General features: G+C 49.4%; 31 protein-coding genes and 7 pseudogenes across 67 annotated transcripts; 16 read left to right on the top strand and 22 right to left on the bottom strand.

Moving 5' to 3' along the window:
- Nucleotides 1-32,672: 32,672 nt before the first annotated feature.
- Nucleotides 32,673-245,149, bottom strand: AP1M1 (adaptor related protein complex 1 subunit mu 1). The gene is made up of 13 exons (XM_050769691.1): nt 245,146-245,149; nt 65,108-65,251; nt 59,573-59,729; nt 57,076-57,143; nt 55,351-55,481; nt 54,331-54,478; nt 41,770-41,896; nt 40,628-40,770; nt 40,110-40,181; nt 39,411-39,569; nt 34,473-34,598; nt 33,704-33,779; nt 32,673-33,565 (listed from the first exon to the last, which is right to left on the bottom strand). Exons 2-13 carry the CDS (start codon nt 65,147-65,149, stop codon nt 33,543-33,545), a joined length of 1,272 nt encoding a protein of 423 aa, XP_050625648.1. The 5' UTR covers nt 65,150-65,251; nt 245,146-245,149; the 3' UTR covers nt 32,673-33,542.
- On the bottom strand, nt 72,093-254,977 carry FAM32A (family with sequence similarity 32 member A). Of its 6 annotated transcripts, none has more exons than XM_050769866.1 (5): nt 254,974-254,977; nt 78,598-78,689; nt 78,349-78,490; nt 73,559-73,612; nt 72,093-73,245 (listed from the first exon to the last, which is right to left on the bottom strand). In XM_050769866.1, the coding sequence occupies exons 2-5, from the start codon at nt 78,669-78,671 to the stop codon at nt 73,177-73,179; spliced, it is 339 nt and encodes a 112-aa protein (XP_050625823.1). In that variant the 5' UTR covers nt 78,672-78,689; nt 254,974-254,977; the 3' UTR covers nt 72,093-73,176. The 6 variants fall into 6 exon arrangements, with proteins under 6 accessions (XP_050625823.1, XP_050625827.1, XP_050625826.1 ...); XM_050769870.1 differs by lacking the exon at nt 254,974-254,977 and adding an exon at nt 241,109-241,112 and having other exon boundaries at nt 78,598-78,684; XM_050769869.1 differs by lacking the exon at nt 254,974-254,977 and adding an exon at nt 238,332-238,335 and having other exon boundaries at nt 78,598-78,684.
- CIB3 (calcium and integrin binding family member 3) lies at nt 92,227-105,389 on the top strand. The gene is made up of 6 exons (XM_050769825.1): nt 92,227-92,342; nt 92,574-92,608; nt 95,726-95,837; nt 97,188-97,335; nt 100,970-101,165; nt 105,271-105,389. The coding sequence occupies exons 1-6, from the start codon at nt 92,292-92,294 to the stop codon at nt 105,290-105,292; spliced, it is 564 nt and encodes a 187-aa protein (XP_050625782.1). The 5' UTR covers nt 92,227-92,291; the 3' UTR covers nt 105,293-105,389.
- Nucleotides 108,190-124,826, bottom strand: HSH2D (hematopoietic SH2 domain containing). 4 transcript variants are annotated; one of them, XM_050769723.1, is made up of 6 exons: nt 124,684-124,826; nt 119,621-119,772; nt 115,519-115,608; nt 113,544-113,709; nt 112,427-112,519; nt 108,190-109,544 (listed from the first exon to the last, which is right to left on the bottom strand). In XM_050769723.1, exons 2-6 carry the CDS (start codon nt 119,743-119,745, stop codon nt 108,960-108,962), a joined length of 1,059 nt encoding a protein of 352 aa, XP_050625680.1. In that variant the 5' UTR covers nt 119,746-119,772; nt 124,684-124,826; the 3' UTR covers nt 108,190-108,959. The 4 variants fall into 4 exon arrangements, with proteins under 4 accessions (XP_050625680.1, XP_050625683.1, XP_050625681.1 ...); XM_050769726.1 differs by having other exon boundaries at nt 113,548-113,709; nt 124,684-124,804; XM_050769724.1 differs by having other exon boundaries at nt 119,696-119,772; nt 124,684-124,795.
- Nucleotides 135,338-541,240, bottom strand: RAB8A (RAB8A, member RAS oncogene family). The gene is made up of 9 exons (XM_050769822.1): nt 541,237-541,240; nt 157,946-158,085; nt 151,353-151,413; nt 147,709-147,769; nt 143,674-143,751; nt 141,752-141,841; nt 141,163-141,228; nt 139,606-139,656; nt 135,338-136,763 (listed from the first exon to the last, which is right to left on the bottom strand). The coding sequence occupies exons 2-9, from the start codon at nt 158,067-158,069 to the stop codon at nt 136,671-136,673; spliced, it is 624 nt and encodes a 207-aa protein (XP_050625779.1). The 5' UTR covers nt 158,070-158,085; nt 541,237-541,240; the 3' UTR covers nt 135,338-136,670.
- TPM4 (tropomyosin 4) lies at nt 166,582-202,474 on the bottom strand. Of its 4 annotated transcripts, none has more exons than XM_050769763.1 (9): nt 201,890-202,160; nt 192,823-192,948; nt 186,595-186,728; nt 182,921-183,038; nt 181,356-181,426; nt 180,326-180,401; nt 176,114-176,176; nt 175,959-176,028; nt 166,941-168,314 (listed from the first exon to the last, which is right to left on the bottom strand). In XM_050769763.1, exons 1-9 carry the CDS (start codon nt 201,953-201,955, stop codon nt 168,232-168,234), a joined length of 807 nt encoding a protein of 268 aa, XP_050625720.1. In that variant the 5' UTR covers nt 201,956-202,160; the 3' UTR covers nt 166,941-168,231. The 4 variants fall into 4 exon arrangements, with proteins under 4 accessions (XP_050625722.1, XP_050625720.1, XP_050625719.1 ...); XM_050769762.1 differs by lacking the exon at nt 166,941-168,314 and adding an exon at nt 173,175-174,446 and having other exon boundaries at nt 202,122-202,474; XM_050769765.1 differs by lacking the exons at nt 192,823-192,948; nt 201,890-202,160 and adding an exon at nt 192,298-192,749 and having other exon boundaries at nt 166,582-168,314.
- Nucleotides 233,080-236,702, bottom strand: LOC126942384 (uncharacterized; annotated as a pseudogene).
- On the bottom strand, nt 245,178-251,680 carry LOC126942350 (uncharacterized; annotated as a pseudogene). Its single transcript, XR_007721538.1, has 3 exons — nt 249,087-251,680; nt 248,336-248,509; nt 245,178-247,136 (listed from the first exon to the last, which is right to left on the bottom strand). The product of XR_007721538.1 is annotated as an uncharacterized LOC126942350 (transcript).
- LOC126943315 (uncharacterized) lies at nt 251,651-257,077 on the bottom strand (annotated as a pseudogene).
- LOC126942308 (olfactory receptor 10H3-like) lies at nt 265,632-266,589 on the bottom strand (annotated as a pseudogene).
- Nucleotides 271,373-291,506, top strand: LOC126942243 (cytochrome P450 4F11). Of its 3 annotated transcripts, none has more exons than XM_050769609.1 (13): nt 271,373-271,410; nt 271,824-272,022; nt 274,973-275,117; nt 277,080-277,133; nt 277,225-277,352; nt 279,687-279,808; nt 280,569-280,839; nt 282,403-282,469; nt 282,667-282,796; nt 290,276-290,409; nt 290,504-290,568; nt 290,783-290,865; nt 291,273-291,506. In XM_050769609.1, exons 2-13 carry the CDS (start codon nt 271,825-271,827, stop codon nt 291,448-291,450), a joined length of 1,575 nt encoding a protein of 524 aa, XP_050625566.1. In that variant the 5' UTR covers nt 271,373-271,410; nt 271,824; the 3' UTR covers nt 291,451-291,506. The 3 variants fall into 3 exon arrangements, with proteins under 3 accessions (XP_050625566.1, XP_050625565.1, XP_050625563.1); XM_050769608.1 differs by having other exon boundaries at nt 271,391-271,440; XM_050769606.1 differs by having other exon boundaries at nt 271,402-272,022.
- Nucleotides 293,108-294,519, top strand: LOC126942277 (inositol polyphosphate multikinase-like; annotated as a pseudogene).
- On the top strand, nt 304,906-325,403 carry LOC126942253 (cytochrome P450 4F2). Of its 3 annotated transcripts, none has more exons than XM_050769623.1 (13): nt 304,906-305,044; nt 305,934-306,132; nt 307,753-307,897; nt 310,830-310,883; nt 310,975-311,102; nt 312,974-313,095; nt 313,721-313,991; nt 316,430-316,496; nt 316,698-316,827; nt 323,523-323,656; nt 323,752-323,816; nt 323,999-324,081; nt 324,489-325,403. In XM_050769623.1, exons 2-13 carry the CDS (start codon nt 305,935-305,937, stop codon nt 324,652-324,654), a joined length of 1,563 nt encoding a protein of 520 aa, XP_050625580.1. In that variant the 5' UTR covers nt 304,906-305,044; nt 305,934; the 3' UTR covers nt 324,655-325,403. The 3 variants fall into 3 exon arrangements, with proteins under 3 accessions (XP_050625580.1, XP_050625579.1, XP_050625581.1); XM_050769622.1 differs by lacking the exon at nt 304,906-305,044 and adding an exon at nt 305,430-305,518; XM_050769624.1 differs by lacking the exons at nt 304,906-305,044; nt 307,753-307,897 and adding an exon at nt 309,533-309,678 and having other exon boundaries at nt 305,731-306,131.
- Nucleotides 364,050-365,158, top strand: LOC126942306 (olfactory receptor 10H1). Its single transcript, XM_050769741.1, has one exon. The coding sequence runs from the start codon at nt 364,133-364,135 to the stop codon at nt 365,084-365,086; it is 954 nt and encodes a 317-aa protein (XP_050625698.1). The 5' UTR covers nt 364,050-364,132; the 3' UTR covers nt 365,087-365,158.
- On the bottom strand, nt 374,989-376,104 carry LOC126942305 (olfactory receptor 10H5). Its single transcript, XM_050769740.1, has one exon. It carries the CDS (start codon nt 376,100-376,102, stop codon nt 375,059-375,061), a length of 1,044 nt encoding a protein of 347 aa, XP_050625697.1. The 5' UTR covers nt 376,103-376,104; the 3' UTR covers nt 374,989-375,058.
- LOC126942342 (cytochrome P450 4F11-like) lies at nt 387,373-392,364 on the top strand (annotated as a pseudogene).
- On the bottom strand, nt 394,222-395,222 carry LOC126942307 (olfactory receptor 10H3). Its single transcript, XM_050769742.1, has one exon. It carries the CDS (start codon nt 395,170-395,172, stop codon nt 394,222-394,224), a length of 951 nt encoding a protein of 316 aa, XP_050625699.1. The 5' UTR covers nt 395,173-395,222.
- Nucleotides 415,042-425,781, bottom strand: LOC126942396 (cytochrome P450 4F11-like). The gene is made up of 6 exons (XM_050769906.1): nt 425,299-425,781; nt 421,055-421,193; nt 419,049-419,102; nt 418,830-418,957; nt 416,609-416,730; nt 415,042-415,851 (listed from the first exon to the last, which is right to left on the bottom strand). Exons 1-6 carry the CDS (start codon nt 425,494-425,496, stop codon nt 415,560-415,562), a joined length of 933 nt encoding a protein of 310 aa, XP_050625863.1. The 5' UTR covers nt 425,497-425,781; the 3' UTR covers nt 415,042-415,559.
- On the top strand, nt 442,721-443,760 carry LOC126942303 (olfactory receptor 10H3-like). The gene has a single exon (XM_050769737.1). The coding sequence runs from the start codon at nt 442,769-442,771 to the stop codon at nt 443,735-443,737; it is 969 nt and encodes a 322-aa protein (XP_050625694.1). The 5' UTR covers nt 442,721-442,768; the 3' UTR covers nt 443,738-443,760.
- LOC126942251 (cytochrome P450 4F12) lies at nt 446,112-467,987 on the bottom strand. Of its 2 annotated transcripts, none has more exons than XM_050769617.1 (13): nt 467,918-467,987; nt 467,326-467,524; nt 463,585-463,729; nt 461,686-461,739; nt 461,464-461,591; nt 459,461-459,582; nt 458,224-458,494; nt 457,090-457,156; nt 456,776-456,905; nt 447,193-447,326; nt 447,037-447,101; nt 446,744-446,826; nt 446,112-446,351 (listed from the first exon to the last, which is right to left on the bottom strand). In XM_050769617.1, the coding sequence occupies exons 2-13, from the start codon at nt 467,521-467,523 to the stop codon at nt 446,174-446,176; spliced, it is 1,575 nt and encodes a 524-aa protein (XP_050625574.1). In that variant the 5' UTR covers nt 467,524; nt 467,918-467,987; the 3' UTR covers nt 446,112-446,173. The 2 variants fall into 2 exon arrangements, with proteins under 2 accessions (XP_050625574.1, XP_050625575.1); XM_050769618.1 differs by lacking the exon at nt 467,918-467,987 and adding an exon at nt 467,807-467,857.
- Nucleotides 475,490-492,830, bottom strand: LOC126942394 (cytochrome P450 4F12-like). The gene is made up of 13 exons (XM_050769904.1): nt 492,787-492,830; nt 492,192-492,390; nt 490,330-490,474; nt 488,368-488,421; nt 488,148-488,275; nt 486,160-486,281; nt 484,931-485,201; nt 483,805-483,871; nt 483,478-483,607; nt 476,566-476,699; nt 476,410-476,474; nt 476,116-476,198; nt 475,490-475,725 (listed from the first exon to the last, which is right to left on the bottom strand). The coding sequence occupies exons 2-13, from the start codon at nt 492,387-492,389 to the stop codon at nt 475,548-475,550; spliced, it is 1,575 nt and encodes a 524-aa protein (XP_050625861.1). The 5' UTR covers nt 492,390; nt 492,787-492,830; the 3' UTR covers nt 475,490-475,547.
- Nucleotides 500,504-520,205, bottom strand: LOC126942252 (cytochrome P450 4F3). 2 transcript variants are annotated; one of them, XM_050769621.1, is made up of 13 exons: nt 520,152-520,205; nt 519,489-519,687; nt 515,283-515,427; nt 514,067-514,120; nt 513,848-513,975; nt 511,568-511,689; nt 510,670-510,940; nt 508,754-508,820; nt 508,437-508,566; nt 502,239-502,372; nt 502,080-502,144; nt 501,813-501,895; nt 500,504-501,403 (listed from the first exon to the last, which is right to left on the bottom strand). In XM_050769621.1, the coding sequence occupies exons 2-13, from the start codon at nt 519,684-519,686 to the stop codon at nt 501,238-501,240; spliced, it is 1,563 nt and encodes a 520-aa protein (XP_050625578.1). In that variant the 5' UTR covers nt 519,687; nt 520,152-520,205; the 3' UTR covers nt 500,504-501,237. The 2 variants fall into 2 exon arrangements, with proteins under 2 accessions (XP_050625578.1, XP_050625577.1); XM_050769620.1 differs by lacking the exon at nt 515,283-515,427 and adding an exon at nt 517,073-517,217 and having other exon boundaries at nt 520,152-520,199.
- LOC126942254 (cytochrome P450 4F8) lies at nt 531,759-548,199 on the bottom strand. 2 transcript variants are annotated; one of them, XM_050769625.1, is made up of 13 exons: nt 548,138-548,199; nt 547,613-547,811; nt 544,665-544,809; nt 542,980-543,033; nt 542,761-542,888; nt 540,166-540,287; nt 539,108-539,378; nt 538,718-538,784; nt 538,384-538,513; nt 533,972-534,105; nt 533,812-533,876; nt 533,564-533,646; nt 531,759-533,211 (listed from the first exon to the last, which is right to left on the bottom strand). In XM_050769625.1, exons 2-13 carry the CDS (start codon nt 547,808-547,810, stop codon nt 533,046-533,048), a joined length of 1,563 nt encoding a protein of 520 aa, XP_050625582.1. In that variant the 5' UTR covers nt 547,811; nt 548,138-548,199; the 3' UTR covers nt 531,759-533,045. The 2 variants fall into 2 exon arrangements, with proteins under 2 accessions (XP_050625582.1, XP_050625583.1); XM_050769626.1 differs by lacking the exon at nt 548,138-548,199 and having other exon boundaries at nt 533,029-533,211; nt 547,613-547,813.
- Nucleotides 548,200-579,461: 31,262 nt separating this feature from the next.
- Nucleotides 579,462-595,610, bottom strand: LOC126942268 (cytochrome P450 4F3-like). 2 transcript variants are annotated; one of them, XM_050769659.1, is made up of 12 exons: nt 595,413-595,610; nt 588,502-588,646; nt 586,718-586,771; nt 586,499-586,626; nt 584,552-584,673; nt 583,541-583,811; nt 583,137-583,203; nt 582,816-582,945; nt 580,721-580,854; nt 580,559-580,623; nt 579,997-580,079; nt 579,462-579,639 (listed from the first exon to the last, which is right to left on the bottom strand). In XM_050769659.1, the coding sequence occupies exons 1-12, from the start codon at nt 595,608-595,610 to the stop codon at nt 579,462-579,464; spliced, it is 1,575 nt and encodes a 524-aa protein (XP_050625616.1). The 2 variants fall into 2 exon arrangements, with proteins under 2 accessions (XP_050625616.1, XP_050625617.1); XM_050769660.1 differs by having other exon boundaries at nt 588,502-588,640; nt 595,407-595,610.
- Nucleotides 595,611-613,704: 18,094 nt separating this feature from the next.
- LOC126942250 (ultra-long-chain fatty acid omega-hydroxylase) lies at nt 613,705-656,744 on the bottom strand. Its single transcript, XM_050769616.1, has 14 exons — nt 656,686-656,744; nt 642,565-642,671; nt 640,874-641,096; nt 636,858-637,002; nt 629,350-629,403; nt 629,102-629,229; nt 628,771-628,892; nt 625,970-626,237; nt 622,622-622,688; nt 622,057-622,186; nt 618,065-618,198; nt 616,827-616,891; nt 615,276-615,358; nt 613,705-614,738 (listed from the first exon to the last, which is right to left on the bottom strand). Exons 3-14 carry the CDS (start codon nt 641,093-641,095, stop codon nt 614,561-614,563), a joined length of 1,596 nt encoding a protein of 531 aa, XP_050625573.1. The 5' UTR covers nt 641,096; nt 642,565-642,671; nt 656,686-656,744; the 3' UTR covers nt 613,705-614,560.
- Nucleotides 656,745-684,252: 27,508 nt separating this feature from the next.
- Nucleotides 684,253-695,264, top strand: PGLYRP2 (peptidoglycan recognition protein 2). Its single transcript, XM_050769603.1, has 5 exons — nt 684,253-684,796; nt 687,558-688,628; nt 692,348-692,558; nt 693,990-694,287; nt 695,161-695,264. Exons 1-5 carry the CDS (start codon nt 684,736-684,738, stop codon nt 695,248-695,250), a joined length of 1,731 nt encoding a protein of 576 aa, XP_050625560.1. The 5' UTR covers nt 684,253-684,735; the 3' UTR covers nt 695,251-695,264.
- Nucleotides 695,265-699,412: 4,148 nt separating this feature from the next.
- Nucleotides 699,413-713,775, top strand: RASAL3 (RAS protein activator like 3). Its single transcript, XM_050769483.1, has 18 exons — nt 699,413-699,477; nt 699,605-699,951; nt 703,437-703,573; nt 703,737-703,815; nt 703,923-703,984; nt 704,787-704,842; nt 706,399-706,525; nt 706,630-706,728; nt 707,223-707,765; nt 708,411-708,555; nt 708,810-708,954; nt 710,505-710,741; nt 710,837-711,038; nt 711,132-711,250; nt 711,910-712,300; nt 712,592-712,749; nt 713,290-713,353; nt 713,460-713,775. Exons 2-18 carry the CDS (start codon nt 699,624-699,626, stop codon nt 713,601-713,603), a joined length of 3,036 nt encoding a protein of 1,011 aa, XP_050625440.1. The 5' UTR covers nt 699,413-699,477; nt 699,605-699,623; the 3' UTR covers nt 713,604-713,775.
- Nucleotides 713,776-715,414: 1,639 nt separating this feature from the next.
- WIZ (WIZ zinc finger) lies at nt 715,415-742,285 on the top strand. 7 transcript variants are annotated; one of them, XM_050769415.1, is made up of 13 exons: nt 715,439-715,573; nt 717,002-717,266; nt 722,670-722,742; nt 724,709-726,849; nt 728,338-728,661; nt 733,341-733,511; nt 734,430-734,933; nt 735,985-736,383; nt 736,962-737,513; nt 738,621-739,148; nt 739,361-739,780; nt 740,014-740,209; nt 741,146-742,285. In XM_050769415.1, the coding sequence occupies exons 2-13, from the start codon at nt 717,062-717,064 to the stop codon at nt 741,303-741,305; spliced, it is 5,673 nt and encodes a 1,890-aa protein (XP_050625372.1). In that variant the 5' UTR covers nt 715,439-715,573; nt 717,002-717,061; the 3' UTR covers nt 741,306-742,285. The 7 variants fall into 7 exon arrangements, with proteins under 7 accessions (XP_050625368.1, XP_050625372.1, XP_050625366.1 ...); XM_050769409.1 differs by lacking the exon at nt 733,341-733,511; XM_050769410.1 differs by lacking the exons at nt 733,341-733,511; nt 735,985-736,383.
- A 2,948-nt stretch (nt 742,286-745,233) lies between these two features.
- Nucleotides 745,234-780,448, top strand: AKAP8L (A-kinase anchoring protein 8 like). Of its 2 annotated transcripts, XM_050769560.1 has the most exons (15): nt 745,234-745,422; nt 753,882-753,956; nt 760,790-760,822; nt 761,106-761,163; nt 761,266-761,346; nt 763,213-763,666; nt 763,773-763,869; nt 763,953-764,023; nt 764,455-764,518; nt 765,396-765,504; nt 766,951-767,092; nt 767,181-767,286; nt 767,527-767,657; nt 779,900-779,995; nt 780,083-780,448. In XM_050769560.1, exons 1-15 carry the CDS (start codon nt 745,410-745,412, stop codon nt 780,374-780,376), a joined length of 1,824 nt encoding a protein of 607 aa, XP_050625517.1. In that variant the 5' UTR covers nt 745,234-745,409; the 3' UTR covers nt 780,377-780,448. The 2 variants fall into 2 exon arrangements, with proteins under 2 accessions (XP_050625517.1, XP_050625516.1); XM_050769559.1 differs by having other exon boundaries at nt 745,299-745,422; nt 761,106-761,346.
- Nucleotides 780,449-780,659: 211 nt separating this feature from the next.
- Nucleotides 780,660-803,926, top strand: AKAP8 (A-kinase anchoring protein 8). Of its 3 annotated transcripts, none has more exons than XM_050769536.1 (14): nt 780,660-780,758; nt 783,139-783,177; nt 785,210-785,242; nt 785,775-786,054; nt 786,502-786,985; nt 787,474-787,603; nt 787,821-787,867; nt 789,618-789,651; nt 791,470-791,557; nt 795,279-795,420; nt 795,706-795,799; nt 796,796-796,926; nt 798,372-798,467; nt 802,080-803,926. In XM_050769536.1, exons 1-14 carry the CDS (start codon nt 780,740-780,742, stop codon nt 802,533-802,535), a joined length of 2,073 nt encoding a protein of 690 aa, XP_050625493.1. In that variant the 5' UTR covers nt 780,660-780,739; the 3' UTR covers nt 802,536-803,926. The 3 variants fall into 3 exon arrangements, with proteins under 3 accessions (XP_050625493.1, XP_050625494.1, XP_050625495.1); XM_050769537.1 differs by lacking the exon at nt 780,660-780,758 and adding an exon at nt 781,163-781,447; XM_050769538.1 differs by lacking the exons at nt 780,660-780,758; nt 783,139-783,177; nt 785,210-785,242 and having other exon boundaries at nt 785,822-786,005.
- A 23,905-nt stretch (nt 803,927-827,831) lies between these two features.
- Nucleotides 827,832-926,422, top strand: BRD4 (bromodomain containing 4). Of its 3 annotated transcripts, none has more exons than XM_050769449.1 (20): nt 827,832-828,075; nt 890,169-890,487; nt 894,246-894,383; nt 895,731-895,866; nt 897,626-897,915; nt 898,506-898,868; nt 899,724-899,852; nt 906,133-906,342; nt 907,029-907,225; nt 907,706-908,001; nt 909,027-909,137; nt 918,500-918,552; nt 918,667-919,036; nt 919,776-920,363; nt 923,254-923,366; nt 923,466-923,628; nt 923,755-923,885; nt 924,013-924,218; nt 924,298-924,541; nt 924,822-926,422. In XM_050769449.1, exons 2-20 carry the CDS (start codon nt 890,203-890,205, stop codon nt 924,888-924,890), a joined length of 4,092 nt encoding a protein of 1,363 aa, XP_050625406.1. In that variant the 5' UTR covers nt 827,832-828,075; nt 890,169-890,202; the 3' UTR covers nt 924,891-926,422. The 3 variants fall into 3 exon arrangements, with proteins under 3 accessions (XP_050625406.1, XP_050625405.1, XP_050625407.1); XM_050769448.1 differs by lacking the exon at nt 827,832-828,075 and adding an exon at nt 880,891-883,772; XM_050769450.1 differs by lacking the exons at nt 827,832-828,075; nt 918,500-918,552; nt 918,667-919,036; ... (5 more) ...; nt 924,298-924,541; nt 924,822-926,422 and adding exons at nt 883,361-883,772; nt 913,930-916,224.
- A 3,698-nt stretch (nt 926,423-930,120) lies between these two features.
- Nucleotides 930,121-936,365, top strand: EPHX3 (epoxide hydrolase 3). 2 transcript variants are annotated; one of them, XM_050769701.1, is made up of 8 exons: nt 930,121-930,173; nt 931,293-931,580; nt 931,688-931,773; nt 932,158-932,315; nt 932,464-932,592; nt 935,224-935,327; nt 935,417-935,553; nt 935,662-936,365. In XM_050769701.1, exons 2-8 carry the CDS (start codon nt 931,338-931,340, stop codon nt 935,885-935,887), a joined length of 1,083 nt encoding a protein of 360 aa, XP_050625658.1. In that variant the 5' UTR covers nt 930,121-930,173; nt 931,293-931,337; the 3' UTR covers nt 935,888-936,365. The 2 variants fall into 2 exon arrangements, with proteins under 2 accessions (XP_050625658.1, XP_050625657.1); XM_050769700.1 differs by having other exon boundaries at nt 930,127-931,580.
- Nucleotides 936,366-961,874: 25,509 nt separating this feature from the next.
- On the top strand, nt 961,875-1,003,871 carry NOTCH3 (notch receptor 3). The gene is made up of 33 exons (XM_050769403.1): nt 961,875-962,076; nt 965,426-965,504; nt 970,697-970,839; nt 970,918-971,256; nt 971,349-971,471; nt 971,559-971,792; nt 973,232-973,387; nt 973,486-973,671; nt 974,318-974,431; nt 974,674-974,787; nt 975,324-975,557; nt 975,674-975,784; nt 977,289-977,481; nt 977,560-977,711; nt 977,941-978,054; nt 978,507-978,662; nt 981,165-981,390; nt 981,823-982,024; nt 982,157-982,304; nt 982,731-982,915; nt 983,489-983,621; nt 983,702-983,959; nt 984,043-984,161; nt 984,902-985,467; nt 989,230-989,562; nt 991,691-991,845; nt 991,965-992,187; nt 992,349-992,433; nt 995,801-995,963; nt 997,108-997,412; nt 997,683-997,830; nt 1,000,943-1,001,040; nt 1,001,787-1,003,871. Exons 1-33 carry the CDS (start codon nt 961,965-961,967, stop codon nt 1,002,837-1,002,839), a joined length of 6,960 nt encoding a protein of 2,319 aa, XP_050625360.1. The 5' UTR covers nt 961,875-961,964; the 3' UTR covers nt 1,002,840-1,003,871.
- Nucleotides 982,892-1,051,445, top strand: ILVBL (ilvB acetolactate synthase like). 4 transcript variants are annotated; one of them, XM_050769573.1, is made up of 17 exons: nt 982,892-982,901; nt 1,039,852-1,039,903; nt 1,040,492-1,040,636; nt 1,041,939-1,042,140; nt 1,042,272-1,042,399; nt 1,042,486-1,042,624; nt 1,042,712-1,042,823; nt 1,046,366-1,046,465; nt 1,046,925-1,047,022; nt 1,047,138-1,047,274; nt 1,048,437-1,048,571; nt 1,049,925-1,050,039; nt 1,050,126-1,050,295; nt 1,050,376-1,050,446; nt 1,050,539-1,050,610; nt 1,050,789-1,050,894; nt 1,051,006-1,051,445. In XM_050769573.1, exons 3-17 carry the CDS (start codon nt 1,040,502-1,040,504, stop codon nt 1,051,182-1,051,184), a joined length of 1,899 nt encoding a protein of 632 aa, XP_050625530.1. In that variant the 5' UTR covers nt 982,892-982,901; nt 1,039,852-1,039,903; nt 1,040,492-1,040,501; the 3' UTR covers nt 1,051,185-1,051,445. The 4 variants fall into 4 exon arrangements, with proteins under 4 accessions (XP_050625530.1, XP_050625528.1, XP_050625529.1 ...); XM_050769571.1 differs by lacking the exon at nt 982,892-982,901 and having other exon boundaries at nt 1,039,783-1,040,180; XM_050769572.1 differs by lacking the exon at nt 982,892-982,901 and having other exon boundaries at nt 1,039,783-1,040,176.
- LOC126943652 (uncharacterized) lies at nt 1,020,329-1,020,419 on the bottom strand (annotated as a pseudogene).
- A 16-nt stretch (nt 1,051,446-1,051,461) lies between the features above and the next one.
- On the bottom strand, nt 1,051,462-1,059,302 carry SYDE1 (synapse defective Rho GTPase homolog 1). 2 transcript variants are annotated; one of them, XM_050769525.1, is made up of 8 exons: nt 1,059,151-1,059,302; nt 1,057,278-1,057,619; nt 1,056,244-1,056,888; nt 1,055,859-1,056,073; nt 1,055,156-1,055,282; nt 1,054,802-1,054,962; nt 1,054,021-1,054,246; nt 1,051,462-1,052,868 (listed from the first exon to the last, which is right to left on the bottom strand). In XM_050769525.1, the coding sequence occupies exons 1-8, from the start codon at nt 1,059,236-1,059,238 to the stop codon at nt 1,052,465-1,052,467; spliced, it is 2,208 nt and encodes a 735-aa protein (XP_050625482.1). In that variant the 5' UTR covers nt 1,059,239-1,059,302; the 3' UTR covers nt 1,051,462-1,052,464. The 2 variants fall into 2 exon arrangements, with proteins under 2 accessions (XP_050625482.1, XP_050625483.1); XM_050769526.1 differs by having other exon boundaries at nt 1,057,278-1,057,418; nt 1,059,151-1,059,296.
- Nucleotides 1,059,303-1,079,895: 20,593 nt separating this feature from the next.
- On the bottom strand, nt 1,079,896-1,081,125 carry LOC126942294 (olfactory receptor 1I1). Its single transcript, XM_050769722.1, has one exon. The coding sequence runs from the start codon at nt 1,081,112-1,081,114 to the stop codon at nt 1,079,978-1,079,980; it is 1,137 nt and encodes a 378-aa protein (XP_050625679.1). The 5' UTR covers nt 1,081,115-1,081,125; the 3' UTR covers nt 1,079,896-1,079,977.
- A 37,184-nt stretch (nt 1,081,126-1,118,309) lies between these two features.
- On the bottom strand, nt 1,118,310-1,128,149 carry CASP14 (caspase 14). The gene is made up of 7 exons (XM_050769774.1): nt 1,127,890-1,128,149; nt 1,124,627-1,124,699; nt 1,122,984-1,123,133; nt 1,122,657-1,122,882; nt 1,121,351-1,121,467; nt 1,121,092-1,121,195; nt 1,118,310-1,120,639 (listed from the first exon to the last, which is right to left on the bottom strand). Exons 2-7 carry the CDS (start codon nt 1,124,651-1,124,653, stop codon nt 1,120,535-1,120,537), a joined length of 729 nt encoding a protein of 242 aa, XP_050625731.1. The 5' UTR covers nt 1,124,654-1,124,699; nt 1,127,890-1,128,149; the 3' UTR covers nt 1,118,310-1,120,534.
- Between the last annotated feature and the right edge of the window lie 4,493 nt (nt 1,128,150-1,132,642).

Below are 1,132,642 nucleotides of genomic sequence, written 5' to 3' on the forward strand. Positions count from 1 at the left end.
TGCCCATGCAGGTTCTTCCACCTGCAATGCCTTCCCCATCTTCCTTTTTTTTTTTTTTTTGAGACGGAATCTCGCTCTGTCGCCCGGGCCGGAGTGCAGTGGCCGGATCTCAGCTCACTGCAAGCTCCGCCTCCCGGGTTCACGCCGTTCTCCGGCCTCAGCCTCCCGAGTAGCTGGGACTACAGGCGCCCGCCACCACGCCTGGCTAGTTTTTTGCATTTTTTTTTTAGTAGAGACGGGGTTTCACCGTGTTAGCCAGGATGGTCTCGATCTCCTGACCTCATGATCCACCCGTCTCGGCCTCCCAAAGTGCTGGGATTACAGGCTTGAGCCACCGCGCCCGGCCGCCTTCCCCATCTTCTGCAACTAACCCTCCATCACTCCCTTCCAGCATCCCTTCCTCCAGGAAGTCTTCCCAGAAGCCCCTCGACCCAGCCCTGCTTCCCCCTCCCTGATGCCCTGACCCCTGGGCTGCAAGACCAGGAGACATCAAACGGAGAATCTCTGAAAATAAGGCCCGTAAACAAGTTGTTGGGCGCCTTGAAGGCCCTAATCAGCAGGGATCACGATGAGGGGGCCTGATAAACAAGCTGTTTTGTGCCGAGCACCCTGTGATGACATGGCCGGCTCTTCTGAGAAGTGCACGGAGGTGCCCCGAAACCACCGCGTCCCGCCGCTGATAGCAGATAACAGCACCCTGAGTTGTGGTTTTTTAAGACACCAACTAGTGGCACCAGGTCGGGAGAGCAGGGTGAGAACAAAATATTATCGGGACTCGGCTGCAGTCAGGGACAGAGGACAGTGCGTGTGTGCTTGGGGGAAGGACACTGGGGACCCCAAAGCTGCTCAGGGGGATGTGGGGACCCCAGGGCTGAACGATAGACCTGGTGGGTTGTTGTGATGCACCACGGGGCTTTTGCTGTCCATTTCAGATAGGGAAACTGAGGCCTCGTTGGTCCCTGTGCCCCTCCCTGGGTCTGTCCTGGGCAGTGGGTGTCCGTTGCCAGATGGATCCCAAACACCTTTTATTTCATAGACGGGGGCTGGGGGTATTGAAGTGAGCCCCTGTCAGGCCTGGAGTTACTGGGGAGCTTGCAGAAAGCTCAGGTTTCCCTGTCCAGGTTGGTGGCCTTGTTGTATCACAGTTAAGTCACCATGAAGGAGCAGCACGTGGTGGGTGGCACAGTCTTTGCGGCTGGCAGGAGGTGGCCAGGGACTCAGTCCCTGAGGTGGCCTGTGGGAGACAGAGCCTCCGTGCAGTTCCTAAATGCATCCATGCTGTTCCATGCAGTTTCACACTGTTCCAGCTTCCTCAGGAAGGTCTGCAAAGACCAGAATTCCTTGCACCCTGGAGTCTCCATGTGAAGGCCTGAAGCACCAAAGGTAGGGCTGAGTCTGTGGTATGCTCATCCTCTTTCAGCAAATATTTTTAGAACAGTGGTGGAGAACGGAGCCCTGTACCAGGTTTGCAATAAAACCCAAACCTGGCTGGGCACGGTGGCTCACACCTGTAATCCCAGCACTTTGGGAGGCCAAGGTGGGCGGATGGCTTGAGGTTGGGAGTTTGAGACCAGCCTGGCCAACATGGTGAAGCCCTATCTTTACTAAAAATACAAAAGTTAGCCAGGCATAGTGGCTTACGCATGTAATCCCAGCTATTCAGGAGGCTGAGGCAGGAGAATTGCTTAAACTTGGGAGGTGGAGGTTGCAGTGAGCTGAGATCACACCACTGCACTCCAGCCTGGGTGACAGAGTGAGACTCCATCTCAGAGACAATCAACAAAAGAAACAAAACACAGACCTCTCACCGAGGCCCTCAAGGCCCTGTGGTCTGGCCCCAGCCACCCTGTGACCCCATCTCCTCTTGCACACCAGCCTCCCCAACACACCAGCCTCCCCACTGTTCCCTGATCACACCCTGATCACAGGACAGGCATGGTCCTGTCTCAGGGTCTTTGCACCGTCTGTTCCCTCTGCTGCAAATGCTGTTCCCTTCGGTCACTCCTTTATCTCCTGCTGGTCTCAGCTCAAATGTCACGTCCTCAGAGAGAACTCTTTGACATTCTTGGCTAAAATGACCCTCCTGGTCCCACCTACCATGTCATGACCTATTTTTCTCCATCACAAAGATTTCACTCAGAGTTATTTTCCCCACCTCATGGCTGTCCAAAATAGGCGAATCCAAAGACAGAAAGCAGATTTGTGGTTGTCAGGATCCCAGGGAGGGGGATGAGAAGTGACTGCTGATGGAGACAGGGTTTCCCTTCGGGGGGACAAAAATGTTCTGGAATTGCCGGGCGCGGTGGCTCACGCCTGTAATCCCAGCACTTTGGGAGGCCGAGGCGGGCGGATCACAAGGTCAGGAGATCGAGACCACGGTGAAACCCCGTCTCTACTAAAAATACAAAAAATTAGCCGGGCGCGGTTGTGGGCGCCTGTAGTCCCAGCTACTCGGGAGGCTGAGGCAGGAGAATGGTGGGAACCCGGGAGGCGGAGCTTGCAGTGAGCCGAGATCGCGCCACTGCACTCCAGCCTGGGCGACAGAGCGAGACTCCGTCTCAAAAAAAAAAAAAAAAAAAAAAATGTTCTGGAATTAGGTATAGGTGATGGTTATACAGCCTCGCGAGTGTGCCAAAAACCCACTGAATCATATACTTTAAAGCAAATGGTGAATTTTGTGTTGTGTGAGTTTTATCTTAATTTTTAAAAAGTTGACCGGGCGTGGTGGTTCACGCCTGTAATCCCAGCACTTTGGGAGGCCGAGGCTGCTGGATCGCCTGAGGTCAGGAGTTTGAGACCAGCCTGGCCAACATGGTGAAACCCCATCTCTACTAAAAGTAAGAAAATTAGCTGGGCGTGGTGGCAGGTGCCTGTAATCCCAGCTACTCAGGAGGCTGAGACAGGAGAATCGCCTGAACCCAGGAGGCAGAGGCTGCAGTGAGCTGAGATTGCACCACTGCACTCCAGCCTGGGTGAGGGGAGTGAAATTCCGTCTCAAAATTAATTAATTAATTAATTAATTAATTAAAAATTTAAAAAGGTCAACCCAGGTGCAGTGGCTTACACCTGTAATCCCAGCACTTTGGGAGGCTGAGGCGGGTGGATCAGGAGGTCAGGAGATCGAGACCATCCTGGCTAACACGATGAAACACCGTCTCTAATAAAAATGCAAAACAAAATTAGCTGGGCGAGGTGGTGGGCGCCTGTAGTCCCAGCTACTTGGGAGGCTGAGTCAGGAGAATGGCATGAACTCAGAAGGCGGAGCTTGCAGTGAGCCGCGATCACACCACTGCACTCCAGCCTGGGCGACAGAGCAAAACTCCGTCTCAACAACAACAACAAAAAATTTAGCTGGGTGTGGTGGTGCATGCCTGTAGTCGCAGCTGCTCGGGAGGCTGAGGTGGGAGGATCACTGGAGCACAGGAGGTCAAGGCTGTACTAAGCCATGATGACCCTGCTGCACTCCAGCCTGGGTGACAGAGTGAAATCCTGTCTCAAAAAAATCAAAATAAAATGGTGAATTTATGTTGTGTGAATTTTATCTCAATTTTTTATAAAGTCATAGCTAGTGGCCAGGCATGGCGGCTCACACCTGTAATCCCAGCACTTTGGGAGGCTGAGGCAGGCAGATCACTTGAGGCCAGGAGTTCAAGACCAGCTTGGCCAACATGGTGAAACCCCATCCTTACTAAAAATATAAAAATTAGCCAGGCAAAGTGGGGGGCGCCTGTAATGCCAGCTACTTGGGAGGCTGAGGCAGGAGAATCTCTTGAACCGGGAGGCGGAGGTTGCAGTGAGCCGAGATCATACCACTGCACTCCAGTCTGGCAATAGAGCAAGACTCCGTCTCAAAAAAAAAAAAAAAAAAAAGGAAAAACAAAAAGTCAGATCTAACTACTGGGATCATTCCTGCTTCAGGGCAGGGGGTTTGGGGGTCTACATGAGCTGTCCCTGCTCCCTGTTCCTCTAGCCCAGCAACCAGGATTTGGAGCCTCCAGTGTGCAGAGCAAGCCCTAAGCACTGTGGGTGCTGGAAGCCGGCTCGGGGAACGGGAGCGGGGGGGGCAGGCGGGCCTATGTCCAGCAGCCGTGCCCAGGTGGCAGCAACTCAGGCCAGAGTGGGTTAAAGGGGAAGCGGATCTTTTCATGGTCCCCAGGTTTCTGGATTTGCATCGACCACTTTTACATAAAAATCTTTCCAGGCTGTGCCCAGCGGGCCCTGAAGCCGGCCATGGGGTTGGGGGCCTGAGTGGGCAGCTTCTGTGGGAGGCTTCTGCAACATGGGGTGCTACCCACTGGTTCCTGTTTTGGGGGAATGTTATCACCATTGGCTTCTTAGAAAGAGCTGGAGGTGGGGGAGAGAACCCAGCACCTTCAGAGCCTCACTGGTCACTTTTATCCTCTTTGCCTGGTAGGGGAGGAAGACAGAGCCCCATCCAGGAATCAGCAAGGGGACATCCCTGGGGGAAATGACAGTGGCTGGGTGTCTCCGGTGTGCCTGGCTTCTTTTTTTCTTTTTCTTTTTGTTTTGGGACAGAGTCCTGCTCTGTCGCCCAGGCTGGAGTGCAATGACGCAATCTCAGCTCACTGCAACCTCTGCCTCCTGGGTTCAAGCGATTCTCCTGCCTCAGCCTCCTGAGTAGCTGGGATTACAGGCATGTGCCACCATGCCTGGCTAATTTTTGTATTTTTAGTAGAGATGGGGTTTTGCCATGTTGGTCAGGCTGGTCTCAAACTCCTGAGCTCAAGTGATCCTCCTGCCTCGACCTCCCAAAGTGCTGGGATGACAGGCATGAGCCACTGCGCCGTGCCAGGTGTGCCTGGCTTTCTGTGTGCTATGGGTTATCTTTGGGGACCCCTGGTAAGAAATGTCACTCCCTGGGCCTGTTGTTTAGCTGAGAAGAACTGGAGCTTGTAGGAGTGATGGCCCAAAGCCGAGCTGGAGTTTGGTCCTGAGCCAAGCTGGTAACACTCCCTGCTGAAGATAAGATGGGTCTGACCCCGCGTGTTCAGGCAGCAAATATTTACTGAGCGCCTTTCGGTGCCAGGCTCCAGGCTAGGGAGTCAGAAGTAGGATGGATGGAGAGGCAGGGAGAAAGTCATCTGAGTCCTGCCTTCCCACGGGTGGCCGTGGGGACAGATGAGCAAAAGGCAGAAAACCAAGGTGACGCTGGAGAGACCACGGTTGAAGACAAGACCACAGTGGGGGTGATACTGAGGGCCCTGAAGTGTCTGGAACAGACACATCTGTAGAGACAGAAGGTGGCTTAGTGATTACCAGGAGCTGGGGGACACAGTATAACCGGGGGAGACTGGTGAACGGGTACAGGGTGGCCTTTAGGGGTCGGAGAAGAGAAAGATTCCCTATGGGGAGGTTTAGGGGAAGCGGAGCCCAGGTCAAGGTGCAGCCCGGATAAAGGCTGGAGGTAGGGCCAGGAGCTGTGGTGAGGGGGCCTGGGTGGAGATCTGCCCAGATGGTGTCCCCGAATCCCCAGCCCTGCGTGTGGCACGAGTCCCTTCTCATCAGTGCCTTTTTACTTCTTCCATTTCCTCCAATGGGGCTGAATTTGCATTATTGGGTTATTTATTTTTAGAACTCCCACCTCTTCTTCCAGAGTTTCTCCTGGTGCAAGCTGAGGGTGCCACCCCCACCCCCACGACCTTCGAAGGTCAAAGAGTTTCCTCCTTGGGGCCGGGCTTCTCAGAAAAGCCACCTCCGCGGTGCTCAGGTTATGAAATGCCCCCTCCACTGCCCAGGCTCTCCTCGCTGGAATCACGGTGCAATCCATGGGGAAGAGTCGCTGGGCTGCACGCAGAGGAGTCAGCCATGAGACTCGTTCACCCTCCCACGCCCCCGTTTGACAGGTGAGGACGCTGAGGCCAGTGAGCACAGAGTGAGACTCGAACTTGGGCCATCTGGCTGATTCTTGCGCACAAAGGTTGTGACCACTCTCCAAGTGGGTGCAGCTGGGAGAAAGAGGCTCTTGGGCGAGCTGGACCAAGCTCACATTGTTCCTCCAGCTCCTACTTGCAGCCAAGCAGCCTGGATTCGCCAGGCCTCAGTATTCCCCTCTGGCAGATGGGCTGAGCTCCCCTTTACCACTCAAGCGTAAATATCCCTGCTTGTGGCTTCAACCGCCCTTCCACGTGTCCACCCCGCGTCATCAGCCTCCACTTAAACCTCTCGGCTTGGCACCTGTCTCGGGGTACGCACCCTGCTGTGACTTTTGAGGGTCTGCATGATGGTCCCTGCCCCCACCCAGCCACACGGGCCTCTGCCAGATCCTCAAACACCACGGCTGCCCCAGGACTCCAGGCCTTAGCCCGTGCCTTGCCTCTTGCCTGCAATGCCTTCCCAAATCCATCCACGCCCTCAAACCTCACCTAGTTATTATCTCCTTAGCTTTCAGTCTCAGTCTGAGACATCAAACTGCTTTCTTTCCTTTTCTTCTTTTAAAATATTTTATTCAAGGACAACATACAGACATTAAAATACCCAAATCCTAGGTACACAGTTCGGTAACTTCTCCTAAAGGGAGTATGCCCAGGTAACCAGCAGCCAGCTCAAGAAACAGGACATTCCAGCTGGGCTCGGTGGCTCATTCCTGTAATCCTAGCATCTTGGGAAGTCGAGGCAGGAGGATTGCTTGAGGCCAGGGGGAGGTCAAGTCTAGCCTGGGTACATAGTAAGATCCCATCTCTACCAAAAAAAAAAAGAAAAAAAGAAAAGAGACAGAAAAAGAAACAAGACATCCCCATGCCTACCACCTTCATCGAGGCTCCCTTGTGGGGCTCAATATTTGGAATTGATGAATGGTTACGTGTAGGGGCCCATTGCCTATGACATAGTTGTCCAGCAAGTCGCTGAGCCCATGGGTTGCATTACTAGAGGTATAGACTCCAGAATGGGGAAGGTGATTTCCCTCTCCATTCTGGGCTGGTCAGTGCTGTCAGGCAGGGGGCCCTGTCACTTCAAAATGGTGATAGAGGGATGGTGGCAGGTTCGGGGAAGACCACCATGGGGTGTGTGTGTGTGTGTATACACACTTCCAAGTGGTGTCCTGGGAGAAGGCACTGGAGGCTTTAGGGCATTGAACCTAGAGAAGGACTGACTTAGGTCTCTGTCAGCAGTCCCAGGTGGCTAGATGGCAGAGTGGGGCAGGGTGGGGACTGAGCCATTCTGAAGGAGGCACCCACTTTCACTAAGCCACACACCAGGCTGCCCCGGCTGGCAGTGAGCATGTCGTCAGGAAAGGGATGCCAGTCCAGTGCCTCCCTGGCAGCAAACTGAGCCAACTGGTTGTGTGGTATGAACTAGGAGATGTCTTGACCCCCAATCCCCAGCAGATCTTAAAGAAAGGTGGGCAGGGATAAGGACTTCAGGGACACCTGAAGGGGCCCACTGCCTGTGACATAGCTGCCCAGCAAGCTGTTGGGCCCATGGGTTGCATTACTAGAGGTATAGGCTCCAGAATGAGGGAGGTGATTTCCCTCTCCATTCTGGGGTGGTCACAACAGGCAGGCAGGAGCCTCTGCCACTGCTGAGACCTTTCTGTGGCCAGCAGGGAGACTGAGATCCAGAGGAGGACAGTGACCTGCCCAAGGTCATTGGGCCAAAACTGGTTTTCTAGGCATAGGCTGGGCCTCGAGCTCTGGTTTTGGGTGGAGTTCAGGCCAGGTTATATGTGGCATGGCTGTTCCCTCTTGTCAGCTGCAGCTGCCCCGGGTGGGGGCTGGCTCGGCACGCTTCATCACCTGCCCTGGCAGGCAGTGGCAGGTGCTGGGCCGGCCACTTTACATAGCCACGGTTGGTCTCCTCTGCCTGCGCTGCTGTCCTGCCCCCTCGCCTCTACCCAGGAAAGACGGAGGCTCTGAGGGCAGGAGCCGGCTGCGGGCCCCAGCGAGTTCTTGAGTATCTTTATTTCACTTCTTCATTTCACTTTTACTGGTGCCGGGAGAAATATGCATGTTAATCAGGACCAGAGCCATCATCGCTGGGCCCAAGGTGGCTCTGTTCTGTGCCAGCCAGGGGTCGTGGAGCAGGCAGACCCAGGTTCAAATCCCAACCCCACTGCTTGCTGGTTGGCCACATCACCCCTGGAGCATCTCCTGAGAGGTGCACGGGGTGGAGGTTCTGATGGGGCGCGGCCTCTGGTCTGCTGTGTGGCTTCAGGCAACTTCCTGTCCCTCTCTGGGTCTCAACCCCTCTTCTGTAAAATGGGAATAACTACAGCCCATTCTTATAATGTGGCTCAAATTCAACACTTGTGCGATGTCACCCTGGGCGCCTGTCCACGGAACTTTTTGGGTGGAGGCGCTGGACCCGCCGTATGTTCTTGAACTTGCGAAGCTTGGGCTTGCGTATGGATCCCTGTTTTGTGTGTGTGTGTGTGTGTGTGTGTGTGTGTGTGTGTGTGTGTGTGTTAGATGGAGTCTTGCTCTTGTTGCCCAGGCCGGAGCGCAGTGGTGTAATCTCGGCTCACTGCAACCTCTGCTGCCTGGATTCAAGTGATTCTCCTGCCTCAGCCTCCTAAGTAACTGGGATTACAGGCACCAACCACCACGCCTGGCTAATTTTTGTATTTTTAGTAGAGACGGGGATTCACCATCCTGGCCGGGCTGGTCTCGAACTCCTGACCTCATGATCTACCCGCCTCAGCCTCTCAAAGTGCTGGGATTACAGGCGTGAGCCACTGTGCCCGACCAAGGCTGGTTTTAAGTTGCAGATTCCTGGGCCCTGCTTCGCACTGGGAGAAACTGGGTTGGCCCTCAGATGTCAGGGCCTCAGATGTCAGAAACTTCAGAAAATGCTTCAGGACCTGGGGGTGTGTTTTTTCCCTGGGACAGGATCAGAGGAGTGATGTGAGGAGGGGGAATCTGAGGCACAGGGCGGTGAAGTCACTTGCCTGGCAAGTGAGAATGTCTGTACCAGGATTGAATGGGGGTCAGTTCGATTCAGAGCCGTCACCCTCAGGCCTGCAGTGACGCCCGGACAGAGTCCACCCCTGCCACTCTGTCCCGCTCAGCTCCTGAGCTCCTCCCGGGTCGCCGTATTCCAGCAACCTCAGGACTGCCGCAGAACATGAAGCCCGAGGCTTCCCCGGGGAACAGCTTGGAGCCGAGTTGGGGTTTATATAGTGGCTCCCAAAATATCTGGCCGCTGATAGGCTGAGCCGGGTGCGGGTGCGGCTGACCCATGCCGCGCTTCCTGTCCTGCCAAGATGTTTCCTGCCGATAGCCGGGCCCAGCGGCCTTATCTGTGACCTCGGGGACACCCAGGGGACAGGCTGTCCTGGCCTGGGCAGGGGCTGCAGGGAACCAGGAGGGGGTCAGGGCACAGGTAGTGGGTTCTCCATACACATGTTTTGGAAGGAGCACTGGACTTGGAGTCTGGCTGCCCAATAGTTGAAAATTGGCTCTGGGTCTAAACAGCTGTCACCCCAGGGAAGTTGAGCCCCTCTAGAAATCTCAGTCCCTTATCTATCAAGGGGCGGGGGGGTCCTGGGGTCTCCATTTTATTTATTTTTTATTTTTATTTTTATTTCGAGATGGAGTTTTGCTCTTCTTGCCCAGGCTGGAGTGCAATGACGCGATCTCAGATCACTGCAACCTCTGCCTCCCAGGTTCAAGCCCCTCTCCTGTCTCAGCCTCCCAAGTAGCTGGGATTACAGGCGTGCGCCACCACTCCTGGTTAATTTTTGTATTTTTAATAGAGACGGGGTTTCACCATGTTGGCCAGTCTGGTCTTGAACTCCTGACCTCAGGTGATCCACCCACCTCAGCCTCGCAAACTGCTAGGATTATAGACGTGAGCCACTGCGCCTGGCCTGGCATCTCCATTTTATAAAACACTTGCCATCCCCTTGTGTCCCCTAGCCCAGTCTGGGAGCCCCCAGTCTCGGGGAGACAGAGCTGGACCCAGATGGCCACAGCCTGCAGAGTCAGGGCTCAGTTGGAAGGTGGGTGGGGATGAGAGAATTCAGACCATCTGTCTGCAGCAGCTGCCTGGAGGAGGGACATCACAGTTGGGGTTTAATGATATGTAGGAGCTCTCTAGGCAAATGACGTGGAAGGGATGACCAGGCTGAGGGAACAGCACGTGTGAATGCTTGGAGTCAGAGTGTCACTATCTCCATTTCACAGAGAAGAAACCTGAGATTCCAAGAGAAACTGATTTTGTGGCTCTGAAACCTGGTTCTTTCCTCTGCACCTGCTGGCCAAGATCTCAACTTCTGGAAGAGGACACGTTAAGGACTTCAGATGTCCCCCACGATCTGAGCAATTATATTTTTATTTCAAAATGATGTTATCACAACCCAAATAGTGAAATTAACAGTATATAATAAATTACATGCATCTACATCTGTATATGTCTATGTATACATATACACACATCTTAAGTTATAGGAAAGAGTTTATTTTGGCAGATAATGTGAAACAAAATTAAAGTAGCATGCAAGAGTAACACAACTCAACTTCCTTTTTTTTTTTTTTTTTTTTTTTTTGAGATGGAGTCTTGCTCTTGTCGCCCAGGCTGGAGTGCAGTGGCGTGATCTCAGCTCACTGCAACTGCCGCCTCTCGGGTTCAAGCTATTCTTCTGCCTCAGCCTCCCAAGTAGCTGGGACTACAGGAGCCTGCCACCACACCTGGCTAATTTTTGTATTTTTAGTAGATACGGGGTTTCACCATGTCGGCCAGGCTGTTCTCAAACTCCTGACCTCAGGTAATCCACCCGCCTCTTCCTCCCCAAGTGCTGGGATTACAGATGTGAGCCACCACGCCCGGACTCAACATCCTTAATGTGGTATAAGTGTGGCACATTTTCTTGACTTCCTATGTTCTGCAAAATCATCATACCCACACTTCTTTATCTAACGGATATGCTGAAATTTAACATTACACCATTCGCTTACATTTTGATTCTCTTTCTCTCTATTTTTTTTTTTTTTTTTACAAAACAGGGTCGGTCTCACTCTGTCACCCAGGCTGGAGTGCAGAGGTGCTACCATAGCTCACTGCAGTTTCTAACTGCCAGCTCAAGCAACCCTCCCACCTCCACCCCTGCTAGTAGCTGGGACCACAGGCATGCACCACCATGCCTGGTTAATTAACTTATTTATTTATTTATTTATTTATTTATTTATTTATTTTAGAGATGGGGGTCTCACTATGTTGCCCAGGCTGGTCTCAAACTCCTACTCAAGTGATACTCCTGCCTCGGCCTCCCAAAGTGCTGAGATTACAGGTGTGGTGTCACTGCACCCAGCCCCTGTGCTCTGATACTAAAAGGAGTTTTCAGTCGGGTGCAGTGGCTTCCTGCCTGTAATCCCAGCACTTTTGGAGGGTGAGGCAGAAGGATCACTGGAAGACAGGAGTTTGAGACCAGCCTGGCCTGGACAACAAAGTGAGAACCCATCTCTACAAAAAGTAAAAAATTAGCTGGGCGTGGTGGCACGTGTGCCTGCGATCCCAGCTTTTCAGGAGGCTAAGGTGGGAGGATCACTCGAGCCCGGGAGGCTGAAGCTACAGTGAGCTATGATCTCACCACTGCACTCCAGCCTGGGCAACAGAGTGAGATCCTTTTTTTTTTTTTTGAGACAGAGCTTCACTCTTGTTGCCCAGGCTAGAGTGCAATGGTGCAATCTTGGCTCACTGCAACCTCCGCCTCCTGGGTTCAAGTGATTATCCTGCCTCACCCTCCTGAGTAGCTGGGATTACAGGCATGCACCATCACGCCCAGCTAATTTTATATTTTTAGTACGGATGGGGTTTCACCATGTTGGTCAGTCTGGTCTTGAACTGACCTCAGGTGATCCACCCACCTCAGCCTCCCAAAGTGTTGGGATTACAGGTGTGAGCCACCGTGCCCGGTCGGTATCCGGTCTTTAAAAAGGCAGGGGAGGGGATTCACCCTTTTCTCTAGCAGCGGCTCACGCCTGTAATCCCAGCACTTTGGGAGGCGAGGCGGGTGGATCATGACGTCAGGAGTTCAAGACCAGCCTGACTAAGATGGTGAGACCCCCCCGTCTCTACTAAAAATACAAAAAAATTAGCAGGGTGTGGTGGTGGGTGCCTGTAATCCCAGTTCTCAGGAGGCTGAGGCAGAGAATTGCTTGAACCTGGGAGGCTGAGGTTGCAGTGAGCCAAGATGGCACCACTGTACTCCAGCCTGGGTGACAGAGCGAGACTCCGTCTCAAAAAAAAAAAAAAAAAAAAAAAAGCAGGGGAGAGGGTTCACCTTTTACTCTCATCAGCCCAAGTTCAGGGACCAAAAGGGTCCTTGGGAGCCAGTGGCCGGTGCTGGGAGCCTGGCAGCAGCCACGCAGAGAGGGGAAGCCAGAGGCCACTCCCAAGGTTCCAGGTGGGTCTGAAACTGGATCCCCTGTCCCGCCTGCCCCTGACCTCAGGGAGGTCCTTGTGTCCTCCAGCTCAGTCCTGCTTTGGGACTCAGGACTGTGACCCAAAGGAGCCAGGCTTTGAGACGTTCTGAGGTTGTCCTTACCTTCCCTCCCACCAGAGGGGCTAAAGTTTCCCGGGATAGTTCAGCCTCTGCCGACGCACCCATGCCCCATTCTTTGGCTTCGGTTTGGGGGTTTTGAGCTGCAACATAGGGAGGGGCTGAGGGGTGAGGGGTGAGGGAAAACTGTTGGTTTGGGTCTCCCGCTCTTTCTCTCTGTTTTTTTTTTGTTTGTTTTTTGAGAGATTCTTGCTCTGTCACTCCGGCTGGAGCACAGCGGCGCGATATTGGCTCACTGCAATCTCCACCTCCCAGGTTCAAGTGATTCTTCTGTCTCAGCCTCCCGAGTAGCTGGGATTACACGTGCCCAACACCATGACTGGCTAATTTTTGTATTTTTAGTAGAGACGGGGTTTTGTGAGGCTGGTCTCGAATTCCTGACCTCAAGTGATCTGCCCACCTCTGCCTCCCAAAGTGCTGGGATTACAGGTGTGAGCCACCGCGCCCAGCCAGTTTGGTTTTTTAATGTTTTTCGAGTCATGGGCATAATGTGGAATTCCTTTTTTTCAATAAATCAGAGCCTCCCTCCAAGGGCCTGAGTTACTTGGGTCTCCTGGTCATAGAACACAAAAAGTGTGTTGGAGGAACCAAACAAATCCTTGCACACACACACACATACATACAGACACACATACAGACACACACACCCAGACACACGCAGACACACACACACAGACACACAGAGACCACACACACACACACAGACACTCACATAGACACACATGCAGATACACACACACTCACAGACACAGACACACACACACACAGACACACACAGACACACACACACACAGACACACACACACAGACACACATACAGACACACACACACACAGACACACATAGACACACAGACACACACAGATACACAGACACACACACACAGACACACACAGACACACAGACACACACATACACACAGACACACACATACAGCAGCGCTGTTCACAATAACCCCAAAGTGGAAGCAACTCAAGTGTCCATTAACAGGTGAACGGAGCAACACAACATGTTTCATCCACACAACGGAATACAATGCAGCCATGAGAAGGAAGGAAGGAAGCGCTGCTCCATGCTACAGCATGAGCCCCCCAAAACACAGTGCTGAGTGAGAGAAGCCAGACACAAAAAGCCACACGGTGTAGGATTCCACTGATATAAAATGTCCAGAACCGGCAAATCTATAGAGACAGGAAGCAGATGAGTGGCTGCCAGGGGCTGGGGGAGGGGAATGGGGAACGGCTACCGATGGGGACGGGGTCTCCTTTGGAAGTGGAGGTCATGGTTGGACAACATTGTCAATGTACTGAATGCTACCAAATTGTTCACTTTAAAAGCGGTGAACTTTATGTTATATTATGTAGATCTCCCGGCCTGCTGGAGCCCCTCCTGCACACATCTCCCAAGCCCCCTCATAGAACCCTCCTGTGAGGTAGGAGAATCGCTTGAACCCGAGAGGCAGAGGTTTCAGTGAGCTGAGATCATGCCATTGCACTCCAGCCTGGGTGACAGAGCAAGACTCTATCTCAAAAAAAAAAAAAAAAAAAAAAAAGAAGAAGAAGAAGAAAGCCAGGTGCAGTGACTCATGCCTGAAATGCCAGCACTTTGGGAGGCTGAGGCTGGCAGATCACTTGAGGTCAGGGGTTCGAGACCAGCCTGGCCAACATGGTGAAACCCCATCTCTACTAAAAATACAAAAGTTAGCCAGGTGTGGTAGCACACACCTATAATCCCAGCTACTAGGGAGACTGAGGCAGGAGAATTGCTTGAACTCAGGAGGTGGAGGTTGTAGTGAGCTGAGATTGCGCCACTGTACTCCAGCCTAGGTGACAGAGTGAGACTCAAAAAAAAAAAAAAAAAAAAAAAAAAAGAACCCTTCTCCCTCCTTTGAGGTAGGTAAAGGCTGGCGAGTGGCTGAGCGTGGGTGGTACTCAGGTCCGGCTGGCTCCAGCGCCTGAGTGCTCAGTGCCACACACGCCCCTCTTAGTGCCCTTCTTAGTGGCCCTGCTCTTCCTGTGCAGTGGCATGGTGGGGGCTGCGATGTGACTGCACGCCTCCACACACACCCACTCACGTGGCCGGCCTCCTGCTGCCCAGGGCCTTCTGGGAACTGTGCAGGTGCAACCTGTTTCTCTTGGAATGGAACGGAGCCAGGGGTGGGATGGGAAATGCGCTCAGCTCAGCGTCAGGGCAGGCGGCGCGGGAGAGGGGCCCTGCAGGAACTGCCGTGGGGATGGGAATGTTCTGGGCTGCGGGGAGGCTCCTAGACTGTTGTCTCGGGAGCTGGCACGTGCCAGTCCTTACCGTGTGTCCCCGCCACGTGAAGGTCCTGGCTCCAGCTCATTCCCGACTATTCAGAGCTTGGGGACATTGCCTCTGCTCTCTGACCTCAGTTTTCTTCTGCAAAATGGGCTTTTTTTTTTTTTTTTTTTGAGACAGTGTCTTGTTCTGTCGCCCAGGCTGGAGTGCAGTGGCGTGATGTTGGCTCACTGCAACCTCCACCTTCTGGGTTCAAGCGATGTATGTGTATGTCTGTGTTGTATGCATGGTGTCTGTGTGTCTCTGTGACTGTTGTATGTGTGTGTCTCTGTGCATGTTGTGTGTCTCTGTGTGTGTCTGTGTGTTGTGTGTGTAGTGTTTTGTGTGTCTGTGTGTGTTGTGCTTTGCGTGCATCTATGTGTTATATCTGCGTTGCACATGTATCGTGTGTCTGTACGCTGTCTCTCTGTGTTGTGTGTAATTGTATTTGATGTGTGTGTGTTGTATGTGTGCATCTGTTTTGTGTGTGTCTCTGTGTTGTACGTGTGTGTAGTATGTGTGTCTGTCATGGGTTTCTGTGTGTCTCTGTATGTTGTGTGTCTCTGTGCATGTGTCTGTGTGTGTTGTACGTGTGTGTTGTGTGTGTTGTATGTGTGTCTGTCATGGGTTTCTGTGTGTCTCTGTATGTTGTGTGTCTCTGTGCATGTGTCTGTGTGTGTTGTACGTGTGTGTTGTGTGTGTTGTATGTGTGTCTGTCATGGGTTTCTGTGTGTCTCTCTGTGTGTTGTGTGTCTCTGTGTGTGTGTTTGTGTGTGTTGTATGTGTGTTTCTGTGTCTCTCTGTGTGTTGTGTGTCTCTGTGTGTGTCTGTCTCTATGTTGTGTGTAGTTGTGTTTGATGTGCATGTGTTAGGTGTGTGTCTCTGTGTTGTATGTGTATGGTGTGTGGTGTCTGTGTGTGTCTGTCTCTGTGTGTTGTCTGTGTGTGTGTGTATTCATGTGTGTGTGTGTGTGTGTGTTGTGTGTGTGTGTATTCATGTATGTGTGTGTGTGTGTGTTGTTGTGTGTGTGTGTATTCATGTATGTGTGTGTGTGTGTGTTGTCTGTGTGTGTGTATTCATGTATGTGTGTGTGTGTTGTGTGTGTGTATTCATGTATGTGTGTGTGTGTTGTCTGTGTGTGTGTGTATTCATGTGTGTGTGTGTGTTGTCTGTGTGTGTGTGTGTGTGTTCATGTGTGTGTGTGTGTGTTGTCTGTGTGTGTGTATTCATGTATGTGTGTGTGTGTTGTCTGTGTGTGTGTGTATTCATGTGTGTGTGTGTGTGTGTGTTGTGTGTGTGTGTATTCATGTGTGTGTGTGTGTGTGTGTGTGTGTTGTGTGTGTGTGTGTGTGTGTGTGTGTATTCATGTATGTGTGTGTGTTGTGTGTGTGTGTTGTGTGTGTGTGTATTCATGTATGTGTGTGTGTGTGTGTTGTGTGTGTGTGTTGTGTGTGTTATCTGTATGTCTCTCTGTATATTGTGTGTCTCTGTGTGCAGGTGTGTGTGCCTGTGTGTGTCGTGCGTGTCCGTGTGCATGCTCTGCCCGTGTGCACACACGCGCCAATGTGGCATTTTTGAGGAACTGAATCCTCGGTCGGATGTGTACGCTGCCCAGAGGGTGTGGGGCCCCCTCCACGCCACCCTCACCCCATGACATCCCCACGCCCACAGCCCTGCTGGCCTCAGCCTCTTCCACTCTCTCTAGCTGCACCCAAATCCCACAATCCTCTCCCCACCCGCTCTCCAGTGGGGCCCCACCACTGCTCCCTGCTCCCACGCTGGCGTCCTGACCTCCCTCCTGCCTGGGCTCCTCCCTCTCCTATCGGTGGCCAGAGGCGGCCTTGACGCCCAGAACCCCCTGTAGCTCTCCCGTGCCCTCCTCACAGCCCCAACCCCTCTACAGGGCCCCTTCTCCAGGGACTTGGGGTCTCCATCCTGCTGTGTCCTCGCCTCCCCTCCTGTGCCTGCCCGCCCGACGCCCCAGGTGCCATGTGGTGACTGTCGAGATCATCTGTCCCCCACCCCATGGCTCCCCGGGACTGGGGTTTTGTCTGCCTGTGTCAGTTGAGTCTCTGTACACAGCAGGTGCTCCATAAATACCCAAACGAATGAATGAATGAGGGTCAGGAGTGGGGCTGGAGAGTTCAGGGGACACTCAGACTGGGCAGAGACTTGCCTGCGGACCTGGACGGGGCCTGAGCACCGAGAAGGTGCCCAAATGCTTTCAGCAAGCACCGTGGGTCTCAGAAGCATCCCTGGGGTGTGAGTTGGACAAAAGGGTGAGCACCAAAGAAAGTGAGCTGGCCGGGCTTGATGGCTCACGCCTGTAATCCCAGCACTTTGGGAGGCCGAGGCGGGCGGATCATTTGAAGTCAGGAGTTTGAGACCAGCCTGGCCAACATGGAGAAACCCCATCTCTACTAAAAATACAAAATAAATACGTAAATAAATAAAAATAGCTGGGCATGGTGGTGCATGCCTGTTGTCCCACCTACTAGGGAGGCCGAGGCAGGAGAATTGCTTGAACCTGGGAGGCGGAGGTTGCAGTGAGCCAAGATCGCTCCACTGCACTCCAGTCTGGGCAAGAGAGCAAGACTCTAGTTCAAAAAAAAAAAAAAAGAAAAAAAGAAAAGGAAGAGAGCAGTGAGGCTTTCATGACAAAGCACAGCTCTGAATAGTCAGGGATAAGCCAGAGGCAGGACCTTCCTGGGAGATCAGGGAGGGCTGCCTGGAGGAGGGGTCATCAGAGTTGGGCTTTGTAAGATGAGCTGGAGCTTGCCAGAAGAATCTGAGTGGCGGGGGAGGGGTCCTCTAATTGAAGGACACACCCACTAACTTCCTCCAGCCTGAGCCCACAGCAGCTCCAAAAAGAGAGATGGGTCACCCCTTTTTCTTTTCTTTTTTTTTTTTTTAGATGGAGTCTCGCTCTGCCCAGGCTGGAGTGCCATGGCTTAATCTCGGCTCACTGCAAGCTCCGCCTCCCGGGTTCATGCCATTCTCCTGCCTCAGTCTCCTGAGTAGCTGGGACTACAGGCGCCCGCCACTACACCCGGCTAATTTTTTGTATTTTTAGTAGAGACGGGGATTCACCATGTTAGCCAGAATGGTCTCGATCTCCTGACCTGGTGATCCGCCCGCCTCGGCCTCCCGAAGTGCTGGGATTACAGGTGTGAGCCATGGCGCCCAGCCCCTTTTTCTGTTTTTACAGTCTCTAAAAAAAAAAAAACTATTTGGACGGCACTTTATTATTTATTTATTTATTTTGAGACAGAGTTTTACTCTTGTTGCCCAGGCTGGAGTGCAATGGTGTGATCTCCGTTCACTGCAAACTCACTGCAACCACCACAACCAGCTAATTTTTGTATTTTTAGTAGAGACGGGGTTTCACCATGTTGGCCAGGCTGGTCTCGAACTCCTGATCTCAGGTGATCCATGCGCCTTGGCCTCCCACAGTGCTGGGATTACAAGCGTAAGCCACTATGTCTGATCTCGGCTCACTGCAAGGTCTGCCTCCCAGGTTCAAGTGATTCTCCTGCCTCATCCTCCTGAGTAGCTGGGATTACAGGCACCCACCACCACACCCAGCTAATTTTTGTATTTTTAGTAGAGACGGGATTTCACCATGTTGGCCAGGCTGGTCTCGAACTCCTGATCTCAGGTGGTCGGCCTGCCTCGGCCTCCCAAAGTGCTGGGATTACAGGTGTGAGCCACCGCGCCCAGCCTGGGCAGCACTTTAAGTACACGAAGTATCAGTAGCATTCAAAGCGTGGGTGATGGGGACATCACACAGGTGCAGATACCGCCCTGAGGCTGGGCGGGCTGGGGTTGCCTTGGAAGGGGACTATGGTCAGCCAGGGTCGAGTAGGCTCTGGTGAGAGTGGCAGGTTGATGCAGAGGAAAGAGCTCAGATAAAAGAACTTGCCTGAAATTTCCAGGCACTATATTCCCAGTTTGACCAGGGGCCTTATAAAACACACACACACACACACACACACACACACACACACACACACACGCACACAGTGAAATTGTGAAATTCCTCAGAAAGTGAAGCCTAACATTACCATATGATCCAGAGATTCTATTCCTGGGTATATACCCGGAAGAATTGAAAGCAGATGTTTAAACAGACACTGGCGCGCGAAAGTTCATAGCATTGCTCACGATGTCTAAAAGGTGGAAACAGCCTTCATTTTTGCTGGCAGATGAACTGATAACACAGAACATGAGGTATCCGTGCAATGGGATATTATGCAGCCATAAAAAGGATTGAGGTGCTGATCCACGCTGCGACAAGGATGAACCTCAAAAACCTGATGTTGGCCAGGCACCATGGCTCATGCCTGCAATCTCAGCAGTTTGGGAGGCCAAGGCAGGCGGATCAGTTGAGGTCAGGAGTTCGAGACAAGCCTGGCCAATGTGGTGAAACCCCATCTCTACCAAACATACAAAAAATTAGTCGGGTGTGGTGGTGTAATCCCAGCTACCTGGGAGGTTGAGGCAGGAGAATCGCTTGAACCTGGGAGGCGGAGGTTGCAGTGAGCTGAGATCGTGCCACTGCTCTCCAGCCTGGGCAACAGAGTGAGAGTCCGTCTCAAAAAGCAAACAAACAAACAAACAAATAAATCCTCACAATGCTGAGTGACAGAAGCCAGACACAAAAGGCCACGTAGCGTGCGATTCCATTGATATGAAATGCCCAGAACGGACAAATCCCTAGAGACATAAGGTAGCCTGGTGTTACCTGCAGCTGGGGAAGAGGAATGAGGGGTGACTCTTGATGGGGATGGGGTCTCATTTTGGGGTGATGGAAATGTTCTAGAATCAGATAGCGGTTGCACGACATTGCGAATGTCCTAAATGCCACTGAATTGTTCACTTTCAAATGGTTAACTGTGGCCAGGAGCGGTGGCTCACATCTGTAAGCCCAGCACTTTGGGAGGCCGAGGCGTGAGGATCGTTTGAACCCAGGAGTTCAAGACCAGCCTTGGCAACCTAGTGACACCCTGTCTCTACCAAAAACTACAAAAATTAGCCAGGCATGGTGGCATGCTCCTGTGGTCCCAGCTACTCAGAGGCGAGAGGATTGCTTGAGCCCAGGAGGTTGAGGCTGCAGTGAGCTGTGATCGCACCACTGCACTCCAGCCTGGGTGACAGAGTGACACCCTGTCTCAAATTAAAAATAAAACAAAATGGTTAACTATGTGTTACGTCAATTTCACCTCAATTTCAATAAACAACAGTGCACTGGCCATATCAGGGTCTTTGTGTCATATAAAAGAACCTCGGTGCTTAGAAAGAGCATCTGACCGGTTCTTAATTGGTTGACAAGTGATCTTTTTCTTCTTCTAGAGACTCTTCTAACAAAATGGCATGAAGAAACCCCAGTGGACAGAGAAACAGGCCCAGAGAGGGCAAGGAGCCTGCTCAAGGTTACACAGCACAGGGAGCCGGGTCTGTGGGGCACAGCTTCGAACACAGGGCTTCCCTGCCCACTCCAGGGCCAGGCCACTGGGCGTTTCCTCTTGTGGGGGGTAGTCTGAATTTGGGGGCCCCTGGATGAACCTGGGTGGGATCAGACCCAGTTCTCTATTGAATAGGGAACTGGAAGGAAGTGGGTGAGGGGCACTCGCCTGCTGTCCCCACACTGGGTCCCCAAGCCCCACCACAGAGGGCAGCTGGGGAGGATTCAGTGGGTAGCAGTGGTGTGTCAGGACCTGCCGGGTTCTGGTGCACAGAGGCCAGCTCCAGCCTCTCTCTGAGCCTCAGTTTCCCTGCGTGTGCAATGGGAGCTGCTGAAGCCAGGCAGTGATTGGGCCGCCTGTGTGAGCTGAGGCTCCTCATGGACAGAAGGATCAGTCTGAGCCTGGCTGCCCTGACTTGGTCCTACTAGCCAGGCCAGGGCTCCTAGCGTCCCTACCCACCCTCCATCTGTAGCTTCCCTGTCAATGGCCTGTGAGGAGGGGGAAGAGGTGTTGGACATTTCTGTGGCTTTTTTTTTTCTTGAGATAGAGTCTCACTCTGTCACCCAGGCTGGAGTGCAGTGGCATGGTCTCGGCTCAATGCAACTCACCTCCTGGTTTCAAGCGATTCTGCTGTCTCAGCCTCCTGAGTAGCTGGGACTACAGGCATGTGCCACCACACCCAGCTATTTTTATTTTATTTTACATGCTTAGTAGAGACAGGGTTTCACCATGTTGGCCAGGCTGGTCTTGAACTCCTGACCTCAAGCGATCTGCCTGTCTCAGCCTCCCAGCCCCTGTGGCCTTTCTGAGCCTCATCTTCACCATCAGGCTGCAGGGAGGACGCTCAGGAAGGATAGCAGTGGTCTTGGGGTTGCTGTGCTCAGAGAGGGCTGGAGTCTCCCTCTTCCCAGGCCTGTCCCGCACACCTCTCTGTGGCCTGGCCCAGTGGGTCTCCAAGCCGTGATTTCTGACCCGTGGATGCCCCCTGGTGGTCATGGCTGGCAGAGCCTTGCATCCACAGATCCCAGTCCCAGCGCAGTCTGCTCTGGACACAGCAGTAACAAATCAGATGGGGTGGGGGTGTCCTTGTGGAACTTCTAGGCAGACCAGGGGTGTGCCGGCAAAACTGGAACAAATCACAGCTGCATGTATCGACAAGCTGGAGTGGCTGGAGGGAGGGGACATTTGAGTTGAGCAGTGAATTTCAAGGAGGCAGCGGAGGGAAGGGTGCACCAGGCAGAAGGCACTGCAACTGCAAATGCTCTGAGGTGAGAACAAGCTTGGGGCAAGGGGTGTGAGTGGCAGGTGAAGAGGGAGGAAAGGCGAGAGTGGAAGCCAGGGGAAGACCAGCTGGACCCCGAGGACAAGGAGCGGGGCCTTTACTCTGAGGGCACTGGAGAGCCATGGGAGGATTTTGAGCAGGGGAGGGGAATGACCTGAATTTACAATCTTTATTAAAAGATGGTCTTAGGCCATCCCAAACACGCTGATGATGGCTTTATCTTTTATTACATGGCCATGTAATTTTATCTTATTTTATTTTATTTATTTATTTATTTTTGAGACAGAGTCTCAAAAGCCACAAATAATCTATAATAAATCCAGAGAGGACATAAAAGAGAATATAGAAAGGACAAAACTAGAAAACAAAGTAAGATGGTAGATTTAAATTTAGATTTAAATGTAGATTAAGAGTGACTTGCTGAAAGTCATTGCCCCCATTATGTGTGCAAAGTTTAAAATTACATGAAACGGCCGGGCGCAGTGGCTCATGCCTGTAATCCCAGCACTTTGGGAGGCCGAGGCAGGTGGATCACAAGGTCAGGAGATCGAGACCATCCTGGCTAACACGGTGAAAATCCGTCTCTACTAAAACTACAAAAAATTAGGCGGGCATGGTGGCGGGCGCCTGTAGTCCTAGCTACTTGGGAGGCTGAGGCAGGAGAATGGCAGGAACCTGGGAGGCGGAGCTTGCAGTGAGCGGCGATTGCGTCACTGCACCCCAGCCTGGGCGACAGAGTGAGACTCTGTCTCAGAAAAAAAAAAAAAAAGAAAACAAAGAAAGTTACAATGCTACTAAAATAATAAAAATGTTTTAGCTCCCTTAGATAGTAAAATGCATACTTATCAAAATGCAGATGTGGCCAGGTGCAGTGGCTCATGCCTGTAATCCCAGCACTTTGGGAGGCTGAGGCGGGCAGATCACCTGAGGTCGGGAGTTCGAGACCAGCCTGACCAACATGGAGAAACCCCGTCTCTACTAAAAATACAAAGTTAGCTGGGTATGGTGGCGCATGCCTGTAATCCCAGCTACTCGGGAGGCTGAGGCAAGAGAATAGCTTGAATCCGGGAGGCGGAGGTTGCAGTGAACAAAGATCGTGCCATTACACTCCAGCCTGGGCAACAAGAGTGAAACTCCGTCTCAACAACAACAACAACGATGACAACGTAGATTTTATCCATGTTATTTATTCTCCTCCCAGACAGTCATGAACTTGGAACATTTTAACTCAGTTTACTCCTTGCAGATTTTTTTTTCCTGTCGTATAATTCTGTCACTTAAAAAAAACTCCAGAAACTGTTTATGCAATCTATATTTGTCTAGATTTTCTCATGCATTTTCTACTTCTTTGCTTTTATTTCTTCTTGCATTATGCTCTTCCCTCTGAGATCACTTTCTTTGTGCCTGAACTGAATACACTGTTTACAATTTTCTTTAGTGTTAGTCTGCTGCTGGCAAACTCTTTTGTTATTTGTCTGCAAAATGTTTTTACTGTAACCTCATTCTTGAAATACTTTTGTTGGGTCTATGATTTGGGTTGGTGGTTTTTTTTTAGCATGTTGAAAATGTCACCCACCTGTTTTCTGGGTTCCTTTGAAAAGCCAGCTGTCTGTCTGTCTGGTTTTCATATTTGAAGGTGATGTGTCTTTACCTCTGGCTGCTTTAAGTATCTTTTGCCTTCTTCTCCCTTTGTAAATGTTTTTGCTGAAGTGTAACATATATACAAGACTGTGCAAGTCATCAATGCTTGATGAATTCTCGAGAGCACACCAATGTCACCTGCCTCCAGATTGAAAAATATTCTCTAATTATTTATTTGGAGACAGATTCTTGGTCTGTTGCCCAGGCTGGAGTGCAGTGGTGTAATCTCAGCTCACTGCGACCTCTGCCTCCGGGGTTCAAGCCATTCTTGTGCCTCTGCCTCCTGGGTAGCTGGGATTTACAGGCGTGCACCACCACACCTGGCTAATTTTTGTATTTTTAGTAGAGGTGGGTTTTCGCCATGTTGGCCAGGCTGGTCGCAAACTCCTGAGCTCAAGTGATCCACCTGCTTCAGCCTCCTAAAGTGCTGGGATTATAGACATGAGCCACCACACCTGGCCATTCTCTAATATTTTCTAACTTCCATTATATTTTCTTCTTTGACACACGGTGATTGAGAAGTGTGCTTTAAAATCTCTCATATTGGCTGGGCGTGGAGACTCACACCTGTAATCCCAGCACTGTGGAGGCTGAGGTGGGCGGATCACTTGAGCCCAAGTTCAAGACCAGCCTGGTCAACATGGCAAAACTCCATCTCTACTAAAAATACAAAAAAAAATTAACTGGGCTTGGTGGCACTCACCTGTAATCTCAACTATTCAGGAGACTGAGATGGGAGGACTGTTTCAGCCTGGGAGGACAAGGTTGCAGTGAGCTGACATCGTGCCACTGACTGCATTCCAACCTGGGCAACAGAGACCCTGTCTCAAAAAAAAAAAAAAAAGCTCTCAAATTTGGAAATAGTTTAAAGTAATTTATTTCTTGTTGAATTCTAACTCATTTCTCTTGAAAATCCCTCAGAGAGTGGGAGCACCAATAATAATTCTTGGAGATGTGTGGAAACTTCTTGGGGATCCAATACTTTTTTTTTTTTTTTTTTTTTTTTGCTTTCTTGCTTTAAAGTCTATTCTGGCCACGCGCGGTGGTTCACGCCTGCCACCAGAACTTTGGGAGGCCAAGGTGGGGTGGATCACTTGAGGTCAGGGTTCGAGACCAGCCTGGCCAACATGATGAAACCCTGTCTCTACTAAAAATAAAAAAAAATTAAAAATAAAAAAATTTAGCCGGTCGTTGTGGTGCACGCCTGTAATCCCAGCTACTCAGGAGGCTGAGGCAAGAGAATCGCTTGAACCCGGGAGGCAGAGGTTGCAGTGAGCTGAAATCCTGCCACTGCACTCCAGCCTGGATGACAGAACGAGACTCTGTCTCAAAAAATTAAATCAATGAATCAATGAATCAATCAATCAATCAATCAATCTATTCTGTCTGGAATTAATATAACCACATGAGATTTCTTTTGGCATCTTTTAATGACTTTTTACTTTTAACTGTGTTGTGTACTTACATTTTAAGTGTCACATCTTTTAATGTCTTTTTACTTTCAATTGTGTTGTGTACCTATATTTTAGATGTATCGCCTATAAACAGGGTATCACAGGATTTTTGTATTTCAGTTCAATCCAACATCTTAAACTAGCAGCTTTGCTTCGTTTACACGTTTTGGTTCCTAATGCCTGGATTTATTTCTACAATCTTATTTTATGCTTTCTGCAGTCAGAGATACAAGGGGTATCCCAAAAGTCCCAGTGCAGTTTTCAGTACTATTGATTATTTTAGAAAGTTTAAGGCCGGGCGCGGTGGCTCAAGCCTGTAATCCCAGCACTTTGGGAGGCCGAGACGGGCGGATCACGAGGTCAGGAGATCGAGACCATCCTGGCTAATATGGTGAAACCCCGTCTCTACTAAAAATACAAAAAACTAGCCAGGCGAGGTGGTGGGCGCCTGTAGTCCCAGCTACTCGGGAGGCTGAGGCAGGAGAATGGCGGGAACCCGGGAGGCGGAGCTTGCAGTGAGCTGAGATCCGGCCACTGCACTCCAGCCTGGGCGACAAAGCGAGACTCCGTCTCAAACAAAAAAAAAAAAAAAAAAAAAGTTTAGAACATCTCTGCATTTATCCTGATTTTTCCTTTTTTTGAGGCAGGGTCTCATTCTGTCCCCCAAGCTGGAGTGCAGTGGTGCAACCACAGTTCACTGCAGCCTCGACTTCCTGAGCTCAGGTGATCCTCCCAGCTCAGCCTCCTGAGTAGTTTGGACTACAGGTGTGCCCCACCATACCTGGCTAATTTTTGTAGAGATAGGGTTTCTCCATGTTACCCAGGATGGTCGCAAACTCCTAGGCTCAAGCAATTCACCTGTCTCAGCCTCAGCCTCCCAAAGCACTGGGATTACAGGCATGAGCCACCGCCCCTGGCCTCCTGATTTTTCTTTTTTCTTTCTTTCTTTGAGATGGAATTTCGCTTTTGTTGCCCAGGCTGGAGTGCAATGGCGTGATCTCAGCTCACCACAACTTCTGCCTCCCAGGTTCAAGCGATCCTCCTGCCTCAGCCTCCCGAGTAGCTGGGATTACAGGCATGCGCCACCACACCTGGCTAATTTTGTATTTTTAGTAGAGATGGGGTTTCTCATGTTGGTCAGACTGGTCTCGAACTCCTGACCTCAGGTGATCCGCCTGCCTCAGCCTCCCAAAGTGTTGGAATTACAGGCGTGAGCCACTGCGCCCGGTGCCTCCTGATTTTTCTATGCCTCCTTCGCCTTTCCTTCTTCCTATTAATTCATTAAAAGTTTTCTTTCAACCCTTTTCCAACCACTGGTCTGGAAATTATACATAAATACATGGCCCTTGTAGACTTCAGCCGAATCTCCTCCCAAATAGTATAGTGACCTGAAAGGCATTAACACCAGGATGTTGTCTAGCATTTCAGTTGCGCCTTTTGTCACTACTCTATACGTTAGTCACTATTATTACTGCTTTACACAGTCAGTGCCAGTTTAGACATATCCAATGGTTTCTAAGGGTTTCCGGCATTCCTTTTCACATCTTTCTTCCTTATGTACACAAGTTCCTTCATTTGGGGAGTCTGTTATTGATAAATTGTTTTTATCTTGTCCTTTTTTTTTTTTTTTTTGAGACAGAGTCTCACTTTGCTCAAGCTGGAGTGCAGTGGTGCGATCTCGGCTCACTGCAACCTGTCTCTTTGGTTCAAGCAATTCTCTCCACCTCAGTCTCCTAAGTAGCCGGGAACACAGATGCCCGCCACCACACCTAATTTTTGCATTTTTAGTAGAGATGGGTTTCTTCTCCAAGTTGGTCAGGCTGGTCTCGAACTCCTGACCTCAAGTGATCTGCCTGCCTTGGCCTCCCAGAGTGCTGGGATTACAGGCGTGAGCCACCATGCCCGGCTTGTCCTGCCTTTTACAGATGAGGTGGGCACAGAATTCCAGACTGCACTTCTCTCAGTAATTTGAAGTCATGCTCCATCTTCGGATTTTTGTTGTCCCAGTTGTGAAGCCAGTTCTCTGTCCAATTGCTTTTTGGAGAGACTTTTTTTTTTTTTGAGACCAAGTCTCGCTCTGTCGCCCAGGCTGGAGTGCGGTGGCGCGATCTCGGCTCACTGCAAGCTCCACCTCCCAGGTTCACGCCATTCTCCTGCCTCAGCCTCCCGAGTAGCTGGGACTACAGGTGCCCGCCACCTCGCCCGGCTAGTGTTTTGCATTTTTTCTTTTTTTTAGTAGAGACGGGGTTTCACCGTGTTAGCCAGGATGGTCTCGATCCCCTGACCTCGTGATCTGCCCGCCTCGGCCTCCCAAAGTGCTGGGATTACAGGCTTGAGCCACTGTGTCCAGCCTTGGAGAGATGTTTTAATCTCTTTGTGTTGCTGTTAGGATCTTCCCTGAGTCTGATATGTTCTGTGGTTTGACTATGATTACTTTAGTTACGAATTTAGGTTTGTGTATCATGCTTTGGACTCAATGGTTTCCTGAATCTTAGAATTTCAAGATTTTCAGGTCAGGTGCAGTGGCTCATGCCTGTAATCCCAGCTACTTGGGAAGCTGAGACATGAGAATCGCTTGAACCAGGAGGCGGAGGTTGTAGTGAGCAGAGATCTCGCCATTGCACTCCAGCCTGGGCAACAAAAGGGAAACTCCATCAAAATGGAAAACAAAAAACACTTAGATTCTCATTAATTTTGGAAAATTCTGGCCACGATCTCTTTGCATGTGGCTGCCCCCCAGTTCTCACTTTCTGGTTTGTGTTAGATACTTGCTGGCATGTTGAGCCCTCTTACTGTCTTGTGTCAACCACACACACACACACACACACACAGAGCACAGAGTCAGCCCTCCATATCCTCAAGGGATTGCTTCCAGGCTTCCCCTCAGATACCAAAATCTGAGGATGCTCAGGTCTTTTATATAAAATGGTGCAATATTTGCATATATCCTATGCACATCATCTTTAAATCATCTGTAGATTACCTAATACGATGTAGATGCTACGTAGTCATTATACTGTATTATTTAAGGAATAATGACAAGAAAAAAGAAAACCTGTACATGTCTGGCACAGACACAATTGTTTTTCCAATATTTTCAATCCACTGTTGGTTGAATCCATGGATACAGAACCCATGGATATGGAGGGTCGACTGTAAATATATATATGTCTCATTAGCTGTGCTATGTCCTGGGTAACTGCCTCAGATAGCTCTCTTCTAGTGCACTAATTCTCTTCAGCTATGTCTCATTTGTATTTTAACACCCTCCGACCAAGTTGTTCTTTTGAGACAGTGTTTCGCTGTGTCGCTCAGGCAAGAGTACAATGGTGCCATTTTGACTCACTGTGAGCTCCATCTCCCAGGTTCAAGCGAATCCCCTGCTCCAGCTTCCTGAGTAGCTGGGATTACAGGTGTGTGCCACTATGCCTAGCGAATTTTTTTGTAGTTTTAGTAGAGACCAGGTTTCACCATGTTGGCCAGGCTGGTCTCAAACTCCTGACCTCAAATGATCTGCCCGCCTTGGCCTCCCAAAGTGCTGGGATTATAGGCATGAGTCATCGTGCCCAGCCCCAAGTTGCTAACTTCTATGACTAGATTTTTAATCGATAATATTTTTTTCTTCCACATTTGCATTGTCATTTTTGGGGGGTGTTTTTTGGTTTATTTTAGAGACAGGGTCTCACTGTTGCCCAGGCTGGCCTTAAACTCCTGTGCTCAAGTAATCCTCTAGCCTCAGCCTCCCGAGTAGTTGGGACTATAGGTGCACGCTACCATGCCCAGCTTTGCATTGTCTTAAAAACAAAACAAAACAAAACAAAACAAAAATACGAAGAAAAAAAGCCGGGGTCGGTGGCTCAGGCCTGTAATCCCAGCACTTTGGGAGGCCGAGGCGGATCATTTGAGGTCGGGAGTTTGAGACCAGCTTGACCTACATAGTAAAACCCCGTTTCTACTAAAATACAAAAATTAGCTGGGCATGGTGGTGGGCACCTGTAATCCCAGCTACTCTTGAGGCTGAGACAGGGGAATCGCTTGAATCCAGGAGGCGGAGGTTGCGGTAAGCCGAGATCCTGCCACTGCACTCCAGCCTGGGCGACAGAGCAAGACTCCATCTCAAAAAAAAAAAAGAACTACAAAAAGTAGATTAAGAACTACAAAAAGGGCTGGGCACTCTGGCTTATGCACTTTGGGAGGCCAAGGTGGGAGGATCACTTGAGCCCTGGAGTTTCAAGCTGCAGTGAGCCATGACCATGCCACTGCCCTTTGGCCTGGGCAACAGAGTGAGACCCTGTTAAAAAAAAAAAAAAAAAAAAAAAAAAAACACCTACAGAAAGCATAAAGAAAGAATAAAGAACAAGCCACTAAGCAATACCAAGCTTAAGGAAATTGCCAACACAGCAGAGGCCCCAGTCGTACCCTCTTCCTGTTTTTGCCTTCAGAGATAAACAGGGATGTAAATTTTTTCAAATTCTCAAGCATCTCGCTAGACTTTTGCTGGATATACATAGATCCTTAAGCATGCCAAATATTATTTCCATATTTTATACTAGATTACTGCACACTTTCTTTTGTAAACATTTTTCCCGCTCAGTGTTGTTTCAGGTGTGTTCTGAACCGTATCACTGCTCTAGCTGAATCCATTTTCACTGCTGTAATCTCTTGTGTGGATGGACTACGATGGCCCCTTTTCCTATTGAAGGACTTCTGGTTGCTTTCCAATTTCTTGCTATCATGAACTATGCTGCTCTAAGTGTAACTGTACACCTGATATTTCTCTACATATTTGTGCATGGACTTCTCAGGGCTTTTCTCAACTAGAGTTCTGCAAGAGAATTCTGGCATAAAGATGATTTCGGGGAGGATGTTCTCAACTTTCCCACAGTCAGTACATAGCTAGCACATTCTAGATGTTTAGGAGGCGGGGCGAGGTGGCTCAAGCCTGTAATCCCAGCACTTTGGGAGGCCGAGACAGGATGATGGCTCGAGTCCAGGAGTTGGAGACCAGTGTGGACAAAATCATGAGACCCCATCTCTATCAAAAATATGAAAAATTGGCCCAGCGTGGTGGCATGTGCTTATAGTCCTAGCTCCTCAAGAGGCTGAGGCAGGAGGATTGGTTGAGCCTGGCAGCTCAAAGCTGCAGTGAGCCGTGATCATGCCACTGTACCCTAGCCTGGGTAACATAGGAAGACCCTGTCTCAAAAAGATAAAAAAATTTTTTGGGAGGCCAACCTGATGCAAATAGCATCTAACTGTGGTCTCGGTTTACATGTATGTATTTCCTGGATACCTACATGATGGAATGTTTGCCTGTTTTTTTTTTTTTTTTTTTGGAGACGGAGTCTCGCTCTGTCGCCCAGGCTGGAGTGCAGTAGCTGGATCTCAGCTCACTGCAAGCTCCGCCTCCTGGGTCTACGCCATTCTCCTGCCTCAGCCTCCCGAGTAGTTGGGACTACAGGCACCCGCCACCTCGCCCGGCTAGTTTTTTGTATTTTTTAGTAGAGACGGGGTTTCACCGTGTTAGCCAGGATGGTCTCGATCTCCTGACCTCGTGATCCGCCCGTCTTGGCCTCCCAAAGTGCTGGGATTACAGGCTTGAGCCACCGCGCCCGGCCCTTTTTTTTTTTTGAGATGCAGTCTTGCTCCGTTGCCCAGGCTGGAGTGCAGTGGTACAATCTCGGCTCACTGCAACCTCTGCCTCCTGGGGTTCAAATGATTCTCGTGCCTCAGTCTCCCAAGTAGCTGGGATTACAGGCGCCCGCCACCATGCCAGGCTAATTTTGGTAATTTTAGTAGAGATGGGGTCTCGCCATGTTGGCAAGGTTGGTCTTGAACTCCTAACCTCAGGTGACCCACCCATCTCGGCCTCCCAAAGTGCTGGGATTACAGGCATGAGCCACTGCGCTAGGCCTGTATTTTTGTTGTTTTTTGAGACAGAGTCTCGCTCTGTTGCTCAGGCTGGAGTGCAGTAACGCAATCTCAGCTCATTGCAACCACCACCTCCTGGGTTCAAGCCATTCTCCTGCCTCAGCATCCTGAGTAGCTGGGATTACAGGCGTGCACCACCACGCCTGGCTCATTCTTGTATTTTTAGTAGAGACGGGACTTCACCACGCTGGCCTCAAACTCCTGACCTCCAGTGATTGGCCCGCCTCGGCTTCCCAAACTATTGGGCTTACAGGCGTGAGCCACCACACCTGGCCGAACGTTTGCCATTTGTATTTCATCTTCTTCATACTGTTTGTTCACACACTGCCCATCTTGTTAGGTTCTCTTTTTCTGATTTGTAGACATTATAACCCGCATGCAAATTATTTGCCTTGTTGGATGTTGTAACAGCTCTGTCTTAACAGCATTTTGTTCTTTTCTATTCAAAGTCTCTGTGCCTTTAAGCACCTGGAGCAGACTGACTGCTGAGTGTATTTGTTTACATGCCTGAGAATCTTCGAAGTTCGTGAGGATCTGATCCCGCTGTTTAGTTTGCTTTCACGCCCGTGTTTTGTAATTTTCAGGATGTGCCCTCATGTTTAGGGTGGATTGTGTGTGAGGATCTTCCGTAACAAGGGATGAAGTTAGGTCCCTCCAGGGAGGTTTTGTGTCACAGACATCTTGGCTTGGTTGTCTCCAAACCATATTGGTATTACAAGTGTTGGGTCTAAATGAGTGGTGACGTTTTCTCCTGCGGATCTCAGGCAGAGAGAGGACACAGTGCTTACTCTCGGGTTGGAGGGCAAATGTTTTTTCTAGTCCATCTTTTTACTGTATCAGGACCCTTGAGGATCCCAGCTTCACGTAGGAGTCACCTCCGTTGCATTTCACCATCTTCCCGAGGCCCAAAGTCCTATCTGCCACCTGGCCCCCAAACCTAACCTAAACCCTGCAGTTTCCAAGAGCAACTCCGGTGTGAGCCCATGGTGACTTCCACGTCTGCTTCCTTCGTGTTGGGCTCCTGCGGATCTCCTCGCTTTTTTATGGGCACGGCTAGGCGCGTCTGCTTTTTTCCTGCATTTCTACTGTCTGTAGTGGAGGGTTTGCAGGTCTTATCTGGTAAGTTGCTGGAAACTGAAGTCTCTCTTCTGTCCTGTGGACCAGCCCTCTCCTGTCCCTGCAGTGTCCCAGCATGGGGGCTCTGCAGGGTGGGGGACGGTGACAGCCCACACTGGAGCTCGGCCCCGGGGGTGGCAGCACGGATGGCAATGGGGTCAGCCCCAGGGTTTCCTGGAGGGGCCATCAGGGCTGGCTGCCGACATGGGTGTGGAGAGCGAGGGGAGGGGCCCCAGGGAGGCCCCAGGGCTTTGGTCTGAGGCCTGGGCTGGGGCAGCATCACTGACTGAGATGGGGAAGACCTACGTGGGCAGAAGGCTCTACTCAGGCCATTAGGTCGGATGCCCACTAGACACCTGAGGATGAGCTCAGCAAGACAGGAGAGGGACGGGGAGAAGGCAGGCAAGAGGCTGCTGGCCAGGCAGGACCATCAGCACCAGTCCGGGAGGGAGCCAAGGACAGGTGGCACTTCCTGTCTATGTGCTGTTTCCCCCATGGACCAGGTAGCAGTTCACAGAAGCACCTGGGGCCTTGTTAATGTTTTCTGGGACCCTGGCCCCAGAGCCTCCACTTTGGTGGGTCAGGGCTGGCCCATGAACCTGCATTTCTAGCTAGGACACAGGGGCTGCTGCTGTGGACACAAGGACCACGCTCTGAGTCGGCCATTAGTTTGGGGAGAGGTGGGGACAAGCTGTTGGCCATCTGAGGGTGGAGCAGATTGGATGAGAGGAGAAGACGCTATCTCCGTGGCCTCATCTGTGTGGCCCGGAAGTGGTGGCCCACGGTCCAGCGCCGCAGCTGCCTCTTCCCGCAGCTGCTTTTCCTGTGTTTCAGCTGGGGAAGCAGAGGGAGCTGGTGACACCTCGTGGGGCCACAGGGAAGGCCGGCGATGAAACCAGGCAAGCCCTGCAGCTGCCTGTGGTCACGCAGGAGGGGTCGGGACCACGCCGCATCAGAGGAAGGCTGTGGAGTATTCAATGAATGGAATTTAATGTAACTATGACGTGAACACACACAGGGTAGGGAGGGCGGGTGACCAAGCGCAGACGTGGGTGACACGTGGCCCCGCTCTCTGGACCCTCAGTGGGAAAAAGTCTGAGGCCGGCGTCTCTCACCGATCCCTACCTCCCCTGGTGGGTCAATACTGATCCGGCTGAGTGACAGCGTCTTGTGACCTAGCGAGGCCTGCGAGTCCAGGCAGCAGGCAGACGCTGCAGTGGCTCCCGAGAGCGCCAGGTGCCGGCCCCAACGTGTAAACGGCCCGCTGCGGGCGCTGCCGGGGAGGAAGACAAGAGGGGTGAGGGCTCGTCCTCACTAAGTGCTGCCTGAGTGCCGGAGGACGTGGGTGGGACATAGGGACAGTGAGGGTAACACAAACAGCAACGAACGCACAAAGACAAGTTCCAGGAACACCCATAAACCCATAACATTCAACAAAATGGCAACAAAATGACGCCCCTGCTGGCCCGGCGAGGCTGGTGCTTCCTTCGTGGCAGATGCCAACTGCAGCTGGCTGGCTGGCAAGCATTGGCCAAGCTTTTTGGTACCTGGGAGCTCAACAGCATAAAAGGCTGTAACCTCAAAAGGGAAAATTTTCACATCCTTCCCCTGAAACTGACTTCAGGGGCAAAGAGACGAGCCTTCTCAAGACCAGCCTCTTCTGGGAAAGGGGCTTCTGAGACGACTGTCAGCGGCAGAGCAGGTGGCCTGGGGAAGGCAGGGGTCCCTGGGCGGAGGCTGGGAGGGTGGCCAGAGACCAGGGAGGGCCCCTCCATCTGGCAGGCTTGGCAGGTGTGTCCCAGGAGCCCCGAGGCCGGGGCATTGGCCGCGACAGCCCCTCACTGGGTCCGGAGCTGGTAATCTAGGAGACAGGAGGGAGGCGTCATGCTGGGCTCTGCACCCTCCCGGCTTTCGGGACCCGACCCAATGGCTCCACCCTGGGGGCAGCCACAGAGGACCCCTCAGCACAACCCCACCCCACGGGTGGGGCCTCACTCACCTCCGTTCTGCGTGATATAACGCACCCACGGCAGGGCCTGGTACCCACTCTTCTCAATGATCTTCAGGTAGCGCACCTGGGGCACAGGTAGCAGGGCCCTGAGCACCGCAGGCTCCCGCCCTGTTGGTCCCCCCTTAATCATTCCTGCTGGGGCAGCCTGGGGTTGGCAGGGGAGGCCATGACAAGTGGATGAGTACAGGCCTCAGGGGGGTGAAAGGGATCTGTCTGGACCATGCAAAGGTGTGGGAGGGCAGAGCCACCTCTGGAAGCACTGAGGAGCCAGGGTGTGGCTTGCAGACACGGCCTTGGTGGTCTGCTGGGGGCGCCCGGCCAGAAGGCCCCTGGCTCTCTGGGAGCCTCTCCTCCCTCTGTGGGCTCCTGAGGGGGTGCCAGGGAAAAGTGTGGGAGCCTCTCCTCCCTCTGTGGGCTCCTGAGGGGGTGCCAGGGAAAAGTGTGGGAGCCTCTCCTCCCTCTGTGGGCTTCTGAGGGGGTGCCAGGGAAAAGAGGTCCCACGGGGCATGAGTATGGATGGCAGAGCCTCAAACGCTAGTTTTGGGGCAGAATGATCTCTGAGCTTTGAGCTCAGGGGTCAGGGCTGAGCAGAGGCAGCCTGGCCTCTCCCCGTCTGTGGTGAGGCAGAGGCAGAGGCCCGTAGCACTGCAGGGTCCTGATTCCAGCTGACCGACACCCCTTCCCAAGCTGGCTGCGTTGATGTGTCCCCTGCGGCCTGTGTCCCTGCTCTGGGCCCAGCCGCCTGGGCCTTGCGTACCTGGATGCCGGAGGTAGTGAAGTACGGGATCTCGAACTTGACGCTGATCGGGGGCTTGCCCTCCTTGTCCTCAGCCTCCACGCTGGGCAGGCCGAAGTGGGCCCGCATCAGGTACTCCTTGCCGCCCTGGGGAGCAGACGGGGGAGGCGCTCAGGCCCAGGCCCTGCCCCAGCTTAGCCAACAGCTCTGGCCCTAGTGGCGATGGGCAGAGACTGACCACTCACCCCAGTCCAGGGAGCAGAGCATGAGCCCCTGTGCTGGGGAACCAAAGCTTGGCCCTGTGCTACCCCAGGCTGGTAAGGACAGCCTCTGCTCTGGGGTGTCCAGCTGCCCCATGAGGACACCTAGGCACCCAGAGCTGAGCTCACCAAGCCGCCAGCCCCAGTCACCAAGCCCCTGCCAGTGTGGCCTGCAGTGGCCCAGCACCCCCCACTCCAGCTCCCCGAATGCACTTTCCTCCAAGGCTGGCGAACCACACAGACCGGCCATGGGAAGGAAGAGCGTGTAATGACCGTGGCAGGTGAGGGCTGCCGGGGACAGAGGCCACACGCCCAGTCTCAGGACAGCATGTGAAAGAAAATAGAGTGTCCAGGTGAGAACCATGACCAGGGAGAGGCGACAAAAGGAAGAAACCAAGGAGCGTGCACTGAGTGACGGGTCAGCCCTGGGTCCTGCTCCTGAGGGTGAGCAGGGGCGGCTCTGGCTCCGACTGGAACCGGAGTCCTGGCTGTGGCCTTTACCCTCTCCCTGCCTTGAGGAACAACAGGTCGCAGCCTGGTCGCCCCCAGTGCCTGGTCTCACCCTGAGCAGTCGGGGGCACGATCTCAGCTCTGGCCACGCCTGGAACCCCACAGTCTGTGCTCCCCAGGGCTCAGGCCGCGGTTCAGGGGGAGCTGCTGCCAACTAGAGCTGTTTCCACCTCAGAGCAGGGGCCGCCCCCTGCACCTGGGGCAGGGCCAAGTGGTCCATCTCTGCCTACTGCCACAAGGGCAGTGTGACAGTGAGAACTCTGCCTGACTTGGTGACATGTGCTGAGTACAGACTCCGGGAGGATGACGGGGGGATGATGCAACATCAGCAACTGGTGAAGCAGGCAGCGAGGGAACAAACCTGCTCGGTGACTAGCCTGTGTCCCAAACACTCAGCCTGACCCCAAATCTGAACCTTAGCAAAGACCAAAGTGAAAACACAAGCCAAAGAAAAGGCAGGGAAGCAGACCCTCCCCAGGGGCCATGGAGGCCTGCACGCCCAGCCTGTGTTGTCGTGTTGAGCCGAATGGGTTTAATTCTGCTCTCGATGAGAGCTGTAGGCTGGCGCCAGCTCACACACCAAAACCGACTCGACGCCACAAAGGCACAGTGAGAAGGGCTCCCTGGGTAGGAAGAACAGGCATTGACAGGCGTGCTGCCAAAGGCAGACAAGAGAGGACAGGGCTGCCATCGTCACAAGGGAGAATGACAGGCGAACAGGAGGACAGGCCGCAATCCTAGAGGCTGCCGTCCCAATAGTCACAGGTACCCACGCACCAAGTAACGTGGCAGCAACTTCTATGAAGCGGGTGCTATGGGAGATGCAGAGAGAGCCAGGAGAAGGCCCGGACGCAAGGCCCGGCCCAGCTCTCCGTCCAGGTGGACAGTGTCATGGTGCCATGGCCACCCATGGGCACACATCAAATTCTCTACCCTGGTAACAAACGGCAGTAGGGACAGGACAGAGAAACACTGCGTTTAAAAGCAAACAGCCTACACTCTGGCACTTCCACAAAAAATTGAAAATAGAATTACCTCATGATCCAGCAATTCCACTTCTGGGGATACACCCAAAACAAATGAAAATGGGTCTTGAAGAGATGTGTGTGCACCCACGTTCACAGCGGCATTATTCACAATAGGCCGGGCGTGGTGGCTCACGCCTGTCATCCCTGCACTTTGGGAGGCCAAAGCAGGCAGATCACCTGAGGTCAGGAGTTTGAGACCAGCCTGAGCAACGCAGTGAAACCCTGCTTCTACTAAAAATACACACATTAGCCGGGTGTGGTGGCGTGTGCCTGTATACTTGGGAGGCTGAGGCAGGAGAATCGCTTGAACCTGGGAGGTGGAGGTTGCAGTAAGCCGAGATCGTGCCTCTGCACTCCAGCTTGGGCAACAGAGCGAGACTTCTTCTCAGAAAAAAGAAAAAACAAACAAAAAAAACCTTTTAGTATGCAGCAATCTAAGAAAGAGGGAAGGGTATCTATTTATCTAATCTATCAATCATCTACCTCTCTGTATTTTTTTTTTTTTTTTTTTTTTTTTGAGGCGGAGTCTTCACTCTGTCGCCCAGGCTGGAGTGCAGTGGCACCATCTCGGCTCACTGCAAGCTCCGCCTCCCGGGTTCGCACCATTCTCCTGCCTCAGCCTCCTGAGTAGCTGGGACTACAGGCGCCCGCCACCGCGCCCGGCTAATTTTTTGTATTTTAGTAGAGACGGGGTTTCACCGTGTTAGCCAGGATGGTCTCGATCTACTGACCTCGTGATCCGCCTGCCTCGGCCTCCCAAAGTGCAGGGATTACAGGCGTGAGCCACCGCGCCCGGCCATCTCTCTGTATTTCTTAAAATTTATTTCCTGCACTTCCTTTTGTCTTTAGGGTGTGTTACTTGAAGTAATGTGTATCTGTAGCTGTCATCAACTTGATATGCTGATGAATTAATTTTGCTTTTCATTTTTAGGAATTACCTTTTTTTCCATTTTGATTTAATTTTGTTTTATATGCTTGGAAAGCACTGACAGGTATACCTTGAGATATTGCAGTTTGGACACTGCCATAAAGCACATAGCACAGTTAGGCAAGTCACACACATTTTTTGGTTTCCCAGTGCATATAAAAGTTATGTTTACTGGCCGGGCTCGGAGGCTTACGCCTGCAATCCCAGCACTTTGGGAGGTCGAGGCAGGTGGATCACAAGGTCAGGAGTTCGTGATCAGCCTGGCCAATATGGTGAAACCCCATGTCTACTAAAAATACAAAAATTAGCCAGGCGGCCGGGCGCAGTGGCTCACGCCTGTAATCCCAGCACTTTGGGAGGCCGAGACAGGCGGATCACGAGGTCAGGAGATCAAGACCATCCTGGTTAACATGGTAAAACCCCGCCTCTACTAAAAATACAAAAATTGGCCGGGCGTGGTGGCAGACGCCTGTAGTCCCAGCTACACGGGAGGTTGAGGCAGGAGAATGGCGTGAACCCGGGAGGCAGAGCTTGCAGTGAGTGGAGATCACGCCACTGCACTCCAGCCTGGACAACAGAGAGACTCCGTCTCAAAAAAAAAAAAAAAAAAAAATTAGCCAGGCATGGTGGTGCATGCCTGTAATCCCAGCTGCTCAGGAGGCTGAGGCAGGAGAATCGCTTGAACCTGGGAAGTGGAGGCTGCAGTGAGCCGAGATTGTGCCACTGCACTTCAGCCTGGGTGACAGAGCAAGACTGTCTTCAAAAAAAAAAAAAGCTTACTGTATAATGTAGTCTGAATAATGTGCAACAGTATTATGTCTAAGAGAATGTACATACCTTAGTTAAAACATACTTTATTGCTAAAGAGTGACAACACAGAGACGCGAAGTGAGCACGTGCTGTTGGGATAATGGCGCCAACAGACTTGCTCAACATAGGGTTGCCACATACCTTCCATTTGTTTAAAAACTGAAACAAAAATAAAAATGCAGTATCTGGGAAACACAATAAAATGAGGTGTGCCCGTGCATGGCTTCGAAGTCAAATCTACACAAGCACGGTCCACGCTGGCCTGTGCCTCGGCCTTTAGCCCTGTCCCTTCCTCCTCCGTCTACAGCTCACCATGCTGTTTATTTGATGAGGTATTCTCCCATTGTGTTTTAAATGACAAACACTATTTTCAACAGTGGAATTGCAGGAAAAGAAGAGATAATCCAGCAATCAGGGATGGTCACCACCCCTCCATGGAATATTCCACAGCTCCCAAAGCCGACCGCCAAGAAGACAGTGAACACCAGAAGGAAAACGCTCGGCCGCAGCGCCGCGTGGAAGGGCAGGCGCCGAGTTGGCTCTACTTACGTATAATGAGGAAGACCAAAATACGCAGAAAGAAAGGTGAGAAGGAGACGCGCAGAAAGGCTGCCGGGAGTATTAGGTGGTGGGGTAATGGGCTTTTCTCTCTCCTTCCTCTACTGTCTGCATTTTATGTCATGTGATTAGATTGAGGCCGGGAGGGAAAGTGCCATCATGAAATTCAAGGCGCTTGAATTGCAGCATTTCCAGCTTAACTCAGCTGGGGCTGCAGCCGGAGAGACGGGAGAACATGGAAAGTAGCGCCTGCCCTGAGCCCGCCTGGCGGAGCAGGTCAGTGCCAACCAGCTTGGCTCCAGAGCCACGCCCGGGCCTAGCCTCTCTGTGCACTGCGTACACCCAGCAAGCCCAGACTCAAGCCCTCAGAATCCTTAACACGGTGCCGGGGAAGTCATGCCGGTGCAGAGCTGGCCCAGGACATGGGCGGCTGGTGCAGGGCTCGGGAGGCTGTGCTGCTCTGGCCTACAGGCAGCCATGCCCCTTGATGGCAGGCAAGGCTGAGCCTGCACGGAAAGGGCCTGCACCTGCCGGAGTGGACGGGGCTCCTCCAGGGCCTGCATGGACAGGAGCCCCATCTCACATCAGTCCTCGGGGGCAGCACAGAGAGGGAGAGGGCACTGCCCTGAGGTTGAAGACAGAGGCTGGTTCACAAACAAGAGGAAAGCAGAAAGGGGCCCAGGGGCCAAGTCAGCCTTTGACTCCTCCCGCTTTCCCTCCAGTCTTTGGCTCTCCGTCCACCCTTTCAGAAGTCTCAGGTGTGGGGGACACGGTGGCCACGGTCACCCCATCTCGAGGTGCAGGGGTCCTGCGGCACCCAGGCTGCCTTGCAGGGGGCATGTGGATGTCTGGATGGAGTGCTCACCGGGAAGGACTTGATGGACCACACGATCTCGCTGTTCTCGGGGACCCACTTGACGCTCCCCACTGTCGTCTTGAACTTGGGTGAGTCGGCATCATTGGGCACGGGAATGTGGATCTCCACGTTGTTGGCTGTTGACCGCCGCTTGAACTGGCTTTTGGCCTGCAGGCCAGGCCGATGTGGCCCAGGGTTATGGAGGCCAAAGTGAGCTAGCCCAGCCCCTCCAGGCCACATGTCCCTCAGCCTGGCCTGGGGAATCCTCCCTAGCCCCACTTCTCCAGGCACTACTCCTACCCTTGAGACTCTCCCAAGGCCTAATTTCAGGCGTTTCATCTTCGTCCTCCTGTCTGCTCAGCTTCCAAGGCTCCCCATCCCTCCCTCTGCCCTGCCCTCCTAGGACAATGTCTGTGTCCCAGGGCCAGGCTGCGCTGGACAGGGTCACTGAGGGGCAGAGGTGCTCCACTGGGGGCAATACCTCTGGGAGTGTCCTGGATGCCTAGTTACAGGTCCCTCCCCACAAGTGGCACCATGTAGGAGCAGGCCCCAGGCGGTGTCTCCTCAGTGTCAGGCCACGCCTGCATCTGAGGCCACAGCGAGGATGCATGGATGGCAGCCCTACGGCACCCCCAGCCCTCGGTCAAGCCCCCAGGACGGGCCAGAGACACCAGAAGGCCCTCAGTGGGTGGCCTCGGGCCCCCGCACCTTGATCATGTACTCGATGCGGCTGTGGGAGTGCTTCTCAATCACCGACTCGATCCATATCAAAGGCTTGACCTGCCGAGGAGGGCAGAGAGGGTGCTCACACCTGGCCGTGTTTGACAAAGGCCCATTTCAGAGAGGAAACCAAGGCCCAGGGCAAGGGGCCATCTGCCCAGCTGTTGGCCCAGGGCCCTGTGGGGAGTGCATGGCCAGCGTCAGGGAGGGTCAGGGCAGACAGGCCGAGGCAGCAGGGAGCTACTAGGGAGGCCTCGGTGCAAATGCAGAAAACATGCACAGGGCCTGCTCTAGGGGGCTGCCTAGGAAAGAGGTGTGGTGGCCAAAGGGGTCTGTGCCCCTCAGAAAGCTCGGAGTCCCAGGTCCTCAGACTCCATCTCTGCGGAGCCAGGCAGCTCATGGAGCATGGGGTGGGGCCAGCCCCGGCGCCTGCCTGGGCTTCACCTCCTGGAGGTGAAGGGGAGGAGGCGGCCACCAACAGCCCAGCCCCGGGGCGGCGCACTCACGTGGGTGTTGAGGCGGTAGGACATGAGCTCGAACTCGCCGTCGGGCGGGATGAAGGAGATGGTGCGGTCGTTCTCGAAGCGTGATAGCCGCACACACTGGTGGAACTTCACATCCTCCAGCTCCACGGATTTGCTTTTGCCGCCTGGGGTCAGGGGTGAGGGTAGAACAGACCTGGGCCCTCCGGGTCACTCTCTCAGCAGTACTCCTACCCCCTGGGACCCACCCCAGCAGAGCAGGGCCCCCAGTCCACGCAGTAACAGCAGCCTGGGCCACAAACACCAAGGGGGCTGGGTCCCAAGACAACTGCCCCGTCACTCCTCATACTCCTGGGGTCCCGGGGGGCAGGGCTGGTGGGTCTGGTTCATGCTGAGTCTCCAGCGGCCACCCCAGGGCCCAGCCAGAGGACCTGCTCAGGACACGTTCACTGAATGATTGATCGATGGACTCGGCTGGGGGATGTCTCGGGGCTCCCCAAGGGCTCAGGCCCCGGCATCCACGGGGTCCTGGGTCTTCCTGGGTTTCCCACCTCACTGAGGGCTATGTGGGTGGGGCCTTGCCCAGCCCCAGGCGGGGAGCTGCCCTCATGGGCTGATGCCCAAGAAGCCCTCACTGGGCCAGGAACGGGGGCATGCCTAGCCACTGCACCCTCTTCCAGTGGCCTGTGACAGCTGAGAGGCGGGAGGCACAGTTTGCAAACCCAGGCCCTGAGCCCCTCTGACCCCGCCCTGCCGTGGGAAGTGTTACAGACCAGCGGCAGGAGCGAGAATCACCGTGTGTGGCCTTCACACAGCCCACACCTAGGGCCCAAGGTGAAGGGAGAACCTGGCCTGGGAGGGAGCGAGCAAGGCCTCAGCCTGAGCTCCAGCGGCCTGGGCAGTGCAGGGCAGGGTGCAAGACCTGGCATGTGAGGCCAGGTGATGGGGGCCTCCCAGCTGGACTGGAGGATTTCACTCCCCTGCGCCTTCTATGTCCCGGGATGGATGAATACTCTACACAGCTGTCTCAAGCAGTGTGAAATGCTGCTAAACCAAGTGCTTGAAACTAGCTTGTTCCTCCGCCTGGCCCAACCCTGCCCTGGGCTGTAATGTGCGTGCCCGGTGAAGCCGTCCTCATGGGCAGGGCCCTCGGCACAGGTACTCACGGCCCGTGTTGTCGAAGAGGACCTTGTCATTGAGGCCCAAGCGCAGCTCGGGCATGCCCGAGAGGAAGACCCGCATCTTGATGGAGCCCACGATCTCGCTGCGCAGGACGTTGCCATTGGCGCTGACCTGGGGGGGGGGTGTGGGCGTGAGGGGAGGTCTGCAACTCACCAGCCACTGCCTCCTACCACGTCATGTGACCCTCTGGCCACCCCACTCTCAACGCCCTTCTCACCTCCAAGCCCATCTCTCTCCTGGGCATCCCCTGAGCTGGGGGAGTCCCAACTGTGGCTCAGGCCTACCCCCAACCCAAACCAACCCATGCCTGGCTGAGGGTCCCCAGGCTCACCCACCCCCTATTCCAGCCTTAACGCTGGGGCCCTGTGGACATGAGGTGCACACTGTGGGTCCTGCCCTCTAGGCCTCAGGCCACAATGGGGCTTGGTGATGCGTGCCTGGAGCCCCCTCTGAGAGTTCTCTCTCAGGCACCAGTCCCTCCCTCCTGAGAGCCCCCTGAATGCCCCGGGCCGACCTGGCAGCTGGTCCCTGTGCTGAATCAGCCTCGAGAGGCCATGAGCTCGGCTGGCCCCAAGCCAGGACCTTATGGTCCCTGCTCACACAGTGGGCTGGGCTGGGGTCTCTTGGACCAGGTCAGACTTGCTTTTCTTGAATGCTGTTTCTCCTCTTGGCCTCCTGGGGAGGCCACTGGCCCCTCCACCCCAGGGCTTATGAGAGATGACACTTCCTGGGTCCTGACCCCTTCCTGCTTCCCAGGGCCACCCTGAAGTGTGATAACACTTGATCCAAAATAATCAACTTAAATCCAGTCACAGTGGCTGACACTGACAGCATTTCCACCACGCCAGGCATCGCTCCACACACGCCTCGACAACCTCTGGGGAAGGGACCGTGCAGAGATGACCTGAGGGGCTGTAACCCACTGCGCATGCCGAGATGCATCTGAAAGTGCAATTAAAAATCCACACCAGGGCGATGGTCCTGCATCTCCTAGCCTGTCCTGAGGGAGCCAAGATGCTGGAGCATCTCTTCTTGCATCCATTTTAGAAGTCAGGAAACAGGCACAGATCGGAGGCCCCGTGCTGAGGGCACAGAGTGACAGGCAGAAAAATCGCAGGGGCTGCAGCCCTGGCCACCACTGCATACTGCCACGCTGCATGAGGCCATGCCCACACCAGCAAGTGGGCCAAAGGCCACCGACTTGGACACCTGGGGCCAGATGCCGGCTCCAGCCAGGCTAACGCGGTGCAGGGCCTGTGTTTCCTGTCTGCAGAGTGGCAGGAGAGTCTGTGCAGTTTTCTGCATGATGTCCAAAAAGCACTGGGTAGACAAACAGACCCTCACCAGCTTGCCCCCTCTGAGAGAATCGGGAAAACTGAGGGGCCAAGCAAATGACAGCCTGGGGAGGGGCAGGGAACTGGACATGGCCCCAAGGGCTCTGGTTCTGTCACCTCCCCAGCCTCACCTCCTGGTGCTGTCCTGTCCTCATCTCACAAGCAGCTCCCTGATCCCATGGTGCACAACAGCTTCCCTGCGACTGCCTGCTTATCTGTCTCTGTCTCCCTGCTGCGGGAAGCCACGTGCGGCTGTGCGCCGCCATGTCCAGCACTGGAAACAGCGTGTGTGGCAGCAGGTGCTCAGTGGACACGCGGAGGCTCAGGAGCTCGGGACCCTCACTGGCCGGGGTTCCAGGAGCCCAAGCATTGGGATTTCGCCTGCCTCCTTCTTGGAGTGCCCTCTTCTCAACTGTGACAGCCCCTAATTCCCTTTGGGTGCTGCCTCCTCCTGAGGGAGTTGGGATTGTCCCGGCAGCCAGCTGTAACTAAACACATGAGGTCACGAATGCCGTGAAGGCAGGCCCAGGGAGTGGAGCTGAAAAGCCACTCAGTCCATGAGGCTGATCTCAGCCCTGTGGGCAGCAATCGGGACCTTCTCAGCTGAGGTGTGACAAGCCACCCAGAACCGGTGCACTTCCCAGAGTGGGTGCTGAAGGGATGCTTGCTGAGGGCCCGGCTGTGTAAGTACGAGGCTCCACTCACATGATCGCAACTGGAGGCAAATGTTGACCCAGCTGCCAGCTCTGCAAGTGTGGGGTGGAGCCACGTGCAGCAGCGCACTGTGGCAGGGACCCCCGCAGCCCCAGCGCTTCCCTGCTCGGCTCTCTCTAAGCTGTCCCCTGGGACTTGCCTTTGCACCCCAGGGCACCCAGATTTGGGCTCAATAAACCATCAGTCAAGGGTCCCCAGGGGAGAGGGGAACGTGGTTAGCAAGGCCACTGTCCCGTCCCATGGCTTAGAAAGTAAGAAAGCGAAGAGGTCTGCATGGAGCGCGCTGGAAGTCTTTCCGGGCAGCACTCTCCTTGGCAATTCCGTGTCTGGAGCCTCCGCCCTCCAGAAATCCCGGCCCAGGTCGCGGAGACACCCAAGTGCACACGTCTGGAGCTGAGCAAGTGTGCCCAATGCTGCACTGCCTGTGGCCGTCAGAAACGGGCGCCCGAGTGACCTGCATGACTGGATCGGCTGAGCCCATCACAGTCCACCCACACCGCAGGGATGAGGCCAGAGTGAACATAAAAGCGAGCGGCTGGCGAGGTGGGTCGGCTGGTGCCCCTTCCCCTGCCACTGACTACAGCTCTGAAACCTGGGCAGGCGGCTTGGCAGTTGCTAGAACACGGAGGACAGCGGCAGGTGGACCAGGGAAGAGCCCCGAACGCAGTGTCCCCACCGCCCCCATGAGAAAGTGCAGCAGCAGTCTGGAAGCAGAAGTGTGCACCACAGAGCACATGAGAGCCCAGTGGAGCCTCCAGGCCTGGCTCTGGGGCCAGAAGAGGAACTCCTGACTCTCCTGGAAAACACGGAAGTCCCCCGTCTCCCTGGTTCCTCGTGTCCCAGGCCCCGTGGTGCCAGCTACTGTTCCGAGGGGGTGGGGCAACCGCTGTCCTTTTCTCACTCTGTCCTCTCTCCATGTGGGCTGGGAAGTGGGCCCAATGGCAGATGTGTGCAACAGAGTAAACCGCAAGGTATCAGAAAAGTACTGGGTAGACGGCACAGAGCCAGAAGCTCAGGAAAGTCACCCCATGAAGTGCTTTATGTCTCCAGAACTCTCTAGAATCGAGCATGTGTGAATCCTGTGCGTATACCACACTCTGACTTACCAAAGACTTTGAGAACTGAACTAACTACCCCAGTTCCAGACTGGCCACTGGGCAGTGCACACCCACGAGATTTGACCTGGAAATTTGACTGGGGCTTTAAGAACTGACATGATGTTCATGGTCTACAGGTTGGGGGTTGGAACGTGTGGCCTAAAAGTAAGATTGGCTGTTGGCTAAAACAAAAATATCAATATTTCCCATATAGCTTAAGTAAGGCCTAGAATATCACCACATAATGCTCAAAAAGTCCAGGATGCAATCCAAAATTACTCAGCATACAAACAACCACGAAAATGTCAACTTGTCTAGAAACCCAATCAACCACTGTCAACACTTCGCAGATGTTGGGATTATCTGATGACTTTAAATGGCTATTTTTTAAAACTGCAAATGCTTGCAACAAATGTTAAAATAGAAAGTCTCAGCAAAGAAACAGCTCATAAAGAAGAATCAACCAGGAGTTTGAGACCAGCCTGGGCAACATGGCAAGTCCTGGTCTCTACAAAATACAAAATAAAAAGAATTAGCCAGGCATGGTGGTGCATGCCTGTGGTCTCAGCTACTCAGCACACTCAGATGGGAAGATCACTTGAGCACAGGAGGTTGAGGCTGTAGTGAGCTATAACTGCACCATTATACTCCAGCCTGGGCAACAGAGTAAGACCCTATCTCAAAAAAAAAAAAAAAAAAAAGAGAGAGAGAGAAGAATCAAATGGAGAAATTTTAGAACTAAAAAATATAATAACTGAAATAAACAACTTGCTCGATGGACTTAATAGCAGAATGGAGGCCAGGTACAGTGGCTCATGCCTGTAACCCCAGCACTTTGGGAGACGAGGTGGGAAGATAATTTGCCCCAGGAGTTTGAGATCAGCCAGGGCAACACAGCAAGACCCTCATCTCTACAAATTTTTTTTTTTAATTAGCCAGGCTTGGTGGCACACACCTGTAGTCCCAGCTACTCAGGAGGCTGAAGCAGAAGGATCACTTGAGCCTGGAGGTTGGGGCTACAGTGAACCATGCTTGCTCCACGGCTCTCCAGCCTGAATGACAGAGTGAGACCCTATCTCGGAAAAAAAAAAAAAGCAGAATGGAGACAAATAAGAAAGGGACAATGGACCTATGAACTTAAAGACAGATCAATGTAAACTGTCCAATCTAACAGAGAGAAGAAAAGATAGAATAAAATAAGCAGCCTCGGGGACACATGAGACAATAACCAAAGGTCTTTCATGTCACTGGCGTCCTGAAGGAAGAGTCAAATGACAAAAACATATCTGGGGGCCAGGTGCGGTGGCTCATGCCTGTAATCCCAGCACTTTGGGAGGCCAAAGCAGGTGGATCTCCTGAGGTTGGGAGCTCGAGACCAGCCTGATCAACATAGAGAAACCCCATCTCTACTAAAAATACAAAATTAGCCAGGTGTGGTGGCACATGCCTGTAATCCCAGCTACTCAGGAGGCTGAGGCAGGAGAATTACTTTGTAGAAAGCAAAAAAGTTCCTTTTCAAAGTTGCCCTTCTTATTAAAGAATAAATCGTAAGTGTTAGAAATAATGTACATTCTATGTCCTTGTACTTTAACCAAAATATTTGTTTTAGACATAAGAGGTGTTAGATATAAGGGAATGAGTACATTCTATGTCCCTGTACTTTAACCAAGATATTTGTTTTTGATGTGAGAGATGTTAGATACAAGAGAATGAGTACATTCTATATCCTTGTACTGTAAGCAAGATATTTGTTTTTGACGTAAGAGATGTTAGATACAAGGGAATGAGCACATTCTATGTCCTTGTACTTTAACCAAGATAATTGTTTTTGACGTAAGAGATGTTAGATACAAGGGAATAAGCACATTCTATGTCCTTGTACTTTAACCAAAATATTTGTTTCAGACATAAGGATGTTAGATGTAAGGGAATGAGTACATTCTATGTCCTTGCACTTTAACCAAGATATTTATTTTAGATGTACGGGATGTTAGATATAAGGGAATGAGTCAACTTCCTCTTTTTCCTTTGTTCTCCCTTGCCTTTACCTATTTAGGAAAGTTTTAAGTTATTAGGCAGTCAGGTTTAGCTTAGATTGTGAGGTCTGGCTCCAGCCAATGGAGATAGGACACAGCAGCAGGGACAAGCTGCATAAGGGATAAAAATGGCTTCCCTCCTTTGTTCAGGTGTGCTCTCGCCATTGTTCCATCTGCAAGGAGCACCCTTTCTGCAGAAGGTAAATTTGCCTTGCTGAGAAAACTTTTTGTCTGAATGCTGATCTTTCCTTGCAGTACTGAGGAACAAGCATTCTGTTTCTGAATAAACATTTTACTTCTAACAGCTTAAACCTAGGAGGCAGAGGTTGCAGTGAGATGAGATTGTGCCACTGCACTCCAGGCTGGGCAACAAGAATGAAACTCTGTCTCAAAAAAACAAAACAAAACAAAAAAACAAAAAACCATATTTGAGGAAACAATGATGGAAAAATTCCCAATTTGATGAAAGACATAAACTTACAGATCCAAGAAGCTGAACAAATCCCAGACAGTAGAAACACAAAGATATGCACACCTCATCTAACTGCTGAAACTAAAGGCAAAGAAAAATCTGGAAAGCAGCCAGAGGACAATAACACATCACTTATATGGGAATAAAGATTTGGGGGACTGTGGATTTCTCACCAGAAATGATGGATGCCAGAAGGAAGTGACATCACATATTGAAGTGCTAAACAAAAACCGTCAATTCATAAGTCCATATCCAGTGAAAATAGCCTTCAGGGATAAAGGTAAAATATAAAGACATTCTTAAAGGAAAACCAAGGGAATCTGTAGCCAGTAGACCTCTTCTACAAGAATGGCTTTTTAAAAAAACTTTTTTAGGGCTGGGTACGGTGGCTCACGCCTGTAATCCCAGCACTTTGGGAGGCTGGGGTGAGCAGATCACTTGAGGTCAGGAGTTTGTGACCAGCCCAGCCAACAAGGTGAAATCCTGTCTCTACTAAAAATACAAAAACTACCCGGGCATGGTGGTGCATGCCTGTAATCTTATCTACATGGGAGGCTGAGGCTGGAGAATCGCTTGAACCTGGGAGGCAGAGGTTGTGGTGAGCTGAAATTGCGCCACTGCGCTCCAGCCTGGGTGACAGAGAGAGACTGTATCAAAAACAAAAACAAAAACTAGCTGGGCATGGAGGCACATGGCTATAGTTCCAGTTACTCGGGAGGCTGAGGCGGGATGATCACTTGAGCAGGATGATCACTTGAGTCAAAGTGTAGTGAGCTGTGATCACACTACTGCCCTCCAGTCTGGGCAACAGAGCAAAACCCCGTCTCAAAAAAAAAAAAAAAAAAAAAACTTTTTTTTTGAAATTCATGGTTAAAAGCATTTTGTAAAATAAATCTCCAGGCTTGGATAGTTTCAGTGGTGAATTCTAACAAATGTTTAAATAATTAACATGGATTCTATAAAATGTCTTCCAGAAAAAAGAAGAGGAAAAAACACTTCCTCCATTACCTTGATACCAAAACCAGATAAAAACATTACAAAAAAGAGAAAATTACAAACCAGTATCTCTTATGAGTGTAGAATCACCTGAGGTAAGGAGTTCGACACCAGCCTGGCCAACATGGTGTAACCCCATATCTACTAAAAATAAAAAATTAGCTGGGCATGGTGGTGGGTACCTGTAATCCCAGCTACTCAAGAGGCTAAGGCAGGAGAATAGTTTGAGCCGGGAAGGCAGAGGTTGCAGTGAACAGAGATCATGCCATTGCACTCCAGCCTGGGTGACAGGGCAAGACTCCATCTCAAAAACAAAACAAAACAAAACAAAACAAAACAAAATAAAAAAGGCCGGGTGCACTGGCTCACGCCTGTAATCCCAGCACTTTAGGAGGCCAAGGCAGGTGGATCACGAGGTCAAGAGATGGAGACCATCCTGGCTAACACAGTGAAACCCTGTCTCTACTAAAAATACAAAAACAAAATTAGCCAGGCATGGTGGCACGTGCCTGTAGTCCCAGCTACTAGGGAGACTGAGGCAGGAGAATCACTTGAACCTGGGAGGCAGAGGTTGCAGTGAGCTGAGATCATGCCATTGTGCTCCAGCCTGGGCTATGCAGCAAGACTCTATCTCAAAAAAAAAAAAAAAAAAAAAAAAAAAAGAAAGAAAGAAAAGGCCATTACCAGCCACTACAAAAACACACTTAAGTATACAGACAAGTGACACTATAGAGCAACCACACAAACAAGTCAGCATAATGAACAGCTAACAACACAATGACAGGATCAAATACACACATATCAATGCCAACCTTGAATGTAAATGGGCTAAACGCCCCAATTGAAAGGCACAGAGTGGCAAGAGCTGGATAAAGAAGTAAGACCAAATGATATGCTGCCTTTAAGACACCATCTTGGCTGGGTGCAGTGGCTCATGCCTGTAATATCCCAGCACTTTGGGAGGCCGAGGCAGGTGGATCACTTGAGGTCAGGAGTTCGAGACCAGCATGGCCAACATGGTGAAACCCCATCTCTACTAAAAATACAAAACTTAGCCAGGTGTGGTGGCGCATGCCTGTAATCCCAACTACTCAGGAGGCTGAGGCAGGAGAATTGCTTGAATCTGGGGGGCAGAGGTTGCAGTGAGCCGAGATTGCACCACTGCACTCCAGCCTGGGCAACACAGCAAGACTCTGCCTCGAGAGAAAAAAAAAAAAAAAAAAAAGGCCCATCTCAGATGCAATAACCCTCATAGACTCAAAATGGAGAAAAGTCTACCAAGCAAATAGAAAACAGACAAAAGCAGAGTAGCAATCTTAATTTCAGACAAAACAGACTTTAAGCCAACAAAGATAGAAAAAAGACAGAGAAGGGCATTGCATAATAAGGGATTCAATTCAACAAGATCTAACTATCCTAAATAAATATGCAGCCAACAGGAACACCCAGATTCATAAAGCAAGTTCTTAGAGACCTACAAGGAGACTCAGACTCCCACACAATAACAATGGGAGACTTCAACACCCCACTGACAGTATTAGACAGATCAGTGAGGCAGAAAATTAACAAAGATATCCAGGACCTTAACTCAGCACTGGATCAACTGAACCTGACAGATGTCTACAGAACTCTCCACCCAAAAACAAGAGAATATATCTGATCTGTACATGGCATATACTCTAAAAACAACCACACAATTGGACATAAAACAATCCTCAGCAAATGCAAAAGAACCAAAAGCATACCAGCCACTCTCTCAGACCACAAATCAATAAAAATAGAATTCAAAACTAAGAAAATCGCTCAAAGCCATACAATTACATGGAAATTAAACAACCTGCTCCCGAATGACTTTTGGGTAAATAATGAAATTAAGGCAGATGTCAAGAAATTATTTGAAACAAATGAGAACAAAGATACAACAGAGGGCCGGGCGCGGTGGCTCAAGCCTGTAATCCCAGCACTTTGGGAGGCCGAGACGGGCGGATCACGAGGTCAGGAGATCGAGACCGTCCTGGCTAACACAGTGAAACCCCGTCTCTACTAAAAAATACAAAAAACTAGCCGGGCGAGGTGGCGGGCGCCTGTAGTCCCAGCTACTCAGGAGGCTGAGGCAGGAGAATGGCGTAGACCCGGGAGGCGGAGCTTGCAGTGAGCTGAGATCCGGCCACTGCACTCCAGCCTGGGCGACAGAGCGAGACTCCGTCTCCAAAAAAAAAAAAAAAAAAAAAAAAAAAAAAAAGATACAACAGACCAGAATCTCTGGGACACAGCTAAGGCAGTGTTAAGAGAAATTTACAGCACTACATGCCCACATCAAAAAGTTGGAAAGATCTCAAATTAACAACCTAACATCACAACTAAAAGAACTCATGAAGCAAAAGCCTCCACCTCTAAAGCTAGCAGAAGACAAGAAATAACCAAAATCACAGCTGAACTGAAGAAGACTGAGACACAAAAACACCATTCAAAACATCAACTAAGCCAGGAGCTGGTGTTTTAAAAGAATGAATAAGATACACAGGCTGTTAGTTAGACTAATAACAAAAAAAAAAATCAAATAAATACAATTAGAAACGAAAAAGGGGATATTACCATTGATCCTGCAGAAATACAAATAACCCTCAGAGACTATTATTAACACTTCTATGCACACTAACTAGAAAATCTAGAAGAAATGGATAATTTCCTGGACACATATACCCTTTCAAGATGGAACCAGGGAGAAACTGAATCTCTGAATAGACCAATAATGAGCTCCAAAATTGAATCAGTAATAAATAGCCTACCCACCAAAAAAAAGCCCTGGACCAGATGGATTCACAGCTGAATTCTATCAGATGTACAGAGAAGAGCTGGTACCATTCCTACTGAAATGATTCCAAAAAAATTGAGGAGGAGGGACTCCTTCCCAACTCATTCTGTGAGGCCAGCATCATCCTGATATCAAAACCTGGCAGAGATACAACAACAAAAAAACTTCAGGCCAATATCCTTTATGAACATTGATGCAAAAATCCTCAACAAAATACTAGCAAACTGAATCTAGCAGTACATCAAAAAGCTAATCCACCACAAACAAGAAGGCTTTTATCCCTGGGATTCAAGGTTGGTTCAATATATGCAAATCAATAAACATGATTCATCACATAAACTGAACTACAGGCAGAAACTACATGATCATCTCAATAGACGCAGAAAAGGCTTTTGATAAAATTCAACATCTCTTCATGTTAAAAACTCTCAACAAACTACGGTTTTTTGGGTTTTTGTTTTTGTTTTTTTTTTTGGAGACAGGGTCTTGCTCTGTTGCCCAGGCTGGAGTGCAGTGGCACAATCTGGACTCACTGCAACCTCCGCCTCTGGGGCTCAAGTGATCCTCTCCCACCTCAGCCACCCGAGTAGCTGGGATCACAGGCACACATCACCACAGCTGGCTAATTTTCCTATTTTTAGTATAGTGTGAGCTACCATGCCCAGCCAACGAACTAGGTTTTGAAGGAACATACCTAAAATAATAAGAGCCATCTACGACAAATCCACAGCCAACATCATACTGAATGGGCAAAAGCTGGAAGCATTCCCCCTGAAAAGCAGCATAAGACAAAGATGCCCTCTCTCACCACTCGTATTCAATATAGTATTGGGGGCCGAGCATGGTGGCTGACTCCTGTAATCCCAACACTTTGGGAGGCTGAGGCAGGCAGATCACCCGAGGTCAGGAGTTCAATACCACCCTGGCCAACATGGTAAAACCCTGTTTCTACTAAAAATACAAAAATTAGCCGGGCACAGTGGCATGCGCCTGTAATCCCAGCTACCTGGGAGGCTGAGGCTGGAGAATCACTTGAACCCGGGAGGCGGAGGTTGCACTGAGCCAAGATCATGCAACTTGTACTACAGCCTGGGCTACAAAGTGAGACTCTGGCTAAAACAAACAAACAAACAAACAAACAAACAAAAAACACTACTAAGAGAATAAAAAGATAAGCTACAGACTGGGAGAAAATACTTGCAAATCACCTATCTGACAGAGGACTTCTATCTGGACATACATAGAATTGTCAAGGCTCAACTATACAAAAATAACCCAATTTTAAAATGCTAAAAAGATGCACAGAGACACTTCTCCAAAGAGGATATACAGATGACAAAGAAACATGTAAAGCAATGCTCAACATTATTAGCCATTAAGAAAATGCAACAGGCCAGGCGCAGTAGCTCACACCTGTAATCCCAGCACTTTGGGAGGCAGAGGCAGGTGGATCATCTGAGGTCAGGAGTTCGAGACCAGCCTGGCCAACATGGTGAAACCCTGTCTCTAGTAAAAATACAAAAATTAGCCGGGCCTGGTGGTGGGCGCCTGTAATCCCAGCTACTCGGGAGGCTGAGGCAGGAGAATCGCTTGAGCCTGGGAGGCAGAGGTTGCAGTGAGTGGAGATAGCGGCATTGCACTGCAGCCTGGGTGACAACAGCGAGACTGCATCTCAAAAAAAAAAAAAAAAAAAAAAACCACCCAACTATGCTGAGATACTACTATATACCTATTAGGATGACAAAAATAAAACTACTGACCAAGGATGTGGGGTCATCACAACCCTCATCTGCTGCTGGTGAGAATGCAAAACGGCAATGGTTTGGCAGTTTCTTATAAAGGTAAACATACACTTACCGTGTGACCCAGCCATCCCACTCCTGGGTATTTACCCTAGAGAGATGAAAACTTATGTCCACACATAAACCTGGACACGACATGTTTCTAGCAACTCTATTGACAATTGCCAAAGATTGGAAAACCACCCAAATGTCCTTCTGTGGTTCAGAACAGAAAATAAATATAAATAAATATAAAAGGGAACAGACTTTTGATACACAAAACAATTGGATTTGGATGAATTGCCAAGAATTAGGAGTTAAAGAAGCCAGACTCGAGAGCTCATGACTGTATGACGCCATTCATATGACAATCTCAGAAAGACAGCTACAGTGACATATGATGCTGTTCATGTGACAATCACAACACAATGAAGACTCCAGTGACGGAAAATAGATCGATGGTGGCCAGGAAATGGGCAAGAGGGGAGGGTGGAGCTACGAAGCGGCAACATGAGGAGGTTTTGAGGTTCTGTGTCTTGGGTGTGGTGATGGGTACACAAATCTGCACAAGCGCCAAAATTCATTTTCAAAATGTCAACTTTCCTCATAATTAAAAAAACTAAAAAAAAAAAAAAACAAATATATACAAAACAGTAACACTGAACGCAAAATCAAAACCCAAACGACAACAAAAAAATAAGTTACAGGAGAACCACATCTTATGATCTCAGGTTTATAGAAAAACCAACATACTTGTTTCTGTCTATCTACAGAATGAGGCCCGAGAGGCTGGCGGTGAATAAATCCTAATCTTTCTGATTATAGGAGCCCTTTGGTTTCTTTTTTTTTTTCTTTTTTCTGTACATGGTGACTGATAAGAGTCCTTCACTTTCTAACCTCATATCCTGCTTCTAATTTTTAAAAATAATGTGCATGTATGGATTCTCAGTCAGCATAAATGCTAATAAAGATAAAACAAGCTTTAGCCGAGCATGGTGGTGGGCGCCTGTAATCCCGGCTACTCAGGAGGCTGAGGCAGGAGAATCACCTGAACCTGGGAGGCGGAGGTTGCAGTGAGCCGAGACTGCACCACTGCACTCCGGCCTGGGCAACAGAATGAGACTCGGTCTCAAAAAAAAGATAAGACAAACTCACATTTCAATGAGTGGCCCAAACGGAATCCTGCTATCTGTTACCACACAGAATGGCTCTTGGGGCTTTGCCAGTTTAAAAATGCTGTGTTTATTTCTATCGTGGAGGAGATAAAACCCTACAGAAGAAGGAAAGAAAGGAGGCCTACCAAGAGGTTGACAGACTCGATGACGTCCAGGAACACCTCATTCTTCCGATACTTGATGCCTTCGGACCGCCAGGACACCGCGTTGGTGACGGTGGCTGGGGGCCGCGGGGCCCCTGTTTCCAGCTTGTGGCCTTCCTGAGTGATGTACCTGTGGGGCCACATGCTCAGAGTGAAGCAGGTGGCACCTGCACCAACGCCACAGCTTCTGGCCCTGAAATTTCGGCAGGGTCAGGGCGGGTGCAGGGCAGGTTCTGGCCACCTTGAAAACAGCCCCTGGATTTCAGCAGCTCCAGAAAAGGCAGCCTGTGGTTTCACGTGGGGCTGCTTCATTCAGGAAATCTTCACAATTTCCAAAACCCAATACACTCAAGTTATAGAGTCTAAAGTGCTCATTTGGGGGGGCCAAGAAGACCATGTTGGGGAGGAAAATAAGAACTGGGTGGAGCTGCTTCCCATCCCCGCTGAGCATGCGGATGGAACTGCCGCCTCGGAGCGTAACCTGGTGACCCCATCCCGCTGAGGGAGCAGCAGGTGCAGTGGTTAGGAACACAGGCTTCTCGGGGAGTCTGTTTGCTTGACCCCCTGTAAAACGGGGAGACGGTAAATGGGGAGGCTATGAATCGAGTGAATGTGAAGTGTTGGGGCCTGGCCCCCAGGAAGCACTTAATTCACGTTGCTTACTATCTGAAGGGCAGGATTCCAAAGAGGGGAGATTTCGATCAAGTCTCATTTTATGACAGTAAAAACAAAGGAGCTACCTTAGTAGCAAGGGACTGAGGGCATCTGTGCGGATGGAGAGTAAAGATGAGGAGCAGGAAAAGCACTGTTATGTGGGGGTGTAGAGGAGGAAACGAATTAAAACCACTAAGCAACTTAGTAAAAACCCGAATACGGCTGGAGGTGGAAGGCGGGTGGGGGACAATACAAACACAAATTTGCCCCTTCTGTTTCCACACCTGATGACATCAATATCATGACACTGCCCAGGCCTTGCCCCAGGCCCCACCCTTGCCCACTCACTCCTGCAGGATCTTGCTGTCGGTGGTCTGGGGGTAGCCGAAGTCCATGAGCTCATCCAGCAGCTCGTAGATGATGACAAAGTTGTCCCGGATGCTCTCCTCCTCCAGCTCCTTGAAGTACTCGGAAAACACCTGTGGCGGTGAGGGAGGGAGGGAGGGAGGGAGGGAGGGAGGGAGGGAGGGACGAGAGGCAGATCGTTGAGCAGACAAATGAGGAATGAATGAACGCTTGCACACATTCATTTGCCCACTAAGTCCTACCAACAGCCCACTTCCCAGGCTCAGTGGCGTGCTACAGGCCCTGGACCCAGGTAATGGGGCAGGAGGACAGCAGTGGTTGGCTGTGGGGTGGGACCAGTCTGGAGCTGCTACAGATATCCCCGTTCTCTTCCCTGCCCAGACACCCCCAGGCAGGGAGCCCCTCCTGAGCAACTGTAACTGTCATCCCTTCCTGAGTCTGGAGTGACTCAGGCGAGGACCTGATGAGCTACCATCTTCCCCATTTCAATGGAAAGCTCAGAAGGTTAAGGAAGGGACGCCAAAGAAGAGGGGCTGTTAGAAGCACTTTTGCAGGCACGAATGCTGAAGGAAGGGGCGTCACTAAAGCAGAAAGGAACTGCCCAACCCTTGGGTGAGGACCTTCCCCTTCCCTCATCCCCCATCCTCTGATCTGCTGACCCCGTGCGCTTTAGGACTGTGATCGCCCGGCCTCTGCTTGGAAATCACAGGTGTCATAGCCAGGCCCAGCCCTGCCTGTGACAGCACCACGGGTCCAGTGAAGGCAGCCCTTGGCCTGCACGCGGGGCCTTCCCAGATGACCCTCAGCTCCTTCCCCAAGCCCTCACCGCCCAGGCTTGCCCCTGTTCCCCAACATTCTGCACAGGAGGCATCAGTGAGGGATGAAAGCTTTCCCAGGCCCAGCACAGGCCTCCTGGGTCCTATTCCCCACTTTCTTGAGCCCCAGAGCCCGCCCCGGCCAGGCTCATCCTCTCTAGGAAGCCAGCAGCAGCCTCCTCACTGGCTTCCAGGCTGCCTTCAAGTCCTCCTTCTGCTCAGCAGCCAGAGAGGCTGCTTTAGATCAAACCATGTCTCGTCAGTCTCCTGCTTAAAGCCCTCCACCACCTTTCATGAGAAGTGGAACAAAATCCACACTCCTGTATAACCTGCCCTCTTCCCAGCTGACCTCAGCTTTATACTCTGCCAAAGGCATGCCGGCCTCCCTGGCCGCACCACACACACACCTGTCCCAGGACCTTTGCCCTGGCTGCTGTCTGCATCTCACTGGCAGCCTGGGCCTGGCGTGTCAGCTCTCTCCAAGGTGGGCCTCGGGCATCTGTGCCTTGAGAGCCCCCTGGGACATTCTAAGCTGGCTCAGCTCTGCAGCTCTGCTGGTTATTCCAGCCCCATCAGCTGGTCACCCCATATCCTTCCAAAGCTGGCTGGGGGACTTGCTTGTCCCTTCCAGGGTCAGGGCACCACTGCTCAGCCCCACCTTTTCCTGTTCACTTTCCTTTCTTCCCCGGGGTCAGGGAGCAACACGAGCTACAGAATTCCACAGGCATGGCGGCGGAGTTTGGGGCTCCCCTTTGCCACTTCCTGGGGTTCCAGCCCCAGCACTCTCTAGGGAGGCCACGGCTGTCTCTAAGGTGGCCGGGTATGGGGAGGTCCACAAGCAGAGCCAAGACAGCTGCCACTCAAGCCCACAGCCCCGCTGAGCGAGACTCACCTGCACCACCTTATAGAGGAAGGAGAAGACCAGCGACACGCACGCATTCTTCTTGGATGTGGCAACCACTGCACGGTGGTCACAGTTAAGGAGCATTCAGAGGCTGGGGCTGCTGCCTGGAAGATCCCGGTTCATGGAGGGACCCTCTAACCCTCACAACCCTCAGAGCCTTCCCTACCCCCACTCCCAGCCGTTTACCTGGCCCATGGTTGGCTACCAAGCTCCTGGTCCAAGCTACACCTGGGACACAGGAGTCACCAGAAGGACATGCTCCCAGGCCCCAGGGAGCACTCACCGACATAGAGAATCACAGGGATGGCAGGTGGCACAGGGCACCTGTCCCAGTGGCTGGGTGAGGAGTTGCCCTGAGCAGGGAGGGAGTGAGGCTCATTCCAGGAGCAGAAAGCAGGACACACTGGCCCTGCTCCTCCAAAGCCGACACCTCGTCATGACCCTGATGAGGTCCAGGGTCCCCTGGCCAGACTCTGCGGCAAGTAGCCAGGGCCAATTCTGGCTTCAGCCCTTCCTGTCTTTGGTAACACAAGCCTTGGCCCATGAAATAAACCTTTCTAGAGAAACCTCAATATTTCTCTCCTGTGTAATGGGGGCCTGTGAATGAACTCACCAAGGCAATGTACGTGAGATGTCTGGCACAGATGCTCCCTTCTGCCATGGGAGCCAGCCCCTGCCGCCCAGGGTCAGTGTGTGCTGGGCGCTTCCTGTTCCTTTTTCCCTAATGGGCCCCCAGAGAAGGCTGGTTCTTCCTCTGTAGGCCCATGCACTGCACCCCGGACATCCCTGTTCACAGCATGTCTGTGCCGCCTGGCTTGTCTGCCCAGCGGTGAGCTCTAGGAGGGAGGGCGGGGGCTGCATCCTCTCTTCCCGCCTCACCCCAGCACAGCACAGGGCCCCAGGAAAGGGACGCTGGCCCAGTCAAACGAGCGCTGGCCTCCCTCCTGCTGCCTGGCAATGTGCCTCTCCCCAGATGCTTTATAAGCAGGGGCAGGGGTGCCTCTCAGCTTCATGGGTGCCATTCAGCCACGGCCTTGCTGAGAACTGTCCCGGCTGGGGGTGAAAGGATGTCCACTCAGCCAGAGGGGTGAGCCCAGGTGTGAAATGTGGGGGCCCAACCAGAAACTGATCTGATGGCTCCTGCTGAGCTCGGACCACAGCCACCTCACCCTCCTGTCAATACCTGGGCGGCTTCAGAGGACTGTCAGCTCCCTGGGTTAAAAGCCACCTAAGATCATCTTCAGAGCTATTCTCAGGGCCTTCCAGAACCAGGTGAAATACACACAGAGGCGCACCACAGGGAGCCGTGGACCAGCACGGCCCACATGGGAATGTGCACACGAGTCACCAGGAACAGATCTTCCTACAATGCAGATTCTGACAGGGCAGGGATGGGTGGAGCCTGGGATTCTGCATTTCCAAAGGGCTCCCAGGGGATGTTCTGGCCCATTGGCCACACTGTACTACTGGCAAGGCCCCAAGTGTCTCCAAGAACACAGGAAAGGGCAGAGAGCCCATGTCTGCTGGGAGCAATGTGCACAAGTCAGCTCAACTGACCCGAATGGTCCTGCAGCGAGGGGTCGTTGTTCCCACCAAACTGTGGGAAGGTGAGGGATTCGCCTCCAGCCCCATGGCTGCTGGAGCTGGGGCTCAAACCAGGCTGTGGCTGCAAAGCAGGCCCTTCCGCAGTAGTGTGGGTACTGAGATGGGCCTGCAGGTCTGCCCAAAGCCGTGGGGTGGCCAGTTAGACCTCCTGGATAGAAACTGGCTTGGCCAAGTCTCCCCATGGGCCCAAGGACAGGAAGGGTGGGGGACTCTGAGATCTGGGTGGGGCCGTGAGAAGTCTCTCCCCTTCTCTGTACCCTACCACCCCTCCGTGGTCCAGGCCACTTCCCCTCCCACCTGCACGATGGCCCCAGCCTACTCCTCACCTACCCATGTCCTCTCCTGTCCCCACAGTCTTGCCCCACTCAGCAGCCAGAAACCTCCAGAAGATGCACATCTAAAAGCCTCCAAAGACTTCCTGTCACATTTCAGATGATGTTCTTTGAGACCCCAGACCCCGCTGACCACTCCGGCCTCACTGCTGCCACACGCCCCCTCTCGAGGGCTCCAGCCACCCCGATTGCAGCTGCTGGAATGAGCCTTTCCCTTGCAGAGCCTTCACCCACGCCTAGTGCCTGCCTGCCCCTCCAGCTGGCAGACGCCAGGCCTCCCTGCAGGCTTCCTCCAGGGTGTCACTTCCCTTCCTGGGCCCCTGGGCCAAAGAAGTTCAAGTCACACCTGCTCCTCTCCCCACACCCATCACGCGTGTCATCGTGCATTCTCTGCCTGTCTCTGCAGGCAGCAGGGAGCTCCGGGAGGGCTTGGCTGTATCCAATGCTCCCGCTGTGCACAAACCAGTCCCGGCTGAAGGCGTGTGGATGTGCACACACACCAACACCCACACAGGAGTCTCCTGGGAGCCGCCCCAGTAAAGGGATACGATACAGGTTGTTGTGTTTGATCCACATGAAACGGACCCCTCCGTGGGCCAGGATGGGCGACAGCATCCCCTCCTCCTCCTTCTCCATCAGGATGGGCATGAAGTGCTCCACCTCCGACATGTCCACGTCGCCACGGTAGTTCCGGCAGATGAGCACCTGGGGTGGGGAAGGAAGAGGAATGATGCTTGCATTTTCAATTCTACAATCCAGGGGCTTGGGGCAGGGGGTGAGATGCACCAGCCTGCTTCCCTCTGGGGACTCCGGTCATGGCCCCTATCCGCAAAAGAGCAGGACTCGAGGCCGTGCTGATCTCCATCCCCCAGGGAATTCCTGGAGAAGAGCATCTCCCAGTGTGAACGTCCACAGGGGCCACTGCAGTTCTTTGCAGGGTGAGGGTAGAGGGGAACTCTGCAGCAAAGGTCCAGGACCGAATCATTCAGAGACATCAGGTTAAGTAATGCCTCACAAGCTCTCAACGCAGACCTTCTCAGAGCCTTTGCCGGGCCAACGCACCCTGCTCTCCCGCCTGTGTCAGGGCGCCCACTCCCGCTGAAGATTCGTATTGACTGAAGTCCACCAGTGGCCTGAAGAGGAGAAGCCCTCTTCCCGGTCTCTCTCTTTCATAGCCTGTGGGTCAGGATATACAGCACCCAGAAACCCTGTCCACTGCTGAGAGGAAAGGAAAATGGGACAGCTACTTTGGTGTAGTCTGGTAGTTTCTCAAAAAGTGAAACCCAGTGTTACTATCCGATCCAGTCATTCCTCTCTCTGGTATTTACCCAAGAGAAATGAAACCACATGTCTGCACAAAGACTAGCACAAGAATGTTAACAGCAGCTTCAACTGAAACAGACCCAGACTAGAAACAATGCCAATGTCCTTCAGCAGGTGAACTAGAAACAAACTGTCCGTGCACACCATGAGAAGCACGCCTCGGCAACGAAAGGGCTCGGACTCCCGATACGCGGGCGCATCAGAATCACTGTGCTGGCTGAGAGAAACCAGACAGACGAGCGCTCATCCTGTATGACCGCACGTGTATAAAAGCCCAGAAAATGGTGATGAAAAACACATCGGTGGCTGCGTAGGGATGGGGCTGGACAGCAAAAGGGCGTGAGGAAGCTTTCGGGGGCGATGGAATGTGTGGTTATGGCTTCCCACATGACTGAGCTCATCAAATTGCACACTTTAGATAAGTGCAGGTTATTAGTGCAAATTACATCTCATTAAAGAAAAAAAGGAGGTCGGAAGTTTTGCTAGCCTGGGCACGGCTGCGGTTGGAGATGCTGCTTGGAGCAGCTGCAGCTCTTGGGGCCTGCAGGACAGCCAGCTGCAGGACTCGGCAACGCGCTGAGAAGGCCATTGCGGCGCTGACCATCCTGGGAACCAACTGCCTCAGAACTTGGCATTTCATTACACGCTGACTTTATTCTCTTAAGGAGAGACTGGGGGTGGTGGAGGGTGGCACCTTCCTTTCCTAGTGTCTCATTCGTGGCCTGTGGGACTGATTGGAGGGAGGCAGGTGATGACGTGTTGAGGGACCAGCCCCTTCCCCTGCTGTCACTCTTGACCCCCCCAGGTCCTTCCTCACAAAGGGTGGCAGGGCTCTTCCTACACAGAGGCCAGATGGGGTCTCTCTCCCACTGTTGAACTGCCACCTACCCCAGCCTCCCCGGCACTGAGAACAAAGCCCAAGTCCGTCCCCGTGGCTCCCAAGGACCGGCGTGGTCTGGCTCCTCACAGTCTCTGACGCCTCTCTGCCTGCGCTGCCCTGGTCCATTCCCCTCCAGCCGGGCCCCTTAGCTGGTCTCTGAGTGATCCACATCTGTTCCCACCTTGGGCCTTTGCCCTGATCTGGCTCTTCTCACTTCCCAAGGCTCAGCTCAAATGATACCTCCTCTAAGGGTCCTCCCAGCTGGGCACAGTGGCTCACGCCTGTAATCCCAGCACTTTGGGAGGCCGAGGCGGGTGGATCATGAGGTCAGGAGTTTGAGACCAGCCTGACCAATATGGTGAAACTCCATCTCTATTAAAAATACAAAATTAGCCAGGCATGGCGGTGCATGACTATAACCCCAGCTACTTAGGAGGCTAAGGCAGGAGAATCACTTGAACCCAGGAGGCAGAGGGTGCAGTGAGCCGAGGTTGTGCCATTGCACTCCAGCCTGCGTGATAGAACATAACTCTGTCTCAAAAAAAAAAAAAAAAAAAAGAAGTCCTTCCTGCTTGCTCTGGCTGAGATCATGTCCCATCCCTCTGCACCCTGACCCCTGCTTTATCCCTATCACCTGCTGCGTTATACATTTATCTGTATCCTCGTCTATTGTCTGACATCCCCTGAGAACAGCGATGACTCCTGTCTCATTCACAGCTGTGTTCCAGCACCCAGAACGGGGTCTGGCCCATAGTAGGTGCTCAGTAAACATTTGTGGAGTGAATATGGGGGTGAGGAGAAAAAGGAAGCGAGGATAATGTCCAGGTCTCCAGTGCAGGTGGCTGAATGGGTGATGGCATCACTGAGATGGAGAGAGAGCAGGTACAGGGAATGCATTCAGAGAAATGCTGAATTTGTGGTGATGGCGGGACCTCCCTAGTGTCCCAGAGGCCAGTGGATCTCCAGAGAAGTGCTGTGGACAAAGTCGAGAGTCACCGGCCCATGGACATGAGTCAAAGCCCACCTGGGAAGAGTGACAGCATGGGGAGGCACGCGTAGGCCTGAGCCACTCCACAGCCCTGAGGAGGGCAGAAAGGGAGGAGAGCAGGCGGTGCGAGAAACAGGAGGAAACCCCCGAGCGCAGCCTCCCGGAAGCGGAAGGGAGCGCTGAAGAGGAGGTGGTTAGTGGTGGTTAGTGGTGTAAGAAGCCAGCTAGATAAAGCGGAGAAGCTTCCTACTAGGAGAGCTTCCTTCCAGCCCAGTGTGGCCACGCCAGTGTCCTCGGTGACCAGACACGTGGCCACAAATTTCTCAGTGTGCTTTATTTTTGATTAAATGCAGTCGGCTCACGAGGCCGACTTTGGAAACAGGAGGTCCGTGGATTGTGGAATAAGAAAGGGCATCATGGTTGCAGAGGGAGGGAGGGAAGCCCATGGCTGCCTTGGGGAGCTTTCTGAAAGGCAGGTCTGATCATGCCTCTCTGGGCTATGGTCTCCTCACGGTGGCTCCTTGTTGGAAATGAAGTGGTCCCCTTGGTCCCTCTCTCCCATCTCAGCATTAGCCAGGACTTCTGGCTCAGCGGCCCCAGCAGGCTGCCCCTTGCAATACCTCTTTTCCACCAGATCGTGCCTGATCACCTTCCAAACCCACTTCCGGCGTTGCCCTCTTCCAGGGAGCCTTTCATAACCACCTCCACCTTCCTGGCTAAAGACGAGGTTGAGCAACTGCAGGACTTGGGACCTTGTTCCTGCCCCGTGGCTGCCTGGATCCAACTGTGTGGTAATGTCTCTGCTTCTAGAGGACTCCCCTGCTAGACCGAGAGGCCTGGGAAAGCTAACATGGACCATGGGTGGTGCTGAGCCTGTCTCACACATCTGCTCGGCAAATCTGCACAATAACTCCATGAAAGCCTCTTTTGACCAGTGAGGAAAGCGAGGCTCAGAGAGAAGGTGCCTGTCCCAGGTCACACAGCTGAGCAGCAGAGATGGGTTTTGAGCTCAGCCCTAACACCACAGCCACGGTGCCAATGGACACCCTATGCCTGGCACAGGACAGGGTGCATCCTAGGTGCTCATGAAATGTTTGCTGAAGGAATAAGCCAGCCAAGACAGGCAGCCTGCTGGCACCTCTGGGGAGGCAGTGGCCAGGGCGGAAGCAAGACTCATGCCACCAGGACTCAGGGTACACTGCACACACCCAGCCCCTGGCGTGCTCTAAGACAGGTGTTTTCCCTGCTTCCAAGAAGGTGGGGGAAGGAAACCCAGCACTGGATCTCACCAGTTATTGGCTTTGGTTGGCTTCCAGGGCAGGCACCCACTCAAGGGACTTCAGGAAAGTGTGGGGGTGGGGTGGGACAGGAAGGGGCAGCCACTTCACCTCTTCACTCTCAGCTGCTTTAGGGCTCACCCCTGCCCGCCTCACCTAGGACCTGACACCCACGTTTGTTTCTCTCACTGATCAATGTTGGGTTTAACATTGTTGGACCGGTGCTTGTTGCTTCCACATGCAACAGGCCAGGCAGCCACTTGCCTTGTACCTGGGATGGACTTGGGAGAAGGCAGAGGACCATTTCTAAAAGGCGGGGACAATCCCTTCTTTCAGTTTTCTCAGATCCTCTGGGGAAGATGCCCGGGTTCTAGTCTATGTCCAGCTCCCTGGTATCTCAGGTCCATTTGTCACCCCTCCTTAGGAAAACCCTCTCTCATCCTCCGGCTGAGGCTGACTGTCTGTATAACACATCCGCCCCGCCCCCCCACTGCAACTGACATTTATTTGTGTTTTTGGAGATCGGTATCCATCTCCCCAATCAGCCTGTGAACGTCATAAGAACACAGATTGTTGAGCCCTGGCACAGTGACTCACGCCTGTAATCCTAGCACTTTGGGAGGCTGAGACAGCTGGATCACTTGAGGTCAAGAGTTCGAGACCAGCCTGGTCAACATGGTGAAACCCTGTCTCTACTAAAAATACAAAATTTAGCTGGGCGTGGTGGCAGGTGCCTGTAATGCCAGCTACTTGGGAGGCTGAGGCAGGAGAATTGCTTGAACCCAGGAGGCAGAGGTTGCAGTGAGTGGAGATCGCACCACTGCACTCCAGACTGGACGACTGAGCATGACACTATCTCAAAAAAAAAAAAAAAAAAGCAGGATTGTTTTTTGCTAAACACAAATCGACCCCAGGCTTACTATCCTGCCTGGCATTAGTAGGTGCTCCCCAGATATCAGCTAAATAAACAAATGCTTCTGGATCGGACTCCTAGACTTCCTACTTCTCTGTGACCATTGTGACCTTGGTCAGGTTACTTCACCTCTCCGTGCCTCAGTTTCTCCCTCTATAAAACGGTACTCGTGATCACCATCCACTCACCTAACCCTTGTAACTCACTATCGCAATGAACGTGGAGAAATTCCTCCTGAGAGAAAGTGCACGATAAACAGAAGCTGCAACGCCCTGAGAGGGCGGGACTGGCTGGAGAGCACCCAGTCCCCGCCACGCCTCGCCACCCCCGGCCAAGGGTCGCGCAGCCCCTGGACACCCTGCCTGGCTCCAAGGCCGGCTGCGGCCCCGCTTCTGGGTCCTCCACCGAGCCCAGAGCCTCTGGCCTGGGTGCCTGGGAGCAGAGGGCGGTGCAGTCGGTTACCTGGCAACGCGGTGGCTGCAGCCCACCGCGTTACCTAGCAACAGGGCGTGGATTACCCACTTACGACCCCCGCCCGGTTACCCAGAAATAGGGTGGGGCTCTCAGGTGAGGTCTACCGGCCTCTTTGCCTCACACCAGGGTGGGGCTCATAAGCCGGTTACCTAGCAACAGGGTGGGTCCCCGCGGGCGGAGGCCCCCGCCGGTTGCCTGGCAACAGGGAGGGTGGGGAGCCTTCATTACCTTGCCCTTCAGGTCCAGCACGTAGACGGCGCTAGCGGACATGGTGGCTGCAGGAGGCCTCGGCAGCGGCAGCGACGGTGGGGACTGCCAGGCGTTGAGCAAGGCCGGGCGCCGCCCGCGACAGCTCACCTCCACTTCCGGTTCGGGGAGCCGCGCGGGGACCGTTATGTCCGGTCCGGGAGGAGCTGTCAGGAATGCGCAGGCGCAGGACGGACTCTGCGCAGGCGCATTACGTTGTATGTGACCATGTTTCTTGCTCCCGCCTGAAGCATCCCGGAAGTAAGGCCCTGGGAGGCGGGGCCGACCAAATCAGGGCACCCACTGGCCGCTGCCAGGCTGAGCTATGGAGCCAGAGCAGCTGAAAACCGCCTCCCGTCGGCCGAGTTAGGCGAGAGAGCCTGGTGGTGAAACCGACCTGGGACCCAGCCCTATGGAGCTCACAGTCTAGTGGGGAAGTCTATGAAACAAGTGTACAGTCACCAATTGTGATAAGCTCAAAAGGGAGAGGTAAGGCCGTGGTTACTTGGAAAGAGGTCAAACTTTCTGAATGGCAATCAGACCTTATCAACAGTCACCACCTGTCATTGTCAACTTTTTTTTTTTTTTTTTTTTTTTTTTTTTTTTTTTTTGAGACGGAGTCTCACGCTGTTGCCCAGGCTGGAGTGCAGTGGCACGATCTCGGCTCACTGCAAGCTTCCCGGGTTCCCGCCATTCTCCTGCCTCAGCCTCCTGAGTAGCTGGGACTACAGGCGCCCGCCACCGCGCCCGGCTAATTTTTTGTATTTTTAGTAGAGACGGGGTTTCACTGTGGTCTCGATCTCCTGACCTTGTGATCCGCCGTCATTGTCAACTTTTATCAGTGAATGAGCATGCCTGTTTATTGCCTGGAATGTTACGAAAACCAGTCTCACTGAACCTTGACCCAGCGTACCGTGTTTCATTTCTGCAAAGTTAGTAGTCGGTAATGCAACTGGTGGCTCTTGATTAATCCATTGAATCATATCTAATTTGCTTTTATGAAATCTTGGGCTTTGGAGAAATACCTGCATTCTGTTCCAGTTAGCCATCACAGTACCCTGGGGATCCCAACCCTGCAATATCAGAGTGGTTTACCCAGGATGCCTGCCTCTCACATCTTTTATTTTCCCTCCTATCTCCGTTTTGGCGTTTGGAAAGATGATTTTTGCAACTCGGTAATTATATAGTCTTTGCTTAGGATAGAAATGTGACCGAACCTCTAGAAAAGCAAACTAGAATGTTTGAGGACTACTAAGTGATCCTGGGCTGGAAGGATTCTTGCACAAGGCACAGAGCAAGAGCCAAGAGAGGCTTTTTGCTTTTTTTTTTTTTTTTTTTTTTTGAGATGGAGTCTCACTCTGTCACTCAGGCTGGAGTGCAATGGCACGATCTCAGCTCACTGCAACCTCTGCCTCGCGGGTTCAAGCAATTCTCCTGCCTCTCAGCCTCCCAAGTGGTTGTGATTACAGGCACATGCCACCACGCCCGGCTAATTTTTGTATTTTTAGTAGAGACGGGGTTTCACTATGTTGGCCAGGCTGGTCTCAAACTCCTGACCTCAGGTGATCCACCCACCTCGGCCTCCCAAAGTGCTGGGATTACAAGGGTTAAGTTAAACATTAAAAGACGAGAGAGCCAGTGCCCTTGTACAAAGGCTGGGATGTAACAAAAGCCCACCCAGAATTGTGCCTAGGGTTTTCCTGGGCCTTGGAGCATGACAAGATAACGAAGGAATTCTTAGCAGGACGCTTTTAGGATTAAACAAACTTTATTGGAGGTCTGAAGAAGCTCCTCAGGGCTCCACAAACAAGTTTACTGGGGTTTGAAGGAACTCCCCCAAACCTCCATGATTTAGCAGGAGACAAGATAAGGGTAATCACCCCAGCACCTGGACTCCACTTAGATTAAGTAAATTTACTGAGGTTCGAGGAAGGTCTTCAGGACTCAGATCTTAGTTATAGGTTAAAAGACTATAATAACTTACTTCTGTCTTTAAATGAATGCACACTTACACGTAGACCTATAGCTTAGAAGGTATATGAGCTCTGGAAGACTTTGGAATCTTGAGTTGGTCTGGTAATATTTTCTCCAGGCCTTTTCCCTGTAACCAGTTACAGAAATAAAAACTCTTCCTAGTTCATCTGTGTCTCATTATTGGGCTGTGAGAAATAGAAGTCCAACCCTCAATTTGGTCTGGGAACAGGTTAGGAGTGGGATCTCAAAAGCATCCCCAACACAGCAGACACAATAAGAACCACTGAGGCCTGAAATCCATGTATAGATTCTGTTTTAATTGGTCTGGGCCGGGGTTTGGTTATTGAGATTTTTCTTTTCTTTCTTTTTATTTTTTAATTTTGAGACAGAGTCTCACTCTGTCACCAGGCTGGCGTGCAGTGACATGATCTCGGCTTACTGCAACCTCTGCCTCCCAGGTTCAAGCGATTCTCCTGCCTCAGCCTCCCGAGTAGCTGCTGGGACTACAAGCGCCTACCACGCCCAGCTAATTTTTGTACTTTTAGTAGAGACAGGATTTCACCATGTTGGCCAGGATGGTCTTGATCTCTTGACCTTGTGATCTGCCTGCCTCAGCCTCCCAAAGTGCTGGGATTACAGGTGTAAGGCACCGTGCCTGGCCTTCTTTTCTCTTTTCTGTTCTGTTTGTTTTTTTTTTTTTTTTTTTTTTTTGAGGCAGGGTCTTATTCTGTCACCAGGCTGGAGTGCACTGGCACAATCTCGGCTCACTGCAACCTCCTCATCCTTGGCTCAAGCAATTCTCAGCTGGGACTACAGATGCGTGCCATCAAGGCCAGCTAATTTTGCTTTTTTTTTTTTTTTTTTTTTTTGAAACAGGGTCTCGCTCTGTCACCCAGGCTGGAGTGCAGTGGCACAATCTCAGCAGTTCATTGCAACCTCTGCCTCCTGGATTCAAGCGATCCTCCCACCTCAGCCTCCTGAGTAGCTGGGACTACAGATGTGTGCCACCAGGCCCGGATCATTTTTTTGTAATTTTTAGTAAAGTTGGGGTTTCACCATGTTGGCCAGGCTTAATTTTGCAATTTTTGTACAGATGGGGTTTCCCCATGTTGCCCAGACTGGTCTCAAACACCTCAGATCAAGTGATCTGCTTGCCTTGGCCTCCCAAAGTGCTGGATTAAAGGCGTGAGCCACTGCACCTGGCCTGGTTATTGGAATTTTTTCCAAGCTCCCCAGATGATCCTAATAGGAAACAAAATTTGAGAAACCCTGGTGTATCACAATAGGTGTTGTCTTTCTTTTTAATATGGAGTCTCACTCTGTTGTCCAGGCTGGAGTGCAGTGACATGGTCTCAGTTCACTGCAGCCTCCTCCTCCCAGGCTCAAGTGATTCCCCTGCCTCAGCCTCCAGAGTAGCTGGGATTACAGGCGCCCGCCACCACGCCCGGCTAATTTGTGTATTTTTACTAGAGACAGGGTCTCACCATGTTGGCCAGGCTGGTCTCGAACTCCTGACCTCAGGTGATCTGCCTGCCTCGGCCTCCCAAAGTGCTGGGATTATAGGCATGAGCCACCACGCCCAGCCCACAATAGGTATGGTCTTTTCTGAGATATTGCAGAGGTCAAATTAAGTTTGAATGCCAGAGTTGAAATTGAGATGTGATCTGAATAACCTCCATAAGTGGAGCAAAGGGGGTTAGAAGTAGTTTCTGTGTAAAGAGTGCTTACTGTGATGGCACTCTTGACATTTGAGTCTTTGTTTCCTCAAAAGATTCATCCAATCCCTTCCAGCCCCCTTGACACTGATTTTAAAAATCTAAAGAAAATGCCTAGGGCAAGCCTGGAAGGAAACACTCTGCAATGAAAGGGGTCACCTCTCTTAGGTGGTTTTTCTTTTTGCCTTATAGTTTTTGGCATTTCCCTGTTTTTCCTCAGCAAATGTGTATAGTTTTGTGCTTTAAAAAAGGTATGTTCAGTTTGGGAGGCTGAGGCGGGCAGATCATGAGGTCAGGAGTTCGAGACTAGCCGGGCCAATATAGTGAAACCCTGTCTCTAAAACATTACAATAAATTGGGCAAAATATGAGACTAGGTCCAATAGGGTTTGTTACATGTCGTGTCTATTTCTGTTCGTGTCTTGCTGAACAGACCCTGATGTTCTTCCTTAGCAGTAGAAAGTCACAGTTGTGGCCGGGCTGGTGGCTTATGCCCACAATCCCAAGACTTTGGGAGGCCAAGGCAGGAGGATCACTTGAGGTTGAGGCCAGTAGTTTGAGACTTGGGCAACATAGGGAGACCCTGCCTCGACAAAGAAATAAATAAATCAGCAGGGTATGGTGATGTGCACTTGTGATCCCAGCTAGTCAGGAGGTTGAGGTGGGAGGATCACTTGAGCCTGAGAGGTCAAAGCTGCAGTGAGCCGTGATCACACCACTGCACTCCAGCCTGGGCAACAGAATGAGACTGCATCTCAAAAAAAAAAAAAAAAAAAAAACCAAGCCTGTAATCCCAGCACTTTGGGAGGCCGAGACGGGCGGATCACGAGGTCAGGAGTTCGAGACCATCCTGGCTAACACGGTGAAACCCCGTCTCTACTAAAAAATACAAAAAACTAGCCGGGCAAGGTGGCGGGCGCCTGTAGTCCCGCCTACTCGGGAGGCTGAGGCAGGAGAATGGCATAAAAACCCGGGAGGCAGAGCTTGCAGTGAGCTGAGATCCGGCCACTGCACTCCAGCCTGGGCGACACAGCGAGACTCCGTCTCAAAAAAAAAAAAAAAAAAAAAAAAAAAAAAAAGTCATAGTCCTGACATCTCATCAGATTCCTTCTAGAGCTTAATCAGTGGGCAATTAGTATCAAAAGCCTCTTTTGGCTGGGCACGGTGGTTCACGCCTCTAATCCCAGCACTTTGGGAGGCCGAGGCAGGTGGATCACCTGAGGTCAGGAGTTTGAGACTAGCCTGGCCAACATACTGAAACCCTGTCTCTACTAGAAATACAAAAATTAGCTGGGCGTGGTAGCACGTACCTGTAATCCCAGCTACTCTGGAGTCTGAGAGGCAAGAGAACTGCTTCAATCTGGGAGGCAGAGGTTGCAGTGAGCCGAGATCACACCACTGCACTCCAGCCTGGGCGACAAGAGTGAAGAGCCATCTCCAAAAAAAAAAAAAAAAAAAAAAAAAAAAAATTAACCAGTCAGTCAGTACTGAAACAGTCGTTTCGGAGGCTGGAGGCCTGCATTAGTGAGATCTGGCCTACCACAACACCCCCAACACACAATAAGAATCTCTGTTCTCCAGGCTGGCTTTGAACTCCTGGGCTCAGGCAACCCTCCGGCCTCAGCCTCCTGAGCGGCTGGGATTACATCTGTGTGCGTACCACTGTGCCTGGCACCAGGCCTTGGCGGTTTTTAATGCTCCCCAGATGATTGTAAATGTAAATTTGAGGACAGCGGTGGACTGTTAGGGTATTGGATCCCGGTAAACCACACCACCTAGTGTTCACACTCTAGAGTTCCCTGCCAGACTCCGGGTTTGGCTACGTGGCTTGTTTTGGCCACTGAAATAGGCTATGTAGGCTGGGCGTGGTGGCTGATGTCTGTAATCCCAGCACTTTGGGAGGCCGAGGCAGGGGGACTCACTTGAGGTCAGGAGTTCGAGACCAGCCTGGCCAACATGGTAAAACCCTGTCTTTACTAACATACAAAAATTAGCTGGGTGTGGTGTTGGGTGCCTGCAATTCCAGCTACTCAGGAGGCTGAGGCAGGAGAGTCACTTGAACGGGGAGGCGGAGGTTGCAATGAGTTGAGATCACACCACTGCACTCCAGCCTGGGCAACACAGTGAGGCTGTCTCAAAACAAATAAATAAAAATAAAAAAAAATAATAAAGCAATAGGCTATGTGGGGGGAGATCCTGGAGGGTGAGACGCCACCCTGGACTTTCTGGCCCCAGGAAAGCCAACGCAACTAAACGAGTGAACTGAACCACACTTCATGCAACAGAATCCTCTAGCCAAGCAAGTCAACCCAGAGTTGTGATAATAAATAAATTTTTGGCCAGGCACAGTGGCTCATGCCTATAATCCCAGCACTTTGGGAGGCTGAGGCGAGTGGATCACGAGGTCAAGAGATCGAAATCATCCTGGTCAAAATGGTGAAACCCCATTGCTATTAAAAGTACAAAAATTAGGTGGCGTGCACCTGTAATCTCAGCTGCTTGGGAGGCTGAGGCAGGAGAATCGCTTGAACCTGGGAGGTGGAGGTTGCAGTGAGCCGAGACTGCATCATTGCACTGCAGCCTGGGCAACAGAGCCAGACTCCATCTCAAAAAAATAAAATAAAATAAAATAATAAATTTTTGTTGTTTTAAGCCACTGCCTTTTGGAGCCATTTGTTCTGCAGGGAAAGAACTGAAATAACTACCTTTCCACTATACTAATAAAGGGTTTCCACCACAGTAGTACAGAATGCAGACTCCTGCTGCTGGCTTGTGGATGGAAAAGGTCTGAAACTGTCTTTCCACCAGGCCATGCAAGAATCACTGGCAAAAGCCGCTGCTAATGAGAGTATGTCATCTCTCTTAGGTGTGAACCACAGGCAGGAACAGATGTGCCATCGAAATTTTTCCAACTGAGTTGCCGTTCTCCAGTATGCATATTTTTCTATGCCGCAAATCCAAAAGACATTTTGGTAACAATTAAACAGCCTATAAGAGGACATTCAGCACTTTGGGAGGCTGAGGCGGGCAGATCACTTGAGGTCAGGAGTTCGAGACCAACCTGGCCAATATGAAGAAACCCGTTTCTACTAAAAATACAATAATTAGCCAGGCATGGTCGCGGTCGCCTGTAGTCCCAGCTACTTGGGAGCCTGAGGCAGGAGAATCACTTGAACCTGGTAAGTGGAGGTTGCAGTGAACCGAGATTATGCCACTGCACTCCAGCCTGGGCGAGAGTGAGACTCTGAAAAAAAAAAAGACAACGACACTCAGACTTACAACTGGCTTTTGCTTTATTGTGTAATTTACACAGGACAACCCCAAACTCCACACTTGGTTTTTCTCTTCTGCCTTCATTCTTCTTTCAGTATCTATGTTGACAGAGATCGTTTCTCCCAACAGCATATGTGGTTTGATCCTCAACCAAGACGCATAGGCCCTACAAGATCCCAGCCCTCCAACACGAACACCTGGGCCCTCCCATTTGACTGCAGCCTTGCCTGTTTGTACTGGGGCTCTGCCCTGGTCCTGTCACCCCTGAGGCGTCCGTAGGGCAGGAATGCCAAACAGGATCCGTGTGATTTACTCTGAGTAAATACAAGAGGCTGCTAGCAGCCCCCAGCTGAGGATTGAGAGGCAGGCTATGTCTGGGTTTCATTTCAGAGAACACTGTGATGCATTAGCAACGTCTGCTATGGAAACACCCATTAGAAGTACCTGGAAGGAGGGTTTTGGGAAACGGACTCAGAAAGGAACAAGGTGTGTCCGTTCCATTCTTGCCTTAGGTGGCTGTTCTGCTGCCCAGGCTGCACTGTCTCAGTGGCCAGGTGGCTGAGGAGGAAGTCTGAAGGCCACAGAGTCGCAAGTAACTTCCCTGGGGCCTGCGGGGGACAGCATAGGCCCGAAGCTAGAGGAAGCTTGGAAGGGCGCCCACGCTGGGTCCTGCGGGGCTCTGCACACTGCAGGCCACCATGGCGCTAGCTCTTTATCCTCTGGAGTCTGTCTCATCCAGGAGAAGACAGCTGGCTGGCCTCACAGCGTTAGATGAAACTCAGGGGTGAAAACATTTTTACATGGCACGGACACACAATGGGCTTTACCTCTGGATACACTTAGAAACTTTCCATCCAAACGAAAAGGGTGTATCTTCTGTACGTTGCCAAGAAGCCTAAACTGAGTACAAGGACAATCTTACTTTAATCAAGTTCCAGAATGAGGGTACACAGCTTCGAAAAGCAGTCTGTAGCAGAAGATGCAAGGGTGTGTGTAAAGCCATGTTTCTAGAATATACCAAAGGAAACACACCCAACCCCAGGGTGGCCTTTTGCGAATCCTCGATGCTGCTCCATACCGGGGCAGGTGGCTACTTCGTCCAGCTGACTTTGGGAATGTCATAATGCTCCGTGAGTGTGTCCAGGTGTCTGTTGAAGTCCTGGGAAGGTGGAGTAGAAGGCTGGTGTCAGCGCAGACACAAGGTGGGTGCTGGGGGAAATGGCACTGCCAAGCCCTACCTCTCCCACATCCTCTCTCTCCTGAGCCCCGTCCTCTCAAACTCACCCTGCCGGGTTTTACAGACTCCTGAACCCTGGGCTCCCCTTTGAAGAACCCTGGGGAAGTGTCACTTCTGTTAGGTAAACTTCCCTTCTCGTCAACATGCCAATGGCTCCCTCTGCCAGGCTGTTAGCCTCTGGGCCCAGCTGGGACCCTGAATGGCTCAGCCTCCCCGACTGGACACGGCAACTCACCTCCACTCTTTGCTTGTGGGTTTTGGATGCTTTCTTTAGGATCCTTTCCATTTGCTGGAGACAGAAAAGACACGGAGGTGAGTTTACAGGCTCAACACAGCCCAGGCCGACATGGGATGGAAGATGGAGCCCCAGCCAGCCTGGCTCCCACGTTTAGAACAGCTGGAGGTTTCAGGCTGTATGCCTTGTCCCCCTCCCTCAACTCCAACCAGGCTGGTCCAACAGGGAACCCAGGTCAGTTGCCAGCTTCGTGAGTGGCAGGAAATGAACCAGCAATGCCTGAGCGTGTACCCATGAGCAGCCTCTGCTGGGAGCTGTTGGCATGCTTCCTGCATCCCGAGGTGGCTATTAGCACTGCCAGTTTGGAGGAGAACAAAGTCCTAGAGCAGGTTTGAGGAATGATGAGAAAGAGAGAGGTAAAGGGCCCGACACAGAGCAGGTACTCAAGTGACACTTCCCATCCTGATGTTAGGGCTACAAGACTAGGATCACCGTCCCTAGGGTTATTCTGAAATATGCCTCCTGCACCATGACCTGCTCTGATCCTCACTTCAAACACTCAACGACAGCTGCAAACGTCAGTATTTTGTAGCAGCTTGGAGTGTGGGCTGGGCGCAGTGGCTCATGCCTGTAATCCCAGCACTTTGGGAGGCTAAGGAAGGAGGACCGCTTGAGCTTAGGAGTTTAAGACTAGCCTGGGCAATATAAGGAGACCCCAACTCTACAAAAAATCAGCTGATTGTGGTGGTACGCGCCTATGGCCCCAGCTACTCGAAAGGCTGGGGTGAGAGGACTGCTTGACCCAGGAGGTTGAGGCTGCAGTGAGCTATGATCACACCAATGCACTCCAGCCTGGGCGACAGAGTGAGAGAAACCCTGTCCAAAAAAAAAAAAAAAGAGTTGGGAGTGTGGGATATAAAGCCAGACAGATCTGAGGCCACACCTGGCTCTAGGCTTCTGGCTGGGTGACTGTGGCCCACTCTCTGGTGGCCCCTATGAACCGTGCTGCCTATGATTCATCCCTCGTGCAGTCCCTGTGCCACGCTGACTCTGACCTGGCCGTGGACTCAGTTAACTCAAAGGAACGCAGTACCAGTTCTGGGTCCATGCATAAGACCTGGCAGCGTTAGCTTTGTGCCCTTGGAAGCCAGTTGCTGTGTAGGAAGTCTGATGGCCCTGCTGGAAAGAAAGGACCTGGAGGATGAGATGACATGAAGGAAGAGGCCACGAAAGAAGCACTGACAGGTGGGGCACGGCAGCTCACGTCTGTAATGCCAGCACTTTGGGAGGCCGAGGCGGGAGGATCACTTGAGGTCAGGAGTTCTAGACCAGCCTGGTCAACATGGTAAAACCCCGTCTCTACTAAAATACAAAAATTAGTTGGGTTTGGTGGCGCGTCCCTGTAGTCCTGGCTATTTGGGAGGCTGAGTCAGGAGAATAGCTTGAACCTGGGATGTGGAGGTTGCAGTGAGCTGAGATAGTGCCATTGCACTCCAGCCTGGAACCTGGGCGACAGAACAAGACTCTTTCTCAAAAAAAAAAAAAAAAAAAAAAAACACTGAGGCACCAGCTATATGGCAGCAAAGCCATCTTAGATGCTCCAGCCCAGATGCACCTTCAAAGACTCCAGGCCCAGCTGCCATCTGACCGCACCAGACTCCAAGTGAGGTCAGACCCTGCTGAGCCCAGTCAACCCAGAGCATCATGAGATATTATTGGTAGGGGCCACCTGGCTGCTCCTCTCTGTCCCCTCTCTTCTCCTTCATTCCCTCCTCACCTCCTTCTGTGTCCACTCAGCCCTCACCTGGCTGATTCTCCCTCTAAGGCAAGCACCCTGCTCATCTCTGTCCCTCTACCTGCTGCTGCGAGCCCAGCCGAAGCCTGTGTCTCCTCGTGAGAAGCCACACTGACTGGTCCAGCTGCCACACAATGCCAGACACCTGGCTGGACTCTGCCCACAGGCGTGACACCCTGCTAATATTTTAGTTTTTGCAGATACAGGGTATCGCTATGTTGCCCAGGCTAGTCTCGAACTCCTGGGCTCAAGCGATCTTCCCACATCGGCCTCCCAAAATGTTGGGATTACAGGCATGAGCCACCATGCCTGGCTGACTCCACTTGGATTTCTACTGGGGCACTGCATTTACCTTCTTTAAAACTATAGCTTTGGTTTCCCCTCCCTCGACTCCCACCCCAGAAAACTTGCTTTATCTGCAATCCTTCCCACCCCAGTAAACAGCACCTTCATTCATCAAACTGCCCAGCCCAAAGTCTTGGTCATCCTTGACTCTTCTTTCTTTCCCAGCTTACATCCAACCCAACAGCTAACCCTGAATTCATCCTTGAAAACCTATTCCAAACCTGTTACCTTCCACTGACTCCATCACGACTGCTCTACTCTGAACTCCCATTATTAGTCTCTTGATAGCTGCATTAGTCTTTCATTCTGGCTCCAGCAATAAAATCTCAGCCCTGCCTCTGACTACAGCCTCAGGGTTAGAAGGGACAGAAATGCATTCACTTGGTCAGGCATGGTGGCTCATGCCTGCAATCCCAGCACTTTGGGAAGCTGAGGCCGGCGAATCACTTGAGGTCAGGAGAGTGAGACCAGCCTGGCCAACATGGTGAAGCCCCATCTCTACTAAAAATACAAAAATTAGCTGGGCATGGTGACGGGCACCTGTAGTCCCAGCTACTTGGGAGGCTAAGGCAGGAGAATCGCTTGAACTCAGGAGGCAGAGACTGCAGTGAGCCGAGATCACACCTCTGTACTCCAGCCTGGGCAACAGAGCAAGGCTTTGTTTCAAAAAATTTAAAAAAGGCCAGGCATGGTGGCTCACGCCTGTAATCCCAGCACTTTGGGAGGCCGAGGCAGGCGGATCACCTGAGGTCAGGGGTTCAAAAACAGCCTGGCTAACATGGTGAAACCCTGTCTCTACTAAAAACACACAAAAATTAGCCGGGCGTGGTGGCAGGCGCCTGTAATCCCAGCTGAGGCAGGAGAGCTTGAACCCAGGAGGCAGAGGTTGCAGTGAGCCGAGATCGAGCCACTGCATTCCAGCCTGGGTGACAGAGCCAGACTCAGTCCCGCTGAGATGGAGTCTCACTCTGTTGCCAGCCTGGAGTGCAGTGACGTGATCTCAGCTCACTGCAACCTCTGCCTCCCAGGTACTGGTTCAAGCAATTCTTCTGCCTCAGCCTCCTCCCAAGTAGCTGGGATTAGAGGCGTGTGCCACCATGTCCGGCTAATTTTTGTATTTTCAGTAGAGACAGGGTTTCACCATGTTGGCCAGGCTGGTCTTGAACTCCTGACTTCGTGATCCGGCCACCTGATTTGTTAAATCCTTACCACAACCCTGTGAGGTAGACTTTACTGCTACTTTAACTAAACGGTAACTGGCTTGCCCAGAGTTACACCACTAATTCGTGGTAGAGGCAGAGTCAAACTCAGGTCTGTCTGGCCAGAGGTAGTGCACCCATGTGTTTTTTGTATGCCTGAATAAGACCTGGGAGTAAGGAGTTAATTGTCCCCAATGTCCATTTTCCCCAGTGTCACCGTACAGAATCACCTAGACCAGGGTTAAGGTTTCTCAGCCTCAGTGCTACTGATATTTGGAGCCGGATCATTCTTTGCTTCAGCGGGCTGCCCTGTGTGTTACAGGGTGTGAAGGATCATCTCTGGCCTCTAGCCACTGTTGCCAGTAGTCCCCACCCCAACCCAGTTGAGAACCAAAAATGTCTCCAGACATTGCCACGTGTGCTTAGCGGTGGGGGTTTGTGGGGTGGAGACTATTCCCAGTTGAGAATCACTGACCTGCACTGATTATTCTGTCTCCCTAGCATAATGGACCCACTTTATCTATCTTACTATTAACTCTTCTGTTCTCCACTGCACACATTTATTGTGTTTAATATCAAGAAGCAATCATTTATTGGAGCCTTAAATACAATACAAACAAAGTCGTCATGGGCATGGCCATTCAACATCAACAGCTGAGACTGGGTGTGGTGGCTCACACCTGTAATCCCAGCACTTTGGGAGGCTGAGGCGGGTGGATCACTTGAGATCATAAGTTCGAGATCAGCCTGGCCAACATGGTGAAACCGCGACTCTACTAAAAATACCAAAATTAGCCGGGTGTGGTGGTGGGCGCCTGCAATCCCAGCTACTCGGGAGGCTGAGGCAGGAGAATTGCTTGAACCCGGGAGGCAGAGGCTGCAGTGCTCTGACTCCACCAAAAATAAATTAAAAAATATAAACAACATGTTTGAATCTGCCCAAGTTGTCTTGGAAACAAACTCTGTGGTGACTTCGAGCGGTGAGCATGGCCATTTAATATCAAGAGCTGGCATCCACTGAGCATTTAAGCACTGCCTTTTACTTTCATGACTTCCTCCCGAATTCCCAACCCTCTTAGAATAAATTACTACCCTGACTCCTACAGAGAAGTAAACTGAGGCACGGAAATAAGAAAGTCACTGGCCTAGTGTCGCAGGGAAATGAGCCACAGCACTGGAATCCAAACCCGGGTCTCCAGCTCTGGCCTCCTTTCAACGCCAGTTCTAGCTCTCCCCTCTGCTGCCCACTAGGGTCAGCGGGTCTTCTCATCCTTGGAGCTCCCCCGGCAGAGGGCGACTCTTCTCTCACTCACGCACAGCATCATCTCCCCGTAATTAAGGTCTCCTCTGACCGCTCCCCTGCTCTCCGAGCGCCCCAGCCCTGACCCCAATTTCGAGTCTCCCGGCGCCGGGTGTCCCTGCCCTCCTCGCCGCCTTCTGCTTTTGCTCACCCGCTTCTCCTGCATTTTCTCGAAGGCCGCCTGGGCCGGGGTCCGCTTGTCCAGGCCGCGCCGCTTCTCCTCCTCGTTCTTTTTGCTCGTTCCCATTGCTTCCAGGAGTTTCGCTTTGTCTTTGTCCTTCTTTTTCTTCTTCCTGGAAAAAGACACGAGGAGGGGGCGGGTCAGAGGTTCAGGACCAGGGGTCCAGATAAAAGGTCTAAGGGGAGTGAAGACGGAATCCCGCGGGCCTTCGGGCCTCACCGCTTGGTCACTCCCAGCTCTGCGACGCCTTTCAGCTTCAGGGGTCCCTTTTGGACCTGCTCGTAGGCCTCCATAACACTCTCCAGTGGTTCGGCAGATGTACTGCCACACTTCCTGTTTGCAAACACTATTTCCTCCTGAATGCCCGCCTCACTTCTCTTTGATTGGCTGAGCTACAAGGTGAGCATGCGCTCTTAGTTCTGGAGCTGGGCCACACTTCCGGATACTGGGCGGGACAGAGAGCCAAGCGAGGGAGTGCCCGTCGCATCCTGTCTGCTGCCACACTTCCGTAATTGGCGCTTCCGGTCTTCAGTTCTTCAGACAGGGTGATGGAAACCCAACCCAACCCCTTTTTGAGGGTTTTGCACACTTTTGGGTGACCTATTCTCTCTCCTTGATTTTTTTTTTTTCATTTTTAGAGACATGGTCTTGGTCTGTTGCCTAGGCTGGAGTGGAGTGGCGCGATCGTAGCTTACTGCAGCCTTGAACTCCTAGGCTCAAGAGATCCTCCCACCTCAGCCTCCTCAGTAGCTGGGACTACAGACGGGCGCCACTGAGCGCGGCTAATATTTTCATTTAATTTTTTTTTGGTCGAGATTGGATCTCGCTATGTTGTCCAGGCTGGGCTCGAACTTCTGGGTTCAAGCAATCCTCCGGCTTCAGCCTTCCAAAGCACAGGGTCACAGGCCTGAGCCACGAGCGCCGCCCCCGTTCTCTTTTATTGCCATATTCTGAGCGTTCAATGGATAGCTGGGCCTAATTTTGTAAACCTAATCAGTATCCATTAATTTTTCAGCTTTAGGTAAATGACAATATTATGTGACAAGGTTGGTGGTATGTTAAAACAATTAAAAATCTATTTTATGCCGGGCGCAGTGGCTCACACTTGTAATCTCAGCACTTTGTGAGGCCGAGGTGGGCGGATCACGAGGTCAGGAGATCGAGACCATTCTGGCTAACAGCACGAAACCCCGTCTCTATTAAAAATACAAAAAATTGGCTGGGTGTGGTGGCATGCGCCTGTAGTCCCAGCTACTTGGGAGGCTGAGGCAGGAGAATCGCTTGAACCCGGGAGGCGGAGGTTGCAGTGATCTGAAATCACACCACTGCACTCCAGCCTGGCCAATAGACTCCATCTCAAAAACAAAACAAAACAAAACAACAACAAAACAAACACAAATGTATATATATTTAAATCAGCACTTTGGGAGACCAAGGTAGGCTGTTCACATGAGGTCAGGAGTTTGAGACCAGCTTGGCCAACATGGCGAAATCCTGTCTCTACTAAAAAAACAAAAACAAACAAAAACCCAAAATTAGCTAGGCATGGTAACATGGGCCTGTAGTTCCAGCTACTTGGTAGGCTGAGGCAGGAGAATCACTTGAACCCAGGAGGCAGAGGTTGCAGTGAGCCAGAATCTCACCACTGCACTCCAGCCTGGTCAACAGACAAAGACTCCATTTCAGAAAACAAAAAAGAAACAAACGAAAAAACCCACAAAACAACAAATCAATAGAGAATAGGGTATTGCTGTGTTGTCCAGGTTGGTCTCAAACTCCTGTCCTCAAGCGGTCCGGCTGAAGCACTAGAATTACAGGTGTGAGCCACCACCCCTGGCCCTTTCTTTCTTTTCATCCTTTCAGCATTGTGCAGTTTTCTTACATAGGATGTGTACATGCCTATATCTTTTTGTTTGTTTGTTTGTTTTTTGAGACAGAGTCTCACTCTGTTGCCCAGACTGGAATGCAGTGGCACGATTTCGGCTCACTGCAACTTCCACCTCCCAGGTTCAAGAGATTCTCCTGCTTCAGCCTCCTGAGTAGTTGGGATTACAGGCGCCCACCACCATGCCCCGCTAATTTTTGTATTTTTAGTAGAGACGAGGTTTTGCCATGTTATCCAGGCTGGTTTCGAACTGCTGACCTCAGGTGATCCCCCTGCCTCAGCCTCCTAAAGTGCTGGGATTACAGGCGTGAGCCACCGCTCCCGACCCTTGCATATATCTTTTTAATGTCAGCAGAGGACTATGGGAATTTTTGGTTTCTTCTCTATTTCCCTCTGTATCAAAAACCTAGTTTAAAAAAAAAAAAAACTGTTATGAGAAAAATTTAAAAAGACTGTGCCTACCAAGTGTCTGTGAAGATGTGTTGAAACTGGAACTCAAACGTGCTGCTGTTGTGAATGTTAAAAGGCATAAACAGTTTAGAAATCAGTCTGACAGTTCTTTAAAAGATTAAGTATTCACTTATACTATGACAAAAGAATTAGATTCCTAGGTTTTAACCCAAATGAAATGAAAGTATAGACATATATACACTTGTGTACATGAATGTTCACTGAAGATTTATTTGTAATAGCCAACAAATTAGAAACAGCCCTAATACTGCCCTAGATAAATGAACACAATCCGTGCCCACAAATCTTGGCTGACTTTTGCAACCAATGGAATTGCTAGGTCCAAGGTTATGCACATTTGCACGTTTTATTTCTCATAGATTTTGTCCAAATTGTGCCAGGGTGGTGTTTTTGTTTTGTTTTGTTTTTTGTTTGTTTGTTTTGTTTTAACTGGGGGCTGGGAGGGGGAAGAGGCGAAGGAGGTGGAGAAGAAAGAAGCAAACGTCACCAAATCTACCGGATACAAGAAAAAGGAGGGCACAGGGGCTGCCTTTCTCAGTCCTACCTGCAGGGGGCAGCAATCCACTGCCTAATTCTCCGTCCACAACTGGAAACGACTGTGCAGAGGGGCTTCTGGTACCAGCGGATGGGGTTGCTAGCACTTTTGTGTCAAAAGAAAGGCGATCTTTTGGCCGGGCGCGGTGGCTCACACCTCCTATCCCAGCACTTTGGGAGGCCGAGGCGGGCGGATCACGAGGTCAGGAGATCGAGACCATCCTGGCCAACATGGTGAAACTCTGTCTCTACTAAAAATTTAAAAATTAGCTGGGCGTGGTGGGGCGACCCTGTAGTCCCAGCTACTCAGGAGGCTGAGGCGGAGAGTCACTTGAACCCGGGAGGCGGAGGTTGCAGTGAGCGGAGATTGTGCCTCTGCACTCCGGCCTGGTGACAGAGCAAGATTCCGTCTCAAAAAAAAAAAAAAAAAAAAAAAAAAAAAAAAAAAAAAAAAGAGAAAAAAGAAAGGAAGGAAGGAAGGAAGGAAAGAAAGAAAGAAAGATTAGCTGGATGTGGTGGGGCACACTTGTGGTCTCAGCTCCTTGGGAGGCTAAGGCAGGAGGATCACTTGAGCCTGGGTGTGCGTGTTCGAGGGTGCAGTGATCTAGGATCCTGATTGATGCACTCTAGCTTGGGCAATTAGAGCAAGACCCTAGCTCAAAAAAAAAAAAAGGAAAATAAAATGATTATGTTGAGTCTTGAATACAAATTAAAAAAACAACTACAAAAAAAGAAAAAGAAATAGTAATAGTAATGTGCCAATGTTAAATTCCTAGTAGTGCTAAATGTGCTGTGATTATGTAAGATGTTAACATTAGAGCCGGGCTCAGTGGCTCACACCTGTAATCCCAGCACTTTGGGAGGCCGAGGCAGGTGGATCATCTGAAGTCAGGAGTTTGAGACTAGCCTGGCCAACATGGTGAAACTGCGTCTCTACTGCAAATGCAGAAATTAGCTGGGCGTGGTGGTGTACACCTGTAGCCCCAGCTACTGGGGAGGCTGAGGCAGGAGAATCGCTTGAACCCAGGAGGCAGAGGTTACAGTGAGCCGAGATTTTGCCATTTGCCATTTCACTCCAGCGTGGGTGACACAGTGAGACTCCATTTCCAAAGACAAACAAACAAACAAATAAACCAAACAACAACAAAACAACCATTGGAGGAAGCAGGTCACAAGGGTTATGGGAGCTGTCTGTATCATCCTTGCAATTTAATTTAATTTAATTCAATTTAATTTAATTAATTTGTTGAGACAGAGACTCACTCTGTCACCCAGGCTGGAGTGCAGTGGCGCGATCTTGGCTCACTGCAACCTCCACCCTCCAGGTTCAAGCAATTCTCCTGCCTCAGCCTCTCCAGTAGCTGGGATTACAGGTGTGTGCCACCACATCCGACTAATTTTTTTTTTTTTTTTTTTGAGACGGAGTCTTGCTCTGTCATCCAGGCTGGAGTACAGTGGCCTGATCTCGACTCACTACAACCTCTGCTTCCCAGGTTCAAGCGATTCTCCTGCCTCAGCCTCCCGAGTAGCTGGGACTACAGGCAGATGCCACCACGCCTGGCTAATTGTTTGTATTTTTAGTAGAAACAGAGTTTCTCCATGTTGACCAGGCTGGTCTCGAACTCCTGACCTCAAGCGATCTGCCCACCTTCGCCTCCCAAAGTGCCTGGATTACAGGCGTGAGCCACTGCGCCTGGCCCATCTTTGCAATTTTAATGTAAATTTAAAATTATTTCAAAACTGAAAGTTTATTAGGAAAAGGAAGAGGCTGGGCGTGGTGGCTCATGCTTGTAATCCCAGCACCTTGGGAGGCTGAGGCAGGTGGTTCCCCTGAGGTCAGGAGTTCGAGAACAGCCTGGCCAACAAGGCGAAACTCCTTGTCTATTGAATATACAAAAATTAGCCAGGCATGGTGGTGGGCGCCTGTATTCCCAGCTACTTGGGAGGCTGAGGCAGGAGAATCACTGGAACCCGGTAGGCGGAGATTGCAGTGAGCCGAGGTCACACGACTGTACTCTAGCGTGGGTGACAGAGCAAGACTCCATCTCCAAAAAAAAAAAAAAAAAAAAAAAAAAGGGAAAAGAAAGAATCTGTAAAGGAATTAAGTGAGGGTGGGGCTTGACTTTCTAGCCAGCTTTGCAATAATGTCAGGCTCACTGAGTGAGCTCCCACTTCAGGAATGTAGCTAAGCGCATGGGATTCCACACCCCGATTCCTCACATCCTAGGGGATTTTCTTCCTAGCCACCGCCTCCATTCTGTGAGTTTTGAAGCGGATGCTTTTAATGACTGTGCATGTATAGGGAATGATAATGCTCCAACAGCGCTTTCGAGATGCATCTTGATTTTGAGGGTATTAAAATGTGGAACAAAATGTGTATGTTTAAATGGAGAGGAAGTAATTTTTTTTTTAAATTACACTTTTAATTTGAAATAACTGAAGGCTCACATGCAGTTTTAAGAAATAAACAGAGGCCAGGCATGGTGGCTCATGCCTGTAATCCCAGCACTTTGGGAGGCCGAGGCGGGCGGATCACAAGGTCAGAAGATGGAGACCATCCTGGCTAACATGGTGAAACCCTGTCTCTACTAAAAATAGAAACAATTAGCCGGGCGTGGTGGCGGGCGCCTGTAGTCCCAACTACTCGGGAGGCTGAGGCAGGAGAATGGCGTGAACCCGGGAGGCGGAGCTTGCAGTGAGCCGAGATCGTACCACTGCACTCCAGCCTGGGCTACAGAGCAAGACTCCATCTCAAAAAAAAAAAAAAAAAGTAAACAGAGACCAGGCATGGTGGCTCATGCCTGTAATCCCAGCACTTTGGGAGACGGAAGCAGGCAGATCACTTGAGCCAAGGAGTTCAACACCAGCCTGGGCAACATGTTGAAACCCTGTCTCCTCCCAAAATACAAAATATAAAAATTAGCCAGGTGTGGGGTGGCAGGTGCTTGTAGTCCTAGCTACTCAAGAGGCTGAGGCGGGAGGATTGCTTCAGCCAGGGAGTTTGGGGTTGTAGTGAGCTATGATCGCACCACTGCACTCCAGCCTGGGCAACAGAGTGAGACTGGGTTTCTAAAAAAAAACAAAAATTCCTCTTGTTGCTCTTTTGTAGCCATACACACTTGTCCCCTCACCCCCATTCCTGCACAGCTGACGACCAGGGATCTGGTCTCTATTTCTCTGATGTTGTCATTCATTTTAAGAATGTGATATAGGCGGGCGCGGTGGCTCACGCCTGTAATCCCAGCACTTTGGGAGGCCGAGGTGGGCAGATCAGGAGGTCAGGAAATCGAGACCATCCTGGCTAACACACTGAAACCCTGTCTCTACTAAGAAAATTACAAAACAAACAAACAAACAAACAACAAAAAAAAACCAGCCGGGCGTGGTGGCGGGCGCCTGTAGTCCCAGCTACTCGGGAGGCTGAGGCAGGAGAATGGCGTGAGCCCGGGAGGCAGAGCTTGCCGTGAGCGGAGATAGCACCACTACACTTCAGCCTGGGCGACAGAGCAAGATTCCATCTCAAAAAAAAAAAAAAGAAAAAAGAAAAAAGAATGTGATATAAATGGAATCATACAATATGTAACCTGCTAGGATTGGTTTGTTTTCCACTCAACATAATTCCCTAGAGGTTCATCCAAGTCGTGAATATTTATCTTTTCTATTCCCCAGTAGTTTTCTATGGTATGGACGTATCCGTTCGCTTAACCATTCACATGTGGGTGTTTCCAGTTTTGGGTTATTATGATAAAACATCTGTTACAGATTTTTATGTGAACATAAGTTTCCATTCCTTTGGAATTGCCCAAAAGTGTAATTACTGGATGATATGGTAGCTGCATATTTAAACTACATTAACAAAAAAATTGTAGTAAAGGCTGGGTGTGGAGGCTCATGCCTGTAATCCCAACACTTTGGGAAGCTGAACAAACAAATAATGGTAAAGGCTGGGCCAGGTGGCTCATGCCTGTAATCCCAGCACTTTGGGAAGCCAAGGGGGGGTGGATCACCTGAGGTCAGGAGTTCAAGACCAGCCTGATCAACATGGTGAAACCCCGTCTCTACTAAAAATATAAAAATTAGCCGAGTGTGGTGGCAGGCACCTGTAATCTCAGCTACACAGGAGGCTGAGGCAGGAAAATCCCTTGAACCTGGGAGGGGGAGGTTTGTAGTGAGCTGAGATTGCGCTATTGCACTCTAGCCTGGGTGACAAGAGTGAAACTCCATCTTAAACAAACAAAAAACCCAAAGACATTGTGGTAAGAACACAACATGTGATTTGCCTTCTTCTTCCTCTTCTTTTTTTTTAGAGACAGGGTCTGTTGCCCAGGTTGAAGTACAGTGGCACAATCACGACCCACTGCAGCCTCAACCTCCTGGGCTCAAGCAATCCTCCCACCTCAGCCTCCCGATAGCTGGTACCACAGAGCATGCCGCCACATCCGGCTAGTTTTTGTATTTTTTGTAGAGACGAAGTTTCACCATGTTGCCCAGCCTGGTCTTGAACTCCTGAGGTCAAGCGATCTACCTGCCTTGGCTTCCCAAAGTGCTAGGAATACAGGCGTGAGCTACTGTGCCCGGCCGATCATTTTAATTTTTTTTTTTTGAAACTTCATTCCATTTTCCATAGCAGCTACACTGCTTTGCATTCCCACCAACGGTATGCAAGGGTTCCAATTTCTCCACACCTCTGACAACACTTGTTGTCTTTTTGTTGTTGTTATTGTTTTGGGTTTTTTTTGAGACAGAGTCTCACTCCGTCGCCCAGGCTGGAGTGCAGTGGCACTGTGGGGAAAAGAAAGAGAGATCAGACTGTTCCTGTGTCTACGTAGAAAGAAGTAGACATAAGAGACTCCATTTTGTTCTGTACTAAAATAAATTCTTCTGCCTTGAGATGCTGTTAATCTGTAACCCTAGCCCCAACCCTGTGCTTGCAGAGACATGTGCTGTGTTGACTCAAGGTTTAATGGATTTAGGGCTATGCAGGATGTGCTTTGTTAAAAAAGTGCTTAAAGGCAGTATGCTTGGTAAAAGTCATCGCCATTCTCTAATCTCGAGTACCCAGGGACACAATGCACTGTGGAGGGCCGCAGGGACACAATGCACTGTGGAGGGCCGCAGGGACCTCTGCCCAGGAAAGCCAGGTATTGTCCAAGTTTTCTCCCCATGTGATAGTCTGAGACACAGCCTCATGGGAAGGGAAAGACTTGACTGTCCCCCAGCCCGACACCCGTAAAGGGTCTGTGCTGAGGAGGATTAGTGAAAGAGGAAGGCCTCTCTGCAGTTGAGATAAGAGGAAGGCATCTGTCTCCTGCTCGTCCCTGGGAATAGGACGTCTCCGCGTAAAACCCGATTGTATGTTCTTTTTTTTTTTTTTTTTTTTTGAGATGGAGTCTGGCTCTGTCGCCCAGGCTGGAGTGCAGTGGCCGGATCTCAGCTCACTGCAAGCTCCGCCTCCTGGGTTTACGCCATTCTCCTGCCTCAGCCTCCCGAGTAGCTGGGACTACAGGCGCCCGCCACCGCGCCTGGAGAGTTTTTTGGTATTTTTTAGTAGAGACGGGGTTTCGCCGTGTTAGCCAGGATGGTCTCGATCTCCTGACCTCGTGATCCGCCCATCTTGGCCTCCCAAAGTGCTGGGATTACAGGCTTGAGCCACCGCGCCGGGCCCCGATTGTATGTTCTATTTACTGAGATAGGAGAAAACTGCCTTATGGCTGGAGGTGAGACATGCTGGTGGCAATACTGCTTTTTAATGCACCGAGATGTTTGTGTAAAGTCAAACATAAATGTGGCCTACGTGCACATCAAGGCACAGCACCTTTCCTTAAACCTATTTATGACACAGAGATCTTTGCTCACATGTTTTCCTGCTGACCCTCTCCCCACCATTACCCTATAGTCCTGCCACATCCCCCTCTCCGAGATGGTAGAGATAGTGATCAATAAATACTGAGGGAACTCAGAGACCAGTGCCGGCGCGGGTCCTCTGTATACTGAGCGCCGGTCCCCTGGGCCCACTGTTCTTTCTCTATACTTTGTTTCTGTCTCTTATTTCTTTTCTCAGTCTCTCGTCCCACCTGACGAGAAACACCCACAGGTTGTGGAGGGGCTAGCCCCCTTCAGGCGCGATTTGGCTCACCGCAACCTCCGCCTCCCAGGTTCAAGCCATTCTCCTGCCTCAGCCTCCTGAGTAGCTGGAACTCGAGGCATGTGCCACCAGGCCCGGCTAATTTTTTGTATTTTTAGTAGAGATGGGGTTTCACGGTGTTAGCCAGGATGGTCTTGAACTCCTGACCTCGTGATCCGCCTGCCTTGGCCTCCCAGAGTGCTGGGATTACAGGCGTGAGCCACTGCACCTGGCCTGTTGATGTTTTTAATCACCATCTTGACAGTTGTGAGGTGATATCTCATTGTGGGCTTGATTTGCATTTCCCTGATGGTTAGTGACGTGCAGTATTCTTATTATTACAATCCTATGTTCTATATCCTATATTGCAAGGGGTATTGTTGCCGATGGTTTATTGTAATGAAGGTGGAATTGATCCATACAAAGATAAAATTAATTTTTCTTTTTTGAGACAGATTTTTGCTTTGTGGCCCAGGCTGGAATTCAGTGGCACTATCTCAGCTCACTGCAACCTCTGCCTCATGGGTTCAAGTGATTCTCCTGCCTCAGCCTCCCAAGTAGCTGGGACTACAGGCGCCCGCCACCATGCCCGTCTCATTTATATATTTTTAGTAGAGACAGGAGTTCTCCATGTTAGACAGGCTGGTCTTGAACTCCTGACCTCAGGTGATCCACCCACCTTGGACTCCCAAAATGCTGGGATTACAGGCATGAGCCACCTCACCTGGCCAAAATTAATTTTTCTATGCCAGGCTGGGTGTGCTGACTCACACCTGGCCTGGTGTGCAATCCGAGCACTTTGGGAGGCTGAGGCAAGAGGATCACTTGAGCCCAAAAGTTTGAGAACAGCTTGAGCAATATATTGAGAACTCATCTCTACAAAAAATACCAAAAATTAGCCGGTGTGGTGGCACATACCTGTGGTCCCAGCTACTCGAGAGGGTGACGTGGGAGGATCGGTTGAGCCCAGTAGTTTGAGATGAGTCTGAACAACATGGTGAGACCCCGTCTCTACAAAAAATTAAAAAATTAGCCAGGTGTGGTGGTGTGCACGTTTCATGTAAATAGAATCACACTATATGGGACCGTTGATATCTAGCTTCTTTCACTCAACGTAACGGTTTTGTTTTCTTCTTTTCTCTTTTTTACAAAAGTTACCTTGATCAGCATAATGTTTTTATTTGGGTTATTTGTCTTTCTATTTTTGAGATGTAAGAGTTCTTAGTTTTTATTGTGGGTTTTGTTTTTTGTTTTTTGTGTTTTTTTTGAGATAGTCTCGCTCTTATTGCCCAGGCTGGAGTGCAATGGCACGATCTCAGCTTACTGCAACCTCCCCGTCCCGGGTTCAAGCGATTCTCCTGTCTCAGCCTCCCAAGTAGCTGAGATTACAGGCGCCCACCACCACGTCCAGCTAATTTTTTGTATTTTTAGTAGAGACAGGGTTTCACTAGGTTGGCCAGGCTGGTCTCGAACTCCTGACCTCAGGTGATCCACTCACCTCGTTCTCCCAAAGTGCTGGGATTACAGGCGTGAGCCACTGTGCCTGGCCCCAAGAGTTCTTTATATATTCTGAATAGTAGTTCCTTATGAGATATATGATTTGCAAATACAGTTAGCCCTTCATATCCAGTTTCCTTACCCATGGATTCAATAAACCACAGAGTGAAAATACCTGGAACGAATCAAATAAAAAGAATACAACAATAAAAAGAATACAAATAAAAATGTATAACAACTATTTATATAGCATTTATATTTCATTAGATATTATAAGTAATTTAGAGATAATTTAAAGTATATGGAGGGCTGGGCATGGTGGCTCATGTAATTCCAGCACTTTGAGAGGCCAAGGTAGGCAGATTACTTGAGGTCAGGAGTTTGTGACCAGCCCGGCCAACATGGCAAAACCCCATCTCTACTAAAAATACAAAAATTAGCGGACGTGGTGGTGTGCACCTATAATCCCAGCTACTACGGAGGCTGAGGCAGGAGAATTGCTTGAACCCAGGAGGCAGAGGTTGCAGTGAGCCAAGATTGCACCACTGCACTCCAGCCTGGGTGACAGAGCGAGACCCTGTCTCAAAAAAATAAAATATAAATAAATAAATAAAGTGCATGGAGGATGTGCATAGGCCATATGCAAATATGCCATTTTATATAAATGACTTGAGCATCTGAGCATTTATCCCATTCTGTGGGCATGACAGGTTTTTGTGTGAACCAGTTTAAATTTTTTTTTTACATTATACTTTATTAATTAATTTATTATTATTTTTTGAGACGGAGTTTTGCTCTGTTGCCCAGGCTGGAGGCTGGAGTGCAACAACACGATCACAGCTCACTGCAACCTCCGCCTCCCAGGTTCAAGCCATTTTCCTGCCTCAGGTTCCTGAGTAGCTGGGATTACAGGCATGAGCCACCATGCCCAGCTAATTTTTTTTGTATTTTCAGTAGAGACGGGGTTTCACCACGTTGGCCAGACTGGTCTCGAACTCCTGACCTCAAGTGATCCACCCGCCTTAGCCTCCCAAAGTGCTCGGATTGCAGTTGCGAGCCACTGCACCCAGCCTATACTTTATTTTTTAGAGCAGTCTTAGGTTCACAGCAAAATTGATCAGAAGGTACAGAGATTTCCCGTACACCTGCTGCTTTCATACTTGTATAGCTTCCCCTACAATCAACATCCCCCAGGCGCAAGTGCATGACAGTAGCTAGTCTGTTACAATTGATGAACTGACACTGATACATCATTATCACCCACAGTGGATAGTGGATAGTTTACATTAGGGGTCACTCTCAGTTGAACATAGGTTTTTATTTCCTTTGGGTAAACAACCAGGAGTCTTTTTTTTGAGACAGGATCTCACTCTGTTTCCCAGGCTGGAGAGGAGTGCAGTGGATTGATCATAGCTCCCTGCATCCTCGACCTCCCTAGCTCAAGCAATCCTCCCAAGTAGCTGGATGCCACCATGCCTGGCTAATTTTTGTATTTTTTGTAGAGATGGGGCTTCACAATGTTGCCTAGGCTCGTCTCCAACTCCTGGGCTAAAGCGATCCTCTTGCCTTGTGCTCCCAAAGTGCTGGGATTACAGGCATGAGCCACCATACCAGGCCCTGAGTCTTGTGGTAAGGTTAAGTTTAATTCTATTTAAAAAGCCCAACCAACCTATTTTCCAGAGTGTCTATACCATTTTGCATCACCATCAGCAATGTATGAGCGTTCCAGTTGCTCCATACCCTCACCAACACTTGATATTGTTTATTTTTTAAAAGTCATTCTTGAATGGCTGGGCATGGTGGTTCATGCTTGTAATCCCAGCACTTTGGGAGGCCAAGGCGGGAGGATCATGAGGTCAGGAGATCAAGACCATCCTGGCTAACACGGTGCAACCCCATCTCTACTAAAAATACAAAAAAATTAGCCAGGTTTGGTGGCAGGTGCCTGTAGTCCCAGCTACTTGGGAGGCTGAGGCAAGAGAATGGCGTGAACCCAGGAGGTGGAGCTTGCAGTAAGCCAAGATTGCGCCACTGCACTCCAGCCTGGGTGACAGAGCAAAACTTGGTCTCAAAAAAACACACACACACACAAAAAAAAAACAAACAAACAAACAAACAAAAAATTAGCTTGGCATGGTTGTGCACACCTGTGGTCCCAGGTACCTGGGATGCTGAGGCAGGAGAATCGCTTGAGCCCAGGAGGCAGAGATTGCAGTGAGCCAAGATCATGCCACTGCACTCCAACCTGGGCAACAGAGTGAGACTCTATCTCAAAAAAATAAAACATCATAAAATAATAATAATAACATCAATGCACACCCCAGAACTTCATCTAGCTTGTTCATGTTCCCAGTGCAGTGATGCAATCACGGCTCACTACAGCCTCAAACTCCTGGGCTCAAGCAATCCTCCCACCTCAGCCTCCCGAGTAGCTGGGACCACAGGCATGAACCAACACGTCCAGCTAATTTTTGTATTTTTAGTAGAGACAGGGCCTTGCCATGCTGCTTAAGCTGATCTTGAACTCCTGGCGTCAAGCGAACCTCATGCTTTGCCTCCAAAAGTGCTGGGATTGCAGGTATGAGCCACCTCACCCAACCAAAACCGTATTTTTTTTTTGAGATGGAGTCTCGCTCTGTCGCCCAGGCTGGAGTGCAATGGTGTGATCTCGGCTCACTGCAACCTCTGCCTCCTGCGTTTTCAAGCAATTCTCCTGCCTCAGCCTCTGGAGTAGCTGGGATTACAGGCATGCACCACAACAGCAGGTTAATTTTTGTAGTTTTAGCAGAGACGGGGTTTTGCCATGTTGGCCAGGCTGGTCTTGAACTCCTGACCTCAGGTGATCCACCTGCTTCGGCCTCCCAAAGTGCTGGGATTACAGGTATGAGCCAATTCACCCAGCCAAAATCTTTTTTTTTTTTTTTTAAATCTCAGATCCTGAGAATGACCATATGAGGTAGGTATAATGTAATTTTCATCTCATGAATGAGGTTCAGAGAAGTCAGGTGACTTGCCCAGGGCCACACAGCTAGTGGGCAGAGAGCTGGAATTTGAGCTGGAGTGTGCCCATAGCCCTTCCGTATACCCTCCCTGTCTCTTGAGTGTGCCCCGTAACCCCAGCCTCACCTGGTGGTGGCAGATGTGGCCTCCCCACTGAGGGCTTCTCTGTGATGTCCCACAGCCCTCATCCTCACCCATGGACACATTCAGGCTGTTGTCCAGAGAGCCTGGCTGTAATTTGAGTCTCACCAAGCAGGGGGTGACGGTGTGGGTGGGCGGGTGACAGCCAGGGCAGGGAGATTTGCCCAGACACTGGTACACAACAGCCTGGCAACCCGTGTGGCCCCGAGGAAGCTGGGAGCCTTCAGCGTGCATCCCCGAGTCTGGGCTGTGGTTCACACCATGGGCAACAAGCAGACAGTCTTCACACACGAGCAGCTGGAAGCGTATCAGGTAGAGGGGTCAGGAGGGGTCCTCAGTGGGTTTGACAGCTTTGGTTCCGTGGTCTGGGAAGTGGGAACAGAATCCCTTCATCCGGGTGTACCGTCTGCCTGGGTTCCTGGTTCGTTCGGCTCTGTGTGTGGCAGCATTGGGCCATCTGTGTGAGTGTGGGGTGGAGGGAGGAGGCCGTGGGAGGAGGCCCCAGAGGCAGGGTTTGGGTTAAGACAACACCTCTCTCCACAGGACTGCACGTTTTTCACAAGGAAGGAGATCATGAGGTCAGTCCAGGGAGGTGGAGAGAAAAGATCTGGAAAAACAACTTTCTATTCATTGCTGGAGGATATTTGCAATTTGGGGTGTGTGTGTGTGTGTGTGTGTATGGTCCTTCTTCCCTTCTTCCCTTCTTCCCTTCTTCCCTTCTTCCCTTCCTCCCTTCCTCCTTTCCCCCCTCCTCCCTTCCTCCCTTTCTCCCTTTCTCTCTTTCTCCCTTTCTTTCCTCTTTCGTTCCCCTCCCTCCCTCCCTTCCTTCTTTTCTTTTTTGTTTGAGATAGGTCTCTATTGCCTAGGCTGGAGTGCAGTAGTGCAATCGCGGCTCATTGCAGCCTCGATCTCCGAAGATCAGGTGATCCTGCCACCTCAGCCTCTCGAGTAGCTGGGACCACTGGTGCGAGCCGCCATGTGCACCTCATTTTTGTATTTTTTCGTAGAGATGGGAGTCTCACTACGTTGCCCAGGCTGTTCTTAAACCCCTGGGCTCAAGCAATCCACCTGCCTCAGCCTTCCAAAGTGCTGGAATTACAGGTGTGAGCCACCATGCCCAACTGGTATTTCCAATTTGATGGGACTCAAATGGGGAAGGGGGGCAGGTGTGGTCAGTGCATGGAGGCAGAGATGGAAAAGCTGAGAAGTCACATCTTGTCATATTGTCCCAGTCTGTAGGCTGATGAGCTTGGGCTTTCTCCCAAGGGTGGCAGGGAGCCATGGAGCATGCATGAGCAGGGCAGAGAGCATCAGCTTGTTAGAAAGAGTCTCCTGAGGCTGGGCACGGTGGCTCACGCCTGTAATCCCAGTACTTTGGGAGGACAAGGCAGGTGGATCACCTGAGGTCAGGAGTTTAAGATCAGCCTGGCCAACACGGTGAAACCCCGTCTCTACTAATAATACAAAAATCAGCTGGGCGTGGTGGTGGGCGCCTGTAATCCCCGCTACTCGGGAGGCTGAGGCAGGAGAATTGCTTGAACCTGGGAGGCGGAGGTTGCAGTGAGCCGAGATCACGCCACTGCACTCCAGCCTGGGTGACAGAACGAGACTGCATCTCAAAAAAACAAAATGAAAGATAAAGATTCTCCTGAGACTGGGACTTGAGGCTGGGAGCCCAGGTGCAAAGTCCAGAGCCCACTACGGGTTGCGGGCTTGGCATTAAGGTGAGGGTATGGGGAGGTGGCCCAAGGCTGCTGCATGTCCCTGGTGTGACCGAGCACGATGGGCACAGATGAGAATCCCATATCATCACTCAGCCTGTGGGGCCATTGTCCAGGGGCCCCGGCCCATGAACTTGGAGCTGTGAAACCCAAGCTGGCCAGGGTTCGGCTGCAGTGTGATCGGGGCCAAGGCCCCAATTGTGTAGTAACAGGACATCCATTATTGATGGCCACACCTTTTACTCGTGAGCCCCATTGTCTGGGTGAGGACAGCTTGCAGGGTCACCTTGGCCATCATGATCAAATTACCGATGGGGAAACTGAGGCTCAGACAGGGTAGGGCTGACCCCAGGCTGAAGGGTAGATGCACAGAGCCCCAAGGCGGTTGAAGGCTGACATTTCGTCTGTCCCAAACTTCTTGCTTATCAGATAGAATAACCAAGGCACAGAGCGGGAGAGGAACTTGCTCAGAGCCATACAGAAACCTAAACCCAGGATATTCCCTGAGGGGACCCCGACAGGGAACTGAGTGGTCAGGAGGGAAGTTCTAGGTCTCCCCACCCTACCTTCATTGAGTTCCTAGTCATCATATGACCCAGGGACTCGTGTCTCTCTCAGAGAGAGTCCCTAGCAGCTTGGGAACCTCAGACCCACCAAGGATGGTCTCTGCAAGGCTGCTGCTCAGCATGCCCTAATGAAGGTATGGTGTCACCAGGTGAGGGCATCTGAGTGGAGAACTGGCCTTACAATCTAGATAGTGTGTGTGGTATTCAGTTATTTGCAAAATGCCTTTTGTCTGCCCTTTAGAAAAACGTGAATATTAGCTGTGTGCCTCTGCTCTGACCCGTTTGAGGAAACCGTCCCCCCCTTTTTTTTTTTTTTTTTTTTTTTTTTTGAGATGGAGTCTCATTCTTGTTGCCCAAGCTGGAGTGCAGTGGCATGATCTCGGCTCACTGCAACCTCCTCCTCCCGGGTTCAAGTGATTCTCCTGCCTCAGCCTCCCAAGTAACTGGGATTACAGGTGCCTGCCGCCATGCCCAGCTACTTTTTTGTATTTTTAGTAGAGATGGGGCTTCACCATGTTGGCCAGGCTGGTCTCGAATTCCTGACCTCTGATGATCCGCCCACTTCAGCCTCCCAAAGTGCTGGGATTATAGGTGTGAACCACGGCACCCAGCCCCTTCCTCCCATTATGAGGAGAGGAACGGAATGTATGAAAGTGAAGGTATCTTTGGAGGCAGGGTCTTGCTGATAATATGACGATATCCAGAGATGTGTGGATTATAGAGGATTCTCTGAATGCTTGCTGTGATCTGGCCATAAGCACCCTCCCTTCTCCCAACTCCATCTGCCTTATAAACTCCTACTCATGCTTCAAAGCCCAGCACCAATGTCCCTTTTCCAGGAACCCCCTTTTCCCTAGCTTGCTTTCCCCAGTCCAGTCTCCCTTTGTCCTGTGGCCCTCTCTGCACCTTGGCCCTGCCCCCAGGGAGGTAGGGGTGCCTGTGTCGGGCTCTGTATGCTTGAGGTCCAGGCCCAGGGCTGAAGGTTCTTGGGGACACAGTATCCCTCGGTGTGCAGTGAGCAGCTGTGAATGTGAAAGAGAAGGGACTTGGCCGGGCGCGGTAGCTCACGCCTGTAACCCCAGCACTTTGGGAGGCCGAGGCAGGTGGATCATCTGAGGTCAGGAGTTTGAGACCAGCCTGACTAACATGGTGAAACACTGTTTCTACTAAAAATACAAAAAAATTAGCTGGGCGTGGCGGGGTGTGCCTGCAATCCCAGCTACTCAGGAGGCTGAGGCAGGAGAATTGCTTGAACCTGGGAGGCAGAGGTTACAGTGAGCTGAGATTGTGCCACTGCACTCCAGCCTGGGCGACAGACCGAGACTCCGTCTCAAAAAACAAAGAAGGGACAAGCCTCTTGCCTGCTCCCTGCTCCCAGCCTTTCCCAGCTTTTTCCTCCCCACATCAGGCTCTTCTATCGCTACCAGGACCTGGCCCCGCAGCTCGTGCCCCTCGACTATACCACCTGCCCCGACGTGAAGGTGCCCTACGAGCTCATTGGCAGCATGCCCGAGCTGAAGGTACACCCAGGCCATGGGACAGACAGGGGAAAAAATAGTAGAGATGTCTCTCCTTGCATTCCTCTGAGGTCGGTGCTGCAGTTATCCCCATTTTACAGATAAGAAAACTGAGCCTCAGAGAAGTTAAGACACTTGTTCATGGTCACACAGCTACAATGTCACAGAGACAGGGTTAAAACTCAGAGTTGGCTGGCGTGGTGGCTCAAGCCTGTAATCCCAGCACTTTGGGAAGCCGAGGCGAGTGGATCACCTGAGGTCAGGAGTTCGAGACCAGCCTGGCCAACATGGTGAAACCCTGTCTCTACTAAAAATACAAAAATTAGCTGGACGTGGTAGCACATGCCTGTAATCTCAGCTACTAGAGAGACTGAGGCAGGAGAATTGCTTGAACTCAGGAGGTGGAGGTTGTAGTGAGCAGAGATCTAGCCACAGTACTCCAGCCTGGGCGACAGAGTGAGACTCTGTCTCAAAAAACTCAGAATTGGGAGAATGAAATGAGATAATACAGGTAACAAACTCAGTACAGGGTGTGTTTTGTGTTAAGTACTCAGAGAACGTTAGTTCTTCTTGTAATAGGAGCTGCTAAATGCAGATTTTTTTCAGCAGGATGTTTGACACATGGTTTGTGCATCCAAGGGGAACTTGTGGGTTGAGTAACTGACTGTGAGTAGGGCTGATTTTATTGCAAGTGACAAAAACCTTATTTGAGAGGGACAGAATGGATTGGATCAGAATGGATTGCCCCTGAACAACAACAAAAAAATCCAGAGGCAGGGACAGTGTCAGGTATGGCTGGACTGTCATACCTGACAGGTATGACAGGTATGGCTGGAACCAGGGCCTCTGATGATGTGCTCAGGAATCTCCCCCCATCTCTCGGCTCCTTCCAGGAAGAGGTTTCAGTCTAAGGCAGCCTCTCCTCTTGAGGTTGTGAAAGGACCTCTCAGCCACTCAGCTTTAGCTTCTGTGAGCTTTGCAAGCAGCAGTAATGAGGTCCTCTCCCTCCCAATTTTTTAGAAAAATGTCCCAGGGCAGTCTCTGATTGGCTAGCTTGAGTCACATGCCCATCCCAGAGCCAATCACTGTTGCCAGGTGAATGGAACTCTCTGATTGGCCTTGCCTGGGTCACATGGCTGCTCCAAGAGCTGGAAGTGGGGTCAAGGTTGCTCTGACCACAGGGGCAGAGGGTGGAGTTGTCCAAAGTCCTGTCCAGGGACCATGGAAGGGAGTGGGTCTCGATGGAGAATACTTGGAGACTCCCAGAAAGTGGGTGCTCAGAGTGAGACCACATGGACCCCCAGAGATCCTGGGGGTCGGAGGGTGGCCTCCCAGCTTCCTTTCTCTCCCCAGGACAACCCGTTCCGCCAGAGGATTGCCCAGGTCTTCTCCGAGGATGGGGATGGCCACATGACCCTGGATAACTTTTTGGACATGTTTTCTGTGATGAGTGAAATGGCTCCCCGCGACCTCAAGGCTTACTATGCTTTTAAAATTTATGGTTTGTGCATGGCCCTGGGGTTGGGGAGCATGGGGATGGGATGGGGAGTGGGAACTGGGTGGGTGGCACCCACATCACAAATGTCTCCCCAGAGGTTTTGAGGCCCTGCGTGACCCTGTCCTCTACCCCACTCCAATGCCTCCCCAGCTCATTTATTTGCTAACTCTATTCCAGCCCACACGGGCCTTGTTGTTCGCCTCTGGGCCTTTGCCTCTGCTGAACCCTCTGCCTAGAACACTTTTCACCTGGCTCCTTATTTACTTATTTTTATTTATTTATTTTTTTTTTTGAGATGGAATTTCGCTCTTTTTGCCCAGGCGAGAGTGCAGTGACTCAATCTTGACTCACTGCAACCTCCGCCTCCGAGGTTTGAGTGATTCTCCTGCCTCAGCCTTCTGAGTAGCTGGGATTACAGGCACATGCCATCACACCCGGCTAATTTTTGTATTTTTAGCAGAGATGGGGTTTCGCCGTGTTGGCCAGGCTGGTCTCGAACTCTTGACCTCGGGTGATCCGCCCGCCGCAGCCTCCTAAAGTGCTGGGATTACAGGCATGAGCCACCGCGTCCAGATCCCCTGGCTCATTCTTATCCTTGAAGTCTAGGTTGAAAGTAGGCCTCTCCCCATTCATCCCCCTATCCCACCATCCTATTTCTCTTCTAGCACCAGGCAATGCTGCTTAATTTCTTGTTCCTTGACCTGTTCACTTCTTATTGACTTTGTCCCTGAGAAGACTCAAAGGTACTGACAGTATCTATTTTGCTCACCATCTGTCTTCTGAGCCTGGCTCAGTAAATATTTGTTGAATGACTGAATGAAAGAAAAACAGTTATCTTAGTGCCTGGCACCTTGTGTGCACTCAATAAATACTTGGTTTTTTGTTTCGTTTTGTTTTGTTTTTTGCTTTTGTTTTTTTGAGACAAAGTCTTGCTCTGTCCCCCAGACTGGAGTGCAGTGACGTGATCTCAGCTTACTGCAACCTCCGTCTTCTGGGTTCAAGCAATTCTCCTGCCTCAGCCTCCTGAGTAGCTGAGATTGATTACAGGCGCCTGCCACCATGTCTAATTTTTTGTATTTTTAGTAGAGATGGGGTTTCACCATGTTGGCCAGACTGGTCTCGAACTCCTGACCTCAGGTGACCCACCCGCCTCAGCCTCCCAAAGTGCTGGGATTACATCTCTACTAATTTTTTGTATTTTTTGTATTTTTAGTAGAGATGGGGTTTACCATGTTGGCCAGGCTGGTCTTGAACTCCTGACCTCAAGTGATCCACCCACCCCAGCTTCCCAAAGTGGCAGGCTTACAGGCATGAGCCACCGTGCCCTGCCACCATAATACTTTTTTTTTTTTTTGAGGCGGAGTCTCACTCAGTCACCCAGGCAGGAGTGCAGTGGCCGGATCTCAGCTCACTGCAAGCTCCGCCTCCCAGGTTCACGCCATTCTCCTGCCTCAGCCTCCCGAGTAGCTGAGACTACAGGCGCCCGCCACCTCGCCCGGCTAGTTTTTTGTCTTTTTTTAAGTAGAGATGCCGGGCGCGGTGGCTCAAGCCTGTAATCCCAGCACTTTGGGAGGCCGAGACGGGCGGATCACGAGGTCAGGAGATCGAGAGACGATCCCGGCTAACACGGTGAAACCCCGTCTCTACTAAAAAATACAAAAAAAATAGCCGGGCGAGGTGGCGGGCGCCTGTAGTCCCAGCTACTCGGGAGGCTGAGGCAGGAGAATGGCGTAAACCCGGGAGGCGGAGCTTGCAGTGAGCTGAGATCCGGCCACTGCACTCCAGCCTGGGTGACAGAGCAAGACTCCGTCTCAAAAAAATAAATAAATAAATAAATAAGTAGAGATGGGGTTTCACCGTGTTAGCCAGGATGGTCTCGATCTCCTGACGTCGTGATCCGCCCGTCTCGGCCTCCCAAAGTGCTGGGATTGAGCCACCGCGCCCAGCCCATAATACTTTTTGAGTGAGTACATGAAAAATAGTTATCATGTTGCCCAACACGTAGTAGGTGCTCAATAAATACTTGTTGCATGAATGAATGAATGAATGAATGAATGAATGAAAAAGTTATCAGAGTGCCTGGCACACAATAGACACTCAATAAATACTTGTTGAGTGAGTGAATGAATGAAAAACAGTTATCATGGTGCTCGATACATAGTAGGTGTTCAATAAATACTTGAATAAATGAATGAAAGAGCTCTTACAGTGTCTGGCACATAGTAGGCACTCAATAACTATTTTTATTTATTTATTTATTTTTTACTGAGACAGAGTCTCGCTCTTGTCGCCCAGGCTGGAGTGCAATGGCACGATCTCAGATCACTGCAACCTCCGCCTCCCAGGTTCAAGCGATTCTCCTGCCTCAGCCTACCTAGTAGCTGGGATTACAGGCACCCACACCACGCCCTGCTAATTTTTGTACTTTTAGTAGAGATGGGGTTTCACCATGTTGGCCAGGCTGGCCTGGAACTCCTGACCTCAGGTGATCCACCCATCTCAACCTCCCAAAGTGCTGGGATTACAGGCATGAGCAACTGCGCCAGGCCGATAACTATTTTTCGAATGAGCAAATGAAAAATTATTATCACAGTGCCAGGACACAGTAGGTACTCAATAAATACTTGTTAAGTGAGTGAATGAATGAAAATTGCACTCAATAAATATTTGTTGAGTGAGTGAATGAATGAAAGTCAGTTACTGTGATGCCTGACACATAGCGGATGCTCAATAAATACTTGTATGAGTGAATAAAAAAGTTATTATAGTGCCTAGCACCCAGCAGGCACTCAATACTTGTAAAAATGAATGAATCAGGCAGGGTGCAGTGGCTCCCACCTGTAACCCCAGCACTTTGGGAGGCTGAGGTGGGTGGATCACCTGAGGTCAGGAATTTGAGACCAGCCTGGCCAACAAGGGGAATCCCCTCTCTATTAAAAATACAAAATTTAGCCGGGTGTGATGGCAGGCACCTGTAATCCCAGTTACTTGGGAGGCTGAGGCAGGAGAATTGTTTGAACCCGGGAGGTGGAGGTTGCTGAGCCGAGATTGCACCACTGCACTCCAGCCTGGGCAACAGAGTGAGACTCCATCTCAAAGAAAAAAAAAAAAGAACGAATGAAAAAGTTGTCACATAAGTACTTGTTGAATGAATGAATGAACTCCCAGCAAGTCCCTGCCCAATTTTAAGGAAAGTTCCAGATTTTACAACAAGGTCTTGGGTGCCCTCCCAGGGCCTCAGTTCCTCTTTTTTTTTTTTTTTTTTTTTTTTTGAGACGGAGTTTCAACTCTTGCTGTCCAGGCTGGAATACAGTGGTGAGATATAGGCTCACTGCAACCTCCACCTCCCGGGCTCAAGTGATTCTTCTGCCTCAGCCTCCTGAGTAGCTGGGATTACAGGTGCATGTCACCACACCTGGGTAATTTTTGTATTTTTAGTAGAGACGGGGTTTCACCATATTGGCCAGGCTGGTCTCGAACTCCTGACCTCAGGTGTTCTCGCCTCAGCCTCTCAAAGTGCTGAGATTACAGGTGTGAGCCACCGTGCCCGACCTTGTAACATAGGCACAGTATGTGCCCACAGCCGGCCCAGCCCGCCTGCCACCTGCTGTCACTCCCCATCCATCCTGCTCTGCAGATTTTAACGACGACGACTACATTTGTGCCTGGGACCTAGAGCAGACGGTGACCAAACTGACTCGGGGGGAGCTGAGCGCCGAGGAGGTGAGCCTGGTGTGTGAGAAGGTGCTGGATGAGGCTGATGGAGACCATGATGGTCGGCTGTCCCTGGAAGACTTCCGGAACATGATCCTCCGGGCACCAGACTTCCTCAGGTGATGCTCTCCACCACCACCCACAGTCCATTTGCACATCTGAAGGGGCTCTTATGGAGACGGTTCACAGACTCTGTTTCCGAAAATTCCTCTATGCATTCTTTTGTGACCTTGGGGAACTTTCTCAATTTCCCTGATCTCAGTCCTTGCATCTGTAAAATGGGGATAATTAGGGACCCCCTGGGCACCTCCTGCGGGTGGATACACCTCTTTCAGCAAGCAGAATGTGGCTGGACTTCAGCCCTTATTGCCTCAACAGTTTGCAGTGAACAGACTGTGCAACTGTACTTGGCAGCCTTTGGGGAAAATCAGCCCCCACTGCAGGGCAAAGTATGGCCAATAGGCCAATCTGACCCAAAGCCTGGTTTTGTACCTCCTGTGAGCTAAGGATGGCTTTTATATTTTCAAAAGATTGAAAAACAATAAAAGAATAATAATATTCCAACCAGGTGGGGTGGTTCATGCCTTTAATCCCAGCACTTTGGGAGGCTAAGTGGGGAGGACCTCTTGAGCCCAGGAGCTTGAGACCAACCTGGGGAACATAAGGAGAGCCCATATCTACAAATAAATAAATAAATAGCCAGGTGTGGTGGTGCGCCTGTAGTCCCAGCTACTTGGGAGGCTGAGGTGGGAGGATTGCTTGAGCCGAAGAGGTGAAGGCTGCAGTGAGCTCTGATTGTGCCATGCACTCCAGCCTGGGTCACAGAGTGAGATTCTGTCTCAAAAATAAATACATTTAAATTTTTTTAAAAAAATTTAAAAAAGATTATTCCATGACACATGACAGTGATACGAAATTCAAATTTCTGTGTCCATCAATAAAGTTTTTTTTTTTCTTTTGAGACGGAGTCTCGTTTTGTAGCCCAGGCTGGAGTGCAGTGGTGCAATCTCGGCTCACTGCAAGCTCCGCCTCCTGGGTTCATGCCATTCTGCTGCCTCAGCCTCCCGAGTAACTGGGACTACAGGCGCCTGCCACCACGCCCGGCTAATTTATTTTTGTATTTTTAGTAGAGATGGGGTTTCACCGTGTTAGCCAGCATGGCCTCAATCTCCTGACCTCGTGATCTGCCTGCCTCCGCCTCCCAAAGTGCTGGGATTACAGGCGTGAACCACCTCGCCTGGCCCATCAATAAAGTTTTATTGGCACACAGCCACACCCGTTTGTGTACATTTTGTCTATGGCTGCTTGTGTGCTTCAACAACAGAGTTGCGTCATGGTGTAAAGTTGAAAACATCAACTATTTGGCCATTTACAGAAAAAGGTTTGCTGAACCCCAAATTAATATATGGAGAAAATTCAGCACAGCTCCTGGCACACAATAGGTGTTTAATAAATTGCTGTTGCTGCTACTATTATTTTATAATTTTAAAATTTCACTTTATTTTTTATTTTTTGAATTGACAAATAATGATTGTACATATTCATGGGGTACACAGTGATGTTCCTTTTTGTTTGTTTTGTTTGTTTTGAGATGGAGTCTTGCTCTGTTGCCCAGGCTAGAGTGCAGTGGTGCGATCTCAGCTCACTGCAACCTCCGCCTCCGGGGTTCAAGTGATTCTCCTGCCTCGGCCTCCCGAGTAGCTGGGATTACAGGCATGTGACACCACACCCAGCTAATTTTTGTATTTTTAGTAGAGACAGGGTTTTGTCATATTGGCCAGGCTGGTCTTGAACTCCTGACCTCAAGTGATCCACCCACTCTGGCCTCCCGGACTGCTGGGAGTACAAACATGAGCCACCTTGCCCGGCCTGTTTGTTTTGAGACAGGGTCTCACTCTGTGACCCAGACTGCAGTGCATGGTGCAGTCGGCTCACTGCAGATTCCAACTCCTAGGCTCAAGAGATCCTCCCACCTCAGCTTCCCAAGTAGCTGGGACTACAGGGCCAAGCCCAGTGGCTCACACCTGTAATCCCAGCATTTTAGGAGGCTGAGGCAGTAGTCTCTACTAAAAATACAAAAATTAGCCTGGGCATGCTGGGGCACACCTCTAGTCCCAGCTACTTGGGTGGCTGAGGCAGGAGAATCACTTCAACCCAAACCTGGGAGGTGGAGGTTGCAGTGAGCCAAGATTGCGCCACTGTACTCCAGCTTGAGCAAGACTCTGTCTCAAAAAAAAAAAAAAAAAAAAAAAAAGTAGCTGGTACTACAGGTACGTGCCACTGTGCCTGGCTAATTTTGTTTATTTAATTAATTAATTAATTAATTTTTTTTTTTGAGACAGAGTCTCGCTCTGTCACCCAGGATGGAGTACAGTGGCGCTATCTTGGCTCACAGCAACCTCCACCTCCCAGGTTCAAGCAATTCTCCCTGCCTCAGCCTCCTGAGTATCTGGGATTACAGGCGCCCACCACCAGCCCGGTTAATTCTTGTGTTTTTTAGTAGAGATGGGGTTTCGTCATGTTGGCCAGGCTGATCTTGAACTCCTGACCTCAGGTGATCTGCCCACCTCGGCCTCCCAAAGTGCTGAGATTACAGGTGTGAGCCATCATGATCGGCCTGTTTTTGTTTTTATCTATAACCTGAGACGGTGCTGAAAATGTTGAGATAGGGTCTCACTCTGTTGCCCAGGCTGGAGTGCAGTGGCACAATCACAGCTCACTGCAGCCTCTACCTCTTGGGCTCAAGAGCAATCCTCCCAACTCAGCCTCTGGAGTAGCTGGGACTACAGGCACACACCACCATGCCTAGCTAATTAAAAACCTTTTTTTTTTTTTTTGTGGAGACAAGGTCTTGCTTTGTTGCCCAGGCTGTTCTCAAACTCCTGGCCTCAACTGATCCTCCTGCCTTGGCCTCCCAAAGTCCTGAGATTACAGGGGTGAGTCACTGCGCCAGGCCACATAATGGCTTCAATACATATAATGTATGATGAACAGATCAGGGTCATTAGCATATCCACCATCTCAAATGTGTATTATTTCTTTGCGTTGAGAACATTCAGTATCCTCCTTCTAGCTATTTGAAACTTTATATCATATGGCAGGGTGTGGTGGTTCATGCCTGTAATCCTAGCACTTTGGGAGCCTAAGGTGGGTGGATCGCTTGAGTACAGGAGTTTAAGACCAGCCTGGACAACATGGTGAAACCCCATCTCTACAAAGAAACAACAACAAAAATTAGCTGTCAATGGTGGTGCACGCCTGTGGTCCCAACTACTCGGGAGGCTGACGTGGGAGAATCGCCTGAGCCCAAGGAGGTGGAGGCTGCAGTGAGCAGTGATTGAGGCGCTGCACTCCAGCCTGGGAGACAGAGTGAGACCCTGTCTCAAAAAATTTTTAAAAGGCCAGGCATGGTGACTCATGTAATTCCAGCACTTTGGGAGGCCAAAACGGGCGGATCACCTGACATCAGGAGTTTGAGGCCAGCCTGGCGAACGTGGTGAAACCCCGTCTCTACTAAAAATACAAAAATTAGCCAGGCGTGGTGGCGGGCGCCTATAATCCCAGCTACTTGGGAGGCTGAGGCAGAAGAATCACTTGAACCCTGGGCATTGGAGGTGGCAGTGAGCCGAGATCACACCACTGTACTCCAGCCTGGGTGACACAGTGAGACTATCTCCCCACCCACCACCCCAAAAGAAAATTTTTAAAAAAAGGAAAATAAAAAAAGAAAAAGAAAAAAGGCTGGGCACAGTGGCTCACACCTGTAATCCCAACACTTTGGGAGGCCGAGGTGGGCAGATCACTTGAGATCAGGAGTTCAAGACCAGCCTGGCCAACATGGTGAAACCCCGTCTCTACTGAAAATAGAAAAAGTAACTGGGCGTGGTGGCATGTACCTATAATCCCAGCTACCCGGGAGGCTGAGGCACGAGAATCACTTGAATCCAGGAGGCAGAGGTTGCAGTGAGCCGAGATCACACCACTGCACTCCAGCCTGGGCAACAGAGCGAGACCCCGTCTCAAAAACAACAACAAAAAATTTAAAAAGTAAAGGCACGTGCTCTCAACCCCTGTGGGGGTCCCCCGGCCTAGGGTTGTTGGAGAGGTCCACACGGCATCCTTCCTGCCTGTCCCAGGGAATTGCCGTGAGCGTGTTGGGGGGGGAGGAGGAAAAGAGGTTGTCCACTCCTTGAAGGCATTGACTCTTTTTCTCTCTACACACAGCACCTTCCACATCCGAATCTGATGGCACCACAGAGAAGCCGGGCTATAGGAGAGCGGGGTGACCCCTCACCCACTGTGGACTCTGGTTTCTAAGAATAAACACAAGTCGCTGAGTCACACCTGCTGGGAGGACACATTTTTCCACCTTAAAACTGGAAGACGGGAGGGAGGCAGTCTAGAATCTTATCTTTGACTTTGCTGTGTGACCCTGAGTGTGGCCACACCCTCTCTGAGCCACGATCTCCCTGTTTGTGCAAGGAAGGGGTGACTCCTAGATCATCCTCACTGTGAAGGCTGGACATGCTTTGTTATGGGTGTCCGTGGTGGGGATGAGGTGGGGAGATCGGGCCCATGCTGTCCTACCCCAGGGTTCCCACCCCGAAAGCCAAACCTCACCCTTGACTGCCCTGAGTCATCAAAGGGACTGACACTTTTACTCCCGGGCTGATTCATTAGAGCTGCCAAGAGAAGACCTCTGATTGGGAGGGATGGGAATGTCATTCACTGAGGTGGCTACTGCACTTTACAGTTTATGATGCATCTGTCCCCTAACGTGATTTTGACCCCCCCATGACATCCCTGCAGGGTTGGCTGAGGATCACGCCCTCATTTGGAGGCAGCAGAGTGACTTGCTTAAGGCCACCCCACAAGTCATTTGCAGGGTCGGGCTTGAACTCAGGTACACCTCATACCGGATCCCAGATGTCTGAACCTTGTACATTTGGGGAACCCCACACCCCCTCCACCTCAGGTTGCCCCAGGGCCTCCATCTATGCCCCAGTCAGTCCAAGGAGTAGTTACTCCTGCAACCAAGACCAGCCCCTGGGGACCTTCCCAGACACCTCCATTGTACGGTATGTCATGTCTAGAGAGCTCACTCCCATCCTAAACCCCTAATAAATTAAGCAGCTGCTGGACCGGGCACGGTGGCTCAAGCCTGTAACCCCAGCATTTGGGGAGGCCGAGGCGGGCAGATTGTCTGAGCCCAGGAATTCGAGACCAGCCTTGGCAACATGGTGAAGTCCCGTCTCTAGCAAAAATACAAACATTAGCTGGGTGTGGTGGTGCACGCCTGTAGTCCCAGCTATTTGGGAGGCTGAGGTGGAAGGATCGCTTGAGCCCAGGAGAGGGAAGTTGTAGTGATTGGAGATCGTGCTACTGCACTCCAGCCTGGGCAATAGAGCGAGACTCTGCAAAAAAAAAAAAAATGGAGCCAGGCACAGTGGCTCATGCCTGTAATCCCAGCACTTTGGGAGGCTGAGATGGGCAGAGCCCCTGAGCCCGGGATTTGAGACCAGCCTGGGCAGCATGGTGAAACCCTGTCTCTACCAAAAATACAAAAATTAACTGGATGTGGTAGTGCATGCCTGTAGTCCCAACTACTCAGGAGGCTGAGGCAGGAGAATCGATTGAACCAGGAGGCAGAGGTTGCAGTGAACCGAGATCAAACCACTGCACTTCAGCCTGGGCGACAGACTAAGACTCTGTCTCAAAAAAAAAAAAAAAAAAAAAGAGAAAAAAGAAAAAGAAAAAAAAAGAAGAACACCTACTGTGCACCAAAGCCCCAGGTTTTACATGCATTCTGCTGGTTCATCCTGAAGAGGGACTGCTCTTCTCATTTTCCAAGTAAGAAAGTAGGCCCAGAGATGTATAGACTTGCCAAAGGTCACACAGCCCCACAACCTAGGATTCCCTCCACCATCATGGCCCTGTGACGCCTCCTCCGTCCCCAGCCTTTTTTTTTTTTTTTTTTTTTGAGATAGAGTCTCGCTCTGTCACCCAGGCTGGAGTGCAGTGGCTTGGTCTTGGCTCACTGCAACCTCTGCCTCCCAGGTTCAAGCTATTCTCCTGCCTCAGCCTCCTTAGTAGCTGGGATTACAGGCGTGAGCCACCACGTCTGGCTAACTTCTGTAGTTTTTAGTAGAGATGGGGTTTCACCATGTTGGCCAGGCTGGTCTTGAACTCCTGACCTCAGGTGATCCACCTGCCTTGGCCTCCCAAAGTGCTGGGATTACAGGCATGAGCCACTGCACCCGGCCAATTTGAGCCACTGCACCCGGCCAATTTTTTTTTCTTTTCTTTTCTTTTTTGAGACAAGGTCTCTCTCTGTTGCTCAGGTTGAAGTGGGGTGATCGTGACTCACTGCAGCCTTGAACTCCTGGGCTCAGATGATCCTCCCGTCTCAGCCTCCCAAATAGCTGGGACTACAGGCGTGTGCCACTACACTTGGCTAATTTTTTGAATTTTTGTAGATATGAGGCCTTGCCATGTTGCCCAGCCTGGTCTTGAAATCCTGGGCTTGAGCGATACTCCCACCTCAGCCTCTTGAAGTGCTGGGATTACAGGCATGAGCCACCACACATGGCTGCCTCTTCCCTTTTTTTTTTTTTTTTTTTTTGAGACGGAGTCTCCGTTCTGTCACCCAGGCTGGAGTGCAGTGGTGCAATCTTGGCTCACTGCAAGCTCCGCCTCCCGAGTTCATGCTATTCTCCTGCCTTAGCCTCCTGAGTAGCTGGGACTACAGGCGCCCGCCCGCCACCACGCCTGGCTAATTTTTTGTATTTTTAGTAGAGACGGGGTTTCACTGTGTTAGCCAGGATGGTCTCGATCTCCTGACCTTGTGTTCTGCCCGCCTCGGCCTCCCAAAGTGCTGGGATTACAGGTGTGAGCCACCACACCTGGTTGCCTCTTCCCTTTTTAAAGGTAAGAGGCTCATGTGCTTCTCCTGAAACCAACACTGATGATGTCCAAGCACCTACTGCACACCAAGCCCTCAACACATCTCGTCTCCTTCATCTGTATGAAAACCCCAGGAGGAAAGCATGAACCACCACGGGTGCCACTGGGGACACACTCGGAGTTGAGCCTGGACGCAGCTCCGGTTGGTGAGAGACCCCGCAGCGTGCTTTTATTTTTTGTATTTCATTTTTATTTATTTATTTATTTTTTGAGATGGAGTCTCACCCTGTCATCCAGGCTGCACTGCAGTGATGCGATCTTGGCTCACTGCAACCTCTGCCTCCTGGGTTCAAGCGATTCTCCTGCCTCAGGCTCCCAAGTAGCTGGGATTATAGGCATGTGCCATCACGTCCAGGTAATTTTTGAATTTTTTAATATAGACGGGGTTTCACCATGTTGGCCAGGCTGGTCTCGAACTCCTGGCCTCAAGCAATCTGCCTGCCTTGGCCCCTCAAAGTGCTGGGACTACAGGCATGAGCCACTGCGCCCGGCCAGAAGTGTGCTTTTAGACAACGGAACAAACAGATGCTGTGGGAAAAGGGCTCGGATTCACCTGGCTTCAAATCCTGGTGCTGACCGCCATAGCTCTGTGGCCTTGGTCACGCCTCTTATCCTCTCGGAACCTCAGTCTCTTCTTCAAAACATGGAGGGTGACGCTACCTGAGGGGCTTGCTCTCAGGCGTCAAATAATGAATAGAGGGTCTGGCACGGGCGCTGATGCACAGGAGGCGCCCCGAACCATCAGCGTCACTCTGATGATTATTGCTAAAATAACCAGCTCGCCCCACGGGTGACTGCAGGAACAGACCCCAAAAACATCTTCGTTCCGTTTCCCGGGTTCCCAAAGACTCCCGGATGCCATGGTGTGGGGCCATGGAAGAAACGTTAGGACATTCAGGAGTGTGGCAGCCCCCGGTAGCAAGAGGACAGAGCCAGGGTGGACCTGTTCTCTAGCAGTACCCAGGGGCAAACGGTGGCGGTTGTTGGTACTCCTCCGGGAGCTGGTCGTTCTCAGGCTCTGCCAAGCCCTGGTGTTCTGGTGTGGACTCCTGGGAGGACAGAGCTCTCATTACCATTTGGTGCCAACTCCTGTCCCCCGGGGTCACCTCACTGTAGCTGGCCGACCTCTCGGCCTTCCTGGTGGGGATCTTTCTGTCTTTTGGTGCCTGGGGCTGTGAGGGGCTTTTGAGAGATGTGACCACACAGGGATCCGTGTGGACTCTGTCCCCCGAAGTGGGATCCCCTGAGTGATCTTCGCTGCCTTTTCCGGTCCCAGGGCCTGAGATCACCGTGGATCTCCGGACATCTAAGAGTGACGGCAGGCTCACAGTGACGAGGTGGCTTTTCAGCTGCTGCCGGACCCTCTGGCCTCTCTGGGGGAGCATTTTGAGGCTCCTCCAGAGTTTCTGGCGGGTCTCTCCAAGAGGGGTTTTTGGGGGGCAGGAGGAAGTGGCTTCCTCGGTGGTTACTCTGTTCATCTCTGATGACGGCTTCCTTTCCTTTGATTGGTGACGCAGGACTGGCTTTGGGGAGGCCTGAAAACAAGACTGGGTGAGGCCTGGGGCAGCTCGCCCACCAAAGTACTGCATCTGTCCCGGAAATTGGAGCCTGGGTTCCACCCAGACACCCTGGGGCTGAGAAACATCCCCGTGTGAACCCCCAAACCGGATCCCATGCCCTGTCTTTCTTATCTCAGTAAATGGCTTCACTATCTCCCCCAGGGGCTGGCAAACTTGTTCTTCTTCTTCTTTTTTTTTTTTTTTTTTTTTTTGAGATGGAGTTTCACTGTGTCGCCCAGTCTGGAGTGCAGTGGTGCTATCTCAGCTCACTGCAACCTCCACCTCCTGGGTTCAAGCGATTCTCCTGCCTCCCGAGTAGCTGGGACTACAAGTACACCACCACGCCTGGCTAATTTTTGTATTTTTAGTAGAGACATGGTTTCACTATGTTGCCCCGGTAGTCTTGAACTCCTGATCTCAGGTGATCCACCCACCTCGGCCTCCCAAAGTGCTGGGATTACAGGCATGAGCCAACACGCCTGGCCTGGCAAACTTCCCTTACAAACAGTCAGAGAGTAAATATTTCAGCTTTGCAGGCTGTACCATCTGTCTCAATTACTTAGCTCTGCTGTTGTAGGGGATGCCAGAGATCACACGTCAACCAATGAGCGTGCCTGGCTTCTAATATAGCTTTATTTATAAACATGGAAATGTGAATTTTATCTGATTTTCAGAGGTTATGAAATAACTATCTCTACAAAAATGTGGGGCCACGTGTGATAGCTCACACCTATAATCCCAGTGCTTTGGGAGGCTGAGGCAGGAGGATTGCTTGAGGCCAGGAGTTTGAGACCAGCCTGGGCAATGTAGTGAGACCCCGTCTCTCCAAATTTTTGTTGTTTTTGACAGGGTCTTGCTCTGTCACTCAGGCTGGAGTGCAGTGGTGCAATCATGGCTTACTGCAGCCTCGACCTCCCAGGCTCCAGCAATCCTCCCACCTCAGCCTCCAGAGTAGCTGACTACAGGCATGCGCCACCATGCCTGGCTAATTTTTTAATTTTTTGTGGAGACACGGTCTTGCTATGTTGCCCACGCTGGTCTCAAAGTCCTGGCCTCAAGCAATCCTCTTGCCTCATCCTCCCAAAGCACTGGGATTACAGGTGTGAGCCATTGTGCAGACCAAATATCCATGTTTCTTTCCACACCTGGGCTCTCATTTTCATCCCTCCCACCTTGACACTGTCCCCCATCCCCACCTCACTTCCTCCTCCTTTCCATCTCCACCAGTAGCCCGGAAAGCCCCTTCTGCAGCCAGTAGCCACAGGAAACATTTAAAACCACCAGTCCCGGCCAGGTGTGGTGGCTCACGCCTATAATCCCAGCACTTTGGGAGGCCGAGGTGGGCAGATCGTGAGGTCAGGGGTTTGAGACCAGTCTGGCCAACATGGTGAAACCCTGTCTCTACTAAAAAAACCCTGTGTCTACTCGGGAGGCTGACTAAAATCGCTTACACCCAGGAAAGTCTAGACTGTCATCGCACTCTAGCATGTCGACAAAGCTGTCTCAAAAAAAAAAAAAAAGTGGCTCACGCTGTATCCCAGCTCGGGAGGCTGAGGCGGGCGGGGAGAATCGAGCTTACTAAAAATACAAAAAATTAGCCCCAGGAGGCGCGCCTGAGTCTAGCTACTGTGGAGGCCCATGGCGTGAACCCCTAGGCGGAGCTGGTGAGCCGACAAACTCCAGCCTGGGCGACAGTGCAAGACTCCGTCTCAAAAAAAAAAAAAAAAAAAAAAAAAAGTCCTCCCATGCGTACAGTCTCCTACGGCTCCTCCCTGGTGCAACTGGAATAGAATCCCAGCTCCTCCCCTTGGCCCCAAGGCCCTGCACTATTGGCTCCTGCTGACCCTGGGGCTTCAGCTTCTGACAGTCTCTCACTAACCCCACTCCATCTATATGCTGGCTTTTGTTGTTCTGTTTTCCAAACACACCAAGCCCCAGGACTTTTGCAAGTGCCATTCCCTCTGCCTGGAATATCCTCCCTGTGTCTGTGTGTATGACTGGCTCCTCCTCACCTTGCAGATCTCAGCTATATGCCACCTCCTCTAGGAAGCCTTCCCTGACTGCCTTCCCCCACTTGCACCCCCCACCTCCACTGATGTCCATCGCACCAGCCTGTTTCATTTGTACCACTGTCATAACTTCCCCTGCTGGGCAGGGGGCTTGGAGAGCACTTAGGCTTCCACCTAGGGGTGCCTAAAGGTCTCCCAAACCCCAAGATGCTGTGATACATTCATTCATCCACTCCACAGATTCCTTAGTTAAGCACCTTCAATATGGCAGGTCCTCTCAGAGGGGTGGGAGAAGCAAAGGCAAACAAGCCAGATGGAGTTTCCAGTCTCTCAGAGCTCACAGTCTGATGGAGGAGGCAGCCAGGGAGCATGAAAACCCACAAGTAAATAGGATTTGGGAGAACATTTTTGGGAAATCTGCTGCACTGAATAAACAGGGTAATGTGAAGGAGAATGCAGGTGTTGCTGTAGGTCTGGAGCCTGGGGAAGGAGGCACTTGAAGGAGAAATGAATGAAGACATGGGAAATCTAGGGGCAGGGCACATAGTTTGTGCAAAGGACCTGAAGTGGGACCGGCACATGCAGAGACCCCGAGGTTTGCTTGGTGTGTCTGAACAACAGACGGTATGGCAGCGGGGCTGGCACTGGGTAGGTGATGGGCAGAAAGAGGAACTGAGATTTTAGTTTGAATTTTAATCTCTGTGTTGGAAAATCACTGGAAAGGTTTAAAGCACCAAGCTGTAGGATCTCCTTCTCATTCTAGAAGGAGCGTCCTCTGGCAGCTGTTGACGGCCTCTGCTCCTGCCCCTCAGCCAGGTGGGAGGTGCCTGCCTCCTGTCATATACATACCTCCTCAGGTGCAGACACCGGGCAGGCAGCTGCCTCCGCCACTGCGTTGGAGTAGAGGAAGAGATCCTCGTAATCCACGTTTGCCGGATCCTTCTGCAGGACGGAAGGGGCCTGCAGCTCAGCACTAGGGAGGGGGAAAGGTCCAGCACGGACCCTGGAAGGCAGGTCTCAGGGACCATCCCTCGAATAGCAGTTTCTTAGTACCTAGGCCACGCCCACTAAGCTTTATAAGAAAATATGCCCCACCCACAGCCATTTCTTAGGGCTTGGGACACACCCACTGAGCCTTCTAAAGAAAGATGCCCCGCCCATAGCAGTTTCTTGGGAGCTAGGCCACACCCACTGAGCCTTCTAAGGAAAGATGCCCCACCCACCACACTTTCTTGGGAGCTAGGCCAGGCCCACTGAGCCCTATAAGGAAAGATGTCCTGCCCATAACAGTTTATTGGGAGCTAGGCCACACCCACTGAGCCTTCTAAGGAAAGATACCCCTGCCACAGCAGTTTCTTAGGGGCTAGGCCACGCCCACTGGGTCCTCTAAGGAAACATGCCCTGCCCACAGCAGTTTGTTGGGAGCCAGGCCACTCACTGAGCCTTTTAAGGAAAGATGCTCCACCCACAACAGTTTATTGGGAGCCAGGCCACTCACTGTGCCTTTTAAGGAAAGATGCTCCACCCACAACAGTTTATTGGGAGCCAGGCCACACCCACTGAGCCTTTTAAGGAAAGATGCTCCACCCACAGCAGTTTATTGGGAGCCAAGCCACGCCCACTGAGCCTTCTAAGGAAAGTGTACTGGGAGCCAGGCCACGCCCACTGAGCCTTCTAAGGAAAGATGCCATTCCTTCAGGTGAGCCAAGATGATACCTGGCACATGAACCCTTATAAAAAATCAGCCTGTTGACATGTGCCTGGAGGGCGGAGCCATGGGGAAGCAGGAACCACAAGGGAGACGGCTGGTGGGGGGCAGAGGGACTACGAGGGGCGGGGCCGGAGGGGCCAAGGACCATGAGAGTGACAGAATCAATAGAAGCTGATGGGGGCGTGGGAAACAAAGGGGTCTGGGGGGCTTGGCCCCAAGGAGATGGCTGTGAACCTTGTGGGCCCCCGCCCTCACCTGCCTGCAGGGCTGTGTCAGCAGCTCCCTGCGCGGCTCAATTGGATTCTGCTGGTGGAAGGTGACCAGGGCGTCCAGTGAGGTGTGGGCCACCTTCTCCCCGGGAATTATGTAAGTTCCATCATCCAAGAGCTTCACCATGAAATGGCAGCAGCTGCTTTGGGCTCTGCGGAGACACTGAGGGGGCTGGGACATCCTGCTCCCTCTCATCCCTGCCCCAAGTCCCCCCCCCCCAGCCCTTGGGCTGGCAGCGTCACTGCTACAGCCGGACTACCCCAGGTTCCCATGCAGGCTTCTTCACTGACTAGCCAAGCAACACCCAGCAGGTTACTAACCTCGCTGTGCCTCAGTTTCCCCCATTTATAACACAGGAGTACAAAGGCTGACCTCAGATAAAACATGCTACTACAGACAAAAGCTTAACTTATTGCCTGGCTAGGGGTAAGTGATCCATAGAAATGATAATGAAAGCTGGGCATGGTGGCTCACGCCTGTAATCCCAGCACTTTGGGAGGCTGAGGCAGGCGGATTACTCGAGGCCGGGAGTTGCAGACCAGCCTGGCCAACATGGTGAAACCTTGTCTCTCCGAAAAATACAAAAATTAGCCAGGTGTGGTGGCATGTTACAGGCCAAGAAAATGGGGGTCGTGACCAACTCAGTATACCACTGGAGGCTATGTGAGTAAACGGAAAACTGTTCTTATGAAAGCAGGATGTTGGAAAACTGACAACTGTGTGTGCTGCCAGAAGGAGTGCTGAGGGCAATCACGCCCCAAGCACAGTGTTCCTTGTGGTTAACTATAGGCACGTCTGAAGCCTGTTGTACAAAGAAAGCAATTATGTGTACCTGTGAAAAATCAAGCAGCTGACCAACTGTTACCTCTCCCTTCCTGCTCTTTCAACGGAGTCTTGCTCTGCCGCCCCTGCAGTGGCCGGATCTCAGCTCACTGCTTCCGCCTGCTCTTGCCTCTAGCCTAATAATACGCCACCTCACCCGGCTACTTTTTTGTATTTTTTAGTAGAGACGGGGTTTCACCGTGTTAGCCAGGATGGTCTCGATCTTCTGACCTCGTGTGATCCGCCCGTCTCGGCCTCCCAAAGTGCTGGGATTACAGCCCCGGCCCCTGCCTTTGCTCAAAGCTGCCTTTGCTCACTAGAAGCAAGGAGCCCCCGACCCCTACTTTTAAAACAGATTTTTTTGTCTTTGTCTTAATTTCTACGTCTGCCTCCTTCATTCCCTCCCATAGGAACCGACAGCAACAGTGGCAGGTGCCTGTAATCCCAGCTACTGGGGAGGCTGAGGCAGGGGAATCGCTTGAACCCAGGAGGTGGAAGTTGCAGTGAGCCGAGATCATGCCACTGCACTCCAGCCTGGGTGACAGCGCGAGACTCTGTCTCAAAAAGAAAAGCAAAAAGAAAGCCCCAACCTAAGGCTGTGTGCCTGGCACACAGCAAGTGCTGAATAAATGCTTCGTTAACCAATGAATGTATATTAATGGCTCTCTATGTGCTGACTGTATCTCAGTTAATCCTCACATGAACACTCTGAATTAAAGTGTGACACTCCTTTACTGAAGGCACAGAGAGGTTTAGTAACTTGTCTAAGGTCACAGAGCATGTAATGGCAGAGCTGAGCCTTGGATAAGTTTTTCCCACCGTGGGTGACTCTGTAATTGAGCCATTGGGTTTTTCTTCCTTTGGCCTGGAATCCTCTGGATTTGTTTGGCTTTCAGGTCTTAAGGAGCTGGGCTTCCCTGGGTTTCCCTAACACACAGTCAGGGAATCACTAATTAGATTGTGAGGGGTGGAGGGAGAGAAGCTGCCAATCTTAGGTCCCCAGCAGCTCCCGTTCTCAGACCCACGGCCTCAGTTACTGCTGCTTTCTGAGAAGCTATGACATGAAGCACCCCTTGCCCCCTCCAAGGAAACCCCAGAGCCCACCTGCCCCTGCCCTGGCCCCCGGCCCAGGCCTTACTTGTAAGAAAGTGTGTAGCCCACGTGGCTGTGACTGACCCTGATGAGAAAGGATCCCAGCGGCTGTGACTCCAGCAAGTCCTCAGCATCCCTGGAAGGGCACACACAGAAAGGAAATGACACACACACAGAAAGGAAATGACACAGTCCAGCCACCCCGCGTACCAGTTAAACTCCGGGGGCCATGGGATCATTCATGCAGAAGGCTGGTAGTTTTCATTTTCCTTTTTTTCTTTTCTTTTTTTTTTCAGACAGTCTCGCTCTGTCCCCCAGGCTGGAGTGCCATGGCGCGATCTCGGCTCACTGCAAGCTCCACCTCCCGGGTTCACGCCATTCTCCTGCCTCAGCCTCCCGAGTAGCTGGGACTACAGGCGCCCGCCACCACGCCCGGCTAATTTTTTTGTATATTTTAGTAGAGACGGGGTTTCACTGTGTTAGCCAGGACAGCCTCAATCTCCTGATCTCGTGATCCGCCCGTCACGGCCTCCCAAAGTGCTGGGATTATAGGTGCAAGCCACTGTGCCCGGCCTCTTTTTTTCCCTTTTTTTTTTTTTTTTTTTTTGAGACAGAGTCTCACTCTGTTGCCCAGGCCGAGTGCAATGGTGCGATCTCAGCTTGCTGCAGCCTCAACCTCCTGGGTTCAAGTGATTCTTCTTGCCTTAGCCTCCCAAGTAGCTGGGATTACAGGCACCCGCCACCATGCCCGGCTATTTTTTGTATTTTTAGTAGAGACAGGGTTTCACCATGTTGGCCAGGCTGGTCTCAAACCCCTGTCCTCAAGTGACCCACCTGCCTCAGCCTCCCAAAGTGCTGGGATTACAGGCATGAGCCACCACGCCCGGCCTGTTTTCTAAATGAACAAACACCCCAAACCCATCGGGTTTTTTTGTTTGTTTGTTTGTTTTTCAATTGTTGCACACCTTGGGCTATTCAGGGATTAGGGATGTTCCCCCTGAGGAACTAGGAGGCATCTGATGACCCTGATCTCAGGCCAGACCTCCTCCCATCTCCCACAGCCCCATCCCAATGCCTAGAATCCCCCGATTAAGGCACCTTTGGGTGGATCAAGGTGTCACAAGTAACAAAGAAGGACTCATATACTCAGACGCATTCGAGTGCAAAACCCAGCTCTACTGTCCATCAGCTGTGTGACCTCAGACAATCGTCTCTCTGTCAGCTTCCTCAAGGGGAAAGTAAACCCCACTTCCAAGGCTGCTGTGAGAAGAGAAAGAACTTGCAACATAAGCATGACAGTTGCTACCTGGTTAGTGCTCCCAAAATGTTTGCTGTTATTATTATTATTATTCTCTTTCTCTTTTTTTTTTTTTCTTTTTTTTTGAGACGGAGTCTCGCTCTGTCGCCCAGGCTGCAGTGCAGTGGCTGGATCTCAGCTCACTGCAAGCTCCGCCTCCCGGGTTTACACCATTCTCCTGCCTCAGCCTCCCGAGTAGCTGGGACTACAGGCGCCCGCCACCACGCCGAGCTAGTTTTTTTTTTTTTGTATTTTTTTTAGTAGAGACGGGGTTTCACCGTGTTAGCCAGGATGGTCTCGATCTCCTGACCTCGTGATCCGCCCGTCTCGGCCTCCCAAAGTGCTGGGATTACAGGCTTGAGCCACCGCGCCCAGCCTTTTTTTGTTGTTGTTGAGACGGAGTTTTGCTCTTGTTGCCCAGGCTGGAGTGCAATGATGCGATCTTGGCTCACTGGAACCTGTGCCTCTCTGGTTCAAGCTATTCTCCTGCCTCAGCCTCCCAAGTAATTGGGATTACAAGTACCCGCAACCACGCCCAGCTAATTTTTTGTATTTTTAGTAGAGACGGGGTTTCACCATGTTGGCCAGGCTGGTCTCGAATTCCTGACCTCTGGTGATTCACCCGCCTCGGCCTCCCAAAGTGCTGGGATTACAGGAGTGAGCCACTGCACCCGGTCTATTTTCTAGATTATTACCATTATTATCTGGAGTTCACAGAGAGGAAGGCGGCCTTCCGTGGGACAAGCTAGTCCTGCACTATTCAATACAGAGGTCACTGGCCTTTTGTACTGATTTCCAAAACAGCACAAAAAAGGAATATATGCTGTTTGATGAATCGTTTTTTGTTTTTGAGACAGGGTCTTGCTCTATCACTCAGGCTGGAATGCAGAGGTGCAATCATAGCTCACTGAAACCTTGATTTCCTGGGCTCAAGAGATCCTCTCACCTCAGCCTCCTCAGTACACAGAACTACAGGCATGTGCCACACGCCCAGCTAACTTTTTTTAATTTTTTTTTTTTTTTGAGTTGGAGTCTCGCTCTGTCACCCAGGCTGGAGTGCAGTGGCACGATCTCGGCTTACTGCAGCCTCTGCCTCCAGGGTCCCAGCAAGTCTCCTGCCTCAGCCACCTGAATAGCTGGGAAGCTGGGATTACAGGAACGCGTCACCATGCACAGTTAATTTTTTTTTTTTATTTTTTGAGACGTAGTTTCGCTCTTGTTGCTTAGGCTGCAGTGCCATGGCGCGATCTCAGCTCACTGCAACCTCCGCCTCCCGGGTTCAAGTGATTCTCCTGCCTCAGCCTCCCGAGTAGCTGGGATTACAGACATGCACCACCATGCTTGGCTAATTTTGTATTTTTAGTAGACACAAACTTTCACCATGTTGTCCAGGCTGGTCTTGAACTCCTGACCTCAGGTGGTCTGCCCGCCTCAGCCTCCCAAAGTGCTGGAATTACAAGTATGAGCCACCGCGCCCGGCCTAAAAATTCCTTTTAGAGATGGAGTCTCACTATGTTGTCCAGACCAGCCTTGAACTCCTGGGCTCAAGCGATCCTTCTGCCTCAGCATTCCGAGTAGCTGGGATTAAAGGTAAGTGCCACTGCACCCAGCTGCTTCTTTTAATATAGCTACTAAATTTTTTAAAAAATTGCAGTGTACAACACATGTTATATTTTTGTTAGACAGCAAGGCCCAGAGCTCAGAAACCATGACCAACACTACTTCCTTTCTGTGGCCTTCACAGAATTTTCTCAAGTTCCTGCATGCAGAGGGTGGCAATAAATATTTGTTCCTCCATTTAGTTAGAGCCGGGCACACATCCTCAGAGCTCACAGTCTGAGGTAGAAACGGCACATTAGGGCCAGACACAGTGGCTCACGCCTGTAATCCCGGCACTTTGGGAGGCCGAGGCAGGCGGATCACTTGAGGTCAGGAGTTCGAGACTAGCCTGGCCACCATGGTGAAACCCCGTCTCTACTAAAAATACAAATATTAGCCGGGCGTGGTGGTGCATGCCTGTAGTCCCAGCTACTCATGAGGCAGGAGGATTGCTTGAACCCAGGAGGTGGAGGCTGCAGTGAGCGGAGATCGCGCCACTGCGCTCCAGCCTGGGCAACCGGAGCAGAACTCTATCAAAAAAAAAAGAAAGAAAGAAAAAGAAAAAAAAAGAAAGGGCACATTGGTTGTACCCTCATGGGTTGAGAGCAGCTGCTTGGGGTATTGTGTTCAGAAAAATTCTAGCCAGGCGCGGTGGCTCACGCCTGTAACCCCAGCATTTTGGGAGGCCGAGGCGGGTGGATCCCTTGAGGCCAGGAGTTTGAGACCAGCCTGGCCAACATGGTGAAACCCTGTCTCTACTATAAACACAAAAATTAGCCAGGCTTGGTGGCACGTGCCTGTAATCCCAGCTACTCGGGAGGTTGAGGTGGAAGAATCGCTTGAACCCGGGAGGCAGAGGTTGCAGTGAGCCAAGATTGCGCCTCTGCACTCCAGCCTAGGTGATGGAGTGAGACTGTGTCTCAAAAAGAAAGAAAGAAAGAAAGAAAGATTCTGAGGCTGTATCCTGCCTGGCCTGGGCGAGGTGTGGGGTGCCACCAGGTCCCTGGCAGTGCTGGCCTGTTGGCCACTTGTATAGAGAAAGCTGAGAGAGAGAGCAGGTAACTTGCCCCAGGTCATACAGTGAGCCCACACAGGTGGCAGGATTCAAGCCTGGGAGCCTGGAGCTCATTTTACACTCTTGCCACACTGAGCTGAGCCAAGTCCAGAATTCTGCAGTTAAAAGCTGCCCAGGGTAGGGACAGACAAGGAAAGAGTGGGGAGGGCAGGGTGTGGGGTGTGGGTGTGTCCTCACTCTCTTGAGATTGCACCATGGAACCACTCGGGGACCCCGTCTTGGGCCAGCTGGCCCACCTGGGTGTGCACGAACCAGTCCAGCCGTGGGGGTAGCAGTGGGGGCGGCTTCCTGGCCTCTGTCATAGCTTCCTGGGGTTGGGGGAAGGTCACCTGGGTAGAGAAGGGAGGGAAGACAAGAATCAAGCTGATGCACCTCTTATCTTTGCTCTGTTCTTGAAGCTTATGGTACCTCCTCCTTTGAGAAGTTCTGCAGGGTGGACAGAGCAATGGACTTAAAACTGGCTTGTGGCCAGGTGTGATGGCTCACATGGGTAATCCTAGCACTTTGGGAGGCCAAGGTGGGAGGATGGCTTGAGCCCAGGAGTTCCAGACCAGCCTGGACAACATAGTGAGACCCCCATCCCTACAAAAAATTTTACAATTTGGCCAGGTGCAGTGGCTCACGCCTGTAATCTCAGCACTTTGGGAAGCCAAGGTGGGTGGATCACCTGAGGTCAGGAGTTTGAGACCAGCCTGGCCAACATGGTGAAATCCATCTCCACTAAAAATACAAAAATTAGCTGGGTGTGGTGGTGGGCACCTGTAATCCCAGCTACTCCAAAGGCTGAGGCAGGAGAATCGCTTGAACCTGGTGGGGCAGAGGTTGCAGTGAGCCAAGATGGCGCCACTGTACTCCAGCCTGGATGACAGAGTGAGACTCCATCTCAAAAAAATAAATAAGTAAATAAATAAATAAAATAAATTTAAAAATTAGCTGGATGTGGTGGTGCATGCCTGTAGTCCCAGCTACTCGGGAGGCTGAGGTGGGAGGATCCCTTAAGCTCGGAAGGATGTAGCTGCAGTGAGCCGTGGTTGTGCCACTGCACTCCAGTCTGGGGAACAGAGCAAGACCACGTTTCAAAAACAACAAAAAAACTGGCTTGTGTGGCTGGGCGTGGTGGCTCACACCTGTAATCCTAGCACTTTGTAATCCTAGCACCGAGGCAGGTGGATCACCTGAGGTCAGGAGTTCAAGACCAGCCTGGGCCACGTGGTGAAACCCTGTCACTACAAAAATGCAAAAATGAGCTGGGCACAGCGGCACGTGCCTATAATCCCAACTACTTGGGAGGCTGAGGCACGAGAATCACTTGAACCCAGGAGACAGAGGCTGCAGTGAGCCGAGATTGCACCACTGCACTCCAACCTGGGCAACAGAGTGAGACTCTGTCTCAAAAAAACAAAAAAACAAAAAAGCTGGCTTGTGTTTTTTGGGCACCTACTATGTGCCTGATAGATTTTACACATTCATTCATTGGCTCATCCTCAAAGTCCTTCAAGGACTTTTCCTTTTATTCTGCTTATGCCATTGTGTTTTTTTCTTTTTTTTTTTGAGATAGGGTCTCACTCTGTCACCCAGGCTGGAATGCAGTGGCTCCATCTTGGCTTACTGCAGCCTCGACTTTCTTCCCTCAAGTGATTCTCCCACCTCAGTCCCTCAAGTAGCTGGGACCACAGGCATGTGCCACCATGCCTGGCTAATTTTTGTATTTTTGTAGAGATGGGGTTTCACCTTCCTGCCCACATTGGTCTCAAACTCCTGGACTCAAACAGTCCGCCTGTGTCAGTCTTCCAAAGTGCTAGGATTACAGGCATGAGCCATTGTGCCTAGGCTCTTATGCCATTCTTGCAAGGACTAGAAAGTTCCTTTTATAAATAAATATTTTAAAAATTTAAGAGTAGAGTATTTAGAGCTGGGCGTGGTGGTTCACGCCTGTAATCCCAGCACTTTGGGAGGCTGAGGCAGGTGGATCACCTGAGGTCAGGGATTCGAGACCTGGCCAACATGGTGAAACCCCCGTCTCTACAAAAATTAGCCAGACATGATGGTGGGTGCCTGTAATCCCAGCTACTCAGGAGGTTGAGGCAGGAGAATCGCTAGAACCCAGGAGGCGGAGGTTGCAGTGAGCCGAGATCACGCCATTGCACTCCAGCCTGAGGGACAGAGTGAGACACTGTCTCAAAAAAAAAGAAAAAAAGAATAGAATATTTAAATATTAAGTAAATATCAATGCCCCCAGAGGAATGAGGAAATGGCAAAATGGCAAGTGAATGAAAGAAACAGCTGACCCATTGGTGGTGCCTCTCTCTCTCTCTCTCTCTCTCTCAGGGTTTCCCTCTGTTCCCGAGGCTAGAGTGTGCAATGCCGCCATCACAGCTCACACTCACTGCAGCCTCAACCTCTCAGGTTCAAGCAATCCTCCCACCTCAACCTCCCAAGTAGTTGGGACTACAGGCATGCATTATCATGCCTGGCTAATTTCGAAAATTTTTTTTGTGGGGACAGGGTCTTGCTCTGTTGTCCAGGCTGGCCTCGAACTCCTGGGCTCAAGCAGTTCTAACACCTCAGCCTCCCAACATACTGGGATTACAGGCACCAGCCACCATGACTGGCTGCCTTGGTTTCATTAAACACCAGAGAAATGTGGCTTCAGACAGTCACTTCTGCCACCAACGTCACCACACATTGTAGCCACTCATGGCACACCTACGATATGTCAGATGCATCATTAATTCACATACTTTCTTGACAATTTTAAGCAAGCAGTACCACAGGACTTTGTGTACCAATGACAGAGCTGGAGAAAGAAAGCAGCACTGTTTTGCAAAACAGTATTAAGTGAGTATAAAACGAGCCAAAGGATTGTATCTTGCTAGATAGTTCCTTTGGGACCCCTCTTGCTCATGCTTAATTCTTTTTTTTTTTTTTTTTTTTTTTGAGATGGAGTCTCGCTCTGTCGCCCAGGCTGGAGTGCAGCGGCACCATCTCAACTCACTGCAACTTCCGCCTCCCAGGTTCAAGTGATTCTCCTGCCTTAGCCTCTTGAATAGCTGGGATTACAGACATGTGCCACCAGGCCTGGCTCATTTTTGTATTTTTAGCAGAGATGGAGTTTCACCATGTTGGCCAGGCTGGTCTCCAACTCCCGACCTCAAGTGATCCACCCGCCTTGGCCTCCCAAAGTGCTGGGATTACAGGTGTGAGCCACTGCGCCCGGCTGCTCACCCTAAATTCTGTCCTTAAACTGGAGCTCACTCCCTCCACCCATTGGCCCCATCTAATGTTTCAATATCTCAAAAGATCTTTTTACTGGGCTGTTTCTATGAGGAGGCAGGGCCCGTTGACCAATGGCAATCAATATTGACTTTCTCCAACCGGATGTCAAGCATAACCTCTGGGATATGGCCGGAAGGAATTCTGGGGCAACCAAAATTAAGCAACTGTATTAAGAAATGTTTAATAAAGCAGGGTGACAAAGCGATTAAGAGCCTGGAATTGGAGGTTGGGTGCAGTGACTCACACCTGTAATGCTGGCATTGTTGGAGCCTGAGGCAGGTGGATCACCTAAGGCCAGGAGTTTGAGACCAGCCTGGCCAACATGGTGAAACCCCATCTCTAATAAAAATATAAACATTATCTGGGCAAGGTGGCTCACGCCTGTAATCCCAGCTACTCTGGAGGCTGAGGCAGGAGAATTGCATGAACCTGGGAGGCGGAGGTTGCAGTGAGCTGAGATCGAGCCACTGCACTCCAGCCTGGGCAACAGAGCAAGACTCCATCTCTAAATAAATAAATAAATAAATAATAAAAATACAAAAATTACGGTGGCGTGTGCCTGCAGTCTCAGCTACTTGGGAGGCTGAGGCAGGAGAGTCACTTGAACCCGGGAGGCAGAGGTTGCAAGTGAGCCGAGATCGCACCACTGCACTCCAGCCTGAGCAACACAGCGAAACTCCGTCTCACACACACAAAAAATAAAAACCCAAAAAACCCCATCACCACCACCAACAAAAAAAGAGCCTGAGCCGGGCGCGGTGGCTCACGCCTGTAATCCCAGCATTTTGGGAGGCCGAGGCGGGCGGATCACGAGCTCAGGAGATCAAGACCATCCTAGGTAACACGGTGAAACCCTGTCTCTACTAAAAATAAAAAAAATTAGAGGGGCGTGATGGCGGGTGCCTGTAGTCCCAGCTACTAGGGAGGCTGAGGCAGGAGAATGGAGTGAACCCAGGAGGCGGAGCTTGCAGTGAGCCGAGATGGAGCCACTGCACTCCACTTGGGCGACAGAGCGAGACTCCGTCTCAAAAAAAAAAAAAAAAGCCTGGAATTCGGCCTGACTCAGATGGCCTGGGTTCAAACCCTAGCTCCCCCACTTAGCCGCTGTGTGACCTCAGATAATTCACTTAACTGCTCTCTGTGACTGTATTTCTGTCTTTAATTTGGGGATAATGATATTTACCTAGGAAAGTTTAGCTGGCACTGTATATATATAGAGAGAGATATATAATATTCATGAATCCAGTTGTGACCTAGCATGGGGTAATGTTTATAGGCTTCTTCTTCTTCTTTTTTTTTTTTTTTTTTTTTTTTACTTGGAAGAACTCCTATTTGTCCTTCAAAACCCAGTAAAAATGTCCCCTCCTCCAGGCAGCTTTCCTGCATCTCCCTCCAGACAAAGCCCTGGCACCCCTCTCTGTCCCCAACGTTCCCCTGCTGTTCCTCTCTCTGGTCCAGCCATGACTCCATGGAGCTAGAATGTCTTTATCTTGCTCTGTCTCCACCAGCCTGAGGGTCTCCTAGGGATCAGGACTTAGGGCTAGGTTTTTGTGTTGTTGCTTTTTGCTCTGTGCTGGCCCGGCATAGAGGAGGGTGCAAGAGTCTTTGCTGATGAACAGATATCTAGTGATGAAAGACCTCATGCTCATATTCAAACTCCTGACCCTCGTCTGGGGGCCTCCTCTACTTCCTCGCTACCCACATTCCAGACCTAAAGACATCCTTGCTCTCTCTCTCGCCTCTCCATAGCTGTGCTCATGCGGTTGTCCTGCTAAGACCCCCCCTTTCCCCAACTCCAGCTCCATTTTCCAGTGGTCACCACACAAATACCCCCTCCTCCATGAAGCTCTCACCCATGCCACCCCGGGCCCCACCAGCCCTGTCCCTCCTTCTGGCCTAGCCCAGCTCCCATGCTCTGTCTCCTCAAGGGCTGAGAGGAGGGCTGAGGCTCTTGGATCACGTACCTGGGAAATCCGTGGACGGCCGCGGCCCTCGCTGTAGCTGTACCAGTGCCTGCAGGAGCCTGGGTTTCGATTCAAGGTCTGCACGTCAATGGGGCGGAGCTGGCTGCCCCGAGGCAGTTCCTGTTTCTTCAAGCAGGTGAGCCCTGGGGGTGGAACAAGGACAGGCCAAGTCACCCTGTCTGCAGTCCAGCAAAGCATCTGGTGCCACATGTGCAGACACAGCTTGCTCCCGCCTTGCCCCCAACAAGTTGTTATTGAGCACCTACTGTGTGCCGACTCTTTGGAGGACCCAGGGGTGACAAGGAGACAGGTGCAGCCCCCCCCCCAACTCCTGGCATCTATAATCTATCAAGCAGTGAAGAGGAGTGAGACATCATTACAAAGGGGGAACAGAGGACGGGTGCAGTGGCTCACGCCTGCAATCCCAGCACTTTGACAGGCTGAGGCAGGCGGATCACTTGAGGTCAGGAGTTTGAGACCAGCCTGGCCAACATGGCAAAACCCTGTCTCTATTAAAATACAAAAATCAGCCAGGTGTGGTGGTGCGTGCGTGTAGTCCCAGCTACTCAGGAGGCTGAGGCAAAAGAATCGCTTGAACCCGGGAGGCAGAAGTTGCAGTGAGCTGAGATCGTGCCATTGCGCTCCAGCCTGGGCAACAGAGTGAGACTCCTTCTCAAAACAAAAACAAAAGCAACAAACGGGGAACAGAGGCCAGGGGTGGTGGCTCATGCCTATAATCCCAGCACTTTGGGAGACTGAGGCGGGTGGATCATTTGAGGCCAGGAGTTTGAGAACAACCTGGCCAACATGGTGAAACCCGGTCTCTACTAAAAATACAAAAATTAGGCGTGGTGGTGGGTGCCTGTAATCCCAGCTACTCAGGAGGCTGATACAAGAGAATCGCTTGGACCAGGGAGGCAGAGGCTGCAGTGAGCCGAGATCATGCCACTGCACTTTAGCCTGGGTGACAAAGGGAAACTCTGTCCCAAACAAACAAACAAACAAACAAACAAACAAAAAACAGCCAGGTGTGGTGGCTCATGCCTGTAATCCCAGCACTTAGGAAGGCCAAGGTGGGCGGATCACCTGAGGTCAGGAGTTCACGACCAGCCTGACCAACATGCAGAAACCCCGTCTCTATTAAAACTACAAAATTAGCTGGGCATGGTGGCACATGCCTGTAATCCCAGCTACTCGGGAGGCTGAGGCAGGAGAATTGCTTAAACCTGGGAGGCAAGGTTGCGGTAAGCCGAGATCAAGCCACTGCACTCCAGCCTGGGCAACAAGAGTAAAACTCCGTCTCAAACCAAACTAAACCAAACAAACGAAAAAAACAAAAACAAAAAACAAAACACCCCCAAAAAACAAAAAAACCCCAAAGGGGAAACAGGAAGCGGGAAGAGCAGTTGCACAAAGCCCCAGAGGTGGCCTAACTGACCTGGAGGAAGGGGAATGTGAGGGTAAGTAGGAATCACCTTGATCTGGGGAGTGTGTGGTGAAGAAAGAGTGTATTTGTTTTAGAGATGGGGTCTTGCTATGTTGCCCAGGCTGGGGGAGGGAAGAGCAGGCACAAAGGCCTAGAAACTGAACTGAGCCTGGACAGGCTGGGGTCTCATGGCACGCTTAGGTCCACACCAGGACTTCCTCCATTACAAAATATTTAAAAATATTTTTATTAATTGACTAACTTATTTTAGAGACAGGGTTTCACTCTGTCACCCAGGCTGGAGTGCAGTGGTGTGGTCACAGCTCACTGCAGCCTTGAACTCCTGGACTCAAGTGATCCTCCCGCCTCAGCCTCCCAAGTAGCTGGGACTACAGGCATGCACCACCACACCTGGCTCATTAACAAAATATTTTTTTAGAGATGGGGTCTTGCTGTGTTGCCCAGGCTGGTCTCAAACTCCTGGGGCTCAAGCGATCCGCCCAGCTTGGTTCAAGTGATTCTCCTGCCTCAGCCTCCCGAGTAGCTGGGATTACAGGTGCCCATCAACACACCTGGCTAATTTTTGTATTTTTAGTAGAGAAAAGATTTCACTATGTTGGCCAGTCTGGTCTCAAACTCCTGACCTCAGGTGATCCACCCCCCTCAGCCTCCCTAAGTGCTGGGATTACAGGTGTGGGCCGTCGTGCCAGCTTAAAATCCTATTTTATAATTGCGTGGGCATTAAGACCAATGCGGTCCAGGCTGGATTCCTTATTGTATATTTATTATTAGGATGTTTGGTTTTCTTTCTTCTGATTTGAAATAAGCTGAAGCCTTTTGGGAAGTCCTACACAGCACTTGGGTGCTGGGTGCAGGCCCTGTATGCTTAACAGATTGGCCAGCCCTGGCCGTGTGCTCGCACGCCAGGCAGACAAGCAAAACTACTTCCTCCTCTCCTTTCAGGCAGAAAGGGCGCAGATCCTGCTGGGGCCTCCCCAGGGGCCTATTGCCCTGGCCCAGCTGGGGCTAGATAACCCCAGGCTTACCCTGGGTGCCTCTCCCATCCCCCTGCTCTTCCTCAGCAGCAGCGGCACCTTGTCTGCCCTCTGTGGTCAACGAAGTCTAAGCAGGAGACACATGGAGCCCTGCTTCTCACTCACCTGCTGTGTGTCCTCAGGTGAGTTGCTCAGCCTCTCTGAGCCTCAGTTCTGCATGTGTGCAATGGGCATAATAGCCCTCCTTAATCATGTGAAGATGATAGGAGAGGCAACCCTCCAGCACAGCGCATGGAGATGAGTTGGGAGTGAGAGAATCAGGACTCTCTGTTGTGACTTAATTCAAGCAAGGCCTTTGTGGGGAAGACTCTGGCTTGGGCCTCAGACCTCATGGGCTGAGCTGCCTTGGGCAACTCACTTCACCTCTCTGTGGTTAATCTCTTCTTCTTTTTCTTCTTCTTCTTCTTTTTTTTTTTTTTTTTGAGATAGGGTCCCCTCACTCTGTTGCCCAGACTGGAGTGCAGTGGTGCAATCTCAGCTCACCACAACCTCTACTTCCTGGGTTCAAGCGATCCTCCCATCTCAGCCTCCTGAGTAGCTGGGACTACAGGCGCACCACCACCACACCTGGCTAATTTTCAGATTTTTGAAGAGATGGGATTTTGTCATGTTGCCAGGTTGGTCTCGTTCATGTGATCCTCCCGCCTCAGCCTCCCAAAGTGTTGGGATTACAGGCGTCAGCCGCTGCATCTGGCCTTTTTATTTTTGAGATGATGTCTTGTTCTACAGCCCCAGCTGGAGTGCAGTGGTACGATCTCGGCTCACTGCAACCTCCACCTCCTGGGTTCAAGCGATTCTCCTGCCTCAGTCTCCCGAGTAGCTGAGATTATAAGCGTGCACCAACACTCCTGGCTAATTTTTATATTTTTAGTAGAGGCAGGGTTCGCCATGTTGGCCAGGTTGGTCTTGAACTCCTGACCTCAAGTGGTCTGCCCACCTTGGCCTCCCAAAGTGCTGGGATTATAGGCCTGAAATATATATTTATATATATATATATATTTTTTTTTTTTTTTTTTTTTTTGAGACAGGATCTTGCTTTGTTGCCCAGGCTGGAGTGCAGTGGTGCAATTATGGCTCACTGCAGCCTCAAACTCCTGGCCTCAAGTGATCCACCTGCCTGGACTTCCCAAAGTGCTGGCATTACAGGCATGAGCCACCACCGGGCCTGGCCTTCACTTCACTTCACTTCACTTCTCTGATCCTCCCGGCAAAGTCTGACCATCGGGATTTAGAGTTTCCAGGAAGATGGGGGTATGTTGGCCTAGCTCCAGCACAGACCCCTAAGACCTTACCACAAACGGCCCAACCTCGCTTCCCCTGACCTGCTTGGGTGATGTGGTCTCCCACAGACTAACGTTTTCCTTTCAGATGTCGCAACAGAATCACCCCCACACCCCTCAGTGTCCGCAGGCCTCGGCCAGCAAACGGACATGCGGGCCCCGGAGGAAGGAAGGGTGTGGAGGGGAAAACGAAGGTGCCCTGGTGGAGAGATAACGGGGCTAGAGTGCCAAGGCGGCCTCTCTCTGATAATCAAGTTCTCCAGGGAGACAGATCTGGGCTTCTCAGCAGAGGCCGCAGCTGGTAAGTGGGCCATTCGCAGACTCACGTGGGGTGGCTCTTGGGGGAGGTGGCCGCAATGCCATCTCAGTGCTGGGAAAATGCTGGACCCATACGTGTCAGGGAGTGGGAATCCCTTAGGCTCTACCAACACTGGGCTTGATGCAATTCTTCTTAGAGACAGGGTCTCACTCTGTCGCCCAGGCTGAAGTGTACTGTGCCGTCATAGCTCACTACAACCTCAAACTCCTGGGCTCAAGCGATCCTCCCGCCTCAGCCTCCCAAGTAGCTGCAATCACAGGTTCACACCACCATGCCCGGCTAATTTTTCAATTTTTATTTTGTAGAGACATGGTCTTGCTGTGTTGCCCAGGATGGTCTAGAATACCTGGGCTCAAGCAATCCTCACACCCCGGCCTCCCAGTGTTGGGATTACAGGCATGAGCCACTGTGCCCAGCCCTGGGCTTGATGTAATTTTATGGTTTTAGCTTCCTACAATGCTTTCATTCTATTCATTTATTGATCTCACAAACACTGACTGAGCCCCAGCTCTGGATGGGCACCATGCTAGATGCTGAGGATGAAGCAGAAGGCAAGATCGGGCCGGGTGCAGTGGCTCATGCCTGTAATCCCAGCTCTTTGGGGGGCCAAGGTGGGCAAATCACCTGAGGTCAGGAGTTCAAGACCAGCCTGGCCAACATGGGGAAACCCCGTCTATACTAAAAATACAAAATTTAGCCGGGCGTGGTGGCTCATGCCTATAATCCTAGATACTTAGGAGGCTGAGACAGGAAAATTGCTTGAACCGGGAGGGGGAGGTTGCAGTGAGCTGAGATCATGCCGCTGCACTGCAGCCTGAGCCACAGAGTGAGACTGTCTCAAAAAAAAAAAAAAAAAAAAAAGGCAAGATCGGCGTGGTTCCCACCCTTCTAGGGCCCACAGTCCCTGTGGAGACAGATGTTGAACAAGTTCACATGCAGGACCGTCAGGCAGAAAAGAAAACAGCAAGGCTAGGCTGGGTTCAGTGGCTCAAACCTGCAATCCCAGCACTTTGGGAGGCCGAGGCTGGCAGATCATGAGGTCAAGGGATCGAGACCAGCCTGGCCAACATGGTGAAACCCCGTCTCTACTAAAATACAAAAATTAACTGGGCGTGGTGGCACATGCCTGTAGTCCCAGCTACTCGGGAGGCTGAGGCAGGAGAATGGCGTGACCCCAGGAGGCAGAGGTTGCAGTGAGCTGAGACTTTGCCACTGTACTCCAGCCTGGGCGACAGAGCGAGACTCCATCTCAAACAAATGAGCAAACAAAAAACAGCAAGGGCAAAGGCCCTGTGGTAGGAATGAACTTGGCACGTCTGAGGCACAGAGGATGACAGCTAAGGTGTCCAAATGGTGGAAACAACTCAAATGTCCATCAATGAATGAACGGATAAACAAAACATGGTTCATCATCCACACCATGGAATATGATTCAGTCACAAAAAGGAAGGAAGCACTGCTCCATGCTACAAGGTGGATGAGCCCCAAAAACATGATGCTGAGTGAGAGAAGCCAGACACAAAGGCCACCTAGTGCATGATTCCATTGATATGAAATGTCCAGAACTGGCTAGACATGGTGGCTCACACCTGTAATTCTAGCACTTTGGGAGGCCAAGGTGGGAGAATCACCTTAAGTCAGGAGTTTGAGACTAGCCTGGCCAACATGGTGAAACTCCGTCTCTACTAAAAGTACAAAAATTAGCCAGGCGTGGTGGCGGGACCTGTAATCCCAGCTACTCGGGAGGCTGAGGCATGAGAACTGCTTGAACCCAGGAGGCAGAAGTTGCAGTGTGTCAAGATTGCACCACTGCACTTTTCTTGGGGAACAAGGTGAACAATGGTGGTCATTGGTCATAGTAATAACAGGGTGGGTGTGGTGGCTCACACCTGTAATCCCAATACTTTGGGAGGCTGAGGTGGGAGGATCACTTGAGGCCAGTTCAAGACCAGCCTGGGTAGTGAGACACCATCTCTACAAAAAAGTAAAACAATTAGTTGAGTGTGGTGGTATGCACCTATAGTACCAGCTACTTAGGAGGCTAAGGCAGGAGGATCGCTTGAGCCTGGGAGGTTGAGGCTGCAGTGAGCCATGATCCCACCACTGCACTCCAGCCTGGGCAACAGAGCAAGACCCTGTTTCTTTTTCTTTTCTTTTTTCTTTTTTTTTTTTGAGATAGAGTCTCGCTCTATTGCCCAGGCTGGAATGCAGTGGCACGATCTAGGCTCACTGCAACCTCCGCCTCCCCGGTTCAAGTGATTTCTGGCTAATTTTTGTATGTTTAGTAGAGACGGGGTTTCACCATTTTGGCCAGGCTGGTCTCGAACTCCCGACCTCAAGTGATCTGCCCACCTCAGCCTCCCAAAGGGCTGGGATTACAGGCATGAGCCACCGTGCCCGGCCGGAAGACCCTGTTTCAAAATAATAATGATAATAACTTTGATAATAAAAACTTGAAAATAATAATAATGATGATGATGATGGCAGTGATGAGGATAGTGATAATTCTGATATCAGCCTATTCTGTCTCTGTGCTCATTATGACCTATGCCTCCTCTGGGATCCACCATCTCCCTGGCTCTTCATAGCCATCCTATGAGGTAGAAACTATGATCACCCCTATTTTGCAAGAGAGGAAACTGAGGTTCAGTTGGTGAAGGTATGTGCCCAAGGTTGTGCCATTGAAATGACCTCATCTGGGGTAGATACCCGAGATTTGTCATCTCACGGCCACGGAGAACAAAGATGTGGACACACAAGAATGAGGTTAGCAGCAAAGTTTAACAGACGGAAAGAAAGAGAAGATGCTCCCTCCTGCAGAGAGAGGTCCTGAAAAAATGCATTGACGGATGCACAGTGAAATGCAGGGGGCTTTATAGATGCCTGGTGAGGCGGCGGTGTTTGATTTACATAGGGTGTGAAAGATTGGTTGGACTAGGTGTTCCACTTGCATAGGGTGTGAAAACCTGGTTAGGACTAGGAGTGCCATTTGCATCGGGTGTGAATTTCTGGCCACCCCTACTCTAATCTTTTATCATGCAAGCGGGTCCTCTACTTGAGCTGTGGCCATGTTGCCCATCCCTTTACTGTATGCATGGTAATACAGAAAATAAAGGGAAGATGGAGTCTCCATGTTGGACTTGCCTGGCTCCCAGGCAGCTCTTTTCTGTTGACGCAACTGCTGGCATCACCCCCGTGCAAGCTTGCAGCTGGCTTATCTGTTTGCAGCTCGATTTCTCAGACTGCTCTATGTTAGAAAAAAGAATTTCTTGGGCTGCTTTTCGTTAGAAAAGAAATTCCGCCAGGGACTCTGGTACCCTCACTATCTGCCTAAATAATTTCTTTCTAGCTCCTGTATCACCGTGGGCCTTGAGTGATGCTGGGATTTGGGCCCAGGCAGCTCCCTTTTATCCGTGACCCATTAAGGCCTCAGAAGAAAGCCAGGCAGGATCTGCTATTCATTGCCATTGACTGTCACTGTTTCCGAATTTTGCAGTTTTGGGCAGAAACTGCAAAGTTTTGTGGAAAGAATGCAAGTTTTCCAAAGCGGCTGTTTATCAAGCATCCCTGGCAGGGGGCGACTTTGAGTTTTACTCTCAGGATTCAGGGTCCTCCTGAGTGGGTGCTCGGAAGTTCAAGGATACAGACGACAGAGATGTTGATGGCAGCTAAGCCAGGGAAAACCAGGGCAGTCCTCTAGCCTGGTCAGGTGGGAAGGGAGTTTGTGGCTGGGGGTTCCCAAACCCATTGAGTTTGCAATGCCTGCCTTCTCCTCAGTGGAATTTGGGGGTTGCCTGGGGAGCTGCCCCTAGGCTGCAGAGGCTGCAGGATCAACCCTGGAAGCTGGTTTCTTTGAGGGAAGAGGATGTCAGCTCCCTTGTGCTCACCCCAGAGGCATGTGGCGTCCTTCATTAATTCAATGGGTTCAGGCCACACACAAGCACACCACAGAAGTCCCTGTCCTCATGGAGCTTCTGGGCTGAGTGGGGACAGGGTTGGCAATGAAGATGAGCTAGGAAAAGAGAAGGGCATGACTGGGAGAGGCCTCTGCAGAGATAGCCCTGGATAATCATGACATGATGGATGAGTGGGCTTTGCACATTTCAGGAGACTGCAAGACTAGGGTGTGACAAGTGCAAAGGCCCTGGGGCCTTCTCAGTGATGAGTATGGAGTGAAGGAGTAATGAAGGAGAGGACTGGAGTGGAGTGAGTCAGGGAGGGCGGCCAGAGAAAGAGGAAGGGCTGGGCGGGGCCGTGGCTGCAGCGTGTAGAGGCTTGTGCCCCACGGTGAGGGGCGTAAGTTGTATCCCTAAGCCCAAGGAAGACCTGGGGAGGGTTTTTTTTTTTTTTTTTTTTTTTTTTTTTTTTGAGAAAGGGTCTTGCTCTATCACCCAGGCTGGAATGTAGTGGTGTGGTCATAGCTCACTGCAACCTCCAACTCCTGGGCTCAAGTGATCCTCCCTCCTCAGCCTCCTGAGTAGCTGGGACTACAGGTGCACGCCACCATACTTACCATGTTTTGAGATGATGTCTTGCTCTGCCTCCCAGGTTGGAGTGCAGTGGTGCGACCTCGGCTTACTGCAACCTCCGCCTCCCAGGTTCAAGCGATTCTGCCTCAGCCTCCTGAGTAGTTGGAACTACAGGCGTGTGCAACCACGCCTGGCTAATTTTTGTATTTTTAGTAAAGATGGGGTTTCGCCATATTGGCCAGGCTGGTCTCGAACTCCTGACCTCAGGTGAACCACCTGCCTCAGCCTCCCAAAGTGCTGGGATGAGATGTGAGCCACTGCACCCGGCCAATTTTTGTAATCTTTTTTTTTTTTTTAGTGATGGGGTCTCACTATGTTGCCCAGGCTGGTCTTGAACTTGAACTGGCCTCAAGCTATTCCCCTGCCTCGGCCTCTCAAGGCACTGGGATTATAGGCATAAGCCACACACCCGAACCCCTGGGGGGAGCTTTAAACAAGGAGGTGACACTGATGTCAGTTTCATAAGGACACTCTGAAAATAGTTTGAAAGACAGAGGGGAGGACCGGAAACCCATGAGGAAGTGGTCGCAGAGGTCCAGGTGGTCATGGCTACAACTCAGGAGGGGTCAGCTGTGGGCACGGTGGGGAAGGCAGGGATGGAGTCCAGGGTCAGGGCTGTGTTACACTTACAGTGCTGATGAGACATTCAAATTGGAATACAGAGTGGCGGGTGAAACCCAGACTTGAGTCTGGCTTGGATTTGCAGCTTGGAAGTCACTGGCCTCCCTAAAGGCATAGTGTGTGCAGAAAAGAACGAACAGATCTGAGGCTGCTCCCTGAGAAGGGCCTGCTGGTTGGGCCTGTAGCTGGTAAAGTTCCCTACAGATATAAAACTTCCCTACATGCGTGGCTCATGACGGGTGCCTATACTTTCTGTACAAATGATTTATGCTAAACCCCTGCTTTCTTTGTAGGAGTCTGGAATCCTGGTGCGTGCCAGGTAGAGGGTTCCTGTGTGACTGGCCCCATGAACACATGGGCACAGAACTGCCAACCAGCTTTCACGAGAGACACGTTACACACCTGTTACAACTCGTTGGGGGAGTTAAGCATGGGGTGTGTGACCCCACTGTGAGAGGATTCTGGAAGCTTGTCTGGTTGCCTCTAGACTTCACTCTGCCTGCCTTTTCCCTTTGCTGATTTTGCTGTGATCTTGGCTGTGAGTACAGCTCTCTGCCAAGTCCTAGGGAATGGCTGGACCTGGGGGTGGTCTTGGGAAGGACCCTGGGTAGAGTGGAAGGAACGCCCTGGAAAGCCAGCCAGGAGAGGGCCCCTGGAAGGACCTACCAGGGAGGCAGGAGGGACACAGTGGCCGAGCCGTGTGCCAGAAGCCAGGTGACGCAGGCTCTTGCGGGGGATGGGGTGCTCATGGGAGCTGAGGGGTGCAGAAGCAAGGACTCAACGTGGCCAGATGGGTACCACTGGGGACCAAGGCAAGACAGTCTCGATGGCATGGTGGGGCTGATGTTGGCTGAGCAGGTCAAGCAGAGGAGTAAAACAGCAGGGAGAGACCCCTTTCCACTTTCCTGCAAAGGAGGGCTGGAGGTAGGGCTGTGGCTGCAGGTGGGAAGGGCTGGGTTTCTTTTTTTTTTTGAGACAGGTTGTTACTCTGTAACTCAGGCTAGAGAGCAGTGGTGCAATCTCAGCTCACTGCCGCCTCAACCTCCTGGCTCAAGTGATCCTCCTGCCTCAGCCTCCAGAGTAGCTGGGACCACAGGTATACGTGCCACCATGCCTGGCTAATTTATTTTATTTTGTATTTTTAGTAGAGATGGGGTTTCACCATGTTGGCCAGGCTGGTCTCGAACTCCTGAGCTCAAGTGATCTGCCCGCCTTGGCCTCCCAGAGTGCTGGGATGACAGGTGTGAGCCACTGCACCAAGCCAGGAGGCTTCTTTTCCCAATTTAGTCTTTTGATGACAGGTGGCATCTCTGAGGTGGCCGCTCGATGGGGTAACCCGTGGGCTCTACCATCTTGTCCAGACCCACCCCCAGGGCCTGGTCATGTCCATGTGGCCTACAGGGAAAATGTGGACATAAAAATCCTTGGACTTTAAGATGAGCTTTGTTTGTTTTCCTTAAGTGCATTTATCGATGTAAACAGAGCATGTTAGAGATTCCCGGGGAGAGCAGACTATTGCTGATATGTTGGTTTTAATTCAAAAGAAATGATGATGCCAATGGTTTGGATCGACAGCAGCTTAAGGAGGAAAAAAAAAAAGAAAGAAAGAAAAAAAGAAAAGGCTCCCGGTGACACCCCTCTGGCTGGGTTGACCTGGTCCCAGTCGCAGTCTCTACGGGACAGCAAAGCTGTCAAAACAGAACCCAATGATGACGGCTGAAAATCAATCCAGACTGCTGTGCGGTCAGCCTGCCGCCGTGGAATGCCTCGTGTCTTGGCCATGTCCAGCCGGGGGTACGACACGCTTGTTCCCGATCACCCAGGTCTGCCACTGGAAGTCAAAGCCTGAATTGCTTCATGGCACTACAGATCTGGAAAAATAAAAATCTCAGCTAGAAAGAACGTCCGATTTGGAGACAGTGGGAGGACACGAAGGAGTTGGGGGCCATTTTGGTGCTGAGAGGAGGGTGCCCCGACTTCAGGAGGGCCATGTGACGGCTGTGGTTGTGTTTTCGGGGTCACTTGTAGCACACACAGCGTCCCTTTGATGCTCGCTGGGGACCGCAGATGGGCCTGCGGACCTAAGCCCTGGTTGTGGACCGGAGAGGCTGCTCCACGCTTCTTTCCTTCTCAACGCTTTACACAGGATTTCCTTCATTTGTGCTTTCCTTTGGTTTAACAGTTAACAAAGAAGAGTGAGGGGGCAAAATGGTTTGTCACTTGTCCAAAACAGAGAAGAGGTGGAAGTGGGCGCCAGATCTCCTGGGTGATGCTTCCCGGGCCTGGCGATCGGTTGCCTTGCTCAGGGTTTGGGACCTGTTGCTCCTGGAACCACCGCTGACCTCCTGGGACCTCGCTTCCATAGTGGGGGATGTGAACGAGCCTCCTGGTGGAGCTTTGTGTTGCAGTGAGGCCACAAAGCAAAGGCCCAGAGGCAGAGGCCTGACACTGGCTACGGTCGACAGTCGCACCTTGACTCCCTCTCTCTCTCTGGATGTACGACGTGTGGGTGGGCCTGTTCAGCAGACGTTACAGGAAAAATAGCAAATTTTTAACTTATTCCATCTCCAAAGTTGAAAAAGATCAGACAGTTACTAAAATAAACAATTTCTCAATTGCATTTTGGTGGCCGCGGGGCCCGGTGGCCACGGCGTGGGTGGGGCATTGGAGGTGGGAGGGCCCCGGCTGAGTGAGGGGCTCACTCAGAACAGGCACAGTCAGCTGGCCCGAGCAAGGCTCAGAGTAAGGCGGTGTTCCTCACAGAAGAACACATCGGAAAAAGCTGCTCCTCTTCTGCTGGTCCGGTGTGATTTTGACTCCCTGGTTGCTCCCCTGGGGGCTGTTGCCTTCCTGAAATCACAAGAGGTTTTCCGAGGTTATCACTGAGCAGCGCTATGTCTCACAATCAAGCAACCATCCATCTAACCATCTATCCAACCATCCATCCAACCAACCAACCAAACCAACGAAACCAACCAACCAACCAGCCATCCAACCATCCAACCATCCCTGCATCATCTGCCAGGTCATCCATCCGTTCCCATTCCAACCATCCAACCATCCAACCAGCCATCCAACCATCCATGCATCATCTGCCAGGTCATCCATCCGTTCCCATTCCAACCATCCAACCAGCCATCCAACCATCCATCCATCATCTGCCAGGTCATCCATCCGTTCCCATTCCAACCATCCAACCATCCAACCAGCCATCCAACCGTCCATCCATCATCTGCCAGGTCATCCATCCGTTCCCATTCCAACCATCAAACCAACCAACCCGCCATCCAACCATCCAAACATCATCTGCCAGGTCATCCATCCATTCCCATTCCAACCATCCAACCAACCAACCAGCCATCAAACCATCCATCCATCATCTTCCAGTCCATCCAGCTGTCCCCTTCCAACCATCCAACTAACCAATCAACCATCCATCTATACCCTTTCAACCATCCATCCATCCACTCACCCATTCCCTTCCATCTATCCACCTGCTTCCAACCAACAAACCAATCCACCAACCATCCATCCCTTCCAAGAACCATCCACTTATCCATCCCTTTCCAACCACCCATCTCCTTCCAACCATCCATCCCCTTCCAACCAACCAACCAACCATCCATCCCCTTCTAACCACCTCATCCAACCAACCAACCAACCAACCATCCATCCATCCCTTTCCAACCATCCATCCACCCATCCATCTCCTTCCCCATCCACCCTCTTCCAACTAACCATCTCCTTCTAACCACCCCTTCCAACCAATCAACCATCCATCCATCCCCTTCCAAGCAACCACCTCCTTCCAACCAACCATTCGTCCATCCCCTTCCAACTAACCAACAAACCAATCATCTATCTATCCAACCATCTCCTTCCAACAAATCAACCATTGATTTATCCCCTTTCAACCAACCATCCATCCATAATCTACCCATCTATCCAATTCTCTTACAACTGATAATTTGTTTTTCAAAAACAGATCTATTTTCCATCTGCTATCTACCACCCCTTCCAATCAGTCTCTCATTTATCCACCCACCCCATCATACCCTTCCCAGCACTTTGGGAGGCCGAGGCAGAAGAACTGCTTGAGCCCAGGAGTTTGAGACCAGCCTGGGTAACAAGTGAGATCCTGCCTCTTAAAAAAGAAAAAAAATGGCCAGGCGGGGTGGCTCATGCCTGTAATCCTAACACTCTGGGAGGCCGAGGCAGGCGGATCACTGAGGTCAGGAGTTCAAGACCAGCCTGATCAACATGGTGAAGCCTCGTCTCTACTAAAAATACAAAAATTAGCCGGGCATGGTGGCATGTGCCTGTAATCCCAAGTACTCGGAAGGCTGAGTCAGAAGAATTGCTTGAACTTGGGAGGCAGACGTTGCAGTGAGCAGGGATTGCACCATTGCACTCTAGCCTGGGCAACACAGCGAGACTCTGTCTCAAAAAAAAAAAAAAAAGGAAAAAACATTAGCCAGGCATGGTGGCACGTGCTTATAGCCCCAGCTACTTGGGAGACCGAGGTGGGACGATTTCTTGAGCCCAGGAGTTGAAGGCTGTGGTGAGCTGTGATGGTGCCATTGCACTCCAGCCTAGGTGGCAGAGTGAGACTCTTAAAAAAAAAAAAAATCACTTTTTTAACTAATAAAAAATTAAAAGAAAAAAGAATCAAACCTTGACCGCTATACTGAAGAAAAAAATTACAAGAAAATCCCAAACTGTTGTTGGTCAGTGCATTGGTTTCCATGAGCTGTTTCCCATTTTGATTTAATGGCCAAAGAGCTGCTATTAAATCAATCGCGTGCCTCATTGTTCAACTCACCACATCTTAGAATTATAAAACAGATTTGCTTACATCAGATGTAAACTACTTGAATGGCATTTTGTATTTTACGTGCATTCTTGAGTGACGAGACTTAACCCACAAATAGAGTGCTGTGTGCTCCTCGATTGGACAACCAATGTAACATGGCCGGGAAAGGGCAGTTGCTGGCATCAGGGTGAGGGAAGAAGGGTCGCGACGGTGTTTAGGCACTAAATGCCCCCAAAGTACGGGGAAGTGATTTGATTCCGTCAAGAAAGCGCCATTGATACTGAGCGCAGTGGACTAGGAAATCACTAGCATGGTAATCATAAAAAAGCAAGAAACGAATGAGAGGGTGGATGGGGAGGGATTCACGCAGACTTCCCTGGAGGCCTCAGAGAACCCTGGGACACAATGAAGGTCACAGAGCTGTCACAACTTGTAGCATCTGCGGCTGGGGTGGGGCGGAGGCAGGTTCTCGATCTGCCATGCTTATGAAGACGGTGAGCCACTAGTTATCAGACACTAGCCCTGGCCCTGCCCAAGTGACCTAGGAAGCTTTTCTCCGAGGCGTGGCTCTCTGTCCTTGCACACCGTGTTGTCTTTCTGGCCCTCATCTTAAGTGGAATGCAAAGGGCCGTGTGACCCCTGCTAGCCTGGGGACTCACCGGGCATGGCCTTGTCTGCTTGGGTAGTGTCCCCAGGCCGGCACTGCCTGGTGCTGATGTCCCAGCCACACCTGCAAACTTCCCCCTTTCCCAGCAATGTCCCATGGGGTCTGGCTGGGCCCTAAAAAGCAGGATCTAGGGCGCGTCATGTCACTGCTGCTAACGACAATGGCTGGATCCCAGAGATCTACTCGGGGATCTGGGAAGGATGCACACTCACCAATTTTTTGTCCATTTTTGCTTTGATGTCTCTGGCCAGAGTGAAAAATGCCTGTGGAATAAGCACACTGTGAGTCCTCGGGATGGCAGGACCCCGAGTCCTTAGCCGCCTGTGTAGAGCAGATGTGGCAGGACAGCTTCCCAGGCGTGGGCCTCCCATTTGGCCCTTTGATGCCCGCCTCTGGCAGTGGGTTCCGCTGGCCTGTCCGACCCCAGCTCCTGTCCTTCCCCGGCTCCTTCTGCCTCCCAACCACCCTTACTCTCTGATGCCAACTCTCCGATGCCAACTCTCCGATGCCAACTCTCACTTCTGCAGAGCACCTTAGCATTGACAGGACTTACCCATGTGCCACCTCCCCTAAGCCCTGTGAGATGGGGCGACACTCAGTTGGCCAGAGAGGAAACTGAGGCTCAGAGAGGACAAGTGACTTGTGCAAAGGCACCCAGCAGTTAACCGATCGATCCAGAAGAATCTAGAAGGAGTGCCCAGTTCTTCGTCTCTGACTCCTAGGTTCTGTCAGCTCTGGCCTCCCTTCTAACGGTCAGGGAAAAAGGCAAGCAGCTCTGTGGCCAAACAAGCTTCGCTCGGAGGCCCTGCCTGGCAGGGCTGGGAGCGGGAGCAGGTTCATCTCCCAGCACAGCCAAGGCTTGAGCTGCTGTCACAGTCTTGAGGAGAGGACATACAGAGACAGCGGGAGGCTAATCCCAACATACATCCCCATGACGTGGGAGGTTCTGGAGAGGAGAGCGGCTTGGGGTGCAGAGGAAGGCCCAGGGGAGGCTGAAGGTGTTCTTGGGGAGGGGCCCCCTGGGCCGGGCCCTGACTAGAAAAGGGAACCTGGCAGGCAGAAAACGGGGCACACAGGAGGGGAACGCAGTGAAGTACTGGAGAAGGGAGCAGCCCAGGTGGCCTGGGAGGGAGGAGGGGGTGGGCAAGGCCTGAGTCCTGGGTGGCAAACACCAGCTGTAGCCGGCAAGGGAGGGCCTTCCGTGCCAGGCGAGGAGTCTAGCTTTTGTCTTCACGTCAGCACAGAGACTTTAGGTCAGGAGTGACATGGAAGATCTGCTTTGGAAACATGACTAGGATGGGGAAACATCACAGGGTCAGCTGCAGGGCTGGGGTCACCCCGTGGAGAGGGGAGGGCGGCATGGGCCCAGGTCCCATCAGGGCTCCCTGCTGCGTCTGGGCTTTTGACCGGGACCTCTCCACAATAAGTGGTGTGGCTGAGAGTGTAAACACAGGGCTGGGTCTCTCTGAGCCTCAGCATCCTCACCTGTAAAACCATGCCTGTTCTCCAGGGCTGCCCAGAAGCCCGTGAGATGCATCCTAGGTGCCCTGTGTGGGGCCTGCCCGTGCTGATGGCACCACATTCCCACGGGCTGCCTGTGCCTGGCACATGGCATTGCCCAGGAAATGTCCCTCAGAGGACTGACTGGCAGCCCTGAGCCCGAGGCTGGTCCCTCTGGCAGGACCTCCTCGGAGGACGCCAGCTCCCCCTTCAGCTTGAAGGAGCCGATCCTGCAGGCCCCATGTCTCCCAGCAGGGCCCAGGACTCACATTTTCCACGTTGATGTTGGCCTTCGCGCTGGTCTCCATGAACTTGATTCCATAGTCGAGGGCCAGCTGTGAGAGAGGGAGGCACACGCATGAGCTCACCAGCTGCCGGGCGCATCTGAGCTTGCCCAAAACAGGGGCTGAAGGCGGGGCTGGCGCCAAGAGGGAGCAGCAACGGGACTGGGGCTGTGGCAGTGACTTCCTGGGTCGCTCCCTTGATTCTATAGTGGGGAGCCCATTGTGAATGCCCCTCCACAGTGCCGCGCAGGGCATGGAGTGCTGGGGATGGCAGCTGAGACGGGAGGGGGGCAGGGGCCTGCTGGGATCAAACCATGGCTCCATTCCCCACTCCTGTGGTCTTAAAAGCCTGGAGTGGGACCATGGTAGGTTTTGATGAGCTGCCCGCAGAGCGCACCCAAGAAGCCCTGGCTGGGTGTGTGCTTCTGCCATCCCACGGCATGTGCCCCACTGGGGTGACCAACTTATCCCAAGCCCCTGGGGCAGAGAGGGACAGGGGAAGGCACCGGGGAAGGCCTCTGCACAAGAACCCCAAGACCCCGAGGCCCTCTGCCCCTTGTGCCACCATGCCCACCTTTTCTCCCCGTTCCTTGGAAACTTGTCTCTTGTCATTCACATCACACTTGTTCCCGAGTATCATCTTTTCGACGTCTGCAGAGGCGTGCTGAGAGGGAGGGGGCAGATGGGGGATCAGACTGGATGACACAGGCTAGGTGCCTTTGCCAACACACAGCCTGTCCCCAGAAATCAGAGCAGTGGGGTCAGGACTGCTAGGTACAGCCTGGCATAAGGGACAAGCTGAAGCTCAGAGAGGCCGAGCAGCTGGCCCCATGTCACAGTCAATGCCAGGGCCGGGGCCAGAGTTCTAGCTGCTACTCTGAGCAAATGTACATTTTCTGAAATGCTTTCTGGCAGCTTCTATGGCTATATCAATCAGGCCCCCGCACCTGGGCTGCTGGGCGGCTCTAGCCTATGGGAGGTGAGTGAGGCTGAGATATTTACCCCCGACCTTTGCTTTCCTCCCTCCCTCCCCAGCTCCTCTGCAAGAGGCCCCAGCTGTCGTCCTGGGACCTTCTGCTCTGACATTTTTTTTTTGTTGTTTTGAGATGGAGTCTTGTTCTGTCTCCCAGGCTGGAGTATAGTGGCATGATCTTGGCTCACTGCAACCTCCGCCTCCAGGTTCAAGCGATCCTTAACCTCCCGAATAGCTGAGCTTACAGGCATCTGCCACCATTCCAGGCTAATTTTTTCTATTTTTAGTAGAGACAGAGTTTTACCATGTTAGCCAGGCTGGTCTCGAACTTCTGACCTCAGGTGATCCGCCCACCTTGGCCTCCCAAAGTGCTGGCATTACAGGCGTGAGCCACCACGCCTGGCCCTGACATTTCAACTCTCTCTTTTTGGGCTCCAGAAACAGGCCGTGCCTGAGGTGGCCGCAGGCATTTCACCACACTGTGTGGTGTTGCCCTAACTCTGCCCTCATACCCAAAGGTGGCTCCTTCGTCAAGCCTCCCTGGGTCCCCATGGAGCGGACCACACTTCCTGGAGGACAGGGACACTGGAAACTGCTGTCTTCCTCCACCAGCTCAGACTTGGTCTCTGGAACGTACTGCGCCACTCCCTGCCTTACTTCCCATGAACCAGAAGGTGGCTCCTGCCCGCTGGCCAGAAACAGAGACCTTTCACAAAGACCAGGCTCCCCTCTCCACAGATGAAGACAGCTTCCCCAGCTGGGGCGCAGCCCTCTCAGGCTCACTGGGGAGGTGAGCCCAATGCAATGACTCATAAATGAGGGGGTGGCCTCTCGGCCTGGCCTGGGAGGTCCATGAGTCCTGGGTGGACAGTGATACGCCCTTTTGCTGTGGCTTTATAGATGGGAAAAGTTCTCTGGCTGTGCCTCAGACCTGAAGCCCCACCTGGTTAGTTATCAAAAGCTGCAGGTGCCGGCAGCCGGGAAGGCTTTGGGGGTGAGGTCAGCTCTTTGGGGAGCAGGAAGATGAAGATGCTGGCTTTGGGAGGGGAGGAGGGGTTGGCCTCCTTCTCACCCCTCTATGGTTCAAAGTCTGAACACAGGTCGTTTGCACCAGGTCACACCCTGCTCCGATATAGCTTAAAGTACAACTGACGCCTGCTCACCACACCCTCCAACTACAAGGGTCACACCTGTGCTAGACCCTTCCTTCTCTAGAAAGCACCCAACACTCATGGTGACCACAAGCTTGGATATCCTTTCTCTTATGACCATGACACCGGCCAGATCCAACAGCCCAGCTGGAGGGGTGGGATCCAAGGGGCTCTGGGTGGGGCCAGGCCAGTGTGTGGTCCCTGGGGTCGGCTGCCTGCATCTCAGTCCCTGCTCCCACCGTGTCCCTGACTAGGAGGCTGTTGGCAAGTGGCCTGTCTGTGTCTCTGCACCTTGGCCTTCTCATGGGTAAACCAGAGGGCTCTGGGACAAGGACTGAAGCAGGGACAGTGGGAGGTGCTGGCGGGCCTCACCTCCTCAATGTTGCGAATCCAGTTCCGGATGTTGTCGAAGGACTTCTCGTTGGTGATGTCGTACACCAGCATGATGCCCTGAGCGGGGAGAGGAGACACAGGTGCCTGATGGGCTGCAGGCTCTGGAAGGGAGGCCGCGGTGGCACCAGAGAACAGTGGTGGGGAGCCCAGCACCCACTACACAGCCAGGCCCATTAGCTGCCACCCTCCCCACCACTGTGGAGCCCTGGAAGCCAGCCCCCTCCTCTCCATCCCTGTGGCCCTTCTGCTGGGTTCTGGCACCAGCCTTGTCCTGCCCCCTGGGCCACTGAAGTTACCCTTCTGCCTCACAGGCCAGCCGCTGCCACGCCCTCGCTGACAAGCCCGGCTGGCTCCCCTCATGGCCCACGGGGCGGTGCAGCCTGATGCTGGGAGCTGCTCCACAGGCCCACTGCCAGCAGTGCTCCCCTCACACTGACCCTCCCCTGCAATCGGCCTCCTCTTCACCCCTTGCTCGCCCCACGCTCTGCCTGAGCCACCTCTCAGGCACAACTGAGCCCAGGGAGTCCTGACCTGACATCCACGCAACTTCCAGTGACCCCACCACAGAGGGAACCAGCTGTGTGAAGATGGAGCCGGGAGCGCCGAGGCCCTTCCAGTTCCCTAACCTAGATGTGAGCAACTGGGAGACGGCCCGTGGGTCCTGAAAGAGCTTCGGGGCAGCCCCGCCTCAGCCTGGGTCCACAGCCTGACCACTGCTGTGGACAAGGGCAAACATGCCCATGCAATGCAAGGGGAAACTGAGGCACAGAGAAGTGACCTTTAAGATTCAAGCCTGGGGGGCCTAACTCCAAAAGCACTGATGACACCTATCCTCTCAGCAATGTCCCTGGGCCTTTTTCAGCCCCAGAACCCACATGCAGGAGCCACCCTCTGACGGTCTGTGTGTGGTTCTCGATGTCCTTGTGAAGTGCCCACAGTGGGCCAGCCTGCAGTGCCATCACAAGTTCCCCTTGGTTGCCGGGCATCCTGGGCTCCAAGGCATGTGGCCTGCTCACGTCCAGGCCTGGCTTTCTTCCTTCCTCCTCGTACCTGCTCCCCAGGCCCAGCTCTGCATCTGTGGCACCTCCGAGGGCACTGATGACTTCTGCTGCTGGCCAAGTTGTCTGAGGCCATCCAAGTTTGCAGAATAAGGACACAGGCCATGTGGTAATGGTGAGACAGGTGTGGGTGCAAGAGTGTGGGACAAAACCACACAGATGGGGCAGGAAAGTCACTGCAACCCCAAATCCCTCCGGGAATTCGGGGACATGAATAATGGCCTCACAGTCAGCCGCAACCATGGCAAAGAAACTCAAGGCTGCAGTGGCCCATGACATCTGCCATGTCCCAGCCACGGTGGGCACAACCTGTGACTGTGACATGGTCAGGGACCAGGAGCATGGGGCCTTTCATCCAGGGACCAGACCCTCTGAAGGCCCAGGATTCCTGCCTTCACCACTAAGTTGTGACATGTGCCCAAGACTCAAATTCCTGGATTTGTACCTATTTCAGGGAGCTGAGGGGAGAGAACCTGGACGTTAGTGGGGCAGTGGGTAGAGCTCTCTCTTAGAATCAAGCAGAAGCACCTGGAAAACACTGAGCCAGCCATGCTATTCCAGGTTCTCCTGGAAACAGCCCTCAGGGCTCCAAGTGACTATGTTCCAGGCCCCCATCTGGGCAAACCTCACAATGGGTCTCTAGGCATCCAATGCTTCCCAAACTTGGATTTTGAGGCCCAAGGGTCTAGGAGCATGCTGACAGAGATGAGGACACAGCGGCAATGGTGGCGCTGTCCCATATGACTGCTATTGGCTACACAAGGCGCTAGGGCACAAGAAACATAGCTGCTTTGACCCGAGGAGCTGGATTTTCAATGTTTTTTTTTTTTTTTAATTAATTAATTAATTAAGTAGTTAAGTGACGGATTCTTTTTTTTTTTTTTTTTTTTTTTTTTTGAGACGGAGTCTCGCTGTGTCTCCCAGGCTGGAGTGCAGTGGCGTGATCTCGGCTCACTGCAAGCTCCGCCTCCCGGGTTCACGCCATTCTCCCGCCTCAGCCTCCCAAGTAGCTGAGACTACAGGCGCCCGCCACCACGCCCGGCTAGTTTTTTTTTTGTATTTTTAGTAGAGACGGGGTTTCGCCATGTTAGCCAGGATAGTCTCGATCTCCTGACCTCGTGATCCACCCGCCTCGGCCTCCCAAAGTGCTGGGATTACAGGCTTGAGCCACCGCGCCCGGCCAAAGCGACGGATTCTTGCTCTGTTGCCCAGACTGGAGTGCAGTGGTGCAACTTCAGCTCATCGCAACCTCCGGTTCCTGGGTTTAAGCGATTCTCCTGTCTCAGCCTCCTGAGTAGCGGGGATTACAGGCACCTGCCACCGCACCCGGTTAATTTTTGTATTTTTAGTAGAGATGGAATGACACCATGTGGCCAGGCTGGTCTCCAACTCCTGACCTCAAGAGATCTACCTGCCTCGGCCTCCCAAAGTGCTGGGATTACAGGCATCAGCCACCGTGCCTGGCTGGATTTTCAATGTTAATTGGGTAAATTCAAATAGCCACATGCAGCCAGTGGTGGCATCTGTTCAGGTTAGCCTGGGTCTAGGAGGATGGAAAGCCACAGTTATCTTGGTGCTGGTTAAGGACGTGGGTGCTGGAGACAAACAGCCCAGCCCAGCCTAGCCATTTACCTGCTGAGTGAACTTCAGCAGGGAAGGCCACCGGGCCAAACCTCAGGTTCTTTGTTATAAAACAGGGATGACAATGGCGCCTGCGAAAAGGGGTTCACAGCCAAAATGCAATGACACAATCTGAGCTAAGACCTGGACCCACTGTCTGGTGCGGGGGAGGGCTTGGTCATCAGGACAGGGTGGAAGGTGGCTATTTTGGCTCAGAGAAGATCGGAACAGGCTCCAGGTCACACAGCTTTCTCCAGAGGCTGAAGCTCCCCAAGACCCCAGTGCCCTCAGGCCCTTGCCCACCCTCCACCGGAGCACTGTGAGGTGGGGGGGTGGGAAGAAATACATTAATTTTACTGAGGCACACTAAGGCTGCAACCCACACGAGTGGGTTTCCACGAGGTTTCAGATGCCGCGTGGGATGCTCTAAAATACATAATGCCTCCATTCATCTCCACCCTCCACAAGTCTTTACTGAGCAGGTTCCCCCAGGCCAGGCAGATGGCAGGGACCGTGATGTGGTGCTGCCCTCATCGAGGAAACAGGCAGTTGCCTGAGCAATTAAATGACGGGGTGTGCCAAGGAAAGAGTAGGGAGCAGAGGGACCTGGGAATGGGGAGAGACGGCCATTTATCCTCAGCACAGCCTGGGACACAGTGCTATGCTCTGTTCCATTTTCCAAGTCAGGAGATGGAGCTCAGTGGGCAAGCCAGGGTCTTAGGCCAGGTCCAGGGGCTCCACCTCCTGCTCCCTCCACCCCTGAATGCCCTGCCGTGTACACACAGGGCCCCGAGACAGGACCTCCTCCCATCCCTGGCCACCTTCTGCATCTAGTTAAGGCCTGGCCCAGAGAAAGTGCTTGAGAAATGTTTTGAGGGATGATGAGTGAGTCTTCCCGTCATGTCATCCCGCCTCAGGCCTGGGTGACAGATATAACAGCTGACAACCCAGGGCAGGTCAGTTCCTGGAATATCTTCAAGCTTTTGGTAGCAAATTCCATAGAGACAGATAGGAGTCATGTGACCACTCCTAAAAGCTGGGGCATGCCGGCTCCGACCGCACTGAGCTCACCTGGAAGAACCGGCTTCCTGTGTCTTCCTTCATTCCCATAGAATTATGTTTCCACTTTATTTAAACCCTGCATTGTCTCTGCAGCCAGAAGGCGAGGTATGTACATGGGGGTGGGCTGGGGCACAAGCCTCTTCCTGAGACTAACTTGGGACCAAGGAGCCCTGAGGAGTTGGGGCACAGGCTCCACAGAAACATCTAGGCTTCAGTAACCAATGCACAGTGACGCTCCCATGTTGACTTACACAAACAAACAAAAAATCCCTACCATTGCGCCCCTGTAGTAGGCCGTTGTGATCGTCCGAAACCGTTCCTGACCAGCCGTGTCCCTAAACATGAAGAGAAGGGATATGAGCAACATTAAAGGAAAATAACTGTCCCCAGTAGGAGACAAGGAGCATCTCCCTGGGATGCCTGGCTTTCTCACGGGTCATCCGCTGTGACACCTTCTTCTGCTGAGGCAACACCTTCTAATCTCCCTGTTATTACAGGGAATGACACTGTGGCCTGGAGGGGTTAAGGTCATTTGATGTGGCAGAGCCATAATGGGATCCCTGACCCATGCATCTTCTCTTCTGCACCTTTGCTTCTAGGGAATTCTCCCTGGAGTTTCTGGTTCACAGAAGAGCCAGTCATGTGGCTCAGGAACATAGCTCTTGCTGTTGGGGGTGGCTGGGACTCCGGAAAAGCTTTCAGGCCTGCCATCTTGGTTTGAATGGTGGGGAAAGTCTCTCCTCATCTGCATGACAAGGAACACAGGGCCTACTGCCCAGGAGGTGATGCCTGGGTAAGACGCACCCATGCCCAGTCCAGCTCCTGGCTTGAAGGGTACTTAGTGTTTGGTTCAAAGGTAACCTAACTGGCCGGGTGCAGTGGCTCGCATCTGTAATCTGAGCACTTTGGGAAGCCAAGGCGGGTGGACCACCTGAGGTCAGGAGTTCAAGACTAGCCTGCCAACATGGTGAAACCCTGTCCTTACTAAAAATACAAAAATTAGCCAGGTGTGGTGACACATGCCTGTAATCCCAGCTACCTGGGAGGCTGAGGCAGGAGAACCGCTGGAACCCGGGAGGCGGAGGCTGCAGTTAGCTGAGATTGCACCACTGCACTCCAGCCCGGGTGACAGAGCAAGACTCCATCTCAAAAAAAAAATGGTAACCTAACTGGCCTGGTGCAGTGGCTTACACCTGTAATCCCAGCACTTTAAGTGGCCGAGGCGGGTGGATCACTTCAGGCCAGGAGTTCGAGACCAGCCTGATCAACACAGTCAAACCTAATCTCTACTAAAAATACAAAAATTAGGCGGGCATGATGGCGCAGATCTGTAGTCCCAGCTACTTGGGAGGCCGAGACACAAGAATCGCTTTAACCTGGGAGGTGGAGGTTGCAGTGACCTGAGATTGTGCCACTGCACTCCAGCATGGGTGACAGAGTAAGACTGTCTTACTCTGCACCACTGCAGAAAGAAAGAAAAAAAAAAAAAAGCCAGGCATGGCCTTACTCATGAGTCTTACTCATGACAGAATAAGACTGTCTTACTCTGCACCACTGAGAAAAAAAAAAAAAAAAAAAGCCAGGCATGATGGCTCATTCCTATAATCTCCGCACTTTGGGAGGCTGAGGCCAGCGGATCACCTGAGGTCAGGAGTTTGAGATCAGTCTGACCAACACAGTGAAACCCTGTCTGACCACCACGGTGAAACCCTGTCTTACTAAAAATACAAAAATTAGCCGGGCATGGTGACAGGTGCCTGTAATCCCAGCTACTCGGGAGGCTGAGGCACAAGAATTGCTTGAACCAAGCAAGTGGAGGTTGCAGTGAGCTGAGATCATGCCACTGCACTCCAGCCTGGGTGACAAAGTGAGACTTTGTCTCAAAAAAAAAAAAAAAAAAAAATTAAAGGTGACCTAACTGATTGGCGGCAGAGCCAGGGCAAGACTCAGGTCTTTTGTCTCCAAGCCCAGGGTTCCTCCCACAGCCCTGCAGGGACCCAGAGGGCTCTGTATGTCTAGATTGTGCAGAAACACCTTGCTTGGAGCTAAGCTGACTTTCTGACACCAGCCACAGAAGACATGAGTAGTTAAGAACAGTCATTTTTGCCGGGTGTGGTGGCTCACGCCTGTAATCCCAGCACTTTTGGAGGCCGAGGTGGGTGGATCACCTGAGGTCAGGGGTTCGAAGTCAACCTGGCCAACATGGCGAAACCCCGTCTCTACTAAAAATACAAAATTAGCCAGGTGTGGTGGCGGGCGCCTGTAATCCCAGCTACTTGGGAGGCTGAGGCAGAAGAATTGCTTGAACCCGGGAGGCAGAGGTTGCAGTGAACTGAAATTGTGCCACTGCACTCCAGCCTGGGCAACAGGAGCAAAACTCCATCTCAAAAAAAAAAAAAAAAAAACCAGTCATTTTTTTCTTAACCACAGTCCTTAGAAGAGTTTTGAGTCACTAACCTCACCACGATTGCTAAAAGCAGAAGCAGGAAGGCAGGAGGAAAGTGAAACTTCTGCCTGCCAGTGCAGCGTCACTTTGGACTTGGGAACAAAGGGTGACGTGGCACCAATGTGCCAGAAGTGGAGAAACTTCCAAGGCTTGAAACTTACAAGGCGGCCAGAGCTTAACTTACTACCAAAGTCTGTAGGATGGACTGTGCGTTAAACCTACCCCAGACTGCCGAAGTCAGATTAAGAGGTGAACAGTAGGGCTGGGCGTGGTGGCTCACGCCTGTAATCCCAGCACTTTCAGAGTACGAGGCAGGTGGATCACCTGAGGTTGGGAGTTTGAGACCAGCCTGACCAACATGGAGAAACCCCATCTCTACTAAAATTACAAAATTAGTCAGGCGTGGTGGCGCATGCCTGTAATCCTAGCTACTAGGGAGGCTGAGGCAGGAGAATCGCTTGAACCTGGGAGGCGGAGGTTGCAGTGAGACAAGATCACACCACTGTACTCCAGCCTGGGTGACAAGAGCGAAACTCCATCTCAAAAAAAAAAAAAAAAAAAAGAGATGAATAGCACCTGGAGCCAAGGGTACCCGTGGGGCTCCCTGAAACTGGCAAGTGGGGGTGACGGGTCACACTTTGAGACTTGAGGGAGGACGGCTTCACGGCCCGTCTCCTGGCACACTGCTCCCACTCAAAGGCACTTGCCTGGTTTGGGTGACAGGGAAATTGCACTATGCTCTTAGATGTGACTTCTCTTTGTTTTGCTCAGGGCCAGTGACTCTATGCAAGTGGCATGTGTGCAGGGCAGGACCCCACCATACCCGCCACCTGAACTCAGTCTCAGCAAACTAGTCAGGCCAGCAAGGGCGACTTGGAGTCTCCCCACTTCTCTAATTGTATGTGCACGGGAAGTCACCCTTAGTTCTCAGGAATGGAAACAGGTCTCACCAGGGGGCCCGGACTTGGCTTAATTTCAGTTCGGGGTTTCGGTCTGTATGCTAGGAAGGGAGGCCAGGCCTGCCCCAGGAGAGAAAAGAGGAAGTGAAGTTGGACCTTTATGCTTCTGAGTGGGTTAGGAGGCTGAAAAGGAAACTGTCAGCTGGGGCATCTCGCAGTCCCTGCAGGCGTCACCAGCACCTGGCACCGAGAGGGCTCTCTCCCTGTTCAACAGAAGCAGCCCACTCTGAAGCTCAGACCCAGATGGTGCCCATGGCAGAACACTGAGCTAGCCGGGGCTGGGCAGCTCTGTGCCTATGATGCTATAGGCCCTGGCGCCCTGCAGCCAGCAGAGCACAGCTCTCTGGGCTGAGTATAAAACTCCAGGAGCTTCTGGAGAAAGCCCCATGTGCCAGGACTGGGCACCAAGAGACGGAGGCCAAGGTCACAGGGAGGGCAGAGGGAGAACGCCAAGGGCTTCTGGCTTGAAGCCATTGCCAGGTGGAGAGAATGACAGAGAACAATGACTCTTACCATATCTGCAGTTTAATTCTCTTGCCATCGAGCTCTATGGTCCTAATTTTAAAGTCAATTCCTGAAAGAAAAGGAAAAAAGGCGCATCACTGTCAGCCCATTTCCCAGGCTGTGTCTGAGCTGGGCGCCACCAACCTGTGCACGTGACAGTTGTCGTGGCTTATGGAGACCCTGCCTGGCACTGGGCATGCAGGATGTCGGAATATCCAGATTTGGAAACACTTGGAGATACTTCCCCTCTCCAAGGGCCGATGGGAGCAGTGCAGAGCAAACCCAGGGGGCATGGGTGGCAAAGCCTTGCTCTTGTCCCTTGCTGCCAGCTGACCCCGCCTCCCTGGCCCAGGCAGTTGTACAGAGTGGGTCTCAGCAGAGCCCTCTGCAGGCCTGAGTCCCTCGCTCCGCACCACCCTGCAGCTGACCCCCAAGCACACAGGGCCTTGGGTCCCACGATGCGTCCATGCACATGGTCAGTTTCTCTCTTGCCCCCAGCTTTTGTACACGCTGTTCCTTTTCTGCAGGTGGTCTGTGTCCCACCTGCCCATCACCTGGGCAAAATTCCCCTCCTTTAAGGCCTCCTTGAAGATCACCTCCTAACAAGCCTTCCTGACCCCATCCTCCTTGTCTCTCACCTCCTGTTTTCATCCCCTTTCCCCATGGTGACCTTGCAGCCACCTTGATGTTCCCCAGGCTCCCACTGTTCCCCCTCAGTCCCCTCCCTAGCCTTCAAAAATACAGCCCTAACCACGTTACACAGCTAACCTCTGCTCCAAACTTTCTTTCTTTCTTCTTTTTTTTGAGACGGAGTCTCGCTCTGTCACCCAGGCCAGAGTGCAGTGGCACGATCTCGGCTCACTGCAGCCTCCGTCTTCCGGGTTCAAGTGATTCTCCTGCCTCAGCCTCCCAAGTAGCTGGGACTACAGGTGCCCACCACAATGCCCGGCCAAGTTTTGAACTTTTAGTAGAGATGGGGTTTCACCGTGTTGGCCAGGCTGGTCTCGAACTCCTGACCTCAAATGATTCGCCTGCCTCGGCCTCCCAAAGTGCTGGGATTACAGGCATCAGCCACCTCACCCGGCCCTCTGCTCCAAACTTTCTAGTGTGTCCACCAACAGATGAATGGATGAACAAAATGTGGTCCAACCATACAACGGAATACGACTCAGTCATAAAAAGGAACGGAGTACTCTCGATGCTACACAATGTGGATGAGCCTTGAAGATAGGATGCTGAGAGAAGCCAGACACTAAAGGTCACTTAGTATGAGATTCCATTAACAGACATGTCCAGAATAGGCTCATCCATAGGAACAGAAAGCTGATTAGCAGTTGTCTGGGGCTGGGGGAACATGGGGAAATTGGAAGGGTTGGTGTCTTTATTTTATTTTTTATTTTTTGAAACGGAGTTTCTCTGTCACCAGGCTGACGTGCAGTGATGCGATCTCGGCTCACTGCAACCTATGTCTCCCGGGTTCAAGTGATTCTCCTGCCTCAGCCTCCCAAGTAGCTGGGACTACAGGCATGAGCCACCATGCCCAGCTAATTTTTCTATTTTTAGTAGAGACAGGGTTTCACCATGTTGGCCAGGCTGTTCTCGATCTCTTGATCTCGTGATCTGCCCACCTTGGCCTTCCAAAGTACTGGGATTACAGGTGTGAGCCACTGTGACACCGTGCGTGTCTGGCCTTGGGTTGGCGTCTTTTTGGCATAATAAAAATGTTCCCAAATTGCCTGTGGTGATGGTTGTGGAACTCTGTGAATGGATCCAAAGCCACTGAATTGTACACTGCAAATGGGTGAACTGTATGTTAGTATGCGAATTCTACCTGATAAAGCGGGGTTTTTTTTTTTGTTTTGTTTTGTTTTTTAAGGCATCTTTCAGTGGTTTCCCTGCCCCACTTCCCTTGAATAAAGTGGAAACAGGTACCCGTGTGTGTCGAGGTCCTGCCTAATCTGGTCACCTCTCAGCACTCTGGCTCATGACCTGCTCGCTCCGGCCACACCATCCACACAGCGATTTCCCTCAACATTCCAAGCACGCTCCTGTCTGGGGGCTTTGATGTTTGCTCTTTCCTGCCCTGGAAAGTTCTTTCCTTCTGTAGCTACCTGGCTATCCCTTCGTTCAGGTTCCCATTCAAGTTCCCTCCGCAGGGGAGCCTTCCTGACCATCCTCATCCGTTCTCCCTTTACCTATTTGTTAACATAGCTGACATACATTTATGTATCTCCTGCATGGACCTGGGCATAATGCTTGCAGATCATACTGGCCCATGTGGATGAGAGAAACAGCCAGACCCAGCCTTTGCCACCAGGGGTTTGGTCAAATCCCTGCCGGAGAAGACTCGAGGCCCAGGCCTGGCTGGGCCTCTCTGAACCCAGGTTGGGAATGCTAATTCTGTCCAGTCAGCTTCAGCACTGGAATTTCGCCGTCTCAAACGTAAGCTCCCTGGGGGCAGGTATCTGACAAGTCTCATCCGCTGCTATTACCTCCAGTGATGAACACACAGAGGCTGAATATGCATTTGCTAGAAGCTGGTACCTCAGTCCTGCAGGCACCTTGACTCACTTGTGTCCTCTCTGCAGCCCTCGTGCCAAAGCGGCTGCCTGGCCCACAGAAGGCACTGGCAAAATATGGCTGGATCAAAGAATTAAAGCGCAACAGGGTCTACGTGGTGTTGAGTGGTTCACAAAGCACTTTCTCAAATGCCAACCCTCTCACTGGAGGAATGAATGGACTCCTGAGGAGGCAGTGGCGCCGAGCCAGTCTGGTGAGAACCCATTCCAGGGAACTACAGGGCCAAGTTCACACCAGAAATAATCGATGGGACTTCCGAGAATAGGCTTTGATGAAATGGAACTTTTGGCAAAATGTTAAGGATTGAGTGGCAGAAAATGAACAGCCACTCAATCTTCGTCTATAAAGAAAAACCCAGAGGTGCCCGCAGCCAATATAGAATCACCTTTTTTTTTTTTTTTTTTTGGAGACAGAGTTTTGCTCTGTTGCCCAGGCTGGAGTGCAGTGGCACGATCTTGGCTCACTGCAACCTCTGCCTCCTGGATTCAAGTGATTCTCCTGCCTCAGTCTCCCGAGTACCTGGGAATACAGGCAAGCGCCACCACGTCTGGCTAATTTATGGAATCACCTTTAAGCATCAAGGTGATTCTGCTTCAGGACTAGACAGCCCAGTGTGCCTAGGCTTCCTAAAACATTCCCCACTTCCTGTCACGCGTGTACAGGGACACAGAAAATCGAGGAGCACTGCTAGGCTGGCCAAGTTCCACAGCAGCACTCCGCCCTACACTCCTCTGGGTTTTATTAACATGCCAAATTTAATTACGAAGTGTAAACTTTATGAGGCCTAAGAATTATGAGGCCTGAACTTCAAGGTCATGGTGAATTAGAAATTCCTAGAAGAGGCCGGGCGCGGTGGCTCAAGCCTGTAATCCCAGCACTTTGGGAGGCCGAGACGGGCAGATCACGAGGTCAGGAGATCGAGACCATCCTGGCTAACACAGTGAAACCCCGTCTCTACTAAAAAATACAAAAAACTAGCCGGGCGAGGTGGCGGGCACCTGTAGTCCCAACTACTTGGGAGGCTGAGGCAGGAGAATGGCGTGAACCCGGGAGGCGGAGCTTGCAGTGAGCTGAGATCCGGCCACTGCACTCCAGCCCAGGCGGCAGAGACTCCGTCTCAAAAAAAAAAAAAAAAAAAAAAAAAAAAAGAAATTCCTAGAAGACAGAAGGCTACAAATGGAAGGAGGGGAATGAAGGGGTGAGAGGGAGGGATCCTGGGGTCAGGTGCCACCTTCACCTTGCTAGGTAACTTTCACCAAGTCACATCCTCATCTGCAAATGGAAGACAGCCTCTTTAAAGCTCAAAGTAACTCTAAAGAGGGGGGGTCTGGGCTGGGCGCAGTGGCTCATGCTTGTAATGCCAGCACTTTGGGAGGCCAAGGTGGGCGGATCATGAGGTCAGGAGTTCGAGACCAGCCTGGCCAACGTGGTGAAACCCTGTCTCTACTAAAAAAAAAAAAAAAAAAAAAAAAAAAATACAAAAATTAGCTGGGCATGGTGGTGGGCACTTGTAATCCCAGGTACTCAGGAGGCTGAAACAGGAGAATTGCTGGAACCTGGGAGGCGGAGGTTGTAGCGAGCCGAGATTATACCACTGCACTCCAGACTGGGTGACAGAGCGAGACTCCATCTCAAAAAAAAAAAGAGGGGGGGTTTGTGGGGAAGGTGCTGAGGCCGGGAAACTGGGATCTGAGTGAAGGCAAGCCACAGTCTGCCCACAGTTAACATAATTTCTTTCTTTCTTTCTTTCTTTTAAGATAGGGTCTCGCTCTGTTGCCCAGGCTGGAGTGCAGTGGCGCCATCACAGCTCACTGCACCTTGACCTCCTGGGCTCAATCAATCCTCCCATCTCGGCCTCCCAAGTGGCTGGGTCTATACGGGTAAGCCAGTATGCCCGGCTAATTTTATTTTATTTTTTATAGAGATGGGGTTTTGCTATGTTGCCCAGGCTGAATTACCGCCACTTCTTGATCGGTTGGGGCACAAGAGTTACCCTAAAGTTTGGCCTTGGAGTTGGGGAGGGGGAAGAATTCAGAACCATCTGTCTTCAGAGGCTGGATGCCGTCACTGCAGGAGCCATTCATTCATTTGCTTCTTCGAGATGGCCTCTGGTTACGGTGATAACCCCTTATTGTCTAATTCTAATCCTCAACCACCAGGGCACTAGCCCAGGAGACAGCGTCACTCCTGCTCTAAAGACAGCAGGGCTCAGAGAGGGGCAGTGTATGTTCAAGGGCAAACAGCAATTGGAAACCAGACGTAACGATTTCCAGTCAGTTCTCTCTACTTTACATCAGGCATATAACTGTTTTATAAAGCACAGCTATCCTGGGTGCAGTGGCTTATGCTTGTAATCCCAGCACTTCGGGAGGCCAAGGTAGGTGGATCACAAGGTCATGAGTTTGAGACCAGCCTGACCAACATAGTGAAACTCATATTTACTAAAAATACAAAAATTAGCTGGACGTGGTGGCGGGTGCCTATAGTCCCAGCTACTAGAGAGGCTGAGGCAGGAGAATTGCTTGAACCCGAGAGGCGGAGGTTGCAGTGACCCGAGATAGCACCACTGGATTCCAGCCTGGGCAAAACAGCTAGACTCCATCTCAAAAAATAAAATAAAATAAAATAAAATAAAATAGAATAAAATAAAATAAAATAAAAAAAGCACAGCTCCTGGAGGGGGGCAAGAATGGAATCAGCACATTATCGTGGGGTTCAGGGAGAAAACATGATTCTGTTGAAGTGACACAGTAAAGCAAAGGCCATTCCCTATGTTTTCGTGACTTGGAATAAACTCCTTAGTGACCGTTCCCCCATTTTCCCCATCCCTAGCAGGGCTACAGAGCTCCCAGGCCACTCAGACTGGTGTTACTCCCCGGTCTAACCTTTTCATTGTGGGCCAGGACTGCTTTTGTGGCACTGAGAGAGGTCAGTTCCACTTCTGCAGACGGCACAACTGAGATGCACCAAGCCAATTCTGTTCAACCACAATGTGGGCTGGCCCTACGGGAAAAGCTGTTCTAAAGTGACAACCGGAGTCTTGGGCCCTTTGATAGGGAAGTCAAGGCTGTCTGTGGCAGTGGCTGATTTAGTTGCTCGCTGAGGCTTTTATCTTGCATCTTCTTGCAAATGACAGGTTCCAGGGCAGGCAGTGCTGTCACTTGTCATTACTGTCATCCTGGAGCAGGATGAAATGTGGGCAGGGAGAAGGTCCTGACTCCTCTTATCATTCCTTCTAGAGGAAAATACACTTATGAGGGGAAGAATGGTCAGGGAGAGGGGTTCAACTTCTGAATGCTCCAGAGAAAAGAGCAGGAATGGTGTGGGTTACAGTTCCGGCTCCAAGGTGCATTAGCTGAGCTTGTCATCAGCTGGGAGTGTGAGGTGGCATCTCTCTAGTATAGCTAAGCCTCGAGTTTTGGGTTGAGACACAGCCAGGTTCAAATTCCATCAAATCCCATTCTCACCACCTACAGACTGTGTGGCCTTGGGCAAGTTCCAGGCCCACCCTGAGCCTCAAATTCCTCATCTGTGAGACGGGCTCAAAACAGCACTTAACACCGAGAACTGGAGAGTGTGAAAATGCACGGGAAGCACTTGGCACATAGTAAATGCTCATTAAGGTGAGATGTCACCATCTTTTTCCCATGGCCAATTCCCCATGACTCAGTTTCCACTTCTGTAAGGCAGGAGCCTCAAAAGAACCGCTTTGAGGGCTGCTGCTAGGACAGATCGAGAGGACGGGCGCGAAGACCCCAGCCCAGGACATAACACTCCCTAACGAGCGGGCTGAGGGTCGGAGCCTCAGTCTCCCCATCTGCAAAATGGGCACCTGGTCTCCCCCACCACGGCCCAGGAACCCCCGAACGGCGGTACAGGCGACTGCTCTTCTCCCCTTAGGCCCCCTCGACCCTCTCAGCGCCCTCGGCCAGTCCAGCCCGGTAGATCCCTCAGCCCCAGCCCCTCAGGGGCGCGCCCAGCCCGGGCCTCTGGCGCCCCCAGCCACTCCCCGGTCCCGCTACCTATGGTGGAGATAAAAGTGGAGTTGAAGGCGTCCTCGGAGAAGCGGAACAGGACACAGGTCTTCCCCACCCCCGAGTCCCCGATCAGCAGCAGCTTGAACAGGTAATCGTAGGTCTTCGCCATATTACACTCTCTCCCCGACGGGAAGTGCGGCCAGCGCCTCTCCACTGGCCACCAGCACCGTCCATCAGCGCCGAGCCCGCCCCTTATTGGCTCCAGGCCCACTGCGCGTCACCGCGGCCGACGCCCGCCCCTGCGTCCCGCCAGTCGCGGGGAGACCTGGGGAGGGGGCGAATGGAGCGCGGAGCCGGAAGCAGCCCGAGCGCACCTCCCATTGGCCGGCACTAGGGAGAGGACGGGCTCTGATTGACCAGCAGTGAAGAGTCGTGGGGCTTCAAATGGGGACGAGGCGGGGGCGTGGCATTATGTGGCCCCCGCCTTCCACCCCCTACACGGGCGGCCCGGCCCCGCCCCACTACAGGAGAGGGAAGGCAGGGAGCGTCGCCAACGGCTCGCGCGCCGGCAGCCTGGGGGGCGGGGCTTGGGGTGCGTGCGCACGCGCGCCCGGAGTTCCGTTAGGCGACGGCAGAGGGCGCAATCCTGTACTTGGGGCGGGTATCTCTGGGTCCCGCCGTCATAACTCGCGCAGGCGCAATAGGCCCCGAGGCGAGCGCGGGAAACCATGGTAGCGCTCTCAACCTGATCTGCGGCCTTCGAGTCGGGGCAGCGGGGGCCGACGGAGGAAGGAGAGAGGAGACACTGTATACTCGAAAAGTCACCCGGGCCGGGCGCGGTGGCTGAAATCCCAGAACTTTGGGAGGCCTAGGCGCGTGGATCACGAGGTCAGGAGTTCAAGACCAGCCTGGCCAAGATGGTGAAACCCCATTTCTACTAAAAATACAAAAATTAGCCGGGCGTGGTGGCGGGCGCCTGTAATCCCAGCTACTTGGGAGGCTGAGGCAGAGAATTGCTTGAATCTGGGAGGCGGAGGTTGCAGTGATCCGAGATCGCGCCTTTGCACTCAAGCCTGGGCGACAGAGCAAGACTCCATCTCAAAAATAAATAAATAAATAAAAGTGACCCAAGACGAGTTCCGAGGTCTGCGGCCTAGCGACCTGCTTACAGATACCCAAGGCCTCCGCCACCTGAGCGGCTTCACCGCCACAAGCTGTGCCCCGAAGCGCGCGCCGGCCTCCTCAGGGTCCGCCCTCGGCCGCTTTAGGAGTTGTCCGGGCCAGCCCGGGGGGTTTAGAACAGTGAGGATGCTTTAGAACAGTGAGGATGCTTGTTCCTATCTAGGGGCCAGGACTCTCAACACTGAAAAAACAGGCCGGGGCTGTGGCTGCCACCTGTGATCCCAGTGCTTTGGGAGGCCAGGAGTTTGAGGCTGCAGTAAGCGGTGATCGTCCCACTGCACTCCAGCATGGACGACAGAGCGAGAAGCCTCTCAAAAAAAGAAAAAGGCCGGGCGCGGTGGCTCACGCCTGTAATCTCAGCACTTTGGGAGGCCGAGGCGGTCGGATCACGAGGTCAGGAGATCGAGACCATCCTGGCTAACGCGGTGAAATCCCATCTCTACTAAAAATACAAAAAAGTAGCCGGGTGTAGTGGCGGGTACCTGTAGTCCCAGCTACTCGGAAGGCTGAGGCAGGAGAATGGCGTGAACCCGGGAGGCGGAGCTTTCAGTGAGCCAAGATCGTGCCACTGCACTCCAGCCTGGGCAACAGAACAAAACTCCGTCTCAAAAAAAGAAAAAAGAAAAAGAAAAGAAAAAGAGGAGAGATACATTAGGAAAATCGGGCTTGCAGCTGGGTGTGGTTGCTCAGGCCTGTAATCCCAGCACTTTGGGAGGCTGAGGCAGGAGGATTGTTTGAGCTCAGGAGGTCGAGACCAGCCTGGACAATATAGGGAGACCCCCATCTCTACAACAAATAAAATTAGCTGGGCGTGATTAGCACGCTTGTAATCCCAGCACTTTGGGAGGCTGAGGTGGAGGTTCACTGGAGGCCAGGAGGTGGAGACCAGCCTGGGCTAAACATAGCAAGACCCCCATCTCTGCAAAAAAAAAAAAAAAGTTTTTTGGCCAGTCGAGGGGGTTCACACCTGTAATTCCAGCACTTTGGGAGGCCAAGGTGGGCAGATCACTTGAGGTCAGGAGTTCGAGACCAGCCTGGCCAACATGGTGAAACACCGTCTCTACTAAAAATTCAGAAACTAGGTGGATGTGGTCGTGCACACCTGTAGTCCCAGCTACTCCAGCGGCTGAGGCACAAGAATCGCTTGAATCCGGGAGGCGGAGGTTGTAGTGAGCCGAGATTATGTCACTGCATTCCAGTGTGGGTGACAGAGCAAGGCTCCGTCTCAAAAAAACAAAAAAAAATTTAAAAAAAATTATCCGGGTATGGTGGTATATGCTTGTAGTCCCAGCTACTCAGGAGGCTAAGGTGGGAGGATCCCTTGAGCCTAGGAGGTCAAGGCAGCAGTGAGCTGTGATCGCACCATTGCACTCTAGCCTGGGCGACGGAGCAAGACCCTGACATTTTTTTTTTTTTGAGATGGAGTCTCCCATGATCGCCAGGGCTGGAGTGCAATGGCGCGATCTCGGCTCACTGCAACCTCTGCCTCCCGGGTTCAGGCGATTCTCCTGCCTCAACCTCCCAAGTAGCTTGGATTCTAGGCACCCGCCACCGCGCCTGGCGTGGTGTATTTTTTTGTATTTTTGGTAGAGATGGGATTTCACTGTGTTGGCCAGGCTGGTCTCGAACTCCTGACCTCGTGATCTGCCTGCCTCCACCTCCCAAAGTACTGGGATTACAAGTGTTAGCCCCCCGCCTGGCCCCTGACTCTTAAAATTTTAATCCCAGTACCAGCTCAGCAAAATGATGTTATTGGTTTTTTCTTGTTTGATGGTCAGAAAACTGAAGCCAGGAGGTTAAATGACTTTTTCCCCCTTCCCGCTTAAAAGTGGGAATTTGGTATCTGAACTCAGAATGCCAAGCTTCCCAGGCTGCAGTTTGATCACTAGGGCTCGCTGCTTCTTAGAGATGGTCCAGTCTGTTTTAGGTCACTCTGGGGCCTCCGGGGCCTTGAGGCTCACTTAATCTGTGGAAGGAGGGTCCAGCTTTTCCTCCTCCCTTCCACTTCAGCTCATTCTTCTGCTAATCTAGTTCTGGTTAAGAAAAGCTTCAACCAGAGGCACTGACCACTTTACATGCCTCAGCCTCTGTGGTATTTAATATTCTTGACTACCTCTGAATATTCTTTTTTCTTGGTATTATCCTCATTTTATTTACTTATTTTTGAGACAGGGTCTTGTTCTGTGGCCCAGGCTAGAGAGTGATGGTGTGATTTCATTCACTGCAACCTCCGCCTCCCAGGCTCAAGTGATTCTCCCACCTCAGCCTCCAGAGTAGCAGGAACCACTGGCATGCACCACCACGCATGGCTAATTTTTGTTTATTTTTTGTAGAGATGGGGTCTTGCTATGTTACCCAGGCTGGTCTGGAATTCCTGGGCTCAAGCCATCCTCCCACCTCAGCCTCCCAAGTAGCTGGGACTACATCTGCATGCTACCATGGCTGGCTAATTTTTTAATTTTTTGTAGAAATGGGGTCTCCCTATGTTGCTCAGGCTGGTCTCAAACTCCTGGGCTCAAGCGATCCTCCAGCCTCCACCTCCCAAAAAGCTGGGATCACAGGTATGAGCCACCACGCCTGGCCCTATACCATTTTTTTTTTTTTTTTTTTTTTTTTTAGATGGAGTTTCACTCTTGTTGCCCAGGCTGGAGTGCAGTGGCGCAATCTCGGCTCACTGCAACCTCTGCCTCCCGGGTTCAAGCAATTCTCCTGTCTCAGCCTCCTGAGTAGCTGGGATTACAGGTGCCCGCCACCACGTCTGGCTGATTTTTGTAGTTTTAGTAGAGACATGGTTTCACCATGTTGGCCAGGCTGGTCTTGAACTCCTGACTTCAAGTGATCCACCTATCTCGGTGCTAGGATTACAGGCGTGAGCCACTGCACCTGGCCTTTTTTTTTTTTTTTTTTTTTTTTTTTTTTTTTTTTTTTTTTGAGACGGAGTCTCACTCTGCCACCCAGGCCGGAGTGCAGTGATGTGATCTCGGCTCACTGCAACCTCCGCCTCCTGAGTTCAAGCAATTCTCATGCCTTAGCCTCCCAAGTAGCTGGGACTACAGGTGCACGCCACCAAATGCCCAGCTAATTTTTGTATTTTTAGTAGAGACGGGGGTTCACCATGTTGGCCAGGCTGGTCTCCAACTCCTGACTTCAAGTGATCCCCCCAAAGTGCTGGGATCACAGGCATGAGCCACTGTGCCCGGCCCTGTCCCTATTTTATTTACTGGTTTCTTCTCCCTGCCACCTCTGCCTCTGCCTCCCCTTCTTTGGTTGTTTTTTTTTTTTTTTCTCAGACCCCATTGCAGTCTTTTTGTGGGGAGGTTCTGCTTGTCTCTCAGCGTTTGTGTTCCTTGTTGTTCTGTCTCTGTTCTCACTTTCTAGGGGCTCCTAATGTCTCCTAATGTCTCCATTCTGACCAGTCTTCGTTTTTCATCCTTAGCCCAGCCGTCTCTTCACGTCTACCTGCGTTCTGGACGTCTCCCTTTTGATTTGTGAGATACTCCTGGCTCAGCATGTTCACAACTGAACTCATCAGCTAATACCCAGACTGGCTTGTCCTGATTTTCCTTGGGAGTGAAACTTAAGCCATCTTTGACAGCTGCCTTTCATCTCTTATCTGTCACATTCTGGTTTTTAAGGAGGTTCTAAATAGCTCTTGAGGGCCCGCACGGTGGCTCACGCCTGTAATCCCAGTACTTGGGAGGCCAAGATGGGCGGATCACCTGAGGTTAGAAGTTTGAGACCAGCCTGGCTAACATGGTGAAACCCCGTTTCTACTAAAAATTCAAAAAATTAGCTAGGCATGGTGGGCACCTGTAATTCCAGCTACTCGGGGGGCTGAAGGCAGGAGAATGGCTTGAATCCGGGAGGCAGAGGTAGCAGTGAGCCGAGACTGTGCCACTGTGCTCCAGCCTGGGCGACAGAGCAAGACTCCCTCTCAAAAATAAAAAATTAAAAAAAAAATAGCTCTTGAATTGCATTCTTCCATTTCCATTGCCACAGTGGAATCATTGCATTTCTCCACTGGTCTCCCTGAGCATTTTCTCTAATCCAGATTCCACCCTGCAGTGTGCTTATTCTAAAACACTTACTTTAGGCCAGGCATGATGGCTCATGCCTGTAATCCCAGCACTTTGGGAGGCTGAGGCAACCAGGTTACTTGAGGTCGGGCATTTGAGATCAGCCTGGGCAACATCGCAAAACCCTGTCTCTATTAAAAATACAAAAATTAGCTGGGCACACGTCTGTAGTCCCAGATGCTCGGGAGGCGGAGGTGGGAGGACTGCTTGAGCCCAGGAGGTCGAGGTTGCAGTGAGCCATGATCGTGCCACTGCCCTCCAGCCTGGGTGACAAGAGTGAAACCCTGTCTCAAAAAACAAAACAAAACTAAACTAAAAAACACACTTCCTTTGGTAACCATCCGTGGTCTCTGGGCAGGATAAAGTCCGAAATCTTCCTCTTAGCGTTTGATATCCCTCACAATCTGGTTCTAACCTCATGCTGTGTTCCAGCCGTACTTCATGGCATTAGGAAACTCCCCAAAAGTTGGAACAGGTCCGTTGAGTAACCATTGAACACAGTGAAGTGTTAAGTGCTGAGGCCATATGCATGACTAAAACAGCATCCCGAGATGAGATTACAACCCAAGTGGGGAGGGAGGAGGGAGAAACAGACACACAAAGTGGGAACTGCGCTCAAGTCATGGCAGGCCCCTTATTGGAGGGGTTGACTTTATTCATTCACATTCCCTGTGCCGACCGTCTATATCAGCCCAGTGTCAGTTAAAGTTTGGATTGGTCAAAAGGAAATGCTTTAATTGTACACTTTTATTATAACTGTACATTTTCGATTATTTCTTTTTTATTTTATTTATTTATTTAGAGACGGAGTCTCTGTCACCCAGGCTGGAGTGCAGTGGCGTGATCTCAGCTCACTGCAGCCTCCACCTCCCAGGTTCAAGTGATTCTCCTGCCTCAGCCTCCCGAGTAGCTGGGATTATAGGCACACACTACCACACCCAGCTAATTTTTGTATTTTTAGTGGAGACAGGGTTTCACCATGTTGGCCAGGCTGGTCTCAAATTCCTGAATTCGTGATCTGCCTGCCTCGGCCTCTCAAAATGTTGGGATTACAGGTGTCAGCCACCTCGCCCAGCCAGTTGTTTACTTTTTATTAATTTATTTTTGGAGAATGGGGTCTTGATATATTTCCCAAGCAGGTCTCGAACTCCTGGCTGGGTTCAAGTTATCCTCCCCTGTCTCCACCTGCTTTTTTTTTTTTTTTTTTTTGAGACAGAGTTTTGTTCTTGTTGCCCAGGCTGGAGTGCAATGGTAGGATCTCGATTCACGGCAACCTCCGCCTCCCGGGTTCAAGCGATTCTCCTGCCTCAGCCTCCCGAGTAGCTAGGATTACAGCCATGCGCCACCACACCTGGCTAATTTTGGACTTTTAGTAGAGATGGGGTTTTTCCATATTGGTCAGACTGGTCTCGAACTCCCAACCTCAGGTGATCCGCCCGCCTCAGCCTCCCAAAGTGCTGGGATTACAGGCGTGAGCCACCATGCCTGGCCTGTTATTTTATTTTATTTTGCTTTATTTTTGAGACAGAGTCTTGATCTGTTGCCCAAGCTGGAGTGCAGTGGCGCAATCTTGGCTCACTGCCACCTCCACCTCCTGGGTTCAAGCGCTTCTCCTGTCTCAGACTCCCAAGTAGCTGGGATTACAGACATGTGCCACCACGCTGGGCTAATTTTTGTATTTTTAGTAGAGATGGGGTTTCACCATGTCGGCCAGGGTGGTCTCAAATTCCTGACCTCAGGTGATCTGCCCACCTTGGCTTCCCAAAGTGCTTGGATTACAAGTGTGAGCCACAGCACCTGGCTTGTTATTTTTTCAATAACAGAAAGTTGTCTGAAGACTCCATTAATGTTTTAAAGGCTTTCATTTCTCTTTCTGATTCTCTGCCTCCCCTCCTCAAAAGATCTTGAGGCAAAATACCAAAATTCAGGTAGTGAAACTGTAGTGGTCTTTGACACTCTGTTCTGAGTTCTCAGCTAAATTTTAAGATTACTCCCTTCAAATCACTTCTTCCCTCATATTCCATGGCAACGCGTACTGGATTATTGAAACCTTTTCCTAACTGGGCTTCCTGCCTTAGTCCACCCCAATGGTAGACCTTCTCGAAGATGAATGGTAAGTGGATTTTCCTAATGTAATGTATTGCTTGCCTTGTTGCCTCCAGTCTTTTTTTTTTTTTTTTTTTTTTTTTTTTTTTTTTTTTTTTTTTTTTAGATGGAGTCTCGCTCTGTCGCACAGGCTGGAGTACAGTGGCATGATCTCGGCTCACTGCAACCTCCACCTCCTGGGTTCAAGTGATTCTCCTGCCTCAGCCTCCCGAGTAGCTGGGATTACAGGTGTGTGCCCAGCTAATTTTTGTATTTTTAGTAGAGATAGGGTTTCAGCATGTTGCCCAGGGTGGTCTTGAACTCCTGAGCTCAAATGATCTGCCTGCCTCAGCCTCCCAAAGTGCTGGGATTACAGGTGTGAGCCACCATGCCTGGCTTCCTCCAGTCTTTAGTGGCTCTCTACTCCTGACTCAATTAGGTTCAGGCTCTCATCCGTGTGGGCTCAGCCTACCTTCGAGCTTTTCTGCTTCTGCTTTGCTTTATTTATTTACTTACTTTGAGACAGGGTCTTGCTCAGACAGTCCTCCAGGCTAGAATGCACTGGCCGATCATAGCTCACTGCATCCTTGGTCTCCTGGGCTCAAGCGATCCTTCTTCCTCAGCCTCTCGAGTAGCTGGGACTTATAGGCACGCGCCACCACACCCCACTAATTTGTGTGTGTTTGAGACAGAGTCCTGCTCTGTCACATGGGCTGGAGTGCAGTGGCGTGATCTTAGCTCACTGCAACCTCTGCCTCCCGCATAGCTGGGATTGTAAGTGTGCACCACCATGCCCAGCTCATTTTTGTTTTTAGCAGAGATGGGGTTTCACAATGTTGGCCAAGCTGGTCTTGAACTCCTGGCTCCAAGCAGTCCGCCTGCCTCAGCCTCCCAAAGTGCTGGGATTACAGGTGTAATTTGGCCACCACACCTGGCCAAATTTTTGTTGTTTTTTGTAGACGGGGTCTCACTATGGTGCCTATGCTGGTCTGCTTTTCTTTATATGTGCAAGTCAGAAAGCCTTAGCCAAGTAGTCCTTCCCAACTCAGGCAACAGAGATGATCTTCCCTGCTCTTATCTCTTAAACTCCTACTCATTCTTCACAGCTGGCTCAGGCAGGGTAGGGGATAAGGAAGGCCAGGAGTTTTTGAGTGACCGAGGCTGAGTGCTCTTGCCTGCAATGAGATTGTAATATCCTTGTATCATGAAGTCACAGTATAAAGCAAATAGATAACCTCGTCTACATTCTTGGCTCAGTTATTTTCCTTTTCCATCCCTTTAACATCTGTTGAACCAAGATGCTCTGTGTACTCCCACACATTCTAAAATTCACACAAATTGTAGTTTATGTAAAAATTTATTCGACCAAAATGTAGAAAAAGTGATACTATTACATATGATACAGTTGCAAGAATCTAAAGAAAAGTGTGGATTTGATTCCATTGCACAATTTGCTAGTGTATTTCCTGGGTAGTGTGGTGCTGAATAAATAGGAGTGGGGTGGTGGGGTGGGTAAGGGATTCAGATAAGCCAGACACAGGGTGATTTTTAGTCGGAATTGTAAACTTTACTCGGCCCCCACACGCTGCTGGGGAATGTGGAATGTTCCAGCTCTGAGATGTTAACTGAGAAAAGAGAAGTCAAACAAAGCCGATACGTGCAGCCCTGTCTACAGAATCCTTCATTATCCAGTTTAATCAGGAGTTTCTTGGTGTTTTATTAACTTGGTCCCAAAGAAGGAATTCAAGTCCTAGATAAGTAAATCTTCAATTTGCTATTCCCTGAAGTATGGAAATGAAGTTGGGCCAATTTTTAACCTCTGCTGCCAGAGAGGCCCTTTCTGCTAATAGATAGAAACGCTTTTGCTCAACTTATGAATGACTTGTAGTCTTTTGTATATGGCTGACCTGAATTGGACTGAACTCCACCATATTCCGGCTGAGTGGGTCATTACTGGAATGAGACATTTGCTCTTCAGAGAACAACTTTATTTTTATTTTATTTTTTTTCTTGAGATGGAGTCTCATTCTGTTGACCAGGCTGGAGTGCAGTGGTGCGATCTCGGCTCACTGCAACCTCCACTTCCTGGGTTCAAGTGATCCTCCTGCCTCAGCCTCCCAAGTAGATGAGACTACAGGCAGGTGTCACCATAATTTTTGTATTTTTAGTAGAGACAGGGTTTCGCCATGTTGGCTGGGCTGGTCTCGAACTCCTGACCTCAAGTGATCTGGCCTCCCAAAGTGTTGGGATTACAGGCGAAAGCCACCGCGCCCGGCCAGAGAACTTTAGAATGAAGGCAATACACAAAAGAACATCACATCAAGGATCTATTAATTTTCATCTATTAATTACTATATGTGGGTAATTATGACTATTACCCAAGCATTCTACGTTGATTGCTTAAGAGGATGTTTGTTCTGCATGGTGGAGTGTGGAGAAGGGCCAGGATTCTTAGGTTAATCTATCTGTGGTTTATGACTTCCCACAATAGCCACCCCCGGCCCCCACCAGCCCTTTTATTGGCTCTGGATGGAAAATCCCTACCCGTGTGATGGTCCCTATAGTTTGACCAACGGTTGACCCAAAAGGTTATGCTCTTCAGTGTTTTAAGTATATCCACGACTAGATATTGGGGTCTGTGGTCTTCAAAGTGTGGGGCTGCCTATTCTCCCAGGAACCAAGTGGCCTCTGTCTTAAGAAAGTATGCTTACTAGGAAATACCCTGCCTACCTTAGGAATAAATGCAACTCAAGGAAGAAATAAGAGAGCTGAAAAAGCTGGTGCCATTTGAAAAAAAAAAGGGAAGGAATGAGATTTAACTGGTGCTCAAAGCTTCTCCGATACAAAATATTTGGTCATGTAATTCATAATCTGCTTGACATTTCCAGCAAAGCGAAGATGGCAATAACAAAAGGAACTTCATACAAGAGAAAAGAAAGACCCACGGAGCTCCGGAGTTTCTGTTGGAACAAGACTCTTCTGTTTTGCTTATATACAGTTAAGTTCGTTTAGTGTCTGATCCAGTGTCTGATGTAAGCCCACGTTCTCTTCTTTGGCCTGGGCAAGTTTCTCTGGTGAGGGTTAAGAGCAGGGGGAAAGATAAATTAATAAGCATCTTTGTTAAATGAAAGAAAAAAAAAGATTTCTTTTTTTTTTCTTCTTCTTGAGACAGGGTCTCACTCTGTCACCCAGGCTGGAGTGCAGTGGCATGATCTTGGCTCACTGCAACCTCTGCCTCCCAGGCTCAAGCAATTCTCCTGCCTCAGCCTCCCGAGTAGCTGGGATTACACGCGCGCGCCACCACCACCCGGTTAATTTTTGTGTTTTTAGTAGAGATGGGGTTTCACCATGTTAGCCAGGCTGGTCTCGAACTCCTGACCTCAAAGTGATCCACCCACCTCAGCCTCCTAAAGGGCTGGGATTACAGGTATGAGCCACCATGCCCAGCACCCCCCAAAAAATTTCTAAACCTGAAACTGCCAGGGTGAAAGTCGCAACAGAGAAAGTACTTTTTTTTTTTTTTTTTTTTTTTTTGAGACAGGGTCTCACTCTGTTGTCCAGGCTGAAGTGCAGTGGCATAATCACGAATCACCGACCGCAGCCTTGACCTCCCTGGGCTCAGGTGATCCTTCCACCTCAGTCTCCCGTGTAGCTGGGGACTGCAGGTGCGTGCCACCAGCTGGTCAATTTTTGCATTTTTTTCTAGAGACAGGGTCTCACCATGTTACCCAGGCTGGTCTCGAGGTCCTGGGCTCAAGGAATCCATCCACTCAGCCTCCCAAAGTGCTGGGATTACAGGTGGGTTATAGCCACCATGCCTGTCCAGTACTTTGTATTTTTAATTACAGCAGAACATCACAGAATAGGAAGGAACAAGCACCAAATTTGGGAGTCACAGTTGTAAGATAAAATGCAGGGTGCCCAGTTAAATTGAATTTCAGATAAACCACAAATAATATTTTAGTGTAAGTATATCCCAAATGTTGCATGAGATATACTTATGCATGAGATATGATTAAAAAATTATTCATTGCTGGTTGGGCACAGTGGCTCACGCCTGTAATCCCAGCACTTTGGGAGGCTGAGGCGGGTGGATCACGAGGTCAGGAGATCAAGACCATCCTGGCTAACATGGTGAAATCCCATCTCTACTAAAAATACAAAAAAAATTAGCCAGGCATGGTGGTGGGCACCTGTAGTCCCAGCTACTCGGGAGGCTGAGGCAGGAGAATGGTGTGAACCCGGGAGGCAGAGCTTGCAGTGAGCCGAGATCATGCCACTGAACTCCAGCCTGGGAGACAGAGCGAGACTCCGTCCCAGTAAAAAAAAAAAAAAAAAAAAAAAAAAAAAAAAAGATTATTCATTGCTTTTCTGAAATTCAGATTTAAGTTGGTGTCCTGTATTTTTCCTTGTGAACTCTGGTAACCCTAGAGTCAGAATACCTGGACTTAAGCCCCAGTTGTATCACTGAAGTAAGCATCTAACCCTCCTAGATCTGTTTTCCCCATCTGTCAAATGGGGGTAACGATATCAATGTGTGGTGTGGGGGTAATGATGAGGAATAAACGAGGAATACTTCAGAACCTATGACGTGCTACATGAAGAAAAGATTTCAGTCCTACATATGCATGGCTTAATATAAATTTCCACCCAAGTGCTAATTAAGTAGCCCCTGAGCCTTTGGTAGTTACATCTAATCCTGTAACCCATCTTTCCTTGGGAGCTGCTGGGAATGGCTGTTTAAATTACATGCGTAATTGTGTAACTGTCTATGTATCCAGAGGAATGGAGACAAACCCCAGGTAAATGCGGTATGATTGAAATTTAAGCCATTCTACAGGCATGTTATTAAGTGTGTGAGCTGATTAAACAATTTAAAAAAGAAAGGGAGAGGGAAAAAAGATGGCATTTAGAGTTATGCGTGACAGAGCACGAGAGAGAACTTAGTTTGCAATAAGTGATGGCTGATAAGGGACAAGGTCAAGACTCATTAAAATGCTGGGGGAAAGCAAAATGCCTCACAAAATGTGATATGATCAGCCTGGAAATTTACAGAAAGAAAAAATGACTGCAGAAGATGGCAGCCTTTCTTATTTATTTATTTATAAACAGGGTCTTGCTCTGTTGCCCAGGCTGGAGTACAGTGGCATGATCATAGCTCACTGAAGCCTTGACCTCCTGGGCTCAAGTGATCCTCCTACCTTAACCTCCCAAGTAGCTGGGACTACAAGGGCGTGCCACTATGCCCAGTCAATTCTTGTATTTTTAGTAGAGATGGGCCCGGGTAGTTTTTGCATGTTGCCCAAGCTGGTCTCACGCAATCCACCCACCTCGGCCTCCCAAAGTGCTGGGATTACTGGCATGAGCCACCATGGATCACCTGATACAAGGAGTTTGAGACCAGCCTGGCCAACATGGCGGAACGCCATCTCTACTAAAAATACAAAAAATTAGCTGGGTGTGGTGGTGCACACCTGTAATCCCAGCTACTTGGGAGGCTGACGCAGGAGAATCACTTGAACCCGGGAGGCGGAGGTTGCAGTGAGCCAAGATTGCGCCACTGCACTCCAGCCTGGGCGACAGAGTGGGACTCCATCACACACACACACACACACACACACACACGTCAAGTGACTATGACCTGGACTCCATCACACACACACACACACACACACACACACAGTCAAGTGACTATGAGACTATGACCTGGGATGATTCCGTCAGACAGATCAGTGACCTGGGTCTATCCAGTCTGGGTGAGTAGAAGTTAACTGAATGCTGACTATGTTGTCATGAGCCAGTTTCTCCATTATCTCATTTAATCCTCATAACAGAGATATCACCTTTATTTTGTGGAAAAGCTAAGCAGCTTGTTCACGTTGGCATGGTTAAAGCAGCAGAGCGAGGATTTAAAACCCTGGTCTCTTTATTTTCTCTCTCTTTAGTTAAAAAAACTTTTAAAATAAAATATTATTATGAATAATTTTAGAGACAGGGTTCTTGCCATGTTGCCCAGGTTGGTCTCAAACTCCCGAGCTCAAGTGATCCGTCTGCCTTGGCCTTCCAAAGTGCTGGGATTACAGGTGTGAGCCACTGCACCGGGCCTTAAACCCTGGTCTCTTGACTACAAATCCTGACTTTGCTTCATCTTGTCACTTGGATGCTCTAGCATCTATTTTGTTATTAGGTCTGAGATAAAATGACTTTCCCTGAAAGTGTTAACTGCCCTTGAGAATCATTGACAAGGCTCACAGACTATCAACAGATAGTGTAGACCTCCATAGCACTAATCTCTTTTTTTTTTTGTTTGAGGCGGCGTCTCACTCTGTCACCCAGGCTGGAGTACAGTGGCGCGATCTCGGCTCACTGCAACCTCCGCCTCCCAGGTTCAAGCGATTGATTCTCCCACCTCGGCCTCCCGAGTAGCTGGGATTACAGGCCCCCACGACCATGCCCGGCTAGGTTTTGCATTTTTAGTAGACACAGGGTTTTACCATGTTGACCAGGTTGGTCCCGAACTCCTGACCTCAAGTGACCCGCCCGCCTTGGCCTCCCAAAGTGTTGGGATTATAGGCGTGAGCCACCGCGCCTGGCCATAGCATTAATCTCTGAAATTCCACTTATGTGCTTAGTTAGGTAGACTAACTGGATAGACAGGCTGCATAGTTACCTTAAAGGGTGGAGTTCAGAAATGTCTGGAAAAATTCCAGGGACAAATACACAGACTCCAAACAAAAACCAGCCCCCTACACAGTCTGTAATCTTTCCAAGGGCATATATATGGCAGTGTGTGAGGGGAATGGTTTTTGCAGAAGTTCAGGATGGATGGCAGTCAGGAGCAGTGAGAGGCTGAGGGTGGAAAGGTGTAGGTAGTTTAGGGGAGGTGCATTTTGGAGGAATGAATGAATAGAGAGAGTAATGGGGTCAGAGCTTCCCGCCTGTACAAAAAAAAAAAAAAAAAAAAAGGATGAGGAATAACAACGGATACTGAAAATTCAGGATCTAGTTGGAGATTTTCATGCTATTCCCAGGTTCAAGGGGTAGTCTGGCAGATGTGGCCTGGACATCTAAATGTCAATTATCTGTGATAATTTGAGGTGGTAGTGGTGGTAGGATGCAGGCGAGAACTGGATGGACTATTTGAAATTTGGATCATCTCTGATAAATTGCTGTGTTTTCGATCATTAGAAAAGCATAGCCTGGGTCAGGCGCAGTAGCTCAAGCCTGTAATCCCAGCACTTTGGGAGGCCCGGGTGGGTGGATCACCTGAGGTCAGGGATTCGAAACCAGCCTGGCCAACATGGTGAAACCCCGTCTCTACCAAAAATACAAAATTAGCCAGGCGTGGTGGCGCATGCCTGTAATCCCAGCTACTTGGGAGGCTGAGGAAGGAGAATCACTTGAACCCAGGGGGCGGAGGTTGCAGTGAGCAGAGATGGTGCCACTACACTCTAGCCTGGGCAACAAGGGTGAAACTCCCATCTCAAAAAAAAAAAAAAAAAAAGCAAAGCATAGCCTGGGCCAGGCGCAGTGGCTCACACCTGTAATCCTAGCACTTTGGGAAGCTGAGATGGGTGGATCAGCTGAGGCCAGGAGTTTGAGACCAGCCTAGCCAACATGGTGAAACACCATCTCTACTGAAAGTACAAAACTTAGCTGAGTGTGGTGGTGTGCGACTGTAATCCCAGCTACTCGGGACGCTGAGACATGAGAATCACTTGAACCCAGGAGGCGGAGGTTGCAGTGAGCCAAGATGGCGCCACTGCACTCCAGCATGGGCAACAGAGTAAGACACTGTCTCAAAAAAAAAAAAAAAGCGTGACCTTGTTTTCTCCATAACCCTCACGTAGGAAAAAGTATGACCTTTTAATACCCACAGGTCAACCTTAAGAACTATTCTAAACTAAAGCAAGGGTCCTGTTATAACTCACTCAAATATGAAGGAAGATTGATGTTAGTGTCTCAGGCAGTTTTGGAATTCGGGAAAGAATTCTAAATTCACTTCTTCTGATGTCACAACACTTTCCCTGTTCATGGGAGGCCTGTTCCCTCCTTGTACAGTCAGTTTTCCAAGGGCAGGGCGTGGAGGTGAACTTCCTCCCAGGACTGGGAGCTAGATGAACAGTGAAGAACAAAGCTACGGGAAGCTCCAGTAACTACCCTCACAGTGTAACACAGAGAAAAGACACAAGAAAAGGAGGAAATGGAGATCAAAATGTCATTGCCGCTATTTGAATCTGTAGCTCAAGCCCCATTCAAGGGAAGCCTCATTTTCGACACAGGCTTGTTCGTTTTTTCCAAATCCCTTTTGACTCTTAAGCTGCCTAAGCGGTTTATAAGGATGAGTCTCCATTCACAACAATTTCTATTTAAGGAAAAGTCACTGGGGCTGGGCGCGGTGGCTCATGCCTGTAATTGCAGCACACTGGGAGGGGGAGGTGGGCAGATTGCCTGAGCCCAGGAGTTCGAGACCAGCCTGGGCAACATAGCGAGACCTTCCCGCTTCTACAAAAAAGTACAAAAATTAGCCTTGTGTGGTGGTGCACACCTGTAGTCCCAGCTACTTGGGAGGTCGAGGTGGGAGGATAGCTTTAGCCCTATAGGTGGAGGTTGCAGTGAACTATGGTGGTGCCACTGCACTCCAGCCTGGGTGACAAAGCGAGACCCTGTCTCGAAACAAAAAAAACAAAACCAAACAAAAAAACTACTGGCATGCAGATACTGTTAGCTAACAGCGGTATCTGAGAACACATGCCTAGCTCGCTTTTGTTTTCACGTCTTCAGAAAAGCATCCTGTAGGCATAATTTTCTTTTTGTAATAAGCTTTTCATTTGTGAGTGAGAGAGGCTGACCACCCACTTTTTGTTTCAGGCTATGGTTAAGGGCACACAGCTACAGCTCAAAGGCGGCAAGTGGAGAAAATGAGAATGAGGGGGCGTGAAGAGGAGGACTGCCCGTCTTTATTTCGGTCGTAGAGTCACAGACACATCAGAAGAAGGCTCTGACGTTTAAACCAGGAGGCAGGCCCCCGGAGCTCCTAGCCACCGGAGCTCCTAGAAGCCCACAGGGGCATAGGAGGCACCACGTGAGAAGGACAGAGGGCAGCGACCTGGCTGCCTCTCAGAGAGAGGTCATGTCGTTGAGAGCGTGGTCCAGTTCCTCGCTGATAGCTTTGTACTTGAGCTTCTGAGCGTATAACTCATCTAGAGGGCGGAGGTCCCCGGGGAGACAGTTCAGAAGAAGAAGTACAGGGGACAGAAGGCAAGGGTCGGAATGGAGTGCCACAGATGAACCGCAGGAGGAAGAAAAAAAAAATGTGAGCGAACAAAGCACAGACTAGGAGAAAGTCGTGTTCCATGTGAAACAGATGAAGAAAACCAAAGATGTATGGAGTGATTTCTAAGTAGTTTGAGGTTCTGCAGGGGGATTAGCCACAATGAAGCTTCAAAACAGTGGTAACCAGAAGTGATGGAGCTTCCCCCACCAGTCCCCATCCCCCAGTTTATTTCGGATTTCCAATGACGTCACCCTGTCCAAAGGTCGTATTTTGGAATGGGGCATTTTCCCTTATATGGGAACCTCACTTCCCCAAAAAAACATTGGAACACATGGTCTGAAGAATGTGTCCTTTCTGGGTGGGATGAGCAGTTTGGAAGATTCCATTTGAACCCCAAGATTCTGGAATTTCTGTGACCGAATGTTAAACATTGGAACTCTTGAAGAAATTCTGGGAGATGTAGGCCCCAGACTTGCATTAGAGTCTTTATTGCAGTTCCTATATTTCCCATATTTCTGTTGTTTTTTTTTTTCTTTTTAAATACTGTGACAAGCTTTGAGCTCCTTGGGACAGAGCTGCAAAAATGCAAGGCATGTAAAAAAAAAAAAATGCAAGGCATCTATCAGAAATGAGCAAACAGAAGGAAATTGTGAAGATTTTTCTTTTTTTTTTTGAGACGGAGTCTGGCTCTGTCGCCCAGGCTGGAGTGCAGTGGCGCGACCTTGGCTCACTGCAACCTCTGCCTCCCGGGTTCAAGTGATTCTCCCTGCCTCAGCCTCCCCAGTAGCTGGGATTACAGGCGCCTGCCACCACGCCCAGCTAATATTTTATATTTTTGATAGAATGTTGGCCACGTTAGTCTCAAACTCCTGATCTCAAGTGATCCGCCCACCTCGGCCTCCCAAAGTGCTGGGATTACAGACTTGAGCCACTGCGCCCGGCCTGAGAGTTTTTATTGATTATTAATCTTTTTTTAATTAGAGAGAGCCATACTTGTTTCTCTGTACTTGCTCATGGGACTAAGCAGAGATATTTTACCTCCTGAAAGTGGCAATTCAATGAGCCAGGCGTGGCGGCACGTGCCTGTAGTCCCAGCTACCCGGGAGGCTGAGGCAGGAGAATTGCTTGAACCCAGGAGGCCGAGGTTGCAGTGAGCCGAGATGGCGCCACTGCACTCCATCCAGCCTGGGCGACGGAGCCAGACTCCGTCTCAAAAAAAAAAAAAAAAAAAAAAAAAGTGGCAATTCAAGCCTTGAATGATTTGCATTATCCTATTCTAGAGTTCCAAGACATCCAGATATAACATCACTACACACTTTACTTTCCTAAGGCAAACAAGGCCCAACCCAACCCCTCCACAAACATTCCCCAACTGTCTGTGGATGTGTCCCAGAGTGGGAGGCAGGGCAGGGCAAACATTTAGATGGTAACCTCATACCTTCCAGGTCATCAATTGTCTTTTCCAGTTTTGCAACCGTTCTCTCTGCAAATTCAGCACGGGTCTCAGCCTAGATAAGAAGAAAGGAGTTACTATCATGGCTTCATGACCAGCCCCAGAAGAAACCAGAGCTCGCTGGGAGCAACCACACTCACCTCTTTCAGTTTGTCAGACAGAAGTTTAATTTCTTCTTCATATTTGTCCTCCTTTTCAGAATACTGTGGGAAAAACCAAAACACCGCTTTAAGAAAAGGAGGGCCCGGCCGGGCATGTTGGCTTATGCCTGGATTCCCAGCACTTTGGGAGCCTGAGGCTGGTGGATCACAAGGTCAGGAGTTCAAGACCAGCCTGGCCAACATGGCGAAACCCTGTCTTTACTAAAAATACAAAAATTAGCTGGGTGTGGTGGTGGACGCCTGTCATCCCAGCTACTCGGGAGGCTAAGGCATGAGAATTGCTTAAACCTAGGAAGTGGAGGCTGTAGTGAGCCCATATGGTGCCACTGCACTCCAGCCTGGACGACAGAGCGAGACTCCATCTCAAAAAGAAAAAAAAAAAAAAAAAAAAAAAAGAGGTAGGCAGAGTAGAGGCAGGCACCTTTCCCCAGCAGAAGAAGTATGTATGAAATGCGGAGAATGTGGGGGAGAGTCCTCTAGGATGGTATTGATCAGAGGGCCTGAACTGATAACTCGAGATAAAAAGTATGGCGAAAAAAGGGAGATAACTGGAAATCTGTGTTACTCAAAGCCCCCTCTGTATTTCTAACCCCGTTCTCCACCACCTTCCCTAGGGTGACAGGCACTCTCTGATCATCATCTGTGGACTCCTGAGTCCCAGTCCCTGTCCATGAATGCGCCCCTTAGCACGGAATGTTCCCCTCCCCATGACGACCTATCAGAAATTATACTTTTCTTTTTTTCAGACAGTCTTGCTCTGTCACTCAGGCTGGAGTGCAGTGGTACGATCTCGGCTCACTGTGACTTGCAACTTCCACCTCTTCCAGCCTGGGCTCAAGCAATTCCCCTGACTCAGCCTCCCAAGTAGCTGGGCCTACAGGCACCCACCACCATTCCCAGCTAATTTTTGTTATTTTCAGTAGAGACAGGGTTTCGCCACGATGGCCAGCCAGGCTGGTCTCGAACTCCTGACCTCAGGTGATTGGCCTGCCTCGGCCTCTGAATAACTAACATTATTAGCTGCTTACCAGGGTCCAGACACAGTCAATGGCATCACAGCCTGGTATTTGTAATCCCATTTTATAGGGGAGGAAAGGGTCGCAGAAAGGTGAAGTTACTATTTTGCCTAGGGTCATAAGGCTATTAAGTGATCAAGTCATGACTGAAGCCTGACTCTGGAGTGCAGGGCGGCAATCTTGGCTCACTGCAACCTCTGCCCTCCAGGCTCAAGTGATCCTCTCACCTCAGCCTCCCGAGTAGCTGGGATCACAGGCATGCGCCACTATGCCCAGCTAATTTTTGTATTTTTAGTAGAGACAGGGTCTTGCCACGTTGCCCAGGCTGGTCTCGAACTTCTGAGCCCAAGCGATCCTCCCGCCTCGGCTTCCTAAAGTGCTGGGATTACAGGCATGAGCCACCGTGCTGGACCTACAGCTGTTTTAAATGCTGCCTCCTTGGTGACACCGTTCACAATCTACCAAGGTCCCTCTATTGTATTCCCAAAGCACTGTGTGACTTTGCCAATCCCTTCCACTAGGCTAAACTATGAACTCTTCAAGAGCAGATGCCAGGCCGGGCACAGTGGCTCACGCCTGTAATCCCAGCACTTTGGGGGGCCGAGGTGGGTGGATCACTTGAGGTCAGGAGTTTTGAGACCAGCCTGGCCAACATGGCAAGACCCCGTGTCTCTACTAAAAATACAAAAATTAGTCAGGCGTGGTGGTGTGCGCCTGTATTCCCAGTTACTCAGGAGGTAGAGGCGGTAGAAGTGCTTGAGCCTAGGAGGTAGAGGTTGCAGTGGGCCAAGATCGCGCCTCTGTACTCCAGCCTGGGTGACAGAGCAAGCCTCCGTGTCAAAAAAAAAAAGCAGATGCCACGTCAGTGGTGTCACGTCTATCCCCCTAGCCCAGGGCAGTGTTTGGCACACACACCCCAACTGCATTCATTCTTTATACATCCCAGTATCAGATATATGCCAGGGCTGGCATATATGGGAGAGAGAGGCAGGTGGATCATTTGAGGCCAGGAGTTTGAGATCAGCCTGGGCAACATGGTAAAACACCGTCTCTACTAAAAAAAAAAAAAATTACACACACACACACACACACACACACACACTCTACAGATATATGCCAGACACAATGCTAGTACTAGGGACACAACTCTGAACAAGACGACTTGGTTCCTGTCCTTACAACTTATAATCTAGCAAGGAAGGCATGCAATTAATGGAGTAATTATAGTAAATGTAAGAAATCATAATGCCAGGAAAAGTACAGACAGGGCTACACAGCAGAGAAATACCTAACCTAGATGAGAAATCAGAGAAGGCCTCTCAGAAGTGATGTTTGAGCAGAAGCGCAAAGGATGAACAGGAGGCCAGGCTCGGCGGCCCACGCCTGTAATCCCAGCACTTTGGGAGGCCGAGGTGGGAGGATCACTTGAGGCCAGGAGTTCAAGACCAGCCTGGCCAACATGATGAAACCTCGTCTCTACCAAAAAATTAGAAAAATTAGCCAGGCACGGTGGCTCACGCCTGTAATCCCAGCACTTTGGGAGGCTGAGGTGGGAGGATCACTTGAGGTCAGGAGTTTAAGATCAGCCTGGGCAACACAGACTGCACTCTACAAAAAAAAAAAAGAAAAAAAATACAGTTTTGGAGTAGTGGCACATGTCTGCAAGTCCTAGCTACTCAGCTGAGGTGATAGGATTATTTAAGCCCAGGAGTTTAGGGCCTGCAGTGAGCTATGATCACGCCACTACACTCCAACCTGGGCAACAGACCAAGATCTCATCTCTAGGCCGGGTGCAATGGGTCACGCCTGTAATCCCAGCACTTTGGAAGGCCGAGGCAGGCAGATCACTTGAGATCAGGAGTTCGAGACCAGCCTGGCCAACATGGTGAAACCTTGTGTCTACCAAAAATTATAAAAATTAGCGGCCGGGTGCGGTGGCTCAAGCCTGTAATCCCAGCACTTTGGGAGGCCGAGACGGGCAGATCACGAGGTCAGGAGATCGAGACCATCCTGGTTAACACGGTGAAACCCCGTCTCTACTAAAAAATACAAAAAACTAGCCGGGCGAGGTGGCGGGCGCCTGTAGTCCCAGCTACTCGGGAGGCTGAGGCAGGAGAATGGCGTGAACCCGGGAGGCGGAGCTTGCAGTGAGCTGAGATCCGGCCACTGCACTCCAGCCTGGGTGACAGAGCGAGACTCCGTCTCAAAAAAAAAAAAAAAAAAAAAAAAAAAAAAAAATTAGCTGGGCGTGGTAATCCACGCCTGTAATCCCAGCTACTCGGGAGGCTGAGGTAGGAGAATTGCTTGAACTCAGGGGTCGAAGGCTGGAGTGAGCCGAGATCATACCACTTCACTCCAGCCTGGGTGACAAGAGTGAGAGACTATCTAAAAAAAAAAAAAAAAAAAAAAAAAAAAAAAAAAAGGCTGAATAGGGGTTTGTCAAGCAAAAGGAAAGCCACACCCAGCTGAGTGAATAGCAGGTGGTGGCTGTGGTGGGAGGATGGCTTGAGCCCAGGAGTTCAAGGCTGCAATAAACTACTATCGTGCCACTGAATTCCAGCCTGGGCAACAGAGCAAGACTCTGTCTCAAAAAAAAAAAAAAAAAAGCGGGGGAGTGGAGGTGATGGGAGAACAAAGAATGCCTGTGAAACTGCAAAAGCAGGAGCAAGAATGAGGAAGAGAAGAGGCTGGGGAATTCAGTGGGGTTCGGCCATGGAAGTATGTCCTTTGTTGCCAGTGTAGCTGCCACGTAGCGACGGCTTTGGGTGCTGTTTCAACCTAAAAAGCCCAATTCCACCTCTGATCATTGCTATACCTTTGAGATGGTATTTCTGGAGGAACCAGGGGAATCGGGTGAGAGGGAGACTCTGTGTTTATATGACGATGCTTAGATCTCGCTAAGAGGAGCCTCATGTTCTATCTCTATCCTCCTGAGATGGAGATCAAAGATGGTGCTCAGACCCCATGGAAGAGGACCCAAGAGTGTGCAGGAGAAATCCAGCTCTTTCTGTAGGGGAGAATCCCTGGCTGCCAGGCACCTATGCTATTGTTAAAGAAAAGTCAGATTTCCAAATACCCTGATAGGCTCCTGTATCCCTAGGCTCCTGTATCCCTCAGGGGGAAAGAAAAGAACCGAGTCCAGCAAGCCACCCTCCGGCTCAAGCCAACCACCAACCTTTTCAGACGCAGCCTCCAGAGATTTCAGGTTGTTAGTAACATTCTTGAGTTCTTCTTCCAGGTCACCACATTTTCTGCACAGAGACAAAGGATTTTTATGTCTTATCTTCCCTTACAGCTGGCAATATAGCAATCGCCCCTACAATAAATGTTCAAAAGGAGAAACCTACACAGTCCCGGGGCAGGGCCCAGAAGGAATGTGGGGGGAAAATGTTAATGGATTTTTCTGTAGTACGATACTATGGGCTTATCAAAGCCTTATCATACCAGGCAGAGGCGAGGCGCGACCGAGGAGTATTTGGAGGGCTTGGAAAGCACTTCTGGTCTTCTGCCAAGGGTGAGGCTACAAGGACTTGTGAAATCTATGATTGATGAGGCCGACTCCGGAAGGTGTTAAGAATGGGACCGAGGGCAGGAGGCAGGCAGATAGCAATGAGAGTTTGCATGGGACACTCCGGGAAGGAAGCCCGGAGCGGATTTGTGAAACCAGATCTCTCTCAGCATTCCAGGATGCTCTGTGGGGCTGAATTCCTTACCCGGGGCCAAGAGGACAGGCGTTTTGTTTTTCGGTGCTTGTGGGATTCTGGTTAAGCTTCTCACCTTCCCCCCCAGGAATGTGTCACAGCCAAACACTGACAGTAGGATCAAAGCATTTACATACTGACGGGGGAGTTGGGGGGGAAGCCTGCCTTCTGGAGCAGGTCAGTGTTCCATTAAGATGGCACAGCCCCCTGATATATCCTCTCTGGGACTTCTGGGCTTCCCTGCTGCCTCCTGTCTCACTCCTATTTCCTCATATCTTTGCAGAAAGAGTCAACACGTGGGCAGCGCTTCCCATGGCAGTAAGAACAAGTCACCACCTCTCTTTGTCATGGAAGCCAAGAGAAAGAAAGGATGAGCCATGAGCCCCCGTCGCCCATCCACTTCAGCAGAGGCCCCGGTCACAGCCCATTCCCAACACAGCCAGCTCCCTCCCACTCCTTCCCAGGAACTGAGCCAGCCTCGCTCAGTCCTGTTCTGCCACTCACAGTTCAGACACCTCCGCACGCTCCTCTGCCCTCTCCAGCTCACCCTCCAGGATGACCAGCTTACGAGCTACCTGCAGAGACAGAAACGCCCAGCTGAGCCCGATCCCCACCAGCCGTGTCTTCTCCCACCCACTGCAGACAGTCCCCAGGGATGCCCCACCCAGATCCCTAGACCAGCTGCAACATGGGTTTTTCTGGTGTTTCTTTTCTTGTCTTTTTTTTTTTCGGGACAGTCTCCCTCTGCTGCCCAGGCTGGAGTGCAGTGGCACAATCTCGGCTCACTGCAACCTCCACCTCCTGGGTTCCAGCGATTCTCCTGCCTCAGCCTTCCAAGTAGGTGGGACTACAGGCACGTGCCACCATGCCCAGCTAATTTTTGTATTTTCAGTAGAGACGGGGTTTTACCATATTGGCCAGGTTGGTCTTGAATTCCTGACCTCATGATCCACCTGCCTTGGCCTCCCAGAGTGCTGGTATTACAGGCATGAGCCACCACCCCCGGCCTCTTTTTTATTTTTTTGAGACAGAGTCTCGCTCTATCATCCAGGCTGAAACGCAGTGGCGCAATCTCGACTCACAGCAACCTCCGCCTCCTGGGTTCAAGTGATTCTTCTGTCTCAGTCTCCCAAATAGCTGGGCTTACAGGCGTGTGCCACACGCCTGGCGAATTTTTGTATTTTTTGTAGAGACGGGATTTCACCATGTTGGCCAGACTGGTCATGAACTCCTGACCTCAGGTGATCTGCCTGCCTCGACCTCCCAAATTGCTGGGATTACCGGCGTGAGCTACATGCCCAGCTCTTTTTTATGTTTTTGACACAGGGTCATGCTCTGTCTCCAAGGCTGGAGAGCAGTGGCATGATCGGAGCTCACTGCAGCCTTGATTTCCCAGGCTCAAGCGATCCTCTTGCCTCAGCCTCCCAAGTAGATGGGACCACAAGTGCATGCCACCACGCCCAGCTAATTATTATTATTATTATTATTATTACTTTTAGAAATGGGGTCTCGCTATGTTGCCCAGGCTGGTCTCAAACTCCTGGACTCAGGTGATGTTCCCGCCTTGGTCGAAGTGCTGGGGTTACAGGTACGAGCCACCAGACCTGGCCTTTTGCTGGTGCTTCAACTGAAAGAGCTATCCTGGGGCCTGGAGGGAATCCTGATTCTCTTCCTCAGGCCTGAGGAGTGAGGCAGACAAGAGGCGGGAAGGAAGAGCCGAGCCATCGAGGAAGACAAAGGAGGGCCTGGGCTTGCATGGTCTGAAACTCCACGGCTTGGGACCACAATCCTCCATTTTTGCCCAACTGTGCCAAAACTCCCAGCTAACGACACAAGTGAGCTGATCATTCGGTTTTCCCATTACATTAGACAAGCGTCCGCCGGACTTTCTGGCATCGTGAGAGATAGCTTCCTAGCCAAGTGGCTGTCTCTGGACAAACATATGTTCACGCAGGAGGACAGCTGACCTAACCAAGAGCTTCCTTTCGTTGGCCCCGGCATCCTCCCTATCTCAGCAGATGCATTTCCTCCCACTTCCTGCTGCTGCGCCATCTGTCAGCCTCACTCACCTCCTCGTATTTGCGGTCAGCCTCTTCTGCAATGTGCTTGGCCTCTTTGAGCTGCATCTCCTGAATTTCCATCTTCTCCTCATCCTTCATGGCCCGGTTTTCTATCACCTTCATTCCTCTGCAAGGAGCAATCTCATCAGGACCGCTGTTCACTCACACCCCTCCACCCTCATCTCATCTATCTTTCTTTTTTTTTTGAGACAGAGTCTCATTCTGTTGTCCAGGCTGGAGTGCAGTGGCACGATCTCAGCTCACTGCAACCTCCGACTCCTAAGTTCAAGCGATTCTCCTGCCTCAGCCTCCTGAGTAGCTGGAATTACAGGCACCCATCACCATGTCTGGCTAATTTTTGTTTTTTTAGTAGAGATGGAGTTTCACCATGTTGGTCAGGCTGGTCTCAAACTCCTGACCTCAAATGACCCGCCCACCTCGGCCTCCCAAAATGCCAGGATTACAGGAGTGAGCCACCGTGCCCCGCCTATCTTTTTTAAAATTTTTTTTGCAGAGATGGGGGTCTCACTATGTTGTCCAGGTTGGTTGCAAACACCTGGGCACAAGTGATCCTACTGCCTTGGCCTTCCAAAGCGTTGGGATTACAAGCGTGAGATACCACCCCTGGTGCCATCTCTCATCTAAATGAATCTCTAAATCTACTAAGCACTGTAACACAGTGCGAAGATGAAAACTCTGTGCACATATTTCCTTCATCTTGTTTTTTTTTTTTTGTTTTTGAGATGGAGTCTCGCTCTGCCACCCAGGCTGGAGTGCAGTAGCGTGATCTCAGCTCACTGCAACCTCCATCTCCCAGGTTCAAGCGATTCTCCTGTCTCAGCCTCCAGAGTAGCTGGGACTATAGGAATGCATCACCATGCCCGGCTAACTTATATTTTTAGTAGAGAGGGGGTTTCGCCATGTTGGCCAGGCTGGTCTCGAATTCCTGACCTCAAGTGATCTGCCCGCCTCGGCCTCCCAGAGTGCTGGGATTACAGGTGTGAGCCACCGCACCCAGCCTCCCTTCATCTTTACTGACTAGCAGGCACTTTTCTAAGTGCCTTCACTTTCACAACTGCCCTATGGAGCAGGTGCATTATCCACATTTTACAAATGAAACAACCAAGGCGTAGAGAGAGGTTAAGTAACTTAAGGTTACAGAGCTGGTAAGTGTTAGAGCTGGGGTGCAGCCCTTGGCAGTCTGACTCCAGAGTCAGTGCCCCCTTTCTTTTTCTTTTGAGAGACAGCATCTCACTCTGTTGCCCAGGCTGGAGGAGTTCAAGGTTCCGGTGAGCCGTGATTGCACCACAGCACTCCAGCCTGAGTGACGGAGCAAGATGCTGTGTATTTTATTTTTTTTTCCTTGAGACAGGTTCTCACTCTGTTGCCCAGGCTGGAGTGTAGTGGTGTAGTTATAGCTCAATGCAGCCTTAACTTCCTGGGATCAGGTGATTCTCCCACCTCAGCCCCTTGAGTGTCTGGGACTACCAGCATGCACTACCATGCCTGGCTAACTTTTAATATTTTTCTATAGAGATGGGGTCTCACTATGTTGTCCAGGCTGGTCTCAAACTCCCGGGCTCAAGCGATCCACCCGCTTCCCAAAGTGCTGGGATTACAGGCGTGAGCCACCACACCCTGCCAAGACCTTGTGTATTTAAAAAAAGGAAAGAAAAGAAGAGGCCAGCCTGGGATAACGTGTCATTGCTATGTATCATTCCCACTCAGCACAGAGACCATATGCTTCTTGCCGTCCAATAAATATGTCTATATGGGGTATCACCCATTCTCAGCTAAGTCTCAAAACGCCCTCCCCTACCTGTACGAGGTCTCACCCTCAGCATGTGAGCAAGCTTGCTGGGATATTTATTGTTCCCAAATCCCTTGTAGCACCCAAGAGACCAAAGTGACTTGCCCAAGGCTCCATAGAAAGTGCCAGTGGAAGAAGGTGACTCTAGATCCCCCAGCTTCAAGTATAGAATTCTTTCTACTGAGACACAGCCATCTCTAACAGGGGTGTCACCAAAGGCCTCTGGGGGCATGGTGCAAACAAGAGACTGGCCTTTGCAGCCCCTCTTGGTTTGCCAATATGGGAGCCCTCAACGTCAGCATCCAGCCAGGCTGGTCTGACTGTGAACGGCAGCTAACTCAGGCCACAGGCACAGCCAGGAGCCCTCGTGACTGGATCCTTCCTCTGCCCCGTGGCTGCCCGAGCTGCCCCTCTCTCCCTCAATTCAGTGGCTGCAGCAGAGTCTGCAGTGGCGTCTGTTCCCTCTGCCCTGGCTGTTCCACTACTTGGGAAGAAATTTCCAGCTTGGGCAACATGCGATCTCCAAGATTTCCTAGCTGGTTTCTAATCTCTGGTTAGTGGTCACAACAGCAGAATCAGAAACGCATCTTAAATTAGCCAGGCGTGATGGCATGTGCCTGTAGTCCCAGCTTTACTCTGGAGCGCTGGAGGCTGTGGCAGGAGGATCACTTGAGCCCAGGACATCGAGGCTGCAGTGAGCTGCGATCGCACCACTGCATTCCAGCCTGGGTGATAGAGTGAGACCCTGTCTCAAAAAAAAAAAAAAAAAAAAAAAAAAAAAAAGAAATGAATCTTTGGGAGGCGTTTATACTGCAAAAGCATGGTGGCTGGTGGCTCAAGTGAGAACTCCGGCGCGAGTGAGGGGCAGACGCGATGGTCACTGGTTGGGCCCACACCATCGCCACACAAGGAGCTCGTTTTCCATCACACAGAGACTGCTGCTTCTGTGAATTACACAATCTACCCTCAGTCTTCCAGAGAGCCTGTGCTAAGGCGTGCCAGAGAATGATCCGGCTCCCGAGGAGAAGGCACCCTACTGGTGGCTGGGATGCAGCACAGATGCCACGGAGGGGCAAGGAACAGTTTCTTTTTTTTCCTGAGACAGAGTCTCACTCTGTCACCCAGGCTGGAGTGCAGTGGTGCGATCTCGGCTCACTGCAACCTCTGCCTCCTGGGTTCAAGCTGGGGGATCTTGCCTTAGCCTCCCGAGTAGTTGGGATTACAGGTGCCCGCCACCATGCCCCGCTAATTTGTATATATATATATATTTTTTTGAGACAGAGTCTTGCTCTGTCTCCCAGGCTGGAGTGCAGTGGCCGGATCTCAGCTCACTGCAAGCTCCGCTTCCCGGGTTAACGCCATTCTCCTGCCTCAGCCTCCCGAGTAGCTGGGACTACAGGCGCCCGCCACCGCGCCTGGCTAGTTTTTTTGTATTTTTTAGTAGAGATGGGGTTTCACCGTGTTAGCCAGGATGGTCTCGATCTCCTGACATCGTGATCCGCCCGTCTCGGCCTCCCAAAGTGCCGGGATTACAGGCTTGAGCCACCGCGCCTGGCCTAATTTGTGTATTTTTAGTAGAGATGGGTTTCACCACGTTGGCCAGGCTGGTCTCAAACTCCCAACCTCAGGTGATCCACCCGCCTCGGCCTCCCAAAGTTGTGGGATTACAGGCGTGAGCCACCGCTCCTGGCCAAGGATAAACATCTCTACCCCTCAGAGTGACAGTTTACAAAGTGCTGTCATGCATCTGTTTGTGAACACATGCATGTCCCCGTGACCTTGTTTACTTTCACACCAGCTCTGCGGGGTCGGCAGCACGATCCCCATTTTCCAAAAGAAAACATGGATGCCACTGGATTCAAAGTGTCCTTACCTCTCACTCTCATCTGCAGCCTTTTCCGCCTCCTCCAGCTTCTGCAGGGCCGTGGCCAGTCGTTCCTGAGCCCTGTCCAACTCCTCCTCAACGAGCTGGATGCGTCGGTTGAGGGCGGCCACATCACCTTCAGCCTGGGGAGGTGGGAGTGCATCCATGTGAAGAAGTATCAGGCCAGCCACCAGTGGGAGCCTCCCCCATGTCCTGCCCTCTGTTAACCCGATTTTCCCCAGCAAAGCCCACCCAGGAGACCAGGCCATGGGGAATTTACACTCATACCAAAATTTCAGTGTGATCTTCCCGGAAAATGTCCGGGAAAAACATCCACCACTCAATAGCAAAAGGTGAGCATCGCCAGGCGCAGTGGCTCACGCCTGTAATCCCAGTACTTTGGGAGGCCAAGGCGGGTGTATCACAAGGTCAAGAGATCGAGACCATCCTGGCCAACATGGTGAAATCCTGTCTCTACTTAAAACAGAAAAATTAGCTGAGCGTGGTGGCATGTGCCTGTAGTCCCAGATGCTTGAGAGGCTGAGGCAGAAGAATCACTTGAATCTGGGTGGCAGAGGTTGCCAGGAACCGAGATCGCGCCACTGCACTCCAGCCTGGTGACAGAGCAAGACTCCATCTCCAAAAAAAAAAAAAGGCAAGTGTCCCAGTACAAGATGGGTAGTTGAGTCAACACAGGAGGCAAACATACCACATGTGCTTTGAGATGAATGTCAGTGTTGGCCTCTCCAGCAACACAATAGACCCAACGTTAGGCTAAGATCTAAGATAGGCTCTTCTCTGAAAAAGGCACAGTGTTACCACATAGAGAGTTCTAGGGCTCACTGTGAGATTCCTAGAAAGCAAGGCCATCAGTGACCTGGCTCACTGTGTCCCGTGAGTTCCGCTCCCATTCACCTGAACGGCAAGATAAATGCAAGACTATGGAGCCCTCAGTTAAATGCTGGCCATGCAATTACCAAGGTGGGACGAGATCGGGCAGCCTCGTTGGAATCCCATCCTTCAATCAGCCTGGCTGAGAGATGGCAAGACAAAAAGATACGAAAAGGGAAAGAAAACTTGGTTGCAGGCAAGGAAGACATACCCCGATAGTGTTATTGGCTTTTCAAGGGGTTTTTACCTACAAGGAAGGAAGTATAATGGGAAGCATTAAAGCAGGAACTCCAGGGCCAGAAAGTGCTGGGTTGGAATCCCTGCTTTGTCATTTTCTTTTTAACTTTTTTTTTTTTAAACTGAGACAGTGTCGCTCCGTCACCCAGGCTGGAGTGCAGTGGTGCAATCTCGGCTGACTGCAACCTCCTCACCTCCAGGTTTAAGCAATTCTCTGCCTCAGCCTCCGGAGTAGCTGGGATTACAGGCGCCTGCCACCACGCCCGGCTAATTTTTTTGTATATTTAGTAGAGATGGGGTTTCACCATCTTGGCCAGGCTGGTCTTGAACTCCTGACCTCGCGATCCACCTGCCTCAGCCTCCCAAAGTGCTGGGATTACAGGCGAGAGCCACCATGCCCAGCCTTCTTTTTAATTTTTTTTTTTGAGATGGAGTCTCGCGTTGTCACCCAGGCTGGAGTGCAATGGCATGATCTCGGCTCACTGCAACCTCTGCCTCCCAGGTTCAAGCAATTCTCCTGCCTCAGCCTCCTGAGTAGCTGGGATTACAGACGGGCACCACCACGCCTGGCTAACTTTTCGTATTTTTAGTAGAGACAGGGTTTCGTCTTGTTGGCCAGGCTGGTCTCAAACTCCTGGCCTCATGTGATCCACCCTCCTTGGTCTCCCAAAGTGCCGGGATTACAGGTATGAGCCACTGCACCCGGCCACATTTTGTCATTTTCATAGCCACGTGGTGTTGGGAAGGTTGCTTCCTCATCCTGGCCGTCTCCATCCCAAAGCCTGATTAGTTACAGGACTGCCTTGAGGCTGTAACTCCAGGACGTGGTGCTGCTTAGCCTCAGCAGGTGGGATGTGCCAGAAAAAGGCATCTCTTATTGCCATGGTTTTATTTTACCGCAATTTCATCCTCAAACATTGCACCCATTTTACAGATGAGGAAACCGAGGGGCCCCACTGGGTGAAGTGGTTTTGTTCAGTGACTCAGAATTGGTAAGAAATGAATGGCCTCTTAAGACCCACCCAGGGCTCTTCCTTGTCAGAACCTGTCCCCTAGGTCCTGCCAGGGTGTCATGGCCTGGCGAGTTTTCCAGCAATGCCCGCTCTTTGGAAGGAATATTGAGAACGGGTCAAACGGGTCTCCACCGAGAGGAAAAGGGAAGCCACACTGCCTTTTTCCTATCAGGACAAATGAAGAATCCCTGAACTGGGGAAGGCTATCAAAATTATTAGGAAGGCCGGGCGTGGTGGCTCACATCCGTAATCCTAGCACTCTGGGAGGCCAAGGCGGGTGGATCACATGAGGTCAGGAGTTGGAGACCAGCCTGGCCAACATGGTGAAACCACGTCTCTACTAAAACTACAAAAAAAAAAAAAAAATAGTCGGTGTGGTGGCGGGAGCCTGTAATCCCAGCTATTTGGGAGGCTGAGGCAGAAGAACCGCTTGAACCCGGGAGGTGGAGGCTGCAGTGAGCCGAGATCGTGCCACTGCACTCCAGCCTGGGCAACAGAGCGAGACTCTGTCTCAAAAAAACAAAAATTATTAGGAAAGCCGCCACTCCCTCTCCTGCCCTGAGTTCATTCGGGTGGCAGAGGTAGGGGGGTGGCGGGGGGAGGGCGCGAATAGAATGAGGCTAACGTGGCTGAAAAACACAAGTAGAGTCAGGAAGGTCTCTTAGCCTCAGATTCCTAGAGACAGACAGGGGTGTTTCATATTGCAGCGTCCTCTGAAACACCAAAAGCAGAGAATTGTGAAAACCACCGATGAAACTGTCTTGAGAAACGTCACTCAGGCCTTCCCATGAATGGGTGCCTTTCATTCCTTTTAATTGCATAGATCTTAACTCCTCCTACCACCTTCAGTCACTGGGCCAGGAACTGATGTTGCAAAAAAGCTCTGCAACCAACACCATTATTGAATTCTAGGACATTTTCATCACCCACCAAAAACAAACAAACAAACAACTGCGTAGCTATTAGTAGTCTAGGAATTGATTTTAAAGATCCAACAGAGGTGCTTGATTCATGAGTTGTCTTTTAAGAGTGAGTAGCCCTTATGTGGGAAATTCTGAATCCTGGCAAACAATGCTTTTGGCAGATTTTCAACTGTCTGGAGTTGGGAGATACACGCATATCTGTACATGCATTCATATATATGTATTTTTGAAAAACTGCTAGTCACTGCCGAGTCATTTTGGGTTCCACCCCTTCCTGCAATCAAAGCCTTCCACACGCTACAAAGGATTTCCCTTATAAGGTAAAAGAGGCTTGCTAGATACATGTGGCAAAGGAACAGGAAGATGTCAGTTAATCACACAAAAATCTAAACGAAACCAGCTGTCGGGAAACAGGCCCAGAAGTCTACCACACGCCGGCTCCTGGCTTATCCTACAAGAGTGAAAGGGTTTTTCTTTTTTTTAAACCCACCCCTGGTCTTAGCTCCTTTTGCCCTGGGAAAAGGAACTTAGTTCCCAGACCGAGAGAAGCATCCTTTGCTTTTTCAAGAACTTCTTGAACTTTTTCAAGAAGTCTTCCGCTCTCCAAAAACAGCTTCCCTCCCAACTAGACGGTCCTGCTCCTAAGTCTTGGCTCGAGGCTGAGGGCCATTTTGAAGCCGAGTTAATTGTCCTCCAGCGAGATGACTTGGGATGAGATCAGAGCGAGTGCTGTGTCGGTTAAGTGTGAGAAAGAGGCCAGACCGGCTACCAATTGAGGCTTACACCGGGTTTGGGTTTCTAAGGCCTCTTTGGGCCAAAGCAGCCCTTACAGGAATAGAGGCTTCAACCAGGCCCATGCTGCAGCCCCCATCTGGGCTCTTTCCAGACCTGGCAATTCACACCACCAATTCCATCTGGCCGGGCATCTTTTGCCCCTCTAGGGTCCCCGCCCTGAGCCTCAACACTTAGCTTTCAGGGCTCTTGGGCTTCAACCTCTACCTGCATCTCCACCCCCCACCATACAACTTTCTTGCTTCTGAGTCTGTGCACACCCCTGTCTCTGGTCCCAGCAAACTTAGTCTATAAGACCCTGCTCAACCTCCATTTTGGAGCCTCCCGTGATGCTCCCATAACTGCACAGAAAATCCATGGAATGCAAACCTCGCTTGATCAGTGAGTCAGCTCCCCTGCCTCCATTTGTCTCTGAGCTCTTCCCAGGGCAGAGAAAACACAATTGAGGCTGGGTGCGGTGGTTCACACTCTTAATCCCAGCACTTTGGGAGGCCAAGGTGGGCAGATCACGAGGTCAGGAGTTCGAGACCAGCCTGGCCAGCATCGTGAAACATCGCCTCTACTAAAAATACAAAAAATAAAATAAAATAAAATAAAAATAGCTGGGCGTGGTGGCAGGCGCCTGTAATCCCAGCTACTCGGGAGGTTGAGGCAGGAGAATCGCTTTAACTCGGGAGGTAGAGGTTGCAGTGAGCCGAGATCGCGGCACTGCACTCCAGCCTGGGCGACAGAGTGAGACTGTCTCAAAAACAAACAAACAAACAAAAACAAGAAACAAAACACAATTGGGCATTTACAAAGCGCCAGGCTCCACGCCTGAGATTTCACTCCTGGGACCCTCCCTGCTACTCTGGGGGGTCGGGATTCTTATCAGTCCTACTCACAGATGGGGAAACAGCTCCTACAGAGTCAATACCAAGTCATGCAGCTGGTGGGTGGCATGAGATGGGACCAGAATCCAAATCTGTCCCCAGCCCCTGGCGGTGCCACCATCTGTCCCAAGGGACAGCCAGGGGGATGATGCAGAGGGAATGGTGAAAATCCCTCCTTCTTCAGACCCATTGTCTATCTCGGGCCCTGCCCGAGACTCGCGGCGGAGGCGCACAGCAGGCGCTCAAACGACAGTGGGTCCAGGGCCCCGCGCTTGCGTTCCCGGGGCCTTCTGGAGGAAGGCAGTGTCCCGCCGCCCCGGTTCCCGCAGGAATCAGCTGGAGAGAGAAAGGCGGGCGGCTCGGGGCTGAACTTCCGCCACCCTCCATCCCCACCCGCCCCCGCCGCCTGGAGAAGACACGTCGCCGCCGCGCCCCTGGGAACGGTCAGGGAAGTCCAAGCAGGAGCCGCAAAGCCGCGAAAGAGGCGAGAAAGTGCGACCCCCTCCCCAGATCCCCGGACCCCCGTCGAAATCCCTGTCGGCCGGTCAAACCCCAGACAATGGAAGCTCCACGTTTCCATCCTCACTTCCCGCCCACAAGTCCGGTAGCGGGTTCCCCTCGGCCTGGGACCCCAGAGCCAGCCCTGAGTCGGAACCTGCACGATGCGCCCCCTCCCGCCGCTTCACTTCTCCACTCGGAGATCGCGCACCCCCTCCACCCCATCCCCCCATTTCCCGCTCAGCCGGCTCCGCCCGACCCGGAGGCGGCGCCCCCTCCCCTGTCCCAGGCCCAGGAAGGAGGACGGCGGAGGAAGAAAGGGGTTCTGGTTGCGAGCGCAGGGATGTGGGTCTGCGATCGGCGTCCGAGGGCGTAAAAAGGAGGCCCGAGGACTGCGCGCGGGCGGGCAGCGCGGGAAGCCGGGAAGAAAAGAGGGCGCGCGGGGGAGGAGGCTGCGGGCGCGGGGCCCGGGGCCGGGGCGCTCACTTTCTCGCGCCGCTCGCGCTCGCCGTCCAGCTCCCGCTGCAGGCCCTGCGCGCGGTCTTCCGCCTCGTCCGCCTGCTGCTGCAGGGCCTGGATCTTGCGTTTCACCGCCTCCAGGGAGTTGAGGCCGGCCATGGCGCGGAGGCGCAGAGGCGCACGGGCAGCGGCGGGCGCTCGGCTGGACTCGGCTCCGGCGAGAGCTGCACGGCCGCGCCCCGGCCCCCCAAGCCTTTGCCTGCGCGGGGGCCGCCCCCGCCTCTCCCCGCCCCCCGGGCCGGCTGCCGTCGGGGCGATGAGGTCACCTGGCCGGGCCGCCGACGTCAGCACCGCTGGGGGAGGGCCTGACGTCGGCACCGCTGGCCACAGCTGCTGGAAAGTGCCCCTTTTCGGGACTTATTTGGAGAAAGCGCTGGGAGGCGCCGCCTTCTCCTCCTCCTCTTCCTCCTCCCCCTCCGGCTATCCCCGCCCTCCCGGCCCCAGGGCTCCGGCCTGGCCCCGCTGCAGGCTCCCGCATCGCTGCACACATACGTCGGAGGCTTTCTTCTCCGTGAGCTCCAACTTCTCCTGCGCGTCCTTCAAGTTCTCCGAATATTTATCCAGCTCGTCCTCTGTCCCTTTTAGTTTCTTCTGGAGGTGTGTCAGTTCCTCCTCCACCTGGGGACGACAGAGCGGGGAACGGGTCAGCCTGGGGGCGGGCACGTCCCCGAGGTGCAGGGGTGGTCCCGCCCCCAATATTCACAAGAGTCCTTCGTCTCTCTCTGGGCCTCAGTTTCCTTATCTGTAAAACAGAGGTTACAATAGCAGGCACCAGGCCATCCAAGCCACCTGATAGTAGGATTTTCACATTCGTCCTGAGGACCAGCTGTTTTAGCCTTATCGGGATCCCCAGTACTCTAGGGAGATCGATAGCAGCTTTTGGGAAACTGAAGACCCCTAATGTTTTCCAGAAATACACATTCCAGTTTCAGGGGTGCAGCCTCACCATAATCTGGAGTGAAGCAGAATCTCATTCTCCGTGCCTGGATCCCCCTGCCCATCCCTGTCCCCAGCCTTTCTCCCTCTGGTTCTGACCCCAACACACGGTCAGAGAAACTTTCCAAATACGCCTGCCCTGCTTCTGCCTAGAACCTGCTATGGCTCCCTATGGCCCAAGGCAGTGGTTCTTAGACTGTCTTACCAAAATACTCTGCAGGGCCGAAGGGCTCAGACCTATTGCCTCATTTCTGGGCTTCGGGGGCTTGGCTAGAAGAGACTCGCCCCTACAGGATCACTTTGTTTGAAGACTCGGGTTAAATCTTTAAAATTTTTGCATATAGGCCATGTTCATTTTAATAAAGATGTCCCCTACTTTCCCTAAATTTTCAGTCCTCTGTTTATCCCAAGAGTCTGCCCCCATTCTCCCACCAGTCCTAGTCTGAGAAGCTCAGGTCTATGGGATACAAACCACAGACCCCATCACCTCTCTATCTTTGTCACCCCCTGCCACACCGGTCTAGAGTTGGCTCAGGAAGTCGTTCCTGTCACCTCCAGGCTGCAGCTCCCTCCCTGGGCCCCCCAACTCTCTGGATTAGGGTGATTATATCCAGCTCATGCCTGGATTTGACTTTCTTTTTTTCTTTTTTTGGAGTCTCGCTCTGTTGCCCAGGCTGGAGTGCGGTGGCGTGATCTCAGCTCACTGCAACCTCCGCCTCCTGGGTTCAAGTGATTCTCCTGCCTCAGCCTCCCTGGTAACTGGTATTACAGGTGCATACCAGCACGCCTGGCTGATTTTTGTATTTTCAGTAGAGACGGGGTTTCACAGTATTGGCCAGGCTGGTCTCAAACTCCTGACCTCAAGTGATCTGCCCGCCTTGGCCTCCCAAATTGCTGGGATTGCAGGTGTGAGTCACCACACCTGGCTTGGATCTGACTTTTGCCTCAGATGGTTTGACACTGATCTTGTTCCTGCTCCCAGGGTGGGCAGGCAGCCCCCACTGAGCCCAGCTTCGTTCTCCTGCTTCCTCCCCACAGCAGGAGGCTCAGAGAGGTGGAATGACTTTCCCTAGGTCACACAGCACAGGGTTTGAGCTCAGGTCTTCTGAATATAAGCCTGTTATGAACTGAATGTTTGCTTCTGCCCCCTCTCCAATTTGTATGTTGAAGCCCTCATCTCCATGTGATGGCAATTGGTGATGGGGCCTTTGGAAGATGATGAGGTTTGGGTGAGGTCATGAGGGTTGACCTGCCATGATGGGATTAGGGCCCTTATGAGAAAAGACCAGAACTTGGTTATCCTCTTCCAATGTGAGGACACAGCAAGAAGGCGGCTGTCTGTAAGCTAGCTAGAGAGCCCTCACCAGACATTTAATCTGCCAACATCTTGATCTTGGACATCTAGCCTCCAGACTGTAAACAACAAATGTCTGTTATTGAAGCCACCTAGTCTATGGTGTTTTGTTGTAACTGCCTGAGCTGACAAAGACAAAGCCCTTGGCCTTGTTCCTCACACCAGGCCAGCTTCCATTCCTCCCTCTCTGACTTGCTTCTTTTCTCTTTTTTCCTGAAGAGGGTATGTTAAAAAAAAGCTGCTGTACCCGTGGCTTCTAGACCGAGCTCTGAATCCTATCTGGGTTACATGCTCACTCCTGAGTGGACGTGCAAAATGTAGCAGGTGCTCCGTATGTGTGTGTGTGTGTGTGTGTGTGTGTGTGTGCGCTTTTTTTTCCTTTTTTTTTTTTTTTTTACACAGTCTTGCTGTGTCTCCCAGGTTGGAGTGCAGTGGCGTGATCATAGCTTACTACAGCCTTGACCTCCTGGGCTCAAGTGATCCTCCCGCCTCAGCCTCCTGAGCAGCTGGGAAGTGTGAACTCCAGGCTTCCCATCTTGCGGCCTGCTGGGTGTCAGCTGGAGGATGGGGGTGGAGGCTGGCAGCTGGGGGTTCAGCTGAAGTCACTGAAGTGACCTGCAAGGGTCTCTAACTGAGATGCCACAGAGAGCAAGTAGGGCTATCCTGTCTGAAGTCCTCAGGAGCATCCCAAGCTATGGGGAGGTGACAGGGCCCAACCCAGGGTGGCCAGCTGATCAGGGCAAGGTCAGAGTCTATAGGGCGTGACCTTGACCTCCAGGTGGGGAGCCTGGAAGCCTGACTCCAAATTCAAGCTCTGCAACCTCCGTCCCCTTTTCTGGCCTTGGTTTCTCCATCTGCAGAAGAGAAACCTTGACATGCTGGTCTCTGAGCATTCCAGCAGCTGCTTTTGAACTTCTGCCTTGGCTGAGAAAATGAGCCAGTTTCCTTAAAGACGTTTCAAAGGTCAATCTTGACCTATACTGTCCACCTGACTTCCTTCCAGATCTGTGGATCACAGCCTTTATTAGGTGCCAACTGTGTGCCCAGCACAGGACTCTCCTAACATGTAGGAAGAGTGAGAGCAAATCTGACAGCATTGAGCTCATCAGCGTATGAAGGTGGTTTGGGTGTTTCGTTTTGTTTTGTTTTTGTTTTTTTGAGATAGGATCTCGCTGTGTTGTCCAGGCTGGTCTCGAACTCCTGGGCTCAAGGGATCCTCCCACTTCAGCCTCCTGAGTAGCTGGGACAACAGGCATATGCCACCCCACCTGGCTGGTTTGGGATTTTTTGTTTGTTTGGTTTGGGGTTTTGACTGCTTTTTTGGGGGCAGTGTTTGGGCATGAACAGGTGAGGATGGAGATAAGGCCGGCAGGGGGCTATCTGGCATTTAGAATGTATTGGGCATAGGCCGGGCGCGGTGGCTCAAGCCTGTAATCCCAGCACTTTGGGAGGCCGAGACGGGCGGATCACGAGGTCAGGAGATCAAGACCATCCTGGCGAACACGGTGAAACCCCGTCTCTACTAAAAAAAAATACAAAAAACTAGCCGGGCGAGGTGGCGGGCGCCTGTAGTCCCAGCTACTCGGGAGGCTGAGGCGGGAGAATGGCGTAAACCCGGGAGGCGGAGCTTGCAGTGAGCTGAGATCTGGCCACTGCACTCCAGCCCGGGCGACAGAGCGAGACTCCGTCTCAAAAAAAAAAAAAAAAAAAGAACGTATTGGGCATGTTACGAATTTTTTTTGATATTTTTTTTGAGACGGAGTCTTGCTCTGTTGCCCAGGCTGGAGTGTAATGGCGTGATCTCGGCTCACTGCAACTTCCACCTCCCGGACTCAAGTGATTCTCCTGCCTCAACCTCCCTAGTAGCTGGGATTACAGGCTTATGCCACCAAGCGCAGCTAATTTTTGTATTTTTTGTAGAGACAGGGTTTTGCCAGGCTGGTCTCAAACTCCTGACCTCAGGTGATCCGCCCACCTCAGCCTCCCAAAGTGCTGGGATTACAGGTGTGAGCCACTGTGCCCGACCAGGGTGTGTTACAAATATTGTCCCAGGGAAGCCCCATACTACAGAAGGGCAAACTGAGTCTCTGAAAGGGGAAGGGACTTGCCTGATGCCACACAGATGGGGGATTTGAATCTTTGTTAGTCTGATTCCAAAGCTGGTTTGCTCGACTTCTAAACCATGCTGGACCCACTGCTAAGAATGACTTTCTGCTTTTTACTGGGAGGGCTTCTACTGTCCCTCCGTGCTCAGTCCCAAGGCTCCCCAACCCTGGTGGCCTGCTCTGCTGCCCTGAGCAGAGGTTTCATCACCCCTACGGCCCTCCCAGCCTCTGTCCCTCCCTCTGGTCTGGCCCTGACCTCTGAGTTGGAGGTATTCACGGTCTGTCTCCCTCAGCTTGGAGTTCCTTGGGGGTCAGGTCTGGGGCCACGATGGGCCCCAGCATCAGAACACTGTAGGAAGTGTTTGGGATGAATCGATGACACAGCCCCAAACCCTTCAGTGGTAGGCAGTGAGTATAAAAAATAAATGAGAGCTGGGCGCGGTGGCTCATGCCTGTAATCCCAGCACTTTGGGAGGTCGAGGTGGGTGGATCACGAGGTCAGGAGTTCGAGACCAGCCTGACCAACATGGTGAAACCCCGTCTTTACTAAAAATACAAAAATTAACCGGGCGTAGTGGCGCGTGCCCGTCATTGTCCCTCTGTGAGCCTCAGTTTCCCAGCCTGTCATAGGATTACCTTAGTCCCTGCAAATGTGGCCTTGGGGCGGGGCTGAGGCAGGATGTGGGGTCAAAGGCCAGTGGTGGAGGATGTTGCTGCCCTGGGAGGGGAGTGGGCAGGAAGCGGCCAGGCTGGGCCTCTTTGTCCTGTTCCCACACTGGGGAGGCAGGGCCAGAAATCAGTGCTTGGCTGCTGGGATCAGGCTGGCTCAAGAGCCCGAGAGCTGCTCTCTCTGGCCTCCTGCAGCATCAGGCACTCTAAGTGCCTCTATTCCCCAGCAGGACTGGCCATCAGCTCCCATGGGGCTCTGGCTTCTGCTTGGGAATTCTGGGATCTTGGGTTTCACACCTGAACTTCAGAAGGCCTCATGTGCTCCCATTTCACAGATGAGGACACTGAGGGCCCAGAGATGTGCAGTAACGTGTCCTCAGTCATGAAGCTAGGAGAGTCACAAAGACCAGGCTCTGTGGCTCAAGTCTGTGATCCCAGCACTTTGGGAGGTTGAGGTGGAAGGATCACTTGAGCCCAGGAGTTCAAGACTAGCCCGGACAACATAGTGAGACCCTGTTTCTACAAAAAAATAAAATAACTAGCTGGGCGTGGAGGCGTGCACCTATAGTCCCAGCTACTGGGGAGGCTGAGGTGGGAGGATCACTTGAGCCTGGCAGTTTGAGACTGCAGTGAACTGTGATTGCACCACTGCACTACAGCCTGGGCAACAGAGTGAGACCCCTATCTCTAAAAAATGAGGCTGAGGTGGGAGGATCACTTGAGCCTGGGAGTTTGAGATTGCAGTAAGCTGTGATTGCACCACTGCACTACAGCCTGGACAACACAGTGAGATCCTCATCTCTAAAAAATAAAAATACATTTAAAGACTGACATACACAAGGTGTGTGCTAGTCTATGGAGTGTTGCCTCAAAGCCAGTCTATGGAGACTGGCTTTGAGCCCAAGTCTACTCCAGTGGGCATTTTTGTGGGACAAAAAAGACATAATGAAAAGAACCTGTCCTCACCTCCTTGGCCATGCAGCTGGCTGGAGGTTTTGAGGATCCTTCCCTTTTGAACTTGTGACTGCCTTGCGAGACAGCCACTCACACCTTAGTAAGAATTAGAACCATAAACTTGTTTCTCTCTGAATCTCTGGCTAAGTCCCTCATGGTGAGGGCTAAATGATGGCTAGAAGCTGGCCCAGCATAGGATGAATGTCTGTGTTTGCGAGGGAGGGGCACAGAGAAGGCGAAGAGAGCTTGTGGCAGGGAACATTGGGGTGGGGCTTGGCCTGAGCGAATGTGCCACAGACTCTTAGGGCAGCCCCAGGGCATTGGGGGCTGGGGAGGCCCAAAGGGGAAGTAGGGTGGGGCAGGAAATCAACCCACATTTATTGAATGCTTACTCTGAGCTAGGCACCGGGCCAATGGTTCCACCTGTACAGTCACCTTTAATCCTGTCACGGGGCGGCGAGGGAGGCCCTACTGTCACTTCCATATCTCACTCAGGCAGCCGTCCGGGACACCCAGCGACTAAGCCATGACTCAAACATGGCCAGTCTGAGCCCCGAGCTTTCGCCTTTAGCTGCTGGGCTGGCCTGGCTCCTAGCCTGGGTGGGGCTGGGCACTCAGTGCCATGGTCTTAGGCATCTCCCAGGGCTTATCGGAGACCTGGACGCTCCCCAGGGCTTGGCAGTTGACTTTGGTGTGTGGATAAGCTTTGTGGGGAACATGGCTCTGTGGGAGGGGACTGCCTTCCTTCCTCCCACCCACTGCTCATGTCTGCTCTGCTCCAAACCATGGCCACGGCCTTGGGACTCCAGTGCACTCTCGTTCCAAGGGTTCCCAGGACTCTTGTCTCCAATGCTCTGGGTCTGTGTGGGCTCTTGGCTGCCGGGAGATGAGAAATGGCCTCCCTGTCCGTCTGCCATGGGCGGCCCATCTCCCCCGGCCTCCAGGCTTATAGCAGGGACACCCCCACATACATATTGAGATTCTCAGACTCACTCTCAACTCTACTGCTATCCTAGTCCCCAGAGCCCACCCAGTCACCCCTGCAGCAGGTCACCGCCCTGGGATCCCACCACACACACAAGCGCCCTGCCACTCTCCTGGGCAGCTGCCCAAGAGACTGTGGGCTCCTGTTACAGTGGAGGCTTCCTGATCCAGGGGCATAGCGTCACCTACACGCACACCCAGGTCTGCACAGCCCCCCTCACATCCACACGCATATGCCAGCAGAAACAGTCACTGACACACACGCTCCGACAGAAACACACACTCATCCACACACACACAGCCCAATAGAAACACACACACCCACCCACACACACACACACCAATAGAAACACACACTCATACACACACACCTCGACAGAAACACACACTCATCCACACACACACCAATAGAAACACACACTCATCCACACACACACCAATAGAAACACACCCTCATCCACACACACACCAATAGAAACACACACTCATACACACACACACCAATAGAAACACACCCTCATCCACACACACACCAATAGAAACACACACTCATCCACACACACACCAATAGAAACACACCCTCATCCACACACACACAATAGAAACACACACTCATCCACACACACAATAGAAACACACACTCATCCACACACACCAATAGAAACACACACTCATCCACACACACAATAGAATCACACACTCATCCACACACACAACAGAAACACACACTCATCCACACACACACCAAGAGAAACACACCCTCATCCACACACACCAAGAGAAACACACACTCATCCACACACACACCAAGAGAAACACACACTCATCCACACACACAAGAGAAACACACACTCATCCACACACACACCAATAGAAACACACACTCATCCACACACACAAGAGAAACACACACTCATCCACACACACACCAATAGAAACACACATTCATCCACACACACACCAAGAGAAACATACCCTCATCCACACACACCAAGAGAAACACACACTCATCCACACACACAAGAGAAACACACACTCATCCACACACACACCAATAGAAACACACACTCATCCACACACCAAGAGAAACACACACTCATCCACACACACAATAGAAACACACACTCATCCACACACACACCAATAGAAACACACACTCATCTACACACACACCAATAGAAACACACACTCATCCACACACACAATAGAAACACACACTCATCCACACACACACACCAATAGAAACACACACTCATCCATATGCACCTCAATAGAAATACACACATACACACACGCCAACAACAGAAACACACTCATCCACCCACATACACACCCATAGAAACACACACTCATCCACACACCCCAACAGAAACACACACTCATCTAAACATGCACACACACCCCAACAGAAACACAGTCACCAACACACAAACAGAAACACACATCCAAACATGTGCACGTGCACACACAGACACGCCAGCAGAAACCCATCACCCTGACACACATATGCCAACACAAACATAGCCACATCAACGTGTACTTTCACTGTCATGCCAGCATTTGCACAAGCACACACACAGCCTCTCCAACTACCCTCACAGACCCCCACCATCTACACGCAGACTCACAAACACACCCACACTCTTTCACACCTACTTTCCAACAGCCGCTTGCAGCGTCCCACACACTCACAGCTCTTCTAGTACACACTCGTTCTCACAGTCACCTTTACCCCTCCGCACTCTCTTCAGCTGAAACATACGCACATGTACAGACAGACACATAAAACAGACACATACAACACATGTGCACACACAGAAATGCTCAAACACACACAGACACACAGAGAACTCACACACACACAAATATGTGTACACACACAGACATGCGCAGAAATGCTTAAACACAGAGACACGCAGATGCACAGACACACGCTCAAACATACACAAATACATGTACACACAGACATACAAATGCCCAAATATGCGGATACACACACAGACCCAGAAATGCTCACACACACACAGAGAATTGCTCAAACACACACAAATGGCCGGGTGTGGTGGCTCATGCCTGTAGTCCCAGCACTTTGGGAGGCAGACGCGGGTGGATCACTTGAGGTCAGGAGTCGGAGACCAGTCGGGCCAACACGGTGATACCCCGTCTCTACTAAAAATACAAAATTAGCCGGGTGTGGTGGTGGGTGCCTGTAATCCCAGCTACTCATGAGGCTGAGGCAGGAGAATCGTTTGAACCCAGGAGGTGGAGGTTGCAGTGAGCCGAGATTGGGCCACTGCACTCCAGCCTGGGCGACAGAGCGAGACTCCCGTCTCAAACACACACACACGTACATACACATGTATACACACGCAAACACACGCACACACACACAAGTACACACGTACACACACACATGCTCAAACACACGCAAACACACACACACAGCATGTCCCCAGCCACCCTCTCTGTTACACAACCTCCCAGCTCAAACACCTCTACCGCTCTCGTGAATGTTTTCACTCTCTCCCTCCCCACACCACCTCTCTGTCAAACTCACTTTGTTCGCGCTGGCCCTGCTGGGGAAGGGTTCGATCGTCACCCCCCTTTCAGCACGGGACCCCATCCAAGGAAGGCAATGGTCTCCTCTCGCTCTTCCTCGGCCAAAGCATCAGCTCACTGTCCTCCCCACCGGCAGGTGTCTGCGACTCCCCACCTGGGCTCCAGACCCCGGCCTTCCGCACAGAGAGGACGCCCAGCAGCCCAGCGCGGCCCAGCGGAGGGCAGCTCACCTGCTTGCACTTGTCCTCGGCGGCTTTCTTATCCGCCTCGGCCTGCTCCGCGCGGTCGATGGCATTCTCCTTGTCCAACTTCAGCATCTGCATTTTCTTCTTGATGGCCTCCATGGCTGGGCTCTGGCGCAGGGGGCGTGGGGAGCGCGGCTGGCTCTGTGGGGGCTGCGGCAGGCGGGGGCTGCGGCTGCGGGGCCGAGTGAGCCTGGCAGGGTGGAGGAGAGGGCCTTATAGCCTCCCAGGGTGCCCCCGCCCTCCTGCCGGGCGAGTCTTGGAGGAGGCCCAAGCCCAGGCCGGCCGGGCCAGCCGCCACTCGCTTGCTCAGGAGGACTTGGCCAGCTCACCGTGCTCCCGGCAGCCCTCGCCTTATTTGGACCTAGGATTTTCTTAAGGGAAGAAAAAAAAAAAAAGATCCTAGCCGTTTCCATTTTTAACCTGGTGACACAGGTCCCGCGTGGGTGTGTGGGCACGGCACAGGCCCAGGAGAAGCTGCCCAGGCAGGACCTAGGGTGGGGGCTGCCCTGGGCTGCCTCAGTTTCCCCATCCGTCGTTGGGAGGAATGAAGAGGGCTGTGGGTGGGTGCGGAGTCCTGGCGCTGCGATGTGGGGAGGCTCCTGTCTTTTCTGCCTTGGTCTTGTCTGTGGCCCCCTGAGCACCTGGTCCCTCAAAAATGGGAAAGTACTTGTGAAGTAAAATGAGCAATTCCCCCTACACACACGTGCTTTTCTCTGCCTAGGAAATGTTAGGAAACGTCTATTTATCTTTCAAGGCCCAGATCCAATGGTCCCTCCTTCAGGAAGCCGTCCTGGATTCCTAGACAGACTTTTGGACTTCCAGCCCAGCATCAAGCCTCCTCCTCCCCTTTGGGTCCTGCCTCTCCAGTATCAGGGATTAGACCTGCACCCCATTTCCTGCCGCCACCCCCAGGGAGCCTTCCTGGATTTCTCCCACCTCTTTCTGCTGTGCCTCTGTCTCTCTTTTGGTGACTGTCCCTGTGTCTCTCTCAGCTCCCCGCTTAAGACTCTGCCCCCAGCTCTCTCCATACAGGACCCCTGTACCCTAGTTTTCTCACCCCCAGGCCTTTGTGCCGTCCGTCTCCTTGGCCCTACTGTGCCTCCTTTCTCTCCTCCAGCAATCTGGGGCAGGATTCGCTGACTCCAGAAAGCTTTTTCCTTCCTTAGAGAGTAGAGCTAAAAGAATAAAACAAAAAGAAAGTTTTTTTTTTTTTTTTTTTTTTTTTAAAGAGAAAGTTTAATTTATTGGCTCATTCATTCAGGCACTGAATTCCTCTCATGTGCTGTGCCCTAGCAGTGCACACTCAGCATGCGGGAGCTGTTACTGTTATTATTCGAGCATCATTTATGAGATGTGACCTGCTTTGGGGCAGGCCTGGGGCTGGGTCTCGTCTGTGGTTTTCTGAGCGCCTGGACCCTAGAAGATGGGAAAGTGTTTGTTAAAATGAACACACACACACACAGGCACACACACACACACGCACATACACACACTTCTCTGCCCAGGAACTTCTGTTTATCCTTCAAGGCCCAGATCCAATGACTCCTCCTCAAGGAAGCCTTCCTGGATTCCTAGACAGACTCCTGGACTCCCAGCCAGCATCAAGACTCCTGTGTGGGATGAAGTGGAGGTAGGGAGGCCTCCTCGTTTTCTGCCCAAGGCTGTAGAGGAAACAGGATCGTGGGAGAGATGGGTAGTGGTCAGTGCCACTGGGGACTGTAGGTTCAGGCCAAGAGTGTCCAGCTCCCGTCTGCCCCCTCCCAGCTGCCTCACTGTCCATTAAGCCAGCTTCCTTCTCTTTGTCATAGTGAGAACTTCATCCCTGTTGGTGCAGGGGCTGAAAAGGTAGCACATAGAACATTCTAGAACTTCTTTCATGCACTGAAGACGTTGACTTCTCCCTGTGTTCTGGAATTAAGGGAGTCCTTAATTAAGGGAGCCCAGACCCCTCCCCAACTCCATTTTTCATCCTTCCGCCTTATACAACCCCTCCCCCATGCTACACAGACAGTTTCCTCCTGTGACAAAAGCAGACCAGAATAATTGCATCTCAAGGGACGTCAGTCACGATAAAAGGATCCTGGGTGGATAATGAAGAAATGCCATTCATGGACTAAGCTCAGCAGATGACTCACAGATCCCACTTCACTCTCCCTGAGCCCTAAACGGGGGACTGTTTTTATTCCCCCCGTTTTTTTTTTTTTTTGGAGACAGAGTCTTGCTCTGTCGCCCAAGCTGGAGTGCACTGGCATGATCTTGACTCACTGCAACCTCTGCCTCCCGAGTTCAAGTGATTCTCCTGTCTCAGCCTCCCGAGTAGCTGGGACTACAGGTGCCTGCCACCACGCCTGGCTAAATTTTTGTATTTTTAGCAGAGACGGGGTTTTGCTATGTTGGCCAGGCTGGACTCCAACTCCCGACGTCAAATGATCCACCCACCTCTGCCTCCCAAAGTGCTGGGATTACAGGCATGAGCCACCATGCATAGCCTTTTATTCCTATTTTTACAGAGGAGGAAGTTGAGGCTGGCCTTCCATGTCAGAGGCCATCCAGCCAGGAGAGGCGGCTGCAACGGAGGCCCCTTTGCCTTTACAACAAACTCCAGGAATGAGCTGCGGTTATGAGCCCCTCCTTGTGCTACAAATGGGGAAACTGAGGCCCAGAGTGGCTCACCCACAGTCACCCAGCTTGTGAGTGGCCCAGTTGACTCTAGGACTGAGACTCCACCTGCCCCGCTCCGCCACAACCAGGCCTCCATGCCCACCATTTCTCATTCTCTTGACTGTCTCAGGCTGAGTCATCAGAGGTCAGTCCTGATCTCCTCCGCACCCCTGCTGTCCCCCGCTGTCCCCAGAGACCCTGGGACCAGCCTCGCCGCAGGTGGTGTGGCTAATTCCAGGCCTGACACCACCGGCCTCGGAAAGAGATCCCTCCCGCAGGAGATGTCTGCATGCTCCATGGCCTTGTAGGGAAGACCCTTGTCCCTGGTTCGGTTTCTCGCAAAGGGAGCTCCCGGAGGTGGAGTCAGATGCGGAGGAGGGGAGAAGCAGGCTAGGAATGGCGTTAGGACTAGCTGCGTGACCCCATCAGCATCTTTTTTGTGCCCTCCTCTGCAGGCTTGGTAACGGACATACGTCTGGGTATGTGCTCCAGGGAACACACCAGGAGGCCTGGTCGGGGCTGGGAGGGTCATTTGGGGTTCCTGGCTGCTGGGGGCCCTGCCTCAGCTGTTCAGGCTGTGTATTCTAGAGCATGAGGCAGGTGGAGGCTGCCATTTATAGCTCAGGCGTGAGCTTCCCTCCTGCACTTCAACCTCTCCAACTGGGGGCTTCTAAGGACGGGGTGGGGGAAAGAGAATGGCCCATCAGCATCCCAGCTGCCTCCCAGTCATGAGACCCAGAGTCATTTATCAAGCATTTACTACCATGTGCCGGTTTTTGGAACACTGTGGTGGACATGACTCATCCCAGTGTGGCGAGACAACCGATAACTGCAATTATGGAATTAATTACAATAGGGCAAATGACTGTCTTTTGATACAAAAGTTCAAGGAGGTCAGGCAAAATGGCTCATGCCTGTAATCCCAGCACTTTGGGAGGCTGAGGTGGAAGAATCACTTGAGGTCAGGAGTTTGAGGCCAGCCTGGGCAGCATAGCAAGATCCTATCTCTACAAAAGATACAAAAACTAGCTGGGCATGGTGGTCTGTGCCTGTTATCCCAGCTACTCAGGAGACTGAGGTAGGAGAATCACTTGGGCCCTGGAGTTTGAGGCTGCAGTGAGCTTCTCTCTCTCCTTCCTTCCTTCTTGGGCCCTGGAGTTTGAGGCTACAGTGAGCTTCTCTCTCTCTCTCTCTTTCCTTCCTTCCTTCCTTCCTTCCTTCCTTCCTTCCTTCCTTCCTTCCTTCCTTCCTTCCTTCCTTCTTTCTTTCTTTCTTTCTTTCTTTCTTTCTTTCTTTCTTTCTTTCTTTCTTTGTCTCTCTCTCTCTTTCTTTCTCTTTCTTTTCTTTCTTTTTGCTTTTTTTCTTTCTTTCTCTCTCTCTTTCTTTCTTTCTTTCTTTCTTTCTTCTTTCTTTCTGGAGACAAGGTCTCACTCTGTTGCCCAGGCTGGAGTGCAGTGGCACAATAGTGACTCACTACAACCTAGATCTCCCAGCTTCAATTGATCCTCCCACCTCAGCCTCCTGACTAGGTAGGACTACAGGCATGTGCAACTATGCCTGGATACTTTTTTGTTTTTGTAGAGGTGGCGTCTTGCCATGTTGCCCAGGCTGGTCTTGAACTCCTGGGTTCAAGAGATCTTCCTGCCTTGGCCTCCCAAAGTGTTGGGATTACAGGCATGAGCCGCTGTGCCTGGCCTGCCATGAGCTATTATCGCACCACTGCACTTCAGCCTGCGCATCAGAGACCTCATCTCTTTAAAAATGCAAGGACAAATAGTTTATTTGGGAGGTGACCCAAGGAGATACAAGTAGAGGATGGGAAGTGAAATAGGGAAAAGAAAGCAGCCAGCCATTAAGCATGCATTGTGAAACCAGTTACTACCATGGACAAACAGGGTGCAGTCCCACTGAGGGCCTCTGGAGGCAGCAGAGAGGACACTCTTTGGAGTTGTTCCAGCTGAGGGGCGAGGGAGCTGGGGTATTTATCCACCAATTCCATGCTGTTGTTGATTGAAGGCTGCTCTTTGGGGCTGTTGATTCTGCTGACCTGAGGTTGTATGGGCCACACCCACTTCAGCAGCTGGAGGAAGACCTCCTTTCTCGCTACCAGAGAGATGAAGCTGCTAGACGTAGTCCTTGTTGTGGAGAGAAACAAGTAGGAACCTAGTGGATCTGGGCGGGCACCCAGAGTTTGAGCTAAAATTTTTTTTTTTTTTTGAGATAGTCTTGCTCTGTTGCCCAGGCTGGAGTGCAGTGGTGCGATCTTGGCTCACTGCAACTTCCACCTCCCAGGTTCAAGCAATTCTCGTGCCTCAGCCTCCCAAGTGTCTGGGATTACAGGCATGCACCACCACGCCTGGCTAATTTTTGTATTTTTACAAAGACAGGGTTTCACCATGTTGGCCTGGCTGGTCTCGAATTCCTGACTTCAGGTGGTCTGCCTGCCTCGGCCTCCCAGAGTGCTGAGATTACAGGCATGAGCCACCACGCCCAGCCTAAAAATGTTAATGAATGCAAAACGCAGGCACCTAATTAGTCTTGGGTGGAAGTTAGGGAAAAGCCTCCCTCAGGAAGTGGCAATTGAGGGAGGTCTGAACAGTGGTGGTGGGGTCTATGCGAAGGTCATAGGAGGAAGGGACTGAGGGCGGGTAAGAGTGTCTGCCGTTGAATGCAGAGGTGAGGAGGTGGTGTGGTGTGGTGGGTGGTGAGGTTGCAGGGATCAAACAACAGAAGAGAGGATGGGGACTGCCCCCAAGCATGTCTTCTGCAGTTTGAGACATGAGGAGAGACCAAGGCAACAGGTGAGTTTACTGAGTTCTGATAGAAAAGAGCAAAAATGTTCTCAGCTTACACTCTATGGAGTTTCATTTCATGGGGTACAATAGAGTAACAAGATGACAGGGATGACAATAAAAATGACCCTGAAGCTGGGTGCAGTGGCTCACACCTGCAATCCCAGCACTTTGGGAGGCAAAGGTGGGAGAATTGCTTGAGCCCAGGAGTTCAAGATCATCCTGAGCAACAGAGCGAGACCCCGTCTCTACAAAAAATTTAAAAATTAACTGGGTGTGGTGGCATGCATCTGTAGTCCAAGCTACTCCAGAGGCTGAGGCAGGAGGATCACTTGAGCCCAGGAGTTTGAGGCTGCAGTGAGCCATGATGGTACCACTGCGCTCCAGCCTGGGCAACAGAGTGAGACCCTATCTCTTAATAAAAAAAGAGTTTCTAGGCCAGGTGCAGTGGCTCACACCTGTAATCCTGGTACTTTGAGAGGCCAAGGGGTTGGATCCCTTGAGGCTAGAAGTTCGAGACCAGCCTGGCCAACATGGTGACATCCTGTCCCTACTAAAAATACAAAAAAATTAGCTGGGCATGGTGGTGCACACCTGTAATCCCAGGTACTCAGGAAGCTAACGAGTATTGCTTGAACCTAGTAGGTGGAGGTTGCAATGAGCTGAGATTGCACCATTGCACTCCTGCCTGGGTGACAGAGCAAGATCCTGTTTAAAACAAAAATTATCTGGGAAGGGGCAAACCAGTGGTGGGGGGGGCAGGAAGAAAAGGGCCCTAAGTCCTCCCCAAAGTCTCTGAGCCGCATTCCGAGGGAACTGTGTGGGTTAGAGAGCTTGGCCATTAATGCCGTAAAACAGGCACGACCACAAGCTTGGCTGCATCGTCACGATAATTAATAATAATTATAGTTAACACTGACATGTCTTTAATGTGTCCATGCTGTTCTATGTGACTTGCACACATAAACTCACTTAATTTTCACAATAATCTCATGAGATAAGTGCTATGTCATTTCCATTTTATAAAAGGAGAAATTGAGGCACAGAGGTGAAGTAACTTGCTCAAGCTCACACAGTAAGAAGTGGTGGTGTTGGGAGTTGAACCAAGAGTGTCTGACTCCAGATTCTACACATCGACCCACAAACTATAACCTGAGTGGCCTCCCCTATTCAATCTCCTACCTGAGTTACCTTCAAGGACAGCCACTGCCCACTGGGTGTCAATGGTACCATTGGAGAACAATTCTCCGTGGGTCTCTTGCATTTCTGCACACCCCAGAATCAGGTGCCCAGACAGTTTTTATTCCAGCTGTCTTTTCAAGGATGTTTGTATAGCAAACAGCCTTGGAAGACAGAGTTTCTTCTTGTGGAGCAGAGGGCAGTTTCATTTGCTGTTCATATGATGAAGATAATGTCTCCTGGTATTAAAATAGACCAGGTTTGTTTGCAGTCGACTATAAAAATAGGGATCTTTAAGCTCAGAGTTCCTCGGCTGTGGAACTAACCCAATGTGGGCTAGTGCAAACACAAAGTTCATGCTGCCTGCTGTGCCACAAGTAATAAAGTCCTTTGTCTCTGACACTGGAGTCTCGTGTCTTCTGCCCGCATCCATAAAACTGTAGCAGGTTCAGTTGGCCATTTGCAAGTAGAATGAGATCCCAGAGTCATCACAGTTCTTGACAACTACTTGTGTCTCTGGAATGACAACTGTCACCATGGTGTTTCTCTTGGGATCCTAGACTTGGCCTGGTTATGTCTCACTTTCACTGCTACCTTTCTTTCTTTCTTTCTTTCTTTTTTTCTTAAAGAGACAGGGTTCTCACTTGGTTGCCCAGGCTGGAGTTCAGTGATGCAATCATAGCTCATTGCAGCTTCCAACTCCTGGCTCAAGCGATCCTCCTGCCTCAGCCTCCCAAGTAGCTAGGACTACAGGTGTGTGCCACCACACCTGGCTAATTTTTATTTCTTTGTCTTTTTTTTTTTATATTAGTTTTTACATTTTTGGTAGAGATGGGATCTTGCTATGTTGCCCAGGCTAGTCTTGAACTCCTGGCCCCTCAAGCTGTTCTCCCACCTTGGCCTCCCAAGTGCTGGGATTCCAGGTGAGATCCTCCATGCCCAGCTAAATGCAGCTACCATTTATTTGTTTGTTTGTTTATTTATTTGAGACGGAGTTTTGCTCTTGCCACCCAGGCTGGTGTGCAATGGCATGATCTTGGCTCATTGCAACCTCCGTCTCCTGGGTTCACATGATTCTCCTGCCTCAGCCTCCTGAGTAGTTGGGATTACAGGGGACCACCACCACGTTTGGCTAATTTTTGTATTTTTAGTAGAGATGGAGTTTCACCATGTTGGCCAGGCTGGTCTCAAACTCCTGACCTCAGATGATCCACCCACCTTGGCCTCCCAAAGTGCTAAGATTACAGGCGTGAGCCACTGCACCTGGTTCACAGCTACCTTTCAAAGTAGGTGCAGAGTGGGACGGCATACCTTAACTCTTTGCTGCCTGAATATTTTTTTTTTTTTGAGACAGGGTCTTGCTCTGTCACCCAGGCTGGAGTGCAGTACTGCAATCATGGCTCACTGCAGCCTTGACCTCCTGGGCTCAAACAGTCCTCCTGCCTCAGCCTCCTGAGTAGCTACAGGCATGGACTACAGGCATATACCACCATACCCAGCTAAGTTTTTTGATTTTCAGTAGAGTCAGGGTCTTGCCATGTTGCCCAGGCTTGTCTTGAATTCCTGGGCTCAAGCAATCCTCCCACCTCAACCTCCCAAAGTGTTGGGATTACAGGCATGAGCCACCGGGCCCAGCCTCCTGGATTATTCTTTACAGCACAAGAGTTTTTCCTGTGCATTAGAGAATGTTGAGCCACATTCCTGGCCTCTACCCATTATATGCCAGTAGTATCCCATCCCCAGTCACCGCAGTCAAAACTTTCTGGACATGGCCAAATGTCCCTGGGGCTGGGAGCGAGTGAAATCATCCCCGTTGTTGATAATCACTCCTTTAAGGAAAGACCAGGATCTTAAGACATCCTTCAAAGCTGCCTCCTTCAGCTTAGGGGGTCTTTTTTAAAATAAGAAATCCCTCTACACTCCCAAATCACAGTCAACCCTCGGTATCCACGGGGGATTGAGTCCATGACCCCCTGAAAATACAAAAATCCCAGGATGGTCAAGTTTCTTTTTCTTTTCTTTTGTTTTTTTGAGATGGAGTCTCGCTCTGTTACCCAGGCTGGAGTGCAGTGGCACGATCTCGGCTCACTGCAACTTCTGCCTCCCGGGTTCAGGCGATAGTGATGGTTGCACAGGAAAGTAAGTGTACTTAATGCCACTGACTGAATTGTAAACTTAAAAATAGTTAAATGGTAAATTTTATGTTATGTGTGGTTTCCCAAAATTAAAAAAAGTAACAACAACAATGGTAACAATGAACAATGTTTGTTGAGCACTTACTATGTGCCGGGCACTGAGTTTTAGATGCTTTGTCTCAGGGTTGACAAACTTCCGTCATTCCCACATCACCTCCAATTTTTGTCCATGTCTCAATTTGGGTTCCCCCAAAAAGTAGACCTCAAAACAAGGATTTGTGGGAGGTGGTCCCAGGAAGCATGAGGAGTGGGGAAAGGTGATGGCGAGGGGAGATGCATTCATGAGTGGGTAACCTGTGCTTGGTTCCACTCAGGATCTTCTGAGTAGCTGAGTAAGAGGACTGCAGAGTCATCCTATGGAAGGGTTAGGATGCTGCAAGTAAGTTGCCCACCAATTCATTTATTTTATTTTATTTTTTGAGAAGGAGTCTCGCTCTGTCACCCAGGCTAGAGTGCAGTGGTGTGATCTCGGCTCACTGCAATCTCGGCCTCCGGGGTTCAAGCAATTCTCCTGCCTCAGCCTCCTGAGTAGCTGAGATTATAGGTGCTCACCACCATGCCCAGCTAATTTTTTGTATTATTAGTAGAAATGGGGTTTCATCATGTTGGCCAGGATGACCTCGAACTCCTGACCTCAGGTGATCCACCTACCTTGGCCTCCCAAAGTGCTGGGATTACAGGCGTGAACCTCTGTCCCCGGTACCCACCAATTTTTGACCCTCATTGGTTGATGGTTACTGATATGGTTTGGATTTGTATCTCCACTCAAATCTCATGTTGAATTGTAATCCCCAGTGTTGGAGAAGGGCCTTGGTGAGGCGTGATTGGATCATGGGGGTGAATTTCCCTGACCCTTGCTGTTCTCATCAAGTGAAACCCCGTCTCTACTAAAAATACAAAAATTAGCTGGGTATGCCATGGGCAGGGTGAGTGAGTGAGTTCTCATGAGATCTGGTTGTTTAAAAGTGTCTAGCAGCTCCCTTCCCCTCTGTTCCTCCTGCTCCAGTCATATAAGACGTGCCTACTTCCCCTTCTACCATGATTGAAAGTTTCCTGAGGCCTCCCCAGCCATGCTTCCTCTACAGCCTGTGGAACCATGAGCCAATCGAACCTGTTTTCTTTATAAATTACTAAATTATTCAGTCACCCAGTCTCAGGTAGTTCTTTTTTAAATTTATTATTATATTTTTGAGACACGGTCTTGCTCTGTTGCCCAGGCTAGAATGCTGCAGCGGTGTGATCTCAGCTCACTGCAACCTCTGCCTCCCAGGTTCAAGCGATTCTTGTGCCTCAGCCTCCTGAGTAGCTGGGATCACAGGTGTTTGCCACCATGGCCTGGCTATTTATTTATTTGTTTTTTGAGACCAAGTATTGCACTGTCGCCCAGGCTGGAGTGCAGTGACGCGATCTTGGCTCATCACAACCTCCACCTCCTGGGTTCAAGTGATTCTCCTGCCTCAGCCTCCCCAGTAACTGGGATTACAGGGGCATGCCACCATGCCTGTGGCATACCCAGCTAATTTTTGTATTTTTGGCAGAGATGGGATTTCACCGTGTTGGTTAGGCTGATCTCGAACTACTGACCTTGCAATCCACCTGCCTTGGCCTCCCAAAGTGCTGGGATTACAGGCGTGAGCCACCACACCTGGCCAGCCTGTCTAATTTTTGTATTTTTAGTAGAGACGGGATTTCATCATATTGCCCAGGCTGGTCTTGAACTCCTGACTTCAAGTGATCCACCTGCCTTAGCCTCTCAAAGTGCTGGGATTACAGGTGTGAGCCACCGTACGCTGCCCAGGTAGTTCTTTATAGCAGTGTGAGAACAGACTAATACAGTTACCTTTTGGGAATTCCACTGGCAGTTTCGATCTTCCTTGTGCAGGGTGAAGAACATTCTGTGTTGGAAGTCTTTGGTGTGTATGAGAACTGTCTGCAGGTGAGCTATGGGGTGGGCTGAAAGAATATGAAAGGGGTCAGCAACAGCATCTGCTAAGGCTACATCTGTGTACCAATAGTACTATTATTTCCTTGATGGATAATTTTTGAATCATTAAGCAAATCTCAAGTAGCTTCTTTAGCCTCATCCTAAGTGTAGGCTTCAGATACTAGTTGTGTTTTTCTTCATACACGTTTAAATAAAACATGATTATCCATTTAACATCTCCAATCATCTTTCTTGCCAGTATACAGGCACCACATTATCTCATTTAATCCTCTTAACATCCCTAGGCTGTAGGTAATAGTATCTTTGTTTTACATATGAGAACACTGAGATTCAAAGGGGTGAAATGACTGGCTCACGGGTACATGGGAAGGAAATAGCAGAATCATGCTTTGGAGAATACTAACTGTGTATCCATTCTATTCTCCCATCTTTTGTAGCAGACAGAATTGTGACCTTGCAGGGACATCATATTCTCCAGCCTCCCTTGCAGTGAGGCCATGTGGGTGGCTAAGTTCTCACTGATGGAATATGAATGTAAGTTACGTGTGCACCATCTGAGTGAAGCTTCGAAGACAGTAGACTTACCTCCTCCATGCTCTCTTTTTCCCTTGTTTGCGAGCTGGTGTATGGACTTACCTAAGACCCAATCTACAGACAGGGCAAATGCCTTAGGGATTAATGGAGAAATAAAATGAAAGAAATTTGGGTCTGTAGATGGTTGCATGAAGCAGAGTTGCATGTTGAACCAAAACTAGAGAGAGAAATAAACTTCTGTCTGTTTAAAATATTGCATTTTGGACTTCTCACTTCTTTTTACTAAAGCTTAGACTTTTGTCATAATAAACACAGTAATTGGTTCCAGAAGTGGGGTGTAGCCATTAGACTAGATGGCATTTGATTAATGGCTGGGTTGGGAGGACACGGATATTTCAGGCTGGAAAGCTGGGTATCCTCCTTAGGCCAAGGCAAAATGTATAATCTTACAGAACTAGGAAGATAGTTAAAATGGTAATTGAACCTGAATTTCTAGATGAAGTGATTAAAAAGTGGCAGAACATGGTTGTGAGTTGGTTGCTTCCTGCTGCTTTTAGCAAAGTGTTATAAGAAAGATGTGGACTTAGTGGTCAAGAACTTGGCCAATATGCAAACAGAGATGGAAGAATCCACAGATAAAAGTCCACAAAGAGCTGGAGAAGTCATCTGACCCTGATCGCTCCAACAGTGAGTGGTAAATAAGGTTTTTCACTTGAGGTACTTGTTTCAAATGTCCTCAGGCAGCCACCATTATCATGGCAGAGAGACTTGGGTAAACTAAGGAATATAAAAATCCGATGTCTTCAGAAGAACTTTTGGTGTGGTTACTGACTGGGAGCAAATACCTCACTAAGTGTTTCAGAGAATTGTCTTGAAACCATGAGCCCAGCCTGTGTGTCAGCCTTAAGGAAATCCCTAATTTGCACCACAGGAATCAGGAACTGCAGAGTTCCCAAGCAGGGCACCCCCCTCAAAACTCACTCTAGATGTGGTCATGGAAGATAAGTGGACAAGGAAGAAAAACCCAGATAGAAAAACCAGTGAACAACAGACAATGGAGTTTCCTGGAGAGATCCACCAGAGTCTCACCAAATGATTTATTCTACTTTACAAGCAGAGAGTTAAAAAAAATCCTGCCCAGCAAGATTTGATCATTACTCTGTGCTAGCAACTGGTATAATATTGTGTATTCAATGAGGAGAGGGCCAGATAAATGGACTTTTAGTTTACAAATTATTGGATCATGAGAGAAACAGTAAGACCTGCCTGATGAAGAAGACTGTGCTGTGTTTTAGCCAGAGATTTTGGACTCTGAGCTGGATGCATCAATGACATGGGATATTAGATTGCCTTCTTCCAGGAAGGGTATAAAGGTATTCTATGGTGGGAAGAAGCATGTTTTTATATATTTGGTGGCTAGAGGATGGAATGTGGACTGCTAGCACTCCACAAAAATCCATTCTCCCCTACTATAATAACAAAATCACAGCCTAGCAACTTAGTTGACCATGTTTTACCAAATATTTTGCCTTGGCCTAAGGAGGATACTCAGCTTTCCAGCCTGAAATATCTGCGTCCTCACAACCCTATCATTAAGCAAATGCCATCTATTTTTATGGTGTACCCCACTTCTGGAACCAATTACTGCGTTTGTTAGGACAAAAGTCTAAGCTCCAGTAAAAAGAAGTGAGAGGTCCAAAATTCAATATTTTAAAGTTTACTTTTCTCTCCAGTTTCAGTTCAGCATGCAATTCGGCTTCATGCAATTATTTAGGGGCCAAAGTTCCAATATCATATTTCTTGGCCTCTCTTGCAGCTAGGTGTAACCCAGTGTGGAATGTGAAAAGTAGGTGGCATTTCCAGACAATAGGCTTGTCTCCTCCATGCACTCTGATTATTATTATTTTTTGTAATTCGGAGTTCAAAGCTTTGCTCTTATAGACAAGAACCATGTTTAGGAAATGGGTGAGAAATAAGACACAGGAATCTTGGGTCTCTGAGTGACTGAGAGGAGTAGAGCCATGCACTAACCTAGGATTCTGTTATGTGAGAAATAAGCTACTATGTTGCTTCAGCCATGAATCTACTCACTAGAGTATTTTTTTTTTTTAAACGGAGTTTTGCTCTTGTTGCTCAGGCTGGAGTACAATGGCACAATCTCGGCTTGCTGCATCCTCCACCTCCTGGGTTCAAGCGATTCTCCTGCCTCAGCCTCCCAAGTAGCTGGGATTACAGGCATGTGCCACCAAGCTTGGCTAATTTTGTATTCTTTTTTTTTAAATAGAGATGGGGTTTCACCATGTTGGTCAGGCTGGTCTTGAACTCCTGAGCTCAGGAGATCCGCCTGCCTTGGCCTCCCAAAGTGCTGGGATTACAGGTGTGAGCCACTGCACCTGTCTTTTTCTTCTTTTTATTTTTAGCAAATCTTATGAGTTGGATTATGTCTCTTCTCCCAATTCATATGTTGAAGTCCTAATCCCCAGTATCTCAGAATGCGACCCTATTTAGAAATAGGATTAAATATAATAACTAAGATGAAGTCATACTGGAGAATGGTGGACTCCTAATACAGTATAACTAGTGTCCTTATAAGAAGGTGACCTTTAAAGACAGATATGCACACAGGGAGAATGCCATGTGAAGATGAATGCAGAGGTCTACAAGCCAAGGGACATCGAAGATTGGCAGCAAACTACAAGAAGCTAGGGAAGAACATCATACTGAATATGAAAAAACTTGAAGCATTCCCCTTGAGAACTGGACCAAGACAAGGATGACCACTCTCACTACAACTGTTCAACATAATACTGGAAGTGCTAGTCAGAGCAATTAGGCAAGAGAAACAAATAAAAGTAATCTAAATAGGAAAAGAAGAAGTCAAACGATCTTTTTTTACTGACAATACAATTCCATACTTAGAAAACCCTAAGGACTCCACCAAACAAGCTACTGGAACTAATAAACAATTTTAGCAAGCTTCAGGGTACAAAATCCGTGTACAAAATTCCATAGCATGTCTTTACACCAACACATCCAAGCTGAGAGCCAAACCAAAAACACAATCCCATTTACAGTAACCACACAAAAAAGTACCTAGGAATACATCTAACGAAGGAGGTGAAAGATCTTTACAAGGAGAACTGCAAAACACTGCAAAGAAATAATAAATGACACAAACAAATGGAAAAACATTCCATGCTTATGGATTAGAAGAATCAATAGGCCGGGCGTGGTGGCTCAAGCCTGTAATCCCAGCACTTTGGGAGGCTGAGACGGGCGGATCACGAGATCAGGAGATCGAGACCATTCTGGCTAACACAGTGAAACACCGTCTCTACTAAAAAATACAAAAAACTAGCCGGGCGAGGTGGCGGGCGCCTGTAGTCCCAGCTACTTGGGAGGCTGAGGCAGGAGAATAGCGTAAACCCGGGAGGTGGAGCTTGCAGTGAGCTGAGATCCGGCCACTGCACTCCAGCCTGGGCAGCAGAGCCAGACTCCGTCTCAAAAAAAAAAAAAAAAAGAAGAAGAAGAATCAATAGCATTCAAATGGCCATACTGCCCAAAGCAACCTGCAGATTCAATGCTATTCCTATCAAATTACCAAAACCATTTTTCACAAAATTGAAAAAACTATATTAAAATTCATATGGAACCCAAAACAGCTTGAATAGTCAAAGCAATCCTAAGAAAGAAGAAAAAAACTGGAGGCATCACATTATCCGACTTCCAACTATACTATAGGGCTACAGTAACCAAAACAGCATGGTACAGATACAAAAACAGACACACAGACCAATGGAATAGAATAGAGAGCCCAGAAATAAAGTCACACACTTACAACCATCTGATCTTCAACAAAGTTGACAATAACAAGCAATGTAGAAAAGACTTCCTATTCAATAAATGGTGCTGGGATAGCTGGCAAGTCATATGCAGAAGAATGAAACTGGACCCCTCCCTTTCACCATATACAAACATTAACTCAAGATAGATTAAAATTTTAAATGTAAGACCTCAAATCATAAGAATCCTAGAAGAAAACCTAGGAAACATGAATTTATGACTAAGTCCTCAAAAGCAATTGCTATGAAAACAAAAATTGACAAATGAGATCTAATCAAATTAAAGAGTTTCTGCACAGCAAAAGAAACTACCAACAGAGTAAACAGACAACCTAAGAATGGGAGAAAATATTTGCAAACTGTGCATCTGACAAATGTCTAATATCCAGAATCTACAAGGAACTTAAACAATTGAACAAGCAAAAAACAAATAACCCCATTAAAAAGTGGGTAAAGGACATTAACAGACGCTTCTTAAAAGAAGACATACAAGTGACTAGCAAACATATAAAAGAATGATCACCATCACTAGTCATCAGAGAAATGCAAATCACAACCACAATGAGATACCATCTCACACCAATCGGAATGGCTATTCTGAAAAAGTGAAAAAAAAAAAAAAAAAAGAGACTGCAGAAAAAATGGAATATTTATCCTGTACTGATGAAAATGTAAATTAGTTCAGCCACTGTGGAAAGCAATTTGGAGACTACTCAAAGAACTTACAGCTACCTGGCTGGGCGTGGGGGCTCACACCTGTAATCCCAGTACTTTGGGAGGCCGACGTGGGTGGATTGCCTGAGGTCAGGAGTTTGAGACCAGATGGGCCAACATGGTGAAACCCTGTCTCTACTAAAAATGCAAAAATCAGCCAGGCATGGTGGTGGATGCCTGTAATCCCAGCTACTTGGGAGGCTGAGGCAGGAGAATCACTTGAACCCAGGAGGCGGAGGTTGCAGTGAGCCAAGATTGCGCCTGCACTCCAGCCTGGGTGACAAGAGTGAAATTCCATCTCAAAAACAAAGAAACAACAACAACAACAACAAAAAACAATGCAAAAAAGCAGAGCTACCATTTGACCCAGCAGTCCTGTTACTGGGTATATACTCCAAAGAAAACAAAAATCAGTCTATCAAAAAGACCCATGCATGCATGTGTTCATTGCAGCACTATTCACAATAGCAAAGACATTGTGACACAGAGGTGTAAAGTCAGGGGTCAGGGTGCAATGCAACAGGTTCCTTCCATTGAACTGGACACTGTAGTGTCCAATGGTGCACAGCTCTAATGTACGTCATATACAGAAACTTGTTTTCCAAACCTTACAGCTCAAAATTATATAAACTTGATAGAATTTTCCCCCAATTAGACAGTCATCCTGAACATTTATTTTTATATTACCAGTAATAAATTGTGAAGTTCAAGTAATTTTTCCAACAGGCCGGGCATGGTGGCTCATGCCTGTAATCCCAGCACTTTGGGAGGCAAAAGTGGGCTGATCATTTGAAGTCAGGAGTCCAAGACCAGCCTGGACAACCTGGTGAAACCCCATCTCTACTAAAAATACAAAAAAATTTAGCTGGGCATAGTGGTGTGTGCCTGTAGTCCCAGCTACTTGGGAGACTGAGGCAGGAGAATCTCTTGAACACAGGAGGTGAAGCTTGTAGTGAGCCGAGATCACCCCACTGCACTCCAGCCTGGGTGAAAGAGTGAGACTTCACCTTCCCCCACCCCCGCCCCCCTCAAAAAGCCCTGGAGGAGCTTGTTTGCCCCTTCCACCATTCAAAGGCATCATCTATGGGCTCTCATCAGACACTGAATCTGCTGGCACCTTGATCTTGGACTTCCCAGCCTCCAGAACTGTGAGTAATAAACCTCTGCTGTTTATAAATTATTCAGTCTAAAGTATGTTGTTCTAGCAGCTAAAACAAACTAAGACATTGGTACCCAGAAGTGGAGTGTTAAATTGTAAGAAATACCCAGAAATGTGGAAGCAGCTTTGGAACTGGGTAATGGGTAGAGGCTGGAAGAGGGTGCAGGTGCATGCTAAAGAAAGACTACGTTATTGTGAACAAAGCCTTAAAAGTGATTCTGGCGAAGGCTCAAAAGGAGAGAAAGGCTCAAAAGAAAAGGAGAGAAAGGCTCAAAAGAAAAGGAGCGAAAGCCTCAATCTTTTTGAAGTTTACCTAAGTGGCAGTGATGAGAATATTGTAGCAATATGAATGGCAAAGGTCATTCTGAGGAGGTCCCAGATGGAAATGAGGATCATGTTGTTGAAAACTGGAGGAGGCCAGATGTGATGGCTCACACCTGTAATCCCAGCATTTTGGAAGTCTTAGGCAGGCACACTTGAGCCCCAGAGTTTGAGACCAGCCTGGGCAATATGGAGAAACCTCATCTCTACAAAAAATACCAAAAAATTAGCTGGGCATGGTGGCACATGCCTGTGGTCCCAGCTATGCGGGAGGCTGAGGTGGGAGAATTGTTTGAGCCTGGGGGGTTGAGGCTGCAGTGAACTATGATCATGCCACTGCAGTCCAGCCAGGGTGACAGAGTGAGACCTTGCCTGAACAATAACAACAACCACCACAAAAAATGGGAGGAAAAGTGATTGTTATTACAAAGTGCTATGCTGGGCCAGGCAACCAACATAAGGAATCCCTTTGCATCCTGGCATGACATAAGGGATCTCTCTGCATGCCCAGCATCGTGGCGATGGTGGTGGAAGTGAAGCAAGTGACCACGAAGGCCAGGTTGGCAAGGAAAAAGTGCATGAGCATGGAGAGCTGGGTGTCAGTGGCAATGGCCGGGATGATGAGCAGTTTCTTTCTATTTTTGAGCCAGAGTCTCGCTCTGTCACCCAGGCTAGAGTGCAGTGGTGTGATCTTGGCTCACTGCAACCTCCGCCTCTGGGGCTCAAGCAATTCGTTGATGAGCAGGTTCTTCAGCCCTGTGACAAGGAACATGCTCAGGAAGAGGATGAGTGTGAGTTCCTCCAAGAGGCCAAAGAGCAGAAACTCAAAGACCCAGGCAAGGTGTTACCAGGTGGAAGGTCTTGACTGTGAGTTGTCCAAGTTCTTGGCATGTTGAACAAAGCAAAGCAACAAAAGAAAGAAGCAACGAAAGACAGACAAGCAACAGAAGAACAGTCATGAAAGCACAGATTTATCGAAGCAAAAGTACATTCCATAGAGTGGAAGTGGGCTCGAGCAAGTGGCTCAAGAGCACCCCCAACTGAGGTTTTTATTAAGCTAGAAGAATTTGGCAACACCCCAGGTGCCCTTTAGAGGCTTCTAATTCCTATGAAGGGTGGCCCTGTGACCAATCAGAGGCTGAAGTGGAGACAGCCCACGACCAATCAGAGGCTGAAGTGGAAACCTCTGTCTTGTTATTATAGGAGGGAGGATGTGGCCTGGATGCTGCCTAATGTTTTGTAGAAGTGGCTGCACCTGCTGCTTTTTTTTTTTTTTTTTTGGAGACAGAGTCTCGCTCTGTTGCCCAGGCTGGAGTGCAGTGGAGCGATCTTGGCTCCCTGCAAGCTCTGCCTCCCGGGTTTACGCCATTCTCCTGCCTCAGCCTCCTGAGTAGCTGGGACTACAGGCTCCCGCCACCGCGCCCGGCTAATTTTTTTTTTTTTTCGGTGTGTGTGTGTTTTTAGTAGAGACGGGGTTTCACCGTGTTAAGGATGGTCTCGATCTCCTGACCTCGTGATCCGCCCGCCTCGGCCTCCCAAAGTGCTGGGATTATAGGCATGAGCCACCGCGCCCGGCCGCACCTGCTGTTCTTATGCTTGTGCCTTAACTCTTGGTTATCCTAATTCCCTATTCTGCCTCAGACGTTCATCCCTTCCGCAGCTAACCTGGGTCAATTAGAAACGAAACGGAGGAGCTGTCCACGGTTCTGGCTGAGGCCAGCCCCCGACCCCACTGCATCCCCATCTCATCCACTCTTTTGGGTTCAGACATTCAGCAATTCTCCCAACTCTTTCCTGCAATAGGATTACCTCCTTCCTATTGGCTCACTTATTCCTTTTTAAATTTTTTTTGTTTTTGTTTTTGTTTTTGTTTTTCAGACGGAGTCTCACTCTGTCGCCCAGGCTGGAGTGCAGTGGCACGATCTCGGCTCACTGCAACCTCTGCCTTCCGGGTTCACGCGATTCTCCTGCCTCAGCCTCCCGAGTAGCTGGGACTACAGGCGCCGCCACCACGCCTGGCTAATTTTTTTTGTATTTTTAGTAGAGACGGGGTTTCACCGTGTTAGCCAGGATGGTCTCGATCTCCTGACCTTGTGATCCGCCCGCCTCGGCCTCCCAAAGTGCTGGGATTACAGGCGTGAGCCACCGCGCTCGGCCTTAAAATTTTTATTTGTAGAGACAGGATCTTGCTGTGTCCCCCAGGCTGGAGTGCAGTGGTGAGATCATAGCTCACTGCAGCAGCCTTGACCTCCTGGGCTTGGGTGATCCTCCTGCCTCAGGAGGAGCTGGGACAACAGATGCAGGTCAGCACACCCAGCTAATTTTGAAAATTTTTTAGAGATGGGGGTCTTGCTGTGTTGCCCAAGCTGGTCTCGAACTCCTGGGCTTGAGCAATCCTCTCGCCTTGGCCTCCCAAAATGCTGGGATTACAGGTGTGAATCACCACACCTGGCTTGCTCCTTCATTTTTATCAGCAAACATGCTGAAGCAACACTGTTCCCCCAGCCCATGTTCAGGGTGTCATCTGGGTGGATGGCACCCAGACACACTGACCCTTCACCTCTACCACCAGGTGTCTCTATGCCCGAGGGCTTCATCTGACCACAGGAGCAGGCTCAGCCTGCACATGGGGGTAACGTGGATGTACTGGGAGTTCCCACTCCTAGGGGTGACTCTCGGCTGTTGAGTGACAGGGCTTGTTGGGTGAGTCCCTGGCTTCCTCACTCTTGAGTGGGGCAGTTCAACTACCTCCCACTGAGTCCCTCGCAGCATCAGTTTTATCAGTTTTATCTGTGATTTTTTTTTTCTTTTCTTTTTTTTTTTTTTTGAGACAGAGTCTCGCTCTGTCGCCCAGGCTGGAGTGCAGTGGCCAGATCTCAGCTCACTGCAAGCTCCGCCTCCCGAGTTCCCGCCATTCTCCTGCCTCAGCCTCCCTAGAAGCTGGGACTACAGGCGCCCGCCACCTCGCCCGGCTAGTTTTTTGTATTTTTTTTAGTAGAGATGGGGTTTCGCCGTGTTAGCTAGGATGGTCTCCATCTCCTGACCTTGTGATCCGCCCGTCTCGGCCTCCCAAAGTGCTGGGATTATAGGCTTGAGCCACCGCGCCCGGCCATGTGATTTTTTTTTTTCTTCTTAAATTTGGTAATGAATACAAGCTGTGTTCCAGCTTGATTTATTATCTATGCTTTTTAATTTTTTATTTTATTTTTATTTATTTATTTATTTTTGTAGAGATGAGGTCTCTCTATGTTGCCCAGACTGGTCTCCAACTCCTGGGCTCAAGTGATCCTCCTGCCTTGGCCTCCCAAAGTGCTGGGGTTACAGGCATGAGCCACAATACCTGGCCCCTATCTATGCTATTTATTTATTTATTTATGATACAGTGTCTTGCTCTGTTGCCCAGGCTGATGTGCAATGGTGCAATTGGCTCACTGCAACCTCCATCTCCTGGGTTCAAGCAATTCTCCTGCCTCAGCCTCCCAAGTAGCTGGGATTACAGGTATGCACACCACACCTGGCTAATTTTTGTAGTTTTAGTAGAGATGGGGTTTCACCACGTTGGCCAGGCTGGTCTGGAACTCCTGGCCTCAGGCGATCCGTCCTCCTCAGCCTCCCAAAGCGCTGGGATTACAGACATGGGCCACTGAGCCTGGCCTGCTTTTATTTTTTAATATATAGAGACAAGGTCTCACCATCTTGTCCAGGAAGTTCTCAAACTCCTAGGCTCAAGTGATCCTCCCACCTTGGCCTCCCAAAGTGCTGGGATTACAGGTGTGTGCTACCATGCCCAGTCTGTCTATGCTTTTTTTTTTTGCCTGAAATATTACATGCATGTGCACACATGTACAAAGGCACACACACACACACACACACACACAATGTGGCTCCCACCCTCAAGGAACTACTAGGAGAGGACTGTATGGGTGGGTAAGTAAACTGCAGATTCCATCACCATTCTCATGTCAAGGTCACTGTGTCCTTCGAGCTCCCGTCCTGAGAGTTCGGACACCTCCTGGGTGCCCTTGTTTCCTGGCTGAGCCCACAGACTCTATGTCAAATCAAAAGCAGTTCAGCATCTATCCCCATCCCCAGTTCTTTTTTTTTTTTTTGTGAGATGGAGTCTTGCTGTATCCTCCAGGCTGGAGCACAGAGGCATGATCTCTGCTCATTGCAACTTCTGCTTCCCGGGTTCGAGCGATTCTTCTGCCTCAGCCTCCCGAGTAGCTGGGATGACAGGCACCCGCCACTATGCCCAGCTAATTTTTTTTTTTTTTTTTTTTTTTTTTTGAGATGGAGTCTCACTCTGTCACCCGGGCTGCAATGCAGTGGCCGGATCTCAGCTCACTGCAAGCTCCGCCTCCCAGGTTTACGCCATTCTCTTGCCTCAGCCTCCCCAGTAGCTGGGACTACAGGCGCCCGCCACCTCGCCCAGCTAGTTTTTTGTATTTTTTAGTAGAGACGGAGTTTCACCATGTTAGCCAGGATGGTCTCAATCTCCTGACCTCGTGATCCGCCTGCCATGGCCCCCCAAAGTGCTGGGATTACAGGCTTGAGCCACCACGCCCGGCCCGCTCAGCTAATTTTTTGTATTTTTAGCAGAGATGGGGATTCACCATGTTGGCCAGGCTGGTCTCGAACTCCTGATCTCAGGTGATCCACCAGCCTTGGCCTCCCAAAGAGCTGGGATTACAGGCGTGAGCCACCGTGCCCGGCCGACATTTATTTTCTAAGTGAGGTAATATTCACATAACGTAAAGTTAACCATTTTGTTTTATTTTTTATTTTTATTTATTTTTTGGAGGTGGGAGCCTTGCTCTGTTGCCCAGGCTGGAGTGCAGTGACGTGATCTCGGCTCACTAGTAGCTGGGATTATAGGCATGCGACACCACACCCGGCTAATTTTTGTATTTTCAGTAGAGACAGGGTTTTGCCACGTTGACCAGGCCGGTCTCGAACTCCTGACCTCAAGTGATTCGCCCTCCTCGGCCTCCCAAAGTACTGGGATTACAGGTGTGAGCCACCGTGCCAGGGCAATTTGTCCATTTTTAAGTCAACAGTTCAGTGGTGTTTAGTACATTTCTATTGTTGCGCAGCTGTCGCCTCTCTCCAATTCCAGAACATCCCATCATGCCTAAAGGAAACCCTGTCCTCGTCAGCAGCCACTGTCATCACTTTTGGTTCCCCTTCCCTAGCTCCTGACAGCCACCAATCTACTTCCTGTCTCTCTGGATTTGCCTGTTCTGGAGCTTTTGTAGCAATGAAAGAAAGAAAATGAAGATCATACACTATGTGACCTTTTGTGTCTGGCTTCTTTCACTTACCTTTTTTTTTTTTTTTCTTTTTTCTTTTTTCTTTTTTTTGAGACGGAGTCTCGCTCTGTCGCCCAGGCTGGAGTGCAGTGGCGCGATCTCTGCTCACTGCAAGCTCCGCTTCCCAGGTTCACGCCATTCTCCTGCCTCAGCCTCCCAAGTAGCTGGGACTATAGGCGTCCGCCAACACACCCAGCTAATTTTTTTATTTTTTTTATTTTTAGTAGAGGCGGGGTTTCACCGTGTTAGCCAGGATGGTCTGGATCTCCTGACCTCGAGATCTGCCCACCTCGGCCTCCCAAAGCACTCAGCTTGTTTTTGAGGTTCTTTCACGTTGCAGCATGGATTAGAACTTTCTTTGTTTTTGAAAGAACACGATACATTTGTCTTCACCTAGAAGATCGTAAGTGCTGCGAGGTCGCTGAAACCATTGGCTCCTGCAGTGAGCTATGATCAGGCCACTGAACTCCAGCCTGGGTGACAGAATAAGACCCCGTCTCCAAAAAAAAAAAAAAAAAAAAAAAAAAAGGAAAAAAAAAAGGAAAAAGAAAATATCCTTTTTTTTTTTGAGGCTGCAAGAGACCTGGTAATGATCTCAGTAAATAGCAGCTTCATTCTTCTGGTCATTCTCATCCGAAACCTTGAAGTCACCCTTGACTGCTTTTCTCTCACACCTGAGCCTTCATCAAATCCTGTTGAGACTTATATTTTTGTTTTCTTTTTGAAAAGGAGTCTTGCTCTGTCACCCAGGCTGGAGTGCAGTGGTGCAATCTCAGCTCACTGCAAGCTCCGCCTCCCGGGTTCACACCATTCTCCTGCCTCAGCCTCCCGAGTAGCTGGGACTAGCCCACCACCACGCCCGGCTAATTTTTTGTATTTTTAGTAGAGATGGGGTTTCACCGTGATAGCCAGGATGGCCTTAATCTCCTGACCTCGTAATCTGCCCACCTTGGCCTCCCAAAGAGTTGGGATTACATGCATGAACCACCACGTCTGGCCGAGACTTATATTTTTCTATTTAAGTATTTCTATAAGTGTTGAGTCTTCTCTCAACTTCTATTGAACTAAGAGAATTATAATTAAAAGCAAAGTCCTGGTTCTCATAATACTGTCTGAGGTTTTATTTGTTTGTTTGCTTTAGACAGAGTCTCTCGCTCTGTCCCTCAGGCTGGAGTGCAGTGGCTTGATCTTGGCTCACTGCAATCTCTGCCTTTTGGGCTCAAGCAATCCTCCCACCTCACCCTCCTGAGTAGCTGGGATTACAGGTGTGCACCTCCATGCCTGGCTAATTTTTGTATTTTTTGTAGAGATAAGGTTTTGCCGTGTTGCCCAGGCTGGTCTCGAACTCCTGGGCTCAAGCGATCTGCCCACCTTGGCCTCTCAAAGTGCTGGGATGACAGGCATGAGCTACTGCGTCTGGCCAGAACTTTATTTCTGTATATTGCTGAGTAATATTCCATTGTCCCAGATGGACATTTGGTTGTTACTACCTTTTGACTATTGTGAATAGAGCTGCTATGATGCTGGTGTACAAATATCTATTTGCAGTCCTTCAGTTCTTTTGGGTATATCTCTAGGAGCGGAATTGAGGAGGTATGAGGGATTTCTATATTTAGATTTTTGAGAAACTGCCAGATTATTTTCCATAGTGGCTGCACCGTTTTGCATTCCCACCAGCAATGTACAAGGATTCCAGTTTCTCCACATACTTGCTGACATCTGTAGTTATATTTTTGCTTATAGCCACCTCAGTGAGTGTGAAGTGAGAAGTCTCTCTTTCTTCTCTCTCTCTCTCTCTCTTTTTTTTTTTTTGAGATAGAGTCTCGCTTTGTTGTTCAGGCTGGAGTGCAGTGGCGCGATCTCAGTCCACTGCAACCTCTGCCTCCTGGGTTCGAGGGATTCTCCTGCCTCAGCCTTCTGGGTAGCTGGGATTATAGGCATAAGCCACCACTCCCCACTAATTTTTGTATTTTTAGTAGAGATGGGGTTTTGCCATGTTGGTCAGGCTGCTCTCAAACTCCTGGCCTCAAGTGATCCTCCTGCCTTGGCCTCCCAAAGTGCTGGGATTACAGGTGTGAGCCACCATGCCTGGCCTCATTTTGGTTTTGATTTGCATTTATCTGATGGCTAATCATGTTGAACATCTTTTCATGTTCCAACATTTAAAAAAATGTTTTCTTCTTTTTTTTGTAGAGATGGGGTCTCACTATGTATATTGCTCAGGCTGGTCTCAAACTCCTGGTCTCAATGGATCCTCCTGCCTTGGCCTCCTAAAGCACCGGGGTTACAGGTGTGGGGCATTGCGTAACAGTTTTGAACAGGCATCTTGATTTAAAAACTAAATATTGCACCACTGTAGTAGTGTTGTGAACACTATAAAACATGTTTTCCAAACTGAAATTAAAAGGGGAAGCTATTTGCATGCAATAAACTCTTGAGTGTGTCAAACCACCCTAATACTGCTACTAAGAATAGCCAATACTTCGAGGTATCTCTTGGAGCAAAGTTCGTGGTTAAGGGTTGTAGATGGGTCCCTCACAACCTGGCTCCAGTTGTCCTTGCCAGTCTCCTCTGTAGCCATTTCCCACTCCCTACTTTATCCTGAAACCAGGTTTTCTCAAGCTGCAGGGCCTTTGCCTCTGCAGTTTACTCTGCTTGGAATGTCCCTGTTCCTACAGACGATTTCTCATACCCTGCTCTCCACACCAAGTCCAAGCGCCTTCTATGGGACATATTCCTGTCACTACTCCCCATATCCGGGCCCTTGCTCTGGCCCATTCCTAAACATCTATTCACCCATTCATCCCTTCATCCCTCCTTTCATCCCTTCATCCATCTACTCATTCATCCACCCATCCCTCCATCCCTTCATTCATCCATCCAACCATCCACCCCTGCAGCCACTCATTTATCCCTCTATCCCTCCCTTCATCTCTTCATCCATTCATCCACCTACCCATTCATCATCCATCCCTCCATCCATTCGTTTATTCATCCATCCTCCACCCATTCATCCCTCCATCCATCCCTTCATCCATCCACCCATCCATCCCTCCCTCCATCCATTCATCCATCTACTCATTCATCCATCCATCCATCTCTCCATCTCTCCATTCCTCCATCCATCCGTCCACCCATCCACCCCTCCAGTCCTCCTTCCCTCCATTCGTCCATCGACCTATTCATCCTTCCATCCCTCCATCCATTTGTTTATTCATCCATCCTCCACCCATTCATCCATCCATCCATCCATCCGCCCATCCACCCCTCCATTCCTCCCTCCCTCCATTCATCCATCTACCCATCATCCCTTCATCCCTCCATTCATTTGTTTATTCATCCATCCTCCATCCATTCATCCCTCCATCCCTTCATATATCCACTTATCCATCCCTCCATACATCCACCCATCCATCCCTTCATATATCCACTCATCCATCCCTCCATACATCCACCCATCCATCCCTCCATCCCTCCCTCCATCCATTCATCCATCTACCCATTCATCCATCCATCCCTCCATCCCTTCATCCATCCACCCATCCACCCATTTATCCCCACCACACTCCTTCCCTTCCTCCCTTCATTGAACACACAGGAGAGGGACGTCTGTGTCTGGCTCTGTGCTCCAACCCCCAGAGAGGAGCTTCTCAAGAGCAGGGTTTTGGGTTGAGCTTTCTCTGCTGCCCCGACATGGCTCAGCACAGCGCTGGCACAGAGGGCCAGCAGGAAGAGAGGAGCGCTTGTTGAATGTGCCTGAGTTTGCAGGATGACTTTGTGAGCCAGTATTCATATTTTTGCAGTGAGGTCATATGTATTTTGAGTTGCATGGGAAGGCCTTACAAGGACAAACCTTTCATGCTTACGCACCTGTGTTCATTCATTCATTCATTCATTCATTCATTCGTTATTGAGCACTTAGGATATTCCAGGTGAAGACAAACTATCTTGTCCCTTGGGACCAGGGAAGGTTTCCCTGAGGTGGTAACACTGAGCTAAAATATGAAGGATGAATGGGAAGTGAATTGGCTGATGTGGGAAGGGAAGGGTGATGGAGGCCAAAGGGAACAGCGTAGGTGAGGGCAGAGGGCTGTGTGGCACATCCCTGGGTACCTGCACTCGTGGGGGACTTGTTTAATATCAAACATTAAAAGGCACTCACATTGAATGTATTTCTTTGTGTTTAAAACAAGAAGAAGCTGGGTGCGGTGGCTAACACCTATAATCCCAGCACTTTGGAAGGTTGAGGCAGGAGGATCACTTGAGCCCAGGAGTTCGAGACCAGCCCTAGCAACATAGTGAGACTCCAACTCTAAAAAAAATAAAAAAATTAGCCAGGCCTGGTGGTGTGCACCCTCCTAGCTACTTTGGAGGCTGAAGTGGGAGGATTGCTTGAGTCCAGGAGTTTGAGGCTGCAGTGAGCTGTGATTGCGCCACTGCGCTCCAGCCTGGGCAACAGAGCAAGACGCTGTTACACACATAAAAAAAGTTAAAAAAGTAGAAAGGATCGTTATCTTTTTGCTTTTCAAATTATTGGGGTCCCATTAAACTCATATGCTTCTTGTGCATGTACAGGCAGTTTTGCCAACAGAGAACAGCTAACCCACAAGTAACTTTCCAACGTGATGACACCGTGGGGGAAATTCTGGAACCAACCGTGAATCCAAGTGACACTATGTCTAGCTAAGTAGACATTTCCTTCAAGCGTTTTTGATTTTGTAGCCTTGCTTTTACATTGTCAAATATCAAAGTGTGTGATTTTACAGTTTTTTTTTTCCTTCCAGGTCTTGAATGTTTTCAGCGGCCTCTGGAAAACCTACAGGCACGGCCCTGGGAGGCTCTGGGTCCCTGGGAGCTCGCCTCCTGGGGTCATTCCGCGGTGTCCGGGGAATGACCCTCGCGGGGCTCGCGAGGTACTCGCGCCCCCCAGCGTCTGGATTGAGAAACGCACCCTGTGAAGATGGAGAACCAGCCCAGCCCCAAAGTGAGGTGGCAGAAAAACGAACCCATGGCCAAGGACTGGCTTAGTTAGCAGTAATTGTTTAAGTGTGTTTTGTCTTGCTGGGCTGCCCCCTCTCCTGGTCGTTTGGCTAGGGAGAACAGGATTTTGTTTGGGCTTTTTCTTTTGCTTTTTTTGACTGTGCCCGTTGGCGTTTGCAGGTTGCCAGCTTCTTCAGGTCCAAGTCTGGGCTGTACAGCTAAAAACAAAACAAACCACCAAAGAATTCACTTTTGTGTCATTCCTTGAGTCCTGAAATCCCCAGCTTGTCTGCCTTCTCTCCACCATTCAGAGTCTTGTATTTTTCTGTTATGATGCAATTTCCCAATCACTTTTTATTAATTTTAATTGACAAAATTGTAAATATGATGCATAGAACATGTTTTGACATAGGTATACAGTGTAAAATATCTAAATCAAGCTAATTTAACATATCTTTGACATACCCGTGACCATACATCTATGCTTATCTCTTTTTCTGTGATAAGAACACTTAAAATCTGCTCAGCAATTAAGTTTTTTATATTAAAAAAAAAGAGATGAACTGTCATGTCGCCCAGGCTGGTCTCAAACTCCTGGCCTCAGGTGATCCCCCTCGGTCTCCCAGCATGCTAGGATTACAGGTGTGAGCCACTGTGCCCAGCCTACTCAGCATTTTTCAAGAATAAAATACATTGACCATGTTGAGTCACCATGTTGAACAATTCCTCTTGCGCCCTTTGACCAACATCTGTTCAGTTCCTCCTCCCTCCCTCAGCCCCTAGAGCCACCATTCTACATGGGAGTTCAGCTTTTTAGATTCCACAAGTGAGATAGGAAGTATTTGTCTTTCTGTGCCTGACTTATTTCACTGAACATGTCTTCCAAGTTCATCCACGTTGTAAACACAAGCTTTCTTGTTTTTAAAGTCTGAATCATATTCAGAGTCTCATGTTTTTATGTATGATGTCTAGTCCAGGGTTTTAGTTGTGCTTCATGGGAGGAATGGGGAAAATTACGTGTTCTTTGTCCATTTGAATTTAAGAAATGTACATGATTACACGATCACGTTTTGATCATGTGCATAGAATCACTACGTGTTTTGGTCATCAACTGCTTATTTCCTTTGTTCTCCCTTCCTCCCTCTCCTCCTCCATGTCTAATTCTCTCCATTTTTCAAATTCAGGCTCACTCTTTCTCCCACAGATTAGTCCCAATTTTCCCCCCTTTTTATCTCTGTTGGTCATGTCTGGACTTGGAATAAACCCTTTCTGTCCACATGGACCCTGTCTGCCTCCTCTCACTCCTGGCCTCAGTGTCATCATTCATTCATCAAACACTAAGCATCTCATTTTGGGGACACCCCTGAACCTGTGATCACTCGGAGTTGACCGGGCAACAATATCTCCTTACGAAGCAGAGTGAGCAAGTGGTGGGGGGGGTGGGAGTTGGGGGGGACCCAGGTGGCACAGAATTAAAATACAAGGGCACCCAACGTCACCAGTCATGAGGAACAAGAAGCCACAGGGAGGGATTTCAAACCCAACACCCAAGGTAAGTGAAAAAAGTCTGGCAACACCAACAGTTTTGGAGGTAGGTAGAAACCCTCAGTGGTGGGAGACACATTGGTAAAATCACTGTGAAGAATGTGGAAATACCTGGAAATGTTGCAAACGTCCAGATTCTGAAGCTTAGCCTATCCCCACTTGGCTTTATACCCTAGTGAGCTCCATGGAACTTAAGAAAATGGGTTTGGTCTGGGGCCAAACCCATTTTCTTAGATGGGTTAACTTAAGATGAGCCCTGGTCTGTGGGTCGATGGTCACGGGGGACCAGGTCAGTGGTGGCTTGGTCACTGCGGGGCCTGATCAGTGGGACCCAGTCTACAGGGCTTGGTCAGCAGAACACGATCTGGCTTAGTCAACAGGACCTGGTGAGTGGGGACCTGGTGAGTGGGGGCCTGGCAGTGGGGGCCTGGTTAGTGGGGACCTAGTCAGTCAGGACCAGGTCAGTTGGCTGCTGGGTGACCTCAGGCAGGGGGCTTGTCCTAGAAGCCTCCTTTCTTCCATTTGCAGGGAAGATGAAATCAACTGCACCCCAGAGAGCTACTGGGAGGAGGAGAAGTGCATTGAATATGGCCCTGCTATGCAGATTTAGCACTGTACATACTGAGTTCCCCGCAAGGGAGGAGGTTTCACCCACTGCCCTGCCCTGCCTGCATCCCCAGGACCACCCTGCCTGAAGGCAGAGGCTGGGGTGCACCCGCGGATGCTCTGATGCTGACCACAGGCCCTGGGGTGACAGAGATGAGGACATGGGGGCACACGTGATTGGGGAAGCCAGGGCCGGCCGGAGGAGAGACACACGCACACACGTGCCCGCCCATATCCACCTGCACTCAAGTGCACAGACGCATTGCACGCACACATGTCGACAGTTCAGGGGGCAGAGGATGCCGTCTCTGGGCCCTGCTGACCCGTGCGGGGCCCCATGGTGATGGGTGCCATGAGCCCACAATGCACCATTACCCAGTGCCCAGGTACCCGCCCGACTCTGTGTCGTAGAGCAGTTGGAGACACAGTGTGAGTGGTTCTGCCCACAGGACGCTTTCTAGGTGAGAGGGCACATCTCTGCGCAGCTGCTTGATCAGACTTAGGAGAGCGTGACATGCTCTCTTCCCTCCCTGCTGACTCGGGGACAGTCGCTACTGGGTGGGTGGCAGCTGCCCGAGGAGGGTCATCCTCGAGTGCTCACTGGGTGCCCGTTCTGTGCTGACCGGGCAGACGGTCATCCTGTTCATCCTCACGGTGACTCCGTTCCAGGAACATGCCAGGAAGATCTCCAGTCCCGCTCCCCGGGACAGACCCGGACTGGCCCAAGGACAGCACCCTCACACTGTTCCCACGACCCTCTGCTTCAGTCTGGAGGGCCAGGCTGGGCCTGTTGTGCTGAGCAGGACACTGAGTCCTCCCAGACATGGAGCCCACCTTGACAAGACCCAGATCAAAGGCAGGAGTGTGGTGGGCACCTCCCCACCCAGGCCTCCCCCCGGCCATGGCCTCCTGTGGACAGCTGGAAGCCAGGGGTGGCTGCAAAAGGACTCAGCACCTCCCAGTGGGAGGTAGCCGTGGGGGAAACTGGGTGTGGGCACTGACCCCTTCCATGCTGCCCCCCTGTCCCTAGAGTGCCTCATGAACCTGTCCCAGTCTGGCCTATAAGGATTGGTTCAGGAGCCGTTCTCCCAGGCCTGGGCCCTGGAGGACAATGCAGTTCTCATGCACTTTCGGGTCTGCATGAGGGAACTATGAGGAGACACTGGGACCTGCCACCCCTAGGGAGGCTCCAGCATCAGGTCTCTGTCTGAGTCACCCTCTGGGGCAGTCGATAGTGGAGGGGGCCTGGGTCCCTGCAACCCCACTACCTGGACCTTCCTCCCAGACCTCTTCCTCCTCTACAGAGAAACTCCCACAGACAGACCTGCCAGTTTTAAGGGGATGTGCTGAGTGCATATGTACTGGACATGCTGCTCAAGACAGGCGGGGGTGCCCCCTGCACCTTTTACACTGTCTCCGGTCTGTGCCAGCTCCCTGCCCTGCCTGTGAGCATCAACAGATGCCAGGAGGATCAGGGTCCCCTCACTCCAGAGTGCCCCTTCAGGGATGCCAGGTGAACAGGAGAATCAGTGTTTCTGGCCCAGAGGATCTGGGGAGAGGACACGGGCAGGAGCCCTGGCCCAGGGCCAGAACCAAGAGTTCAGCCAGGCGTGGGAATGGTCCAGTCCTGGCATGGAGTGGACGACTCCAGAGAGCGGATGTCCGGGGCCGTCTCACCCACTGTGGAGACAGGCCCCCGTGTGAGGTGGCAAGACGGCCAGGTGACAGTGAGAGCTTCTTCCCACCCGAGCTCCGAATCAGGGCTGCATCCCAGGCCGCCCAGCCCTGGGATGGGGACGTGAGGCAGGAAGCCCCAAGCCAGCCCGAACCCTGTGTTACCTGTCCCATGGGGGATACCCAGGCGGCTGCACACACCCCTTGCTCTGGGATCTGCGACCTGCAGGGGTGTCCTCAGTGTCAGGCTAGGGTGGAGGACAGAGGGACCCCAAGGACTCCAGAGACCCAAATGTGCAGAACCCGGCCCTGCGAGGACATCTGATGGGCTTGGTGGAGAAGCTGGGTTCGTCTGCATTCTCTTCAGCCAAACCTGAGGGAGGGACCCCAGCACCCCGAACTCTTCGGGTATTTCCTGGCATTGAACCTCTCTACAACGGGGATGGGCTGACCCTCCCCAGCCCACCAGCCCAGCTCCAGCAGCCCATGTAGGCGACTCCTCTGGAATGGGAGCCTGATCCTCCCCTACCCTGGCCTGGCCAGGCTGTCCCCGAGGCCGAGGCCCAGTGACATGTAAAGGGGGATTCTGCAGCGCCCAAGGCAGAAGGTTGCTCTCTGGGAATCTCCAGGGCTCAGGGTGTGGCCATGCCGTCCCCAGCTCAGGGCAGACCTTGGGTTAACTGGCCGTACCTCTGGTGGAATTCCATGCCAAAGCTTCCAATGGAGCCGGATGGCGTTGGGGGCTTGTGGTTCCTGTGGTATGACCTTGAACAGGGATGCTGAGCTCCTGTCACTTCCACATCTGCCCCGGATAGGCTCAACAGCTTCATCAGGGCCCTGACACCAGAAACTACTGTGCCCCGTGATAACCAAGAGGCAGGTCCAGAGACATTTCTCTACACAATGGCACCTGCATCTGACTCCTCTGGGCGGGCAGTGACCAGCCCGGTGTGGAAGGAGTTAAGGCAGCACCCGGCTAGCTGCTCCACAGCCCTAGATGGCTCTTGGGCCTTGGGAAGTCATCTTCAATAAGAACGCTGTTCACTCTAAGACTTCCCCAGAGGGGTGAGTGTGGCACCCCTGCAGCCCCAGCCGTCAGTAGCGTGCCTTGCGGCCTCTGACTCAACCTGCAGGACAGAGCCCCGCCCTCAAGGCACAGTTCCCAGGACCAGAGGGGCCTGGCCTCAACCTGAGCCCTGGGAGGGGAGGGGAGCTAGAGGTGTCACGTGCCTCCACAGTGGCCAGGATGACCACGCAGGGGACCCATGGCACTGTGGATTCAGTTGCTGTACCACTTGATGGCGGAGAATTTGAGAGTGATCTATGAGAACATGAAGTACTGAGCCCGTATAGCGAGCAGGACATCAAGGGCTGACTCGCAGGGGCTCATGGCCGCAGCAACCCTGGCCTTATATCTGCGGTGCAAGTGGTCTGCACCCCTGGACTGGCCCAGCGCACCATGGCTGCCCCTGTGCCTTGACCCACTGTGCCATGGCCATCGTACCACTCAGAGGCTTTGAGGCCCTGCCAGGTGCACTGCCCGCCTCCTTGAAGTTGCCTCTTAGCGCTTTCCAGCTGCTACTGCAGCTGCAACAGATGCCACCACAGAGTGCCTTCCAGCAGCCGATGCAGGCTTTCCAGGCGGTAGGGGTGCCCTGCAGCCGTGGCCTCAGCAGCTCCTCGGTGGCAACTAGGCCAGCCAGGGCAGTGATGATGACGGGAACGACAAGTGGGATGGCAGCTCCATGATGGTGGACGAGCCAGGTGCATTGGGCAGAGGTGCATTCCTGGAACTCGACAGCTGCCTGTGTCCCCACGTGGGCAGGAGCTCGGTCACTGTGAGCCACAACCTCAACCACTACTCTGCCTTTTCAAGTCGGGAAGGGAGGCCTTTGTGCTTGGCGAGGCATTGGGCTCTGTGAAGGACAGGGACATGCTGTGTGCATGGTGCTGTGGCTGCTGTGGCTCCATGGCCCCAAGTGGCAGGAGTAGCCCTACCCCTGCCCGTGCACCATTGGCGACACCACTCAGTAGAACAAGTTCAAGGGCATAAAGAGCTACCTCTCCTCCAAGCTGGTGCATGGCTCGACAAGTCCTTGGACTGGCTGGATGCATGTCTAGTGAAATTCCCAGTCATCTCCATGCTCCACCTGCCTGAGAATCGGGCTATGGGCTGCCTCCAGGAGGACTCCATCTCCATGCACAGGAAGAGCCTGATCTGCGGGATGAGCCACACGGCCGGCCGCCTGGTGCTGGCGCAGTGCCATGTCCTCCAGCACTTCCTGACGTGCCCCAGCAGCACTGCGAGGAGGCCTGGAAACAGGGCAAGAGGAAGGCTGAGAAGGGTGGCGTGGTGGGTGTCAGTTCCTTCCTGACCCTGAGCACTACCCCCACCACTGCCCTCGACCTGCAGGAGGTGGAGCGCAAGATGGATGGCTGGAGACGCTTCCCCAAAAAGGTGGACCACAGCGCTGCTGCTCAGCCACAGGGCATGGAGCCCATGGCCAGGAGGTGAGGGGCTTCAAGAAGGAGCATCAGCAGGTGGCCAGCCCTTCTGTGACCTCAGCCAGGCCTTGGAGTGGGCCCAGTGGGCCTCTGGGTGGTCCTGAACCAAGCCATCCCCTTCCCTGAGGTGCCTGTGATGCCACTGGTAAGCTCTTCTGGATTGGCCCAGGCAGGACCTGGACCCCATCTTGCACCTGTTAGTGCCAGTCCCAGGGGCACGGGGCCAACTTCCCAGACATCCTCCACGTTCACAGAGGAGCTCTTACCAGTGTCACAGGGAGCAGGCGACTCATGGGAGGAGGGAAGATGGAGGTGCAGGGCTGATGGCTTTTAGGAGAGCGCTCTGACTGAAATTCACCATCTCTATCCAATTCCAGTAGAGACTTGAGACCACAGATGCAGCACATTTTACCACAACAGATATTTTTTCCAAAAAGCGACCCAGAATTCGGAACCAGCTCTTCACAAAGATGAGAGTGTTGAGTGACTGGACGCTGGGTTGGGGATTTTTTTTCCGATTCAAGGATAATTTCTACGGCAGAATAAAAATGCCTATCAAAGAGCCATGGCCAGCTATTCGTGGTGGTACAAGGATGGTTTTGTGCTCAACTGAGGCCAGTCGAATAGAGAATTACGTAGGAAACAAAGAGCGAACACGGCGATGGAGTAGAAACAGCACCATGTGTTGTAATTTCGTAGGCGTCGGTGCTGTGGAAGTTCCTTCCTTCCTTCTCTCCTTCCTGCTGTCTGAGCCTCCTCCCAGCTTCGGGCATCCCCACGTCCTGGGCCTGTGCTGGGAGAGACACAAAGGACACAGTTGGCTGCGGTCCAGGGACTGGCACGATCAGGGGAGCCTGGTGAAGTCAGAGTGGCCCCTGAGGACCAGTCCTGGGATGACCGGGTCTAACTGACCAGGCCCCTCCTGACCAGGGCCCCATCCACTGGGCCTTCCACGACCTGGCCTTCACTGAATGGGCCCCGATGACCAGGTCTCCACCGGCCCGGTCTCCCACTGACCAATCCCCAGTATCCAGGCCACACTGACCAACACTGCTAACTAAGTTTTCATTGACCAGGCCCCCGGTGACCAGGCCTTACTGATTGGGCTCCTCCTGACTAGGAGCCTGCTGACCAGGATATCATTGCCCAGACCCCACTGACAGCCGCCCCCCATCCCTCCCCCACCTCTGCCAAGCCCCCATGGATTAGGTCCAATGATCAGGCAGCCACTGGCCAGGGTTGCACTGACCAGGTTCCTACTGATCAATCACCTGCTGACCAGGCCCCTGAAGACCAGGTTCACACTCACCAGGTACAAGGCCCCACTGACTAGGCCCCCACTCACCAAGCCCTCACTGACTCGCTGACTAAGTCCCCCGATGAGGCCTTCACTGTCTGGACCCCACTGACTAGGCCTCATCAATGAGACTTTCACAGACCAGACCCCACTACCCAGGACCCCAGTGACCAGGCCTCACTATCCAGGACCCACTGATGGCCTAGGCCTCCACTGACCAAACTCTCACTGACTGGGCCCAACTGACCAGGTCCTTAACTGACAAGGTTCTGACTGGCCAGGTCCTTAACTGACAAGATTCTGACTGGCCAGGTCCTTAACTGACAAGGTTCTGACTGGCCAGGTCCTTAACTGACAAGGTTCTGACTGGCCAGGTCCTTAACTGACAAGGTTCTGACTGGCCAGGTCCTTAACTGACAAGGTTCTGACTGGCCAGGTCCTTAATGATCAGAACTTTATTAAGCCCCACTACCCAGGAATCCCACTGACTAGGTCCAACTCACAAGGCCCCCACAGACCAGGTCCCCACTAACCATGTCCCTAGTGACCAGGCCCCCTTTGACCGGACCCAACTGACAAGGCCCCCACAGACCAGGCCTCCACTGACCTGGTCCCTACTAACCATGTCCCTACAGACCATGTCCCTACTGACCAGGCCCCCACTGACTGGGCCCAACTGACAAGGTTCCAACTGACTAGGTCCTTAACTGACAAGGTTCTGACTGACCAGGTCCTCAATGAGTAGACCTTTACTGACCAGGCCCCGCTACCCAGGAATCCAGTGACCAGACCTCCCACTGACCAGTTCCCCACTGACAGGCCCCATCTCTCCAGGACCCCAGTGGCCAGGTTTCACAAAGTAGGCCCCACTGACCAGGCTTCCACTGACAAGCACATCTTGACCAGGTCCCCACTGACTAGCCCCCAGCTGACAAGGCCCCAGCTTACTAGGACACCACTGACCAGACCTCCACTGATCAGGCTCAACTGACAAGGCCCCCACTCAGCAGTCCCCCACTGACCAGGCCCCAGCTGACGAGGTTCCGACTGACCAGGTCCTTACTGAACAGACCTTTAATGACCGGACCCCACTAACCAGGATCCCAGTGACCAGGCCCCCACTGACCAGACTTCCAGCGGCCAGGCCTCACTATCCAGGACCCGCTGATGAGGTCTCCACTGTCCAGGCCCCCCACTGACTGGGCCCAATTGATGAGGCCCCCACTGATGAGGTGCCCACTGACTGGGTCCTAACTGACAAGGTTCTGACTGGCCAGGTCCTTAACTGACAAGATTCTGACTGGCCAGGTCCTTAACTGACAAGGTTCTGACTGGCCAGGTCCTCAGTGACCAGACCTTTACTGACCAGGCCCCACTACCTAGGACCCCAATGACCCAGACTTTTAATGAATAGGTCTCACTAACCAGGACCCCAGTGACCCAGGCCTTTACTGAATAGGCCCCACTCTCCAGGGCCTCAATGACCAGGCCCCTACTGACCAGGTCTCTCTGAATAGACCCTTACTGACTAGACCCCACAAACCAGGACCTCAGTGACCAAGATCCCATTAACCAGGTCCCACTGGCCAGGCCCCAGGTCTCCAGGCCCCCAGTGGCCAGGTTTCACTACCTAGGCCCCACTGACCAGGCTCCTTCTAACAAGGGCCCCCGACCAGGTCCCATTGACAAGTCCCCACTGACCAGGTCCCCACTGATGAAGCCCCAACTTACCAGGACCCCACTGACCAAACCTCCACTGACCAGGCCTCACTAGCCAGGCCCCACTGATGAGACTCCCTCTGACTGGGTCCAACTGACAAGACCCTCTCAGATCAGGTCCCACTGACTGGGCCCAAAGTGACAAGGTTTCAACTGACCAGGTCCTTAATGACCAGACCTTTACTGACTAGACCCCACTACCCAGGACTCCAGTGACCAAGTCCCTGCAGACCAAGTCCCACTGACCAGGCCCTGGCTGCCCAGGTCCCCACTGACTGGGCCCCAACTGACAAAATTCCAACTGACCAAGTCCTTACTGAACAGACCTTTACTGACTAGGCCCCACTAGCCAAGAGCCCATTGACCAGGCCCCCACTGCTAGGCTTCCACCGACCATGTTTCTATTGAACAGGCCCCAGTGACCAGGTTTCCCCTGACTAGGTCCCCACAGACCAGAGCCCCAATAATCAGCTCCCACTGACCCAGCTCCCGCTGACCAGGATCCCACTGACCAGGTCCCCACTGGTGCCAAGTGACTAGGTCCTGAACTCGAGGACCCGTGACCAGTCCCCTCTGACCAGGCCACAGCTGACCAGGCCTCCCACAGACCAGATTCTCACTGAGCAGACCCCCACTGACAACATCCCCATTCACTAGGTGTTTTCTGACTATGTCCCCAATGTGTCCCCGTTCACAAGGCCTCCATTGACCGGGTCCCCCACTGACTAGGACACAGTGTTTAGGTCCCACTGACCAGGCCCCCAATGACCAGGCCACAGTGTCCAGGTCCCACTGACCAGACCCCCGCTGACCAGGCCACAATGTCCAGGTCCCACTGACCAGGCCTCCACTGACTAAGGCACAATGTCCAGGTTCCCACTGACTAGGCCCCTCAGCCGTGGTGCTCAATGTCCCCTACCTATGGCTCTCACTCAGCCCACAGACTCTCCCCTCCCCACATCTGCAGCCACAGGCCAGGCCCCTGGGGGTCTTTTTGGGATGGGGCCCCTCCTCCAGGAGACAGGGAGGGACAGTTGGCCTCAGGCTCCAGGCGCCCAGCTTCACACTCGCCCCCTACAAGGCCCTCTGGGCTCATCTCAAAGGGGACAGTGAATAGGCAAAGCACCACCTGGACCTTTTGCTGAGCTGCAGTCCAGGGAACAGAGGGATGTTTGTCACACCAGGCACCTTTTGTGCCAGGCCTCCCAAGCCCTGCCTGTGGAGTCTGGATCTAGAGACACAGTGCGGAGGTGGTGAGGTGACCAGCCCAGGACCCTCGAGGCTGAGCTGAGGAACACATGAAGACTGTCCCCAGATGTGGACGAAGGATTACCTAGGTGCCGAGGCAAGAGACTGAAGGCACAAACTGTTTCAGCATAATAAAGAAAATAGAATAGTCAAAATACAAATTAGATATAGAGATGATCATGGACCATTATCAATCGTTATTATAAAGATTATTAATCATTAGCTTTTAATATTACTCTTTGTTGCATTAAAAATATAACCTAGGAATAACCGGTGGGTAGAGGGTCAGGTGCTGAAGGGACATTGTGAGAAGTGACCTAGAAGGCAAGAGGTGAGCCGTCTGTCATGCCCGCATAAGGGCCATTTGAGGGCTCCTTGGTCAAGTGGTAATGCCAGTGTCCGGGAAGACACCCGTTACTTAGCAGACCACGAAAGGGAGTCTCCTTTCCTTAGAGGAGTCAGGGAACACTCTGCTCCACCAGCTTCTTGTGGGAGGCTGGATATTATCCAGGCCCGCCCGCAGTCATCCGGAGGCCTAAACCCCTCCCCGTGGTGCTGTGCTTCAGCGGTCACGCTCCTTGTCCACTTTCATGTTCCTCCCGTACTCCTGGTTCCTCTTTGAAGTTTGTAGTAGACAGCGGTAGAAGGAATAGTGAAAGTCTTAAAGTCTTTGATCTTTCCTACAAGTGCATAGAAGAAAATGTATGCTGCCTTCTGTCTCTGCTTCGGCTACCTAAGAGGGAAGAGCCCCCTGTCCTGTGATCACGTGACTCGCTTCACCTTGTCAATCACTTAGCAGATTTACCCTCTTTACCCTGCCCCTCTTTGTCTTGTATGCAATAAACATGAGTGTGCCCAGCCATTCGGGGCCACTACTGGTCTCCGCATCTTGGTGGTAGTGGTTCCCCGGGCCCAGCTGTTTTCTCTTTATCTCTTTGTCTTGTGTCTTTATTTCTTATGATCTCTTGTCTCCGCACATGGGGAGAACACCCGCTAAGCCCGGTAGGGCTGGACCCTACATCCAGACAGCCAGAAGACTGCTAGTTTCTTAGTCAATCCTTCCTTCCTTCCTTCCTTCCTTCCTTCCTTCCTTCCTTCCTTCCTTCCTTCCTTCCTTCCTTCCTTCCTTCCTTCCTTCCTTCCTTCCTTCCTTCCTTCCTTCCTTTCTTCCTTCCTTCCTTCCTCCCTTCTTTCCTTCCTTCCCTCCTTCTTTCCTTCCTTCCTTTTTTTTTCCTCACTATGTTGCTGGTCTTGCACTTCTGGACTCAAGCGATCCACCCGCCTTGGTCTCCCAAAGTGCTGGGATTACAGGGGTGCGCCACCATGCCTCGCCTCAGTATGTAATTTCTTACCAGTTACCTTCCTCCACCAAGAACCTCCTAGATGCCAAGTCAGTGAGAAAAGGAAGACGGTCAAAGAATCCATGGAAAGAAAGTGACACAGGCTTAGGACGTGGGAGTGCCACATGCTGAGAGGAGGTGCAGGCCGAAGGAAGGACGGACAGAAGGAATGAAGGGCTGCTGGAGTCAAGCCACCCTGGGACAGAGGTGACCATGGACCCTCCCAGGAATGCGTTGCACGGACTATCGTGAATGTTCCAGATGTCACCGGAACCCCAGCCCTCTGCTCCTGTCCCAGGCTCCCCTGTGGCCTGTGGGAGGTGGAAGCTGAGAGAGGTCGAGTGGAGCCTGGGTTGTGCTGCCCTCTCCCCCTGCCTGCCCCAGGGTGTCCGGGGCTTCCTGCAGAGAGCTCTGGGTTTAAGTGATCCACCCACCTTAGCCTCCCAAAATGCTGGGATTACAAGCGTGAGCCACTGTGCTCGGCCTCTTTAATCGTTTTGACTCACCAATATTTCAGACTGACTTCCTTCTGTATGACCATTTCAGTCAAAAACAGGCAGGTCATAGCGACGGAGAAGTGACTGTGTTTTAACCAATGAGGGTGGGGACTTGAGGCCAAGGAGGGGATCCTTGCTTCTGAGAGGGAGGCCTTCAAAGGGGTGAAGGCATTGGTACTGGCAGCCCTGGTCCCCCCACCACCCCCGACTTTGGAGCTTGGAGCCTCCCTGCAGTGTGTGAGACCTCCTTTCCTGAGTTTTTCTTTTCTTCTTCTTTTTTTTTTTTTTGATGGAGTCTTGCTCTGTCGCCCAGGCTGGAGTGCAGTAGCATGATCTCGGCTCACTGCAACCTCCGCCTCCTGGGTTCAAACGATTCTCCTGCCTCAGCCTCCCGAGTAGCTGGGATTACAGGCATGCATCACCATGCCCAGCTAATTTTTGCATTTTTAGTAGAGACAGGGTTTCCCCATGTTGGCCAGGCTGGTCTCGAACTCCAGACCTCAGGTGATCCACCCGCCTCGGCCTCCCAAAGTGCTGGGATTACAGGCATGAGCTGTACTGTTTCCTGAGTTTTTCTAACCATGAAATGCAGCTGCCAAGGATGGCAGCTGTAGGGACCTAGGCTCCTGGGCCCTCCTTTGCCCAATTTTCTTCAGTCCTAGTAACTGAATCAGGTTTTTTTTTTTTTTTTTTTTTTTTTAAAACAGAACAATATATTTGGCTACAGTTCCACGTATCTGTAGTCAAGACAAAGCCACGTTAAAAATCAGGCTCTAAGTCACCTAGGTATAAAATACAGACAAAATATCAAAATTGTGATCATCTGACCTTAAAAATTCAGCCCATATGAATGTTTTTTTTTTTTTTTTTTTTTTTTTTTTTTTTGAGACAGAGTCTCACTCTGTTGCCCAGGTGGAGTGCCATGGCGCAATCTCGGCTCACTGCAACCTCCACCTCCTGGGTTCAAGTGATCTCTTGGTTCAGCGTCCAAAGTAGCTGGGATTATAGGCTTGCGCCACCATGCCTGGCTAATTTTTGTATTTTTAGTAGAGACGGGGTTTTGCCATGTTGGCCAGGCTGGTCTCAAACTCCTGACCTCAGGTGATCCACCCCACCCACCCCTCGGCCTCCCAAAGTGTTGGGATTACAGGCGTGAGCCAGCGCACCCAGCCTGAAATTACTTTTAAGAGAGTAAATGTGCTGTTGGGCATTATTTTGCTTTTCTTTTTAAATAAACAGACCCATTTTTTAAATCTTTTTTTTTTTTTTTTTTTTTTGAGGCAGGGTCTGGCTGTGTCGCCCAGGCGCCCAGGCTGGAGTGCAGTGGTGCCATCTCGGCTCACTGCAGCCCTGACTTCCCAGGCTCAGGCCATCCCCCAACCTCAGCCCCCTAGCTGGAACTATACAGGCGCGCGCCACTAGGTCTGGATAAATTTGTTTTGTATTTTTTTTTGTAGCGACAGGGTTTTGCCATGTCGCACTGGTTGGTCTCAAACTCCTGGACTCAAGCAGTCCGCTATCTCAGCCTCCCAAAGTCCTGGGATTACAAGCATGAGCCACCGCGCCTGGCCTCTTTAATCATTTTGACTCACTGGCATTTCAAACTGACTTCCTTAGCTCTGTGTGACCATTTCGGTACCCAGGGATTTCTGAGGCAGCGTTAAGTTCGACTTCACAAAAACAGCAGATACTTTAACCTTTCAGTGACAGATTTAGAAAGTGTCAATAACCATATGGTTTAGCTCAGTAACTATAAAAACGTGGAAAATTTGGCATTACAAGCCAGAATCCCTTCCTGCTCTTTCAATTAAGCAGCTTTCTAATCTCTGTGGCATTTTCCAGTCATTTGTATTTCTCTTACAATAATAAGAGCTTAAAAATGACTTTTAAGGTTTAATGTCCTGGGGGACTTATCAGTCATACTTTTATTTGAAATACAGTATAAACCAATTATGCTTGCCTTCAGTATTTGAAATAGTAGAAATTATTGCAACCAACAGATCCACCCACACCTGTTTTAATGACATATGACACTGAAATTTATAGATGTCCCTGAGAAGTTTTTAAGTAAACCAGTGAATCTCAACCGAGTCTCAGTTAGCAGTGTAGATCCATTAAAAAAATCGTCTCCAAAAAAAAAAAAAAAAAAAACAAAACCAAAACTCTCCTAAGAACTGAAGCCGGGTGTGTGTTGTCACTGCCTCAATATTTTAAATCCTGATGGACTGACTCCCTCTTCTCCTCGCTGTAAGATACGTTTGCTGAAATCTTCAAACTGAGTTTCAAGACACTTGCTTGACGAGGCGATGCTACAGCTGCCTCTAAGGGAATAGACATCGTATCAGAGATGAGCATTGCGTCTGCCTCTTCCGCATGCGCCAGCATCCATCCTATCATCCACTTGGCCGTGCCAATTGATGGCAGCTGCTCCTCCCGCCCCTCTCACTGCCAGTATGTGATCCTGAGTTAGTCATTCCGTATGTTAGCCTTGCACCCTTTCAATCAGAAAAGTTGCGGCTTACTGGAAGAAGGGAGCGGGGAGAAACGCAAAACCAAGAGTCTAAAGGCACAAAGCTGCAAGGCTGCTCTGTGAGAGTTTGCAAACAGACTACAGGTGGAATGTAAATCACCCTGGTCTATGAAAGTAAAAAGGCATCCACAGCAGGCTCCATCCAGCCAGCTTCTTTGAGACCCTTCATGGATTTTTAGGTCTACCAAGTGTGCATAAAAATACTCGTACTTCAAAAAGCAAGAAGGCAAATGGTATAATCTCATGATCTCAAATTTACAATGATGGTACAGGCCCAGCGAGCCTTTGAGGGCCGGGCGCGCACCCAGCCTGTCCACCAGTGTGGAGCTGTTTGCTCACGCATCATCCTAGTCATAGTTGCTGCCCTGGTTGGCCTGGCTGCCACCACAGAGCTGCTGAGGCGACCGCTGCTGGGCGCCCCCACTGTCTGGAAAGCCTGCACTGGCCGTGGCACCTGTTGCGGCTGTGGCAGTGGCTGGCAGGTGTCAGGAGGCAGCTTCCAGGTGGTGGGAGGCACAGCGGGCAGGGCCTCGAAGCCTCTGGGCAGCACATCGGCCTGGCGGGCTGGGGGGCCCGGGCTGCTGCTTGCTGGACTGGGCTTAGGAGCGGATGTGGATCACTTGCACTGCACAGATGGGGCTGGGAGGAGGCAGCAGTGGCCGTGGCTCTGTAGACCCCTTCGTGCCAGCCCCAGATGAGTGCTGTTTGCTGCACAGGCTCAGGACCTCATGCACCTGCTTCAAGATCTTGCCTGGATTCTCCAATGAAAAGTACAGTGCCCAGGTGTGCAGTACCACGGTCCCCCATATGGTCATCCTGGTGCCCCTCCCTTCACAGGGCTCCGGTTGAGGCTGGGCCCCATGTCCTGGGAAGTGTGCCCTGGGATCAGAGCTCTGTCTCATAGGTTGAGTCAGAGGCCACAGGACATGCCGCTGGCTGGTCTGAGCTGCAGGAATGCCTTGCTCACTCTTCCCTCTGGCAGCCTCTGAGGGAGCAGGTTTCCCCGTAGAAAGTAGAAAAAGAGGTCCAGAGGCACTGGAACCATCTGGGGCTACGGGGCAGCTGGCCAGGTGCTGCCCCAGCTGCCCCCACACCATGCCAGTCACTGCCTACTGAGAAGTCGGATGCAGGTGCCATTGGGCAAAGTGGATGTCTCTGGACTTGCCTCTTGGTTATTATCACAGTGCCCGGCAAGGCCGGGTTTCAGGGCCCTGATGGGCTTGCTGGGCGTGTCCCACTGGGTCCCACCCACGATTCTGGGGTTGTCTTGGGCACCCGCGCAAGGTCCAGAATCCCTATTCAAAGTTGAACCACAGGCCCCTGACGTCCAGGTCCATGGCGAAGCTTGGGCAGGAAGTTCCAGAGGAGGTACCCTGGGGCAGCCCATGGTCTGTCCTGAGTTGGGGACAGCCTGGCCACACCCTGATCCCCCCGGGGTCCCAAGAGAACAATCTGCTCCCTTGGGCTCTACAGATGTCCTCTTGTGTCTCTGGCTCTGGGCCTCGGGCTCAGGGACAGCCTGGGGGACGGGGGCAGGGTGGCGGAGGACCAGGCTTTTGTTCTGGAGGGGCCGCCTGCAAGCCTGCTGGAGCTGGACAGCCTGGGGTAGGCCAGCTCATCTCCCTTGCAGAAGGACTTGACATTGGGAGATGCTTGCAGAGGCCTGGGTGTCAGGGACTCTAGCTCCAGTTTCGCCGAAAGGAAAGCAGACATGTGTGGTCCGCTTCTCCACCGAGCCCATTAGGTCCTCACAGGGCCGGGCCCCCCCAGACCTGGGTCTTTGGAGTCCCTGGGGTCCCTGTGTGGCTCCTTGAGTCTGATGCTGCGGACACTCCTGCAGGTATCCGATCCTGGAGTGACAGTTGTGTGTGGGCTGTGGCGGGGGAGCCGTCGGGGCACCTCAGGTTGCTCCTAGGCCGGCCCCCGAGGGTTTGGGCTGGCTCAAGTCTTCTTGCCTCTCTCTCTCACCCCAGGGCTGTGCTGGCTGAGATGCAGCCCTGATTCAGAACTTAGATGGGAGGGGCCTTTGCTGTCACCTGGCCCCCTTGCCACCTCACTCGGGGGCCTGTCTCTATAGTGGGCGAGATGGATGGCCCCAGGCATGGGGTCCCCTCTGCCCTCCGGGGCCATCCACTCCATGCCAGGACTGGACCATTTCCACACCTGGCTGGACTCTTGGTTCTGGCTCTGGGCCAGGGCTCTTGCGCGTGTCCTCTCCTCGAATCCTTCCTGGGCCAGGCATACTGATTCTCTTGTCTCCAAGGCTCAAGGTTTGTTGTCCTGATGCTCTTGGCGGGGGTTCAGGGGTAAGCAGCCCCCGCTGCTCTGAGGCTGTGGATGCTGCAGGTAGGGCTGTGGGCTCGCACAGATGGGTCCTCTGCAGGGACCTTCGAGGGCAAAGCAGGACACTGTGGAAGGTGGCAATGGTGGGGCTCGGAAGAGTCTTTCGCCTGGTCCCCCCGCCTGATCTGCAGCACGTCCAGCACACACGCGCTCAGCACCTGCCCTGAGGACATGCGGGCTCATTTCTGGAAGCTTCTTTTTTTTTTTTTTGGACGGAGTTTCACTCTTGTTGCCCAGGCTGGGGTGCAATGGTGTGATCTCGGCTCACTGCAACCTCCGCCTCCCGGGTTCAAGAGATTCTCCTGCCTCAGCCTTCCAAGTAGCTTGGGTAGCAGGTGCCCGCCACCATGTCCAGCTAATTTTTTTTTTTTTTTTTTAATTTTTTTTTTTTTGAGACGGAGTCTCGCTCTGTCGCCCAGGCTGGAGTGCAGTGGCCGGATCTCAGCTCACTGCAAGCTCTGCCTCCCGGGTTCCCGCCATTCTCCTGGCTCAGCCTCCCGAGTAGCTGGGACTACAGGCGCCCACCACCTCGCCCAGCTAGTTTTTTGTATTTTTTAGTAGAGACGGGGTTTCACCGTGTTAGCCAGGATGGTCTCGATCTCCTGACCTCGTGATCCGCCCGTCTCGGCCTCCCAAAGTGCTGGGATTACAGGCATGAGCCACCGCGCCCAGCCTTTTTTTGTATTTTTAGTAGAGATGGGGTTTTACCATGTTGGCCAGGCTGGTCTTGAACTCCTGACCTCAAGTGATCTGCCCATCTCGGCCTCCCAAAGTGTTGGGATTACAGGCGTGAACCACCCTGCCTGGCCTCCAGAAGCCTTCAGAAGTGCAGGAGGAAGGCCCAGGTAGTGAGGCTGTAGGGGCCCAGGCCCTCTCCACGATTGACTGCCCCAGAGGGTGACTTGGGAGGGGACCTGCTACTGGGGCCCACCTGGAGGTAGCAGGACCCACCACCTCCTCGTCAGTAACCCCATGGAGACATGAAGGCACCTGAACGCCATGGCATCCTCCAGGGCCCAGGCCCAGAAGAACTGGTCCTGGGTGAGCTCCCTGAGGGTGGACTGGGAGAGCTTCATGAGATGCTTTAGGGGCAGGGTGGGCATCAGGCCGGGAGGGGTCCCTGGGAGAGGTTGGTGTTCACACGCTGTTTCCACCATGGCCCCCTCCCACTGGGCAGTGCTGGGTCCTTTTCAGGCCACCCCTGGGGTCCAGCTGTGCATAGGAGGCCACGGCCAGGGGGAGGCGCGGGCAGGGAGGGGCTCACCACACTCCTGCCTTTCATCCGGGTCATGTCGAGGGTGGGCTCTGTGTCTGAGAGGTCTCATGGTGTCCTGCCCCTCAGACTGGAGCAGATGGTCATGGGGACGGTCTGAGGGTTCTGTCTGTCCCGCGTATTCCCCTGGATAGCCTTGGGCACGCCAGGACTTGACTCTGTCAACTTTGGAAGTTGTGTGCCGTTAGGACACGCTAGCCCTCCAGAACGTAGCTGCCTGGCAAGCCCAAAGGGAGTCTTTGGAGACAACAGGCGTGGGAGGACCTGGCCCTTCTTAGCTGGGGGCTGGTGGCTTGGGCAGGGCCCATTGGGGTTTCAGTGCCCTGGAGCACCAGGGACCCCTCCCCATGGGATGAGATCCCCCACCCCACTCCCCTGTGAGGCTGGATCAGAAGAGGTCCTGTAGCTCCTCATGTGGGAGACTCATTTCAGTGGGGATGTGGCTCCTGGAAGGAGAGGCTCCCCACGGGCTTGGGGCTTCCCTGGGCTCTCCCAAGTTGAGTCCTGGCCCTGTCTGCCCATGAGGCTGGGCTGAGCCCCGGCCTCTGCTGTGGGATGCTCCCTCTGGGGCATTGCCTGGCTCGTGTGCCCCGCAGGGACATGCCTGTGCCTCCTGCCAGGTCGGGGTGAGCCCGTTCCTCCTGGGGAGGCAGATCCCTGGGCTGGGGGATCCAGGCAGTGTGGGGCAGGAGGGTCCCTGGGCTGGGGGCTCCCTGCTTACTTCATTGATGTATGAATGTACCTGCTTACTTCATTGATGAGGCACTGGAGGAGTCAGCGTAAACGTGGAATTCTGGGTACACAGCTCATCCTTGTCCTAATGGGAGCAACAGAGGTCCTTGGGGCCCCTGGGCCTGCCCCCAAACCTCCCTATTCCAGGCCCCTCTGCAGACCCTTCCCTGAGAGACAGAATACCAGGGGGTGGCTGGGGCACCCCTGACACCTGCCCCCTGCACAGACCCCCAGGACACACTTCCCTTAGCCTTGCTCAGCCGAAGCTCAGCCCGGGTAGAGTGCCTCTGCCTGCTCCAGGGCAGGAGAAGGAAACTCAGCTCCGGAGCCATGGAGAGCTCCATGTCCCTGGCTGGGACTCAGCCTCTTGCCAGCCTCACCAGGGGCTCGAGCCGCCTCTCTACCCCTGGCCTATGGGACCCAGGGCCTCTGGGAAGGAGCCGAGGGGACTGTCCGTTCACCAAGTGCCGAGGATCTTTGGGAATGACGTTCATAACACGTGCTCCTCGTGGGCTGGCACAATTTGGGCTGCAGAATCCTGAGAAGCCCCCGACCCATCTCGAAATCAGAGATCCTCCCAACACGCGGAGCCGTCCGCCGCCTGGAAGGGCTCTGACGGGGTTTGGGTGGAGGGGAAATTGGGCCCCGGCCCATTTTTTGATGAGAAGAGGGCTTCTCGGATCCAAACTCATTTCATGACAAGAGCCGCGTCCATCAGGCACTTCAGCAACTTGTTCAAAATGTTTCCTGGGACGACCGTCCGGGGACACCGCCAAGCTCTGGGGGGCTTTGGGGCAAGTCTGGGAGGAGGGCGTCATTACTTGCTCTGTGAAATGGTGGTCAGGCTCAGGTCAGACCAGGGGTCTGGGCCTTGACCTCTTTCCATCTTACTTTGACACCTTTGAGACCCTTCTCCTCCTGCTTGGATGTCCAAGCCAGTAGCGAGCTTGAGTCCCAACTACTGTGTCTTGGTGGGTCGCAAATGCTGATTTTTTTTTTTTTTTTTTTTGAGACAGAGTCTTGCTCTGTCGCCCAGGCTGGATTGCAGTGGCGTGATCTCGGCTCACTGCAATCTCTGCCTCCCGGGTTCAAGCAATTCTCCTGCCTCAGCCTCCCGAGTAGCTGGGAATACAGGTGCGCACCACTACGCCCAGCTAATTTTTGTATTTTTAGTAGAGATGGGGTTTCACCATGGTGGCCAGGCTGGCCTCGAAATTCTGACCTCAGGTGACCTGCGTGCCTTGGCCTCTCAAAGTGCTGGGATTACAGGCATGAGCCACCGCGCCTGGCCGCAAATGCTGAATTTTAAAGAAACAATGACACGCCCCACCCGAGATGCCTATGCCTGTGAATATGGGAGTGTGGCCCGGGAATCTCGTTGCCTGGGAATACTCACGGGGTTAGATGCAGAATATGCCACCGGGACCTGAAAGAAATCCTGCTGCTTAGGAAAGAGAGAAAAGATTGTTTTGCTTCAGGCAGATGCTGTTTCATTTTGTCTACAAGCCCCGATGACAAATCCAACTCAAGGTTGAGATGATCCACCGAATAAGCAGTGACCTTTTCAGGGCATCTGATTATTTTGGGAAATTTCTGGGTCAAATCCTCTTTCAGTGAAATGCAAATATCTCAGGTGTGCAATCACTCTGGTTGATTATTTTTCTCCCCTTTTTAGCACAGAGTGAAAGCTCAGTCTTTGGGATACGCAGTCCCACGTTTCTGAACCAGGGTGCCGAGTCTCCCACCCACCACTCCAGCACCTCCCAGAGCAGCTCCTTCGTCCTCCAAGTCCCCAGGGTGTCCCCTCTGCAGCCGATCTCTCCCACTCCATCAGCCCTTGGCCATCCTGATCTGTTATCCATCCCTATGGTTTAGCCTTTTCCAGAATGGCCCGTGAGTTGGAATCCTACAGTGGTCGACTGTTAGGCCTGGCTTCTTTCCCTCAGCGAAATGCGTCTAAGATTCACCCACATTGCTACGGGCGTCAGGGTTTTGCTCCCTTTTCTCACTGAGTGGTGTTTTGTTCGAAGGGCAGATGCCCCCTTCCTCCCCTAATCCCACGTCGAAGGTTTTCTTGGTGGCCTCCGGCTACGAGTGATGATGAATCAAGCTGTGAACGTGGCACGCGGGTTTTACGTGGACGCCAGTTTTCAAATCACTGGGGTCAATCTCCGAGACTCTTCTGGGATGTGTGGTACGAGTCCACTGAGCTTCATGAGCAGCCGCCCAACGGGCTTCCAAAGTGGCTGTGCCCTGTCCCATTCCCACCTGGCAGGGACGAGGGTCCCTGGGGCTCCACATCCTCCCGGTGCTCGGTGTTGCCAGTGTTGCTTGGGAAGGCTCCTGAGCCCCCTCATCCTGCCGTCCTCTTGTGGGTCCCTACCCTGGTCCCCAGAGGCACACAGAGCACTTTCCACCATTCCGCATGATTTTGTTTGCTGCTGTCCATCTCCTTGGGAGCCGCCTGGATTCTGGCCCCATGTGTCCCAGCCAGGCACAGGGCTTGGAGCCCAAGAGGCACTGAGTCCACGGTGCTGCATGCCTCCTGGGCCAGGAGAGCGCTTGGCCAGTCTGTCACTCTTCCAGGGTGACTCCTGCCTCTGCTCTGGGGAAGCCCCCATGCCTCTGGATCACCCCATCTTCCCAGGGACCCTCCAACCTCCACATCTGGTGGAAGTTCCCAGGGGACCTCTTGCCCTTGTTCTTCATGACCTGCAGGGCAGGGTCAAGAGGAGGAAGCAGCCTCCAGACAGACTGAAGACGCGCTGCCCCACACGGCTGTCATCCACAGTCCATGCTTCTGGAAGGAAGGAAGGAAGAAAGGAAGGAAGGAAAGAAGGAAGAAAGGAAGGAAGGCAGGCAGGCGGGAAGGCAGGCTTCCTTCTGCAGAAAGCTCCTTCTTTGGCCTGTTTTCCAACAAGCCAAAGGGTCACCAGGAGGGTCGCTGGAGCCCAGCTCACCTGTGGTGCCGGCGTCACCGTCTGTGCCCAGGACGTGCATCTGATCCTCCATCTGGAGGCCTGGGCTCCCGACATGGCCTGGCCTGTTTGTCCGGCTCTGGCTGAGTGTGGAAGTGTGGTACCTGGCATTTTCCCAGGTTCTCAGCCTTCACTTTCTCGACATTCAGCAAGAGTGACCACACTTGGCCCCACATCTGCAGACGGATTCCCTTGTAGACCCCGACAGACAGCTATGGACAGAGGAACGCTCCAGTGAGACATGGGGTGACCCTGGGGAGGACAGGACCCTGAGGATTCCGGATATCTCCAGCCTTTGGCTCCTCAGTTCCTTGGGAGAGGTGGGGTCTACCTAGGACTGGGTCTCTCCTCCCATGATTCAAAGAATGAAGAAGCACTCAGGGTCATGAACTCTGATCTTTTTATTTTTATTTATTTATTTTTTTTGAGATCAAGTCTCACTTTATACCCAGGCTGGAGTGCGGTGGCACGATCTCGGCTCACTGCAACCTCTGCCTCCTGAGTTTAAGTGGGTCTCCTACCTCAGCCTTTTGAGTAGCTGGGATTACAGGAGCCTGCTACCACAGCCGGCTTAGTTTTGTATTTTTAGTATAGACGGGGTTTCACCATGTTGGCCAGGCTGGTCTTGAACTCCTGACCTCGGGGGATCCGCCCGTCTTGGCCTCCCAAAGTGCTGGGATTACAGGCGTGAGCTACTACGCCTGGTCATGAACTCTGATCTTGACCTATTCCTTCCTTCGGGTCACCAGGGGGTGTCCCTACCCCTGAGCTAGGACTGACCCAGGCCCTGGCATCAGACTCTCTCCTGGCAAGATGAGGTTTGCAGGGAAGAACAGGAAAGCTGGTGTCCCAGTGTGGTGTCCATCCTCTGAGAGGCTGGCAGTGCCAGGACACAGTCATGGGAGCCCGTCCCCCTGACTCTGTAGAAAGTGGTCACGGGGCCCTTCCCTCCCCATGTCACCTCCTTGCCACTCCTATATCACTGCCAGTCGAGAAGCACCTGGAGCCATTTTTCTCTGTCTCTCATCTCCTGACGTCTTCTCTGTCAAACAAGATGAAGTTAGCGGAGCTGCCGGGATGCCCCTGGGATGCTGGGTCCTGGGCTCCAGGGCCCCGACAGGATCAAAATGGAAGGAGCCAGGAAAGGGCCGGCCCTGGGGAACTGAGACCCTCTGACTGAATGGGCCCCGGTGTCCTGGCCTCATGACTTGGGACATGCCGTCCTCAGGCCACAGGCACCCCGGGCGTTGGTGGGGTTCCAACATCCAGGTGGGGTCTTGGCACAAGTGGGCAGTGACTGCTCAGCCACGACTGTGGTTCTCAGTTTGGGGTTTGGTCAAACCACCACGGGGACAGAGTCTTGAAGTCAGGTCCCGCAGGAACTGCCACCCCTCCCAGGGACAGCCTGTCACTCCCACTCATCACCGCCTGGGTCCACGGGCTGCTGACCACCCACCGAGTCTCCCTGTCCCTGGACCAGCCTCTCACACGGCAGGGTCAGGCTCTTACCTTTACTTCCAGGGCACTGATGGGTAGCAGCTACGTCTCACTGTAAGGCAACCCAGGCAGAGCTGAGGACCTCTGCCGGGCCGGGAGCTGTCCTCCTCCTCCCCTCGTGGGCCCCAGGGAAGAACCAGCCGTGTCCCCCACCCCCGCCCCAGGTCTCAGTCCAGGGGACGCACAGGGAAGGGAGGACGGGTGCTTCCCTGCCAGCTGGTGCCTGGGAGGGGTTGGGGCCTGGGAGAAGAGGGAACGTAGGGCCCACCCAATGGGGGCTGCTTGGGGCTTGTGGAGGGCGAGGCTTGGGTTGCACGACGGGGCTGCCCCTCCTGGGCTAGGCAGCATCCTCTGCAGGAGCTGAGAAAGTCCAGGCCTGAGGCGGGATGGGTGTGACCCAGGGTGGGTGGTCAGGCCCCAACAGCAGTTCCCGAAGGAGTGACCACATCACTGGTCCGAGGCCTGCTCAGGGCACGGAGGGTGCACCTGGGCCCTGTCCCACTTGACGCCCGCAAGGGCTCTTGTGGGGCCTGACTTTCCAGTGTACACCTGCCTCTCCCTGCACCCCGGCTGCAGACTCTGCCTGTTCCTTGACTTTGCCCGTCCTGTCCAGCCCAGAGACTGTCTTTGTGGACAGCCTGGCCCTTCTTCCACCCTCATTTGTCAGAACCCTTGAGCGAGGGCCCTGGATCCATCCACACGCCTGCCTCGACCGCTCTCTCACTGGGCTGCTAAGTGCCGTGGGGGAGATGCCAGAGGTGACGAGGGTGAGTGAGGGCTCCACAGGCGGCCGGGATGGCCCCACAGCCCCGTCTCCAGCCTCAGCTGGCTCTCGGGGCTATCATCCATCCATCGGTCCTTGCCCTCCTCTGAGCCACTGTGGCAGCCACACACTAGGCCCCTGGCTGTTCCCCCGCCGTCCTGCCTGCCCCGACTCGGCCTTCCTGATCCTCCCTCTGCCTTTGGGCTGATGGATCCAGCGGGGAGCCAGGGTCTCCGGAGGGCCATGCAGAGCCCTGGGGACTGACCGAGCCCCCTCTGCTAAGGAGTCCCAGGTGAGCCGCTACCCCCGGCCCCACCATGTGTTGTTCACCCCAGGCCATCAGCTCCATCCTAGGCTGGCTCCATTCAGGTGCGTCCCAGAAGTGGCACTTCCCGTGGGATCGTCCCCACCCAGCCTCCCCCAGGCTCCTCCCTCTCTCTATCCTGTGACCCCTGAGGGGCAGGCTCCAGGCTGGGCTCCCCTTCCCAGGACCCAGGCCCCCTCTCAGCACCAAGGCAGGTTGCCTTCAGCTGCAAGCTCATCCCTAGCCTCACCCTGACCTGCCCTGGCTGACACCCTGCCCGTCTTCCCCTCCGCCCTCCCAGGGCCACAGCCCTCACTGCCCCCCACGCCCCTCCCCATAGGGTGGCTCAGTTGGGCCCCCTGAGTCCTCAGAGACCTGCTGGACAACTGCCCACAGGCTGGGCCAGGCACCCCCATGCCCTGTGGCCACACCTGTGGGTCTCACTGGGGCAGAGCCCAAGGGGACAGGACCAGACCCACAGGTTGCCCTCTACTCTCATACTGTCTTTGAGACCGTTCTGCTGAGAACGTTTCCATCCCCACCTGCTCCCCCAAGATCCCTAGATGAGCCTCGCAGCTCTGGCCTGCCGCCCACCACCGGCAGGGTAGCCAGCTGGAGTTCCTACACCGGGAAGGAGGCTGGACCAAGCCGGGAAGATGTGTCCTGCCTCGAGAGACTTTTCTAAAAACAAAATTTATCCCCTGAGGTGAGTTTGGTGGTGGTCGGGCAGCAGGGACAGAGGACTCACTGCATAATCCTGAGGCAATCGGTCACTTTGTAAGCTTTCCACATCCTTGGGCCCTGTCAGCGTCCCTGGGACCCAGAGGGGTCCAGAGTGAGGGGGTTGAGGTGAAGGGCTGTGGAGGTGCAAACGCATGGGCAACCCGCTCCCGCCCTGCTTCCCAGGGGAGCCCAGGACCCTCCTACCAGGGCACAGTGGGAGAGACGAGGCCCCGCCTCCCTCAAGGGAGCAGCCCGACCTGTACCTGCTCACGCTGGGCGATGATGCCCCTGCTCCTGCGCAAGTAGAGTAGCTGCGTCTTCCTCCATGTCCATCCTGCGAGACAACATCGCCCAAAGGCTACGCTGCACCTGACTGCTTCAGAGAACACCTGGACCGCTCCTGGGGGCTCTGAGACCCTGCCGGCCGGCTGAGCCCCATGCCACCACTGCCCTGGGTGAAAAGGGGCCAGACCCAGTGGCCCCACGCCTGCTGGGGTCTCTGGAGTCTCTGCCCCTGAACAGAGGTGGACTCCTTCCTGAGGACTTGAGAACAGGGGGACCTGGACACAAGGGCCTGCTGTCGCCAATCGCCCCGAGACAGGCACACACAGGATGAACTGCATCCACCTGCCGAGGGTGAGGGGCCCCTGATGTGCTATCCTGGGCACCTGGAGGCAGACTGGGGTCAGGGACCAGAGAGCTCCATATGCTCCCCCTCCCGGATCGCTCAGGGACCACCAAGAGGCCCACTTTCCTATAGGGAACAAGACACCTTGTGACTGCTCCATGTCACCCCCATCTCCACTCCCTCTGGTCAGTGAAGCTGCGTCAAGAGTAATACCAGCCAAACAGGAGGGTGCTTGGTTTGGGCCAAAGCAGCCTATGTGCTCACGGAGATGCCTCAGCTGGAGGGATCGTGGATCCCACAATTCTCAGCTGTCATTACAGGAAGGGGCCTTGTGTTTCCGGGTCACCAAGAAAGAATGAGAGAACTCTGGGGACTTGGTTCTGGAGAACCCCAGAGGGACCCCTCCCATGAACAGTCAGGGCAAAGAAAGGGTGAGGCCTCTAGGGGACCAGAGAGAGAAAAGGCCACGTGGGGAAGAGCCCCAGACCCGGCGATCTCAGACCTACCTTAGAGCGCAGACTTGGACGGAGGACCACCCTCCACCCCACCCACAGGGGCTCCATCATGAGGGCTCTTCCAGGGCGAGGCTCAGCCCCACTGGGGTCAGAAACCCCAGGCAGACATGCAGTCCAGAACAGGGAGGTCACAGAGGTCAAGGCTTGAGTTTAGCATGGCACAGGGCAGGGCTGAGAGCATGGCCCAGGGCCACTTCTGGGTCTCTGAGCCAGTTACTGCCCCTCTGACCTCTGGCATCTCACCTGTTCAGCGGGTACACTTGGGGATAGCACCTCTCCACCCCCCGTGGAGTTGCCGTGAGGATGAAGGGGACAACTGTCTACATGGTCAGCATAGAACGGGCACCCGCTGAGTGCTCAGGGATGACCCTTCTCGGGTAGCTGCCACCCACCTGGTTGTGACTGTCCCCAAGTCAGCAGGGGAGAAGAGAGCAGGTCACACTTTCCTGAGTCTGATCAAGCAGCGGTGCTGAGATGTGCCTCTCACCCAGAAAAGAGTTCTAGGTGCACAACCACTTACAGCACCACTGTGTCTCCAACTGCTCCATGGCACGGAGGTAGGTTGGCGGCCCTTGGCACAGCGACAGCATCATGGGTTCACAGCTCCTATCAGACGGGGCCCTGCCTGGCTCAGCAGGGCCCAGAGTCAGCGTCCTCCGCCCCCTGAGTGGTTAGCATGTATGCGTGCTGTTTGTCTGTGTATGTGAGGGTGCACGTGTGTCTCTCCTTCAGCTCGGCCTGGCTGCTCCAGTCACATGTGCTCCTGGATCCCTGTCATTGTCACCCCTGGGCCTGTGGCCAGCATCAGAGCACCCACAGGTGCTCCCCAGCCTCTGCCCTTTCCATGCTGGGTGGTCCTCGGGATGCAGATGGGGCAGGGGCATAGGGCCGAGGGCAGGAGGCAGGCTCCCCCCTCGGGGTGACTTGGGTAGTGTGTAAAGTGCCAGGTCTGTGTGGCAGGGCTAGATCCAATGCACCTTCTCACCTCCTCCTCCCAGAAGCCCACTGGGGTGCTGTGACTCACTCCCCACCCCACAGATGGAGGCAATCAAGGAGGCTTCAAGGACAAACCCCTGGCCTGAGATCACCCAGGATCCCACTGGCCAGGGCCTACTGACCAGGCCTCCAATGGTTAAGCTCCCACTGAACAGGTCCTAGCTGACCACCCCTACAATGACCAGGTCCCACTGACCAGCTGTAGACTGACCAGGTCCTGCTGACTGGGCCCCACAGACCAGGCCCTGGCTCACCAGACACCACTGACAAAGGCCACAATGACAAGGCCACAAAATGACAAGGCCCTCACTGACTAGGCCCCAACTGATGGACCCTACCAAATAAATCTCACTAATCAGATCCCAGCTGAACAGGCCCCAGCTATCAGACCCCCACTGACCAGGCCCTAACAACTGCTGGACTACATTGACCGGGCGCCAACTGCCAGACCCCACTGACTGGGTCCCAACTGCTGGACCCCTGCTGGCCAGGCCCCAAAAGCTGAACCCCACTGACTGGGCCCCAAAGGCTGGACCCCTGCTGACCAGTCCCCAACTATGGGACCCCTGCCAACCAGGCCCCAAATGGTGGACCCCACTGACCAGGTCCCAACTACTGGACCCCCACTGACCAGGCCCTAACAACTGCTGGACTGCACTCATCAAGCCCAAACTGCCAGACCCCACTGACTGGGCCTCAACTCCTGGACCCCTCCTGACTGAGCCCCAACTGCCAGACCCTTGCTAACCGGGCCTCTTCTTATGAGATCCCTGCTGACCAGCCCCCTACTGCTGGATCCCCTCTGTCTAGGCCCCAACTGCTGGGTTCCCACTTACCAGACCCCAACTTCCACACCTCACTGACTAGGCCCCAGCTTCTGGACCCCCGCTGACCAGGCCCCAAATGCCAGACCCCAATGACCAGGCCCCAACTGCCGGAGCCCTGCTGACCAGGTTCCAACTGCTGGATCCCCTTTGACCAGGCCCCAACTGTTGGACCCCCGCCAACCACGTCCCAACTGCCGGATTCCACCAACCAGGCCCCAACTAGTAGACTCCTGCTGACCAGGCCCCAACTGTGAGACCCACGCTAATTAAGGCCCAGCGTCCAGACCTCACTGACTAGACCACACTGATCTGATCCTCACTGACCAGGCCCCAACCGCCAGACCCCACCGACCAGGCCCCAACTGCTGCATCCCTGCTAAATAGCCCCCAGCTGTCATATCCCTGGGCCCCAACTGCTGGACCCCCTCCAACCAGGCCCCAGCTGTGAGACCCCACTGACCAGGCCCCAACTGCCAGACCCCCATGGATGAGGCTGCAACTGCCAGATCTCTGCTCACCAGGCCCCAACTATGGGACCAGCCGTGGGCCAGACCCCAACTATGAGATCCCCACCAACGAGGCCCCAACTGCCAGACCCCCGCCAAACAGGCCCCAACTACTGGGACCTAGGCAGTCAGTGAAATCTCACTGGGTCTCACTGATCAGATCCCCACTGACCTTGCCCCAGCTGCAGACCCCTGTCGACTGGGCGGAGGATTACCCAGGTGCTGAGGCAAGAGACTGAAGGCACAAACTGTTTCAATATAACAAAGAAAATAGTTAGAATAAGAATAGTCATAATACAAATTAGATATACAGATAATCATGGACAATTATCAATCATTATTATTAGTATTATTTTTTGAGACGGAGTCTCGCTCTGTCGCCCAGGCTGGAGTGCAGTGGCACAATCTGGGCTCACTGCAAGCTCCGCCTCCCAGGTTCACACCATTCTCCTGCCTCAGCCTCCGAGTAGCTGGGACTACAGGCGCGCACCACCACGCCCGGCTAATTTTTTGTATTTTTTTTTTAGTAGAGACGGGGTTTCACTGTGTTAGCCAGGATGGTCTCGATCTCCTGACCTCGTGATGCGCCTGCCTCGGCTTCCCAAAGTGCTGGGATTACAGGCGTGAGCCACCGCACCCGGCCTATCAATTATTATTATAAATATTATTAATCATTAGTTTTTAATATTACTCTGTTGCATTAATAATATAACCTACGAATAACCGGTGGGTAGAGGGTCAGGTGCTGAAGGGACATTGTGAGAAGTGACCTAGAAGGCAAGAAGTGAGCCGTCTGTCACGCCCGCATAAGGGCTGCTTGAGGGCTCCTTGGTCAAGTGGTAATGCCAGTGTCTGGGAAGACACCCGTTACTTAGCAGACCGGGAAACGGAGTCTCCTTTCCTTAGAGGAGTCAGGGAACACTCTGCTCCACCAGCTTCTTGTGGGAGGCTGGATATTATCCAGGCCCGCCCGCAGTCATCCGGAGGCCTAAACCCCTCCCCGTGGCGCTGTGCTTCAGCGGTCACGCTCCTTGTCCACTTTCATGTTCCTCCCGTACTCCTGGTTCCTCTTTGAAGTTTGTAGTAGACAGCGGTAGAAGGAATAGTGAAAATCTTAAAGTCTTTGATCTTTCTTATAAGTGTGTAGAAGAAAACGCTTATGTATGCTGCCTTCTCTCTCTCTGCTTCGGCTGCCTAAGAGGGAAGAGCCCCCTGTCCTGTGATCACGTGACTCGCTTCACCTTGTCAATCACTTAGAAGATTCACCCTCCTTACCCTGCCCCCCTTGTCTTGTCTGCAATAAATATCAGCGTGCCCAGCCGTTCGGGGCCACTACTGGTCTCTGCGTCTTGGTGATAGTGGTCCCCTGGGCCCAGCTGTTTTCTCTTTATCCCTTTGTCTTGTGTCTTTATTTCTTAACAATCTTTCGTCTCCGCACATGGGGAGAACACCCACTAAGCCCCGTAGGGCTGGACCCTACAATTGACCAGGCCCCAACTGCTGGACCTCACTGACCAGGCGCCAGGAACTGCCGGCCCCCTGCTGACCAGGCCCCACTGGTCCAATCCCCACTGAACAGTCCCCTGCTAACCAAACTCCACTGACCAGATCTTCCATGACCTGACCCTCATTGAATGGATCCCATTAAGCTGACCACAATGACTACGCCCTCATTGACCAACACCCCCGTGCGTAGGCCCCCACTGACTAGGCTTCTGATGACCAGGTCCACACTGCCAGGGCCCCACTGACCAGGCCACAATGACATGGCCCCACAGACCAGGCCTGCAGTACCACAGGCCCACTGACCAGGCCCCACTGACCCAAACCCTGCTGACTGGTCCCAACTGGCCAGGAGCTCAATGACAAGGTCACTGCCAACAGTGCCCCTTACAACCAGGCCTCCAGTGACCAGGGCCCCACTGAGTAGGCCCCATTGGGAAATCTTTCAGTGGCCCCGCATTAGCTGACCACACCCTGACAACCAGGCCTCTGCTGACATAGTCCCCACAGAACACATCCCCATTGACCAGGTCAAGCACAGAGGTGCTTATGTCAGTGCATCCCCAACTCCTGGAGGCTTAGAACAGAGAGAGAGCAGCTATGTTTGTTTCTGAGAAAGTAAGGGGAAAAAATTCTCTGTCTGGTAATCCAGAGGATTCCTTCAAATGTTATCCGAGACCATCAAGGTGGTACCTTTATGAGTCTGCAAGAACCACAGTGTTATTGAGCTTGGGGTGCCCCCAATGCAGATACAGCATGTTTTACAACACCTAAGTCTCTGAATATCTGGAAGCCTTCCTAAGAAAGATGGGTACAAATAAACCCAGACTGAGAAGATTACAACAAACACCTAATTCTTCAATGACCAGACACAGATGAATATCCAGAAGCATCAAGACCATCCAGGAAAACGTGACCTCACCAAAGGAACGAAATAAGTCACCAGGCACCAATCCTGGAGATACAGAGATACGTGACCTTTCAGCAGAGAATTCAAAATAGCTGTTTTCAGAAAACTCAAAGAAATTCAAGATAACACAGAAAAAGAATTCACATTTCTATTAGATAAATTTAACAAAGAGACTGAAATAATTGAAAAGAATCAAGCAGAAATTCTGGCATTGAAAAATGCAATCGACACACTGAAGAATACACGAGTCTTTTAGTAGAAGAATTGATCAAGGACAAGAAAGAATTAGTGAGCTTGAAGAAAGACTGTTTGAAAATGCACAGCCAGAGGACACACACAAAAAAATTAAAAAATGAAGCATGCCTACAGGATCTAGAAAACAGCCTCAAAAGGGCAAATCTAAGAGTTATTGATCTTAAAGAGAAGGTAGAGGGAGAGAGAGAGAGAAGGTAGAGAGAGCGAGGTAGAATGTTTACTCAAAGGGGTAATAACACAGAACTTCCCAGACCTAAAGAAAGATATCAATATCCAAGTACAACAAGGTAACAGAACACCCAGCACATTTAACCCAAAGTAGACTACCACAAGGCATTTAATAAGCAAACTCTAAAAGGTTAAGGATGAAGAAAGGATCCTGAAAGCTGCAAGGGAAAAGAAACAACATAAAATAGAGCTTCAACACATCTGGCCAGTGGACTTTTCAGTGGAAACTTTACAGGCCAGAAGAGAGAGACACAACATATTTAAAGTGCTGAATCTTTTACCCTAGAATAGTAAATTCAGTGAAAATGTTCTTCGAAGATGAAGGAGAAATAAAGCCTTTCCAAGATAGTCCTTACTTATCAACCATAGCATGGAATGTAAATAAACTAGACTCTTCAATCAAAAGACGTAGAGTGGCTCCGTGGATTACAAAAAAAAAAAAGACCCAATGATTTGTTACCTTCAGGAAGCACATTTCACCTGTAAAAACATACATAGTCCAAAAATGATGGGATAGAAAAAGACACTTCATGTCAATAGAAGTTTAAAAAGAACAGGAGTGGCTGTATTTATATCATACAATATAGATGCCAAGACAAAAAAGAGACAAGAAGGTTATTGTCTTTTGGACCTAACTGATATTTACAGGACATTTCCTCCAATGGCTGCAGAATATACATTCTTTTCCTTAGCACATAGATCATTCTCAAGGAAACACCAGATGCTTGATCACAAAACATGTCTGAAAACATTCAAAAACCTGAAATAAAATCAAGTATCTTCTCCGATCACAGTGGCCTAAGCAATAATAAGAGAAAATTTGGAAACTCTACAAACACATGGGAATTAAACAAAATGCTCCAGAATGACCAGTTGGTCCACAAAGAAACTGAGAAGGAAATTGAAAAATTTTATTAAGCAAATGATAATGGAATCCCAATATACCAAAACCTATGGGATACAGTGAGAGCTATAAACATTCCTCTTATTGCTGCTCTCACTGTATCCCGTTGGTTTTGGCAAGCCAGGCACAGAAAGGCAAACATCACATGTTCTCAAATGTTTGTGGGATCTAAAAATCAAAATAGTTGAACTCATGAGGTTGCCAGAGGTTGGGAAGGGTAGTGATGGGTGATTGGGGGAAGCAAGAGGGATGGTTAATGAGTACAAAAAGTAGTTAGAATGAATAACATTTGGTGTTTGATAGCACAACAGGGTGACTATATTCAATAATAATTTAATTGTACATTTTAAAATAACTACAAGAGTGTAACAGGATTGATTTTAACGCAAAGGATACAAACTTGAGGGGGTGGGTACCCCATTTTGCATGGTATGATTATTATTTATTGCATTCCTGTATCAAATTTCTCAAGTGCCCCATAAATATATACACATACCATACACACACACACACACAAAATACATTTTTTAAAGTGGCGAAAGATACAAACAGTCATTAGTCAGAAGATGACACAGAAAAAGCAAATAAACATATTAAAATATCCTGAACATCATTGATTTAGCAGATAAATGAAAATCAAAACTACAATTAGAAATCATCTCACCCCATTAAAAATGGCTTCTATCCAAAAGATAGGAAATAACACATGCTGGTGAGGATGAGGAGAAAAGGAAACCCCGGTACACTGTTGTTGGGGATGTAAGTTAGTACCATCACCATGGAGAACAGTTTGGAGATTCCTCAAAAAACGAAGAATACAGCTACCATACCATCTGGTAATCCCACTGCTAGGTATCTACCCCAAAGAAAAGATATCAGTATATCAAAGAGATACCTGCCATCCTATGTTTATTCCAGGACTATTCACAATAGCCAAGATTTGGAAGCAATCAAAGTGTCCATCAACAGTTGAATGGATAAAGAAGATGTGGTACGTATACATGATGGAGTACTATTCAGTGATAAAAAGAATGAGATTCTGTCATTTGTAACCACATGGATGGAACTTGAGGACAATATATTAAATAAAATAAGCCAGACACAGAAAGACAAACTTTGCATGTTTTCACTTATTTGTGGAAGCTAAGAATTAAAACAATTGAACTCACAAAGATAGAAAGTAGAAGAATCGTTACCAGAGGCTGTTAAGGGTAGTTGGGGCTTCCGGTGGGGAGTGGGAATGGTTAATGGGTACTAAAAAATAGTAGGAATGAATGAATAAGACCTAGTAGTTGCTAGCATAACAGAGTGACTATAGTAAGAAATAGTAAGAAATGATTTAATTAATTATTAATTAAAATACATCAAATAAAATACAGAGATTGTCAGAGTGGGTAAAAAAATAAGACTCAGATATAAGTGGTTTTTTTTTTGAACAAGAAAATCACTGTAAATATAAAGGCATATATAAAGTGAAAAGTAAATGGATGGAGAAAGATATACCATAGCAACACTAGTCAAAAGAAAGTAGAAGAAAAAGGTAACAAATTGGTTAACACTCACAACACCTTGGCTCTTGGAAAAAATTTTGATTTATTTGTATAGAAAGTTCTGCTTCTGTAGCAGTTTCATAGGACGCATTTAATGCCATTTCCATCATCAACTATGTCACTTCATCATCTGTGACCATATTCCCAGAGGGTCTCTCACTGGTTGCCATGGTGCTTCATTGATGATAACCACACATGCAAGTGTTGTCCAGAGTATGCAGGATAAGGCAAAGGGTAGTGTGTTTTTGTTAGGAATTTTATAGCATAAACAGGATAAAAATTCTCCCAACCATGTCACCCTTTGACTTTTTAAGGCCATAATCTCTGCTTTTCTAGAATGAAATCTCTTTCAGTGTTGACCTTCACATTCCAGCACCAGCAGGAAGCACAGGTGAGGACACTATGAGTAGCATTAGAAGAGCAGTCACACTGTAAAAATAATATTCATTCCTCAGCTGGTGGAACCAATGGCCAGAATCAGAAAACCAGAAAACTGATGCATCCATTGGAGGCAAGGGAGTACATATCCTAGAATGACCCATTGAGATTGCGGAGCAACTGTGTCAAAAATGCTTGGAAGATACACGTGGCTATCTTATTAGGATATATTACAGCCCTATTATTTGGACATATTAAAGCCCTATTTCCAACCTCCTTTTTTCTATTTTGCCCCATATTCTTAGTTATTACATTTTCTGGACAGATAAAAAAATTTAAAGAACTCCCTTTTTACTTGACACCTGCTTTCTCTCTCTCCCTCTCTCTCTCTGTCTTTTGCTCTTTCTTCTGTCTGTGTATCTCTCTTTCTTTCTTCTGTCTCTGTCTCTGTCTCTGTCTCTCTCTCTCTCTCTCTCTCTCTCTCTCTCTCCTTGCCCTCTCTACACTATTGCATTCTGACATCCTTCACTCAACTCAACATACTAATATCCACACGCAAACTTAGGGTATATCTCTCCCAAAGACAGTGAGGAACTTTAAATAAGAGATCAGTTTATCTGAGGCAAATAGTTTATTTTCCTTTGTACATTTCTTCTAATTAAAAGGATAATATTTATAAAACACTGGACAGAGTGCCAATGCATAGAAAAAGCTCAGTGCTGGCTGGCATTTATGACTATCATGTTATTCTTGCTTTTTCTTACACTAGGGGAAAATAAAATCTTTTTTGCCTGTCCATTCAAGAAGAACTATGTTCACAAGTGCCCAGACACATCCACGTGATGATCCCCACCTGTCCATGGACAGAATATACATTACTAGGCACAGATAATGGGATAAAGATAATCACAGTGGCTCATAAACAAGAGATTATGATCACACAAGCCTACGCAAAAAGGGAAGGGAAAACAATAGCTAGTATGTATCAAACACATATTTTCACATACCTGAACCCTTACAACAGCCCTATGGAAATATACATTATTATCCTCAACCCTTCGGTTATATTTTATCACCACCAAACTGGCGCTCAGGAGCTTAGAGTACAGAATTTTCTGTAAAAGTTTTTATTTATGGCATTCTTCAGCTCCTTGTTCCTTAGGCTAAAAATGATTGGGCTAAGGAAGGGGGTGAAGACAGTATAGGTGGTGGCCATCAAGGCGTCACTGTACATAGAATGGAGGCCCTTGGGCTTGAGGTAGATAAGGGAGGCAAAACTATAGTGCACGACCACCACAGTGAGGTGGGATACACATGTGGAGAAAGTCTTGTGCCGGCCCTCAGCAGAGGGAATCCTCAAGATGGCAGCCACAATGAAGACATAGGAGAGGATGATGAGGAATAAACAGCCTATCAGGGCTGTGACACACACCAGCATCACACCCATGATGACAGATGATGTCTTGTTCCCACAGGCCAACTTCAAGAGGGAAAGCACATGACAGACAAAATGGTGGATCACGTTAAACCCACAGAAAGTGAGGTGGAAAACTATCATTGTCACCATCATCCCCATGACTGAGCCACCAGCCCAGGTCCAGGCCACAAGACGGGCACAGTCACGGGGGCTCATGAGCACGTTGTAATGCAGTGGGTGGCAGATGGCCACGTAGCGATCATAGTCCATGACCATGAGAAGGAAGGAGTGAGTGAAGCCAAACATGAAGGAGAAGAACATCTGACCGGCACAAGACACAAAGGTGATGGAACGATGGGTGGAGAGCAGATCAGCCAGCATGCGAGGGGTGATGGCGACAGTGAACAGACTCTCAGAGATGGAGAGGGCACACAAGAAGAGGTACATGGGTGTGTGGATCTGTGTTCAATCCAGATTGTGGCCATGATGAGAAGGTTGCCCAGCAATGAGAACAGGAACATCAGGAGGTATAGCAGGAACAAGACGGGCAGGAGCTGCTGGGGGAAGGCTGGGAAGCCAAAGAGGATAAATTCAGACATGGTGCTGTAGTTCTGACCAGGCATGGATACTGTATCTGGTGAGATCAGAAACAAAATTAAGTGACAGTGGTTAAAACATAGACTCTAGCACAGACCAAATGGCAGCTCAACAGCTCTATGCTATTCAACAACTGGCAGAATTTTCTGCGTCTCACTTTCCTCATCTGTAAAATGGAATAAATAATAATAGTTCTTAACATTCAGCAATATGACAAAGATCAAATGAGATCAATATATTAGATGATCAAGTCAGATTTTGGATACTAATTGGGTTTCTATTAACACTGACTAACATAAAGAAAAGGTTCAATACTTGGAGCCATTAGAGACAGGCGTAGATGATCAAGGTCAGATTCTATTGATAATGTGCCAGTTCCAGAAGACATGTATTTTGATCTTGAGGTTTAAATTTTTTTCCCTGGGAATATTTGTCTTTTAATTGTTTATTTAACCTATTTACATTTATTTATTTATTTATTTATTTTTTTTTTTTTGAGAAGGAGTCTCGCTCTGTTTCTCAGCTACTGCAAGCTCCGCCTTTTATTTGGTACTCCCGAGTAGCTTTATGCCGGCTAGTTTTTTGTATTTCATGTTATCCAATGGATCTCCTACATTTCCACCCGTCTCGGCCTCCCAATTCTGGGATTACAGGCTTGAGCCACCGCGCCCGGCCACATTTATTTTAATACTGTTTTATTGGTACTTGTTTATGCCATCATGTTTGAACAAAGTACATTTTCTATTCTAAAAAAATTGAACAGAAAATTTGAAAAGAAAAGGCTGGATACATACATATCAGACAAATATGCACCAAATGAAAGCTGAGGTTGCAATCTTAATAATAATAAAAGGTGGAATTTAAGGAAACAGTGATCATAATGTCTCTAATACCATATGCTACTCCAGGGAGCCAGAGTTCCTTGAGACATGGCAGATCTGTGGTCTGGACATGGAAGAAAGCCTTGGACATCTTGTACCAGTGTGAAATGAAACCTTCACTAAGTAATGGGATAATATTAAAAGCCTGCAGGTACCAGATTGAAAAGATGCCCACTAGTCAAAAAGAATAATCATTGTACAGAAGATGGAGGAATAAGCTAAATGACACTGTGAGGAAGCTTTCAGAAAAATTCGTAAGGTGGATAATTCCATAGAACAATTTGTCTGCCCTCATGGATAAAGCCTCATTCAAAGGAGAGATTCGAGGACATAACAAACTGGATGCAAAATAGGGGACTAGTTGAATATTGATTTACATAACCAGTTGTAAGTATTTTTAAGGCAATAGAGAACATTTTGATTATAGTATGAATGAATGATTAGTTATGAGTAATATCAAAGCATTATTATTGATCTAATTACTAATTATTTAGAGACAAGACTTACTCTGTCTGCCAGGTTAGAGTAGGATCATGATTCACTGCATCCTGGAACTCCTGGGCTCAAGCAATCCTCTGCCTCAGCCTCCTAAATAGCTGGGACTACAGGTGTGTGTCACCTCACCTGTCTAATTAAATTTTCTTTTCCCATAGAAACAGGGCCTCACATTCTTGCCCACACTAGTCTCGAACTCCTGACCTCAAGTGATCTTCTTATCTCATCCTCCCAAAGTGCTGGGATTATAGGCATGAGCCACCACGCCCAACTAATTGTTTTTTAAGAGTGCAATCTGGTTATTTCGGTTATGAAGAAAATTGTTTAGTTTCTTGATGCATGCTAAAATGTTTAAACCACACACACTAAAGGACAGAGATTAATATTTATAGCATTTAAAAGAACATTGTAGGCCGGGCGCGGTGGCTCAAGCCTGTAATCCCAGCGCTTTGGGAGGCCGAGATGGGCGGATCACGAGGTCAGGAGATCGAGACCATCCTGGCTAACAGGGTGAAACCCCGTCTTTACTAAAAAATACAAAAAACTAGTTGGGCGAGGTGGCGGGCGCCTGTAGTCCCAGCTACTCGGGAGGCTGAGGCAGGAGAATGGCATGAACCCGGGAGGCGGAGCTTGCAGTGAGCTGAGATCGGCCACTGCACTCCAGCCCAGGAGACAGAGCGAGACTCTGTCTCAAAAAAAAAAAAAATAAATAAATAAAAATAAAAAGAACTTTGTAGCCACCAGCATTAATATAATAAGTCTACATTACTATATATCCTGGAATATTAAGTAATAAATAATACAACTTCAGTGAGATAGACATAAATAACTAAATCAATGACCAATAGATAGATATTGTAGTTAGAAAGTTTAACAGAGTTCAGAAATGTAATTTATTAATTATTAATTACAATACAATTAATAATATTCAGACATTAGCTATTATATATTAGACCCTTCACCAAACAGAGAATAAATATTTTTTCAAGCACATACTTTTATAAAAACCGACATTTCATTAACATATAAAAAAGTATTTAATTCCAAAGTATAAATGTTATATAGATTATAATGCATTAACATTAAAAATTAATAGAGAAGAATTAGCTTTTCAAATTTCACATGTTTGGAAGCTAACTACATAATTAAATAATCTTTGGGTTCAACAGTAAATTATGAAAATTAAGAAATCTTTAGAATTAAGTAATTATTCAAATATTGAGTGTCAACATTTTAACCTAAAATATTACTTTGAGGGAAATATACAGCACTAAATAGATTTATCAAGAAAGTTCCTCAAGAAAAGTTCATGCTTAATAAAACCAAAATCAAGCATTAGAAAAGATTGAGAAAATATAGGGAAACAAGGAGAAGGTGCCAATAACAAAACCCAAAATTAAAAATGGTAAATAATTACAGAGACAATGGATATGTTTAAATTAATAAAAAGTTTTAAAAAATAATACATTTGCATTGTAGATGAAATGATCAAATATTAGAAAAATATAAAATTCTAAAACTGGTTCAAGAAAAATGGGGACCTCGTATGCTCAAATAAGCTTTAAAGAAATTGAAATGGTAGTCAAAGATTGTCTCTCTCTAAAATCTTTGCCTCAGTGGGTTTTATTAAAGTGTAGTAATTATTATTAAACTGTTAAGAAATGATTAGTATCTTATACATGCACTTCAAAAGCAGAAAAGTGTTAAGAAATCTCACCAGCACATCTCATCAGGTTAATGCAATCTTGGCCTAAAATCAGGTAAGAATATTTTCTGAAAAAAGAGACAATTAGCCAGGTGTGGTGGCTCACGCCTGTAATCCCAGCACTTTGGGAGGTCAAGGTGGGTGGATCACCTGAGGTCGGGAGTTAGCGACCAGCCTGAACAACATGGAGAAATCCCATCTGTACTAAAAAACACAATTAGCCAGGCGTGGTGGCACATGCCTGTAATCCCAGCTACTCAGCAGGCTGAAGCATGAGAATCACTTCAACCTGGGAGGCGGAGGTTGTGGTGAGCTGAGATTGTTCCATTGCACTCCAGCCTGGGCAGCAAGAGCGAAACTCCATCTCCAAAAAAAAAAAAAAAAAAAAAAAAGAAAAAAAAAAAAAGAAAAAGAGACAATTACAGGCCTGCTTCATCTATCCATGCAGATTTTAAATTCCAGAATAAAACCATAACCTAGTCAAATTTAGTGGTGTATTAAAAAGGGTTTACCATAACAAAGTGGTATAAATTTATTTCATAAATGATAAGGATGGCTAATATCAGAAAACCTATCATATGATTTATCATAGGAATTTATTAAAAAATAATGATTATTTCAATCAAGATATAAATATATTTTTCTTAAACTCGACTCCTATTTATGATTTTTAAAGAACACTTCACAATACAAAATTCAAGGAGACTTTCTTAGCTAGATACAGAATATATAGCACAAAATTAGCAAATACTACACTAAATGAAGAAACTTTTTGATGCATTACTTCAGGATGAAGGAAAAGCCAAGGATACTCACTATCTCTGCTGTTCTTTAACATGGAGCTGAAAGTCGTGAGTGATGGTATAAGGCAAGAAAAAGAAACAAGGTATCTAAGGACTGGAAGGGAAGAGACGAGATCATCTACCTAGAAAAGATAAAAAAATGATGACACCATCTATTAGAACAATAACAGAGCCCAGTGATGCAGAAGGCAAGGTCAGTTGGCAAAAATCCTGATGATCCTCCTAGTATCACAACAGTAACAAGCATGCAAGAAACAGAAGTTGAATACAGAGAAAAAGAACATTCCCAGTAGCAACACAAACTATTAGGTTGGTGCAAAAGTGATTGCAGTCTTTGCCATTATTTTTACATTTAATAGAATAAAGTGTAGGATAATAACTTCATAATCTAGGCATGAGGAAAGACTTCCTAAGCACAATTTCAAATGCACACAATATAACAACAAATACAAAGAAACATGTCTCAGGATTCCTTTACACCCCAAAACTACTGAGTACTCTAAAGGGCTTTTGTTTATGTGGTTTAGAACTATAATTTTTTACCATATTGGAAATGAAAATTGAAAATCATTTAACATATTAGTTATTAGTACACTTAAAAGAGCAATAATGAACCTATTGCATGCTAATATTGACCAAGCAGGAGTATCACTATCTTGGACAAGCCCCTCATTCTAAAATTCACCTCAATCCAAAGAGTGTCACCACCTAAATCCAAAGAGTGTCAGGCTAATGGCTAAGGTCAGCACGGCCATAAACCACAGATATCTCTAGCCAGAAATATTCCAGAGTTCATGCTGTGTCACTGTCAGCTGGATCCTGTACACCCAGTTGGCCCAACACCAGGTTTTTGTTGGCTGCCCAGGCACGGAAGACACACCCCCCAGGCTGTAGGGATTGGCTCGTCGAGCCCAGCCCAGCCTAACCCAGCCTCCCACAACCTTCCTTAAATTGCAGAGCGAGAGAGGAGGGTGTGTGCGACTAGCTGCTCCTGACAGAAGGTGCCAGGCTGGGGGTGGCCGGGTCCTGGTCTGGGATGGGAGAGGTACTGCCTAAGGCTGGGGTGGGTCCAGGCTACTGACCCGGGAGACTGGTGATTTCCTGGTAACCAGACCCCTGGCAACCTCCCAGTGATTCAGGCTGGGCCTTTCGGGATTCTAATCAGCCTCAATCTCTCCCTTTCTGTGTAACTGGAGGTCACTTGGCTGCTGGTTTCCGTTGGGTGTTTCTGGACTTTAGATCTCAGCTTTTGTTTACTCATGTCAGAGCCTTCCCTGATCTGCCTCCAGCACTGCCCTTCCTTGCCCCTCTCCACTGTCCCTGGAGCTTCCTGGGCCCTTCCCTGGGCCTCAGTGTCTCACCCTCCATCCCGTCTCCCCTTCAGGATGCTACAGTTGAGCCTGTCCTGGCTGGGCCTCGGGCCCGTGGCAGCATCTCCGTGGCTGCTCCTGCTGCTGGTCGGGGGCTCCTGGCTCCTGGCCCGTGTCCTGGCCTGGACCTACACCTTCTATGACAACTGCCGCCACCTCCAGTGTTTTCCGCAACCCCCGAAACAGAACTGGTTTTGGGGACACCAGGGCCTGGTGAGTTTGGTAGCAGGACAGGTCTGGGATCTCAGAACGGATGGAGTTCCCAAGGGGCAGGAATGTGGCTCAGGGAGCTGGGTTTTGAGGGTGGCTGGGGTGTGGGAACACAGAGAAGAGAGGGAGGCAGCTCGCTCATTCCTCTCCTCACTCACTCATTCCTCTCCTCACTCGCTCACTCCTCTCCTCACTCACTCATTCCTCTCCTCACTCGCTCATTCCTGTCCTCACTCGCTCATTCCTCTCCTCACTCGCTCATTCCTGTCCTCACTCGCTCATTCCTCTCCTCACTCGCTCATTCCTCTCCTCACTCGCTCATTCCTGTCCTCACTCGCTCATTCCTGTCCTCACTCGCTCATTCCTGTCCTCACTCGCTCATTCCTCTCCTCACTCGCTCATTCCTGTCCTCACTCGCTCACTCGCTCATTCCTCTCCTCACTCGCTCATTCCTCTCCTCACTCGCTCATTCCTCTCCTCACTCACTCATTCCTCTGCTCACTCACTCATTCCTCTCCTCACTCGCTCATTCCTCCTCACTCCTTGCTCATTCCTCTCCTCACTCGCCCATTCCTCTCCTCATTCACTCACTCCTCTCCTCACTCACTCCTGTCCTCACTCACTCCTCTCCTCACTCACTCCTCCTCACTCACTCCTCTCCTCACTCACTCCTCTGCTCACTCATCATTTCTCTCATCACTCGCTCATTTCTCCTCACTCGCTCATTCCTCCTCACTTGCCCATTCCTGTCCTCACTCGCTCACTCCTCTCCTCACTCATCACTCCTCTCTTCACTCATCACTCCTCTCCTCACTCGCTCACTCCTCTCCTCACTCACTCACTCCTCTCCTCACTCACTCATTCCTCTCCTCACTTCACTCGCTCACTCCTCTCATCACTCACTCATTCCTCCTCACTCGCTCATTCCTCCTCACTCGCCCATTCCTGTCCTCACTCGCCCACTCCTCTCTTCACTCACTCACTCCTCTCCTCACTCACTCATTCCTCTGCTGTGCCATCCCAAGTCTTTTCTCTCCTCACTTTCCTCCCACTCCAGCCTGCTTGGATCTTTTTCCTGCCTGTCTTCCCTGTGTTACTGCACCTCTCAGGGGCTCCTGTGGGCGTGGTATGGGTGCGCAGAGCAAAGATCTCCAGCCTTCTGTACTGCTGGACTTGAGGCCTCCTGAGCCCACTGTCCAGGGGCTGCTCCCTGCCTGGCCCATTTGCTTGTGTCTGTCCATCTCTGGGCTGCTGCTTTCCCACAGGAATTAGCTCTGAGCCCCTTTCCCTATGCAGCGGGGCCAGAAGAGAAGTGTGGGCAGTCTCCCGCTGCCTCTTTCCTGGAGATGCCTTCCTCCTATCTTGCTCTTCCTCACTAACATGTCCCAGTCAGCCTTGTTGCCTGCCTGAATAAAAGCTGGTCACTCCCTTCTCTTTTCAGAAGCTGCCCTTGACTCTGCAGACCTTGGCCTCTGACTTAGACCTGCTCTTCCAGTTGGGGGACATGGCCTTTGTCTGCTCACTTGTAAATGGCATGATTGATGGGCATGTCCACGGGCGCAGTGGAGGGTGCACAGGACGCACTAGCACAGAGCCTGGCCTGCGGGAGGGGCTGACTGTGGACAGTTAGAGGCACTCCTGTGCCCCTGGGGGCTGCTGAGAACGGAAGGTCCCCAGTGTGGAAGCAACAGCAGCCCATGCAGACCAGCTGGGATGTGAGAGGGATATGGGAACCAGCCACAGGGACACGTCCTGAGGCCACACTGCTGTCTACAAACCTCCTTCCGTGGGGACTTTTCCATGTGGCCGTCCCCAGGTTGAAATCATTTCTAAGATGAGAAAACACATCCTCTTGAGCAGACAGCTTGCCTTCTCCCTCTGCCTTGGTATTTACTCTTGGATCTTTATATTTATTTATTTATTTATTGAGGCAGAGTCTCGCCCTGTTGCCGAGGCTAGAGTGCAGTGGTGCGATCTCAGCTCCCTGCAACCTCAGCTGCCTGCAACCTCTGCCTCCCAGGTTCAAGTGATTCTCCTGCCTCAGCCTCCTGAGTAGCTACGATGACAGGTGCCCACCACCACGGTCTGCTAATTTTTGTATTTTTAGTAGAGACGGGGTTTCACCATGTTGGCCAGGCTAGTCTCAAATTCCTGATCTCAGGTGATCCGTCCACCATGGCCTCCCAAAGGGCTGGGATTACAGGTGTGAGCCACCATGCCCGGCCATTATCTTTGGATCTTGGGGACAGCCCCAAGAGAGAAGGAGCAGGGGTCAGCAGAGATTCTCTGCAGCCGTTCAGAATCCAGACACGCTGCTCAGGACAGAGGCTGCACCACATCTGGAGGCTGCGGGGGGAACTTGCTGTGGCTCCCGGTGGGGAGTTGCATTACTCAGGGTTCTCTTTAGAAACTGAATTGACAGGATATCTTCCCTCTTATATCTTATGCATGTATGAGACAGAGAGAGAGAGAGAGAGAGAGAGAGAGAGAGAGTTTATTATAGGAATTGGAAAATGTGATGATGGAGGCCAAGAAGTCCCATGATATAGCATCTGCAAGCCAGAATCCAGGGACACTGGTGGTGTAAATTCAGTGGGAGTCCCAAAAGACCTGAGAACCTGGAGTTCTCATGTCCAAGGACAAGAGTGGATGGATGAGCCAGCTCCAGAAGAGAGCTCACATCCACCCTTTCCTCTGCCTCTTTGTTCTATCCGCACCATCAAAGGGTTGGATGAAACCCACCCCCTTTGGGGAGGCGGATCATCCTTCCTCAGTTTACCTATTCAAATGCGAATCTCTTCTGGAAATACACCGATGGACACATCCAGAAATAATGTTTTATCAGCATATGTTATCTGGGCATCTCTTGGCTCAGTCACATGGAATTCGTGGTTAATTCAGGACACCTAGAATTAACCGTCACAAGGGCTGATGGCGTCTGCCTTGCTTTCAGGTCACTCCCACGGAAGAGGGCATGAAGAAGGTCACCCAGCTGGTGGCCACCTATCCCCAGGGTTTTAAGTTTTGGATGGGTCCTACCTTTCCCCTCCTCACTTTATGCCACCCTGACACCATCCGGCCTATCACCAGTGCCTCAGGTACCCAAGCAGAGCTTGTGTTGGGGCAGGGGGAGCTGGGAAACATCAAAGGCCTTCTAGCCTCTCCCCTCCTCAAGCTTCTATGTGGCCCCTGCAGGACCCAGCGCCCTCCTCCTGCTTCTCTCTCAGCCATGTTCCTCTTTCCTTCATGTATTCACCAACCCCCATCTCAGCACCTCCTCCCTCCACTGCCATCTGTCTCTGCTTTTGTGTTCTGGGCACCACTGTGGCCCCAAGAAGCCTCAATTTAAGGCCCTATCCTCAAGGAAGCCCCATGCTTGAGGAAATGGATCTGGACAGAGACAGCTCAAACTTCGTGGAGTCAGGAATTGGCAAGAAGGAGATGGGTGTGAAACCGGGAGAATAAGATCTTTCCTGGGGGCAGGTTGGAAGGCTTCCTGGAGGAGGGGTTGCTGGAAAAATGAGTAAAAAGATGTTAAAGCAAGGGGGGGTGATGCAGTGGACATCATTAGTATCCAGGTCCCCCTGCCAGGCCTGGCATCAACCTTGTCTGTCCCTAAGTCTACAGCACTAGGGGGATTTGAGGCTGGTGGAGAATCTGGGCTGCTATTTATGTGATGCTCACCTCTGGTGAGTTTATTCCTTCTACCTAATCCTGTCACTCATCCACCCTATTCATGACTCTCCTGCTCCAGGCCCCAAGAATCTCCAGTAGGAGATCCCATTCCAGTCTGGGGCCCTTTCTTTCCCTCTGCTCATCCTATCCTTGAACAGGCCAAGCCAAGCAGGGGCAGGGGCAGCATCCCACAGAAACTATGGCTGTAACCTGAAGATGGTGAGTGACTCTGGGCAGGTCCTCAACTCTCTCTGACTGCTGAAGTCTCTTTTAGTTGCGAGTGATGGAAACTCAAGCCCATGTGGTCTAAGCAAATAAAGAGAATCAATGTGCTGTAAGTCCAGGAAGAGTGGTCTTCAGGCATAGTTGGATCCAGGTGTCAATTAATCCACATCACTGGGAATCAGTCTCCTCTCGGTTTTACCATTCTCTGTGTCAGTTTGCCTTTTCATATGGTGTCAATGATGAGTCTCAGAAGCCCAGTTCCAACCAGAAAGCCCACCTTTCTCCCAAGGGTCCCATAGATAGCCTGTGTTTTCTACATTATATTTGATTGTATCTGGTATATGCTTCCACCTGGGATCACACAGAGAAGTCATCATGTGTGGGGCTCAGCTGTGGCTGAGGACATTTGGGGCATGTCAGAGTCTTTTTGGTTCTTGTCTGAGATGTAGTGTGAGGTTGTCTTTTTATCCTGCTTCACATGTCTTGGCCATGTTTGGTGCTTGTCCAAGGTGTAGGACCCAGGGTCTCTTTGAGAACTGTGTGAGGTATTATTTGAGTCTTAGTCGAGTTAGGTCTTAGGGTAGATTTGAATTATGCCTGAAGAATAGGCTTGGTTACGCCTGGGCCATGTTTAAGACATTATTGGCATCATATTTAAATGTCATCTGAACCCGTCATTGTAGTACACAGAGGTCATGTTACACCATCTCAGGCTCATGGGAGAGCATGTTGTGTGATTTAGGGTTTGTCACGTGTGTTTTGGCCATGTCAGGAAATGTTAACACATGTCAGGGCAATGTCCCAGGTCCCAGATCCATGTCAGAAGATAGCAGAGAGTGCTGGGGACATACAAGGTGTCCTAGATCCCTGTAAAGGCATTCTGTAGAGTGTTGAGCTATGCTCAGGTGTTGCAGAACATATTGGACCATGTAGGAGATATGTCATTGTGTGCTGGAGCATACTGTTTTATTGCTGTGCTACTGCAGCCTGGTCTGGTCTCTCCTTCCTCCACCATCCTCCCTTCTTCCTCTATCCTTGACCTTTTTCCTGCTATGCTGGGTGGGAAAAGTGAAAAGTGCACACCCCTGACTGGGAGCATTCCTCCATACTCAAAGTCCTTCTCTTACCCCATGGCCCCTGATGGTCCTCAATGATGTCAGCTGCTGTTGCACCCAAGGATATGATTTTCTATGGCTTCCTGAAGCCCTGGTTGGGTGAGTAATTGAGGTGAATTGGGGTTGGGGATGTCATTTAGGGATAAGGGAGGGTGCTGCCCTTGACCACTGTTCTTGATTGCCCTGCTAGGGGATGGGCTCCTGCTGAGTGGTGGTGACAAGTGGAGCCGCCACCGTCGCATGCTGACTCCTGCCTTCCATTTCAACATCCTGAAGCCTTATATGAAGATTTTCAACAAGAGTGTGAACATCATGCATGTGAGTCCCTTGAACTATGAGTTCCAGTGGAGCCTCGGGGTGGAAGGACCACAGGCATATCTGGTCTGCAATTTTAGTTGTGCTTTGGGGCCAATGCTCTTCCTCTCTGAGCCTTGGTTTCCCTATCTGTAAAATGGGAATATTAATCTCTACTTAAATGGTGGTAACATGATGTAGTGGATTCATGTCCCCGGCACATAGTAGCTCTCAGAAGGTGTGAGATTCCATGTTTCTCTCACAGAAACCCTTCAAACTCAAGAGAGTAAAGATGAAGATTGCATAATAGCAATTGCTGAGTACAAACTGCCTCAAAACTCACTGGTTCAGAGCAATAAGGGTTTATGATACCTAACAAATGTGTGAGACAGTTGGCTGTTTCTTCTGCATGTGGGTGGGATCACTCTTGGTACATGTGCAGCCGTGGGTCAGATGAACAGTTTTGCTGATCCTGGCTCAGTTTATTCACATGTTTGTTTGGGGCTTCACCAACTTCAGGTTGATCTAGGATGGCCTCAGCTGTGACACCTGGACTTTTCCCCATGTGTTTCTCTGCCTCCAGTATGCACCCTGCTGTTCACATGGCATAGACTGGGTTCTGAGAGACTACGAGGAGACTGCAATGTCTCTGGATTTTCTCTCTGCAATGTTTCAAAGTTCAACCAGGCTTAGGTCAGCACAGACTCAAAGTGGCATAAAAGAGGCTCCATTTCTTAATAGAAGTTGCTGGAAAATCATAGTGCAAAGTGTATGAATTCAGGGAGAAGTGAAGAATTGGCAGTTGGGATTTTGCGAAGTGCTTAGGATGGTTTTCTTACTTGCAAGCTGATAAGCTAGCTTTGTTAATACTTCAGTGATTCTGCAAGGAGATACGAGAGTCCTGGGTCAGAGACAAATGACTATTTATTACTTATGGCATAGCAAGCAGTATGTTCTTGGTTTGCATCATTTCTCCAAACCACCCAAATCCCACGGGGTGCCACAGAGAGGTTTCAATAGTTGCCTGCTCATGCAGTACATTGCATGGAAGGAAACAAGCACTAGACTTAGGGAATCTGCTTTTTTTTTTTTTTTTTTTTTTGAGATGGACTCTCTTGCCCAGGCTGGAGTGCAGTGGCGTGATCTCTGCTCACTGCAAACTCTGCCTCCCGGGTTCACACCGTTCTCCTGCCTCAGCCTCCCGAGTAGTTGGAACTCCAGGCACCTGCCACCATGTCCAGCTAATTTTTTGTGTTTTTAGTACAGATGGGGTTTCACCATGTTAGTCAGGATGGTCTCGATCTCCTGACCTCGTGATCCGCCTGGCTCAGCCTCCTAAAGTGCTGGAATTTCAGGCGTGAACCACCGTGCCTGGCCGGGAATCTGCTTTTTTAGCAAGCAGAAGCAAGCCTGATATTGGTCCAGGGGCAGTCATTGCCTTATCTCTCAATGTTGTTCCCTGCAAACACAAGCCTGAGAAATGGCCCAAGCAAGAACAACACGGTATACACACACACACACACACACACACACACACACACACACACACACACACACACACACACTTGCTTTAAGTTCTGGGATACATGTGCAGAATGTGCAGGTTTGTTACATAGGTATATATGTGCCATAGGTATACATGCACCCACCAAACCGTAATCCAGGTTTTAAGCCCCACATGCACTAGGTATTTGTCTTTATGCTCTCCCTCCCTTTGTCCCCAACCCCCTGATAGGCCCCAGTGTGTAATATTCCCCTACCACAACAGGGATATTTTTGAAATGAATTTACAGCAATGGAGATGAGTAAAACCAACATTTACCGAGCACTCACCATATCTTAGAAACAGTACCATTTGCCAACTCCATGATATATATTTTGTAATCTAATTTTAATAACCCTGTGAGGTTTTGGTTGGTTTTGCCCTATTTCGGACTATGAAACTGAGGTCCAGAGAGATTAGGGAGCTTGCCAAAGTTCAACCAGATAGTAAGTGAGCTAGGAGTGCTGAGGTAGTGATTCTATCCTGGTTTATCTGGCCCCAAAGCATGTTGTCCTAACTGTTACCGAAGATTTGATAGATGGGACCTACAGGAGTGCAGGAGGTTGACCAAGAGCACACAGACCATAGGAGGCTGAGCTGGGACTTGAACCCAGGTCTCTCGACTTCCAGCCATGAGTCTTTATCTCCTAGTAGTAATAGTTTCTGGTCCTATCCAAGGCTGGTCCTTCCTAGGGATGGGTGCCTGGGGCAGAGGACCAGGAGGATAATTGCGGGGGTCCATCTTGGTGTTTGGGTCTGGGAAGGTGCTCACAGGAGGCAGTTCCCAGCTTCAACTCTGTTTTTTCTCTGGCTAGGACAAGTGGCAGCGCCTGGCCTCAGAGGGCAGCGCCAGACTGGACATGTTTGAGCACCTCAGCCTTATGACCTTGGACAGTCTGCAGAAATGCGTCTTCAACTTTGAAAGCAATTGTCAGGAGTGAGTCCTTTCCTATGGCCTGAGAACTTGGGCCACGAACCCAAGGGAGTAGGTTGGAAAAGGATGACTGACTGGGGTAACCAGAAGTGTCTTTCTGAAGGCACTTTCTGTGTGTCATAGCTGGGCTTTGAAGGATGGGGAAGGGAAGAGAGAAAGTACGGTCCTTTCAAGTAGGTAGAAATATTTGAGTATAGGCAAGAAGACTAGGATGAGGCAAGCGTGTGCAGCGGACAGTAGAGATGAGTTTGTGGAAGTAGATAGGGGCTAGATACCAGGACACTGAAAATCAGGAAAAATGGCATGAACTTTATCAGGTGGTTCCCAGGAATCTTTTCAAGGGGGTTGGACCGATGACAGGTGCAGTCACAGATGAGCTTTGTGGAGGTCTGCCTGTCATGTAGACACTACACAGAGCTGACATTGGATGCAAGTCGGTGATGGTGGGGGCTGGGCCAGAAAGAGCTGGAAGACAGTGAGGTCTTGTGAGTTTTGTGAACAGTTTTTGGAAGGGAAAGAGTCTAGGCTGGATACTGGGTGGCAGAGACAGGAGAGAAGCATGGTGTCCAAGCTATGCTCTGGGTACCTAGGTGCATGGAGGCAGCTCTCAGAGATAGGATGCCTGGAGAGAAGGGAGTTTGGGGAGTCAAGTCTCCTGGCTGTTTCCGGATACTCAATTTCCTGATGGGCAGTAACTTCTAGCTGCTGGTGAGAGGTGCTCCTGGGACTTTGCATATGTTAAGTTGTTACCTCCCTCATGCAGGAAGCCCAGTGAATATATTGCCGCCATCTTGGAGCTCAGTGCACTTATAGAAAAAAGAAACCAGCATGTTCTCGTGTACCCAGACTTCCTGTATCATCTCACTCCTGATGGGCAGCGCTTCCGCAGGGCCTGCCGCCTGGTGCACGACTTCACAGATGCCGTCATCCAGGAGCGGCGCCGAACCCTCCGCACTCAGGGTATTGATAATTTCCTCAAGAACAAGGCAAAGTCCAAGACTTTGGACTTCATTGATGTGCTTCTGCTGAGCAAGGTGGGCTTCTCTGGGATGTGAATTCAAGTCACAGAGTGGAGATTTATGCCAATGTCAAATGAAAGAACTTGGACTTGATCCAGAGGGCAGTGGGAGCCATGGAACATGCTTGAAAAGAACAGGTCAGAGATAGGTTTGAGAGATGACTCTGTGGAATTCAGCTGGCAGGGGACCGCTCAGTTTGAAATAGTGAGGAGCCTGAGATTTTACTTACATGTTAGTAAGTCAGTCTGACACATTTTAATGCATATCTATGTGTCTATGTCTATATCTATGATGACAGATGCACCAAACCCCTGGATCACAGCAGCCTGTTTTAATCATTCGCAGCAATAGCAGCCACCAGAGTAGGATTGTAGAGCTGACCCTCCATTCCCATATTCCTCCTAGGGTAGCACAATGTTTTTACCTGTAAATACACCAGAATGCACTGCAGAGAGGGGGCCCCACATTATACATTATACATCTTGGAACTTATATAGGATAGCTAGCACATCTGCCCCTTCTTCCTTCCAGGGTGAGTGTGAGAATGGCAGAGAGAGAGAGAGAGAGAGAGAGAGAGAGAGAGAGAGAGGGGAAGAAAAGAGAAGAGAAGAGAAGAGAAGAGAAGAGAAGAGAAGAGAAGAGAAGAGAAGAGAAGAGAAGAGTGTTTCTTTTGTTCTGGAATAAAAACTACTACTTTCCAGGGAGATTGCCATCCCTGTAGGTTTATAGGTTTATAACCCAGATGACTTCTGGAAAGATAGGAAGGATTCTCTGAGTTTATCACTCTAGAATGTGAGCAAATATCTATACAGCAATACTTAATTCCTTCCTTCCTTCCTTCCTTCCTTCCTTCCTTCCTTCCTTCCTTCCTTCCTTTCTTTCTTTTTTCTTTCTTTTTTCCTTTCTTTCCTGTCTTTCTTCCTTTCTTCCTTTCTTTCTTTTTTTGAGATGGCGTTTTGCTGTTGTTGCCCAGGCTGGAGTGCAATGGTGCGATCTCTGCTCACTGCAACCTCTGCCTCCTGGGTTCAAGCGATTCTCCTGCCTCAGCCTCCCAAGTAGCAGGGATTACAGGCATGCACCACCACGCCAAGCTTTTTTTTTTTTTTTTTTTTTTTATGGTAGAGACAGGGTTTCTCCATGTTGGTCAGGCTGATCGCGAACTCCCGACCTCAGGTGATCCACCTACCTTGGCCTTCCAAAGTGTTGGGATTACAGGTGTGAGCCACTGCATCTGGACAATACTTAATTTCTAACCTCCAAGCCAAATTGCCATTGAAATATGCTGTAACCCAGGTTGCCAGTAATACTTTACTCCAAAAGTCCTCATTATTCAGAGACAAGATAATATTCATAGGTCATTGACTCTTCCCAGCAGGGCCAAATAGGAGGCAAAGAAGGCAGCGGGAAAGCCCGTGGTTGGTGGGCTCTGATGGTGGTTACCAAGAGACATCTAGGAGTGCACGATGGGCTTGGCTTTCTGGAAGGAGGATGGATCTTCAGAAATTGTTTTAGGTTTGACTCAAGAGCCCCCAGAGCTGGTGTGATTTGGGCAGGGGTATTGTCTTGCCTTCTTTCCAGGATGAAGATGGGAAGGAGTTGTCTGATGAGGACATAAGAGCAGAAGCTGACACCTTCATGTTTGGGGGTGAGGGTCTCAGTGTGGGACTACAGTGGGGACAGGGGCCTCTCCATCCCAGGGACATGGTGGGTGGACCCTGGATCACTCCATTCTGCCCATCCTCCCGCTCCCTACGTTCTCCCGAGAGCCTCAGTGTATGGGTGCTGTCCACCCTCTGGTGCTGAAGCAGCCCAGAAATCCCGTTTTGCTTGGCTGCCCCTCAGGCCATGACACCACAGCCAGTGGTCTCTCCTGGGTCCTATACCACCTCGCACAGCACCCAGAATACCAGGAACGCTGCCGGCAAGAAGCGCGAGAGCTTCTGAAGGACTGTGAGCCTGTTGAGATTGAATGGTGAGTGCAGGTGCTGGCCTATTCTTGATCTTTTCTCATTGGTTCTGCTCCTCAGGTCGGTGGGGAGAGGGAGTTGCTTTCTGTCACTTCTTCCATTATCTCTTAGTGGGAATCGGCGCAAATCTCAGAGGCAGGGCTTAATACCCAGCCAGGCCAGCAGGGGATGGTTTGCAGGCTTTTGGGACCCAGGCTGCTGGGAGAATTGGTGACAGTACGTAAAGGCAGATGATGCCACTTAGCATGTATTCAACAAATGAATTTCTCCGCCACCTCCTCTTTTCACTGAATTATCATATTTTTTCAAATATCTTCACTTTCTGAATGTTTGCTCTTCCGTACCCTATTTCAATCCTGTTGTGCCGTCCAAGGATTTCTAAGGGAGACCTGAGGGTAGAAGTCATTCATTCCTGTCCAGAACACCTGCATCGTTCATGTATCCAGTCTTCATTCAGCAAACGCTCCCACACTGCATTCCCATTCCCAGTTTTGTTTCTAGCACCTTTCAGTACTCTGGAGACCTTGAAAGGATCCAACCCTGTGATCTGTTTTCCCAGTGCTCCCAGCCTGGTGGGGGAACAGCCCCAGGACAGGAAACTCCCAGCACAGATGGGCAGGGATGAGGTTGAGAGCAAGAGAAGCATGACTGGCGGTACAGAAAGTGTCTCAACCAGGCACAGTGGCTGAACCTGTAATCCCAGCCACTCAGGAGGCTGAGGTGGGAGGATCACTTGAGGTCAGTACTTCAAGATGAGCCTGGACCATATAGCGAGAATCTTTCTCTAAAAAATATGAAGACATGAAAATAAAAGTGAGGTGTCTTGGTTGAGACCCTTAATAATGATCAGTTGATATTTGGATGCAGCAGTGCCCTAGGTCAAGAAGGCAGCCTGGGCCAAGGTCGAGGGAGGAGAGAGGGAGGGAGGCAGTAGTGCCCTAGGTCAAGAAGAGAGCCTGAGCCACGGTCGAGGGAAGAGAGAGGGAGGGAAGGAGAGCAGGAGAGAGAGAAAAAGAGAAAGAGAGAGAGAGAGAGAGAGAGAGACCAAGAGAAAGAGGGAGAGAAGGGAAAGAAGAGAAAGAAAAGAGGGAAAAAGAGAAGTGGCTTGTGTGCAGGGGGAGGGAGAAGGTCATAAAGAGAGAATGGAGACAGAAGGAAAGTGAGAGAGAAAGAGAGGGAAGACAGAAAGAAACAGAGAGATAGATAGAGAGGGAGAAACTGAGTCATGATGAGATGATGAACCTGGAGATGGGAGCAGAGCCTGGGTGTGGAATACATGTGAAAAATGTGAAGAACTTCAATTTTAACTCAAGGTCCATGGGAAGGGACAGGTAGTAGAACAATCTTTTTAGGGCTAGTGTAGAGGGCATACTGGAGAGGACCAGTTGTAGAATGAAGTCCCAGGGAGGACATTCTGAGGTCGGAACCAGGCCAGGAGCTGGGGATGGAGAGGAGACATTGAACTGGACAGGCCGTTTGAAGGGAGCGTCCTCACCTCCAAGCCTTTACTCAGCACAGCAGTCCTGTGAGGTGGAGAAACATTTTTATGCTTTTAAAACCAAGATTTCAAGCAAAATTACACATTGTTAAAAAAAAGTGTCCAAAAATTTTGATGAAAAATGAACTACCTTCTTAAGCCTACCCTGGCAGTTTCCATCATCAATGGTTTTCTCTGTGTCCTTCTAGAAAATGGCTATTCTGATGCCCACTGTATATGAACACACATTCTCTTTTTCTATATGTGTAGGAGTACATAAAATAGACACAGGTCTGCACACAATGTATCTTTAAGATCTTCTGTTTTTCTCAAAATATGAGTTTTGGAAAATGAGTTTGTTTTTCAATTTGTCTTTATTTTTAATTGACAAATTTTGATTATATATATTTATGGGGCACACTGTGATGTTATGATGTACACAATGCAGAATGATTAAATCAACTTAATGGTCATATCCATTACCTCATATACTTATTATTTTAGCAGTGAGAACATTAGAAATTTTCTCTTTTGGCCATTTTGAAAAACATATTGTATTATTATTAACTGTAGTCACCATGCATATAATAGATCTGAAAACTTATTCGTCCTGTCTAATGGAAACTTGTACCCTTTGACCAACATCTTCCTGTTCTTTCTTCCTCTCTCCTCTGGCAACCACCATTTTCTTCTCTGTTTATATGATTTCTATGTTACCTATTTTAGCTCTCACAGATAATTGAGATCATTTGCTATTTGTCTTCTTGTGCCTGGCTTATTTCACTTAGCATAATGTCCTCCAGAATCCTCCATGTTGTCACCAACGAAAGGATTCTTTTCTTTTTAAAGGCTGAATACCATTCTACTTTGCATTTATACATGGAAAATGAGCGTTGACTTACAAAAACAATGATGAGAACAGATTCTTCTTAGACTCAATGAGACATTACAGATAAGACAGGGTTTATCCTTGACGTTCATGCCACCCCACCTAATATCCTTCCTTTCCCTAAAGGGGTCTCTTGAGACATCAATTTGTCATCTAACTGTCTGCTTTATCTATCTATCTATCTATCTATCTATCTATCTATCTATCTATCTATCTATCTATCTATCTATACATCTGTCTATATGTTCATCCATCCATCCATCCATCCATCCATCCATCCATCCATCCATCCATCCATTTATCCTATCTATTCATCCTTGCTGTCTATCTATCCATCCATCCATTGATCTATCTCTATCATGTATTTCCATATATATGTTATGTATTTTATTGATATAAATAGGAGTCAATTAAATATATACATATTGATATATTTTAATATATATTAAATTTATTAATATATTTATTTAATTTAATAATTAGGAGTCAATAAAATGTATATATTTCCATATACATAGAAATATATATTTCCATATATATACACTATGTATTTTGCCCTTTGCTGTTTACTTATATGCATTTTGTGGCTTGTTTTTCCTCTCAACAGTGTGTCTTACAGCTGTTTTTTTTAGTATGGCATAACATTCCATATTTTATTTGTTTCACATCTTTGTTGAAAGCGCTTGTGTGAATCTTTCCAATTATTGTAGATATGGCCAATTTGCCTTCCAGAATCTCTGTACTGGTTTACCTTCCAGCTTGCATTGTGTGACACAGCTCGTGACCTATTTCCTCCTTTTTTGTAGTTGCATTGTATACTAGTGTTCTGCTGTGTGGATGTTTATCTAAACATCTTCCCACCAATGTATATTTAGCTTGTTTCAGACTTTTGCTAAATTAAACCTGTTGCAGTCAGCATGTGTGTACAGTGACCATTGCTTATTTGTGTGAATATCTCTGCAGGACAAATTCCCAAAAGTGCAATTGCAGAATCAAAGACCATTTCATTCTACAATTTTAATAATGATAAAAAATCCATTCCTACTAACTGAGTATGATGGCACCAGCTTTCCCATAACTTCACCAAGAGTATTACATTATTATTAATTTTTTTTCAATTTTTAAGTTTCTGGCTACGCAGGTTGGTTACATAGGTAAATGTGTGCCATGGTGATTTGCTGCACCTATCAACCCATAACCTTGGTATTAAGCCCAGCATCCTTTAGCTTTTCTTCCTGATGCTATCCCTTCCCCAGCCCCTCCCCCTGACAGGCCCCAGTGTGTGTTGTTCCCCACCATCTGGCCATGCATTTTCCTTGTTCAGCTCCCACTTATAAGTGAGGACATGTGGTGTTTGGTTTTCTGTTCCTACATTAGTTTGCTGAGAATAATGGCTTCCAGCTCCATCCATGTTCCTGCAAAGGACGTGATCTTGTTCATTTTTACAGTTGCCTAGTATTCCATGGTGTATATGAACTGCATTTTCTTTATCTCAATTATCATTGATGGGCATTTGGGTTGATTCATGTCTTCACTATTCTGAATAGTGCTGCAGTGAACATATGCATGCATGTATCTTTATAACAGAATGATTTATATTTCTTTGGATATATACCCAGTAATGGGATTTCTGGGTCAAATGGTATTTCTGCCCCTAGATCTTTGAGGACTCACCACACTAAATTTTTGTCAGTCTGCCTATTTCTTCTTTTAGTGAACATTTCCTTAAATAAGAGTGGGATAGGACGTCTTTTGCCATTTCTTTTTTCTTTTTATGGAAGAAATCATCTTACATTGTTTGCTGTTTTCTTTTGGGTTATTTTCTCATATTTACTTATGAGAATATGTATTAAAGTTAATCTTTTTTTCTGTCACTTTTTGCCTTTTGACTTCTTGGGGACAGTTTTGGGTAGTTTATATGAAGCCAATTTTGTCCACATTTTCTTTTGTAACTGTACTATCCAGCCATTTCCCAGGGTTTTGTGGGGCTTCCTTTACCAGATGTGAAGTTTCACTTATTCATATATCTGTCTCTGAGCTCCCTATTCTGTTCTTTGGTCTGTTTTCCTGTTCTTGCAGCTTTGCCATGATACATTTATTACTGTACCTCAGTAATAGGTCTTAATATCTGGTAGAATGACTTTCTCTTCTGTTTTTATTTCAATAATTTTGGGGGGCGTGTACAGGTGGTTTTTGGTTACATGGATGAGTTCTTTAGTGGTGAGCTCTGAGATTCTAGTGCACCTGTCTCCTAAGCAGTGTACAGTGTACCCAATATGGAACCTTTTATCCCTTGCCTCCCTCCCAACCTCCCTCCCTGAGTCCCCAAAGTCCATCATGTCACTCTGCATCTTTTTGCATCCTCATAGCATAGCTTCCACTTGTAAGTGAGACTGTATGATATTTGTTTTTTCATTCCTGAGTTATTTCACTTAGAATAATGGTCTCCAGTTCCATTCAAGTTGTTGCAAAAGACATGGTTACATTCCTCTTTATGGTTGAGTGATGGTGTATATATGCCACAATTTCTTCATCCACTCGTTTGTCAGTGGGCACTTAGATTGGCTCCATATCCTTGCAATTGTGAATGGTGCTACTATAAGCATACATGCGTATGCGTCTTTTTCATATAATGCCTTCTTTTCCTTTGGGTAGATACCTAGTAGTGAGATTGTTGGATGGAGTGGTAGATCTACATTTAGTTCTCTAAGGAATCTCCTTACTGCTTTCCACAGATGTCGTACTAATTTACATTTGCACCAGCAATGTAAAAGTGTTCCCTTTTCACCACATCCACACCAACATCTATTGTTTTTTGACTTTTTAATTATGGTTATTCTTGCAGAAGTAGGGGGTATCTCATTGTGGTATTAATTTGTATTTCCCTGATGATTAGTGATGAGCATTTTTAAATATGTTTGTTCACTGTACATTTTCTTTTGAGAAATGCCTATTCATGTCTTTGCCTACTTTTTGATGGGGTTATTTGGTTTTTTGCTTGCTGATTTGTTTGAGTTCCTTGTAGATTGTTGATACTAGTCCCTTGTCAGATGCATAATTTGCAAATATTTTCTTCCACTATGTGGGTTGTCTGTTTACTCTGCTGATTGTTTCTTTTGTTGTGCAGAAGCTTTTTAGTTTAATTAGGACTGATTTCTTTATTTTTGTTTTTGTGGCATTTGCTTTTGAGGTCTTAGTCATGCATTCTTTGCCTAAGCCAACTTTCTCTTCTCTAATATTTTATTTTCAGATTGACTTAGCTGTTCATGATTTTTTCTTCCCAAAAAAGTTTAGAGTAAGTTCATCAAGTTCCTAAAAATTAGATTATCATTTGCAATGAATATATTCTCTCGTTTGACTTGATATATCATATCAAGTAACTTCAGGTAACATCATAATATTGACACATGGTTTGTCATAGTAAAATGGTTATTAATGTATTCAAATAATATTTAAGCTTTTAATAGATATTAAAATACTTGCTTAGATATCATATGCAAGTTTTGCTAGATCAATCCTTACATATTTTGTTGCTATCGTGAAGTGTACCTTTTATTCAGATTGAGGGAAATGTATAAATTCATTTGAAATACAGAGACTTTATGTCTCTGGTTAAATTTTATTCAGATATTTTATATTATTATTAATAGCTTATCTTTTATCTTTTTCCAGCTGCTTGTTATTTCTACATGGGAAAACTAATAATTTGTACATTTAAATTTAGTTCCCAATGAACATAGTACATGATAAATGTGATATTTTGTATCAAGAGAAAAAAATATAGATCATTAGGTAAAAGCTCTTAGGACAACTGGGAAGTTTCCTGGAAAAAAATCAACTCAATCTGGTTGCCATGTCTTATAATAAGAAAATGTTCAGATTACTCAAGTATATAGTTTTTTTAAAGGCTGTTAAATGCTCTAGAAGAAACCATTGGAAAAGTATTTTATAGCTTCAGAGTAGAGATAACCCTATTTTGATACAAGTCCCAGGAGCTAGACAAGAAAACTGACATACTGTTAAATGAGAAAAGATATGGAATATGTGTATAGTATATGATGTACTCATGTTTTTAGGATGCCAAAAATTAGCTCTAGAAAGATACATAAAAATAATAATAACTTAGGCAACCTGTGAGGAGAAGAAGCAGATGACATTGGGCCATAGGGGTAGATGATGATTTATAGTTTTCAAATTTTGAACCACTTAAGTGTACAATGTATTAAAATTTTAAACAGCCACAGAAAAAGAAGAAAGATTAAGCAAAGAATTCAGCTCTCTTACTGGATCTTAAATGTTTGTAAATGCTTTCCAGTGAAGTGTTCTGTTTTTCTAAGTATAAAATCACCATCTGCCAAAATGATACATTTACTGCCACATTTCAAATTGCAATCCTCTCTCTTTTTTTTTTTCCTTGTCTAATTGCATTTGCTACTATCTCTAGTACAATGATGAATAAGACCAAAACACTGGATCTGGGTATTTTGTTTCTTATTCACTTGCATTTTGTGTTTGCTTTCTTGCCATAAAGGATATTTACTTTTATGCAAATATGTTAACTTTTTTTTTTTTTTTTGAGATGGAGTCTCGCTCTGTCGCCCAGGCTGGAGTGCAGTGGTATGATCTCAGCTCACTGTAAGCTCTGCCTCCCGGGTTCACACCGTTCTCCTGCCTCAGCCTCCCGAGTAGCTGGGACTATAGGCACCCGCCACCATGCCCGGCTAATTTTTTGTATTTTTAGTAGAGATGGGATTTCACCATGTTAGCCAGGATGGTCTCGATCTCCTGACCTCATGATCCACCCACCTCGGCCTCCCAAAGTGCTGGGATTACAGGCGTGAGCCACTGCGCCCGGCCCAAACTTTTTTTTTTTATAGCTGGCTTCAGGGTGTTGCGTTTTCCTCAGAATAATCTTCAAGAAATCGGCACCATTTTTTTCCGGTACTTTTCTAATTCTCTGCTTTTCTAATTTTGCTCTGCTTTTTAAATTATCCAGTATTTCATTCGTGAGGAATTTATTTTGTGATAGGGATAAAAAGGTCTCGCTTAGAAACAGAGAAGCTGGAGAATTGTGTCTTTGCTCACTTGATAACCATTGGGGCTGGGGTGTTTTCTTAGGGATGACTTGGCCCAGCTGCCCTTCCTGACCATGTGCATTAAGGAGAGCCTGCGGCTGCATCCCCCAGTTCCTGCCGTCTCCCGATGCTGCACCCAAGACATTGTGCTCCCGGATGGCCGGATCATCCCCAAAGGTGCTCACAGCCTCATGGAGAAGAGCCTTCTGGGTAGGAAGAGAGGCCTTCAGGCAGGGGGGCCTTGTCCTGACTGCCCTCTTCTCTCACACAGGCGTTATCTGCATCATCAGTATTTTTGGGATCCATCACAACCCAACTGTGTGGCCAGACCCTGAGGTACTGCCTCCCTCACCCCACCCTTTTAGGGATCCGTTCCAAGGTTCCTAGAGGAGGTGACAGGGTTTTGACCAGGCAAATCCAACGTGACTTCCACTCAATGGAGACACATCTGCCAAAATGTTTCTCCAAGGCTGGTGGTCTTGGAGAAAACTGGGAGACCCCACCCAGCGGGGAGACCCCAACCAGCAAGCCTTCTTGGTCTCACCTGCAGGTCTACGACCCCTTCCGCTTCTACCAAGAGAACATCAAGGAGAGGTCACCTCTGGCTTTTATTCCCTTCTCGGCAGGGCCCAGGTAAGGATGGCCTGAGGCTGAGGCAGAGATGGCCTGATGAGGTGGAGATGGGTGCAGGGGTCACAAAAGGGGGAAGTTACAGACGGTCCCAGTTCCAGCTCTCCTTCCCTCTCTTCCTCAGGAGTTAATGGGCAACAGTTCACAGAATGGGGTTGGGTAGGTCCTAGAGGGGTCTGCAGTGTGCTCAGAGTCCCCTCCTTTATCTGCTGATCCGAAGTGGAGGTAGGAACCTGGGCCAGGTTTGGGGGATATGCAAGCACACATGGGAGTCCTGTGGACACTTAGTCCCTCTTTCTGCCCCTCAAGCCGATCTGGGTGTGATTCGGGGTCCCAGGCCAGGTTCTAAGCATGATGGGGCCGGGATGGGGGTCATGGGCACAGTCAGATTCCCTCACTTTCGCCCCCAGAAACTGCATTGGGCAGGTGTTCGCCATGGCTGAGATGAAGGTGGTCCTGGCACTCACGCTGCTGCGCTTCCGCATCCTGCCGACCCACCCTGAGCCCTGCAGGAAGCCGGAGCTGGTATTGCGTACAGAGGGTGGACTTTGGCTGCGGGTGGAGCCCCTGGGTGTGAACTCACAGTGACTGTCCTACCCACCCACCCACCTTTGTAGATTCCCAGGAATAAAACTATGCTGACACCTCTGCTTTAGCCTCATTGACAACCAGCAAGGGGCTCTTGGGGACTGGTGGGATCTAAGAAAGAGGAGTGAGTGGGTGGAGGCAGGGTGATGTCTCTAACTCAAAACCCTGACTGCCTCTCTAAGCACAGGGCACCTAGGCCCTTAGTGGGTTTTCCCAGAGCCCAAGTAAAAACTTTATCCTGTGGGAAGTAGGGAGCCCTGGGAGGTGTTTGAGCAGGAGAGGGAAGAGGATTAAGAATAGATTTAAGGAGCAAGACTGAGACTCTGATTCAGCGAGAAGCAACCTTAGAGGCAGATCACTTCATCTGTCCTGGGAATGTCCCCTCAAGACTGGAGTCCCCAGCTCAGAACAAAGGAAAAGGGGTGCAGCTTCCACCCTGGCAAGCTCTCAGAACTTTTTAGTTCCTTTTCCCACCAACATCCCACCTCTGTTTCTCCCTCTCCCAGTTGGTTCCCTCTGTGACTCTCTTCCCAAACCTTCAGAGGCATAGGATCTGGAGCCAGGCTGCTTGGGCTCAAGTCCTGGCTCTGCTGTGTGACTTAAGCAAGTTAATTCCTCTCTGTGCCTCGGTTCCCTCAACCACGTAATGGAGACAACAGCATTGCCTATATTAGGGTTTTCCTGAGCTCTCAATATAAGGGACTCAGAACTGTGCCTAGCACACAATGAATGCTAAATATGTGGGGCCATTGTTATTTCCGCTCTCAGAAAGTCTGGCTGTTAAAGAATGCTGTCTTTCAAGATCGTTATTTCTACCATGACTTTAAAGGCTGTATTTTGGAACTCAAAGGCAAAAATTCTAACATCTGTGCTCTTTGAACAATCTCGTCTTCCTAGAGGGCTGTGCGTATAAGAGGTATATATATATTTTTTCCTGAGGGTGGTGAAGGCACCTGACTGTGTGAGGTGGTAGGAGAATGAGAGAAACCTCAGCCAGTGTCTCAAAATAAAATCCTGCTACAAATATTGATCTCTTTTCATAGCCTAAGGGATATGGCATCACTAACTCCTGTTGACTTCTCTAATCTCTTCTCTAGCTGACCTCCTTCCCTTGCTACAGTCAATTACTCTGGCCTTGATTCTGATCTCTAAATACATTATATTTTTATCTGGGGTCATTGTATTGCCTTTACACCTTTATCAAAGATAAGTTGCCTATGTTTATATTGATCTATTTTTGGGGCTTTTAATATTCTGTTCCATTGACCTATTTGTCTTTTCTTTGACCAATACCACAACACCTGGGTTAATGTAGCTTCATAGCAAATCTTGAAGTTGGATATTGTCAGTCCTCGAACTATGTTCTACTCCTTCAATATTGTGTTGGTTATTCTGTGTCTTTTGTGTCTCCATATAAATTTTAGAATTAGATTGCTGATATCCATTAAAAAAACTTTCTGGAGGGCCCCAGAGAGCGCGGAGCGCCGCTGCTGACGCTCCTCGGCTCGATTCTGTCTACTGGGCAGCGCCGGGGCCGGCGGCTGCGGCGGCAGAGGGGCGGGAACCCGGAGCCGCGCTCCACCGAGAGTCCGGCAGAGGAGCGTCCGCGCCCCCGAGCGTCATGGGCCCCGTCCCCAGGTCTTAGCGGGCACCAGCCGGGGGAACCCCCGGGCCTCCTCGCGCCCGAGCCTGAGTGATCCCCGGTTCTCTGGCGCCCCCTCCCTTGCCCTATTCTTTTTCCTGCTCTCGCTGCCCCTACCGCTTCTGTTCTCGGTTATGGCAGCAGAGCCACCATCCCCCATCCGGGTCGAGGCGCCGAGCACCCCAGAAATGCGGACCCCACCGGCGATCGAGGCCACCCATGAGGGTACCCCGCAGCTGGCGGGCGGGCGGCAGACTCCGCTTCCTCAACGGCTGCGTGCCCCTCTCGCATCAGGTGGCCGGGCACATGTACGGGAAGGGCAAAGTGGGTATACTGCAATATCCAGATGGCACAGTTTTGAAACAGTTACAACCACCTCCTAGAGGCCAAGAGAGCTGGAATTCTATGATATTGTTTGTTCCGCTAACTGTACCGATGGTGTTCTTCTAGAGCTACGAAAATCTTTGCCAAAATATTATGGCATCTGGCCACCTCCCACTGCACCAAACGATTTATACCTACAAATGGAAGACATGACCCGTAAATTTAATAAGCCCTGTACAATGGATGTAAAGATAGGGCCAAAAAGCTATGATCCTTTTGCTTTATCTAAGAAGATTCAGCAACAGGTCAGTAAGTACCTGTTACTTATTAATGGAAAATAATGGAAGAGATTGGGTTCTTGGTGCTTGGCATGAGGGTTTATCGTGCTCATTCTGATAGCTATGAGACACAAACCAACACTGTGGAAGAAGCTTAACAAAAGAAACTGTAAAAGATGGAGTCTCCAGATTTTTCCATGATGGGTACTGCTTAAGAAAAGATGCTGTTGGCTGCCAGTATTCAGAAGATTGAGAAAACTCCGCAGTGGTTTGAAAACCAGAAGCAGCTTAACTTCTACACAAGTTCATTACTTTGTTTGTGAAGGTTCGTCTCAGCCAACCACCACAAAACTGAACGACAGAAATTTGGCAGAAAAGTTTTTGTCCAAAGGACAACTGTCAGACACAGAAGTTCTAGAGTACTACAGTAACTTTCATGTGTTCAGTTCCACAGCGAATGGAAAAATAGAGGCTTCAGTAGGCAAAAGCTTGTTCGAGATGTATGCTCCTCACAGGAAAATGTATACAAAAAAGCATCACAGTCAGACTTTATTGAAAGTTGAAAATCTGCAGCAAGACAATGGGTGGAAAAGCAAGTCACAAGAACATTTAAATGGAAATGTACTTTTCTAACTGGAAAAAGTTTTCTACCACCTTCCCACTGGTTGCCAAGAGATTGCTGAAGTGTGCATGATAGATTTTGCTCACATATGTTCCCTAGCAACACAGTAGATGAGGGATATACTTATGGACTAAAGCATTTAATTTCTGTACTTCGAAGTATTTTATACAATTGAATCGTCTGTTGCAGTCTTTTTTTTTTTTTTTTTTTTTTTAGACGGAGCCTCGCTCTGTCGCCCAGGCTGGAGTGCAGTGGCACAATCTGTGCTCACTGCAAGCTCCGCCTCCCGGGTTCACGCCATTCTCCTGCCTCAGCCTCCGGAGTAGCTGGGACTACAGGCGCCTGCCACCGCGCCCGGCTAATTTTTTGTATTTTTAGTGGAGATGGGGTTTCACCGTGTTAGCCAGGATGGTCTCGATCTCCTGACCTCGTGATCCGCCCGTCTCGGCCTCCCAAAGTGCTGGGATTACAGGCGTGAGCCACCGCGCCCGGCCTCTTGCAGTCTTTTTAAAGGAGTGGGCCAATCATAATGAAGAGGAGCGGTCAATATCTCTGTGCCTTTAATGCTATGTAAAAAAAAAATTGTATTTTATCTTTATACTTTTGGAAGAAAGGTTAACTTTTTAATAATCTTACTCAGAAAAACTATATGTTCATTAGAAAACTATGAAGAATACAGAAACTTAGGAATGTGAAGCAGGGAGTGTGGTGGTACATGGCTTAAACGTCGTTTTTGGCTCAAGCAAAATGCAAACCATGATTCAGTCATTAAGAGTTTAGTTAGCTTTCTGTAGCCAGTTCATGAAATCTCTGTCCACCCAACCTTGACAATGAGCCATATCTAAAATATTACATTATTAGAACACCTACCAAAATCTCGAAAGCACGGGTTGATGTCCTTAGTATTGCTATGTATGAAGTTATTAAAACTGGAGAAAATTCTACCGAAATAAGTACTGTTTAGGTTTTATATTAAAAGTTCAGACCAGCATATCAAAGGGTGCTTCTTAGTGAAATGATTTAGAATTGTTGCATTCCAAAAGCAGGTTTTTCTCTTTAATTTTTACATCTCTCTCTCTCTCTCTTAAAATATTATACTTCATGAAAAAGACAATTGACATGGATGACAGCAACAGTCTTGAAATCAAGGGCTCACTAATTGTTCTTACCAGGGTTAGGAGAAAAGAGAGACTATTTTCAAGGAACAAAATATTTTGCTTTACAATCTTTCATTTATGAGAAAATTGGAATATAAATTCATTACATTGTGAAAAGTATCATAAGCCATATACCTTTTTATCTAAACGCAGCTTCAATGTGTTACAAACCTGCATGTTGTGCACATGTATCCTGGAACGTAAAGTATAATAATAAAAAAAGGAAATAATTGAAGTTTTATTTCTCCTCTAAATAACTTGAATTTTTTTCTTCAAAAATTTATGTATTTATATGTCCCCATTTAGTTAAGTGGTAGTGTAAAGGTATGTTGTTAAAAGCAGTTTCTCAGAATTATAGCAAGCAATGAAAGACAATATCTAATTAGGTTGTTATAAAAAATACTACATGTGAATTAGTCCATCATATAGGGTTTGGTGCATATCTAAATTCATGCTTCTATTTCACTCTTACTCAAAACAGTTTTATATTATGTTGAACAGTGAAATCATAATTTAATTTCATGGGGACAGGGGAGTGCTATAGTTCCTGGAAAAATTAGATTTGTATTATCTTTATTTCACACCTACCACCTTAAAAAAATCAACTAGTTATTTGTCATCGACAACATGTAAAACTTTGAGTCTTCAAATACATTTGATGTTAATGCTGTCATTACCTGCACTTTGATTCACTAATAACATTTCTAGGTAGTTACCAGTTTTGTCATTTTTCTGGAAAATATTTTGGGGTTATAAATTGTTTCTTCTCTTTTTCTTCTAGAGTTGCATGTTCAATTTTTAAATCCAAGCACCTTTGTTGTGGTGTGGAGAAAAGTATCACAATTTTATGTTTATTTTACCTTCTCAACCTTCTCTGGGGGTACTTTGCAAATTACCCCCTCTGGGTACTAAACAGAAGTACCAAATACATGCTGCGTGAACTCTGTCCTTAGTAAATCTATTAAACCTGAATAACTTAAAAGAACATGTGCATTTTGTAATAGTAACATTTGATTTTAATTTTTATTTATAATTGGTGTATTTATCATAGGGACTTCCAATTTTTCTTCACTTTTCAAATGGATATTGGCTATAGTTTTATGTTTTCATGGGAATGAATTTCAAATCATAATTAATAATCAGAATATTTTTAGTTTTACTTTTTTCTTTTACAACATGGACTTTTGTTTTTATTTGGATAGTGGTTCAATAAATCTTTTTTTTTTTTTTTTTTTTTTTTTTGAGACGGAGTCTCACTGTGTCGCCCAGGCTGGAGTGCAGTGGCCGGATCTCAGCTCACTGCAAGCTCTGCCTCCCGGGTTTTTATGCCATTCTCCTGCCTCAGCCTCCCGAGTAGCCGGGACTACAGGCGCCCGCCACCTCGCCCAGCTAGTTTTTTGTATTTTTTAGTAGAGACGGGGTTTCACCGTGTTAGCCAGGATGGTCTCGATCTCCTGACCTCGTGATCCGCCCGTCTCGGCCTCCCAAAGTGCTGGGATTACAGGCTTGAGCCACCGCGCCCGGCTGGTTCAATAAATCTTAAGCTCAGATAATTAAACACTATTTTGAATCTTAACAAGATACTGAGACTTTTTTTGTATGGGATGATATTGGCCTGTGTACAATGAATTTAATAAACTTAAGTATTATCATATTTTTTGCACATTTTAGATCAATAAAATCTGAATTAACTGTTCAAGACTTTTTTATCTGTATTTGGAAATATAATTTTATAAAATAAATGTCTTACCTTTTTGATACAATAGATCATGATTTGTTTTTAACAAAGCAAGAAGCCCTTTTATCTGTTGTTTTTCATGGAAGGGATTAGCATTTAATTCTGTTTGTTTACATTTGTTATCATTGTTATCCAATGCTCATTTTATGTTGCTTTATAAGTAAGCTTAGGTATAACAGAATAAACATCTGTTTATCTAATCTACATGTGACTATTTTAGTCTCTCTCAGTCACTTAATATTATATGAAATTTACCACTGTGGGGATGAATGATCACTATCCACCAAGCATATTTGAATATGTAAATGCTTAAGAAATAAGCATAATATGGATATAGTTTGGGTTAATAGGATTCTCATAGTTTCTTCCCCCTGTGAAACATAAGTAATGATTTTAGTGTATTTCTTATGGAATACACTCATTTAAAAAGGACTTTAAGAGATCGTGGATATGAATAATATCTTTCTCTAATAAAAATTTAAATTGTAAAAAAAAGCCCAAAAACTTTCTGATATTTTCATTGTGATTTCATTGAATCTATACATTTAGTTGGGAAGAACTGACATCCTGACAATATTGAGTTTTTTGTCTTACAAGAAATGCTCAAGGGAGTCCTGCATCTGGAAGTGAAAAGAGGATGATTATCATCATGACAACATTCAAAAGTATAAAATCCACTGGCAAAGCAGATACACTTAAGAGAAAAGAATCAAACCTTATTACTATGGAAAACTACCAAAACCACAATCATAAACAATAAGAAAGGAAGAGAGGAATAGAAGATATACAAAACAACTAGCAAACAATTAATAAAATGATAGAAGAAGGTTCTTACCTATAATAACTTTGAATGTAAATAGATTAAATCCCCCACTTAAAATATATAGACTGGCTGAATGGATTTTTTAAATGACCCAACTATGTGCTTCCTATAAGAAACTCACTTTACCTATCAAGAAACATATAGACTGAAAGTGAAGTGATGGAAAAAGACATTCCACCTAAGTGGAAACCAAAAGCAAACAGGAGTAGCTATGTTTATATCAGACAAAAATAAAACAGACAAGGGATAAATTCAGCAAGAACATATAACAATAGTAAATATATATGCATCCAACACTGGAGCACCTAGATAGACAAAACAATTATTATTAGATCTAAAAGGAGAGATAAACTCCCATACAATAATAGTTGTGGACTTCAGTAACCCACTCTCAACACTGGACAGGTCATCTAGACAGAAAGTCAACAAAGATACATTGTATTTAAATTTCACTTTAGACCAAAGAGACTTAACAGACATTGACAGAATAGTTCGTGCAACAGCTGAGGAATACACATTTTTTTCTATTAGCACATGGAAAAATCTGGAGAGACCACACACTGGGCTACAAAGCAAGTCTCAACAAATTTAAAAGTACTGATATCACATCAAGTATACTTTCTGATGGCAAGGAAATAAAGCTAGAAATCAATAATGGAAATAACTTTCAAAACTGTACAAATACATGAAAATTAACAACATGCTCTTGAACAACTAATGAATTAATAAAAAATTAGGAAGAACATTTAAAACTTATTGAATTAAATGACAATATAAACCCAATATATCAAAAGCTATGGGATACAGCAAAAGCAGTATTAAGAAGGAAGTTTAAAGCATCAAAAAAAGTAGAAATATTTCAAATAATCAAACGATGCACCTCAAGGCACTAGAAAAGCAAAAGCAAACCAAACTCAAAATTTGTAGAAACAATGAACTAATGAAGATTAGAGCAAAAATAAACGAAACTGAAAGTAAAAATAAAAAAAAGATCAATAACACAAAGAGTTTGGTTTGCAAAAAAATAAAATGAACAAATGTTTAGCTAAACCAAGTAAGAAAAAAGAAAGACTAAAATAAATGAAATCAGAAGTGAAAAAGGAGACATGACAAGTGATACCGCAAAAATATAAATAATCATTAGAGCCTATTACAATCAACCATAAACCAACAAATTGGAAAACCTAGCAAAAATGTATAATTTCTCGGGCACATACAACCTATTAAGGTTGAACCAAAAAGAAACAGAAAGTCTAAACAGACTAATTACAAGTAATGAAATATAATCAGCAATAAAAACTCCTTCATCAAATAAAAGCCCAAAAGCCCAGGACCTGATGGCTTCCATACTGAATCCTATCAAACATTAAAAAAAAATACTTAATACCCATTCTTCTCAGACTATTCCAAAAATCAAAGAAGAGGGAATTCTTCTTAACTCATTCTATGAAGCCAGCATTACCCTTATACCAAAACCAGAATGGGACACAAGAAGAAATGAAAGCAACAGAACAATATATCTGATGAATACAAGTGTAAAAATTCTCAATAACATACTAGCAAATCAAATCCAGCAGCACACTATAAAGATAATTTACTATGATCAAGTGAAATTTATCCCAGGGATGCAATGATGTTTTGACATATTCAAATTAAAAAATGACATCACATCATATTTATTAAAGAGCAACAGAGTGAATAGCAAAAGCCATATAATCGTCTCAGTAAATGCAGGAAAAGCATTTGATAAAATTCAACATTTCTTCACGATAAAAAACACTAAACAAAGTAGGTATAGAACAATTATACATAACAAAATAAAGGATAGGCATGACAAATCCACAGCCACCATCATACCACATGGGGAAACACGGAAAGCTTTTCCTCTAAGAACTGGAACAAGACAAGTATGCCCACCTTCACCACTTTTATTCTACATAGTGCTGGAAGTCTTGGCCAGAGAAATCAGGCAAGAGAAAGAAATAAAGGACAAGGAGGTCAAATTTTCCCTGTTGGAAGATGACATAATACGTGCATGGAAAACCCTAAAATCTTCACCAAAACTCTCTTAGAACTGGTAAACAAATTCAATAAAGCAGCAGGATTCAAAATCAAAATACAAAAATCACTGGTGTTTCCATACACAAAAGATGAGCTAGCAGAAAAAGAAAGTAATGCCATTTATAATAGGTGCATATATATAATATATTATTTATTATATACTATATATAATATATATATATAAATATATTATATAAATATATGATATATAAATATTACATATTTATAATATTAAATATATATTAAATAGGTGTATATATAATATATAATCTATAATGTATATAATATATAATATAATATATAAATATGTAATATAAAATATATAATATATAATGTATAATATATATAATACAATATATAATAAATAATATAAATTATATATAATATATATTATAAATTATAATAATATATATTATATAATTATAAATTATATATATTATATATATAATATTTAGGAATAAATTTAACCAAGTAGTTGAAAGATCTCTGCAAGAAATACTATAAAACAGTGATGAAAGAAATGGAAAAGGTCACTCAAAAATGGAACATCATCCCATGTTCATGGATTGGAAGGAATAATATTGCGAAAACGAGCCCACTACTAAAAGCATACAGAGATAGAATGCAATTCCTGTGAAAATATCAATGAGATTCTTCACAAAAATACAAAAAATTCTAAAATTCATGTGGTATCACAGAAGACCCCAAATAGCCAAAGCTGTCCTGAGAAAAAAGAACTTAGATGGAAATATTATACTGCCAACTTCAAATTATACTACAATGCTACAGCCAAAACCATATAGTACTGGTATAAAAAGAGTTGCATAGACCAATGGAACAGAACAGAGAACCCAGAAATAAATTCATGAATTTAGAGCCAACTAATTTTTGACAAAGGTGCAAAGACCATTCAGTTAGAAAAAAACAGTCTCTTCAATAAATGGTGTTGAAAAAAACTGGGTCTTTATATTTAGAAGAATGAAACTAGACCCCTATCTCTCACCCTATTCAAAAATAAAATCAAGATAGATATATTAGTTAGGGTTCTCTAGAGGGACAGAGCTAATAGAATAGATGTAGGAACCCCACTCCTGGTTCCAGAATCTGTATTAGTCAGGGTTCTCTAGAGGGACCAAACTAATAGAATAGATGTATGAATCCCACTCCTGGTGCCAAAATCTGTATTAGTCACTTCTCTTTAGAGGGACAGAACTAGTAGGATAGATGTATCTACAAAGGGGGGGTTATTAAGGAATATTGACTCACACGATCTCAAGATGAGGTCCCACAGTAGGCCATCTGCCAGCTGAGGAGCAAGGAAACCCAGTCTGAGTCCCAAAGCTGAAGAACTTGTATTTTGATGTTCAAGGGCAAAAAGCATCTAGTGAGGGAGAAAGATGTAGGCTGGGAGGCTAAGCCAGTCTAGTCTCTTCATGTTTTTCCGCCTGCCTTTATTCTGGCTGTGCTGGCAGCTGATTAGATTGTGCCCACCCAGATTGAGGGTGGGTCTGCCTTTCCCAGTCCACTGACTCAAATGTGAATCTCCTTTGACAACACCCTCACAGACACACCCAGGAACAATACTTTGCATCCTTCAATTCAAGCAAGTTGACACTCAAAATTAACCATCACAATAGATTAAAAGCTTAAATGCAAGACATGACACTTCGAACTAGTAGAAGAAAATATTTGGAAGACACTTCAGGACATTGGTCTGGGCAAGGATTTTTTGGGTAAGACTTCAAAAGTACCGGCAACAAAAGCAAATAGACAAATGGGGTCACACGAAACCAAAAAGCTTGTGCACAGCAAAGAAACAAATCAATAAAGTGAAGAGATAACCTACAGAATGAGAAAAAATATTTGCAAATTATCCATCTGACAAGGGATTAGTAATTAGAATACATAGGGAACTTAACTCAATAGCAAAAAAAAAAAAAAAAAAAAAAAAAAAAAATTACCTCAAAATAATCCTTTTAAAAAATAGGCAAACTATCTGAATAGACATTTCTCAAAAGAGGTGATACAAATGGCAAACACATACATTAAAAAATGGTCAACATCACTAATCATCTGGGAAATGCAAGTCAAGACCATGATAAGACGTCATCTCACCCCTGTTAATGTGTGTGATTATTTTTCTACTTTGCTGGATTTGATTTGATATTTTCCTGAGAATTTTGCATCTAGGTTTGTGAGCAATATTAATCTGCATAATTTTTTTATTTCTTTTTTTTCCTTCTTTCTCTTTTATTTGATTTCTTGTAATGTCTCTGTATTTGGCATTAGGGTAATGCTGGCCTCATAAAATGAGTTACGGAATAGTCCCCCTGCTTCTGTCTTTCAAAAGACGTAGAAGAAAATTGGTATAATTTCTTCGTTAAATGTTTGGTAGGATTCATCAGTGAGCCAATTGGCGTCTTGGCTTTCTGTTTTGGAAGGTTATTAATTATTGTTTCAATTGCTTTAACGGACATAGGCCTATTCAGATTATCTATTAGCACTTACCTTTTATTCTTTTATTTCCCCTTCCTATATCCTTTGGATAGATGGAAGGTGAATGATGGTATATAAATGTGATTCAAAATTATGTGGCTGATAAAAATTATAACATTGATAGAGAAACATAGGGCCTATATGCATTATTTAAATACCTATATAATAAACATAAAACATGTTTATGCTGTAAGTACAAGGATTGAAGGACAATGTGAAAAGTGTGTAGTTAGATGAATCTTACAAGTTCTTTAAAGTGACTGTTTAAGGTTAGTCAAGCAGAGTGACATACAGGAAAGAAGACTAGTAGTAAATCAGTGGCAATATCCTTCTGTATTCGGCCACTCTTGTGTTGCTATAAAGAAATACCTGGCTGGGTATGGTGGCTCATGCCTGTAATCCCAGCATTTTGGGAGGCCAAGGTGGGAGAATCGCTTGAGGCCTAGAGTTTAAGATCCCCCCGCCAAAAAAAAGAAATACTTGAGACTGGATAATTTATAAACAAAATAGGTTTAACCGGATCATGATTCTGTAGGCTGTACAGGAAGCATAGTGGCATCTGGTTCTGCGGAGGCCTCAGGGAGATTTTACTCATGTTAGGAGGCAAAGTAGGAGCAGGCACATCACTTGGCAAAAGCAGGAGCAAGAGAGAGCGGGGCAGGTGCTACACAGTTTTAAATAACCAGATCTTGCAAGAAATCGCTAACAGGAAGACTGCACCAAACCATGAGGGATCTGCCCCCATGATCCAAACACCTCCCACCGGGCACCACATCCAGCATTGGGGATTACAATTCAACATGAGATTTGGGTAGGGACACAGACCCAAACCATATCAACCCCTAATGCCAGCAGAACCACTGACTAGCTTCGGGATCTCAAGAAAGGATTTTAAAGCTCGAATAGTCCCAGCACTGTAATAATTACAAGATAAAATGTAACTACAATGTAGCATCTACACAATAATTGTGATTCTCTTCTCTGTTCTTGTTCAATCCAATGTTAAGTACAAAAATTTAAGTGAAGGTAAATAAAAGCAGTGGGGAATGACCTTGTCGTGTGGTATTAAGGAGAAGAGTCTCAAGCACAACTGCCTAAGTTGCAATGACCACAGCTACATCTAGAAGGAAGATGTGAGATTTTTTATTGTACGTTAGCTAGAAACCTAGCATGAGGCAGATGGCTGGGAGCAGTCCAGGGAGTGTCCAGGATCTTACACAGAAAATCGCGTTTGGAGAGGAAGCTTGTTGCTCATTGCCTTTTGTGCCCAGCTGCCTGAGTTCCCTTCTCCACCATTTTATTTGATAATAAGCTATCTAGAGAACTTGCTCCCTGTGCTGAGCCAAGAAGGGAAATGTGTGAGCTTTGAAGGGTGCAGTTTCTTTCGAGGAATGAAGAATATCTGTGCAAACTTGGGGCAGTTCAGAGCAGAGTGAGCTGCAAACTGTTCTGCAGGTATGGGGCTGGAAGGCTTCACACAACCTCATAGTCCTGGGACCCAAACTTTTACTCAGACCATGGGAGCAGGTGAGACAAGAGTCGGGCAAGTCAGACCTTTTTTTTTTTTTTTTGAGACGGAGTCTCGCTCTGTCACCCAGGCTGGAGTGCAGTGGCCAGATCTCAGCTCACTGCAAGCTCCACCTCCCGGGTTTACGCCATTCTCCTGCCTCAGCCTCCCGAGTAGCTGGGACTACAGGCGCCCGCCACCTCGCCCGGCTAAGTTTTTAGTAGAGACGGGGTTTCACTGTGTTAGCCAGGGTGGTCTCGATCTCCTGACCTCATGATCCGCCCGTCTCGGCCTCCCAAAGTGCTGGGATTACAGGCTTGAGCCACCACGCCCGGCCACAAGTCAGACCTTTAATCCGCCCTGATAGGCTGGAGTGTGGGCTTGTGGCTTTTCTCCTTTGACCCAATTATTAGCCTCCACTTCCAATGTATCTCTGTGCAGAAGGCTCAGCTAGATGTGTCAGACATTGCAAATCCCCAACATAAATTAAAGTTTAACCCAGAATACAGAGACCAGGCAAGAGGAGGAGAGGAAAGGTAGAGATATTAAGCTCTTCTCCCTTATCAGAAAGAAACCTAGCAAAAGAAATTTCATGCTTAATGGGCCAAAGAGTAAATCAGAAAACTCCAGGGGTGATGGAATGCCCCTGGTGGTGGTGGTGGTGATGGGGAATTCTTTGCCCTGTGACCTCCCTTGGATTAATTTCTCCCCAGGACAATGGGAAAAATCATTTAGTCCTTGGAGGTTTTTATTTTTGATTTGATTTTTATTTTTAGTTTGCTTGAGAGTGACTCTGATCCTGTTTCTGATGGTTCCTCAGCATCGTACTGAGTAAGTCACTGGCCGTGTAGCATCTGGAGTGATTGGAGTGACCCAGGATCCCCAGTTCCCACGTCACAAATGAGGATCCCACATATCCGGGGCAGCGATGGAACATTGTTTCTGGGTTTGTCTATCTAATCTACTCATCCCATCTATCTAATTTCTCTATCTATATATATTTCTGCTTACCCATCCATCCATCAATCCATCTTAGCTGTAGGTTCATCCATTCATCTATTTATCCTATTATCTATGTATCTATCTATCATCTATTAATAGCTATCTATCCATCTGTCTAATACATCCATCATCTATATCTACTTTGTCTATCTACCTAAACTATCCAGCCTATCTACTCTATTATCTATCTACCCATCCATCCGGACCTTGAGCTGATTCCTCTGCACTCAGCTGGCCTGAGGCCAGGTGTTGGTTGGCTGCCCAGGTTCAGGAGATGCACCCAGGCTGCAGGGATTGGTTGGCCCAGCCCAACCCAGCCAGCCCTCCCACAGCTTTTCCTACATCAAGGGCCAGGGTCAAAGGCCTCCCATCAGACAGGGAGAGGAGGTTGTGTGGGACAAACTGCTCCTGACAGAAGGTACCAGGCTGGGAGTGGCAGGCCCGGGGCGGGGGTCCTGGCCTGGGATGGAGAGGGGTACTGCCCAAGGCCCATGCAGCTCCTGGGTGCTGGCCTGGAGGATGGGAGATTTCCTGGTAACTGAAACCAAGCCCCTGGCAACCTCCCAATGATTCAGGCTGGGTCTTTCTGGACTTTAATCAGTCTCTCTCTCTCTTTCCCATTCTGAGTGTTTACTAGGGAACTGGAGGCCACTTGGCTGCTGGTTTTAGCTGGGCCTTCCTGGACTTTACCTCTCAGTCCCTTTTTACCCATTGCTGAGCCCTCCCTGCTCTACCTCCAGCACTGCCCGTCCCTGCCTCTTCACTATCCCTGGAGCTCCCTGGGCCCTTCCCTGGGCCTCAGGATCTCACCCTCCATCCCATCTGCCCTGCAGGATGTCCCAGCTGAGCCTGTCCTGGCTGGGCCTTGGGCCGGTGGCAGTATCCCCGTGGCTGCTCCTGCTGCTAGTCGGGACCTCCTGGCTCCTGGCCCGTGTCCTGGCCTGGACCTACACCTTCTATGACAACAGCCGCCGCCTCCGGGGTTTCCCACAACCCCCAAAACGGAACTGGTTTTGGGGACACCAGGGCATGGTGAGTGTGGCAGCAGGACAGGTCTAGGTCTCAGGGTGGATGGACTTCCTGAGGGGTATGAGGCTGACGGAGTGGGGGTGAAGGGGTGAGCTCAGATCTGGGGTGGCAGAAAAGCAGGGGAGGCATCTTACTCATTGCTCTGTTTATTCACTTATTTCTGTGCTGTGCCAACCCAAGCCCTTCTCACCTCCTCATCCTCCCACTCCTGGCCTGCATCGAGTCCTTTTCCTGTCTGTCTTCCCACATTAATGCACCTCTGCGGGGCTTCTGGGCAGAGGGTTGGCTGCACCGAGAGGCGAGTCCCTGGCATTCCCACATTCTCCATGGCTGGACTCGAGGCCTCCTGCACCCACTGTCCAGGGTCCTCTCCCTGCCTGGACTATTTCCTGTTGTGAGGGTACAGCTGGGCTAGAGGAGAGGCGTGGGCCCTCTCCCACTTCCACCGTATCTGAAGGCACCTTCCTCTTATCTTCCTCTTCCTCTTATCTCCCTCTTACCAATGAGACCTGTTACCAAACCCAGATAAAAGTTGGTCACTCACTTCCCCTTTCAGAAGCTTTCCTTGGCCTTTCCCTTCCCCGAGACCTTGCCCTCTGACTTAGACCTGCTCTCCTCTTTGGGGGACGTGGTCTTAGTCTGCTCATTTGCAAATGGCAGGATTGATGGGTGTGTCCACAGGTGAAGTGGGAGGGTGCACAGGACGCACTAGCACAGAGCCTGGTGCAGAAGCTGCTCCCAGGTGGGAGACACTGTCCTGATGGACGGTCAGAGTCACCTCTGCTCCCCTAGTGGCTGCTGAGAAGGGAGGGTCCCCTGTGTGCAGAACCTTCTCCATGGGAGGAACTGGAACCTCTGTGAACCAGTCAGGACATGAAGGGGTGTGGGGACCAGCCTTAGGGACATGTCCTGAGGCCATACTGGTCCCTACAAATCTCCCCTGTGAGGACCTCCCCATGTGGCCGCCTCTGGGCTGAAATGACTCCCAGAACAAGAAAATCTTTCCTCTCAAGCTAAGCGGACCTCTGTGAGCGGACAGTGTGTCTTCTCCCTCTGCCCTGGGACGTGCCCTTGGGACTTGGAGATGGTCCCAAGAGAGAGAGCAGGAGGAATGTGGATAGATAGATAGATAGATAGATAGATAGATAGATAGATAGATGCATAGATAGGATGGATAGAGGGTGGATGGATGGGTGGACAGGTACGTAGATAGATAGATAAAAGGATAGATGGATGCATGGACACATGGTTGCACAGATAGGATGGATAGATGGATGATGGATGGATGGGTAGATAGAGTAGATAGGATGGATAGATTAGGTATACAGATAGAGTAGGTATATATGATGGATACATTAGACAGATGGATAGGTAGTTATTAATAGATGATAAGTAGACAGATAATAGGATGAATATATGGATGGATGAAAGTACAGATAAGATGGATTGATGGATAGATGGGTAGGCAGATAGATATATAGATAGAAAAATTAGATAGATAGGACGAATAGATTAGACACACCCAGAAATGTTTGACCAACTACCTGGGCATCCCTTAGCCTAGTCAAGTGGACACCTAGAATTAACCGTCACAGAAGGTAACGACCCCTGCCTTGCTTGCAGGTCAAATCCACAGAGGAGGGCATGAGAGTTCTGACTCAGCTGGTGGCCACCTATCCCCAGGGCTTTAGGGTCTGGATGGGCCCCGTCTTCCCCCTCCTCAGTTTGTGCCACCCCGACATCATCCGGTCTGTCATCAACGCCTCAGGTACCATCTGGAACACCTGGTGGTGGGTGCTGTGGTGCATTTGAGGCCTGCACTTCCTCTGTCCCCAAGCTCCTGTTTGGCCCCTGCAGTACTCTGGCCTCTCCTTTCCTTCTCTCTCAGCCATCTTCGTCTTTCTTTCATGTATTCATCAATTCCCATCTCAGTGTCTCCTCTCTCCACTGCCATCTGAACCCCTGTTCTGGTGTCTGGGCTGCCCTGGAACACCCCGAGAGACCTCAACTCAAGGCTCTGTCTTGGAGGAAACCCCAACCTTAAGGAGATGGACCTGGATAGAGATATCCCCAACTTCATGGGATCAGGAAAGGGCCAGAGGGAGATGGATGACAGTCCAGGGAAGAACAAGGTCTCTGCTGGGGCAGGCTGGAAGACTTCCTGGAGGAGGAGTTGCTGGAGTTATGTCTGGAACAATGAGTAGGAATGTTTGAAAGGAGAGTGCAGGGTGATGCAATTGGACATCGTTAGTATTCAAGGCCCCTTGCCAGGCCTAGCATCACCTTGCCTGTCCCAAAGCCTAGAACAATAAGGAGGACTTGTGGCTGGTGGGAGGTCTGGGCTGCTATTTCCATGATGTCCACCTCTAGTGGGTCAATTCCTTTTACCCCATCCTATAGCTTGTCTAACCTAAGTTCATTGCTCTCCTGGTGCAGGCCCTGGAGATCTCCAAAAGGAGACTCCACCCCAGCTTGGGACCCTTTCCTTGACCCCTGTGCTTCCCATCGTTGGACAGGCCAGGCTGAGCAGGGGAAATGGGCAGCATCCTACAGAGACCATGGCTCTGACATTAAAATGCTGAGTGACTCTGGGCTGGTTCCCAGCTGTCTCTGGTTATTGAGGTCTCTTTCCATTGTGAGTGGTGGAAACCCAACCTGGTGTGGTCTAAGCAAAGAAAGATAATCTATTGACTTTAAAGTCCAGGGAGGATGGCCTTCAGGCATGGCTGGATCTGGGTCTCACACAATGTCACTGGGAATCTGTCTTTCTCTCTTTGCTTTAGCTTTCTCCAGGCTGCTTGTCCTTTCAAGGCGGTCTTTTCCTCATGATGTCGAAGATGAGTCCTAGAAGCTCAGTTCCCATTGGAAACCCCACCTTTCCCTCAGAGTTCCCAGAAATGGCCCATGATTTACTTCTCCTTGCCTGAGTCATAGGACCAATTTTTCCCCAAATCCCTGTGACTGATTGGCCAGTCTTGGCAGGCCTGGGTCTTCCGGAGCTACTGTTTTGGGGGTGCAAAGAAGTTTGTTGGTTAAGGATTCAGGCCATGGGTGCAGCCAGACCCAGTCTTAGGCCTCAGGCTTGCCATGGTCTGGGACTGTGGGCAAGTGACTTTATTGTTCAGAGTCTCAGGCTCTTCATCTGGAAAATGGGATGAATGAGAGCTCAGGAAACACGGTGTGTGGATCCACATGGGGAAAGACCTTTTCTGTCTGTGTAACTGAAGGACTGGAGAGTCCTGCCTGGAGGATGTGAGGAGGAAGCCCAGGTGGGGCTCAGCACTGAGAGAAGGATGAGATGCTGCTTGAAATCCTCAGGGCGAGGGCTTCGACCTCTTCTCTGCAGATCCTTCTCTCTCACAGCCTAGGAGAGCATGAATTGGGTCCTGTTTGTTTTTCTCCATATTCACAGCTCGGAGGAAGGTCTCCTATACACACAAAGCCTGGTGGGCACCTTTGGTGATATGTGCTGCTGGTGGGTGGGGCCCTGGCAGGCAGTCATCCACATCTTCCTCCCCACCTGCATCAAGCCTGTGCTCTTTGCTCCAGGTAGACATTGCACTGGCCACGCCTTGCCCACAGCTGGCTCCAGCTGATCACGTGACCCATGTATAGCCAGGTGGGGCTGTGGTGGAGACGCCATTGCCTCCATCGCCCCTGGACTTCCACCTGTCTGACCTCTGTACCTGCTTGCTCATGTCTGGGATGTGTCTCTATGATGGCTGTTATAAGGCCAGGTCTGCTGTACGGCTATGTCTTGTCACATGTATATTTACACATGGGTCCTGGTTACACCTGAAATGTGTTATACCTGGTTACATCTGGTATGTCATTCCAACTGCGGTCATGTAGAGCTGGTCATGTGTGGGGTTTATCTGTGGCCAATGACATGTGGGGCATGTGAGGGCCTGTTTGATTCTTGTCTCAGGTGCTGTTTGACATTGTCGTTTTCTCCTGCTGGTCACATCTGGGCCATGTTTGGGGCTTGTGTGAGGTCTGGGACCCAGAGTCCCTGCGTGAGCTGTCTGAGACATTATTTGAGTCTTGTCTGAGGCTGTGTTATAGTATGTTTGGGTCATGCCTAAGGAACAGTCTGGATCACATGTGGGCTATGTCTGGGACGTTAAAGATACCATATTTATATTCAACCCAGAGCTTGTATGTGGAACACGCTTTTAAGGTCATGTTAGACCATCTCATGTGCATGTTAGAGCATACTGTCTCGTGTTAGGAATTGTCATGTATTTTGTGGCCATGTCAGGACATGTGAACACATGTCAGGGTCATGTCTCATGTCCAGGTCCATGTCAGAAGATGCCATGCCAGGAGATGTCAGAGAGTGCTGGGGCAGACAGGGTGTCCTAGGTCCTCGTGAAGGCATTCTGTAGAGTGCCGAGCTGTGCTCAGGGGTTGAGGAAAATGTTGGGTCATGTAGGAGGCGTGTCAAGGCATACTGGAGCCCCGACATAGCTTCTCCGTGCCAGGTTAGGCAGTGTCATTGTTGTACTGTGCTGCTGTAGCCTGGTCTGCTCTTCCCTCCCCTCCCCCATCCTCCCTTCTTCCTCTGCCCTTGGCCCCCTTCCTGCTATGTGGGGCTTGGAGGGGAGAAATGCAAACCTCTTGCTGGGAGCCTCCCCCCCACCCCCAAAGTTCCTCCTTCACCTGCCTCCATGGCCCCTGATTGTCCTCATTTATGTCAGCCGCCATTGTACCAAAGGACAAGCTCTTCTACAGATTCCTGGAGCCCTGGCTGGGTGAGTATCTGCAGGTGAACAGGGTTGGGAACAACCTGGAGGGCCAGGGAAGGGAGATGCCCTTGCCCATGGCCCTTGGCTGCCCTGTTAGGGGATGGGCTCCTGCTGAGTGCTGGTGACAAGTGGAGCCGCCACCGTCGGATGCTGACACCTGCCTTCCATTTCAACATCCTGAAGCCCTATATGAAGATTTTCAATGAGAGTGTGAACATCATGCATGTGAGTTATTTGAAGCCAAGGTCCCAACTGCAGCCTTGGGGTGGAGGGACCACAGACAGATCTGGTATGGAATTTTGGCTCTGCTTGTGCCATTGGGCCATTGCTCTTCTTCTCTGAGCCTTGGTTTCCTTATCTGTAAAATGGGGCTAATAATCCCTACTTAAAAGATGGTCAAGGTGATGTAATGGAGTCATGTCCCTGGTGCATAGTAGGTGCCCAGAAGGTGTCTGTTTCTATGTTTCCGTCACCCAAGCCCTGTAAACTCAAGAGGGTCACGACGACAATTGCATAGTAGCTGTTGCTGGTAAGAAACTTGAAAACTGATTGGTTTAAAACAATAAGGACTTATGATTGCTAATAAGTCTGTGGGACAGTTGGCGGGTTCTTCTGGATGTGGAAGGGATCATTCGTGGTACATGAGCAGCTGGGGGTCAGGTCAGCAGCCTTGCAGGTGTTGGTTGAATTCTGTTACATGTTTGCGTTTTGGCTGGGACATGTTTGGGTTCTCCCACATGTCTGGGTTTGGCCTCAGCTGGGACCCCTGGATGTTCCTCCCTATGATTGTCTCCTTCCAGAAGGCACCCGTGGTTCACAATGCAGGCAGGGCTCCAGGGAGTGGAGTGAGATGAGGTTTAACTTCATTCGTTATTACCTCATCATTTTCACCACATTGTATTTTGACTTTGAAAGCCAGAAGTCCAACACGGAATCAAAGGCAGGGGGTAAAATAGGCTCTGTCTGTTAATGGGAGTTGCTGAAAAATCACATTGTAAAGGGTGTGGATATGGGAGGAAGGGAAGAATTGTGGCAAGGTTTTGTGAAGTGTCTAGGATTTATTTTAACTTACAAATTGATAAGTTAGTTTGTTACTGTTTCATAAATTCTTCCAGAAGGACAAGAGACTCCTGGGTCAGAGACAAAGGATAGTTTACTACTCATGACACAGAGAGCAGCATGTGTTTCTTGTTAGATTGCATTTTTTTTTTTTCTCCAAGCTTCCCAAATCCCATGGGCTGACACAGGTGGGCTTCTATAAATGCCTGCTGACATAGTATATTGCATTACAGAAAAGGAGAATTAAGCTTAGGGAATCTGCTTTTATAGCAAGCAAAAGCAACATGTCTAGGGGGAGTCTTTACCTTATCCCTCAAAGTTATTCTTTGCAAACACAACTCTGATAAATTTTCCATGTCAGGAACATCAGTGTCTTGCATCCATGACATTCCCAGAAAGGATGCTCAGGACTCACGAAGGACTACCTCCCCAAAACAGGGAGATTGTTGAAATCAATTTATTACAATGCAGATGGGGAAATCCATCATTTATTGAGCATGAACCATATGCCAGAAACAATGCCATGTGCCCATTCCATGACACGAGTACATATTGTCTAATTTAATTTTAAGAACTCTGTGAAGGAGAGATGATGTATTTCTGCCCTATGGCAGATGATGAAACTGCAGGTCTGAGAGATTAGGGAGCTAACCCAAGTTCACCCAGCTAATGAGTGAGCTTGGCGTGGTGGAGCAGTTTCTAATGTGGATTATACGGCTCCAAAGCACATCATCTTAACTGTTCCTGAAGATTTGACAGGTGCGATATAGGGGAGGGTAGTGAATTGACTAATGGCACACAGAGCACAGGAGCCAGAGCTGGAACTTGAACCTAGGTCTCCTAACTCCCAATCTTGGGTCTTCATCTCTTAGTAGTAACAGCTTTTGCTTGAACCATAACCTGGTCCTCCCTGGGGAGGGGTCCCAGGGGAGAAGATGAAGAGGCTTATTCTGGGGAGTGCGTCTTGATGGTTGGGGTTGGAGAGGTGCTCAAGGGAGCAAGGAGCCTGCCCCAGCTCTGTCCCCTTCTCTGGCTAGGCCAAGTGGCAGCTCCTGGCCTTGGGGAGCAGTGCCCGTCTGGACATGTTTGAGCACATCAGCCTCATGACCTTGGACAGTCTGCAGAAATGTGTCTTCAGCTTTGACAGCCATTGTCAGGAGTAAGTTCTTGCCCAGGGTCTGGGATCTTGGGCCATGGACCCAAAGTGGGTAGGTGGGGGAGGGAGGACTGAGTGGGGAAATCAGACAAACCTTCCTGGAGGAGTTTCGTTATACCTGATCATTGAAGGACTGGTGTGAACTCTATCTTGAGGCTTCCAGGGAGCCATCGAAGAGGTTTGAACTGGTGGGTGTGGTCAGAGCTGAGCTCTATAGGGGATTGACTGTAATGTAGCACTAAATGGAGTTAACACTGATGCAAAGAGGCTAGGGTGGAAGCTGGACCATGGACCGGTTGGAGGAGGATGAAGTCTGAACTTTGTGGACAGTTTCAAGGAGAAGGGTCAGGACTGTATACGGGGAGGGAAAGAGAGAATAGGAGAAAAATGTGCAAGTTATACTCTGGATGCCTAGTGGCATGGACACATCTCATAGAGATTGGATGCAGGGGGAGAAGAGAGCTTGGAGAATCAATCTCATGCTGATCCCCACCCTGTATCTGTGGGGTCATCTGTTCCTGGATACTCCGTTTACTGTTAGGAGGTAGCTCCTGGCTGCTGGTGGGAGGTGCTCCTGGGGCTTCAGGTGTATTAAATTGTTGCCTCCCTTTCTGCCCTTATCCTGCAGGAAGCCCAGTGAATATATTGCCGCCATCTTGGAGCTCAGTGCCCTTGTATCAAAAAGACACCAGCAGTTCCTCCTGCACATAGATTTCCTGTATTATCTCACCCCTGATGGGCAGCGTTTCCGCAGGGCCTGCCGCCTGGTGCACGACTTCACAGATGCCGTCATCCAGGAGCGGCGCCGCACCCTCCCTAGCCAGGGTGTTGAGGACTTCCTCCAAGCCAAGGCCAAATCCAAGACTTTGGACTTCATTGATGTGCTCCTGCTGAGCAAGGTGGGCTTCTCTGGGATCTGAATTCAAGAAGTAGAAGGGAGTTTCATGTGAAATGTCAGATGAAAGAAGTTGAACTTGATCCAGAGGGCACTAGGGAGCCACGGAAGGTGATTGAGGAAGGGAGGGACAGGCAGAGATAGGTTTTAGAGATGACTCTGTGGAGTGCACGTAGCAGGGAGCTGCTAGGTTTGAAACTGACAAGTCTGAGAGTTTGCTCTATTTACAAGCTAATGAGTTAATTGGCCACATTTAAATAGGTACATTTACATCTACATCTATGTCTGGATCTATGTTTATGTTTTTGCCTATGTCTTTCTAGATCTTTGTCTCTGTTTGAGTTTGTGTCTCTGTCTATGACTATGACCGTGAGTCTTTGTCTTTGTCATTGGCCATATCCGTTCGTCTTTGTATCTGTGTCCTCATCTTTGTCCATGTCTACGCCTTTGTCCTGTCTTTTCTATGTCTATGTGTATGTCTTTGTCTCTGTCTATATTTTCATCCATGTCTATGTCTTTGTGTGTATCTGTGTCTGTGTTTATGTCTTTGTCTTTTCTCCGTGTTTGTGTCGTTGTCTCAGTGTCTGTCTATGTCCGTGTTTTTTGTCTGTGCCTGTGACTGTGTCTTCGTCTATGGCTGTGTCTATGTCAATGCTGTGTCTATATCTTTGTCTGTGCCTGTGCTTGTGTCTGTTTTTGTCTATGTCTATGTTTACGTCTATGAGTATTTGTGTCTGAGTGTGTCTATGTTTATGTGTATTTGTGTGTCTGTGTTTCTAAGTCCGTGACTTCATCTATGTGTGCATCTGTGTCTGTATCTGTGTCTATGTCTACGTTTATGTGTATTTGTATTTGTGTGTTTGTGTTTCTAAGTCTGTGACTTCGTCTATGTGTGTGTGTCTGTGTCTATATCTTTGTCTATGTTTATGTGTATTTGTGTGTCTGTGTTTGTAAGTCTAAGACTTCATCTATATGTGTGTGTGTGTGTGTCTATATCTGTGTCTATGTCTACGTTTATGTGTATTTGTATTTGTGTGTCTGTGTTTCTAAGTCTGTGACTTCATCTCTGTGTGTGTGTGTCTATATTTTTGTCTATGTTTATGTGTATTTGTGTGTCTGTGTTTCTAAGTCTGTGACTTCATTTGTGTGTGTTTGTGTCTATATCTGTGTCTATGTCTATGTTTATGTGTATGTGTATTTGTGTGTCTGTGTGTCTAAGCCTGTGACTTCATCTATGTGTGTGTGTGTTTGTGTTTGTGTCTATATCTGTGTCTATGTCTATGTTTATGTATATTTGTGTGTCTGTGTTTCTAAGTCTGTGACTTCATCTGTGTGTGTTTGTGTGTGTGTCTATGTTTATGTTTATGTGTATTTGTATTTGTATTTGTGTGTCTGTGTTTCTAAGTGTGACTTCGTCTATGTGTGTGTGTGTGTCTATATCTGTGTGTATGTCTATGTGTATTTGTGTGTCTGCGTTTCTAAGTCTATGATTTCGTCTGTGTGTGTGTGTCTGTGTCTATATCTGTGTGTATGTCTATGTTTATGTGTGTGTGTGTCTGTGTTTGTGTCTAAGTGTATGACTTTGTCTATGTGTGTTTGTGTCTGCATCTGTGCCTATGTCTTTGTCTATGTGTATGTCTGTTGTGACGGATGCATTAAACCTCTGAATCAGAGCAGCCCATGTCTCGTTCACAGCAATACTACCAGCCAGAGCAGGATTGTGGCACTGGCTCTTCAGCCTCAAGTCAAATTTCTCCAAGGGCAATGTTTTCACCTGTATGTCCAGAAGAGTTTGCACCCTAGGAGAGGGGCCCTACATTATGAGTCTTGGCACATTTTCTATTTCTTCCCAAGAAAGAGAATGAGAGATACACACACACACACACACACGCGCACACACACACACACACACGGAGGCAGAGAGAGAGAGATCGAGTGAGAATGTTTGCTAGCTTTGTGAGACGGTGTGTGTTTTTTGCTCTGTAGCATAAACAAATCCTCTTCAGTGAGATGCCATCATCTGTAGGCTTACAACCCAAATGTCTCCAGGAAGATAAGATTCTCTAGATGTATCACTCTAGAATGTGGGCCAGTATCTTTGGAGCAATACTTAATCTCTAATTTCCAAGGGAAATCGCCATTTAATTCTCCTGTAACTCAGGTTGCCAGTAACTTTTTCTCAGAAATTTTTCATTAAAATGTTCATGGGTCATTGAGTCTTCCCAATAGGGACCAAGAGGAGGCAAGGAAGCCAGAGAGGAAGGTCATGAGGTGGGGGCTCTGGCCGTGGTGACCAAGAGGGGTCTAGGAGTGCAAGATGGACTTGGATTTCTGGAAAAAGGATGAATCTTCAGAGATTGTCTCAGATTAGACTCAAGAGCCCTCAGAGCTAGTGTGACTTTTTGTTGGGGGCGGGGCTTGGGGTTATTGCCTTCTCTCCAGGATGAAGACGGGAAGGAGTTGTCCGATGAGGACATAAGAGCAGAAGCTGACACCTTTATGTTTGAGGGTGAGAGCCCCAGTGTGGGGCTACAGTGGGTACTGGGATCTCTCCATTCCACAAACAGGGTGGTTGGACCTGTTGGTCCAAACCCCCCAGCCTTCCTGTCCCCCTTCCCCCATCCTCCCTGAAGTCCTCAATGTATGGGTGCTGTCCACCCTCGAGTGCTGAAACAGCCCAGAAACCCAAGCCTGCCTTGCTGCCTCCCAGGCCATGACACCACGGCCAGTGGTCTCTCCTGGGTCCTCTACCACCTTGCAAAGCACCCGGAATATCAGGAACGTTGCCGACAGGAGGTGCAAGAGCTTCTGAAGGACCGTGAGCCTAAAGAGATTGAATGGTGAGTGCAGGCGCTGGTGGCTGTTCCTGAGCCTCTCTCGTTGACTCTGTTCCCCAGGTGGGAAGGGGAGAGGGGTTGTTTTTGTTGATGCTTCCACTGTTGCTTAGTGGGAATAGGAGCAGAGGACCACAGGCAGGACTTAATACCCAGCCTGACTGTCTGGGGAAAGGTTACAGGCCGTTAGGTTACAGAAAGACCTGGGCTTCTGAGAGAATTGGTGATGATATGTGAGGACGGATCACGCCACTTAGCACATGTTCAGCAAATGAACTTCCCCTCCACTCTCTTCCTTTTCTCCCAGAAATATAATTTTTTTCCAAACATCTTCACTTGTTGAATGTTTGCTCTTCTGTTCCCTAATTCCTACTCTCCAGTGCAGTCCAGGGATTTAGAAGGGAGACCTGGGGGTAAAAGTCATCCATTCTAGTCCAGAACACCTGCATCGTTCATCCATCCCGTCCTCATTCAGCAAACGCTCCCACACTGCATTCCCACCCTCATATCTGTGCACAGCATCTTTCTGTGCTCTGGAGACCTGGGAAGGACCCAGCCCAGGGATCTGTTTTCCAGGTGCTCCCAGCCTGGTGGGGGAACTGTCCCTGGGCAGGACTCTCCCAGCCCACGTGGGCAGGGGTGGGGTTTGCAGTCAGAGAAGCAGGACTGGGGAGTATAGAAAGTGTCTCAGTTGAGAGCCTGAATAATGATCTGAATAATGATTAGTGGATAATTTGGTACAGCTGGGGAACAGTGCTCTAGGTCAAGAAGACTGCCTGGGATCTTCACAGGAGAAAGGGGGGGGGGAAGAGAGAGAGAGAGAGAGAGAGAGAGAGAGCAGGGTAGGGGGCAGAAAGGAGAAGGAGAAGGGGAGAGAGAGGGGGAAACTCAGTCATGGTGAGATGATAAAACTGGGGCTGGCTGTGGTAACCTTGGCGAAAATGTTAATGGCTTCAGTTTAAGCCCAAGGGCAATAGGGAGCCATGGGAAGTGTTTGAGCAGGGGAGGGACAGGTCACATCTGGGTACCAGGAAGATCTTTCTAGGGCTAGTGTGGAGGGCATTCTGGAGAGGACTAGCTGTAGAATGAGGGCACAGTGGGGACATTCTGAGGCCTGAGCCAGGCCAGGGGCTGGAGGAAGGAGAGGAGAGGAAGCATTGGAGTGGATGGGTGTCTTGGATTCAGTGTCCTCCTGTCCATGCCTTTGCTCAGCACAGCAGCCCTGTGAGGAGGAGAAACATTTTTCTGTTTTTAAAACCAATACCTGCCGGGCGCGGTGGCTCAAGCCTGTAATCCCAGCACTTTGGGAGGCCGAGGCGGGCGGATCACAAGGTCAGGAGATCGAGACCACAGTGAAACCCCGTCTCTACTAAAAATACAAAAAATTAGCCGGGCGCGGTGGCGGGCGCCTGTAGTCCCAGCTACTCAGGAGGCTGAGGCAGGAGAATGGCGGGAACCCGGGAGGCGGAGCTTGCAGTGAGCCGAGATCGCGCCACTGCACTCCAGCCTGGGCAACAGCGTGAGACTCCGTCTCAAAAAAAAAAAAAAAAAAAAAAAAACAAAAAAAAACCCAATACCTTTTCTGCATTTTTAACAAACAATTTTTTATTGCTGCATAATAGATGCACATAGATTTGAAATGCACGTGATAATCTGATACATTCATATAATTGGCAAAGATCAAATCAGTGTACCTGGGATATCTGTCGCCTGAAATATTTGTCTTTTCTTTATGCTAGAAACATAACTAACATAAGCTAACTATTTTGGTATATACAGTACACATCGTAAACTGCAGTGAGCCCACTGATCTATCGAGTGCTAGGTTTTATTTCTCCTATCAAACCTCTCATTTGTGCCCGTTAATCAACTTCTCCTCACCCCTCCCTCCCTTCTACCAATCTACCTTCTATTTTCACGAGATCCGCTTTTTCAGTTCCCACATGTGAGTGAGAATATGTAATATGTGTCTTTCTGTGCTGGGTTTATTTACTTACCACAGTGACCTCCAGTTCCATCCATGTTGCCGCAAATGACAAAATTCCAGTCTTTTTAATGGTGGCATAGTATTCCATTGTGTATACACGCCACATTTCCTTTCTTTCTTCCTTCCTTCTTCCTTCCTTCCTTCCTTCTTCCTTCCTTCCTTCCTTCCTTCCTTCCTTCCTTCCTTCCTTCCTCCCTTCCTGCCTTCCTTTCTTCCTGCCTTCCTCCCTCCCTCCTTTCCTTCCTCTCTCTCTTTCTCCCTTTCCTTCCTCCCTCCCTCTCTCTGTCTCTCTTTCTTTCCTTCTTTCTTTTTTTGAGACGGAGTCTCGCTCTGTCGCCCAGGCTGGAGTGCAGTGGCACGATCTTGGCTCACTGCAACCTCTGCCTCCCGGGTTCAAGCTATTCTTCTGCCTCAGCCTCCCAAGTAGTTGGGACTACAGGTGTGCACCAACCACTCCTGGCTAATATTTGTATTTTTAATAGGGATGGGGTTTCACCATATTGGCCAGGCTAGTCTCGAACTCCTGACCTCATGATCTGCCTGCCTCGGCCTCCCAAAGTGCTGGGATTACAGGCGTGAGCCACCACACCCGGCAGCCACATTTTCTTTATCCATTCAGTTGATGGGCACTTAGGTTGAATCCATATTTTGGCTGTTGTGAATAGTGCTGCAATAAACACGGAAGTACAGGTATCTCTTCAACAGATTTATTTCCTTTCTTTGGGATAGAAATTTGTCTTTCTTTTCAGTAGTGGAATTTCTGGGTTATACAGTAGTTCTAGTTTTAGTTTCTTGAGGAATCTCTGTGCTGTTCTCTGCAGTGGCTACACTAATTTATATTCCCACCAACAGTGTGTGAGAGCTCCCCTTTCTCTATGTCCTCACGAGCATCTATCGTTACCTGTCTTTTTGATAAAAGCCATTTTAACTGGGATGAAATGATATCTCTTTGTGGTTTTGATTTGCATTTCTCTGACGATTAGTGACATTGAGCATTTTTCCATCTACCTATTGGCCATTTGTATGTCTTCTTTTAAGAAATGTCTATTCAGATCTTTTGACCAGTGTTAAATAAGATGATTTGATTTTTTTTTTTTTTTTCCTATTGAGTTGTTTGAGCTCCTTATATGATATATTCTGGTTACTAATCACTTGTCAGGTGGGTAGTTTGCAAATATGTTCTGCCATTCTGTGGATTGATTCTTCACTTTGTTGATTGTTTCCTTTGCTGTGCAGAAGCTTTTTACCTTGTTGTAATCTCATTGGTCTATTGCCTGTGCTTTTGAGGTCTTACGCAGAGAATCTTTGCCCAGACCCACGTCCTGGAGTATAAAATCCAGATTCAAGCAAAAATTGTGCATGTGGTTAAAAGAAAGGGTCCGAACAATTTATGATAAAGATGAGCTTCCTTATTAAGCCCCACCTTAGCAGTGACTACGGTCAGCAGTTTTCTGTGTATTTTTCCAGAAAATGGCTATCCCAATGCCCACGTTTATATGAACTCCTGCTGTGATTTTTATTTACATGAACATGTACTTTTTTTCTTTGTAAATAAAACTATAAAAATAGACACAGTTCTGCACTTTATCTCTGAGATCTTATATTTTTCTCAAAATATGAGTTTTCAAAAATGAGTTTGTTTTTAAATTTGTTATTTCATTGATAAATTTTAATTATACATATTAGAGGTACAATGTGATGTTATGACGTAGGTGTACAACCTGAAATTATTAAATCAAGGTGATGAACAAATCCAGCACTTCATGTATTTATCATTTTTGTGTTGAGAACATTTGAAATGTACTCTCTTAGCAATTTCAATTAATACATTGTTCACTAAATCACCATGCTGTGCAGTAGATCTCAAAAACTTATTCCTCTTGCATAACTGAAGCTTCTATCCTTTGACCAACATCTCATCCTTCTCTGTCCCTCCCTCAGCCCTGGCCTCTGGTAACCATCATTCTACTTCTATTTCTTTTTTGTTGTTGTTGTTTTTTGAGACAGAGTCTTGCTCTGTCACCCAGGCTGGAGTGCAGTGGCACGATCTCAACTCACTGCGACCTCTGCCTCCCAGGTTCAAGCGATTCTCCTGCCTCAGCCTCCTGAGTAACTGGGATTACAGGCTCCTGCCACCACGGCCAGTTAATTTTTTTTTGTATTTTTATTACAGATGGGGTTTCACCATATTGGCCAGGCTGGTCTTAAACTCCTGACCTTGTGATCTGCTCCCCTTGGCCTCCCAAAGTGCTGGGATTACAGGCGTGAACCACCACGCCCGGCCTCCACTCCTATTTCTATGAGCTTGACTATTTCAGGTCCCAGGATAAGTAAGATCATGTGTGTTTGTGTTTCTGCACCTGGCTTACTTCACTTAGCATAAGTTCCTCCAGGTTCTTCCATGTTGTAGCAAATGAGATAAGTTTTTTTTTTTTTTAAGGCTGAATGGTGTTCCGTTGTATGGAAAATATACATTGAAAATGAGCATTAAATTACAAAACCAATGAGAAGGACAGGTTCTTCTTGCACCAAATGAGATATTACAGATAAGACTAGGTTTTCCTTGACAATTCTGCCACCCCACCTAATCCTTTCTCATTCTCTAAAGGTGTCTCCAGAGCTGTAGATTTGCTATCTATCTATCTATCTATCTATCTATCTATCTATCTATCTATCTATCATCTATCTATATTACCTATCTATCTATCACCTATCTATCTCTATTATCTATCTAGCTATCTATCATCTCTCTACCTCATCTATCTATCATCTCTCTATCTCATCTATCTATCTATCTATCATCTATCTATCTATCATCTATCTATATTACCTATCTATCACCTATCTATCTCTATTATCTATCTAGCTATCTATCATCTATCTCATCTATCTATCATCTCTCTATCTCATCTATCTATCTATCTATCTATCTATCTATCTATCTATCTATATCTCCATTATCTATCTATCTATCTATCTATCTATCTATCTATCTATCTATCACCTATCTATCTCTATTATCTATCATCTATCTATCTATCCATCTGTATTATCTGTCTATCTATCATCTATCTATCTCTATTATCTATCATCTATGTATCTATCTACCTATTATCTATCATCTATGTGTCTCTTTCTATCATCTATGTATGTATCTATTATCTATCTTTCTATATCTGTCATCTATCTATCATCTATCAATCTATCACCTACCTCTGAATCATTCATTTCCATAAATATATATTCATATACTTTTTGCCCTTTTTACATGCATATATGTATATATTTGTAACTGTTTTTCATTAGACAGTGTGTCTTAATGCTATTTTTTTCTGAGTGGTAAATATTTTATTCCTTATTTATTAATCTCATTCCTATGTTGAAGACACATAAACATTTTCAATGATAGTAGATATTTCCAGTTTGCCTTCCAGATTGTCTGTACTGATTTACCTTCTAGCCTATAGTATGTGATGAGACTAGTGATCCCTATTTCCTCCTTTTGGGTAGCTGCATAGTATTCTCTTGTATGGCTATTTATCTAAACATCTTCCCATCAATGTATATGTGGCTTGTTCCTAACCTTTTGCTAAAAGTGGACATGAGGCAGTCAGCATGTGTGCACACTGACCATTCCTTACACGTATAAGCATGTCTGCAGGACAAATTTCTTCAAGTGCAATTGCTGAATCAAAGAACATTTGCATGGTACAATTTTAATTATTGCAAATCCTTTCCTATTAGCTGAGTTTGATGGCACAAGCTTTCCCATAACTTTACCAATACTACTAATGTATTATTAAATGTTAAAATCTATGCCAATCTTCACCTTTCTTCTTTTGATGGACGTTGTTTTAAATAAGAGTGAGGTTAAACATCTCTTGGACGTTTTCTTTTTGTGGAAGTTGGTCCTTTACTTTTTTACTCTTTTTCTTTGGATTCTTCAAAAATATTTACTTTTAAGAATGTGTATTAAAATTGATTTTTTTTTTTTTGAGACGGAATCTCTGTTGCCCAGGCTGGAGTGCAGTGGTGCGATCTCAGCTCACTGCAACCTCCACCTCCCGGGTTCAAGCGATTCTCCTGCCTCAGCCTCCCGAGTAGCTGGGATTACAGGCGTGCACCACCTCTCCCGGCTAAGTTTTTGTATTTTTACTAGAGACGGGGTTTCACCATGTTAGCCAGAATGGTCTTGATCTCCTGACCTTGTGATCCACCCACCTTAGCCTCCCAGAGTGCTGGGATTACAGCCATGAGCCACCACACCCAGTCAAAATTGATTTTTTTTTTTTTTCTGTCTTGGGTTGCAAAATATTGCCTTTTAACTTTTGGAGGGTACTTTTGATTAATATCCTTTACTTGCAAAAACTACTACCTTGAGCATATTCAACTTCTGTGAAGTTAAATTGGTCCACATTTTTCTTTCATAACTGTAAAATCCATCAGTTTCCCCGCATTTTGTTTTGGACAGGGGCTCTCTTTATCAAATGTGAAGTTTTCACTTAAGTCTTTTTCTGAGCTCTCTGTTCTTCTCCATGGGTCTGTTTTCTTGTTTTTGCCACAGTGCCACACTGTTTTTATTACTGCAACTTTGTAACAATTCTTTTTAAAAGTTTATTTCCTTATAGGAAGAAAAGGTCTCACTTGCAAACAGAGAAGCTGATAGTTATGTCTTTGCTCCCTTGATAATGATTGGGGCTGGGTGTTTCCTTAGGGACGACTTGGCCCAGCTGCCCTTCCTGACCATGTGCATTAAGGAGAGCCTGCGGCTGCATCCCCCAGTCCCGGTCATCTCCCGCCGTGTCACCCAGGACATTGTGCTCCCAGACGGCCGGGTCATCCCCAAAGGTGCTCACAGTCTCACGGGAAGGAGCCTCCTGGGTAGGAAGAGGGTCCCCTCAGGGAAGGAGGTCTTCTCCTGACTGCCCCCTTCTCTCCCACAGGCATTACCTGCCTCCTCAGTGTTTTTGGAACCCATCACAACCCAACTGTGTGGCCAGACCCTGAGGTGCGGGGCCCCCCTCCCTCCCTCTTCTTTTGTCCATTCCAAGGCTCCTAGAGGAGGGGGCAGGGTTTTGATCAGGAGAATCCAACATCACCTCCCTCCAAGACACACACAACTGTCTGTTTCTCCAAGGCTGGTAGACCTGGGAGATCCTACCCAGTAACGCTTCTTGGTCTCACCTCCAGGTCTATGACCCCTTTCGCTTTGACCCAGAGAACATCAAGGAGAGGTCACCTCTGGCTTTTATTCCCTTCTCCGCAGGGCCCAGGTGAGGGGGGCCTGTGTCTGAGATGGGGACGGGTTGATGGGTGCAGGGGTCTGGGCATGACAGTGGGGTAAAAGGGGACATTGTAGATGGTCCAAGTTCCAGCTCTCCTTCCCTCACCTCCTCTGGAGTTTATGGGAAAAGGTCCATAGAGTAGGGTTGGGTTGGTCCAAAAGGGTCTGTGGTGTGCTCAGAGCCCCCTCCCACCCCACCTTGGTCTAGGCTGGGGGCTGGAGCTGGGCTAGGCTTGCAGGATATGCAAGCCCACATGGGGATCCAGGCACAGATACCCCCTTCTCTATCCTCAAGCTACTCTAGGTGGGGTTGGCTGTCCCAGGCCAGGTTCCCGGCTTGAGGGGGCCAGGATGGGGTTCTTGGTTGCAGTCAGAGTTCCCACCCCCGTCCCCCAGGAACTGCATTGGGCAGGCGTTCGCGATGGCTGAGATGAAGGTGGTCCTGGCGCTCACGCTGCTGCGCTTCCGCGTCCTGCCGGACCACACCGAGCCCCGCAGGAAGCCGGAGCTGGTCCTGCGCGCAGAGGGCGGACTTTGGCTGCGGGTGGAGCCCCTGAGCTGAGTTCTGCAGAGACCCACTCTGACCCCATTAAAATGACCCCTGATTCATCAAAAGTGAAGCACAGAATTACCCTATGACCCTATTCCACACTCCTGTATTGCATCCTAGATACCTACTCAAAATAATTGAGACAGGTGTTCAAACAAAAAGACGCTTGTGCATGAATGTTCATGGCAGCCCTATTCACAGTGGCCAAACGATGAAAACAACCCCAAGGTGTATATTACCAGATGAAAGGATAAAACAAAATGTGGTCCATCCATACAATGGAATATTACACAGCCACAAAAAGGAATGAAGCAGTGATCCCTACTACACTGTGGATGAACCTTGAATACATGATACTGAATGAAAGACATCAGATGCAAAAGGTCACACAGTGTACAGTCCTTTTATTTGAAATTTCCAGAACAGGCCAATCTGAAGAGATGTATAACAGATTGGTGGCTTTCAGCAGCTGTGGGGAGGTGGGACTGAGGAGCGACTGCTAATCCGGATGGGATTTCCTCCTGGGATGGTGAAAATGTTCTGGACCTAGATAGTGACGAAGGTAGCACGACATTGTGAGTGCACTAAACGCTATTGAATTGGACACTTTGAATGGGTGAATTTTGTGGTAGGTGAATTCTACTTCAATAAAAAAAAATGCTATTTTATCTCACACATAATATTTTTTTTCTGTGCGATTGTTCATATAATAATATGCTGTGAGTATCTTTCCATGACATTAAATAATCTTATGAAACATTTTGTGGTCTTCAACATGTGTGTGTTAAGTGTTCAAATCAGTCTTAATTAAAAAAAAAAGACATTATGTTAGAAAATAAAAGTGTTTTGTCTCACTTTGTAAGAATTATCTTCTACACATTGACTGTTAGTAACAAATTGAATTATTCTTCATCAAGTAACATTTAGGGTAGAGATCTCATTTTCATAGCAATAGATGCACAAATATTCATGTAAGATACAGGTGTGGTTAGACACCTTTCATAGAACTGGTATGGTTTGGAAATTACACAGACACTGAATGTTTTGGTCGTATTAACAGAAGTAGATCACTGAGAAGGGAGAAGGTGACTTTTCAGCTCCCTCAGGTAAATGCTGATTTCATCCTCACACTGATCTTACAGGTTGTAGATGAACTCGCTTGTTCAAGGTCAACCACTGAAGGGTGGAGTTGGGGGTGAATCTGAGCAGTTTGGCACCAGAGGTCATGCCTTATCGTATCAAGGACATGATTTTCAAAGTGGGTCTCAGCCCTAGGCCCATCAGATCACCTGGGAACCCCTACAGATTCCAGACTGAGTAGATGAGACTCTTTCACAGGTGGTGCCTACATTTGCTTTGTTTTGCTTTTTGTTTCTTTTTGTTGTTGTTGTGAATTCATTTTGTCTTTTTGAGACAGAGTCTCCCTCAGTCTCTCAGGCTGGAGTGCAGCGGTACAACCATAGCTCACTGCAACCTCAAACTCCTGGCCAAAGTGTTGGCATTAAAGGTGTGAGCCACTCCTCCCGGTCCCTTTTTTTTTTTTTTTTTTTTTTTTTTTTTGAGATGGATTCTCACTATGTCGCCAAGCCTGGAGTGCAGTGGTGCCCTCTTGGCTCACTGAAACCTCTGCCTGCCGGGTTCCAGCGATTCTCCTGCCTCAGCCTCCTGAGTAGTTGAAATTACAGGCATGCACTACCACACCCAGCTAATTTTTTTGTGTTTTTAGTAGAGACGGGGTTTCGCCACGTTGGCCAGGCTGGTCTTGAACTCCTGACCTCAGATGATCCACCCGCCCCGGCCTCCCAAAGTGTTGGGGTTACAGGCGTGAGCCACTGCGCCCAGCCCCAAGTTTTTAAATATAATGTTGTTGACCAGAAATACGTTCATTCATGTAAAAAATAAAATGCCCAGTTGCCCAGTGAGAAATGATGGTGCTACCTATGCTCTTCCTCTGCCCAGTTTCTTCACGTGTATAAAGATAAATACTTTCATACCTTGTCCATCCTTTCATAGTATATTTAGCCAAACTATATATAATTAGTCACCCTAATTACATATTAGTATGCCTACACTACAATGAGTGTGCTTACTTCTACTCCTATATTTTCTTTTTTTTTTTTTTTTTGAGACGGAATCTCGCTCTGTCGCCCAGGCTGGAGTGCAGTGGCTGGATCTCAGCTCACTGCAAGCTCCGCCTCCCGGGTTCATGCCATTCTCCTGCCTCAGCCTCCCAAGTAGCTGGGACTACAGGCGCCCGCCACCTCGCCCGGCTAGTTTTTTGTAGTTTTTAGTAGAGACGGGGTTTCACCGTGTTAGCCAGGATGGTCTCGATCTCCTGACCTCGTGATCCGCCCATCTCGGCCTCCCAAAGTGCTGGGATTACAGGCTTGAGCCACCGCGCCTAGCCCACTCCTATATTTTCATGGCTCATCTTAAAATCACATTAAATTTTCAGAATTTGTTCTCTTTGGTGCATAGTTCAGTTTGGTTTTTGAGATGGAGTCTCACTCTGTCACCCAGGCTGGAGTGCAGTGGTGCGATCTCGGCTCACTGCAACCTCCACCTCCTGGGTTCAAGCAGTTCTCCTTCTTCAGCCCCCACACCTGGCTAATTTTTGTATCTTTAGCAGAGACAGGGTTTCACCATGTTGACCAGGCTGGTCTCAAACTCCTCACCTCATGTGATCTGCCCGTCTCAGCCTCCCAAAGTGCTGGGATTACAGGCATGAGATAGTTCAGAGTTTTGACAAATGGCTAGAGTCATGTAACTACCACTACCATAGCCACCCTTGGTAGTCAAAAACCTCCTTCCACCCTGACCCCTGAAAACCACTGCTGTCTTCTGTCTTTCTATAGAATTGCTTTCTTCCTGTTGTGTGAATGGGGTTATACCATAGGGAGCCTTGGAGTCTCGCTGCTATCGCTTAGTGTAAAGGATCTGAGGGTCTCCCATGTTGTCTGTATCGAGACCCTGTTTCCTCTTATGGCCGGGTAGAATTTCCGGACATGGATGGGACACTCTTTTTTTGTTGGCTAAAAGACAAGTGGATTGTTTCTGGTTTTTGGATATTATGAATAAAATTGCTATGGATATTTGCATACATGTTCTTGGGGGAAACTAAGTTCCCATTGCTGTTAGAATGGGATGACTGAGTCATAGTATCAGTGTATGTTTACCATGATGAGAAACTATCAAACTGTTTCCAAAAGGTCCGTGTCATTTTTAATTCCTATCAGGAATGTATTGAAGTGGCATCATTGTCTGGGGTAAATACCCGAGGTTCATCATCTCACATCAAGGAAATCAAGGACACAGACACACAAGAAGTAAGTTTAAGAGTTGAGGTTTAGGCTGGGCACAGTGGCTCACGCCTGTAATCCAGCACTTTGGGAGGCTGGGGCAGGTGGATTACCTGAGGTCAGGAGTTTGAGACCAGCCTGACCAAGATAGTGAAACACTGTCTCCATTAAAAATACAAAAAATTAGCCAGGTGTGGTGGTGCACACCTGTAGTCCCAGCTACTTGGGAGGCTGAGGCAGGAGAATCGCTTGAACCCAGGAGGCAAATGTTGCAGTGAGCTGAGATCGTGCCATTGCACTCTAGCCTGGGCAACAAGAGCAAAATTCTGTCTCAAAAAAAAAAAAAAAAAAAAAAAAAAAAAGTAGAGGTTTAATAGGCGAGAGAAAAGAGAAAAGCTCTCTCTCCTACAGAGAAAGAGGAGCTCCTGAGTGGGTCTTCTGGTTTTGTGGTGAAATGCACAGGGTTTTATAGACAAGCTTGAGGAGGCAGTGCCTGCTTTACAGAGGGCATGAAAGATCGGTCAGACTTGCTGTGCTGTTTGCATAGTGTGGGAAGAAGTTGGCCATCCCACCCTAATCTTTTATTATGCAGATAGGGTCTCTACCTGGCCGGTGCCATGTTGCCTGCTTTTTCACTGCACACATGGCAACAAAGAAAAGGGAAGAGGGGACCTCCATGTTGAATACACCTGGCTTCCAGGTATCCCTTTTCTATTGGCACAGTTGCCAGCATTTACCCATGCAAACTTCCAGCTTGCTAATCTATGCTTGCAGCTTGATTTTTCAGGCTGCTTTTTGTTAGAAAAGAAATGACTTGGGGGCTGCTTTTTATGAAAAGGAAACCTTCCTGATAACTCTCTTAACCTCACTATCTGCCAAAATAATTTCTTTCTAGTTCCTGTATCAGTATGAGAATTCTAGTTCCTCCAAATATTCACCAGAACATGATGATGTCAGTTTTTTTTTTTTTTTTCAGTCTTCCTTGTGGGTATTTTTTTTTTTTTTCTTGAGACAGAGTCTCGCTCTGTTGCCCAGGCTGGAGTGCAGTGGCCAAATCTTGGCTCACTGCAAGCTCTGCCTCCCGGGTTCACGCCATTCTCTTACCTCAGCCTCCCGAGTAGCTGGGACTACAGGCACCCGCTACCTCACCTGGCTAGTTTTTCTGTATTTTTTTAGTAGAGATAGGGTTTCACCATGTTAGCCAGGATGGTCTCGATCTCCTGACCTCATGATCTGCCCGTCTCGGCCTCCCAAAGTGCTGGAATTACAGGTCACAGAGCTTTTAATCTGCATTTCTCCATCTTTTCATTTGCCTACTGGCCCACTCCTGTATTTTCTTTGGTAAAGTGTCTGTTCTAATCTTTTGTCCATTAACTTTTCTTGGGTGGTTTGCTTTCTTATTGTTGGATTTTGAGAGTTCTTTACAGATTATATTTTGCAGACAAGTCTTTTGTCAGATGTGTGATTTGCAAGTATCTTCCCCTAGTCTGCAGCTGGCCTTTTCATTATCTGAAGTTTCATTTTTTTTTTCTTTTTGAGACCGAATCTCACTCTGTCACCCCAGTTGGAGTGCAGCGGCACCATCTTGGCTCACTGCAACCTCCGCCTCCTGGGTTCAAGCAATCCTCCTGTCTCAGCCTTAGGACTACAGGCACCTGCCACCACACCCGGCTAATTTTTGTATTTTTAGTAGAGACAGGGTTTCACCTTATTGACCAGGTTGGTCTCGAACTCCTGACCTCAGGTGATCCACCTGTTATAAGTAAAGTTTCAGTGCCACAAAAGAAATAGCACTCGAATATAAAATTTTCTTTTTATAGAAAATTAATTCTCAGCAAGGAAAGGTACTTCTATAAAAGGGTGCACTCTTACAGATGGAGCAATGGTGAGCATACACCCAAACAAGGGAGGGGAAGCGGTTCTTATCGCTAATGCACGTGGCCCCTGCTGCTGTGTCGTTCCCCTATTGGCTGGGGTTAGACTGCACAGGCTAAACTAATTCCAATTGGCTAACTTAAAGAGAGTGGCGGGATGAGTGGTGTGGCGGGAAAGATGGTTATGACAGAGCCGGTAATCGGAATGAGTCACGGTGGAGCAGGTAATCGGAATGAGTCAAGGTGGAGCAGGTAATCGGAATGAGTAAGGGTGGAGCAGGTAATCTGAAAAGATTGCTTTATGAGGAAGTTAAGTTTAAAAGTAGAAGGCAAAGAGTTGAACATACTGGCATATTGATTCTTTGAAAAGAAATTTAGAACTTCTATCTAACACACTTGCCTCAGTCTCCCAAAGTGCTGGGATTACAGGTGTGAGCCACCAAGCCCAGCCCTGAAGTTTCTTTTATAGAGCAAAAAGTTTTAATGTTTATGAAGTACCCTTTATCAAGTTTGATTTTCATGATTACTTTTACACCATTATATATAAGAACTATTTGCCTAATCCCTATGTCCCAAGGGTTGAAATATTGCTATATCCCTGGGATATAGGGGTTAGGCAAAGAGGTTTTTTGTTTGTTTGTTTGTTTTGTTTTGTTTTGTTTTGTTTGTTTTGTTTTAGACAGATTCTCACTCTGTCACCCAGGGTGGAGTGCAGTGGTGCAATCTCAGCTCACTGCAACCTCTACCTCCCAGGTTCAAGCGATTCCCATGCCTCAGCCTCCAGAGTAGCTGGGATTATAGGAGTGTGCCACCTTGCCCAGCTAATTTTTGTGTTTTTAGTAGAGACAGGGTTTCATCATGTTGGCCAGGCTGGTCTTGAACTCCTGGGCTCAAGTGATCTGCCAGCCTCGGCTTCCCAAAGTGCTGGGATTACAGGCATGAGCCACTGTGCCCGATCAAAGAGTTCTTATATGTAACAGTGTAAATACGTGGGATGTAGAAATATAACTGAGTTGTTTGTTGATCGTGTATTCTGCACTCCATTTGATCATTCCTGTTGGAATACATATAATGCTATATTTCCTCAGTCTTAAAACAGTTCTTCTCTTAGCCTCACTTTCATACTAGCTGATGTTTGCTATTTTCCCATGTTTAGATTCCAGCCATCCTAGGGGCTGTGAAGAGGCATCACATTGTGGTTTTGATTTGCTTCTCTCTAATAACCAAAAATGTTGAGCATCTTTTCCTGTGCTTCCCAGTGTTTAAAACAGCATTTTTAGGCTGAATGCAGTGGCTCACACCTGTAATCCCAGCACTTTGGGAAGCTGAGGCAGGTGGATCACTTGAGGCCACGAGTTCGAGACCAGCCTGGCCAACATGGCGAAACCCCCGTCTCTACTAAAAATACAAAACGTGTAGCCTGGTGTGGTGGTGCATGCCTGTAGTCTCAGCTACATGGGAGGCTGAGGCAGGAGAATCACTTGAACCTGGGTGGTGGAGGTTGCAGTGAGCCAAGATTGTGTCACTGCACTCTAGCCTGGACAACAGAGTGAGACTGTCTCAAACAATAAAATAAAATATAAAATAACAATTTTTGTTTTAGATGGAGTCTTGCTGTGTCACCAGGCTGGAGTACACTGGCGTGATCTCAGCTCACTGCAACCTCTGCCTCCTGGGTGCAAGCGATTCTCCTGCCTCAGCCTTCCGAGTAGCTGGGACTACAGGCGTGCGCCACCCCACCCAGCTAATTTTTGTATTTTTAGTAGAGTCAGGGTTTCACCATGTTGACCAGGATGGTCTCCATCTCTTGACCTCGTGATCCACCTGCCTTGGCCTCCCAAAGTGCTGGGATTACAGGCATGAGTCACCACACCAGGACTAAAATAGCACTTTTAAACAAAAATATTGCATGTAAATGTAATACATTTAGATATTAATAAACATTTTCCCAGATAAAAAGATTACATATAAATAAAAAAACCTGGACATGTGAGAGAATATTTCCAGTGATTATTTTGACATAGGATTGTGGATAACTTCCATTTCTTACTTTTGCTTTTATTTTTTATGGGAATATTCATCGTTTTGGAATAAAAGATTTAAATATGAACTCTAAAGGCAAAGAGAAACAAATGTGACATAACTTAGGCTATATATCTAATGTATATTTATTTCATTTTGTAACACTGCTTTTCTATTTTGCAGCCAGTAATCCTCTCAGAGCTGTGCCCGGTTCGGAGGATGGTGCCAGGATGGGGCCAGGATGCGGGTCTTGGGCACAGTCAGAGTCCTCTCATCTGCCCGCAGGATCTGTATTGGGCAGGTGTTCGCCATGGCCGAGATGAAGGTGGTCCTGGTGCTCACGCTGCTGGGCTTCTTCCGCTTCCTGCAGGACCACATGGAGCCCAGCAGAAAGTGACAGCTGATCATGGGCGCGGAGGGCCGACTTTAGCTGCTGGTGGAGCCATTGAGCTGAGGCCTGCAGGGATCCACCCTAACCCCACCCACCCAACCTTGCAGATTCCCAGGAATAAAATGTTTGTCACCTCTGCCTGAGTCTCATCTAAAGCCAGCAGGGGCTGCTTGGGGACTGCAAGGATCCAGGGTGTGGGTGGGTGGAAGCGGGGCAGTGTCTCTGAGGCCAAGACCCTGACTGCCTCTCTGGCTGACCACGTGGATCACAGGTTCAGAGCCCAACTATGGACTTTATCGTGTGGGCAATAGGGAGCTATGGGAGGTGTTTGAGCAGGAGAGGGACCGGGCTTTAGGATGGATTTAAGGGGCAATACTGAGGCTCTGAGTCAGAGAGATGAATCCATAGAGGCAGATCCCTTCCTCTTGGCCTGCAGGACCAAGGCCCTTGGCCAGCCCAGAACATAGGGAAAGAGGGGTGCAGCGTGGATCCTGGCTGGTTCTGTGGAATTCTTCATTCCCTTCCTTGCCAATGTTCCACTAAATAGCAGTGGAACACCCTGCCAGTTGGTTCCCTCTGTGAACCCCTTCTCTTACCTTCAGGGAGCCCCCTCCCTTTGTCTTCTGGGTCCCTGATGCTGCCCAGGCAGCCTGGCCAACAGATGCTACCTGAGCCCCTCTCCCTCCCAACTGTGTGCCAGGTGCTCTCATAAGAGTGTCCGGGGGGGAAGGTGCATCCCTATCCTTTCACCTCTAAGTTCCTCCTCCATTCCCAGCACAGGCCTCCCTGGCCAATTTTGGGGTGGGGTCAGGGTCAGGGTCATCCCTTTTGGCTCCCGAGAGTCAAAGCCAGATCACTGGATGCAAACACCAACCAAAGGCACGGGATCTGGAGCCGGACTGCCAGGACACAAGCCTCAGCTCTGCTCTGTGACTTGGGAAAGTTAATTCCCTTCTCTGTGCTTCAGTTTCCCAACCGTATAATGGAGACAACACCTACATCAGACTCATCCCAGGGACTAAATATAAGGGGCTCAGAGCTGTGCCACTTTATAGAAAATGCACTCTAAATGTGGCCATTATTACTTCCTGCCTCAGAAAGCCTGGCTCTTGCAGAGCAAAAGCAGGTCTTTTGAGACTGTTATTTGTGTAACCTGGAATTCAATGGCAAGTATTTTATTTTATTTTATTTTATTTATTTTTTTTTGAGACGGAGTCTCGCTCTGTCACCCAGGCTGGAGTGCGGTGGCCGGATCTCAGCTCACTGCAAGCTCCGCCTCCCGGGTTCACGCCATTCTCCCGCCTCAGCCTCCCGAGTAGCTGGGACTACAGGCACCCGCCACTCTGTCTGCCAGGCTAGAGAGCAGTGGTGTGACCTCGGTTCCCTGCGACCTCCGCCTCCCAGGTTCAAACGAGTCTCCTGCCTCAGCCTCCCGAGTAGCTGAGATTACAGGTGCACGCCACCACGCATGGCTGATTTGTGTATTTTCAGTAGAGGTGGGGTTTCACTGTGTTGGCCAGGCTGGTCTTGACCTCCTGGCCTCAAGTGATCTGCCTGCCTTAGCATCCCAAAGTGTTGGGATTACAGGCATGAGACACTGCACCAGTCCGGCAAGAATTCTACTTTTTAAAATTTTTTTTTATTTTTTGAGACGGAGTCTCACTTTGTCATCCAGGCTGGAGTGCAGTGGTGCAATCTTGGCTCACTGCAACCTCCACCTCCCGGGTTCAAGCGATTCTCCTGCCTTAGCCTCCAGAGTAGCTGGGATTACGGGCACGCACCACCACGCCTGAATGATTTTTGTATTTTTAGTAGAGACGGGGTTTCACCATATTGGTCAGGCTGGTTTCGAACTTCTGACCTCATGATCTGCCTGCCTTGGGCTCCGGAAGTCCTGGGATTACAGCAGAGAGCCACTGCGCCTGGCCAAGGATTCTAACATGTGTGCTCTTTGAATGAGCTCTGCCTGCCCTCTCTGCCATGCATATAGCAGGCACTTTTTTTTTTTCTGAGAGCGATAGGGGCACCTGGACATTCAAGGGGGTGGGAAATGAAGGAAACCTCAGTTAATGTCTCCCAATAAGATCCTGCCACAAACATTTATCTCTTTTCATAGCGTAAGGGACTCGGCACCACTGATCCCTGCAGATCCCTCAAACCTCCTTCCCAGCTACTCTCCCTCCCTTGCTGCACTTGGCCACCCTGGGCTCAATTCTGATTCCCTAATAGACTCAGTCTGTTCTTGTCCCAGAGTCTTTGGATTTGCAGTTCCCTGTGCTTGGAATGCTTTTCTCCCAGCTCTTTCGTGACTGAGTCTCATCTGATTCCAGGATTGGCTGAAATGGCACCTTCTCATCCAGGCTCTTCCTCCTCTGTCTAAACAGCCCCCCATCCCAGATAATTTTTATCCCATGATCCCTTTTTGTCGTAGCATTTTATTGCTCTGAGATCGTGTTTGTTTCCTAGTTTATTGAAAGCAGATAGGGTTTGCAATCCTTTTTGGTTTGTCCTCTTCATTGAGCTGCAAGCTCCATAAGGCAGAGATCTGTTTTTTCCTGTCTGTTCTTGTGCTGTTTATTCAATTACAGTAGATTATATTAGAGCTCTGCCTGTAACTGTTTGCATATTGCTGTTGCAATATTTACTATCCTTCCAACTGCCAAAGTCTCTTTGCTGCAGGGCTTCCTGTAGCTGGATCTCACTCTGCCTTTCAGATAAGCCCGAAAGTGTTGGGAAATTAACCTCTCATAGATTGGTTCTTAACCAAGGACTAATGGGAACTGGCAGATGAATCCTTCAACCCCCCAACCCCCAGCCCTTTTCCTGGAATAACTCAGTGCATTTCCTACATTGTCCTCTAGAGGACCCCAGTGCACTGCTCACACTTTAATCTCTGTTTAAGGTTCACACTTACAATAGGCCCAACACCAGGCTCTTTATCTTAATCTGCTTCTGGTGACCCGTCTAAGACGCCTGCTCGAACACAGCCTAGACATAATTCAGTAAACATTTCCCCTTCCCTTCCCCCCCCCCTAATGACCAATAATATTGAGCATCTTTTCCTGTGCTTCCCAGTGTTTAAAACAGCATTTTTAGGCTGCACGCAGTAGCTCACACCTGTAATCCCAGCACTTTGGGAAGCCGAGGTGGGTGGATCACTTGAGGCCATGAGTTCCAGGCCAGCCTGGTCAACATGGGTGAAACCCCGTCGCTAATAAAAATAAAAACATGTAGCCAGGCGTGGTGACAGGCACCTGTAGTCTCAGCTACTTGGGAGGCTGAGGCAGGAGAATCACTTGAACCTGGGTAGTGGAGGTTGCAGTGAGCCAAGATTGCACCACTACACTCCAGCCTGACAACAGAGTGAGACTGTCTCAAAAAATAAAATATAAAAGAGTATTTTTTTTTTTTGTCTTCAGGTTGGAGTGCAGTGGCGTGATCCCCCTTCCCTCCCCTCTTTTTGTTTTTGCCCTTCCTTCCTTCCTTCCTTCCTTCCTTCCTTCCTTCCTTCCTTCCTTCCTTCCTTCCTTCCTTCCTTCCTTCCCTCCCTCCCTCCCTCCCTCCCTCCCTCTCTCTTTTTCTTTCTCTTTCTCTCTTTCATCTTTCTGTCTTTCTCTTTTTTCCTCTTTCTTTTTTCTGTTCCCAGGAACATTTATTGAACAGGGAAGCAGCCAACAAACAAATGAAAAAATGTTCCTCTTTATTAATCATCAGAGAAATGCAAGTCAGAACCACAGTAAGATACCATCTCACACCCGTCAGAATGGCTGTTACTAAAAAAAAAAAAAAAAAAAAAAAAAAAAAAAAAAGATACTGGTAAAACTGCAGAGAAAAGGGAACACTGCTGGTGGGAATGTAGATTGGTCCAGCCACCGTGGAAAGCAGTTTGGAGATTTCTCAAAGAACTTAAAACAGAGCTACCATTTGACCCAGCAATTCCATTACTGGGTATCTACCCAAAAGAAAATATGTTGCTCTACTAGATAGACACATGCACTTGTATGTTTATTGCAGCACTATTCACAATAGCAAAGACACGGAATCAGTCTAGGTGCCCAACAGTGGATTGGAATTTTTTTTTTTTTTTTCGAGATGGAGTCTGGCTCTGTCACCCAGGCTAGAGTACAATGGTGCGATTTTGGCTCACTGCAGCCTCTGCCTCCCGGGTTCAAACGATTCTCCTGTCTCAGCCTCCTGAGTAGCTGGGACTACAGGTGCATGCCACTTGTTTAAATGTGGTACATATACATCATGGAATACTATGCAGCCATGAAAAGGAATGAAATAATGTCCTTTGCAGCAATGTAGATGGAGCTGGAAACCATTATCCTAAGCAAATTAATGCAGGAACAGAAAACCAAATACCACATGTTCTTACCTAAAAGTGGGACCTAAACATTGGGTACACATGGACATAAAGATGGGAACAGTAGACCCTGGGGACTACTAAAGCAGGGAGGGAGAGGAGGGACATAGGTCGAAAAACTACCTATTGAGTATTATGCTAACTCCCTGAGTGATGGCATCCATACCCCAAACCTGCACTTGTACCTCCTGAATCTAAAATAAAGGTTGAAACTATAAAAAAAATTGAGACCCATGAAATCGTACAATGAACTGGTATATGTCCTTCAACTAGATTCACTCTTTTCTAATACTCTGCCACATTTGTATTATTGAGGTATCTATCTATCTATCTATCTATCTATCTATCTATCTATCTACCTTCATACCTATGTACCTATCTCATACTCTTCATTGCTGATTCTTTTTTTGAGGGGAGAGGGTGGAGTCTTGCTCTGTCACCAGGCTGGAATGCAGTGGCACGATCTCGGCTCACTGCAATCTCTGCCTCCCAGGTTCAAGCAATTCTCCTGCCCCAGCCTCCCGAGTAGCTGGGATTCCAGGCGCGCACCATCACACTCAGCTGATTTTTGTATTTTTAGTAGAGATGGGGTTTCACCATGTTGGCCAGTATGGTCTCGATCTCCTGACCTTGTGATCTGTCCACCTTGGCCTCCCAAGGTGCTGGGATTACAGGAACATTTTTTCATTTGTTTGTTGGCTGCTTCCCTGTTCAATAAATGTTCCTGGAGGGTGGGATTACAGGTATCTTACTGTGGTTCTGACTTGCATTTCTCTGATGATTAATAAAGAGGAATTAGGTCAAATAGGAACCTGGTCTGTTTCTTGTTCTCACTGCCCTGAACTTTAGGACCTGGAACTGCATGGGAATGAGGTAGATGCCTGCATCCTTGCTGCAGAGAAGAGAAGCATAATGTTTGATTTTTCTTCCAGGGTCATGGAGACAAGCTATCAGCAAACTAAGAGCAGTTTCTTGCTCCTGGTTCAGAAACTTAGCTTCAGATCAGGGTTATGAGCTGAATGTATGTCTCCCCGAAAATTCGTATGTTGAAGCCCTAACCCCCCATATGATAATACTTGGAAGTGGGGCCTTCGGAATGTAATTAGGTGAAGATTAAGCCATGAAAGTAGGGTCCTCCAATGGGGCTAGTGTCCTTATAAGAAAAGAAATCAAGACCAGGCTAGGCGTGGCGGCTCACACCTGTAATCCCATCTCTTTGGGAGGCTGAGGCCAAGAGTTTGAGACCAGCCTGGCCAACACGGCAAAACCCCATCTCTACTAAACATACAAAAAATTAGCCAGGCGTGGTGGCAGGCGCCTGTAATCCCAGCTACTTAGGAGGCTGAGGCAGGAGAATCACTTGAACCCAGGAGGCAGAGGCTGCAGTGAGCCGAGATCACGCCATTGCACTCCAGCCTGGGCAACAGGCTGTGTCTCAAAAATAAATAAATAAATAAATAAATAAACAAACAAATAAATAAATAAAATAAAAAGACAACAATGGGGTCTGAGCTTCATGAGGATGCGGCCACACCCTAGAAAGTCATTTAATTATAGTCCACTCTGATTGTGATAAAATATCCATTTATTCGTTTACTCTGGTGTTAAATTTGATCCAATATTTACAATCACAGATCCATTTTCTTGAAATTATTATTTTATATGTCTGATGCATTAACCCACATTCTCATACATTTCTCCCCACGAGAATGTGAAAAACACCAGGAGGTCAGAGGATCTAATCTTGCTTGCTCTCTTGTTTGAGCTGCAGGCAGACAACGTTTGGTTCCTAGAGCCTGGAACACAAAAAGTGTTCAATAAATGCTTAATACAGGCATTGAATAGATGAATTTTGAAGGCATGGGGGTGAAGTAAGTAAAGTCATGAGCTGGCTCCATTGATTGTACCCAGATCCCTACAGGACTCTACTGAGTGACACAATCATACTATCTAGCACGTATTGAGCATGTATGAAATACCAATACATTTACAGGCACCATGTAGGTCAGGTGCTATTATTATTGGCCTCCCCATTTGCAGACAGAGGTCCAGAGAGGTCAATTCACTTCACTGAGGTCACACAGCCAGGAAATGGGTGGACCAGGACGTGAGTCAAGTTTATCCGATGTGAGCCAGAGTCTTGAGGCATGAAGCCACTTAGGCTATTATACAAGTCTCCTTCTGCCTGTTAATCTGTGTTTAAGAACCCAAAGAGAAATCAACAATTCACACTGCCATTGGATCTCTGCTTAAACAAAGAAAACAACAGCTGGGCGTGGTGGCTCATGCCTGAAATCCCAGCACTTTGGGAGGCTGAGGTGGGAGGATCACTTGAGTTCAGGAATTCAAGACCAGCCTGGCCAACATGGCGAAACCCCATCTCTACTAAAAACACAAAAATTAGCTGGGTGTGTTGTCAGGCACCTGTAATCCCAGCTATTTGGGAGGCTGAGGCAGGAGAATCGCTTGAACCCTGGAGGCAGTGGTTGTGGTGAACCGAGATTGTGCTACTGCATTCCAGCCTGGGCAACAGAGCGAGACTCCATCTCAAAAAAAGAAAACAACGAACTCCCAGAGAATTCAGTTGAAGTGATGTCATGGGGTCCACATACCAAGCAATTAGTAGAATTCACCTGAACCCGCCACCTCCAGCCCTCCTCCAAAACTCCCCATGCTCATCTGTCAAAGCCCCGGGACATCCCTTCTAGAGGATACATCAGAGATGCGCTCCGTTAGAGCCTTGACTGGCATCAAACAGCCCAGTGAAACACCTGCTGGCAGAATCCACCAAACTCTACTGTCTTAACAATCCCTGGGAAACCAGTTCTAAGTTTCATCAGTGAACAAGCCATGGGATTTTTTAATGACCCTTGGGGGCTCATTAAAAGTTGACACACAATTCTTATCTGCACTTCACTTGGGCAAATAAGGAGTCCCTCATTATCAACCACAGAGCTGCAGGCAGATGAGGTTTGATCTATAGCTCGGGGCTAAGGTGAAGGCAGACACACAGGCTCACTCCAGTCCGGAGGAATGGTCCCCAGATAGTATCCCCATTATCCCCTAAACTTAGATGTTTAATTAGCAGCAAGAGACATAGGTAGGAATTAGAAGTGGTCCTTCGGCCGGGCCCGGTGGCTCACGCCTGAAATCCCAGCACACTGGGAGGCCGAGGCAGGTGGATCACCTGAAGTCAGGAGTTCGAGACCAGCCTGGCCAACATGGTGAAACCCCATCTCTACTAAAAATACAAAAATTAGTTGGGTGTGGTGGTGGGTGCCTGTAATCCCAGCTACTCAGGAGGCTGAGGCAGGAGAATCACTTGCACCTGGGAGGTGGAGGCTGCGAGGTGGAGGGTGCAGTGAGCCGAGATCGTGCCACTGCACTCCAGCCTAGGCAAGACAGAGCAAGACTCTGCCTCAAAAAGGAAAAAAAAGGTGACCCTTTCTTCCCCCAAGACACAAGAGTCCCAGAGCTTCATGCAGTTAAATGCTACAGAAAGCACCACGGCATCCTGGCCCTCAGAAGCAAAGCGTAGAAAACACTTGGTGCCAAGTGTGGCCCTGTGGACTTTCCATGCTGCTGGAGTAGATGGAGGGGAAGGTCTCCAGAGCTCTGAGAGGGGCCGAGGCTTCTACTTCTATTGTAATGCTAACTGCACTATGTCATATAAGTTGCTTAATAGACATATCCCTTGTTCCTTCCACTAGACTGGCCGCCTGAGAAGGTAGGACCACTTTGGACTCACTCATCATTGTGTCCCACCACCCAGCACCTAATAGGTGCTCAACAAATACTTGCTGAGAAAAAAGCAAATGACTGTCTCATTCCAGCGCTATGGAGAGTGTGTGAGTTGCAAAATCCTTCTGACATGTGAATGGCTATTCCTGAGTTTATCTGAAATTCATTTTCCAGGTGTGATTGACCTCATTTGGACCCACTGTTCCTTCTGTGTTTATCATAGACAGACAGTATCGCCCATGTAGATGAATATAATCTTGGGGCTGTTGGGACTCCTTGAAATCAGACTCCTGACTGTCTTTTTGGCTCCGTGAGCCACTCCACACTCCTTGCTGCCCAAGGTCCCTGTCATATTCTCCTCCTCCTCCTCCTCCTCCTCCTCCTCCTCCTCCTCCTCCTCCTCCTCCTCCTCCTCCTCCTCCTCCTCCTTCTTCTTCTTCTTCTTCTTCTTCTTCTTCTTCTTCTTCTTCTTCTTCTTCTTCTTCTTCTCCTTCTTCCTTCTTCCTTTTCCTTCTTCCTTCTTCCTTCTTCCTTCTTCCTTCTTTCTTTCTTCTTCTTCCTTCTTCCTTCTTCCTTCTTTCTTTCTTCTTCTTCTTCTTCTTCTTCTTCTTCTTCTTCTTCTTCTTCTTCTTCTTCTTCTTCTTCTTCTTCTTCTTCTTCTTCTCTTTTTTGTTTTTTTTTGAGATGGAGTCTTGCTCTGTCACCCAGGCTGGAGTGCAGTGGCATGATCTCAGCTCACTGCAAACTCCACCTCCTGGGTTCAAGTGATTCTCTTGCCTCAGCCTCCTGAGTAGCTGGGATTATAGGCACACATCACCATGCTCGGCTAATATTCCTACTTTTAGTGGAGACAGAGTTTCACCATGTTGGCTAGGCTGGTCTTGAACTCCTGGCCTCAAGTGTTCCACCCGCCTCAGCCTCCCAAAGTGCTGGGATTACAGGTGTGAGCCACCATACCTGGCCCATATTGGCTTTCTTCTCTTTCTCCTTCTCTTCCTCCTCCTCTTTCTCCCTTCTTCTTCTTCTTCCTCTTCTTTTCCTTCTGCCTCTGCCTCTCCTTCTCCCTCTTCTTCTTGAGATGGAGTCTCACTCTCTCACCCAGCCTGGAGTGCAGTGACACAATCTCAGCTCACTGCAACCTCTGCCTCCTGGGTTTAAGCAATTATCCTGCCTCAGCCTCCTGAGTAGCTGGGATTATATGCGTGCATCACCATGCCTAGCTAATTTTCCTATTTTTAGTAGAGACAGAGTTTCACCATGTTGGTCAGGCTGGTCTCGAACTCCTGACCTCAAGTGATCCACCCACTTCAGCCTCCCAAAGTGCTGGGATTACAGGCATGAGTCATCACACCCGGCCCTTATTGTCTTTCTTCTTTTCCTTGGATGGGCAATCATCTTCCCACCTCGGGTCCTTGGAATATGCTCTTCCTTTTGCCTGGTGCACCCTTTCCTCTCCTTCTGCTCCTGGAGCAGAATGTCTTGGCTGAAATGCCACCTCCTCCGTGAAGCCCCAACCACTTGTCCTGGTTTCTAAGGATGAGATTGTTCAGCTCCCATAGCCACTGCCATCTCTTCCTCACACTCCTCATGCTCTTTTCTAAAACTCAGCCAATAATTCATCCTCTGCCTTCTCCCTCCACTGTAAAATTCACAAGAGCAGGCATCATGTCTGCCCTGGCCACTGCAGTCACCCCAGCTCCTGGCTTGGAGATGAGCTCAGATGTTCTGGGCAGATCTGTTACATGTGTGGTAGCTGGGGCTGAACTTCCTCTGACCTAGAGATAAGTTACCTCATACACAGTCTTTATGTACTGAGGATGGTCATTTTTATCATCTTAAGCAGCTAGTGTGGTGGTTTTGATGTCTTCTTGTTATCAAGCAGCAGATCAAACATGAGGTTTCCTGCCTCTATTTACTGTCAAGCAGCCGTTTATCTCAGAAAGAGTAGACCTCTTGAGCAAGATGTTTTCATTTTTTTAATTGAAAAAAAATTTTTGTAAAGATGAGGTCTCATCATGTTGCCCAGGTGGGTCTCGAACTCCTGAACTTAAGTAATCCTCCCATCTTGGCCTCTCAAAGTGCTGGGATTATGGGTGTGAACCGCCGTGCCAGGACTTTTTATAACTTAAAAAAAAAAATTTAGAGGCCAGGCACAATGGCTCATGCCTTATGCCTGTAATCCTAGCACTTTGGGAGGCTGAAGCGGGTGTATCACCTGAGGTCAGGAGTTCGAGACCAGCCTGGCCAACATGGTGAGACTCCGTTTCTACTAAAAATACAAAAAATTAGCCGGGCATGGTCATGTGCGACTGTAATCCCAGCTACTCGAGAGGCTGAGGCAGGAGAATCACTTGAACTCGGGAGGTGGGGGTTGCAGTGAATCGAGATTGAGCCATTGTACTCCAGCCTGGGCAACAAGAGAGAAACTCCATCTCAAAAAAAGAAAAGATTAGAGACAAGCTCTCAGTCCGTTCCCAGCCTGGAGTGTGGTGGCACGATCACAGCTTATTGCAGCCTTGACTTCCCAAGCTCAAGTGATCCTCCTGCCTCAGCCTCCCAAGTAGCTGGGACAACAGGCAGATATTTCACCTTCCTTGTTAGCTGTGTTTCTCGGTATTTTATTTTTGTGTGGCTGTTGTGAATGAGATGGTGTTCTTGATTTGGCACTCAGCTCGGATATTGTTGGTGTGTAGAAATCCTATTGATTTTTTGCACATTGGTTTTTATTCTGAAACTCTGCTGAAGTTGTTTATCAGATTGAGGAGCTTTTGGGCAAAGACTATGGAGTTTTCTAAGTATAAAATCATATCATCTGCAAACAGAGATAGTTTGACTTCCTCTCTTCCTATTTGGATGTCTTTCATTTCTTTTTCTTGCCTGATTCCTCTGGCTATGACTTTTAGTACTATGTTGAATAGGAGTGATAAGAGTGGGTTTCCTTGTCTTATTCTGGTTCTCAAAGGGAATACTTCCAGCTTTTGCTCATTCAGTATGATGTTGGCTGTGGGTTGACCATAGATGGCTCTTATTATTTCCAGGTATATTCCTTTAATGCCTTATTTGTTGAGGGTTTTAACATGATCTCTTCACTTTGCCAACACTTGTTATCTTTCATCTTTTTGATGTTGATCCAAGTACACACAAATTCAGTTAGGCAGGAGGACCAAGAGATCTACTGTACATCATGGTGACTATAGTTATAACAATCTATTGTATATTTGAAAATTATTGAGAGTAGATTTTAAGCATTCTCATCACAAAAAGAAATGATAAATGTGTGAGGTATGCATATATTAACTGGCTTGATGGAGCCATTCCACTATGTATACATATATCCAAATGCTGTGATGTGCAGCATAAATATGTACAAATAAATAAATATATATATTTATTTCCAATAAAATACACTTATTTCATGTATCTGATCCCAAACACATGAAATCTGGCAGATACTCTTTTTTAAGTTGGCATATTCGATAAATGGCACTGGGTTAACTGGCTAGCCACGTGGATATTTTATTTATTTATTCATTCATTCATTCATTCATTCATTCATTTAGAGACAGAGTCTTGCTCTGTCACCCAGGCTGGAGTGCAGTGGCGTGATCTTGGCTCATTGCAACCTCAGCCTCCTGGACGCAAGCGATTCTCGTGCCTAAGCCTCCCAAGTAGCTGGGAGGCGTGCACCACCATGCCTGCCTAAGTTTTGTATTTTTAGTAGAGATGGGGTTTCGCCATGGTGCCCAGGCTGATCTTGAGCTGCTGGCCTCAAGTGATCTGCCTGCCTGTGGAAACTGGACACAGTAGTAGGGTGGACGCCTCAGGTTATAAATGACCGTATCCTTTGTTCGGTATACTCTCGTGGCAAAACTGCTGGCGAGCGTACCCTTTCTGCAGGAAGTAAAAATGGCCTTGCTAAATAAATTAATGTTCAAGTTGCTATTTCTTTAGGGCACCAGAAAACAAGCATTTCAAACACTATTTATTCTTAATTAGATGAAGAAGGAAGTCTTTGAAGAAGAACCTCTACTTTTCTTTTTACATCCGGACACGAGGAAGGCACAGGCCCAGGGACCAAGAACCGCCCATTTGGGCTCCGCGCAGCCAAGTGTTTTCTCCTGTCTCCTGTCATTCTAACCCCGGGGGCGCGGGAGGGGGACCCGATGCGGTATCCAATCAGGGGCACTGGAGGGGCCGTGCTAACTGTACAATCAGGAGCCTAGCCGTAGCCGGCAGGGGACGTGGCGGGCGGTGGGTGCTTCAGCTTCTGGCGGTTTCTTTGTTTTTTCGCTCCCGCCACGCTGGGTTTGGCGTCTTTGCTGCTCGCACAGGCCCCCCGGCAATCCCGGTCGCCGCCCCTCTGTGAAGAGAGCAGCCCCGGGGGAGGACGCCGGGACACCCGGAAGCCGGAAATGCTGAGTGTGCGGGGGCCGGACGTCCCGAGACCTGAGGAGGGGCTGGTGGAACCCGCCGGATCTGGCTGTGGCGGGACCCGGACCTGTCGGCTGTGACTCCGGGGTCTGGGACCCGAGTCCCCCTGGAGCAGCTCGGCCCTCGGTCTCCTCGGCCGCATGGTAGGGCTGGGCGGGCAGCTGGGACTCCGGGCGTCCTGTTCCGTCCCTGCGCGGTGACTGTCGCCCCGGAGCCCTCTCTGGGCAGCTCCGCGCCCGCAGCCCCGTGTCTCCCCAGATTGCGCGGAGACCACGGGAGGGTCATGAGGGGATCCCGCCTCTGGCGTGGGATTCTTGTGGGAGGAGCCGTGGCCTGTGGGCTCCCCAGGCCCGCCTTTCTCCCGTAGGCGGCCCCCGCTTCTCCCTGAGTCTTCCAAAAGGTGTGCAAAGCCGGGTCTCCGCGACCCGGTCCCCCAGCCTCGCTCCCCCTTGGGCTGGCGGTAAATCTTGTAAGAAACGTTTCCCTCCCCACATTCCCTAACGCCAGCGCCTCCACTGCAATCCACATGCTTCTCAACTGTTAGTCCCTTTGTTGTGCGTTTCAAACCACCTTGGCATTTAAATGATCGTTTTTTCCACAGAGCAGTGGCTGATTCTTTTAGGAAGATTTGTTTTCTATCTGCGACCTTTTCACATACAAGGAAAGGAGAGGAAAACCACATGAAACGCCTCTGCTTAAAAAAGCCTTAGTGCCGCTCCTTTTTTCTTAGACACCTCATCAGACTGCCTTTGCGTTGAGGTTCCTGTCCCGCGTGTCCGTATAGAAGACCACCTAATCAGGCTTTGTGTGAACAACAAGGCTGTTTATTCACTTGGGTGCGAGTGGGCTGAGTCCGAAAACAGAGTCAGCGAAGGGAGATAGGAGAGGGGCAGCTGTATAGTGCTGGGGTAGGCCGTGGAAAGTTACAGTTAAAGGTGGTTATCTATTGTCAGCAGAGGAGGGGTCACAAGGTGCATGGGGGAGAGATCATACAGGAGAAGAATGTCACAGCATCGATTGATCAGTTGGGGCAGGGCAGGACCAAGTCATAATGGTGGAATGACATAAGGTGGGTTAATTAGTTAAGGCAGGAACTGGCTGTTTCACTTGGTGGTTTTTCGGCCGCTCCAGACTTCTTGGCTCCTATAAGCCATCTGGACATATATGTGCAGGTCACAGGGGTTACAATGGCTGAGCTTCAGCTCAGAGGCCTGGCATTTTTGTCTTTTTATTTATAAAATATAAAGTTAAAAGATAAAATGTCAATTCCTTCTAGGGATTGTTGGGGTAGGGGCGATGTTTCTCAGGACTGCTTCAAGCGTGACCAGGGACTGTGTGGACACCTTAAATAACATTTTATAATGAGTTAGTCCAATAAGTTTCAGGTCTAGATTGCATTTTTATGTAGCTAACAAGGTGCCAGGTAGCATATTTTTGAGCTTGGAACTGCCCTAATAAAATAAGTTCTCTAAAAACAGTAATCAGGCATATTAGTGTTAATGTAGGTGGCGATGCGTTTTTAGGCCAAGGAAGGAACAATGTTTTATGTATCAAAGCCTTTTGTCCCCATTTTCCATCATATGAATAGGATTCCCGTTGTTAAGCCAATGATCTATTATATTACCCTTTCCCATAGGTGTGAGTGGTGTTCTGAATGGAGAAGTTCAATAGTTCTGAGTGCAGATCCTAAGCAGGAGAGATCATAAGGAAAATAATCTTTGTCTCCTGGATTAAGCTGAGGCTGGTGAAGAGAGAAATGTCCCAAGCCCTCTAACAATGGCATACTTTGTGCTGTCCTGGGTGCTGGTCTGGTTGCCAAATATGTGAAACTGGCCCCGTATACGCGTACTGTTGTCCATTTCTTTAAGAGTAGGCTTGAGGACACCATGGGCAAGGATCTGATGGTTGCCAGCCTAAGCGTTTTAGACTTTTGACCCAGAGATTTTTTGTCCTGGGTGTGGAAAAAATGTGAGAGGATAGGGTTTCAAGATATCCTTTTTATAGGCGGCAGGTCCTAAGAGATTAGGGTCCAGAGGAATGGATGAAGCCTGCTTGGAAGCATGCTTGGATGGCCGTTTGGAAGGAATGTTGCATGGAAGCATGGCCTTGACTGGGCGCTGCCAGGAGCTTAAGGGTTGTAGGTTGTTTGTCTGGTCGGCTCTCGACCTAATCTTGCAACTTCCAGGAGGAAGAGGAGAGATCAGGCTGGCTGTCTGACGGGCACAGCTTTATTCTGGAGTGGTGAACCCAATGGAGAGAGTCCTGCAGATGGACAGCAGTTGGGGTGCTATAGATGACCAGGTAGGGTCTGGTCCGTTGGGGCTGTAGAGTTTGAGGGGTCACACTTTTGACAAGGACTGATCATCCAGCTAGGGTGTCTTCATGTGGCTGGGAATCTGGAGTAGGTAAGAGAAGATTAGCAGCCTGGTGAATTTCCTGTCTAGCCTGCTGGAGGACTGGAAGATAGTCACCCAGGGGGCTGGTGTCTGGAACAAGGTTGGGGCGAGTAAGAAGGTGTGTCCATATAAAAGTTCAAATGGACTGTACCCTGTGGCATCTCGAGGACAGGCCCTAATTCTGAGGACGGCAAGTGTTAAAAGTACTGTCCAGTCCTTTTTAAGTTGGAGGCTGAGTTTGGTGAGGTATGTTTTTAAAAGACCATTCATCTGTTCTACCTTTACTGAAGATTGAGGGCAGTAGGGGGTATGAAGTTTCCACTGAATACCAATAGCCTGAGAAACTGTGGAAGTAGGGAGGCCAAATCGGGGAATTATGTCTGTCAGAAGGAAAAAATGACTGTAGTAGCCTTTTCAGAGCTAGAGGGAAAGGCCTCGACCCATCCGGTGAAGGTATTGACCCAAACCAGGAGATACTGAAATTTACAGACACAGGGGCATGTGAATAAAGTCAATTTGTCAATCTTGTGTTGGAGTAAATCCATGAGCCTGATGCGTAGGAAAAGGAGGAGGCCTGAGAAAATCTTGGGGATTGGTGGCATGGCAGACAGAGCATTGAGAGGTGATGGTTTTAAGGATGGGTTTCCGTGATGGGAAGGAAATGAGGGGCTGTAGGAGGCCAGCCAGAGGCTTATATCCTACATGGAAATGGTCATGAAGGGAAGAGAGAATAGACTGGGCTTGTGAGGCATTAAGAACAAAGAAAGATTTAGGGTGAGTCACACTGGGACCAGAGGCTAGGGAGGGAGCAAAGTATAAAAAAATGCCTGGACGTAAGACACCTCAGACCATTTGCCATATTTTGACAAAAATTATCTAGGTCTTGTAGGATGGAGAAATCGAAAGTGCTGTTTTCTGGCCATTTGGAAGCATTGTCAAGTTTATATTGGGGCCAAGCAGTATTGTAGAAGAAAATAAGACGTTTGGGGTTTAGATCAGGTGTTTAAGAGGTTTTAAGTTTTTAAGTACACAGGCTAAGGGGGAAGAGGGAGGAATGGAGGGTGGAAGGTTGCCCATAGTAAAGGAGGTAAGTTTAAAGAGAAAAATAGAGACACAGAGAAGAGCGGAGGTGAGCAGTCAAAGCAGGCGTCCCCGCAATTGACTTGACACCATGGGAATGTGGGTGAATGACCAAGGCAGGCATCCCCGCAGTGATCAGACACCAATGGAATGTGGGTGGATAATCAGGCAGGCATCCCCGCAGTGATTAGACACCAAGGGAAGACTGTCTTCCCGAGTCTGTGACCAGCGCCGGAGTTTTGGGTCCATGGATAAAATGTGTCTCCTTTATCTCTACTAGACAGGAAAAAGACTAGACAGGGAGATTGGAGGGTAGCGAGCGAGGCTGGAGAAAAGAGTGAAGAGACCGCTAACCCGATTTGAAATTGGTGAGATGTTCCTTGGGCTGGTCTGAGGACTCGAAGTTGTAGGTGGATCTCCTCACGGAGTGAGGGCGAGGACAGGGGACCGGTCTCTGGAAGGAGTCCCCCTGTCCCCAGTTTCAGCACCAAGTGTCACGCATGCCCATATAGAAGTCCACCTAAACAGGCTTTGTGTGAGCAACAAGGCTGTTTGTTCACTTGGGTGCAAGTGGGCTGAGTCTGAACAGAGTCAGCGAAGGGAGATAGGAGAGGGGCAGCTTTCTAGGGCTGGGGTAGGCCGTGGAAAGTTAGTTAAAGGTGGTTATCTATTGTCAGCAGAGGAGGGGGTCACAAGGTGCATGGGGGAGAGATGATGGGACTCATTGTCCAGGAGAAGAATCTCACAGCGTGGATCGATCAGTTGGGGCAGGGCAGGACCAAGTCATAATGGTAGAATGTGGTAAGGTGGGTTAATTAGTTAAGGCAGGAACTGGCTGTTTCACTTCTTTGTGGTTTTTCGGCTGCTGCAGACTTCTTGGCTCCTGCCGGCCATCTGGACATACATGTGCCCGTCACAGGGGTTACAATGACAGAGCTTTGGCTCAGAGGCCCTACAGTTCCCTTTTGGAAACGTTGCAGGGTGACGTGACCTCACCCTCTTATCTTTTCCTGGTCCTGGGTTTCAGAACTGCCTGGGGCTGATCTAAGATGCCCACAAGCTGCCGGGTATCTTGGAGGGTCATAAATATCAGCTCCTGGGTCATCCCTTCCCAGAGGACAGCCTGAGATGTGCCTGTGGGACCTCTCAGGGGAGCTGCTGCGTGCACCCCCTCCCCCCACCGCCCAGGGGGGAGGAGTCTCTTGGTATCTCCCACCATCATCTAAAAGGAAACCCCTTAGGACATTTAGCTTTTCTCACCCCAAGCCCAGTTCTCACTTCTTGGAAATACCTGTCTGGTCAGCCACTCAGATGCTGCTATTGAAGGGAGAAGACTGGAATGATCCCTGTCCTTTGAATCCTCTTAGCCTAGTGAAGGGAGAAAACGATGGCTAAGGACAGGAAAACCACGCTCACCGAGATGGTGCAAAAAGCTGAAACACACACAATGCAGTGTCTTCTTGGAGGGTGGTCACTGAGTATATAAGTGAGCAGCACAGGTTTGGGACCCGTCTCTGGGTCTGTCACCTTGAAAAGGTTTTTTTTTTTTTTTACTTACTTACTTATTTATAATAGAGTCAGGTTCTCACTACATTGCCCAGGCTGATCTCAAACTCCTGGGCTCAAGCGATCTTCCTGCCTCAAACTCCCAAAGTGCTGGGATTACAGGTGTGAACCACTGCACCTGGCCTTTTATTTGAACCTGTTTTTTTGTTTGTCTGTTTGTTTTTTGAGACTAAGTCTCATTCTGTCACCCAGTGGTGGAACCCAGGTCATGAGTGTGAGTGACCTCAGTTACTCCAGTCCCTGCAGCTACGTAACAGCTCAGCCACCCACAGACACGGTCGCAATAGTCTCACAACTGAAGAAGACGCCAAGGTTATATTTCTTCTTCAGCACTGGTTTTGTTGTGTCCCATAAGATAGGGATTCCCCAACCCCCAGCTAGTATTGGTGTGTGGCCTGTTAGATCTGGGCCACACAGCAGGAGAGTGGCGGAAGGGGTGGGGCGGGGTGAGCATTACCACTTGAGCTCCACCTCCTGTCAGATGGATCGATGGTGGCACGCTGGCATTAGATTCCTATAGGAGTGTGAACCTTATTGTGAACTGGGAGAAATTTAAGGTAATTTAAAGGACTAATCGGGATTATAAAATATGCTCACACTACGTAAGTAATATGCAAACATTACATGGGATCTGGGTTGGGTGCTCCTTATGAGAATCTCATGCCTGATGATCTATTACTGTCTCCCATTATCCTCAGATGGGACAGTCTAGTTGCAGGAAAACAAGCTCAGGGCTCCCACTGATTCTACATGGTGAGTTGTATCATTACCTCGTTATGTATTACAATGTAATAATAATAGAAATAAAATGCACAATAAATGTGATGCACCTGAATCATCCCGAAACCATCCCCCAACCCCAGTCCATGGAAAAATTGTCTTCCATGAAACTGGTCCCTGGTGCCAAAAAGGTTGAAGCCTGCTGATGTGCAGAATATGGAGTATTTCCACAGTACCCATGCAATAGTCATAAACTCAAAAGCACAGACAATGGTAAAATATATACGCAATAATTGAGAAGTGATACATTTTAAGCAGTTATTACCATTTTAAGCTTCTAGAGTGTATCACTTTCTCACCTGCTTAATCTTTAAGAAATTTATTGTCTCTAACAACTTCTGAGACTTTCAGATAGAAGAATCAATCTCCTTATAATCTGTATTTACAGAAGACCTGTTATCTATTGATAGGTGCTGAAAATAATGCTAAGGATCATAGATGAACCTTTTCGATTATGACAGAAGTGAGAAGACAGAGCTCAGTCCTAGATTCCCTTAATTTATTTCCTTGTAATTTCATACAATTTACTTTTAATCAGAGCTGTGTTTAACAACGAGGTTGCAAAATTTTTCAGACGTTGACAACTGGCTCTTCTGAGTTTGTTGAAGCTGTAAAGTCATCACTCTTCCCCGTCGCATCCTCCCCCAGGTGGCTGAACATGTCACTCGTAGGATTGATTTATTTATTTTTAATTTGTAAATAATTGTTGGTAGAGATGGGGGGGGATCTCATTATGTTTCTCAGGCTGGTCTCGAACTCCTGGCCTCAAGTAATCCTCCTGCCTCAGCCTCCCAAAATGCTGGGATTACAAGGATTTAAACCCTCTGGTGACTCGCCAGACATCAAGAGGAAGCCACGGCTCCTTTGACCACCCTCCAAGGCTTCTTAAGCTGTCCTGGCCACCTCTCCAGACCCTCTTCCATCTTTTTCCTCTCCCTGCCTCATGTCCCTGGCTTACAAGACTTCATTCAGGCTCATTCCACCACATCCCTCTGAAGCCATCTTCAAGGCTCTTGTTCTGTCTACCTGTAGCATCTTTACTCTGATCTTCTGACTGGTTGAAGTTTAATCATCCTTATGATTCCCATCACCAACTTTGATGGACTTTTCCTGGTCCTGCCACCCCTCCGTGCTAGCTCAGCATCGATCACACCGTGACATTTTTTTTTTTTTTTTTTTTTTTTTGAGATGAAGTCTCACTCTGTTACCCAGGATAGAGTGCGGTGGGACGATCTTGGCTCACTGCAACCTCTGCCTCCTGGGTTCAAGCGATTCTTCTGCCTTAGCCTCCCAGGTAGCTGGGATTACAGGCGCCCACCACTGTGCCCAGCTAACTTTTGTATTTTTAGTAGAAATGGGGTTTCACCATCTTGGCCAGGCTGGTCTCGAACTCCTGACCCCATGATCCACCCACCTCGGCCTCCCAAAATGCTGGGATTACAGGCATGAGCCACTGTGCCCGGCCACTGTGACATAATTTTAACTTTAATATTTGTTTCTTTCCTGCCACTGTGTACTCCATAGGAGAAGGTATCCAGCTTCATTTATCTTTGTACCTTGGTGCCAGGCACACAGTTGTTGCTCCATAAATGTTTACATATTACTTACGTAGTGTGAGCATGTTTTATAATCCCGATTAGTCATTTTATGTGCTCCTGGAACAAATAAGATAGAAACGGTTAAGTTCAAAGTTATTCATTCTATTTATATCATTCCAAATTTTGACAAATCTCTCCAAAAATTTTAAGGCTTTAATTTGTATACCTGCTCCCATATCTTATTTCTGCGGGTCCTTCCGGTGTGTCTAAATTCCTCCAAGACAAAGGTGCCAAGAACATACACTGGGGAAGTGACGCTGTCTTCAATAAATGATCCTGGGAAAAGCAGATATCCATCCATAGAAGAATGAAACTAGACCCTTATCTCTCACCATATACAAAAATAAAGTCAACATGGATTATAAACTTAAATCTAAGACCCCAAACTACTAAAATAAAACATTGGGGATACTTTCCAGGACATTGGTCTGGGCAAAAATTTCTTGAATACAAGCATAGGCAACCAGAGCAAAAATGGGTGAATGGGATCACGTCAAGTTAAAACCTGCACAGCAAAGGAAACAATAAACAAAGTGGGCCAGGTGTGGTGGCTCACACCTGTAATCCCAGCACTCTGGGAGGCCGAGGTGGGCTGATCATCTGAGGTCAAGGGTTCGAGACCAGCCTGGACAACATGTTGAAACCCCCTCTCTACTAAAAATCCAGAACGCTAGCTGGGCGTGGTGGCGTGTGCCCATAATCCCAGCTACTCAGGAGGCTGGGGCAGGAGAATTGCTGGAACCTGGGAGGTGGAGGTTGCATTGAGCCAAGATTGAGCCACTGCATTCCAGCCTGGTCGACAGAGTGAGACTCCATCTAAAAAAAATAAGATAAAATAAAATACAAATAAATAAAAAACAAACAAAGTGAAGAGACAATCACAGAATGGGAGAAAATACTTACAAACTATTCATCTGATAAGGGATTAATAACCAGAATACATAAGGGGCTCAAACAACTCAACAGGAAAAAAATAATCTGATTTTAAAATGGGCCAAAGATCTGAATAAATGTTTCTAAAAAGAAGACATACCCATGGCAAACAGGTGTACATCAACCTCACTGATCATGAGAGAAATGCAAATCAACACTGCAAGATAATGTCTCAACCCAGTTAAGATGGCTTTTATCCAGAAGACAGGCAATAAGGAATGCTTGCGAGGATGTTGAGCAAAGGGAACCCTCATGATTTTTTGGTGGGAAAGTAAATTAATACAACCACTATGGATAACAGTATGGAGGTTTCTCAGAAAACTAAACATAGAGCTATCATATGATCCAGAAATGCCACTGCTTAGAAAAGAAATCAGCGTATCAAAGAGATATCATATGTATGGAATTATCCATAAAATTAAGAGCGTAGCTCCTTTCACATAGCACATGTTTTCAAGGTTCATCTGTAGTGTGGCCTGGACTGGGATTTTATTCCTTTCTGTGGCTGAGTAATAGCCATTATATGATTATACCACACTTTGTTTATCCATTTATCTATTGATAGACATTTGGATCTTCCATTGATAGACATTTGGATCAGGCCATGCCCCGTGGCTCACACCTGCAATCCAAGCACTTTGGGAGGTCAAGGCAGGAGGATCGCTTAAGCCCAGGAGTTCAAGACCAACCTGAGAAACAAAGTGAGATCCTACTCTCTACAGAAAAATTAAAAAATACCCTTTGGTTATTGTGAACGGTGCTGCTATGCATATTTAATATCCAAGGCTTTGTTTGAATCCTTTTCCATTCTTTTGGGTATATACCTAGGAGTTAACTTTTTGATAAACCGTCAAACGATTTTGTGTGTTTTTAAAACGCAGATCTGATTCTCCCGTAGATATCTTTCTGTAACTTGGTTTTTCACTCAACATCTTAGAGTGAACTCTATGTGAGTTTGTGCAGACCAAGGTTTCTCAGTCTTGGCAATGTCGACGTTTTTGTGTTGACAAAATGGCTGGAGTGCCGTGGCTACTCACAGGGGCAATCATAACGCACCATTATATATAGTAGTATATAGTCCCATTTGTATGAAATGTCTAGAATAGGTAAGTCCATAGAGCCAGAGCCAGAAAACAAATTGGTGGTTTTGAAGGACTGGGTTTGTGTACAGAGTATTTTGTCATCCAGGTAATAGGCATAGTAGGGGTAGGGGAGGTAAAAATGGGGAGTGGCTGCTAATGAGTATGAGGTGATGAAAGTGTTTTGGTACTAGACAGAGGTGGGGGCCACACAACATTGTGAATGCATTCAATCCCAGCAAATTGTATGCTTTAGAGTGGTTAATTATTTTATGTGAATTTCACCTAAAAAGCAAAACAAAGCAAAAGCAACAACAATGCACAACAGAACTCTGATTTTATGGGTTTGCATTTTTTTCACATCCTACATGCTCATGAAGATCTGAAGGGATACCCGTTAAATTCACCGTCACGATTGCCTGGCTTGCCATTGCATAGTTGCTGCTTTGTATGTAGCATTTCAGTTACATAAGAAGAAACAGGCCAGGCATGGTGGCTCACAGCTGTAATCCCAGCACTTTGAGAGGTCAAAGTGGGAGGATCCCTTGAGCCAAGGAGCTCAAGACCAGCCTGGGCAACCAAGTGAGACCCCATCTCTACAGAAAAATTAAAACTTAGCCCAGGTGTGGTGGCACGCACCTTTAGTCCTAGCTACTCAGGAGGCTGAGGCAGGAGAATCATTTGAGCCCGGGAGGCTGAGGCTGCAGTGAGCCATAATTGCACCATGGCACTCCAACCTGGGCAACAGTGCTAGACCTTGTCTCAAAAATTAAAAATAAATAAAAATAAAAACAAACAAATACATGTGTGTGTTTTGGTTTTAAAAAATTATTTTAAAAGACATTTAGTTGGGCAAATGACCCAGCTGGAGAAGAATGAAGGTGACAGGGCATATCAAGGCAGCCTCTTCAGCCCCAGTGGGCAATGGCAGGGCTGCTCTCCTGTCAATTTCAACAGTCAGGGGCCCAAACCCCAAATTTGTAGAGCATTAGACTCTGCTCAAGCTCTTGAGAAGTTCAGGAAATTGACTCACCCCTGGCAGGCGGGGACGGAGGGAAAGTGAGGATACAGATTCCCTGAGGCTGCCTCCTCTCTGGCAGGGTCCCCGGGGTCCCAGCGTCCCTGTAGCGGAGACAGAGACAGTAGGACCACAGCGAGGGAAGCTGGTAGGCAGGGAGTCAGGGAGGGATAAATAGTTGCATTTGGGCTCAGTCAAGCCCCCAGCTCAGCTGCTTGGTGCACCCCACACTTGGTCAGCTCTCAACTGTGGAGAAACTCCAAACTAGAGCCTCCCACTGGGATGAAGCAGAAGCAGACGCCTTGAGTCCCAGGTGAGTCACCTCCCCTCTCATCCACCTGACCAGGAGAGACCTGGGGAACCAGCACCTGCCAGGGACTCGAAGAAACCACGGGTTTATATGACTCCTTTATCAATGTGAGTCTACCGGGCAGTGGGTGACAGGCAGAGGCCACTCACCACGTCTTAGTCAGTGTGCTGTTTGCTTAGCAGGACTTACCTCCCACCCCTGCCCTCCTCCTCCTCCTCCTCCTCCTCCTCCTTCTTCTTCCTCTTCTCCTCCTCCTCCTCGTTCTCCTCCTTCTCCTCCTTCTTTCTTCTTTCTTCCTCTTCTTCTTCTTTTTTTTTTTTTTTTTTGAGACGGAGTCTTGCTCTGTAGCCCAGGCTGAAGTGCAATGGTGCAATCTCGGCTTAGTGCAACCTCCGCCTGCCAGGTTCAAGCGATTCTCCTCCCTCAACCTCTTGAGTAACTGGGACTACAGGCGTGTGCCACCATGCCTGGCTAATTTTTTGTATTTTTAGTAGAGATGGGGGTTTCACTGCGCTGGACAGGCTGGTCTTGAACTCCTGATCTCGTGATCCGCCCGCCTCGGCTTCCCAAATTACTGGGATGGGATTACAGGCATGAGCCACTGCGCCCAGCCAGGACTTACCTTCTTTAGAGCTCCTGCTGCCTCATGAGGTAGGTCCCTTGGACAAGTGAGGTAACAGGTGCAGAGAGAAGACAGCCAATGCTCAATGTGACCCAAGGTGACGGTTTGATTTTAAACTCTCTTCTCGGTCTGTCCAGGGAAGAAGTCTATGGAATTAGGATTGGGAAGAGGCAGAGAAAAGAGAGAAAGAGGATTCAGGGTTCAGAGGCTCCAGCCACAACCCCAGGGTGTAAAGAATCAGGGTGGGCCGGGTGCGGTGGCTCATGCCTGCAATCCCAGCACTTTGGGAGGCCAAGGTGGGAGGATCACTTGAGCTCAAGAGTTTGAGGCCAGCCTGGGCAGCATAGCGAGACCCTGTCTATACAAAAAATACAAAAATTGGCCAAGTGTGGTGGCAGGCACCTGTAGTCTCAGCTGCTCCGGAGATTGAGGTGGGAGGATTGCTTGAGCCCAGGAAGCTAAGGCTGCAATGAACTGTGATTATGCCTCTGCACTCCAGCCTGAGTGACAGAGGGATACCCTGTCTCACACACACACACACACACAAGCAGCAGGGAGTCATCAATGGGACCAGGTGGTGAGGGGATGGTTAGGAGCTGGGGATGAGAAGATGGAGAGGATGGAGAGAAAAGAGAGGGAAGTGGTGGCTTAAGTGGAAGAGAGGGGAGGCTAGACAGCTTCACTAAGAAGAGAGAGCCAGGACGGGTGAGAGGTGAGGCCAGATGGGGTCTCAGAGAAAAGACAGGCCTGGCCCGTGGAGTGATTCTGTCACCCAGGAGACACGTGAGAAGGTATAAGGGCATTTCTGATTGTCGGGATTGGGGAATGCTGCTGGTACCTGGTGGTGGAGACCAGGAATGCTGCTCTGTGTCCTGCAGTGCACAGGATGCCCCCACCGCCACCGACCCCCAAGAGAGAATGATCCGCCCCTAGTGTCCTTAATGCTGAAGGCGGGAAACCCTGTTCCAGGGATGTCTGTGGGCAGGACTTGTGCACAGCCACGCTTAGCCCCAGAGTCTCTGGGTGGAGAACTGGCCCCACTGGGGATTCCTGTCCATGCTAGGCATTGGGCTTGCTCTCTCTCTCTCTCTCTCTCTCTCTCTCTCTCTCTCCCCCCCCTTCCCGCCCTTCCTCTCTCTTTCTTCTCGCCTCTTTCTTCTCTCTTTCCCCTCTCTGTCCTCTTTCTCCCTACCTCTCTTTCCTCTCTCTTTCTCTTCCCGCCTCCCTCTCCTCTCTCTCCACTTCTCTCTCTCCCCACCCTTCTCTCTCTGTCTCTCTCTCTCGCCACCCCTCTCTCTCCCCACCTCCCACTCTCTGTGTCTCTCTCCCCACTTCTCTCTCCTCTCCCCACCTCTCTCTGTGTGTCTTTCTCCTCATCCTTTTCTCTGTCTCTCACTCTCTCCACCTCCCACTCTGTCTCTCTCTCTCCCCACTTCTCTCTCTCTCTCCCCACATCTCTCTGTGTGTGTGTCTCTCTCTCCACCTCTCTGTCTCTCTCTCTCTTTCTCTCTCCTCACCTCTCTTTCTCTCTTTCCCCACCTCTCTCTCTCTGTTTCTCTTGCCACCTCTCTCTCTTTGTTTCTCTCTCGCCACCTCTCTCTCTCTCTCCTCCTGCTTCTCTCTGTCTCTGTCTCTCTCCCCCTGCCTCTCTCTGTCTCTCTCTCTCCCCATCTCTCTCTTTCTCTTCCCACCTTTCTCTCTCTCTGTTTTACCCACAGAAGACCCCGCTGGGTGTGCTGCTGGTGAATCAATGCCCAGAAGCTCTAAATCCTCCTCGCTGCTATCCTAGTCCCACATCTACCATGGGTTTTGCTTTGTTTTACTTTTAAAAATTAATAGACTTTATTTTAAGAGCAGTTTTAGATTTACAGAACATCGAGCAGATAGATACTGCAGAGAATCCCCGTATTCCCTCTCTCCCCCTGCACACAATTTCCCCTATAATTAGTAACTGGGATTTTTACCATAAATCTGTTACAAGGGATGAACCAGTGTTGACACATTGTCATTGACTGAAATCCACAGTTACATTAGAGTTCACTCTTGGGGTTGTACTTTCTCTGGGTTTTAACAAATGCACGATGTCCTGTGTCCACCATGACAGTATCCCACAACATAGTTACACTGTCTTAAAAACCCTCTGTGCCCCACCCATTCATCCCTCCCTTTCACCGCTGGTCCCCTGGAAGTCATTGATCTTTTGCTGTCTCCATAGTTTTAATGTTTCCAGAATGACTGGATGACCCTTTTAGCTGCATTCTGCACCCCATCATCCCAGAGGGTGTTACATGCAGCCCTCAGCCATCTCCTGCAGACGTGATTGGCTCCTGTCCTCTCAAGGTTTCTCCCTCCCTTTCCTTCTTTCCTTCCTTCCTTCCTTCCTTCCTTCCTTCCTTCCTTCCTTCCTTCCTTCCTTCCTTCCTCTTTCCTCCTCCCTCCCTCCTTTCTTCCTTCTTCACTCTCCTTCTTTCCTCCCTCACTCTCCTTCCTTCCTTCCTTCCTGCCTTCCTCCTTCCCTCCCTCCCTCCCTCCTTCCTTCCTCACTCTCCTTCTTTCCTCCTGCACTCCCCCCTTCCTTCCTTCCTTCCTTCCTTTTTTCCTCCTCCCTCCCTCCCTCTCTCTTTCTTTCTTTCTTTTCTTCCTTTCTTGTCTTTCTTCCTTCCTTCCTTCCTTCTCCCCCTCCTCCTCCCCCTCCTGTTCCTCCTCCTCCTCTTCTTCTTCTTCTTCTCCTCCTCCTCCTCCTCTTCCTCCTCCTCTCCTCCTCCTTCTTCTTCTTCTTCTTCTTCTTCTTCTTCTTCTTCTTCTTCTTCTTCTTCTTCTTCTTCTTCTTCTTCTTCTTCTTCTTCTTCTTCTTCTTCTTCTTCTTCTTCTTTCTTCTCTCTCTCTCTCTCTCTCTCTCTTCTCTCCCCCCCCCACCCCCCGCTTGCTCACTCACTCGCTGTGGATTCTTGTGATCTTAATTGCTAAGAACAAGAGTATGTAGACGGTCAGTCACAGGGAAGCAGCATCTCCTAGTGGCCTTTGAAACAGCCACCAGCAACTGGTGAGTATAACAAGAGGTTAGAAAAAGACAGGCTTTGAGATCAATCAGACCTAAGCTCAGACCTTGGGCCCCCACTTCAGACTCAAGGCACCTAAGGCAAGTGATGTGTCGTGGGTTTCAGTTTCCCTGTCTGTAAAATAGGGATCCGAGCAGATGACTTCTAATGTGGGGGTAAAGATTCAATAAGAACAGCATGAGTGATGTGAGTGCAGTGTCTGGACATAGGACACATCCAGTAAAGGGCAGCTATTCTCATCAGTGTTGTTGAATACACAGCATTGGTGCTGTAGACACAACAGTCCCTGGCTTCAGGGACTCACAGTCAGGTTCCAGGGATAGACACAGCTCCAACGTGACATGTCATGGCAAACATCATAACAAATCATGAGCAAGGAGCTTTAGAGTTACTTGTAGGAGGCACAGAGTGAGGATTGAACCAATGCCTGCTATTACCATTGACTGGGAATCCTTATTTTGAAAGCACCAGGAATGGGTGGCTAAATATGCTTTGGGAAGAAATGTCCAGGAGGGCTGCATGGAGGAGGTGACATCTAAGCTGAGTCTTAACAACAAACAGGGATTTACACGTGAAGAAGTGGAGGAATGGGGATCCCAGCAGAGCAAGGGTGCGAAGGAGTTGCAGCTGCACTCTCTGGATCAGGGGTTCTCACTGGGGGTGACTTTGAGTCCCAGGACATGGCTGTTTTCTGGAGACATTTTTTGGTTGTCACGACTGAGCAGGAGCTGCTGGCATTCAGTTGACAGAGACCAGGGACGCTATTAAACATGTTATGAGACACAGAACAGCTCCCCACAGAAAGAATGACCTGGCCCTAAAAGTCAACCGTCCCAAGGTTGAGAAACCCTGCCCCAGGCACTGGGGAGCCACAGAGGGTTTGTGAGCACCACCCCAGGGCACCAGTCTCGCCCATTTGGTCTTTCCTTGGAGGTTCTTGTTTCAAAGCCATTTACTCCTCTAAGATCTCAGAGTGGCGGGACATGGTGGTGCTGTGGGGGCCGCTATTCTGCGGAGCTACGGGCAAGTACTGACCCAGAAGGGGTAGGGGAGGGGGAAATGAGAGCGATTCCCGGAAGAGAGACCAAGAAACTCTGGAGACTAATGATGTTTGGAGAATGCAGCCTCCGCTCACAAAGGAGCCGGTTCTTCCTTCATCTCTCATTATAAACCTGCCAGGGCTTGATAGAGGACCGGAGCCCACTTAAGAGGAAGTGAACTACCCTTTCTAAAATGATCTTTTTATTTTGATAACATACATACAACCTGAAACTTACCTATTTATTTATTTTCTTCCTTTCCTTTTCTTTCCTTTCTTTTTCATTTTTTATTTTAGTTTTTGAGAAAGCCCACTGCATTACCTTTTATTACTGGTTTTCCACATAACCACTTTAAAGTATACAATTCAGTGGCATCAAGTACATTTACGATGTTGCATTAACACCACTTTTGCCTAGCTCCAGATAAAGGTAATTTTTTTTATTAGCCCAAAACTAAACACTGTATCTATTAACAGTCACTCCCCATTCTCCCCTCACCCCAGCCCCTGGAAACCACTGATAGGTTCCACATGCTACAAGCGTTTCATTGCAGCATCGTTCACGAAGGCCAACAGGAGAGGCACAACCCTCATGTCCACGAAGAGGTGACACATATTCATAAAATGGAAAATTGTTCAGCCATAAACAGGAATAAAGTTCAGATGCATGCTGTGGTGTTTTAATACTGTTACAATTGCATACTACAATGCAAATGAACCCTAAAACATTATGTTCAGTGAAAGAAATGAGACACAGAAGACCCCATCTTGTATAATTCCATTTATGTAAAGTGTTCAGAACAGACACATCCGTAGAAACAGAAAGCAAAGTGATAGTTTACTCTTTCATAAACTTTAAAGACTTGGAACCGGCCGGGCGCGGTGGCTCACGCCTGTAATCCCAGCACTTTGGGAGGCCGAGGCGGGTGGATCACGAGGTCAGGAGATCGAGACCATCCTGGCTAACACGGTGAAACCCCGTCTCTACTAAAAAATACAAAAAATTAGCTGGGCGTGGTGGCGGGCGCCTGTAGTCCCAGCTACTCGGGAGGCTGAGGCAGGAGAATGGCGTGAACCTGGAGGCGGAGCTTGCAGTGAGCGGAGATCGCGCCACTGCACTCCAGCCTGGGCGACAGAGCCAGATTCCACCTCAAAAAAAAAAAAAAAAAAAAAAAAAAAAAAAAAAAGACTTGGAACCAACCCAAATGTCCATCAGTGACAGACTGGGTTAAGAAAATGTGGCACATATACACCATGGAATACTGTGCAGCCATACAAAAGGATGAGTTCATGTCCTTTGTAGGGAATATCACAAGTACAATGCCTATTATATTTTTAAAGATAGAGTCTTGCTCTGTTGCCCAGGCTTGAGTGCAGTGGTGTGATATCGGCTTACTGCAACCTCTACCTCCCAGGTTCAAGCGATTCTCCTGCCTCAGCCTCTTGAGTAGCTGGAACCACACATGCCTGGCTGATTTTTGTATTTTTAGTAGAGGCAAGGTTTCACCATGTTGCCCAGGCTGGTCTCGAACTCCTGATCTCAAGTGATCTGCCCACCTTGGCCTCCCAAAGTACTGGGATTACAGGCGTGAGCCACTGCACCTGTCATACATTGCCAATCTTTTTTTAAAAAGAGATTAGCTAAGCATGGTGGTTCATGCCTGTAGTCCCAGCTATTTGGGGGGGCTGGGGAGGGAGGATCGCTTGAATCCAGGAGCAGAAGGCTGCAGTGAGCTGTGATAATTGTGCCACTGCACTCCAGCCTGGGTGACAGAGCCAGACCTTGTCTTTTGAAATAGATAAAATATGTTTTTGTTTTTTTTTTTTTTTTTTTTTGAGACGGAGTCTTGCTCTGTCACCCAGGCTGGAGTGCAGTGGCGCGATCTCCGCTCACTGCAAGCTCCGCCTCCCGGGCTTACACCATTCTCCTGCCTCAGCCTCCCGAGTAGCTGGGACTACAGGCGCCCGCCACCGCGCCCGGCTAGTTTTTTGTATTTTTTTTTTTAGTAGAGACGGGGTTTCACCTGTTAGCCAGGATGGTCTCGATCTCCTGACCTCGTGATCCGCCCGCCTCGGCCTCCCAAAGTGCTGGGATTACAGGCTTGAGCCACCGCGCCCGGCCAATAAAATATGTTTAAGTGGTTCATAAAGACACATGGGAATCTCATGAAATTAAAGTTACTTGCTGAGCAAAGACCATGCACAGTCACTATTTACTGTATTAATTATGATATATAGCATCTACTGCATGCTAGGTCACCTAAGAAAAGCTCATTTACTTCCCACAACAACCCTTTGAGGTAGGGAGGGGAAGATGGTGGTACAGAGAGATAAAAGAATCTGTTCAACTTTATAAAATATTGGCCTGGTGCAGTGGCTCACTTCTGTAATCCCAGCACTTTGGGAATCCCAGGCAAGAGGATGACTTGACGTGTGGAGTTCCAGACCAGCCTGGGTGACATAGCAAGATGCCATCTCTATAACAAAAAACAAAACATTAGCTGGGTGAGGTGGTGTGTGCCTGTAGTCCCAGCTACTTGGGAGACTGAGGTAGGAAGATTGCTTGAATCCAGGAGTTTGAGGTTGCAGTGAACTATGATTGCACCACTGCTCTCCAGTCTGGGCAACCGAATGAGACTCCGTCTCTACAAAAATAAATAAATAAATATAAAAATAGAAAATCATTACACAACAGTCAGAGGAGGGATTTGAACTGAGGTCTGCTGATTCCCAAGCCCCTCTTTCTGTCTGATGGCTACATTTCACTGCCTCAGAACATAGAGGCATACCTCATGGGAGCTGGAAAACAATCAGAACATGATTTCTGGCTCTTTTCTTAGAGCAACACAGTCTCCTGTCTCTGCTGTCCTACATGGATAACCCCAGAGGAAGTCTGATTGGTTCAGATTTAGAGATGCTCTCTGTTCCAAGGAGTTGTAGCCATGGGTGGGAACATCTCGCGATACCTGGAGCTGCGGGATGAACAGGATTTATCAGAAGGGAGTAGAAGGACAGAGAAGGAATGAATGGAAGTTCCAGTAAAGGAATATGTTTTTCTTCTTTTTATTTTTTTATTTTTTTGAGACGGAGTCTTGCTCTGTTGCCAGGCTGGAGTCCAGTGGTGCCATCTCCGCTCACTGCAAGCTCCACCTCCCAGGTCTCAGCCTCTCAAGTAGCTGGGACTACAGGCATGTGCCACCACGCCCGACTAGTTTTTATATTTTTAGTAGAGTTGGGGTTTCGCCATTTTGGCCAGGCTGGTCTCCATCTCTTAACCTTGTGATCCACCTGCCTCAGCCTCCCAAAGTGCTGGGATTATAGGTGCGAGCCACCACGCCCGGCCATTTTCTTCTTTTCTTAAGAGATAGGGTCTGGCTCTGTCACCCAGGCTGGAGTGCAGGGGTGTCATCATAGCTTGCTGCAACCTTGAACTCCTGGGCTCAAGCCATCCTCCCCCATCAGCCTCCAAAGTGCTGGGATTACAGATGTGAGCCACCACGCCAGCCTGGTGCATTTTCGTTTGGGGGTGGGGGGCCACACAGAGAAATAGTGAAGGGTATAGTTTTTAGAACCAGCCCACCTATGGCTTCAAGTCTCCGGATCTACCGTTTCAACAGCTTTGCCTTCAGCAAGCCCTGCACGTCAATATTCTCAATGACTATGCTCAAGGTGCTTCAAAAGGGGGTTGAAAAAATAGTACCGTTCTCACTAGGTTGATGAGGGTATTAAATTATAGGAGGCACAGAGTGGGAACAGAACCAAAGCCAGCTTTACCATTTATCAAGAGTAGCCCCTTGGGCAAATCCAGGTATGGTGAAGGCTGAGAACTTTTCTTCATGTAGTAACTGACCTCTCCCTGTCACATCTCACCCCAGGCACAGCCTCCATGCAGAGAGCCAATCACTCCACAGTGACCCAATTCATCCTCGTGGGCTTCTCCGCCTTCCCCGACCTCCAGCTGATGCTCTTCCTGCTGTTCCTGCTGATGTACCTGTTCACGCTGCTGGGCAACCTGCTCATCATGGCCACCGTCTGGAGCGAACGCAGCCTCCACACGCCCATGTACCTCTTCCTGTGCGCCCTCTCCGTCTCCGAGATCCTCTACACCGTGGCCATCATCCCGCGCATGCTGGCCGACCTGCTGTCCGCGCAGCGCTCCATCGCCTTCCTGGCCTGTGCCAGTCAGATGTTCTTCTCCTTCAGCTTCGGCTTCACCCACTCCTTCCTGCTCACCGTCATGGGCTACGACCGCTACGTGGCCATCTGCCGCCCCCTGCGCTACAACGTGCTCATGAGCCCGCGGGGCGGCGCCTGCCTGGTGGGCTGCTCCTGGGCTGGTGGCTCAGTCATGGGGCTGGTGGTGACCACGGCCATTTTCCACCTCACCTTCTGTGGACCCAGTGAGATCCACCATTTTGCTTGCCATGTGCCACCTCTGTTGAAGTTGGCCTGTGGAAATAATGTACCTGCTGTGGCCCTGGGCGTGGGCTTGGTGTGTATCACGGCCCTGCTGGGCTGTTTTCTCCTCATCCTCCTCTCCTATGCCTTCATCGTGGCCGCCATCTTGAAGATCCCTTCTGCTGAAGGCCGGAACAAGGCCTTCTTCACCTGTGCCTCTCACGTCACTGTGGTGGTCGTGCACTATGGCTTTGCCTCTGTCATTTACCTGAAGCCCAAAGGTCCCCAGTCTCTGGAAGGTGACACCTTGATGGGCATCACCTACACGGTCCTCACGCCCTTCCTCAGCCCCATCATTTTCAGCCTCAGGAACAAGGAGCTGAAGGTCGCCATGAAGACCTTCTTCAGTAAACTCTACCCAGAAAAAAATGTAACGATCTAGGAGAAATTCACTGGGCACAACTAAATTGGATTACCGAAGGCTACTGTTAAAAATTACATTCCGTGGCGGCTCACGCCTGTTATCCCAGCACTTTGGGAGGCCGAGGGAGGCGGATCACCTGAGGTCAGGAGTTCGAGACCAGCATCGCCAACATGGCAAAACCCCATCTCTACTAAAAATACAAAAATTAGCCAGGCATGTTGGCACATGCCTGTAACCCTAGCTACTTGGGAGGCTGAGGCATAAGAATCGCTTGAACCTGGTAGGTGGAGTTTGCAGTAAGCCGAGATCGCGCCACTGCACTCCAGCCTGGGCGACAGCCTGAGACTCTGTCTCAAAAAGAAAAAAAAAAAAAGAGAGAGAAAAGAAAAAAAGAAAATTACATTCCAGCTAAGCACTGTGGCTCACACTTATAATTTCAGCACATTGGGATTCCAAGGCAGGAGGATTGCTTGATGCCAGGAGTTCAAGACCAGCCTTGACAACATAGCAAGACCGCATATCTACAAAAACTTAAAAAAAAAAAATAGCTTGGCATTGTGGTACATGCCTGTAGTCCCAGCTACTTGGGAGACTGAAGTGGGATTATTGCCTAAGTCCAGAAGTTTGAGGTTACAGTGAACTATGACTGTGCCACTGCAATCTAGCATGGAGGACAGAGTGAGACCTTATCTCTCCCCCCACCCCCAAAAGAACGACAATCCATGAACATGTAGTAACCTTTATTTGTCATGCTTTAAGGTTTACAAGGGACCTTGTAGATGACATACAGTTATAAACACAAGGGTTAATCAGCATCAGGGATGTATTTGAAGTGGAAGTGTGTGTGAGATACTAACACAGAGAAAACCAGGTTTGATTATTTTTATCTGCTGCAAGATACTGTGTCAGTCAGCACCCAACCTCAATCTAGACTCGTCTTGCCAGAAGCCAGGGTCATCTAATACCCCCAATAATGCAAACCAGCAATGCAAAGAGAGATGGAAGATTTCATGCCCCACTCTCCATGAGTGCAACACCAGGTAGCTACAACTCAGATTTTGTAAGGCTACTCCAGATTATAGCAGAGGAGAGAAAAGTACCCTAAATTTCAGCTTTGCACAGATCTATGCAATAGAAGTTAGAAAGAGCAATAAACAGACTCTCTGAAAACATCAAGGAAACCTTAGCATGTCAAGTGTGAGCCTCGAATAATTGTAGAGGGACTGAGATGTCTTCATGATTGGATCAAGGAAAAAAATCATACTGTGAGATACCAAATGCTGTGTTAGAAGGTGACATGGCTCGTGGGCCAGCCGGGAACTCTCTGTTGAATCCGGACATTGAGTGCAGAGCCCAGGATGAGAGTTTATCTCATGGCCGGGCATGGTGGCTCATGCCTGTAATCCCAGCACATTGGGAGGCCGAGGTGGACAGATCCCCTGAGGTCAGGAGTTCGAGACCAGCCTGAGCAAATTGCTGAAACCCTGTCTCTACTAAAAATACAAAAATTAGCTGGCTTGGTGGCAGGCGCCTGTAATCCCAGCTACTCAGGAGGCTGAGACAGGAGAATCGCTTGAACCCCAGGGGCGGAGGTTGCAGTGAGCTGAGATCGCACCACTGCACTCCAGCCTGGGTGACAGACAGAGACTCTGTCTCAAAAGAAAAAAAAAAAGTTTATCTCATGGTCTCTCAGGCATCATGCCCACCCACTTCCCAATAGGCAGGGATTTAAGATTGACACTACTGTAGAGTATTTATATATGTATTGACAATAGGTCTTCCTGGGTTTGAGCTATGCATCATTTTTTTCTAAAGTGTGAATTCTCTATCATTTAAGCAGTCAAAACATCTCACATTAGCATGAAGAATGAGGATGTGGGAAACGATTTCAATCCAAACTTGGAGACTCAGAGAAGCTCCCTTTGCAGAATATGTGCTACAGTTCATGTTTCTTGTTACCCACCAGGCACGTTGTATCATTCGCGCCTCACAAGGTGGGAGTGAGAGCAGATACAATCACAGTCCCTCTGTTTGATAGAGGGGGAAACTGAGGCACAAAAGATGCATGGCTCATCAGACACCACCCAACTTGGAAGAGCCAAGCTTCGATGTCAGTCTTTTCGGATTCCGAGTCTTCTCCATTCAACACTTCAAGCACTGCCTTTTTACAGTCGGATCCTAATTTCCGGAGGACGGGTGCTTCTTCAAATGAAACATCTCAGCATCCTTAGCCTCTTTTATGGCACAGAAGACAGCGGCAACCCTCTATGCCCTGAAGCATGCATCCTTGGAACACAGATGGAATATTTCTACAAATTCAACAGTGCTTCATGATTTTAAAACAAGTTTTAGTCTTGTAGAAATTCTTGAGTAACTTCTATGCATTGAGCCAAGATGCTCCCCTCTCCTGACAAAAGAGCCACCTGGGCAGGAACATAAGTCAGGCCTCCTCTCCCCTCCCCTCCTTTCCTCTCCCCTCCCCTTCCCTCCCCTTTTCTTTTCTTTTCTTTTTTTTCTTTCTTCATAAAAGACCCCATTGGCCTCTGATCCTACCGGTATCCAAATGGATAGAGACCCTGGGAAGAGGCTGGATACCCACTATGAGTTAGGCACCGGATGTCTTATGCTAACTTATTCTGATCCTTTAAGCTGCCAGCTGCAAGTGATCATGAGGTTTGATCATCTCGTACATTATCACGTCCAGCATCAGCATGATACTTGGACGATATGTCAATTCTTAACAAATATTCCTAAAGGGGACTAATTTAATCCTACAACATTGAACAATCCAGAATGCTGACTTACGTATTTGCTGTGAAAAAGAAACCTCATTGCCCCCCAGGGCAGTGGAAAAGTGTGTGTGGGGAGTCGTGTTTGAGTGAGAAGGACTTGGGTTGAAATCCTGCCTCCTAATTTCCACCAATTCGATTGATATCTTATAGACACTCCACGTTGGTATAAACAAAAGGATGTTAAGAGCAGTGACATGTATGATTGAAAAAGCACTTTGGGAGGCGAGGCAGGTGGATCACTTGAGGTCAGGAGTTCGAGACCAGCCTGGCCAACATGGTGAAACCCCATCTCTACTAAAAATACAAAAATTAGCCAGGCGTGGTGGTGGGCGCCTGTAGTCCCAGCTACTCAGGAGGCCGAGGCAGGAGAATTGCTTGAGCCTAGGAGGTGCACATTGTATTATATCTCCTCTACTAAGAACCTTCCAATGGCTCCCTGTCTCACTCACAGGGAAATCCGAATTTTACAGTGCCAACAAAGCTCTACACACCTGGGCCCTGCTGCTTCTTCTCTGACCTCACCTCCTTTTTCTCCTTCCCTCAGTCACTCTGCTCTAGCCTCCCCACTGTCCCTCAAACACACCAAATATGCTCCTACCTCAGGACCTTTGCACGTGCTGTGCCCACTACCAGGAATTCCCTTCTCCCCACAAGATGTCCACATGGCTTCTCTCTCACTGCCTAAAGCTTTCTGCTTGAATATCAGAAAATCATTAGATACACCCATTAATAAAGGACAGGCTTGGTGGGTTTTTTGTTGTCATTTGTTTTTGTTTTGTTTTGTTTTTTTGGAGACAGGGTCTTGCTCTTTTGCCCAGGCTGGAGTGCAGTGGTGTGATCGTGGCTCACTGCAACCTCAACCTCCTGAGCTCCAGTAATTCTCCCACCTCAGCCTCCTGAGTATCTAGGACCACAGCCATGTGCCACCATAGCTGGCTAATTTTTAGAATTTTTTGTAGAGACAGGGTTTCACCATGTTGCCAGGGTTGGTCTTGAAATCCCCAGCTCAAGCAATCTGCCTGCCTTGGCCTCCAAAAGCGCTGGGATTACAGGCATGAGCCATCACGCCCAGCCAATAAAGGACAGGCGTGAGCCACCGTACCTGGGCTAAGATTAGTTTAATAATTATTTGTGGCCTTTGTCTCCAGAACTGTGCTAGTTTTGGGGGTGTAGAGAGGCCTTTGTTTCTGTTTCCAGCCTTTGAGGCATTTGCATGTTACCTGGTGCAGTGATACACAGAGAAATATTAGGGCTGTGACCAAGATATGGATTGTATTAGTCAAGGCTCTTCATAGAAACGGAACCAATAAGATATAGACAGATAGATAGATGATAAATAGGTAATGAATAGATAGATAGATAGGTAAGTAGGTAGATGGGTATATATATATTATAAGTGGCGGGTGCAGTGGCTCACGCCTGTAATCCCAGCAGTTTGGGAGGCCAAAGCAGGTGGATCACTTGAGGTCCGGAGTTTCAGACCAGTCTGGCCAACATGGCAAAACCCCGTCTCCACTAAAAATACAAAAATTAGCGGGGCGTGGTGGCGTGTGCCTGTAATCCCAGTTGCTCAGGAGGGTGAGGCAGGAGAATCACTTGAACCGGGGAGGTGAAGGTTGCAGTGACCCAAGAGTGTGCCACTGTACTCCAGCCTGGGCGACAGAGTGAGACTCCATCTAAAAAAGAAAAAAAAAAAAAAAAAAAATATATATATATATATATATACACACACACACACATACATATATATGGTATTGGCTCACAAAATTATGGAGGCTGAAAAGTCTCACGATATGCCATGTGCAGGGTGAGAACCAAGAAAACCAATGTTGACTCAGCCAATAGTTTGAAGGCCTGAGAGCTGAAAGCTAATGGTGTAGAGTCCAATCTGGGCCTGAAGGCCTAAGAACCAGGAGCAGTAAGAGCAAGGAGAAGATGATCAGGCAAAGGGAGTGTGAGTCCAACCTCCTTTGCTGTTTTATTCTATTCGGACCCTCCACAAATTAGAGGATGCCCTCTCACACTGGAAAGGCCCACCTGTTTTATTCAATCCACCAATCCAAATGTTCATCTCTTCCAGAAACGCCTTCACCAACATACCCAGAAATAACATCCAATCAGATCTCTGAGCATCTCCTGACCCAGTCAAGTTGACACGTAAAATGAACCATCCCATGAACAAAGTTCTAAGGGAGCCAGGAGGGGTAAGACTGCTGAACCTGGAGCTGTATTAGCCCGGTCTCTGCATTCCCATGCTTCTCCGCCAATGGTGATTTTGCTCCCCTTCCCAGGGGACATTTGGAAGTTTCTAGAGACAGTTTTGGTCTTTGCAGCTGAGGCAGAGGGTACATATGTTACAGCATCTAGTAGGTCAAAGTCAGTGACACTGCTCAACATCCCACAATGCACAGAACAGCCCCCACCACCGTCCCCAAATGTCAACAGGGCCAGAATGACAAACCCTGCTGTATTCACGCAAAAAGCATTTATTGAGCACCTACTGTGTACCAGGCATTTTCCTAGGCACCACTGGGAAGACAGTGTTGAACCAATTAAATAAGACATCCTGATCGCAGTGGCTGCCCTAGAAAGAGGAAGAGATAGATATTAAGTCAATAATTGCACCAATTAATATATATGGGACATTGTGATAAAAGCTCCGAGGGACCTACGTGAGTTGCTATGAGGGCTTGTAATAGGGGTGGTGACCGAGTGTGGGGAGGTCAGGAAAGAGCTTTCTGAGGAGGTGACCCTCAGGAAGACCCAAGAGAGTATGGGAGCAGCTGGAGGAAGAAGGGTATCACAGGTAGAAGCAAGAGTAGATGCAAGGGGCCAGGCGTGGTGGCTCACGCCTGTAACCCCAGCACTTTGGGAGGCCGAGGTGGGCAGGTTGCTTGAGGCCAGGAGTTCGAGACCAGCCTGGGCAACATGATGAAACCCTGTCTCTACTAAAAACACACACAAAATTTAGCTGGGCATGGTGGCACATGCCTGTAATTCCAGAGAGTCTGATGCAGGAGAATTGAATCGTTTGAACCTGGGAGGAGAAGGTTGCAGTGAGCTGAGATCATGTCACTGCACTCTAGCGTGGGTGACAGAGTGAGATCTTCTTTCTCTCTCTCTCTCAAAAAAAAAAAAAAAAAAAGACATTCAATGAACATATAGTAACCTCTATTTGTCACACTTTTAAGGTTTACCTTGTAGACAACATACAATTACATACATAATGTTTAAATAGCATCAGGGACGTATTTGGAGAGGAATTGTGTGTGAGATACGAACACAGAGAAAACACAGACCTGGCTGTGTTTTCACTGAATTTTTGGCACTTAATCGTATTTTAAATTAATGATGGCTTCCATTTTTTAGTCTTTTGTGGGGAAAATGCAAGATAACTGATTATTTCTACCTGCCGCAAGATACTTTGTCAGTTAGCACCAAACCTGGAATCTAGACTCCTCTTGCCAAAAGCAAGCGTCATCTAATACCCCCCAATAATGCAAACCAGCAATGCAAAGAGAAATGGAAGATTTCATGTCCCAATCTCTCAAGAAAAAAAAAAAAGAGTAGATGCAAGGTTCCCGGGGTGCGGGCATGCTCGGTTTACTGCCGGGACAGCAGGGAGCCCATTGGGCTATAGAGTCAGAGGATGAATTTGGGGATGAAGTATAGACCTGGCCACACAGCCCTGATGATCACACTAGAGTGTGTACTGTATCCTAAGAGAAATGGAAGGTTTAAGTATAGAGATGATTTTTCAGAATTTCCCTTTAGAAAGATCCTTCTGGTTGGCAGCAGTGGCTCACGCCTATAATCCCAGCACTTTGGGAGGCCGAGGTGGTGGTGTCACCTGAAGTCAGGAGTTCAAGATGAGTCTGGCTAACATGGCAAAACCCCGTCTCTACTAAAAATACAAAAATTAGTTGGGTGTGGTGGCGGGCGCCTACAATCCCAGCTACTTGGGAGGCTGAGGCAGGAGAATCGTTTGAACCCGGGAGGCAGAGGTTGCAGTGAGCCGAGGGTTGGGGATGCCAAGCACAGAGGGGACCATTATCAAGGCTGGGCAAACAGTGAGGAAGGCAGGAGGTGTGGGACTTCAGAAAGTGAAGGCTGATAAATGGGGGGAGACGAGGACAGGGTCCCAGGGGAGGGGGACTGGCCAAAGCTAGCAGACAGAGAGGGGCTGTCTCCACCCCTGGGGCATGGGGAGTTGTCACCCCCGGACCTGCTGTGTTTTCACTGAACTTTTGGCACTTAATCCTATTTTAAATTAATGATGGCTTCTATTTTTTAGTCTTTTGAGGGAAAAATGCAAGCATTTTGTTTTTAATTTGTGGGGAGATAAGGCAGTCACTTTGAACACCCGATGTAAGGGGCCACCAAAAAATTCAACAATCAAGATAAATTATATTTATGTTTTTTTTTTATTTTTATTTTTTTTAGATGAAGTGTCACTCGGTCGCCCAGGCTGGAGTGCAGTGGCGCTATCTTGACTCACTGCAACATCTGTCTCCCTGGTTAAAGCAATTCTCCTGCCTCGGCCTCCCAAGTAGCTGGGACCACATGCGGGCACCACACCCAGCTGATTTTTGTATTTTTAGTAGAGATGGGGTTTCACCATGTTGGCCAGGCTGGTCTCGGACTCCTGACCTCAAATGATCTGTCTGTCTCGACTTCCCAAAGTGCTGGGATTATAGGAGTGAGCCACCACACCCAGCCTAATGCAATATTTAAAAAAACCAAAATGAATGCAAACAAATCTATGGTGAACAAAATGTCAACATTTTAAATAATGTTTAAAGGAGGTGAGGTCTCTTCCTCACCTCACCCTGACCTGGCCCTTGGGGTCTAGAATATGCCATGTATAAAAACAACACTAAGCCCAACTTCTTTGGTTGTTTTAAATTTACACAAGGGCTACTACTAAATAAAGTGAAGGAGTAATCACAAAGCTTATTTTAATTTCGGAATGCATGGACATTGGTTAACCAAACTACAGCAAGCTGGCTTGCTTTTCTGATCACCACGGGGAACCACAATGACACATCTTGGATATAACCCAGAAGCCACATTTCCTGCACTCTTTCAAACTCACGCAGTCTGATTTTTACCTGTTTCCCAGCCTGTTCCAAGGTATCTTCAGAACCATGACCAGCTAGAAAGCACAAGCTACACCCCAGGACATGTGGGGTATAAGCAGGGTATAAACATTCTCTTGTCCATGACAACTCCACGTGATGGGGGTGGAGTTTAACATTTGGGATCCCTTTGCATTTTATAGGGGAGGCAAAGAATGGCCCCTAGATATTAGTAGTTAAGTGCCCTGGAACTTCTAATACAACTCAGGTAGATTTTTTTTTTCAAAGAGTTTAATTATTTTTTTTTTTCCGAGACCAGGTCTTACTCTGTTACTCAGGCTGGAGTGCAGTGGCACAATTACTGCTCATTGCAGTCTTGTCCTCCTGGGCTCAAACAATCCTCCCACCTCAGCCTCTTGAGTAGCTGGTACTACAGGCACATGCAGCCATGTCTAGCTAATTTTTTGATTTTTTTTGTAGAGATAGGGTTTCACTTTGTTGCCCAGGCTGGTCTCGAACTCCCAGGCTCCAGTGATCCTCCTGCCATGGCCTCCCAAAGTTTTGGAATTACAGATGTGAGGCACTACGCCTGGCCCAATTTAATATTTGAATGTGACACTCTCTTTCATATTAACATGTCTACTAAAAAAATTAAACACAGAAGTACTAAAGCCAGTTTGGCCAAACTCATAGTGTATCCGTAATTCTCTGACACTGGGTGATTCTTCCTAAACCCACGAAGACAGCGTATTTCTAGTTCTGGGCTCACTCCATCGTTGCTAGCTAGAATTTGCCTCTTGTTTTCAATCCAGCTCTTCCTCTCTTTCTGGAACATCCTGACTTCCCCTCTTCACAGGCCCTGAGAAATGTCTACTTCTTACCCCCAGCTCTAATTTAAAGAATAGGTTCAATTCTAGCTTTTCCACATCAGTGATGAAACCTTTAGATAATTAACTTAATCTCTTTATAACTTAGCTTCCTTATCTTCAAAATAGAACTTGGCTGGTGTCACGGCTCATGCCTGTAATCCCAGTATTTGGGGAGGCCGAAATGGCAGGATTGCTTGAGACCAGGAGTTCAAGACTAGCCTGGGCAACATAGTGAGATCCTGTCTCTACAGAAAATACAAAATTACCCTTGTGGTGGGCATGTGTCTGCAGTGCTAGCTTCTCTGGAGGCTGAGGTGGGAGAATTGCTTGAGCCCAGAAGTCGACGCTGCACTTAGCCATGATTGCACTACTGCACTCCAGCTTGGGCAACAGAGCAAGACGTGTCTAAAACAAACCAACCAACAAACAAACGAAATGGAGTTAGCAATCCTGTCTTCTTTGTGAAGTAAAAGAACTCATGGGTGTTAAGCACCTAAAGCCTGTCATGAGTCATCGGAGAAATGCAAACCAAAACCGCAATAAGAAACCACTAGGATGTCTATAATAAAAAAGTCAGGGCTGGGTGTAGTGACTCATGCCTGTAATCTCACCACTTTGGGAGGCCAAGGTGGGCAGATCGCCTGAGGTCAGGAGTTCAAGACCAGTCTGGCCAACATGGTGAAACCCCGTCTCTACTAAAAATACAAAAATTAGCCAGGCATGGTGGCATGTGCCTGTAATCCCAGCTACTTGGGAGGCTGAGGCAGGAGAATCGCTTGAACCCAGGAGGTTGCATTGACTCAAGATCGTGCCACTACACTCCAGCCTGGGCAACAGAACGAGACTCTGTCAAAAGAAAAGAAAAGAAAAGAAAAGAAAAGAAAAGAGAAGAGAACAAAAGAAAAGAAAAGAAAAAAAACAAGGAGGGAGAAAGAGAGTGACAGAGACAGAGAAGCATAGAAACAGAAAGAGACAGAGAGAAGGGAAAGAGGGAAGGAGGGAGATAAGAAGGAAGGGGGAGGGAGGGAGGAAGGATGGAAGGAAGGCAAGGAGGGAGGCAGGGAGAAAGGAAGTGAGAGATGGAGGGAGGAAGGGAGGGAGGGAGGAAGGAAGGGAGACAAGGAGGGAGGGAGGGAGGAAGGGAGGAAGGAAGAAAGGAAGGAAGGAAAGAAGGAAGGAAAGGAAAAGAAATAAAGGAGAAAGACTGAAGTGTTCCCATTCACTACATCTCCTGAGAGAAAGCCAGCCATTTCAGCAATTCTGTGGAAAGAGTGTGGCGAAGAAGGTCTTCTTCATGGCGACCATGGCAACCTTCAGCTCCTTGTTCCTGAGGCTGAAGATGATGGGGCTGAGGAATGGCGTGAGGACCGTGTAGGTGATGCCCATCAAGGTGTCACCTTCCAGAGACTGGGGACCTTTGGGCTTCAGGTAAATGACAGAGGCAAAGCTATAATGCACGACCACCACAGTGACGTGAGAGGCACAGGTGGAGAAGGCCTTGTTCCGGCCTTCAGCAGAAGGGATCTTCAAGATGGCGGCCACGATGAAGGCATAGGAGAGGAGGATGAGGAGAAAACAGCCCAGCAGGGCCGTGATACACACCAAGCCCACGCCTTTGGCCACCACCAGCACATCGTCTCCACAGGCCAACTTCAACAGAGGTGGTACGTGGCAGAAGAAATGGTGGATCTCACTGGGTCCACAGAAGGTGAGGTGGAAAATGGCCGTGGTCACCACCAGCCCCATGACTGAGCCACCAGCCCAGGAGCAGCCCACCAGGCAGGCGCCGCCCCGCGGGCTCATGAGCACGTTGTAGCGCAGGGGGCGGCAGATGGCCACGTAGCGGTCGTAGCCCATGACGGTGAGCAGGAAGGAGTGGGTGAAGCCGAAGCTGAAGGAGAAGAACATCTGACTGGCACAGGCCAGGAAGGCGATGGAGCGCTGCGCGGACAGCAGGTCGGCCAGCATGCGCGGGATGATGGCCACGGTGTAGAGGATCTCGGAGACGGAGAGGGCGCACAGGAAGAGGTACATGGGCGTGTGGAGGCTGCGCTGGCTCCAGACGGTGGCCATGATGAGCAGGTTGCCCAGCAGCGTGAACAGGTACATCAGCAGGAACAGCAGGAAGAGCATCAGCTGGAGGTGGGGGAAGGCGGAGAAGCCCACGAGGATGAATTCAGACGTGGAGGTGTGGTTTAGCCCCAGCATGGCGGCCACGCCTAGTTGGGGAGAGAGGAAAAAGAGCCAGTGGTTAGGAGCATGGGGGTGTCTAGTGACTCCTACCTGGGAGGACATCTGAGAGCACCTCCTTCATCTGTCCAAGCCATGGTTACTCCATGTGCAAAAATATGTTATTTATTTTTATTTATATTTTTTGAGATGAGGTCTCACTCTGTCGCCCAGGCTGGAGTGCAGTGGTGTGATCTCAGCTCACTGCAACCTCTGCCTCCTGGGTTCAAGCGATTCTCCTGCCTCAGACTCCAGAGTAGCTGGGATTACAGGCATGTGCTACCACGCTAGGTAATTTTTGTATTTTTAGTAGAGACGGGGTTTCAGCATGTTGGCCAGGCTGGTCTCGAACTCCTGACCTCAGGTGATCCACCTGCCTCGGCCTTCCAAAATGTTGGGATTACAGGCGTGAGCCACCGCACCCGGCCAAAAATAGGTTAATAATAATGTGCTCAGGTTTAGCCTGGGAATGATGGCTAACACCTGTCATCTCATCACTTCGGGAGGCTGAGGCAGAGGAGGTCACCTGAGGCCAGGAGTTCGAGGCCACCCTAGGTAACATAGTGAAACTCCATCTCTACAAAATAAAAATAAACATAAAATTAGTCAGGCATGGTGGCACATGCCTGTGGTCCCAGCTACATGAGAGACTGAGGCAGGAGGATCACTTGAGCCCAGGAGCTTGAGACCAGCCTGGGCAAAATAGCAAGATCCCCAACTCTACAAAGTATAAGAAAATGACCCACGCATGGTGCTGCATGTCTGTGGTCCTGGCTAGTTGAGAGGCTGAGGTGGGAGGGATCGATTGAGCCTGGGAGATCGAGGCTGCAGTGAGCTATGACTGAGCCACTGCACTTCAACCTGGGTGATAGAGCGAGATGCTATCTCATAAAACAAAAACAAAAACAAACTGTTAAGGTTTAAATAAGATCATGCATCTTACTTGCTTTACACAAGTCTTGGCCCATAGTAAGAACCTCACAAATAGTAATACTGATACAAAATAATAATAACTTTCCTGTTTTTAAGTCCCAGTGGACTCTATTCAGCCACACCTGGGTTGGATCCCCACTTCAGAGCTAGGCGACCGTGGTTGATCCCTTGATTGTTGTGAGCCTTAGTTTTCTCATCCCTAAAAGAAAGTTGATAATAATCCCAAATTGACAGAGTTGTTATGAGGATTTAATAAGATTATGCTCATAATGTACCTGCCACAGGGCCTGGAATAAACACTTAAGAATGTAAGGTTGAGGGCCGGGCACGGTAGCTGACTCCTGTAATCCCAGCACTTTGGGAGGCCAAGGCGGGTGGATCACTTGAGGTCAGGAGTACAAAACCAGCCTGGCCAACATGGTGAAATTCCGCCTCTACTAAAAATATAAAAATTAGCTGGGTGTGGTGACATGCACCTGTAATCCCAGCTACTTGAGAGGCTGAGGCGGGAGAATTGCTTGAGCCCAGGAGGCAGAGGTTGCAGGGACCTGAGATCACGCCACTGCACTCCAGCCTGGGTGACAGAGTGCAACCCTGTCTCAAAAGCAAAGAAACCAACAAACAAAGAATTTAAGTTTGAGGACAGGCATGGATGGTCAGACTTATGTTCTGTTAAATTGTAGCAAGTGCCAATGTAAGAAAGACCCAGGTTTTCTGAGCATTCTGAAATAAAATTGGAAATTCCTAAGATGAGGACCCTTAAAACTACCTATATATTTAGAACATAAATATCAGGTTGAATTACGTGACATTGCCACAGTAACATATCACTGAATAATCTTTGGAATAAAAGGAAAATTAAAAAATGCGAGGAGCAAACAAAAATGATAATGAAAAATAGAAATAACAACTAAATGAAATGAATTGTGCCCTAGAACATAAAGAGGGAATTAGTCAACAAACTGGCAAAATTCTAGTAAGATCTGCGGCACTGGTGGGTAAATATGGCTAATTGTAACTTATCGCATATTTTCAAAAAAGCTAAAAGAGAGGATTTTTTTTTTTTTTTGAGAATGAGTCACCCAGGCTGGAGAATTTAATAAGAATTCATGCAAACAAAGGGATACACTTCGAATGAATTGGAACAGCTGTCTGTGGTGGGGGCAGGAAAGCGGAGTAGAAGTGAGACATGATGATAAATGGGAATAAATAAAATGAAATTGCCCCTGTTGTGCATATCAATGATGATCAGATAAGGATGATAAAATATCATTGAGGAGTTGTGGAGTACATCTGCAGTTTAAGTCCAACAAAAATTGTGTGTGTGTATGTGTGTGTATGGTATCTATATAATTATGTAGATATCTTTGACTAACTGAAGCCTACTGTTTTTTAATTTTATTTTTATTTACTTATTTTTGTTTGTTTGTTTTGAGATGGAGTTTTGCTCTTGTTGCTCAGGCTGGAGTGCAGTGGCATGATCTCAGCTCACTGCAACCTCTGCCTCCTGGGTTCAAACGATTCTCCTGCCTCAGCCCCCTGAGTAGCTGGGATTACAGGCGCCCGCCACCACGCCCGGCTAATTTTTGTGTTTTTAGTAGAGACAAGATTTTGCCATGTTGGCCAGGCTGGTCTCGAAATCCTGTCCTCAAGTGATCTGCCTGCCTCGGCCGGCCACCCGATGTGTTGGAATTACAGGCGTGAGCCACCACCCCAGCCTCTATTTGTAATTTTGTGTCTTTTAGCCCATTTCTCCCTCTCTCTCCCTTCTGCCTACCCTTCCCAGCCTCTAGTATCCTCTGTCCTACTTTTTACTTCTATGAGAAAGCTACTGTTTTGATAGCAGGTTTTCAAATACTTACCAGGGACCTGGGTTCACCCCAATATTACACTTCCTCCTAGCCCTACCTAGAAGATTGTCACTATCTCTCAGAGCCAAGGTTAGCTCAGTGGTTGGAGGACTCAGAATATTACCTGGAAAATGGACAATTTGGCTCAAGCTAGGAACAATCATTCCACACAGAAAAGTAGCATGTGTGGGCTGGAGGGGACCCAGCCGGCCAAGCCAATAACTGCAGCACAGTCTCAACTCCCTCCTCTTCTTCATCCCTCCTCTCCCTCACCTGCCATCTGTGAGCCTCCCTGCCCCTCCATCACATGGACACAACCCCAGCTCTGGCCTCGCACCCTCTCTCCCAGTCAATGGTGCTTACCAGTCTCCCCTCCTCTGTCCCATCCCTCTTCTGACAGCCAGAGACAATTCTCTAAGACACAGCCAGGTCGTGGAGTCACACAGACCCATGGTTCAAATCCCAGGTTCTCACTGTATGCTGGGATAACCAGAGACCTGCCCTGGGGGTTCCCTGGGGGACGGGATGCCAAGTGCTTAGCACGCATTTCTCAAGGCTGCCAGCCAACATTGTTGTGATAACCTCCGTCATCATTGCTGTTTGCTGTCTGCTGAGCTGGTTGCCACTCCTCCTTGCCCGCCAGGTGACCCACATTGGTACCGCGACAGTCCGGGGCTTTAACCCCATTCCAGGCTAATTTCCTTCTGTCACTGTAAATGCCCCTGACCCTCCAGCACTCCCTCCCTCATACAGCTCACCTCTTCCTCTCTACTGGCTACCAACAGGCTCCAAGGTCCCTGCTCCTACATGCACAAATATTACTAAAAATTACAGAAAGAGGACAGGCCCAGTGGCTCACATCTATAATCCCAGCACTTTTGGAGGCTGAGCAGGGAGGATCGCTCGAGGCCAGGAGTTTGAGACCAGTCTGGGCAACATAGTGAGATTACGTCTTTACCCCAAAAATTGTTTTTAAATTAGCCAGGCATGGTGATGTGTACCTGTAGTTCCAGCTACTCAGGAGGCTGAGGTGGGAGGATTGCTTGAGTACAGGAATTCGAGGCTGCAGTGAGCCATGTTCAAGCCAGTACATTCCAGCCTGGGTGACAGAGTGAGACCCTGTCTCAAAAAAAAAAAAAAAAAAAAAAAAAAAAAAAAAAATACAGAAAGGGCTCTCTCAGCTCCCTGTCTCCCTCTGGCACTTTCTGTCCCATTCTTTCCCAGAACAGCACCTTGGCAGAAATCTCCAAGGGGGCTCTCCAACTCCCCTGCCCAAGTCTAGACCTAGGGAAGGAGGAAGGTCAGGGCCCTCCTCCCGGCTGAGGGCTCCCAGGCAGAACCTCAGACTGCTGCACATGTGGAACCCCAGGCTGGTGCACACGCAGAACCCCAGGCTGGCACACACGTAGGCTCCCAGACCCTGCTCCAGTGCCCTCCCCTCCTCAAAGGAGACACAATTCCACTCATCCAGCTCTTTCTGCTTATGCACTTAATCATATAACTGGACACACAGATGCAAAGGCAGACAGATCTGAGCAATGCCACACAGTCGCGCTGGCTCTGAAATGCACACTGGCAGTGACACCCCCAGCCAGAACCAGAGACACCAGTGCTCATACTGCACACACCTACGGAGCCCTTGCCAAGTGCCTGGTGCTCATCTGGGGCTGGAATAAACTGGGGACACACAGCCATCCCATGGTGAGGGCACTGTGTGTGTTGAATCATGTCCCTCCAAAACTCATGTTCACCCAGAACCTCAGAATGTGACCTTTGGACACAGGGAGGGGAATAACACACACTGGAGCCTGCTGGGGTAGGGCAAGGGTGGGGAGAGCATCAGAAAACTAGCTAATGTGTGCTGGGCTTAATACCTAGGTGATGGGTTGATAGGTACAGCAAAGCACCATGGCACACATTTGCCTGTGTAACAGACCTGCACATCCTGCACATGTACCCTGAAACTAAGCTAAACTAAACTAAACTAAACTAAAAGAATGTGACCTTAGGTGGCAATAGGGTCTTTTACAGATGTCATTAAGGTAAGGATCCAGAAATGAGATTGGGTGGGTGTGGTGGCTCCCACCTGTAATTCCAGCACTGTGGGAGACCAAGGCGGGAAGATCGCTTAAGTCCGGGAGTTCGAGACCAGCCTGAGCTACATGGCAAAACCCCATCTCTACAAAAATTAGCTGGGTGTGGTGGTGCATGCCTGTGGTCCCAGCCGCTTGGGAGGCCGAGGTGGGAGGATCAATTGAGCCTGGGAGGTTGTGACTGCAGTGAGCTGTGATGGTGCCACTGCACTCCAACCTGAGTGACAGAGTGAGACCCTGTCCTGAAAATAATAATAAAAAAATAAAAATGAGATTATTCCAAATAAGGTTGCTTCCTAAATCTAATGACTGGTGCCCTTTGAAGAAGAGGGGAGGACACACAGAGAGAAGGTCACATGAAGAGAGAGGCAGACATTGGAGCGATGCAACTACAAATCAATCAATGCCTGGAGTACCCAGAATCTGGAAGAGGCAGGGAAGCTTCTTCCTTAGAATCTTCAGAGGGAGTATAACTTTGTAGACACCTTGATTTCAGACTTCTAGCCTCCAGAACTGTGCAAGAATGCATTTATCTTGTTTTAAGCCACAAGGTTTGTGGCACTTCGAAATGACAGCTACAATAATCCCATACAAGCACACGCAACTGCACACACACACACACACACACACACACACACACACACAATGAAGGCAGGAGCATACATAGGTGATGCCTAAGTGCACCCATGTGCATGGTGACACACTCAGTGTCGCCCTCCTGGCTCAGAACCACCCTCCTTCACAACTTAGTACGGAGACCACTCCCCACAGCAGCATAGACCCTGGTGGCCACAACTGCTGTGGAAAGGGGGCCGCTCTGGGCAGTAGGTGAACTCTGTGGGGGATCTGGAGTGAGGACAGGCCGACCCAGCCTGAAGCCAGGTGGCTGAGGCTATAGAACCCCTACTCCATATCATCCCATGCTCCCTCTCGTTTCTTTTCCCAAACCTGTGCCTCCCTCTGTTCCAATTTTCCCTGCTTCTCTTGCCTTCTCCCTTCCACCTCCCAGTACTCTTGCCACTTCATCCTGGAAAGCAGCTTTGGAAATAGAGGACTCCACTTACCTTCATCAGAGACCTTTAGGGACGCCTTGCAGCCAGGCCTGCAATGGCCCTGGACACAGTGCACCCAGGGCGAGAGCTTTATCTCTGCAGGCGTCTTCCCCAGTGGCAGGTTCCCAGAGGTGTCTTGAGGAGCCTGCCTGGGATGCAGGATGCAGGGGAATTGAAGTCCAAGGAGGGAGGCGGGGGGCCTTGGGAATGCCCTCTCCATTCCTGCCTCCCTCCCTCGTTTGCTCCTTCCCTCCCTCCTTTCTTCCTTCTCTTCCTTCCTTCCTCTCTTCTTCCCTTCTTCCATCTTTCCTCCCTCCCTCCTGCCTGGTACTCCTTCCACTACTACTCACTGTCACCTGTCTCAGTCCTGTTCTCATTTGAGGTCTCAGTTTTTACATCACCTCCTCCCTAAAGATCTCATCATCAACCCCCCGACACCACCACCACCCCCTGCAGCTAGCGAGGCTGGGCTGGGCTGCCCCAGTTCCAAGCATTTTGGAAAAATGGAACTGGACTCTGGGTGATGTTTCCCAGGATGGTGTCTCTTCTCAGCGAATATCAGGAAAAAGATGTGGAGAAATACAGAGGTGTGGTCCTCAGAAGAAGCATCCTTCATGGTCGCCTCTGGGAACACAAAGCCTACAGAGGGCAGGGAACAAGGCCAAGGTCACACGGCAGGCTCCTGCAGCAAGCCCAGATTGAGTGGAGGAGCCAAGAGCTCCAGCTCTGCCTCTTCCTCCCCATAAACTTGACAGGATGCATCACGACCCAGGCATCAACACCTTCAGAATCTCCCACTTCCCCATAGCTCCAGAAACAGTCCAACAAAGACTTCAGATATTGGAATTATCAGGCAGGGACTATGAAACAATATTGCTTACTAAGTTTAAATAATGAAATGCAATTTTGGAAATATCTTCAAGGAATAAATAAGGCATTGTAAAGAGTGGCATGGTTGATTTGGAAAAAAAAAGAAATATAACTTTTTAGAACCAAAAATATAATATTAGTATCCCAGGAGAAGTTTAATGCATGTCAGACAGAATTGAAGAGAGAATTAGTGAATTGGAGGCCAGGTGTGGTGGCTCACGCCTATAATCCCAGCACTCTGGGAGGCTGAGGCAGGCGGATCACTTGAGGTCAGGTGTTCAAGACCAGCCTGACCAGCATGGCGAAATCCCGTCTCTACTCAAAATACAAAAACTAGCCAGGTGTGGTGGGGAACACCTGTAATCCCTGCCACTTGGGAGGTTGAGGCAGAAGAATTTCTTGAACTCGAGAGGCGAAGGTTGCAGTGAACGGGGATGGTGCCACTGCACTCCAACCTGGACGACAGAGTGAGACTCTGTCTCAAAATAAATAAACAAGCAAATAAATAAATAAATAAATAAAAGAGAGGGAAGAAAACATTAGTGTCAGAATGAGAACGTGTAACTTTTGTTTAATTAGAATCTCAGAAATAAAATAAAAAATAGGGCACATGCATTATTTGAAGAAATTGTGGCCAAGATTTTTCTAAAACTGATTAAAAACAGTTGTCCGTAGATTCGAGAACCTCAATGAACCCCAAGCAAAATAAATTAAGAGGATTCCACACCTTAACACATTGTGGTAAAACTTCGGAAAAAAAAAAAAAAGAGAAAAAAAAATCAAAATAGTTAAGAAGAGGGAGTAAAGAGAGAGATTAAATTCTAAGGAGATGGGGAGATGGACAGCTAACTTCTCAATGCCAAAAGTAAAATCTGGAAAACTATAGATGTCCTTTCCCATGTGCTTAAAGAAAGTTAACTGCAATCTAGCCTTTTTTTTTTTTTTTTTTTTTTTTTTGAGACAGGGTTTCACTCTGTCACCCAGGCTGGAGCACAGTAGCGAAATCTCGACTCACAGCAACCTCTGCCTTATGGTTTCAAGTGATTCTCCAGCCTCAGCCTCCTGAGTAGCTGGGACCACAGGCATGTGCCACCATGCCTGGCTAGTTTAGTTTTTTTTTTTTTTTTTTTTTTTTTGAGATGGAGTCTCACTCTGTTACCCAGGCTGGAGTGCAGTGGTGCGATCTCGGCTCACTGCAAGCTCTGCCTTTCAGGTTCATGCCATTCTCCTGCCTCAGCCTCCTAAGTAGCTGGAACTACAGGTGCCCGCCACCGCACCCAGCTAATTTTTTTTTTTTTTTGTATTTTTAGTAGAGATGGGGTTTCACCGTGTTAGCTAGGATGGTCTCGATCTCCTGACCTCGTGATCCGCCCCCTTCGGCCTCCCAAAGTGCTGGGATTACAGGCATGAGCCACCATGCCTGGCCAGTTTTAATATTTTTTATAGACACGGGGTTTTGTCTTGCAGATCAGCCTGGTCTCCAACTCCTGAGCTCAAAGCGATCTGCCCACCTGTTCACGGAACTCTGGCTTTGCTCCCTGAGCCTGACAAGAATGGAGCTGCCAGCAGGTGAGGTCTGTCCTTGCAGAGAGGATGGGAATGTTGGGGGATGCACCCCACTCACTGGGGGCTGTGGGACCAGCTGCCTGAATCCTCTGGCTGATTGAGCTGGCAGTGGTGGTGGGGTGGGGGAGGTCCAGGGGCTCCCCAGCACCTGGCGAGTGTCAGGAGCACTGGCTTCCCCACCCTCCTGCTCAGCAGCTCTGTTAGGAGGTCTCTCCTTCGAGACCCCCTTCTCCCGAGTCCACCCCACAGGGCAATTCTGAACAGGATCCAGGCAGGGCCAGGATGAGAGCCCTGGGTCTGTTGGGCGGAGCATCCTGGGTGTGGGAGGAGGAGCGAGGTGCTGATCCAAGGGCCTCCAGATATTTCCCCTCTGGGCCACCACATTGCCTAAAGTTCCTCCATTATAAATGTCCCTGTATTAATATGGCATTGACCCTAGTGAATGGGGGTGGAGAAGCACGGCAGAGGGAACGGATTTGGGCTTGAGGATCTCATAGACCTGAGTTCCTGTGAGCTCTGCAACTTGGACTGGAGGCCTGGCCTCTCTGAGCCTCAGTTTGCTTTTATGTTAAACGGACGTCTTCCCTCCTCTGGATGCCATCACTCGGGTCTCTCCAACAATCCCCAGGGCTCTGGCCTAGAGAGCTGATAGGAGGGTGGTGGGACAGCTTTGGGCATTGTCGTCCAGGTGAGATTCTGATACAAGCAGGTATGGTTTACGTAGAGCACCTGACACACAGTAGGTGCACTTTATGTAAAGCACCTGGGACATAGCAGGTGCACTTTATGTAGAGCACCTGGCACACAGTAGGTGTACTTTATGTAGAGCACCTGGCACACAGTGGGTGTACTTTATGTAGAGCACCTGGCACACAGTAGGTGCACTTTATGTAGAGCACCTGGCACACAGTAGGTGCACTTTATGTGGAGTACCTAACACATAGTAGGCGCATTTTATGTGGCATACCTGGCACACAGTAGGTGGTCTTTATGTAATGTACCTGGCACATAGCATGTGGGCTTTACGTCAAGTATGTTGCACAGAGTAGTTTTACTTTATGTAGGGCACCCAACATACAGGAGGAACATTTTATGTGGAACATCTGGCACACCGTAGGTGTGCTTTATTTAGAGCACCTGGCACACAGCAGGCATGGTTTATATAAAGGACCAGGGACTCAAGATACAGGATTTGTGAAGGGCGCCCAGCATACAGTAGACACTCTTTATGTGAAGCACCTGGCACACAGTAGGTGCACTATATGTGGAGTAGCCAGCACACAGTAGACCAGATTTATGTAGAATACTTGACACAGAGTAGGTGCATTTTAGGTAGGTCACCAGGTACATAGTACACATGTTCAATGTGGAGCACATGACACACAGTAGGTATGCTTTATATACGGCACGTGGCACAGAGTAGGCACACTTTATATAAAGTACTCTGCACAAAGTAAGCTTACATTATGTAGAGCATGCTGCACACAGTAGGTGAGCTTTATGTGGCACACCTGCCACATAGTAGAATTTATGTAGAGTATCTGATACACAGTAGGTGCACTTTATATAGTGAGACCGGCACACAGTAGGTGCACACACAGTAGTACTTTCCATACAGTCTTTTGCACAGAGTAGAGACAGGCACACAGCAGCTCGAGTGCTAGTTGCCACCCGCTTCCCTTCAATCCCTCTTTTTGGGGCTCTGTCTTCTTAGGAGCCTTCCTCTGACACCCTTTAAGGCCCTAATCTGACATCCCATTTCCCACCTGAGCCCAGGATGGCCACATTGCCCACAGTCAGAGAAAAGACAGGGCAGAACAAGGACTCCACTTGGGATACCCTCATTCTGCCCTCCCCTGCCTGGACCCCGTCTGCTCACGGCCCCTCTCAGCCTCATCCCCTCTGCCTCCACTCTGTCCTCCTAGGCTGAGCCCAGCCTGTAGGTTTGTTCCTCCAGCTGGGCTTTTTATCCCCAGAATCCGACATGGGTAATCCTCAGCGGGGTTGGGGCTGGATTCTTTCTTCCTGCTTCCAGCAGTCAGGTCTCTGCTCAGGCCTTTGGCTGCCTGGAGGCAGGACTTGAACTCTTGCCAGGTTGTGAAACCAGAGATGAGAAGCTTCTGTCTCTGAATCTCCTAAGTCTGCACCAAGATATGGTGCCTGACATCCTCCCCGCCCATGTTTGGAGAGGAGCCCAGATGATCTGGGACAACGGTTGGCCTGGCCCAGCTCAGCTGGCTGCGAGTTCTCAAGTTCATGCTTTTACCTGCCACATCCTTGCCTTGAAAGGGCAGAGTGGCTGTAAACTTGGTGTTCAGAATCCCCTTTAACTACTCCCCAACTTCCCCTCTAAACTGAGAGGGAGATGCTGAGACCTGAGAATCCAGTCCCCCTACCTGAACTGGGTCCTCTGCCCCCAGCTGGTCAAACCCCAGATTTTGGCTGGCTACCCAGGCAAGGCAGATGCGCCCAGGCTGTGGAGATTGACCGGCCCAGCGCAGCCCAGCCTCCCATTACCTTCCCTAAATCAGGGGCCAGAGGCAAAGAGCTCCCAGCAGAAGAGAAGAGGAGGCTGTGTGGCACAAATTGTTCCCGACAGAAGGTGCCAGGCTGGGGGTGGTGGGACTGGAGGGTCCTGGCCTGGGATGGGGAGGGACACTGCCCAAGGCTGGGGTGGCTCCAGGCTCCTGGCCTGGGAGACTGGTGGTTTCTTGGTAACCAGCCCCTGGCAGCCTCCCAGTGATTCAGGCTGGACCTTTCTGGACTCTGAACAGTCTCTCTCTCTTCTCCTTTCTGGGTGGTTACCAGGCAACTAGAGACCACTTGGCCATTGGATTTGGCTGGGGCTCTCTGGAATTTAGCTCTCAGTCCTTGTTTATTCATCCCAGAGTCCTCCCTTTACTGCCTTCACCCCAACCCTTCCCTGCTCCTTTCCACTGTCCCTGGAGCTCCCTGAGCCTTTCCCTGGGCCTCAGGATCTCACCCTCCATCCTGTCTGCCCTGCAGAATGCCGCAGCTGAGCCCGTCCTGGCTGGGCCTTGGCCTGGTGGCAGCATCGCCATGGCTGCTCCTGCTGCTGGCTGGGGCCTCCTGGCTCCTGGACCGCTTCCTGGCCTGGACCTGTGCCTTCTGGGACAGCTGCCACTGCCTCAAGTATTTCCCCCAACCCCCAAAACAGAAATGGGTTTGAGGTCACCAGGACCTGGTGAGTGTGGCAGCAGGATGACCTTGGGTATCAGGGTGAATGGACTTCCCAAAGGGCAGGAATGGGGCTCAAGGAGCTGGGTTTAGAGGGTGGCTAAGGTGTGGGCCAGCAGAGAAGAGAGGGAGGTGGCTCACTCACGCATTCCTCTCCTCACTCAGTCATTCTTCTCCTCACTCACTCATTCCTCTACCCACTCACTCATTCCTCTCCTCACTCACTCATTCCTGTCCTCACTCAGTCATTCTTCTCCTCACTCACTCATTCCTCTCCTCACTCACTCATTCCTGTCCTCACTCAGTCATTCTTCTCCTCACTCACTCATTCCTCTCCTCACTCACTCATTCCTGTCCTCACTCACTCATTCTTCTCCTCACTCACTCATTCCTCTCATCACTCACTCATTCCTCTCCTCACTCACTTATTCCTCTACCCACTCACTCATTCCTCTCCTCACTCACTCATTCCTCTCCTCACTCACTCATTCCTCTCCTCACTCACTCATTCCTCTCCTCACTCACTCATTCCTCTCCTCACTCACTCATTCCTCTCCTCACTCACTCATTCCTCTGCTGTCCCTTCCCAATCCTTTCTCACTTCCCTGTCCTGTCACCCCAGCCTGTCTGGATCCTCTTCCTGCCTGTCTTTCTTACAATAGTGCACCTCCAAGAGGCTCCTGCAGGGCTGTGGGGGTGCACAGAGCAGGGTTCTCCTGGCATTCCCACCTTCTCCACTGCTGGACTTGAGGCCTCCTGAGTCCACTACACAGGGGCTGCTCCCTGCCTGGCCCATTTGCTTGTATCTGCCTATCTCTGGGCTGCTGCTTTCCCACAGGAATTAGCTCTGACTCCCTTCCCCTATGGAGGGATATAGCTGGGCCAGAAGAGAAGTGTGGGCAGTCTCCCACACCCTCCCCTTCCAGGGGTGACGTGCTCTTTCCCACTAAGATGTCCCAATGAGCCCTCTAGCCCAACCTGGATATAATTTGGTCACTCCCTTCCCCTTTCAGAATCCGTCCTTGACACCCCCAGACCTTGCCCTCCAACTTGGAACTGCCCTCCCCTTTGGGGGACGTGGCCTCTGTCTGCTCACTTACAAATGGCAGGATTGATGGGCGTGTCCACAGGTGAACAGGAAGCACTAGCATAGAGCCTGGCATAAGGGAGGCTCTCCCATGTGGGAGCTGCCATCCTGATGGACCTTAGAGACACCTCTGCTCCCCTGGGGGTTGCTGAGAACGGAGGGCCCTCAGCATGCAGACCCTTAGTCTGCGGGAGGACCCAGTGCCCATGTGGACCAGCCAGGACACAAAAGGATGTGGGAACCAGCCCTAGGGATATGTCCTGAGGCCACACTGCTGCCCCAAACCTCCTCCCATGGGGACCTTCCCGTATAGCAATCCCCAGACTGAAATCATTTCCAGGATGAGAAAACACATCCTCTTGAGCAGACAGCTTGTCTTCTCCCTCTGCTTTGGTGTTTACCCTCGGATCCTGGGACAGCCCCAAGAGAGAAGGAGCAGAGGTCAGCAGAAATCCCCTGCAGCTGTTCAGAATCCAGACACGCTGCTCACTGCAGACGCTGCACCACATCCGGTGGCTGCAGGGGGACTTGTTGTGGCTCCTTCCGGGGAGGTGCATTACTCAGGGTCCTCCTTAGAAACAGATAGGGTCTGTTTCTTCTTACCTCCAATGCATGTATGTATGGAGACAGAAAGAGACAGAGAGATAAGAATTTATTATGGGAATTGGATAATGTGATGATGGAGGCCAAGAAGTCCCATGATATACCATCTGCAAGCCAGAAGCCAGGGACGCTGGTGGTATAAATTCAGCCTGAGTCCAAAACAGCCTGAGAACCTGGAGTTCCAAGGGCAGGAGAAGATGGATGTCCCAGCTGCAGAAGAGAGAGCAAATTCCTCCTTTCCTCTGCCTTTTTGTCCTGTTCATGCCCTCAATGGATTGGATGACATCCACCCACATTGGGAAGGGTAAATCTTCCTTCTGCAGTTTACCTTCAAATGCTAATCTCTCCTGAAACACCCACATAGACGCACACAGAAATAATGCTAGACCGGATATCCGGGCATCCCTTAGCCCAGTCAAGTGGACACCTAGAATTAACCATCACAGGGGTGACAGCCCCTGACTTGCTTTCAGATCACTGCTATGGAGGAGGGCTTGAAGAACTTGACCCAGATGTCGGCCACCTATTCCCAGGACTTTAGGATATGGATGGATTCCATCTTCCCCTTCATCGTTTTATGCCACCCTAACATCATCCGGTCTATCACCAATGCCTCCGGTATCCATGCAGAGCTTGCGGGGGTTGGTGCTGGGGGCTTCCATCCAAGGGCTTCCAGTTTCTTCTCCCCTAAGCTTCTGTGAAGCCCCTGCAATTCCCAGTCCCCCCACCCTCCGCCCTCTCTTCTCCCTCCATTGAAAGAGGAAGAGGTATCTTCTGCTTTCCTTCACATATTCGCCAACTTCCATCTCAATGTCTTCTCCCTCCATTGCCATCTGACCCCCTGTCCTGGTGTTCTGGGAACCACTGGAGTCCCAAGAAGTCTCAATCCAGAGCCCTGTCCTGAAGGAACCTCCACACTTGAGGAGACGGATCTTGACAGAGACAACCCCAAATTCATGGGGTCAGGAATGGGCAAGAGAGAGAAGGGTGTGACAACCCAGAGGAGAACTAGGGGTCTGCTGGGGCAGGCTGGAAGGCTTCCTGGAGGAGGAGTTGTTGGAGCTGGATCTGGACCTATGGATAGGGACTTTTTTAAGTGTGGGGTAGGATGATGCAATGAGCATCATTAGTATTTGGAGGCCCAGCCAGTCCTGGCACTAACCTTGTCCATCCCTCAACCCAGAGCAGTAGGAGGACTTGTGGCTGGTGGAGAATCTGGGCTGCTATTCATGCGACGTCCACCTGTGATGGGTCAGTCAGTTCCTTCTACCTCATCCTGTCACTCGTCCACCCTGTGTTCACTGCTTTCCTCCTGTAGGCCTCAAGAATCTCCAGTAGGAGATCCCACACCAGCCTGTTGATCTTCCTTTATTCTCTGCTCTTCCTGTCCTTGGACAGACCAGGCTGAGCAAGGGAAGGGGCAGTGTCCCACAGAAACTGTGGCTCTGACCCCAAAATGCTTAGTGACTCTGTGCAGGTCACTGGCTCTCCCTGGCTGCTGAGGTCTCTCTCACTTGTGAGTGATGGAAGCTCAACTTTGTACACTATAAGTAAATAAAGGGAATCAAAGGAGAGTAAAGTCCAGAGAAAGTGGTCTTCAGGCATGGCTGGATCCAGGTGTCAATGAACAGCATCAGGATTTTGTCTCCTCTTAATTTCACCGTTTCTCTGCATTGCTTTTTCTTTTAAGGCAGCCCTTGCCTTATGGTGTCAACCATGGGTGTTGAAAGTTCAGTTCTTGTCATAAAGCTCACCTTTCCCCAAGAGGTCCCATAAATAGCCTATGATTTCTATGTTATACCTGGTTATATCTTGTATGCTTTACCTGGGATCATATGGAGAAGTCATCATGTGTGTGACTCAGCTGTGGCCAAGGACACTTGGGTAATGTGCCAGACTTTCTGGTTCTTCTCTGACATGTGGTTTGAAATTGTCTTTTCTCCTCCTTGTCATCTCTTGGCCATGTTTGTGGCTTGTCCAGGGTCTGGGACCCAGGGTCCCTTTGAGAATTGTCAGAGTTATTATTTTAGTGTTCCTGAGTCAGGTCTCAGAATCCATTGCAATCATGCTTGAAGAAAACTCTTGGTTACACCTGGGACATGTCCGGGACACTTAATAAATCATATTTAAATCCTATCTGGGGCCTGTTGGGTACACAGTGGTCATGCCAGACTATCTTAGGTCCATGTCAGATGATGTGTCATTTAGGGCTCATCATGTATGTTGTGGCCATGTCAAGCATGTTAACATATGTTGGAGACATGCTCCAGGTCCCAGGTCCATTTCAGGAGATGACAGAGAGTGCTGGGGCAGACAGGGTGTCCTAGGCTCCTTTAAAGGTATTTCGTAGAGTGTGGAGCTGTGCTTGTGTGTTGCAGAACATGTTGGGCCGTGCAGGAGACATGTCAAAGGGTGCTGGGGTGGGCTGTGCCCTGTTAGGTTGTGTCATAGCTTTACTGTGCTGTTGCAGCCTGGGCTGGTCCTTCTTCCTCTATCCTCCTTTGTCCTTTGCCCTTGGCCCCCTTCCTGCTATGCTGGGCATGGAGTGGGGAAAGTGTGGGTAGGGAGCCTTGCCCTACACCTGAAGTTCCTCTCTTGCCCTCTACATGGCCCCTGATGGTCCTCATTCATGCCAGCTGCCATTGCACCCAAGATGATCTCTCCATCAGGTTTCTGAAGCCCTGGCTGGGTGAGTACCTGCAGGTGAAAGGGGTTGGGGGTGACCTTGGGCAGGGGTGGGGGAAGGTGCTGCTCTTGCCCACCCTCCTTGGCTGCCCTACTAGGAGAAGGGATACTGCTGAGTGGCGGTGACAAGTGGAGCCGCCACCGTCGGATGCTGACGCCCGCCTTTCATTTCAACATCCTGAAGCCCTATATAAAGATCTTCAACAAGAGTGCGACCATCATGCACGTGAGTCCCTTGAACTCTGGGTCCCAGCTGGAGTCTTGGGGTGGAGGAAGCATGGACAGATCTGGCCTGGAATTTTGGCTCCTCTGGATGACATTGGGCCATTGCTCTTCCTCTCTGAGCCTTGGTTTCCTCATCTGTAAAATGGAGAGGATAATCCCTGCTTGAAAGGTGGTAAGATAATGCAAAAGAATTATGTCCCTAGCACATAGTAGGCCCTCAGAAGGTGTTAGATTCCGTGTTTATTTCACAGAAGCCATGTAAATGCAAGACAGTAAAGATGAAGATTGCATAGTAGCCATTACTGATTACAAACTGCATCAATACCCATTGGTTTAGATCAATAGAGGTTTATGATTGCTAATGAGTCTGTGAGACATTTGGCTGGTTCTTCTGGATGTGGAAGGAATCACTCTTGGTACATGAGCAGCTGGGGATCAGCTAGTCAGCTTTGCTAATCCTGGCTCAGTTCATTCACATGTTTGGGGCTTCAGTACCTTCAGGCTGATCTGGGATGGCCTCAGCTGTGACACCTGGACTTTCCCCCATGTGATTCTCTGCCTCCAGAAGGCACCCTTTTGTTCACATGGCAGAGACTGGCTTCCGAGAAACTGAGAGGAGGCTGCAATGTTTCTGGACATTGTCTCTACAATGCTTCAAAGTTCAACCAGGCTTGGGGCTATTACAGTTATTACATCATCATTTTCACCACACTGTATTGGCCAAAGAAAGTCAAATGTCCAGCACAGACTCAAAGGGTGTAAAATAGAATCTATCTATTAATGAAAGCTGCTGAAAAATTACTGTGCAAAGGGTGTAAATACAAGGAGAAGTGAAGAATTTGGGGTCAGGATTTTGTGATGTGCCTAGGGTGTTTCTCTTACTTGCAAGCTGATAAGTTAACTGACTGTTAGTTACTGTTTCATGCATTCTGATAGAAGACGTAGGACCCCTGGGTCAGAGACAAAGGGTAGTTGATTACTCAGGCACAGCAAGCAGCATGTAAGACTTGTTGGTTTGTATCCTTTTTCGGAGTCAACCTAAATTCCATGGGGTGACACAGTGGGCCTTGCTAGTTGCCTTTCTCCTGTCTCTGTATCTCTCTCTCTTTCTCTCTCCCCTTGCTCTCTCTCCACTTTTGCATTCTGATATCCTTCACTCTATTCAACATAATATCCACACACACACACTTAGGGTATATGTCTCCCAAAGACAGTGAGGAACTTTAAATAAGAAACCAATTTCGGCGGCCTGGCGTGGTGGCTCACACCTGTAATCCCAGCACTCTGGGAGACCAAGGCGGGCAGATCAAGAGGTCAAGAGATCGAGTGGTGAAACCCCACCTCTACTCGCCGGGCTGAGGCAGGAGAATCACTTGAACCAGGGATGGGGAGGTTGCAGTGAGCTGAGATTGCACCATTGCACTTCAGCCTGGTGACAGAGCAAGACTCCTTCTCAAAAAAAAAAAAAAAAAAAAAAAAAAAGAAAAGAAAAGAAAGAAAGAAAGAAAAGAAAAAGAAAAAGAAAAAAAAAAGGAAAAGAAACCAGACAAGTAGTTTATTTTCCTTTGTACATTTCTTCTAATTAAAAGGATAATATTTGTAAAACACTAGACACGGTATCAGATACATAGAAAAACTTCAATACTTGGTGGAATTTATGACTATGATGATATTCTTGCTGCTTCTTACACTAGGGGTAAAGAAAATACTTTTTGCCTGTGCATTCAAGAAGAACCATGTTCATAAGTGCCCAGACACACCCACGTGATGATCACCTGTCCATAGATAGAAAACACATTTCTAGGCACAGATCATGGGATAAAGTTTATTACAATGGCTCATAAACAAGAGATTATGATCACAGGAGCCTAAGCAAAAAGGGAGGGGGGAAACAATAGCTAGTATGTATCAAACACATATTTTCAGGTATTTTCACATACCTGAACCCTTACAACAGTCCTACGGAGATACACATTATTATCCCCAGCCCTTCTATTATATTTTATCACCACCAAACTGGCCATTAGGAGCTTAGAGGGCAGAACTTTCTGAAAAACTTTTTTTTTATGGCATTCTTCAGCTCCTTGTTCCTTAGGCTAAAAATGATTGGGCTAAGGAAGGGGGTGAAGACAGTATAGGTGGTGGCCATCAAGGTGTCACTGTACATAGAATGGAGGCCCTTGGGCTTGAGGTAGATAAGGGAGGCAAAACTATAGTGCACGACCACCACAGTGAGGTGGGATACACATGTGGAGAAAGTCTTGTGCCGGCCCTCAGCAGAGGGAATCCTCAAGATGGCAGCCACAATGAAGACATAGGAGAGGATGATGAGGAATAAACAGCCTATCAGGGCTGTGACACACACCAGCATCACACCCATGATGACAGATGATGTCTTGTTCCCACAGGCCAACTTCAAGAGGGAAAGTACATGACAGACAAAATGATGGATCACGTTAGACCCACAGAAAGTGAGGTGAAAAACTATCATTGTCACCATCATCCCCATGACTGAGCCACCAGCCCAGGTCCAGGCCACAAGACGGGCACAGTCATGGGGGCTCATTAGCACATTGTAACGCAGTGGGTGGCAGATGGCCACGTAACGATCATAACCCATGACCATGAGAAGGAAGGAGTGAGTGAAGCCAAACATGAAGGAGAAGAACATCTGACTGACACAAGACACAAAGGTGATGGAACGATGGGTGGAGAGCAGATCAGCCAGCATGCGAGGGGTGATGGCAACAGTGAACAGAATCTCAGAGATGGAGAGGGCACACAAGAAGAGGTACATGGGTGTGTGGAGTGTGTGTTCAATCCAGATTGTGGCCATGATGAGAAGGTTGCCCAGCAATGTGAACAGGAACATCAGGAGGTACAGCAGGAACAAGACGGGCAGGAGCTGCTGGGGGAAGGCTGAGAAGCCAAAGAGGATAAATTCAGACATGGTGCTGTAGTTCTGACCAGGCATGGATACTGCATCTGGTGAGATTAGAAATAAAATTAAATGACAGTGGTTAAAACACAGACTCTAGAACAGACCAAATGGCAACTCAACAGCTCTATGTTATTCAACAACTGGCAGAATTTTCTGGGTCTCACATTCCTCATCTGTAAAATGGAGTAAATAATAGTAGTTCTTAACATTCAGCAATGTGACAAAGATCAAATGAGATCAGTATACTAGATGATCAAGTCAGATTTTGGCTACTAACTGGGTTTCTAGTAACACTGACTAACATAAAGAAAAGGTTCAATACTTGGAGCCATTAGAGACAGGCATAGATGATCAGGGTCAGAGTCTCTTGATAATGTGCCAGTTCTAGAAAACATATATTTTGATCTTGAGGTTTAAATTTTTTTTCCCTGAGTGTCTTTATCTTTTAATTGCTTATTTAACCCATTTACATTTATTTTAATGCTGTTTTATTGGTACTCATTTATGCCATCTTATTTCTAATGTTACTTTTACTATTCTAAAAAATTGAACAGAAAATTTGAAAAGAAAAGGCTGGATACGTGTCAGACAAATATGTTCCAGATGAAAGCTGAGGTTGCAGTCTTAATAATAATAAAAGGTTAAATGTAAGGAAACAGTGATCACAATATCTCTAATACCATATGCCACTCCAGGAAACCAGAGTTCCTTGAGACATGGCTGATCTTGGTCTGGACATGGAAGAAAGCTTTGGATATCTTGTACCAGTGTGAAATGAAACTTTCACTAAGTAATGGGATAATATTAAAAGCCTGTGGGTACTAGATTGAAAAGATGCCCACTAGCCAAAAAGAATAATCATTGTACAGAAGATGGAGGAATAAGCTAAGTGACACTGTGAGGAAGCTTTCAGAAAAATTCAGAAGGTGGATAATTCCACAGAACAATTGGTCTGGTCTCATTGGATAAAGGCTCATTCAAAGGATAGGAGAGATTCCAGGACATAACCACTGAATGCAACATAGGGGACTAGTTGAATCTTGATCTACGTAACCAGCTGTAAGTATTTTTAAGGCAATAGAGAACATTTTGATTATAGTATGAATGAATGATTAGGTATGAGTAATAGTAAAGCATTATTATTGATCAAGTTATGAATTTTTTTAGAGATAAGGTCTCACTATGTCCACCAGGTTAGAGTGCTGTAGTAGGATCATGACTCACTGCATCCCGGAACTCCTGGGCTCAAGTGATCCTTCTCCTCAGCCCCCTAAATAGCTGGGACTACAGGTGTGTGCCACCTAATCTGTTTAATTTAATGGTTTTTTTTGTTTTGTTTTGTTTTTGTTTTTTCATAGAGACAGGGCTTTGTTTTGTTGCCCAAACTGGTCTCTAACTCCTGGACTCAAGCGATCTTCCTGTCTCAGCCTCCCAAAGTGCTGGGATTATACACGTAAGCCACCATGCTCAGTTAATTATTTTTTTAAGTTTTATCTGGTTATTTTGACTATGAAGAAAAATGTTTACTTTTTCAATGTATACTAAGATTTTTAAATCACACACACACACATGCACACACACTAAGGGACAGAGAATAATATTTATACCCATTAAAAGAACATAGCAACTAGCATAAATACTATATATAACTATATATCCTGGAATATTAATAAATAATCAACAAAACTTCAGTGAGATAGATAGCAATAGCCAAATCAATATCAGATTGATTTTTTTTTTTTTTGAGACGGAGTCTTGCTCTGTCATCCAGGCTGGGGTGCAATGGTGCGATCTCGGCTCACTGCAACCTCCCCCTCCCAGGTTCAACTGATTCTCCTGCCTCAGTCTCCCTAGTAGCTGGGATTACAGGCGCATGCCACCACACCCAGCTAATTTTTGTAGTAGAGGCGGGGTTTCACCACGTTGGCCAGGCTGGTCTCAAACTCCTGACCTCAGGTGATCTGCCCTCCTTGGCCTCCCAAAGTGCTGAGATTACAGGTGTGAGCCACCACAATCTATATACAGGCAGATAGATTATTATAGTTAGAAATTGTAGCAGAGTTAGGAAATGCAATTTATTGATTATTAATTATAAGGCAATTAATAATATCCAGACATTATCTGTGGGAAAAGAAAGAGCGATCAGACTGTAACTGTGTCTATATAGAAAGAAGTAGACATAAGAGACTCCATTTTGTTCTGTATTTGAGATGCTATTAACCTGTGACCCTACCCCCAACCCTGTCCTTGCAAGAGACACGTGCTGTGGTGACTCAAGGTTTAAGGGATTTGGGGCTGTGCAGGGTGTGCTTTGTTAAACAAGTGCCTGAAGGCAGTATGCTGGTTAAAAGTCATCACCATTCTCTTAATCTCAAGTACCCAGGGACATATACACTGTGGAAGGTCGCAGGGACCTCTGCCTGGGAAAGCTAGGTATTGTCCAAGGTTTCGCCCCATGTGATAGTCTGAAATATGGCCTCGTGGGAAGGGAAAGACCTGATCGTCCCCCAGCCTGACACCCGTGAAGGGTCTGTGCTGAGAAGGACTAGTATAAGAGGAAAGAAGGCCTCTTGGCAGTTGAGATAGAGAAAAGCATCTGCCTCCTGCCCGTCCCTGGGCAACGGAACATCTCAGTGTAAAACCCGATTGTATGTTCTATTTACTGAGAAAGGAGAAAACCGCCTTAGGGCTGAAGGTGGGACTTGCTAGCGGCAATGCTGCTCTTCATGCACTAAAAAGATTTATGGAGATGTTTGCACATGCATATCAAGGCACAGCACTTTTCCTTAAACTTATTCATGTCACAGAGATCTTTATTCATATGCCTTACTGCTGACCTTCTCCCTACGATGATCCTATTATCCTGCCACTTCCCCTTTTCCAAGATGGTAAAGATAATAATCAATAAATACTGAGGGAACTCAGAGACCGGTGCTGGCGCGGGTCCTCTGTATGCTGAGCGCCAGTCCCCTGGGCCCACTTTTTCTTTCTCTATACTTTGTCTCTGTGTCTCATTTCTTTTCTCAAGTCTCTCGTTCCACCTAATGAGAAGTGCCCACAGGTGTGGAGGGTCAGGCCACCCTTTCAATTATCTATTAGATATATTAGACTCTTCACCAAAAAGAAAATTAACATTTTTTTCAACCACTAAGAGACTTTTACAAAAATTGACATTTAATTAGGATATAAACATTTATTTAATTCCAAAGCATAATAATGTGATATAGATTATAATGAATTAACATTAAAAATCAATAGGGGAGAAATAGCTTTACAAATCTCATGTATTTGGAAGATAACTGTATAATTAAATAATCTTCAGTTTCAACAGTAAATTATAAAATAGTGGAATATTTAGAATTAAATGATAATTTAAATATTGAATGACAATATTTTAACCTAAAATAGTACTTTGAAGGAAATACACAGTTCAAAATACCTTTATCAAGAAACTGCCTCAAGAAAAAAATCATGCTTAATAAAATCAAGATCAAGTTATTGGAAAAAATTAATAAGATAGAAATAAACAAGGAGAAGGTACCAATAACAGAACCCAAAATTACAAATGGGAAATAATGACAGAGACAATGGTTATTTTTAAATTGATAAAAACAGTAAAAGAAATAATAAATTTACATTGTAGATGAAATGAACAAGTACTTAGAAAAATATAAAATTCCAAAACTGGTGTAAGAAAAAAGGGATCCTATATGCTCAAATAAGCTTTAGAGAAATTGAAATGGTAGTCAAAGATCATCTCTCTCTAAAATCTTTGCCCCAGTGGATTTTATTAAAGTGTGGTAAGTACTATTAAACTATTAAGAAAACAGTTGGTTAGTATCTTATACATGATCTCCAAAAAAACAGAAGAGTTAGGAAATCTGACCAGCACACCTCCTCAGGTTAATACAATCTTGGTCTAAAATCAGGTAAGAATCTTTACCGAAAAAAGAGACAATTATACGCCTACTTCACCTATCCAGGCAGATTTAAAATTCCAGAATAAAACATAACCTGGTCAAATCTAATGGTGTATTAAAAATAATTTACCATGATCAAGTGGTATTGGTTTATTCCATAAATGACAAGATTGGTTAACATCAGAAAACCTATCATACAGTTTATCACAGGAATCGATTTAAAAGGAAAAATCACGACTATTTCAATCAAGGCATAAATACATTCTCTAAAACTCTATTCCTATTATGATTTTTTAAAAAACACTTCACAACACAAAATCCAGGGAGGCTTTCTTAGCTAGATATAGAATATACAGCACAAAATCAGCAAATACAACTCTAAAGAAGAAAGCTTTCAATGCATCACTTTAGGATCCAGAAAAACCCAAGGATACTCACTAACTCTGCTGTTCTTTAACATGGAGCTGAACGTCGTGAGTGATGGTATAAGGCAAGAAAAAGAAACCAGGCATCTAAGGTATCTAAGGACTGGAAGGGAAGAGACGTGATCATCTACCTAGAAAAGATAAAAGAATGATGACATCATCTGTTAGAACAATAACAGAGCCCAGTGATGCAGAAGGCAAGGTCAGCTGGCAAAAATCACGGTGTTCCTCCTAGTACCACACCAGTAACAAGCATTTAAGAAGTAGAATTTGAATACAGAGAAAGAGAACATTCCCAATAGCAACACAAACAATTAATATAAAGAAACATCGCTCGGGATCCCTTTACACCTCAAAGTTACTAAGCACTCTAAAGGGCTTTTGTTTATGTGGTTTAGAACTATCCATTTTTACCATATTGGAAATGAAAATTGAAAATCATTAAAAATATTTAGTTATTAGTATATTTAAAAGAGCACTCCCAGGCATGATGGCTCATGCCTGTAATCCCAGCACTTTGGGAGGCTGAGGTGGGTGGATCACTTGAGGTCAGGAGTTTGAGACTAGCCTGGCCAACATGGTGAATCCACGTCTCTACAAAAAATACAAAAATTAGCTGGGTGTGGGAGCATGCGCCTGTAATCCCAGCCACTCGGGAGTCTGAGCCACGAGAATCACTTGAACCCTGGAGGAGGAGATTGCAGTGAGCGGAGATCACGCCACTGTACTCCAGCCTGGGCAACAGAGTGAGACTCCATCTCAAAAAAAATTTTTTTAAAGAGCAGTAATAAATCTCTTGCATACTAATATAAGAAACATTTTCAGGCAAATAACCACAGTAGGAAAAAAGCATTTCATGAGAAGAGTGGCCTTGTTTGACATTTTAGCAAATGCATCATATGTCCTGGCTTGACAGGAAACAGTTTGATGCTTTAATCTGCCTCTTCATTCAGTCTGCGTCAATATGTTGAGGCATATTATGAAAATATATTCTCACATGTAAATTTGAAAAATAAGGACTTCAGGGACCACCCTGCAGAGGTCCTGTTATCACACTTTGAAAAAATCTGCTATAACATATCTAGGAATTAACCAAAAACATGCCATAACTCCAAAGAAAAAAATTTAAATACATACTAATAAAAATGTAGAAGATGATCTGAACACGTGGGGAGCAGTGTACAGTCTTGGCTGGGATGGCCTGACATGCTAATGATGTCAATTCAACCTCAAATTATAACCTCAATACTTAATCATACTCAATAATATAATATTGTATTATATTTACAATTCCAGTGAATCAACTCTAAATTTGATAAAACTATTTGAAAATTCCTTCAGAAAAATAAATGTCAAGCCAGGCACGGTGGCTCAAGCCTATAATCCCAGCACTTTGGGAGGCCAAGTTGGGCAGAACACTTGAGGTCAGGAATTCAAGACCAGCCTGAGCAACATGGCGAAACCCCGTCTCTACTAAATATAGGAAAATTAGCCGGGCGTGATGGCCCACTTGTAATCCCAGCCACTTGGGAGGCTGAGGCACGAGAATTGCTTGAACCCGGGAGGCGGAGGTTGCAGTGTGCTCCCTGGGCAACAGAGTGAGACTCTGTCTTAAATAAATAAATAAATAAATAAATGTTAGTGCAAAGCCATACTAATATTATAAAAATGGAATCAAGAGAAGAGCTGTTCCCTCCCACATGCTGAGACACACAATAGAGTCATAGTCATTTTTAAAATTATGAAACGTGGAACAGACATAGATCTGAATAAGCTGACTGGAAATCTAAGAAAATAACCCTGCATTGTTCAAAACCTAATACAGTACATGATAAATGTGCTGGCACAAATCAAGAGGAAAAGGTAGATTGTTCACTCGTTGTAGTGAGAAAACTGCTCATTTTATGAAGCAAAGTAAATACGAATTTCTGCCTAACAGCACATACAAAGGAGGATCCAGATGCATTCAAGAAATAAATACCAAATATCAAAGTATAAATTTAATAGAAGAAAGTATAGGAGAATAACTTTGTGATCTAGGCTTGAGGAAAGACTTCCTAAACAACATTTCCAAGGCACAAACATTAAGATGATTTTTAAAACATGAAAAAAAATCAACATTGAGGATTTCCACTTAACAAAGGATTTCTGGGATGAAGTTAACAGGTAGATGGGAAAGGGGGAAAAGATATTTGCATTGTCTGAAACCGACAGGAGCGCATCCAAGTCGTGTGGGGAGTTTCTTAAAAACTGACAAGGGAATAATATCTAGAACAAACAAGAAACCAGTTATATCAAGAAGAAGTCGGTACCTTAATGCAAAAAGCAAAAGATGTGAGAAGATGATGCACAGGAGTTACTCAGGCAAATGAAAGGATGCTCACACACAGAAAAAAGAAAACAAAAAGGAAGAAAAGAATGGAGAGAAGGGGAAAATGAAAGACAGCAGTGGAATTTCACTGTATGCCTATGCAATTCTCCAAATTATAAAATGTCCAATATTGGTTGGGCTATGAGGAGAAAGAAATAATTTACACACTATAGGCAGGGAATGGTGGCTCACGCCTGTAATCCCAGCACTTTGGGAGGCCGAAGCAGGAGGATTACATGAGGCCAGGAGTTTACGATCAGCTATGCCAACATGGCAAAACCCCATTTCTACCAAGAATACAGAAATCAGCCAGGCTGGGAGTACACATTTGTAATCCCAGCTACTTGGGAAGCTGAGGCATGACAATCGATTGAGCCACAGAAGGTGGAAGTTTCAGTGAGCTGAGATCCCACCCCTGCACTCCAGCCTTGGCCACAGAGTGAGACTCCATCTCAGTAATAATAATAATAATAATAATAATAAAAAAGAGAAGAAGAAGGAGAAGGAGAAGAAAAAGAAGAGGAAGAGGAAGAGGAGGAAGAAGAAGGGAAAGGGGAGGGGGAGGTGAAGAAGAAGAAATACTTATGCACTATTAGTGGGCATGTAGAATGGTGGAAATTAAAATTTTTAATGGGATTCATGCTCTGTGTACCAGCAAACTTGCTACTGTGTGTCTATCTTGACTTCTGAAACCTGTTTACAGTGGGACATGTAAGAGAATGGTCCCTGCAGCAGTTATTTCAGTGGGGGTGTTGGATAACCCTGCTTGTTCCTAATTGGAGAGAAGGCAGGTAAAAGATATAGCGGCAAACAACGGATATGAAAGCAAAAGGATATAGTGCTTTTAGCAGGAGTTTGATGCCCACATAGTAATGTAAGTGAATCATTAAAATAATATTGAGTGGAAAAAAACAAAAAACAGAATGAACTCTTCAGCGTAATTCCATGTGGACACATTAAGAATATATGTACATGAAATGATTCTGAATGATATAGTGATAATGAACCCAGGTCATTTGTCAAAATCCATGTACACAATGCAAAGAGTATAACCTAATATAAACTATGGAATTTAGTTAATAATAATGCATCAATATTGGTTCATTGATTGTAACACAGGTGCTACAGAAATGCAAGATATCAATAATAGGAGAGATGACCACACATGCAGGGGTGAGACGTATGTGAGAGCTCTCTATACTTTCTGACCGATATTTCTATAAAGTTAAAACTTCTCCAATCAAATTAAGTCCATTAATTTACCATTTAAAAGCAGTCACATTAAATTTTGTGCAGACAGAAAGCAATGTGTATCTTATAAGAACACATACAAATCAAAAAATGCATGTTAAGTATATGAAAATGCCTGTCACACAAAGAATGGAAACAAAGTGAACCAAAGGAGATAAACAAATGAAATAAGAAAAGGATCTTGCATAAACCAGTGTCAATCAAAAGCCACAAACTGGAAATATCATGGCCTCAAACTTCTGCACCTGAATTCTGCCATAAAAGAAAACAGAAATATTTTTATGAATAATGTGAGCCACATTGCTACAAGAGTTTCTGAAATCCTTCGTTCTGGATGGGCCCATCCATCATTACACCCCCTACTAGTCTCACTAGGACATTGTCCCCAAGTATCCCCCCCACCAAAACAGGAGTCAGCCCAGTGCTTGGAAAACACAGAATCACCCGGACTGTGAGGAACTTTACTGGCGTGAGGATGACGTATCCCACATGAAAAGACCACACTTATGACATGGAAGGAAAGTCTTCTGACCACGCAGCCACCCTACCCGGAAACCATCCCCCAGCATCAGCCACCTTCCTTCCCCATCCCTCCCATTGCTGGGCATCCTCTCTCCTACTAAGCACTTCTCCATCTGCTCCGCTCCTCTCCATCCCCTCTCCTGGGCCACCGCCCCATCCTCCTCCTTATCTCCTGTCCTCTGCACACACTCCACTCTGGCTTCCAGAGAGAATTTTCTGAAATGTTTACAAGTTGCAGAGACATCAGACCCAGGGTGGAAACCCCAGCTCTCACTGTGTGTCTTTGGAGAAAGGACTTTGCAGCTCTGAGGCTCCTCTCCCCAAGTGAAAAACAGGAGTAACCAGAGAACTGTGAGAGTCCACCTTGTAAAAGTCATTGTCATTGACTGATAATGATTTTGGTCTTCTGAGCTGGTTTGTTTGTGTCATTCTGTACCAGATGTCACTCATTGACCCCATTCTAGGCTAATTCTCTGACCCCAACAGAGTCCTCAGTATTTCTGGCAATGACACGAAACAGTGTCTGATCCAACCAAGAGTCTGATCTAACCTTCTCCCTCTCTCAAGCCCCTATCTCACCCCTGCAGTCCAACATCCCGACTACTGCTTGCTGGAGCAGCCACAGCTCTCAAGGCCAGGCTTCCCCATCTCCTCTGACAGGTGGCCAGAATTCTGCCTACTCTGGTATCATTGCAGATGGCTCACACATAGGCACTGAGCAAACATCTCACAGCACTAGAGTGTATCCTGACCTCCCACAGAGCCTTGCCCCCAGGTTAGCAGGGGCACAATAGTGAAGACAAAATATACCTAGAATAGGATTTCTCAATCTCAGCACTAGTGACATTTGGGGACCAGGTCATTCTTTGTGGTGGGAGCTGTCCTATGCATGGTCTGACATTTAGCGGCATGCTTGGCCTCAATCCCTTAGATGCTAGTAGGAAAATCCCCCCAAGCCCCATACACAAGTCCTGACAACCAAACTGTCTCCAGGCATGACCAACTGTCCCCTGGGGACGAGAATCATGTCCAGTTGAGAAGTGATATGGGTACCTGGGCTCACTAAACAACCAGACATCTTGAGTGGGCAAACAAAGAAGGCCCCAGGCAGTCACCTAAGGCTGAGATCTCTCTCTTTTCCCCATCTCCCCAGTTCTGCTCCCCAACTCTAGGCTGGGCAGCTCCATCCACAACTCTCTGACTCTGCCCTTGTACCCTCCTTTTCTTGGTCTCCCTGCACCTGGGGCTGCCTTCAGTGAAGTGGCTATAAGAAAAAGGCACAAAAAACATGCTTTTAAGTGTTTTCACAGGTCACCTGTAGGCAAGTGTAGGAGCCAGACCCAGGGCCTCCTTGAACTGGTGCTGTGAGCTTTATTCCTGCAGTGGCCTTCCCAGCAGGTCATTCCCATGGGCCTCTCCAGGAAACCACTCTGGAAGGGCTGTCCTCTAGGTCTGGAGAGGCCAGGAGGAGCCTCAGGGGGCGTTCAGGAACCTGCAGCCTCCACCTCTTCCTCCAGCACACAGGGCTCACTACTGCCTCTCTGCCCAGGGAGACTTTAGCTCGTGCAAAGGATGGGAAGATTCCAGTCTCAAAGGAGATAGGGATGGAGATAATTCTGGTTAAAGATTAATATGTAAGGGACATACTGAGGGATAGCCGACCTCTCCTTCCATCATAGCTGGGAACTTGATTTTTAAGATTTCTCTGGGGTTCCTACGTTCAAGAGGGTGTCTGTTCACTTGGTTGGAGGCCTTAGGATTTTATTTTTATTTCTCAAAATCCAACAGACCCAGTGGTGCTCTGAGCAACTGGAAGATGAAGATGTTGTGTAAAACCTTGCAGGGCTCAATGGGAGATCCAGAGTGGAAACGTTTAATATATTAGAGTGAGAAATCACTATTCTTTCCTGGGACAATAAGTCTTCACTCACTACTGAGCCCCATTAAGGACACAACCCAATATGCTTATCCTGGAGTAGGCATGTTCTGTTCACAAAGTCATAAAATTAGGTGCACAGTCCAACTTGTCACCAAGTACAAGTAGTATACAGCAAACTAGGCTTGAGGCAGTCTTTTTTTTTTTTTTTCTGAGACAGGATCTCACTCTGTCACCGAGGCTGGATTGCAGTGATGTTATCACAGCTTACTGCAGCCTCAATCTCTTGGGCTCAAGTAATCCTCCCACCTCAGCCTCCTGAGTAAGTGGGACTAGAGGCTAGTGCAAGCCTGCCCAGCTAATTTTTTTTTTGTAGAATTGGTGTTTCCCTGTGTTGCCAAGGCTGGTCTCAAACTCCTGAACTCAAGGTATCCTTCCACCTAAGCCTCCCAAATAGCTAAGATTGCAGGCATGAGCCACCATGCCCACTTTCCACAGCTTGCATAGAGAAATCTTTTTCTAGAGCTCAATCTCCTCAAAGCCATTGAGAAATTATAAATAATAAGCAATTTTTGCTGGCACACTTGTCTTTTTACCTGTTACACAGTTTTAGAAGTGAAGAGATGATCTATGAAGGGTACTGAACATAATATACAGCTCAACATGTAGTAGACACTCATACAGTGGCTACTATTATTATTTTACTATTGCTGTGCAGCAGCATGGGAAGCAACCTAATAGCTGGGAATGAAGCATCTGTTTACTAATAATTCAGTCTGAATGATGTATCTGCCTAGGGCTGTGTGTGTGTGTGTGTGTGTGTGTGTGTGTGTGATGATTTCCTCTTCCTTATAAACTTATATAATCACAGACATAGGTCACTGATGGAAGTTCACAGACAGGATTCGTTCAACCACACTGAACCCAGTCAAAACTAAGATTAGGCCCCTACCTCACACCACACACAAAGTTTGACACTCAAAATATATCAAAAACCCAAATGTAAGAGCTAAAACTACAAAACTCTTATGAGGTAACGTAGATGTTCATGACCTTAGATAAAGCAATACAATGCTTTTTAAGATGTGACACCAAAAGCACAAGCAACAAAAGAAAACAATATGTACATTGATGTTATCAAAATGTAAATCTATTGTGCTATAGAAGGACACCGAAAAGACCATGAAAACACAACCCACAAACTGTGAGGAAATAACTGAAAATCACAAATCAGATAAAAGAGTCTTAACTAAAAATGTAAAGTTTTCTTAAAACTTAACAACAAAAATACAAACAACCCAGTTGGAAAATGGGTGGAGTATCTCAAGAGCTATTTCTCCAAGAAGATCTCTAAATGGCCAACAAGCACACGGTGAGATGGTCAACATCCTTACTCACTAAGGAAATACAAATCAAAACCACAGTGAGATACCACTTCACAACCACGAAGATGGATATAATCAAAAAGACAGTAACAAGTATTGGTGAGGTTGTGGGGATCTAGACCCCTGCAGCATTGCTAGTGGGAATGTAAAATGATACACAGACTTTAGGAAACAGCTTGGACGTTCCTAAAAAAATAAACATAGAAATACCATTTGACCCAGCAATTTCACTCTAGATCCTTGAGGAATCGCCACACTGTCTTCCACAATGGTTGAACTAGTTTACAGTCCCACCAACAGTGTAAAAGTGTTCCTATTTCTCCACATCCTCTCCAGCACCTATTGTTTCCTGACTTTTTAATGATTGCCATTCTAACTGGTGTGTGTGAGATGGTATCTCATTGTGGTTTTGATTTGCATTTCTCTGATGGTGAGTGATGATGAGCATTTTTTCATGTGTCTTTTGGCTGCATAAATGTCTTCTTTTGAGAAGTGTCTGTTCATATCCTTTGCCCACTTTTTGATGGGGTTGTTTTTTCTTGTAAATTTGTTTGAGTTCTTTGTAGGTTCTGGATATTAGCCCTTTGTCAGATGAGTAGATTGCAAAAATTTTCTCCTATTCTGTAGGTTGCCTGTTCACTCTGAGGGTAGTTTCTTTTGCTGTGCAGAAGCTCTTTAGTTTAATTAGATCCCATTTGTCAATTTTGGCTTTTGTTGCCATTGCTTTTGGTGTTTTAGACATGAAGTCCTTGTCCATGCCTATGTCCTTAATGGTATTGCCTAGGTTTTCTTTCAGGGTTTTTATGGTTTTAGATCTAACATTTAAATCTCTGGGCCAAAATGAGACGGGAGCATTTTCAGTATGTGGGGCTCTAGCTCACCCCATTTTCTCTTTTTAAAATTTTTAATTTTTAATTTTTTTTTGAGACTGAGTCTCTCTCTATTGCCCAGGCTGGAGTGCAGTGGCATGATCTCAGCTCACTGCAACCTCCACCTCCTAGGTTCAAGCAATTCTCTTACCTCAACCTCCCGAGTAGCTGGGACTACAGGCATGCGCCACCACACTGGCGTAATTTTTGTATTTTCAGTAAGGACGGGGTTCCACCATGTTGGCCAGGCTGGTCTCGAACTCCTGACCTCAGGTGATCCGCACACCTCAACCTCCTAAAGTGCTGGGATTACAAGCGTGAGCCACTGTACCTGGCCTGTAACTTTTGTTTTGTTTTGTTTTTTGAGATGGAGTCTCTCTCTGTCACCCAGGCTGGAGTGTGGTGGTGTGATCACATCTGGCTGCAACCTCTGCCTCCTGGGTTCAAATGATTCTCCTGCCTCAGCCTCCCAACTAGCTGGGACTACAGGCACATGCCACCATCCCAGGCCAAGTTTTGATTGTTGTTGTATTTTTTAGTAGAGATGGGATTTTCGCCATGTTGCCCAGGCTGGTCTTGAACTCCTGACCTCAGGTGATCCACTCGCCTTAGCCTCCCAACGTGCTGGGATTACAGGCATGAGCCACTACACTCGGCCTGTCACCACATTTTCCTGTGCCTCCCTCACTTCTCACTCCCATCTGCCTCAATCGAGTGATCTCAAGCCTCACATAGTCTCTCCCAGGAAGCCTCCCATGGCTCCACCACCCTGGGCTGAGTCACGTGCCTCTCTGGACCTAAGCTTCCCCCACCACACAGTGTGGTCACTGCCTGGTTACCACTCTGTGTCTCTTGCTAAACTGTAACATCCTGAGGGCAAGGACAGCATCTTATTGGGTCTGTGCTGTGTTTCCAACACCTAGAAAAGTCCTGGCATCTAGTAAATATTCAAGAAATGTACATTGAAGAAAATAATGAATGAAGGGCGTGTATGATGCCATGATACTCCATAAGGCAGGTGAGAAAATGGGAAAGGTGACATTTGCACTGAGCTTGAAGGGTGAGGAGGGATCCCCAGACACAGTGGCAAGCAGGGCATCCCAGCCCGAGGAATCAGCTTGAGTGCCCATAACAGGGTAGGGGAGCTGGAGAAGTCATATTGGGGACAGACTGTGAAGGGAGTTGGAGGCATCTTAGAATCTTTACTCTGGGCCCAAGGGGAGGAGGGTAGGCTGGAAGGAGAGGCCAGGAAGCGGCTGGGGCCTCGAGCTGGCAGGGACAGATGCCAGCCTGGACTGAGGGTCCGGCCAACCCTTTCCTCCAAGCCCAGCCTCCCAGGACAGCAGAAGACCCAGAATTTGGAGAAATTGGGCTGGACCTGCAGATATTTTCTCCTGAGACATTTCTTTGGCACAGCTCGAACCGGGAAGGGACATCAGAGGGACAGATGTTAAGCCGAGAGATGGAGCCAGGACTAGGAGAGAAGTGTTTTGTTGCTGCTTCTGGGTGCCCAGAGAAATGAGGACGTGGGGCTGGGTTAACAGGAAACAAGGGGGGTTGTGAGCCAGGAGATGAGGTGGGAGGACCAAGGTCACAGTTCCAGCTGCATCTTGCGGCCCTGCCTGGTGGGGGCGCCGTGACTCTGGACCAGTGGCTTGGCCTCTCTGGATCTCATTTTCCGTTTTGTAAAATGGGGCTGGATTATTCCAGGAAGAGACACATTATGTGTAAGGATCTTGTCCCAGAGTAGGTGTTTGGTCGGGGTGAATGCCACTTCCTCTTCCCCCATTTCATTTTTTTTTTTTTTTTTTTTTAGATGGAGTTCTGCTCTTGTTGCCCGGGTTGGAGTGCAATGGTATGATCTCAGCTCACCCCAACCTCCGCCTCCCGCATCCAAACGATTCTCCTGCCTCAGCCTCCTGAGTAGCTGGGACTACAGGCATGCGCCACCACACCCGGCTAATTCTGTATTTTTAGTAGAGACAGAGTTTCTCCATATTGGTCAGGCTGGTCTCAAACTCCTGACCTCAGGTGATCCGCCCGTCTTGGCCTCCCAAAGTGTAGGGATAACAGGCATGAGCCACTGCACCCAGCCTTCATTTTTTTCTTAAACTGTGCGTGTTATTCCTTCATTCACCCCACAAATATTCATTGAGCGCCTACTATGTGCCCAGCAGTGAGTGGCAAATAAGCAAAAAGTCTCTTTGACCTTCAACCTTGTGGCTCAACTCAGCTTTTCTGCCAGGCAGGGCCCTTGCATTTCTGAATGCTTCCACTGGGCTTCACCCAGGGATGACCAAAAAAATATGAGTTCCAGAAAATGCATTCCCCAAACGTGCATCAGCCCTTCCTGTGCACCAGAACCTGGGCTCACAACTGTGAGGAGGTGTGGATCAGAACCCATCCCTCCCTCAAGAAACATCTTCTTTCCAAAAAATACAAAAATTAGCTGGGAGTGGTGGTGGCTGCCTGTAATCCCAGCTACTTGGGAGGCTGAGGTGGGAGAATCAGTTGAACCGGGAGGTGGAGGTTGCAGTGAACTGGGATCAAATCACTGCACTCCAGCCTGGGTGACAGAGTGAGAATCCATCTCCAAAAAATAAAAAAATAATAATAATAAAATAAGAAAGAAGGAAAAGAAAAAGAAACATTTTCTCCATCTACTTCCCTTCACTGCATTCTGCCCTAGAGTAAGGGACTGTGAGACAATTTCCTCTGTTACTTCCATTTGATTCCAAATACATGAAATCTGGCAGATACTCATTTTTTTAATTGGCAAAATGTGTATATATTTATACTGTATGGCATGATGTTTGGATATCTGTATACACTGTGGAATGGTTTATTCAAGCCTGTTAACATATGCATTATCCCACATACTTATCATTCTTTTCTGTGATGGCAATATTCAAAATCAACTTTCAATAATTTTCAAATATACAATAGATTGTTATTAATTATAGTCATGCACAATAGATCTCATGGTCTTCCTGTCTAACTGAAATTTCATGTTCTTTGACCAACATCAAAAACATGAAAGATAAAAAGAATGTTGGCAAGAATGTGAAGAAAAGGGAATTCTTGTAAACTGTGCGTGGGAATGTAGATGAGTACAGCCATTACAGAAAACAGTATAGAGGTTCCTCAGAAAATTAAAAATGGAATTATCATATAATCCAGCAATCCTACTTCTAGGTATGGTATATACCCAAAGGAAATGAAATCAGTATGTTGAAGAAATATCTTCACTCCCACGTTCACTACAGCACTATTCACAAAAGTTAAGGGATGGAATCAACCTAAGTGTCCATCAACGGATAAATGGATGAGGTAATAAATACACATGGAATACTACTCAGCCTTGAAAAAGAAGGAAATCCTCTCATTCATGACAACATGGATGAACCTAGAAGACACTGCGTTAAGTGAAACAAGCCAGGCAGTTTCTCTTTAGTATTAATGGTAATTTATTCTAGATGAATTCCCTTTTTGGATCTTTTCACCTCAGTGAGTTTCAGAGAAGGGAAAGGAGCTGTAAGCAGGAGTCTGCAGTCTGCAGCATTTTCATTGCATTTATCTTGTGGTATCTGAATGACTAATGCACTGGTCTGTCTCCCTTCTCTGTCCTGAAGCTCTTAGAGGTGGAATCCAAGTCACAGTCACCATTCTAGCACATTTTAGGTGTGTCATAAATATTCATAGGATAACATTTTCACTAAAGATTGGAAGGCTGAGTTGGGTTGAAGGGCTCTTCAATGCCTTGGTCAACTTCTTGCTCAAGAGGTCTCCTCCATCTGAGATGAGCACTGCCTGAAAATAAATATTAGTAGAAACAGGAAACCTCATGCTTGATCTGCTCTTTGGTGACACGGAGAAATAGAAAGAGCCACACTGGCTGCTTAAGATGGTGACACTGACCAGCCTCAACCCCTAAAGACTGTGCATGAGGTAACCTCTATCTCCAGCTCAGAGGAACTTCAACCTCAGCTACCACCCATTTAACAGATGTATCCAGAGCAATGGAGCTCATCACTGAGCCAGGAGCTGGGGAGACTGCAATGGCCATTACAGACTTAGTGCCTGTTCTTGTGGACTTTACAGTGGAGGAGAGAAGGTGGATGATGAATAACTGAATGTCAGACAAGAGCAGGAGGAGCATAAGGAGGGGATGGCAGTGGCTACAGGAGTAGACAAATGAATCCTCAGAAAGCAGGGCAGGCTGATAGGAGAGGACTTCACAGAGGAGGTAGCATTTCATCTGAGTTATTCTGCAGAGGGAGAGGAAAGATTATGCCCCAAGCAGAGAGAAGGGCATGTGCAAAGGACTTAAGGTGGGGAAATAACTCTTCATCCAAGGAGCAGAAGGCCAATAGGAGAGGGACCTTGGGCAGCAAGGAGTGAGGAGTGGTTCATGGAGCCTAAAAGACAGGCAGAGGTTTGCATCCAGTGGACCTTTCTCCATAATCTATCAGACCTGAGATGACACTCATCTACACAGGGGATGTACACATAAGGGCAGGTGGGTTCAAATGATGTCAGCCACATCTACAAAATGAATTTCAGATTAACTAGAGAATAGCCACATTTTGGAAGGGTTTTGCAACTCACAGACATGGAATGGGGTTGCAATGAGAGAGTCATTTGCTTGTTTTCTCTGTGAATATTTACTGAGCATCTATTAGGTGCCAGGCAGTGAGGACACAAAGTTGAGCAAATACAGTGTGGTCTTATCCTCTTGTGGGGAGTGTTGAGTAGAGAAAGACAGTAAGTATGAATAAGTCATTTATATAATAAGGAGAGTGTGGTAAGTGTTAGGATGGAGGAAGCGGAAACCTGGCCCACCTCGGAGATCTGGAGACCTTCCCCTCCATCCCCTCTAGCAGCGCAAAATGTTCACAGGAGCCACTCTTGGCACCAAGTGCTTTGCATGCTTTGGTTCTGACAGCCAAGATGCTGTGGTGCTTTCTGTAACATTTGGCTACGTGGAGCTCTGGGACTATAGTGTCTTGGGGAAGAAAGAGCCACTTCCAATGCCTACCTACGTCTCTTGCTGCTAATCAGACACCTAAGTTTGGACCTAAGGCTAAGTGGAAAATTCTCTGGGACCATTTCCCCAGAGTGAGATGAGCCTGTGTTTCCGTCTCCACCTCATCCCTGAGCTATGCATTCAAACCTAATCTCCCTGCAGCTCTGTAGCTGATCCTTAGAGACTCTTTCATTTGCAAAAAAACAAAATGGAGTGGAGATGGAAATTGTGTGTCAACTTTTAATGAGCCCCCAGGTGTCAGTGAAAGTCCCATGGCTTGTTCACTAACAAAAGTTAGAATTGGCTTCCTGGGGATTGTTATGCAGTGGAGTTCGGCGAGTTGTGCAGACAGTTGTTCCACTGGGATCTTTAATACCAATCAAGGCTCTAACCATGTTCTTCTCTGTTGTGTCTACCAGAAAAGATACCTGGGGGCTTTGAGCGATGGGCACTGAGAGTCTTAGAGCGGGGTTGGAGGTGGCAGGTTCAGATACATTTTACTAATTGCTTGGTTTGGAGACCCCATGACATCACTTCAATTGTATGCTCCGGGGGCTTTTCTTCTTCTTAAAACAGAGACCAGCTGACCACCACTGTGAATTGTTCGTTTCTCTTCCGTCTCGTAAACACAGATTAATGATTGAGGGGAGACTTGTAGCGTAGTCTGGATAGTTCCTTGCTTCACAGCACTGACTCATATCAGACAGACTCAGGTTCAATTCCTGGCTTATCCACTCCCTGGCTGTGTGGCTTTGGTAAAGTGAATTGATCTCTCTGTACCTCCATCTGCCAGTTGGGAGGCTAATGTTAACAGCACCTGCTTTCATTTCAGTGTGCAACTCTGGACTGGACTGTCGGATCACGGGTGCATCACCCCACACATGAGCAATCTTGCAGGGGCAAGGGCTTGATCTGACTCACCTTTGAGTCTATAGTGCCCAGGTCTTTCTGGCCCAAAAGCCTCCAAACCATCCCCTGCTGGTCAGGCTGGGTATGAAGCCCTGCGTCTGGGATTTGCACTGACTCCCACTAAGCAATAATGGAAGAATTGACAAAAAACAACTCCTCCCCCACTCCCCCACCTGAGGAGCGGGACCAATGGGAAAAGATCAGGAACAGGCCAGCACCTGCGCTCACCATTCAATCTCAATAGACTCACGTTGGGAGTTATACCTGATGTAAATGACGAGTTGATGGGTGCTGACGAGTTGATGGGTGCAGCACACCAACATGGCACAAGTATACATATGTAACAAACCTGCACGTTATGCACATGTACCCTAGAACTTATGTATAATAATAATAAATAAATTTTTTAAAAAAATAGACTCACGATCCTTCAGAAGCTCTCGCGCTTCTTGCCGGCAGCGTTCCTGGTATTCTGGGTGCTTTGCGAGGTGGTATAGGACCCAGGAGAGACCACATGGCCTGAGGGGCAGCCAAGCAAAACTGGGTTTCTGGGCTGCTTCAGCACCAGAGGGTGGACAGCACCCATACACTGAGGCTCTCCGGGAGAATGTAGGGAGGGGGAGGATGGGCAGAATGGAGTGACACAGGGTCCACTCACCACGTCGCTGGGATGGAGAGGCCCCTGTTCCCACTGTAGTCCTACACTGAGACCCTCACCCTCAAACATGAAGGTGTCAGCTTCTGCTCTTTTGTCCTCATCAGACAACTCCTTCCCGTCTTCATCTTGGAGAGAAGGCAAGACAATACCCCTGCCCCAAATCACACCAGCTCTGGGGGCTCTTGAGTCAAACCTAAAACAATTTCTGAAGATCCATCCTCCTTCCAGAAAACCAAGCCCATCGTGCACTCCTAGATGTCTCTTGGTAACCACCTTCAGAGACTACCACCCACATGCTTCCCCGCTGAATTCTCCTATTTGGCCCTGCTGGGAAGAGTCAATGACCTATGAATATTATCTTGTCTCTGAATAATGAGGACTTTTGGAGTGAAACATTACTGGCAACCTGGGTTACAGCATATTTCAATGGCAGTTTGGCTTGGAAGTTAGAAATTGAGTATTGCTCTGAAGATATTTGCTCACATTCTAGAGTGGTAAACTCAGAGAATCCTTCTTATCTTTCCAGAAGGCATCTGGGTTATAAACCTATAACACCACCACCTACGTTATAAATCTGTAACACCATGCACTTACGGGCATGGACATCTCCCTGGAGAGGAGTAGATTTTACTCCAGAACAAAGCAAACATTCTCTCTCTCTCTCTCTCTCTCTCTCTCTCTCCCCCCCCACCCCCCTCTCTCCCATTCTCACACTCACCATGGAAGGAAGAAGGGGCAGATGTGCTAGCTATCCTATGTAAGCTCCAAGATGTATAATGTGGGGCCCCCTCTCTGCAGTGCATTCTGGTGTATTTACAGGTAAAAACATTGTGCTACCCTAGGAGGAATATGGGAATGGAGAGCCAGCTCTACAATCCTACTCTGGTGGCTGCTATTGGCTGTGAATGATTAAAACAGGCTGCTGTGATCCAGGGGTTTGGTGCATCTGTCATCATAGATATAGACATAGACACATAGATATGCATAAAAATGTGTCAGACTGACTTACTAACATGTAAGTAAAATCTCAGGCTCCTCACTATTTCAAACTTAGCGGTCCCCTGCCAGCTGAATTCCACAGAGTCATCTCTCAAACCTATCTCTGACCTGTCTTTTTCAAGCATGTTCCATGGCTCCCACTGCCCTCTGGATCAAGTCCAAGTTCTTTCATTTGACATTGGCATAAATCTCCACTCTGTGACTTGAATTCACATCCCAGAGAAGCCCACCTTGCTCAGCAGAAGCACATCAATGAAGTCCAAAGTCTTGGACTTTGCCTTGTTCTTGAGGAAATCATCAATACCCTGAGTGCGGAGGGTTCGGCGCCGCTCCTGGATGACGGCATCTGTGAAGTCGTGCACCAGGCGGCAGGACCTGCAGAAGCGCTGCCCATCAGGAGTGAGATGATACAGGAAGTCCGTGTGCAAGAGAATCTGCTGGTTTCTTTTTTCTACAAATGCACTGAGCTCCAAGATAGTGGCAATATATTCACTGGGCTTCCTGCATGAGGGAGGTAACAACTTAACATATGCAAAGTCCCAGGAGCACCTCTCACCAGCAGCTAGAAGTTACTGTCCACCAGGAAATTGAGTATCCGGACACAGCCAGGAGACTTGACTCTCCAAACTCCCTTCTCTCCAGGCGTCCCATCTCTGAGAGCTGCTTCCATGCACCTAGGTACCCAGAGCATAGCTTGGACACCATGCTTCTCTCCTGTCTCTGCCACCCAGTATCCAGTCAGGACTCTTTTCCTTCCAAAACCTGTTCACAAAACTCAGACCTCACTGTCTTCCAGCTCTTTCTGGCCCAGCCCCCACCGTAACCGACTTGCATCCAATGTCAGCTCCGTGTCGTGTCCACATGACAGGCAGACCTCCACAGAGCTCAGTTGTGACTGCACCGGTCATCGGTCTAACTCCCTTCAAAAGATTCCTGGGAACCTCCTGATAAAGTTCATGCCACTTTTCCTGATTTTCAGTGTCCTGAAATCTATTCCCTGTCTACTTCCACAACCTGATCTCTACTGTCTGCTGCACACGCTTGCCTCATCCTAGTCTTCTTGCCTATACTCAAATATTTCTACCTACTTGAAAGGACTGTACTTTCTCTCTCCCCTTCCCCATCCTTCAAAGCCCAGCTACGACACATAGAAAGTGCCTTCAGAAAGACCCTTCTGGTTACCCCAGTCAGTCATCCTTTTCCAACCTACTCCCTTGGGTTCGTGGCCCAAGTTCTCAGGCCATAGGAAAGGACTCACTCCTGACAATTGCTTTCAAAGTTGAAGACGCATTTCTGCAGACTGTCCAAGGTCATAAGGCTGAGGTGCTCAAATATGTCCAGTCTGGCGCTGCTCTCCGAGGCCAGGCGCTGCCACTTGTCCTGGCCAGAGTAAAAACAGAGTTGAAGCTGGGAACTGCCTCCTGTGAGTGCCTTCCCAGACCCAAACACCAAGATGGATCCCCTGCAATCATCCTCCTGGTCCTCTGCCCCAGGCACCCATCCCCAGGAAGGACCATCTTGGATAGGACCAGAAACTGTTACTATTAGGAGATAAAGACTCATGGCTGGGAGTCGAGAGACCTGGGTTCAAGTCCCAGCTCAGCCTCCTATGGTCTGTGTGCTCTTGGTCAACTTCCTGCACTCCTGTAGGTCCCATCGATCAAATCTTCAGTAACAATTAAGACAACATGCTATGGGGCCTGATAACTAGGGTGGAATCACTGCTCCACCACTCCTAGCTCACTTACTATCTGTTTCAATTTTGGTGAGCTCCCTAATCTCTCTGGCCCCCAGTTTTATCACCTGCAATAGGGCAAAACCAACCACAACCTCACACAGTTATTAAAATTAAATTAGAAAAAGTGTATCCTGGAGCTGGAAAATGGCACTGTTTCTGGCACATGGTGAGTGCTCAGTAAACGTTGGTTTTACTCATCTCCATTGCCACAGATTCATTTCAAAAATATCCCTGTTGTGGGAGAGGAACTTTACACACTGGGGCCTGTCAGGGGGTTGGGGGCGAGGGCAGGGAGCGCATTAGGAGAAATGCCTAATGCATACGGGGCTTACAACCTGGATGATGGGTTGGTGGGTGCAGCAACCTACCATGGCACATGTATACCTATGTAACAAGCCTGCACGTTCTGCACATGTATCCCAGAACGTAAATATATATATACACACATATATATTTATATAATTTATATAAATTATATATATATACATTTACACACACACACACACACACACACACACATCCCTGTTGTGAAAGGGACTCCTCCATCAGATCTGAGCATCTCTCTGGGTATGCCAAGAATGCCAGACCTGTTTTTCTTACTTGGGCCACTTCTCAGAGTTGTTTTGCAGACAAGGCAATGGCTCCCCTTGGACCAAAATCAGGCTTGCTTCTGCTTGCTATAAAAGCAGATTCCCTAAGCCTAGTGCTCCTTTCCTCCCATGCAATGCACTGCATGAGCAGGCAACTACTGAAACCTCTCTGTGGCACCCCGTGGGATTTGGGTGGTTTGGAGAAATGATGCAAACCAAGAACATACTGCTTGCTATGCCATGAGTAATAAATAGTCATTGGTCTCTGACCCAGGACTCTCGTATCTCCTGGCAGAATCCATGAAGTATTAACAAAGCTAGCTTATCAGCTTGCAAGTAAGTAAAACATCCTAAGCACTTCACAAAATACCGACTCCCAATTCTTCACTTCTCCCTGTATTCACACTTTGCACTATGATTTTCCAGCAACTTCTATTAAGACATGGAGCCTGTTTTATGTCCGTTTGAGTCTGTGCAGACCTAAGCCTGGTTGAACTTTGAAACATTGCAGAGAGAATGTCCAGAGACATTGTAGTGTCCTCACAGTCTCTCAGAACCCAGTCTATGCCATGTGAACAGCAGGTGCCTCCTGGAGGCAGAGAAACACATGGAGAAAAGTCCAGGTATCACAGCTGAGGCCATGCTAGATTAACCTGAAGCTAGTGAAGCTCCAAACAAACACGTGAATAAACTGAGCCAGGATCAGCAAAGCTGCCCACCTGACCCACCTGACTTGCTCATGTACCAAGAGTGATCCCATCCACATGCAGAAGAACCAGCCACCTGTCTCACACACTTGTTAGGTATCATAAACCCTTATTGCTCTAAACCAATGAGTTTTGAAGCGGTTTGTACTCAGCAATTGTGACTACACAAACTTCATCTTTACTCTCTTGAGTTTGAAGGGTTTCTGTGAGAGAAACATGGAAACTCACACCTCTGAGACCTACCATGTGCCAGGGACACGATTCCATTATGTCATCTTACCACCTTTTAAGTAGAGATTATTATCCCCGTTTTACAGATAGGGAACCCAAGGCTCAGAAAGGAAGAGCATTGGCCCCAAAGCACAACCAAAATTCCAGACCAGATATGCCTGTAGTCCCTCTGCCCTGAGGCTCCAGCTGGGTCTCAGAGTTCAAGGGACTCACGTGCATGATGTTCACACTCTTGTTGAAAATCTTCATATAAGGCTTCAGGATGTTGAAATGGAAGGCAGGAGTCAGCATGCGACGGTGGTGGCTCCACTTGCCACCACCACTCAGCAGGAGCCCATCCCCTAGCAGGGCAATCAAGAAGAGTGGTCGAGGGCAGCACCCTCCCTTATCCCTAAAGGATATCCCCAACCCCACTCACCTGCAATTACTCACCCAGCCAGGTCTTCATGAAGCCATAGAAAATCATATTTTTGGGTGCAACAGCAGCTGACATGATTGAGGGCCTTCAGGGGCCGTGGAGAGGGGTAAGAGAAAGACTTTGAGTATGGAGGAATGCTCCCAGCCAGGGGTGTGTACTTCCACTTTTCCCACCCAGCATAGCAGGAAGAAGTCCAAGGGTAGAGGAAGAAAGGAGGATGGTGGAGGAAGGAGAGACTAGACCAGGCTGCAGCAGCACAGCAATAACACAGTATGCTCCAGCACACAATGACATATCTCCTACATGGTCCAACATGTTCTGCAATACCTGAGCATAGCTCAGCACTCTACAGAATGCATTTACAGGGATCTAGGACACCCTGTATGTCCCCAGCACTCTCTGCTATCTTCTGAAATGGATCTGGGACCTGGGATATTGCCCTGATATGTCTTAACATTTGTGACATGGCCAAAATACACATGCCAAACCCTAAATGACACAACATGCCCTCCCATGAGCCTGAGATGGTGTAATGTGACCTCTGTGTACTCCAATGACAGGTCCAGATAACTTTTAAATATGATGCCATGAATGTCCTAAACATGGCCCAGGCGTAACCAAGCCTATTCTTCAGGCATAATTCAAATCTACCCTAAGACCTAACTCTGCTAAGACTCAAATAATACCTCACACAGTTCTCAAAGAGACCCTGGGTCCTACACCTTAGACAAGCACCAAACATGGCCAAGACATGTGAAGCAGGATAAAAAGACAACCTCACACTACATCTCAGACAAGAACCAAAAAGACTCTGACATGCCCCAAATGTCCTCAGCCACAGCTGAGCCCCACACATGATGACTTCTCTATGTGATCAGGTGGAAGCATATACCAGATACAATCAAATATAATGTAGAAAACACAGGCTATCTCGGACCCTTGGGAGAAAGGTGGGCTTTCTGATAGGAATTGGGCTTCTGAGACTCATCATTGATACCATATGAAAAGGCAGAGTGACACAGAGAATGGTAAAACCAAGAGGAGACAGATTCCCAGTGATGTGGATTGACACCTGGATCCAACTATGCCTGAAAACCACTCTCTCCAGACTTTATGGCCCACTGATTCTCTTTATTTGCTTAGGACCACATGGTTTCAGTTTCCATCACTCGCAATTGAAAGAGACTTCAGCAGCCAGAGAGAGCTGAGGACCTGCCCAGAGTCACTCAGTATCTTGAGGTTACAGCCATAGTTTCTGTGGGATGCTGCCCCTGCCCCTGTTTGGCTTGGCCTGTTCAAAAACAGGATGAGCAAAGGGAAAGAAAGGGCCCCAGACTGGGGTGGGATCTCCTACTGGAGATTCCTGGGGCCTGGAGCAGGAGAGCCATGAATAGGTGGATGAGTGACAGAACAAGGTAGAAGGAATAAACTCACCAGAGGTGAACATCATATAAATCGCAGCCCAGATTCTCCACCAGCCTCGAATCCTCCTAGTGTAGTAACTTAGGGACAGCCAAGGCTGATGCCAGGTCTGGTAGGGGGATCTGGATACTAATGATGTCCACTGCATCACCCTTCCCTTGCTTTAAAATCTTTTTACTCATTTTTACAGCAACCCCTCCTCCAGGAAGCCTTCCAGCCTGCCCCAGCAAAGACCTTGTTCTCTGGGTTGTTGCATCCATCTCCTTCTCTCGATTCCTGACTCCACAAAGTTTGAGATGTGTCTGTCCACATCCATTTCCTCAAGCATGGGGGGCTACTTCGAGGACAGTGCTCTCAATTGAGGCTTCTTGGGCCCCCAGTGGTGCCCAGCACAAAATGGCAGGGACAGATGGCAGTGGACGGAGGAGATGCTGACATGGGGGTTGGTGAATACACAAAGGAAAGAGGAACATGGCTGAGAGAGAAGCAGGAAGAGGGGCCTGGACCCTGCAGGGCCCACATGGAAGCTTGGGGGAAGAGAGGATAGAAGGCCTCGGATATTTTGCAGCCCTCATCATCCCAAGCTCTGCATGGGTACCTGAGGCACTGGTGATAGAACGGATGATGTCAGGGTTGCATAAAATGAGGAGGGGGAAGGTAGGACCCAGCCACAACTTAAAGCCTTGGGTGGCCACCAGCTGGACGAACTTCTTTATGCCCTCTTCCATGGGGGTGACCTGAAAGCAAGGCAGAGGCCGTCAGCCCTTGTGATGGTAATTCTAGGGGTCCTGAATTAACTATGAATTCCATGTGACTGAGCCAAGAGATGCCCAGATAAAACATGCTGGTAAAACATTATTTCTGGATGTGTCCATCGGTGTATTTCCAGAAGAGATTCGCATTTGAATAGGTAAACTGAGGAAGGATGATCCGCCTCCCCAGTGGGAGTGGGTGTCATCCAATCCTTTGATGGTGCGGATAGAACAAAGAGGCAGAGGAAAGGGTGGATGTGAGCTCTCTTCTGGAGCTGGCTCATCCATCCGCTCCTGTCCTTGGACATGAGAACTCCAGGTTCTCAGGCCTTTTGGGACTCCGACTGAATTTACACCACCAGTGTCCCTGGTTTCTGGCTTGCAGATGCTATATCATGGGACTTCTTGGCCTCCATCATCACATTTTCCAATTCCTATAATAAACTCTCTCTCTCTCTCTCTCTCTCTCTCTCTCTCTCTCTCTCTCTCTCCCCCTCTCTGTCTCAGTATATGCATGAGAGATAAGAGGAAGGATATCCTGTTAATTCAGTTTCTAAAGAGAACCTGAGTAACGCAACTCCCCACCAGGAGCCACAGCAAGTTCCCCCCCGCAGCCTCCAGATGTGGTACATCCTCTGCCCTCAGCAGCGTGTCTGGATTCTGAACAGCTGCAGAGAATCTCTACTGATCCCTGCTCCTTCTTTCTTGGAACTGTCCCCAAGATCCAAAGATAATGGCCAGGCACAGTGGCTCGTGCCTGTAATCTCAGCACTTTGGGAGGCCATGGTGGGCCGATCACCTGAGGTCAGGAGTTCGAGACCTGCCTGGCCAACATGGTGAAACCCTGTCTCTACTAAAAATACAAAAATTAGCCAGGTGTGGTGGCTGACACCTGTCGTCCCAGGTACTCAGCAGGCCGACGCAGGAGAATCACTTGAACCCAGAAGGTGGAGGTTGCAGTGAGCCTAGATAGCACCACTGCATTCCAGCCTGGGCAACAGAGCGAGACTCTATCTCAAAAAAAAAAAAAAAAAAAAAAAAGAGAGAGAGAGAGAGAGATCCAAGGGTAAATACCAAGGCAGAGGGAGAAGGCAAGCTGTCTGCTCAAGAGGATATATTTTCTCATCTTGGAAATGGTTTCAACCTGGGGATGGCCACACGGAAAAGTCCCCACGGAAGGAGGTTTGTAGACAGCAGTATGGCCTCAGGACGTGTCCCTGTGGCTGGTTCCCACATCCCTCTCACATCCCGGCTGGTCCGCATGGGCTGCTGCTGTTCCCACACTGGGGACCTTCCATTCTCAGCAGCCTCCAGGGACACAGGAGTGACTCTAACTGTCCACAGTCAGCCCCTCCCACAGGCCAGGCTCCGTGCTAGTGCATCGTGTACACCCTCCACTGCGCCCGTGGACACGCCCATCAATCATGCCATTTACAAGTGAGCAGACAAAGGCCATGTCCCTCAAATGGGAGAGCAGGTCTAAGTCAGAGGCCGAAGTCTGCAGAGTCAAGGGCAGCTTCTGAAAAGAGCAGGGAGTGACCAGTTTTTATTCAGGCAGGCAACAAGGCTGACTGGGACATGTTAGTGAGGAAGAGCAAGATAGGAGGAAGGCATCTCCAGGAAAGAGGCAGCGGGAGACTGCCCACACTTCTCTTCTGGCCCCGCTGCATAGGGAAAGGGGCTCAGAGCTAATTCCTGTGGGAAAGCAGCAGCCCAGAGATGGACAGACACAAGCAAATGGGCCAGGCAGGGAGCAGCCCCTGGACAGTGGGCTCAGGAGGCCTCAAGTCCAGCAGTACAGAAGGCGCAAATGCCAGATCTTTGCTCTGCGCACCCATACCACTCCCACAGGAGCCCCTGAGAGGTGCAGTAACACAGGGAAGACAGGCAGGAAAAAGATCCAAGCAGGCTGGAGTGGGAGGAAAGGGAAGTGAGAACGACTTGGGGTGGTACAGCAGAGGAATGAGTGAGTGAGGAGAGGAATGAGTGAGGAGAGGAACGAGTGAGTGAGGAGAGGAATGAGTGAGTGAGCAGAGGAATGAGTGAGTGAGGAGAGGAATGAGTGAGTGAGGAGAGGGATCAGTGAATGAGGAGAGGAATGAATGAGTGAGGAGAGGAATGAGTGAGTGAGGAGAGGAATGAGTGAGTGAGGAGAGGAATCAGTGAGCGAGGAGAGGAATCAGTGAATGAGGAGATGAGTGAGTGAGTGAGGAGAGGAATGAGTGAGTGAGGAGAGGAATGAGTGAATGAGGAGAGGTGAGTGATGAGGAGGAGTGAGTGAGTGAGGATGAATGAGTGAGTGAGGAGAGGAATGAGTGAGTGGGTAGAGGAATGACTGAGCGGGTAGAGGAATGAGTGAGTGAGGAGAGGAATCAGTGAATGAGGAGAGGAATGAGTGGATAGAGGAACGAGTGAGTGAGGAGAGGAATGAGTGAGTGAGGAGAGGAATGTGTGAGTGAGGAGAGGAATCAGTGAGTGAGGAGAGGAAAGAGTGAGTGAGGAGAGGAATGAGTGAGGAGAGGAACGAGTGAGTGAGGAGAGGAATGAGTGAGTGAGCAGAGGAATGAGTGAGTGAGGAGAGGAATGAGTGAGTGAGGAGAGGGATCAGTGAATGAGGAGAGGAATGAATGAGTGAGGAGAGGAATGAGTGAGTGAGGAGAGGAATGAGTGAGTGAGGAGAGGAATCAGTGAATGAGGAGAGGAATGAGTGAATGAGGAGAGGAATGAGTGAGTGAGGAGAGGAATCAGTGAATGAGGAGAGGAATGAGTGAATGAGGAGAGGAATGAGTGAGCGAGGAGAGGAATCAGTGAATGAGGAGAGGAGTGAGTGAGTGAGGAGAGGAATGAGTGAGTGAGGAGAGGAATGAGTGAATGAGGAGAGGAGTGAGTGAGTGAGGAGAGGAGTGAGTGAGTGAGGAGAGGAATGAGTGAGTGAGGAGAGGAATGAGTGAGTGGGTAGAGGAATGACTGAGCGGGTAGAGGAATGAGTGAGTGAGGAGAGGAATCAGTGAATGAGGAGAGGAATGAGTGGATAGAGGAACGAGTGAGTGAGGAGAGGAATGAGTGAGTGAGGAGAGGAATGTGTGAGTGAGGAGAGGAATCAGTGAGTGAGGAGAGGAGTGAGTGAGTGAGGAGAGGAATGAGTGAGTGAGGAGAGGAATGAGTGAATGAGGAGAGGAGTGAGTGAGTGAGGAGAGGAATGAGTGAGTGAGGAGAGGAATGTGTGAGTGAGGAGAGGAATCAGTGAGTGAGGAGAGGAAAGAGTGAGTGAGGAGAGGAATGAGTGAGTGAGGAGAGGAATCAGTGAATGAGGAGAGGAGTGAGTGGGTAGAGGAATGAGTGAGTGTGAGGAGAGGAATGAGTGAATGAGGAGAGAGGAGTGAGTGAGGAGAGGAGTGAGTGAGTGAGGAGAGGAATGAGTGAGTGAGGAGAGGAATGAGTGAGTGGGTAGAGGAATGACTGAGCGGGTAGAGGAATGAGTGAGTGAGGAGAGGAATCAGTGAATGAGGAGAGGAATGAGTGGATAGAGGAACGAGTGAGTGAGGAGAGGAATGAGTGAGTGAGGAGAGGAATGTGTGAGTGAGGAGAGGAATCAGTGAGTGAGGAGAGGAAAGAGTGAGTGAGGAGAGGAATGAGTGAGTGAGGAGAGGAATCAGGGAATGAGGAGAGGAATGAGTGAGTGAGGAGAGGAATGAGTGAGTGAGGAGAGGAATGAGTGAGTGAGGAGAGGAATGAGTGAGTGAGGAGAGGAATGAGCGAGTGAGGAGAGGAATGAGCGAGTGGGTAGAGGAATGAGTGAGTGAGGAGAGGAATGAGTGAGTGAGTGAGGAGAGGAATCAGTGAATGAGGAGAGGAATCAGTGAGTGGATAGAGGAACGAGTGAGTGAGGAGAGGAACGAGTGAGTGAGGAGAGGAATGAGTGAGTGAGGAGAGGAATGAGTGAGCAGAGGAATGGGTGAGCCATCTCCCTCTCTTCTCTGTGTTCCCAGACCCCAGCCACCCTCAAAACCCAGCTCCCTGAACCGCTTTCCTGCCCCTCAGAAACTCCATCCACCCTGAGATCCCAGACCTGTCCTGCTGCCAAACTCACCAGGCCCTGGTGTCCCCAAAGCCAGTTCCATTTTGGGGACCGCAGGAAACACTGGAGGTGGCAGCAGTTGTCATAGAAGGTGTAGGTCCAGGCCAGGACACGGGCCAGGATCCAGGAGCCCCCAACCAGCAGCTGGAGCAGCCACGGGGATGCTGCCACGGGCCCGAGGCCCAGCCAGGACAGGCTCAGCGTCAGCATCCTGAAGGGGAGACGGGATGGAGGGTGAGACACTGAGGCCCAGGGAAGGGCCCAGGAAGTTCCAGGGACAGTGGAGAGGGGCAAGGAAGGGCAGTGCTGGAGGCAGATCAGGGAAGGGTCTGAGACGGGTAAACAAGAGCTGAGATCTAAAGTCCAGAAACACCCAACGGAAACCAGCAGCCAAGTGGCCTCCAGTTACACAGAAAGGGAGAGATTGAGGCTGATTAGAATCCAGAAAGGCCCAGCCTGAATCACTGGGAGGTTGCCAGGGGTCCGGTTACCAGGAAATCACGTTTCCCAGGTCAGTAGCCTGGACCCACCCCAGCCTTGGGCAGTGCCTCTCCCCATCCCAGGCCAAGATCCTCCAGCCCTGCCACCCCCAGCCTGGCACCTTCTGTCAGGACCAGCTTGTCCCACACAATCTCCTCTCCCCACCTGCTAGGAGGTCTTTACCTCTGGCCCCTGATGTAGGGAAGGCTGTGGGAGGCTGGGTTAGGCTGGGCTGGGCTGGGCGAGCCAATCCCCATAGCCTGGGTGTGTCTTCCGTGCCTGGGCAGCCAACCAAAACCTGGCATCAGGCCAACTGGGTGCAGAGGATCCAGCTGAGGGTAACACAGCATGGACTCTGGTTCTGCAGGTCTCAGCACCTCCCAGGTGGGTGAGAGGGGATCTTGAGGTGCAAAGGTGACTCTGAGCCCCAAAGCTGACAACCACCCTGCCCTTCCAAGGCCAAGGGTGTGGCAGATAAAGGCATGAACTTGAGAGTTCAGGCAGCAGGTGAGCAGGGCCAGGCCAACCCTTGTTCCAGATCATCTTCTGAGCTCCTCTCCACGTGTGGTCCAGGAGTTCGCTCTGCACCATTTCTCAGTGCAGACTTAAGAGATTCAGGGACAGAAGCTCCTGGCCTCTGGCTTCACAGCCTGGCAGGAGTTCAAGTCCTGCCTCCAGGTAACCCAGGGCCTGGGTCGAGACATGACTGACAGGAGCAGGAACAAACTACCTAACTGTGCTGGGGATTACCTGGTCTGATTCCAGAGATAAAGAGCTCTGCTGGAGGAGAATACCTGGAGGCTGGACTCAGAATAGGACAGAGATGGGGCATGGGAGGTAAGGCTGAGAGGGGCCATGAGCAGATGGGGCCAGGGAGGGCCGAGCCAGGAGACCCTGAGTGGAGTCCTTATTCTGGCCTCTCCTTGCTCTAACTGTGGGCAGTGAGCCCCTCCTGGACTCAGGCTTCTCATCTGGGAAATGGGACGTCAGATGAGGCCTTAGAGGGGGACAGAGGAGGGATCACAGGAAAATGGGCCTTAGACGGGGACAGATGGATTCTGAGGGAGCCTGAAAAACAGGGAATGAAGGGAAGGGGCTGGCAGCTAGTACTTTAGCTGCTGCGTGTCAGTCTCTGCTCTTTGCAAAAGACAATATGCGATATTGCAATATCCTGTGGGCTGGACTCTACATAAAGCACGCCTACCCTGTGCCAGGTACTCTGTATACATGTCGTGTACCGTGTGCCAAGTGTTCTATGTAAAGTGTGCCCAATGTGTGCGGGGCGCTCTACAGAAAATCTTGCTTCTGTGTTCTCCGTCCTCTACATAAAGTGAAATTTGTGCAGAGTAACTTATGTAAAGTGGACCTACTCTGCGCCTACTGCTCTGTATAAAGCACACCTACTGTGTGTCAGATGCTGTACATAGAGCATGTTTACTACGTGCCTGGTGATCTATGTAAAGTGCACCTACTGTGCGCCAAGTGCTCTACACAAAGTGTGCCTACTCTGGGTGCTGGGCACTTTTCATAAACTCTGACTCCGTGTGTCCCATACTCTACATAAAACACACCTACTGTGTGCCAGATACTCTACATAAAGTGTTCTTTCTGTGTATCGAGTGCTCTACATAAAGTAAAATTACTCTGTGCAAAGTTCTTGACATAAAGAATGCCTACTGTGTGCAGGGCACTCTCCACAAAGCACTCCTACTGTGTGGCAGGGGCTCTAGGTAAAGCATGCCTATTGAGCTCCACCTACTCTAGGTCAAGTGCACCTGCTCATGTCAGATGCTCACCTGCATCACCGTGCCCAACGCCTTCACACCAACCTCCCCTCGGTTCTCTGAGCCAGAGCCCTGGGATTGTTGGAGAGACCCGAGTGATGGCATCCAGAGAAGGGAATGTGTCCATTTAACACAAGGGCAAACTGAGTCTCAGAAAGGGCAGGCCTCTAGCCCAAGTTGCAGAGCTCACAGGAAGCCACGTTTGTGAGACCCTCAAGCCCAAACCTTTTTCCTCTGCCATGCTGTTCTGCACCCATTCGTTAGGGTCAATGTCATATTGATACAGGGACATTAATAACGAAGGAATCTCAGGCTACATAGTAGCCCCAGAGGGAAAATATCTGGAGGCCCTTGGATCAGCACGTGGCTCCTCCTCCCACACGCAGAATGCTCCGCCCACAGACCCAGGGCCCCCCTCCTGGCTCTCCCTGGATCCTGTCCAGAACTGCCCTGCGGGGTGGACTCAGGAGAGGGGGTGCTTGAAGGAGGGGGCTCCTAGCAGAGCTACTGAGAAGGGGGATGGGGAAGACAGCGCTCCTGACACTGGCTGGGTGTTGGGGAGCCCCCAAATCTCCCCCACCCCACCACCACTACCAGCTCATTCAGCCAAGGGATTCAGGCAGCTGGCCCTACAGCCTCAGTGGGGTAGGGTGCATCCCCCAAAATCCCCACTCCCTCTGCAAGGACAGACCTCACCTGCTGGCGGTTCCACCCCTATTAGGCTCAGGGAGCAAAGTCAGAGTTTGATGAACCAGGCGGGGTTCTAGGGACGAAGAAGAAAGCGTCCTCAGCGGCTAGAGGGGCTCCGCTCACTGCAGACCTGCTGTGTGCCTGGGATGAGCAGGCAGCCTAGAGCCGGAATGGTGACCACCACCATTTGCCCACATAACTCACACAGCCTGTTTTAAGTCCTTTAAGTATATTAACCACCTTGTTTTCCATTTTACAAATGAATCATTAAGCCTGCAAGATATTTAAGTGACCACCTATAGTCGCACAGCTGGTAGAGCCAGGCTGGTTACCCAGACCACCCACCCAGCCTCACACTGTGCCACCCCCACCACCGGGCTGTACTCCTTCATATCTGTAAATGGGCGTTTCAGTAGCACTCGCCTCACATGGCTGTCGTAATACTTAAAACAGACAATGCAGGCAAAATGCGCAAGGCAGACTAAAGGCTCAGCAAGTGCAACTCACTGTTCCTGCTGTTGCTGTGGGTGCTGTGTAAGCTGGATATGGGGTCTGACCCGGATCCCGCAGCGGGCAGAGACATGGCCTTGCGCTGTATTGGAGAAGGGCCCCAAAGGTCCACGCTGCCCTCACGACCTGCTCTCTTTGGCTGTAGATTATGGCTAGGGGAGCAACCTCCTAGACACAGGAGCCTTGGCCTGAATCCAGAAGAGTTATCTGTGGTGAAGCAGCAACAGGAAATTTGAACACCTGGTAGGTGTTAAGGCAGACTCACAGGTGGATTCTTCCCGGGGAGATGTCAGCTGTTCTGTGTCTGGGAACTGAACATCCAGGGAGCCCAGCCGCCCATCCAATGAACACGTGAGCTCTGCACAGCCCAGCTACTGCATCCCCGATAGTCTCTGCTTGAATGCTCCGCAGCATGGAGACCTCAGCGTGCATGCACACACACACACACACACACACACACACACAGCCTATGCCTTTACAGCAGTGGTCCCCAACCTTTTTGGTACCACGGACCAGTTTCGTGGAAGACAATTTTTCCACAAACTGTGGCAGGGAGAGGAGAGACAAAGATGGTTTCAGGATGATTCAGGCACATCACATTTATTGTACATTTTATTTCTATTATTATTACATTGTAATATATAATGAGGTAATTATACAACTCACCATCATGTAGAATCAGTGGGAGCCCTGAGTTTGTTTTCCTGAAACTAGATGATCCCAAGTGGGGGTGACGGGAGACAGTGACAGATCATCAGGCATTAGATTTTCATAAGGTGTATGCAATCTTGATCCCCTGCATGTGCAGTTCACATTAGGGTTTGCACTCCTATGAGCATCGAATGCTGCCACTAATCTGACTGGAGGCAGAGCTCAGGCAGTAATGTGAGTGATGGTGAGTGACTGTAAATACTGATGAAGTTTCGCTCACTCACCCACCGCTCACCTCCTGCTGTGCAGTACAGTCCCTATCAGGCCACAGACCAGTACCTGTCTGCTGCCCGGGGTTGGGGGCCCCTGCTTTACAGAATATTAGAGGGTAGATACTCTACAGAAATGAGCCTCAAACTCAACCAGTTCTAAATCAACGAGAAAGAGGATCATTTAAAATGCATCTTCCTCTATGTGCACACACGTCAAGGGAGGCAAGGTATGAGGCTAAGAGAGTGAGGTACAGAACAGCAGGTATGTCTGCTAGATATTCACAGAAATGAGGTGGACAGTGCATAGAGGCATACACTTCTATCCATCATATTTGTATAAATAAACTCTAGCATGGGTAGTTTTAAAGCTTAGAACATAAATATTTAGGGCCGGGCACAGTGGCTCATGCCTGTAATCCCAGCACTTTGGAAGGCTGAGCTGGGTGGATCACCTGAGGTCAGGAGTTCAAGAACAGCCTGGCCAACATGGTGAAACCCCATCTCTACTAAAAATATAAAAATTAGCTGGACGTGGTGGTGGACGCCTGTAATCCCAGCTACTTGGGAGGCTGAGGCAGGAGAATCGCTTGCACCCAGGAGGCGGAGGTTGCAGTGAGTCAATAGTGCACCATTGCACTCCTGCCTGGGCAACAAGAGTAAAACTCCATCCAATTTAATAATAATAATAAATGTTTATGTACATATAACTATTTATACGTTTATATATTTCACTTGTGTGGTTTGTTTTCTCCTCTGTGTGTACAGCCAGTAATCCTCCCAGGTCTCCACTCTGTGGGACCCCACAAAGCTCCCACTTCTTGGACTCTGTGCTCTGGGAGTGTGTGGGACGCACCTGAGCCACAGCTCCCTGCAGGCTCAGAGGCCAAGGAGTTCCTGGGTGGCTGCTGTCTCTGGTCCTAAGCCCTCTATGGAATAGGGTCTCTACCGGAATAGGGAGCTGGGACCAGAACAGCAGGTCTGCCACCTGGCTGTGGGTCTGTCTGCCTTCTCAAAGCAACCCTTCTAGGTCTTGGGTTTCACAAATGCCTACCTGAATCCCAAGACACTCCAAAAGTCACTTTTTCCCGTGGATGGCTGTGAAATTATTGTTGTTGTAGGGGGATCCAACTGGGGGGGACCTCCTATCCCACCATCTTGCTGATTTCACTCTTACAGAAGTCTTGAAGCCAGACAGTATACGTATTCCGACTTTGATCTCCTTTATATAATTAACTTTTTCTATTCTAGGTCATTTGCATTTTCATATAAATGTTAGAATCAGCTTATCAATTTCTACTAAAGCTTTCCAGCAAGTTCTCGCATGACTCAGCTTTCAGCTTAATTTTTTCTTTTTGGGAGAGTGAATTGGGGTCCCGCGATTTTATTTTCCTTTTATGTTATGCATCAATGTTTGTAGCAGAACTATTCATAATAGGGAAAGAGTGGAAGCAACCCAAATGTCTAATAATGGATGGACGGATAAACAAAATACGGTGTATCTATCCAATGGAATATCGTTTGGCTGTAAAAAGGAACGCAGTACTGAAACTGTAACATAGATACTAATGCTGTAACATAGATACTAAGGCTGTAACATAGATACTAATGCGGTAACATAGATACTAATACTGTAACATAGATACTAATGCTGTAACATAGATACTAACACTGTGACATAGATACTAATGCTGTAACATAGATACTAACACTGTAACATAGATACTAATGCTGTAACATAGATACTAACACTGTAACATAGATAATAATGCTGTAACATAGATACTAATGCTGTAACATAGATACTAATGTTGTAACATGGATACTAATGCTGTAACATAGATACTAATACTGTAACGTAGATACTAATGCTGTAACATGGATACTAATGCTGTAACATAGATACTAATACTGTAACATAGATACTAATGCTGCAACATAGATGAACTTTGAAAACATGATGCCGAGTGAAAGAAGCCAGTCAAAATAGTATGTGATTCCATTTATATAAAATGTTCAGAACAGGCAAATCCATAAAGACAGAAAGAGAAAACAGATCTGTGGTTGTCTAAGTCTGGGTGGAAGCAGACAATGGGGAGTGACTGTTAATGGGCATGGCGTTTATTTTACAAATAATGAAAATGTTCTAAAATGAATTGTTGCCATGGTTGCACAATTCTGTGACCATACTGAAAAAGCATTGAATTGTACACTTTACATGGATGAATTTTTGGCTGTGAATTATATCGGAATAAAGAATTTTTTTTTTTTTTTTTTTTTTTGAGACAGAGTCTCACTCTGTTACCCAGGCTGCAGTGCAGTGACGCAATCTTGGCTCACTGCAACCTCTGCCTTCCAGATTCAAGCGATTCTCGTGCCTCAGCCTCACGAGTTGCTGGGATTACAGGCTCCCGCCACCACACAGGCTAATTTTCGGGGTTTTTTTTTATTTGTTTGTTTCTTGGTTTTTTGTTTTGTTTTGTTTTGTTTTTTGAGACGGAGTCTCGCTCTGTCGCCCAGGTTGGAGTGCAGTGGTGCGATCTCGGCTCACCGCAAGCCCCGCCTCCCAGGTTCAAGCCATTCTCCTGCCTCAGCCTCCCGAGTAGCTGGGACTACAGGCGCCTGCCACCATGCCCAGCTAATTTTTTTGTATTTTTTAGTAGAGACGGGGTTTCACCATGTTAGCCAGGATGGTCTCGATCTCCTGACCTTGTGATCCGCCCGCCTCGGCCTCCCAAAGTGCTGGGATTACAGGCGTGAGCCACCGCGCCAGGCCAATTTTTGTATTTTTAGTAGAGACCGGGTTTCACCATGTTGGCCAGGCTGGTCTTTGACTCCTACCCTCAAGTGAGCCACTGGCCTCCGCCTCTCAAAGTGCTAGGATTACAGGCATGAGCCACTGTGCCCCAGCCAAGATTTTTTTTTTTTTAAGATGGGGTCTCACTATGTTCGCCAGGCTGATCCCAACTCCTAGGCTCAAGCAATTCTCCCACCTAGGCCTCCTAAAGTGCTGAGATTACAGACGTGAACCACCGTGTCAGGCTTGAATATATATATTTTTTACAAAACAGAATTTCAGATGTTTTTAAATCAATAAACCGAATACTTACATCTGAGAAAAAAAAAAAAAAAAAAAAAAAAAAAGACTGGTTTGAGTGGCTGAGCTCAGTGGCTCATGTCTGTAATCCCAGCACATTGGGAGGCTGAGGCAGAAGATCGCTTGAGTCCAGGAGTCTGGGGACAGCCTAGGCAACACAGTGTGACCCCAATTCTACAAAAAGTAAAATAAATTAGCTGGGCATGCTTGCACCAGCGTGTAGTCCCAGATACTTGGGAGGCTGAGGCAGGAGGATCACTTGAGCCTAGGAGGTTGAGGCTGCAGTGAGTTATGATCACACCGTAGCACTCTAGCCTAGATGACAGTGAGACTCCGTCTCAAAAAAAAAAGAGACTGGCTTGAGCCCAGCTTCGTATATACCACTTGTATTTGGTGAGAAGTTGGATTGTGCACCTAATTTTATGGCTTTATGAAGAGAACACACCTAGTCCAGGATGAACATGTTAGATTGTGTCCTTCTTGGGGCTCAGCAGTGAGTGAAGACTTATTGTCTCAGTGAGGGACAGTGATTTCTCACCCTAACATATGAAACATTTCCACTGTGAATCCCCTATTGTGTCCTGCAAGTTCTTACACAGCATCTTCATTTTCCAGTCTCTCAGAGCACCACGGGGTCTGTTGGATTTGGAGAAATAAAAATAAAATCCTAAGGCTCCCAATCAACTGAGCAGCCACCCTCCTGAACATAGAAACCCCAGAGAAATCTTAAAAACTGAGTTCCCAGCTATGACGGGAGGGGAGTTCGACTATGCCTCAGTATGTCCTTTCCTGATTAATCTTTAACCAGAATTCTCTCCAGTCCTATCTCCTTTGAGACTGGAATCTTTCCATCCTTTGCAGGAGCTAAAGCCTCCCTGGGCAGAGAGGTAGCAGTGAGCCCTTGTGTGCTGGAGGAAGAGGTGGAGGCTGCAGATTCCGGAACGCCCCCTGAAGCCCCGCCTGGCCTCTCCAGATGCAGAGGACAGCCCTTCCAGGGTGGTTTCCTGGGGAGACCCATGGGAATGACCTGCTGGGAAGGCCACTGCAGGCATAAAGCTCACAGCACCAGTTCAAGGCTCCTACGCTTGCCTGCAGGTACCCTCTGAAAGCACCTTAAAACGGTCCTTTTTCTGCGTTTTCCTTAAGACCACTTGATTGAAGGCAGCCCCAGGTGGAGGGGAACCAAGAGGATATGGGTACAAGGGCAGAGTCAGAGAGTTGTGGATGGAGCTGCCCAGCCTGCAGTGGGGGTGCAGAACTGGGGAGATGGGGAAAAGAGAGAGATCTCAGCCTTAGGTGGCTGCCTGGGGTGGTTTTTTCCCACGCAGAGCGCCTGGCTTTTCAGCCAGCCCAGGTGCCCGTTGCAGCTTATAGGTCAGCGGTCCTCAACTGAATGTGATTCTGGCCCTCAGGAGACATTTGGTCATGCCCAGAGATACTCCGGTTGTCAGGACTTGTGGGGAGGGGGGGATTTTCCTACTAGCATCTAAGGGATTGAGGTAAAGGTGCCGCTAAATGGCAGACAATGCACAGGACAGCTCCCACTACAAAGAATGATCTGGTCCCAAATGTCACGAGTGCTGAGATTGAGAAACCCTGTGCTAGGTGTATTTTGTCTCCACTGTTGTGTCCTTGCTAACCTAGTTGCAAGAGGTAGGATGGAGCTGGATGTATTCCAGTGCTGTGAGATATTTGCTCTGCACCTGTGTGTGAGCCATCCGCAGTGATACCAGAGTAGGCAGAATTCCGTCCACCTGTCAGAGGAGACGGGGGACCCCAGCCTCGAGAACTGTGGCTGCTCCAGCAAGCAGGAGGCAGGATGGTGGACTGTAGGGGTGAGGCAGGAGCTTCCGCAGAGGGGGAAGGTTGGATCAGACTCTTGGTTGGATCAGACACTGTGTTGTGTCATTGCCAGGAATGCTAAGGTCCCTGCTAGGGTTGGAGACCATGAGTCTAGAATGGGGTCAGTGAGTGACATCTGGTACAGAATGATACAAACAAACCAGCTCTGAAGACCAGTATCATCATCAGTCAATGACAATGACTTTTACAAGGTGGACTCTCACAGTTCTCTGGTTACTCCTGTTTTTCACTTGGGGAGAGGAGCCTCAAAGCTGCAAAGTCCTTTCTCCAAAGACACACAGTGAGAGCTGGGGTTTCCACCCTGGGTCTGATGTCTCTGCAACTTGTAAGCATTTCAGAAAATTCTCTCTGGAAGCCAGAGTGGAGTGCGTGCAGAGGAGAGGAGATAAGGAGGAGGATGGGGCGGCGGCCCAGGAGAGGGGATGGAGAGGAGCCGAGCAGATGGAGAAGTGCTTAGTAGGAGAGAGGATGCCCGGCAATGGGAGGGATGGGGAAGGAAGGTGGCTGATGCTGGGGGATGGTTTCTGGGTAGGGCTGCTACGTGGTCAGAAGACTTTCCTTCCATGTCATAAGTGTGGTCTTTTCATGTGGAATACGTCATCCTCACTCCAGTAAAGTTCCTCACTGTCTGGGTGATTCTCTGTTGTCCAAGAGCCGGACTGACTCCTCCTGTGTGGCAGGGAGTCGGGGGCAGATACTTGGGGACAATGTCCTAGTGAGACTACTATGGGGTGTAATGATGGATGGGCCCATCCAGAACCAAGGATTTCAGAAACTCTTGTAGCAATGTGGCTCACATTATTCATAAAAACATTTCTGTTTTCTTTTATGGTAGAATTCAGGTGCAGAGGTTTGAGTCCATGATATTTCCAGTTTGCGGCTTTTGATTGACATTGGTTTGTGCAAGATCCTTTTCTTATTTCATTTGTTTACCCCCTTTCTTTCGCTGTTTCCATTCTTTTCTTGACAGGCATTTTCACATACGTAATATGCACCTTTTGATTTGTATATGTTCTTGTAAGATACACATTGCTTTCTATCTGCATATATTTCTTATGTGACTTTTTTAAAATGGTAAATTAATGGACTTAATTTTATTAGAGGAGTTTTAAATTTATAGAAATATTGATCAGAAAGTATAGAGAGTTCTCATATATGCCTCACCCCTGCATGTGGGGACCTCTCTCCTATTGTTGACATCTTGTATTCCTCCAGCACCTGTGCTACAATTGATGTGCCAATATTGACACATTATTAACCAAGTTCTACAGTGGTATCTCCTATTGTTGACATCTTGCATTCCTGTAGCATCTGTTACAATTGATGAACCAACACTGACACATTCTTAACCAAGTTCTAGAGTAGTTTTTCCTTTTGTTGACATCTTGCATTCCTGTGGTACCGTGTGTTCCAATTGATGAACCAATATTGATGCATTATTATTAACTAAATTCCATAGTTTACATTAAGTTATACTCTTCGCATTGTATATATGGATTTTGACAAATGACATGGATTCATTATTACTATATTAGTCAGAGTAGTTTCATGTAGATGTATTTTTAATGTGACCACATGGAATTATGCTAGAGAGTTCATCCTGTTTTGTGTTTTATTCACTCAATATTATTTTAAAGGTTCACTTACATTACTCTGTGTGCATCTAACTCCTGCCAAAAGCTCTATATCCTTTTGCCTCTATATCTATTGTTTGCCTCTATATCCTTTTACCTGCCTTCTCTCCAATTAGGGACAAGCAGGCTTATCCAACACCCCCACTAAATTAACTGCTGCAGGGAACATTCTCTTACATGTCCCACTGTAAACAGGTTTCAGAAGTCAAGATAGATACACAGTAGCAAGTTTGCTGGTATACAGAGCATGACTCCCATTAAAGATTTTAATTTCCACCATTCTACATGCCCACTAATAGATATTTCTTTTAATATTATTATTATTTGAGATAGAGTCTCCCTCTGTCACCAGCGGGCTGGAGTGCTATGGTGCGATCTCGACTCACTGCAGCCTCCACCTCCTGGGTTCAAGCAATTCTCATGCCTCAGCCTCCAGAGTAGCTGGGATTACAGACGTTCACCACCACACCTGGCTAATATTTGTATTTTTGGTAGAGACGGGGTTTTGCCATGTTGGCCAGGTTTGTCTCAAACTCCTGGCCTCAAGTGATCCTCCTTCCTCAGCCTCCCAAAGTGCTGGGGTTGTAGGCATGAGCCACCATGCCCAGCCCATAGTGCATACGTATTTCTTTCTCCTCATAGCCCAACAAACACAAGACATTTTATAATTTGGGGAACTGCAGGGGTATACAGTGAAATTCCACTGCTCTTTTTCATTTTCCCCTTTCCTCTACTCTGTTCTTCTTTTCTTCCTTTTGGTTTCCTTTTTTTTTTTTTTTTTTTTTTGAACATCCGTTCATTTGTCTGAGTAACTCCTGTGCATCATCTTCTCACATCTTTTGCTCATTTTTGCATTAAGGTACCTACTTCTTCTTGATATAACCGGTTTCTTGTTTGTTCTAGATATTATTCCCTTGTCAGTCTTTAAGAAATTCCCCACACAACATGAATGTGCTCCTGTCAGTTTTAGACAATGCAAATATCTTTTCCCCATTTCCCATTTACCTGTTAACTTCATCCCAGAAATCCTTTGTTGAATGGAAGTCCTCAATGTTGGTTTTTTGTCACGTTTTAAAAATCATATTAATGATTGTGCTTTGGAAATGTTGTTTAGGAAGTCTTTCCTCAAGCCTAGATCACAAAGTTATTCTCCTATACTTTCTTCTATTAAATTTATACTTTGATATTTGGTATTTGTTTTTTGAATCCAATTGGATTCCTCCTTTGTATGTGCTGTTAGGCAGAAATTCAGATTTACTTACTTTGCTTCATAAAATGAGCAGTTTTCTCACTACAATGGGTGAACAATCTATCTTTTCTTCTTGATTTGTGCTAGTACATTTATCATGTACTATATTAGGTTTTGAATAATGCAGGGTTATTTTCTGAGATTTCCAATGAACTTGCTCAGATCTATGTCTGTTCCACGTTTCATAATTTTAAAAATGACTATGACTCTATTGTGTGTCTCAGCATGTGGGAGGGAACAGCTCTTCTCTTGATTCCATTTTTATATTAGTATGGTTTTGTGCTAACATTTATGTATTGTATGTATGTATTTATTTGAGACAGAGTCTTACTCTGTCACCCAGGTTGGAGTGCAGTGGTGCCACCTCCACTGATTGCAACCTCCACCTCCCGGGTTCAAGTGATTGTCCTGCCTTAACCTCCTGAGTAGCTGGGATTACAGGCGCCCAACACTATACCCGGCTAATTTTTGTACTTTCAGTAGTGATGGGGTGTCGTCATGTTGGCCAGGCTGGTCTCGAACTCCTGGCCTCAAGCAGTACATCCTCATCAACCTCCCAAAGTGCTGGGATTACAGGTGTAAGCCATCACACCAACCTGACATTTATTTTTCTGAAGGAATTTTCAAATAGTTTTTATCACATATATGGTTGATTCACTGGAACTGTAAACACAATTGTATTAAAGTTACTATTTGAGTATGAATTGACATCATTAGCACATCAAGCCATCCCACCCAAGACTAAACTGCTCCCCATATCTTCAGATAATCTTCTACATGTTTATTAGTATGGATTTAAGATTTCTCTTTGAAGGTATGGGATGTTTTGGGTTAATTCCTAGATATTTTATAGTAGAATTTTTCAAAGTATGATATGAGGACCTCTGCAGGGTGGTCCCTGAAGTCTTAATTTTACTAATTATATGTGAGAATATATTTTCATCATATGCCTCAACTAAGACATCATATTGCCACAGACTGAATAAAGAAGCATATGTGAGCATCAAGCTGTTTCCCGCCAAGCTGGCACATACGATGTTTTTCCTAAAATGTCGAACAAGGCTACTCATCACATGGAATGCTTTTTTCTTAATGTGGTTATTTGCCTGAAAGTGTTACTTATATTTGTAAGCGTTAAAGAAACAGGAAAGAAACACAAAACATGGCTTGGTGGTTAAAGACAGGTTTACATCTAGATAAAACCTGAGAAGGACTTCTGGCCAATTTCAGTCAGGAGCACTTTCTCTTACAGACTAAGAGTTTATATTGGTTTTAGGGTGAGGGACTTATTACAAGCTTGGAATGTTCTGTGTTGGGGAGAAGTTTTATGGCAGGATTGGAATGTCTCTGGGAGGAGGGGAAGTTATCTTGGGGCTGACATCTTTCTGGCCGAGTGGGGGTTTTTTGAGGCTGGCATCTTCCCAGCCGGAGGAGGCTTATCTAGGGGCTGGCGTGTCTCTGATTGGGGAGGAGTTCGGAATATTTCTGGCTGGAGATGTTATTTGTGATTTATGGTTGTACTGACCTTAGCCATTAGCTTGACACCCTTTGGATTTAGGTGAATTTTAGAATGAGGGGCTTGTCCAAGATAGTGATGCTCCTGCTTTGTCAATATTACCATGCAATAGGTTTATTATTGCTCTTTTAAATGTACTAGTAACTCATATTTTAAATAATTTTCAATTTTCATTTCCAATATGGTAAAAATTGATCTAAACCACATAAACAAAAGCCCTTTAGAGTGCTCAGCAGTTTGGGGGTGTAAAGGAATCTTGAGACATGTTTCTTTATATTTTTCTTTATATTTCATGCATTTGAAATTTTGCTTAGGAAGCCTTTCCTCATACCTAGATTACAAAGGTATTATCCTACACTTTCTTCTACTAAATGTAAAGATAATGGCAAAGACTGCAATTACTTTTGCACCAACCTAATAGTTTGTGTTGCTGTTGGGAATGTTCTTTCTTTGTATTCAACTTATATTTATTGGATGCTTGATACAAAGAATGTTCTTTCTTTGTATTCAACTTATATTTATTGGATGTGATACTAGGAGGATTACCAGGATTTTTGCCAGCTGACCTTGCCTTCTGCATTACTGGGCTCTGTTATTGTTCTAATAGATGATGTCATCATTCTTTTATCTTTTTCTAGGTAGATGATCTCATCTCATCCCTTCCAGTCCTTAGATACCTTATTTCTTTTTCTTGCCTTATACCATCACTCATGACTTTCAGCTCCATGTTAAAGAACAGCAGAGTTAGTGAGTATCCTTTGCTTTTTCTTGATCCTAAAATAATGCACTAAAAAGTTTCTTCATTTAGTATAGTATTTGCTAATTTTGTGCTATATATTCTATATGTAGCTAAGAAAGTCTCCTTGAGTTTTGTGTTGTGAAGTGTTCTTTAAAAATCACAAATAGGAGTAGAGTTTAAGAAAAATGTATTTATGCCGTGACTTAAATAATGATAATTTTTAAAAAATCAATTCCTATGATAAATCATATGATAGGTTTTCTGATGTTAGTCATCCTTGTCATTTACTAAATAAACCAATACCACTTTATTATGGTAAGCCATTTTTAATACACCATTACATTTGACTAGGTTATGGTTTTATTCTGGAATTTAAAATCTGCATGGAGAGATGAAGTAGGCCTATAATTGTCTCTTTTTTCGGCAAACATTCTTACCTGATTTTAGACCAAGATTGCATTAACCTGACGAGATGTGCTGGTCAGATTTCCTAACACTTGTCTATGATTTTGAAGCTTATGTATAAGATACTAACCAACTATTTCTTAGCAGTTTAATAATAATTACTACACTTTAACAAAACTCACTGGGGCAAAGATTTTAGAGAGAGACAATCTTTGGCTACCATTTAGATTTCTTTAAAGCCTATTTGAGCATACAGGCCCCCCATTTTTCTTGAACCAGTTTTAGAATTTTATATTTTTCTAAGTGTTTGGTCATTTCATCTACAACCCAAATTTATTATTTTTTAAAGGCTTTTATTAATTTAAAAATATCCATATTTACCATTTTTAATTTTGGATTTTGTTATTGGCACCTTCTCCTTGTTTCTCTCTATCCTTTCAATGTTTTCTAATGCTTGATTTTGGTTTTATTAAGCATGAACTTTTCTTAAGGAAGTTTCTTGATAAATCTACTTAGTGCTGTATATTTCCATCAAAGTACTATTTTAGGTTAAAATGTTGACACTCAATATTTGAATTATCATTTAATTCTAAAAATTTCTTAAATTTATAATTTACTGTTGAACTTAAAGATTATTCAATTATATAGTTAGCTTCCAAACATATGAGATTTGAAAAGCTATTTCTTCTCTATTAATTTTTAATGTTAATGCATTATAATCTATACAACATTTATACTTTGGAATTAAAGAATTTTTTATATCTTAATGAAATGTCCATTTTTACAAAGTACCTGTGTGCTTGAAAAAATATTTACTATCTGTTTCGTGAAGAGTCTAATATATATGATAGCTAATATCTGAATATTATTAATTGCATTGAAATTAATAATAAATTCCATTTCTGAACTCTGTTAAAATTTCTAACTATAATATCTATCTCTCTGTCATTGATTTAGTTATTTATATCTATCTCACTGAAGTTGTGTTGACTATTTATTACTTAATATTTCAGGATACATAGTAATGTAGACTTATTATATTTATGCTGGTGGCTGTAATGTTCTTTTAAATGATATAAATATTATTCTCTGTCCTTTAGTGTGTGTAATTTAAAAATTTTAGCATGCATCAAGAAACCATACATTTTTCTCCATAGACAAAGTAACCAGATTGCACTTAAAAAAAATAATTAGCTGGGCATGGTGACTCATGCCTATAATCCCAGCACTTTGGGAGGCTGAGATAGGAAGATCACTTGAGGCCAGGAGTTCGAAACTAGTTTGGGCAACAATGTGAGGCCCTGTCTCTAAAAATTTTTTAATTAGACAGTTGACGTGGCACACACCTGTAGTCTCAGTTATTTAGGAGGCTGAGGCAGAGGATTGCTTGAGCCCAGGAGTTCCAGGATGCAGTGAGTCATGATCCTACTCTAAGCTGGGGAACAGAGTGAGACCTGTCTCTAAAATAATTGGTAATTAGATCAATAATAATGCCTTAATATTACTCATACCTAATCATTCATTCATACTATAATCAAAATGTTCTCTATTGCCTTAAAAATACTTACAGCTTGTTATGTAAATCAATATTCAACTAGTCTCCTATGTTGCATTCAGTGGTTATGTCCTCGAATTTCTCTTGTCCTTTGAATGAGCCTTTATCAATGAGACGAGACCAATTGTTCTGTGGAATTATCCTTCTGAATTTTTCTGAAAGCTTCTTCATGGTGTAATTTAGCTTATTCCTCCATCTTCTGTACAATGATTATCCTTTTTGGCTAGTGGGCATCTTTTCAATCTAGAACCTCCAGGCTTTTAATATTACCCCATTACTTAGTGGAAGTTTCATTTCACATTGGTACAAGGTGTTTAAGGCTTTTTTCTGTGTCCAGACCACAGATCAGCCATGTCTCAAGGAACTCTGGTTCCCTGGAGTGGCATATGGTATTAGAGACATTGTGATCATTGTTTCCATAAATTCCGCCTTTTATTATTATTAAGATTGCAACCTCAGCTTTCATTTGGTGCATATTTGTCTGACAGGTATGTATCCAGCCTTTTCTTTCAAATTTTCTATTCAGATTTTTTAGAATGGCAAATATACAATTTGAAATAGGATGGCATAAATGAGTATCAATAAATCAGTATTAAAATAAAGGTAATTGAGTTAAATAAGCAACTAAAAGATAAAGACTCTCAGGAAAAAAACTTTTAAACCCCAAGATCAAAATATATGTTTTCTAGAACTGGCACACTATCAAGAGACTCTGACCCTGATCATCTATGCCTGTCTCTAATGGCTCCAAGTATTGAACCTTTCCTTTATGTCAGTCGGTGTTAATAGAAACCCAATTAGTAGCCAAAATCTGACATGATCATCTAATATATTGATCTCATCTGATCTTTGTCACATTGCTGAATGTTAAGAACTATTATTGTTTACTCCATTTTACAGATGAGGAAAGTGAGACCCAGAAAATTCTGCCAGTTGTTGAATAGCATAGAGCTGCTGAGTTGCCATTTGGTCTGTGCTAGAGTCTGTGTTTTAACCACTGTCATTTAATTTTGTTTCTAATCTCACCAGATGCAGTATCCATGCCTGGTCAGAACTACAGCACCACGTCTGAATTTATCCTCTTTGGCTTCTCAGCCTTCCCCCAGCAGCTCCTGCCTGTCTTGTTCCTGCTGTACCTCCTGATGTTCCTGTTCACATTGCTGGGCAACCTTCTCATCATGGCCACAATCTGGATTGAACACAGACTCCACACACCCATGTACCTCTTCTTGTGTGCCCTCTCCATCTCTGAGATTCTGTTCACTGTTGCCATCACCCCTCGCATGCTGGCTGATCTGCTCTCCACCCATCGTTCCATCACCTTTGTGTCTTGTGCCGGTCAGATGTTCTTCTCCTTCATGTTTGGCTTCACTCACTCCTTCCTTCTCATGGCCATGGGCTATGATCGCTACGTGGCCATCTGCCACCCACTGCGTTACAATGTGCTCATGAGCCCCCATGACTGTGCCCATCTTGTGGCCTGGACCTGGGCTGGTGGCTCAGTCATGGGGATGATGGTGACAATGATAGTTTTTCACCTCACTTTCTGTGGGTCTAACGTGATCCACCATTTTGCCTGTCATGTGCTTTCCCTCTTGAAGTTGGCCTGTGGGAACAAGACATCATCTGTCATCATGGGTGTGATGCTGGTGTGTGTCACAGCCCTGATAGGCTGTTTATTCCTCATCATCCTCTCCTATGTCTTCATTATGGCTGCCACCTTGAGGATTCCCTCTGCTGAGGGCCGGCACAAGACTTTCTCCACATGTGTATCCCACCTCACTGTGGTGGTCGTGCACTATAGTTTTGCCTCCCTTATCTACCTCAAGCCCAAGGGCCTCCATTCTATGTACAGTGACACCTTGATGGCCACCACCTATACTGTCTTCACCCCCTTCCTTAGCCCAATCATTTTCAGCTTAAGGAACAAGAAGCTGAAGAATGCCATAAATAAAAACTTTCACAGAAAATTCTGTCTTCTAAGCTCCTGCGTGCCAATTTGGTGGTGATAAAATATAATAGAAGGGCTGGGGATAATAATGTGTATCTCCGTAGGACTGTTGTAAGGGTTCAGGTATGTGAAAATATCTATTTGATACATACTAGCTATTGTTTCTTATACCTTTTTGCTCAGCCTCAAGTGATCACAATCTCTTGTTTATGAGCCATTGTGATGAACTTTATCCTATTATCTGTGCCTAGAAATGTGTTTTCTACCTATGGACAGGTGAAGATCATCACATTGATGTGTCTGGGCACTTATGAACGTGATTCTTCTTGAATGGACAGGCAAAAAAGATTTTATTTTCCCCTAGTGTAAGAAAAAGTAAGAATAACATGATAGTCATAAATGCCACCAAGCATTAAGCTTTTTCAATGTATCGGCACTGTGTCCAGTGTTTTATAAATATTATCCTTTTAATTAGAAGAAATGTACAAAGGAAAATAAACTACTTCCCTCAGAGAAACTGGTTCTTATATAAAGTTCCTCACTGTGTTTGGGAGAGATATATCCTAAGTTTGGGTGTGGATATTAATATGTGGAGTTGAGTGAAGGATGTCAGAATGCAAAAGTAGAGAGAGACCAAGAAGGAGAAAGAGAGAGAGATACAGAGACAGAGATAGAAGACAGAGAGAGATACAGAGACATAGACAGAATAAAGAGAGAGAGAGAGGAAGACAGAGAGAAAGCAGGTGTCAAGTAAAAAGTGAGTTCTTTAAATTTTTTTTATCTGTACAGGAAATGTAATAACTAAGAATTTGGAGCAAAATCTGGCAAAGGGAGGAAGAGAGAAAAAAGGAGGTTGGTAATAGGGCTTAATATATCTTAATAATAGGTCTGTAATATGTCCTGATAAGGTAGCCTCATCTCTCCTCCAAGCATTTTTGACACAGTTGCTCTGCAATGTCAATGGGTCATTCTAGGATATGTACTCCCTTGCCTCCAATGGATGCATCATTTTTTTGGTTTTCTGGTTATAGCCATTGGTTCCACTAACTGAGGAATGAATATTATTTTTACAGTGTGAATTCTCTTCTAATGCTACTCATAGTGCCCTCGCCTGTGCTTCCTGCTGGTGCTGGAATGTGGTCAACACTGAAAGAGATTTCATTCTAGAAAAGTAGAGATCGTGGACTCGCAAGGTCAAAAGGTGACATGGTTGGAAGAAGCTTTAACCTATGTTTATGCTATAAAATTCCAAACAAAAAAAAAACTATCTTTTGCCTTATCCTGCATACTCTAGGCAACACTTGCGTGTGTGCTTATCATCAATGAAGCACCACGGCAACCAGGAGCTTATTCAAGGAGCACAAATATCAGAATTTTTGCCTATGAGTTCCAAGACAGTCTTTAAAGTCATGGTAGAAAAAAACTATCTCGAAAGGCAACATGCTTTATTAGCCAGACTTTCTCAGAGAGAAGGTAATAATGGCCACATTTATTAAGCATCCAATGTGCACCAGGCACAGTTCCGAGTTCCTCAAACTTTGTCTTCAGAACAACCCTGAGGTAGGTTGTTGCCCGCATTATATGTTTGAGGAAACTGAAGTGCATAGAGGGGAATTAACTGGCTCAAGTCACACAGCAAATGTGAGACTTCAGCACCACAGTCTGGCTCCAGATCCCATATGTTTGGGATGGTGTTTTGTTTCCAATCATCTGCTTTGAATCTCAAGGGTCAAAAGGGAAGGTCCTGACCCCAAGACGGGTGAGTGATAGGAATGAAGGAGGAATCTAGAGGTGAAAGGGTGAGGACGTGCCCAACCTCTGACGCTTGTGAGAGTGCCTGGCACATAACAGAAGAGAGTAGGGGGAGGATTCAGGTAGTACCTGATGGACGGGCTGCCTGGGCAGAGTCAGATGGCTCAAAAGAGGAAAAAATGGAGCTGCCTGAAGTTAGGGAAAGGGGGTCAGAAAAGTGATCAACTGGAAAGGGGAGACGTAGGGTGGGAGGTTGGCAAGAAAGGAAATTGAGAATTCCTGAGAGCCTGCAGGGTAAAAGCTGCACCCTTCTATCCCTATGTTCTGAATTGGCCAGGGACTTCGGTCTTGGGACACTCCCAGATCAGAAGAAAGGATCTGCCTCTATGGTTGCTTCTCACTGACTGAGCCTCCCTCTCGCTTCTTAAATCCGTTCTTAATCCTGGTCCCTCTCCTGCTCAAAAACCTCCCATGGCTCCATATTGTCCACAGGATAAAGTCCATACTTGGGCTCTGAGAGACCCTGCTATAGGCATGGAGGCCCTATGCTCAGCCAAAGAGGTAGTCAGTTTCTTGGGGTCAGGGACAACACCCCGCCCAACCCACCGAGGTTAGACCTCACCCTGAAGCCTCCCAATCCCCAAGAGACCCCTGTTGGCAGTCAATCAGTGAGGCCCAGGCAGACGTGACAGCACCGTTTTATTCATGAGAATCTGCAAAATAAGGTGGATGGATCACAGAGTCACTGCAAGCCTGCGCTCAGGGGCTCCACCCGCAGCCAAAGCCCGCCCTCGGCGCGCAGGATCAGCTCCGGCTTCCGGCGGGGCTCAGTGTGGTCCGGCAGGAACCGGAAGTGCAGCAGCATCAGTGCCAGGACCGTCTTCATCTCCGCCATGGCAAACGCCTGCCCGATACAGTTCCTGCAGGCGGGAGAGTGGACTGTGACTGTGCCCAAGACCCTCATTTGGGTCCCATCACTCCAGGAGCCTGACCCGGGACCCCCCAACCACACCCAGCTCAACCTGAGAGATATAGAGAGGGGCTAAGCATGCCTGGGACCCCCATGTGGGCTTGCATGTCCTGGAGTCTGAGCCAGACTCCAGGTCCCAGGTCAGACCAGCAGATGGAGAAGGGGATTTTGAGCACTCCACGGACTCCTCTAGGACCTACTCATCCCCATTCCATGGACGTTTTCCCATAAACTGTGAAGGAGTGGAGGGAAGAGCTGGAACTGGGACCATCTACAATGTCCCCCTTTTTCGACTCCCGCACCCATCACCCCATCCCTGCCTCAGGCACAGGGCACTCTTACCTGGGCCCTGCGGAGAAGGGAATAAAAGCCAGAGGTGACCTCTCCTTGCTGTTCTCTGGGTCGAAGCGGTAGGGGTCATAGACCTGCAGGTGAGATAAAGGTTTGCTGGGTGGGGTCTCCTAGGTCCAGCAACCTTGTTGGAGAGACAAATGTGTGTGTTGGGGCGAGGTGATGTTGGATTTTCCTCATCAAAACCCTGACCCCTCCACTAGGAACATTGGAATTGACAAACAAAACAAAACAAAAAAAGAGTAGAGGATGGGAGTGGTGGTGGTGAATGAGGAAGGCAGCACCTCAGGATCCGGCCACACGGTTGGGTTGTGATGGACCCCTGTAATATTGATGACGCAGATAATGCCTGTGGGAGAGAAGGGGGCAGTCAGGACCAGGATCCCCTGAAAGGCCCATCTTCCTACCTGGGAGGCTCCTCCCCCTGAGGCTGTGGGCACCTTTTGGGATGACTCGGCCATCTGGGAGAACAATGTCCTGTGTGCAGTGTCGGGAGATGAAGGGAGCTGGGGGATGTAACCGCAGGCTCTCCTTCAGGCACATGGTCAGGAAGGGCAGCTGGGCCAGGTCGTCCCTAAGGAAACACCCCAGCCCCAATCATTATCAAGGGAACGAAGACACAACTCTCCACATTTTCTATTTCCAGATGAGACCTTTTCTCCCTGTCACAAAATAAACTCCATGGGGATCAAACATTTGAGAATTTTCAAAAGCAGAAAACAATTAGAGAAGCAGACAATTAGAAAAGTATCAGAGAAAATTTAGCCAAGCAGTTAAAAATAAATGCTCTGATGAAAACACCAGAAGCCAGCGGTAAAAGGTTAACAAATTTGCATAAAAATAAACATTTTCTGTGGCAAGAAAGCAAACTCAAATGCAAATGAGTGACAAAATACCCAGATCCAATGTTTTGCTCTTATTTGGCATGGTACTACAGATACCAGAAAGTTCAATTAGGCAAGGGAAAAAAAGAGTCATGCAATTTGAAATGTGGGAGCAAATGTATCATTTTGGCAGATAATGATTTTACACTTAGAAAACACTAGAGGCCCCACTGGAAAATGTTTATAAACATTTAAGATCCAGCAAAAGAGCTGAATTCTCTGCTTAATCTTTCTTCTTTTGCAGTGGCTATTTAAAATTTTAATATTGTGTGCACATATTTGGTTCAGAATTTGAGAACTTTAAAACATAATCCACCTCTATGGCCCAATGCCATTTACTTCTCCCCACACGTTGCCAGATTATTATCTTTTTAATGTGTGCTTTCTGGGCTAATTTTTAGCATCTTAAAAAATTATATGGGAGCACAGCATCTACTATAGACACTATTATGTATCCTTTATATGGGAGTGGGGGGCTAGAATGGAGTCACTGTTGCCCTGGCTGGAGTGCAGTGGCACAATCTCGGCTCACTGCAACCTCCACCTCCCAGGTTCAAGTGATTCTCCTGACTCAGCCTTCCAAGTAGCTGGGACTACAGGCATTCACCACCATAGCCAACTAATTTTTTTAAGTTTTAGTAGAGACGGGGTTTCCCCATGTTGACAAGGCTGGTCTTGAACTCCTGATCTCAAGTGATCTCCCCACCTTGGCCTCACAAAGTACTGGGATTACAGGCATGAACCACCATGCCTGGCATGTATCTTTTCTCATTTAACAGTGTATCACTTTTTCATAGCCCCTGGGATTTATGTCAAAATAAGGTTATCCCTACTCTGGAGCTATGAAATAATTTTCTCATGGTTCCTTCTAGAGCTTTTAGGACTCTTTTAGAAAAAAATGATTAATCTGAACGTTATCTTGTCATAAGACACGAGAACCAGGTTCAGTTGCCTTTTTTCCAGAAGGCTTTCCAGTTGTCCCAAGAACTTTTACTTAATTATCTGTATTTTTTCTCTTGATACACAACACCATCTTTAGCATGTACTGTGTTCATTGGGCACAGAATTTATTTGCATAAATCGTTAGTTTTGCCATGTAGAATTAACCGTCAACTGAAAAGATAATAAAAGAAAATATACTAGTCAAAATAATATAAAATACCTGGATTAAACTTAAAAAGAAACATGAAATCTCTGTATTTCATTATAAATTTCCCTCAATCCAAATAAAACACACACGTTGCCATGCAACAAATGTTTGTAAGGGTTCATTTAACAACAACAAAAAAAGCCAGTCTGCCAGATGTTAAAACCTATTAGAAAATCACAGTATTGGGAAGCCGAGGTGAGTGGATCACTTGAGGTCAGGAGTTTGAGACCAGCCTGACCAACGTGGTGAAACCTCATCTCTACTAAAAATACAAAAATTAGCTGGGCGTGGTGGACAGTGCCTGTAATCCCAGCTATTCAGGAGACTGAGTCAGGAGAATTGCTTGAACCCGGGAGATGGGAGGTTTCGGTAAGCCGAGATCGCACTACTGCACTCCAGCTAGACTCCATCTCAAAAAAAGCAAAAAGAAAAAAAAAGTCACAGTAATAAAAATAGTATGGCAATGCCATAAAAAAGGATGCATTCAAACGACTAAAAAGGTTAGAGACAGACGTGTGAATAAGTGAAAACTTCCCATCTGCTAAAGGAAGCCCCACAAAACTCTGGGAAATAGATGGATAGTGTGATACAAAAGAAAATATGGACAAATGTAACTTCATAAAAATTAACTAAAGCACCCCCAAAAAAAGTCAAAAGGCAATCTTTTGCAACAAAAGACAGAAAAAAATCATTAATTGTGATACACATTCTTATAAGTAAATTAGAAAAAAGAACCCAAAGAAAAACAGCAGAAAATATAAGATGACCACTCCCATAGAAAGAAAGTAAGTGGCTTATCAACTTGGGCAAAGGATGCTCTTTCTCACTCTTATTTAAGAAAATGCTCATTAAAAGATGAAATGTGAAAACTGACAAAAATTTTAAATTTAATAATACAATAATACTATTGGCAAATTTGTGGGAAAGCTTGTGCCATCAAACTCAGCAAATATAGAAATGGATTTGCAATCATTATTACAATTGTAGAATGCAAATGGTCCTTGATTCAGCAATTGCATTTTTGGGAATTTGTCCTGCAGAGATGCTTACACATATGAGCAATGGTCACTGTAGACACATGCCAATTGCACAGGTTTAATTTAGCAAAAGGATGAAACAAGCCAAATATACATGGATAGGGAGACGTTTAGATAAATATCTATTGGGAGAACCCACCCCAATATTTCAATGTAGGTTATTTCTATTTTCCATAAGTGTCAGCCAGCTGAGAAATAAAGAGAGACAGTATAAAGAGAGGAATTTTACAGCTGGGCCACCGGGGGTGACATCACATATTGGTAGGACCATGATGCCCACCTGAGCCTCAAAACCAGCAAGCTTTTATTAAGGATTTCAAAAGGGGAGGGGATGTAAGAACTGGAAGTAGGTACAAAGATCACATGCTTCAAAGGGCAAAAAGCAGAACTACTAATAAGGGTCTAACAAAGATCAATTCTGAGGGAACAGGACAAAGGGCAAAAGCAGAACTACTGATAAGGGTCTAACAAAGATCACAAGGCAAAGTGCAAAAGCAGAACTACTGATAAGGGTCTATGTTCAGCAGTGCACGTATTGTCTTGATAAGCATCCTAGACAACAGAAAACAGGGTTTGATAGCAGAGAGCTGGTCTGACCACAAATTTACCAGGGCAGAGTTTTCCCCACCCTAGTAAGCCTGAGGGTGCTGTAGGAGACCAGGGTGAATCTCAGTCCTTATCTCAGCCACATAAGACAGACATTCCCAGAGCGGCCATTATAGGCCTCCCCCCAGGAATGCATTCCTTTCCCAGGGTATGAATATTCCTTGCTAAGAAAAGAATTTAGCAATATCTTCCCTACTTCTACGTCCATTTGTAGGCTCTCTGCAAGAAGAAAAATATGGCTCTTTTTGCCCAAACCTGCCGGCAGTCAAACCTTATGGTTGTCTTCCCCTGTTCCCTAAAAATTGCGTTATTCTGTTCTTTTTCAAGGTGCACTGATTTCATATTGTTCAAACACACATGTTTTGCAATCAATTTGTACAGTTAACACAATTATCACAATGATCCTGAATTGACGTACGTCCTCACCTTATGAAGATAACAGGATTAAGAGATTAAAGACAGGTGTAAGAAATTATAAAAGCATTATTTGGGAACTGATAAATGACCATATTAAAATGAAATCTTCACAATTTATGTTCCTCTGCTGGGGCTCCAGCTGGTACCTCCATTCAGGGTCCCTGACTTCCTGCAACAAACATCCACAGAATGGAACACTGTAGAGCTACACTAAAGGAGAAAATGAGGATCACTAGTCCTGTCACACAATGCAGGCCAGAAGGTAAATCAGTACAGAGACTCTGGAAGGCAAATTGACCATATCTACAATGATTGGAAATGTTTATACAAGTGTCTTCAAGAAAGGGATGGGACAAATAAAACATGGAATGCTATTCAGCACTCAGAAAAAATAGCTATCAGACACACTATTAATTGGGGAAAAAAACATGTTCCGAAATGTCCATAAATGTAAATACCATAGGACAAAAAATATATGGAACATAAAAGGAGAGAGATGATAGAAAGATATGTAGATAGATTGATAAACAGACAGACAGTTAGATGACAAATCAGTATCTCTACAGGCCCCCTTGGAGAAAGGGAGATTAGGTGGGGTAGCAGGAATGTCAAGGATAACCCTTGTCTTATCTGTAATGTCTCATTGAGTGCAAGAAGAACCTGTTCTCATCATTGCTTTTGTAATTCAAAACTCATTTTCCATGTGGTATATATACAGAACGGAGTGCTATTCAGCCTTAAAAACAGAAGAAAATTCTTTCATTTGTGACAACATGGAAGAACCTGGAGGACATCATGCTAAGTGAAATAAGCCAGGCACAAGAAGACAAATAGCACGTGACTTTAATTACCTGCGAGATCTAAAATAGCTAACACAGAAATCATAGAAACCAAGAAGAGAATGATGGTTACCAGAGAAGGGAGGAAGAAAGAATGGAAAGACATTGGTCAGAAGGTACAAGTTTCTGTTACACAGGAGGAATAAGTTTTGAGATCTATTACATGCATGGTGACTATAGATGATAATAATATATTTCTCAAAATTGCTAAAAGAGCAAATTTCAAAAGTTCTCACTACAAAAATGATGAGTATATGAGATGATGGGTATGTTTATTAAATTGACTTAATCATTCCACATTGTATACATATATCATAACATCACGTTGCACCCTATAAATATATATAAGTAAAATCTGTCAATTAAAAATAAAAACAAATATTCCAAAACTCATATTTTGAGAAAAAGAAAAGCTCCCAAAGATATATTGTTAATGTGAAGATATGTGTCTACTTTATTTCTTTTTATTTCAATAGCATTTGGCGTACAAGTGGTTTGGTTATATGGATGATTTCTATAGTGGTGAATTCTGAGGTTTTAGTGCACCCATCACCCAAGTGTATACTGTCCCCAATATGTAGTTTTCTCCCTTACCCACCTCCCAACCTTGATCTCCGAGTCTCCATAGCTCATTATATCACTCTGTATGTATTTGTGTCCTCATAGCTTAACTCCTACATATAGGTGAAAATATATGGTATTTTGTTTTCTATTCTTGACTTACTTCACTTAGAATAATGGCCTCCAGCTCCATCCAAATTGCAGCAAAAGACATTATTTCATTCCTTTTTATGGCTGAGTAGTATTCCATGGTGTATATATGCCACATTTTCTTTATCCACTGATTGGTCAATGGGCACTTAGGTTGGTTCCGAATCTTTACACTTGTGAATTGTGCTACTGTAAGCATGTGTGTGCTTTTGTCTTTTTCATGTAATGACTTTTCCTTTGGGTGGATACCTAGTAATGAGATTGCTGGATGGAATGGTAGCTTTACTTTCAGTTCCCTGAAGAATATCCTTACTGTTTTCCACAGAGGTTGTGTTAATTTCATAGCAGTGTATGAGCATTTCACTTTTCACTACATCCACAACATGCATCTTTTGTTTTTGAACTTTTTAATTATGGCCATTCTTGTAGAAATAAGGTGGTATCTCATTATGGTTTTAATTTGCATATCCCTGATGATTAGTGATGTTGTGCATTTTTTCACATGTTTCTTGGCTGTTTGTGTATCTTCTTTTGAGAATCATCTATTGGTGTCCTTTGCCCACTTTTTGATGGAATTTTTTTTTTTTCTTGCTGATTTGTTTGAGTTCCTTGTAGATTCTGGATACTAGCCTCTTGTCAGATGGATAGTTTGCAAATATTTTCCCCCACTGTATAGGTTGTCTGTTAACTCTGCTATCATTGTTATTATTATTATTATATTATTTTTATTATTTTGTTGTACAGAAGCTTTTTAGTTGAATTAAGTTCCACTGATTAATTTTTGGTTTTGTTGTATTTGCTTTTGTGGTCTTGATCATGAATTATTTGCCTAGGCCAATGTCCAGAAGAGTTTTTCCAAGGTTATCTTATAGAATTGTTAGGCTTTCAGGTCTTAGATTTAAGCCTTTGATTTTTGTACAAGGTGAGAGATGAGGATCTAGTTTCATTTTTCTACATATGGCTATCCAGCTTTTGCAGCACCATTTATTGAATAGGGTGTCCTTTCCCCTATTTATGTTTTTGTATGCTTTGTCAAAGATCAGTTGGCTGTAAGTATTTGGCTTTATTTCTGGGTCCTCCTTTCTGTTGGTCTAAACGCCTACTTTTATACCAGTACCATGCTGTTTTGGTAACTGTAGCCTTGTAATGTAATTTGAAGTCCAGTAATGTGATGCCTTCAAATTTTTTCTTTTTGCCTGGCATTGCTTTGACTACACGGGCTCTTTTTTGGTTCCATATGAATTTTAGAGTTGCCTTTCCCAGTTGTGTGAAAAATGATGAAGGTATTTTAATAGGCAGTGCATTAAATCTGTAGATTGCTTTGCACAGTATGATCATTTTCACAATATTGATTCTTCCAATCCATGAACATGGGATATGTTTTCACTGGTTTGTTTCATCTATGGTTTTGTCCAGCACTGCTTTGTAGTTCTCATTGTAGAGAGCTTTAACCTCCTTGGTTAAGTATATTCCTAGGTTTTTTTTTTTTTTTTTTTTTTTTTTTTTTTTTGCAACTTTTTTTTGTTTGTTTGTTTTGCCCTGTGAGAGTCAGAAGGCGGTTCTCAGGTCACTGGGGTAATGTTCCAGAGGTAAGTATAACTGCCCCTACCTCACAGAAGAGTTTGCCAAAGGAGTGGAGAGTAGCAGGTGGCAGTAAACCTCATCCAGCTCCCATGCAGTTGGCACAAGGTGGGTCTCACACCTGCAGTGTTCCACTCATAGCACTGGATTTAGATCCAGGTAGTCTGTGAACAGAACTAAGACTTGCCCCAGGCAATAAGCTTTTCCCACAGAAATAGCAATGCTTTCAGGGCACGCCCTTTTTTGTCCCTGTCCAAGGCCAGTCACCCAGCTCCTGAACTCCTGTCTGTAGCACACTTCCTGCTTGCCTTCCAGGTTCTGTTCAAGGGAGTTCATTCCCACTCGAGGTTTTATCAAGAAATTCAGTTGGTCATTTCGTTCAACCTGTGACCCCTGCCTGAGCTAGTTGTCTGACTTCCCCAAGGCCCCCTGTGAGATACAATAAGGAATGGCTTCCCTCAGTCCATGCTGGAAATTGGGAATGCCTGAAAGGCACTTCCTACTGCTGCTTCTACTTTTATATTTCTCACCACTCCTTAAATCAGTTCAAGCCCTGGGTAGAGTTAAGGCCTTCCCCTGTGGTCTGGATTTTCAGATTCCTCAGTGAAAATGTGTATCCTCGAGGCAGTCTCTCCCCCTCTCACCCTCTGTGGATTTACAGTTTTTTCACCTGTCTTACAGAGTAGGATGCAACCTGCAGCTCCTGTTGAAGGGTCTGTGGATTCTTTTGGTTTTCCTGTTAAGTCCCCGTGTTGTTTCTTGGGAAAAGAAAGTTCACAGTGTGAATCTCTACATACTATTCTGTCCTTCCACATGGGAGAGCACACTGACATTGCCTCCAATCCACCGTCTTGGGAAAAAATACTATGTCTATTTTATATGCTCTTATTTGTATAGAAAAAGTGTGTGTTCATGTAAAGTGGGCATCAGGATAGCCATTTTCTGGAGGGACACACACAAAACCATTGATGGTAGAAACTGCTAGGGTGAGACTTAAGAAGGAAGCTCCTTTTGATAAATTTTTGGACACTTTTTTTTTTTTTTACAAAGTGCACAATATTACTTGATATTTTGGTTTTTAAAAGCACAAAAAGTTTTGCCACCTTTCAAGACTGCTGTGCTGAACAAAGATTTCGATGGGAAGACACTGCCTCCAAAACACCTGTCCAGTCCCTTGCCTCCTCTCCATCCCCAGCCCCTGGCCTGGCTCGGGTCCCAGAATGTCTTCACTGGGACTTCATTCTACAGCTTGTCCTCTATCCACAGTAGCCCTGAAAACATTTTTCTGGTGCCCAGATATGACCTGTCACTCCCCTGCTGAACCATTTGTTACGGCTCCCCATTGCCTTTGGGTTAAAATGGAAGCCATTACCATTTTCCCATGCCTTCCACAGCCGGACTCTGCTTTCAATGCCATGGTTATTATCTCATCATAACTCAGTTCCTTCCTCTCTCATTCTCTCTCTGTCTTCTTCTCTCTTCCCTCCTCTCTTTATCTTGCTCTCCCTCACTTTCCCTCCCTCTTACTTCTTTCTCCCTTTATGACCATCTCCTTCCCCCAATGCACAAACCTCTCTTTCCCTCTTCTCCCTCTCTCCTACTCCCCCTTTCTGCATTTTTGCCCAGCTTGTCTTTTTCACCTAGAGCACTACAGCATGCAAACATCTACTGATCATCATTCAGGGTTTCAGTTGCACTTTATTATTTTGGTTTTTTACTTTTTTAGAAATGGGTTCTTTCTGTATTGTCCAGGTTGATCTTAAACCTGACCTCAAGTGATTCTCCCACTTCAACCTCCTTGGTACTTGGTATCACGAGTGACAGCCAACACATCTGGCTTGAAACACTTTCTACACTCCCAGCCATGCTTCTCTTGCTCTCAACTCCATCCTTGCCCATGTGGACTGGGAATGCCCTGCACTGGGACTGTTCCCGCTAAGCTGGGAGTACCTGGAAGACATATCCATAGGCAGGGTTCTTTCCAGGTCTCCAGAGCACAGAAAGGTGCTGGGAACAGAACTGGCATTGGAAACGTGTATGGAAGAGTTTGCTGAATGAAGACTGAATGGATGAATGATACAGGTGTTCTAGACAAAGATACATGACTTTTACCCCCAGGTCTTCCTTACAACTCCCTGGACTGGACTGGAGGGTGGGAATTAGTGAACAAAAGAGCAAACTTTCAGGAAGTAAAGATGTTCAAAAAAATGCTAATTCAGAGAAAACAAGAAAGAAGTGAAGGTAAAATTCATTGATTGAACATGTCTAGGTGTCATCATCTGCCTTCATATATTGTCACTAGTTCTCTCAGCAGACTAGGACACTCTGTCCCAAAAGCCTGAAAATTTTCCCCTGCTAGCCAGGCTAGATACCAAGTTCTGCCTCTGGGCTCTACTACTAGTACTGCTAGGCAATAATGGAAGAATTGACAAAAACAACTTCCCCTTCACCAGCTGAGCAAACATTCAAGAAGTGAGGATGCTCGAAAAATATGATATTTCTTGGAGAAAAGAAAGAGAGTGGAGGGAAAGTTCATTTGTTGAACATGTGCAAAGTGGCATAATCTCTCCTCACATACTGTCACCAATTCTCTCAGCAGCCCAGGTCTTTCGGTCCTAAAGGCCTGCAACCTTTCCCCTGACAGCCAGGCTGGGTATCAAGCCCTGCCTGTGGTCCTCTGCTTTTATACCCACTATGTAATAGTGGAAGAATCAACAAAACAACTCCTCCACCCCTCCTCACTTGGGGAGCAGAACAAATGATGGGCTCAGGAACAGGCCAGAAGAACCTGCACTCACCATTCAATCTCTTTAGGATCGCGATCCTTCAGGAGCTCTTGCACCTCCTGTCGGCAGCGCTCCTGGTATTCTGGGTGCCTCGCAAGGTTGTACAGGATCCAGGAGAGACCACTGGCCGTGGTGTCATGGCCTAAGGAGCAGCCAGGTAAGCTTGACTTCAGCACCAGGGGTGGACAGCGCCCAGACATTGAGGCCCTCAGGAGGATGGAGGGAGGGGGAAGATGGGCAGAATGGAGTGATCCAGGGTCCACCCACCCGGATCCTGAGATGGAGGGACCTTTGTCCCCACTGTAGTCCCACACTAGGACCCTCACCTGCAAACATGAAGGTGTCAGCCTCTGCTCTTATATCCTCGTCTGACAATGCCTTCCCATCTTCATCCTGAAGAGACAGCAAGACACACACACACACACACACACACACAAATTATACTATCTCTGAGACTTCAAAGTCTAACCAGAGATAATCTCTGAAGCTCTGGTCTTCTTCTAGAAACTCAAATCCACTCTGCACGTCTAGATCTCTCTTGTTCACCGTCACCAGAGCCCCAAATTCAAGGGCTTCCCCCAGCTCCTTTGCCTCCCCTTTGGACCTTGGTGGCAGGAATCAATGGCTCTCGAATGTTTTCTTTTTCTGCATAATACAGACTTTCAGAGAAAAAGATACTGGCAACCTGGGGTACAGGATATTTGAATGGCAATTTGTGTGGGAGGTTAGAAATTATGTATTGCTCCAAAAATATTTGCTCACATTCTAGAGTGGTCAACTCAGAGAGTCTTATCTTTCCAGAAGATATTTGGGTTATAAAACTATAGAAATTGCCATCTCACAGTAGAGGAGTAGTTTATACTCCAGAACAAAGCATTCTCTCTCTCTGTCTCTTTCTCTCTCTCTCTCTCTCTCTCTCTCTCTCTCTCTCTGTCTCAACTTTCACCCTGTAAGAAAGAAGAAGCATATGAGCTAGCTGTCCTATATAAGATATAAGACTCATCATGGGGGGGGCCCCTCTCCTATGGTGCAAATTCTTGTGCATTTACAGGTAAAAACATTGTGTTGCCCTAGGAATGGAGAGCCAGCACTACAATCCTACTCTGCCTGATGTTATTGCTGTAAATAGCTAATGGGCTGCTATGATCCAGGGGTTTGGTGCATCTGTCATCATAGATATAGACATAGACATAAACATACAGATATACATAAAACTGTGAAAGACTAACACAATAACTTGTAAGTCAAGTAAAATCTCAGGCTCTTCACAGTTTCAAAATTAACAGTGCCCCGTGAGCTGCATGCAATAAAGTCATCTCTAAAACCTGTCTGTGACCTTCCCTTTCTCAAGCATCTTCCATGGCTCCCAGTGCCCTTTGGATCAAGACCAATTTATTTCACCTGACATTTGACATCAAGCTCTATTCTCTCACTTAAATTCAGATCATAGAGAAACCCACCTTGCTCAGCAGAAGCACATCAATGAAATCCAGAGTCTTGGACTTGGCTTTGTCCTTGAGGAAATCATCAATACCTTGAGTGGGGAGGGTGCGGCGCCGCTCCTGGATGACGGCGTCTGTGAAGTCGTGCACCAGGCGGCAGGCCCTGCGGAAGCGCCGCCCGTCTTGGGTGAGGTAATACAGAAAATCCATGTACTGGAGGATATGCTGGTTTCTTTTCTCTACAAGGGCACTGAGCTCCAAGATGGTGGCAATATATTCACTGGGCCTCCTGCAGGCCAAGGGCAGAAAGGGAGGCAACAATGTAACATATGCAAAGCCCTAGGAACACCTCCCACCAGCAGCCAGGAGCTACCTCCCATCAGGAAACTGAGTATCTAGAAACGGATGGTCCTAGAGATGCATGGTGGGTATCAGTCATGAGATTGACTCTCCAGACTGTCTTCTCTCCCTGTGTCTTATCTCTGAGAGAGTAGTCTCCATGCACCTAGGCACCTAGAGTACAGCTTGGACACCATGTTTCTCTCCTCTCTCTCCCACCCAGTATCCAGTACTGATCATTTTCCTTACCAAAAGTGTCCACACAACTCAGACTTCATCCTCTTCCAATTCATCCCTGCTCCAGCTACCCTCCCCCCACCCCAATAACCAACTGTCTCTCTTCTCTCTTTCTCCCTCTCTCTCTTTCACCATGTAAGAAAGAAGGAGCAGCCAGGCACAGTGGCTCACGCCTGTAATCTCAACAATTTCTGAGGCCAAAGAGGGCAGATCACCTGAGGTCAGGAATTCGAGACCAGCCTGGACAACATGGCGAATCCCCTCTCTACTAAAAATACAGAAATTACCTGGATGTGGTGACGGGCTATCAGTTTCCCACACAGCTCAACTCTTACCACATTCATCATCAGCTGAAATTACAAAAGCTCTCCGGAAATCTCTTTATAAACTTCATACCACTTTTCCTGATTTTCAGTGTCCTTAATATCTAGCCCCTACTTCCACAACCTCGTTTCTACTGTCTCTTGTACATGCTTGGCTCATCCTAACCTTCTTGCTTTTGCCCAGATATTTCTACCTACCTGGAAAGACAGCCCTTTCTCCTCTTCCTCGACCTTCAAAGCACAGCTGATACAAATCCTCCAGAAAGGTCCTTCTGGTTACTTTGCTCATTCCTCCCTCCCCAACTTACTCCCTTTGGTCCGAGGATTCACATCCCAGGCCCTGGGAAGGAACTCACTCCTGACAACGGCTGTCAAAGCTGAAGATGCATTTCTGCAGACTGTCCAAGGTCATCAGGCTGATGTGCTCAAACATGTCCAGACGACTGCTGCCCTCTGAGGCCAGGTGCTGCCACTTGTCCTGGCCAGAGAAGTGAAGAGAGCTAGAGCTGGGCCCTGCCTCCTTTGTGCTCCTCCCCAGCCCCAAACATCAGGATGGACTCCCCCACAACCAGCCTGCTGGTCCTTTGCCCCAGGAACCCATTGCCAGCAAGAACCAGACTTGGATGAGAGCAGAAGCTGTTTGTATTAGGAGATGAAGACCCATGGCTTGGAGTCAAGAGACCAGCATTTAAGTCTAGCTGTGTCTCCTGTGCTCTATGTGCCCTTGGTCAACCTATTGCACTCTTCTAGGTCCCACCTGTCAAATATTCAATAAGATCAAGATGATCTGCTTTGGGGCCAGATAAACCAGGATAGAATCTCTGCTCCACCACTCCTAGCTCACTTCCTGGCTGGTTGAACTGTGTCCAGCTTTCTAATCTCTCTGGCCCTCAGTTTGTCTATCTGCAATAGGACAAAAATAACCATAACCTAACAGAGTTATTAAAATTAAATTAGACAACTTATATCCTGGCATTGGGACATGACATTTTTTCAGGCATATGATGAGTGCCCAGTAAATGTTTGCTTTATTCATCTCCATTGCAATAAATTTATTTCAAAAAATATCCCTGTGTTGGAAGAGGCACTTCTTCATCAGCCCTGAGCATCCTTGCTGGGTATGCCACCAATACAAGACCGTGATGTTCTTACTTGAGCCATTTCTCAGAGTTGTGTTTGCAGAAAACAACCTGGAGAGACAAGGCAGTGACTCCCCCTGGAGCAGTATCAGGCTTGTATTTGCCACTATTAAAGCAGATTCCCTAAGCCTAATGCCCATTGTCTGTCGTACAATGTACTGCATGAGCAGACTACTATAGAGGCCCACCAGTGTCACCCCCATGGAATTTAGGTTGACTCAGAAAAAGGATACAAACCAACAAGAAGTACATGTCACTTATTGTGCCATGAGTAATCAACTACCCTTTGTCTCTGACCCAGGAGTCTTGTGTCTTGTGTTAGAATCCATGAAACAGTAACGAGCCAACTTATCAGCTTGCATATTTAAAAAAGTCCTAGACACTTCACAAAATCCTGACCCCCAATTCTTCACTTCTCCCTGTATTCACACCCTTTGCACAGTAATTTTTCAGCAACTCCCATTAAGAGATGCATTCTATTTTACACCCCTTTGAGTCTGTACTGGACTTTTGACTTCCTTTGGCCAATACAGTGTGATGAAATGATGGTGTAGTAACTCTAATAGACCCAAACCTGGTTGAACTTTGAAGCATTGCAGAGATAATGTCCATAGACATTGCAGCCTCCTCTCAGTTTCTTGGAACCCAGTCTCTGCCATGTGAGCAACAGGGTGCCTTCTGGAGGCAGAGAATCACATGGGGGACATCCAGGTGTCACAGCGGAGGCCATCCCAGATCAGCCTGAAGCTAGTGAAGCCCCAAACATGTGAATGAACTAAGCCAGGATCAGCAAAGCTGCCCACCTGACCCACAGCTTCTCATGTGCCAAGAGTGATCCCTTCTACATCCAGAAGAACTGGCCACCTGTCTCACAGACTCGTTAGAAATCATAAACCCTTTTTGCTCTAAGCCAGTGAGTTCTGAAGTTGTTTGTACTCAGCAATGACTACTACGCAATCTTCACTTTTACTCTCTTGAGTTTACAGGGATTCTGTGAGAAAAACACAGAAATTGACACCTTCTGAGAACCTACTACGTGCCAAGTAAACGACCTTTTAAGTAGGGATTATCCTCCCCATTTTACAGATGAGGAAACTAAGGTTCAGAAAGGAAGAGCAATGGCCCAATGTCATCCAGAAGAGCCAAAATTCCAGACCAGATCTGTCCATGCTTCCTCCACCCCAAGACTCCAGCTGGGACCCAGAGTTCAAGGGACTCACAAGCATGATGGTCGCACTCTTGTTGAAGATCTTTACATAGGGCTTCAGGATGTTGAAATGGAAGGCGGGTGTCAGCATCCGACGGTGGTGGCTCCATTTGTCACCGCCACTCAGCAGTATCCCTTCTCCTAGTAGGGCAGCCAAGGACAGGGGGCAAGAGCAGCACCTTCCCCCACGCCTGCCCAAGGTCACCCCCAACCCCTTTCACCTGCAGGTACTCACCCAGCCAGGGCTTCAGAAACCTGATGGAGAGAGCATCCTTGGGTGCAATGGCAGCTGGCATGAATGAGGACCATCAGGGGCCATGTAGAGGGCAAGAGAGGAACTTCAGGTGTAGGGCAAGGCTCCCTACCCGCACTTTCCCCACTTCATGCCCAGCATAGCGGGAAGGGGGCCAAGGGCAAAAGACGAAGGGAGGATAGAGGAAGAAGGACCAGCCCAGGCTGCAACAGCACAGTTGCAAATGACACAACCTAACGGGGCATAGCACAGCCCAGCCCAGCACTCCTTGACATGGCTCCTATATGTCCCAACATGTTCTGCAACAACGGAGCACAGCTCCACACTCTACAAAATACCTTTAAAGGAGCCCAGGACACCCTGTCTGCCCCAGCACTCTCTGTCATCTCCTGACATGGACCTGAGATAGTCTGACATGACCTCTGTGTACCCCACAGACAAGCCCCAGATAGGGTTTAAATATGATTTCTTAAATGTCCCAGACATGTCCCAGGTGTAACCAAGACTTTTCTTCAAGCATAATAGGAATGGATTTCGAAACCTGGCTCAGGAAGACTAAAATAATGACTCTGACAATTCCAAAGAGACCCTAGCTCCCAGACCTTGGACAAGCTACAAACGTGACGAAGAGATGACAAGGAGGAGAAAAGACAATTTCAAATCACATGTCAGAGAAGAACCAGAAAGTCTCTGACATACCCCAAGTGTCCTTGGCCAAAGCTGAGCCACACACATGATGACTTCCCCATATGATCCCAGGTTAAACAGAAAGGATACAACCAGGTATAATATTGAAACTATAGGCTGTTTATGGGACTCCTGGGGGAAAGGTGAGCTTTCTGACAAGACCTAAGCTGCTGGGACCCATGGTTGACACCATAAAGAAAGACTGCCTTAAAAGAAAAATTGATGCAGAGAAATGGTGAAATTAAGAAAAGGAGACAGATTCCTGATGATGTTCATTGACACTTGGTTTCAGCCATGCCTGAAGACCACCGTCCCTGGACTTTACACTCCTTTGATTCTCTTTATTTGCTTAGAGCACACAAAGTTGAGTTTCCGTCACTCACAACTGAAAGAGACCTCAGCAGCCAGAGAGCTGGTGACCTGCACAGAGTCACTAAGCATTTTGGGGTCAGAGCCATAGTTTCTGTGGGATGCTGCCACTTCCCTTGCTCAGCCTGGTGTGTCCAAGGATGAGAAGAGCAAAGAGCAAGGGGAGATCAACCAGCTGGGGTGGGTTCTCCTATTGGAGAATCCTGAAGCCTGCAGGAGGAGGGCAGTGATTGTAAGGTGGATGAGTGACAGGATGAGGTAGAAGGAACAGACCCATCATAGGTGGACGTCACATAAATAACAGCCCAGATTCTCCGCCAGCCACAAGTCCTCCTACCACTCTGGGCTGAAGGATGGACAAGGCTGGTGCCAGGACTGGCTGGACCCCCAAATACCAATGATGCCCACTGCATCATCCTGCCACACACTTTAAAAACATCCCACTTATTGGTCCAGACTCAGCTCCAACAACTCCTTCTCCAGGAAACATTCCAGCCTGCCCCATCAGACACCCAGTTCTCCTCTAGGTTGTCACATCCATCTCTCTCTTGCCCATTCCTGATCCCATGAAGCTGGAAATGTCTCTGTCTAGACCCGTCTCCTCAAGCATGGGGGTTTCTTCAAGAAAGGGCCCTGAATTGAGGCGTCTTGGGGCCCCAGTGGTGCCCAGAACACCAAGGCAGGGAGCAGAAGGCAATGGAGGGAGAAGACATTGAGATGGAAGTCTCAGTGAGGGGCATGAATACTCAAGGAGGGGCCTGGGTACTGCAGGGACCACACAGAGGCTTGGCTTGGCACCCACCACCACAAACTCTGCATGGGTACCTGAGGCATTGGTGATAGACCGAATGGTGTCAGGGTGGCATAAAACGATGAAGGGGATGATGGGACCCATCCATATCATAAACCCCTGGGAATAGGTGGCCGATATCTGGGTCAAGTTCTTCAAGCCCTCCTCTGTAGGAGTGATCTGAAAGCAAGTCAGGGGGCCGTCAACTCCTGTGATGGTTAATTCTAGGTGTCCACTAGACTGGGCTAAGGGATGCCCAGATAGCCAGTCAAACATTATTGCTGTGTGTGTCTGTGAGGGTGTTTGAGAAGAGATTAGCATTTGAAGGTAAGCAGGATGGAAATAGTAGGTGCAGAGGAATGAGTGAGTGAGGAGAAGAATGAGTGAGTGAGGAGAGGAATGAGTGAGTGAGGAAAAGAGTCAGTGAGGAGAGGAATGAGTGAGTGAGGAAAAGAGTCAGTGAGGAGAGGAATGAGTGAGTGAGCAGAGGAATGAGTGAGTGAGGAGAGGAATGAATGAGTGAGGAGAGGAACGAGTGAGTGGGTAGATGAATGAGTGAGTGAGGAGAGGAATGAGTGAGTGGGTAGAGGAAGGAGTGAGTGAGGAGAGGAATGAGTGTGAATGCGTGAGGAGAGGAATGAGTGAGTGAGGAGAGGAACAAGTGAGTGGGTAGATGAAAGAGTGAGTGAGGAGAGGAATGAGTGTGTGGGTAGAGGAATGAGTGAGTGGGTAGAGGAATGAGTGAGTGAGGAGAGGAATGAGTGAGTGAGGAGAGGAATGAGTGAGTGAGGAGAGGAATGAGTGAGTGAGGAGAGGAATGAGTGAGTGAGGAGAGGAATGAGTGAGTGAGGAGAGGAATGAGTGACTGAGGAGAGAAATGAGTGAGTGGATGTTGAAATGAGTGAGTGGGTAGATGAACGAGTCAGTGAGGAGAGGAATGAGTGGGTAGAGGAATGAGTGAAAGGGCAGAGGAATGAATGAGTGAGGAGAGGAATGAGTGTGTGGTAGAGGAATGAGTGAATGGGCAGAGGAATGAGTGAGTGAGGAAAGGAATGAGTGAGTGGGTAGAGGAATGAGTGATTGAGGAGAGGAATGAGTGATTGAGGAGAGAAATGAGTGAGTGAGTAGGGGAATGAGTGAATGGGCAGAGGAATGAGTGAGAAGACGATTGAGTGAGTGAGGAGAGGAATGAGTGAGTGGGTGTTGAAATGAGTGAGTGAGGAGAGGAATGAGTGAGTGAGGAGCAGAATGAGTGAGTGAGGAGACGATTGAGTGAGTGAGGAGAGGAATGAGTGAAGGGGCAGAGGAATGAGCGAGTGAGGAGAGGAATGAGTGAGCAGAGGAATGATTGAGCCATCTCCCTTGCTTCTCTGGGGTCCCAGACCCCAGCCACCATGAATACCCAGCTCCCTGAACCCCTACTGGAAGTCCCACCCCTCTGGAAGTCCATCTACCCTGAGACCCCATACCCCATCCAATCCATTGAGGGCATGAACAGGACAGAAAGGCAGAGGAAAGGAAGAACTTGCTCACTCTTCTGCAACTGGGACATCCGTCTTCTCCTGCCCTCAGAACTCCAGATACTCAGGCCTTTCTGGACTCTGGCTGAATTTACACCACCAGCATCACTGGTTTCTGACTTGCAGATGGTATATCATGGGAATTCTTGGCCTCCATCATCACATTATCCAATTCCCATAATAAATTCTTATCTCTCTGTCTCTTTCTGTCTCCATACATACATGCACTAGAGGTAAGAAGAAACACCCTATCTGTTTCTAAGGAGATTCCGTTTCTAGGAAGAACCTCGAATAATGCTCCGCCCTAGAAGGAGCCACAAGTCCCCCTGCAGCCACCGGATGTGGTGCAGCGTCTGCAGTGAGCAGCGTGTCTGGATTCTGAACAGCTGCAGGGGATTTCTGCTGACCTCTGCTCCTTCTCTCTTGGGGCTGTCCCAGGATCCGAGGGTAAACACCAAAGCAGAGAGAGAAGACAAGCTGTCTGCTCAAGAGGATGTGTTTTCTCGTCCTGGAAATGATTTCAGTCTGGGGATTGCTATATTGGAAGGTCCCCATGGGAGGAGGTTTGTGGGCAGCAGTGTGGCCTCAGGACATATCCCTAGGGCTGGTTCCCACATCCTTTTGTGTCCTGGCTGGCCCACATGGGCACTGGTTCATCCCACAGACTAAGAGTCTGCATGTTGAGGGCCCTCCATTCTTAGCAGCCCCCAGGGGAGAGGAGGTGACTCTAATGTCCATCATGATGGCAGCTCCTACCTGGGAGAGCCTCCCTTATGCCAGGCTCTGTGCTAGCGCCTCCTGTGGACATGTGGACACGTGGACACGCCCATCAATCCTGCCACCTGTAAGTGAGCAGATGGAGGCCACATCCCCCAAAGGGGAGGACTGGTTCAAGTCAGAGGGCAAGGTTTGAGAGTGTCAAGGACGGCTTCTGAAAGGGGAAGGGAGTGGGCAAATTATATCCAGGTTGGGCTACAGGGCTCATTTGGACATCTTAGTGGGGAAGAGCACATTGTCTGTGGAAGGGGATGGGGTGGGAGACTGCCTGCTTCTCTTCTGGTCCTGCTGTGTCCTTCCATGGGGAAGGAAGTCAGAGCTAATTCCTGTGGGAAAGCAGCAGCCCAGAGATGGGCAGATACAAGCAAATAGGCCAGTCAGGGAGCAGCCTCTGTATAATGGGTTCAGGAGGCCTCAAGTCCAGCAGAGTAGAAGGTGGGAATGCCAGGAGAGCCCTGCTCTGTGCACCCCACAGCCATGCAGGAGCCTCTGGGAGGTGCAGTAGTGTAGGGAAGACAGGCAGGAAAAGGATCCAAGCAGGCTGAGGTGGAAGGACAGGGAGGTGAGAAAGGATTGGGATGGAACTGCAGAGGAATGAATGAAAGAGGAGAACAATGAGTCCGTGGGTAGAGGAATCAGTGATTGAGGAGAAGAATGAGTGAATGAGGAGAACAATGAGTGAGCGAGGAGAGGAACGAGTGAGCGAGGAGAGGAACGAGTGAGGGAGGAGAGAATGAGTGAGCGAGGAGAGGAATGAGTGAGTGAGGAGAGGAATGAGTGAGCGAGGAGAGGAATGAGCGAGTGAGGAGAGGAATGACTGAGTAGGTAGAGGGATGAGTGAGTGGGTAGAGGAATGAGTGGGTAGAGGGATGAGCGAGTGAGGAGAGGAATGAGCGAGTGAGGAGAGGAATGAGTGAGTGGGTAGAGGAATGAGCGAGTGAGGAGAGGAGTGAGTGGGTAGAGGAATGAGTGAGTGAGGAGAAGATGAGTGAGTGAGGAGAGGAATGAGCGAGTGAGGAGAGGAATGACTGAGTAGGTAGAGGGATGAGTGAGTGGGTAGAGGAATGAGTGGGTAGAGGGATGAGCGAGTGAGGAGAGGAATGAGCGAATGAGGAGAGGAATGAGCGAGTGGGTAGAGGAATGAGCGAGTGAGGAGAGGAATAAGTGAGTGGGTAGAGGAATGAGTGAGTGAGGAGAAGAATGAGTGAGTGAGGAGAGGAATGAGCGAGTGAGGAGAGGAATGAGCGAGTGAGGAGAGGAATGACTGAGTAGGTAGAGGGATGAGTGAGTGGGTAGAGGGATTAGTGAGTCAGGAGAGGAATGAGTGAATGGGCAGAGGAATGAGTGAACCATTGCCCTTGCTTCTCTGGGGTCCTACGCCCCAGACACCATCAATACCAAGCTCCCTGAACAACATTCCTGCTATTCTGGAAATCCGTCCACCCTGAGACCCCAGACACATTTTGCTGTCACACTCACCAGGCCCAGGTGACCCCAAAACCAGTTCTGTTTTGGGGGCTGCGGGAAACACTGGAGCCGGCGGCGGTTGTCATAGAAGGCGTAGGTCCAGGCCAGGACGCGGGCAAGGAGCCAGGAGCCCACAACCAGCATCAGGAGCAGCCCTGGGGACGTTGCCACCGGTCCGAGGCCCAGCCAGGGCAGGCTCAGCAGTGACATCCTGCAGGGCAGAGGGGATGGAAGGTGAGGTCCTGAGGCCCAGGGAAGAGCTCCAGAAACAGTGGAGAAGGGTAGGATCAGTAACTACTGAGGGCAGGGCAGGGAGGGCTCAGAGGTGGGTAAACAACGGCTGAGATCTAAAGTCCAGAAAGGCCCAACCAAAACCAACAACCAAGTGGCCTCCAGTGATCTGGTAACCACACAGAAAGGGAAAGAGATGGGCTGATTAGAGTCCGGAAGGGCCCAGCCTGAATCCTTGGGAATTTGCTAGGAGTTCAGTTACCAGGAAACCACCAGTTTCCCATGCCAGCAGCTTGTAGCCACCCCAGCCTTGGGCAGTCCCCTCCCCATTCCAGGCCAGGACCCTCCAGCCTGGCCACCCCCAGCCTGGCACCTTTTGTCAGGAACAGCCTGTCCCACAGAAACTCCTCTCCGCTTCTGCTGGGAAGTCTTTGGCCCTGGTCCCTGACCTAGGGAAGGCCTTAGGAGGCTGGGCTGGGCTGGGATGGGCTGAGGCAGCCAATCCCCACAGTCTGGGTGTGTCTTCCGTGCCTGGGCAGCCAGCCAAAACCTGGGGTTGGGCCAGCTGGGTGCAGCTTAGGGTGCTCCAGCACGAGCACTGAATTCTCAGGTCTCAGTACCTTCTTGGCAATGTGCAGGGGAAGTTGGGGGGTGGTTAAAGGGGAATCTGAGCCCCAAGTTTACCTCCACCCTGCCCTTCCAAGACAAGGGCATTCAGATAAAAGCATATACTTACCGTGAGAGTTCGCAGCCAGCTGAGCTGAGCCAGGCCAACCCTTGTCCCAGATCATCTGGGCTCCTCTCCAAACATGGGCAGGGAGGATGTCAGGCACCATATCTGGTGCAGACTTAGGAGATTCAGAGACAGAAGCCTCTCATCTCTGGCTTCACAACCTGGCAAGAGTTCAAGTCCTGCCTCCAGGCAGCCAAAGGCCTCAGCTGAGACCTGACTGCCGGAAGCAGGAAGAAGGAATGCAGCCCCAACCCCACTGAAGATTACCAGCGTCGGATTCTGAGGATAAAGAATCCAGCTGGAGGAGCAAACCTACAGGCCTACAGGCTGGGTCGGCTTAGGAGGACAGAGTGGAGGCATAGGGGATGAGGCTGAGCGTGACTGTGAGTGGACGGGGTCCAGGCAGGGGAGGGCAGAGCGAGAGGACCCTGAGTGGAGTCCTTGTTCTGCCCTGTCCTTTCTCTGACTGTGGGCAATGTGGCCCTCCTGGGCTCATGCTTCCCATCTGGGAAATGGGATATCAGATGAGGCCTCAGAGGGTGACAGGGGAAGGCTCCTAAGAAGAAAGAGCTCCAAAAAGAGGGACCGAAGGGAAGGGGATGGCAACTAGCACTTCAGCTGCTGTGTGCCTGTCTCTACTCTGTGCAAAAGACTGTATGGAAGGTACTACTGTGTGCACTTAGTGTGTGCCAGCCTCACTATATAAAGTGCACCTACTGTGTATCAGCTACTCTACATAAATTCTGTCTACTATGTGCCAGGTGTGCCACATAAAGCTCACCTACTGTGTGCAGCATGCTCTATATAATGTAAGCTTACTTTGTGCAGAGTACTTCATATAAAGCGTGCCTACTCTGTGCCACATGCCATATATAAAGCATACCTACTGTGTGTCAGGTGCTCCACTTTGAACATGTCTACTATGTACCTTGTGACCTACCTAAAGCGCACCTACTCTGTGTCAAGTATTCTACATAAATCTTGTCTATTATGTGCTGGCTACTCCACATATAGTGCACCTACTGTGTGCCAGGTGCTCCACATAAAGAGTGTCTACTGTATGCTGAGTGCCCTTCACAAAACCTGTATCTTGAGTCCCTAGCCCTTTATATAAACCACGCTTGCTGTGTGCCAGGTGCTTTAAATAAAGCACACCTACTGTGTGCTAGATGTTCCACATAAAATGCTTCTCCTGTGTGTTAGATCCCCTACATAAAGTAAAAGTACTCTGTGCAACATATTTGACATAAAGCAGACATACTGTGTGCCAGGTGCACTATATAAAGTGTGCCTTACTGTGTGCCAGATATGCTACATAAAGAGCACCTGCTGTGTGCCAATTATGCCACATAAAGTGTACCTACTATGTGCTAGGTGCGCCACATAAAGTACACCTACTGTGTGCCAGGTGCTCTACATAACATGCACCCGACTGTATCAGATGCTCACCTGGCTCACAGTGCCCAAAGCTGTCCCACCACCCTCCCATCAGCTCTCTAGACCAGAGCCCTGGGCATTGTTGGAGAGACCTGAGTGATGGCACCCAGAGGAGGGAAGGTGTCCATTTAACATAAAAGCAAACTGAGGCTCGGAGAGGGCAGTCCTCTAGTCCAAGTTGCAGAGCTCACAGGAACTCAGGTCTCTGAGACCCTCAAGTCCAAATCCATCCTCTCTGCCATGCTGCACCACCCCCATTCATTAGCGTCAATACCATGTTAATATAGGGACATTTATAATGGAGGAATCTCAGGCAATGTGGAGGCCCCAAAGGAGAAATACCTTGAGGCCCTTGGATCAGTACCTGGCTCCTTCTCCCACACACAGGATCCTTCGCCCAACAGATCCAGGGCTCCCCTCCTGGCCCTCCCTAGATCTGTTCAGAATTTCCCTGTGGGGTGGACTTAGGTGAGGCGGGGCTTGAAGGAGGGGGCTCCTAGCAGAGCTGCTGAGCAGGAGGGTGGGAAAGTCAGTACTCCTGACACTGGCTGGGTGTTGGGGAGCCCCTAGACCACCCCCACCCCACTACCTCTGCCAACTCAAACAGCCAGGGCATTCAGGCACCTGGCCCTACGGCCTCAATTGGGTAGGGTGCATCCCCCAAAATTCCCACTCCCTCTGCAAGGACAGACCTCACCTGCTGGCGGTTCCATCCCTGTTAGGCTCAGGGAGCAAAGCCAGAGGTTGATGAACAGCCAGAGTCCTAGGGACAGAGAAGAAAGTGCCCCCAGTGGCTAGAGGGGCTCAGCTCACTGCAACCTCCTGTGTGCCTGGGATGGGCAGGCAGCCTAGAGCAGGAATGGTAGTCATCGACATTGCCAACATGAGTCATGGAGCCTGTTTTAAGTCTTTTAAGTATATTAACCATTTTGTTTTTCCATTTCACAAATGAGAAATCAAGTCTGGAAAATATTTAAGTGACTACTCACAGTCACACAGCTGATGGATCTGGGCTGTGCACCAGACCACCCACCCAGCCTCACATTGTACCCCCCTCACCACCAGGCTGTGCTCCTTCACGTTTGTAAATGGGTGTTTCAGTAGCACCATCTCACAAAGTTGTCATAATAACTAAAACAGACGATGCATGCAAAATAACGTTTTGGGATAAAAAGAAGGGAGTGAAGGGGAAGTTCATTTACTAAACATGTGTTAAGTGGCATCACCTCCCCTCATTCATTGTCACCAATTCTCTCAGTAGAGCAGATATTTTCTGTCCAAACAGCCTGCAACTTTTCCCCTAATAGCCAGACTGGGTATTGAGCCCTGCCTGTCGTCCTCTGCTCCTATTCCCACAAAACGATAGTGGCAGAGTAGACAAAAACAACTGTTCCTCCCCTCCCTACCTGGGGAGCAGAGTCATCCACACTGCCAACATGAGTCATGGAGCTCAGGAAGAGCCACCAGCACCTGTACTCACCATTCAATCTCTTTAGGCTTGTGGTCCTTCACAAACTCTTGCACCTCCTGCCAGCAGCGCTCCTGGTATTCTGGGTGCCTTGCAATGTTGTACAGGACCCAGGAGAGACCACCCGCCATGATGTCATGGCCTGAGGGGCAGCCAGGCAGTCTTGGGTTTCTGGGCTGCTTCAGCACCAGAGGATGGACAGCACCCGTGCATTGAGAGCCTGGGGGAGGATGGGGGAAGGGGAATGGGAAGGGTGAAGCGATCCAGGGTCCACCCACAACATCCCTGGGGTGAGAGATCCTGACCCTCACTGTAATCCTACACTGGGACCCTCACCCTCAAACATGAAGTTGTCAGCTTCTGCTCTTATGTCCTCATCAGACAACTCCTTCCCATCTTCATCCTGGAGAGAAGGCAAGACACCCTTGAAAATCACACCAGCTCTGAGGACTCCTCAGTCTAACATGAAATAATCTCTGAAGATCCATCCTTCTTCCAGAAAACCAAGCCCAGCTTGCACTCCTAGATGTCTCTTGGTCACTATTTAGGATTGCTTTTCCTAGTTCTGTGAAAAATAATGGTATTTTGATAGACATTGCATTGAATCTGTAGATTGCTTTGGATAGTATGGTCATTTTCACAAATTGATTCTTCCAACTCATGAACATGGCATGTGTTTCCATTTGTTTGTGTCGTCTATGATTTCTTACAGCAGTGTTTTGTAGTTCTCCTTGTAGAGATTTTTCACCTCTTTGGTCAGGTATATTTCTAGGCATTTTATTTTTTGCAGCTATTACAAAAGGGATTAAGTTCTTGATATGATTCTCAGCTTGGTCGTTGCTGATGTATAGCAGCACTGCTGATTTGTGTACATTGATGGTGTAACCTGAGATTTTACTAAAATCATTTAACAAATCTAGGAGTCTTTTGGTGGAGTCTTTAGGGTTTTCTAGATATATGATCATATCATCAGTAAACAGTGATGCTTTGACCTCCTCTTTTCTAATTTGGATGACTTTTATTTCTTTCTCTTGCCTGATTGCTGTAGTTGGGACTTCCAGCACTACATTGAATGGAAATGGTGAAAGTAGGCATCCTTGTCTTGTTTCAGTTCTCAGGGGGAATGCTTTCCAGTTTTTCCCATTCCATTTGATGTTGGCTGTGGTTTTGCCTTGTAAGACTTTTATTATTTTAAGGTATATTTATTCTATGCTTAGTTTGTTGAGACTTTTTTTTATCATAAAAGGATGCTGGATTTTATAGAATGCTTTTTCTGTATCTATGGAGATAATCATATGATTTTTGCTTTTAATTCTGTTTATGTGATTAATCACAGTTATTGACTTGCATATGTTGAACCATCCCTGCATCCCTGGGATAAACCCCCACTTAACAATTGTGTATAATCCTTCTGATGTGCTGTTGGATTTGGTTAGCTAGCATTTTGTTGAGGATCTTTGCATCTATGTTCATCAAGCGTATTGGTCTGTAGTTTTCATATGTTGTTATGTCCTTTCCTGGTTTTGTTATCAGAGTGATACTGAATTCATAAACTGAGTCAGTTAGAGAATAGGCCCTCTTTCTCAATCTTTTGAACTACTTTCAGTAGGATTGGTGCCAATTATTTTTGGAATGTCTGGTAGAATTTGACTGTGAATTGATCTGGCCCTGGACTTTTTGTTGTTGTTGTTGTTGTTGCCAATTTATTTATTACTGATTCAATCTCACTGCTTGTTATTGGTCTGTTCAGGGTTTCTATTTCTTCCTGTTTCAAGCTAGGAGAGTTTATGTTTCCAAGAATATACCCATTTCCTCATTTCCTTAAGACCTTCTATGTGGCCTGGATTGCCAGATTCCCTGGTGGGACTGTATATCCTGGAGGCACTTTATCCCTCTCTCACACTCTGGGGACTTACAGTTGTCCACCTGGCTCGTGATGTAGGCCGCAGCCTGATGCTTCTTTCAAAGCGTGATTTCTTTCAGTTTTCCTATGAAGTTCCTGTGTCACTTCTTGGAAAAAACTTCACAGTGTGAATCTTTACACACGAATTTGTTTTTCCAAGTGGGAGAAGCATGCTAACAATGCCTCTAATCCACCATCTCAGGAAAAATAAAATAAATAAACTGTCTTTTCTATAAGCCCCATTTCAATGGGGGTGAGGTGTTATCTCACTATGCTTTTGATTTACATTTCCCAGATTGTTAGTAATGTTGAGCAACTCTTCATATACCTATTGGTATGTCTTCTTTTGAGGAATGCTATTCAAATCATTTGCCCATTTTTCTTTAAATTATTTATGGGCTTCCTTTACTATTAGTTGTTCGAGTTCCTCATATGGTCTGATTATTAATCCTCTCTCAGACTGAAAATGTGAAAATTTTTGTTCTCATTCCGTAGGTTGTCTCTTCACTTTGTTGATTGATTTATTTGCTCTGAAGAAGCTTTTTAGTTTGATTTAACTCCATCCATCTATTTTACCTTTGTTGCTTATGCTGTTGAGTTCTTATCAAAAAAACTTATTGCCTGTATCAGTTTCCTCAAGCATTTCCCCAATATTTTCTTCAAGTAATTCACAGTGTCAGGATTTTTCATTTAAGTCTTTAATCCATTTTGATTTGAGTTTTGAATATGGTAAGAGCTAAGACTCTAGTTTCGTTTTCTGCATGTACACATCCAGTTCTCTCACCATCATTTATTGAAGTTGTGCAGATTCAATAAATTTATTGAAGTTGTGCATCATTTATTGAAGTTGTACAAATTCCAGACTTACTGTAAAGTTACAGTAATCAAGATATTGTGGTACTAGTAAAAGAAAAGACAAATAGGTCAACGGACCAGAATATAAATCCCAGAAAATAGACCCGATAATATAGGCAACTGATCTTTCACAAAAGTACAAAGGAAGTATAATGGCACTAAACAAGAAAACACAATGTATTTGTAGATAAGAATCAAGGACAAGGTGACTGAGCATAACAAGGGAGGGATATGAGCTGGAGAGAAGATTTGACAAGTCAGCAGGGTGCAGTGGTGCAGGATTCCTTAGACTATGAACAAAGGTCAATGTTTGTAGCAGGACATCATTTTAAAACATTAACTGAAGCTTCTTTTCTTCTCCTACCACCTTGCACTTTCAGGTGCCCGCAACCAGTCTTGGAAAAAATTGCCTCCTAAGTGCACCGTCCTCTAAAAGGCAAGAGATTATTCAAGGAGCACAGATATCAGAATTTTTGCCTATGAGTTCCAAGACAGTCTTTAAAGTCATGGTAGAAAAAAACTATCTCAAAAGGCAACATGCTTTATTAGCCAGACTTTCTCAGAGAGGAGGTAATAATGGCCACATTTATTAAGCATCCAATGTACACCAGGCACAGTTCTGGGTTCCTCAGACTTTGTCTTCAGAACAACCCTGAGGTAGGTAGTGTTGTTGCCCGCATTATATGTTGGAGGAAACTGAAGTGCATAGAGGGGAATTAACTGGCTCAAGACACACAGCAAAGATGAGACTTCAACACCACAGTCTGGCTCCAGATCCCATACGTTTGGGATGGTGTTTTGCTTCCAATCATCTGCTTTGAATCTCAAGGGTCAAACGGGAAGGTCCTGACTGCATTCCACCCCAAGACGGGTCAGTGATGGGAATGAAGGAGGAATCTAGAGGTGAAAGGGTGAGGACGTGCCCAACCTCCGACACTTGTGAGAGTGCCTGGCACATAACAGAAGAGAGTACGGGGAGGATTCAGGTAGTACCTGATGGACGGGCTGCCTGGACAGAGTCAGAGGGTTCAAAAGAGGGAAAAAATGGCGCTACCTGAAGTTAGGAAAAGGGGATCAGAAAAGTGATCAACTGGAAAGGGGAGACATAGGGTGGGACGTTGGCAAGAAAGGAAACTGAGAATTCCTGAGAGCCTGCCAGGGTAAAAGCTGCACCCTTCTATCCCTATGTTCTGAACTGGCCAGGGATCTCGGTCTTGGGACACTCCCAGACCAGAAGAAAGGATCTGCCTCTACGGTTGCTTCTCACTAACCCAGCCTGGGTCTCGCTTCTTAAATCCCTTCTTAATCCTGGTCCCTCTCCTGCTCAAAAACCTCCCATGACTCCATATTGTCCACAGGATAAAGTCCATACTTGGGCTCTGAGAGACCCTGCTATAGGCATGGAGGCCCTATGCTCAGCCAAAAAGGCAGTCAGGTTCCTGGGGTCAGGGACAACACCCCGCCCAACCCACCGAGGTTAGACCTCTTCCCTGAAGCCTCCCAATCCCCAAGAGCCCCTTGTTGGCAGTCAGTGAGGCCCAGGCAGAGGTGACAGCACCGTTTTATTCATTAGAATCTGCAAAAAAAGAGGTGGATGGGTCACAGAGTCACTGCAAGCCTGTGTTCAAGGGCTCCACCCGCAGCCAAAGCCCGCCCTCGGCGCGCATGGTCAGCTCCGGCTTCCGGCGGGGCTCAGTGTGATCCGGCAGGAACCGGAAGTGCAGCAGCAACAGCGCCAGGACAGTCTTCATCTCCGCCATGGCGAACGTCTGCCCGATGCAGTTCCTGCAGGCAGGAGAGTGGACTGTGACTGTGCCCAAGACCCGCATTTGGGTCCCATCACTCTAGGAACCTGGTCCGGGACCCCAACCACACCCAGCTCAGCCTGAGAGATATAGAGAGGGGCTAAGCATGCCTGGGACCCCCATGTGGGCTTGCATGTCCTGGAGCCTGGGCCAGACTCCAGCTCCCAGCTCAGACCAGCAGATGGAGAAGGGGATTTTGAGCACTCTGGGGACCCCTCTAGGACCTACCCATCCCCATTCCATGGACGTTTTCCCATAAACTGTGAAGGAATGGAGGGAAGAGCTGGAACTGGGACCATCTGCAACATCCTCCTTTTTCGACTCCCACACACATCACCCCATCCCTGCCTCAGACACAGGGTGCTCTTACCTGGGCCCTGCGGAGAAGGGAATAAAAGCCAGAGGTGACCTCTTCTGGCTGTTCTCTGGGTCGAAGCGGAAGGGGTTATAGACCTGTAGGTGAGACAAAGAAGGTTTGCTGGGTGGGGTCTCCTAGGTCCAGCAGCCTTGGAGAGACAGTTGTGTGTGTGTTGCCGGGAGGTGATGTTGGATTTTCCTCATCAAAACCCTGACCCCTCCACTAGGAACCTTGAAATTCACCAAAGAAAAAAAAAAAAAAAAGGTAGAGGATGGGGGGGGTGGTGGTGAATGAGGAAGGCAGAACCTCAGGATCGGGCCACACGGTTGGGTTGTGATGGACCCCTATAATATTGATCATGCAGATAATGCCTGTGGGAGAGAAGGGGGCAGTCAGGACGAGGACTCCCTGAAGGGCCCATCTTCCTACCTGGGAGGCTCCTCCCCCTGAGGCTGTGGGCACCTTTTGGGATGACTCGGCCATCTGGGAGAACAGTGTCCTGTGTGCAGCGTCGGGAGATGAAGGGAGCTGAGGGATGTAACCGCAGGCTCTCCTTCACGCACATGGTCAGGAAGGGCAGCTGGGCCAGGTCGTCCCTAAGGAAACACCCCAGCCCCAATCATTATCAAGGGAGCAAAGACACAACGTTCCAGCTTCTCTATTTGCAAGTGAGACCTTTTCTCCTTATTACGAAAATAAACTCTACGGGGATCAAACATTTGAGAATTTTAAAAAGCGGAAAATAATTAGAGAAGCAGAGAATTAGAAAAGCACCAGAGAAAATTTAGCCAAGTAGTTAAAAATATATACTCTGGCCGGGTGCGGTGGCTCACACCTGTAATCCCAGCACTTTGGGAGGCCAAGATGGGCGGATCACAAGGTCAGGAGATCGAGACCATCCTGGCTAACAAGGTGAAACCCCGTCTCTACTAAAAAATACAAAAAAATTAGCCGAGCGTGGTGGCGGGCGCCTGTAGTCCCAGCCACCTGGGAGGCTGAGGCAGGAGAATGGCGTGAACCCGGGAGGTGGAGCTTGCAGTGAGCCGAGATCGCACCACTGCACTTCAGCCTAGGCAACTGAGCGAGACTCCGTCTCAAAAAAAAAAAAAAAAAAAAAAAAGAAAAAAAAAAAAAAAAAAATATATATATATACACACACACACACACACACACACACACACACATACACACACTCTGAGGAAAACACCCAGAAGCCACCGGTAAAAAGTTAACAGATTTGCATAAAAATAAATATTGTCTATGGCAAGAAAGCAAACTCAAATGCAAATGAATAACAAACAAAATACCCAGATCCAAAGTTTTGCTCTTATTTAGCATGGTACTAGAGATACAGCAAGTGCAATTAGGCAAGGGAAAAAAAGATTCATGCCATTTGAATGTGGGAGTAAATGTATCATTTTGGCAGAGAGTGATTTTATACTTAGGAAACACTAGAGGCCCCACTGGAAAACGTTGATAAACATTTAAGATCCAGCAAAGGAGCTGAATTCTCTGCTTAATCTTTCTTCTTTTGCAGTGGCTATTTAAAATTTTAATACCGTCTACAATTATCTGGTTCAGAATTTGAAAACTATAAAACATAATCCACTCCTATGGCCCAATGCCGCTTACTTCTCCCCACACGTTGCCAGGTTATTTTTTTAATGCGTGCTTTCTGGGCTGATTGTTAGCATCTTAAAAAATTAAGAGGAGATCGAGACCATCCTGGCTAACATGGTGAAACCCCATCTCTACTAAAACTACAAAAAAAATAAATAAATAAGCCAGGCATGGTGGCAGGTGCCTGTAGTCCCAGCTACTGGGGAGGCTGAGGCAGGAGAATGGCGTGAACCCAGGAGGTGGAGCTTGCAGTCAGCGGAGATCACGCCACTGCACTCCAGCCTGGGCAACAGAGCGAGACTCCCTCTCAAAAAAAAAAAAAAAGAAAGAAAGAAAAGAAAAAAAAAAGGAAGAAACATGAAATATCTGTATTTCCCTCATCTCAAGATGGAATACTATACAGCTACACAAAAGGAGAAAATAAGGATCACTAGTCCTGTCACACAATGCAGGCCAGAAGGTAAATCAGTATAGAGACTCTGGAAGGTAAATTGACCATATCTACAATGATTGGAAATGTTTACACAAGTGTCTTCAAGAAAGGGATGGGACAAATAAAACATGGAATGCTATTCAGCACTCAGAAAAAATAGCTATTAGACACACTATTGAGTGGAAAAAAAGCATGTTCGCAAATGTCCATATATGTAAATACCATAGGACAAAAAATATATGGAATATAAAAGGAGATATATGATAGAAAGATATGTAGATAGATTGATAAACAGACAGGCAGATAGATGACAGATCAGTATCTCTGCAGGCCCCCTTGGAGAAAGGGAGATTAGGTGGGGTAGCAGGAATGTCAAGGATAACCCTTGTCTTATCTGTAATGTCTCATTAAGTGCAAGAAGAACCTGTTCTCATCATTGCTTTTGTTATTCAAAACTCATTTTCCATGTGATATATATACAGAACGGTATAAACAGAACGGAGTGCTATTCAGCCTTAAAAACAGAAGAAAATTCTTTCATTTGTGACAACATGGAAGAACCTGGAGGACATTACGCTAAGTGAAGTAAGCCAGGCACAAGAAGAAAAATAACACGCGACCTTTATTACCTGTGAGATCTAAAATGGTTAACATAGAAATCATAGAAACCGAGAAGAGAATGGTGGTTACCAGAGAAGAGAGGAAGAAAGAACGGAAAGACTTTGGTCAAAGGGTACAAGTTTCCATTAGACAGGAGGAATACGTTTGAGGTCTATTACATGCGTGATGACTACAGTTAATAATAATATATATCTCAAAATTGCTAAGAGAACAAATTTCAAATGTTCTCACCACAAAAATGATGAGTATATGAGATGATGGGAATGTTTATTAAATTGATTTAGTCATTACGCATTGTATACATATAACATCACATTGCACCCCATAAATATATAATTAAAATTTGTCAATTAAAAATAACAAATTTTCCGAAACTCATATTTTGAGAAAAAGAAAAGAAAAGCTCCCAAAGATAGATTTTAATGTGCAGATCTGTGTCTACTTTCTTTCTTTTTATTTCAATAGCATTTGGGGTACAAGTGCTTTGGTTACATGGATGATTTCTATAGTGGTGAATTCTGAGGTTTTAGTGCACCCATCACCCATGCAGTGTGTACTGTCCCCAGTTGGTAGTCTTTTCTCCCTTACCCACCTCCCAACCTTGTCCTCCGAGTCTCCATAGCTCATTATATCACTCTGTATGTATTATGTCCTCATGGCTTAGCTTCCACTTACAGGTGAAAACATATAGTATTTGGTCTTCTATTTTTGAGTTACTTCACTTAGAATAATGGCCTCCAGCTCCATCCAAGTTGCAACAAAAGACATTATTTCATTCCTTTTTATGGACAAGTAGTATTCCATGGTATATATATATGCCACATTACCCACTCGTTGGATGATGGGCACTTAGGTTGGTTCCATATCTTTACAATTGTGAATTGTACTACTATAAGCATGCATGTGCCTGTATCTTTTTCATATAATGACTTATTTTCCTTTGGGTGAATAGTAGTCGGATTGCTGGATGGATTTTATGCAGAAGCGTTTTCATTTAATTAAGTTCCACTGATTTATTTTTGGTTTTGTTGCATTTGCTTTTGTGGTCTTGGCCATGAATTCTTTGCCTAGGCCAATGTCCAGAAGAGTTTTTCCAAGGTTATCTTATAGAATTATTATGCTTTTAGGTCTTAGATTTAAGCCTTTGATTTTTGTACAAGGTGAGAGATGAGAATCCAGTTTTATTTTTCTACATATTGCTATCCAGTTCTCCTAGCACCATTTATTGAATAGGGGGTCCTTTCCACTATTTATGTTTTTGCATGCTTTGTCAAAGATCAGTTGGCTGTAAGTATTTGGCTTTATTTCTGAGTCCTCCTTTCTGTTCCATCAGTCTAAATGCCTACTTTTATACCAGTACCATGCTGTTTTGGTAACTGTAGCCTTGTAATGTAATTTGAAGTCTGGTAATGTGATGCCTCCAAATTTTTTCCTTTTGCTTGGTATTGCTTTGACTACACAGGCTCTTTTTTGGTTCCATATGAATTTTAGAATTGCTTTTCCCAGTTGTGTGAAAAATGATGAAGATATTTTAATAGGCAGTGCATTAAATTTGTAGATTGCTTTGCACAGTATGATCATTTTCACAATATTGATTCTTCCAGTCCATGAACGTGGGATATGTTTTCATTGGTTTGTGTCATCTCTGGTTTTGTCCAGCACTGCTTTGTAGTTCTCCTTGTAGAGAGCTTTAACCTCCTTGGTTAAGTATATTCCTAGGTTTTTTGTTTTGTTTTGTTTTTTGTAACTTTTGTTTGTTTGTTTGTTTTGCCCTGTGAAAGTCAGAGGGCAGTTCTCAGGTCACTGAGGTAATGTTCCGGAGGTGAGTATACCTGCCTCTGCCGCACAGAAGAGTTTGCCAAGGGAGTGGAGAGTAGCAGGTGGCAGTAAGCCTCATCCAGCTCCCATGCAGTTGGCACAAGGTGGGTGTCACACCTGCAGTGTTCCACTCATAGCACTGGATTTAGATCCAGGCAGTCTGTGAACAGAACTAAGACCTGCCACAGGCCATAAGCTTTTCCCACAGAAATAGCAATGCTTTCAGGGCACGCCCTTTTTTGTCCCTGTCCAAGGCCAGTCACCCAGCTCCTGAACTCCTGTCTGTAGCACACTTCCTGCTTGCCTTCCAGGTTCTGGTCAAGGGCGTTCATCCCCACTCGAGGTTATATCAAGAAATTCAGTTGGGCATTTCAACCTGTGACCTCGCCTGAGCTAGTTCTATGACTTCCCCAAGGCCCCCTGTGAGATACAATAAGGAATGGCTTCCCTCAGTCAATGCTGGAGATTGGGAATGCCTGCAAGGCACTTCCTGCTGCTACTTCTACTTTTATATTTCTCACCACTCCTTAAATCAGTTCAAGCCCTGGGTAGAGTTAAGGCCTTCTCCTGGGTCTGGATTTTCAGATTCCTCAGTGAAGATGTGTACCCTGGAGGCAGTCTCTCCCCCTCTCACAGTCTGGGGATTTACAGTTTTTCACCTGTCTTACAGAGTAGGATGCAACCTGCAGCTCCTGTTGAAGGGTCTGTGGATTCTTTTGGTTTTCCTGTTAAGTTCCCGTGTTGTTTCTTGGGAAAAGAAAGTTCACAGTGTGAATCTCTACATACTATTCTGTCCTTCCACATGGGAGAGCACACTGACATTGCCTCCAATCCACCGTCTTGGGAAAAAATACTGTGTCTTTTTTATACACTCTTATTTGTATAGAAAAAGTCTGTGTTCATATAAAGTAGGCATCAGGATAGCCATTTTCTGGAGGGACACACACAAAACCATTCATGGTAGAAACCACTAGGGTGAGACTTAAGAAAGAAGCTCATTTTTATGAATGTTTTGGACACTTTTTGTTTACAAAGTGCACAATGTTACTTGATATTTTGATTTTTAAAAGCATAAAAATATGTTGCCACCTTTTAGGACTGCTGTGCTGAGCAAAGGCGTGGATGGGAGGACACTGCCTCCAAAACACCTGTCCAGTCCCTTGCCTCCTCTCCATCCCCAGCCCCTGGCCTGGCTCAGGTTCCAGAATATCTTCACTGGGACTTCATTCTATAGCTTGTCCTCTCTCCACAGTTGCCCTGAAAAGATCTTTCTGGTGCCCAGATCTGACCCAACCCTCCCCTGCTCAACCACTTGTTATGGCTCCCCATTGCCTTTGGGTTAAAATGGAAGCCATTACCACTTTCCCATGCCTTCCACAACCGGACTCTGCCTTCACCACCTTGGTTATTATCTCATCATAACTCAGTTTCTTCCTCTCTCATTCTCTCTGTCTCCTTCTTTCTTCCCTCCTCTATTTATCTTGCTCTCCCTCACTTTCCCTCCGTCTTACTTCTTTCTCCCTGTATAACCATCTCCTTCCCCCGATGCATAAACCACTCCTTCTCTCTTTCCCTCTTCTCCCTCTCTGCCCACCACCCCAGGCTGTCTACATCTTTGCCCAGGCTGTCTTTCTGACCTAGGGCACTACTGCCTCCAAACATCTACTGATCATCATTCAGGTTTTCAGTTGAGGCACTTTATTATTTTGTTTTTTTACTTTTTTAGTGATAGGTTCTTTACAGATTTAGATGGATTTTTTTACAGATTTAGATATTGTCCAGGTTCATTTTAAACCTGACCTCAAGTGATCCTCCCACTTCAGCCTCCTTAGTATTTGGTATCACGGGCGCCAGCCACCTCGTTTAGCTTGAAACACTTTCTACACTCCCAGCCATGCTTCTCTTGCTCTCAACTCCATTCTTGCCCGTGTGGACTGGGAATGCCTTGCACTGGGACTGTTCCCACTAGGCTGGGAGTACCTGGAAAACACATTCATTGGCAGCATTCTTTCCAGGTCTCCAGAGCACAGAAAGGTGCTGGGAACAGAACTCATTGGAAAGGCATGTGGAAGACTTTGCTGAATGAAGACTGAATGGATGAATGATGCAGGTGTTCTAGACAAGAGATATATGACTTTTACCCCCAGATCTCTCTTACAACTCCCTGGACTGAACTGGAGGGTAGGAATTAGGGAACAGAAGGGCAAACATTCAGGAAGTAAAGATGTTTGAAAAAAATGATAATTCAGAGAAAACAAGAAAGGAGTGAAGGAGAAATTCATTCACTGAATATGTCTAGGTGTCATCATCTGCCTTCACATATTGTCACTGGTTCTCTCAGCAGGCTAAGACTCTCTGTCCCAAAAGCCTGGAAACTTTCCCCTGCTAGCCAGGCTGGATACCAAGTTCTGCCTCTGGGCTCTGCTCCTAGTACTACTAAGCAATAATGGAAGAATTGACAAAAACAACTTCCCCCTCGCCACCTGAGCAAACATTCAAGAAGTGAGGATGTTCAAAATATATATATATACACACACACACACACACACACACACACACACACACACACACATATATATATATTTCCAGGAGAAAAGAAAGAGAGTGGAGGGGAAGTTCACTTGCTGAATATGTGCAATGTGGCATAATCTGTCCTCACATACTGTCACTAATTTTTTCAGCAGCCTGGGTCTTTCAATCCTAAAGGCCGGTAACCTTTACCCTGACAGCCAGGCTGAGTATCACGCCCCGCCTGTGGTGCTCTGCATTTATACCCACTAAGCAATAGTGGCAGAATCAACAGAACAGCTCCTCCTCCCCTCACCACCTGGGGATCAAAGAAATGACAGGCTTAGGAACAGTCCACAAGAACCTGCACTTACCATTCAATCTCTTTAGCTTCGCGATCCTTCAGAAGCTCTTTCACCTCCTGTCGGCAGCGCTCCTGGTATTCTGGGTGTCTTGCGAGGTTGTACAGGACCCAGGAGAGACCACTGGCCGTAGTATCATGGCCTGAGGAGCAGCCAGGTATGGTTGGGTCTCCAGGCTGCTTCAACACCACCAGGTGGACAGTGCCCATATATTGAGGCCCTCACGAGGATGGAGGGAGGGGGACGATGGGCAGAATGAAGTGATCCAGTGTCCACCCACCAGGTTCCTGAGATGGAAGAACCCCTATTCCCACTGTAGTCCCACACTGGGACCCTCACCTGCAAACATGAAGGTGTCAGCCTCTGCTCTTACATCCTCATCTGACAATGCCTTCCCATCTTCATCCTGAAGAGAAAGCAAAACACACACAGACACATACACACACACACACACACACACACACACACACACACACATTATACTATCTCTGAGACTCCCGAGTCTAACCTGAGACAACGTCTGAAGATCCAATCTTCTTCCAGAAACTCAAACCCACTCTGCCCTTCTAGATCTTTATTGGTCACCGTCACCAGAGCCCCTACTCCAAGGGCTTCCCCCAGCTCTCTTGCCTCCTCTTTGGTCCCTGGTGGGAGGAATCAATGGCTCTGGAATATTTTCATATTTCTGCATCATGCAGACTTTCAGAGAAAAAGATACTGGCAACTTGGGGTACAGGATATTTGAGTGGCAATTTGCCTTGGAGGTTAGAAATTATGTATTGCTCCAAAAATATTTGCTCACAGTCTAGAGCAGTAAACTGAAGAGAATCTTATCTGTCCAGAAGATATTTGGGTTATAAACTATAGAAATTGCCATCTCACTGGAGAGGAGTAGTTTATACTCCAGAACACAGTGTTCTCTCTCTCTCTCTCTCTCTCTCTCTCTCTCCATCTAACTTTCACCCTGTAAGAAAGAAGGAGCATATGAGCTAGCTGTCCTATGTAAGCTATAAGACTCATCGTGTGGGGGCCCCTCTCCTATGGTGCAAATTTTACAGGTAAAAACATTGTGATGCTCTGGGAGTGAGGAGCCAGCACTACAATCTTACTCTGCCTGCTGTTATTGCTGTAAATAGCTAATGGGCTGCTGCGATCCAGGGGTTTAGTGCATCTTTTATCATAGATTTAGACAAGGACATAGACATATAGATATACATAAAAATGTGAAAGACTAACAAACTGACTTGCAAGTTGAGTAAAATCTCAGGCTCCTCACAGTTTCAAAATTAGCAGTGCCCTGATGGCTGCATTCAACAGTCATCTGTAAAACCTACCTGTGACCTTCTCTTTCTCAAGCATCTTCCATGACTCCCAGTGCCCTCTGGATGAAGCCCAGTTTATTTCATCTGACCTTTGACATCAAGCTCTATTCTCTCACTTAAATTCAGATCATAGAGAAACCCACCTTGCTCAGCAGAAGCACATCAATGAAATCCAGAGTCTTGGACTTGGCTTTGTCCTTGAGGAAATCATCAATACCTTGAGTGGGGAGGGTGCGGCGCCGCTCCTGGATGACGGCATCTGTGAAGTTGTGCACCAGGCGGCAGGCCCTGCGGAAGCGCCGCCCGTCTTGGGTGAGGTAATACACAAAGTCCATGTGCTGGAGGATATCCAGGCTTCTTTTTTCTATAAGGGCACTGAGCTCCAAGATGGTGGCAATATATTCACTGGGCCTCCTGCAGGCCAAGGGCAGAAAGGGAGGCAACAATGTAACATATGCAAAGCCCTAGGAACACCTCCCACCAGCAGCCAGGAGCTACCTCCCATCAGGAAACTGGGTATCTAGAAACAGATGGTCCTAGAGATGCATGGTGGGTATCAGTCATGAGAGTGACTCTCCAGACCGTCTTCTCTCCCTGCTTCCTATCTCTGAGAGAGCAGTCTCCATGCACCAAGGCACCTAGAGTATAGGTTGGACACCATGTTTCTCTCCTCTGTCTCCTACCCAGTATCCAGTACCTTACCAAAAATGTCCACACAACTCAGACTTCATCCTCTTCCAGTTGATCCCTGCTCCAACCCCCACCATAACCAACTCTGTTTCTCTCTCTCTCTCTCTCTCTCTCTCTCTCTGTTTCAACTTTCACACTGTAAGACAGAAGGAGCAGCCGGGCACAGTGACTTACGCCTGTAATCCCAGCACTTTGGGAGGCCAAAGCGGGCAGATCAACTGAGGTCAGGAGTTCGAGACCAGCCTGGCCGTGATGGCGAACCCCCGCTCTACCAAAAATACAGAAATTAGCTGGGTGTGATGGCGAGCCGTCAGTTTCCCACACAGCTCAGCTCTTACCACATCCATCATCAGCTGAAACTACAAAAGCTCTCTGAAAATCTCTTGATAAACTTCATACCACTTTTCCTAATTTTCAGTGTCCCTAATATCTAGCCCCTACTTCCACAACCTCATTTCTACTGTCTCTTGCACATGCTTGGCTCATCCTAACCTTGCTTTTACCCAGATATTTCTACCTACCTGGAAGGACAGCCCTTTCTCCTCTTCCTCGACCTTCAAAGCCCAACTATGATACAAATCCTCCTGGAAGGTACTTCGGGTTACTTTGCTCATTCCTCCCTCCCCAACTTAACTCCCTTTGGTCCGTGGATTCACATCCCAGGCCCTGGCAAGGAACTCACTCCTGACAGTTGCTGTCAAAGCTGAAGATGCATTTCTGCAGACTGTCCAAGGTCATCAGGCTGATGTGCTCAGACATGTTCAGACGACTGCTGCCTTCTGAGGCCAAGTGCTGCCACTTGTCCTGGCCAGAGAAGTGAAGACAGCTAGAGCTGGGCCCTGCCTCCTTTGTGCCCCTCCCCAGCCCCAAGTATCAGGAGAGACTCCCCCTCAATCAGCCCCCTGGTCCTCTGCCCCAGGAACCAAGTGCCAGCGAGAACCAGACTTGGATGGAAGCAGAAGGTGTTAGTATTAGGAGATGAAGACCCATGGCTTGGAGCCAAGAGACAAGCATTCAAGTCTCAGCTCTGTCTCCTATGCTCTGTGTGCCCTTGGTACAACCTATTGCCCTCCTCTAGGTCCCACCTGTCAAATATTCAATAATGGTCAAGGTGATCTGCTTTGGGGACAGATAAACCAGGATACAATCTCTGTTCCACCACTCCTAGCTCACTTACTAACTGGTTGAACTGTGTTCAGCTCCCTAATCTCTCTGGCCCTCAGTTCATCATCTGCAATAGGTCAAAAATAACCACAACCTCACAGGGTTATTAAATTAAACAACATATATCCTGGCATTGGGACATGACATTTTCTCAGGCATATGGTGAGTGACCAGTAAGTGTTCACTTTATTCATCTGCATTATAATAAGTTTATTTCAAAAATATCCCTGTGTTGGAAGAGGCACTTCTTCATCAGCCCTGAGCATCCTTGCTGGGTATGCCACCAATGCAAGACTGTGATGTTCTTACCTGAGCCATATCTCAGAGTTGTGTTTGCAGACAACAACCTGGAGAGATAAGGCAATGACTCCCCCTGGACCAATATCAGGCTTGTAATTGCCACTATTAAAGCAGATTCCCTAAGCCTAATGCCCATTGTCTGTCATGCAATGTACTGCATGAGCAGACTACTATAGAGGCCCACCAGTGTCACCCCCATGGAATATAGGCTGGCTCAGAAAAAGGATACAAACCAACAAGAAGTACACGTTGCTTATTGTGCCATGAGTAATCAACTACCCTTTGTCTCTGACCCAGGAGTCTCATGTCTTGTGTTAGAATCCATCAAACAGTAACAAGCTAACTTACCAGCTTGTATATTTTTTAAAAAAATCCTAGACACTTCACGAAATCCTGACCCCCAATTCTTCACTTCTCACTGTATTCACACCCTTTGTACAGTAATTTTTCAGCAACTCCCATTAATTCCATTTTATACCCCTTTGAGTCTGTACTGGACTTTTGACTTTCTTTGGCCAATACAATGTGGTGAAATGATGATGTAATAACTCTGACAGACCCAAACCTGGCTGAACTTTGAAGCATTGCAGAGACAATGTCCAGAAGCATTGCAGCTTCTCTGCCATGTGAACAACAAGATGCCTTCTGGAGGCAGAGAATCACATGGGGGAAAGTCCAGGTGTCACAGCTGAGGCCATCCCAAATCAGCCTGAAACCAGTGAAGCCCCAAACATGTGAATGAACTGAGCCAGGATCAGCAAAGCCCCTACCTGATCCCCAGCTGCTCATGTGCCAAGAGTGATTCCTTCCACATCCAGAAGAACCAGCCAACTGTCTCACAGACTTGTTAGCAATCATAAACCCTTATTGCTCTAAGCCAATGAGTTTTGAAGTGGTTTGTAATCAGCAATGACTACTATGCAATCTTCATCTTTGTTCTCTTGAGTTTACAGGGTTTCTGCGAAAAAAACAGGAACTAACACCTTCTGAGAACCTACTGTGTGCCAAGCAAATGACTTCATTCGATCGTCTTGCCACCTTTTAATTAGGGATTATTATCCCCGTTTTAAAGATGCAGAAACCAAGTCTCAGACAGGAAGAACAATGGCTCAGTGCCACCCAGCAGAGCCAAAATCCCAGACCAGATCTGTCCCTGGTCCCTCCACCCGAAGACTCCAGCTGGGAACCAGAGTTCAAAGGACTCACGAGCATGATGTTCACACTTTCATTGAAGATCTTTATATAGGGCTTCAGGATGTTGAAATGGAAGGCAGGCGTCAGCATCCGACGGTGGCGGCTCCACTTGTCACCATTACTCAGAATTATCCCTTCTCCTAGTAGGGCAACCAAGGGCAGTGGGCAAGAGCAGCATCATCCCCACCCCCCACAAAGTTATCCCCAACCCCTTTCGTCTGCAGGTACTCACCCAGCCAGGGCTTCAGGAACCTGGTGAAGAGGTCATCCTTGGGTGCAGTGGCAGCTGGCATGAATGACGACCGTCAGGGGCCATGCAGAGGGCAAGAGAGGAACTTCAGGTGTAGAGGGAGGCTCCCTACCAAGAATTTCCCCATTTCATGCTTAGAAGAGCAGGCAGGAGGCCAAGGGCAAAGGAAGAATGGAGGATACAGGAAGAAGGACCAGACCAGGCTGCAACAGCACAGTAGAGCAATGACACAACCTAACAGGGCACAGCACACCCCACAACACCTTGACATGGCTCCTACATGACCCAGCATGTTCTGCAACACCCAAGCGTAGCTCCACACTCTACAAAATACCTTTAAAGAGGCCTAGGGCAGACCACTCTTTATCATCTCCTGACATGGACCTGGGACTTGGGACATGTCCCCAACATATGTTAACATGCCTTGGCATAGCCACAACACACATGAGGAGCCCTAAATGACACATCGTCTGACATGGACCTGAGATAGTCAGACATGACCTCTGTGTACCCCAAAGACAGGCCCCAGATAGGATTTAAATATGAGTTCTTAAATGTCTTGGACATGTCACAGGTGTAACCAAGACTCTTCAAGTATGATTCCAATGGATTCTGAAACCTGGCTCAGGAAGACTAAAATAATAACTCTGACAGTTCTCAAAGGGACCCTGGGTCCCAGATCTTGGACAAGCTACAAACATTGCCAAGAGATGACAAGGAGGAGAAAAGACAATTTCAAATTACATGTCAGAGAAGAACCAGAAAGTCTGGCATATGCCCCAAGTGTCCTTGGCCACAGCTGAGCCACACACATGATGACTTCTCCATATGATCCCAGGAAAACAATACCAGATGTAATGAGGTGTAACATAGAAATCATAGAATATTTATGGGGCACCTGGGGGAAAGGTGAGCTTTCTGACAAAAACTGAGCTTCTGGGACCCATGGTTGACACCGTAAGAAAAGGACTGCCTTAAAAGAAAAAGTGATGCAGAGAATGGTGAACTTAAGAAAAGGAGACAGATTCCTGATGATGTTCATTGACACCTGGATCCAGCCGTGCTTGAAGACACCCTCCCTGGACTTTACACTCTTTTGATTCTCTTTATTTGCTAAGAGCACACAAAGTTGAGTTTCCAGCACTCACAACTGAAAGAGACCTTAGCAACCAGAGAGAGCAGGTGACCTGCACAGAGTCACTAAGCATTTTGGGGTCAGAGCCATAGTTTCTGTGGGATGCTGCCCCTTCCCTTGCTCAGCCTGGTCTGTCCAAGGACGAGAAGAGCAGAGAGCAGGGAAGATCAAGCAGCTGGTGTGGGATCTCCTATTGGAGAATCCTGAAGCCTGCAGGAGGAAGGCAGTGATCGCAGGGTGGATGAGTGACAGGATGAGGTAGAAGGAACTGACCCATCATAGATGGAGGTCACATGAATAGCAGCCCAGATTCTCCACCAGCCACAAGTCCTCCTACCACTCTGGGCTGAGGGATGGACAAGGCTGACGCCGGGACTGGCTGGTCCCACAAATACAAATGATCCCCACTGCATCATCCTGCCACACACTTTTAAAAAATCCTACTCATTGGTCCAGACTCAGCTCCAACAACTCTTCCTCCAGGAAGCCTTTCAGCCTGCCCCAGCAGACACCCAGTTCTCCTCTAGGTTGTCACACCCATCTCTCTCTTGCCCATTCCTGATCCCATTAAGCTGGAAATGTCTCTGTCTGGACCCTTCTCCTCAAGCATGGGGGTTCCTTCAAGAAAGGGCCCTGAATTGAGGCGTCTTGGGGCCCCAGTGGTGCCCAGAACACCAAAGCAGGAAGCAGATGGCAATGGAGGGAGAAGACATTGAGATGGAAGTCTCAGTGATGGGCATGAATACTCAAGGAGGGGCCTGGGTACTGCAGGGGCCATGCAGAGGCTACCACAAACTCCGCATGGGTACCTGAGGCATTGGTGATAGACCGGATGGTGTCAGGGTGGCATAAAACGATGAAGGGGATGATGGGACCCATCCATATTGTAAACCCCTGGGAATGGGTGGCTGACAGCTGGGTCAAGTTCTTCAAGCCCTCCTCTGTAGGAGCGATCTGAAAGCAAGTCAGGGGGCCGTCAACTCCTGTGATGGTTAATTCTAGGTGTCCACTTGACTGGGCTACGGGATACCCAGTCAAACATTATTGCTATGTGGGTCTCTGAGAGTGTTTCAGGAGATACTAGTGTTTGAAGCTGAACTGAGGATGGAAATAGTAGGTGCAGAGGAATGAGTTACTGAAGAGGGGAATGAGTGAATGAGGAGAGGAATGAGCGAGGAGAGGAATGAGTGAGTGGGTAGAGGAATGAGTGAGTGAGGAGAGGAATGAGTGAGTTAGGAGAGGAATGAGAGTTAGGAGAGGAATGAGTAAGTGAGTGGAGGAATGAGTGAGCGAGGAGAGGAATGAGGGAGGGAGGACAGGAACAAACGAGTGGATAGAGGAAACGCAAGCAAGGAGAGGAACTAGTGAGTGAGGAGAGGAATATGCGAGCGGGGAGAGGAATGAGTGAGTGAGGAGAGGAATGAGGGAGGGAGGAGAGGAACAAACGAGTGGATAGAGGAAACGCAAGCAAGGAGAGGAACTAGTGAGCAAGGAGAAGAATGAGCGAGCAGGGAGAGGAATGAGTGAGTGAGGAGAGAAATGAGTGGGTGGGTAGAGGAATGAGTAAGTGAACGGAGGAATCAGTGAGTGAGGGGAGGAATCTGTGAGTGAGGGGAAGAATGAGTGAGTGGATAGAGGAATGAGTGAGCGAGGAGAGGAATGAGTGAGTGAGCAGAGGAGTGAGTGAGGAGAGGAATGAATTAATGAGGAGCGGAATGAGTGAGTGGGTAGAGGAATGAGTGAGTGAGGAGAGGAATGAGCGAGTGAGGAGAGGAATGAGCAAGCAGGGAGAGGAATGAGGGAGTGGGGAAAGGAATGAGCAAGTGAGGAGAGGAATGAGTGAGCGAGGAAAGGAATGAGTGAGTGAGGAGAGGAATGAGTGAGTGAGGGAAGAAATGAGTCAGTGAGGAGAAGAATGAGTGAGTGAGGACAGGAATGAGTGAGTGGATAGAGGAATGAGTGAGTGAGGAGAGGAATCAGTGAGGAGAGAAATGAGTGAGTGAGGAGAGGAATCAGTGAGGAGAGGAATGAGTGAGGAGAGGAATGAGTGAGTGAGGAGAGGAATGAGTGAGTGAGGAAAGGAATGAATGAGTGAGGAGAGGAAAGAGTGAGTGAGGAAAGGAATGAGTGAGAGTGAGGGAAGAAATGAGTCAGTGAGGAGAAGAATGAGTGAGTGAGGACAGGAATGAGTGAGTGGATAGAGGAATCAGTGAGGAGAGGAATGAGTGAGTGAGGAGAAGAATGAGTGAGTGAGGAATGAGTGAGTGAGGAGAAGAATGAGTGAGTGAGGAGAGGAATGAGTGAGTGAAGAGAGGAATGAGTGAGTGAGGAGAGGAATGAGTGAGTGAGGAAAGGAATGAGTGAGTGAGGAGAGGAAGTAGTGAGTGAGGAGAGGAAGGAGTGAGTAAGGAGAGGAAGGAGTGAGTGAGGAGAGGAAGGAGTGAGTGAGGAGAGGAATGAGTGAGTGAGGAAAGGAATAAGTGATCGAGGAGAGGAATGAGTGAGTGAGCCGACAAATGAGTGAGGAGAGGAATGAGTGAGCCATCGCCCTTGCTTCTCTGGGGTCCCAGATCACAGCCACCATCAATACCCAGCTCCCTGAACCCCATTCCTGCTCCTCTGGAAATCCATCTACCCTGAGACCCCAGACACATTTTGCTGTCGCACTCACCACGCCCAGGTGACCCCAAAACCAGTTTCTTTTCGGGGGTTGCGGGAAACACTGGAGCCGGCGGTAGTTGTCATATAAGGTGTAGGTCCAGGCCAGGACACGGGCAAGGAGCCAGGAGCCCCCAGCCAGCAAGAGGAGCAGCCAAGGGGATGCTGCCACATGCCCCAAGCCCAACCAGGGCAGACTCAGCAGCGACATCCTGCAGGGCACACAGGATGGAGGGTGAGGTCCTGAGGCCCAGGGAAGAGCTCTGGGGACAGCGGAGAGGGGCAGGGTCAGGAACTGCTGGGGGCAGGACAGGGAGGGCTCAGGGATGGGTAACCAAGGGCTGAGATCTAAAGTCCAGAAAAGCCCAACCAAAAACAACAACCAAGTCGCCTCCAGTGACTTGGTAACCACAGAGAAAGGGAAAGAGAGAGGAGCTGATTGGAGTCCAGAAGGGCCCAGCCTGAATCCTTGGGAGTTTGCTAGGGGTCCAGGTACCAGGAAACCACCACTGTCCCAGGCCAGCAGCTTGAAGCCACCGCAGCCTTGGGCAGTGCCTCTCCCCATCCCAGGCCAGGACCCTCCAGCCCTGCCACCCCCAGCCTGGCACCTTCTGTCGGGAGCAGCTTGTCCCACACAACCTTCTCTCCTCCTCTGCTGGGAGGTCTGTGGCCCGGCCCCTGATCTAGGGAAGAAGGCCCTAGGAGGCTGGGCTGGGCTGGTCTGGGATGGGCTGGGGCAGCCAATCCCCACAGTCTGGGTGTGTCTTCCGTGCCTGGGCAGCCAGCCAAAACCTGGAGTTGGGCCAGCTGGTGCAGCTCAGGGTGACCCAGCACGAGCACTGAATTCTCAGGTCTCTGCACCTTCTTGGCAGTCTGCCAAGAAGAGGACTCTGAGCCCCAAGTTTGCCTCCACCCTGCCCTTCCAAGACAAGGGCATTCAGGTAAAAGTGTATACTTACCGTGAGAGTTCTCAGTCAGCTGAGCTGGGCCAGGCCAACCCTTGTCCCAGATCATCTAGGCTCCTCTCCAAACACGGGTGGGGATTATGCCAGGCACCCTACCTGGTGCAGACTTAGGAGATTCAGAGACAGAAGCCTCTCATCTCTGGCTTCATAACCTGGCAAGAGTTCAAGTTCTGCCTCCAAGCAGCCCAGAGCCTGAGTTGAGACCTGACTGCTGGAAGCAGGAAGAAACAATCCAATCCCAACCCCACTGAGGATTACCCGCGTCAGATTCTGGGGATAAAGAGTCCAGCTGGAGGAGCAAACCTACAGGCTGGGCTCAGCCTAGGAGGACAGAGTGGAGGCAGAGGGGATGAGGCTGAGAGGGGCCATATGATCCCAGGTGTAAACATAGAGCAGGTGTAGACAGGTATGACATATTCCAGGTGTAACCAGGACCCAGGTGTAAATATACATGTGATAAGATGTGATCATAGAGCCGATCTGCCCATACAGCAGCTGCCATCCCACAGACACGCCTCAGTCATAAGCAGACAGTGGTCAAACAGGTGGAAGTCCACGGGAAACAGAGGCAGTGATATCTCTACCACAGCCCCCTCTCTCCGCACATGGGGCACCCGACCAGCTTCAGACAACACAGAGAGTTCAGCAGCGGGCAAAGGACAGCCAGTGCAGTGTCCACCTGGAGCCAAGAGCATGGGCTTGATGCAGATGGAGAGAAAGATGTGCATGACTATGTGCCAGGGCCCCACCCACCAGCAGCACATGGTCCCAAGGGCGCTCAACAGGCCTTGTGTGCATAGGAGTCCTTCCTCCGAGCTCTGAATCAGGAGAAAAACACACAAAATCCAATTCATACCCTTTTAGGCTGTCAGAGAGAAGGAACTGGAGGAAAAAGATCTAGACCCAAGCCCTGGGAATTCCATGCAGCATCTCAACATCCTCTCTTATGGCTGAGCCCTCTCCTAAGCTTCCCCCAACATCCTCTATACATGACTCTCCAGTCCTTACGGTACAGAGACAAACAAGGTCTTTCCCCATGTGGATCCCAAACACCACGTTCCCTGGGTTCTCCTCCATCCCATTTTCCAGATGGGTTCTGAACAATGAAGTCACTTGCCCACAGTCCCGAGATAGCAAGTGGCAAGCCTGAGACCTGAGACTGAGTCTGTCTGAATCCATGGCCTGAGTTCTTTTTTTTTTTTTTTTTTTTTTTTTTTTTTTGAGGCGGAGTCTCGCTCTGTCGCCCAGGCTGGAGTGCAGTGGTGCGATCTCGGCTCACTGCAAGCTCCGCCTCCCGGGTTCACGCCATTCTCCTGCCTCAGCCTCCCAAGTAGCTGGGACTACAGGCGCCGCCACCACGCCTGGCTAATTTTTTTTTTTTTGTATTTTTAGTGGAGACGGGGTTTCATTGTGTTAGCCAGGATGGTCTCGATCTCCTGACCTCGTGATCCACCCGCCTCGGCCTCCCAAAGTGCTGGGATTACAGGCTTGAGCCACCGCGCCTGGCCAATGGCCTGAGTTCTTAACCATCAGACTTCTTTGTGCCTGTATTAGTCCGTTTTCACACAGCTATAAAGAAATACTCAAGACTGGGTAACTTATGAAGGAAAGAGATTTAATTGACTCACTGTTCTGCATGGCTGGGGAGGCCTCGAGAAACTTACAGTCATGGCAGAGAGTGAAGGAAAAGCAAGCTTGGACCTTCACACTTGGCAGCAGGAGAAAGAAGAGAGAATGAGGAAGTGCCACAGTTCTCGTGAGAACTCACTCACTATCATGAGAATAGCATGGGGGAGACAGTCTCCATCATCCAGTCACCTCCACCTGGCCTCTCCCTAGACACATGTGGATTATGGGAATTACAATTCAAGCTGAGACTTGGGTGGAGACACAGCCAAACCATATCAGAGCCCCCAAAACAATAGCTCCACCTAGGACTTCCTTGTTCCTGGTCTATTCTTATCCCCTGGGGAAGGCTAGGAGAGGCTGGGCTGGGCCATCAAATCCCTGCCTGCCTCCTCCCTGCCTAGTAGGCAGCCAAAAATAAAGGGCGTGGGGCAGCAGCATCCCTCAGCCAGATCCTGCTCCAGGTGACAGGAGGCAAAAAGGGAGGCAGTGTGGAGATCAGGAAGTCTCAGGTGGGAACTGTCAGAGCCCCAAGAGGCTGGAGCCCCTTCAGTGGTTTTCCTTCCAACCAGGAACGTCTCAGCTGCCAAGTCACACAACCTCAAGGGATGTCTCCTAGCGAGTATGGAGGGAAGGAAGCCACCATCCAGAAGACAGAAGTTCATGTTTCTCTCAGGGGCTCTTCCACCCCCTGCCCCCCTGCCTAGAGTAGGACAGTGGGCAGGCGTGTCGGACCAGCCATGGAGACCACTCTGTGAGGGACCAGGCTCAGGCATCACCCATTCACCTGTGAGCCTCAGTCTTCCCATCTGAGAAACAGTCCTCATAAACCTTCACACAGCATTGTACATGTTCCATCAGACACCAGCACAGAGAGCAGGGACAAGTACGTCTCAAATCTTAGGTGAGGGCTGATCCCATCTATATAGAAAATGCCTGAGTGGGCCGGGCTCGGTGGCTCACACCTGTAATCCCAGCACTTTGGGAGGCCAAGGCGGGCGGATCACCTGAGGTCAGGAGCTCGAGACCAGCCAAAATGGTGAAACCCCGTCTCTACTAAAAATACAAAAATTAGCCGGGCATTGTGGTATGTACCTTCAGTCCCAGCTACTCAGGAGGCTGAGGCAGGAGAATCACTTGAACCTGGGAGGCAGAAGGAGGTTGCAATGAGGCAAGATTGTGCCATTGCCTCCAGCCTGGGCAACAAAGCAAGACTCCGTCTCAAAAAAAAAAAAAAATACAGTGTATGTGTGTATATTTGTTTACTCATTTATATATGCACTTGACAAATTTTCAGAAAAATCCACACATCACCATGGAATTAGAAGAAGTAGAATTAAGGTAAAGACCATTTTATCTTTCTACACATCTCTGTTGCTTTGTTTTTCAAACTGAGCTGCTATACATTTAACTGCTAAGCAAATATTTAGGAAGGAATAAGGATTTGGCAGAGCAAAGGCACATAGTTGACACACAACACAGGTGAGCAGTTGTTATTCTGTGTCCATGAAGACACAGTTCCTAGGAATCTGCATGGGGTCTCTAGAACAAGCATTCATGCGGCCTGTTGGCTGGAGTTTCACCTTGCCTGTCTTCAACTTTCAAGAAGGAAGAAGTTCTGGATTTAGTAGAACTCAGTTGATGTCCAGACTCTCGCCGGCTCAGTGACCCTTAGTAAGTCCCTTGCTCTCTCTGAGCCTCGTAGCCTCCTTGGTAAGAGGAAGAAGTGGAGTTCTACCTCACAGGTAGTTGAACTCAATAACACACTTTACTTGAGCAGCTACACTGTGCCAGGCACAGTGAGAGGGCCCTGGATACAGGATGAACAAGACGGATCGGGTCCCTGCCATCCTGTTGCTCACGTCTGACGGGAAGCCAACAGGTCATAAGACCAAGTCCAACGGTGGTGGTAATGAAAATCATTGCCACACTGAGGTGAGCTAGAAGGGGAGGGAGGGGGCTCTTCTGAACGCGGTGATCACGCAGGGACTCCCCCAGAGGTCACCTTGGAGCAGAAAGCTGAGTGACATTGAAGACGGGGCCCTGGGTAGGGACCAGCCCCTGAGGCTGTGCCAGGAGTATAAAAACCCAGCTCCCAGAGGAACAACCAAATAGCTAAAAGATGTGTCCATTTCTGCCTCCTTCCTCTTATGACCTGTTGGCTTCCCCTGTCAGACATTGGATATCCACATCCAAAAAAACAGTCAAACCACAATTCACGCCCCGTACAAAATTTAACTAAATAGAGATTATGGAATTTCATGTAAAATCTAAAACTATAAAACTCTTAAAGAGAGTGTAGGGGAAAATCTCCGTGACCTCCAGTTAAGCAAAGAGTTCCTACATATGGCAGTGTAAACATAATTGATAAGTCTTACCTCATTCAAATTTAAAACGTTTGCTCTATGAAAGAAACTTCAGAGTCTAGGAAAAAGACTTGTAGATCACACAACTGACAAAGGACTTGTACATAAAATTTATAAAGAACTCTCAAAATCCAACAATAAGAAGGCGAACCACCCAAGGAAAAATTAACGAGCAGATGATTGAATAGACACTTCACCAAAGAAAATACAGGAGTGTCAAATGGGCACAGGAAGGCACGAGTGGTTCAACGCCGTTAGTCACTGGGAGACACGAATTAAAATCTCAGGGGTATGCCACAACATGCCCATAAGGAAGGCTGAAACAAAAGCTCACACTACCAATGGCTATTAATTATTTGGAGGACCCAGAATTCTCATACATGACTTACGGAAATTAAACATGATGCAGATGCTTTGGAAACAGTTTGGTAGTTTCTTTTTATTTTATTTTATTTTATTTTTTTGAGACTGAGTCTCGCTATGTCCCCCTCCCCCAGGCTAGAGTGCAGTGGCACCACCTCAGCTCACTGCAACCTCCGCCTCCCAGTTTCAAGTGATTCTCATGCATCAGCCTCCCGAGTAGCTGGGATTACAGGCCTGCACCTCCACAACCAGCTAACTTCTGTATTTTTGTAGAGATGGGGTTTCACCCTGTTGCCCAGCCTGGTCTCAAACTCTTGGCTTCAAGTGATTTGCCTGCGTAGCCCTTCCCAAGTGCTGGGATTACAGGCCCGGCCCGGTTTGATAGTTTCTTATCATGTTATACGTACACTTAGAATATGATCCAGCCATCTCATTCTAACAGCAATGAGAACTTAGGCTCCCCCAAGAACCTCTATACAAATATTCGTAGCAGTTTCATTCATAATAGCTGAAAACTGGAAACAATCCACACATCCTTCAGCTGATGAGCAAAGAGTGTCCCATCTATGCCAGGGACTCTTACTCAGCAATAAAAAGAATCAAAGTCTTGACATGTGCAATATGGGAGAATCTCAAATGCATTATACTAAGCGAAAGCAGCCAGACTCCAAGGCTACATATGATATGACTCCATTTACAACAATATGAAGAAAGAAAATCTATAGGAATACAAAACCCATTGTGCCTGCCAGGGGTTAGGGATGGAAGAAAGCTTTTTACTACAAAGGGTGGCTATGGTAGTGATGGGTACACGACTCTAGCCATTTGTCGAAACTCAGAACTGTGCGCCCAGTAGAAGAAAGTTTACTTCTGAAATGTTGACGTAATTCAAGGTGAAGCAGAGGGTGACTAGTTACATGTGTTGTTTGCCTAAATAATGAAAGGATACCCAAAGAATAAATGTTTACCTTTATAAAGAGGGAGAAACTGGGCCAGGTGCGGTGGCTCACACCTGTAATCCAGCAGTTTGGGAGGCCGAGGCGGGCAGATCACCTGAGGTCAGGAGTTGGAGACCAGCCTGGCCAACGTGGTGAAACTCCATCTCTACTAAAAATACAAACTACTTGGGAGGCCGAGGCATGAGAATCGCTTGAACCCAGGAGGCGGAGGTTGCAGTGAGCTGAGATCACTTTACTGCACTCCAGACTGGGCAACACAGTGAGAAAAGACAGAAAGACAGAAGGAAGGGGAGGGGAGGAGGGAAGAGGAGGGGAAGAGGAGGGGAAGGAGAAGGGAAGGGGAAGGGGAGGGGTGGGGAGTGGAAGGGGAGAGGAAAAGGGGGAGGGGAAGGGGAGGGGAAGGGAGGGGGAAGGGAGAGGAAGGAAAGGGAAGGGAGGGGGAAGGGGAGGGGAAGGGAGGGGAGGGGAGGGGAAGGGAGGGGAAGGGGGGAGGGGAAGGGGAAGGGAGGGGAGGGGAAGGGAGGGGGGAGGGGAAGGGAGGGGAGGGGAAGGGGAGGTGAAAGGGAAGGGGTGGGGAAGGGGAAGGGGAGGGGAAAGGGGGAGGGGAAGGGGAGGGGAAAGGGAGGGGAAGGGAGGGGGGGAGGGGAAGGGAGGGGAGGGGAAGGGGAGGTGAAAGGGAAAGGGGTGGGGAAGGGGAAGGGGAGGGGAAAGGGAGGGGGAGGGGAGGGGAGGGGAAAGGGAGGGGGAGGGGAGGGGAAGGGGAGGGGAAGGTAGGGGAGGGGAAGGGAAAGGAAGGGAACCCCTGTGGCTGCCAGGGGTTAGGGATGGAAGAAAGCTTTCTACTGCAAAGGGTGGCTATGGTAGTGATGGGTACACGACTCTAGCCATTTGTGAAAACTCAGAACTGTGCGCCCAATAGAACAAAGTTTTACTTCTGAAAATTTAACGTAATTTGAGGGTGAGGCAGAGGGTTACTAACTACATGTATTGTTTGCCTAAATAGATGAAAGGATACTCAGAGAGTAAAAGTGTTTACCTTTATAAAGAGGGAGAAAATGGGCAGAGGAAGGACATATGTAGCACCAGTACTTCTCACTGTGCATTTAACTTTTTACATGAGTGAATGTATTTCATGTCCACAATATTACATTTAAAAATGTAAGGCCAGGCATGGTGGCTCACACCTGTGATCTCAGAACTTTGGGAGGCTGATGTGGGCAGATCACCTGAGGTCAGGAGTTCAACATCAGTGTGGCCAACATGGGGAAACCCTGTCTCTATTAAAAATACAACAATTAGCTGGGTGTGGTGGCAGGTGCCTGTAATCCCAGCTACTTGGGAGGCTGAGGCAAGACAATTACTTGAACCTGGGAGGTAGAGATTGCAATGAGCCGAGATCGTGCCACTGCACTCCAGCCTGGGCAACAGAGTGAGACTCTGTCTCAAAAAAAAAAAAAAAAAAATAGGCACCCCCTATCAAAGTCTCGTCTACTCACCCAGGTGATCTGATGCACTTAGGGCAGAGGGTCACTTTGAAAATCACTTCTGTGGTAGGATAAGGCATGACCTCTGATGCCAAATGAACCAGATTTATTCCCACTCTGCCACTCACTGAGTGACCTTGAGCAAGAGAGTTAGCGTCCACTCCATAAAATTGGTGTGAGGATGAAAAGCACTTTTACCTGGGAGAGCTAAAATGCCACCTTCTCCCTTCTCAGTGGTCTATTTGTTAATAGGACAAAAACAATCAGTGTCTGTGGAGTTTGCAGGGCATACCTGTTCTAGAAAAGTGTCTAACCACACCTGTATCTTACAGGAATATTTGTGCATCTATTGCTATAAAAATAAGATCTCTACTCCAAAAGTCATTTGATGAAGAATAACTCGATTTCTAACTGATAATGATACTTCAAGCCATTAATGTGCATGAAAAGAAATCTTACAAACTGAGACAAAACCCTTTTACATTATTTTCTAAAATTACATATTTTAAAACATTTAAGAGTGATTTGAATACTTAACATACACATTTTGAAGAACACCAAATAATGTTTCCTAAGATGATTTAATGTCATGGAAAGATGCTCACAACATATTCCTGTGTGAATAATCCAGATGGAAAAAAGAATATATGAGCATTTTTAGGTAGAATTCACATAAAAATCACCATTCCAACCATTCTAAAGTGTCCAATTCAACAGCATTTAGTGCACTCACAATGTCGTGCTACCTTCGTCACTATCTAGGTCCGGAACATTTTCACCATCCCAGGAGGAAACCCCATGCTGATTAGCAGTCGCTCCTCAGTCCCACCTCCCCACAGCTGCTGAAAGCCACCAATCTGTTATACATCTCTTCAGATTGGCCTGTTCCGGAAATTTCATATAAAAGGACCACACACTGTGTGACCTTTTGCATCTGATATCTTTCATTCAGTATCATGTATTCAAGGTTCATCCACAGTGTAGTAGGGATCACTGCTTCATTCCTTTTTATGGCTGTATAATATTCCATTGTATGGATGGACCACATTTTGTTTTATCCTTTCATCTGGTAATATACACCTTGGGGTTGTTTTCATCGTTTGGCCACTGTGAATAGGGCTGCCATGAACATTCATGCACAAGCGTCTTTTTGTTTGAACACCTGTCTCAATTATTTTGAGTAGGTATCTAGGATGCAATACAGGAGTGTGGAATAGGGTCATAGGGTAATTCTGTGCTTCACTTTTGATGAATCAGGGGTCATTTTAATGGGGTCAGAGTGGGTCTCTGCAGAACTCAGCTCAGGGGCTCCACCCGCAGCCAAAGTCCGCCCTCTGCGCGCAGGACCAGCTCCGGCTTCCTGCGGGGCTCGGTGTGGTCCGGCAGGACGCGGAAGCGCAGCAGCGTGAGCGCCAGGACCACCTTCATCTCAGCCATCGCGAACGCCTGCCCGATGCAATTCCTTGGGGAGAGGGATGGTAACTCTGATTGCACCCAGGAGCCCCATCCTGGCCCCCTCAAGCTGAAAACCTGGCCTGGGACACCCAACCCCGCCCAGGTCAGTTTGAGGAATAGAGAAGTGGGTATCCATGCCTGGATCCCCATGTGGGCTTGCATATCCTGCAAGCCTAGCCCAGCTCCAGCCCCCAGCCTAGACCAAGGTGGGGTGGGAGAGGGCTCTGAGCACACCACAGACCCTTCTAGGACCAACCCAACCCTACTCTATGGACCTTTTCCCATAAACTCCAGAGGAGGTGAGGGAAAGAGAGCTGGAACTCGGACCATCTACAATGTTCCCCTTCTCCCCACTGTCATGCCCAGACCCCTGCACCCATCAACCCGTCCCCACCTCAGACACAGGCCACCCTTACCTGGGTCCTGCCGAGAAGGGAATAAAAGCCAGAGGTGACCTCTCCTTGATGTTCTCTGGGTCAAAGCGAAAGGGGTCGTAGACCTGGAAGTGAGATCAAGAAGGGTTGCTGGATGGGGTCTCCCAGTCCACGACCCTTGAAGAGAGAGAGAGAGTTGTGTGTGTCTTGGAGGGAGGCGATGTTGGATTCTCCTGATGAAAATCCTGCCCCCTCCTCTAGGAGCCTTGGAATGGACAAAAAACAGAGGGATGGAGGGGGGCCCCACACCTCAGGGTCCGGCCACACAGCTGGGTTGTGATGGGTTCCGAGAACACTGATGTGGCAGATAACACCTGTGGGAGAGAAGGGGGCCATCAGGACAAGTACCCCTGCCTGAGGGGCTCCTCTTCCTACCCAGGAGGCTCCTCCCCCTGAGGCTGTGGGCACCTTTGGGGATGACCCGGCCGTCTGGGAGCACAATGTCTTGGGTGCAGCAGCGGGAGATGGCAGGAACTGGGGGGTGCAACCGCAGGCTCTCCTTAATGCACATGGTCAGGAAGGGCAGCTGGGCCAAGTCGTCCCTAAGGAAACACCCAGCCCCAATCCTTATCAAGGGAGCAAAGACACAACTATCAGCTTCTCTGTTTGCAAGTGAGACGTTTTCTCCCTGTAACGAAATAAACTTTTAAAAAGAATTGTTACGGCCGGGGGCGGTGGCTCAAGCCTGTAATCCCAGCACTTTGGGAGGCCGAGACGGGCGGATCACGAGGTCAGGAGATCGAGACCATCCTGGCTAACACGGTGAAACCCCGTCTCTACTAAAAAATACAAAAAACTAGCCGGGCGCGGTGGCGGGCGCCTGTAGTCCCAGCTACTCGAGAGGCTGAGGCAGGAGAATGGCGTGAACCCGGGAGGCGGAGCTTGCAGTGAGCTGAGATCCGGCCACTGCACTCCAGCCTGGGCGGCAGAGCGAGACTCCGTCTCAAAAAAAAAAAAAATAATAATAATAATAATAATAATTGTTACAAAGTTGCAGGAATAAAAACAGTGTGGCACTGTTGCAGAAACAAGAAAACAGACCCATGGAACAGCACAAAGAGCTCAGAAAAAGACATGAGAATAAGTGAAAACTTCACATTTGGTAAAGGGACCCCCACCCACCCCAAATAAAATCCTGGGAAATTGATAGATTTTACAGTTCTGAAAGAAACATGTGAACCAACTTAACGTCATAGAAATTAATCAAAAGTACCCTCCAAAAGTTAAAAGGCAATATTTTGCAACACAAGGCAGAAAAAAATCAATCTTAATACACATTCTTAAAAGTAAATACTTTTAAACAGTCCAAAGAAAGAGAGGAAAAATAATAAGAAAATCAGTTCCATAAAAAGAAAGCAAATAACATCAGCACTTGCAAGAGATGTTCAGTTTCACTCTTATTTTTTTTAATGTCCATCAAAAGAAGAAATATGAAGATTGGTCCAGATTTAAAATTCAATAATACAATAGTACTATTGGTAAAGTTATGGGAAAGTTTGTGCCATAAAACTCAGCTAATAGTAAAGGATTTGCAATCATATTGTACGGTGGCTCACGCCTGTAATCCCAGTACTTTGGGAGACCGAGGCAGGCAGATCACCTGAGATCAGGAGTTCGAGACCAGCTTGGCCAACATGGTGAAACCTCATCTCTACAAAAAAATTACCCAGGCTTGGTGGCAGGCATCTGTAATCCCAGCTACTCGGGAGGCTGAGGCAGGAGAATTGCTTAAACCTGGGAAGTGGAGATTGCAGTGAGCTGAGATCACACTATTGCACTCCAGCCTGGGCAACAAGAGTGAAACTGTCTCAAAAAATATAATAATTGTACAGTGCAAATGGTCTTTGATTCAGCAATTGCACTTTAGAGAATTTGTCCTGCAGAGATGCTTATATATGTAAGGAATGGTCACTGTGCACACATGCTGACTGCATCACACCCAGTTTGGCAAAAGTTTGGAGACAAGCCAAATATACATCGATGGGAAAATGTTTAGATAAACAGCCACACAATGGAATACTATACAGCTACACAAAAGGAGGAAATAGGGATCACTAGTCTCATCACATACTGCAGGTGAGAAGGTAAATCAGTACAGACACTCTGGAAGGCAAATTGGAAATATCTACTATAATTGAAAATGTTTAATGTCCTCTTTAACATAGAAAAGAGCTGAATAAACTATACAGCACTCAGAAAAAAAATAGCATTAAGGCACACTGTTGAGTGGAAAAAAGTTACAAATATATACGTAAGTACCTGTAAAACAGTAAGAAGTATATGGATATATATTTACAAAAATGAATGATTCATAGATGATGGAGAGATAGATGATTGATGGATAGATAGATGATAAATAGATGATATAGATAGATACATAGATAATATGTAGATAGATAAGTAGAGATAGATAACAGAAGATAGAGACATAGTTACATAGATAGATAGATAGATAGATAGATAGATAGATAGATAGATAGATAGATAACAAATCTATGGCTCTAGAGACACCTTTGGAGAATGAGAAAGGCTTAGGTGGGGTGGCAGGATTGTTAAGGAAAACCCTAGTCTTATCTGTAATGTCTCATTTGGTGCAAGAAGAACTCTTTTGTATCATTTGTTTTGTAACTTAATGCTCTTTTCCCATGTGGTGTATATGTATACACAATGGAATCCTATTTCGCCTTTAAAAAAGAAAACTTATCTCATTTGCCACAACATGGAAGAACCTGGAGGAACTCATGCTAAGTGAAGTAAGCCAGGTGCAGAAACACAAACACACATGATCTTACTTATCTTGGCTAAATAATCTTATCTTACTTATCTTGACTAAAATAGTCAAGCTCATAGAAATAGGAATAGAATGGTGGTTACCAGACGCCAGGGCTGGGGGAGGGACAGAGAGGGTGAAAAGTTAGTCAAAGGGTGAAGCTTCAGTTAGACAACAGGAATAAGTTTTTGAGATCTGCTGCACAGCCTCGTGCCTTTAGTAAACAAAGTATTGTATTAGTTGAAATTGCTAAGAAAGTAAACTTCAAATGTTCTCAACACAAAAATGATAAATACATAAAGTGATGGATTTGTTCATTACCTCGATTTAATAATTTCAGGTTGTGTACATACATCATATATATCATATATCATAAATATATCATATACATATATCAACGTATCTATCTATCCATCAATCATCTATCTCTCCATCATCTACCTATAAATCATTCATTTTTATAAATATATATCTATATACTTCTTGCTGTTTTACATGTACTTATGTATATACTTGTAAGTTTTTTTCACTCAACAGGGTGCCTTAATGCTATTTTTTTCTGAGTGCTGTATAGTTTATTCAGCTCATTTCTATGTTGATATATGTATACATATATCATATATATTATAACATCATATTGTGCCTCTAAACATATATAATTAAAACTTGTCGAAGACAAAGAACAAATTAAAAAAAACTCATTTTCCAAAATTTTTATATATATATATATATATATATATTTTTTTTTTTTTTTTTTGAGACGGAGTCTCACTCTGTCGCCGGGCTGGAGTGCAGTGGCCGGATCTCAGCTCACTGCAAGCTCCGCCTCCCGGGTTTATGCCATTCTCCTGCCTCAGCCTCCGGGAGTAGCTGGGACTACAGGCGCCCACCACCACGCCCGGCTAGTTTTTTGTATTTTTTTAGTAGAGGCGGGGTTTCACCGTGTTAGTCAGGATGGTCTCGAACTCCTGACCTCATGATCCGCCCGTCTCGACCTCCCAAAGTGCTGGGATTACAGGCGTGAGCCACCGCGCCCGGCCTAAAATTTATATTTTGAGAAAAGTAAAAGATCTCAGAGATAATATGCAGACCTGTGTCTATTTTGTGGACTTTCATTTACAAAGAAAAGCACAGTACGTGTTCATATAAATAAAAGTCACAGTGTGAGTTCATATAAATGTTGGCATTGGGATAGCCATTTTCTAGAAGAATACACAGAAAACTGTTGACTGTAGTCACTGCTAAGGTGGAGTTTAAAAAGGAACTTCATTTTTATCATAAAGTCTTTTGACCATTTTTTTTAACTACACATATAATTTTGCTTGAAATCTTGGTTTTATACTAAAGGACTTGGGTCTGGGCAAAGATTTTCTATGTAAGACCTCAAAAGCACAGGCAATAGAGAAATGAGATTATATCAAAAGAAAAACGTTCTGCACAGCAAAGGAAACAATCCACAAAGTGAAGAATCAACCCACAGAATGGCAGAAAATACAAATTACCCATCTGGCAAGCGATTAATAACCAGAATATATAAGCAGCTCAAACAACTCAATTGGAAAAGTAACCAAATCATCTGATTTTAAAACGGACAAAAGATCTGAATAGACATTTCTTAAAAGAAGACATACAAATGGCCAATAGGTAGATGGAAAAATGCTCAATGTCACTAATCTTCAGAGAAATGCAAATCAAAACCACAATGAGATATCGTCTCATCCCAGTTAAAATGGCTTTTATCAAAAACACAGGCAACGATAGATGCTGGTGAGGACATGGAGAAAGGGGAGCTCTCACACACTGTGGGTGGGAATATAAATTAGTGCAACCACTGCAGAGAACAGCACAGAGGTTCCTTAAGAAACTAAAACTAGAACTACCGTATAACCTAGAAAATCCACTACTGAAAAGAAAGACAAGAAATTTCTATCCCAAAGAAAGAAAATGAATCTGTTGAAGAGATATCTGTACTTCCGTGTTTATTGCAGCACTATTCACAACAGCCAAAATATGGATTCAACCTAACTGTCTACCAATAGATGAATGGATAAAGAAAATGTAGTGTGTATACACAATGGAATACTATTCAGTCATTTAAAAAACTGAAATGTTGTCATCTGTGGCAACATGGATGGAACTGGAGGTCACTGTGGTAAGTAAATAAGCCAAAAACAGAAAGACAAATATCGCATGTTCTCACTCATATGTGGGAGCTGAAAAAGTGGATCTCATGAAAAAAGAAGATAGGTTGGCAGAGGGGAGGGAAGGATGAGAAAAAGTTGATTAATGGGTACAAATATGAGGTTTGATAGGAGAAATGAAACCTAGCACTCGAGAGATCACTGGGCTCACTATAGTTTACAATATGTTCTCCACATTCTGAAATAGTTTGCTTGTGTTAGTTACGTTTCTAGCATAAAGAAAAGATAAACATTTCAAGCGATGGATATCCCAAGAACACTGACTTGATCTTTATCAATTATATGCATATGTTAGATTATCACATGTATTTCAAAACTATGTACATCTATTATGCATCAATAAAAATGTGTTTTAAAAAATAAAATTGCAAAAATATTCTTTATTTTAAAAGCATAAAAATGTTTATTTCCCTCCCAGGACTGCTGTGCTGGGCAAAGGCGTGGACAGGAGGACCCTGAATCCAAGACACCCATTCATTCCAAAACTTCCTCTCCTTCCTCCAGCCCCTGGCCTGGCTCAGGCCTTAGAATGTCCCCACTGTGCCCTCAATCTATAGCTGGTCCTCTCCAGTCCGCCCTCCACACTAGCCCTAGAAAGATCTTCCTGGTACCCAGATGTGACCTGTCCCTCCCCTGCTCAAACACTTCTCATGGCTCCCTATTGCCCTTGGGCTAAAACTGAAGCCATTAACATTTTCCTGGAGGCTTCCACAACCAGCCCCTGCTACCATCTCCAGTTTTATCATCTCACCACAACCCACAACTCAGTCTTTTCCTCTCTCTCCCCTTCTCCTCCTTTCTGTCCTGACCCTGCTCTCTCTCTCTCTCTCCCCCTCTCTCTCTCCTCTCTCTCTCTTCCTCCCTCAAAGACCCCAGGTGGTCTTCTTGACCTAGGGCACTGCTCCCCAACTGTACCCAATTATCGACTGATCATTATTCAGGCTCTCAACTGAGACACTTTCTATATCCCCCTAGTCCTGCTTCTCTTACTCTAAACCCCATCCCTGCCCACGTGGGCTGGGAGAGTCCTGCCCAGGGACAGTTCCCCCACCAGGCTGGGAGCACCTGGAAAACAGATCCCTGGGCTGGGTCCTTCCCAGGTCTCCAGAGCACAGAAAGATGCTGTGCACAGATATGAGGGTGGGAATGCAGTGTGGGAGCGTTTGCTGAATGAGGACGGGATGGATGAACGATGCAGGTGTTCTGGACTAGAATGGATGACTTTTACCCCCAGGTCTCCCTTATAAATCCCTGGACTGCACTGGAGAGTAGGAATTAGGGAACAGAAGAGCAAACATTCAACAAGTGAAGATGTTTGAAAAAAAATGATATTTCTGGGAGAAAAGGAAGAGAGTGGAGGGGAAGTTCATTTGCTGAACATGTGCTAAGTGGCGTTATCCGTCCTCACATATCATCACCAATTCTCTCAGAAGCCCAGGTCTTTCTGTAACCTAACGGCCTGTAACCTTTCCCCAGACAGTCAGGCTGGGTATTAAGTCCTGCCTGTGGTCCTCTGCTCCTATTCCCACTAAGCAACAGTGCAAGAATCAACAAAAACAACCCCTCTCCCCTTCCCACCTGGGGAACAGAGTCAACGAGAGAGGCTCAGGAACAGCCACCAGCGCCTGCACTCACCATTCAATCTCTTTAGGCTCACGGTCCTTCAGAAGCTCTTGCACCTCCTGCCGGCAGCGCTCCTGGTATTCCGGGTGCTTTGCAAGGTGGTACAGGACCCAGGAGAGACCACTGGCCGTGGTGTCATGGCCTGGGAGGCAGCAAGGCAGGCTTGGGTCTCTGGGCTGTTTCAGCACCCAAGGGTGGACAGCAACCATGCATTTTGGGCCTCATGGAAGATGGGGAAAGGGGGATGGGAAGTGCGAGGGATCCACCCACCCTGTTCCTGGAATGAAGAGATCCAAGTCCCCACTCTAGCCCCACACTGGGGCCCTCACCCTCAAACATAAAGGTGTCAGCTTCTGCTCTTATGTCCTCATCAGACAACTTCTTCCCATCTTCATCCTGGAGAGAAGGCAATAATTTCCCAACCCCCACTCCCATAAAAAGCCACACTAACTCTGAGGGCTCTTGAGTCTAATCTGAGACAAGCTCTGAAGATTCATCCTCCTTCCAGAAACACAAGCCCATCTTGCACTCCTAGACCCCTACTGGTCACCACAGCCAGAGCCCCAACCCCATGGACTTCCTCCCGGCTTCCTTGCCTTTCCTTTGGTCCCTAGTGGGAAGACTCAATGACCCATGGATGCTTTCATGTTTCTGCATGATGAAAACTTTCCGAGAAAAAGTTGCTGGCAACCTGGGTTACAGGATAATTAAATGGCAATTTGCTTTGGAAATTAGAGATTAAGTATTGCTTCAAAGATATTTGCCCACATTCTACAGTGGTAAATGAATCTTATCTCCCTGGAGATATTTGAGTTGTAAGTCTATGGAATATGGCATCCAGAACAAAGCACATAATCTCTCACAAAGCTGGTGCCCTCTCTCTTTCTTCCTCTCGCTCTCTCTCTCTTTCTCTCTCTCTCGCACGCTCTCTCCCTCTCTCTCTCTGTAGAAAATGTGCTGGAACTCATAATGTAGGGTGCCTCTCCTAGGGTACAAACTGTGCTGCACATACAGGTGAAAATATTGCATTGCCCTTGGAGGACTTTGACTTGGGGGTGGAAAGTCAGTGCCACGATCCTACTCTGGCTGATAGTATTGCCGTGAGCAAGACATGGGCTGCTCTGATTTAGAGGTTTAATGCATCTGTCGTAATAGAAATACACATAGACAAAGACATAGACACACAGACATAGACACAGACACACATAGATAAAGTCATAGACTTAGACCCAAACACAGACACACAAATCCACATAAACATAGACATAAACAAAGACATAGATATAGAAACACCCACAGACACACTCGTAGACATAAACATGGACAGATAAAAACAGACACAGGCACACAGGCACAGTCAAAGACAAAAATATGGCCAGGCGCCGTGGCTCACACCTGTAATCCCAGCACTTAGGGAGGCCAAGACGGGCAGATCACAACGTCAAGAGTTCAAGACTAAAAATAGTGAAACTCCCTCTCAACTAAAAATACAAAAAAATTAGCCTGGCGTGGTGGTGGGTGCCTCTAATCCCAGCTACTCGGGGGAGGCTGAGGCAGGAGAATCATTTGAACCCAGGAGGCAGAGGTTGCAGTGAGCCGAAATTGCGCCATTGAGCTGCAGCCTGGGTGATAGAGTGAGACTCCGTCAAAAACAGGAAAAGAGAAAAGAAGGAAGGAAGGAAGGAAGGGAGGGAGGGAAGGAGGAAGGAAGGAAGGAAGGAAGGAAGGAAGGAAGGAAGGAAGGAAGGAAGGAAGGAAGGAAGGAAGGAAGGAAGGAAAGAAAGGAAGGGAAGAAAGAAAGAAAGGTAAAAACATAGACAAAGACAAAGACACAGATACAGACAAAGACATACAGATATGGCCAATGACAAAGACAAACACATACAATCACAATCATAGGCAAAGACACAAACTCAAACAGAGACAAAGATATAGAAAGATATAGGCAAAAACATAAACATAGACCCAGACATAGACATAGATGTATAGATTGAAATGTGGCCAATTAACTCATTAGCTTGTAAATAGAGCAAACTCCCAGACTTGTCAGTTTCAAACCTAGCAGCTCCCTGCTACGTGCACTCCACAGAGTCATCTCCAAAACCTATCTCTGACCTGTCCCTCCCTTCCTCAATCACCTTCCATGGCTCCCCAGTGCCCTCTGGATCAAGTTCAAATTCTTTCATCTGACATTTCACATGAAACTCCCTTCTGCTTCTTGAATTCAGATCCCAGAGAAGCCCACCTTGCTCAGCAGGAGCACATCAATGAAGTCCAAAGTCTTGGATTTGGCCTTGGCTTGGAGGAAGTCCTCAACACCCTGGCTAGGGAGGGTGCGGCGCCGCTCCTGGATGACGGCATCTGTGAAGTCGTGCACCAGGCGGCAGGCCCTGCGGAAACGCTGCCCATCATGGGTGAGATAATACAGGAAGTCTATGTACAGGAAGAACTGCTGGTGTCTTTTTGCCACAAGGGCACTGAGCTCCAAGATGGCGGCAATATATTCACTGGGCTTCCTGCAGGATAAGGACAGAAAGGGAGGAAACAATTTAATACACCTGAAGCCCCAGGAGCACCTGCCACCAGTAGCCAGGAGCTACCTCCTATCAGTAAACGGAGTATCCAGGAACAGATGACCCCACAGATACAGGGTGGGGATCAGCACGAAATCAACTCTCCAGGCTCTCTTATCTCTCCCTGCATCCTATCTCTGTGAGATGCCTCCATGCCGCTAGGCACCCGGAGGATAGTTTGCACATTATGCTCCTATTCTCTCTCTCCCTCCCAGTATGCAGTCTTGCCCCTTCTCCTTCCTGAAGCTGCTCACAAAGCTAGGACTTTATGCTCCTCCAACTAGTGCATGGTCCAGCTTCCACCCTAGCTTCTTTGCATCAGTGTTAACTCCATTTAGTGCTACATTACAGTCAGTCCCTGACAGAGACCCGCTCTGACCACACCCACCAGTTCGAACCCTTTTAATGAGTCCCTAGAAACCTCAAGATAAAATTCACACCAGTCCTTCAATGATCAGGTATAACAAAACTCCAGGAAGGTTTGTCTGATTTCCCCACTCAGTCCTCCCTCCCCCACCTACCCACCTTGGGTCCACGGCCCAAGATCCCAGACCCTGGGCAAGAACTTACTCCTGACAATGGCTGTCAAAGCTGAAGACACATTTCTGCAGACTGTCCAAGGTCATGAGGCTGATGTGCTCAAACATGTCCAGACGGGCACTGCCCTCTGAGGCCAGGAGCTGCCACTTGGCCTAGCCAGAGAAGGGGATGGAGCTGGGGCAGGCTCCTTGCTCCCTTGAGCACCTCTCCAACCCCAACCGTCAAGATGCACTCCCCAGAATAAGCCTCTTCATCTTCTCCCCTGGGACCCCTCCCCAGAGAGGACCAGGTTATGGTGCAAGCAAAAGCTGTTACTATTAAGAGATGAAGACCCAAGATTGGGAGTTAGGAGACCTAGGTTCAAGTTCCAGCTCTGGCTCCTGTGCTCTGTGTGCCATTAGTCAATTCACTACCCTACCCTATATCATACCTGTCAAATCTTCAGGAACAGTTAAGATGATGTGCTTTGGAGCCATATAATCCACGTTAGAAACTGGTCCACCACGCCAAGCTCACTCATTAGCTGGGTGAACTTGGGTTAGCTCCCTAATCTCTCAGACCTGCAGTTTCATCATCTGCCATGGGGCAGAAATACATCATCTCTCCTTCACAGAGTTCTTAAAATCAAATTAGACAATATGTACTCGTGTCATGGAATGGGCACATGGCATTGTTTCTGGCATATGGTGAGTGTTTAATAAATGTTGGGTTTCCTCATCTGCATTGTTATAAATTGATTACCAAAACATACCTATGTTTGCAGAGGTAGTCCTCCATGAGTCCTGAGCACCCTTTCTGGGCATGTCACAAATGCAAGACACTGATATTCTTAACTTGAAAATTTTCTCAGAGTTGTGTTTGCAGAAAATAACTTTGAGGATAAGGGACACCCCCTGGATATGCTGCTTCTGCTTGCTATAAAAACAGATTCCTAAGCCTAATGCCCCTTCCCTGTAATGCAATATATGATGTCAGCCGGCATTTACAGAAGCCCACCTGTGGCCGGGCGCGGTGGCTCAAGCCTGTAATCCCAGCACTTTGGGAGGCCAAGACGGGCGGATCACGAGGTCAGGAGATCGAGACCATCCTGGCTAACACAGTGAAACCCCGTTTCTACTAAAAAATACAAAAAAATAGCCGGGTGAGGTGGCGGGCGCCTGTAGTCCCAGCTACTCGGGAGGCTGAGGCAGGAGAATGGCGCAAACCCGGGAGGCGGAGCTTGCAGTGAGCTGAGATCCAGCCACTGCACTCCAGCCTGGGCGACGGAGCCAGACTCCGTCTCAAAAAAAAAAAAAAAAAAAAAAAAAAAAAAAAAAGAAGCCCACTTGTGTCAGCCCATGGGATTTGAGAGGCTTGGAGAAGAAATGCAATCTAACAAGAAACACATACTCCTCTCTGTTTCATGAATAGTAAAACTATCCTTTGTCTCTGACCCAGGAGCTTCTTGTTCTTCCAGAAGAATTTATGAAACAGCAACTAGCTTAACGTCAATTTTAAAGTTAAAAAAAATCTAAACACTTCACAAAATTTTTGCTCCAATCCTTCCCTTCTCCTCATATCCACACCCTTCGCAATGTGGTTTTTCAGCAACTCCCAATAATAGACAGAGCCTATTTTACCCCCCGCCATTGATTCTGTGTTGGACTAATGGCTTTTGATGTCAAAATACAATGTGGTAAAAATGATGAGGTGATAACGAATGAAGTTAAGCCTCATCTTACTCCCTGGAACCCTGTCTGCATTGTAAACCATGGGGTGCCTTCTGGAGGGAGAGAATCAGATGGAAGGAACATCCAGGGGTCCCAGCTGAAGCCAGCCAAAACCCAAACATGTGAGAGAACTCGGCCAACACCTGCAAGGCTGCCTACATGACCCCAGGCTGCTCTCGTATCATGAGTGATCCCTTCCATCCACATCCAGAAGAACCCACCAGCTGTCCCACAGACTTATCAGCGTTCATAAACCTTTACTGCTTTAAACCAATGAGCTTTCAGGTTGTTTCTTCTCAGCAATAGCTACTATGTAATTGTCGTCGTGACCCTCTTGAGTTTACAGGGCTTGGGTGACGGAAACATAGAAACAGACACCTTCTGGGCACCTACTATGCACCAGGGACATGACTCCATTACATCACCTTGACTATCTTTTAAGTAGGGATGATTAACCCCATTTTACAGATGAGGAAACCAAAGCTCAGAGAGGAAGAGCAATGACCCAATGGCACAAGCAGAGCCAAAATTCCATACCAGATCTGTCTTTGATCCCCCCAGCCAAAGGCTGCAGCTGGGACCTTGGCTTCAAATAACTCACATGCATGATGTTCACACTCTCATTGAAAATCTTCATATAGGGCTTCAGGATGTTGAAATGGAAGGCGGGTGTCAGCATCCGACGGTGGCGGCTCCACTTGTCACCAGCACTCAGCAGGAGCCCATCCCCTAATAGGGCAGCCAAGGGCCATGGGCAAGGGTGTCTCCCTCCCCTGGCCCTCCAGGTTGTTCCCAGCCCTGTTCACCTGCAGATACTCACCCAGCCAGGGCTTCAGGAAGCTGTAGAAGAGCTTGTCCTTTGGTACAATGGCGGCTGACATAAATGAGGACAATCAGGGGCCATGGAGGCAGGTGAAGGAGGAACTTTGGGGGTGGGGGGAGGCTCCCAGCAAGAGGTTTGCATTTCTCCCCTCCAAGCCCCACGTAGCAGGAAGGGGACCAGGCAGAGGAAGAAGGGAGGATGGGGGAGGGGAGGGAAGACCAGACCAGGCTACGGCAGCACAGTACAGCAATGACACTGCCTAACCTGGCACGGAGAAGCTATGTCGGGCCTCCAGCATGCCTTGACACGCCTCCTACATGACCCAACATTTTCCTCAACCCCTGAGCACAGCTCGGCACTCTACAGAATGCCTTCACGAGGACCTAGGACACCCTGTCTGCCCCAGCACTCTCTGACATCTCCTGGCATGGCATCTTCTGACATGGACCTGGACATGAGACATGACCCTGACATGTGTTCACATGTCCTGACATGGCCACAAAATACATGACAATTCCTAACATGAGACAGTATGCTCTAACATGGACATGAGATGGTCTAACATGACCTTAAACGCGTGTTCCACATACAGGCTCCGGGTTGAATATAAATATGGTATCTTTAACGTCCCAGACATAGCCCACATGTGATCCAGACTGTTCCTTAGGCATGACCCAAACATACTATAACACAGCCTCAGACAAGACTCAAATAATGTCTCAGACAGCTCACGTAGGGACTCTGGGTCCCAGACCTCACACAAGCCCCAAACATGGCCCAGATGTGACCAGCAGGAGGAAACGGCAATGTCAAACAGCACCTGAGACAAGAACCAAACAGGCCCTCACATTGCCCCACATGTCCTTGGCCACAGATGAGCCCCACACATGACCAGCTCTACATGGCCCCAGTTGGAATGATACACCAGATGTAAGCAGGTATAACACATTTCAGGTGTAACCAGGACCCACGTGTAAATATACACGTGACAAGACATAGCCGTACAGCAGACCTGACCATATAACAGCCATCATACAGACATGCCCCAGACATGAGCAAACAGGAACAGAGGTCAGACAGGTGGAAGTCCAGGGGAGAGGGAGGCAGTGGCATCTCCACCACAGCTCCTCCTGTCTGCACGTGGGCACGCAATCCACTGGAGGCAGCACAGAGACCCCAACTGTGGGCAAGGCGTGGCCAGTGCAGTGTCTACCTGGAGCAAAGAGCACAGGCTTGATGTAGGTGGGGTGGAAGATGCGGACGATTGCATGCCAGGGCCCCACCCACCAGCAGCACACATCACCAAAGGTGCACACCAGGCTTTGTATGTATAGGAGACCTTCCTCCGAGCTGTGAATCTGGAGAGAAAGACACAGAACCCAATTCAAGCTCTCCTAGGCTGTGAGAGAGAAGGATCTGAAGAGAGGAGTTCGAGGCCCTCACCCTGAGGATTTCAAGCAGCATCTCATCCTCCTCTCAGTGCTGAGCCCCCCCCCCGGGCTTCCTCCTCACATCCTCCACACAGGACTCTCCAGTCCTTCAGTTACACAGACAGAAAAAGTATTTCCCCATGTGGATCCACACACCATGTTCCCTGGGCTGGGCTTTCATTTCATCCCATTTTCCAGATGAAGAGACTGAGGCTCTAAATGATAAAGTCACTTGCCCGTAGTCCCAGACCATGGCAAGCCTGAGGCCTGAGACTGGGTCTATCTGCACCCATGGTCTGAGTCCTTAACCATCAAACTTCTTTGTGCCCCCAAAACAGTAGCTCTGGAAGACCCAGGCCTGCCAAGACTGGGCAATCGGAGACACAGGGTTTGGGTGAAAAATTGGTCCTGTGATCCAGGCCAGGAGAAGTAAATCATGGGCCTTTTCTGGGAACTCTGGGGGAAATGTGGGCTTTCCCGTGAGAATTGAGCTTCTGGGACTCATTGTTGATGTCATGAGGGAAAGGCTGTCTTGAAAGGAAAAGTGGCGTGGAGAAAGCTAAAGCCAAGAGAGGAAGGCAGATTCCCAATGATGTTGTTTGAGACCTGGATCCAGCCATGCCTAAAGGCCATCCTCGCTGGACTTTAAAATCAATAGAGTCTCTTTCTTTGCTTAGACCACACCAGGTTGGGTTTCCACCGCTCACAACTGAAAGAGACCTCAATAACCAGAGACAGCAGCTGGGAACCAGCCCAGAGTCACTCAGCATTTTGAGGCCAGAGCCATTGTCTGTAGGATGCTGCCTGTTCCCCTGCTCAGCCTGGCCTGTCCAAGATGGGAAGCACAGGGGTCAAGGAGACAGCCCCAAGTTGGGGTAGAGTCTCCTTTTGGAGATTCCCAGGGCCTGCAGCAGGAGAGCAATGAATTTAGGGCAGACAAACTACAGGATGGGGTAGAAGGACTTGACCCACACCAGAGGTGGACGTCATGGAAATAACAGTTCAGATCCTCCACCAATCACAAGTCCTCCTCATTGTTCTAGGCTTTGCGACAGGCAAGGTGATGCTAGACCTGGCAAGGGGCCTTGAATACTAACGATGCCCAATTGCATCACCCTGCGCTCTCCTTTCAAACATTCCTACTCATTGTTCCAGACATGGCTCCAGTAACTCTTCCTCCAGGAAGGCTTCCAGCCTGCCCCAGCAGACAACTTGCTCTTCTCTGGGCTATCATCCATCTCCTTCTGGCCCTTTCTTGACCCCATGAAGTTGGGGATGTCTCCATCCACATCCACCTCCTTAAACTTGGGGGTTCCTCCAGGACAAGGCCTTGGGTTGAAGTCTCTTGGGGCCCCAGGGCAGCCCAGAACACCAGGACAGGGTGTCAGAGGGCAATGGAGAGAGGAGATGCTGAGACGAATTGGTGAATACATGAAAGAAAGATGAAGATGGCTGAGAGAGAAGGAAAGGAGAGGCCAGAGTACTGCAGGGGTCAAACGGGAGCTTGGGGACAGAGGGACTTGCAGGCCTGAAATGCACCACAGCACCCACCACCAAGTGTTCCAGGTGGTACCTGAGGCATTGATGACAGATCGGATGAGGTTGGGGTGGCAAAAACGGATGACGGGGATGATGGGGCCCATCCAGACCTTAAAGCCCTGGGGGTAGGTGGCCACCAGCTGAGTCAGGACCCTCATGCCCTGCTCCGTGGGGGTGACCTGCAAACAAGGCGGGGGCCATCATCTCCTGTAATGGTTAATTCTAGGTGTCCACTTGACTGGGCTAAAGGATGCCCAGATAGCTGATCATCTGTCTGTAAGGGTGTTTCCAGAAGAGACTGGCATTCGATTTGGTTAAACTGAGGAAGGAAGAACCACCCTCCCCAGTGTGGGCAGAACTCATTCAATCTTTTGAGAGCCCAGGTAGCACAAATAAGCAGAGGAAAGGCTAATTGGCTCTGTTCTGGGACTGGCACATCCATCTTCTCCTGCCCTTGGACATCAGAACTCCACCTTCTCAGGCCTTTGGACTCTGAGTTACACCGACAGTGTCTGTTTCTCCAGCCTGCGGACAGCAGACCATGAAGCATCTCAGCCTCCATAATCCTGTGAGCCAATTCCCGTAATAAACTTCCTCTTCTATACATCTATCTATCTACCTATCTATCATCTATATACCTATCTACCTATCTATCTGTCTACCTATCCATCTATCTATTTACCTACATATCTATCTATCTATTCTATATACCTATGTTTCTATGTATCTATCCATCTATCTAATCCATCCATTTATCTTATCTGTCTGTCTATCTATCTATCCATTCATCCATCCTATCTGTGCATCCATTTATCCATCTAGTCTATTATCTACCTACCTACCTACTTACCTATCTATTCATCTATCTATGTATCTAATCTATTCATCCTATCTAACCTTTCTATCTATGTATCTATCTGCCCATCAATCCATCCATCCATCCATCTTATCTGTACATTCATCCACTTATCCATTTATACTACTATCTATCAATCATCTAGCTATCTATCCATTTATCTAATCTATCCATCCTACATATCTAATCTACCTATCTATCCACCTAATCTACCCATCCGATCTACTATTCTATGTATGTATTATCCATCCATCCATCCATCCATCCATCCATCCAATCCATGCATCCATCTGTCCATCCATCCATCTATCCTGTTATCTATGTATGTATGTATGTATGTATGTATGTATGTATCTATCTATCTATCTATCTACCCACCCACCTACTTATCCAGCCAGCCAGCCATCTATTCACCCTGTCTGTACATTCATCCATCCATCTATCCTATTACCTATCTATCTATCCACATTCTTCCTGCTCTATCTCTCTTGGGGCCACCTCCAAGTCCCAAGGGTGCATCCCAGGGCAGAGGGAGAAGACACACTGTCAGCTCACAGAGGCCCAGTTAGCTTGAGAGGAAAGATTTTCTTGTTCTGGGAGTCATTTCAGCCCAGAGGCGGCCACATGGGGAGGTCCTCACAGGGGAGATTTGTGGGGAGCAGTATGGCCTCAAGACATGTCCCTAAGGCTGGTCCTCACATCCCTTCATGCCCTGACTGGTTCCTCTGCCAGCCACACAGGCTCCAGTTCCTCCCATGGAGAAGGTTCTGCACACAGGGGACCCTCCCTTCTCAGCAGCCACTAGGGGAGCAGAGGTGACTCTGACCGTCCATCAGGACAGTGTCTCCCACCTGGGAGCAGCTTCTGCACCAGGCTCTGTGCTAGTGCGTCCTGTGCACCCTCCCACTTCACCTGTGGACACACCCATCAATCCTGCCATTTGCAATGAGCAGATTGAGACCACGTTCCCCAAAGGGCAGAGCAGGTCTAAGTCAGAGGGCAAGGTCTGGGGGAGGAGAAAGGTCAGGGAAGGCTTCTGAAAGGGGAAGTGAGTGACCAACTTTTATGTGGGTTTGGCAACAGGACCTCATTGGGACATCTTACTGGGGAGGGACAAGATAAGAGGAAGGTGCCTCCGGATGTGGTGGAGGTGAGAGACAGCCCACACCTCTCCTCGGGCCCACCTGTACCCTCATAACAGGAAATAGGCGAGGCAGGGAGAGGACCCTGGACAGTGGGTGCAGGAGGCCTCGAGTCCAGCCACGGAGAATGTGGGAATGCCAGGGACTCGCCTCTCTGTGCAGCCAACCCTCTGCCCAGAAGCCCCGCAGTGGCCTCTCTCCGCTAATGTGGGAAGACAGGCAGGAAAAGGACTCGATGCAGGCCAGGAGTGGGAGGACAAGGAGGTGAGAAGGGTTTGGGTTGGCACAGCACAGAAATGAGTGAATAAGCAGAGGAATGAGTAAGACGCCTCCCCTGCTTCTCTGCTACCCCAGACCCCAGCCCACCCCTTTACCCGCACTCCCTAAACCTCAGACCCCTCAGGAAGTCCATTCACTCTGAGACTCCAGACCCATCCTGCTGCCACACTCACCAGGCCCAGGTGACCCAAGAACCAGTTCCGTTTCGGGGGTTGCGGGAAACACCGGAGGCGGCGGCAGTTGTCATAGAAGGTGTAGGTCCAGGCCAGGACACGGGCCAGGAGCCAGGAGACCCCGATCAGCAGCAGGAGCAGCCACGGGGATACTGCCACCGGCCCGAGGCCCAGCGAGGACAGGCTCAGCTGTGGCATTCTGCAGGGCAGACGGGATGGTAGGTGAGGTCCTGAGGCTCAGAGAAGGACCCAGGGAGCTCCAGGGACAGTGGAGAGAGGCAGGGACGGGCAGTGCTGGAGGTAGAACAGGGAGGGTAAACACGGATGGATAAACAGGGGCTGAGAGGTAAAGTCCAGAAAGACCCAGCCAAAACCAGCAGCCAAGTGACCTCCAGTTACCTGGTAAGCACTTAGATTGGGAAAGAGAGAGAGAGACTGATTAAAGTCCAGAAAGACCCAGCCTGAATCACTGGGAGGTTGCCAGGGGCTTGGTTTCAGTTAGGAACCCACCCATCCTCCAGCCCAGCACCCAGGAGCTGCCTGGGCCTTGGGCAGCCATGGAGAATGTGGGAAGGCCAGGGGCTCGCACACCCAACCCCTTGCCCAGTGCCCCTCTCCATCACAGGCTAGGATGCCCCAGGCCCGCCACCCCCACCCTGGCACCTTCTGTCAGGAGCAGCTTGTCCCACACAACTTCCTCTCCCCTTCTTCTGAGAGGTTTTTGCCCCTGGCCCCTGATGTAGGGAGGGCTGTGGGAGGCTGGGTTGGGCTGAGCTGGGCCAGCCAATCCCCACAGCCTGGGTGCTTCTCCTGTGTCTGGGCAGCCGGCCAAAACCTGGGTGTGGGGGACCAGCTGGATGCAGAAGAACCAGCTCGGGTGACACAGCAAGGTCACTGGATCCTCAGGTCTCAGCACCTCCCACATAAGGTGAAGAGTAAGCTGAGAGGGGTCAGATAGAGTTTCTACTGTGTGACACCTGCTCTTGAAGAGTGGCTACTGAGTGTGTGGCAGATAAAAGCATGAACTTGAGAGTTCAGGTGTCAAGTGAGCCAGGCCAAGCCAAGCCTTGTTCCAGATCATCTCCTGCGCTCCTCTCTAAGACTGGGCCAGCAGGACACCATGCACCACTTCTGGATGCTGAATCAGGCAACTTGGAAGAGATAAGCCTCTATCCCCCCTGCTGCTGGATAGAGTTCAAGTCCTGCCTCCAGGCAGCCCAGGGCCCTGTTGGAGACCTGACTGCTAGGAGCAGGAACAAACAATCCAGCCCCGCCGAGGATTACCCGGGTCAGATTCTGGAGATTAAGAGCCCAGCTGGAAGAGCAAATCTGGAGGCTGGACTCAGTGTAAGAGGACAGAGCAGGGACGTGGAGGGTAAGGATGAGAGGGAACAGATGGGGTCCAGGCAGGGGAAGGGCAGAGCTGGGGAACCCTGAATGGAGTCCTCATTCTGCCTCATCCTTGCTGTGACTGGTCAGTACTGCCCCTCCTGGGCTCAGTCTTCCCACCTGGGAAATAGGATGTTGGATGAGGGCCTTAGAGGGGGACGATGAGGGCTCCTAAGACGAGGGAGCCCCAAAAAGGAGTGACAACTAGCAACCGTTTCCCGCAACCCCCGAAACAGAGCTGGTTCTTGGGTCTCCTGGGCCTGGTGAGTGTGGCAGCAGGACAGGTCTAGGTCTCAGAGTGAATGGACTTCCTGAGGGGTCTGAGGTTTAGGGAGTGGGGGTAAAGGGGTGGGCTGGGGTCTGGGGTAGCAGAGAAGCAGGGGAGGCGTCTTACTCATTCCTCTGCTTATTCATTCATTTCTGTGCTGTGCCAACCCAAACCCTTCTCACCTCCTTGTCCTCCCACTCCTGGTTAGTTGCTAGTTGTCACTAGCAGGGTGACAACCAGCACTAAAGGGTGGCAACTAGCACTTGAGCTGTTGTGTGCCAGTCTCTACTCTGCACAAAGGCTGCATGGAAAGTACTTCTACTGTGCGCCAGGTGCGAAATCCCGTCTACTCTGCGCCAAGTGCTCTCCATAAAGTGTGCCTACTGTGCGCCAGGTGCTAAATCCCGTCTACTCTGTGCCAGGTGCTCTCCATAAAGTGTGCCTACTGTGCGCCAGGTGCCAAATCCCGTCTACTCTGTGCCAAGTGCTCTCCATAAACTGTGCCTACTGTGCGCCAGGTGCTAAATCCCGTCTACTCTGTGCCAAGTGCTCTACATAAAGTGTGCCTACTGTGCGCCAGGTGCTAAATCCCGTCTACTCTGTGCCAGGTGCTCTCCATAAAGTGTGCCTACTGTGCGCCAGGTGCCAAATCCCGTCTACTCTGTGCCAAGTGCTCTCCATAAAGTGTGCCTACTGTGCGCCAGGTGCTAAATCCCGTCTACTCTGTGCCAAGTGCTCTCCATAAAGTGTGCCTACTGTGCACCAGGTGCCAAATCCTGTCTACTCTGTGTCAAGTGCACTCCATAAAGTGTGCCTACTGTGCGCCAGGTGCCAAATCCCGTCTACTCTGTGCCAAGTGCTCTCCATAAAGTGTGCCTACTGTGCGCCAGGTGCTAAATCCCATCTACTCTGTGCCAAGTGCTCTCCATAAAGTGCGCCTACTGTGCACCAGGTGCCAAATCCTGTCTACTCTGTGTCAAGTGCACTCCATAAAGTGTGCCTACTGTGCGCCAGGTGCTAAATCCCGTCTACTCTGCGCCAAGTGCTCTCCATAAAGTGTGCCTACTGTGCACCAGGTGCTCTACATTAACCCTGTACACTCAGTGCCTGGTGTTCCTCATAGAGTGTCTACTGTGTGCCACTTGCTCCACATAATGAGTGCCTACCGAGTGCCACCTCCTGTATATGAAGAGTGTCCGCCGAGCACCAGGTGCTGTCCACATAACACATGCCTACTGAGTGCCAAGTGCTCTACATGTAGAGTGCCTACTGATACCTCCTGCTCTATATGGAGACTCCCTACTGAGTGTTCCCTGATCTACATAAAGAGGGTCTATTGAGTGCTGCCTGCTCTGTTAGGAGTGCCTACTGAGTGTTGCCTGTGCTCCATAAAGTGTACCTACTGTGGGCTGCCTTCTGTACATAAAGGGTGCCTACTGAGTGCTGCTTGCTCTACATGAAGAGTCCCTACTGTTGCCTGTGCTACATAAAAAGTGCCTACTCAGTACCATGTGTAATACATAAACAGTGCCTACTGGCCTGTAATCTCAGCACTTTGTGAGGCCGAGGCGGGTGGATCACGAGGTCAGGAGATCGAGACCATCCTGGCCTACATGGTGAAATCCCATCTCTACTAAAAAAAAAAAAAAAAAAAAAAAAAAATACAAAAAATTAGCAGGGCGTGGTGGCGGGCGCCTATAGTCCCAGCTACTAGGGAGGCTGAGGCAGGAGAATGGCACGAGCCCGGGAGGCAGAGCTTGCAGTGAGCCAAGATCGCACCACTGCACTCCAGCCTGGACGACAGAGCAAGACTCTGTCTCAAAAAAAAAAAAAAAAAAAAAAAAAAAAAGAGTGCCTACTTGCCAGGCGCAGTAGCTCACGCCTGTAATCTCAGCACTTTGGGAGGCCGAGACAGGCAGATCATCTGAGGTCGAGAGTTCAAGACCAACCTGGCCAACATGGTGAAACCCCATCTCTACTAATAATACAAAAGTTAGCCGGGCGTGGTGGTGGGCACCTGGAATCCTAGCTACTCGGGAGGCTGAGGCAGGAGAATCGGTTGAATCCAGGAGGCGGAGGTTGCAGTGAGCCAAGATCGTACCACTGCACTCCAGCCTGGGCAACAGAGTGAGACTCCATCTCAAAAAAAAAAAAAAAAAAAAAAAAGGGAGAGAGCCCATTGAATGCCACTTGCTCTAGATAAAGGTGCCTGCAGATGCCACCTGCTCTATATAAAGAGTGCTTACTGAGTCTCATCTGCTCTTGATAAAGAGTGCCTACTCACTGCTGCTGGCTCTACATCAAGAGTACCTACTGATGCCACCCACTCTTCATCGTGTGCCCACTCTGTGACACGTGGTCTACACAGTTTCTACTGTGTGACGCCTGCTCTTAAAGACTGCCTACTGGGTAAATGTATTTTTTTTTTTTGAGATGGAGTCTCACTCTAGTTGCCCAGGCGGGAGTGCAATGGCACTATCTTGGCTCACAGCAACCTTCGCCTCCCGGGTTCAAGTGATTCTCCTGCCTCAGCCTCCTGAGTAACTGGGATTATAAGCATGCAGCACCATGCCCAGATAATTTTGTATTTTTAGTAGAGACGGGGTTTCTCCATGTTGGTCAGGCTGGTCTCCAACTCCTGACCTCAGGTGATCCTCCTGCCTTGGACTCCCAAAGTGCTGGGATTACAGGCGTGAGCCACCGTGCCGGACCATAAATGTAATTTTAAGGTGAGTGGGGCTGTCCACAGGCAAAGACAAGGAGAAGGAGTTTGAGACCATGCAGGAGGCGTGCGGTCCTGTGGATGTTCACCAGGCCTAGGTTTGGATACAGCTCTGCTATTTCCTGGCTGTGTGACCTTGGGCAAATCTCTCAACCTCTCTGCACTGTATGCATCTCCTCTGTAGGAGTCACATGGTGGGTGAAATGGCTGGTGGAGTTGACGCTGAATACAGCAAGAGCTGTGAGGGTTTTACAGTGGTGCTCCAGGGAGGTGAACTGACCATTTGGGGGCAATTCATCATCCTGACAAAAGGAGACTCATTTACATGTATTATTTGCCTAAATATACTCTGAAATGATACAGAAAACGTAAAAGTGTTTACCTTTGTAAAGATGGGGAGACTGGGTAAATGAAGGGCATAGGTACAAGAAACATTTTTCACCGTGCCTTTTATTTTTTACATGTGTGAATATAGTTTATGCCAAAAATATTGCATTTAAAAATTTAGCCACTAGCTGTCAATGAGTCTCATCTGAATCACAAAAAGGAGGAGGTAGAGCAAGACGGCAGAATAAAATGCTCCATTGATCATCTCCTCCACAGGAACGCCAAATACACCAACTATCCACACAGGAAAATACCTTCATAAGAACCAAAAATTAGGCGAATGATCATGGTGTCTGGTTTTAACACTGTATCAAAAAAAAGAGGCACTTTGAACTCATGGAGATAGAGAGTAGAAGGATGGTTACCAGAGGCTGAGAAGGGGAGTGGGAGAGTGAGGGGAAGTTAGGGATGGTTAATGGGTACAAAAAAAGATAGAAAGAATTAATTAGACCTATAATAAGATCTATTATTTGATAGTGCAACAGGGTGACTATAGTCAATAATAACTTAATCATACATTTTAAAATAATGAAAAGAGTGTAACTGGATTGTTTGTAACACAAAGGATAAATGCTTGAGGGGATGAATATTCTCCATGATGTGATTACTATGCATTTCATGCCTGTATCAAAACATCTCGTGTACCTCATAAATACATATACCTACTATGTACCCACAAAAATTAAAAAGTTAAAGAAGCACTAAAGAATGTGCAACAGACAGTCTTTTTTTTTTTTTTTTTTTTTTTTTTTGAAACAGAATCTTGCTCTGTCACCCAGGCTGGAGCGCAATGGCACGAGAGCTCACTGCAACGTCTGCCTCCCAGGTTCAAGCGATTCTCATGCCTCAGCCTCCCAAGTAGCTGGGACTACAGGCTCATGCCACCACGCCCAGCTAGTTTTTGTATTTTTAGTAGAGACAGCATTTCGCCATGTTGGCCAGCCTGATCTCGAGCTCTTGACCTCAGGTGATCTGTCTGCCTTGGCCTCCCAAAGTTCTGGGATTAAAGGAGTGACCCACCGTGCCTGGCCAAAAGACAGTCTTAAATTGCCTACACTAACACTTCCCCATCTCCCAGAAGTGGCCTCATGGCTGGAGAGAGACTCCGTGTGCTTGGGTGGAGGGGAGAGAGCACAGCGATTATGGGACTTTGCATTGAAACTCAGTGCTGCCCTGTCACAGCAGAAAGCAACATGGGGTAGAATTTAGCCATTGCCCCCAGAGGAAGCATTTAGGCCAACCCTAGTCAGCGTGGAACTGTCCCTCCCAGTGGTCAGAACCTGAGTTCCAGCTAGTACCACCATTGCAGGCTAAAGTGCTCCAGGGTCCTAAATAAACTCGAAAGGCTACCACCTGTTTGTTCAAGGCCCAAGGGCTCTACAATCAGTATGTGGTAAATCCAGCTACGAGGACTGCAATTCTGGGACAAGTCCTGGTGCTGTGCTGGGTTCAGAGCCAGTAAACTTGGGGTGCACATAACCTAGTGAGGCAGCAGCCAGGGCAGCCAAGGGAGTCTTGGCAAGCATCACCCCTCCCACAACTCCAGGCAGCACAGCTTGCAGCTCCAGGAGAGACTCCTTCCTTCTGCTTCAGGAGAGGCCACTTGGATACCAGCTCAGCCACAGCAGAATAGGGCACCAGACAGCATCCTGAGGCCCCCATTCCACACTCTAGCTCCCAGACAACATTTCTAAACATAACTTTGGACAGAGGAAACACGCCGCCTTGAAGAGAAGGACCTGGTCCCGGCAGGATTTACCACCTGTGGATTAAAGAGGACATGGGCCCTGAATAATCAGTGGTAGCCAGGTTGTGCTTGTTGCAGGCCTTGGGTGAGACTCAGTGCCATACGGGCTTCAGGTGTGACCCAGCACATTCCCAGCCATAGTGGCCATGGGGAGAAGCTCCTTCTGCTTAAGGAAAGGAGAGGTAAGAGTAAAGGGGACCTTGTCTTGCAGCTTGGGTACCAACTTAGCCACAGTGGGGTGGAGCACCTGGAGTCCCTGATTCCAGGTCACAGCTCCTGGACAGTATCTCTGGACCTACCAGAGACGTGGGGAACTCACTGCACTGAAGGGAAGGTCACAAGGCCTGGCTAGATTTACCACATGCTGATTGTACAGCCCTTGGGCCTTGGGGAAACACAGGTGGTAACAAAGCAGAGGTCGCTGTGTGCCTCGGGCAAGACCCAGTGCTGTGGTGGCCTCAGGTCTGACTCAGCACAGTCCCAGTGGTAGATGCCACAGGGATGCTTGTGTCACCCCTCCCCCAGCTCCAGACAGGTCAGCACAGAGAGAGAGAGAGACTCGTTTGTATGGGGGAAAGTAAGGGGAGAGAAAAGTCTCTGCCTGGGAATCCAGGGAATTTTCCCAGATCTTACCCAAGACAACCAAGGCAGTACCTCTACTAATCTGCAAGAGTCCCAGCATTGCTGAGATTGGGGTGCCCCCAATGTAGATATAGCTGTGGTTACCAAAGACTTAGATTACTGCACTCCATTCCCTTTGAATATTTGGAAAACTTTCCCAAGAAGGACAGGTACAAACAAGCCCAGACCACAAAGACTACAGTAAATACGTAACTCTTCAATGCACAGACATCGACAAACATTCACAAGCATCAAGACCATCCAGGAAAACATGACTTCACCACATGGGCTAAATACAACACCAGTGATCAATGCCAGAGTGACAAAGATATGTGACCTTTCAGGCAGATAATTCAAAATAGCTGTTATGAGAATGCTCAGTAAAATTCAAGATAACACAAAGAAGGAACTCAGAATCCTATCAGGTAAACTTAACAAAGAGATGGAAATAATTCAGAAGAACCAAGATTGAAATAACTTAAAAGAACCAAAGAAATCCTGGAGCTGAAAAATCCCTTGACATACTGAAGAATGCATCAGAGTCCCTCAACAGCAGAACTGATCAAGCAAAAGAAAGAATTAGTGAACTTGAAGATAGACTATTTGAAAATTCACAGTTAGAGAAGATAGGCCGGGCACGGTGGCTCAAGCCTGTAATCCCAGCACTTTGGGAGGCCGAGACGGGTGGATCACGAGGTCAGGAGATCGAGACCATCCTGGATAACACGGTGAAACCCCGTCTCTACTAAGAAATACAAAAAACTAGCCGGGCGAGGTGGCGGGCGCCTGTAGTCCCAGCTACTCGGGAGGCTGAGGCCGGAGAATGGCGTGAACCCGGGAGGCGGAGCTTGCAGTGAGCTGAGATCCGGCCACTGCACTCCAGCCTGGGCTACAGAGCGAGACTCCGTCTCAAAAAAAAAAAAAAAAAAAAAAAAAAGAGAAGATAAAAGAAAGAATTTTTAAAAATGAAGTATGCCTACAGAATCTAGAAAATAGTCTCAAAAGGGCAAATTTAACAATTATTGGCCTTAAAGAGGAGGTGGACAGAGATCAGGATAATAATAGAGACCTTCCCAAACCTAGATAAAGATATCAACATTCAAGTACAAGAAAGTTATAGAATACCAAGCAGATTTAATCCAAATAAGACTACCTCAAAACATTTAATAGTTAGGCTGGGCAGGGTGGCTCACACCTGTAATATCAGCACTTTGGATTGCCAAGGCAGGTGGATTGCTTGAGCCCAGGAGTTTGAGACTAGCCTGGGCAACATGGCAAAATCCCATATCTACCATATATATATACACACACACATTATCTATATATATATTATACATATATAATATATATATTTGCCGAGCATGGTGGTGTGCATCTGTAGTCCCAGCTACTTGGGAGACTGAGGTTGAAGGATGGCTTAAGCCCAGGGGGCGGAGGTTGCAGTGAGCTGAGATCGTGCCACTGCACTACAGCCTGAGTAACACAGCCAGATCCTGTCTCAAAAAAAAAAAAAAAAAAAGAAAGAAAGAATAAGAAGATTAATAATTAAACTCCCAAAGGCCAAGGATAAAGGATCCTAAAATCAACGAGAGAAAAAAAGCAAATAACATACAAAGGAGCTCCAATATGTCTGGCAGAAGACTTCTCAGTGGAAACCTTATATGCCGAGAGAGTGGCATGACATATTTAAAGTGCTAAAGGGAATAACTTTTAACCTAGAATAGTATTTCCAGCAAAAATATTCTTCAAACATGAAGGAGAAATAAAGATTTTACCAGACACACAAAAACTAAGGAATCTGCAGACCTGTCTTAAAAGAAATGCTAAAGGGAGTTCCTCAATCTGAAAGAAAAGAATGTTAACAAGCAATAAGAAATCATCTGAAGGTACAAAACTCACTGTAATAGTAAGTACATAGACAAACACAGAATACTATAACACTGTAACTGTGGTATGTAAACTACCCATATATTGAGTAGAAAGACAAAAAAATAGTTGTTATCTATTGCTCTGAAAATGAAATCTTTACCCCAAAAGTTATTTGATGAAGAGTTACTCAATTTATAACTGATGATACCTCAAACTGTCAACTTGTATGAAGACAATTCTTGCAAAGTGAGACAAAGCACTTCTATATCATTTTGTAACATCATGCCATTTTTAAGAAATAGAGTGGTTTGAATACATAACCAAAATATTTTTTTAAATCACAAAATAATGTTTCATAAAATCATTTGATGTCATGGAAAGATGTTAATAGCATATTGTGTGAGTAGCCCAGATTAATAAAAATTTGAGATAAAATAGCATTTTTTGTTTGGGTAAAATTTATATAACATAAAATTCACCATTTTAAAGTGTGCAATTTAGTAGCATTTAGTATATTCACAACATTGTGGAAACTTCACCACTATCTAGGTCCAGAACATCTTCATCACCCAAGAAGAAATCCTGACCCCATTAGCACTTCCTATTCCCACTGCCCCACAGCTCCTGACACCACCAATCTCCTTTCTGTCTGTATAGATTTTCCTATTCTGGACTTTTTTTTTTTGAGACAGAGTCTCACTCTGTTGCCCAGACTGGAGTGCAGTAGCGTGATGGCATGATCTCAGCTCAGCACAACCTCCGCTTCCTGGGTTCAAGTGATTCTCCTGCCTCAGCCTCCCAAGTAACTGGGATTACAGGCATATCCCATGACGCCTATCTAATTTTTCTTGTATTTTTAGTAGCGACAGGGTTTCACCATCTTGGCAGGGCTGCTCTTGAACTCCTGACCTCAAGTGATCTGCCTGCCTGGGCCTCCCAAAGTGCTGGAATTATAGGCATGAGCCATTGCACCCAGATGGACATTTCTTATAAATACATCGTACACTGTGTGACCTTTTGTATCTGACTTCTTAAACATACTATAATGTATTCCAGGTTCATCCAGGTGGTAGTATGTATCCATACTTCATTCCTTTTTATGGCTGAGTAATATTTCATTGTACGAATAGATCACATTTTCTTCATCCATCCATCTGTTAATGGATATTTGAGTTCTTTCTACCTTTTGGCAATTGTGAATAGGGCTGCTATAAGCATGCATGTACAAGCTTTTTTGTTTGAACAACTGTTTTCTATTCTTTTGAGTATACACCTAGGAGCGGAATATGGTGTCTTGGAATTGGGTCATATAGTAATTCTATGTTTCACTTTTTCATGAATCTCCAGACTGCTTTCCACAGCAGCTGCACCATTTTACAGTCACACCAGGAATGGATGAGGGCTTCAATTACTCCACATCCTCTCCAACACTGGCTATATTCCCCTTTTTAGATGCTAGCCATCCTGTACGTATTGAGGTGACATCACATTGTGCTTTTGGTTTGCATAATGGGAACAATGTCTAGCATCTTTTCATGGGCTCATTTGGTAGAAAAATAGCATTTGTAAACAAAATTACATGCAAATGAGGTACAGCTATATAGATGTAAATAAATATTTTCATATGTAAAAAGATCACATATAAATTAAAAACTGGAAGCATATGTAAGAAAATGCAAACAGTGATTATTTTGACATTTTGAAATTATGGATGATTTTTATTTCTTGCAATTTCTTCTATAAGCATGCATTATTTATGAAACTTTAAAAGGGAAGAAAAACAAAAGTGACTTTCAGCTTGGAATATATTAAATAGTTATTTATTTCATTTTGCGATGTTCCATTCTTATTTTGCATCCAATAATCCTTCCAGGTTCCCAATCTGTTGGCCCCTGAAAGGCGTTCAGTCCTTGGACTCTGTGCCCCGCGGGAGCCCCCTACAGTCAGACAGGGGGAAGTACTGACGCGGCCGCTGTCCTTGGTGTTGAAAGGGGCGGCCCCTAGCCCACTCCCTCTACCTTCCTCTCGCTACTGAAAACCTGTGTGACCTGCACTTTTTAGACAAGAATAAATTCCTGGTCGTGCCTCTCTGGAAAAAAAATTTTTTTTCCGTTCTAAGCTTCTGGCCAACCTTTCACCAAAGTCCACTGTAGATTCTTGGATGTAATAACCGATATTTTGAGCACACAAAATATTTGAATGAATTTTCCTCAAAAGAAGGATGCTATGCATCCCAAGTCTTAAAGCTACCTCTTGTGATTTTTTAAAATGTCAAAACTTCAAATGTGATACAAAAAGAAGAGAAAGAGAGTCAATTAACCCTCATGGACCACTAATACCCAACAGATGTGACTCAGGGATGTTGTAGATACCGACTTGTTCAGTCTTCACAGCAGCCCAATGAGGTGAATACTATTAAATGGTAAACAAAACCATGGCTGCAGAGATAAATAAGTTTTCCCCAAGCCAATCAGCTAGTGAATAGCATATTGGGATTCTGACATTCGTAATACAACTTCAAGGTGATGTTTAGTACAATTCCAAGGTGATACGGATTATCTTAGCCCATTCTGGCTGCTATGACAACATAACTTACACTAGGTAGTTTATAAACAACAGGTATTTATTGCTCACAATTGTGGAGGCTGGGAAGTCCAAGATCAAGGTGCCTGAAGGTTCAGCGTCAGCTAAGGGCCTGTTCCTCATAGATGGCACCCTGCATGTGTCTTTACATGGTGGAAGGGGCAAACAAGCTCCCTCAGGTCTCTGTTATACGGATCTACGTAAGTGATAATCCCACTTATGAAGGCAGAGTCCTCACAACTTAACCATCCCCCAGAGGACTCCCCTCTTAATACCACCACATGCAGACTAGGCTTCAATGTATGGATCTGGGGGCTATATAAACATCCAGGTCACAGCATGGATCTAGGGTCATCGACCCTGACTGCTTCTAGCCATCTGCCCCATCTGTCCTAAATAGCAGTCCCTGTCCTCATGGGCCAATATGGAACTCCAGATGCCACATCAATCTTGCAAGCAATTTGTTAAAAAGTCAAAAATAGCAGATGTTGCCAAGGCTATGGATAAAAAGGAACACTTATACACTGTTGGAGGGAATATAGATTAGTTCAGCCACTAAACTAATGGAGTGTGGAGAACAGTTAGGAGATTTCTCAAAGAACTGAGAGTTGAACTACCATTTGACCTAGCAATCCCACAACTGGGTATATACCCAAAGGAAAATAAATCATTCTGCCAAAAAGACACATGCACCCACATGTTTATCGTAGCTCTAATCACAATGGCGAAGATGTTGAATCAACACAGGCGCCCATCAATGGTGGAGTGGATAAAGAAAATGTGTAGAAATACACCATGAAATACTATGCAGTCATTAAAAAGTACAAAATCATGTCCTTTGCAGCAACATAGATGCAGGTGGGGACCATTATCCTAAGCAAACTAATGCAGGAACAGAAAACAAAATATTGCATGTTCTCACTTATAAGTGGGAGCTATGCATTGGGTACACATGGTAATAAAGATAGGAACAACAGACCCTGGGGACTACTAGACAGGGGAAGCAGGGAGGGGGAAAAGCTGAAAAACTACCTATTAGATAGTATGCTCGCTACATGGGTGATGGAATCATTCATACTCTAAACCTCAGCATCATGTGATATACCTTTGTAATAAATTTGTACGTTAGCTCCTGATTCTAAAATAAAAATTGAAACTCAAGAATTTTTTTTCTCACACCTACAATTTCAGCACTTTGGGAGGCTGAGGTGGGCTGATCACTTGAGGCCAGGAGTTTGAGACCAGCCTGGCCAACACAGGAAAACCCCGTCTCTATTAAAAATACAATTAGCCGGGTGTGGTGGTAGACACCTGTTATCCTATCTACTCGGGCGACTGAGTCAGGAGAACCACTTGAACCCAGGAGGTGGAGGTTGCAGTGAGCCACTGCACTCTGGCCTGGGCGACAAGTGAGACCCTGTCTCAAAGAAAAAAAAAAAAAAAAACTTGCAAGGAAGGAAGGAAGAAGGGAGGACTGAGCAGAGAGACTGTTGCAGCTTTCTCTTAAGAAAGGTTACCAGAATTACCACATAATCTTTGGCTTCTCTACCTGGGACAGCCACAGTCACTTAACAAATTGAGCTTCAAGAAAGGCTTTCAAATGTGATCTGTATTTCAGGCTGCTATGGACCTAGCTAAAAAACAGGGATTCTAAATTGGCAAAAAGTTATATTAGAATACACAATTATTTGGTGGGGGTGGGGGGAGTCTTTATTTAGGCTCTTGGAGAACCCGCCCTCAGCACGGGGTTCCTGTGGTAACCCAGAGAGGCAGTCAAAGTCTTGGGCTCAGAGACATCTCCCCACCTCTTCCCAACCAGGTCCTGGATCCCTGCAGTCCTCAAGCGCCCCCTACTGGCTCTCCACGGGACTCAGGCACAGGGACCCACACAGATTTATTCTCAGGAATCTGAAAAGATAGTTGCTGCAAAGATAGGTGATGCAAAGGTAGGTGGGTGGGTCACTGCAGACCTCAGCCCAGGGGCTCTACTCGCAACCAAAGTCCATCCTCTGCACGCAAAATAATCTCCGGCGTCCTGCGTGGCTCCCTGTGGTCGGGCAGGATGCGGAAGCGCAGCAGTGTGAGCGCCAGGACCACCTTAATCTCTGCCATCGCGAACGACTGCCCGATGCAGTTCCTAGGGGCCAGGATGGGGGGTCTGACGGTGCCCAGGACCCAGATCCCGGCCCCACTGTGCCAGAAACCAGGCCCGGGATCCCCAACCCCACCCAGATCACCTTGAGGGGCAGACAGGGGGGAAACTGTGCCTGGGACCCCCATGTGGGCTTGCATATTCCCAGAGCCTAGCCCAGACCCCAGCCCCAAATAAGACCAGATGGGGCAGGAGGCTCTGAGCACACCCTTTTTCCTAGGATCTTCTTTAAAATCCCTATCACAAAAACACGTGGTCCCACAAGTCAGGCATCTGACAAGGCAGCCATGTGTGCCACCCTCAGCCCATGCCCACCTCAGACACCCCCTGGCCTCACCTGGGCCCTGCTGAGAAAGGAATAAAAGCCATAGGTGACCTCTTCTGGATGTTTTCTGGGTCGAAGCGGAAGGGGTCATAGACCTGGGTTGGGGGCAAGTTAGGGCTGCTGGTGGGGCTTCTCAGGACACCCAGCCACCCCCACATAAGACAGATATGGGTGGAACAGAGAGAGAGTATCTGATTTTCCGGGACAAGACCCCTCCCTTGACCAGGCCCCAGGGATGGAGAGGCAGGGAAGAGCAGCACCTCAGGGTCTGGCCAGACTGAGGGGTTGTGATGCATTGCGAAGATGTTGATGCTACAGATGTTCCCTGTCATGCAGGAGATGACAGTCAGGACAAGGTCCAAGCTGCCTGCTGGGACCACCGCCCTGCCAAGGACCCTCCTCCCCTGCCATGGTGGGCACCTTTGGGGATGACCCGGCTGTCTGGGAGCACCACGTCCTGGGTGCAGCCACGGGTGATTGTGGGGACTGGGGGATACAACCGCAGGCTTTCCTTCAGGCACATGGTCAGGAAGGGCAACCGGGCCAGGTCGTCCCTAAGGAAACACCCAACAATTATCCAGGGAGCAAACACAGCCCTCCTGCTGCCCCTGGAGACCCTCTCACCACCTCCCTCTGACCCTCAGTCTTATAACAAAATTAATTCCAGAAGCAACAAAGATGTAGGCATTAGAAAACCAAAGTCACAAAACTACTAGAAGAAAAATTGACCTGGTGTTTTTAGAGGTATTTCTGAGCAAAACAACATTCAGAGGGTGTCTCTTAAAAGTGCTCATTCTGGCGGGGCTCACTCCTGTAATCCCAGCACTTTGGAAGCCTGAGGCAGATGGATCACTTGAGGTCAGGAGTTCAACACCAGCCTGAACAACATGGTGAAATCCCATCTCTACTAAAAATACAAACTTAGCCAGGCATGGTGGTGGGCACCTGTAGTCCCAGCTACTCAGGAGGCTGAGGCAGGAGAATCCCTTGAACCCGAGAGGCAGAGGTTACAGTGAGCCAAGATCATGCTACTGCCCTCCAGTCTAGGAGGCAGAACAAAAGTGTTCATTTGTTTGCATGAAAAAGCATTTAAAATTATATAAAGAGGTAACAAAAGCAGGAAAAAAAAAAAACATCTCTACAAAGGGCTAATAAGGTTACTTGAATAAATAATCTCCACTCCACACTGTAGGGTGGGATGACCACATGTTGTAAAGGGACAAGACCCCTCCCCTGACCAGACCCTGGGGATGGAGAAGCAGGGAGGGGCAGCACCTCAGGATCTGGCCAGACTGAGGGGTTGTGATGGATTGAGAAGATGCTGATTCTACAGACGTTCCCTGGTGTCTGTTTTTTCTAAAGGTGTCAATTCTTTCTAAATTAATCAATATACTTCATGCAATTAATTAAAAATCTAGCTAGATTGTTTTGGGAACTTTGAAATCTTATTCTAATTGAAAGAATTTTAAAGTTCATCAAGAGCTAGGTCAATTTTTTTTTTTTTTTTTTTTTTTTTTTTTTTTTTTTGAGATGGGTTCTCACTCTGTCACCCAGGCTGGAGTGCAGTGGCCTGATCTCAGCTCACTGCAACCTCCGTCTCCTGGGTTCAAGAGATTATTGTGCCTCAGCCTCCCAAGCAGCTGGGATTACAGGTGTGCACCACCACATCCAACTAATTTTTGTATTTTTAGTGCAGATGGGGTTTCACCATATTGACCAGGCTGGTCTCGAACTCCTGACCTCAAGTGATCTGCCCACCTCAGCTTCCCAAAGTGCTGAGATTACAGGCGTGAGCCACCACGCCCTGCCCAAGCTAGGTCAATTTTTAAATAAAAGATTGAAGAAGGGGAACCCAAGTTTCAAGATATTAAGAAATGTTACAAATGCATACTAATAAAAATAAAATAATTTTTTAAAAACTGTGGGACTGCTGCAAGAACAGAAAAACAGGTCCATAGAACAGAGTAGAGAGCTCAGAATCAGGCATGTGAATAGGGGGAAACTTAACATCTGCTAAAGGAAGGTCCACACGCCCCTGGAGAATGGATAGTGTGGTGGAAGTTGTTCAGACCACCGGAAATGTGTGAACAAAGAGAAACAGGTTCTTGTCTACTACATATACAGGGTGGAGTCTTTTCCTTTATGAGAAAGGTAAAATTATAACGTTAAAAGATGATAACACAGGAGACATTTTTGTGACTTAGGAGTAGGAATTCTTAAAACCCCAAAAGCTTAAACAAGATAAAATATAAACGATAAATATGCATGCAAATTAAGGATTTCTGTGCAATAAAAGATACAGTGGACCCAATTAACATTCCAATGAGAGATAAGAGATTCAGAGAAGATGCCTAAGATAGATAGATAGATAGATAGATAGATAGATAGATAGATAGATAGACAGATAGATATGCAGAACGACATCTTGAATACTTCAGGAATTCCTGCAAATCTGCAAGAGAACAAACGGGTGACCCAAGTGAAAAAGTAGACAATGCTCAAACATGAGAAATTTAAGAGGAGATGCTCAGAGTCACTAGCTATCATAGAAATGGAAGCTAGCTGACAATGAGATACCACTTCACATCTATTCGAGGCTAGAATGGCCAAAGGTAGGTGTTGCCAAGGTTGGTTGAGGTGTGGGTAAAGGGGTCACATGCACTGATAGTGGGGTGCACAGAAGCTGCCAACATGAAAGGCAACCACCAGGACATGGCCAAGGAAAGATGTGTGTTTTACAGCCCAGCAAGCTGGTTCCCAACTGTAGATCCCAGAGAAATTATCAGACATGCAGATAAAGAGATATGCACAAAGATGGTCATTGCACTGGAGATGTAGAAGCAGTCCAGGTATCCACTACCGAACTGAAGAGAAAAGGACTAGATCACAGCTAAAAGCAAGAGGATAACTATACTTAGGACGAGGGTGCTGCAAATCATAGTGCTACATTTACATAGCACAAATCATAGCACAAAACCATGGGTGCTATAAACGTAGCACGAATCATAGTGCTATATTTCTGAAAAGGTAAGAACCAGCACATCTGTGAAATAAAAACATATATAGAATTTTAAAATGTATCCACCCCAACAACAAATTTTACAAATAAAAGTATCCATCATTTTGTAATCATATTGCTGGAGAGCTGAAAGTAGAGATTTGAGATAAATGGGAAGAAATACGTACTGCATAGAAAAATGATGAGAATTTGCCATGAACTGAGGGACATCGTTAACTCAAACATTAGCACCTAACGTCCAAAAAATTTATTAATTAAAATTTTCAAAAGTATTTGTCAAATTAGCTAGCCTGATCACAGAGTTCAAATGGAAAAAGTAGAATTCGAGGGAAAAAAAAAACTGTAAACGCAAAGAAATGAGACAGACAGAAACTCTACCAAATATGAAAGTAATGAGACAGAAATTCTACCAAATATGAAAGTGTTTTTAAAAGTAGACTTCATGCTGCTCATGTAGGACTATATAATAAATAGAACAAAATGAAGGCAACAAATAAAACCATATATATATACACATATATATGTATATATATGTATATACATATGTATATATATGTGTATATATAGTTTCTTGTGAATTCGTTGTTATTTAGAATCATGACACAAGGACAAAATATTCATTAAACTTGGTTGGGACAATTAGACATTTGGAGAAAAAATAGATTCCAACATAGATTTCAAAGGGAAAAATTTCTAAATGTGAAAAATATTGATAAAATGTTAAATAAATAAACTTTAAAAAATACATAAGCCTATTAGAATAAGCCAAACAAGAGTTTTGCATTTTACTATTAGAGTATAAAAGGGTTTTTTAAATAATTTTTTAAGAAACACAAACAGGAATTATAAAAGAAAAAAATTAATAAATTTGGTGACAAATAAATGAACCAAAAATAAAAATAAAGTCCAAGACAATGCGAGGAAAAATTTTGCATAAGAGAAAAAAGAAATAATGTTCTTAATATGTAAAGAGTTTTTATAAATAAATAAGAAAACTAGTATGACCCAAAGTAGAAAAAACAAATCATGTAAAAACTGACACTTCACAGAAAAAGAGATATGGATGGCTCATTAGCAGGTGAAAACAGTGCTCGACTTTACCCATATTTAAAATTATGTTCATTAAAATAATAAAATATTACATTGCACCTAACAGATTGGCAAATGTTTTAGTTTCATAATAGGCACTTCTGATGAGGTTATGAGGAAGTTTGGTATTCTCAAAATCTGTGTGTAGGAGTAGATTTCCCAAGAGCTATTGAATTGTAAAACTCAAATGGTCTTTGCCTCAGCAATTGCACTTCTGGGAATTTGTTCTACAAAGATGACATGTCAGCAATGATCATGGCACACCGATATTCAACACATCATGTCTTTCATACCAAAAGGCTGGAAAGTATACAAACATGCATTGATAAGATAATGTTTTGATAAATCATAATATTAGATTGGTCCAAAAGTCAGTTTTTGCCACTAATTCTCCAAGCAGCCCTGTGGGACAGCAATTCCCCCACACTCCCAATTTACAAAGGAGAAAAGTTGTTCAGAAAAGGGAATTGATTTTACTAATGGTGCATAGCAAGTTAGTGGGGAAATAAATATGGACTCCCAGACCATTCTGTCCCCAAAGCATGCAATGTTACCCTTGCTAGCCCCCGCTAGGTAGATTAGTAGAGCTCTGTTTCTGGGCTCTACGCCTATTCCCACTAGGTAACAATGGCAGAATCATCAAAAAGATTCTCCCCATTTCCCCCACCTGGGGAGAAGAACCAATGAGAGGGACTCAGAAACAGCCACCAGCACCTACACTCACCATTCAATCTCTTTAGGCTCACGGTCCTTCAGAAGCTCTTGTACCTCCTGCCGGCAGCGTTCTTGGTATTCTGGGTGCCTCGCGAGGTTGTACAAGACCCAGGAGAGGCCACTGGCCGTAGTGTCATGGCCTGAGGGTCAACCAGGCAGGCTTGAATCTCTGGACTGCTTCAGCACCCAGAGGGTGGACAACTCCCATACAGTGAGACTCTCAGGAAGGTTGAGGGGAGGGGGAGGTTGGGCAGAATGAAGTGATTCAGGGCCGGCCCTCCACTTCCCTGAAGTGGAGAGACCCCCTGTTGCCACTGTAGTTAGTCCCAGACTGAGACACTCACCTCCAAACATGAAAGTGTCAGCTTCTGCTCTTATGTCCTCATCTGACAACTCTTTCCCATTTTTATCCTGGAGAAAAGAACCCCAATCACACTAGCTCTGGGGTCACTGGAGTCTAAACTGAAACAGTCCCTGAAGACCCATTATCCCAGAAAAATCCCTCCCTTGTCACTTCCAGATCTACCCCCACAGGCTTCCTCCCGGCCTCCTGTTTGTTCTTCCCATGCAGCTTTCTATGCAATCACCTCTAAAACTTATCTGACTTGTCCCTCCCTTCCTCAAACACCTTCCATGGCTCCTTAGTGCCTTCTGGATCAAGTTCAGTCCTTCAGTCTGACATTTGACCTGAAGCTCCATTTTACCTCTTGAATTCAGATCCCAGAGAAGCCCACCTTGCTCAGCAGGAGCACATCGATGAAGTCCAAAGTCTTGGATTTGGCCTTGGCCTGCAGGAAGTCATCAACACCCTGGCTAGGGAGGGTGCGGCGCCGCTCCTGGATGACGGCATCTGTGAAGTCGTGCACCAGTCGGCAGGCCCTGAGGAAGCGTCGTCCACAGGGAGTGAGGAAGTACAGGAAGTCCTTGTACAGGAAGAACTTGTGATTCCGTTTCACTATAAGGGCACTGATCTCCATGATCGCGGCAATATATTCACTGGGCTTCCTGCAGAGCCAGTTCAGAGAGAGGAAGCAACTCCTTACACACATGAAAGCCTGGAAGCACCTTCCAGCCAGAATCCCAGGACCACGTTCCATGCAGAAAGGGGTGCCCTGCAAGCACACTTCACTCTCTGCCTCCCATGGAGCACTCAGGAGCAGTGAGCTGCCTCCTGCCCCGGATCCTCAGGGCACAGCTTGGCCATCATGGGCATCTCCTCTCTCTCTCTTACAAAACATCTGCTCTTGCCTATTATTCCTCAGTTTCTCCCAAATCTGCCCCATTCTCTCCACCAAACTCAGACCTGCTCTCCCTGGCCTCCTTGCATGCTGCATCTACACAATAGTCAACCTTCCATAGAGTCCCAGAGTCCAATGTCCCAGCTCAGCACTGACCATGACGCTCATCTGCTCAAACACCTCCCATGGCTCCCTGGGAACCTTGGACAAAATTAATCCCCCTTTGTCTGACTTTTCAAGATCCTTAAGATGTAGTTACTGCCAACCCCTCCACCCTCATTTCCAAGTGTCTCCCAACTCCCTGTTGCACATGCTCTGCTCATCTTAGCCTCCTTGCCTTGACCCAAACAGTTCCACTTGTTTGGAGGAACCTTCTCTTTATCTCGCGCTCTCTCTCTCTCTCTCTCTCTCCTTCTCTCCTTCTTTGTCCTTCAATGCCCAGTTCTCATCATCTCTCCAGGAAGGCTCTTCTTGTCTCCTTGGGCTTTGCTCTCCCCACCTTCCCCTGCTCCCGAATCCATCCCATGTTCCCAGGCCGTGGGGCAAGAACTCACTCCTGACAATGGCTGTCAATGCTGAAGATGCATTTCTGCAGACTGTCCAGGGCCATAAGGCTGATGTGCTCAAACATGTCCAGACGGGTGCTGCCCTCCAGGGCCAGGCGTTGCCATTTGGCCTGGCCAGAGAAGGGGACAGGGCTGGGGCCAGGCCCTGGCTCCTCTGAGTCCCCCTGCAACCCCAGCCACCAGGATGGACTCCCACAGAGGCAGGCTCCTGGTTTTCTGTCCCAGACGCCCATCCCCGGGGAGGACTAGGCTTGGCTGAGAGTGGAAGCTGTTATTATTAGGAGATGAAGATCCCACGTCTGGGTTCAAGCCCCAGCTGTGATTCCTAAGCTGTGTGTACCCTTGGTCAACTCATAGCCCTCTTCTAGGTCTCACCTGTCAAATCCTCAATAGCAATCAAGATGACCTGGTTTGATGCCAGGGAGCCAGGCTAGAACCCCTTCTCCCCCTCTCTTAGACTCACTGACAAGCTGGGCGAACTTGGGAAATCTCCCTAACCTCTCTGGCCCTCAGTTTCACCATTTGTCATGGTGGTGGGTGGGGGGGTGGGGTAGAAAATATCCTCTACCTCACAGGGCTGTGAAAATTAAATGATACCACATATACCATGGAATGGGCATATTACATCATTTCTGTCATATGATGAGTTCTCAACAAATATTAGCTTGAGTCATCTTCATTGTTATAAATTGATTACAAAAAAAGTCCCTGTGATCCCCCTGAGCACTTTTTTCTGAGCATGCCAAGAATGCAAAATCCTGAAGTTTTGTTGTTGTTGTTTGTTTGTTTGTTTGTTTGTTTGTTTTTGAGATGGAGTCTCATTCTGTTGCCCAGGCTGGAGTGCAGCCGCACGATCTTGGCTCACTACAACCTCCACCTGCCGGGTTCGAGAAATTCTCCTGTCTCAGCCTTCTGAGTAGCTGGGGTTACAGGCACGCACCACCACGCCTGGCTAATTTTTGTATTGTATAGTAGAGACAGGGTTTCACCATGTTGGGCCAGGCTGGTCTCGAACTCCGACCTCAAGTGATCCCAATGTGCTGGGATTACAGGCATGAGCCCCCATACCTGGTCAGCCCTGAGGTTCTTAATCTGGGCTATTTCTCAGTCTTGTGTTTGCAGAGAACAACCTTGGGGTATAAGGTAATGGCTCCTCTGGGACACACATAGGCTTATTCTGCTTGCTCTAAAAGCAGATTCCCTAAGCCTAATGCTCCTGCCCATCATGCAGTATACTACATGGCAGGCATCTATGGAAGCCCACCTTATCACCCCAGGCAATCTGAGTGGCTTAGAGAAAGGATCCAAAACAAGAAGATGCACGTGCCACTTGCTGAGACATGCGTAATAAACTTTTGTGTTTGACCCAGAAGTTTCGTGTCTTCTGGCAGAATCCATGCAAAAGTAACAAGCTAATTTATCAACTCACAGGAGAAAAAGAAAATCCTAGTTATTTTACAAAACACTTGGCTCCATTTCTTCCCTTCTCCCCACATCCACATCTTTTGCAATGTGATTTTTTAGCTACTTCCATTAAGAGATGGAGTCTATTTTGCCCCACATTGATTCATGATGGATGTTTTATTTATTTATTTATTTGTTTTGGCCAATAGAATGTGGCAAAAATGATAAGGCCATAACTAGTGAGAAGTTGGCTGGGTGCAGCGGCTCATGCCTGTAATTCCAGCACTTTGGGAGGCCAAGGAGGGCAGATCACTTGAGGTCAGGAGTTCGACACTAGCCTGCCCAACATGGTGAAACCCTGTCTCTACTAAAAATACAAACAATTAGCTGGGCGTAGTGGTGGGCACCGGTAATTCCATCTACCTGGGAGACTGAGGCAGGAGAATTGCTTTAGGCAGGGGTTGCAGAGAGCCAAGATCACACCACTGCACTCCAGCCTGGGAGACAAAGCGAGACTTCACCTCAAAAATAAAATAAATAATAATAACTAATGAGAAGCATTGCATCCTCCTCTCACTGCCTTGGAATCCTGTCTCTGCCATGTGAGCAATCCTGGGGCGTCATCTAGAGGCAGAGAATCACATGGAGAGAAGTCCAGGTGTCCCAGCTGAGGCCATCCTAAATCAGCCAGAAGCCAGCAAAGCTCCAAACATGTGAGAGAACTGAGCTGGTACAAGCAAAGCTGCCTACCTGCCCCACAGCTGCTCTTATACCTTGAGGGATTCCATCCACATGCAGAAGGGCTGGCCAACTGTCCCACAGACTTGTTAGCAAATATAAACCCTTATTGCTCTAAACCAATTAGTTTTGAAGTGATCTGTACTCAGCAATGACTACTATGCAAGTGTCATCCTTCCTTTCTTGAGTTTACAGGGCTTCTGTGAGAAAAATGTGGAAATTGACTCCTTTTGACCACCTACTAAGTGTCAGAGACATGAGTCCATCACATGCTCCTACCACTTTTTAGTAAAGATTATTAGCCTCATGGGGAAATCAAGGCACAGAGAGGAAGAGCAATGGCCCCAAACCCACCCAGGAGAGCCAACAGTCCAGACCCAATCTGTACGTGTTCCCCCCACCCCAAGGCTACAGCTGGGACCCTGAGTTCAAAGCACTCACATGCATGATGTTCGTACTCTTGTTGAAAATCTTTATATAGGGCTTCAGGATGTTGAAACGGAAGGCAGGTGTCAGCATGCGACGGTGGTGTCTCCACTTGTCACCAGCACTTAACAAGAGCCCATCCCCTAGTAGGGCAGCCAAGGGCTGTGGGCAAAGGCAGAACCTTCTCCTGGGCACAAAAGTTGGTCCCCATCCCGTCCACCTACAGTTACTTACCCAGCCAGGGCTTCAGCATCTTATAGAAGACTACGTCCTTGTCTGTAATGGCATCTGACATGAATGAAGACCATCAGGATCCATGGAGAGGATAGAGGAGGGACTTTAGGTATGGAGGGTGGCTCCCAGACAGAGGTTGGGACTTCTTTTCTCCAAGCCCAGCATAGCAGGAAGGAGGCCATGGGCAGACGAAGAAAGGAGGGTGGGGGGCATAAAGGAGGCTGGACTAGGCTGCAATAGCACTATAGAGCAATGATACACCCTAACATGGTACAGCATGCTAAGCATGCCTTGACATGGCTCCTACATGGTCCAACATGTTCTGCAACACCCAAGCATAAGTCAATACTCTAGAAAACACCTTTACAGAATAAGAGTTGAAGACAGAATTCTGATGATACTAGGTGAGACCTGGATCCAGTTGTGCCTGAAGGCCATCCTCCCTGGACTTTGCAGTCAGTAGGTTCTCTTTAATGGCTTAGACTTCATGGGGTTGAGTTCCTACCACTCACAATGAAAAGATACCTCAGCGGCCAGAGAGAGCTGTAGACCTGCCCAGAGTCACTCAGCATTTTGGGGCCTCAGCCATGGTCTCTGTGGGGTGATACCCCTTCTGCTGCTTATCCTGGCCTGTCCAAAGATGGGAAGGGCAGAGGGCAAGGGTAGGGCTCCGGGCTGCGGTGGGGTCTCCTACTGGAGATTCCTGGGGCCTGGAGCAGGAGGGCAATGAGCATACGGTGGAAGTGCCACAGGATGGGGTTAGAAGGAATCGACCTACAAGAGGTGAATGTCATGGAAATAGCAGCCCAGATCTTCCACCAACCACAACTCCTTCTCATTGCTCTGGGCCTGCAGAAGGACAAGGCCAATGCCAGGCCTGGCCAGGAGCCTTGAATACTAACAATGCCCACTGCATCACCCTGCCTCTGCTTAAAAAGAAATTATGCAGCCGGGCGCGGTGGCTCAAGCCTGTAATCCTAGCACTTTGGGAGGCCGAGACGGGCGGATCACAAGGTCAGCAGATCGAGACCATCCTGGTTAACACGGTGAAACCCCGTCTCTACTAAAAAATACAAAAAACTAGCCGGGCCAGGTGGCAGGCGCCTGTAGTCCCAGCTACTCGGGAGGCTGAGCCAGGAGAATGGCGTGAACCCGGGAGGCGGAGCTTGCAGTGAGCTGAGATCTGGCCACTGCACTCCAGCCTGGGCGACAGAGCTAGACTCCGACTCAAAAAAAAAAAAAAAAAATTATCACTCATCATTCCAGACCCAGCTCCTGCTACTCCTCCTCCAGGAAGTCTTCTAGCATGCCCCAGTAGAAACCTTGTTCTCCTCTGATCTGTCACAGCCCGTCTCCTCCTGGCCCATTTCTAACCCTATGAAGTCTCTGTACCGATCCATCTCTTCAAGTTTGGGGGTTCCTCCAGGACAGGGTCTTGGATTAAGGCTTCTCGGGGCCCCAGTGGTTCCCAGAACAACAGGGAGGTGAGGAAGATGGCAGCAGAGAAAAGAGACACTGAGGTTAGGGTTGGTGAATCCAGGAAGGAAAGAGGAAGGTGGCTGAGAGAGAAGCAGGAAGGAAGGGGCTGAGTACTACAGGGGCTGCACAGAAGCTTTGGGGATGAGGAGATCTAGAAGCCCTCCGACATTCTCCTGTGCCCACCACCACAAGTTCTGCAGGAGTACCTGAGGTATTGATGACAGATCGGATGGTGTCGGGGTGGTACAAGTTGATGACGGGAAAAATGGGGCCCATCCACTTCACAAAGCCCTGGGGGTAGGTGGCCACCAGCTGGGTCAGGACCCTCAAGCCCTCCTCCGTAGGGGTCACCTGCAAGCAAGGCAAGGGCCGTCACCTCCTGTGATGGTTAATTGTAGGTGTCCACTTGACTGGGTTAAGGGATGCCCAGATATCCAGTCAAACATTATTTCTGGGTATGTCCGTGAGGGTGTTTCAGGAGAGATTAGCATCTGAAGGTAAACTGGGGAAGGAAGATCTTCCCTTCCCAGTCTGGGTGGGCATCATCCAATCTGTTGAGGGTCCAGGTAGAATATAAAGGTGGAGGAAGGGTGAATTTGTTTTCTCCTCTGCAGCTGAGACATCCATCTTCTCCTACCCTTGGACATTAGAACTCCAGGTTCCCAGGGCTTTGGACCCAGACAGAACTGCAACACCAGTGTCCCTGATTCTCCACCTTGTGGAAGGCATAGAGTGGGACTTCTCAGCCTCCATGAACACAAGTCAATTCCTACAATAAGTGCCCTCTTCTGTCTCTCCATAGATTAGATAGATCATAGACAGATGGACGGATGGATAGATAGGTAGGTAGATAGATAGATAGATAGATAGATAGATAGATAGATAGACGTAGATACTGATATCATATTAATTCTATTACTCTGGAGAAAAAAATACATTTCCCAGGAGGAGCCACAGCAGGTCCCACTGCAGGATTCAGAGGTGGCACAGCCTCTGCAATGAACAGCATGTCCAGATTCTGCACACATAGGGGTAATCTCCACTCCCTCTTGCTCCTTTCTCTTGGGGGCAGTATCTAAGTTCCAAGGCCACATCCCAGGGAAGAGGGAGAAGACACACTATCTGTTCATGGAGAAGTCCACCTTGAATAAAGAGGATGGATTTTCTCATCCTGAGAGTGGCTCCAGCCCACGCACAGTCATGTGGGGTGGGCTCCACAAGGGTGGTGTGTGGGCAGCAATGTGGCCTCAAGACATGTCCCCAGGGCTGATCACCACATCCTTTTATGTCCTGGCTGGGCCACAGGGGCTCCAGGTCCTCCCATGGAGAAGGGTCTGCACACTGTGGAACTTCCTTTCTCAGCAGCCCCCAGGGGAGAAGAGGTGACACTAACTGCCTGTCAGGAAGAACAGCGGCTCTCACTAGGGGGCACCTTCTGCACATCAGGCTCAGAGCTAGTCCGTCCTGTGCTCCCTCCCCCTGCACCTGCGGACACACTCATCAATCCTGCCATTTGCCAATGAACAGACTGATGCCAAATCCCCCAAAAGGGACAGAAGGTCTAAGTGAAAGGGCAGGGTCTGAAGGGTCATAGATAACTCTAAAGAGGAAGTAAATGGCTAAATTTTATCCAGGTTGGGCAACACAACCCATGGGGACAGCTTAGTGGGGAGAAAGAAGATGCCCCTGCAAGGGGGAGGGTGGAGACGGCACACTTCTCTCTTCTGGCCCAGCTGTGTCAAGATGTGAGGGCAGGGGGTGTATAGCTACTTTCTGTGGGAAAACTGCAGCCCAGAGATGGGCGGACACAAGCAAATGGGTCAGGCAGAAAGTGGGTTCTAGACAGGGAGCTCAAGAGGCCTCAAGTACAGCAGTGGAGATTGTGGAAATATTGGTGAATCCCTGCTGTGTAACCCCCACTCTCCCACAGAAACCCATCAGAGGTTCACTAGTGTACTGAAAACAGTCAGGAAAAGAATTCAAAACACGCTAGGGGTGGCTTCCCCTAGACAAGGAGGTGAGAAAGGCTTGGCATGGCAAAGCAGAGGAATGAGTGAGTGAGGAGAGGGATGAGTGAGTGAGGAGAGGAATGAGTGAGTGAGGACAGGATGAGCGAGCGGGGACAGGAGTGAGTGAGTGAGGAGAGGAATGAGTGAGTGAGGAGAGGGATGAGTGAGTGAGGAGAGGGATGACTGAGTGAATAGAGGAATAAGCTAGTGAGGAGAGGAATGAGCGAGTGAGGAGAGGAATGAGCGAGCGGGGAGAGGAATGACCGAGCGAGGAGAGGAATGAGTGAGTGAGGAGAGGAATGAGTGAGTGAGGAGAGGAATGAGTGAGTGAGGAGAGGAATGAGTGAGTGAGGAGAGGAATGAATGAGTGGATAGAGGAATGAGTGAGTGAGGAGAGGATGAGTGAGTGAGGAGAGGGATGACTGAGTGAATAGAGGAATGAGCTAGTGAGGAGAGGAATGAGTGAGTGAGGAGAGGAATGAGTGAGTGGGTAGAGGAATGAGTGAGTGAGGAGAGGAATGAGTGAGTGGTTAGAGGAATGAGTGAGTGAGGAGAGGAATGAGTGAGTGAGGAGAGGAATGAGTGAGTGAGGAGAGGAATGAATGAGTGGATAGAGGAATGAGTGAGTGAGGAGAGGAATGAGCGAATGAGTGGGTAGAGGAATGAGTGAGTGAGGAGAGGAATGAGCGAGTGAGGAGAGGAATGAATGAGTGGGTAGAGGAATGAGTGAGTGAGGAGAGGAATGAGCGAGTGAGGAGAGGAATGAATGAGTGAGGAGAGGAATGAGTGAGTGGATAGAGGAGTGAGTGAGTGAGGAGAGGAATGAGTGAGGGGATAGAGGAATGAGTGAGTGAGGAGAGGAATGAACGAGTGATGAGAGGAATGAATGAGTGAGGAGAGGAATGAGTGAGTGGATAGAGGAGTGAGTGAGTGAGGAGAGGAATAGTGAGTGGATAGAGGAGTGAGTGAGGGAGGAGAGGAATGAGTGAGTGGATAGAAGAGTGAGTGAGGGAGGAGTGGAATGAGTGAGTGAGCAGAGGAATGAGTGAGTTTCTCTCCGTCCCAGACCCCAGCCCACCCCCTCAGCCCGAGCCCCTTTCCAGCCTTCTACCCTGAGACACCAGATCCATCTTCCTACCACTCACCAGGCCCAGGTGACCCAAGAACCAGTTCTGTTTTGGGGGCTGCGGGAAACACCGGAGGCGGCGGCAGTTGTCGTAGAAGGTGTAGGTCCACATTAGGATGCAGGCCAGGAGCCAGGAGGCCCCGACCAGCAGCAGGAGCAGCCATGGGGATGCTGCCACCGGCCCGACGCCCAGCCAGGACAGGCTCAGCAGTGACATCCTGCAAGGCAGAGGCGATGGAGGGTGAGGTCCTGAGGCCTAAGAAAGGGCTGGGGAGCTCCAAGACCGATGATGGGTAAACATGGTTAAGAGCATGGAGGGAGATTCAGGGAATCTCAGGGGAAGAGGCCACGGGAGAGGGGAGAGGAGAAGTGACACAAAATTCGAGATCAAGGAAACTAGAGACCAGACAGCCTCATCTAGAACCACCAGCCAACTTACCTCTGGCTACCTGCAAGCACCCATCACCAGGGCCAGCTCCCTGGAGCCACCCCAGTCTTGGGCAGTGCCCCTCCCTATCCAGCCCTGCCACCCCCAGCCTGGCACCTTCTGTCAGGAGAAGCTTGTCCCGCACAACCTCCTCTCCTCCTTTGCTAGGAGGTTTTTGCCCCTGGCCCCAGATCTAGGAAACACTGTAGGAGGCTGGGTTGGGCTGGGCTGGCCAATCCTCACAGCCTGGATGCCTCCTTTGTGCCAGGGCAGCCAACCAAAACCCAGGGACTGGCGGGGACCATAGCTGTAGAAGAACCAATTCAGGATGACCCAGCACGGCCACTCAGTCCTCAGCACCTCTCATGTAAGGCAGAGGGTAAGTTGGAGGGCAGCCAATGGTGATCTGAGCCCCAAAATTTTGCAGCCACCCTGCTTTTCCAAGACCAGGGGAAGGTAGGTAAAGGAATGAAGTGTTCAGGTGCCAGGTGCTCTGGGTGAGGGCAAGCCTTCTCCCAAAACAACCCTTGGGGTTCCCCTCCAAATGTGGGCCAGGAGAACGCTGTACACCATTTCTCAGTGGAGATTTAGGAGATTCAGAGGCAGAAGCCTGTTGCCCTCCACTGCCAGCCTGGCAGGAATTCAAGTCCTGCCTCCCAGCAGCCCAGGACCTAGGCTGAGACCTGACTGATAGAAGCAGGAACAGAGAATGCAGCCCCACTGGGGATTACCCAGGGTCAGATTCCGGAGATAACGAGACCAGCTGGAAAAGCAGCCTGGATGCTGGGCTCAGCGTAGGAGGACAGAGGGGGCCCATGAAGGGTAAGGCTGGGAGAAGCTGTGAGCAGACAAGGTCCAGACGGGGAAGGCAGAGCCAGGGGACCCTGAGTGGAGTCCTCCTTCTGCTCTGTCCTTGCTTTGACGATGGGCAGTACTGCCCTTCCTGGGCTCAGGTTATTTTGTTTTGTTTTGTTTTGTTTTTGAGACAGAGTCTTGCCCTGTCACCCAGGCTGGAGTGCATTGGCGCAATCTCGGCTCACTGTAACCTCTGCTTCCCGGGTTCAAGTGATCCTCCTGCCTCAGCCTCCTGAGTAGCTGGGATTACAGGTGCCCATCACCACGCCCAGCTAATTTTTTGTATCTTTAGTAGAGACGGGGTTTCACCATGTTGGCCAGGCTGATCTCGAACTCCTGAGCTCGTGATCTGCCCACCTTGGCCTCCCAAATTGCTGTGGGCTCAGATATTGCATTTGGGAGATGGGATGCAGAATGAGGGGCTTTAGAGGGGGACAGAGGAGGAATCTTCAGAGGAAAGAACCTCAAAAAGAGGAGGTGAAGAGAAGGAGCTGGCAACATGCACTTTAACCGTAAGGTTCAGTTACTCAAAGTGTGGTCCACGGACCTGCACCATGAGCATCATTTGACAGCTGGCAGGAAATGCAGAATCCCATGCCCCAACCCAGAAATACTGACTCAGGATTGCATCTTAATAGAACCCCAGGGGATTTCTATACAATCCTTCAAGTTTAAGTAGCCTTGCTTCAAGATTCCTGGCTCCAGGCTTTGCAGGAATGCTGGGAGTTAACCCCTTAACCTTTCTGATTCTCAGGGCTTCTTTCAGTTATAAAATAAAAAGAAAAATCTATTCCTCTCAGGGCTGTTCATGCAACTATATGTTTCTTGAGCACCTACTACGTGCCAGGCACTGTTCCAGGCACTGGGGATGCAACAGTGAGTGCTTGGCTGTCAAAGGTACCACAACACATAAAGAGATAGGCAGTGATCCAATAAATCAGACAATCCAATAAATCAGAGAATCAGGGAGGGCTTCCAGGAGGAGGTGACCTTTTAGCAGAGACATGAATGAAGAGGGAGACCCTCCAAGGGCAGCCATGGGATAGGGCACCCAGATTGCACAAAAATGCACATGAGTTCTTGTTCCTTTGAAGCTCATGCTGAGATCACCAACATGTGGGACCACACAATTCATCCTTGGGAAGTTCAAGGTGGGAAGCAAAATCTGGCCCAATATTGAAGCCATAAGCAGATGTTGAACTTTCATGAGCCATGAGCAAGGACTCACACCCCAGTAGGACTCTGCAGCCTGGGAGAAGCCAAAGTTTATCACTAAGGTCCTGATTCCTGGACCAGGCAGCAGAACAGGAAATTGAGGGAGGGAGGGATAGTCCAGAGGGAGCTCTCTGCTCTGGGAGTTTTGTGCCTGAGAAATCTGGAGTCTCCCCAAGATTTCTCATCCAACCAGGAATATGTCAGGGGCCAAATCACACAGCCTGGCTTATGGAATGTCCCCTAGTGAGTATTGGAGGGAGGGGAGTCACTCATGGGGAAACAGAAGCTGGTGCTTCTCTGCAGGGGCCGTTCCACCCCTACCCAGAGTGGGGCAGTAGGAAAGTACGTCAGACCACAGAATGATCAGCCTCAGTCACCACCCAACAATTCCTAAGCCTGAGTCTTCACACCTGACAAATGTGTCTCCTAAAGCATCACAAAGCATTGCCAGCATTCTATCAGACACAGGCAGAGAGAGCAGAGAATAAGTTTCAAATTAAAGATGTGAGTAATGGTCCCATCGATATAGAAAACATACAAGTGTATGTGTGTGTGGCTGTATGTACACGTGTATACACATTGAAAAAAATCCAGAAGAATATACATACCATGATGGAACTTGAGACATTACAACTGAAGTAGAGACCTTTTAACTTTCTACATGTCTCTGTTGCTTCATTTTTCAAGCTGGGCTGCTATAAATGTAATAATTAAAACAAAATTTTTTTTTAATAAATAAGGATTTGGTACAGTGGGGACACAGAGTTGATCCACAATATAGGTAAGTAGTTCTTTTGTTTTGTTTTGTTTTGTTTTTTGAGACAGAGTCTCACTTTGTCGCCCAGGCTGGAGTGCAATGCTGCGATCTCGGCTCACTGCAACCTCTGCCCCACCAGGTTCAAGCGATTATCCTGCTTCAGCCTCCTGAGTAGCTGGGATTACAGGCATGAGCCACCACACCCAGGTAATTTTTGTGTTTTTAGTAGAGACGGGGTTTCACCATATTGGCCGGGCTGGTCTCAAACTCCTGACCTCAAGTGATCCACCCACCTCGGCCTCCCAAAGTGCTGGGATTACAGGCGTAAGCCACTACGCCTGGCCAATAGGTGAGTTTTTCTTTTTTTTTTTTTTTTTTGAGACGGAGTCTCGCTCTGTCGCCCAGGCTGGAGTGCACTGGCCGGATCTCAGCTCACTGCAAGCTCCGCCTCCCGGGTTTACGCCATTCTCCTGCCTCAGCCTCCTGAGTAGCTGGGACTACAGGCACCCGCCACCTCGCCTGGCTAGGTTTTTGTATTTTTTAGTAGAGACGGGGTTTCACCATGTTAGCCAGGATGGTCTCGATCTCCTGACCTCGGGATCCGCCCGTCTCAGCCTCCCAAAGTGCTGGGATTACAGGCTTGAGCCACCGCGCCCGGCCTAGGTGAGTTTTTCTTACTGTGTCACCATGAAGGCCCAGCTCCCAGGAATCGGCCTGGGGTGTCCCTAGAACAAGCACACGGGCAGCCCGCTAGCTGGAGTTTCACCTCCCCTTTCCTTGAATGTTCAAGAAGGAACACATTCTGCCTTCTGCAGAACTGAGTTCAAGTCCAGGCTTTGCCACTCGCTGGCTGTGTAACCCTCTAAGTCTCACAGCCTCCAAGGTAAAAGGAAGAGGTCAAGTTCTAACTTTTAGGTAATTAGTTTCTCAACAACAAACTTCACATAAGCACTTAAACGGTAGCAGGCATGGTGCTAAGACCTGGGACACAGGTTGAACAAGACAGGCGAGGTCTGAGGTCTCCGCTGATAACCTACTGGTCACATCTGGCAGGCTTCCCAATTAACCCCCAGGAAAGATTTCTTGATGCATGGGTTACATCCTGTTCCTGAGTAAAGAATCTTGTGAGGTTCTCAAATCTTATCTTTAATTACTCAGATCTTATGAGTTCTTCTAACTGTTGTGTTCTCTGATTTTCCACTGATAATGGAAAAGCACAATCCTTTGTTTCTAAACCATGAAGTGGTGCTGATATATTTATAAATCATAAAGTTTTTCTTTTTTCTTTTCTTTTTTTTTTTTGAGACAGAGTCTTACTCTATCACCCAGACTGGAGTGCAGTGGCACAATCTCAGCTTATTGCAACCTCCATCTCCTAAGTTCAAACAATCTTCCTGCCTCAGCCTCCTGAGTAGCTGGGATCACAGGAATGTGCCACCATGCCCAGTTAATTTTTGTATTTTTAGTAGAGACGGGTTTTCACCATGTTGGCCAGGCTGATCTCAAACTACTGACCTCAGGAGTGATGAGTTTCTCCTCAAGTGATCTGCCCGTCTCAGCCTCCCAAAGTGCTGGGATTACAGGCATAAACCACCGTGCCCAGTCTTAGAAAGTTTCACTGATGGTTTTACATACAAAATGTTTTAGCCTGTATGTTATAATCTGTATCCAATCATTACGACCTCTGTATTATACCCTCCAATAAAAACAGACAATTCTGATATGAGGAGTTCCCTTCCCTTCTCCTAAACTTTGTTATAAAAACATTCCAACTTGTAAAAGATTCTGGTACACATCCAAATGTGTTGGTGCATCTTCCTGGGTTGATCCTCACCTTTGGCTTCCAATAAACCTTTATCCAAGTATTTCTGCCTCTAGTCATCAGTGTTTCAGAGTGACCTCCCTGGTCACCCTGGACCAATCTGAGCAGGTTTCAACCTTCATGCAAGGAATCTATCATGTTCCCCCAACTTGGATGCCCCTGCTGGGTGCAACAGATAAGTTTCTCCTGAAATCAACCAACTTCCTGTTTTAGGCAAAGTTCTGCCTTATTGAAGCTGCTTTCTCCCTTGTCTAGGAGGTGCAGCGATGCTCTCAGAATAAGAGCTACTGCTGCAAATTTAAGGTAAGGGTTTTCGTTGAATTCTAGGGCAGGGTGAATCCTAGGGCAGGTGAATGGTTTCTCTCGGGGGTTGAGGAGAGATAAACTTTCCTTGGTTTTATCTTATCTTGATCACTTGAGGGTATTCTTGTTCCACAACATAGCTTATCTCACTCAAAACTACCAAGATGGGAAATGGGTCCTGTTAAGACTGACTGTACCTCAGTTAGGGTTTATGCATAAAAGTTACGGGAAAATTTTTTTGTTTTTGTTTGTTTTGAGACGGAGTTTCTCTCTAGTCACCCAGGCTGGAGTGATGCAATCTCGGCTCACTGCAACCTCTACCTCCTGGGTTCAAGAGATTCTCCAGCCTCAGCATCCCAGCCTCCAGAGTACCTGAGACTACAGATGCCTGCCACCACACTCAGCCAATTTTTTTTTTTTTTAGTAGAGACGGGGTTTCACCATGTTGGCCAGGCTGGTCACGAACTCCTGACCTCAGGTGATCCGCCTCCCTCGGCTTCCCAAAGTGCTGGAATTACAGGTGTGAGCCACCGCACCCAACCATGAAAAGTTATCTTTAAAAGTCTTTATATTTACAAGTGCTGAGATAAGTGGTCCTGCCTAACCCAGGATGGTCATAAGCAACAATGGCTGAAATGGAGATCTTTTTGAAATGCCTAAAGTGATTTATTTGTGTGGGCAATTTAAAAAGATGCTAGTCTTAGGACCAGAAAAATTAAATGAGAGACTAACTTTCAATAGGACTTAGAAGCTTCTAAACCTCCAACTGTTCCCCCTCCTCTTACTCGCTGTGCTATTGTGGCAGGAGAGTTCTCGCTGACAATCACACAACCAGGCCTGCATGACAGTCACACAGACAGGTCTGCATAGCACTCCTGTTACACAGACACATTTCCACAGAGCTGCCTTAAAATTGAGCAAAGAGTCCAAACTAGGGAAATAGGTGCTCAGACATCAAAGTTAGACATGAAACATACGGTCAGTAGGAGCCTTGCACAGTCTTCTCCCTAACCTGGAACAAGTCAAAATAATAGAGGCAGTCTTATATTCCTAGTGCCAGGACCCATCTCGGGTAACAGAATCTGAGACAAGTCAAGGTAACAGAGGCAGCTGTTTGAATAGATTCACTGGAGAGTCAAGGCAGCTCTCTGGATCAAGCTGTAAAGGAGATAAGATTGAAATAATCACTCCAGGCCAGGCGCGGTGACTCACGCCTGTAATCCCAGCATTTTGGGAAGCCGAGGCGGGCAGATCTCCTGAAGTCAGGAGTTCAAGAGCAGCCTGGCCACCATGGTGAAATCCCCATCTCTACTAAAAATACAAAATTAGCCAGGCGTGGTGGTGGACACCTGTAATCCCAGCTACCCAGGAGGCTGAGGCAGGAGAATCACTGCAACCCAAGAGGCAGAGGTTGCAGTGAGCAGAGATTATGCTACTGCACTCCAGCCTGGGTGACAGAGCAAGACTCCATCTCAAAAAACAAAAAGCAAAAAACAAAAAAGAAAAGAAAAGAAAGAAAGAAAAAGAGAAAAAGAAATAATCACTCCAGTACCACAGTAGACAGGCCTTGAAGGTACTAGGACCTTTTAATCAGACTTAGCCAGCATTTTTTCCTCTGACCTTATAGTTGAAACAAAATTAGTTACCAGTAGACTTAGGCGAATGATATACAGCACATAGGCACATAATCCCAACCTATATAAGCACTAAGAAAATTGTAACACTTTGAGTTGGTCTGTCTGAATTATCTCAGGCATTTTCCCTATGTCTGGTTACAGTAATAAATTCCTTTCTTTCCTAGTCTGTCTGCTTCTCCTTATAGGGCCTCAAGGAAACGCAGCGAGACCTGGCTTGGTTCCGGAAACAATATGAGTTCATCCCTTTTTGCTTGTTCACTCAACTCCCATACATCCCTCAGGCAGAGATTTTTAGGAGTTCACAATGCACACATTTCCTTCCCTCAAAAGGGGAAAATATATATGAATGTAAAATGAAAAGAACAAATGGAACAACTACAAAAAGAAAATGTAACCACTGAGATTTAAAAATCCAGATCCAATAATTTTTTTCTAAACTGGGAGATTAAGAAACAAAATGAAATTCTCAAACATTAATATATGCCAGGTTTTTTGAGACCACAGCTGGCTATGTATCATGACTGATTCTTGTGTACATTTTAAATTGATGGACAAATTACATTACAATTCAGGACCGGGCGAGGTGGCTGAAGCCTGTAATCTCAGGACTTTGGGAGGACAAGGCAGGCGGATCACTTGAGGTCAGGATTTTGAAACCGGCCTGGCCAACATGGCGAAACTCCATCTCTACTAAAAATACAAAAATTAGCTGGGTGTGGTGGTGGGCACCTGTAATCCCAGCTACTTGAGAAGCCGAGACAGGAGAATCACTTGAACCCAGGAGGCAGAGGTTGCAGTAAGCCGAGATCGTACCACTGCACTTTAGCCTGGGTGACAGAGCAAGACTCCTTCTGAAAGAAAAAAAGAAAGAAAAGAAAAGAAAAGGAATTCAGAGCTCAGATGGTCAACTTATAACTATAGAGTTAGCACACAGAGCCTTCTAAATTCTCTGGTTTTTTCTGCCCATTTTAAATCTGCTAACTTTTCTACTGGTATTGAGATAAAGCTCACTGTTTATGGTATTGCTAATGTAAGATTACTTAGAGATTGTGTGTCTGTGTGTGTGTGTGTGTGTTAACAATTCAGCCAGTTCTAACTAAAATATAAACATTAAAATTTTAACTGTAAGCTCATTTAGGACTAAAGAAAAAAGGGGCAAAAGATGTTTTTAAAATCAAACTGCCATAAGAACTGCTTTACCCAACATTTTGATCCACAGCCTTCATTAGGTTGTCTGTTGAGACAAATAAAGTTTAGCCAAGTAAACAAGTTCCAATTTTGTCAGATGTAATATGGATCCAACAGTCTTTTATAAACTAGTAAGTTTACAGTGCTCTCTCATGACTAAAATTCTAAAATAAAAACTATAAAGTCTTTATGTGTGTGTATATGCTTGTTTAGATGTGTTTAAATATATGCACATATATTGTTATATGTTGTATCTATATGCTACAAAACTGACTTACAAATAGGTGAGTGCTCATAAATTACTAAGCCCAAATACATTTGTTCCAAGTTTGTATGACTTAAGGAAGTCTTTAATAAATAAGTTGGCATTCAAATTATTCATAAGATAAAAATTTAAATGTCTTTAAAATTGTCAATGTACATTTTTGCCTGAGTTTACTGGTCAGAAAGTTTTGTATTTCTCTCCACTGGATGTTTTAAGGTGTTTGGGTTTGACACAAGGGTTATCACACTGTAAATCTGGTCAAAACCAAATGATCTTTGTTTGTATAATTTTAAAAAATCAGATATTTAATATTGTTAGCTTAATAAAAACAGCTAAATCTTCTGAGTCGTTGACAAAATACCCATACTTTAATTTAAGTTTCTCACTTGGGTGAGCACCTGATAATCACAAGCTATAAAAATGTTTAACATAACCATACGTAACTTTAAATAATGACTTTGTCTAATATCTAAGTTCTCACAAATAGTCTAGTCAACCTATTAAAAATAAATAAACTGGGTAAGCATAAATGAGATAAATGCTTATTAAAACATTCTTGTGTAATTCAAAATCTTAATGTTATGGTTAAATTAAATAATAGATACTCATTAAACATCTGGGTCATTTCTAATTAAGAAAAAATTGTGTCCAAGCTGAGAACCAAATCAAGAATGTAATCCCATTCACAATAGCTACAAAAGAATAAAATAACTAAGAATACTGTTAACCAAGGAGGCAAAAGACCTCTACAACAAGAGTAACAAAACACTGCTCAAAGAAATCAGAAATGACACAAACGAATGGAAAAACATTCCATGCTCATGAATATGAAGAATCAATATTGTTAAAATGGCCATACTGTTCAAAGCAATTTACCAGTTCAATGCTATTCCTATCAAACTACCAATGACATTGTTCACAGAATTAGAAAAAACTATTTTAAAATTCATATGGAACCAAAAAAGAGCCTAAGCAGCCAAGGCAATCCTAAGCAAAAAGAACAAAGCCGGAAGCATCACATTACCCAACTTCAAACTATACTACAGGGCTACAGTAACCAAAACAGCATGGCACTGGTACAAATACAAACATATAGACCAATGGAACAGAATAGAGAGCCAAGAAGCAAGGTCACACACCTACAACCATCTAATCTTTGAAAAAGTTGACAAAACAAGCAATGGAAAAAGGACCCTCTATTCAATAAGTGGTGTTGAGATAACTGGCTAGCCATATGCAGAAGACTGAAACTGGACCCCTTGCTTATACCATACACAAAAATTAACACAAGATTGATTAAAGACTTAAATGTAAAACCAAAAACTATAAAAGTCCTGAAAGATAACCTAGGATATGCCATTCTGGGAATAGGACAGGCAAAGATTTCATGATGAAGATGCCAAAAGCGATTGTAACAAAGCAAAAACAAAAATCAACAAATGAGACTTAATTAAACTAAAGAGCTTCTGCACAGCAAATAAACCATCAACAAAGTAAACAGACAACCTACAGAATGGGAGAAAATATTTGCAAACTATGCATCTAACAAAGGTCTAATACCTAGAATCTATAAGGAACTTAAATTTACAAGAAAAAAACAAGCAACCTCATTAAAAAGTAGGCAAAAGATATGAACAGACAGTTTTCAAAAGAAGACATACATGTAGCCAAAAAGCATATGACAAAATGCTCAACATCACTAATCATTAGAGAAATGCAAATCAAAACCACAGTGAAATACCATCTCACACCAGTCAGAACGACTATGATTAAAAAGTAAAAATTAGGCCGGGCTCAGTGGCTCAAGCCTGTAATCCCAGCACTTTGGGAGGCCAAGATGGGAGGATCACGAGGTCAGGAGATGGAGACCATCCTGGCTAACACAGTGAAACCCCGTCTCTACTAAAAAAATACAAAAACTAGCCGGGCGAGGTGGTGGGCGCCTGTAGTCCCAGCTACTTGGGAGGCTGAGGCAGGAGAATGGCGTAAACCCAGGAGGCGAAGCTTGCAGTGAGCTGAGATGCGGCCACTGCACTCCAGCCTGGGCGACAGAGCGAGACTCCGTCTCAACAACGACAAAAAAAAAGTAAAAATTATATACATAGTAATAACATGCTGGAGAGGGTATAGAGAAAAGGAAATGCTTATACATTGCTTGTGGGGATGTAAATTAGTTCAGGCATTGTGGGAAGCAGTTTGGCAATTTCTCAAAGGACTTAAAACAGAATTACCATTTGACCCAGCAATCCCCTTATTGGGTATATACCCAAAGGAATAGAAATTGTTCTACCATAGAGACACATGCACATGTATGTTCATCGCAGCACTAGTCACAATAGCAAATACATAGAATCAACCTAAATATCTATCAACTGGATGAAGAACATGTGGTACATATACACCATGGAATACTATGCAGCCATGAAAAAAAGAATGAGACCATGTCCTTTGCAACAACATGGATGAAGCTGGAGTCCATTATCCTAAACAAACTAACACAGGAACAGAAAAGCACATACTGCATGTTCTCACATGCAGAACATGTGTTCTCACGTGCAGAAATGTTTAATAGGAGCTAAACATTGAGGACATTTGGACACAAAGAAGGGAACAACAGACACCGAGGCCTACTTGAGGGTGGAGGGTGGGAAGGAAGGTGAGGACCAAAAAACTAACAATTGGGTACTATGCATATTACCTTAATGATCAAATAATCTGTACACCAAACTCCTGCAACATGCAATTTACCTGTAACAAACCTGCACATGTGTGCCAGAACCTAAAATAAAAGTTAAAGAAGCCGGGCGTGGTGGCTCAAGCCTGTAATTCCAGCACTTTGGGAGGCCGAGATGGGCAGATCACGAGGTCAGGAGATCGAGACCATCCTAGCTAACACGGTGAAACCCCGTCTCTACTAAAAAATACAAAAAACTAGCCGGGCGAGGTGGCGGGCGCCTGTAGTCCCAGCTACTCGGGAGGCTGAGGCAGGAGAATGGCGGGAACCCGGGAGGCGGAGCTTGCAGTGAGCTGAGATCTGGCCACTGCACTCCAGCCTGGGCAACAGAGCGAGACTGTCTCAAAAAAAAAAAAAAAAAAAGTTAAAGAAAAGAAAAAATTATGTTATAAAAAAAAGTTTCTAAAAATTATAAATTAGCTTACCTCTTTAACATACTAATTTGTGACAAACAACTCAAGATCTTACTTCCTAAGTTTCCACTAAAATTTAAGGTTATTAAAAATAAAAATTCAGACCAAGCACAGTGTCTCACACCTGTAATTCCGGCACTTTGGGAGGCCAAAGTGGGCGGATCATCTGAGGTCAGGAGTTCCAGACTAGCCTGACCAACATGGTGAAACCCCATCTCTACTAAAAATACAAAAAAACAAACAAACAAACAAAAAATTAGCCAGATGTGGTGGCACCTACCTGTAATCCCAGCTACCAGGGAGGCTGAGGCAGGAGAATCACTCGAACCGGGGAGGCAGAGGTTGCAGCGAGCCATGATCGTGCCACTGCACTCCAGCCTGGGTGACAGTGCAAAACTCTGTCTCAAAAAAAAAAAAAAAAAAAAAAAAAAAAAAAAAAAACCACAATCACACTACAAGAGGTTTGTCTTTACATTTTGGTCATTGGCCTTAAAAACAAAAAGTTTACATATTATTGCAATAATTTATGTGTTATCTTCATCAGGTTTTTAATTAGGATCAGGTTTTTAACAGGACTGGTGGCTCATGCCTATAATCCTAGCACCCTGGGAGGCCGAGGAGGGTGGATTGCTTGAGCTCAGGAGTTCAAGATTAGCCTGGGCAACATAGGGAAACCCCGTATCTACAAAAAAAAAAAAAAAGCTGGGTGTGGGGACGTAAACCTGTAGTCTCAGCTACTCGGGAAGCTGAAGCAATAGATTGAGTCCAGGAGGTCAAGGCTGCAGTGAGCTATGTTCACACCACTGCACTGCAGTCTGAGTGACAGAACAAAACCCTGTCTCAAAAATAAATAGATTAATTAAATAAAATAAAAGAGTTAAGATTTTCACATCCATACAATTTTCTCTAATGCTTGTGAAGTTTTTTGATTATCACTCTAGTTAAATAAATATTATTTTACAATGACCTGTGATTTTAATTTGTTTTCTTTTTCTCTTCCTTTTTCTTTTTTTTTTTTTTTTTTTTTTTTTTTTTTTTTTTTTTTTTTTTTGGTGTTTTTGACACAGGGTCTCACTCTGTTGCCCAGGCTGGAGTTCAGTGGCACGATCTTGGCTCCCTGCAACCTTGACCTCCTGGGCTCAAGCAATCCTCCCACCTCAGCCTCCTGAGTAGCTGAGACTACTGGTGTGCACTACCATACCCGGCTAATTTTTGTATTTTTTGTAAAGACGGTGCTTCACCATGTTGCCCAGGCTGGTCTCAAACTCCTGAGCTCAAGCGATCCGCCCGCCTTGGCCTCCTAAAGTGCTGGGATTACAGATGAGAGCCACCGTGCCTGGCCTATAATTCTAATTTGATCAGGTGTTTAGATCTTTTTATATCTTTTACAGGTTTCTCCAAGATCAAAATCCTAAAAAACGTCTTTGTAGATTAAAAAAATTAGATTTATTTGAAAAATTATATTAAAAAGTTGTCACAAGATAAATAATACTAGATCTTTCAGTCATGTTTATAAATATGTTATTAATATAAATGTTCCAATAATTATTTACATTTATAAATATCGAATATATTTGCAGTCATAATTTTAATTATGTTAAACCTTTCTAAAATTAGATTTATATAAATGTTATAAATATAAATATCTGAAAGATTATGCAACATTTATAAAAGTCTGAAGATTTTGACTTGATGCTGCTGCCAGTGATAATTCTGGTCATTATCCTTTTTTTTTTTTTTTTTTTTCGGAGAAGGCTGCACTCTGTCGCCCAGGCTGGAGTGCAGTGGTGAAATCTCAGCTCACTGCAACCTCCGCCTCCCAGGTTCAAGCGATTCTCCTGCCTCAGCCTCCCAAGTAGCTGGGATTACAGGTCCCTGCCATCATGCCCGGCTGATTTTTTTTTTTTTTTTTTTTTTTTCTTGAGATGGAGTCTCACTCTATCACCCAGGCTGGAGTGCAGTGGCGCGATCTCGACTCACTACAAGCTCCGCCTCCCGGGTTCGCGCCATTCTCCTGCCTCAGCCTCCCGAGTAGCTGGTACTACAGGCGCCGCCACGCCCGGCTGATTTTTTGTATTTTTAGTAGAGACGGGGTTTCACTGTGTTAGCCAGGATGGTCTTGATCTCCTGACCTCATGATCCGCCCGCCTCGGCCTCCCAAATTGCTGGGATTACAGGCGTGAGCCACCGCGCCCAGCCGATTTTTGTATTTTTAGTAGAGATGGGGTTTCGCCATGTTGCCCAGGTGATCCATCCGCCCTGGCCTCCCCAAATGCCGGGATTACAGGCGCGAGCTACCGTGCCTGGCCCAGAAAACATTTTCAACCAACTCTAGTACAAAATTACTTTTTTTTCTCTCTCTCTCTCCCAGGCTGGAGTACAGTGGTGTGATCACTGGAACCTCCACCTCCCAGGATCAAGTGATTCTCCTGCCTCAGCCTCCGAAGGCAGCAGCAAGGAGAAGGGATTACAGGCGCCCACCACCGCGCCCGGCTAATTTTTATATTTTTAGTAGAGACGGGGTTTCACCATGTTGGCCAGGCTGGTCTCGAATTCCTGACCTCATGATCTGCCCGCCTCGGCCTCCCAAAGTGCTGGGATTACAGGCATAAGTCACTGCACCCAGTCCAAAATTACTTTTCTTATAAAAGACTCTACAGCACAGATTCCTAATAATTTAATGATCTATAGACTAAATAAAAACGTCCAAAACTCCAATAAAAACTTACGCGTAAGGATTATTAACCCAACATCAAACACAACAAAAATTATAGGAGACTGAACTGATAAAAGACTAAAATGATTTACATGACTTTCTATTTAACACATTGCTAATTCTTTTTATATTGTTTTCCAAAATCAAAAAAAAAAAATTTCTTTTAAACTATGTATGTCTTACAAGTGGGTAAAACACAATTTTATAAACAAAATTAAAACATTTACCTTTCTCTCTACCTAAATTCTCTAGAATTTTAAAACTATTCAACAGCTAAGACCAAAATAGTGGTTGCCCAACAACTAGATATGACTCACAATTCAAAGGAAAACACAGAGCCTCAAGTCATGACCTGCCCCATGTCACTAACAATTTCCCCTGCCTGCAATAACGAAATTATTTATCTCCTCAGCCTGGAAAGACATGACCTCTTTAAAATGAGCCTTCGCAATGGCGAAAGACAAATAACCCCTATTACTCTAACTTGAGCAGAGATTGGTCATTGCTGCTTCCTTGAAAAGATTATCCAAAGAACTAATAACCTACAAGTCACCTTCGGCAGGCTTCCAAATTAATCATCCCAGAAAGATCTTATGATTCGTGGCTTACCTCCTGTCCCTGAATGAAAAATCATGAACCGCAGAACCAGCCGTCCTGTAGACCTGCCCGTGGTGCTGATAAAATCTGACCTGATAGTCAAGCCAAAGTGCTCACTGAGTGCCATTTATCACAATAAAGGTCATGAATCATAGCCAACCTCAAATCTTACCCTGAGTTCCTCAAACTGCTGACATACTTAATATGTAACCTATTGACATTGAAAAAGACACAAATTTGTTTCTAAATCATAAAGTTGTACTGATTGTTTTACATATATTAATGTTTTAGCCTATATGTTGTCATCTGTAGCCAATAATTATAATCTCTATATTATACCCTGCAATGAAAAAGACAACTCCAACTGAGCACAGTGACTCATGCCTGTAATCCCAGCATTTTGGGAGGCTGAGAAGGGAGGATTCCTTGAGCCCAGGAGTTCAAGACCGGTCTGAGAAACAAAAGGAGATCCTGTCTTTACAAAATAATAATTAACCAGGCTTGGGGTGCACACCTGTGGTCCTAGTTACTTGGGAGACTGAGGCAAGAGAATCGCTTGAGCCCAGGAGATGAAGGCTTCAGTGAGCTGTGATCAGACCATTGCACTCCAGCCTGGGTGACAGAGTGAGACCCTGTCTCAAAAAAAAAAGAAGAAAGAAAGAAAAACAAAACAGACAACTCCTGTTTGAGTTCCCCTCCCTTCTCCTAAACGTTCTCACAAAAACATTCCAATTTATAAAAGACTAAAGCATGTTCAAATTCGTTACTGTGTCTTCCCCAATCGATCCTCACTTTTGACTTCCAATAAACCTTTATCGAATTATTTCTGCCTCAAAGCCTTAATTTCAGTCAACACTGCCAACCTGGTGTTCCTGTCTGATGGAAGAAGCCAACAGATCATAAGACCAAATCCAATGGTGATGGTGACGAAAGAATTTACAAGAGTGAGATGAGATAGAAAGAGACCAAGGAGGCTGTTCTGGGTACGGTAATCAGGCAGGGGGCCCCCAGGAGGTGACCTTTGAGTAGAAACCTGAGTGACATGGAAGAGTGACCTGTGGATAAGAACCAGCCCATAAAGTCATGCCAGGTGTGTAAAGACCCAGCACCAGGAGGAGTAAATGAGTGGCCCAAAAAGTTGGTCCATTCTTGCATCCTTCTTTAGTTGTACCAAGATAAAGAGAGACTTCAGTAATTTCCCTTTGGGTCCATGGGGTAAACAGGAACCAGCTGTCCTGCAGACCCGCCCATGGCGTTGATAAAATTTGGCCTGATAGTCAAGCCAAAGTGCTTACTGAGTGCCATTTACTACAGTAAAGGTCATGAATCATAGCCAGCCTCCCAAGGCATGTCCAGAGCTAGACTGACTGGCTGGGGTTGCCAGCTTCTTGCCAGAGGCAACAGGAGATCAGATGAGCTGGAGAAAAACAGCCCCAGGAGAGCTTCAGAAAAGTCCAGATGACCCATAAGAGTTGGCATCAACCCCTCATGGGTGGGATGTATTGGGTGGCGCTGGTCCTGAACAGCTAACCCCAGCACCCTCACCAGTGACCCATTCCTATTGTATTAGTGTGCTCTCACGCTGCTAATTAAGACACAGGGTAATTTAATAAGGAAAAAGGTTTAATTGACTCACAGTTCCACAGGGCTGGGGAGGCCTCAGGAAACTTACAATCATGGGGGAAGGGGAAGCAAACATGTGCTTCTTCCTATGGCAGCAGCAAGAAGTGTCAAGCAAAAGGGGGAAAAACCCCTTATAAAACCATCAGATCTCATGAGAACTCCCTCACTATCATGAGAACAGCATAAGAGTAACCACCCCCATGATTAAATTACCTCCCAGGTACCTTCCACGACATGTATGGGTTGTGGGAACTACAATTCAAGAGGAGATTTGGGTGGGAACACAGTCCAACTGTATCACTTATATGCTTTATAAAATTAATCATGGAAGAAGGGAGGAGGAAAAAAAACACACCAAGTTTGCAGCACATTCAGCATTAATCATTATGTCAGCCGGGCGCGGTGACTCACGCCTGCAGTCCCAGCACTTTGGGAGGCTGAGGCGGGTGGATCACGAGGTCAGGAGATCGAGACCATCCTGGCTAACACGGTGAAACCCCATCTCTACTAAAAAATACAAAAAATTAGCCGGGCGTGGTGGCGGGCGCCTGTAGTCCCAGCTACTTGGGAGGCTGAGGCAGGAGAATGGTGTGAACTCAGGAGACAGAGCTTCCAGTGAGTGGAGATCGCACCACTGCACCCCAGCCCAGGTGACGGAGCGAGACTCCGTCTCAAGAAAAAAAAAAAAAAAAAAAATCGTATGTCAGTTTGTTCTCTGACTGCTTCCTCATAGCTGTTTGCTGCCTCGTGCCTTAGAATCACATAAACCCTGTCACAAAATTACAGATCTCTTTAACCGCCCTAGAGGTAGTGTCTCAAGCATTGTGAAATGTGAATTCTCTATTTGAGATATTCTTTCAGGTATTGCGTATCAGGGAAACTACTGACATCAGTTATTCTGCAGGACCCCACGAGGGGCTCACTCACCAACAAAGGCAGTTTCCACATCTTGATCATTTCATCCTCCTTTCTTCAACCAATCAGTGACCCCCATTTTCTAATCCCTCACCCTCCATGGAGTCCTTAAAAACTCCAGCCCAGAACTCCTGGGGGAGATGGATTTGAGAGTTCCTTCCATCTCCCAGCTCGGCCACCCTGTGATCATTAAACTTTTTCTCTGCTGCAAACACTTCTGTCTCAGTGTATTTTCTGTTATTGCGCAGCAGACATATGAACCTGGTGGTCCTGTAACACCAGCCCCCAGCCCTAGATGGAGAGACTCAGGATGTGAACAACAGTCCCTCCCTGTGACAGGGAAAAGAGGAGAGTACAGGAAGAGACAGAATATTGTTCCTCATTCAAGTGTCTGCCTAGCCAGTGAACAAGGGGCCACCCTAAATAGAGAAGCTGAGTGGACCTCAGTCTGTGGGATCGGAGGGGCCAGCATTGACCCATTGTCAGAAATGAACCACAACAAGAGACTTTGGACACCTGTCTGCAGCCTCTCTAGTCATATAAACAGATGGCAGTTTGGTCAATGGGAGCATCCACTGATGATCAGAGGGGAGAGGGGAATGAGGTCTGTCCTCTGCCCTCCTCTTTCAGCCACAGATCTTGGTTCCAGGAGCAGCTGTTTCCTGGCACCACCAGCCTGGGAGTGGTGACAGCTCTTGGTGGATGCTAACCCCCAAGGTGCTGCACCATCTCTCATGGTTCCCCTTAGCCCTGCCCACACCTTTGCAAACAGCCCCTTCTTAAACCCACTCCTTTAGCTCCTGTGAGGTCCCTGCCAGGACCCAAGTGCTACATTCCCAAAAAAGACAGGACCCCTCAACACACCAGTTATGTAGGTGCTGAAGTTTACACAGGCATATCATAAGCATGCTCCCAGCTGTTGGAATGGGAGCAGGGGGTTGAAGGGAGAAGTCTTGTCCTCAGTGCTTACACGTAGCAATTGTTTTCCTTTATTATATGAAGGTTGCACAGCATTTTAATTATAATTACTAATATATATAAAAATATATTATATATAATTTATATATAGTATATAATATATTATACATATTATGTATTATATAATATATATACCATATAGTATATATACACTATTATATATACTATATAGTGTATATATAATATATATACCATATAATACATTATATAGTATATATAATAGTATATATACTATATAATATATATATATATACAATATACTATATAATATATACATATTATATATTATACACATATATAATATAAACATATATACATATTATTATATATTATATATACTATATAATATATACATATATACATATATTTAATACATACATATTATATATGATATATTATATATTATATAATTTATATTATATGTTCTATATCATATATCATATACATAATTACAAATTATATTTTAAAAGAAATTGCTGGTCGGGTACGGTGGCTCACGCCTGTAATCCCAGCACTTTGGGAGGCCAAGGCAGATGGATCACCTGAGGCCAGGAGTTTGAGATCAGCCTGGCCAACATGGTGAAACCCCATCTCTACTAAAAATACAAAAATTCGCCAGGGGTGGTGGAGCACGCCTGTAATCACTGCTACTTTGGAGGCAGAGGCAGGAGAATCACTTGAACCCAGAAAGCGGAGGATGCAGTAAGCCGAGATTGCACCACTGCACTCCAGCCTAAGTGACAGAGCTAGACACTGTCTCAAAAACAAAAACAAACAAAGAAAAGAAATTGCTTAGCATCATGCCTGACATGTAGTAGAACTCCATCTATATGACCTGTGAGAAGCCAGATAGTGTCATGGTGAAGAACAGGGACTCCAGGTACAGGCTGCTTGGTTCAACTCTCAACCAGCTGTGTGAATTTGGGTCAGTCTCTTTACTTCTCTGTGCCTGAGTTTTCTTGCCTGAAGTCATAGCAAGGTTGTTGTAAAAATTAAGTGAGTTTAAAAGAGTAAAGTGCTTACAACAGCATTCCCTGGCACATGATCAGCCGCAAGCATGTGCATGCCATTTTCACTCTAATGACGGGACAAGGACACAGACTCCAGCTAGGAGCCTTGGTTCCCTCTGGCACAGGCAGCAGAGACTTTGATGGCTTCGAACTTCCTATGTTGTTTCCTCTGGCCTTTAGTAGGGTGGAGTCTCTCAGGAGAAGAGCAAGCACCAAGCTTAGGATTAGAAGACCCATGGTCAAACCTGGGCCTGCCACTAATCAGCTGTGTGACTTTGGGCAAGTGACTTGTCTTCTCTGAGCCTCATGTTCCGCTTCAGTACAAAGAGCACAATGATAAGCCTATCGAGACTGGAGAAGCCAGCAGACATGCATGTCTTAGTTTGGGTTTCCTGGAAGTAGACCCTGATGCAAGGATTGAAGTGCAAATAATTTATTTAGAGGTGGCCAAATTTCAACTGCCAGTTGTTTGTTTGGGAGGTAAGTCCAGGAAACATCAGTGGGACAGCTGAAAACTGAGACAGGAAAGGAAATGTAGCAATTAAAAGGAACTTATTTAAAATAGTTTCCACCATGGGCAGCCAAGGCTCAGCCTTGCATGGCACCTCTGGGAGACAGCATAGAACATGCACCTCAGAGTCATCCCACTCAGGGTAAAGGAGCTGGGGCACCTACCCACCGATACTCACCACCCATTATTGACGGCTGCTTCCAAGGGCATGAGAATGTGCTGCCTGCACTGCAAGGGTGAGAAATGGGATCAAGGGCATGATAATGTGCTTCCTGCACTGCAAGGGTGAGAAATGGGATCAAGGGCATGAGAATGTGCTTCCTGTACTGCAAGGGTGAGAAATGGGATCAAGGGCTTGAGAATGTGCTTCCTGTACTGCAAGGGTGAGAAATAGGATCAAGGGCATGAGAACGTGCTGCCTGCACTGCAAGAGCCAGACCTAGGGTCAAGGGCATGAGAATCTGCTGCCTGCACTGCAAGGGTCAGGCCTGGGGACAAGAATATTGGCTCTGATAGTGGCTCCAGCCATGAATAGGAACACAGTCTGGTGTAGACAGCTACAGTGGCTCAGTGACAACAACATACACACACTCACATATGCACACCACACTCAGACACTCAGTCGCCAACACAGGGTGTAATACAGACATATATGCACACATGATCACAGCCACCCATGCACACAATTGCATACACTCACAAACACACTTGCACGTGCTGTGAATGCAGTCCCACAGATGCACACAAACACACACCTACAATCACACACCCACACACATCCTCTCTCTCTGTCATACACACACACACACACACACACAAACACACAAACACAGAGACAAACTAATAATTCAGACGCCTTGGAGTCTGTTCTCCCCAAACTGTCCAGTGGAGCCTCTTTCATATTCAAGAGAGGAAGGAGGCCCCACAGCAACCAATGAAAAGACCAGGCCTGAATGTGCTTTGTTGTGGTTTTTTTTGTTTATTTATTTTTATTTTTATTTTTTTTAGACGGAGTTTCACTCTGTTGCCAGCCTGGAGTGCAGTGACAAGATTTCGGCTCACTGCAACCTCTGCCACCCAGGTTTAAGCGATTCTCCTGCTTCAGCCTCCCAAGTAGCTGGGACTACAGACACGCGCCACCACGCCTGGCTAATTTTTGTATTTTTTAGTAGAGATGGGGTTTCACCATATTGGCCAGGCTGGTCTCAAACTCTCGACCTCATGATCCGCCTGCCTTGGCCTTCCAAAGTGCTGGGATTACAGGCGTGAGTCACTGCGCACAGCCCTGAGTATGCTTTTAGAATTACATACACAGGTGTAGCAGAGCCCTAGAGGCCCACTGGTCCTGACTCCCCACTCACCCACTCGTTCATAAAGCATCACTCCCCTTAGAGGAATCGGAAAGCCTACGTGGGGTGGGAAAAGAAACCTTTGACTCTGCAAGTATAAGTCACTCTTTGAAGGAGTTTGCTGCAACTCCATGGATAGAACTAAAGGCAGAGGGTGAATTTGCTCTCTGTTCTGGAGCTGGGACATCCACCTTCTCCTGCCCTTGGACTTGAGAACTCCAGGTTCTCAAGCCTTTGGACTCAGATGCAACTACCCCACCAGGCATCCCTAATTCTCCAACTTACAGGGTGTGTCTTGTAGAACTTCTCAGCCTCCCTAATCACGTGAGGTGATCCCCATAATAAATTCCCTATTCACTCTACCTCCCTTTCTAGATAGATAAATAGATATGAATATAGATAAAAATATATTCTATTGATTCTGATACTAAGGAGAATCAGGTCGGCCTGCAGCCTCTGGAGGTGATGCAGCCTCTGCAGTCAACAGTGTCTCGATTCTGCATGGATAAAGGGAAGCTCTGCTTCCTCCTGTTCCTTCTATATCAGGGACATCTCCAAGCCCCAAGGGTGCATTCCAGGGCAAAGGAAGAAGACACACTGTCTGGCAACAGAGAGGTCCGTTTTGACTTGAGAGAAAATGTATTCTAGTCCTGAGGTGGTTCCAGCCCAGGGAGAGTCATATGGAGTGGGCTCCACAAGGGTAGATTGTGGGCAGCAGTGTGGCCTCGGGACATGCGCTAGGGCTGGTCCCCAGATCCCTTCATGTTCTGGCTGGGCCACCCGGACTTCAGTTCCTCTCATGGAAGAGGGTCTGCACATAGGAACCTTCCCTTCTCAGCAGCCCACAGAGGAACAGAGGTGACCCTAACTGTCCATCAGGATGGTGGCTCCCACCTGGGAGCAGCTTCTGCACCAGACTCTGTACCAGTGTGTCCTGTGCACCGTCCCACTGCCCTTGTGCACATGCCCATCAATCTTGCCATTGACAAATGAACACACTGAGGCCACATCCCCCAAAGGGAAGAGCGGGTCTAAGTCAGAGGGCAAGGTCTGGTGGAGAGAAACGGACAAGGGGCGGCTTCTGAAAGGGGAAGTGAGTGGCCACCTTTTATCCGGGTTGGGCAACATGGCCCATTGGGACATCTTAGTGAAAGGGAGCAAGAGGAAGGTGGCTCCAGAAGGGGAGGAGTTGGGTTGCATAAGTGCAAGTCAGATGGTGACAGTATGCAAGACATTAGCAGAGTGACAGGAGCTGGAATGTGACCATGGGGTCTGTTCTGAAAGCAGAGATCAGTCAAGAGGCCGAATCAAATCCAAATTCCATCTGCTCCCTCCAGCCAGCTCAAAGTCCAGGATTTCTGGGTGATACACAGTCTTCTTTTACTATTATTATTTTTTTTTTTTTTTACTTTTTTTTTATTATACTTTAAGTTCTAGGGTACATGTGCATAACGTGCAGGTTTGTTACATATGTACACTTGTGCCATGTTGGTGTGCTGCACCCATCAACTCGTCAGCACCCATCAACTCATCATTTACATCAGGTATAACTCCCAATGCCATCCCTCTCCCATCCCCCCTCCCCACAATAGGCCCTGGTGTGTGATGTTCCCCTTCCCAAGTCCAAGTGATCACGTTGTTCAGTTCCCACCTATGAGTGAGAACATGCGGTGTTTCGTTTTCTGTTCTTGCGATAGTTTACTGAGAATGATGGTTTTCAGCTGCATCCATGTCCCTACAAAGGACACGAACTCATCCTTTTTTATGGCTGCATAGTATTCCATGGTGTATATGTGCCACATTTTCTTAATCCAGTCTGTCACTGATGGACATTTGGGTTGATTCCAAGTCTTTGCTATTGTGAATAGTGTCGCAATGAACATACGTGTGCATGTGTCTTTATAGCAGCATGATTTATCATCCTTTGGGTATATACCCAGTAATGGGATGGCTGGGTCATATGGTACTTCTAGTTCTAGATCCTTAAGGAATCACCATACTGTTTTCCATAATGGTTGAACTAGTTTACAATCCCACCAACAGTGTAAAAGTGTTCCTATTTCTCCACATCCTCTCCAGCACCTGTTGTTTCCTGACTTTTTAGTGATCGCTATTCTAACTGGTATGAGATGGTATCTCATTGTGGTTTTGATTTACATTTCTCTGATGGCCAGTGATGATGAGCATTTTTTCATGTGTCTGTTGGCTGTATGCATGTCTTCTTTTGAGAAATGACTGTTCATATCTTTTGCCCACTTTTTGATGGCATTTTTTTTCTTGTAAATTTGTTTGAGTTCTTTGTAGGTTCTGGATATTAGCCCTTTGTCAGATGAGTAGATTGCAAAAATTTTCTCCCATTCTGTAGTTTGCCTGTTCACTCTGATGGTAGTTTCTTTTGCTGTGCAGAAACTCTTGAGTTTAATTAGATCCCATTTGTCAATTTTGGCTTTTGTTGCCATTGCTTTTGGTGTTTTAGACATGAAGTCCTTGCCCATGCCTATGTCCTGAATGGTATTACCTAGGTTTTCTTCTAGGATTTTTATGGTATTAGGTCTAACATTTAAGTCTCTAATCCATCTTGAATTAATTTGCGTATAAGGAGTAAGGAAAGGATCCAGTTTCAGCTTTCTACTTATGGCTAGCCAATTTCCCCAGCACCATTTATTAAATAGGGAATCCTTTCCCCATTTCTTGTTTTTCTCAGGTTTGTCAAAGATCAGATGGCTGTAGATGTGTGGTATTATTTCTGAGGACTCTGTTCTGTTCCATTGGTCTATATCTCTGTTTTGGTACCAGTACCATGCTGTTTTGGTTACTGTAGCCTTGTAGTATAGTTTGAAGTCAGGTAGCGTGATGCCTCCAGCTTTGTTCTTTTGACTTAGGATTGTCTTGGCAATGCAGGCTCTTTTTTGGTTCCGTATGAACTTTAAAGCAGTTTTTTCCAATTCTGTGAAGAAACTCATTGGTAGCTTGATGGGGATGGCATTGAATCTATAGATTACCTTGGGCAATATGGCCATTTTCACGATATTGATTCTTCTTATCCATGAGCATGGTATGTTCTTCCATTTGTTTGTGTCCTCTTTTATTTCACTGAGCAGTGGTTTGTAGTTCTCCTTGAAGAGGTCCTTTACATCCCTTGTAAGTTGGACTCCTAGGTATTTTATTCTCTTTGAAGCAATTGTGAATGGAAGTTCATTCCTGATTTGGCTCTCTGTTTGTCTGTTACTGGTGTATAAGAATGCTTGTGATTTTTGCACATTAATTTTGTATCCTGAGACCTTGCTGAAGTTGCTTATCAGCTTAAGGAGATTTTGGGCTGAGATGATGGGGTTTTCTAAATATACAATCATGTCATCTGCAAACATGGACAATTTGACTTCTTTTCCTAACTGAATACCCTTTATTTCTTTCTCTTGCCTGATTGTCCTAGCCAGAACTTCCAACACTATGTTGAATAGGAGTGGTGAGAGAGGGCATCCCTGTCTTGTGCCAGTTTTCAAAGGGAATGCTTCCAATTTTTGTCCATTCAGTATGATATTGGCTGTGGGTTTGTCATAAACAGCTCTTATTATTTTGAGATACGTTCCATCAATACCTAGTTTATTGAGAGTTTTTAGCATGAAGGGCTGTTGAATTTTGTCAAAGGCCTTTTCTGCATCTATTGAGATAATCATGTGGTTTTTGTCTTTGGTTCTGTTTATATGCTGTATTACATTTATTGATTTGCATATGTTGAATCAGCCTTGCATCCCAGGGATGAAGCCCACTTGATCATGGTGGATAAGCTTTTTGATGTGCTGCTGGATTCGGTTTGCCAGTATTTTATTGAGGATTTTTGCATCGATGTTCATCAGGGATATTGGTCTAAAATTCTCTTTTTTTTGTTGTGTCTCTGCCAGGCTTTGGTATCAGGATGATGTTGGCCTCATAAAATGAGTTAGGGAGGATTCCCTCTTTTTCTATTGATTGGAATAGTTTCAGAAGGAATGGTACCAGCTCCTCCTTGTGCCTCTGGTAGAATTCAGCTGTGAATCCATCTGGTCCTGGACTTTTTTTGGTTGGTAGGCTATTAATTATTGCCTCCATTTCAGAGCCTGCTATTGGTCTATTCAGGGATTCAACTTCTTTCTGGTTTAGTCTTGGGAGAGTGTAAGTGTCCAGGAAATTATCCATTTCTTCTAGGTTTTCTAGTTTATTTGCATAGAGGTGTTTATAGTATTCTCTGATGGTAGTTTGTATTTCTGTGGGGTCAGTGGTGATATCCCCTTTATCATTTTTTATTGCATCTATTTGATTCTTCTCTCTTTTCTTCTTTATTAGTCTTGCTAGCGGTCTATCAATTTTGTTGATCTTTTCAAAAAACCAACTCCTGGATTCATTGATTTTTTGGAGAGTTTTGTGTGTCTCTATCTCCTTCAGTTCTGCTCTGATCTTAGTTATTTCTTGCCTTCTGCTAGCTTTTGAATGTGTTTGCTCTTGCTTCTCTAGTTCTTTTAATTGTGATGTTAGAGTGTCAATTTTAGATCTTTCCAGCTTTCTCTTGTGGGCATTTAGTGCTATAAATTTCCCTCTACACACTGCTTTAAATGTGTCCCAGAGATTCTGGTATGTTTTATCTTTGTTCTCATTGGTTTCAAAGAACATCTTTATTTCTGCCTTCATTTTGTTATGTACTCAGTAGTCATTCAGGAGCAGATTGTTCGGTTTCCATGTAGTTGAGCAGTTTTGATTGAGTTTCTTAGTCCTGAGTTCTAGTTTGATTGCACTGTGGTCTGAGAGACAGTTTGTTATAATTTCTGTTCTTGTACATTTGCTGAGGAGTGCTTTACTTCCAATTCTGTGGTCAATTTTGGAATAAGTGCGATGTGGTGCTGAGAAGAATGTATATTCTGTTGATTTGGGGTGGAGAGTTCTGTAGATGTCTATTAGGTCTGCTTGGTGCAGAGTTGAGTTCAATTCCTGGATATCCTTGTTAACTTTCTGTCTCGTTGATCTGTCTAATGTTGACAGTGGGGTGTTGAAGTCTCCCATTATTATTGTATGGGAGTCTAAGTCTCTTTGTAAGTCTCTAAGGACTTGCTTTATGAATCTGGGTGCTCCTGTATTGGGTGCATATATATTTAGGATAGTTAGCTCTTCCTGTTGAATTGATCCCTTTACCATTATGTAATGGCCTTCTTTGTCTCTTTTCATCTTTGATGGTTTAAAGTCTGTTTTATCAGAGACTAGGATTGCAACTTCTGCTTTTTTTTATTCTCCATTTGCTTGGTAGATCTTCCTCCATCCCTTTATTTTGAGCCTATGTGTGTCTCTGCATGTGAGATGGGTCTCCTGAATACAGCAAACTGATGGGTCTTGACTCTTTATCCAATTTGCCAGTCTGTGTCTTTTAATTGGACCATTTAGTCCCTTTACATTTAAGGTTAATATTGTTATGTGTGAACTTGATCCTGTCATTATGATATTAGCTGGTTATTTTGCTTGTTAGTTGATGCAGTTTCTTCCTAACATCGATGGTCTTTCCATTTTGGCATGTTTTTGCAATGGCTGGTACCGGTTGTTCCTTTCCATGTTTAGTGCTTCCTTCAGGGTCTCTTGTAGGGCAGGCCTGGTAGTGACAAACATCTCTAAGCATTTGCTTGTCTGTAAAGGATTTTATTTCTCCTTCACTTATGAAATTTAGTTTGGCTGGATATGAAATTCTGCGTTGAAAATTCTTTTCTTTAAGAATGTTGAATATTGGCCCCCACTCTCTTCTGGCTTGTAGAGTTTCTGCCGAGAGATCTGCTGTTAGTCTGATGGGCTTCCCTTTGTTGGTAACCCGACCTTTCTCTCTGGCTGCCCTTAACATTTTTCCCTTCATTTCAACTTTGGTGAATCTGACAATTATGTGCCTTGGAGTTGCTCTTCTCAAGGAGTATCTTTGTGGCGTTCTCTGTATTTCCTGAATTTGAATGTTGGCTTGCCTTACTAGGTTGGGGAAGTTCTCCTGGATGATATCCTGAAGAGTGTTTTCCAACTTGGTTCCATTTTCCCCCTCACTTTCAGGCACCCCAATCAGACGTAGATTTGGTCTTTTCACATAATCCCATACTTCTTGAAGGCTTTGTTCATTTCTTTTTCCTCTTTTTTCTTTAGACTTCTCTTCTCGCTTTATTTCATTAATTTGATCCTCAATCACTGATACTCTTTCTTCCAGTTGATCGAGTCAGTTAACTGAAGCTTGTGTATTTGTCACGTATTTCTCATGTCATGGTTTTTATCTCTGTCAGTTCGTTTATGGCCTTCTCTGCATTGATTATTCTGGTTATCCATTCTTCCATTCTTTTTTCAAGATTTTTAGTTTCTTTGCACTGGGTACGTAATTCCTCCTTTAGCTCTGAGAAGTTTGATGGACTGAAGCCTTCTTCTCTCAACTCGTCAAAGTCATTCTCCGTCCAGCTTTGATCCGTTGCTAGCAATGAGCTGTGTTCCTTTGGAGAGGGAGATGTGCTCTTATTTTTTGAATTTCCAGCTTTTCTGCCCTGCTTTTTCCCCATCTTTGTGGTTTTATCTTCCTTTGGTCTTTGATGATGGTGACGTACTGATGGGGTTTTGGTGTGGGTGTCCTTCCTGTTTGTTAGTTTTCCTTCTAACAGTCAGGACCCTCAGCTGTAGGTCTGTTGGAGATTGCTTGAGGTCCACTCCAGACCCTGTTTGCCTGGGTATCAGCAGCAGAGGCTACAGAAGATAGAATATTGCTGAACAGCGAGTGTTGCTGTCTGATTCTTGCTTTGGAAGCTTCGTCTCAGGGGTGTATCCTGCCCTGTGAGGTGTGGGGTGTCGGTCTGCACCTAGTGGGGGATGTCTCCCAGTTAGGCTACTCAGGGGTCAGGGACCCACTTGAGCAGACAGTCTGTCTGTTCTCAGATCTCAACCTCCTTGTTGGGAGATCCACTGCTCTCTTCAAAGCTGTCAGACAGGGTTCTTTGCATCTGCAGAGGTTTCTGCTGCTTTTTGTTTAGCTGTGCCCTGTTCCCCAGAGGTGGAGTCTACAGAGACAGGCAGGCCTCCTTGAGCTGTTGTGGGCTCCACCCAGTTCGAGCTTCCCAGCGGCTTTGTTTACCTACTTAAGCCTCAGCAATGGCGGGCACCCCTCCCCCAGCCTCGCTGCTGCCTTGCAGTTAGATGGCAGACTGCTGTGCTAGCAATGAAGGAGGCTCCGTGGGCATGGGACCCTCCCGGCCAGGTGTGGGATATAATCTCCTGGTGTGCCCTTTGCTAAGACCCTTGGTAAGGTGCAGTATTGGGGTGGGAGCTAAGACCCTTGGTAAGGTGCAGTATTGGGGTGGGAGTTACCCGATCTTCCAGGTGTTGTGTGTCTCAATTCCCCTGGCTGGGAAAAGGGATTCCCTTCCCCCTTGCACTTCAGCTCTCGCTGGTCAGGCTGCAGCAGCTGACCAGCACTGATTGTCCGGCACTCCCTGGTGAGATGAACCCAGTACCTTAGTTGAAAATGCAGAAATCACCCGTCTTCTGTGTCGCTCGCGCTGGGAGCTGGAGACTGGAGCTGTTCCTATTCAGCCATCTTTCTCCGCCCTCCTTGTTTTGTTTTAAAATGATTCCAACTACCTACTTTTTTTTTTTTGAGATGGAGTCTCACTCTGTTGCCCATGCTGGAGTGCAGTGGCATAATCTCAGCTTACTCTAAACTCCACCTCCCAGGTTCAAGCAATTCTACTGCCTCAGCCTCCCAAGTAGCTGGAACAACAGGCATGCGCCACCATGCCCAACTAATTTTCACAATTTTAGTAGAGATGGGGTTTCCGTATGTTGACCAGGCTAGTCCCAAACTCCTGACATGAAGTGATCCACCCATCTTGGCCTCCTAAAGTGCTGGGATTACAGGCGTGAGCCACTGCGCCCGGCCTTGATGTGCAGTACTCTGCTTCACATTTTGATGTGGGCTGGTGTGGTGTGGAAATCTATAAACTCAATGGCAATTATCACTTCTACTGCATCCCAGAGTGGAGTAATCACTGGATCATGAAAATTTAACATCCCGTGTTGGACTTGTTGCTTCCATTAACAGCAAGTGAAGTTATTTGAACTAAATTCCAGCATTTTTAAAAAGCTGGATGCAGCCGGGCGTGGTGGCTTATGCATGTAGTCCCAATAATTTGGGAGGCCGAAGCGGGTGGATCACTTCAAGTCAGGAGTTCGAGACTAGCCTGGCCAACATGGCGAAACCCTGTCTCTACTAAAAATACAAAAATTAGCCACGCGTGATTGCAGGAGCCTATAATCCCAGCTACTCAGGAGGCTGAGGCAGGAGAATCGCTTGAATCCAGGAGGTGGAGGTTACAGTGAACCGAGATCACGCCACTGCACTCCAGCCTAGGCAAAAGAGTGAGACTCTGTCTCAAAACAAAACAAAACAAAACAAAACTGGATGCTTCTTCAATTCTTCACATGAATAAGGGACATGAAAAGACAGTGAAACAATAGCAAAGACATGGAATCAACCCAAATGCCTATCAGTGATAGATTGTTAAACAAAATGTGGTACATATACACCATGGAGTATTACGCAGTCATAAAAAGGAGCGAGACCACGTCCTTTGCAGGGACATGGATGGAGCTAGAAACCATTATCCTCAGAAAACTAACGCAGGAACAGAAAACCAAACACCGCATGTTCTCACTCATAAGTGAGAGCTCAACAATGAGAACACATGGGCACAGGAAGGGAAACAACACACACTGGGGCCTGTGGTGGGGGCAGGAGGAGGGAGAGCATCAGAATAAATAGCTAATGGATGTGGGGTTGAATACCTAGGTGATGGGTAGGTATCACCATGCAGCAAATCACATCGCTGCAATCACATTGCAGCAAATCACCATGGCACACATTTACCTACGTAACAAACCTGCACGTCCTGCACATGTATCCCAGAACTTAAAATAAAATAAATTTTAAAAAAAAAGAAAAGACAGTGAAAAATCACAAAACAGGATTCAAATAAAAACAGAAACCTAGAGATAAAACGAGCATAAACTATACCTTCTCTCTGAAGGCATTTCTCAAATCAGGAAAATTTGAAACTCTGTTTCAACGGTTTTGTGATTGCAGGAAAAAAAAAAAAAAGGAGGGAAAATGATAAAAAGCCCCTCCTTGCCTATGTGGAGCCCTCAAAGGGCTACATCTCTCAGGGTGAGAAAAAAATAAAGCAAAACAGCATGTAAGTGTGATTTCAGCTTATATTTAAATTACTTGAGTGACCTTGGTCACCACAAGCCTAGAGCGTCATTGAACATGAACCTCAACCAGCTGTCATCCAAAGACTGCTCCCTAGAGAAAGCTGCCATCTTGTGGCTGGGCGCAGTGGCTCACGTCTGTTAATCCCAGCACTTTAACAGGCCAAGGCAGGTGGATCACTCGAGGTCAGGAGTTCGAGGCCAGTCTGGCCAACATGGCGAAATCCCGTCTCTCAAAAATACAAAAAAATATCCGGGTGTGGTGGTGGGCGCCTGTAGTCCCAGCTACTCGGGAGGCTGAGGCAGGAAAATGACGTGAACCCGGGAGGCAGAACTCGCAGTGAGCTGAGATCATACCACTGCACTCCAGCGAGGGTGACAGAGTGAGACTCCATCTCCAAAAAAAAATAAAATAAAAATACAAAAATTAGCCGGGGGTGGTGGCAGTCACCTGTAATCCCAGCTACTTGGGAGGCTGAGGCAGGAGAATCGCTTGAACCCAGGAGCGGAGGCTGCAGTGAACCGAGATCGTGCCACTGCACTCCAACCTGGGCGACAGAGCAAGACTCTGTCTAAAAAAGAGAGAGAGAGAGAGAGAGAGAGAGAGAGAGAGAGAGAAGGCTGCCTTCTTTAAATCCTACGAATATTATTTCAAATATGCAAATATGGCAGCCAATACCAGGCAAAGATGACCAAAACACTGACCCCATGACAAAAATGACAGTCATTGTAATCGATACAGATACTTTCAATGATCAGACACACTGTAAACCAACCAGGCTTATTATTGTTTAATAAGGACAGTCATTTAAGAACAATGAAAACAGTGAAGAACCCTAAGGTGAGCAGAAAAACAATAACTGGATTAGGAGATGAGAATTGAGATCGCCAAGTGCGGATGTAGCACCGCTCTGGTTTTCCTCAGTGACTCAGAGCCTCAAACCTGCCCCATAGGTGCCTCCTCAACCCTGGTCCCTCTCCTGCTCAAACACCCACCATGGCTCCCTATCGCCCACAGGATACAGTCCCGACCTGGGCTCGGGGAGAACCAGCCCTCAGCACGGGTCACTGCGCTCACCCAGAGAGGCTTGGGTCAGAGACCAAGCCTTGGGTTAAGTGTCTTTTGGCTCAGAGACACTTGGGTTAAGTGTCTCTTGGCTCAGAGACACTCCGCCCCCTCCCAGCCAGGCCCTGGATCCCTGCAGTCCTCCAGCGCCCCCTGCTGGCTGGCTGTGGGACTCAGGCACAGATTGAGTCCCGGGAATCTGCAGAGGCCCGAGGGTGCGGGGGCTCTGAGACCTGAGAGTGGTGGGTCACTGCGGGTTCGCGCTCAGGCGCTCCATCCGTAGCCAAAGTCCGTCCTCCGCGCGCAGGATCACCTCCGACTTCCTGCGGGGCTCCGCGAGGTCCGGCAGGATGCGGAAGCGCAGCAGCGTGAGCGCCAGGACAACCTTCATCTCAGCCATGGCGAATGTCTGGCCGATGCAGTTCCTGGGGGAGGAGGTGGGGACTCTGACGGTGCCCAGGACACCCATCCCGGCCCCATCGCGCCGGGAACCTAGCCTGGGACTCCCAACCCCACCCAGATCCGGTTGAGGGGCAGAGAGAGGGACCCCGTGCCTGGGACCCCCATGTGGGCTTGCATATCCCCCGAGCTTGGCCTAGACTCCGGCCCCCAACACAGACCAGCAGACATAGGAGTGAGGAAGTCTGAGAACACACACTCCCTTTTCCTGGGATCTTATTCAAACCCTAGACTCCCTGAAACACGTGGCCCCACAAGTCAGACCTTGTCTCCACCTGTGGCACCCTCACCCCATGCCCACCTCAGAATCCCCTGAGCCTCACCTGGGCCCTGCCGAGAAGGGAATAAAAGCCAGAGGTGATCTCTTCTGGAGATTTTCTGGGTCGAAGCGAAAGGGGTCATAGACCTGGGGAGTGGGCGAGTTAGAGCTGTTGGGTGGGGGCCTCTCAGGACACCCAGCCACCCCCATATAAGACAGATGTGAAGCCGGGCGCGGTGACTCACGCCTGTAATCCCAGCACTTTGGGAGGCTGAGGGGCGAATCTCATGAGGTTGGGAGTTCGAGATGAACCTAACCAACATGGAGAAACCCCGTCTCTGCTAGAAATACAAAATTAGCTGGGCTTGGTGGCGGGCGCCTGCAATCCCAGCTACTCAGGAGGCTGAGGCAGGAGAATCGCTTGAACCCGGGAGGCGGAGGTTGCAGTGAGCCGAGATCTCTCCATTGCACTCCAGCCTGGGCGACAAGAGCGAAACTTCCTCTCAAAAAAAAAAACAAAACAAAACACAGATGTGGGTGGAGTAGAGAGGGAGTATCTGCTTCCCCCGGACAAGATCTCTCCCCCGACCAAGCCCCAGGGATGGAGAAGGGGGAAGGGGTAGCACCTCAGGGTCCGGCCAGACTGAAGGGTTGTGATGGATCCCAAAGATGCTGACGGTGCAAGTGTTTCCTGTTGGGGAGGAGGTGCAGTCAGGACAAGGATCCCCACCACACGATGGGACCTCCACCCTGCCCAAACCCCTCCCCGCCTGCCCAACTGCGGGCACCTTTGGGGATGACCCGGCCATCCGGGAGTACCACGTCCTGGGTGCAGCAGCGCTGGATCCTGGAGACTGGGGAATGCAGCCGCAGGCTCTCCTTCAGACACATGGTCAGGAAGGGCAACTGCACCAGGTCATCCCTAAGGAAACATCCAACGATTATCCAGGGAGCAAACACAGCCCTCCTGCTGCCCAGAGAGACCCTCGCACCAACTTGTAACCGCCCGGTGGATTCACCTTGCTTGCTGCCTAGAAAGAGCCGATTTATCAAGACGGGGTCTTTTCGCGAAAGGGCTATATTCAATTTTGTTTCAGACTCAAACCATGAACTGAATCCCTTCCCAAAGTTAGTTCAGCCTATGCCCAGGAATGAATAAGGACAGCTTAACGGTTAGAAGGAAGATGGAGTCGACTAGTTCTGATCTCTTTCACTGTCATAATTTCCTCAGTTATAATTTTTGCAAAGGCGGTTCCAACCTCCCTCCGACCCTAAATCCAATAACAAAACGAATTCCAGAAGAATCAAGGATTTAAGCACGAGAAAACCAAAGTCACAAAAGTATTAGAAGAAAACTTGATATAGTACTTTCAGAAGCATTTCTAAGCAAAAACAACACATAGAGGGTCTCCTTAAAAGTGTTAACCTATTTGCATTTAAAAATGTTAACCTATTTGTATTTAAAAATGTTTAAAATTATATAATGGGGCCGGGTGCCGTGACTTACGCCTGTAATTCTAGCACTTTGGAAGGCTGAGGCGGGTTGATTACTTGAGGCCAAGAGTTCAAGACCACCCTGGCCAACATAGCAAAACTCCATCTCTATTAACAATGAAAAAATTAGCCAGGTGTTGTGGCATGGGCCTGTAATCCCAGCTACTCAAGAGGCTGAGGCACAAGAATCACCTGAACCTGGGAGGTGGAGGCTACAGGGAGCGGAGACTATGCCAGGCACTCCAGCCTGGGTGACACAGCAAGACCCTGTCTCAAATTTATAATATAATATAATATAATATAATATATAATATAAACTAATATGCTAAAAAAGATGAGGGGAAAATCACCATAAAGATTATGAAATTGTTTTAATAAGATCCCCTCCATACTCTAGAATGAGATGGCTTAATATTATGAAGGTGTCCTTTCTTTCTAAATTAATCAACATATTCAAAGCAATACAATAAAAATCTAGCTTTTTATTTTGTAGGAACTTAACCATCTTGTTCTAATTGGAAGAATTAAAGTTCATCAAAACCTAGGTCAATTTAAGAATAAAAGATCCACCAGTCATGGCGGTGCGTGCCTGTGGTCCCAGCTACTGAGGAGACTGACGTGTCAGGATCCCTTGCGCCCAGGAGTTCAAGGCTGCAGTGAGCTGTGATCACACCAATGCACTCCAGCCTGGGCTATAGAGTGAGATCCCATCTCTCAATGAAAAAAAGATAAAATTAAAATGAAAGATTGAAGAAGATAAATCCAATCTACTATGTATTATGATCTATTACAAAGGTATAGCATAAAAATGAAATAAAATACTTTCCAAAAGATAAAGCGGCTGGGTGTGGTGGCACATGCTTGTAATCCCAGCACTTTGGGAGGCCGAGGTGGGCTAGCCACAAGGTTAGGACTTCGAGACCAGCCTGGCCAACATAGTGAAACCCCGTCTCTATTAAAAATACAAAAATTAGCTGGGCATATTGGCGGACGCCTGTAATCCCAGCTGCACAGAAGGCTGAGGCAGTAGAGTATCATGAACCCGGGAGGCAGAGGTTACAGTCAGCGGAGATCATGCCACTGCACTCCAGCCTGGAAGACAGAGTGAGACTCCATCTCAAAAAAAAAAAAAGAAAAAGAAAGAAAGACAGAAAATAAAAAAGAATGATTTTAATTGTAATACATAGTAAAGGCAAAAATCCCAGAACTTCTCCCTTGCTCCAGGCTGAGTACCAGGCCCTGAGTACCAGGCCCTGTTTCTGAGCTCTGCACCTATTCCCACTAGGCAGTAATAGCACAAGCACCAATAAGACCCTCTCCCTTTCCCACCTGAATAACTAAACCAATGAGAGGGACTCAGAAACAGGACATGAGAACCTGCACACTCACCATTCAATCTCTTTAGGATCACGGTTCTTCAGGAGCTCTTGCACCTCCTGTCGGCAGTGCTCCTGATATTTCGGGTGCCTCGCGAGGTTGTACAGGACCCAGGAGAGACCACTGGCCGTAGTGTCATGGCCTGAGGGGCAGCCAGGTAAGCTTGGGTCTCTGGGCTGCTTCAGCACCAAAGGGTGGACAGCGCCCATGCATTGAGGCCCTCAGGAGGAAGTGGGGAAGGAAGATGGGATGGGGTGATCCAGGGTCCACCCACCACATCCCTGGAATGGAGACACTCTTACCCCTAGTGACATCACACCCTGGGACCCTCACCCCCAAACATGAAGGTGTCAGCCTCTGCTCTTATGTCTTCATCTGACAACTCCTTTCCATTTTCATCCTGGAGACAAGACAAGACCTCTAAATCACACCAGCCATGAAGGCACCTCAGTCTAACCTAAAACAGTTCATGAAGATCCATATTCCAGGCAAGATTCCTCCCTTATCATCACTAGACCTGCCTAGCAGGACTCTTTCCTTGTATCTTGCCTCCTGTTTGTTCCTCCTAGGAAGTCTTCTCCAGAGTCACCTCTAAAATGTATCTTACTTGTCCCTCCTTTCCTCAAGCACCTTCCATGGCTCCCCAGTGCCCTCTGGATCAAGTCCAAGTTCATGGATCTGACATTTCACATCAAGGTCCATTCTACTTCTGAAATTCAGATCCCAGAGAAGCCCACCTTGGCCAGCAAGAGCACATCAATGAAGTCCAAAGTCTTGGACTTAGCCTTGGCCTGCAGTAAGTCATCAACACCCTGGCTAGTGAGGGTGCGGCGCCGCTCCTGGATGATGGCATCTGTGAAGTTGTGCACTATGTCACAGGCCCTGCGGAAGCGTCGCCCATTGGGAGTGAGGAAGTACAAGAAGTCCGCCTGCAGGAACATGTGCTGGTTCCGTTTCACGATGAGGGCACTGAGCTCCAAGATGGCATCAATATATTCGCTGGGTTTCCTGCAGGGCCAGGCCAGGGAGACGAAGCAGCTTCTAAACACATATGAAAGCTTGGGAGCACCTTCTAGCCAGAATCCCAGGACCACATTCCAGGCAGAAAAGGGTGCCCTGCAAGCACACTTCACTCTCTACCTCCTACTCTCTGTGAGCTGCCTCCTGCCCCGGATCCCCAGGGCACAGCTTGGCCATCATGGGCATCTCCCCACCCTCTTACGAAACATCTGCCCCTCCCTATTCCTCCTTGGTTTCTCTCAAATCTGCCCCATTTTTTCCACCAACCTCTGGCCTCTTCCTCTCCACGGTCTCCTTGCTTCCTGTGTCTACATAACAGTCGATCATCCACAGAGTCAAACATCCAAGCTCAGCACTGACTGTGACCCTTATCTTCTTAAACGCCTCCCATGACTCCCTGGGAGCCTTGGATAAAGTTCATACCCCTTTGCATGACTTTTCAATATCCTTAAATTGTAGCTACTGCTGACCCCTGCAATCTCATTTCCAAGGTGTCCCCTTGATGGCTATTGCACGTGCTTCTGCTCATCCTAGCCTCCTTGCCATTACCCAAACAGTTCTACCTACCTGGAGAACTGATCTTTCTTGTCCCCTTCCCTGTACTTCCATGCTCAATTCTGACTCATTTTCTCCAAGAAGGCACTTCCAGATGCCCTGATCAGTCCTCTCTCCCCAACCTACTCCCATGGGTCCGTGGCCAAGATCTCAGGTCCTAGGGAAGAACTCACTCCTGACAATGGCTGTCAAAGCTGAAGGCGCATTTCTGCAGAATGTCCAAGGTCATCAGGCTGATGTGCTCAAACATGTCCAGACGGGCACTGCCCTCCAAGGCCAGGCGTTGCCATTTCACCTGGACCGAGAAGGGGACAGAGCCAGAACTGAGCCCTGGCTCCCCTGAGTCCCTTCCCATCCCCAACCTCCAGAATGGACTCCCTCAGAACCAACTTCTGCTCCTCTTCCCCAGGTACCCATCCCCAAGGAGGACCAAGCTTGTGAGGGACAGAAGCTGTTACTATTAGGACATGAAGGTCCAAGTCTGGGGGTCAGGTGACCTGGGTCCAAGTTCCAGCTCTGCTCCTTGCCTATGCACCCTTAGTCAACCCACTGTTCTCTTTAGGTCCCTCTGTCAAATCTTCAGTAAGAGTTAAGATGATCTGCTTTGGGTTGGGCACAGCGGCTCACACCTCTAATCCCAACACTTTGGAAGGTGAGACAGGCAGATCATGAGGTCAGGAGATCGAAACCATCCTGGCCAACATGGTGAAATCCCATCTCAACTAAAAAATACAAAAACTAGCTGGGTGTGATGGCAGGCACCTGTAATCCCAGCTACTCAGGAGGCTGACGCAAGGGAATCACTTGAACCCAGGAAGCGGAGGTTGCAGTGAGCCGAGATGATGCCACTGCACTCCAGCCTGATGCAGAGTAAGACTCCATCTCAAAAAAAAAATGATCTGCTTTGGTGCCAGATAACCAGGTTAGAACCCCTTCTCCACCACTTTTAGCTCACTTCCTAACTGTAAACTTAGGCAAGCTCCCTAATCTCTCTGACTGACAGTTTCTTCATCCATAATGTGGCAATTATGAGCATCTCTACCTCATAGGGTTGTGAATATTAAATTAGACAACATAGATCATGGAATTGGCGTATAGTTTCTGGTATACAGTAAGTGCTCAATAAATGTTAGCTATCATTATCATCCTCATCATTAGCACAGAGGCAAGTGATTGCAGAAATGTCCACAATTTTTTGCCCCTCACGCTTGGCGATGAGACTTGGCACCTCCTTCCATTTGCAGGTAGAACCTGAGTCTCCATTTCTTGAATTTGAGCTGGTCTTGAAACTGGGTTTCGCCAGGAGAATGTGGTAAAAATGCTAGTGTGCTACTTCTGAACTAGCATCAGGAGGTACTAAAATGTTTCTGCTCACTCTCTTGAAACTCAGACTCCACTGCGGTAGTGAACCTAGGCTAGCCTCCTGGAAAATAAGGGGCAAATGGAAGTGTCTGCTTGGAACACCGAGGCCAGTGAGTTTTAAAGTGGTTTCTTATGCAGAAACAACTATATGAATTTTTTCTCTTAAATGTGGTCTCACTCTGTCACCCAGGCAGGAGTGCAGTGGCACAATCTCGGTTCACTGCAACCTTTGCCTCCTAGATTCAAGCCATTCTCCTGCCTCCACCTCCCAAGTAGCTGGGATTACAGGCATGCGCCACCATACCTGGCTAATTTTTTTTTTTTTTTTTTTTTTGTATTTTTAGTAGAGATGGGGTTTCACCACGTTGGCCAGGCTGGCCTCAATCTCCTGGACTCAAGTAACCCACCCATCTCGGCCTCAAAAGTGCTGGGATTACAGGCGTGAGCCACCGCGCCCTGCCATTATCCAAATTTCATCATAACTGCCTTTAGTTTGCAAGGCTTCTGTGAGGGTGACTAGTAATTAATGCCTTCTGAACACCTACTATGTGCCAAGAACGTCACTTCGGTACGTGATCTTGACCACCTTTTCAGTAGAAATTATTATTCCCATTTTACACATGAAGAAACCAAGGCCTGGGGAGGAAAAGCTATGGCACCAAAGCCACCCAACAGAGCCAGCATTTCAGACCAGATCTGCCTGGGGTCGCTTCTCCTTTCCCAAGACCCCAGAGGGGACCCGGCTTTGTGGCACTCACGTGCATGATGTTCGCGCTGTCATTGAAAATCTTCACATAGGGCTTCAGGATTTTGAAGTGGAAGGCGGGTGTCAGCAGGTGGCGGTGCCATCTCCACTTGTCACCGGCACTAATCAGGAGCCCGTCCCCTAGTAGAGGCAGCCAAGGGCAATGGGCAAGGACAGCACCTTCCCCTGGCCCCAGAAGGTTGTCCCCATCCCCACTCTTCTAGTTACTCACCCAGCCAGAACTTCAGGGGACTATAGGAAATCGTATCCTTGGGAGCAACAGCAACTGACATGAATAAGGAACATCAGGGGTTATGGAGAGGGGCAGGGGAGGGACTTTGAGTGTAGGGGGAGGCTCCTAGCCAGGGATTTGCACTTCCACCCTCCAGGTCCAGTAAAGCAGGAACAGGGTCAAGAGCAAAGGAAGGAGGGAAGACAGAGGAGGAGAGTGGGGACCAGACCAGGCTGCAGTGGTGCAGTACAATAATGACACAGCCCAACATGGCACAGCACACCCCACCATGCCTTGGCATGGCTCCTACTGATCCAACATGTTCTGCAATACCTGAGCATGGCTCAACGCTCTACAAAATGCCTTTACAGGGACCTAGGACACCCTGGCCGGGCACGGGGGATCACGCCTGTAATCCTAGCACTTTGGGAGGCTGAGGCGGCGAATTGCCTGAGCTCAGGAGCTCAAAACCAGCCTGGGCAACACAGTGAAATCCCATCTCTACTAAAAAGTACAAAAACATTAGCTGGGCGGGGTGACAGGTGCTTATAGTCCCAGCTACTCGGGAGGCTGAGGCAGGAGAATCGCTTGATGTGGGGAGGCAGAGGTTGCAGTGAGCCAAGATCATTCTACTACACTCCAGCCTGGAAGATAGAGCGAGACGCCATCTCCATAAAAAAAAAAAATCTTAGGACGAGGACATCCTGTCTGCCCGGTACTCTGACATTTTCTGACACGGACCTGAGATATGTGGCATAGCCTGAGATGCGTTGACATGTTCTGACACGGACACAATATACATGATCTGTCCTGATGTGACATGCTCAGACATGGACGTGGGAGAGTCTAAAATGACTTCCACGTGCACTACAGATGGGCCCCAGATAGGATTTAAATCTGGTCCTATTAGCGTCCCATGTGTAACCTAGGCTTGATTTAGCCTTCCTCAGTATCCTGCCACACTCCACACTAAGCATTAATGAGTGAGGCCCTGTCTCAAAAAAATTTTAAAAAAGAACTAAGAGAGAGGCCTCGATATGCTATGTGACCTTGAGAAGTCATTGCGCCTCTCTGCACCTCAGTTTTCTTACTCAGAAAATGCCTATCTCACAGGGAGGCTGGTGAATGGATGTCTGGTGAATGGTGGTATCTGCCTGTCCAGCATCCATCCTCCTCATGCCTTCCCCACTCTCAATCCAAGTCGTTGAGAGGACTCTCATCCCCTGCTCCAGGGCTGAGCATATGACCCTAAACCTATGCAATCAAGCTGCAGTGACTGGATAAGAAATTGGTCCTGGCACCCAGGCCAGGTCAATTGAGGGGAATCCTGGAAATTTTCCTGGAATTACATGGAATTTTCCATGGGGGTTGAGCTTCTGGGACTTATCTGTAACAGCATGAGAGTGAAACCATCTGTGAAACCATCACAGAGGGATACAGAGCTAAGAGATGAAGACTAGCATTATGAAGGCCTGGATCCAGCCATGCCTGAAGACCACCCTTCCTGGACTTCACTTTTACTTCCTGACTTTTACTTTACAGTCAATGCATTCTCTTTCTTTGCTTAGACCACACAGGGTTGAGTTTTCTTCACTCACAACTAAAAGAAGCCTCAGCAGCCAGAGCACCAGGGACCTGCCCAGAGTCACCCAGCAGGTTAGTGCAGAGCCATGGTCTCTTTTGGATGCACCCATTTTTCTGCTCAGCATGGCCTGTCCAAGGGTCGGAAGGGCTGGGAGCAGAAGCAGGGAAGAGGCAGCAGCATAGCCTCCTGAGAAAGATACCTGAAGCCTGGAGCACAGGGGCAGCGAACGTTGGGTGGACAAGATGCAGGGCAGGGTGGAAAGGTCCAAGCCACCAGAGTTGGACATCGTGGAAGTGGTGGCCCAGATCCTCTATCAGCCTCATGTCCTCCTCATTGCCCTGCATCTGGGGATAGACAAGGCTGACAACAGGCCTGCAGGGGGCCTCAGATGCTACCACTGCCCATTGCACCCCCCTACCCACCACACAACCCCAAACTACTCAGCCCTTTGACCTGAGATATTGGTCTCTGCCTGTCTCTTCCTATGTCTGTGTCTATGTGCTTCTCTGTTCCCTCACTCTCTTCCTCTCTCTGTGTCTTTCTCTAGATAGATATGTAGATGATGGATGGATGCATGGATGGATGGATGGATGGATGGATGGATGGATGGATGGATGGATGGATGGATAGATAGATAGATAGATAGATAGATAGATAGATAGATAGATAGATAATAGGATACATGGATGGATGCACAGATAGGAGGGATGGATGGATGGATAGGTAAGTAGGAAGGTAGGTATGTAGGTAGATAGGTAGGTAGGTACTAGGTAGGTATATAAGTAGGTAGGTAGATAACAGGAGAGATGGATGGATAGATGTATGGATGCACAGATAGGATAGATTAATGGAAAGGTAGTAGGTAGGTAGGTAGGTAGGTAGATAATAGGATAGACAGATAGATGAGAGAAAGAGAAAGGTAAGTGACCAATCCATACATGATAAATAGGATACATGGATAGAGAGATAAGAGGGACAGGTATAGATGAGAGAGATGTATGAGTGATGGCTACGTAGATGACAGATATGGTCAATGACAGATATAGATATGTGCGTGTATGTGTTTCTTTTACTTTCTGTTTATGTGTCCCTTTTTCTGTGTCTTTCTCTCCCTCTCCTCTCTCTCTCCTTCACTCTGTCTCTCACTGTTTCTCTCTCTGTCTCTGTGTGTGCATCTTTTTCCCTATCTCTGTTTCTCCCAAGTCCAACTCTCCATCTCTCTCTCTCCCTGTCTCTCCCCACCAACACTTGACCATTCACCCCACTTGCTGTTTATCCCAAATTCATAATCGCAGTCCATTGAACTTTCTCCCCTGTCCCCCAGTCCCAGCACAGCCTCCTGCCCCTAGCTCTAGGTGGGTACCCCCAGCTTTGCAGCAAGCTAGCAGGGGGCACATGTAGACACAGCCCTTCTCCCAAACCTGGCTGCACCACCCCAGACCAGGCTCCACGTCCCACCCCAAGGATAGCCCTGAATTTCAGTTCATGAGAGAATGTTCTGTCTCATACTCCCATCACTCCCACACCTGTGCCCAGGCTGGAGCCAGCTGGGAAAGACTGAAGGAGATACCCAGAAAGATCCAGAAGGAAGTGGAAGAAAATAGGTAGAAACCAGCCAGGGAACAAGAGCAGAAGTAGCAGGTGAGTGGGAGAGGAGGGACTGGAGAATCAAAAGACACTGTCTTAGTATGGGCTCTCTAGAAGCAAAACCTGAATTGCAGATACTTCTGCAAGGGGTGCTATAGAAAGGAGCTTTTAAAAAAAGGCGGGGTGGGGGGAGAAACCAGGTGGGGCAAGGGAAGGAGGCAGGCAGCTGATAATTCCCCTCTCCTGTTCACACACCCTCCATGGCTCCCCGTTGTCCTCAGAATCAATCTCCTCCTCTCCCTCTTTCCTCTGCCTCTCACGCTGATTGCTCTGGTGGCACCAAGCTCTATCTTGCTGCTCAAAAGCCAGGTGCTTGCTCTCTCACCTCAAAGTCTTTGAGTGGGCCCAACCTCCACACAAAACTATCTTTCTCTTTCTCTTCTTTGCTTAAAAAATTCCTACTCATCGTTCCAGACCCACTTCCAAAAACCCCTCCTCCAGGAAGCCTGCCTGCCTGCCCCAATGCCAGAAAATCTGATTCCCCTCAAGGGTCCCACAGTCCATCTCTCCTTCAAGCCAGCCCTGATCACAGAGGATGTGGAGTGTCTCAGTCTACTTCTGTGGCCACAAGATTGGGGGTGCCTCCAAGGTAGAAACTCACCTGAGTCTCTCCAAGGATCCCAAGAATGGAGGTTGGCAAATAAGTAAAAGTAATAAAAGATGACCAAGGGCATCCAGAGCCACAGGACCTTGGGTCCTACAGGATTAACACGCAAGCTGGGCAAGAAAGGGCCCTCAGGCTTTGGACACTGCCTCCCGGGTTCAAGCGATTCTCCTGCCTCAGCCTCCAGAGTATCTGAGATTATAGGCACCCATCAGCACACTTGATTAATCTTCGTATTTTTAATAGAGACAGGGTTTCACCATGTGGGCCAGGCTGGTTTCGAACTCCTGACCTCAGGTGATCCACCTGCCTCGGCCTCCCAAAATGCTGGGATTACAGGCATGAGCCACTGCACCGGCCATCTCATCTTTTTACTTAAACTCCAATGACAAATTTTAAAACCTGAGATCTCATTCTATAAAATTTGTGCCATGTTTTCATGTAGCTTGATTCTTCCATCAGTCTTCACAAGCATAATTATTAATGTTTTCATATCCTGCCAAGTCATTCCACAAATCATTATTCAGGGTAGATGGTGTCCATTCTACATTCAGGTGATAGAGCAGGGAATAGGGCGGGTGAAATCACTTTTGCTCTCAGGGAACTTGCAGTGGTTCATATGGCTTTACCATAATTAGTTCACTAGTTTTGAAACCATGTTTACTCTTTATCACTAGCATAACAAATGCAATGGAAGTCTCATGTAATTACGTTACATATACCTGATTATCAACTGCATATAGCACCCTCCAAATAAGTTATTTGTATAGTTTGATGTTTTTGATGTATACTGCAAAATTACTTTGAAGAAGAATTTTATAAATATCCACACGCCTATCTGCTTTGTATGAAGGTGCAGCATTACACGCTGAAAGCCTTCTATGTTTTTTTTTAAAGCCTTTATCAATGTAATAGTCAAGAAGTAACATCTCGGCTGGGTGCCGTGGCTCACACCTCTAATCCCAGCACTTTGGGAGGCTGAGGCAGGCGGATCACCTGAGGTCAGGAGTTCGAGACCAGCCTGGCCAACATGGTGAAACCCCATCTCTACTAAAAACACACACAAAAAAGTTTTTTTAATTAGCTGGGTGTAGTGGTACGGGCCTGTAATCCCAATTACTCTGGAGGCTGAGGCAGGAGAATCACTTAAACCCAGGAGGCAGAGGTTGCAGCGAGCCGAGATCATGCCACTACACTCCAGCCTTGGTGACAGAGCAAAACTCCGTCTCGGAAAAATATATATATACACATACAAAATTAGCCGGGCATGGTGGTACATGCCTTTAGTCCCAGCTACTAGGGAGACTGAGGCAGGAGGATCGTTTGAACCCAGGAGGTGGAGGTTGCAGTGAGCCGAGATAACAACACTGCACTCCAGCCTAGGTGACACAATGAGACCCTGTCTCAAAAAAAAAAAAAAATCTGAAATTGTCTTTATTGATTATGAGATTGCACAGATTTTCTTAAATTCGTCAATAATCTCTGTCTCTATTTATTCAAACTGCCTACGCAAAACTTTTGCCTGTTAGCCAATTGATAGTATCTCTAATGGATTTGTAAGTGTAATTTGTGTGCTTTTGTCTGTAATTTTTATAAACGGTTTCCTTTTAAAAACAGAAAGAGGCCGGGCGCGGTGCCTCAAGCCTGTAATCCCAGTACTTTGGGAGGCCAAGATGGGCGGAACACGAAGGTAAGGAGATCGAGACCATCCTGGCTAACACGGTGAAACCCCGTCTCTACTAAAAAATACAAAAAACTATCCAGGCGAGGTGGCAGACACCTGTAGTCCAAGCTACTTGGGAGGCTGAGGCAGGAGAATGGCATAAACCTGGGAGGCGGAGCTTGCAGTGAGCTGAGATCCGGCCACTGCACTCCAGCCTGGGCGACAGAGCAAGACTCTGTCTCAAAAAAAAGAAAAGAAAAGAGAAAAGAAGGAAAGGAAAGGAAAAGAAAGGGAGGGGAGGAGAGGGGAGGGGAGGGGAAGGGAAGGGAGGGGAGGGAAGGGAAGGGAAGGGGAGGGAAGGGAAGGGAAAGGAAAGGAAAAAGGGCAAAGGGGAAAGGAAAAGAAAAGAAAAGTCTGGCCAAGGCTGAGGAGAGAGTGGATGAAAGGACTGGGTGTGGTAACAGGGAGACCACGAAGGAGCCCGTGGGAGGCATCCAGGAGAGAGGTGGCAGGGAATGGAGCCAGGGGAGGCAGGAGGACTCAGAACTGACGGAGGAGAGATTGTGCCAGGCAGCAGCAGCAGACGTGCTGAGGGACAGGATGTGCAGATGAGAGAAAGAGAACATCAGGAGACCCCAAAGGGTGGAGTCTGGGAAACTGAAGGACTAGACCAAGATGGGGAACAGTGTAGGGAGGGGGGCCATGAGTTCAGATTCAAACTAGTTGGAATTGAAGTGTTCCTGAGACCAGCCCCTCCCCAAGAGGAGAGAAGCAATGACCTCCAGCTCACGAGAGATGTAAACTTAGAGCTCACTTCTGGAGGGAACTGATGGTCAACTTGGAAGCTGGAGCCCTGGATAAGGAGGTGACCCCAGGAGACAGGGAAGAGGGAGGAATGACTAGGACCATGGGGGATCTCCCAGTAGTGAGGAGCCAACAGCAGAGACACGGGGACACACGAAGGTCAGAGGACACCAGGGAAGGGCAATGTCCTGGAACCAAGAAAAAAGGAGGTTCTCAGAAGGACCCAGTGGTCACAAATTCAGAAAGCTGCTGGCAGGTAGATGCATTGGGGCGGGGAGGTGTCCATGGGATATGGCGACTAGGGGATCACGGTCACCTCAAGAGAGCAGGATGGGGTGGAGAGCAGGTGAGGGGTGATCAGAGAAACAAAGGGAGTGAGTGGAGGCCACTCTTTGTCCTTGAGTGGAGAGCAGAGCAAGCAGGCTGAAGGTCTGGGTGCAGAATGAGGTGCACAGGAGGTGGGTGGGAGGCAATTTACATATCACCCATCTGACCTGCTTTGTGACCTTCTCTAATATTGTTGTAGAGAAGAGATAAGAGAACATGGGTGGCCAGATGCCATGGCTCATCCCTGTAATCCCAGCACTTTAGGAGGCTGAGGCAGGTGGATTGCTTGAGCCCAGGAGTTCAAGACCAGCCTGGGCAACGGAGTGAGACCCTGGCTCTATAAAAAATGAAAAATAAAGAGAGAACATGGGCGATTGAGTTCATCCAAGGCAAAGGTCTTCCAAATGTCCAGGAAGGAAAGCCCCATAGGCAAGAAACCAGTCCATGAGCAAATAATAGGAAGTAAGCCAAGGAAGGACTGCAAGAAGCTGCTGGACTGAGGGGTAGAGAGAACCGGAAGTCCCAACAGGATGTAAGATGAGAAGCAGTGGGCCAGGTGCGGTGGTTCATGCCAGCACTTTGGGAGGTCAAGGTAGGCAGACTACTTGAGGTCAAGAGTTTGAGACCAGCCTGGCCAACATGGTGAAACCTCATCTCTACTAAAAATACAACAATTAGCCAGACATAATGGTGGGTGCCTATAATCTCAGCTACTTGGGAGGCTGAGGCAGGAGAATCACGTGAACCTGGGAGGCAGAGATTGCAGTGAACCGAGATCACGTCACTATGCTCCAGCCTGGGTGGCACAGTGAGACTCCGTCTCAAAAAAAAAAAAAACAAAAAAAAACAGATAAGAGATAGTGAAGAGAAGCTGGAAGGAGAGAGGGGATTGTGGTCAGAGAAGGCACCACTTGAATCAATGGCATTGGAGTTGGCGCCCTTATGGGTACTTGAATCAATGGCATTGGAGTTGGTGCCCTTATGGGTAATGACCAATCCAAGGCACGACTCTGGCAGCAGGGGGCCAGTACAGCGTGGAGGAAAGTCCTCTAGGGAGGAGGCTAGGATGAGGGCTGTTAGGGCAGAGGCCAGAATGATCCCTTCTGAAAGGAAAAGTAGTCAACTTTTATCCAAACCGAGCCATGGGGCCCACTGACATATCTTAGGGGTCGGGGGAAACATACGAAAAAAAAAGTGCCTGAGTCAAGACAGGGAGGAAGAAATCAGCCACATCTCTCCACTGGCCCAGCTGTGCCCTGTGGGTGGAGTCAGTGGAAATAGCAAATCCTAAGGGGAGGCAGCAGCCCAGAGAGCAGTAGACATCAGCCTGAGGCCCACAGAGATGGGCCAGGCAGAGGGTGGACTCTGGACTGTTCCCCTTGGGAGGCCTCAAGTCTAGTGATAAGGACTGTGGACTGAGCTAAGTGCAGTGGCTCATGCCTGCAATCCCAGCACTTTGGGAGGCCGAGATGGGAGGACTCCTTGAGACCAGGAGTTTGAGACCACTCTGGGCAACATAGTGAGATGCTGTCTCTACAAAAAAATCAAAAAAACTAGCAGGTCTGTTGGTGCACAGCTGTAGTCCCAGCTACTGGGGAGGCTGAGATGGGAGGATAGGTTGAGCCCAGGAGGTCAAGGCTGCAGTGAGATATGAATGCACCATGGCACTCCAGCCTGGGTGACAGAGCGAGACCCGGCCTCAAAAAAAAAAAAACCAAAGATTATGGCCAGCCAGGGTGTACCTGCTCTGTGCAGTCCACCCTAGAAGCCCCAAGTAGAACAAGGATGCATTAACATGGGGAAGAGAGGCAGGAACTTGAGCCAAAGCAGGCTTAGGGTGGGGAAGAGAGAGAAAGAAAAAGGCCTGGGGCCGTGGGGTGGACAGAGAGGAGGAATGAATCTGGTTGGGTCAGTGAGGGAAGAGGGGCTTCCCTCGGCCTCCCTCACTCCTCTGATGTCCCAGACCCAAACCCACCCTCAATATCCAGCTCCCTGAGCCCCATTCCTGCCCCTCTACAAGTCCATCCACCCTGAGACCCCAGACCCGTCCTGCTGCCACACTCACTATGCTCAGGTGACCCCAAAACCAGTTCCGTTTGGGAGGCTGCTGGAAACACCGGAGGCGGCGGCAGTTGTCATAGAAGGCGTAGGTCCAGGCCAGGACTCGGGCCAGGAGCCAGGAGGCCCCGACCAGCAGTAGGAGCAGCCACGGGGACGCTGCCACCGACCCGAGGCCCAGCCAGGACAGGCTCAGCGTCAGCATCCTGCAGGGCAGACGGGATGGAGGATGAAGTCCTGAGGCCCAGAAAAGAGCCCGGAGAGCTTCGGGGAGATTGGACAGGGGCCGGGACGGGAGGTGCCGGAGGCAGGGAGAGCTCAGAGATGAGAAAACAAGGGCTGAAAGCAGAGAGGGAGACCCAGCAACAGCCAGGAGAAGAGGTGGAAAGAGAAGACAGTAAAGAAGAGAGAGGGGAGAGAGAAAGAGAGAAGCAGGCTGCCAGGGGCTTGGTTTCAGTTACCAGGAACCCATCAGCCCCACCAGGACCAGCTCCCTGGAGCCACCCCAGCCATGGGCAGTGCCACTCCCTCTCCCAGACCAGGACCCTCCAGCCCCGACAGTTCCAGCCTAGCACCTTCTGTCGGGAGCAGCTTGTCCCACACAACTTCCTCTTCCCTCCTCCTGGGGCTTCTTTGTACTTGGCCCCTCACCTAGGCAAGGCTGGGCTGGGATGGCCAGTCAGGGGTAGCCAATCCCCGTAGGCCATAGGCCTGGCTGCCTCCTCCCTGCCTGGACAGCCGGCCAAAACCTGCAGGCGGTCCCAGCTGGGTGCAAAGAAGAACCAAGTCAGTAGCACAGTTCAGAGTGGGAACGGGATCTTCAGGGATCAGTATCTCCTGCTTGAACCTGGGGCCTAGGAGACTCTGGGACCCCACGTTTACAGCTACCCCTGCCCTGCCAAGGCCACATAAATCATGAGGTTGGGAATTCAGGTGTCAGGCAAGGAGGACCAGGCAGGCCAATCTGGCACCCAAACATCTCCCACACATGGGCTGGGAGGACGCCATGCACCATTTTTCGGTGCAGAATTAGGAGACTTCGAGAAGGGAGTCTCTGGCGTCTGACTGCACAACCCGGCAGAAGTTCAAGTCCTGCCTCCAGCCAGCCCAGGGCTGGGTTGACACATGACGGCTAGGAGCAGGAACAAAGAACAAAGAATCCAGCCTCGCTGAGGATTACCCAGGTCAGATTCTGGGGATAAAGAGAACTGGAAGAGGAAACCAGGAAACTGTGGTCGGTTTTGTTTGTTTTAATGCAAAGCAGAATTATTTGCATGCACAGCAATGAGGATTAGGAAGCTAGATAAAAAGAAAAGAAGCCTTCAGCAGCAAGTGGAACTCATCAAGACTCTTTTTTTTGTTTTTTTCTTTTTTGACACGTAGTCTCGCTGTGTCACCCAGGCTGGAGTGCAGTGGCGTGATCTCGGCTCACTGCAAGCTCCGCCTCCCGGGTTCACACCATTCTCCTGCCTCAGCCTCCAGAGTAGCTGGGACTACAGGCGCCCACCACCACGCCTGGCTAATTTTTTTGTATTTTTAGTAGAGACGGGGTTTCACCGTGTTAGCCAGGATGGTGAACTCCTGACCTCAGGCGATCCACCCGCCTCGGCCTCCCAAAGTTTTAGGATTACAGGTGTCAGCCACCGCGCCTGGCCAAGACCTTTAAGGAGCTGACTCTAGGATCTTACTCAGCGTAGAAGGTGGGGTGGGAGGCATGGGGGGCAAGAGTGAGAGGGGCCGTGAGCTGACGGGGTCAGGCATGGGAGAGCAGAGCCAAGGGACTCTGGGTGGAGTCCTCGTTGCATCCTGTCGTTGCTCTGACTGTGGGCAGTGCTGGGTCTCCTGGACTCAGTCTTCCTATCTGGGAAATGGGACATTGGCCTTAAAGGGGGCACATCTTGTCCAGATACTGTCCTCAAATCCCCAGTTGGGTGTTCTCAGTCCTCAGCCACTAAGATGAGGGTGAGTGGGGGTTTTTCATTTTTTTGGTGTTTGTTTTGTTTTGTTTTGTTTTGTTTTTGAGACAGAGTCTAGCTCTGTTGCCCAGGCTGGAGTGAGGTTGCGTGAACTCGGCTCACTGCAACCTCCACCGCCACGTTCAAGCTATTCTTCTGCCTCAGCCTCCCGAGTAGCTGGGATTACAGGCGCCCACCACCACACCCAACTAATTTTTGTGTTTTTAGTAGAGACGGGGTTTCGCCATTTTGGTCAGCTGGTCTTGAACTCCTGACCTCAGGCGATCCATCCACCTCGTCCTCCCAAAGTGCTGGGATTACAGGCGTGAGTCACCCCGCCCGGCCAAGATTCTTAAGTAGCTAACTCTGGGATCACTATAATGGGAAGAATTATTCAGCGTAGAAGGTGGGGTGGGAGGCATGGGGGGCAAGAGTGAGAGGGGTGGGAGGCATCGGGGGCAAGAGTGGGAGGCATGGGGGGCAAGAAGTGGGTGGACGGAGGGCAGACATGGGAAGACAGAGCCAAGGGACTCTGGGTGGATTCCTCGTTCTGCCCCGTCCTTGCTCTGACTGTGGGCAGTGCTGGGTCTCCGGGACTGGGTCTTCCTATCTGGGAAATGGCATATTGGCCTTAAAGTGGGCACATCTTGTTCAAATACTGTCCTGAAATCCTGTATTGGGTGTTCTTCGCCCTCAGGCACTAAGATAAGGGTGACAGGGTTTTTGGGGTTTTTTGGTGTTTGGGGTTTTTTAAAGGTTTTTTGTTTGTTTTTGAGGTGGAGGCTCGCTCTGTCGCCAAGGCTAGAGTGCAGTGGCGCAATCTCAGCTCACTGCAAGCTCCGCCTCCAGGTTCAAGCTATTCTTCTGCCTCAGCCTCCCAAGTAGCTGGGATTACTGGCACCTGCCATCATGCCTGGCTAATTTTTGTGTTTTTAGTAGAGACAGGGTTTCACCATATTTACCAGGCTGGTCTCCAACTCCTGACTTCATGATCTGCCCGCCTCGGCCTCCCACAGTGCTGGGATTACAGGTGTGGGTCCTCAAGCCCAGTCCCAAGATGGGAGTAAGTCTGAAGGATGGAGCTGCTGAATGAGAAAATCAGGATAGGTATTCCTCCTGTGATTGATCAGATTTTGGGGAGATGCCCAAAATCTCCTTCCCCAACTAAGGGCTACCTACATACCATGTAGCCCTGCCTGATCCAGTTCAGATCCTACAGCACATTGGAGGGCCCTGGAGCTGCCAGCAAGCTGAGATGCACAGATTCTGCTCCTTCTCTACTGGGGTGGCTCCACCTGGTTCACCCCACAGATGAGCCAGGGGCAAGGCCAGGGCCCCTTGGAGTAGGTGGGAGGCAACAGGGTAGGTGCCCAGCTAGGTCTGGGGAGACGAGGGAGGGGGGAGATTAAAAACAGAGAGGTGCCGAACCTTGCTGCAGCCACACAATGAAGTAATTAAACATTACCGTGGGTGAAAATGAATCCTGGCACGTAGTAGGTGCTCATTTAAAATTTAGGGAAGAAAGGGACTTTTCTAGCCATGAGCTATAAGAAGTGGATATTCAAGATGTGGTCCTCGGACCAGCAGCGTCTTGAAAATGCAGAATATCAGATTCTAACCCAGATCGCTTAAAGGTAATAGTTGCAAAGTCTTTGTCATTGTCTTCAGCAAGAGGAAGAGCTTAATTTCTTTCACCTTGAATCTGGACTGGCCTGGGATTCAGAACAGAAGTGGCATGTCACCACCTCCACCATGCACTACTGGTTGCTTAACCAATAGTGCCTGTGTGACAGTGAGACCTCATCTCTGCAAAAAAAAATAATAATAATAATACAAAAAAATTAGCCAGGTGTGGTGGCACATGCCTGTGGTCCCAGCTACTTGGGAGGCTGAGGCCCCAAGCTACTCGAGTCGCTTAACCAATAGTGCGTGGTGGAGACAGTGACATGCCACTTCTCTTATAGGAAATTAGCAGAATCAGACAAGCTAGACAGTGACTGAGGGGGCTGTTCTGGACTCGGTGATCAAGCAGGGACGTCCCAAGAGGAGACTTTTGAGCAGGAACCTGAATGACATAAAGGAGTGGGCTCTGCATAAGGGCCCTTCCCGGAAGTTGTGCCAGGTGGGTAAAGCACGAGGTGGGACATACATGTTCATTCTTGCTTCCATCCTCAAATGCACATACTTAAATGGGTGTTGCAGTGGAGTTGTTTTGTGGATATAATTACAACCTGTGGACTTCTTTTTTGGAGACAAGTTCTCTCTCTGTTGCCCAGGCTGGAGTGCAGTGGCGCAATCGTAGCTCACTGCAACCTCGACCTCCTGGGCTCAAGCGATCCTCCCACCTCAGCCTCCCAAGTAGCTGGAAGGCTGCAGGCACGTGCCACCATGCCCAACTAATTTTTGTATTATTTGTAGAGATGGGATCTCCCTATGTTGTCCAGGCTGGTCTCAAACTCCTGGGCTCAAGAGATCCTCCAACCTCAGTCTCACAAAGTGCTGGGGTTACAGACAATCTGTTGACCAAGTAAAAGAGATTACCCTGGATTGTGTGAATGAGCTTCATCCTGTCAGTTGAGAGGCCTTAGAGCAAAAACTGAGTTTTTCAGAAAATGAGAAATTCTGCCTTGAGACTATAGCATCAGTGCCTGCCTGAGTTTCCAGCCTGGTGACCTGCTGCAGCTATAGATTAACAATTTGCCAGCCTATAACCGCATGAGCCAAATTCCTTAAAGATATATGTCTTTTTTTTTTTTTTCTTTTTTTTTTTGAGACGAGTTTCACTCTCATTGCCCAGGCTCAAGTGCAATGGCGTGATCTCGGCTCACTGCAACCTCCGCCTCCCGGATTCAAGCTATTCTCATGCCTCAGCCTCCTGAGTAGCTGGGATTACAGGCTCCCACCACAACCCCCAGCTAATTTTTGTATTTTTAGTAGAGACAGGGTTTCACCATGTTGGCCAGGCTGATCTCGAACTCCTGACCTCAGGTGATCCATCCGCTTCGGCCTCCCAGAGTGCTGGGATTACAGCCCTGAGCCACCGTGACCAGCCAGATATTTGTCTTAAAATGAATTTACATATAGTTATAGTTTTGTATAGATAGATCTTAAGATGTTGAAAATATGACAAGATAAATATATGATATAGCCTTTTTTTTTTTTTTTTTTTTTGAGACAGGATCTTGCTGTCACCCAGGCTGGAGTGCAGTGGCATGATCACGGCTCACTGCAGCCTTGATCTCCTGCACTCAAGCGATCCTCCCACCTCAGCCTCCCAAGTAGCTGAAACTAAAATTGCATGCCACTGTGCTGAGCTAATTTTTGTATTTTTGTAGAGGTGAGTTTTCGCCATATTGCCCAGGCTGGCCTCCAATTCCTAGGCTCAAGCAATCCGCCCACCTCGGCCTCCCAAAGTACCGGATTACAGACATGAGCCACCATGCCCAACCCAGATATATCTTAAAATAAATACATAAATATTGGTTGGTTTGTTGATTGGTTGATTGATTGATTGATTGATTGGTTTTATTGATTCTGTTTCTCTGAAGGACCTTAACTGATACAGAGGTGCAGTCTACTTTCCCACTCCTCAAATCTGGGCTGTCTCTGTGTCTTCTAGGACTTCAGGGCCTAGGTCATAAGAAGCCTTATAGCTTCCTTCTACACCCATTGAAATAGACACCTTGGACTCAGCTGTCATGTAAAAAGGAAGCACAAGCATCCGCGTGGAGAGGTCTTATGTGAGAGAAACTCAGACCCCTGGCAAATAGGCAGCACCAAATTGCCAGCCATGAGAGTGAGCCACCTCGAAGTATCTCTTCCAGCCTCAAATGAGCTGCCCACACCGATGCTGTCTAGGATGGAGAAAGCCATCCTTGCTGAGCCCTGCCCAAATGGTAAATTTGTGAGCAAACTAAAAGTTGTATATATTCTGATACAGATAGAAGTTCATACACATACCAAAAAAAACAAAAAAACAAAAAACAACAAGCAAACAACAACAACAAAAAAAACTTGTATATCTTTTTTTTTTTTTTTTTTTTTGTTAGATAGTTTCACTTTTCTTGCCCAGGCTGGAGTGCAATGGCGTGATCTTGGCTCACCACAACCTCCACCTCCCTGGTTCCAGTGATTCTTCTGCCTCAGCCACCCAAGTAGCTGGGATTACAGGCTCACGCCACCATGCCTGGCTAATTTTGTATTTTTAGTAGAGATGGGGTTTCCCCGTGTTGGTCAAGCTGGTCTCAAACTCCTGACCTCAGGTGATCCACCCGCCTCAGCCTCCCATAGTGCTGGGATTACAGGTGTGAGTCACCGCGCCCAGCCTGTATATCGTTTTAACCTACTAAGTTTCCTGGTGGTTCAATATACAGTAATAGATAATTGAAAGAGATACATTTCCCAACAAGTTTGGAGTCATCAAAAAACTGATAATGGGCTTGGTTCAGTGGCTCACACCTGTCATCACAACAGTTTGGGAGACCAAGACGGGCAGATCACTTGAATCCAGGAGTTCCAGTAAGGAAGGAAACCACTACTACTCCTGCTGCCCTCCTCCCCGCACCTTGCCTAGTTCACAAGACAGGAGGAAAGACTGAAAGCAAAAAGTTAGAAAGAAACAAAAGTAAGATAAATAGCCAGACAACCTTGGCACCACCACCCGGCCCTAGAAGTTAAAAAAAGTAATAATAATAACATCAACTCCTGACCTAAACTACTTGTGTTATCTGTAAATTCCAGACACTATATGAAAAAAGCATTGTAAAACTTTCTGTTCTGTCAGCTGATGCATGTAGCCCCCAGTCACGTTTCCCACACTTGCTCCATTTATCACGACCCTTTCACGTGGACCCCTTAAAGTTGTAAGCTTTAAAAAGGCCAAGAATTTCTTTTCCGGGGAGCTCGGCTCTTGAGATGCAAGTCTGCCGACGCTCCCGGCCAAATGAAAAACCTCTTCCTTCTTTAATCCGGTGTCTCAGGAGTTTTGTCTGCAGCCCGTTCTGCTACATTTCTTGGTTCCCTGACTGGAAGCGAGGTGATTAACGGACGGTCGAGGCAGCCCCTTAGGCAGCTTATGCCTGCCCTGTAGAGCATCCCTGCGGGGGACTCTGGCCAGCTTGAGCGATGCAGATCCTGAGAGCACTCCCGGGTAGGCATTTGCCCCAGTGGAACGCCTCGTCAGAGCAGTGCACCGCAGGCCCCCGTGGAGGATCAACACAGTGGCTGAACACCGGGAAGGAACTTGCACTTTAAGACCGGACATCTGAAACTTGGTAAGACTGGTCTTTGGAACTTGCCCACTCCATTTGAGTGGAAGCGTGGCCTGATCACCCACGGCATGCCTGTACCGGCACTTTGGTTTTTGTTTTTGACTTGACTTGAATTAATTGCTTGATACTTTGGTTTTAGTGTTGATTTTGACTTGACTTGAATTGCTTGATAAACAGGAGTGCCTTTATTGGCACTTCGGTTTTGGTTCTGATTTTGACCTGGCTTAAATTGCTTGATGAACAGGTGTGCCTTTAACAACACTTTGGTTTTACCTTTGATTTTGATTTAGTGTGAATGAGGTGAATGAGTGACCTTTTACCCTTTCCTTCTTGTAGCGTGAATGTTGTTTTGTCTCAAGAGAAAAATAGATCAGACACAAAGTAAGCCCGCTCCGCTAGGAACTGTGTTAAAACATTTAAGAAAATAAAAGGAAAGTCATCAAATCATCAAAACTTACTCTATTAAAATGTATGTTAGAGAAACTTAAGAAAGGTTTTGCAGGAGATTCTAGAGTTAAGTTAACCCCTTAGAGGTTAAAAACTCTGTGTGAATTAGAATTGCCCTCTTTTGGTGTTGGATGGCCCACCGAAGGAACTATAGACAGAGAACAATTGGCCATGTATTTAAGGTGGTGACAGGGATCGCAGGACAGCCAGTGTACCTAGATCAAATTCCTTTATATTGACTCATGCTTAAATATAATATAAACAAAACCAGCATAAATTTAGCCCTCTTTAACCGCTTATTGCAAAAAAGCCACAAAAGTAAAAGTAAGAGCAGCTTCACCAGCAGACAGTCCCAGAAACAGCAAGAGAAGCCAGTTTTGCAGGAGCCGCCAGAGATAATAGAAATTCTTTCTCCATATGTCCCAGCCTACCCCGCTTTGCCGAGGCCAACAGCCCCCTCAGAAACGAGATTCAGGAGCTAACACGCCCCAGGTCTCACCTCAAAGGGGAGGATCGGAGCCTCGAGAGGCCAAAGAAGGAAGTCAAGATAGTCAAGTGGGCCGTCTCAGATATGGTCTTGCTTGAGCTATGCAAATGCCTCTCAGGAAGATGCGAGGACCTGTCTGTTATAATGACCAGGCCCACATCCGGGGGGGGCAACAGACTTTCATCTATCAGCCCCTTTCAACCATTGATCTACTAAACTGGAAACACCCTGAACTCACCACCTTGCTGCCGGCAGCTAGCGCCCTGTCGAGCATGACTGTGTAGAGGTGTTGGACTCAAGTTTACTCCAGCAGACCTGACCTCCGGGACCAGCCGTGGGCATCAGTAGACTAGGAGCTATACGTGGATGGGAACAGCTGCATCAACCCGCAAGGAGAGCGATGTGCAGAGTATGCGGTGGTAACCCTGGACATGTCATTAAGCTGAGCTCATTGCTTTAATTCGGTGAAGATAAGACTGTAAACATTTACACTGACTCTCGGTATGCCTGTTTAACCCTCCAAGTGAATGAAAACATGATATAAAAGAAAAGAGCCTGTTAAACTCTAGGAAAAAGGGGAAAAATACCCAGAGAATGCAATTCAGCTTCACCATTTGCAGAGATACTGAGAAGCACTTCTGTGGAAGCTAAGAGTTGGTAGAAAAAAGCAAGTAATATAAAAAAGATTTCAGAAATGCTTGAAGGAGCTGACAAAAGCCTAAGTCAGTTTATAAGGGACTCTATAAAGCATTCTGCCTTTACACCCCATTTAACCCTGAGGCTGCTGAAAATCAGTATATAGTAAATACTTCATTTGTAAAGCAAGCCCAGGGTAACATCAAGCAGAAGGGGCAGGCATGAATACCTCCTAGTCTATAAAAGCGGCCACCAAAGTGTATGTTAACTGTAACTAAAGAACAAAACTGGGAAAGAGCAAAAGAAAAAGAAAGGCTAAGAGTAAGTATAAAAAGAAAACTTGGCAATGTGAGAGGACATGGACATGGATGTAAACATGAAAGAAGTCAAGTTAGACAAGGATTCAAGACCTGGACAGGGCTAAGAGTAAGTATAAAAAGAAAACTTAGCCATGTGAGAGGACGTGGACATGGATGTAAACATGAAAGAAGTCAAGTTAGGCAAGGATTCAAGAGCCGGACCAGGCTAGAGAGAGATTAATGTGCGAGATGCATAAAGAAAGGACACTAGAAGGGTAAACGTTCAAAAGGCAATAAAGGAAATGGCCAAGGCCTCAAGACAGAGAGGCCATCGGCCAAAAGCTGCCACACCTTGGAGGAACCAAATACTGATCTGATCAGGCTGACAGGAGCTGAAGAATGCAAAGACTAGGGCAGATTAGGCACCTTCTCATTAGGCTCCCAGGAGCCGATGGTCGCATTAGAAGTTAAAAGAAGCAAGATTCTGCCGTATCTGGATTCCAGTTACTCACTGAAGGCTAAGCCACTAAATAGAGTTACAAAGGGGGGATGGAAGGAGAAGAACCTCTCCTCTAAGAAACTTAAACAGGAAAAAGAGCCCTACCTTGTGAAAACTTGCTTATAGACTTTATAGAACTGCCCCATGCTGGAGGCTATCGGTACATGCTAGTGCTTGTTTGCTTATTTAAGATAAAATCAGGTTTTTGCCTATGGTCCTCCTCTGAGTCAGGTGCACCCCCACCAAACAAACTAGGTATCTGCCCTATAAGATTTTGTTCAGTTGGCCACCCCCAAATCATAGGTCAAATTAAAGGTGACCTCCAGAAACTAAAGGAATTAACCTTAAGAAAGCAAATGCAAGCCGGGCAGTGGCTCACGCCTGTAATCCTAGCACTTTGGGAGGCCGAGGTGGGCGGATCACAAGGTCAGGAGATCGAGACCATCCTGGCTAACACGGTGAAACCCCGTCTCTACTAAAAATACAAAAAAATTAGCTGGCCATGGTGGTGGGCGCCTGTAATCCCAGCTACTCAGGAGGCTGGGGCAGGAGAATGGCGTGAACCCAGGAGGCGGAGCTTGCAGTGAGCCGAGATCAGGCCACTGCAGTCCAGTCTGGGTAAAAGTGCAAGACTCCGTCTCAAGAAAACAAACAAACAAAAAAAGAAAGCAAATGCTGGCTTTAGAAAATAGCCATACAAAGTGTTCATAATTAAATAAATGAAAATGCCTGTAAGCCTGACACCCCTTTAAATCTAGTGACTCTGTTTAAAGTAAAATCTAATTTTTCTAGGACCCATATAGGATGGGCCCTATCCTGTAACCTTGTCCACTCCCACTGCTGTTAAAGTTGCAGGTGTTGTGTCTTGGATCCACCACAGTCAGCTAACACCGGCAGCTCAGGACAAGTCGACCAGCCAGCAGGACGCAGATCATCCAACTGGCTGATCCTGAGACGAGACCAAGCCGCTGCTGAGGACGACAGCCCTGCTCTGGTCACTCCAGAGGCTGACCAGTCTACACACAGCTGAAGCTTGAGGACTCGTCAAGCAAGTAAATGTAGTTAAAAATCTTAAGACTAATTATTTTTCTGTAATACTATTTCCCTATTTTTCTGTCGCTGTAGTCAACCTTTTTCCCAGGTAAGGACCTCTTTTGTCCTTGCTGGACATTGTTTTGTTGTTGTTACCCCCGCATAACCATGCTAGAAGAAACACCTATATAAGGTGTCGCCACTGTACACTTACTACTTAGGAAACCCAGACCCGTCCAGCCCAGCAACAATTCGGAGTCTTGCAGTCATTCTTTAAACATATAAACCAGAAGTTACCAGAACCTCCTCCTTTAGCAAAAACAGAAAAAAACCTGTTTGCTCAGTTGGCTGAAAACATAGCTGGCAGCCTAGATATTTCTTCATGTTATGTTTATAAAAAGGCTAACATAAAAGACCAATGGCCTTGAAAAGCAAAAGAGTTAATGCCTCAAGATGACTTTACTTCAACTAATTCTTTCCCCAAACAGATGCCCCAAGTTCAAGCATCTGGTTCTTTAAAACTTCTGTTATTAAAAAATACTGTGTTACGCGCTAAGAAAAAGCTTTCAAGACCCAGTAACAAAACTAACCTGCTTAAGACATGACAAAGTTAGTACATGTGCATATACAAGTTTAACACAGGTTTGATCCTAGGTCTTCATTTAGAAAATAGTTTGCAGCTATAAAAAATTTAAAACTCGGCCGGGCGCGGTGGCTCAAGCCTGTAATCCCAGCACTTTGGGAGGCCGAGACGGGCGGATCACGAGGCTAGGAGATCGAGAGACGATCCCGGCTAACACGGTGAAACCCCGCTCTACTAAAAAATACAAAAAAAAAAAACTAGCCGGGCGAGGTGGCGGGTGCCTGTAGTCCCAGCTACTCGGGAGGCTGAGGCAGGAGAACGGCGTAAACCCGGGAGGCGGAGCTTGCAGTGAGCTGAGATCCGGCCACTGCACTCCAGAGCCTGGGTGACAGAGCAAGACTCCGTCTCAAAAAAAAAAAAAAAAAAAATTTAAAACTCTATAAGTGTGTTGCTGGTAATAAAAAGCTTGCTTGCTGCTCCCCTGTGTATTACACCTGCTCCTTCAAATGATAAAAGGTTTTGTAGCTACCACAGTTCATCAAAAAACTTCAGCACAAGTGTATTACATAAAACCCTATCGCTCTGTCTCACAAAGAGACTCAGAAAATAAAAATAAAATAAAAACTCCCACTATTTAGTGAAAATTCTCAAAGGGGGAGAATGAGGGAAAAGACCACTGCTACTCTTGCTACCTTCCTCCCCCCACCTTGCCTAGTTCACAAGACAGGAGGAAAAACAAAAAGCAAAAAGTTAGAAAAAATCAAAAGTAAGATAAATAGCCAGACAACCTTGGCACCACCACCCGGCCCTAGAAGTTAAAAAAAGTAATAATAATAACATCAACCCCGGACCTAAACTACTTGTGCTATCTGTAAATTCCAGACACCATATGAAAAAAGCATTGTAAAACTTTCTGTTCTGTCAGCTGATGCATGTAGTCCCCAGTCACGTTTCCCACGCTTGCTCCATTTATCACGACCCTTTCACGTGGACCCGTTAAAGTTATAAGCCTTTAAAAAGGCCAAGAATTTCTTTTTTGGGGAGCTCAGCTCTTAAGAGGTAAGTCTGCCGATGCTCCCGGCTGAATAAAAAAACCTCTTCCTTCTTTAATCCAGTGTCTGAGGAGTTTTGTCTGCGACTCGTCCTGCTACACCAGATCAGCCTGGGCAACAAGGTAAAACCCCATCTCTACAAAAAACACAAAAAAGGATCTGGGTGTGATGGCATGCACCTGTGGTTACAGCTACTCTGGAGGCTAAGGTGGGAGAATTGCTTGAGCACAGGAGACTGAGTTTGCAATGAGTTGATATTGCACCACTGCACTCCAGCCTAGGCAACAGAGCAGCAATACCCTGTATCAAAAAAAAAAAAAAAAAAAGACCAGGTGCGGTGGCTCACGTCTGTAATCCCAGCACTTTGGGAGACCAAGGTGGGCAGATCATTTGAGGTCAGGAATTCGAGACCAGCCGGGCCACCATGGTGAAACCTCGTATCTACTAAAAATACAAAAAAAAAAAAAAAAAAAAAATAGCTGGGCATGGGGGTGCTCCTGTAATCCCAGCTACTCAGGAAGCTGAGGCACTGGAATCGCTTGAACCCAGGAGGCAGAGGTTGCAGTGAGCCGAGATCACACCACTGCACTCCAGCCTGAGTGACAGAGTGAGACCCTGTCAAAAAAAAAAAAAAAAACTGGTAGCATGCATAAATGCTTTTATATACATTGGAAAACACTTATATATATATATATACACACACACACACACATACATATGCATATATATGCAATATTTAAAAACTGGAAAAAAAAAAAACACACCAAACTGCTGGGCCAGAGGTAGGAAGCAGAAGCAGAAAGTGGAAAAATTTCCCTTTCAAACTTTACACTTACAACCTATTCCCTGCTCCTTCCATGTCCTTGAGGAGGGAGGAGGCTGTCAGGAGAGGAGCGAGCACCCAGCTCGTGGTCAGACAGCCTATAGTCAAAGCCAGGCTCTGCCACTTCCTCACTGCCGTGTGACCTTGGGCAAGTGATTTGCCCTCTCTCAGACTCACATTCATCATTGGTTTAAAAAAAAAAAAAAGGCACACCAATAGGTTTCTGGGGATTGGAGGAGCCAGCACACATGAGTGTCTTAATTTGGGTTCCCTGGAACTAGACCTTAATACGAGGAGTTGAGTGCAAATCCTCTATCTGGAGGGTGACCATAAGACAAGAGTTCAACTGCCTATTGTTTCTTTGGGAGGTGATCCCTGGAAACACAATTAGGACAATGGAGAAGTGGGATGGGGGAGGGAATGCAGCAGCAGTTAAAGGGACCTTTATTAAGGAAGTTTCTACTGTGGGTAGCTAGGGCTCAGCCCTGCCTAGTACCTCAGGGAGACAAAATAGAACACGCACCTCCCAGAGCAAGAGAGTCATCACACCCAGAGCAAGGGAGCTGGGGTATTTATCCACCAAATACCCACCAGTCATTACTGAGAGCTGTCTCCAAGGGCAAGATTTCTCCAGAATGTCCTGCCTGCACTGCACAAGTCAGACCTGGGGACAGAGGCAGGGGCTCTGACAGTGGCTCCAGCCATGAGCGGGAACACAGCCTGGTGTGGATAGTTACAGTGCCTCAGTCAGTGGAGTTCACCTCTTCTGTCCTTCCAACACACCCTCCCATATGCACACACACTTACAGTCACACCCATACACACACGTTTACACACACTCGTGTGCACACTACAACACATGCACACACTGTTACCCAAATGGACCCAAACACATACGCAAAGCACACTCAAACATGCACGGACTCAAAATTGAACGAACAATGAACTCCTTAGCGCCTGTTGTCTCCAAATTGTCCAGCAGAGGGAGGGTTCTTCACACTCAGGAGGAAGGAGGTCCCACAGCTGCCAGCGACAGGACCAGACTTGGGTGTTTTGAGAATTACACTTGCAGTAGTGTAACAGGGCTCCGGGGACCCAGGGAACTTACTCCTCCCCTTCTCACTCTCATTTAATCACCCTCGTGGCCCTTGGCAGAAACTCAATGTGCATTACAAGCATGATGATACCGGACTATTCGCACGAAAGAAAAAGCCCAGATGCAGAGAGGGACAGTCACGTCCCCAAGGCCGCCCCTAGGAAGGAACAGAGCCTTGAACCCACATATGCCGGATCCCAAGGCTAACTTTGTTTGCTAGTGGACGGCGGGGTTGTACAGAAAAGAGTCCAGGAGGTGTTTGACGAAGGATGCGCTCCTGGAGACCCTCGGTTGGGAGGGAGGTGTTGGAGAGGCAGCACCTGCAAGATCCGGGTGACTCACGTAGGGTCTGGGACTGTCTGTTTCCCATTCCGCTCTGGAATACCTCGGACAGGGGATTCTGGCCGACGACCCCAGCACAGGCCACCGGGGGGCGCCCCAGGACATACGCCGCTGCTACTGCCTCTCGCCCAGCCAGCCCAGCTGTAGCTCATCTCCTCCACGCCCCCAACTCTAGCCCAACCCCCGTCGACGCCCCCTTCTACGAAACGTGGCGAGGGACCCAGACCGGGACTGAGAGCCTGAGGGGTGGAGCAGAAAAGGACTCAGGGCTCCCGCTGAGGCCCCACCGAAGGATGCTGGGTAAGTCACTTCACTCGGGGGCTCAGTTTCCACCTCTGTTAAACGGAATAATAAAAAGTGATCTTACAAGTCAGTGTGAGAATTAAATGGGAATATATGGGAAGAGCACACAGGAAGCACTCAATAAAAAAAAAAGTTTTGTTTTTGTTTTTGTTTTCAGACAGAGTCTCGCTCTGTTACCCAGGTTGGAGTGCAGTGGCACTATCTTGGCTCACTGCAACCTCTGCCTCCCGGGTTCAAGCGATTCTCCTGTCTCGCCCTACTGCTCAGCTGGGACTACAGGCGCCCACCACCACGCCCGGCTGATTTTTTTTATTTTTAGTAGAGACAGGGTGTTAGCCAGGATGGTCTCAATCTCCTGACCTCGTGATCCGCCCGCCTCAGCCTCCCAAAGTGCTGGGATTACAGGAGTGAGCCACCACGCCCTGCCCTAATTTTTCGTATTTTAAGTAGAGATGGAGTTTCACCATGTTGGCCAGGCTGGTCTGGAACTCCTGGCCTCAAGTGATCCACCCACCCTGGCGTCCCGATGTGCTGGGATTACAGGTGTGAGCCACCACGCCTGGCCTCATAATTGTTAGATTAACTTTGGAGACCACCCCCAGGGCTCAGTCCTTAAGCCCTTCCTCCATACACACACACACACACACACACACACACACACTCGCACGCGCGCACACACACACAGATCTCACCCAGTCTTAAAATTTTGCTTTCTTTTCTTCCCTTTTTTTTTTTGTTTTTTGTTTGTTTGTTTTTGTTTGTTTGTTTTGGTTCTCCAGTTCATGTTAATCAGCAGAACTGTTTGCCTTTGGGACTGGATAATTACTTGTTTTATTGAGCTAGGTATCCTGTGTCTTGTAGAATGTTTAGCAGAGTCCCAGGTCACTACCCTCTAGACGCCAATAGTAACCACCAGTTGTGACAACCAGAAATGTTTCCAAACAACAACAAATGTCCTCTGGTAGGAAAAATCACCCCTGTTTGAAATCACTTCTCTAGTTTTTGGAAAAATATATAAAATATTTATACCAAGGCTTCCCAAATATACATGCCCAACCCAAACCTCTCTTGAATTGGAGAACTCTCTATCCAACTGACATGTCCAATTCCTCTGAACTGAAACTGACATCCTGACATCTCCCACAAAACAACTCCACTCAGCATTCCCCACGTCAGCTGATGGCAGTTCCGTTTTTCCAGATGTTCAAGCCCAAACCTAGAGTTCCCCCACTTCTTTCAAACTTCACGTTTGATCCACCACCAAGACTGACAGCACTGCCTTTGTGAACAGTCACTCCTCCTTGGAATCCAATTGCTCTTGATCGCCTCTAAAGACCCCAGCTTGGTTGAAGCCACCGTCATCTCTCACCTGGATGAATGCAGTCACCCCCAACTGATCTGCCTAGTCCCATTTTTGCCTCACACAGTCTTTGTTCAACAGAGCACACAAAGTCCTATGGTAATCCTGGCATGGTGGCTCACACCTGTAATCCCAGCACTTTGGGAGGTTGAAGTGGGAGGGTTGCTTGAGACCAGGAGTTCAAGACCAGCCTGGGCAACATGGTAAGACCCCCGTGTCTACAACAAATACAAAAATTAGCTGGGCATGGCGGTATGTGCCTGTGGTCCCAGCTACTCAGGAGGCTGAGGCAGGAGGATCATTTGAGCCCAAGGAGGCAAAGGCTGCAGTGAGCTATGGTTGCACCACTGCACACCAGTCTGAGCAACAAAGCAAGAGCCTGTCTCAAAAAAAAAAAAGTTCATATGACAAATCTTGTCCCTCCTCTACTCAGAACTCCCCCATTTCTATCACAAAAACATCACAAAAAGGCCCTGTGTGAATTTACGTATTTCTTTACTTATTTATCATTTATCATGTCTCCTCCCTAGAGGTAAACTCTGGGAAACTAGGGCTCAAATAGTGCCTGTCTCAAGGCAGATTGCCCAAGAAATATTCGATGAATTAATTAATTTTTTTTTTTTTAGACAGAATCTCACTCTGTCCCCCAGGCTGGAGTGCAGTGGCGCAATCTCGGCTCACTGCAACTTCTACCTCCCAGGTTCAAGCAATTCTCCTGCCTCAGCCTCCTGAGTAGCTGGGATTACAGGGGCCTGCCACCACACATGGCTAATTTTTATATTTTTGGTAGAGACAGGGTTTCACCATGTTGGCCAGGCTGATCTCAAACTCCTAATCTCAGGTAATTCACCTGTCTCAGCCTCTCCAAGTGCTGGGATTACAGGCATGGGCCACCGCACCCGGCCTGTTGAATTAATATTATTATCTCTAGTAACCTAGATGGAAATGGTCTACAGGCAAATGCTACCCAAAAGGAAGATGATACCACTATTATACCACCACTATATATACAATGATGGTGTATATATATATATATATGTGGTATAATAGCAGTATCATTTTCCTTTAGTGTAGCGTTTTATATGTATAAAATTGCTGACATTGTCATTGCCCGCCTTTTTTTGTTTGTTTTTGGAACAGGGTCTTGCTCTGTTGCCCAGGCAGGAGTGCAGTGGTATGATCATAACTCACTGCAGCCTCAAACTCCTCAGCTCAAGTGATCCTCCTGTCTCAGCCTCCCAAGTAGCTGGGACTACAGATGTGCACCATCACACCTGGCTAATTTTTTATTTTTTGTGGAAATGGGGTCTCACTGTGTTGCCCAGGCTGGTCTCTAACTCCTGGTCTCAAGCAATCCTCCAGCCTCAGCCTCCCAAAGTGCTGGGATTACAGGTATAAGCCCCCATGCCTGGGCCCCACCTTTTATATTCCCATATCAGGGCCTACTCTACCATCAAGTTCCCTCAGCCAAATACCTGAGCATCACCCTTACCACCTCCCTCCCCTCAGCCCCCACTGCTAGATAGTCGCCCCAATCCTGGCCCTTCCTGTTATCTGGACCTCAGCTTCCCTCCTTCCCAGGGTCCCAACCCCCAGTGATCCCCCACAAGTCACCTCCCTGCCAGCCCTAGATCTGGCCATGTCCTATCCTGATCTGGCTCACACACTCTCCATGGCTCCCTATTGCTCTCAGCATAAAGCCCATGCATTTGGCCCCTTCCCTCATTCCGCCCCTACTTCCCAGATCCAACCACCTGGCACCTGGTGAGCTCCTCAAACACACTCTGCTCTCCCTCAGCTCAGGGCATTTTCAGATGCTGTTCCTTCTGCCTGGAGTATTTGTCCCTCCCCTTGTCACCTACTAAACTTCCACTCCAGCATCGAAGAAGTTCTCCCTGACCTATCCCCATCCCTCTGCTATATTCATCCAGCACCCGGGGCCTCGCCTTTGGAGCACCTGTCCTGGGTTGTAAATAAACCTTTACACGTGGAATTATTTGTTCAACATCTGTCCCCCACCCCCTGAGAAGGCAGAAATCAGGGCCTGCCTGTGGTTCTGAAGCAGTGCCAGCAAACAATATGTGATCTGTTGATGAAATAAATGAACACACAAACTGACCCCCAAAATCTGAGTTTATGTCCTAGGACAAATGGCTTTCCAGCCTCCTAGCCCGCAGCTTCGCTCAGTTGGTAGAGCCCCTCATTCCCATGCTGGGGGCTCCACGTGTAAGAGTCTGGCTGAGTTAGGGGGTGGAGGGTGGGGTAGGCCTGCATCCTTTGCTTTTATTCTACAAAAACAGAACACTCAGCAAAGGGTCTTTGGGCAAGGGAGGAAGGAAGGGGCTTACAGGGGTCTGAGTTTACAAAACAACAACAAAAGTAAGCAGCCTCGAGCCCTACGATCCAGCCTCACGCCTCAGCAGTCTGCCCACATGAGCTGAGGGCCTCAGGTGGGTGATGTCCGGGTTAAAAGCGCTGACGTCAGGCTCCAGATTTCCTCAATTTGGAAGCCTGCCAGGGGTTCTGCCAGTAGGGGGTGAGCCCTGAGTCAGAGGTGGGGCTTAGGTCCTCTGAAGGCTCAGTGGGCAAGTCCTGGAGACCTGGCTCTGCAGGGGCGTGGCCTGAGGCCCTCAATCCGCAGGATCCTGGGGGCAGGGCCTGAGCCCAAGTGGGCAGGGCCGAGCCAGGTCCCTCAAACAGGACAGGTGTGAGAACTCAGGGGGCGGGACCTAAGCCTCAAGGGGCGGGATCAGACTCCCTAAGGGGCGGAGCCTTGCCTTGAGGGGCGTGGCCAGCACCATCAGGCTGCTCAACAGCGGTGCCTGGTCATCCAGGAGCTGAACCTGAACTTCGAGGGGAGTGGCCTATTCCCTCGGGATCTTTGGGGCGAGTCCTGGTCCTTCGGGGGCGTGGCCTCGGCCCGTCTGGGAGGGGCCTGGACCCCTGGGATCCGCAGGGATCGCGCCCACGCTCAGGCCCGCGGAGGCAGGGGCTCCACCTTGAGCCAGATCCCACTCTCCGTGCGCAGGATGAGCTCCGGCTTCCGCCGCACCTTGCGCGTTCGGTCCACACTCAGGCGGAAACGTAGCAGTGTTAGTGCCACAACCACGCGCATCTCGGCCATGGCGAAGCTCTGTCCGATGCAGTTCCTGGAGGAAGAGAGGACAGGGCTCAGGCCCAGCCTCTGAGTGAGCACTGGTCCCTGGGCGTCACATGCCTCCTTCGAAAATGAAGCAAGCATCCTGGGCTGGGTGAGGGTTAAAGTGAAACTCCACGCTGGGTGAGGGTTAAAGTGAGACCCCACGAATCGCTCAATTAATGTGACCTTGGGGTTGAGTGTCTGAATCCCGGTGCAGCCTCTTACTAGCTGTGTGTCCTGGATACATGGCGCCCCCTCTGAGTCTCAGTTCCTTCATCTGTAAAAACGGGGACAAAGGCATCATAGAGCCAATGGGAGCGTGGGAGCCCAGAACTCAGGGCCTGACACACTGTCGGTGCTCAATACCCAGGATGCTATTGCAGAGTCTGATTTGGGGGCCTCCTGGCGCACTAGGGAGAGGGTGCCGGGTTTTCAGAAAGGACGCCTGGGTGCCATCTGGTCTCTGCTCCTGAGAGGCACATTCCTGATCTTTCCCTGCCTCTGTTCGTCCACAGCTGGCTTGGACTGGGGGAAATAGAGGGGTTACCTGGGTCCTGCAGAGAAGGGCACGTAGGCCAGTGGAGAGCGCTGCTGTGGGTTGTCCGGGTCAAAGCGGTAGGGGTTGTACACCTAGGGAGGAACAGCCTGGAGATGAGTCTGGGGGCTGCCCGAGACATCCCAGCCTGGCCCCCTTCCCTGAGCCTCTGGGGGTCAGTAAAGATGGATGGAGAGCACCTCAGGGCTACCTCTTCCATTCCAACTTGCACTTCCTGCAATGCAGCCACACCTGCCTCCTCCTGTTGTTCACACGCACCACTGAGATTCCACCTCAGGGCCTTTGCACTTGCTATTTCCTCTGCCTAGAACAGGCTTCTCCCTGATCCTTCATCCCCTGGGGTCTCAGCTCAAACATCTCCTCAGCAAGCCCTTTCATAACCACTGGAGCTAAAGTGCCCCATCCACTAGTTTTTATCTCTTTTTTTTAATTTATTTGTTTGTCTGTCTTTGTTTCTCTTTGTTTGCTTGTTTGTTAGAGTCAGAGTCTCACTCAGGCTGGAGTGCAGAAGCAGGATCATAGCTCATTGCAGGCTGGGCGTGGTGGCTCACGCTTGTAATCCCAGCACTTTGGGAGGCCAAGGCAGATGCTTCATCTCAGCTCAGGGGTTCAAGACCAGCCTGGCCAACATGGTGAAACCCCGTCTCTACTAAAAATACAAAAAAATTAGCCAGGCGTGGTGGCACATGCCTGTAATCCCAACTACTCGGGAAGCTGAGGCAGGAGAATCTCTTGAATCCAGGAGGTAGAGGTTGCAGTGAGCTAAGATCACACCACCGCACGCACTCCAGCCTGGGCAACAAAGCAAGACTCTCTCAAAAAAATAAATAAATAACCATAGCTATTGCAGCTGGGCCCAAGCGATCCTCCTGCCTCAGCCTCCTGAGTGGCTGGCACTGCAGGTGTGCATCACCATGGCTGGCTAACTTTTTTTTTTTTTTAGAAATGGGGTCTCACTGTGTTACCCAGGCTAGGCTGAGCTGGAACTTGTGGCCTCAAACAATCTTCCCACCTTGGTCTCCCAAAGCACTGGGATTACAGACACAAGCCACCACATTGGGCCAACTTTTTCCTTTTTGGTAGAGATGGGGGTCTCGCTGTGTTGCCCAGGCTGGCCTCAAACTCCTGGGCCCGAGCAATCCTCCCACCTCAGCCTCCCAAAGTGCTGGGATTACAAGCGTGAACCACTGCGCCTGTAAACCGGAACTGGCCCAGTTTTTCTTTCTTTTGTGCATGTATCAATACCCAAAATCTTATTTATTTGATTATTATCTTCCCCAAAACTTCACTGTGAGCCCCATGAAGACAAAGACAGTATCATCCTCTATTTTCAGAGCCCAGCACACACTCTGGCACACAGTAGGTGCTCAATAAATATTTTCTGCCCTAATGCATTAACAATGAGCGGGTGAATAAATGGCTAAATGCGGAGTGGTGAGGAGTGTGTGCACTCAGGCCCTGCAACCGGCCCTGCTCTCTGGCTCCCTGGGGCGCAGGGGAGGGGAGGACCTGAAGGCAGGGAGGATTGGGGCAGGCACTCACCTTGGAGTCAGGCCACACTGTGGGGTTGTGGTGGGTTCCATAGATGCTGACCAAACAGATGATTCCTATGGGGAAAGATGGGATCAGTGGGGCCAAGGGGAGCCAGGGCCTCCTCCAGAAACATCCCCCCCACCTTGGGTCTCCCTAGAGCCATGATGTTCCCATGAGCCATCTGCCACCACCTTCTGTCCATCCTCCTCTAAAAAATTCTGCTGCCACTTTGGGAGGCTGAGACGGGCGGATCACAAGGTCAGGAGATCGAGACCATCCTGGCTAACACGGTGAAACCCCGTCTCTACTAAAAAATACAAAAAGCTAGCCGGGCGAGGTGGCGGGCGCCTGTAGTCCCAGCTACTCGGGAGGCTGAGGCAGGAGAATGGCGTGAACCCGGGAGGCGGAGCTTGCAGTGAGCTGAGATCCGGCCACTGCACTCCAGCCCGGGTGACAGAGCGAGACTCCGTCTCAAAAAAAAAAAAAAAAAAAAAAAATTCTGCTGCCCTATACACTCTTCCTGCCTTTCCCTAGGAGAACCCTATCATCTTCTTTCTGGCTGCCACACTGGCCACATTGGGATCTTTCTTACTCGCAGATCTGACATTGCTCTTCAGCTCAAGCACCTACATTGGCTCCCTGCTACCCCCAGGATTGAGTTCAAACGCCATCACCTGTCCAGGCCTTTCACAATCTGCATCCTGAGGCTCTACTCCATAAACATGCTCACTCTTTTACTTCCACACTCCAAGCCTCACCTCCCACATTCCCTCCTCCAGGCAGCCCTCCCTGCATTCCTCCCCATATTTGAGCTACTCCAGCCCCTGTCTCTCCCTTTAGCCCATTCCTGATTCCATATGCCTGGGAACATCTGTGCCCTGCTGTATCTCCCCCAGAATGGGCAATGCTCAAAACCTGAGCCAGGGTCCCCAGTATCCACCAAGACAGGGCTTGGTCTCCAGGGAGTAACTGGCAACTGAATGAAACAGACCCTCCCCAACTGCACCCTCACAGGCCCATCCCTGTGACTCTGCTTCCTTCCTTTCCACCTGGACTAACTGGGCTCTATCTCCCTGCACACACAACTGCGTTTCCTCCAATACCCCAGAAGCAGCAGGCACACAGAGAGCTGCCCCATCTGCAGAGATAGTGCACCTAGGGCAGGCATGGCCAGGCCCCTGTGGACAACAGAGCAGCCACAGCATTGGAGGCAGTGCACCAGCAGCAGGGGGGAACATGGCGGGCACCTTTGGGGATGATGCGCCCGTCTGGGAGCTTGATGTCCTCCGTGCATTGGCGAGAGACAAGAGTGACAGGTGGGTACTGGCGCAGGCTCTCCTTAATGCACATAGTTGTGAAGGGCAGCTGAGTCAGATCGTCCCTGGGGAGAATGGAGATATAACTAGAAGCCGAACCACCAAGACACCACCTCCATGAAACACACACACACACACACACGCACACACATACACACACACTCAGGGGCAGCTGGGCAGGAAACCAGTCTAGGATTTTAGACTTACCCCAACTTCTGACATTTGCAGTTGTCTTATGCACAGGTGGGCAGTACTAATATTTAGTGTTTTGTGTATCTCGGGTCACTGCAACCTCAGCCTCGCAGGTTCAAGCGATTCTCCTGCTTCAGCCTCTTGAGTAGCTGGGATTACAGGCATGCGCCACCACGCCTAGCTAATTTTTGTATTTTTAGTAGAGACGGAGTTTCACCATGTCGGCCAGGCTGGTCTCAAACTCCTGACCTCAGGCAATCCACCCACCTCGGCCTCCCAAAGTGCTGGGATTACAGACATGAGCCTCAGCACCCGGCCAGTACTAATACTTAGGATGCAAAGTATCTGAGCACAGACCACTCAGAATAGCACTAGCACTGGGCCCTCTGCTGGGCCCAGCATTAAGTCTTTAATTGATGAATTATGTGGAGGCCCAGGTGCACCTAGGTGAGGTGCGAGGACAGCCAAGGGGACTCAGGGCAACAGCAATATGTCAGTTTATATGGTCCATTTCTGTACTTAAAAAACTGGTGCAGGATAGGTGCGGTGGCTCTGGCCTGTAACCCCAACGCTTAGGGAGGCCGAGGTGGGCGGATCATCTGAGGTCAGGAGTTCAAGATCAGCCTGGTCAACATCGCGAAACCCCATCTTTACTAAAAAACACAAAAATTAGCTGAGGGTGTGGTGGTGTGCACCTGTAGTCTCAGCTACTGGGGAGGCTGAGGCAAAAGAATTACTTGAACCCAGAAGGCGGACATTGCAGTGAGATGAGATCACACCCCTACTCTCCAGCCTGGGTGACAGAGTGAGACTCTTTTCTTAAAAAAAAAAAAAAAAAAAAAACTGGTGCAGGCCAGGCATGGTGGCTCATACCTGTAATCCCAGCACTTTGGGAGGCTGAAGCAGGTGAATAACTTGAGCCCAGGAGTTCGTGACCAGCCTGGGCAACAGAGACCCCAACTCTACCAAAAGTTTAAAAATGAGCTGGGCATTTTTAAATGACCTGTAGTCCCAACTACTCAGGAGGCTGTAGTGAGCTACGATCATGCCACTGTACTCCAGCTGGGGCCACAGAGCGAGAGCCTATCTAAAAAGAAAGAAAGAAGGAAAGAAGGAAAAGAAAGAAGGAAAGAAGGAAGGAAAGAAGGAAGGAAGGAAGGAAGGAAGGAAGGAAGGAAGGAAGGAAGGAGGGAAGGAAGGAAGGAAGGAAGGAAGGAAGGAAGGAAGGAAGGAAGGAAGGAAGGAAGGAAGGAAGGGGAGAGAGGAAGGAGAGAAAGAGAGAGAGAAAAGGGCATTATCTCCTTATTATATTATTGACTTAATATTTTTTCCTTTGGACTTTAGGGCCCAAAATTGGGCTAATGATAACTCTTGGTTCATGTTCTAGATTAGATTAGTTTCTTTAAATCAACAAGTTCTCTTTCTTTTTTGGTGGAGTCTTGCTGTTTCGTCCAGGCTGGAGTGCAGTGGCACGATCTCGGCTCCCTGCAACCTCCGCCTCCCAGGTTCAAGCAATTCTCACGCCTCAGCCTCTCAAGCAGCTGGGATTACAAGCACACACCAATACACCCGGCTAATTTTTGTATTTGTAGTAGCGACAGGGTTTCACCATGTTGCCCAGGTTGGTCTTGAATTTCTGGCCTCAAGTGATCCACCCGCCTCGGCCTCACAAAGTGCTGGGATTACAGGCATCAGCCACCTCACCCAACCCAGGTTCTCTTTCAAAGAAATTTCATGGCTGGGCACAGTCGCTCACGCCTATAATCTCAGCACTTTGCGAGGCCAAAGTAAGAGGATCACTTGCACTCAGGGATTTGAGACCAGCCTGGGCAATACAGCGAGTCCCCATCTCTAAAAAAAAAAAACTTCAAAAATTAGCCAGTTGTGGTGGCACACACCTGTGATCCCACCTACTCAGGAGGCTGAGGCAGGAGGATTGCCCGACCCCAGGAGTTTGAGGCTGCATTGAGTGGTGATTGTGCCACTGCACTCCAGCCTGTCTCAAAAAAATAAACTTCATCTTGCTATAAAGGGCGAACAGCCTCCCTGGCATAAAGGTATTCATCCATACAAACACCACTGTGAAAGCAGTAGCATGTTATTAAATTGTGGCTATACACCAACTCCTGCTCAACTCTCTAAACCTGAGACATCTTCTCCCTTTGTTAAAAAGGAAGATTAGCAAAGCGTTCAGGATACAGTTGCACCCCACTGAGCATGTACCCCTGAGGCCATAATGTAAAAGGTTGAAATAGAACCTAAAGGAACCTTCTCACTATGTGAGTTGATGCTATTTAATGCTGTGGCTTTGTTTTCCTTTTTTTTTTTTTTTTTTTTTTTTTTTTTTTTTTGAGACAGGGTCTCACTCTGTCACCCAGGCTGGAGTGCATGGCATAATCTTGACTCACCACAGCCTCCACCTCCTGGCTTCAAGCAATCCTCCCACCTCAGCCTCCCAAGTAGCTGGGACTACAGGCATGCACCACCCCGCCCAGCTAATTTTTGTTTGTTTTTTTTTTTTGTAGAGACGGGGTTTTGTCATGTTGCCCAGGCTGGTCTCAAATACCTCAGCTCAAGCAATCCACCCCCATCGGCCTCCCAAAGTACTTGGATTACAGGTATGAGCCACCGCGCCCAGTCTAACGCTGTGTTTTCTTTTCATCACCCAGAATCAGCTCGACATAGCATGAATCTGATAGAGACTGGGTTATTTGTTCTGATTCTCCACTTCCTCCCTGAATTAGAACTATATACCTGTACCCTTTGTGGTATGATTCTGCAGTGCCTTCTGCTCAGGTGAGTGGAGTATATATATGTCCTGCCCCATTCATGCTGGGCTTGGTCACATGACTTGTTAGCCAACGCAATGCTCTAGCGCCAGCAGAGCTTTTATTTTTATTTTATTTATTTATTTATTTACTTCTTTTTTTTTTTTTTTTTTTTTTTTTTTTTTTTTTTTGAGACAGAGTTTCACTCTTGTAGCCCAGGCTAGAGTGCAGTGCAACCTCAGCAATGTCCACCTCCCAGGTTCAAGTGATTCTCCTGTATCTTCCTACCGAGTAGGGGGGATTACAGGCACCCGCCACCATGTCTGGCTAATTTTTGTATTTTTAGTAGAGATGGGGTTTCACCGTGTTGGTCAGGTTGATCTCGAACTCCTGACCTCAGGTGATCCACCCACCTCGGCCTCCCAAAGTGCTGGGATTACAGGCGTGAGCCACCTCGCCCGGCCCAAGCAAAGCTTTTAAATTTCGTGACTTTTTGTGCTTCTGGAATCTGCCTTGAGAAGAGCACGACCCAGGGTAGCCTCTGGTCCAAAGAGAACAGAGAGGAAGTATATGAAGCAGATCTGAACCCAGCTCTTAGTTTGGAAGCAACTCCACTCCACTTAGCCAAAAGCAGCAGCAACTAGAGTAATGAGCAGACAAGAGCAAGAAATATGTGCATACAAAAGCAATAAATAACTGCTGGCTGTAAACCACTAAGTTTGGGAGCTGTTTGTTATGCAGCATTATTTCAATAACTGCTGACCAGGACACTTTGAGAATTTCTGCATTATGAGGCAGGCATAGGCACTATCACCACGCCCATTTTATAGTTGAAGAAATTGCAATTCAGGAAGCTAAAGTGGCTTGTCTGAGGTCACACCATCAGTAAGTGGGAGAGAAGAGGCTTACACCCAAGGTTCTGGCCTCAACCTGCCCCCTCCATTCCCCTGAGCTCACACTCACCACTCCAGCTCCTCCAGCTCCCGGCCTTTCATTACTTCCTGAATCTCTTCCCGGCATTTCTCCTGGTATTCTGGATACTTTGCCAAATTGAACAGCACCCAAGAGAGCCCACTGGATGTTGTGTCGTGACCTGCAGGTGGATGACGGTATCTGAATGGAGGCTGCCTGAAGAAAGCAGAGATGCTGCCGGGCGCAGTGGCTCAAGCCTGTAATCCCAGCACTTTGGGAGGCCGAGACGGGTGGATCACGAGGTCAGGAGATCGAGACCATCCTGGCTAACACGGTGAAACCCCGTCTCTACTAAGAAATACAAAAAACTAGCCGGGCGAGGTGGCGGGCGCCTGTAGTCCCAGCTACTTGGGAGGCTGAGGCCGGAGAATGGCGTGAACCCGGGAGGCGGAGCTTGCAGCGAGCTGAGATCCGGCCACTGCACTCCAGCCTGGGCTACAGAGTGAGACTCCGTCTCAAAAAAAAAAAAAAAAAAAAAAAAAAAGAAAGCAGAGATGGTATCTGCAGCCAATGATGCCCCTTCCTGCCCTCCTCCAGCCTCACCCCACATCCTCACCCTCAAACATGAAGGTGTCTGCCTCAGCCCGGATATCCTCGTCTGACAGTTCCTTTCCATCTTCATCCTGGAATGGGCAGTAGAGGGTGCTCAGCCCACTTCATCCCACCCTCTGCATCCTAGGGGTTCCTCAAAACTCAGATATCTCCCCCCATCTTTTTTTTGTTGTTGTTGAGACAGAGTCTCACTCTATCACCCAGGCTGGAGTGCAGTGGCGCAATCTTGGCTTACTGCAGCCTCCGACTCTCAGGTTCAAGTGATTCTCGTGCCTCAGCCTCCCGAGTAGCTGGGATTACAGGCACATGCCACCACTCACAGTTAATTTTTATATTTTTAGTAGAGATGGAGTTTCGCCATATTGGCCAGGCTGGTCTCGAACTCCTGGCCTCAAGTGATCCACCTGCCTCATCCTCCCAAAGTTCTGGGATTACAGGCGTGAGCTACCACACCTGGTTTCCCTCTTTCTCTCTCTTAAGCCAAGCTGTGGGGGGAATTATTCCAGGAAGATGGAAATATGCAACTTGTCTAATAAAGATGGAAAGTGCCCAGCCTGGTGGCTCACGCCTGTAATCCCAACACTTTGGGCGGCCAAGTTGGGAAGATCTCTTGAGCCTAGGAGTTCAAGACCAGCCTGGGCAACATAGTGAGACCCCATTTCTACAAAAACATAATTAGCCAGGCGTGGTGATGCATGCCTGGTGAAGCTGAGACAGGAGGATTAAGCCCAGGAGGTCAAGGCTCCAGTGAACCATGACTGCATCACTGCACTCCAGCCTGGGTGACAGAGCAAGACCCTGGGTGAGAGATGCTGGTGAGGCTGTGGAGGAATAGGAACACTTTTACACTGTTGATGGGAATGTAAATTAGTTCAACCATTGTGGAAGACAGTGTGGCAATTCCTCAAAGACCACTTGACCCAGCAATCCCATTACTGGGTATATAACCAAAGGAATATAAATCATTCTATTATAAAGATACATGCACACGTATGTTCATTGCAGCACTATTCACAATAACAAAGACAGGAATCAACCCAAATGCCCATCGATGAAAGACTGGATAAAGAAAATGTGGTACATATATACCATGGAATATTATTATACAGCCATAAAAAGGAACAAGATTATGTCCTTTGCAGGGACCTGAATGGAGCTGGAAGCCATCATCCTTAGCAATCTAAGGCAGGAACAGAAAACCAAACACCACATGTTCCCACTTATAAGTGGGAGCTGAACAATGAAAAAACACGGACGCAGGGAGGGAAACAACACACATTTGGGGCCTATCAGGGCGGCAGTAGGAGGGAGAATATCAGGATAAATAGCAAATGCATGCAGAGCTTAATACCTAGGTGATGAGTTGATAGGTGCAGCAAACCACCATGGCACATGTTTGCCTAGGTAACAAACCTGCACGCCCAACACATGTCTCCTTGAACTTTAAATTTAATTTAATTAAAAAAAAATATTTTTTGAGACAGAGTTTCTCTCTTGTTCCCAGGCTGGAGTGCAGTAGCACAATCTTGGCTCACTACAACCTCTGCCTCCCAGGTTCAAGCGATTCTTCTGCCTCAGCCTCCAGAGGAGCTGGGATTACAAGCGCATGCCACCACGCCCGGCTAATTTTTTTTTCTCTTTTTAGTAGAGACGGTGTTTCAACATGTTGGCCAGGCTGGTCTCGAACTCCTGACCTCAGGTGATCCTCCCGCCTCAGCTTCCCAAAGTGCTGGGATTACAGGCATGAGCCACTGCGCCCAGCTTATCCTAGAACTTTAAATTAAATTTTTAAAAAACAAGAAAAAAGAAAAGAAAGATGGAAAGAGGGACAGAAAGTCAACAGTGAGGAGAAGAAGGGAGTTCCTATTTCTTGAGCAGCCTCTAACACCAAACATCCCACTGGATGCCTGACAACCTTGTGATCAGGTTTTATGATCACCATGGTATAAAAGGAGAAACTGAGGCTCGGGAAGACAAGTCATATGACTAAGGTCAAACATCCACTAAGCGACAGAGCCAGGACTGGAATCCAGGACTATTTGAATCCAGAACCCAAAAGATCCACAGACACACCAGTGAGTGACCATACAAGTGTCTCATCTCTTCAAGGTCATGTCCCTCCCTCCCTCCCTCCCTTCCTTCCTTCCTTCTTGACGGAGTTTCACTCTTGCAGACCAGGTTGGAGTGCAATGGCATGAGCTCAGCTCACCGCAACCTCCAGCTCCCAGGTTCAAGCGATTTTCTTGCCTCAGCCTCCCAAGTAGCTGGGATTACAGGTGTGCACCACCACACCTGGCTAATTTTGTATTTTTAGTAGAGACGGGGTTTCTCCATGTTGGTCAGGCTGGTCTGGAACTCCCGACCTCAGGTGATCCGCCCACCTCAGCCTCCCAAAGTGCTGGGATTACAGGTGTGAGCCACCGCACCCGGCCCAAGGTCATATATTTCATTTTTGCAATTTTGATGAGCTGAATGGTGCCCTGCCCACTCCTACCCCCACCCCCACCCCCACCCTGCCCCACCGCTAGAATTCATAAGTCCTAACTTCCAATACCTCAGACTATTGGAGAGAGGTCTTTGCAGAAGTAATCAAGACAAAATGAACTCATTAGGGCAGGGCCCTAATCCAATGTGACTGGTGTCCTTATACAAAGAGAAGAAGACAGAGACAGGCACAGAGGGAAGATGATCCGCAGACATAGGGAGAAGACAGCCTTCTGCAAGCCAGGGAGCAAGGCCTGGATCAGATTCATCCTTCATGGCCCTTAGAAGAAACCAGCCCTGCAGATACCTTGATCTTGGACTTCTAGCTTCCAGAACTGTGAGAGAATAAATTGTTGATGTTTAGGCTATTTAGTTTGTGATACTTTGTAATAGCAGCCCAAGAAAACTCACCCAGTGAGTCTTACATGTTCTGACCCCATCCCAGACCCATGTGAATTTTTTTTTGTTTTGCGTGTGTGTGTTGTTTTGTTTTGTTTTGTTTTGTTCTGAGACAGAGTCTCGCTCTGTTGCCCAGGCTGGAGTGCAGTGGCACCATCATAGCTCACTGCAGCTTCCAACTCCTGGGCTCAAGCCACACTCCTGCTTCAGCCTCCCAAGTAGCTGGGACCGTAGGCATGCAGCACCACACCCAACTTATTGATTTTTTGTAGAGACAGGGTCTCCCTGTGTTGCCAGGCTGATCTCCAATTCCAGGGCTCAAGCAATCCTCCCTCCTCGGCCTCCCAAAGTGCTAGCATTACACATGTGAGCCACAACGCCTAATGGAGTTCTAACATTTATCATTTTATACGCAATTCCTAGAGAGGCCATCGAGGGCAGGGCTCCACCCTCCAGGGCCCAGCCTCACCCTGGCCAGGAGCAGCACATCAATGAAGTCCAAGGTCTTCCCCTGCTTGGACTTAAGCCAGGCCTCGGCCCCCTGCTGACGCAGTGCCCGCCGCCGTTCCTGGATAACTTCAGTGGTGAAGTGGTGTACCATGTCACAGGCCTGCCGGAACCTCCGCCCATCCGCCGAGCGATAGTAAATGAAGTCGAGGTAATGGTGCAAGCGATATTGACGCCGGACAGCCAGAGCACTCAGTTCAATGATAGCGGAGATATAATCACTCATCTTCCTGCCAGGGAGAAAGGAAGCCATGAGTGTAGCCCCTTCCCCCAGCACAGCCCAGCCATGGCTTGGCTAAGACCCATGGCTAAGACCCATGGCTTGGCTAAGATAAGCCTTCACTCCCCATTGAGTAGATAACAAAGAGAAACCCTATATTAACTCTATTTTTATTTCATTTATTTAGTTTTTAGATAGGGTCTTGCTCTGTCACCTAGGCTGCAGTACAGCGGCATAATCATAGCCCACCACAGCCTCGAACTCATGAGCTCAAGCGATCCTCCAGCCTCGGCCTCCCAAAGTGCTGGGTTACAGACCTGAGCCACCACACTCGGTCCCATATATATTTTTAAACAGGCCCAAAGAGGGATAAGGACTTTCAACATAGGCATAGTCATTGTAGCATCACTAAAGCTAAATGGCTACATTCCTCAGCATGGGAGAAAATATTTGCAAATTATATATCTGATAAGGGATTAGTACCTAAAATAAATAAAGAATTCTTAAAACTTATTTTAAAATGGGCAATGGATATGAATAGGCATTTCTCCAAAAAAGACAGAAATGACCAATGAGAATGTGAAAAGATACTTAACAGCACTGGTCACCAGAGAAATGCCAATCAAAGCCACGATGAGATACTACTTCACCCCACTAAGATGACTAAAATCAAAACTTATAGTAACAAGTGTTGGGCTGCACTCCAGCCTGAGCAACAGAGCAATACCCTATCTCAAAAGCAAACAAACAAAACAACAACAACAACAACAAGCAAGTGTTAGTGAGTATGTGGAGAAACTGGAGCTCTCACACTCACTGGTTGGAAGAGCAAAATGGTACAACCACTTTGTACCATGTTGAAACCCACTGAAATAAAGTTTAGCAGTTCCTCAAAACGTTTAAATTGGAATTACCATATGACCCAGCAATTCTGCTCCTAGGTATATAGCCAAGATAATTAAAAATACATGTTCACACAAAAGTTTGTGCATGAATGTTAATAGCAGCATTATTCATAGTAGTCAAAAAGTGGAAACAATGTCTATCGATGGATGACTGGATAAACAAAATGTGGTATTATGTGGTAAATGGAATATTATTCATCAATGAAAAGAAATACATAACCGATACATGCTACAATATGGATGAGCCTTTAAAACATTATGCTGGGTGAAACAAGCCAGACACAAAAGTCTGTATGATTCCATCTGTGTGAAATATCCGTAATAGGCAAACCTATAGAGACAGAAAGTAGATTGGTGATTGTCTAGACCTGAAGGAGAAAGGAAAGGGCAAGGGTTGCTAAAGTGTATGAAGTTTCTTGGAGTAGGGGGAGGATTGATGAAAATATTCTAAAATTGATTATAGTAATGGTTGCACAACTCTGGATATACTAAAAGCAATTCAGGTGTATTCTTTAAGTGAGTAAATTGTATAGTATGTGAATTGTCTCTCAATAAAGCTTGTATTAAAATAATAATGATAATAATAATGGGTGAAGCATGCTTGCAGGGAGCTGTCCTCAGTCCTGAAGTGGGCTTGTTTTTATGCCCTTATTGCAGTCTGTCGTTTTCTTGTTTACTTACTTGTTCATGGTTACTGCCTGTCTTCCTACTGAAATGGAAGTTCTAGAGAAGCAACATCTTGTCTTTCTTGTTGACTATGGTGTTCCCAGCACCTAGTTCAGGGCTGGCCCTTACTAGGCACTCAGTAAATATTTCTTGGATTAATTAATTATTTAATTTCTAAAGCCATCTTTAATTATTTAATTACTAAGACCATCTCTGCCTTATCCAACTGGAACACGTCCCTATAATGCCTAGAGTAACAAAGTCATTAGCTTGTTACTGAGGACCTACTATGTGTGGCAAGCTTTGCATTAGTTGTCTCCCTTATTCCTTATGTCCCCACTTAGACTATAAACTTCACAGAACTGTGACTATCTGTTGTTCACCACCCTGTCCTCAGCAGCAATATCATGGTGCCAGGCACATAGTAGGTGCATAATGAATATTTGATGAATGAATGAATGAATGAATGGAATGAACCAAGGCATTGATTATTTGATTCATTTACTCAACAAATATTCTCTGAGCATCAATTATGTGCCAGGGCAGTGCTACGTCATTTTATCCTTAAAGCATCTCTCAGAGAGTAAGAGATTGACATCCTTTTTTTACAAATAAGGAAACTGAGCCTCAGAAAGTGGGGAGGACACTGTCCAAAGACCACACACTCTTCATAGTGGAATGAAAAAATACTAGCATTTACTAACATTACCTACTATATACCAAGCCATTGATTCACATTATCTCATTTAATTCTCACACAATGACTCTGGGGAAGGAATTATGATGTCCATTTTTTTTTATTTAAAAAAAGTGAAGCTCAGAGAGATGGTCAGTTTCCTGGAACCACACGGCCCATCTGTGGCAGAGCTCCCACAGGCCAGAGTTGTCTAATGCCTGGGAGTTCCCTTTCTCCTGCCACTATCTTGCCCCTAGAGCAGCTGGCTCCACAGTCCCAAGAAGGGTCACACTCACTCTTGGCAGTTGCTGTTGTAGCTGAAGACGCATTTCTGAAGACTGTCCAGGGTCATGAGGCTGATATGCTCAAACATATCAAGGGAGACCACTGAGCCCTCTGCCAGACGCCGCCATTTAGCCTGGAAGAGAGATACATAGTGACTGTGCATGGAAACCAGAGACAGGGAGTCAGCCTAACAAGGACCCGACTGCATTTTCACTACGAGCTCATTTTATAGATAAAGCCAGTGAGGCCTCCTGACATCACATGGCTTGCCCATGCATGAGTTGGAGCCTGGACGAGCCTCACTCCCAGGACACCCTCTTCCCACAAAGCCTTGGGACTCACATGCATAATGTCAGTGCACTGGTTGAAGATCTTCATGTAAGGCTTCAGGATGTCAAAGTGGAAGGCAGGTGTCAGCAGGCGACGGTGCCGGCTCCACTTGTCACCTTTGCTGAGCAGCAGCCCATCCCCTGGGCCCAGAAGACTGAGGTTAGGGACCTCTCCTGTTACTCTGAAAACCTTCAAGGAACCCCACGCTCTTCCCTCTCTTCTCTGAAGCCCCAGCCCCAGCCTACCCACTGGACACTCACCTAGCCAAGGTTTTAGGAAGCCATAGAAGAGGTCATCCTTGGGGGCGATGGCAGCTGTGGAGGGCAAAGGGCCAATGATGACTCCAAATAGAGTCCTTCCTTCCTTCCTTCCTTCCCTCCCTTCTTTCTTTCCCTTTCTTTCTCTCTCTCTCTCTCTTTCCTTTCTTTGTCTTTCTTTCTTTCTCTTTCTTTCTTTCTTTCTTTCTTTCTCTCTCTCTCTCTTTCTTTCTTTCTTTCTTTCTTTTTCTTTCTTTCCAGAGTCTCACTCTGTCACCCAGGCTGGAGTGCACTGGTGCAATCTTCACTCACTGCAACCTCTGCCTTCCAGGTTCAAGTGGTTCTCCTGCCTCAGCCTCCTGAGTAGCTAGGATTACAGGTGCCCACCATCATGCCCAGCTAATTTGTTTGTATTTTTAGCAGAGACAGGGTTTCACCATGTTGGCCAGGCTGGTCTCGAACTCCTAACCTCAAGTGGTCCACCCACCTCAGCCTCCCAAAGTGCTGGGATTACAAGCATGAGCCACCACACCTGGCCTCAAAACAGAGTTCTAACTCTTGACCTTTGCTTATGACTTCCTTAGGCCTCCTCACTGGGCTCTGACCTCCCACTGTATTCCTCCAGTCCATCCTCCACACCTACCCGAGAAAAATCCTTATAAAACACTGATCTCAATATGAGCCTTCCCTGCTCAAACGCCTCCCATGGCTCCCCATTGCGCTTGTAAAAAGTTCAGGTTCAGCCTGGCATTGAAACCCAATTCCATCTGGTCCCTGTATGCCTCTCCTACCTCATCCTTCAACATACACCAGATAACCCTATTCTCATCACATGCTGTGGATCACCTCTGAACCTTTGGTCAGGCTGAGCTGTCTATCCAGAATAGCCTTCTTCACCTGAGCCTTCCCCTAATTCACCCCCTTTTTTTTCTGCCAGCTCAAGCAGGTCATCTGAATCACACCTCCTGTGCTCCCAGCCTCCAGCCTCGCCCTCTCCAGTGTGTCCCTCATGATGGCCCCAGGAGAATCTCATCTGACTATCAGATCTGACCATGCCCCTTCCTGCTTACACACCCATCACTCTCACATACCAGCCCATTTTCAAAGCCCTGAATGATTTGCCTTTGTCCAAATCTCTCTCAAGACACCTCTGCCTTCCATCCCCCATTCGACATCACAGAACTAACACCACATAACCTTTTTTTTTTTTTTTTTTGAGATGGGGTCTCGCTCTGTCACCCAGGCTGGGGTGTATGGTGAGATCATAGCTCACTGCTGCCTCCAATTCCTAGATTCAAGCGATCCTCCCACCTCAGCCTCCCGAGTAGCTGGGACTACAGACATACGCCACCACACCTGGCTAATTTGTTAATTTTTTGTATAGACAGGGTATCGCCATATTTCCCAGGCTGGTCTTGAACTCCTGAGCTCAAGTGATCCTCCAAATTCAGCCTCCCAAAGTGTTGGGATTACAGGTATAAGCCACCATGCCCAGCCGCACCACAGAACTTTTCTCAGCTCCCCAAAAAGACCACGTGCTCTCTCTTCTCTCAGACTTTCCACCAGTTGCTCTCTCTGCCTCAAACACTCTTCCCTCATCCTGTAGTCTCAATTTGAATGCTTCTCCCCACCCCTGACCCAGCAATCACTCTGAATTGTATCCACTTAGTTACAAGCTCCTTAACAGAAGGGTTCATGTTGATCACTGATATATTGTGCTAAATAAGTTTTTATTAAATGAATAAATAAGTCAATCCAAGGATGGATGAATGAAAGAATAAATGGGTGGATGGATGAGTAGATGGACAGATGAGTACACGGATGGAAGAATAAGTGGATGGATGAATAGCAGATGGATAGATGGTGGGTGGGTGGGTGGGTGGATGGATGGATGAATGGATGGTTGGATGGGTGGATGGTGGATGGATGGATGAATGGATGGATGGATGGATGGATGAATGAGTGGATAGGTGGATGGTGGATGGATGAGTGGATGAATGAATGCATGGATGGATGGATGGATTCTCCTTCTATATACTGAACAAATTTGGGGCTGAATGGGCAGAGGCCCAGGAAGGAAGTATCTGAAATTCGAGTGGTATCACTTTTACCTGAATGTGACTCAGCCACCTACACACACACTGCCTAGGAATTGGCCAATTGCGTACATAATCATCTGCCCACTCATCCTCCCATTCAACACACCTCTTCTGCTGCCTTTCTGTGCCCAACCCAAGTTGGGTGATGCTGGGGACCCACAGATGGCTCAGCTTTATGCCCTCCCTGGAGGAGCTCCTGAGCAGGGCAGGAAAGGGAAGCAGAGGCATGCCATGCAACTACCAAGAAGGTAGAAAGTGTGGTAGGTGCTAAGGAGGGCTCAGAAAAAGGGCTGTTGGAAGTCAGAGCAGGCTTCCTGGAGGAGGCAGCATTGAAGAGGAAAGCAGGAGTCCAGTCACTCCTCTCCTCTCCGCGCTCTGGACTCCAAGATAGGCTCCACAAGGATCTTTCTGACACCCAGATCTGGTCAATAGCTGCCTTGTTCAAATACCTCCCATGGCTCCCTGTCACTCCTAGGATAAAGTACAAGTGCATTCACTTTGCAGTCCAGTTCCTGCTTAACTGTCAGTCTCATTTCCTATTCCCCCCAACATATCACCTTCACTGCAGCCACCGTAAGTCACTTGAATTTCCCTGGAATTTTTGCACATCTGCATCAGTGCACTGGCAGGACTTTCCATCTGGGACTCCTTCTCTGGCAAACTCCTAGGCATCCTTTAAGGCCCAGCATCACTGACACCTCCTCCAGGAAGCCTTCTCCAAACTCCCTTCTCAGCTGAACCATTGCTCTCTCATCCTCAGGTTCCTTTTCCACTCCAACTCTGACCACTCAATGCCAGGAAGGTCTGTGTCCACGTTCCTCACCAGTTTCCCCCTCTGGCAAAAAGGAAATGGTAGTCCAGGAGCAATGATTCACACCTGCAGTCCCAGCACTTTGGGAGGCTGAGGCAGGAGGATCACTTGAGCCCAGAAGTTCAAGACCAGCCTGGGCAACACAGCAAGACTCTGTCTCTACAAAAATGTTCTTTAAAAAGAAAAAAAAAAAGAGGGAGAGATGAGATGAGATGGTGTATGAAATACCCCCACACAGTGCCAGCATGGAGAAACTCATGCTCAGAAAACTGCATATCAATGTGTTTGAGAGCTTGGGTTCCGGGCTAGCCAGGTCTGCGTTCAAATTCCAGCCCTGCCACTAACTAGATACGTAAGCCTGGACATGTTACCACTGCCAAAGGAGAAAACAGAACAATCCTCCCTCATGGTATCCCTATAAGACTCAACAAGCTCTTGTGTTCCTGGCACATGGTAGGTGCTCATTAAACATGTGTGTATATAAATATATAATTGACCAACTGTTGGCTATTTTTATTACTATGATTAAAATGATGATTTATTGGCATCAAGAACTTGTGAGATAAATGTTTAGGTTTCCTGTTAATAGAAAATTAATGCAAGCCCTCTGTGGAAAACAGCAAGGTGATTCCTTAAAAAGTTAAGTACAGAATTACCATATGACTTGGCGATTCTACTTCTAGGTATCTACCCAAGAGAGAAATGAAAACATATGTCCACCCCAAAACTTGAACACATATGTTCATAGTAGCATGATTCACAACAGCCAAAAGGTGAACAGATAAACAACAACAACAACAAAATCCATACAGTGAAATGAAGTCAGCCCTAATGACCAACCTGGACAATATAGCAAGACCTCATCTCTACAAAAATAAAAATAAAAATTAGCTGGGCATGGTGGTGCGTGCCTGCAGTTCCAGCTACTCGGAAGGCTGAGGCAGGAGGAGGATCGCTTGAGCCCAGGACTTCAAGGCTGTAAAGAGTTGTGACTGCACCACTGCACTCCAGCCTCTCGGTGACAGGGTAAGACTCTGTCTCAAATTAAAAAAAAAAAAAAAAAAAGAAGAAACTGATTCATACTGCAACGTAAATGAACTTCAAAAACATTGGCCGGGCGCGGTGGCTCAAGCCTGTAATCCCAGCACTTTGGGAGGCCGAGACGGGCGGATCATGAGGTCAGGAGATCGAGACCATCCTGGCTAACACGGTGAAACCCCGTCTCTACTAAAAATACAAGAAAATTAGCCGGGCGAGGTGGCGGGCGCCTGTAGTCCCAGCTACTCGGGAGGCTGAGGCAGGAGAATGGCGTGAACCCGGGGGAGCGGAGCTTGCAGTGAGCCGAGATCGCGCCACTGCACTCCAGCCTGGGGCACAGAGCAAGACTCCGCGTCAAAAAAAAAAAAAAAAAAAAAAAAAAAAAAAAACACATTATGTTGAGTAAAAGAAAACAGACACAAAAAGATCACATTTTGTGTAATTCCCTTTCTATGATGTACCCAGAATAAGCAAATCCATAGAGACAGAAAGCAGATTCAAGGTTACCAGGGGACGGGAGGAGGAGGGAAATGGGAAGTGATTACTCAATGGGTATAGAGTTTTTTTATGGGGTGATTAAAACTTTTGAAGCTGGAGAATGCTGGTGGTTGCCCAACATGGTGAATACACTAAATACCACTGATTGTTCACTTGTAAATGGTTAATTATATGTTACATGAATTTCACCTCGATTTTAAAAAGATGATATAAAAGCAAGCCACAATTATATGTCTATATATCATGATGTTCTCTATAAGGCACGTTTACCTACTTTCTCTCATGAAAATTTCCTAGTCCAAAGGCCCATAAGATGATAGGGGAAACTGACGCTCCAACAGGCTGTGGGCCCTCCTCCCGGCTCAAGGGCTATGGCAGCTCCAAGCTCAGAGCAGCAAGCTATTCCCAGGTGTGGCCCCAGGAGGTCCTGATCGGGGGTGGAGTCTGTGACTGGAGCCTGATCTGTGTAATTCCAGGTGGGGGCACCCTGGGGCCAAAAGGCCTCACTCCAGGCTGACTCACAGCCCCACCCTCTCCATCCTGGAGTTCCCTATCTGGCTTCTCTGGTGGGGAACCTCCACTGGAGGAGGGGAGGGCAAGAGGCTTAAGCATCTGCTACATGCCAGCCCCTCCTGGGGCGCTACTCCTTGGTCTGTTTGGAGTCTCAGAACCAGGCAGGATGGTGGTCAGGAAACTGATGCTCTGAGTGGGAGGAGGAGGGAGGAGGAAGGAGAAAGAAGAAAAAGAGAGGCCGGGCACTGTGACTCACACCTGTAATACCAGCACTTTGAGAGGCCAAGGGGGGAGGATCACTTAAGGTCAGGAATTCAAGACCAGCCTGGCCAATATGGTGAAGCCCCGTCTCTACTGGGAAAAAAAAAAAAAATTACAAAAATTAGCCAGGTGTGGTGGTGCACACTCGTAGTCCCAGCTACTCGCGAAGCTGAGGCAGGAGAATCACTTGAACCCGGGAGGCAGAGGTTGCAGTGAGCTGAGATCATGCCACTGCACTCCACTCTGGGAAGAAGAAGGAGAAGGAGAAGAAGAAGGTGTTTCCATGCTGTTTCCATGATAGGAGGAAGAGGAAGAGGAAGAGGAGGAAGAGGAAGAGGAGGAGGAGGAAGAGGGAGAAAGAAGAAGTAGAAGAAAGAGGAGGAGAGGAAGAAGAAGAAGAGAAGGGAGGAGGGGGGAAGAGGAGGAGTAGAGAGAGAAATAGAAGGAGGAGAAGAGGGAGGAAGAATAAAGGGAAGGAGGAAAAGAGAAAGAAAAACATATATTAAAAAGGCAGAAGAAGAAAAACCTTTATTAGTACCTGTCCATATTATTTTTTAACTTTTTAAAAATTTTTTTAGAGACAGGATCTCACTCTGTTGCCTATGCTGGATGCAGTGGCACAATCATAGGTCACTGCAGCCTCAACCTCTTGGGCTCAAGCAATCCTCCTACCTCAGCCTCCTGAGTAGCTGGGACTATAAGCATGCACCACTACACCTGGCTAATTTTTAAAATTTTTTTGTAAAGATAGGGTCTTGCTCTGTTGCCCAGGCTGGAGTGCAGCAGTGGTGCAATCACAGCTCACTGCAGCCTCCAACTGCTGGGCTCAAGCAATCCTCTCACCTCAGCCTCCTGAGTAGCTGGGACTACAGGCACGCACCACTACACATAGCTAATATTTTTTAATGTTTTTGTACATTGATGGAGTCTTGTTAGATTACCCAGGCTGGTCTTAAACTCCTGGGCTCAAGTGATCCTCCCATCTCAGCCACCCAAGTAGCCAGGACTACAGGTGCATATCAGTGCCACTGGGTAATTATTTATTTTTTTCGAGGGACAGGGTCTTACTATGTTGCCCAGGCTAGTCTCAAACTCCTGGCCTCAAGCAACCCTCCTGACTCAGCCTCCCAAAGTGTTGGGATTACAGGTGTGAACTGCCACACCTGATCTACTGGAGCTCATTGGTTCATTTGAGAGTGAGCTCTCTCAGGTGTTCTCTGATACCTCTGGAGGTGCCCAGGTAATATGGTTTTGTTGTGTCCCCATCCAAATCTCATTTTGAATTATAGTTCCCATAATCCCCATATGTCATGGAGGCATCCAATGGGGGGGTAATTGAATCATGGGGTAGATTACCCCTATGCTGCTGTTTCCATGATAGTGAATGAGTTCTCACGAGATTTGATGAATTTATACGGGGCTTTTCCCCCTTTAATTTGGCACTTCTCCTTCCTGCTGTCATGTGAACAAGGACGTGTTTGCTTCCCCTTCCGCCATGATTGTAAGTTTCCTGAGGCCTCCCCAGCCCTGCGGAACTGTGAGTCAGTTAAACCTCTTTCCTTTATAAATTACCCAGTCTAGGGCAATCCTTTATAGCAGCATGAGAACGAACTAATACACCAGGTACACAAGGCCACACTGAGGATCCAGAGTCCCACTCATGAGGAAGATAGAGCTGGACACAGACATACCCAGGTCCAAAGGGTTAGGACTGAGAATAGGTCTGTCTGGGAAGTCAGGGAAAGACTCCTGGAGGAGGCGGCCATTGGAGCTGGGTGTCGAAGGCTGAGCAAGAGCTTGCCAAGCACACTTGGGAGTCTCACATCTTGGGATAGGTGTGGACTGCACAAGGAAGAAGCAATTCTTCCACATCTCCCTCCCTGCCAGTCAGAGTCAGCCCAAGTGATGACAGCAGGCTGCAGGCTGAGTCACCAAGAGTCCTGGCCATAATGGGAGTGTCAGAACCAAATGATGGGAGTGCCATGGCCAGGGATTGAGTAACACTTACTTAACAAAACCATGGGGAAAAACTGCCTATCCAAACATGCTTTGCTCTGACTGCCAGATGGATGGACATTCCCTCGAAGTTCCTGGAACTCTTAGTCATTGTCACATCTTTGCCCATACCATTCTCACAATCTGGATTGCCATTCTTGCTTTGGTGAACTCTTATTCATCCTTCAAAGCCCTATTCAAATGACCCTTCCTCTGGATATCCCACCTGTCTAAAATCTCAGATAGGCTCTGGGAGTTGAGGACTCACACATAGCTCAGAGGCCCAGTGCACCTACCTGAGGCTCCCAAAATGGGCTTGATGTAATCAGGGTGCACCAGAACCAACAGCGGCAGGACAGGTCCCATCCACACCAAGAGTATATGGTGCATGTTGTCTAGTACCTTCTTCTCATCTTGAAGGCCCGCCTCATTTGGAAGGTACTGCAAGAGGTAAGGGAGGAGCAATGAGGAGGTACCCAGCCCCAGCTTCCCCCACTGCCTTCCTCCTGCCACCTCCTGTAGTCTCAAAACAAGCCCAATAGTGCTACATGATGATTTTAGGCAGCTGGCTGCACCTCCCTGGGCCTCCATTTCCTCATCTGAAAAAATGGAGAAGAATCAACTCTCTCTCTGAGGGCAGCAGAAAGGATTCATGAAATAACAAAGCAAGAGCCCCAGCATGGGCCTGACGCTGGCTGATGTTCAATAGCTAAAAACAGTAGCCAAATGTAGTGGCTCACATCTGTAATCCCAGCACTTTGGGAGGCCAAGGCAAGCAGATGACCTGAGGTCAGGAGTTCGAGACCAGGCTGGACAGCATGGTGAAACGCCGTCTCTACTAAAAATACTAAAATTAGCTGGTCTTGGTGATGGGCGCCTGTAATCCCTGCTACTCAGGAGACTGAGACAGGAGAATCGTTTGAACCCAGGAGGCGGAGGTTGCAGTGAGCCGAGATCATGCCATTGCACTCCAGCCTGGGCAACAAGAGCAAAACTCCACCTCAAAAAAAACATGCCTGTAATCACAGCTACTCAAAAGGCTGAGGCAGGAGAACCACCTGAGCTTGGGAAGTCGAGGCTGCAGTGAGCTTTGACTCAGCAAGGTCGAATGGTTTTTCTGAAGTTACAAGTTAAGTAGGTGACTATTCTGGTTTAGGCTCCCCCAGAAGGAAGTCCTGAGACAATGGTTCTAGGGCAGGTAGTTTATTTGGGGGATGGTCCCCAAAAACATGGGTAGTGAGATAGGGAAAGAAGACCACCAGTAAACAATGAGTTGTCAAGGAAATTGCCACCAAGGGCAACCAGGGCTCAGTCCCACTGGGGAGCCTTGGAGGACAGAGTAGCACATTGCATCTCAGAGTCATCCCATCTGAGGGCAAGGGAGCTGGGGTATTTATGTACCAATGCCCATGAGTCATTGGCTGAGGGTCACTCCTGGGGAAGTTAATTCCCAAGCTCACAGAACAAACAGTGGCAGAACAGGCACTGGGACTCTAGGCATGCACCACCAAGCCCAGTTAATTTTAAAATTTTTTGTAAAAACTGGGTCTTGCTATGTTGCCCAAGCTGGTCTCAAACTCCCAGGCTCAAGCAATTCTCCTGCCTTGGCCTCCCGATGTGCTAGGATTGCAGGTGTGAGCCACTGTGCCCAGCCTTTATTTCACCTGCAGAATAGGCTCCAGCCACCAGAGACAGCCCCTAGAACGCAGGAGCTGGCGGCTGGACATCAGGCCACTGCATCCAAAAATGGGTTGAGAGGAATATGGGCAAGCTTTGGCATCATTTGCAAAGCTAGTACCTGAACCCGGGCCACCTAGCTACAAAACTGCACTTCCTCACCTGTTGTATGAGGCAGGAAAGCTTCAGGCTCAACGTTAGAAAAATCCAAGTTCAAACCCAACCTCAGGTGCTGTGTGACTTTGAGCAAGACACTTAACCTCTCTGTGTTCAAATCTATAAAAGTATGAATCCATGAAATAGGACAGATCCATCCCCACTTCACAGGCTGTGAGAATTAGAGAAGAGTTCAGATACAAAGGAGCCTAACCCAGCGCCTAGCCGGTGATAAGGTTCAACAATTGCCAAATGAGTAAAGCAACAAATGACCCCTTTCTAGTTCCTGTGTCTCCTTCTCCGTCAGGCTCAGCCCTGATTGTGTCCACACCCAAGCCTCAATTGCAGCCTCACCCAGCCCCCGTGGGCCCAGGAGCTGGGTTGGACATACAATGTCAAGGCTGGGCTTTAGAGCTGGCCCTGACCGACTCCTTCAGGCACTAGAGCCTGGCCACTCCCTCTAGGACAACCATCAAATCCAGAGAGGGCTTTCTAGAGTAAGGGCATTGGAGATGAGGCATGAAAAATGAGTAGAAGGTGATCTAGCAGAGAAGGATACCTGGACAGAGAGTATAGTTTTGGCAAAGGCCTTGGAGGTGGGAGCCTTGTTACAGAAGTGGGAAGTGATTTTATGGAGCTAGGGAGGGATGGTGGAACAAGTGAGGAGGATAGAGGCTGGAGCCAAAAGGGCCTTGAACACCAGCCTTTTTCTGAATGGCAGTAGGGAGCCATGGAGGGTGTGTGAGCAGGGGCAGGGATGTGGTTGGATCCAAGAATCCCTCTGGGGCCAGGATGGGAGATGGACTAAAGGGATGAAACTGGAGGTAGGAACTCAAGGAGGAGGCTAGACCATGGACCATCAGGAGAGGATAAGGCCTGAGCAAGGGAGGGGATGGAAGAAATGAAGGAGAAAACTCCAAAAGGGAAAGTCCAGCCTATCTCATCCAGAAAGTAGAGGCATCAGAGAGTAGAACTAAAAACAGGGAGGCTGAGCACGGTAGTTCACGTGATGTCAGGAGTTTGAGATCAGCCTGGCCAACATGGTGAAACCCTGTCTCTACTAAAAATACAAAAATTAGCCAGGTGTGGGGGCATGGGCTTGCAGGCTTGCAGTCACAGTTACTTGGGAAGCTGAGGCAGGAGGATCCCTTGAGCCCAGGAGGTAGAGGCTGCAGTCAGCCATGATTGTACCACTGCACTCCTGCCTAGGTGACAGAGAAAGACCCTGTCTCAAAAAAAAAAAAAAAAAAAAAAAAAAAGGAAAAGTCCAACCTATCTCATCTAGAAACTAACTACAGAAAGTAGAGGCATCAGAGGGTAGAACTGAGAGCAAGGAGGCTGAAGCTTGACATGCTGGGTTTGAACCCCAGCTCTGCCACTTACAAGCTGTGTGACCTAAGGTCAGCTACTTAACCTCTCTGTGCCTCAGTAATCTTCCATGCAAAATGGGGCTAGTCATGGGACCTACTTCCTAGAATTGTCAAGAGAACTGAATGAGTTAATATTTGTCTGGAAAAATACTTGGCACATATCTGCAAAATTAAAAAGGACTCAGCAGGCTGAGGCCAAAGGATTGCTTGAGCTTAGGAGTTCAAGATCAGCCTAGGCAACATAGCGAGACCCTGTCTCAAAAAAAAAAAAAAAAAAAAAAAAAAAAAAAAAAAATTCAATGCAATAAAGGGATAAGAGTCCTGACCTGGGACCACAGCATTCAAGGGAGAACAGTGGAACCACACTAAGAAGAGGATGTGTTCTCCTCCCCACCTCCATCCCTACCCTGGGATTCCAAACTCCAAAGGTAAAGGTACCTGTTGCTACAGTGATAGCTATAAAATTATAGAGAGAGTTCTTCTTTTTTTTTTTTTTTTTTTTCTTAGAGAGACAGGGTCTTACTAGGTCACCCAGGCTAGAATGCAGTGACGCAATCATAGCTCACTGCAGCCTCAAACTCCCAGGCTCAAACAATCCTCCTGCCTCAGCCTCCCAAGTAGCTGGGACTACAGGTGTGTACCACTGCACTCAGCTAATTTTTGTAATTTTTCTTATAGAGATGGGTTCTCACTGTGTTGCCCAGGCTAGTGTCAAACTCCTAAGCTCAAGCAATCCTCCTACCTCAGCCTCCCAAGTGGCTGAGACTACAAGCGTGTACCACCACACCCATCTAATTTTTGTATTTTTTGTAGAGACGGGGTCTCACTATGTTTCCCAAGCTGGTCTCAAACTCCTGGCCTCAAGCAATCCTCCCACCTCAGCCTCCCAAAATAATTCATCTTTAAAGTTAGTTCTGCCTCCTCCCAACTGTGTGACCTTGGATAAACTGCTTGCCCTCTCTGAGCCTCAGCCTCATACCCCATCATATAAATCTGCTGCTAGCCCCAACCAGATTCTTGGGAGGCTGTGGGAAGCCAGCAGGCCCACCATCCTTACCTATTACCCTGCACCTGCCCAGCCCAGCCCAGTCCTGCCTGGCCACACTTACCATGCCCAGGTGGCCCAGCAGCCAGTTGCGCCGGGGAGGCTGGGGGAAGCAGCGCAGCCGGCGGCAGGTGATGTAGAAGCTCCGGCAGAGCCTCAGGAACCGCAGCAGCAGGCGGAACAGGAAGAAGAGCAGCAAGAGGAGAAGGGTGGACACCGCGTATATGCGGAACGTTGTCTTCTCCAGCCCCAGGAGGTGCAGCAGGTGGTCTGTGATGGGCAGCATCCTGGGGACACACAGGGTCAGAGGATCGGTGCCATGCACAAGGCGATGACCCATGGGGTCAGGCATGGTGTGCCTAGTGCACAGCAGGTTCCCAGCACACGTGAGTTCCAGACACCAAGGATACCTCTTCATTCCCCAGCCATGACCTCCAGCCAGCTGGACAGATGGATGCACTCAGGGCCCTGCTCGTATGCTCTTAGCCTTGACTTTTGCAAGGTCACGCTTTTGACTTCTCTACCATAGGGCATTCTCTGCCCATGCATAGCCAGTCAGGCTGGGAAACCAAGACCCCCCTCCCAAAGGAGCAGCTCTCAACCAATGACTGAGGCTCATTGGTGGCTAAATACCCCAGCTCCCTCACCCCTTAGGTGCAATGACCTGAGATATAGGTTCCACACTCACTCCAGGCTTCCCCAGTGAGATTAAACTCCAGCTGCCCACAGTGGAAACTCCCTATTGGCCACGTCCTTTCCCCCTTTTTCTTTTATCTTTTTTTTTAGTTGAGATGAGATTCGCATAACACAAAATTAATCATTTTAAAGGGAATAATTCAGTGGTATTCAGTACATTTACATATCATGCAACTACCACCTCCGTCTAATTTCAGGACTTATTTCTTTCTTTCTTTTTGAAAGAAGGTCTCCTCTGTCACTCAGGCTGGAGTGTGCAGTGGCACAATCATGGCTCACTGCAGCCTTAACCTCCCCAGCTCAAGCAATCCTCCCACCTCAGTTTCCCAAGTAGCTAGGACTACAGGTGCATGCCACCAGGCCCAGCTAATTTTTGTATTTTTTTGTAGAGACAGGGTTTTGCCATGTTGCCCAGGCTGGTCTTGAACTCCTGGGCTCCCGCCTTGGCCTCCCGAAGTGCTGGGATTACAGGCGTGAGCTACCTCACCCAGTCAGTTTCAGAACATTTTCATCATCCCAAAACAAAAGCCCATCCCTGTTAGTAGCCACTTCCCATTCTCCCTCCCTGGAGTCCCTGGCACCACTAATCTGCTTTCTGTCTCTATGGATTTAAGTATTCTGGATATTTCATATAAATCTATTAAATTCTATGCAGCCTTTTGTGTCTGGCTTCCTTCACTCAGCATCCTGTTTTCAAGGTTCATCCACATTGCGGCATCGATCAGAGCTTAATTCCTTATTACTGCTGAGCAATATTCCATTGTATGGATATTCCACATTTCCTTTTTTTTTTTCTTTTGAGACAGGGTCTGGTTCTGTCACTCAGGCTGGAGTGCAGTGGCATGATCACGGCTCACTCCAGCCTTGACCTTCCAGGCTCATGTGATCCTCCTGTCTCAGCCTCCCAAGTAGCTGGGACAACAGGTGCATGCCACCACACCTGGCCCCACATTTTCTTTACTCCTTCATCTGTGGATGAACATTTGGGCTGTTTCTACCTTTTGGCTATTATGAAATATGCTACTCTGAACATGTGTGTACATTTATTTGTCTGAGTACCTGTTTTCAGTTCTTTTGAGTTCACCTTCTTCTTCCTTGCTGGTATTTTCTGCGATCACTTCCCAAAAAAATTACTTGCACTCAGATCCTTGCTTTAGGGCCAGCACCTGAGGAACCAAAACAAAGCGAGTAGGTAACCATAATAGGAATGAAACAGTGAGCAGGCAGGAAAGCCTTGCCATGTGCCATGCACCACCATGCTCCAGGCACCACCATGCTCCAGGCACCACCATGCTCCAGGCACCACCATGCTCCAGGCAGTACCAGCCTCACCTCAGGGAATCTGATATGGTTTGGATCTGTGTCCCCACCCAAACCTCACGTTGAACTGGAATCCCCAGTGTTGGAGACGGGGTCTAGTGGAAGGTGATTGGATCATGGGGGTGGTTTCTCATTAATGGTTTAGCACCATCCCCTTGGTGAGGTCTTCTAGATAGGGAGTGAGTTCTCATGGGATCTTGTTGTGGGTTTTTTTGTTTTTTGTTTGGAGATGACAGGGTCCTGCTCTTGTTGCCCAAGCTGGAGTGCAGTGGCGCAATCTCGGCTCACTGCAGCCTCCGCCTCTTGGGTTCAAGCAATTCTCCCATCTCAGCCTCCCATGTAGCTGGGATTACAGGCATGCACCACTATATCCAGCTAGTTTTTAAAATATATTTTGGTAGAGACGGGGTATCACCGTGTTGGCCAGGCTAGTCTCGAACTCCTGACCTCAAGCGATCTGCCGGCCTTGGCCTCCCAAAGTGCTGGGATTACAGGCATGAGCCACCCCTCCCAGCCTGGAATCTCATTGTTTAAAAGTATGCAGCACCGGCCAGGCGCGGTGGCTCAAGCCTGTAATCCTAGCACTTTGGGAGGTTGAGGCAGGCAGATCACTTGAGGTCATGAGTTTGACAGCAGCCTGGCCAACATGGTGAAACCCTGTCTCTACTAAAAATACAAAAAATTAGCCAGGCATGGTGGCAGGTGCCTGTAATCCCAGCTACTCGGGAGGCTGAGACAGGAGAATCGCTTGTACCTGGGAGGCAGACATTGCAGTGAGCTGAGATTGCACCATTGCACTCCAGCCTGGGCAACAGAGCAAGAGTCTGTTTCAAAAAAAAAGTGTGCAACACCTCCTGTGCCCCTCACTCTTACTCCTGCACCAGCCAAGTGACGCAGCTACTCCTATTCTGCCTCCTGCCACGATTGTAAGTTTCCTGAAGCCTCCTGAGAAGCTGAGCAGATGCCAGCATCATGCTTCCCGTCCAGCCTGCACAACCATGAGCCAATGACACCTCTTTTCTTTATAGTAATGAGAGAATGGACCAACACAGAATCATACACCAGTCCTCAGAGGTAGGTATTATCATTCACTCCATTTTCCAGATGAAGACGCTAAATCCCGGCTCAATTTCTCAAACTCAATGGAGACAGAAGCTGGCAGGGATTCCCCCAAGGCCCTGCCAAGGGCCACCCTCAATCATCGTCACTTTGAGCTACCAAGAATCTCAGATCACCCCAAGGAGATTCCTGGAAATGACTGGGTCCTGTTCTCTTCTCTCCTTCCCCCCAGTACCAATGGCTGACGGTTCTTCCCTCTGTACAGCTATCTCCTCAGGCATCACAGCTAAAGGTGTGTACTCCAGGTGCTCCCCTGAGCCCTCAGCCCCACCCACCCCTGCCAATAGTGCCCTCCACTAAGGGTTCAGACTAGCTTAGCTCTCTCTCTTTTTTTTTTTTTTTTTTTTTTTCTTTTTGAGGCAGAGTCTCACTCTATTGCCCAGGCTAGAGTGCAAAGAGAAGAACTTGGCTAACTGCAAACTCCGCCTCCTGGGTTCAAGTGATTCTCCTGTCTCAGCCTCCCAAGTAGCTGGGATTACAGGTGCCCGTCACCACTCCCAGCTAATTTTTTGTATTTTTAGTAGAGACAGGGTTTCACCATGTTGTTCAGGCTGGTCTTGAACTCCTGATCTCAAGTGATCCATTTGCCTCGGCCTCCCTAAGTGCTGATTACAGGCATGAGCCACCACACCAGTCCTTGCTAAGCTCTTCTGAAAGCCAACGCCAAACCACATTTCCCATGCAGAAGTGAAATTTCTTGGCTGGGTGCAGCGGCTCAGCGATGTAATCTCAACATTTTGGGAGACCGAGGCGGGCAGATCACTTGAGGTCAGAAGTTCAAGACCAGCCTGGACAACATGGTGAAACTCCATCTCTACTAAAACTACAAAAATTAGCCGGGCATGGTGGCAGGCGCCTGTAGTCCCAGCTACTTGGGAGGCTGAGGCAGGAGAATCACTGGAACCTGGGAGGCAGAGGTTGCAGTGAGCTGAGATCGTGCCACTGCACTCCAGCCTGGGCGACAGAGCGAGACTCCGTCTCAAAAAAATAAAAATAAAAATAAAAGTAAAAAATAAAAAAGGCTGGGCACCGTGGCTCAAGCCTGTAATCCCAGCACTTTGGGAGGCGGAGATGGGCAGATCACGAGGTCAAGAGATCGAGACCATCCTGGCTAACACGGTGAAACCCCGTCTCTACTAAAAAAAGTACAAAAAAAAACTAGCCGGGTGAGGTGATGGGCGCCTGTAGTCCCAGCTACTCGGGAGGCTGAGGCAGGAGAATGGCGTAAACCCAGGAGGCTGAGCTTGCAGTGAGCCGAGATCCGGCCACTGCACTCCAGCCTGGGCGACAGAGCGAGACTCCATCTCAAAAAAAAAGTAAATGAATAAATAATAATAATAAAAATTTAAAAAATAAAAAAAGAAAGAAAGAAAGAGAGAGAAAGAGAAAAAAGAAAAACAGAAAAAAAATAAGCCGATCACAAAAGGACAAATACTGTATGATTCCACTTGTATGAGGTCCCTGAAGTAGTCAAATTCATACAAACATAAAGTCAAATAGGGGTTTCCAGGGGTGCGGGGGAAGGAGAATGAGGAATTAGTGTGTCGTGGGGATGGAGTTTCAGTTTGGAAAGATGAAAAAATTCTGGAGATGGATGGTAGGAATGGTTGCACAACACTGTGAATTTGCTTAATGCCACTGAACTGTACACTTAAAAATGGCTAAGATGGCCAGGCGCAGTGGTGCACGCCTGTAATCCCAGCACTTTGGGAGGCCAAGGCGGGTGGATGACTTGAGGCCAGGAGTTCGAGATCAGCCTGGCCAACATGGTGAAACCTCATCTCTACTAAAAGTACAAAAAGTAGCTGGGTGTAGTGGCGGTTGCCTGTAGCCCCAGCTACTTGGAAGGCTGAGGCAGGAGAATGACTCGAACTCGGGAGGCAGAGGCTGCAGTGAGCTAAGATGGCACCACTGCATTCCAGCCTGGGCGACACAGCGAGATTTTGTCTCAAAAAAAAAAAAAAAAAAAAAAAAAGATGGTTAAGATGGTAAATTTCATGGTGTATGTGTTTTGCCACAATTAAAATTTTTAAAAACACAAAACTAGGCACTGTGGCAGCACCTGTAATCCCAGCTGCTAAAGAGGTGGAGGCAGAAGGATCACTTGAGCCCAGGAGTTGGAGGCTGTAGTGCTCTATGTTCACACCTGTGAACAGACCCTGCACTCCAGCCTGGGCAACACAGCAAGAACTCATCTCTGAAAAAAATACAGACCAGCTGGTGTAAGTGATACTTCCTTTGGAAAGCCCGGAGTAGGGATAGGGATGAGGAGGAAGCAACTTCCCAAATGGAAGTACAAGGAACTCCAAGTCACAGGTCCCAGGCAGACGCTCCAAACTCGAGATGCTGATGTGCAACTGGGCTGCTTCTCACACAGGCAACTCCAGGTAACCTGCTCCATAGGAAGCAACTATGAGTATTTATTTCCCTTTTCTTCTTTTGAGACAGGGTCTTGCTCTGTTGCTCAGGCTGGAGTACGGTGATACAATCATAACCCACTGCAGCCTTGAACTCCTGGGTTCAAGGGATCCTTCCACCTCAGCCTCCTGAGAGTAGCTAGAACTACAGGCACATACTACCATGCCCAGCTAACTTTTTTAATTTTTTGTAGAGATGGGGGTCTTACTATATTGCCCAGGCTGGTCTTGAACTCCTGGCCTTAAGCATTTCTCCCATCTCCACCTCCCAAAGTCCTGGGATTAGAGGAGTGAGCCACCGTGCCCGGCGGTGGTATTTCTTTCCATACCAATTTAATGATGGGTAATGATTATCTCTAGCAATGCTGGGGAAGCCAGCTAGCGATAATTACTACTAATTAGAACTTTTCACTAAGTGCTGTTTTCGTTTTCTTTTTTCTTTTTGAGATGGAGTCTCGCACCGTAGCCCAGGCTGGAGTGCAGTGGTGTGATCCTGGCTCACTGCAACACCCACCTCCCGGGTTCAAGCGATTCTCCTGCCTCAGCCTCCCAAGTAGCTGGGATTATAGGCGCGCACCACCACGCCCGGCTAATTTTTATATTTTTTAATAGAGACGGGGTTTCACCACATTGGCCAGGCTGGTCTTGAACTCCTGACCTCAGGTGATCCACCTGCCTTGGCTTCCCAAAGTGCTGGGATTACAAGCATGAGCCACCACATCCGGCACATTAAGCTCTCTTACAGACATTTCTTTAGCATGCAGTGGGCAAATACTTTTTGAGCCCTGGTGATGTGTCTAGCTCAGTTCTAGGCATTGAAGATATAATGGTGAGCAAGACAGACATGGCCCTGGCTCTTGAGAAAGCAGACCAATTACAGACACAATGCAGTGCGATATAAGTACACATGTCATGAAGGAGGACAAGTGGAGCAAGGGTAGAGATTGAATCATAACCCCGCGAAAGATACTATTTCCTAATCTTTAGAACCTGTGAATGTGACTTTATATGCCAGAGTCTTTACAGATGCAAACAAGTTAAGGATTTTCTTGTTTTTTTGAGACAGGGTCTCGTTCTATCGGCCAGGCTGGAGTGCAGTGACACAAAAACACAGCTCACTGCAGCCTCGACCTCCTGGGCTCAAGTGGTCCTCCTGCCTCAGCCTCCTGAGTAGCTGGGACTACAGGCATGTGCCATCACTCCAACTAATATTTTTAATTTTTGTAGAGATGGGGTCTCACTATTGTTGCCCAGGCTGGCCTCGAACTGCTGGCCTCAAGTGATCCTCTTGCCTCAGGCTCCCAAAATGCTGGGATTACAGGCGTGAGTCACCGCACTTGGCCAAATTAAGAATCTTGATCTGCGGAGATGATCCTACATTCTCCAGGAGGGACTTAAATGCAATCCGAAGTACCCTTATAAGAAAGAAGCAGGCTTGGCATGGTGGCTCATGCCTTTAATCCCAGCACTTTGGGAGGCTGAGGTGGGCAGATCACTTGAGCTCAGGAATTCGAGACCAGCTTGGCCAACATGGCGAAACTCCATCTCTACTAAAAATATAAAAATTAGCCGGGCATGGTGGCAGGTGCCTGTAGTCTCAGCTACTCAGGAGGCTGAGGCAGAAGAATCGCTTGAACCTGGAAGGCAGAGGTTGCAGTGCGCCGAGATCACACCCCTGCACTCCAGCTTAGGTGACAGAGTGAGACCTTGTCTCAGAAAAAAAAAAGCAGAGGGAGATCTGACATGCAGAAGAGAAGAAGGCCGTGTGAGGATGGTGAAGATGGAGGCAGAGATTCAAGTGATGAGTCCACAAGCCAAGGAACCACCAGAAGCTGAAAGAGGCAAGGAAGAGACCCTCCCCCAGAGCCTTCAGAAGGAGCGCGGCCAGGCCGGGCGCGGTGGCTCACACCTGTAATCCCAGCACTTTGGGAGGCCGAGACGGGCTGATCACGAGGTCAGGAGTTCAAGACCAGCCTGGCCAAGATGGTGAAACCCCGTCTCTACTAAAAATACAAAAAATTAGCCAGGCACAGTGGCAGGCACCTGTAATCCCAGCTACTCGGGAGGCTGAGGCAGGAGAACCACTTGAACTCTGAGGGCGGAGGTTGCAGTGAGCCGAGATCACCCAACTGCACTCCAGCCTGGGCGACAGAGTGAGACTCCGTCTCAATAATAATAATAATAAGAAGAAGAAGAAGAAGAAGAAGAAGAAGAAGAAGAATTAATTTAAAAAAAAAGAAAGAGCACAGCCAATACTTGGATTTCAGACTTCTGTCCTCCAGCACTGTGAGAGAATAAGTGTGCATTGTCTTCAGCCACTGAGTTTGTGGTCATTTTGTTACAGCAGCCACAGGAAACTCATACACAGGTTAAGGGAATGAAGAACAATCCCTTTAGAAAAGGTGGTCCAGGAGGGCTTCTTGGAGGACGGGTCTGGGAGCAGAGACCTAAGTGAAGTGAGGGACTTGAAGTGAGAGTCTCGCTCTGTCGCCCAGGCTGGAGTGCAGTGGCGCGATCTCGGCTCACTGCAGGCTCCGCTTGCTGGGTTCACGCCATTCTCCTGCCTCAGCCTTCTGAGTAGCTGGGACTACAGGCGCCCGCCACCAAACCTGGCTAATTTTTTTTGTATTTTTAGTAGAGACAGGGTTTCACCGTGTTAACCAGGATGGTCTCGATCTCCTGACCTCTTGATCCGCCCACCTCGGCCTCCCAAAGTGCTGGGATTACAGGTTTGAGCCACCGTGCCCGGCCAAGACTTTCTTTTTAAATGCATGCTTGTACTTGTGCACGCGCACACACACACACACACAGACACAAACATACACAATGAACATCTGGATTCTATGTCTGCCTCCTCACTGATTGGCTATGTGGCCTGGTCCTCAGTTTCCCTGTTTGTACCTGGGGGTGACTATAAAAACATGATCTCTGGGTCCACACCAGTGTGACCTTTTCACCTGCAGCCCAGTCAGGGGGTGTGGGCCCCAAAGCCCATCTTGGCAGGCTCAAAAGTGCTGACAGAAAGTCAACATATTCAGCCAACAGGGGTCACGTGAATCATCACATCCACCCCCAGGAGCCACCTGGCTGCAGTTTAGTTCCCATCCCAGCCACCGCAATCCCCTTTCTAACAGCCTGTGACTCCCATACTCTAACACCCTCCATGGCTCCCTACTCCCCTCAGCCTGACATCCAAAGCCCTTCAGGAACTCACTCCTGCCCATCCTCCACTTCAGCCTCAAAAAGTCCCCTCCTCTGGCTGAGCACAGTGGCTCACGCCTGTAATCCCAGCACTTTGGAAGGCCGAGGCGGGTGGATCACTTGACGTCAGGAGTTCAAGACCAGCCTGGCCAACATGGCAAAACCCCGTCTCTACTAAAAATACAAAAATTAACTGGGCATGGTGGCAGGCACCTGTAGTCCCAGCTACTCGGGAGGCTGAGGCAGGAGAATCGCTTGAGCCTGGGAGGCAGAGGTTGCAGTGAGCCGAGATCGTGCCATTACACTTCAGCCTGGGTGAGACAGTGAGACTCTGTCTCAAAAAAAGTCCCCTTCTCAGTCTGCTTTGAGCCCTTCTTTCTTCACTCAGTTTGTAAATGTTGCGGCTTCTTAGAGCCACATTGTCTCCCCTTTCCTCTGTGCCCACATCCTGAGGATCTCGCCCCTCCCGTGGTTTCAGCAATCCTGTCTCAAAGGCAATTCCCATGTCTCAGTGTCCAACACTGCCAGGTCCAGCCAGCTCCGGAACATTCCCCTGGGGGCATCTCCTAGACCCTCAGATTCACCTCACCCTCTTCCTCCCTCTTTCAGCCACATCCAATCTGTTGCCAGGTCCTGCCAGTTGTCCATCCTAAACATCTTCAGAATCCATTCATCCTTCTCCATCCCCATCATCCCAACCCACATCAGGTCAGCACTGCAGTGGCCCCTTCCCACTGGTCCCCAGAGTTCCATCCTTTCTCCCCGCAAGAAGTCCATTCTGCACACACAGCCAGAGGGATCTTCCTCAAATTAAATCAGATCATGAACCTCCCCTGCTCGAAATTCTCCCATGGCTCTCCACGTTGCTCTAAATGAAATTTAGACTCTTTTGTTGTCACAGTTTTTCTTTTAGAGACAGAGTCTTGCTGTGTCACCCAGGCAGAAGTGCAGTGGTGCGATCATAGCTCACTGCAGCTGCAAACTCCTGAGCTCAAGAGATATGATACCATATAAAATTTTCTTTCTTTCCTTCTTTTTTTTTTTTTTTTTTTGACAGAGTCTCGCTCTGTCACCCAGGCTGGAGTGCAATGGCACAGTCTTGGCTCACTGCAACCTCCGCCTCCCAGGTTCAAGCAATTGTCTGCCTCAGCCTCCAGAGTAGCTGGGATTACAGGCATGCGCCACCACACCCAGCTAGTTTTTGTATTTTTAGTAGAGACGGGGTTTCACCATCTTGGCCAGGCTGGTCTTGAACTCCTGACCTCGTGATCCACCCGCCTCAGCCTCCCAAAGTGCTGGGATTACAGGCGTGAGTCACCGTGCCCGACGACACTATATAAAATTGTCATTTGAGAGTTTCTCATCTGTATCTAGTTATATCGCATAGTTTGGAAACTTGTCTGAAACTGACTTTATCAATAATCTAATCAACAAAGATCATATCCATGTGTATGTGGTTGGACATTTTTATTTCATCGACTAACCCAGGACCATTTCAGTGATGCAAATTGTGTGCCCTCTGGTTCAGCTGAAACAGTCCTGGACTTTCAAAAATCTTGAATAAGTCTCCCACAGTTGTACAAATTGGGCAATTTAGGAATTTAAAACTTTAGATGATCATTTGGTTCCATTTTTATTTTGTTTTTATTTTTGTTAATGCAAATAGGACTTAAATGAACTTTGATCTCCATTTTAAATATTATTTTAAAAAGTCGTGTATCTATACATACGGCTCTTGAGGACTCAGCTTTCACTACAATACAGGATATGATCTCCATGTAGTTCACATAAACCTGCAGGCTGATTTTCCAGAGTGCTCGATACTGGTTTTTTTTTTTTTTTTTTGAGACGGAGTCTCACGCTGTTGCCCAGGCTGGAGTGCAGTGGCGCGATCTCGGCTCACTGCAAGCTCCGCCTCCCAGGTTCCCGCCATTCTCCTGCCTCAGCCTCCTGAGTAGCTGGGACTACAGGCGCCCGCCACCGCGCCCGGCTAATTTTTTGTGTTTTTAGTAGAGACGGGGTTTCACTGTGGTCTCGATCTCCTGACCTTGTGATCCGCCCGCCTCGGCCTCCCAAAGTGCTGGGATTACAGGCTTGAGCCACCGCGCCCGGCCTCGATACTGTTAATTACATCTCCATTAGGGCTAAAAAGAATGACCTACGTTTCTCTATATAGCTGTGTTGCTTTTGATGCTGTGTTACTGTACACAGTGTGTGCACTGGGCCGGGCGTGGTGGCTCACGCCTGTAATCCCAGCACTTTGGGAGACCCAAGTGGGGCAGATTGCCTGAGCTCAGGAGTTCGCGACCAGCCTGGACAACACAGTGAAATCCCATCTCTACTAAAATACAAAAAATTAGATGGGCTTGGCAGCGTGTGCTGTGGTCCCAGCTACTCGGGAGGCTGAGGCAGGAGAATCGCTTGAACTCAGGAGGCGGAGGTTGCAGTGAGCCGAGATCGTGCCACTGCACTCCAGCCTGGGTGACAGAGCAAGATTCCGTCTCAAAAAAATAAAAATGAAAAAAGAAGTGTGTGCACCGAGGCTCTGTGTGTGGTCCGTATAAAAAACCTGGTACCCCTGCGGGTTAAGTACTGCCTCCATTCATTGTTTACGCTGGAATTTTTCTCCCCATGGAATGTAAGTAAAACTTAATGTTTGTTACCAATAAATGGTAATCCTAAAAAAAAAAAAAAAAAAAAAAGAAAGAAAAGAAAAGAAAAAAGAGAGAGAGAAAGCTTTGAGGACCCAGGAGAAATGGTGGCAGCCTCTGGAAAGGGACTGAAGGAACTCAGGGCAGGGGTGGAAGGGAAACTTAAGTCTACTGTCCACTTTTCTAGTCCTTTTGGTTTCCTATACCATGAGCACATGTCACCCATTCAAAAACATTTAATCAATTATAAAAATTCATTAGTTTACTGCACAACACAAAGAGTGAATCCTAATGTAAACTATGGAGTTAGTTAATGGAGGAAAGGTATCAGCCGGGTGAAGTGGCTCATGCCCGTAATCCCAGCACTTTGGGAGGCCAAGATGGGAGGATCACTTGAACCAAGGAGTTTGAGACCAGCCTGTGCAACATAGTGAGACTCCATCTCTACTAAAAAACAAGAAAATCAGGCCAGGCACGGTGGCTCATGCCTGTAATCCCAGCACTTTGGGAGGCCGAGGAGGGAGGATCACTTGAGGTCAGGAATTCAAGACCAACCTGGGCAACATGATGAAACCCTGTCTCTACTAAAAACAAAAAAATTAGCTGGGCATGGTGGTGGATGCCTGTATCCCCAGCTACTTGGGAGGCTGAGGTGGAGGTTGCAATGAGCCAAAATCACACCACTGCACTCCAGCCTGGGGGACAGAGTGAGACTCTGTCTCAAAACATAAATTAATTTAATTTAATGTGCACTTTTGACTCCAACAGGCCTGGGTTCAAATCTCAGCTCTCCTCTTCCCTAGGTTAGCAGCCTTGGGTGAACCCAGTCCCTGCCATCAGCCTCCCTTTGCCAATCTGTGAAATGGGTCGATAATAACAGGACCTACCCCCTAAGGTTGTTTAGGACGGCTCAGTGAAATGAGGTATGGAAAGGCCTTGTCACGTAGCTCACAAAATGTTAGCCATGATGACTACTCCTATTATTGCTATTTGATAGAAGTGAGAGCAGTTCAAAGGTGGCACTCTCAGAATGCTGTGGGCGGCTGGCATGCCCACTCCCTATCTACACCAGCCCCCGATGCCATCCAGCAGGCCGGCCTTGGCAGAGGTGGCCCTGCCCTGCCGGGGCCCGCATTATCTGGCGGTGGTGAAAGCCAGTGACTGATTCTGCGTCCCGGCCCACGCCCAGGGTGCGCCGGTTTGTCAGGTTGGCCCAGCCATTCACCAGCTAAGGACTTGTTATACAAGGTGTGTGGGCTCCCAAGAAGGAATGCAGGGCACGGACCCAGGCCGATGCCAGGTATCAGATACATGCCTCTTCTTGAACTGCAGGGGTTGGGACCAGCCAGGAGCCTGACAGAAGAGCACCCCAACACTGGTCCCATCACCCTACATCCCAGCCCTCCTTTTCACTCCAAGCCTTTAGTCAAGGCAGCCTGCTCCCATCCACACTGATTCATGGTACCATCTTGAATTCCTCAACATCAGAGGGCTGGCTTTACCCCAGAGACTCATACATTCCCCCAAAGTGCCAGACCGCAGAAGGCCAGAGCTGAGAGGTGCCTTCTAAGTTGTTTTGTTGTTGTTGATTATTTGTTTTTTTGGTTTTTTTGTTATTGTTGTTTAGACAGGGTCTTGCTCTGTCCTTCAGGCTGGAGTGCAGTGGTGTGATCTTGGCTCAATGCAACCTCCCCCTCCTGGGCTTGAGTGATCCTCCCACATCAGCCTCCTGAGTAGCTGGGACTACAGGTGCCTGCCACCATGCTCAGCTAATTTTTTTTATTCTTTTGTTAAAAAAATTAATAAAGGGCCGGGCACGGTGGCTCACACCTGTAATCCCAGCACTTAGGGAGGCCAAGGCAGGAGGATCACCTGAGGTCGGGAGTTCGAGACCAGCCTTACCAACATGGAGAAACCCCATCTCTACTAAAAATACAAAATTAGCTGGGCGTGGTGGCACATGCCTGTAATCCCAGCTACTCAGGAGGCTGAGGCAAGAGAATAGCTTGAACTGGGGAGGCAGGGGTTGCAGTGAGCCCAGATCGCACCATTGCACTCCAGCCTGGGCAGCAAGAGCAAAACTCCACCTCAAAAAAAAAAAATTAATATAGGGTATCCCTATATTCCCCAGGCTGGTCTCATACTCCTGGGCTCAAACCATCCTCCAGCCTTAGCCTCCCAAAGTGCTGGGATTACAGGCGTGAGCCACCGCGCCCAGCCTGGCTTCTAGGTCTTGAGTCTCCACTCAGCACTCTAAATTTCTAAGGTTCTGAGAAAGAGCTTCAGAGTCATTTATGACTAATGAAGGCAGGGCCGAGTTGGCAAATGGGGTAAAGAAGACAGTCCTATCGCAGCTTTGATCATATTCAAGCCTTTTGCTAAAAATTTCCTTGGCCCAAAGAGGATCCTGGCAGAAAAAGAAATTTCATAACCTAATAATCTAGACCATTGCAGGACTGTAATTGTTTCTGCCCACCATCCCAAGTATGGCCACACCTGGACATGAGCCTCAGAAAATATTCTATAAAGCTCTGCCTCTTTGCTGTGTTACCTCGGGTGAGTGTCTGCACCTCTCTGAGCCTCGATTTCTTCATCCATTAAGACAGAAGGCCTATTTACCCACCTCATGGGGCTGCAATCTTCCAGGCACACAGTAAGCCTTTGATCAATGATACCTCTCATTACTGTTGGTGCTGCCATCATGTTCATTATTGTGACCTGGACATCTGGGGTTTGGAGAATCAGGTCCAAGGTTTATCAACAAGGAGAGATTAGTCAGGCGCAGTGGCTCATGCCTGTAATCCCTGCACTTTGGGAGGCTGAGGCGGGTGGATCACTTGAGCCCAAGAGTTCAAGACCAGCCTGGGCAACATGGTGAAACCCCATCCCTACTAAAAATACAAAAATTAGACAGGAGTGGTGGTGCATGCCTGTAGTCCTAGATACTCAGGAGGCTGAGGTAGGAGGATTGCTTGAGCCCAGGAGGTCGAGGCTGCAGTGAGCTATGATTATGCCACTGTACTCCTGCCTGGGCAACAGAGTGAGACCCTGTCTCAACAACAACAACAAAAAAAAAAAAAAAGAAAGGAAAGGAAGAAAGAAAGGAAGGAAGGAAGGAAGGAAGGAAGGAAGGAAGGAAGGAAGGAAGGAGGGAAGGAAGGAAGGAGAGATGGGTCCCATTCCCTGAATACCTCTCAAGTCATCCAAGACCCTCTGCAGATGCCAACCTGGGTCACCACCGGACACCAGGCTAGAGTTAATGTTACCATTCAGAAACCCAAGCTGGGCTATTTGGTGATGCCGGGGACGTCCAAAAGTGGCCCGGGACTTTGGGGTCAAACAGGGCTTGTTGTTTTCAAATCCCAGCTCTCCCACTGGACACTGGGTGTCTCCCACTGGACACTGTGGGTGTCCAGTGTCCAGTGTGGGTGTCTAGTGGGTGTCTCCCACTGGACACTGGCCCTCAGTTTCCTTGCCTGTGAAATGAGGATGGTAGGGAAGATTTGGGGAGGTTCCTCCTCTTTGGGGTTTGGAGTTAGTCAAGGAAGAGTTTGATGCTGCCAACCCTGGCTGGGCACAACTCCAGGACCCAGAAATAAGGGGTGGGGCAAGGGGCACAGGGTAGGAGGAATTTTGGGTGCGGGGCTAGCCCTGGCCATCTCCTTTGCCTACGGGGCGGTGAGAGACACACAATGAGTGCATGCATGAGGGGTGAGCGGGCAGATGAACGAGGTGAGATGCCCTCAGCCTGGGCCTCTCCAGCCAGAGACTCCTCAGGTGGCCAGCCTCGGCCACCCTGCATACCCAGGCTGCGCCAGGTCCCTGGGAGACCGAAAAACATTATCCTTCCAGCATCTATCAGACAAACATCACCTGGGACTAACCCCAGGACCTCACACAACCCTCAGAGCCAACTCTGGGCGCCAGAAGAACACCGTCTTTTCATAGAGGGGCTCTGCATCTAGCGTGGATGGGCAGAGGGTCCCTGATAGCAGTTGGACCACACGCCTAACCCCATCGGTTGAACGTACAGCCTCCCCTTCAAGACAACATACAGTGGTGAAATCTCACGGCGAATCCCCATTCAGCCCCAAAGAGGCGTCCCAGGGCGGGGCTTGAACCCATCTGGGATGTCCTGACCACGAGAGGGGTCTTCCGGAGGCCCCCTCCCTATCACAGAAACCCAGAGAAAAGGATGCGCCTAGGACTCCCAGGCGCACACAGAAGAAAAAAAAACCGCACAAATGCAGCAAACGTCGGGGACACACCCACGTGCCCCTCTCCCCGCGAGTGCCCCGGGCATGCAGCCCCGTCCTGGGTCCTGGGGGATCCCCGTGGCTGGCTGCGCTCCCCGCGACGATGCGCGCAGACCTTCGCCCTCATCCGGCCAGCACCGAACCTCGCGAGCCTGGGGTTCCAGCGCAGCGCTGCGGCGGCGCTCGGGTTACAGCCCCCATCACGCGCGCACTCACCCGCGGGTCTCAGCCTCCTGCCCTCGATCCGGATCCACCGGCGCCACTACCTGGGATCTGACCGCGCCGTCCCGCAGCCCAACCCTTTAACCCCGCCCGGCCCGCGACAAGGAGTCCGCCCCGCCGGATACCCCGCCCCGGGCCCCCGCAGGGCTCTGGGCGGGGACGCCAGCGCTTCCCCCAGAAAAGCGGGGAACAAGAAATAGGCGTGTGGAGGGGTGGAGAGAGAGAGAAAGAGAAAGAGACTGAGACTGCGATGGAGAGACGGAGAGAGAGAGACTTGGACACCGATAAGTCCCAAACCATCAGGCTCCCCGCCCTCCTGCCGCTGCTGGGCCGCATTAGCGCCCAAGTCCCGCTCTGGACCACCCTCCTCCCACACCAACACCCCCCACGGCCCTTACTTCCAGGTTTGCTCCCAAGTTTGGACAGCGATCCCTAAACCATCAACCCCTGGGGCCCCACTGACCCCTCCGGAAGCCTCCTCTGGAGGCCTCAGGAATTCTCTGGCTCCCCCAGCCCTTGGGAACCAGCCGTTCCTCTCTCTCTGGATCCTGAGCCTAACCTCTCCCCCGCACCCACCCCTGGAGGCTCTGCAGCCTACAACACCCTCTTCCTCCAGGAAGACCTCCAGCCTCAACAAGCAGCACCAGAATGGTTCTGCTCCCCGCGCGCCACTCCTCCCCACCCACTGCCAGACACCTTGACCCTCTGACCAGGATGTTGTCCTTGGCCAACCCATCTGCTCCAGGTGTGTCCAGACAAAGTCAGCTCCGCCTCTGGATGTGTCTGTCCTCCTGGGTCGGTGGGTGGATGTGTGGCTGACCTCAGCAAGTGGGCAGACAGATGAGAAGACAAGAATCTCCACTTGCCCCAGCAGGTGGTAAACTTAGAAGACTTCCTTATCCCTCTTTTTTCCGATTATACTCTCTCACTTGGTGCTGGGCCCTTGGGAAGAGGGCGTGGAAGGTGTGGGGCATGTCGCCAGGTGAAGAAGAGGAGACACAAGTAATTGAAGTTTTGCTGCTTGGAGGAGGCAGACATGAGGTCAGGGAAGGCGACGTGCAGGATGTGACATTTGAGCTGGGGCTGCAGGGAGAGGTTGGATTTCAACAAGTGCAGAAGAGGGGGTAGGGCTCAAGCACAGAGAAACTGGAGGGTGTGACTTGGCAGGTGGCTTTCCCTGACCTTGGAGTGTGAGAGGTGTGGAGGCCGGAGGGATGCAGGAGTTGACTGTGAAGGCCAGTTTGAATGGCTGGGTCTTGATCTGGTGGGCAGTGGGGAGCCATGGATGGTGCTTGAGTAGGGGAGGTGCCCCCTGTTAGTTGATTGATCTCACTCTATCATCCAGGCTGGGATGACTCCTGGGCTCAAGCCATCCTCCTGCCTCAGCCTCCTGAGTAGTTGGGACTACAGACACATGCCACCACACCCAGCTAATATATTTTTCATTTTTTTAGAGATAGGGTCTCACTATGTTGTCCAGGCTAGTCTCAAATTCCTGGGCTCAAGCCATTCTCCCAACTCCTAGAACTTTAAAAAATAATTATTTATATTTATTTGTGTCTTTAACTTTTTTTTACTTCTGAGGAAGAGCTTACTTTTATTAATTTTTTATTCATAATTAACACAGCATTAAAGCCTATTTTTTAGGGATATGAATTTTGTTTTGCCAATAATTCTGGCCAAGGCAGAGCTTACTAGCACTTTGGAAAATGCAAAGATTCACATAGAGTGAAGTTTGAGAGGGACCCCTACAGTGGCTACAGGGGACAGAGGCAAAGGGTGGGGGTAGCTGAGACCCAGGAGGGGGTTAAGGATGAGGTCCCGGAGGTCATCTCTGTTGGCCACTGGCTAAATACGGGGTTCTAGGGAAGAGAGAAGGAAAAGAAGGCATCTGCCTGACTTCTCTGCTCTCAAAGAGCTGGAGACCAGGAAGGAGGAGTAAGTGAAAGGGTCGGCAGCACTAAGAGTGGGCTTCGTGGGTGTGTGGCCTTGAGCTAGTCACATGACTGCTCTGAGCCTCCCTCTCCCTATGGATAAAATACAGGAGAAGCCCACGTGATGAGGTGGTGTTCAGTCCCACTGCTGGCACAGAGCACAGGCTGGACAAACATCAGCTGTTTGAGTTTGCAGTTGATTGGGGCCATCCCAGCACAGCAGAGTTTTCCGCCAGGGAATGTTTAGCAACATCAGGAGATCACACTGCTGGGTGGGGGATGGAGGTAGGGGTGGGAGAATTGGGGGTGGTGCAACTGACATCTAGTGGGTGAAGGCCAGCGATGCTATTCAACATCCTGCAATGCACAGAATACCCCCACCCCCAAAGAATAATCCAGCCTCAAATGTTGACAGTGTTAAGAAAAGATTGGGAAATCATGGGTCACCTTCAGTCTAAAAGTCTCGTGGGATGATATTCAGGGAGACACCCAGGAGGCGACTGGGCTCAGTGTGAGGGCACCTCCTGAGAAGTGCATCTGTGAATCACCTGCCTTGGGAAGACGGTGGATGGCATGGCAGTAGGTCAGTGAGATCACTCAGGAGGGAGGTGGGCAGAGAAGAAGGGGGGAGCAGAAGTGGGAATCACAGCCACTTTTTTTTTTTTAAGATGGAGTCTCCCTCTGTCGCTCTGTTGCCCAGGCTGGAGTACAGTGGCACAATCTTGGCTCACTGTAACCTCCACCTCCTGGGGTCAAGCGACTCTCCTGCCTCAGACTCCCGAGTAGCTGGGATTACAGGCGCACACCACCATGCCCAGCTAATTTTTGTATTTTTAGTAGAGACAGGGTTTCGCCATGTTGGCCAGGCTGGTCTCAAACCACTGACCTCAGGTGATCCACCTGCCTTGGCCTCCCAAAGTGCTGGGATCACAGGCATGAGCCACCGCGACTGGCCTTTTTTTTTTTTTTTTTTTTTTTGAATGAGACGGAGTCTTGCTCTGTCACCCAGGCTGGAGTGCAGTGGCGCGATCTTGGCTCACTGCAACTTCCACCTCCCGGGTTCAAGCAATGATCCTGCCTCAGCTTCCTGAGTAGCTGGGATTACAGCTTCATGCCACCACGCCGGGCTAATTTTTGTATTTTTAGTAGAGACAGGGTTTTGCCATGTTGGCCAGGCTGATCTCGAACTCCTGACCTGAGAGATCATAGCTACATTTATAGAGAGGACAGGCAACAGCACAGAGCTGGAGATGGAGTTTGTGGAAGAGTGGTAATAGGCACCATTACTTGCACCTAGACGTCAAGGAATCCAGGCTCTAGAACTGTGCGGTTCCCATGCAGTCACTGGGCTCAGTTCCAGCCCATACTCAATGCAGCCACAGCCCCTGTGTGTCCTTGTTCCCAGCAAAATTGCTCTTGGAATGGTTTTTTTTGTTTTTTGTTTTGTTTTGTTTTGTTGAGACAGAGTCTTGCTCTTGCTGCCCAGGCTGGAGTGCAATCTGTGATCTTGGCTCACTGCAACCTCCACCTCCCGAGTTCAAGCGATTTTCCTGCCTCAGCCTCACAAGTAGCTGGGATGTGCCATCACGCCCAGATAATTTTGTATTTTTAGTAGAGATGGGGTTTCAGTGTGTTGATCAGGTTGGTGTCCAACTCCTGACCTCAGGTGATCTACCCGCCTCGGCCTCCCCATGTGCTGGAATTACAGGCATGAGCCACCGCGCCTGGCTCTTGGAATGATTTGTTTAGCCCTGGATAGGACTGTAAACTCCATGCAGGTAAAAGAGATCTTTCTTTTTCTCTGCCTTGTCCCCAGCCCCAGCTGTCACACAGCACTTATTCATTCAACAAATGCCAAGTTTGCATATAGCGCCAGACATTGCTCTGCAGTGAATAAACAGAAACACATCAATTAAAAGTGTATATTCTATGTGATATGTGCTATGGAACAAAACCCAGCAAGGTGAGGAGATGTGGATGCCCTCTCTGAGGAGGTGATATTTGAACAGAGATCTGAAGCATTCCAAGCAGAGGGCACAGCCTGTGTAAAGGCCCTGAGGCTGGACCATGCTTTAAAGAACAGTCAAGAGGTCAGTGAAGCTGGAGCGGAGTGAGTGAGGGGTATACTGGGAGGAGACAGATGCAGGGAAATGACAGGACAGGTTGTCTAGGACCTGGGGGACCACTGAGAGGGCTTAGGTTATTACTCTGAGGAAGGTGGGAGCCATAGAGGGTTGTAGGCAGAGAAGGGGTATCCCCTAGGAGGTTTTAACAGGCTTCCTCTGGCTGCAATATCATGAACAGAGTAAAGGGAGAGCAAGAGCTTGCTTCCTCACTACCCAGCCCCGAAGGAACTGAGAGTTGTGAAAGGTGGTAGAATTTGGGATTTGTTTAATAAAAGATGGAGCTGATGGGATTTGCTGACAGACTGGATGTAACTCCAAGGTTTTCCACTTGGGCATCATTTAGACTAGAGGTTTTGTTTTGTTTTTGAGATAGGGTCTCACTCTGTCATCCAGGCTGGAGTGCAGTGGTGCAGTCATAGTCCACTGCAGCCTCGACCTCCTTGGCTCAAGTGATCTTCCCGTCTCAGCCTCCCAAGTAGCTAAAACTACAGGCGCTCGCCACCACGCCCAGCTGATTTTTAAATTTTTTTGTAGAGATGGGGTGAGGGTCCCACTATGTTGCCCTGGGCTCAAGCCTCAGCTTCCCAAAGTGTTGGGATTACAGGCATGAGCCACCACGCATGGCCTAGGCTGGAGTTTTTAATGGAGTAGAAGAGAAGGAGGAGGGTGAAGGAAGAGAGATAAAGACAGTAAAACAGGAAGATTAGGGGTAGAGGAAGGGAGGGGAGAGAAGCTCCTGGTGGAGAAGGAAGATAAGAGCAATAAAAACCCAGTGGGGGCCGGGCGAGGTAGCTCATGCCTGTAATCCCAGCACTTTGGGAGGTCGAGGCGGGAGGATCACAAGGTCAAGAGATTGAGACAATACTGGCCAACATGGTGAAACCCCATCTCTACTAAAAATACAAAAATTAGCTAGGCGCGGTGGTGTGCGACTGTAGTTCCAGCTACTCGGGAGGCTGAAGCAAGAGAATCGTTTGAACTCAGGAGGCAGAAGTTGCAGTGAGCCGAGATCGTGTCACCACACTCCAGCCTGGTGACAGAGCGAGACTCCGTCTCAAAACAAAAAACAAAAAAACTCAGCGGGTGCAAGAAGATGCCTTTGGGCAGGCACGTGGAGGGAGAAAAGGTCCTTGTCATCAGAAACTAGAGAGATGGAGAGTGTGGTCCCCTAGGAAGGGGGAGGATTGGGGAGAAGGGGTGCTGCTGGGGAGGGGGAAGGAGGGAGGAGGACCCCTCCTTCCTCCCTGGGAATTATAGAGGGGCTGGGTGACACCTCACCTTTCTGGGGCATAAATCCTAGTGGTCACTCTGGAGGAGGCGTGATGGAAGGTGGAGAACAAGATTCTTTCTCAGCAGGTATGACTGGGGAAGTGTCCTCTCTGGCCTTTGCTTGGAGTGACCCAGCCCCCTCCCCTCCTCCACACACACCTGCCTCCATTTCCCCATAGTCCTCGGGGATTAATCTCCACCTCCTCCTAGCAGGGCCCAGAGACACGGGATTTGTGAAGGAGAGCAGAAATGACATTGCTAACACCCCCGGGGAAACTTCATGCTGAGTCTCCCCCAGTCAATCAGATTCCACCCTCCCACACCTCAGCCAATTAAATGCTTTTATATCCCTCAGTCAATCAAACCCCAATCTCCTGTTTTTCATCCGATTAGACTCTGCCCTCTTCCCCCTCCCTCAACTAAACGCTGCTCTCCAACCCCTCAGCCAATCAGAGTCTGCCTTAGTCAATTAAACTACTCTCTTAACTCTCACCCAATCAGACTTCCATAACCTACTTTCCAGCCAATCAGAGTCTGCCTTAGTCAATTAAACTACTCTCTTAACTCTCACCTAATCAGACTTCCATATCTTACTTTCCAGCCAATCAGACTTTGCTTGTCTGCCCACCCTACCAACTACTTCTACTTTTCAGTTCCTCGGCCAATCAGATTCTTCCCTCCCCTTCTCCCGCCTCCCCACCCCCGCCGCCCCTTAGCTCCCGCAGCCTATCAGAAGCAACCTTGTCCCTCTATTAATAAGAATTCCCTTTCAGGAGAAGCAGGCAGGTATCTAGGCCTGGCTCTGACATTTACCAACTCTGTGGCCTTAGGTACACGTCTTAACGTCTTAGCGTCTCTGTGCTTCATTTTTCTCAACTGTAAAATGGGAGTGGTCCTCCTCCCCTCTTAAGGTGATCTTGAGGTTCCAACAGGCAGGTGGATGTGAACATGATCTGTCCTCAGGAAAGTGTTGTGTAAATGTCCCTTATTACTTCTCACACTTCTCCTTCTCCCAATCCCCTAAAGCTGTTTCCTCTGCTGGAATACTCTTCCCTGTGAGACCAACTCCTATTCATTCTTCAAAGCCCCTGCAGCACCCCCTCTTCCAGAAACCTTTCTATGTCCCCATCCCAGGCTGTACCTTACCTCGTATCTAGGTTGTTTCAGCTAGCCCAGTCCTGACCACAGGGGGCTGAGAGTGACTGGCTGCAATTGTCCCCAAGCTGGGAACCTCAGAGCCCAGGGCTTGGGCCTTTTGGGGCCCCAGAATCTTCCAGCATGAGGCTGGGCACCTTAGAGGTAAGTGCCTTTCCAATCTTTGCTGACAGAGACAGCGGGGAAAAAAAAATTATTTATTATTTATTTCTTTATTTGTTTATTTATTTTTAGAGATGGAGTCTCACTCTGTTGCCCAGGCTGGAGTGCAGTGGCACGATCTCAGCTCACTGCAACCTCCGCCTCCCGGGTTCTAGCAATTCTCCTGCCTCAGCCTCCAGAGTAGCTTAGACTACAGGTGCACGCTGCCACGCCCAGCTAATTTTTTGTATTTTTAGTGGAGACGGGGTTTCACCATGTTGTCCAGGCTGGTCTCGAACTCCTGAACTCAGGTGATCTGCCTGCCTTGGCCTCTCAAAGTGCTAGGATTACAGGCGTGAGCCACCATGTCTGGCCAAAAATGTATTTTAATCCTGATCGGCTTCAGTGGAATCCAACATTGGCCTTTGGTGGGGAGAGGTCTCAAATCCCTTAAGATCATGTACAAAATCAGGAGTTCATTTTCCAGGGGAGATTGGGAGCTGTCGCTTATACCAGATTTTTAAATTTTTTTTTTTAATTGTGTGGGTATACAGTAGGTGTATTTCACCAGATTTTGAAAAGAAAGTGAGTTAAGAACTTGGTGGGGAGGGGGTGTTGTTTTTACTTTAAGAGACAGGATCTCACTATATTGCCCAGGCTGATCTCGAACTCCTGGCCCCAAGCGATCCTCCTGCCTTGGCTTCCCAAGGGCCAGAATTACAGGCATGAGCTGTGCCCGATGAGAACTTTGTTTTACTAGTTGGAGTCCCAGAAAGGGATAGTGACTTCCCCAAGGTCACACAGCCTGGTGAGGACAGAGTCAGACTTGAACTCTTTTTTTCTTTTTTCTTAACAGGCTTGAACTCTTGTGGCCCATCTGAGGAGTGTCCCTAGATGCCAATGGTGAGCATGGAAAAAGGCCTTCATCCTCACGAGCCAATTTAGGAGAAAAGAAAATTCACATTTTTAATAATAAGCCCAAGGCCGGGTGCGGTGGCTCACAAATGTAATCCTAGCACTTTGGGAGGCTGAGGTGGGCGGATCACCTGAGGTCAGGAGTTCAAGACCAGCCTGACCAATGTGGGGAAACCCTGTCTCTACTAAAAAAAATACAAAAATTAGCCATGCGTGGTGGTGTGCACCTGTAATCCCAGCTATTCAGGAGGCTGAGGCAGGGAGGATTGCTTGAACCCGGAAGGCGGAGGTTGCAGTGAGCCAAGATCGCACCACTGCACTCCAGCCTGGGCGACAGAGTAAGACTCCATCTCAAAACAAAAAAATAATAATAATAATAATAATAAGCCCAGCCGTCAGTCAGTCGACAGATGTTTCCTGAACGGGTGTGCCAGGCACTGGTCGCAGCCCTGGGGATGCTGCTCCTCCAAGCGGGACAGGTTCCTGCCTTCACACGGTTTCCATCCAACTGGGGGAGGCCGAAATAAACAAGTGATGAATAAGAGTGCACCAGATAGGGATCTGCATAAATAGGATGAGGTCACAGGGAGGGACCGGAAATCTGGTTTAGAGAAGATAGTCAGGGAACACGTCTAGAAGGAAGTGATATTTGAGTGACCCCTGAATGATGGGAAAATGTGAATATGAGCATTCTAACAAAGTGGGCAGTAAGTGCAGAGGCCCTGGGGCTGGAGGGAGGGTGGCGATCTCAAAGAGCCAGAGGCCAGTGGGCAGGGGGAACCCAGGAGCGGAACTCAGAGGGATTGGTAGAAGCCAGATAGTGAAGGTGCTTACGAGATTTCCCTGTGTGCCAGGGAGAATGAGAGGGAAAGAGAAAGGGTGCCCCAGAGGAGGCGGACCGGCAGCAGCCAATGGCTGGAGGCAGGGAAGTGCCCGGCACTCTGCCCCATTTGAGGCTCCAGAAATCAGCCTGCCTACAGCTGTGCTGATATCAACAGAAGAGCAGAGAGTGGGAGTGGGTTGGAGCAAAGGTGGTACCGCCACCTCCACCAGGGAATCACTTGCCGTTGTTCGCGATCACAGGCCACTGCGGGCTAATTCGGCAAGGATTATGCATTGGGAAAGGTCAGCTCCCCCCAAAAAACAGCAAAGTAACGCAGCAGCAGGCTCCGTCCCAGGAGAACCTGGCTTTTGGAACCTCTCCTCCCCAGCTTCCAAAGGGTTAAGAAGTTTCAGGAAATGTCTCAAAAACGCTTGCAGGCTGGATCCGGGTGCTGTGTGACTTTTGGCAAGTTCCTTCACCCCTCTGAGACTCAGTTGGCCTTTTTATTTTTGAGACAGGGTCTCACTCTGTCACCCAGGTTGGAGTGCAGTGGCGCAATCACATCTCATTGCAGCCTTGAACTCCCAGGTTCAAGCAATCCTTCCACCTGAGCCTCCCAAGTAACTGGGACTAGAGGTGTGCAGCACCATGCCTGGCTAATTTTTTAAAAAAATTTTTGTAGAAATAGGGTTTTCCTGTATTGCTCAGGCTGGTCTAGAACTACTGAAGTTGAGTGATCCTCCCGCCTCAGCCTCTCAAAGTGCTGGAATTACAGACATGAGTCATCGTGCCTGCTGGACAGTTGAGCACTTTTTGTTTGTTTGATACATCTGTAAATCAAACGCTTAATACAGGCTCCAGCCTCTGCCCACGTGATTACATTCATTCTCCACAGGAAGACTATAAGGTGGGGTCTTGGATTATGATTATTTACAGGTGGAGACACAGAATCAGAGTAAGGAAGTAATTTACCTAAGTTGGGTGTTACACCCAGGTCTGTCAGATTCCAGAGAACATGAAGCATAAAGATGTTGGGGCCAGAGGTAGGGAGCGGGGCTAATCAATTTTTTTTTTTTTTTTTTTTAGAGATTGGGATCTCATGCTGCTGCCCAGACTGGAGTACAGTGGAATGATCCTAGCTCACTGTAGGCTTGAACTTCTGGCCTCAAGCGATCCTCTTGCCTCAGCCTCCTAAAGTGCTGGTATTACAGCCATGTGCCACCATGCTCGGCCTCTTAGGGGGTCAATCTTAAGACCTTCCTTAGCAACTGGGTGGCACCCAGTGGCTACTCAGCAGATGGGAACATTTTTTTTTTTTTGAGACAGGGTCAAGTGATTCTCCTACCTCAGCCTCCCAAGTAGCTGGGATTACGGGTGTGTGCCACCATGCCCAGCTATTTTTTATATTTTTAGTAAAGACAAGGTTTCACCATGTTGGCCAGGCTGGTCTCAAACTCCTGACCTCAGGTGATCCACCCACTTCAGTCTCCTAAAGTGCTGGGACTACAGGTGGGAGCGACCACACCCAGAAGCAGGTGAAAGTTATTCTGATGGCCATTAACCTCAGGCTAGCGTGGGAACACCTCTCCTAGCCTCAGTTTCCTTGTCTGCAAAATGAGGATGTTAACCAGTCTCCACCTATCTCTCCCTAATAGCTATGAGAGGCATCAGTGAGATAAAGTATGTAAACATAAGTGGTGAGGTTTAGCAGTCCCTCAAAAAGTTAAACATAGAGTTACCACATGACCCAGCAATACCACTCCTAGGCAAATGCCCACAAGAATTGAAGACAAGTACTCAAACAAATACACGTACACACATATTCACAGCAGTACTCTTCTATTCTCCTCAAAAGTAGAAACAGGTCGGGCGCAGTGGCTCACGCCTGTAATCCCAGCACTTTGGGAGGCCGAGGTGGGTGGACCACTGGAACCCAGGAGTTTGAGACCAGCCTGGCCAACATGGTGAAACCCTGTCTCTACTAAAAATACAAACACTAGCCAGGTGTGGTGACGCATGCCTGTAATCCCAGCTACTCTGGAGGCTGAGGCAGGAAAATTGCTTGAACCCAGGAAGTAGAGGTTGCAGTGAGCCATGATCGCGCCACTGCACTCCAGCCTGAGCAACAGAGTGAGACCCTATGTCAAAAAAAGGTAGAAACAACTCAAATGTCCATCAGTTGATGCATAGAGAAAATATTGTATATTCCTACAATGGAGTATTATACAGCCACAAAAAGGAATGAAGCACTGCTCCATGCTACAGTGTGGCTGAACCTCAAAACCATGATGCTGGGTGAGAGAAGTCAGACACAAAAGTCCAAATAGTGTGAGATTCCACTGATCTGAAATACCCAGCATTGGCAGGGTGCAGTGGCTCATGCCTGTAATCCCAGCACTTTGGGGGACTGAGGCAGGTAGATCACCTGACGTTAGTAGTTCAAGACCAGCCTGGCCAACATGGTGAAACCATGTCTCTACTAAAAATTAGCCTAGCATAGTGGTGCACACCTGTAATCCCAAATACTTGGGAGGCTAAGGCAGGAGAATCGCTTGAACCCAGGAGGCAGAGGTTGCAGTGAGTTGAGATCACATCACTGCACTCTAGCCTGAGTGACAGAGTGAGACTCTATCTTCAAAAAATAAATACCTAGCATAGATTTATAGAGACAAAAAGCACACTGGTAGTTGTCAGGGGTTGGTGGGAGTGGGGAACAGGGATAATTGCTCAGTGGGTACAGGGTTTCCATCTGGAGTGATGAAAATATTTTGGAGCTAGATAAAAGTGATGGTTGCACAACACTGTGAATGTACTAAATGCCACTGAATTGTACACTTCAAAATGATTAATTTTTTTTTTTTTTTTTGAGACAGTTTCACTCTGTTGTCCAGGCTGGAGTGCAATGGCGCAATCTCAGCTCACTGCAACCATTGCCTCCCGGGTTCAAACGATTCTCCTGCCTCAGCCTCCCAAGTAGCTGGGATTACAGGCACCTGCCACCATGTCCAGCTAATTTTTGTATTTTTAGTAGAGGCAGGTTTCACCATGTTGGCCCAACTGGTCTGGAACTCCTGACCTCAGGTGATCCTCCTGCCTCAGCCTCCCAAAGTGCTGGGATTACAGGTGTGAGCCACCAGGCCCAGCCTAAAATAATTAATTTTATGTTATATAAATTTCATCTCAGTAAATAAGTAAATGGTGATAAGTTGGTTGATATGCTTTCTTTTCTTTCTTCTCTCTCTTTTTTTTTAATTAATTAATTAATTTATTTATTTTTTATGGAGTTTGTTTTGCTCTTGTTGCCCAGGCTGGAGAGCAATGACACGATCTTGGCTCACCACAAGCTCTGCCTCCCGGGTTCAAGCAATTGTCCTGATTCTCCTGCCTCAGCCTCCTGAGTAGCTGGGATTACAGACATGCGCCACCATGCCCGGCTAATTTTGTAGTTTTAGTAGAGACGAGGTTTCTCCATGTTGGTCAGGCTGATCAGTCTCTAACTCCCAGATATGCTTTCAATTCACCAATTCCTTTGCCACAGCCAGGAGATGAAAACATTATCATTCTCATTTTACAGCTGGAAAAATCAAGACACAGAAAGCGGGAGGTGCTCCACTCAGAGAGGAGGGAAGCCTGGAATGGACCTAGGGCCTTCCTTACCTCAGACAGGTTCCACTCCTCTGACCAAGTGACAGACACAGTGAAGTCACCACCCTTAGGCACAGGTGGCTCAATAAGCGGGCAGAGATAGAACGGAGGAAACTGGGCCACTGGACCTAGTACTTTTTCCCTAGTCTGGGAGAGCCCAGCCAGAGATGCCCAGAGCTATGGGACTGTCGTTATTTAGGCAGAAAACGTTCCTGAGATTTCACCTCTCCATGCCAGTCCTGCGCTGAATGCTCCAAGAAGAGTCAGCCCTGGGGCCAGTCCTCACACACTCCCAGTCCAGAGACTATCAGGTTGCACAGAGTCACTCCCAATCTCTCAGAATCAAGACTGAAACACAAAAGGGAGCCTGGAACCAGGGAAGCCCAAAAAAAGAAGCCAGAGAGGAAAGAAAAGCTTCCTGGAAAAGGGGATGTTGGAGGTGGGTTTTTTGCTTTTGTTTTTGTTTTGTGCTGGGGTCTCACTCTACTGTCCAAGCTAGAGTACAGTGGTGTGATCACAGCTCATTGCACTTTCAACCTCCTGGGCTCAAGGGATCCTCCCACCTTAGCCTCCCATGTAGCTGAGACGACAGGTGCATGTCACCATGCCCAGCTAATTTTTTTTTTTTTTTTTTTTTTTTTTGAGACAGAGTTTGGCTCTGTCACCCAGGATGGAGTGCAGTGGCGCGATCTCGGCTCACTGCAACCTCCGCCTCCTGGGCTCAAAAGATTCTCCTGCCTCAGCCTCCTGAGTAGCTGGGATTACAAGCGCACGCCACCATGTCCGGCTAATTTTTGTATTTTAGTAAAGACAAGGTTTCACCATGTTGGCCAGGCTGGTCTCGAACTCCTGACCTCGTGATCCACCCACCTCAGTCTCCTAAAGTGCTAGGATTACAGGCGTGAGCCACCGCGCCCGACCGCTAATTTTTTTTATATTTTGTAAAGACGAGGTCTTGCTATGTTGCCTGTGCTGGTCGCCTGGACACAAGAGGGTCCTCTCATCTCAGCCTCCCAGATTGTTGGGATTATAGGCATGAGCCACCGCGCCCGGCCAGAGACGGTTTTTTTTTTTTTTTTTTTTTTTTTTTTTTTTTTGAGACGGAGTCTCGCTTTGTCACCCAGGCTGGAGTGCAGTGGCCGGATCTCAGCTCACTGCAAGCTCCGCCCCCCGGGTTCACGCCATTCTCCTGCCTCAGCCTCCCGAGTAGCTGGGACTATAGGCGCCCGCCACCTCGCCCGGCTAGTTTTTTGTATTTTTTAGTAGAGACGGGGTTTCACCGTGTTAGCCAGGATGGTCTCGATCTCCTGACCTCGTGATCCGCCTGTCTCGGCCCCCCAAAGTGCTGGGATTACAGGCGTGAGCCACCGCGCCCGGCCCAGAGACGGGTTTTAAAGAACGTGTAGGAGTCTACCAGGTCAAATGAAAAGGCTTGGGAGTATTTTACACACTCGCATGCTTAGTTAATGGCAAATGCAAAGTAATCCCTGGGGAGAAAAAACTGGTAATATCTGGCAGAATTATATATGCATTTATCTAATTATGGGAAAGTGAAATAAGCCAGTCACAAGGACAAATACTATATGATTCCATTGATATGAGGTATCTAGAGTAGTCAAATTCATAGAGACAGAAAGTAGAATGATGGTTGCCAGGGGCTTGTCGGGGAGTGGGGAATAGGAAGTTAATGTTTAATGGGGACAGAGTTTCAACTGGGGAAGTCAAAAAGTTGTGGAGATGGCTGGTGGTGATGCTTGCACAACATGAATGTACTCAGTGCCCTAGAACTGTATGCGTAAAAATGGGTAAAATGGTAAATTGTATGTTATGTGTATTTTACCACAGTAAAAAAAAGTAATGTGGTATTACTTCATCTGAATGACCCAGTAACTCAAAGTTGCATGTGGTAAGGTGCTATATTTATTTTTTTATTATTCATGTATGTGTATCTTATTTAGTCATTTATGTATTTATTTATTTTTGAGATGGAGTCCCACTCTGTCACCCGGGCTGGAGTGCAATGGCTCAATCTCAGCTCACTGCAACCTCCACCTCCCAGATTCAGACGATTCAGCTGTCTCAGCCTCCTGAGTAGCTGGGATTACAGGCGCCCTCCACCAAGCCCCACCAATTTTTTGTATTTTAGTAGAGATGGGGTTTCACCGTGTTGCCCAGGCTGGTCTCAAACTCCTGAGCTCAGGCAATCCACCCTCCTCAGCCTCCCAAAGTGCTAGGATTACAGGCATGAGCCACTGCGCCCGGTCCTATTTCAGGTATTTTCTAATTGCACAGTGGTTCTATTAATAGTTGCAGTTATAATGCACAATCTTATCGTGAGATGTCGTTTTTATTGTTGTAGCTAATTTTTAAAGTAAATACTTTCTACACTCAAAAAAAAAAAAAAATCCCTAGAAATCAAACACTTCAGGTTACTGGCATAACCAATCAGAAAGAAAGAATTTTAGTTCAGTAATTTAATGGCACATCCCTAGTGGAATATACCAAAATAAAAAGGGACTGGGAAAAAAAAATGTTAAACTGTTTCCCATAACCTTATCACCTAAGATACTGTTGGTGTGTTCTTCTGAGATTAATGTGTATGTATTGTGGAATAAAGCAAATGAGTGAATGTGTTGTTGGTGGTGAGAATCTGGATTTTCAGTGTGGGAAAATAAAAATGCAGGTATCAAATTGATCAGGCTAAATAAAAGGCATTTAGTCCAAAATATGAATTGGAAGCATCCATATAAACTCATTATATATATATATCTCAAGCCTCCTGAGTAGCTGGGATTACAGGTGCCTGCCATCACACCCGGCTAATTTTTGTATTTTTAGTAGAGACAGGTTTCACCATGTTGGCCACGCTGGTCTCAAACTCCTGACCTCAGGTGATCCACCGATCCACCTGCCTTGGCCTCCCAAAGGGCTGGGATTACAGGCGTGAGCCACTGCACCTGGCCCATGTTTTATATATATATATATATATTTAAAAAAAAAAAAAAAAAAGGTAGTGGGAGGCCAGGCATGGTGGCTCACACCTATAATCGCAGCAGTTTGGGAGGCTGAGGTGGGCAGATCACCTGAGCTCAAGAGTTCAAGACCAGCCTAGGCAACATGGTGGAACCCTGTCTCTACAAAAGATACAAAAATTAGCTGGACATGGTGGCGCACCAGTGGTCCCAAATACTCAGGAGGCTGAGGTGGGAGGATCACTTGAACCTGAGAGGCAGAGGTTGCAATGAGCCAAGATGGGACCGCTGCACTCCAACCTGGGTGATGGAGACCCCCTCTCAAAAAGAAAAAAAAGGGGGGCCTGACACAGTGGCTCATGCCCGTAATCCCAGCACTTTGGGAGGCCGAGGTGGGTAGGTCACGAGGTCAAGAGATTGAGACCATCCTGGCCAACATGGTGAAACCCCGTCGCTACTAAAAATACAAAAATTAGCTGGGTGTGGTGACGCACACCTGTAGTCCCAGCTACTCGGGAGGCTGAGGCAGGAGAATCACTTGAACCTGGGAGATGGAGGTTGTAGTGAGCTGAGATGGCACCACTGCACTCCAGCTTGGGCAACAGAGCGAGACTCTGTCTTAAAAATAAATAAATAAATAAAATGATAGTGGAAGGATTTTCTATTTGTGTGTAGTGAAAAGACCTAGAAACAAAACTAACTTATTAGCCATGAGCACTTCAGCTCCTTGATTGTGGAGCTGATTCCTCATTTTCCAATCAAAGGAATAAGGGTTCCTGGGAGAAATTGCTGATCCCAGGCCCGTGGCAGGAAATGAACAGAAATGAACAAGATGTTCCCACAGCATCCGGTTAGAACATCTTGTTACATCACGAAGCACGAAAGCCACCTAGGACTCTGAGCCATGTCAAAAGAACTCAGGTGTCAACATAAAGAGACTCCCACCAGCCAAAGAAGGAAGCCAATTTGATTATCAGTAATGATAAAAACTGCATTGTATTGACATAATGAGCTCGTAAATCTAATAGGGGAAAAAAATCTCAGTGTTTACTTTTTGAGGATGTTAAGGGACTCTAATTATTTTGAAAACTAGAAAAGAGGCCAGGCACTAATGTCTGTAATCCCAACACTTTGGGAGGCCGAGGCAGGTGGATCACGAGGTCAAGAGTTCGAGACCAGCCTGGCCAAGATGGTGAAACCTGTCTCTACTAAAAATACAAAAATTAGTTAGGCGAGCTGGTGCGTGCCTGTAGTCCCAGCTACTCAGGAGGCGGAGGCGGAGGTTGCAGTGAGCCGAGATCACGCCACTGCACTCCAGCCTGGGCGACAGAGTGAGACTCTGTCTCAAAAATAAATAAATGGGCCAGGTGCAGTGGCTCACGCCTGTAATCCCAGCACTTTGGGAGGCCGAGGCGGGTGGATCACCTGAGGTCAGGAGTTCGAAACCAGCCTGGCCAACGTGGTGAAACCCTGTCTCTACTAAAAATACAAAAATTAGCCAGGCATGGTGGCAGGCACCTGTAATCACAGCTACTCAGGAGGCTGAGGCAGGAGAATCACTTAAACCTGGGAGGCGGAGGTTGCAGTGAGCCAAGATCACGCCCTTGCACTCTAGCCTGGGCAATAAGAGTGAAACTCTGTCTCAAATAAATAAATAAATAAATAAACAAACTAGAAAAGAAAAAGAATCAAGCACTCATTTTGGCTTTCCCATATGGATGGTACCACTGGGTAACCAAATGGAAGATAAGAGACCGTTTCTTTTTTATCTTTTTTTTTTTAAATGGAGTCTCACTCTGTCACCCAGGCTGCAGTGCAGTGGTGCGATCTCAGCTCACTGCAACCTCCACCCCCCGCCCCCCGCTGGTTCAAGCAATTCTCCCACCTCAGCCTCCTGAGTAGCTGGGATTACAGGCATGCACCACCACGCCCAGCTAATTTTTATATTTTTAGTAAAGACGGGGTTTCGCTATGTTGGCCAGGCTGGTCTCAAACTCCTGACCTCAGGTGATCCTCCCACTCGGCCTCCCAAAGTGGTGGGATTACAGGCTTGGGCCACCACACCCAGCCAAGACTGTTTCTTTCTATAGAAGTATTTCAGCTAATACATGAAGGAGGAATATTTTCACTCAAATATCATTATGTTGTTCCTACCAATGAATTAATAGATCTTGGCAGCCGGGCACGGTGGCTCACGCCTGTAATCCCAGAACTTTGGGAGACCAAGGCAGGCAGATCACGAGGTCAGGAGTTCAAGACCAGTCTGGCCAACATAGTGAACCCCCCCCGTCTCTACTAAAAATATAAGAAAAAAAAAATTAGCTGGGAGTGGTGGTGTGCGCCTGTAATCCCAGCTACTCAGGAGGCTGAGGCAGGAGAATCGCATGAACCCGGGAGGCAGAGGTTGCAGTGAGCTGGGATCCTGCCACTGCATTCCAGCCTGGGTGACAGAACGAGAATCCATTTCAAAAAAAAAAAAAAAAAGAATTAATAGATCTTGGCAATGATCGTCAACAGCAGATAATATCACAAAAGAGAGACAATGGGTGGAGTATAGAAGAAATAAGATGAATTGTGATTTGAAGATGTCAGTTCGGTGATAGGCATGCGTAGGGGTTCATTTTACAATTCTCTCTGCTTTTGAATATGTTTGGGACTTTTCTGTAGAAGATATGTTTAAAGCCCTTTGCCCTGTGTCATTCTCTGAAGCAGGGTGATAACAGCTAGGAGCCCGTGGGTGCTCCGTAAATATTCCGCCAGGAAGCGCTAACATCTGGCCCCATTCCCCCACACTCAGTCTTGGCCACTCGCATACTGGCAAGAGCTAAGCTCACCATATCTCTGCAATATCCCATGTCTTGAATTACTAAACTTCCTCTTCCCCAGTTCCAGGACCAGGTGCCTAAGAGATTAAATCTCACCTCTGATGTCCCAGAAAGATGCAATTGAAGTCAACTTCTGCCCACTGGGGATGGCAGAAAAGCCCCAGCTGGAGGCCGCGTGGTCATTGGCTCACGTCATGACTTGAGTCTCTTTTTGGTAAACTGGGTTCAACTGACTGGGGGGCTGGCTCACCTTGGCTTTCATGATTTAGCTGTGGTTCCAGATTGGCTCCAGGCCCAGCCCTAAGGCCCAGCTGGCTACTGGAAGAGCAGGGGCCAGCAGGGAAGCCCTGGGCTTGGACAGGTGCCCCAGATGCAGAAATAATACATGACTATGAGTCTGGACTCCTCTAGGACATGGGAATCCAGCCATAATAATAATTAAATGGATTTTTCCCATGGGCTGGGCTGAACCTTTGCTGGGGAAGCTGGGGCAGGCAGGTGGGACAACAGGAACCCGGGACACCACCATCCTCTACTCCCTACTCATCAAGTGCATTCCACGTGGTTTTTTTTTTTTTGTTTTTGTTTTTTTTTGAGGGTATTTTGTTGTTTTTGTTGTTGTTGTTGTTTAATTTTGAGACATAGTTTCACTCTTGCTGTCTAGGCTGGAATGCAGTGGAGCAATCTCGGCTCACTGCAACCGCTGCCTCCTGGGTTCAAGCAATTCTCCTACCTCAGCCTCCTGAATAGCTGGGATTACAGGCACACACCACAACGCCTGGCTAATTTTTGTGTTTTTAGAGACAAGATTTCACTATGTTGGCCAGGCTGGTCTCGAACTCCTGGTCTCAGGTGATCCGCCCGCCTCAACCTCCCAAAGTGTTGGGATTACAGGCATGAGCCACCACACTCAGCTGTGCTAGGTACTGTTTTAAGCACTTTATGCCAGTATCAACTCATTTATCCTTAACAGTCACCCCATGCGGTTGGTACTATTCTCCCATTTTAGAGATGGACGAAATGAAGACTAGAGATAAAGCCACTTTCTCCAGCCAGTAAGCAGCAGCATAGGCATTTGAATCCAGGTGGGCTGGCTCAGCAGGGGTTAGCAAAGTTTGTATTAAAAGGCCAGATAGGCCGGGCACAGTGGCTCATGCCTGTAATCCAGGCACTTTGGCAGGCTGAGGAGGGTGGATCACAAGGTCAGGAGATCGAGACCATCTTGGCTAACGTGGTGAAACCCCGTCTCTAAAAAAAAAAAAAAAAAAAAAATTAGCCGGGCGTGGTGGCAGGCACCTGTGGTCCCAGCTACTCGGGAGGTTGAGACAGGAGAATGGTGTGAACCCGGGAGGCAGAGTTTGCAGTGAGCCAAGATCGGGCCACTACACTCCAGCTTGGGCAACAGAGCTAGACTCTGTCTCAATAAACAAATAAATAAAATAAAAAACCAGATAGTAAAATTAAAAACAAAAACAAAAAAATGGTCAGGCATGGTGGCTCATGCCTGTAATCCCAACAGTTTGGGAGGCTAAGGCAGGCGGATCACGAGGTCAGGAGATTGAGACCATCCTGGCTAACATGGTGAAACCCTGTCTCTACTAAAAATACAAAAAAAAAAAATAGCTGGGCATGGTAGCATATGCCTGTAATCCCAGCTACTCAGGAGGCTGAGACAGGAGAATCACTTGAACCCAAGAAGCAGAGGTTGCAGTGAGCCCAGATCATGCCACTGGACTCCAGCCTGGGTGATACAGTGAGACTCTTTCTCAAAAAATAAATCAATAAATAAAAAAGAGCCAGGCTGAGGCAGGGCAGGAGAACTGCTTGAACCTGGGGGGCGGAGGTTGCACTGAGCCAAGATCGCACCACCACATTCCAGCCTGGACGACAGAGCGAGATTCCGTCTCAAAAAGAAACAAAAACAAAAACCCAGATAGTAAATAAGTATTTTTTGCTTTGTGACTCAGCTGTTACAGCAGGAAAACAGCCACCATAGCTATGTAAATGAATGGAAGGGAATATGTGTTCCAATAAACATTCGATCACCTAAACAATTTGGGAGCCTGTCATCCAATGGAATATTATGCAGCCTTGAAAAGGAATGAAGCACTGATCCAGGCTATGACAATGAAGCTTGAAAACATGATGCTGAGTGAGTGAAAAAAAGACAGACACAAAAGCCGTAGTGTCAGATTTCATTGATCTGAAATGTCCAGAATAAGTGAATCCATAGAGACAGAAAGCAGATTTGTGGTTGCCAGGGGCTGTGGGAGGGGGAATGCAGAGTAACTGCTGATGGGGACAGGGCCAGATAGTAAGTATTTTCTGCTTTGTGACTCAGCTATTATAGCAGGAAAACAGCCATAGAAATGTAAACGAATGGAAGGAAGTGTGTTCCAATAAACATTCAATCACCTAAACAAATCGTGATCCTTTCTCACAATAGAATATTATGCAGCCCTGAAAAGGAATGAAGCACTGATCCGGGTTATGATGATGAACCTTGAAAACATGATGCTGAGTTAAAAAAAAAAAAAAAAAAGACAAGACACAAAAGGCCCATAGTGTGAGATTCCATTGATCTGAAATGTCCAGAATAGGTGAATCCATAGAGACAGAAAGCAGATTTGTGGTTGCCAGGGGCAGGGGAAGGGTGAGTGAGGAATGACTGCTAATGGGGACAGAGTTTTCTTTTGGGGGTATGCAAATTCTTTGGAACTAGTGAAACTAGGCCGCATAAAACTTAGAAACTAGGCCTCATAAAAAAAGAACTTAAAAAATTAACACCAGGTGGCTCTGGATAGGGTCCCACCCTGCCTCAATAGGGTCCCACCCTGATAGGGTCCCACCCTGCCAATTCCGGGAAACAACCTCATGGGGTCCCACCCTGCCAATTCCGGGGGTCCCACCCTGCCTCGAAGTTCCCGGAATCAACAACTCCAAGAAAAAACCTCATAAGGTCCTGCTCTAACCAATTAGAACAAGACACCTTGCTCAGGCCATAGACAGACCCAATTACCACGCGCCTAAAGCTTTGTTTGAATTTCGCGCCCTAAGCTGTGTTTGAACTTGTGTTTGCCTATATAAACAGCCTGTAACAAGCAGTCAGGGTCCCAGGGCCAACTTAGAGCTTGGGACCCTAGCGCGCTAGTAATAAATAACTCTCTGCTGTGAATCTCGTGTCGTTGATCCTTCGCGGCGACCCCTGCCCAGGAAGGAATCGACAGTTCAGTTCCAACACTAGATAGAGGTGACAACTGCACAACACTGTAAATATGCTAAATGCCACTAAAAGGTACACTTTAAAATGGTAAATTTTGGCCAGGTGTGATGGCTCACACTCGTAACCCCAGCACTTTGGGAGGTCAAGGTGGAAGGATCACTTGAGCCCAAGAGTTCGAGATCAGCCCAAGCGACAAAGTGAGACCCCATCTCGTCAAAAAATCAAAACGTTAGCTGGATGTGGTGACGCACATCTGTAGTCCCAGCTACTTGGGAGGCTGGGAGTGGGGGATCCCTTTAGCTCCAGAGGTCAAGGCTGCAGTGAGCCGTGATCCCGCCACTGCGCTCCAACCTGGGCAATAGAGTGAGACTCGGTCTCAAAAAAGAAATAAATAATAAAATGGTGAATTTTGTGTTAAGTGAATTTCACCTCCAAACACAGTTGTACAAAAACAGACTCCCAGTTCATAAGCTGAGGTTCTCTGAGTTCTGCTGTATGATATTGCTTAACAAATCCCAGAGATTTTTTTTAAAAAAAGGGAAAAAAATAACCACAGGCACAGGCACAGGCACATAAAACCTTACCTCAGAGTCCCACACACAGCAGTTTTTATTAATAGTGTCAGAGGCCTGTGAACCACAGCAACTCCATCTTGAATAGGAGCTGGGTAAAATAAGCCTGAAACCTACTGGGCTGCATTCCCAGTTAAGGCATTCTAGTCACCGGATGAGATAGGAGATTGGCACAAGATACAGGTCATAAAGACCTTGCTAGTAAAACAGGTCGCAGTAAAGAAGCCTGCACAGCCGGACACAGTGGCTCACACCTGCAATCGGGCACTTTGGGAGGCCGAGGTGGGCAGATGACCTGAGGTCAGGAGTTCCAGACCAGCCTAGCCTACATGGTGAAACACCGTCTCTACTAAAAATACAAAAATTAGCCAGGTGTGGTGGCGGATGCCTGTAATCTCAGCTACTCGGAAGGCTGAGGCAGGAGAATCACTTGAACCCCGGAGGTGGAGGTTGCAGTGAGCCGAGATTGCGCCACTGCACTCCAGTCTGGGCGACAAAAGTGAAACTCCTCCAAAAAAAAAAAAAAGAAGAAGAAGAAGCCAGCTGAAACCCATCAAAACCAAGATGGCTACAAGAGTGACCTCTGGTTGTCCTCACTGCTACACTCCCCCAGCACTATGACAATTTACAAATGCCATGGCAATGATAGGAAGTTACCCTATATGGTCTTAAGGGGAGGCATGAATAATCCACCCTTTGTTTAGCCTATAATCAAGAAATAACCATAAAAATAGGCAACCATGCTGGGCACGGTGGCTCACGCCTGTAATCCCAGCACTTTGGGAGGCTGAGGCGGAAGGATCACCTGAGGTCAGGAGCTTGAGACCAGCCTGGCCAACATGGTGAATCCCTATCTCTACTAAAAACACAAAAAATTAGCCGAGCGTGGTGGCAGATGCCTGTAATCCCAGCTACTCAGGAGGCTGAGGCAGGAAAATCGCTTGAACCCAGGAGGCGGAGGTTGCAGTGAGCCAAGATCGTTCCATTGCACTCCAGCTTGGTCAACAAGAGTGAAACTCCGTCAAAGAAAAGAAAAGAAAGGGAAGGGAAGGGAAGGGAAGGGGAGGGGAGGGGAGGGGAGAGGAGGGGAGGGGAGGGGATGGGAGGGAAAGGAAAGAAAAGGCAACCAGCAGCCATCAGGGCTGCTCTGCCTATGGAGTAGTCATTCTTTATTCCTTCACTTTCCTAATAAACTTGCTTTCATTTTACTCTGTGGACTCACCCTGAATTCTTTCTTGCGCGAGATCCAAGAACCCTCTCTTGGGGTCTGGATCGGGACCCTTTTCCTGTAACAGTAGTAGCAGGGTCTTCATTATTAGCATCGTTAGTGCCACTATAGTGAATGCTGTAGACTCTGAGGTTGAACCCAAGCCCAGCCCTGCCCCAAGTTCCTTCTCCTCTGGCCTCATCCCAGCCTCGCTTAAGATCCAGGACCCAAGGCTCTGCCCATCTGCGCCAATGCTACAACTCACGAGAGCCGGCCCGGCTCCGTAGTCAGTGGCTACTCTTGTGACCCCTCTGGTCTGTCTGCAACCTGGAGGAGCCTTGATTTTTTTTTTTTTTTTTTTTTTTTTTTGAGACGGAGTTTAGCCTTTGTTGCCCAGGCTGGAGTGCCATGGCGCAATCTCGGCTCACCGCAACCTCCACCTCCCGTGTTCAAGCGATTCTCCTGTCTCAGCCTCCCGAGTAGCTGGGATTACAGGTGTCTGCTACTACGCCTGGCTAATTTTTGTATTTTTAGTAGAGACGGGGTTTCATCATATTGGTCAAGCTGGTCTCGAACTCCTGACCTCAGGTGATCTGCCCGCCTTGGCCTCCCAAAGTACTGGGATTACAGGCGTGAGCCACCGTGCCCAGCCAAGGGGTCTTGATTTAACCTGACAAGTGGGCCTCCTGAGGTGTGAGGAAACCTAGGGTAGGGGTGATTCATTATGGGATTTCCAGCCTTCCTTCTGCCTACCAGGCCCAGCCCAGCCCCGATGGGCTGGTGTGTGACTGCCTGAATGTGGGTGTACGTGTGTGTGTTTCAGAGCCTGACTCCAAACTGGCCCCACATCATTCATCAGGCTTTTTGTGCATTTAGCAATCCCTCCCTGACGCTCACTTAGTCATGAGTCTGTGCTGGGCACTTTGGGACACCCCCAAAAAACTCAGCATCTCCTAGACTTGGGGAGACGAAACTGGACAAAGAATCTTCCAGCACTATAAGCACAGCCTAGGTTGAAGGGAGGAACAGCAGGTCAGGGAGCTGGGAGGGAGTAAGGGGAGCAAGGGGTAACCACGGAGGCTTCCTGGAGGAAGGGCCCTGCCCCAGAAGGTCGCAAATCCTAAGTAGACCCTAAGGAAAGAGGCTGCCATCCATGACATGCCCCTGGCTTAAAACAAGGCGGTCTCTGCCCCAACTCCAAGCTTTAAAGGGAAATCTGGTGGGGTTCAGGGGCTCACACCTGTCATCCCAACACTTTGGGAGGCCAAGGTGGGTGTATTACCTGGGGTCATGAGTTCAAGACCAGCTTGGCCAATGTGGTAAAACCCCATCTCCACTAAAAATAGAAAAATTAGCTAACCATGGTGGTGCATGCCTGTAGTCCCAGCTACTCGGGAGGCTGAGGCAGGACAATCACTTGAACCTGGGAGAAAAGAAGATGTTACTAAGAAAATCATATGGAAGAGGAAGAATATTTACTATTCACTAAGTAGAAGTGTATCATCATAAAGATCTTCATCCTCATCATCTTCATGTTGAATAGGCTGAGGAAGAGGAAGAGAAGGGGTTGGTCTTGCTGTCTGAGGGGTGGCAGAGGCGGAAGAGGTGGAGGAGGTGGAAGGGGAGAGAGGAGAGGCAGACACACTCCATGTAATTCATTGAAAAAAATCCACGTGCCCGGCGCAGTGGCTCATGCCTGTAATCCCAGCACTTTGGGAGGCCGAGGTGGATGGTCACCTGATGTCAGGAGTTCGAGATCAGCCTGCCCAACATAGTGAAACCCTATCTCTACTAAAACTACAAAAATTATCTGGGCATAGTGGCAGGCACCTGTAATCCCAGCTACTCAGGAGGCTGAGGCAGGAGAATCGCTTGAACCCGGGAGGCGGACTCTGCAGTGAGCCGAGATTATGCCACTGTACTCCAGCCTGGACAACAGAATGAGACTCTGCCAGAGACAGAGAGAGAGAGAGAGAGAGAGAGAGAGAGGGAAGGAAGGAAGGAAGGAAGGAAGGAAGGAAGGAAGGAAGGAAGGAAGGAAGGAAGGAAGGAAAGAAGGAAGGAAGGAAGGAGAGAAAGAGAAAGAGAGGGAGGGAGGGAGGAAAGAAAGAAGGAAGGAAGGAAGGAAGGAAGGAAGGAAGGAAGGAAGGAAGGAAGGAAGGAAGGAAGGGGAGAAAGAGAGAGAGGGAGGGAGGGAGGAAGGAAAGAAGGAAGGAAGGAAGGAAGGAAGGGGAGAAAGAGAGAGAGAGGGAGGGAGGGAGGAAGGAAAGAAGGAAGGAAGGAAGGAAGGAAATATGGAAGAGGAATTTATTTACTATTCATTAAGTAGAGAATCATCATAAAGGTCTTCATCCTCACCATCTTCATGTTGAGTAGGCTGAGGAGGAGGAAGAGGAGGGGTCTTGCTGTCTCAGGAGTGGCAGAGGTGGAAGAGGTGGAAGGGGAGAGAGGAGAGGCAGGCACAGTCCATGTAATTTTTATTGAAACAAATTCATGCATAAGTTGACCCGCACAGGTCAAACCCATGTTGTTCAAGGGTCAACTGTACTCCATATGACACTCTAATGGCGGACACATGTCATTATACATTTGTCCAAACCCATAGAATATACACCACCAAGAGCAAACCCTAATGGAAACTATGAACTTTGGGTGATAATGATGTGTCAGTGAAGGCTCATCGATTATAACAGGTATACCATTCTGGTGCTGGACAGTGATAATAGGAGAGTCTGTGCATGTGTCAAGGCAGGGGGTAGAACTCTCTGTAACTTTTGCTCAATTTTGCCATGAGCCTAAAACTGCTCCAGGCCAGGCATGGTGGCTCACGCCTGTAATCCCAGGACTTTGGGAGGCTAAGGCAGGAGGATCCCTTGAGTCCAAGAGATTGAGACCAGCCTGGCCAACACAGCGAGACACTCATCTCTATAAAAAATTAAAAATAGAGGCCGATGCGGGTGGATCACCTGAGGTCAGGAGTTCAAGACCAACCTGGCCAACATGGTAAAACTCCATCTCTACTAAAAATACAAAAATCAGCTGGGCATGGTGACAGGTGCCAATCCCAGCTGCTTGGGAGGCTGAGGCCGGAGAATAGCTTGAACCTGGGAGGCAGAGGCTGCAGTGAGCCGAGATAAAGCCACTACACTCCAGCCTAGGCAACAGAGCGAAAGTCTGTTTCAAAAAAAAAAAAAAAGCCTGTAATCTCAGCACTTTGGGAGGCCAAGACAGGTGGATCACCTGAGGTCGGCAATTTGAGACCAGCCTGACCAACATGCTGAAACTCCGTCTCCACTAAAAATACAAAATTAACTGGAAGTGGTGGGAGGGCACCTGTAATTCCAGCTCTTTGGGAGGTTGAGGCAGGAGAATCACTCACTGGCAGGGTGGCAGTGAGCCAAGATCTAACCACTACACTCCAGCCTGGGTGACAGAGGGAGACCCTGTCTCAAAAAATAATAATAATAAAATTTAAAATAAAGCTGGGTGCAGTGGTTCATGCCCGAAATCCTAGCACTTTGGGAGGCCAAAGCAGGAGGATTGCTTGAGGCCAGAGTCTAAGACCAACCTGGCCAGCATAGCAAGACCCATCTTTAAAAATAATAATAATAATAAAACTGTTCTTAAAAAAAGTCTTAAAATTATTTATCAGCCGGTCACAGTGGCTCACGCTTGTCATCCCAGCACTTTGCGAGGCCAAGGTGGGTGGATCACCTGAACCCGGGAGTTCAAGACCAGCCTGGCCAACATGGCGAAACCCCGTCTCTACTAAAATTACAAAAATTAGTCAGGCATGGTGGCGCATGCCTGTAATCCCAGCTACTTGGTAGGCTGAGGCAGGAAGGCAGGAGAATTGCTTGAATCTGGGAGGTGGAGATTGTAATGAGATGAGATCGTGCTGTTGCACTCCAGCCCGGGCGACAGAGCGAGACTCCATCTAAAATATATATATATAAACAGGTGACTTAGATTTTCAGTCTTAAATTTTGCAGCAAAGAGGATGCCTCACCCTAGTCCCTGCCTCAGCCTACAACCTTCACATGGTTCTACCAAGCAGAGTTCCTATCCCCAGATCTTGGGGAACGAGCTTGGAGGAGGACATTGTCTCTGACTCCCCTGGGAAGTGTCCCCCATCCATTCTATCCCTTAGCACCCTACATCCTGAGCCTCCACTATGTGCCCAGCTTTTTGCTGGGAGGTCCCCTGAAAGAGGACATCTGAGGAGGCCCCAGGGGTGGCCCCCAGGGGAATCCCAGGCCTGGCTCAGGCTGGACGTTCCCAGGCCCGCCCTGGCTGAGTCCCCAGCCCAGTGGGTCTCCTGGAAACTCCTCGGGGTGGTTTTGAAGTGAGAGCCCCACAGGGAAGCAATTTACATACACAACAGCCCGGTCTCGTCATCCTGCCTCACCTGATGCCAGAATAAAGGGGAGATGGGCCCATTCTGCACGTCTCAGTCACAGGCACCCGGAGAAGAGGAAGGACAATTCACTCTCAGTCCAGGTGAGTCCAGAAGTCAGCTCCTGGGACAATGCCAGGGTCCTGAACACTCAAGCTCAACCCCTGCTCTCAGCTACTGCTGGTGGCTTGGAATTAGGGGCTGGAACTGGATGAGAGGTGATAGCTCCTGGTCCCCGTGGGCTCGGAGCAGGCCTTGGCAAACGTTGTCCTCGGCCCCTGCACCCATGCTCTGCCTGAGCCTGAAGTGTTGGTTGCAAAAAAAAAAAAGCAGGAGGCAGTGCCAGCTTCAGGCCTCTGCTTCTCTCTTCTCCCTCAACACAGCTGGTCTTACCAGTAGAGCAGGCGGCAGCTGAGAGTCCCCTCTGGTGGCCAGCAGTGGCTACAGAGCTGTCACCATGGGGAGGGGACAGGGCTTGCTGGGCTGGCCTCGGTCTACCTCTCTGGAGAATAGGCAGAGTTTATAGAGCCTGAACCACCTGGTCTTCAGGCCCCACTGGGGATGGGCCTGGCTTCCTGACCACTGACCTCAGCCTAGGAGGGACAGAAGAGACTGGGGGAGACCATGAGGCCCAGATGACCTTGACCCAGGGTACGCTGCCCCATGTCCCTGCTGCCTCCCGCCCACAGCTCTACGAGAGGCAGGTCTGTCATTCACCGCTGGACTTTGACAGTGGCCAAAGGCTCTGCTCAGTTCTCTGTGCCTGTCTCCGTCCAGCACTGCCGAGGTTCTCTGCCGAGGCCAACCAGGAATATCCCTTGGAAGCTGGAACCCAGCAACAATGGCCCAGGGTGTCCTCTGGATCCTGCTCGGATTGCTACTGTGGTCAGACCCAGGGACAGGTGAGTCAGGGGGTAGAGTTCTGGGACCAAACCTCTTGGCTCCGCAGAAGGTGTACTGCTGTCCCATCTGTGTCTTGCCCTGCATGAAGTGAGGCTGGAGACTCAAGCTCTCAAAGAACCTCCAGCATGTGGACATAGATATTCCCAGCTCCACAGAGTCAGGGCAAGGATAGGGGGAGGAATCTGTGGCCTGGGGAGCAAAAGTAGGGAAGGCTTCCTGGAGGAGGAGACGTAAGAGCTAGTCTAGGAAGAAAGAGAAATGATTTGGTGGAGAAGCCAGAAAGGGTATTTTTTTTTTTTTTTTTTTTTTTGCAGAGAAGAACAAAGCTACACAGGAATTAGGTGGTGGACTGGAGAAGAACCTAGATTCTAGACAGGAGAGTGTGGCGAGTAAGACTTCCTGGATTCAAATTCTACCTCTGGCTGGGCCTGTAATCCCAGCACTTTGGGAGACCAAGGCAGGCAGATGACTTGAGATCAGGAGTTCGAGACCAGCCTGGCCAACATGGTGAAACCCCATCTCTACTGAAAATACAAAAATTAGCCAGGCGTGGTGGCAGGCACCTGCAATCCCAGCTACTCAGGAGGCTGAGGCCAGAAAATCACTTGAAATCAGGAGACGGAGGTTGCAGTGAGCTGAGCACTGCTGCACTCCAGCCTAGATGACACAGCAAGACTCCATCTCAAAAAAACAAAACAAAACAAAAAGGCAAATCCTGCCTCTGCCACTTCCTTGCTGTGTGACCTTAGGCAGGTAATTTAACCTCTCTGTGCTTCAGATGCCTCATCTGCAAAGGGACACTATCTTAGTCCCTTTGTGCTTCTATGCCAGAGTACCTGAAACCGAGTAAATTTGTAAAGAAGAGAAATTTACTTTCTTGCAGTTCTGCAGGCTGGGAAGTCCCAGATGCCAGTGCCTTGATCTTGGACATCCCAGCCTCTAGAACTGTGAGAAATAAATTCCTGTTCTTCTTCTTTTTTTTTTTTTAAAGACAGAGTCTCACTCTGTCGCCCAGGCTAGAGTGCAGCAGCACGATCTCAGCTCACTGCAACCTCCACCTCCCGAGTTCAAGAGATCCTCCTGTCTCAGCCTCCCGAGTAGCTGGGATTACAGGCGCCCACCACCATGCCTGGCTAACTTTTGTATTTTTAGTAGAAACGGGGTTTCACCATGTTGGCCAGACTGTTCTCAAGCTCCTGACCTCAAGTGATCTGCCTGCCTCGGCCTCCCAAAGTGTTGGGATTACAGGCATGAGTCAGCATGCCCGGCCAAATTTCTGTCTTTTATAAATTACCCAACCTCAGAGATTCTGTTATAGCAGCACCAACATACTAAGACGGGGGCTAATAGGACCTAATTCACAAGGGTTGTGAAGATTAAATGAGTTAAACTATTAATATATAAGTCACCTAGACTAGTAGCTAGCACATAGTAAATGTTTACTGAATGTTAGTTATTATTTGATAACCCATCTCTGAACCAGCTCTGAGCCTAACTTAGCATTTCTAGGTTTGCAGTTCAGCCACTGACATTTCCCCAACATGGCACAAGTCCATCCTGCTCCTCCCCCTGCCTCTCAGGCATCTTTCTTTTTATTTTATTTATTTATTTTAATTTTATTTATTTATTTATTTATTTTGACATGGAGTCTCACTCTGTCACCCAGGCTGGAATGCAGTGAGGGGGTCCTGTGTTCACTGCAACCTCCACCTCCTGGGTTCAAGCAGTTCTCTTGCCTCAGCCTCCTAAGTAGCTAGGATTACAGGTGTGTGCCACCGCGCCCAGCGAATTTTTTTATTTTTAGTAGCGACAGAGTTCTGCCATGTTGATCCGGCTGGTCCTGAACTCCTGACCTCAGGTGATCCACCCTCCTTGGCCTCCCAAAGTGCTGGGATTACAGGCGTGAGCCACCGCGCCTGACCTTTTATTGTTTATTTTTTGTTTTATGTTTTTTGTTTTTGTTTATTTGTTTGAGACAAAGTCTCACTCTGTTGCCCAGGCTGGAGTGCAGTGGCGCGATCTGGGCTCACTGCAACCTCCACCTCCCGGGTTCAAGTGATTCTCCCATCTCAGCCTCTCGAGTAGCTGGGATTACAGGCACACACCACGGTGCCTGGCTAATTTTTGTATTTTTATTAGAGATGGGGTTTCACGGTGTTGACCAGGCTGGCCTTGAACTCCTGATCTCAGGTGATCCTCTCACCTTGACCTCCCAAAGTGCTGGGATTACACGCCTGAGCCACCGCAGCCAGTCCCAGGCATCTTTCAAAATACCTTTCCCTCTAACATCCCCAACTTTTAACTTCAATCCATCACAAAAGACCGTCCATCTCTGCTTCTCAAGATCTGGGGACTTTTCCACTTTTGTCCACTGCAATGTCACTACCTACCTTCTGCCACCTTCATCTCTCACCTCCACACTGTCTCCCCTTTTCTATCCTGGCACCCCAAAAATCCATTTCCTTATGGCAGCCAAATAAACAAATCTAAGCCTAAGAAAGGAGTCTTAGGATGCCAGGCTGGTCACACCTCTCTCCTGCTCATAAACCTGTTATGGCTCCCTAGTACTCACAGACAGTCTGAGCTCTTTAGCCAACAGGCAACAGTCTATGTGCCTCAGTTTCCTCATCTATACAAGAATAGCATTGGGGGTCACGGGGTTATCAGATGGAGGGCTGGGAGCATTGGGAAGAAGTGGAATCAATACGAGGAAGCTCAGCAATGGGTGGGGTTGGGCTAACACATTCTTTCCTCCTGCAGCCTCCCTGCCCCTGCTCATGGACTCTGTCATCCAGGCCCTGGCTGAGCTGGAGCAGAAGGTGCCTGCTGCCAATGCCAGCCACACAGCTTCTGCGTGGCTGCTGTCAGCCTCAAACTCTGGCCCCCACAATCGCCTCTACCACTTCCTGCTGGGGGTGCAGAGCCTCGGTGCTGCAGAGTTGGATCCCTACCCACTGAGCCCAGAGCTGCAAGGCCTGATCAAGGAGGTGGCCCAACATGATGTGCGAGAAGGGCGGGAATACGGGGTGGTGCTGGCACCCGATGGCTCGACTGTGGCCGTGGAGCCTCTGCTGGCAGGGCTGGAGGCAGGGCTGCAAGGGCGCAAGGTCATAAACTTGCCGTTGGACAGCACGGCTACCTCTCGGGAGGCTGGAGTCACCTTTCCAGATATTGTGGCCATTGCTCCAGATGTAAAAGCCACCTCCACCCCAGGACTCAGGGATGCCTCTCCAGATGTCACCACTGCAGATATTGGAGCCAACTCTCCAGATGCTACAACAGGTTGTCCAGATGTCCAAGCTTCCTTGCCAGATGCCAAAGCCAAGACCCCCCCGACCATGGTGGACAGCCTCCTGGCAGTCACTCTGGCTGGAAACCTGGGCCTGACCTTCCTCCAGGGTCCCCAGACCCAGAGCCATCCAGACCTGGGAACTGAGGGCTGCTGGGACCAGCTCTCTGCCCCTCGGACCTTTACTCTCCTGGACCCCAAGGCATCTCTGTTAACCACGGCCTTCCTCAATGGTGCCCTGGATGGGGTCATCCTTGGAGACTACCTGAGCCGGACTCCTGAGCCCCGACCATCCCTCAGCCACTTGCTGAGCCAGTACTATGGGGCGGGGGTGGCCAGAGACCCAGGGTTCCGCAGCAACTTCCGACGGCAGAATGGGGCTGCTCTGACTTCAGCCTCCATCCTGGCCCAGCAGGTGTGGGGAACCCTTGTCCTTCTACAGAGGCTGGAGCCGGTACACTCCCAGCTTCGGTGCATGAGCCAAGAACAGCTGGCCCAGGTGGCCGCCAATGCTACCAAGGAGTTCACTGAGGCCTTCCTGGGTAAGGAGGTTCCCCACACCCTATGATCCTTCCCATTACAGATACAGACGCCCCCAACTCCATATGTTCAGGGAAGTTGAGGACTAGGAGAGACCAGAGGTGGCAATAAGGGATCTGGTCGGGGGTGGGTGGGACAGCTGCACAGGTGAGGAAATGCCAGAGTTGGGCCTTGAGGGATGAATAGGAGAGTGTTCATCTGATTTTGTTTTGTTTCATTTTATTTATTTGCATTAATTTATGGGGTACGAGTGTAACCTTGTTACTCGCATAGATTGCATAGTGGTCAAGTCTAGGCTTTTAGGGTACCCACCACTCCAATAACATACATCGACCCATTAAGCAATCTGTCATCATCTTCCCTCCTCTCTCCCCCTCACCCTTCTGAATCTCCACTGTCTATCTTTCCACACACTACATCCATGCATACACATTATTTAGCTCCCATTTATAAGTGAGAACTTATAGTATTTGTCTCTCTGTGTTTGACTCGTTTCACTTGAGATAATGACCTCCAGTTCCATCCATGTTGCTGCAAAAGACATTATTTCCTTTTTTTTTTTTTTTTTTTGAGGCTATCTCTGTCCCCCAGGCTGGAGAGTGCAGTGGCACGATCTCAGCTCACTGCAACCTCCGCCTCCTGGGTTCAAGCAATTCTCCTGCCTCAGTTTCCTGAGTAGCTGGGACTACAGGCATGTGCCACCATGTCTGGGTAATTTTTTGTATTTTTAGTAGAGACGGAGTTTCACCATTTTCTCAGGATTGTCTCCATCTCCTGACCTCATGATTCACCCTCGTTCTCCCAAAGTGCTAGTATTACGGGCGTGAGCCACCGTGTCCGGCTGACATTATTTCATTTTTTATGGCTAAGTAGTATTCCATTTCCTGCCAACCACTGTGGACAGCCTCCTGGCAATCACCCTGGCTGGAAACCTGGGCCTGATCTTCATCTAGGGCTCTCAGACCCAGACCCAGAGCCATCCAGGTCTGTGATATATATTATATTTTCTTTATCCAATTCTCTGTTGATGGACACTTAAGTTAATTCCCTACCTTTGCTATTGTGAATAGTGTCCTGATCAACATGTGAATGCAGGTATCTTTTTAATATAATGATTTATTTTCCTTTGGGTAGCTATCCAGTAGTGGGATTGCTGGATTGAATGATAGTTCCAATTTATTATTATTATTATTATTATTATTATTTTAGACAGAGTTTCACTCTTGTCTCCCAGGCTGCAGTGCAATGGCACGATCTTGGCTCACTGCAACCTCCGCCTCCTGGGTTCAAGTGTTTCTCCTGCCTCAGCCTCCTAAGTAACTGGGATTACAGGTGCCTGCCACCACGCCCAGCTAATTTTTGCATTTTTAGTAGAGACAGAGTTTCACCATGTTGGCCCAGGCTGATCTCAAACTCCTAACCTCAGGTGATCCACCCACCTCAGCCTCCCAAAGTGCTGGGGTTACAGGCGTGAGCCATCACTCGGCTTTTCTGTCTTTGTAATAATAGCTATTATGATTAGAGTAAGATGGTATGTCTTTGTGGTTTTAATTTGCATTTCTCTGATGATTGGTGATGTTGAGCATGTTTTCCTTTGCCTATTGACCATGTGTATATCTTCTTTTGAAAAATGTCTATCAATGTCCTTTGCCCACTTTTTAGTGGGTCTTTCTTTCTTTCTTTCTTTCTTTCTTTCTTTCTTTCTTTCTTTCCTTTTTTTTTTCCTTGAGTTGTTTGAGTTCCTCGTAAATTCTGGGTATTAGTCGCCTACCAAGTGCATAGTTTGCAAATATTTTCTTCCACTCTGAAAGTTGACTGTTCATTCTATTGATTATGTCTTTGGTGTGCAGAAGCTTTTTGGTTTAATTAAGTCCTGTTTGTCTATTTTTGTTTCTTTTGCCTGTGCTTTTGAGGTCTTAGTCATGAATTCTCTGCCTAGCCCAACGTTCAGAAATGTTTTCCTTAGGTTTTCTTCTGGTATTTTAGAGTTTCACGTCTTACATGTAAGTCCTTAATCCATCTTGAGTGAATTTTTTTTTTTTTTTTTGAGACGGAGTTTTGCTCTTGTTGCCCAGGCTGGAGTACAATGGCACGATGTTGGCTCACCACAACCTCTGCCTCCCAGGTTCAAGTGATTCTCCTGCCTCAGCTTCCCGAGTAGCTGGGATTACAGGCATGTGCCACCAAAACTGTCTACTTTTTGTATTTTTAGTAGAGATGGGGTTTCTCCATGTTGGTCAGGCTGGTCTCGAACTCCCGACCTCAGGTGATCCGCCCGCCTCAGCCTCCCAAAGTGCTGGGATTACAGGCCTGAGCCACTGCGCCTGGCCTTTTTTTTTTTTTTTTTTTTTTTTTGAGACTGAGTTTTTGCTCTGTTGCCCAGGCTGGAGTGCCAAGGCGTGATCTCAGCTCACTGCAACCTCTGCCTCCTGGGTTCAAGTGATTCTACTGCCTCAGCCTCCCACATAGATGGGATTACAGGCACCCACCACCATGCCCAGCTAACTTTTATATTTTTAGTAGAGACGGGGTTTCACCATGTTGGCCAGGCTGGTCTCCAACTCTTGACCTCAGGTGATCCACCCACCTCAGCCTCCAAAAGTGCTGGGATTACAGGCATGAGCCAGTGCACCTGGCCTTGAGTTAATTTTTGTATATGGTAAGAGTTAGGGGTCCAGTTTCATTCTTCTGCATACGGTTGGCCAGTTGTCCCCATACCATTAGCACCATTTACTGAATAGGGAGTCCTTTTCCGATTGCTTATTTTTGTGGACTTAGTTGAAAAGTATTGTTTGTAGGTGTGCGGCTTTACTTCTGAGTTCTCTATTTCATTCCATTGGTCTATGTGTCTATTTTTGTAACAGTACCATGCTGTTTTGGTTACTGTAGTTTTGTAGTAAAATTTGAAGTCAGGTAATGTGATACCTTGCTCATTTTGCTTAGAATTGCTTTTGCTATTTGGGCTCATTTTTGGTTCCTTATAAATTTCAGGGTACTTTTGTCTGATTCTGTGAAAAATGACATTGGTATTTTGATAGAGTTTGCATTGAATCTGTAGATTGCTTTGGGAAATCTGGTTTCTTTTTTTCTAGAAAATGAGGTCTCACTATGTTGCCCAGGTTGGTCTTGAACTCGGCTCAAGCGATCCACCCACCTCAGCCTCCCAAAGTGCTGAGATTACAGGAGTGAGCCACCATGCCTGCCCCCACCCCCAATTTTTTTTTTTCTTTTTGAGACAGAGTCTTGCTCTGTCGCCCAGGCTGGCGTGCAATGGCACAATCTCGGCTCACTGCAACCTCCACCTCCCGGGTTCAAGCAAGTAATCTCATGCCTCAGCCTCCCAAGTAGCTGGGGTTACAGGCATGTGCCACCATGCCTGGCTGATTTTTGTATTTTTAGTAGAGACCAGGTTTCACCATGTTGGCCAGGCTGGTCTCAAACTCCTGACCTCAAGTGATCCACCCGCCTCGTCCTCCCAAAGTGCTGGGATTACAGGTGTGACCCACTACGTCCGGCCCACCCTCAATTTTTTTTAATAAAAATAAAATAGATTTAGTTGAGTATAGTTAGTGCCCAGGGAGGACCAATGTGGGGTGAGACTGGACCCTTTCCAAATCTGACAGGAGGCTGAGGGATGGTCTGTATGTGCGCTTTAATGGGGGTGGAGGGGGCAGGCAGAGAAACACTTCCTGACCCCAGCCTTGAATCCTCTTGCCTGTAGGATGCCCCGCCATCCATCCCCGTTGCCGCTGGGGAGCGGCGCCTTATCAGGGCCGCCCGACGCCGCTGCAGCTGCCGCTAGGATTCTTGTACGTGCATCACACCTACGTGCCTGCACCACCCTGCACGGACTTCGCGCGCTGCGCAGCCAACATGCGCTCCATGCAGCGCTACCACCAGGACACGCAAGGCTGGGAAGATATCGGCTACAGGTGGGAGGGGCCCGACCGGGGCGGGGGCTGGGCCCACGTTCGGGGGTGGGGTCTGAGTGGGTGGAGCCTGATGCAGGGGACCGGGTCTGAACTCTAGGAAAGCTGTCAAGACCAAGGAGGAGTCCTGATAGAGACAGACAAGTTGGAGAGGTGGCGTGGCCTAGGCTAGGGGCGGGGCCTTAACAGGGACCGGGAATAGCTAAACCGTGGGACTCGAGTCAGGGTAGAGAACTAGGACAGGAGGCGGGATCTGGGAGAGGAGCGGGACCTGTGGCAGAGTCTGGGTCTGGGGCCAGGCAGAGATGGCCTAAAACAGACAAAGAGGCCTGGTGCGGTGGCTCCCACCTGTAATCTCATCACTTTGGGAGGCTGAGACGGCAGGCTCGCTTGAGCCCAGGAGTTCGAGACCAGCCTGAGCGATATAGGAAGACATCCCCCCCCCCATCTCTACAAATAAAAAAATTAAAAAAACAAAACAAAACAAAACAAAAACAGCCGGGGATGGTGTTGCGCAACTGTAGTCCCAGCTACTCGGCAGGCTAACGTGGGAGGATCGCTGGATCCCAGGAGTTCAGGCTTGAGTGAGTTATGATCGCACCTCTGCACTCTAGCCTGAGTGACAGAGTGAGAACCCGTATCGAAAAGAAGAAAGAGGCCGGGTGTGGTGGCTCACGCCTGTAATCCCAGCACTTTGGGAGGCCGAGGCGGGAGGATCGCCTGAGACCAGCCTGACCAACATGGCTAAACCCCGTCTCCACTAAAAATAAAAATTTAAAAAAAAAAAAAAAAATTAGATGGGCGTGGTGGAGGGTGCCTGTAATCCCAGCTACTCCGGAGGCTGAGGTAGGAGAATCGCTTGAACCCGGGAGGTGGTGGTGACAGTGAGCCGAGATTGCACCCTTGCACTTCAGCCTGAGCGACAAAAGCGAAACTCCATCAAAAAAGAAAAGAAAAGAAAAGAAAAGAAAAGAAAAGAAAAGAAAAAAGGAAGGAAGGAAGGAAGGAAGGAAGGAAGGAGAAAAGGAAAAGGAGAAAAAAATACCCCGAAGGAAGGAAGGAAGGAAGGAAGGAAGGAAGGAAGGAAGGAAGGAAGGAAGGAAAAGGAAAAGGAAAAGGAGAAAAAAATACCCCCAAAACCAGAAAAGCGCTCTGAATTGGGCAAGAACTGGACTTGAGAAAAGGCAGAGGTGGGGAGGAGGAGGGCAGAAAGGGGCGTGCCAGTACTGAAGCGCGGATCCAGAAAAACCGAACGGTTCTGGAGTGGCAGCTGTTGTGAGAGTGGAACAGAGCTGGATGGGACAGAGGTGGCGCGATCGCGCCGGTCTTGGGGTCAGTGGCCCTTGGCACACCAACAGAATCCGGGAGGGGCGCGGATAAGGGCCCGGGCCCCCGTGACGCCGCATGGTGCTTGCTTCTCCCTCCCCTCCGCAGTTTCGTGGTGGGTTCGGATGGCTACGTGTACGAGGGACGCGGCTGGCACTGGGTGGGCGCGCACACGCTCGGCCACAACTCCCGCGGCTTTGGCGTGGCCATAGTGGGCAACTACACCGCGGCGCTGCCCACCGAGGCCGCTCTGCGCACGGTGCGCGACACACTCCCGAGTTGTGCGGTGCGCGCCGGCCTCCTGCGGCCGGACTACGCGCTGCTGGGCCACCGCCAGCTGGTGCGCACCGACTGCCCCGGCGACGCGCTCTTCCATCTGCTGCGCACCTGGCCGCACTTCACCGCGGTGAGTCTGCGTAGCCTGCACTACCACGGCCCGCCGTCCCTCAGTCTACACAAGTTCCACAAGGTCCCTGCCCCCGCCTGTAACCGCTGTGCCTGCACAGCCTCAGCCAGGCCCCCAGCTTCCCTGCCTCACGTCTTTTCAGGCAACCCAGGCCCAGCCTTTGCGGGTCACTCTGCAGGCAACATCCCTGATCCTGTGACTTCTGCCTGTGCGGCCTCAGCTCAGCCCCAGACCCAGCCAGCCTGTCCTTTCCCCAGCTCCTAATACCTCTACCTTTACAGCCAGGTCATGGACCCTGACACCTACCAGCAGCCCCTCTGCCCTCACAGCCTCAGCCTGGCCTTCATGGCTTCTCTACCCAAGTCACAACCTGTCAGGCTGCACCACCTCATCCTAGCCCGCTGAACTCTGATCTCACCCCTGCCCCTACCCGAAGGCCTTCTGTCCACACAACAGGAACCCAGGCTGTGACCTTTTGCCTTCACAACCTCTGTCCAGTCCTTAATCCTGTGTTGCAATTCTCTGCCCAGACAATCTCAACTCTGAGGATGCTTGTTTCGTCCCTGACTCCTTAACCCCTGATGACAGCTCTTATGCCAGCACCACTTTCACCTGATGCCCTCATCCCAGCCTTAGGTCGCCATCACTAAAACAACTTTAGAATCACACCTGGATAATCTTGTGCTACCTACATACTGCCACTCCATTTCATTAAGTTATTGACTAGCATACCCACCTCATACCCATCTTGTCCCCACTCTCTCACTTTGGGCCACTGTCCCCTCCCTGATCCAGGGTTCCACCACCAGGAGGGCAGACCCAGCCACACACCACAACCACTCCCAAGCCTCACACTCTCTTGTCTTTTTCCAGACTGTAAAGCCAAGACCTGCCAGGAGTGTCTCTCGGAGATCCAGGAGGGAGCCACCTCCAAGGACCCTGCCAGCCACAGACCTTCAATAAAGACAGCATGGAAAGAACGTCTCCGTTCATGTCTGTGTTTGCATCCATTGTCTAGTTTGGGTCTTCCCAAAAGCAGACCTTAAGACAATAATTCCAGTACAAGTAGTCTATTGAGAGGAGATCCCAGGGCAGGGCACAGTGGCTCACATCTGTAATCCCAGCACTTTGGGAGGCCAAGGCAAGGGGATCACCTGAGCTCAGGAGTTCGAGAACAACCTGGACAGTAGAGTGAAATCTCATCTCTGCAAAAAAAAATTTAAAATTATCCAGGCATAGCCAGGCACAGTGGCTCGTGCCTGTAATCCCAACATTTTGGGAGGCTGAGGAGGGTGGTCGCCTGAGCTCAGGAGTTCAAGACCAGCCTGGCCAACATGACAAAACCCTGTCTCTAACAAAAATACCAAAAAATTAGCCAGGGGTGCTGGCACATGCCTGAGGTAGGAGGATCACTTGGGCCTAGGGGGCAGAGGTTGCAGTGAGCTGAAATCGCACCACTGCACTCCAGCCTGGGAGACAGAGTGAGACCCTGTCTCAAAAAAAGAAAAAATTATCCAGGCATAATGTTGTGTACCTGTAGTTCCAGCTACTCCGGAGGCTGAGGTGAGAGGATTGCTTGGGCTGAGAGGTCAAGGTTGCAGTGAACCATAATCATGTCACTGCACTCCAGCCTGGACAACAGAGTGAGAGCTTATCTCAAAGAAAAAAAGAGGGAAGGAAGGAAGAAAGGAAGAAGGAAAGAAAGAAAGAAAGAGGAAATAAGGGAGGAAGGGAGGAAGGGAGAAAAGAAAACAAGAAGAAAAAAAAGAGAGGTGAACAAGCCAGGTACTGACACAGGGAACTGGAGGCAGCCAGGAAATAATGTGTTTTCAAGCAAGTTTCCATTGTAGGCAAGAGAGCTCAGTCTCACTGGGAAGCCCTGGGGGAGAGCATAGGACACATACCTGAGTCATCCCACACAAGGGTTGAGGGAGCTGGGGTATTTATACACTAAAGTTATTAGGTGAGGGCTATTCTCAGGGACATGTTAATTCATTGGCACTTTTGGAATGCTTGTTACATGGACATAGTGGATTCCATCTGCTAGATACAAATGGCTGCAAATGTCACTTCCTCAGGGAAGTCCTCCCTGATTTTTCCAGCTCAAAGAGTGGCAGTTTTGCTCAGCATTCATTGCAGTCTATTTCCTTCTAGGTCCTCCTTACCAGCTAGAAATGTCTCATGTATGAGTTTAGGATGTTATCTACCTCCATCATCTGTCAGCTCCAGGAACGCAGAAACCAAGTTTGGTTAGTTCTCTGCAGCCTCTCCAGCACCTAGCACATAATAGGCACTCGGGAAACATTTGACTAGACAAAGGCGTACATGAATCTTTTGAAACTGATATTATCGTCTTGTACAAATAAGGAAACCGAGGCTCAGAGAGAGGAAATGACTTGCCTGAGGTCACACAGAGGGAGAGGAGCCAGCTGGTACTCCGCTCCTGGACCGGATTTATGCTGACTCATTTATTCCTCAGAACAGCATTTACTCACCTCTGGCTTTCAAGTAAGCATTTGTGGAACCCTAACACAGATACGAGAAAGTGCTCCCAAGGGCACAGCTTGATGAATTTCCACAACAGCACACACCCATGTAACCAGGACCCAGCTCAATAAATAAAACATATTAAGCCAAGCGTGGTGGCACACATCTGCAGTCCCAGCCACTGCAGAGGCTGAGGCAGGAGGACTACCTGAGCCCAGGAGTATGAAACCAGCCTGGGCAACATAGTGAGACCCTGTCTCTTTACAAAAAAAAAAAAAAAATTAAAATTAGCTGGGCATGGTGGCATGCACCTGCAAGCCCAGCTACTTGGGAGGCTGAGGCAGGAGGATTGCCTGAGCCCAGGAGTTCAAGGTTGCAATGACCCACAGTCATGTCTGTGAATAGCCACCGCACTCCCGCCTGGGTGACAGAACAAGGCTTCGTCTCTCTGAGCACAGAGGCTCATGCTATTCCTGTATTCCCACACTTTGGGAGGCTGAGGCATGAGGATTGTTTGAGCCCAGGAGTTCAAGACTAGCATGGGCAACATAGTGAGGCCCCATCTCTACAAAAAACAAACAGATAAAAAGTTAAAAATTAGCCAGGTAGCATGCAACTGTGGTCCCAGCTACTCAAGGGCCCGAGGTAGGAGGATCGCTTGAGCCCAGGAGGCCAAGGATGCAGTGAGCTATGATTGTGCCACTGCACTCCAGCAGAGCAAGACTCTGTCTCAAAAAAGAAAAATCTTATTAAAAAAAAAGAACATGCTAAATTTGTGTTATGTGAATTTCACGTCCAAAAAAAAAAAAAATAGGCCAGGCATGGTAGCATGTGCCTATTATCCCAGCTACTTGGGGGGCTGAGGTGTAAGGACCACTTGAGGCCAGGAGTTCAAGACCAGCCTGGGCAACAAAGCAAGACCCCCATCTCTACAAAAAAAAAAATTATTTTTAATTAGCCGGGTGTGGTGGCATGCAGCTGTAGTCCCAGCTACTCGGGAGGCTGAGGCGAGAGGATCGCTTGAACCCAGGAGTTAGAGGTTACAGTGAGCTATAATGGCACCATTGCACTCCAGCCTGGATGACAGACCTCATCTACAAAAAATAATAATATTCATATTATTTATAATATATTATTATATTACTATGTAATATAAATATTATATTTTTATTTTATGAAATCTATATTATTTTTACAGACCTCATTTATAAATAATAATAATAATAATAAGGGCGGGGCACAGTGGCTTACACCTGTAATACCAGCACTTTGGGAGGCCGAGGCAGGCAGATCATTTGAGGTCAGGAGTTCAAGACCAGCCTGACCAACATTGTGAAACCCCATCTCTACTAAAAATACAAAAAACTTAGCCAGGCATGGTGGTGCATACCTGCAGTCCCAGCTACTCAGGAGGCTGAGTCAGGAGAATCACTTGAATCCAGGAGGCAGAGGTTGCAGTGAGCCGAGATCGTGCCACTGCACATGAGCCTGGGAGACACAGCAAAACTCCTTCTCAATAAATCAATTAATTAATAAGAAGAAGAATAATAAATCTGGCCATCTTCCAGAAGCTCCCCTTGTGCCCTCTTCCCAGCCACTAGTGCCTCCAAAAGAAACTGATATCCTGACTTGTTACATGTGGTTTTGCCTGATTTAGGACTTTATGTAAATGGAATCACAAAGTGTATACTCTTCATTGTTTTGGGGGTTTAATTTATTATTGCTTTTTAGAGATGCGGTCTCCCGAGGGCAGGGAGGGGAGAAAGAGAAAACAAGTTAGATATGAGGTCTCCCTATGTCACCCAGACTGGAGTGCACTGCCAATATTCACAGGCATGATCACAGCTCACTGCAGCCTTGAACTCCTGGCCTCAAGTGATCCTCCTCTCAGCAGAGCTGAGAGTGGGGAGGGGGCCGAGATGAAGGCAGTGTGTGGACAGACACTGGGCACGACTGTCACTCTCTCGCCCCCCAGGAGACCCCCCTCCGCCCACCATGGACCCACTGTCTCCAAGCCAGACCTCCCAAACTCAGCCTCCTGAATAGCTCAGATTACTGGCGTTTTATGGCTTTGGTTTTGGTTTTGGCTCAACATTGTTTGTGATTCACCCAAGTTAAATTATTCATTAGTTTGTTCTCACTGCTGTATGATATTCGGCTGTGTGAAGAGATCACAATTTATTCCTTCTTCCACTAGTGGGCACTTGGGCTGTTTCCAATGTGGGGCTATTATGCATTGCACTGGGAGGCGGGGGCATACCTATCGGATATCTACCCAGCGATGGAATTGCTGAGTCAGAGAAGATCCAGCTAATAGTGTTAGTAGATCCTGCCAAACCGTTTCCCAACACGAGCGAATGGGTCTACACTCCGGCCAACTGTGGCTGAGAGTTCTAGGTGCTCTGTATTCTCACCAGCATTTGTTCAGCCTGTACTCATTTTGCAGAGAAGGCAACCGAGGCTCAGAGAGAGGGGCAAGCGCTGCCTCCCCGTCAGGGAGGGACTCTGGGTCCTTCTTGCTAGAAGCCTAGTAACCCACCTCCTCTCTTCTCCTCCCCCGAACCTCCAGCATCCTGCCCCCACTGTGCCCTCCCAGACTGGCTGTGGGGTGGGGTGGGACAGAGAGGGTCACGTGGAGTTGGGTTCCGAGGGAGGAAGCCAGGCAGGGTGCAGACGGCTGCTGATTCTGGTCAGGAAACCAAGGTAAGGGAGGCAGTGGAGGTGGGGGCAGGGGGATTCCTGAAGGCAGAGCTGAGAGTGGGGAGAGGGCCGAGATGAGGGCAGTGTGTGGACAGACACTGGGCACAACTGTCACTCTCTCGCCCCCCAGGAGACACCCCCGCCGCACCATGGACCCACCGTCGCCAAGCCGGACCTCCCAAACCCAGCCCGCAGCCCCCTCTCCGCTGACTTCCTATCGCTGGCACACAGGGCGCGGTGGGGAGAAGGGGGCTGGAGGGTTTCGCTGGGGCCGCTTTGCTGGCTGGGGCAGGGCCCTGAGCCACCAGGAGCCCATGGTCAGCACCCAGCCAGCCCCTCGCTCGATATTCCGTCGGGTCCTATCTGCGCCTCCCAAGGAGTCACGCACCAGTCGCCTTCGACTCTCCAAGGCCCTCTGGGGGAGGCATAAGAACCCACCACCGGAGCCAGAGCCGGAGCCAGAGCAGGAGGCCCCAGGTACATGGTTCCCCCACCCTGAGCTTGGGCCGGGCTGGGAAGGCGGATGCTTGGGTTTTGTCTGCCTCCGGAGCATCAACCCTACAGACACAGGAAGTTGTGGGGAGTGTGAAAGCCCAGCAGGAAGTGGCTGGGGCCCAGCTACCCTGTTCCCTCTTTCCCCCTGAAGAAGGTAGGAGGAGTTGCCAGGGTCCTGTGGGCAGAGCGTCCATCTGAGGACGGAACAGTGAATGTAGACCCATGGTGGTATTATCCAGAGGCTAAATGGCTCTTGGCCCCAACGGGTCTCTCCTTCAATGGCTCAAGCCCATCCTTTCCTACCTGGATATCCATCCTCAGCCTGCCTCCTGCTCTTCTACCTTCTAGCTTCCGTGTCTTTGTTCTGAGCCCTTAAGCCTCAGCTTCTCCATCAGTTCAATAAGAATAATGATCTCCATTTTGGAGAGTACATCATTTTATTTGCTCATATTCATTTATTTATTCAAGCAGAGGTTTGTTGAGTTCTTTTTTTTTTTTTTTTTTTTTTTTTTTTTTTTTTTTTTTTTTGGAGACGGAGTCTCGCTCTGTCGCCCAGGCTGGAGTGCAGTGGCCGGATCTCAGCTCACTGCAAGCTCCGCCTCCCGGGTCTACGCCATTCTCCTGCCTCAGCCTCCTGAGTAGCTGGGACTACAGGCGCCCGCCACCTCGCCCGGCTAGTTTTTTGTATTTTTTAGTAGAGACGGGGTTTCACTGTGTCAGCCAGGATGGTCTCGATCTCCTGACCTCGTGATCCGCCCGTCTCGGCCTCCCAAAGTGCTGGGATTACAGGCTTGAGCCACCGCGCCCGGCCTTTTTTTTTTTTTTTTTTTTTTTTTGAGACAGAGTCTCGCTCTGTCACCCAGGCTGGAGTGCAGGGGTGCAATCTCCACTCACTGCAAGCACTGCCTCCCGGGTTCACGCCATTCTCCTGCCTCAGCCTCCTGAGTAGCTGGGACTACAGGCGCCCGCCACCACGCCTGGCTAATTTTTTGTATTTTCAGTAGAGACAGGGTTTCACCATGTTAGCCAGGATGGTCTTGATTTCCTGACCTTGTGATCCGCCCGCCTGAGCCTCCCAAAGTGCTGGGATTACAGGTGTGATGTTGAGCTTCTATTGTATGTGCCAGGCCCTGATTTAGGCACTGAGGGCACACTAGTGAAAGAGACGGATGACACTCCCTGCCCTATGGAGCTCACAGTGTAGTGGAATTGACTGAAAATACATCAACAAGAAAATGACAGATGGACCAGGCATGGTGGCTCACACCTGTAATCCCAGCACTTTGGGAGGCCAAGGCGGATGGATCACCTGAGTTCAGGAGTTCGAGACCAGCCTGGCCAACATGGCAAAACCCTGTCTCTACTAAAAATACAAAAAAAAAAAAAAAAAGTATCTGGGCATGGTAGCACATGCCTATACTCCCAGTTACTCAAGAGGCTGAGGCAGGATAATAGCTTGAACCCAGGAGGCAGAGGTTGCAGTGAGTCAAGATTGCGCCACTGCACTCCAACCTGGGCAACAGAGTGAGACTCCATCTCAAAGGGAAAAAAAAAGAAAGAAAGAAAGAAAAAAATGACAGATGGTGCTAAGTGTCACATAGGGGGATCTAGAAGAGTAATGGATATCGCAAGAATTAGGGCTCAGGAATGTAACACTAGGCTAGGGCCCAGCATATTTTAAGTGATCCGTTAATAAGTGGGAGTTATCATTTATTGCTCCTGGTGGTAAAAACGAGGGAACAGACAGGCAGTCTGGGAGGGCTAATTCAGCCCTTCTGTTTCCTGGAAGCTCATTTAATTCTCACTGCTTATATTCCTATTTTGTTTTTGTTTCTGTTTTGAGACAGAGTCTCACTTCCTCGCCCAGGCTGGAGTGCAGTGGTGCAATCTCAGCTCACTGCACCTCTGCCTCCCGGGTTCAACAGGTTCTCCTGCCTCAGCCTCCCGAGTAGCTGGGATTACAGGCATGCACCACCACACCTGGTTAATTTTGTATTTTTAGTAGAGACATGGTTTCACCATGTTGGCCAGGCTGGTCTCGAACTCCTGACCTCAGGTGATCCACCTGCCCCAGCCTACCAAAATGCTGGGATTACAGGCATGAGCAACTGCACCCAGCCTGTTGTTTTTTTGAGACAGAGTTTCAGTCTTTCACCCAGGCTGGAGTGAAGTGGTGCAATCTCAGCTCACTGCAACCTCTGCCCTCCGCGTTCAAGCAATTCTCCTGCCTCAGCCTCCCTAGTAGCTGGGATTACAGGTGTGCACCACCACACCCGGCTAATTTTGTATTTTTAGTAGAGACGGGGTTTCACCATGTTGGCCAGTGTCCACTCAAACTCCTGACCTCAGGCGATTCACCCACCTCGGCCTCCCAAAGTGCTGGAATTACAGGTGTGAGCCACTGCGCCTGGCCTGCCGTTGTTTTTCAGAGACAGGGTCTTGCTCTGTCGCCCAGGCTGGAGTGCAGCTGCATGATCATAGCTCACTGCTGCCTTGAATTCTGCGGCTCAAGCGATCCTCCCACCTCAGCCTCCCAAGTAACTGGAAATATGGGCACACAACACAGTGTCAGGGTTTTTTTGTTTTGTTTTGTTTTGTTTTGAGACGGAGTTTTACTCTTGTTGCCCAAGCTGGAGTGCAATAGCACTATCTGGGCTACCACAACCTCCGCCTCCCAGGTTCAAGCAATTCTCCTGCCTCAGCCTCCCAAGTAGCTGGGATTACAGGCGTGCGCCACCACGCCCGGCTAATTTTGTATTTTTAGTAGACACAGGGTTTCTCCATGTTGGTCAGGCTAGTTTCAAACTCCTGGCCTCAGGTGATCTGCCCGCCTCGGCCTCCCAAAGTGCTAGGATTACAGGTGTGAGCCACGGAGCCCAGTTGCGTCAGGCTATTTTTTAAAGACAGGATCTTGTTATGTTGCCCAGGCTGTTCTCAAACTCCAGATCTCAAGCAATCCGCCCCACCTCGGCCTCCCAAATGTTGGGATTACAGGCATGAGCCATCGTGCCCAGACTCGGTCCTGTTTTTTAACCTCTCGGACCCACATGTTGTCTTGGTTAAGAGAAGAATGCAAAGAAAAAAAAAAAAGAGAGAGAAGAATGCTTGTGACTGAAGCCCAGCCCAACCACTCACAAGCTGTGTGACCCTGGGCAAGTCACTCAACCTCTCTGAGCCTGTTATCATAGCCCTTTGAATGGCCTTTGGAGGATTCAATGCAAGAAGGTGTGTGGAGTGGTATACAGGGTACTGGACACATGGTAGGTGAGCTGTGTCTGCTACCCATGGTTAGTGGGGACAAGGCCCAGACAGACATGAAAACTTGCCCAAGGTCATACAGTCCGATAGAGCTGCTGGGGTGGGGGGCACCTAGGAGGGAACCCACCATAAGCCTTCGGGAATGGAAAGGGTGGCCTGAGGGAGAGAAAGCGTCTCTTAAGTCCCCCAGTGCCTCCTCTTCTTCCCAGAGCTGGAGCCGGAGCCAGAGCCAGAGCCCCCTACCCCACAGATCCCCGAGGCCCCCACACCCGACGTGCCTGTCTGGGACATTGGGGGCTTCACCCTGCTTGATGGGAAGCTGGTGCTGCTTGGAGGAGAGGAGGAGGTGAGAAGGGGCACCTGGGCGAGGGGAGGGAAGAAAGAAAAAGGAGGAGGGCAGAACAGAGGTACGGGCTGGAGGGAGGATAGTGGGAAGGTGTCTGCCTCTCCCTCGGTCTGCCTGCCTGCCTGCCTCCCCTCTCTGACTACCCACTCCTGCGGGAGAACAGGGTCCCCGAAGGCCCCGGGTGGGAAGTGCTAGCTCCGAGGGCAGCATCCACGTGGCCATGGGGAACTTCAGGGATCCAGGTAAGCTTGAAGAGTGGAAAGGCCTGGGGCATTTGGGAGGCTCTAAAAGTGGGGCAGAATCTAAGATGACTCCAACCCCCCAACCTGCCACCCATAACTACCCACAGATCGGATGCCTGGAAAGACAGAACCAGAGAATGCTGGTCCCAACCAGGTCCACAACGTTCGGGTAAGGCAGCCAGTGAAGGGAGTAGGTAGAGGGGAGAGCCAAGACTCTTGGACCCTCACAGCTGAAAGGGCACTCTTGCTGGGTGATCTGGGGCAGGTTGCTAACCCTCTCTGGGCCTCAGAGTCCCAGTCTGTCAAATGGAGTTAATGAAATAATCTTTCTCTAGGGGTTGTTTTTGGGAAGCCAATAGAGAGTGCAGGAGCCAGGCAGGGCAGTGCACAGCTGTAGTCCCAGCTACTTGGGAGGCTGAGCAGAGAACACTGCTTGAGGCCAGGAGTTCAAGACCAGCCTAAGCAACATGGGGAGACTCCATGTCTTAAATAAATAAATGAATAGTGCATGAGAATATATGATTGATGCTTTACAAATGGGAGTTTGGCCCAGGCACAGTGGTTCACACCTGTAATCCCAACATTTTGAGAGGCTGGAAGCAGAAGGATTGCTTGAGACCAGGAGCTCAAGACAAACCTGGGCAACATAGCAAGTCCCCAATTCTACATGGTAACATTCACCTGTAGTCCCAGCTGAGGCAAGAGAATCACTTGGGCCCAGGAATTTGAGGCTGCAGTGAGCTCTGATTGCACCACTGTACTCCAGCCTGGCTGACAGTGCAAGACCCTGTCTTAAAAAAACAAATGAACAAAAAATTAGGAGCTGTTGGTTGCTCTTATTATTCCTGCTAATACAGCCTGAGCTTGGTGTTGGTCCTCCAAGACCAGCAGATCCTCTGGGATATCTTGGGAGGGAAGGAGCTGCGGAAGGAGCATAGATTTCTGTCCAGCTGACATTCCCTTCCCCACAGGGGTTGCTCAAGAGGCTGAAAGAGAAGAAAAAGGCCAGGTCGGAGCCCCGGGATGGGTAAGGATGTATGAGAGGCTGGAGGGGCTGAGGTTCAACACTGGCCCTTCCTCCTCCTCCTCCTCCTCCTCCTCTTGCCTATCATTCCAATCTACACCAAACACCCCCTGTAGCCTCTGTGTTCTGCCCCACATCAGTTGATTCTGGGGACATTGAATGACGTAGCACAGAGCCAGGGTGCCGGCAAAGTCTGACACAATAACTCTAAAATGGGAGCTAAGTCAATCAACTGGTCTGGGAGGGTTAGGGAAGGGACCCTTGAGCTGAGATCTGAAGGGTGGATGGAAGTTAACTAGGCCAACAGCGGGGTGGGAAAAGCATTCCAGGCAGAAGTAACAGCAAGTGCAAAGGCCAAGAGGCAGAAAGAAGCAACTAAAACAAGGCCAAGGGGGCTGGGTGAAGTGGACCGGGGTAGCACTTTGGGAGGCCGAAGTGGGTAGACTGCTTGAGTCCAGGTGTTCAAGACCAGCCTGGGCAATATAGTGAGACCCCACTTCTACAAAAAATACAAAAATTAACCAGGCATGGTGGTGGGCACCTGTAGTCCCAGCTACTGGGGAGGCTGAGTGGGAGGATTGCTTGAGCCTGGGAAGTTGAGGCTGCAGTGCACAGAGATCGTGCCACTGCACTCCAGCCTGGACAACAGAGCAAGACTCTGTCTCAAAAATAAATAGGGCTGGGTGCGGTGGCTCACACCTGTAATCCCACACTTTGGGAGGCAGAGGCAGGTGGAACATTTGAGGTCAGGAGTTCAAGACCAGCCTGGCAACGTGGTGAAATCTCATCTCTACTAAAAATACAAAATTAGCCGGGCATGGTGGCACACGCCTGTAATTCCAGTTACTCAGGAGGCTGAGGCAGGAGAATCGCTTAAATCTGGGAGGTGGAGGTTGCAGTGAGCCAAGATTGTGCCACTGCATTCCTGCCTGGGCAACAGAGTGAGACTCTGTCTCAATAAATAAATAAATAAATAAATAAATAAATAAATAGGACTGGGTGCGGTCACTGACGCCTGTATTCCCACACTTTGGTGAGGCTGAGGTGGGTGGATCACTTGGGATCAGGATTTCAAGACCAGACTGGCCAACGTGGTGAAACCCCATCTCTACTAAAAACACAAACATTAGAAAATTAGCCGGGCATGGTGGTGGGCACCTGTAATCCCAGTTACTTGGGAGGCTGAGGCAGGAAAATCGCTTGAACCTGGAAGGCGGAGGTTGCAGTGAGCCAAGATCCAGCCACTGCACTAAACAAGACTCTGCTTTAAATAAATAAATAAATAAGATAAAATAAAACAAGGCCAGGGAGGCTGGAGCTCAGAAAGTGATGGATTAGGTGGAGGGAGATGAGGTAACAACATCTGGACTCTACTTGGTCATATAGGTCACCAGGAGTTGAGTTTATGCTAAAAGTAAGGAGGCGCCATGGGGAGGGGGCACAGGGTAGAAAAGGGATCCGAATTGGGTTGAAGTCCTTCCTGGCCTTCCTCTACCCTTCAGGCTATGGGGGATGGGAAGAGGCAGGAATGACCGTGTGCTCCCCCGCCCCCTTCCCAGGCCCCCCAGTGCTCTGGGCTCTAGGGAGTCGCTGGCCACACTCTCTGAACTGGACCTGGGCGCCGAGCGGGATGTGCGGGTCTGGCCACTGCATCCCAGCCTCTTGGGGGAGCCCCATTGCTTTCAGGTAAGTGCAGACAATCCACCTCGGTTCCACCTCAGTCCCACCTCCCACCCTTTGGCTTCACCCTTGGCCTGGATCGCACACTGTTGGATTCTCCATCCCAACAGGTAACGTGGACGGGCGGAAGCCGCTGCTTCTCTTGTCGCTCGGCCGCTGAGAGAGACCGCTGGATCGAGGACCTTCGTCGCCAATTCCAGCCCACCCAGGTCATTGCCCTCAATAAAGCGGGACACGGAGACCCCGCCCACAGGCCTGGCCCACCCCTTCCACTCTACCCAAAGCCAGCTCTCTCCATAACCCGCGCTCCCAACGCACCTGTCCCGCCTGCATCGTTGCAAAGGCTCCAAGACTCCCCTTCCATCTATTACCAGCCCCGGGAATATCAGACCCGCCCCTTCTGTCCACTCTCGACCCTATATGCACCCAAAGCCCTACCTACCAGATAATCGCGAAGTCTTCACTCCGGTACTACTCTTCTATGCCCTGGAGCCCCGAACTCTCCCGGAGAGCCCAGAAAAGCTTTAGAAAACTTCCGCGTAGCCACCTCCGGACTCCCGTGGCTCCACTTCTTTCCCCAAAGGCCCAGCAATCTCACTAGGAACCCAGCGCACCAGGTTTGAGGCTCCGCGCTTCACTTGCGGTGCCCTCTTTGGGGTGCCAACAAACCAAAACGCTTCCCCCATCCCACTCCCATCTGCAGGACAACGTGGAGCGGGAAGAGACATGGCTGAGCGTGTGGGTGCACGAGGCGAAGGGGCTTCCCCGGGCAGCGGCGGGGGCACCCGGCGTGCGCGCCGAGCTGTGGCTGGATGGCGCGCTGCTGGCACGCACGGCGCCTCGGGCCGGCCCAGGCCAGCTCTTCTGGGCCGAGCGCTTTCACTTCGAGGCGCTGCCACCTGCACGTCGCCTGTCGCTGCGGCTGCGCGGCTTGGGCCCGGGAAGCGCGGTGCTGGGCCGCGTGGCCCTGTCGCTGGAGGAGCTGGGCGCCCCACGCGCGCCAGCCGCCGGCCTGGAGCGCTGGTTCCCGCTGCTCGGGGCGCCGGCGGGCGCAGCGCTGCGGGCGCGGATTCGGGCACGTCGCCTGCGTGTGCTGCCGTCCGAGCGCTACAAGGAGCTGGCGGAGTTCCTCACTTTCCACTACGCGCGACTCTGCGGGGCCCTGGAGCCCGCGCTGCCTGCGCAAGCCAAGGAGGAGCTGGCGGCCGCCATGGTGCGCGTGCTGCGGGCCACTGGCAGGGCACAGGTGCGGCACCGCGACAGCGCGGACCCGGGCGACCAGGGGTAGACCGATAACGCGCTTCGGGCGGTAATTGGGGCGCAGGACCTGAGTTGCACCTGTAAGAGGCAAGACACCTTGAAGGGCAGGGCCTGAGCATCAGCTGTGAGGGGCGTGGTTCAAGTGTCACCTGTAAGGGGCGGGGCACCTAGAAGGGCGGGGCCTGAACATCACCCGTAAGGGGCGGGGCACCTTGAAGGGCGGGACCTGAGCGTCAGCTGTGAGGGGCGGGGGCTGAGCTGTACTTGTAAGGGGCGGGGCACTTTGAAGGACTGGGCCTGAGCTTCAGCTGTGAGGGGCGGGGCCTAATTATCATTCATAACGGGCGAGACACCTTGAAGGGCGGAGCCTAAGCTTCAGCTGCGAGAGGGGCCTGAGCATTACGCATGAGGGGCGGGGCCCAGATTGAACCCCAGCGCTAAAAGGTTTAAATTTCTGCTGTGAGGGTTAGAAGTTCTGGCCTCGGTTATGAACCCCAGCAGTAAGGACTGGGCCTAAGCATCAGCTACGAGGGGCGGGGCCTGTGCCTCTGGTGTGAAGGACGAGCCAAGGATCCGAATTCCCTTGGACTCAGTCTGCATCCAGTGCAACCTGACCCCCTGCCCTTCCTAGGCGCTGGTGACTGACCTGGGCACTGCGGAGCTGGCGCGCTGTGGAGGCCGTGAGGCGCTGCTGTTCCGGGAAAACACATTGGCCACCAAGGCTATCGATGAGTACATGAAGCTCGTGGCACAGGATTACCTCCAGGAGACCCTGGGTGAGCTGGGGGAAGAGTCCGTGTCAGTGGCCTGCTGGTGAGCTAGGGGACCTGGGTGAAGTTCTAAGAGTCCTTGAGCAACCTGGATTCTGGTAGTGAGTGGTGTTTTGGAGGTGCTAGGATCCTGGGGACAATTGGGAGCTCCCCAAGATGTTGGGTGCCTCCGGAATAACCTGAAGACAAGGTTGGAGGATGGGTGTGGCGGGTTTTGGTGGTCATGGTCCCAGCCCCTATCTGGCTGTGCTGGGCTGCAGGACAGGTTGTGCGGCGTCTCTGTGCTTCCACTGAGGACTGTGAAGTGGACCCCAGCAAGTGTCCAGCCCCGGAGCTGCCAGAGCACCAGGCCAGACTTCGGAACAGCTGCGAGGAGGTCTTCGAAACCATTATCCATTCCTACGAGTGAGAATCAGGGCCCCAGCCCCTTAGTCCACCCCCGCTTACCATGCTAGCCCCAACCCCCAGTTTAGGGTTGCCAGATAAAATACAGGAGACACTCAGTTAAATTTGATGCAATTATTGGGACCATGCTTTTTTTTTTTTTTTTTTTTTTTTTTTGAGACGGAGTCTCGCTCTGTAGCCCAGGCTGGAGTGCAGTGGCCGGATCTCAGCTCACTGCAAGCTCCGCCTCCCGGGTTCACGCCATTCTCCGGCCTCAGCCTCCCGAGTAGCTGGGACTACAGGCGCCCGCCACCTCGCCCGGCTAGTTTTTTGTATTTCTTAGTAGAGACGGGGTTTCACCGTGTTATCCAGGATGGTCTCGATCTCCTGACCTCGTGATCCACCCGTCTCGGCCTCCCAAAGTGCTGGGATTACAGGCTTGAGCCACCGCGCCCGGCCTGGGACCATGCTTATACTAAAAAATTACTCATTTGAGCCAGGCATGGTGGCTCACGCCCGTAATTCCAATGCTTTGGGAGGTGGAGACAAGAGGATTGCTGGAGCCCAGGCGCAGGCGTTCAAGACCAGTCTGGGCAACATAGCAAGACTCCATTGCTCCAAAAAGCTTTTTTAAAATGAGCTAGGCATGGTGGCATGCACCTGTATTCCCAGTCGAGGCTGGAGGATCGCTTGAGTCCAGGATTCAAGGCTGCAGTGAGCTATGATCATGCCACAGCACTCCAGCCTGGTTGACAGAGTGAGACCCTGTCCCAAATAAAAGGAAAAATGTAAATAAAAAAAATCACTCCATTATCTGACATTCATGTTTAACTGGATGTCCTGAAGTTTCATTTACTACATCTGGCAACCCTGTCACCATGCAACCCTATCACCACTGACCCCAAGTAACCCGAGACCCAATTCCTTGTCCTGTAACCACAGGTGATTCCATATACCCAATTCCATGCCACTGGCTCCAGTTAGCATAGGATCTCAATCCTATGACCTCTGCTTCCAGATAATGCCCCAAGTCCATGATCCCTGGCTTTAAGTGACCCTCCACCTCAAATCCCATGCAACTGATCACAGGAGACCTGGGATTCCAATCCCTTGACCTCTGACCCTAGGTTAACCTGCATACCTAATCCCTGAGTTCAATCAAGTGACTTCTGACCCTAGGTGACTTCCAGACCCCAATCCTACTTTATATCTTGTACTCTGGCTCCCCAATCTCATGTCTAATTATAAGTATATCCAAGCTCATAACCTCTGTCTTCATGTGACCTTGTATCCCCAACTATAAGAGTATTATCCCCAGCGATTGCCATAGCTACACATAAGCCATGGCCCCATGCTGACTCATAACCCCAAGCATTGTTATCTCAGATATTCCCAATCCTGGAGTCCAGACCCCAGGTTCAGTGAAAAGGAGGCCTACATGGCCTTCATGAATAGCTTTCTGGAGGATCATGGACTAGTCATGCAATGCTTCTGGGACTCCCAACCTTATGACTTTAACCTTTATGCCCATAGCCTCCCCGTCTGACCATTCATTGCCTCTTCTGCACCAGCTGGTTCCCTGCGGAGCTGGGCATCGTGTTCTCAAGCTGGCGAGAAGCATGCAAAGAACGTGGCTCTGAGGTGCTGGGCCCCCGACTGGTGTGCGCCTCCCTCTTCCTGCGGCTCCTGTGCCCCGCCATCCTGGCACCCAGCCTCTTTGGTTTAGCACCAGAGCATCCAGCACCTGGCCCAGCCCGCACCCTCACACTGATTGCCAAGGTCATCCAGAACCTCGCCAACCGTGCCCCGTAGGTGCTGGGAAGCTAGGGGTGGGGGGGACCATGCTGGGAGTGTGGGGGTGGCAGGTGCCTGACCTGACCCACCCAGCCTGGCCCTGATCCAGGTTCGGTGAGAAGGAGGCCTACATGGGCTTCATGAATAGCTTCCTGGAGGAACATGGACCAGCCATGCAACGCTTCCTGGACCAGGTGGCCGTGGTGGATGTGGATGCTGCACCCAGTGGTTACCAGGGTAGCGGTGACCTGGCCCTCCAGTTGGCTGTCCTGCATGCCCAGCTCTGTACAATCTTTGCTGAGCTTGACCAGGTATGGCCTGAACCCAGAGTAGGGAGGCAAGAAGGCTTGGGAGACTCTGACGCCATAGATTTTGCTCAGTCTCTGTCCTGCATGCCTCACCAGACAACCCGAGACTCCCTGGAACCGCTGCCCACCATCCTGCAAGCCATCGAGGAGGGCCAGCCTGTGCTTGTATCAGTGCCAATGCGTCTCCCACCGCCCCCGGCCCAGATCCACTCCAGGTAACCTCAAGTCTGGTCTGGAGTCTGATGGGTGGGAACAGGAAGGAGCAGGGCTCAGACAGGGGTCAGAGGTGAAGATGCATCATTGTGAGCAGAGGTCAAGCCCAGGGTCAGACTGGAATCACAGGTTATAGAAAGGGTCCGGTCAAAGGTCACAGTGTGTTTGAGGTCAGGGATGAGAGGAGAGGTTAGGGTGGAGTGATGTCAAGGGTCATAAAGAGGACACTATTAGAAGTCAAGGACAGGAGCCAGGCTCAGTGGCTCATGCCTGTAATCCCAGCACTTTGGGAGGCTGAGGCAGGAGGATCACTTGAGGCCAAGAACTTAAGACAAACCTGGGCAACATAGGGAGACCCCCATCTCTACCAAAAAAAAAAAAAAAAAATACCTGGGTGTAGTGGCATGCGCTAGCAGTCCTAGTTATTTGGGAGGCTGAGGCTGGAGAATAGCTTGAGCTCCGGAATTCAAGTCTGCAGTGAGCTATGATCAAGTCACCGCACTCCAGCCTGGGTGACAGAGCAAGACCTTGTCTTAAAAAAAAAAAAAAAAAAAAAAAAAAAGGAGAAGTTCACCTGGGGGTGAGGTCGCTTCTGGTCAGGTCGGGATGGAGTCGTCTCAGGGGCCAGTAGAGGGTCTGAGATCCTCCATCCCACCCCTAGCCTTTCCGCAGGGGAGAAGCCCGGCTTCCTGGCCCCCCGGGACCTCCCCAAGCACACCCCTCTCATCTCCAAGAGCCAGTCTCTGCGCAGCGTTCGCCGCTCAGAGAGTTGGGCCCGGCCACAGCCGGACGAAGAGCGGCCCCTGCGGCGGCCCCGGCCGGTGCAGCGCACGCAGAGTGTCCCAACCCGGCGTCCTGCCCGCCGCCGCCAATCTGCGGGGCCCTGGCCGCGACCCAAAGGCTCCCTGAGCACGGGCCCGGCGCCCCGCGCCCGGCCTTGGACCCGGGACTCCGCCTCGCTGCCTCGGAAGCCGTCGGTACCCTGGCAGCGCCAAATAGACCAGCCGCAAGACCGAAACCAGGCACTGGGCAAGCACCGACCTGTGAACAAGGTAAGGTCAGGCCCAGGTCCCCGCCTGGGGAGTGGGGACGGGGACGCGCCTGGGGAAGACTGAAGGGCCAGGTAAGCCTGGGTTCAAGTACCCAGCTCGCTGCGCTGTGTGACCACGGCCCTAGCCCGACCCTCTCTGAGCTTCAGTCTCCCCAGCTGTACGGCAGGAGGGATGTTCCCCAACTAGGCAGGCCGGTGATGACGCTGAACGCTTGGGCCTGGAAGGTCAGGGTCTCCAGGGAGACACAGGGGCGGGACGACGGGTCAGATTACAGCTGCTCTCCCACCACAGTTGGCAGAGCTGCAGTGCGAGGTGGCCGCTCTGCGTGAGGAGCAGAAAGTGCTGTCCCGCCTCGTGGAGTCGCTGAGCACCCACATCCGGGCCTTGACGGAGCAGCAGGAGCAGCTGCGGGGCCAGCTGCAGGATCTGGACTCCAGGCTCTGTGCTGGGTGAGCCCAGCCCTCTCCATTAGCTCCGCCTCCAGGTGGGCCCGATCCAATTAGATCTGACCAGACCCTCCCCAAACCACGCCTGGCACGACCAAGCCCCACGCTGGCCCCGCCCTAATAAAAATCTGTCCGGGCCCCTCTTGGCGAGCCCCGCCCCCAGGTGGACCCACCCCCCCGAAGGTCGGCCTAGGACGCTGGCAGATTCTCTCATCCAGGCCCCACCCCTCCATCAGCCCCTCCCAACCTGGCTGGGCCGGGCACTGAGATATCTCAGCCTGGGCACTCCCTCAAGCCCAGTTACGACCCCACTCAGGACGGGCCAAGCCCCGCCTCCAAGGGATGATTGATAGGTCCTATCATTCCAACTATTCCAGTCTCTGGTCCGACCCTTCTTCAAGCATATTTAGGCCCCGCCCTTCAGTCTGAACAAGCTCCGCCTCCACTCCAAGCTCCGCCCCCCTGAATCCCTGCCACTCCAACCAGGAGCTGGAAGGGACTCCTTAGCCTCTGACCTTCGCCCCCATCCCCCGACCCCCACAGGAGCTCAGAGTTTGATTCAAAGCACAACCTTCCAATCTATGAAGGGCACAGTCTGAAAAGCCTGGTGAGACTGCCGTCTGAGCCCTGGGACAGGTCTGGGCGGTGGAGGAGCGAGGGTTGGGGTGCAGCCCTCTCCTGGTTTCTGAGCCCCATCGCCACTGCCTCCCCAGGAACACCGCCTAAATGAGATGGAGAGAACTCAGGCTCAGCTGAGGGATGCTGTCCAGAGCCTGCAGCTTTCTCCAAGGACGCGGGGGTCTCGGAGTCAACCCCAGCCCCTCAAAGCACCCTGCCTCAATGGAGACACCACCTGAGCTGCCCATCCTGCCTCACCACACGTGGTCTGGGAGCAGAGAGATAGCCGTCTTGGCGGGGGGGGGGTGTCTGACCTTGCCTTAGCCCTACTTGGCCTACAATGGGGAGTGGAGCTGCTGGTCCCAACCACTCTGGCAGTGTGAAGTTGCCCAGTAAAATCTTGATTTCAGTAAAATTGCTGGTTTCTTTGCCCACTAAGAATTGCCAGTTCTAAGGCATTTGCCCCCCCCCCCCCAAGCCCTATTCGTCTCTCCCAAATTCTCCCCTAATTAGAAGTCTCATGGAGAGGGCCATATACATAAGCTCTCACCAGCTGTGTTACCTTAGACCTTCATTCTCTTAAAAGCCCGTTTTCTTATCTGTGAAATGGACGTAAAGTTCCCTACACAGTGAGAGGACACATAAAGGCATTCGATAAAAGGTATTCACCATTGTCATAGGCAGCACCTGCTTCTCAATGAAGCATGAATTCCAACCCTGGCAACCTCCCAATCCCACAGTGAGAGCATCTTCTCAGGCCCTCCTCATGTCATGGAGGCCATGGGTCTGGGAGACGGATAAATTCATACTGTGTATGAATGATTGGGTAAACGAGTCATTCAAAACATGGGTGAGTGGATGGGTGAGGGGTAGAGTGGGTGGAGCAAATGGCAGACGGATAGGTTAGCATTTGCTGGATGTTTGACCTAGTAGGTGAGTAGTTGGGTAGTTGGTTAACCAGGTTGGGTATGTCTGCCTAGAAAAGGCCTGGTTCATAGTAAGAAAAAAATTTTTTGAATGTTGTGATTATATATGTCATATGTACATATGTTGAGGTCTCCTGAGACTCCTGAGAACTGGGCAGTGCAGAAACAATAATGAACTAGACAGGACTCCTGGCCTCATGGAACTTACATGCTAGTGGAGGGGCCAAATCAACAGGCAAACTGGTGGATGGATGTTTAGGGGGCTGGGCGGAAAGTTGTGTGTGGGGATGGTTGGGTACTTGCTTGGTTATGTGGATAAATGAGTATTTGCTTGGGTGCTGGATGAATGGGTGGGTAGATGGGAAGTGAATGGGTGTGTTGAGTGGGTGTTTGGGTGAATTAATAGATGGTTGGAGGGGTGGGTGGATAGGTGATTAGTTGATTGGATAGGTAGATGAGTGATTGATAGATTGAGCAAGTGGGTGAGATGGCTAGGTGGTTAGATATCTGGATACATGGTGGATAAGACAAGACAACAGGCCATGATGTGTGTCTGATGGGGTAGTCCTGGAAGCTGTGATCCTGGGAACTGGGTGGAGAAGGTGACTTAGGACTGAAGACCTAGGGCAACTCTAGGGGCATGGAGGTGTGGGCAAGTCCAGTGTGGATGATTGGGAAGGAGGGAGTGAGCTTGCGGTTGAAAGGTAGCTGATGGGGGGCAGGGGACAAAAGGTTAAAAATTGGCTGGGTGGAGTCTTCAATGACCTATCAATGACCCATCAATGACCCGTGGGGGAACTTCTCTGCCCCCTTCCCACTCTTTTAGAGCTTTTAGCGAGTCTACCATAGGAAGTACCAGTGGGGTGATGAGGAGCCATTGGGGGGTGGGACGACAAGGGTGTTGTCATGGTAACGGGGTCTCTCCCTGGACTCAGGCCGTGCGGGCCCTTTAAGGGTGACCTGCTTGGCCACTCCCAACATGGCGGCGAGCCCGCTGGCCGCCCCCCCCTGGGGCGGCGCGGGGGGGAGGGGGGCGCCCCGGACCTCCCCATCATGGCGGCGCGGCGGGGCTGTCGCGCTGAGGTCACGGCGGCGCGCCGGGGGGGCGGGGCGGCGGGGGGAGCGATTTAAAGGGACAATGTCCCCCGAGCGGTGGAGGCGGCGGCGGCTGCGGAGGCCGCGGCACCGGCACCGGGAGCGGCAGCGGCGGTAGCGGCAGCGACGGCCGCACCAAGGAGGGGAGCTCCGAGCCCCGGCACCTGGCTGGCGGCGCCGCCTCCCTGGTGAGGCCCGGCCCGGCCTGGGGAGCCCGCGGGTGGGGCGGAGCCGTAGCGGGGCGGGGGAGGCCCGGGCCGGGCCGGGCCAGGCGGGACCCCCCGGGGCGGGGGCGGGGGCGGGGCCTTCAGGGGCGGGGCCTGGTCGGGGGCGGGGCCGTGCAGGTGGGGGGAGGGGCGGGGGTCTTGGGGCAGGTGTCCCCCCTACCTCGGCGCGTCCCGCGGGGTCTCCCGCCCCGGGGTGCACGGGCGGAGGACGCATCCCCCGGACCCTGGACCCCCGAGGAGTGGGCCCGCACGGCGCAGCCCCCACCTCTGCGACCCCTGGGGGGCATCCGGGTAGGAGCCCCCTCCCCACGCTACCAAAGTGCTCCGAAGTTGCGGTCCCGCCCGTTCCCCGCGGGCAGTGCCCACCCGGTGGACAACCGCAGGTGCTTCCTCCGGGCCTGGGTAGGGACCCCCACCAAGACTGCCAGCCCACGGAGGAGCCCCCTGGGAATCCCCAGGCCCCCGAGGGCAGCGCCTGCAACCAGGCCTGGCGCCCCGGCCCCGCCCCGGTTGCCTGGGCCCGGCCTCCCCACCATCTCCCTGGGGAGGGCGCCTCATTCCTGCCCTTCACTTTCCGCCGTTACCTTGAAGGTATTTATAGGTAGAGAGGACAACCCCCGCTCCCCAGGGTCCTCATTTCTGGACCAGGAGCCCCATCGTTTTCTTTCGCCCGAGGACTAGAGCAATCTTGGTTGGGGGGTGGGGGGAATGGAGGAGCCCAAGCTGGGTATGCATGAGGGATAATGTTGGGGAGAAGCGAAAGGGTTAATGCTGGGGTCACTTGAGGCTGTGTGTGTGGAGGGGGGTGAAGGGGTTAATGCTGGAGAACCCTAAGGTCCTGTGTGGGGGAAGGGTTGGAGTGTGGGAAAGTGCAGGGATCATTGGTATGGGACAACCCAATGGAGAAAAGTAAAGGGGTAATGATGGGAGACTCCTGACGGTGTATAGGATCGGAGTGTACAAGTGGCTGGGATTCTTGCCGAGGAAACGAAGGCATGGCAGTAGGATGTGCGTGTGCATGGGTGTGAGGGCAGGACTGGGGAAAGTGCAGCTGTGTGTGAATGAAGGGAGGAGTCTGGAGAAGTGGAAAGATTGATGGAAGAAAACCTGGTGGCTGAGTGTGCATGTGTCAATATGGGTAAACTGAGGCAGTGCAGGATCTGTATAAAGGGGAAGAGTTATTGATGGGGAGATGGAGGCATGCTGAGGGTAGGGGCCATTGGGAGAAAAGGTGTGTGGATAAGGTCTGAACACCATTAGCTCCCCTGGGCTGGGAGGTAAACTGAGGCAATGAGCTGCAAAGGTGAGGACCGAGGTTTTAAGGGAGGGGAAACTGAGGCAGATTCCCTTTCCTCCATCCCCTAAGCACTTCTCTCTCTCTGTCCCCAGGCCCACAATGCCCCGCTGAGCCAGCCCAGCAGCTGAGTGGATCCAAGCAGAGAAAATCCAATGGAGGGGTCCCTGGCAGGCAACCCAGCTGCACCAGATCGTCCCCGAGGCCCAGAGAGACTGCCTGGCCCGATGCCGAGGGAGAACATCGAGGGTGGGGCCGAGGCTGCTGAGGGGGAAGGTGGCATCTTCCGGTCCACCCATTACCTGCCTGTCACCAAGGAGGGCCCCCGAGACATTCTGGATGGCAGAGGTGGCATCTCTGGTAAGAGAATGGGCCCTGTGGCCCCCAGGAAGCATCCAGCCCATTCCCCAAGGCTCAGAGAGAGCCAAGTCACCCAGCGCAGTAGCAGCTGAGCTGGGATGCTGATTCTGCTTCGGTCCAGAGCCTTTTCTTTGCACTCTGTTTAGTTTCTTATTTGACAGTTGTGAAAACAGATGTCCTGGGAGCCAGTGACCAGACCAAGGCTCCCCACTGGGTAGTGTGGAGCTGGGACTTAAACTTAGGTCAGCCTGGCTCCCTCCTCTGAGCATACTAATTGGGTCCAGAGGCCCATCTCAGCACCCCAAACTCCCTGTCCCCAGCCCACTTGTTCCACAGGTATTCCCCACTCCCATCAGTCTATCCCAGCTCTCTCTGGCTGTCTGGGTGTATCCTGTTCCTGAACCATGGGCCAAAACAGCGTGGACCCTGTAGTGGCTAGGGAGAGACTGGGTAGTCAGGGATACTGGCCACCCCTTTGTGCCTTGGTTTACCCAGCAAAAAGGTATCTGACACTGTCCCCACATCCAGATGTGTTATTCATTCATTAAATACTGAGCACCTTCGGTGTGCCAGGGTATGTGCTAGGTGCTGGGAAGGCAGCTGTAAACCAAAGAGGCAAGAATTCCTGCCCTCAAGCGGCTGACACTCTAGTAGGGGAAATGGACAACAAGCAACTAAACAAATATCAGAAGGATAGGTAGTGACAGATGCTGTGAAGGCATTAAACAGAGTGCCAGGATCATGCCTGGGAGACCTGGGAGAGCCTCCCTGATAGAGTGGCATTTGAATGGAGCATGGAGTGAATGGTGGGAAGGACATTCCAGGTGGAGGGAACAGCCAGTGCAAAGGCCCTGTGGTAGGGAGGAGCCTGATGTGTCCAAGGACCTGGTAGGAGGCTGATATGCCTGGAAAACAGTGGGCTGATGCCTCAGACCCCCCCCGCCCGCCCATCTCCAAACACCTAATCAAGGGCTTCCTCCATGCCAAGGCTTTTGCATGATCATCTTCTGTCTTTCTCCAAAGAACCCTGTGGAGTAGCCTTCGTTATTATTATCCAGTATCAGAGATGGGGAAACTGAGACCCAGAGCAGCGACATAAATTGCCCAAGGTCACCTAGCCAGGGAGTAGCATGGCTTGACAGCCCTCACTCTTAACCACCGTGCTGCATCCTCGCAGATCCTTGACCTGCTCCAGCCACCTTTACCACTCATGATGCTTGTATATTTATAAATACACAGCACCTTCTAGGGGCCACACACCGGGGCACAGTGGTGACTGAGCACACACCATCCTCGCTCTCACAGACCCCACCCTCTGAGGCCGGGGAGACAGATGTTGTGATACCATGTTATGACCCAGTGTTATGTCACCAGGTGTTATGACACAGCGGCTGGGGCTGTGATGAGGAAAGCATCTGGCGGGGAGCAACCAGGAGTTCCTGCAGGAAGTGAGAGGTAGGATAAGGAACAATGAGCCAGACCAAGGGGGCAGCAAGCATCTAGGCAGGGGACTGCATACATGCAAAGGCTTAGAGGTAGCTGATGGCATCTGCAGGTGTCAGGCAGTGGGGTGGCAAGGTGAGACCCCTGAGGGCACAGGGTACACCCAACTCCAGAGTATCAGCACTCAGGGAAACTTAGCAATCCCCTCCTCTAAGCCATTAATAACTGAGTTAATAACTGCGGCTCAGAGATAGGCAGGATTTTGTGCCAGGTCGCATAGCCAGCCAGGGCAGGGCAGGGACTTTGATTTTGTGGGAGCCTGAGGGTACAGGCCGTAGGGATCCCAGTGTCCTCTCTGGGTCTGGTTCCAAGGGATTGGACATCTCTTCTCTACCTGGCAGATGCCTCAGGTCTGGGGAGAGGGAAAAAGCAGGCAGGTAGGTGCATCCTCACTTCCTCTGGGGAATCACCCAGGGTCTCATGTGTGCATCTCTTTTATAGCCTGGGGAGGAGGGAAATGTGGCTGCTGAGGGGGGCCAGGCCCACCCTTGAAGGTTTCCCTCAGCAGCTGGGGGCAGGGCTGGGAATGGCTTGACTCGGAGTGAGGTCATAGCCTGGATTTGGAAGAATGCCTGGGTTTGGGACACCACGTCTCTCCCACTACCCTCCCTGTCCGCTTGATCTGCCCCTTCCGGGACGCAGGCACCTGCCCTACTAGTCTTGTGATGCCTATAAATAGGAACAGGCCCTGGGGCTGCTATTCTACCCCAAAGCCTGGGCCTTCCTTTATCCCTACTCAGCCCTCGGAGCCCCCCAAGAGCACCCTGGAGTGACCACCTCCAAACTTCTCTGCCTGGGCAGGGGTGTGCCGGCCGCCTTCTCTGTCCTCCGTTAACGGCTGTTTACCCGGAGCTCCCACACCCCCTCTGCAGCTCCTACCTCTCTGATTGGGCCTCCCAGGTTCAGAAAAGACTCAGGGGGCTAAGGTGGTCTGTATGGATCGATGAAGAGTCTGCTACATGCCTGGCATTGTATTGGGGACAGGGCACCCAGGGACAAATGACACATCATTTCTGCCATCTTGGGGCCCCAGCCTGGGGAGAAAATCAGAGCATGGAGTGACCGGGCCTGAGGCTGTGGGGTCTAGCCACCAGCTTCCCCCTTGAGACATCGCTGAACCAGCCCTGACCCCCCCAGGCCTCCCACCAGCCTTCTTCCCCTCCACCGCCACTTCTCTGGATGGAGCATTTACTGCGATCTTGCTGGCACCCATTGCTGGCCCTGCGAGACTGGGTCAGTGGCTGTTCCCATGGCACAGAGGAAGAAACCAAGGCTCGGAGTGGGAGAGGCACGCCCTTCAGGGCACCCCTGGGGCCTTGAACTTGGATCTGTCTGGCTCCAGAATCTAGGTTCTTGGCTACTCTATCAAGTTGAACCCCAGGCTTGGAGTTCAGGCTGCTCATGGACACCCCTTGCCATCAGCATTTGCAAACTCTCTCGGGGAACCCAGATGGCAGGAGCCAACAAGGGCTGCTTGGCACGGCCACTGCCTAAGGGCTGCGACCCAGCACCTCGTCTGACCCATAGGGACTCCTGGATCCCCATCAACTGTGGAGGCCTCTGGGTGAAGCCCCCACCCCCAACGTGTCTTGGACACAGGGCACTGCTTGGCCTGCTTCCTCCAAAGTCACTGCCACTAAAAATAGGAGACTCGCTGGAATTGCTCAAGGAGGCCACGCGGTCCCCTGGCTCTTGGAATTCTTAGACAACGGCAATCGCAGAATCACCAAATCTGGGACGCCCAGAATCTTGGGAGCTTGGGGTCCTAGAACCTCAGAGGCAGGATGCCCAGGACCCTCAGACCCAAACCTCTAGGTCGTGCTAGGGCAGGTTATATGCGAACCGGTTGCCCTCTCCTGAGAAAAGACAAATCTATGACTCATGTGTTCTCTAGAGACCCTGTTTCTTGGGGGCCTCACTCCCTTGGCTGGGCCAGGCCTTTCTTTCCCAACTCTGAACGCCCTCTCCAACACCCCCATCCTAAAACCAGCCCTTGCACCCCAGCATAGCTCTGCTGCCCATCAGTGTATCCCGGTGGTTCTCAAATGGGGGTGATTCACCTCCCCCTCCAGGGGACACTTTGGTAATGTTTGGTGACACTTTTGGTTGTCATGACCGAGGGCTGGGGAGATGCTGGCGTCTGGAGGGTGGAGGCCAGGGATGCTGCTCACCATCCTGCAGTGCACAGGATGGACCTCACCCCAGAAAATGATCTGGCCCCAAATGCCAATAGTGCTGATGTTGAGAAACCTTGTGCTGTATGTAGATGATGCAAATTTCCATACCCCCACCACCCCTTCCAGAGGTCACACAACAGTCACAACCCTTTTCTTGGGTTCCAAAGCAGGACCCTCAGCCAGTGACCACACCTTTCTGGTCAACACTCTCTCCCCATCCTACCTCCATTTTTATCCTTTGACTCCCAATAGTCAGCTCTCAATTTCTTGGGCCAATTGGATGATGAGGGATTGGAAAAAGAATTCGCCCCAGCCCTATCCCTTTTTCTGGACCATCCTCAAATTGAGGCTAATCCAACAATTGCATCTGTCGGGCTCTGGATGGGGCACAAGTTCCCCCAGTGTGTTAACCTTGGCCCGGGCAATTGGCCTGCTCCCCGATTGGCAAGCTCACCCGCGTCAGGCAAGTGTGGCGGGCAGAGGAGACGCAGGCCAGGATTCCTGTGGTCGCTCCAGGCATTGGCTCCACAGGCGGATAATAGAGAGTTGGCTCCATCTGTGTTGGTGGGGAGGGGGTCCCGGGAGAGGACTGGATTTCAGGACATAGGCCTGGGAGAGGGTGCAGAAGGCAGGGACGGGCTCTCTGCAGCTCAGGTTAGAACAGGTGCCTTGTTCATCATCTGGCAAGGATTTGTTGAGCGCTTGCTGTATGCCAGGTGCTGGGATGCTACAGTGAATGAAGCCGACAAAGTCCCTGGTCTGCAACTACATCCTAGTGGGGGACCCAGCAAGCAGTCATCCCAAGAAAGAGCTAGGTGATTTCAGAAAGTGCTAAGAAAGAAATGAAACAGGTGCTGAGAGAAAATCACAGGGGCTCATTTGAGTTAGGCGGTCAGGGATGAGTGCCCTGGGCAGAGGGCATAGCAGGTGCAAAGGCCCTGAGGTCCAAAAGAGTTAGGTGGGCTTGGGGCTTCCCGAGGAGGCCCATACAGTCAGAGTAGAGGCATTGAGGGGCCAGGAGAGAGACGGGAGGTTAGAGAGACCAGCAGAGGTCTGACCTCATAGGGCCTTGTAGGTGGCGGCTAAGAGTCTGGTTTTTAGGCCGGGCACAGTGGCTCACACCTGTATTCTTAGCACTTTGGGAAGCCAAGGTGGGTGGATTGCTTGAGGTCAAGAGTTTGAGACCAGCCTGGTCAACATGGCGAAATGCCCTCGCTACTAAAAATAGAAAAATTACCCAGGCATGGTGGTGCACGCCTGTAATTCCAGCTACTCGGGAGGCTGAGGCAGGAGAATCGCTAGAACCCGGGAGGCGGAAGTTTCAGTGAGCCGAGATCGTGCCACTGCACTCCAGCCTGGGCAACAGAGTGAGACTCCATCTCAAAAAACAGAAGTCTGGTGTTTATTATAGGTATAATGAGAAGCCAGGTGAGTTTTTAGCAGGGTGAGTCTTGTAAAAAACCACCCTGGTTGCTGGGTGGGGGGAGAGAGAGGAGGGTTGGAAGGCAGCAAGCCCCTGGGGTCCCCCAGGAGAGTCAAGGGGACTCCTCCAAAGAAACCCCTTCCAGGGCTCAGGACTGCAGAGGCCACAGGCCTCTCAGGGAGAGGAATTGGGAGCCAGCAGGGCCCTTCCGAGGCACCTGGCAGGGCTCCTGGAGCTGGGGTGTGGAGGGCCCCGGCCAGGGGGACCCCAGCCCCTCAGGGTCTCCCCTCTCTGTTGCAGACGGGCAGCCCCATCCCGGCCTCAGCGAAGCCCTCCCCCGTGCCACCTCCGCCACCCATCGGATCAGCAGCTGGTGAGTGCCATGCTGGCCCTGACCTCAGGGAGGGCAGGGGGGCAAGCAGGACATGCCCAGGCCCCAGAGAAGCCCCTGGGGAATGAGAAGGGGACAGGAGGGAATCAGGAGGCCAGGCAGGAGGAGGAGGCAGCTCCCGGCAGGCAAGCCCCTGGGCGTGTGCTGGGGTTGGGGGAGGTCTGGGATGAACACAGACGGTCAACTCTCATTATCCCTGCCAGGAGCAGGGCCACAGGCACAGGAGCCTGGATGTTGGACCCTTGGAGTCCTGTCTCTGCCAGGTGACCCTTAGAATGATACTATGCCTCTCTGGGCCTCAGTTTTCTCATCTGCAAAATGGAGTCCATAAGATGCATCTCATGAATTCGCCTTGAGGATCCAAGGGGCACTGGGTGAGAGCAGGAATCAAGAGCAATGCTGACGGTCCCTACCCTTTATTAAATGGCTTGGCAGCTGCTAATAGGTCATAGTAATTTTTTTTTTTTTTTTTTTTAAGAGAGTCTCACTCTATCGCCCAGGCTGAAGTGCAATAGCGTGATCTCAGCTCACTGCAACCTCCACCTCCTGGGTTCAAGTAATTCTCCTGCCTCAGCCTCCCCAGTAGCTGGGATTATAGGTGCCCGCCACCATGCCTGGATAGTTTTTGTATTTTTAGTAGAGATGGGGTTTCACCATATTGGCCAGGCTGGTCGAGAACTCCTGACCTCAGGTGATCCACCCACCTCAGCCTCCCAAAGAGCTGGGATTACAGGCGTGAGCCACCGCGCCTGGCCAGGTCCTAGTAAGCTTATCAGGATTACTAATAGCTCTCAGAATGAACAATACCATTATTAATTAATTAATAATAGCTGCTATGAGCTACGCTCTGAACATGTGTTTATCCCCACTGAGTCCTTGCCACAGCCCCAGGAGGATGGTCCTGTTAGTATCGCATGTCAGCGATGGAGCTGAGAAAGGTGACCTTATGGTCTCCACCCAACATCTGAATGGAACTTTTTCCACATCTGTTCCATGAGCGTGATTGGCATCCCCTGATGGAGGCAGGATCTTGAAAAGGAAGGGAGAACCCATCACAAATGGCCATAATAAGAACCCACACTGGTCCAGGCATGAGGTGAAACAAAGCATTTCTCAAGCACTGAGTTGTGTCATCTTCACCCTACAGCCTGTGGGGTCATTGAAAGGTTGTGGTTGTGAGCATTTAAATAAGCACCTGCCTTATGTTGCAAGCACCTTTTGTTGATGGTGGCTATGAGAAAGCTCCACAGATGTTGTATAAGGACAAAGGGGTTCCCAGTTCTTGGGAATTACCCCCATTTTTAGGATTGGAAAACTGAGGCCCAGAGAGGTTACCCTGCCTCCCCCAACCCCACTCCCACCCCTCTGCCCAGGAAGGTCAGAATCACTGGGGCCAAAGGCTTAGCAGGGACCTTCCACCTCTCCTGACTCTGCCCTTCCAGATGGGGAGATGCAGGGAAAAGGAACATTCCTTTGAACTGTTCCACCACAAAGTTAACTTTGACCAAATCTGAGGGAGAGGTGAAACTAAATTAGCAAAATCACCCCAGTTTGGGGAAGACCAAGACAGAAGCAGCCTGGAGCATAGATGAGAGGCTTGGGTCCTTCCTGGGGAGAGATGAGAGTTAACTGTTGCCACCAGACTTCTTAGAGGTGGCCACATCCCCGTGTGGTCCAGGGGTGGTCTCCGCATATTCCCCGACAATGCAGCAGGGCTAGGCTTTGTGGACAGGTGCATCCTAAGAGTTGAACCTGGCTTTTGACCCGATAGGTCCGAAAGGATCCACATGGACTCCCCCTACCTCCCACCCTCACCCCCACACCCCTGTCGCCCTCGGGCTGGATCTCTGGGGCCTGCTTCAAACTGCCTGTGAGGACCCCCATCACCACCCTAGGAAGGAAAACTGCAGCCCATGGCTAACCTGTCCCCATTGGCACTTCCTTGCAGCTGCTGGGATGGAGGCAGCCTGGACTTCCGGCCGGGCTCCCCACCACCCCATCTCCTGGGCCATTTCCCAGGCACCCCTGATGGCCGGGGACCCTGGGAGGACCCCCTTGTCCAGGAGGCTGGGGAGGGCATCCTGTCTGAGCGGAGATTCGAGGACTCGGTCATTGTGAGAACCATGAACCCCCACGCTGAGCTAGAGGGCTCTAGAAGGTTCTTGCACCACCGGGGGGAACCAAGGCTTTTGGAGAAACACCCCCAGGGTCGCCCCAGGTTCAACTGGCTCCAAGATGAGGACGAGCAGGGATCCCCCCAGGATGCAGGGCTGCACTTGGACCTGCCTGCCCAGCCGCCACCCCTCGCCCCCTTCAGAAGGGTGTTTGTGCCAGTGGAAGACACCCCGAAGATGCTGGACATGGCGGTGGTGGGTGGCAGAGAAGACCTGGAGGACCTGGAGGGGCTGGCCCAGTCGTCGGAGTGGGGCCTACCCACGTCAGCCTCGGAGGTGGCCACACAGACCTGGACGGTGAACTCGGAGGCGTCTGTGGAGCGGCTGCAGCCGCTACTGCCTCCCATCCGGACCGGGCCCTACCTGTGTGAGCTGCTGGAGGAGGTGGCCGAAGGGGTGGCCAGCCCAGAAGAGGACGAGGACGAGGAGCCGGCTGTGTTCCCATGCATCGAGTGCAGCATCTACTTCAAGCAGAAGGAGCACCTCCTGGAGCACATGAGCCAGCACCGCCGAGCCCCAGGCCAGGAGCCCCCTGCGGACCTGGCCCCGCTGGCCTGCGGTGAGTGTGGCTGGGCCTTTGCCGACCCTGCCGCTCTGGAGCAGCACCGGCAGCTGCACCAGGCCTCCCGGGAGAAGATCATTGAGGAGATCCAAAAGCTGAAGCAAGTTCCAGGGGACGAGGGCCGGGAGGCACGGCTGCAGTGCCCCAAATGTGTCTTTGGCACCAATTCCTCCAGGGCTTATGTGCAGCATGCCAAGCTGCATGTGCGTGAGCCCCCAGGCCAGACCGCCAAGGAGCCTTTTGGAGGCAGCAGTGGGGCTGGCAGCCCCAGCCCTGAGGCCAGCGCCCTCCTCTATCAGCCCTACGGAGCTGCCGTCAGCCTCAGCGCCTGCGTCTTCTGTGGTTTCCCGGCGCCCAGCGAGAGCCTGCTCAGGGAGCACGTGAGGCTGGTGCACGCCCGTCACCACTGGGAGGAGGATGGCGAGGCTTATGAGGAGGACCCTGCCAGCCAACCGGGCACTAGCCAGGATGCTCACGCCTGCTTCCCTGACACTGCTGTGGACTACTTTGGCAAAGCTGAGCCGTCCTTGGCCCCCATGTGGCGGGAGAACCCTGCTGGATACGACCCCAGCCTGGCCTTTGGCCCAGGATGCCAGCAGCTGGGCATCAGAGATTTCCCGCTGTCAAAACCACTCCCGCATCGGGTGGGCCAGAGGCCTCTTGGAAGGCTGGCCTTTCCCTCCACACTAGCATCCACCCCCTACTCCTTACAGCTCGGGAGAAACAAAAGCACCGTCCACCCACAAGGGCTGGGGGAACGGAGACGCCCTTGGAGTGAAGAGGAGGAGGAGGAGGAGGAGGAAGAGGAGGATGTGGTGCTGACCTCTGAGATGGATTTTTCCCCTGAAAATGGGGTCTTTTCACCCCTAGCCACCCTCAGCCTCATCCCACAGCCTGCCCTGGACCTGAAGCGGACATTCCGAGAGGCCCTGCAGGCAGCAGAGGCCACCCAGGGGCAGCAGCAGCAGCTCCGAGGGATGGTACCCATTGTACTGGTGGCAAAGCTGGGGCCGCAGGTCATGGCGGCGGCTAGGGTGCCCCCGAGGCTGCAGCCCGAGGAGCTGGGGCTGGCAGGCGCACACCCGCTGGACTTCCTGCTCCTGGACGCGCCGCTGGGCGGCCCACTGGGGTTGGACACACTCCTGGATGGGGACCCGGCCATGGCACTGAAGCACGAGGAACGGAAATGCCCCTACTGCCCCGATCGCTTCCACAACGGCATCGGCTTGGCCAACCACGTCCGGGGCCACCTGAACCGCGTGGGCGTCAGCTACAATGTGCGCCATTTCATCTCCGCTGAGGAGGTGAAGGCCATTGAGCGCAGGTTCTCCTTCCAGAAGAAGAAGAAAAAAGGTAGGGCAGCTTCACTTTAAAAGGCCCAGGAGACCCATGGCTGGGCAACCTACCCTTGATCTAAATTCTCTCCCTTAGCGCCAAGCAGGGGGACACTGGGGCCTCTGCTCCTGAGGGACTTGGGAGCTGCAGTAAAGGCCACCCGTCTGTGGATGTGTGGAGACGCCCCAGTGCCCTGGCCATTCCAGCCACTGGAGGAAGGAGTGTGGGTAGAAGAGTCAGCCTCGGGCAGAGAATTTCATTCATTCCTCCATTCAACAAATATTTACTGAGCAAGGTTCCCCTCTGTTCTGGGGACCTGGGGACACAGCAGTGGACAGAATAGCAGTTCTTGGACTCTCGGAGTTCATGGCCCAGTCCAGGAGTGGTGGGACCCCCTCCACCCCACCCTGGCCAGCTTCAGAACCCCCTGAGGCTGCCTGTAAGGTCTGTCAATTCCCACGGTACGAGGCTCTGATTCTCGAAGTCTGTCTCCAACAGGAGCACTCTGGGTGGTTCTGACATTGGCAGACACACAGCCCACTTGGGGAAGTGCCAGTATGGTATATGAGAGAGAGAGAGAGAGAGAGAGAGAGCGAGTGTGTGTGTCTGTGTCTGTGTCTGTGTGTGTGTATGTGTGTCTACGCACTAGGGGTAGGGGGCAAGGGGTGGACAACTAGGAAACCCGGCAGTGATGACGCTGACTGAACAGGGCTGAGATGCGGGGAAAGCTGGGGCAACCAGGAGGCTGGGGAAGCTGAAACAAAGTCCCTAACTCCAGTTGCAGGGCTCAGAGAAGGCTCCCAGCAGAGGGCATTACATCCATTTGTCCATTTCTTCATCCAACAAATATTTAATTTACAGCACTTGGGTGATCATGGGTAAAAATAGTCACAAGAAGGCTATTAATCAAATACTCTCACAGAGGATGGCAAGTCCACAACTAGAGAAGCATTTCTTTTTCTTTCTTTCTTTTTTTAAGGGACAGGGTCTTGCTCTGTTGCCCAGGCTGGAGTGCCATGAGGCAATTGTAGCTCACTGCAGCCTCAAACTCCTGAGCTCAAGCAATTCTCCCACCTTAGCCTCTCAAGTAGCTGGGACTACAGGCACGCACCACTATGCCCAGCTATTTTTTTTTTAATTGAGATGGGGTCTCACTATGTTGCCCAGGCTGGTGTCAAACTCCTGGGCTCAAGAGATCTTCCCGCCTGGCCTCCCAAAGAGCTGGGATTACAGGCGTGAGCCACCACACCTGGCCCTGGAGAAGGGTTTTTGCAGGAGAGGTCCCTCCTTGATGTTGCCAGATGTAGGAAGGAGGTATCTGGGAGGGTTAGGCGTCCTGGAATGGGGTGGGAGGATACACGAGCTGAGAGCTGAGGGGCAGGCAGGAGCAAAAGGGACAGCCACGGGGAAGACAAACAGCCCAGGGTGAAGCCCTGAGTATGGGGAGGGGTTGGGGCTGGGGAGTAGCCCCTCCCCACCTCAGGCAGTCCTGTCCTCTCTCCACAGTGGCCAACTTTGACCCAGGCACCTTCAGCCTGATGCGCTGTGACTTCTGCGGGGCTGGCTTCGACACACGGGCCGGCCTCTCCAGCCACGCCCGGGCCCACCTACGTGACTTCGGTATCACCAACTGGGAGCTCACTGTCTCGCCCATCAACATCCTGCAGGAGCTGCTGGCCACCTCTGCCGCTGAGCAGCCCCCCAGCCCCCTGGGCCGAGAGCCTGGGGGTCCGCCTGGCAGCTTCCTGACCTCCCGTCGGCCCCGCTTACCTCTCACGGTGCCCTTTCCACCCACCTGGGCTGAGGACCCTGAGCCAGCCTATGGAGATGGTAAGGGGAGGGGACGGGCTGTGCTGGAGCCCTATCCTTCCCAGGGGCCCAGAGCATTGGAGGGGCGGGGCTGGAGGGGCACCACTCAGCTTTCCTGGAAGCATTTTGAGTCACTTTACAAAGTATGTTGATGACTCTCCTTACAACCAACCTGCTATTTAGGTGTCCTTTCTGTTTCACTCAGGATCTGGGCCAGGTCTCTTTCTGGATCCAGTTTTTCCCTATCTTTCCTGCCAGTGACTTTGACAAATGCTTCCTGAGCTTTTACTGGGAGCCAGACATCGTTCTAAGCACTTTACAAACATGAACTCATTTACATCCTCACAACAATCCTATAAGGCAGGGTTATTATTTCTTCCACTTTACAGATGAGGAAACTGAGGCACAGAGAGTTTCACCTGCTCGAGGTCACACAGCTGGAAAGGGTGAAACAGGGATTTGAAACCCAGGCAGTCGGGCCCCAGATTCTTTGCTGTTAATGACATCTTCTATCTTGAGACGCATTGTTACATAGAACTTGCTGAGATGATGGCTGGAAATGTTCTCTAGATATCTGCACGGTCTTACAGGGACACCATTGGTCATGTATGGCTGTTCAGAAGTTGAAATGAAGCTAGTATCAGGCTACTGGGGATCCTATTGGATAGTGCAGATCTAGAGTCTAGATTTTCTTTTTTTTCTTTTTTTTTTGTTTGAGTGGCGCAATCTTGGCTCACTGCAACCTCCGCTTCTGGGGTTCAAGTGATTCTCCTGCCTCAGCCTCCCGAGTAGCTGGGATTACAGGTGCCCATCACCGTGACCAGATAACTTTTGTATTTTTAGTAGAGACAGGTTTTTACCATGTCGGCCAGGCTGGTCTCAAAACTCCTGCCTTCAAGTGATCCGCCTACCTCAGCCCCTCAAAGTGCCAGGATTACAGGCGTGAGCTAATGTGCCCAGCCTACAGGCCAGATTTTCTTTTCTTTTTTTTTTTGAGACACAGTCTCACTCTGCCACCCAGGCTGGGATGCAGTGGTGCAATCTCAGTCACTGCAACCTCCAACTCCCAGGTTCTAGCAGTTCTGCTGCCGAGTAGCTGGGATTACAGGCGTGTACCACCATGCCTGGCTAATTTTTGTATTTTTAGTAGAGATGGGGTTTCACCATGTTGGCCAGGCTGGTCTCGAACTCCTGACCTCAAGTGATCTGCCCTCTTCAGCCTCCCAAAGTGCTGGGATTACAGGTGTAAGCCACTGCACCCAGCCTAGAGTCTAGATTTTCAACCAATGTTTGCTTTATCTGGCAGACCTGATATGTTCCTCCATTATCAAATGCTTGCTATGTACTAAGGTTTTTTAATTTTAATTTTTTATTTTTTTGAGATGGGGTCTTGCTGTATTGCCCAAGCTGGTCTGGAACTCCTGGGCTCAAGCAGTCCTCCTGCCTTAGCCTCCCAAAGTGCAGGGATTTAGAGGCCTGAGCCACCACATCTGGCCCCTGTACTAAGATTTTAACATGTATTATCTCATTTATGCCTCAGTGTAAGTCTGTGGAACTAAGATTGTTGTGTTTCTGTTTTTTTATTTGTTTGTTTGTTTGAGGTGGAGTCTCACTCTGTCACCCATGCTGGAGTGCAGTGGCACGATCTTGGCTCACAGGAACCTCCACCTCCGGGGTTCAAGCTATTCTCCTGCCTCAGCCTCCCAAGTAGCTGGGATTACAGGCACCCACCACCATGCCTAGCTAATTTTTTTTTTTTTTTTTTTGTATTTTTAGTAGAGACGGGGTTTCACCGTGTTGTCCAGGCTGGTCTCAAACTCCTGACCTCAAGTGATCCACCCCTCTTGGCCTCCCAGAGTGCTGGGATTACAGGTGTAAGCCACCACACCCGGCCCCTTTGGTACTATTCCTACTTGCAGCTGCTGGGGTCCTACCTAGACCTGTACTCTGGGGTCAGTCAGACCCATTCACAAGCCCACTTGAAGGGCACTCATGAGCCTGCAAAGGGGAGGGTGGGGCATCAAAGCCCCCTCTCCTTGGAGGTTCAGAGAGGACAGCGGCTGGGTGAGGGGACATCTCAGGGAGGGGCAGAGTGGGGACTTGACCTCAGGCTTCTTGCTTCTGCTAAAGGCTGCCCCCCAGGCGTTCAGCTCACCCACACCTGGCTTGTAGTGTCTCAGGGGTGACTGCGAGACAGAGCTGGCTCTGAGGATGGTTAGGGGTGCAGGAAGCACTGGGGTATAAGGAGTCAGTCTACGGATGAGAGGAGGCAGATTTGGCACTGCCCTGGCCTTGTCCTTGGGAGGGAGAGCTATGACCAGTCTTTCAGTGAATAACTGCGAGGCAGAGGGGTGGCGGCTAAGGAGTGATTGGGAAGATCCTGGAAGCCTTGCCCTAAGTAAGGATTTGCAACATTAGGGCTACGTCTGGGCACTGGCCCTGCAAGGCTGTCGTTAGAAGCCTGCCCCCTCTCCCTAAGTGGGCAGGAGGGGGCGGGTGCCAGGTTGGGGGCGGGGCAATGGTCGGATTCTAGCCCCACCCAACTGTCAAGGAACAGCTGGGGACAATTGGAGAGAGAAACAGGCGGTGATTGAAATGTGGTGCCGGCCGTGTGGGGTCCCCTAGGTCTGCGGAACAGCACCGTCGGGGAACGGCTGGATACCAGGATGATACTGGAGGGATTCTCGTGGTTGGAGATCAGGTGTTTTCCAGGATCCCCGACTCAGAGGTGGAGACTTTCCGGAAAGGGAATGGGGCAGGGTCCTAGGGCAGGTCCTAGCTCCGCCCGTCAAGGCTTTTAAGAGTTTGGACGTTGTTTAAGGGGGTTTCAGTGAGGCCGGAAGATTCCCATCCTAGGGGTAAAGATGTCCAGGGACTGGGCTGGGGCGGCGGTTAGAGGCCGCTGGGCGCCCAATATGGGTGTATTCGCTAGCCAGGGCGCGCGGGCAGCTTCCAGCAGCTGCAGCCGTCCGCCCGCAGGGCCCAGACGAACCGTTTTGCTCGTGGCGCTCGGCACTCGGCAGGCCACCCTGGGCGCGCCCTGAGGGGCGGGGCAGAGAGGATTCGGCGGCGGCGGCGGCGGCACTCGGCACTCGGCGCTCGGCTGCTCCCGCCTGGGGCGGCCGCCCCGCGTGCGCCGGAGCCAAGATGGCCGCCTCCACCGCCCAGTGCCGAGTGACAAAAGCGGAGAGCAAGGCGGCGGCGGGGCCGCGCGCGGGGGGCGCCCGGGAGCGCGCGCCCGCGGGGGCGCCCCCGCCCAGCCCCCCGAGCCCGGGCCCCGCGGCACCCCCCGCGCCGCCGCCGCCGCCCCCACCCCCGCTGCCGCCGCCGCCGCCGCCACCACCGCCACCGCCGCCGCGGGACGGGCCCAAGGCCGAGCCGGAGCCGGGGCCCGGGCCCGCGACCGCTCCCGCGCCGGGTAAGAGCCCGCGCTTGGGAGGGTGCGGGGAGGGGAAGGTCGGAATCCCGCCTGCCGGTGCCGCCGCCCCCGACGCCTTCCGTCCAGTCTCCGGGACGCCCCCCCTCCCCCAGGCCCTTTAGTCGTGTGGGCCCAGGGCCTTCTGTCGCCGCTCGTAGGGTCCTAGGCTTCAGAAACACTCCTCCGCCGCTCCTTGAGACCTTTGCCCCGTCTGACAGATGCCCCTTGCCCCCTTTGGAGCCCCGGGAGCGTCCCTTGCCACGGTTCCGGTCCGTCCGGTGCGGAAACTCACTTCAGCCCTGCCCCATCTGACAGATGCGCCCACCCGACCCGGAGACTTTGACAAAGTCCTGGGTGCCCCAGTCCTCAGCGCTTACTCTTTGCTTCTGTGAGACTCAAACTGAGCATGGAACCTACATGGCCCCCTGCCCCGTTACATCCCACTGAACGCCTCTAAGGCCCTATCTGGCACACAGTTCCTTCATCCTCTGAGCCTTTGCCATTCTCTGAACTCTAAATTTGGAGTTCAACTGGCCTCCCCGGCCCCTTTGAAAAACTAGACGTGAAAATTCACCCTTGGGGTTTCCTCTGCCACACACTCCTCACCCAGGGATGCTTCGGACCTGATAGATGTCTCAGAAACTTAACACAAAGTTCTGTGATTCCAGCTCTTTCTGTCCGCAGTCGGATCGCTGTACGTGCAGACACCAGGTTCTCACCTTACCCCACTTAGGGCTCAGCTTGTGATGAGTAGGCCACCCCTGGTTCCCCCATTGTCTCTGCAGCCCCAGCTGTTTTGTCTGGTGGAGATTCCTGGCGAGGGTTGTGAAGCCACTTCCCTGTCCCTGGCTCCCTGGCTCCCTGCCTCTGCGTGGCTTCTCCAGCCTCCTGACCCTGGTGTTTTGTTGAATTCCCTTTCTGAGTGCCTCCCACCCTCACCCTCAAGACAGGCAGATGTTGCCCCTCACAAGTTCTGCCCAGAGAGATCTTTTCTTTGAGATCCCCCGGGATGGGAGTTTGGGCTCACATTTGCATTACACCCCAGACCTGCCCATGCTGTAGTGTGTGGAAGCAGCTGCTGGTGTCTGCTGTCAGTGGCAGCCTTAGTGTCCCTGCATTGGACAGGTTCTGGGGGTTATGGGTGGAACCTCAGCTTTCCTGGGGTGAGTCGCCTGGCAGAGTGACAGCAGACATCAAGGATAAGGAAGAAGGTCATCTTCTTAGTTCTGGGGATAGACAGCCTGAAACTTGCCTGGGCTGAGCCTGTCTTCCCAACCCACAGGCCTGGGTTCTGAGGAAAACGCAATGGTGGCCATGGACTTGGGCTCTCCCTCGCTCCCTAAGAAGAGCCTGCCTGTCCCTGGGGCCCTGGAGCAGGTGGCCAGTCGGCTGAGCAGCAAAGTGGCTGCAGAGGTTCCTCATGGCAGCAAACAGGAGCTGCAGGACCTCAAGGGTGAGTGGCCCAGGTGGCATGGCAGGGGATGCTGGCCAGGCTGGTTACACTCACAGGGGCACTCTTGTGCCTTGGGGTTAATGTGGGGCTCCAGGTTGCCCGCAGTTTTCCCTCTGGCACCTTGAGGCACCAAGGTTGGCACTCAGCTCTCTTCTCCCTTGAACTTCTGTCCTGGGCATGCATGGCCCTGAGCTGCACCCTCATGGGGTGAGGGACAGCATCCAGAGAAGCAGTGGGCGTGGTGGTCCAGAGCTCATACTCAGACCCAGCTCATTTGCTGAATCTGGCCTTTGCTAGCTGTGTGATCTCTCGCATGACACCATTTCTTCGTCTATTGATCCTAAGGTGGTTAATGACTAGTGACGGGCCCTGGGGTGGACAGGGAGGTGAGATGAGCAAAGTGAATTTGGCCCTTGCTCTTGAGGGCCATTCAAGTTGGGGAACAGGGAGACAGAGAAGCAGATAGACAAGGATAAAGGCTCTGTGGAAGACGGTGCAGGAGACTGCAAGGACCAGTGTTTCGGGCAGGAGTTGAGCCACAGAGGGTGGTTAGAACTTAGTTCAGTGAAGCATGTGGCTGGCAGGTCAGCGTTTGTGTGAACCTGTTGCCAGGGCACCCAGTAGGCCTGAAAGGTTCTGAAAGGTGTCCCACTGGCTGGATGACAGAAGGGCTCTACCTCCTGCTGTGTGCCCTTGGGCACAACTTTTCCCTCTCTGAGCCTCAGTTTCTAACCCTCACTGGCAAAGCAGCCAAGCTATTCTCCACCTTGTTAGGGTCATTGTGAGGTTCGGGGGGCCTGACGGAGGCAAAACACTTCCATGGAGCCTGGGTGAGTGGGACTCTCGGGGGAGGAGAAGCGGGAGAGCTGGGCCGCAGGCCTCACAACCTGCTCTCCCGGCCTCTGTGTTGCCCTTCAGCCCAGAGCCTGACCACCTGCGAGGTCTGCGGCGCCTGCTTTGAGACCCGAAAGGGCCTGTCCAGCCACGCGCGCTCCCACCTGCGGCAGCTGGGAGTGGCGGAGTCGGAGAGCAGCGGCGCACCCATCGACCTCCTCTACGAGCTTGTGAAGCAGAAGGGCCTGCCTGACGCCCACCTTGGGCTGCCCCCGGGCCTGGCTAAGAAGTCCAGCTCGCTGAAGGAGGTGGTCGCCGGGGCACCCCGGCCCGGCTTGCTCACCCTGGCCAAGCCCTTGGATGCCCCTGCTGTCAACAAAGCCATCAAGTCGCCTCCCGGCTTCTCGGCCAAGGGCCTGGGCCACCCTCCCAGCTCTCCGCTCCTCAAAAAGACACCACTGGCCCTGGCGGGCTCCCCTACCCCTAAGAATCCTGAGGACAAGAGCCCCCAGCTGTCCCTGAGCCCCCGGCCGGCCTCCCCAAAGGCACAGTGGCCTCAGTCTGAGGATGAGGGGCCCTTGAACCTCAGTGAGTGTGGGTCCCGAGAGCCGAGGGAGGTTCTGGCGCTGGGAGGGACGGGACCTCAGGTTGGGCTAGAGGGCCCAGGGTGGGTGGGGGCGGTGGGGACTACAGCTCCCATGTCCTGGGTCAGCCGGGCCAGAATATCGGTCGAGCCTCTGCATCTCCTTTTGGGCCGCCTTGGATGTGGATCGTGTCTCCCACTTTACTTTGCTGATCTTCCCCTGAAGGCCTCACTGCAGCTGCTGAGCCTGCCAGGGTCATGCTCGCCACTGAGGGGCAGCTCTTGGCTTTCTCTGGGCCTGTGGGTAGGGGCAGTGAAGGTAACCAGGGTTCCTGTGGCCTAGCTTTCTCAGTGGTAGTTGGAAGCATCTTGGGTAGATGGGGATCACCTAATGGGAGGTGCCCACGGTTGATCCTGTCATCAAGTCTCCCTGGTTGTCCATGCAGAGGCAGCTCTCTCTGCCTGCCAGTGAAGCCCCACCTCCTGGGCTGCCTGTGGGCACAGCAGGTAGGGTTTGGGAAGAAACCCTCCAGGTGCAGTGAGCAGGTTTAACAAGGACGTCCGTTATAACATCAGTCTTTCCCATATCTTTGTGGACATTAGAGTCTGGGGGTGACCCCAGGGTCTCACCCCCTGCCCAACGGAGTCCCCCATTTGGCACCTTATGTTCCCTTGAAATTGCTTCCACTGAGTCTGCCGTGCTTTCAGGGGCACACCTGCCCTTGGCTGCATGAGTCCAGCAGCCACCATCGCCCCCACACAGCTCCCATAGCAGGGATCCTAGGGGAGAGGGTCTGGGAGTATCCGATTATCTGGAATTTGGTCACTGCCTGTCTACCCAACGTCCTTAAGCTCTCTACACTCCCCTTGGTGCCAAAGGGCTAGGCAGGAAATAGGATGTCCTGCTTCCTAAACTTCAAAAGAAATCTGCAGCCTGAGTCTTGGACCCCCCAACTGCCTGAGCAGCCAAAAATCACACCAGACCCTCCTGCCTCAGGCCCCCAAGGCCAGCCAAGGTGGCGGCCGTGAACCCCCCCCTGTGTTTTGTCTCCGCAGCTTTAGATAGTGACGGGGGCAGAGAGCTGGACTGCCAGCTGTGCGGTGCCTGGTTTGAGACCCGCAAGGGCCTGTCCAGCCACGCCCGTGCCCACCTGCGCCACCTGGGCGTCAGCGATCCGGACGCCAAGGGATCCCCCATAGACGTGCTCCACGGGCTCATCAGGAGGGACGGCGTCCAGATCCGCCTCCCACCCAGGCGCGGCGCCCTGGCCCACCCGGGGCGGCCGCCTCCCACCTCCGCGGCCCTCTCCTTGCTCCCCCCCCCACCGCCGGCCAAGAAGGCCAAGCTGAAGGCCGCGGGTATGGCCAGCCCCTGGGGGAAGCAGGACCTCTCGGCCGCCGCAGCCGCCGGCATTTTCTGGGCCTCTGATGTGGAGCCGTCTCCTCTCAACCTCTGTAGGTTCTCGCTTCAGCTGCCCCCTCCTCACTGCGGGCCCTGGAGCCCCTCCCGGGGGGGGGGGTCACAGCCCCCTCCCTGCTGGGGCAGGGAGTAGACAGGGGCCCTTGGCAGTGGGCCGGTTCTGCCCAGAGATCTTGTTGGCAGTGGGCTGCTAGGCTCTCTCTCTTGGCCTTTGACCTCCGTGACCCTTCCTGAGAATGAAGGCCAAGGTGGGGAGATCCTGCCTTTTAGTGTGCAAAGCACCCACATCTGCCCCTGTCTGGATGGCACATAGCACCTAGGCTGCCCTCCCTGCCTCACCCTATCCTTGTTGGGACCCACAGAGCAATGGAATCTTGATTCCATCCTCCTCCGCCAGGACCGAGGGCCCATGTGCTCTCTGGAGCCTCCCCTCACTCCTGCCGGGTATCTGGCCCCCAGCCCCGCTCTTCCACTCCCTTACCTGCACCTGCCCTCACCACCCTAACCTGTGGGCGTGTTGCTGCCGCCCACGCCCAGCCGACCAGGACACTCCTGCAGGTGACCATGCTGGCAGTTCTATGATGCTAACTGACCCCTTCTCCTCCTGCTGCAGCCTCAGGCCCAGAGCCAGCACGAGACATCCGCTGTGAGTTCTGCGGCGAGTTCTTCGAGAACCGCAAGGGCCTCTCGAGCCACGCGCGCTCCCACCTGCGGCAAATGGGCGTGACCGAGTGGTACGTCAATGGCTCACCCATCGACACGCTGCGGGAGATCCTGAAGAGACGGACCCAGTCTCGGCCTGGCGGACCTCCCAACCCACCAGGGCCAAGCCCAAAAACCCTGGCCAAGATGATAGGCGGCACAGGTCCTGGCAGCTCACTGGAAGCCCGCAGCCCCTCGGACCTTCACATCTCACCCTTGGCCAAGAAGTTGCCACCGCCACCAGGCAGCCCCCTGGGCCACTCACCAACTGCCTCTCCTCCTCCTACGGCCCGGAAGATGTTCCCAGGCCTGGCTGCACCCTCCTTGCCCAAGAAGCTGAAGCCTGAACAAATACGGGTGGAGATCAAGCGGGAGATGCTGCCGGGGGCCCTTCATGGGGAACTGCACCCATCTGAGGGTCCCTGGGGGGCGCCACGGGAAGACATGACACCCCTGAACCTGTGTAAGTGTGACCTCGCAGTAGGGCAGGGAGAACAGTTGGAGGGGTCTCCTCCCTGCCTCCCCTTGGGGGTATCCAGAGTGCCTAGGTTTGAATTGGAAGGGAGGACATGCAGGTAGAGAGGACACGGGGTTAGCTGTATGTTCTTGCTATGCAGACCCCTGCAACTGAGCTGCTGCTCAGTTGTCCTTTATTCACTTGAGAAGCAGGATTGTGTCATTCAGTGACAGCAGAAAGATTCCATCTCTTGTGCCATTTCCGTCGATTGGTAGTGGCTGCCAGCCAGACTCCTAGGGAGAATGACTGCGGGGATCCATTAGTGATGTCTGCTACAGCAGGAGTGTAGGGACTGGCAGTGAACGTCTGAACTGTGTCTTTCTGACTTTTTTGGTAATTAAGTGCTTGACATTTGGAGTCAAGTGTGAGTTAAGATCTCTGTTCCTCCCCAGTCTAGCTCTGTGTGACCATGGGCAAGTTTCCTCATTTGGAAGATGGAGATCAGCATAGTCCCAACTCTGTCTTTTTTTCTTGAGGATTAACTGGGATAAAGTACTTAGCACACACCTGGTTACAGAAAACTCTGTATGTCATCCTTATAATGTCACTTGCTCGCTTGCCTGTGATACCAGCACTGTGTTCATTCTGCTCAGATTGATTGGATGCCCACTCTGTGCTGAGCAGGTGAGGGCAGCCCAGGCTGTGCTTTAGCACTCTCGTGCGTTGTGTACCAGCTCTGTGCCCCATGCTCAGAGCTGTTCCCATTTTAGACCCTCCCATAGTGACACTGGGAAGTAGGGGTTTTCATCTCCATTTTGCAGCAGAGGAAACTGAGGCTCAGAGAGGGAAAGTGACTTGCCCAGGATCATACAGGGAGATATCTTGAAGCCAGCTAGAATTTGAGATGACAGAACAAGCAGAAGAGCCAGATGTACACAAGGGCCTCTGGAGGCCCAGATGAGGGAGCAGGTTGTTGCGGTCTGGTGGGTGGCATAGACAGGGGTAGCTAGGCAACTGGCACTGATATGGGGGCTTTGAGCTTGGAGGCTTCCTGCCCGCAGCCGCCGCCTCCTTCTCCTCCTCCTCCTCCCCCCTACCCTGGATCCCCTGCAGCGTCCCGGGCAGAGCCGGTGCGCGACATCCGCTGTGAGTTCTGCGGTGAGTTCTTCGAGAACCGCAAGGGCCTGTCGAGTCATGCGCGCTCACACCTGCGGCAGATGGGTGTGACCGAGTGGTCGGTCAATGGTTCGCCCATCGACACACTGCGAGAAATCCTCAAGAAGAAGTCCAAGCCGTGCCTCATCAAGAAGGAGCCACCGGCTGGAGACCTGGCCCCTGCCTTGGCTGAGGATGGGCCTCCCACCATGGCCCCTGGGCCCGTGCAGTCCCCACTGCCGTTGTCACCCCTGGCTGGCCGGCCAGGCAAACCAGGTGCAGGGCCGGCGCAGGTTCCTCGAGAGCTCAGCCTGACGCCCATCACTGGGGCCAAGCCCTCAGCCACTGGCTACCTGGGCTCAGTGGCAGCCAAGCGGCCCCTGCAGGAGGACCGCCTCCTCCCAGCAGAGGTCAAGGCCAAGACCTACATCCAGACTGAACTGCCCTTCAAGGCAAAGACCCTTCACGAGAAGACCTCCCACTCCTGTAAGCAGCGGGCGGCAGGGTCCCGGGAGGGCGACCGCCAGGGCCTGCCAGGCCAGGCCAGGCAATGCCACAAGCGTGGACTGACCCCAAGTGGGGCCCCCATGGCTGGGTCTCTGTGGGAGGCGGGATTGGCACCTGGCCTGTGCAGGGCCGTCTGGGTGCACCTGCCCCCTTTCGGGCTGTGGCTCAGCAGCACCCCCTCCGCCCCGCAGCCACCGAGGCCTGCTGCGAGCTGTGTGGCCTTTACTTTGAAAACCGCAAGGCCCTGGCCAGCCACGCAAGGGCACACCTGCGGCAGTTCGGCGTGACCGAGTGGTGCGTCAATGGCTCGCCCATCGAGACACTGAGCGAGTGGATCAAGCACCGGCCCCAGAAGGTGGGCGCCTACCGCAGCTACATCCAGGGCGGCCGCCCCTTCACCAAGAAGTTCCGCAGTGCCGGCCATGGCCGTGACAGTGACAAGCGGCCGTCCCTGGGGCTGGCACCCGGGGGCCTGGCCGTGGTCGGCCGCAGTGCCGGGGGGGAGCCAGGGCCTGAGGCTGGCCGGGCAGCCGACAGTGGTGAGCGGCCTCTGGCAGCCAGCCCGCCAGGCACCGTGAAGGCTGAGGAGCACCAGCGGCAGAACATCAACAGTGAGTGCTGGTGGAGGAGGGTCGGGAGCGCAGTGGGCACCTGCCAGGCCCACCCAACCACTCCCCAGGTGCTCTGCTGTGGCCCTTTAGTCCTTTCTCCAGTTGCTCACCCATTCACCCGTCCATCCCCCATCCCGCCCATCCAGGTAGCATCAGTCCTTAGCTCTTGTGTATTCCACGTCTCTGCAGCATCCACCCCTCCCACTCATCTCTGGTCCCTCTCTCCACCTTAGAATTTGAACGCCGACAAGCCCGCCCTCCAGATGCCTCCGCAGCCCGGGGAGGCGAGGACACCAATGACCTACAGCAGAAGCTGGAGGAGGTGCGGCAACCCCCACCCCGAGTCCGGCCGGTCCCCTCCCTGGTGCCCCGGCCCCCCCAGACATCACTTGTCAAGTTCGTGGGCAACATCTACACCCTCAAATGCAGGTAGGCTGCCCCTGGGGGAGGGAGGGAGACCACCTGAGTGGGCCTTGGTCACCCAGAGCCTTGGACAGGATAGGGTCTGGTGGGAGCTGGGAGGTGTCGCCTCAGTGGCTGCCCTTGGGTGTGGCGGGGCTCAGGCTAAAGGCTGACACCCTGAGCTTTGTAGCCTGCAAGAGCTGGGTTCAGATCCCAACTCTGCCACTTACCAGCTTAGTGACCTCAGGGAAGGACTTAACTGTTCCTTACCTCAATTTCCTCACTCATAAAAGCGGGTTGATAACAAACCTACCTTACAGATTTGTTACGAGGAGTAAGTGAATTTAATATTTATAAAGCACTCAGAACTGCCTGGCACATGGTAAGTAAGCACTCAACTAGTGTCTGGCTCAAGAAAAAAGTAGGTCTTAGTTAATTCTTACCAAACTCCACAAGTACATCAAAGAGCAGGGAACTGGGACTCTGAGACATGAGGTGACTTGCCTGAGGCCATACAGGCCAAGTCAGAAGTCAGAGTCAAAGCCAAGTCTTGAGCCGTGGAGCTTGGGCTCCAGGCCTCTGTGCTGTGAGGCCTCTTTAGGTGCCAGGAAGACAGGAGGAGGAGGAGGGGGGCCTGGCTCATTGGGTAGGATTTGCTTCTCTGTGCCCTCTTCCGTCTCAGAGTCTATGTATCTGCCAGATGGCAGGGGTACTTGGAAGCCAGTAGCCCTTAGCTGGTCCCAGTGACTTCTGAGCATAGAGGCAGGGGCTCACATGACCCCATGGTGATTGGAGGTGGCTGTCCATGGGAAATGCCTGACTTCTGGGCCCCTCTTCCCCCGCCTCCTGGGCTTGCTCTGTCCACACTAAGTAGCAGCAGGTGTGCCCAGGGACGTGGGCAAGGCTATGCTTCTGCCTCTCCTCACAGCACTGGCCACTCCCTCTCTCTGTTCACCCACGCAGGTTCTGTGAGGTGGAATTCCAGGGCCCCCTCTCCATCCAGGAAGAGTGGGTGCGGCACTTACAGCGGCACATCCTGGAGATGAACTTCTCCAAAGCGGACCCCCCGCCTGAGGAGTCCCAGGCCCCGCAGGCACAGACAGCGGCGGCAGAGGCTCCCTAACACAAAAGCATTCCAGATCCCCTCTCGTGCCACCTCTGTCTCCTCTTCTTCCTCCTCTGTGTCCTCGTCCCTCTTCCTCTTTCTTTCCGTTTCCAAAGGAGCAAGCCAAAACCTCAAACCGGCGCCCCTTGGGGGCCGGGCACACTACAGCCAGGGCGCCGGGAGCCAGCTAGCTGCCCTTCCCCCAGCCTGAGGACTCTGGGGCCACAGGGTGTCTTCCTTCAGCCCATGCCCACCTGGTCCAGCAGGGGCAGCAGCCAGGTCTCTGGTGGCAGCCGATCTGGTCACAGGGGAGGACAGCACTCCCCCGTCTAGCAGCCAGGCAGGGCAATGTCTGCCATCCGTGGCCATTTGCAAAGACCCCAAAGACCCCTGTTCTGGTTCCCTCTTGCCCCCATGAATATCCTCTCACACGCATGTACATGCGAACACACACACACGCACCTCGTGAGACCCGGGACCTGCCCCGGACCCCCAGTTCCCGGGTTGAACGACCACATCATGCCACGGTGCTTGCTCAGGGGAAGCCACACTCCCTCTGTGGGGCCTGCTGGGGCTTGGGAGCCCCCCACTGAGCCCACAATGCCACGGAAATCCTTGTTGGTTGCCCCCCAGAGGGGCCTTCCCAGCTGGGAAGAGCTCAGAGCTGACAGCTGCCTCCTGCCATGTCAAGGCCCCCCAAAGAGCCTCAGGGGCTCTGGGGCCCTGGAGGGTGGGGTTGGGGGGTGGGACTCTCCTCCCCCACTCCTGCTCCCTCTCCCTTTTCACTGTTGCTTTCTATGTATAGCTCCCTAGACCTTTCACTTTTTTAAAAACGCGTTTTGTGTAGAGAATAAGGAACGTGGATCTTTTTATTTTGCAATCCTGGGCCAGCTAGAAGCCGGGAGCTGATTGATCTTTTAACTTTTTTCAGTGGCCACATTTTGGTTATCGATGTACCTAGAAGTATGTAAATTAGATTAAATTTCTCTTCTGGAAACGCCCTGGGGCAGGCAGCCAGCGTGTGTTTTTCTGTCGAGTGGACAGGCTGGCATTGGCTGGCAGCCGGGGCTGGGATCGGGGCCTCCTCTGTCCAGAGCCATGGAGGCCCTGGGTTTTCCCGTTGGCCGCCAAGCAAACCAGACGCAGCTGGGGATGAGCCCAAGTTCCCAGCTGTTGGCGCTTTATGCCATGGTTGGTGGGGGGGCTCTGGCTGGCTGGCAAAGCGGCTCCAGTGAGCAGACGAACCAGGGTTCTGGGCAGCCCGTCTGGGAAGGGAGCCAGGATCAAGAAGCAGTTGAAGGCTAGGGGAGCTTATCAAGGGCAGGAGCTACCAGCGAAGGTGTCAGGGACCCACTGGGAGCATTTGGTGGGGGCAGTGGGGGTGTAGAGAGCTAGAACTCACCTGCTTTTAATACACGTGACTTCTAGTTAGACACATGCACCCCTAACCCAAGGAACATGGGAAAAGAGGAGCCGCTGGCTCCTTTGCGATGTTATTTATTTTCTTGCTCTGCAAATGTTTATTGAACATTTCTGAGATTTTAAGAGATTTTGTTGGCTGCTCCTTCTTGTTTATTGCATGTGGTTTTTCAGCTCATCCTTTTCACTAAACGGCCAAGTGCTGGAAAGTGGGAATGACCTCATGGCGTGTGGACAGAAGGGGCCACCTCTACTCCCAGCCCTGCTTTCTGGGCCCTCCCATCATACCCCTTCCTGGGAAGGAGGGGTTAACAGGCTGCAATAACACGCCCACAAGGGTGGTCTTGGCCCGCACATCTGCTCCTGTGGGGTCAGGACGCACATCTTGCCTGGTAGCAGAAGGCTGCAACCACTTCTGTCCATCCTGTGCTGTGGGTGGGTGGATGTATCCAAGACTTAGGAAGCAGGAAGAGCATCTTGTGAGCTGACTCAAAGGTGTTTCTTCCTCTTTCAACTTTTCATAAGTCAGTTTTTATTTTTTTATTTTTTGAGATGGTCTCATTCTGTTGCCCAAGCTGGAATGCAGTGGTAGGACCTTGCTGCCTCCTGGGTTCAAGTGATTCTCCTGCCTCAGCCATCCAGGTAGCCGGGATCACAGGTGTGCACCACCACTCCTGGCTTATTTCTGTAATTTTTGTAGAGACGGGGGTTTCACCATGTTGCCCGGGCTGGTCTTGAACTCCTGAGCTCAAGCAATCATCCTCCCAAAATGCTGGGATTATAGGCATGAGCCACTATGCCTGGCCCATAAGTCAGTTTTTGAAATATAAAAGTGGTATAGGCTAGATGTAACAAAAAACAAATGATACAAGAGCTTATAAAGTCACATGGCAAGTTCCTCCCCACCAATCATGCAGTGAAGTGAGGGTCACGTGTGTCCTTGGAAGAGTCGCCTCCAGTTCTTGCAGGGGGATGTTTTCCTAAAACTTTCTGAGCATTGCTCTTCTCTGCTCAAGCCATTTTAATGCACCTCAGGCAGCAAAGTCTCAGCCTTTGAGCTGTGCTCTCTGTGAGGGTGTTGGATGTAAACGAAATCAAATCAGGGTACAATGATGGCTGTGGCAAGTGCCATGAAGGAACGAACCTGCAGGGCCCTGCCTTGGTTTGAAAGACAGGCAGGCATCCCTGAGGCTGACAGGGAGATGAACCCCAAAGCCAGAGTGCTTATCTGTCAGATCTCTGCTTCATGTGTGGAGTTGCTCACTTAACACATCATAAGTGGCTTTGTTCCATATGACAGCAAGTTCTGCAGAAGCCTCATCTGGGTGGGGGAGTTTTATTAAAACAGTTTATCATGGAGAATTCCAACTATACAAAAGTACAGCAAACAGTAAAATGGACCCTCATCTACCCATCACTTACCAACCCATGACCAATGTCTTCAGCTGTAAGAGGTTTATCTTATAGCTCCTTGCTTCCTCCTTCGCTCTCTACCTGTCTGAATTGTGTGAAGCACATCCTGGCCATAAGATCAGTTAACGTCTTAGTATTTCAGTATGTTTCTCTGAATGTTTTAAATGCCACTATTACACCTAAAGAAATAAATATCAAAAAGCAGCAGCATACCTTAAAAAAAGTATTAAAACATACGAAGTGTAGAAGTCGTAATTGCGCAGCTTGATGAGTTTTCACAAACACATGTTAAGTACTTTTTTGGGGTAGCTCTGTCATCTCTAGCAATTATGAATTGTCCCTGGCAGGGGTTTCCGTATGCCCAGGAAACAGACTGAGGACATGACTGGTGCCCGGCTGCACTATTGCAGGATCTCTGGAGTCCAGAGTGAATCAAGATGGTTTTAGAAGCAAAGTTCCCATTTTAACACGTAACTGTCAAGGACCTTGAGCAAATCATGAGTTCCAGGCTTCAGTTTTAAGTGGGGATTAAAAGCTTCTTGCAGGTTTGAAGGAGCATTTGAATGGCACACGATACAAACGGAATTATTACACATATAAGCATATGCCCTATAAATATATTTGTTACCGTTTTGTGACGATTAATCACGTTTATTCAGTGCACTGGCCCCGGAATGATTCCTTTACACACGTTTTGTCATGTAATGTTGAAACGTGTGTCCAGCATCTTGTTTGGTGCCGAGTTTTAATTTTCTCATTCCAACATGGCTTTGCTATGCTTATTTTGGAGCCGAAGGCCAGAGAAGTTGAGACACGTAGCTAGGTTTATCCAGCACCTCGGCGGAGCTGGCATCCCAGCCGTGCCCTGAGCCGTAGACCCGGCTCCCTCTGGCGGGTCTCCAGGGCACTGGCGCTCCTCCAGCCCGACCGCGCTTGGGCCTTGGGCCTTTCCGTAGTGCACAGCTCCGCCCCCTCGAATGCTATAGGACTCCGCCTCTCTGCCGGCTTCTCTAGGCCAATCACTGAGGCCTTAGACTAACAGAAGGCGGGGACAAGGCGGGGCTCTCACGAGATTGCCAGCCGCTTCCAGCCACTGATAGGAGGAGGCATAGAGATAGACAGCGGTATCATCCAATAGGCGTGAAGCCAAGGCCGGTATGGGCCAATGCGGTCGGGAGGCGGGGCTCGGGTGTGTGTCGAGGAGACCCTGTGGTTAGCAGCCGCTATCGCAGCGTCGGATGTGCAGAGCAGCAGCCGCCGGCGTCCTCGGATGTTGTGTTACCCGCCATCATGAGCTACACAGGTGGGCCTGGCAGGGTGGGGTCGGGCTCTGCGTGGGGGATGGGACAGGAGGTGCGGATGCCGCACCAGGCTTGCCCGCACCTCCTCTGGGGCCCCTTCACTGCCCTCCCTGCGGTCACAAAATGGCGCCGCTGGCCCGTCGCCTCAGGGTCGCTTCTCTCACGCCTCGTTGCCTCAGCTCTCTGTGCCTGCAGCCGGCGTCCCGGCTCCCAGCCGCCTGAGGTCTTGGCTTCTGTCGCCTGTGTCCGTGGGCCCGGGCCTCAGCGCGCGAGGTCTCCGCCCCCACCACCTCAGTCCCTGGCCTGCGCTCGTGGACCTCAACGCCTTAGGTTTCCCTTTCTCAGGCCTTGGTCCTTACGAGCAGTCAGCAGGCTCGGCTGCCGTCGCCATTGTCGCGTCCTCCCCCGCGCAGTTTCTCTGCAAAAACGCCGCAGCTCTACACCTCCATCCCGATCCCACCCACCACCCCCTTTTGTCTATTTCAGAACTGGGAGAGGCGCCAGGCCCTAGGGGGATAAGTAAATATTGGAAAGGTTTGGGCTGAGCGGGGAGTCTTGGGCCCCTAGGGGGCTGAACTGCAAGGAATGACAAGATTCCACGTTAATTCTCTCTACGTCTGTCAAATGAACCGTGTCTGGTGCAGATTGGGCACCGGGAATACAGACAAGACTTCATCAAGCAGCTTAGAGGCGAGGACTGATCTTAATAGGCAAATAAGCGAGTGTAGGATATATTTTAGGGTGGTCAGTACCGTGCGGGGGTCGCTCCACTACATGGAGTGGTTGGAGCCCTCTGTAAAGTGGTGACATTTGAGCAGAGACCTAAATGGAGTGAGAGAATAAAGATATCTGGCCCAGGGAGCTTTTGCTGTAAAAGGCTTACGGGCAGGAACTGCCTGGCTTGTTAGAAGGTCAGCCAAAGAGGCCAGTGGGAGGCCAATGAGATTTGAAAGGGAGAGTGGGTGATAAGATCCGAGAGCCCCTCTCCACCCCCCGCAATATGCTTGGGCGACTGTAAATCATCACTGGGTGAATTGCCAAGGCCTCCTGGGTTTCCCTTGGCAGTGACTGATGAGGATTCTCAGCCAGGAGACTTAGACTAGGCCTCCCCATTTGGTGAGGGTATTACAGGCTTGAGCGTGTGTTGTTGCCAGGTAACCTGCATTCTACTTGGAATGTTGAGAACTGAGAATGGAACATGAATCTCTGGAGCTCCTTTGTAGACCACTTTATGTTTGCATAGGCAAGAAGGTAGTGCCAGTCCCCTCTACCCTGGCTCCCAGGTCAGAAGCTTTCCAAGAACCCCAGTTTTTTCTAGCAACCATCCCCCAGCCCAATGGCTTCTCAGCCAAGGGTGATTCTGCCCCCAGAGGACATCTGGCAATGTCTGGAGACATTTTTGGTTGTCACATATGGGAGAGGGAGTGCTTCTGGTATCTAGTGGATGGAGGCTTGGGATGCTGCCCTGCTACGGTATACACAATGACACCTACTGCAAAGAAGTATCTGGCCTCAAACATCAGTAGTGTCCAGGTTGGGCAGCTCTGCCAGAGCCTTTCTGTAACTTTCCTAGTTCAGGAGGACAGACTATAGGGTTGTTACTCACCTCTCTGGGATTGGAATATAATTCTCACCAAGTCTTACCAAGAACTGGAAGACAGTTTCATGGTTTTTAAAAACAGGACTGCTGAAGAAACCAGAAGATGAATGGTTGGGTGCTGTGGGGTAGCTGAGTAATGGAGCTCTTTTTCTTTAATAGATGAGGAAACTGAGTTACAAGGTCACTAATGACCCAACCTGAATTCCAGCTGTAGATCTTGTAGGCTGTAGTTCTGGGTTTGGGTGGGCACTGAGATAGCCAAGCTAATAAAGTAATGATTTGTTTTTCCTTTATCTTGATAAACTGAAAACCACAGTAATTTACAATGTGAGTCTTCCCCTTTTAAGAAGTAGGGCACTAAAGTCAAAGGCATTTTAAGTCACATTTCAGACAACTACTAGCTTTAAGAGTAAGTCCTAGAGGCCTCGAAGCAAATGTTAACCATTATTAAACATAAAAGGTGACTAGTAAATCTTTTTATTAACTCGCCCTGCTTTTGAACCCAGTTACTTTATTTATACGTGGGAAAGGAAGCCGCATCTCTAGCACTGAGAGGGGAAGAGGAGAGCAGTGGAAAACAGGACAGAAATATCCAGAATCAGGCCCTCAAACAAAGGTCTGACATGCTACCGCACTTATCACAGAAACATTTATTGTCTCACACAGTTTCCTTATGTTTGGAATGGACAGGTGATTTCGCTGGGTGGTTCTAGCTTGGAATATCATGAGGTTACATTTAGGATCTCTATCTGGACTAGAGTCATCTGAAAGCCTGACTGAGGCTGGAGGTCCCACCTCCAAGGTGACTTAAACTCCCATGCCTGGTGGGCTGATGCTGGCCGTTAATTCTTGGCCCCATGGATCTCTCCCTATGGCTGGCTGCTAGAGAGTCCTCACAACATGGTGGCTGGTTTTCCCCAGACTGAATGATCCCAGAAAGAGCAAGGCAGAAATCCCAGAAGTCACACTCAGTCATTTTCATAGATCTTATTGGTTGCACCGGCTACCTCTATTAGTTGGGAGGGATCTACATAACATTAAGAGGCAAGAATGATTGGAGACTATCTTGGAGGATGGTTGTCACCCTACTCTTGGCTCAGATAATAAAGGTTGGAGGCAACCTAACCTAATTCCAGTTATCCTTTAATTTTTGGCACTCTCTGTTACTCCTTCAAATAAGACTCTTTTTTTTAGATCAGGCATGGTGGCTCACACCTGTAATCTCAACACTTTGGGAGGCCAAGGCAGGAAGATTGCTTGAGGCTGGGAGTTTGAGAAGAGCCTGGGCAACACAGCAAGACCCTTTCTCTATAAAAATTAAAAATAAAAAGTTAACTATGCGAGATCGAGGCTGCAGTGAGCCATGATTGTGCCACTGCGCTCCAGCCTGGATAACAGCGAGACTCTGGGAGGTTTGCTGGAGCCCGGGAGTTCAACATTGCTGAGCTATGACCATGCCACTGCACTCCAGCCTGGGCAACAGAGCAATATCCTGTCTCAAGAAAATATATACTCTTTTTTAAAAAGGAAAAAGAAGGAAAAGTATAACACTGAGAAACTTTTGTTTTGTTTTGTTGAGACAGGGTCTCACTATATTGCCCAGGCTGAAATGCAGTGGTGCCATCATAGCTCACTGCAGCCTTGCCCTCCTGTGCTCAGGTGATCCTCCCACCTCACCTCAGCCTCCCAAGTAGCTGTGACTGCATGTGCATGCCACCATGCCCGGCTAATTTTTTATTTCTGAGATGAGGTCTCACTATGTTGTCAGGCAGGTCTTGAACTCCTGGGCTCAAGCGATCCTCCCAACTCAGCCTCCCAGAGTACTGGTGTTACAGACATGAGCCCCAGTATTTGGCCTGCTTTTGTATTTTTGAGCAAAAAAAGTTGACAAGAGAGATTGGTTAAAAGCAAGGAGTGTTGCTGCAGAACTAGAAATCCATGGTCTCAGAGTGAGAGGATTGCTTAAGCCCAGGAATTCAAGATCAGCATGGGTAACATAGTGAGACCCTGTCTCTCAAAAAAAAAAAGAAAAGAAAAAAGAAAACAAAAATTAGCTGGGCCTGGTGGTGTGTGACTATAGTCCCACCTACACAAGAGACTGAAGTAGGAGGATCGCTTGAGCCCCAGAGTCTGAGGACATAGTGAGCAGTGATTGTGCCACTGCACTCCAGCCTGAATGACAGTGAGACCTCCTGTCTCTAATGAAAATAGAAAGAAATCCATGATATGACACTTAGCTTTATAGGGCCATATAGGGCATATTTTATTTTTTCATCCAGAGCTAATCAGGCTGGTAAATTGTACCAAGAGAACACTTTATAAACCAGCTAAGAATTTAGGTTGGGCACAGTGGCTTACGCCTGTAATCCCAGCACTTTGGGAGACCCAGGCGGGCGGATCCCCTGAGGTTGGGAGTTTGAGACCAGCCTGACCAACATGGAGAAACCCTATCTCTACTAAAATACAAAATTAGCTGGACGTGGTGGCGCATGCCTGTAGTCCCCACTACTCGGGAGGCTGAGGCAGGAGAATCGCTTGAACCCAGGAGGCGGAGGTTGCGGTGCGCTGAGATCGCACCACTGCACTCCAGCCTGGGCGATAAGAGCCAAACTCCATCTCAAAAAAAAAAAAAAAAAAAAAAGTCCGGGCACGGTGGCTCACGCCTGTAATCCCAGCACTTTGGGAGGCCGAGACGGGTGGATCACGAGGTCAGGAGATCGAGACCATCCTGGTGAACACGGTGAAACCCCGTCTCTACTAAAAAAATACGAAAAACTAGCCGGGCAAGGGCGCCTGTAGTCCCAGCTACTCGGGAGGCTGAGGCAGGAGAATCGCTTGAACCCGGGAGGCGGAGCTTGCAGTGAGCCGAGATCGCGCCACTGCACTCCAGCCTGGGAGACAGAGGGAGACTCCGTCTCAAAAAAAAAAAAAAAAGAATTTATTCATAATAGGAGCCAAAACTGGCTCTAGAAGGGCCTGCCCTGCAATCTTTGCAGACAGTATTGTGGAGCAGAATGTCCATGTGGTGCAGGGGACAGAGTTAGAGCAGAGATTGCCGTTGCTTTGGAGGGTTTGATGGATCGTCTTTCCTTCCTAGGGAAGAACCAGGGCCCCTCTCGCCTGAACAGACACAGATGTTTTGCTCAGCAGCTTGCTGACTGTGTTCTTGTGAGGGTGTGGTAGGCTGTCATTTGCCGTTGCAGTACTCACAGACCACATTACCTGAAATCTGAGGCCATCTTACTGCTGGCCCAATTGCTGAAAGAACAAGTTTCCAGAAGCTAGTCGAGCAAACAGTGGAGACCACAGGGGCTGGGTCCTTCTTACATTATAAGGCTTTCCCCTGGGTGAACTCTTCGAAGCTGCTGTCAGTATTTCTTATAGATAGCTATTAACCAACAATTCCTGGATTTTAGGCATCTCAGGAAGGTCCAGATCCCTGGAAGGAATCCATTTCAATGGATTCCTACCCTCTTTACTTAGGGAAGGTAGAAGACTGGATCTGTGTGTCCTCGGGTTTTATCCTTCCTCAGGGCCCAGTCCCTACTCTGGAAAGTGAAGATGAAGGTGGGTTCACAGCTCCTTCTTTGGAACCCTTGGAGCTAGATGTATTTTGGAATTCTAGCTTAAGAGAAGTCATGTGGGGTCTGGGGAAGCACCCTGTATTTAAATACATTAATTCTGCACTAAGTAGGACAAAGAAAGATTATAAATGTTCTCACAGGTGAAAACAGCTGCAACATGAGTTTTGGCACCACACTGGTAGAAAACACTTGGTCTTCAGACTGTTTTGTACCTGGGGGAATTGCAGAGTAAGGGATCTTGCCCACCTGTCCTTCTTATCTGTGGTGAGGATGAAATGAGATCATTGCAGATAAATGTTCTTGGCATCCTGCAGGGAAAGCCCTTGTTCAGTGTTGGCTGCTGCTGCTGTGGTCTTAAGAGATAAAATAGACTGTCAACGAATAAGAGAACGCCTACCCACAGAAGAGAAGGCATTTCTGTAGGTTTTTTATATAAACAAGCTGTTAGAGGCAAAGGCTTTAATTTTCAGGTCATGAGTTGGCTCTGATGGGAAAGGCAAATCCTGCCTCTTATGGTATCTGTCAAAATTTCAGTGCTGAGAGAAAATTATTCAAAAATATGTATTTCTGGCTGGGCGCGGTGGCTCACGCCTGTAATCCCAGCACTGTGGGAGGCCGAGGTGGGTGGATCACAAATTTAGGAGATTGAGACCGTCCTGGCTAACATGGTGAAACCCCATCTCTACGAAAAATACAAAAAAAAGTAGCCGGACACGGTGGCACGCGCCTGTAGTCCCAGCTACTCAGAAGGCGGAGGCAGGAGAATCGCTTGAATACGGGAGGCGGAGGTTGCAACGAGCCGAGATTGTGCCACTGCACTCCAGCCTAGTGCGAGACTCCGTCTCAAAATAAATATATATATATATGTATTTCTAACTGCAGAGGTTTTTTTTTTAAATGTAGTTTTAAAGCAAGTGGCAGGATTAGGATTAATAATAGTCTGTAGGAGCAGTGGTTTCTGATAGAGGTAGAAGTTTTCCTTACTTGACACTCATTTTATTTCATTTATTTATTTATTTTGAGATGGAGTCTTGATCTGTTACCCAGGCTTGAGTGCAGTGGCGCGATCTCCACTCACTGCAACCTCCGCCTCCTGGGTTTAAGCAGTTCTTCTCCCTCACCCTCCCAAGAACCTGGAATTACAGGCAGGCGCCACCGGGCCCAACTAATTTTGGGATTTTGTTTGTTTGTTTGTTTGTTTTGAGACAGAGTCTTGCTCTGTTGCCCAGGCTGGAATGCAGTGGCATGATCTTGGCTCACTGCAACCTCCACCTCTTGGGTTCAAGCGATTCTTCTGCCTCAGCCTCCTGTGCAGCTGGGACTACAGGCACACACCACCACACCCAGCTAATTTTTATATTTTTAGTAGAGAAAATAGGGCTTCACCATATTGGCCAGAACTCCTGACCTCATGATCCACCCGCCTCAGCCACTCAGTGCTGAAATTACAGTGCTGGGATTATGAGCCACCGTACCCGGCCTAATTTTTGTATTTTTGGTAGAGATGGGGTTTCACCATGTTGGCCAGGCTGGTCTTGAACTCCTGGCCTCAACCAATCGACCCCCGTTGGCCTCCCAAAGTACTGAGTACAGGCATGAGTCAGTACTCAGCCCTAATTCATTTTATGTTGAGAAACAGTTTGAGAGTTGAGAAGATAGGAAATTTTATGTGTACATAATAATACTTATTTCCATATGAACATGCCAACCCCAAATAATTACTTTTAAGAAATAATTGTTTTGGCCGGGCGCGGTGGCTCAAGCCTGTAATCCCAGCACTTTGGGAGGCCGAGACGGGCGGATCACGAGGTCAGGAGATCGAGACCATCTTGGCTAACACAGTGAAACCCCGTCTCTACTAAAAAATACAAAAAACTAGCCGGGCGAGGTGGCGGGCACCTGTAGTCCCAGCTACTCGGGAGGCTGAGGCAGGAGAATGGCGTAAACCCGGGAGGCGGAGCTTGCAGTGAGCTGAGATCCGGCCGCTGCACTCCAGTCTGGACGACAGAGCAAGACTCCGTCTCAAAAAAAAGAAAAAAGAAATAATTGTTTTTTGTTTTTTGTTGAGACAGGGTCTTGCTCTGTCACCCAGGCTGGAATGCAGTGGCGCAATCATAGCTCACTGCAGCCTTGATCTTGTGGGCTCAAGTGACACTCCCACCTCAGCCTCCCAAGTAGCTAGGAGTACAAGCGTATGCTGCCACAGCCGACTTTTTTTTTTTTTTTTTTTTTTTTTGTAGAGACAAGGTTTCGCCCTGTTGCCCAGGCTAGTCACCTTGGCCTCCCAAAGTGTTGGGATGACAAGCATATTTGCCTGTAATCCCAACCTGGTGGGGATTCACCTGATGGGGTTTCACCATGTTAGCCAGGATGGTCTCGATCTCCTGACCTCGTGATCTGCCCGCGTTGGCCTCCCAAAGTACTGCCCAAAAGAGGCAATATTTGCCTTTCCCATCAGAGCCAACTCATGACCTGAAAATTACAAATAGCCACCCGGCCCAGAAATAATTGTTATACACGCTTTTTAATGGAAAACCAAAATATAAAGCAGTTTGTGTTTCAGATTTAGGACGGGGAGAGGGGGTATTCTTTGCTTTAACATGGTTTGGAAGCTAACCTCCATCCTTATTTGAATTCCAAGTGGCTCACTTTTCAGGAATTTGAATAGTTTCCTCATTTAACAGAATGATAACTTGGGTGTTCATTTATCAGAATAGGCTACTGACCTAAATGTTTAAAAATTTTTATTTGGGGCCAGGCTCTGTGGCTCATGCCTGTAATCCCAACACTTTGGGAGGTTCAGGAGGGTGGATTGCTTGAGTCTAGGAATTAAAGACCAGCCTGGGCAACATGATGAAACCCCATCTCTACAAAAAATATAAAAATTAGCTGGACATGATGGCATGAACCTATAGTCTCAGCTACTTGGGAGGCTGAGGCAGGAGGATCGTTTGAGCCTGGAAGGCGAGGTTGCACTGAGCCGTGATCATGCCACTGCATTCCAGCCCAGACAGAGTGAGACCCTGTTTTTAAAAAGTAAATAAATAATTTTTTAATTTTTTAATCTAGTCCTCCTGGTATAGCAAGTTAAACGTAACCTGCCTTTCCATTGGTTAATATTTTCTGACAGTCTAATTAAACTGTGGAATCTAGAGGTTTTGATGGCTTTTCATTGAGAGAAGGGCCTGCTGGCAATCCCATACCAAAGGTTAGGTAGTCTCAGGTCATTTCCCTGTGACTTGCTTGGGGAAATTAACCCCACTGTCTTTATGTTTAGGCTTTGTCCAGGGATCTGAAACCACTTTGCAGTCGACATACTCGGATACCAGTGCTCAGCCCACCTGTGATTATGGTAAGTGTGGGCCTCTGGTGGGAACCAAAGTGTTTTGCAGAGCAGTTCCTTGTCTTCTTAGTTGCCTTTGGCTTTGCTGTCATCCTGTCATGCTTTTTTAAACCTAAACTTGTGTGAAATGGTGTGGCCATTTGAATAGCTAGTGCTTCCCTTTCAGACAGTTATGGGAAAAGTAGCTGTGTTCCTGAGCAAGTTAGGCTCTTTGATAAAAGGCCTGGCTTCAAATCCCCATGAGAGAGGGACTGGGACTCAGAGTGACCAATTAAAGTCCAAAGGAGGGCACAGTGGCTCACGCCTGTAATCCCAGCACTTTGGGAGGCCGAGGCGGGTGGATCACCTGATGTCAGGAGATAGAGACCATCCTGGCCAACATGGTGAAACACCATCTCTTCTAAATACAAAACATTAGCTGGTCATGGTGGCACCCACCTATAGTCCCAGCTACTCAGGAGGCTGAGGCAGGGGAATCGCTTGAACCCTGGAGGCAGAGGTTACAGTGAGCCGAGATCACGCCATTGCACTCCAGCCTGGCAACAGAGCAAGACTCCATATCAAAAAAAAAAAAAAAAAAAAAAAAAAAAAGTCCAAAGGATTGGTCCAGGAGAGAGCAAGCTGTTAACTTAGTCCCAGCGTAGTGCGTGTCCTTGCTGTGGGAGAGAGGCTGAGTATGTGAATCTAGCAGCTTTCGGAGACTCAGCCAGGCCACCTCAAGCCAGCGGGCTCCACACACACGGAGTTGAGTGAAGATCTCTGATTGAGTTTTCCAGTGTGGACAGAAACACTTCATTAGCTAATTCAGAAGTAGCCACCAGTAGGATTCACAGATGCTGTTTTGTCTGTTTTGTTTGTGTGCTGTGGCAGCCCGGAACTGCTGATAAAGCTGGTCTTTGGTTGTCTGTGACTCTAGGGGTGTCTGTTGAGAAGGAGCCCTCTTTGGAATTAACAAGGATAATGTCTTAGTTACTGAGATGGGTAATTTCTTTTACTACCAAGATCTGGGGAAAGACTGATCCTACACAGCTAACATGCCCTCAGGGATCACTGCATAAAGGGACTTAAGTAAGCTTCCCAAGTAGCAGCAGCTAGTCCCAGAAAAAGGGAAGACTTAAAATATTTTGAAATTGGGTGAGAAGGTATCGGGTGTTTCATAAATGAGGAGAAACTTGGTTTGCTTGGCTTCCCTGTCCTGCCCTCCCTGCCTCTTCCTTTCATCAAATATAGTCCCTAATTGCACATCCTTTTGAATTATTTTCCCTCTGGGTTACGTATTCTGAGTACAAGCCATTTCTCGGATGTGCCGTTTACAAATGTTTTCTCCCAGACTGTGGCTTGTCTATTCTCTTGTCAGTATCTTTGAAAGAATACAAGTTGTTAATTTTGAAGCCGAATTCAATCTTTTCTTTAATAGATGATGATTTTGCTTTTTTATCTAATAAATCTATAAGATTTTTCTTTTGAATTTTCTTTTAGGTGTTTTAGTTTAAGGTTTTACATTTAGTCTGTGATCCATATTGAGTTAATTTTTCCACAAGGTGTGCAGTATCGGCTAAGGTTTCTTCTTGTATTGCATGTAGATATACAATTGTTCCAGCACCATTTGTTTAAAAAGAAAAAAAAAAAAGCTATTTTTTCTTTCTTTCTTTTTTTTTTTTTTCTCACTCTGTCCCCCAGGCTGGAGTGCAGTGGCGCGATCTCAGCTCACTGCAAGCTCCACCTCCCAAGTTCACACCATTCTCCCTCCTCAGCCTCCTGAGCAGCTGGGACTACAGGCGCCCATCACCACGCCAGGCTAATTTTTTTGTATTTTTAGTAGAGACGGGGTTTCACCGTGTTAGCCAGGATAGTCTCAATCTCCTGACCTCGTGATCTGCCCACCTTGGCCTCCCAAAGTGCTGGGATTACAGGCGTGAGCCACTGCTCCCGGCCTCTTTCTTTCTTTCTTTCTTTTTTAAGACAGAGTTTCGCTCTTGTTGCCCAGGCTGGAGTGCAATGGCGCGATCTCGGCTCACCACAACCCCCACCTCCCAGATTCAAGCGATTCTCGTGCCTTGGCCTCCCAAATAGCTGGAATTACAGGCATGTACCACTATGCCCGGCTAATTTTTGTATTATTAGTAGAGACAGGATTTCACCATGTTGACCAGGCTGGTCTTGAACTCCCGATCTCAGGTGATCCGCCTGCCTCAGCCTCCCAAAGTGCTAGGATTACAGGTGTGAGCCACCGCGCCAGGACTATTTTTTCTCTATTGAAATGCCTTTGTACCTTTACTGAAAATCAGTTGGCCATCTACTGTGGCTCTATTTCTGGACTCTTGGACTCTCATTCTGTTCCATTGGTCTGTACATCTAAACTTCATTCAGCAGCACAGTCTTTTTGTATTTTTAGTAGAGACTGGTTTCACCATGTTGGCTAGGCTGGTCTCAAACTCCTGACCTCATGTGATCCACCTGCCTCGGCCTCTCAAAGTGTTGGAATTACAGGCCTTAGCCACCGCGCCTGGCCCAGCAATGCAGTCTTGATTACTGGATAGTAGCAATCTTGAAATATTAGTCCTCCAGGTTTGTTCTTTTTTCCAGAATTGTTAGTTTCTTTGCATATAAATTTTAGAATCAGTCTATCAAGTTTTTTAAAAATTCGTGCTGAGATTTTGAGCGAGAGAGCCTTGGGTCTATAGATCTATCAAATCTGTAGAATCTATAGGTTAGTTTGAGATTAGTTTGAGAAAATTGACATCTTAACAATATCAAGTCTTCTGATTCATGAACGCAGTATGTCACTTCACTGATGTAGGTCTTTGATTTATTAGTGTTTTGTAGTTTTCAACACAGATCCTACACATATTTTGTTAGATTTACACTTAAGTTTTTCATGTTTTTAGTACTATAGTGAATGATACTTTTAAAAACTTTCAATTCATTGCTGATATGTAGAAATTTGATTGCTATTTGATTTGTAGGTTTACCTTGTAATATTTGAAATTTGACTTATAGATTGACCTTGTAATAAACCTTGCTAAGCTCACTTTTTCTAGTAGCTCTTTTGTAGATCTTTTTGAGATTTTTTTTACATACGAAATTGTGAAAGAATAGAGATGGATTTATTTTTCCTTCTGGCTTGAATTGCAAGAACAATATAACATTTAAATAACATTTTGAAAAACAGCCAAGATCCTACCATATTAATATTTAATTTTTGTCAGCTTACTAATTTTATGTAGTTTAATACTTTATATGTGGATAGAATTGTGGATCCTGCTTTATTTTATTTTATTTTTTTAAGATATGGTCTCGGCCGGGCGCGGTGGCTCAAGCCTGTAATCCCAGCACTTTGGGAGGCCAAGACGGGCGGATCACGAGTTCAGGAGATCGAGACCATCCTGGCTAACACGGTGAAACCCCGTCTCTACTAAAATACAAAAAAAATTAGCCGGGCGAGGTGGCGGGCGCCTGTAGTCCCAGCTACTCGGGAGGCTGAGGCAGGAGAATGGCGTGAACCCGGGAGGCGGGGCTTGCAGTGAGCTGAGATCCGGCCACTGCACTCCAGCCTGGGCAACAGAGCTAGACTCCGTCTCAAAAAAAAAAAAAAAAAAAAAAAAAAAAAAAAAGATATGGTCTCACTCTGTCACCTAGGCTGGAGTGCAGTGGAACAATTTCAGCTCACTGCAACTTCCACCTCCTGGATACAGGTGGCCCTCCCACCTCAGCCTCCCACATAATTGGGACTACAGGCATGCCCTACCACGCCCAGCTAATTTTGGTATTTTTTGTAGAGATAGTGTTTTGCTGTGTTGCCCAGGCTGGTCTCAAACTCCTGGGCTCAAGCGATCTGTCTGCCCCACTTCCCCAAATGGTAGGATTACAGGTGTGAGCCACTGCACCTGACTGGTCCTGCTTTATTTTATGTTGGAAGCATTTCCTTGTGCCACATAAGGCACAGTAAATTCTTTTTTTATGCTTACATGATATGTCACTGAGTAGGTAGTCTATAATCTGATTAACTATTACCTTAAAGTTGAGTGTTAAATTGTTTTCTATTTTTGGTCCATAAATATTACATACTGTGACCATGTCCTTTTTTCTTTTAAAAATTGTGTTCTTGGCCAGGTGCAGTGGCTCATGCCTATAATCCCAGCACTCTGAGAGGCTGAGATGGGAGGATCGCTTGAGCCCCCAGGAGTTTGAGACCAGCCTGGGCAACATAGTACAACCCTATCTCTACAAAATATATAAGAAATTAGCCAGGCATGGTGGCACATGCCTGTAGTCCCAGCCACTCCGGAGGCTGAGGCAGAAGGGTCACTTGAACCCGGGAAGTCGAGGCTGCAGTAAGCTGTGATCACACCATTACACTTCAGCCTAGGGGACAGAGCAAGACTGTGTCTCAAAAATATATATGTACATATATTTTATATTTTTATATATATATAATATATATATCTTTAAAGAGATATATATATATATATATATATTTATACCTTTAACATTTCCTTTGTCAACCATGATCTCATTCCTTCTGGGGATGGAAATGAGTTGGGGTATTCTTTCAGAAAGGGCAGGTCTTGGGGAGTCCCTAAACGCCAGTCTAGATGAAGGCTTCCTCCTGAAGGCACCCAGCTGGGATGTCCATTAAGGAGTCTGGGTTGCTCCAGGCATAGCAAGTGGCATATAGTGAGTGTTTACCTGGAGGGACTCCTGAGAGTTGCCCATCGTGGGAGGCCCTGCCTGTCCTTAAAACGTAAAGTGGTGTTCACGGAGTTGATGCCTGCTTCCTTTCCTTGTGCCTCCTCACTCTGTTCTGGCAGATCCTCAGCAGGTGAAGCTTACAGTGACCACATTGTAGCCTCACAAGCAGAGCCCTGATGGATCTGCTTTTGCCTCCGTATCCTATTTTCTTTTTCTTTTCCTTTTTCTTTTCTCTTTTTTTTTTTTTTTTTGAGAGAGAGTCTTGCTCAGTCAGTCGCCCAGCCTGGAGTGCAATGGTGTGATCTCGGCTCACTGCAACCTCCACCTCCCAGGTTCAAGTGATTCTCCTGCCTCAGCCTCCCAAGCAGCTGAGACCATAGGCGCACACCACCACACCTGGCTAATTTTTGTATTTTTAGTAGAGATGGGGTGTCACCATTTTGGCCAGGCTGGTCTCGAACTCCTGACCTCGTGATCCACCCGCCTTGGCCTCCCAAAGTGCTGGGATTACAGGTGTGAGCCACCACGCTCAACTCCTATTTTCTTTAGAATAGCTAATGCCCACTGTCCCTGGTACAAACAGACAAACAGTCACTTGGCCAGGTATACAGTAGCTGCCTGGGCTACCTGTGTGGTGTTCTATTTTTTTTTTTAATGGAGTTTCACTGTGTCACCCAGGCTGGAGTGCAGTGGTGCGATCTCACCTCACTGCAATCTCTGCTGCCTGGGTTCAAGCAATTCGTGTGCCTCAGCCTCCTGAGTAGCTGGGACTAAAGGTGTGTGCCACCTCACCTGGCTAATTTTTGTATTTTTGGTAGAGTCAGGGTTTCACCATGTTGGTCAGTCTGGTTTCAAACTCCTGCCCTCAGGTGATCCGCCCACCTCGACCTCCCAAAGTGCTGGGATTACAGGCATGAGCCACCACACCCAGCCATGTGCATTGTTCTTTATGTGGCTCCGCCAGCCTCTCTTGCCTGTTAGAATGGCTCCTTAGCCACTATTTCCTCAGCCACCACTCCTGACTTACCCTTGCTGCGCTCTGGCTGTTAGCGTCTCCCTTACCGATAAGCAGATCTCCATACCTGAGTGGTGCCTGGGACTGCAAGCATCTGTTCCCTGTGCTCAGGGTGTGCATAAACAAATGGATGAGAAGCCTCTGTTTTGGTTTCTCCAGCCCAAGAGTTTGTGTTTTGTGAGCTCTCTTGTTAAACATAGTGGTCATCAGCAGTTCCTCAGCTTCTCTCTGATTTCTCCTATTCTTTTTGTGCACCAGGTTGTGGAGGAACCCGAGTGCAGGACAACAGCCTGCCTATTCTGTCTGGCTCATCTTTTCAGTTGACTTATACTCTTCCTGCTGTGGTCTGGCTTCTGCCACTTAACTGCCCTGCTGTCTGTCTCACTGAGCTTCGGTCCCCTGCCCTGGATTGAGCGTGTCCTCTGTCTGTGGGGCAGAGATGACATGGAATGGGAAACAACTGTTGGGTCTCACCAGAGACCAAGGGAAAGGGGTCACCTGCTCTGTGCCCTCCTTTGGGGAGGAACTGTGTGTTTGAGTTCCCAGGGGACTTTACACTTTGTCACTTCTCAGTGGCTTTATGTTCCTGAAGGAATGAGGTTTTATCATGTATTGTGATTGAATCCAGAGCCTATTAAGTTGATAATCCAGATGGTTCTCTCCACAGCTTTTCTCAAGTAAGGGGTTGCTTCTTGGGCTTCTCTCACTGATGTGTTCCAGCACAGCACAGTCAACAATTCAAGGGCTTGTTGGCCCTCCCTTTTAAGGCAGTCTCTTGGGAGACTGGGGTTGGGTTTTCTGCTATAAACTGATTAGCGTTTAGCCTGGGGTGTGGAGGTCACCTTCTAATTCTGGCTCTTAAGGGAAGGAGTGTAGGAGCCAAGTTCCTTAGTTGAGAGTATTGGGAACAGGAGGATCCTTAAATAACAGAAGCTCAGAGCCACAGGCAGCCAGGCACCAGGGCAGCAAGTGGCCTGGATCATTTGCACAGTGCTCGCAAGCTCAAGGCGTCTCGGTTAGAGGAGGTGCAGCCTGCTCTGACCAGTCAGGTCCTGGGAATAATTGTCTTTGCACCTGAATTACGGCCTTGTATTGTACGCAAGTATAGATGTAACTGCCCTTTTACTTTTTGTAGGATATGGAACTTGGAACTCTGGGACAAATAGAGGCAAGTGTCATTCCTGCGATCACTGTCCTGTCCCTTGGGGTTGTTCTGGCTATGTTTCTCAGCTGCTGCCCCGCTTGACCAAGGTTGGGAGTGGGGAGGGGGCGTGTTTCTGGGGTTACCTACTCCTTAACAGGAGGCGCTCATCAGAATGGCCAGGGCCCCTCCAGCCTCAGTGGCTAGGGTCTTCTCTCTCTGTGACAGAAGATACCCTTGTATCTGTGTTTGTCTCTGTCTCTGCCTGCCTGCCCCCACCATCTGTCTGTCTCTGTCTCCCTCACTGCAGGCTACGAGGGCTATGGCTATGGCTATGGCTATGGCCAGGATAACACCACCAACTATGGGTATGGTATGGCCACTTCACACTCTTGGGAAATGCCTAGCTCTGACACAAATGCAAACACTAGTGCCTCGGGTAGCGCCAGTGCCGATTCCGTTTTATCCAGAATTAACCAGCGCTTAGATATGGTGCCGCATTTGGAGACAGACATGATGCAAGGAGGCGTGTACGGCTCAGGTGGAGAAAGGTGAGTGGACACCTGCCTAGGGGCTGAGGCTCTGCAGGGGTGGCTCCTGCCTGCTGCCCACTGCGTCTTCCTTTCTGAGTGCGCCTCTGTGTCTGCTTCCTCCCCGCTGCTTGGTGCTGCTGTGGCTCCCAGCGGGGTCCGTCGCACTTCCCGTCTCTGACTTGTGTCTCCTCTCACCCACCCTCAACCCCTGCCGCACTACCTAGTGGTCAGCCTTTCCCCAGCTTGGAGTGGGAGGAACAAGCCCAGATTGGGCTGCCTTCGCTGTGCCCTCAAAAACAGAGTGTTTGGTTGCCCCTCCCTCCAAGGACAGCCATTTGGAAGGAATTCTCTCGAGACTTTGCGTCCTGCGTGGTGTCAGGGCAGGACAGATGGAGTTTGGTGTGAAGGGTGGGACGAGCGTTTGGGGCTGATCACTGTGAGCTGGGCCACCCCCACGTAAGGGTCGGGGCAGGTGTGGGCATTTCCTGGTTACTCTCCTGTGCCTTACAAACGTGTACCTGTTGGAAGCACTCTTGTGAGGAACTGCTGCTGTCCTCATTTTGCAGGTGGGGATACAGAAGTGCAGGCAGGTCATACCCCGAAGGCACGCAGCAAGTACGTGGTGGGGCTGGGCCTTGCCTACCAGATCTGCCCTACTCCAGAGCATCATGCTGTGGGCGTTTGTCATTAACTGAACTGGACTTGGCCCAGGAGTGCTTGTGCCCAGTGCGAGGCTTCGGTGAGGAGGGCGGGTGTATCTTTAGCACAGGATAGAGTGGAGTTCCAGCTAACAGATGAGTGAGAGCCAAGAGTAAGGAGTCGCCTGGCTGAGCACTGGTAGGGCCAAGTGAGGCCCCAGGGCTGTGGTGGCAGGGTGTGGGACAGGCACAAGGGGACTTGATGCCATGGGCTCTGTAACTCCTGGCCCAACAGCTGCAGCACTCAGAGCTGAGGGCTTGGCACGTGAGGCTTGGGCTTGCATTGCTGCTGTGCACCTTCTTACCACAGCCTGGAGCCTGGGATGGGGGTAAGCAGAGCAGTGGCAGCACCAGCTGCTGCTCTTAGAGCTGCCAGTGCCTGTTGGTGGCCCAGGTTTAGGGAAGAGTGTGCAAGGGGAGCCCTTGTGCCTGTGAGGTGTGTGGGGTCCAGGCCTGTGGGGGCGTAGGCTTCGGGCTGCAGTCATGGTTAAAAGAGCTCTCTGCGGTGCCCTCTGTGTCCTGGGAGGAGGTCTGGCCTGCCTTCCCAGTTGCAATATAGGGTATGTAGAGTTTGGTGTCTGGCTCTAGGCTCCAGATCATGTAATACAGCTTTTTCTTGTCCCTGGGCAAGCTCTCAGTGTCTTTCCTGGGAAATACTCCCCCTTTTGTCTCAGTTGTTTTGGTAATGAGGGACTTTGCAGAGTTCGAAGGTTCCCCAGCCATGAGGGACAAGAACGGTGTTTCCCATGGGTGTCAACAGCCTCACTGGCTGCACATTCGTTGTGCTGGACCTGCCTGCAGCCTGCAGGGTGCTGGGGTGCTCAGCCTTGCCCCATGAGGAGCAGCCTTGGGCGTTGCGACTCCCACAGATGGTGCACATATTCCCGAAGGGCTGTGGAGCAGCTCTGCCCCTCGTTGAGACTCACTGGACTAGAGCCTCCACCCCAGTTGTCGGTCCTCCTTAGGGTCCCCAAGCCAGTGTGTGGCTACATTCAAGTTTGGGGCAGTGGTGCCCCTACATCAGCTGAAAGGCTGGAACTTTTTAATTGTCATTTCTGAACATTGAGCCTCCCCACCAGGGCAGGGTGGGTGCTGGACTGGGAGATTGTGGGGAGGGCAGGAGCAGTCGCCTGGAGGTGAGGGATCCTGAGGGACTCCACCTGATACTCACTCCATGCCTCTGCAGGTATGACTCCTATGAGTCCTGTGACTCAAGGGCCGTCCTGAGTGAGCGCGACCTGTACCGGTCAGGCTATGACTACAGCGAGCTTGACCCTGAGATGGAAATGGCCTATGAGGGCCAATACGATGCCTACCGCGACCAGTTCCGCATGCGTGGCAACGACACCTTCGGTCCCAGGGCGCAGGGCTGGGCCCGGGATGCCCGGAGCGGCCGGCCGATGGCCTCAGGCTATGGGCGCATGTGGGAAGACCCCATGGGGGCCCGGGGCCAGTGCATGTCTGGTGCCTCTCGGCTGCCCTCCCTCTTCTCCCAGAACATCATCCCCGAGTATGGCATGTTCCAGGGCATGCGAGGCGGGGGCGCCTTCCCAGGCGGCTCCCGCTTTGGCTTCGGGTTTGGCAATGGCATGAAGCAGATGAGGCGGACCTGGAAGACTTGGACCACAGCCGACTTCCGGGTGAGTGGAGGTGGCCTTCCCCTCTGGGAAGCTTAGTTCCCACTGGGGCAGAGCTAAAGGCCGGGAGCCACGCACCCTGACACAGCTTCCCCCGCTTATGACCCAGACCAAGAAGAAGAAGAGAAAACAGGGCGGCAGTCCTGATGAGCCGGATAGCAAAGCCACCCGCACAGACTGCTCGGACAACAGTGACTCAGACAATGGTGAGCTAGCTGGGTGGTACTGGGTGGCTACCCTCTGCCTCCGGGGGCTCCTGGGCTGAGCTTTACCTTCTTTTCTCTTTCAGATGAGGGCACCGAGGGGGAAGCCACAGAGGGCCTTGAAGGCACCGAGGCTGTAGAGAAGGGCTCCAGAGTGGTAAGTGGCTCTGGCTGGGCATTTTCTGTCTGCAGGAGGGGCAAGCTGGCCTGAAGAGTGGTGCTGTCCCTGGGGGCCAGAGGCAGTGCTGTGTCAGCTCTGTGTGCATGGTGACCAGCATGGGGAGGCAATGTGGTCTGGCAGAAAGCACAGGCTGCCTAGCTGGAGGCACAGTTTCTTTGTTGGAAAATGGGACCAGCCCCCTGTGCACCAGGTAGTGAGAGGATGTGAGGTTTCTGGCACGTAGCCGGGCCTTGTCATTTAAAGCCATTGTAAATAACTGGGCTACTCTGGGCCACCCTGCTTATGGGATAGCCCTGCTCTGTCTATGGAGCAAGCAGCTCTTTTACTATATACCATTGCTCTAATAAACTTGGTTGCTTTAAAAAAAAAAAAATACCTGTTTTAAAGTTGGAATTTGAAATTGTTAGGACGGAGAGGACGAGGAGGGAAAAGAGGATGGGAGAGAAGAAGGCAAAGAGGATTCAGAGAAGGGTGAGTTTTCCTGGGGTGCCTGGTGCTAGGGCGGCTCTTCCAGGGGCTCACAGTGGGAGGGACCCAGCTGAGGGCAGGGTTGTGGAAGACATGCAGCCAGTTGGGGACCTCCCTTGTGGGCCCGGGTGTACGCTGGCAGGGGGCTTTCTTTTGCCACCTCCACCCCCTTCCCACTCTTCCTCCTCCTTCCCAGGCGGAGGCTGTGGATGGTGGTGACCCCTGCCTAGCACATTGGTTTTGCCTTCAGATGGGGGCAGCGAGTAAAAGTGTGGGGAACCCCAGGCACACCCCCTGCCCTCGGTCCCTCAGTAACGCGCAGTTCCGAGTCCTCAGTGGCTGGTGTCCGATCTGGGACCCTCGGTGCAGTTTTTACGGCTCTGGTGTGCGTGTCCTCTCCCTTAGCGCCTCTCCAGCCCCTGTTTGGGATTCCGTGTCCCCCCACCTGAGTGATGAGCGCCAGCAGGTACCTAACAGCAAATCCAGCGTCAGCCCACTGTTGCCGCGGTGCCCGGTTGGGGGTGGGCAGGGCCATGTGAGCAGCCTCCCTGCATCCCACCACCTATGAACATATGCCAGTGTCCCCACCAAGATACCCCCTCTTTGCTTTCCAGCCTCCTCCTGGCCCACTGCACAAAGAGCATGGGTATCCTGGAGAGTGGACGGGTCAGCACCTGGCCGCCACTCCTTGGGGCCTAGACCAAACCCACTCCCTGCACAGCCCAGGATACCCAGCCCTGCTCATGGCCAGAGGCCTTGCTTGGACAGCTATTCTCGATGGATCCGCTGGAGTGAACAGCGGGTGATTCAACCAGAGGCCACAGGGCCTGCCCTGTCCTGGCAGAGCCAAATTGGTGACAGTGCCCATCTGCTCCCACAGGGGCCCTGACCACTCAGGATGAGAATGGCCAGACCAAGCGCAAGTTACAGGCAGGCAAGAAGAGTCAGGACAAGCAGAAAAAGCGGCAGCGAGACCGCATGGTGGAAAGGTAACCGGCTTCCCTCCACCCCTCTGCCTCTGCCTCGATGTGGGGCTGCCGCCAGGAGAGCAGGGCCATAGCTCTGCCAGCTCGCCGCCCTCTGGCCTCCCCTGGGAGCCGCCACCTGCTCGGCCGTGCATGGACCCTGCTTCCCGCCAGGCCCAGCTCCCAAGGCCTGACTCATCCCCTGCCCCTCTGCGGCCGCCTGGCGACCGCTGGCGTCTGTGGGCCGAGACCTGACACCGCTCGGCACCGTTGCTCAGAAGCTCCGGCGCTAGGTCACTCGGCGCACGAACCCCAAGGTGCACTGGGGGCCTGATGCCCCTGAGGGAGGGGGCCAGCTCATCAGAGACTCAAGGTCCAAGGCGCCTGTGCTGCCCCAGCTAGCTGCCAAGAGGCCACCGCTGTGCCCAGGAGAGATGGCAGCACCTGTGGGCTGTGGCAGCCTCGGGCCTGCCCTCTGCCCTGCCCGCCGGCCCTGTCAGGCCGGGCCTGTCTGCGGCTGAGCCCTTCACGCCCCTTGGTCGGGTCTGTCTGCCCTCAGGGCTCCCGCACTGGCGCTTGCCTCCTCCGCCTCAGACTCTTGCTCTTGCTGGACCTTCCTCAGCCTCGCCGGCGCCCGGCCCCTGGGCTCTCCAGACAAAGCTGACCCCGTGGCCCAGATAAGGACGTCCGGCAGAGGTAGGGACCCGCCCCGAGGTCTCGGTGGCGGCTGGCCTCCTCCGCCCCTTGCCACGGCGGCCTGCTCCGGCCCAGGCCCCAGACCCCGGGCTTCTACTGTGGACACCAGGCCCAGACAGAGCACCTCGCCCAGGTGACTCCAGGCTGCCCTCTGGCAGGCCGGGCGGGCGCCCTCCTTCCAGCTCAGACTGGTCTCTTCTTGGAAGAGGAAGATGAGGCAGCAGGTGCCCAGGCCTGCTGCCTCCCATCCCTCCCGACACCACCCCCAAGCATTCTGAGCAGAGGATGGGCTGGGCCTTTGAGTCCCCCAGATCCCAGAAGGAAGATGCAGCACCTTTTCGGGCCCTGCCTCGGGACTGCGTACTCCACTCTGCACCTCAGGGCCACCTGGCTCACGCCAGGGCATCCTTCCTTCCGGTCCCCACCTGGGCCAAGTGCACACGCTCCTGCCCAGCCTTGGTAGCGAGGCCCTCCAGCAACTTTCCAGCGACTCGTTGCCTGTTGCAGCAGCTGCTGTCTCAGGCTTCAGCCTCCTGCCTGTGGGAAGGAAGAGCTCCTCCCCTGTCCCCTACGTTGCAGTAACTGCAGCCTGCAGACTTTCTGGCCCTTTCTACTCCCGACCCCACTGGTCCCAGCCTGTCCCTCTGCTGGGACCGTACTTCAGAGGCCCATGAGCAAGGCCTGTTTCAGGGCTTGTGTCTGGGTTGGGTGAGGCGGCAGCACTATCCCCTGGGACACTTGCAGCCTCAGCCCCTCGTTTCCTTCCTGTGGCAGGATCCAGTTTGTGTGTTCTCTCTGCAAATACCGGACCTTCTATGAGGATGAGATGACCAGCCATCTTGACAGCAAGTTCCACAAGGAACACTTCAAGTACGTAGGCACCAAGCTCCCTAAGCAGACGGCTGACTTTCTGCAGGTGAGCCTTGGAGTAACACAGCCGCTCTTAGTTTCTTGGACCCCTGAGAACATAAAGCGGCCCACACAAACTTTCATATTCCTTGCAGGAGTACGTCACCAACAAGACCAAGAAGACAGAGGAGCTCCGAAAAACTGTAGAGGACCTTGATGGCCTCATCCAGCAAATCTACAGAGACCAGGATCTGACCCAGGGTGAGGAGATTTCCAGCCTGCTCCCACCAGGCGAGGCCTCAGCCTGCCCTCCTGATTCTCAGTGCAGGGTCAGGACACCCTTCTCTTCTCCCAGGGAAGGTCAGGAGAACAGTCTTGGCTCAGGCCCAGGTGGAAGTGGCAGGGCAAGTTGAGGAGGAGCTGGTGTGGTTTTTTTCCTCAAACACCTGGGTCTATCTTAGGCACCTGGGCCCAGTGGTGACTCCCTCCTCCCCACTACAGAAATTGCCATGGAGCATTTTGTGAAGAAGGTAGAGGCAGCCCATTGTGCAGCCTGCGACCTCTTCATTCCCATGCAGTTTGGGATCATCCAGAAGCACCTGAAGACCATGGATCACAACCGGAACCGCAGGGTGAGTGGCCACAGTGCTCTCCCTCTGTCCTGTGGGTAGATTGAGGCCTCTGGGGAGGTTGCGCAGTTAGAACCTCTGTCTACCCGTGAGGGACTGCAGTGGAGGCAGGAGGAAGTGAATGACGTTTCCAGCCCAGTGCAGGCAGCACGGCTACAGAGAGAGAGTGGGAGACGGGGACTCTGCCTGGGAGAAGGTGACGTATTCTGTGGGATATGGGGGCCTCTATGTTCATAAGGCCAGCGCCAGATGAGGTTCAGAAACCAGATGGAGATGATGCAGTGCAAGTGTTGCTGGAGGAGGAGGGGGTTGGGCTCGAGGCTCAGGAGACCTGTGCTGAGAGGCCTGGGCTTGTTCCTGTAGGCAGTCAAGTTTTAAGTACGGGATTAACAGGATTAGAGTTGGTGTTGAACTAGAGACTTCAGGCCTGCACCTAGGTGGGGCGGTGGGGGCCAAGGAGGAGCTGCTGCAGTCTCCAGACGAGAGGGGACCCCACCTTGGGAGTGAAGGGGAGAAGAGCAGTTGAAGGAAGGGAGCCGGAGGCTGGCATGTGGGAGTGAGCAGGAGCCTGGGGTGACTCTGGTTTCTGACTTGGGGGACTGGGAGGACAGTGGTGCTGCTGAGATTGTCAGGGAGCAGGGAGCTGTGGGGAAGTGTGTTGTGGGGCATGGAGAACATAAGGCAAGAGAATGAGCAAATTCTGTCTCATTTTCCAGCGTAGCTCCAGTGCCTAGCACAGAGGCCAAAGTAGGTCTATTTTGATTGAATGGATGACGTGCTGGGTTGGAGGTGGGGGTGAAGGGGCTGTGTATCGGCGGACAGCAAAGAGGCCCAGGACCAGGTCTGGGCCAAAGAGGTGCTTGGCTGTCTTCACCCTGGAGGAGGGTGGTGGGGTTTATGAACAGATGTTAGCATCCAGCGTGAGCATGGGAAGCAGCATTTCTCCACCTTTTCCCATGCTCATCACAATGCCCCTCTGGTCTTTTTCGATAGGATGATTCTGAATGGTGGACAGTGTCGGGTCTCTCTGGCTTTTGTGGTTGCAGAGACTCAGGATTGGGAAATGCCACCAAGAGTTCTGGGAAGAAAAGGAAAGTGTGAATTGGCTTTGGCAACAGAAGCTTTAGGGAACTTGCCAAAAACAGATTCTTGTGCTAGGAACTCGTAGGGGTTAGAAGACTACAGAGTCTGGAAACTACATGTCATTAATAAAAGTTGGAAAATTCGGCTGGGCGTGGTGGCTCACGCGTGTAATCCCAGCACTTTGGGAGGCCAAGGTGGACAGATGACGAGGTCAAGAGATGGAGACCTTCCTAGCCAACATGGTGAAACCCCATCTGTACTAAAAATACAAAAATTAGCTGGGCGTGATGGCGGGCAACTGTAATCCTAGCTACTCAGGAGGCTGACGCAGAAGAATCACTTGAACCCAGGAGGCAGAGGTTGCAGTGAGCCAAGATCGTGCCAGTGCACTCTAGCCTGGTGACAGAGCGAGACTCATCACAAAAAAAAAAAAAAAAAAAAAAAACACTGGACGCAGTAGCTTCTACCTGTAATCCCAGGGCTTTGGGAGGCCGAGGCGGGCAGATCTCGAGGTCAGGAGATCGAGACCATCCTGGCTAACACAGTGAAACCCCGTCTCTACTAAAAATACAAAAAAATTAGCCGGGTGTGGTGGCGGGCGCCTGTAGTCCCAGCTACTCGGGATGCTGAGGTGGGAGAATGGTGTGAACCCAGGAGACAGAGCTTGCAGTAAGCCGAGATTGCGCCACTGCACTTCAGCCTGGGAGACAGAGCGAGACTCTGTCTCAAAAAAAAAGTTGGAAAATACAGGGCAGGTGATAGCAAAATATAAGCTCAAAATTGATCCTAGGGCTGGGTGCGGTGGCTCGTGCCTGTAATCCCAGCGCTGTGGGAGGCTGAGGCAGGTGGATCTTGAGGTCAGGAGATCCAGACCATCTTGGCTAACACAGTGAAACCCCGTCTCTACTAAAAATACAAAAAATTAGCTGGCGTGGTGGCGGCGCCTGTAGTCCCAGCTACTTGGGAGGCTGAGGCAGGAGAATGGCGTGAACCCGAGAGGCGGAGCTTCCTGTGAGCTGAGATCGCACCACTGCACTCCAGCCTGGGCGACAGAGCGAGACTCCGTCTCAAAAAATAAATAAATAAAAATAAAAACATAAAATAATATTAGTTCTAATAGTTTTTAGTGGATTTCTTTTTTTGTTTGTTTGTTTGTTTTTGTTTTTTTGAGACAGAGTCTCGTTCTGTTGCCCAGGCTGGAGTGCGCGATCTCGGCTCACTGCAAGCTGCGCCTCCCGGGTTCACGCCATTCTCCTGCCTCAGCCTCCCGAGTAGCTGGGTCTACAGGCGCCCGCCACCTCGCCCGGCTAGTTGTTTTGTATTTTTAGTAGAGACCGGGTTTCACCATGTTAGCTAGGATGGTCTCAATCTCCTGCTGGTGATCCGCCCGCCTCGGCCTCCCAAAGTGCTGGGATTACAGGTGTGAGCCACCGTGCCCAACCTAGTTTTTAGTGGATTTCTTAGGGGTTTCTTTGTACAACATCAGTCATCTGCAAATAGAGTTCATTTTACTTGTCCTTTCCAATCTAGATTCATTTTATTTCTTTTTCTTACCTAATTGCCCTGGTTAGAACCTCCAATACAGTATTGAAAAGAAGTGGTGAGAATGGATGTCCTCATCTTCTTTCTGATCTTACAGGGAAAGCACTAGTCTTTACCATTAAGTGTGATGTCAGCTGTGGGTTTTTATAGGTGCCCTTGACTGAGTTGAGGAAGTTCCATTCTAGTCCTGTTTTATTAAATGTTTTATCTTAAAATGGTATTGGACTTTGTCAGATGCTTTTTCTGCCTCTGTTGAGGTGATCATGTGACCTTTGTCTCTGATTCTGTTGTTACAGTATGTTACATTCTTTTATTTGGATATAAAACTTCCTTGCATCTCTGGGATATATCCTGCTTGGTCATAGTGTGTAATTATGTTTATATATTAGATTGGTTTTGCTGGCATTTTGTTGAGAATTTTTGCATCTATATTCATGAAAGATAATAGTCTGTAGTGTTTTAGTGACATGGTTTGGGTATCAGGTTAATTAATACTGGCCTCATACAGTTAGTTGTCATTTTTCTTCCTGTTTTGGTTTCTTGGAAGAGTTTGTGAAGAACTAGTATACTAGTATTAATTCTTCAAGTGCTTGGGAGAATTTGCCTGTGAAGCCATCTAGGCCTGGCTTTTCTTTAACTACCTTTTTTTTTTTTTTTTTTTTTTGAGACAGGGTCTCACTCTGTCGCCTAGGCTGGAGTGCAGTGGTGTGATCTAGGCTCACTGCAACCTCCACCTCTCAGGCTCAGGCAACCCTCTCACCTCAGCATCCCAAGTAGCTAGGACTAAAGGCATGTGCGTCATCATGCCCGGCTAGTTTTGGTAGTTTTTTGTAGAGATGTGATTTTGTCATGTTACCCAGGCTGGTATCAAATTCCTGGACTCAAGCGATCTGCCTGCCTTGGCCTCCCAAAGTGCTGGGATTATAGGCGTGAGCCACTGTGCCCAGCCTGTTTTTTAATATATTTTTAATATTATTATTTAGTTTTTTTATATTATTAATATAGCTTTTTTATATTATTAATAATTCAGGTTCCACTTGTTATAGGGTATATTCGGATATTCTGGGTTTTTTTTTTTTTTTTTGAGACGGAGTCTTGTTCTGTCCCCCAGGCTGGAGTGCAGTGGCTCCATCTTGGCTCACTGCAAGCTCCGCCTCCTGGGTTCACGCCATTCTCCTGCCTCAGCCTCCGGAGTAGCTGCGACTACAGGCGCCCGCCACCGTGCCCGGCTAACTTTTTGTATTTTTAGTAGAGACAGGGTTTCACCGTGGTCTCGATCTCCTGATCTTGTGATCCGCCTGCCTCGGCCTCCCAAAGTGTTGGAGTGCTGGGATTACAGGCGTGAGCCACCGTGCCCAGACTGGGGTTTTTTTAATAGTCATTTTTAGTAATTTGTGTCTGTCTAGAAAGTTCCCTTTTTTTATTTGAAAAAAAAATAGAGACAGGGTCTCGCCACTACAGGCATGAGTCACCACACCCCGCTGAGAAGTCAGCTTTTAACCTAATATTGGGGTTTCCTCATGATGATTTGTCTTGCTGCTTTCAAGATTTTTCCCTTGTCTTTGACTCTTGGCACCTTTATTATGCCTTTGTGCATCTCTCTGTGTTTATTCTACTTGGAGTTTGTTGGACTGCTTTTTTTTTTCTTTTTTTTTTTTTTCTTTTTTTTGAGACGGAGTCTTCCCCTGTCGCCAGGCTGGAGTGCAATGGTACAATCTCGGCTCACTGCAACCTCCGCCTCCCAGGTTCAAGTGATTCCCCTGCCTCTGCCTCCTAAGTAGCTGGGATTACAGGCGCACACCACCATGCCCGGCTAATTTTTTGTATTTTAGTACAGATGGGGTTTCACCATCTTGGCCAGGATGGTGTCAATCTCCTGACCTTGTGATCTGCCCACCTCAGCCTCCCAAAGTGCTGGGATTACAGGCGTGAGCCAGCACCCCTGGCCTAAGCTGCTTTGATGTATAGATTACAGTTTTCATCAGCCTTCCAAAGCTTTCAGCCATTGTTTCTTCAAGTATTTTGTTTTCCTACTCCTTTCTCTTTTTCCTCTTCTGATGCTCATTACCCGTATGTTGGATCACTTAATAGTGTGCCATGGTTGTCTGAGACTCTGTTCATTTTTCCTCACCTTTTTCTCTCTGTTCTGCAGATTGTATAATCTCTTTCAATCCATAAGTCCACTAATTCTTTTTCTTTTTGATCCACCCGCCTCGGCCTCCCAAAGTGCTGGGATTACAGGTGTGAACCACCACGCTCGGCCAAGTTCACTAATTCTTTTTTTTTTTTTTTTTTTTTAAATTAAAAAAATTTTTTTTTGAGACGGAGTCTAGCTCTGTCGCCCAGGCTGGAGTGCAGTGGCACGATCTCGGCTCACTCACTGCAAGCTCTGCCTCCTGGGTTCACGCCATTTTCCTGCCTCAGCCTCCCAAGTAGCTGGGACTACAGGCGGCCGCCACCACACCCGGCTAATTTTTTTATTTTTAGTAGAGACAGGGTTTCACCGTGTTAGCCAGGATGGTCTTGATCACCTGACCTCGCCCACCTCAGCCTCCCAAAGTGCTGGGATTACAGGTGGGAGCCACCGCACCCGGCCGAAGTTCACTAATCCTTAAATTCAGAACTGTTGAGTCCTTCAAATGGATTTTTGGTGTCTGTTATTGTACTTTTCAGCTCTAAGATTTAATATGTTATTATTATAATTTCTCTCTCTGTGTTTGAATTGTTTCATGAGACAGTGTCATCATACCTTCTACTTGAGTTTTCTTTAAACATATTGATTATTGCTACTTTGAAGTCTTTGTTGAAGTTGACATCTGATCACTCTCATAGGAAGTTTCTATTGTCTGCTTTTTTATCTGTGCCTGGGTCAGAGTTTCCTTTGGATGTCTCATAATTTTTCACTAATTCTTTTTTTTTTGAGATGGAGTCTTGCTCTGTTGCCCAGGCTGGAGTGCAGTAGTGCGATCTTGGCTTACTGCAACCTCCACCTCTCAGGTTCAAGCAATTCTCCTGCCTTAGCCTCCCAAACAGCTGGGATTATAGGCATGTGCTACCACACCTGGCTAATTTTTGTATTCTTAGTAGAGACGGGGTTTCACCATGTTGGTCAGGCTGGTCTCGAACTCTTGACCTTGTGAGCCACCCACCTCAGCCTCCCAAAGTGCTAGGATTACTGGCGTCAGCCACTACGCCAGGCCCAACAGGGATGGTTTTTGAGGTTGTTGTTTTGAGATTTATTCTGAACCCAGGGAGTCTGTTCTTAGCTATTTTACTACTCCTGGTCCTCTCTGGTAACCTATTTGGCCTATGGGTTAGCTAATATCACTATCAAATCTAGCAGTCTTTCTTTTTTATGGCTGTGTAGTTGGGGCGGGGGGGGAACAAAGCTATCAGTGTTTAACCCCAATAAATAGACAGAAAAAAAAAAGTCCTTTTAACTTTTTTTTCCCCTAGTTTCCTTTGTTTTTGAGAGAGTCCCTAGTCTTGCACTTTCCAACACTCTTGCCAATGAAGTCAGTTCCTTTGAGATTGGGAGTTTACTGATTTAAGGCCCTGTTCTTACTCTGGGCAGAATCTCTGAGCTGAAGTTCTGTGGATGGAGACAATGGAGTACCTCTCTCTGAGTGACTCTGCCACTTTAGGAGAGACATGGGAGGAGGTACAGTGGGCTGTAGGCCTCCGGTCTTGGTTTGCCTTTCCTGGCATAGAACCTCCGCTTTATGAACAAACCATGGGTATGTGAGCCCTCATATTCTTAGTGTGCCATGCCCAGGGTCAAGCCTCCATTCGTGTGCGTGGCTGGGTAGAAGATAGGAACCGTGCCGGGCGCGGTGGCTCACGCCTGTAATCCCAGCACTTTGGGAGGCCGAGGCGGGCGGATCACAAGGTCAGGAGATCGAGACCACGGTGAAACCCCGTCTCTACTAAAAATACAAAAAATTAGCCGGGCGCGGTTGTGGGCGCCTGTAGTCCTAGCTACTCGGGAGGCTGAGGCAGGAGAATGGCGTGAACCCGGGAGGCGGAGCTTGCAGTGAGCCGAGATCGCGGCACTGTACTCCAGCCTGGGCGACAGAGCGAGACTCCGTCTCAAAAAAAAAAGAAGATAGGAACCGTTCCCTCTCAGCTATACTTGTCCAGAACTTCATCTCAGCAATAGGTAGCTGAGGGCGAGATGAGAGATACTGACATCCGGCTGGGTATAGTGGCTCACGCCTGTAATCCCAGCACTTTGGGAGGCCAAGGTGGGCAGATCACCTGAGGTCAGGAGTTCAAGATCAGCCTGGACAACATTGTGAAACCCTATCTCTACTAAAAATACAAAAATTAGCTGGGCTTGGTGGCAGGCACTTGTAATCCCAGCTACTTGGAAGGCTGAGGCAGGAGAATTGCTTGAACCTGGAAAGTAGAGGTTGCAGTGAGCTGAGATCACACCATTGCACTCCAGCTTGGGCAACCAAGAGTGCAACTCCATCTCAAAAAAAAAACAAAAAAAAAAAAAAAAAAAAACCTATGCTGACATTCTGTTCCTCCTGGGAAGATATCATACCCCTCAACTGAGATGAGCCGGGTAGATGTGGGTAGATCTGTCTTCTTGGCTGTACCGTCTGGAGTGGAGTTTCCATCACATTAAACTGGGGGAGGCAGGAATGCAATAGGTCGTGTTTCAGACATCACAACTCTTCATTCTTCTTACTGAGTTTTAGTAGCTTTTCCTCGTTAAATCTTTCTCATTTGCTGTGTGTCCTTAGGAACATTTTCAGAGACTTTAAATCATTGTTTTTTAATACTTTTCATTAGTTTCACTAGGTAGTAGTTCCAGGGAACTCAGACTGCTATGCTAGAAGTCTGTCCTCTCAAATTAATATTTAGGAAGCTTCTTAAACCTTAATTCCAAAACACTGATAAAGATGATACCAAAATGAAACTGTAGATTAGTTTACTATTATTAAAGATATGAAAGTAGGCTGGATATAGTGACTTTACACCTGTAATCCCAGCACTTTGGGAGACTGAGGTGGAGGATCATTTGAGCCCAGGAGTTCAAGACCAGCCTGGGCAATATAGTGAGACCCTGGGTCTATAAAAGTAAAAATAAAAAAATTAGCCAGGTACTGGGGCATGTGGTCCCAGCTACTTGGGAGGCTGAGATGGGAGGATTGCCTGAGCCCAGGAGGTTGAGGCTGCAATGAGCTGTGCATGCCACTGCATTCCAGCCGGGGCAACAGAGCAAGACTCTGACTCAAAAAAATAAAGTGCTAAGTAAAATATTAGTAATTATCAATCTAGTAGTGATCCCTATGTAAGACACATTATAAGTAAGGTTTGTTTGGAGAGATGGTTCCATAAGAAATCTAGCAACACTTACTGTGTGCGGTGGCTCATGCCTGTAATCCCAGCACTTTGGGAGGCCGAGGCGGGCAGATCATGAGGTCAGGAGATTGAGACCATCCTGGCTAACACACTGAAACCCCGTCTCTACTAAAAATACAAAAAATTAGCCAGGCGTAGTGGTGGGCGCCTGTAGTCTCAGCTACTCGGGAGGCTGAGGCAGGAGAATGGCGTGAACCCGGGAGGGAGAGCTTGCAGTGAGCTGAGATCGCGCCACTGCACTCCAGCCTGGGTGACAGAGCGAGACTCTGTGTCAGAAAGAAAAAGAAATCTAGCAACATTATTGGTATAATGCAAACTCTTTTCTCTTCATGTGCAAATAGTGAGATTATGCTCTTAGAAAAGCTGAATGATCCCACCAAAATGTTCTTAGAATTTATAGAATTTGGTAAGGGGATGGGATTCAAAATAGCATACAAAAAGTAATAGTGTTTCTCTATTCTAGTACTAACCAGTTAGAAATTTAAATGGAAAAAAAAAAAAACTACTTAAAATAACCACACAATGTATGAAATAGCTAAGAATAGAGATTTAAGAAGAAAGACTTGAGGGCCAGGCACGGTGGCTCACGCCTGTAATTCCAGCACTTTGGGAAGCTGAGATGGGTGGATTGCCTGAGGTCAGGAGTTTGAGACCAGCCTGGCCAACGTAGTAAAACCCTGTCTCTACTAAAAATACAAAAAATTAGCTGGGCGTGGTGGTGGGCGCCTATAATCCCAGCTACTCAGGAGGCTGAGGCAGGAGAATCACTTGAACCGGGGAGGTGGAGGTCGCAGTGAGCCAAGATTACACCATTGCACTCCAGCCTGGGCAACAAGAGCAAAACTCTGTCTCAAAGAAAAAAGAAGAAGAAGAAAGGCTTGAGATCTTTAAGAACTACAAATACTCCAAGGATATGAAATAAGACCTTAATGAATAGAGGAATGTTCTGTGTTCTTAAATGGGCGATTTTATAGTGAAACAAAACGAAAACCAGTTCTCTCCAAATTAATATAGACAGCACAATTCTAGTCAAAAATCTCAGTTGGGGAGTAGGACTGAATGAAATGAAATTATTTTAAAGTTTTACATTGTAGAATTCAGTCTAACAATAGTTGAGAGATTGATTTCAAAAAGATTAAAACTACAAAGCTTCTGCAATTAAAAAACCAAAAAAGTGATATTAACACAGTAATGAAACAGTGGAACCATAATAGAGAGTCTAGCAAAAGATCCCAGTATGTTTCAGACTTAGTCATTTGTTGAAGTTAGTACAGGTATCTTATCTGAAACCTTAGGGCCAGATGCCTCAGAATTCATTTTTGGGCTTCAGAAAGCCAGTATGCAAGGCTGGACACAGTGGCTCACACCTGCAATCCCAGCACGTTGGGAGGCTGAGGTGGGAGAATTGCTTGAGCCCTGGAGCTCCTGACCATAGTGAGACCTCGTCTCTACAAAAAATAAAAAATTAGCCAGGCATGGTGGTGAGTGAGTACCTATAGTCCCAGCTACTCAAGAGGCTAGAGTGGGAAGATCACTTGAGCCCAGGAGTTTGAGGCTGCAGTTAGCCATGATCACACAATGGCAGTGCAGGCTGGGCAACAGAGTGAGACCCCTATCTCTAAAATAAAAAGAAAGACAATATGGTATTAGCACTAACCTCTCCAAAAGGATCTGGGGAAAGTGCCTTGTAGATGAGTCATGAATAATTCTTCACAAGACATATATATAAATGGAATAAATTAAAATGTAATGTCAGTTCATATAAAAGCCACCAAAGGAATTTTGGGGGAAAACTTGTTTTCTAGAGCCTTTTGGATTTCCAGTTTATAGATAAGGGATTATAGAACTCTATTCCAATTTGGTAGGGAAATAATGGTTTGTTTTGTACATTTCTGGAAAAGAAAATTTTGGACCCTCTACCTCATAACACATATAGATTGAGTTCATCCTTCATCTGAAAATCTGAAACACTCTGAAATCCAAAACTTTTTTTTTTTTTTTTTAAGAGATTGAGTCTTGCCATGTTGTGCAGGATGGAGTGCAGTGGCTGGTCACAAGTGAAATCATTGCACACTATAGCCTTGAACTCCTGAACTCAAGCGATCCTCCTGCATCAGCCTCATGAGAGTAGCTGAGACTACAGGCACAAGCCACTGTGCCCAGTAAAATCTGACTTTTTCAGCACAGACATGACAAAGTAAATGCTCATTGAAGCATTTCAGATTTTGGGTTTTTTGGAGTAGGGATGCTCACCTGGTAAGTATAATGCAAATATTCCAAAATCTGAAAGACTTCTGGTCATAAGCACTTTGGATAAGGGATACTCAATCTGTATCAAATTCTAGAAAATTTGGCTAGGCGTGGTGGCTCATGCCTGTAATCCTAACACTTTGGGAAGCTGAGATGGGTGGAGGTCCTGAGCTCAGGAGCTCAAGACCAGCCTGGGCAACATAGGAAAACACTGTATCTACTAAAAAAACAAAAAATTAGCTGGGTGTGGTGGTGCGTGCCTACTCAGGAGGCTGAGGCATGTGAATTGCCTAAACCCAGGAGGCGGAGGTTGCAGTGAGCTGAGAGCCCCTGCACTCCAGCTTGGGTGACAGAGCGAGACTGTCTAAAAAAAAAAAAAAGAAAATTTAAATGTGAAAAATAAAACCAAGATGAGAAAATAGTTAGAAAACTACAGACTCTGGGCGGGTGGTCCAGTGTGCTTACCAGAGCACTCAGTTGCCGGTGGACAGGGAAATGCCGTGGGAAGCAGCAGCACAGATTCTTCTGTCTTTCATCCACAGCAAAAATACCCCACAGTGACAACATCCAGTGCTGATGGGCAGGCAGGAGGACCAGGTCACTGTTTTAACACAGGTGGAAGCAGCATGACTTGGAAATGTTTTGCAGTTAATTGGGCACTATCACTTTGAAACCAAACCTGGTTAGAATTAAAAGCACCAGCATGGAAGTGTACAGGTTTATTCTGGTGTTGCTGGGTTATTGTGGAGAAAATGTGGAAGCAGTATAAATGTGCCTCAGTTGGGAGAATTTATGGTGTGGTCATCTGGGCATCCAGAGCTAGGAGGATAAAGTGTTGGCAAGTGAGAAAGAGTCACTGAGGAACGGTCTATAGTAGTATCCTAATTGTGTATCTTTAGTTTGTTATGAGCATGTATGATGTCTGTTAATATTTTCCTCCAGTAGTAGAGAAAACGTGCTAAGGAAAAAAAAAAAATGAAGATGGAGAGAGTAGAAGCAGCAAGTGAGAAGGCTTTCTGAAACATGTAAATGGAGTGGGCGGGACTCAGTGGGCTCTCCCACCCCGCCAAAAATATCCTCCTTTTAGCTTACGGTTTTTATAATGATCAAAGTGAGATTTGCCTGTACTCCCACCATGAGGAAATGGCCCCGCATACTGACGGAAATCCTTCCAGACAAAATGGCTCTGGCATGCTTTGCAGACAGTACTATATTATACACCTTTCTTTTGCCATTGGAGAGATGAGCCCGATTTGAAGGGCTGCATGACGTTCTTTTGAATGTACAATTTATTTAACCTTTTCTGCACTGAGGAACGTTTAGGTGTTTTCCCATTTTTCACCACTACAATCAGTGTGCACGTATGTTTCCAATTCTTAAATTTAGGATAGGATCTGGGAAGGGATTAATGAAACAGTTTTTTACTTTTCATACATTCTGTCAAACTGTTTTCCAAAAAATATGGAAACAGTTGATCCTCCCAGCAGCATAGAAGTGTCTCTTCAACCTTGCATGACTGGGAATAATTCTTCATTCTTGGAATTCTGTGGGTTAAAAAGACATGTTTGATTAAATATCTGTTCCTGCTTTTATACCCTCCCCGTTGGTCCCAAAGTGCTCCTTGCCTATTAGCCTAGTTGGCACCTTGTTATGGGTTGCACCTTTGGCTCTTAGTTTCTTAATTTGTTCACTGCTTATAGCTTTTTTGTAAGCAAATCAGATTTCTGTAATACAGCCGTAAAGATATATAGAGATCTATAGATCTGTATTTTTAATTACCTACAGTAAGTGTGGTGTGGAAGGAGAAGGAATTTGAACAAAGATCAGATAGGTTGTGGTTCCATGCTTGTAGAGTGGCCCTCCGTTGGTGGGGCTGCGCTCCGGGTGGAAGCGTGGGTGGAGGGGCAGGGGGGCGTCCCTCTAAACTGGCAGGGTCGGGGCGGGAACTTGTAGGGCACTCAGAGCAGCCTCTCCAGCCCCTTCTGCCCTGCCCGCAGCTCATGATGGAGCAGTCCAAGAAGTCCTCGCTCATGGTGGCCCGCAGTATTCTCAACAACAAGCTCATCAGCAAGAAGCTGGAGCGCTACCTGAAGGTGAGGCGCTGGTCCTGGCCTGGGCTTGTCCCCACCTCAGTCCCTGCCTGTGCTCCCTCACTTCAGTGTCCGCGCCCCTCCCCACAGGGCGAGAACCCTTTCACCGACAGCCCCGAGGAGGAGGCTGAGGGCGGTGCCCTGGACGAGGGGGCACAGGGCGAAGCGGCAGGGGTCTCGGAGGGTGCAGAGGGCGCGCCGGCGCAGCCTCCCGTGCCCCCAGAGCCAGCCCCCAGCGCCGTGTCGCCGCCACCGCCGCCGCCCCCAGAGGAGGAGGAGGAGGGCGCCGTGCCCTTGCTGGGAGGGGCGCTGCAACGCCAGATCCGCGGCATCCCGGGCCTCGACGTTGAGGACGACGAGGAGGGCGGCGGGGGCGTCCCGTGACCCGAGCTCGGGGCGGGCGGGGCTCGCGTGGCCGAAGCTGGAAGCCAAACCTAATAAAGTTTTCCCATCCCACCTCCCGGTTTCTCTGTTACGGTGCCGCGCGGGCCGGGCGGGGCGCGGGCCGGGCCCTCGGGCACCGCTGCGGGACCACAACTCCCGACAGGCTGCGGAGGTGGGGCTTCGCAGCCCGAAAGGCTAGCTGGGACGGTGAGGGCGGACCCTCGTGAATGCCAGCCAATGGGAGCGCGCGGAAGTAGTGACGTGTGCGCCTAGTCTTCCAGTAGTCGACGGCGGAGGTGCGTTGAACGCATGCGTGCTGCGGTCTCCTAGTAAAAGGGGCTGTTGGTGGGCTGCGTTGAAGACATGGACCAGGGCTACGGAGGTTTGTGTAGGCTGCTGGGTGCAGAGTAGGGAGCGAAGGCTGAGTGCGAGCCACGCAGCCGCTGCGCAGACGGCCGCGGGCCGGGCCTTCGTCCGGAGTGTGGTTGCCGCAGCCGGGCCCTGCAGAGAGGCGGCCAGGGCGCGCGCGCGCGCGCCGCTCATTGGGCTTTGGCGCCGTCGCTCCCGGGGCGCTGCGTGCGGATTGGCCGCCAGGGCCCGAAGAGGCGGGCGGGACTCGGGGTTGGGGCAGACGCCGCGGTGGGCTTCATGGGGGGCGCCTTGGGCTGTGCGGGCCGTTTCTGTCCCTCACCTTCGGCGGGGCCCTTCCGGCCCCCGGCGACCCCGGGGTTTGCACTCCCGGCTTCCTCTTCCGAAGACGCCACAAAATGGCGGCGCTAGGGGGCGGAGCTACAGCGTGGGGTCCTGAGGTCGGGCTCCGGGCGCTGGGTCTGGGGCCACGGGTGGACCGCTGGGGCCGCCTCTCCTGACCTGCCCTAGGCCTTCGGGGCCGGGTGGGGCCTCTGCTGGGCTCCCAAGGCCCAGGGCGCCTGTCCCGGAAGCCGTCGGGCTGCGCGCGGTCGGGCCTTTAATCCCCGGTGCTGCGTATTGAGGCCGAGTGCGGCCGGCGCGGGAGTCAGCCTCGCTGGGCTCCAGCTCTGTAGCCGGCGCGTGCTGGCGTGGGACAGGATGGTGAGGGGCAGATGCTGAGTGTTTGTATAAAGCTGGAAACCTGATTGTGCCCTGGGGCTGGTGACAGATTGGCCATTCTCATGTAGGCAGTGCGTTGCGGTGGCTTGGAGGGGCCAAGGGGTTGTGCAAGAGGGAACGTGTCCTTTTCCCGCTTGGCTTTAGCGCTTGGCCTGCAGTAGGGCCGATTTTCTCGAGCTTCCTGCTCCCCGCCTCTGGAATCAGAGCCTTCTGGGAGCCAAGTTTGCCCACAGGGGATAGTTGGGACACGCTGGGTGGAGCTCGACTGGGTGTAGAGAAGCTAGTGGTCTGATCCTGGCTGCAGGAGCTCAAGAAGTTGTCGATCTTGAGAAGTGGCAGGGCAAAATTATCCTATCACCAGAAATTGCAGAGACAGGAGAGGGGTCGGTCCTGAGGCGGCAGCGTGCGCGGTGTGCTTTGGTGTCTTCCGGGTCCTAGCGAAGGCTCTCCTGGTCTGCCACAGCCTGGGTAGATTTCACCATTCTCTCCTTTCCTTCCCATCAGATCTTTTCTGCCGGTATTGTCTTTTTCAGTCTTAGTTTGGAGAGGTTTTTTTAATCCCCTTTTCCTACCTCCCGAAAACCTTTCAGACACAGTGGAGATAGTTCAGCTTCCCCGATTTCTTGTGTTTCGGGGAGCGTTTTAAGGTTAATAATGCGTGCTGCTTACACTAGAGCTTCACAGGGAAGCGGCCTCTCGAGGTTGGTTACTTGCTGTTAGAATCTGCAGTCTGCCTTTCTGTTGCACGGATGCAAATTTAGAAGGCTTTGCGGTATGACGGAGGGGAAGGCATAGCATAGCAGAGGGCAAAACTCAGCGGTTATGACTGGGTCAAGTCTCGTAACCCATGAGCCTAGCTCCCTTGTCTCTGAATGGCCTTCGGGACAACAGGGTTTGCTGGGTGCTTGCAGTGTATCGGCACACACTAGGCACTTAGCGGCGGGGCTTGTTCTGGTGAGGGAGACATGGGTATGTTCCTGCCTCATCAAAGTGAAGTCATTTAACAGGCATGGTGGCCACCCGCGCGCAGCTGAGTGCTGGGCCCCAGGGACACAGAAATGAAGAGAACACAGTTCCCATCCTCCTTCCTGGAGGGACCAGACAGATCCCATAGTGGGTGGGGGGTGTTGGGAGGGTCGAAGAGTGCAGTCTGATGCCTTAGGGTCAGGCCAAGGCCCTGGGACTTAAAGGTCCAGGGGATCCGTGGAGGGCTTAAAAGTGATAGGAAGTGCGGCTTAGAGAGATGCAGTTTATGTCACCAAATTCCCATGCTTGTTCTCAGTTACGGGGTACTTGTGATAGTAGTCGGAACTGGTTTCCTGGCTGTGTGGTGGGTGGGGGAATGTGTCCTCATGCTGAATGGATTGTCTTGTGTTAGCCTCAGTTGTGGATGGACTCTTGGAGGGGTGAGGTACTTGGCCAAGGTCCCTCTGCAGGCGTAGCTGACCTCCAAGCCCACTTCCCACCCTTCTTTTTCTGCTTTGATCTCAGCCAAGTGGAATGCGATGATGCCGTTAGCCAGCTGTGGGGTGGCTTTTTTGTGTGTTGGGGGGGGTATTCCTTCTTGTAAGGCTGACACTGAACTGTAAGGAGATCCATTTAGGAGTACCCCTAAAAGGACCCGTTCTCTGGTGTGACAAATAGAATCTTAACTCACGGGGGTCTTCTTGCAGGCTATGGGGCATGGAGTGCTGGACCTGCCAACACCCAGGGTAAGTGGGCTCTGCTTTGCGGGTGAGGCGTGGGCTTCCCCTACATTCAAGGCCCTAACATGGCAGAGCTGAACCTGATGGTCACCAGGGTCAAGGGAGGTGGTAGCCCGGGGGTCAACAAACTTTGTGTAAAGGATCAGATGGTGAATATCTTTGTGGCTTTATGAGCTCCACAGTCTCTGTAGCAGGAAAGCAGTCATAAATGTGTGAAAGAGTGGATGGGACAATGCCAATAGTTACTTATAGACAATATAATTCGAAGATCATAATTTTTGTGTGTTATTAAATCCTCTATTTTGGCAAAATATTTTTATTCTGAGTAAATAGCTGAGGGTATATCCAAGGTGTTTTTTCTCTATAATTAACAGATTTTTAGCACAGCTTTAGATTTAGTAGTAGAGTTTCATAGGCCCACATATCTCTACTCAGGTGTAGTGTCTCTCATTAGTACGATTTTTTTTTTCTTTTGAAACGGAGTCTTGCTCTGTTTCCCAGGCTAGAGTGCAGGAGTGTGATCTCGGCTCACTGCAGCCTCAGTCTCCTGAGTAGCTGGGATTACAGGCACCCACCACCGCGCCCAGCTAATTTTTGTATTTTTAGTAGAGACAGGGTTTCACGATGTTGACCAAGCTGGTCTCGAACTCCTGACCTCGTGATCAGCCCTCCTTGGCCTCCCAAAGTGCTGGGATTACAGGTGTGAGCCACCACACCCAGCCTCATTAGTAAGATCTTTCATTAGCTGGGTGAGGCAGCTCATGTCTGTAATCCCAGCAGTTTGGGAGGCTGAGGCAAGAGGCTCACTTGAGCCTGGGAGTTCGAGACCCAAGCTCAAGTGATCCTTTTATCCTAGTAATAAAAAATTAGTAGGGCGTGGCAGTGCGTGCCTGTAATCCCAGCCGTTCAGAAGGCTGAGGTAGAAAGATTGCTTGAGCCCAGGAGGTCAAGGCTGCAGTGAGCTGTGAGCCACTGCACTCCAGCCTGGGTGACAGAGCAAGACCCTGTCTCCAAAAAAAAAAAAAAAAAAAAAAAAAAAAAAAAATCTTGCATTAGTGTGATGCATTTGTTACAATTAATTAGCCAGTGTTTCAGTGTTTATGTGATATTATTCACTATAGCTCATAGTTTTTCTTAATTTGCATAGTCTCTGAGTTTTGACCCAATGTGTCAGTGATATATTTCATGTCAAAATTTGTCATTGAATATACCTTAGAAGCTTTACCCCAACCATTTAAAAACGTAAAATTCACCCTTCGCTGAGGGCAGAGCCTGAGAACACAGGGCTACAGGCAGTGTGCTGGTACTTACTTATGAGCACTGAAATTCGAAAATCACAAGGGCTGTGCCAAGGTGGGCAGTGGGCTCCGTGTGGCCTGACTTTTTGCAGATCCCCACTCTAGAGTCAGGGTCACGATGCTAGGCTTGTTTGGGGGGCCGTTGTGTGCTCTCTGCTGGCAAGGTTTTCTGCTTTCTGCCAGCCCGTGTTCCAGGGCACGAGGGCTTCCTTTGTGTTCTGAGTCTGAGATCTGTCTCTAGCAATATGGGGAGTGGGGCTGCTTTTCGAGCCACCACCCGGTGTTTCAGGAGGAGGCCTTCGAAGTCGCTCGAGGCACATAACGTCCTCTTGCTCGCTTGAGTTGAGGACGTGACTTTGCACCAATGCCTAGCTGTGCAGTTGGCAGCGCCTGCACTCTGGCTTCTGGTGGGAACTGGCCCTTTACGAGGACTCTGCCTGGGGCCTGACCCGGCCAACCTCTTGGCCAGCAGCCCACAGTAGACGAGCTTCCTGGGGAGCGTGCAGCATCCCTTCCCTTGCCCTGACGGGAAGTTGGCTTGCACGGGAGAAGGCTGGCTTGTGCTCAGCCTAGTGCTCTGTAGGAGTTGAGTGAGCTAAGAACACCCAAGGGTGCCTCCCTGAGCGCTGCAGAGGGAAGCCCTGGCCCTGGGACTGTGGAGGGTGGAGCGGGGTGACAGCTGGGGTGTCAGTGCCTTCGTTCTGCAAACAGGGCTCTTGTGTGTTTTTGTTTCCCCTAAGGTGCATATGGAACTGGTGTGGCCAGCTGGCAAGGTAAGCCCTTCTGTGGCAGGGGGGGTCTGTGGGTGGGCGAGTGGGCCTCTGATCTGAAGGCCAGGTAGGTTCAGCCCATCAGGGAGGTTTGGCGTGGACTTCCTGGCTCTGTTCCTGAGGACGCAGTCAGCCCGGGCTGCTGTCGTGGATACGGAGCGGTTGGAGGGCTGGGGCGGCTGCAGACGGCTGTGGCGGGCAGCTTCAGGGAAGCATGATGGGGAGGACTGGGACTGTGCTCTGGGAGCAGCGGTCCTTTATGGGGCCTGTCAGCAGCCGGAACTGCTGTTCCCAGACTCAGTCACCCGGCTTAGAATGGGGAACAGGTCCTAGAGTCTGGCACGGAAAACCCACTGCTTGGCCCTGAGGCTGCCCCTTTCTTTGGCCACCTCCTGCTGCCTCTTGGCAGGTCACAGTGCAGTGTGAAATGATGCCAGCAGCACTGGGTCCCACACCCCTTTTCCTTCTCAGTGGCAGTGGGTGCCCCTCCCTGGTTGTGTCCACCATGCTGACTTGGCTCCTCCCCCCATGACAGGTTATGAAAACTACAATTACTATGGCGCCCAGAACACCAGTGTCACCACAGGCGCAACCTACAGCTATGGCCCAGCCTCGTGGGAGGCCACCAAGGCCAACGATGGCGGCCTGGCGGCGGGGGGCCCTGCCGTGCACATGGCCTCTTATGGCCCAGAGCCATGCACCGACAATTCCGACTCCCTCATTGCCAAGATCAACCAGCGTTTGGACATGATGTCCAAGGAAGGAGGCAGGGGCGGGAGCGGCGGCGGTGGGGAGGGCATGCAGGACCGGGAGAGGTGATTATGGACCCAAGCCCTTCCCCTGGGACCCCACACCTCCCCACCTTTGTGCACATGGGAGTGGGCACCCACTCTTGAGGGAGGACCTGTCCTCGCCTCCCTCCTGAGTGTGGCATTGATGAGCTGGGCTCGTGGGGGGCCAGCGGTGTTACAGTAGGACTTCCTTGCTTGTCTTCATGGTGGGGCTTGGGCATGGTTGTTGGCTAACCTCCCTGAGACTCCTTTTTCCTGCATCCTGCTGCTCCTGTGGCCAGGGGCTCTGAGTCCCCCACTCAGCAGTATTCCGGGGGGGTGTTGGTTGGTGTTGGCCATCCGAGCACTTAGGTGGAATGCAGGGTGGTTTGGTTTGCTGTTTTGAATGTAGGGGCGTTGAGGTTATACTGAGGGAGTGTGGCAGTGGGTGACTGGGGTGACTGCCCCTAACAGGCTGTGCTTCTGTTGCAGCTCCTTCCGCTTCCAGCCGTTCGAGTCCTATGACTCCAGGCCCTGCCTGCCCGAGCACAACCCCTACCGCCCCAGCTACAGCTATGACTATGACTTCGACCTGGGGTCCGACCGCAATGGCAGCTTTGGGGGGCAGTACAGTGAATGCCGGGACCCGGCCCGGGAGCGGGGCTCCCTCGATGGCTTCATGCGGGGCCGGGGCCAGGGCCGCTTCCAGGACCGGAGCAACCCTGGTGCCTTCATGCGCAGTGACCCCTTTGTGCCCCCTGCTGCGTCCTCTGAGCCCCTGTCCACGCCATGGAACGAGCTGAACTATGTGGGTGGACGGGGCCTGGGAGGGCCCTCCCCCAGCCGGCCGCCTCCGTCCCTCTTCTCCCAGTCCATGGCTCCCGACTACGGCGTGATGGGCATGCAGGCGGCAGGCGGCTATGACAGCACCATGCCCTACGGATGTGGCCGCTCGCAGCCTCGGATGCGGGATCGGGTAAGCCCTCACAAGGTCCCTTCCAGCTGCCTTCGCTTCTCTTTTTAGCGCTTTATCGAGGTAAAATTTCCCCATCTCAACATTCACTTAAATGTTTTTAAGTGCGCAGTTCGACTTTTAGTTAATTTACAGGATTGTGCAACCATCCCCACCACCACAGTCTAATCTTAGCATTTGTGTCAACTGGAAGAGAAACCTCTGCTCCTTGGTCACCCCCGTCTCCTCCCCCCCAGCCTCCAACAACCACCACTGGTCTCTGGATTTGCATGTTCTAGACATTTTGCATAAATGGAGTCACGAAACGTGCGGCCTTTTGTTCCTGGGTTCTTTCACTCAGCATGATTTTCTTTTTAGTTTCAAATATGTTGTCACTGCTTTTTAAAAGACCTTTTGTGCCTGTGTTGTCTGATCTTATAACCTTGCTCTTTTCTGTGGGGCATCTTCACGGCCCCGGTAAGTAGCTCACGGGGTGTGCTTGTTGTCTGTAGCCCAAGAGGAGAGGGTTTGACCGCTTCGGACCAGATGGCACGGGCAGGAAACGGAAGCAGTTCCAACTTTACGAGGAGCCAGACACCAAACTGGCCCGGCTTGACAGTGAAGGAGATTTCTCCGAAAATGGTATGTCCTGGGGGCCAGGGGGGCCAGGCGGATGTAGGATGGGTCAGCTGCCTGCTGGGGTCTGCCTGCCCCGTCTGTGTCGTGAACACTCGAGGGTGGCGTGTTTCACCGCCACTGTGGTCAGGGCACACTCACCCTGGACGGCGAGCTTGGGAGGGTGGAAACCAGATGGGACCACTCTCCAGGGACTGACTTTTCCTCTCTTTGTGTCTGGCAGATGACGCAGCTGGTGACTTCCGCTCGGGAGATGAAGAATTCAAGGGTGTAAGTCCACCAGGCAGCCCTTTCGCCTCTAGCGTGGGATTTCTTCTTTCTTTAATCGCCCTTCCTCACAAAGGGGCAGGAGCGGCTGCCGTGGTGGATTTGACTATCTCTGAGTAGATTTAGGACCCTGACTTTTAGCTAGGTTTCTAAAAGTTTTCCACCTTAGCCGGGCGCAGTGGCTCACACCTGTAATCCCAGCACTTAGGGAGGCCCAGGTGGGTGGATCATTTGAGGTCAGGAGTTCAAGACCAGCCTGGCCAACATGGTGAAACCCCATCTCAATTAAAAATACAAAAGTTAGCCAGGAGTGGTGGCATGTGCCTGTAGTCCCTGCTACTCGGGAGGCTGAGGGAGGAGTATCCCTTGAACCTGGGAGGTGGAGGTTGCAGTGAGCTGAGATCGCACCACTGCACTCCAGCCTGGGCGACAGAGGGAGACTGTCTCAAAAAAAATGTTTTCAACTTACAGCAAACATTCCCTTTCTGAAAAAAGCTCCCAGTTCCTCTCCCTCGTCTCCAGGCCAGTAAGTGCAGGGACTGTAGGCTGAAGCTTCCAAGCACAGGCTGGAGGCTGATTTGCCGCCAGCTCCATACCAGGTGCCGCTGACCGGTGTCCTCATCCTTCCATCCTCACAACAAGGCACAGGCGGGTAGCATGTGGGGCCAGTTCGTAGCCGGGACCACCCCAAGCTCCTGGGGAGGTGCCTCAGCCACCCCAGTGAAGATTCTGATCCAAGTTGGAGGTGTAGGGCCTGGATGTCCAGCGTGGGAAAGAGGGCCTTCCCAAGTCCTTACAGTCACATAGGCAGGAGACGGTGGCTTTTCAGGTTTTCAGAGTCTCACTTGATTCCTATTTTGCTGGTGTTGAGACTAGGAATCTCTGCAAACCTACTGATTCTTAATTTAACCGTATGTTCACTGCCTAAGGAGTCAGCTCTGTTTAGATTCTCAGTTGAATTTTTTTTATGTATACACGATTTGTTATCAAGACATTGGGTAAATATAGGCCAGGTGCGGTGGCTCACGCCTGTAATCCCAGTATTTTGGGAGGCCGAGGTGGGTGGATCACTACGTCACAAGATCAAGACCATCCCGGCCAATATGGTGAAACCCTGTCTCTACTGAAAATACAAAAATTAGCCGGACGTGGCGGCGTGCACCTGTAGTCCCAGATACTCCGGAGGCTGAGGCAGGAGAATAGCTTCAACCCAGGAGGCAGAGGTTGCAGTGAGCTGAGATCACGTCATTGCACTCCAGCCTGGGAGACAGAGCGAGACTGTCTCAAAAAAAAAAAAAAAAAAGAAAAGATATTGTATAAACATAAACAAAAGCTTGGGAAACGTGGTGGAACCCATTTTCTGTCAAGAATGCCGGAACTGGCATCCCCCGAGTGAGACTCCATCTCCCTACAGTTGGTGAACAGGCTCTGTTCATAGAATTGTACGGGTGGGCCTTTGTCACGGGGTAGGCAGTTCTGCAGCTTAGGAGGAGCTGAGAGAGGGTGGGTGAGTGGCTTTCTAGAAAGGTGGTCGTCACAGAATATCTGAAGGCAACTGGGAGTAATAACAGGACACACAGGCCCTGTCCTGAGCCCCAGAGGGTGGTCCTGACACTGTGGCTCATTCTTGGTGGCATAATAACCTAGGTCTGGGGTGGGACCACCCACCAGGCAGTGGCCAGGGACTGGGCTGGGTGTGGAGAGCTGTGGACACACCAGCTCACTGCCGAACTTCGTGTATTCTCTTTTCCAGGAGGATGACTTCTGCGACTCTGGGAAGCAGAGAGGTAGGCGTCACCGTGTCCCTTGCAGCTTTCCTGTGTCTTCCTGGCTGCCCCGCACTTACTGCCCAGCTTCTGAGCAAGCCGGGGCCTGGATGGAGGGGCCCGTGGCTGTGGGGGAAGAGGGGCTGCAGCCACCAGATGGGCCTTGACTGTAGCGATCGGCCGACACTTTGCTTCAAAGTGTCTGGGGCAGCATTTACCGGAAACGGGTCTGGCTGCCTGACCTGATGCAGGCTGCAGTGGGGATGGGGGGCAGCCTTGGGTGTCCACCACAGTTGAAGTTTGTAGGGAAGGAGACACATGAGAGAAGAGGCTCCCAGCCCATCTTCTGTGCCCTGCTCGGCCAGTGCATGTCCCTGAACTGTTTTCTCCAGGGCTTCCTTTTGTCCAGTTCTTTCAGTCACCTGCCCTGGGCCATGCTGTGGACCTCTGTGGTGGGGATACTGGCAGCTGCAGTGCACATTGCTTTGTGCCTGCAAGTGTGTGACAGCAGACAGCTGCGGGGTCGGGAGCACCAGGCCCACTGGGTCTTTGAGAGGCAGGCGCCCTTCAGCAGGTCTCTTCATGTCCAGTGCAGGAGATGAAAGGGTCCGCAGCAACAGCAGACCAGGCTTAAAGCCCCACGGCAGGGCGGCCTGAGGTGCCGCGGCCTGGAGCTCACCCTGAAGCCACTTGTTTCTTTACCTGTTCTGTGGGTCTTTCCGTAGCTGGTTACCCCAAGGATCACAGGCTGGCTCCTCAGTGGCCCTGCTCCCATGCATTCTGAAGGCCCTTGGCTTAGATGCTCCTCCTGTTCAGGCTTAGCCAGCCCTCTGCGGTCCTTCCCCGTGCGACCCGCAGCAGTCCTGTCCGTAGCACGGGGCGCCCCGAGCGCTTAGCGGCACAATGCTAAAGCAAAGGTGACATGTCTGTTGCGCGCAGGTCCTGCTACCTACCCGGGATGACTTTGCTATTAAACAGCAGTCATAGTTTCAGGCAGTGACCTCTTGCCAAAAATCCCACACGCCCTTTTGAGAGGCTTCTGAGCAGCGCACGCCGGTCGCCATCTTCGTGGGACAGTCTCGGGACTGGCATCAGGGGTAGGGGTTACAGTTCAGATGCTTCTCCAACCTTTTTTCAGCGTCCGTCCCTGGCCTCACGCTGGGACGATGGCCGCGTGGCTCTCCGAGGAGCTCCTGTGCTGGCCCCGGGGGACGGACGGGAGGACCAATCGGTCTCTTCCCAGATTTTTTTTCTAGGATTGCTTCCCACGCAGCCCTGGGAAAGCCCTAGACTGACGGTTTTTGTGAGTGGAAGATAGAGGTCGGGCCAGCAAGGACTGTCAGACCTGCTGAGGCCCTAGTTCAGACGGGGCCGCCAGGACACTCGTCACAGTCCGCCTGGAGGTGGGATAGAGGACGCGGAGCATCGGCTTCACTTCTTGAGGCCTTCAGCTGCCGCCTCTTCATCCGGGGAGAATTGGCTTCTCCTGTGATATTGGGAGAAGACCCCATTGCAGGGCATGAGATTGGACAAGCAGGATGGGGAGGACAGAGACAGCAGGGGGCTGTGGTGCATATGGGGTGGGCAGGCTGTGTCCCTGGCCTGTCCTGGCCGCCTCAGGCCATGTAGGGAGTGAGGTGACTACTCTGGCCTCGCCACAGGCCCGTGTCCACCAGGAGTCTCTGACGGTGCCTTGGGGCATCCTGGACTCTGCCTCGTGGTGCAGGCAGTGGCAGGGCACAGGGTGTAGTGGCCAAGCCGCAGCCCCCGGACCAGGCCCTGGAGCTCAGCTCCTTTGCAGGCCCCTCAGAGCGTCTCGAAGGGACTTGTCTGTTACAGGAGAGAAGGATGACGAGGACGAGGATGTGAAAAAGAGAAGGGAAAAGCAAAGGAGAAGAGACAGGACGCGGGACCGTGCAGCCGACAGGTGAGGCACGGGCACACACCCCCACAGGAAGAGGTGGACCTGGTGCAGTGGAGGCGCTCCCGAGCTCACCTGTCCTCCCTCCACAATGCTGGGGGCCTGGTAGCCTGACTCCTCTGGCCAAACCAGTGGGAGGCAAAACAGGAAACCGTTGAGAGTGCAGAAAAGGCCATCGCTTGTGCTCCCAGCACACAAGCTACCTGTCTTCTAGGACGGCTGGGATGTTGCTTTGGTGAAGTTAGGTTTCTGTTCTTGCTTAGAGAACTGGTGTTTGACTCGTGTCTCTTTTCCTCTGGAGTCCCAGCCTTACTAGTGGGTCTGTGTGGTCCATAACTGCCCAGCAGGGGGCTCTGTTACTCTCCTGCAGGCCTGAGGGGCAGCCCTGTCCCCTGGCCTGGTGTCTGGCATCTCAGTCAGTGTCCTGCGTACACCTTATCTAAATCCAGACCACCCCTGGAGTTTGACATAGCTAGGAGACAGGTAGAGACAGGGTCCTACCATCAAGATTTTGTCCCAGACTAGAAAATGATTGCAAAATGTTGAGTCCAAAGGATGTCAGCATGAGCACACCATGTGCTTGCCCCTCCCTGCCAGGAGTTAAGTGGCTTCCAACAAGAAACTGAAATTACCAGTGATCATGTGATGCTGAGGAATCCTTGACCTTAAGGTTCACATGGGAGAGTGGTTTTTTTTTTTTTCTTTTTTTTGTTCTTGAGATGGAGTCTTGATCTGTTGGCCAGGGTGGAGTGCAATGGCGCAATCTCGGCTCACTGCAACCTCTGCCTCCTGGGTTCAAGCCATTCCGCCTCAGCCTCCTGAGTAGCTGGGATTACAGGCACCCGCCACCATGCCCGGCTAATTTTTGTATTTTTCGTAGAGGCGAGGATTCACTGTGTTGGCAAGGCTGGTCTCAAACTCCTGATCTCAGTGATCTGCCCACCTTGGCCTCCCAAAGTGCTGGGATTACAAGCGTGAGCCGCTGTGCCCAGCCTGGACAGTGATTATTTTGTTCAAAGAAATGCTTAGTAAAAGGGGTGAGATGCAGTGGCTCAGGCCTGTAATTCCGGCACTTTGGAAGACTGAGCCGGCGGCTCGCTTCAGGCCAGGAGTTCAAGACCAGCCTGGTCAGTATGGTGAAACCTGTCTACTAAAACTACAAAAATTAGCCAGGCATGGTGGCAGGTGCCTGTTATTTCAGCTACTACTGTAATCTCAGCTACAAGAACGAAACTCCATCTCAAAAGAAAGAGAAGTGCTTAGCAAAATGAAGCCAGGAACCAAACACGGAACTGTTTCTTCTTAAGCGGTACGGGAACATTGAAACCCTTGTTATTTTAAACAGATAAATGATGGATAGAGTAGATGACTTTTCGTGTCACATGGAAACTGAGATGACTTTTTTTTTAAACTTTAATAATATAATGAAGAGACAGGGGTCTTTCTTTGTTGCTTCGGCTATTGAACTAGCCTCAAGAGATCTTCCTGCCTTGACCTCCCAGAGTACTGGGAGAAGGGCACAGAGGTGACATTTTTTTACTTCCTTTTTGCTTTTTTTTTAATCTTGTATGTTCTTCCAATGAAGAGGTGACTTATTTTTATTTATTTATTTTTTGAGACAGAGCCTCGCTCTGTCGCCCAGGCTGGAGTGCAGTGGCGCGATCTCCACTCACTGCAAGCTCCGCCTCCTGGGTTCGCGCCACTCCATAGGGGGTGTCTGCAGAAGTGGGCATGTCTTCGTGGTGCTTGTCAGAGGTCAGAAGCTAGGCTTGTGGAGTTGGCAGAGGTGAAGTCCTGAGAGCCACAGGGCCTGTACCCCTACACCAGAAGGGCAGGAGCCTCCAGGACAGAGCCAGGGAGGAAGCACCCCAGTGTGGTGGCCTGGGGGTCTGCAGGCTGCTCTCCCTTGCCGTGCAGCGTGGTTACTTTTGGGGAGGCTTCGAAAGCCCGCGACAGAGAAGCCTCCCTTTTCTTTTTTTTTTTTTTTTTTTTTTTTTTTTTTTTGAGACGGAGTCTTGCTCTGTTGCCCAGGCTGGAGTGCAGTGGCCGGATCTCAGCTCACTGCAAGCTCCGCCTCCCGGGTTCAGGCCATTCTCCTGCCTCAGCCTCCCGAGTAGCTGGGACTACAGGCGCCCGCCGCCTCACCCAGCTAGTTTTTTGTATTTTTTAGTAGAGAAGGGGTTTCACCGTTTTAGCCAGGATGGTCTCGATCTCCTGACCTCGTGATCCGCCCGTCTCAGCCTCCCAAAGTGCTGGGATTACAGGCGTGAGCCACCGCGCCCGGCCAAAGCCTCCCTTTTCATCTGTGGAATTGGTTGTGACATGTCCCTACGTGGAGTCTCATGGGAGAGCTGGTCTTGGGTTTTGTGTTTTGAATTGTGCGAGGTGTTTTGTCTGCACGTAAAATGAGGTTGCCTTGTGTCATCCCAGTGGCTGCAGAGAGAAACTCATCTGAGAAGCTGTGGAGCTAGATGCTGGGCCCCAAGAGCCGCCAGCCAGAGCCTAGGGCGTCCCCAGTTCTGAGCAGTTGCAGCTTTCCGGTGTTTTCTCAGGGGCTTTGGGGCCAGACGGGGCTGCAGGGTCAGCAGATTACTATGTGAATCATTTGCCTGAGATACTTGCCAGTCCGTGTTCCCATTCTTCAGCTGGGGGAGTTTGGGTAACTGCCGTTCTGTTGCTCCTTGGGAAGTCAGAACTCTTGGTTCAACAGCGACTTTCCCTAGCTGAGTGCAGTGGCATGCACCTGTAATCCCAGCTACTTCGGAGGCTGAGGCGGGTGGATCACCTGAGGTCAGGAGTTCGAGACCAGCCTGGCCAACATGGTAAAAACCCTGTCTCTACTAAAAATACAAAAAAAAAAAAAAAAAAAAATAGGCTGTGTACGGTGGCTCACACCTATAATCCCAGCACTTTGGGAGGCGGAGGCGGGTGGATCACAGGTCAGGAGTTTGAGACCAGCTTAGCCAACATGGTGAAACCCCGTCTCTATAAAAAATACAAAAATTAACTTGATGTGGTGGCGGGCGTCTGTAACCCCAGCTACTCGGGAGGCTGACACAGGAGAATCACTTGAACCCGGGAGGCGGAGGTTGCAGTGAGCTGAGATCGCACCACTGCACTCCAGTCTGGGCGACAGCGAGACTCCATCTCAAAAAATAAAATAAAATAAAAATACAAAAACAATGGCTGGGCGCAGTGGCTCACACCTGTAATCCCAGCACTTTGGGAGGCAAAGGCGGGCGGATCACCAGGTCAGGAGATCGAGACCATCTTGGCTAACACGGTGAAACCCCATCTCTACTAAAAATACAAAAAATTAGCTGGGCGTAGTGGTAGGCGCCTGTAGTCCCAGCTGCTCAGCAGGAGAATGGCGTGAACCTGGGAGGTGAAGCTTGCAGTGAGCTGAGATCATGCCACTGCACTCCAGCCTGGGTGACAGAGCGAGACTCCATCTCAAAAAAAAAAAAAAAGCCAGGCTTGGTGGTGGGGGCCTGTAATCCCAGCTACTCAACTCAGGAGGCTGAAGCAGGAGAATTGCTTGAACCCGGGAGTTAGAGGTTACAGTGAGCTGAGATTGCGCCGTTGCACTCCAGCCCGGGCAACAAGAGTGAAACTCAGTCTCAAAAAAAAAGAAAAAGATTCCTGAAAATCCTGATTCTATTTCAGCTCTCCCCAGAGGTGAGCTGATGCTCCCTGCTTCACTCCCCTCCTTGTTTTCCTTCCCCAGAATTCAGTTTGCTTGTTCTGTGTGCAAGTTCCGTAGCTTTGACGATGAGGAGATCCAGAAGCATCTGCAAAGCAAATTCCACAAAGAGACACTGCGGTTCATAAGCACCAAGCTGCCTGACAAGACAGTGGAGTTCCTGCAGGTAAAGGACAGCTGGGTCCCGTCACCTCATCTTCCATCGATCCGGCAGGTGCCGGATCCCTTGAAGGACAAAGGGAAATCAGACGCCATACTTGGCCAAGGTTTCCTTTCCAGATAGAGCAGCTGTGTAAGTCCCCGAGTCACGGGGACAACCGAGAGCTCCGGCCATAGTGCTGTGCTGAGCATGGAACTGCTCTGATAGCTGCCTGTCTAGCCCTGGCAGCTGAGAAATGTCCACACATGCCAGCCTCTCATTTTACTTTATGCCATCTCCAACCCCACCTAGGAATACATTGTAAACAGAAATAAGAAAATTGAGAAGCGGCGTCAGGAATTGATGGAGAAAGAAACTGCGAAACCAAAACCAGATCCTTTCAAAGGTGAGTTGTGATCCCAGGATGCGTGCCGTCCTGGATGGTAGTAAGGCATGTGACGGGACCCGTAAAACGTGGCGCGAGGCTGGGCGTGGCGGATCACGAGGTCAGGAGATCCAGACCATCCTGGCTAACATGGTGAAACCCCATCTCTACTAAAAGATAGAAAAAAGTAGCTGGGTGTGGTGGCAGGCGCCTGTAGTCCCAGCTACTTGGGAGGCTGAGGCAGGAGAATGGCGTGAACCCCGGAGGCGGAGCTTGCAGTGAGCCAAGATTGCACCACTGCACTCCAGTCTGGGCGACAGAGTGAGACTCCATCTCAAAAAATAAAATAAAAATACAAAAACAATGGCTGGGCGCGGTGGCTCACGCCTGTAATCCCAGCACTTTGGGAGGCCGAGGCAGGTGGCTTACAAGGTCAGGAGGTCGAGACCATCCTAGCTAACACGGTGAAACCATCTCTACTAAAAAACATACAAAAAATTAGCCGGGTGTGGTGGCGGGTGCCTGTAGTCCCAGCTACTCGGGAGGCTGAGAGGCAGGAGAATGGCGTGAACCCGGGAGGCGGAGCTTGCAGTGAGCTGAGATCGCGCCACTGCACTCCAGCCTGGGCGACAGAGTGAGACTCCGTCTCAAAAACAAAAAAAAGCAATGTGGCGCAAAGCCAGCTCAAGGTGGCTGAGAAGGTGATGGTGAGACCTGTGGGAAGAGCGCTCAGCAGCAGTGGAAAGAAAGAAACCTTCGGATGTGGCCTTGCATAGATCGTAGCTTATATCCTGACGTTAAGCACGTCCGGAAAGGACCAGGAGGAACAGAAAAGCTGAAGTGTGCAGAATTCCCAGCTATAGAGGCCGATGTGCTAGCCCATACTCCCCATAGAAAGGCAGGCTATGCCCTTCTGACTCCTTAGAGTTGCAAGGAGAAAACGTGGGCCCTGTTGGGGAGTGGGAGGAAAGAATCACTTGCTGTCCCAGATCCTAAAAGACATGCGTTTCCTCGCAGGGATTGGCCAGGAGCACTTCTTCAAGAAGATCGAGGCTGCTCACTGCCTGGCCTGCGACATGCTAATTCCTGCACAGCCACAGCTCCTCCAGCGGCACCTGCACTCCGTGGACCACAATCACAACCGCAGGGTGAGTCTTCCTCCCACACTGCTTGGGGTGCGCATTGCAGGGCTGCGGCTCAGAGCCTCCTGTGTCTTATGGGGAATAACAACATCTTTAGGGGCCCTTGCTGTGTTTCAAGTCTGTCACTTCCATCGATGGGTCGTAGGATTCATCTCAGTTTTTATAAAAATATGAGAAAATGTGTTGCTTAGACTCAATTAAATGCAGTAGCTACGATTCTCCTGATAGCGTTTCCACATAGGTCAGTTTCCCAGTAGCTGAAGGCCTGGGGGCTTCTGTAAGCTGAGACCAAAGGGCCATTGAGAGCCGAGTGGCCCAGGGGACTTGGACTAAAGGACTGGTTCTGTCCTTACCTACCTGATGGGGCTTCAGGCTAAATGTTGAGCCCAGGGGTCACATGTTGAAGATTCTGGAAAAATACCTTCTTTTGTAAGGAGTCAGATCATAAGTATTTTTAGCATTGCGGACCATAGAGGCCCTATCCAGTGACACAGCTGTACCTGCTGTCAGTGCAGAAAAGCAGACAGTGAAGAGTGCCTGTGGCTGCGTTTGCTCTGCAGCCTGTCACTTCCTGGCCCTGGGTTAGCAGCTCTCTCCTTAGTTTACTCAGCTATTAAATGGGGAGGTCAAAAGCTGCCCACCCATCTCACAGTACTGTGTTTTGGTTTTGATTATGGTTTTTTGGTTTTTGTTTGTTTGTTTGTTTGTTTGATGGAGTTTCACTCTTGTTGCCCAGGTTGGCGTGCAGTGGTGCGATCTCAGGTCACTGCAACTTCCGCCTCCCAGGTTCAAGCAATTCTCCAGCCTCAGCCTCCTAAGTAGCTGGGATTACAGGTGCCCACCACAACGTCCGGCTAATTTTTTGTATTTTTAGTAGAGATGGGGTTTCACCATGTTGGCCAGGCTCGTCTTGAACTCCTGACCTCAGGTCATTCACCCGCCTCAGCTTCCCAAAGTGCTGGGATTACAGGTGTGAGCCACTGCGCCCAGCCCCAGTACTGTTAAAGATAAGCTGAAAAGCAGTATACAAACAAGGGACCATTGTGCTGAAGGCGTGAGCTGCCACACCCAGCATAGTCATACTTTTGTTGAACTTATGAAATCAGTGTAACCCCAAAAACTGAAAAGAAAGAGCTTGCCCTTTTCCTCCACTGAGCCCACACCGCCTTTCATTTGTGAACACTCTTGTTTCACCCCCGATTCTGCATGTGCTACTTGGGTATCAGTGGCGCATCTTTGCGTTTATCTCTTAAGATTGTCCAGCTTTTCCAGTTTGTTAGTCTTGGTTGCACAGTCTCTCTGGAGCCTTCTTTCGATTCGTGGAGCCTGGTGTTTTGAGATTTGCCTCTCTGCATAGGGCTGATCTCAGGATGGCGCGGCGGAGCCTGACTGGTTTGTTCTCTTGCTTATCCTTACCATTTTTAAAAGATCACATTTGGTGCCCTTTGCAGTTGGCTGCTGAACAGTTTAAGAAAACCAGTCTCCACGTGGCGAAGAGTGTTTTGAACAACAGACACATAGTGAAGATGCTGGAGAAATACCTCAAGGTTCGTGCTTGCGAGTACCACAGACAGGAAAAGCTTTTGAAAGGGAAGACGAACCCCACGAGCAGGGAGTTGATTCCAGAGTGCAGCGTTCAGCATTTCTGAGTCTTTTGACCAGTTGAGGGACACTGGAGTACGTCAGGCTCCGAAACGTGACAACTGGGATTTCCAGTCAGTCACTGCTTGCCTGGGGACTCTGGGGATGTGGTGCAGCTTGAAAATCCTGATTGTTTAGCCTTAAAATTCTGAGCAAATGATTTTTAGGTGCTTTAGAAAAACCCAAGGTTAGCCCTACTCGGGAAGCTGGGATGGGAGGATTGCTTGAGCCCAGGAATTTGAGGCTACAGTGAGTGATGGTGGTACCACTGCACTTCAGCCTGGGTAACATAGCAAGACCTGGTCTTTAAAATAAAGGAAAGCAGAGAACTGGGAGTTATGGCTCATGCCTGTAACCCCAGTAGCTTGGGAGGCTGAGGCAGGAGGATCCCTGAGCCCAGGAGTTAGAGGAGTTACGATTGTGCCACTGCACTCCAGCCCAGGTGACAGAGCGAGACCCCATCTCAAAAAAAATATCCAAGGTAGATGATAATTTTCCAGAAGAGAAGCTAAAAAGAGGTTTCACTGATAGAGCCAGTGGACAGTGAGGTTGAAGGTGAATGAGGTTGAAGGTGAGGGGTAGTGAGGAACCAGAGCCTTCATGCTGGGAGCAGCATATAAAAGTCCCAAAGTGGGTGCTCATGGAGAGAAGGCTGGTTGGAAGAGCTCGCAGTTCTTTCTTGTGAAACCCATTTTGCTCAGTGTTCATCCCAGTACTTCGGCATTTGGGGCAGGCAGCTAAGTCCCAGCCCACAACCTGACTTCAAGGCCTGTTTGCCCTCCTCTCAGTTACTAAACACTTCCATATTGGACAGTTCCATCCATTAAAGGCACAGAATCTAAATAACCAATTTAAGAAACATGACTGGGCTGGGCGTGGTGGCTCACACCTGTAATCCCAGTACTTTGGGAGGCTGAGGTGGGCAGATCACTTTGAGCTCAGGAGTTCGAGATCAGCCTGGACAACATGGTGAAACCCTGTCTGTACAAAAAATAAATTAGTCAGGCACGGTGGCCCACGCCTGTGGTCCCCGCTACTCAGGAGGCAGAGGTTGCAGTGAGCCAAGATCGTGCCACTACACTCCAGCCTGGATGACAGAGTAAGACCCTGTCTCAAAAAAAAAAAAAAGAGGGAAGAAACATAACTCACGATTTTACCTTTGTAGCTGAAGCAAGGTAAAAGTTTCTAGAGTCAAGTGTGGGCTCAGGCTTCTAAGCGTCTTTTTTTTTTTTTTTTTTTTTTTTTTTTTTTTTTTTTTTTTTTTTGAGTCAGGGTCTTGTTCTCTTACCAGGCTGGAGCGTAGTGGTGTGACGATAGCTCACTGCAGCCTCGCATTCCTGAGCTCAAGAGATCCTCCCCACTCAGTCTCCCAGGTAGCTGGGACTGCAGTAGTACACCACCACACCTGGCTAATTTTTTTTTTTTTTTTTTTTTTTGAGATGGAGTCTTGCTCTACCGCCCAGGCTGGAGTGCAGTGGTGCAACCTCTACCACCTGGGTTCACGCCATTCTCCTGCCTCAGCCTCCTGAGTAGCTGGGACTACAGGCGCCCACCACCACTCCTGGCTAATTTTTTGTAGTTTTGATAGAGATGGGATTTCACCGTGTTAGGATGGTCTCGATCTCCTGACCTCGTGATTCACCCGCCTCGGCCTCCCAAAGTGCTGGGATTACAGGCGTGAGCCGCTGCGCCCGGCCTCACACCGGCTAATTTTTAAGACACTCTTGCACTGTTGCCCATGCTGGTCTGGCCTCAAGTGATCCTCCCGCCTTGACCTCCCAAATTGCTGGGGTTACAGGCATGAGTGCCTTGCCCTAAGCATCATATTTTAAAACATGTTTCCTAATCTGGTAATGATAACTTTTAGTTCGCTTGTTTTAGACTATAGTTTTTTAGCATATAGTTAGGAGAATTTTGACTTCTGAGGGAGTCAGACTTGATTTGAATCTTCATTCTGATGTGTAGTAGTTTTGTTACCTCTGGCAAGTTACTGATCTTTGAAGCTCAGTTCCTTTTCTGGAAAATGGGGATTTATCTCAAGGCTATGGGCACAAATGACACTTAAAAAAAATTTTTTTTTTGGCCAGGCGCGGTGGCTCACGCCTGTAATCCCAGCACTTTGGGAGGCTGAGATGGGCGGATCACGAGGTCAGGAGATCGAGACCATCCTGACTAACACGGTGAAACCCCGTCTCTACTAAAAATACAAAAATTAGCTGGGCGAGGTGGCGGGTGCCTATAGTCCCAGCCACACAGGAGGCTGAGGCAGGAGAATGGCGTGAACCCGGGAGGCGGAGCTTGCAGTGAGTGGAGATCGCGCCACCGCACTCCAGCCTGGGAGACAGAGTGAGACTCCATCTCAAAAAAAAAAAAAAATTTTTTTTTTGTTCTGCAACCTCTGCCTCCTGGGTTCAAGCAATTCTCATGCCTCTGCCTCCTGAGTAGCTAGGATTACAGGCATGTGCCACCATGCACGGCTAATTTTTGTATATTTTGTACAGCCGGGGTTTCGCCATGTTGCCCAGGCTGGTCTCGAACTCCTGAGCTCAAGCAGTCCTCCGGCCCCAGCCTCCCAAAGTGCTAGGATTACAGATTACAGACGTGAGCCACTGCACCTTAATGACACTAAAAAATTACGTAGTGTTAACTTCTGTTATATGCCGTTTTTTTAAAAACATCAAGTTAAGACTGGGCGCGGTGGCTCACGCCTGTAATTTCAGCACTTTGGAAGGCCGAGGTGGGCAGATCATGAAGTCAGGAGGTCAAGACCATCCTGGCTAACACGGGAAACCCTGTCTCTACTAAAAATACAAAAAATTAAGTGGGCGTGGTGGCAGGCGCCTTGAGCTACTCAGGAGGCTGAGGTAGGAGAATGGCGTGAACCCGGGAGGCGGAGGTTGCAGTGAGCTGAGATCGCACCACTGCACTCCAGCCTGGGCGACAGAGGGAGACTCCCATCTCAAAAAAAAAAAAAAAAAGCATCAAGTTAAGAAATCCTAGGTCTTGTGAACTTTTCCTCACTGTTACATGCTTGATTAAAAACTGCAGGCCGGGCACGGTGGCTCACACCTGTAATCCCAGCACTTTGGGAGGCTGAGGCGGGCAGATCACCTGAGGTTGGAGTTCCAGACCAGCCTGACCAACATAGAGAAACACCATCTCCACTAAAAATACAAAATTAGCCGGGTGTGGTGGTGCATGCCTGTAATCCCAGCTACTTGGGAGGCTGAGGCTGGAGAATCACTGGAGGCGGAGGCTGTGGTGAACCGAGATCATACCACGGCAGTCCAGCCTGGGTGACAATGAGATTCCGTCTCAAAAAAACAAATTGCAGAATATCTGGGGACACTTTTCTGAATCTGTAGGCTCTGAGAACATGTAGGATTCACTCCTGTGGTGTAACTTACAGAAGTGTTTCATTGTGGACTCTGCTGGTTCTGGAAAGCTGACATCCCAGCAATCATGGGCCTCCTGAGCTCTGCTTAGACCACACTGACCTGTGTTTCCTCTTTGGCCAGGGTGAGGACCCCTTCACCAGTGAAACCGTTGATCCAGAAATGGAAGGAGATGACAATTTAGGAGGTGAGGATAAGAAAGAGACACCTGAGGAGGTGGCCGCGGACGTCTTAGCCGAGGTGATTACAGCAGCAGTGAGGGCTGTAGATGGGGAAGGAGCGCCTGCTACAGAGAGCAACGGGGAGCCAGCTGAGGGCGAAGGCCCCATGGACACAGCGGAGGCCAGTAGTGATTCTCAAGCTGAACAGCTGCTGGAAGAGCAGGTGCCCTGCGGAACGGCACCTGAGAAGGGTGTCCACAAGGCCAGAAGTGAGGCTGCAGAGGCTGGAAATGGCACCGAGACAATGGGAGCAGAGGCAGAAAGTGCCCAAACCAGAGCTGCTCCTGCTCCAGCTGCCACGGATGCCGAAGTGGAACAAACTGATGCAGAGTCCAAAGATGCTATTCCCACAGAATGATGCTCATTTCCCTGTGCCAGGGAAGGCACTGGGATGATGGAGGTGTTGCTCCTTCTCCCTTGGTTTATAAGCAGTACAAGGGCGTGTGCTCCTGGAATATGCTGTAAACTAATTTTGGTGAAGAGACCCAGCCATTTCCTCCTGAGCAGTGCCTCTCACGGCTTGTCTTGTGCAGTCGTGTGGCTTCTTGCCCAGGTTTGAAAGAAGTACATTGTCCTTAGCAGCTGTAACATATCTCTTGACACTGCACTTGGAAATAATAAAGGTTGGGTGATTATATCTTGATGATACATTACTTGTTCAATATAGCCACTGATGGAATGCCTCTTTTTTTGTTTTATTTTTTTCCTTATTTTATCTTTTTTGGTTGGGAACAGCTCAACACTAGGAATATATCTTGCTCTATAGAGGATTTTTGTTTGTTTCAAGCTTCAGCCTTTAGTCTATACCTCTGTAGTGCACCATATGGTGTGTGACTTTCACAGGACTCGGCAGCACCTGGTTCACATGTGGCACCACGTCACATCCACACGCTCTCAAAGGCCGGAAGAATCTGACCGACCTACGCCACTGGAAACATACCCACCTCAGCCTCAAGAACCAGACTGTGCAGAGGGCATTGCGCCCCAATCTTTAGTCCTTGCTGAATCATTTCTCTAATATTTTACCTCATTTGTGTTCCACCTCTAGATTACTTCAGTTTTTTTTTCCTTTAAAATTAGTTACTGCCACTCAAATGTATTTACAGAGAAAATTTGGCCAGACTCAGTGGTGCATGCCAATAATCCCAGCACTTTGGGAGCTGAGGTGGGAGCATAGCTTAAGCCCAGGAATTCAAGACCAACCTGGACAACATAGCAAGACCCCATCTCTTAAAAAAAAAAAAAGGAAACTTGATGTGATTCCCATAGATGGAATAATCCAGCATAAGTTGCCATAGATAGAAGCTATCGGTAAAAAAAAAAAAAAAACAAAAAACGATAATATAATGAAGTACATGTTTCATTTTAGAGAAATAACTATTACTTTAGACCTTTCCGAATCTCAGAAAGGGAGGCTAGCATGTGTTCAAGGTTAGCACACAACAGTTAGAATTTCCTCAAATCAGAAGAATTGGAAGATACCCCCCCTTTTGAAATGGCCCTGCTGTGTCGGTTTCCCTGTGGCCTTGTGAACTGTATACATCTCACATGTTGGGAAACGCCACTGGGAAGTCACTAGGAGGCAGTAAAATTTTTGCTGAGCCTCTGCTGTATACCAGGGGCTAACTCACCATGCACATTCTAGGAACTGGGCCCTGCTCATGAGGAGCCTTAGTGGAGATTCCAGGTGAATATTTATTAAAAAGTCAACAATAGAACTGAAAATGGAAATAAACTGCTTGATAAGACGACAGTGCCTCTGGGTCATTTCTGCTCAGCATCTGTTCATGTTGCGTAGATGCGTCTTAATCACAGGTTGAGCCTGCTCTTTAAGCTTGTTATCTTAAGGCAAAAATATTGGTAGCATTGAACATCAGTAGTGGAAAAAAACATCATTAGTGGAACTGCTTTATTTCCTTAATTTTCTTTTTTTCCTTTTTTTTTTTTAATTTGAGACAGAGTCTCACTCTGTTGCCCAGGCTGGAGTGCAGTGGCGTGATCTTGGCTCATTGCAACCTCCGCCTCCTAGATTACAGGCTTGAGCTACTGCACCTGGCCCCCGCCCCTTTTTTTTCTTCTTCTAAAACTCCAAGACCCGGCCAGGCATGGTAGCTCACAACTGTATTCCCGGTACTTTAGGAGGCCGACGTGGGTGGATCACTTGAAGTCGGGAGTTCGAGAGCAGCCTGGCCAACATGGCAAAAATACAAAAATTAGCTGGGTGTGGTGGCACACGCTTGTAATCCCAGCTACTGGGGAAGCTGAGGCAGAAAAATTGCTTTAACCAGGGAGGCAGAGGCTGCAGTGAGTCGAGGTTACGCTACTGCACTCCAGCCTGGGCAACAGAGCAAGACTTTGTCTCAAAAAAAAAGATATTAGGTCGGGTGCGGTGGCTGACGCCCGTAATCCAAGGACTGGGAGGCCAAGGTGGGCAGATCACAAGGTCAGGAGCTCGAGAACATCTTGGCCAACATGGTGAAACCCCATCTCTACTAAAAATATAAAAATTAGCTGGGCATGGTGCTGTGCGCCTGTAGTCCCAGCTACTCTGGAGGCTGAGGCAGGAGAATCACTTGAACCCTGGAGGCAGAGGTTGCAGTGACCCAAGATCGTGCCACTGCACTCCAGCCTGGCAACAAGAGCAAAACTTCATCTCAAAATAGAGAGAGATATATATATATGTATATATGAATCCAAGACCTGTCATTAAATTGGTCTGAATGTCAGTGAGGCTCTTCCACCTTCCACCTCTTGGTGAAACTACATAATTTTTTTGTTGTTTTGTTTCATTTTTACAGGCAGGATCTCACTCTCTTGTCCAGGCTGGAGTGCAGTGGCACCACAATAGCTCACTGCAGCCTCCAAATCTTGGTTTGAAGTGATCCTCCCACTTCAGCCTCCTGATTAGCTGGGACTACAGGAGTGCACCACTCTGCCCAGCTAATTTTTAAAAGTCTTGTAGCCAGGCGCGGTGGCTCATGCCTGTAGTCCCAGCACTTTGGGAGGCCGAAGCAGATGGATGGCCTGAGGTCAGGAGTTCAAGACCAGCCTGGCCAGCATGGTGAAACCCCATCTCTACTAAAAGTATAAAAATTATACTATGTTTTTGCCTCCCAAACTGCTCCTGTGTTTGCCTCCCAAAGTGCTGGGATTACAGGTGTGAGCCACCACACCTAGCCTCACTTCATTCCTTTTTATGACTAAATAATATTCCATTGTATGGATACAGTACATTTTACATCTTGGTTATACGTTCACCTGATTAATGTGAGTTTACTATTGTAAACAGTGCTGCAAGGAACAGTCATGGTCAAGGGTTTATTTGAGTACCTGTTTTCTGTTTTATTTATTTATTTTTGAGATGGAGTGTCGCTCTGTGGCCCAAGCTGGAGTGCAGTGGCGCGATCTTGGCTCACTGCAATCTCCGCTTCCTGGGTTCAAGTGATTCTTCTGCCTCAGCCTCCCGAGCAGCTGGGATTACAGGTGTCTGCCACAACACCTGGCTAATTTTTGTATTTTTAGTAGAGACGGGGTTTCACTATGCTGGCCAGGCTGGTCTCGAACTCCTGACCTTGTGATCCGCCTGCCTCGGCCTCCCAAAGTGCTGGGATTACAGGCATGAGCCACCATGCCTGGCTTCACTGTGGTTTTGATTGACATTTGCCTAATGATTCATGATGTTAGGCATCTGTTTATGTGCTTCTTGGCCATTTGCATATCTTTGCATATCTACACAAGTTCTTTGCTATTTCATTTTATATATTTTGAGAGAGGATCTTGCTCTGTCGTCCAGGCTGCAGTGCAGTGGTATGAATACAGCTCACCATAACCTCAACTTCCTGGGTTCAAGCAATTCTCACCTCAGCCTCCCAAGTAGCTGGGACCAGCGTGTGCCACCACGCCCAGGTAATTTTTTGATTTTTTTTTTTTTTTTTTTGTAGAGATAGGTTCTTCCTTTGTTATCCAGATTGGTCTTGAACTTCTGGGTGCAAGCCATCCTCCTGCCTCAGCCTCCCAAAGTGCTGGGTTTACAAGTGTGAGCCACCACAACTCGCCTTTGCCCATTTTAAAATCAAATTGTCTTTCTGCTGATAGCAGGAATTTTTTGTGTATATTGAATACTAGACACTTGGCAGATATATGATGTGCAGATATTTTCTCCTGTTCTGTGGGTTATCTTTTCATTCCCTTCATAGTGCTCTTTAATGCACAAAATTTTTAATTTTGAGGCTTGGCGAGGTGGCTCATGCCTGTAATTCAGCACTTTGGGAGGCTGAGTTGGGTGGATCACAAAGTCAGGAATTCAAGACCAGCCTGGCCAGCATGGTGAAACCCCATCTCTACTAAAAATACAAAAAATCAGCCAGGCATGGTGGCACCCGCCTGTACTCCCAGCTACTTGGGAGGCTGAGGCAGGAGAATTACTTGAACCCAGAAGGCAGGCGTTGCAGTGAGCAGAGATCACGCCACTGCACTCCAGCCTGGGCGGCAGAGTAATACTCCATCTCAATAAAATAAAGGAAAAATTAAATTAAATTAAATTAAATTAAAAAGTGAGTTTCTGGGAAAAAAATAATTTAATTTTGATGAAGCCTAATTTGTCTATTTTTTATTTTATAAATTGTGCTTTTGATGACAAATCAATAAAACCGTTGTGATTCAGTCCAACAGGCTGTGAAAATAGAAAAAAGAAAAAGAGCCGGGCGCGGTGGCTCAAGCCTGTAATCCCAGCACTTTGGGAGGCCGAGGCGGGCGGATCACAAGGTCAGGAGATCGAGACCACAGTGAAACCCCGTCTCTACTAAAAATACAAAAAATTAGCCGGGCGCGGTGGCGGGCGCCTGTAGTCCCAGCTACTCAGGAGGCTGAGGCAGGAGAATGGCGGGAACCCGGGAGGCGGAGCTTGCAGTGAGCCGAGATCGCGCCACTGCACTCCAGCCTGGGCAACAGCGTGAGACTCCGTCTCAAAAAAAAAAAAAAAAAAGAAAAAAGAAAAAGACAAAACCATTGTCATATCCAAGGTCATAAAGATTTCACTCTTCCAGCACTTCGGGAGGCCAAGGTGGGAGATGACTTGAGCCTAGGAATTTGAGACCAGCCTGGGTAACATAGACCCCATCTCTACAAAAAAAAATTTTATTGGCTGGGCACAGGGGCTCACGCCTGTAATTCCAACACTTTGGGAGGCCGAGATGGGTGGATCACCTGAGGTCAGGAGTTTGAGACCAGCCTGGTCAACATGGTGAAACCCCATCTCTACTAAAAATACAAAAATTAGCCAGGCATGGTGGTGTGCGACTGTAGTCCCAGTTACTTGGGAGGCTGAGGCAGGACAGTTGCTTGAACCTGGGAGACAGAGGTTGCAGTGAGCTGAGATCGTGCCACTGCACTCCAGCCTGGGCAACAGAGCAAGACTGCCTCTCAAAAAAAAAGAAACAAAACAAAAAATTAGTCTGGCATGGTGGCATGCACCTGTAATCCCAGCTACTCAGGAGGCTGAGGCAGGAGAATTGCTTGAACTCAGGAGGGAGGCAGAGGTTGCAGTGAGCTGAGATTGCATCGCTGCACTCTAGCCTGGGTAACAGAAGGAGACTTGGTCTCTTAAAAAAAAAAAAAAAAAAAAAGGCTGGGCGTGGTGACTCAAGCCTGTAATCCCAGCACTTTGGGAGGCCAAGGCGGGCTGATCACCTGAAGTCAGGGGTTCGAGACCAGCCTGACCAACATGGCAAAACCCCATCTCTACTAAAAATACAAAAATATAAAAATTAGCCAGGCATGGTGGCACGTGTCTGTACAGCTACTTGGGAGGCTGAGGGAGAAGAATCGCTTGAGCCCCGGAAGTGGAGGTTCCAGTCAGTCGGGATCGCGCCACTGCACTGTAGACTGGGCGACAAGAACGTGACTCTGTCTCAAAAAAAAAAAAAAAAAAAAAAATTAGGTTGTCATGGTAGCATGTACCTGTAGTACCAGCTACTCGGGAGAGGCTATGGTGGGAGGATCACTTGAACCCAGGAGTTCAAGGCTACAGTGAGCTATGATTCCATCACTGCATTCAAACCTAGGCAATAGAGCAAGATCCTGTCTCAAAATTTGCCTCTAGGCCGGGCGCGGTGGCTTATGCCTGTAATCCCAGCACTTTGAGAGGCCCAGGCAGGCGGATCACTGGAGGTTGGAAGTTCGAGACCAGCCTGACCAACATGGAGAAACCACATCTCTAGTAAAAATACAAAATTAGCCAGGCATGGGGGCACCTGTAATCCCAGCTACTCAGGAGGCTGAGGCAGGAGAATCGCTTGAAGCCCGGAGGCGGAAGTTGCGGTGAGCCGAGATTGCCTCACTGCACTCCAGCCTGGGCAACAAGAGCAAAACTCCATCTCAAAAAAAAAAAAAAAAAAAAAAAAAAAAAAGCTGGGCTCGGTGGCTCATGCCTGTAATCTCAGCACTTTGTGAGGCCGAGGCAGGCAGATCACCTGAGGTTTAAAGTTTGAGAGCGGCCTAACAAACATGGAGAAACCCTGTCTCTACTAAAAATACAAAATTAGCAGGGCGTGGTGGTGCATGCTTGTAGTCCCAGCTACTCAGGAAGCTGAGACAGGAGAATGGCTTGAACGCGGGAGGTGGAGATTGTGGTGAGCTGAGATCACACCATTGCACTCCAGCCCGGGAAATAAGAGCAAAACTCCGTCTAAAAAAAAAAAAAAATGGCCCGGTGCGGTGGCTCACGCCTGTAATCCCAGCACTTTGGGAGGCCGAGGTGGGTGGATCACGAGGTCAGGAAATCAAGACCATCCTGGTTAACACGGTGAAACCCCGTCTCTACTAAATATACAAAAAATTAGCCGGGCGTGGTGGCGGGCGCCTGTAGTCCCAGCTACTCGGGAGGCTGAGGCAGGAGAATGGCGGGAACCCGGGAGGCGGAGCTTGCAGTGAGCTGAGATCGCGCCACTGCACTCCAGCCTGGGCGATAGAGCGAGACTCTGTCTCAAAAAAAAAAAAATTACCTCTATGTTTTATTCCAATAATTTAATAATGTTAGCTCATATTTAGGTCCATAGTTCATTTTGAGTTAATTTTTTTGTTTTGTTTTGTGTGGCCCAGACTGCAGTGCAGTGACACGGTCTCGGCTCACTGCAAGCTCCGCCTCCCGGGTTCACGCCATTCTCCTGCTTCAGCCTCCCGAGTAACTGGGACTACAGACGCCCGCCACCACGCTCGGCTAACTTTTTGTATATTTAGTAGAGATGGGGTTTCACTTTGTTAGCCAGGATGGTCTCAATCTCCTGACCTTGTGGTGATCCACCCGCCTCAGCCTCCCAAAGTGCTGGGATTACAGGCGTCAGTCACCGCGCCCGGCCCTTTTCTTTTTTTTTTGTTTTTTTCAGTTGGAATCTCACTCTGTCGCCCAGGCTGGAGTGCAATGACGCAATCGTGGCTCACTGCAAGCTCCACCTCCCCGGTACAAGTGATTCTCCCGCCTTACTCTCCTGAGTAGCTGGGATTACAGGATTGTGCAACCATGCCCGGATACTTTTTGTGTTTTTAGTAGAGACGGGGTTTCATCATGTTGGCCAGGCTGGTCTCGAACTGCTGATATCAAGTGATCCTCCTGCCTCGGCCTCCCAAAGTGCTGGGATTAGAGGCGTCAGCCACTGCACCTGGCCAAGTTAATTTTCATATACATGTAAGGTAAGGGTCCAACTTCACTCTACTCCATGTGGTTTATCCAGTTGTCTCAATGGTATTTGTTGAAGAGATTTTTTCTTCCCCCATTGAATGGTCTTGACACCCTTGTCAAAAGTTACTTGACCATATAACTTTGTGGTTTACTTCTACACTGTCAGCTCTGTTCTATTATTCTACATATCTATCCTTATGTCATTGTGCTTTGAAGTAAGATTTAAAATCAGGCAGCGGCTCATGCCTGTAATCCCAACAGTTTGGGAGGCTGAGGTGGGCAGATCATGTAAGACCAGGAGTTGGAGACCAGCCTGGCCAACATGGTGAAACTCCATCTCTACTAAAAATATAAAAATTAGCTGGACAGGCCAGGAGTGGTAGCTCATGCCTGTTATCCCATCACTTTGGGAGGGCGAGGTGGGTGGATCACCTGAGGTCAGGAGTTCGAGACCAGCCTGGCCAACATGGTGAAAGCTGTCGCTACAAAAAATACAAAAAATTAGCTGGGCGTGGTGGTGTGTGCCTGTAATCCCAGCTACTCTGGAAGCTGAGGCAGGAGAATCGCGTGGACTCAGGAGGGAGGCAGAGGCTGCAGTGAGCCGAGATCGCGCCATTGCACTCCAGCCTCGGCAACAAGAGTGAAACTCTGTCTCCAAAAAAAAAAAAAAAAATTAGTTGGACATGGTGACGCACACCTGTAATCCCAGCTACTTGGGTAAGGCTGAGATGGGAGGATCGTTTGAGCCCAGGAGGCGGAGATTGCAGTGAGCTGAGATCATGCCACCTGCAATCCATCCAGCCTGGGCAACAAAGTGATGACACTCTGCCTCAAAAATTAAAATAAACTAATAAATAACCTGATGTCTGCCAGGCACAGTGGCTCACGCCAGTAATTCCAGCACTTTGGGAGACCGAGGCAGGTGGATCGCCTGAGCTCAGGGGTTGGGGACCAGCCTGGGCAACATGGTGAAACCTCCTCTCTACCGAAAATACCAAAAATTAGCTGGGCATGGTGGCAGGCGCCTGAAGTTCCAGTTAGTGCAGACGCTGAAATTAGAGGATCACCTGAGCCTGGGAGGTGGAAGTTGCAGTGAACTGAGATCATGCCATGGCACTCTAGGCTGAGTGACAGAGACTGTGCTCAAGAAAAATAAATAGGCTGGGCATGGTGGCTCATGCCTGTAATACCAGCACTTTGGGAGGCCAAAACGGGTGGATCATGAGATCAGGAGTTCAAGACCTGCCTGGCCAAGATGGTGAAACCCCATCTCTACTAAAAATACAAAAAAAATTAGCTGGGCGTGGTGGTAGGTGCCTGTAATCCCAGCTATTCAGGAGGCCGAGGCAGAGAATTGCTTGAACCTTGGAGGAAGAGGTTCCAGTGAGCTGAGATCATGCCACTGCACTTTAGCCTTGGCGACAGAGCCAGACTCCATCTCAAAATAAAATAAAATAAATAGATGAATAAATACAAGCCTGGGTGCAGTGGCTCACACCTGTAATCCCAATACTTTGGGAAGCTGAGGTAGGTAGATCCCCTGAGGTCAGGAGTTTGAGACCAGCCTGGCCAACATCCAACATGGCGAAACCCTCTCTCTACTAAAAATACAAAAATTAGCCAGGTGTGGTGGCGCAAGCGTCTAATCCCGGCTACTCGGGAGGCTGAGGCAGAACAATCACTTGAACCGGGGAGGCAGAGGTTGCAGTGAGCCGAGATCCCGCCACTGCATTCTAGCCTGGGCGACAGAGTGAGACTCCATCTCAATAACAATAATAATAAAATAAAAACATGAATACATAAATAAGGAAGTGTGACTCCTCCGAGTTTGTTCCTCTTTTTCAAGATTGTTTTATTGTATTGGTTATTCTGCGTGCCCCCCCCCCCAACTTTTTTTTTTTTGAGAGAGTCTAACTTTGTTGCCCAAGCTGGAGTGCAGTGGCATGATCTTGGCTAACTGCAAGCTTCGCCTCCCGGGTTCACACCATTCTCCTTCATCAGCCTCCTGAGTAGCTGGGATTACAGGAGCCCGCCACCACACCCAGCTAATTTTTTGTATTTTTAGTAGAGACAGGGTTTCACCGTGTTAGTTAGGATGGTCTCAATCTCCTGGCCTCATGATCCACCCACCTGGGCCTCTCAAAGTGCTTGGATTACAGGCGTGAGCCACTGCTCCCGGCCTTTTTTTTTTTTTTGAGACAGTTTTTTGCTCTGTCAACAGTGTGGAGTGGGGTGGCGCGATCTCAGCTCACTGCAACCTCCACCTCCCAGGTTCAAGCGATTCCCCTGCCTCAGCCCCCCCAAGTAGCTGCGATTACAGGCAGGTGCCACCACACCCAGCTAATTTTTGTTATTTTCAGTAGAGATGGGGTTTCGCCATCTTGGCCAGGCTGGTCTCGAACTCCTGACCTCAGGTGATCCGCCCACCGCGGCCTCCCAAAGTGCTGGGAAGCAGACAGGAAATCTACAGATTAACTGAGGTTTTTTTTTTTTTTTTTTTTTTTGAGACGGAATCACGCTCTGTCACCAGGCTAGAGTGCAGTGGGACGATCTCAGCTCGCTGCAACCTCGGCTTCCCGGGTTCAAGCGATTCTCCTGCCTCAGCCTCCTGAGTAGCTGGGACTACAGGCGTGTGCCACTGTGCCCAGCGAATTTTTGTATTTTTAATAGAGACGGTGTTTCACCATGTTGGCCAGGATGGTCTTGATCTCTTGACCCTGTGATCCACCCGCCTCAGCCTCCCAAAGTCCTAGGACTACAGGTGTGAGCCACCGTGCCCAGCCTTGGACCTCTTTTGTTCCTTTTTTTTTTTTTTTTTTTTTTTTTGAGACAGAGTCTCGCTCTTTCGCCCAGGCTGTAGTGCAGCAGCCGGATCTCAGCTCACTGCAAGCTCTGCCTCCCGGGTGTACGCCATTCTCTTGCCTCAGCCTCCCGACTAGCTGGGACTAAAGGCGCCTGCCACCTTGCCCAGCTAGCTTTTTGTATTTTTTAGTACAGACGGGGTTTCACCGTGTTAGCCAGGATGGTCTTGATCTCCTGACCTCGTGATCCGCCCGTCTCGGCCTCCCAAAGTACTGGGATTACAGGCTTGAGCCACCGCGCCCGGCCTGTTACTAAGTATTTTTTGTTTGATGCTATTGTAAAATGAAGTTTTAACATTTATTTACTTTTTGTTTGTTTGAGATAGAATCTTGCTCTGTTACCAGGCTGGAGTGCAATGGCGCAATCTCGGCTCACTGCCACCTCCACCTCCTGGGTTCAAACGATACTCCTGCCTCAGCCTCCCAAGTAGCTGGGAATACAGGCGTGCACTACCACGCCCAGCTAATTTTTGTATTTTTAGTAGAGACAGGGTTTCACCATGTTGGCCAGATGGTCTCGATCTCTTCACCTCGTGATCCGCCCACCTCAGCCTCCCAAAGTGCTGGGATTACTGGGGTAAGCCACCGCGCCCAGACTAAAACTTTTTTTTTCTTTTTTTCAGACGGAGTCTTGCTCCGCAGCCCAGGATGGAGTGCAATGCCGGCCTAATCTTGGCTCAGGGCAACCCGTGCCTCCTGGGTCCTGGTTAAGCAATTCTTCTGCCTTAGCCTCCCGAGTAGCTGGGATTACAGGTACACACCACCATGCCCAGCTAATTTTTGTATTTTTAGTAGAGATGAGGTTTCACCATGTTGGCTGGGCTGGTCTTGAACTCTTGACCTCGTGATCCACCCACCTTGGCCTCCCAAAATGGTAGGATTACAGGTGTGAACCACCATAAAATTTTTTTTTGAGATGCAGCCTTGTTCTGTTGCCCAGGCTGGAGTGCAGTGGTGTGATCTTGGCTCACTGTAACCTCCGCCTCCTGGGTTCAAGCGATTCTCCTGCCTGGCGCACGCTCCCACACCCAGCTAATTTTTGTATTTTTTGTAGCCACAGGGTTTCACCTTGTTGGCCAGGCTGGTCTTGAACTCCTGATCCCAAGTGATCCGTCTGCCTCCGCTTCCCGAAGTGCTGGGATTACAGGTGTGAGCCACTGCGCCCAGCCTATTTAAAAAATGTTTAATTAAAAATATTTTTTGGGCCGGGCGCGGTGGCTCAAGCCTGTAATCCCAGCACTTTGGGAGGCCGAGACGGGCGGATCACGAGGTCAGGAGATTGAGACCATCCTGGCTGACACGGTGAAACCCCGTCTCTACTAAAAAAATACAAAAAAAACTAGCCGGGCGAGGTGGCGGGCGCCTGTAGTCCCAGCTACTCAGGAGGCTGAGGCAGGAGAATGGCGTGAACCCGGGAGGCAGAGCTTGCAGTGAGCCAAGATCTGGCCACTGCACTCCAGCCTGGGTGGCAGAGCGAGACTCCGTCTCAAAAAAAAAAAAAAAAAAAAAAAAAATTTTTTTGTACTCGGGAGTCTGCCTGATAATTTTTTTTCATTGTTGTTGAGACAAAGTCTAGCTCTTGTCGCCCAGGCTGGAGTGCAATGGCAGGATCTCGGCTCACTGCAACCTCTGCTTCCCGGGTACAAGTGATTCTCCTGCCTCAGCCTCCTGAGTAGCTGGGATTACAGGCGCCTGCCACCACGCCCGGCTAATTTTTGTATTTTCAGTAGAGACAGAGTTTTACCATGTTGGTCAGGCTGGTCTCGAACTCCTGACCGCAGGCAATCTGTTTGCCTCAGCCTCCCAAAATGCCAGGATTACACTGAGCCACTGCATCTGATCAAGAATGTTTTTAATTTCATTTTTGGGTTGTTCGTTGCCAGTGTACAGAAATATAAGTGAAAGGTTTTTGTGTGTTGATCATGGACCCTAATTTTGTGGAATATATTAGCTCTAATAAGTTTGTTCCTCTGTGTGTGTGTGTGTGTGTGTTCTTCAGGATTTCCTATCTATAAAATCACATCATCTGTGAATATAGTTTTACTTCTTTGATTACTGTCTTCCAGTACAATGCTGGCATTGTTGTAACACTTTTCTTTTATTTTTTTTTTTTTTTTTTTTGAGACAGGGTCTTGCTCTGTTGCCCAGACTGGAGAGCAGTGGCACAGCCATAGCTCACTGCAGTGTCAATCTCCTAGGCTGAAGCGATCCTCCCATCTCGGCCTCCTGAGTAGCTGGGACTACAGGCATGCACCATCGCGCCCTGCTAATTTTTCTATATTTTGTAGAGACAGGGTTTCTCCCTGTTGCCCAGGCTGGTCTCAAACTCCTGGGCTTAAGAGAAACTCTTCCCAAGGTGACAGGATTACAGGTGTGAGCCATGGCACCCAGCCTCTTTTTTTTTTTTTTTTTTTTTTTTGAGATGGAGTCCTGCTATGTCTCCCAGGCTGGAGTGCAGTGGCACGATCTCGGCTCACTGCAACCTCCACCTCCTGGGTTCAAGCGATTCTCCTGCCTCAGCCTCCCGAGTAGCTGGGATTGCAGGCACACACCACCATAGCGGGCTAATTTTTTGGTACTTTTAGTAAAGATGTGGTTTCGCCATGTTGGCCAGGCTGGTCTCAAACTCCTGACCTCAAGTAATCTACCTGTCTCGGCCTCCGGAAGCGCTGGAATTACAGGTGTGAGCCACCGCGCCAGGTCCCAGCCTCTTTTTAAAGCATATTTACATCCCCAGTAATCTTCCTCTCGACTGAATTCCATTATGTTGATGTGGAAGACCATTTATTCCTGCAAATACTATATTTCCAGCCAACTCATTCAAGCTGGATTATTTCAATAAAGAACAGAGTGGCTGGGCGCGGTGGCTCAAGCCTGTAATCCCAGCACTTTGGGAGGCCGAGACGGGCGGATCACGAGGTCAGGAGATCGAGACCATCCTGGCTAACCCAGTGAAACCCCGTCTCTACTAAAAAAATACAAAAAACTAGCCGGGCGAGGTGGCGGGCGCCTGTAGTCCCAGCTACTCAGGAGGCTGAGGCAGGAGAATGGCGTAAACCCGGGAGGCGGAGCTTGCAGTGAGCTGAGATCCGGCCACTGCACTCCAGCCTGGGCGATAGAGCGAGACTCCGTCAAAAAAAAAAAAAAAAAAGAACAGAGTGTACATAACATCTCCTTTTGGGGTCTAGGTCTATGAGTCACAGGTCAACGAGTTGGGTATTTGTGTCTGCAAGGCCTAGGCATTGTGAGTGCACAGATCACCATGTTTTCACTTAATAGCCCACCCACAGTTCAACGCTACCCACTCAAGATGACAACTGAACCTGCCCTATGGGAAATGCCTGGGGATTTCAGCTTCTCAGATGCCTACAAAGACTTGGGAACATTTCTCTAAATAGGTGTGAAGAGGCAGAGTTCAAAAATGCATGCAAGTTTCCCATATTTGCTGGCAGAAAATGATCTCTGAAATAACTGCTAAATACTTCTTGTCCTCTTTAGAGATTACCCACATGGGCCAGTGACTAACTTTGGAGAAATGAAATGTGGGAATGTGAGAATTTTCTACTACAATGGTCCCCAAAAGGAAAACTGTAGCCTCCTTAGAGAGACATAAGTTCCTAATTCCTCCTCACAGGACAATGAGAATGACAATACTGATTACCCCAAATGAATTAAGACCACAACAATTCTCCGCAGGGTTTGAAATACACTGTCAGCTGGGCACGGTGGCTTACGCCTGTAATCCCAGCACTTTAGCAGGCTGAGGCGGGCGGATTACCTGAGGCCGGGAGTTCGAGACCAGCCTGACTAACATGGAGAAACCCTGTCTCTACTAAAAACACAAAATTAGCCAGGCGTGGTGGTACACGCCTGTAATCCCAGTTATTCGGGAGGCTGAGGCAGGAGAATCACTTGAACCTGGGAGGCAGAGGTTGCGGTGAGCCAAGTTCGCGCCACTGTACTCCAGCCTGGGCAACAACAGTGAAACTCTCTCTCAAAGGAAAAAAATAAACAAACAAAATAAACTTTGTCAGCTGGATGGGCATAGTGACTCACGTCTTTAATTCCAGCACTTTGGGAGGCCAAGGTAGGAGGATCACATGAGCCCAGGGGTTTGAGACCAGTATGGGCAACATGGCGAAAACCTGTCTCTAAAAAAAATGCAGGTCGGGTGCGGTGGCTCATGCCTGTAATCCCGGTATCCTGGGAGGCCAAGGTGGGTGGATCACTTGAGGTCAGGAATTTGAGACCAGCCTGGTCAACATGGTGAAATCCCAATTCTACTAAAAATATAAAAATTAACTGGGCGTGGTAGTGCACACCTGTAATTACAGCTACTCAGTAATCCCAGCTACTCAGGCGACTGAGGCAGGAGAATCGCTTGAACCTGGGAGGCGGAGGTTGCAGTGAGCCGAGATCAAGCTATTGCACTTCAGCCTCAGCAACAAGAGCAAAACTCCGTCTCAAAAAACCAAAAACAAAACAAAAAAAGAACAACAACAACAAAAAACAATGGCAAGCAAGTCCGAGGCATGGTAGCTCACGCCTATAATCTTAGCACTTTGGGAGGCTTTGGTGAGGATCACTTGAGTCCAGGAGTTTGAGACCAGACTAGGCAACATAGGGAGACCTCATCTCTACTAAACAAACAAACAAAAAATTGCCAGGCATGGTGGCACACACCTATAATCCCAGCTACTTAAGAGGCTGAGGCAGGAGGATCGCTTGAGCCCAGCAGGTTGAGGCTGCGGTGAGCTGTGACCATGCCACTGCAGTCCAGCCTGGGCAACAGAGCAAGACCTTGCCTCAAAACAAAACAAATAAACAAGGCTGGGCGCGGTGGCTCACGCCTGTAATCCCAGCACTTTGGGAGGCCAAGGCAGGTGGATCACCTGAGGTCGGGAGTTCAAGACCAGCCTGACCAACATGGAGAAACCCCGTCTCTACTAAAAATACAAAATTAGCCAGGCATGGTGGCGCATGCCTGTAATCTCAGCTACTCGGGAGGCTGAGGCAGGAGAATCACTTGAACCCAGGAGGCGGAGGTTGCGGTGAGCCGAGATCGCGCCATTGCACTCCAGCCTGGGCAAAAAGAGCGAAATTCCATCTCAAAAAAAAACAAAAAACAAAAAAAAACTGGCAAGCATAATACTATATACATGTCTTTATTTTAATTTTTTGAGATAGGGTCTCACTCTATTGCCCAGGCTGGAATGCAGCGGTGTGATCTTGGCTCACTGTAGCCTGGACCTCTCAGGTTCAGGTGATCCTCCCACCTCAGCCTTCCAAGTAGCTGGGACTACAGGCATGCGCCACCATAGCTGGCTATTTTTTTGTATTTTTGCAGAGATGAGGTTTCACCATGTTGCCCATGATAGTCTCGACCTCCTGGGCTCTAGTGATCCCCCTCCTCAGCCTCCTAAAGAGTGAAGATTACAGGCATGAGCCACCATGTCTGGCCTACATGTGTTTATACATTTGTCAAAACCCATAGAATACACAACACAGAGTGAACCCTAATGTAAAGTACAGGCATTAGTTAATAATGTATTGATATTGGATGGATACTGGCTCATCAGCTGTAACAAATGTAGCACACTAATGTTAATGTTGATATTGGGGAAAATAGGGCGGAGGGTAGTACTAAGGGCATATATGGAAACTGTACTTTCCACTCAATTTTTTTTTTTTTTTTTTTTTTTGAGATGGAGTTTCACTCTTGTTGCCCAGGCTGGAGTGCAATGGCGTGATCTTGGCTCACTGCAACCTCCGCCTCCTAGGTTCAAGCGATTCTCCTGCCTCAGCCTTCTGAGTAGCTGGGAGTACAGGCGTGTGCCACCATGCCTGGCTAATTTTTTGTATTTTTAGTAGAGACGGGGTTTCACCATGTTGGGTAGGCTGGTCTCAAACTCCTGACTTCAGGTGATCCACTCACCTCAGCCTCCCAAAGTGCTGGGATTACAGGCATGAGCCACCGTGCCTGGCTTCAATTTTTTTTTTTTTTTTTTTGAGATGGAGTCTCGCTCTGTTGCCCAGGCTGGAGTACAATGGGGCAATCTCGGCTCACTGCAACCTCCTCCTCCTCCCGAGTTCAAGTGATTCTCCTGCCTCAGCCTCCCAAGTAGCTGGGATTACAGGTGCACGCTGCCACACCCAGCTAACTTTTTGTATTTTTAGTAGAGACAGCGTTTTGCCATGTTGCCCAGGGTGGTCTCAAATTCCTGACCTCAGGTGATCCACCTGGCTCAGCTTCCCAAAGTGCTGGGATGACAGGCGTGAGCCACTGCACCTGGTCTCAATTTTTACGTAAACCTAAAACTGCTAACAAAATAGTCTATCAATTTTTAAAAAATTATAGCAGAGTAGCTTCTATATCATTACAGAAACGATACGTGTAGGCTGGGCACAGTGGCTTATGGCTGCTATCTCAGCATTTTGGGAAGTTGAGGCGGGAGGATCTCTTGAGCCCAGGAGTTCAAGACCAGCCTGGGCAATATGGTGAAACCCCGTCACAACAAAAAATGCAAAAGTTAGCCCAGTGTGGTGGCATGCACCTACGTATGGTTCCAGTTACACAGGAGGCTGAGGCAGGAGGATTGCTTGAGTCCAGGAGGTCAAGGCTGCAGTGATCGTGCCATTGCACTCCAGCCTGGGTGACAGAGAGACACTATCTTAAACAAACAAATAAAAAAGATGCATGTAAAGAAATTTCTGCTTCTCTAGGCTTGAGAGTCTAGAACTAGGATCAGCAAACTATGGCCGACAAGATAAATCTCAGCCACTGTTTTTTTTTTTTTTTTTTTTTTTTTTTTGAGACGGAGTCTTGCTCTGTCGCCCGGGCTGGAGTGCAGTGGCCGGATCTCAGCTCACTGCAAGCTCCGCCTCCCAGGTTTATGCCATTCTCCTGCCTCAGCCTCCCGTGTAGCTGGGACTACAGGCGCCCGCCACCGTGCCCGGCCTCAGCCACTGTTTTTGAACAGCCTTCCAGTGAGGAATGGTTTTTATATTTTTTAAAAGGTTGACAAAAGTCAAAATAATGATATTTTGTGACTCATGAAATTTATATGAAATTCTTGGCCGGGCACGGTGGCTCAAGCCTGTAATCCCAGCACTTTGGGAGGCCGAGACGGGCGGATCACGAGGTCAGGAGATCGAGACCATCCTGGCTAACACGGTGAAACCCCGTCTCTACTAAAAAATACAAAAAACTAGTCAGGCGGGGAGGCGGAGCTTGCAATGAGCTGAGATCCGGCCACTGCACTCCAGTCTGGGTGACGGAGCGAGACTCCGTCTCAAAAAAAAAAGAAATTCTTATTTTAGTATCCATGACATCTTATTGCTCCTCATGCCGTATGTTTACATATTATCTATGGTTGTTTTTGTGCCACAATGGTAGAGTTACAAAAATTAACAGTGTAACTAGAGTTCGAGACCACACTGGGCAACTTAATGAGAACCTCATCTCTACTAAAAACAATGAAAAAAAAAAAAAAAAACAGCAGGGCACGGTGGATCGCGTCTGTAATTCCAGCACTTTGGGAGGCCGAGGCAGGCGGATCACGAGGTCAGGAGTTCAAGACCAGCCTGGCCAACATAGTGAAACCCTGTCTCTACTAAAAATATAAAAATTAGCTGGGTGTGGTTGGCGCACACCTATAGTCCCAACTACTCTGGAGCCTGAGGCAGGAGAATCATCTAAACCCAGGAGGCAGAGGTTGAAGTCAGCCAAAACCCATGCCACTGCACTCCAGCCTAGGTGAGAGTGAAACTCTATCTCAAAATGAAAACAAACAAACAAACAGAAAAAGCCCAGCATGGTAGCATGTGCCTACAGTCCCAGCAACTTGGGAGGCTGAGGCAAGAGGATGGCTTGAGCCAAGGAGGTTGAGGCTGCAGTAAGCCCTGATGGTACCACTGCAACTGCAGCCTGGGCGAGAGAATGAGACCCTGACTAAAAGGAAAAAAAAAAAAAAAGGCCAGGCACTGTGGGGCTCATATCTGTAATCCCAGCACTTTGGGAACCAGAGGTGGGCAGATCACCTGAGGTCAGGAGTTTAAGAGCAGCCTGGGCAACATGGCAAAACCCCGTTTCTAATAAAAATACAAAAATTAGCTGGGTGTGGTGGTACATGCCTGTAATCCCAGCTTCTTTGGAGACCAGGGCATGAAAAGTACTTGAACCTGGGAGGCGGAGGTTGCGGTGAGCTGAGATCACACCACTGCACTCCAGCCTGGGCAATGCAGCAAGACTCCGTCTCAAAAAAAAAAACAAATTGGCCATGTTATAGAGATTATATGTCCTCCTAAGCCTAAAATGTTGAGTTTTTGGCTCTTTCCAGAAAAAGTTTGTCAACCCCTGGGCTAGGGGAAAAAATGAAAGCAATCTTGACAGAGTCAGGATATCTAGGTTCTCAACTCTGTGTAAATGTGTGACCCTGGATGAGTCACTTACCTTCTCTAGGTCTAACTATAAATTCTAGAATGTACCTTTGTGGGCAAGTTCCTACTGGAAAGTAGGCATTGATTCAAGACACAAATCCTCCAGCCCCTTTTTTTTTTTTTGGAGACGGAATCTTGCTCTGTCTCCCAGGCTGCAGTGCAGTGGTGCAATCTCTGCTCACTGCAACCTCCACCTCCCGGGTTCAAGCGATTCTTCTGCTTCAGCTTCCCACGTAGCTGGGATTACAGGCATGCGCCACCATACCTGGCTAATTTTTGTATTTTTAGTAGAGATGGGGTTTCACCATGTTGGCAAGACTGGTCTCGAACTTCTGACCTCAGGCGATCCACTCACCTTGGCCTCCCAAAGTGCTGCAATTACAGGTGTGAGCCACAGAGCCCAGTCTCTCTCTCTTTTTTTTTTTTTTTTTTTTTTTTTGAGATGGGGTCTCACTCCATTGCCCAGACTGGAGTCCAGAGGGTCAATTGTGGCTCACTGCAACCTCTGCCTCCCAGGCTCTGATAATCCTCCCACCTCAGCTTCCTAAGTAGCTGGGATGACAGGTGTGCGCCACCATACCCAGCTAATTTCTTTTGTATTTTCCATAGAGGTGGCATTTCACCATGTTGGCCAGACTAGTTTTAAAGGATTCAAGTGATCCACCCTCCTCAGCCTCCCAAAGTGCTGGTTTTACAGGTGTGAGCCACCACACCCGACCTTTCTGATGTTTTCTTTTTTTTTTTTTTTGAGATGCAGTCTCGCTCTGTCACCCAGGCTGGAGTGCAGTGGCCAGATCTCAGCTCACTGCAAGCTCCGTCTCCTGGGTTTACACGATTCTCCTGCCTCAGCCTCCCGAGTAGCTGGGACTACAGACGCCCGCCACCTTGCCCAGCTAGTTTTTTGTATTTTTTAGTAGAGACGGGGTTTCACCGTGTTAGCCAGGATGGTCTCGATCTCCTGACCTTGTGATCCGCCCGTCTCGGCCTCCCAAAGTGCTGGGATTACCGGCGTGAGCCACCGCGCCCAGCCTATTTTTGTTTTTTCACATCTATTAGGCCATGAATTAGCAGGGAATAGGTTTGAGCAGCTCAGGTTCATTTCCATTGGTTGTCACAAAGCGTGCATCTCTGGGTGGTGCAGGCTAATGCTTCCAAAGAACCTGGGCACCTTTCTCTTTGGCTTCCTTCGTTTTCTGATCATTTTCCTTCAGGCCTTTCAGGAAGCTATCTCAGCTCTTAGAGTGATTAATGTGCTCAATACATACATAAATTCTCTTGGCAAGAATTTGGCCATTAACTTGTTCGTTTAGAAGAATCCCAACAGCATGCTGGGGAACACTGTAGACTCTTCCGGTTTTGCCATGATAACACTTGTGGGGCATTCCTTTGTGAACAGTACCCATTCCCTTGATGTCTACAACATGACTTTTCTTACAGATTTGCATGTATGTGGCCAAAGGAACAACTCCATGTTTTCTTTTTCCTTTGTTTTTTTAGTTTAGTTTTTGTTTTTTTTTTTGAGACAGAGTCTTGCTCTGTCTCCCAGGCTGGAGTGCAGTGGCTCAATCTCGGCTCACTTAACCTCCACCTCCCGGGTTCAAGCGATTCTTGTGCCTCAGCCTCCCGAGTAGCTGCGACAAGTGTGCACCACCACGCTTGGCTTTTTTTTTTTTTTTTTTTTTTTTTTGTGGGGACGGGGTTTCAGCATGTTGGCCAGGCTAGTCTCGAAATTCCTGACCTCAAATGATCCACCTGCCTCACCCTCCCAAAGTGCTGGGATTACAGGCATGAGCCACCATGTTATCTGAGATACACGTATCTATCTTAGATAAGATAACATACTGTATGTGATCTTGACCTCATCTCCAATAAGGCAGATCTCAAAGTATTCACATGAAATGACTTCCAGCCAGACACAGTGGCATGCACCTGTAGTCCCAGCTATTTGGTATGCTGAGGTGGACTGGGAGGATTGCTTGAGTCTAGGAGTTCTGAGCTATATGTATTAAATTTAAAAAGCTGGCTGGGTGCAGTAGTTCATGCCTGTAATGCTAACACTTTGGGAGGCCGAGGTGGGCAGATCATTAGAGGCCAGGATTTTGAGACCAGTCTGGCCAACATGGCGAAACCCTGTCTCTAGTAAAAATATAAAAATTAGATAGCCGTGGTGGCGCATGTCTGTAGTCCCAGATACTTGGGAGGCTGGGGCACAAGAATCGCTTGAAGCTGGAAGGCAGAGGTTGCAGTGAGCCGAGATTGCACCACTGCACTCCAGCCTGGGTGACAGAGCAAGACCCTGTCTAAAAAAAAGAAAACAGCAAAAAGCAACAGATATAGGATGATCCCTTTTGTTTAAATAACACAACTATTTATTTATTTATTTATTATTATTATACTTTAAGTTCTAGGGTACATGTGCATAACGTGCAGGTTTGTTACATATGTATACTTGTGCCATGTTGGCGTGCTGCACCCATCAACACAACTATTTCTATACATTGACATATATTGATGCATAGAATAAAAATCTAAGCTGGGCAGGCAGCTATAGTTTCAGCAACTCAGGAGGCTGAGGTAGGAGGATTGCTTGGGCCCAGGAGTTCAAGGCTGTAGTCAGATATGATTGTGTCTGTGAATAGCCACTGCATTCTAGCTTGGGCAACATAGCGAAACCTTATTGCTACAACAAACAAACAAACAAACAAAAATTAAAAAAAAAAAAAAAGCCAAGTGTGGTGGGGCATGGGTGTAGTCCTACGTACTCTGGAGGCTGAGGCAGGAGAATCGCTTGAGTAGAGGAGGACGAGGCTACAGTAACCTATGATCATGCCACTGCACTCCAGCATGGGTGACAGGGTGAGATCTTGTCTTTATAACTTAATAAATAAATAAATAGCCGGGCACCGTGGCTCAAGCCTGTAATCCCAGCACTTTGGGAGGCCGAGGTGGGCAGATCACTTGAGGCCAGGAGTTCGAGACCAGCCTGGCCAACACTGCGAAACCCCGTCTCTACTAAAAATACAAAACAATTAGTCGGGTGTGGTGGCACATGCCAGTAATTCCTGCTACTCAGGTGACTGAGGCACGAGAATCTCTTGAACCCGGGAGGTGGAGGTTGCAGTGAGCCGAGATCACGCCACTGCACTCCAGCCCAGGCGACAGAGTGAGACTGTTTCATAAATAAATAAATAACATGTGAACCATGAAGTAACAATACTATTTTTATTAAAGTGACTCAACCAGATAAACATTTTCTGAGTTTGAGCTATCTTTGAGGAGTTAGGCAAAGCACCACAGAAGACAAAAAGAATGAGACATTGTTGTCCCAAACGATTTTTGGAGACAGCTTTTGGAACTGCCTTTACAGCCTGAATATTTTCTCCAGGTTGGATTTAATTTGTAGCAATGGCCAAAAGCCATCTAGTTAGATCTAGTTATCAACCTGGATATATGGTTTTGTCTAAAGTTAAGTGTGACTCTACAGTAAAGTGACGGGTTTTATTATGTGATTTGCAAACCAGCAGTTCCAAATTACTTCCAAAAACATTTATTGTCAACAACAATGATAAATTTTTTTTTTTTTTTGAGACGGAGCCTCGCTCTGTCCCCCACGCTGGAGTGCAGTGGCTCGATCTTGGCTCTCTGCAACCTCCGCCTCCCGGGTTCTTGCCGTTCTCCTGCCTCAGCCTCCCGAGTAGCTGGGACTACAGGCGCCCGCCACCACGCCCAGCTAATTTTTTGTATTTTTAGTAGAGACGGGGTTTCACCGTGTTAGCCAGGATAGTCTCGATCTCCTGACCTTGTGATCTGCCTGCCTTGGCCTCCCAAAGTGCTGGGATTACAGGCGTGAGCCACCGTGCCCAGCCTGCTTTCCATTTTTAAAGATGGGAATATAAAATGCTAAGAGAGTGGGCTGGGTGCGGTGGCTCACACCTATAGTTCCGGCACTTTGGGAGGCTGAGAAGATGGATCGCTTGAACCCAGGAATTCAAGACCAGCCTGGGCAACATGGTGAGACCTCCTCTCTACAAAAATACCAAAAGTAGCTGGGCATGGTAGCGCACACCTGTGGACCCAGACACTAAAGAGGCTGAGGTAGGAGGATCACTTGAGACTGAGAGTTTGAGGTAACAGTGAGCTATGATCCAGCCACTGCACTCCAGCCTGGGTGACAGAGCAAGATCTTGTCTTAAAAAATAAATAAATAGGCCGGGTGCGGTGGCTCAAGCCTGTAATCCCAGCACTTTGGGAGGCCGAGACGGGCGGATCACGAGGTCAGGAGATCGAGACCATCCTGGCTAACACAGTGAAACCCCGTCTCTACTAAAAATACAAAAACTTAGCCGGGCGAGGTGGCGGGCCCCTGTAGTCCCAGCTACTCGGGAGGCTGAGGCAGGAGAATGGCGTGAACCCGGGAGGCGGAGCTTGCAGTGAGCTGAGATCCGGCCACTGCACTCCAGCCTGGGTGACAGAGCGAGACTCCGTCTCAAAAAAAAAAAAATAAATAAAATAAAATAAATAAATAAATAAATAAATAGGGCCAGGCACAGTGGCTCATGCCTGTAATCCTGGCACTTTGGGAGGCCGAGGCGGGTGGATCACGAGGTCAGGAGATCGAGACCATCCTGGCTAACACGGTGAAACCCCGTCTCTACTAAAAAATACAAAAAATTAGCCAGGCTTGGCGGCGGGTGCCTGTAGTCCCAGCTTCTTGGGAGGCTGAGGCAGGAGAATGGTGTGAACCCGGGAATCAGAGCTTGCAGTGAGCCGAGACTGTGCCACAGCACTCCAGCCTGTGCGACAGAGCAAGACTCCGTATCAAAAAAAAAAAAAAAAAAAAAAATATATATATATATATATATATATGTAAAAGTATAAAAGGAAGGAGAACTGGTTATGTTTCCAGGTTTGAAAATTTCACAGTATTATTTTAAGCTGCAAGAGACATATGCCTAACTTCCTCCTTTTAGGAATCTCAAAACTACCCCATGTTTACTAAGCTCTTCCGTGGCCAGGTGGGGTGCTTTGGAAGCCCCCGAAGAGGTCATGTGATGTTTTTTCCTCTCGGACTCACACATGTAGAGTAGGCACATACGTCCTGGAGCTGACTTGGGGTTGAGTCTTTTTCTTTTTTCGAAATAGAGTCTTGCTCTGTCACCCAGGCTAGAGTGCAGTGGCACAATTTCGGCTCACTGCAACCTCCGCCTCTCGGGTTGATGTGATTCTCCTGCCTTAGTCTCCCAAGTAGCTGGGATTACAGGCATGCGCCACCACACCGGGCATTTTTTTTTTTTTTTTTTTTTTTTTTTTTGAGACGGAGCCTTGCTCTGTCGCCGAGGCTGGAGTGCAGGGGCCTGATCTCGGCTCACTGCAAGCTCCGCCTCCCAGGTTTACGCCATTCTCCTGTCTCGGCCTCCCAAGAAGCTGGGACTACAGGCGCCCACCACCACGCCCGGCTAATTTTTTCTATTTTTAGTAGAGACGGGGTTTCACCGTGTTAGCCAGGATGGTCTGGATCTCCTGACCTCGTGATCTGCCTGCCTCGGCCTCCCAAAGTGCTGGGATTATAGGAGTGACCCATCACGCCCGGCCCACATGGGGCTAATTTTTGTATTTTTAGTAGAGGCGAGGTTTCACTGTGTTGGCTAGGATTATCTTGAACCCCTGGCCTCAAGCCAGCCGCCTGCCTCTGCCTCAAAAAGTGCTGGGATTACAGGCGTGAGCCACCGCGCCGGGTCTGACTTGGGGTTGAGTCTTAAGGATGGGTAGGAGCTGGGCGCAGTGGAGCTGGGCTCACGCCTGTAATACTAGCACTTTGGGAGGCCGAGGCAGGAGGATCACTTCAGTCCAGGAGACAGAGACCAGCCTGGCCAACATCGTGAGATCCCATCTCTACAAAAAATAGTTAACTGGGTGTGGTGGTGCACACCTGTAGTCCCAGCTACCTGGGAGGCTGAAGCAGGAGGATCGCCTGAGGCCAGCAGTGAGCTATGATTGCACCACTGCACTCTAGCCTAGGGGACAGAGCAAGACTATGTCTTTTTTTTTTTTTTTTTTTTTTTTTTTTTTTTTTTTTTTTTTTTAAGGTGCGTTGGAAGAAGGTCAGCAGGGGGATGTAAGAGGAGAAATTAAAAAAAAAAAAAAAAAAAAAAAAAAGGTGGGTTGGAGGAAGGTCAGCAGGGGGACATAAGAGGAGAAAGGTGCTACCTCCCTGGCCAGGGGCAGCCAAGGAGGATCCGCCTCGGCCTTGCTCGCAGCCTCCTCACCTCCTTTCCTCCACTTCACCCCAGCCCTAGCGCCCCCATTGCAGCTCTCTCGCCTCAGCCTCCTCACCTGGGGTCCTCCCTTAGGGCTCTCTCCTCGTCTCCTCCATCAGTCTTTTTAGGGTCCCTCCTCACTATCCTCCTTCCCTGTGAGGGTCTGTCTTCAGACCTTTCTTAGTATTTTGGATGTCTCTCTCAGCCTTCAGATCTTTCCCCGCAGGCCCAGCCTGCAGTCCGCGCGTTTCCCCCAGCCCGCTCCGTCGCTCTGTAGGGTCTCCTCCCTCAGTCCGCGGCGTCCCCCACTCACCTTGCAGCCACTGTCTCTCCAGAGCTCGTTCTCGCCGGGCGCGGGGGCAGGGCGCGCACATCGGGCGGCGGCGGTGCGGGGCCGAGCGCGCAGCGTGCGCGGTGACGTCAGTGCGCTGGCGGCGGCGGCGGCGGCGGCGGCTGGGCTGTTTGTTCTGCTCTCCCGCAGCCGAGGAGCCGAAGCAGTGGCGGCGGCAGCGGCGGCGGCGGCTGCCGGCGGTGCCCGCGGGCGAGCGCGGCCTGTGACCTCGGCGGAGCGGCGGGCGGGCCCCGGCGCCGCGCAGGCAGCTCGGGGAGGGGGCGGCGGCAGCGGGCGGACGGCCGGCGGGGGCGGCGTGCGGCCTAGCGTCTCAGGTGAGGACCGGTGCCCTTCGGAGTGGCGGACGGCGCGGGGCAGCCGGCGGGGGCTCGCGGCGCGGCCCGCGTAACCTGCATTGCGTAATGGGGCCGGTGCGCCGCCACCTACGCCATTCGCGCGGCGCGGGGGCGGGGAGGCCGGGGCTACGCGGGCTTGGGCCTGCGGGCCTCCCGCGCCGCTCGCGCCAGGCCGGGGCTGGCTGCGCCGTTGGTGTCGGGGCGGCGGGGTTGCTTGCGGCTGCCCTGCCGTTGGTGCCGTCGGATCCGGGCTCGGGCTGGCCGGCGGGGCGCGGGGGGGGGGGGGCGCGGGCGCCGCGGCGGGGCGGGCGGCCGGGGGCGGGCGGGGGGCGGGCCGAGGCGCCCGGCACTTCCTGCCGCCGCCATTTTGTCAAGTGAGGAGGAGGAGGAGGAGGAGGAAGCGGCCGCCGCGGGGTCCGCGGCGCGCCCGGCCCGGGTAAGTCCGGGCCTGGCGCGGGGACCGCGAGCTCCGCCGTCCCGGTCTGCGGTCCTCTGGGCGGGCTCGGCCCCGGCGCTCACGTGGGCCTGGCTCGGCGCGCTCTTCCTCTGGCACCCAGGTCCTTCTGCCTGGGTCGGGGCAGCGCGCCCCCGCCCCCATCTCCTCACCTTCCTGGCGATCCCCGGAGCCCTGCGGAGAAAGGGGCAAGTCCCCTCCGGAGGGAGGTGGCTGCCGCTGCACGCAGGTCTGAGGACAGGCCTCCGAGGGCGGTAGCGGTGCCTTGGGGGCGAGCTTGGCCCGCTTGACGCACCCACTCCCAGCCTGGCAGCCCCTTGCTGGGCGCTTTGTTTTCGCCGGCGCTTACAACGGCCTATTTTATTTGCAGTGTTGTGTGTGTGTGGTGGTGGTGGTGGTGGTGGTGGTGGTTGTGGTGGTTTGGGGTGGGGACGTGGGGGAGTTGTGATTCAGCGAAATAAAATGATCCCCCTCTTCCCAAACGGAAATAGCATGGCTTCACCCGGCTGAGATGCCCCCAAGGCTTGGCCTTCCTTGAAGATGGGAAACCCCACGCTGGTGTAGTGGACGGTGTAAATACTTTGGTTCAGGCCGGTGCATGAGTCATGTGCTTCTCCTGGGTGGCTGACCTCTCTTTTACTCGAGACTACGCTTTGGTTTTTAAGATTTTTATTTGCTTGTTTACTTGTTTACTTTTTGTGCAGTCTGGTGGGGTGTCTGGTCTTGGTCATTGGGCTCATTTCTCTGCGTATGTGTTGGATGCTAGTGACCCCTTGGAATGTATGCTTCACGAGAATTGGAATGTCTGCTTACCTTCGACAGGGCTCTACCAGTCTGTGGTCCCAAAAACCAAGTCGCAGTTTACCTCTAAAGCAGTGGCTCTTTGGGGCTGTAACAATGGTCGGGAGTTTTTTATGAATGGAGCTGTCAAGTTCCCTACAAATTCCTTGAAATTTGTAGTCGTTTGGAAGTTGTAAAGAAAGCGATACTCAAAAGGATTTATGAATGTGTTTTTAATTTCAAGAAAGATCTTGATGGCACAATCTGTTTTATGACCTTGCCTATATATATATATATATATATATATATATGTATTTTTTTTTTGAGATGAGTCTCGCTCTGTCGCCCAGGCTGTAGTGCAGTGGCGCGATTTCGGCTCACTGCAACTTCCCCTCCGGGGTTCAAGCGATTCTCCTGTCTCAGCCTCCCGAGTAGCTGGGACTACAGGGCCCGCCACCACGCCCAGCTAATTTTTGTTGGCCAGGCTGGTCTCAAACTCCTGACCTCAGGTATTCCGTCCTCCTCGGCTTCCCAAAGTGTTGGGATTACAGGCGTGAGCCACCGTTTCCGGCCGTCAGTAGTTTTATAAAACACTTATTTCGGTTTAATTTGGGTGGGGATTATCTTTTCACTTGTAGATAACCAACCGCTTCCCCCCAAAAACTTCAACCAGGGAAAGATAAACCACTCAGGGTCTCGATTGATCGGGGTCTCGATTGATCAAATGGAGAAGGCAAAGCCTAACCTGAAAAAAATGTATTGCTGCTCTGTTATCCACCATAGGAATAACTTTGATAGGAAACACAGTATCTTAAAGGCTCAGACTGGAGTAAGCTGGTCTCAGAATGGCTTTAGTTGGTCTTAACTGGAAGGAGTCGAGCCCACCTCAGTGTATCTTGCTAGCAGTCAGCCCAGTGGAATTGCTGAAGATAAGGAACTTTGTGCCTACAGATGAAAGATAAGAAGGTAGCTGCTGCGTTTTAAGGATTGTTTGGCTGTTCTGGGGTGCTATATGCGTAGCTTCACTAGTCTGGAGGACAGCGAGGGAACATTTTTAGCTAAGAATAACAAGAGAATCATTGGCCACTTAGTAAAATTTCCACTAAATTATTGAATTGTTTAAAGGAATTTAGACTTTGTTTCCAGAAGTTGCATTTTTGAGCCAGTTGTTGTGATCTTTGTACTAAATTGCATTTTTGCTTTAGGAGGTGGGGGTAACAATATTTTCTTGTTTCACAATTCAGGTTATTGAATCACTTGAGATTTACAGATTTGAGATGTTGCATTTTGTTTTGTTTTTAATTAATTTTTTTGAGACAGTCTAGCTGTCTGTCGCCAGGCTAGAGTGCAGTGGCGTGATCTCGGCTCACTGCAACCTCCACCTCCCGGGTTCAAGCAACTCTCCTGCCTCAGCCTCCCAAGTAACTGGGATTACAGGCACGCGCCGCCACACCCAGCTAATTTTTGTATTTTTAGTAGAGACGGGATTTCACCATGTTGGCCAGTATGGTCTCCATCTCCTCACCTCTCAATCCACCCGCCTCGGCCTCCCAAAGTACTGGGATTACAGGCCGGAGCCACCGCGCCCTGCCTGTTTTGTTTTTAAAGCAAAAAACCATTTGGCACCTCAGTGATTTGAAGACTCTGGGCTGTTAAATCTGATTCTGAAAACTTACCGTGTAGTCCGTCGTATTTTGTGAATGTAAAATGTTTTGGTTTCTGATTTTGAATAAACTGGTAGAGTAGACCATGTTTGTCTTTATGTCCCTGGCGAATCTGTAAAAAGGAAAGATAAGCTTGCCATTGGAGACGGCTCTAATGGTTCATAAATCTTTGTGATTTTTGGTGTCTAGAAAAGAGTGTATATTTGCAAGGTGAGAATTGTGAGGAATTCCTTGCTGGTGCTGACATTTAATACGTAAGAGATTAGTTTGGAAAGATAAAATTTCTTTGTTAACTTTAAAAAAAAAAAAAAAAAAAAAAAAGCAGAACGGGCTGGGCATGCTGGCTCACGCCTGCAATCCCAGCACTTTGCGAGGCCGAGGTGGGCGGATCACCTGAGGTTGAGAGTTCAAGACCAGCCTGATGAACATGGAGAAACCTCGTCTCTATTAAAAATACAAAATTAGCCGGGCGTGGTGGCGCATGCCTGTAATCCCAGCTACTTGGGAGGCTGAGGCAGGAGCATCGCTTGAACCCGGGAGGCGTAGGTTGCGGTGAGCCAAGATGACGCCATTGCACTCCAGCCTGGTCAACAAGAGCGGAACACCATCTCAAAACAAACAAAAGACAAAACCAGAATGTAAGTTGGATGAGGGCAGGGTTTTGTTTGCTTGACTTTGCCTATTTTATTATGTTGTATCTTGTGGCTAGAAGAGCTCCTTAAATAGTCTCAATGAATAAACTGGAGAAATAATTGAGCAAGAATCTTGCATGCTATAATGCCAAATGCAAATAATTCTGCTTTAAAAATGTTAGCGACCGGGCGCTGTGGCTCACGCCTGTAATCCCAGCACTTTGGGAGGCCGAGGCGGGCGGATCACAAGGTCAGGAGATCGAGACCATCCTGGCGAACATGATGAAACCCCGTCTCTACTAAAAATACAAAAAAATTAGCCGGGCGAGGTGGCGGGCACCTGTAGTCCCAGCTACTCAGGAGGCTGAGGCAGGAGAATGGCGTGAACCCGGGAGGCGGAGCTTGCAGTGAGCGGAGATTGCGCCACTGCACTCCAGCCTGGGCAACAGAACGAGACTCCATCTCAAAAAAAAAAAAAAAAAAAATGTTGTTAGCCGTGGACATAATTGTTCAGTAGTGACTTACAAGGAATGTGAGTTTTAACTCAGATAACGCCAAGGTCCCTCGGAGTTGCAGTAAACTTACTATTAGTCCGAGCAGCCTGGCGTGCAGTGTGTTTCCATGCACTACTGGACATTTCCCACTTAACAGTTTGAAGTGCGGTGAGTGGCTTTGCGCTGTGGTTCAACCCTGACCTGCAAAAAGTATTTTTAAGAGGCAGGAGTAGTGGGTAATAAACACACATGGGTAGCATTTCTTAATGTGAATCTCATGTTGTCAGTGAAAACCTGATCCTTTTTTTTTAAACATTGAACACATTTTTAAATATTTTGATTTTTGTGTGTGCATGATTGACCAATCCGTTTCTACAATTGGTCCCTGAGCCCTTACTATGTACAAGGAAAGACTGAAAGATGTTTGTATAATGACTTTAATATGCATAGTCTTTATTATTAGCGTGTTCATCCTCCACGTTTATTGAACATCAATTATGTATAATTTGAGCATAATAATATTGTAAAATCCTACCAAACATTTTTTTAAAAAATAATAGTTTTGAGATAAATGTTGTTATACATGATACAATCATGGGTTTTTTAATGTATTTACGGAGATTTGCAGCCATCACTGCAACGAATTTTAGGACATTTCCATTCCCCCAAAAGAAATCCATTACCTATCATTCTCCATCCTCCTGCCCACCCCCCACCACTTTTGTCCCTGGAAACCACTCATCTACTCTCTGCCTCTACAGATCTGCCTGTTCTGGATATTTCAGGAATCCTACAATATGTAACCTTTTGTGCCTGGCATCTTTCACTCACTGTACTGTTTTTTAAAGGTTCTTGCTGTGTAGCGTGAGTCAGTACTTCATTCCTTTTTATAACTGAATGATATTCCGTTATATGGCTATGCTACATTTTGTTTACCCGTTCATTAGTGGTTAACATTTGGGTTGTTTTCACTTTTTGACAATTGTGAATAGTGCTGTTAAAATATGTTTGTGTACAATTTTTTTTTTTTTTTTTTTTTTTTTTGAGACGGGGTCTTGCTGTGTCCCCTGGGCTGGAGTGCAGTGGCATGATCTCAGCTCACTGCAGCCTCCGCCTCTGGGTTTTGGGTTCAAGCAATTCCCCTGCCTCATTCTCCTGAGTAGTTGGGATTACAGGCACCTGCCACCACGCTCGGCTAATTTTTGTATTTTTATTAGAGACTGTGTTTCACCATGTTGGCCAGACTGGTCTTGAACTCTGGAGTTCAAGTGTGATCCACCCACCTGGCTTTCCAAAGTGCTGGGATTACGGGCGTGAGCCACCGTGCCTGGCCTTTTGTGTACAGATTTTAGTTTCTCTGCGACAGATATCTGGGAGTGGAATTGCTGGGTCATATATCTATGTTCAAGTTTTTGAGGATGCACAGCAGCTTTTTAATGGCATTGATTTTTCTAGTACTTAAGTAGAAGGGTTAAAAGCTTAATGGGATACTGAGTAACTGTTTAAATGAATGAGGAAATGCAACCGCAAGGGTATCTCATGTTGACATGTTGTAATACTGCCTTCATGGTTTGGTCACTGTTTGGTTTTTTTACATTGTGCTTGGTTACAGAACAGTTTGAAATGCTACTCCATAGAGAACATGCACCCCAAACTTGCACTTCCATTATTGTAAAGGGTGATGTTTTAAAGCAGTTTGTTTTCATTCTAAACAAGCTACCAACCTCAATTAAACCATGTCCACATGTCTTAGTGTAATTCATGGGATGTAGTCCACTCTGAAGAAGTAGAGGAAGAGAGTTCTGAGTCAGGGTGAGGGCAGAGCAGCCGTCTGTACTGGTGTTGTCCTTGTCCTGAAGAGGAACAACATTGGTTGGTCCACATCATTTGAAAACGAGATTGTAAGCCTTTTTTTTCTTTAAACAAAATAGCGTGTGGTCATTTTAAGGAATTTGGAAAATATAGGATGTTAAAATGATGGTTGAAAATGATCTCTTAATCCCATTTTCTTTCCTTCCACTTATTTGTCTGTATCTGAGTAACACAACTGGGTTGTAGTGAAGTTCTTTGTTTTTAATTTTTATTTATTTATTTAGAGACAGACTTTTGCTCTGTCATCCATGCTGGAGTCTTCACTCTATCACCCGTGCAGAGATTGGCTCACTGCAACCTCTGCCTCCCTGGTTCAAGCCATTCTCATGCCTCAGCCTCCCAAGTAGCTAGGACTGCAGGCTCCCCATTCCACCACACCTGGATAATTTCTTGTAGTTTTAGTAGAGATGGGGTTTTGCTGTGTTGGCCACACTGGTCTCGAACTCCTGGCCTCAAGTGATCTGCCTATCTGGGCCTCCCAAAGTGCTGGGATTAGGATAACAGGCATGAGCCACAGCGCCCAGCCTTTTTTTTTTTTTTTTTTTTTTTTAAAGATGGAGTGTTGCTTTGTTGCCCAGGCTGGAGTGCAGTGGGGTGATCTTGGCTCACTGCAAGCTCCGCCTCCCAGGTTCATGCCATTCTCCTGCCTCAGCCTCCCAAATAGCTGGACTACAGGCGCCCACCACCACGCCTGGCTTCTTTTCTGTATTTTTAGTAGAGGTGGGGTTACACCATGTTAGCCAGGATGGTCTGGATCTCCTGACCTCGTGATCCGCCCACCTCGGCCTCCCAAAGTGTTGAGATTACAGGCGTGAGCCGCGGCGCCCGGCTTTTTTTTTTTTTTTTTTTTAAATACTACATTGTGAACATTTCCAAAATGTTCCATTTTAACTGGGTGCTTAGCTATCATATGAATAGCATAATTTAATTCTGCTATTTTTGGACATTTGGATATGATTTCCAAGTTTTCTTTTTTTTTTTTTTTTTTTTTTTTGAGACGAGGTCTTGCTCTGTTGCCCAGGCTGGGGTGCAGTGGCGCGATCTCAGCTTACTGCAGCCTCCACCTCCCGCGTTCAAGTAATTCTCCTACCTCAGCCTCCCTAGTAGCTAGGATTATAGACATGCACCTGCACGCCCAGCTGATTTTGTATTTTTAGTAGAGACAGGGTTTCTCCGTGTTGGTTAGGCTGGTCCGGAACTCCCGACCTCAGGTGATCCACCCGCCTCAGCCTCCCAAAGTGCTGGGATTGCCGCCGCGTCTGTTTTTTTTCTCTGTTTTATCTTTGAATTGGGGAGTGTATATTTTTGAAAACTTGATTTAACTTATTTTCTGGAAAGGTTGCATGTATTTCCGTTTCTCCAATCAGAGATTGACAGTGTCTTGTTTATAGGGGTGAGATTTTAAACATTGTTTTTTCCCATAAATTATGATGTATGAAAACAAAATGTGTCTTTTTTAATGTGGTGAGAAGAAGTGTCTCTAAACTCTTGCTCTTTGACTTTTCTTTTCTTTTTTTTTTTTTTTTTTTTTTTTTTTGAGACGGAGTCTCCCTCTGTCGCCCAGGCTGGAGTGCAGTGGCGCGATCTCAGCTCACTGCAAGCTCTGCCTCCCGGGTTCCCGCCATTCTCCTGCCTCAGCCTCCTGAGTAGCTGGGACCACAGGCGCCGCCACCTCGCCCGGCTAATTTTTTGTGTTTTTAGTAGAGACGGGGTTTCGCCGTGTTAGCCAGGATGGTCTCGATCTCCTGACCTTGTGATCCGCCCGTCTCGGCCTCCCAAAGTGCTGGGATTACAGGCGTGAGCCACCGCGCCCGGCCAGCTCTTTGACTTTTCTACCCTCTCCTGCCCAGAGTTGGACTTTGTTTCCTGAAATCAAGTCTCCTGACCCAGCAGTATGAGCCCAGTCCAGTCTTACTGGAATGCTCTAGGGAGGGTGACCTTGGAGGCTTGATTAGCCTCTTGGCTTCCAGTCCTATCTCATTTTTGCTGCCTTGCTCCAAAAACTGATAACACCAGTACGGCACATTCAGGCCTTGGTTAGACACTTGGCCCTGTTACCTGCTGTGTGACATTCAGTCTGTCACTCAGCCTTCCCAGAGCTTCACTGGCCCATCTTTCAGATGAGAGTAAAGTGAGACAGTGCCTCAGAGGGCACACAGCACAGGTCTTGGCAGCAGTGCTGTGCCCTCTCAAGGTTAGCTACTGCTGTCCTTGCCCAAGGTGAAGAATAGAAGTGGGAAGAGGAAGCCAGGGGTCAGAGTAGAGCTGCTGACAGCCAGGAGGTGCACCAGCTGATCCAGGGCATGGTACTGGGTGATACTACGGCCTACCAGGTGCCTTCTAGAGGTGCCACCTCTTCCAAGTGAGCTCTGAGTGGAGACCAGTGGAAGAGGTGCTTGAAAGCGGGATTGTGTTTGTTTTTATCTTTTAATGAGATTAAGAACAGTGATAATGGGATTAGTGGAGGTGCAGCAGCTTTGGGGGCATCCACCCTGGGATGTTTGCTGCAGAGTTTGGGGAAATGATCCAGCAGGGGAAGCTGGCTCAGTGTATCCTCAAGCCTAAAACGTAACTTACCTATCTTATGAAAACCTGGTTATCTGAACACAAAGACATGGTCAGAGAGCCAGAAGGCACTGGGGGGCCAAAGTTTTTCCAGAACACAGGAACATTTTTATCTTTCTGGCCTCCATTGGCCCTGATTCTAATTATATTGGCATGTGGGCTTGGTGAAAGAATTCTGGTCCCCAGGAAGATGTGAGGTCTCCCTGAAAAGTTTGGTAGAGTAATCCTGGCAGCTGGATGTGTGGAGGTCCTGACTGGGAGCCTGGCTACTGCTCATTGACTTTGGGCCTTTTGGCCAGAAGAAGTAGTTAATTCCAGTTACTTACTAGGAGTCATTGGGATCCAGTTCCACAAAAGTTGTTGCCTTTTGTTTGTGTAAAATGCAATTGAAAGATTTCTTTAGAAGTTGGTCACATAATCTAAGCATTAACTTCAAATTAAGAGAATGTGAATAAATTTGACATTTGTTCTATTTTTCATTTATCCTAGGTGTAGACTGTTGTGTGATTCCTTCCCGCCCTCCCTCCTCCGCCTCCCCACCCCCGCTGCCCCAGGCATGTGTTAGCCTGTTCTGCCCAGCTGGAAGTTTCTGGGACCTTGGGCTGTGGCAGACAGCGTTGATTGGGTTTGGGTGGAGCTGTGTACCAGAGCGGGAAAGGAGAGAGAACACCATGGAGTTCGCTGTCGGGTGCAGTCCCAGCCCCGCCCCCTTCTGGCCTTGACCTCAGGGGAGTTAACATCATCTCTGTGTAAGCCACAGTTTTCTGTAAAATGGGATCAGTGTGCCTGCACAATGACAAAAGTGGGACCATGTGGGTTCTGACCTGGGCCTCATGTCTAATTGTATAAAGATGCCTGGGACTCTCGAGAAAGATGGAGGCTAAGGAGTGCTGGTTTTGCTCTCTGCCTGAAAAAGTGTGAGAAATGCTGTCCAGGCCCTTCCTACTTAGTGTGTGTGGTCACCTTCCTTTCCTTGTCTTGGTCCCCACTCAAGGCTGAAACTCTTTATTTGTTCCTAGCTGCTCTTATGTCAAGAGACACTGGTACACTGTCAACCAGCACCAGGGGAGTGGTGTTGGGCTTGGTATTACACAATTTTCAGAAACGTGAATTAGTAATTCTCATGTCCTTGTGTGTTGCTAATGTCACCAGTTGTTCTTTCTCAGGCAGTAACATATACACGTCTATGGGTGGATTAGCCTTTGAGGTTTTGTTTTGTGTAAAGAAAAGGGAAGAGGGTGAGAAAAATTTGGGGACTTCATACTTGAAAATTTTACGTACTGTTCGAGGAAACATACATTTTGTGGGAGCAGATCATTATCATGAGAGTTGAAACAAAAAAACTACATGGAGGTGGAACCTGCCAGCCCAGTGGTGGGTGCCAGTCTGGGCCATACTGGGCTGCTGGGGCAGTCAGCAGGGAACATCTGTCTGTGTCCTTGGACCCGTTGCCTATCCACTCTAGCCTCAGTTTTTCGTATATAAAGTAGGGCAGATAGGTTTGGGTTCCAGAGAAAATTGACCAGAATCTGGATTTTAAGAGAAAGCGGTTCTTTTTTTTTTTTTTTTTTTTTTTAAGAGATGGGGTCTTGCTGTGTTGCTCAGGCTGGACTTGAACTTCTGGGTTGAAGTGATCCTCCTGCCTTAGCCTCCCAATTAATTGGAAGAAAATAATTCTTTGTGTGTATGTTTGTTTGTTTGTTTTTGAGACCACTCCATTGCCCAGGCTGGAGTGCAGTGGTGCGATTTCAGCTCACTGCGAGCTCTGCCTCCGTGGTCCACGCCATTCTCCTGCCTCAGCCTCCCAAGTAGCGGAGACTACAGGCACCCACCACCACGCCTGGCTAATTTTTGTTGTTGTTGTTGTTGTTGTTGTTTTGTTTTGTTTTTGAGATGGAGTCTCACTCTGTTGCCCAGGCTGGAGTACAGTGGCGCGATCTCCGCTCACTGCAAGCTCCGCCTCCCGGATTCACGCCATTCTCCTGCCTCAGCCTCCAAAGTAGCTGGGACTACAGGCACCTGCCACCACGCCCAGCTAATTTTTTTATTTTTAGTAGAGATGGGGTTTCACCGTGTCAGCCAAGATGGTCTCCACCCACCTCAGCCTCCCAAAGTGCCGGGATTACAGGCGTGAGCCCCCCTCCCTGGCCTTTGTTTTGTATTTTTTAGTAGAGACGGGGTTTCGCTGTGTAAGCCAGGATAGTCTCAATCTCCTGACCTTGTGATCTGCCCGCCTTGGCCTCCCAAAGTGCTGGGATTACAGGCGTGAGCCACCGCGCCCAGCCTTCGTTGTGTGTTTTTAAACCTATGGGTCATGAAACAAATCTAGTGGGTTGCAGTTGGTGTATAGGGGAGAAAAGGGAAATGTCAGAGGGTGTCCCAATTTTCAAAGATATTTCATAAAACCTTTGCTTTGATCTTAGGTGTTGTGTACATGATAAAATGTGTTTCTTTCGGGGGGGGTCATGTCAGAGGAGTGTGAATTACATTGATTTCCATGCTACTTGATGGCAATTGTGAGTACCTTGATTTTTGTGTGTGTGTGTGTGTGTGTGTGCGCGCGTGCCATTTTGCAATCAGTTTCTTCATTTGCCCAATGATGACTGTTCTGGATACGCTTTCTAGTAGCAGGTGAAATGCGTGGATCTGTAGTTTCTTTTCTTCCCTGTACCCACTGTATTTTAGGAACTTTATAGGGGATGATGTGAGGGAAGTTGAAGAAGCATGGAGTGGTGAAGGTCTAGTAGTTTGCCACAGGTGAAACAAGAAGTATGTAGAGTGTCATTTGTGTGCATGTGTGGTAAGCTACTTGTCAATTATTCTCAGATGTTGTTCTCCTAACTTTATTCAGTTGACTGTTAGGAAATGGTTGTATTAGTTAGGTCTCTCTCTGGTATAAATAACAAAGTTAGCTGAAGCAAAAGGGGATTTGTTGCCTGATGCAACAGGAGGCTTAGAAGCAGTTGAATCTAGGGGCTTCACAATGACTTCAGAACTTGTTCTCTATCACTAATGTTCTGACCTCAAGGTCAAGAGTGAGTCTTCCCCAGTAGTGCTCTCTGATGGCAGTGGATTCTAGGTTGGGTCATTGCCCATCTCTGACCATGTGCAGAATGGGAATGCTTAACTGGCTTGCCTCAAGCATGGCGCCTGTAGCTGGTCTCTGCCCTCCACTCCGTTAACCCAAGTAGTTGCTCCAGCAGCATCTTGCTTGTTGATATGAGGCATGCTAGATGGGATGCTATGGGACAGAGTCTATCTTTTCTGCCTCCCTCCCCTCCCCTCCCCTCCCCTCCCCTCTCCTCCCCTCTCCCTTCCTCCACCTCCTGGGTCAAGCAATTCTCCTGTCTCAGCCTCCCGAGTAGCTGGGATTACAAGCATGTGCCACCATGCCCGGCTAGTTTTTGTATTTTTAGTAGAGGCAGGGTTTCACCCCGTTGGCCAGGCTGGTCTCAAACTCCTGACCTCAGGTGATCCATCCGCCTTGGCCTCCCAAAGTGTTGAGATTACAGGCATGAGCCACCATGCCTGGTCCACAGTCCTATACTGAAAGTAAAATGTACTCCCGAACTTGAAGCAAGAAATTTTGGTTGGCATACTAGTTTGTAAACCAGAATTAGTGGAAAATAGTTCAGAACTGAGTTACTCACAAAGGGTAGACTGAAGATAGTTAAGGATGTATGTATCCCAAATATTTTCATAGAAGATGAAATACACTGTTTATCTTACCTGTGTCAGGCATAGAAGGAGCTCTGGGAGAAGTCATGCCAAGTCTCAGGAGTCACTTGGGTAGGCTGAAGGATGCAGTTTGGCGGGAAAACAGCCCTGAAGGGAGCACAGGAGTGAGACCAGCTTAGACAGTTGAGGAAGTGTTCAGGAAAATCTTGGATAAGAGACCAGGTAGATATAAAGTTTCAATAAATGCTTACAAGATTGAAATTGTATTTGCATATTAGGTCTCTCTCCCATATAAATAACAAGTTATATAAATAACAACTTGTTATTTATATGGTAACTTATATAATTTATATGGTATATTTTTATGAGTAACTTGTTACTTCAGGAGACTGGAGTCATCTATCTTCCATGCCTGCAAAAGCTACAGTTGTAATTTTGCTATTTACTAAGCTGTTTCCACACTCAGGTTCTTGTAGTCTGCTGCTTGGCATTCCTTAAGCACTACAAAAAGCCTTCTCAGATTTCCATAATCAAAAACAAGTGTTAAGTTCTACTGTAATAATTGTTTTCCTACAGTTCTTACTGTTGGAAATATTCGGTCCTTTAGGAGGCTCAAAATAATTGAGTCTAGTGGCTGAGAATGGGACTGGCCCTGCTTCTCTCTAGATCATCACTCCTTAAGAGGAGGCTGGAGGTCTCCTTGAGTATGCTACAAATGCTTTGGATCCTCTCTCCACAAAAATGCACATAGGCATAAACATTGAACTCTAAAGACCAGGTACCAGAATTAATTTCCTGATTTTACTCTGAGGAAGAAAAATTTATTACAATGTTGGTTAAAAGGCTATTGATGGCTTTTTTGGGTTTTTTTGTTTGTTTTGGAGATAGTCTCACTTTGTTGCCCAGGCTGGAGTGGAGTGGCATGATCACGGCTAACTAGTCTCAGCCTCCCCATACTCAGGTAATCCTCCCACCTCAGCCTCCTGAGTAGCTGGAGCTACAGGCGTGGGCCACCACACCCAGCTAATTTTGGTATTTTTTTGTAGAGACAGGGTTTTGCCATGTTGCTCAGGCAGGCTGGTCTGGAATCCTGGGCTTAAGCAGTTCATCTGCCTCGGCCTCTCAAAGTGCTGGGATTACAGGCATGAGCCACCTCACCCTGCCTCTTGATGGTTTTGAATACTTTTCATTTTTATTTTTTAAGACAGGGTCTTGCTCTGTTGCCCAGGCTGGAGTGCAGTGGCTTGATCTTGGCTCACTGCAGCTTTGACCTCCCAGGCTTAAGTGATCCTCCCACCTCAGCCTCCTGAGTAGCTGTGACTACAGATGTGTGTCACCATGCCTAGCTTAGTTTTACTTTTTGAGACAAGGTGTCACTCTGTCATCCACGCTGTAGTGCAGTTGCTCACTGCAGCATCAGCCTTCCAGGTAGCTGGGACTACAGGTGTGAGCCACCATGCCCAGCTAATTTTTTGTATTTTTGTGGAGACGGGGTTTCGCCATGTTGCCCAGGCTCCAACTCCTGGGCTCAAGTGATCTGCCCACTTTGGCCTCCCAGAGTGCTGAGATTACGGGTGTGAGGCACCGCTCCCAGCCTTTTTTTTTTTTTTTTTTTTTGTAGAGACAAGGTCACCCTATGTTGCCCAGGCTGGTCTTGAATTCCTGGACTTGAGCGAGCCTCCTGCCTTCTTTGCTTCCCAGAGTGCTGGGATTACACGGGTGAGCCACTGTGCCAGGCTGGTTTTCACATTGTCTTTCTTTTGTAGACATTTACAACTTGGAAACAGGGTGGATCACCCATTTTAGTTTGTCCTTGTAAAAATCCTCCAGAGGTTTCACAGAGTTGTCAGGTAACATGTCAACAGTGGTGTGAACCTTCCCAGGGCTCCTGTGCCCCCAACTTTGTCAGCTTGTGCTCTTTCCTGGGGATAAGGAATTTGAGAATGTACCAGAATTGGGTCTGTTGCAGAGGCCACAGATGAGGGTCTTGGTACTAGGGCTCTTCACTGAAGCTGCTGCTGTTTATAAACTGTCTCCATGATTTGCTGCTGTTATGGAGCCTTTGCTGCAGAAGGTAACTGAATGGTTTCTAGCCAGCCTGATTATTTATGTGGTGGTGTTGGATGTGGGTAGGCTTACGAGATTTATGCTGTAGTCCCTTATGTGGCTTAATGTGTGCCCTCTGCTGTGGGACATTTGCTTATGTATGCACTTGAACCTGCAGATTGAGGCAGAAAGCCTGTGGGAAAGTACCATTCTTCACCATGACATGCTTATGTTTACGGATATCGGCATGCTACAGCAAGCAGTGTACACAGTGCCTCTCTCTTTTTCCTCACATCCCTGCCTGGTGGAAGGAATAGGAAATACAATACCATAAACTTGAATAATTCATACTTCTGTAATTGGGGCAGAGTTGAGTCAGAGGATGGAAAAGAACTCTTATTACTTCTAAGAATAGCACCTATTACAGACTCTTTCACCCCTCCCTAAATAATTTCTATAGTTTGAAGATTAAACTTGTATGTGCCAATGGATGTTTTCTCTCATTCATTTACCATTGGTCTTGGCTTTTATTAATCCCATTTCTCTGCTCAGTTGGATTGCAGTCTTACTGTACAGGCCTGATTTTTGTAACTTAAGCAATTTCCTCTTTCTATTCTGTAATTAAGAGAAATAAGATCATGTATGTGAAAGAGTTCTGTGAAAGGTGGTGCTATCTCTGTGTAGGTTGTTTTCATTTGTAATCTTCATTAAAAATTACTTGGCTCTGAAGCACTTTTCAGTTATAAAAAGCTGCCAAGTATTAGAGTTGTGTGTATATGAGACTTTTCATTTGTTTTCCTTTTGACAGTAGGAAACCATTGAGCTGACAGATTAGCTGCCTGGAAATAATACCAATTCATGTTCGTCTATTTCAAAATAATAGCTCACCTATCTGTAATCCCAGGAATGCAGTTTTAAATTTCCAGTGTTGGAGCAGTCTCTCTATTGGGCCCTTTTGAGTTTCATAGCATGCTGCCTGCAGCTTGCCTATCTTCAGTCTTTGGGCCTGTCTGCTCTGGTAACTGATGTCCTTTGCACTCGTGAGAGCTGGTTACCCTTTCTGGCCTGTGTCTCTTTCCCCTGACCTTCTGAACACCACCACCACCCCCTGCCGCCCCCCACTCCCATTGTTCACCTTACAGCAGTCCTTATCTTTGTTGACTCTGAAAAGTTCAGGGTTTGTAGCAAATAGCTGTCTATGAATAGGCTTCCCTGTAAAGTATAAAACTACATTTTCTGACTGAATGCTTGACATCTTCCTTAATTTTTTTCTGTTACTTACTGCATGCCTATTCTGAAGTGGTGGAGCCAAACATCCATCAGTCCAGTTTCTGTGTCAACCATGGTGATGTAGGGAGCTGCAGACCTGGTCACTTCACTGCCACATTGCTCTCCCCAGACCCTGAGCTTGAGGTCACTGGTGCTGATTGTTCTGTCTTAGCGAGTATTTCTAAGACTGTATGCATTCCTTAAGTCCTCAGAAAACAACCATATACACTGGGCACTAGTATCATCCCGTTTTGCAAATGAGGAAGCTGATGCTTGGAGAGCTGTCGCTTGGGCAGGGTTGCAGGGTCACAGAGCTGGTAAGTAGTTGGGAGCACTTGTCTCCAGAGCCTGCTAGCTCCTGACTGCTGTGGCACAAGCTGTGGGAATCCACCATATTCAGCTTTGTTCTCAATGAACTCAGATGGTTTGGATGATGTGCAATGAGCACAGGGTACAGCTCAGAAGTGCTCTCCAAGACGTCCAGGCAAGGCAGCGTGAGAGGGAAGAGACCTTCCAACTGGGAGCATAGGAAGGGGGCTAGCGTTCAGTCTGGTTCTTCAGTGAGGACAGCAGAGGTTTAGACAGAGACCTGAACGGGTCTGAAAGCAACTACTTGTCCCTTGGAGATGCTCAGCAGGGTGAGGGGATGGTCAGAAGATGGATGCAGAACGCTGACTGAACAGGTCTCCTTTTCACCCAGACATCTGGTCAGTAAAAACAGTGCTCCCCTCCTGAGGAGTTTCTCATGAAGACATTCACAAGAGTGGAATTTAACTTCATCTTGAAAAAGTTTCCGCTAGAGAACCAAGTTGCCTTGATTTAGTTTCACTTCCATTTTTTCTTTTTCCTCTCTTTTTGTTTCGAGATGGAGTTTGGTTCTTATTGCCCAGGCTGGAATGGAATGGTGTCGTCTCAGCTCACTGCAACCTCCGTCTCCCAGGTTCAAGTGATTCTCCTGCCTCAGCCTCCTGAGTTGCTGGGATTAAAGGCATGCGCCACCATGCCTGGCTGATTTTTCTCTATTTTTTTATTAGAGACAGGGTTTTACTATGTTAGCCAGGCTGGTCTCTTAACTCCTGACCTCTGGGGATCCACCTGCCTCGGCCTCCCAAAGTGCTGGGATTACAGGTGTAAGCCACCACGCCCGGCCTTCACTTCCATTTTTTCTTTTGCTACTCAGCGCAAGTCTGTGAGTACGGAAGTGGGAGGATTGGGGAGAAGTCAGTAAAATGGAGGGTGTCTTTAGTCCAGGTGCCCCAGGCTCATTAAAATGGTGGTGTGAACTGGATGATCTTTCAGGATTATGGTGAGCTGCTCAGTCTTGAGATGCTTTTTTTTTGAGACAGAGTCACCCAGGCTAGAGTGCAGTGGTGTGATTTCAGCTGACTGCAGCCTCCACCTCCCGGGTTCAAGTGATTCTCATGCCTCAGCCTCCCAAGTAGCTGGGACTACAGGCGCCTGCTACCACGCCCAACTGGGTTTTTTTTTGTGGGGGGGGGGGGTATTTTTAGTAGAGATGAGGCTTCACCATGTTTTCAGGCTGGTCTTTAACTTCTGATCTCAACTGATTCACATGCCTGGTCCTCCCAACATGCTGGGATTACAGGCGTGAGTCACCATGCCTGGCCCTTGAAGTGCTGCTTACTGTAGGGTAGAATTGAGTTTTAGCTCATGGGTGCTTCCCCACCCCCCCATCCCCTTAAGGATTCTGTTTCCAAGGGAATTTCCTGCCTGCCTCAGACACACCAAATGGGACTCAGTCAACATCCATGTCCAATGTATGTGCTGGATGTACTCGGTAATCAGACACTATTCTGCGTTCTGCATGTGCATTTGATGGTGAACGGAGGAGTTTCCCATGTGTGTGCTGTATATACTGCAGACATGACAGTGAGTGAGGCGGGGGTTTCAGAGATCCTAATGTCTCCAGTGGTGGAGATTGTTGCACAAAGATCCTAATACCCCTGTGCTAGAAAGGTGGTGATTGATTTAACAGGTGTGCCCTGAAGGATTTTACTTTTACATCTTATCTTTGACTTTGTAAAATGACATATGATCTCATTCAGTAGGAAATTGGCTCTGAATACCTGTGAGGGGGAAAAAAAAACCCAGTCCAGAGAAAATGGTAGAAGTGATTAAACTCCACGCACAGTGCTACTAGTAAGCCAGTTGAAAAATACACAATCAAAATAGAATAGATGACTGCAACATGATTATGCTACCCTGAAACTGCATTGCGTATAGGATAAGACCTACACTCCTGTTGTGTGGCACCCTGAGCTCCTGGGTTCTGTGACTCACTGTTGCCTCATTCAGTTCATTTGATTCTTCTTCCAGACATCCCCCATACCCCATTCCCTCCATCTTCCGAGGTCTGGTTTGGACCTTATTTATTTTACAGTGTACTACTACCCAATTTCCAAAGCAGTGCCGTCCAGGAGGACTTTCTGCAGTGTTGGGAATGTTCTGCAGCTGGGTTATCCAGCCTGGTAGCCACTGTCCCCTGTGGTAAGTTGGGCATTTGATGGGGGCTTGGAACACTCAGTAGTGCTGTTATCAACCTGTTTTGACAGGTTTTAGAGAAAATGGGGTCTCTTTAGCTCCTTGACCATGTGGAGCTTGTGGGATATCCTCATGGATGCTGTCATTGAAGCAGTTGGATGTGCAAACCTGGAATGCAAGGGTGGCTCTAGACCAGATTTGGGGGTGTTGGGTATCGCCAGGAGGATGGGTGTGAGGTCTCCTCCCAATAGGATGTTGGAAATGGAGTCCCAGCAGGGTCCCAGACTTGAGAAAGCCAGGCCCATGTGTAGTAAGAACACAGATGAGTGAATTTGCTTTAATCTCGGGAATGGTGAAGGGCATTTCTTTCCAAAACAATGTATCCTAGAGTGAACTCCAGTGACCTAGGTAAGTATCATGTTTTCTAGTTTTGCCCTCTGTTCTTGGAGCCTAGAAAATTCCCCACTTCTCTTTGGAATTTGCTTTATCTGACATCTTTCATTTCATTCATTCTATGCCTCCACACCCCCATGTCCCCCATGTTGTGAGCAGGGTTTTAGGAGAAGGACTGGCACATTTTGGCACATTATGTTTGTGTGTGGAAAATGGGAAGTGCTGAGCTGTGGTACTAGAAGGTGCCAGTGGTGGGTCCACCTGGAGTGAGTAAACCAGTGGTTGAGATGACTTGAAAATATCCCCTATCGATGTTTCAGGCAGGATGGCCCCTGAGTTCCTGAGGCAGAGGTTCTTAAATTTGGCATGTGTACTCCTCCCTCTCACTCATCATGGGGTTTTTCTGGTAAGCACTTGATGTTTCTGGTTATTGAGCAGTTACTTGTGTTGAGTGCTGGGGACTGGAGGTCCCTAGTCTAGGTGCTGGAGGTCAGCGGTAAGCAAGGTGGATGACACCCATCCTCCTGCCTGCTGAGTTCATGTGCTAGGAGACTGTGGGGCAAATGATGCAGCCTGCTTGGCTTTTAGTCTATGATTACAGATTATTAAATATAAATATTAATATATTAAATAGTTATTACTAATTCATGACATTCACACTTTTTTTTTTTTTTTGAGATAGAGTCTTGCTCTGTCACCCAGGCTGGAGTGCAGTGGCGTGATCTCGGTTCACTGCAAGCTCCGCCTCCCAGGTTCACGCCATTCTCCCACCTCAGCCTCCCGAGTAGCTGGGAGTACAGGCGCCCGCCACCACACCCAGCTAATTTTTTGTATTTTTAGTAGAGATGGCGTTTCACCGTGTTAGCTAGGGTGGTCTCCATCTCCTGACCTCGTGATCTGCCCGCCTTGGCCTCCCAAAGTGCTGGGATTACAGTCGTGAGCTACTGTGTCTGACTTTTTTTTTTTGGGAGGTGGAGTCTCGCTCTGTTGCCCAGGCTGGAATGCAGTGGTGCGATCTTGGCTCACTGCAAGCTCCGCCTCCCGGGTTCACGCCATTCTCCTGCGTTAGCCTCCCGAGTGCTGGGACTACAGGTGCCTGCCACCATGCCCAGCTAATTTTTTGTATTTTGAGTAGAGAAGTCGGGCTTTTACCGTGTTAGTCGGGATGGTCTCGAGCTCCTGACCTCGTGATCTGCCTGCCTCGGCCTCCCAGAGTGCTGGGATTACAGGCGTGAGCCACCGTGCCCAGCCACCATTCACAATTTTTTTTTGGAGACACGGTCTCTGTCATCCAGGCTGGAGTGCATAGTGGCACAGTCTTGGCTCACTGCAGCCTGCATCCTCCGGGCTCAAGCTATCCTCTCACCTCAGTCTCCTGAGTAGCTACGCCCTACATTTTTGTTTTGTTTTGTGAGTCTCACTCTGTCACCCAGGCTGGAGTGCAATGGTGTGATCTCGGCTCACTGCAACTTGCGCCTCCCGGGTTCTAAGCGATTCTCTTGCCTCAGCTTCCGGAGTAGCTAGAATTGCAGGCATGCGCCCCCACACCCGGCTGATTTTGTATTTTTTGGAGAGACGGGGGTTTCCTCATGTTGGCCAGGCTGGTCTAGAACTCCTGACCTCAGGTGGTCCACCTGCCTTAGCCTCCCAAATTTCTGGGATTACAGGTGTGAGCCACTGTGCACAGCCTTTTGTTTGTTTGTTTTGGTTTTGTTGTTTCTGACGGATTTTCACTTTCGTTGCCCAGGCTGGAGCGCAATGGCATGATCTCGGCTCACTGCAACCTCCGCCTCCCGGGTTCAAGAGATTCTCCTGCCTCAGCCTTCTGAGTAGCTGGCATTATAGGCGCGCACCACCACGCCCAGCTAATTTTTTGTATTTTTAGTAGAGACGGGTTTTCACCATGGCCAGGCTGGTCTTGAACTCCTGACATCAGGTGATCCGCCTGCCTCGGCCTCCCAGAGTGCTGGGATTACAGGTATGAGCCACCGCCCCTGGCCCCTTTTTTGTATTTTTAGTAGAGATGGGGTCTCACCATGTTGTCTAGGCTGGTCTCGAACTCCTGAGTTGAAGCAATGTGCCTGTCTTGGCCTCTCAAACTGCAGGGATTACAAATGGGAGCAACCAGCTACCGCGCCTGGCCAACGTTTGTTTTTATTAGTAGTGGGTGTTTATTAACACTTGCTTTGTGTAGCATTTCATTTGACCCAGCCCTGTGAGGGCATTCTCCCACGTTAGTATTGAGGAATATGGGCGGAACCCATTTGCCTCTGCATGCAAATACCTGTGTGTTCAAAACATAAAATGCAACATCCTAACCATTTTACAGTGTAAACTATATGCATATTGTTGTGCAGATCACTAGAAAGTTTTCATCTTGCAAAGCTGACACTGTATCCTTCAAATCACTTCCCTTTCCTTCCTCCCCCCAGCCTGTGACAGCCAGTCTTCTGCTTTCTGTTTCTATGAGTTTGACTACCATAGTCACTTCATATAAGCAGAATCAGACAGTATTTGTTTTTTGTTTTGTTTTGTTTTGAGATTGAATTTCGTTCTTGTTGCCCAGCCTGGAGTGCAATGGCGTGATCTTGGCTTACTGCAATATCTGCCTCCCGGGTTCAAGTGATTCTCCTGCCTCAGCCTCTCAGGTAGCTGGGATTACAGCACCCACCACCATGCCTGGCTAATTTTTTTTTTTTAATGTATTTTTAGTAGAGATGGAGTTTTACCACGTTGGCCAGGCTGGTCTTGAACTCCTGATCTCAGGTGATCCACCCACCTCTGCTTCCCAAAAGTACTAGGATTACAGGCATGAGCCACCGCGCCTGGCCAAATCAGACAGTATTTAGAATTTGTCTTTCGTGATTTGCTTATTTCACTAAGCATAATGTTCTCCAGCAACAAATGCTGTGTTGTAGCATGTCAGAATTCCACTCTTTTGTTGATGGACAGTTGGGTTGCTTCCACCTCTTGGCTGTTGTGAAGAATGCAGCAGTGAACATGAGTGTGCAAATATCCACCTGCCTACTTTTTTTTTTTTTGACAGGGAGTTTCACTCTGTTGCCCAGGCTGGAGTGCAGTGGCACGATCTCGACTCCCTGCAACCTCCACCTCCTGTGCTCAAGCTATTCTTGTGCCTCAGCCTCTCAAGTAGCTGGGACTACAGGCCCCTTGCCACCATGCCTGGCTAATTTTTGTGTTTTTAATACAAACAGGGTTTCACCATGTTAGCCAGGCTGGTCTCAAACTCCTGGCCTCAAGGGATCCATCTGCCTGGGCCTCCATAGTGCTGGGATTACAGGCATGAGCCCCTGCTCCCGGCTGTCTTGCTTACTTGTTGAACACATACTAGAACTAAGAACGTGGATGTGGAAGCCTGCTGGGGGGTTTTTAATTCCCCGTATCCTGCCTCCACACGGAAACTGATTTTGGGGATGGATATTGGGCATCTGTGAAGAACAGACACAAAGGTATGAGAGATGGGAGATGGTTCAAACAGTGGCGCAGCCAGGTGTCTTTCAGGACAGCCTAAAGGGCTATTTAAGGTGGGGCGCAGTGGCTCATGCCTGTAATCCTAGCACTTTGGGAGGCCGAGGCAGGTGGATCACCTGAGGTCAGGAGTTCGAGACCATCCTGGCCAGTATGGTGAAACCCTGTCTCTAAGAAAAAATATAAAAAACGGCCTAGTGGGGTGGCTCACGCCTTTAATCCCAGCACTTTGAGAGGCTGAGTTGGGTGGATCACGAGGTCAGGAGATCGAGACCATCCTGGCTAACATGGTGAAACCCCGTCTCGACTCAGAAGAAATTAGCCAAGCATGGTGGCGGGCACCTGTAGTCCCAGCTGCTGAGGTGGCTGAGGCAGGAGAATGGCCTGAACCCAGGAGGCGGAGGTTGCAGTGAGCCGAGATGGTGCCAGTGCACTCCAGCCTCGGCAACAGAGTGAGACTCTATCTCAAAAAAAAAAAAACAAAATCCAGAAATCAGCCGGACATGGAGGCATGCGCCTGTAGTTCCAGCTCCCCAGGAGGCGGAGGTTGCAGTGAGCTGAGATCACGCCATTGCAGTTCAACCTGGGCAACAGAGTGAGACGCTCTTTCCAAAAAAAAAAAAGAAAAGAAGAGATGGTTTAAAACTGGATTGGATCTCACCCTTTCATCAGTTCCCAGGGACTCATCCTATCAGTGGGCTTCTCACTCCAACCCATTTTGTACAATAATTTCCACAGCAAGTAGTTTCTGTCTTTATGTCACCTTGAAAAGGCTCACAGAAGCAACATTTCTTAACATTTCTCTGTCCATTGCTTCAGAATGTAACCAGAAAAGCTTAGGTTTTGGAATGTTATGTGTGTGAGGGTGCTTACCAACTCTTAAGGAGACAGAGAAGTGAGAGGAGCCCCTGGTGAAGCCAGATTGGCAAGCTCTGCCTCTCTCCGCACTCAGTGTTCTGTGACTTTTGCCTGGATGACTTGATTGCTTTGTCCTTCACTCTGGCACAGTGATTCTTGGGTATGGTCCCTTAGTCCTTGGAAGGGCAGCATGGAGCCTCAGAATTGATTGCCACACTACACAGTTTGCTCCTCCAGAAGGAAGCATGTTTGATTCCCCTCCCCTACCCCCAATTTCAGAAAATCTGGTTGTATCCTTAGAAATGACACTATCCGTTCATCAGTTCATGGATATTTTGGTTTCTAGTTTTTGGCTCTTATGAATAATACCTCTGTGAGTGCCCACACACACTTTTTATGTAGAAATGTTTTCCTTTCTCTTGGCATATGCGTAGGGGAGGAATTTCTGGGACATTCATTACCTATGTTTAACCTTTTGAGGAACTGCCAGACTGTTTTACAAAGTGGCTGCCCCATTTTACATTGCTGGACATATGCTGGACATCGTTTCTCCGCATCCTTGCCAACAATTGTTGTTTGTCTTTCACATGATAGCACAGATCCCTTTTAAACCTACCAGAGATTTAAAGTTTTTTGGTTTTTTTTTGAGATGGAGTCTTGCTCTGTCACCCAGGCTGGAATGCAGTGGCACAATCTCTGCTCACTGCAGGCTCCGCCTCCCAGGTTCGTGCCGTTCTCCTGCCTCAGCCTCCCGAGTAGCTGGGATTACAGGTGCTCACCACCACGCCTGGCTAATTTTTTGTATTTTTAGTAGAGATGGAGTTTACTGTGTTAGCCAGGATGGTCTCGATCTCCTGACCTCTTGATCCACCCACCTCGGCCTCCCACAGTGCTGGAATTACAGGTGTGAGCCACTGTGCTCGGCCCTAAAGTTTTTTATTTTATTTTATTATTATTTTTGAGGTGGAGTCTCACTCTGTCTCCCAGGCTGGAGTGCAGTGGTGCAGTCTTGGCTCACTGCAACCTTCACCTGCCAGGTTGAAGCAATTCTCTTGCCTCAGGCTCCCAAGTAGCTGGGACAACGGGTGTGCACCACCACACCCGGCTAATTTTTTGTATTTTTATTAGAGACGGGATTTCACCATGCTGGGCAAGGCTGGTCTCAAACTCCTGACCTTGTGATCCGTCTGCCTCGGCCTCCCAAAGTGCTGGGATTACAGGCGTGAGCCACCGCACCTGGCTCAGAGGTTTAAAGTTTAAGGAGTTTCAGCTAATGCTTTTTGCCCCCTTTTAAAAATTTTCTATCATCATTTTCTTTTTTCTTATAAATTTTTATTTTCTTCCTCCAGTGTCACAGCTTATACTTCTTCTGTTTTTTTGTGTGTGTGTGTTTTTTTTTTTTTGAGATGGAATCTCGCTCTGTTGCCCAGTCTGGAGTGCAGTGGCGTGATCTCGGCTCACTGCAAGCTCTGCCTTCCGGGTTCACACCATTCTCCTGCCTCAGCCTTCCCAGTAGCTAGGACTACAGGCGCCCGCCACCACACCTGGCTACTTTTTGTATTTTTAGTAGAGACGGACGAGGTTTCACCGTGTTAGCCAGGATGGTCTCAATCCCCTAACCTTGTGATCCACCCGCCTCAGCCTCCCAGATTTTTTTTTTTTTTTTTTTTTTTTTTTTTTGAGGTAGAATCTCGCTCTGTCGTCCAGGTCGGAGTGCAGTGGCACAATCTTGGCTCACTGCAACCTCCGCCTCCTGGGTTCAAGCAATTCTTCTGCCTCATCCTCCTGAGTAGCTGGGACTACAGGCGCACGCCATCGTGCCCAGCTAATTTCTGTGTTTTTAGTAGAGACAGGGTTTCACCACATTGGCCAGTCTGGTCTCGAACTCCTGACATTGTGATCTGCCCACCTTGGCCTCCCAAAGTGCTGGGATTACAGGCGTGAGCTACTGCATCCAGCCACACCCAGCTAATTTTTGTAGGGACGGGGATGCACTGTGTTTCCCAGGCTGGTCTCAAAGGGCTCAAGCAGTCCGCCCACCTCGGCCTCCCAAAGTGTTGACAGTATAGACGTGAGCCACTATGTCGGGCCTAACCTCAGTGGCACAATCTCGGCTCATTGTAACCTCCGCCTCCCGGGTTCATACCATTCTCTTGCCTCAGCCTCCCAAGTAGCTGGGACTACAGGCGCCCACCACCACGCCAAGCTAATTTTTTGTATTTTTAGTAGAGACGGGGTTTCACCATGTTAGCCAGGATGGTCTTGATCTCCTGACCTCGTGATCCGCCCGTCTCGGCCTCTCAAAGTACTGGGACTACAGGCATGAGCCACCACATCCAGCTTTTTTTTTTTTTTTTTTTTTTTTTTTTTTTTTTTTTTTTGAGATGGAGTTTAGCTCTGTTGCCAGGCTGGAGTGCAGTGGCATGATCTCGGCTCACTGCAGCCCCTGCCTCCTGGATTCAAGCAATTCTCCTGCCTCAGCCTCCCGAGTAGCTGGGATTACAGGCATGCGCCACCACTCCCGGCAATTTTTGTATTTTTAGTCAAGGTGGGGTCTCACCATGTTGACCAAGATGGTCTCCTGATCTTGTGATCTGTCCACTTCAGCCTCCCAAAGTGTTGGGATTATAGGCGTGAGCCACTGCGCCCAGCCAACCTGCCCTTTTAAGAGACAAGGTCTCCACTGTGTTGCCCAGGCTGGAGTACAGTGGCAATTCACATGCATGACCCCACTACTGATAGGCGTGGGAGTTTTGACCTGCCCACTTTCTTTTTTTTTCTTCACCGCCCAACCCTCGCCCTTTTTTTTTTTTTTTTTTTTTTTTTTTGAGACAGAGTCTCACTCACTCTCTTGCCCAGGCTGGAGTGCAGTGGCACAGTCTTGGCTCACTGCAACCTCTCTGTCTCCCGGGTTCAAGCAGTTCTCGTGCCTCAGCCCCCTGAGTAGCTGGGATTACAGATACCTGCCACTATGCCCAGTTAATGCTTATATTTTAAGAGAGATGGGGTTTTGCCTTGTTGGCTAGGCTCGTCTCGAACTCCCGGCCTCAAGCGATCTGCCCGCCAGGGCTTCCCAAAATGCTGGGATTACAGGTGTGTGCCACCGCATCTGGCTGACCTGGGCTGGTTCACCCCTTCTTAGGCAATCTGGTAGTCCCCACTCCCGCGAGGTCACCACACTGATGCCAGACTTAATGCAGCCACCTGATTGGCACCATGCAATGTAGCCCAGAACTCCTGGGCTCAGGCGATCCTCCCTCCTCAGCCTCTCAAGTAGTTGGGACTACAGGTGCTCACTTCCGCGCCCAGACTCGTTTCCGTTTTTGGCATTGTCTTGTCCTGGAAAGGACATGAGATAGACTCAGTGTTGCATTTTGTGCTTAAAGATCTCTGTACCTCTGGTGTGTTTTATATGGACAATTAGAACTTGCTGAAAATGGAATATACTACCTAAGCAGGCGCACAGATTAGTACCATTGTGACTAGTGGTACTGTAGCTCAAAATGGACATTCACCCACTGGAATTTGGAGACATTGGCAGTGATCTGGAACAGGTTGCTTAATCTTTGAGCCTGTTTCCCTGTCAGTGAGATTGGGTAGCAGAAGCACTCCATCCACCTGTCAGGGTTAGCTCTGCTTGTTACTGGTGAGGGTCAAGCACAGCAGAGGGAATTGCTCCTACTCACCCTGCAGTGCTCTTACTTCACTGAACATGCTGTAGGTGATGGGCGGTGCAGTGGTTTGGTTAGCCCTTCAATTTTGAGTGATTCTGATTTGTGATTTGTGTCACTCAGCTTGAGGAGACTTGGCCTGATCAGTTCAGTTGCCTCTGCTTCCTGTGTGTGTTCCTTTCCCTACTTCATTTCCTTGCCCATCCTGAATTTTGAGTTTACTAGTTTTGTCTTTGTTGCATGTATAGGTATACCTCGTTTTATTGTGCTTTGCAGATAATTGCAGTTTTTTTAATTTACAAATTGAGGATTTGTGGTAACCCTGCATTGAACAAGTCTTTATCAGTGCCATTTTTCCAACAGCATGTGCTCACTTCATGTCTGTGTCACATTTTGGTAATGTGACCAGTGTGTCAGACTATTATATCTGTTATGATTTGTGATCAATGATTTTGGGTGTCATTATCATAGCTTTGGGGAACCACAAACCATATCCATATAAGAAGGTGAACTTAATCTGTAAATGTTTGTGTTCTGATTGCCCCAGCTACCGGCTATTTCCTATCTCTTTTCCTCTCCTCAGAACTCTCTATTCCTTGAGACACAGCTGTCTTGAAGTTAGGCCAATTAATATCCCTATAATAGCCTTTAAAGTGTTCACATGAAAGGAAGAGTCTCACGTCTCTTACACCAAGTCAGAAGCTAAAAATGGCCAGGTATGGGGTTCATGCCTGTAATCCTAGCATATTGGCAGGCTTATTTGGGAGGATCGCTTGAGGACAGGAGTTTGAGACCAGTCTGGGCAACATAGTGAGGCCCCGTCTTTACAAAAAAGTGGAAAAAGTAGCCCCGTATGGTGGCACACGCCTGTGGTCCCAGCTACTTGGGAGGCTAAGATGGGAGGATTGCTTGAGCCTAGGAGGGTGAGGCTGCAGTGAGCTGTGATCATGCCACTTGCACTCCAGCCTGGATGACAGAGCAATACCCTTTCTTTAACAGTGATAAAAGGCCAATAACATATTTTGAAAGCTGAAATAGGCCAAAAGCTAGGCTGCTTAAGCCAGATAGCCAGATTGTGAATGCAAAGGAGTTCTTGAAGGAAATTAAAAGTGCAACTCCAGTGAATGCCCAAGTGATAAGAAAGTGAAACAGCCTTATTGCTGATATGGAGAAAGTTGTAGTGGTCTGGATAGATCAAGCCAGCTGCAATATTCCCTTAAGCCAAAGTCTAATCTAGTAAGGCCATAATAACTCTATTCAATTATTTGGAGGCTGAGAGAGGTCAGAAAGCTGCAGAAGAAAAGTTTGAAACCAGCAGAGGTTAGTTCATGAGGTTTAAGGAACGAAGCCATCTCCAAAACATAAAAGTGCAAGGTGAAGCAGCAAGTGCTGATGGAAAAACTGTAGCACCTTATCCAGATCTAGCTAAGATAATTGATAAAGGTGGCTACAGTAAACATTTTAGTGTAGACAAAATAGTCTATTGGAAGAAAATGCCATCTAGGCTTTTATAGCTAGAGAAAAATCAATACTTGGTTTCAAAGGACAGGCTGCCTCTCGTTAGGGGCTACTGCAGCTGATGACTTTAAGTTGAAGCTACTACTCGTTCGCCATTCTGAATATCCAAGGACCTTAAAAATTATGCTGAATCTAAATTATGCTAAATCTACTCTGCCTGTGCTCTGTAAAGGGAAAAACAAAGTCTGGGTGACAGCACATCTGTTTACAGCATCATTTAAAATACAGAATATAAAATACAGAATATTTTAAGCCCACTGTTGAGAGCTACTGCTTAGTAGAAGATATTTTTCAAAATATTGTAGCTCATTGATAATGCACCTTGTCACCCAAGACCTCTGACGGAGATGTACAAGGAGATGAATGTTTTCATGCATGCTAAAACATCCATTCTGCAGCCCGTGAATCAGTTTCACCTTTCAAGTCTTATTAAGAAGTAACATTTCAGGCTGGGTGCTGTGGCTCATGCTTATAATCCCAGCACTTTGGGTGGCCAGGGCACGTGGATCACCTGAGGTCAGGAGGTGAGACCAGCCTGACCAAGATGGAGAAACCCTGTCCCTACTAAAAATACAAAATTAGCCGGGCGTGGTGGCTCCTGCCCGTAATCCCAGCAACCCAGGAGGCTGAGGCGGGAGAGTCGGTTGAACCCAGGAGGGGAGGTTGCGGTGAACCAAGATGGGGCTATTGCACTCCAGCCTGGGCAACAAGAGCGAAACTCTGTCTCAAAAAAAAAAAGGTCTTAATTTTAATGTAGGTGAATTTATGAATCTTTGTTTTACGGTTGGTGAGAAGAACACTATCCTGAAGTGAAATATATTCTGTATTTTCTTCTGAAAGTTGTACGATTTTGCCTTTCCAATTTATGCCCTTGATCCATCAGGAAATGATTTTGGGGAGGTATAAGGTGAGGAGTCAGGTGTGACCTTAGATGAATTACTGATTTTTTTCTAGCATCAGCTTCCTTGGCTGCAAAACTGAGACACTAATCCCTGCCATGTGCAAGGTTTTTGTGAGGTCGGAATACAGCATACAGACACGTTGAGCCCCATGTCTCAGTAAGCATTCAGTAATTGCTTGTTGGTTTAAGTCCAACCTTGTTCCCTAAGCATGTGGACACTCAGGGAAAGTTGGCACTTAACTGAGAAAGTTGCTGCTCGTACATTGCCTGCCAAATTACTACAGGCATCATGGCCAGGCTGGGTTTGGCTGCTCAGCACATCCCCTGGCAGGGCACTGGCAGCCTGGAAAATGTATAGCGGGCAGGTGCTCAGTCAGTCCTAGAGCTGTTTTCATGTGATATGTGATGCATTTATTATAGAAACGAAACCATAAGAATGTGTTTTAACTGTTTCATTCCCCCCGCCCCCCCACCCCCGCACAGTCACAAAGCTGATTCCAGGTACAGTTTAGTTAGGCCAGCACTTGTAACCATGGTGGGGAGCCTCGAGGCACTGAGTGAGCTCAGCCTCCTTGGGCAGAAAAGCTTGTTTAGTTATTGCCAGGCACACAATGTGTGTTCCTGTGGGCAAACAAACAGACAGCTGGAGATCGGGGGGACCTGGTGGTCGTCAGCATTTGTGTAACCACCGTATGCCTTCTGTGAATGACTTGGGACAGAATAGAGTGGGTCGGGATTATGAGGTAAGTGTAAAAAAGTCAGCGATCAGAGGGACTTTGGGTTTACCTCTGGAGAGGAGGTAGTGATGACGGATGAGTGGATATTTCTTTGTACCCTGAGCTCTTTCATCCTACCTTGGTGGTCATATGTGAGAGCAAGTGCTTTGGGTCTCAGAGGGCATCACTCCAAGCATTCTGCCTGGAGTCTGTTGTGGTGAATGTTCTTGCTGGCATCTTGATCAGGGACTTTGTAATAATTAGCTGTCAAATGTTTGCTGGTCCTTCTCAACCCTGTAATGTTGATACTTCAAAAACTGGAAACATCCTGACAGAAACAGTTGGGAAGTGGTTTTGTGAGCTCTGGTTATCGCATCACAGTTAAGGGTGGCGGGTAGGTTCTGTATACAGTGCCCCATCAAAAACAGAACATAGAGTGTATAAGGGGAATGTTGTTTGTAAGGAACTCTGTGGGCTAATTGTGCAAATAGGTGCTAGAATGCTGGGCAGCCTTTTTCCTTCGTGGCTTTGTTGTGTTTCATTGTATTGTTGTGTTGTATTTTATTGTAATGACAGTTACTCATTTTAATAAGATGATCTCAATAGATGGGCTGAATTGCCCTGTTTAAGGCTACTTTTCCCCTCTGAATCTGAAAGTGTTTACTGTCAGAGCTACAAGGAAGTTTTGAATCTGGCACTGTGTCGCCTAGGCGTCTTCTCCCCCTCCCCATCCATGCATAGACAAATAGTTTTACTAGTTTGACATTTAATCAAAATTTAAACATGGGGCCAAGGAAGGTCCTCCAGGAAGTATTAGTATGAAAAATATTTTAAACAGTAGCTTTGTACTAGCCACACAATTTAGATTTCTCAAGATTAACTGTCTGTACATTAAACACCCTTGAAGGCCGGGCGCGGTGGCACAAGTCTGTAATCCCAGCACTTTGGGAGGCTGAGATGGGCGGATCACGAGGTCAGGAGATCGAGACCATCCTGGCTAACACTGTGAAACCCCGTCTCTACTAAAAAATACAAAAAACTAGCCAGGCGTGGTGGCGGGCGCCTGTAGTCCCAGCTACTCGGGAGGCTGAGGCAGGAGAATCGCGTGAACCCGGGAGGCAGAGCTTGCAGTGAGCTGAGATCTGGCCACTGCACTCCAGCCCAGGCAAGAGAGCGAAACTCCGTCTCAAAAAAAAAAAAAAAAACAAACCCTTGAATAGCTGTGTATTAACTTTCCCCTACTCTGAGCTGGGAACAGCTTCTTTTCTCCAGTAGATGTGAATGCAGGGGTAGTGTACCCCACGTGGACTCTGTATTACTCCTTTAAGATTGTTGGTCTTGCTGCTTTGTTCTCTTAAGTGTAAAGCACAAGTCACAGAACCCATAGTTTACCTTAACTAGAGCCCTCCTTTCAGAAAAGCACTTTTTAATCCTGTTTTTTTTTTCTTCTGAGGCGGAGTCTTGCTCGGTTGTCCAGGCTGGAGTGCAGTGGCACGATCCCAGCTCAGTGCAACCTCCGCCTCCTGGGCTCAAGCAATTCTCCTGCCTCAGCCCCCTAAGTAGCTGGGATTACAGGTGTGTGCCACGATGCCTGGCTAATTTTCCATTTTTAGTAGAGACAGGGTTTTGCCATGTTGGCCAGTCTGGTCTCGATCTCTTGACCTGGTGAGCCACCGTGCCTGGGTGAGCTGCTCAGTTTTACAGACAGGAAACAGAAGACTGACAGCGTCTGTTACTTGGAGTCCCCCAGGTTCGCATGGAAGCTTGGAGTTCAGACCGGGCTATCCTTGCCTGGTGCACTTGCAGGTCTGTCTGCCTTCCCTGCAAAGCAACATCTCCCAGTCCTGGGGGTCTCTGTACCAGGTCTGAAGGGGGTCAGGGGTGGGGTGGGGTGCTGCATGTGGTTTGTTTATTCTCTTAAGTTTGTATGCAATAAAATTCCTTTTTTTTTTTTTTTTTTTTGGAGATCAAGTCCCACTCTGTCTCCCAGACTAGAGGACAGTGGCTCAATTTCGGCTCACTGCAACCTCTGCCTGCTGGGTTCAAGCGATTCTCAAGTAGCTGGAATTACAGGCCTGCGCCACCATGCCCGGCTAATTTTTTTTTTTTTTTTTTTGAGACGGAGTCTCGCTCTGTCACCCAGGCTGGAGTGCAGTGGCCGGATCTCAGCTCACTGCAAGCTCCGCCTCCCGGGTTCACGCCATTCTCCTGCCTCAGCCTCCCGAGTAGCTGGGACTACAGGCGCCTGCCACCTCGTCCGGCTAAGTTTTTGTATTTTTAGTAGAGACGGGGTTTCACTGTGTTAGCCAGGATGGTCTCGATCTCCTGACCTTGTGATCCGCCCGTCTCGGCCTCCCAAAGTGCTGGGATTACAGGCTTGAGCCACCTCGCCCGGCCAAATTTTTTATTTTTAGTGGGGATGGCGTTTTACCATATTGGCCAGGCTGTTCTCAAACTCCTGACCTCAAATGATCCTGCCTCAGCCTCCTGATGTGCTGGAACCATAGGCGTGAGACTCAGAAACTTTTTTTTTTTTTTTTTTTTTTTTTGAGACGGAGTGTCTCTTCTGTCGCCCAGGCTGGAGTGCAGTGGCACGGTCTTGGCTCATTGCAACCTCTGCCTCCCGGGTTCATGCCATTCTCCTGCCTCAGCCTCCCGAGTAGCTGGGACTACAGGCGCGCGCCACTATGCCCAGCCAATTTTTTTGTATTTTTAGTAGAGACGGGGTTTCACCGTGTTAGCCAGGTTGTTCTGGATCTCCTCACCTCATGATCCGCCCGCCTCGACCTTCCAAAGTGCTGGGATTACAGTCTTGAGCCACTGCGCCTGGCCTTTTTTGAGACGTAGTCTCGCTCTGTTGCCCAGGCTGGAGTGCAGTGTGACATGATCTTGGCTCACTGCGACCTCTGCCTCTCGGGTTCAAGCGATTCTCCTGCCTCAGCCTCCTGAGTAGCTGGGATTACAGGTGCTCACCACCATACCTGGCCAATTTTTGTATTTTTAGAAGAGACAGGGTTTCACCATGTTGGTCAGGCTGGTCTTGAACTCCTCATGTTGTGATCTGCCCACCTCAGCCTCCCAAAATGCTGGGATTATAGGCATGAGCCACTGCATCCAGCCGCTCTCAGCAACAATTAATGTTTTCTGTCTCTATGATTTTGCTTTTCCTAGAATGTCATATTAAATGGAATCATACAATGCAGGGGAGGTGGAGTTTGAGTCAGGCTTCTTTCTGTTAACATAGTTCATTAGAGTCATCTGACTACTTAGTGGGAGTGTTTCAGTTGTTCCTTTTCATTGTTGAGTAGTGTTTCATTATATGGATAGACCCCAGCTTTTTCTGCATTTCTCAGTTGAAGGACATAGGGTGGTTTCTAGTTTTTGGTGATTCTTAATGAGGCTGCTAAAGCTATTCACATGCAGTTCTTTGTGTGAACATGTTTTTCTTTCTTTTGGTTAAAGACCTGCAAGTGAGATGGCTAGGTCATTAAAATAAATATATTTTTAGCTTTATAGGAAACTGTCAGATGTTTCTGGAGGGCTGCATCATTTTTTGGCCTCATCAACAGTGGATGAGAGTTTTAGTCGCTGCACATCTTCACTAGCACTTGATATTGTCAGGGTTTTAGGGGTGGGAAGCAGTGGATTCACATAGTCTTGTAGTGGTATCAGTGTGGCTGTAATTTGTATTTCCTCATGACTAGTGACAGGGAACATCTTCCCAGGTGCGTTTTCTTTCTTCTTTTTGGTATGTATGTATCTTTTTATTTTGTCTTACGGGTGATTAAATCACCGCCCTACCCCACACATGGTTCTGTTTGATTGTTTTTGTTTTTATTAAGATGGAGTCTCCCACTATTAACCAGGCTGGAGTGCAGTGGCGCGATCTCGGCTCACTGCAACCTCTGCCTCCCAGGTTCGAACAATTCTCCCACCTCAGCCTCCGAGTAGCTGGGATTACAGGCACCTACCACCACACCTGGCTTTTTGTATTTTTTTAGTGGAGACGGGGTTCCGCCATGTTGGCCAGGCTGGTCTTGAACTCCTGACCTCAAATGGTTGGCCTCCTAAAGTGCTGGGATTACAGGCGTGAGCCACCACACCTGGCCCACACATGAGTTTTTATTTGTTTTTATTTATTTGTTGGGTCAGGGTCTTGCCCTGTTGCCCAGACAGCAGTTGGCAGTGGCTGTCATGTCTCACTGCAGCCTCTGCCTCCCAGGTTCAAGCGGTCCTCCCTCCTCAGCCCCCAGAGTAGCTGGAACTACAGGCACACACCACCACACTCAGCTAATTTTAAAGTTTTTTAGTAGAGGTGGGGTTTCACTATGGTGTCCAGCTGGTCTCCAGCTCCTGGGCTCAAGTGATCCTCTCACCTCAGCCTCCCAAGTGCTGGGATTGCAGGCGTGAATTACTGTGCCTGGCCAGGTGCAAACTCCAAGGGATTCTCTTTGTAGATGGAGAGGCAGCTTTTCATACGCTCTCTGTAGAACAGCAATTCTGTAGAGAGGCAATTAAGTCATGTGTTTTGCTCATGAACCTTAACAGGCCTGGGTGGGTGAGGTGCAGAAGCAGGTGGCCACTTGCCGTAAGGACACATAGCACTGGAATGTTGGGCTCCGCTCCCCTGAGTGAAGCCAGCTGGTTAATGCAGCCTTGCCCTAGGGAAAAGGAAACAGAACATCATACCAAGGAGTCCACTTACTCTGGGCCACTGAAGGAACCATGGAAACATGTCCCTATAAATGTGTCCCGGTTCTCTGTGTCTCTCTGCATGTGTCCATATTGAGAGTTCTGCTTGAAGCTGAGGATCACAAAATAAACCAAAAATTGTGCCGACCAACTTCTTAGCTGGGCTTGGCCATGGTGGGGATGTCCCAGGCCCTACATGTTTGCCTCCTCTTCTTCATTCATCCCCCACCCACCACCACCACCAAGGGACTCTTGAGTTGATTGCTTTGCTGTGGGCATAGCATAGCAGTCTATGTGCGGAATGTGTGGAAGTGTGTCAGGCTTTGATGGGTAAAAAACTTTGATGGGTATGTGAGTGCATATATCATGAGAAAAGAATTGCGTGACTTTCTGTGAATGTTACAGAACTCTCCAGCAACCATTAGTCTTGGGGAATTCTTTTTAAAATGTCAAGGGTCATTCTGTCCATTCTCTGTGTGATGGTCACTTCTCATGGAGTGATGGAGCCTTCTCCCTTAAGACAGACACACTGATCAGGAATAGACAGGAGTGACAGTGCCTCTCTTCTGTCCCAGATGGAAGACACTGCCTATTTCTACAAAGTGGGGGATACCTAGCCACCCCAATGGGCAGTCATGATAGCTGAGCATATTTGCTCCTCATGTGTCCACTTCTGCAAGTGTTTGTGGTGCCACCATGACTGGGGAAGGGCTCTGTGCCAGCAGAAGAGGGTTGTTGCTACACCTGAGGTATGACCTGTAAAGGTGACACGATGTGCCAGCAGTTACCCAAATGTCAGAATCCTAGGAAATTATCCTGGACTGCTTGGGGATCTCTCAGTGTGAGACCTGTTTTCTTTCTTTGGGTCTTAGGTGGAGTCGGATTGATTATTTGAAGGCTTGGGCATTCTTTCTCTTAAGCTGATTTTCTGATTGTGGGAAGTAGATTATTATAATTTTGGCTTAGTTCAAAGCGTTAGGGAAGCTGTATAGAATTTCTTTCATCTCTTTTTCAGGGTGGGGTGAGGAGAGAAGGGATGTGACCACAGGCTTTTTTTTTTTTTTTTTTTGAGGTGGAGTCTCGCCCCATCGCCCAGGCTGGGGTGCATTGGTGTAGCCTCTGCTCACTGCAACTGCTGTCCCCCAGGTTCAGGTGATTCTTCTGCTTCAGCTTCCTGAGTAGCTGGGACTATAGGCGCCCACCACCATGTCCAGCTAATTTTTGTAGAGACAGGGTCTCACCATATTGGGCAGGCTGGTCTTGATCTCCTGACCTCGTGATCTGCCCGCCTCAGCCTCCCAAAGTGCTGGGATTACAGGCATGAGCCACCGCGCCTGGCCAGCCGCAAGCTTTTATATTAAGAATGCAAGGAAAACATTTTGCGTTTTTCTTGAAAGCCGTTGAGTTAACCACAGGTCCTGTACAGACTTAGCTAAGATTCAGGCAAAAACAAGCCAAATATTCCAGCAGTGTTTACGTTAAGTGTTTTTGTTTGTGGACATCCACCCATGTTTGTGCCTTTTGCAGAGCCCACCTTAATAAACTGTTGCTTATAATGAAGTCCAAATTTTGCTGTGAGTCACTGGGCCTGCAGAGGCAGGCACGGAGGGATCTTTTCTCAGGAGTATTGGGTGCTGCTGTAACCCGTGTGAGGCAGGCCATCATCTTGTGCCTCATAGTGGCTCTCCCAACTGCAGATTCCACTGGTTTTAATAGAATCTCCTGTAATGCTTCCTTTTCTTTCATCTTGCAGAAAGAGATGGCAGAAATGCTTGAGGTTGTAGATGGGCACACATGTAGGCAGCACCTCTTTCCCCTTGCTGCACCTGGTCCCTTGGGTTTCCTGGGCTTGGTCCTTATATGCTGCCGTTACCCTTTCACCTCCAGTTTTCCAACTGGTTTCTCCCTCTTACATCATCTGCTGTGATGAAGGCTGGCTTCATACAGAGGAAATGAGGACTCCTGGTTAGAGCCCACAGCTATATTCCATTTGCCAGCAGGTGGGGCATCTCCCACTAAAGCTGATCTGTGAGCAAAGGCACCTCGAAAAGCAGATGAGATGTCAGCTTGCTCTGAAAGAGGCCCATTAGCTCTGTAAATACAGAGTGTATCTTAGTTCTTTGCATTTGTCCAGTAAACAGTACAAAGGAATGTGTGGAAGTGCGTCAGGCTTTGATGGGTAAAAGACTTGAAAAGCAACCGCAGTACCCTAAGGCGATTTTAAAACTCTTGTGAAGCCAGGGTTGGGGGGAGGGCGGTGGCAGTGGCTTAGTGCTTCTCTGTATTGTGCGTATGTTGTTTCCTCAGGAAGGTAGGGAGTAGCAGTATAGACCATCTGATGTTTACTTAGCAACAGCTCTCAAGTAGATTCAGGACTGCAGAAGGAGCAGCTTGGAAGGCTCTGGAGTCTGTGCAGCCTGGTCAGTGGGAGGGCACAACTGGAGACCATGCCAGGCCTGACTGCTCTGCTATGTTGTGTCTTTTGTTAAGAACGAGGCTGAGGGCTAATGTAACTGAGGGCTGCTGCTGTATCACATCCTGTGACTTTGTGTGTCAGAAGGGAAGGAACTTTTAAACATCATCTCTCTGTTAGAAGCCATGCTGGCTGCTTTTATGTTTCTTCTGTTTACTCCTCACAAAGATGCAAAGTAGATGTTACAAAATCCACCTAGAAGGTGGACCTGGGGCTGAGGTGCCTGCCCAGGGTCACAGGAGCAGGATCTGAACAAAGATCTTCTTGGCTTTTAAGTATGTTTGTTTCATGTGGTGGCTGTTGGTGGAGGGGCATCTTCCGTCAGAGCCTACTCTGCATGAGAGGGGAGCAGAAAGGGTTATATGCCTAGAGAACCAGGGAGAAACAGTTGTTCATCAGATTAGAGAAGTCTCTGTCAACACAACTCCTTTGTTAAGGGGATTTTCAGAGGATTTAGAATAAGTTGATTTGTCTCCCTTTATGCCCCTGGATTTTCCGACTTAAAGCTCTGCCATTGGACGGAGTGGTGCTTCAGAACCTTGGTGTGGCTGGACGGTCAGGAGAGTGCACTTTGGGATGCTACCTCACATCTGAGATCCTTCTGGCTCCCTGCCCACTTTAGCAGCCATGGTTTACTCTCTGCGCCACTGCTGTCTAAAGACACGTTGGCTGGTCTGCAGACATCATGCTGTAGTCTCTGCCCCAGGCTTTGGGCTTTGTGTGGCTGACCATCGTGGCTAATCTCTGGCTTTCTTCAAACACACACTGAGGGCTGTCAACCTGCGAAGCACTCACTAGATGCTGTCCATGCTGATATGCAGTTGGAAGAAGGGGAACAAACACAGTCACAGCATTACAGTGTGGTAGATGCTGTGGTTACATGTAATTGTGCATTGCTGGTATATAATATAAGGAAGCAGTTGGCCTGGCGCGGTGGCTCAAGCCTGTAATCCCAGCACTTTGGGAGGCTGAGACGGGCGGATCACGAGGTCAGGAGATCGAGACCATCCTGGCTAACACGGTGAAACCCCGTCTCTACTAAAGAATACAAAAATCTAGTCGGGTGAGGTGGCGGGCGCCTGTAGTCCCAGCTACTCGGGAGGCTGAGGCAGGAGAATGGCGTAAACCCAGGAGGCGGAGCTTGCAGTGAGCTGAGATCGACCACTGCACTCCAGCCTGGGCGACAGAGCGAGACTCCGTCTCAAAAAAAAAAAAAAAGGAAGCAATTGATGTTTTTGTATCCTGCAGCCTTTTTTCTTATCCAGGAGTGTTCGGGATTCTTTTTTTTTTTTCTTTGAGATGGAGTCTTGCTCTGTCGACAGGCTGGAGGGCAGTGGCACGATCTCGGGCCCCCTGCAGCCTCTCTCTCCCGGGTTCAAGCGATTCTCCTGCCTCAGCCTCCTTAGTAGCTGGGACTACAGGCGTGCGCCACCACGCCCAGCTAATTTTTGTATTTTTAGTAAAGACGGGGTTTCACTGTGTTGGCCAGGATGGTCTTGATCTCCTGGCCTTGTGATGTGCCTGGCCAGAGTTGTTTACCTAAACAATCATATCTGTGAACAAAGACAATTTTTTTTGGAGACTTAGTTTGCCCTTGTTGCCCATGCTGGAGTGCAATGGCACGATCTCAGTTCACTGCAACCTCCAGTTCTCAGGTTCAAGCGATTCTCCTGCCTCAGCCTTCCAAATAGCTGGGATTACAGGCATGTGCCACCATGCCTAGCTAATTTTTGTGTTTTTAGTAGAGACAGAGTTTCACCGTGTTTGCCAGGCTGGTTTTGAACTCCTGACCTCAGTTGATCCACCTGCCTTGGCCTTCCAAAATACTGGGATTACAGGCGTGAACCACCGTGCGCAACATCCACAAAGACAGTTCTATTTCTTCCTTCCCAATCTGTGCCCCTCTCATTTCCTTTTCTTGTCTTATTACATTAGTTTGGACTTGAAGTACGATTGAAAAGGAGTGGTAGGAAAGAATATGCTTGCCTTGTTCCAGATGTAGGGGGAAAGCATCTAGTTTCTCAGCATTAAGTAGACCCTGTGATTGTGATAAGACAAATTCTGGCCACAGGAACAGTTGAGAAGGCCACCGGAGGCAGGCTTGAAATTGGCAAAAGTGGAGGACACAAGCAAAGCCTTTTGAAGGAAAGGTTTTAGTCAGACGGTGCCTTGGAGGACAAGGTATTCCCGGCAATGAAAGCCTAGTGTATTGATAGAAGAAATCGAGGGTCAGGAGGGCACATGAGCTAGCAACAGCAAGTGCATTCGTGAGAGAGATGGCGGGACCTGTCTTTAGTCCCTGGGCTCTTGTCAGATGTCCAGTGCCCCGAGGTGCTAGGCATACAGTCTGCATAGACACCAGACATAACACCATGGCACCCCCAGGCTGCAGTGGGACATGGCACAGCCTTCTCTAGCAAGCTGGTTTTCTGGGATGGGCAGAGGTTCAACTTCAACAATATGGTTTGTTCTCTGGGCTCTTGTCCCCCTTTGGAACCTCTTATTTAATAGCAGGCTAGGAAATTGTAAACAGCACAAAGCAGTAGTATGGTGTTGAGTGTTTAGACAGGGAAACCATTCATAGCTGAACCATAGTTTTTATCTTCGTTTGGGAGCTGGTCATGTTCTTTGGTCTCTGAATGGCCTTCTGGGCGTGGGGCCTGGGACAGCCTACACACCTTTCAGTATCCTTGACTGCCTGCTACTTCACCGCACAGGACTCCAGATACCCCTCACTGGCTCTTTGTATCCCAGGCACCTTGGATGTCAGCCAGGCCCTAGGGACTCAGGCTCTGAGGAGATCAGTGATTCTGTTCATTTTGAATTAGCCATGGCACCCAGCCATCATTTACAACATTCTTCCCTGGGAACCTGGCAGAGAAGTCCCAGGAATTGGCTCGATGAACATTTGGAGTACGTTCCTCTCCTGAACTGTTGGCTGCCTGTGGTATATTGAGATTTCTGCAAAAACAGTGGGAAAGGGGAACAAAATTAGCCCTGGATTTCTGGGCCAGTTCTTTTAGTGTCATCCTCCCACACCTAACCTTCCAGGTGGCAAGATAACCAAGTTTCGCTTGCGTTCAGTGCTTGCTGCAAAAATCACTTACATCAACATTCCTCTTCTCATCCCCTTTTGGAGTGGAGAGAAAGCAAATGGGTCCAGGAAATCTTCACATGAGGTGTTACCACCTAGCTGGCAGAAAGCGCCGTGAGGGCTGGGTGCCTGTCCTCCAGATGTGTCCAGAGCAGCCACAGTCTCTCTCCTCTGCCGTGAACTGCATGTCCAGACCTTTATCAGTTACAGCTGCAGAAATGTAAGGGAACAAGAACATTTTGCCTTGGCATTTGTGTTTTACTCAACACAGAAATGTTAAGTTTTAGAGTATGAGCAAATTGTTACATTTGCGAAAAACTCAGACTCAAGGTATGTCCTAGCATGGTACTCCATTTCTTAATTGTTCCCGGTTGTGCTATCCAGGAGCCCGCAGCCCTCAGTCTACTCATTAGCATACAAAAAGACACTTAGCAATTTTGGGGATTCTAAGGACTTGTATGCCAGGAAACAGTGAAGACCAAATATGTATTTCACAATATCACATGCTACAACTTGGATGAATCTTAAGACATTATGCTAAGAGAAAGAAGCCAGACACAAAAGGGCAGATATTGTGATTCAGCTTACATGAGATACTAAAAATAGTCAAATACATAGACAAAAAGTAGTGGTTACCACGAGCAGAATTAAGGAGTTACCGTTTAGTGGGTAGAGTTTCTGTTTGGAATGATGAAAAAGTGCCAGAGGAGGATAGTGATGATGATTGCAGAACAGTGTAAATGTACTTAATGCCACTGAATTGTACACCTAAAAATGGTTAAATTGGCAGATTTTACATTCTGTGTATTTTACAATAAACATTTAAAACATAGGTGTGCTTTACCCCTTCCGGGTTGCTAGCTTGGGGACTCCTTACTATCAGTCATATCCACCAGAGACTGTCACAAGTGGTGCCTGCACGGGTTGGCTAAAGCCCTTACACTCTGCCATGGCAGTTAAGTTTTTGGCTGATTTTTCTTTTGGCAAGAGGACATAGCTGTCTGCTTTCCTGCTATCGAGTTACCAGCTGTTGCTTCCTGTCTTGTGCCTTTAATTGCTACTCTCCTTTTAATGGACTGCTTATGAGCTGGTGTCCTGGAAACTGAGATAAGCCTGCCTGTTCAGTGGTGTGGGCTTTGTGGTGGCCTTACCCGATGCCACCCTCCTGGGTCTATCTGGTGTCACCGTCCTGGGACTTCTGATTTGGGCTCAGGTAGCCAGGAGCCATTAAAACAACCACTCTAGTGTCTTTAATAAGTGAAACTGTATGGTTTCAGGCTTGTTTTTTAGCTTCAGTTTTTACATTGGCACCTGAGGTTCAGCTAATCTTTTTTTGAGTTAAAGATGAGCTTATTCCTCTTTTTTTTTCTCCAGCCTGGATATCACTCCTCTTTTGAGTGGTGCTGCCATTGGCCTCCTTGAACTTTTGGCATTGACAGTAGTCAGCTGTTGTGGGGACGCCCAGGTGTGCACTTGGTGTGATCTGGCAGGAAGCACCGTTTCAGGGGCACTTAACTCCACGAGGAGTTAGTAGGACATTAACTAACAGCAGTGAGCAGAGTTACCCTCCTTGCATTGCTGCAATCCTTTCACATCCGAAATTGTGAAACCCAAAACTAGACTTTTAGTTTGGGGATGTTTCAGGCTTTTCAAAGAAACATCTACAGGTGTGTTCTCTTTTGCTCACGATGTCCTATTAGGCAGGCAGTTTTCCCCATGGTCCATTGTGTGGTCCAAATTAGTGCCAAGGGCTTCTGAGTCCAGCATTTCCAGCAGCAGAGACAGACCCTTTGGGGTGTAGATAAGTCATCTGAGTCTGCAGCCATAACTGAGTGTCATGAAGACACCTCCAGATGGCTGTGAAATGAAGCTCTTTTGCCTTTGGCCTATGAGAGCTGTGTAACTTCCGAGAAGTCCAGGATACAGAGAAGACCAGGGTGGGATCATTAAGTATGGTGGCATGTTGTGATAACTAAGGGGTCTCCTTTTGGCTTGGTTTCCCAATTAAAGGTGGAACATACTTGTAAAATGAAAAATGTGGCTTTGATTAGCTGAGTGGCTGTCATTCAGCACTGCTTTCAGTTTATTTAGGGGATCATTTTGTCACTACCTAGCAAAATAACTGGAAGGAATTGCCATCCTTCTGGCTGTAACAGTGTAAACCTAGGAGTTGCTGACATCATAACGTGCCTGAAGGGTAGAGTCAAGGATGACTGAACCTTCGTTTGACTCAGGAAAATACACATAAGCTTATTATAATCAATGTCTAGGCAAAGTAGTACGGCGTGCAAACCACTGAAGTCGTATGGGATTGCTTGATAAGCTGCTCTTTTATATATGTACATTAATTCTCAAAGTCATATTCACTCCTTTTTCATTATCTTTAAAGATGATAGTATAAAGATGCTATCACCAAATGAAAGCTGTGGTTTTAAGTAAGCCACAAGCCCCTGTGTTCAAAATAGTTATGTATCAGGGGAACCAGCCTTAGAGCAATTTGCACATAAATGATATGTTCCAGTGGAGAAAGTGTATTGTTTAGGTGGACTGTTACCCTGGGTTTTTTTTTTTTTTTTTTTTTTTGAGACAGAGTCTCGCTCTGTCGCCCAGGCTGGAGGGCAGTGGCGCGATCTCCACTCACTGCAAGCTCTGCCTCCCGGGTTCGCGCCATTCTCCTGCCTCAGCCTCCCGATTAGCCGGGACTACAGGCACCCGCCACCACACCCGGCTAATTTTTGTATTTTTAGTAGAGACGGGGTTTCACCATGTTAGCCAGGGTGGTCTCGATCTCCCAACCTCGTGATCCGGCTGTCTTGGCCTCCCAAAGTGCTGAAATTACTGATGTGAGCCACCGCGCCCGGCCTGTTACCCTGTTTAATGCATAATATGGAGGCAATGAGAAGAGATTAGGAACCACAGAGCCTCACTTGTGAAAGTCATTAGGAGTAGGAATTTTAAAAGTGCCATCCCATCTGCTGCCTACACTTCTTTTTTCTGTAGGGTTTACCATCTCCTAATTTTAGTTGTTATTTTCATTCTTGATTGTCTATCTGTCCCTGTGAACCCACGAGGGCAGTTGTCTTTGTGTTGAATCTCCTGAGCCCACAGTCTCCCAAGATATGTAGTAGGATGAGTCAGAACTCCCAGTATTTTCACCTAAACCAGGAACACTTCAAATGATGGAGATACTGAGTCATCCCCAGGCACCTGCTGCTTGGCTAGCCTCAACCAGGAACTGATTTGCAGTCTGTTCTTTACCTTAACACCATCTCCTTATAGGCCCACTCCAGGAGCCGGGCATAGCAATTCAGGAGCAGGCCCAGTAGACATATTTTAGGAACAGGATGGGGGTGGTGGTGTGCTGGGTGATAAGCAGTGGTCAGGTTACAGTTACCATAACCCGTTGACTTAGGAGTTTTGCAGGGTCTGAAGTGCCATGATATCCACTTCTTTCCATCTGGGACCAGTAAAAAAAAAATACCATCTGCCTCTTTAATGTAATAGACTTTTTTTCTTTTTTCATTTATGAAGAACGCTTATTAAACCTTTCAAATGTTTCCTTGGGTTGAAATCAAATTTAGGATAGCCTGTGTATCATCCCCTAGAGATAGCAAACCCAACTCATGAGGGAGCCTGTGTTTATGGGGGAAGATGGGGCTACACTTAGGTTTTCATACATATGGGTATGAGAATGGAACACAATGGAAACATGTAAACTGCAGGCTTAGAGTGAGAAACGGGTGTATGTGTTGTGAGCTCTACCATCTGAGGCGGAGTCCCAGCCTGGCCAGATTAGCTGTTTGCCTAGAGCATCTTTCTGTGGGTGGTTGTTCTGTATGTTGAAATGAATGAAATTGCTTCCCTAGGGCTGGAACACGTCTGTTTGGGTGGTATTCTGGGTGTATACTTGCACCCATTTATTATTAAAGGAGTGATTTGAGTTTGTACTGGATTTGATGACAGTTTTCCTTTTTCAGCATCCATGATGCATTTCTTCACCTGAAAGTATAATGCATTTTGATGCTATTTCTATAGCAACCAGTGAACGCCAAGGGAACAAATTCTATTTCTGTGTTCTAACGTGGTAACAGGATTAGTGGAGGCACATCGAAAATTCCATTATAAGTCAGTGCTGCGTTTTGAAGAGAATTGAAATGGTCTGGTACTTTTTAACATTGACTTTGAATACACTTCTAATAATCCACATCAGTCAGCTTACTCTTGGTGTTAAATGTCATTCGAGCAGGAGGGGGCCTCGATGGGAGCTTCTTTTTAATCCCCAATGAATCCGCAGTAAAGCCCTTAGGAATGTCATTTTCTGGGTTTCAGAAGTACACACACCTCTGTCATTAGGGGTTTGTGTGACCCCCTGCCCCACCCTTAAGCCTAAGGCAGTTTTACGGTTTTTAATGTGTCTGTCTGCCTTGAAACCAAACCTCTCCAAGAACTAAAACAAAAATGCGAATTACTCCTTGCCCTTCAGGCTGCTTCGTTGGAAAGCCTTCCCTTACCTGAGCCCCTTTCTGAGAGGCCTGTAGCACCCTGTGAAGTGGCCCCGTTTTCCTTCCTGTCTGTACAGGCAGGGACCTGGCTGTGGGTGGTGCTCCATGGGCAGAACCCAGAGGCTGGGCACTCCATTGTCCTTAAAAGCACACTTCTCCCATTGCTTGTGAGCCACACCTTTCCTAGCTTCCATTCTCCTGGTTTCATCAGATCTATTAGGATGGTGCAGAAGTAATTGCGGTTTTGGTCTTAACAACAACAAAAAACAGCAGTTACTTTTGCACGAACCGCTACCTTGAGGGTGGTTTTGAGTGGGGAAGTAATACCTATTTTCTGATTTATTTTATTATTATTATTTTTTTTAAGACGAAGTTTCGCCCTTGTTTCCCAGGCTGGAGTGCGATGGCGTGATCTTGGCTTACCGCAACCTCCGCCTCCAGGGTTCAAGCGATCCTCCTGCCTCAGCCTCCCTAGTAGCTGGGATTACAGGCATGTGCACGCCCGGCCAATTTTGTATTTTTAGTAGAGACAGGATTTCTCCATGTGGTCAGGCTGGTCCCGAACTCCTGACCTCAGGTGATCGACCCGCCTTGGCCTCCCAAAGTGCTGGGATTACAGGCGTGAGCCACCACACCTGGCTATTTTCTGATTTTAAGTAGCTAAGGAGTCTAGCTTTCTACTGGAATCAGTTGGAAAGGTCATGGGAGAAACATCTCAAGCCTGCCTAGGTTGTCTCTTTGGGGCCTGGCCTCTGGCTCGGGGCACTGGTTGTCAGAACCCAGAAAACAAACTATGGGATCTGGGTCAGGGAGTGGGGTTGCTGAACAAAGGTATTTTGAGGTAGGAGACGTGAAGCATTTCTAATGTGGTTCTGCAGTTTGCTTTCCCTGGGTTGTTATGGACCAAGAAACTGTAGCTGACTTTGTTTAGCACTCATGTTCAGGGCGGAGGAGGGGGCTTGCCTGTTACAGCCACCTTGACACAGTGGAGGCCTAGTGGCTGTGAAAGGCTGAGGAGTCGGTGCCTGCTCCTCTGAACTTTCCCTCCCCTCAGCAGATGGTACTGTTGCGTGTTCTCTCTGGTGCCAGTGAAAGAGCTCATTCATGCCATTCACAGAGTAGTGTGCTTAGAACTCAGCCCTCCTCCATCTGCTGGGGCAGGCACCCGCCACTGGGCTTAGTGGCCACCTCAGGCGTTGACTTCCTCCCTGTAGCAGCCCTGTGTGTCTGCTGGGCAGCGCACCGGCCTGTGTAGCACCAGCTGCTCAGCTGTTTTGGTAAAAACAAGGGAAGACTGTGAAGCTGTTCTGTGCTCTGCACACCAGCGGGAGAAGCCAGCTGAGGGTGTGGTTGGGCTTAGGGCAGCGTCTGTAGTTCGGGCAAATTCTGCTTGTGCCTCGTAAACAGCTTCTGGGAAGGAGCTGATTTTTGGTGGGTGATTGTCCAAGTTTATAACTATATCTTGTGTTTCACTCCTCTCTTTCTATTTATTTTTATTATTTTTTGAGACTTGGTCTTGCTCTGTCACCCAGTCTGGAGGGCAGATCATAGCTCACTGCAGCCTGAAACTCCTGGCTTCAAGCGATCCTTCCCAGCGCCCCATAAATCCTTTTAAAGTAATTTGCAGATGTGATATTACCTCTGTGTACTTCAGCAAACATCTCTTAAGGGCATTCTCTTTGAAAGCGGGGACTGGAACATATATTTGTATGCCCATGTTCATAGCAGCCCTGTACACAGTAGCCAAAAGGTGTTATAGAAGCAACCTGTGTCCATTGATGGATGGATAGATAGGCAAAATGTGAAGTATTAATCAGCCTTAAAAAGGAATGAAATTCAGGCAGGGTGTGGTGGTTCATATCTGTAATCCCAGCAGCTTGGGAGGCCGAGGTGGGCGGATCACCTAAGTCGGGAGTTCGAGATCAGCCTGACCAACTTGGTGAAACCTTGTCCCTACTAAAAATACAGAAATTAGCCAGACGTGCTGGCATGTGTCTGTAGTCCCAGCTACTCACGAGACTGAGGCATGAGAATAGCCGAACCCGAGAGGTGGAGGTTGCAGTGAGCCTAGATGGTACCACTGCACTCCAGCCTGGGCGACAAAGGGAGACTGTCTCAAAAAAAAAAAAAAAAAAAGAAATTCAGAGGTGCTACAATATGGATGAACCTAGAAGACATTATGCCCAGTGAAATATGACAACCACAGAAGGACAAATACTTTGTGATTTCAGTCATGCTAGGTACGTTATGGGAGTCACTTTCATAGAGACAAAGTAGAATGGTGGTTGCCGGAGGAAGGGATTGGGAGTTAGTGTTTAATGGATATGTGGAGTACAGAGTTTGTTTTGCAAGGTGAAAGAATTCTGAAACGCCCAGTTGTGGTGGCTCATCTGTAGTCCCGGCACTTTGGAAGGCTGAGACAGGAAGATTGCTTGAGCCCAGGAGTTTGAGACCAGCCTGAGCAACGTAGCAAGACCCCATTTTTAAAAAAAATAAATACATAAATTTAAAAGTTCTGTAGCTGGATAATGGTTGCATAGTAGCATAAATGTACTGAATGTCACCAAACTATGCAGTAAAAAATGGTTAAAATGGTAAATTTTATGTTACATATATTTTACCGTAATAAAAATAAGATGATTAAAGTTTTTACTGTGTCTTTAAAAAAAGAATAAAGGCATTGTCCTCTAAAACCACATAAACATTTTTTTGCATACAGGAACCTCAACAATGATTGTATCCCGTGTTGAGATTTCCCATATGTTTCCCCCATTCACACAGGTTCACGCATCACAGGTGATGTGTTAATACTAATGCTATGTTAATGTTTTCTTTTAAACAGATATATTTTAGTTGAGCAGGTTGATTTAAAGCTCAGGTGGATCTGTGGGTGATAAAAGTGGTAGGTGTGGAAACTGGGGTCTAACCAGCCTGAATGTGTAGTATTCGCCATCCCTGTGGCCCCAGAGCGGAGTTCCTAAAATGCCTGCCCTTGGCCTCCTAGCCAGTGAAACCTTTTAGATTTTCACAGTGAGGTCAGCACTAACCCCATGTGGCTCTTGAGCATCAAAAAATGTGGCTAGTGCTACCAAGAAAATGAATTTTTACTTTAATCAAATCCTAATTAATTTTCAAAGCTGATGCTCAGTTTAGTTATTGAAAAACATCCAGATATGTTGGGGACACCTTGGGTATATGAATCTACTTTTTCAGCTGCAAGTTTCATGGATTCTAAATACAGATCATATATTTTGGGTGAAAATTTAGCACCTGAATTGTGCTATGACTGTGGGGCATGTACGCTTAGATTTCCCAGGTTTAGTAAGGAAAAAAAGGTCACACGTTTACATGTTGAAATGGTATTTTGGATATTTTGGGTAAGCATACCTGCTTTCTCTGTTATGGCTCCTAGGAAATTTAAAATGGCATGAGTAGCCACATTAGTTTTCTGTTGGACATGCGCAGATGTGCAGGTATGGAGTTTCACTTCCTCCATGCAGTGGCCACCTTCCTCTCCCATGCCCTCCACCTGATGTCCCTGTTACCCTGTCTCTGCTGCTGAAGTCTCTTTCTCATCTTCTGTGCTATTAGGCCTTCAGCCTGTGAGTACCACAGTGCCTGATTATGGTCTTGCTGCAGCGCTGTGTTGGCTCCTCCGTGTTAGGCTAGCGCAGGGGGGGTGCTCTGCTGCTTTTCTTACCTGCACGGGGTGGAGGCGACTGGACTGATGTGTGTTACTGGATACCGGAAGATACCTTTATCCCCGTCTGTCTGGCTTTTGGCCTTGGGTCCATAGGACAGAGGCATGGGAAGAATTGGTGGGAGGGCATTGGGACTTAGGAGAGGGTAATGGGGCACCTCCTTGATGTGGCTCCCTCCCTGGATGAGACAAGCCTAGCATGGCATCTGGGAGAACCTGGGAATGACTTAGGGAGCTAGGGAAGGCCCGTGGGCCTCATCCTGCCAGCATGTTGCTCTCTGGCTCTCCCCACACACGCCTCCTGAAGCAGTTATTAAATTCAGAGTGGGTACCATCCTAACTGAGCCAGGTGTCTCTCCTGCTGTGCTTCGTGCCCCCACCCACCCCGGCATTTAAGTCCTTTTAAAGTATTTTTCCCCTTAGTTCCTGATTGATAACTCTGTTCATGGTATTTCAGGGAGTTCGAAAAACAAATGTAAAAAATAGTAATAAAAATTAGCCAAAGATGTGTTATCTTGCCATCTCTTTTCTACTCAGGGATGTGCACTTTTTATATTTTTTCATTCTGTATTTGGACCCTAGTCAAAAGCTTTGTGTGTAATGCACCTCATTTCTACATCCTTAGATTTTTTTTTCCTTTTTTTTTGTTTTTTGACGAGGTCTCACTCTGTCACCCAAATTGGAGAGCAGTGGCATGATTCTGGCTCCCAGCATCCTCTGCCTCCCAGGCTTAAGTGATGCTCCCTCCTCAGCCTCCAGAGTAGCTGGGACCACAGGCGTGCACCACCACGCCTGGCTAATCTTTTGTATTTTTGGTAGAGACATGGTTTTGCCGTGTTGCTCAGGCTGGACGTGAATTCCTGAACTTAATCAGATTTTTAGTAGAAAGGTGATGAGGCGTTCCTAGGGAGTGCCACAGGTTCCATACGAGTGTGATAGTCGCTGCCCTGGGTTTTGGTTTCTGTTGGTCTGAAAGTTCCTTACCAGTTAAGTGGCTGTTACTCCTCAGTGGACTCAAAGGACAAGCTGGCCACATCTGCAGGGGAGTAAACTTAGATTGTATGGTGGACTCTTGAGTCTGCAAGATGCCAGCTTGGCTGCATCTGAGGCTACCTTGGGGCACAGCACCTAGGGCTGCTCTGTGAGTGGCTGCTTCCTGCAAGGGCTGGAGACAGGAGGAAGGGTGCGCGCAGTGAGGAGATGAGGCACGCTGTGTGTCTTTTCTCTCCAGTACCTCCATGCACCTGTCAGTGTGATAGTTGGGCTACTTGACTTCTGTGGGTTATTTACTTTGTGGAAGTTAGGTGGAATTAAGGGCAAACTAATGTGGTGCTCACAAAGTGATAGATGCCTACCAAGTTTTTTGCTTCCTTAGCTGTTGTCATCTGAAATGGTGTGGGTTTCATTTCATTCTGCACCTTTACATTTTGAAAGTTACTGAGATGAGTGAGTGACAGCTATTTACTTCCAAGCATCCCTCTTCGGCAGATTCTGTTCAATTGTCTGGACAGAAGTAGACACTGAATGTGTATGGAGGGCCTCCTAGCAGTGCGTGGAATGAGTTATCTGGGTGACTTGCTTTTACCTGAGGGAAGAGAAGCCTGAAAGTGAATTTAACGTTGCCTGGAAGGTGGGAACCCCTTGACTATTTCCCTAGGATGGCATTGACCATCGAAGTCTTCTGTAAAGGTGTAGGAATGGCCTTCTGTGTACCTTTGGGGGTGTGTATCAGATATAAATCCAGCACTTGAGACACTGTCAGCTCTCACTGACTGGTCACAGTCTTCAGTTCCTGCTTTGTCAACCAGGGACTTTGGAAGCTCTGACATTAATTTACCGTCACATTCTGTGTTCCCTTTTCTTCAAGAAAAGTGATGCCGTTCCTCCTCCTAATCCCCATAGATTGGATTCTGTACCTGATGAGTGGTGAGGGCAAGATGAGAAGAAAAGTCATCTTGTCTAAAGCCATTTCTTGAGAGAGTCTGGATACTGACTGGTGTAACGTCTTTTCCAGATAAAATCACGATGAAGTGCCCAGGGTAATATCGTTGAAGAAAAGATCATCCCATTAACGTCAGCTCCTCACCGAGGTACCCAGGGTCCGGTATCTCTGGATCCTGAGTCAGTGTGTGCTGTTGCCTTTCATGCATATGTCTGTTCCTGGCTTCATCTCCTTGTGGCCGTCAGAGGTCTAGTTTGGCTTTCCCACCCAGCAAGGGCTCTTGGTAGTCATGGCTAAAATGTTGCTGGGGGTGTTAGGTCATGGTGTCTCTAGAAGCACTTGGGCCAGCCCTGTTCCTTTTTGTATCCGCAGTGAGTGTAGGCAGGTTCCAGGGACACCTTAAGTCAGCCACTGCTCTGCTGCTTTGAGAAGAAACTTAGAGGCATGATATACTCTTGCTTACTCACCCCGACTGCTTCCCAGTGGGTGAAATTAGAGCAGTTGATTGGAATGTCACCTTTCCCACTTGTGGATCTGTTTCAGGAGTTCAGTGTTATTTCCACTTGCACGTAACAGGACTGTGTGTTAAGCTGGTGTGTTTGGAACATTACGGCCACAGGCAATGTGGTCATGAACCATGCAGATTGTCGTTTGCGTTTCACTCATCTCCCTCTTGGCTTCCCAAATTCCCAAAGGGCATGATCTTGACCACTCACATGGAAGTTGGCATAACATGTTTCCCTGGTGTTTGGTATATAGGAAGTTTTTATAGTTTTAAATTTAAATGAGGATTATGAGCTTAGTTTTTATACTTTTGTTTGCAATGGGAAAATTGCAAAAGACCGGTGTGATGTCATCCGGAGAAATTTTCTGATCGACACCAGGGGACGCCCAAGATTGTATTATCAGCTGAGTTTGACTAAACCTGTTTTTCACTCTTTAACTTTTTTCTCATTTTAATTATTTGTGCCCTCTAAGAAGTGAATTTCCTCTCCCACGCTTGCTGCCTTTGTAGTCTTTCATTCTCCATTGTGTCCCCTGTGTTATCTTCCTCCTAGGAAACACTCCTCTTAAGCAGAGCGAAGTGCCCAGCTCACTGCCAGCCCCCACGTTGTGATCTGCATTGCTCTCTGGCCATCTTGGAGTCTCTCTCAAAGCAGGCTTTTAATCCATAAATTCAAAGACAGAGTCTTATTCTGTTGCCTAGGTTGGAGTGCAGTGGCATGATCATAGCTTTCTGCTGCAGCCTTGCTGAGCTCAAGCAGTGCTTCCGCCTCAGCCTCCTAAGAGCTTGGGACTCTGTGTGTGAGCACATCCAGCTGTGTTTCATATTATGGTGCAGATGAATCTCAGTGCCACATACCCCACACCAGCTCTGTTGAAAAAGATGAATAGCTGAAAAGGTGTAAAGTGAAAACAGGTAAAGAAGATGGGATAATGGCTTTAAAAGAGGGAACAAGGAGAAAATGCCACTCTTAGCTGTGAAGGGCACAGCTGAGTCAGTGAGAATGCATAGCCTGAATTAATGACATTTCTGTCATAATCTTTCAGCCTGTAATTTGGCCAGGTGTAGTGCCTGAAGGGCCAGCTCACCAAGTAGAAGTGGACAGACACCAAGAGGCCAGTAGGGGCTTGTGAAAGGGGATAGATTGCATAGAGGCTGAGTAGTTTTTACATGTGTGCCGAGTGGTTGATTGGTTTTCAGTGTAAGTAGGTGTTGTCATCCACACACCTGCCACCACCTCTGGCTTCATTCTGTGGGTCTTTGTGCCACCCACCTGGCATTGTTACCTAATTTCATCTGTAATTTTGCATCCTGCATTTCTAATGTAACATCATATATCCTCACCTTCACAAAGTCTAGAAATCTATGGAATGGGCTGCAAACTGTGGCCTGCAGGCCAGTTTTATTGGCACACTGTGAGGCTCATTTGTTTCAGTATTATTTGTGGCTACTTTCATGTTATGATGATGGCAGAATGGAATATTTTAACCGTCTGTTTGTCCTGCACATCTGGCCCTTTATTGGAAAAGTTAGCCTAGCCTGCCCCTGCTAGAATACATTTTATTAACCCAACAGTTTTTGGTTGGTTGGTTTTGAAGATGGAGTCTTGCTCTGTTGCCCAGGCTGGAGTGCAGTGGCGCGATCTGGGCTCACTGCAACCTCTGCCTCCTGGGTTCAGGCAATTCTCCTGCCTCAGCCTCCTGAGTAGCTGGGACTACAGGTGCATGCCTCCATGCCCGGCTAATATTAGTAGAGATGGGGTTTCACCGTGTTGCCCAGTCTGGTCTCGAACTCCTGAGCTCAGGCAATCCACCCGCATCGGCCTCCCAAAGTGCTGGGATTATAGACGTGGGCCCCTGCGCCCGGCCAGCGCAACAGTTTTGATCTTGTCTGTGTCAAAGTTTTGTTTTGTTTTTGCTACATGCTTCTCACAGGAACATTTTACATTCATGAATCTATCCGCCCAGATTTACCCATCAGCAACATGATGTAACCCACATGTAACAATGGAACCTTTCACTGTACCTGAGCCACTTGTCCCTTCAGCTGCTGGCACCTTTTGCAGGGAAAAGATGCTGCAGCATTTTCAGTGCTACTAGTTTAATTAACCTGCTGATGAGGTTCAAAAGCAGAGAGACTGGAATTCTGGTTGATGAGATTGTGGCCTGCCCGGTTTCCTGGTCCTCCTGGCTGCAAGATCCTTGTGTGCGGGTGTCCCCTCCAGTGGAGAACAGAGAGCGTGAGTGTGGCTCACACTCTCCCCTAGCAGGAAGGCCAGTATATCTCTGCCTTGGCTTGTCTGATTCAAGGCAAGCTGCAGGGTCTGAGGTACTGCAGAATCAAGAGGTAATGGGGCCCCATCACTCGACTGGTCCAAGGGGTGGGGGGTGGGGTGTATACATGCTACATGAAGGAGGATTAAGGCTTCTAAGAGCTGCCTCGGCTCATGGCCACTGGCCCGGCTCCAGGTGGCGCAGTCTGGCTGATGACACGAGCGCAGTTCTCACCAGCTGCCTGAGCCAGTCAGATGGAAAAGTAATCCTGTTTGTGCTTCCCCACTGACACAGATTGCACAATTAAACAGGCCGCTGTCATGAATTTGAAGTAGCCGCCACTGTAGCACCTAGGAGGGGAATAGACCTTCTGATACTGATGTTGTGTAACCAGCATTTTAGCAAAGATGTTTCTAGGACAAGATAAGATGTAAATTGCTGTAAATTGAATCATATTGAGAAATTACCAGGTTTTTACCAGTCAGGGTCCCTCGTCCCCTTGTTTTTGTCCCCGGGCAGAATCTAGCATTCCCCGAAAATAATTGTTTATACAAGAGCCTTGGAGCGGTGGAGAGGTGACCTCCTCTACCTAAAGGGTATGTGTGACTGTGAACTTGTGATTTCATGAGGGGCTGTAGTCAGTTGGCGTAGGCTAGCACTCTGTATGGAATAAAACAAATTTAAGCCATGTCCCCTCAGGCATCTTACTGCTTGGGAAGCATAAATAACAACTTGGTGTCCCTTCCCTTTGCCCCCACACCTCATGGCTTCAGTAGGGTGGTACGTTTTACATTTCACCTATGCCACGGGGTATGTCTCATTGTAAGCAGATGGCCACGTGCTGCAGGGAGAGGTCTTGGCTCTGATTTGTTTAGGAGGATGAAGTTCTTTGGAAATACTACTGCTAGAAGTCTGACTTAAGACCCAGCTTATGGGCCACATGGCACTCAGCTGCTTCTGCAGAGAAGGCAGGCCACGGATGGGTACAGCAAAGTGTGGTGCTGCTGTCCAAGCCAAAGACCCGTGTGGGGTAACTGGGCCTCTGCCCCTTGTGGGTGTTGCCGGTGTGCTTGGTGAGTGGAGGCAGCTGCGGAGCAGAGGACTTTGAAGCACATGCTGCTCCAACTGACGTCCAGCCAACCGGGCCATCATACACTCTGCCTCTGTCACCATGGGGATGATGATGAAGGTGATAAAGTCGCAGCCTGCTTTTTAGGGTTGCTGTGTGAATAACTAAGCCAATACAGATGAAGTGCTGGATAAGAGTATCAGCTCAGGAAGTGGCAGGTACCTCCTGTGGAGCTCTTCCAGGCCCCTAGTGCAGGTCGGTGTGATGATGGTTTGCATAAAGCTCTGCTAAGTGTGGTTTTACGGGAGAATCAGAAAGCCTTCTGTTAACCAGCCATCGTCTTGGCGACTGCTACTGCCTTCCCTGGCGTCTTTCTGCCTGTGTGCTCCATCACTTTAGGAGAGGGGTGAGTCTGAACAGACCAGACAGAATGAAGGCAGGATTATTGGGTTTCAGGGGGCCTGCTGGGAGGCCAGGACTTCAGGTAGAACTATAAATACAAAGTATAGCTGGTCCCAACCCATTGGTTTTCTCAGTGACTTGTGATGGACAGCACTGGAACTGAATCTCCAGCAATCAGCAGATTCTGGGCAGTTGTTTATGGTCTTTCTCTTTTCCTCTCTGGCTTGCCTTTAGAGTCCCAGAACTAAGCCTGCCCTACATGTCTGTATCTATCTCTATCTTGCTTTGCTTTCTAATCTCCTTTCGTGGTCTGGGAACAGGTTGCTTGGGGCCAGGCGCTTTGTGATGAGTGGGCTCAAAACAAAGTCCGTCTGGAGACCCTGAAAGCCCCTTCAAAGGATAGGAGCTAATTGGGGCAGGCGATGAAGAGAACTATGGCTTGATGGAGGATGCCAGTGAAGAGGGCTTGCTGCCATCCACTTTGCAAGTAGGAACTACATCATTGCAGAAAGTGTTCAAACTTTCTGAACTGGTTTTGGATTTTTTGTTTTCTACATCTTTTTTTATTTTTCTACTTCTTTTTTGATTTTTTTTTTGATTTGTCTGAACTATTTTGATTTGTCTGAACTATTGACTAGATTGTAAATAAGGTAGTCCAAGGAAACAATTTGTTTCCTGCTCAGAGTTATAAAACATTACAGTTGTGTTCATTACAGTTAAGTACTGTCTATCCCTAAAATTTCCCCAAAATTCACTTAAATATTATGATTGCAGAGAACATCTTTGAAAACAGGCATACTTAGCCGGATGTGGTGGCTCACGCCTGTAATCCCAGCACTTTGGGGAGGCCGAGGCACGCGGATCACCTGAGGTCGGGAGTTTGAGACCAGCCCGACCAACATGAAGAAACCCCATCTCTACTAAAAATACAAAATTAGCCAGGCGTGGAGGCGCATGCCTGTAATACCAGCTACTCAGGAGGCTGAGGCCTGAGAATTGCTAGAACCCGGGAGGCAGAGGTTACAGTGAGTTGAGATCACGCCACTGCACTCTAGCCTGGGCAACAAGGGCAAAACTCTGTCTTTTTTTTAAAAAAAAAAAAAAAAAAAAAAAAAGGCATGCTGAATCAGAGGTCTGTGAATTTAGAGGGAAATTTTACGTTTTTATTCTCATTAACCCAGAGGTTCCCAGATTTTCTTGGTTCACAACATCCTTAAACGTCTCAGTTTTTTTCTGTGATGCTCTCAGGCCAAAGGAAATAGCCAACAATGTTATTAGGTAGTTAAGCACAAGCAGCAGAATAAGTACCAGTGTCTCAACAACTGTGTAGCTGTCTGAAAAAAAAAATAATAATATATATTTTATCCTTACATAACCATACTTTGCCTTTTTTTTCCTTGGCAGAGTCTTGGTCTGTTGCCCAGGCTGGAGTGCAGTGGCACAATCTCAGCTCACTGCAACTTCTGCCTCCTGGGTTCAAGTGATTCTCCTGTCTCAGCCTCTGGAGTAGCTGGGATTACAGGTGCGTGCCACCATACCTGATTTTTTTGTATTTTTAGTAGAGATGGGGTTTCACCAGCTAGGCAGGCTGGTCTCAAACTCGTGACCTCAGGTGATCCGCCCACCTCATGCTCCCAGAGTGCTGGAATTACAGGTGTGACCCACCATGCCCGGCCCATAGTTACTTTCTAATAGGGTGTGTCTGCCTGTTGGGTGCTGCACAAGTTTTCAAACCTTAGAACCAGATTGGATGTCACTACCTGCTTTCCTGTTCATGTTGATTTTTATATGACCTTTGCTTTTTTTTTTTTTTTTCTTTTGGAGATGGAGTCTTGCTCTGTCGCCCAGGCTGGAGTATAGTGGCGCCATCTCTGCTCACTGCAACTTCCACCTCCTGAATTTAAGTAATTCTCCTGCCTCAGCCTCCTGAGTAGCTTGGACCACAGGTGCACACCACCAAGACTGGGTACTTTTTTTTTTCCTGGGAGAGATAGGGTTGCACTGTGTTGTCCAGGCTGGTCTCAAATTCCTGACTTCAGGTGATCCACCTCCCGTGGCCTCCCAAAGTGCTGGGATTACAGGCGTGAGCCACTGTGCCTGGGCGATCTTTGGTTTTTATTACAGCAACTTACTGATCAAGTGTTGCAGGCTGTGACATTGTTGAAAGGAATAGAGTGCAATCTGGTGTTTGAAATGATCAACTACCTTGTGCTAACAGTTCCTGCAATGCCATCTGAGTTTACCATGACATCCCCAGGGCACCTGGGCACTCAGTTTGGGAACTACAGCATTGTCTAACCTTGCTTCATCCTTTTCTTCTACACTGGGAACGTGATACAGGATTTCTGTTGGAAGTAGATACAAAAGTAGGACATCCAGTTTGATTATGTAGCCTTCGGCCGGGCGCGGTGGCTCAAGCCTGTAATCTGGGAGGCCGAGACGGGCGGATCACGAGGTCAGGAGATCGAGACCATCCTGGTTAATACGGTGAAACCCCGTCTCTAATAAAATATATAAAAAACTAGCCGGGCGAGGGCGTGGGCGGCTGTAGTCCCAGCTACTCGGGAGGCTGAGGCAGGAGAATGGTGTAAACCCGGGAGTCAGAGCTTGCAGTGAGCTGAGATCCGGCCACTGCACTCCAGCCTGGGCGACAGAGCGAGACTCCATCTCAAAAAAAAAAAAAAAAAAAAAGATTATGTAGCCTTCTTTGGATTGGAAACAATATGCGAAATTTTTTTCTTTTCCGTTGACCTTCAGCTAACTCTTAACATAGTCAATGGTGGCTCCTGCTTTTTGGCCACAGGTCAGTATGACAGTGGAGAGGGAGCAGCATTTTTAAAATATTTTCAATGGAAAACTTTGAAGATGTTCTCTCCTGTTAACTATGCCAGGTGTGCCTTCTCTTGCTGATGCCTGCCTCACCCCCACCACAGAAGAGCACACACTCTTCCTCCCCCTCTGGTCTCATTCTCTGTCCCTTCTTCAGAGATGCCGCCTGTCCCGTGGGTCAGTGCAAATTCCTCTCTTCATCCATGGCCAGAGCAAATTCCTGGCCTCGTCCATGGCCAGAGCAGCCCTACCCTTCTCCTCCACGGTATTCACCCCACGTATTGCCTAATCACTTGGGAGAATGCCATGTCAACCACTGAGTGCTAGGGCAGGGCATGTTAGGACCTGTTGCCTGAATGAGTGACTGTGTCTGGTGGTCTCCACTTACCCATGTGAGAGCATGAACTGTTTTCCTTTTCCAGAGCTTTGAGATTGAGCTGGAAGCCCTAGGATGACAATCTGGGTGTGGTCACTGAGGGGGTACACCTCCTGTGTGCTGGGAAGACAAAAGTGAAATAAAGATGAGCCTGCCTTCAGTTCCCAGGGGTTCCCACTATGGGCTGACCGTGGAACTCACTAGGTGGAGATTAGGGAAGCACCAGATGCTGTGGGCCAGAGAGGGAGAGAGAGAGCACGCACCTGTGAGCCTCTGTCTGCGTCCCTCCGTCTGTCTGGCAGTAGGGCTAGCAGATCAAAGGCTGAAGGTGACAGGGGTGGCTGACTTGTTGTTGGAGCCTAGATGCTAGGGGTCTGGGGCAGTGGGGGGTGGGGGGAAGCCGCTGTGGGAAGAATTCGCCCAAGGAGGCTTACCTCATCAAATCTGGGCCTTAGAAAAGTCGTCTGGCTCTCACATAGGAGTTCTCATTCTACCTCTCTTTCTTGCCCTATAACAGACTAGAAGTGGTTGGTTTTCCTCATGTTTCTTGTCATTGCCGTAAGAGTGGGCTCTTGAAGTTTCCCAAGCGTCTTATTTTCCTGTGGTCATGGGAAAGCTGTGGGCATAGCAGTGGGTCAGTATGGTCCCTTGAAGTGCAGGTACTGCACAGGCCCAGAGTGGTTGCAGGAGTCTCAGGCATCTTATGGTGATCCCCCTTATGGGGCCATGGGTGTCACTTTCTTTTCTTTCTTTTTCTTTTTTTGAGACGGAGTTTCACTCTTGTTGCCCAGGCCTGGAGTACAGTGGCACAATCTTGGCTCACCGCAGTTTCCGCCTCCCAGGTTCAAGCAATTGTCCGGCCTCGGCCTCTGGAGTAGTTGGGATTACAGGTGCCCGCCACCATGCCCAGCTAATTTTTTGTATTTTTAGTAGAGATGGGGGTTTCATCATGTTGGCCAGGCTTGTCTCCAACTTCTGACCTCAGGTGATCCACCCTTCTCGGCCTCCCGAAGTGCTGGGATTAAGGTGTGAGCCACCACGCCCGGCCAGATGTCACTTTCATTTGTTATCTTCAGAACCTCCTTAAAGAAACTTTGGGGTACTGGTAGCTCCCAGGTTTGTCTCGTGTCGAACATGTCATAGCTTTACATTCGAACAGACAACCTCCAGCAGTTTCTTTCCTCAGGGACCTGGGCGTGTGTTAAGGATGGCGGCCACTGTGTCACGACCGTCTGTGTTTGACACTTCTGGTGTGTGTGTGTGCAGCACACTAGTGAGGATTTCCTTAGTTCAGAGGCAAACTTAAACTACCCAGGAATCAGATGCCAGGTTTTGGGCCACTCTATCTGCTTAGACCTGGTCTTCCCACTCCTGGGTCACGTACTTCTCTCTGCCTTGGTGTCCCTATCTGTAAAGTGGGGATGAGGCCAGAAGCAGTGTTACATTTTTGAGGATTTAACTGTTACTGTGCATCACTTGTGAGCTGGCTAGGGAAGGGTGTTTTGGCTTTTGCAATGACTTAAAACACCAAATGAGGCAAGGTTCAAGAGTCAGGTTTTCTGTAGAAAACCGTTTTTTCTTGTGAGCAGAAAATTCAGCTTCTGGCCGGGCGTGGTGGTTCACGCCTGCAACCCCAGCAATTTGGGAGGCCGAGGTGGGCGGATCACCTGAGGTCAGGAGTTTGAGACCAGCCTGGCCAACATGGTGAAACCCATCTCTACTAAAAGTACAAATATTAGCCAGCCATGGTGGTACATGCCTGTAATCCCAGCTACTGGGGAGGCTGAGGTGGGAGAATCATTTGACCCCGGAAGGCAGAGGTTGCAGTGAGCCAAGATTGTATCACTGCACTGCCTGGGCAACAGACCCTGTTTCAAAAAAAAAAAAAAGAAAATTCAGCTTTCTTGGGTCAAGGGCCTGTCTAAGCCTGGTGAGAAGGTGAAGAAGAGTGGTCACTGGCCCAGAGCACACATGAGTTTTCATCCCTTGGCTTTGCTGTAAGTCTTTTTGGAAAGAGACAAGCATGGCCCAGCCCAGAAGTTCTAGAAGTCCTTGGCCTCATCTTGCCTCAGGGGCATTGCTTCAAGATTTCCAGAACGTCATTACTTAATGGAAAATTTATGGGGGCTGCTTTCTTTTGGGACAGCTTGGCTCTGCCCTCTGGCGGCCTGTGTCCTTGTGGCTGGGCTGCTCCCGTCCCTGCCTGCCATCACTCACCTGGCATGTGCTTGGTGTGCAGCATCAGCTGTGTGTTTCTGGAGCTGCTTTCTAGGAGAAATCTAATTGTAGAAACCAAACTGCATGGCATTCCTTGGCCTCACTCTGTGTACCCTCCATCCCGGGATCCAGGCTTCCCCAGTGCCTTTAGGCCTCCCCTCCCCTTGGCCCATCACACTTGTCCCCTTCAGTCACTTTGGACTTGCTGGTCCTGCTGCATGGAAGCCCTCTCTAGCTGACTCCACATGTGAGTGGGGTTTAAACCCCACTGACGTGTTTCCTTGTCTGTGATGCTGTCCTTCTACCAATACTTGTGTCCAGTCACTTGGTGTGTCCTGTAATCTTTCTGTGCCTGGACCAAGACTGGTACACTGGACCCAAGGTTCCCAGCAAGCTGGTATGTGGCTGGTGTCATTTGTCCCTGTGTCTTCTCCTATCTCACTGGCCTCCTATCTCCACAGCCTAGTCCACGGAATTGCTTTGTAGCAAATTCTCCGTTTGGCACTTTTAAAACAGGATTATTTGCCAGAACTGCATTTACAAAAAAAGCTTGTGTAATCGTGGTTTAAATAAATTACACAAAGTAATTCACTGGCAGCTCGGGTGCCTAGTGTGTGCTAGGCATAAAGCTGCTTCTGCACCCACTAAAAGTTCATTCCAGAATGATATCTCCACTGAGTTCTTAAGTTTATTACTAGAGATGCTTGTTAGATGCAGTCAGCCCCGAGCTTTCAAAGTTTTTCTTACTACTGGAAGTGAGTTTAAAAAGCCGACCAGGCCGGGCGCGGTGGCTCAAGCCTGTAATCCCAGCACTTTGGGAGGCCGAGACGGGCGGATCACGAGGTCAGGAGATCGAGACCATCCTGGCTAACACGGTGAAACCCCGTCTCTACTAAAAAAATACAAAAAACTAGCCGGGCGAGGTGGCGGGCACCTGTAGTCCCAGCTACTCAGGAGGCTGAGGCAGGAGAATGGCGCAAACCCGGGAGGCGGAGCTTGCAGTGAGCTGAGATCCGGCCACTGCACTCCAGCCTGGGCGACAGAGCGAGACTCCATCTCAAAAAAAAAAAAAAAAAAAAAAAAAAAAAAAAAAAAAAAAAAAAAGCCGACCATATATATATACTTTTTGCCAGTAGAAAAGTGTCGCAAAAAGGATGCAAATGGCCAGTATACATCTGAGCAAGTGCCTTTTCTCGTGAATCATCAGTGTGGAAACTCAGTCACTGCAAGGGGTGGGTTGTGTTTCCAGAGGGCAATTTGGCAGTAAAAACATGCATACTGTTGACCTGCAGCTATCTTGGGGTTTGTCCCACTGGAAAAACTGGACAGGTGTTCAGAACCACCCTTGTGAGGATGCTTGTGGCAGGGTTTGCAAAGTTGGGGTGGCCCTCAGCAGGAGTTGCTCAGGTGAGGGGAGGTACCAGAGCAGGTGTTCAGACAGGCACTGACAGCAGGGACCTGTGTTGCCACTGGGGGCGTGCCTTATAGTTAAGAAAAATGGTAGGTCTCGGCTGGGCACGGTGGCTCACACCTGTAATCTCAACACTTTGGGAGCCCGAGGTGGGTGGATCACGAGGTCAGGAGTTCAAGACCAGCCTGGGCCAAGATTGTGAAACCCCGTCTCTACTAAAAATACAAAAATTAGCCAGGCACGGTGGTGACCACTTATAATCCCAGCTACTCGGGAGGCTGAGGCAGGAGAATTGTTTGAACCAGGGAGGCGGAGGTTTCAGTGAGCCAAGATCCCACCACTGCACTCTAGCCTGAGCAACAAGAGCAAGACTCTGTCTCAAAAAAAAAAAAAAAGAAGAAGAAAATGATAGGTCTAGTATGGATTCATTTTTGTTTTATCAGCAGTAAACATGCAGATTTTTTCCTCAGCAAACCTGTATTATTTAGGTTACCAAGAAAATATTCTTAGTAAGTTTATGGCTTTGCCCTGAGCACTTGGCAGTGGACTGGGTGAACCATCCATAGGTGGGCAGACCTGGCCTTCCTGCTTCTCCTTGCCTGGCCCACCAAATGGAATTACTGACTTAGCTCGATGCTTCATGTGTGACAAGTGCAAACAATTTTAATGTAAATGTCATATGTGGGAGCCTGCAAATCATCCTCTTCCACACACAGGCAGCATCTCCTACAAGCTCACAGATGGGAAAAGGGATGTGCAGGTTTGTGAGACGTGGCTTCATTGTATCTCCTTCCCCATGATCTTCATAGTTCCCAGAGCCCCTGCTGGTTCCTAGTGGGCTCTCACCACCTCACTCTGCCTCCTCTGTTGGTATGTGGTCTCCTCCCTGCTGGAGGGTAAGTCTTTGGGGAGAGGAGATATTGGAACCCTTTCAGTCAAAGCATGGGGTGGCCCCTCTGGCCAACCTGGCCAGCTGCTGCCAGGGGAGCTCAGTCCTTGGAGACCACAGCCAGAAGGACTTGTCATTCTGAGCAGTGCCCATCTGCTAACTGATCTCTCACGAGGACTCTTCTTTTCCTTTGTAGAGTGCCTGGTGAAGAATGTGATGGGATCACTAGCATGTCTGCGGAGAGCGGCCCTGGGACGAGATTGAGAAATCTGCCAGTAATGGGGGATGGACTAGAAACTTCCCAAATGTCTACAACGCAGGCCCAGGCCCAACCTCAGCCAGCCAACGCAGCCAGCACCAACCCCCCGCCCCCGGAGACCTCCAACCCTAACAAGCCCAAGAGGCAGACCAACCAACTGCAATACCTGCTCAGAGTGGTGCTCAAGACACTATGGAAACACCAGTTTGCGTGGCCTTTCCAGCAGCCTGTGGATGCCGTCAAGCTGAACCTCCCTGTGAGTAGTGTGGGCAGGGCCCAGGGCTGCCGTCGTCAAGGTCTCCTCCTGCATGTCTCCTGGTCAGGACAGATCCTGGGGGAGGGTAGGAGATGCATTTGGAGTCGTGGTGAGAGCTTCACGGCCCTTGAGTGAGTGGTTTCAGCAGTTCTAATCAGTTGAAATCGGGGAGAAAGAACAAGTTAATTGGCTTCACAATAACTGGTTTCTTAGATATTGGAATCCTGGGGAAAATTGTGTAGAGGTTGAAGCAGTGGGAGAAAGGAAGGCCTACATATCTACTTGCAGTTCCATGGTGAGTTGAAGTCAGAGCACTTGGCCATCCTGGCCCCTTCCTTTCTCAGGTGTGTACGTAGTTGATCAAGGATAAGTAGACGTAGTTGATCAGACTATGCTAGAGGGGGATTGGCTTGCCGCAATAGCAGTCACCTAGCATCATCGTCACTGTCACCCAGAGCACACAGTGGGGAAAAATAGTGGATTACCTCCCAGGGAGCGCAAGTACATGGAGGTGACCCCAGCTGGAGAAAGGTGGCTGTGGCTGCAGCTGCACAGGCGGTGTTGCCCTCCCTCCCTCTGACTGCAGCACACTTGCTTTTGTGCCTTTTGTGAGCCCACCCCTCTTCTCTTTCCCTAGAGAGTTTTCCATTTGCCCATATCCCTAGCAAACTGTTCTGCAAGCACAACTTGTATCTCCAACTGAACCTCAGGGAGCAGATGGAAGAAATGCTTTAGTTTTTCTTCTTTTCTTTAAAGCACCAAGGACTAATTGTCTTTAAATTGTCCTTTACTGTTTGCTAAGTCCCGTACACCCCCTGGCAAGTGTATTAGGTGGTTGCAGCCACTGACCCAGGCTGGTGTGTGCACACTAGAGCTACTCGTGTATAGGAGCGGCCTTAGCCTCTGCCAGGCATCCGGACTCCCAAGTTTAAAGCCATTGTGTCTGTAAGAACTGTCTGGTGCTATTGGTTCACTGAATACGTGTCGTGCACTCGGGGGAAGATAATCAGAAGAGAGCAGTATGTGTCTGGGTCTTGAGCTGGCTCAGGAAAGGTATGGAGGCAAAAGAGGGGCCCCACTCTCTATTGACCAAGATAAGGAGTGGAGGCAGTCAGCTGTGTTGGCCTGCGGGAAGGAGACTGTTGAGGGAGCTCACTGCACCAGTCTCTAGCTGAGCTGGGCAGAGTCCATAATAGAGAGTGACATTCTCAGAGCAGATGCACAGAACCAGGAGAGAAGGAGCTGGGGGCTAGAGTGGAACCCAGAGCGCTGTGAGGCCCTTAGGGGTTGGGGGGAAGGCAGAAGGCTTACAGAAGAGAGCATTTCCCCAGATTCCAACATCAGAAGCTACAGGGAGGTCAAAGAGATGAGGATTCCGACCTGACCATCCTATTGACCTTTAGGAGGGCATTGGTGACCTTAGGAAGACGTGATACAGAAGTAGAAACCAGATTTGCGACGGTGTGAATGCAAAGGTGAGGATGTGAAGCCACCATTTCAAGAAGCTTGGCTTTGAAGGGAGACGCATCAGTGCCAGAATAGCAGGGGGGTCAGCTTGTTACAAGAAGACACAGTGGGAACTGAAACAGGGAGGGCTGAGAAGGTGAAGACAGGAGAAGGAAGGGCTGGGGGACTTGAGATTGCCAGGAAGCAACAGCATCCCAGGTGAGGCTGAGGGAACAGTGCTGACCAGCGGGACAGACAGGTATGGGTGGTTGGTTAGGCCATGGGGTTTGGGAGTTCAAGGTCAGTCTCTGAAGTGCAGGCCGGAGAGTGGCCAGGACATTCTTGCTCTGGGCAGAGTGTGAAGCTACCTGTCCCTATGACTGTTGACGTTGGCCTCATTAGCTCAGACATAAAAGGAAGGGACTGATCCATGGTGGCCCTGATCTGATGTCTTCAGAGATGGAAGAGTGAGGAGCAGAGGAGGGAGCTTGCTGGATGAGAGTGGTCTCAGGGCGTTTGGTGGGGGCTGAGCCAAAGGGGATGCTTGATCAGGAGCATCGTCATGCTAAAGCTGTTTTCCGGGGACTTCCTTCTTCAGGAGATGTTAAGGCCACCCCAAAAAGTATTCCTTGTCTGTTTTCTGATGCCTTCTAGGTCTTCACCCGCATTTTGATCTCCTGTCATGCCCCTAAACCTTACTATCCAGGCTGGCAGTTCCTCTTCACCACCGTTCCCTCTGTCTTCACCCCAATTCCTCTTTACTGTTCTGTTTGCCCTTGAGCCATGTGACACACTGTGGCCAATTCAGTGGCCTTTGGCCATAGAATAAAATCTAAATGTCCACTGTGATAGATCTATTCAGACTTGGTTCTCTTGGTGAAGGAGGTCAGAGCATAGACAGTGGTGTCGATAGTCTGCTTCCAGTCTCCTCTCTTGACCACTTGCCTAAGGTACCCAGGCATACACTTGTAGCCCCCACCCCCAGGGCAGTTCCATGACCTGTGCCAAACCCTTACATGTAAGCAGGTCGCCCTTGCCTCTCTGGTGGATGTCAGAACATCTCAAAACTCCACACTCATCCCCTGTGCTGGCCTTTCCAACACTGTCCACTACCATTCCCGAGCAGGGCCTCAGTGCTTGCTGTTAGCATACTTGCTCTCTCCTCCCTGCAACAGCCTCTCCATCTGCAGCCTGTGCCTCTACCTTGGGACTCCACTTGGATTTGGTTCTGATACGCCACTCAAACTTAATTACGGGAGCACCTCTCCCCAGTCAGGGTGATGGCTCAGAAAGTTTGGCTCTCAGTGGGTCAGGCCAACAGCCTGAGCTGGTCTAGTCATCAGGGGCTTGCTGTCTGGGTGCAGCCCCCTGCCTGGCCCTCTGTGATTCTTACACTTGGAAACTCAGGTACTGCTTGATCTGTCCCCACATTCCTTCTGTGGTTGTTTTTAAAAATGAACTTAGTTTTAGAAAATAGGTTTAGATTTAGAGAAAAAGTTGTGAGAATGATGCAGTTTGATTTCAGGGACTTTAAGACATTTACATCTGTTATCTGGCTCCTTCTGTTTGGCACCTAAAGAGAGTAAGATCGGAAGGTTTGAGGGTTGGGATGGCCAATTTTTTTTTTTTTTTTAAACTAAGGATCGTAAAGGCTGTCCAGATTTGTCATTTGGCAGTTAACGTGGTCGTTCAACTGTATCTGGATACTAAAGAATCCTTAGTGGTAGACTGTGTGCAAGTGAAAGAAACATAAGTCCAGTGAACTTGACTAAGGGTGGAAGCTTATGCTCCGCAGCTCTTCATGGTGACAAGGAGGCAGGAGTGCCAGGGCCAAGGGTTAAGAGTGGGCTCCAGCATTGGCGCCAGGGAAATTTGCATTTTATGGACATGTAAAATTTCAAATGGTGGGGACAAGTAGGACCTGCCATGGATTCTCTTACTAGGTGAGGATTGCTTTTTAAAAGGCTCCCTGGTTTCCCCCTTATTTATTAAAAGTGAAAATATTTTAGCATCTATAAAAAGAAAAAATGTGCATTTCAATAAAGGCAACCTGTTCCAAGATAGAGCAGTTGGAAACGTGTATGTTTCCCTCTGAATTACTCTCCAGCATTCAGGAACCCTTCCCTGCTCCACTCCACTTTATTTTGGTGTTCCCCCTTGAGATCACTTGCTGATACCAGTAGGAGCTGTGGTTCCCGTGGATTTACCTGTGGAGCAGCCAAGGGTGAGGTCCCCAGGCCAGCCTGGCCAGCCCAGCATTTGTGCTGCCTGGCTGCCTAGGTGACACTGGACTTCTGCTCTCTGCTTTCCAGGATTACTATAAGATCATTAAAACGCCTATGGATATGGGAACAATAAAGAAGCGCTTGGAAAACAACTATTACTGGAATGCTCAGGAATGTATCCAGGACTTCAACACTATGTTTACAAATTGTTACATCTACAACAAGGTGAGATATGGGGGTGGGTGTCCAGCTGCCCTGGGGAGAGTGGAGGAGAGGCGACGGCAGTGGGCATGTCAGGAGCCCGTGGGCAGGGGTGTTGGGTGTGGCTGGGCTTCGAGTCTGGCAAGAGGAGACCCTTGGAGGTAGAGGTAATGAGACCTGTGGTTGTGCCTGTGGCTGGGTATGGGCTTTTTTGCTGGGAGGAGGGTGCTGGCCATGTTGAACTTGCAAGCTGTCCTTGTTAGCCTGAAGCATGTGCTTCTGGTGCCCTTGGGATTTTGGTTCCTGAGCATGTCTAGTAGAGAAGGCGTGAGGAGAATAGTGGCGACTCATGACAAAGTCCATTTGGGTGATGTAAATTGTTAGGAAAGAGCCTGCTAAAATGTAGTTGTGCAGAGGTGTGCCCAAACAGACCTCCACGTGAGAGAGGGTGTGATGGGGCCGGCGCAGAGCTCAGTTGCTCTGTGGGTGATGGTCTGCTGGAACTGTGGACATGACTGTCGATAACTCTTGGCCATAGATGAAGTGTCCCCCCGATCCTACATGTAGACCTGAAGGTCACTTCCTAACCCCGTAGCCAAACCTTTCGGCTCGGCTGTGCCATGAAGCCAGATCATTTGTTTACAGTTCAGACCACAGATGTGATTAAAATCAACCCTTTCAAATAGAACGACTCTGGAGGGAGACACTATACAGAACTCAGCTTTTGACCTCTGCTGGTGTAGTGGGTAAAAATGCCCAGAAGAGATGGGTAGGTGAGTTTCTTGAAGTTTACTGTGTTTTTTAAAGTCTCAGCTCTCACCACTTAGGTTTGAGCAAAATGTGCAGACCAGGCTCTCAGTTTAGAACTGAGTGGGAACAGCATGTTATAGATGAGGTGACAGAGTGGGACCCCTAAACTAGTGTGAGATGTGCAGTGCCCAGAGTCCTGGTAAGCTGCCATGGGGGTACATTGGGGAGCATTGCTGGGGCCCTGCTAATGTATCATGGCAAGAAATCCTGTGTCATTCAAGTATTTCTGGTGAAACTGAATTGTGTCAAAGGAGGGCCCCTTTCAGTGATTGGCTGAGCTTGGCAGATGCTTAAGGCATTAGGATGGCTTCTCAGACAGGCCAGAGCTTAAAAGATGAGGGAGGTGTAGGTAGACAAGTGTAGGCTCAGCACACCTGTGGGAACACAAGCCTCTGTGATACCTGGTAGTGTAGCCATTGTGGCTCCTTTGGGTGCAGATCGGGGAAGGACCCGGAATACGACGCTTCATGCTTTGGGGGCAGGGGGTGGCATGGGGTGCCCTGTCTACAAAGGTGGGGAGGGGAGGGCCATCTGACTCTACCCCTGTGTCTCCTTATCCAGCCTGGAGATGACATAGTCTTAATGGCAGAAGCTCTGGAAAAGCTCTTCTTGCAAAAAATAAATGAACTACCCACAGAAGAAACCGAGATCATGATAGTCCAGGCAAAAGGAAGAGGACGTGGGAGGAAAGAAGCAGGTAGAGTACTGAAATAGCAAGTAAATTGGCTTTCTCCCCGACCTTTGTCCCTTTTCCAAGTTCGGTGGGGGGCTGGGAGTGGCAGGAAGGTGGTGACATTATATACTGCATGCCGTGTTTGGACATGTGAGATTGGGTTTGGTGTTGGATCCATCCCACAGGGTCATGTGGCCCTGTGGCCTCTTCTAAGCAGAAATAATTGGGCCCTGCCTTTTCTGAGGGTAGGTGATGGATTTACGATAAAAAGAAAGTGTAACTTTTCAAAGCACTTTGACATTTTTTGAACACTTGACCCTACCAGTATCATAGGTGGTTTTTACTTTTCCATTTTAAGGACAGTAACATGACCAGAAATCATTTTAACTAACTCTCAGTTCTAAACCTTGAGGTTGGGAATTGGAATTACCTTAATGCACTGGTGTCAGAGCTATCCCTGCTTCTGATGCTCAGTCATCTGAAATGAAAGCCCTCCGCATCCATTTCTGCCTGTCACCACCCCCAACTGACACAGGGTTCCAGGGGCCAGCTGGCAGAGCTGCGCACTCCAGGAAATGATTCTGTCTAGGAAACTAGCAGCTACTGTCCACATCTTGTCCTTTGCAACTCCATGTTGCAGAAGGGTGACATTTGCAAGGTGGTCCCTGAGTGTGAGTTGTTTGCTTCTCTGAGCAGCAGCCTTTCACCTGGCTTCCCATGCTGTTCTGAAGTGGTGGCAGAAAGGGGGTTGCTGCATCCCCTGCTGCACCCAAAGGTAAATAAGGAGAACTAGTCTCACATGTCACCCTGTGGCTCTTGTACATATCAGATCACATCCCTGATCCTCATGTAAGTCACATCCCTTATCTTTACATGAGGATATTGGTCCTCACTCCCTGGGACCAGGGGTTTGGGCTGCACGCTGGGCAGACAGACTTGGTGGCACCTCCTGTTCCAGTCTGGAAGAAGTCCAGCAGTTGTGCCGGGGGAATGAGAAATGGGAAACTCAGCGGAATTTCACCCTTGCTCCTTGAGATGCACAGAGAACATGGGTGTTGCTTGAGCTGGTAGATGAGGGCACTGGGTGTCTTTGTCCATTTTCATGGCAGCCAGCATGCACACGAAGGATGTGGTGGCCCAGGTTATGCTCCCAGGCATTCGCACCCTGGGCCATCCGCTCTTGTTAGAGCTCTGACCATAATCCCTCACTTTTTGCAGCTGGTTGGGTGAGCCACGTGACCATTGTGTGTTTGGACTCCCTGCACAGCTGCTGGGAGGCAGCGCCGGAGGCAGTCATGAATGGCAACAGTCCAGCTGCCCCCTGTGGCTTGAGGAGGTGGGGGTCTGCCAGTTTCCAGAAACCTTGGCGAGGGCAGCTACTGCCGGCTCCCTGCCAGAAGCTCTTACTCAGAAGGCAGTGCTTCTGGGAACAAGGGCAGCTGTGCCTGGAAGCTCTGAGTGTTTTCCCGCTCTCTGTCCCCTGTCAGCGTGTGCTTCCTGCTCCTTGAGCCTAGGCCTCCAGGCTTCATGAAGGGGTCTTTGTGCCTGAGTTGGGAGTTGCAGCCAGGACGCCCTAGGAAATGAGAAGTGCGGTTTTCTGCTGTTCTCTGAGCCCCAGGGACAGGTGGACGGGTTTGGCAGAGTGGAGTCTGGGATGTTCATCTCTCAGGCAAATGCAGCACGCAGATGTGCGCTCACTGTGTGTGCTGTGTGTCCCCACAAGGTCAACCAGCATGTGGACGTTAGCATGGCCTGTAACTCCCTGTCTTCTTATGATTCGTAGGGACAGCAAAACCTGGCGTTTCCACGGTACCAAACACAACTCAAGCATCAACTCCTCCGCAGACCCAGACCCCTCAGCCGAATCCTCCTCCTGTGCAGGCCACGCCTCACCCCTTCCCTGCCGTCACCCCAGACCTCATCGTCCAGACCCCTGTCATGACAGTGGTGCCTCCCCAGCCACTGCAGACACCCCCGCCGGTGCCCCCCCAGCCACAACCCCCACCCGCTCCAGCTCCCCAGCCTGTACAGAGCCACCCACCTATCATCGCAGCCACCCCACAGCCTGTGAAGGTGAGTGTCCTGGACTCTGGAGGGCTGCTGTCACCAGGGAGGAGAGCAACCCTGTCCTTGCCCATGCTTTACACAAAGCCTGTCCTGGGTCCTGGCCACTGGTGGGTGTTTCTGGGGAGATCTTGCTGTGTTGAAATTGCAGCCCAGAAGCAGCTGCCCTGCTGACTCAAAAGATCCCATAATTGTGTCACACCTCCTAGTGGGTTCCTGCCCCCCTGCCCCTCTCTAATTTAGACTGTACATATTTGCAGATGTGCCATCTAAATAGTCTCTGAATTGTGCCTCCCCTGGGCACTTGGGAAGAGGCCCTAGTGTTAGGTAGTAAGCAGCCTCCAGAGGTCCCTTGGCTTCCAAGTGAGCACACAGTTTTATGCTTTCTCCTGCCACAGGCAGGTCCTGTCCCAGCTGCAGAGCAGAGTGGTGGGACACCGTCTGCCTGTCCTTGGCCCTTTGCCTGTGCAGTTATCTTTGGGTCCATCCTGCGTGAATGTCGGGCCCCTAGACAGGGCATGGCTTTGGGGGTGACCCTGAGGGCAGCTGTGCTGGCTGCCACTTCTGACTGTGCCTGTTGGCGTCCATGTTCTTGGCAGACAAAGAAAGGAGTGAAGAGGAAAGCAGACACCACCACCCCCACTACCATCGACCCCATTCACGAGCCACCCTCACTGCCCCCGGAGCCCAAGACCACCAAGCTGGGCCAGCGGCGGGAGAGCAGCCGGCCTGTGAAACCTCCAAAGAAGGACGTGCCCGACTCTCAGCAGCACCCAGCGCCAGAGAAGAGCAGCAAGGTCTCAGAGCAGCTCAAGTGCTGCAGCGGCATCCTCAAGGAGATGTTTGCCAAGAAGCACGCCGCCTATGCCTGGCCCTTCTACAAGCCTGTGGACGTGGAGGCGCTGGGCCTGCACGACTACTGTGACATCATCAAGCACCCCATGGACATGAGCACAATCAAGGTGAGCGAGATGTGCCTGAGCGGAGGGACAAGGTGGGCAGGCTGTCCCTCCGCATCAGAGCCTTCCTAGCCTTTCCAGTCCAAGAGGAGGCCTAGGCCTGGAACGGTGGTTGCGTGGGCTTTTCCTGTCAACTCGAAGAAACTGAGCGCCCCCTGCTGGCCACTGTGGGACATGCTCTGAGACCCCGTGCTTGGCCATTGTGGCTGCGGATGGCTGTGCTACCCCTTCCCCTAGTCTGAGGAAAAGCAAGACAAGCCCTCTGGCCTTGGTTGCCCGGGGCCCCGGGTACCTTGCCCACACAGTAGATGCTCCATGAGAGTTTGGGACTTGGTGGCCTTGCCAGCCTCTTTGTGGTGGGGAAGGCCTTGCTCTCTCCTCTGTGTGGGAGGCACGCTGTAAGTGCCGACATTTTCACCATAGTGTTTTGAGACCTTTTTGGTTTTAAAACTTAACTACGTGTGTCTTCTTCTGGGAGTGGAGTCCCAAACATGGGGCAGGCAGAGCAAAGAACAGTGCTGTGTCCGTTTGACGAGCTCCTGTACTGTGTCATCATGATGAGCTGGGCCCAGCCCTCTCCATCAGTTCTCCCCCTCAGTTCTGGCTCAGGCTCCACCTCCTGTGGGTTCTGAATCTACCTGCCTGTGAGCCAGGCAGATGAGCTGGGATGCTGGCAGGGCCAGTCCCAGCCCTGAGGCTGAGAACTGGGATGATGGCCTGTCCCCCACTAGAGTCTTGACAAAACTGAGAGCCAAGAAACCAACTTGCTCCTCTAGGCAGCTCTTTCGTCTGCTGCCAGTTACTTCTCCATGGTCACTTGGGCAGACACAGCTAACAGGGACCTGTCTTGTTTTCCAGTCTAAACTGGAGGCCCGTGAGTACCGTGATGCTCAGGAGTTTGGTGCTGACGTCCGATTGATGTTCTCCAACTGCTATAAGTACAACCCTCCTGACCACGAGGTGGTGGCCATGGCCCGCAAGCTCCAGGTGAGGCTTGGGAGGGCACAGCCACCCTCAGCAGAGCGAGCTGAGGTCCTCGTGGGATCACACCTCTGTGGGCCTTGGCAGTTTTTTCTGTCACTTTCCTTGGGATAATGCCATGTTGCTTTAAAAAAGTGCCTAAACTCAGCCTAGTGTACATATTTTAAGTTGAGATCATTCAGTTAAAGCAGAGTGGGTGTTCCACTGCAGGCCCCCTCCCCCATCATCCACCAGCACTCATTTGCTTTTGGCTGGAAGAGCAGGTGTGTGTTGTGCATGGCCCAGTCTCTCCTACAAAACACACCTGTCTCAAGTGGTTCGGGAGTGGGGGGCACTCTTGCCAAGTAGGCGCTGTCACAGTTGTGAGCTGAGGACATCTGCACTGTGGACATCTTTCCACCAGAGCCTTAAGAGCCTTCTAGCTGCAGAGTGGTTGTTTTTCCACATGGCCACAATTCTGATGGGGGGTCCTGGGCCACTTCCTTCAAGTTGAGAGCCTGGGTGGTGCACAATGTGAAATACACGTGTGGACAGGGAGGGGAGATGACAGCATAGATGTGTAAACTATTATTTTTTTAAAAAAGAAAAAATATGTAAGTTTAAAAAACGGCTTTCTTTGGTTAAGATTGGGTTAAAAATTTTGGAGAATAAAGTCAATATTTAGTACTATCATCTTTTTGTGTGTGTGTGGGTGGGGGGGGCCGTCTTAATTATTGGAAACAGACAGGGTCTCCCCTTCTGTCACCCAGGCTGGAGTGTAGTGGCACAATCATAGCTCACGGCAGCCTCTGCCTTCTAGGCTCAAGCGATCCTCGCACCTCAGCCTCCCGAGTAGCTGGGACTACAGACTTGCACCACCGTGCCCAACTAATTTTGCCTCTTTTCTTTTAAAGAGGTGGGGTTTTGCCATGTTGCACAGGCTGTTCTGGAACCCCTGGGCTTAAGTGTTCCACCTGCCTCGGACTCCCAAAGTGCTGGGATTACAGACCCATCTTCTTTTTTAAATTATTTAAAACTGTAGATAAATGATCATAAAAATTCCCAGCCTCTTCTCCCCGAGGCCATGGGTTGCTTCTGTTCTCAAGGTCAGAGCAGGCTGTGGGCGGGGCCACCTGCCGTCATGAGGTGCTGGTGTGCTCATTGTAGGCCTCAGCAGACTTCTGCACTCCTGCCTCTCACAGCCATCTGCTTCCAGGGCAGAAGTGAGGACTTGGAAAGCCTTTGGTGACCTGCAGATCTGTGCCAGGCAGAGGTCACCAGAGCCCCACTGCCTGCTTGCCTCCTAGCTGTACTAGGTCCTCGTGTTGTCCCAGACTCCCCACCATAGCACCCCATACCTGCTCCCACTGGACCTAAGGCACTGTGTCTCCTGTTCTCCGTGGATCAGGGGCTGCCTTGGCTTCAGAGGACACGTGCTCAAACTCTTGAGGTAGGATAAACACTTCCCTTGTGAAGTTTGTTGGGCTCTTTCTTACTAGTATGAATGTGTCTCTTGTTATTTAAATGCATGCTCAGGCTTGGGGCTTTTTGTTTCTACTTTTTGTTAGGGTTTTTTTTTTTTTTTTTTTTTTGAAACGGGGTCTCATTCTGCTTACTGCAGCGTCAACCTGCTGTGCTCAGTTGAGCCTCCCAAATAGCTAGAACAGTGAGCGTGTGCCACCATGCCTGGCTAATTTTTGTATTTTTTGGTAGACATGGTGTCTCACTGTGTTGCCCAGGCTGGTCTCAAACTCCTGGGCTTAGGTGATCCACCCACTTCAGCCTCCCAAACTTCCAGGATTACAGACATGAGCCATGGCACCTGGCCTGTTCCTTAGTTTTATTTTCTGTGACTTGGGGAGTTGTTGCCCTCTCTTCACTTTGGTAGTGTCTGTGTGCCTTCTTCACAAATAACATTGCCCCTTCATCATTCATGTTTGCATTTCCCATCCTTGAAGGAGTTGAGGCTTTTAAATTTCTTTCCTTTTTTTTTTTTTTTTTTTTTTTTTTTGCAATGGAGTCTCTTTCTGTCGCCCAGGCTGGAGTGCAATGACACGATCTCAGCTCACCACAACCTCCCCCTCCTGGGTTCAAGCAGTTCTCCTGCCTCAGCCTCCTGAGTAGCTGGGATTACAGGCGCCCACCAATACACCCAGCTAATTTTTGTATTTTTAGTAGAAACGGGGTTTCACCATATTGGTCAGGCTGGTCTTGAACTCCTGACCTCGTGATCCGCCTGCCTCAGCCTCCCAAAGTGCTGGGGTTACAGGCGTGAGCCACCATGCCCGGCCAGGCTTTTAAATTTGAATGCAGGTTTTGTTCAGTGCCGCCCAGTGGCAGTGGCGCCCTCAGATTTGTGCCTTAAGCTCCTCCATCGCTCCCTCTCTCCCACTCTCTTGAGAAGACAGGGGCACAGCTTTTGCCCACACTGCCCACGTTGATACCCATGCCCTTCATCTACCCTCACAGGAAGAACTCAGCAGAAACAGATTCTCTCCCAGCACCACAGGTGACTGTTTTGAGCTACTTTACTAAGAGAAAGAAAAGAGAAAGCACCTTCTGATGCATTCTATCCCTTTCTTCTTCATTTTTATCTCATTTTTCCTGTCCTCTCCTGCACCCTGGAGCCACCTCCTTTTCACAGATTTTCTCCAACAAAGATTTTTGGGTTTTAAGTGTTTTTTGCATTTTTCTTCTTCTGGGAAACCTGCCTGAATGTAGAGTTTACCAAGGCCACTGGGATGTCTGTCACACCACAGACCCTGCAGCAGAAGAGTTTCTTCTACACACGGGCTACAGGTGCTGGACTGGAGTAGACACAGGCCTCACTCTTAAGGGGGGCCCAGTGCAGGCAAGGGGTAGGGGTTGCTGTGGGTGGGCTGCCTCTGGCCCAGCCTGCTTTGCCTGCCCTGGGGAGGGGTACCTCTCTGCCAGTGCTTGGCGGAGGTGTTTCTCTTTGAGCAGCAGAGTTGATGTGGAGGGTTCCAGGGCAGGCTTCTCTTCAGTGGGCAGTTGTGTTTGTGGCATTTCAGCCTTTGTTTTTCTTACTTCTCTCTACTTTCTCTGCATCACCATGGGGTAGAGAGCAAATTCTCCATCAGGGAAGGGGAGGGACAAAGCCCCAGCCCTTGCTCACCTCTTCAAGACCTGTTGGGACCTGCTTAATTGGGTCTCTTAATTTGGCTGGGCCCAAGAAGTGGGATTTATCTGGAAAGTTACTTGGAAAAGGAGCCACTTTATTTTTCTCTCTCAGCCTCTAAATTCTGAGGTCCTTGAGAAAACCTGTGTTCCACAGCCTGACAGCCAAGATACTTGTCTGAAACCAGTGGGGTGTGCTGAAACTGAGAAGCATGACCTCAGAGCCAGACCTCCAGAGGAGTGGGGTGTAGGTTATGGGATGCCGGGCAGGGAGCTGGGCCTCAGCTGGGTCTCTGTCAGTCCAACAGAATGCTTGCACTCAGTGTTCCATGGTGGATGCTGGTGCCTGCTACCCCTCACCATCACCATCCTCCCTTGTGAGAGGCTTGCCCTGGGTGCATCTTGAATCAGGTTTTACTCTCTTCTCGCTGGCCCCACAGCACCCCTGACTGTGTTCTTTCACTCTTAGGTCTTAGCACACTTCCAGCTCATGGCAACCCATTGCTGCCATGTATTCATTCGGTTTTCGGTTTCCAACTAGAGTGTGAGCTCCTTGAACAGGGAACTTGTCATTGCTGTTTACCATCAAGCTGTTACTTGGGGACATGTGAGTGTTGCAGCCACACAGCAAGATTTTCCTACAGCAGCCCTGGGCCCACTGGCTTGTGGATTTCCCAGGGTGCCCTCCACTCAGGCTACAACAGCAGTTCTCACGTCCAAGAGAAAGTGAAGGATGACGGGGTCACGCAACTGGACACGCCAGGAAGCTGGCAGTTCCCAGTCCCACCAATGTTAGTTTCTCATCCCAGCTGGCTTTGTGTCTTGTATTCTTTGCTCTTTGTTCTTGGGGCCTTTGGAGAGCCAGGGCCATGGGCACCCAGGGAATGGAAGGAGGCCTCAGAGTGAATGCTATACGCCCCCACCCCACCATTTACACAGCAGTCATCACTTGGTGGGGAGGAACAAGGACATCCTTATGTCTCAAAGCTGGCCCAGGCTTACAGACTAGTTCACTGCAGTAGCTACCACTCAGTAGAGGGCACTCCCTCTGTCCTGGGAGGCAGAGCTGATTATCTCCCTTCATGATGTCTTGACACTTCTGAGGCCCACTTCTCTAACCTGCTCCCTGCTGCTTGGCAGCAGGCCTGGCTCTTCCAGAAGCTCTTGTGGCCCCAGCTGCCTCTTGGAGTCATTTTGGGACCTGAGACCACCCACATCCAGAACACTACCCACCTGGCACATAGCTGGGTGCTGCAGGGCTAGGCATCTGTCTTACTCTCTCACTAGGGCCTCCAGTCTGATGTGAAACCCCCCACCTTTTCCTCCTTGGGCCCTACTCCTGGCAGGTTAACTGGTGATGGTCTCTGGTCATCCCTTCTTGTGTATCTTCTTCCTTGCCTCAGACCTGCTCAAGGAGTTATTTCTGAATAAAGTTATTTGCTGGGTGCAGTGGCACATGCCTGTAATCCTGGCACTTTTCACTGTAGGCCTCAGGCTACATTCTAGGCCACATCGTGGGAGGATCCCTTGATCCCAGGAATTGGAGACCAGCCTGGGCAAGATGGCACAACCCTGTCTGCACAAAAACTTGGCATGGTGGTCTCAGTTACTCAGGAGGCTGAGGCAGGAGGATCTCTTGAGCCCAGGAAGATGAGGCTGTAGTGAGCCATGATTGAGCCACTGATTGCATTCCACTCTGGGCAACAGAGTAAGGCCCTATCTCCAAAAAGAAGAAGGAGGAAAGAAAGAAAAAGTTACTGGGTCAGGCACAGTGGCTCACGCTGGTCATCCCAACATTTTGGGAGGCCGTGGCAAGTGAATCTGTTGAGATCAGGAGTTGGAGACCAGCCTGACCAACGTGGTAGAACGCTGTCTCTGCTAAAAATGCAAAAATTAGCTGGGCATGGTGGTGTGTGCCTGTAATTCCAGCTACTTGGGAGGCAGAGGTTACAGTGAGCTGAGATTGCGCCACTGCACTCCAACCTGGGTGACAGAGTGAGACTGTCTCAATAAAAAGAAAGAAAGTTACTGGCTAAAGGAAGTCATGCTCCGTGTGGCCTGGAGGGGAGGGAATCAACACCACAGTTATATGGGATGTCTGCTCCAGCAGCGTGGGAGAGGAAACCTCAAGGAGTGTTTCCTGAGCCATCAGGATGGGGTTCCAGGGCTACGGTCCTCTCTGAAGCATTGACACACATTTGGGGGAAGGTCCTTGCCATGGTGTGTTTCCACGATGATCAGTTTATTCCTGGTTTAAAGCAGGTCCCAGAGTTCTGCTGGGAAGCGAGGCCTGTGCTTCTGCCTCTGTCCTGAGCCATCACTGGATTGAGCACAGCGCCCCCAGGGTAGGGCAGGGACTTGCCAGCTGGCTGGCAGTATGTGTGGCCAGACCCAGCGTCCATGTGTGGCTGCTGTTCCCTGAGCTACATGACCCCATGTGGTTCCATCTGATTACTGGATCTTAGGTTGAAAGGTCTTAGGGTCTCCTGCGCACAGTGGTTCCCTCCTGCAGCCTGTCCTCAGTGCCCCACACCTGCTGCCTAAACTTCTCTTACCTTGTCCCGCGTGCGCTGGAGGTGCCTCCTCCAGTGGTGCAGCCCTGCTTGGTTAAGTGCTGCAGGGACGATCTGAGGAATGAGGAGACCAACTTAGAGCCGTGTCTGCTACAACAGAGCCTAGTCCCCTAGAGGAGGTGTGCTTGTGGCAGGCACACTCCCACCAGGGACCTCTGCACGTGCTGTGTCTTCTGCCTGGAACACCCTCTCAAGCCACAGACTCCTGCTCCCCACCACGCACCTGGCGGGAGCTTTGGCTGTTTTGCGGTTTGGGGGTGCCCTTGACCCAGTGCTATCTGTCAAGCACCCCCAGACTTCAGTGGGCTGGCTGCCTTGGTGGCCTGGGTCTCATGTCTTTACCTTGGCTGTGTTCTCCAGGGAGTAAGTGCCTGGCTACATCTGGACCACCTTGCTCTTCAAAGTGAGATTTGAGAGGAGTGTTGCGAGAGTTTTCGGAGGCCCTTCCCCCCATCTTGGCGGCAGAGAGGATCACCATCCTCTTTCGCCCTCGGTTGGTTTCTGTTGAGTTGGCCCCAGCAGCCAGTGAGGCCAGGTGATGCTAGGCTGCGGCCTGGGTACCCAGCAGCCCTCACAGCGTGTCTTTCTCTCACCAGGATGTGTTCGAAATGCGCTTTGCCAAGATGCCAGATGAGCCTGAGGAACCAGTGGTGGCCGTGTCCTCCCCGGCAGTGCCCCCTCCCACCAAGGTTGTGGCCCCGCCCTCGTCCAGCGACAGCAGCAGCGATAGCTCCTCGGACAGTGACAGTTCGACTGATGACTCTGAGGAGGAGCGAGCCCAGCGGCTAGCTGAGCTCCAGGAGCAGGTGAGGACGTTGGTGGCTCCATTCTTAATCCCCAGAGTCCATGGACCAGGGTGGCCTCCCCCGAAGTTTCTAAGAGATGTTCTTGGCTCTGAGTTCCCAAGGGAGCAGAATTTTCACTGGACCGCCTGTGGCCTTTTCCCCTCTGCTAGGTCAAGTGCATGTTGATCATACACGTATGTGTGATATTTGTGTTGAGCTTGCAGTTGGGGATGGGGAGTGACGTGGCCATTTTCTGGGCAGAGAGGAGGTGGCTTGATCCTTTCAATGTCTGGAAGGAGGAGGTTGAGCCAGGATGTTCGCCTCTCCTGGGGCTACCTGGTTGTTCCTCTCCCTATAGCCAGTCATCAGGCCCTTCGTGCCTGACGTGTCTGTATGCTCTTAGTTAGCTTCTTAGGGGCCCTCCTTCTGGGATCAGGATGGCTGTGAGACTTAGTGTCTGTCGGCTTGATCAGCTTCTTTGTTGAGGAGGACACTGGCAATCTTTGGAGTTGAGGGAATGGGTGGAGATAGGCTTGTTAGGAATCTGGTTAACATGACAGATGCAGAGCTGGGGGCCTTCCCTCCCCCTGCCTCCCCTACACACCCTGATGCCCCAGGTGCATGTTTTTTGGAGCAGTCGCCTGGGTCTTGGGTGACAGAAAAGTGGTCTTAACCCTGAGTGTGTGTCTTGTCTGTCTGGTCCATAGCTCAAAGCCGTGCACGAGCAGCTTGCAGCCCTCTCTCAGCCCCAGCAGAACAAACCAAAGAAAAAGGAGAAAGATAAGAAGGAAAAGAAAAAAGAAAAGCACAAAAGGAAAGAGGAAGTGGAAGAGAATAAAAAAAGCAAAGCCAAGGAACCTCCTCCCAAAAAGACAAAGAAAAATAATAGCAACAGCAGTGCGAGGTCTGTGTCCCCTGAGTTTGCCCTGGGTGGGGACCCTCCTTCCAGGGCCTGCTCTGAGACTGTGTGGGCCACTGCCCCTCCCCGTCCTCGTTGGGTGCGGAGGCTGCCCCTCTGCAGCGTGACTCCACAGGCCAGGCTGGTGGCCATTTGCACACAGGACTTAGCTGCACTGTCTCTGCCCCTTTCTGTAGGATGAGCCTTCGGAGCTCACCATGTTTCGTTGAGGGGGATGGGCGGCAAGGATGGGGCTGTAGCACAACCCCCACTCAGGCAGCCTGCAATCACAGTTGACTTTCAGTCTCTACTGGGTGCTCCCAGAGATTGAGTTGCCAATTCCCCGTTTCCTGTGAAGGCCGGTGGGTGGGGGGTATGGGAAGGGCGCCCCCGGCACCCCTTCACCCCAACATACATGTGGAGGAATGAGTGCCTGGCGTCCTCAGGGGGCCCGTTCTTGATGATGTGTGCATCGTCCCTTCATAGCAAGAAGGAGCCAGCGCCCATGAAGAGCAAGCCCCCTCCCACGTATGAGTCGGAGGAAGAGGACAAGTGCAAGCCTATGTCCTATGAGGAGAAGCGGCAGCTCAGCCTGGACATCAACAAGCTCCCCGGCGAGAAGCTGGGCCGCGTGGTGCACATCATCCAGTCACGGGAGCCCTCGCTGAAGAACTCCAACCCTGATGAGATTGAGATCGACTTTGAGACCTTGAAGCCGTCCACACTGCGTGAGCTGGAGCGCTATGTCACCTCCTGTTTGCGGAAGAAAAGGAAACCTCAAGGTGTGCTTGGGCCCTCTGGGCGTGGGGATCCTTCTGTGGGTCCCCTCAGTAACTTCCCTCCTTGCTCAGTCTACTCTCTGTGCGCTTTTTTTTTCCAATTATAATATTTGTGTTCTTGACACAGAAATCTCTGAAAGGTTGTGACGTCACCCTCGCCCCTAGGCTGTCAGTGTCTTTCTAGATCTCTGACTGGTGGTGTCTGGGGCCCCTCTGCACCTTGTTGCCTGAAGCTGTGTTCTAAACCAGAGCTGCTTTCGACCCAGGCTGCCTGCTGCTGAGTCTTCCTCTGGCCTCTTTGGGGAAGGAGGAAAGGCGGGTCTGCAGGGTCCCAGGACCTGTGTACCGATGGTTAATGCAGCACTGAACCGGCCTTTGTCCCTCTCTAGCAGGGACAGTTAGGTGTGGCATCCTTTCTGGACTCTTCCAAGCAGCTGTTTTGTGTCACACAGCTCATCTTGGTGTACGGCTTTCCTCTGAGGACTTAGGATCCGGTGTCAGGGCATTGCACAGTCTTTGTCCCCAGCCCAGACTGGCTCTTGGGATCCTTGGGCCCCTACCTGGGGCACACCACATGATGATTCCGGCGTGTGTCTGAACAGCTGTGTTGAGAGACCCCCTGGGGTCTCTCCCTGCCTTGCCTTACCTCTGGGCAGCATGTTCCTTTTGGATCCTCTTCTTCCCCTGTCAGAACAGTAACTGGGAGAATCCAAGCCTCATGCCCAGCAGTACCTTGTGTTAGGAAATTACCCCTCTGCCTGGTCTCTTGAATCCCTGATAAACCCCCCAAAGGGAACTTTGAGAGACTGAAGGAACCTTGAAATCCCAATGTCCGCAGTCTACCCATGGGAACTGTGGGGCCACGTGAGTTCTGGGAGTGGCAGCTGGCAATTAGGAGCAGCCCCTGGGCCCACCGTGCACAGGCTCCTCACTGGTCCTTCCTCCAGATGGATGGGGTGTGCATGTGGCTTACAGCGGCCTCCTGGGCCATGGCCCTGCCTGACCAGCTCCCATTGCTTGGGTTGCAGCTGAGAAAGTTGATGTGATTGCCGGCTCCTCCAAGATGAAGGGCTTCTCATCCTCAGAGTCGGAGAGCTCCAGTGAGTCCAGCTCCTCTGACAGCGAAGACTCCGAAACAGGTTAGGTGACTTGTGTCCTATGTGTCTTACCAAACTCCTCCCACCTGTGTCCGGGATGCTAGAGCCCAGAGACGGCCATCCCAGAACTTGCTGGGTTCCTCTGTCTGCCTGTCTGTGTCGTCTCCCTGGGGCCATGGATAGCCTTGCATTCTGTGCAGCAGTGTCCATTCTCTCAGCCTGTCCGTCATGCTGTCCCTGCCAGGGGCTGGTCATGGAGGACAGATGGCCAAGGGCGTTGACACTGCGGAGCCCTGGATGGTGGGTGGCGAGGCTGGGCCATGAGGACTGTGGGCATGGGGGCCCAGGCTGTGCTGTTGACCTTGAGGTGACCGTACCCAGCTTTGTGCCCCAGAGGAGACTTCGTGTCCCTAGGGCCTTCCCCATATCACAGTCACATGCAGTGCGGCCGCTTCAGGGAGACACTTCGCTGGTTTCTGGTGGATATGGAGCAGTCTGCTGCTGGCCCCTGCCATCAGCTGGGCCCCGGCCATTGCCTGCTCCTCCCCAGAGTGTGCTCGTTGCTGTGTTGGCTGCTCTTGAATCTGCCCTAACTCCACACGCACCTGGACTTGGCGTGTCTTTCTTGCAATTCTAACAGTCCCTTCTCTTCAAGCCCTGTGGGCCTGCACGTCGGACCCTGGGTTCTGCATTAGAGCCAACCTTCTGAGCAGCAGCCTCAGTGGGAGGTGGAGGCAGGTAGCAATTCTGGGTGCCAGGTGGGAGTGGAGAGGGTCTGCTCTCCTCCAAGTGTGCACTTTCCTCATTATTCTCAGGGGCACAGATGCTCAGGCTGGCGCAGAGGAGAGGATAGGGAGGGAGCCATGGTGCCCAGGAGGCCTGGCGACCAGCCCCTGCTGAGCGATGGAGCTAACATCCTGTGTTTATGGCCAACGGGGTTGCCACTAGGCTGGTGCAGCTGCGTCAGTGAGCTGGCGTGCTGCAGACCACCTGAGAGCTGGCCCTAGGGTCTCAGGCAGGCTGGGGAATGGGCATCCACAGTGGGAAACCTGTGTTTTGGCAGTAGACTCCTGCATGTTTTCCCACGGGCCTGTCGCATCCCTGGGATTTTATTCTAACTAGAAATAAATGCTAACCGTCAATAATCAGTGCATGTAAATAACTTGATCGTGCCAAGGAAGATTGAGGACCCCTCACAGCAGCTGGGGAGAGCCATGTTGCTCTGAGGTGTGTGCGCACAGATGGGGCGGGGGCAGGTGGCACCTCGGGTCTCGTCAGTATTCCTTTTCCCTTGGACAGCCTGGTGCCCTCTGCTTCCCAGGTGAGTGAGGAGACTTGCCTTGAAGTGGGCTGAAAGACCCTCCAGGACTCCAGATGCCCACATTCTCTAGCACAACTGTGCAGAATGCCCTGGGCAGCTCACTGGCCTCGTGGCCTTCCCTGTCGCCATCCTTCACACTTTCATCTCTAACCAGCACTCTCCCCACACTGCTTTTGTAATCCATCAGCCAGCAGGAGGCGCTGCACCCCATGGCTGCCCAGGATAGGGCTGGCTCTGCCACCCGAAGCTAGGGCCCCCACTCGCAGCACAGTGAGTGGGGTGAATGGCTGTATTCTTGGATCCAATTAGCATTCCTGGTGGCCGCTGACTTTTCACTTTCGGTGCCAGCCGAGCCTCCAGCTTGCCTTCCTCTGAGTTTTTGCACCTCCTGTTTTCTAGCTGACTGCTCCTACCGGAGGTTTTGTAGCCTTTGCATCTAAGGATCTCAGTGACCAAGTGGAAACCCCAGATGCTGAAATTGTCAGGGGACCTGATTAACTAAAATGACATGGCATGGTTGTGATGGGGGTGCTACTTTAGCCCTCACAAGACAAGACACCTTAGAGGGCTGTGGACATCATATTCTGATTTCCAGTCTGTGGTCGTGGCCTCTGCCCTTGTCCTCTGCGTCCCTCTTCTGGGCTCCTCTGCTTTGGCAGAGAAGTTGGGAACGCTCCTGGCTTCCTGAATGAGTGCCCCACACCCCTCCTCCCGCTGCTGAGATTTTATTATTTTTTCACTCCCCCACTTTTAAAAAAGTGGAAAGATTGTGCAACAAGTAATCTGAGAGTCCTGGGAACAGCTGTCCTGGCGGGAAGGAGGGCGAGATTTACGGTCTCAGAGCCGCTGGCTCCCAGGCTCCCAGGCTGTGGCGGTCCAGCCCTGGCCACTCGCGCAGCTGCCTGGGCTCTGGCCTTCCCCTCTTCCCAGACACCCTCCCCACCTTGGGTTTTGCCTGGCTCCCTTTTGTCTTCGCAGTCCTGGCCAGCAGGGGCTTTCCTTTGCCTTCTGTGTGCACTGAGTGAGCTGTGTCGTGGGCCGGCAGGGTGCTTCTGCTCTCAGGCGGGGTTGCTGCTAGGGTTTTGTACGGCAGATCCCGAAGCGGGAACCCACATCCTGGCACCAATAAATGCAGCCTTCTCCTGCCCTGTCCTGCACAGGACTCTGCATTCTCAGGGCGGGGGGGCAGAGGGGGCGTAGCTCCTTCAGCAGCTGCTCTCCTGGGTCCAGGAAGTCCAGCAGCCCTGATGTCCATGGCCAGTTACAGGCAGCTCTGCCTTAGTGGGGGAGTGGGTCAGGCTGGGGGAACATTATTTCCCTTTGGTATTTTGGGGCCTAATTGATTTGCAGCTTCCCCCAACCCCCCTTGTTCTTGTGTTTCCATTTGGATTGGAGCCGAAATTCCTGAAAGGGCCTATTTTTGTCACTTATACTACGGGGTTAGTTCCGCTGACACGGCCCTGAGACATGAATCACCAAAAGAAACCGAACAGAGTCACTAGATTGAGGCTGGGGGGTGTGATACTGAACACTCCTCCTGGCACCTATCCATAGACCAGGATGCTGTAGACTGATGCAGGCGTGGAGTGGTCCTCTGCGGCCAGGCTCCAGTTCAGGAAGCCACGGAACACAGGCAGGAGGAGGATGGCGGGGGTGGGTGCTGCTTTCCCAGCTGGGTCCCAGGCTACCATGTATTCCCCACCCTCTGCCCCGGCAGCATGCAGTGCAGTGGGCCAGCCCTACCACTTCCTCTGATTCCAGCTAGTGCTTGGGCTGGGGTCTTTCATTGAGCTGTGATTCCAGCTAAAGCCTGGAGCTGCTTGAGGGTTCTGTATTGTGACAGGCAGGGGTAGGGCACAAATGCCCCCCTCCCACCACCCCTAGGGCATCTGTAGACCTGGGGGGATCAGGCTGGAGGAAGACACTGTCCCAGGTGGGCTGTGGACAGTACTGTGGCTTTGCTGTCATTAGCAGCGGGGTTAGGTCTGCCCAGCATATGGGGCAGGGCATGTCCTAGGAATCTTCTAGCTTTCACTTGTCACATTGCTGACATCTGGCTCTTCCCAAGTGTCATGCACAGGTCTTTGTGAGCCGAGGTGTCTCCACAGCTTATATTCCTCTTAGGGATACCCCCTTCACCTCAGCTACCTGGGCTGGGACAGGGTCTCAGGGAGGTGTGAGAGAGCCTCCTGGGCTTTGGTCTGGTCTTCTAGTTGGAGCGGGAGCGCAGTCCAGCTATTTTAGTCTCCTGGCTTCCTTTTCCCAGGATTGGAGTGTGTGGGTGTTTCTTAATGGCTCCAGGGGAAAAAGGAATGCTTGATGTTTTGGAAAGATTCGAGCTGGGAAGTGCAGACAGAGGCCATGGGGCGTTCTTACCACACAACCAGCCTCAGCTTCCTGACCCCCAGGGTCTTTGAGGCACTTAGTCGCATCTCCAGGCCTGCTGCTTGCTTCCTCCACAGTGTGGCGCTTACCTAGGGGAAGGGTGAGAACCCTGAAGGTGGGGGAATAGGAAGAGACTTGAAGATGGGGCAGTAGCCTTTCCGTCTGCACAGGCAGGTGACTCCCCCCTACACACCCAGTATTTGCAGCTGGAGGGATTCTGGGGCTTCATGGGCGGGTGAGGGTGAGCCTTGTGGAATGTGGCCCGGAGTGAGAGGCCGCCAGTGGGCGGGTTTTTCCCATGCCCGCACTCAGGGGCCAGGGAGTAGTAGCACGTCGGTTGCATCCGTGACTCCAGCAGAGGCATCTGCTCTGCTGCGTGGGTGGGAACAAGCCCAGTGCCCCTCCCTGGTCCAGGGAGCCATGTTGGATGCCCCAGAAAAGGAAAGAAAGGACAAGACTTTATTCCTTAATGTGTTTCTTTTTCTTTTTTTCTTCCTCTTCAACAGTGTATATAATAGGTTCTGCTTTTTATAGAGTTTGAACTTTTTGTTTGGGGGATCTGGAGGAATGCAGAAATGAGGCTGTTTGCTCTTTCCCCTCCATTGGGGATCCTGCATTCTGGTACCTCCTTTCTTGGGGACCCAGGTGGAAGGGCTGGCATTGCCTCCCTGAGAATAGACAGTGCGCAGCCCCTGGATGTGAGATGAGCTCAAAGTCAGCAGGGGCCTAGTTGGCTTGCCATACCTGTCTGGTGGGACAGGGCAGGGGCACCACTCAAATTCAAAAGAAGCCGCTTGAGGGCAGTAAAGGAAATGCCGGCGTGCGCTCAGACAGGCAGGGCACTCGTGGAGCTTGGTAGTGGGGGCCAAAGCCCCTCTGTAGAAGCTGAACAGGCTGGGGGTGGTTTCCGAGGCACTCATGCATTCTGCCTCTGTGACCTTTCTAAGGGGGTGGTGGGTCTGTCCCTACCTATGGTTAGCAGGGCTCCAGTCTCCAGTGCTGTTCTTGTGCCCATCAGCCACCAGGGTGCAGGAGGCTGGCTCGGTCTGCAGTTCTTCTGTTCTTGTGACTTAAATGGTACATTCCACACCATTTCTCTCACACTGGTTTCTCTCTCCCTCTACGTAGGTCCTGCCTAATCATTGGACACGGACTCTTAATAAAACGGTCTTCAGTTCCAGATTCCTTCCCAGCAAGCTATAGCTTAAGTCCATTTTCTTCCGTGAAAGGGACAGGACTCCATCAAGTTATGGAATTCCTCAGAGCCCTGGGCCTGTCCCCCGGGGTGGATTAGTCATGTCCAGCAGCACACGCCTAGTCCCGCCTTCGGGAAGGCTGCCTGCCTGGCCAGCAGCCTGGGCCTCCCTGTGTAAAGACTGCCTGGCTGTCCTGCCCAGCCTCCCTGGTCCTCTGGGGTCCTCTGGGTGGGTGGCATCTCCTGGAGGGTGATGACAATCCCCCACACATGCATTCATGTGGTGCTGCTCTGTGTGCAAAGCCAGACCCCAAGTATGTTTTCTCTCTTTGTCCCATCCCTCTTTTTCTGGGACTTTGGACCCTAACTACTTCCCTCCTGAACCTCGCAGTGACATTAGTCCAGGAGAGCTCTTGTTCAGTGTGTAGAAGAACACTCTGACCTCTAGAGCTGTCCCAGATAAGGAGTGGGAGCTTTAGAGGCAAGGCCTCTAGATCCTGGAGGGCTCAGTGAGGCTCTTCCCACAGCATGTTTCTCACTGATACCCTATAAGGCTCGAGCCACCGCTGACTCTAAGCCTTTTGGAGTCTTTCCTCCTCCGTCCCCATTGTTCCCGTGCATTTCCAAAAGCTTAAGTTGCCTGGCGGGCATTTCCCCAGTTTCTTTGGCCTCCCTCTTCTCAAGTCACATAGGGAAAGTACCTCCTGGAACCAGGCTGCAGTGTGCAGGACCTGCCGGGCAGGCACTGGTGAAGGGCCTTGGGCCCATCATCCCCCAACCCCACCTCACCCCACCCACCTCCTCTAGGGGGGCGGATCTGGGCTGGTGGACTGGAGAGGGTGTCACTGACCCTCAGGGACTGCCCCATGGACACCTTTGATTGGTGTTAACAGTGTGAACATTTTTCCCGTCTTCAGTCCCTTAGAATAACGACAGCCCCTGGGGTTGGGGCAGGCGAGGGTGGCCACATCATCCAAGCCCTCCCAGAGGCACTAATAGGCTTTTTTGCTCTAAAAATAAATACCGGCCCTTTTTTGGTCACAAATCCAGCATCTCAGCAGAAAACTGCCTGACATGAAAAGTCCCCTAAGGAACTGCATCTGCGTTTCAGGGGCTTTTCATTTTTTCTCCTTTTTTAAAGTGTAGATTGTGGGTGCTTCCTAAAGGCCTGCCTTCTTCTGAAACTGGAAGTGGGCTGTCGCCATGGGCAAGCCCTCGGGTGCCGGCTCCCCGCCGGCGTGGGAGCCCTGGCAGCTCTCCTCAGCTCCCTGGGCTTGAGCAGCTGCAACTGCCCCAGATTTGCTGTGGAAGCAGGGGCTGGCCCTGGCCTCACCAGAGCCTCCCGGGGCCTGCATTGATGCTCAGGAGTTCCTGGGCTGCTCTTGATCCTCTCTGGGCGTCCAGCTTCCAGTCAAGCTCCGTTTGCCAAACAAACTATTCTGAGCTGCCCTTTGGCCTGCGCCTGTTGTGTTCCTGTTGCAGTCCCGCCTGGCTGAGACGGGGGCAGGCGGGAGAGCCTTCATGCCCAGATTCCCACAGGACAGTTGGGGAGCTGCTGGCATTGTCTTTCTGGGAAGATTCTGCTTTCTTGGACCAAATGGCAGCCTGGATGCCCAGTGTCAGGCCTGCATGCTGCCCCTGCCCCACACACACACACGCGCACACACACACTGCGCGCACACACACACTGCGCGCACACACACAGTGCACATGGGCCATAGCCACATGCCAGCTCTCCTCCAGGGTCCTTTCAACTTCACTGTCCAGGGACCCTCTCCTTCTTGCCCATGGGGCTTCCATCTGGCAGAGAACGCTCAGGGCTGGTTGAACTTGAAAGCACATTAGACTTAAGCTGTCACCTGTGCTTGGTGCCCCAGGAACAGCCAGAGAGGACAGTGCCCACTCACTTCTCCTTGTGGGCAGCCTCCTGTGCAGGAAGTGCCAGCCGGGCCTCAACGCACCAGCTGGCTGTGGGTCCTGAGGAGGAGCGGGAGGCGGCCACTCAGTGCAGGCGGGACTCCTCTCCTCTGCCCTGACCTTACCCTCCATCCTGCCTCCTTCATTGGAGTGGGGCTGGGGGGTGGGCGGAATCAGTGTTTTAATCGGATTTTTAAAAAACATTTTATTTCTTTGTACAATTACCATCCTATGTAAAGATGAAATTTGTGTTGAGTTGAAGATTGTCATGGAATAAAGATCACACCGTACTTGAGGCCATCTTCATGTAACCCTTTCTAGAGAGTTTTGTGTGGGGGTGTCTTGGGGCTGGTGTGTTGTGAAGCTGTGCACTTCCTGTCTTGTCTTTTACTGGTAACTCCGACACAAGGCTCAGACCACGTGGGCCAGATGGGGCTACCTCTACCACCAGCCCCTTTAGTCATCTGGTTCTGGGGGTCTGCCGTGCACCTCTCCCCCACTCGTTAGTCCTGCCTTGCCTGGGGGCCCCAGCACTTGCAAGGGGCCCTGGAGACAAGTCCCTAGGATATTACCTGTGGCCTTTCCGAGGCAGCTGAGACATGCCCCCTGGAATCCCCACAGGCCCTGCTGCACATTATCCCTACATCTCCTCCTGTGGGCCTTTGCTTACAGCCTGCAGGCTGTGAGGGGTTAGAGTGGCCATTCCTCTTTTACAACTGAAAAAACAAGGTTTCTTCCAAGGCCACGAGACAACAGGCGAGCCCCAGCATGTCCTTCCCTTGCACACACACTTTCTCCCTCAACTCTGCATCTGGACACATCCCCGAGGCTTCTCCTAGTCAGATTTCACACGGTGGCCCTGCTGCTTCCCGCTACCTTCCGCCTCCTGCCCCAGGTCCCCTCCAAGGTATGCCCAGCATGCCCCCAGACACCATGGCTCCTTCACCTCCTCACACTGGGATTAGTGCTGGGAGAGAAGCCATGGCCTTTTCTTCCTGCTTCCCTAGTGTGCAGGGTCTCACTGGTCCTGTGGCCGCCAACCTCTGCAGCCAGTGTTCCTCCCCGCTGCACCACAGCAGTCAGACTCCCTGTTGCCCTGACTCTGCAAATCTACCCGAGCTTTCCCTTCTGGCATGTCTCACCCACACCAGTCTCTCTCTCATCAGATGTCATACTCTGACCCAGAGCGTCCTGAGCCCTGTATGCAGGTTTGAGGTGGGGCCCCAGGTTCCCCCGTGTCCCCAGTTGCAGCCCCTGGTCATTTGTACAAGGACGTGTGTCTGTAGCTGCTGAGGTCTGTGTCCATGTCTTGTCTCGTGTGGAGTGGTGAGCTCTTACAGGGCACAAGGTCTTTCCCCATCCCTTTTGGTGTCTTGCTGCACTGAGGGCCACAAGCCTCACAGAAGCTTAGCGTGGCCCTCCACGAAGCAGATCCAAGTGGAAGGAGCCTCGATTTGGGCAAAGCATGTGTCCTCCAACACCAGCAGCAAGAGGCAGCACCCTGGCAAGGAGCTCAGGCGAAGCCAGGCAGTGCCATGAAGTGCTTCTCAGTGACAGGAATCCAAAAGGCGCCATATCATGGGCCCGGCCTCCAATCTGGTGGCTGGCGACTGTGTGACCTGCCAGCCCGTGAGCACTGGCCAGGGCTCATGTCCCCCACTGGGGCCTGTACACCATCCATGTTTGGTGAGGGGACATCCAGCTGGCAAAAGTCCCTTAGTGTAAATTTCTGGGGTGGGGACAGAGGTGGGCATGCTGGCTCTTGAGTACACCTCGCCGGGGCAGACACACCCTGGACCCATCCACCCCACTGTGGTGCCAAGCTGTCAGCCCACAGGAGCGAGGGCACATGCTGCCTTCTGTCTGCAGCATGGTGACTGTGTCCCAAAGCAGGGACTTCTGAGGTCCACCTACCTCTTTAGTTGCTGGTCATTCCCAGGGGGCCAGCCTGCTCCTTTTTTTTTCCTCCTGGAGTGGGCTCTCTGCATTCTCCCTTGCCGATATGTTCCTCACAGTCCTGTGGCTCTCGCCCCAGCTGAGCCTCTCTGCTTCCCCTTGGAGAATGGAAAGGAGTGGGCCTCAGAGGGCCATGCAGTTGGAGGCCCCTGTGAAGCTGCTTTTTAGCCATGTGACCCTAGACAAGTCTCCTCCCTTCTCAGAGCTCCTCTTTTCTCAACTGTCAGATGAATGTGACCAATTGCAGCCATCACAAGTTGTGGAAAACTGAGCAGGTTGCCGTCCAGGCCGTGCACTCAGTCCCTATAGTGAGTGACTGACCCTTTTATAGTGGGAGGCGTTGGGCAAGCTCTCAGCTTCCGGTGCGGCTGTGGTGATCTGAAGCTTGGCAGGGGAGGCTTTTTCAGGCACAGTCCCTGCTAGGAAAAACAGCAGGCAAGTGGGTAGGTGATGCCTCGCATGTCTCTCCCTCCCCCGTGATGACCAACTCATCCCGCTTCGAACCCGGCTGCCCTCTCTCAGGGTCACTGGTCCTCCTGAACGTGCCCTGTTTTTTCCTCTTTCTCCATCCAAGGCCAGCTCACTCACCTTCTCCCCCAGAGCCTCACTACCTTCTCTTTTCCTCTGCAGAGATGGCTCCGAAGTCAAAAAAGAAGGGGCACCCCGGGAGGGAGCAGAAGAAGGTACATGGGCTCAGGGGGCATCCTCCATTATGTGGGAAACTGGGTCTGGCCCTGGCCGGTTCTGCCTGCCTGACATCAGCCTGTCTGTCTGTCTGTCTGTCTTTCTGTCTGCAGCACCATCATCACCACCATCAGCAGATGCAGCAGGCCCCGGCTCCTGTGCCCCAGCAGCCGCCCCCGCCTCCCCAGCAGCCCCCACCGCCTCCACCTCCGCAGCAGCAACAGCAGCCGCCGCCCCCACCTCCCCCACCATCCATGCCTCAGCAGGCAGCCCCGGCGATGAAGTCCTCGCCCCCACCCTTCATTGCCACCCAGGTGCCCGTCCTGGAGCCCCAGCTCCCAGGCAGCGTCTTTGACCCCATCGGCCACTTCACCCAGCCCATCCTGCACCTGCCGCAGCCCGAGCTGCCCCCTCACCTGCCCCAGCCGCCTGAGCACAGCACTCCACCTCATCTCAACCAGCACGCGGTGGTCTCTCCTCCAGGTGAGCCGTGGCCCACCCCGGTGTGGGCTGAGACCCCTTCCTGCCTCGGTTCGCCTATGTGGTGTCTGAGTACTCTGGCTGGGCGGCAGCTTAGCCTCAGCGGCTCTGGTCTCTAGAGGGAAGATCCGCGGTTTCTCAGGGCCATCTTGGAAGTTAAAGGAGATGCTTCAAGACAGGTCTTGCAAGTTGATTCAGAAGATTTTTGTTTTTGTTTTTGTTTTTAAAACACCTGAGATCATTTGAGTAACAATCTAGATTTTGACTTATTTTTCCTGCTGGGCCAGGCGTCATGTTAGATGAGAAGAGCTGCGACCCCTCTGTAGCTTTTCTCATCAGGGGTTGGGAGGTGCACTCATGCAATGCGATTCCTCCTGTGGAACCTGGACAGCACTCACCTGGGGGATATGGGGACAGGGCCACCTTCCTGGGGGCCTGGGCAACGGCCAGGCAAGTGAGGGACCAAGCTCTGCACTGAGGTCTGAAGGGCCATTGTGAGCATGGGGAGCAGGAGCTGGGGACACAGAGCATAGGGTAGGACGACACTGCCCTAAAGCTCTCTCTGGAAGCTGGCTGCTGCTCTGGAGTTTGTGGGAGACCACGGTAGGTGGGGAGGGAGTGCCAGTTTGAGGGAGGCCAGCAGGAGGCCACTGGAGTCCAGATGAGGTCAGGATGGAGCAGAAAGGCCAGGCTGGGGCCACAGGTGCTCAGGCCTCACCGCCTCGGTATTGTGTCGTTCCAGCTTTGCACAACGCACTGCCCCAGCAGCCATCACGGCCCAGCAACCGAGCCGCTGCCCTGCCTCCCAAGCCCGCCCGGCCCCCAGCCGTGTCACCAGCGTTGACCCAACCACCCCTGCTCCCACAGCCCCCCATGGCCCAACCACCCCAAGTATTGCTGGAGGATGAAGAGCCACCTGCCCCACCCCTCACCTCCATGCAGATGCAGCTGTACCTGCAGCAACTGCAGAAGGTGCAGCCCCCTACGCCGCTACTCCCTTCCGTGAAGGTGCAGTCCCAGCCCCCACCCCCCCTGCCGCCCCCACCCCACCCCTCTGTGCAGCAGCAGCTGCAGCAGCAGCCGCCACCACCCCCGCCACCCCAGCCCCAGCCCCCGCCCCAGCAGCAGCATCAGCCCCCTCCACGGCCCGTGCACTTGCAGCCCATGCAATTCTCCACCCACATCCAACAGCCCCCACCACCCCAGGGCCAGCAGCCCCCCCACCAGCCCCCGGGCCAGCAGCCACCCCCACCGCAGCCTGCCAAGCCTCAGCAAGTCATCCAGCACCACCATTCACCCCGGCACCACAAGTCGGACCCCTACTCAACCGGTAAGTGGCCCTCACCTATGGACTCTAGGGAGGCTGGTGCTGGGCCTGTAGTTTTGTCCTCAGGAAGCCGGAAGGGTTAACTCATGCTTTAGGCTGCAGTGGGTTCAGAGCTGAGCCTCAAAGTCTGGCTGTTTGGAGGGGGACCTGGAAGGGTCATTGGTGCTTTCTGCAGCGTGTTTATCAGGTGTCTGTCTTGCTTGTGACTCGAGATCGCCCAGAATAAGGTCCCTCTGGTCCCTCTTAGAACTTAGAGTCAGGAGCACAACAATGCTAGGTGACTTCTCGCTAGGTGGGGAAGCTAGGGGCCCAGGGAGGCACCTGATCCACCTCGAGGGGGTCAGGATATGCTTCCAAGAGGCAGTGATCACAGACAGGTAGCAGCTAACTTAGAAAGCAGAGTGAGTAGTGAAGTTCAGGGAGAGCCAGAACCATGGTGGGGAGCACTGCGCTGGAAGCTCAAAGGCAGCTCAGAGCCCGCCCGGGACCTGTCCTCGTAACCTGTTCCCAGCCTCCAGTCCAGTCCAGGCCACCTTTTTCCCATTGACAGCATTGGTCAGGCCACACCCTCTCACCTTTTTTGGGCACTTAAGTGTCAGTAACCAAAATGTCCTGGCTGGTTCTGGCCAGTGCCTCCTGATGTGGTGCTGCAGGGTTAGGGTGGAGGGTCCTGGCCTCAACAGTGTAGATGGTGCTGTCTGTCTTGGGCGTGTACCAGGTGCTACCTGCAAATCAGCAACAAGGCAGGGCTGTGATTACTCCTAACTCAACAAAAGCTGCTGGGTGCAGGCCGAGTGCGGTGGCTCACGCCTGTAATCCCAGCACTTTGGGAGGCCAAGGCAGGTGGATCACCTGAAGTCAGGAGTTTCAAGACCAGCCTGACCAAGATAGTGAAACCCTGTCTGTGTTAAAAATACAAACATTATCCAGGCGTGGTGGCAGGCACCTATAATCCCAACCACTCGGGAGGCTGAGGCGGGAGAATCGCTTGAGTCTGGGAGGCGGAGGTTGCAGTGAACTGAGATCGTGCCACTGGACTCCAGCCTGGGTGACAGATTGAGACTCCATCTCAAAAAAAAAAAAAAAAAAAAAAAAAAGGCTGCCAGGTGCCAAGTGGATCGCTGCGTGTCCTGAGCCAGGAACAGCTGCCTGTCCTCCTCGGGAAACACTGGTGTTGGGCTTCGCAGCTGTGCGGCTGTTCGTGTTCTCACACGAAGCAGGACCAGGCTCCTTTTGGGGGTAATAGACGGAATGCAAGGCATTTAGAGCCAGCACTTGGGTGCACCGGGCGCCTACCAGGACTGAGGCAGGTCTCCTCCAGCCAGCTCTCCTTCAGGTCCCTGACCCTGACTCGAGCCCCAACAGGCTAGGATGGGGCATCAAGAGGAGTGTGGATTGGGATCATGCTGGGAGCTTCGGGCCAAAGGCCAAGTTGTTAGACTCCCAGAGAGACTTAACAGGCATCCCTGGGCACCCTGCCAGCTTTCAGGAGCCATCCGTTGAGCCACCCTCTGAACCCACCAGCAGGCAGGTGGTTTCTATAAACCACAGCCCCCGGCGCCTACTGTTGCCCAGGTCAGACTCAGCAGGTGCTGAAGGCTTCCCACCCTAGGTGGGTGGGAAGCTGTTGCAGTCGTGTGCCTGTGGATCCCTGGCGGGCCAGACCTGGGGCCCTCCAGCACTGAATGGAGATGGCAGTGCCCAGAGTGGTCCCAATGTGCTAGAATTGAAGGAGACGTCAAGGCCAGGAAAACCAGCCACACAGGGCAGTGGGCTGCGGGGACAGGGTGGGCCTGGCCACCATATGGGGGCTCCAAGCAGCTGCAATGTCTTCTGGCATTAGGAGCGGGTCCTGGCTCTAGAGAGGCAGGAGAATCTACCACACCTGGGGCATTGTGGTTTGCTCCAGGCCTATGAAAATAGGTGCCTCCAGCCAACAGGACTCCTGGAGAACCCAAGGGTGCCTGTGCTGGCAGACGGTGGAAGGAGATGGGTGTGAGGCTAGGCTGGGAGCAAAAGCATTGCAGAGAGGCAACCTCCTTTGTGGACAGTGTGGCTTGTCCCGAGCTGGAGCTAGTCAATGGGCGGTGAGGCCCCTTGCCTGCAGGGATTCCAACAGAGAGAGGCCACGTGTTGAATGGGCAGGAGTCAGCTCCTCCAGCTGCGCAGTCTCGAGGTGCTGGCTTACTGTGATTCAGAGCCCAGTAGTCCCTGTGGCTGCTGGATCCTTCCCAGCCTTGGGTTGGATGCAGGTGGCAGGCTGGTCTGTTTCGTAAAAGAGACAGCTCCAGGCCCTGTTCTGCCTGCTCCCCACTCGGCCCAGGTGGAGGCCAATTCCAGGCTTCCCTTTTCTGTGGGGCGTGCAGGCTGAGTGGGGAATTAGGACCATGGGGAGGGTCCTGAGCATCCCCAACCTCAGGACTGAGTCCTGCACCCCCTGCTGTCATCCAAGTGGGCCAGGAACCCAGGCTGAGCTTTGTGGGGTTAAAAAGTATTAGGGCCCAGGCCCTGCCAAGCCCACATGTGTCAGGATCTGTGTTTGCCACAGCATCCCAGATGGTTCTGATGCACACAGGAGGGTCAAACACCAGGACTGGTGCCACAGGGCTCCAGAAAGCCCTGCTGCACACTGAGTTATTACCCACGTGCAGGGGGACACAGGGCACGCAGCCCTTTGGGGGAGGAGTCATGTCCTCACCAGGCCCAGTCTCTTGCATGGGTCTTTACTTTCTTGAGCTGGAGTGATGGACCCTTGTCCCAGGGCCTGGGTGGCATGTGCAGGTTCTCCGTCCAGCCCATCTTTTCCTTCCCGACAATTCTCTCAGGGCCCAAGTGGCCCAGGGCCTGCAGCTCTAAGCCAGCCCCTTGACATATTCCTTGTCCCCTCTCCTAGGTCACCTCCGTGAAGCCCCCTCCCCGCTTATGATACATTCCCCCCAGATGTCACAGTTCCAGAGCCTGACCCACCAGTCTCCACCCCAGCAAAACGTCCAGCCTAAGAAGCAGGTAACGGGCAGGGCTGGGCCATAGTCTCCAGGGCCAGGCGTGGACCGGGGCCAGGGGTACCTGCTCACCTCACCAGCTGCTGTGCCTGTGCCATCCCAGGAGCTGCGTGCAGCCTCCGTGGTCCAGCCCCAGCCCCTGGTGGTGGTGAAGGAGGAGAAGATCCACTCACCCATCATCCGCAGTGAGCCCTTCAGCCCCTCGCTGCGGCCGGAACCCCCCAAGCACCCGGAGAGCATCAAGGCCCCCGTCCATCTGCCCCAGCGTGAGTGCCCTGTCCGCCCACAGCCAGGGCTCAGGTCCCCAGGCCTGTGTTGGACGTGAGCTTGCTGTGGGGCTGGTGGACCATGCGCCGCCGTGGGCCTGAGCCCATGGGCTGTTTATGTTCCAGGGCCGGAAATGAAGCCTGTGGATGTCGGGAGGCCTGTGATCCGGCCCCCCGAGCAGAACGCACCGCCACCGGGGGCCCCTGACAAGGACAAACAGAAACAGGAGCCGAAGACTCCGGTTGCACCCAAAAAGGTCGGGATGGAGGTCCATGGGTGTCGTTTGCCCCTTGGCCATGGAAGGTGCCATGCTGGGCATGCCCCCTGCTATGCCCTTTAGGCACAGCAGACCCCTCACCCACCCCAACCTCTCTGTTCTGCAGGACCTGAAAATCAAGAACATGGGCTCCTGGGCCAGCCTAGTGCAGAAGCATCCAACAACCCCCTCCTCCACAGCCAAGTCATCCAGCGACAGCTTCGAGCAGTTTCGCCGTGCTGCTCGGGAGAAGGAGGAGCGTGAGAAGGCCCTGAAGGCTCAGGCCGAGCACGCTGAGAAGGAGAAGGAGCGGCTGCGGCAGGAGCGCATGAGGTGGGCGAGGGCTCTGGGCGGGGCATGGGGACTCCTGGGGCCACACCAGTCCCCAGGCTGACTGGGACCCTCTGCCCAGGAGCCGAGAGGATGAGGATGCGCTGGAGCAGGCCCGGCGGGCCCATGAAGAGGCTCGCCGGCGCCAGGAGCAGCAGCAGCAGCAGCAGCAGCGCCAGGAGCAGCAGCAGCAGCAGCAACAACAAGCGGCTGCAGTGGCTGCCGCTGCCACCCCCCAGGCCCAGAGCTCCCAGCCCCAGTCCATGCTGGACCAGCAGAGGGAGTTGGCCCGGAAGCGGGAGCAGGAGCGAAGACGCCGGGAAGCCGTGAGTCTGGAGGCCTGGTGGGGACCCTGGCCTAAGGGTTAGCTCCTGGGGGAGCTGGGAAAGGGGTACTGGAGACTGGACAGGGAGGGGCAGCAGGGGAGCCCAGGCCCTGCTGGTCAGCGTGCGGTCCTCTGGGCTCAGATGTAGGGGCCTGAGTGCTGTGTGTGAACGGGATGGGCGCTGTGAGGGGTCAGCCCTGGGGAGGGCAGTGGGTGTGAGGACTTGGAGCTGCAGGGTGGCTAGGTCACCCTCCTGACTCCCTCTTTCCTTTCTCCTCCAGATGGCAGCTACCATTGACATGAATTTCCAGAGTGATCTATTGTCAATATTTGAAGAAAATCTTTTCTGAGCGCACCTAGGTGGCTTTTGACTTTGATTTTCTGGCAAAACATTGACTTTCCATAGTGTTAGGGGCGGCGGTGGAGGTGGGAGCAGCGGCCAGGGGATGCCTCAGGGCCTGGCCCTCCTGCATGCTATGCCCGGGGCAGGCCTGACGGGCAGCTGAGGATTGCAGAGCCTATCTGCCTTACGGCCGGTCGGACAGACGTCCCGCCACCCACCACCCCGCACAGGACGTCCGCTCAGCGCACGCCTTGTTACGAGCAAGTGCCGGCTGGACCCAAGCCCTGCATCCCCACGTGCGGGGCAGAGGCCCTTCTCTCCGCCAAATGTCTACACAGTATACACAGGACATCGTTGCTGCCGCCACCGTGACTGGTTTTCTGTCCCCAAGAACGTGACGTTCGTGACGTCCTGCCCGCCAGGAGTCCTTCCCCACACCCTAGCAATCGCCGCCCGCTCCCAGGAGGCCAGGGCAGGCCCGCGTGGGCTGGAAGCGGGCGAGGCCAGCCCACCCCCTCGCTGGCACTGACTTTGCCTTGAACAGACCCCCCCGACCCTCCCCCACAAGCCTTTAATTGAGAGCCGCTCTCTGTAAGTGTTTGCTTGTGCAAAAGGGAATAGTGCCGTGGAGGTGTGTGTGTCCATGGCATCCGGAGCGAGGCAACTGTCCTGTGTGGGTAGCCCTCGGCCGGGGAGTGAGGCCGCCAACCAAAGTCAGTTCCTTCCCACCTGTGTTTTTTTTTTTTTTTTTTCTATATATATTTTTTGTTGAATTCTATTTTATTTTTAATTCTCTCTTCTCCTCCAGACACAATGGCACTGCTTATCTCCGAAATGGTGTGATCGTCTCCTCATTGAGCAGCGGCTGCCACCGCGCTGTGGGTAGTGTGTGACCGTGGCTGTACTGTATAGTGAACATAGTTGGCATATCTTTGTTTGAAGTTTGTTGGTGACTCCACCAAACTGGTGTAAAAAAAGAAAAAGCTCAAAAAAATCCACAAAAAAGACAAAACACACAAAAAAATCCGCCTATATTTTACTCAGTTTCAAACTTTATTAGTCTATTTTTAATTATAAAACCAGAAAGCTGCGATTTCTTTTCCTTCCCCTCCCCCCCACCCATTTGTTGGCTTTTTTGTTTTTTAATGTCAGATGTGTTGAGTTGGGTTTTTTTGTTGTTGTTGGTTTTTTTTTTTTTTTTTTTTTTTTTTTTTTTTTTTTTTTTTTTTTTTTTACTGAGAAAGGAAGGGCCAAGGGATGAGGTGGGCACCAGACCCTGGGGGCGCCACAGACTGAGACTCCCCCACCTGGCGCCCAGCCCTGACCAGCTGGCCGCTCCTGCCCATGCTTTTTTTTTTTTTTTAATTTTATAATTGGAGCCCTTGGTGAGGTTACGCGTGCCATGAGAACCCACTCTACACCACGACGCTGGTGCCTCAGTGTTGGCCAAACTCTGGAGTCACTGACTGGTTTGACTTTCATACGGTGAATATGCATTTGGTCTGTACTGATCATGGAATAAACACATCTCTCTTTTTTAATGCTGGCGTCTCCCTGACATTTCTTTGTGAACTATTGCCTAGGCTAGGCCCAGGGGACCCCCTGGACCCCAGACCATCTCTGTACAGGATCTACCGCCAGGGATTACCTAGCCCCTCTCCTGTGACCTGTCCCTGTCTGCCCTGGGCAGGAGCCATGCAGGCTCATACCAACCACCCCAAGCTGAAGCTGTGACGCAGAGCCCGGTACCCATCCTTGTGGACCCTGGCCAAGGTGGAGGGTGTACTCCAGCAGAACCCTGGCCAAACTCCAGACAGTATTCTTCCCCTCCACCCTACTCCATCCTGTCCCCCCATTCACCAAAGGTCTTGGGCCACTTCTCCCACCTTGCCTGCCTCAACCTAACTACTCCTTTCATTTAAGCTCAGGGTTAACCAGATATTCTTAGATAAGTTTACATCCCCTGAAATAGAATCCTAACCCCCCCATGCATATACACACACGCGTGCACATTGCTGTCCCAGAAAGCCCACAGGTGGCCACCCTGCCTGTGTGCCCACCTGTGTACGCACATGCCCCAGCCACAAGGCACGGGTGACGGCCAAGAAGAACCCCTAAGATGTAAGATACAAGTATATAATTTATATGTATGCAGAGACAAACTGAAACATTTCTAGCACTGTTTATTAACCTATATCCCCTCTTTTTGACCTGAAAGGTCCTTTATTGTCTTTGGATCTGCCAAATCTCCCTGTGAGGGTGTGGTTCAGGCATCCAGCCAGAGGCCCCCCACTTCCTCGATGTCCCTGCCAACTCAGGCACTTCCTCATATACCACTGTGCCGCTTCAAGTGTGACGTATTTAGGTTCTTTGGGGTTTCTTCCATCTCATCCCACCCCCTCATTTTTGTTCCTTGTTTTGTTCAGACACTTCCCCAGGCTGGGTCCAACTGCTGAGCTGGATAGTTTTCTCTGCACCTTCCTGCTGAAGATTTAACTCTGCCATGGCCTTCTCCACACCTCCCTGATGGGTGTCTCTCTAACTCGGTTGTAATTAGAACTGGGATCTATTTAATTTCTCCAGCCATTTCCCAACCCTTCCCACAGTACTAGAAATCTTAGTCCTATACCAGAGTAAGAGGTGTGTACAAGCCCCCACTGTACTGTATGCACGGATCGCTTGGCCAATAATTATGTCAGTGAATCTGAGAGCTGTATTAAACACTTTAGACATTTGTAGAAGGGAATTCATAGACTTTTCACTTATATACAAAAGGTTTTTTTTTTTTTGTGCAGTTCTCATTGCAAAAATAAACATTTGTACTGAATATAAAGTTACTCTCCTGTGACAACTGCTGTCTTTTTGTTTGAGGGTAGACAGAAGCGGGGAAGGTGAGGGCTGGGGTTCAGTGATGTGTAGCAGAGGAAGAAGGGAGGTTCCCAAGACATGCACCACCCATGCGGCCAGATTAGCGGAGTCAGGAGGGAGAGATCCTGGGAACATTAAATTGTGAGAGAATTGATTTAATGGAAGGTGTAAAAGAAAAAGCTGCCAGGCACGGTGACTCATGCCTGTAATCCCAGCACTTTTGGGGGGCCGAGGTGGGAGGATCGCTTGAGGTCAGCAGTTAGAGACTAGCCTGGCCAAGGTGGTGACACCCCGTCTCTATTGAAAAATACAAAAAATTAGCTGGGCGTGGTGGCACACGCCTGTAGTCCCAGCTACTCTGGAGGCTGAGGCAGGAGAATCGCTTGCACCTGGAGGCAGAGGTTGCAGTGAGCCGAGATCATGACACCACTGCATTCCAGCTTGGGTGATTTGGTGAGACTCCCAACTCAAAAAAAAAAAAAAAAAAGCTTTGATGTAGGCTAATCACACAACAAAAGAAAGGTAGTGGTTAAGTAGTCCAGGGAGAACAAAAGTTTGTACACTATGGGCAATGTAATCATAGAGGTCTATTCAGCCCCGAGATGCGTTGTTTACTGAGGCAGAACATAAACCACTATTCACCTTTAAGTAGCAACTTCATGGACTTAATTATGGTCCCAGGACAGTAATGTTTAGCAGCCTTGACAGTTCAAAGGTATATGGATAAAAGTGGGAGGTGGGAAGGGGCAAGAGGTGACAAGTGGAGTTTTTTTTTTCTTTCTTTCTTTTTTTGAGACGGAGTCTGGCTCTGTCGCCCAGGCTGGAGTGCAGTGGCCAGATCTCAGCTCACTGCAAGCTCCGCCTCCCGGGTTTACGCCATTCTCCTGCCTCAGCCTCCCGAGTAGCTGGGACTACAGGCGCCCGCCACCTCGCCCTGCTAGTTTTTTTGTATTTTTTAGTAGAGACGGGGTTTCACCATGTTAGCCAGGATGGTCTCGATCTCCTGACCTCGTGATCCGCCCGTCTTGGCCTCCCAAAGTGCTGGGATTACAGGCTTGAGCCACCGCGCCCGGCAGACAAGTGGAGTGTTTTTAAAGGAAACTAATAGGGAAACAAAAAACAGCATGTCCAGGGGTAGTGATGTGAGCAAGTCTGTGGCTAATGTCATACATTGATTAAGTCAAGAAATAGAGGCGGGACATGGTGGCTTACATCTGTAATCCCACTTTGGGAGGTGGAGGCTTGAGGATTGCTTGAGGCCAGGAGTTTGAGACCACCCTGGACAATATAGCAAGTCCTCTCTATGAAAAGTTTTTGAAAAATTAGCTGAGTGTGGTGGCACAGGCCTGTAGTTCCAACGACAGGTTGTAGTGTTTGAGCCCAGGAGTTCGAGGCTGCAGTGAGCTATGATCGAAACCCCATCTGAAAAAAAAAAAACGCTAAAAACGTTCCAGTGGCTGCTTCCGGGAGGAAGGGTAGGTGTAGCCACAGATTCCTGTCTTTTTCCCTACATCTTTGTGGATGGCTGTTTAACAGGATGTATGTCTTCAGGCAAATGACTTCATCCTCGAATTTCAGGTTCATGATCTACAGGATGTGATTATGCTACTTCGACCTAATAGGGTTGCTATACGGGTTAAGTGATGGGTGTCCCTAAAATGTTCGAGGATATCGGGAGAAGGTTGGAAAATAGGAGGAAGAAGCTGGCTGGGTTTTTTTTTTTTGGTTTTTTTTTTTTTTTTTTTTTTTTTTTTTTTTTGAGTCCGAGTCTCGCTCTGTCGCCCAGGCTGGAGTGCAGTGGCGCAATCTCGGCTCACTGCAACCTCTGCCTCCTGGGTTCACGCCATTCTCCTGCCTCAGCCTCCCGAGTAGCTACAGGCGCCAGCCACCACGCCCGGCTAATTTTTTTGTATTTGTTTGTTTGTTTAGTAGAGACGGGGTTTCACCATGTTAGCCAGGATGGTCTCGATCTCCTGACCTTGTGATCCGCCCGCCTCGGCTTCCCAAAGTGCTAGGATTACAGGCGTGAGCCACCGCGCCCGGCCAGAAGCTGGCTTCTTGCAGGGACAGCAGGGCCGCAAGGCTCTGTGACTCTAGGCCCCATCACACCCGGCCCTGTCCCACTTCCTTTTTCGGCCAAAACCCCAGAACCCCAGTGATTCAATAGGTCGGGTCCTCCTCGGGGGAACCAGGCCTGCCCTCTAGGAATCAGGGTATCCCCGCCTCCTTGGCCAGCTCTCGGAGCCTGGGACTCAACACCTGCCGATTGGCTGCCGGGCCAGGACCTGTCGCTTGGGCATCAGTGGCCGCCGCCGTCCAATCACAGACGTACAGGGGCGGGCGTGTGGGCCTGTTGGACCAGCAGGAGGACGGCGACGGACCGAGGCCGCTGGACCCGCCGTTGGAACCACAGCTGGGTGAAGTCAGTGCTGCTAGGTCTTTGGAGCCAGACCGAGGGGAGGGTCGCGCGCCCCAGGGTGGGGAGCACCAGGCGGGCGTCGGCCGGGTCTCCCGAAGCCTCCTCGAGCCGTTAATACCGCCCGTGCCTCCCTCCTAGTCCTACATCTGGCATTGCCTGTCTCTCTTCGGTTTCCAGGCCCGCCCGACCCGCCATATTAGGTCGCGGCCCCGCCCTCCGTCTCATTGGCCCCCCCTACCCAGGCCGACCCTCAGCTCTTTGGCCCAGGCTCCCGCCTTCTCCGCCCAATGTTAGGCCTCACCTTCTCTAGGATCCACCCTCTCCCCGCCCACCTTCATAAGCCACACCTACCACTCCAACTCTCCTTTCTGGCTTGTAGGCCGCACCTACTCTGCATATGCCCCGCCCCTCACTCCAGGTCCGCCCACTTAACTGAGGATCCAGGATCCCCTCCTTAAGGTTTGGGCTCGGAATTGCCTTTTTTTTTTTTTTTTTTTTTCTTGTGACGGAGTTTCCCTGTTGTCACCCAGGCTGGAGTGCAGTGGCGCGATCTGAGCTCACTGCAACCTCCACGTCCCGGGTACAAGCGATTCTCCTGCCTCAGCCTCCCAAGTAACTGGGATTACAGGCGCCCACCACCACGCCCACCTAATTTTTGTATTTTTAGTAGAGACGGGGTTTCACCACATTGACCAGGCTGGTCTCGAGCTCTTGACCACAGGTGATCCGCCCGCCTCGGCCTACCAAAGTGCTGGGCTTACAGGCATGAGCCACCGCGCCCGGGTCGGAATTGCCTTCTTTAGACCCTCGCCCACCTGCTGCTGAGTCCTCCTGGGCCCCGCCCCAGTCCTAAGCCCAGCACACGCCCTGCTAGGCCCCGCCCATTTCTTTCCCCCCTTTCCAACCCGTTCCTCCCCAGCCTCTGCACCCTACCCTTATTTCCTGTCCCTGTCGCGCCCAGGTGTTTACCTGGCACTCAGGTGAGTCGTGCGCTCCGGCGGTTTCGGTCGGAGCTGCCTGCCTCTTCCCTCAGCGCGTCCCACAAACCCCGACGGCATGGAGGGGCCCCAGGCCAAAGGCGGTGGGCCCCTGAGCCCTGACACCGCCTCGCCACTGCTGCAGGTGACCCCGGCCGGCAGCGCCGCCGTGGTCCCGGAGCGCAGCGACATGCCCGAGCTGGTGGTAACCGCGCTGCTGGCGCCGTCGCGCCTGTCGCTGAAGCTGCTGCGCGCCTTCATGTGGAGCCTGGTGTTCTCGGTGGCGCTGGTGGCCGCGGCGGTCTACGGCTGCATAGCGTTCACGCACGTGCTGTGCCGGCCCCGGCGCGGCTGCTGTGGACGCCGTCGGAGCGCGTGCCCCGCCTGCCTGAGCGACCCCTCGCTGGGCGAGCATGGTTTCCTGAACCTCCAGGTGATCGCACGGGGGCGCTATCGGGGCTGCGGGGTCGTGTGGGGTCGAGACGGTTCAAGCCTAGGGAGGGAGGGTTCCCCAGGCTTCAGGCCGTGCCCTCCCCCTAGAGCTCGGGCCTGCGTCTGCACTATGTCTCGGCTGGACAAGGCAAAGGACCCCTCATGCTGTTTCTGCACGGCTTCCCTGAGAACTGGTACGTCTGGGGCCCAGGGGCCTGAGGCGCACGGGACTCGGGGGCAGGTGGAGCTTGGGTTCCCAAGAGGCAGTGGGGAGGGCTGCGTAGATCGGAACAAGCTGATCATAGATGGGGACAGGGGTACTGGCCAGCATACCCAGATCCCTAGGCTCTGAAGGGACAGGACAAAGGGGTACTGAGGTTGATTGAGGCTCCCTGGATTCAGGGTGTAGTTGGCTTCAGCCTCAGCCTCTGCCTCTGCCTCTGCCTGGGATTCCCCATCCTCCTTTTAGGGGAAGTTTAGAGCAGGAAGGAGGGGTTGCCAATGGTCGCTGATGGGCGTAGGGTGCAGGTGCAACCTGAGGGCCCTGACTCAGCCTCTCTCCCCCACCCGCCTGGCAGGTTCTCCTGGCGTTACCAGCTCCGGGAGTTCCAGAGCCGCTTCCATGTTGTGGCTGTGGATTTGCGAGGTTACGGCCCCTCAGATGCACCCCGGGATGTGGACTGCTACACGATCGACCTGTTGCTGGTGGACATCAAGGATGTCATCCTAGGCCTGGGTGCAGACATACCCCCATCCTAGGCGTGGCCTCCCTCATCCTGCACACACACATACCCCCACTTTCTCCTTGCTGGAACCTACTTCCCCCACCCCTGCTTCAGTCCTACCTGGCACCTCACTTATGCCAGCTCCTCGGATTCCCACAGGTTACTCCAAGTGCGTCCTTGTGGCCCATGACTGGGGTGCCCTCCTTGCCTGGCATTTCTCCATCTACTACCCATCCCTGGTCGAGCGGATGGTTGTGGTCAGTGGTGCCCCCATGTCGGTGTACCAAGGTGTGTGTGGGAGTCTGGGACACTGGGATGTACTTGTGTGCAAGGGGGCAGGTACATGTGTATGTGTTTGCAATTCTCTGTATACCTGTCAACACATCAGGGGCCGAGGGTGCAGCAATCAACCCAGGTCCCTTCCGTTGTGGAACTCCTCATTCGGAAATTAATGACACGCCAGACCCAGTGGCTCACACCTGTAATCCGAGCCCTCTGGGCCGCTGAGGTGGGAGGATCACTTGAGGCCAGGAGTTCAAGACCAGTCTGGTCAACATAGCAAGACCCCAACTGTCTCTACAAAAAAAAAAAAAAAATTGTCATTGGTGGTGCATGCCTGTAGTCCCAGCTACTCGGGAGGCTGATGCAGGAGAATCTCCTGAACCCGGGAGGTGGAGGTTGCAGTGAGCCAAAACCATGCCATTGCACTCCAGCCTAGGCAACAAAAGCAAAACTCTGTCTCAAAAAATAAATATATAAAATAAAATATGGTCAGGCGTGGTGGCTCTTGCCTGTAATCCCTGCACTTTGGGAGGCCAAGGCCGGTGGATCACTTGAGCCCAGAAGTTCAAGACCAGCCTGGCCAACATGGTAAAACCCCGTCTCTACCAAAAATACAAAAAAGTCAGCCGGCCATGGTGGCACACACCTGTAGTCTCAGCTACTCGGGAGGCTGAGGCAAGAGCATCGCTTGAACCTGAGAATTGGAGGTTGCAGTAAGCCAAGATCGCACCACTGCACTCCAGCCTGGACGACAGAGTAAGACTCTGTCTCAAAAATAAAATAAAATAAAATAAAAATCAATCACAATACACTTAGGACTAATCCACATTTTTTTATAGCGTTTACAGTAACAAGGAACGTGCACACAGTAACCTACTTAAGGCTCCTGGGCTTATGAAGGTTGTGTTATCCCCATGTTCCAGCTGGAGGAAACTGAGGCTGGGGAGGTTAACAATGTCTATCATATCACCTGATGTTAATACTCAGCATTGTGGTCATAACTGTGCTCTCTCTCTTTCTCTCTCTTGTTGGTTTTTTTTTGTTTTGTTTTGTTTTTTTGAGACGGAATCTTGCTCTGTCGCCAGGCTGGAGTGCAGTGGTGTGATCTCAGCTCACTGCAACCTCCGCCTCCCAGGTTCAAGTGATTCCCCTGCCTCAGCCTCCCAAGTAGCTGGAATTACAGTCCACCACGCCAGGCTAATTTTTTGTATTTTAGTAGAGACGGGGTTTCACCATGTTGGCCAAGATGGTCTCAATCTGACCTCATGATCTTCCCAAAGTGCCGGAATTACAGGCGTGAGCCACTATGCCCAGCCACTTTTTTTTTCTTGAGATGGAGTCTCGCTCTGTGCAGTGCAGTGGTGCAATGTCAGCTCACGGCAACCTCCACTCACGGCAACCTCCGCCTCTCAGGTTCAAGTGATTCTCTTGCCTCAGCCTCCTCAGTAGCTGAAACTACAGACGTGTGCCACCATACCCGGCTAATTATTTTGTGTTTTTAGTAGAGACAGGATTTCACCATGTTGGCCAGGCTGGTCTTGAACTCCCGGGCTCAAGCGATCTGCTGGCCTCGGCCTCCCAAAGTGCTGGGATTACAGGAGTGAGCCACCACGCCTAGCAACTTCTACCTCCTGGGTTCAAGTGACTCTCCTTCCTTAGCCTCCAGAATAGCGGGGACTACAGACACGCGCCACCATGCCCAGCTAATTTTTGTATTTTTAGTGGCGATGGGGTTTCATTGTGTTGCCCAGGTTAGTGTCTAACTCCTGACCTCAAGAGATCTACCCGCCTTGGCCGGGTGCGGTGGCTCAAGCCTGTAATTCCAGCACTTTGGGAGGCCGAGACGGGCGGATCACGAGGTCAGGAGATCGAGACCATCCTGGCTAACCCGGTGAAACCCCGTTTCTACTAAAAAAAATACAAAAAACTAGCCGGGCGAGATGGTGGGCGCCTGTAGTCCCAGCTACTTGGGAGGCTGAGGCAGGAGAATGGCGTAAACCCGGAAGGCGGAGCTTGCAGTGAGCTGAGATCCGGCCACTGCACTCCAGCCCGGGCGACAGAGCGAGACTCCGTCTCAAAAAAAAAAGAGATCTACCCGCCTTGACCTCCCAAAGTGCTGGGATTACAGGCGTGAGCCACCGCGCCCGGCCTATATATATATACATACATACACACACACACACACACACACACACACACATATATATATATATATATATATATATTTTTTTTTTTTTTTTGTAGATACAGGGGTCTCCTTAAGTTGCTTAGGATGAACAGGGAGTTTTGTCTGTCTCATTCACTGCTGTATCTAGAACAAGGCCTGGCATGCAGTAGTTGCTCAATAAGTGTTAGCTGAAGCAGAAGAAACGCACCCTGGCCTGGGCAGGGGAAGCACACCAGTGGATATGGGGGTTCCCAGGAGATGCCCCCATCCTGTGGATAGTGAAACATGGCAGTAGGGAATGTAGCTGGTGCCCACGCCAGGAGGGGTGTCTGGTACCTTCACAGACCCAGGCAGGCAGCAGTGGCATTCCTGAGGCTTGTGTGCCTGACCTGGGTGTGTGTAGGGGTGCAGGTGTGTGGGGCCATCCCAGGGGCAGGCCTTACATCTCTCCCCTAACCTTTCCATCCCAGACTATTCCCTGCACCACATCAGCCAGTTCTTCCGTTCCCACTACATGTTCCTGTTCCAGCTGCCCTGGCTGCCCGAGAAGCTGCTGTCTATGTCTGACTTCCAGGTACAGAGGGTACCGGTTGAAGGGAGGAGGGAAGCAGGTCAGGGCTGGGCAGACTGGGCACCGAAGCCAGAGTCCTGCTGTGTACCTAGATTCTGAAGACCGCCCTCACCCACCACAAGACAGGCATCCCACGCTTGACCCCCAACGAGCTCGAGGCCTTCCTTTATAACTTCTCTCAGCCTGGTGGCCTCACTGGGCCCCTTAACTACTACCGAAACCTCTTCAGGTAAGACCAGATGCCAAGCATGAACGCAGGAGATTTGCAGGGGCTGGGCGGGGGTGGGAGGCAAGCCATCCTTCTGCCTGTCTGTCTGCCTGTCTGTCCTGGCCACAGGAACTTCCCCTTGGAACCCCAGGAGCTGGCCACACCCACATTGCTGCTGTGGGGGGAGAAGGACACTTACTTGGAGCAGGGGCTGGTGGAAGCCATCAGCAGCCGCTTTGTGCCAGGCCGCTTGGAGGCCCACATCCTGCCAGGCATGGGGCATTGGATCCCACAGAGCAACCCCCAGGAGATGCACCAGTACATGTGGGCCTTCTTGCAAGACCTGCTGGACTAGTGGCCCTTGCTGGCCTGCCCAGGAGGCATGGATACTCAGGAAGGAACACACATATCTGCCTGTGCCTGGGAGTCCATCCAATGTCCATACATGGGTGGACTCTTGAATCGCTCATACGTATGGGACTCCTGGATCTCACACAGGTGCACCTATGGGTGCCTTGGGACACACTAACCCCTGTACTCACAGGCATGGATGCATGCATGTGTAACAAGAACTTTGACCCTGGGAACTGGGTATACCTCTCCTCCAGTGGAGCCAGATGCCAAGGGGCCTCACTCTGCTCTTTGCCAAAGTTGGTTCTCTGCCATAGCTGCACAAACCTTAAACCCTGACCTTCCTGTCCCCGCCTTCCACCTCCTGCCTGGGTCTTCAGCTCAGTGCTACTCTCAATATGATACTGCTGACCGCATTTGGCTAGTTCAAGTTAAATGTATGTTAATGGAAATGAAATACAATGAAAATGCAGTGCTCAGTCACACCAGCTGTATTTCTTTTTTTTTTTTTTTCCCTTGAGACGGAGTCTTGCTCTGTTGCCCAGGCTGGATGGAGTGCAATGGATGCAGTCTCGGCTCACTGCAGCCTCCACCTCCCAGGTTCCAGCGATTCTTGTGCCTCAGCCTCTCGAGTAGCTGGGACTACAGGTGCGTCACCAGGCCTGACTAATTTTTGTATTTTCAGTAGAGATGGGGTTTCACCATGTTGGCCAGGCTGGTCTGGAACTGCTGATCTCAAGTGATCTGCCCACCTTGGCCTCCCACAGTGCTGGGATTACGGGCGTGAGCCACTGTGCCTGTCCACACCAGCTGTATTTCACATGCTCAATTGCCACATCAGTGAAGAAAGTTCTATGTGGCAGCGCTGATGAGGGTAATCCTAGCTTAGGAGCAGGGGTCAGGGCCAGCCGCAGTGGCTCAAACCTGTAATCCCAGCACTTTGGGAGGCCGAGGTGGGCGGACCACGAAGTCAGGAGATCGAGACCATCCTGGCTAACATGGTGAAACGCTGTCTCTACTAAAAATACAAAAAATTAGCCAGGCGTGGTGTCAGGTACCTGTAGTCCCAGCTACTCAGGAGGCTGAGGCAGGAGAATGGCGTGAATCCAGAAGGCAGAGCTTGCAGTGAGCCGAGATCACGCCACTGCACTTCAGCCTGGCAACAGAGGGAGACTCCGTCTCAAAAAAAAAAAAAAAAAAAAAAAAAGAGCAGGGGGCCTCCCTTCCTGGCCCCTGGCAACCTCCCCAAGGGCAGACCCTCATGAGCAGGCAGATGGGTGTGCAGATTCCTCTCCAGCCAGTCCCAGGAGAGCTCCCGCAAGCCCTTTCCCTCACACGCCCGTCATGACTCCAGGCTTAGTCAGGTCAAGTTCTCTTGCCCTGGCCTGGGCTGGCCTGCCTCAGATCCCTGGGAAAACAGCTCTTGTCTCTGTTAGGACAAGTGAGATTCTGGATTCAGGGCAGGAAGGGACCAGCTCCCAGAACGGCCATCTGGGATCTGAGGCCTGCCTCTCCAGCTCCTGGAAACTTCTGCTCCAAATTAGCCACAGTTTCTGCTGACTCTGGAGCCCTCTGGGGTGGGGGTTACATGTGGAGGGTGTGCCACTCAGCCCCAGGCTGACCATAGCATCAGTTTGTACCTCCCTGGCTTGTGCCTGGCTTTTGGGGGACGTTACCATCATCACCTCTACCATGAGGACTGAGGGTCTCTGAGAAATACATTCTCCTGTCTCTGAGATGGGCCTGACTGCTGGTCATCCGCCTCCCTTATCCCCAGCACAACATCCTGTGTGTGTGTGTGTGTGTGTGTGTGTGTGTGTGTGTGATGTGTGATGTGTGTGAGATGGAGTCTTGCTCTGTTGCCCAGGCTGGAGTGCAATGGTGCGATCTCGGCTCACTGCAACCGCCTCCCAGGCTCAAGCAATTCTCCTGTTTCTACCTCCTGAGCAGCTGGGATTACAGGCGCCTGCCACCACACCCAGCTAATTTTTGTATTTTTAGCGGAGATGGGGTTTCACCATGTTGTCCAGGAGGCTCTCGAATTCCTGACCTCATGATCCGCCTACCTCGGCCTCCCAAAGTGCTGGGACTACAGGCGTGAGCCACTGCGCCCAGCACAACATCCTTTTACTCAACATAGATACCAGGCGGTGTTATAGGTCCTAGTGATAGAGTGTAAGCCGGAAAGAGTTTAAGGAGGAGAGAGCTGACAGGACTCAGGGAAGGCTACACTGAAGACCAGCAGGTGGGACCCTAGCTGGGGGATGCACTTATTTATTGTTGTTTTGAGACAGGGTCTCACTGTGTTGCCCGGGCTGGAATGTAGTGGTGTGATCTTAGCTCACAGCAGCCTACACCTCCTGGGCTCAATCAATCCTCCTGCTTCAGCTTCTGGAGTAGCTGGGACTATAGGGGCATGCCACCGTGCCAGGCTAATTTTTATTATTTATTTATTTATTTATTTATTTATTTATTTATTTTTTGAGAATGGAGGCTTGCTCTGTTGCCCAGACTGCAGTGTAGCGGCACGATCTCAGCTCACTGCAACCTCCACCTCCTGGGTTCAAGCGATTCTCCTGCCTCAGCCTCCCCAGTAGCTACGAGTACAGGCGCATGCCACCACACCTGGCTAATTTTTGTAATTTTAGTAGAGACGGGGTTTCGCCATGTTGGCCAGGCTGATCTCGAACGCCTGACCTCAAGCAATCCACCTGCCTCGGCTTGCCAAAAATGTTTTATAGAGACAGATGTCTCACTATGCTGCACAGGGTGGTCTCAAACTCTTCGGCTCAAGTGATCCTCCCACCTCGGCCTCCCAAAGTGCCGGGATTGCAGGCATGAGCCACCGTGCCCGTCTTGGGATGCACTTTTTTGGGAAGTGGGAAGTAGTGACTAGGAAGGTCCCAGGCGGGAAGAAGCTTGGGTCACTGGAGTCACAACACGCAGGCCAGGGGCTTGCTAAGGCAGAGTGAGCGAGGAGGCTTCAGAGAAGAGACCACATAGCCAGACCGCCAGGGGCTGCGAGGAGCTTGGATTCGATTCTCAAGGGGAGCCAGGGGTTTTCAGCAGGGGAGGGACATGGCTTGCATTTTGAAGAGCTCCCTGTGGCGGTTGGACAGTCCCACGCAAGAGTGCGAGCGCCGAGGCCTGCGGGGGGCTGCGCGCGGCCACAGCACAGGGCGGTCCCACTGTCCCGACCAAGCAGGGACCCCAGGGCCTGGCCCAACCCGGAGCCCCCCTGCCGGGGTGGGAGCAAGGCCCCCCGCCCCGGGGAGGCGAGAAGACGGGCAGAAGGAGGAGGGAGCCACTGAGACGTGGGGCCCCGGGACATCGGAGCTCGCGGCGGAGGTTTGGGGCGAGGAGGCCTGTGGACAGGACCAGGACGGCGTCCAGGGGGCGGTGGGTCCAGCGACGGTTGCCGGGGTGACGGGGGACGGGTTGATGGTTGACCGGAACGGGTAGCAGTTGTCCCGGTGACCGGAGGGGCCCAGGCAAAGGCTGACGGGAGGCCTGGGTCAGTTGCCCTGGCGACGGGGTTCCGCTGACGGTTGCTAGGGCGACGGAAAGGCGCCTTCTTCCGCCTGCGCGGCTGCAGGCGGGAGGGAGGCGGGGTCTTCTGGAGAAGGCGATCGCGTCGATTGGGCAGAGTCCTGGCGAGTGAGCCAATAGAGACTCCTGTCTCTCCTAGACCCGCCTCCCCCAGCCTGAGCCAATCCCGGCCCGCTTTTTTTTTTTTCCCCCCCTGGCCCAAGGGCTTGTCGCGCGCATCTTTTAGGGCTGGAGCGGGGACCTCGGGGGCTTGGCCTGGGTTTTCTCCCATGATCGGCCTATCCCTCTCCCTGCCTCTAGTCCACTTTCTATCACTCACTCTCTCACTCCTCATTCAGAGGTCTAGTCTGCATTGATGGTCCAGTAGTAGAATTCTCACTTCCCATTCATTCATTCATCCATTCATCTGTCCCTGCCACCAGTTCTAGGAGGGATGGTGGGAGACAAAACCGGGCTCTGACACTGCCAACAGGGTGTGATCAGGCCCTGGTGGAATGAGAAACGGGAGGAGCACTTACCTGGGGGGAGGGAGGGAAGGCTCCCTGGAGGAAGCAGTCTTGGAGCTGAACTTTGCAAAGCTGGGCTCCGACTCACAGAAGCCTCCCACGCAGGGATGATTTAGCATTTCCGTGAGACTGGGAGGAAAGTTTGGGATCGGAAGACGTGGAACTGTAAAAGGCTTCACATGCCAGCAGGGGAGGGTCTCGGACAGATCCGTGTGTCTGGAATGTCACTTGGGGGATGGTGAGAAGGCGGACCAGAGGGGCAGACGGAGGGTGGGGAGGCCTCAGAGGAGGATGGGCGTGGTCCAGGCAGTGGAGAACGAGACTCAAGTCCAGGCACTGGAAGAGGAGCAGATACGATGGGAAGGTAGAGAGGCAGGTTTGGGATATATTCAGTCTGACGGGGCTGGATCCCAGGGTAGGGACCTAGAAGCATGTTATGGGCTAAAGACAAAAACAGCCCAGCAAGCATCGGTGTATTGTGCGGCAGAGAGTCTCTGAAGCTGGGAGCGAGGGTGAAGTCTCCCTAGAGCAGAATGGACAACAAGACTGAGCCCTGAGGACCCCCAACACCTCAGAGACAGAGAAGAGAGGCCACAAAGGTAGGAGGTGAGGCCGGGCGCGATGGCTCATGCCTGTAATCCTAGCACTTTGGGAGGCGGAGGCCGGCGGATCACAAGGTCAGGAGATCAAGACCATCCTGGCTAACATGGTGAAACCCCACCTCTATCAAAAATACAAAAAATTAGCCGGGCATGGTGGCACACGCCTGTAGTCCCAGCTACTCGGGAGGCTGAGGCAGGAGAATCACTTGAACCTGGGAGGCAGAGGTTGCAGTGAGCCAAGATCATGCCACTGCACTCCAGCCTGGGCGACAGAGGGAGACTCCGCCTCAAAAAAAAAAAAAAAAGAAAGAAAGAAAAAGAAAGAAAGAAAAGAAAAGAAAAGAAAAGAAAGAAAGAAAGAAAGAAAGAAAGAAAGAAAGAAAGAAAGAAAGAAAGAAAGAAAGAAAGAAAGAAAGGAAAGAAAGAAGGAAAGAAAAGAAAAAGAAAGAAAGATCAGGCACAGTGGCTCACGCCTGTAATCCCAGCACTTTGAGAGGCCGAGGCGGGAGGATCACAAGGTCAGGAGTTGGAGACCAGCCTGTCCAACACAGTGAAACCCTGTCTCTACTAAAAATGCAAAAATCAACTGTGCGTGGTGGTGGGCGCCTGTAATCTCAGCTACTCGGAAGGCTGAGGCAGGAGAATCGCTTGAACCCAGGAGGTGGAAGTTGCAGTGAGCCAAGATCGCACCACTGTACTGCAGCCTGGGCAACAGAGCTAGACTCCGTCTCAAAAAAAAAAAAAAAGATAAGAGGTGAACCAGGCAAAAGTGGTGCCCCAGCAATGGAGGAGGGAGGAGTGTCAAGGAATAGGGATGTAGTTCCTGGTGTCAAAAGCTGCTGAGAGACAAGCGTGGTGGTTCATGCCTTTAATCCCAGCATTTTGGGAGGCTGAGGAGGGAGGATCACTTCAGACCAAGAGTTTTGAGACCAGCCTTGGAAACACTGCAAGATCCCTTGTCTCAAAAAAAAAAAAAAAAATTTAAACTGCTGGGCATGGAGGCTTGTGCCTGCAGTCCCAGCTACTTAGGAGGCTGAGATGGGAGGATCGCTTGAGCTTGTGAGGTCAAGACTACAGTGAGCTGTGATCATGCCACTGCACTCCAGCCTGGGCAACAGAGCAAGACCCTGTCTTAAACAAACAAAAACCCAGGCCGGGCACAGTGGCTCACTCGTGTAATCCCAGCACTTTGGGAGGCCAAGGTGAGCAGATCACTTGAGGCCAGGAGTTCAAGATCAGCCTGGCCAACATGGTGAAACTCCGTCTCTACTTAAAAAAAAAAAAAAAAAAATAGCTGGGCTTGGTGGCGGATGCCTGTAGTCCCAGCTACTCAGGAGACTGAAGCATGAGAATTGCTTGAACCTGGGAGGTGGAGGTTGCAGTGAGCTGAGATCGTGCCACTGCACTCCAGCCTGAGAGACAGAGGGAGACCTTGTCTCAAACAAAAAGAAAAAACAAACAAACAAACAAAAAACAAAACAGGCCGGACGCGGTGGCTCACGTCTCTAATCTCAGCACTTTGGGAGGCCGAGGCGGGTGGATCATCCGAGGTCAGGAGTTCGAGACCAGCCTGACCAACATGGAGAAACCCTGTTTCTACTAAAAAAAATACAAAATGAGCCGGGCTTGGTGGTGTATGCCTGTAATCTCAGCTACTCGGGAGGCTGAGGCAGGAGAATCGCTTGAACTTGGGATGCGGACGTTTCGGTGAGCTGAGATGGCACCATTGCACTCCAGCCTGGGCAACTAGAGCAAAACTCCATCTCAAAAAAAAAGAAAAAATGAAAACCCAAAACAAAACAAAACAAAAAAAACAACTGCTGAGATAATCAAGCAAGAGCCATGGAAATCTCCAAGTTATGAGGGAGGAAAGCCAAGAGTGAGGAAAGTGAGACTGAAGGCAGAGGGCTTGGCTGCTCTGAATGAGGTTAAGCAGGGATGGGCAAGGGAATATTGGAGGCTTGGGGAAAAACAACAGAACACATTCAAACAGAGTAAAAAAGCTCTGGGATTCCCATCCTTGGGGATCCCTTATCATTTCTGGAAGCTCCCGACAGGGCAAGGGGAAGGATGTTAGCAGAGCCTAGGGAGAGAGTCGTGTGCATGACGGACACAGCCAAGTTGAGGCAACCCTGCAGGGAAGGACCCAGGAGGATTAGTGTCCCCTATTCACTTTCCTCTGACTTTTTTTTTTTTTTTTTTTTTTTTTTTGAGACAAGGTGTCGCTCTTGTTGCCCAGGCTGGAGTGCAGTGACGTGATCTCAGCTCACTGCAACCTCTGCCTCCCAAGTTCAAGCTATTCTCCTGCCTTAGCCAAGTAGCTGGAATGACAGACGCCCGCCACCATGCCCAGCAATTTTTGTATTTTTAGTAGAGACAGAGTTTCACCATGTTGGCCAGGTTGGTCTCGAACTTAGGTGATTCACCCGCCTCAGCCTCGCAAAGTGCTGGGATTAGAGACATGAACCACCACGCCTGGCCAATTTTTGTATTTTTAGCAGAGATAGGGTTTCACCATGTTGGCCAGGTTGCTCTCAAACTCCTGACCTCAAGTGATCTGCCCTCCTCCGCCTCCCAAAGTGCTGGGATTACAGGCGTGGGCCACTGCGCCTGGCCAGATTTTCACTTCATCACGGAAGAGATTTCAGCCTGTGGCTAAGGAAGAAGGTAATGAAAGCCTAGGGGAGGAGCTCCCCTTCTCTCATGGAGGAGGGAAGGTAGTTGGGACAGTGGGGACAAGTGCCGCCCCTACAGGAAGGAGGACAAACTTCTGGAGCCAGGGAGGCAAAAACGAGCAGTAAGGGCAGGGGTCCCCAAACCTCAGGCCACAGAGAAACGGGGCGTACAGCAGGAGCTGTACAGCAGGAGAGCCAGCAAGATTCCATCTGTATTTACAGCCCCTCCCACTCCGCACATTACCACCTGAGCTCTGCCTCGTGTCAGATAAGCAGCAGCATTAGATTCTCATAGGAGTGCAAATCCTACTGTGAACTGCGCATGCAAGGGATCTAGATTGCATGCTCCTTATGAGTATCTAATGCCTGATGATCTGTCACTGTCTCGCATCACCCTCAGATGGGACCAACTAGTTGTAGGAAAAGAAGCTCAGGGCTCCCACTGACTCTACATTATGGTCGTATCATTATTTCATCATATAGTGCCATGTAATAATAATAGAAATGAAGTGCCCAAAAAAATCTAATGCGTTTGAGGCTGGTCGCGGTGGCTCATGCCTGTAATTCCATCACTTTGGGAGGCCAAGGCAGATGGATCACTTGAGACCAGGAATTAGAGACCAGCCTGGCCAACGTGATGAAACCCTATCTACTGAAAATACAAAAACTAGTTGGGCATGGTGGCGCACGCCTGTAATTCCAGCTAATCAGGAGGCTGAGGCACAAGAATCACTTGAACCCAGGAGGCAGAGGTTGCAGTGAGCTGAGATCATGCCACTGCACTCCAGCCTGGGTGACAGAGCAAGACTCTGTCTCAAATACATAAATATAAATAAAAATGTAGACCGCGTGCGGTGGCTCATGCCTGTAATCCCAGCACTTTGGGAGGCTGAGACGGGCAAACCACCTGAGGTCAGAGGTTCGAGACCAGCCTGGCCAACATGGTGAAACTCTGCCTCTACTAAAAATACAAAAATTAACTGGGTGTGGTGGTGCATGCCTATAACCCCAGCTACTCGGGAGGCTGAGGCAGGAGAAACGCTTGAACTCGGGAGGCAGAGGTTGCAGTCAGCCGAGATTGTGCCACTGCACTCCAGCCTGGGCAACAGAGTGAGACTCCATCTCCAAAAAAAAAAAGGGGGGGGAGGGGTGGGCCAGTGGCCAGGCATGGCTCTCATCTGTAATCCTAGCACTTTGGGAGGCCGAGGCAGGAGGATTACCTGAGATTAGAAGTTTGAGACCAGCCTGACCAACATGGAGAAACCTCGTCTCTACTAAAAATACAAAATTAGCCGGGTGTGGTGGCACATGCCTGTAGTCCCAGCTACTCGGGAGGCTGAGGCAGGAGAATCGCTTGAACCCGGGAGGTGGAGGTTGGGGTGAGCCAAGATCACGCCACTGCGCTCCAGCCTGAGCAACAAGAGCGAAACTCCATCTCAAAAAATTAAAAAATAAAAAAAGTATCACTTGAATCATCCCGAAACCACCCCCTACCCCGGTCTGTGGAAAAATTGTCTCTCACAAAGCCAGTCCCTGGTGCCAAAGAGGTTGGAGGTCGCTGAGTTAGGGGACATCAGAACATCCCAATTCAGAGGTGAGCAAGGGGAGATAAGATCCAGGGTGAGGCCATGGGCATGGAAGGTTGCTGAGGTCCAGAGTCCAGGGCCTGAGAAGACAGGACAGAGAACAGGGTGTCAGACACAATGGAAGGTTCTGGGGTGGGGAAACCAGCACCCCCAGAAGGGGTTGAGAATGACCTCCCCTCTACCCCTCCCCAGAACCACAGAGCTGCAGATGCTCCATTGAAGTGAATTCCAGGCTGGGCTTGGTTGCTCATGCCTGTAATTCCAGCACTTCGGGAGGCTGAGGCAGGAGGATCACTTGAGGCCAAGAGTTCAAGGCCCCATCTCTACGGGGAAAAAAAAAAAAAAAAAAAAAGGCTGGGCTCAGTGGCTTACGCCTATAATCCCAGCACTTTGGGAGGCCGAGGTGGGCAGATCATGAGGTCGAGAGATCGAGACCATCCTGGCCAATATGGTGAAACCCCGCCTCTGCTAAAAATACAAAAATTAGCTAGGCGTGGTGGCGCACGCCTGTAGTCCCAGCTACTGGGGAGGCTGAGGCAGGAGAATCGCTTGAACCCAGGAGGCAGAGGTTGCAGTGAGACAAGATCACTCCACTGCACTCCAGCCTGGTGACAGAGCAAGACTCTGTCTCAAAAAAAAAAAAAAAAAAAAAAAGGCCGGGTGCCATGGCTCACACCTGTAATCCCAGCACTTTGGGAGGCTGAGGCGGGCGGATCACAAGGTCAGGAGATCAAGACCATCCTGGCTAACACGGTGAAACCCCATCTCTACTAAAAATACAAAACATTAGCCGGGCATGGTGGTGGGCGCCTGTAGTCCCAGCTACTCGGGAGGCTGAGGCAGGAGAATGGCGTAAACCCGGGAGGCGGAGCTTTCAGTGAGCCGAGATTGCACCATTGCACTCCAGCCTGGGTAACAGAGTGAGACTCCTTCTCAAAAAAAAAAAAAAAAAAAGGCCAGGCGTCGTGACTCATGCCTGTAATCCCAACACTTTGGGAGGCAGAGGTGGGTGGATCACCTGAGGTCAGAAGTTCAAGACCAGCCTGGCCAACATGGTAAAACCCCGTCTTTACAAAAATAAAAAAATTAACTGGGCATGATGGCGGGTGCCTGTCATTCCAGCTACTTGGGAAGCTGAGGCATGAGAATTGCTTGAACCCAGGAGGTAGAAGTTGCAGTTAGCTGAGATGGTACCATTGCACTCCAGCCTGGGCAACAGTGAGACTCTGTGGGGGGAAAAAAAAAATATATAAATATATATATATATATATATATATATATATATATATATGCGAGTTCGGTGGCTCACGCCTGTAATCCCAAGCACTTTGTGAGGCCGAGGCGGGCAGATCACCTGAGGTCAGGAGTTCAAGACCAGCCTGACCAACATGGAGAAACCCCATCTCTACTAAAAATACAAAATTAGCCAGGCGTAGTGGCTCTTGCCTGTCATCCCAGTTACTTGGGAGGCTGAGGCAGGAGAATCGCTTGAACGCGGGAGGCAGAGGTGGCGGTGAGCTGAGATCGTGCCATTGCACTCCAGCCTGGGTGAGAAGAGTGCAACTCCGTCTCAAAAAAAAAACCCAAACAAACAAAAAGCGACTTCTCTTCCTCCACTTCCTTTTCTCCTCCATCAGTTCTCACACCCCAACACCCCAGTCTTTCCCTCTGACCTAGCCCCTGATCCAGGGGGTGTGGATATGTCTATGTGCATACAGAGGGTCTCAGGAAGTCTCGAGGGCTGGCCCTGGACACGATCAGGTCCCAACTCCCAATTTATTCATTCATCCAGCTGAAAATGATTTCACTTACTGTGCATCGGGCTCTGTGCTGGATGTGGGGGACTCAGCACTGACCAAGACAGATCCTCACCTAGCTTGCAATCTGACGGGCGAGCCAGGCAGGATCACATGGAGTCATCAGAGCCCTGATGGAGGCTGTGTGAAACCTCAGGGTAGGCTCCCTGGGAGAAGAGAATGACAGGCCTTCCAAAGTGATTCTTTTCGACCAGGCGCAGTGGCTCACGCCTGTAATCCTAACACTTTGGGAGGCCAAGGTGGGTAGATTGCTTGAGCTCAGGAGTTTGAGACCAGCCAGGGAAAGATGGTGAAATCCCGTCTCTACTAAAATACAAAAAAATTAGCCCAGGTGCAGTGGCTCATGCCTGTAATCCCAGCACTTTGGGAGGCTGAGGCGGGTGAATCACTTGAGGTCAGGAGTTCAAGACCAGCCTAGCCGAACTCCTGACTCTACTAAAAATACAAAAAATTAGCCAGCTGTGATGGCGGGTGGTTGTAATCTCAGCTACTTGGGAAGCTGAAGCAGAAGAACAGCTTGAACCCGGAGGCGGAGGTTGCAGTGAGTCAAGATCAGACCGTTGTACTCCAGCCTGGGCAACAAGAGTGAAACTCTGTCTCAAAGAGAAAAAAAAAAAAAATTACCTGGGCATGGTGGTGCGCGCCTGTAGTCCCAGCTACTCGGGAGGCTGAGGCATGAGAATCGCTTGAACCTGGGAGGCAGAGTTTGCAGTGAGCTGAGATCGTACCACTGCACTACAACCTGGGCGACAGAATGAGACTCTGTCCCCAAAAAACCAAAAAAACCCAAAGTGATTGTTTGTAAACTAAATCAGATCAGCTTCTTGTGCTAAAACCCTCCAGTGGCTTCACCTTCACTGTGCTTGGGCTAGAATCCCAGACCCTCTGGTCGCTTGGGAGTCAGCCCCACCCGCTTCCCTGACCTCCTCCACTTTGTTCATTCTGCACCCGGCACCCAGGCTTCCTCACTGTTCCTCTCGTCCAACCTCTCCTTCCTCCTCTGGGCCTTTGCACTCGCCGTTCACTCTGTCTGGAACACCCCAGCCCTGGATGTTTGCCTCGCAGGCTCCTCTTCTCCTTTGGGTGACTTCCCTGCTCTCCCTCACATTTAACCATCTTGTCTCAATGGCTCTGTTTCGGTTTCTTTTCTTTTCTTTTCTTTCTTTCTTTCTTTCTTTTTTTTTTTTTTTTTTTTTTTTTTTTGAGACAGAGTCTCGCTCTGTCGCCCAGGCTGGAGTGCAGGGCCGGATCTCAGCTCACTGCAAGCTCCGCCTCCCGGGTTCACGCCATTCTCCTGCCTCAGCCTCCCGAGTAGCTGGGACTACAGGCGCCCGCCGCCTCGCCCGGCTAATTTTTTGTATTTCTTAGTAGAGACGGGGTTTCACCGTGTTATCCAGGATGGTCTCGATCTCCTGACCTCGTGATCCACCCGTCTCGGCCTCCCAAAGTGCTGGGATTACAGGCTTGAGCCACCGCGCCCGGCCTTTTTTTTTTTTTTTGAGATGGAATATCCCTCTGTCACCCAGGCTGGAGTGCAGTGGTGCGATCTCGGCTCATGGCAACCTCCACCTCCCAGGTTCAAGCGATTCACTTGCCTCAGCCTCCCAAGTTACTGGGACTACAGGCACCCGCCACCATGCCCGGCTAATTTTTGTATTTTTAGTAGAGATGAGGTTTCACCATGTTGACCCAGGCTGGTCTCCAACTCCTGACCTCAGGCGATCCGCCCACCTCAGCCTCCCAAAGTGCTGGGATTACAGGCATGAGCCATCATACCCAGCCTATTTATTATTATTTTTTTAAGACAGGGTCTTGCTCTTTTGCCCAGGCTGGAGTACAGTGGCACAATCATAGCTCTCTGCAGCCTCAAACTCTGGGCTCAAATGATCCTCCTGCCTTAGCCGCGGAAGTAGATGGTACTACAGGCAGGCACCACCTATGCTTGGCTAATTTAAAAGATTTCCTTAGGCCAGGCGCAGTGGCTCACACCTGTAATCCCAGCGGTTTGGGAGGCCAAGGCAGGTGGATCATGAGCTCAGGGGTTCGAGACCAGCCTGACCAACATGGTGAAACCCTGTCTCTACCACACACACACACACACACACACACACACACACACAAAAACCCAAAACAAAACGAAAAAAAAACAAAAAAATACTAGCCGGGCATGGTGGCGCATGCCTGTAATCCCAGCTACTCGGGAGGCTGAGGGAGGAGAATCGCTTGAATCCAGGAGGCGGAGGTTGCAGTGAGTGGAGATGGTGCCACTGCACTCTAGCCTGGTGACAGAGCGAGACTCTGTCTCAAAAAAAAAAAAAAAAAAAAAAAAATTCTTTCGAAGAGACAGGTGGGGTCTCGCTATGTTGACCAGACTGGTTCTGAACTCCTGGACTCAAGTGATACTCCTTCCTTTGCCTCCCAAAGTGTTGGGATTACAGGCGTGAGCCACCGCGCCCGGCCTTGATGGTTCTTGTTTGTCTGTTTGTTTCTTGTCTGTTTCCCTTCTCAGGGCAGGAACTGGCTCTGTCTTGGGTCACCTCTGCCTACAATAAGGCCTGGCACCAAGTAAGTGTCCAGTAAATGTTTGTTGAACGACTGAATGAAGGTGAGAAGAGCTGGAGGGTCAGAGTAAGCAGCCAGGGGAAAGGAGCCTTTGTGGTATGAGAAGCATGTTCCTACCAGTGGGAACGTTGCAGGCAAAGGCTGGCAAGGCCAAGAGGCAGGGAGATGAAACTGATGAGGTGGGGAGGAATTGTGTTACTTCAGGCAATGGGGAGCCATGGAAGGTTCAAGCGTCAGAGTGTCCCAGGGAAGCAGTGTCCAGGGGACACGGCTGGGTCCAGCCTCCCCACACTTGCCGAAGGCCCACACTCAACTGCCCTCACCCCTGCTGGTTCTCACTAGGCTCCCACAGCCCACTGCCTGGCTGGAGAACCTGGCCCCAGCTTCTGGGCAGAGGGCGGGACCGCAGTCCCAAGGGGAAAAGCCAGGGCACATTCTCAGGTTCCTGGTCAGCGGGCCGGCAGCTGTGTCTTGGCCTGGCCCCAGGTCCCGCATCCCCAGGGACTGAGCTCATGGAGGAGAAATGCAGTCCCCAGCCAAGGCAGCCAGCAGGAGCTGGAGAGGGGGCTCAAGCCCACCCCCACCACATTGGGAACTGTGCGGCTGCAGGCTGCAAGGCCATGGGAAGGGTTGCTCCGACTGCCCCGTCCCCTAGGGATCCGGACACCTTGGGTGGGTCCCACCACCGTGGCTGGGGGGCGGTGGCAGGAACCCACAGCTGAGATCCCATCTTTGGCTGAGCGGGTGCTTTGTAGATATGTCTTTCTTCTTTTTACTTGAGACAGAGTCTTGCTCTGTTGCTCAGGCTGGAGTGCAGTGGTGCAATCTTGGCTCACTGCAAGCTCTGCCTCCCGGGTTCAAGTGATTCTCCTGCCTCAGCCTCCCAAGTAGCTGGGATTACAGGCGTCTGCCACCAGGCCTGACTAATTTTTGTATTTTTAGTGCAGGTGGGGTTTCGCCATATTGGCCAGGCTGGTCTCGAACTCCTGACCTCAAGTGATCTGCCCATTTCAGCCTCCCAAAGTGCTGGGATTACAGGCATGAGCCACCGCTCCTGGCCGGGTCTGTCTTCTTTTAGTCTGTATTCCCCCGTGCAGTCCTCTGCCTGTGTTTTCACCATTACTGCCCCCTCTCCCACAGACCACGGTGTGCTGTATCAGCAGTCACAGACTCTGAACTTCCCACCTAGTGAAATGTGTGTCCAGGGTCCTTGGTTGCTCCTAGTGATGGGGAGCTCAGCACCTCCTACAGCATCCATTCCAGCAGAAAGCCCTTTCTCAATTGTTTGAACCCAGGAGACGGAGTTGCAATGAGCCGAGATCGAGCCACTGCACCCCAGCCTGGGTGACAGAATGACACTCTGTCTCAAAAAAAAAAAAAAAAAAAAAAAAAAAAAAAAGAGGAAAAAAAGAAAGAAAGAAAGAAAGGCCCTTCTCAGATGGGCCAAGGGAGGAGCTGACCTTCCTTGAGGGCCCTAACTTTGCCCCTCAATCCCTAGACCCTTCTGTGGAACCATAGACCATCCCTGCCTGAAAAATTATACTGAACAGAGTGGTTTGAGGCCCCCAAAGTGGCGGCTTTTTTTTGGGAGGGGGGACGGGGTCTCACTCTGTCACCAGGCTGGAGTGCAGTGGTGCAATCTTGGGTCACTGCAACCTCCACCTTCCGGGTTCAAGCGATTCCTCTGCCTCAGCCTCCTGAGTAGCTGGGACTACAGGCGCCCGCCACCACACGCGGCTAATTTTTTTGTATTTTTAGTAGAGACGGGGTTTCACCATGTTAGCCAGGATGGTCTCGATCTCCTGACCTCGTGATCTGCCTGCCTTGGCCTCCCAAAGTGCTGGGATTATAGGCATGAGCCACCGTGCCCTGAAGTGGCTCTTCTGAGCTGGGCTTCTCAGCTCCTTCAGCCCCTTCCTGAGTCACCAAACTGTCCCATGTCACCTGCTTTGTGCTCACCCCATGCTGGGGGATGCTGGGACCCTCGAGAAACCTCATCCTCTGTCTACCTCAGTCTTTTGTTTGTTTGTTTTTTGTTTTTGTTTGGAGACAGGGTCTCAGTCTGTCACCCAGGCTGGAGTGCAGGGGCACGATCTCAGCTCACTGCAATCTCCACTTCCCAGGTTCAAGCGATCCTCACACCTCAGTCTTCCGAATTGCTGGGACTACAGGTATGCAGCAGCATGCCCGGATAATTTTTGTGTTTTTTGTAGACACGGGGTTTTACCATGTTACCCAGGCTGGTCTGAAACTGCTGCCCTCAGGTGACCCGCCCGCCTCGGCCTCCCAAAGTGTTGGGATGACAGGCGTGAGCCACTGCGCCCAGCCAGCCCTTAGTCTTTAAATAGGGGACAAAACAGGGTACAGACACCCCAAACCCCTTGTGAACAAGGCTGAGCCGTGGAGAAAAAGGGCACCGGAAGAGCAGGGGTGTCGGGGAGAGAGGGGTGCAGACTGAGGGGCAGGGAGGACTTCCCAGAGAGGTATCCTTGAAGAATGGATAGGAGGTAACCAGAAACAGAAATAAGGGGCCAGGCACAGTGACTCAGGCCTGGAATCCCAGCACTTTGGGAGGCCAGGAGTGGGAGGATCGCTCAAGCTCAAGAGTTTGAGATCAGCCTGGGCAACATAGCGAGACCCCCATCGCTACAAAAAATACAAAAATTAGCAGGGTTTGGTGGGGAGCACCTGTAATTCCAACTACTCGGGAGACCGAAGTGGGAGGATCACTTAAGCCTGGAAGGTCAAGGCTGCAGTGAGCTGTGATCGCACCACTGCACTCCAGCCTGGACTATAGAACGAGACTCTGTCTCTATTAAAAATAAGTAAATAAAATAAATAAATAAATAAATAAATAAATAGAGAGAAAGAAAGAGAGCAAGCAGGCTGGGCGTGGTGGCTCACGCCTGTAATCCCAGCAATTTGGGAGGCTGAGGCGGGCAGATCACTTGAGGTCAGGAGTTCGAGACCCGCCTGGCCAACATGGTGAAACCCCATCTCTACTAAAAATACAAAAATTAGCCGGGCGTGGTGGCCCACCCCTGTAATTCCATGGGAGGCTGAGGCCGGAGAATCACTTGAACCCGGGAGGTGGAGGCTGCAGTGAGCTGAGATTGCACCACTGCACTCCAGCCTGGGTGACAGAGCAAAACTCCATCTCAAAAAAAAAAAAAAAAAAAAGAAAAAAAAAGAAAGAGAGTAGCTTGGGCAAAGGGGTGGCCTGTCTGAGAACTGTGTGAGAAACAGCAGAACATTCCCTCTAGCTGGAAAAAAATGAATTTTTGAAGAGGTCACAGTGGCTATGAGTTCCTGCTTGGGGAGGAAGCAAAAGGGTGTTTCTGTGCAGCTGGGTGTCTCAGGCAGAGGGAAGCGCCCGGGCAAAGACCATGGGAGCGCAAGGCCTGCTGGGTGCAGATGAGGTTTGACATGGTGTGATGGTTGTTTTGTTTTGTTTTTTTTTTTTTTTTTTTTTTGCTGGGGGGTTGGTGGGGAGGGTTAGGAAGGAGAGGGTCATTCCCGGCCCAAGGGGCCCGAAAGTAGGACTGAGGGTCTTGGATTTCCTTCCTGGGTGGTGAGCATGACGCAGGACTAGATCTGTGCCTGCCCCCACGGGCCTGTTGACTCAGCACAGTTGCCGTGCGTCAGCGTGTACCCCTTCTTAGGCAACTTTTGTCTATTCCTCTGCCCAACCCCTACCCTGCCCCTGTACTCCATGTGGCTGGGAGTCACTGAGACCCAGGTTCATTTTTTTTTCTTTTTCTTCCTGTTTTTTTTTTTTTTCTGAAACAAGGTCACTCTGTTGCCCAGGCTGCAGTGCAGTGGTGTGACCATGGCTCCCTGCAGTCTGGAACTCCTGGGCTCAGGTGATCCTCCTGCCTCAGCCTCCTGAGTAGCTGGGATTACAGGTGTACACCACCACACCCAGCTAATTGTTTCTTTTTTGTTTTCGTTTTTGTAGAGACAGAGTCTCACTATGGCCCAGCCTGGTCTCAAACTCTGAACTCAAGTGATCCTCCTGCCTCAGCCTCCCAAAGTTCTGAGATTACAGGTGTGCTACACTGTGCCCAGCCAGGCCTTTTTTTTGGGAGACAGTCTTGCTCCAAGGCTGGAGTGCAGTGTCATGATCATAGTTCACTGCAGCCTGGAACTCCTGGGCTCAAGTGATCCTCCTGCCTCAGTCTTCCGAGTAGCTGGGACTATAGGCGCGCACCGCAACGCCTGGCTTGAGACTTAGCTTCAAACCTCAACTTTTTTCCCAGAAAGGCTGCAGTGAATCACTGTCTTTTTTTTTTTTTTTTTTTTTTTTCTTTTTTGAGACAGAGTTTCACGCTTGTTGCCCAGGCTGGAGTGCAGTGGTGCGATCTCAGCTTATCGCAACCTCCTCCTTCCAAGTTCAAACGATTCTCCTACATCAGCCTCCTGAGTAGCTGGGATTACAGTCACCTGCCGCCATGCCCAGGAAATTTTGGTATTTTTAGTAGAGATGGGGCTTCACCACGTTAGCCAGGCTGGTCTGGAACTCCTGACCTCAGGTGATCCACCCACCTCAGCCTCCCAAAGTGCTGGGATTCCAGGCGTGTGCCACCGTGGCCGGCCTGTCTTCTCTAAGTTATACGGCTGCACCTGTAAGATGGAAATGGTCAAATATCTTCACCTTCTGCCCTCTCAGAAGCCAGGGCAAGACCAGGGGTTGTCAGTGATGCTAGCTGCTGGTCAGTCATTCAACTTTCTTTGTTGTTGTTGTTGTTGTTGTTTTGAGACAGAGTCTCACTTTGTCACGGGCTAAAGTGCAATGGGCTTCATTGCACTCTGGGCTGGAGTGCAGTGGTACGATCTTGGCTCACTGCAACCTCCACCTCCTGAGTTCAAGAGATTCTCCTGCCTCAGCCTCCTGAGTAGCTGGGATTACAGGAACATGCCACTAAGCCTGGCTAATTTTTGTAATTTTAGTAGAGACAGGGTTTCACCATGTTGGTCAGGCTGGTTTTGAACTCCTGACCTTATGATCCGCCCGCCTCGGCCTCCCAAAGTGCTGGGATTACAGGCATGAGCCACTGTGCCCAAGCTCAGCTTTTATCCTTAGCACTCTCTCTCACTCTCTCTTTATGAGACAGCTCTGTCACCCAGGTTGGAGTGCAGTGGTGTGATCATAGCTCACTGCAGCCTGGAACTCCTGGGCTCAAGCAATCCTTCCACCTCAGCCTCTTTTTTTTTTTTTTTTTTTTTTTTGAGACAGAGTCTCACTCTGTTGCCCAGGCTGGAGTGCAGTGGTACAATCTCAGCTCACTGCAACCTCCGCCTCCCAGGTTCAAGCGATTCTCCTGCCTCAGCCTCTGAGTAACTGGGACTACAGGCACGTGCCACCACGCCTGACTAATTTTTTGTATTTTTAGTAGGGACAAGGTTTCACTGTGTTAGTCAGGATGGTCTCAATCTCCTGACCTTGTGATCCTCCTGCCTCGGCCTCTCAAATGGTGGGATTACATGGGTGAGCCACCACACCCAGCAATTTTAAAATTTTTTATAGAGATGAGATTTCACTGTGTTGCTCAGGCTTATCTGAAACTCCTGAGCTCAAGCAATCCTCCCATGTCTGCCTCCTAAAGTGGGATTATGGGTGTGAGCCACTGTCCCCGGCTGTCTCCTCTCTTTGACAAGCCTTCTCTGTCTCCTTTGCCTCCTCTTTCAGCCTTTAAAAATCATCCGTCTGGCCGGGCGTGGTGGCTCACGCCTGTAAACCAGCACTTTGGGAGGCTGAGGCAGACGGATCGCAAGGTCAGGAGTTTGAGACCAGCTTGGCCAGTATGGTGAAATCCTGTCCCTACTAAAAATACAAAAAGTTATCTGGGCATGGTGGTGCGCGCCTGTAGCCCCAGCTAGTCAGGAGGCTAAGGCAGGATGATCTCTTGAACCCGGGAGGCAGAGGTTGCAGTGAGCCGAGATTGCGCCACTGCACTCTGGCTTAGGTGGCAGAGTGAAAGTCCGTCTAAAAAAGAAAAATCCACCCAACCGGGCACGGTGGTTCATGCCTGTAATCCCAGCATTTTGGGAGGACGAGACGGGTGGATCACAGGGTCAGGAGTTCGAGACCAGCCTGGCCAAGATGGTGAAACCCTCGTTTCTACTAAAAATACAAAAATTAGCCAGGCATAGTGGTGAGCGCCTGTAATCCCAGCTACTTGAGAGCTGAGGCAGAGAATTGCTTGAATCCAGGAGGCGGAGGTTGCAGTGAGCTGAAACCACTCCACTCCCTGGGTGACAGAGCGAGGTTCCATCTCAAAAAAAAAAAAAAAAAAAAAAAAAAAAAAAAAAAAAAAATCCATCCTAAGTATCAATGGACGACTGGGTAAGTATTGTGTGGTATAGCCATTCAATGAAATATTACTTAGCCATAAAAAGGAAGGAAGGCTGGGCACAGTGGCTCATGCCTATAATCCTAGCACTTTGGGAGGCCAAGACCAGCCTGGCCAACATGGTGAGGCTCTATTAAAATTACAAGATGTTTGTATTTTTACAAAATAACTAGAATTATTAACTATTAAAAATACAAAAATTAGCTGGGTGTCGTGGCAGGTACCTGTAGTCACAGCTACTCAGGAGGCTGAGGCAGGAGAATTGCTTGAACCTGGGAGGCGGTGGTTGCAGTCAGCCCGAGATCATGCCACTGCACTCCAGCCTGGGCGCAACAGAGTGAGACCCTGTCTCAAAATTAATAATAATAATAATAATAATAATAAATAATAAAATTAAAAGGAAGGAAGCTTGGATCCATGCTACGACACAGAAGAACCCCAAAAACATGATGTTGAGTGACAGAAGCCAGACACAAAAGGCCACATAGTGTATGATTCCATTGATATGAAATGCCCAGAATGGATAAATTCATAGAGACAGAAAGTGGATTAGTGGGTTCGAGGGCCTGGAGGAGGGAGAATGGGGAGGTTTCTGTTTGCAGGGATGGAAATGATCTGTAACTAGAGGTGATGGTCACACAGTATGAACATACTTTAAATGGTCAATGTTTAATTTTATGCTATGTGAATTTTACCTCAATTAAAACAAAAAGCATCAGAGAAGGCCCAGGAGTTGTGGGGTGTGTTTGTAGTTCCAGCTACTCGGGAGGCCACTTGGGCCCAGGAGTTCGAGGCTGCAGTGAGCTATGATTGTGCCACTGGAACCCCGCCTGGGAAACAGAGCAAGACACTCTCTCAAAAAAAAAAAAAGTAAAAAAATTATCCGGAGAAATAATCAAAAGATGCTAAAATCCATGGGGGAAAGCTTAATGGGTACTAGGATATTCACATGGTCTCAGTGTATCTCCTTATAGGATAACTGTTCTGTGATGCTAGTCCCTGGTCAGTCATTCAACTTTCATCCCCCTTACAAATGGGGAGGATGGAAAGGGAGGAAAATGCACTCTTATAGCAAGAAAACTTGACCAACTTTGCCCTGGTGATGACAGCTGAACATCGCCAATGCTGGGAACTGACGTCAGGAACCTTCTGATATGATGCACCGGGCAGCATTGCTTCTGTGGTTTCTGCCGAAGATGCACAGCCTGAACCTGGTCACAAGGAAATGGCAGGCCAGCTGGCTGCTGGCCATTCTGCACAACTGACCTCAGCTCTCCAAAAATGTCAATGTCATGAAAGACAAAGAAAGGCTGAGGAACCGATTCAGATTAAAAGAAATCAAGAGATATAAGGATTAGAATTAGCCGGGTGTGGTGGCCAGCTACTTGGGAGGCTGAGGCAGGAAAATCTGTTGAACTTGGGAGGCGGAGGTTACAGTGAGCCAAGATCATGCCACTGCACTTCAGCCAGGGCGACAGAGCGAGACTCTGCCTCCAAACAAAAGGATTAGATGCAACTCATGATGCAGCATTAGATCCTGGGCCAGCAAAGAAACATTGCAATAAAAGATTCAATTTTTTTTCTTTTCTTTTTCTTTTTTCTTTTTTTTTTTTTTTTTTTTTGAGACTGAATCTTGCTCTTTCACCCGGTCTGGAGTGCAGTGTCGCGATCACAGCTCACTGCAACCTCTGCCTCCTCGGTTCAAGCTATTCTCGTGCCTCAGCCTCCCGAGTAGCTGGGATTACAGGCACCCGCCACCATGCCCAGCTACTTTTTGTATTTTTAGTAGAGACGGGGTTTCACCATGTTGGCCAGGCTGGTCTTGAACTCCTGACCTCAGGTGATCCGCCAGCCTCAGCCTCCCAAAGTGCCGGAATTACAGGTGTGAGCCACCACACCCGGCCACTGTTTTTTTTTTTTTTTTTTTTTTTTCCCTACAGGGTCTTGCTCTGTTATTCAGACTGGAATGGAGTAGCATGATCACAGCTCATGGCAGCCTCGACCTCCTGGGCTCAAGCAACTCTCTCACCTCAGCCTCCCGGGTAGCTGGGACTACAGGTATGCACCACCATATGCTGCTAATTTTTTCTAGTTTTGTAGAGTCAGGGGTCTTACTATATTGCCCAGGCTAGTCTTGAACTGTTGGCCTCAACCAATCCTCCTTCCTTGGCCTCTCAAAGTGTTGGGATTACACGTGTGAGCCACTGTACCTGGCCCAAAAAAGCCTATTATTTGGGCAACTAGCAAAATTTGAATACCGACTGGGGCAAAAACTGTAGTATGTTTATATAAGAGGATGTCCCTGTTCTTAGGAAACACACAGCAAAGTATCTGAAGGCAAAGGAACATCCTGTCTACAACTTGCTCTCAAATCATTTAGTCAAAAAATGCATATATACATATGCGTATAACATATATGTACATATATATGGCAAATGTGGCAAAATGTGGGTGGTTGGTGAATCTGGACAAAGGGCTTATACAAGTTGTTCATGCTATTCTGTAACTCTCAGTTGTTTTTGTTTTTGTTTTGAAGTGGGGTCTTGCTCTGCTGCCCAGGCTGAAGTGCAGTGACATCCAGACTCAAGTGATCCTCCCACTTCAGCCTCCCAAGTAGCTGGGACTACAGGCGCTCACCACTACACCCTCTTAATTTTCTTTTAATTTTTTGTAGAGATGGAGGTCTTGCTATGTTGCCCAGACTGATTTTGAACTCCTGGTCTCAAACGATCCTCCTGCCTCAGCTTCCCAAAGTGCTGGGATTACAGAGGTGAGCCACCATCCCTGGCATGCAACTTTGTGTGTTTTTAATTATTTTCAAATAAAAAGTTAAAGAATTTTGGTCAGGCGTGGTGGCTCATGCCTGTAATTCCAGCACTTTGGGAGGCCGAGGTCGGTAGATCACTTGAGGTCAGGAGTTCGAGACCAGCCTGACCAACATGGTGAAACCCTGTCTCTACCAAAAACACAAAAATTAGTTGGACATGGGGGTGTGGGCCTGTAGTTCCACCTACTGGGGGGAGGGGACTGAGGCAGGAGAATTGCTTGAACCCAGGAATGGAGGTCGTAGTGAGTCGATGGCGCCACTACACTCCAGACCGGGCCACAGAGCGAAACTCGGTCTTGAAAAAAAAGTCCGGGCGTGGTGGCTCATGCCTATAATCCCAGCACTTTGGGAGGCTGAGGCGGGCAGATCCCCTGAGGTCGGGAGTTCGAGACCAGCCTGACCAACATGGAGAAACCTGTCTCTGCGAAAAATACAAAATTACCTGGGCATGGTGGCACATGCCTGTAATCCCAGCTACTCGGGAGGCTTAGGCAGAAGAATCTCTTGAACCCAGGAGGCGGAGGTTGTGGTGAACAGAGATTGTGCCATTGCACTCCAGCATGGGCAACAAGAGTGAAACTCCGTCTCAAAAAAAAAAAAAAAAAAATGGCGGGCACGGTGGCTCATGCCTGTAATCCCATAATCCCAGCACTTTGGGAGGCAGAGAAGGGTAGATCACCTGAGTTCAGGAGTTTGAGACTAGCCTGGCCAACATGGTGAAATTCTGTCTGTACTACAAATGCAAAATAAGCCAGGCGTTGTGGTGTGTGCCTGTAATCCCAGCTACTTGGGAGGCTGAGGCAGGAGAATCAATTGAACCCTGGAGGCAGAGGTTGCAGTGAGCGGAGATCGCGCGCCACTGCACTCCAGTCTGGGTGACAGCGGGAGATTTGTCTCAAAAAAAAACCAATTGTCTGAAGATTTCTGGGATACCCATGTAACTATCTCTAACCAGAATGGTTCTCCCATGCTCAGCCTTACCTGCCTTGTAGGTGATCCCCTCAAACCCAGCACCTCACCTCCTCCCAACCCATTCCTTCGTCCAGGATCCTCACCACCAAGCCAGATACCAAGGAGTAAGCATGGCTCCTTTCTTTTCTTAACCTCTGGCCTGCACAATTTCCCTTCCAACTCTGCCCCTTCCTCTTGGCATGGGCCAGTCCCTCTGCTGGGATGTCTTCCCTCCAGCTCACCTTTCAGGGCCAAACCCCACTGGATGTCCTCTTGGACGCCCTCCAGAGTGCACCCCTGTCCATAGAACAGAGTGTGACATAGGGCTGGAGCCGTAGCCATACTTGTTGAATACATGAAAGAACAAATAAATAACCCTCCCAGGCAAAGTCCTCACCCATCACCTGTGTACCCCAGGCCCTTCCCAGATTCCATGCCTTTCTCTGGCCCAGCCCTAAGCCCACCACATTGCGTGTGTGTGCGTCTAGCTTTTTCTTCCCCAGACTGGAAGTTCCTTCAGGGCTGGGCTCCAGGCCTCTCAGCGTCCCCATTCTTTCTACGGAACAGAGGGAGCTGCAGGAAGGCTGTGCAGCATGACTGATTTGGGAAAAGGCAATTGATCAAGGCTGGGCGTGGTGGTTCATGCCTGTAATCCCAGCACTTTAGAAGGCCAAGGTGGGCGGATCACTTGAAGTCAGGAGTTCGAGACCAGCCTGGCCAACATGGCAAAACCCAGTCTCTGCCAAAAAAAATAGAAGCTGGGGGCGGTGGCTAACGCCTGTAATCCCAGCACTTTGGGAAGCTGAGGCGGGCGGATTACAAGGTCAGGAGATCGAGACCATTCTGGCTAACATGGTGAAACCCAGTCTCTACTAAAAATACAAAAAAATATAGCCGGGCGTGGTGGCAGACACCTGTAGTCCCAGCTACTCAGGAGGTTGAGGCAGGAGAATGGCGTGAATCCAGGAGGCGGAGCTTGCAGTGAGCTGAGATCGCACCACTGCACTCCAGCCTGGGCAACAGAGCGAGACTCCCTCTCAAAAAAAAGAAAAAGAAAAAATTAGCCAGGTGTGGTGGCACACACCTCTAATCCCAGCTACCTGGCAGGTTGGGGGGGATGGGGGCTGTGGCAGGAGACTCGCTTGAACCCGGGAGATGGAGGTTGCAGTGGGCCAATATAGGGCCACCGCACTCCAGCCTGGGTGACACAGCGAGACCCTGTCTCAAAAAAAAAAAAAAAAAAAAAGCCGGGCGCGGTGGCTCAAGCCTGTAATCCCAGCACTTTGGGAGGCCGAGACGGGCGGATCACGAGGTCAGCAGATCGAGACCATCCTGGCTAACCCAGTGAAACCCCGTCTCTACTAAAAAATACAAAAAACTAGCCGGGTGAGGTGGCGGGCGCCTGTAGTCCCAGCTACTCGGGAGGCTGAGGCAGGAGAATGGCGTAAACCCGGGAGGCGGAGCTTGCAGTGAGCTGAGATCCGGCCACTGCACTCCAGCCTGGGCAACAGAGCGAGACTCCGTCTCAAAAAAAAAAAAAAAAAAAATCAAGAAAAGACAATTGATCAAATTGAGCCAGATGGGCTGAGGACCAAAGATGTGTGGCGTATGGGGGTGGGACTAGGGGGCTCGGGAGACGCTTTGAGAGTCACAGAGGGTAGTGAGGAGGAAGTGGGTTGCTTTCTGGGAGGGCTGAGAGTAAGAAGGGTGTGTGTGTGTGCATGTGTGAGCACACACGCATGCATGTGACTCCTAATGTGTGTCTGAGGTCTGAGGCTGCAAATGTACTCCTAGGCTCCTGGCCTGGTTGAGTGGGTTTTAGCGGTTTTTTTGTTTGTTTGTTTGTTTTGTTTGAGACAGGATCTTGCTCTGTTGCCCAGGCTGGACTGCAGTGGCACGATTTCGGCTAACTGCAACCTCAGCCCCCTGGGTTGAAGCGATTTTCCTGCCTCAGGCTCTCGAATAGCTGAGACTACAGGCCTGCACCACCATGCTCAGCTCATTTTTGTATTTTCAGTAGAGTCGGGGTTTCACCATGTTGGCCAGGCTGGTCTCGAACTCCTGATCTCAAGTGATCCATCCGCCTCTGCCTCTCAAAGTGCTGGGATTACAGGCGTGAGCCACCGCGCCCGGTCGACTTTTAGGTTTGTGAGTGTTTTAGATCAGTGAGTCTTGGGGAATCTTGGTGCATGGGCTTGCATTTGTGCGTCGGTGGCTGTGGGTCCATGAGCCTCTCAGGACGTGACTGGTCTCAGTTTCCAGGGTTTCTGGGAGGCTGTGTTTTTGTCCCAGCTCCAGAGGTGTCCCGCTCTGGGTGTGTATTGGGGGATGGGGATGGGGTGCGTGGGCGTTCACGAGGTTGGGTGTGCCTGCCACTCCGGGTTCGGCCCGCGTCTCACTGCATGCTCGGCCTGGGTTTCCGAGGGTCCGCGCGTCCCAGGCCGTGCGGGTGGAGGGTGGGCAGGGACCCCGGGAGGCCGGGCGGGGGGCGGGGGCGCGCTGGGCCGGCCCCGGGGCGGGGCGAGCCTTCGAGGGCTGGGGGCGGGGCGGCCCGGCCGCCTCACTTCGGCGAAGTTGGCGGCGCGGAGGCTGGCCCGGGACGCGCCCGGAGCCCAGGGAAGGAGGGAGGAGGGGAGGGTCGCGGCCGGCCGCCATGGGGCCGGGGGCCCGGGGCCGTCGCCGCCGCCGTCGCCCGATGTCGCCGCCACCGCCACCCGTGCGGGCGCTGCCCCTGCTGCTGCTGCTAGCGGGGCCTGGGGCTGCAGGTGAGGGGCCGGGACCTGGCGGATGGGACGAGGGCGGCAGAGGCGGAGTGCAAGAACCCCCAAGGCCGGGGCTGGGGGGGTTCATGGGAGGCAGGAACCAGGGTCGGGGAAGGGGCGCAGGAGCCCGGGGCTGCATGCCAGTCCTGGAGGTCCCAGAGGTTCAGAATGAGGAGGACCCCAGAGGCCCAAGGAACGGGGACCCTTGAGCGATCAGAGCAGAAGATGAAGGGACCCAGGAGTCCGAGACTGGGAGGTCGAGGTGCGGGGATCAGGGACTCGAGGTGGGGAGGGTGTACAGAGTCCGGGACTCGTCCCCATCCAACTCACGCCTGGAGTCCTGGATAGGTTATGGTTGGAGGCCCAGGTACTCCTAGGCCGGGGACCTCTCGCACAAAAGCCCCCCCACCCCGCCCCCGACACCCGGGGCGGGCCGGGCCAGGCGGGGGGTGGGGAGGGGGCGCGAAGTTCTGGGAGCTCTGAACTCGGAGAAAACTTCCCAGACCGGCGCGCAGCAAGACCCGGAGCCGGATTCGGAGCCGGAGCCTCGGCGGCTTGCGCGCCCCCTCCCCCGCCCGCAGCCCCGCTCCCTCCTCTGGCCGCGGGGACTCGGAGGCCCTGGGACCCCGCCCCTGCACGGGGAGGGGAAGGGGCGAGGACTCACGTGCTCCCCTTCGGCTCCAGCGCCCCCTCCCCACGGCCGGAGCCCCTCCCCAGCCGGCCAGGGGCCCCCCGCCCCTCCTCTTCTCCTCCCTCCCCTCCCCCGCTCGGGACAATGGCCGCGCCGTCTAGACACCCCCTCCCCCCGGCCGGCCTCGCGCTTTCTTTGCCAGACAAAGCGGGACCCGCGGCAGGGCCGGGGAGGGGGCTGCGGGGGCACCCCCCTCACCGCTACGGGAGGCCTGGTGGGCGGGGGAGGGGCGCCGGCCAAGGCCCCTGGCCAGGGGTCCCAGACGCCACTGTGCGGCTTGGCGCTGGGTGGAATGGGGGTTTCAGGAGTGAACGGCCTCCCCAGCCCAGCCCCGGGGCCCGGACGGGACAGGACCGGGCAGGAGCAGCCGCCTCCGCCGGACCAGCGGCGCACACACATGGCCTGTGACACACTCGTTGGCACACACAGTTCTAGGTCACGTAACAGAGATGCAAACCAGCACACACACAGCACACTCGCAGACATGCACACCTGGCCCAGGAAAGACACACCCGGCTTCACGCACACAGCTCACACATTGACATACATGCACACACAAATATGATCACACATACTGTGCATCGCTAGTGCAAGGTGTGGTACACACGCTGCCTGCACACACTCAGCACACAGATGAAGACTCAAGGACATGCTTACACCCAGCTCACACATGCAGATGGACAGACACAGCCAACCCATACACAGACACACTGGTGCACACACAGGTCACACCAACACACAGCTGTACACCCAGATACACGGTTCACATAGACGCACAACAGACACAGCCTGCATACAGACAGCACACACATCTGTGCACTCCTGTATGGGTGTGCAGCTCATACACACATGGGCACACCCACGCTGACATGAATGTACAGATAGACTCACATGTAGCTGCACAGGGACACAATAGATGCATGCCCAAATCCACATACAGACACAAGCCCGTGCACGCACACACATGTGGCTCACATTACCTACAGCTCAGCGTGACCCATAGCCCATGTTATGAGACCCACAGCGTGAGTTCACGAACACCCACAGGTCCTGGTGTGGGTGGTAGTGTCCAGTCGGCTTGTTCTGTGGGGAAGGCGACATATATCATGTACGCCCATGCTCAGGATCAGTTCAACTCATTCTGTCACTCACCCTCTTGTTTTCTTTTTTTTTTTTTTTGAGGCAGAGTCTCACTGTGTTCCCAGGCTGGAGTGCAGTGGTGCGATCTCGGCTCACTGCAACCTCCGCCTCCCGAGTTTAAGAGATTCTCCTTCTTCAGCCTCCTGAGTAGCTAGGATTACAGGCGCCCGCCACCACACCCAGCTAACTTTTGTATTTTTAGTAGAGACTGGGTTTCACCATGTTGGCCAGGCTGGTCTCAAACTCGTCCTGTCCTCAGGTGATCCATCCACCTTGGCCTCCCAAAGTGCTGGGATTACAGGCGTGAGCCACCACGCCTGGCCGCTTTCTATTTTTCTTTCTTTCTTTTTTTTTTTTTTTTTTTTGAGAGGGAGTCTCACTCTGTCGCCCAAGCTGGAGTGCAGTGGCGGGATCTTGGCTTACTGCAAGCTCCACCTCCTGGGTTCATGCCATTCTCCTGCCTCAGCCTCCTGAGTTGCTGGGACTACAGGCACCCACCACCACGCCCAGCTATTTTTTGTGTTTTTAGTAGAGACGGGGTTTCACCTTGTTAGCCAGGATGGCCTCGATCTCCTGACCTCTGATCTGCCCACCTCGGCCTCCCAAAGTGCTGGGATTACAGGCGTGAGCCACTGCGCGCGGCCCGTTTCTTTCTGTCCTTCTCTGTCTTCTCCTGGTCTATCTGCTTCTAGTTCATTCTTTTGTGTCCGTCTGTTTTTATCGATCTTCCTTTCATTCGATCACCCTCTCTCTGACACGAGCACGCATGGATGTACACACTGTGTCCCCACACCTGATCCAATGCACACAGTTCTCCACTAGCTCAGACCCAGCCACACCTTGGACCTGTCTGGCAGGACAGTTAGACTATGCCACACCCTAGAGGGCCACAGCCTTAGGGATGGCGATGTTGGACAGGGCAGCACATGCCTTGTGCCAGTTGCTCCTCCCTTCAACACACACCCTATTCCAGCAACGCCCAGCGCTGGCTGCTCCTGGAGATGCTGTGCTCACTCGTGGGTACATGCCTTGGTCCCTCTCCCAAGAGCACAACGCAGGCCTGCCTGGCTGGAGTAGATGCCCATCAGGGAAAGGAAGGCCTGTGGCCCTAGGACCCCCTGCCCCTTCCCCTTCTGTTACCCCTGAACCTGGACTTGAAGCCCCAGACCTCCCTGTAACACTCAGCACCCTTACTTCCTGTCTCGGCACACCCCATTCTGCACATCCTGGCTCTGGCAGCTTCCCGAGCCCCCACATCTGGCACAAGACAGCCCCTCCTCCTGCCCGCCCCTGCTTTGTGGTTCCCAGGGCTCGAGCTGGCAGGGACAGCTGCAGTCTCAACAGCTGGGGCTGGGGCGGGGGGGCCGTGGGAACTGTGGATGGGGGGACTCCCTGCATCCGCAGAGACGCCCCCAGCCCCATGCAGCTGTTGCCTGGTGGAGGGAGGGAGGGGTTTTGTCACTTGGGCCTGGGGTTCCTGGGCACCTGGCTGATCCTCCACCTTCCTTCGCCCCCACACAGTCCCCCCTTGCCTGGACGGAAGCCCGTGTGCAAATGGAGGTCGTTGCACCCAGCTGCCCTCCCGGGAGGCTGCCTGCCTGTGAGTGCCTGGCTCAGAGCCACCAGTGGGCCCTGTGTGGGGGGTGTGATTTGTCTTCTCCCTCTGCCTCTGCGTTCACCATGGATGTCTCTACCACTTCCTACATGTGTGTGGCTTGGGCAACCTCTCGTGTTTCCCCATTGGAAACTGACCAGGGGCTCTGCAGTCTTCTTGGCCTGGGTTCAAGTCCCACATCATGTTGCTGACCGGCTAGGAATTAAACTCTTTATGTCTCAGTGTCATGGTCTGCAAAATGGACCTGGTAATCCCAGCTTCACAGTTCTTGGCCACCTGAGGTCACATGTAAAGCCCCCCATGAGGCAGGTATTATTCAGTCAACAAACTCTCAGGGACCAATGGCAGTGGCTCACACCCTCCACGCCCCTCCCGTCTGTCAACATTTAGTGGTGGGGGGCATAGGAGGCCTATAATACAGTCCCACACTGTCACTTACTTGCACCTGTGAAATAGGGTATGCTTCACCCTGGCGACTGTGAAGGGGCTTAACAATTTAAGAAGGCTCTAACAATTTGTTAGATATCGCAAGGAAAGGCAGGGGGTTGCAGGGAGCAGAGCAGAGGCTGGGAAAAAGCTGAGGAGAGACAGAAAGAGCTCAGTTTGAATTCTGGGATCTGGGACACCTTGAGCATTCAAGCTTTTTGAGCCTCAGTTTTTGCATCTGGAAAATGGGGCAATAATAACTCCTGTATGCACTCAGCATACATTAACTGCTCAGAATACAGTATGTGCTCAACACATAGGCATTATTATAAATAATAATGGTAGGGAGGCAGGAAACAGGTGCTCTAAGGAGAAGTCTCTCAAGGTTATGAGGAAATGCTTGGCTCCTTTCATGCTATCATTAATAACAGCAGTTCACGCAGTAGCCATTAATTGACTCATTAATGTATTCATTTATTCAGCATCATGTGTGCCAAGTACTGGGTCAATCCCAAGCTGGGTGGGTCTAGGGTGAGTTTAGACCCAGAGGAGCTGCTTTGAAGTTACACCTACATTTATTTTGGCTGGATCTCCCACTCAGGCTCACCTTTGTGGAGGGCTGAGCCTGACTGAGGGGGTTTCCTGGGTGGGGCTGGAGGGTCTGCGATGGTGGGGCTGGATGGGGAAAAGTGTGACCTTACCTGGAGCCACACACCTGGGAGGGCGAGCGGTGGGGCCGGGCGCCTGCGCAGTGGAGCTCCGCGCCTGGAATACTGCCGACAGGTGAATGCGCCCGCGGCTGCCCCGCCCTTCGACAGGTGAATCACCGGCGTGCGCGGCGCCCGGAGCCCGGATCGCCCGGAGTGGAGCGGGCTCAATCCTCCGAGCGGGGCTGTGGGAACCACTGCCTACACGCCCCCCAACCCCCACGAGTCTCTTTCATGGTCTCAAATACTCAAGTCCTTTCAAGGATGCCCCAAGCTGTCACCCCACCCATGGATCCCCCAAGACTCCCCCCCTCCGACCGCAGAAGTTTCCATAGACCTCGTCCCCATCTCCTAGTCCTCGCCTCACCCGCTGTGCCCCCCCCCGCCCCCGACCAGGTCTGCGCTCCCCACTCCGTCTCCCCCAAAGCTTAGGCCGTGGGGCGGGGCGCGGGCTGGGGCTGGAACCGGCCCGACCGGTCGGCGGGGGCGCGGGACTCAGAGCGTGGGAACCCGCCCGGGGCGTCGGGAGGGGGCCCGCGCGGGTCGCGCCCTGCCTGGCGGTGGGACCGGCTATCCTCGGCGCCCAGCTCAGCGCGCCCCCTCCCGACGCGCGGTCGCGGCCGCAGTGGTCTCCCTGCGGGCCTTGGAGGAGGGGGCGGGAGCTGTGCCCTCCCCTCCCAACGCCACCCGCACCTCTGCTTGCTCGGCCGTGCCCCGACCTGTTTCGCTGGGGGCCGGGGTGGGGGGGATCTTGCGGGTGACGCTGACTGAGTCAGCCGCTTGTTGAGCTCAGTCGCAGGCGTCTGGGACAAGCCGGAGGGAGGACAACCGCGCCAGGGACGGGGGAGGTAGAGGGGGGTGAGGGTTGGCAGCGTTGGGGGGCGGAGCTAGGACTCTCTGGCTTCTCCAAGCCCCTCCCTCTGACCCCGCTAGAGCCCCTTGGAGATTTCCAGTCTTAAGACCAACCCCTCCCAGTTCCAATTTCTCACACTCCTTGGTGGGCTTGGGGAGGGGGGTGCAGGTTGAAGGACCACCCCCACAAAGATGAAGGTACCGAGAGTAGTGTCAGTTCCCCAACCCTCCACCTTCCCATCCCTTCATAGGAGGCTATATAAGTCCCAGGGAAGGGACTTGAGGGTTTGTGGGAGCCCTGCTGTCTGTCCCTGTGAGTGAGAGTTGCTCATTTCCGCCTCAGATGCTGTGGGTTGGTATCTTGAGTGTTGGCCAGGCCATGGGGTCCAATTGGTGTGTCCCTCTATGTGTGTAGCTGTGGTTTCTGGGCCTATGTGTGCTTGGGTGATTGTATCCTGGGGTCTGAAACTTTTCTCCTTTCTTTCTTTTCTTTTCTTTTCTTTCTTTCTTTCTTTCTTTCTTTCTTTCTTTCTTTCTTTCTTTCTTTCTTTCTTTCTTTCTTTCTTTTTCTTTCTTTCTTTCCTTTCTTTCTTTCCTTCTTTCTCTCCTTCCTTCCTTCTTTCTCCTTCCTTCCTTCCTTCCTTCCTTCCTTCCTTCCTTCCTTCCTTCCTTCCTTCCTTCCTTCCTTCCTTCCTTCCTTCCTTCCTTCCTTCCTTCCTTCCTCTCTCTCTCTCTCTCTCTCTCCCTTTCTTTAGATTGAGTTTTGCTCTTGTTGCCCAGGCTGGAGTGCGGTGGCTCTATCTCCACTCACTGCAACCTCTACCTCCTGGGTTCAAGCGATTTTCCTGCCTCAGCCTCCCGAGTAGCTAGGATTACAGGCATGCGCCACCACACCCAGCTAATTTTTTGTGTTTTTAGTAGAGACGGGGTTTCTTCGTGTTGGTCAGGCTGGTCTCAAACTCCCGACCTCAGGTGATCCACCTGCCTCTGTCTCCCAAAGTGCTGGGATTACAGGCGTGAGCCACTGGGCCTGGACAAGGGTCTGAGACTTCTGATTTGCTGTTCCCTCTGCCTGGAATGCTGTTCCCCATAAATCCCCATGGCCCCCTCCTTACCTTCAAATGTCTGTGAAAACAGAATTCTACCTCCTCAACCCCATCATTCTATCCCTTAGCCCTGTGGTTTAGCTTCCTACTGCTGCTCTAACAAATTACCACAAACTGGGTAGCTCGAACAATAGTAATTCATTGCCATGAAGTTTGGAGGTTGAAAGTCTGAAATCAAGGTTTCGGCAGGGCTGAGCCTCTCCATGGGGACCCAGGGGAGAACTGACTCTTGCAGCTTCCGGTGGCTCCAGACGTTTCTCAGCTTGTGGCTGTCTCACTCCAGTCCCTGTCTCAGTCTCCTTCTCTTCTTTCTCCCACCCAAATCTCCTTTTGGCTGCCTGTCTCATTTTTTTGAGACAGAATCTTGCTCTGTCACCCAGGCTGGAGTGCAGTGGCGCAATCTCAGTTCACTGCAGCCTTCAACTCCCAGGCTGAAGCGATCCTCCCACCTCAGCCTCCCAAGAAGCTGGGACTACAAGTGTGAGCCACCACGGCCAGCTGATTTTTTATTTTTATTTTTTAAATGGAGTCTCTCTCTGTCACCCAGGCTGGGGTGCAGTGGCATGATTTTGGCTTACTGCAACCTCTGCCTCCCAGGTTCAAGCGCTTCTTCTGTCTCAGCCTCCTGAGTAGCGGGGACTACATGTGTGCACCACCACACCCAGCTAATTTTTGTATTTTTAGTAGCGATGAGGTTTCACCATATTGGCCAGGCTGGTCTTGAACTCCTGACCTTGTGATCTGCCCGCCTCAGCTTCCCAAAGTGCTGGGATTACAGGTGTGAGCCACTGCACCCGGCCTTTTTTTTTTTTTTTTTTTTTTTTTTGAGATGGAGTCTCCCTTTGTCACCCAGGCCGGAGTGCAGTTGTGCAATTTCGGCTCACTGCAACCTCCGCCTCCCGGGTTCAAGCGATTCTCCTGTCTCAGCCTCCTGAGTAGCTGGGATTACAGGCTCCTGCCACCACGCCAGGTATTTTTTTTTTTATGGAAAAAAGGTCTCCCTATGTTGCTCAGGCTGTTCTCGAACTTCTGTCTTGAAGTGATTGTCCTGTCTTGACCTCCCAAAGTGTTGGGATTAGTCGTGAGCGTTTCGCTTGTATGAACACTTGTTACTGAATTTAGGGCCCAGGTGAATACTTCAGAATAATCTCATCTTGACATCTCTCATTTAATTACATCTACATAGCCAGGTGTGGTGTCGTGTGCCTGTAGTCCCAGCTACTCAGGAGGCTGAGACAGAAGAATTGCTTGAACCCCGGGAGATGGAGGTTGCAGTGAGCCAAGATCGTGCCACTGCACTCTAGCCTGGGTGACAGAGCAAGACTCCATCTCTTAAAAAAAAAAAAAAAAGAAAAGAAAAGAAAAAAATTACATCTGCAAAGAGTCATTTAAAAAAAAAAATAAGGTCCTAGTCACAGGTTCTGGGACATGGACATCATCTTTTCAGGGGCTGCCACCCAACTGACTACATCCTTCATGGTTCTGATGGCTTTCACCACCCCCTGCCAGCATGTTGTATATTAATTTATTTCTATATGTTCTCCTTGCCTGGACCTTGCTGCAAGGATCCAGAGGGGTAGGGACCACTTTCATTGTGTTTGTTGCTGTATTTGTATTGCTCAGGACATAGTAGGTACTTAGTAAATCTTCACTGCATGAATGAATGTGTGTTTTGTTTTGTTTTGTTTTTTTGGGACGGAGTCTTACTCTGTCACCCAGGCTGGAGAGCAGTGGCACGATCTTGGCTCACTGCAACCTCCACCTCTGGAGTTCAAGTGATTCTCCTGCCTTAGCCTCTTGAGTAGCTGGAACTACAGGCACACACCACTATGGCCAGCAAATTTTTGTACTTTTAGTGGAGACGGGGTTACACCATGTTGGCCAGGCTGGTCTTGAACTCTGACTCCAAGTGATCTGCCCGCTGCAGCCTCCCAAAGTTTTGGGATTACAGGCGTGAGCCACCGCGCCCAGCAAATGTGTGTTTGCTGCACTGTTTCCCTGTGTGTTTCTTGCCTGTCTGGTGTGTATCTTTGTGTCTGGGGCCATCCTGCCCTGTGCTGCCCGACCAAGCCACCTCTGCCCACAGGTGCCCGCCTGGCTGGGTGGGTGAGCGGTGTCAGCTGGAGGACCCCTGTCACTCAGGCCCCTGTGCTGGCCGTGGTGTTTGCCAGAGTTCTGTGGTGGCTGGCACCGCCCGATTCTCATGCCGGTGCCCCCGTGGCTTCCGAGGTGAGAGGGGAAGAGTCTGGAGGGGAGGCAGGCGGGGGTGTGGTCAGTACCAAACTAACCCTGTCCCGTTCCCTCCAGGCCCTGACTGCTCCCTGCCAGATCCCTGCCTCAGCAGTCCTTGTGCCCACAGTGCCCGCTGCTCAGTGGGGCCCGATGGACGCTTCCTCTGCTCCTGTCCACCTGGCTACCAGGGCCGCAGCTGCCGAAGTGACGTGGATGAGTGCCGGGTGGGTGAGCCCTGCCGCCATGGTGGCACCTGCCTCAACACGCCTGGCTCTTTCCGCTGCCAGTGTCCAGCTGGCTACACGGGGCCTCTATGTGAGAACCCCGCGGTGCCCTGTGCTCCCTCACCGTGCCGTAACGGGGGCACCTGCAGGCAGAGTGGCGACCTCACTTACGACTGCGCCTGTCTTCCTGGTGAGTGAGCCCTACTCAGGGGAGGCAAAAGGGTGGGCGTGGGGACATCAGGCCAGCCCAACGGTGACCATCCTTGCCCCCTTCCCTGCTAGGGTTTGAGGGTCAGAATTGTGAAGTGAACGTGGACGACTGTCCAGGACACCGATGTCTCAATGGGGGGACATGCGTGGATGGCGTCAACACCTATAACTGCCAGTGCCCTCCAGAGTGGACAGGTGGGCACTGGGGCCAGAGGGAGTGGGGAGGCAGGCCTCAGGTGGACATGCGCCAGGTAGCTGGACTGCTGCGTCTGTTTGCCACAGGCCAGTTCTGCACGGAGGATGTGGATGAGTGTCAGCTGCAACCCAACGCCTGCCACAATGGGGGTACCTGCTTCAACACGCTGGGTGGCCACAGCTGCGTGTGTGTCAATGGCTGGACAGGCGAGAGCTGCAGTCAGAATATCGATGACTGTGCCACAGCCGTGTGCTTCCACGGGGCCACCTGCCATGACCGCGTGGCTTCTTTCTACTGTGCCTGCCCCATGGGCAAGACTGGTGAGTGGCTGTTTTCTCTGCAGGGAGCCATGGATGGTTTTTAGGGGGGGCAAATAAGAAGTCTGACTTGAGTGTTAGAAAGATTATGCTAGGCTGGGCACAGTGGCTCATGCCTGTAATCACAGCACTTTGGGAGGCCAAGATAGGAGGATCGCTTGGGCCCAGGACTTTGAGACCAGCCTGGACAACATAGTGAGACCTCATCTCTACAAAAACTTGGTAGGCTGGGTGTGGTAGCTCACGCCTGTAACTGCAGCACATTGGGAGGCCCAGGTGGGTGGATTGCTTGAGTTCAGCAGTTTGAGACCAGCCTGGGCAACATGGCAAAATCCTGTCTCTACCAAAAATACAAAAAATTATTTGGGCATGGTAGTGCATGCCTGTAGTCCCAGCTACTCTGGATGCTAAGGTGGAAGGATGGCTTCAGCCCAGAAGGTGGAGGTTGCAGTAAGCTGAGATTGAGCCATTGCACTCTAGCCTGGGAGACAGTGTAAGACCCTGTATTAAAAAAAAAAAAAAAAAAAGAGGCCGGGCGCAGTGGCTCATGCCTGTAATCCTAGCACTTTGGGAGTCCGAGGTGGGTGGATCACGAGGTCAGGAGATCAAGACCATCCTGGCTAACACGGTGAAACCCTGTCTCTACTAAAAATACAAACAATTAGCCAGGCTTGGTGGCACATGTCTGTAGTCCCAGCTACTTGGGAGGCTGAGGCAGGAGAATGGCGTGAACCTGGGAGGTGGAGCTTGCAGTGAACCGAGATTGCGCCACTGCACTCCAGCCTGGGTGACAGAGCAAGATTCCGTCTCAAAAAGAAAAAAAAAAAAAAAAAAGATTACGCTGGAGGCGGCTTTAGAGGGGAAGTTGCTGGGAGAGGAAGCCTGGGAGAGACTTAGGAGGAGGCTGACATTGCACTGATGCATGCAGAAGCCATTGGAATTGGGGAACTCCTGGGAGTTACCTTTGGAAGTGGCAAAGATCAGAGAACATGTTTAGGAGGGGAACATGGATATAGAAAGAGGGCATAACACGGCAGAGGGTATTACAGAAGCAAAGACTGGAAGGTAGGCGTGGTGGCTCATGCCTGTAATCCCAGCACTTTGGGAGGCTGAGGCAGGCAGATCACCTGAGGTCAGGAGTTTGAGACCAGCCTGGCTAACGTGGTGAAACCCCATTTCTACTAAAAATAAAAAACATTAGCCGGGTGTGGTGGCGCATGCCTGTAATCCCAGCTACTCCGGAGGCTGAGCAGAAGAATCTGGGAGGTAGAGGTTGCAGTGAGCCGAGATCGCACCATTTTAATCCAGCTTGGGCAGCAAGAGCGAAACTTCGTCTCAAAAAACAAAACAACAACAACAACAACAAAACAATATGCAAGGGGTGTGGGCCTTTTGGGCAGAGCAGGAAGGTCTGCCTATGACTTCTGCCTACCACTTCCCAGGCCTCCTGTGTCACCTGGATGACGCCTGTGTCAGCAACCCCTGCCACGAGGATGCTATCTGTGACACGAATCCAGTGAACGGCCGGGCCATTTGCACCTGTCCGCCCGGTTTCACGGGCGGGGCGTGTGACCAGGATGTGGACGAGTGCTCTATCGGTGAGGGGAGCTCCATCGTCTGTGAATGGGCCAGGAAAGAGGGGAGAGGAGGGGGTCCCGTCCAGCCACGCCCACACTGAACGCACTCTATCCGGCAGGCGCCAACCCCTGCGAGCACTTGGGCAGGTGCGTGAACACGCAGGGCTCCTTCCTGTGCCAGTGTGGCCGTGGCTACACTGGACCTCGCTGTGAGACCGACGTCAACGAGTGTCTGTCGGGGCCCTGCCGCAACCAGGCCACGTGCCTTGATCGCATAGGCCAGTTCACCTGTATCTGTATGGCAGGTGGGTGGTGGGCGTGGCCTGGGCGGGTCCTGAGGCAGGGGGCGGGGCCAGATAAGCCCGCGGATGGGTAGCTGAGCAGAATGGGGTGGAAGTGGGTTTGGAGTGGGACCGTTAAGAGACTGAAGCCCGGAGGGAGGTGGGGTCGGGGCCAGAAGGGAATCCTGTGTGATTCTGGGGGCTTGGTCAAATGGAGTCAGTAGAACCTCAGGTGGGCTGGGAGTATTCTTGGCCTTAGGACCCTCTCGGGAAGGGGTTGGGGCTAGAGAGGCAGAGTTAGGGCTGCTGTGAGGTCAAGGTGAAGCCTGCAGACAGTCTTGCAATGAGCCTGGGCAAAGGCTATGGGGGCCCTGGGGCTGGGGGCTGGGGACTGGGGACTGGGGAAAGGGCTTAGTCTGAGGACTGGGGAGAGAAGGAGGAGTTTGAAGGCAAGGCCTCTGCGAACACCCATGAGCCTTGGGCCAGTTGGGACCACAGCTGGGTGACAGTCCAGGCTGAAAATTAAGGTTGGGCTGGGAGTGTGGGAGGGGGGACGAAGGCTCGGGGGATTTGTCGATGAGTAGGAAGGGAAGGGAAGTACTTCCTTCCTTGCACCCCGTTCACACCATAGGGCAGCCCCCACTTTCCTAAGCCCTGTGCCCTGCCCCAGGCTTCACAGGAACCTATTGCGAGGTGGATATTGACGAGTGTCAGAGTAGCCCCTGTGTCAACGGTGGGATCTGCAAGGACCGAGTTAACGGCTTCAGCTGCACCTGCCCCTCGGGTGAGGACCTTGGGAGAGGGAGCCTGAAAAGACATGTCTGGGAAGGGGCGAAAACTCCAGGGTGGGAACCTATAAAACCACATTAGCGGATAACTTACAATAGAAATCACAGGTTATGAAGCACATTGAAGTTAATTTAAATCCAAGTAAATGGGTTTTTCCACCCAAACAAGGCGGGGCTGGAGTGGGGTGTACTGCTCTCAGCCTTTCTGGGCCTCTGCTCATCCCACTCCCCACCCCAGGCTTCAGCGGCTCCACGTGTCAGCTGGACGTGGACGAATGCGCCAGCACACCCTGCAGGAATGGCGCCAAGTGCGTGGACCAGCCTGATGGCTACGAGTGCCGCTGTGCAGAGGGTGAGGCGGGCCAATGACAATCCGACGAGAATCAGGAGGCGGGGCTTGTGGGCGACAGGGCCAATAACAGACTTGGGGAGAGCTTGGGGGCAGGATTGTAGCAAGGCAGGACCCAGTGACAGAGTTGGGGGGTGGAGCCAATAATGCATATAGACTGACATAAGGCTACACGTGGAGCCAAAGGGTTGGGCTGGGCACAGGGTGCATGTAACTGAATGGGGAGGGCCCAGTACCTTCCCCTGTCACCTGCCGTCTGCTCGCATCTCCAGTAGGGGGTGGGGCAGAAACAGGGCTGGAGGTGGGGCCACAGCTGGGGATGGGATTTAACTGTGGGAGAGTCTTGGCTAGGGACAAATTCCGGAGCTTACAGCGGGGTAGAGTGGAAGTAAGTGGCGGGGCAGGGCCTGTATTGAGCCTGCCCCCTGACAGCTTGATGGGCAGGGCCTCAGATAGAGCTGAACCAGGATTGGTCCGAGGCCTCACCTGTGGGCAGGCCCCTGGCAAGTGGGCGGAGCCTGACACTCTTGGCCCCGCAGGCTTTGAGGGCATGCTGTGTGAGCGCAACGTGGATGACTGCTCCCCTGACCCATGCCACCATGGTCGCTGCGTGGATGGCATCGCCAGCTTCTCATGTGCCTGTGCCCCTGGCTACACGGGCACACGCTGCGAGAGCCAGGTGGACGAATGCCGTAGCCAGCCCTGCCGCCATGGCGGCAAATGCCTAGACCTGGTGGACAAGTACCTCTGCCGCTGCCCTTCTGGGACTACAGGTGAAACTGGGGGCTGGGGCAGAAACAGCACTCCTGAAGGGGCACAGAGGGTTTGGGAAGGTTGCATTTAGGGGGGCACAGTGGTGACTGCTCCATGCCATGTTCCTGGCCACCAGGTGTGAACTGCGAAGTGAACATTGACGACTGTGCCAGCAACCCCTGCAGCTTTGGAGTCTGCCGTGATGGTATCAACCGCTACGACTGTGTCTGCCAACCTGGCTTCACAGGTGGGCATGTGGCTGCCATGGAGAGGGGGTCCTTAAATCGAGGGTGAAGTCGCTTGTTTCTGTGGGCCTGTTTTGCCCATATCTTTGCAGACTCTTGTCCAACGAGGTTGTCCGTGCTTTGCCCTGAGTCTGTGCTGTCTCATTGGCATAAGGTTGTTTCGATATTATTCTGGAGGCCAGGCGTGGTGGCTCACGCCTGTAATCCCAGCGCTTTGGGAGGCCAAGGCAGGTGGATCACTTGAGGTCAGGAGTTTGAGATCAGCCTGGCCAAAATGGCGAAACCCCGTCTCTACTAAAAACACAAAAATTAGCTGAGCGTGGTGGCGGGCGCCTGTAGTCCCCGCTACTTGGGAGGCTGAGGCAGGACAATTGCTTGAACCCAGGAGGTGGAGGTGGCATTGAGCCAAGATTGTGCCACTGCACTCCAGCCTGGGCGACAGAGTGAGACTTCATCTAAACACACACACACACACACACACACACAAAAAAAAGAAAAAAAACAAGAAAAGATTATTCTGGAACACAGATGAAAGTGTCCAAACTCAGTGACTAGGTTATTTCTGAATGGGACTAAAGTAATTATTGGTGGAAACGAATGAGACTTTGCTAAGTGTGTTGGCTCATGTCTGTAGTAATCCCAGCACTTTGGGAGGCTGAGACGTGAGGATCACTTGAGCCCAGGAATTCGAGACTAGCCTGGGCAACATAATGAAACCCTGTCTCTACAAAAAATAAACACACTCCCCAAGACAGATTAGTCAATAAGTAGATAAACACGGCCGGGCGCGGTGGCTCAAGCCTGTAATCCCAGCACTTTGGGAGGCCGAGACGGGCGAATCACGAGGTCAGGAGATCGAGACCATCCTGGCTGACACGGTGAAACCCCGTCTCTACTAAAAAATACAAAAAACTAGCCGGGCGAGGTGGCGGCGCCTGTAGTCCCAGCTACTCGGGAGGCTGAGGCAGGAGAATGGCGAGAACCCGGGAGGCGGAGCTTGCAGTGAGCTGAGATCCGGCCACTGCACTTCAGCCTGGGCGACAGAGCGAGACTCCGTCTCAAAAAAAAAAAAAAAAAAAAAAAAGTAGATAAACACACACACACGCACACAATTAGTCGGACGTGCTGGTGTGCAACTGTAGTCCCAGCCAGTCGGGAGGCTGAGATGGGAGGATCGCTGGAGCCCAGGAGGTCAAGGCTGTGGTGAGCTATGATCACGCCACTGCAGTCCAGCCTGGGAGACAGAGTGCAACCCTATCTCAAAAAATAAGAAGAAGAAAAGAAAAAGAAAGGGACTTCATGAAAGTTTGGGGACCAGAATGATCTGGGGCAAGGCAGCTCTTGTTTGAGGAGGTGGGTGTCCTAATTTGCACAAGAGCTGATGCATTACGAAAAAGAGGTTGTCCTTGCTCGGGGGTGTGGGTGTGCTAAGTGGGGTCAGATCGTCCCTCCCTGGTTGTCCCTGCTGCCTTTGTTCTGAGGTGAGATTGCTTGTCTACTCCCCAGGGCCCCTTTGTAACGTGGAGATCAATGAGTGTGCTTCCAGCCCGTGCGGCGAGGGAGGTTCCTGCGTGGATGGGGAAAACGGCTTCCGCTGCCTCTGCCCGCCCGGCTCCTTGCCCCCACTCTGCCTCCCCCCGAGCCATCCCTGTGCCCATGAGCCCTGCAGTCACGGCATCTGCTATGATGCACCTGGCGGGTGAGGGCCCTTCTCAACCTCAGACACCGCCTCCTCTCCCTGGCCTACCTCCTTGGCCTGACTACCTTCCCCTGCCAGGTTCCGCTGTGTGTGTGAGCCTGGCTGGAGTGGCCCCCGCTGCAGCCAGAGCCTGGCTCGAGATGCCTGTGAGTCTCAGCCCTGCCGGGCCGGCGGGACGTGCAGCAGCGATGGGATGGGTTTCCACTGCACCTGCCCCCCTGGTGTCCAGGGTGTGTACCTCACCTTCCCTCTGCAGCCCCACCAGCACCATTGGCCTCATCTCTCTTCTCCTCTACTCTCTCCTCCCCATATATTGGCTTCTTTTTTGCTTTCAATCATTTCCCTCCAGGAGCTTGGGAGGTGGGTATCGAAGTGGGGACGGGTTGGGGGAGGTGGGGGAGATGGGATCAGGGAATCCCTCAAGGCTGTCTCTGCTTCCTTCTCTTCCACCCCCCACAGGACGTCAGTGTGAGCTCCTCTCCCCCTGCACCCCGAACCCCTGTGAGCATGGGGGCCGCTGCGAGTCTGCCCCTGGCCAGCTGCCTGTCTGCTCCTGCCCCCAGGGCTGGCAAGGTATGTCACCTGCTTCTCTCCCCTCCTCCTCTCCATCTCCTCTGCCCCTTGCCCTATCGGGATTGATGCTGGGGATCTGGAGGGGGACCATCCCCAGCTCTGCCTTTGAGAGAGGCTTCCTTCTGGGAAAGACAGAGCTGGACACAGATCTGCTGCCTGTGTGGGTCAGCCCTTGGAAGAGGAAGGGCTATGGGGCTAGAGATGCTGGGATTCAGGATGGGGTTTGGGGTACAGCTTCCTGGAGGAGCAGACCTCATAGTAGGTATTTGCCACCTACTGAGACAGGGAGACGACCGTTCTGAAACTGCATATGCAAAATGCCCACGCGAATGACAGCATGGCTTATTTTGCCTTCACCCATCTCGGCCTGCAGGTTCTTCCTGAGCCCCAGGTCCCTGGGACCCTGCTCTATACCCTGTAACCCTAGGTGTGACCTTGCTCCCCACCCTCAGGCCCACGATGCCAGCAGGATGTGGACGAGTGTGCTGGCCCCGCACCCTGTGGCCCTCATGGTATCTGCACCAACCTGGCAGGGAGTTTCAGCTGCACCTGCCATGGAGGGTACACTGGCCCTTCCTGCGATCAGGACATCAATGACTGTGACCCCAGTGAGTGCAGGGGAGCTCTTGGGGGTGCTGCTCTGGGGAACACAGTCATTAAGCTTGAACTGTGTGCCTGGCACTGTGCTGTCATTTCATCTTCACAGTTATCTTACTTTTCCTGTTTTATTCATATGGAAACCTAGGCCCAAGAAGGTTGAGTGACTTCTAGCCCGAGGCTACGGAACGAGTCAGGGAATGAGCTGGGCTTAGAACCCTGGAGTCTGTGCACTGATTCTTTTTTTTTTTTTTTTTTTTTTGAGACAGTCTTAGCTCTGTTACTGGAGTGCAGTGGTGCGATCATGGCTCACTGCAACCTCCGCTCTCTGGGCTCAGGTGCCTCAGCCTCCCCCGTGGCTGGGACTATAGGTGTGCACCACCACACCCAGCTAATCTTTTGTATTTTTTGTAGAGATGGCCTTTCGCCATGTTGCCCACGGTGGTCTCCAATTCCTGGGCTTAAGCACTCTACCCGCCTCCACCTCCCAAAGTGCTGGGATTACAGGTGTGAGCCACCACACCCGGCCTGAGTGCACCCTCTTTGAGAGCAAGCAAGTTAATATCATGCGCAGAGTATGAGATAAAAGGCCCCCCAGAGGCCGGGCGCGGTGGCTTACGCCTGTAATCTCAGCACTTTGGGAGGCCGAGGCGGGTGGATCACCTGAGGTTGGGAGTTCGAGACCAGCCTGACCAACATGGGGAAACCCCGTCTCTACTAAAAATACAAAATTAGCTGGGCATGGTGGCGCATGCCTGTAATCCCAGCTACTTGGGAGGCTGAGGCAGGAGAATCACTTGAACCTGGGAGGCGGAAGTTGCGGTGAGGTGATATCGTGTCATTGCACTCCAGCCTGGGCAACAAGGAAAAACTGTCTCAAAAACAAAAAAACAAACAAAAAGGCCCTCCAGAGGATTCCCCAGGGATGCTGCCCAATAGACAAATAACACAAGGCACATATGCAATTTTAAATTTTCTAGTAGTCACATTAAAAATAAACAGAAACTCGAGATATTAAATTTAATATTATTTATTTATTATTTATTCAGAGTGAGGCTGTGTCGCCCTGGCTGGAGTGCAGTGGTGCGATTTTGGCTCAGTGTAGTCTCGAACCCCTGGGCTGAGGCAATCCTCCTGTCTTAACCTCCTGAGTAGCTAGGATTACAGGCACTCACTACCATGCCTAGCTAATATTTTTATTTTAATTTTGTAGATATGGGGTCTCGCTACGTTGTCTAGGCTGGTCTCAAACTCCTGGCCTCAAACCACCCTCCTGCCTTGGCCTCTCAAACTACTACCACTGTGCCTGGCCAAATTTAATATATTTAAATTTAATTTATTGAATGTATATAATCGGCTGGGCGTGGTGGCTCACGCCTGTAATCCTAGCACTTTGGGAGGCTGAGACAGGTGAATCACCTGAGGTCAGAAGTTCAAGACCAGCCTGACCAACATGGAGAAACCCCGTCTCTACCAAAAATACAAAATTAGCCCTGCATGGTGGCGCATGCCTGTAATCCCAGCTACTTAGAAGGCTGAGGCAGGAGAACCACTTGAACCCAGGAGGCGGGAGGTCGTGGTGAGCTGAGATTGTGTCATTGTGCTCCAGCCTGGGTAACAAGAGCGAAATTCCATCTCAAAAAATAAAATAAAATAAAATAAAAATAAATAAATAAATAAATAAATAAATATAAATGTATATAATCTATTTTATTTAACCCAATATATTAACATGTCATTTCAACATGTAATCAGTATAAAAAGTGTTAATGAGATATTTTACATTTTTTCCTTTTTTTAATTTTTTGGAGACAAGGTCTCACTCTGTCACCCGGACTAGGGTGCAGTGGTGTGGTCATGACTCACTGCAGCCTTGATCTCCCAGGCTCAAGTGATCCTCCCATCTCAGCCTCCCCAGTAGCTGGGACTACAGGTGTGCACCACCACACCCAGCTAATTTTTGTATTTTTTATAGAAATGAGGTCTTGCCATGTTGCCCAGGTTGGTCTCGAACTCCTGAGCTCAAGTGATCTGCCCACCTTGGCCTCCCAAAATGTTGGGATTACAAGTGTGTGCCACCACACCCAGCCTATTTTTTTTTTCATACCATGTCTTCAAAATCTGAAACCCAGTTTGTATTTTACATTTATAGCACATCTCCATTTAGTCACAATTTCAAGAACTCAGTAGCCACATGTGGCTAATGGCCACTGTCCTTGGCTTGTCCCAAGCACAGGAATTAGATCAGGCACAATTAGCAGCATTTGCTCGGCAGCTTAAAGGGACATTTTGGTTCTCCCAACATCCTGCCCTTGCCACATAGGTGAGGTTTCCAGATAAAGGAGGGGACAAGGCCACAGAAGGGGATGGATTTAGATTCCTCTGATCAAATGCACCCCATCCCAGTTGAACCTGGTTTCCTCCTGAATTCTTCTCAATCCAAGGCATATCCCAGTCAGACTGGACTAATGGGGGCAAAGTAGGTGACCAGACTGCCTTCCTCCTGTCCGCAGACCCATGCCTGAACGGTGGCTCGTGCCAAGACGGCGTGGGCTCCTTTTCCTGCTCCTGCCTCCCTGGTTTCGCCGGCCCACGATGCGCCCGCGACGTGGACGAGTGCCTGAGCAACCCCTGCGGCCCGGGCACCTGCACCGACCACGTGGCTTCCTTCACCTGCACCTGCCCGCCGGGCTACGGAGGCTTCCACTGCGAACAGGACCTGCCCGACTGCAGCCCCAGGTGGGCGGGGCCTCTGTTTGGAGCGCAGGGACTCTGACTTGGGATGGGGCCTGGGACCTGGGACGAAGTGGGGACAGCAAGGACTAGGGGGAGTCCTCAGCTTGATACCCACTGCGGACTGTGATGACTAATGGGGCAGGGCCAGGGAAGGAGCAGGGCGTCTGTTTGGAGGTCACCTTGGAGTCTCTGGTGCCTGAGAGGGCATGGCCTCCAGGTGGCTCTCACCTTAGGGCTGAAGTCCCTGGCGAATTGGTGCTAAGGGACTTGGCTGGCTTCTGCTGGGGCTGCAGCTTCTTGCGGAGATAAGGGTCAGGGAGTGAGACGTCCCCAGCGCTACCAGTGGAACTCAGCGCTTCCAGTGGGACTCAGGAAGGAGGGCGGGGCCTGTGAGGGGGCGGAGCCTGATTCTCCCTCCCACTCCTTCCGCTCCAGCTCCTGTTTCAATGGCGGGACCTGCGTGGACGGCGTGAACTCGTTCAGCTGCCTGTGCCGTCCCGGCTACACAGGAGCCCACTGCCAACATGAGGCAGACCCTTGCCTCTCGCGGCCCTGCCTACACGGGGGCGTCTGCAGCGCCGCCCACCCTGGTTTCCGCTGCACCTGCCCCCAGAGCTTCACGGGCCCGCAGTGCCAGGTGGGTGGAGTTACTGGGGACCTGGGGGAGGAGCCTGCCTGGGATCCTAGGAGGGAGAAGCCAAGTTGGAGCACAGTTTCTCCCAGACTACCTCCTACCCCCCAGTACTGACTCTGAATGCTTCCTCTCCAGACGCTGGTGGATTGGTGCAGCCGCCAGCCTTGTCAAAACGGGGGTCGCTGCGTCCAGACTGGGGCCTATTGCCTTTGTCCCCCGGGATGGAGCGGACGTCTCTGTGACATCCGAAGCCTGCCCTGCAGGGAGGCTGCAGCCCAGATCGGTGAGTGGGAGCACGCGGGCGGGGCTGTGGGGCCTCGGGAGGGGGCTCCTCCAGGTACCTCCTGCTAGTGTGAGTCGAATGGGGGTGCCACAGAGCTTATGCGGCATGATGGGGTGTGTGACTGAGTGGTGTGGGTGTGTGAGCATGTGACAACTGGCTGGGATGGTGTGTGTGTCTGTCACTGTGAGACAGCAGGGATGGTATATGTGCTACAGGGTGTGACCGAGCTGCTGCGAGCGTGGAAGGCATGTGTGTGTGTGTCAGTGATGAGACCTTGCCTGCTGGAAGGATGTGCGACAACCTGATGGAGTGTGGGTGCGATCCTGTGGACCTATTCTAGCAAGGATGTTGGAAGATGTGTGTGATGGAGGCAGAAGGGGGATGTATGGGGTTACCTCTGTTCCTGTGCCACTCTGCTCTTTGCAGGGGTGCGGCTGGAGCAGCTGTGTCAGGCGGGTGGGCAGTGTGTGGATGAAGACAGCTCCCACTACTGCGTGTGCCCAGAGGGCCGTACTGGTAGCCACTGTGAGCAGGAAGTGGACCCTTGCTTGGCCCAGCCCTGCCAGCATGGGGGGACGTGCCGTGGCTATATGGGGGGCTACATGTGTGAGGTAAGGGGGCGCTCCCCAGGAGAGGGAAGAGAGGGTGGGCATGCTTGGGTGTGTCTGGGCACACGTTTCTCTGCATCTGTGACTTGGTGTGTGTATGTCTCTAGATGTGTCTGAGTTTTTGCTTTTGTGACTCTTGGTATATCTGTGGGTGTCACTCTGGGTAGATTTGGGGTGTTTGTTTGTTTTTTGAGACAGGGTCTCACTCTGTCGCCCAGAGTGGAGTGCAGTGGCACAATCTCGGCTCACTGCAACCTTTGCCTCCCGGGTTCAGGTGATTCTCCTGCCTCAGCCTCTCGTATAGCTGGGAATACAGGCACCCACCACCACGCCCAGCTAATTTTTGTAGTTTTCATAGAGACGGGGTTTCACCATGTTGGCCAGGCTGGTCTTGAACTCCTGACCTCAGATGATCTGCCCACCTCGGCCTCCCAAAGCTCTGGGATTACCTACTGGTAGTGCGCTGGACATCCATGTGTGTCCTTTCGTGCTGGGGTTCTTTGTGTCTTCATGGGTATGTCCAGTTGTGTCTGTGTCACACTAAGCTGAGTGGGTCCCTCTCTTGCCCCACTGAAGTGTCTTCCTGGCTACAATGGTGAGAACTGTGAGGACGACGTGGACGAATGTGCCTCCCAGCCCTGCCAGCATGGGGGTTCATGCATTGACCTCGTGGCCCGCTATCTCTGCTCCTGTCCCCCGGGAACGCTGGGTATGCCAGGGCCAGAGTTGGGGGACAGGATGGGAGGCTGTCTTCATTCCTTCCTGACCACCCCCTGTTTCTTCCCCCAGGCGTGCTCTGCGAGATTAATGAGGATGACTGTGGCCCAGGCCCACCCTTGGACTCAGGGCCCCGGTGCCTACACAATGGCACCTGTGTGGACCTGGTGGGTGGTTTCCGCTGCACCTGTCCCCCAGGATACACTGGTTTGCGCTGCGAGGCAGACATCAATGAGTGTCGCTCAGGTGCCTGCCACGCGGCACACACCCGGGACTGCCTGCAGGACCCAGGCGGGGGTTTCCGTTGTCTTTGTCATGCTGGCTTCTCAGGTTAGCATTGGAGAAGGGGCTGGCCTGGGACCCGGCCTGTTATTCCCCCACTGTGGTTGATCTACATGTTCCTGCTTGCTCAGGTCCTCGCTGTCAGACTGTCCTGTCTCCCTGCGAGTCTCAGCCATGCCAGCATGGAGGCCAGTGCCGTCCTAGCCCAGGTCCTGGGGGTGGGCTGACCTTCACCTGTCACTGTGCCCAGGTAGGTGTGGGTGGCGGCCTTTGGAGGCGGGGCAGGGGCGTGGCCTCTGGAGTAGTGGGGCGTGGTGTCTAGGAGGAGGATATGGCTTTAGGGGAAACTTCGAAGGGAAGGGAGTTTCTGGAAAATGCTGACATTTCTAACGGGTGTGGTAGCTCATACCTGTAATCCCAGCACTTTGGGAGGCCTAGGCGGGAAGATCACTTGAGGCCAGGAGTTCGAGACTAGCCTGGGCAACATGGTGAAACCCTGTCTCTACGAAAAATACAAAAATTAGCCGGGTGTAGTGGCAACCGCCTGTAATCCCAGCCACTCGGGAGGCTGAGGCAGGAGAATCGCTTGAACGTGGGAGGCAGAGGTTACAGTGAGCTGAGATCGCGCCACTGCACTCCAGCCTGGCGACAGAGTGACACTCTGTCTCAAAAACAAAGAACCCCCCGCCCCCGACATTTCCTGGAGGTTTGAAGGAAAAAGGGGGTGAGGCTGGTAATCGGGGAACGTGGCCTCCCGGGGTGGCGGGGTGGCGGGGCGTGTCTGCCAGGTGAGGTCTCCGTTGTGGAAAGGTGAGAGGTTGGGTGGGACATGGGGAGGTTGTGGGGGGCGGGTCTCAACCTTCCTTAATCTTGACCTCTTCCCCCTCTCTCCCCTTGACTCTTCTTTTCGCCTCTCCTCCATTTCTTCTCCTCCTTCCCTCCACTCCCCTCCTTCACTATTTTTCCTCCCTCCCCAAACCTGACCCCCAGCCATTCTGGGGTCCGCGTTGCGAGCGGGTGGCGCGCTCCTGCCGGGAGCTGCAGTGCCCGGTGGGCGTCCCATGCCAGCAGACGCCCCGCGGACCGCGCTGCGCCTGCCCCCCAGGGTTGTCGGGGCCGTCCTGCCGCAGTTTCTCGGGGTCGCCGCCGGGGGCCAGCAACGCCAGCTGCGCGGCCGCCCCCTGTCTCCACGGGGGCTCCTGCCGCCCCGCGCCGCTCGCGCCCTTCTTCCGCTGCGCTTGCGCGCAGGGTTGGACCGGGCCGCGCTGCGAGGCGCCCGCCGCGGCACCCGAGGTCTCGGAGGAGCCGCGGTGCCCGCGCGCCGCCTGCCAGGCCAAGCGCGGGGACCAGCGCTGCGACCGCGAGTGCAACAGCCCGGGCTGCGGCTGGGACGGCGGCGACTGCTCGCTGAGCGTGGGCGACCCCTGGCGGCAGTGCGAGGCGCTACAGTGCTGGCGCCTCTTCAACAACAGCCGCTGCGACCCCGCCTGCAGCTCGCCCGCCTGCCTCTACGACAACTTCGACTGCCACGCCGGTGGCCGCGAGCGCACTTGCAAGTGAGCCCATCCACCCGATCGATCCATCTATGCATCCATCCCAGTCTGTCTGTCCATGGGCCCTGCCTCTCTTTCTACCTGCCCACCCACTTGCCCGGTCTGTTTCTCTGTGCACCCTATCTGCCCATCATTGTGTCCCATGTGTCTGTCCGTCTGTCTGTTCATCCATGTGTCCTGCCTATCTTGTTCTTGTTTCTATCTGCGTATGCACTTCTCTGCCCCGTTTGTCTGCCCTTTTCTCCATCCAATAATTTCTTTTTCTTTTTTTTCCCCCCCGCAAGACGGAGTCTTGCTCTGTGGCCCAGGCTGGAGTGCAGTTTCGCGATCTCGGTTCACTGCAACCTCTGCCTCCCAGGTTCAAGTGATTCTCTTGCCTCAGCCTCTGAAATAGCTGAGATTACAGGCGTGAGCCACCGTGCCCAGCCGAATTCCTTTTTTTTTTTTTTTGAGACTGAGTCCCGCTCTCTTGCCCAGGCTGGAGTGCAGGGGCTTGATCTCCGCTCACTGCAAGCTCCGCCTCCTGGGTTCAAGCGATTCTCCTGCCTCAGCCTCCCAAGTAGCTGGGACTACAGGTGCCTGCCACCACGCCTGGTTAATTTTTTTTTTTTTTTTTTTTTTTTGTATTTTTATTAGAGACAGGGTTTCACCATATTGGCCAGGTTGGTCGCGAACTCCTGACCTCGTGATCCGCCCGCCTCGGCCTCCCAAAGTGCTGGAATTACAGGCGTGAGCCACTGCACCTGGCACCTTTTTTTTTTTTTTTTTTTTTTTGACAGAGTCTTGCTCTGTGGCCCAGGCTGGAGTGCAGTGACGTGATCTCAGCTCACTGCAACCTCTACCTCCTGGGCTCAAGTAATCCTCACACCTCAGCCTCCCGAGGAGCTGGGACCACAGGTGTGAGCCACAGCGCCCGGGTAACTTTTGTGCTTTTTTAAAGAGATGGGGTTTCACCGTATTGTCCAGGCTAATCTTGAACACCTGAGCTCAAAGCGATCCACCCAGCTTAGCCTCTCGAAGTGCTGGGATTATGGGCCTGAGCCATCGCACCTGACCTAAGAATTTTTTTTATCAGCCGAGCACAGTGGCTTACGCCTGTAATCCCAGCATTTGGGAGGCAGAGGTGGGCAAATCACCTGAGGTCAGGAGTTCGAGATCAACCTGGGCAACACGGTGAAACCCTGTCTCTACTAAAAATACAAAATTAGCCGGGCGTGATGGCACATGCCTGTAATCCCAGCTACTTGGGAGGCCGAGGCAAGAGAATCACTGAGATCATGCCATTGCACTCCAGTCTGGGCAACAAGAGTAAATCTCCGTCTCACCAAAAATAAATAAATAAATAAATAAATAAATAAATAAATAAATAAATAAATAAATAAATAAAAGAAATAAAATTCCTGGCCGGGCGCGGTGGCTCAAGCCTGTAATCCCAGCACTTTGGGAGGCCGAGACGGGCGGATCACGAGGTCAGGAGATCGAGACCATCCTGGCTAACACGGTGAAACCCCGTCTCTACTAAAAAAAAATACAAAAAACTAGCCGGGCGAGGTGGCGGGCGCCTGTAGTTCCAGCTACTCGGGAGGCTGAGGCAGGAGAATGGCGTAAAAACCCGGGAGGCAGAGCTTGCAGTGAGCTGAGATCCGGCCACTGTACTCCAGCCTGGGCAACAGAGCGAGACTCCGTCTCAAAAAAAAAAAAAAAAAAAAGAAATAAAATTCCTTTTATTCCTCTGTGTATGCGGCACCCCTGCTTGTCCATCCTTGGGCTGAATCTGTCCATCCATGCAATCTTTTTGCTCCTCTGTATGGCTGTCTATCTGTTTTGTGTCTGCCCCTGACTGTCTCTGCCCCTCTTCTGCCCCTCTCTCTGTCTGTCCTAGGCAGTCCATCTGTCCATTCCTACACCCTGCCCCTTCTGTTCCTCTGTGTACCTCTCTGTCCACTTGGAACCCTTCACCTCATTAATCTCCATATCCCCAACTTCTCTGCTTCCCCCCCAGTCACTCTGCTCCAGCCACCCTGGCCTCTCAGCTGTTCCCCAGATACCCCAGGCTTGATCCCACATCAGGGCCTTTGCACAAGCTGTTCCTACTGCCTGGCTGTTCCCTTCCCCCACATGGTTCCTCTCTCACCTCCTTCAAGTCTTTGCTGAAATGGTGGTACCTTCTCAGTGAGCACCTCCCTGATCACCCCCAGCCCTTCCTCTGCTTTATTTTTCTTCTTAGCATTTAATTCCATCCAGCACTATGTGTGTGCATGTTCTCATGTGTGTGTGTGTGTATATATATATATATATATTTTTTTTTTTTTTTTGAGACAGGATTTCTCTCCCATTGCCCAGGCTGGAGTACAGTGGTGTGATCTTGGCTCACTGCAACCTTCACCTCCTGGGTTCAAGCTATTCTCCTGCCTCAGCTTCCTGAGTAGCTGGGATTACAGGCACCAGCCACCACGCCTGACTAATTTTTGTATTTGTAGTAGAGATGGGGTTTCACCATGTTGGCCAGGCTGACCTAGAACTTGTGACCTCAGGTGATCCGTACACCTCGGCCTCCCAAAGTGCTGGGATTACAGGCATGAGCCACCGCACCCAGCCTGTATTTTTATTTTATTGATGAGTAATAGAGATGCTGTATATTTGGCTCATGTATCTCCCTTACTGTCTGTCTTCACCCAGTGAAATGCTAGCTGCACGTGGGCCAGGAATTGTGGCTGGACCTTATTCTTGTGCCTGCAGCAGTGCTCAACACATGGCAGTCAGTCAGTTAGTATTTACCGATTTTTTTTTTTTTTTTTGAGACGGAGTCTCGCTCAGTTGCCCAGGCTAGGGTGCAGTGGCCGGATCTCAGCTCACTGCAAGCTCCACCTCCCGGGTTCACGCCGTTCTCCTGCCTCAGCCTCCCGTGTAGCTGGGACTACAGGCGCCCGCCACCGTGCCCCGCTAAGTTTTGTATTTTTAGTAGAGACAGGGTTTCACCGTGTTAGTCAGGATGGTCTCGATCTCCTGACCTCGTGATCCGCCCATCTCGGCCTCCCAAAGTGCTGGGATTACAGGCGTGAGCCACTGCACCCGGCCAGTATTTACTGATTAATTAATAGTTAGCCAGTGAGGCCCAGAGTGTGGTGTGGGCTTGTAGTCCCAGCCACTTGGGAGACTGAGGAGGGAGGATCATTTGGGTCCAGGAGTTTGAGACTCCAGAGAGCTATGATCACACCACTGCACTCCAGCCTGGGCAACAGAGCAAGACCTCATTTCAATCAATCAATTAAAAAAAAAGTATCAAGGGCCAGGCACGGTGGCTTATGCCTGTAATCCCAGCACTTTGGGAGGCCGAGGCAGGTGGATTACCTGAGGTCAGGAGTTCAACGGCAGCCTGACCAGCATGGTAAAACCCTGTCTCTGCTAAAAATACAAAAATTAGACGGGTGTGGTGGTGCATGCCGGTAATCCCAGTTACTTGGGAGGCTGAGGTGGGAGAATTGCTGGAACCAGGGAGGTGGAGGCTGCAGTGAGCCGAGAGATCATGTTAACTGCATTACGGCCTGGGCGACAGAGCAAGACTCCGTCTCAAAAAAAAAAAAAAAAAAAAAATTGTCCAGTGAATGACAAGATTTGCAGAAAGCCTGACATCGGTCCATACATTCCAGTCCCCTGTGCAAGCCTTATCTGGAGTCTTTGTGCTCTATGGTGTGAATGCATGGAGGGGGATCCTCTCTTCTGACCCCTGATCCCGCCCCTCTCTGCCTCACCCTTCCCCACCAGCCCGGTGTACGAGAAGTACTGCGCAGACCACTTTGCGGACGGCCGCTGCGACCAGGGCTGCAACACGGAGGAGTGCGGCTGGGATGGGCTGGACTGCGCCAGCGAGGTGCCGGCCCTGCTGGCCCGCGGCGTGCTGGTGCTCACAGTGCTGCTGCCGCCGGAGGAGCTACTGCGTTCCAGCGCCGACTTTCTGCAGCGACTCAGCGCCATCCTGCGCACCTCGCTGCGCTTCCGCCTGGACGCGCACGGCCAGGCCATGGTCTTCCCTTACCACCGGCCCAGTCCTGGCTCCGAACCCCGGGCCCGTCGGGAGCTGGCCCCCGAGGTGATCGGGTGAGTGATCCCACCTGGAAGAGCCGCCGTGGCTGGGGAGAGGAGAGATGCGGTTGATCCAGGTCTTGTGTGTTTCATTTCACTTAATGCCTTTACCACCAGATGTCAGGAGCACCGCCTCCTGGCTGTGACGAGCAAAAAATGCCTCCAGATGGAGCTAGTGCTTCTGGGGTAGAATTGCCCAGGTCTCGCGCTGACTCCTGGGGAGGCAGGTTGCTAAATGGCTGAGCAGAGTAGTTAAAGACATGTGTAGGGTTTTTCTCTTCTTCTTCTTTTTTTTTTTTTTTTTTGAGACAGAGTCTCTCGCTGTCGCCCAGGCTGCCCGGCTCACTGCAACCTCCGCCTCCCGCGTCCAAGCAATTCTCTGCCTCAGCCTCCAGAGTAACTGGGATTACTGGCACCCGCCACCACGCCGGGCTAATTTTCTTCTTCTTAAAGACATGGAAGATAAAGCCGGGCACAATGGTGTATTTCTGTAGTCCCAGCTACTTGGAGGATCGCTTGAGCCCAGGAATTCAAATCTAGCCTGGGCAACATAGCAAGACACCCATCTCTTTTTTTTTTTTTTTTTTTTTGAGACATAGTGTCGCTCTGTCGCTGGGGCTGGAGTGCAGTGGCGTGATCTCAGCTCACTGCAAGCTCCGCCTCCCGGGTTCACGCCATTCTCCTGCCTCAGCCTCCCCAGTAGCTGGGACTACAGGCCCCCACCACCACACCCGGCTAGTTTTTTTTTTGTATTTTTAGTAAGACGGGGTTTCACCGTGTTAGCCAGGATGGTCTCGATCTCCTGACCTCGCAATTCTCCCACCTCGGCCTCGGGACCAGCCTGACCAACATGTAGGAACTCTGTGTATACTAAAAATACAAAATTCCTGGGGCGTGGTGGCGCATGCCTGTAATCCCAGCTACGCAAGAGACTGAGGCAGGAGAATCGCCTGAACCTGGGAGGCAGAGGTTGTGGTGAGCCGAGATCGCATTATTGCACTCCAGCCTGGGCAAGAAGAGTGAAACTCTATCTCAAAAAACAAAAAACACACAAACTAACAAACAAACAACAATGCCCTGGCCAACACGGTGAAACCCCATCTCTACTAAAAATACAAAAATTAGCTGGGCATGGTAGCACCTGCCTGCAATTCCAGCTACTCGGGAGGCTGAGGCAGAGAATCACTTGAACCAGGGAGTCGGAGGTGGCAGTGAGCTGAGATTGCGCCACTGCACTCCAGCCTGGCGACAGAGGGAGACTTCATCTCAAAAACAAAAAACAAAAAACAAACAATGTCCATTAGCTGGGCGTAGTGGCCCAGGCCTGTAAACCCAGCACTTTGGGGAGGCTGAGGTGGGAGGATTGCTTGAGCCTAGGAGTTCAAGACTAGCCTGGGCAACATAGTGAGATCCAGTCTGTATCCCCCACGCCCCACACCAAAAAAAAAAAAAAAAAAAAAAAAATTAACCAGGTATGGTGGCACATGCCTGTGATCCCAGCTCTTTGGGAGAATGAGGTGGAAAGATTGCTTGAGGCCGGGAGATCAAGGCTACAGTGAGCTGTGATTTCACCACTGTGCTCCAATCTGGGCGACAGAGTGAGGCTGTCTCAAAAAACAAAACAAAACAGAACAAACGAACAAAAAAAAAACAGGCTGGGCATGGCAGCTCACACCTGTAATCCCAGCAGTTTGGGAGGCCAAGGCAGGAGGATCACCTGAGGTCAGGAGTTCAACACCAGCCTTGCCAACATGGTAAAACCCCATCTCTTCTAAAAATACAAAAAAATTAGCTGGGCGTGGTGGCGCATGCCTGTAATCCCAGCTACTCGGGAGGCTGAGGCAGGGGAATCGCTTGAATCCAGGAGGGGAAGTTGCAGTGAGCCCAGATAGCACCACTGCACTCCAGCCTGGGTGCAACACCAAAAAACAATATCCACTGGATTCACGGCTCTGGGGGGACTGCTGACCACAGCAAGATACGTTTTGGGGGTGCAGTGCGGTTGGATGCCAGGTGGTTGCAGGTGGGTCATGGAAACCTGTGGGTGAAGAGCCAGGCGCTGGGGAGGGAAGGTGGGACTTGGTGCCAGGGGGTGCATCAGGCAATTCTTGAACTCTCTGGTCCCTCCCTGCTGTCCCCGCAGGTCGGTAGTGATGCTGGAGATTGATAACCGGCTCTGCCTGCAGTCGCCTGAGAATGATCACTGCTTCCCCGATGCCCAGAGCGCTGCTGACTACCTGGGAGCGCTGTCAGCAGTGGAGCGCCTGGACTTCCCCTACCCACTGCGGGACGTGCGGGGTGCGACCCTGGCCTTGGGGAGGGGGTGGCGGGGACCAAGCTGGGGGCAGCCGAAGCCCCGCCCTGATGCCAAAGCCCCGCCCTCGACTGAAGCCCCGCCCCTTGCTTCCTACTCTTAGGGGAGCCGCTGGAGCCTCCAGAACCCAGCGTCCCGCTGCTGCCTCTGCTAGTGGCGGGTGCCGTCTTGCTGCTGGTCATCCTCGTCCTGGGCGTCATGGTGGCCCGGCGCAAGCGCGAGCACAGCACCCTCTGGTTCCCTGAGGGCTTCTCACTGCACAAGGACGTGGCCGCTGGTCACAAGGGCCGGCGGGAACCCGTGGGCCAAGATGCGCTGGGCATGAAGTGAGAACCCTGCTCTCTCCCTGTCCCTGACTACGGGGACCTTGTGAGCCCTGGACCCCGCCTTGACCTGACTCATACCTCTGACCCCACCTCAAATCCTCCTTCCCGGCTGGACACCTCTAGTGTCCCCTCTCACATCCCCTCTTCCCATTGTCTGCCAGGAACATGGCCAAGGGTGAGAGCCTGATGGGGGAGGTGGCCACAGACTGGATGGACACAGAGTGCCCAGAGGCCAAGCGGCTGAAGGTACTGCCCCCTCTTCTGAGCTTTGCCCCCTCTTCTGGCCCCTCCCCTCAGGGTACTGGGTGGGGTCCCCAATGGATGATGGGTGTAATCAGGGGATGCCACCGCTGTCCCCGCCTCCCTAGCTCCAGAGAATAGTCACAGCTTTGCAATGCTGTTTTCTTTTTTCTTTTTTTTTTTTTTTGAGACGGAGTCTCACTCTGTCCCCCTTGCTGGAGTGCAGTGGCCGGATCTCAGCTCACTGCAAGCTCCGCCTCCCGGGTTCAGGCCATTCTCCTGCCTCAGCCTCCCGAGTAGCTGGGACTACAGGCGCCCGCCACCTCGCCCGGCTAGTTTTTTTGTATTTTTTAGTAGAAACGGGGTTTCACTGTGTTAGCCAGGATGGTCTTGATCTCCTGACCTCGTGATCCACCCATCTCGGCCTCCCAAAGTGCTGGGATTACAGGCTTGAGCCACCGCGCCCGGCCTGCAATGCTGTTTTCTTCTTAGTGTGGTTCTGTGACCTCAGAGGGAGGAGGAGATTTGCCACTGGGGCCCCAAGGGTCCCTCTGGGCAGGTGGAAAATCTTTCACTCCGTCCTGCCCCTCCCCAGCCAGGATCCTGGGTCCTGGCCAGCCTGCACTCTTTCTGAAGGTGTCCCCCAATCCCAGAGAGTGAGTCTGCCTTATCTCTGTCAGTTCCTATTTTGTCCAGCATGGGATTAGCCTGGAAGTGCTCTGAGCCAGTTCTTAGCACCATTTCATGCAGTCATGCCCTGGGTTCAGTATGAGTCAGCTGTGGCTGCCATTAAAAAATCCCACAGAGGTGGATCACCTGAGGTCAGGAGTTTGAGACCAGCCTGACCAAAATGGTGAAACCCCATCTCTACTAAAAATACAAAAGATGAGCTGGGCATGGTGGTGGGTGCCTGTAATCCCAGCTACTTGGGAGGCTGAGGCAGGAGAGTCCCTTGAACCCGGCACTCCAGACTGGGCAACAAGAGCAAACTCCGTCTCAAAAAAAAAAACAAAAAAACAAAAAAAAACTGCAGCATGGGTGACTCAAACAATAGAAATTTGTTTTTTCACGGTTCTGGAGGTTGGAAGTCTAAGCCCAAGGTGCCATCAGGGTTGGTTCCTGATGAGGGCTCTCTTCCTGGCTTGCAGATGGCTGCCTTCTCACTGTAGCCTCACATGGCCTTTCCTCTGTGTACACAGAGGAAAGAGAGAGAGAGAGAGAGAGAGAGAGAGAGAGATCTGGTACCCCATCCTCTTCTTGTAAGGATACCTATCCTATTGGATTAGGGTCCCACATTTATAACCTCATATAACCTTAATTACCCCCTTAAAGGCCCTGTCTCACCAGGCTTGGTGGCTTGCACCTGTAATTTCAGCTACTTGGGAGGCTGAGGCAGAAGGATTGCTTGAGTCCAGGAGTTGGAGGCTGCAGTGAGCTATGATTGCACCACTGCACTCCAGCCTGGGTAACAGAGCAAGACTCTGTCTAAAAAAAAAAGTCGTATCTCCAAATGCAGGCACATGGAAGTTTTATATATGATTTAGGGTTTTAGAGTATGATTTTTATTTTTATTTTTATTTTTTTGAGACCAGGTCTCACTCCGTTGCTGAGGCTGGAGTGCAGTGGCGTGATCTTGGCTTGCTGCAGCCTCCACCTTCCAGATTCAAGCGATTCTCCTGCCTCAGCCTCCCAAGTAGCTGGGATTATAGGCATGTTCTACCATGCCCGGCTAATTTTAGTATTTTTAGTAGAGACGGGGTTTCACCATGTTGGCCAGGTTGGTCTCAAACTCCTGACCTCAAGTGATCTGCCCGCCTCGGCCTCCCAAAGTGTTGGGATTACAGGCGTGAACCACCATGCCTGGCCAGTGTATGATTTTTAGAAGGGGCACAATTCAGTCCATACAGACCCTTGCTAGCATTACTGAGGCACCCACTGAATATCTCTAATGCACATGAAACATCTTATTTCATCTCTTTGAGGACCCTATAAAGTAGCTATTGACATATACTTCAATTTACAAACTCCCTTCTTCTGTCCATATTTTAATGTTGTGAAATGGAGGCATCTATTACAGTGGACAGATAAAAACATTTGCTCAACCCAGACTTTTCTCTCTTTCTCTCTTTCTTTCTTTCTTTTCGTTCTTTTTTTCTTTCTTTTCTTTCTTTCAGACGGAGTCTTGCTCTGTCGCTCTGGCTGGAGTGCAGTGGCGCGATCTCGGCTCACTGCAAGTTCCGCCTCCCGGGTTCATGCCGTTCTCCTGCCTCAGCCTCCCGAGTAGCTGGGACTACAGGCACCTGCCACCACACCCGGCTAATTTTTTTGTGTGTTTTTAGTAGAGACGGGGTTTCACCGTATTAGCCAGGATAGTCTCGATCTCCTGACCTTGTGATCCTCCCGCCTCGGCCTCCCAAAGTGCTGAGATTAAAGGCGTGAGCCACCGCGCCCAGCCCAGACTTTTCTTTCTGCTTTCCCATCCCAAAGCAGGTATCAGAGGTATTAAAAGGGTGGCCCAATGTAATTGTGGTGGTATCTTAGCATGGTGGAATGACTGCGTCATCCTGATTTTGCCAATGAGAAGCTCAGAGCTTTAATGTGATTTGCCCAGAGACTTCCATCTACTAAGGGGCGGGGTTGGAACTTGAACCTGGATCAGATACTATCCCAAGCTGCTTATACTGTGTGCTTATAGTGCCGGCTACTCGGGCCGCTGAGGTGGGAGGATCATTTGAGACCGGGAAGTTGAGGCTGCAGTGAGGTATGATTGCACCACTGCACTCCAGCCTGAGTGACACAGTGAGACTCAGTCTCTAAAAATATATATACATAAATAACTAAAGCCATTTATTACTTAAAAAGACAAAAAAAAAAAAAAAAAGAAAGAAAGAAATCTTGTGTCTTCCTTTTATTAGCATCCTGGGCTGTGGCACACATTGATTTCCTGTTAATCCCAGCACTTTGGGAGGCTGAGAGGGGCGGATCACTTGAGGTCAGGAGTTCGAGACCAGTCTGGCCAACATGGTGAAACCCCGTCTCTACTAAAAATACAAAAAATTAGCCAGACACGGTGGCATGTGCCTGTAATCCCAGCTACTCCGGAGGCTGAGGCAGGAGAATCACTTGAACCCGGGAGGCGGAGGTTGCAGTGAGCCGAGATCATGCCACTGCACTCCAGCCTGGGCGACAGAGCGAGACTCTGCCTCAAAAACAAACAAACAAACAAAAAACCAAGCAGATGGTAATGATTTCCCAGGGCTCTGTGTGTATCTCCTAAAGAGAAACCTGTAGGAATGCTCAGCCCCATCCCTAGCAGCGGCTCTCCCCAGAGCCAAAGGGTGAGATCTGAGATTCCGGGTGCCTGCCCCTCCAGGTAGAGGAGCTGGGCATGGGGGCTGAGGAGGCTGTGGATTGCCGTCAGTGGACTCAACACCATCTGGTTGCTGCTGACATCCGCGTGGCACCAGCCATGGCGCTGACACCACCACAGGGCGACGCAGATGCTGATGGCATGGATGTCAATGTGCGTGGCCCAGGTCAGTGACAGTGCCCCTCCCAAAGGGATGCCCCTCACCCATCCTACCTGGAAGAGGTTATTTCTGAGTCTGTGTTTTGGGAAGAACTGGTGGAGTCTGTAAGCTTCTGTGAAGGGTGTGTGTTCAGCAACACTCTTGGTTGGAAGTGACAAAGGTCCAACTCGAGCTAGCTTAAGTAAAACAAGGGATTTATTGACTTATGTAACTAAAAGTGGCACATTTAGATCCAGGACTCATTTTTCCCTTCTCTACCCTTTGACTCCAATCTTATGAAATCTTCCTAATGTGCCAGCAGAAGTCTCAGGATGTATTCTGATTGGACAGACTAGGGTCACATGCTCATCCTTGAGCCAATCAGTATGACCAGGGGGCTGGAATATGCAAATTGACCAAGCCTGATTCCCTTACCTGCCCTTGAGCGGGCGAGGGTAGGAGGGGCAGCGGGGAGGTGTGTCTCTACCCAGGACTTGAGAATGGAGAACTGGATGCAAGTGGCTCCCTAAGAAAAACGAGGACAAGTGCTTGTGTACAGTGTGTGCAGTGTAGCAGTCTATGTTGTTTGATCCTCTCAGATCCATCTTTGCTATGTTTCAGGGCATTCCTGCCTTAGCTTCATTTTGCTTTTGCTCCAAATGGCCTGTACTTGTGGCTCTCTTTTGAAGTCCCTCTGGCTACTGGGGCCTGAAGTGCCTGGGATTTTATGTCCCTGGGGGCAGCTCTTTTTTTTTTTCCTTTTAAAATACTGAAATGAATTGGCAGAAAGGGGCAGCTCCTAACCAGTGGATGCATGGTATGAGGGGGATAGTTTCTTTACCTTGAACTGGATTAGAACTCTGGAGTACAATGCATGTTCCAGAGTCCCTGTGCAGGATCAGGGTGGAATAACCCTTTGGGAATTTACTGGAGGTTGCACACTTGCTTGACTCCCAGAGTCCCTTGTCCTGTGTTCCGCACCCTAGGAGTCATTCTGTGATAAATCACATGCCCACGAATCCTCATCCTGGGTGTGGGTGTGCAGACAGGAGGATCTGCCAATCCACATTCTTCCATGTGTCCTATTAGCTCCTAATGGGGTGCCCTTGATAACATTTCCTGGAAAAGGCCCTGTGTTTACCTTCCTGCTGACACACTCCTGTCCCCGCAGATGGCTTCACCCCACTAATGCTGGCTTCCTTCTGTGGGGGGGCCCTGGAGCCGATGCCAACTGAAGAGGATGAGGCAGATGACACATCAGCTAGCATCATCTCCGACCTAATCTGCCAGGGGGCTCAGCTTGGGGCACGGACTGACCGTACTGGCGAGACTGCTTTGCACCTGGCTGCCCGTTATGCCCGTGCTGACGCGGCCAAGCGGCTGCTGGATGCTGGGGCAGACACCAATGCCCAGGACCACTCAGGCCGCACTCCCCTGCACACAGCTGTCACAGCCGATGCCCAGGGTGTCTTCCAGGTGAGACAGGCACACCCTCTGGACTTCGGAGCTGGGGCAGGCTTTAGACTTACCTGGATTTGAGCCCCAGTTCTGCCTTTCAGAGCTCATTTTTTCTCATTTGGAAAATGGGGATATATGGGAGTACAGTAGCTGTCAAGCAGCTGCTCTCTGAACCTCACCAATTTCAGGGGTTGGGGTGTGGGGGTTGGAGACTTCATGGGACTTAGGAGTGTTCTTGATTCCTCTGTTCCTGCCATGACTCCTCCTGCTGCATCCACTCTGTCCTAGATTCTCATCCGAAACCGCTCTACAGACTTGGATGCCCGCATGGCGGATGGCTCAACGGCACTGATCCTGGCGGCCCGCCTGGCAGTAGAGGGCATGGTGGAAGAGCTTATCGCCAGCCATGCTGACGTCAATGCTGTGGATGAGCTTGGTAGGTTGGCAGAGGAATCAAGTCTAGGCTGGGTTAGTGTCACCTGGGCCCCGAGGGTCATGTTGGTGCAAACTCATACCCATGTTGAGACCCAATCACTGAAGCTGATGCACACATAACCAGGCTTCATGAAGCCTGCAGGGTCATGCAGGGTCACCACTAGTCCTTAGGGTGCCTCGGGGATTAGGAAAAGGTGCCTTTCCCCTGGACACTTCATTTTCACCTGCTTTGTTAGACAGACACACTCTACTTCCACCTGCTGGAAGTTATTATAATAAACCTGCACATCTGGCCATGTGTGGTGGCTCATGCCCGTGATCCCAACACTGGGAGGCAGAGGCAGGAGGATGGCTTGAGGCCAGGAGTTTGAGACCAGACTGGGCAACATAGTGGGTTCTACAAAAATTTCTTAAAAGATTAGCCACGTGCGGTGGTGCATACCTGTGGCCCTAACTACTCGGAACACTGAGGTGGGAAGGTCATTTGAGCCCAGGAGGTTGAGGCTGTGAGCCATGATTGTGCCACTGCACTCCAGCCTGGGGGACAAACTCTGTCTAAAAAAAAAAAAAAAAAAGTCTCCAGACATTGCCAAATGCCCTGGGGGCCGGGGTCGGGGAGTTTCTCCTGGTTGAGAACCATGGCTTCAGGGCAGGGCTGGCCAATAGGACTTTCTGTGATGATGGAATTATTCTCTGCACTGTCCAATATGGTAGCCACTGGCCACATGTGGTGACTTGAAATGTTGCCGGGGCAAATGAAGAACTAAATGTTTTAGTTCATTTAATTCTTTTTCTCCTTGTGTTGCTTTTTTTTTTTTTTTTCCTGAGACAGAGTCTCGCTCTTATTGCCTAGGCTGGAGTGCAATGGTGTGATCTTGGCTCACGGCTACCTCCACTACCCGGGTTCCAGTGATTCTCCTGTCTCAGCCTCCCAAGTGTCTGGGACTAGAGGCACCCGCCACCATGCCTGGCTATTTTTTTTGTATTTTTAGTAGAGACAGGGTTTCGCAATGTTGGCCAGGCTGGCCTCGAACTCCTGACCTCAGGTGATCCGCCTGCCTTGGCCTCCCAAAGTGCTGGGGTTACAGGCATGAGCCACTGTGCCCAGCCTTTAAAAAAAAAAAAAAAAAACCAGCCGGGCGCGGTGGCTCAAGCCTGTAATCCCAGCACTTTGGGAGGCCGAGACGGGCAGATCACCAGGTCAGGAGATCGAGATCATCCTGGCTAACCTGGTGAAACCCCGTCTCTACTAAAAAATACAAAAAACTAGCCAGGCGAGGTGGCGGGCGCCTGTAGTCCCAGCTACTCGGGAGGCTGAGGCAGGAGAATGGTGTAAACCCAGGAGGCGGAGCTTGCAGTGAGCTGAGATCTGGCCACTGCACTCCAGCCTGGGCAACAGAGCGAGACTCCGTCTCAAAAAAAACAAAAAAAAAAAACAAAAAACAGCTTTACTGAGATATGATTCACATGCCATACAATTCACCCACTTAAAGTGTACAATTCAATGGCTCTTAGTATAATCAGAGTCGTACAACTATTACTACAATCAATTTTAGAACATTTCATCACCTGAAAAAGAAATTCTCACCACTTGGCCATCATCTTCCAAGCCCCTCATCTGTCCAACCCTGTGCAACCAGTGATTTGCTTTTTGTCTCCATGGATTTGCCTGTTCTGGACATTTCATATAAATGTAATCATATGATATGTGGTCATTTTTGTCTGCCTTTTTTTCAGTTAGCATTATGTTCTCAAGGTTCACCCATGTTGAAGCATAGTTCAGCTGAATAATACTCCATTGTATTGATGGACCTTTTTTTTTTTTTTTTTTAATTTTTAGAGATAGGGTATCACTCTGTCACTCAGGCTGGAGTTCAGTGGTGTGATTATGGCTCACTGCAGCCTCAAACTCCCAGGCTCAAGTGATCCTCCCATCCCACCCTCCTGAGTAGCTGGTATTACAGGTGTGTGCCAGCACACCTGGGTAATTCTCAAATTTTTTGTGGAGATGGGGTCTTACTTTGTTGCCCAGGCTGATCTCAAACTCCTGGCCTTAAGCAATGCTCCCACCTTGGCCTCCCAAAGTGTTGTGATTACAGGCGTGAGCCACTGTGCCTGGCCAGAAGTTTCCATTTTGATCATGTCCAATTTATCTATTTTGTAGTTGTTATTGTTATTTGTGGTTTTGGTGTCACATCTAAGAATCTTGGCCTAATTCAAGGTCATGAAGATTTACTCTTTATGTTTTCTTCTAGATGTTTAGTTATATAGTTGGAGCTCTTATATTTAGGTTTCTGATCCATTTTGAGTGAATTTTTGTATAAAGTGTGAGGTAGCGGTCCAACTTCATTCTTTGGATGTGAATATTCAGTTGTTCCAGCACCATTAGTTGAGAAGACCATTCTTTCCCCATCGAATGGTCCTGGCACCTATTTTATTAGATTTAAATCTAAAGAACCACATGTAGGTTGGGCACAGTGGCTCATGCCTGTAATCCCAGCACTTTGGGAGGCCAAGGCTGGTGGATCACTTGAGGTTAGGAGTTTGAGACCAGTTTGGGCTCAAATATGGTTCCACATAGTGGAACTCTATCTCTATCAAAAATACAAAAAAATAGCTGGGCATAGTGGTACATGCCTGTAGTAGGGAGGCTGAGGAGGGAAAATTGCTTGAGCCCAGAAGGTGGAGGTTGCAGTGAACTAAGATTGTGCCAATGGACTCCAGCCTGGGTGACAGAACAAGACACTGCTTCAAAAATAAATAAATGGATAAATAAGAACCATATGTGACTGGCTACTGTATTGGACATCACAACCCTAGGTTCAACTGAAGGAGGTCCACACAGCACCCCCTGTGTATAGAGAGTCATACACGTGCGCGCGCACGCGCGCGCGCGCACACACACACACACACACACAGAGTACTTCCCCATTGCACAGAAAGAGTCATTTTGCAGATTTGCACATACATGGATCCAGACACAAGTACTTGGATATTCATGGCAAGCCTGCCTCCTCTACCCCTAGGCCACATTCTAGACAATTTCTGCTTTCCTGACATGGGGGCCCCAGGAGAGGAGCCTGGTCCTGACCTCTCTCCCCTTCATCCTCCAGGGAAATCAGCCTTACACTGGGCTGCAGCTGTGAACAACGTGGAAGCTACTTTGGCCCTGCTCAAAAATGGAGCCAATAAGGACATGCAGGATAGCAAGGTGAGCCCCAGCCCTTGGTCCACCGGGGGTCAGCACTGGCACAGCGCCACTGCACTGCAGCCTGGGCATCAGAGTGAGACTCTGTCTCAAAAAACAAAATAAAACAAAACAAAACCCCAAACATTGCATTAAAATATAATTTACTTTGGTAACTAAAATTTTTGGTGGCCCCTTAAATTTTGTGCCTAATGGCTGGGTGTGGTGGTTCACGCCTATAATCCCAGCACTTTGGGAGGTCGAGATGGGTGGAATACTTGAGGTCAGGAGTTCGAGACAGCCTGGCCAACGTAGTAAACCCCTGTCTCTACTAAAAATACAAAAATTAGCTGGGTGTGGTGGTGCACACCTGTAATCCCGGCTGCTCAGGAGGCTGACGGAGGAGAATCGCTTGAACCCGGAAGGCTGAGGTTGCAGTGAACCGAGATGGCGCCACTGCCCTCCAGCCTGGGCGACACAGCGAGACTCTGTCAAAAAAAAAAAAAAAAAAAGGTTATGCCTAAGGTGAGTACCTCGCTTAACTCACCCAGTCCTGGCCTTGACCCCTGGCACTTAGTAGGTGATGGATGAATGTGGTTTAGAGGAAAGAACTTTGTCCAGGCTCCCCCAGCGCAGCCGGGATTTAACCCAGCCAGGTCTGTCAAGCTCCAGTGTGCAAACTCATAGCTCTCGGGCTCCCCCAAGAGGCTGGAAGACTTTGCTACTCTTAACCGGGGTTTTGCTGACCTCTGTGGGTTCTGGCCCCCCAGGAAGAGACCCCTCTGTTCCTGGCCGCCCGCGAGGGCAGCTACGAGGCTGCCAAGCTGCTGTTGGACCACTTTGCCAACCGTGAGATCACCGACCACTTGGACAGGCTGCCGCGGGATGTAGCCCAGGAGAGACTGCACCAGGACATCGTGCGCTTGCTGGATCAACCCAGTGGGCCCCGCAGCCCCCCTGGTACCCACGGCCTGGGGCCTCTGCTCTGTCCTCCAGGGGCCTTCCTCCCCGGCCTCAAAGCGACACAGTCGGGGTCCAAGAAGAGCAGGAGGCCCCCTGGGAAGGCGGGGCTGGGGCCGCAGGGGCCCCGGGGGCGGGGCAAGAAGCTGACGCTGGCCTGCCCGGGCCCCCTGGCTGACAGCTCGGTCACACTGTCGCCCGTGGACTCGCTGGACTCCCCGCGGCCTTTCGGTGGGCCCCCTGCTTCCCCTGGTGGCTTCCCCCTTGAGGGGCCCTATGCAGCTGCCACTGCCACTGCAGTGTCTCTGGCACAGCTTGGTGGCCCAGGCCGGGCGGGTCTAGGTCGCCAGCCCCCTGGAGGATGTGTACTCAGCCTGGGCCTGCTGAACCCTGTGGCTGTCCCCCTCGACTGGGCCCGGCTGCCCCCACCTGCCCCCCCAGGCCCCTCATTCCTGCTGCCACTGGCTCCGGGACCCCAGCTGCTCAACCCAGGGACCCCCGTCTCCCCACAGGAGCGGCCCCCGCCTTACCTGGCAGTCCCAGGACATGGCGAGGAGTACCCGGCGGCTGGGGCACACAGCAGCCCCCCAAAGGCCCGCTTCCTGCGGGTTCCCAGTGAGCACCCTTACCTGACCCCATCCCCTGAATCCCCTGAGCACTGGGCCAGCCCCTCACCACCCTCCCTCTCAGACTGGTCCGAATCCACGCCCAGCCCAGCCACTGCCACCGGGGCCATGGCCACCGCCACTGGGGCACTGCCTGCCCAGCCACTTCCCTTGTCTGTTCCCAGCTCCCTTGCTCAGGCCCAGACCCAGCTGGGGCCCCAGCCGGAAGTCACTCCCAAGAGGCAAGTGTTGGCCTGAGATGCTCGTCAGTTCTTAGATCTTGGGGGTGCTAAAGAGACCCCTGTCCTGCCTCCTTTCTTTCTCTGTCTCTTCCTTCCTTTTAGTCTTTTTCATCTTCTTCTCTCTTCACCAGCCCTCCTGCATCCTTGCCTTGCAGTGTGACCAAGATAGGTCATCAGCCCAGGGCTTCAGTCTTCCTTTATTTATAATGGGTAGGGGCTACCACCCGCCCTCTCAGTCTTGTGAAGAGTCTGGGATCTCCTTCCTCCCCACTTCTCTCTTCCTTCATTCTTTTCTCTCTCCTTCTGGCCTCTCATTTCCTTACATTCTGACATGAATGAATTATTATTATTTTTCTTTTTCTTTTTTTTTTTACATTTTGTATAGAAACAAATTCATTTAAACAAACTTATTATTATTATTTTTTACAAAATATATATATGGAGATGCTCCCTCCCCCTGGGAACCCCCCAGTGCCCCCGTGGGGCTGAGTCTGTGGGCCCATTTCGGCCAAGCTGGATTCTGTGTACCTAGTATACAGGCATGACTGGGATCCATGTACCGAGTACACGACCCAGGTATGTACCAAGGAGGCACCCTTGGGCACACCCACTGGGGCCAGGGGTTGGGGGAGAGTTGGGAGCCTCCTCCCCACCCCACCTCCCTCACTTCACTGCATTCCAGATGGGACGTGTTCCATAGCCTTGCTGGGGAAGGGCCCACTGCCAACTCCCTCTGCCCCAGCCCCACCCTTGGCCACCTCCCTTTGGGAACTAGGGGGCTGCTGGTGGGAAATGGGAGCCAGGGGAGATGTGTGCATTCCTTTGTCTCCCTGTAAATGTGGGACTACAAGAAGAGGAGGAGCTGCCTGAGTGGTACTTCCTCTTCCTGGTAATCCCCTGGCCCAGCCTCATGGCAGAATATAAGTATTTTTAGGCTATTTTTGTAATATGGCTTCTGGTCACGATCCCTGTGTAGCTGAATTCCCAAACCCTGCATTGTACAGCCCCCACTCCCCTCACCACCTAATAAAGGAATAGTTAACACTCAGTGTTGTTGGTCTGTGTCTAGGTAAGGTGGGGAGTGGTGGCAGTGGGACTTCTATCTCCCCCCCCCAGCGCTAACTTGAGCTCCCATCTTGGGGTAAATACATTTGACTTGCCAGTCTACTTATGCTTCCTCTTTTGGCAGATGACTACCGACTGGATCAGTGGTGGTCACCTGACTTAAGTTGAGCCAATCAGATTCTTTTGCTCAAGAACCTTCTTTAATGGAGAGGCTAAGAAACTGGTCAGTTGGTGGAGCTCTTAAGGTCACAATTAGATTTAGAAATATCAGTGGCCAATTTGAGGTGGTGGGCAAACAGATGAGCAAAGAGGGCAGAAGAATGAAGCTAATATTCAGGGAGAATCAGAAATGAGAGCTCAAATGACCCTTTGAGGGCTGGGGGGTTTCTCTCAGCTCCCAATGCAGTATCAATTCCAGTTAAATGAGTGTTCATTCCATTGAGATCAACAGGTATTTGTTAATTGCTTTCTAAGTGTCTGATGATGGTTCTACATGAATTTCACTTTTACTTCATGCTCCTTTGGGTTTTGGAGATAACCTTGGACCCATGTAATAAATACTTCTTTACTTGTGCCGGCTTCGGTGGGTTTCTGTTTCTCACAACCAATCATGCTCCAAGACAAGGTTCGGTTTACACTGGTGTCTTCAGGAAAGGAGAATAGGATTTAGTGTTCGTTGATTCTATCAGTTGGAGTGCTCCTGGTTGCAAATGACACAAAAGCCTCCTGGCTTAAACAAGAAAGGGGTTTATTAGCTCATATAAATTAAAAGGACCAACTTCAGGGAAGATTTGATCTAGTGGTTCAAATGTAGTCAACAATGGCTCAGTTTCTCTTCATCTCTACAACTTTCTCTGGGCATCAGTTTCATCTACATCCTCCACATGGCACCCAGTACAACCTCTCTTCCCTACATCACACAGCTCCAGCCCTCTCTCTGTGTTATCAAAATAGGTGCCATATTGCTCTTTCCAGGGGAGAGAGAAACTTCTAGTATTTTACTTTTATTTACTTTCTTCCTGTTTTTTTGAGATAGAGTCTTGTTCTTATCACCCAGGCTGGAGTGCAATGGCACAATCTCGGCTCACTGCAACCCCCGCCTCCTGGGTTCAAGCAATTCTCCTGCCTCAGCCTCCTGAGTAGCTGGGATTACAGGTGCCCGCTTCCATGTCTGGCTAATGTTTGTATTTTTAGTAGAGACAGGATTTCACCATGTTGGCCAGGCTGGTCTCACACTCCTGACCTCAGATGATCCGTCCACCTTGGCCTCCCAAAGTGCTGAGATTACAGGCATGAGTCACTGCACTCGACCTTGTGGTTGATTTTTCTGTTGACTCCAATTGGTTCATGTATCCACTCTCTAACCTAAGGTTTCTTAATTTCAGCATTATTGACATTTGGGGACAAATCATTCTTTACTGTGGGGAGCTGTCCTGTGCAATGTAGGATATTTAACAGCATCTCTGGTCCCTACCCATTAGCTACCAGCAGTACCCCTTTCCCAGTTGTGACAACCAATATAACATGTCTCCAGATACTGCCAATTGTCACATGGGAGGCAGAATCACACCTGTTGTTTTCTTAAAGCATGTCTTAAGGTCTTTTCTTTGGAACTACTGGTGTGCTACATTTAGGGGCAATCAGGTTTGCAGAAGCATGAATTTTGTGGAAGCTTCTAATAAATGTTTACTCCTCCCCACCCCCTTTAGACTAAGTCTTTGAAGATGAAACAGTCTCTTTTATGTTTGTCTCAACTTTATTTTATGTTTATTCCCTTACCCTCTAACCTTTATTGGGCACCTACTGTGTGCAAACTCCCGGACAAGTTGTTGAGAATAAAATGGTGAATTATATAGGCCCAGTCTCTGCTTTTATGGAATTTCAGGCTAGTTGGGGGATGTATGGGGGGTGCACCCCTGTATCCCCTTGGAACTTACCATTCTAGTGCTTGCTTACAGCATCTGACTGCGAACACCTGAGACTTTCCACCTGGGGACTTCCTCTTGTGTGGGGCAGGAGCAACCCTCAACATATGAGGGATGAATGAGAGATGGTGGATAAATACCCCAGCTTCATCACCACTCTCTGGGGGAATTCATGGATATGATGCACAGAGTCTCCCAACAGATGCTCTTTGGCATTAAACCCCAGTTGCACACAGCAGCAACCTACTTTTCCTCAACCCTACTAGAGCTTTCTGGAATGATCTTGTGAATAAATTCTTTGCACTGGAATCGTTGGTCCAAGAGGAGTCCATCTAGCTTTATGCATGAGTAGATTCTTGGGAATAAAAAATAAAATATCTGTTGGAGCTTAAGCAAGTTTGGGTATTCTTCTTCCCAAGTGCTGTACAAATGCGGAGAAAATCATTCTCCCTACCCACTTTGTCCACTCTATCATGCAACCTTGGCTTTATGTCAACAGAATATTGAAGAAGAGTGTCCCACAGGAGGAACCTACTTTCGTACCTCGTGGAGCTGACTTATTTGTAAGCACACGTGAGACTCATCCACACTGGGAGCTCCCTGGAATGACTGCAGGAAGGATATTAGGTTGAGGACTAGGAAGCCTGCATTGGTGATTGGGGAAAATTAACTAATGAGATTCGAAGATTCGTATGTATGTGATTTCATTGGCATGCTGAAGTTGGGAAGGGTTGGGGACTTTGGAATTGACATCCTAGTTAGTTTCTTGACTGAGAGGACAATGATAAACAGCTGAGTGTTTTTGCCTCCAGATCTGCACTCATCTTCCTCCACTCTTTTCTGTGCTCTGGGAGAATGACCGAGGTGGATGGCATCAGTGGGTTTCCTTACTCTCTGCCTTCCACTTGGGTTTGGCCAATGAGAGACACAGGTGAGGGATTAGAGGGTGGAATGTATTTATCTCCCTGGCTACCTGCCTGCAGGGTACCTGCAGTGCTCTCCCTCCAGCTACCTACCCTCTGTGGGTCTGGGTTATTGTTTCTTCTGCTTGGCCCTTTTGGCCTAGAAGCAATAAAGTCTGTCCACCATTGTGAGCCCCAAGGTATAGTAACATTCCTTGCCTACATTCTGTGCATGCTCATCTGTCTAGCATGTCAATCATTTACCTATTATCTATCTAGATCTATCATCTATCGTTTATCTTTCATCCATCTATATCTATCTTATGCTTCTCTGTCCTCTGTTGTCTATTTATATCTATGAATCTTTCTATTTTTCTATCATCTTTCATTTATCTATCTTTCTCTCTATCTATCTACCAATCTTTCTTTCCCTTTTTTTTTTTTTTTTTTTTTTTGAGATGGAGTTTCACTTTTATTGCTCAGGCTGGAGTGCAGTGGCATGATCTCGGCTCACTGCAACCTCCGCCTCCTGGGTTCAAGCCATTCTCCTGCCTCAGTCTCCCCAGAGCTGGGATTACAGGCACGCACCACCATGCCCAGCTAATTTTTTTTTTTTTTTTTTTTTTTTGAGATGAAGTTTTGCTCTTGTTGCCCAGGCTAGAGTGCAATGGCACAATCTCGGCTCACTACAACCTTCACCTCCTGAGTTCAAGCAATTCTCCTGCCTCAGCATCCTGAGTAGCTGGAATTACAGGCATGCACCACCATGCCTGGCTAATTTTTTGTATTTTTAGTAGAGACAGGGTTTCTCCATGTTGGTCAGGCTGATCTCGAACCCTAACCTCAGGTGATCTACCCATCTTGGCCTCCCAAAGTGCTAAGATTACAGGTGCGAGCCACCGCGCCTGGCCTAATTTTTGTATTTTTAAGTAGAGACGGGGTCACCGTGTTGACCAGGCTGGTCTTGAACTACTGACCTTGTGATCCACCTTCCTTGGTCTCCCAATGTGCTGGGATTACAGGCAGGAGCCACTGTGCCCAGCTCCGCCTCCCGGGTTTACGCCATTCTCCTGCCTCAGCCTCTGGAGTAGCTGGGACCACAGGCGCCCGCCACCTCGCCCGGCTAGTTTTTTGTATTTTTTAGTAGAGACGGGGTTTCACCGTGTTAGCCAGGATGGTCTCGATCTCCTGACCTTGTGATCCGCCCGTCTCGGCCTCCCAAAGTGCTGGGATTACAGGCTTGAGGCACCGTGCCCGGCTTATCTGAGCTTTTCAAAGCCTCCATAGACAGCTCATTCCCTAGCTTTTGGTTTAATCTATTTGTCTCAACTGTTACTCACTGCCTCAGGCATCCATGAAGCTAAAATACTTTCCTGTAGCTGTTGTCAACAAAGGACCCCCAAGGAGAAGTCTTTTTGCATGGGTTTATCTCAGAACCATGTCAAATACAGAGAGCTTTGCAAGTGGGATCTTGCAGGGAATCACTAGCATGATAAATAATGACAATTCTTGGCCTGGTGTAGTGGCTCACACCTGTAATCCCAGCACTCTGGGAGGCTGAGGTGGGCGGATCATTGAGGTCAGGAGTTCGAGACCAGCCTGGCCAACATGGTGAAACCCTGTCTCTACTAAAAATACAAAAATTAGCCAGGCGTGGTGGTACGTGCCTGTAATCCCAGCTTCCTGGGAGGCTGAGGCAGGAGAATCGCTTGAACCCCGGGAGGTGGAGGTTGCAGTGAGCCAAGATCGCACCACTGTACTCCAGCCTGGGCAACAGAGAGAGGCTCCAGAAGTTCCATCTCAAAAAAAAATTAAAATAAAAACAAAAATAAAAAAGACAATTCTTTGGGAATGAGGCTTGAAAGGGTTCTGGCTCTATTTTGCTTTCTCTGGTGGATGTCAGGCTGCACCAGAGTTTGGGATGCTATTTTTCAAGATGACCGTGGAGCTGGAGAGTGGGGGATAGGACCAGATATATTAAAATGCTAACTAGTATGCTGTTCTCACTGATATTCAGTAATTTTTTGAATACATGCTCTCAGAGTTGCTGCAAGACTTTAGTTAATTTCTAGAATTCTCAAAAATTTAGTCTAACAATTTTTTCTAGCTTTTTCATTTCTTTATGGAGGACATACTTTATGGAGGTCCATACTCTGATATTTTTTCTGACATCCCACCTCACATTGGTTGATGATGGATTGTTAGATTTATGCATCTGGAGCTCAGAGTGGATGGCTGATCTAAGATGTAGATTTGGGGAATATTGGTATAGAAGTAATATTTAAAACCATATGATTGTACTAATCAGTTAGAGAGAAGAGAGTCAAGGTTGAAGCCATGAGCTGCTTCAATATCAGAACAGCGAAAGTACAGAAAGAGAGTGACAAAGAATGGTCAGAAATGAAGTGGACAAACCACATGCAGCAGATGGTGTTGGTCCCCTGCCCACATCCACTTTCTCTGACCACTTCGCTGCATATTGTCCTGATTTCCAACACCCAGTGCTTGCATCTATTTGTCTGAGGGCTTTCTCTGGACATCAAAGCTTACTCCATCCACACATACAGCAGGGCAGGATTATTGGATAATTAATGCACTCAGGAGCAACCCTCAACAATGACCAGCTGGAGTGGGTGTATACATACCTCACCTCCCTTGCCCTTCTGTGGTGAATGTTCTATGCTGCCACCCAGAGGTCCCCAGTGGGATTGACCCCAGTTGCTTACAGGGATAACTTACTTGATAGGACATGCTTTATAAACTTCCTTCTGTTCCTACTTTCACTTCTTCAGATCTGGGATGACCTCCCAAATAAACTTACTTCCACTAGAATCCTTGTCTCAGAGTCTGTGTCTGCGGGAAACCCAAACTATGCAGGCTTTTTGGCATAGAGTGGGTACACAGAATCATGAGTCTGTACTTACCAGCTAGGGAGAGAAAAGAGGTCTAGGACTGAGCCCTGGGGAATTATCATATTAGGGGTCAGAAGAGGAGGAGGCTAAGGAAGAGTGGCCAGAGAAAAAGCATATACCATGAAAAGAAAGAGAAAGGAGCATTGCAAGGAGGGGATTTATCATCTAAGTTTAATGCTCCTGGAGAAAGGAATAAGATGAGGCCAGGTCCAAGACACCTCACAAGCTAACAGGAGACACAGAGGAACACAGACAATGTGAAGAGAAAACCCAGGACCTGTGGTAGCCCAGATACTGCATATGACTAGCTTGGGGGTTCTTATAGAAGGCTTCCTGGAGAAGGTGATGCTGGAGGTGAGATTTTAGGGAAAGTTGGAGTTTGCCTAAAGTAGGAGTTCCAGAGGAGGAATTTCCTTCCTTGTTGTAATTTAATAAATGTGTGAATGTTGTTATAAGCGGAGCAATGATTGGATTTAGAGGTAGAAAAGGTGGCAGGGGTCATATCACAAGGGTCTTGGGTGTGAAGATGGAGGAATTTTAAACTTTGAGGGCAATGGCAAGCCATGGAAGATGCATGAGTAGAGGAGGAGTACAGCTTGAGTTTTCTGTCCTGGTGGTCAGTGCAGAGGTCAAACTGGAGGAAGTTGACACTGCAGGTTTTTGCAACAGGTAAGAATAATGCAGTCCTGAGTTGGGGTGGAGGTGAAGGGACAGAGAGAATTTGGAGAGGAAGAATGCTGATTTGGTAATTAATGGTCTAGGGAAGGAGGGATGGAGAAGGCTGAGATCACCCAGATATGTTAAGCCCGGGCAACATTGGTAGAACAACATCAAATGATCCACTGCTTCCTCCCTCTTTCGAGGGCAGGGCCTGGGGGTGCATTTCCTAAGGAAGCAGCCTTGCCTAGCATGGGTGGGTAGTAGGAGCATTCATGAATGCAGTGATGAGTGTATTTCTGACTGTCATCTACAAAGAGAAATGGTAATTAGTCCTTTTCCCGCTCTGTGCATTCAGGACCTGCGGGCTGAGGAAGCTGACCCAGGGGTCTTGAGTTTCCTGGAGGGAAAAGCCCCTCAGGGTGCACCTGCCTGATCTCCGTGGGACTTGTTAGTGTTCAGGGAACCCCTGGGATGGCAGCTCTGGGGACCCTCAGCATAATGGGAGCTGTATCCTCAGCCCCTCCCTTTTTAGGTGGTGAACAGAGCGATGCCAGCAGGCCCTGCAGGAGTCTCCCTTGGCAATGGTGAGTGTGAATTCAGAGGCTTTTCCTGGCTGAAGGAGCCACCCCGGCCCATCCCTGGCCTTAAGGTTCAGATCTACAAACAAATGGGGAGAGAGAGAAACTGTAGAGGGACTGAGCTAACCCAGCAAAGGCTGAGCAGTGACACTCTTGGATGGAGTTTCCCAGAAAGGCGTTTGATCCGTTTTTTGCCGACTGCAAAGCATGGGCTGGAGGAAAGTATGAGATTTTCCCAGAAAGGAAAGGAGGCGCATCTGGGGGAACCAAAGGGAGACGCCTGAAAAGTCACACACACGCAGACACAGTGTTATGGTGTGAACAGGTGTGCAAGCAGACAGAGAAGATGTAGGGTGTGGACACGCATGTGCCCTAGAGTCTCATGAGTACGTGCGCGCGCGCACACACACACAGTCATTTAGGGTGGGGCTGAAAGGGGAGGAGAAGGGCCTTTGGGGGTCTCCCTGATGAGAAGAAAGAGGAAAGGGAAAGACTCCAGACCCCAATTCCATGCATTGCTCGCCTTCCCGGCTCCAGACAGCTCTCAGGAGTGTTACGTGGTCCCCTCTCCCCTGCACTGTGGAGGTGGCATTGGCTTGGTCCCTGAGCTCAGCACCTACTGGTTCCCTGTAACTCTTTCACTAAGCAAGAAACCAGCCTGGGTGCTCTCAATGGGTGCAATTTTCATGGGCTCCAGGTGGGCAAATAAGGAATATTCTACTCCTGTAAATTGACCTCCTTTTGGATCAGGCCTGCAATCTGGACATATTTCGGCAAACTCAGTCACAGCTCCTCAGCTGTTTCAGGGTTAATGTTCAGCCACATTTGGGGTTTCCTCCTTTCTTTTTCCTTCTGTCCGGGGTGGGTGCAGGGGGTTGGGGCAGATGCCACCTCCAAGATGAGAGCGGAGAGGGACCAGGTTGTTGGTTTGAGAGCTCTAGGTGCTGTGCGTCCCCACCCCCAGCAATACTGAGATGGACAGAGTTCTCGCTGAACTCCAGGTGGGCTGGCCCTGCTCCTATCCCCCAGTGTGATGCTGCCAGCTCCTCCACCACCTTTCTTTGAACCTATTCTGGTTTTTTTTTTTTTTTGAGACCAAGTCTCGCTCTGTCGCCCAGGCTGGAGTGCAGTGGCGTGATCTTGGCTCACTGCAAGCTCCGCCTCCCGGGTTCACACCATTCTCCTGCCTCAGCCTCCCGAGTAGCTGGGACTACAGGCGCCCGCCACCACGCCTGGCTAACTTTTTGTGTTTTTAGTAGAGATGGGGTTTCACTGTGTTAGCCAAGATGGTCTCGATCTCCTGACCTCATGATCCGCCCATCTTGGCCTCCCAAAGTGCTGGGATTACAGCCATGAGCCACTGCGCCCGGCCTACTTCTGTTTTCAAAAAAATAAAAATATTTTTTGAGACAGAGTCTCACTCTTGTTGCCCAGGCTGGAGTGCAATGGTGCAATCTCAGCTCACTACAACCTCCGCCTCCTGGGTTCAAGTGATTCTCCCGCCTCAGCCTCCTGAGTAGCTGGGATTACAGGCGTGTGCCACCACACCTGGCTAATTTTTGTATTTTTGGTAGAGACGGGGTTTCACTATGTTGGCCAGGCTGGTCTTGAACTCCTGACCTCAGGTGACCCACCCACCTCGGCTTCCCAAAGTGCTGGGATTACAGGCATGAGCCACTGTGCCCAGCCAAAAAAATTTTTTAATAAAAAATATTTAAATATTTGTTCAATGAATACATGAATGAATGGAAATGTGCTTTGTTTGTTTGTTTGTTTTTGTTTTCAAGAGGATCTCGCTCTGTTGCCCAGGCTGAGTGCAGTGGCATGATCACAGCTCACTGCAGCCTCAACCTCCTAGGCTCAAGCAATTCTTCCACCTCAGCCTCCAAAGTAACTGGGACCACAGGAGCACACCACTGTGCCTGACTTATTTATTTATTTATTTAATTTTTTTTTGAGATGGAGTCTCACTTTCTTGCCCAGATTGGAGTGCAGTGCCACAATCTTAGCTCACTGCAACCTCTGCCCCCTGGGTGGAAGCGATTCTCCTGCCTCAGCCTCCCAAGTAGCTGGGATTACAGGCATGTGCCACCACACCCAGCTAATTTTTGCATTTTTTGTACAGACAGGGTTTCACCATGTTGGCCAGGCTGGGCTTGAACTCCTGATCTCAAGTGATCTGCGCACCTTGGCCTCCTAAAGTGTTGGGATTACAGGCATGAGCCACCATTCACAGCCTGTCTCTAAACTCACTTCTAACCCATCAAGAAATTCATTGGTCGGCCGGTTGCGGAGGCTCATGCCTGTAATCCCAGCACTTTGGGAGGCCGAGGAGGGCAGATCACAAGGTCAGGAGATCGAGACCATCCTGGCTAACACGGTGAAACCCCGTCTCTACTAAAAATACAAAAACAAAATTAGCTGGGCGTGGTGGCGGGTGCCTGTAGTCCCAGCTACTCAGGAGGCTGAGGCAGGAGAATGGCGTGAACCCGGGAGGCAGGGCTGGCAGTGAGCCGAGATTGCGCCACTGCACTTCAGCCTGGGCGACAGAGTGAGACTCGTCTCAAAAAAAAAAAAGAAAGAAAGAAAAGAAAGAAAGAAAGAAAGAAAGAAAGAAAAGAAAGAAAGAAAGAAAAGAAAGAAAGAAAGAAAAGAAAGAAAGAAAGAAAAGAAAGAAAGAAAGAAAGAAAGAGAAAGAAAGAAAGAAAGAAAGAAAGAAAGAAAGAAAGAAAGAAAGAAAGAAAGAAAGAAATCAATCCATTGGGCTTCACCTTCAGAACCCATCCAGATGGGCAACTCCTCACCACCTCCATGTGCCCACCATGGCCAGCCCACCTCCATGGGCCCACATGGTCCACACTGGTCCCATTATCATCGTTCTGGACCAGCTTAGTCACCTCTTAACCTGGTGTCCAATGTCTCACGCCCACTGTTTTCCCACAGCCACCAGAGGGCGCCTGGGAACACCTGAGCCTGGGGATGTCCCGCCTCTGCTTAGAGCCCTCCACGGCTCCCACCTCACTAGGAGTAAGTGATTAATCCTCCCCTTGACCTACAAGGCCTAGACAACACCTCCCTGTCACCTCCCTGTCCTCACCTGCTCCCTCTCCCTCATTTTCTCTCCCTCACCATTCCTCCTTGCTGCTCCTGTACCAGGCATGGTGCAGCCACAGGGCATTTGCACATGCTGTTGCCTCTACCTGGAATGCTCTCCTCCCTCTTGACTCATTCCCTCACTCTTTTTCAATTGTGAATTCGGGGTCTTTGCCTGGCTGGAGAAGCCACCCTGATCCATCTTTAGCCTAGAGCTGAGATCAGAAAATTGGGGTAGTCAAGGAAGAAAAAATTCTGAGCTGACTGTGATTAAACATCAGCAAGGCCTTTCCTGACCATCCCATTAAAAATGGCTACTCTCTCCTGATTTCCCAATTCTCCCTTTAGGTCCTCTTTTCTGTTTCTAGCACTTAGCTCTGATGTAACTCACTTGTTGAGTTATCCTGTTTGTGGCTTATTGCCCAGCTGCCTCCCCTAATACCTTCTGTTCCTCCAGGGCAGGGATCTGTGCCCATTTAGTTCCCTGCTGTGTTCTCATGCCCTCAGCAGCACCTGGCACAGAGGAGCTGTTCATGAAGATGTGTGGAATGAAAGGTGAGCCGCTGAAACTCACAGTCCCGAAAGCACAGCCTCCAGAGACAGGCTCCTGGGTTCCAATCCTGACGCCAGGACTGAGAATGTGAGCAAATTATGCCTGCTACGCTCTGCCTCTCAAGCAGTGCAGAGCACAGAATAAGAATCCCAGGTGTCCTCACAAGAAGTTAGAGACTGGCCAGGTGTGGTGGCTCACGCCTGTAATCCTAGCACTTTTGGAGGCCTAGGCAGGCAGATCACCTGAGGTCAGGAGTTCGAGACCTGCCTGGCCAACCATGGCCAACATGGTGAAACCCCGACTGTACTAAAAATACAAAAAAATAGCCAGGCGTGGTGGTGGGCACCTGTAATCCCAGTTACTTGGGAGGCTGAGGCAGGAGAATTGCTTGAACCCAGAGGCAGAGGTTGCAGTGAGCCGAGATGCACTACTGCACTCCAGCCTGGGAGACAGAGCGAGACTCGGTTTCAAAAAAAAGAAAAAAGTTAGAGACCAAAAGATTCCTAACACTGTCAGGGCATCTTCCTATTACCCGTGACTTCACAAGATCAATCTCCACTTTCATAGATGAAGCTCAGAGGAGGAAAATTAGCTGACCAAGGTCACCCTGTTCCTGGTAAGGCACCAGCATTCAAATCCAGGCTTGCAAAATTACCGAGCTCTACTTGGTATTTCTGCTGGCCACTGAGGGGCTGTCCTTGAGCATGAGATTTCTGCTCTAGGTAATGGGCATTTTTAAAAATAGGTAGTGATCTTCTCATCACTGGAGGCAAGCAAGTGGAGGCAGGTTAATTGTGGTAGAGGACACTCCTACACTGAGCAAATATCGAGGGGGGTTTCCTTTCCAATTCCCTCCCATATGATGCTCAAGAAGGGGCTGGCTTATACCTGAAGGGGGCCTGTGATAATACCTTAAAGGGTTTCTTCCACAGGCACTTCCTCTTCAGATTATTTCTTAAAACTTTAATTACAAATTATAGCCGGGCTTGATGGCAGGTAGATGCCTGTAATCCTAGTTACTCGGGAGGCTGAGGCAGGAGAATCGTTTGAATCCAGGAGGCAGAGGTTGCAGTGAGTTGAGATTGTGCCACTGCACTCCAGTCCAGCCTGGGTGACAGAGTGAGACTCGATTTCAAACAAAACAAAACAAAACACTTTAGTTACAAATGGTTTTAGCATGTTTTGCATTCTGTACCTCAACCTTTGTCTTCCTCTGTCAAACTAGATTGATTAACCAGGAAGAGTTTATCAAGAGAAAAAAATTCCTCTAAGAAATGTTATTTCTTCTATTGACACAAACTAGCAATTGATGTAGGAAATTTGGGAAATTCAAAAAAGTATAAAGAATGTATGTGAATGTCATCACAGAATTTTTACTGTTTCTTTTCTTTCTTTTTTTTTTTTTTTTTTGAGACGGAGTCTAGCTCTGTTGCTCAGGCTGGAGTACAGTGGCACAATCTCGGCTCACTGCAAGCTCTGCCTCCTGGGTTCACGCCATTCTCCTGCCTCAGCCTCCCGAGTAGCTGGGACTACAGGCGCCCGCCACCATGCCTGGCTAATTTTTTTGTATTTTTAGTAGAGACGGGGTTTCACCATGTTAGCCAGGATGGTCTCGATCTCCTGACCTCGTGATCCACCCGCCTCGGCCTCCCAACGTGCTGGGATTACAGGCATGAGCCACCACGCCCGGTACTGTTTTTTTTTTTTTTTTTTTTTTTTTTTTTTGAGACGGAGTCTCGCTCTGTCGCCCAGGCTGGAGTGCAGTGGCTGGATCTTGGCTCACTGCAAGCTCCGCCTCCCGGGTTTACGCCATTCTCCTGCCTCAGCCTCCCGTGTAGCTGGGACTACAGGCGCCCGCTACCTCGCCCAGCTAGTTTTTTGTACTTTTTTTAGTAGAGACGGGGTTTCACTGTGTTAGCCAGGATGGTCTTGATCTCCTGACCTCGTGATCCGCCCGTCTCGGCCTCCCAAAGTGCTGGGATTACAGGCTTGAGCCACCGCGCCCGGCCACGGTACTGTTTCTTATCCCATTCTCACACAACCCATAGATGAGAATTCTTTCCATATTATTATCTATTCTCAAATATATGACTTTAATAATGTCTTATTATTTTTATGCTTTATATATTTTTCAATTAGAGTGTCGGTATTTTGTTTTACCCTTGTTTGTTAAGGGCATTCGCCCGTAGAACACTTAGGTCATGTCCTCTTTAAAAATTTAAATAATGCAATCATGAACATTCCTATACATCTACGTGCAGTTATTTTTCAATGAGAAAAATCTAGAGGTGAAATTATCTAGACAGACACATAATAATTCTATGTGTTTATGGCGTAGAGTTTGATGTTTCAATCCATGTATACATTATATCATAATGAAATCAGGGTCATCCGCTGATTTTATACTGGGGTATTAGAGGACCACTGTTAGCCTTGGACAAGAGGGACCCTACCCTGGCACTGATGCATCTGAGGACTACTCTGACCCTGTTCTGTCCTACCCCATCCCAAGGGGTGAAGAGTTTACAGAGTCAAGAGTATGTGTTTACCTTGAGCTTGCACTCCATTATAGAGGACGCTGTACAAGACCTTAGAAGTCCCTGCCCAGGTGGCTCCAAGCCACTAGCAGGGCCAAAAGGTGGGACTTCTTTCTTCTAATGTGAACCACACTGCTGGCGTGTATTTCCTTAGGTGTGGTTAAGCAGTGGTTGCTGATGGAGGGTGTAGCTGCATCTTGAACATACATGGTTGGGATAGCCGTACACATACACACAAGGCCCCTTGCAGTGCTAAGTGACACCTGGGGTGGGAAGAGAAGGGGATAGGACATGGGCTAGAAACGAGCACACAGTGCTCTCCACAGCATCACATTCTGGAGTGGAACTCTAAAGAGTGCAGAAATCCTAAACTGAAGTCTGTTTGTTCATGTTGTTATGAAGGTTGTCAGTCAGTGTGATGAGTTACAGCATATTTTACTTAACTGTTTATTAGCTTTACTTTTAACTGTAAATATTCAGTCACATGGTATATGGGTCTTTATTTGAGCTCCATGAATGTTGGGGAGTGGTCCCACGCATTTTCCTTTCCCTTCCCTTCCTTCCTTTCTTTCTCTTTCTTCCTTTCGTTTCCTTCCTTCCTTCCTTCCTTCCTTCCTTCCTTCCTTCCTTCCTTCCTTCCTTCCTTCTTTCCTCCCTCTCTCCCTTTCTTTCTTTCTTATTTATTTATTTATTTATTTTTGAGTCAGAGTCTCGCTTTGTTGCCAGGTTGGAGTGCAGTGGCGCCATCTCGGCTCACTGCAACCTCCACCTCCCAGGTTCAAGCGATTCTCCTGCCTCAGCCTCCTGAGCAGCTGAGATTACAGGCGCCCGCCACCATGCCTCGCTAATTTTTGTGTTTTTAGTAGAGACAGGGTTTCACCATGTTGGCCAGGATGGTCTTGATCTCTTGACCTCGTGATCCGCCTGCCTCAGCCTCCCAAAGTGCTGGGATTACAGGCGTGAGCCACCGCGCCCAGCTCCTTCCTTCCTTCCTTCCTTCCTTCCTTCCTTCCTTCCTTCCTTCCTTCCTTCCTTCCTTCCTTCCTTCCTTCCTTCTTTCCTCTCTTTCTCTCTTTTTCTTTCTTCTTTCTTTCTCAGGGTCTCTCTCTGTCACCTAGGCTGGATGCAGTGGTGCAATCATGGCTAACTGCAGTTTTGATCTCCTGGGCTCAAGTGATCCTCCCACCTCAGCCTCCAGAGTAGCTGGGACTACAAGCACGTGCCATCATGGCTGGCTAATTTATATATATATATAAAAATATATATATTAAATATATATATTTTATATATATATATATTTTTTTTTTTTGGTAGAGATGAGGTTTCACCATGTTGCTCAGGCTGATCTCAAACTGTTGGGCTCAAGCAATCCGCCTGTCTTGGCTTCTCAAAAGTGTTAGCATTGTAGGCATGAGCCACTGAGCCTGGCTCATGTTTTTGTTAATTTGTAACAGTTAAACATTTATCACAACTTTGTTCTAGTTTGTGATTTGCCTATAAATTTGTTTCAATTTAACAATGTTTTGTCATGTTAAGTAATTATACTTCTTAAATAGTCATATCATTATTTTTCACTGTGCAGTCTTCCATGTGATTGACTTTCTATCACAGTCTCTATAAAGGGTTCTGTTCTTCTCTTTGGTGTTGTTTACTTCACCATGAAAAGGCTTATTTCAGACATATTTAGGGCATGTCTGCCAGTATGCTTTTTATTAGATCTGGATTCTTTTTTTTTTGAGACAGAGTCTTGCTATGTTGCCCAGGCTGGAGTGCAGTGGTTTGATCTCAGCTCACTGCAAACTTCGCCTCCCAGGTTCAAGTAATTCTTCTGTCTCAGCCTCCTGAGTAGCTGGGACTACAGGCATGCGCCACCACACCTGACTATTTTTAGTAGAGATGGGGTTTCACCATATTGGCCAAGCTGGCCTCAAACTCCTGACCTTGTGATCTGCCCGCCTCGGCCTCCCAAAGTGCTGGGGTTACAGGCATGAGCCATCACGCTGGGCCTAGATCTGGATTTCTTAAGTGGAGTCTGAGTTTCTTGGCTTGGGGTTTCATTTTACTTCAGTTTCTGAAGATTTGAAGTAAACCTTCGTACTTTTTCATGACATGAATCCCTCAGGGAGTGTGTTTTATACATTTATGTTTTCCATTGTTGGGTGCATATATATTTATGATTGTTGTATCCTGTTGCTGAATTGATCTCTTTATCATTATATAATGTTTTTCTTTGTTTCTTTATAGTTTTTTATTTAAAGTTTGTTTTGTTTTTTTTTTTTTCCCCTGACATAAGGATTATAATCCCTGCTGTTTTTTGGCTTCTCTTTGGGTAGAATATATTTTTCTTTCTTTTCTTTTTTTTTGAGACGGAGTCTTGCTTTGTCGCTCAGGCTGAAGTGCAGTGGTGTGATCTCAACTCACTGCAACCTCTGCCTCTGGGTTCAAGTGATTCTCCTGCCTCAGCCTCCCTGGTAGCTGAAATTACAGGCATATGCCACCATGCCCGGCTAATTTTTGTACTGTTAGTAGAGATGGGGTTCCACCATGCTGGCCAGGCTGGTCTCGAATGCCTACCTCAAGTGATCTGCTCACCTTGGCCTCCCAAAGCATTGGATTACAGGTGTGAGCCACCATGCTCAGCCCTAAAATATCTTTTTCCATCCCATCTCTTTCATTCTGAGTTTCTTACAGGTGAATTAAGTCTCTTGTAGGCAGCACATGATTGGGTGCTCCTTGCTATCTATTCCTTCACCCCATGTTTTTTGATTGGAGAATGTCATTCATGTCCATTCAAGGTAATTGTTGACAGGTGAGGACTTACTATTGCCATTTTCCTGATTATTTTCCAGTTATTTTATGTATTCTTTTTGTTTCTCCCTCTTTTACTGTTTTTCTTAGTGCTTAAATGATTTCTTCTAGTAGTATGTTTTGATTTCTTCCTTTTAAAACAAGCTTTATGTTGGGATGCTTCAAGAATGTGCATGTCCGCTGGGCGCGGTGGCTCATGCCTGTAATCCCAGCACTTTGGGAGGCCGAGGCAGGTGGATCACGAGGTCAGGAGATCGAGACCATCCTGGCTAACACGGTGAAACCCCGTCTCTATTAAAAATACAAAAAAATTAGCCAGGCGTGGTGGTGTGTGCCTGTAGTCCCAGCTACTCGGGAGGCTGAGACAGGAGAATGGCATGAACCCAGGAGGCAGAGCTTGCAGTGAGCCGAGATCGCACCACTGCACTCTAGCCTGGGCAACAGAGCGAGACTCCACCCCCCCACCCCTGGCAAAAAAAGAATGTGCATGTCATCTTTGTGCAGGGGCCACGATCATCCCTGTATCATTCCAGTTCTAGTTTATGTGCTGCCAAAGCGAACACTGATTTCTGACTTCTTCCTTTTGATTTGTTATGTATATTATAGGCCTTTGCTTTGTGCTTGCCATGAGGCTTGCAAAATACATCTTATAGTGTTAAAAGATTATTTTAAGATGATAACCACTTAACTTTGATCACAGAAATAAAATATCTCTACACTCTTACTCCTACTTTGTATCAAACTTTTCATTTAGGTTATTATGGTTTTTTCTTTCTAGGATTTCTATTTGTGGTTCTAATTGTTTGTACTTCTTTGCCAAACTTCTAATTTTGTTTATAGAGTTTTTTCAAATTTCATTTAATTTTCTATCTGTATTTTCTTTTAGACTCCTGAACTTTTAGAGAATCATTGTGAATTCCTTTTCAGGCATTTTATAGATTTCCTTTTCTTCTGGGTCTGTTACTGGAGCTTTATTATTTTTTTCTAGTAGTGTCATTTTTTTTAAAAACATAAACCTGTGTCCTATGTAGTCGCTTTTATATTTGAGGAGATAGCCATCCTTTCCAGCCTTTGCAGGTGTAATTTGGTTGTGGTAGACCTTTATTATTTAGTTTAGGAATTTTGGATGGGCTGGCTGGTTGAAACTCTGGACAGGCAGACTTTGCTGTGGGGTTCTCTAACTGGGCTGAGTTGCTTCCTGTTCTCTGAGGTTGAGTGATTTTTCTGAATGTGCTCCACAGTCTTGTAAAGGCACTGGCTGGACTCTGCCATCATGTGTGGCTGCTGGCTGGGCTCTTCAGTTGTCACTGATCAGGCATGGTTGGATGTTGTTTTCCCTGGCTGGGTGGTAATGTTATTAGGAACAACAACATGCACCATGTTTCTTGCACATGATGCTGTTTGCTAGTTTCTATGCTGTGTCAAGTGTAGTAAGCCATTCTTGGCATTGCTATCAAGAAATACCTGAGACTGAGTAATTCATGAGGAAAAGAGGTTAAATTGGCTGAGAGTGCTGCAGGCTGTACGGGAAGCATGGTGCCAGCATGCTTCATGGCGTCATCTGCTTTGCTTCTGGGGAGGCCTCAGGAAGCATTACTCATGGTGAAAGGCAGAATGAAAGCAGGCAATTCACATCACAAAAGCAGGAGCAAGAGAGAGAGTGGGGTGGGATTGCTCCATACTTTTAAATGACCAGATCTTGCAAGAACTCACTCACTATTGTGAGAACAGCAGCAAGCCATGAGGGATCTGCCTCCATGACCCAAACACCTCTCACTAAGCCCCACCTCCAACATTAGGGATTATAATTCAACGTGAGATTTGGGTGGGGACAAATATCCTAACCATATCGGCACCTCTGTTGGTGGGGATGCAGAGCAAGCACCAAAACCCATGAACTGGTTCCTGTGAGCCCCTTCTCCGCTGTTCTTTGACCCAACTGACCCCTGGTGTCCAGCCATGCCGGCATTCCCAGCATCTCAAGTGGGACGAGATAGGAGCAAGCTACCCGTGAAGCATCCCAGAATGGTAGAGAAGCTGAATGCTCACTTCCAACTCATCCCTTCTACCGCAAAAACCATGGGTTCAGGAGAACTCTCAGCATATGGTGTCCTGCTGGCCCCAGGGAGGGGCAGTGTAGTCAGAGAGAACCATTCCTCTTACTGTTTCACCATGACTGTTTTTTTTTTTTTGGCTCTTCAGTATGAGGGGGCATCTCAGCCTCACTCCCAAGGTCTTGATATTAATGATAGAATTCTTGACTTTGAAGAGTTGCCAGCGGATTTCCGGTAGGTGAAGTAAGTAAAGACAGAAAACTTCTATTCCACAATCTTGCCGACCTCACTCTCCTGAAAGTATTATTTGGTTCATTTCAGATTTGCCTTCCTAAGGTTTTTCTTTTTTTTTTTTTTTTTTTTTTTTTTTTGAGACGGAGTCTCGCTGTGTCGCCCAGGCTGGAGTGCAGTGGCCGGATCTCAGCTCACTGCAAGCTCTGCCTCCCGGGTTTTTACGCCATTCTCCTGCCTCAGCCTCCCGAGTAGCCGGGACTACAGGCGCCCGCCACCTCGCCCGGATAGTTTTTTGTATTTTTTAGTAGAGACGGGGTTTCACTGTGTTAGCCAGGATGGTCTCGAACTCCTGACCTCGTGATCCGCCCGTCTCGGCCTCCCAAAGTGCTGGGATTACAGGCTTGAGCCACCGCGCCCGGCCCCTAAGGTTTTTCATTTTTTTGAGACAGAGTCTTGCTTTGTTGTCCAAGCTGCAGTATAGTGGCATGATCCTAGCTCACTGCAACCTCCACCTCCTGGGTTCAAGCAATTCTCTTGCCTCAGCCTCCTGAGTAGCTGGGATTACAGGCACACACAACCACACCTGACTAATTTTTGTATTTTTAGTAGAGATGGGGTTTTACCATGTTTGTCTGGCTGGTCTTGAACTCCTGGCCTCAAGTGATCCAACTGCCTTGGCTTCCCAAAGTGTTAGGATTACAGGCATGAGCCACTGTGCCTGGACAGATATTCTTTTTCACATGGAACTATAGCAGACCCTGTAAAATTCTCACCTACATCCCCATGGCTCTTAGTTTTCTTGCTCAGCAGCCAGACTTTGAATTTTCTGTAGACACGGCAAGCGGCATGTGCTGGCACTTTAATGCCTCCTGAGAGAAACCTTCAATCAGTGGCTAATGGGACTGAGTGGATATATTCCCAAGCTCCCTCATACCTCAGGTAGAAAAACACGGAAGTGTATATTCCTGGACACGTCCAAGGGTTCTGCGCATAAGATTAAATTCCAGTGGCCCACGGCAGTACCTTCCTTGGTGATGTGCGTTGAATTGGCTGTTTACCTTGCTTGTTTCACTTCCCACTTCCCTACGCATGTCATTTGAAATCATCTTCTACATAGAATGTTTTCTCTTGAATCCTTATCAAGCATCTGTTTCTTGGGAAATTCAAACTTACCATTTTCCTTCCACATACCAAATATCATTTTCTCATACATTCCTCTGATTTTCTTATCTGTGGAAGAGTCACTTGCTAGTTGTGTGACTCTTAGGAAAACAAAGGACTTATTGTTTCTGAGTGTCCCTTTCGGTTTTTGCAAAACAGGAATTACTACTATTATTATTTTTCTGAGATGGAGTTTTACTCAGTCACCCAGGCCGGAGTGCAGTGGCATGATCTCAGCTCACTGCAACCTCCGCCTCCTGGGTTCAAGCGATTCTCCTGCTTCAACCTCCCAAGTAGCTGGGATTACAGGTGCCCACCACCACACCCATCTAAGTTTTTTGTATTTGTAGTAGAGATGGGATTCCACCGTGTTGGCCAGGCTGGTCTTGAACTCCTGACCTTGGGTGATCCACCCACCTGGGCCTCCCAAAGTGCTGGGATTGCAGGCGTGAGCCACTGTGCCTGGCCAGGAATGATTTTCTTTCCCCACTGCTACCTGATGCATTGCAGACCCTTATGAATCACTCTGTTTTACCCATTCTGTTGTCTCCTCTCTGTCTCTTTACAAGCAGCAGGAAAATGGGACCCGGCTGGTGACAGAATTCCTGCTGGTGGGATTCTCCAGCCTCCCACACCTGAAGACCACACTCTTCACCCTGTTCTTCCTCACCTACCTGGTCACCCTCGGTGGCAATGTCACCATTGTCACCATCATCCATACGGACAGGTTGCTCCACACTCCCATGTACCGCTTCCTGGCAGTGCTGTCCCTCTCAGAGACCTGCTACACGCTGGTCACCATCCCCAACATGCTGGCTCATCTGCTGATGGAGAGCCAGGCCATCTCCATCCCTGGCTGTCGGGCTCAGATGTTTTTCTTCCTGGGTCTGGGATGCAGTCAATGCTTCCTCCTTACCCTGATGGGTTATGATCGCTATGTGGCCATCTGCCACCCCCTGCGCTACTCTATGATCATGAGACCCACCTCTTGCCTCTGCCTGGGAACCCTGGTTTTCTGCTGTGGGTTCTTGGTGGCCTTGATCGAGACCAGCATGATCTTCTCATCCCCCTTTTGCCGCGGAGACCGCGTGGAGCACTTCTTCTGCGACATTGCCCCGGTGCTGAAGCTCAGCTGCGCCGAGAGCACCCACAAGGCGCTGGGCATCTTTTTCCTGAGCGTCCTGGTGGTGCTGATCTCCTTCGTCCTCATCCTCCTCTCCTATGCCTTCATCGTGGCAGCCATCGTGAGGATTCCCTCCGCAGCTGGCCGGCGCAAGGCCTTTTCTACCTGCGTGGCCCACGTCACCGTGGTCGTGGTACATTTTGGCTGCGCCTCCATCGTCTACCTGCGTCCGGAGTCCGGGGCCAACCCCGACCAGGACCGCCTGGTGGCCGTGTTCTACACGGTGGTGACGCCACTGCTGAACCCTGTGGTATACACTCTGAGGAACAAGGAAGTGAGGGTGGCTCTGAGGAGGAGCCTGGCGCGGAGCCGCGGTGTTTTTAAATAAGAACCTGCTTAGCAGGGCACAGTGGCTCACGCCTGTAATCCCAGCACTTTGGGAGGCCGAGGCAGGTAGATTACCTGAGGTCAGGAGTTGGAGACGAACCTGGCGAATGTGGTGAAACGCTGTCTCTAATAAAAATACAAAAATTAGCCGGGCGTGATGATGTGCGCCTGTAATTCCAGCTACTGGGGAGGCTGAGGCAGGAGAATCGCTTGAACTCGGGAGGTGGAAGTTGCAGTGAGCTGAGATGGCGCCATTGCACTCCAGCCTGGGAGACAAGAGTGAAATTCAGTCTCAAAACAAAACAAAACAATAAACAAACAAGCAAAAACCTGGTTTACGTTTCATGCTATTCTAGTTTTTTTTTCTTTTGGAGATAGGTTCTTGCTTTGTTGCCAAGGTTGGAGTGCCGTGGCACAATGATGGCTCACTGCAGCCTCCAGCTCCTGGGCTTAAGTGGTCCTCCCTCTTCAGCCTCCCACATGGTTGGGACTACAGGTGTTCACCACTGTGCCCGATTAATTTTGAAAATTCTAATTTTGTACAGATAGGGGCTCACTCTGTTGCCCAGGCTGATCTCAGACTCTTGGCCCCAAGTGAGCCTCCTGTCTTGGCTTCCCTAAATGCTGGGATTACAGATGTGAGCCACTGAGCCCAGACACTCTAGGGTTTTTATTAGCATGTGTACCTCCACAGACTCAGTTGTCCCATCTGGTAAACAGGGTTCACTCCCAGGCCTTAAATGAGATAGACTTTGTCAACTAATAGTGCCTGAGACTTGGCATAAGCTCAGGAATGGATGCTTTTTCTTTTGTCTCAATTCCTGGACTTGACTGCAATGTATGGTGGTCTGCAGTGTCTGATGTGCACCAGTGGAGGGTGCTATTAAGGCAGCTCCTTGAGGGTGGACTGTGGAAGGTTGTGTCTAGTAGCATTGATCTGGACTGACACTGTCCTCAGCATTCTTTTATTTTGTCACACTAATAAGTAGTTTTTTTTTTTTTAAAATCTTTTTTTTTTTTTTTTTTTTGTGAGACAGAGTCTTGCTTTGTTGCCCAGGCTGCAGTGCAGTGGCACAATCTTGGCTCACTGCAGGGTCCGCCTCCCAGGTTCAAGTGATTCTCCTGCCTCAGCCTCCTGAGTAGCGAGACTACAGGTGCGTGCCACCACACCCGACTAATTTTTGTATTTTTAGTAGAGAGGGGGTTTCACCATGTTGGCCAGGATCGTCTTGAACTCCTGATCTCATGATCTGCCATCTTGGCCTCCCAAAGTGCTGGGATTGCAGGCTTGAACCACTGTGCCTGGCCTATTTTATGTTTTCAAAAATCATATCAATCCTAATAGATGTAAAGTGGTGTCTCATTGTGCTTTAGTGGTTCACTTTTGTTTAATTAGATGCTGATGTTGGATTGAAATAATCCAAAGTATCTTTGACTACAATGGAATAAAATAAGAAATCAGTAACAGAACAAAACTTTATAACTATGCAGAAATGAAACAACACGCTCTTAACCAGGAGGTCAAAGAAGAAATTATGTTAGATTGGAAAGTACTTTGAGATGAATGAAAATGAAAACAAAGCATACTAAAACTTATGGGATGCAGCAAAAGCAGGGCCCAGAGGGCAATTCATAGCTGTGAATGCTTACACTGAAAAAGAAGAAAGATCTTCAATCAATAACCTACCTTTATACTTTGTGGAATTAGAAAAAGGAAAGTTTGCTGAACACTGATGATGAAGCTGACACCATAAAATTCTCCAGGAAAATATGATATGCGCAGTGCTTTATGTGCTGTGTTTTCTATTTGTCCCAAAAGGTCTACTTTGCTTGCTGTCTCGGGAGACCAACCTATATGGACCACATTGATGAGCTTGGCACCCTCTGGTTTTCTGGTTGGGTTTGGCCAATTGGAGGCACTGTCAGGAGATGGAGGTCAGAAGGAAAGAAAGGTCAGGGAGACTATAGAGATACCAGATGCCTGGTTGCTGTAGTTGGCTGCTGTCTTCACTAGGGGCCATAGGCCCTTCTACAAAGCCACTTTCTCTGGGCATCTGTAAGCATTCTCTTCCCTGCACCATCAGGCATTAGTAAGTGTTAACCCCCAGTGTTGCTAGCTCTGGGGTGCTGCACCAGCCCTTAACTTTGTGCACATCGTTACAAAGAGCCCCTTTGAAAAACTTCCCCCAAATTATCCAGAAGCAGTGTGTCTTCCACTTCCTGTTGAATCCAGTTGATACACTTACAAGTAGAATTGCCTAAGAAGAAAATAGGCCAAGCCTAAGGGAAACTCTCCCCATCAATACTCTTCTGATCATGCTGGGGAAACTGAGTCATCATCTCATATAACTCTAACTTTTCATGTAGACATCTGTGCCTTGCCTTTACAATGTTTCTCCTTGCATCTCTGTTTTCTATTTCTGCTGCTCATTCTGCATATTTAAACATATACATGATTATATGACTCTCACAAGGATACTATTTTGAAAATTCTAAACAAAGAGACAGGGTCTCACTCTGTCACCCAGGCTGGAGTGCAGTGATGCATTCATAGCTCGCTGCAGCTTCAAACACCTGGGTTGAAGGGCTCCTCCTGCTTCAACTTCCTGGGTAGTTAGTTGGGACTACAGGCACACAACACAACACCTGGCTAATTTTTTTAAAAAAGAGATGGCATCTCACTACATTGCCCAGGCTGATCTGGAACTCTTGGGCTCAAGTAATTCTCCTGCCTTGGCCTCCCAAAGCACTGGGATTACAGGGATGTGCCACTGCACCCAGCCTAAACAGATGTGTGTGTTGAAATCCTTGCCACTTTCCCATAAATCACATTCCCTTGAAATGATTGTCATCATGGTCACATGGAAAGCGAGGGTAAAGTTTACTATAAGGATAAGGTGGGAGGAGAATGCCTTTCTAGTACTAGAAGGAGAGAAGGTGATGCTAGAAGTTGGGGAAGCAAGTGGTCAGGCACTGGAGCCCTAAAATACAGAAGAGCAGACAGTACGGCAGGGAACCTCTAAGATGGCCCCCAATGATCCCACCTCCCGGTAGTCATGACTTCATATAATTCCCTCCTCTTGAGTAACTTGCTTCTGACCAGTAGAATATCAAAATGTTGAGTGGATGCCATTTCCATGATTGTATTACAAAGATCCTGGCATCTTTCTTGGTAGCAAAATCTCTCTCTTGCTGGCTTTGATGAAGCCAACAGCCTATTTGGAGAGGCAAGAAACTGAGTGTAGCCTACAGCCAACATCCAGTGAGGAAGTGGCCCTTAGTCCAACAGTTTTCAAGTAACTTAATTCATGCTAAAACCACAAAAGTAAACTAGAAAAAGGGTCCTTACCCACTTGAACCTTCAGATAAGACCGCAGCTCTGGCCAACTTTTTGATTGCAGCCTGTGAGTAGCTGTGCCCCAACTAAGATTCCTGATCTATAAACACTTTGAGATAATAAACCTGTGTGGGTTTTTTCTTTTTTTTTTTTTTTTTTTGGAGTCTCACTCTCTGTCACTCATGCTAGAGTACAGTGGCATGATCACGGCTCACTGCAACCACCACCTCCTGGTTCAAGCAATTCTCCTGCCTCAGCCTCCCGAGTAGCTGGGATTACAGGTGTGTGCCACCACATCCAGCTAATTTTTTTTTTTTTTTTTTTTTTTTGAGACAGAGTCTCGCTCTGTCACCCAGGCTGGAGTGCAGTGGCCGGATCTCAGCTCACTGCAAGCTCCGCCTCCCGGGTTCACGCCATTCTCCTGCCTCAGCCTCCCGAGTAGCTGGGACTACAGGCGCCTGCCACCTCGCCCGGCTAAGTTTTTGTATTTTTAGTAGAGACGGGGTTTCACTGTGTTAGCCAGGATGGTCTCGATCTCCTGACCTCGTGATCCGCCCGTCTCGGCCTCCCAAAGTGCTGGGATTACAGGCTTGAGCCACCGCGCCCGGCCCAGCTAATTTTTGTATTTTTAGTAAAGACGGGGTTTTATCAGGGGTTTCCACTTTTGTGTCTTCCTCATTTTCTCTTGCCGTTGCCATGTAAGAAGTGCCTTTTGCCTCCTGTCGTGATTCTGAGACCTCCCCAGCCATTGGAACTGTAAGTCCAATTAAACCTTTTTTTCTTCCCAGTCTCAGGTATGTCTTTATCAGTAGCATGAGAATGGACGAATACAGGTGGTTCCTCAAAAAGTTAAAAATGGATTTAGCATATGATTTAGCAATTCTACTTCTGGGTATACATCCAAAAAACCTGAAAGCAAGCTCTTGAAGAGGTATTTGTACACCCATATTCAGAGCAACATTATTCACAATAGCCAAAAAAGTTGGAAGCAACCCAACTGCCCTTCAGTGGATGGATGAATAAATAAGACATGGTGTAGTACATACCACCATACAACGGAATATTATTCATTCTTTTTTTTTTTTTTTTGAGACAGAGTCTCTCTGTCGCCCAGGCTGGAGTGCAGTGGCCGGATCTCAGCTCACTGCAAGCTCCGCCTCCCGGGTTTACGCCATTCTCCTGCCTCAGCTTCCCGAGTAGCTGGGACTACAGGCACCCACCACCTTGCCCGGCTAGTTTTTTGCATTTTTTAGTAGAGACGGGGTTTCACCGTGTTAGCCAGGATGGTCTCAATCTCCTGACCTCGTGATCCGCCCGCCTCGGCCTCCCAAAGTGCTGAGATTACAGGCATGAGCCACCGTGACCGGCCATATTATTCATTCTTAAGAAGAAGGAAATTCTGACACGACATGGATGAGCCTGGAGGATAGTACGCTAAGTGAGATAAGCCAATAACAAAATAAGAAGTACTGTATAATTCTACTTCTATGAGGTACCCAGATAATTCTACTTCTATGAGGTACCCAGAGCATTCAAATTCATAGAGACAGAAAGTAGAACACGAGTTACCATGGCCTGAGGGAGATGAGAATGGGGAGTGAGTGTTTAATGGGTATGGAGTTTCACTTTCGCAAGATGGAAGAGTCCTGATAATGGGTGGTGGTCATGGTTACACAACAGTGTGAATGTATTTAATGCCACTGAGACTTAAAAATGACCCTACTGGACCGGGCGCGGTGGCTCAAGCCTGTAATCCCAGCACTTTGGGAGGCCGAGACGGGCGGATCACGAGGTCAGGAGATCGAGACCATCCTGGCTGACACGGTGAAACCCCGTCTCTACTAAAAATACAAAAAATTAGCCGGGCGCGGTGGCAGGCGCCTGTAGTCCCAGCTATTCGGGAGGCTAAGGCAGGAGAATGGCGTAAACCCGGGAGGAGGAGCTTGCAATGAGCTGAGATCCGACCACTGCACTCCAGCCTGGGCAACAGAGCGAGACTCCGTCTCAATCAAAAAAAAAAAAAAAAAAAAAAAAAAAAAAAAATGACCCTACTGGTAGTGTTTATGTTACGTGTATTTTGCCACAACTAAAAATAGAAATTAAGTTAAAAGAGATACGCAATGAAAGGCAGCCAGTTAGCAACATTGAGTTGGCAAGATAAGAGTTTATTTCTCTTGTAGATATCTTGGTTCTGAAATATCTAAATCACCTCTCTCTAAACAGGCAGAACTAGATGAACTAGTACCACTGCATACAATGTACGTGCACCTCCTTATTCTCATACACAGACCATCCCTATCTAAGAGACATAGTCTAGATGTGTCATGACTCATCTAGTCATGACTCATCCACTCACTGGTCCAGTTTGAAATATAACATTCCTCCATTGAGCTCTGGTATGGTTTCTCATAGTCTGGTGGCCTACAAACTTAGAAAGCTCCCTCTAGTCTACATGTAGTATAAATGATAAAACCATAGTCAAACAAACAAACAAACCCCTCTGCCCCCAATTTCCCAAACAATAAAAAACCCCAACTTCAATGGAAGCATGGGAAATACACAAAAGTCAATGAATTGCAATATGAAATTTTCATTATGCAGGAATTAACTAGGTGTGCAGTGGTTCATGCTTGTAATCCCAGCACTTTGGGAAACTGAGGTTGGAGGACTGCTTGAGGCCACGAGTTTGAGAACAGCCTGGGCAACATAGTGAGACCCCATCTCTACAAAAGAAACAAAACATTATCTGGGTGTGATGGTGTGTGCCTGTAGTCCCAGCTACTCAGGAGGCTGAGATGGGAGGATTGCTTGAGCCCAGGAGATTGAGACTGCAGTGAGCTATGATTGTGCCACTGTACTCCAGCCTGGGCGCCAGAGAAAGACCCAGTCTGTAAAAAGCAAAACAAAACAAATACAAATTTTATTAGGCAGAAATTGTGAAGACTCCTTGAAGGGCAGCATTGCCAGAGAGTAAGTCCTTTGTCCATTGTCCTCCATGGTCCTTGGTTTTGTCCTCTAGCAGGGCCCTTCATTGTTTTCTATGCCCCAAGGCCATTTCTGAAGCTTTCTCATCTAATTTCTTGCTGGTACAATTTTGAGTGGGCTCATGACACAAATTTGGGGGATTTTTTTTTTTTGAGATAGGGTCTTCCTCTGTTACTCAGGCTGGACTGCAGTGATGTGAATATGGCTCACTGCAGCCTCAACCTTGTGGGCTCAAGGGATCCTCGTACCTCAGGCTCCCATGTGTCTGGGACCACAGGCATGCACCCCCATGCTCGGCTAATTTTTTAAATTTTTTGCAGAGATTGGGTCTCACTTTGTTGCCTAGGCCAATTCTCAAACTCCTGGGCTCAATTGATTCCCCTGCCTTGGCTTCCCAAAGTGCTGGGATTACAGGCATGAACCACTGCTCCCGGCCAAAATTGTTTTTATTTTATTTTATTTTATTTATTTTATTTTATTTTTCTGAGATGGAGTCTCCCTTTGTCACCCAGTCTAGAGTACAGTGGCGCAATCTTGGCTCACTGCAATATCTGCCTCCCTGGTTCAAGCGATTCTCCTGCCTCAGCCTCCCGAGTAGCTGGGATTATAGGCATGCGCCATCATGCCAGGCTAATTTTTGTATTTTTAGTAGAGATGAGCTTTCACTAGTTGGCCAAGCTGGTCTTGAACTCCTGACCTCAAGTAATCCACCTGCCTCAGCCTCCCAAAGTGCTAGGATTACAGTCATGAGCCATTGCTCCCCGCTGAGATTGTTTATTTAATGTCAAATAATCACAGTCAAAAGACTGTGCCAAAGCAGGCCAGGCTTACAGCCTCTATGCCTGGACCTTGGTATTCTCTCATCTTTTCTTTCTTTCTTTTTTTTTTTTTGAGACAGAATTTCGCTCTTGTTGCCCAGGCTGGAGTGCTATGGTGTGATCTCGGCTCACCGCAACCTTCATCACCTGGGTTCAAGCCATCCTCCTGCCTCAGCCTCCCGAGTAGCTGGGATTATAGGCGTGGGCCACCACACCCAGCTAATTTTTGTATTTTTAGTAGAGACAGGGTTTCACCACGTTGGCCAGGATGGTCTCGATCTCCTGACCTCGTGATCCGCCCGCCTTGGCCTCCTAAAGTGCTGGGATTACAGGCATGAGCCACCGCGCCCGGCGGTATTCTCTCATCATAGTGACAGCTACTCTTAGCTTTCTGAAAAGCAGAGTTGCGAGGGGAGGCAGTACTCTTGCTCCTGGGTTGACTCTCACGGTCTAGAAGAGAGTGCCAAGTGGGAAGCTGCTGAGAACCCGCTGCCTCAGCAGAGCCATCTTGCATGGATGCTTCATTTTGTGGGTGCAGGAGGTGTTTTGCTTTGAAGCCCTGTGAGGCCCTGAATCACCACAGTCAGTTCATTTCAACTGTAGCCTGCATGGAGAAAGAGCCTCCCTTGATATAATTCTTTTTTTTTTTTTTTTTTTTTTTTTTTGAGACAGAGTCTCACTGTCTCACCCAGGATGGAGGGCAGTGGTGCGATCTCGGCTCACTGCAACTTCCCCCTCCCAAGTTCAAGCAATTCTCCTGCCTCAGCCTCCTGAGTAGCTGGGACTACAGGTGCCCACTGCCACACCCTGCTAATTGTTTGTATTTCAGTAGAGACAGTGTTTCACAGTGTTGCCCAGGCTGGTCTCCAACTCCTGAGCTCCAGGCTGGTCTCGAACTCCTGAGCTCAGGCAATCCACTGGCCTCAGCCTCCCAAAGTGCTGGGATTACAGGTGTGAGGCACCAGGCCCAGCCTCATTGATGTAATTCTATTCCTTCCATCTCCACTTGCTACAGTACATCTCTCTCATTATTAATAGTAGCCAGAAGTAGTCAATACACACACACAAATAGTCTGAGTTCTTCCAATGACATCTCCAAAGCTTAGAGACTCCATCAGTACCTGCTCTGTTATTGAAGACATCACAGTTTTACCTAGTGGTTTGCCATAACCTAATACTGAAAGCTATTCACTTCTTGAGGAATATTTTGTTTTTTCCAGTTTTGGGCTATTAACAAAAAGCTTCTATGGGTCAGCTCAACCCAGGATGTTGGATTTCAATTTCAATTTTTTTTTTTTTTTGAGACAGAGTCTTGCTCTGTCGCCCAGGCTGGAGTGCAGTGGCGAATCTCCTGCCTCAGCCTCTTGAGTTGCTGGGATTACAGGTGCACGCCACCAGGCCTGGCTAATTTTTGTATTTTTAGTAGAGATAGGGTTTCACCATGTTGGCCAGGTTGGTGTCGAACTCCTGACTTCAAGTGATCTGCCTGCCTCGGCTTTCCAAAGTACTGGGATTACAGGTGTGAGTCCCCGTGCCTGGCTTCAATTTTTCTTTTTTGAGAAAAGGTCTTGCTCTGTTGCCTGGGCTGGAGTGCAGTGGCGTGATCATAGCTCACTACAGCCTCAAACTCCTGGGCTCAAGCAATCCTCCCATCTCAGCCTCCCAGGTAGCTGGGACTACAGGTGCACACCACCACACCTGGCTAATTTTTAAATTGTTTGTAGAAACAGAGTCTTTCTTTTTTTTTTTTTTTTTTTTTTTTTTTTTGAGACGGAGTCTCGCTCTGTCGCCCAGGCTGGAGTGCAGTGGCCAGATCTCAGCTCACTGCAAGCTCCGCCTCCCGGGTTCACGCCATCCTCCTGCCTCAGCCTCCCAAGTAGCTGGGACTACAGGCGCCCGCCACCTCGCCCGGCTAGTTTTTTGTACTTTTTAGTAGAGACGGGGTTTCACCGTATTAACCAGGATGGTCTCGATCTCCTGACCTCGTGATCCGCCCGTCTCGGCCTCCCAAAGTGCTGGGATTACAGGCTTGAGCCACCGCGCCCGGCCGAAACAGAGTCTTTCTAAGTTGCTCAGGCTGGTCTCAAACTCTTAAGCCATCCTCCCGCCTTGGCCCCCCAAAGGGTTGCGATCACAGGCATGAGCACCCAGCCTCCTTTTCAGTTTTGAGGGACATGTTGAGCACATTGAAAGTTATGTAGGGTGACTCCATTTTTCTTTTAAATTTTGGGAACCTATTCATTTATACATTACTAACAACTCCTTTAGTAATGTTTTTGTGGTTTCTGTGGATTATTTTCCCCAGTGGCGAGAGCTTGTTGGTTTTCATTTATTTGCTTGAGTGGATGGAAATACCAGTTCCACCATTCCCTGTTACGCATTACCTCCTACAGGTGTGGAGCCAGTTAGGACTCACACCTCATGACGATGGTTGGAAGCCTACACAATGCTGTCCTTGGCCCAAGGAGATGAAAGCCAGGATTAGGGGCCTGCATCAGTTTAGAAGGAGCTCTAAGTGCCTAAGGAGCCTTCTCAAAGGCTGTAGGAGCGTTTAGAAACACAGGCATTTCATGCCCACCGGGAAGAGTCAGGAAATCTGGGAACCAGTTTAACTCTGAACCACTCGCTGGGACTTGCAGAGATCACCCGCCTCTGTGCCTCACAAGTCATCAAAGAGAGGAACTGACATTGATGATCGCTTCCCTCTGTGACATTTCCAGACTCTATACTTACTACGAAACTCATAAAAATAAGGATTGACGAGGATATGAGGGTGTGGTAAGTGCATTGCTTCCCCAGACTTGAAACACTTAACAGTAGCGTTTCCTGCGAGTAACATCAAAGACGCCTTTGAACTGAACAGGCAGAAATTGAGTCCCTCTTCCAGTTCTCTTTCAAACCTTCTGGTTACTTCAAGGTACCACTTTGGTTTGACACCAGTGTGTCTTTAAACAATACTATTTATTTATGGACATTGTGTGTGTGCATATAATTATTTATTTACACATATATGTATAAAATTATATGTATGTAATTTTAGTGTTTACAGGATCATGCAATAAAATTGAACATTTTCAGAGTTCAGTTCAATAAAAGTTTTAACATAGGTAACCACTATCATAATTAGAATTGTAACATAAGCAACCACCACAATACAAAACAGTTCTATCACCCCCAAAACCTTCTATGCTGCCCCTTTTATTCTAACACCCTTCCCTAACCCCTGGCAACACTGATCTCTCCTCCCACAGCATGGTTTTGTCACTCTTGGAGAATATCGTATAAATGGATCATATTAGTGGTACCTTTGAAATTGGCTTCTTTCTTTTTTGTTTTGAGATAGAGTTTCACTTTTGTTGCTCAGGCTGGAGTGCAATGGTACAATCTTGGCTCACCGCAACCTCTGTCTCCTGGGTTCAAGTGATTCCCCTGCCCCAGCCTCCTGAGTAGCTGGGATCACAGGCGCCAACCACCACACCTGGCTAATTTTTTAATATTTTTAGTAGAGACGGGGTTTCAACATGTTGGTCAGGGTGGTCTCGAACTCCTGACCTCAGGTCATCCACCCGCCTCAGCCTCCCAAAGTGCTGGGATTACAGGCATGAGCCCCACACCCGGCCAAGATTGGCTTCTTTCAATCAGGCTATGTTGAGATTCATCCAAAGTGTTGTGTGTTTCTCTGCTTTTCTGTTTTGTTGTATTTTATGTTTTTAGCAAGACAGAGGGTCTTGCTTTGTCTTCCAGACTGGAGTGCAGTAGGACAATCTTGGCTTACTGCGGCCTCGAACTCCTGGGCTCAAGGGATCTTCCCGCCTCAGCCTCCAGTATCTGAGACTACAGCTGCATGCCACCATGTCTGGCTAGTTATATATATATATATATATTTATTTGAGATGGAGTCTTGCTTTGTCACCCAGGCTAGAGTACAATGGTACGATCTCAGCTCACTGCAACCTCTGCCTCCCGGGTTCAAGAGATTCTCTTCCTTCAGCCTCCTGAGTAGCTGGGATTACAGGCACCCATCACCACGCATGGCTAATTTTTTTTTTTTTTTTTTTTGAGACGGAGTCTCGCGCTGTGTCACCTAGGCTGGAGTGCAGTGGCGCGATCTTGGCTCACTGCAAGCTCCGCCTCCCAGGTTCACGCCATTCTCCTGCCTCAGCCTCCGAGTAGCTGGGACTACAGGCGCCCGCCACCACGCCCGGCTAGTTTTTTGTATTTTTAGTAGAGACGGGGTTTCACCATGTTAGCCAGGATGGTCTCGATCTCCTGACCTCGTGATCCACCCGCCTCGGCCTCTCAAAGTGCTGGGATTACAGGCTTGAGCCACCGCGCCCGGCCTCCTGGCTAATTTTTAATATATATATATTTTTTGAGACGGAGTCTTGCTCTGTCGCCCGGGCTGGAGTGCAGTGGCGCGATCTCGGCTCACTGCAAGCTCCGCCTCCCGGGTTTACGCCATTCTCCTGCCTCAGCCTCCCGAGTAGCTGGGACTACAGGCGCCCGCCACCTCGCCCGGCTAGTTTTTTGTATTTTTTAGTAGAGATGGGGTTTCACCGTGTTCGCCAGGATGGTCTCGATCTCCTGACCTCGTGATCCGCCCGTCTCGGCCTCCCAAAGTGCTGGGATTACAGGTTTGAGCCACCGAGCCCGGCCAATTTTTTATATTTTTAATAGAGCAGGGTTTCACCATGTTGATCTGGTTGGTCTCGAACTCCTGACCTCAGGTGATCCACCCGCCTAGGCCTCCCAAAGTGCTGGGATTACAAGCGTGAGCCACTGCACCTTGCCTGTTGCGTTTTAGTAGTTGGCCCTCTATTGCTGAGCAGCGTTTCATGGTATGGGTGAATCACAGTTTATTCCTTTCTTAAGGGATTTTTTTTTCCCCAGTTTTCAGCTATTGCAAATAGAGCTCCTACGAATAAGCACGTGCAGATTGTGTGTGGTTGCATATTGTTCAAAATCCTCTCTGGCTTTCCAATTCACTTAGAATAAAATTTGCAGTCCCCCTGCAGTCTGTAAAATCACACCTGTCTGGCCTTTGTCCAGCCTTTGATAGCATTTCCTCCCTGCCTCCTCTGCTCTCTTTCTTCCAGCGATCCTAGCTTTCCTGACTTTCTCTGCACATGCAAAGCCCATCCCATTTGTAATGAGTTGAATGGTAGATGCTAAAATGTACATTCAGAACCTGCGAATGTGACGTAATTTAGAAAATGTTTTTGCAGAAGTGAGGGGTCTCAAGATGAGACTATCCTGGATTAGGGTGGTACCTAAATGCAACATCAAGTGTCCTTATAAGACATAGAGGAGGAGGGCTGGGCTTGGTGGCGCATGCCTGTAATCCCAGTGCTTTGGGAGGCTGAGGCAGGTGGATTGCCCAATGTCAGGAGTTCGAGACCACTCTGGTCTACTTGGTGAAACCCTGTCTCTGGCTGGGCGCGGTGGCTCACGCCTGTAATCCCAGCACTTTGGGAGGCCGAGGCGGGCGGATCACAAGGTCAGGAGATCGAGACCACGGTGAAACCCCGTCTCTACTAAAAATACAAAAAAATTAGCCGGGCGCGGTTGTGGGCGCCTGTAGTCCCAGCTACTCTGGAGGCTGAGGCAGGAGAATGGCGTGAACCCGGGAGGCGGAGCTTGCAGTGAGCCGAGATCGTGCCACTGCACTCCAGCCTGGGCGACAGAGCCAGACTCCGTCTCAAAAAAAAAAAAAAAAAAAAGAAAAAAGAAACCCTGTCTCTACTAAAAATACAAAAAAATTTAGCTGGGTGTTGTGGCGTGTGCCTGTAAGCCCAGCTACTCAGGAGGCTGAGGCAGGAGAACTGCTTGAACCCAGAAGGTGGAGGTTGCCATGAGCCAAGATCGCGCCACTGTACTCCAGCCTGGGACACGCAGTGAGACTCTGTTTCAAAAAAAAAAAAGGAAAAAAAACAAAAAACAAAAAACAGAAGTAGATGCAGGCACAGGGAATAAGGCCATCTGAAGATATTGCAGAAACTGGAGTGACGCAGCCACAAGCCAAAGAATGCCTGGAGCCTCTGAAAGTTGGAGGAGGTAAGGATCCTCCCCCAGAGATCTTCAGAGAATGTATAGCCCAGCTGATGCCTCCACGCTGAATTTCTGGCCTCCAGAGTGTAAGAAAATTAATTCCTGTTGTTTCAAGCCACCCAATTTGTAGTAATGTATTATGGCTGTCAAAGGAAATTAATAAACCACCTCAGGGCCTTTACACGTGCCATCTCCTCTACCTGGATTACTCTTTCCCCAGATTCTTGTGGGGCCCATGTCCTCACTTCCTCCTGGTCTCTCTGCTCAACTCTCACCTACTTAGAGAGTCCTCCTGCTCGTCTTAAGAGAGGCCCTTACTGTATCCCTCTAACTCTATAATTTGTTGCACTTCTCTTTAAATATCAATCAATTTTGATACATGGTATTTGTTCCCTCTCCTGCCCCACCCCCGCCCCTTTTTTAAGAGACAGGGTCTTTTTGCTTGCTCTGTTGCCCAAGCTGGAGTGCAGTGGCATGATCACAGCTCACTGTAGCCAGGACCTCTTGGGTTCAAGCAATCCTCCCTTCTCAGCCTCCCAAGCAGCTAGGATAACAAGCACCTGCCACCATGCTCAGCTAATTTTTTTTTTTTTTTAATTTTTTAGACAGAGTCTTGCTCTGTTGCCCAGGCTGGAGTGCAATGGCGTGATCTCAGCTCATTGCAACCTCCGCCTCCTGGCTAAGTTTATTTATTTACTTATTTATTTTTATTTTTTTGAGACGGAGTCTCACTCTGTCGCCCAGGCTGGAGTGCAGCGGTGTGATCTCGGCTCACTGCAAGCTCTGCCTCCCGGTTCAGGCCATTCTCCTGCTGCAGCCTCCTGAGTAGCTGGGACTACAGGCGCTCCTGCCACCACGCCCGGCTAATTTCTTTTTGTATTTTTTTTGAGAGACAGGGTCTCACGCTGGTTTCACCGTGTTAGCCAGGATGGTCTCGATCTCCTGACCTCGTGATCCGCCCGCCTCGGCCTCCCAAAGTGCTGGGATTACAGGCGTGAGCCACCGCGCCCGGCCTTTATCTACTCTTTATCCAGCTTCCCTGAATGTTAACATATAACCATAATACATTTACTGAAACAAAAAGATTAACACTGGTTCATTACTATTAACTCAACTCCAGACTTTATTTGGATTTCACTAGCTTTATCCGCAAATTTGTCCTTTTCTTGATTCCTGGATCCAGTCCAGGGTACTATATTTAATTTACTTGTCACATCTCCTTTCCTGCCTCTGGTCTGTGGCAGTGCCTCAGTCTTTCTTTGTTTTTCATGACCTTGACAGTTTTAGAGAGGCCTGGTTAGGCATTTTATAGAATGTGACTCAATTTGAGTTCCTTTGCTTGCTACTATATTATATAAAAAATATACACATATATATGCATAAATATTCATTTATAGTGTGGAAAACATACATAACATAAAATTTACCATTTTAAGTATTATTATTTTGTGAGACACGGTTTGCTCTGTCGCCCAGGCTAGAGTGCAGTGGTACATACAGCCCCGCTGGTGTGGAAAGCGAGCTGTGTTCGGACGGCCTGAACCTACGGGATTACATTGTTTGACCAATGGAAGGCTGCGGAAGGTGGGCCCCCAAAGGTCTGGGATCCTGAAGCCGCCGGGGGGCGTGGCCTCCAGGTTTAAAAAAAATAAAATGGGTGTGAGGCCTGCAGTGCGAGCCAATGAAAGGCGAGGGGAGGCGGGGTCTGTGCGCCAGGCGGCCAGTAGAGGCAAGGCTCTTTCGGGTGGCCCCGGAGCGTGGCTCCGACTGTGCGCATGCGCATCGGGCCGGACTACGGGGCGCCGCTGAGCCAAGTGGGCGACACGGGCAAGGACGGGCTCCCGGGTCACGTGACACGGAGCTGGCCGAATTCTGCAGAAGGCAACGCCATAGCCTAGAGGTGAAAGTGCATAGCCTCGGGGGTCGAGCTGGTGTGGGAGAACTACATCCTGATGCGATGTGACCTCGACCCGTAGCCCGGGGTCTGGGTCCAGGCTCGGGCCCGTGCGCTCTCTAAGGGAGAGGCGTGGCTTGCGTGGAGGGTTGCGCCAGCTAACCTGGGGGCGTGACCTCGTGCCTCTTGGTGACGTACCGTGGGGCGGGCTCACTCCTGGGGCTGAGTTTTGGGGTCCCGTTGTGGAAAGAGGACGGGCTTCTGCCTGTCCACTGACAGGTAGGTAAGTGGAAGATAACTCTGTGGTGCTGTCGTCGCCGCTTTGACCTGTGGTGGCTAGTTTGGGTGGGAGTGGTGGTGACATAAAGGATTGGGGCTAGGCCCGCGAGGGGCGTGACCTTGTCACAGAGAGGCGTGGCTTCACTCCGAGCCTAGGCGCACAAAGGGCGTGGGCTGGCAGGGTTGGGGGCGTGGCCGCACAGAAACTGGCGGCAAGGGGCGTGGTCCTGAATCCGGGCTGGGAGAGGGGGCGCGATTTCTTCCGGATAGGTTCCCTGTCGCGCCCAAATCTGGGAAGTGCCCTTTCTCTCTTAGGTGCCACCTCATGGAGACCCCCGCGGCCGCCGCCCCTGCCGGGAGCTTATTTCCCTCCTTCCTGCTCCTGGCCTGCGGGACGCTGGTGGCCGCCTTGCTAGGCGCCGCGCACCGCCTGGGGCTCTTCTATCAGCTGCTGCACAAGGTGCGGGACATAGAATGGGAGGTGGGCTGGGGGCAGTCAAAGAGGGAGGGACCTCGTGGTGCTGCTTCCAGCTCACTCATTGCGCAGGGTGGGAAAGCGAGCCCCGACTAGTCCAGAGGGACTGGTAAGAGGCTGTGTCCAGGGCCCTGTCTCCATTGCCACGCTGCGTATGGGGGCCTGGACTTTGCCACTAGTGAGAGACAACATGGAAGCTGCCGCTGCCCGGGCACTTGCACCCCACCTACCTCCTTCCCCAGTGACTCTTTTCACAGAACAGATGGACAGCACCCCTAAACTGGATGGGATAAATGCGGCAGAGGGCAGGCACCAGCAAGGGGGTGGCAGTGAGTTTCATAACAGTTGCCCTCTGCTGACAGTACTGTAGACTTTCTTATCTACCCGTTAACCTTTTCCTTGAAAGTAGGTGCTGTTCTTTCTGCCTCATTTTCTGCAAGAGGAAGCTGAGGCTCAGAGAGATTGTGTGGTGGTTTGCCCTAGGTGACATGTTTGGAAAGAGCTGACCCCACAGGCTTCCCCCGAACTCCTTGCACCTGTTTGAAATTTACCCCTTCCTCAGACTTCCTTCTTAACCCTTTCTCTCCTAGCAGGGACCAAGCTTGACCTCTCCCTCCCCAAACCCTTCTCTGATCCTTCCTCTGCTAGCCAAGAGTCATGCCACTGACCTTCAGGACTTGCAGAGATTTAAAGCAAGCCTTGGATGTGTAGGGCTGTGAGGCAGCTGGAGTTGGGAGGCCTCGGCACAGTCTATGCCAGCAGCTCACTCCTATGCCAGGCACATGGTGGCTGGCAGCCTGTCAACTAAGCCCTGGGCCTGTTTAGCGTCTATCAGGAGGGTATCAGGGAGGCTGGAATCAGGAGCCCAGCTGCCAGGCCCTGCAGGGATACTGGAGGACAGTCAGGAGTCACAGCAGATGGCTCCCTGGCAAACTCCCTGGGTTATATAACCGTCTCCTCTCTCCCTGATTGCCCTGCCATCCTGGAGACAGGCAGTGTAACAGTGGGGCACTTAAGAGCGTGGGTTCTATTGGACTTTCATTCTTACTTGGGTAAGTCTTGATATCCTCAGCTTAAGAGGGATGTAGTGACAAGAGGATCTGATAAGATGTTATGCCTTGCTTTGAGCCTGGTGTGTAGTATAATATATGCCTAACCAAGACCAAGCTTCTCTTGACCTCTCACCCTGCTCCTGCCCCCTTACCTGGGGCAGGGTGATTGCCCCCTTTCCCAGCTGCCCTCTGCCCTGATCTTTAACTTTATTGCTCCACCTGTCCTTGGGCCCAGGTGGACAAGGCAAGCGTCCGGCATGGTGGAGAGAACGTGGCCGCTGTGCTGAGGGCCCATGGCGTGCGGTTCATCTTCACGCTGGTCGGTGGGCACATTTCCCCACTGCTGGTGGCCTGTGAGAAACTGGGCATCCGTGTGGTGGACACACGCCATGAGGTCACGGCCGTCTTTGCTGCTGATGCTATGGCCCGCCTGTCCGGTGAGAGCATTGCGGAGAGGGCTGGGGATTGGTTGGACTGTGGGATACAGTGTCTGTGAGGGTTGGGGCTTTTCAGAGGTGGGAGAATGGCCAAGAGAGTGGGCATGGCTGTGATGGGCTCTGTGTTCCAGGAACGGTGGGTGTGGCGGCAGTGACAGCAGGCCCTGGCCTCACTAACACAGTGACGGCGGTGAAGAATGCTCAGATGGCTCAGTCCCCGGTCCTGCTTCTGGGTGGGGCCGCCAGTACTCTGCTGCAGGTACCCAGTCCTTGGGGGCTGGTGGGGGCCTAGGTGGGGCTTAAAGGGCTCATGTGGTAACCCTACCACACCTCTGTCTTTGCCAGAACCGGGGTGCGCTCCAGGCCATTGATCAGCTGTCCCTTTTCCGGCCACTCTGTAAGTTCTGTGCGTCTGTGCGGAGGGTGAGGGACATCGTGCCCACCCTGAGGGCTGCGATGGCTGCTGCCCAGTCGGGCACCCCAGGTAGGTGGAGGATGGTGATGCTGAGCAGTGCTGGGGCCGAGGGGCTGGGGACATGTTGTGGACTCAGCGTCTTCCCTGCCCCTGCAGGTCCAGTGTTTGTGGAGCTGCCCATTGACGTGCTGTACCCCTACTTCATGGTCCAGAAGGAGATGGTGCCAGCCAAGCCACGCAAGGGCCTCGTGGGCCGAGTGGTCTCCTGGTGAATAGCCCCACCACTGCCATTCTCTCCTCTATCCCCCGTCCTCTCCTGCAGCTTCCAGCCTGTGTCCATCCTCCTTTGATTCACTTGTGGAGTGGGAGGAGACAGCTGTGGGGAGAGCATTCCAGGTAGAAGGAACAGCATGTGCAAAGGTCCTGGGGCAGGAATGAATTGGGTGGGTGGGAAAAGCAAGGTGGCCCTCATGGAGGCAGCAGAGGGGAGAGGCTCAGGACAGCCCTCCTCCTCCTCCTCCTCCTCCTCCTCCATCATCATCTCTTCTTCCTCCTCCCTCTTCCTTCCTCTTCTCCTCCCTTTCCTCCCCGCCTTTCCCCTCGTCTTCTTCGTTTTCCTCCTCCTTAAGGATGATCCTTGAACCTCAGAAGGGAGGTTCATTCTTACATTTACAGAGGAGGAAGCTCAGAAAGGTGAAGTCACTTGCCCAAAGTCACACAGCTAAGAAGTAGCAGAGCCCAGGCCGGGAGCGGTGGCTCACACCTGTAATCCCAGCACTTTGGGAGGCCGAGGTGGGTGGATCACGAGGTCAGGAGATCGAGACCATCCTGGCTAATACGGTGAAACCCCGTCTCTACTAAAAGTACAAAAAAAAAAAAAAAAAAAAAAAAAAAAAAAGCTGGGCATGGTGGCAGGCGCCCGTAGTCCCAGTTACTCTGGAGGCTGAGGCAGGAGAATGGCGTGAACCCGGGAGGTGAAGCTTGCTGTGAGCCAAGATCACGCCATGGCACTCCAGCCTGGGAGCCTGGGTGACAGCGCGAGACTCTGTCTCAAAAAAAAAAAAAAAAAAAAGTGGCAGAGCCCAGACTCGAGCCCTCTCCTTTCCTCCTCCTTTCCTTCCCTCACATCTTTGTCCCTTCCTTTTTTTTTTCTTTGAGACAGAGTCTTCGTTCTGTTGCTCAGGCTGGAGTGCAGTGGTGCGATCTTGGCTCACTGCAACCTCTACCTCCTGGGTTCACGCCATTCTCCTGCCTCAGCCTCCCGAGTAACTGGGACGACGGGCGCCCGCCACCACGCCTGGCTAATACTTATATTTTTTGTAGAGACGAGGTTTCATCATGTTGGCCAGGCTGGTCTTGAACTCTTAACCTCAAATGATCCACCCTCCTCTGAAGGGGTGGCCTGCCCCTCCAGACCTGTGGGCGTTTCTCATTAGATGGAACGAGAGACTTGAGAAAAGAAATGAGACACAGAGACAAAGTATAGAGAAAGAAAAAGTGGGCCCAGGGGACTGGCGCTCAGCATACAGAGGACCCACACCCGCACCGGTCTCTGAGTTCCCTCAGTATTTATTGATCGTTATCTTTACCATCTTGGAAAAGGGGAAGTGGCAGGATAATAGGATCATAGTAGGGAGAAGATCAGCAGAAAGACATGTGAATAAAGATCTCTGTGACATGAGTAAGTTTAAGGAAAAGTGCTGTGCCTTGATATGCATATGCAAATATCTCTATAAACCTTTTTAGTGCATAGAGAGCAGGATTGCCGCTAGCATGTCACACCTTCAGCCCTAAGGCGGTTTTCTCCTTTCTCAGTAAATAGAACATACAATCGGGTTTTACACTGAGATGTTCCATTGCCCAGGGATGGGCAGGAGACAGATGCTTTTCTCTATCAACTGCCAAGAGGCCTTCTTTCCTCTTATACTAGTCCTCCTCAGCACAGACCCTTCACGGGTGTCAGGCTGGGGGACGATTAGGTCTTTCCCTTCCCACGAAGCCATATTTCAGACTATCACATGGGGAGAAACCTTGGACAATACCTAGCTTTCCTAGGCAGAGGTCCCTGCGACGACCTTCCGCAGTGTATGGGTCCCTGGGTACTTGAGATTAACAGAATGGTGATGACTTTTAACCAGCAAGCTGCCTTCAGGCACTAGTTTAACAAAGCACACCCTACATAGCCCCAAATCCGTTAAACCTTGAGTCACCACAGCACATGTCTCTTGCAAGGACAGGGTTGGGGGTTGGGTTACAGATTAACAGCATCTCAAATACAGAACAAAATGGAGTCTCTTGTGTCTACTTCTTTCCATATAGACACAGTAACAGTCTGATCTCTCTTTCTTTTCCCCACACTCCTCGGCCTCCCAAAGTGTTGGGATTACAGACATAAGCCACCGGGCCTGGCCTGTTCTCTTTTTCCTCCTTTCCTTTCTCTTCCTCTTCTTCCTATTTCTCTCCCTTCCCCTCAGTCCCTTCCCTTTGCCTGTCCTCGGCCCTTCCTTTCTATACATTTAGCGAGCAGCAGCCATGTGCCAGGTTCCAGGACAGGCACGGGGCATCACCAGTGGACAAGGTAGTCAGGTACTCCGGATGTGTGTGAAGCCCCTGAGGGTCAGCTCAGGCAGTAGTGATTTTGTTCTATGGCCTCATTCTTTATTTTTTTGAGACGGAGTCTCACTTTGTCCCCCAGGTTGGAGCGCAGTAGTGCGATCTCAGCTCACTGCAACCTCCACCTGCCGGGTTCAAGAGATTTTCCTGCCTCAGCCCCCCAGTAGCTGGGATTGCAGGTGCAGTCCACCATGCCCAGCTAATTTTTGTATTTTTAGTAGAGATGAGGTTTCAATTCCCAGTCAGTCCCTCCCCTTCTCCTCCTCCTTGCCCCTCTCTCCGGCTGCCTCTCACAAGGCTATCTCTTATCTTGCCTTTTTTGTTTTGTTTTGTTTTGAGACAGGGTCTCGCTCTATCACCCAGGCTGGAGTGCAGTGGTATGATCATAGCTCACCACAGCCTTGAACTCCTGGCCTCGAGCAGTCCTCCTGCCTTAGCCTCCCTTGCCTTTTCTTTACTTGCGGGGTTTCCCACGGTTCCATCCTTGGCTGCTTCTGTGCTGTCTCAGCCTGTCCTTGACAGTGAAAGCAGAGGCTTCTGGCTCTGAGCTCCGACTGTTTCCTGCCAATGCCCATGCGTCTCTCTTTGGCTGGACAGAGCGTCCCCTGAGGGCAGGGCTGGGCAGGATCTATCTTTGTGTCTCCAGGGCCCTGCACAGGTCCTTCAGGAAAGTTGGGGCCCTGGGGCCCAATGAGCAAGGAGACCAGAAGGTCCTGTTTAAAGCAGGAGAGGATAGTGTTCAGAACTCCCATGGATCGAGTGTTACGCAAAGCGCCTCATGACCTAAATGGACAGATCCTTGAACCTGGAGAGGGAGGTTCATATTTACATTGACAGAGGCAAGAAGCTCAGAAGGGTGAAGTCACTTGCCCTAAGTCGCACAGCTAGGAAGTGACAGAGCCAGGACTTGAGCGCACATCTCTTGGACCCACAGGCTTAATCCTGGCATGCTGAGCCTGCTTTCCTTGCTTCTGAGGGTCTACGTGGAGTTAGGGTGGACCCCAGAGGCTACTGACGGGAAACAGGCTGCTGGAGACCTGGCCACCAGGGTTCATCTGCCCCTGAGGTTTCTTACTCCCCATCCCTGTCCCCATGTCACTTTGCTCCTGGCTTTTCTCCTGGCCCCTCTCCTCCCTCAGATCCTGGAATCCTTGTAGTTCATTCTGGAAACTTGGTTCTTTCCCCTCCCTCTTGCAGGTATTTAGAGAATTACCTGGCCAACCTCTTTGCTGGGGCATGGGAGCCTCAGCCCGAGGGACCGCTGCCCCTGGACATCCCCCAGGCTTCCCCGCAGCAGGTGAATTACCTCTCTTTTTTTGTCTGAGGACCCTATGCAGCAGGGCCCCCTGACCCTCTCCCTGAGTCAGTATTGGGGCCTTGATCTTGGGTGCTCATGGCGACTCAAGGGTGGCCCTTTGGTCGGACGCAGTGGCTCACGGTGGTAATCCCAGCACTTAGGGAGGCCAAGGTGGGCAAATCACTTGAGGCCAGGAGTTCAAACTAGCCTGGCCAACGTGGTGAAACCCTGTCTCTACTGAAAATACAAAAGTTAGTCAGGTATGGTGGCATGCGCCTGTAATCCCAGCTACTCTGGAGGCTGAGGCGGGAGAATCATTTGAACCTGGGAGGTGGAGGCTGCAATGAGCTGAGATCACGCCACTGCACTCCATCCTGGGCAACAGAGTGAAACTGTGTCTCAAAAAAAAAAACCAAAAACATAAAAAGACAATTATTTGAGCCCCACCTCTCGCCCCAGGTTCAACGCTGTGTGGAGATCCTGAGCCGGGCCAAGAGGCCCCTAATGGTGCTAGGGAGTCAGGCCCTGCTCACCCCGAAGTCTGCCGACAAGCTTCGGTGAGAAGCCCCAGCCCTGCCCTTGTTTTCACGTTCCCAGTTCCTGGTCCTTGGGTGCTCTTAGGGAGGCGGGAGGCCCCGGCCACACTGACCTCTGCTCTGTCTGGACTCCTAGGGCTGCCGTGGAGACCTTGGGTGTTCCCTGCTTCCTTGGGGGGATGGCACGGGGGCTGTTAGGCCGCAACCACTCCCTCCACATCCGGGAGAACCGCAGTGCGGCCCTGAAGAAGGCAGATGTCATTGTCCTAGCAGGTGGGCCTGAGCCTCTTCCTTTCCCTCCTTCCCCCAGGAACCCCCTCACCCTGTTACCCAGCTTCACACAAAGGAGGATGAACATCTAGTGGGCACCTACTGTACTTGATACACATTTTCACATAGAGCGCTTTGAACCCTACCAGACACATAATAGGTGTATCAGTTAGCTACTGCCCTGTAACAACCATCCCCAAACTCAATGGCTAAAAATGCATTTCTGATTTCTCAAGACCCACCTATAAGGTAGGTGGTAGCTGTGGTTTTGACTGGGCTCATTTGTGAGTCTGCTCTTGGGTTAGGCAGGAAGGCAGCTGTGCTGATTCAGGCTGGGCTCGCTCACCTGTATGGGGATTGGCTGGCCCTGCAGATGGTCTGGGATGGCTTCAGCTGGGGTCATAGGGTTCTTCATCCCTGTCTCCATGGCCCCCTTGTTTCTCATCCTCCAGTAGGCTAGCCTGGGCCAGCCGACTTGGTGAAGGATGAGAAAACTGTGGGGCTGGGGGAGTGTGGTTGTTTGAGAGAGAGAGTGGAGGCTGTGTGGCTTCTTGAAGTAGAGTCTGCAGGAATGGGGGAGGGGGTCCTGAGTCATCTGGAGGTGTCTTCACTCAGAGGTCTTGCAATTGATGCCAACTGTTGCTGGGGCTGTGGACTAGGGCAACTACACAGGCCTCTCCTTGTGGTTCGGGTTTCCTCCCAGCATGATGGCCTCGGGGTAATCAGACTTCGCAGACAGAGCACACTCCTTGGCCCCACCCAGGCCTCTAAGAGTGAACAAGAAACTGCATCTCTTCTGACCCAGCCTCGGGTGTCATGCTATGTCACTTCTGCCACCTGATTCAAGGAAAGGGGACCCAGGCTGCACCTCTCTCCATGGGAGGCATGTCAAGGTGACCTTGTACAAGTGGATGTAGGGTGGGAGATATTGTGGCCATTCTGGGAAAATACAACCCGCCTCTGCCCTATCCTGTTGGCCAAAGCATGTCATGAGGCCAGCCCAGATTCATGGGGTGTGGGGAGCTTCAAGGTCACTGCAGGTGGCACAGGTGCAAGGAGACTCGGTGAGGAACAGGGAGTCTTTTGCATCCAGTCCACCACAATGGATCAAGTAAGGTAGAGGACAGGGGGCCTCTACCCACTGTATTCCTGTCCTCCACCCCAGGAACCGTGTGCGACTTTCGCCTATCGTATGGCCGTGTCCTCAGCCACAGCAGCAAGATCATCATTGTCAATCGTAACCGGGAAGATATGTTGCTCAACTCAGATGTCTTCTGGAAGCCCCAGGAGGCTGTGCAGGGTGAGCCCCCTAATCCCCCTGTACACATATGCGCTCCTTCCGGTCCCTCTCCTCCTGGTTTCTGCTGCAGCTGGCTTGAACCTGGTATGGTGATCGAGGCCCAGACCTTGCCCTAGGGCGCAGCCTGTCAACCAGAGACAAATAGTTGGCCCTCAAACTGATGAATGCTTCTTTTTTTAATTTTTTTTAATTTTTATTTTTTAGAGAGGAGGTCTTGCTCTGTCACCCAGGCTAGAATGCAGTAGTGCGATCACAGCTCACTGCAGCCTCAAACTCAACAGGCTCAAAGCAATCCTCCCACCTCAGCCTCCTGAGTAGCTGGGACTACAAGCGTGCACCACCATGCCAGGCTAATTTTTAATTTTTTTTTTTTTTTTTGTGGAATCAGCATCTCACTATGTTGCCCAGGCTGGTGTCGAACTCCTGGCCTCAAGTGATCCTCCTGCCTCGGCCTCTCAAAGTGCTGAGATTACAGACCAGAGCTACTGCGCCCGGCCTAATCGATGCTTCTGTAGGAACAGATGGTGGGGTGGACACAGGGAAGCTTGAAAACATGCATGTGATTACGTTCCCTCCCACACTGCCCACTGCCCTCAGTGTGCCCACTGCACACTCTTTGGCCCCTTAGCCTCTCTGTCTTCCTGCTGTATCTATGCCCTCCCCTTATTTGAGTCCCCTTGGACTTGAACTTGTTCATTGTTCTGAGGATGTTGACTCCTCTGCAGCCTAGGCGACAGGACGCTCTTGTGTTAAGCAGAGAAGTGGCACCGTTGCATCCGTGTTGGGAAGGTCCCCTCAGCAGCCGTGGACGGCACGCTGGAAGGGGGCCGGATGGAGGCCAGCGGGGCTGCTAAAAATGGCCAGGACAGAAATGAGGAGGCCTGAACTGGAGATGAACAGCGGGAGAGCCTCACCTTCTCGGAGCCTCCATTTGATCATTTGAAAAATGGGGTGGTGAAAAATACATCACGGGCTGTTTGTTAGTTCACTTCAGTAACGTTTGCCGTGCGCTTCCACGTGCCTGGAATTGAAAGATGTGCTTGGTGGATGTAGCTCTTTTCATTGTTTCCCAGGCAGAAGGAGGTAGAGGGAGGGGACGAGGCCAGCTTGGGTTTGTCACCTGCCTTGTGCTCCTTAACTCTTGTTTCTTGGGTCTTGACCTCCCTTTTCACCTGGGCTGCCCTCCCCTGGTTCTGGGGTGTTTCACCTGTTTTTTTCCTAGGAGCACCCCTGGCCTGCTTCCCGTCTGCCCGCTCGGATGCTGCTGCTGGCTTCCTGCTGTTTTGAGGCCTCTGGTGCTGGAAGAACAGGAGGAAGCCAGCTCTGCACAGCTGTGTCCTCTTCCTTCCCCAGGAGATGTGGGTTCCTTCGTGCTGAAGCTGGTGGAGGGCCTTCAGGGCCAGACATGGGCCCCAGACTGGGTGGAGGAGCTGCGGGAAGCTGACCGGCAGAAGGAGCAGACCTTTCGGTGGGGCCTGGGTGGAGTGGATGTGGGCAGGGGGTTCCCGGCAGACACTGCTGCCAGCGCTGGTGACCTTCGCTGTCCTGTTGCAGGGAGAAGGCAGCGATGCCTGTGGCCCAGCACCTGAACCCAGTGCGGGTGCTGCAGCTGGTGGAGGAAACGCTACCTGACAACTCAATTCTGGTGGTGGATGGCGGGGACTTTGTGGGCACTGCCGCCCATCTGGTACAGCCCCGTGGCCCCCTGCGCTGGCTGGATCCTGGTAAGGAAAGGCTCCCGCCAGGGGCAGTGGGCACCATTCATCTGGACGCCTTCACACCCACCTGCTCTTGGTCCTCTTAGGGGCCTTTGGGACTCTGGGAGTTGGCGCAGGATTTGCACTTGGGGCCAAGCTGTGCCGGCCGGATGCCGAGGTGAGGCACTGGAGTTGGGCACTGGAGTTGGGAGACTTGCTGCTCTCTGGGCCCTGATCCACCCTAACCATCCTGGGTCCCCTCCCCACCAGGTCTGGTGCCTGTTTGGGGATGGAGCTTTTGGCTATAGCCTCATCGAATTTGATACATTCGTCAGACACAAGGTGACTGGGCTGGCCTGAGGGAAGCTTAGGGCCTGGGGTTCTGGGAGATGTCACCAGGGGTGGGCTGAGGTGGGGAGGGAGCCTCCTGTCTGGCAGAGGCCCTGTCCCTGTCTCTGTCCTCTGGCTGGCCAAGTCATGGGGCTGAAGGCTACAGCCTGCCTTCATCTTCTTTCTGTAGATCCCAGTAATGGCCTTGGTAGGGAATGATGCTGGCTGGACGCAGATTTCTCGGGAGCAGGTGCCGTCTCTGGGCAGCAACGTGGCCTGTGGCCTGGCCTACACTGGTGAGGGGGCCTCAGCAAGGTTGGGAGGACAGGAGGCTGTTTCAGTCCCGGCTGGCTGCACGTGCGGTGGGCTGAATCCTTGCCACCATCTGACTTAATCTCCTCTTTCAGAATATCACAAGGCAGCCATGGGTCTGGGGGCCCGGGGCTTGCTGCTCTCACGGGAGAACGAGGATCAGGTGGTCAAGGTGCTGCACGATGCCCAGCAGCAGTGCCGAGACGGCCACCCGGTCGTGGTGAACATCCTCATTGGGAGGACGGACTTCCGCGATGGCTCCATTGCTGTATAGGGCCTTGTAGGTCAGGATGCTTGGCTGCCTTCCTGCGGCTGGACTGTGTCCAGCTGGTTTGGAGTCTCATCATTGCTTGCCCTGGGCCTATCCCATGAGGCCCGATGACTCCACAACCTCCCTGAGGAGGGGATGGAGGGGTCAAAGCTCAGAGAGGCTCCCTTGTGAGCTCTTCGACCCTCCTCTCCACGGACCCAACTATGCCCTTTGTCCCCTCTCTTACGGAGACTGAATAAACCACCTCTGGCCCACGTGGGCCCACATACTCAGTCTCAGAACCTGTGCATATTGATTTATTATCCACAAAGATGGAGGTGCGGAAAAGAAGAGGGAGACAGGAGGGAACCGTACTCTCCCACTGGAACTCTGGGGCCCACTGAGGCACCATTACTGGGGATTTCAGGGTGGCTGGGCACTGCCAACTGCACCCTCCTCTGTGGTCCCTGAAAGAGCCCCACACGCCTGCTCCAGACGTGTCCACGCACACCAGTCCTCACAGACACACACACACATGCATGGAGGCAATAAATATGTTCCGTACCAGACTGCCCCCAGCCTGACGCTTTGGGGGGCCCCCTCCAAAAGAGAGGGGTTTAAGTGCTCAATTTTTTTTTCAGGGGTGGGGATGAGGGGATGGGGATTGGAAAGGCCAGACTCTGTTATCTCCATTTGCTGACTAGAGGCCAATCGTGGGGTCTTCCCGGGAAAAGGGTGGGGGAAACCAGCTGTTTCTCCATAAGCCCCAGGCTGCCCCTGTATCCATGCTGGAACCCAGGATAGGGGCTGCCTCCCACAAACAGTGCCTCATGCTAGTCCTTGTGTCGTCCAAGGGAGGGAGAAACAAGAGTGCAGTGCTCAAAGCTAATACTGATTTGGTTGGCAGCAGCAAGAGGGCCGACTAGAGGTGACTCACCGCTCCAGGGTGATGCACACCGTAACTGGTGTTGACCCGGCCAAGGGGAGGCAAGAGAGGCCAGCCTAGCAAGCGCGAGAACTGCCTTTTTGGCAACAAAAGGGGAAACCCTTGGTGCTCAGGAAAGATGGTCACAACCTCTGGTCCCTAAAATCCCCAGTACCCAGACTTCGCAACTAGTGTCCAAATACTGGGCCCTGGAAACGGGGAATGAGTCTCAGCCATACATGCGACTGGTCCCATGGTAACTCCCTAACAACCAGGAGCTCGGCCTGAGCAACAGGTCTGACTCTCCTTGGTCACCAGGGCACCGCCTTCGCCACCGGGCGCCCAGTTTTGTAACCGGGGTCCCGCCCTGTCCTCTGGCTCAGAGGCACACGTTGATTTGCTTGGAGAGCTCTCTCTCCAGATCCAGGATGAGGGCGTCGAAGTCTTTGAGATTCAGGTGCGGGTTGAAGGGTGCATCGAAGTCATCTTCGAAGTCAGCGGTGACCCTCGGCTCACCGACGTCCTCGTCCTCGTCCTCGCTGTCACTGCCCGTCACGTGGTCGTAGTCTGGCCCGGACAGGAAGTCCCGCCCACAAGACAGGAAGTCCCGCCCGCAAACGCTCCAGTCGCCGGCGTAGCGGTTGCTCGGGGGGCTCTCAGGGCCTCCTCGGCCGCGGGGCCGAGTCACCACTTCGGGGTCTGCCAGCGGTAAGTGCAGAGGTGGTTGTCGTTTGGGTCGTAAGTACGGCGCGACATCTGGAGCTTCTCCGGGCAGGCGGGGATCTGAAGGGAGACAGGGCGGGTCATACACAGAGGAGACAGCCGACTTCTGATTGGCTGTTTAGGGAACTAGGCTCCTGATTGGCCTGTGGGAAGAGGCCTTCGACCGTTTCAGGGTTTCACCGGCGGAGCTAGAACTGGTTGCTTAGGCGACTAGACCTCTGATTGGCATGTCAAGAGGCAGGGCCTCTGACTGCATCAAAGATGGATAGCAGCAGGTGCCCTGGATCATGCCTGTAATCCCAGCACTTTGGGAGGCCTGAGGCAGGCGGATCACTTGAGGTCAGGAGTTCAAGACCAGCCTGGCCAACACCGTGAAACCCCGTCTCTACTAAAAATACAAAAATTAGCTAGGACTGGTAGTGCGTGCCTGTAATTCCAGCACTTTGGGAGGACTGAAGTGGGTGGATCACTTGAGGTCAGGAGTTCAAGACCAGCCTGGCTAACACAGTGAAACCCCCTCTCTACTTAAAATATAAAAATTAGCCAGGACTGGCCGGGCGCGGTGGCTCACGCCTGTAGTCCCAGCGCTCTCGGAGGCCGAGGTGGGTGGATCACGAGGTCAGGAGATCAAGACCATCCTGGCTACCACAGTGAAACCCTGTCTCTACTAAAAAAAAAAAAAAAAAAAAAAAAAAAATTAGCTGGGCGTGGTGGCGGGTGCCCGTAGTCCCAGCTACTCGGGGGGCTGAGGCAGGAGAATGAATGGCATGAGCCCTGGAGGCAGAGCTTGCAGTGAGCCGAGATCACACCACTGCACTGCAGCCTGGGTGACAGAGAGAGATCTCAAAAAAAAAAAAAAAAAAAAAAAAAAAAGTAAAGATGAATCTGCTCTGTGGGGCAAAGTGATTCAGTTTATAATCCCAGTACTTTGGGAGGCTGCGGCAGGAGGATGGCTTGAGATCATGAGTTTGAGACCAGCTTGGGCAGTATAGAGAAACCCTGTCTTTACAAAATAATAAATAATAATAATAAAAAAGACAAAACAGATAGATTGGTTGGATCTGAACTGGTTGCTGAGGCAACCAGGTACCAGTTTACTCCATGAGGGGACGTAGCCTGCTTCAAGCCCAAGACACTGATTGGTCCCTTAAGGTGGCATCACTGCAGCAGCCTGGCTCAGACTGGTGGTGCAGGTCCTGGGCATGAGCTCACCTGGCCAAGACTGCAGCAGGTAGTGCAGCACCTCGATGTGGCGCTTGAAGTCCACTGCACTGGCGAGGCCTGGGCCGGAGCTGCGGGCACGAGGCCTTGTGGGTGCCTGGCGTGCCGGCAGCAGCACAGGCCCGAAGCACACGGCCAAGTTCTGTGGGGTCATGCGATTGTAGGCATGGAAGGAGGAGACAAGGCGCAGGTGGTCCAGGAGAAGCGTCAGGGTGGCCTGGGAGAGGGTTGAGAGGATGTAAGTCAGACAAAGTCAGGCCCCTGGGGCACCTACCTGCAAGAGACTAAGGTGGCTAGAGTAAGGAAGCAGGTTCACAGTCTCATAGCTGGGATGTGGTCGGGTTAAGACTATTAATCATTAGGTATTAGTATTATGAGCCTATTTTGCTGGAGGGAAGACTGAAGCCAAAGGCAACTAAGCATTGGAAAGGCAAAGCTGCCATGAATCCCATTTTACAGATGAAGGTATTGAAGCACAGAGAGGGATGGAACTTGTCTAGGTTCCCTCAGCCAGGAACCTCCCTTGTAGGTTGAAAGACCAGTATTCAGCATGCATTTTTGACACATCCTGGCTGTGTGACCTTGGGTAACTCACTCAACTGCTTTGGGCCTCAGTTTCCAAATCTTTGAAGTGGGATGCTAATAGCACCTATTTCTTGGGGATATGATGCTGCTGCCAGCTCATGCCCATCGCAGGCCCAGCCATGGGTGAAACATTCTATTGGAATTAGCCCACTCTCAAGTCCCATCACTCCCACCAGGCCCAACTCACTCTTTCCACATCCGGCAGGCAGCTGAGAAGCCCTCGGGTGCCCTCAGTGGTGGGGGGAGCTCTGTTTGGGGGGTCCCGAGCCATGGCCTCCAGTACCACCTGATACAGGGGCTGGGTGATGAGCGGAGTGGGCAACTCTCGAAGATAATCCTTGAGGATGCCTGTGAACACAGGGCCCCCTCTGGTCAGGGCACCACTGGCTTCTAAGGCCAAGGAGGGGCACAGACAAGGGGGAAGAGGAGGTGGGTGAAAGCAAGGTCAGATAGGAGGAGTGAGGTCCCAGAGGAGCCCCAAGGCCTTGAAGTGAGGCCTTGAATGGGGGTGAGCAGGCAGAGGAGAGGGGGCCATGCTGACCAGTGATGACATTGATATCGGGGTACAGGTCCTCAGATAGGCAGACCGCTGCACTGTCCCGCTCAAAGGCATCCCGAAGCTCTTTCTTCACTGCCGCTGAACCACATAGACGGTACAGTCCCACTACCTGGAGGCGGGAAGAGAGAGTGAATATCTTCCTGCTGGGGCCACAGACTAATCGGCCCAGTGGGGTGAGCACTGGAATTCTGGGCCACGGTAGCAATGGACACTGGGGGCTGGGAGGTTGGAACTACCTTGACAACCTGGCCTTGTAAACCCTCTGCTTGGACTACTTGTCTTGGCTCCCACCTCCTTTGACTTAGGAAACTCTGATGCTTCTTCCAGGAAGCTTTCCATGACTACCCCAGGTTTTGTTTTAAGCTCTCCCAGACCCTAGGTACACCCCCGCCCCACTCTAGTCCCAGTTAGTTTTACATTTATGAATGACTAGAGTCGTATCTTTTCCCCCATCAGACTCTGAGCCCCAGGAGGGCTTGGATCCTGTTATTAAATCGATGGATGACCCATGGGTTCTGCCCAGGGTGCCACAGTCAAGGGGGGGCCTTCTGCCCTTGTCTAGGCTGGGATTGGAGCTAGGAGTGGCTCAGGCCTGGGGTAGGGGTCTGGCATCTGTACATAGGGTGTCCTGAAGAGTGGGTCTGAGGTCTGGGGGCCAGAGGGGTGGAGTGGGGTGGGTGCTTACCCGCAGCCCTCGGTGCTCGATCTGCCCAACGCACTTCTGGATGATGAGGGGCACCTGGCCCGGGGGCCGCTCCCGCTCCACCAGCAGTGGCAGTGGCAGCCCGAAGACGCGGGGCTCAGCTGTGGCAGGGGCTTCCTGCTGCTCCGACAGGGTCAGCTTGGCATAGAGCAGCCCCTGGGGCTCCAGGCGCACGGCCAGCTGTTGGGCCTGGCACCCTGAGGACACAAGGGCCTGAGCCGGGTACTCTGAAGCTTCATGTACCCCCCCGGCCTCCCTACTCCAGGTCACACCTTCTGCCCGGAGCCCAGCCCCCTAGGCACTCTGCGGGGGTGGCGGTGGGGTTTGGGGGTCCCTGCCCCTCCTCCCCTGCAGCCACGTGTCCTACCTCGGAAGACCGTGGGCAGCAGCACGGTGCCCTGGGCACAGGGCCGGTGCCTTCTCACGCCAGGGTCCCATGCAAGCACCAGGGCGCGCAGGAGCCTGGCGGCCTCCAACTCCAGGTGGAAAGTGTGGTCCAGCCGCAGGAAGTCCGGCCCCCCTCGCAGCGGCCCTGTTCGGGCCCGGGCCTCCCCATCCACTTGTAGTAGGCAGCAGAGGTCTCTGGGGGTGGCCCCTGGCGCTGGCCGCAGCCCTCCGAGACCGTACAGGTGCAGGCTGAGGCGGCCCCAGAGTGCAGCCGGGGGTGCCCGGGCTGTGGGACCCACCTCGTAGGGCCGGAAGGAGGTGGGCGACGGGGGCCCAGCTGGGCGCTCCGGTGAGTCTCCGTCGCTGAGGTAACCGGCCCTCGGGCTCCGGGTGCCCCCGGGCCCTGCTGCCCGCCCGGGGCCCCCCACGCTGCTGTCCAGGTGGTAGCGGCTGATGACGGAGCCCGCAGGGGCAGCCCTCTCGCGCTCCCTGCCAGCCCGGGGGCCTCGCAGGCTCAGGCGGCGCCGCAGTTCCGGCAGCTTCTTCATCTTTATGGAGAGGCGCCTGGCGGGGCCCGGGGACTTGGTGCGGGAGGCTTTGGCCGGGGGGCTGGCAGGGGCTGCACCTGTGTGGAGAGCAGACCTCAGGGTCCAGGAACCTGGGCTTAGGGGAGGAGGGTGAGGCTGGTGCTTCCCTGGGGAGGGGCTGTGAGGCTGGTGTTTCCCTGAAGGGAAGGGGTGTGAAGCTGGTGCTCCCCTGAAGGGAAGGAATGTGATGCTTGTGCTCCCCTGAGGGGGAGGGGGTGTGAGGCTGGTGCTCCCCTGAAGGGAAGGGGTGTGAGGCTGGTGCTCCCCTGAAGGGAAGGGATGTGAAGCTGGTGCTCCCCTGAAGGGAAGAGGTGTGAAGCTGGTGCTCCCCTGAAGGGAAGGAATGTGATGCTTGTGCTCCCCTGAGGGGGAGGGGGTGTGAGGCTGGTGCTCACCTGGGGGAAGGAGATGTGAAGCTTGTTCTTACCTTGGGGGGCCAGGCCCTCTGGCTCAGCTGAGCCTGGCTGTGGCCCTGGGGGCTCAGGTGCTGGAGGTCTGGGGTCTTCCTCAGGGATGGGGTTGTACCAGATCTCACCCGCGGGTTCTCCACTGCCAGGTACCCCAGGCCCTAAAGAGGTGTCCTCAGCTGGCTTGGCCCCACCCAGCACCCATCGGCGGCTGCTGGGCTCCAGGCTTTGCAGGTAGGCCCCCCGTGCAGGGCTCCTTGATGCCTCAGGGCTAGGGGGCCCCTCTGCTCCAGCCTGGGACCCTTCGGGAGCCTGGGGCTCTGGCTCTGGAGGGCTGGGCTCTGGGCGCTGGGCTGGGCGGCCTGGTGGAGAGCAAGGAGAGTGAGACCCAGCCCCTCACTTCCTGCAGAGCAGCCCTGTGCAATTGATCAGTGGGTGGGATGCTGTGTACAGCCCTGGCCCGCCCCTGATAAGTCACTGTTCCTTGGATCCTGCTCTTTTGGTTGGAATAGGCAGCCACAGGCTAGTGATCTCGGTTATCAGCTTAGAGCGCCCCCTGCTCAATCCCTGACATCCCAAAAGGGGACTCCGTCCCTGCAGCCTCAGGGTTCTAAGTCAGGCTTCCTGGGGCCCGTAGGTACTGCGTTCCAGTCTCCACTTCCTCTCCCCTCTCAATAACTGTGGCATGGAGCTTTGCACTTGTGTGGCCTTGGGCAAGTCGCTTCCCTCTCTGAGGCTCAGTATTCTCCTGTGAAATGGGGGGATGTGATTTCCATGTCCAGGGAGGCTTCCAGGAGCCTTCTGGAAAAGTACACAGCCCACAGCAGGCACTACGTGCTCAGGAGTGAGGAGCTGGGTTCTCTATTCCCTGCAGCACAGTCACTCCCAGTCTCCTGCCCTTTTTACCCTCCCTCCTGTCTTCCAAACTCTGTCGCCATCCTGGGATGGGCCCTTGTCCTTCAGCCCAGGCCAGGCCCCCCAGGCTTAATGCCTTGGGACTTCCCCTTCCCTCCCTCCTCTCCTCTCTCATGTCCTGGGCTGTTTCCTGTGTGTGTTTGTGTTTGGGCATCCCTGTCCCTTCTCCCTGCCCTGGGAACCTTGGGAATCTTTGGGAAGGCCTGGGGGGAAGGGGCACGTCCATGGAATGGTCTGGCCTTCCTCCTTTAACTCCTTCCTTCCTGGGTCCCCCTATCCCACGCAGCTATTTCTCTAAGGTCTTTACTTGCTACCCTGCTGAACTCCTCTTCTGGTCACCTCCCATGTCTACCCTCTAGGGTCTCTATTGGTAGCAAAGCCCAAAGAGCTGTTTAAGTCACCGGCCCTGGGCACATTACCCCATTGCTCCGTGCCTCAGTTTCCCCATCTGTATAAAGGGCACAGTTTCCTGGGGCTAAGGCAGGCGCAGTTGCAGTCACCGGTTAGTAGGTGGGAGGTAGAGGGCGGCAGCTACTCTGATTGACGGGCCGCCCCTCTCTCCTTTGCAGGAGTGCACCCCTCATCTCCCATCCTGCGCCTCCAGGGCTTCCGATGCCCCTTGCCCAGCCTGACTGGGCCCCAGTGTCCCGGCCTCCCAGCCCCTCCTCCCCTCCACCCTCCAGGCTCTCAGTCGCAGCCCCATTTCCTGTCGTGGGCGAGGCCCCCTCCCGGGCCTCCCAAGGAGCCCGCAGCGCTGGCATCCTCGGCCAGCTGCACATAACGGTCCGTGCCCCCCTCCCTCCCAGTCCCTTCCTTCCAGGACCCCTACCCTCCCCTGGCTGGAGGCACCGCAGTCTGCAGCGGGGTGCGGGGGGCTCCCCCTAATCCCCCCCACCGTCTGTCCTCGGGGCCCTGGGACCCCGCTCCTAGGCCGGGCGGGGCTCGGCGCCCTCTCTTCCCCCACGGATCTCTGCTCACCGCGCTCCTTGGCGTCCGACTTTTTCCGGGGAAGTTTCTCCCGGCCCCGCAGGCGGGAGAAGGTTTTCCTGAGTAGCGGCTCGGCCATGCTGCGGCCCGGGCCGGGCCGAGCCGAGTGCGCGCCCCGGGCTCCGGCCGCGCCGCCCCGCGCCCTCCCCGCCCCGCCCGGGCCTCCCCGCCCGCCCCCCACCCCGAGCCAGCAGGAAGCACATTCCGGGAATGCTTGGCCCAAACTTTTTTTTTTTTTCTTTCCCTTTCCCGCGGCCTGAGCGGGCGATGCTGGGAGATGTAGTTGCCTGGGGCCGGGAGGGGATGGAATGGGGGCTCCGGGTGCCCGGATCCGCTCCAGCTTCGATGGGACGTGACGATCCTTGGTCTTCCTCCTCACCCACCCTCCCTGGATAGGACTCTGGGGGATGGCATCCAGGAAGTTCTCTTGGGTCTGTCTCACCGCTCTCCTTCCCAGGTACTGTTTCAACCTGGTGCAAGCCGTAGTGTCATTCGTTTCAATGACCGTCCCCACTACCCAACCCACCTTAAGCCTCTTCTTTGGTCTCCTCATGCCACTCTTTCCCCACTCAATTCCCTCACCTCCAAATTCCAATTACTACTGCTGTTTGACAAACCATCCCCAAACGTGATGATGTAAAACAACCATGTCGTGATTGTGAAAGGAAAATAAATCTTGAGGCCCCCAAAGCACTAAGCCAAAGGGAAAATGTCAAACTGGTAACTGTGTAGGGCAAACCTGCCTCCCATTCTATTCCTAAGATAGCTACAAGGTTGAAAAAGCTATCTGGGCACGGTGGCTCACTCCTGTAATCCTAGCACTTTGGGAGGCTGAGGTGACGGATCACTTGAGGTCAGGAGTTCAAAACCAGGCTGGCCAACATGGTGAAACCCCATCTCTACTAAAAATACAAAAAAAAAAAAAAAAAAAAAAAGAAAAGAAAAAAAAATTAGCCAGGCATGGTGGGTGGGCTCCAGTAATCCCAGCTACTTGGGAGGCTGGGGCAGGAGAATTGCTTGAACACGGGAGGTGGAGGTTGCAGTGAATCAAAATTGTGCCACTGCACTCTAGCTTGGTCATTAGAGCAAGATGCCGTCTAAAAAAAAGAAGAAGAAAAGAAAAAAAAAAGAGCTACACAATTCCCTCACAATTTGCCCACAGGGAAATTCCTTATGGACAAAGGACAGGCAGAACTCAAAACTCCCTCTGCTCACATGAGACAAACACATATCTGATCGCTTCCTTGTCTATTTGTTTCACTAAGCCAGACTAAGGCATATCTTAATCTTATCATAAGTGACTGTCTCTGTAAATTGCATATTCAGAAAGGCTAGTCAGAAACTCAAAAGAATGCAATTGTTTCTCTCTTATCTACCTTTAACCTGGAAGCCCTCTCCCTACGTTTGAGTTGTCCTGCCTTCCCAGACCAAACCCACATGCATCTTACATATGTCGATTGCTGTCTCATGTCTCCCTAAAATATATAAAACTAGACCAAGCTGGTCTAGCTGGTACCACCACAGCTCACTGCAGTCTCAACCTCTTGGGCTCAGGTGATGCTCCTGCCTCAGCCTCCCCAGCAAGTGGGACTACAGGCACATGTCACCATACCTGGCCAATTTCCCTACTTTTTGTACAGATGGAGTCTCATTATGTTGCCCAGACTGGTCTCAAACTCCTGGGCTTGACTGGGTGTGGTGGCTCACGCCTGTAATCCCAGCACTTTGGGAGGCCAAGGCGGGTGGATCACGTGAGGTTGGGAGTTCGAGACCAGCCTGGCCAACATGGGGAAACCCCATCTCTACTAAAAATACAAAATTAACTGGGGGTGGTGGCATAGGCCTATAATCCCAGCTACTTGGGAGGCTGAGGCAGGAGAATTGCTTGAACCCAGAAGGCGGAGGTTGTGGTGAGCCGATACTGTGCCATTGCATTCCAGTCTGGGCAACAAGAATGAAACTCCGTCTCAAAAAACAAAACAAAACAAAACAAAACACAAAAAACTCCTGGGCTCAAGTGATCTGCCTGCCTTGGCCCCCCAAGTAGCTAGGATTACAGACGTGAATCAAGGTAGTGGTCCTGACAACCCTGGGCTTATGTTGTCAGGAGCTTCTAAGACTGTGTCACATGCGTGTCCTTAACCTTGGCAAAATAAACTTTCTAAATTTGTTGAGACTTGTCTCAGATACCCTTTTACATGATGCTCACAGATGCTGTGGTTCAGTTTGGACAGGGGAGATTTGACAGTGCCTGTCCCTGTACCTCAGTTGGGAAGTCTCCAAGGCTAGGGGGTGACTAAAAAATGGTGGAGGGTGGGGTCCTGAATCATCTGGAGGTGTCTTCACTCAGAGGTCTTGCAATTGACATCAGCTGTTGCTGGGGCTGTGGACTAGGGCAACTACACAGGCCTCTCCGTGTGGCTCGGGTTTCCTTCCAGCAATGGTGGCCTTGGGGTAGTCAGACTTCTTAGACAGCCACCCAGGCCTCTCAAAGTGAACAAGGAAGAAGTTGCATCTCTTCTGACCCAGGCTCGGGTGTCATGCTGTGTCACTTCTGCCACCAGATTCAAGGAAAGTGGACACAGGCTATACCTCTCTACATGGGAGGCAAGTCAAGGTGACCTTGTACAAATGGATGTAGGGTGGGAGATATTGTGGCCATCTGGGAAAATATAACCTGCCTTAGCCCTGCATTTCATTCTCCATATATTACCCACAGTGGACTTAAAACTGAAATCAGATTATGGCACCATCCTGCTGAATAGTGTTCCTGTGACTGCTCAGCCCACCTAGGATAAAATCCAGATTCCCACTGTGGTCTAACAAGACTTCCAGCCTCATCTCTTTGGCTGCCCATTCACTCACCATGGCCTCCTTTCTGGTTCTCCTTCACATCAAGCTGTTTCTGCCTTAGGTCCTTTGCACACACGGTTCCTTCTGCCTGGGAAGCCCTTGTTCTTCTGAGGCTACCTCTCTCTCATCCTTTAGGTCCAATGGCACCTTCTAGGGAGGCCCTTTCTGTCCACCACCTCTGTCTAGTCAGTATCACATCACTCAGTTTCCTTTCTTCTAACACTTGCTACAACTTGAATTTAACAGTCCCAGTGGTTTGTTCTGGTTTATCTGCCTCCTTGTCCAGACTGGGGCTCCACCAAGTGATCAGGTGATGCTTATCTATGTTGTTCACTGCTGAATATTCAGGTAGGAGATCAGGTGTCAGGTGATGGAGGTCTGTATAGGAGGGGGTGTCCAAGAGGCCTGGACCAGGAGGCTGTGTGTGTTTAGTTTTAATGTGTCTTGGTGTGGTTCTCTGTGTTTATCCTACTTGGAGTTTGTTGAGCTTCGTGGATATGTAGATTAATGTCTTTCATCAATTCTGGACTTCTGGGAAGTTTTTGGCCATTGTTTCATCAAATATTATTATTATTATTATTTGAGATGGAGTCTCACTGTGTCACCCAGGCTGGAGTGCAGAGGCATGATCTTGGCTCACTGCAGCCTCTGCCTTCTGGGTTCAAGTGATTGTCCTGCCTCAACCTACCAAGTAGGTGGGGTTACAGGTGCTTGCCACCATGCCCGGCTAATTTTTGTATTTTTAGTAGAGATGGTTTTTTGCCATATTGGCCAGGCTGGTCTCAAACTTCTGACCTCAAGTGATCTGCCCGCCTTAGCCTCTCAAAGTGCTGGGATTACAGGCATGAACCACCATACCCGGCCTCATCAAATATTCTTTCTGTTCCTTTCACTTCTCTCCTTCTGGGACTCTGATTATGCATATATTGGTATACTCATTATACAACTGTTGGTATACAGTTCTCCTAGGTGCTATTCACTTTTCTTGGATGTGTGTGTTTGGGGGACATCAGTCTATAAAAGGGTGGAGTGCACCCTCCTCCCTATGAGATCCCTGCGTGGATGCCTTTGAGGCAGCTGTTGACAGTGGGGAAAGAAGTCAGGGGTCAAGACAATACCTCTTTATAAGTTGAGGGCAGAGGCTGCAGGACTAAGGTCCCAATGGGGTACTTCAGAGTCTCAGGGGAGCTGGGGTCTGACATGGGGGTGAGAGCAACCCTTAGCCCCACCCATATGACACCCACATACCACATGAATATTTATTATTATTAGTTTTTGTAAATCTTTTTGCGTTTTGTACTTTTCCTGTTGTCTTTATTTGCCTGCATGTAGCCTATTTAATTCACCATTGGCTCTGATTCTTTCTTAGCAATCAGAAATCTTCATAAGTGAGAACAGATTATCTGCAAATTGTATGTAATGAAATGGTTATGAATTCTAAGTTTCACAATGATGTTTGTATGCTTATTCTTGTGGATTTTGCTAGTTGCTGTACAGATTTTAGAGCCTGTATGTGTACCCCTTCCCTTCCCTTCCCTTCTTTTTCCTTCCTTTCCCTTTTTTTGAGACACAGTCTTACTTTGTCACCCAGGCTGGAGTGCAGTGGCACGATCTGGGCTCACTGCAACCTCTGACTCCCTGGTTTAAATGATGCTCCTGCCTCAGCCTCCTGAGTAGCTAGGATTACAGGCACACACCACCATGCCCAGCTAATTTTTGTATTTTTAGTAGAGACGGGGTTTCACCCTGTTGGCCAGGATGGTCTCGATTTCCTGACCTTGTGATCCATCCAACTTGGCCTCCCAAAGTGCTGAGATTACAGGGGTGAGCCACTGTGCCTGGCCCTTTTTCTTTTCTTTAAAAAAAAATTTATTTTCATGGCTGGGCACAGTGGTTTATGCCTGTAATCCCAGCACTTTGGGAGCCCAAGGCAGGTGGATCATGAGGTCAGGAGTTCAAGACTAGCCTGGCCAAGACGGTGAAACCCTGTCTCTACTAAAAATATAAAAATTAGCTAGGCATGGTGGCAGGCACCTGTAATCCCAGCTGCTCAGGAGGCTGAGGGAGGAGAATTGCTTGAACCTGGAGGGTCAAGGTTGGAGTGTGTCGAGATCATGCCACTGCACTCCAGCCTGGGCGACTGAGTAAAACTCTGTCTCAAATTTTTTAAAAAAATTATTTTCATGCTATTTTTATTTACTTTATTATTATTATTTTATTTATTTTTCTTGCTCTATTGCTCAGGCTGGAGTGCAATGGCACTACCACAACTCACTGCACCCTCAACCTCCTAGGCTCAAGTGATGTTTCTGCCTCAGCTTCCCAAGCAACTGGAACTACAGGCATGTGCCACCATACCACGCTGATTTTTCTATTTTTTTGTGGAGATAGGGTCTCATCATGTTGCCCAGACTGTTCTCAAACCTCTAGGCTCAAGTGATCTTCCCACTTTGGCCTCCCAAGTGGCTGGGATTATAGGTGTGAGCCACTGTGCTTGGCCTTATTATTTTTAGAGACATGATCTCCCTCTGTCACCTAGGCTGGGGTGCATTGGTGTGATCATGGCTCACTGCAGACTTGAACTTCTGGGTTCAAGCAATCCTCTTGCCTCAGCCTCCTGAGTAGCTAGGCCTATAGGCATGCACTGCCATACCCAGCTAACTTAAATTTTTTTTTTTTTTGTAGAGACAGGATCTTGCTATGTTGCCCAGGCTGGTCTCAAACTCCTGACCTCAAGCGATCCTTCCTCCTTGACCTCTCAAAGTGCTAGGATTACAGGTATGAGCCACTGCACCTGGCCATGTGTGTATTTTCTTTCCCCTAAATGTTCTCATTGGCTGCAGGCCCGATGCGCTGTGCTTTTGGTACCTGGTGGATTAACCAGCCCCAGATATGTATAGACCAATTAGTTGAAAGATCAAAAGACCATTTCCTGCCAGGTTTGGGCAGAGCTCAGCACCTCTGTGGTAGTCAAGGGGAGTTGATGGATAAATACCCCAGCTCCCTCACCCTTGTGTGGGATGATTGAGGTTCATGTTCTACACTGACCCCTAGTGTTCACCCACGGGATTAAGCTCCAGCTGCCCACTGTAGAAACCTGCTTATCAATACGCTCTTTGCTGACTTCCTTCCCTTCCCTCTCCCACATATCACCCCACTTACAGTATTTCCTGTTTATTTCCTAAATACTTGAATCCTTGTCTCAGGGTTGGCTTCTGGCAGACTCCAAACACAGACATTCTCTCTAGGCCTCTGTTTGATGTGCAAAAGGAAGAATACATTAGGCTGTTTTCTTTTTTTTTTTTTTTTTATTTTTTTATTTTTTTTTATTTTTTTTATTTTTTTTTTTTTTTGAGACGGAGTCTCGCTCTGTCGCCCAGGCTGGAGTGCAGTGGCCGTATCTCAGCTCACTGCAAGCTCCGCCTCCCGGGTCTACGCCATTCTCCTGCCTCAGCCTCCCGAGTAGCTGGGACTACAGGCGCCCGCCACCTCACCCGGCTAGTTTTTTTTTTGTATTTTTTAGTAGAGACGGGGTTTCACCGTATTAGCCAGGCTGGTCTCGATCTCCTGACCTTGTGATCCGCCCGTCTCGGCCTCCCAAAGTGCTGGGATTACAGGCTTGAGCCACCGCGCCCGGCCAGGCTGTTTTCAAGGCTATGGGCATGGGGCGTGGTTCCGTGGGGCTACATCTCCATTCTACCAGCTCCCTGCCGTGCTCAGTTCCTGGGGAATGGGAGATAGAGAAGATTTTGGGGAGCAGGTCCCAAGCTTCCTCCACCCGCCGTGGTCATTCCCATTTGTTTCCACACCTGAGGCTTGCTTCTATCTGGCATCTTCCAGAAGAAAGTGAACACCTCAGCCTGCCTAGGCCTCCCTGGCTGGAAGTCAGACTCAGAGGAACCAGAAAAGAGGTGGCTGCCCAGAGATATCCATCAGAGTAGCATTCAGGAGCTGGAGGGAGAGGAGGATGATTGTATATAATGAATGGTTATGAATTCTGTTACCATAAATCAGCTTCCTGAGGCAGAGCACAGTCTCACCTGGGTGACAGTGGTACAGCATTGCTTGACCAGAGCCTCCCATTGACCCTTGGAAAAGTCTGGCCAGACAGCTATAGAGCTGAAACTGAGGTGCAGGAGGGTCTCTAGTTGCTCTATGCCACCTCCAGAGTGGTCTCTGTTTATCAGCTGCAAGGCTGTGGAACTGTCCTGCTGGCTAGGCCTCTGCACAGCCTCAGGGATAGACTCAGCAACTGGCCACCTGCAGCCATGCCAAGAGCTCTCCCAGGTGGACATGGTGGTTCACACCTGTAGTCTCAGCTGTTCCAGAGGCTGAGGCAGGAGTATCACTTGAGCCTAGGAGTTTGAGGCTGCAGTGAGCTATGACTGCACCACTGACTCTAGTCTGGGCAACAGAGTGAGACCCTCTCTCTCTCTCTCTCTTTTTTTTCTTGAGATGCGGTTTCACTCTTGTTGCCCAGGCTGAAGTGCAGTGGCACCGTCTCGGTTCGCTGCAACCTCTGCCTCCCAGATTCAAGTGATTCTCCCACCTCAGCCTCTCGAGTAGCTGGGATTACAGATGCCCACCACCCCACCCAGCTAGTTTTTATAATTTTTAGTAGAACTCCTAACCTCAAGTGATCCGCCCTCCTTGGCCTCTCAAAGTGTTGGGATTACAGGTGTGAGCCACCGTGCCCAGCTAAGGCCCTGTCTCTTAAACAAAGCTTATCTGATGTCTAACTCCCAGGCCTGGGTTGCTGGAGTGGACCCTCTAGACTTTACAGGCTGGGTGTACCAGAGGAAGCAGAAGCAGCCTGCAGAGAGGTGGCTGATCAGGGGAGGACAGGTGGCTGGGTGGGCAGGGCTTTGACAGACACCCCACATCATCCTTAGCTCCTGCCTCTTTCCTCCCATGCTTCTGGGCTCTCCTGCACATTCCAAAGTAAAGTCTGGCCCTTGTCTGGCTCCTGAAGAGTTTGCCTTCAAGCTGGTGGAGTATCCTGTGTGATGAGAGTCTCTTTGTATACCTGGAGGTCACGCCAGAGTTTATGCCAAAAATGTGTTTTACGGCGGAGGCGTTGGGCCTCCCTGAATCAGTTTGACCTCTGGAGGGGCTTGAGGCTGAGTAGCGAAGGTCAGTCACACAAATGGGCAGCCATATCTATGTGGCTGTTATGGGCTAAATCAAGCTTGTTTAACCTGCCACCCACAGGCCGCATGTGGCCCAGGAAGGCTTTGAATGTGACCCAACGTGAATTCGTAAACTTTCTTAAAACACTATGAGGTTTTCTTTTCTTTTTTTTTTTTTTTTTTTGCGATTTTTAACTCATCAGCGATTGTTAGTGTTAGTGAATTTTATGTGTGGCCTAAGACAATTCTTCTTCCAGTGTGGTCCAGGGAAGCAGAAAGATTGGACACCCGTGGGCTAAATTATGTTCCCTTCCGTCCCTTGCCAAATTCCTATGTTGAAGTCTTAACTCCCAGTCCCTTAGAATGTGACTGTATTTGGAGCTAGAGTCTTCTCTTCCTCCTTGGCCTCCCAAAGTGCTGGGATTACAGGTGTGAGCCACTGCTCCTGGCCATGTATGTATTTTTCTTCCTTTCTTCCTTCCTTTTCCTTTCTCCCTTTCTCCTTTCTCCTTTCTCCTTTCCTTTCCTTTCCTTTTTTTCTTTTTTCTATTTTTTTTTCAGGGTCTCTCTCTGTCGCCCAGGCTGGGGTGCAGTGATACGATCTCAGCTCGCTACAACCTCCACCTCCCAGACTCAAGTGATTCTCCTGCCTCAGTCTCCCGAGTAGCTGCGATTACAGGCCCGTGCTACCACGCCCAGCTAATTTTTGTATTTGTGGTAGAGACAGGGTTTCACCATATTGGCCAGGCTGGTCTTGAACTCCTGACCTCAAGTGATCCCCCGACCTTGGCCTCCCAAAGTGCTGGGATTGCAGGTGTGAGCCGCCACACCTAGCCCCCCATGTGTGTATTTTTCTTCTCCCAATTTTCTTTCTCGTTGACTGCAGGCCTGAAGCGCCATGCTTTTGGTACCTGGTGGGTTAACCAGCCCCAGGCACATACAGACCAATTCGTTGAAAGACCAAATGCAGGTGGAGGGACTGGTTAGGTTTGGGCAGAGCTCAGCACTTCTGTGGCAGTCAAGGGGAGTTGGTGGATAAACACCCCGGAGCTAGAGACAGAGGTAATTACGTTAAAATGACATCTTTAGGGTGGGCCCTAATCCAGTAGGACTGGTGCCTTACGAGAAGAGGAAGTTTGGACACAGATGTGTGCACACATAGAAGGAAGACAGTGTGAAGTCTCAGGGAATAGACAGCCACTTCCAAGGCCTGGAGAGAAGCCGCAGAACAACCCTGCCAATGATCTTGAACTTGACCTTGAACTTCCAGCCTCCAGAACTATGAGAAAATAAATTTCTGTTGTTTAAGCCTCCCAGGCTGTGGTCTTTTGTTATGGTAGTCCCAGGACACTAGTAATCCTCCATTACCTGCAGGGAACATGTTCCAAGACGCCCGGGAGATTCCTGAAACCGTGGGTAGTACTGAACCCTAGCTATACTGTTTTGTCGATCTCATAACTGCCAAGGCTAGTAAGGGTCTAACGGGTGGGGTGTTTACAGCATAGATGGGCCAGACAAAGGGATGATTGACATCCCGGCTGGGATGGAGTGGAATAGTGCAAGATTTCATCACACTACTCAGAATGGCATGCAATTTAAAATGTATGAATTGTGGGCCGGGCACGGTGGCTCAAGCCTGTAATCCCAGCACTTTGGGAGGCCGAGACGGGCGGATCACGAGGTCAGCAGATCGAGACCAGCCTGGCTAACACGGTGAAACCCCGTCTCTACTAAAAAAATACAAAAAACTAGCCGGGCGAGGTGGCGGGCGCCTGTAGTCCCAGCTACTCGGGAGGCTGAGGCAGGAGAATGGCGTAGACCCGGGAGGCGGAGCTTGCAGTGAGCTGAGATCCGGCCACTGCACTCCAGCCTGGGTGACAGAGCGAGACTCCGTCTCAAAAAAAAAAAAAAAAAAAAAAAAAGTATGAATTGTGGATGGGCACAGTGGCTCATGCCTGTAATCCCAGCACTTGGGAGGCTGAGGTGGGCAAATCACCTGAGGTCAGGAGTTTGAGACCAGCCTGACCAACACGGTGAAACCCCATCTCTACTAAAAATGCAAAAATGTAGCTGGGTGTGGTGGCGGTCACCTGTAGTCCCAGCTGCTCGGGAGGCTGAGGAAGGAGAATTGCTTGAACCCAGGAGGCGGAGGTTGCAGTGAGCCAAGATTGTGCCACTACACTCCCGCCTGGGCGACAGAGTGAGACTGTCTCAAAACCCAAAACCAGAAACTTACGAATTGCTAGCAAAACTGGGTGATTGTAGTCAAAAGTAGTTTAATTGTACATTTGAAAATAACTTACAGAGTATAATCAGATTGTTGATAACACAAAGGATAAATGCTTGAGGGGATGGATACCCAATTTACCCTGATGTGTGCATGCCTGTATCAAAATATGACATGTTATTCATAAATATATACGCGTACTATTTACCCACAAAAAAACTTACAAATTGTTTATTTCTTTCTCTCTCTCTCTTTTTTTTTGAGATAGAGTCTCGCTCTGTCGCCCAGGCTGGAGTGCAGTGGTGTGATCTCGGCTCACTGCAAGCTCTGCCTCCTGGGGTCATGCCATTCTCCTGCCTCAGCCTCCCGAGTAGCTGGGACTACAGGTGCCTACCACCACGCCCAGGTAATTTTTTGTGTGTGTTTTTAGTAGAGATGGGGTTTCACCGTGTTAGCCAGGATGGTCTTGATCTCCTGATCTCGTCAACCGCCCGCGTTGACCTCCCAAAGTGCCGGGATTACAGGCGTGAGCCACCGCACCCGGCCCAAAGTGTTTATTTCTCAAATTTTTCATTTAGTATTTTTGGACTGCTGTTGACAGTAGGTAACTGAAACCTCACGAAGAAGGGGGAACTATTGTAATACAGTGGCCAACCTCCAATAAGAACCCAGAACACTTCCTAGCACTTTGGGAGGCCGAGGCGGGTGGATCACGAGGTCAGGAGTTCAAGATCAGCCTGGCCAAGATGGTGAAACCCCGTCTCTACTAAAAATACAAAAAATGAGCAGGGCATGGTGGTGGGTGCCTGTAATCCCAGCTACTCGGGAGGCTGAGGCAGAGAATTGCTTGAACCCGGGAGGCAGAGGTTGCAGTGAGCCGAGATTGCACCACTGCACTCCAGCCTGAGTGACAGAGAGAGACCCCGTCAAAAAAAAAAAAAAAAAAAAAGCCCAGAACACCAAGGCTTGGGTCAGCTCCTCTGGTTAGCAACACTCTGCACCTGTTGTTACACATTGTGGCAGTGAGAATTAAGCATTGTCTGCACAACTCCACCGGGAGGAAACAGCTGGAAGCTCATGCCTGGTGTCTTCTAGATGCTGCTCTATCTGCCTTTTACCTTTGCAGATTTTTTTTTTTTTTTTAAATGGGGGCCAGGCATGGTGGCTTACACTTGTAATCCCATTGCTTTGGGAGGCCAAGGAGGGAGGATCGCTTGAGCCCAGGAGGCAGAAATTGTAGTGACCTGTGCTCACACCATTGCATCCCAGCCTGGGTGATGGAACCAGATGCTGTCTCGAAAAAAAGCGGTCTTGCTCTGTTGCCCCATCTGGAGTGCAGTGGTGCAATTCTAGCTCACTGTAGCCTTGAACTCCTAGGTTTGAGTGATCCTCTGACTTCAGCCTCCCAAGTAGCTGGGACTACAGGTGTGCATCACCATGCCTGGCTAATTTTTTAAATTCTTTGTAGAGACAGGGTCTGGCCATGTTGCCCAGGCTGGTCTCGAACTTCTGGTTTCAAGTGATCCTCCCGCCTCAGCCTCTTAGGTGTTGGGATTATAGGCATAAGCCACTGTGGCTGGTCCTTTGCAGATTTTATTTTATTTTATTTTATTTTATTTATTTATTTTTTTGTTGAGACAGAGTCTCGCTTTGTTGCCCAGACTGGAGTGCAGTGGCCGGATCTCAGCTCACTGCAAGCTCCGCCTCCCGGGTTCACGCCATTCTCCTGCCTCAGCCTCCCGAGTAGCTGGGACTACAGACGCCCGCCACCTCGCCCGGCTAGGTTTTTGTATTTTTTAGTAGAGACGGGGTTTCACCGTGTTAGCTAGGATGGTCTCTATCTCCTGACCTTGTGATCCGCCCGTCTCGGCCTCCCAAAGTGCTGGGATTACAGGCTTGAGCCACCGCGCCCGGCCCTTTGCAGATTTTAATCAGTATCTGCAGTAAACCACGAGTATAACACAGTTGCTGAGTTCTGTGAGTCTTTCTTTTTTTTTTTTTTTTTTTTTTTGAGACGGAGTCTGGCTCTGTCGCCCAGGCTGGGGTGCAGTGGCCGGATCTCAGCTCACTGCAAGCTCCGCCTCCCGGGTTTACGCCATTCTCCTGCCTCAGCCTCCGGAGTAGCTGGGACTACAGGCGCCCACCAACTCGCCCGGCTAGTTTTTTGTATTTTTTAGTAGAGACGGGGTTTCACCGTGTTAGCCAGGATGGTCTCGATCTCCTGACCTAGTGATCCGCCCGTCTCGGCCTCCCAAAGTGCTGGGATTACAGGCTTGAGCCACCGCGCCCGGCCCTGTGAGTCTTTCTAGCAAATCATTAGAGGTGAGGGATGCCTTTGGGACCCCAACCACAAAGGTTTACATGAACAAAACCACCTCCATTTCCTGCCAAGTTCCTGGCAAATGGACAATTGGGAGGATTGTCCTAATCCTGTCTCTGGGACCTTCAGCCCAAATCTTAGTGAATCTTTCTTACACTTTCCTGGAAGTGGCCACTCCTGCTGGCTTGTCCACGTTTCACTCCCCAGAGTCCCATACCGGGCTGCTCCCTCCTCCTGGTACACGCTTTGAGTTGCTCCAAACTGCAGCGTGACCTTGGGCAAGTCACCAACCTGGGAGGCTACCAGCATCATGAGGGAGGGTGGGGATGGGTTTTGAGGTCACACCAGCCCGAGCTGGATTCCCCCACTCTGCCCCTGATCTGGCATGTGGCCTTGGGATGGTCACTTTTCCTCTCTGAGCCTCAGTTCCTGAATCTCAAGATTTGCTTTGAATCATCCAATAAAATTTCACATGGAGACATGGAAGTGTTCTTGTACTTTTTTTTTTTTTGAGACAGAATCTTGTTCTGTCATCCAGGCTGGAGTGCAGTGGCACAGTCTTGGCTCACTGCAACCTCCACCTCCCAGGGTCAAGCGATTCTCCTGCCTCAGCCTTGAGTAGCTGGAACTACAGGTATGTGCCATCATCCCTGGCTACTTTTTGTATTTCTAGTAGAGATGGGGTTTCACCATGTTGGTCAGGCTGGTCTCGAACTCCTGACCTCAGGTAATCTACCCACCTTGGCCTCCCGTAGTGCTGGGATTACAGGCGTGAGCCACTGCTCTCAGTCTGTTCTTGTACTCTTAATACAGGCCAGGGCCGGGTACAGTGGCTCACACCTGTAATCCCAGCGCTTTGGGAGCGAAGGTGAGAGGATAGCTTGAGGCCAGGAGTTCAAGACCAGCATAGGCCACATAGTGAACCCTCGTCTGTATAAAAAAATAAAAATATCAGTCATGTGTGGTGATGTGTGCCTATAGTCCCAGCTACTCAGGGGGGTGAGGTGGGAGGATTGCTTGAGCCCAGGAGGTCGAGGCTGTAATGAGCCATGGTCACACCACTGCACTCCAGCCTGGGCGACAGAGCGAGACCCTGTCTAAAAAAAAAAAAAAAAAAAATATATATATATATATATATATATATATGATTGGCTCAAGCCTCTTCTAGCAAACTTGGTATGATTTCAGAGAATCTCCAGATTATTTTCTGTCTCTTGTTGTTGCTAAATTAAGGAGTCCCACCATCTTGCTGGCTTTGCTCTGTGGGATGAGGCACCTGGCTTCTTTGATTTCAGCAGAGTCCCCAGTCCCACAGGCACCTGAGTGTGGGACAGGCATAACTGAAGGCTGGGGGTGTCAAAGGAGGAGGGCACCTCTCACTTAATCTTGACTGTAGGTATCTTTGTTCCAACCCAGTCTACTTCGGCTGCCCCATCCGGTATTCCTAAAGCCTTTCCATCACACTGCCTCCTCATTCATTCACTCAGAAAATATATTTTGTGGCTGGGTGCGGTGGCTCATGCCTATAATCCCAGCAATTTGGGAGGCCGAGGTGGGTGGATTATTTGAGGTCAAGAGTTCGAGACCAGCAGCTGGGCGCGGTGGCTCAAGCCTGTAATCCCAGCACTTTGGGAGGCCAAGACGGGTGGATCACGAGGTCAGGAGATCGAGACCATCCTGGCTAAAACAGTGAAACCCCGTTTCTACTAAAAAACATACAAAAAACTAGCCGGGAGAGGTGGTAGGCACCTGTAGTCCCAGCTACTCAGGAGGCGGAGGCAGGAGAATGGTATAAACCTGGGAGGCAGAACTTGCAGTGAGCTAAGATCCGGCCACTGCACTCCAGCCTGGGCAACAGAGCATGACTCCATCTCAAAAAAAAAAAAAAGTTAGAGACCAGCCTGGCCAACATGGCGAAACCCCGCCTCTACTAAAAAATAGAAAAATTAACCAGGCGTGGTGGCGGGCGCCTGTAGTCCCAGCCACTTGGGAGGCTGGGGCAGGAGAATCACTTGAACCCGGGAGGCGGAGGTTGCAGTGAACCGAGATCCCACTACTGCACTTTAGTCTGGGCGACACAGTGAGACTTCGTCTCAAAAAATAAAATAAAATAAAATAGAATAAAAAAGTTTTTTTTTTTTTTTTTTTTTTTTTTTTCTGAGACAGAGTCTTGCTCTGTCAACCAGGCTGGAGTGCAGTGTCACGATTTTGGGTCATTGCAACCTTTGCCTCCCAGGTTCAAGCGATTCTCCTGCCTCAGCCTCCTGAGTAGCTGGGATTGCAGGCGCGTGCCACCACGCCTGGCTGATTTTTGTATTTTTAGTAGGGATGGGGTTTCACCATGTTGGCCAGGCTGGTCTTGAACTCCTGACTTCAGGTGATTGCCCGCTTTGGCCTCCCGAAGTGCTGGGATTACAGGCGTGAGGCACTGTGCCCAGCCAGAAAATATACGTTGATTGACTACCGTACTAATTACAGGGGCACAGAGGTGCAAAGATAAACAAGATAACACAGTTTCAGCCCCCAGCTCCCAGCTCAGTCAAATGGGTGAAACAGACATTAATCAAAGGATTACATAAACTAATATAAAACCACTGCAGTGATGAGGCTGGGTGTGGCAGCTAACACCTATAATCCCAGCACTTTGGGAGGCTGAGGCAGGTGGATCACTTGAGGCCAGGAATTTGAGACCAGCCTGGCAAACATGATGAACCCCGTTTCTACTAAAAATACAAAAAATCAGCCGGGCGTGGTGGTGCGTGCCTGTAATCCCAGCTACTCGGGAGGCTGAGGCAGGAGAATCATTTGAACCCAGGAGGTGGGGGTTACAGTGAGCCGAGAGCACCCCGCTGCACTCCAGACTGGGACACAGAGCAAGACTCTGTCTCAAAACAAAACAAAACACCCCAAGAAACCACTGCAGTGATAAAGAGATCACTGATGATGAGAGTGACGTTGAGAGAGGGGATAGTGAGTGTAACATTAGGGCAACTGATGTAGCTGGACAAGCGATGGGGGTTAGGGGAGGCTTCCTTGAGGAAGTGAAGTTTGTGCTGAAATCTCAATGCCAAGCAGGAATTTACTCGGAGGAGTTGGGAAAAGGGAACAGCATTTGCAGAGGTCCTGTGGCACCTCATCTTCTGATGGTTTTCAGCCCACTTCACCTCTCACTTTTTGGTCTTTGTTTGTCCCCTTAACTCTTGTCACTTCCATCCATCTATACCAGGTTGGCAACCTATGACCCATAGGCTAAATTCAGCCCTTGAGATAATAATAGTTTTGCATTTATTTTTATTTTATTGTATTTGCTAGTGTTTTAGAGACAGTGGTCTTACTCTGTCCCCCAGGCTGGAGTGCAGTGGTGCAATCATAGCTCACTGCAGCCTTGATCTCCTGGGCTTAAGTGATCCTCCTTCCTCAGCCTCCTGAGTAGCTGAAACTACAGGCATGCACCACCACGTCCAGCTAATTTTAAAATTTTTGTAGAGATGGGGGTCTCACTATGTTGCCCAGTCTGGCCTCGAACTCTTGGCTTCAAGCAGTCCTCCTTCTTTGACCTCTCAAAGTGCTGGGATTACAGGCATGAGTGAATGCACCTGGCCTAGAGTAGTTTTAACATTTTAAAAGTGGTTGAAAACAAGCCCAAAGGCTACATTGTATGACATGTACTAGGATATGAAATGGAAGCTTCTGTATAAATAAAGTTTTATTGGAACACAGCCAAGCCCATTCCTTGATGTCTCATCTATGGCTGCTTTCACCAGACAGCAGCAGAGTTCAGTCATTGCAACGGAGATGGTAAGGTCCCTAAAGCTGACGATATTGACGACCTCGACCTTGATAGAAAAAGTTTGTTGATTCTAGATCTATGGCGTGGATCACTGTCGGGTTCGTGCTGAAGCACAGCCCCCCCCTCCCCCATCCTCCTTAAACCTTGTCATGGTCCCACTCGCCTTGGTCCAGAGACCGTGTGACTCCCAGTGCCCTCCACCGGCCCCCTGCAAACCCAGCTCCCCTGTCACTCTGGGCTCAGGCCACACCAGTCTCCATGATTTCTTTGAACGACACAGGATCCTTCTCATCATGGAAACGTTCCGCCTGTTGTTCCCTTCCAGGGGGAGAGTAAACCTAAGGGCCATGGAACTGGGCCAGTTCACAGTTAGAATACAAGTTTCTGGGGGTTGGGGGGGAAGGTTTTAAATCCAATTTGTGAAATGGCATTATTGCCACCTAGTGGCCACTTCTGTAACTGTAGTTTTCAGAGATTTTAGGGGTGTTGGGAAGGTTGCCTCCTGGACATAGTGGCTAGAGCGTCACCCCAGATCTGGTTCTCCTGTATCTCTGAACCTAAAGCCTATTTGGATCCCGGTTATCTACAGGAGACCCCCATCTAGCCCAGTGATGCTCGAACTTTTAAATTACATTTTTCTTTTTTTCTTTTTTGAGACGGAGTCTTGCTCTGTCACCCAGGCTGGAGTGCAGTGGCGCCATCTCAGCTCACTGCAGGCTCCGCCTCCCTGGTTCACACCATTCTCCTGCCTCAGCCTCCCGAGTAGCTGGGACTACAGGCACCCGCCACCACGCCCGGCTAATTTTTTGTATTTTTAGTAGAGACAGGGTTTCACCGTGTTAGCCAGGATGTTCTCGATCTCCTGACCTCCTGATCCACCCGCCTCGACCTCCCAAAGTGCTGGGATTACAGGAGTGAGTCACCACGTCCGGCCTAATTTTTGTATTTTTAGTAGAGACGGGGTTTCACCATGTTGGCCAGGATAGTCTCGATTTCCTGACCTTGTGCTCTGCCTGCCTTGGCCTCCCAAAGTGCTGGGAATACAGGCCTGAGCCACCGTGCCCGGCCTGCCATTACCTTCAATGTCAAAACCGCAATTTCTTCTGCACCTACCTTGTAGGGCTGTTGTTTAACATTTATTGAGATTGTGCATATAAAGGAGTTAGCATTGTTCAGATAATACATCTCGGTTGTCATCATCATTATTGTCATCATGCTGAAATCCATGCAATTTAAATCCTTCATCCTTTTCTCCAGTTCTAGCCCAGGGTCTCTTGACCAGAACACATGGTGAATCGTAAACTTGAGAGGATGTACTGGGACACAGTCTTTGTAGGCTGCTGACGTTTCTTAAACTAACTCTATTTGTTTTCTAGGGATGTTTTAACAAAGTACCACAAATCAGGCCGAGTGTGGTGGTTCACACCTGCAATCCCAGCACTTTGGGAAGGCGAGGAGGGCAGATCGCTTGAGGCCGGGAGTTTGAGACCAGCCTGGGCAACATAGTGAGACCGTCTCTCTACAAATATATATATATGGCTGGTTGCAGTGGCATGGACCTGTAGTCCCAACTACTCAGGAGGAGAGGCAGGAGGATTGCTTGAGCCCAGGAGTTTGAGGTGAGGTTGCACTTTAGATATGATTGCACCACTGTACTCTAGCCTGGGTGACTCAGTAGATCCTGTCTGTCTCTAAAAGAAAAAAAAAATTAAAAAAGTACAATCAACTAGGTGACTTAAACAATAGAAATTTATTGTCTTACAGTTCTGGAGGTTAGGAGTCCAAGATCAAGGTGTCAGGCCGGTTGCAGTGGCTCACGCCTGTAATCCCAGCACTTTGGGAGGCCGAGGCGGGCAGATCACTGGAGGCCAGGAGTTCGAGACCAGTCTGGCCAACATGGTGAAATCCCATCTCTACTAAAAACACAAAATTAGCTGGGCGCGGTGGTGGGCGCCTGTAATCCCAGCTACTTGGGAGGCTGAGGCAGGAGAATCGCTTGAACCTGGGAGGTGGAGGTTGCAGTGAGCCAAGATCGTGCCACTGCATCCAGTCGGGATGACAGAGCAAGACTCCATCTCAAAAAAAAAAAAAGAAAAAGATAGATCAGGTGTCAGTGGCTTTGATTCGATTCCTTGGTTCCTTCTGAGGGCTGAGAGGCAGAGCCTGTTCCACACCTCTCCTGGCTTCTGGTGGTTTGCAGGCAGTCCCTGGCATTCGTTGGCTTGTAGGAGCATCACCACAATCTCTGCCTCCATCTTCACATGGCATTCTCCCTGTGTGTGGGTGCCTGTGGCCAAATCTCCTCTTTTCATAAGGACACCAGTCATATCGGATTAGGGACGACCCTAATGATCTTACTGTAATATAATGACCTCTGTAAACACCCTGTCTTCAAATATGGTCACATTCTGAGGTCCTTGGGATTAGGACTTCAACATATCTTTTTAAATTTTATTATTATCATTACTTTTACAGGCAGGGCCTGGCTCTGTTGCCCAGGCTGGAGTGCAGTGGCAGGAACATAGCTCACTGCAGCCTCGAAGTCCTTGGCTCAAGAGATCCTCCTGCCTCAGCCTCCCGAGTAACTAAGATGACAGGTGCACACCACCACACCCAGGTAATTTTTTCTTTTTTCATTTTTATTTTTTGTAGTGATGAGATCTCACTATGTTGTTCAGGCTGGTCCTGAACTCCTGGCTTCAAGTGATTCTCCCTGCTCAACCTCCCAAAGGGCTAGGGTTTACAGGTGTGAGCCACTGTGCCTGGCCTCCCCTGTATCTTTTTTGGGAGCCACAGTTCGACCCATAACACTAACTTTTTAAGTGACCTGGGCCACCTGATCTGCTGTGGCTGACCCTGTGTGTAGAACCATACTGGGTTCAGGGTCAGGTGATGGATGTCACAGGAAACACATAGATTTTGGAGCTAGGCTATGGTCTGTGTTCCCAAACTATGACTGATGGAGCGTCTGCATCAGAGTCCTCTTGACTGGGGGTTGTGGGGAGACAGGAAGCCCGTTGAGAATTGAGAAAGCAAGCCCCAACCATAGTCATAGCTACAAGTGGAGGTCTCAAGATCCCCCAGGAGGCTGAGGCTTGCTGGCTGACTAATCTCAGCTCACTGCAAGCTCCGCCTCCCGGGTTCACGCCATTCTCCTGCCTCAGCCTCCCGAGTAGCTGGGATTACAGGCGCCCGCCACCTCGCCCGGCTAGTTTTTTGTATTTTTTAGTAGAGACGGGGTTTCACCGTGTCAGCCAGGATGGTCTCGATCTCCTGACCTCGTGATCCGCCCGTCTCGGCCTCCCAAAGTGCTGGGATTACAGGCTTGAGCCACCGCGCCCGGCCTGCAAATATTTTCATAGTTCTTCCATAACACTTAGGAGACACTGGCTAATACATGGGCTATCTGTGTCTATCTATCTATCTATCTATCTATCTATCTATCTATCTATCTATCTATCTATCTATCTACCTACCTACCTACCTATCTATCTATCTATCTATCTATCTATCTATCTATCTATCTATCTATCTATCTATTTTTCCACCTATCTACCTACCTATCTCCTCTATGTCTATCTATCTATCTATCTATCTATCTATCTATCTATCTATCTACCTACCTACCTTTCTATTATCTCTCTATCGATCAATTGATTGATCTATCGATCAACCAACCTACCTACCTACTTACCTATCTCATCTATCTATCTATCTATCTATCTATCTATCTATCTATCTATCAATCAATCATCTATCTACTTATATAATCTATCTCTCAATCAATCATCTATCTGTCTATCGATTGATTGATCTATCGATTGGTTGACCTACCTACCTACCTACTTACCTACCTATCTCATCTATCTATCTATCTATCTATCTATCTATCTATCTATCTATCTATCTATCTATCTATCTATCTATCTATCTTCTATCTATCTATCTTCTGTCATCTATCTATCTATCTATGAATGACAGATCTTGCTCAGTTTCCCAAGCTGCTGAAGTGCAGTGGTGCATTCATAGCTCACTGCAACCTTGAACTCCTGGGCTCAAATGATCCGCCTGCCTCAGCCTCCTGAATAGCTGAGACTACAGGTGTGCACCACCATGGCTTGCTAAAGTGATTTTTTTTGTGTGTGTGTGGAGATAGGGTCTCTGTATGTTGCCCAGGCTGGTCTCAAATTCCTGGCCTCAAGTGATCCTTCCACCTTGGCCTCCCAAAATGCTGGGATCACAGGCTTGAGCCTCCACACCTGGCCTTTGTCAATACTAAAATGAGTGTAGCTACAACTCTTGTTTTCAATACTCTTATCCACATAGCAATCCTAAAAGCCTGATCCCCCAGGGGGGCTAATTTCAGGCCACTTTGATCCTTCCTATTCTGATCTTTATGGGGAAGATAAATCCTGGGGAAAACGCACACCTTTCCTTTGGGTGCTCGTACACTTTGTTCATCTCTTTATGACACATTTACCACGTTGTACTGGAAGGGTTTATTCCGTGTCTCTATTCCCAGCTAGACTCTGAACTCCTCGAGGGTAGGGGGTGGGATGCATCTCTCTGTCTCTAGCACCCAGCAGTGATCCTGGAACATGATAAACATCCAAAAACTGTTCTGGCCTAGGACAGGGGATGGCCACTTTGCCGATGAGCTTCCCCAGGGCTGCCTTCACGTCCTTGTTCCGTAGGCTGTAGATAAAGGGGTTGAGCATGGGGATGACTACCCCACACATTAGGGTGGCTGCCTTGTCCTTCTGGGAGGAGCTGGGGGATGCGGGCTGTAAGTACATAGCAAAGATGGTCCCGTAGAACAGTGACACCACAGTGAGATGTGAGCCACAGGTGGAGAAGGCTTTCCACTTGCCCCGAGCCGAAGGGATCTTAAAGACTGTCCGGAAAATGTGGATGTACGAGAGGAGGATGCAGGAGAGTGGGCTGGTGCCCATGACAATGCCAGAAGCAAAGATCATCAGCTCGTTGGTGTGTGTGTCCGAGCAGGAGAGCTTCAGCAGGGGCATGAGGTCACAAAAGAAGTGGGAGATTTCGGAGCTGGCGCAGAAGGTCAGTTGAACCATGAGGCAGGTGTGTATGAGAGACTGGAGGTTGGTGATCACCCACGATACCCCCAGCAGCAACCCACAGACACGAGGGCACATGAGAACCAAGTAACGCAGCGGATGGACAATGGCCACGAAGCGGTCGATGGCCATTACTGCCAGGAGAAAGCTGTCCATGGTCCCGAACAGGTGGAAGGCATACATCTGGGTGAGGCAGCCCGCAAAGGTGATGGCTCTGCTCTGAGTCTGGATGTTCACTAGCATCTTGGGGACGGTGGTGGAGGATAATAGGATGTCAACAAGTGAGAGGTTGAAGAGGAAGAAGTACATGGGCGTGTGGAGGTGAGCGTCTGTGATGATGGCCAGGATAATGAGGACATTTCCAATGATGGTGACCAGGTATGTGGAGAGGAGCGTTGTGAAGAGGAGGGTCTGATGCTCTGGCTTTTCTGAGAGTCCCTGAAGAAAGAATTCTGAGATTTCGGTTTGGTTTTCTGGTTCCATGTATGGTCGTTGTCTAGTGGGAACAAAAAGGGAGAAAATCCACACAGAGCCGGGGGTCAGAGATGCCATTCTGGTCCCAGCTTCCCACGGAAACCTATACTGTTCTGTGAAAATTCCATCAAATCCGTCAAATTCCTTTGTGTTCGTTTATCCTCAAGCCATCTTCAGTGGGCTTCTGTTGCTCCTCAAGCCAAGTCCTTCATGCCTGAGACAGTCAGGGTCTCAAGGATCTAACAGAGTCGCTCATAGTCAACGTGGATGTTCTCTATAAACACTTTTGCTCCCTTCAGTGGAGCAAAGCTTCATAGAAAACAAAACAAAATGGCCCATGCCTGTAATCCCAGCACTTTGGGAGGCTGAGGCGGGCAGATTGCTTGAGGTCAGGAGTTCGAGACCAGCCTGGCCAACATGGTTAATCCCCGTCTCTATAAAAATACAAAAAAATTACTCAGGAGTGGTGGTGGGCACCTGTAATACCAGCTACTCTGGAGGCTGAGGCAGGTGAATAGCTTGAACCCGGGAGGCAAAGTTTGCAGTGAGCTGAGATTGTGCCATTGCGCTCTAGCCTGGGCTACAGAGCAAGACTCTGTCTCAAACAAAATACAAAAAACAAAAAGAGAAAAAAAAAAAAAAAAAAAAAAAGAAAATCAAGCAGAATCAAACCTCAACAAAAACACTATACAGTAAAGGGAACCTGACCATCTTCTGTTTTTCCTTCTCTTCCTTTCCTGTTATTTCTCCCTCTTTTCTTTTTCCTTTTTCTTTTTTTTTGAGACAGAGTCTTGCTCTGTCACCCAGGCTGGAGAGCAGTGGCACGATCTCAGCTCACTGCAACCTCCGTGTCCCAGGTTCAAGTGATTCTCGTGCCTCAGCCTCCCGAGTAGCAGGGATTATAGGCACGCACCACCCTGCCAGGCTACTTTTTGTATTTTTAGTAGAGACGGGGTTTCACCATGTTGGCCAGACTGGTCTCAACTCCCAACCTCAAGTGATCTGCCTGCCGTGGGCTCTCAAAGTGCTGGGATTACAGGCGTGAGTCACCGCACTTGGCCATCTCCTTCTTTTCTTTCCTCTCTCCCACTCTCCTTCCGTTTCATACTTCCAGCAACGATATATAATTTTAACATCAGTTTTGTGTTAAAAACTGATGAATGGATAAGTAAAATGTGGTAGGAATATACAATGGAATACTATTTATTCAACCATGAGAAAAAGAGGAAATTCTATCATTTACGACTATATAGATGAAGTTGGAGGACATTATGTTACGTGAAATAGCCAGGTACAGAAAGACAGATTCCACATGGTCTCACTTATATGTGGAATTTAAAATGGTGAATCTCATAGAAGTAGAGTAGAATGGTGGTTACCAGGGGCTGGGGGAGGGAGGTGGGTGTTAGGGAGATATAGATCAAAGGATACAAAATTTCAATTAGATGGGAGGCATAAATTCAAGAGATCTATTTTACAGCATAGTGACTATAGTTAATAACAATGCATTGTATACTTGAGAAACTCTGAGAGTCGATTTTATGTGTTCTCACTACCAAGAAGTGATAAGTAACAGATGTTCTGAGGCTGATAATGGGGTCATACGTTGAAAATGTCATAAGTCAGTTCTGGCACGGTGGCTCACGCCTGTAATCCCAGCACTTTGGGAGGCTGAGGCAGGTGGATCACCTGAGATCAGGAGTTCGAGAACAGCCTGGCTAACATGGTGAAATCCCGTCTCTACTGAAAATACAAAATTATGTAGGTGTTGTGGTTCATGCCTGTAATCCCAGCTACTTGGGGGGCCGAAGCAGGAGACTCGCTTGAACTTGGGAGGCAGAGGTTGCAGTGGGCTGAGATTGTGCCACTGCACTCCAGCCTTGGCAACGAGAGTGAAACTCTGTCTCAAAAAAAAAAAAAAAAAAAAAAAGAAATACATACATACATACATATATATATATACACACACACATACATATATATATATAATAAGTCAAAAATGCATTGAACATACCTAACCTACCAAACATCACAGCTTAGCCTAGCCCACCTTAAATGTGCTCAGAACACTTACGTTAGCCTACAGTTAGACAAAATCGTCTAATACAAGATCTATTTAATTTAATTTAATTTATTTTGAGAGAGGGTCTCACTCTGTCACCCAGGCTGCAGTGCAGTGGCACAATCACAGCTCACTGCAGCCTATACCTTGTGGGCTTAGGTGTTTCTCTCACCTCAGCCTGCCTAGTAGCTGGGACAGGTGTTTTTATTTTGCTCTCAGCAATGATGGTATCTGTAATGGGTTAAACCTTCTTAGGAGCCAGTTTCTTTCTTTTTTTCCCCCGCTATTGGCTGCTCAGCATGATTTTTATTTTATTTCATTTTATAATTTTATTTTAAGTTCCAGGATACATATGCAGGACATGCAGGTTTGTTACATAGGTAAATGTGTGCCATGGTGGTTTGCTGCACCCGTCAACCCATCACCTGGTATTAAGCCCAGCACGCATTAGCTATTTATCCTGATGAGGAGCCAGTTTCTTTCTTTTTTTTTTCTTTTCCTTTCCCTTTCCCTTTCCCTTTCCCTTTTCCTTTCCTTTCCTTTCCTTTCCTTTCCTTTCCTTTCCTTTCCTTTCCTTTCCTTTTCTCTCTCTCTCTTTCTTTCTTTCTTTTTTTTTGAGATGAAGTCTCACTCTGTCACTCAGGCTGGAGTGCAGTGGCGTGATCTTGGCTCACTGCAACCTCCGCCTCCTAGGTTCAAGCGATTCTCTTGCCTCAGCCTCCTGAGTAGCTGGGACGACAGGTGTGTGCCACCACGCCTGGCTAATTTTTTGTATTTTTAGTAGAGATGGGGTTTCATCATATTGGCCAGACTGGTCTTGAACTCCTGACCTCGTGTTCTGCCCGGCTTGGCCTCTCAAAGTGCTAGGATTACAGGTGCGAGCCACCGCGGCCGGCCAGGAGCCGGTTTCTTAATGCATAGGTCTCACAATAACTGCCACAGGGAGACTGTGTTAGCTACAATTTATAGTGAGCAGACTGGGGCTGAGCGAGCTGCCAGGGGCACTCAGCTTGCAAGTGCCTGATCTCACCTTTGAATTTAGATTTATTTTCACTCTCTCATACTCCCTTTCCTCCCTAAGAATGGCCACTCTCACCTCTTTATGAGGCATTTCGAAGCTAAACTCTGTGCTATCAACACATGCAAGGGAAAAATATTCAACTACAAGCATTTACACGTGTTTCTTTTTGAGACAGAGTCTCACTCTGTCACCCAGGCTAGAGTACAGTGGCACCATCTCGGCTCACTGCAACCTCTGTCTCCTGGGCTCAAGTGATTCTTGTGCCTCAGCCACCCGAATAGCTGGGATTACAGGTGCGCACCACCATGCCTGACTAATTTTTGTATTTTTAGTAGAGACGGGGTTTCGCCATGTTGGCCAGGCTGGTCTTGAACTCCTGACCTCGTGATCTGCCCGCCTTGGCCTCCCAAAGTGCTGAGATTACAGGTGTGAGCCATTGCGCCTGGCCAATGAAAGGGGTTTTTAAGGAAGGTTAGCAGCATAATCTCCTTGGTAACCCCAAGAGACCTTCAGCAAAGCCCTATGTTACTTTTTGAGGTTTTTCGTGTTGGATTTGAGGTTTTTGCAGTGCGATGCTTGGTTTTCCCTAGGCTGGATAGAATACTGCGATTCCCTTCCTGGCAACGTATTTGTAACAGTTCTCAGTTGTTGACTTGGGTTGCATAGAGCAAGCCGTTCTCAACCTTGAGCGTGCTTCAGGGTCACCTGGAGGGCTTGTTAAAACACAAAAAGCTGACTGGGCATGGTGGCTCACACCTGTAATCCCAGCACTTTGGGAGGCTGAAGTGGGAGTATTGCTTGAGGCCAGGAGTTCAAGACCAGCCTGGTCAAGAAACTGAGGCCATCCTCCATCCTGCCCCAGATCTACAAAAAATAAAAACAATTTGCTGGGCATGGTGGCATGCATCCATAGTCCCAGCTACTCAGAAGTCTGAGGTGGGAGGATTCCTTGAGTCCAGGAGTTCGAGACCAACCTGGGCAACACAGTGAGCCCCTATCTCTACAAAATAAAAAATTAGCTGGGCATGGTGACACACACCTGTTAGTCCCAGCTCTTGGGGGGGCCAAGGCAGGAGGGTCTCTTGAGCCCAGGAGTGGGAGATCATTTTGGGCAACATAGGGATATCCCTGCCTCTACAGAAATAAAATTAGCCAGGCAGGGTGGTATGTGCCTGTTATCCCAGGTACTCGGGAGGCTGAGGTGGGAGGATCACTTGAGCTTGGGAGGTCGATGCTGCAATGAGCTATGATTATGTCACTGCACTCCAGGCTGGGTGACAGAGCGAGACCCTGTCTCAAAAACAAAAAGAACAAACAAATGAACAAACAAAATAATGCTCCCCCCACCCCCGCCACTGCTCCCAAACTCATCACACACAAAAAGCTAAGCACTTTCCCTGAAGTGTCTGGTGTAAAAACTAGCACTTCTAGACAGTTCCCAGAGGATGCTGGTGCTTCTAGCCCAGGGACCATACTTGGGGAGCTGCTGCATTGGAGAAACCTGTTTCTCAAGACCTCTCCTATCTGTGCAGGTGTCCTGCAGCTGCAGACCCTCAGTGCTTTTCCTCCACATGTCCTACCACAAAGGTCTGCTGTCTGTGTGCTTTGTACACTCAGAGAGTCTAGACTTGATCTCAGTTTCCTCTTTCTCTCCCGGCATCTGGGAAGGAGACAGATTCCTCTCCCACAAACCCTCCACCGAGGCCTCCCCCAGCTCAATCCTTTCCCCATCCCTCACTTACTTACCAGGATGGCATCACCAAGGGGAGGGTCCCAGGAAGCCTCCTTCTCCACCAACTGCTAGAGGATCCCGAGGTCAGCACTAAACCCCCAGGAAGGGAATGGGGGGTTACTCACCTGTGATTGCTGGCGTGAGCCTGATGTCTATGGGGGGAAGGATTCATATATGCATCCCCGCTGAGACTGGGGCAGGTGAGTGGGGGAGCCAGGGGAACAACAGGGTATTTATAGTCTGGGGACTCTAGGAGACTTCATCCCCATGGCTCCTTGTTAAGGAAGAGGATGCTAATTATTTTTTTTCTCCCCTTTGCCACATGTGACCTCTTCTTTTGGAGATGGGTGTGCTTTGGGATCACGGGGTGAGTAAGAAGAGGAAACAGCCACTAGGGATTCACTCTTACTAGGACATCTCCCTAGGGTCTCCTCCCAGCTCAGGCTGAGCTTCATAGAATCTCCCAGGCAGAGAGGTCTGGGGGGTCCCAGACCCCAGTCGGGCACTCAGATGCCTGAATCTGAGCGGTTCTTTCATTCATTGCATTATGGAAGAAACTGTTTGGTTCATTAAGGAAAGCTCCAGAAGAGTATCAATCAATCAATCAACATACATTGAATAAATGAATTTATGAAACACTTTTTTTTTTTTTTTTTTTTTGAGATAGAGCCTCACTCACCCAGGCTGGAGTGCAGTGGAATAATCTCGGCTCACTGCAACCTCCACCTCCTGGGTTCTAGCAATTCTCCCTCCTCATTCTCTCAAGTAGCTGGAATTACAGGTGCCCACCACCGTGCCCAGCCAGTCTTTGTGTTTTTAGTAGAGACAGGGTTTCACCATGTTGGACAGGCTGGTCTCAAACCCCTGACCTCAAGTGATCTGCCCTCCTTGGCCTCCCAAAGTGCTGGGATTACAGGCGTGAGCCACTATGCCCGGCCTATCAAACGCTTCTTGATCACCTGCTGTAGGTCAGGTGTTCTGCCTGGCACTGGAGTTGGACATGGCGGCTCATGCCTATAATCCTAGCTACTTGGGAGGCCGAGGTTGGAGGATCCCTTGAGCCCAGAAGTTTGAGACCAGCTTGGGCAGCATGGCAAGACCATATATCTACAAAAAAATTAAAAAAATTAGCCAGGATTGGTGGCACAGCCCCGTGGTCCCAGTTACGCAGGAGGCTGAGGTGGGAGGATCACTTGATCCCCGGAGGTTGAGGCTGCAGTGAGCTATGATCGCACCACTGCATTCCAGCCTGGACAACAGAGTGAGACCCTGTCTCTAAAAAAAAAATCCTTCCCATCAGCCACAGAGAACGTGTGTAGGATACTTGTTGAAATTCTCCTACAGGCTTTAGTAAATATTATAATTACTTTCCCTAACAATATTGGCTGTTGGACTGTTGGTTCTTGGATTGTAACTGTGTGGGGAGGTCAGCTTCAAAGCAAGAAGAAGGCAGATCAGCTTCACGTTGGACATGTGGAGATATGAGTAGATGCCAACCCTACTGTCATTATTTTTTAAAAATTAGAACTATTTGCCGGGAGCGGTGGCTCATGCCTGTAATCCCAGCACTTTGGGAGGTTGAGGCAGGTGGATCATTTGAGGTCAGGAATTTCGAGACCATCCTGGCTAATAGGGTGACACCCCGTCTCTACTAAAAATACAAAAAAAAAAAAAAAAAAAATTAGCCGGACATGGTGGTGGATGCCTGTAGTCCCAGCTACTCGGGAGGCTGAGGCAGGACAATGGCATGAACCTGGGAGGCGGAGCTTGCAGTGAGCCAAGATCGCGCCACTGCACTCCAGCCTGGGAGACACAGCAAGACTCCATCTCAAAAAAAAAAAAAAAAGAATTAAAACTATTTTCAGAGGCTTGACACGGTGGCTCACACCTGTAATCCTAGCACTTTGGAAGGCCAAGGCAGGTGGATCGATTTAGCTCAGCTGTTTTGAGACCAGCCTGGCCAACATGGTGAAACCCTGTCTCTACTAAAAATACAAAATTAACTGGGCATGGCTATAGTCCCAGCTACTCAGGAGGCTGAGGTGAGAGGATCCCTTGAGCCCGGAGGTGAAGTTTGCAGCAAGCCGAGATCACGCAACTGCACTCCAGCCTAGGTGACAGACAGAGTGAGACCTTGTCTTAAAAAACAAAACAAAACAAAACAATTTGAGCCCAAAAGTTGGGGAAAAACCCAGCTAAAAAGTCCACAAGGTGGCCGGACATGGTGGCTCATGCCTGCAATCCCAGCACTTTGGGAGGCTGAGGCGGGCGGATCACTTGAGGTCAGGAGTTCGAGACCAGCCTGGGCAACATGGTCAAAGCCAGTCTCTACTAAAAGTACAAAAATTAGCTGGGCGTGTAATCCTAGCTACACGGGAGGCTGAGGCAGGAGAATAGCTTGAACCCGGGAGACGAAGATTGCAGTGAACCGAGATCATGCCACTGCACTCCAGCCTGGGCAACAGAGCAAAACTACATCTCAAAAAAAAAAAAAAAAAAAAAAAAAAAAAAAAAAAAAAAAAAAAAAAAAAAGTCCCACAGGGTGAACAAACTTTTGCTACTGTCCATGGTCCTGAAAAAAAGTATTTCACCCAAAGTCATGTTAGGTAGGACATTGGTGTCTCCCATCCGAACTCTCCTGGGAATTCCAAAACCAGTTATAGAAAGAAGAGTGAAGAGATAAAGAGGAATAAAAGATACATTCAGGAAGAAAAAAGCCTTTCGTTTTGATAGACTCTATAGAAAATGTTATCAAAAATAACATTTACCCCCCTGGGAAATTAGTATGAGGTGGGACCAATTCTACACTCCCAGAGTCCAACTTTCTAGTCATGTTGGTTTGGAGTCCAGTGGCTGACTGTGTTGGGAAAATCTTAGAGTCTTTATGTGGTAACAAGTCTGGTACCAGGAAACCATCAATGAACACTGGGAGGGAGGAGGAAGGGGGTGGTCTGCTTCATTCTATCCTCTCTAGAAGTGAAGTCCAGATTTCTTCTCTCAGCATCTTGGGCTTCAGCCACTCTCCACCCATTTTTCCAAGCACAAATGATTTTTTTTTTAAAAAATCCAACATCTAAAAGTTTTTTATATAGTCCCTGATTTTCTTCCTTGATTAGAATCTAGAAGAGATGGGGATTCCTGAATTCTTATAGGGTCAAGGGCTCCTGATGTGTCAGTGGTCAAGTAGAATGGACAGTCTTTTAAATTTTTATTTATTTTATTTATTTATTATTTTACTTTAAGTTCTGGGATACATGTGTTGAACATGCAGGTTTGTTACATAAGTATACACGTGCCATGGTGGTTTGCTGCACCTATCAACCCATCATCTAGGTTTTAAGCCCTGCATGCATTAGGTATTTGTCTTAATGCTCTCCCTCCCCTTTGCCCTTCCACCCCCTGACAGGCCCTGGTGTGTGATGTTCCCTTCCCTGTGTCCACGTGTTCTCATTGTTCAACTCCCACTTATGAGTGAGAACCTGCGGTGTTTGGTTTTCTGTTCCTGTGTTAGTTTGCTGAGAATGATGGCTTCCAGCTTCATCTATGTCCCCACAAAGGGCATGAACTCATTCTTTTTTATGGCTGGATAGTATTCCATGGTGTCTATGTGCCACATTTTCTTTTTTTTTTGGTTTGTTTGTTTTTTGAGACGGAGTCTCGCTCTGTCGCCCAGGCTGGAGTGCAGTGGTGTGATCTCGGCTCACTGCAAGCTCCGCCTCCTGGGTTTACGCCATTCTCCTGCTTCAGCCTCCTGAGTAGCTGGGACTACAGGCACCCGCCACCGCGCCCGGCTAATTTTTTGTATTTTTAGTAGAGATGTGGTTTCACCGTGGTCTCGATCTCCTGACCTTGTGATCCGCCCGCCTCGGCCTCCCAAAGTGCTGGGATTACAGGCGTGAGCCACCGCGCCCGGCCCACATTTTCTTTATTCAGCCTATCATTGATGGGCATTTGGGTTGGTTCTAAGTCTTTGCTATTGTGAACAGTGCTGTAATAAACATACGTGTGCAAGTGTCTTTAGAGTAGAATGATTTATAATCCCATTTATTTATTTTTTGATAGAGTTTTTTTTTTTTTTTTTTACAAAATATCATTGTTTTTATGTTCCGGAGTACATGTGCAGGATGTGCAGATTTGTTACATAGATAAATGTGTACCATGGTGGTTTGCTGCGCCCATCAACCCATTACCTAGATATTGAGCCCAGCATACATTAGCTCTTTTCCTTAATGCTCTCCACACCCTGACCTCCCCCAACAGGCCCCAGTAAGTGTTCTTCCCCTCCCTGTGTCCATGTGTTCTCATTGTTCAGCCCCCACTTATAAGTGAGAACATGTGGTGTTTGGTTTATTTATTTTTGAGACAGGGTCTTGCTCTGTCACCCAGGCTGTGAGTCCCATCATAGCTCACTACTGCCTTGAACTCCTGAACTCAAGTGATCCTCCCACCTCAGCCTCCCAAGTAGCTAGCACTACAGGTGTCTGCCACCACGACAGGCTAATTGAAATTTTTTTTTTTTTTGGTAGAAATGAGGTCTCGCTATGTTGTCCAGGCTGGTCTCGACCTCTTGGACTCAAGCAATCCTCCTGTTTCAGCCTCCCACATTGCTGGGATTACAGGCATGAGCCACTGTGCCCAGGGGAACTGATGGTCTTGATTTGGGTCCAAACAGGCTCTAATTATTTTTATTTATTTATTTTTTTTGAGACCGAGTCTGGCTCTGTCGCCCAGGCTGGAGTGCAGTGGCCGGATCTCAGCTCACTGCAAGCTCCGTCTCCCGGGTTTACGCCATTCTCCTGCCTCAGCCTCCCGAGTAGCTGGTACTACAGGCGCCCGCCACATCGCCCGGCTAGTTTTTTGTATTTTTTTGAGTAGAGACGGGGTTTCAACGTGTTAGCCAGGATGGTCTCGATCTCCTGACCTCGTGATCCGCCCATCTCGGCCTCCCAAAGTGCTGGGATTGCAGGCTTGAGCCACCGCGCCCGGCCAACAGGCTCTAATTATAAAGCACTTGGGCGCAGATGGTTTTATTTGGTCCCAGAAGTGGGGAAAGTGAAGCAGGAAATAAAGTATGTTAATAAACACATTATATTCCCTTTGCAGGAAACAGGGCTCCATCCTGCTGGGGGTACTCTCTGGGGTATCACATAGACAGCACCTTCAGAATTATTCCATTGAGGGAAGAGGTATGTGGGTATTTACCATTGACTCCTTTATTTGTTGAGGGTGGTACGTGGGGGTGTTAAATTCCTTGCTGTGCCCGCTGCTCTGCACTGCAGACTGGCTGAGCTCACTCCCACGATGCTGGAGAAGATGTCCAGGCAGCAAACACAGAGGCAGCAGGGCCTCCACCAGCATGTGTGAAGTTGCCCACTGCTACAGTAAGGTGAAATCGGAGGTGAGCGAAGGCGCTATGGGTTGGGGCATTTTCAGTATCTGCTCGGGGACCCGCTCTTAGGTGAGGAAAAGAGTGAGGTTTGTTTATTTATTTATTTATTTTTCGATCTGTCTCCCAGGCTGGAGTGCAGTGGGGTGATCTCCGCTCACTGCAACCTCCGCTTCCCAGGTTCAAGCAAGCCTCCTGTCTCAACCTCTTGAGTAGCTGGGATTACAGGTGCGCACCACCACGCCCGACTAATTTTTGTATTTTTAGTAGGGACGGGGTTTCACCATGTTGGCCAGGCTGGTCTTGAACTCCTGACCTCAACTTCAACTGATCCACCCACCTCAGCCTCCCAAAGTACTAGGATTACAGGCGTGAGCCACCGCGCCCAGCCTCGTTGTGGTTTTGATTTGCATTTCCCTGATGATTAGCGATGTGCATTTTTTCATATATCTCTTGGCCTTTTGCATGTCATTGGATAAATTTCTATTCAAGTTTTTAATCGATTTTGCAATCGAGTTGTCTCTTGGCTATGGAGTTGTGGGAGTTTATTTTATATTTTGGTTATTAATTCTTTATCATTTATATGGTTTGCAAAGGGTGGGTGTTTCCTCCTCTCTCCTCCCATCCTCATTTCAATTAGGCTTCTTTTAGGAACATCCTTTCCATTTCAAGGCTCTCTCACTGGATACTGTATTATTTTCTTAGGTCTTCTGTAATAAAATAACATGAACCAGGGCAGGGGTCCCAACCCCCAGGCCATGGACTGGTACTGGTCTGTGGCCTGTTAGGGACTGGGCCACACAGCAGGAGGTGAGCAGTGGGGCAGACGAGCAAAGCTTCATATGTATGTATGTATGTATGTATGTATGTATGTATGTATGTATTTTTGGGATGGCGTCTCACTCTGTCACCCGGGCTGGAGTGCAATGGTGCGACCTCGGCTCACCGCAACCTCTGCCTCCTGGGTTTAAGTGATTCTCCTGCTTCAGCCTCCCGAGTAGCTGGGACTACAGGTGCCGGCCGCCATGACCAGCTAATTTTTATATTTTTAGTAGAGACGGGATTTCATCACGTTAGTCAGACTGGTCTCGAACTCCTGACCTCAGGCGATCTGCCCGCCTCAGCCTCCCAAAGTGCTGGGATTGCAGGCGTGAGCCCCCATGCCCGACCTGTATTGCCCATTTCAAGATACTTAGAAAATGGAGGATCTTGAATGCAACTACTTAGAAAATGGAGATACTTAGATACTTAGAAAATGGAGGATCTTGAATGCAACTACCACAAAGAAATGGTAAAGATTTGAGGTGACGGACATGCTCACTACCCTGATTTGATCACTATGCAATGTACATATGTATTGAGACGTCACAGGTACTCATAAACATGTACAATTATTATGTGTTGATTATAAACAGAATTAAAAAATGCATTTCGTGTATCCTAAGCATTCACTCATTACTCTCTCACTAGCTCACTCAGGGCAACTTCCAGTGCTGCAAGCCTGGTAAGCGCCCCTTATAGATATATCATATATATCATTTTTTCTCTTATACCTTATTTTTACTGTATCTTTTTTTTTTTTTTTGAGATGGAGTCTCACTCTGTCACCCAGGCTGGAGTGCAGTGGCATGATCTTGGCTCACTGCAACCTCCGCCTCCTGGGTTCAAGTGATTCTCCTGCCTCAGCCTCCCAAGTAGTTGGGACTACAGGTGTGCATCACCATGCCCAGCTAATTTTTGTATTTTTAGTAGAAATGGGGTTTCACCATATTGGTCAGGCAGGTCTTGAACTCTTGACCTTATGATCCACCCACCTTGACCTCCCAAAGTGTTGAGATTACAGGCGTGAGCCACCACCCTCGGCCTAGTGTACCTTTTCTATGTTTAGACACACAAATGCTTACTGTTGTGTTACTGTTGTGTTGCCAACATTATTCAGCACAGTAGCATGCTGTACAGGTTCATAGTCTAGGAGCAATAGACTAGACCGTATAGCCCTGGTGTGTAGTAGGCTATACCATTTAGGTTTATGTAAGCTCGGCCGGGCGCAGTGGCTCACGCCTGTAATCCCAGCACTTTGGGAGGCCGAGACGGGCGGATCACGAGGTCAGGAGATCGAGACCATCCTGGCTAACACGGTGAAACCCCGTCTCTACTAAAAAATACAAAAAACTAGCCGGGCGAGGTGGCGGGCGCCTATAGTCCCAGCTACTCGGGAGGCTGAGGCAGGAGAATGGCGTGAACCTGGGAGGCGGAGCTTGCAGTGAGCCGAGATCCGGCCACTGCACTCCAGCCTGGGTGACAGAGCGAGACTCCGTCTCAAAAAAAAAAAAAAAAAAAAAAAAAAAAAGGTTTATGTAAGCTCACTCTAGGTTACTGGCACAATGATGAAATTGCCTAATGATGCCTTTCTCAGAAAGAATCCCTGTCATTAAGTGACACAAGACTGTATATGTTTCTCTAAAACCTACTTAGTGATCCATTTTTTTAAAACTTGGCAGCACGCACATCATGGAATTCCTCCAGGTGAATAGATAGATATCTAACTCATTATTTTTAATAGCTACCTAATGGCTCATGATAGGAGCGTACTCTGATTATTCAACCCTTCCACCTTTGAGGGCACACAGGTTATTTACAGTTTGTTTTTTGTTGCTACTACAAATAATCCCTTGATAAATATCGCTCTATAGGGTGGATTCCCAGTGTGGAATTTCAACTAGGTATTGTTCTAGTAACTTCCCAAAAATGCAATCATAAATCACATTCCCACGAACCACACACAAGTGTGCCTTTTTCAACACACAGTTGCAAGCACTGGGTTATTATTGCATTGCCTTATTATTTTTTGAATGATCGCCCGTCCGATGAGTGAAAAGTAGCAAGTCCTCATTACTCTCATTTTCATTTCCCTGACTGATAGTGAAGTTGGACCTCTTTTTCTTTCTTTCTTTCTTTTTTTTTTTTAACTTCACTAGCAGGAAGGATCTATTTTATTTTATTTATTTTATTTATTTTATTATTTTATTTTATTTTAATTTTTTTTCGAGACAGAGTCTCGCTCTGTCGCCCAGGCTGGAGTGCAGGGGCGCGATCTCGGCTCACTGCAAGCTCTGCCTCCCGGGTTTACGCCATTCTCCTGCCTCAGCCTCCCGAGTAGCTGGGACTACAGGCGCCCACCACCTCGCCCGGCTAGTTTTTTGTATATTTTAGTAGAGACGGGGTTTCACCGTGTTAGCCAGGATGGTCTCGATCTCCTGACCTCGTGATCCGCCCGTCTCGGCCTCCCAAAGTGCTGGGATTACGGGCTTGAGCCACCGCACCCGGCCTATTTTATTTTATTTTAAGACGGAGTCTCACTCTGTCACCCAGGCTGGAGTGCAGTGGTGCGATTTTGGCTCACTGCAACCTCCGCCTCCCAGGTTCAGGTGATTTTCCTGCCTCAGCCTCCTGAGTAGCTGGGATTATAGGGCACGTGCCACTAGGCCCGACTAATTTTTGTATTTTTAGTAGAAATGGGATTTCACTGTGTTGGCCAGGCTGGTCTCGAACATCTGACCTCAAGTGATCCATCCCCCTCAGCCTCCCAAAGTGCTGGGATTACAGGCGTGAGCCACCAGGTCTGGCCTGTTTATTTTATTTTTTTAAAGAGCTTCTCTCCCGTGGCTGCCCATTTCAAAGATTATTTGCATATTTGGACACATTTAGGTTATTTGTGTCTTATTTGCAGGAGATCTTTATATTTTATGTGTATTGACCTTTTAGTTGTAACAACTGTTATCTGGTTCAAGACCTGTAAAAAATATCATTAACCCTGACACATCTGCATGCTTGAACTGGTCTCTAGACCCCAGCACTTCAACCCTTGCTGCCTACCGGTATCACTTGGGCAGCTAGGGTTGATATTGTTGAAGCCTGGTGGCAGGGCGCAACTCCCCAAGATTTAGCTTTCAATGGTTTGGGACACAGAAATCAAGATATTTTTTTTGTAGTAAGATTCACATAATATAAAAGTCATCATTTAAACCATTTTAAAGTGTACAACTCAGTGGCATTTAGTACATTTCACAAGGTTGTACAACCCCACCTCTATCTGGTTCTAGAACACTTTCATCCCCTTAAAAGTAGACCCCATGCCCGTGAGCAGTCACTCCCCATTCCCATTCCCTAGTCCGTGGCTACCTTTAATCTACTTTCCATGTCTGTGGATTTATCTATTCTGGACACTTTATGTAAATGGAATTATGCACTACGAGGCCCTCTTTGTCTGGCTTCTTTCACTCAGCATCATGCTTTCTTTTCTCTTTCTTTTCTTTTTCTTTTTTGAGACAGGGTCTTTCTCTGTTGCCCAGGCTAGAGTGCAATGGTGTGATCACGGCTCACTGCAGCCTCCACTTCCAGGCATCAAGTAATCCTCCCTCCTCAGCCTCCGGAGTAGCTGGGACTAAGATTCACACCATCACGCTAGGCTAATTTTTGCATGTTTTGTAGCGATGGGGTTTCGTCATGTTGCCCAGGCTGGTCTTGAACTCCTGAGCTCAAGTGATCCTGCTGCCTCAGCCTCCCAAAGTGCTGGGATTACTGGCATGAGCCACTGAGCTGGGCCTGTTTTCAATGTTTATCCACATTGTAGCATGAATCGGTACTGCATTCTAATTATTTTTTATTTTTATTTATTTATTTATTTTTTTGAGACAGAGTTCTGCTCTGTCGCCCAGGGTGGAGAGCAGTGGCGCGATCTCGGATCACTGCAACCTCCACCTCCTAGGTTCAAGTGATTCTCTTGCCTCAGCCTCCCGAATAGCTGGGATTACAGGCACACACCACCATGCCCGGCTAATTTTTTTGTATTTTTTAGTAGAGAAAGGGTTTCGTCATGTTGACCAGGCTATCTTGAACTCCTGACCTCAGGTGATCCGCCTGCCTTAACCTCCCAAAGTGCTGGGACTACAGCCACCACACCTGGCTGATACTGCATTCTTTTTATGGATGCATAATATTCCAGTGTATGCATATACCATATTTTCTTTATCCATTCATCTGTTGGTAGACATTTGAACAGTTTCCACCTTTTGGCTGTCTTGAATAATGCTGCGATGAATGTTTGAGTATAAGTTTTTCTTTGAACACTTGGTTTTGATTCTTTTGGGTATATTCCTCGGAGCAAAGTGGCTGGATCATATGCTAATTTTATGCTTAGCTCATTGGGGAACTGCCAAGCTGTTTTTCATAGCAGCCACACTATTTTACATTTCCATGACATCAGGAGGTTTGTTTTGTTTTGTTTTGTTTTGAATTGGGGTTTTACTCTGTCGCCTAGACTGCTGGAGTGCAGCGGTGCGATCATATCTCACTGCAGCCTTGAACTCCTGGGCTCAAGTGATCCTCCTGCCTCAGCCTCCCAAGTAGCTGGGACTGCAGGTGTGAGCCATCACACTTAGATAATGTTTAAATTTTTTGTAGAGATGGGATCCGCTGATGTTGCCAGGCTGGTCCTTTCTTCCTCCCCTCCGCTCCCCTCCCCTCCCCTCCCCTCCCCTCCCCCTCCCCTCCCCTCCCCTCCCCTCCCCTCCCTTCCCTTCCCTTCCCTTCCCTTCCCTTCCCTTCCCTTCCTTCCCTTCTGTTCCCCTTCCTTCCCTTCTCCTTCTCCCTCCCTCCCTCCCTCCCTCCCTCCCTCCCTCCCTCCCTCCCTTCCTTCCTTCCTTCCTTCCTTCCTTCCTTCCTTCCTTCCTTCCTTCCTTCCTTCCTTCCCTCTTGACAGGGTCCCACTCTGTCCCCCAGGCTGGAACACAGTGGCCTGATTATATTTCACTGCAGCCTCAAACTCCTGGGCTCAAGGGGTTCTCTCACCTCAGCCTCCTGAGTACCTGGGACTACAGGTGTGCACCACCACGTTTGGCTTACATTTATTTATTAAGCCAGAGGCTACTCAGGTACTTTTGAAGATTTGCCAAGTCCTGTTCGTTGAACAGATACTGTGGGTCAGGGAAATCTTATTAAGATTTCATAGGAAGTCCTTTGTCCTAAGGAGATACGGCAGCTCTGGATTTACTTAGCATCAATCAATAATCCTACCAAGAAATAAACTTATTTCCCAGTCCCAGGGTGAGTCTTGGGGATGCTCTGATTTATTTTCTCCTCATTTTTGGTTCTAGTGGAATTTTCTGGTTTGGAATTTGATCCCATCTTGACAGCCTCTTCTCTAACTCAGAGCAAGAAGGACTCAGTTTTGAAACTCAGAATGGTGAGTTCTAGGGGTTCAAGTTCATCCCACGTTTTGCCAAGGACCTTATCATCCAATTATCATTCACTGGTGAATATCCTGGTCACCCTTGTCTTTGAACTTGGACTTCCACCAGTAGTCATTTGGCAACATCAAGGAAAATTCCTGCTGCTGGCGGTGCCCTCGTGGCACCAACTGAGGCCATCCCAATTAGTTAGATGCCTCTTGCTTGAGGACACAGGCGCATTGTCATTTAGTTTTGCAGAGGCTCCAATCTTTCTTTTTTTTTTTTTTGAGGCGGAGTCTTCACTCTGTCGCCCAGGCTGGAGTGCAGTGGCACCATCTCGGCTCACTGCAAGCTCCGCCTCCCGGGTTCGCGCCATTCTCCTGCCTCAGCCTCCGGAGTAGCTGGGACTACAGGCGCCCGCCACCGTGCCCGGCTAATTTTTTGTATTTTAGTAGAGACGGGGTTTCACCGTGTTAGCCAGGATGGTCTCGATCTCCTGACCTCGTGATCCGCCCGCCTCGGCCTCCCAAAGTGCAGGGATTACAGGCATGAGCCACCGCGCCCGGCCGAGGCTCCAATCTTTCATCACTGTCACCTAATTTAAAAATCACTGCCAGTGGGATTTTATAGAGGATAAAAAGGTGCTCAGTGTACTATGTGTGGGGCTTCTTTTTTTTCCTTCAACTTTTATTTTAAATTCTGGGGTACATGTGCAGGATGTGTAGGTTTATCACACAGGTAAGCATGTGCCGTGGTGGTTTGCTGTACAGATCATCCCATCACCTATGTATTAAGCCCAGCATCCATTAGCTATCCTTCCTGATGCTCTCCCTCCCGCAACCCCCCGACAGGCTCCAGTGTGTGTTGCTCCCCTGCCAATTTGTTCATGCGTTCTCATCATTCAGCTCCCACGTATAAGTGAGAACCTGCAGCGTTTGGTTTTCTGTTCCTGCATTAGTTTGCTGAGGATAATGGCTTCCAGCTCCATCCGTGTCCTGCAAAGGACATGATCTTGTTCTTTTTTTATGGCTGCATAGTATTCCGTGGTGTGTATGTACCACAGTTTCTTTATCTAGTCTATCACTGACAGGCATTTAGGTTGATTCCATGTGTTTGCTATTGTGAATGGTGCTGCAATGAACACGATGCATGCATGTAGCTATAATAGAATGATTTATATTCCTCTGGATATATACCCAGTAATGGAATTGCTGGGGCAAGTGGGATCTCTGCTGCTAGGTCTTTGAGGACTCTCCACATTGTCTTCCACAATGGTTGGACTAATTTACACTCCTGGTGTGGGGTTTCTTTCTGGGGCTCAACAGAGAGAAGCTGAACAGTTATGAGTGTCTCCTGTTTACATGGCATGAGTCTGCATCGGGAAACTGCTACTGTGGTTCAGTGATCTATAGTCCTGGATTAAGACATTAGTCTTTTTTGGGAACATTGATCAAGGATGAAAGAAAAATGGGCTGCTTCAGCAACAATGAATCCCTTTGTGGGATTTTACAACCAGAACCTTATTTGGATGCACTTGGAGAAGCTCGTTCCAGTGTTACTCAATTTTCAAGTAGTAACACTTTGATCTCATGGCCACCGATTTATTTACCTTCTTTATTTTTTTAAATCTATTTATTTATATATTTTTTTGTGATGGAGTCTTGCTTTGTTGCCCAGGCTGGAGTATAGTGGTGTGATCTTGGCTCACTGCAACTTCCGCCTCCTGGGTTTAAGTGATTCTCCTGTCTCAGCCTCCCGAGTAGTTGGGATTACAGGCGCCCGCCACCACACCTTGCTACTTTTTGTATTTTTAGTTGAGACAGGGTTTCACCATCTTGGCCAGGCTGTTCTTGAACTCCTGACCTCGTGATCTGCTGGCCTTGGCCTCCCAAAGTGCTGGGATTACAGGCATGAGCCACCACACCGGGCCTACCTTCTTTATTTATTTTTATTCTCACTGGAGTATGATCAGGGAGTATTTATGGCCTACAAGGATGAGGAACCCCAGGGAGAAACCATAAATTTCTAATGGGATATACTCAAAATCTAAAAATATTAACTAAAAATGATTTAACTTAGAAATGATGAGTAGAAGAAAACAGTATTTTTTTTTTTTTTTTCTGAGACAGGATTTCACTTTGTACTCCAGGCTGAAGTGTGGTGGTATAATCACAGCTCACTGCAGCCTCGACTCCCAGGCTTAAGAGACCCTCCTGTCTCAGCCTCCCGAGTAGATGGTACCACAGGTGCACACCACCACCCGGCTAAATTTTTGCATTTTTTTTTTTTTTTCAGAGATGGGGGTCTCACTATATTGCCCAGGCTGGTTTCAAACTCCTGGCCTCAAGCAATCCACCTGCCTCGGCCTCCCAAAGTTCTCGGATTACAGCTGTGAGCCACTGCACCCAGCTGAAAGCAATACAATTCTACACAGAATACTCTCATCATACTTTATTATTATTTAGACATAGGGTTTCTCTCTGTCACCCAGACTGGGATCACAGTGGTGCCATAATGGCTCACTGCAGGCTCGACCTCCTGGGCTCAAGGAATCCTCTTGCCTCAGCACCCCCTGAATAGCTGGGACCACAGGCACAAGCCACCATATGGTGCTAATTCTTAATTTTTTTTTTTGTAGAAATGGGGTTTCAGAATGTTGCCCAGGCTGGTCTCAAACCCCTGGCCTCAAACCATCCTCCAGCCTCGGCCTCCCAAAGCACCAGGATTACAGGCGTGTGCTACGGTGCCTGGCCCTGCCTGGGTAAATCTTATGTGATCTGCCTGAGTCTCAGTCTTATCAATAAAATGAAGTGACAGTACTTACACTACAGAGTCAGAGGAATTAGAGATAACATGCGTAAAATGCCCGGTGCATAGAATGTACTCAATAAATAGAATTCGTTACTACTATTTATTCCCACTCAAGAAAAGCTCTGTTACATGTTCATTCACAGATTAGCATGATAATCTGAAGGAAGCACACAATTTGGATTTAGTCCTTGGTTCAAATTTCTGCTCTGCCACTTCCCAGCCATGAAATATTAAGCAAGCAGGTCCACTCCCCTGCAATTAGTTTCATTGCATATTTCTTTTTTTTTTTTTTTTTTTTTTTTGAGACGGAGTCTCGCTCTGTCACCCAGGCTGGAGTGCAGTGGCCGGATCTCAGCTCACTGCAAGCTCCGCCTCCCGGGTTTACGCCATTCTCCTGCCTCAGCCTCCCGAGTAGCTGGGACTACAGGCGCCCGCCACCTCGCCCAGCTAGTTTTTTGTATTTCTTAATAGAGACGGGGTTTCACCGTGTTAGCCAGGATGGTCTCGATCTCCTGACTTCGTGATCCGCCCGTCTCGGCCTCCCAAAGTGCTGGGATTACAGGCTTGAGCCACCGCGCCCGGCCTGCATATTTCTTTATTTCTTTATTAAGACAGAGTCTCACTGTGTCGCCCAGGCTGGAGTGCAGTGGTGCGATCTCGGCTCACGGCAACCTCCACCTCCCGGCTTCAAGCGACTCTCCTGCCACAGCCCCTTGAGTAGTTGGGATTACAGGCGTGTGCCGCCTTGCCCAGCTGATTTTTGTATTTTTAGTAGAGACGGAGTTTCACCATGTTGTCCATGCTAGTCTTGAACTCCTGACCTCAGGTGATCCACCGGCCTCGGCCTCTCAAAGTGCTGGGATTACAGGCATGAGCCACCGCACCCGGCCTCATTGTATTTAAAACAGGGTTGGTCATGCCTACTTTATGGGGTTGTGGTGAAAATAATTAATATATGGAATGTGCTTAGGTCAGTGCCTGGCACAACATATTTAAGATGTAGTAACATTATTATTATCCTGGAAGTGGAACTCTCTGAATCTCCATCTGTGATTGAGTTTAGACTTAAATATCAGTGATATTACTGAAGTTCTGACTTATTCATATTACTTCCCCATGCAAAGTCTAGACCAGGGACCCCCAGGCTTTTTGGTACCAGGGACTGGTTTCAAGTTTTCCACGGACCAAGAGTTGAGGTTATGGTTTCAGGATGAGTCAAGCACATGACATTTGTTGTGCATTCTGTCTCTATTATTATCACATTGTATATATAATGAAATAATGGTACAACTCACCATCATGTAGAAGCAGTAGCAGCCCTGAGCTTGTTTTCCTGGAACTAGATGGTCCCATCTGGGGATGATGGGAGACAGTGACAGATCATAAGGCATTAGATTTTCATAAGGAGCATGCAACCTAGATCCCTCACATGCACAGTTCACAATAGGGTTCATATTCCTATGAGAATCTGATGCTCCTGTGGATCTGACAGAAGGCAGAGCTCAGGAGGTAATGTGAGCGATGTGGAGTGGCTGTAAATACAGATGAAGCTTTGCTCATTCATCTGCTGCTCACCTCCTTCTGTGCAACCTGATTCCTCACGGGCCACAGACTAGTACTGGTCTTTGGCCCACGGGTTGGGGACCCCTGCCTTAAAAACACCCGGGTTTTGATTGTTTACGTCTTTATTTTATTTTATTATTTTATTTTATTTTTTGAGATGGAGTCTCACTTTGTCACCCAGGCTGCAGTGCAGTGGCGTGACCTCAGCTCACTGCAACCTCCACCTCCCAGGTTCAAGGGATTCTCCTGCCTCAGCCTCCTAAATAGCTGGGATTACAGGCACTATGCCTGGCTAATTTTTTTGTATTTTTAGTAGAGACGGGGTTTCACCATGTTGGTCAGGCTGATCTGGAACTCTTCACCTCAGGTGATCTGCCCGCCTTGGCCTCCCAAAGTGCTGGGATTACAGGTGTGAGCCACCATGTCCAGATGTTTACATCTTTATTCTAAAACCTCAGAGTTTCTCTCTGAAACACTTTCAGATCAGACTATGTTTTGTAGTAAAAATAATCTGTGGAGTAAATTTCTATTGACATAAAATTCTATCCAGCAGTAAATATAATAATCAGCTCTTTTTTCCTAAATAAGGCTTGATAAGTTATTATTATCATGATACTAAAGTACTGTGAGTACATTTCGTATCATCAGAAAAGGGATAGTGGCCAGGAGCAATGGCTCATGCCTGTAATCCCAGAGTTTTGGGAGGCTGAGGCAAGAGGATTGCTTGAAGCCAGGAGTTGGAGACCAGCTTGGGCAATAAGCAAGAATTTGTCTCCACTAATATATTTTTTTTCTCTTGCGACAGAGTCTCACTCTGTCATCCAGGTTGGAGTGCACCTCAGCCTCCCAAAGTGCTAGGATTACAGGAGTGAGCCACCATGCCTGGCCTCTAATTTTTTTTTTTTTTTTTTTTTTTTTTTGAGATAGAGTCTCGCTCTGTCATCAGGCTGGAGTGCAGTGGCACGATCTCGGCTCACTGCAAGTTCTGCCTCCTGGGTTCATGCCATTCTCCTGCCTCAGCTGCCTGAGTAGCTGGGACTACAGGTGCCTGCCACCTCGCCTGGCTAATTTTTTTTGTATTTTTAGTAAAGACGGGGTTTCACCGTGTTAGCCAGGATAGTCTTGATCTTCTGACCTTGTGATCCGCCTGCCTCAGCCTCCCAAATGCTGTGATTACAGGTGTGAGCCACCATGCCCGGCTTTTTATTTTTTTAATTTAAAAATTTTTTTTTTAGTTAGCTGGGATTGGTGGCACATGCCTATAGTCCCAGCTACTTGGGAGTCTGAGATAGGAGGATTACTTGAGCCCAGGGGGTCAAGGCTGCAGTGAGCTATGATCGAACCACAGCACTCCAGCCTGGATGACAGAGTGAGACCTTATCTCAAAAAAGTAATAAGAAAAGAAAGTACTCAGGCCGTGGTTCCCCACCCAGGCTTCCCATAGCATCATCTAGAGGAGTTTTCAAATATGTTATTGCCTGGAATAATTTATTTTAGACTTCTTGAATGAGAATTTCTGGGCTCAGGAGTGTGACTGTGGTGTATACCCAGGATCAAGAACCAAGATCACTTGAACTACCAAATGATCCAGCAATTCTACCACTGGGTATCTCCCCAAAGGAAAAGAAATCGTTATTTCAAAAAGACACCTACACTTGTCTGTGTATTGCAGCACTATTCACAACAGCAAAGATGTGGAATTAACCTGTGTCCATCAATGGATGATTGGTTAAAGAAAATGTGGTGTATATACACAAGGGAATACTATTCAACCATAAAAAAGAATGAAATTGGCAGGGCGCGGTGGCTCACACCTGTAATCCCAGCACTTTGGGAGGCCGAGGCGGGTGGATCACGAGTTCAGGAGATTGAGAGCATCCTGGGTAACACGGTGAAACCCCGTCTCTACTAAAAAGACAAAAAATTAGCCGGGCATGGTGGTGGGCACTTGTAGTCCCAGCTACTCGAGAGGCTGAGGCAGGAGAATGGTGTGAACCCAGGAGGCGGAGCTTGCGGTGAGCCAAGATCGTGCCACTGCACTCCAGCCTGGGCGATAGAGTGAGGCTCCATCTCAAAAAAAAAAATTAAAAAAAGAATGAAATTATGTCTTCTGCAGAAACATGAAACATGGATGGAACTGGAGGCTGTTATTTTAAGTGAAACAAGTCAGACACAGAAAGACAAAAACTGCATGTTCTCACTCATAACTGGGAGCTGAGCAATGTATATGGAAGCAGAGCTTCGAATGATGGACAATGGCATCTCAGAGGGGTGGGAAGGGGTGGATGACGGGAGGTTGCTTGGCGGGTCCAATGTGCATTGCTTTAGTGAGGGACTCACTGCAAGTCTGATTTCTCCACAGTGCAATATATCAATGTAGCTAAATTGCACTTGTACCCAATGAATATACATACTTTTTTTTTTTTTTTTTTGAGATGGAATCTCACTGTGTCGCCCAGGCTGGAGTGCAGTGGCGCCATCTCAGCTCACTGCAACCTCTGGCGCCCAGGTTCAAGCAATTCTCCTGTCTCAGCCCCCATAAGTAGCTGGGATTGCAGGTGCGCACCACCACGTCTGGCTAATTTTTTTTGTTTTGTATTTTTAAGTAGAGACGGGGTTTCGCCATGTTGGCCAGGTTGATCTCGAACTCCTGACCTCAAGTGATCCGCTCACCTCGGCCTCCCAAAGTGCTGGGATTACAGGTGTGAGACGCCACGCCCGGCCACAGATTTTTGTAACTTAAGAAATACAGTGCTAAGGAGTTCTTTGCCTACCGTGGTCTCAGAATACCTTCTTGACTATCAATATTTGTCAGGAGTCACTGAGGCTCAGCTTCCATACCCTTCCCTTTAGGCTTTACAGAGTACAGGGAAGGTGAGATAAATCACAGTGCTTTGTCTTTATTTTTTATTTTTATAGATTCAGGGAGTGCAAGAGTAGTTTTGTGATTGGGATATATTGCATGGGTGTGAAGTGTGGGCTTTTAGTGTAACCATCACTGGAATAGTGAACATTGTACCCAGTCGGTAGTTTTTCAACCCTCATCCCTCTCGTTCTACCCCCTTTCCCCTCTGTATGGCCATGTGTATCCTTTTTTTTTTTTTTTTTTTTTTTTTTTTTTTTTTTTTAAAGACAGCGTACTTCTCTGCCACCAGGCTGGAGTGCAGTCGTGTGATCTCAGCTCATTGCAACCTCCCCCTCCCAGGCTCAAGTGATCCTCCCACCTCAGCCTCTCAAGTAGCTGGGACTACAGGTGCCCGCCACCACACCCAGCTAATTTTTGTATTTTTTATAGAGACGGGGTTTTGCCATGTTGCCCAGGCTGGGCTCAAACTCCTGAGCTCAAGAAATCTGCCCGCCTCAGCCTCCCAAAGTGCTGGGATTACAGGTGTGAGCCACCGTGCCCGGCCTGTACCCATTCTTTAGCTCCTGCTTATAAGTGAGAACATGCGGTAAAATACGGCGCTTTAGCTCTGTGATGTCCTGATGACTGGCAGGCCGAGAGCTGCCCCATGGTGAGCCACCTCCCAGATTTGGAAAGTCAGACTCTTTCCTAAAAGCTAGAGCAGGATTTTTCGCACCTCCACGCTGGCCTCACCTTCCTCCCTCTCCATCAGTTTTCCCTGATTCACTGTGGCTCAGAGGTTTGCTGCAGAGTCTCTATCCCTGTCTTGGGTGTAAAGCTCGATTCATTCTGGTGCCCCTTTTAGGAAACCAGATGTGGGAAGAGCTGTAGGCACAGATAGGACTGGCCTGGGTCATTTTGGGTTTGCAACTTTGAACAGAAACACTCATCTGTTGAAGCTTCCGTCTTTTCCCTGAAGACTGAGATAGCGAGGTGCTATAGAAATAAGATATAAGATGGCCGGGCGCGGTGGCTCAAGCCTGTAATCCCAGCACTTTGGGAGGCCGAGGCGGGCGGATCACAAGGTCAGGAGATCGAGACCACAGTGAAACCCCGTCTCTACTAAAAATACAAAAAATTAGCCGGGCGCGGTGGCGGGCGCCTGTAGTCCCAGCTACTCAGGAGGCTGAGGCAGGAGAATGGCGGGAACCCGGGAGGCGGAGCTTGCAGTGAGCCGAGATCGCGCCACTGCACTCCAGCCTGGGCGACAGAGCGAGACTCCGTCTCAAAAAAAAAAAAAAAAAAAAAAAAAAAAAAAAAGAAATAAGATATAAGATAACGATATCTTTTGTGCAAGGCCAGCAGGGTCATTGTGAACATGAAGTTAAAAGGAAGGTGTATGTGAAGAACCTAGCACAACGTGGGATGCATGGTAATACTGGCGCTCAGAAACCGATGCCCCAGAACATGGCACTTTGACTTACTGCACTGAAGAAGCGGCTTCAATATCTCTCCGACCTTACCCTGCTGTTCCGTCTCTCAATCCTCTGTGTCTTCCAAAGCACAGAATTAAGTTGTTCTCTGAAGTTCCTTATCTGTCTGAAGTCTGGACCTGTCAAAGAAAACAATTATCCTGAGCCCTTTCCTTCCCTTCCCCTCCCTTCTCTTCCCCTTCCCTCCCCTCCCCTCCCCTCCCTTCCCTTCCTGTTCTTTTCCCTTCCCCTTTCCCTCCCCTTTCCCTCCCCTCCCCTTCCCTTCCTGTTCTTTTCCCTTCCCCTTCCCCTCCCCTCCCCCCCTCCCCTCCCTTCCCTTCCCTTCCTGTTTTTTTTCCCTTCCCCTTCCCCCCCCTCCCCTCCCCCCCTCCCTCCCCTTCCCTTCCTGTTCTTTTCCCTCCCCTTTCCCTCCCCTCCCCTCCCCTCCCCTCCCCTCCCTTCCCTTCCTGTTCTTTTCCCTTCCCCTTTCCCTCCCCTTTCCCTCCCCTCCCCTTCCCTTCCTGTTATTTTCCCTTCCCCTTCCCTCCCCTCCCCCCCTCCCCTCCCTCCCCTTCCCTTCCTGTTCTTTTCCCTCCCCTTTCCCTCCCCTCCCCTCCCCTCCCCTCCCCTCCCTTCCCTTCCTGTTCTTTTTCCTTCCCCTTTCCCTCCCCTTTCCCCTCCCCTTCCCTCCCCTCCCCTCCCTCCCTTCCCTTCCCCTTCCCTCCCCTCCCCTCCCTCCCCTTCCCTTCCTGTTCTTTTCCCTCCCCTTTCCCCCCCCCTCCCCTCCCCTCCCCTCCCCTCCCTTCCCTTCCTGTTCTTTTCCCTTCCCCTTTCCCTCCCCTTTCCCTCCCCTCCCCTTCCCTTCCTGTTATTTTCCCTTCCCCTTCCCTCCCCTCCCCTCCCCTCCCTCCCCTTCCCTTCCTGTTCTTTTCCCTCCCCTTTCCCTCCCCTCCCCTCCCCTCCCCTTCCCCTTCCTGTTCTTTTCCCTTTCCCCTTTCCCTCCCCTTTCCCTCCCCTCCCCTCCCCTCCCTTCCCTTCCTGTTCTTTTCCCTTCCCCTTTCCCTCCCCTCCCCTCCCCTCCCCTTCCCTTCCTTTCTTTTGTGGCAAGGTCTCATGCTGTCCCCAAGCTGCAGTGCAGTGAGATTTCAGCTCACCGCAACCTCTACCTCCCAGGTTCAAGTGATTCTCCTGCCTCAGTCTCCCAAGTAGCTGAGATTACCGGTGCCTGCCGCCACACCCAGCTAATTTTTATATTTTTGGTAGAGATGGGGTTTCACCACGGTGCCAGGCTGGTCTCGAACTCCTGAGCTCAAGCGATCTGCCTGTCTCAGCCTCCCAAAGTGCTGGCATTACAGGTGTGAGTCACCGTGCCAGGCCAACCCCCTTAACTTAGACATTTCTTTCTGTTTGTTACCGGAAAGGGCTCCCAATTCAGACTCCAAGAGAGGGTTCTTGGATCTCGCGCAGGAAAGAATTTGGCCAATACAAAGTGAAATCAAGTTTATTAAGAAAGCAGGCTGGGCGCGGTGGCTTACGCCTGTAATCCCAGCACTTTGGGAGGCTGAGGCGGGCAGATCACAAGGTCAGGAGATCGAGACCATCCTGGCTAACACGGTGAAACCCCATCTCTACTAAAAATACAAAAAATTAGCCAGGCGTGGTGGCGGGCGCCTGTAGTCCCAGCTACTCAGGAGGCTGAGGCAGGAGAATGGCGTGAACCCGGGAGGCGGAGCTTGCAGTGAGCCAAGATCGCGCCACTGCACTCTAGCCTGGGCGACAGAGCGAGACTCTGTCTCAAAAAAAAGAAAAAAAAAATTAATGGAACAATCACACAGGGATATGCAGATATGGGATAAAGTTTGCATGTAAAAGACCAACATTTGAGAAACTGTAGTCTAGAAATCCCATTTGGATATATGCACAGTCAACGTGAACAGCCAGGGGTGTGCCTTCTGGGTATGCAAACAATTCTTTAATTCTGTGGTTTGCATGGGCGGGTCATTTATTCAGTCTTCCCACCAATGCTGGTTTCTACAGAATAATCAATGGGAAAATGTTGGGCATGGTCAGGAAATACTCAATATCTGTTCCCTAATGTCTTTCAACCCACTTCTCACCTAGAGTCTGTCCAAAGGAATAGACGTGTTGATAAAAACCTAAACCCACCCAGAATCCTGTAGATATTGAATGACACAGTACTGTTCTAACCCCCAGCACCAGGTACAAAATCCAAACACTTCTCAAATTAAGTGTAAATCAAAATTTGTGATTTGCCAATTGGATATTACATTGCATTCTAATAGCAACAGATAAGAACTGACAAATTCATTTACATGGATGAGATACTCTAGGTTTGTTTCTCCTACTTGATAATCAATGATGATTATACCCTGTTGCAATCAATGTTAATGAAAACTACCCCAGTTATTATTTTTGTTTGTTTTAGATAAACTTTGTTTATTTCCAATTGACAATAACAATTGTGTACACTTAAGGGGTATAATGTGACACTGTAACATATGTTTACATTGTGCCATGATTAAATCATTGAAATCTGTATACTAAAGAGATACCTGAACTCCCATGTTCATTGCAGTGCTAAATAAACTTATTTTAGGAAATAATTCTAAGTTTACAGAAAAGTCGCAAGAACAGTACAGAGAATTCCTACACTTTCCTTCATCTGGTTTCTTTTAATGTTAACATTTTACATAACCGGGATACATTTGTCAAAACTAACATTGGTACGGTACTACTAACCAAACTCCAGGTTTTATTCATATTTCACCCATTTTCCCACAAATGTCCTTTTTCTGTTTCTAGAATCCTATCCAGGCTCTGACAATGCGTTTAGTCATCTTGTCTTCTTAGTCTCTTTTGGTCTGTGACAGTTTCTCAGCCTTTCCTTGTTTCTCATGACTTTTTGACAGTCTTTTTTTTCCCCTAGATTTTTGGAAGGGATGGGGGGATTCTCATTAGATTGCGAGGCTGGTCTCGAACTCCCGGGCTCAAGCAATCCTCCTGCCCTGACCTCCCAAAGTGCTGGGATTACAGGTGTGAGCCATCATGCCTGGCCGTTTTTGATAGTCTCGAGGAAGACTGGTCAGGTATCCTTTAGAATGTGAACCAATCTAGGTTTGTCGGATATTTTTCTCATGATTAGATTGGGGTGATGGGTTTTTGGAAAGAAGACTGTGGAGATGGAAGGGCCCTTTTGTCACATCGTATCAGGAGCTATGTGAAATCCACTTGACCTTGGTGATGTTAACCTTCTTTCTTTGGTAAAGGTAGCTTTTGCCAGTTTTCTTCATTGTAAAGCACACAAGTTATTTTTTTGAACAGCTTTATTGAGATATAATTCACACACCATACAATTCACCCATGTAAAGTGTATAATTCATTGTTTTGATATTTTACATCATTAATTAAAAAAATTGTAGTAGATTATATAACATAAAATTTGCCATTTTAACTTTTTTTTTGAGACAGAATCTCACTCTGTCACCCAGGCTGGAGTGCAGTGGCACAATCTTGGCTCACCACAACCTCTGCCTCTCAAGGTTCAAGTGATTCTCCTGCCTCAGCCTCCCGAGTAGCTGGAATTACAGGTGTGTGCCACCAGGCCTGGCTAATTTTTGTATTTTTAGTAAAGATGAGGTTTCACCATTGTTGTCCAGGCTGGTTTCAAACTCCTGGTCTCAAGTGATCCACCTACCTTGGACTTCCAAAGTGCTGGGATTACAAGTGTAAGCCACTATGCCTGACCACTTTAACCATTTTTAAAGTGTGCAGTTCAGTGGCATGAATTACACTCACAGCATTGTACAGCCATCACCACTATTTCCAAACGTTTTCATCACCCCCCCAAATAAAACTCAAACTCATTAAGTGATCACTCCCTGTTCCTCCTTATCTCCAGCACTTGAAAACTTCTTTTGTTTTTTTGAGTCTCGCTCTGTCGCCCAGGCTGGAGTGCAGTGGTGTGATCTCCACTCACTGCAAGCTCCGCCTCCCGGGTTCACGCCATTCTCCTGCCTTAGCCTCCCGAGTAGCTGGGACTACAGGCGCCCGCTATCGCGCCCAGCTAATTTTTGTATTTTCAGTAGAGCGGGGTTTCACTGTGTTAGCCAGGGTGGTCTCGATCTCCCGACCTTGTGATCTGCCCGTCTTGGCCTCCCAAAGTGCTGGGATTACAGGCGTGAGCTACCGTGCCCAGCCTACTTGAAAACATCTAATGGACTTTCCACCTCTATAAACTTGCCTATTCTGGGTACCTTCTAAAGGGGAATCATACAATATTTGTGCTTTGTGTCTCTGGCTTATTTAACTTAACATAATGTTTTCCAGGTTTATCCACGGTGTGGGAGGACTGAAGATATTTTAAGAGAGAGAATTTTTTTTGTATGTTAATTAATTATTTATTTTTTGAGACAGGGTCTCACTCTGCCACCCAGACTGGAGTGCAGTAGTGCCGTCTAGGCTCACTGTGACCTCTACCTCCCAGGATCAAGGTGATCCTCCCACCTCAGCCTCTGTAGTAGCTGGGGCTACAGGCATGCACCACCATGCCCTGCTATTTATTTTTGCATTTTTAGTAGAGATGGGGTTTCACCATGTTGCCCAAGCAGTCTCAAACTCCTGAGCTCAAGCTATCTGCCCACCTCGGCCTCCCAAAGTGCTGGGGTTAGAGATGTGAGCCGCCACGTCTGACCTGTATGTTAATATTTATTATTTACTGGACTTACGGAATGTAGGCACTGAAAGCTCATATTCTATCATTTATTTGTTCTCTACTTGTAGTTTCTTATAGATGACATTTTCCAGAAGCTATCATTGAAAAAATGTTGCATAGGGCCGGGTGCAGTGACTCACACCTGTAATCCCAGCACTTTGGGAGGCTGAGGCCAGTGGATCACGAGGTCAGGAGATCGAGACCATCCTGGCCAAGATGGTGAAACCCCGTCTCTACTAAAATACAAAAAATTAGCCAGGCATGGTGGTGGGCGCCTGTAATCCTAGCTACTTGGGAGGCTGAGGCAGGGGAATTGCTTGAACCTGGGAGGTGGAGATTGTAGTAAGCCAAGATCACGCCACTGCACTCCAGCCTGGTGACAGAGCAAGACTCATCTAAAAAAAAAAAAAAAAAAGGCCGGGAGCGGTGGCTCAAGCCTGTAATCCCAGCACTTTGGGAGGCCGAGATGGGCAGATCACGAGGTCAGGAGATTGAGACTATCCTGGCTAACACGGTGAAACCCCGTCTCTACTAAAAAATTAGCCGGGCGAGGTGGTGGGCGCCTGTAGTCCCAGCTACTCGGGAGGCTGAGGCAGGAGAATGGCGTAAACCCCAGAGCTTGCAGTGAGCTGAGATCCGGCCACTGCACTCCAGCCTGGGCGACAGAGCAAGACTCCATCCCCCCCCAAAAAAAAAAAATTGCATAAATTTAAGAGGTACAAGGCCAGTTTTGTTACATGGATATGTTGCCCAGTGGTGAAGTCTGGGCTTTTAGCATAATTGTCACCCAAATAATGTACATTGTACTCATAAAGTTATTTACTTATTTATTTATTTATTATTATACTTTAAGTTCTAGGGTACATGTGCACAATGTGCAGGTTTGTTACATATGTATACATGTGCCATGTTGCTGTGCTATACTCTTTAACTCATCATTTACATTAAGTATATCTCCTAATGCTATCCCTCCCAAAGTAATTTCTTATCCTCCACCTCCTCGTACTCTCTTACCCTTCTGCCTCTCCAGTGTCTATAATTCTACACTCTATGTCCTTGTCTACACATTATTGGGCTCCCACTTATCAATGAGAACATGTTGATATGGTTTGGCTGTGTCCTCACTCAAATCTCATCTTGAATTGTAGTTCCCATAATCCCCACGTGTCATGGGAGAGACCCGGTGGGGGAAATTGAATCATGGGGTCGGTTACTCTCATGCTGTTCTCGTGATAGTGAATAAGTCTCACGATATCTGATGGCTTTATAAAGGGCAGTTCCCCTGCACACGCTCCCTTGCCTGCCACCGTGTAAGATGTGCCTTTGCTCCCTTCTTCGCCTTCCACCATGATTTTGAGGCCTCTCGAGCCATGTGGAACTGTGAGTCCATCAAACCTCTTTTCTTTATAAATTACCCAGTCTTGGGTATGTCTTTATTAGCAGCATGAGAACAGACTAATACACATGTGCTATTTGACTTTCTGAGTTGTTTCACTTAAGACAATGCCCTCCAGTTCCATCCATGTTGCTGCAAAAGACCTGATTTCACTCTTTTGTTTTTACGGCTGAATCATAGTCCATTCTGTATATATACCATATTTTCATTACCCAATCATCTGCTGATGTCTTTTAACAGAAAGAATTTAACATAGGAATTAATTAAATAGGTAGTGAAGGACCAGAAAAGCAAGAAGGCAAGACTAGTTAACAAGGACCTGGTTAACACTAGTGTTAACCCAGAAATAATTCCTGTGGAATCAGTTGACAAGCTGAGGCCTGGGAAACACTGGGAAGAGTTGAGGTTATCAGACTCTAGAATCTTAGAGAAGGAAGAAGTCAGTGCCGTGGGCGTATCTGTGCATATATGTGAGACGGGGCTGCTGGCCAGCTGATGCATGTATATTTCAGGGGGTACAATGATGCCAGTTTTGTGTGTGGGGCAAAAATGTTGGAAACTTGAATGATGTGATGCTACCGGCAACTCAAAGAGGAAGAATCCTCTTTTTTTGCCCTCTTCCCATTTCCTTTCTCTCTCTTGTGCCTTGTACTATCAGAAGCTAACAGCAAGCCAACTGGGTGTATGGAGACTGCCTTGAGGTCATGGGTGTGGACTGTGGGTGAGCATACATAGCAATAGGGTAATTGACTTACTGAACTGGCCAGGGTGAAGGTGACCTCATTCTTATAATTGATCATCTGCAAGAGCAACTTCACAAACAGCCGAAATATTTTATTCCCACATAACCTGACCAATCAGAATGAAGGTGAACCAGTTCATGTTCCAAATTCTCAAAGCTAGAACTCCCTTCCCTTTTCTTGTCTCTCATGCTGAACTGGGGGCTGAACTTTGGAACCTTTGGAAATTGCTTATCCATCCTTATTAGTGAATAAAATTTAAACATGATTAAATAGAAACTGCTCATAGGTAGAGAAAGTGGATTTGTTTTTATCTCATGGATTCTGTACATTTCATAAGAAGCTGGTAGAAACCTCAGTGTCATTCACTCCAATGTGCTGTTTTAACCTGGCTGGCCTCATGTATCAGTCAGCACAGATTAAGTTATGCTGCAGTAACAAATGATCCCCAAAGCTCACTGGCTTATAATAATTGATGTTTAGTCTTGGATCCATCAAGTGGAAGAGCCATATTTTGAATAAATGATCACATCGCCAAAGACATAATTTTAAAGTGTGATTTGTGGTTTGGAGAAAAAATGTACAAAGAACTCTAAACTTGGGTCTTGTCTGAAGTGATGGACAAGGAGACTTCCCTTCAGAAATGTATTTGAGCTACAGTATAAAGGATAACAAGGTGGTTTGGAGGAGTGATCTAAGTAGAGGTAACTGAGATAGGAAATAGCCTATTTTGGGAAAGAAAGAAATCCAAAGTGACTTCAGAAAGACTGAAGGAGTAGAGATAAGAAGATGTAGGGATCTAGAAGTTAAGACTTTTTTCCTTTTCCAAAGGGCTGTGGGAGGTCACAGAAAGATTTTAAGAAGATGCACAGCAGGTCATATTTGCATTTTCAAAGATTTATTTCACATTTATCATTTATTATTGTTATTATTTTAGAGATAGTTCTGTTGCTCAGGCTGCAGTGCACAATCATAGCTCACTGCAGTCTCAACTTCCTGGGCTCAAGTGATCCTCCCACCTCAACCTCCCAAGTAGCCCAAGTAGCTGGAACTTACAGGCATTCACCATCATACCCGGCTCAGATCTGCATTTTAAAACGACTGTTTCTGCTGCTATGGGAGAGTGTCTTGCAGAACAGATAAACAAAGCCGCACTTGTCTTGGAGCTGATGTGGCAAAAACTACAGGATCCCCACTTTTTTGGGACTCTCCGTGGTCTGAGGAGAGACCCTGACAATCTGCTTATGTGGCTGTACAAATTCTGCATTGCTGTTTGTCCTTTTCTTAAAGAGGGACTTTTCTGCCCAATTGTACAGGTCCTACAAAGCCTGGATCAGTTCCTGATGCTGAATATGAAACTTCCAGGTGAAACCTACACATCCTTGCTTAATAATTGGGGAAAATCTTTAGTCGGAGGTCTTGAAGAACAAAGCCATTGACATGGTTTGGGTCTGTCTCTGCTCAATCTCATGTCAGATTGTAATCCCCAGTGTTGGAGGTGGGATCTGGAGGGAGGGGGATTGGGTCACGTGGGCAGATATCTCCTTTGGTGCGGTTCTTGTGCTGTCGAGTGTGTTATCGTGAGATCTGGTTCTTTAAAAGTGTGTAGCTCCTCCCCACCTCCTTTCTTCCTGCCCCAGCCACGTAAGGCGTGTCTGCTTTCCCTTCGCCTTCCGCCATGATGGTAAGTTTCCCGAGATCTCCCCAGCCATGCTTCCTGTACAGCCTGTGGAACCCTGAGCCAATTAAACCTTTTTTCTTTTTGAGACTGAGTCTCGCTCTGTCGCCCAGGCTAGAGTGCAGTGGTGCGATCTCAGCTTGCTGCAACCTCTCCCTCCCAGGTTTAAGCGATTCTCCCATCTCAGCCTCCCGAGTAGCTGGGATTACAGGCATGTGCCACCACGCCCGGCTAATTTTTTTGTATTTGTAGTAGAGACAGGGTTTCACCGTGTTGGCCAGGCTGGTTTTGACTCCTGACCTCAAGTGATCCGCCCACCTTGGCCTCGCAAAGTGTTAGGATTACCGGAGTGAGCCACCGCGCCTGGCCTAAACCTTTTTTCTTTAAACATTACCCAGACTCAAGTATTTATAGCAGTGCGAGAACAGACTAATGCAACGGTGGATTTCAATGCTGGCTTATTCCACCTACCATAGCATATTTCAGGTTCATCTATGTGGTGGCAAATGGCAGAATCTCCTTTGTTTATTTATTTTAAAGCTGAATAACATTCCATTGTGTGTGTGCGCGCGCGCGCGCACACACACACACACACATTCTCTTTCTGTCTCTCACACGCACACATGCACAGTGTTTTCCTTATTCATTCATCCATAGATGGACACTTCGATTTTTTCACATTTTGGCTATCGTGAGTAATGCTTCAATGACCATGGGAGTGCAGATATCTTTACTAGATCCTAATTTCATTTCCTTTGGATATATATTCAAAACGTCTAATTGCTGGGTCGTATGGTGGTCTTTTTTTTTTTTTTTTTTTTTTTTTTTTTTAAAAAGACAGGATCTTGTTCTGTCACCCAGTCTGGTGCGCAGAGGTGCAATCTTGGTTCACTGCGGTCTCGACTTCCTGGGCTCAAGCGATCCTCCCGCCTCAGCCTCCCAAGTAGCTAGGACTACAGGCACATGCCACCGCACCTAGTTAATCTAAAAAATTTTTTTAGTAGAGACAAAGCCTCACTATGTTGTCCAGGCTGGTTTAAAACTCCTGGGCTCAAGTGGTTGTCCTGCCTTGGCTTTCCAAAGTGCTGAGATTACAGGTGTGAGTCACCATGCCTGGACAGTACTGTTTTTTAATTGATATAGTTGTACAGATTTTTGGGGTAATGATCAAATTAGGGTAATTATATATCCATCACCTTAAACATTTATCTTTTCCTTGTGTTGGGAACACTGTTATTCTTCTCCTCTTGCTATTTTGAAATACACAAATAATTACTGTTAATGATAGTTTTCCCACTGTGTTCTCGAATGCAAGAACTTATTCATCCTACCTACCTGTGCTTTTGTACCCAGTAGCCCATTTCTCTTCATGTCTTCTCCCTGCTTCCCTTCCCTGCCTCTGGTAATTACCATTCCAGTCTGTCTTTACCAGATCTACTTTTTTAGCTTCCACATAGTGAGCGAGATCATGTGATGTTTGTCTTTCTGTGGCTGGCTTATTTTACTTAATATAATGTCATCTGAGCTCATCCATGTTGCTGCAAATGACACAATTTTGTTCTTTATTATGGCTGAATAGTATTCTATTGTGCATATATACCATAGTTTCTTTATCCATTCATCTGTTGATGGACACTTAGGTTGATTCTGTATCTTGGCTATTGTGAATAGTGCGGCAATTAACATGGCAGTGTCGATGTCTCTTTGATATATTGATTTCCTTTATTTTGCATATATACCTAGGAGTGGGATTACTTGATTATCTGGTAGCTCTGTTTTTAATTTCTTTTTTCTTTCTTTTCTTTTCTTCCTTTTTTTTTTTTTTTTTTTTTTTTTTTGAGACAGAGTCTCGCTCTGTCTCCCAGGCTGGAGTGCAGTGGAACGATCTCAGCTGACTGCAACCTCCATCTCCCAGGTTCAAGCAATTTTCCTGCCTCAGCCTCCCAAGTAGCTGGGATTACAAGCACCCACCACCACACCTGGCTAATTTTTGTATTTTTAGTAGAGACGGGGTTTCACCATGTTGGCCAGGCTGGTCTTGAACTCCCGCCCTCAAGTGATCTGCCCACCTCAGACTCCCTAAGTGTGGGATTACAGGCATGAGCCACCGTGCCCAACCTGTTTTTAATTTCTTTAGGAATCTCCATACTGTTTTCCATAATGGCTGCACCATTCTATTTTCCACCAACAAAGGTTTCCTTTTCTTCACACCCTCATCAGCGCTTATCTCCTATCTTTTTGATAATAGCCATCCCAACAGGTGTGGGGTGATATCTCATTGACATCAAAATGAGTATTGATAACAAAACTAAAATTTTTGGAAAGATATTAGGGTAGGGGTTGTCAAACCTTCCCTGTAAGGGGCCAAATAGTAAATAATTTCAGCTTTGTGGGCTATATGTTGTCTGTTCTAACTACTCAACTCTACCATTGTAGGGTGAAGGCAGCCGTAGCCAGTATGTAAGTGAATAAACATTCCTGTGTGCCAGCAAAGCTTTGTTGATAAAAACAAACTGCAGGCTGGATCAGGTGAGTGAGACATAGTTTTCTGACCCTCATATTCGGAGACTCCCAGAATCATTGGGTGTTTGGATCGCAGGTTGGCACATAAGTGAGTGTATAGAACTCAGTGCATGCATCTCCCCAAATCTCTTGGCCCTTCAAACCCACCTCTACGTTGGCCACTTGGTTTGCCATTTCCGTGGATAAAGCCCCAGTTACTGCCATGGCTAGATCCCTGGGTGTACCACATAAGATGACCATAGACAATTTACTCCCTAAGGTGGAGGTTCAGATGGATCAGGAATGATGTACTCATGCCAATAGACAGGTGTCAGCTACCTGAGTGCTCAGAGGAAAAAGACTTTGAGGTTACACTTGATTTCATTAGGAAAAATAGACGTGATTGATTAGTCATGTCTGCCATGGGCACCAGGCTAGAGAGAAGTGGCACACTTGCTAAATGTCTTTGATGCTGTAACTCGTCCACCTCCAATGTCCCTTATAGTTCTGAAAAGCGACATTTCTGTGTCCGCATACTTCCTTGGAAACATTCTGGAGATGGAACAATTATGTAAAAGATAGTCATTCAGCATGAAAATGTGACCGGTAACTTTACAAATTCCCAACACATCTGTTTTTATGAAAGAGACAGGAACTTGGTGTGGTGGGTCACATCTGTAATCTCAGCACTTTGGGAGGCCAAGGCAACAGAATTGCTTGAGACCAGAAGCGTGAGACCAGCCTCAGCAACATAGTGAGACCCCATCTCTACAAAAAAATAAGAAAATTAGCCAGATGTGGTGGTGCGCACCTATAGTCCCAGCTAGATGAGAGGCTGAGGTGGGAAGATTGCTTGAGCCCAGGAGGTAGAGGGTGCAGTGCGCTATGATGGCGCCACTGTACTCCAGCCTGGGTGGCAGAGCAAGATCTCGTCTCTCAAAGAAAAAAAAGGAAAGTAGACACAGGATGAAGCTCCTGATTCTCCATTCGTGTTAGACACACCTGGGAGGAAGCCGGCCGCTGGGAAAAAAGAAAGTAAATCCATAACCCCTTTCCGTATCAGCCTCACGGTTTCAGCACAGAACAAAGATTTCAACACTTTCTTTCAAAGTTTGACAACTGTTTATTGAACACTCATTATGCAGATCAAGGGCTTGTTCCTTGCCCTCCAGAAGTGGTCATTTCCAGCATATAATCCTGGGTGAGAGGGCAGGACCAATCAGAAAAAAGAGAGGAAATGGCTTTCTGAAAAAAGTAGGGGTGGGAGGTAGTGGAAGAGGGGTAAAGAGAGAGAGAGGGCCCTCCAGTTTGTGGGAAATGGTGATAGCAAAGGCTTAGAGGCAAGGGTGAGTAAGAGGACATTAGCCTTGTTGAAAGAGTGACGTCATGGTGGAAGAGATGGGAGATGAGTTTAGCTAAGTGCTGGTAGATGGCAAAATTGGAAGGGTGTGAGAGATCCTGATGTGTGGTTTGACTTTGGTCTTTATTTGATTGATTGATTTATTTTGGAGACCGGATCTCACTCTCTCACCCAGAGCTGGGATGCAGCGGCATGATCATAGCTCCTTGCAGCCTCAAACTCCTGGACTCAAGTGATCCTCTCACCTCAGCCTCCTGAGTAGCTGGGACTACAGGCATGTGGCACCATACCCAGCTAATTATTATTATTACTTTTGGTAGAGATGGGGTCTTGCTGTATTGCCCAGGCTGGTCTCTTAAATCCTGGCCTCAAGTGATCCTCCCACTTTAGACTCTCAAAGTTGGGATTACAGGTGTGAGACACTGAGTCCAGTACCCTGGTCTTTAAATCATAGGGTATGTTGTGTCTTCTTGAGTGTTCCAGGGAGATGACTGTTATAGATGGTATGAAGGACACATGAAAAGTGACATGGAAAAGCAGAGAGGCAAGGGAGGAAGTTGGTTGCAAAGATGCAGATACGAGAAGATGAGGACTTGAGCCTGCACAGTAACACGTCAGGGAAGAGAAGACCAGCATGAAAGTTGTTTGAAAATCAAGCCGGACTGGTCATGGTGTCTGGTGGCATATGAAGGATGCAGAAAGAGAGGGGTCATAGATTAACTGCAGAAATCGAACCTGGGATCTGAGGTTGAGGATACCAGGGAACGCTTGGAGGAGTAACCAGGAAGAAAGGGTTCATCCTTAGCCCTGAGTTTTCAGTGATGCTGGATGTACCCATAGTTTATTTGAGCAGGAAAGGTCAAAGCTGGGGATGGGGAGATACAGGCTGTAGAGTTGGAGGACAGTGAAGCCGATCTGACTTCCAGCCTGGTGCTGCAAGGTTACCTGGAGGTAACCTTGGCTGGTGGTTATTGAGAATTCCTAGAAACTTCCAGAAAGCTCCTACCTTGGAGGTAGGGAAAATTTTTATTAGGCATCTTCACTAATTAGAAAAGTTTTCAGATGGATCAAGACTTAGCAGGTTGTGGAAAGGAGGCTGGGCTGGAAGTCAAACCTTGTCCTTGCCTCTGTCTTACTGTATTGCATTTGACAAATTATTTAGCCTCTCTGGTTAGGAGAGGTTAAATATAATGCTGTCTGCAAAATAGCAAGCTGACAACAGGGAATTTGCCATAGCTCCAACACGCTCTCATTCAGAGTAGTTGAATGCAAGAATAGTTGAATGGGTGGATTTCATTGGAGAGAGGGCAGAATCCAGGGTTTCAGGGGGAGGGGTGTTAGGAGGAAGAGATCCAGAAAGGCGGAGACAACTTCGTTATCTAGAGAGGCCATGAGCTAGGAAGAGAGTGGAGTTAGGACACCAACTTGCTAGCCAAGGAGGAATGGTTTTGGAGAGAAAGAATGGTTCTTGCCTTACTAATTCTCCAGGGTAAAGGAGGGAACTGGAAGTTGGGAATGCACTGGCCTCAGGAGGAGGTTTTATCTCCAAGTGAGATGCAGGAGCCAGCAGAGGTTGGACTGGGGTAGGAGGGATTGAGTGGGCATTGGTTTGTCCGTGGAAAATCTTCAGCGCTATCCAGTTTCTGCTTTGGGAGGAAGAAAGAAGACCACAGGAACAGAAAGTGAGATAAGTGAATGCACTCTTAGGTCTCTTAGGTTGCATTAATAAAGATAGAAAGTCCAGCCTGAGGGAGGTGATGTTAATGTTACCACTATGCCTTGTGCTAAGTTCTGGCTGGCTTGCTCTAAGAAGGACAGGGGGACCTGCATGAGGGGTGTGATGAAAAAGAAACTGGGTGCCATTTAGCCTTAGGAAGAGAAGATCTTAGGGAGTGGTAAGAGCTGCCTCTAAATTTCGGTGAGACAGAAAGAGTGCTGGAAGGAAAGCTCCTCCCTGTCTTTCTACATCTACTGCAGATACAGCCGTTTCCGGAGGGTGCTTTGGATTTCAGGGTTCGTTTTCTTTGCTTGTCCTTCCTGAACCATCTCTGCTTCTGCCATCCGCCGGGTCACCTGCAGCAACAGGTATGGTGAGCTTGGAGGAGTCAGTGTCATGGACTTATGGGGGGAGGGTTAGGGAACGGGGCAGGTGGGTATTCTTCATAAGAGACCTTTATGGTCTGCTCCTATACCATAGTTTGTATGGAATCCTTGGCTGGGCTTTTTTTTTTTTTTCTTCTAATTTGCAATAAAAACATACAAACATTAGAAGAGAACAGTTTTCCCAAACATTGTTTATATCCAAGGGGCGTTTGTTTATAGACATTTATCTCACATACTGTGGGTTTTAAGAGTCCCTGCATTTGGGAAAGTTGTTGGAAAGTGGGCATCTTAGTTTCTGTATTGAGATCTGGGTTGGATTTGGGGCTGAGGGAAATGGAGAGGGGTTAGGAGGAGGCTCAGCCTCCTCTGCCTGCACCCTACTTGGCCTGGGTGGTGGTCCCAGCTACCTTGTGTCAACTCACCTCTGTCAGGAGCTCCAAGATATGTCCTTTGCCCTTCGTGAACACATCCACCAGGGTCTGGATAAAGCACGAGCCTTTCTGATCATGTCGGTAGGCGATGTATCCTGGGAATTCCGGAGGGGTGAGTTCGGGGGAGCTTCAGAGGGTAGGTAGAGGAGATCCTGGAAGGGGGTGGGTCCTGGAGGAGAGGTTCAGGGGTCGGGAGTGGCAGGTGACGGGGAATAGCAGAGGGAGCCCGGGGCCAGCTGGGCGCTCATACCCTCCACCGTGGAGTAGACGTGCAGGGCATCTGTGTACGTTGGGATGGTTTGGGGGCTGTCTTTGGTGACCATCACAATCTCATCTCCACCTACTGTTTCACCAGGATCCTTTTGTTCTGAAACAAGAAGAGGAGGAGGCAAAGTCAGAGAGAAAGGTAAGGAAAGGGGCCGGGCAGGGTGGCTCACACCTGTACTCCCAGCATTTTGGGAGGCTGAGGCAGGAGGATCACTTGAACCTGGGAGTTTGAGGCTGCAGTGAGCCATGATTGCACCACTACACTCTAGCCTGGGTGACAGAGTGACATGTTGCCTCTTAAAAAGGAAGGTAAGGGCCGGGTACGGTGGCTCACGCCTGTAATCCCAGCACTTTGGGAGGCTCCTGAGGTCAAGAGTTTGAGACCAGCCTGACTAACATGGCGAAATCCCATCTCTACTAAAAATACAAAATTTAGCCGGGCATGGTGGCATGTGCCTGTAATCCCAGCTACTTGGGAGGCTGAGGCAGAAGAATTGCTTGAATCCAGGAGGTGGAGGTTGCAGTGAGCCAAGATCGTGCCATTGCACTCCAGCCTGGGCAACAGAGCAAGACTCTTGTCCAAAAAAAAAAAAAAAAAAAAAAAAAAAGATGGTCTGGTGGTATGCCATGTGCAGTGGGGCTTTTTAATTTAATTTAACTTTTTAGAGACAGGGGCTTGCTTTGTTGCCCAGATTGGAGTGCAATAGTGTAATCATAGCTCACTGTAGCCTCTAACTCCTGGGCTCAAGTGATCCTCCTACCTCAGCCTCCTGAGTAGCTAGGATCACAGACCCATGCCACCATGCCCTTGGCTAATTTTAAAAAGTTTTTGTAGAGCTGGATTCTTGCTACATTGCCCAGAAGCCAGTCTTGATCTTCTGGCCTCAAAAAATCTTGCCGTCTGGGCCTCCCAAAGTACTGGAATTACAGGCATGAGCCATGGTGCCTGGCTTCAGCTGGGGCTTTGGATCTGGGACTGGCTTGGATAAAAACACAGACTTGGTTGGGCATGGTGGGAGGCTGAGGCAGGAGGATTGCTTGAGCTCAGGAGTTTGAGACCAGCCTGGGCAACATAATGAGACCCTGTCTACAAAAATTAGCCTGACATAATGGCAGGAGCCTGTAGTCCCAGCTATTCAGGAGGCTGAGGCAGGAGGATGGCTGGAGCCTGGGAGATGGAGATTGCAGTGAGTTGAGATTGCACCACTGCACTCCAGCCTGGGTGCTGTCTTAGAAAACAAAACAGAAACAACAAACCAGAGACTCTGTGCTCTTGGATCTGTCCCCACCTCCTCGACAGGCCTGTATGATGTACACCTTGGGCTTGGCTCGCAGGGCCTGGCAGTTCTTGTTGTTCAGGGCCTCGAAGAGATTGTCCAGCTTGACCATCTCCCCATCTTCTCCCTTGAGGAAGCCTTCCCTCCCGTGAGCCATGAGTACCACGAAGGCACAACTGATGGGATCTTCCCGGGAATCGATGGCCTGCTGGAATTTTTCCAGCTCTTCCTGGAATTGCTGGAGTGAGAGGAAGAACCAGACTCAGCTGGGTCCTCATAGCCCACACATCCGACCTAGTACCTCTCCCCCAACCAGGCCTGGAGTAGGCACCCCAATACCTGGGCAGTGGGGTCTCTTTTCATGGTGCTTTCGAATCTCAGCTGCCGAAACATGTATTCCAGAGCATCCAGGTCTTCTTCGAAACCTTCCCGGGCTTTGGTGACACACAGTGTTAGGGCCAGGCGGGCACCTGACATATCATATTTCTCCTGGGCCAAGAGATGACAAAAATCAGCATGGGGAGGTTCGAGGAGAAGCAGATGTAGTCAAAAGACGCATGCAGGCTGGGTGTGGTGGCTTATGCCTGTGATCCCAGCACTTTGGGAGGCTGAGGTGGGAGGATTGCTTGAGCCCAGGAGTTCAAGACCAGCCTGGGCAACATAGTGAGACTCTGTCTCTACAAAAAAATGAAAAAATTAGCTGGGTGTGCTGCTGTGCGCCTGTGGTCCCAGCTGTCTTGGAGGCTGAAGTGGGATGATTGCTGGAGCCTGGAAGGTTGAGGCTGCAGTGAGCCATGATCTTGCCACTGCATTCTAGCCTGGGCAACAAGTGAGACCCTGTCTCAAAAACGAACAAACAAAACAAGAGAGGCTTGGACTTAGGGTTGCCAGGTATAATACAAAATGCTCAGGTGCATTTAAATTTCAAATAAAAACCAAGTACCTTTTTAGTATAAGTATGTCCCAAATATTGCATGGGATATACTTATACTACACAATTATTTGTTGTTGATGTGAAATTCAAATTGAATTGGGTATCCTTTATTTTTAGTTCCCAAATACAGCAACCCAACCTGGGGTCCAGCTCTGTTCTAGCTTGATACAAACTTGGGGGAAGTCAACTGCCCCCATCTGAGCCTCAGTTTCCAAATACAGACGATGAGTGTGTGTGTGATTTTGAAGATCCCTCCCAGTTGTCATATTTTGTGGCTTTGCAAGTCTCCTCATCCTCCCCAAGAGTGTTCTGAGCATTCCTCTATTACTTCCTCACTTGCAGAGGTCTCAGAGTTTCGGAAGCCAATACTGAGATCCCATCTGAGGAAGAAGAATATTGGGGGTCAACATTTCTTTTCAGAACAGAAGCAGGGTACTGAGGACCACAGTGATAAGAACTTCATCTTTTAAAACATCAACATAAGCACTTTGGGAGGCCAAGGTGGGCGGATCATGAGGTCAGGAGATCAAGACCATCCTGGCTAACACTGTGAAACCACGTCTCTACTAAAAACACAAAAAGTTAGCTGGGCATGGTGGTGGGCGCCTGTAGTCCCAGCTACTCGGGAGGCTGAGGCAGGAGAATGGTGTGAACCCGGGAGGCAGAGCTTGCAATGAGCCAAGATGTGCCAGTGCACTCCAGCCTGGGCGACACAGCGAGACTCCGTCACAAAAAAAAAAAAAAAAAAAAAAAAAAAAAAAAATCAACATAAAATTGTATATTGCAGGACTTCTCAGAACCTTTAATGTGTTGAGAAGAACTTGATCTTTGGCAACAGATGTAGCTGTGTTTGACTGCCCCCAGCCCCCAACCCAACTTGGGTTCCATCTCTGAGTCCTTTTTTGCTGTTTGATTAACTACAAAGTACCTCCTACCTCTGAGTTCAAGTCAGAATTTTTCCACTCCCTCCACTCTTTCCAAAACATTAAGATCCTCACCTTCCTTCTCCTCGTATGATCACCCTCCCCTCAACCTGCATCCAGCCTACCTCCTCCGAAGACCGCAGATTGCTCATTTCTCCTTTGGTTGTGAGCCCCAGCTCTCAGCACCGTTGTCTGATCCTGGAGGTCAAGACAAGATAGGTTAAAGGTTTCTAAAGGGAGGTCGAAGGGCTCAGGGGACAAACTCTTATGCATCTGGATTTTTGAGACCAAATAGCACTCCAGTGTTGGAGATATCGTCTATGGACAGATCTGGGCAATAGATGATAATCCATGAAGTAGTAATATATCGCCCCTAGAACGACAATTTCATGGTGTCTTTCATTTCTGGATGTCTTCTTCAGGACTGCTGGGCCTACCCCACAATCCCACCCCCCGAACCCACCAGAAAACTTCCTATGTCTCCCTTGGGTCATTCACCAGCTTGTGATGGACCGAACTTCCCCCTGAAATCACTGGAATGAGGAGCAGGGCAAGTGGCCCTTGTGTTTCCCTCTTCTACCCAGGAGATGACGGGCTGGGGAAACCATCTCAAGGAGATGCCTTGGAGGAGCATTTAAAAGGAGAATGTCATCAAAGTGGGGAATGCAACTTTGATATTATCTCACTGGGTCTCCAATATGAAGGGGTCAGTCCACCTCCCTCGCTCTTCCTTGAGTCTGAATGTCTTTCCCCGTTCTCTATTCTCATCTCCGAGTCCTGTTCTGTTCTCTGGCTGCACAGACAGACTTTTGTCATACTCTTGGCATTTCCCCATCTCTTTGCCTTTTCCTACACTTTCTCCTCAGTAGGGAATGCTTTTTTTGTCTTTTCTTTCTTTCTTTTTTTTTTTTTTTTTTGAGACAGAGTCTCGCTCTGCCACTGGGGCTGGAGTGCAGTGGCCGGATCTCAGCTCACTGCAAGCTCTGCCTCTCGGGTTTACGCCATTCTCCTGCCTCAGCCTCCCGAGTAGCTGGGACTACAGGCGCCCGCCACCTCGCCCGGCTAGTTTTTTGTATTTTTAGTAGAGACGGGGTTTCACTGTGTTAGCCAGGATGGTCTCGATCTCCTGACCTCGTGATCCGCCCGTCTCAGCCTCCCAAAGTGCTGGGATTACAGGCTTGAGCCACTGCTCCCGGCCTCTTTTTTTTTTTTTGAGACAGAGTCTCTGTCACCCAGGCTGGAGTGTAGTGGCATGGTCTCGCCTCACTGCAATCTCTGCCTCCAGGGTTCAAGCAATTCTCCTACCTCAGCCTCCTGAGTAGCTGGGACTACAGGCACGCACCACCACGCCTGGCTAATTTTTTTTTTTTTTTTGAGACAGAGTCTTGCTCTGCCGCCCAGGCTGGAGTGCAGTGGTGCCATCTCAGCTCACTGCAAGCTCCACCTCCCAGGTTCACGCCATTCTCCTGCCTCAGCCTCCCGAGTCACTGGGACTACAGGCGCCTGTCACCACGCCCGGCTATTTTTTTTTTTTTTGTATTTTTAGTAGAGACGGGGTTTCACCATGTTATGCCTGGCTAATTTTTTGTGTTTTTAGTAGAGATGGGGTTTCACTGTGTTAGCCAGCATGATCTTGATATCCTGACCTCGTGATCTGCCCACTTCAGCCTCCCAAAGTGCTGGGATTACAGGCGTGAGCCACCGCACCCGGCCGGGAATGCTTTTTTTTTTTTCCTATCAAGATCCTTCTTTGACAATTTGGGTGGCATAATATCTGCTATGCCTTCCCCCATCACCCATCCACTCATCTATCTTTTTATCCATCTGTCTATCCAGTCACCCATCAATTCATTCATCTATCCATCTACCATCTGTCCATTAATTCATCCTCTATCCATCCATTCACCCACTCACCCAGCCATCTATTCAACCATCTGTCCATCTACTTACCTATTAATCAGTCATCCCATCCACCCATCCTTCCATCCGCACATCTATCTAGTCATCCATCAATCCAATGTTACATCCATCAATTTATTCATCAACCCATCCACCAGTTTATCTTTCCACTTACCTATCTATCCACTCATCCATCCATCCATCCACCCACTCACACATCTATTCATCCATCTGTCCATCTACCCGTCTATTAATCAGTTATCCCATCTACCCATTCATTCTTCCATCAACCCATATATCTACCCATCCATCTATCCATCTATCTGTCCATCCACTTACCCATCCAACCACCCACTCATTCATCCATCCATCCATCCATCCATCCATCCATCCATCCATCCATCCATAATCTCTCTCTGTCTTCAGTCCCTCCATCTATTCTGTCTTCCACCCATCCCATCCATTCACTTATCCATCCACCCACCCACTCATTCATTCATCCATCCATCCATTTATCCATTATCTCTCTTTCTTCCATCCCTCCATCTATTCTATCTTCCACCCATCCCTCCATCTAGCCCTCCCTTTATCCATTCCTTCATCCATAATCTCTTATCTTCCATCTATCCATCCACCTGTTTACTTACGCATCCACCCACCCACCCACTCATCCATCCATCCATCCATCCATCCACCCACCCACCCACCTACCCAGCAAATATTTTCTGGGTATCTATTATGTGTTATGCACTTAGAATCCATTAAGTAAGACAGACATGCTCCCCGACCTTCTGTCCTTCTAGTCTGTGACAGAAATGAGTATTAAATATCTCTCTCTGTCACACACACAGAGCAAGTGCTGTGACGAAAGAGGAACCAAAGATTGTGAGGGAGGAAGTGGAAGAAGCATAGCCCTGGAGCCAGACAAATCAGAACCAAATCCTGCCTCAGTCCCTTCCCAGCTGTGTGCCCTTCGGCATCTCACTCTCCTCTCTGAGACTCGATTTTCCCATCCGCAAAGGACCTGGGGAGAGCTCCAGGTGCGTAACAGCAGTGGCAACCCAGGTAAATTTTATGATCCCTCTTGACCTCCTGGAACTTTCCTCTTCCTTCTCTGTACTCTCCCAGCTCTGCTTGTTCCTACTTGAATTACAGCAGTGTTTTTGGTTCTTACTCTCATGGCTGAACTGGCAGCTCAGCTTTCAGGACTGAAAGCCCGACTTCATTGATCTGTCTCCATCACGGCTAAACAGTGCGGCAGGGAGCACAGAGGTGGTATTGGAGATAATTTGCTGAGTAAACAAAGAAGAAAGAGATGAACAGATGAAAGAAAGAGTGGATGAATGGAAATTTCTTCCGTTCTGCCAAAACTGGCCAGAGTGTTAATTCATGAAGGGAGAGGGAGCGTATGTGTGTATGTGTATGTATGTGTGTGTGTGAGAGAGAGAGAGAGCGAGAGAGAGAGGCTAATATCCACCAAATCACTTACCGACTCTAGAGGCAGCTGTTCCTCAAGGCGAAGTTCAAGCTCGCTACTCTGCTAGTTGCCAGTACAGAGCTGGGCACCGAGGAGGAGTCAGGCCCACGTGCTAATCTTGGAGAAGGGGCTGACAGTGTGGAATCTCCCGGGGTTTCTCCTGAGAGGCCTGGTCTATGAATTGGGTGGCACAATCATCTGGCCCTTTATTGCCAGTGAGTTTTCTATCACCCAAGAAACCTCAGGACACACCCTTGGCACAGCTGTGGTGTGGAAATGGAGCCACCGCCAATGGGATGAGTGATCACAAGGCTGAGTGGACTCCCTCTGGCAAAGGTGGCCTAGGCAGAGCGTCTAAATTATCCAGAGGTCTGTGCCAGCCCAACCGCAACCTCTCCCAACCCCCATCTCATAGCCAGCTCATCTGGTTATTATCATCATCACTGTGCCTAGTTTATTCATTTCACCTTCCACTGTGTAGATAACACCGTCTTCACTTACTTATTATCTCATGGAGTCTTCAAGAGTCTGGAGAGATCAGTATTGTTGTTCCTATTTTGCACATGGGGAAACTGAGGCTCATAGAGGTGAAATGACTGCTCAAAGATCAGTAATTGGCACAGTTGGCATTCAAACCTATAAGGGGTGAGGTGTGGTGGCTCACGTCTGTAGTCCCAGCTCTTTGGGAGGCCAAGGCAGGAGGATCACTTGAGGTGAGGGATTTGAGACCAGCCGGGGCGTAGTGAGACCCTATCACTAAAAAAATAAAAAAATAAAAAGACGGCATGCACCTATAGTCCTAGCTACTCAGGAGGCTGAGGTAGGAGGCTAGCTTGATCCTAGGAGTTTGAGGCTGCAGCGAGCTAAGATTGTGCCTCTGCACTCCAGCCTCAGTGACAGAGCGAGACTCTATCTTAAATATAAAAACAAACAAGCCCTAAAAGGTTCTTGCCCAGTTGCCTTAACTGATGCATCACGTTGATTCCTCTTTTCCCCCTCCTCTATTGTTTTTCAGTCATTTTATTTAATTTTATTTTACTTATGTTAACAGTGAAACCAAAGGCGAACCTGATTAAGCCCTCCAAACTTAATCTACCTTGCTTTTAATTGCTTGCGTGCTTTTAATTGCTTACTTTTAATTGCTTACTTGTAGTTGATCCTAAAAGCACAAGTCACGTAGTCAAATAATGCATAACTAAACTCCCACTAGCTTCCTTACAGATAACATCTCTGACCGTGGGTCACTATAGTAATGGGTGCTTAAAAAGTTATTTTTCGGGAACTAGGTAGGAGGTAGCTCTTGTTTAGTTTAAGCCAGTGGAGATCACTGACCCTTCGTCTGGACCTGTGTGAGTAGCAGACATCAGAGGGCTGTAAACTCCACCCTCAGATCATGCTAAATGCTATTTTCTGCACAAATGTCCTATCTAAAGCCATGTAGCTCAACCATGCTTGCTCAGAAATCCTGATTACCTCGCCTTCCCTACCTGCCAGTCACGTTTCTCCGTACTTTAGACCACCCTGTTTTCTATTCCGTAAGTACCCTCAAACCCTATTTTTGGGGAGGAGAATTTGAGACCTGTTTTCCCACCTCCTCGATTAATTGCCTCATGATGAACTCTTTCTCTTCTGCACAATCCGTCATTACAGTGATTGGCTTGCTGCACAGAGGCAGAACAAACTTAGTTCGATAGCAACAGCTTAAATGAGATATAATTTACATATTTACATATTATAATTTACATATTAAGATATAATTTACATATCATACAACTCACCCACCTAAAGTGTCCAATCCAGTGGGGTTTTAGTATATTCACAGTGATGCAGCCATTGCCACAGTTCATTTTGGAACATTTTGTTTTTTCTTTTTTTGGAGACAAGATCTTGATCTGTCACCCAGGCTGGAGTGCAGTGGAGCAATCACAGCTCACTGCAGCTTAAAACTCCTGGCCTCATGCGATCCTCCTGCCTCAGCCTCCTGGGCAGCTGGGACTACAGGTGTGCGCCACCATGCCTGGTTAGTTTTTTCCTTAAGATTTTTTGTAGAGACAAAGTCTTGCTATGTTGCCCAGGCTGGTCTCGAACTTCTGGCCTCAAGGGATCCTCCCCACTTGGCCTCCCAAAGTGTGGGATTATAGGCGTGAGCCACCACACCTGGCTCATTTTAGAACATGTTTATCACCCAGTACCCTTTAGCTATCACTCCCAATCTCTCCATACATCCTAGCCTTAGGCAACCACTAGCTGACTTTCTGTCTCTGTAGGTTTCCCTGTTCTGGATATTTCACAGAAATAGAATCATACGCTATGTGATTTTTGTGTCCGGCTTCTTTCATTCAGCATGATATTTTCAAGAACAGTATTGGGGGGATGTTGGTTTGTTGTCTCATGTTTCATTTTGTTTTGGTTTTTAGAGAGCCAAGTGTTAGATATCTTTCAGCAAACCATTGCAGACACTCCCATTCCAAGTCCTTCCCTTAAGATCCAACCTTCTTTTTTTATTTATTTTTTTTATTTTGATACTGAGTCTCGCTCTGTCGCCCAAGCTGGAGTGCGGTGGCTGGATCTCAGCTCACTGCAAGGTCCGCCTCCCGGGTTTATGCCATTCTCCTGCCTCATCCTCCAAAGTAGCTGGGACTACAGGCACCCGCCACCTCGCCTGGCTAATTTTTTGTATTTTTAGTAGAGACGGGGTTTCACCTAGTTAGCCAGGATCTCGATCTCCTGACCTCGTGATCCACCCGCCTTGGCCTCCCAAAGTGCTGGGATTACAGGCTTGAGCCACCACGCCCGGCCAAGATCCAACCTTCTTAGCTGACCAGACCCTATAAAGCAATGAGATTTCAAGGAGGAAGAAGATAGCATCCACATTGTAGCACATATTAGTACTCCATTCCTTTTCCTGGCTGAATAATAGTCCATTGTACAGATATACCTCATTTCGTTTATTTATTCATCCGTGGAGGGACATCTGTGTTGTTTTAGGCTTTTGGCTCTTTGAAGGATGCTGTTATACATATTTACGCACAAGTTTTGTGTGGATTTTTTTTCTTTTTTGGGATAGTGTCTCACTAAGTTGCCCACGCTGGAGTGCAATGACATGATCTCCACTCACTGCAACCTTTGCTTCCCAGACTCAGGCAATTCTCCAGCCTCAGCCTCCCCAGTAGCTGGGACTACAGGCGTGCACCACCATGCCTGGCTAATTTTTTGTGTGTTTTTTGTAGAAACGGGATTTTGCCATGTTGCCCAGGCTGGTCTTAAACTCCTGAGCTCAAAACGATCCACCTGCCTGGGCCTCCCAAAGTGCTGGGATTACAGGCATGAGCCACCATGCTTAGCCTGATGCGGGTTTTAATTCCATTCCTAGTAGTGCAATTTTCAAGCAATACAGTTTTTTTTTTTTTTTTTTTTTTAGCAAAACTGGCCCATTCTCATCCCTCCAATTCTTCCCTTTGCTTCCAGGTAACCCAGGCACAAGCCTGAGCAATTTCCCTTCAGTTCCTATTTCTGCATTGACTTAGACATATTCGCAGTGTTAGTTACATAGGTGGGTTCATTCTACAAAATTGTCCTGTTACTTGCCTGGTTCACCGAATTATAGGTCTGGGTCATCTTTCCATGTTAGCACATATGGAACAAACTCAATTTTTTGTGTTCTTTAAACAACTATTGAGAATAACCTATGTGAAGAAAAGTGCATGACTCTTTTTTTTTTTTTTTTGAAATGGAGTCTCACTCTGTCACCCAGGCTAGAGTGCAGTGGCACGATCTTGGTTCACTGCAACCTCCACCTCCCTGTTTCAAGCGATTCTCCTGCTTCAGCCTCCTGAGTAGCTGGGATTACAGGCACGCACCACCGCACCTGGCTAATTTTTGTATTTTTAGTAGAGACGGGGTTTCACCATGTTGGTCAGGCTGGTCTCAAACTCCTGACCTCGTGATCCGTCCCCCTCGGCCTTCCAAAGTGCTGGGATTACAGGCATGAGCCACCGCGCCCATCCTAGTGCACAACTCTTAAATGTGCAGCTTGATAATTTGTTTCAAAGTGAACATACCCATGTGACTGACAATTCAATGGAGTCATTCAATCAATTCTGCAATGGCTTAAAAGGTACACACTTTTCACTAAAAGAGAAACAAAACCCAGGGAAACACCAAATCAAACTGGACATAACATCCTACTCTTACCCCATGACAAAATTTTAGCTAAAGCATGCTTTTGCTGTCTTCTTCCTCCTTGAAATCTCATTGTTTCACAGGGTCTGGTCAGTTAAGAAGGTTGGATTTTAGGAGAATCAATCGGGACTCGAAGTGTTTGCAATGATGTGTTGGAAGATGCCTGACACTTGACTCTGTAAAAACAAGACAAAATGAAGCCAAAAAACCACAACAAACCAACATCCCCCAACACTATGCAACCATAAAAAGAATGGAATCCTGTCATTTGTGGTAACATGGATGGAACTGGAGGACATTATGTTAGGTGAAATAAGCTATCAACAGAAAGTTAAACAGCACATGTTCTCATTCATATGTGGAAGCCAAAAAAGTAAAGAGTTGATTTTGTAAAAGCAAAAAGTGGAACAGAGGATGTTAAAGGCTGGGAAAGGTAGGGGGAAGAGAGGATAGGGAGAAATTTGTTAAAGGATATAAAATCACAGCTAGTGCTATTCACAACAGGAAAAACATGGAATCAACCTAGGTGCCCATCAACAGTGGATTGGATAAAGAAACGTGTTACGTGTATACACCATGGAAT

Source organism: Macaca thibetana, chromosome 19, assembly GCF_024542745.1.
Source record: "Macaca thibetana thibetana isolate TM-01 chromosome 19, ASM2454274v1, whole genome shotgun sequence".
NCBI lineage: Eukaryota > Metazoa > Chordata > Mammalia > Primates > Cercopithecidae > Macaca > Macaca thibetana.

Bases quoted from the DNA above. Each gene is read 5' to 3' on its own strand.
- AP1M1 (XM_050769691.1), bottom strand. From the start codon at position 65,149: ATGTCCGCTAGCGCCGTCTACGTGCTGGACCTGAAGGGCAAG. The intron at 39,570-40,109 runs GTGCGGGGGCCC...CCTGGCCTGCAG, and splicing joins GCATCGAGTACATGATCAAG to GCCAAAAGCCAGTTCAAGCG. The intron at 33,780-34,472 runs GTACGCAAGGCC...CCTGTGCCCCAG, and splicing joins TCACTACCTCCGGCATCCAG to GTGCGCTACCTGAAGATCAT.
- CIB3 (XM_050769825.1), top strand. From the start codon at position 92,292: ATGGGCAACAAGCAGACAGTCTTCACACACGAGCAGCTGGAAGCGTAT. The intron at 95,838-97,187 runs GTACACCCAGGC...TTCTCTCCCCAG, and splicing joins GCAGCATGCCCGAGCTGAAG to GACAACCCGTTCCGCCAGAG. The intron at 97,336-100,969 runs GTTTGTGCATGG...CCTGCTCTGCAG, and splicing joins CTATGCTTTTAAAATTTATG to ATTTTAACGACGACGACTAC.
- HSH2D (XM_050769723.1), bottom strand. From the start codon at position 119,745: ATGACAGAGGCCAGGAAGCCGCCCCCACTGCTACCCCCACGGCTGGAC. The intron at 115,609-119,620 runs GTGAGGACACAC...GTGCCCTTCCAG, and splicing joins CATGGTGCAATCTCAAGAGA to GGATGCTGAGGACTTGCTGG. The intron at 109,545-112,426 runs GTATGTATATGA...TCTTGTTTTCAG, and splicing joins CGGTGTCTGCACCTGAGGAG to GCCTCCCCAAAGCCAGTCCT.
- RAB8A (XM_050769822.1), bottom strand. From the start codon at position 158,069: ATGGCGAAGACCTACGATTACCTGTTCAAGCTGCTGCTGATCGGGGAC. The intron at 143,752-147,708 runs GTAGGGATTTTT...CTCCCCGCTCAG, and splicing joins CCTACTACAGGGGCGCAATG to GGCATCATGCTGGTGTACGA. The intron at 139,657-141,162 runs GTGAGTCCTGGG...CTTATTCCACAG, and splicing joins CCAACATCAACGTGGAAAAT to GCATTTTTCACTCTGGCCAG.
- FAM32A (XM_050769864.1), bottom strand. The intron at 78,491-78,597 runs GTGAGGCCCGAA...GTCTTTTTCCAG, and splicing joins GAGCTGGGAGTGACCAAGCG to GAAGAAGAAAAAGAAGGACA. The intron at 73,613-78,348 runs GTGAGCAAAAGC...TTCTGTCTCCAG, and splicing joins AGAAAATGCAGGAGAAGCGG to CAAATGGAAAGGATCCTAAA.
- TPM4 (XM_050769762.1), bottom strand. From the start codon at position 202,235: ATGGAGGCCATCAAGAAGAAAATGCAGATGCTGAAGTTGGACAAGGAG. The intron at 183,039-186,594 runs GTAAGGACACTT...TGCTCCTTGCAG, and splicing joins GCTGCAGATGAGAGTGAGAG to AGGAATGAAGGTGATAGAAA. The intron at 176,029-176,113 runs GTGAGTGTGGTT...CTTCTTATCTAG, and splicing joins TGTCTGACAAACTGAAAGAG to GCTGAGACCCGTGCTGAATT.
- LOC126942243 (XM_050769606.1), top strand. From the start codon at position 271,699: ATGTCAGAGCCTTCCCTGATCTGCCTCCAGCACTGCCCTTCCTTGCCC. The intron at 272,023-274,972 runs GTGAGTTTGGTA...CCTTGCTTTCAG, and splicing joins TTTGGGGACACCAGGGCCTG to GTCACTCCCACGGAAGAGGG. The intron at 282,797-290,275 runs GTGAGTGCAGGT...GTGTTTTCTTAG, and splicing joins GAGCCTGTTGAGATTGAATG to GGATGACTTGGCCCAGCTGC.
- LOC126942253 (XM_050769623.1), top strand. From the start codon at position 305,935: ATGTCCCAGCTGAGCCTGTCCTGGCTGGGCCTTGGGCCGGTGGCAGTA. The intron at 316,828-323,522 runs GTGAGTGCAGGC...GTGTTTCCTTAG, and splicing joins GAGCCTAAAGAGATTGAATG to GGACGACTTGGCCCAGCTGC. The intron at 323,657-323,751 runs GTGCTCACAGTC...TCTCTCCCACAG, and splicing joins CGGCCGGGTCATCCCCAAAG to GCATTACCTGCCTCCTCAGT.
- LOC126942306 (XM_050769741.1), top strand. From the start codon at position 364,133: ATGCAGAGAGCCAATCACTCCACAGTGACCCAATTCATCCTCGTGGGC.
- LOC126942305 (XM_050769740.1), bottom strand. From the start codon at position 376,102: ATGTCCTCCCAGGTAGGAGTCACTAGACACCCCCATGCTCCTAACCAC.
- LOC126942307 (XM_050769742.1), bottom strand. From the start codon at position 395,172: ATGCCTGGTCAGAACTACAGCACCATGTCTGAATTTATCCTCTTTGGC.
- LOC126942396 (XM_050769906.1), bottom strand. From the start codon at position 425,496: ATGCTGACGCTGAGCCTGTCCTGGCTGGGCCTCGGGCCCGTGGCAGCA. The intron at 421,194-425,298 runs GTGAGTTTGGCA...CCTTGCTTTCAG, and splicing joins TTTGGGGACACCAGGGCCTG to GTCACCCCCATGGAAGAGGG. The intron at 415,852-416,608 runs GTGAGTCCTTTC...TCCCTCATGCAG, and splicing joins TTTGAAAGCAATTGTCAGGA to GAAGCCCAGTGAATATATTG.
- LOC126942303 (XM_050769737.1), top strand. From the start codon at position 442,769: ATGCCTGGTCAGAACTACAGCACCACGTCTGAATTTATCCTCTTTGGC.
- LOC126942251 (XM_050769617.1), bottom strand. From the start codon at position 467,523: ATGTCACTGCTGAGCCTGCCCTGGCTGGGCCTCGGACCGGTGGCAACG. The intron at 463,730-467,325 runs GTGAGTGTGACA...ACTTGCTTTCAG, and splicing joins TTTGGGGTCACCTGGGCCTG to ATCACTCCTACAGAGGAGGG. The intron at 447,327-456,775 runs GTGAGTGCAGGT...GTGTTTCCTTAG, and splicing joins GATCCTAAAGAGATTGAATG to GGACGACCTGGCCCAGCTGC.
- LOC126942394 (XM_050769904.1), bottom strand. From the start codon at position 492,389: ATGTCGCTGCTGAGTCTGCCCTGGTTGGGCTTGGGGCATGTGGCAGCA. The intron at 488,276-488,367 runs GTGAGTACCTGC...TTGCCCTACTAG, and splicing joins GTTCCTGAAGCCCTGGCTGG to GAGAAGGGATAATTCTGAGT. The intron at 475,726-476,115 runs GTAAGAGCACCC...TCCTGCCTGCAG, and splicing joins CCCTTCTCCGCAGGGCCCAG to GAACTGCATCGGGCAGACGT.
- LOC126942252 (XM_050769621.1), bottom strand. From the start codon at position 519,686: ATGCCACAGCTGAGCCTGTCCTCGCTGGGCCTCGGGCCGGTGGCAGTA. The intron at 515,428-519,488 runs GTGAGTGTGGCA...CTTTCTCTCCAG, and splicing joins TCTTGGGTCACCTGGGCCTG to ATTCACAGCTCGGAGGAAGG. The intron at 502,373-508,436 runs GTGAGTGCAGGC...GTGTTTCCTTAG, and splicing joins GAGCCTAAAGAGATTGAATG to GGACGACTTGGCCCAGCTGC.
- LOC126942254 (XM_050769625.1), bottom strand. From the start codon at position 547,810: ATGTCACTGCTGAGCCTGTCCTGGCTGGGCGTCGGGCCGGTGGCAGCA. The intron at 534,106-538,383 runs GTGAGTGTAGGT...GTGTTTCCTTAG, and splicing joins GAGCCTAAAGAGATTGAATG to GGACGACCTGGCCCGGTTGC. The intron at 533,212-533,563 runs GTGAGGCCAGGG...CCTGGCCCCTAG, and splicing joins CCTTTCTCAGCAGGGCCCAG to GAACTGCATCGGGCAGTCGT.
- LOC126942268 (XM_050769659.1), bottom strand. From the start codon at position 595,610: ATGCTGACGCTGAGCCTGTCCTGGCTGGGCCTCGGGTCGGTGGCAGCG. The intron at 588,647-595,412 runs GTGAGTGTGGCA...GTCTATCCCCAG, and splicing joins TTTGGGGTCACCTGAGCATA to ATGCAGGGCAATGAGGAGGA. The intron at 584,674-586,498 runs GTGAGTGCCACA...TTCTCGGTCCAG, and splicing joins ACAGCGCGAACATCATGCAC to GTGAAATGGCAACGCCTGGC.
- LOC126942250 (XM_050769616.1), bottom strand. From the start codon at position 641,095: ATGCTGCCCATCACAGACCACCTGCTGCACCTCCTGGGGCTGGAGAAG. The intron at 618,199-622,056 runs GTGAGTGTGAGC...CATTCTCCCCAG, and splicing joins GAGCTGGAGGAGCTGGAGTG to GGACGATCTGACTCAGCTGC. The intron at 615,359-616,826 runs GTGAGTGCCTGC...GTTCCTCCCTAG, and splicing joins CAGTGTGGCCTGACTCCAAG to GTGTACAACCCCTACCGCTT.
- PGLYRP2 (XM_050769603.1), top strand. From the start codon at position 684,736: ATGGCCCAGGGTGTCCTCTGGATCCTGCTCGGATTGCTACTGTGGTCA. The intron at 688,629-692,347 runs GTAAGGAGGTTC...TCTTGCCTGTAG, and splicing joins GTTCACTGAGGCCTTCCTGG to GATGCCCCGCCATCCATCCC. The intron at 692,559-693,989 runs GTGGGAGGGGCC...TCCCCTCCGCAG, and splicing joins TGGGAAGATATCGGCTACAG to TTTCGTGGTGGGTTCGGATG.
- RASAL3 (XM_050769483.1), top strand. From the start codon at position 699,624: ATGGACCCACCGTCGCCAAGCCGGACCTCCCAAACCCAGCCCGCAGCC. The intron at 703,985-704,786 runs GTAAGGCAGCCA...CCTTCCCCACAG, and splicing joins ACCAGGTCCACAACGTTCGG to GGGTTGCTCAAGAGGCTGAA. The intron at 711,039-711,131 runs GTATGGCCTGAA...ATGCCTCACCAG, and splicing joins TCTTTGCTGAGCTTGACCAG to ACAACCCGAGACTCCCTGGA.
- WIZ (XM_050769415.1), top strand. From the start codon at position 717,062: ATGGAGGGGTCCCTGGCAGGCAACCCAGCTGCACCAGATCGTCCCCGA. The intron at 717,267-722,669 runs GTAAGAGAATGG...TCTCTGTTGCAG, and splicing joins TGGCAGAGGTGGCATCTCTG to ACGGGCAGCCCCATCCCGGC. The intron at 722,743-724,708 runs GTGAGTGCCATG...ACTTCCTTGCAG, and splicing joins ACCCATCGGATCAGCAGCTG to CTGCTGGGATGGAGGCAGCC.
- AKAP8L (XM_050769559.1), top strand. The intron at 767,658-779,899 runs GTGAGTGGCCAC...CCCTGCCCGCAG, and splicing joins ATCACAACCGGAACCGCAGG to CTCATGATGGAGCAGTCCAA. The intron at 779,996-780,082 runs GTGAGGCGCTGG...CCCTCCCCACAG, and splicing joins AGCTGGAGCGCTACCTGAAG to GGCGAGAACCCTTTCACCGA.
- AKAP8 (XM_050769536.1), top strand. The intron at 786,055-786,501 runs GTGATTATGGAC...CTTCTGTTGCAG, and splicing joins GGCATGCAGGACCGGGAGAG to CTCCTTCCGCTTCCAGCCGT. The intron at 791,558-795,278 runs GTGAGGCACGGG...TTCCTTCCCCAG, and splicing joins CGGGACCGTGCAGCCGACAG to AATTCAGTTTGCTTGTTCTG.
- BRD4 (XM_050769449.1), top strand. From the start codon at position 890,203: ATGTCTGCGGAGAGCGGCCCTGGGACGAGATTGAGAAATCTGCCAGTA. The intron at 895,867-897,625 runs GTAGAGTACTGA...TATGATTCGTAG, and splicing joins ACGTGGGAGGAAAGAAGCAG to GGACAGCAAAACCTGGCGTT. The intron at 908,002-909,026 runs GTGTGCTTGGGC...CTTGGGTTGCAG, and splicing joins GAAGAAAAGGAAACCTCAAG to CTGAGAAAGTTGATGTGATT.
- EPHX3 (XM_050769700.1), top strand. From the start codon at position 931,227: ATGGAGGGGCCCCAGGCCAAAGGCGGTGGGCCCCTGAGCCCTGACACC. The intron at 931,581-931,687 runs GTGATCGCACGG...CCCTCCCCCTAG, and splicing joins ATGGTTTCCTGAACCTCCAG to AGCTCGGGCCTGCGTCTGCA. The intron at 935,554-935,661 runs GTAAGACCAGAT...TCCTGGCCACAG, and splicing joins TACTACCGAAACCTCTTCAG to GAACTTCCCCTTGGAACCCC.
- NOTCH3 (XM_050769403.1), top strand. From the start codon at position 961,965: ATGGGGCCGGGGGCCCGGGGCCGTCGCCGCCGCCGTCGCCCGATGTCG. The intron at 985,468-989,229 runs GTGAGCCCATCC...CTTCCCCACCAG, and splicing joins GGCCGCGAGCGCACTTGCAA to CCCGGTGTACGAGAAGTACT. The intron at 1,001,041-1,001,786 runs GTGAGCCCCAGC...CTGGCCCCCCAG, and splicing joins AGGACATGCAGGATAGCAAG to GAAGAGACCCCTCTGTTCCT.
- ILVBL (XM_050769573.1), top strand. From the start codon at position 1,040,502: ATGGAGACCCCCGCGGCCGCCGCCCCTGCCGGGAGCTTATTTCCCTCC. The intron at 1,047,023-1,047,137 runs GTGAGAAGCCCC...CTGGACTCCTAG, and splicing joins AAGTCTGCCGACAAGCTTCG to GGCTGCCGTGGAGACCTTGG. The intron at 1,048,572-1,049,924 runs GTGAGCCCCCTA...TTCCTTCCCCAG, and splicing joins GCCCCAGGAGGCTGTGCAGG to GAGATGTGGGTTCCTTCGTG.
- SYDE1 (XM_050769525.1), bottom strand. From the start codon at position 1,059,238: ATGGCCGAGCCGCTACTCAGGAAAACCTTCTCCCGCCTGCGGGGCCGG. The intron at 1,057,620-1,059,150 runs GTGAGCAGAGAT...GCTCTCCACCAG, and splicing joins GTCGGACGCCAAGGAGCGCG to GCCGCCCAGCCCAGCGCCCA. The intron at 1,055,283-1,055,858 runs GTAAGCACCCAC...TCCCGCCTCCAG, and splicing joins TCGAGCACCGAGGGCTGCGG to GTAGTGGGACTGTACCGTCT.
- LOC126942294 (XM_050769722.1), bottom strand. From the start codon at position 1,081,114: ATGGCATCTCTGACCCCCGGCTCTGTGTGGATTTTCTCCCTTTTTGTT.
- CASP14 (XM_050769774.1), bottom strand. From the start codon at position 1,124,653: ATGAGCAATCTGCGGTCTTCGGAGGAG. The intron at 1,123,134-1,124,626 runs GTAGGCTGGATG...CTCTTGGCCCAG, and splicing joins ATCTGCGGTCTTCGGAGGAG to GAGAAATATGATATGTCAGG. The intron at 1,121,196-1,121,350 runs GTATGAGCGCCC...CGGAATTCCCAG, and splicing joins CGTCTACTCCACGGTGGAGG to GATACATCGCCTACCGACAT.